This window comes from Triturus cristatus, chromosome 8 (genome assembly GCF_964204655.1).
Source record: "Triturus cristatus chromosome 8, aTriCri1.1, whole genome shotgun sequence".
In the NCBI taxonomy this organism is placed as follows: Eukaryota; Metazoa; Chordata; class Amphibia; order Caudata; family Salamandridae; genus Triturus; species Triturus cristatus.
The window spans coordinates 1,238,820,170-1,239,973,602 of NC_140591.1; the positions used below are offsets into that span (position 1 = coordinate 1,238,820,170).

The window sequence follows — 1,153,433 nt, forward strand, 5'->3', positions numbered from 1 at the left end:
AAGGAAAAGGAGAGTGTAAAATACAGAGGGAGGTGTGGGCTGAGTGGGAGAGAGGAACGCTTATAGAGATGTGCAGACAGTTGGCAGAGGGAAAGGGAGAAGGGGAGAGCATCGGGGAGAGGCCAATGGAACTAGAGAGAGGGAATGTCGAGCAAACGAGTAAGTGAAAGGTCTAGAGAAAATAGAGAGAGTAATAAAAGAAGAGGAAGAGAAAAGGTTAAACATGGAGAGACTAAAGGAGAGTGGAAGACTAAGAGGGAAGGGCACAGAAACTAATTGGAGGGGATAGGACGGGGTAGAGAGAGAAGAGGGGGTAAAGAAAGAGTCAGTGAGATGGAGTGAAACAGAGAGAGATGGACAAAGAGTAAGGGAGAATGTGTCAGCTAAAAGAAGGGAAAGGCGTAAAAAGGGTGAGAGAGAAGGTGGAGGAATGAGAAACCAAAGAGTGAGGGAATGGGGAGAAAGACATGTAGAGTGACACAAAAGAGAAAGCAAAAAAACAGAGACAATGTGTATAAGTAAAATGGGAGAGGTTTCATCATAATTTAAATAAACTGATAGCAGCATGCGACTGCAAGTGCAGAAGGGTTCCGTGTACAGAGAACTAACGTGAATAATTGTTTTACTCAGTTGCTGAAGTGAAATTAGTGAGCACATGCACAGGGCGAGCAGACAGACAAGGCGGCAGTCAGTATGAACTAGAAACAAAGTGCTCAGTAAATGATTAGGAGGGAAGGAGCGAGGGGTTAGCAGGGAAAGGTGGGACGCGGGAGTGGTGGGGTGAGAGAGCATGAGTCTGTGTGTGTAATAAATAATGATATGATATGAGAGGAGCACTTATTTCTTTCTGAGAGGGAGAGAGCCTGCTTTGCAGAAACTTCACTGCAAACTTTTCATCAAAACCCGCCTTTTGCCGGAGTGGAAGGAAAAACAGAAACCTGTGCTTGTTTGTGGGGCGAGGAGGTACACCAAAAAGCGAGGCACTTTTAAGCCAGAGGCTCACCACAGGCTGCTGCCAGGATTGCTGCTGTGGCTCTGCTGGATTGCGACGAGGGCTTCCCCCACCCCGGGGACTGAGGGGGGGCTCGGTCACCGACTGCCCGTCCTGCGCCCTGGGCAGGCTGGAGAAGGTGGCTCCCTCCCCGCAGGCGGACATGGTGGAGGCTGTCAAGAAGCACATCCTGAGCATGCTGCACATGCGGAGCCGGACCAATATCACCCAGTCCGTGCCCAAGGCGGCCCTGCTCAACACCATCAAGAAGCTGCACGTGGACAAGGTGGGCCAGGACGGCTATGTGGAGATAGGGGACGAAGTTGGGCGCAAGGCGGAGAGGAGCGAGCTGCTGGAGCAGACCTCGGAGATCATCACCTTCACAGAGGCAGGTAGGTGGCCGCTGCCCCCTGGTCCCGGACCAGGCGCGAGTGCATGCACTGTGCCCCCATTTAGGAGCAGGCTTGGGAACAGGCGTGAAGGGGGAGGCTGACATGACAGGCGTGGAGGGGAAGGGTGACAGGGGCTGACGTACGAACACTCTTTACCATTTTTTCTCTAAAGATGCAAAGACGGGCAGTTGATGAGCACCCATACGCTTTGTAATGTGGACAGCAAACTTGATAAAGTAGAGCACCAACCCCATAGGCATCTTACATTTTACAGTTATGTAGTTGTGCAAACACATAGGTCGTGCTAAGCAGCAGCTGCAGTGGCGCGGCTTTGAGGCTCAATGCAGCGTTTACCTTGTGGGAGGGAGCAGCGCATCTGTTTCCAAAGCGCGAGCACGATAATTGCAAACAGATGGCGCCGCTGCCCGCTCCCGCAAGGTAAACACCGTACATGCACGAGGGCTCATTGGAAACAGTGTAGAACATGTACGAGTTTCCAATAAAGCCTGGAGTGATTCCAAGATGTCACTCCAAGGTGGCGCTTGCGCGCTGCGTAGGCGAGACCTAACAAGCAGTTCCCAAAAAGTCAGCAGTGGTGGGATTGAAGCCAGCCAATCAGGGGTATAGTAAAGAGGATATGCTCCAGGGGAGGGAAAAACACAAGATTGACAAGTTGAGACAAGGAAAGCCATTGAATAAGAAGCAAGAAAATAGGAGTGACAATAAAGCCAAACTAGAAAAGCAATGAGAAGAATGTAAGCCCACAATGGGTCTTTTGCAACTAAAAGGCTGCACTGCCAATTAGATTCGATCTAAAAAGTATACAGAAGTCATAGAGAAAACAGACATGCAGGACAGTAGAAAGAGACAGCAGCCATGCAGGGAAACAGACAACAACCAGGCACCGGAAGGAGACCACATTAAGGCACAGGGAAGTGGAGAAAACAGAAGTCTGCCAGGGGTGAGAGACAGTCAAAAGAAGGATATATAACCAAATCAGAGGAAATTGACTACAGCCGTGCAAAAGAAATAGAGGGCTTCCAGGAAGAGATAAAGGACAGCAGCTGGGCTGAGGCAGGGGAAATGAAACAACCACCTAAAGAAAGAGTAGCCAGGCATGGCGAGTAAAAAAAAAATTCAGACAGGCAGAAAGAACGGATGACGGTCAGGGTACAAAGACTACTGTTAGAGGCAAAAAAAATAGAAGTACCAAAAGGAATATTATATCTATTATAAGGCCCAGTTATTAATAAAGAGCCTAGTGCAGGAGCTGGGAAAATAAGTATGCGACCGCCACTGGTTCTAGCCGATACCGAAATTTAGCACATATAGAAAGTAAATAACTTAGCCACAATCAAAACAACATATCCTGGCGGGGAGGGGGGAGCGGCTGGGAAAAAAGACAATAGCTATACTCATGGAGAGAGAAACAGAAGGCAGGAAAAGAAACTGCAGTCAGATAGGTAAAGAATCAGCAGCAAGGAAGCGTAACAAAAATGGCAGCCCTTCTTAGGCACAGGCAGAGTAATGAGCCAGCAAGCAGAAACAGTTAGGCCCATCCATCTGAAAATACAGCGATTTTTGTAGGAAACAAGAAAGCACAGGTAGATTAAAAGGGCAACGGGCAGAAGAGAGAAACCCAAAAAAAGCAGCAGCGCAGCAACAAACGCATCAGAAGAAACAGCAGCCAGGCAACGGCGAAGAAAAGAAGCAACAACCAAATGAAAGCGATAGAGCAGAGGAAAGAGACTCATGCCGTCCAATAGCCAAGAGCGTATATTAGCAAAAGAGACCGATTAGGGATACCAGACATTCAGTAACCATGAAAAGAAGCAAAAAACAGAAGAGAGGGATGGAGGTGGGAAAGTGACCGCAGATATGCAGAAGACAGAATTACAGCGGTTGCAGCCAAAGAAGAAAGAAAACAGACAGTGATCAGAGAAGACAACCAGACTCAGGCAGATTAACAAAACATCAATCAGTACTAGAATAAAAGACCCATAAGGAAGCAGATTCCATGAAACGACACTGCAGCCGAATACATGATGTTACAACGCATGCAATTACAACGCATGCTTTTACAACGCAGTCTTTACATCGAAACCACCATTATATTGCATGATTTTACAACGCATGCCTTTACAACGCCTTTTTAAAAACTACCATTACAACGCATTCTGTTACAACGCATACCATTACAACGCATAATACTTTTAGGGCAACAGTAGGGTAAGTGTTGGATAGTGTAGGGGTAAAAATTACTATTTCCACTACAGTGAGTGCAACAGTAGGGTAAGTGTTGGATAGTGTAGGGGTAAAAATGACTAAGTGTTGGATAGTGTAGAGGTAAAAATGTCTATTCCCACTCCAGAGAGTGCAACAGTAGGGCAAGTGTTGGATAGTGTAAGGGTAAAAACTACTATTCCCATGTACCCCAAAACCCATACCCATCCTAATACAAAAAAAATCTCCATTAGTTACCTTATAAAGCATTGTAATGGCATGCTTTGTAATGGCATGCATTGTAATGGCATGCGATGTAAAGGCATGCGATGTAAAGGCATGCGATGTAAAGGCAGTTGCGTTGTAACAGTTGCGTTGTAAAGGTAGGTTGTTGTAATGAGTGCGTTGTAATGGACGTTTCCCCTGCAGCCAGGCAATGGTTAAGAAAAGAAGCAACAAACAGACGAAAGAGACAGAGAAAAGAGACAGCAGATAGGCAGAGAAAGGAGATATCAACCAGGATGGAGAAAAAGGCAGAACTAATTTGGGGAGAGCCATGGGGAAAACTAACAGACATAAGGAAGAGAGAGCAGATAGGGGGAGCCAGCTAGGAAGAGGAATGACAGAGTCAGCTAGCAGATAAGCAAGGTTCACAGATACCAGCCAGCAGAAGCAGGTATAAACAACAAGCAGACACAGACCCATGAAAGAGATGGCCAGGGAGAGCAAAAACAGCAGTTCCAGAAATGGAAAAGCCACGAAAGCAAGGTGTAGAAAGAGGCTGCATCCAAGGGGAATTGGCTGGAGGCAAGCAGGAAAAATACTTCAACCAGAAGCAGGCTCATAAATGAAACAGTATCCAGACAGAAAATATACAGTAAGCAGGTGGGAGAAATTGGAAATGTGTGAAAGAGACTGCTATGTGATCCCGTGTGATATTTTCAGTTCGTTGTCACTTTTTGGTAAAACGTACGTTGCCAAATTGCAAATATGGGCTCAAAAATCAAAGAGCACCTGGATGAAAAATGAGGGCTGAGCAACTGGATGAAAAATGAGGGCTGAGCAAGGGTATCAGATGTGACATGGGCCACTTGGAAGTGGTGGAGGCAGCAGCAAGACAGAAGAAATGGCCCACATGCCGAAAACTAGACTAAGGGCCTGATTTATATGCTGGCGACAAGTATCCTTACCGTCAACATAAAGGTCTTCCCGCCAGTTTTAGAAAGCGGTGGACCTTCGTGACACCATGGCAGAGACTAAGTACTCTGTCTCCGCCATGGTCAGGCCACTACAACAGCCTGGCTTTCCTCGTCCCTACGCAGTTTATCTCCTTTTTCCTCTCCTTAGGATGAATCGCCGCTGATCTGCTGACTATTGATCCAGCCTTGGAGCGGCCAATGCTCGATCGGGAGCTCCGGATGGCGGTCGAGTTAGCGGGTGTGAGGTTTCCCCTCTCCTTGCCGTCCCCTTGCCTTCCGACTTGGATTACAGCTGCCTGCCTTGCCGCTTGACCTCTTGCTTCGCCTCCTGTGGTTCACTGCTAGTCTTCACATGATGTCAGACCCCCCAGGATATAGCGGCATGGATTAGAAAATTTAGCGTCACAAATATGGAAATTTAGCTGCACAAATATGGAAATTTAGCAGCATTTTTGTGGCACTTTATTTTACTCATAATCATTCATTCTCAGCCTTAAATCTATGGAAACTGTTTTAGCAGAGTATTCCGCTTTGAAATAGGCAACCTGAGATATGGAACAGAGGAAGCAGCCCAAAGGTGAAGGCTGTTATCCCTTGGAAATGCAATCCTCCATTTGCTTTAGTATAGGTTCTGAAAAGCCCATCAAAGATGGCCTGGTAGTATCCCATAGGAAATGGCATTCCAGAACATACCTTAGTGAAATTAAATATTTGCCTAAGATCACACAATTTCAGCATTGAAGCCACGATTTTATCCAGATCGAGCACCCCGTCTCCCCTCACATTTCGGGTGTCATGTTACAGCCAGCTCGGAAAGCGAAGGTCAGGCAGCCCAGGCCAGGGCCTTTGTTAAACCCTTTAACTCTGTTCCCATGATGCCCCTCTGCGGCCCTTCTCTTGTCTCGTGGGTTGTGTCTGCTCTTGGGAGCGAGTGAAGGAGCAGTTTTGAGGGCCTGTGACCAGCTGGGAGCAGCCAATACGGCCCTCGTAGAATTTACAAAACGCTGGGAGCAGTGAACTGCGCGTGCCCCAATTCCATATGAAAATGCATCCTTAAGGCGGGCCTCTCCTAAGAAATCACTGGCAGGGTCCTGGTGGCACAGAAGCGACGGGTTTAATGCGCTGGAGCAAAGTTCCTGCAAACTATGAAATCCATTTGTAAGCGCATTGAAGCGAACAAAGGCACCAGAGATGCCCATTAGGTAGCTCTGTCCGAGCCTAAAACCTCAACACTGACAGATGCACGACTCAAACCGACAAGAAATAAAGAATGTAGTGACTCCACAAAAGTATTTAAAAACAGTAAAACTGCACGAGCTAATTAAACACTTTCAAAGGGTTGAAGATGCAATAGGCGCAATGAGAAAAAATAGATAAATAAATTATTTACTCAAGAATGGATACACATCCCCAGCTAATTCGACTAAAATTTAACTATTTTGGATAATCTGGAATAAACTCCCCAAACCATTTGAGGGGAGAAGAAACTAATCGCTACGGTAAAGATAAAAGGATAAAAAACAGATTTTTATACTCAGAATGTCTCCCTGGGTGACATCAGACTGAACATGCGTTTTAGATAAAGTAGTTCCCAGCAGTTTTACTTTTACCCCAGAATCCGAGGCTAATATTCACAACAAACGAGATTAACCTGGACTCGTGACTGTCTATATGATGTATCTCGGGAACTGCTTGGCCTACATGAAGAGAAATGATGCACCAGTACTAAAGAGGTGTTTGGTTTTGTCTTTGATTTCGCAGGCACTTTTGTAAAAATTGCGGAATTTTTACAAAAGTGCCGGTTCGCGGCAAACCGCGAAATCCTGGAGGGTCTGGATGGAGTCGTAACAGCGGTGAGTGCCTCGGCGCTGCTGGTCCTGTGCCCCCGAATCTGGTTTTTGACTTCCTGAGCCAGGGGAGGATCGACCTCCTGGTCCCCGCTGTTGCCTCCCTTCTTCCTGGTCTGCTTCCTGGGCGTGCGAGTTGACGTCCCTGCTGTAGCCCGGAGTACCTTTTTTTTTTTGCATATTTATATAGCGTGAACTCGACCTGAAGGTATTGGAGCGCTTTACATGAGCACCGTATTTATATTACACATTCAGGCAGGGGAGATTAAGTGATTTGCCCAGAATCACAGGATGTGGACGCGACCTCGAGGCTTGAACCCTGGTTTCCTGCACCAAAGTCGGCAGTTAAAGCCGACGGACCACATCTGCACGATGATTTGAGTGAGATTGATGGCCTCCCGCATTTCCTTCCCTCATCTTTCCTCTTGGCTTGCCTCCCTCTTTCCTGCCGAATGCCGTGGACTTGTCCTCTTCGTGGCTTTTTTGGACTGAATTTCCTTGTTTTCTTTTTTCGTCCAACCTGCCATCTTGTGATTGAGCTGACTGGTGTCCCTATCCGGTGTCCTCCATCTTGATGACATTGACTGCTCCTTGGTTCCAGAGTGGACCGTTGGTTTTTCCCCGTCTTGCCCTGGCTGCCCTCTGCCTTCATGTCGGCCCCTCCATGGCTTGCCTACACCCCTCTCATCGTACTCCCCCCCCCCCCCTCGAGACTCTCCTCTGCACTCACCCTCGGACCTGCTCCTTTGCCTATGAGATCCGACATGTTGAGGGACCCTGGCTGTGGACGCTCATGTTCTTTTCTTGTCCCCTGTCTAGCTCGATGACTCTTCATCGCTCTTCTCTTTTTTACGTACCTTGGGGCATATCAACAACAACCGGCGATAATTATCGCTCAGCGCTGTTAGCGTGAGGATAATTATCGCCGGCTAGCGTGAATTTTTATCGCTGAGATAGCGTGCTATTAGCAACGCTTATCTCAATAGCGATAAAAATCTACACGCTAACAGGCTAACGTGAGATTATCGCTGGAAACCCAGCGATAATCACACGTTACCTTGTTGATAGGGACAGGCAAACTTAGCCATGATATCCTCCTTCCATAGGATATCATGGCTAAGTCTGAAAATTAGCAGACGTAAAAAAGCAGCGTTAACCGCGGTTAGCGCTGCTTTTTTTGTCTCTAACAGGGTTAGCGACATTCTTGATAATAGGAGAAATGTCACTTAGCGACATTTCTCCTATTATTTTACTCTGGAACGCCCCCTTTGCATCTCATTAGAGATGCAAGGGGAAGCGTAGAGTAAAAGGGTGCTAACATGCAAATTTGCGTGTTAGCACCCTGTTGTTGATAGGGTGCTAGTTTTATCTCTGCTTTTTTGGCTTTTAAAGCCAAAAAAGCAGAGATAAAGCCCTTGTTGATATGCCCCCTTGTTTCCCCTTGGATCTCTGTCTTCCATTGCTGGTCCACCCTGATCGGATCATTTTTCCACCCCTTTTATTCTCCCCCTCCTCCTTATTTTCCCCTTGGACTTGTTCTATGTACTTTCACGATGACCTATTTTATTGATGTAACTGTGCTACTGCATTTTATTGTTGTAACCTTGTAACTATATTATTGTGCCTCGTGTAAAGCGCTCCGATACCTCCAGGTCTAGCCAGCGCTATATAAAACTTTCCAAATAAATAAAATAAATGAACAATAAAAGCCATTGGAGGTTGACCTCTATGTCTGCCCACCTAATTTGGATGGGCGGATACACAGGTCAGTGTTCCCAAGAAAACCCTTGAGGCAGGGGCAGCGAAAACTACACAATGCTCCCCTCTCCATGGAAGTCAATTCCCATGGCAAGGGGAGCATTTTTTTATTCAAAAAGAAAATCTCATTTCGGGATTTTCTTTTTGAGAATAGAAAGAAAATAAGTTTGACGGACGGTCCGTCATGTTGCGGAACTGAGTATCAAACTTTAAAAAGCATTGACAGGAACCGCCATAACACTGGTTCCTGCAAATTCCTTGAAACGACCGCCAGCTTGACGGTCATTTCTAAATTTAGCAGGTGGAGTACCCATGGCCTGGCAGACGTTAAGTCCTCTGCCAGGCTGGCGGAGAATACTCCCTCTGCCAAATATTAAATCGGGCCTAAGCGCCTGTTTTAGAGTTTGGCAGATCTTGTAACTCCACCACAAACGTGTTACAAACGCTTTATATTCCAAGGCACTTGTGATAGGGCAGATGGGATGTCCATCACGGTTGTGACGAGTATCGCATCCGCCAAACTCTAAATCAGGCAAAAGTGATTGGGGGGGGGGCAGGTAGGTTAAAGAAACATCAGCCAAGTCTAGAAAACCATGACAACCCTGCATGAGTAAAATGAAGGGAGTCAGCTATGAGGAACGGTGAGGAGGAAACAGACACCATTCAGCAAGAAAAACGCAGCAACCACTCAGCAGGCGAAATCCACAGACTCCCAGACTACAGACCTCAGCAGTAGCGCTGCTGTGCGATGGCTGCGGTCTTGCATGCGCCGTGCCGCAGTGAGCGGTGCTGCACTCTACCAGTGACGTTCCGTACTCTAAGGAGGGCCTGCGCTCGAGACTGGCAGCGCCTATTAAAATGGCCCCTTGGGACTTCAAACCAACAATGTGGGCAGGAATCAGATTACAGAGAGGAGATTAACGTTAGCCGTGGGAGCGCGAAATGGAAACCTGAACCTCCGTGCTATTCACGAGGCCTCCGTGACACTAGCGGCCCCGTCGCCCGCGTGGCAGAGGACTGTATTGTGCACGTGCACACCGCCGAACGCACACACAAAGACACACACACACACCGAACGCACACACACTTACATGCATAAGAATCTCATCCATGCCGGATGTGTTTCCTTTGCATTCTGGGACGTGTTGTCCTCCCTTTGACAGAGTTATACAATTAGGACTACAAGTCTCGGAACTTGTAGTCCTTTTGACACAGCTGTACAATCAGGACTCCAAATCCCAGAATGCAAAGAAAAACTAGACTGGATTAACTATTCATTCATGGAACTAGGAAACGTAATAAAATTGCCAACGTTGCCTCAATCCCTTCGGGCCTAATAAGAGCACATACGACTCCGCGTCATTGTTTGTTTATCAGCATCATTTGCGTTCTGCAAGTAATCGGGCCGCGTCCCTTCAGTAGGTAGCCTTAATCATTTGTAACAGAAAAGCCCAGGACAAGAACATTGCGCTCCAGGTGACAAGGAGTTATGAGGTAGCCTTAAACCTCCCGTGTACAAGGTACCGCCCGAGGAACAACAGGCTGCCCACCAATGCGACGTCTACATATTCTGTGGGTCTGCCTGGAGATCGGCCACGCAGATGGTACGCGCTGCACTTTCTATTAAAAGGAGGGAAAATCCGTTATTACTTGTTCTGATTGGGACTAGCAGGGACCACATGCCATCTGCCTGGGCATCAACTGCACCTTCGGATTTAAAACTAAAAGCCACTGTCCACTCCTCCTATTGGGGACAATAGGGGGCGAAGGGAAGTGCCAACATTGTGAGGGGGTGCTGAGGTGGGGGGTCACCTGCTCCAGAAGGGTGGCTCATTGAATGGAGGGCATATAGGCGTCTCTGTCAGTGGTATAACATTATTTTACAGACGTGGGTCGAAGCTTTGAACAGGTGTTGTTATGTATAGGGGGCGTATATCAATGGTGCGGCAGTTGCCCGGGGCTAAGAGGCCCCAGGGGCCACAGTACACTAAATTAATTCGGAATTTAACTACACCACAAGTGCTAAGTTATTCTTGCTTGACAGAGATCCCTTTCTCCGTCTGATTTTTTTTTTTTTAGTATTATATAGCGCGAATTCAACCGAAAGTATTGGAGCGCTTTACATGCGCACCAGGTTACATTACACAAGGACACATTCATTTTTGGTAGGCACGGGGAGATTAAGGGACAGATTTACAAGCTCCTTGCGCCACTTTTGCGTCATTTTTAAAATGGGAAAAATGACGCAAAAGTGGCGCACGAGGCTTGTAAATCTGCCCCTAAGTATTTTGCCCAGAATCACAGGATGTCGAACCGACGCCGACCCTAGAACCTTGATCCCCAGCTCCAAAGTCGGCAGCTCTGGCCATTACGCCACATCCTCTATATGCCACCCGTGCACAGAAAACCTGGCGCCTTGTGCATGCTCATCGAGTCACAGTCAGCCTTGGCCGCTCAACCCCCCCCCTCCCTTCCCCCGGGGCGCTGCTTATTATTATTTAATGTGTGCACCACACCAGCGAGCCAGCTGCGCACACGGCTGCAGGCCTGACATTTGGGCCCGGCAGGTAAATCTCAGAAAATGTCGCCCTTCGGCCTGCCGTCATACGAGTCTGCTGTGTGCCTGCTGCTGCACTGCTCCCGTTCCGGAGCCCGACGAGCACCTGCTCTGAGCACAGCCTGCCAGTAGCGCGAGGCCCCCACCTCCAGCCACCCGCAGCCGGCTGACACACCCTGTGTGCGATGACTAAGTGCGAGCAGTCAACAACCACGGGCCGTGCCAAGCAGGCCCCGCCCGGGGCTCACGAGCTCTCGGGCTGAGCCGCGTCACACGGGAAGAGCGCACACGGGCCGCTCAGAATGAGAGCCGCTGAGTGGGATGAGCGAGGCAACACTGTTCAACCCAGCCTCGCTCTCTTCCTCGCCTCTCATCCCTCTCTCTCCATTTCTCTTTCTTCTCTTACTCTTGAAGCGCCAGCTGCCACTCCCCAGTGGGAACTGGGCAGCAGAGGCGCCAGAATCTGCCCTAGGCCTTAGAAACCGGCCTCCAAAGGCTCCAGCCAATGGGGAAATGCCCTATGGGCAGTACGGCCCTGGACCGGGGCTGATGGCAGACTATGTAGTGAGCTGCAGTGAGGGGATAACCAACAGGGGCGTTTCTACAATTAGTACATCAGGTGCAGTGGCACCAGGGCCCATTCAATCCTGACACTCTGTAAATTGCTACCCCAACAGCAGTCAAAGGGGCCATTTTCCTTGTTTGTACCAGGGCTTATTCTGTCCTTGCTACACTGCTGATAACAAAATTACACACCGAAATGGGTTTGGCAAAGGCTAACTCTGCAGGTATTCTATCACACAGACAGGGCAATGCGCATTAACAAGCTGGTAGCCGGTATGTGTGGCAGTGCCATGTCACACCTGTGATCAGCTCTACTCCCACAGCCACATGCCCTCTAACACCTTTCAGTGTTCATTTGCTGCCCTTCCCCCCCCCCCTCCTGCACAAGGCAGTGTGTAGGAGGGGGCAGTGGAAGGAACTAGGAAGCGTGTGATATCTCTGGGACCAAGACCCGATTTCTAAAACCTGTTATTTGTTGACAGGGATCAGGTGCGCAACGCCCATTGGGCTCAAAGGGCTTCCACCCCCACTCCCCCCCCCCTCGTGTGTGTCAGCCCGGGCTGAGACAGCTTCCCAGGCTTACACACAGAGGCACCGGTGTACTTCACAGGCCTTTAAAAACCATTTACTTGCTAGCGATGCTTTGTTGTGTTTTCACCCCTTCTTAGAGCCCCTGCATGTCCACTCTGCATATTGGTAGAAGAATCAGACCCCCCCAAAATTTGGCTCTAGTTGCGCCTCTGACAGGGATGAGGACTCACCTCAACAAATATTAACCCCTTCCCTGCTCGTGACGGAACCGTCATGAGCCACGGGTGCCGTGTGCTCATGACGGAGTGGTTCCGTCATGCTGCGGCCGTTGGCGGCCGCTCCGCCCACGCGGCGCTAATTCCCCGCCTGTGCGGGCGATTAGCGCCCTGGGCGGAGTCATGACGGAACCACTCCGTCATGAGCACAGCTCAACCGTGACTCATGACGGAGTGGTTCCGTCATGAGCACGGCGCCACCGCAGTGCCCCCAAACCCCCCCCCCCCAGCGCCGCGGCGGAATTCCCGCCGCGGCGAAGGGGTTAACAATCCTGGTCAGGGTGAACCACAAATGTAAATAAATAAACCTGTGCGTAAGCCTCTAGCAGCTTGGCACAAAGGCAGTCAGGCTTAACTTACATGGAATGTGTAAAGTATTTTTACGACACTCAAACAGTAACATAGTGACAACACAACAAAAGAAGAATATCAAACCAATGTAGAAAAATAGAAAATATTTTGATAAATAACACCAAAACGACAAAAATTCAATCAATCGAACTAGAGTTAGGATGTGGTAAAGTTTAAGTTAAAAATAGCACCAACTGTGGGCACCAGGTCACGCTGGAGCAGGGCAAATTCACAAAGTCAGACCAACCACGATGGAGTGGGGTCTGCATGGTGCTTGCTTTGCAGAGCTCTGTGTCACTCAGTGTCGGGTCCAGTGAGGCTTTCAGCTGTGCGGCACAACTCTGCTGGTTTCTGCATTGCTCGGTGTCGGATCCGCTAAAGTCTTTGAATATAATCGGTGCGGCTGTGCGAGGACCTGTGCCGGATCGCGGGGAGAAGTACACACTGACTCCAGCAAAGGGTCCAGGACCTTAAGGACAGCAATTGTATTGTATTGTATTGTAATTGCATTTATATAGCACTTACTACCCCTGACGAGGCGTCGAAGCGCTTTTTCGACGAGTAGCACGCTACTCCGGGACCAATAGAGGATTAGTGTTGAATTAGTATAGTGAAACATGCAAGTACATTTTAAGTGGTGTATAGGTTAATCAGTTATTTGGATTCAGAAGGATAGAAAAAAAAAAAAAAAGGTTTGTATTTATATAGCGTTTGTTACCCCTGATGGGTGTTGAAGCGCTTTTCTGGCGAGTAGGACGCTACTCCAGAACCCATAAAGGATTATTGTTGAAAATTAGTATAGTGAAGTATGAAGTAATTTGGTGGATATGTTATTCAGTTATTTGGATAGAGAAGGGTGTGTTGCGGGATAGAAGAGGGTCATGACTCACTCCACAGAGGCCAGCAGAGGGAACCAGGTCCTGCCCATTTGGGTCTGGTCAGATGGAACGCAGGTAAGGCCTCTCGAAGCATGTGTGTCCCTTGAAGTCACTTCTGTGTCCTGGGTTCAAGGGAAGTAGGCCCGACCTTCCTTCTTCAGACCTTAAGGTAGTGTTTCTAAATCTTCTCCGGGACCAGGAGTGTACTGATTTCAGGTTCTAAGGTTGCCACTTTTATGCCCAGTTCCAGCCTGTGGTGGGGGACACCCCTTTGTCTAATCCCAAATTAGTTCTAGCCATTTCTTCCCTCTTCCCTGGGTTTGACTACAGCTTGGCTAGTGGGACAAAGGGCAAAGGCAGCCTGTTGTCAGGTTCCTTTGTGTGCACTGGGGCAGGCTCCTTTGAAGTGTAATCAGTGCAACATACAGGTTCCTCCCCAGCCATTCTGTCAGGAAGACCCACCCCCTTTAAATCCAGGCCCTTTTTTCCACTGTCTTACTCCAATATACACTTCCCAGTGGGGGAGCCATCAACAGGCAGGACAGCTGGCCACTCACAATAAAGTCCCCAGAAACTTTAGGCTGAGAAATGCCAACTTTCCAAAAATGGCATTTTCAAAAAAATACTTTAAAATTCAACTTTATCATTAAAGAGGATTTTAGGTTATGATTAAAATTAAGGGTGGGCGTAGTTCGCGAAGTAGCACTTCGCGAAGCTACGCAAAGTGAAGTTCGCACTACGCGAGCTACGCGTAGCACTTCGCGAACTGCGTAGTAACATGTTCGCACTGTGCAAGATGTTGTTTTCAATGATTGCACAGTGCGGACAAGCAACCGGCACTGTGCAATCATTGAAAATGGCATCTCGCACAGTGCGAGCTGTAGTTTTCTGCTGCTCGAGTAGATTTTTACTCGAGCGGCAGCTTTCTCAACGCGAACTGGTAGTTTCTCATCGCGAGCGGTCGCGAGCATACGCGACCACTCGCAATGAGAAACCTGACCTCCTCGCGTTGGGAATCTCGCCGGGAGGTTTATTTTCCATGCTCGCGATCGCGAACAAGGAAAAAGTCTCGCCGGGATGTCATTTTGCTTGCTCGCGGTCGCCAACTTGTTGTTGAGGACCGCGAGCAAGCAAAAAATGACCGCAGCACTACGCAACACTACGCTACGCGTGTTCGCACTGTGCTACGTGCAGTTCGCGTAGTGCGAAGTAGCGCGAACTTCGCAAACTACGCGAGCGTAGCGTAGTGCTTCGCCCAGGCCTAATTAAAATGAGTGGAAGAAGTATTTCTCTAGCTCTTCCAAAACTGAATTTAGCACTTATTAAATGTAGTAAGGTAAACCTATGTTAGTCCATGGGAAGCCCGCCTTGCCACAGGGAAAAACAGCTTTTGAGGTTTTTTACTGCCAGGAATTGTAAAAGATTAACTATATATGTCATACTATTTAAATACACAGCATCCTGCCCTATGAGCCTTTTGGGGCCGACCCTAGGGGGTAATTTGTAAGTTTAAAAAAAGAGAGGTTTATGCTTGGCAAAAAGATTTTTTTGCCAAGTCGAAATGGCAGTGTAAAACTGCACTGCAGACTGCTGAAGCCCACTGGTAGCATTTAATGTACAGGCCCTTCGTACAGGTAGTATGATACACTAGGGACTTATATGTAAATAAATGTGCCAATCAGAAAGCGGCTGATTTTAACCTGTTTAAGGAAAGAGCACATAAACTTTACTGCTGGTTGGCAGGGGTAAAGTGCATAGAGTCCTAATGCTAACAAAAATGGGCACAGCTACAGAAGGCAAAACTCTTGAGTCGTACTGCTAAAAGGTCAAGATTCCAACAAGATTCGAATGTGTCCACTTTAAGGGTGAACCGGTCCGGGATAATGGCACCCCAAGGTCTGTGCTGAAAGAGAATCGACGTTACTTTCCTCTCAAGGTAGAAATCAGTGACATAGTCAGAAAGAGTCAGGGACAGCACAGCTGCACCCCTGGTGTGATATCCTGCACACTTCAGACCCAGTGGATGTTTAGATATCCTTCTGTTTAGTTACACCCACCTGGGCTTCAAGATACTCGCAGTTCTTGTATGGTTCACATCCTTAAGGCATTGCCCTTGTACATGTTCAGTCAGCCGCATTTGTGCTTTGTCTTCCTAGTGGAGTTTGCTACGATCACTGGCAGGTAAACCAACAGAGTGTCTTCCAGGTGGTCAGGGCACAATAGCAGGTGTGGATTCACTGATGCAGGGTGTTCAATCAATCAATCAATCAATCAATTAAGGTTCTTGGTAAGCATGACTACTCACCTGTTAGGGTCTCAAGGCGCTAGGGGGGAGGGGGGACTGCGGTTCAGTCGAAGAGCCAGGCCTCAAGGTGCTTCCTGTATTGCAGCAGCGATGGTGATTGCCTGAGGTGCAGAGGCAAGGAGTTCCAGGTCTTTACAGTGAGGTAGGAGAAGGATCTTCCTCTAGCCGTGATCTTGAAGATCTGTTAGATCAGAGGTCTTCAATCTCTGTTGCGCGACCCCCAGGGGGGCTCATGGAGTCCTGGGAAGGGGGTTGTGTATTTCCAGGCCTCACTTCTGCCTAGAATCTAAAACGTGCTCTTCCTATTGGAAACTGGGACTCTTACATCCGATCGTTAAAATGCTTCAGCTGAAGTTAATTGAGTCTCCTGTGCTGTGAAATGAAGAGGCTGCGCAGACAGGTAAAATAATCCTTCATGCTAAGGTGCCTGCTTGCTTGAATGAAATGTAAATGTGCATTATGAGTTAATCTGCAAATGTAAAGGGTGCTTGAAGCAGTTCCGGCTTTAATTGCTTTGTGATGACAAAGATCTGTTTTCTTTGGAGTGGTAGTATAAAGAGTTAACAACTGGGCTTTGAAGTGCATGCTTTTAATCGCTTAGTACCCCTGAGAAGGTGTTGAAGGGACATCTATGCAAAAAAAAATGCATTACTTATGTTCTGGTATTACTAAAATCTACATTTTGGGAGCTCAATTTTATCCTAAAACAATTTGCACAATTTGTAGCAATCTACCTATAATGTGAGTAATGTATAAAATAACGACTTACACTTTCATAGTGCTTTCTGTCACAGGCTGTGACCTCATAGCACTAAAAATACACACGTCACTATTCCCCACTGCACGAACCAAATTTAATTCTGTGGCTACTCACAGACCTCTGAAGTGCATTAACTAATTTAGGTTTTAAAATCTACTACAGCGCATTTCCCACTGAATAACAACTTTTTAAAATGTTGTTTTTATTTAAGCTACCCATTATTTTATATGTAGCTACCTGATGGTGAAAGAGCTAAAAAACTAACAAAATATTTTGAGGCTGATGTATGAGAGACTTGAGCCGTTGGCGCATCATTTTTTTTAAGCTCCGGAGGCACAAGCGTCGCAATCATATCTATGATGCGACGCAAATTCACCCCGTGTGGCTATGAGTGACCTCATACATACAGAGTAAGAAAAAGCAGCACAAGTCGCTGCCTTGCCTTAGTCGTCAAAGTAGGAGTTCCATGGGCATTGCGACGGGTGTTCATGGATTTTGATGATACCCCAGATTTACAAAACCATGTAAACCTGGGGAGGCACCAAAACCTTACGCCTCCACACAGCAAGCGTAACAAGGAGAAATGTTTTCATGTCTCCTCGTTTTTTCCTCTTTCAATGTGTGCTGCCTTCTGGAGCTCACATAGAAAGAGGAAAACCCATCTCAGGATTGTTTTTGTGCAGGAAGGTGCCCCTTTCTGCACAAAAACAATCCTGCCTCCATCGGCGCTAGGCAGCCATATGTGCACCAACGCAGGGGGAATGGACAGGAATACACCATATTTCATAAGTGGGGGGCATTCCTGCACTTTCACATTGTAGTAGGCCAGCGCAGCAAGAAGACTTGTGGCGCTGCCCTACGCCAATTCCTCATAAATGAGGCCCTTTGTTTTTAGCAACACCTTTGACCACGCTTCCACGCTCACTGACCTTTGGTTTGATAAACACTGTTTAATATTATTTCCCCAATATAAAAATGATTTGCTATGGGATTTGGAGGCGTTTATGGTTGTCGATAGTTGTCAATGAAGAGGAGTACCAAGTTCTAGAAATGTTTGTCAGTAGGGGGTCCTTACGCCTAAAATGTTTTGCCAGGGGGGTCTCGGCATCAACAAAGTTTGAAGACCCCTGTGTTAGATGGTGGCTAGGGCCAGTTGGGTGGAGCAGGGATGTCCGGTGGGAGTGTAGAAGGTGAGGCAGTGGTTGAGGTATGCAGGTCCGGCGATGTGGAGGGCTTTATAGGCATGCATGAGGAGCTTGAAGGTAATTCTTTTGTTGATAGGTAGCCAGTGAAGGTCTCCCAGGTGGACGATAATGTGGCTATGGCGTGGGATGTTCAGAATGAGTTTAGCGGAGGTGTTCTGGATGTTCTGCAGTTTCTTTAGGAGTCTCTGGGTGGTGCCAGCATAGAGTGTGATGCCATAGTCTAGTTTACTGCTGACGAGCACATGGGTGACCAATTTCCTGGACTCAGGGGGGATCCACTTCAAGATCTTATGAAGCAGTCGGAGCGTGAGGAAGCAGGAGGACAAGACGGCGTTGATTTGGCAGTTCATTGAGAGCGAGGATTCCAGGATGATGCCAAGGATTCGTGCCTTCTCTGTGGGTGGGTGGGGGGGCTCCGAGCGCTGCGGGCCCCCAGTAGTCATCCCACATGGTGGGGGTGGAGACCAAGATGAGGACTCCGGTCTTGTCTGAGTTGACCTTGAGGCAGCTGTCCTTCATCCAGGTGGCGACTGCCTTCATCCCTTTGGAGAAGTTGCTCTTAAAGGTTATTACTTTTTCTTGAGGTAACCTGGATTGCCCCTTCTCAGGGTCATTCTAAATCCCCAGGAATACCATGGAAGCAGCTGGGCCCAAAGTCTTATCTTCAGCCAGCAGTACTCCGAACTTACCCATGAGTCTAATGAAGGAGTACCACGAATCCAGGCACCTCCCAGAGCCCATAGGGACCAGGAAGAGGAAATCATTCATAAGCTAGTGAATGACCAGATTGGTTCCAGACATGTGAGTAAAGCCCCAATAGAGAAAGGAGCTGAATTGGTTAAAGTAAGTACAGGATACTGAACATCCCATGGGCTTGCAACTGTCATAAAGGAAGCTACCTTCAGATTGAAAACCTAGCAGATGGAAGTAATCATGGAGAAATGGAAGTAGACAGAATGCTGGTTCCATGTTCTCTTTCCCATGATGGTCACCTGCTCCAAATGTCTCCGCTTGGTCAGGGCCTTGTCCAGACAGGCATATCTTACTGAGCATAGTGCAGGGTCCATTGAATCATTGCTCCATCTCCATTCGGCTCTGGGTATGCTCATTTGTTGCACTACCTGTTTTCCTTACTCGTATGAGATTTATGGATCTTATAAAATACTTGACATCAATATTAAATTCAAGGAAGAAGAATAAGAATGCGGGTAATCGTCAGAAATGTTCAGACTGAATGAAAAAGATAGCCGCTGGTAAGGGAGCTCTCCGTCAAGCTTTCCAGGGCAAAGGATAACATTCTATATAAATCTCTACTTTGCCCATGCCATTTGTGCATAAAACCAAGTCCCAAAGCCGAGAAAGGCAGTGTCAGAGGGGGGGAACGAAATCAAAGGAAAGCTGCTCTTGTGGATGCAACGAGACAGAGGCCAGCCAATGTCGACCAAGCTCAGCGATGCTGCTACAACCTCTGCCCACCTGGATACCCCTGTCGCCGTGTTGCTGCAGGGTAGTGGCACGATCTGAATATGATAATTGTGGAGTGGTTGGTTCAAGGGTGTTGCGGTGCTTACCGGCCTACTTGCTGATCCCAGTCACTGCTCTCCTTCCTACTTTCCTTACCACCCAACATGGCCACTGTCCTCTGCGCCACTATTCTGCTGCTCTGGTGGCCCCTATCCAGTCTACGCTTTGGTCTCCGCTCACAACCAGGGATCTCCATTGCTGAACTGCTTTCCCTCAGGGGTGAGCTGCGACTTCCCAGGTATCGGGGGTAAAGGCGGCGATCCAGGGACTAGACTGTAACGCCCTACACCTGAGTCACAGAGACAGTGCTCTTCACCATCCCTCTTCCTGCAGCACCTGGTCATGACTGATAATAGAGTCCCTCACTCCTGGACAGGTATTAAAAATATTGGGCATATTTATTTCTGTGTCTGATCTTGCCTCATTTCCGCCCGCTGGTGTTGAGTCATGGAGACTGGAGATCACTTCACTAAGGGAGCCATTTTTGATTTGTTTATTGTGCCATAGTGAAATGTTGTGCATGTTTATTTCTGTGTCTACTGATCTTGCCTCGTCTTCGCCCACAAATCTTTTGGGTCATACAGGCTGCAGATTGCCTCACTAAGGGTGCCATTTTGATATGTTAGTTAAGCAGTGTCTGCTTATCACGGACTTTGAAAGAGGATTGCTACTCATGGGTTAAGCTGCTCATCACAAAAACTGAAAGTCGAATGGGGCTGTTGGGACGCGGAACATAGCCAAAAAAGGACAGTAGACCTGCTTGATGCCTTTACTGTACTATACTCCTCCAGTGACCACTAGTGGAAAGCAACCAGCATGACTTCAACTGCTTGAAATGAGATTAAGGCTGCTTACGCCTTCTCATCCTCAATCAATAACCTCAAAACTCTGGTGATTGGCTGAGTGACATAAAGAGGAAAGGAGCCATTCAGTTCACTACTTGAAGAAGGTGAGGATATAGCTGCTTGACTAGTAACCTCAGCTCTCAGGCATCATCTTCACATTGGCCTCACAGTCCCTACCCTGCTCACTGCACACTGTATTTAGAACCAGACCACTCAATCTTCCTTTGAGTTGTTTAAAAACCCCTCTCATACATCCAGATGGCCCTCAATTTTCAATTGAGACATTTATATAATTGCTTTCTGCAACATCCCTGGGGTCCTGATAGTCTAACCGCAGATTCGATTGACCCTCAGCGCTCAGCCAACATTAGCTTCACCCCGTCTCCATTCACCCATTCACAAACTCGACCCCAAAGTCAGAAAGTTTAGTACCTAAACTAACTCATATTACTTCCTTCTGTGGTGCAAAGAAATTAATAATTAAAAAATAATTGCACACACCCTGAAGATCCAAGCTACTTCTTAACTCAACTACTGGTTACTAAAGCGAACCCCGGGTTGTTGCAAACATGTATAATTTCTCTTCACTCCACAGCCATGAGACACTCCTCCCCTTGGTTACCCCCATCTTCCCAGAAATCACTCACAACGTCTGTATAGTTGAAAAAATCAGGAATCAACTCATCTAAGATTATATAGCCCCTGAAACTCTCAAAAATATCAGCAAAAAGATATAAACATAACACCCTGGAAGAATTTCCAGTCACCCTCTTTGCCAATCCATACCATAGTGGTCAACATGGGAAGCTCAAAACTGACCTGTAACACTACGTGCTGAAACAACATTTTCTACAACAAACTCAATGTTACATCATCTTCCAACATTCCACATGGGTGCAAGCTTTGAATTTCACCCTCATCTTTATTCAATGGATCAATCACTGTATCCATATATAATAATAATAAGATATTGATTCAGTCCACAGAGTTATGCCTTTTGTATTTTGATAATCTATTCCCAGTCATGCGAAATGCTCTATCGCGAGTTTCCTCTGTCTCTCCCTCCAACAGGGTACCTGACACCACATGCTGAACTCCACCCCGACTTCTACACCCCCATATTCCCACTAACCCGTCCTCAGGGGATTTGTTACCGACCCCCAACAGGGTGATCTTACTCTCGCAAGAATACCTCCTAACGTCTACTTCACCCTCCTAAGCATACCTTCTATCCCCTACTCTCCCTTTTACCCCCAAGAGTGCACAGTCAGCACTGATTTCCAGCACATGTGCATCATGCTGGGAATGCTCAATAACTGCCACCCCCCTAACTGGACCCCAACGGCACACCTCTACCCTGTCAGATCCCACCCTATACTACATCCTTCCATGTAGAGTCATTACCCCTTCTCACCTCGATCTCACACGCACATAAAGCTTCCCCTCTCACACTGACAACCCACTGTAACACCCTACTCCCCTTCCACATTACAAACTCCTTCACACATTACTGACTTTCCTCACCTACTGTGGGTTAGTTCCTTCGACCCCATCACCCCCTCATCCAGCCCCACTACAATCCCTCTTATCTCTCACATTACACACCACCTTATGTGATGACACCTGGCCACACCACCCTGCACCCTCCACCCTCTCGATCTTCTATTAAAAAACTTTCCTCCCACACTGATCCCCCACTGGTACAATCATACCCCCTGTAGGGGGACTGGGGTTTTGGTTGAGGACGGTTGGTAACCCTCCTCAAGCAACAACAATGATCCCTCTGAGGGTGAACTACAAAAAGTCACTAAATTAACTTGCACTCAACTCTCTGAAGGCTTGGCACAAAAGCAGTCAGGTTTAACTTAGAGACAATGTGTTAAGTATTTATGCAGCACACAAACAGTAATTAAGTGAAAACAAAACACAAGAAATATCCCACACCAATTTAAAAAATAGAGAAAACTTGAATAATTTGACATCAGAATGACAAAATGACAATCATTAGAACCTGATTTATGAATATTTTAGGTTTTCAGGGTAAAATAGCACCTAAAAGATCAAAGCGCCAACTGCGGACATCTGGTGAGACCGGGTCAAAGACAAATATGATGGCCGACCACAATGGAGTGCAGTTTGGATACACGAAGTGGAATGGACCCTGTCTTAGCTCACCTTCAAACTTAGAAGAAATTTCAAAGAAAAATGTCTGAGATGGTGAACTTGAGTGGCGAAAGGCACCCAGCGGTGTCCGAGGAGGTTTGGCTACCTTTAGCACCAGTTCCAGGGTTCAGGACGGGGTGGGCACCACTTGGAGGGTAAGACTCACTTCAGGCTCAGTCCAGGTGCATGGTGAAAATTGTTGAAGCTTTTTGTGCCCCTGTAGCCAGCTAACTAGCCATCGAAGTCACTTTGGTATTAAGCAACAAGGCAGAAGGACAGACCTCTGATGGTACATGGCAGGCTTCAATCAACAGGGTAGTCCTATGGTAGCAGCAGGGTAGTCCTCTGAAGTATGAAGCAGTCCTCAAGCAGCAGGGAAGTCCCTTGAAGAACAAGGCAGTCCCTCTGAGGGTCCTCCGCAGGTCCAGGAGTGAACTGAAGAGTTGGTATGAGGGTCTAATATTTACACCTGTTGCCGGCCTTTGGAGTAGGAGAAACTTATAGACCCCCTCCGCCACCACACATATCTGTTTCTTGAATTTCCTTCCTCCCTTGCTCAGGCTCCAAACGGCCTCAGGTGAAAATGAACTGGTGTCAAGTTCTTAGTGAGTGAGCTAAGGCAGCCCCTTTGAAATGAAAGTGGGGCAGGGAACAGCTCCGCAACTCCCATCGTGGCAGGATGACCCATCCTGCCAGCAACTAGTCCCCCTTTGTCTCACTGTTTGGGAGGAACACACAAAGGCCCACTACTCCCAGTTTTCTGACCCAGGACACAGGCTGCAGGCACCAAATGTTTAGGACAAGAGAATGCCAACTTTCTCAAAGTGGCATTTTCAGAATTGTGACTTGAAATCCGACTTGAGACCAATCATGACATTTCTACCTGTTCCCAAACAAAAGTTATCGCTTATTAAATGTAATAAGCTAACCCAAGGTGATATGGGATAGTTATGCCACGCAGTAGTGAAAAACAAAACTTGGATATTTTCACTCCATGACACGTATAGCTTAAAAGTACATGTCCAACCTTTTAAATACACTGCACCCTGCCCTATTGGCTGTTTAGGGCTTACTCTAAGGGTGACTGATATGTATTAAAAAAGGAAGGGTTACACTTGGCAAAAGGTTTATTATGTCAAGTCAAATTGGGAGTTTAAAACTGCACACAGGCTGCAATGGCAGGCCTGAAACACGTTTTAAGGGGCTACTTAAGTGGATGGCACAATAACTGTTACCGGTTTCCTAGAAGCATTTAATTTATAGTCCCTAGGTACATGTAGTACCACTTTACCGGTGACTTATATGTAAATGAAATGTGGTAGTTGGGTGTGAGCCAATATTATCAGGTTTCAATGCAAGAGCACTTTTGCACTGGTTAGCAGTGGTAAAGTGCACAGAGTCCTAAAAGCCAACAAAAGTGGGTTTAAGAAAACCGGAGGCGAGGAGGCAAAACATTTGGGGGTGACCCTGCAGATAGTACCAAATGCAAGACACCCTCCTCCAACCAACAGCCAGGGTAGACTAATCAATACCTTGATGGGATTCCCTACTTAGGCAATAGAACATGGACACTGGCCATCTCGTGCAGTGTCCCTTGTCAGTTCTATGCCCCTCTGAACTCAGTAGGCCTCCTCGGTCACTACTCTCCGGAGCCACTGAACTGACCCATGGGGAGCCTTTCTGCTCACCTGTGGACCCCATCTGTGGAGCACTGAACCTTAACAAGCTCAAAGATGTATCCCAGTAGGCAGACAGTACCACCATGGCCCAAAAAAGTGATGTGGCACATTCTGCTCCTTGGATCAGGCCTCTGTCCCCAATCCCAAATAAACTCTGTCCATAAGAACAGCAACCAACAGAGGCCACCGACAGCTGTCAGTGTCAAGAGGCATGCCCCGGACCATCCACTGCCAGGTAGAGGCTCCAAATAGGGGCCTCAGGCAGACCTTGTTGATGGTAAGCAGTTCCCTACCTGCTCTTTAGGGTTACCTGCTCGCTCTTGAGGGTTCTCTGACCTCTGAGGTTTCTCAAAGTGGGGAGGAACTGCCCTGGGTGATAGGCACTCTCCTTCAACTCTCCCTCCCACCTTTCCATGGGTGGTAGATTCAAACAGGCTCTCCAGCTCAGAGTCTGTATCCTGAGTCTGAACAGTAGAGAGGCGTGAGTTCTTTAAAACCCTGTCCCTCCATCTGGGCTTCAGTACCCTCCGTTTGGAAATGGAACCCCCATAAACCTGAGCTTTCAGTGCACCCTAGGTGGCTGCCCCTCCCAGCTCTTAACATCGGTGGTAACTCATTTACCAGAATGCAGTCAATGAGCATCTGGGGGCTAAATTTGACCCTTTCCAGGGACACTTCCATACCCCATTCTAGGGGTATCAGAACCATAGGGGGGACAACGTCCTGCCCCAGGGCCTGGCTTACCTACACACCTGTCTAGTGTACTGATCTGGGGAAACCAACCTTTCCACCTCCATGGCCTGGATGGCACTGGTATCCCTCAGAGCACTGACAGGGATCCCATTCAAGGATCTGGTGGAAGTGATGACTCCCACCCTCAGGGATCACAAGCCTATCTCCCAAATAGGGACGATCAGGGAATGTTCTACCATTGGCTCATGGGGACTACTTACCCCTACGGCTATATTGGCAACCCTGTAGAGTTTCCACCAGTGGGTGGTTTTTTTGGATATCCAGAGTACCCCTGCTTGTGTGCTAACTGGGAACACACAAAGCAACGGGGTTGGAAATGGGGTGCATGGGCCACCGCCCTCCAGAACCTCCCTCCTGTTTCTCAGGCATGGGAACTGTTTCCCTCCACCTTACTCTGGGACCTGTCTCTGTCTCCTTGGACCTCCCCTCACTATGCTGGGGGAACCTGATCTACCCTTTTTGGGGGTCACTCCCAGGTACCTTCTTGCAGACCCTGGTACTATGCCAGTGGTCAATATCCTTAGCAAGCTCCCTGGGGTCAATGAGCTTACTATCCACCAGGTGTTGGCGCAGCTCTGTAAAACAATTGCCGAATATATGCTCTCTGGCAATCAAACTGTACAGCCCCTTATAAAGACTTCCATCACTGTCCTTCACCCAACCACTAAGTGCCTTGCTGGAGTAGTGCAGATTCTGGCAGTTTCTGAGCCAGATATGATACTTCTCTGGGGTTCAGCCTAAATTGATGAGTAAAATAACTTTCATGGGAGTTCGCCTCATCTGATGAACCACCTCTAATGTAAGAAAGGTATCCTTCTCCACTGGGGGTATGTGTTTCCACAGGCTATCTCCCCAATCCTATCCTGGGCCCCTTTCCATCCTTAGAGCTATCTCACATGCAGAAAACTATTTGTTTTTATCATCCCCAAGCACCTAGCTAGGCGCCATGCCTTGGAGTATGTGGACCCTCACCTCTCCATTGGACACTGGATGGCTGCCATCATTGCTGCTGGATTCTGCTGCTTGCTTAGGTTTAAAGTCCAGGTCCTTCAGATATAGGACCATCAATGTCCCACAAGGACGTGTAAGCTGGTTATGAAGACCAAGAATTTGTGACCTGGGCACACTGGGAAACATGGTGGTGGTATAATTTACACCACCCTATGTGTTCCTCCTGGCACCCATTATTACTCCTCAGAGGCAATCCTCTGTATCAGCAATTACTTTAGTTCACTGGTCTTATTGCAAGATGTCAGAGAGTTTTTTAGGAGTTGTGTCCATGCCAGTATTAATGTCCATTGTTGGACTTGGCCCTTTTTGCAAGGTCATCCCTGAACTTTTTGCCTTCCGCCTAGTCTTTTTCCTGACATGGCATTGGTGGTTTTAGGACTCTGGGCACTTTATCACTGCTGTCCAGTGTAAAGTGCATATGCTCTCTTTGGTAAAGTTTGGTAAGGTTGGTCTACACCTGTTTGGCTAATTTAATTTACCTATCAGTCCCCAGTAATGTGGTATCTCATATACCCGGGGCCAGTAAATTAAATGCTACTGGTGGGCTTGCAGCGCTGTTTGTGCCACCCCCCAAAGTAGCCTTTCAAACCTGTCTCAGGCCTCTGCCATTGCAGGGCCTGTACGCGTAGTTTACTGCCACTATGAAGTAGCACACAAAGTGGGTGCCACTTCGGTGAATCTCCTTTTACTACATTTCAGTCACCCCTAAGGTAGGCCCTAGCTAGCTCTATGGGCAGGGTGCATTGTAGGTAAAAGCAGGACATGTGCATTAACTGTGTGGCATGTCCTGGTAGTGACAAACAGCCATTTTGGTTACTGTGAGGCTGCCCTCTCATAGAAATGCATTAGGGATTCCCTGATATGTGCTTCAGTGGTAATTCCTGATCTGAGAAGAGTAGAGTGGTCAAGTTTGGTATGTTTGGAATAGTGGTAATAAATGCTGCGCAATGGTGTTAGCAGATTTATTATCATTATTTAAGAAATGCCACTTTTAGAAGTGGCCATTTCTGTGTGCTATGTGTCTTTGTGCCTGCCTGATGTGTATTGCATGTCTGGCTCTAGAGTGACAGGGGCTGGGTGAGTCAGCACTAGGCTGAATAGGCTAATCTGCATTTGGAGGGGTGGGAGGAGTAGCACCTGGGACTGATTGGGACTGTGCCTGCCTTCCACAATGCTGCCTCTGCCCCCTGTGGTGTGTCTGGGGCCAGGACCTACGCTGACAAAGGGGGTGGTGGTGCACCTTTGGCGAAAGGTGTGAGTGCCCCCAGAACTGGTTTGGACAGGGCACAGAGCCCTGTGGCAGGGGGGGAACAAAGCCACTAAGGGGTATAAGTATTGGGGCTGTGACCCCATGAAAGGGTGCTGCTGGGTATTTACTTGGAGCCAGAGGAGACTGTGTGGGACCAAGGGGATCGATGGGCTGCCAAGAGACCGCCATCTGGACTTTGAAGATGTGCTGGACTGAGCTTGCTCCTCTGCTTGGGGCCCCCAGCGATCCCTAGGGCTGAGTGGCTGACTCTGGAAGCCGTTGGCCCAGTGTGTGGTGGGCGCTATGGACTCTGCACTTGCCCATCTGTTGCAGCATGTGGCAAGTTCTGTGTGGTCTAAACCCTCCACAATCACTGGGTGGGTGAGGCACGAGGCCATGTGTGTTTCGGCACCATCATATCGGAGGATTCCACCCGAGATGGGGGAGCAATAGAGAGGAGAGCGCCTGCTGAGCTCCGGTTCCCAAGGGCCAGGAACATTGCCAGGAACATTACCAGGAGATTCAAGGCGTGACAGAGACTTTGCTCCATGTCCTCAGGCCGTGAGGTGCACCGGAAGTCTGGCAGGGGATGCCTGATTGGGGGCGGGGCTCCCATAAGGAGGAGAGTCCCGCATCTTCCTTTAGCCTGGTTGTGGGCAGGGCCCCACTCAGGGGAAGAAGCCGGATACCCCGGGGCCGACGGAGACTTCACTCTGAGTCCCCGCAACTGAAGAGTTCCCTCGCATGGTCGCAGGCCTCCCTGTCCTGGGATCCAAGGCGGATGACCCAAGCCTACCAGGGATTTGCTGCCCAAAGAGGATCGGGTGGCCCAGCAGAAGAGACACCTAGCGGAGGAGGAGAAGCCCCGCGTGCCCACACCTAAAGACAGAGCCTCGTGAGGGCTCGCAGTAGGTGTGCACTGCCGGAGTGTGGCGGCGTGAGGAGAAGCCAAACTGGAGTCTTCCCATGCGGCAGGTACAGAGGAGTAATCCACGCCGCGAAGAGAAGTTGTAGTGCAGTAAGAGGCTGGAAGCCAGTCAGGATCAAAGCCTGACTGTGGGCGGGTCGGCCACCCTCCCGAGGAAAGGAGCAACTGAGGCTTCGCTCCGGGGATCAGCGAGGCAGGAAGCCAGGCACCAGACACCTGACTGTGGGCGGGGCTCCCATATGGAGAGGGAGAGCCCCGTGTGGTTCCTGCGGCAGTGGTGAGTCTCGGGGAGCCCATTTCCAGGAAGCGGGCAGCACTGTTGTTTTCCGACCCCGAGGGGCCATTGGATGTCGTCCCTCAAGTGCTGTCCTAGCACCAACGTAATTCCCTCATCTGTTTACACCGTCACAGCTGCGCCGCATGGTCGCGGGCAGCTGCGTGCTGATCGGATGTTGGAGGCATTTTGGGAGTGGCATCACGGGGCGAGCCCAGTAGGGGCCCCGGATTCAGAGTTGCCACACATGTCCTGGCTGCACCTCGGGAGCTAGGGTGGAGACTTGATTGCCTCATGACCAGGGGAATAGGCTTCTGTTATTTGTAGGCTACTTTGCGAAGGGGTAGTAATGCCAGAGCCGCCTGATGTAATGGTGTGTCACTGGGTGCAGTTTATGCCCCGAGGTGCTACAGGAAGCCTGCGGGCTAACGTGCAAGTGATGTGTACCTGGTGCACTGTAGGCCTGATATGATGATAACGTGTGCACCTAAGGAATGAGGTTAGGATGTTCACTGCTGATTAGGATGTATGCCTAATATGTCTATGCTCAGTTTACCTTAGATTAATGCCTGAGAGGGGCAAGGGACATTTGCAATGTGTGCAGCTAATGAGGGTGTACTCCAGTACCCATGTGGATGTGATGTTCTGCCTAATGCTTTTTCCTAATGCGTGCACCACTGCTGATGGTGCTGGTTACTGTTAGGGGACTCTATGTTCATGCCTCATGAGATGTGTACCATGACTAGTGTTCACTACGGTGCACTGTTGCTGAGTATGGTTTGCATCACAATGCGCTAAGTGCAATATTGCCAGTAGGTACTGGTTGTCTTTATTTTCCCTACTTGTGTGTTCTAAGGGTTCTGACAGTGGCCCGGTTGGCCCTGTCATGTATATAATCCCCTGTAAAGTAGTACTTAGTGCCAGGTGGCACAGTGTATATATATATATGTGATTGCATTCTAATGTGTTTTATGAGTAATACAAAGGATATTTTTTATATAACTTTGTGTGGAGTTTCTTTTGTGGGGTGCATAGTGTGTTGCTGCTGTGTGAGTGTGTTGCGCAAACGCTTTACACATTGCCTCTGGGATCAGCCTGACTGCTCGTGCCAAGCTACCAAGGGGGTGAGCAGGGGTTATCTTCAGTGTGTAACTACCTTACCCTGACTAGAGTGGTGGTTTCTGCCTGGCTTAGTCGCTTGCCCTAGCCAACCAGAAATCCCATTTCTAACATCCAACACACTCTTCATCAGCGAATCTGGGTTGACTGGTTCGCCTTTGGAGCATTTAAGGCTCTCTTCACGTTCTTTGTATGCCATTCTAATCCAGAAAAGAGTGATCTGGACAATTAGCATACTTGTGTAGCTAATAACACACTCACAGCAGCAGTTTACGTATTAGAGAGTTCTAGTTGCTAATTTAAACTAAGCGTACAGAGGGTATGGAGTTTATAAGCTCCTTTGCTCATTGTCATGTTAAAAAAACAGTATGGTGGTCGTCTTCTTGGTAAAGTATGTGATAAGGTATTGTGAGGTATTATGGAGCTCTGAACTGAGAAGAAGGCCGTGTGGAACATCGGAGAGAGCTGAGACACAGCCCTGCAGAGATCCACTCGAGGAAGCCACAGGTAGGGATGGTTGCGGATGTCTGGTGCCATGACCGTTGCATCGAAATTTTGTTTGAAAGACATAGATCCACTGATCCAGAGGGTCACTCTGCAAAACCAGGCAGGGGAGAGCAGGACTAAGGTCATTCTGTGTCTCCTCGAGCCGTTATCCTCTGTGCCGCTGCGATGCAGGCCCTCACCGACCGGGCTTCCACATGGTCGATAAATATACAGGTTTGTAAAGGTTGACGGCTCAAAACTTCATGAGGCAGTTACAAAGCTGTTCAGGACCCAACATACATCCACAACGTGCTTGTATATTGGTCTCCGATGGCGATAAATGTCAGTGAGGGAAAGGCGGGAGAAGAGTTCTTCACTTAAGCAGCCATTTTCCTTCGCGCTTGGCCATGCCCCCCTATTGGGCCGTTTTTCACCAAGAGGTTTTGAGTGACATCGAATAGACAACAAGATCAAAGCCCGTGGTGAAAAACATTCCTGTGATTGCCTTTCTCCCATCTTTAATGTTATGTTATGTATGGTGCCCAAATTATCTGTCCCTGCTGTCAACGTTTACTCAGGGTCCGAGGGGTACTGGGTTAACCAAATATAACAAGACCCTCCTCCATGTCCCAAATTAAACAAGCATTTGCAATGCAATAGGTCTCGCATTTACGCGAGTTTGAGCTATTGGTATTGATAATGACAACGTCTTTTATTTATATTTTGGTTTTCAAAACATAAATAAAAGGCATTGTAATTTACAATGCTAATAGCTTAAACTCTCGCAAATGCGAGACCTATTGCATTGCAAATGCTTGTTCAAATGTTGACGAGGGTGGGACGCTGTGCCGGGGACAGGAGACGTCTTCAACCTTGTGACTTGAGTTCTTGCCAGTCTGTGTGCTCCAGAGAGCGCTTTTAGGGGACATCATTCAGTAGGAGTTAAGGAAGTCTGCTCTTTTTGCGAAAGTAAGAGTCCAGCACCTATTCACAGTGAGAGAGCTCACGAGGTGTGGCGCTAGATCACCTAGGCATAAGTTTGGCCATCCGCTCAGTAATTCTTTCCAGGCAGCATCAAGTAGTGACTTGTTAACAGCTTGGGTGACAGCGCAAGCAGCTTTCAAACACTCATTGATCCTTTAACTGCAGAGCGATATTGCCGTTTGGCCAGTTTTTGGAGCAGCACTAGCATCTGTTAGACATCTCATTTGAAATTGTGATTAGCAAGCACAGCCAGAAAGAAGTGTGCCTCAGTGAAAACTCTTTTAGATACGCAACATGCATTTTAAATTTTGAAGCAGCAGTGGTGCGCTGAGGAGATTCAGGAGTTGCAATACTCTCAACCCACAGCGGAGGCAAACGTTGAGTATACCAACCGGCGCGTCCTTCTGAGGTGATGTTTGAGCTCGGGCTCAGAGACCAAGCGATGCTGAAGACGTTATTGAGGCACGGTTAGGCCCAAGTAAATTCAGTGGCATTTGGAAAGAAAATAAGTCCAAATAAACTTACCTAGTTTATGTGTTCAGCGAACGTCAGCAGCAGACCCAGAGGAAAAGGAGCGGCTCCCACCTCTAACTACAACAAGCATTGGCTGCGCAGCCGTGAAAGTGACACGGCCGCGCAGCCCGCGAAAGTGAAAGTGATCGCGATAAACGGAGGAAAGACATATGGCGGCTGCGCGCGTGCACGCTCACGTGCACGCAAGCTTTAGGCCACCAAAAGACTGTGGCAGCACTTTGAAACCGCCTACTAAATGTCTCGCAGAGCAGCGCATGAGCTAGCTCAGAAGAGACCTAAAAAAGTACCAGGCCTCTTGCTACCTACCCCCACCTCTCTCTGTACCTTCCCTTCCCTCCCGTCCAGAAGCCGTGTTCTCAGAGAACCCAACCTGAGCAGCCTGAAATGTCTAGCAAACAAGTACTGTTACCCACACATGCTGCCTCATAGCAGTGAATTACTGGCATTAGAATCAAGGCATTTATGCTAATGACTCTCTATGAGAACAATTCATAACATATAGAACTATAGATGGGTAACACTGAATTACACGCAGGGCTTTAAGTGGGATGACAAAACTGGGGGTCTCTCAAAGGGGCGTGGCCAATGTAATTAAGGGCGTGGCTGAAAACACATGGGCTAAAAATCTGTGCTTAGCGTAGTGTGCCGCCCGACTTGTCTTTTGCTGGTCCTGTCATTGCATCCAGATATATGATACAACAAGTAACATCATACCTACAACAAGTCACGACTATTGGCTTTGTAAATGGTTGTTAGTTGCATAAGATAAATAAGCAGCAACTATGGCTTATATATAATATTGAAAAAGCTTTGACTTAAAGCCCTGGTGACACCACAACAATGTTGCAGTTCCTGCGTTTCTAAAAGAGAAGGGAAATCCAGAGAGACAATGACTCTCTATGAAGGATTTCCCTTACCCTACAACGCTCACCTTCCATGACATCATGCCGTCACTTCTTCCCTAGTGAGAAGTGAGCATGCACACATCGAGGTGCCTGCTGTCACTGCAGTTCGTAAAAAAACAGACCGCCTTTGTCAGGGACAAAACAGAGCCCGATAGAGACCCGTTTCGAGGCTCCCTTAAAAAAACTGCTGTTGCTCAGCACCGGTGAGAACCGGCCCACTTAAAGCCCTGATTACAGGGATGTTTAATTAACTTTTTTATGTATGTTTCCCAAAATCATATGCCTGGGCTTCCAACAGCTATGCAGGGGCAGAGGGGTAATGAGGAAGCCATATGTTAAGCGGCCTCTCCTCCCTGTCCTAAATTTAAAAAAAAACATCTACAGGGCATCTTGCTACTTACCACCACTAATCTCTGTGGGTTCTCTTCCCTCTCCTCTAGACGCTGCTCTCCCTGCTCTCGGGTGCTGCTCTGACAGATTATCAGAGAGCCCAGCCAGAGCACCCTGGAATTCCTATCTTAAACAGTATTGGAAATTACTTTCTTTTCCATGCTATTACCCCACATTTTTACCCTCATTAACAAAACCCGTTTTTGTTGGCCATAGCACTATGCATACTTTACTCCTGCTAACCAGCGGTAAAGTGCTTGTGCTCTCACTTTTAAACATGGAAAAAAAATTGCATTCACCTAATTGGTACAAGTAATTCACTTATACGTTCTTGGTATATGGTACTACATGTGCCTAGGGCCTGTAAATTACATGCTACAAGTGGGCAGCAGCACTAATTGTGGCACCCACTAAAGTAGCACTGTAAAACATGTCTTTAGGTCTGCCCTAGCAGCCTGTGTATGCAGTTGTAAGCTGCCACTTCAACCTGGCAAAATAAACTGTCATGCCTAAACCTTCTTTTTTAGTAATTATAAGTCACTCCTAAGGTAGGCCCTGAAGTCCATAGGGCAGGGTGCATGGTATTAAAAGCGTAGGACATATATATTTAAAAACTAGGTTACACTTTGACAACTTATAGCGCTTAGCTACAGTTTGGGATCTGCTATTCTAATAGTAATTTAAAATCCAACAAATGATCTTATATTACTATTTTGAAAATGACACTTTTAGAAAATTGTAATTTTCCTGCTTAAGCCAAATGTACCTTTCTAACAGTGTTCAGCGTCAGCTGGCTGTTGAATGGCTCTCCCTTGGGTAGATGGGGATTGTTCCCAGACAATGGACAAAAGGCTTTGGCGTGGAGACGAGTTTTTCCTCCTTGAGCAGAATGGCCTGGGAGCCTGTGCTTAGCCCATTCCTCAGCTTCAAAGGATGCCCACCCTGTCACGGGCGGATGTAGTTCATACCTAGGCCTGCCTCCCTTTGTCTTCCTAGTCAGCTTTGCTCCAGTGGGAGGTGGGCGCTGCCCAAGATCTGGTCTTGGGTGACCACATGGGAGTATTTGCCTATTATCCTAGCCACACACAGGGCACAATGAGCTCTGTCCAGGGGAAGAAGGGTTCTGCCATGTTGGAGTTAGATAGAGAGGGGTACTGTGGGTTAGCGTACAGTAAAACACACAGGAATTGCTGTAGAAGTGGGTAGGGTCACACCTGAGAACGTGTTCCCATTGGTCAGAGGGCAGCTAGGCGTTTCCCCCACTCAAGGACTGGGGATTGTTATAAATGTGGCATCCCAGTACCCTCCTCAGATTACTTTGGGACCAGTGGAAGAACTGTTGTCTTTGACGAGAGAAAAGCCTGAAAGTTTGGACCTGCTCTTCCAATTGTACACAGGACAAAGAAGGGGACTCCACGGGTCATAATCCTGAGCTCCTGGCAGGGCTACAAGGACACATCAAGCTACTTGCAACAACGGCGAACCTTTCTTGCCGCACCTCACACCAGTGCCAATAATTGAAATGACCGTGCCAACAACCCCAACGTCAGCCGTTGAAAGGCGTCACTGTGTTCTAGATCAAAAGAGATTATGAATAGATGGGGTGCACAGTTCAGAGAGTCCAAAAGGCAAAGAGTTGTAGAAAAATAACGTCTTTATTTTAACTTTAAGGATTGCATCTGGTATAAAATTGTCCAGCCAATGCGTTTCATTCCCCCGTAGGGAACTTCATCAGGGCTGCAACATGACAAGACAACATATATATTACATTCAAATCATAAGACACAGGACTTACAGACCACATTGAGCAAAGGAAGAAGAGTAAGGGCCAGTAAGATTGATAACAGTATCAGATTTGTCACCCAATACACAGTGCACAGTAGTGCTATTTTCAAACTATTGAAAAAAAATTGGAATCTCCTGAGTGAAATACCTAGTCTTCGAAAGGTGATTCATAATAATCCCTCTGTTACATACAGACGAGGAAGAACTCTGAGAAATGATCTCTGCCCTAGCTATGTTAAGACCGATGTTGAAAAGAAAGCAACCTGGCTACCAACAAAACCGAATGGGTTTTTTCACATGTAGCACCTGTAACGTTTGTGATCTGGGGGTGAATACGATCAAGAGTTTTGCCTACAATGACTCAAAGAGCTATAACATCTTTAAGTTCATTAATTGTAACACCACCTTTGTGGTATATGTTATCGGATGTTCATGCGGACTTATCTATGTAGGCTGTACGAAACAGAGCCTGAAAATAAGAATTCAGGAACACAGGAGGGCCATAATTGTAAGGGATTCTAGATACCCCCTTACAGAACATTTTATAAAAGAACATGATGGTCAGGCTAACTTTTGGTTCCATGCTATTGAGCATGTAGAAATGATGGCAAGAGGTGGTGATCGGGAGTTGCAGCTCAGGCAATGTGAAGCAAAATGGATCTCTAAACTTCGCAGCATTGCTAAAGGTTTCAATACCGATCATGAGATGCACTATTTCCTCGAAAATGATTGATATACAGGCCTGGAGCAACTGCTATGCTTCAGAGATATTATGTCATTATACATTGGTATAATGGACGAACAGTACTGCATTTTTTACATACCTCTATACTCGATAATTCTGTCAGTCTGTTGATGGACTCATACCTGTGTATAATTGCGCTTTTTACTGTCTTCTAGATCACGTCCCCATTGGTCTACCATCAACTCATGTGCCAGAATATGTCAATTGCGTTAAAACCTTTCTGATTCAGGACCACCCCAGGTCTCTTAGAATGAAAATCATATGAGGTGACTTTCTTAGAGTCCCTATATATTTTGCTGTGTGGCTACATACACTAACTTCATGAGGTATTTCTTAGTAAAAAGCTATATGAGGGGTACTTTTTACGTTTTTGATATTCCGTGTTATCGTTGGTTTCAGTATACTCCCCTCATTGTCGATGATATTAGGTCTTTTTTTTTTACAGTACCCCTTAAAGAAAGTTTGGGTCCTGTGTTCGTTTTTTGCCACCTGCCATTGCCAGCAATGGCGTCCGCTATTACAGTCTGGAATTATTCCCACTTTCTTATATATTGGCGTTAATGACCTACTATGATAAATTGATCGTAACAACATTGGTACTAATACATTTTTACATAGTATTGCTTTAGATCCTCCGCTAGCCTACGGTCTTGCAAAAATCTAACCGTCTAAAGATGGCGTCCGTTTTTATTCTGATGGATGTATATGTAATACTTTGCCATTAGGAACTGTAAATAATGGTGTTTGTTATCAGAATTTGGAATTGCCCCCACTTTTTTATATATTGACCTCAATTACCCACTGTAATAATATTGATCGAATACATCACTGATATTAACATATAGCACTGCTTCAGATTTTCCCATAGCTCACGGTTCTGCCATAAATTCGACCGTCTCAAGATGGCTTCCTTTTTCATCTCGATAGATGTCAGTTTTTTAGATCTGTAGTCTATCTACCATGCGCTTTGTTCGTCCATTGTGATCTATGTTAATGATTATTTGGTTTTACGACATTTCCTTATATGTATGCCAGGTGTTGTGAATTTCGAACAGACAATATATATATATATATGAGTGTTTGGCCACAATGTGGTTAATTTCATAATTGTGGCAATTACTATATATATATTTTCCCTATCTTTTTGATTCATAAAATCTATGTGTTTCCAATTCTTTTTCGGCTTATGCAGGTATACGTTGATAGTCGGAGGTTGCGGACAACTTAGTAATGGCGGCCGGTCTGCGTTGGTTAAATATAGTATACAAATGACTGCTCTTGACACGGTCCATGTTGATTGGCTGTTCGTATAAACTGAGGGTGGAGCTTCGTATATTTATACCAATGGCGGTTTATGTTGCTGTACCAACGAGAAGGAAAGGAAAGGAAGTTTTGGAAGCCTGGTTTAGGTAAGGAGACGTGTACTGGGGATAAATGTAGTTTTCTATATTTTCAAAAAACAATTTCCTCACGTATATTATATGTGGGATGTATGGAGCTTGGCATGCTGCCCAGATCTTTAACTTTACAACGCTGTAGCAAGTAGCATGCTATGTTTTTATAACTGCACCCCTTGCTTTAGAAAACATCTTTTTCCAATTGCTCTTCCTCGATGATTTTGTCATTTGATTTGATGCCTTTTTTTAATAGATCCCATGTTGTGATATCGCCCTTTTCTTTATAAACACTGTGGCTCGATTCTCTTCGTGAGAATGTGAGTGTTTGTAATTAAGATATTTCCGAGCGGGGTGATTCACGCTTTCCACTGTTTGTCAAATATTATAGTTGCAGTACAATGAAGAAAAGTCACTGGTGCGTTTTTTGTTTGATACTTCATTAATAATCTTGGTAAAATGTAGGATGATGGGATTTGCAGTCCTTGGCAGGTGACATATTATAGAAGGTTTTTTAAATTGAAAAATTGCCCTCAAAAGTCTCACCGCATCACCATACACGGTGAAAGTGTGACCGTTTCTAATCTTGACATACTCAGCTCCCACTATGATTCTCTGTTGGGGCTCTTATATTGTTCTTTATTGTCCTAAAAATAAAAAAAGTGACAATACTCATGTGAATAAGATGTGAGCCTCTTTCTAAATATTCCTTTTTGATAATATATTACTGTCTGTGACATTGTCACTCTTCGTAATATGTACACAATTCCGCGCATAGTGAGCTTTTATTTTTTTACCTAAAAATTACGAATGTAATGTGATGTTTTTTGATTATTGGAATAATACCGATTTGAAGATATGTCAGATATTATTAACTACTAAGGTATAATATTAGATTTCACATTTCTCAACAGGACTTATGGGTTCAAGTGCAATACACTTCACCCTATGAATGTTTTGGAAACTACACAGTGACTCAAATTTGAAAATAAAAGGTATGCTTCCATTTATTTATAAGTCAATGTCCATTTGTTATGGTATGATTATTGACTATAGGTACATGATATTATAATTTGGAACTATTTACAAATTTTGAGGCAGTTTTATATCCTTTATTTTATACACTGAATCAGGATCGTTTTTTTTTGGATAACTATAAACTTAGATTATGATTGATTCACCTTTTGGCTGTTGATATTAGGTCGAAGTATGCTTTATAATTTCTAGATCACATCATTTGGGATTGTTGCAACTTTGGTATGTGGGGTGTGTTTTTTCAAATTAGAAATAACGGAAAGTGTACTTTCTTTTCTATAAATATGATGTATTAATAGACCTTCAGGTTGCTCTTTTTGGACATATTAATTGTTGATATTTAAATTAGGCGTTGATTTGTGATCTTATATGTAACTTTATATGTATTAGTTAAAATGTTGGATGTTTGTTTTCTTTTCTGTGTTGGTCTGTTGGAGATATTGTTTTGATACCATTTTTGATACATTTGTTTGTCGTGTAAGTCCTGTGTCTTATGATTTGAATGTAATATATATGTTGTCTTGTCATGTTGCAGCTCTGATGAAGTTCCCTACGGGGGAATGAAACGCGTTGGCTGGACAATTTTATACCAGATGGAATCCTTAAAGTTAAAATAAAGAAGTTATTTTTCTACAACTATTTGCCTTTTGGACTCTCTGAACTGTGAAGCCCATCTATTCATAGACACATCAAGCTACTATCTGCATTTGTCCTGCATCCTCAGCTGACCGGTTCAAACTGGACCTGCTCAGGGCCCTGCTACTGACCTCTGCTGGAGTGGGTCTTGATTTTTGCCAACTTTTTGCTCTGAGAACCGATGACTGATTAGTGTTGCAATAAAAATGTTTTAGCTGAGTTCTCCATGCATTGTATGTCTTAAGTTACCATTTAATGTTCAGCGGCCATTTTGAGAGATCAAAACTAACCTCTGTCTCACTCTCTCTCTGCCCTAGCTGAAAGCAGCTGCGATAGTTTTTGTTTCTCCAAGGTTGAGCTTCGCTGTGCTAATGAATACACTGTTCTTGTCAGTACATACCTTTCCCATTAGATAGGCCTGCTCCCACCCTTAGAGCGTTGGGCACAGGCCGAGTGACCTTGGCGCTGAGATAGCATGTACCCGGTCTCAGGATTGAAACCCATCCTTCTGTATCCCTTTTGTTCACTAGCTACCAACTGGAAATTTCCAGTGAGGGTGTGTCTTTATTGGTTCTGAATTGTACAGTATGCTAATTATGGTGTAATTGTACACCATGCTTGCTGAAGTCAGTCCCTTTGCAGCAATCCAAGGAGGCTGGTCAGACCGGACTCCACTTGAGTGTACCTGAATAAAATATATTTGGTTTGTATCCTCTACTGTCTGACGACTCTTCATTTGTGTGGAAGGCTGAGAGGTGGTCGCGAGTGACCCGGGTGACCCTAATCAGATCACTTCCTTCATTAGTATCAACCTGCCAAGACAATCCAACAATGATGCATCGCTGCTGGGCCAAAGATTCAGACTGCTCCCGCTATGTTCTTTGCCGCAGCCGCAAATCTGATCCAGCTGGACTTTGCAGCCTTGCACCACTAGAAAAATCAGATTTCCAAAAAAGTGACTACGTCAAATGTAGAATTTTTCATCGGGAAAAGGCCTGAAAAGTATCAAGCCAGCAAAAGACCTTCTCTGAGCATGAAATACAAATTTCTCCAACTCAGAGCTTTTTCGCTAAAAGTCAATGGCTTCAACAAGACCTCGTCCACCGGCTCTCCAGCAACACAGAGCCCTGTTTGGCCACTGCCTGCTGCCTTGCACTGCTGCGGATTTTTCACTTCAAATCTTAGAAACTAAGTACGAAGGTAAAACTTTTCAGAAGGACGAACTTGGTCCATGTATCCAATCTGCACTCCATTACCATCAGTCTTAAACCATACCCTTGTCCAGGCCAAGCGCAACAGTGGTTGGCGCTTAGCCCTTTGTGGTGCTTTTTTTAACATAATTTGTTTTTTAATGTATAACTCTGGTTCTACGTATTGGTTTTTGACGTTTTGGTGTCTTTTTATTTATTAAAATGTACTTTATTCATCTAAATTAGCTGGGGAGGTTTCTGTTGTTGTGATCTCACTTAATTACTGTTTGAGTACTGCATAAATACTTTGCACATTGCCTCTCAGTTAAGCCTGATTGCTCTTGCACCAAGCTGCCAGAGGGTTAAGAGCACGTTTCTTTAGGGACTTTTGTGGTTCACCATGACAAGAACTGTGGTTATTATTTGAGGGGGTCCTCACTCCCCTCAACTAATGCTCCAATATTTTAAATTGATGTTCAGAGGTGGGATTCAGTACTTGTGTTGTTCAGCGCCACTCAATGATTTGTGTAAAATCAAAAATCCCTTGTACAATCTGACAACAAAACTGATGTTTAAAATTCACCTTTATTTTTAATTGGGCATATTTTTCATCTTTTCAAAATGTCCCTCCTCTCCTCATAGTTTGCAGCTGTAATGTTTGTACGAATGGACTAAGATCTCAGCAACAATGAAACCTTTACAGTGGCAGAGCTGAAGCACTTTGCAAGGGAGTTAGAGGAGAGTCACCAAAAGTCTTAATGAAACTGGGTTACCAAATAGCCATCAGATCCTGGAAAGAGGTCTGTCAATACTAGTCTGCATCACAGGGACAGGAGATGAAGCGACAGAAGAGGTCGTTGAAGAACAGGAGGAGGAAGGGAACATTCTGATGAATGACTCCAGAGGAGAGAGAAGGGCCCACAGGAGTGAGGTGCCCTGCCAAGAGTGGTATGTCCTACAACAGTCTGACCCCTGAAGAGTTGGAGGATAGGAAAGCTGAAGGAGAGCTGAGGCTGCAACTGGCCACGTTGGCCATGGAGAAGAAGAAGGTGGCCATGGAGAAAGCAGCCACACCCAGAGCTCTGGAGGAAAAAAAGGCAGAAGCTGAGAGAGCCTTAGAAGTGAAAAAGTCAGAAGCTGAGAGACCCATGGCGCAGAAAAGGCTAACTTTGGAGGAGAATAAAATGTCACTGGCACACGAGATGAGCCAGAAAGTATTGGATCTGAAAGTTAGGAGTGTCATAGAGTCCAGTGAAGATGGTGGCAGCGGTACATAGGTGCCTAGAGGAGGTAAAGGTTCCTCATCTGCAAAGACCTGGTGACTAGCTTTGTTTTGGTGGATGATATTGACAAGTGGTGTTAGGCCAATGAGGTAGCCTTGGAAATGTGCCTGAGGAGGATTGGGGGAGACGAGTCTCTGTAAGAATATGTCAACTTCAGGGAGGGATACCTTACTGGCCCTAGTTAAGGGTGACAGATTGAAGTATAACCTCAAGAAGGAAGCCCTTGTTAAATAGGTTTGCCTTCCGAGAAGTACAGCTTAAAGTTTCGGGGCAGTCAGAAAGTGTCTCACCAGTCTTGGGTGGATTTCATGCATTCTCTAGGAAGGCACTAGAAGAATGGACCAAGGGCAGCAAAGGGAGTGACGATGATGGGTTGTATAATCTATTTTTGAGAGAGCACATTTTCATAAGTATATACTACTACATTACCTAGGGCCTGTAAATTACATGCTACAAGTGGGCTGCAGCACGTATCGTGCCACCCATTAAAGTGGCACTGAAAAACCTGTCTCCAGGCCTGCCCTTGCACCGTGTGTGTGCAATTTTAAAATGCCATTGCGACCTGGCACAAAAACCTTTTGTCATGCCTAAACCTTCATTTTTAGTACCTATATGTCACCCCTAAGGCAGGCCCTAAATGCCCATAGGGCAGGGTGTGTGGTATTAAAAAAAGTACGATATGTATATTTAAAGTTTTACATGTTCTGGAAGTGAAAAACTATAGCAAGGCTGGTCCTCCCATAGAAAAACACCGAGTTACACTATAACAACTTATAGTACTTCGTTTTAGTTTGGGGGCTGCTAGAAAGTTGACAAAATAACTCATTCTAATAGTGAATGTTAGAAATGGGATTTTTGGTAGGCTAGGACTTGTGCCAAAGCCAGGCAGAAACCACCACCCTAGTCAGGATAAGGGAGTTACACTCCTAAAATAACCCCTGCTCACCCCCTTGATAGCTTGGCACGAGCAGTCAGGCTGATCTTAGAGGCAGTGTGTAAGGCATTCAAACATAACCAACAGTAATACAGTGTAAGCACAACAAAAGGACACCACGCCAGTTTAGAAAAATATCCAATGTTTCTATATTCTTAAGACAAGACCAAAAACGATAAAAATCCACAATACAGTATTTAGAAATCTCCAGTTATCAAAATATGCTTGAAAAACTGATTCTTGATGTCGATAGCTCTGTCCGGGGCTATCACGGAGTCGTGAACAAACCAATCCAAACAGTTCTGGCTGACCACGGCGTCGCGGGCCAGCTACGGTGTGGGGAAGACGTGCAAATAGTACCTGTTAGAAATGCAGGGCGTCGGCGACCTCTCGTTGAGCCTCCGAAAGCACGGCGTGCGCAGGCGTCGGTTTCGGAGTCGTTGGGGCCCTCGAAGTCACACGCGTTGCAGATCGAACTCCTCTCTGTTGAAGTCAGGAGAGCTGGCGTCGGTAGGCGCCGGGTTCTGCGGTGCGAAGTGCACCGGTGCGAAGTGCAGCAGTGCGGTGTGCGGTGCCCTCAGGTCCCAGTGCAAGTAGCGGCTCAATGGCGGCATCAGATGGCGTTGTCTGTGAGACTAGGGGTCGCGGTGCAAAGTGAATGCGGTGCTCGTCGCCGTGCTGGCAGGTCACGGTGCAAGCAGCGGTGGCGTCGTTGCTGAAGCGCTGTCGTAGGCCGACGGACTGGAGTCGATGACGCCGGTGTCGGTAGGCCAAGGCTGCGGTGCGGGATGAGAGCGGTGCGTTGTGTAACTTTACGAGCGGTGCCCTCGAACCACGGTGCAAGCAGCGGTGTAGATTTCAGCATGGAGCGGCGGCATCTGGGATTCCAAGGCGTCGTCATGAAGCGAGGCGGTGCGGAGTACGGTGCCCACAGGTCACGGTGCGAGCAGCGGCTCGGTGGCAGCATCATCAGGCGTAGTCAGTGAGAACAGGTTCGCAGTGCGGCATTGCGGCGGTGCCCTCTGCGGTGCCTTCAGGACACGGAATCGGCAGCGGCGTCGTAGATGCAGTTGGGTTGCTTTTCTTCTGTTGCAGCACAAAACACACAGTTCCCAGTGCTGAGGGCAGAAGAGCTTGACGTCTTTGCTGTTCCTGAGACTTTGTGACCAGGGGGCAAGCTTTACCTCAAGCCCTTGGAGAAACTCACAAAAGTAGATTGCAGAAAATTCAGTCCAGTCCTTTCACTGCCCGAGACAGAAGCAGCCACTGCAGGCCAACACAGCAAAGCAGACAGCAAAGTGGTAGTTCCTCCTCACAGCTTCTTCAGCTCTTCTTCTTGGCAGTCTTCTTGGTCCAAAAGAGTTCTAAAAGTCAGGGGTCCGGGCCCCAATATTTATATCCCCAAATCCTTTGATCTCTTAGGCAGAGAGTGTCTGTGATCAGCCAGAACCAGATCTGCCTTCTCTGGTGTGACTTCCTGGCACGAGGTGGAGACGGCATGGTCAGAGGCAGACCACGCCCTTGAGGTGCAAGAAAATCTCTCCCCCCCCCTTCCCCAATTGCAGCCCAGGTCTATTCAGCCCTTTCCTGACCCACCTAGACTGGAGCCACTCCTGCTCCCCAGTCTTCTGTCATCCAAAACCCAGACAGGCAATCCACATTCCAGCCGAGGCACACGGGATGATTGAGCAAGAAAATACCTACTTTCTAAAAGTGGTATTTTCAAACACAGAATGTAAAAATCACCTTCACTAAAAAATGCATCTTTAGATTCTGATTTTAGGCATACTAAACTTTATTTTCCTACCTAATTCCCCGGGCCAGTTATGTTTATATGATGTTATAAACAAACTCCCCCATTCTGTCCTATGGGGAACAGGTAGCCTTGCAATAGCGAAAAACGAAATTGGCCATAGTTCACTATCAGGACATGCCACTCACACCAGGGCATGTCCTACCTTTCACATACACTGCATCTGGCCCACAGGGGTACCTTGGCCTACCTTAGGGGTGGCTGACATGTAAGAAAAGGGAAGGTGAGGGACTGGCAAGTGTGTGCACTGGCCAAGTCAACATGGCAGTTACAAACTGCACGCAAACTCAGCAATGGCGGGTCTGAGTTACCTTTTACTTTTATCTGGTACTTACTGGCCTTGATCGTGAGGCCTGCCCTTTGCAGAGCTCTCAACACTTCACAGAGGTGTTGCAAGTTCACTGCCCAGCTGGAACTGAACACTGCAATGTCATCCAGGTAGGCGGCACTGAAATCCTCCAGTCCAGCAACACCTGGTTGACCAACCTCTGAAAGGTGGCAGGGGCATTCTTCAACCATTCAACCATTCTTCAGAACTGGTAATGTCCTTCGTGGGTTGAGAATGCTGACCTCTCCTAAGCCCCCTCAGTTAGGGCAATCTGCCAGTACCCAGACGTTAAATCAAACGTGCTGAGGAACTTGGCAGCTCCCAACTGACCAATGAGCTCATCAGCTCTGGGGATGGGATGTGCGTCAGTCCTGGGGACAGCAATGAGCCCCGGTAGTCCACACAAAACCGCAGTTCTGGAGTGGCACCGGGTGCAGCGGCCTTTGGAACCAAGACCACAGGGCTGGCCCAAGGACTGCTGGAAGGCTCGATCATCCCTAACGCCAACCTCTTTGAGACATCCTCTTTGATGCTAGCCTTGACCCGGTCAGTCAACCTGTATATCTTGTGCTTCACAGGAAGGCTGTCACCGGTGTCCACGTCATGGGTACACCAGTGAGTAACACCTGGGGTCAGAGAGAACGGTGGGGCAAACTGACCCAACACTTGGCGACAATCGCTCTGCTGCTTGGGGGTCAGGGTAGGGGAGAGGAACACACCTTCCACAGACCCATCGTGCTCTTTGGCAGACAGGAGGTCAGGGAGAGGTTCACTCTCCTCTTCCACCCCATCATCTGTCCCCAAGAGCATGCTCACTTCAGACCTCTCAAAGTTGGGCTTGAGGCGGTTCACACGGAGGACCTTCAAAGGGTTCCTTGGAGCCTGCAAATCCACCAGGTAGGTGACATCACTTTTGTGCTTCACCACCTCAAACGGCCCAGTCCACTGGTCCTGCAAGGCACAAGGTTCCACTGGGGCCATAACCCACACTTTCTGCCGAGGTTGAAATTCGACCAGAGTGGTATTCTGGTCATACCATTTCTTCATTTCTTCCTGGCTGGCTTCTAGGTTCACCTGAGCAAGTTTCCTGAAGCAGGCAGTTTGGTTTCTGAAGGCCAGCATGTAACTAAACACATCCTGGGGAGTTTTCATGGGAGCTGCCTCCCAGCCTTCCTTCACCAAACTCATAGGTCCTCTCACAGGGTGACCATACAGAAGCTCAAAGGGACTGAACCCACAAGACTTCTGTGGCACCTTCCTGTATGCAAAGAGAAGGCATGGCAAGAGGACGTCCCACCTATGCCTCATGGGTTCAGTTAGACCCTTAATCATGCCCCTCAAGGTCTGGTTGAATCTCTCCACCAGACCGTTACCTTGTGGGTGGTAATGGGTGGTGAACTTGTAGGTTACACCACACTCCTTCCACAGGGATGTCATATACTTGGATATGAAATTAGACCCTCTGTCAGAAACCAACTCTCTGGGGAACCCCACGTGGGAAAATATCCCCATTAATGCCCGGTCCACCACTGGCTTTTCTTCTGTTGCAGCACAAAACACACAGTTCCCAGTGCTGAGGGCAGAAGAGCTTGACGTCTTTGCTGTTCCTGAGACTTCGTGACCAGGGGGCAAGCTTTACCTCAAGCCCTTGGAGAAACTCACAAAAGTAGATTGCAGAAAATTCAGTCCAGTCCTTTCACTGCCCGAGACAGAAGCAGCCACTGCAGGCCAACACAGCAAAGCAGACAGCAAAGTGGTAGTTCCTCCTCACAGCTTCTTCAGCTCTTCTTCTTGGCAGTCTTCTTGGTCCAAAAGAGTTCTAAAAGTCAGGGGTCCGGGCCCCAATATTTATATCCCCAAATCCTTTGATCTCTTAGGCAGAGAGTGTCTGTGATCAGCCAGAACCAGATCTGCCTTCTCTGGTGTGACTTCCTGGCACGAGGTGGAGACGGCATGGTCAGAGGCAGACCACGCCCTTGAGGTGCAAGAAAATCTCTCCCCCCCTTCCCCAATTGCAGCCCAGGTCTATTCAGCCCTTTCCTGACCCACCTAGACTGGAGCCACTCCTGCTCCCCAGCCTTCTGTCATCCAAAACCCAGACAGGCAATCCACATTCCAGCCGAGGCACACGGGATGATTGAGCAAGAAAATACCTACTTTCTAAAAGTGGTATTTTCAAACACAGAATGTAAAAATCACCTTCACTAAAAAATGCATCTTTAGATTCTGATTTCAGGCATACTAAACTTTATTTTCCTACCTAATTCCCCGGGCCAGTTATGTTTATATGATGTTATAAACAAACTCCCCCATTCTGTCCTATGGGGAACAGGTAGCCTTGCAATAGCGAAAAACGAAATTGGCTGTAGTTCACTATCAGGACATGCCACTCACACCAGGGCATGTCCTACCTTTCACATACACTGCATCTGGCCCACAGGGGTACCTTGGCCTACCTTAGGGGTGGCTGACATGTAAGAAAAGGGAAGGTGAGGGACTGGCAAGTGTGTGCACTGGCCAAGTCGACATGGCAGTTACAAACTGCATGCAAACTCAGCAATGGCGGGTCTGAGTTACCTTTTACTTTTATCTGGTACTTACTGGCCTTGATCGTGAGGCCTGCCCTTTGCAGAGCTCTCAACACTTCACAGAGGTGTTGCAAGTTCACTGCCCAGCTGGAACTGAACACTGCAATGTCATCCAGGTAGGCGGCACTGAAATCCTCCAGTCCAGCAACACCTGGTTGACCAACCTCTGAAAGGTGGCAGGGGCATTCTTCAACCATTCAACCATTCTTCAGAACTGGTAATGTCCTTCGTGGGTTGAGAATGCTGACCTCTCCTAAGCCCCCTCAGTTAGGGCAATCTGCCAGTACCCAGACGTTAAATCAAACGTGCTGAGGAACTTGGCAGCTCCCAACCGACCAATGAGCTCATCAGCTCTGGGGATGGGATGTGCGTCAGCCCTGGGGACAGCAATGAGCCCCGGTAGTCCACACAAAACCGCAGTTCTGGAGTGGCACCGGGTGCAGCGGCCTTTGGAACCAAGACCACAGGGCTGGCCCAAGGACTGCTGGAAGGCTCGATCATCCCTAACGCCAACCTCTTTGAGACATCCTCTTTGATGCTAGCCTTGACCCGGTCAGTCAACCTGTATATCTTGTGCTTCACAGGAAGGCTGTCACCGGTGTCCACGTCATGGGTACACCAGTGAGTAACACCTGGGGTCAGAGAGAACGGTGGGGCAAACTGACCCAACACTTGGCGACAATCGCTCTGCTGCTTGGGGGTCAGGGTAGGGGAGAGGAACACACCTTCCACAGACCCATCGTGCTCTTTGGCAGACAGGAGGTCAGGGAGAGGTTCACTCTCCTCTTCCACCCCATCATCTGTCCCCAAGAGCATGCTCACTTCAGACCTCTCAAAGTTGGGCTTGAGGCGGTTCACACGGAGGACCTTCAAAGGGTTCCTTGGAGCCTGCAAATCCACCAGGTAGGTGACATCACTTTTGTGCTTCACCACCTCAAACGGCCCAGTCCACTGGTCCTGCAAGGCACAAGGTTCCACTGGGGCCATAACCCACACTTTCTGCCGAGGTTGAAATTCGACCAGAGTGGTATTCTGGTCATACCATTTCTTCATTTCTTCCTGGCTGGCTTCTAGGTTCACCTGAGCAAGTTTCCTGAAGCAGGCAGTTTGGTTTCTGAAGGCCAGCATGTAACTAAACACATCCTGGGGAGTTTTCCTGGGAGCTGCCTCCCAGCCTTCCTTCACCAAACTCATAGGTCCTCTCACAGGGTGACCATACAGAAGCTCAAAGGGACTGAACCCACAAGACTTCTGTGGCACCTTCCTGTATGCAAAGAGAAGGCATGGCAAGAGGACGTCCCACCTATGCCTCATGGGTTCAGTTAGACCCTTAATCATGCCCCTCAAGGTCTGGTTGAATCTCTCCACCAGACCGTTACCTTGTGGGTGGTAATGGGTGGTGAACTTGTAGGTTACACCACACTCCTTCCACAGGGATGTCATATACTTGGATATGAAATTAGACCCTCTGTCAGAAACCAACTCTCTGGGGAACCCCACGTGGGAAAATATCCCCATTAATGCCCGGTCCACCACTGGCGCCGTCGTTGTTCTGAGAGGGATTGCCTCCGGGTCCCGGGTGGCATGGTCCACCAAGACCAGGATGTACCTGTTGCCCATGGCTGTCTTGGGATCCAATGGCCCCACAATGTCTATCCCTACCCTTTCAAAGGGTGTTCCAACGACTGGAAAAGGCTGGAGAGGAGCTTTGACCTTCCTCCCGCTCTTACCACTTGCCTGGCAAGTTTGACAAGACCTGCAATGTCCATCTGACTGCCTTCGCATTTGGGGCCAGAAGAAGTGACAAGTCTGTCAAAGGTTTTGTCCTGCCCCAAATGTCCTGCCAAAGGTACGTCATGAGCCAGACCCAGTAGGAAGGTCCTGAAACGCTGGGGTACCACCAGCACACGGGCTGACCCAGGCTCAGCAACCTTAGGCTCACTATACAGGATATCGTTTTCCCAGTAGATCCAATGTGATCCGGACTGATCACCAGCTGCCTGGACTGCAGCCTGCCGCCGCAGACCCTCCAGAGAAGGGCACTCTTTCTGCTCCTTGCAGAATTCCTCCCTGGTGGGACCCCCTTCTTGCTGCCAATGGGTCAGCTCCGAGATGTCCCCCATTCAGCTACCTGGTCCTCTGTAGGCACCGGGGCTTCCCCCTAGAGGTCCGCCTCCTCCCGGTCCGTGGGAACGTCAGGGGCTGGTTTCCCGCGCCCCTTGCCCTTCTCTTGGCCGAGACTTGGGCCACTGTTTCAGGCTCCTAGTCCTCTTGATCACCCTCTCTGGCCACCATTGACCGAGTGGACATGCATGCCCTCTCTGGCAACCCAAGCATCTTCAAGTGAGACCTGAGCTCAACATCCTTCCATAAGGACTGCTCCAGGTCGTTATCTAGCAGACAATCTACAGGCACACAACCACCCTCAAGGGACCTGAGACCCCCCCCCCCACTCGAAGGGAACCTGTGCCACCAGACACTGGCGCTCTGAATTGTCCACAGCAATTACTTGGTGGAATGCCCTGGAGACTACCTGCTTCTCAGAGACCAGGGGACACCGGACTGAGGTCACACTGGCTCCAGTATCTCTGAGAGCCTTTACCCTTTTCCCATTGATGGTCACCCAGGTGCTGTATTTCTTTGTGTTAGGGGGCACCTGGTTTCCTGGGATCATCTCACTGCCCCCTAGTGAGACGAGGGTCATTTCTGTGGGATCCCCACCCTCCTGTGGGTACTCTTCCTCTCCTAGCACTACACTAGCTAACACCTTGGACTGCCCACCGGTGGGTGACTGTGCCCCCTTAGGGCACTTGGGGTCCCCCTTCATGTGGCCCACCTGGTCACATGAAAAACACTTGCGGGGTTGGTCTCAGCAGGCCTTGCTTCTTATCTCCGGGGGGATGGGAACCTTTACCCTGGGTGTTAGTTTGGGTCCCTTTAGAGAACTCCTGTGTTTTACCCTTGTCCCCCTCCACTTTTCTGCTGGGGACCCTGCCCACCTTTGACTGAGTCTCCCCCAACCGCTTTCTTGTGGACCCGTGTACTCACCCAGCGGTCCACCTTCATAGCAAGCTTCCTTGGGTCAGTCAGCTTACTATCGACAAGGTGCTGGCGCAGATCTGCAAAACATAGACTAGACAAGTGCTCCCTTGCAATCAAATTGTAGAGCCCCTAAAAATCTGTCACATTGCTGCCCTTCACCCAGCCATCCAGTGACCTGCAAAACATATCTACACATTCCAACCAAGTGTTGGCATCAGACCTCTTACTGGAACTGAACTGATCCTTGTATATTTCAGGAGTGAGACCATATCTAGTGAGAAGGGCCTCCTTCATGTCAGCATAGGTGAGGTTATACCCCGTATCCAAAGCTACTAAAGTATCCCTTGCTTCTTCTGGAAAAAGAAGCCACAATCCCGCTCCCCAATTCTCCTCAGGGACCCCATTCATGTGTATCGCTGCCTCGTAACCCTGAAACCACCTTTGTATTTTCGTCCCCCTTCTTGAATTCCTTGCCTACATTTTTAGGGATGTGCACAATTCTGTCTGCCTGTCTTGACGAGTTGCTGTTACCATCTGAGCTGGCTCTATTCCTTAGCTCCAGCTCCTTAAGACTTCACTCATGATCTAAGATCATGTTCCTTTCCTCCATGGCTATTCTTTTTTCTTCCCTGTCACTTTCTATCCTGAGTTTCTCCAACTCGAACTTCCTTGCTTCCCGCCTGTCCTCCAGCTCCTCTGGGGACAGGCCACTGCTGCCTGGCCTGGAGGGTTCCCCCCTCCCAAAAGCCCATCTACCTTAGGAGTAGGCTCCTCCGCCTCTTCACTGAGACCACCAGACTGCTGGCTGGCATGCCTGGCTGCTACCCAGCCCCTCAGTGCTTCTTGTAGCTCCTCCTTCCTAGTGAGGCCTCTGACTTGGACTTTTAGGTTTTTGCAAATCAATTTCAATTACCTAACATTGTAGGATTCCAACCGATCCTCCTCAAAGGCAATTTCCAGGGATGCAACAGATGATGCTCTTGATTCAGGCATGATGAAGTAGCAAGTTCAAACTGGCAAGATCAAAAATAGGCCAAAAAGAAAAAGAACTAGTATGTGGTACGTATTGGTCTGCGATATGGTAGTAGTGCACACCAATCACTGTAAGTCAAGCGCAAATGCAAGTCCTATCCTCACCGCTGACAACCAATGTTAGAAATGGGATTTTTGGTAGGCTAGGGCTTGTGCCACAGCCAGGCAAAACCACCACTCTAGTCAGGATAAGGGAGTTACACTCCTAAAATAACCCCTGCTCACCCCCTAAGTAGCTTGGCACGAGCAGTCAGGCTGCTCTTAGAGGCAGTGTGTAAAGCATTTGCATATAACCAACAGTAATACAGTGTAAGCACTACAAAAAGGACACCACACCAATTTAGAAAAATATCCAATATTTTTATATACTTAAGACAAGACCAGAAACGATACAAATCCACAATACAATACTTTGAGATCTTCAGTTATCAAAATATGCTTGAAAAACATTTCCTTGATGTCGATAGCTCTGTCCGGGGCTATCACTGCGTCGTGAACAAACAAATCCAAACAGTTCTGGCTGACCGTGGCGTCGCGGGTCAGCTACGGTGTGGGGAAGACCCGCAAACAGTACCTGTTAGAAATGCAGGGCGTCGGCGACCTTTCTTCGAGCCTCCGAAAGCACCTCGTCTGCAGGCATCGTTCCGGAGTCGTGGAGGCCCTCGAAGTCACATGCGTTGCAGATCGAACTCCTTTCTGTTGGCGTCAGGTGCGCTGGTGTCGGCAGGCGTCGGTGCGAAGTGTAGCGGTGCTGAATGAGGTGCCAGCAGCGGCTCGGTGGCGGCATCAGATGGCGTCATCTGTGAGACCAGGGTCGCGGTGCGAAGTGAATGCAGTGCTCGTCGCTGTGCTGGCAGGTCACGGTGCCAGCAGCGGCATCGTCATTGCGGAAGTGCTGTCGTCGGCTGACGATCTGGAGTCGATGGCGCCGTTGTCGGTAGGCCAAGGCTGCGGTGCGGGATGAGACTCACTTCTTCTTGGCAGTCTTCTTAGTCCAAATGAGTTCTAAAAGTCAGGGGTCTGGGCCCCAATATTTATATCCCAAAATCCTTTGATCTCTTAGGCAGAGCGTGTCTGTGACCAGCTAGAACCAGTTCTGCCTTCTCTGGTGTGACTTCCTGGCAGAAGGTGGAGATGGCATGGTCCGAGGCAGACCAGGCCCTTGAGGTGCAAGGAAATCTCCCCCCCCCTTCCCCAATTGCAGCCCAGGTCTATTCAGCCCTTTCCTGACCCACCTAGACTGGAGCCACTCCTGCTCCCCAGCCTTCTGTCATCCAAAACCCAGACAGGCAATCTACATTCCAGCCGAGGCACACAGGATGGCTGAGCAAGAAAATACCTACTTTCTAAAAGTGGTATTTTCAAACACAGAATGTAAAAATCACCTTCACTAAAAAATGCATCTTTAGATTCTGAGTTCAGGCATACTAAACTTTATTTTCCTACCTAATTCCCCGGGCCAGTTATGTTTATAAGATGTTATAAACAAACTTCCCCATTCTGTCCAATAGCGAAAAACGAAATTGGCCATAGTTCACTATGAGGACATGCCACACACACCAGGGCATGTCCTACCTTTCACATACACTACACCTGGCCCACAGGAGTACATTGGGCCTACCTTAGGGGTGTCTGACATGTAAGAAAAGGGAAAGTGAGGGACTGGCAAGTGTGTGCACTGGCACTGGCAAAGTCGACATGGCAGTTACAAACTGCGCGCAGACTCCGCAATGGTGGGTCTGAGTTACATTTTACGGGCCGTTCGTGTGGGTGGCACAATCCCGTGCTGCAGACCACCAACGGCATTTGATTCACAGGCCCTGGCACACGCAGTGCACTTTACTAAGGACTGACACATAAATTGAACAGACCAATCATGGAAACACCAATTCATAACACATTTTACCACAGGAGCACTTGCACTTTACCACTGATTAGCAGTGAATAAAGTGCGCAGAAACACTAAGCCAGCACAAACAGAGTCAGAACCGGGAGGTCAGAAAGCAAAAAAACTCAGGGGAAATGCGCCAAAAGATGAAAAGTCTAACAAATAGCAATTTAAAATTCAGTTTAACAGTAAAGTCAGATTTTCCATTAGAATTTTGAAAATGACACTTTTAAAATGTTGTCAATTTTCCTGTGCAAGCCAAATGTGTCTTTCTGCCAGTGTTCAGTGACACCTGACTGTTGAATACCTCCCCTGTGGTCAGATGTAGATTGCTCCCAGGAAAGTGGGCAAGAGACTTTGATAAGACTGAGCTCCTGTTTGTACTACAGTGGCAGAACAAGCTCCATGAGGCCTTTGACCTGCATTACTAGCTGACCAGTTCTAACTGGACCTGCCAAGGACTAGGCTACTGGCCTCTGATGGAGCAAGTCTTGACCCCACAAGTGCTGTTCCAAAGGTCCTGGACCTTCGGCTGTTTTCAAAGTGTACTCTTCCTGAAACCTGGTACTTGGTTCTTGACAACATTTTGCTCTGAGAACTGACAGGGGACCAAGATCAACCTACCAATCCAACAATGGTGCATCGCTGCTGAGCCAAAGATTCAGGTTGCTTCCCCTACTTTCTTCTCCGCAGAAGCAAATCCGATTCAGCTGGACTTCACGGAGAAGGTGTCTGGCGTTGTGGAGCCATCTTTGGCTACAGTCTGCATCCATGCCCCACTGGAACAATCTGAGCTCCAAAAAAGTGACTACGTCCGATGGTTGAAATCTTCACCAGACAACGGTGCTAAAAGTATCTGGCCAATGAGAGACCTAACTGGGGCACCAAATTCAAATTTCTTCTGCTCTGAGTTTTTCTGCTAAAAGTCAATGGCTTCGCCAAGACCTCGTCCAGTGGCAATCTAACGACATGCTGTCTTGTTCCGCTGAGGATTTTTTACTTCCATTACAGAGACTATGTCCAAGGTAAACTTTTCAACAGGACGAAACTGGTCCTTACATCCATCCCGTGCTCCATCGCGGTCGGTCTTAAACCTTACCCATGTCCCAGTCAAGTGCAACCAGATGACCGTGATTGGCACTTAATGCTTTTTGGCACTATTTTGAACCTTAAAACTTTTAAAATTTGTAACTCCAGTTTTACTTAATGGATTGTTGTTGTTTTGGTGTCATTTTATTTATCCAAATGTAGGTTATTTTTCTATATTGGTTTGGGATTTTTCTGGTGTGTTTTCACTTGATTACTGTTTTAGTACTGCATAATTACTTGGCAGATTGCCTCCAATTAAGCCTGGCTTCTTTTTGCCAGGTTACCAGAGTGTTAGGAACAGGTTTATTTTGTGACTTTTGTGGTTCGCCCCGACAATGTTTGTGATTATTATTTGAGGGTGGTTCTTATGTCCCCGCAACTAATACTCCAATTTATTACAAGTAGCAATAGTGGTTAAAAAACATTGTGTGAACCACTATTGCTACATCATAGCAGTGAATTACTGCAATTGTTATGTCGTGTTTAACAATTTCAATTATGCATCACAGAATCTGGTGTTAACTGAAGTGCTTTAGAATAGTATCAATCTTAAGGAGGGTGTTTAACTCCTCAATTAACTACAATGAAATACTATGGGGCATATTATCAAGCCAGGTGATAAAATTATCGCCCCTTTAGCGGCAGAAAACTGCCGCTAAAACGGCGATAATGGGCTTGATAATATGCTCTATGGAATTCCAATTGAAGCCCATGTTAGATGTCCTTCACATCTCACATGGGCTTCTATTGGAATTCTCTGCAGCATATTATCAAGCCCATTATCGCCGTTTTAGCTGCAGTTTTCGGCCGCTAAAGCGACGATAATTTTATCGCCTGGCTTGATAATATGCCCCTAAGTTTTCTGGCAGGATGAAGGGTTGTCAATTGGATGGAATTGTAAGATTCAGAGGTGCAGATTTACAAGCCCCTTGGGCCACTTTTGCGTCATTTTTATCATGGAAAAATGACGCAAAAGTGGCGCAAGGGGCTTGTAAATCTGCCCCAGACTGTCTAGAACCCTCCACAGCAGTACTGCTAAGAGATGGTAGTGAGGATGACAGGTGTAGACGTTACTATCAATAGTGCCCCGGTCCCTTTCCGTATCTTCCGTGGAACACCTACTTCTTAATAGGATCCCACTTAAAGTTATCCTAAGCTAGGCCTGTGCAAAATGTTACGTTATCATTGGATAATTTGCATAATATGTGGAATATCAATTATGAAAATTAAGCAAAATGTTAGAAATTACACAAGCTTGACATTTTGTGCCTTTTTTTTGCTGCAAGGGACTGGTTTGAGCTGACAATGTTTTGTGGAAGATAGGTTGGAGCAACAGATGTGTCGCAAGAGATATTTTCTACACAAACCAGTCCCCTATCTCGTGTCTTTTGTATACAAGGTATACCCTCATGTTCAGTTTTCACTCAAGATAACCTTAAGTGCATTTTGCGTAATTTCGCATAATTTTACTAACATTTCTTGTAACTGCTGGAAAAAAATTATGGTTATTCCGCACACCCTCTAACTATCCTCTGCCCAGTTCTAAGTATTTCTCACATTATGGACACTAGCTTCAGACTGTTACTTGAGCCTCACACAAGAAGGACAGCTTTACACCTACATTTGGACATGTGGGTACCATTACCTGAGACAGAGGGTCGCATGATCTTTGGCCACCATACCTTCATCCAATGGGAATTACTTGTGTGTCATAGATGGTCACCAAAGGTATTGTTGCTGGTCTGGCTTGAAAGAAAAGAACCAAGGAAAAAGCCAATTCTTGACTGACCCAGACTGAGAACGAGTGAAACATGCACCCTTGCCTGCTGCTCTCTACCACACTTCATGGAGTCCTTGAACCCCAACCCCACGTCTGGGTAAATAGGAGATTGTACATCGTTGTGGGTTCCATGGTACAGCCACACCAGCTCACTCAGCCAATCCTGAGAAGTTTCCTGCACTGTGGCACTATGGGTTGCTTGGGCCTGAATTGTGCGACCACTGCTATCTTACCAGCCTAGGACCTCCTGCGTCCAGACCAATCCATTTCCACACTTTATCTTCTCACATAATGTGTCTAGTTATGGACCCACCTGCTTGCCAACTGAGCAGAAGTGCTAAGTGAGGCAGAAGCATCATCCACATCATGCCAGAGAAGCTTGCGACAAAGAAGCTGTCCTGCCCTCCATTCCTTACACTATGGCCTTTATTAATTGAGGGTGGTCCCTTGCACAGGGCAACACATGTTAGCACTGTGCTCGCAGGCCTTTAGAATGGTTAGGAGGCTGGCGCTTTATATGGTGTTGCATCACATGAATGCTTGCGCTAGCCTTTAGAAAATAGCTTGTTAATTGCAAGGAAGAATCCCTACATATAGAGGGCAGGAGTCCTTTTAAGATGCTACCGTCCAGTCAATACATCAAAATGTCAGGATGTAATTGGATAGTGAGGGAGAGTTTTAATAAAACGCTAAATAATGTCGTCTATATTGAATGTGCAGCTTTAACGTGCAAGATTTATTGAAAAATAAATGTGTTCAAATGCAAACAATTCGCATAAAGCAGTCATACTTACTCGACTAGGCCTGAAAAACTGAAAAGGCATTGCTTGACCTAAAACTGACTTGGCTAGAGACTGCTAATGTAATCTAAATTTGATTATTTCTTGTCCTTTTCCATCAACATGTTTTTCATAATAAATAAATAGTTGTATAAAATGTTGTCACATATTTCCGAAGAATGTTTCTACTCAAACAAAGGTCACTGTTAACAAACAATTAGTCTTGTCATTTAATAGGGAAATGAAGTATTCATATATGTAGAATCAGCATTTAAACTTGATCTTAACCTTTCATCTAACTTGTATTTTTCTTTGCACGAAATGTTTGCTGCTAAATGTTTTCTTTTGGTATATTGGTGTTTCAACTTCCACACAGACTATTGTTAATAACGTGATATTAGAAGGTTAGAGATGTAGTAAATGCGTGGGAAAGTAGTCCTGAATGAAAAAAATACCCACACGAGTTCTAGAATGCCTGCAATGTAGTTTTTTTTTGATTTTCAAGACCTTTATTGAAAAAATTGAGGCATGTTACAGTTGTCACTCCATCAATTAGTATAATAATTAGGGATGAGCGGAATTTGCATAGTCGCGCTACGCAAAGCTCTGCGAAACGGTAAAAAATCTCCGCGAGCACGCAGAGTTCCGCGAACACGTGAAATTGCTTGTTCCGCCCGTTCGCGATGCTTTTTTCCTGTTCGAGAACGCTGTTTGCATGCTCGGGGGAAATATCTCGCGAACACGCATTTTGAAAGCGCGAACAAGCAAAAAATTCTGCAAATTCCGCGAGCGGGATGGAATTTACCACCCAGGCCTAATAATAATGGTTGCACTTACAGATAAAAAAAAGACTACAGAGCAACTGATAGTTAAAGGTTAACGTGATGTAGTACATCGACATAGGAGCTGTGATTGTTGCACTGTGGAGGGGGTACGGGTAGTCAGGCAGGGGATAAGATTTGCTAGCAATCTAAGCGTCAGTGATAGAGGAGTCAGTTGCAGGTTCGTCTGGGGTGGCCAATCAGTGGAGGTAGGAAATAAGAGGGCCCCATATGTCTGGGGGTCTGCTAGCTGATGGCATCAAATCCGAGAATTCGCCAAGGAGTGTCTGACAGTGGGCTGCATTGTCCAACCAGCGTTTAACTTGGGGTGCCAGTTTATGACCCCAAGCACCAGGAGCATCTCAGTCAGTTTACGACTAGCGTCTGAAATGTGTTTAACATAACCCAAGAGGAACAGCAGGGGATCAGGGACGATGCGCTCAAGTGTAATTTTGCTGATGACGGTGCACACCTCCAGCCATGGCGAAGAAACCCCGGGACAGAACCAGGCCAGGTGCGTAAAATCTGCGCCGGATGCCGAGCAGCGCGAGCATCTGTCGCTGTCCATTAGGCCCATCTTTTGTAGCGATGTAGGGGTGCGGTAGAGTCTGTGTAGATTTTCAAAATGAATAAGCCGCAGGCGATAATTGGGGGAGAGGCGCTTAATTTGGTTGCAGCAATATTGCCATTATTCAGGGGAAAGGTCTCTTTCTAAGTCTGCATCCCATGCATTGCGGGTGCGTTCAGTGCAAATAGGGGAAGCAGTAGGAGGAGTGAACAAACTCAAGCACGGCGCTGGGCTGTGGAGCAAGTGGAAAAGTGGGGTTGTCACTTCTACATGTTGCTCTGATCTGTTAATAAAGTAGCTTATTAAGTGGAGCAGCGTTTTTATGAAGAGTGAATAAATTATCGTCGGGGTAGATGTCGGCAATGGTGTGAATACCCAGGTCAGCTGCGCAGCGAGACATACCCGCTGTCTGCAGTGGGGGGATTGACGGATTGCTGGCAAGTTGCATGGATGGCGCATAGAGCGTGCCGGCGCCAGTGTATTCACGCAGCCCATCCCAGACCCAGCGCATACATTCGACCATGTCAATCTTGCCACAGGGGCCTTTGTGCGGCAAAAATAGTGCAGTCTGCAGTGGCCATGGAGAGGCCAGGTCAGCCTCAACCTCCACATGCGGCTGGAAAGGTGTTGGATGAATCCAGAAATGGAGGAAACTGGCTTGGGCGCACAGAGCGTAGAGTTTGAAATCAGGGGACCCCATACCGCCCCGTACCAAGGGTAATGTTAGAATGTCATAGGCGATTCTGGGCTGGCGTCCGGCCCAAATCAATGTGATAATGCTAGATCATAGTTTTTGGAAGAATTGTGACGTGAGAGGAATGGGGATATTTAAAAAGAGGTATAGGAATTTAGGGAGTACAACCATTTTAGCAATGGCGATGTTTCTGTCCAGTGATAGGGGGAGTTTTTGCCACTCATGTGTCTTGGTTTCTAGCCAGTCCAAAATTGGACCTCCACAGTTCGTCCACATCCCTGCTCAAACAAATGCCCAGGTATCTGGGGTGGCCCAGTCGCCCAAATGAATGGGTAGTCAGCAGTGAATGGCTTAGTAGCATCCATGAGTGGAAAAAGAAAAGGACCGATTTGCTCCAGTTGACCTGGACTCCAGAGAGACAGCCAAAGCGGACTACCTCCCTGGTCATGGGCGTGAAATTCTCCCGAGGCTCACTGATATATATCGTGCCGCATCGCAGGAGGCGCAGGGAGGTCTTTGTTTGTGTGGAGTTCAGGAGAGCCGAGCGGACTACGAGACCCAGCAGCCACTCGCTCCTGCCCCTCCCGCCAGTCACTACTTCACGCCTCGCGCCACCCGTTTGAGCCCGTTCGAGATCAGGAAAGGTCGGGTCGGGCCCCCCCTCTGACACAACTATAACCATAAGGTCAGTGTTTGTGACTTGATTTTTTTCGTCATGCTATCCTCCGGCACTTTGACTCAAGGTGTAGTTGTAGTGCTGGTTTCGCCTATGGCCTCTAAAGGAGGTAAAGTGAGGATCTGTTACAGAGGGGTCAGTGGTGGGGTCATTGGACCGGTTCATTATTAGAGCAACTTCACTACTGGACCGCGAAATTGCCTTGACTGAGCGGCGTCTATCATTAGATCCCACGTCCTCAAAGCGATCATCTTTGGGTGAGATCATGCATGCTAGGTCACCAGAGCAACATACCGCTATGAGTAGTAACACTCCCCCCCTGTTTGAAGGAAGTCATCAGCCCTCACAGGCCCTAGAGAGTTTTACCATCATTCCGTCTCTATTGGAGCCTGTTCCTACTATCGAGTCTGTTGACACGGCACTTAAAGAGCTTGTTTCTCGCTCACCTCCCCGTTCATTAACGAGGTCAATCTGTAATACCACCACCCAAGTTGTGGTCCAACCTAAGGAACCTGCCACAAAGAGAAAGCGGGGTGGGCGTTTACAGAGGAATAAAAACCCTAAAAACCCAAATATCCAAATACCCCGTGGAACGGGCGTGACGGAGCTTATAGCATCACCACCAGTGATGGAGGCTCGACCATCTTCTCTCTTGACGGGTCCATTAAACTCTGACTCAAAGGATCCCCTTGTACATCTAGTCGGAGAGGATTTTTTGGTGAAAATGGGAACTTTACTTACCTCTTTACTTCAACCACTCCTTGAAAGACTATCTTTAATTGAGGACAAACTCTTATATTTAGAACTATCTCTTTCAAATAATCATCTGAACAATAATTTGTCACGGGGGGACATCCTGGGTCATCTGATGTAACCTCCAATTTAACTGCTAATCTCCCTACTCCGTCTAGTTCATGCCCCCCTTTGCCCCCTAATACAACATTAGCCCCTTCAAGGGGGTCTGTCGAGTTGGGCACCATTGGGAAATTTGGCAATGCAACACATGGTGAGGGAGCTTCTAATAAGGTTATAAATCTAGCGACTTCTACCCAGGGGGGTGGTCCTATGCTAGGCTCATCGAGTAATAATAAAGCTGATGAATCCGGTAGGTGCCCGCCAAGTTGTGATTTAAAGAGCTCTAGTCTGCCACGTCTAGACTTGCCCCCAGAATCAGTCCTGTATGTTGTTGTCTTGGCTGGTGTCCCGGGATTGGAGCAAGGTAAAGAGGAATCGTATTCTGATTTGAAAAATAAGTGCACCCACTGTTTAAATATCAATAGACCACTACCACCACAGGTGTACAGTGACATTTTATTTGCCCGTAGAGTAAATTGGGTAGGGCAAAAAAAGAAACACATTGAGGGCGATTGCATTCTGATTAACTTTAGAGACAGTCGGATAGTTGATTATATATGCGATTGGCATCAGATGTGGGTGACTAAAGGGATACGGTCCCTTTCTTTAACGAATTTCTATCTCCCCCACCCTCTCCATTTTCCATCAAATAGTTGGGGGCAACGAAGGGCAGGGAATGACTTCATGCCGCAAGTGGAGAGAGTAATCAACAGACGATGTAATTACGATAAACTCCCACCTTTTGTTCTCCCACTATCTAATAGATTCAGTTGTCTATATCATGTAGATTGACTGTCTTTGAACAGTCAAACTTTGCGAATTGATGAGGGAGATGGGGTTAATGTTCAGACATCTACTTTGAACAGGGAACCAGTGAACAAAGAAACTACTAGGGAAAATATTGGTGATTTTGAGGGGGCTGTATATCGTAGCCCACCGGGCAGGATGGGGAGCCAGCAGGGTATTAATATCACCATGGGCCAACCTACTTTTCCTCCCCAGGCTATAATACCCCAATTATCCCAGGGAGTTATGGCACTCGATAATCCTCCGCCGTTAAGCAACGATAGGGCATTTAGGGAGTATGTTAAAGGGGAATCAGTTAGTCACCAGGATGCTACTGTAGAAATCTCTGGTAGCTATGAGGAGTTGACACTGTCTGTGGCCCCTGAAAGAGGGACCTCTACCATGGGCCCGCAGAGTTCTAAGGCAGCCTCACCACCAGGGTTAAGCATGCTGTCTTGGAATATAGCTGGGTTAACCCCTAAAATGATTATTCCTGAGTGGGTTGAATTCATCGATACCCACGAGATCTGCCTATTTCAGGAGACCTGGGCTTTGAAGCCTTTGCACAGAGTAGGGTTTGCCACTTAATGTAAAGCGGCAGTTCAGGGGCCTAGGGGCAGACCATCGGGGGGTCTGGGTATCTGGATCAGTACACATCTCGGCTGCCTAGTTAAGCTGATAGAAACCCGCTCCCCTGATATCTTATGTATTATTCTATCTCTTAACGATTTCCCCAAAGTGGCTATTATTAACGTTTACTCTCGTCCCGTAAGGTATGGGCAGACTTCACAGTCGTTAGATTGTCTGTCAGCCTTTCTTGCGTCGTTGCCTGAGCAAGTTCTACCTATTATGGGTGGAGACTTCAACTCCCACTTTGAACCCTTAAACGGGTCCCACCCCATAACGGGTGATGAGGATTCAACGTGGGGAATTCCAACGTGTAATCATTATCCGTTGAGGGGCTTGACTCCCCTAGCCCTACAGTTGACCTCAGTCACTCTTAATTATTCACTGAGGGCATGTAATGGTCGAATATATGCAGACAACCCAGGGAAACACACCTTTGAGAGAAACGGTCAGGCATCCACAATTGATTATATCTTGGTGAAGGTGGATATCTGGCATAGGATAGTGAATTTCCTGGTACAGTCTCGTCCTGAAAGCGATCACAATCCGTTGGATTGGGGTCGATTGGGAGCAGGGCAACCTGAGTCTACCGCAACCCCTTCTCATTTATTTGTAGCAGAAGGAGGTAGAAGAATCCGATGGGGAACTTTTTTACAAACACCGGAGGCAAAGGCTGCACTGTATAAATCTATTATACCCTTTTTGGTAAAGGCCAGCTCTATTACAGATAGATGCGGTGGTACTGATTTTTCAGAGGAGTTGGGGGACAACCACCAGGATCTGGTTGAAACCCTGGCAGAGTTCTTCTATACTACCTCAACACACAAAAGAAAGGAACAAAGAGGCATTAGTCCCTGGTATAATAGGGCCTGCAGAGATGCTAGAAATGTTCTGTTGACTCAACTACGCGAGGGCGACATTCCACGCATTAGGGAGGCAAGGGCTTTCTTTAAGCAATTCATATTAGAAGCAAAATCTGAATGGGAAATCGAGAGGTGGCAGGCCATCAAGAAAGCCTTAGACGTTAGGGACCCCAGAGGGTTTTGGAATTTGGTGAAGACAGGCAATCCCGATGGTAAGAACGCAATTGAGCCAAACCTCGGGGAGGAAGTCTAGCGAGCTCATTTCCAAGTGTTATCCACTAAGTCCCAAATAGGAACAGCTGTAAAGGGGTTGCTAGTAATTGATTCTATTTACGTTCCACCCACAGACATTCCCCTTTGTTCCTTGGCTGAGGTGAGAATGGCCTTGGCCAAAGTCTTGCCAAACAAGGCACCTGGATTGGATAGGGACCCAGGAGATTTATTTAAAGCTGATCAGGTAGTCTGGGTTCCATACCTGCGGTCTCTTTTTAATGCAATTCGTTTTGGCCTGCCACCCCCCAAAACGTGGGTGGGTGCCGAGATTATTCCCATCTTTAAGAAAGGTTCTCCTATAGACCCGGCAAATTATAGGCCTATTAGCCTAATTGATATATCCCAAAAGATCTTCGCACGTGTTCTTTTGGGAAGACTCCAGACTTGGATGGAGGATCATAATATACTCACCCCTCTCCAAGCTGGTTTTAGATCCAAAACCTCAACTATAGATCAGTTGTTTAGATTACAATTAATCTATTGGAAAACCATCACATTGGAGGGTGGTTCCCTCTACCTCACTTTTGTGGATCTCAAATCAGCTTTTGATTTGGTAGATCGAGATCAGTTGGGGGACCTCCTGTTAGAGATGGGGGCTCCAGTTTATCTCTGTCAACAGATAAAACACCTCCATGAAGGCAATTTCGCTAAAATTAGATTTGGGAATAGAGAAGGGCGTGTAGAGAAGGGCGTGAGACAAGGTTGCCTTCTCACACCAACTCTCTTCTCCCTTTTTCTAAATGGGTTAATTGAGGATCTCCTATCAGTTAAGGTTATAGACTCCCCTACACTTGCCAATCGTAAAATTCCTGCATTAATGTTTGCAGATGACACGTTGCCCCTATCTAAAACACCTATGGGGATGCAACGTGTCTTAGAGAAGTTTGGCTTGTTCTGTAAGAAAAGGAATCTTGAGGTCAACATAAAGAAAACAAAGTATATGGTTTTCCATGCCGACTCCACAAATTGTCCACACCCCAAAATGGACGATAGGCCTCTAGAGAGGGTCCCCGTCTTTGATTACTTAGGCCTTACCATAAACGATAAAATGGACTGCGGGCGCAGATTACTAAGGCAAACTTAAAATTTATTCAAGTTAGTGGGGGGATTTTAAAAGTCCATAGGAGCTGCGCCGTAAGGGTTATTGGCCCCCCTGTAGAAATCTACTAAGCCCAAGCAAGGGGTGCCACCCTTTACGGAGCTGAACTATGGGGTCACTGCCAGACTAAAACCCTGGCAGTGACCGAAAACAATTTTTTAAGGCAACTCTTGGGTCTCCCCCAAAGTACCCCTTTAGTCCCTCTAAGGATGGATCTGGGTATTCACCCCATTACCGAAGTGATAGCCTCTCGCCCACTATTGTATTGGTGACGGCTATGGAGTACCCCTGAGCTGGTTATATACAGAGAGGAACTAGAATCAGTTATGCACATCCGGGGGGCGGAAAAAATCCCTTGGCTGTCCTATATTCGGGATGCCTTTCGTCAAATCGGGAGGAGTGACTTGTGGTCTTCTCCCGAGGAATCTTGTCTTGATATCTCCAAACAATCACTAACCTCTGCTCTAAAAGAATACCGACTGATGTGTATCAGTAGGATGATTGAGGCATTTAGTTTAACCTCCAGGTTTTTAGATGTTAAAATAGTTTATAAATTGGAGCCAGCTCTAGATCTCATTCAACCCTTTTTAGCCAAGAAACTCTTTCTCCAATTCCGACACGGGACGCTCCCTCTTTATGCATTTACTAATAACTGGGCGGGGGCCAACAAACTATTATGTCCTGGGTGTAATGAGACAGATGAGACTGAGACCTATGTGATTTTTTTTTTGTCCTGCATATAAGGCTCCTAGATCTAAATGGGTTTTTCAACTCTGCAGGAATTTGGGAATCAGAAATTTTAGAGAGGTTTTTAGGCTATTAAAGTATGATACACATCCGGTCCTTGTCGCTGCTATATCTAAATTTCTTTTTGCTTTGTGGGGCAAGCGCAGATGTTTAGTGAAAAGTTAGGGTTGATACTCGGATGGTGCTATTTTAATCGATTCGGCTACCCTGATTTTAAGATGTTATTTACTGACACTTTTATTTTAAATCATGTTTATCAACTTATTTATGTTTTTAAAGGTATTCTGCCAGAGGATGATATTCTTCTTTACATGGATGAAAATTATCCCATTTAACATATCGCTCCTTGTCCAAAGGATGTAACGTCTTAATATTTTGTGGGAGTGAGAATTATTTTTATTGTTATCTCCCTGTTAGTAGGGTTTAAATTGTAAAAAGCACCATTATCTGTTCCTACCTCATATCTTTTCTTTTTTTTTTAATTTTCAAGTTATATTATGATGTTGTATTTTTAATCCTATTTTATTGTGCTTTTATGGCAGTAACTGACGAAATAAAGTTTTTCTGACTGACTGACTGATATCGTGACATCGTCCGCATACATTGAAGTGACAAGGGCACGAGCCGAGTAACCGATACCCCAGTGGGTGTGATGTTGACGCAGATGCGCCGCCAGGGGCTCAATAGCGATGGCGAAGAGCATAGGGGAGAGGGGGTAGCCCTGCCTGGTGCCCCTTTGGATGATGATGGGGTCGGTGACCTGTCCGTTTACCCTGATGCGCACCGTAGGGAGTGTATATAATAATTGTATCTTGTGCACAAAATTCGGACTGAAGCCCAATCAAGGGAGAAGATAAAAAAGAAAGGGCCTCTCTAGAGTGTTAAAAGCCTTAGTGGCGTCCAATAGGGTGGCCACGGCCAGTAGGGTGGGATTAATCTGGTGAACGCCTGAGAAGATAGTCTGCAGATTGTGCGAGGTGGCGTGCCCCGGGATAAAACCTGACTGGTCAGGGCAAGCAATTAACGACATGAGTGGAAGGAGACGGTTGGCCAGCAATTTAGCGTAAATTTTGTGGTCAGTATTTATTAGCGATAGAGGGCGGTACGAATCGCAGCTCTCGGGGGGGGTTTGTCCGGTTTCAAGAGAAGGGTGAACAAGGCCTCGCGGAGGGAAACTACCCCGTTCGAGAGAGTCAGTGTACATTTCGACCAAATGTGAGACGAGAAGGGGCGCGTATTGTTTATAAAATGCAGGGGTTAGCCTGTCTGAACCGGGGGCCTTGTCACCCACAAGTCCTGCAATAAAGGTAGAGATTTCCTCATGGGTAAATGGTTTGTCCAGGTATTCCCGGTGACTGTTACTAAGCCACAACAGCTCAATTGAGTCAAAGTATTGGTCCATAATCTCTTGAGGGGTTACCGTTCCAGCAGTGTATAGTTGGGAATAGAAGGCATAAATCCTGGCAAGGATGTCTGTAGGAGAGGTAGTCCTACCCGCGGCCTCATCACTTAGTGCCGTAATATAAGAAGAGGCGTGCGGCTGCCAGAGGAGATTTGCATGCGTCTTGCGGGGCGGTCGCCCTGGCCACACCGTAGAGAGTGGGCTTCTCTACTGAGAAATGTGACCTCTCTATCAGCCTCCTCGTGGAACTCAGTAAGCTTGGCTCTGATGGATGCAAGTGTGGCTGGGCTGGGGTCTTGAGATTGTTTAAGGTCTACAGCTTTAATATCTTTCTCCAGACATTCGAGGGTACCCCATGTAGACTTCAGCACCTCAGATTGTCTGGCAATGCATTCCCCGCGGATCACGACCTTGAAGGCCTCCCAGAGGGTCGAGGGCAACTCGACAGAGCCCACGTTGTGCTCAAAATAGGCAGTGATGGCACCGCGGATGTCTTCGCGGAAGGCGGTGTCACTGAGGGCATTAGGAGGTAGGCACCATGCGAACATGCGGCAAAGTGTGAGCGGGAGTCGCAGACATAAGTGCACGGGGGCATGGTTGGACAAAGTGTGGACCATGGGGTCTACGGAGGTGGTCGAAGAGGCAATATCACGGGTAGTGACCCAGAGATCGAGACAGGACCAGGATCCACGCGAGCCCACAACGATGGTGCCCTTGCGCTTGCCAGAGTGCGCATGCCGCCAGGTGTCCAGCAGGGAGTTGTCAGCTATAATTGAGTGGAGGAGGGTAGTGGCCTACGGGTGTTGGATGCGGTGTCCAGAGCAGTCTAGCGCCTGCGAGGGTGCTATGTTAAAGTCGCTCCCTCAAATCAGGGAATGAGGCCCCAGGGAGGATATGAGTTGCCAGGCGTGTGTGAGGAAGTCAGGGTAGTCAGTGTTGGGGTCATAGCGTGCCGCTAGTATCAGCAGTTGATTGTAAAGTGTGCCAACAAGGATCACATAGCGGCCCTCAGTGTCAATGAAAGATTGCATGTTCTGCCAAGGAAGGCCCCTCCTGAAAAGGATGGAGACGCCGCATGAGTAGTTAGAATAGAAGGGAGTGTATGATTCACCCCAGTGTCGAGATAGAAGCCAAGATGAGGTAGCAGGAAGGAGGTGCATCTCCTAAAGGAAACTAACATCAACTTGGTGTCTGATAAGCTGCTTATGCATATGGCGTGCCTTTCGGTGATCATTCGGACCCCTAATGCTCCAGGTCCAAAATGTGGTGTCAGTCATGTAGCAACATGGAGAGGGTAAGTAGCGTAGTACCTGCGGTCCATGGAAGGAGTGTCAAAGGTAAGTGCAGTAGTGTACGGTACATTGCAGAATGCATACCACAGAAACATGCCAAGTCAAAACAGAACAAAGAACGATGCAAGCCTCTGGCAGGAGGCACCAGTATCGGAGCCCTACAAGAAGAAACTCAAACCCACCCTCCACCGACTCCAACCCTCCAATTGGTTGAGCATCTGAACCCACCCCACCCAGGGAATCCAAACTTGGAGAATTGGGTACAGAAATGGGAATCATCCCAGTGGGGTGTGTGGGCACAGCCATTACCCCCTTGCCATATAGGCAGGGTGGCCAAGCATGGTATTGCTCAGAGGAAGGAGACTCAGAGACGAAATATTGCCATAACAAGAGCGTTCTTGATTGCTAACAGGACGGGCATGAAATGCCAACTAATCCAGGGACCATGATCCCCAAGGGACAGCGTGTGATCGCCCACTACTGGTCGCCAAAGGATACAAAGATGACAGGTACTTATGCACAGTGTGAGAAAGTGTGATGTGTTGCAGCAAACATTGCTTATTTGAAAAACAACATATAACATGCATAGCTGTAATAGGGAACCGGGAGTGGCACCCTCAGTCATTGTCACTTGTGTGGTGATCTTCGGAATCAGTGCGACGCCTTCGTGGTGAGGATTTCTGCAGTTGCTTTGTGAAGGTGAGGGCAGCTTTCAGGTCAATGAAGTATTTGGACTTCTCCCCAAAGTCAACGCGGAGTTTGGAAGGGTAAAGAATCGCATACGTGATGTGGAGCTGTCGCAGATTTTGTGACAAGCTGCTTTAATACAATATTCTTCAGGCTTTCGAGGAGTGCTATGAAACAGGGGTCAGTCCTATTTTCTAAGTGGAAGTTGCCAAAGAGCATGAAGGCTTTGGAGTAGATAGTGAGAGGGCAGAAGAAGTAAGTGATGAGGCTGGTGAAAGTGGATTTCAGTCAGGGTGGTCTGTAGGTGAGGGTTCTGTTCAGGGTGAAGATTTGCAGCTTGAAGTACAGATGTTTCATGCATGGGGTAGCGCTTTCTATGGACGTTGAGCACTTGATGGATTAATCTTGAGCCAGCACTGGGATCCAGGCGAGCCTTAAATAATTGCCACCACTGTGTTCCAGTGGCTTGTTTCTAGACATCGGGACACATGAAGTCATGCAAACAGATTCAGAGTGTCTTGCAGAAGTAAGATGCAGAGCACTCTTGTCTTCCTTTCACCCAAAACAATGACACTTCCTGCAGGAGAATATAACGTATTTTGGACAGCATAGAAATATGTAGGTCTATGTATGATCAAGTGCATGCACATAATCTTAGGATATATATTAGGGCCTTATACAAAATTTGGGGGATAGAATACTGTCAGAAATGTCCTGCTCGCCCTATTACAAGTGCATTGTAGCCTATGGCACTTGTAATATGGCGGACAGAATATATGTCACATTTTGACAGAGTATTACATCCACCAAAATCTAATAAGACCTATAGGGGCATATGTACTAGGAAACTGTTGGAGTGTGCTGTTAAGCCAGAAAGGCTAACTCCGTGCTCGGTATGCAATGTAAATGTAGCTAACTAGCGCCAACACGGGCCCTCTTGTACCATTCTGCAAGGGTGCCTGCATTGCAGGAAAAGATTGGTTATATGCAGGTAGGTGTACCTTCCTGCACGTAAACAATCAGTAATGGTGATTTGTAACTTCTGTGTGTATTGCACAATGCAGCACACATAGAAGTTGCAACTCGTCATTTGTTAATGATTGTTTATGTGCAGCGTTTTGCTGTTTCTATGTGTGCTGACAATGCAGCACACATAGAAACAGGAAAAACAAAGAGAAATAAAGCATTTCTCCACATTTCACCATGTTAAGACCATGTTTTCCCTGGTATTAATTTGGGTGCTGCCACATATTTACACCACCATTGTAAATATGGGGCAGCATCAAAATCAATGGGTGTGCGGTGGAATGCCCACTGCAACACCCATTTCCCACCCCTTTCACACTAACTGTAGAGTGAAAGGGGGCCTTATTCACAGGGCGGCATTAACCCACATTAAGCTAACGCCCCCTGTGAATAAGGCGAAGCCTCTATCGCCACAGGAATGTAAAAAAAAGTGACTTTCCTGTGGCGATAAAGGGCTTGTAAATATGTCCTTTTCTCGGTCCTCCAAATGCAGCTTGGTCCAAGGTTGATATGTAGTAGAGGGAAAGATGATTTTTGCTGGGGTGATTTTTGGTGTCTTGTGTTGAAAAGCAACAGGGTAATGGTCTGACCATGTGACTGCAGTAATTATTTAGAATGTGACTAGATCTGTGAGGATGGTTCTGTGGCGCAGTATATTAGGTTTGTCAAACCATATGTTGAGGTCACAAAGAATGCATATGTTTGAGTATATTGTAAAAAGACTACAGATTGTAAATAGCAATGTGTCTGGGACTGTTGCACTGCTAGGTGTTGTGCTCTTGTTGGTGGTGTTAAGTGTTAGTGGACAGAGACAGCGTTGTATTTGTTTATCATTATCTTTCTTGTGGCGTAGAGTAGAGTGGAGCAGAGTAGAGTGTGGTGGAGTGAAGTACAGCGGTGTGAAGTGTAGTAGAATGGCCTAGAGTAGAGTGGTGTAGAGTAGAGTGGCATAGAGTGGATTGAGTGGTGTGGAGCGGCATAGAGTGTAGCTGCATAGAGGACAAAGAATGGTGGTGAGTGGCGTAGAATAGAGTGGCATAGATTTGAGTGGTATAGACTGGGCTGGAGTGGAGTAGACTGGCATGGAGTAGAGTGGCATAAATTGAAGTGACAGAGTGGAATGAGTGGCATAGGGTAGTGTGGTGTATTGTGGAGGGGGATGGAGTGCCAGAATGGGGTGGCACAGAGTTAATTGGCGCACAGCAGAGTGGCATAGAGTAGAGTCACGTGGAGTAGAGTGGCGTAGCATAGAGTGGCATAGTGTAGAGTGGCTTAGAGTGCCGCAGAGTGGAATTGAGTAGACTGGCATAGAAAAGAATGGAGTGGTGTGGTTTGGCATGGAGTAGATGTCATGTCTCGGCCCTGAGCCTTCCCTTGTGCCCACACACCCCTCACAAACATCAGGCAACGGTACTCTGCTAGGCACTCCACCATCACAAGAAGTATATCAGCCGGTGCACCTTTATACATGATTGGTACTTTTAAAGTGGACTATTTGGAACCCCGTGCCTCACTTATTCGTCACTCATCGCAGATTTGGGAAATACCTAGCTTGAGATTATTAATAGGTTCTCAGCCCTTTCTGGTTATAAGGTGAGTTGGGACAAAAGTGAAGCTCTTCCACTCTCTTCTGGCACCACAAAAGCATCAATTGATGGATATCACTTTTGCTGGAAATCATTGCACTTAAAATATTTGGGAATTTTGGTTAATTGTTGATTAGAAGGGATAGTCTCGGATAACCTCTCACCTCTTATAGTACAAATGGAAACTGATTTTGCCAAATGGTCTCTATTGGGTTTTTCCATGTGGGAAAGAGTACAGGCGGTACGAATGGTCACTTTACCTTGCTTTACTTTTGTTCTTGGAATGCTTCCAATTGTAGTTCCCTTGTCCACATTACTTCACGTGGATGCCTGTATACAGACTTTTGTCTGGGGATTTTTGCGCACTCGATTAGCTGCTGCCAAACGAATGGCTCGTCACTCCCATGGTGGCTTGGGTTTGCCATCGCTGGAGCATTACTCTTTAGCCTTACAACTATCGCAATTAGCTTACCTACTTCCAGGTACGGCAGACCCTCCACAATGGGTTACAATAGAACATTCACTACTTAACCGTAATGACGGCCTTGAATTTTTATATGGACCTTGAAGTCCACAAATATCTCCTCCGCACCCTGTGATGCAACATATCAAGCATGACATCGAGCACATTGTCTTCTTGGGGTTGCTCATCGTTTGCATTCTCAAGCTCCACTTTGGGGTAACGTGAGCATCCAAATAAACGGTCATGCGCTTCACAGGTCTAGTTGGAGTTCAAGAGGAATCCATACACTAGATCAGGTCATACTAAATGGAGAGTTGAAATCCTTTGATCTGCCTTGTGAGAAATTAGATCTTCCTTTGCACCAGATTTCGCGGTATTTGCAACTGCAACACTGTCTGCGGCAATGTTTAGGTCCTTCTCCTTGGATTTTAGAAGCATCGCCGATATTAGACTATCTTCTTATTTGGGGACGTCATAAAGGGTGTAATGTCGGGATTATATTGCGCTTTAACTAATCACTTATACTCGCAACCACTTCTTAAAGCTCTTCGCAACAAATGCCAGGAATGCGTACACATTATCATAGATGAAGATGTTTGGCCGGACATACTGTAAGCCTTAGACAAGCGTTCCCGGGAAGCCCTCTTGAAATTTTGTCTTTTCAAATTCTTGCATGACTGGTACTGGTCGCCTTCGAAATTACAACAAGCAGGATTATTACCACATTCTAAGTGCTGGAGGTGTTCTGGAATTAATTGTAACCTTCTTCATATACTCTGCGAATGTCCTTCTATACAGAGTTTCTGGGCTCAAATAGGGGATACTCTTAAAGAAACAATTCCCCTCCAACTTCTCCTTACACCCCCCATTATTTTATTGCATGATCTTGAGAGTTTACCTGACATTACTTGCCCACTGCGTCGTCTTTTACATACTGCACTCTCTACAGACAAAATGTGTGTTTTAAGACTGTGGCAATCGCCTAGTCCCCCCTCGAGAGAGGACTGGATGGTAGCAATGATTCAGACGGCATCCCGTGAACAAATAACATATAGGCTACAAGATCAGGAAGAAATGTTCCAACAAGTATGGACTTCTTGTCTCCGAGACTCCTGAATGCTTTTTTTTCCTAACTTGCCCTCTCCCCTCCCCTCCCCTATTTCATATTTCATATTTCCTCTTTCTCCTTTCCCTCCCCTCTTCTCTCATTCTTTCCCTATCTCTTTCTTTCTTCCACCTCTCTTCTCTCTTCTTACCTTCTCTTTCTCGTTCTTCTTTTTCAGGGTAAGGATATGTCATTCCTTCTCAAATCATCTATTTATTCATTCTTCTATTTATTCATCCACCTATTTGATCATATATTTATTTACTTATTTATTTATTTATCTATTAATCTATTTAATTATTTAACTATTTATTTATATATTTAGGATCCCTTAGGACCTCCCATCATCCTCAATGTACACCACATTTTACGTATTTAATACTTTTGTAAGTTCAATTCTATTTGTTTTATCCGCCCACCCATGATCCATTCTGTCTAACCCATCTTGTGCTAATGAATAAGCGAAGTTATGGATTTTTAGGCAACCATATGCAATATCCCTCTCTTCCACTATTGATTTCTTGTCTTTTACTTTATCCCTCCTTCTTCCTTTCCTTCCTCTCTCCTCTTATATGTAGTTTTAACTTCTTTATAGCACATTAGTATATGTATTGACAATAGACTCTTCTGAGTCCATTATGTTGTGCTACACTTTTATGTATTTATCTGTCTTTAATTTTTCAATAAAGAATTAAGACACAGAAAGTAAAATGGACTATTATAGTATTATGTCATGTCACCGAGCACTGTGTGCTCTTATGCAGTATTGTTGCATGAATGCTTATGCCCGAGCACTGTGTGCTCTTATACATTATTGCTACATGTAAAGTTATGTCCCTGAGCAAAGTTTACCTTATTTCGTACCCCCTAAACACTGGGTGCTCTTTATGCTCCTTTTGCTGCTTTGGTAACGGGATGGTCGAGATATCAGCAATCTTGGCGGCCATCATTGGTGTGGCTTGGTTGTAGTCTATTTACACAGCACCCAAGGAAAGAGGCTTGCTTTTCCTCAAGAAAACCAGCCCAACACGAGCTCCGTGTTGGAGCTCGCGAGGAGAAAGCCTCATAGTGACAGTAACTGCCATCCATCGTGATGGCCCTAATCCATAGACAACTGTAAACTGATCTGCAAATCGCGAAGTAAATCTGGACATTTGTAACGAAACGTAAATAGGAGAAAGACACAAGTAAGGTATTTCATGCATGCATGCATAAAGAAATGGGGCCAACGTAGTTGGAAAACTATCTTAAGCCATATATCTATATATAGTTCAGCTGAGCTTGGAAATCTTGTTGTGCCTAGGGTAAGTAGGGCCAGGTGGGCTGGCAGGGGTTTCACTACAACAACAATCAAACTGTGGAGCTCTCTGCCAACCTCACTTAAAAGAGAGACTATTTATTTATTATTTATAAGTTTTCTAGGGCGCGAACCGGACCCGTGAGGGTACCAGAGCACTTTACAGGAGTGACAAATGGTATACAAAAGACAGGGAGGCGTGAATACATTAGGGGTCAAAACAGACACAGATAGATACATATACAGGAAAAAGGCGATCACAAATTCCCGGGTGGGGAGTCCAGAGGTGCCAGGCAGGCATCAATGAAAGAAACCATTGAGAGGCCATAGGAAACCAATGTGGGATCACACTGCTTCACCTCCCAGCATTGAGAGGCCGTAGTATGAGGTAGATCAAGGTCACTGAAGTGAGTGCGGTGCAGGCGTTAGGAGAGGAATTTGCCCATTTGAAAGCTCGATTGTATGTTGTTGTTTTTTTACGCAAGTGTGCAGGTTGGGGCAAGAGGTCTCTGGCGGATCGGGAGTTTCTCGCTCCTCCGGATACCACAAGTTTCTGGGCGAGAAATGCAGGAGAGTTGGAGTATAAGGCCTTGTGAGTGATGCAGGCCAGCTTCAGGTGTATTCTGGCCTCAAGAGGAAGCCAGTTCAGAGCTTTAAGGTGTGGAGGGATGTGGTTGAATTTCTTTGAACCCGTTAGGAGTCTGGCTGCAGCGTTGAGGCAGGCTTTCAAAGGGGCCAAAGAGATCTTGGGTAGACCTGCGAGGGTAGAACAACCATATTCTAGTCTAGAGATGACTAGTGCCTGAATTGCCATTTTCTGGTCGGCAGTGTCGAGAAAAGGTTTTAGGTTTTTTAAGGTAGCTCAGGTGGAATCTGGCTGTTTGGCCATCGAGTTTATATGGCCACGCATGTTGAAGTTGCGGTTGAGGTTTATTCCGATGGATTTTGCAGAGTCCACTAAGGTTGGAGTGCAGTTTAAGGCTGTGATCTACTTAATCCATTCCTGAATATCCGGATTGGTGTTGGGTGGGGGGATTAGAAGAAATTCTGGTTTTTTTTGTGTTGAGTTTAAGCTGATTAGAGGAAAGCCAATGGACGGTCAACTTCAGGGCCTCATTCAGGGAGAAAATGTCCGCAAGGGAAGAGATTTTGATGTAGATCTGGGTGTCGTCGGCATACATATGGTAGGCAATGTTGGCGGTGTGTAGTACTTCAGCGAGCGGTTCATGGTAAAGGTTGAAGAGGGTAGGGGACAGGGTTGATCCTTGTGGGACTCAACTGTGATCGGAGTGGAGGTGGATAGGCTACCGTTAATTAGGACTCTCTGTGATCGATTCTGGAGATAGATCTAAACCATTCAACGGGGCCATCCAATCCCATCCTGACATTGAGGTGTTCGAGGAGTTTTTCGTGGTTGACCGTATCGAACGCCAAGGATAGGTCTAGGAACATTTCTATAATTTATAAATATCAACCCCGGGTTGGTCGGTGGACAATACAATGGTTGTTTTTTTTTATGAGAGGATCAGGTGAAAGGTGCGAGGATTAAAGCATACCTTAGAGAACAGTAAAATTTCCTTTTTCCCCTGCAGCAAAAATTGTGTATTTTTCTCATAACATCTGCAAGCTGCATTAATGTCTGAGAAATATAATAAGCACATTTAATGTTACGATGACATAAGAGCTTTCAAGGAGGGAGGGCGGGGAAAGTCAAATAAGCTACAGCGTGAAAAAAGGACAAAAAGCACAAAAGGACAAAAAGCAAACAAACAACAAGCAGTGGCCACGCGGCCGTGAAAGTGACGCGGCCGCGAAAGTATGAGAAAACAAGCACGCGGCGGGAAAAGTGAAAGCAGGCTGGCGAGTGCGTGCACCATGACGAGAGAGGAAAGCCAGATGGCACCTCGGCTCGTCATTGTGCGCGTAACCGCACACTCTAGGCCAGCAAAAGCGTCTGGTAGGGCTTTTAAAAGCCCAGTTACTAAATGTCTCGCCAGAGCAACGCATGCGCTGGCTCAGGCGAGACCTAAATACTCACCACAGCTGCAAGACCTCTGCAGCCACACCGTGGACATCGCGGTCAACTTGTGATACAGCGATCGGAAGACAGCAGGCACTGCGGTCTTCTAGAGGATGCAGCTGCTGTCTTCAGGCGGTCAGACCGCAAAACTCGTAATAAGGCCCTTTGTGTTTTTCCTAGCTACACAATCTTAGCATATAATCCCTACCAGTAAAGACAATGTGTGACTCCTAGGCTTTGAAACCCTCTTTGTCTTATATAACATCCTGTACATTAATTTACACTACACACTTGTATGAGTTCTTGCCAAATTTAATGTGTGCATGTAAAGCGCTCTGACTCCCTACAGGGCGATGAATTGTGCTATAAAAGTGTTAAATACAAAAAAATAGCAAGTGATGTTTAAATTGTTGGGCATGTAAATACTGACACATCTGACATTCGTACAATGCATACATATCTCTTCCATACAGTGGTTACACAAAATCAAAATCCTGGCTCCGGATCATAGTTTCTCTTAAGTACTTGTGATGTGATAACACGCTGTGTGACTTTTTCTTTAGCCATAGCATTGGCATTGCCGCATTAGGTGTTCAGGTGCAGATACCTTGCTGCCAGGATTATATTACAACAAAACGAGGGCAGGTAGCCCTTTAAATTCGCCCTTTGTTTCTGCCCAGTTGGGAGTGGAAATAAACCAGCCCCTTCACTGCCTGCAGGTTGCTGCTGTGAACAGAAAGCAGAGAGCGCGCGATGCTGCTGAATTGTGAGCAGGTGTTGGCAAATTACACCGGGAACAATACAGCATATTTCACAGGCCTGACGGATGAATAATAGCTGCAGGATCGGGGATCTGGCTGATTCCCCCTTCCTTGCAGCACTGGCCACACACACTCACCATCACCTTCTCCCTTACAAGAACTCACATGACCTTTACTGAGCGCTGTCTCATATTCTCACATATGCTCTCCCACACACACTCTCAATTTGTTGCTCAGTCATTCTCTTACTCCTTTTTACTCAGTTTCCTACTTTGCCTCGTTCACTCACGTACCCACAGTTCTTTGCTCCGGCTTCCTGCTAGCCTCGTCCTCAGTTTCCCGCTCATCACCCACACTCATTTCTGCATTCTAGATCTCTTCACGCGCTGCCTGCACCCTCTCACTCACCGTGCGTCACTGTCACTCTCTGAGTCACCCGAGTCACTTTCCGCATGTGTGGGTGACAGATCATTACCACAAAGTGCACAATACATGTCACAGCATCTTGGTACACGTTGGTAACAGCCGAACCTGGGGACGAGTTGCTCAAGCAGAAGTAGGCCCGCATTCCTACTAGAGATGTGAGAAATCTGCATGGAAAGCAAAATGCAGGAATTTTGGCTGACTTTTTCCCGGCTGTGGCGTGTGATTGAATCTGATCCGCTGCTCTGTGGGAAGAAACAAAGTAAAAAATCACGATTATTTTTTCCTCGCCAGAGTTTCATATAGCGCGAACTTGACCTGAAGGTATTGCAGCGCTTTACATGAGCACCAGTTGGGTTACAGGACACAGTCATTAGGTCTCGCCTGACCCAGCGCATGCGCTGGTCTGGCGAAACTTATTGAGAGGGCTACAAAAAGTGCTACCAGGCCAGCCTAGAGCTACAGTGCATGTGCGCGGGCGGGCGCGCCGCTCTTTACCGCGATTACTTTCACTTTCGCGGCCGCAAGGCCGCTTTGCATAGCCAATAGGTCTCGCTTTTGGGACCTTATAAGTATTTAGTTATGCAACTGTTGCATCGCTAAACACAATTATAAGGTCCAAAACGCGAGACCTATTGGCTATGCTAATGCTTGTTTTTGTTAGGCACGGGGAGATTAAGTGAATTGCCCAGAATCACAGGATGTTGAGCGTCATTGCCGAGACTCCTGCCCGGTTCCCCAGCTCTAGCCGTTACACCACAACCTCTCCCCGGCGATTGCTTTCTAATGGTCTGTGAGGGGCTAGGCAATGTATTTACCTTAATGCTAACTGGTCAATACATTGCTGAGCCCCTCACAATGCACTTCAAAGCAAATTCCCCAGCAGCGGAGTCTGCCTGCGGTACTTGGCTGCAAGGTCTTCCTGGAAGGCAGGGCCACACTCAAGCTCCCTGCTGGAGAAGTTTCTCTGAAGGACACTGTCGGGCGCCGGTTACTGTAATTAACTTAATGTACTTAACATTAAGTTAATTACAATGCCCAGCCCCTAACAGTGCGGGGCGGCACAAGGATTCCTCGGTCCTTGCATTCCTCAAATGCATTGGAATGAGGAATTCTTTTGCAGGGCATTTCTTCTGCATTCCTTCCATCTTCATAGAGGATGGAAGGCACACATTGCCCCTTACAGTTCATTAATTCATTAAGCATGAGACTCTCACATGAGCTTAGGGTGGACTCGCTATAGGAGCTTGCTTTCCGCTCAATATCTAAGCGTCTAAAAGGCCCATCGTTCACCCCACTTTTGGCTGCCATTAAAGCAAAACTGCTACCAACTATAGCCTATGGAAGTGGAATCCAGCACGGGACAGACACAGCGATCTTGGACAGCCTTCAAATAAAGGGATACAAAACTGTTTTCTCCTTACCCTGTAACTCAGGGCCGACTGGCCTTAGGGGGCACCGGGCAATCCCCCGGTGCGCCGCAAGGGTGGGGGCGGGTTTTGGGCCCCTGAGGGCCGCTTTGGTTACAGGGCCGTTTTTTGCAGCATAGCTGCAAAATCGGCCCTGTAACAAAGTCGGCCGAAAACCGGCCCTGGCAAAGAGCTCGGCCACACCCTCAACCCCTGGGGGGGCCGGCGGAGCACTTGGCCGGTTTTGGTTCCTAGTCCGGCCTTGCTGTAACTCCTCACCGGCACAGGTTCAGTTAGAATTTGGGCTGCAACAGCAGTATCTACATAGAAGATACATGACAATAAAAACCTGGTACAATGCACTTTGGATGGCACTACAAGGTGATCCCCAATCCGCCTACATAAACTACCTACAATCATCTCTAAAGCTTACAAACACTGTAGACCTTTGGCAGCAGAACCTACCATATACTTCTTTTCAACAAGCACTAGAGAAGGCTGGTAGGCAGCATTCATTTGTAGAGGACAAAGCAAAGCTATCGAAGCAAGCCCATGCATGGATGGTCTTACAATCGTATACAAAACTGCAATCAGCAACATATCTGCGGTCTGTCTTTCCCTTCTCATCTAAAGACCAAGGGGCATATTATCAAGCACAGCGTTAAAATTATCGCCGCTTTAGCGACAGAAAACTGCCGCTAAAGCGGAGGTAATGGGCTTGATAATATGCCTTAGAGAATTCCCATAGAAGCCCATGTTGACACCAGACATGGGCTTCTATGGGAATTCTCTGCGGCATATTATCAAGCCCATTATCGCCGCTTTAGCAGCAGTTTTCTGCTGCTAAAGCGGCGATCATTTAAGCGCCGTTTCTTGATAATATGCCCCCAAGTTGTTCGCAATACGATTTAGAATGCTGCCGTCTAATGAAGACCAGCCAAGCTGGAGGTATCAGGGTCCGAAGTCATGCAACCTTTGTGGAGCTCCAATACAGGACTTTATTCACTTAATTTGCATCTGTCTAGCTCTAAATCTACACCGTCGCCGACTTCAGAAGAATTTACTTAATGCAAGAGCCATTTGTACCTGTAGATCTACTATACTAAAATGCCTCGACCCAAATGACCCACAGCTAAGCTGTCATTTGGTAAAACTTTTAATGAAGTACAAGAAAACTCTAACACGCGGCTAGTGTTGGAGCACAATAGCACCTTAGAGACTATGTTCATGTGTCTTTTTTGTTATCCTACGCATTGCATAACTTAACTATTTTGTATATCCTAAACTGCGTACTGACTTAGTAAAATCCTTTCTTTTCAGATGTGAGAAAGTATTGTAAGACGGTTAAGGGTGAAGAACAACAGCACTTTAGAGACAATGTCTTGCGTCTTTTGTACTGTATAACACTTTAGTTTTTATACCTTAATTGTATGTTTGTGATACTGCAGCAATTTTAAATTTTTTAGCAGGTACATTTTAATGTATATTTTATGGTGTAATGTATTTAGCCCTATTGGTATATTGTTATGGTTTTAATTAACTAAAACAATAAAATGTATTCTGATTATGATTCCTCCATTGGGGGTTATCATTATTTGTGATTGTGACCTGTTCATTAATTGGTTGGCCCCCTAAAGAAAACATGTATGAGAGACTTTCCATTTGGCTAATTGCTGCCGGGGAAATCTTCAGCGTTTAGCCTATCCCCATCCATGACTGCAAAGGCAGTGCCATGACTCGCACGGGGCAAGACTGGGCTCACAGCTGCGATCTCTGGAGACCCCGATCTCTGGAGACCCCTAAATGAAGTCCATGGAAGCCGACCCACTTGCTCACCTGTGTCGGAAGGCAAAATGACACAAACAACCATGCCTGGTTTTAGAGGGGGAGCCAGGAGGCCAGCCCCTCCCGAATGAGTCCTCTGGCCCACCAAAGGCCCTCTTACAATTGAAAGGGCATCCATTTGTGCCTGTGCTTTCTGCTTCACCGACTCGCAAGAAACCTAGCAATGAACTGAGACACTTCATGACTGTGTGATGGGGCAGACACAATAGGGGCACAGCTGGATTTGGTATCACCCGGACTGTAATTCAAGTGGCTCCACCAGCAAGAGGTATGGATAAAACAGGCCTTATCTGTTGGCTGTGGTGACAGTGAACAGTATCTACTGTGACCCTTGCAGGCTACAGTCAGGGGAATTCCTCATACCTGGCAATGCACATTCATGACTGGACTCTATATTCATATCCTTAACTTTACAAGCTAAAACAATGATTGATTTGCCAACAATGACTGCAAAAAACCCCTTACAGGACTCCATATTAGTGAAGGAGATCTCTGTTTACATTTCACATGTTTGCCTTGCATAAGCTAATTTGCATTTTCCAGATGTTGCGTTTCTGTAGATTTTCATGCAAAATATGCGTCTTGTGTAGCGTATACTGTGAACTGAGTCACCTCTTGGTTTCTAGATGAGTACTGGGCATGTATATTTGTTCCTGACAGAGCATGATCAAAAACTCTGGAGTTGAGGCAGAAGGCATGGCAAGTTTCTTACAGTGCCTCTAAATGCATTATAAAGATTTCTGACTATATGCTCATCTAATTCTTGGTGTGTCTGAGTGATGGTCTCAATTGTATTTATCATATTATGTGAAAGTGTGTGAAGGAGGGACACAACTATTGTAATATTGACAGTGCCAAATGGAAAGAAAATGCTGTCTTTACAGGCGAGGAGAGCGAAAGAGAAAAGAGAGAGCATGGTGAATGGCTAGTGACACAAGGAACTCCATGCAGAAAGATAGAATGAGAAGGCGCTCCGTCCATCATCTCCTTGTGTTTGCTTTGTTCGCCCTAAGTTGGCAGGGTATGCCCAGACATGGGTCCCTTGCTCACTTTGCCACTGGATTCAAGCTAGCCTCGCTGATGAAGGGTGTTACCCAGAAACTGGTCCCAGGATGTTTGTTTCCGGTTCAGGGAAGATCTGGCTTGGCAGTTCGGGCTGGATTGTTCCCACGAGGCACAGGGTCAAGACTGATTTGCATATAGCTGGGTCTGAACTGAGGTGGCGAAGTGAGCTAAAGAATGATGATGGATTCAACCTAGATCTGTGACTGAGGGTGAGTGTCTGAAAAGTTTCAGCACTCCATCCATCATCTCCTTGTGTTTGCTTCGCTCCTTAGGTGCAGACGTTGTTAGAGTTTAAACCGTGAATCTCCAAAATTCTTTTCTTGATTTTTGCCCCCTTTCCTTATGTGTTGTCTTGATCCACCCAGGCTTCTTCAAAGCCTTCCTAGAACTGGAGCCAGTCCTGCAAACATTCTGTAAACATGATAAGGAATCTCTCAAATTGTATTTGGGCCTTCCCACACAGCTTAGCTGAGAAGACAGAGGGCACTCTCAAGTGAACACGAGATTGTGCTTATGAGTTGGCGTGAGTCTAGCAGAGCCTGCAGCTCTGCTAGAAGCCACATTTGAAAGACTTCAGGTTTACCTTAGAAGTGCGCCTCTATAGGTCAGTTCTGGCGTCCACCAGGAAAGGCTGCATACATGGGTAGCCCTCACCTCCTTCATGCCTTTCCGTGCTGCTGCCACTTTCTCTGCTAAACAACAGCTGCACAATGAGTCCAGCACACTGGGTTACAGCTGAGACTGTAGTGACGTAGCAACGTTACTATGGAACGTAAAGAAAGCAAGGAAATGGGCTGGATTCCTTTGTCTGGTGGTAAAATAAATAGTTATAATTGGGGTGCATCCTTAGGCCCCAGTGCCACTGCTCCTGCTGCACTATCGATAGCTACACCCTGACTGCTCAGAAGAGTGTGTGTAACATCTGTTGCAGTGTGTTCTGCCTGCCCAGACTGCCATCGGCTATGATGAGAGTTTGCAATGGATTTACTCACTCCATGCTCCACTGGTGGAAATTTGCACAGGTGCTCCTCATAACGACTGTGTTAGCATGACTTTTTCTGAACTGTGCTTCTGTCTGCTTGGCAAGGCCAGACTGGGAAACCAAAGCTGCTCTGGCTGATTGTGTCGGACCACTCGTAAGGTTTTTTTGGGGGGGGTTCTACCCCCCCGGCCCCTCCCCCAAAAAATCTGGGGTAAATGGTGCATTCTACAACACATTTGTCATTATATATTCAATTGTATTAGCTTTAAAGCATAGTAAATGATGACCTTACTGTGCACCGGGATAGGACAATCTTTATTGGGGCTCTCAATGATTCCCTTACTATCACCCTGCAACAGTGCCTCTCATCTCTCCATAGCGCCTCTCTCACACGCATTTTCTTTTATAGCACCTCTCATACTAGTGTTGAAGAACTTTACATCACACACACATACAGAGACAATGAATCATACATGTGTAAATCAGTGTATAGAAAATGTTAAATATGGCGAAGGAGACTACAAGGTGTAGAATTTGCATGTGATCCATACTGGTAGGCACTTTTAAAGAGGGCTTGGTTTGAAGAAGCACAAACTCAGGATTCAGAACATAATACAGTGGTTAGGGTTGACTTTAATAATAAGAATGTATTTCTACCCACACCTTTTTAGCAGCATCAGGATAATGAAAGACTGGGAAAAAGGCATAACTTTCTAACCTGTACCATGCAGCTTGCATACAGCTCTTTAATTTCAGTTCATAGCTCACTATGCTAGATTACTTATTAACTGCACAGTAACAAAAGAATCTCTTTGACAAAAGCAGTAACCCACCGAGCAAAGCACATAAAATACTGTTCTTTGATATATTCGTGGGGCACATTCTTTGCAGCAGGCATATTAACCCTCTGCGCTACCTTAGATGAGTCAAAACTGCCACTAGACAAAACTCCACTCTCTTTCCAGCAGGTATATTAATCATAAGAGTTAATGTGACATTTTTATTGTTGTCTGGAAACTGTTGAAAATACAAGGAACTATACAGTGCTTTTAAAACTGATGCAATGCTACAAAACTGGTCCCACTAACAAAACCGGCCCCCCACCCTTCCAGCCTCTAAGAGAAACACCCAATGCCCAGTACTGCCAGTCTGACCTTGACCCCAAACAAACCTTTTTTAGCAACATCAGGATAATGAAAGACTGGGAAAAAACATAACTTTCCAACCTGTACCATGCAACTTGCATGCAGCTCTTTGATGTAAGTTCATAGCTCACTGTGCTAGATCACGATTTTAACTTATGAATTGAACAGCAACAAAAGAATCTCTTTGACAAAAGCAGTAACCCACTGAGCTAAGCACATAAAATATTGTTCTTTGAAATGCGTTGTACACATTCTTTGCAGCAGGCATTGTAACCCTCTCCTCTACCTTAGATGAGTCAAAACTGCCACTAGACAAAACTCCCATCTCTTTCCAGCAGGTACATTAATCACCAGAGTTAACGTGACACTTTTATTGTTGTCTGGAAACTGCTGAAAATACATGGAATTTGCAATGCTTTTAAAACTGCAGCACTGCTATAAAAACTGGACCCCCACTAACAAAACCAGCGACCCTTCCAGCCTCCCAGGGAAACGCCTGATGCCTAGTAGGGCCAGCCCAGCCTTGACCTAAACAAACCTTTTTCAGCAACATCAGGATAATGAAAGACTGGGGAAAAAACATAACTTTCTAACCTGTACCATGCAGCTTGTATGCAGCTCTTTGATGGCAATTCATAGCTAACTGTGCTAGATCACAATTGTAACTTATAAACTGCACAGTAACAAAAGAATCTCTGAAACAAAAGCAGTCGCCCACTGAGCTATGCGCATAAAATATTGTTCTGTGATATGAGTGACACAGGTTCTTTGCAGCAGGCATATTAACCCTCTGCGCTAACTTAGATGAGTCAAAACTGCCACTAGACAAAACTGCCATCTCTCTCCAGCAGACACATTAAATCACCAGAGCTAACGTGACACGTTTATTGCTGGCCGAAAAATGCTGAATATACATGGAACTTTGCAGTGCTTTTAAAACTGCAGCACTGCTACAAAACAAGGCCACCTACCCTTCCAGCCTCCCGAGAAAACGCCTGATGCCTGGTACAGCCAGTCCAGCCTCGCTGCTTGGATGTTTTTTTAATGGTCTGGATTTACAGCACAGCTGGCGCCAGACAATTATGTGAGTGTCACAAGGAGAGGGGCTTCGCCCCGTCCACATGAGTGGACCAGGAGTACATGTTTCAATTGGGCAGAAGTTGTGTGCTTCCACTAAAAAGTGCTTGCTCTCCACACATCTGTGATCATTTTGTTTATTTATCCAGTTGCCTGAGCTTTACCTTTTAGGGGTACACTGGAGTGCTTCCTTGCCTCTATTGGTTTTATCTGTGCTCGTTCTACGGTTGAGCTGTTTTTATATTTTTCAATCACTCATGGTCAGGTGCGTTCAGTGTGTTTTCTTCACTCTTGGTGGGAAGGGGAGGGATATTGTGTGTGGAACTTGGATTTCCGAATCTTTTTCTAAATTGTATATTGTGTATTTCTATCACACCATGTATTTGCACTTTGCTTCCTGATTCCCTTTTGATCGGCTTTGAGCCCCCTATTTTGCGAGGCTGCACTGTAGTCGTTCCGTGATCCCTCACTATTTCAACCGACTGATGCACCTGATGCACGGAGCTAGCGTGCCTGAGGCAAGCCCGTCTGCGCCCGTCCACGTTCAGATCATGGTCAGTGTCAGCCATGTTGCTGGTGAGCCATCCTATTCTCCTCCTCTTACCAAATACAATAAGATGGAGTTGTGGGCATTAGGCCCTGCTCAATATGTCCATTTGGGAGCTCCTTACCCCACTAACCCTGGAATAGGTTTTTTGTGCCCGAGTTGCAGCTTTTCTGCTGAGCCTTTGGAATAGGCTAGTTTCTCACTTAATAATTCCTTTGCACCTTTGATTTCCAATGATTCAGCTGCAGCTTTTCTTTCTCGGACAGAAATATCTTTTGTGGCTGGTCTTTTAAACGGTCGCTTCCTACCTAGACATGCTTTGGATATCTTTAACTTTCTTTTTGATAAAAATTGGGATGTTTTGTTCCTCACACAAACGTGGTTTAAAGACAGCTCTGCTGCCGACAGTGCCTTAGCTATCCCCCAGGAGTTCGCTATTAAAGATTTTGATCAAGACAACAAAAATGGGGGTGGAATTGTGATTATACATTGCTCGTCATTCCTATGCTCTGTTTCTAAGCGTATTAATAATGAGAATATTGAGGGAATGTTGTTTACTGCCACGTTCTCAGTCGCTCTTATTTATCACTCCCCTGATGGAGCAACTACATCTCTACAATCTTTGTCTAATACTTTAGGCCAACTTTATCCACTACACGCTAACTTTGTGGTTTTAGGAGATTTTAATCTCCATGGGGATGACCCCAAAAATAAACTTGCACAACAATTTGTGAGTACCTTGGATGGCGTTAACCTTGGACAACTTGTTAAAGTACTCAGTCACATAGCCGGTCATACCCTTGATCTTATCTTGGCCAACTCACTCCTGGTCAAAATACAACCGGTGGTCAATCTCATATGGTCGGATCATGCCTTAATTCCATTTGAGATTCTAACACCCACCCCTTGTGTCCTGCCTTGCATGACAAAAAAAGATGTTCGCACCATGGCACAAAGTTAATGACTTGCTTCTGGTTTGATTATATTGAATAAACTTGACATGTTTACATTAATCAGTGTTAAGAACATGAATGGTGGATTTCCCTTTATTAATATAAGGTATATATTGATATATGATGTTGATAGTGAGAGTGTGTGACACAAAAAGGATCCCTTCTTCAATTGGTGTTTGACCCTGTCCCTTAAGGTTAGATGGGTGTCTCTCCCATATTTGTCGGGCAATAGTGTCAAAATCCTTTTAAACCAATCATTGAAAATAACAGCATCATGTTCTAAGACTCCGGTCTGATCAAAAGTGACAGACTGGAAAAGGAGGCCGTTCCTCCCGCTTTAATAAGTCTGGAAAAGGAGGCCGTTCCTCACGCTTTAATAAGTCTGGAAAGGGAGGTCGTTCCTTTGCCTACTTGACGGCCAGATTTTGGAATGCTCTGCCTCTGGCCTTGAGAAGTTGCCCTTTTAAAATGGTTTTCAGAAAAGGGCTCACAATGCGTCTCTTTGATTCTGCTCTAACCACTTTTTAACTCTGTTTCTCCTTTTTTTGCCACTGTGGTGATCCTTTCTACCAGCAAAGGAACACCTTGTGAGGCAGCGGTGCACTTTAGAAATGCATGGAATTCCTTCAGTGCAAGTGTAGTAGTCAATTACTGTGTTTTGCCCATTTACTCTTAGCCATTGTAGACCGCCTGCGCGAGTATTCTTAATTTCGTGCTAGTGTGCCCTCTTCTCTACCGAGCAGCTGCCTACGCAGACAACGCAGATATGTCTCTGGTGAGAGACTACGCTCTCATGCGAATTACCACTCTTAACCATGCTTCATGCTTCTCTTGCGTGCCCTCTGTCATTCTGCCAAAGCTCTCTTATCCCCGAGGCTCAGGCGAAATGCAAAATGATGCTCCCATGTAGAACGTGAAGAACTAACTGCCCGAGTTTCCCATATCTCACACACACTCATTGAGGTTGACCAGAATGATTAGGGATACCCTGAACAGTGCCGTGCCCCCTTGCGCTGCTGGGGCGTGCATAATTTCCCTGGTTATGCTAATGTGCCTCTGTCTCTTATCAGTCATGGCAGGAATTCTACCGAGGTGGTCCCTACGCCAATATGCCCTTTTCTTTTACTGTGCCCGGTTTATGCCAACCTGCACAGTCTCTCCTCGTTTCATGCTAGTGCGACCACTCCTGCTTCCACGCTCCTGACTGCTTCGGTCTGTCTCGCCTGACGCAGTCCGCACTGCTGCTGCCACTGCGGGAGCCCTGATTAATTCTAGACACAGCGGGCAAGGCGGAAAGCCTCGGCTCCGGAGGCCTTTCATTACTGCTCTGCGTAGACCCGGGAGAACGTGCCGCGGCATTGTTCGATCCTGTCATGGTAACTGCTGAAGCCTGCAAACCCGCCCTCTGCCTGGCGCAGCCTGGTGCCGCGCGGGCGCGTACTTTAGCGTCGAGGGGCCCGTCGCCCTTCAACCTCCCCTCGCCCGCGCCGTGTCAGCGCGCGGACAGACACAGAACCTCACTAAGTGGTGCCCGCGTGGCGTGCGCGTAATCTACGCATACGCATAACGTGACGCCCGCACGCTCTTTCCAGCTCAGATGTGGGGCATGTGTGCAAACCGGTTTTCTTGCAAAATCCATTTTTTCTATTCACTTCAGACACAACTGTTCTTGTTTCTTACCTCATATTAGACTCACACGAGGCATTAATTAAAATGGTCTCCGCTTCTCTTCAATGAAATTCATTCTTTAATGCAAATTTATCACAGTAACTCCTTCAGCTCATGCGCTGTGTCTAACAGAGAACGAGGGCCGGAGCCATGAATTCATTAGTTTAAGGAAATCCATTTAAAATAGTGTACCTACAATGACCCTCAATGGAACTCATTTACATTCTGTTTTAAAATACAGAAATCTGCGCATGGATCTTGTCCTCCTTGACCTAGTTGGACCCCAACAAGAAATGTGTACAGAAGACAAGTTTGCAAGGTCTAACTAGCTTCTGCCGCACAAGTTTTTCCATGTGTTCTGGGGCTTGTAGTTCTGGTTATATGATGAGATAAACAAGACTACAAATTCCAAAATGCAAAGAAAGAGCTGGACTGGAGCACAGTCGCTTGCGCCTGGACCACAAAAACTTGGCACAGCTGGATGTGCACTGTGTTTTTATTGGCCTTACTTTATTGAATTCTCTTCCTTTTGAGCTACAATCAAAGGCTCCTTTCCAGTTCTTGCCCAATAAGTTAAAACCTGGTTATTTATTCAGCCCTGAGTACTGTCAGTTATGGTTTGTCTCTGTGCACTATCTTCAAGCACCAATACACCCTCCATACAGCTGCTTGTCCATTCATTCATTCATTTATTCATAGTGATTTGACCGCCTGCTTGAACATTTCAAGAGAATTTATTGCGAAGTGGAGGCATGCAAGCATTAGCAGAATTCCAGGACAACTGGGTTGGGTGGGTTAGTGGGTCACAAGTTAGTCTTTAGAGATTTTTACCTTGTGTGTTCTGGGGCCGCCTTATTATTGGACCCAAAACTGAGCACAAAGACCCCCTTGAGCATTTGACCCTAAACATAGAAAGGCAGAGTGATCAAAGCTAATGGCTCAGAAATCAACAAAATAACAATGAATCAATGTCCAGCCAGTGCTTTTACTCTAAAAAAAAATAAAAAATGATTTTACACACAGATAAATACTACTCAGGAGAATGCAAATGCACATTAGGAAATAAGCAACATAGAAGAGGCGTTATTTCATATATAATTCTTGTTACTACATTTACCAAAGGTTTTTCGTAATTAGCAAACTCTTCTTGTGACCTTTGACACGGGGTCCTATTCACAAACTGCATTTCGCAGTGCTACTCATGTTTTCCAAAATGCTGTTCCCTATCTTCCATGCCGAGACCCCTGCCTCTGCTACTCCTACCCTTTCTGAGGGGAGGTCTCCGCCAACATGTGAGGAGATCTCTGCACACGTAGGTCTATGTTTAAGTAATAAATGTGGACAGGACAGAGGGGAGTGACTGGAAAAGTGGGAATACCAACACCTAAATTGGAGGGATTTCACCAGGGGTAAGCAAAGATTTAGGGAAAGACTTATAAATACAAACGCTCACCCAAAGAGAAAGCCCATTGCTATTCACAAACTACACTTCTAAACTGACTACAGCCAAAAAAGTCCCAAAACAAGAGTACATTTACGCTATCCCTGCCTTGGAATATGTCCAACACCACACATGTCTACTCATTGGTACTGCAACACACTCTCATAGAAAGCAATATTAACTAAATGCAATTATTTTGAAGTTGAAAATATTTATACGTTTAATGCAAAAAAATACAATTATCATATAAATATAACTTTATTAAAAAGTATTCTCAATTTAAAATTAAATTACACTGACACTTTCATTACAAAATTAACAACAATCTAAATCAATTCTACAAATAATGTAATAAATATTAATGCACAATAAATAAAAATGTTACTGCAGGGTGGATTTTGTAAACACTTTTTAATATATATATAAATGATGTGTATTTGCATTTATGATTTAACATACAATTAGGTTAATGTGCTGTAATATTTTGTTAGTTCTAGGTTTAAAATAAATATTTTAAATTATTTTACATGAAAATATATATATATTTTTTTGAAGTTTAATAAAAGTTTTACATTTTTCTGTGCGTTCCCACAGAGTGACCTACTTCACGATGGTGGAGGTTTCTGCCTAAACGTGAACATTTATGAATAGTAACTTTACAGTCGTAAATCCTGGTGTTGAAGACTCCACCAATAGCGGGAGACATGCATGTCTACATCTAGGAGTGACTTTACACCCATAAATGGTATAAAGTTTCTACTACGTGTCACAATAAATATTCATATGAGTAAATCTATGCAAGTATATTTACCTCTGTTAGTAGGGCCCTGGTTCTTCACAATAAAGAGGCCCTGCTTACTGTCTTCATCGCCTGCTTTTGGCAATAGCTGAATCTCTGCCTACAGGTTGCGTCAAGGGTGCGACGATGCCAAAAGATCTTTTCCAAAAGCTCTGCGGGAAATATATTCATCCAGGGGGCACCCAGACCTTCTTCCAGGCTGCTCATTGTGAGTACAATGATTTTGCTTTCAGATTCAGCTGACGCTTATGAGGTCTGACGGTTTCGTGGAATTCTCCATGGTCCCTTCTCATTCAATGCGCATGCTTGCACTCGATGAGCTGAGATCAAGGGAGCAGGTGGTGGCATGGGCCGGCCAATTATACAGGGGGTGGGTCACATGAAGGTAATGTGCTGTTTATGGAAGAATGCGGACCGCGCAAACAGCTCCTATCTGCTGCCAGGTGCCTGTGCCACCTGCTGACATCCCTCTTCAGGCCTACTCTGACAAGACAAGCCCCATCCAAACAAGTGCAGAGTACACACTGACACACAATGAAGATCACCAAGGAGGCGGGGTTCACATTGCTGAGCAGAAGTCCTCACTGGAAGATTTGAGTTGTTCCTGGTTAGCTGCAAAAGAGGGAAGATGTCTATCTAAAACAGTGATATTTTTGCAACAGCAGAACGTGGACAAGATTTTCCAAAGCCAGCAGACTAACATGCATTGGCAAAGCGAGTAAGTCTGGCATTGGCAAGCTAGTGCAATGGTTACATTTTTAACATTTTGGATCAATAGTGTATGCTATAAAAATACAAAGAAAACCAAGGAAATATGCAGCTGCCGATATGGGGTGGACAGATGCTTGCAATAAAACAATTAAATAAAAACATAACAATTGTATATGCTTTTAATAGTATAGTAAGGGCACTTTCTAGCAGACAGGTGCAATTAGAACAGCTATTGAAACACTTCTTTTTTTAATGTCCATCGTAGGAAAATATGAATTTTGTTGGTGCAGCGAAAAGATACTATTGACTTTGAAATATTGAACCACACAAGAAAGACTAAAGGACGATGAATGAAAGAAAAAGCAATGGTAACGTCTTATTGAATAGAATAAATTGTTTCTGTCCTGAAGAAGGTAGAAATGATACTTTCATCCCACTGAAACTTGCAGAAGAGTGATTGTGTTAAAATCATCCTACACTGGACATTTATGTACGAATGATGAATTTTACCAATACTCTGTATTATATATATATGGTGAAGGTACGTGGGACTAAAGACAGATTGATTTATCTTAGGATGAAGTTTGCCTTTCTTTAAACATTTATGTGAATTAATTTATATGATGTAATATGTGGCTTTAATGTGATTACATTATTTATCTTTGTATACATTTGGTATTTGTATTATTTTTGCCGTAACTCATATGAATGTGGCTGTTGTATTACTTTTGAACGTGTGAGGAGTGCTCGGTATAGTTTCTAAACATGCACCAAGGGAAATGTCTGTATTTATGAAACCACTGAACATGTCAGAGGTGCTTCAATGTTGCACACTTTCAGGGGCCTTATCTTAAAACCTGCCATATGTGGTTTACTTTTCCTGTACTGGGGCCACCCACATAACAGGTCAAAAACAGACTCTTACAAAGCCAAATATCTCTGCAAGCTCAGGGTGGGTTTTCAAGTGGTTTGCAGTGACTTAATCATCTTCGTCTTGTCTTGCACACTCCACTAATCACTTCTAGACCAGGAACGTGGACTATGCTTAAGGTCCTGTTGGGGGAAATGAGAGGCACGCTGGGGGACACGTACATACAGGAGCTCACCACAATGCGCACACACACACAATTTATTCTAGCTTTTGTGCTCTGATCTCCTCTTCTAGATAATGCCTTTCTGCTGGGGCATGCTACCAGCGCCCCTCTCTGCTTTGAGCTGCATTCTTCCTTCTAGTCACTATATCACTTTATGCACCACGTCCCGCAAGGTTCAAACCCAGGTGCCTTTCCCAGCACATAGCCACCAGACAGCTGGGCTGACTCCAAACGGCATGGTCTCCTGTTGGGGAACCACTCCATGCTTGTTTCTCAGCAGGCGGCGTTCTTTCTCAGGCATTCTGCAGCTCTCCTTGCGGCATACTGTCTCTGGAGTGTCTGAAACCTGAAAGAAATCCAGCATCCAAGCATCTTGTCTCTGCTACACTACTATATTCTCGGATACTGTGCTATACAACTTCTATCCCAGGACCTGAGGATCCCTGGCACCCTGAACAGAGTATCTGCCAACATTTATTCTTAGACTGCTCAGTGAACAATGTTAATTGTTCACATTTTGGGATTCTCCTGCAATCAGGTTCTACATTATCAGTGCATTCTGGGTATATCTTACACAACAGCTCCGCCAAAGTTGGTTTTACTCAATTCCTGCCTTTTTGTGTATTGGACCCAGTCAGATCACAGCCACAGCCTTTGTCAAGATGATGCAACAGAAGAGGGGGTGGAGCTGCGGGTGTCATGGTGGAATAGATGGCTATTGCCAGGGAGCAGAGGCAGGGACAGGGGGGCATATCTACAAGGCGGCGATATAAAATTAAAGCCGCTTTTGCGGCCGTTTTCGGCCGAAAAGTGGCGATAATTTTATCGCTATATTAGCAAGGTCACGCTATCGCGTGGAACCTTGCCTTAGCGCCTGAATTCCTAACGCCCATCTTTGCATCTCTAATGAGATGCAAAGTGGACGTTCCTCTCCAGGAAAATGGGAGAAATGTCGCTAAGCGACATTTCTCCTATTATCAAGCCTCACGCAAAGCAGCATAGCGACAAGAAAAGTAGCGATAACCTATGTTATCGCTACTTTCCTTACGCCTGCTTTGAAACTGACTTAGCCATGATATCCTATGTAAGGTGGATATCATGGCTAAGTATGTGAAGCCCGATCAGCAAGCTATCGCCAAACTTCGTGGGATTATCGCTGGGTTTCCAGCGATAATCTCACGTTAGGCAGTTAGCGCTAGGATTTTTATCGCTTTTGAGATAAGCGTTGCTAATAGCACGCTATCTCAGTGAAAAAAATCCACACTAGCCGGCGATAATTATCCTAGCGCTAAGTGCGCTTAGCGATAATTATCGCCGGTTGTTGCTGATATGCCCCAGGGTCTTCTAAAGGTAATACGTAGCATAGTGACAGGACAAGGCAAATACCAGGCTGCTCAAAATAATAATCTGTGATCACAGGACTGTAGAGGACAGGAGGTGGCTGTAATGATAGAAAATGAGGCAGACAGAAAACCTGCAACAGTAAGGGATAACAAGATTTGATCAAAGTACGGGTGAGCTGGTATGTGACCTGCGGTCTCTTAGGAGCTCAGGTAAAGCCCTTTGCATTGATACCAGCTGACAGTTCTTAACAATACTCATACACCAACTCATAGATCAGGCCTGCTGCTATAAATGCTGTTGTTCTCAGTGCAAGGTGGACCAAGACTAACAACAACACAGAGTCAACAATTCAAAATACCTGGGCACAATAACAGAAGTGCTTTCTTGACTTGATCAGACCCAAGACCAAGCCAGAGGTCACACTGTAAACAGACTCAGAGTACATCAGTCAGTGGGTCACATTGGGAATAGAACAGACAAGGATTGATAAACAGGGCTTTAGAAGTCAAGAACAAGAATACTGAGTTAAAGAGCCGGCTGTACAGAGCAGGCCCTGAAACATGTACTATCCTGTTGAAACAGGGAAACTGGAGCTAGGATTTGGGACAAGGGACTCAAGGACGTACCTAGCAGGCACTGGAAGAACTAAAGCTCTGATAGTACATGAATTCAGAACAAGGTTAACAAGGGAACAGACTCAAGTAAAGAAAAGGAACTGTTATCAACTCACTGAATGTGTGGCCAGAAGCGCCAAAGGGACAGCATAGAAATTCAGGATATCAAGGCAGGAAGGAAAGGCAGAAACAAAGCGAGACTGAGAACCAAGGAGGAAACACTCAAGCACAGCCACAGAAAAGCAGGACACTGCAAAAGTAGTACCAGGAAACAAACTGGATTCTTATCAGGCTTTCAAAGATTTGCCAAAGAATCCAGATCACACTCACACTGATGGAACTGATTGGAACATAGAACAGGTGTGTGCTAGCTGGAGCACGGCGCAAGGAAAAGCATCTCTCTGCCTGATTGGAACATAGAACATGTGTGTGCTAGCTGGAGCACGGCGCAAGGAAAAGCAGCTCTCTGCCTGATTGGAACATAGAACAGGTGTGTGCTAGCTGGAGCACGGCGCAAGGAAAAGCAGCTCTCTGCTTGATTGGAACATAGAACATGTGTGTGCTAGCTGGAGCACGGCGCAAGGAAAAGCATCTCTCTGCCTGATTGGAACATAGAACAGGTGTGTGGTAGCTGGAGCACGGCGCAAGGAAAAGCATCTCTCTGCCTGATTGGAACATAGAACAGGTGTGTGCTAGCTGGAGCACAGCGCAAGGAAAAGCAGCTCTCTGTCTGATTGGAACATAGAACAGGTGTGTGCTAGCTGGAGCACGGCGCAAGGAAAAGCATCTCTCTGCCTGATTGGAACATAGAACAGGTGTGTGCTAGCTGGAGCACGGCGCAAGGAAAAGCATCTCTCTGCCTGATTGGAACATAGAACAGGTGTGTGCTAGCTGGAGCACGGCGCAAGGAAAAGCAGCTCTCTGTCTGATTGGAACATAGAGCAGGTGTGTGCTAGCTGGAGCACGGCGCAAGGAAAAGCTGCTCTCTGTCTGATTGGAACATAGAACAGGTGTGTGCTAGCTGGAGCACGGCGCAAGGAAAAGCAGCTCTCTGCCTGATTGGAACATAGAACAGGTGTGTGCTAGCTGGAGCACGGCGCAAGGAAAAGCAGCTCTCTGTCTGATTGGAACATAGAACAGGTGTGTGCTAGCTGGAGCACGGCGCAAGGAAAAGCAGCTCTCTGCCTGATTGGAACATAGAACAGGTGTGTGCTAGCTGGAGCACGGCGCAAGGAAAAGCATCTCTCTGCCTGATTGGAACATAGAACAGGTGTGTGCTAGCTGGAGCACGGCGCAAGGAAAAGCATCTCTCTGCCTGATTGGAACATAGAACAGGTGTGTGCTAGCTGGAGCACGGCGCAAGGAAAAGCATCTCTCTGTCTGATTGGAACATAGAACAGGTGTGTGCTAGCTGGAGCACGGCGCAAGGAAAAGCAGCTCTCTGTCTGATTGGAACATAGAACAGGTGTGTGCTAGCTGGAGCACGGCGCAAGGAAAAGCAGCTCTCTGTCTGATTGGAACATAGAACAGGTGTGTGCTAGCTGGAGCACAGCGCAAGGAAAAGCAGCTCTCTGCTTGATTGGAACATAGAACATGTGTGTGCTAGCTGGAGCACGGCGCAAGGAAAAGCATCTCTCTGCCTGATTGGAACATAGAACAGGTGTGTGCTAGCTGGAGCACGGCGCAAGGAAAAGCATCTCTCTGCCTGATTGGAACATAGAACAGGTGTGTGCTAGCTGGAGCACAGCGCAAGGAAAAGCAGCTCTCTGTCTGATTGGAACATAGAACAGGTGTGTGCTAGCTGGAGCACGGCGCAAGGAAAAGCATCTCTCTGCCTGATTGGAACATAGAACAGGTGTGTGCTAGCTGGAGCACGGCGCAAGGAAAAGCAGCTCTCTGTCTGATTGGAACATAGAGCAGGTGTGTGCTAGCTGGAGCACAGCGCAAGGAAAAGCATCTCTCTGCCTGATTGGAACATAGAACAGGTGTGTGCTAGCTGGAGCACGGCGCAAGGAAAAGCATCTCTCTGCCTGATTGGAACATAGAACAGGTGTGTGCTAGCTGGAGCACGGCGCAAGGAAAAGCATCTCTCTGCCTGATTGGAACATAGAACAGGTGTGTGCTAGCTGGAGCACGGCGCAAGGAAAAGCAGCTCTCTGTCTGATTGGAACATAGAGCAGGTGTGTGCTAGCTGGAGCACAGCGCAAGGAAAAGCATCTCTCTGCCTGATTGGAACATAGAACAGGTGTGTGCTAGCTGGAGCACGGCGCAAGGAAAAGCATCTCTCTGCCTGATTGGAACATAGAACAGGTGTGTGCTAGCTGGAGCACGGCGCAAGGAAAAGCATCTCTCTGCCTGATTGGAACATAGAACAGGTGTGTGCTAGCTGGAGCACGGCGCAAGGAAAAGCAGCCCTCTGCCTGATTGGAACATAGAACAGGTGTGTGCTAGCTGGAGCACGGCGCAAGGAAAAGCAGCTCTCTGTCTGATTGGAACATAGAGCAGGTGTGTGCTAGCTGGAGCACGGCGCAAGGAAAAGCATCTCTCTGCCTGATTGGAACATAGAACAGGTGTGTGCTAGCTGGAGCACAGCGCAAGGAAAAGCAGCCCTCTGCCTGATTGAAGTGCATGGAGATTCCAGAAAGCAACAAGTGGACAGAACGACACTTCAGAATGGAATATGGATTGGAGCTTGTTTTGGAATATGGCAGGTCTTCATACAAAGAGGCACAGGGGCATATGGACGTGGCAGTGTGGCGCTCAAACTGTAATTAGATTCTCTAAAAAGCACCATGTCGAAAAGGCATAAAAGTACCATAATGCATCAGTAGTTGGTTAGTAAACTCTGGAACGTAATATGGTCTGGATGTATTTTTTAAGTAGATAAGGAAAGTTAGTGAATTAACACTGGAGTGCGGCACAGGGTCCAAACCAGTGGTTATGTGGAGGCAGAGTCACAGAAGGTCTTTGTTATATTGCCACCTATGTTTTTATCTCAGTCTGGCACACCGGCAATTGCTCGGTAGGATTGGGTGGAGATGCTGGATGTTGTATCCCTTTAAGTCTTAATTGTCATATAGATCTTTGTGTTACGTTCTGATTCTGTCTCCCTGGGGTTTGCTGTTGCTTAGTTGAGCATTCTCTTTGAGGGTCTATACTGGACAACAGCTTCACTGGCAGTTCTTACCTGCTCTTCGTGGGTTTTTCTATCTTCCTACTTAATCTTAGAAATAAACTATTCTTCAGGAATTCGACTTCAAGTGATTCTTTTTTTTTTGTTGTAAACTCTTTTTATTGACAAATTGGCATGTTAAACAGTAAAGACACAGTATTTCACATGCAGTTAATGGCACACAGTGCGATAGAGCATCAAAGATCCCTCCACCACAGTGCAACATGAATGTATTCGGGAACGACACATCATCCAATATCGTTGATCCCATCTCCCCCCGCCCCCGGCGGCTCACTTCTTTGGGCATCCCCTGGAGACATAGATAGGTATCTCAGTCACCATACACCAATCCATGTCTCTAGCCCAGTCAGCAATGCTTGGTGATGTCGGCGCCCTCCATAATCGTGCAATATTTCGCTTGGCCACCATAAAGCCCAACGTGACCCATATCCTTTCTTTGGCTGTTAGATCAGTGGGGTCCCATGTGTTTAACAAAATCAATTTGATGTTGCATCGTAACTGTTGCCCCAATACTTCCCCCGTCATTATAACCACCCCCTCCCAAAATTTCTGAATCGTCTCACATTCCCAAAGTGTATGAATGAAGGTCCCCTCATGCCCGCAAAGCCGTGTACAGCCACTATCCTGGGCGTATCCCATGTGGACCAGCGAGGGGCCAGACAGGTACGTCCTGTGGAGGATTTTTAACTGAACCAGTCGGAGTCTGGAGGAGATGGCACCCTCGCGGGGAGAAGCCACTGCGGCTAGCCATTCCCTGTCGTCCAGGCCTGCCACGTCATGGTCCCATTTATCCCTTAGCCGTGTCAGGGGATCGGTCATATTGTTGATACATTTCTTGTATATAAGTGAAATGGCCTTTTCTGGCAGATCGCCATCTAGAATCCTGTCCTCTAAGGGGGAGGAGGCTGGGAGGTCCGCACCTTTAGGGAGAGCTGAGAGTAGTGCGTGTCTAATTTGGAAATACCAGAACCGTTCAGAGCCAGCCATTTCAAATTCCTGACATAGTTGGGAGAATGATATGACAGTCCAGGATTTCCAAAGGTCTCCGATTTTAGAAATACCAATGGTATCCCATTTGTCCAACCCCAAGGAACGCGACAATCGACACAGCTGGTCACAGTGCCAGAGCGGCATGGCTTGAGTAAGTTTGCCCTCCCACCCCAGACTTTTAGTAGCGTCTCTCCATATTTGCACGTCGTGCTAAGTTGGACTGGACAAGACATTTTCCTGAGACTTTGTGTATAGTGCGCCCTCAAACCCACCCCCGGGGAGGAACCATTGATCGATCCGAAAGGCCGGGTCATCGTGTCGCCTATAGGTGCACTGATTAATGGCAGCAAGCTGCGAGGCCCACTAGTATCTCTTCATGTTGGGGAGTCCAATGCCCCCGTTGAACCATCCCAGTGTGAGCTTATGTGTGGCGATGCGAGGTGGTTTACCCTCCCATAGCAAGTCTCGTACAATGCCCTCCAGTTCTTTAAAATACGATGCCGCAACCGGAAGAGGAGTGTTCTGCAACACGTACAAAAGACGTGGGACGGACATAATTTTGAATAGGGCAGCACGTCCTAGGAGGGTCAAGGGGAGTGATTTCCAGTGCTGGACATCAGATTTAAGGCGTGTCAGTGGTGGCCGGAGGTTGGCGTTATAAAACCGCTTCAGGTCTTTAGATACCCAGATTTCCAAATATCTGAAACCTTCAGCGGCTTCCGTCAATTGAAAGTCCCGGGGAAGTCGAGGTCGTTGCCTGCTGAGAACGTAAATCACCGATTTGGACCACTTGATCCAGTAGCCGGTGAATCTACCAAAATGTGGAAAATGTCCATAACCACATTAAGAGACTTCGCCAGGGAGGCGAGATAAAGCAAAATATCATCTGCATACAGTGATATGCAATCCTCCCATCCATAAGTCCATTTAAGGACCCGAATTGAGGGGTCTTGCCGGATCCATGCTGCGAGAGGTTCCAGGGCCAAAGCAAAGAGGAGGGGTGACAGGGGGCAGCCTTGTCTGGTCCCCCTTCCCAGTGAGAAGACAGGAGACGTCTGATTGTTTACGACCACTTGCGTCAACGGTTTGCTATATAGAAGACGTACCCAGTTGATAAATTCCGGACCGAACCCCAACCTGTGGAGCACCGCGAACATGTAGGGCCATTCAATGGTGTCAAAGGCCGAGGCGGCGTCAAGTGACACCACCACGGCATCCTCACTGATAGTACCCGCCCTACAAAGCAATGCATGCAGACGGAGGTTGAGAGACGTATTTCCAGCTGGCATGAACCCAGACTGATCCGGGTGCACCAAATTTGGAAGCACTTGTAACAGACGAGTGGCAAGAACTTTTGCCATGATCTTGGCCTCGCAGTTAAGGAGTGAGATGGGCCTGTATGAGGAACACAGGTCGGCCGGTTTACCCGCTTTGTGGATTACAATGATGTTGGCCAGTCTGTGATCCTCCAGAAGAATCCCTACCTCTTTACTTTCTCTATACATGGCAGTGAGAAAAGGGGCAGTCGTGCCTGCTGTTAACTTAAATAATTCTATAGGGATCCTGTTTGGGCCCGACGCTTTCCCCCCTCGCAGATCATGAATGGCCTTCTCCACTTCAGTTATTGTAATGTCATGGTCTAGATCGAGACATTCCTCCTTTGTAACAACTGGCATCTGTATATCGCGTATGAGGGAAAAAGCCTCTTCCTCCGAATAGATCGTGCTGGAAGAGTACAGGGAGTGGTAGTAACTACCAAATACGTTTGCTATGTCTTGCGGAGCCGGGAGTGAGAGTCAGTGATAAGTTCAACCACAACGCGCCGTGCCCCATCTCTGCGATCCAGTCAGGCCAACAATTTGCCCACCTTATCGCCTGCATCGTAGATCCTACTAAGGGTAGCCCGATATTGCGCTTTAGCCGCGTCTGTGGCCAGGTCTAGGAGTTCCTTGGTTTTTACGCGGGGCCGTTGGCGCTCAAGTGATTCTTAGTAATGTCATCAAACACTGCAACACTGGAGAACGATATTACCGCTCTGGATGGTCAGAATGTTTCACCAACAAGGAAGAAATGTTGTTGCTTTGTGCTCTAGGTAGCGAAGGACAATACATTTTCAAATACTTACCTGTGGCTGTTGGTCCAATTGGTCAACCCATGGACAATGTTTATAAAGAAGCTATTAAAAGGTTGGAAACAAGGTGTGCGAAAGAGGTCAATTTTATCATGGCAAGGTATAAATTTTATACCCAGCCTCAAGCCGAGCAAGAATCTATAGACGAGTTTGTTGCTAGGCAGCGAGAATTAGCAGTCAAGTGTCGTTTTGGAGGAGCTAATTCGTGACCAATTAATAGTGCAATGTCAAGAAAAGAAAATTAGGGAGAGACTATGGGCCACAAAGGATCAATCTTTGAAGGAGGCTGTGGACATTGCGAAAGTCATTAAAGAGTCTGAAAAGTGTATGAAGGAGTTAGGAAGGAGAGAGAAAACTAACAGTGAAGTCGCTAGCTTAGAGTGTTTTCATAGGGAGGAGGAAGGTGAAGTTAGTGTAGTATAAAAAAAAAGTGAAGGGTGTGTTTGGTACATCTTCAAGGAGCAAAGGGAAAGAGTGTGTGCTCTGTGAAAGTTTGTATCATATGGCAGACTCAAAGCGTTGTTTTGCCATTGATCACATTTTCAGGAAATGTGGCCGCAAGGGTCACAATGCATGCATGTGTAAACAAGGGTGTATGTCTGACAAGAACAGATCTAAAGGTAATATGATGCAAGAGCACAGGGAAGAACAAGTGTGCAGGGACAGAATATTGGTGGTGGACGAGACTGTGAATGGAGTAGCAGCGGGAGGAGTGGAGGATGCAAATAAGTTGAAGAGACCTGCGGCCATGTTTGAAGTGTGTGGCTGCAATGTAGAACTCATGGTTGATTCAGGGTCCATATACACCATAATTCCGGAGTCATTATTTAAGAAACTGTGGAAAAATTTCTCCTTGAAATCTAAAGACATTAATCCTGTTGGGTACCAAGGTGAATCCATAGACATTGTGGGGTACATGGTTGGTTTTATACTGTTTGGAGCAAAATGCATTGAAGGTAAAGTCTATGGGGCATATTATCAAGGGCAATATCGCCGCTTTTGCGGCACTTTTTGCCGAAAAAGCGGCAATATTTTTATCGCCCCATTAGCAAGGCTGCGCTAACATGTGTTAGCGCCAGCTTTCCGGCGTTAGCTGGCGGTTTTCCTATCGCCTAGCATGCCAGCGATAATTATCGCTAATGACATGCAAGGTAGGCATTCCTTACCAATGGTTCAATTTAAAAGTAGCTAACGCAACATCGCGCTATTATTAAAGACGTCCCGGACCCTCAAAGCGAGAATAAAAGATGCGCTAAATCACGTTAGCACCGGAATTTAACACCAGAAAAAATCCTGACTAACAATGATGTTACATGGAGGTGTGTAAGGGAGAATATCAGTTATCGTGTTAAAAGGGGATTTGCAGACACTATTAGCAACCTAGCTGAAATTATATCGCCGATAACGCGGCGATGGCAAGGTATCGCCACAATATCTATCGCCATCGCTCTGCTGTTAGCGGGAGTTTTCACGTCCTTTCCCAGACACAATCGCATCTTACCGACGTGTTCATAATACATCAATCAGAATGTGATAAGTATCCGGGAAAGGAAGCGATAAAAAAATGTACGCTAACTTGTGTTGGCGATCATTATCGCCATTACTAGATAATATGCCCCTATATTTCTAGAGATGGTCCCCCCATTCTTGGTTGGATGCACCAGTATGACCTCAACATTGTAATAAATCTGAGGTCACCCTGCCAGATCATGGTGGTGAAAGATGTTCAATTGAGGGACATTTTGCACCAAGCGCATAACGTTTTTGAAGACAGACTGGGGTGTCTAAAGAGTTATGTACACAAAATTGTGCTTAAACATGATGCTAAGCCAGTAAAGCATAAACTCAGGAGGGTACCAATCTCGATGAGGGACGGTATCAAAGAACTGTTACAGAATATGTTGAACGGAGGAGTCATAGAGCCAGTGAAAGCCTCGCCTTGGATTTCTCTGGTGGTCATTACCCAACAATCCGATGGCCGCCTAAGAGTTTATATTGATATGAGATCACTTAATCATGACATTGTGTCTGACACTATTCTTCTTCCTACTATTAATGAACTATTGCAGTCAGTGGGTGATGATGGCAAGTACCTCTCCAAAATGATCTGAGAAGTTCTTACCATCAGATCAAATTGCACCCAGATTCAAAAGCTTTGACCGCTTTCCTAACCGGTGAAGGGACATGCCAGTTTACTCACATGCCGTTCGGCTTAGCGTCGGCTGTGAGCATATTTCAGAGGATGATGGCGAGCATATTTAGAGGCATGGAAAGTGTTGTCTATTTTCAAGACTGCATTTTAGTTTCAGGAAAGAAGGTTGAACAACATAATGGCATTCTAACACAGGTTTTGAGGAGGCTAGAGGAAATTGGCATGACTGTAAGCCGTGATAAATGTGAGTTTTTAACTGCGCAAGTAGAATATTTAGGTTACACGATATCTAGTGAGGGAGTAAGGCTTAAACGCTGCTTATTGGAGGCAATTAGATCTGCACCATTTCCTAAAGACAAAGACCAGTTGAGATCTTTTCTAGGTCTTGTTGAATATTATTCTAAATTTGTGAAGGAATTTGCTGATAAAACTGAGAATATGAGGAAACTTCTGTGTAAGGGCAACAAATATGAGTGGGGAGAGGAAAAACAGATTTGTTTTGAGAACATCAATGATGAAATATGTAAAGCGGGCATTTTGGATTCGTTTGATACCAAGTGTAAATAATTTCTAACTGTTGACGCAGTGCCACCAGGATTGGCGTAGTTCTGTCACAAAAGCAAAATGGAACTGAAAAGACAGTAGCTTTTTCTTCGCACACCCTCACGGTAGCTGAGAGGAACTATTCCATAATTGAACGGGAGGCCCTAGCTGCAGCATGGGGTGCGGAATATTTTCTAGTCTATTTGTGGGGTATGAGTTTGTCTTAAGAACAGATCATAAACCTCTGATCAAGATTTTATCTGCTGGTGGTGCTGGTAAGGGATCTGAAGAGTTGGTCAGGTTTGCCGCCAGATTACAAGAATATCTTTAAGATGGTGAATTTACACATGGCTCGAAGAATCTGCAGGCGGATTGTCTGTCGCAAATGTCTTTGGATTGGGAAACTGTGGATGGGTCGGCTGTTAGGAGTTCTGATTCTGAAGAGGCGGTAGCGATTGTTCACAATGTGGTGCAGAGCAGCCTGGGTGCTTTTACGAGGGTGGAATGGGAGGAGGAAATGCTTTCGGAAGTGGTGTTGAAAGAGGACATGGCGATGATCAGGAAAGGTGCTGTGAGGGAAAGCGCACTGTCTGTGCTAGTTAGACCATTCTGGAAAGGGTTAGAAGAATTATATGTGAGTGGTTTGGACGTAATCATGAGAGGTGATCGCTTTGTGCCACCAGTTGGGCTGAGGTTTGACATTTTCAAATTAGCACACGAGGGACACTTAGGACAGGGTATGACAAGCAGTAGGATTAAAGATGAATTTTGGTGGCCGGTGATAGATGATCAAGTCAAGAGGTGGGTGGAAAGTTGTAGTATTTGTAAGGTAAGCTAAAAAAGGTTGAGAGTGGGCAGTCAGGCATGAGTGGCAAAATTGATGATCCAGGAGTATCTTGCCACACCAGTTGCTTAGATTTTATAAGCCCCATTTCAGAGTTACTGCATTAAATGAGGTTTGCTGCAGTCATTGTAGATGTCCATTCAAGATGGTTGATTGTCAGATTTATGAAGTATGTCACAACTAAGTCCACCATTGCAATCTTGAAGAGGATTTTTGAGGAGGAAGGTGTTTCTCACACATTACTCACTGATAATGGCGTGCAGTTAACTTCCAATGAAATGTGTCAATTTCTGGAACGATGTGGGATCAAACATTCCCACACCTCTCTATACAATCCCATGGGTAATGGAATTGTAGAGAGGGCCAATAGGTTGGTGAAAGGTACGATTCAACTTGTGCTGTCCAATGGACAACCTATTTGAAAACAATTGACTGACAAGTTATTGGAGTATCGCACCACTATACATAGTGTCACACGCATGTCCTTTTCAACAAATGAGGGGACATTCCGCGGGGAGCAGGTTAGTTCTTGCATGGTTGAAGGAATGGTACTGTTGGGGGGTAACAATGTCCATGAACCAGGTAGTACCAAATTCAAGAAATGTGATTGGGTCAAAATAAGATCAGGAAAGGATGAAAGGTGGATTGAGCAAATTCAAGTGTCCTTTCCAAGTTGAAAATGTGGGAAAGTATTTAGCGGTCATTGAAGGTGGTGAAAGGTGGAACCTGGGTAATGTGGCTCTGTACCAGAGGGTAGGAGATTGTGCGAACAGTGGTGTGAGACAAGACTTTGTACCGGATGAAGAATTTGGGTCCAGGGAATGGTGTGAGGTCAGAGTTAGTAGGCCTACCTCTTATTTGCAGGATTATGTGGGTGGTGATATGGTTCATTGGTGTGTAATTTAAGCTCTTTGTTAGGAGAGTATTTTATGTTCAGGTTGTTAACTTTGAGAATGACTTCTTGTTTTGTTTTCCATTCATATACTTTTGTTTTTGCAGTTTTTTTCTGTACGCTTATGTATATTGTTGGGATTGCTTATTTTTGTGTAAAGGGAGAGATGTTTTATGATGGAATCTTATCTTGTTTAATTCCAAGGTTAGAATGTAAGGCTGATAACACTCGAGAAGAGTCAGTTGACCCTGGCTCCTCGAAGTGGACTGTCACCAGGTTGTGTTTCTACAGTAAATCTTCAATTACAACTCAACAAGTGTCCTGTGGTCCCTGCGAAGCGATTTGCAGCAGTCTTCAAGTAGCGCCACCCAATGGCAGGATGGAAGAAGCCTTCCAGCTACACTTCAAAGGGAAGGATAAGGCATCCTACCTGTTTGCTTCTGAAATCTGACATTGGCAAACCAGGAGAGAGGGGCAGGAAGTATCCAGAGCTCACTCCCAAGTGAGTAAAGGAAATTATATGTCGCTCACCAGCCACCCGAACCATGCTATTTTGGAGGTCCAACAAAGCTTCAAAAATCAACAATTATTATTAAAAACTCATCAACCACCCAGTGCAGGTCAAAAGCCCATATTTATTTAATTTTTACTAGTGTTCACACTCGCTGAGTGTGAACACTAGTAATACTTAAAAAAATATGTGTGATATATGTTCACAACTCTATTTTAACTGAGTTCAGTTTACTCTTTTTTGACATTATTGGGTAGATAGAGGTCACCTTCACTTATACACTCACTTCACTCTTTCATTTCTTAATTTCTTATATTACTTTAAGAGTTAGGTCCTTTTTGTCTGGGGTTCAGAAATCGACCCTGGAATCGCACACGCTTGTGCGTGTGTTTTCTGTTTTGGGGTCTGTAATTGGGCTTTGAGTGCGTGTTTTGTTTCAACAGAGCACGCAATAGGCCAAAGGCGGGCGCATTGCTCCGCCCACGGCCTATTGGTGTCTGTTACACGCACCAAAGCCCATATGTTTTCAATTATCATGCCCAGTCACGGGTGCGACAATTGAAAACATCTGCCTCGCAGTGGCGCGCGCGCACCACTCGCGGGTGTGTGTTTTTTTACAATAGCGATCGCGAAAGCAATCGTTCAGTGCCGCTTGTTGTTTAATGTTCTCGTTATGCCCTACAATTGCAGTTCTTTAGAGTTTACCTTCTGGATTAATATATTTGCTGGTTTTCACTGTATGCACTTTTTTGTGGTCCTCGTTTTCTGCCATTACCAGCAGGTTTAGTTATTTGTTCACTATCGCTGCTCAGTTTATTTGTATATTTTCTAATGGGCCATTTTGTGTCTTCCAGGTCGTGTAGTTTGCATAGGACTGTGATACCAGTAATAGCTTGTGCATATTCGAGCAACTTCCGTATCTGTTTTTGTAGTTTTGGCTTTTTTCCTGTATCGTACACTGTCTCCGGACCAAGACCGTTTCGAGAGCGGCACGTCAAGTCCCAGGAGGCGGGGCGGGGAGGGCCAGGCCCGGGAGGCGGCAGCTCTCCTCCTCGGCTCTCGAGCTTCCTGTCGCCAGAGCAGCGTGGAGTCTCGAGGACCGTGCCCGCCCCTATCGCGAAGATGCCGGACTTCATGGCGGTGCTCTCGGGCCTCTGCATCATCTTCACGGTTGGCATGTTCACCACGGGCCTGTGAGTGTCCCCCTCCCCCGGCTCTCCCTCACCCGAGAGGCCCCGGCGCGCGCTCGGTTCCCGCCTCTTGCGTTGACGTGTCCGGGCCCGCGCCGCCCCCTCATCACCGTGCTCGCGTGGCGCCTGCAGCCGGAGGATACGAGGGGGGTGCCCAGCCCGGTGAAAAGCCTCTCACCGGTGACGAGGCTTAAGTGCATACAGACCCCTGAGTGTGACCTAAATGTGCAATGAATTTAGTTTTCAGATTCCTTTCAAAGTTTTCACCACAAAAGTACAATTGGAAGGAAAAATTCTTGGCTTACCTATTACGTCGTCATTTTAAGTTGAAATGCACTTCATCCCCTAGTTCCTGCTCACACCTGCAATCGATGCCCTAATTAAGTGCGCTGGACTTTTTCTGGTGCACGTTATGTTTTTGTTTATTAAGCATGAAGGCAGTTATAAGTGCAGCAACTAATGGGTCAAGTGCAGGCAAATGGAACACTTGTGAGATGTGAGGAGGAAAAGTGAGGAAGATTTAAAGAAATCATTCTAAAAAAACAAGGCAGTATTTCAAAATAAACAAGACACATTACAGTGGAAAAAAACATACGATATTCATTCTGATATACTGCGAGTGAAATGACGACATAAGGAAGTAGGTTTTAGTTCAAAAGTTGTGACACAGCTAACAGACGAATGTTTAAAAATGTACTGTAAACTGTTACTGTAAAGTGCTTTTCTTTAAATTCTGGGACTTGTAGTCATGTGTTATAGTGGAATAAACAAGACCTCAAGTCCCAGCATTTAAAGAAAAACCCTGGACCGGAGCACCACATCACGCATAGAAACTCATGAAGGTGGCAGGTCTGCTGAAGGTCTTATGCTAGCCTCTAGAGGTGTCCGAATGAATCTCTCTCTAAGCTGATATGAGGTGCACGTTTGATCGAAGAGCCATTATGCACTTTATACATGTAATGACTTATTGTGAGGTGACTAAATATAAGGTGAAGAGGGGAGAGTTCACCACTAGCCTAGGCATTGTGTAGGAGGAGGTTTAGTTGGAGCAGTAGGTTAGTATAGAAGACTATATACTATTGTTTGTTACTTGAAGATAGAAGCCGGTGCTGGGATATCATGCCAGTTGACTGTCTCTGTTTTCCCATTTCTCAGTACCATGCTCTCATTCATGTTAACCTGTATAGTCTCTAAACCGTTCCATTTCTTTCGACCCCCTCATTCACAAATACCAGTTTGTCTGATAGTAGGGATTTTGAGACCGCCAGATGGCTAATGGTTAACAAGACCACAGCAGGATTGATTAGGAAGTGTGGTAGTGCTCTTGGGCTGTGTATCAAAGTATTTAATTTCAGGTTGTTGCATGTTAGGGGTGTTCTGCCCACAATTTAGCTATGACAGACATACAATTGATATTACTCAAGTACCTCTCTTTGCAGTTCCCAACATGTTGGCATTAAGTATGTAGTTGAGAGCCTTAAATACTAAGTCGGCATTTAACCACAACAACAGAACACTTGTTGAGTAGTTTAAAACAAGCATTTGCAATGCAATAGGTCTCGCATTTATGCGACTTTGAGCTATTGACATTGCAAATTACAATGCCTTTTATTTATGTTTTAAAAACAAAAACAAAAATAAAAGACACTGTCATTTGCAATGTCATTAGCTCAAACTCGCGTAAATGCGAGACCTATTGCATTGCAAATGCTTGTTTAAGCTTGTGAGTGGAGGGTGTCCTGGTTGTATTTACCATCTTATGCTCCTTATTTGAGAGATGAGGTCCAACAAAGCACCTGGGCAGCCTCGTTTTATGTAGCACTCCACACAAAGGAATTACTAGATGGATTCCTGTACCCAGCCAGTAAAACACTGCATGCTGCCTTATACATGCACTGTGTGCGTGCACAACCCAACCATGTTTCACATGGATAGAGCAAAAGATCCAACTCAGTGATACTAGCAGACTTTCTAAAAGGAGAGGCCGTGAGGCATTGCTTCTCTTAAGGCAACAGACAATAGAGAGCCTGTCTTCTCCATTATAAATTACTGTCAGTCTCTCTCAACCGGGTAATGGACAGAAGTTCCTCTTCAAAAAGAGAGGTACACTTTGAGTGCTCCCCCTGAACTCAGACATATACTCTGGGTTCCCAGTCCATGACATGGCAGAAACTCACTGAACATGTGATTTTGTTCAGTGACAATAATCAAAAACCTTGAGAGAAATGCCATGACTATACTAAGATGTGATCAGAAGGCAGTGGTGTTCACACGCCAAGACTATGTAGCTTATATTTGCAATACCAACATCTTGTGTTTTATTTCGGGCATTATTAATAAAAATGTGAATCTCCTTTGTTTTTTCCTTGTCTTGTTTTGAAAGACTGGGATTTTATTACTTCAATGACTCACATTTTACAGCATACCTAAAGCAGATCCAGATTTCTTTGTTGGCCAGCCCATCAACTATAATTCAGATTTCCCGACAATCACACTGGCATATCATGTGAACTAATATATAAGAAGCAGCGCAATAGGGGGATTAAGGGCTAATGGAAAGGGAAAGGAGGGCGGAATGGGAGGTGTACATAAAACACAGTATTTTGTAAACTACCTATATTTTAAGACCACCAAAACAGCCGTGTGTGTGTTTTTTTGTCCGAGTGAGTATTTAAAAATCCCAAGTGAAATCCGACAGCCACCTTACCATACCAGACTGAATGCTCCTGTCCCCAACTATTTACTAAATAGTACATTTATTAGTGGGGAAACACCCCAAACACCCCCTGATGCTACGCCCATGAAAGAATCACCTCCACTACTATTCCCTCACCAGAGGATCAGCACAGAACCATCTCCTACAACTAGGCAGTTTTGGGGTACACTATATCTGGCAGCTTCAAGGGCCCTGCAGGCCAATGGCCGTCAGCACCCTCAACCTTCACAAACACTAACTCCCAAATACTGAGATACCTTGCAGTTCTTACTGTGCATTAGCCCGAAAAATGGATTTACTGTCAATGGGAATTGTGAAATAGAAAACACACCTACTGGACTGGAGGGTGAGGGGCAGAATTTGGAAACAGGATTAATAAGGATGGTCTTGAGACCTCTACTAAATGCTTTGCTGTTTATGACTTCCATTCATTTTTTAAACTAGCAGGTTTTGGGAGCTGTAGCACACTAGCTTGATAACACTCCAGGGAACAACTAAATTGATTGCACCTCATGTTATGCCTGAGTGCCCGCAGGCTGGAGGGTGAGCACTGAGTGAGTGAGGCGGGGAAAGGTTATATTTTTCAAATGTGGCAGGGGATTAGATGTTGGTAGGTTACCAGGTACTTAGCGTATATTTCGCATTGGGTTCATTGAGGAAAGCGAGGCAGTTGGCCAGATATGTTTTGGGTGTGCAGTTGAATTAGAAGGACATGTGGTCGAGGATTGGTAGAATACCAAGAAATTATTTTATAATTGAAAGAGATGTTTTTGAGAGGGGCATGCTCAGCAAGAGGGGTAGTAGGATGGGTATGATCTTTGTGTGCAGGACATTTATTTAATTTTTACCTCAATGAACATGGAGGTCACACATGATCACTGAAGGCTTCTCTTTAAAAGGGTTGAGAACCTGATCTTGGTTCTGAGGTCGGGAGGGGCACCCAAAGTGCACTATTCATAGAGAAAGGGATTACGTTCCTCTCACTAGAATGGTAGTGACTAGCAGTGGTGGCAACAATGGTTTCTAGTGGTATGAACAGGTCTTTTTCTTGTCACCTTCTAAGAGAAATGCCTCTGGTCCTCTATTGTTACGAGGGCTGCTAGTTTTGCTTGACAGTGTCCTTTGCTTCATCCATGTGGGACATTGTTGGAGGGTGAATCTATTGTGTATGTGTGAGATAGAGTGTGTGTGGAGCCTGTGTCCGTTTGCTTTACTCACTGGGCAGAGAACTCCATCTTAGGATTTCTTTATGAAGACAGTAATTAAAAAAAAAATTAGGCTGAGATGAGACTGCTACATGGTGCAGATCAGAGCTTCCGAATCCCCTCTACTTCCACGGACGGAATGATTTCACAGTCACACACGCATACACACATCACACGCTGGTGGGGCCCATTACACCAACATTCACCCTAAATCACACTATCCGTGCCCTGTAGAGGAGAAACCACCTTACACATATGCTCTATCTGACCTGCCTATACTTTGAGGTCAATGCGACCAGCTAGTTGCAGAGGATCTAGAGGAATACATTTCAAAGAATACACAATAAATCAAATAAACATGACCAGAAATAATCACCCGAGACAGGAATTCAAACAGATTGTTCATTTATCTAATATTTCAAGAAAAGCCAATTAAATGCAAATTCATTTGTCTCATATTTACCTAATCTGTCTAAATGTCAGATCCTAAGTCAGAACCGGTCCTCTGTAGAAGAATTATAGTTTTCTGCCGTCATGTAGAGTCATCGTCCTCTCCATCAGCATAGGGACCTCGCATCATCAGCTCGGGAAGAAGTGGCGCTAGACCTCTCTAGTCTACGTACTTTTATACTGAAAATTACATTCTAAAAAGTATCATTTCTTTATTCAGAACGGATGAATGGCGGAAATAATGTCGTCTTGCAACATGAGCAAAAGTTCCCAAATATTGTCTGTCATAAACGATGAATAGAAAATGTAATGTCCATAATTTTATCCGATACTTCTACGGATGTTTTTCCCAGATTAAATGTATCATCTTATGAGACCACCGAAAGTTCATGTAGTCAGATTTATTCAGTTGCTACAATTTTCTCATCCAGGGGTTTTTAGCTGCCAGCCTGGATTTGTCGTCATGTTCATGGCTTTCCAGTTCGACAAGAGGGCAAGGTCACAGGCAACGCGAAGCCTTCTTGCAAAATTTTCCATTAAGTCATCTACTCGACTGCAGGCAGCAGGAGGTGGACATCTTTCAGTAGGCCACAATTGTCAACTTAAGAGTAAAGAAACACAAAACATAATTACTGCATAGAAATGATTAAACAGTGTTATTCCCCAGCTAATACCCTTATGTGTGTGTATTTATCTAGCCATTTGCGACATCAGAAGCTATTAATGCATTTTAATTATAAGCGCAAAACACCATAACATCACATAAGCAACATCGTTTTCTATCAGTTTGCTCACCAACTTAGTTCACTTGTTATTTAGCCATGCAATAGCATTCCCACGTGTAATTCTCTTGTTAATAAGGTTGATTAGTCAACATTCGACAAACTATTAGTCATTAATAATTATTCAGTAGTACTTTTAATTATAACATGCGAAAATGAAACAGGTATTCCGTTTTGGAGTAAAAACCCTGCTCCATCACTGTGTCTTTCGTTTAAAATGAAAGCAGGCTCTACACTATTCCTGAACGTTTCTATTACTGTAGCTGAACAACAGCAACTAGTAGGTGGAACGGCAGTGGGACATGGATCTTTCTGCACCTTCCCCAAGGAGTCCCACTGTAATCAGGTGTAAAAAATTGGATTATTATTTGGGGTAGGTAACTACACACCTCAAATAATAATAACAATCCATGTCAGGGTGAACCCTCAAAGTTGTCATTAAATGTTACCTGAGCTTAACCGCCTGGTAGCAATGGCAGTGAGCAGACAGGTGTAGCTTAGAAACAATGTGTAATGTATTTATACAGTACCAAAACAGCAATATGGTTTCAATGCAAAACAATAAAAAATCTCAAACCAAACTAGTAAAATAGAGTAAAATTTAATAAAGAAAGTGGCACCAAAATGACAGAAATCCAATAAAGCGAACCAGAGATATAAAATTTTAAAGTTTCAACTATTACTAGTACCAACAAGCCTAAAGTTTTAGTGATAGTCAATGTTTGCGGTAGACCGGGACCTAGGCGCCATTTGATGCTGACCTCAGTGGAGTGGCTCTGATACACTAATCAGGTTTGTCCTGGTCAAAGATTTTGTCTTATGACTTTAGGTCCAAATCCACCACATGAGTACACTTCTAAAGCTCTCTAGGACCTCAGGAGAGGCATGTAGAGACTTAACGAGTGTCAGGCAGAGGCCAGCAGCATGGCCCAGTCCAATTCACCACTTCTCAGCTGGACAGTTTCAAGGAAAGGCCTCTCGTAGCTTGTTGTGTCCCTGTAGCTTCAACAAGAAGTCAGCATTGAAATCCACTTCCTTGTCCTGGTACGAGAGAGAGCAGGTCCAGTCCTCCAGGGCTCCTCTCTAGTCATAGACAGCAAGTCCAGTCCTCTTCTGTTCTTCCTCAGGTCCAGGAGTCTTATGAAGTGGGTGTCTCGAGATGACGCATTAATGCCTGGCACCAGCTAGTGGGTGGGAATGACTTCTGGGCACACCCTACCTGTAAAAGCTCGCTGGGCCAACTCAACCCACTTTGGGCATTTTCAAGATGGTGAAAATCTTCGACCAAACTAAACTTGGTTTCTGAGGGCTGGGGGTGTATGTGAAGAGTGCACTGTAGTAACCCCAGTCTCCTCCCAAATCTAATGTTGTTCAGCCACTGTACCCACAATAAACCCGGAGGCTAAGTCTGGTTGAACAAAAGTAAGGTTCTGCAATAACAAAACAGTTGCTACATACAGATTGTTTTGGCATCCTCTTTCCCTTCCTTTCAAACACACCCTTTCAAGTGCACCCCCAGTGTTATATGCAAAATCCAGCAGATCCCGTCATGCAGGATTTTACATTCAAGCAGAAGTTAACACTGTAATGTCAAAATGGATGCTCATAGCCTCACCATGTATACTCTGTCAGTTTCAGAAGGGTCACCTCTGCCCATTCAGGTAAACCTATTGTTTGCTCTTGGGAGGCACTTCACACCTTTTTCAAACCAATTCATAATCGAATTACTGGCTGGCAGGATTTTTAATAGCTATTAAAATTTGTTGTTTAAATATTTTTCTAGTGAGTCCAATTCCTGAGATACATTATTAAGTTATTAATCTGTACTCTGGTTTTCTAAGTACGACAGCTGGACCGGTCATAGTGTAAAATATTTTTTGGGTGTTAGTCCCGATAAGGACATGTTAACATTAAACTTTGAGATGTCCTACTTTTAAATACCATGCACCCTGCCTTGTGGATGACAATGCCTACGTAAGGGTATTTTTAAAAGGGAGTTTTCGACTTGTCAAAAGGGTTTATTTTAACATGTGAATTGCAGAGTTTAAACTGCTACAGTAAGGCTGCAATAGTATCCGTGAAGCCATGTTTTACACTATCACTGTAGTGGATGGCACATTAGGTGCCAAAGTCCACCAGTATCCCTGGATCCATGTTTTACACTATCACTGTAGTTGATGGCACATTAGGTGCCAAAGTCAACTAGTGACATTTAACTTACAGGCGCTGGGTACATTTTGTACCATATACTAGTAACTTATATGTATGTTAAATATACTGTAGGAAAGTAGGATCTCCTTTTATGGTTACCCCCACTTTTTGCCTGGTGCTAAGCTGTTATTGACTAGTCTGGCTGGCATCCTTCTAATCAGGACCCCAGTCTCTCTGCTTTCTCCCCTAAATTGTTATGTTCAGTATTTAAGTACTTCCCAGATTGGACACTGGTGTACCCTTATCAGTTCCTAGTATATAGTACTAAGGTAACCAGGTCCTAGGTACCCCAGAGGTCCCCCATGGGCTGAAGCATGTATTAAGCCACCCATGAGAGGCCACTCAAACTGTAACTACAGGACTGTCATTGCAGCCTGTGTAAGCTGGTGTTTACACCACGTACTAAAGATATAGGTTTCCTATATCTGGGATCACTGCACTTAAAACCTATAAGTCACCCATATAGCAGGCCTTATCAATCCTGAGGGAGGGGGCTTGGTTATAGTTGTGAGGGTGGCCCTGCATGAGCAGGACACCCCTACAGCCTACAGAGTCCATTCTCCTGGGTTTTAAGTGAAGGAGCCATATACCATATAGAGGGGCACTGCATACTTACGCGATGGCCATCTCGAAATTGGCTGCAACGAATCCTATCATGTTTGGTTTCAAACATGTTGGAATCATACATCTACACCGTAAACGGTGAGGGAGGTATGATTCCAAGCACTGAACATGCCTCCGTTAGGCTCTCAGTGCTCCTGGTACCAATCTTCTAGACCCAGACAGCACAACATGGCTGCTGCGGACGAGAGACACAATTCTGCCCTGCTGCTGCTGAGCCAAGCTCGAGCAGGGGAAGGCAGAACAAAGGTATCATGTCACAGGGAAGTGTGACGACCTCCCAGACTGGATTTAGTGTATTGGGGCTGGGTGGGTGCGCTTGTCAGCACAACTCAGTCTGCATGAGGGGCACATTTGGTGCCTCCTTGCATAGTCCAGTTCAAACCAACTCTGGGAGCCGGTGGCTTCTGCTCTGATGCAAAACTGGACAAAGACATGGGAGTATCCTCCCCCTGTCCAAACCCTCCCCTGGGAGGGTCCCCTGAATCGTCCCAACCCTTTCCTTAGGGTACTTAAGGGCTTACCTGGGTGTAGGTCCCTAGATTTGTTTTGGGACACGATTCAATTCAGACACCACTTCAACTTCTACGGTCTGGGCACTCTGGACTTCGCTGGACTTCGTAGGGCTCGACTTTGTCTCCCTTCCAGTCTGCTGCATCGTCTGTACCTGTGCACCATACAGGAACCTTCCATGGCCTGTGGGCATCCAAGACACATGAAGGAATCTCCCTTGGAGTGAATGAGTCACTTCCCTGCATCTGCAGGCACCGCAACCAAGCTGACCGGTCTGCTGATCCTGAGCTCCCACAGACTCCGAAAGGCTCAGCAACAGCGGTTGTGGTTTTCCATATCTCTCGAGGCCTGCCCTGCCCTCTCGCCAAGTTTGAGGCCAGTATCCCTCGTAGGAGCCACAGGAACCGAACACCTGTGCACTGCATCGACTTGCTGTTGCAAAGGCTTGTTGGCTTCCTTCCACCAAGATCTTCGGGCTCCAACTAGCCCCAACCTCAAGCATCTCCAGTGAATAAAATTTTCGTCCACACTGCATGGTCTGCACTGTGACCTGCATCTTCTGGTGAGCTGCTCGAGGCCCTCTTGCAACTCCAGTGCCTCCGGCCTGTGAGTCCTGTCGAGGGTCACCTTTGTTTCTTTTGGGATTCCCTGATTGCTCTGGGCCTGCCCTGACTCCCCTGCTTGTGGTGAGTCCCCTGGAACTTGCTGGTCTCGACATTGCACCTTCTTCGACATCCACATTGTTTGTAGTTGCCAAGGTTTGTTGGTGCTCCCGACGGACACCGACCCTCAACTCTCGACATCCGACGTGGGACAGCTGGTACACGGCTCCTGGTTTTCCACAGTGTCGCCTGGTCCTCACAGATGCAGAGTCAAGGTCACCGTTAACTCTCCTTCAACTCCCGACATCGGTGGGCATTCGTCTTCCAGGTCTCCGTGTCACTCCTGAGTGACATAGACTCTGTCCCCTCTGCTTGCAGGTACTCTTCAACTTGAATCCACCTTCGGATTTCACCGGACACTTTCTGCTTCTTCAGCAGCTGCATTTTCCAGAAGCCCTCCATTGGGTTTGCCGGCGGTTTCCGACACCACTTCACACCTAGGCACCCGGCTTCCCTGGTGTAGGTAACATGGGTACTATGGTATCCACAGGTGGGGTGGCTCTCCAACCTTCTGTCTTCCACAGGGTTTCTTCAGGGTGCACTGGGAAGGGTCCTTAATATTTAAAATTGCAACCGCGACTTACACATTGAGTTGTACAGAGAACGCGGTCGTGTTCTCACACTGCACACGATCTCCGTGGGGTTCCTAGTTACTCACCTTGGGGGGGTTTCTTGGGTCCCCCACACTTCTACGTCCTCGGGACATTGTCCTGACACGAGTCGTGGTTTTTATACTACTTTCTTAGTGTATGGTTTGGTCCCCCCTGGGGTCCACCGTGTATTCTTTGCTATTTACGTGATTTTTATGCAAAGTATTGTGTGCATTGTGCTTATCTCCGGGTAGGAGATATCTGTATGCGTTAGTGAGTATTCTATAATAAATACATTTTTTATAACTACATTGGGTGGTTCTTTTTCACTTAATCTATACCTAAAAGATAGCATTATTGTAAAACAAGCTGCTTTACACTCCTTCTGGACTAAGCCTGAAGGCTGCTCGTCACAGCTACCACTTAGAGAGCTTTCTAAGGTTGTCTAAGACCTCCTAAATCACCATAAAGGTTGTCTGGACTGGTGCAGGGTGTTCTCTTGTATAAGTGTACATTATATACCAGGCCAGCCTCTCACATATACCAATTAGGAATATGCCAATCCAACCATAGTTAATGGGGAGCACAGGCACGTTGCTACTGGTTAGTTCCACAAAAGGTGACAAATTTGGGGTTACAAATGCAGGTTTCCTACATCAGGCTTCAGTAGATAGTGGGCGGGGATAACAAATCCTTTTCTTTGACTTTTAGCCTCCTGTATCCTGTCAGGGCATACCCAGATCCACCCCTCATCCTGCAACATACACTGTGGCTGGACTAGTGTTAGTCAAAACCAACAGTTGATGGACAGAATGCAGAACAATGTCATACATTCACCCCAGTACAGAGATCTGAGCCTAAATCCATCGTTTTTTTGCTCACCATGCCATTCCAGTTTGAACCCAGCCATATGTGTGGAGTGGAGTGGTGTGGCTCACTGGTTAGAGGCAGCAGACCCGGAAGCAGAGGACGGCTCGGGACCAGGGTTCAATTCCTGACGCGGCAGGGTCGTGGACCAGGGCCAGTGGACTCGATAATTCTCGCTTCGGTGCCTACTCTAACCAGGGATCACACTTGGCAACTCTGGGCATTAGCTTGCCTCATCTCCACAACGGCCCCCCACATTCGCTGGGGATGCCTGGTTTCACCTTGGAGATACCCTGGAGGGACCATCTCACAGGGATAACCAGGACGGGTTCCCCAGCGGTCTACTGCGCCAGGACGCCTCAGGGCAGCAGTGCGCTTTACAAGACACTTACATTTACATACATATGCTAATCAGTCTTGCCACTGGATTCAAGCTAGCCTGGCTGAAGAAAGGTGACATGCCCTGAAACCGGTCCCAGGATGCTTGTTTCTGGTCAAGGGAGGACCTGGCCTGGCAGTTTGGTCTGGACTGTTCCCATGGGGCACAGGGTCAAGACTGATTTGCATATGGCTGGGTCCAAACTGGGGTGGCGTAGTGGGCAAAAGAATGATGGATTTAACCCAGATCTTTTGACTGGGGGAGAATGTTTGCATTGTCAGCATTCCGTCCATCATTTGTTTTCTGGACTAGTCTTAGTGAAATATAAAAGCTCAGGGACTGACCCAAAAGTGGGTTGCTTACAAGAAAATCATGCATCTGCAAGCTCTGGTTGGGGGAGCCCCCAAATCTGAACAGAACCGAAACAGTGACTGGTCAGCAGTGGAATAAATATGGGGGAGATGCTTTGCTTGGTGTGCCAGAAAGCTTCAAGACAAAAGATAGGTGTGTAAAAAAAACACAACACTCAGGATAGCCTATAAAGTCTACCATGCGTTTACTGCAAAACAGCTGATATGCAAGCAATAAAATGCAAGGCAATTGCTGTTTCAATGAATAGAGCTTCAGCCCTTAATCGGCTGGAGCATGCAGTGTTAAAATCCATGCATTCGGTCATCATGTTTATACAATTGTTCTCAATACAAGCAAATTAATCCATGGCTGAAAATGATACTAACTGATATTCACTTATAAGCAGGGGCCAAGATCTTCCCATGAGAAAAGTCTGAGAAGACCTTGACGAACTGATACAGAAGGATAAGACAAAAGATGACCCCACTTTTTTCTAAATTCTCGCTTTGTTGTATCAATACTCACAACAATGCGATGCTTACTATCCAGCGCATCAAGTGTGCAGTAGCACAACATAAATTAAAATGGCTGTGATGCATTTGAAATGCGTGTAAATTGTCATGCATATTAGAATTCCACCCGTCCTTAAACAGCTGTACAAATGACAAAGCAATTCAATAATAAAATGCAACTGAACGTTTTTAAGGCACACATGAGCATTAGCATTTTCTTGCCACGTATAATGGTATTAAGGCAATGATATAAATTAATCTATTTTCTCAGGCCCCCATTTCTGCTGGGAGACAAAATCTCTACAACAATTCAATTTGAATGCATCTAATAATTTCAGTCTTAATTTCTTCATTGTCACTATCTTCATCATCTTCAAATGTATTAAGCAGATAAGTAGGAGCAGAGCCCTTATTAATGCAAGAGTGGATGATGATGTTCATCATTAGTTTGACTAATATGGATTAGGGAATCACAGTCAGGATTATTGCAATCACGATTTTAAAAATCTTCATGGCCAAATGAGACAAACAAGACCAGATGCCTCTCAGGATGAAATCAAACCCATTTTGAATTTCATGCAGTTTATTAACCCTATCCATAATGTGATCTATTTGTACATCTATGCTAAGGGAGGTGTTGGGGAGGTATGTACAGCACCTCCTATCACTGAGCCTCCTCCCCCCCCCTCTCTTTTTAGGTACCAAGAGGTAGTCTACAGCCGTTCTGTTCTGTAGGAACATTGTATTTTTAGGTCTCACCTGACCCAGCGCATGCGCTGGTCTGGCAAGACTTTTTGAGAGGGCTCCAAAAAGTGCTACCAGGCCTGCCTAGAGCTACAGTGCATGTGCGCGGGTGCGCGCGCCGCGCTTGACCGCAATTACTTTCACTTTCGCGGCCCCACGGCCGCTCTGATGTTTGATCGATCGCGATCACTTTCGCGGCCGCACAGGGGGGCACAGGGGGGCCGCAGAGGGGGCCGATATTGCAGCACTGCTGCAAAACCGGCCCCCAGTAACAAAACCAGCCCCCACAGGTCCAGAACCGGCCTCTACCTTTCTGGCCCACTGGGAAAACGCCCAGTGCCATCTACAGCCAGCCTGGCCCTGAGAGACAGGTAGACGTGCCTTGGTTCCAGAAGTTCGTGCTCAGATCACAAGCGGTATCACTCCGCTAAAAATGCACCAGACTTTTTGTCCTCTGTGCCTCTACTCAATGTTGTGTAGTGGCCTTCCTCTTTGGTTCCCAGACCCAATGATATTTCTTTTGCTTCGTCCTCCTCTCCTATGTCTGGAGAGTAGTGTCATTTAGCTATGTTGAAGCAAAAAAGCATTTTTGTCAGGGAAGCGTAGCCCTACATTTTTGCAATGCTATTTGCTTGTTGTTCAATTACTCAAACGCCCTTTGGAATATGGGGGAGATGGTGATTCCTCTCCTTCCAGACCATGCCAGCGTCCTCATTGTAGAGGTGGTGTTGATGGTTTCAGCATGGCCAGACAACTTGTCCTTTTTGGTATGGACTCTACAGCCAGACCTACGGGCTCATCTGTGTTCCCTCACTATTTTGCCCATTTGTGCGGTTTTGGTCTCCTCAGGCAACTCTAGGATGTCCTATGAATTAATCTTTTGATAGCTTTCTCCTTTTTTAAGTGCATGGGCTGCTGCGTCTCTCGAGGCGCTGGAGTTGGGCAGGGCCTCCAGCAATTCTAGGAGAGTGATTCCCTCTTGCTTGTTGATTCCGGGGATTTTTAGGTCTCGCCTGAGCCAACGCATGGGTTGCTCTGCGAGACATTTAGTAAGTGGGTTTTCAAAGTGCTACCACACGCTTTTGCTGCCCTCAAGCTTGCGGTTACGCACACGTGAACGTGCACAGCCGCCATCTGGGTTTCTGTAATGCCTCATTAAGCCTTACAGCACGTGAATCATGCTCCTACACCTTGCTCTCTGCTCTAACTACCCCCTCCCTCCTCATCAGCTTCATGGCAGCACTCTCCCCACCCCTCCCACTTGTTTACTTCTTCAAGGCTCACGCCCGTCCAGCTGCAAGAGTTGTCTCCTGTGTGTGCAGGCTGTCATCCCAAAATCGACTTCATTTGTTGAATGAACGATTCCGGAGCCCGGGCTCAACTCACAACGCAAGCGTTCACAAAAACATCACAAAAAAGGTGCGCTAGTGTACATGATATGCAGTGCAAAGCTCCACTCTTTGAAACTCTTTTTCGAAATTGCTAAAAATAGAAGGTGAATATTTTTAGTTAAAGAAACTTGAAAACCCAACCCTTTCCAGCAAAAACGTACACGTACCTGAAAACCCAAACTCTCTTTCCTCCCAAATAAAAGCATTTATTGGAATTCTACATCCTGTCCCAAATGCTCTGAAGCAACAGAAGACAGCGTGTGACGCGCTAAACATCAACCCGGTTTTATACCCGATACCATCGCTCGCGCTGTATCCAGTACTCTATTCTCTGCTCCAGTAGATGTATAATGAACACACAAAATAAATATACGAGAAATTGGTTTGCTCGTCATATTTGCGGAGTTTAATTTAGTTCTTTCAATAGATACACTCCATTCGCTGTGTAGTAATTTGTAAACCTTCATTTGTTTAACTGAAAAATCAAACATAGAATTACTGCCTGATCAGCAGCCGCCAGGGCCATTTCTTTGATCGGTTTTATTTTTTCTGTGCCAGCTTGCTTAGGCCTTGTGGCGCACTACCAAATCACCCAGGGTTTCTTCAGCGAGTCCGAAAACAACAATGGGTATAAGGCTGAAAAAACACCAACTTGCATTTGTACAGAGAGACAGGCCAGTTTCAAAGCAACATGGTGTCCCTGGAAAAAAAGCTAAAAGATTCACACTTCCCTCTTCCTGACCTCTCACCCTGTTTTTAGGTCTCGCCTACGCAGAGCTCTCCCCCCTCTCGCTCTCTCTCTCCCTCTACCTCTCCACCTCTACCTCTCTACCTCACTCTACCTCTCTCTCTCTCTACCTCTCTCTCTCTCTCTACCTCTCTCTACCTCTACCTCTCTACCTCTCTACCTCTCTTCCTCAACCTCTCTACCTCTCCCTCTTTACCGCTCTACCTCTCTCTACCTCTCTCGCTACCTCTCTCTACCTCTCTCTACCTCTTTCTCTCTACCTCTTTCTCTCTACCTCTACCTCTTTCTACCGCTCTCTCTCTCTACCTCTCTACACCCCTCTCTCTACACCTCTCTCTCTACATCTCTCTCTACACCTCTCTCTACCCCTCTCTCTACCCCTCTCTACACACCTCTCTACACACCTCTCTCTACACCTCTCTCTCTCAACCCCTCTCTACACACCTCTCTCTACACCTCTCTCTCTCAACCCCTCTCTACACACCTCTCTCTGCCCACCTCTCTACACACCTCTCTCTCTCTACCGCTAAGTGGCAGCCGGAGCCTGATAGCACTGCTTGTCCTTTAAATAAATAAAAAAGCATTGGCATAGCCAATAGGTCTCGCCTTTGGGCCTTATAAGTGTTTAACCATGCAACAGTTAATGTTGTTGCACCAAAGATGTTGTGCTGCATAACTAAATACTTATAAGGTCCCAAAAGCGAGACCTATTGGCTATGCCAATGCTTGTATAATTTGGACTTCAGCTTCACTTACAAATAAAATGCACGTGTCATGAAGCAAGATGGCAACCAACGTTAGTCATTTGATATACAGGCCTACATTAGATATGTTCAATCTAAATGTGAATAATACAGTCAACAGCATTTGACACAATTACCTTACTATATGAGGCCTCCTGCTTCTGAGCTTTTATCAGGCTCGGAGATCTATGATCCCAGAATCAAAGTTGTTCTTCCATTTCCAGTAAGTACTGGAGAAGAAGGTTCCTTCACCTCCTGCATTTTAAATGCTCCAAGATTAGATGTGCAACCCTGGTGGTAGGGATCTGGACTGTTCCGAGGAGGACTGTGAATTGTGTAATGAAGATTACGGGTAAGTAATTGTGTCATAACCCCCTCATCTTGTCCTCCTGATCTCAGTCCATAATATAGGAGGATTTAACTATCGTCAATAACTTGCACCAACAATCCACTGATGCAGCAAATATTCTACGTCTACACCACTGCCGACTTCAAGACAGTAGAAGCAAAATGAATGCCATCATTATTAAGTAAATTTAACCTAAAGTGCTTGACAAATGGCTCATGGGATGACCACATCACAGCTCGACATATTTCCTGTACTGTAGCAACTCCAATAACTTATACAGCTCTATGAGACCATCCTTTAAACATAGCTGAAGGGGAGTGTTTTCTATGACTGCGATATTGCTTGATGAACCCACCTACCAGTAATTTGCGAGGTTACTTTCTTTCCTTTGTTTGCTATATCATGGGAAAAGAACAAGGCATTTTACTACCTGAAACTCTTAGTTCACTGTAGGTAGATAGACATGGCTTGCATGACACCAAGAGAAGAGGGAATTAGAAAATTATCTTTAGAATGGAAAACTGGAAAAATAATTTCTTGAGAAAAATAAAAAAGAGAATTCACTCTTGGAATAAACTTAAGATCTAAGTTAAGTATCACACTATCAAGGAAAAATGCTAAATGTGGGTAAGAAGTTACTAACGCACCCAATTTGCCTAACCATACTGAAGTAGTGGTAATTAGGAATGCTGAGTTTGCCAATAACAATCCCAGATCGCAATCTTCTTGCTGTTCAAAGGGTCGTTGTTGTAACCACTTCAAAACTATTCTGAGATGCTGAGTTTGGGACTGATTGAGAATTGCTGGTCTCTTTAATCTGAAGCTTGTAAGGAGCCCAACCATCAATGGGGAAATATCCACCCAATCTTTCTTTGATCTCACGGCTTTAATCGCTAACCATTGCGAAGACAGAGTTGAGGGTACTAGGCCTTTAAAAACCCTTCTCTTGGGAAATTGAAAAACTGGGATGCCGGAAATTGGAACCTAGCTAAGGGAGAAAAAACAGACATCCGCTCAGGTAGAGTGGAAAAGTCTACTGGTAGAAAAGAAAACGTTCTTTCTATAGTCCCCTCACTCACCAGGGTTTCCCCTTGGTGACATGCCTTATCATAGAGGTCCTCTCAATCCGCTGCGGATGTTTCAAATGGGTGCTGCACGCCGAAATTGATTACATTGAAAAGGATTAATACAAACTTCAAAATAGGGTGTGCTCCAGGTTATTGTACTGTGATACAACTTCATAAATTCCCATCTACATCCTGCACAGAACAAGACCCTCCTTCAGTATTGGTCCCCAATTTCTCAAAAGTTCTAACACCCAGTCCTAGTGACCCCTTATATATGTCAGTCATTACGATGGTGCCTACAGGAATGCAACAATTTAAAGGTGTTCCACTTTATCTCCCTTCCCTGAAATTGTTGGCATAGGTGCCAACTGATGAGGTTGACGAGGAACATAAGAGGATCGTGAAAGGAATGGTTGCCGGTTGAGGGAAAAGAACTTACACTCCTCCAATTGGAGAGAGCTGGCAGCATTTTGGTTTGTGCTGGAAGCTTTCGCTCTTTAGTTGGAGGGTTCCCACGTAGTTGTTTGAACAGACAACCAGGTCATCAGATCCTACTTGAATCAGCTGTGTGGCTGAGTGCACGGCACTAAATCGATTTACATCACTGATTTTTACGTGGGCAGAGGAGCATCTCCTAGCCCGGAAAGCAGTCTACATCCAGTGGTGATTCAACTTTTGGGCAGCCTAAACATCAATTTCTCATCCTCTTTAAATTATCAGCTGTCCTCCCAAGAGTTCTGTTGCATCAGTGCACACATCGGGACACCTTGGTAGATCTGTTCACGCCTCCACAGAGCACGATGCTCCTGGCAGTCTGCCTTGACACATGGTGTCCCTAGGTTTTGGTGGTGGATACCCTATTAGTTTCCTGATCCAAGGGTATTTCCTATGCCTTTTCCCCCGATTCCCTTCTTCCCGAGGGTGCTTCAGAAAATTCAGGAGAGCACCGTGCTGCATCTTGTTGCACCATTTTGGCCTTGGCTCCCTTGGTTTTTACTCCTAATTTTGCTATTGAAGGGAAATTGTCTCCACTTACATATGCAGCCTTCTCCATCTACAGTTTCCCATCCTGTCGATAATTCAGTTTCAACATCTCAGGCTGACAGCTTGGAGCTCGAGGGGTAGGTTTGTAACAACTGTTCAGAACAAGTGGCCAAGGACATTCAGGCTTCTAGAAGACCTTCAACTTTCCTACAAGAAGCACTAGAAATCTTTTTAGTCTTGATGCAATTCTAAAGGCTGAGATCCATTTCAGATCAGAAAACAAGGGGAGGAAGAGGTTTCTACTAGGTTCACCCTCCTTCTACAGTAATGAACACAAAAAAACGGGATGTCGGATATTGGAACCTAGCTAAGGGAAAAAAAACAGACTCGCTCAGGTAGAGTGGAAAAGTCTACTGGTAGGAAAGAAAACTTTCTTTCTATAGTTCCCTCACTCACCAGGGTTTCCCCTTGGTGACATGCTTCATGCAACACCGTTCCAACCCTGGTTAGCACCCCGAGTGTGAAAGACAAGTAGGATGAATGGAGGACTCATTTCACGTCAATAGTCAGTTCACCAAAGGTTGATGTCACGGAGAAACAATTGAACAGACATTTTGTATGGGACAGCGAAAGATCACTGGGACTGTTGGTTTATTTATCGCGTGCATATTTTTTGCACATTTAAACTATTATCGTATGTTTAAACATTGTGTTTCACATATACTGTGATATTGGTTATGTCACTTTAAAAATGCATGGTTTCTTAGAGGAGGAAGCGTTCGCACGTGATGTTTGGTAACCACGGGGTGTCAGGTGGGAGGGTAACGGATATTTAAATTAAATTGGTCAGTAGAGTTGGGAAACACAACCTGTTTGAGCGCGCTTGGGAAGAGTACGACGCGCAGTGGAAATATTAGGTATGCGCGGGAGGTTTATAAATGGATGGGGTGCATTCACAAGGTTGAGAAGGGAAACCTTACTAGAGGGGTGATCGGGTACCTAGTTGAAGGAGGGGTGAGCTCATACAGTTTACACTATTTTCACATAGTCGAGATATTTGCACATATACTTCACACATTTTATTGATTTAACACTGCTTGTAAAGGGAGGGCACATGTTGGGTTTCAGTTGTGAAAAATAACAGGTATTTAAAGGATTGGATTATGTTTCACAATCGAATATTCTTTGCATTTATATGTTTTTGGGAGATGATAGAGTTATGGTAATCACGAACGATTTTGAGAGGTGGTCTTTAATATAAATTACTGTTGACAGAGGCATTTTTAAACACCATAGATACCCCTGACGAAGGTCAAACAGACCGAAATGCATTGGGTGATGTTTTGGAGGACACGAAATTTCAAGTGTTTTTGAATAGGCCTGGATGGGCAATTCTGAAATATGCAACACGCACAAGCAAATGAATTTCGTACTTTTGACGTGATTGATGAACTTGGATTAAAATGGAATAAAATGGATTACTTTTTGAATACTTTGGGACTACGAGAATGAAATTCCTAATGTGTATCTGGCTGTGCAACCCAGCTGACACACACACGGTGGGTCACTATGTTTGCAATTTATGAAGTTGAACATGAACTCCAGCTGTTACAGTACTTCCTTCACCTTTTTCACATCTTCCTGGGCCGTAAAAAGAGAAGCAGGCAACAACCAGTCACCATGATATGGAAAAACTATAACTCTATCCAGCTGAAGATATGCTACAACAGGAGTAGCCAATTCCTTTGTAACCCCTCTGGGTGAGGGTGCCAGCCTGAAAGGAAGTGTTTGAAACGGTAGGTGTTGGTCTCTCACCACAAACCATAGAAACATCTAACTCACTACATGGATATGCATGAGGGAGTAGGCATCCTGCAAATCTAACGGCACTTAGAAATTGCCTTCTTTCACTAAAGGAATTATTGTCTGCAGTGACACCATCCGGAATGTTTCCACAATAACATATTTGTTTAGGGCTTTAAGGTCTAGGACCGGGTGAAATCCGCCATTTGCTTTTGAAACCAGAAACAGAGTGCAGTAAAATTCTTAGCCTCTTTGGTCTTCTGGTACCAGGATCACTGCCTTGTCCAATAAGCCCTGAACTTCCAGAAGCATTAATTGTTCTTTAACTTGTCCTTAGGCAATGCATTCTGAAGAAATCAGGGGCATATCAGCAACGAGGCGATTCAAAATTATCGCCGCTTTTGCGTCCGTTTTCGGACGAAAAGCGGCGATAATTTTAACGCCTAATCAGCAAGGTCACGCTAGCGCGTAAAACCTTGCATTAGCGCCTGTTTTTTGAACGCCCAACTTTGCATCTCTAATGAGATGCAAAGTGGGCGTTCCTGCCCAGAATAATGGGAGAAATGTCGCTAAGCGACATTTCTCCTATTATCAAGCCTCACGCAAAGCAGCATAGCGACAAGAAAATTAGCGATAACCTCTGTTATCGCTACTTTCCTTACGCCTGCTTTGAAACTGACTTAGCCATGATATCCTATGTAAGGTGGATATCATGGCTAAGTATGTGAGGCCCTATCAGCAAGCTTTCGCCAAAAGTTGTGCGATTATCGCCGGATTTCCAGTGATAATCGCACAGGAGATAAGCGTTGCTGATAACACGCAATCCCCGCGATAAAATTCTGAGTTGGCCGGCGATAATTATCCTCACGCTAAGAGCGCTGAACGATAATTATCGCCGGCCCTTGCTGATATGCCCCTCAATTTGTTGGAGGAAAAGTATGAGAAATAGGAATGCAATAACCTTCTTTGACAATAATGAAGACCCAAGCGTCGGAGACAAAATTCCCCCATTGATGGAAAAACATTCTCAAACTCGCTCAAACTGTAGGATAGTCATTTTTGGGACTGTTCTCGATCTTGGGAGATATTTGTTCAGGTCTTATTGGCAAACGCAGCCTCCTGGCCACGAGCTCGCCAACGAGAGGGACGTTTGTTTTTGAGATCTCTGTGGGGCATATTATCAAGGACAGCGTTAAAATTATCGCCACTTTAGCGGCAGGAAACTGCCACTAAAGCGGCGATAATGGGCTTGATAATATGCCCTGGTGAAATCCAATAGAACATGGGCTTCTATGGGAATTCTCTGCGGCATATTATCAAGCCCATTATCGCCGCTTTAGCTGCAGTTTTCTGGCGATAATTTTTAACGCCGTCCTTGATAATATGGCCCTGTGTTTGCACTTTCGCCAAGAACGATTTCTTGCTCCCAAATAGTTTAAGTGTTACAGGATATTTTTCTCCTCCGCAGCCTTACAGACCATCTCGTCCAGCTCTGAACCAAAAGGTTTCGGACCTCAGAACAGAAGCTTTTGTATGAGGGTTCCCTGCACTGCATCAAATTTCCAGGACTTCATTCACAAGAGGAAACGCCCAGCAACCACTGCTGCCGCTGGCTATGCTGCTGCCAATAGTTCATCAAATGATAAACCCGAAAGAAACTGAGCAAGGAGTTCTATTTTAGCAAAGATTGATGTTGGTTCCTCATTTTCTTGTAAACAGTCATATAACGGTTGGAAATCCTTAAGCATGGCCTGCGTTGCATAAGTGGAATATGTATGTGCTCTAATGGAGAAACTGGATTCTGCGCACGACCCGTTAAGGGTAGCCTCCACTTTTTTAGTCAATAATATCTGGTAATGCTGAATCCTCTGAGGCAAGAGATGATGTTGAGGCCATCGATGCCAAGGTTCTTTTCACGTTAGGAATATGAGGAAATTCAGCCTCAACATTCTAGAGAGAGTATCTTTTATTCTGGAAGCAAGGAATGGATGTCCTATCTATGTCCTTCCATTCCTTTAATAAGCTATGTTTAATGGCATCATGTACTAACAAATCCTCTACTTGACCTCTACAATATTGGAAGTAAAGCCCCTCTTCTTCCTAAAGCTTCTATTTAAAACCCCAAACCCTCAAACAAATTTATGGTCATGCTTCTGAGGGTTGAACATATTTGCCCTTGGATCTCCTTCCTGGCCTTCCTCCTGTTCATCTCTTTGCGTCCGTGCGCGAGGGAAGCTGCCTCTTCAGCAAGGTTTTATAATCAACCCTTGAAATCTGCAATACTCCTTCCTCCTCTGGTATCTTCCTCTGGTATTTGCCCCATGTTAGTTTGCTTGGAGCTCACCTTTCTCTCCTCCGTCTGTCCTGCTTCGCACTCGATGCTACTGCAGTGTCCCTTTAAATATTGTATCGCTCTCGCCCCAACTCCCACATTGACGAGAGTTAAAGGCTTCACGGCCTTCCGCCTCCACGCGAAGACCTACACCGGCGCAGGGTCGAGATGCCCCTTGGCGACTCTAAAGCAGCCCGGCAGCCTACACTGAGAAGGCCCCTCAGCCCAGCACGAGCATGTCGGTGGTCATTGACCGGTTTTGGAGTTGTGCCCCAGCCATATACATTTTAAAACACACATTATCAGTTGTAGGGAGTGTTAAAGAAAGGAATAATGCTCTGTGGCTTACCTCTGTCAGAGACAGAGAAGCACGGGAGGCGAAGGGAGGAGGACAGGACCTTCTGCTGCATCACCGAGATGAAATAGACGTCCTTTGATTCTGGGGTCAGACAGATCTCAGAGGTGGTAGAGTTCGGTCTGGGGGGCGGGGGGAGAGGGGCGGCTCCTCCTATAGTAAGGACTGGGACGAGCTGGACAAGATGAGGGGGTGTGCCTCTGCACATGCTAATGTCAATATAACGCAAAAACATTTAATATGGAAAAACCCTTTAATCTCCATTGAAGTGCTAGTGACAATAAAATTAAATGTGAATTTCAGCACTGCTGCCTCTTTGTCAGACCCTATTTGACAGAGATGCTGAAGGGACAGCTTTCATCACACGAAGAGCCCGGAATTACGGGGACCCTGTTGCCTCGCAATCCTGAGCCTGGCGGGGTCATATATCTACACCTGACTGACTGCGTCACCAGGATGGGCTGAGGAGCGCCATACAGAGGACGCCGCCCGAAGCGCGCACGTGAGACTTGCAGCGATCACGAGCCGGGTGCGCTGCTCCGCGCCCTCCACTGGAGTCTAATGTGACATTATCAGCTGCAATGCTAAGCGAGGCCTGAGGACAATATCTGGAAAAGGGCTAAGCACGAGGCGGAATCTTATTATTTCCCGAGTCTTGATAGAGCAGAGGGCTGTTTCCGGCATTACTCTGGGGTTGACCTCGAGGTGGGCTCCCCACGCTTCGACGTCCCCGTGCCTCGGTCGCTCTCTCCGGAGCCGAGCTCCAGGCAGGGGCTCCTTCCGCCCGGTGAACAGGAGGAGAAGCGTTCGGCTCTCTTTACCACGTACACGACATGGAGCGACGGTCCTCTTAATGAGGAGCGCCTCGCGAGGCCCGCCGGCCTAATTAGAGGGAGGTGGGGGGGAAGGAGCCCTCCACAAACAGCCGGCCACGCCGCACTGCACGTCCCCCCACCCTCCTCCCTGGGGCTGTCACCGGAACAGATGAGCGGGGGCGCGCGGGGATGGGATTACAGCTGCCACCGGTGTAATCCCCACTGGCACACGGCAGCTTCGTGTGCCTGTCACATTCAGTCCGTCCAGCGCCGTCGCCGCTGTCTGCGCACCATCTTCCGTCTCTTAGCACCTCGATGCCGCAGGGATCGAGCGCTGCACGGGCGAAAGCATAAACGTGTTAATGCACAAGCAATCGAGCGCAAACATACGTGCAAAAGCAGTACCACACACTTGCAAAGACACTCCTGCAAAACACACATGGAAATAGACATATAAAACTCAGACGCATATTTACAGAAACAGATTAGCTACACGCAGACACAAATACAACATACACTGATTTAAATGCCTAAAACATACAAAACAACGTACGGACACAAATGCTCATGATGCACATGGGAACACAATTGACACGCAAGCTAATGGAAGGACAGACACGCACAAACAAAATGCACACGTGCACGCGCATCACACATACAAAACACAGACATGTACAAACATAGTTGTACTGCAGGCTCCCATTTGCACACAAAATGCCTACACACAAGTACACATGCATGCGGGGACCCATGCAAACCCTCGTGCTTTAAAAACTCGCATCGGCAATGCAATCAGACAAACGGAAGCAGACACACAAATACATAGGGACATAGAAAGAAACATGCACTCAAGTCGTTTGCTCAATACCAAGAACCCAAGGCACACGCACTCACATTTAAACACGTCAACATTCGGCTAGGCCCACACACACAAAGGAACTCGCTCTTTAAACACATGAACACACAACACCTATAAGTCCCCTCTGCGCGCTGTAAACGCGAGGAGTCTGTTAAAATAATTCTGTTCTGCCTGAGCGCTGACCTCAGTCACTCGGCTGTGTCCTAACGCGGTTAATCCTCAAACCCATCTCCTCATTAGCAGGGCTCCGGTGACAAGCGGGGGGAGGAGCCCCTCCCCTCAGCCTCCTCCCCCTGCTCCTATCTCCTTCCTGCCGGGCCTGTCAGCCAGCCCGCGAGGACAGTGGCGAGATCTCCGGCAGCGCAGCAGCAACAAATCACCAGGAAATCCGAGGCGCGCGAGGGCCGGACGTGACGGAGGAGCTGAGCTCCAAGGCGGGCGACTCGGCGGAATGTCAATGGCGTGTCAGAGAGGACGGGAACTGCTGTATGTGCTAGAGCGGGAGCTGGGTGCGTGTGGCGGAGTGGGGTTGTGTGATGGACAAGGAGTCAGTGGGAGGCTATGCAGGAAAATATGTGTGTATGCAGAGCCGGCCTTTGCTTTAACAGCGCCTTGGGCGTGGGCGGAAATAAATGTGGCGCCCTTGCTGATGGTAGTAAATTAACTGAGGCAGCACGGGTCCCTGTAGCATCGTGTGGTAGATCATCCATGCAAATTAGGAGTAAGACATAAGTAGAAGAGATAACTCCAAGTTTATTCCAGTACAGCTGAGTACATCCAGAGATCAGCAGCTCATCCAGTATAACTGACACTCAGTTAGAATCACACTCATACCCTAACATTCCTAATACAGATGTAGATTCTATTCCTACCCACGAGCCCACTTAAAGTGATACAACATCACTACACATCTCCCTTCTTAATAATACTTTGTATTCACAAAAATACATTTACAAAACTCACACACACTTAGTTACAAAAATCATAACAACACAATTTACAAAAAATACGCTACTTACAAATAACGAAACCATCAAGTTTCCGGGGAGTAGTGATACACCTGCCAAACCTGCTTACCCTACTCCCAGTTGCACAATCCTTGAAGGGCTCTTCACACTGTGCTGCTACTTTACCACTTTTACCCAGAACTTGACCATCCTTCAGCACACTCCCTTCCAAGGTTTCCCCACCAATAACATTCCCCTCATCAGAGACAACTTCAGCTGCTCCATTTTGCTCCATCTGAGAACCCAAAGGTTCCATGGACTGCGTACACTCACCCATATCTGTATCCCCACGTCTTTCATTACCATCTCCTACAGACGGGAAAACATCCATCCACCAATATGCTCTTCCTTCCTCTGAAATATTATTTTTTTCTTTACTTTGGTCCTGTGACAAAGCAATGCGGCTCATATGATGGACACTTCCATCATCAAGTTGCACTGTGTTCCTCATAACTTTTGTAACAGTCTTAGGTTCTGAAAATCTGGGTTGTAATTTGCCAGATTTTCTAGCAATTTTGACCCTTACCCATTGTCCAACCTGAACACACGGTTCTTTTGTACCGTGTTTGTTATCAAAATATGATTTATTCTTCCCTTGTGAAGCCTTCATAGCTTCTTTTACACGTTCAGCATCCCAATCATACTTTCTACTCCTGCCAATCCACCCCGGATTAATTTTACAATATGGAAATCTCCCCCGCATTATCCCAAAAGGACTCTCCCCAATAGTGTCATGTGGGGTGATTCTGTATGACCAGACTAACCTATCCAATTCATCATCCCAATTCTTATTACCTTTCTTCGCCAATTGCAAAACACCTTTCAAAACCCTGTTAACCCTTTCTACCACCGAATTACCTCTAGGGTGATATAAAGCTGTAAACCGTTGCTGAACACCAGTACACTCCATAAATTTTCTCATCAAATCAGACTTGAATTGAACACCATTGTCTGTAAGGATGCGTGCAGGAAAACCCTCTCTAAGAAAGCATCTTTGTAAGAAATTAATAACCGTTTCAGTGTTCACCTTCATCACCACTTCAACCTCAATCCACCTGGAAAACATGTCCACAAGCACAACTAAGTACTTGGTAACCCCATCTTGCCATTCCACAGGACCCATAATGTCTAAAGCGACTTCTTCCCAAGGCAAATCCGGGCATGACAACGAAGACATTGGGGGATTGAGTGTCTTCTGTGCTTTATCCGAAGATTCACAACTGATGCACTCCCTTACAAACCGTTCAATTTCCAAATCAATTCTTGGCCACCAATATAACGCCTTAATGTTCCTTTTGGTGCGAGAGACTCCAGGGTGACCTTCATGCCCAATGACGATAATTTTGCTCCTCATACCATACGGAGGTATAACTTTTCCTCCTCTACATACAAATTCCCCATCAAGGCTTAATTCGTCGCGCACCTCCCAAAAAGCTCTCAGTGCCACATCCTTTTTGCATTCATTAGACCACCCTTGGATGACTCTATTTCTGACAATTTCCAGCGTTTTGTCATTATTGCACTCCAAGTGCCAATCATCTCTACGCAACCCTGTTGTATCATCAAATACACCAGCGACAGAGAATTCACTCCAAGGATCAAGGTCAATTTCTTTCATAGGTAACGGGAGTCTACTTAAGAAATCTGCAATGATATTCTTTGCACCCGGTACATATTTCACCTCATATACGAAATCTTGGAGACGCATAGACATCCTTGCGATTCTCGCCGATGCCCTAGACAAACCCTCTGTCGTCAATAGCTTCATCAATGGTTTATGGTCGGAGCGCAACAAGAATTTCTTACCCCATATGAACTTTCTAAAGTGCTCCATAGCCCAGACACAGGCTAAGGCTTCGCGTTCTATCACAGAGTACTTCTCCTCTGTGGGAGAAAGCGAACGAGACGCAAATGCTTAACTATGGCAACGATGTCCTTAAGACAACTCTCTCCTTCTATCCACAATTTGTCTTGTAAAGACTTATTCTTGGTGTACATTACCACCTGGTCACGGATAAACTCATCATGCAGTTGAGCAAATCTGCACTTGCTCGCTAACTTCCTTAACGCGGACACATATTCCTCAATGGTCTCTAGTTTGTCTTGTTTCCTATGGAAAAAAGCATGCCTAGTTACAGCAATACACACAGAAGGGGAAAAATAATCATCCAAATCTAATATGGCCGATTTGAAAACATCTGTGTCCCCCTCTGATCTTTCCACCTTGACCATTTCATTAAAAATCCGTAAGCCTTCGGGACCTAATGAATACAATAGCATCCTTTTCTTCCTTTCCGGAGAGAATGTTCCGCTAATGTCCTCCAAATTCGCAATGTAGTTGATGAAATACTCTTTCCACACTAACCATGTTACTACTGGATCACCAGGCGTTGGTAAAAATTCTTTTGGTGAATTAATGTGTGGTTTCACAAACATTCCATCGCCAGAAGCGGCATTTCTTGTATCCGAGGATGATGAAGAAGTGTCAGACGGCATTTTTTAATTAAAACGGTAAACAAAAGAAACCAGAAAAAAAAACTGTAAATTAATGAAGATCCAAAAACACGAGTTCCGAACTGTTCGTTTGGAATACCACATCCAGTTGTTGCTACTGTACTAAATAGCTCACCACTTCAAGGAATCCCTGGTGTACTCAGCCAAAACGAAATAAATAAAAACAAATGAGCTGCTTGAATGTCAACACTATAATTTAACCTTCCTTGTGTTCACGAGGACTATTTCGTTACAATTTGCCTGAAACTCACGTGACTTTGGGCTCACCTGCTCATCACGAAATGCTTACGAACCCAATCTCCTGCGAAAATGAGTCCTTGTTCTGAGCGCACACTATGTCGTCGAGGCGTAACTATGGTAACCGAATCGACGGTGTCCTGCGAGTGTTTAGCACGTACGAGATGACGTGCGCTTAGTTGGTACCACGTGACAGTGCGAAGATGAACCAAGGTACGTGATGACGTGCACTATGCTGGGCCCACGTGACGGTGCGATGACGATCCAACGCGAGGAAATGGACTCGCGGAGCTCTCCAACGACAATGTTTACATCCAAACGTGAGTAGACTTCTTGATATTTCCAAATGTTCAAAATTTGTCGAAATAGTTCACCGCAGAATGTGATGTGGTGAGAGCCCTAAATCCAGGCAAAACGAAACTTCATCGTACACTTTCCCAAAACGATGCGAGAGACCCAAACAAATGATTGATCGGTCCGCCTCGTTTACCCGGAACATCCAGTAAATTAAAACCAGGACAAATCCGATATCAATGCTTCCTTGATTTCTCTTCGTAGAAGGATAAATCCGATATCAGTGCTTCCTCGATTTCTCTTCGTAAAATGCCAAAAGTGCGTTTCTTAATAAAAAAATTAAGCAGATCCCAGAACGTCGCCAAAATTGTGTAGCATCGTGTGGTAGATCATCCATGCAAATTAGGAGTAAGACATAAGTAGAAGAGATAACTCCAAGTTTATTCCAGTACAGCTGAGTACATCCAGAGATCAGCAGCTCATCCAGTATAACTGACACTCAGTTAGAATCACACTCATACCCTAACATTCCTAATACAGATGTAGATTCTATTCCTACCCACGAGCCCACTTAAAGTGATACAACATCACTACAGTCCCCTTTGAGGTCCCTTTTGGTCAGCACCTGGATGAGCAGGGACTAGCCCCTGAACACAAACATCCCAGGACCTCCCCAGCTCACCTAAATCACCAATAGCTTAGCTGCCTCCTACAGATGATCATTTTGTTGATGTGTCAAGTACAAAAAGAGGGACAGGGGGGCTTTTTCCACTCCGAGAAGAAGGGGGGGGGGGGGGGGGGGAGTGGGAGGTCCAGCAAAAACGATGGCCCCAGTTATATTTAAGAAATAGGGTTAATGCTGTTCCTCTAGAATGCAATATATAGGAGAGTTAAAGAGAAGGTTGGATCCAACTAATTGCACGTAATGTCTGTAATTGGGAATCCATTTGTTGGATTGTGGTGCCCTCACACACCCTAGCGGGTGTCATGCTTCACCATATGGGCTGCTCCTCGTCGGGTCGGCGTTGCAATACCCAACGGGCTCCCTTAAAAAGGGGCACTTTGCCGGAGATCTTTTTTCCAACTGCCGTATGGTGAAGTGCGGGTGCGGGGCCCGAATAGTGTAGATGTGTGATGGTGACTCAAAATAGGGTTAGGAGTGCCTGTTAGGAATTAATTTTATTCTGGGGGCCTGCTACCCTAATTAAAAATGTGTGAACATGGCATTAGTCCGAGTATAATGCCTCGTGTCGGAGTGTCCTCTGTTAAAAAATGTGTAAAGGTGAAATTAATGTGGCGCCCTTGCTGATGGTAGTAAATTAACTGAGGCAGCACGGGTCCCCTTTGAGGCCCCTTTTGGTCAGCACCTGGATGAGCAGGGACTGGCCCCTGAACACAAACATCCCTGGACCTCCCCAGCTCACCTAAATCACCAATAGCTTAGCTGCCTCACGCAGATGTTCGTTTTGTTGATGTGTGCCGTCAGGGGGTAAGGGAGGGCAAGGAAGGTGGCTAAAGTGGTGTAAAAAACATCGCCTCCCCATGACAGTTAAGAAGTAGGGCGCTGCTGTTGGCACAACTTTGATGCGCACAGCTCCATGCGCCCCCTTAGAACAAGCATTGGCATAGCCAATAGGTCTCACCTTTGGGGCCTTATAAGTGTTTAGCCATGCAACAGTTGCATAACTAAATACTTATAAGGTTCCAAAAGCGAGAACTATTGGCTATGCCGTGCGGCCGCGAAATATTAGCGATCAAACATCTAAGCGGCCGCGAAAGTGAAAGTAATCGCAGAAAAGCATGGTGCACGCGCTCGCGCACATGCACTGTAGCTCTAGGCTGGTATGGTAGCACTTTTTGGAGCCCTCTCAAAAAGCCTTGCCAGACCAGCGCATGCGCTGGGTCAGGCGAGACCTAAAAAGGGCGCCCTGGGCCCAGCTCTCACGTGCAAAAGTTTGGCCTTGTCACAGTGTAGGTCAGAGAGAGCAGATGCTGTATGCGAGACAATACCAGTCTGGGAGCATCAGCTTGATGCAGGACAATGTGTTGGGAGAGCACGAGCTCTGTTCCGGAAAGGTATCATCAACACCAGGAGGAGGACATGACTTTGCGCTAGCAGGAGCTGTATGCAGAAAACATGTCTGGGAGCACAGGCTGTACATAGCGCATGGTGTCTAAGAGCACGAGCTCTTTCCGAGAAAAGACGTGCTTGAAGTGTATGGGAGCAAGAGCTGCGTTTGTGCAGGACAAGTGACCAGAAGTTACGGCGCAGGATATGGTATTGGTGAGAGCTTGGAGCTGTTTACAGAATTCATTGCCGCCTCAGGAAGCGCTGTATCCAGATCCAGTGGTGTGCCAGGGTACGACCTATGTGAATGATGTGACCGTGAGGAGAGGGGCTGGTTATAGAATAGGGTGCCCGTGAAAAGTATGGAGTTCACCACGTGAAAAGTATGGAGTTCACCACGTGTCTCCGGGCAAGATTCAGAATGTATGCGGATGTTAGTGAGCAAGATGCAGTTCTGTAGAGGTGCCTGTGAGAACAAGATGCAGTTCTGTAGAGATGCCTGTGAGAACAAGATGCAGTTCTGTACAAGTGTCTCTGAGGGTAAGATGCAGCTTTGTACAAGTGTCTTTAGGAGCAAGATGGAGTCCTGATCAGGAGTCTGTGAAAGCAAGATGCAGTTCCATCCCGGTGTCTGTGAGAGACAGATGCAGTTTGTGATAAAAAGATACACTTCTGTACAGGTGTCTGTGAGCAAGATGCAGTTATGTGCAGGTGTATGAGGGCGCAGGATGGACTTCTGTACAAGTGTCTGCGAGAGCAGGATGTAGCTCCTGAGCACAAGATGCACCTCTTACAGGTGTTAGTGGGAGCAAGATGCACTCCTGTACAGGGTCTGTAGGATCAAGATGCACTCCTGTACAGGGTCTGTAGGATCAAGATGCACTTCTGGCAAGGGGTCTGTGGTATCAAGATGCACCTCTTACAGGTGTCAGAGGGAGCAAGATGCACTTCTGTACATGTGTCTGAGAGCAGGATGCACTTATGTACAGGTGTCAGAGGGAGCAAGATGCCCTTCTGACAAGGGGTCTGAAGGATCAAGATGCACCTCTTACAGGTGTCTGTAGGATCAAGATGCACGTCTTACAGGTGTCTGTAGGATCAAGATGCACTTCTGACAAGGGGTCTGTGGTATCAAGATGCACCTCTTACAGGTGTCAGAGGGAGCAAGATGCACTTCTGTACATGTGTCTGGGAGCACGATGCACTTATGTAAGGGGACAGGGAGCAAGATGCACTTCTGACAAGGGGTCTGTAGGATCAAGATGCACCTCTTACAGGTGTCTGTAGGATCAAGATGCACTTCTAACAAGGGGTCTGTAGGAGCAAGATGCACTTCTGACAAGTGGTCTGTGGGATCAAGATGGACTTCTGACAAGGGGTCTGTGGGATCAAGCTGCACCTCTGTACAGGTGTCAGATGGAGCAAGATGCACCTCTGTAGAGGTGTCTGAGGGAGCAAGATGCACTTCTGTAGAGAGACCACGTGAACATGGTGTTGTAATGTTACTTACTGTCATGGAGGATCTTACTATTTAACACATGGGTGTTTGCTGCGGTGACCACGGTCTTAAAAGAGGATTTGTTTGTTCTCTTTCCAAATGGCATCTATCAATTAATGCAGTTTGGCAAACAACTGCGAGCACAACAGTGTGCTCTGGGGAGCGTGTACATGGATGGTGTCCAGACTAAAAGCAGGCCGTAATGAGCAGGGGATAATAAAGGGGCATATTATCAAGAATGGCGTTAAAATTATCGCCGCTTTAGCGATAATTTTAACGCCGTTTCTTGATAATATGCCCCATAATCTCTGGGTCATGTTTCTCCTATCTTTCGATTGGAATCATATACTTCTGCGAGTGCTCGGTTTCAACAATCTCTTATAATTACACACAGGGTACTGTACGGGAAGGCCACCCCCAGAAGAAACTTAAAAGTACCTGTAAAACATTCCGAAAAACACCATTTCTGAAGTGCTTAAGTAAAGGGTGAACCGGAGACCGCCAGTAATCGCTGGTCCCCAGTGCAGCCGGAGAGGTAAGAGCGGTTGGACCGGGTTTGATTTCGAGAGACGACCACGAGGAGTAATTTTCCCTCGTGGTCGTCTCTTGAAATCACCCCCCCCCCCCCCCACCACCACCAACCGGCCCTACTACCGCTCTTACCTGCACCTGATTCACTATTGGCAGCTACGCCCCTGTGTAAAATACGGTGTGTGCGAGAGTCTGGTGCACTGTAAACACATCAGTGATAGCATAAGCTGGGCAGAACAGGGTGTCTGAAAGCAGTTGTACATAACACGTGTCTGCGGGCTCGGGGCTCTGCGCAGTGTGTGTGTGCGGGGCAGGAGCTGTGCGGAGTACGGTATGTGTCAGCCAGCGCCGGCGCCGGTCTGTGGAGAATTCCAAAGACGCGGACGTGTAGGACCAGCCAGACTCGGCACAGACCCGTCGGAAGGCAGCAGCCGCGCGCACGTCCTGGGCGCAGAATGTGATGTCTGTGAGGGCAGCTAGGGCCTGTCTCTGACTGAAGAGAGCGAAGCCAGGCGTAGCGTGAATGTGAGCGTTCAGGTCTGTTCCTATCCTCAGGGGCGTAGCTTACATTGGTGCCGCAGGTGCAGTGGCACCGGGACCTGGAGGGCCCACTTAACCCAGACTATTGCTGTTCAAGTAGCAGGGTGCATTTTCTTCCTTGCCCTAGGGCTAGGGTGACCAGATCCAGATCTTGAGAACAAAAAAACGCGACATTCTGCAAAAACAGAAGAAGGACTACAATTTTACATGAAAGGACCGGCGCAGAATGACAGCTCTCATTAAGATATGATCACAGAAAAAGCACGAAGAAAATAAGTAAAATTTAATTTTCAAAACCAGCATCATACCTATTAATTATATTGCTTAATTATAACACCTGCTAACCCGCACAGCTATGGAACTCCTAAAAATAGTACCTCTCGCTGTTTTCAGTCGGCCCCTCTAAAAACCAGGACATGAGCCAAACTTGCAGACATCTGCCGGGACATCTGGCGGAAAAGCAGGAATGTCCCGGCAAAACTGGGACGCCTGGTCACCCTACCTGGGGCCCATGACACACCGATCAATCACGCGCGTGCAGGATCGGTGATGAGCCATGCGTTGTACCTGAGCAAGAAAGATGTGTTTGCACCGTATGGGGTCTGTGAGGGCAGCCGGGGCCTCTCCCAGAACTAAAGGAAAGGGGCCACGCGTGTGCACAATATGGAGAGGAGGGCACGCGTCTCCGCACACTGGTGTCTGTGAGAACAACCAGGTGCTACCCCCTCAGATGTGTGCACGCAAGAGGGCACAAGTGTGCACAATGTGAGAAGGAAAAAACAGAACAGGCTTGACATAAAAAAAGGACTAAAGCCTTTATTATTACTTCCATATCTAGCCTGGCCCGTTTTTCGCGTAGCCTTGTAGAAATACATTATATATATTATTATGTACGTAAAAATATATATATATCATATATATCATGACATAAGGTATGGGAGGGCCTCCACCTTGCTCTCCTCCTCAATCTGTCTCTCTTTTGGGAGCATTCAGGGGACCCCCTTGCAGCACGTGCTATCTGACAGAAACCGATGCATCGCTTTAATTATTTGAGACTGCAGAGGCCCCTGTGAAAGGAGCGCATACATTTCTATTCTGCTTTGCAGAATGACCTGGCCTTTGTCCCAAAAACAGGGACATGTATTTAAAACTAAGGAATGTGTCGGGACACTGGGACAGTCCTCGGAAAACTGGGACTGTCCGGGGGAATCGGGGATGTCTGGTCACCCTAAAACGAAGGCACGCGAGTGCCGAATACGGTGCCTATGAGAGCAGATACAGTCCGAGGAGGGGGTCTGGGGGGCATGAGTAGTGGCATTGAGTTGTCGACGAGTGCAGCCAATGTGCCTATCTCCTTTAGGGGCATATTATCAAGACCGGCGATAAAATTATCGCCGCTTTAGCGGCAGAAAACTGCCGCTAAAGCGGCAATAATTGGCTTGATAATATGCTCTATGGAATTCCAATTGAAGCCCATGTTAGACGTGAAGGACGTCTAACATGGGCTTCAATTGGAATTCCATAGAGCATATTATCAATCCCATTATCGCCGTTTTAGCGGCAGTTTTCTGCCGCTAAAGCGGCGATAATTTTATCGCCTGTCTTGATAATATGCCCCTTGGTGACTGAGACGGGAAACGAGTGTGCACAACATGGCGTCTGAGAACAGAGGCGAGCTGCTCAGCATTGTCTACGTGGGAACCTGGGCCCTGTGCATCAGAACCAGGTGTCTGAGAGCGGGAGGGGTGCACACATGATGTGCGCGCACGTCTGTATGCACTATGCCGTGTCTCTGAGGAGGAGTGAGTCACAGTGTGCGGAGGGCGGTCTGATAGAGAAGGCGAGGCGCTGCCCACAATACGATGTCCTCGTAAGTGGTCGGGCCCCTGTGCAGTTTAGCAGGTAGACGATACGTGGATTATGAGGAAAAACTAAAAGCAGCGCTTGTGTGCACGTGTGTGCAAATGAAAACGGTGGGAGTGAGAGACTTAGGGCCTGGAACAGAGGAAGAGTGCATCCGGAATACTGTCTCTCGTGACAGCAGGAATTGTGCATTGTTGTCTGTGAGCAGAGTACGGTAGTTGTAAGGGCTCGAGGGAGGCCCCAATGTCTGGTTCGGGGGTCTGAGAGTGGGGTCATTGTGTACCTACTATGTGCAGAAAAGGGTTTTCGAATTTGAGCTCAGGCACTGCGCACTTCTTTGTGAGAGGAAAAGAGACGTAGCTATCAGTGGTGCAGCAGGTGCAGTGGCGCCGGGTCCGAATGGTTCAATCACTGGCGTAACGAAATTTAAGCCCCCCCCCCCCCCCCTAAGGTACGTGGAGGGCGTCCCTCCGGACCCACTAAGGACCTCTGTGGCCAGAGTAATGTGCTGAGGGGGCCCCCGGAACTTGCCCCCTCCCCCACACCGCGGGGGGACTGTGTTACAACACCCCTGGGCCCACTGTAACCAAATCGACATGAATAGCGCCATTAGTTGTTCGTGCCCAACATGACTCGATATATGGAGCATGTGACCGCATGTAAAAACAAATACGGTCAAGGAATTACTGAATTAGCCGTTCAAGCTGATGTGATGAATAAAAACGTTCTATTGCCCTGAAGAAGTTCCACAGTCAGAAGGCGCTACCCGGCTTGACTGTTCTTGTTGTATCTTTCATCAAGAATGAAGACAGAATATCAGAATTGTCTTTCTGGACTTTATTGTGTATTTATTACATTGAAAGTATGTTCTTCCTTAAGCGTGGATCAAAAACACATTTTAGATGTTTTTCACTTTAAAACGAGGGAGTGGTTGGACCGTTTCTGTCCTTGCATCAGGGCCCAGGGCACCCTTGCTCCTTGTTGAGAGCGGCCGTGCACAGGCGCGTGCACGCTACGGCATCCCCGAGGGGCCTCGGTACGGGCCTCTGTCACATATCCGCGTCAGGCAGGCCAGCACCCGGTGTGATCCATTCTTGAGGGCTGGTGTCTGCTCCCGGGGCGCGCTCTTCAGCGGCTGTCTGTGAAACGTCCGCCTGCCTCCGCTGGCTGGGCGAAATGTCGAAGTAAATGCTAATTTCCGATAAGCCTGCTCCAGGAGGTGTCAGCTTGACGGCGGAGCCGTGCTCTGGGAGAGGGAGAGGGTGTGTGGGCGAGGAGGGCGGCTCCTGTCTCTGCCATAATACCTGCCCTGGGGAGAGAGCACGAGAAAGGAAGGGTCTGTGCAGGGGATAGGGGAGGCCCAGAGGGAGGAGAATACAACGTGATAGGGGAAGGAGAGACGTGCTGCTCAGAGAGAGGGAGGGAAGGTGTACCGAGAGAGCAAATATCAAGAGAGGCAGAGAAGGGAAGGAGTCGGACATAGAAAGGGGAGAGGCCAGGGGGTATATAGATGGTGAGATATGCATAAGCAAATGAGGTGGGGTGATGTGAGAGTGGAGAGTGCAAATATGAAAAGAATGGAGGGAAGGGGGGGGGACGCGGAGAATGTGAGGATTATGGAAAACGGAAGCAGTAAAGATAACAGGGAAGAATGCTAGAAAGGAGATGGGGAAAGGGTGAAAGGGCAGAGATAAAGTAGGGGGCGAGAGAGAATTTAAGACGAGTTGGAGAAGGATGAGATTGTGTGTGTGAAGAGAGCGGGGAGAATGAAAAGGATATGTGAAATATGGAAAGAGAGTGGAGAGGGAAGACATAACGAAAAAGAGAGGAGACGTATAAAGATAACAGGGAAGGTGTAAAGAGAGCAGAGAAAAGAAAACATAAACCTAAGAGAAGCATGGAAGGTTAACGGGGACAAGAAGAAAATTAATGGAGCTAGAAAGAATGGATGGATGAAGAGATGGAATGCGGGTAGGACACATACTGTTGGGGGTAGAGGGAAGGCCGGATCCTGGGCTCGATGGAAGAGAACAAAATAAAGGAACAGATAGAGAAGGGGGTGCGTGACCGGGAGAGCACACGGATGGATGAGGGGGCTCAAGAGCAGATTGTGAAGGGAGGGAAGCCAAATATGCGAGACAGCGGGTCTGAAGGGGAATCGGCGGAGGTGAGAGATATGATTGGAAAGAGCATAGGTGGGTAAAAGCTCTGTGCAAGGAGGCATAAGAGACTTAGGGGCATATTATCAAGCCAGGCGATACAATTATCGCCGCTTTAGCGGCAGAAAACTGCCGCTAAAACGGCGATAATGGGCTTGATAATATGTTCTATGGCATTCCAATTGAAGCCCATGTTAGATGTCCTTCACGTCTAACATGGGCTTCAATTGGAATTCCATAGAGCATATTATCAAGCCCATTATCGCCGTTTTAGCGGCAGTTTTCTGCTGCTAAAGCGGCGATAATTTTATCGCCTGGCTTGATAATATGCCCCTTACTTCCTAAGTGCTCACAGTTCAGGCAGACAAAAGAGATCAGGGCTCATTCACGTGGGAAAGCGATTTGCCCAGGATCAGCCCAGCGGTCAAGTGATGAAGCCAAGATTTCCAGAGTCTACATTTTAGTCACTGGGAAAAGTGTGTTGTTCAGATGAGGTGATAGGAAGGGAGAAGTGAAAGGGAGCGGAACAGATATATTGAAACGGAAAGAAGCGGCGAGTGCTAGATGTGAGGGGGGAGAGGCGCCATAGAGTGGGGTTGCCCAGTGGGAAACGGAGGGGTGGCTGTGGACGTGGCACAGCGAGAAGGAAGCGGGAGTCAGACAGACCGATGGCGCATTATTGATAAACGAAGACAAAGGGGAGAGCGGAGGGCTGCGGAGGAAGGAGACGCGCGAGAGAGGGCGCGGGCGGGGGCAAAGAGTGTCAACAGGCGGAGGGCAGAGAGAGGCGAGTGTGGGGCGAAGAGGGGGGGAGGGAGCCGCGGGATGAATGGAGGGTAAACCAGAGGGGGGAGCAGAAGGAGATAGTCGCCCGGTTAAAGATGGAGGTGCGGGGGGAAGCCGGCATTGACTCGGGATCGATGGAGGGAAGTGGATGAGGTGCAGAGAGATAGGAAGCGGAGAGGGGAGTCGCCGGGGACACTGGGCGATGGAGAGGGGAGGGCGCGCGTATGTGGGAGAGGTGTGCTGGCAGTGAAAGGAAAGAGGCAGGTGGCAGATACAAGGAGGGTGGTGCGGAGAGAATGGATATCTGGGGCGGTGTATGGGGTATCGTGTATTGTTGGTGCCAGCCCCTCCTTCTCCATTACTTCTCACGTATGCTTCATTGCTTTTTGCAATGCTGGGGGCGGAAGTCGATATAGACCGCCCGGTGCGGACTCTCAGACGTGGCTTCAGTACAATGACTTGGGGGGGCGCAGGGGCATAACTTTCGTTGGCGCAGCAGGTGCAGTGGCACCGGGGCTCAGAGGTTCGAGGGGCTTTCTGAACCATGATTATTAGTGTGTTTCATAATTCAAGCGGGGGTGGGGGCCTATTTTCTTCCTCGCACCGGGATTGATGATGCACTGGTACACTAGTGTGGGCAGACAGGGGAGTAAGACAGGCCCCTGCGGTAATTGGGCCGGGGGGGCACACCCTGCAACGGACCCTCCCTCATTCAGCCCAAGTCTGATATATCTGCGAGATATTCGAGACTCTGGGCCCCTCGTGACATTCTGCAGGCGGCGGGGGCGTCATCGTACGTTACGTCCCGAGTGGGGGGAGGACATATACACAGAGCGGGCATTGATTCTGGAGGGCTGACGTGGTAGTGTACAGAAAAGCCATTAGAGCAAGGTGACTTCACAGGGCCGAACGCAGCATGTGGCGCTAAGCAGAGGGCCCGGCACCCCGGTGTGACCAAGATTAGGAAATTTCGATCGATCTGTGCGTTATAACAAATAATACTTACTTAGCCTCACTTTATACAGAGTTGCACAATGGTTCGATAATCTGTGTTTTGTGAGATCCTTTTTACAGCGCCCTGAACAGCCTCGGCGCACAGAGCGCTACATATATATGTGCCAGCTGCTTACACAGCGCGTGAATAGAACAAATAACCGAAGTCAGGCTACGGAGAAGTTCATTGATTTGTCCAGAGTTCCACAACTTGACGAGCTAGAGAATCTGACCCTAGGCCTGCTGCCCATTCTCTGTCACTCTCATCTCGTGTGTAGACCGAGGTTCCATTATCGGCCTGCTTGACTCTTAAAGGCCCTCATCGCGCATCAAGGCCGGGTTTTTGTTGTTGTTGGTAGTTCTCCTTTTCTACATAAGGGGGAGCTGAGAAGTAGCTGTTCCTCTCTGGTACCAATTAAAGGTGGGCGAGCATTTTGTGAGTCGTTCACACGTCGCAGGTATGAACTGTGGGGCGGGGGTGGGTGGGGAGTCATGGCGGCCCACATAGTACAGGCGAGGGAGACCTGGGAGAAGGGAGGGAACCCCTAATGGCCTATGCAGTTGTTTTTAAGTGGTTTACTTTGCACTGGGGTCGCGGCGGGTGTCCGCTAAGCATTCCAGCGCCGCAGTTGGCTGGCGGGTGCAGCAAGGTTGCTGGAGGGGGCTGCAGGGGCCCCAAACAACTGGCATGTAAGCTCGTGGGGGTTGGATTAGTTCATACCGTTTCCTGCTTGGTGATCCTGCAGCCGCCATGTGCTGCTGCCTCACAGGGTCTCCTGGGCTGCTGTTTTTCCCGCCCTCCCAGCCCTGATGTCAGGTGTTTTGGGGGTGAGGATTTTTGCTGGGTCTGTATTCAAGCTTGGAGTTTTCAATATCCTCGGCTATGTCGTATTTTGTGGGGTAGACTCATGGTCGGTCACAAAGCAGGTAGAACCATTGGCTTCAGGGCCACCAAAAGGTAGGCACATTTTTTGTTCATCTGGGGCCATATGTATCAACACATTTCCCCATAGACACAGAATGGGCAAACCCTTTGATACATCTGGCCCTTGGCTCTAAATTTTACCCAAAGCAAGGACAGTGGTACTGCGGTGTTCAGGGTGGAACAGGGGCACTAGCGAGACTGCCCCTACCTGCTCATGGGTACTCTATAGCGCTGCCCTTGGGATGTTGTGAGGTTGATGCTTACAGCAGGGGACCGAGCCATGGCTCTGCGGTCCAGGCCTATGTCCCAAATGGCGACGGAGGGGATGCCCTCACTTGGTTTGGCCCTGGCGTGGTTGATTAGGGGCTCAGCTTACATGTAGGCCCTGTCTCCCTCTGTATGAGGTAACGTATGAGTTAGTCCCATGGGTAGATGCATTTGGGGTGACCCTGGAGTTCACTAGGGGCCTCATCTCAGTTCAGTGATGCTGCAAGGGCCAGCTGGGTGGTCTATCCTAACTCTCAAGGGTCTGCTAGAATGACGATTCGACATCTACATTACTGTAAACATACATTATGATGAATTGTTTTGAATGTTATGTAAAGGTAATATTTTATAATGTTTTTTTCCGTGCATATTTTCTCTGTTTAATAAGTGAGGCCTGAGAAATGGTTATTCTCAAATGCAACATTTGGAGGGCCTCTAATGAGAACCAAAGGAATGTAAAGTATTGATTTTGGAATTGGTCAGCCCCCTGGGCCACCCTCCCCACGCTGCTTAGGTGATGTTCCCCACCTGTGAGAAGGGTCTGTCTTAGGGTCCTGCTGCCAGGGGTGTAACCCAGGTCCCTGTGACACAGGGGCCACCCAACCCTTCAGGGGGCACCATTCAGGCAATGGCCAATGAGTATCTGTGAGATATGGGAGACTCAGGGGCCCCTCATCACATTCTGCGGGGGGGGGGGCATTGTTTTACATTACACCACTGCCTGCTTCTTGGATGGGCGTTTAGTGGGTCGGTCATCTTGTTTATTGCAGTTGTGCGTACTTGTAGCCTTAAACCTAGGAACTTGGCCCCCTAAGGCTTTGCAGGTCTCAAGTTCTACTCCTCCCCACACCACTTATAAAGTAAACGTTGCATAAGTGGTTTCTTTTTTTAAGAAGGGTTGTAATCTGTTACACATACAATCATACAACCAATTTGCTTCAATAATGCTTCGATGTTGTTAATTAAGGGTTTATATATATTTTCCTGATTTTTAATTGTATTTTAATTGTTCACACATGAATATTGTTTTGCTGTAATGAGTTGTTTCCTGTCTAATGCTGATCCTTGTAAACAGCACGACTCACAGGCGCTAGGTATAGTTGCGCAATATAACATTTAAAAAATAAGCAAACAGCGACATCAGTTACATAGAGCAAACCAAATTCCGAATAAATGTTCAAACTCTAATAAAAAAAACTCAGCCGCAACATGCGCCTTCTCCAGCAATGTGAGGAAGATTTGCACCCCTTTTTGACCAAGGTACTCAAGGTCAGCTCCCTCACGTTATTTAAACCCAACTTAAACATTCATCTGCTGTCTGCCTTCTAGACTCCTCTAGTAAAGCTTACCTCCATTCAATATTTGCTGCTTACAAGACTGCTTCCTTGCAAGAGTGAACTCCATTCAACATTTGCTGCTTGCGAGACTGCTTCCTTGCAAGAGTGAACTCCATTCAACATTTGCTGCTTAGAAGACTGCTTCCTTGCAAGAGTGAACTCCATTCAACATTTGCTGCTTACAAGACTGCTTCCTTGCAAGAGTGAACTCCATTCAACATTTGCTGCTTGCGAGACTGCTTCCTTGCAAGAGTGAACTCCATTCAACATTTGCTGCTTAGAAGACTGCTTCCTTGCAAGAGTGAACTCCATTCAACATTTGCTGCTTAGAAGACTGCTTCCTTGCAAGAGTGAACTCCATTCAACATTTGCTGCTTAGAAGACTGCTTCCTTGCAAGAGTGAACTCCATTCAACATTTGCTGCTTACGAGACTGCTTCCTTGCAAGAGTGAACTCCATTCAACATTTGCTGCTCGCAAGACTGCTTCCTTGCAAGAGTAAACTCAATTCAACATTTGCTGCTTAGAAGACTGCTTCCTTGCAAGAGTGAACTCCATTCAACATTTGCTGCTTACGAGACTGCTTCCTTGCAAGAGTGAACTCCATTCAACATTTGCTGCTTAGAAGACTGCTTCCTTGCAAGAGTGAACTCCATTCAACATTTGCTGCTTGCAAGACTGCTTCCTTGCAAGAGTGAACTCCATTCAACATTTGCTGCTTACGAGACTGCTTCCTTGCAAGAGTGACCTCCATTCAACATTTGCTGCTTAGAAGACTGCTTCCTTGCAAGAGTGAACTCCATTCAACATTTGCTGCTTGCAAGACTGCTTCCTTGCAAGAGTGAACTCCATTCAACATTTGCTGCTTAGAAGTCTGCTTCCTTGCAAGAGTGAACTCCATTCAACATTTGCTGCTTACGAGACTGCTTCCTTGCAAGAGTGAACTCCATTCAACATTTGCTGCTTAGAAGTCTGCTTCCTTGCAAGAGTGAACTCCATTCAACATTTGCTGCTTACGAGACTGCTTCCTTGCAAGAGTGAACTCCATTCAACATTTGCTGCTTACAAGACTGCTTCCTTGCAAGAGTGAACTCCATTCAACATTTGCTGCTTGGAAGACTGCTTCCTTGCAAGAGTAAACTCAATTCAACATTTGCTGCTTAGAAGACTGCTTCCTTGCAAGAGTGAACTCCATTCAACATTTGCTGCTTACGAGACTGCTTCCTTGCAAGAGTGAACTCCATTCAACATTTGCTGCTCGCAAGACTGCTTCCTTGCAAGAGTGAACTCCATTCAACATTTGCTGCTTGCAAGACTGCTTCCTTGCAAGAGTGAACTCCATTCAACATTTGCTGCTTACAAGACTGCTTCCTTGCAAGAGTGAATTCCATTCAACATTTGCTGCTTGCAAGACTGCTTCCTTGCAAGAGTGAACTCCATTCAACATTTGCTGCTTACAAGACTGCTTCCTTGCAAGAGTGAATTCCATTCAACATTTGCTGCTTGCAAGACTGCTTCCTTGCAAGAGTGAACTCCATTCAACATTTGCTGCTTAGAAGACTGCTTCCTTGCAAGAGTGACCTCCATTCAACATTTGCTGCTTAGAAGACTGCTTCCTTGCAAGAGTGACCTCCATTCAACATTTGCTGCTTACAAGACTGCTTCCTTGCAAGAGTGAACTCCATTCAACATTTGCTGCTTACAAGATTGCTTCCTTGCAAGAGTGAATTCCATTCAACATTTGCTGCTTGCAAGACTGCTTCCTTGCAAGAGTGAACTCCATTCAACATTTGCTGCTTACAAGACTGCTTCCTTGCAAGAGTGAATTCCATTCAACATTTGCTGCTTGCAAGACTGCTTCCTTGCAAGAGTGAACTCCATTCAACATTTGCTGCTTAGAAGACTGCTTCCTTGCAAGAGTGAACTCCATTCAACATTTGCTGCTTACGAGACTGCTTCCTTGCAAGAGTGAACTCCATTCAACATTTGCTGCTTACAAGACTGCTTCCTTGCAAGAGTGAATTCCATTCAACATTTGCTGCTTGCAAGACTGCTTCCTTGCAAGAGTGAACTCCATTCAACATTTGCTGCTTAGAAGACTGCTTCCTTGCAAGAGTGACCTCCATTCAACATTTGCTGCTTAGAAGACTGCTTCCTTGCAAGAGTGACCTCCATTCAACATTTGCTGCTTACAAGACTGCTTCCTTGCAAGAGTGAACTCCATTCAACATTTGCTGCTTACAAGATTGCTTCCTTGCAAGAGTGAATTCCATTCAACATTTGCTGCTTGCAAGACTGCTTCCTTGCAAGAGTGAACTCCATTCAACATTTGCTGCTTACCAGACTGCTTCCTTGCAAGAGTGAATTCCATTCAACATTTGCTGCTTGCAAGACTGCTTCCTTGCAAGAGTGAACTCCATTCAACATTTGCTGCTTACGAGACTGCTTCCTTGCAAGAGTGAACTCCATTCAACATTTGCTGCTTAGAAGACTGCTTCCTTGCAAGAGTGAACTCCATTCAACATTTGCTGCTTACGAGACTGCTTCCTTGCAAGAGTGAACTCCATTCAACATTTGCTGCTTAGAAGACTGCTTCCTTGCAAGAGTGAACTCCATTCAACATTTGCTGCTTAGAAGACTGCTTCCTTGCAAGAGTGAACTCCATTCAACATTTGCTGCTTAGAAGACTGCTTCCTTGCAAGAGTGAACTCCATTCAACATTTGCTGCTTAGAAGACTGCTTCCTTGCAAGAGAGAAACATCTAAAAGCTCTTGCCCTGGGTGTGCACAATTTCCTAGTATGACTGAAGATTTCCTATCACCTGAGGTGTAAGATATCTCCACCTACGCAGCATTTGTTTCCAAACTCCATACATAAAATATGTGAAGCGCTCTGGCACCCTTGCATAAGGTCAAGGTTGGACTATACATAGCTAAATGAATTCAAATGAAAAAAACACATTTTGACGAAGAAAATCCCCTAATTGTGCCTGAGTACCCTCACAATTAGCCAGCCCTCTGATACCTCTTCTGGGTGTGATACTGGGCTTCTGCCAGTCTTACAACTAGGACAGAAGAATACTGCACCACTCCGCAGAGTGCAAGGACCAATGCCAGTCACTCAGTCCAGATAAAGCACTAGTGTATTTGACAGATGAATTAAATATGCCTTCCCAAAAGCAATCTTGTTTACTTAGGTCAAAAACTTGCAGATTACACCATCATTGCAGTAGCACTTTATTCATTAACTATGTGCATTCATTATTGGTTTGGACAGCCTGCGATTGGTCTAATCCAAACATTTCAGAAGCCCAATTTCTCCTTTGTAGGGCTGAATGCCACACGTTTATATGCAACCAAAGGAAAATCGTTTTAACACCAGTTTTAGACTATATTTTAATTAGTTTAATGCATACTTATAATCAAATCAGCACTAAGGTTTAATGATTTTTTAAAGTTTTCTATGAGTAATTGTATTGAGCTTTTATCATTTTAAATGAAATTGAATACAAGTATTTCCACACTGGTGTAGTTGAGTGGTTCTTACACCCAGCTACAGACTTTTGTCCTGGCATCTCTAAGGTCTAACTCCATGGCCACTGGAATTATGTGGCAATGGAGGAACACATTATGTGGCAGGGTTGGTCAAACCATGTAGCAAAAAAGCATAATTAGGCACATTCCAGGGCTATATTATTTAACTATTTTGATATTTTAACTACATTAAGACTGCCTGACAAACGTTTTACCACTTTAGTACTAGATTGATACCTGAAAACAGGAATCAGAATGTAAAAGCTGCCCAGTTACCCTTTGCTAAGGGTCTGCCTCTACGTGGCGCCATAGGCGGTGCTTTGTGTGGTGCTTTTCTTTAGTTACTTTGGATTCATTTGGGCTAGAAACATATTTTTGGGCTGAAATCTACCTACAAAGTATGCAGCAGTTGGTGGGTTATATGGCAAGTGAAGAAAATCCATAATTATTCAGAACACACTGAAGCAACTGTCTCATATAATTCCAGTGTCCCTAATTAACTTCCAGATGCCAGCTATAGAAACATATTGACAATTAATATTCTCCAGTTTACGACAATTGCAAGATAACATCCATAAAAATGTCGGATAACAATACAACTCTGCCACCACCGAGTAAAAGTGATTCACCCATTATAACAGCATCTAAAGGAAATACTTTCAACACATAACAAACTCTTGTAGACGCCATCCCACACTTAAACAAGCATTTACAATGCAATAGGTCTCGCACTGACATTATTTTGAGCTATTGTCATTGTAAATGTCATTTTTTGTTGTTGTTTTTCTTTTGTAAAACATAAATAAAAGGCATTGTAATTTAAAATGCCAATAGCTAAAAGTTTTGTAAATGCGAAACCTATTGTATTGCATTTACACAAGTGTGTGCTCATTTTCCAAGTGGAGGGTTGGGTTAAAATTGAGCATTTGGCCGATCTGTATCTAGTGTTTGCAGTGGGCAGCTCTACTGTTGCTGCTCAGTAGATGCTATGGGACGTGCTTTGTGTACTGAACACGAAGAACCCTTCCTGAAGCAAGGTGCATTCTGTCTGCATAGTGTGATAATTAGGGGCAGGGCCTTAAGTGTGCCGGGTCCTGCTGGTGCTCAGCACTGGCAGTTCCAAAAAGCAGGTGCTGAGACAGGGCTCTCTATTTTTGCCCTCACCCTCAGAGTTAAAAAAAGAATACTCTTAACTCAGCAGCAGTACCACCCTTCACTGCCTTTGATGTAACTTTAAAGAGACTCGTTGTAGGTCTTTTATAGTCTCATCTTTGCAGAACGGAAGCATTTTCAATAGTCTATACAACGAAGCCACAGTTGTTGCTTATTTATCTTATTCATCTAATAGCCATTGAGAAAGCCAATAGACCTGGCTTGTTGTAGGTGTAAAGTTACTTGTTGTGTTATATATCTGAAAGCAACGACAGAAGCAGCAAAATACCATTCCAGCGAGACACTATGATAAGCACAGATTTTTAGCTTGTGTGTTTATTTTGGAGCCAGGCCCTTAATTACATTGTCCACGCTCCTTTGAGAGCACCCCCCCCTAGTTTTTGATCTATAAATAAGTGCCTGGAGGGTTCGAGAGCTTTTTAGCACACGTTTAATGTTACTGGTGCATACTATAGTAGACAGTAACCAGGCAAAAATGTACGCTCTGTATTTAACAAAAAAACACAGCATTAATTATTGATACACAAACTCAGGTGTGAAGGTTGCTACTGCAGCTAGTTGGCAAAACTTACATATGGTGGGGGCTGCCTGATTTTTTTTTATTGGCAGCTTAAACACCGCTTATGTGAAGCGACACACCCAAATGAAAGAGCCTACAGACGCGGAGCAGGGGCAGCGTGGAGTCCGGGCGCACGCACACCTCAGACCCGAGGGTCAGTTGGGGGAGGGGGGTTAAAAGGCAAATAAAGATGGTAACGGGCGAGAGGGGAAACGTGCTGAAAGGGGTGGAATAGAGGGAGGAGGAGAAAGAAGGATAAGGGGGGTCTAATGTGAGAGGGGGAGCGGACAAGGAGGGGGTGTAAGAGGACTGCGAGCGAGATGTAAATATGTGATGGCAGAAATTTGTGCCTGGGGCATGTGTGAGGGGAGACCTGAGAGGTTGAAGAATACATATAGTAGATTGCAAAGTACCTCATATGCCATGAATCACGTAGTAGCAAGAGTCCCATCCCTCACCTTCCCCGGGGACGTTTTCACCGATGGGCGCTTGTCCCCGGAATAGGATCCCAGCCACAGGGTTCTGGCAGAACGAGTCTGCATTATAGCCGGTGAAAGGATCACATATTCTCGCCTCAAATGCAGATTCTGTAACTGGACAAGGCCACCGGTGTTTCGGTCCCTCTCACATCGGTCGTCGCAGCTTAAGGATGTGTGACTGTCCCTCCGCCGCCACGGGGCTCTCCGTGCAGCGCTCCCTCATTGGAGACTCGGAGCTGGGGTGCGTGTGGAATAAGGACGTCACCTCCGAGGGACACCTCGCAAGGAGCCTCTATGCGCTGCCAGGTGAGCTAGAATCCCCCGAGTCCGCCTTCTCAGTGTGTTTATCAAGATATGCCAGCGAGATTCTTAGGAAATGTGAAGCATATTCCTTCCCCCCCGCCCCCCCATTCTTACTGACCAAGCCACGGGTGTACGGTCGGTCGGAGCTAAGTGCTTCTTACAAGTGGGAGTGACTTTTGGTGAGAATGGAATACAACTCTAACGGATTTACGCTCTCAAATGTTACGTGTTCTCATTGTGCATACCCCCTCTTTGAAGCATATCACACATGGCAATAAACGAGCGAGTGCGGCGAGCGAGCCCAGCTGCCAGTCGTTGAGGGAATTGCTTCCCGGAGGGAATTCTGAAATCGGCTTCGTTCTCTTCACCCTTCCAGCCGGGCCGTGTACGGGGTACCATGGTGGATGGGGATGACGCCATGAACACCACCATCTTTCTCCGAGGTCAAGCAGAAATGCCACGGAGAAACGCAGCGTCGTTTTCGGATTCGGGGGCCTGTTTTTCTTTCTCTCCTCTTCCCATTGGCTGGAATGTTTACATTCCAGAGGAGAGAAAGAAACTAAAAAACACGCCCCCGAATCCGAAAAAGACGGGGCTTAAATGGACAGATGCCCCTCTCCTCCAATGGCTAGCCTCCGTTTAGGAAGCCAGCCAATGGAGAAGAGGGGCGGGTTCAAGCACCACTACTAGAAAACATTAAATCTCGCAAGCGAGACTGCACAAGCGCAGCCTTCGCTAGCCGAGACCTAAACAGGGCATCCAATCAGTGGTGTACGGTTGCAGGAGGAACAGAGAACAAAAAGTCTGCAGGGTCGCCAAGGCAAGCTTTTCAAAAGTAGCTAAGGTTTTTCTCCTAGTGACATGGTTTCTTAGAAAGTAGATTTTAACTGCTTGTTGTTTCCACTGTACCAGCATTCTGGATAAGGTTGTACATCACTAAATTTGACCTGCACTCTACCAACTACCACTATATATTCAGGGTTAGCATATGTAGATGAGTATAGATTTATTATTTTTTTATCTCCACATCTCCTTCCCTTGACGATACAGTAGCAGTCAATATAATAGATCCAATATTATTGTAGATCGATATTTCGACTGTGATACAGCGGTACCGGCCAAGACCTAACTCGTAGGCGGAGGTGTTGCAATCAATGTCCATACAGTGCAATCCAAGTTATCACAATTGATAAAGGCCATTGTTCACTACAGATTTTGCTTTTAAAAACAAATACTTATTGAAAATACACCCATTTTACTAGAACAACTAAAATGGTGAAAAACTGTGATTGCTAGATGTCTCGAGTGCTTACGATTCCGAGGTATACCTCCAAACAATTTCAAAATAGCATAACCTAAGAATCAAAATGGTAGCTAGTTGGTATTAAATGTAGAGGGCTAAGCTAAACCATGTTATGTTACTGAATATTTAATATAGCGCACAACTTGTCCCCAAAAGGGCATCTCGGTGCTGAGGTACCAGAAATGTTTAGAGCAAGTGTTTAGAACAGACAGGTTTTAGGTTGTTTTTTGAAGCCTACAAAATCACTACAAGCCCTGAAGACAAATGGGAGTTTATTCCAGTGGTGAGTGGACAGATGAGTAAAAGCTCGTCCTCCGAATTTGGATGTGCAGATACATAAAGAGGAGAGAAGGAGGTGGCTTCTAGACCTAAGATTTCTGTCTGCGACCTTTTTCCGTTGATCCTTGTTACCCAGACGCTGGCCGATCGTTTTTCGACGTAGTGTTTATCCTTTTAGCACCTGTTATTTCTTCTACTGCTTTGAAAATGATTCTTTGAATCTTTAGCCATCTAATATTATCTGAGTGAACTCGCTGGAATCTACCTGGATGCCAGGCACCAGGAGAGTGTCCGTTGAAACAGTTTCACGTTGATAAATAGAATAAGGAAAGGAGAGAGATAAAATGAAGCTTGTTTCCGTTAAGGTCCAGCTGTCGTAAATTAGTTCTGCAGATTTGATCTTCCACGATACCTAGTGGTTCCTCTGTTTCTGTGGAATTCCATCTAGAAAATATTTGCATTGAACAGTTTCTTCTTATCAACGCAGGTCCCGTCTCTTTGGTACTCTTTGTTACGCCCTGAAGAAGGTGGTACTCCCTCTTAGGAGTTGTCTCACCGAAACGCGCTTCGGCGTTGTTGAACAGGGCCCCTCTATTCCCTTGATTGGATTTGTGTATTTCAAAAAATTTCCATACTCTTGCCTTGACCAACTATTAGAATCTTCTTGGATTCTTTATTCCATTGTTTTGGGTGGGGCCTATGAGTGCTTTTGGTTTGTTCCTGAATGAATTATGTGTTTATGTGAGGTTGTATGAATGGAAGGTTTTTCTTGGGTTTGAATGAATGTATGTCTGATTAAATTTTCCTTTTCTGACTGGGAACCTGTTTTTCTTTATTCTGTTGTGTATTATATTTGTTTCGTTTTTTGTATAACTATTTGTAGTTGGTTGATGTATGAACTTTTGATATATATTTTGTGTGTTCAAAATACAAAAAAAAATTTGATCTATACATTGTGATCACTTTGGAAAAGAATTTAACAACTTTTTATATATAAAAAAAAGTACCAATAATAAAATAAAAAAAGAGAAAAATTCTGTAATACTAGTTCTTTTTGTCTTTTTATAAATTTTTGGGTGTCTATATGTATGTATATGTCATATGATCTTGATTCAGCCAGAGTGTCATTTTGCTTGCATTTAAATTTATGATACATTGTACATTCTTCAATAACAAGGGTAGAGTATATCTTTTTGTGTTCTTGCTCATACACCTTGGAATGTCTATGAAGCAGTCCCAGGCTTCGGATAAAGCGCTACCATTGCACAGATTGTGGTAGTACTTAGACAAAACAGCACAGAACGCTTCAGAGGTGTCTAACTTCAGTAAGGAGATGTGGCCGACTACAGCAGCCAACTTTGGACCTGAGCAAATCACTAAATCAACCTGTGCCTAATAACGGAATCTGTCCTTTGTAAAGCGCTCTAATGCCCTAGGGCCAAGTTTGCTCTGCGCTATAAAACCACAAAAATATATATATATATGGCTGCCTTCTGTATGGTCCATAGCATTGTAGTAGATATAGTCCTTCCATCATTTCTTCCTCAATCTTTATTTAGCAGTAAAGTACCCAACAATTTTCAGTGAATTCAGTGGTGCGGAATTGTCCCCGTCATGGCCCTGGAGAGTGTGCTCCCATGCCCTATGTTAGAATGTTGGTAAAAACCCTGAATATTGTGCAGGCCTTTTGCTTAAAATATTGCTATCAACCACTCCCTTCTCCCACAACACAAGCAAGTGATCTCAATGAAGAACTTTTGCGACTACTCAGGTGATGCTTAAAGTGCCCTTAATCAGTCAAAACAAACAAGGGGGACTATTCAGGGAAACCCCCCAAAAAAACATACATGGATGATGAGACAGTTAAGACGTTCAGCTCAGGGTTTTCTCTATAACTAGGCATCCCGGATTTCCCCAGACATTCCTGGTTTTTGGCATCCCGACACTTCTATCCATTTTAAATACATGTCCTTGTTTTTGGGACAAAGGTCAGGTAATTTAGCAAAGCAGAATTGAAATGTATGCTCTTCTTTCACAGGTGACTCTGAATACTGAAAAAAAGTAATGTATCAGTATCTGTTGGCAACACAGGATGGGGTCGGCTGCATGCTCCCAGCAGAGGGAAGACAGGGGGCTCAGGGTGGCTACACAAAAACCGGACAGATATAGAAGTAAGAGTAAAGGCTTTAGTCCTACTTTTATTTCTGTCCTGTCCCGGTTTTTGGTTCTCAAAATCTGGTCACCCTATCTATATGGCCTGGTACTTGCCTAAAGTCCCCCTCCTCTTCACCATCAACCCTTGGGGGTGGGTACCCTCCCGGCTCCCATGGGTCTCACCCCCCCCCTTTTACCCCCAAGGCAAACAATTCAAGCACCACACTGCTTTGGATAAGGGGTTGGAAACCCCGGCCGTATTTTATTACATAAAATAAGCAAACATTAACATTTATTATTATTTACATTTTGCACGCTATACGCAGAAAGTCCAATACATTGATAGGTACAAGCTGTCAATTGGCTAACCTTAACATGCTTGTAATACATATACATTCCTATCATAAGCTAAGCAATGAAGATATTCTCTTTCTGCGTATCCCTGTTAGAGCCTACGGCAAGGTCAATGACTGGCGGCCCTAGGTCAAGATCATGCTAGGTCCCAACCTCCAACCGGAGTGACCTTGCACAGGGGGTCCAGCTTACCGGATGGATACCTCCACCGGGCCCCCCCATCTCCATGAAAAGGGGCCGCTGCCGTTATACGTCCTTGCGCCCTTGAGCGCATGTGCGTGCGGGGATTGGCCAACCAGCCTAATGGAAGCGTGACCTCCCTACCCCCGCACCCTTCCAGCCTACCGGCTGTAGCTGCCCCTGGTGTTCCATGAGAGACCCTCTGTCTCCCCCTCGGGCGTCCCCATTTTGACCATGGTTATGCCCGCTAAGGACCGAAGACTATACTCACCAATCATGACCTTACCACCTGACCAAGGGAACACATACAAAATACGACAAAATATAACACCTGAAATTTGAAAACAGATTAGCTAAGAAAAAACACTTTTATTTTGATACTATGACCATTCTTTCGCATAGACAGTACTCCTGAAAATTGACAAAGATTATTTAAGAGAAACACTTTATTTCAACACTACGACAATTGTATCAAATAGACAGTACTACTCCTGAAATGAAAATACATACAATCACCCATAATGTCTGCCTTAGGGGATGGTGGGTGGGGAAAAATAATAGTTAGGGCCTCCTCCGGAGGCCCGGAACCATCGTGCGAGGTTCCCCAGGCTGGGGAGCGGCGAAAAAGAGAGGCTGTCCTCTCCACTCCCCAGCCTCTTATACCCTTAATGGAGAGGGCAAACCGGTCCCGACCGCCTTGGCAGATTTTGTCCGAGCGCGTGAACCAAAAGCACTAATAAGTACCTCTGGTTCACGTGGGCCACCAGGCAATCACCAGCGGACGCAGGGTAGGCCAGGGGCGCTGCATCACTACAGTGCGCGATGCGCCCCACCTCCCATTGATGCAGGGGACCAGCGCGACCACCATAATGGCGTGCCCGAGTCCGTGCCCTGCCTCTCAATAACACGAGTTCTGCGTGTGGGCAGAGGCGACCCGCTTGTGTATTCCGGAAACTCCGCAGCTGTCATTCGCGCCGGAAGTACTTCTGTCTGATTAGTGGCCGGGGCGTCACGGCGAGCTGAATGGAAGGAGTGCCTGACCTGGTTTATTTATTTATTTATTTATTTATTTAATGCGTTTTTTATATAGCGCGGACTTTACCCGAAGGTGTCAGAGCGCTTCACAATAGGAACAGTAATGATACATAAAGAGAAGCATTACAACTGAGCATGTTACAAAATCAAACGGTACGTTACATGAGGCAATAGGGACAATTGTGCAAGTATCAAGAGCAAACAAAATACAAGAGGTAGCAAACGATACGTTACAAAAGGAAAAAGTGACGTGTGCAGGTTACAAGAGCATACAAAGTACATGTAGAAGTAAAAAAATTGCAATGAATGGCAGACACTCAAAACATTAAAAACACAAGTTACATGAGGCGGTGGTGGCCGTTGTGCATGTATCAAAAGCAAACAAAATACAAGAGGTAGCAAACGATACGTTACAAAAGGAGAGGTGACGTGTGCAAGTTACAAAAGAGTAAAAAGTATAAGTAGAGGTATAATACTGCACTAAATGGCAGACACTCAAAACACAAAAACACACTGGGAAGGCACATCTATAGGCATGGAGAACAGAATTTCCTATAATGGAAGGACTTCCTTCAGAAAATCGAGGGCGTGAATTAAATTTGGAAGTGTCCTTGAAGGAGGAGAGCTTTGAGATGAATTTTGAAGGCCTGAAAAGAGCTGGTGGTCCGGAGCTGAGGCGGAAGTGAGTTCCAGATTCTCACCGCGTTGCCTGAAAAGGATTGGGCCATCGATCTTTCCTTCTTGAAAGTGGGAGGTTCAACTTCAAGCAATACATTTTCTGCTTTACATGATGGTCTGGAGCCTCCAGAGAGTTTCAGTTTATTCGCCAGGTAGCGAGGGGAGGAGGAGTGCAAGGCTTTGTGGGTAATACAGGCAGATCTTGCCTCTATGGGAAGCCAACAGAGGGTGGATAAAATGGGTGTGATGTGGTTGCTTCTTTTGGCCCCATATATGAAACGAGCTGCTGAATGGAGAACAGACTTCAGGGGGGACAGGTGGGATTTGGGGAGGCCAGTAAGAAGAGAATTGCAGTAGTCCAATCTGGAGAGAACCAGCGATTGGACCAGGGTTTTAAGGTCGTGCTCCGGGAAGAAGCGACGAATCCCCCAAAGAAGGCGCAGTTGGTATCGAGCAGACTTTGCAATGGAATCGATGTGGGAGAGTAGATTGAGTTTTTTGTCGAGTATGACACCAAGGGATTTTGCGCTCTCGACAATGATGGGTTTATTGTTCAGTAGATTAATCTGATCCATCCATGATTGCACTAGGGGAGGAGAAAGTGAGGAGGAGAGGAGGAGGAATTCGGTTTTGGAGGGATTCAGGACCAGTTGATGAGTTAACATCCAGTTTTGAATGGAGTCAAGAGTAGAGCTTAGGAAGGAGAGATCGTGAGTGGAGGCCACCTTAAGGTAGATTTGAGTGTCGTCCGCATATAGATGATAGTGGATCCCGGATTTATTCAGGAGATTTTCCAACGGTTCTAAATAGAGATTGAACAGTGGGGGTGCAAGTATAGAGCCTTGAGGAACACCTTGACCGACCCCTAAAGGAGATGAAAGACTGTTCGCTATTTTGATCATTTGGGATCTATCAAAGAGGAAGGAGGCAAAGCATTTGAGCACAGTGCCCTCCATGCCCATTCTCTGTTGAAGAGTGTTAAGGAGAGTGTTGTGATTGACAGTGTCAAAGGCTTCAGAAAGGTCAAGAAGAATTAGAGGACAAGACTCCCCTGAATCGAGTATCCGCAGCGCGTCATCAATCACTAGCAGCAGGGCTGTTTCAGTGCTAAAGTTTTGAATGAAGCCGGACTGGAAATTGTCCAGAAGATCATTGTCCTTGATATGGCGAGAGAGTTGTTTCGCTACACATTTTTCTGTGATTTTCGCAAGAAAGGGTAGGTTAGTGATGGGACGGTAGTTGTTGGGGTCGTTCGCATCAGCGGTGGGTTTTTTAAGCAGAGGGGTGACCTGCCCAGTTTTGAAGGAAACAGGAAGGGAGCCTTGACTGAGGGAGAGGTTGACCAGAGTGGTCCAATAGGAAAGAGAATGGGTATAGAAGTCAATGGCAGTGGCACTGTGGATGGGGTCAAGAGAATGGTTAGAGGGCTTTGTATAGAGGATGCATTTAAGGAGGGCATCATCAGAGATGAGGTCAAAGTGTTGCCAAATGGTTAAGGATTTGCGCTCCTCTGTAGGGGTATGATGAATGACCTGATCTACAAGTGATTTCACCTTTTCGTCAAAGAATATAGCGAATTCCGCTGCTTTCTTTGTGGAATCCTCCAATTTGGAGGTTGGGAGGGAGCTGTTTGGGTTCTTGATGAGGTCGAATAGTTTGTTGGGTCTATTTTTGGCTGAGTCAAGGAGGGATTTGAAGTGCGACGCTTTTCCAAGGAAGATGTGCTTGTGGTACTTGGATCTTGCTGAACGAAGCGTGGCCAAGTTTTCGGTGGAGGGCGCTTGTCTCCATTGTTTCTCAAGGACTCTTAGGTACTTCCTTTCTTCATAGAGGGATTTGTTGAACCAAGGTGCTGAGGGAGTGGGCCTTTTCTTTTTGCTTTGGAGAGGAGCGACATTATTGATTTCGACTGCAAGGACTGTGAGGCATTGGGAGGTGAGTTGGTTAACATCTAGGTCCGGGTCTAGCCTTGGAAGTGATAGCAAAGCAGAATCACAGAGGGTACTGAGGTCAATATTTTTAGTGTCACGGAACCAGGAAGTAGCCCTCTTAGTCTGGCCAAGAGTTATAGAGTGTGATAGGTGAAGTGAGAATGGGATGAGGAGGTGGTCAGACCAATCTACATGAATAGGGGTAGCGATGGTCAGCAAGCCTGCTTTAGAAATAACAAGGTCCAGGGTTGAGCCCTTAGAGTGTGTTGTTTCAGTGCAGTGCTGGATAAGATCGTTTGCAGAGAGGAAGGTGGCCAGCAAATTTGCATAGGTGTCTTGAGGCGAGCCCCAGTGGACATTGAAGTCACCCACGAAGATCTGATTGTCACTTTGCGAGTATTGGTCGCTGATGCAGTCCGTGAGTTCCTCCATAAACGAAGGGCTGCTACCAGGCGGGTGGTAGATAACATGGAATCTGAGAGGTGAGCGGTGGTGTAATTGAAGCTCAAGAGATAGGCATTCAAAAGTGTGGAAGGAGCTGTTAGGAAGAGCCTTAAGTTGAAGAGAGTTTCTAAAGATGATTGCAACACCTCCCCCAACTTTGTCAATTCTGTCATTACTAAGTATAGAATAGCCTGTGGGTACAAGGAGATCAAACATAGAGTGAGAGGTATCGTTGAACCAGGTCTCTGTGAGGAAGAGCATGTCGATATTGTGCAAATTGATGGTATCGGAGATTTCAAGTTTGTGTTTTATTGCAGATCTGCAGTTGTGGAGCATACACCGCAGCTCTGTCGCGACTGTTTTGGTAATGGGGGCACTTGGGCTATGAGGGGTGATGGGGATATTGTACTTATATGAGGGCGCTCGGGAGGGTTTAGGTGGATGAGTGGTTCTGACAGAGGAGATGGTCGGAATAGTGTAGATAACAGGGTTACTGGGAAGTGAGAGTGGAAGATGGGTGGCGTTCGAGTGCTTGTGTGAATTTGCAGACGACAGGCTATGCTTAGCTATTATGGGGTGTGGGGGCAAGGTGCATCTTGTGGGAAGGTGAGTGTTTTCCAAAGAAATTGAGGTGTATGGAAAAGTCGAGATCTTGGAGCTTAAGACTAAAATGGTAGCTTCAAGTTGGGAGATGGAGGTGATTAGAGAGCCTAGCTTATTTTCCAGAGAGAGTAAGGCAGAGCACGGCATGTTGAGTGGCTCTATGGAAACAGGAGGGGGTGCACTTGGCGGTGGAAGGCAGGGAGAGGTGGGGGAACGGGAGGGGAGTAGGGGTATAGGGTTCAGAGGTGGGGACAGGTTTTGGATGAGAGCAGAAGTTGGTGCACCAGGGGTGAGAGGAGAGTTGTCGTTGTTGGCGTTGCAAGAAGGATAGGAATTAAGGACAAAATTAGTGGGCGCAAGGAGAGGAGTGGGGTGGTGGGGTGGAAGGAGAGGGGAGGAGTGTGGGGAGTCATAGGGATGAAGGAGGTTTGGGAGGAAGAGAGGGGAGGGGGTTGGAGAGGTCCTGGCAGTTAGGTGAGGTGGCTGTGAGGGAGCGGGATCAGGCAGAGTGGGGGGGATTGGGAGATAGGGAAGTTGAAGAAAGGAAGTGGTTCTGCTCAGTTGGAGGGAGGGAAAGGGTTACCAGGGGGGGCAAGGGGGTAGCACAGCATTGCTGGAGGAGTGTGGGGAAGGAGAGAGATGGAATGTATTTGTGGGGAAATTGGGGTACATAGTGAGGGGAGGAGTGGGAAACGGGAAGGAAGGTAGTTGGGAGCTAAAAGCCGCCATAGAAAGTGTGTTCACACCAAACTCCTCGTGTACCCAGTTTGTATAGCCAATATGACCTTCTCCACGCGGATTTGGGGAGGGCGCACTATGTTTGCTGGCAAGAAAATTAAGTATGTTACTCAAGGCCATTTGGCAGGCTGGATAGCTGATGACTGCATCCATCCTGCCTGAAAAGCGGGCCGCCCGCCACCCCCAGCAGGGAGGCGGGGAAACAGGTTCCCAGCGTCAGTCATGGATGGGCCAGCTTTACATAGACAGCATGCTTTCATTCCACAGACAAACGGGTGGAATAAGGTTACAAAACAACAAACTGAGACGAAAAACATCCCCCCTAACCTACCCCCCTCCTCCCACTCCTTCTCTCCAGCTGATGCAGGGCCCCAGGGCAGGTACATCCATACTCCCAGAGCGGGAACAGTCTATTTTTTCTGCAGAATCCCCCTGTGTTGCGCAACCAACAGGCCTCATTGCTTCTCAGATTAGCCACGCGGGCTGCAGAGGCGTCCGGGGAACGTCCTTGTCTTCCTCACCCTTCCCACCCCCTCCCCTGCTGTAATCCGCCCGATCCACTGCGAAGGACCTGACTAACGTGCAGTGGGGCCGACAGGGGGCGCTGTTCCCGCACTCTGAGCAGTGCCGCCGACTGAACAGGCAGAGATTGATGCATCGAACTATTCAAATGCACACGAGCATAACCAGACGTGACGTGGGCACAAGCAGCCCAGACAGACGGCTAGAGCTATGGACAGGGCAGAAGCATCGGTAGCGACAGAAGATGATGGGGTGTTGAGGAATAGGAGAGGGGCTGCCAGAGGCACCGAGTTTGAGTTAGAAAAATGTCCCTTGGCACACACTGAAAAAGTCATGCGAGGGCAGAGCTGCCCCCTGGGGAATGTTACGGAACACTTAACCTTGGCTGGGCCAAGAACAACCACAGCAGACAGCTCACAGAGCAGCAAGTCTGAACAGCAAGGAAAGCACACTATTAGAATTAATAGCCTTTCTTCTTACCTGAGCAACCTACCTCACTAGCATTACAGTGCTACAAAACTACAGCACCAAGCACTGCGTATAATAGTTTCATTATTATACAGTATCAAAATTAGACCAGCAATATTTGCAGTAGTTCTAATAAAAAAATAACTGTAGAAGGAAATAGAGAATGGACCCCATTTCTTATTATTTCAGACTGGGCCTCGGACTTCTAAAATGGTGGTAAGCAGAATGATCCTTAGCGCCTAAAACAAAGGGCTTTGCGCTATGTGCTGTACAAACCATTGCCATACGGGAGCTGTAACCTTGCCTCGCTTCCCTTGAATGAATGGATTGATAAACCCCATAATAATCTGACCAAATTTTCTTTTGAAGGTTGGAAAGGTTTTATATTAATCATCCTGATGGAAAATATGCAGTAGTTTTTTTCCCACTACCAGTTTGCTTCCACTTTTCTTCTGTGCCGTCCATGTTAGTCTTGGTGCAATGGCTAGCATTACCATAGATCTCCTTATAACAAGGACACCTTTTTTCCGCTCACAGGCTTTCCTTTATCATAAGAGGGCATTGGGGCACTTGTAGTCTTGGGCAAAGTCAAACCCCTTGACCGCCTCACATGAAAAAACAAGGATCTGCCCTCAGATGGTACCCCTGGCAGTGAAGCATACTTGAGTTGGCACGGGTCTTAACACTGTGTGTTCTCCTTTAGAGCTGTTCTCTCATACAAGATTTCCAGACTGATACCCTGGCCTATGGATCGAAATCGAGAGAGAGCTGTGGAGATGTTTTAATTTTTTCCTTTGACCAGGTGGGTCTAGTTAGTGTTTTAGACTCTTTCTTATGGTGCCCTTAATCTCTAATACACGCACGCCATCTGTAGTGACAGCGGTACGCTGTAGGAGCCTGGCCCCACTTTTCGCTCGACGGATGCGAGCGTCACCACAAGTAAATCCTTGCAGATTGCTTTGGTTAAAGTGCCCCATTTCGTTTGGACACACATTAAGCTTTTGAATAGCTTTCTGTTCCGGTGTCTGTGACCAGGAAGTTTTTAACCATTCTTGAATTAGCCAGGATTAGAATTTCCACTTTGATTAGACATAAGGGTCATACAACATTCTAAACTTTTCGTCCTGAAGATGGTCTAAAGGATGTACACGCCAAAAAGACCGAAACGTCGACACTCCCATCTATTTCCCCAGTGATTTATCTTCTTAAGGAATTGTTTTCTGCACTCATCGGATTCATTTTCCGTTGATGTATTTTGGAATAGATGCTCACACTAATGACCCTGAGGCATCAATCTCTGTATATAATTTATTAACCTCTGTCATTGTGTTTTGTTACAGTCTTTTTTACCCCCTTTTGTTCACATTAAATTAGTTTGTACTTTGTAAAACTCACACCCGTTCTGAGAGTATCTGTGATTGATTCATCATGATTTAAATGAACAAATTGATTGTTCAACTATAAGTCACCGATGGGACTTACAAACATTAGTAGGGGCCATATGTAGGTAGCCCAATACCGGTCGGTAACGGCCGATTTTCGGTAAATATTCCGTTACCGACCGGTATTTAGGCTTTTGCTATGTAGGGGGATCATTTCTGTATTTGGTAATTTACCGAATCGGTAATTTTACCGATTCGGTAAATACCGAATACAGAAATGAGATGTAGGGGGAGTGTGTGGTGGGTGTGGGGATTCGTTATTTACCACCAACTAAAAGTTGGTGGTAAATGACGAATAGGTGTAAAAATGCATTTTTGTGCACTGTGAAGTGTGCAATGTGGCAGACATACATGCCCCTAGGGCATGTATGTTCGCCACATGTGCACACATGGACGAATCAGGGGTGTAAGAGGGTGTCAATGTGACACCCTGCCACCCATGATGATGCCTCCCCCCATTACCGAATCGGTATTTACCGATTTGGTAATGGTAACTGGCTTCCCATTGATTCCTATGGGCCTCCTGGCCCATAGGAATCAATGGGAAACAAGTTACCATTACCGAATCGGTAAATACCGATTCTAAAATACCGACACTTACCGAATCGGTATTTTTTTACCTACATTACATTTACCGATTCATAAATACCGAATCGGTAAAATTCGGTATTTAAGAATCGGTAAATGTAATTTACCTACATAAGGCCCTAGATGTTTTAAATTGTTTAAATTAGTTTATTGAATGAAATCCCTTGCAGGCACAGTTACCTATCAATAAAAACTTAATCTCTAATACAACATTTTGTGAAGCTCTAGTGGCTTCTTCAGTTCCACATAATAAAAATATCTGCCACATTCAGCAACAGCACTTTTGATGAAAATGCTTCCTGTGATGTCTCTTCTGAAATATCACTGAGGTCAAAGTTCCTGCTTACAGTTCCATTCCCCCCTAGACAATTTGGAAGCCGGCTCTCCCCTAGTCATGACAGACACTGGTAAGGGCTTGGGAAAGGGGAATGCACATGGAGAGGATTGGCCCCAGACATTGGTGAGGGACCCACTGACGAGGGTGGGGAGACGAGCCAAGAACAAGACCCATCACAGGAAAAAAAAAACTCAATGCCCAAACGTTAGAAACAAATAGCTTGAGACGCATCTTATTTGTTTTGAGGAAAACATGTTTCGGGGCATAAATATTACAAATAGGAGATAAAGATAAACATTGCATTGAAAATTATCAACACGCAAAATTATTTACATCAGTAATTAAAAAACCTGCACAAGTAACTAGACATCAATCTCCTGACCTTGCCTTCTGCCAGTCATGGTCGACCACCCAACACCAGAGAATTGAATGTGGCCCCTACTGCGAAGTCCTGGTACTCCTTACTGACTTTAACTCAGGACAAATTCACCTGCTCCTCAACAGCAGGACCTAGTAGAAAGCAGAGGCCAAAAATCACCGTGCCTTACTCTCAGCCATTTGTAAGGACGGTACTTAGACATGATTCTGCCAAGAAAGATCATGTAGCAGCTGTCATGAAACCCAAATCACCTCATGGTGTTGGGGCGAATCCAACCTCTCCAGTTAAAAAAGGGGGCCATCTGGGTGAGGGTTTAACTGACTAATAGCAACCGGGCGCTGAGATTTAAGCCAAGATGGGTTGCACAATGCTACAGGTAGAAGGCTCAACTCACCAGGCTCTGGGTACTTGCCGCATGCGGCAGGGCCCGTAACATAAGCCAAACTCACCACCACCATTCTAGGAAATAACACCCACCCCTGCCATCTTCTTGTGCTTTGCAGCAGGCCAGACCATGGCGGGATCTTCTATTTCTAACTAACTTCATGCTTGTGTCCACCACAGCTGCCAACTGAAGAGATGAAAAAGTACATTCCGTCATTATCCGCTGCCTCCCTTGGCCCCCCCTCTCCACGGAAGCCATTGTTGTGAGCAGAGAGTAAAAAGCAGGCAGCCTGCTGGCCAGAGAACCCCAAGCTAAGAAAGGCAGCTGCCCCGAAGAAAAATAAGTCTGGGGTCCAGGAGGCAGCGGCATGGTGTTCAGGTAGTGTAAAGGAGCCATCACTACGGCCACCCAGCCTTAAATTTGGGGCCTGGTCACCTTGTAGCCCGCCTCACCACCCCAGTAACTCCTCCCCAACCAATCAGGGCAGTAGTCAAATTTAGCATGCTTTAGTGGTACTCCTGCCAAAATTCAAAAGATACCAGCGGCCTTGCCCTTCACTCCCGTCGGGGGCCGCTCCAATACATCATGGGGCCCTCCAGGGCTCTCTCTCTGAGCCAAGCAAGAACTTTGGCATGACTCTCCTTGCTAATTTGTTGGGTAGCCCATCTCTACTGTTACTGCACATAACTCAGTTATGAGTTCTGTGGTAAATATCGGCCGGTTTTACGTGCTGTTATCCACTAGGGAAAAATGCTAGGTATTTGCCGAAACATACTGATTTTAGTGCAAAAAGCACCGAAAATCTGAGTGTTATGATCCAAAAACTTGTGATAGGAGATAGTTATTGCACTCGATAAACAATGAGAACCTCGATGTCATTATCGCATCCAATAATGGCGAACTTGCAATGCGGCCATTGTATTTTTGCTGTGTTACTTATGCATTAAGGCTGGGGCGGCTCCTCCGTAATGGCGGAGGAGCGCCGTCCCACTCGTCAGAGTCAGTTACAGAAAAATAAAAGGATAATAAAACAATATTTTATTTGTTCTCTGACTGGCTCTGGCATCATGCATGTATTGTGGGGCAGTGCCATGACAGGGAGAAGTGGTGGGCACTTAGAAGTGCGCATGTCAGTTTGGCCAGCCGTCTTAGACTTCTGTTTCTCTAACCCAGCTGTGTTGCAAAGCTGGGTTGGAGAAATGCCACAGGCTCCCAGGCAGAGCCGGACTGGCCGTAGCGGGCACCGGGCGTTTTAAGGGTGAGCCGGAAGGGTGCAACTGGTTGTGGAGCAGTGGGGGCCGGTTTTGCAGCAGTGCTGCTATATCGCCCCCTGTAACAAATGCAGCAGCAGTGTTTCCCACCAGTTGGAGATTAAGGGGACGGTAATAAGGACTCTGCTGCTTGGTGATAGAAATGGTGGTGTGGCGTGTGACTCAAATGTTGTGGGGCGAGAAGGTGGTCGCGGGGTTACTGTCATATGGGGCTATGGTGGGGAGAGTGGGTTGTGTGTGAGGAGACGTGGCGGTGTCAGTTGTGTGACAGTGAAGAAGGGAATGGCAGAGGTGTGGTGAAATGGGTGGTGGAGGATTGGGTGGAGAAGGTTGGGTTATGGGGTATTTGTTCAGGGGATGGTTGTGGTGTGGAGGGGTGTGACGGTTGTAGTGAGGGTAATTCAGCAGGAGAAATTGGCCACGGTGGGAAGCGGTTAATGGCGAGTGGTAGGAAGCTGGTGCTGGCGGATAACTGTGCTGTTCTTAATTTGAGCCAGTGGTTGCACATGGGTCCCACCGCCACTTATTGTTAGGCGCATCAGCACTTCTTTTTCCTCAGACTTGGATCCAGAGCAAGGGAGAGAAAAACACAAAAGGGGAAAGAATGAAGAGAAAGATGAAAAAAAGAGTCATAAAGGGAGAGATCAAGGACGAAAAAGGACTTCCAGGAATAAATGTGAGGGCCAGAGAGTGTCTTGGAGAGATGTGGCACTGGCGGCAGCTGGACAGATGTTTGAGCCCAGCCCCTATTTTTTTTTTTTTTACAAATTAAGCCCCGGCTGGGAGAGGCGAGTAATTGTGCCTGTGGGTGGAGGGCCCGGCAGTGTTGTGGTGTGAAGCTGCTGGTGGGCAGTAATTGTGCTGGAAAAGGCATGGTGGAGAGCTACAGTGATGGAGAGTGTGTAAAGTGGGGGTAGTTATGTGGTAATGAGGTGCAAGTGGTGGTGAGTAACGAAACCGGCAGCTGGGGAACCAGGTTCCAGTCTTGCATAGGATCAACATCCTGTGATTCTGGGCAACTTACTTAATCTCCCAGTGCCTGAAAAAAATAAAAATTAATGTGTCCTTGTGGAATTTAACTGGTGGTCAAGTAAAGCACTCCAATACCTTAGGGTCGATTTTTGCTCTATATAAACCTGCAAAAATTTAGAAATAATAGCAGGAGAGTCTTTGGAACACCATTGAGGGGTGAGAGAAGAGATAGTGCCCGTGGGGACGGGTTGTTCTTGGGCGGTGAACCTCATGGTGCCCGCTGCCGTTTCACCAGACATCCCCGAAGTACACCCGGTGCCCCGGGCTCATGGCTCTGCCGCCGCCCTCGCTTCCGGAGCTCCGAGCTGATTGTTCCGGTAATCGATTCCGCCCGGGTAGAGCAGAGCCGCGAGGGCCGGGGAGGGAGCAGCGACTGAGGGTGTGGGGCAGCGGTCTCTGTGGTGGGGCGAGGCACAGAACCCGGAAAGGCAGGTGCGTGTTTAGGAATGGGGGCACCGACAGCGGGGGAGGGACAGAGCTGATATGTGAGAGAAACGGATAAAACAGAAATGCTGGAAAGAGCAGAGACGGAAATATGTGGCAGGGAGGGGCTGCGAATGGAGGGGGGGGGGGGGCAAGGAGAGGTAGGCAGAAAGAGGGAGAGAAGGGCTGGGGCATGAGAAACGAGTGAGAGACGGATAGGAGGAGAGTGTAGTTTAGCTTGGAACGAGAACATGAAAAAAGCAAACGGAGAGGAGGGCTGGAAAAGAGATTAGGCGAGAGGAAAGTAGAAGAGAGAGGCTGAGAAGGGGAAGGAGTGCGGCAGAGTACGAGATGAGAGATAGCTGAGAGGCGAAGGGGATGGCGAGGAGGGCTGGGAATGAGCGTCACAGGAGCGGGGAGGGAAGTACTGGGAAAGAAAAGACAGGTGAGGGAAGAAGGAGGGCTGAATAGGAGGAAGGGGGAAAGGAGGGCAGGCATAGGAAAGAGGGACGGGCGAGAGAGAGAGGAGAGTTAGCGGAGGTTGGACTGAGAGACGGGAGAGGAGGGCGGGAATGAAAAAAGGGTGAGACAGAGGAGCTGGGCTGGGAACGAGTGATAGGCGGGAGAGAGAGGACGAGGAGGGCGAGAAAGGGAGAAGAGCGCAGGGAAGAAGCGATAGGCGTGTTTGGGAGGGGAGGAGGCGGTAGGAGGACACGCTGGTGAATAATTGATAGGTTACAGATAGATCAGGGCGCGGAAGGCTGGGGAGGAGGGAGACGCGCGCGAGGGGCGAGTTCAGTAACAGCAGCTGAGAAGAAGTGGGAAGGGAGAGGGCGGGGAGAGATTAGTGCATGAGAGCAAGCTGAGGAGAGAGCATGTGCGCGAGCGGGAAGACGCGCCCTTGAAGTACGGGCTGAGGGTGTAAAGGGGCAGCGGGGGCAAGGAGGGGGCAGAGGTGGTGAGGAGGGGGCAGAGAAGGTGAGGATGAGGCTGAGGATGAAGAGGAGGCTGAGGGTGAAGTGGAGGCTGAGGGTGAAGAGCAGAGGACTGCGACAGAAGGAAGAGGCGGTAGAAAAGGAGGGAGCGGCAGAATACTGAAACCAGAGAGAAGCAACCGACTTTGCAGCTGGGGAGCCGGTTCGACTCTCGGCGTCGGCTCAGTATCCTGTGATTCTGGGCAAATCACTTACTCTCCCTGCGCCTATCAAAAAAAATGAATGTGTCCTTGTGTAATGTAACTGGTGCTCATGTAAAGCGCTCCATACCTTTGGGTGGAGTTGGCGCTATATAAAACTGCAACAAAAAAAAAAGGGACCATGGAAGGCGGGTTGAACGTACAGAGGAGAGAAAGCGCAAAACGTGGGGTTGACAGGTACAGATATTGTAAGCTAGAGGGGAGGGAGCAAGTGGGCACGAGGGAGGGATGGCAGTTATAAACACAGTTAACTGGCGAGAGTGAGCAAAGGTAATGGGGGCACAGGGCAGAGGTGACCTACAAAAGATCTCTGCAGAGGGGGTGAGAGAAAGGGATGCTGGAGGGGGCAGAGGGAGGACACAGTAGATAAGAGGTGGAGGGAAGGGTGAAGAAAACAGTCGAAGAAGGAAGGGTCGGGTCAGGACTAATGAGGTAACCCAGAGCCGGAGAAGAGGGCTGTGGGGAGCCTAGTAGGGTCTGGCTGGAGGCAGAGAGGAGAGGAATTTGGAGAGAGTGGGACGGGATGTGAAGATTAAAGTTGTTTTACGGGTTCATTGAGTTTAGATTTGAAGTTCCAAAGGAAAGGGGCCCTAGGGTTGCCTCATAAGGATTGCATCTTTCTTCAGGCTTCAGTTGAGCCAGAAAATGTATTTATAACAAAAAAGGAATTTGCAATAGAGGATTCCCCAGTCATCAGCTAAGGAGTTGGGGGGGCATATTATCAAGACCGGCGATAAAATTATCGCCACTTTAGCGGCAGAAAACTGCCGCTACAACGGCGATAATGGGCTTGATAATATGCTCTATGGAATTCCAATTGAAGCCCATGTTAGATGTCCTTCACATCTAAACTGAGCTTCAATTGGAATTCCATAGAGCATATTATCAAGCCCATTATCGCCGTTTTAGCGGCAGTTTTCTGCCGCTAAAGCGGCGATAATTTTATCGCCTGTCTTGATAATATGCCCCCAAGCTCGCTAAGAAAAGCAAACATTTGTACCCCAATGCACAGAAGATGTGGCCACGTATTCATGGCTTTGAACGTTGCAGGTGCAGGGGTGCGCGTCTGAGAACAAGAGAAGACGCCCATCAAACATATCAACATCTGAACATGTTTTCCACAGAAGGAACGTAACCTGCAGAACACCCCCACCCCCCATGGTGCAGGGTGCGTCATGTTTTGGGTCGGAGACTGGAACTTCTGGTTACCATGGTTTATTTGGCATGAGTAAGCAGTCATAGTTGTTATGGGCTGCATTGGACAAGCGTTACACAGGGCACTTTTCCAGTCAATCCACAGTGTTTACATCTAACTTTCACTAATCCAGTAGTTATGTTTAAATTGTAAAGTATCCTAATCCCCAGGGTAGGACATACACTTTTTTTTATCTGGGTTTACTCACCCTGGGCTTTTGATTTGAATAAATATGCCATAACAGTACGGGAAACAGTCTTTACAATGCAACTGTTACATCGCATGCCATTGTAACGAAAAAGGTGTGCAGCAGTGTGTAGAAGGTGTTGGATTTAACTCCAACGCCTTCCCTACTGTTGCACACACTGGAGTTGGAATAGAAAATTAATCTATTCCAACTTCCAGCGCTCCCCTGACACAAAGTCGGGGTAAAGTAATGGCATGCGTCGTAACGTCATATATCCTATCAGTACTTTCATTATATTGATAGGTGTCTAAGATTTTACTAGTTTGTTCATATTACTGTATAATCATATTTTGATTCTTTGCTGTTAAGTGCTTTGATAACCTAGTGCGTGCCAGGAATCCATAGTTAAATATGCTAAACAAAATTTAAAAAAATGTTGGAGTAGGCGGTTGTAGGGGTTGAGTAGGGTGGTCTGCTTACATGATGTGTGGTGCTGTAGGAGTGATGTTCAGGGAAGGGAGTGGCTTAGAGAAGGTCGACTGAGATGAGGCTGAAATGGGCGAGAGGAGAATACTTTGCAGGGGTAGAATTAACCAGGGTTAGTTCAGGGGAGAGGTTTTTGGGGGTTGAGTAGATGCTGTGGATGATGTTCAAGGCTTGCGTGGGTGTTGGGGAGGCAAGAGTGGGGTTGGAGTGACTGGAATGGTAATTTGAAGCTGTACATTCGGCCATGATAGGTTCGGGGGGGGGTCTAGGAGGTGGGATGGATAGGGTGGTCTGTCAGTGGATGGTGTTGGTGAGTAAAGCAGGTGTTGAGAGTGGCTTAGTAGGTTGTGGTTGGAGTGGTGGTGGAGTAACCTATGGTCCAAGCTTAGGCAAGTGTATCTCCGCAGGTGGTTTGTCCACGTACCAGTGTAAACTAAGTATGGACATTATGCCGCCGGAGGTGGCGATAGGGAGTTCACCTTTTTTTGTTAGATTCTCCGTTATCAGCCTCCTGAAAATCTGGCAGTAGGTCCTGAACTCCCCCCCCCCCACCCCCCCCGCCCCAATAAAAAAAGGTTTTGAAAACGAGAAATAACTGTCTAAAAGTTGATTACGCTTTGTACTGTACTGTGTTGCTCAAGGTTGGGCTAAAACTTGGTTATAGAAAAAAAAAAGAGAAATAACAATAATTGAAGACATGAAGGGAAACATTTCCCTTGGACTGTATGTTTTTCACAGGGCCCGATGTGGGTGTCATTTCACGTTATCGAGATTTTTGTAGGGCTGTATTTCCATTAGTATGTCTCTGCTGCTCTGTCAGACTTTTGTACCTTCACATTTTGGTCCCGAGGGATCTGTCACAGACCTGAGTTTGTTTTCTGATGCTTTGAGTTGAATCCTCATGTGCTTCAGGAGCTAAGTTAGAATAAATGATTCTTCACCACTAGGGTGGCCACCTTACTCCATGTCGTTACGGACAGTGTTCACAGCGCTGTACTTTCTAGTTCAAGCCTAATTAATCCTGGGTATTGTAGTCTTGGGCCACTTCCATTAAGGTGATTAGACTCATATCTAAAAGCAGTGCTTTGTTGTTTAACAGACCATCATTGGAAAAGGTTGTATGTCGTTACAACGCATTCCGTTGCAACACATGCCTTTACCACATATGTGTTACAACGGAATGCTATTTCCACGCATAACCTTTACCACGAATATTCCTTTACCACGCATACCTTTACAACTATTTTCATTGTAAATTTATGCATGGTAAGGGCATACTCTTGGTAAAGGTTATACCCCTCCCCTGTACCCTTACGTGACCCCTCAGCCCCCAATCCTTCTTATAATTACCCCTGCCCTGAACCCTCAATCCTTATATATATATATTTTTTTTTAAACTAAACTTCCCCTTACCTCTTCACGTCGTCTCCTCTCCTTCATCTTCCTTGGTTACGTCGTAAAGAGGAAGCAGAAGTTTCTTTCCGTTTCCTCTCAAATGACGCCGATTGCCTCCACTTCGAGATGTGACATCAGGTGCGTTCTTTGGGGGGGGGAGGGGAGACCCCCCAAACCCCCTTTTTTTTCTCCCCACGCTCATTTTTATTTCTGGGGGGAGACCCCCTAAGCCCCCTTTTTCTAATTTTAGCCTTTACCACACATGCCTTTACTACGTATCTCGTAGTAAAGGTATGCGTGGTAAAGTCTTTCGTGGTAACCACGCATGCGTTGTAATGCATGCGTGGTTAAGGTTTGCGTGGAAATGGCCGCGTTGTAGTGGCCGTTTCCCCTGGAAACGGATTCTGTGATGACATGGAGTGAGATGGGCATCCTGTATCCTGCACACAGCTGCCTAATCCATCCACCAGGCTTAAGTACAGCCATGACGGGCCTGACTCTCGTGCTTGTCACTGATCTTTCGTCTTCATTGCAAATCAGTCCCTTTTTGGCTTCTATGTATTTTAATTGTTTTACAAGGGCGGATGATTTTTTAGGTTTATATCATTTTTTTCTGCAGGCTTAGATGTGCTCCTCCACAATCTTTCAGACAGGCGCTTCTCATGACGCACCACACCACAATACCAAGCATTATACTCCCGCACCATCATCCCATTTTCCCTATTGTTTGGATGTGTAGTTAACTTTTTTTGCTGGTGCTTTTTTCAGTGTTTCAGCCCGGATCCCCACTCAGCCTCGACCAACATGTGAAACCCTGTGTGAACGCGCCCTGCAGAACAACGTGTTAAAAATAAGCAAAGCCTCCAGATACCAGAATAGAAACACACTCAATGGAAAGGTTTGCAGCTCCCCTGGTCTCCTTTAGTACCAACATCCATAGTCCGGCCTTTGCTCCAGATTGCATTGCACTGCAGCACTGTCAACGTTGAAACCTCATCTGCTCCTTAGTGGCCAGGAGATGTGGCTACTTGGACTCAAGGCTGGACTTTGCCCAGATAGCACTCTGGACAAAATCAAATTTGCCTCCCTCCCCCACTTCATACAGAGATACTCCCCCGCCCTCTGGGTGTGATGAAGGTGAGACACTCTTACAACGCCGTCCCTGCCTCTCCTGAAACACCCATAGATGAACCCCTGCCAGTCATGATTTTGAAAGCCACTGGCATTTAATTAGCCACTGTTACCTCGGATGCTCAGTGGGAAGCACTCAATGCAGGGATTTACACCTGCTCATACCAGTGCTTAATTTGAGGCGGTGCTCGACACCTGCACCTTATTGTCAACGCCACACTTAGGGCAGTCTGCCACAAGGTGGCGCTGCTCATGTAATTTAGAGATAAGCAGTATAATAGTTGTTCAGGAAAACAATGTACATTAAAAAATTGCTCAGACCTGCCTCACCAGCCATTCCTTTAGCTTTGGGAACCTGGAATAATCTGAACTGTCGCATTTACAGGCGGGAGAGATGGTTAGTAGTTTTGTTGACATCGATGACTGGGACGATGGAGAGTGCAAGCTGCAGTGGCCTCCTGGCCAGAGCCCTGGCACTTCATATTTTACAAATTAAGCACTGCCTCATACGAGGCGTAATTGTAAATGCGATGCAGTGCATTTTGTTTGGTCCTCATCAACACTTGCAAAGTGTGTTGATAAATGGGAGTGGAGGAAGGATGAGATTTATAGAAACGAAACACACGGGCAGCGGTGGGGGCCCACAGGAACAACGATTATACACACTTTTCCCCGGAGCAGGCCAGCCAGGGTGGAGGGAGACTGCTGCATGGCCTGTGTGCAGACAGCACCCTACGCCCACCTGGATTTCAGGGCCCTGGGCGCATGCTCAGATTGCCCATGTCAAATGTCGGTCCTGCTTGGACTCCATTGGTTATTGTCAGTTTCCTCGACTTTCCATTGATATCTGGTGAGGCAGCCATGGTTTACTCACAAGAGATGGTTTGAAGAGTCATACCTAATATGGTGCCACATAATTAATAAAGGTCATTGTACAGTTTCTGAGTTGCCAGTTAATTGCAATTTTAATCCTCCAAAAGTGTTGTTACTTGCCCAAACCAATACGAAAATGAATACACATGATGTATGTGGTATTCCGGCAGCGCTTGGCACTTGCCAACATTTAACTGGTCACCTTTCAGTTGCTGATTGTGGTACTCTAGCTGTAAGATGGTGGCAAAGATAGCATCAATGGCCCTAAGAAATGGCGGAAAATATTTTTGTCTACAGCAGAAAGCAAAAACCCTGCACAGTTAAATAAGCTGTGAACCAAGCAGCTAAATGGTTAATTTTTAGTAATAGAAATGTTTCTTTTTGTGTTCACCCCACTGTTTTTTTTTCCAAAGCACTGACTACTTTGTGATGACACTCCGGCCCAAACATTTTGATCTTTTTCTTTAAAGTGCCTCCTGGAGAGGTACTGATGTAATAGGATGTATTTCATGACTGCAACTTGCTGGAATCAGAAAGCCACTTTATGTGACTAGATAATTAATCAATCATTAATATACAGATGATAGGTTATAAAACATAACAGGCATATGGAAACTAAAAGGGGGGCACCTTTTACTAAAACAATTGCACACATACAGGTTTGCATCCTGTGCGGTGCACGATTGTATATGTTTTTCATAAAATGTTGCTTACATGGAAGATTGAATCATTGTGAAGATGGGCATGGAAGGAAGTCTGTCCGTTCATTCCGTCCTGCACTTTTCTGTTTTCTTTTACTAGCCCTGTTGTTTTTATTTCCAATGAACTTGACAATCAGGGCCTGAATTGGAGTTTGGAGGATGGAGTTATGTTTGTGAGGGCGACGGGGTAAATCATTCTGTCGCTCTGATGGACATGTGGTTCCCTCAAATTTAGAGATGTCCGCCAGTCCCACAGACCTTGCTTGTATAGGCAGGAACTAGCGTCACGTGAACGTTTGATGGACTGCTCTGTTAAACAAGACCGCTGTCTGTGAAACGTTTTTATGGTTCTACTTTTTTGGAAAACAAACTCCCAAGGCGGGAGGTTTTTTTCTCCAAAAAAGAAAAACGAATGACCCCCACACCATGGGAGTTTTCTTCCAAGGGTGTCATTGGGACACCTTCCCCTTTGTGAATGCAAAAAAACTTTTGTGGTCAGCAGGGCAACTGCCACCCCTTAAACAAACAAACAAAAGTAAACCTTCCTTTTTAAATGCAGTTCTATTCTATTTAAGGAAAATGGGCTGCATTTACAAATAAAAAAGATTGCATTATTGCAAGGCAATCACAGACATGGTCTGCTGGCCGCAGCATTTCATTATCTCTGTTATGTCATGCAATCATTGAGTCGCAATGTGCGTCCTACCTCATTACTATTCATGAGGTAAGCTGAATTGCGACCCACTAAAATTCTGATTTTTAAGATGAGAGCTATAGCTTATAGCTTGGTTGTTTAAAATCTTTACATGTTGCAAAAAATACTGGTCGCAACCAATGCTCCCCTCTACTTTTTCTCCTCTGTATACGGCAGTGTGAGATCTCTGTGTGCTGCAGACAAGTCTATGTGCACCACGGAAATGATCATGCATATGAGCCTTGCGCTCAGTTATATAAATCGGTGGCAATCACCACTCTAAACTATTATTTGCAAAAACAGGTGCATTTCACGTATACAGCTACCTCTAATAGGGACTTGTGACAGCTGTGCAATGTAGATACACTCCGATATGATATGAATTGTTTACTCTAGTGGCACCTACACCCCAGGTTTGCAAAGGACAGGACTCAGAGGGTTGTACCAGCATAGGATTTTACTGAAGTTAAAGTAGTGTCCTGGTGACAATAACCTGGAAGGGTTAGAGCTGGTTAATATAGCCCTTGTGGCCTCGAAAACAGGGGTTTGGGTGGTGGTATTAGCTTCTACAGTATGCAATAAGAAAACATACCTCAAAGCGATCCCAATGGTGAACAAGTCATAAGGCAGAAACCATGAAGGGGGGGGTCATCTTACCCGGAAGAGTGTGAGCCTCTTTTCCATGGAGTTGTAGATCATCAGTGTGATCATGGCCAGGTACGGGTACGAGTCTTGGCATGACATCTGCTTTTTTTTCCTTCTACTTAACTTTCCCATGAGTCTCACCCCCCTTTTACACAAGTCCCCTCTTCACGGGCTCTCCCCCTTTCATGGAATCCAGGACCTCCATGGGTGCTAAGTCTGTAGATCTTGAACTCCACATGATCTACTTTCTTCTTAAACGTGTCCACCAACAGCATCAGTGTCCCCACACTCCTGCAAAGACCGGCTACACCACTCTCCTCGGTGGCATTGCTATCTGCTGACCCACCAGGAATCTGGGACCGCAGGTGACAGTATTTTTCTCTTCACAATGGTGAGTTCCAAATTGGGCAAAACATGTCTGAATGTTGAACAATTTTAAATTGCTTTTCTTGGGCTGTCAAGGTAGAGTTTAAACAGATACTGGTATCTGTGAGATTGAGTGCTTTTTCACGAAATCATTTAAGCTAACAATTGGGTGTTCTAATTCACAATGTGCATAAGACACATCCTCTACTTGTGACTTGATTGTAGTGTGGAGATCTGCAAGAAGACGGGTAGGGGTAAATAGGGAAGGCAGTGCGTAGGTAGTTATGAGAAGTGTGTCATTTTATACCGTCACATTACAATGAGTGAATTTGTTGTGCTCCAGTACTCACCCTCTTATTGAGGTTGGTTGGTAAATAGGAATAGAAGGAAATAGGGACGCTAGCACCCAACTAACAAAATACAGTGTTAATTATGTCACTCTTTACTGATTATGTTGTATCACATAAGCATGATGTATTGTTGTACTTGATACACACACATGTATTGCTCCCTAATGGAAAGTAGAGGATGTAAGAAAATGTCATTAATACGAACCGCCCGAGTCATTGTATGTCAGTTGTGATACAGTGGCCATCATTTTCTATGCTCTGATTTTGTTTTGTGCTCAGATTTCGGCGCCTAAACAAGCTCCGGTTTTAGGTGGTTCTTTATAATGGGCCACAATGGAGAGTTCAAAAGTTGAGGCTGATGGAGGGGGTGAGATTCACAAAATGCCTGTCAATGGGTCCAAAAGTTGTTCAGAATCCTGTGCATACAATTGTTGGTCCCTCTGCAGAGCACACAGAACAATCGTACCATTGCAACTGTGATTATGTGCAAACGTGTGTGATGGAGATACAAAACACCTTAAACAGAGAATAGGGTGAAAGTAAATGAAAATGCAGTTCTTACAGGTAAGGCGGTGATTGGCACACACCTTTACCAAACCCCAGTAACAGTTACGCTTCTGTTTGCCATGCCCTTTTCAGAGACTCTTTATTTCTTTCCATCCCACTTAAAGCCGCGATTTCAAGTATGGTTTCTCCTTTCGTTTGCAGCACAATTGTGACATCATAAAATACACTGATGAGCTGAGACTGTGGGCAATGGAAGAGGGGGGCGGGGACACAAATGAACTACTGTTTTGTTTTTATATTATGATGTATGTGATCTGCACTTTTATGGTATTTTTTTATACCGAATAAAGTATTATTATATATATAACTACTGTCTGCAGCCCACAGCAAAGTGGGAAGTGAGGAGTGGTGAAAGGCCATTAAATTAACAGGTAGAGCGAGTCAAGTGCTAGCTCTGACTAACATCCCGTTCACAAGCCGAGCTCTGAAAATATTTGACATCTCAATCTTACAACAAACATCACGTTAGTATATGAGAAGTTGTCTTCAAGAGAGTGTATAATTTTAACGCAAACAACTGTTTCACATTGGCACATCAGTTTATTTGAAAAGTTTTTATTAAAAGTGGGATTTTAATGTAATCTGAGAAACATTCCGGCCCTGTCCCTGATGACAATGCTTTAAATGAACAAAGAGGCATGCCAGTTGTCATGCATGCAGAATACATGACCTAGATTCTTATTATAGATGGAGCAACTTTATAAACTATTTAATCAAACACAACAGAAGTTTTTTGTGCAGCGTACATCCTGAACATAAGTATTTGAAGGTGGTCTCATGAGTTTTTTTTCATTGGTTTATTGTGAGTTTCTTTATATGTAATAACGAACAAAACGGATGCTCAGTCAAATAATGTATTTGCCTAAAATCACACAATTTGGCCGAGAATAGATTTTATAGTTTCACCCGATACTATTTAACCACTAGATTGGTATTTATTTATGCCATCAAAGGTTAATGCTTTGTGCTTACTTAAAGGATGTGAAAAGATTTTGGCGACAGCCAGAATGCCCATTTCAATTTGTGCAATTTTACACAGCACACACTTTGGGCAGTCTTATCCTGCGTCTTACAGCACATTCCGGGGCATATTTACAAGGCCATTGCGCCGCTTTTGCGTCACTTTTTCCATGTTAAAAGTGACGCAAAAGTGGCGCAAGGAGCTTATAAATCTGCCCCACCGTATATTCTGCAGCTGCTGAATCCTGGCAGGACCCCCACCCGATACCAATAGAGCAAGCAGCAGATTTCTGTCATCTGTGGCAAAACATGTGCAGACAAGAGGACGACTCTGTCTTTCACACGCATTCTGCTCCGCCACCCGGCCTTGTAAACTCGCTGCCAATGCACTTCAGCTCCAAGAAGATGACTGTTTTTTCACTCCGCTCACAAATGTGCACTTCGCCTCACGAGGAGCAGTGAAGTGCACGTTTTGAGAGAGTGTGCGCGCGCTGAGAGAAGGCAGTCTGCGCGCATGCTACCGGGAACAATGGTCGAAACCAGTATTTTGCAACCAGATATTCGAACATATGGCCCTGTGTTTCTTGTTCAAATGGAGCTAAGGTTACCAAAGAAAACATGGCACTGGAGGTGTGAGGCAGTGGCAGACACTTTGCAACAGTAAACAGTGGCGTAGCGAGGTAAGGTGCTACCCGGTGCGGAGCTTGACAAAATGGCAAAAATATGTCTAAAACACATATTTTTGCCATTTTGTTACCCCCCTCAGTGATGCCACTTGTCACCCCCGGCTTGCTTGACAAAATGGCAAAAATATGTCTAAACACATATTTTTGCCATTTCCCCCCCCCCCCCCCCCTCCCCCTCAGTGCTGAGACCCGGGGCGGCCCGCACCCACTGCACCCCCCTTCCTACGCCACTGATAATAAAAGGGTCACATTTTAGTTGTTAATCGCTGGAGCTATTTCAAAAGGGCTGTCAGAGTATGGAAACCTCCAAACTATTGCACTTCTCTTTTTAAGGTCTGGTGTCTTGAACCAAACAGTGACTCCTAGCGAGGTACTTATATGTAAGGTGCCATAATATTATGCATGGTTATTTCTTAATAGAAAGAAATGCCTCTAAAGGGCAAACTGGACTTATAGTAAACCCAAAACTGAAGGCCAGTTTACACATGAAAGAAGTATTATTCAGCACCCTAAATGTCCAACTAACAGTTGCAGCTGCTCCCGCGAGGCAGTAGTGGGGGGCGTGGGGTGTAGAATGGTGGGAGAAAAAATTAATTAAAAAAGTCACGTACCTGCCGGCTGGCCACCATCTCTCTTCCGTCCTCTTCCTGGCTTCTGTTTGAACAGGAAGCAGGATAGGCTCCTCTAAGCCAATCACAACGCTGCAATGCAGCGTTGTTATTGGTCTGAGTGCCGTGGTTCGGCACTCAGATGGGGAATAGGAGCCTGGGCATGTTCTCCACCCAGGCTGTAAATGCAGTCTGGGTGGAGAACATGCAAAGTGCGCATGAATGTATGGCCGGCCCCAGAGGGTCGGCCAAACATTCATGTACACTTAGGGGGGTGCCCCTAATCCTCCCCGTGGTGCAGCCTAGTTCCAACCCACAAAAGTGCCTCAGCACGGAAAAATAAAATAATATCGCGTTATCATTTTATTTTTCCTTTTCTGCCATGCTGAAAAACAGTGGGGGCAACGCTCCTCCGCCATAGCGGAGGAGCCGCCCCTGCCAACAAAATATATAACCAATCACGTAAACACATGGTGAGGATCAATATTCATGCAGTCTGGTTGATTTATAGTATCAAATTAAAGGCAAGTCCTTAAGGTGATTTGTGATCCAGACTTTATTATTTTATGCTTCACATAGGAATTCTATTTGATTGTAGCTAAATAAGAAAGTCAACAGGTTTTGTCCTTTTAGGACTTCTTCAGGGTCACAAAAATATACACAAAACAAATTGTCTGTGGGTTCAGCAACAATTCTGCACTCGCTCAACAGATAACAACTTCACATGTGCAAAGTTCTTGTAACATACATTATTTTATTCATTGAATTAAAAGGCCCTTGTGATAAATAGTGCCCCGAGCATCCACGAAAGACAAACTCATTATCCATTGGTGAATATGATTTTCAAAAGGCTCTAAAGAATGTGTATGCTTTGCTTTTTTAAAGCAACCTTTGTAATCAGTACCGTACTCAGAATCCTTTTTATATCAATGTGTTAAAACTACACAGTAGTGACACAATACTGCCACAGAACGTGCCACATGATATGTTTCTCTTGCCACATAATTTGGTCCTCCACTATGGCGTAATTCCAGTGGCCATGGTTATTGTGACTGCATTTCGTACTTACCACCACTTCCTGGAGTAAGGCTGATCTAGCATGCCTTGGAAAATTAGGTGAACAAATGGAGTTAATTGCTTATGCTAATGGAGGGTAATAGTACCGGTGGTAAATGAGAATACAACCACTAATACTGCCCACCAATCACCGACTGCCTCAGCATCCAGACTAGTAAATAACATTTTTAGCACCTACCCAAAGTTTATAGCTTTGGTTCTTGAGCAACCAGAGTATTTTTTTTCACACTGGCATGTGTAAATGTATAAATACCTGTGTGTCAAAATGTTATAATACATACCACAGAATGGTGTGCCTCATCTGCATTTAATTGTAAACTTCACATTGTAATTTGCTTTTTCTTGCTGCATAATTTGGTCCTGCTTTGCCGCATACCCCAGCGGGCCTGGATATAACATGATTTATCACGTGCAAATCTCAAGATGTAGCAGTCAGAGGCATTATCTGTGGGTGGGGGGGGAGTTAAAACGGGAAGCAACTGCAAAAAACAAACATCTCAAGCTCTCATGTGCAAGAGTTATGACCCCATAAAATTTGATCACAGCACACTGCCATATAACAAACATGACGGCCGCTACACAGCATATGAAGGGGTGGGGTGGGTCGGGCGAGTGGAGTTTGAGTGGCAGTAAGGAGGGTGTACGGTAAGCAAAGCATGTACATCTAGTGGCTGAATTGAACAATGTGAAACCAGAAAACATGCGGTTGATCCCAGCATCCCCATTTTGCCTAATTGTGTAATCCCAGGCATTTGTCTTATTTCATATCCCTCCATTTTCTTCATTATCACATATAAGAGGATCTCGAAATACATGAGTTCAGGCAGTGCGCTGCACAAAACCTCCTTAATAGTTTGTTTTAAAAACTATAATGTTGTTAATGTATAACAGGAACCCAGGCCACCAAAGAGCACACATAACTACTGACAAGCCTCTTTAGTTCACCATTGGAATTGTTGGGGGGTGGAGGATTTCTAAATTAATGTTTGAAAACTATCACCTATAAATGAATACTTCTCAATGCGCTGATATAATCTGATGTACTACGGTGAAAAGGTGATTCTGTATGTTAATTAAATACATTCTTAAACTTTTGCTACAAGATGTCTTTAAAAATTATTGTGTTCCTAAAGTCAAGTGGTAGAGGACACCCTTGTACTTCCTTTCTTTAATTTTAATTAACCTTTAAATAAAATCTTGCCTGTTTATTGAACATCATTTTGATATTAGTGCCGAGTTGAGTAAACAGCAGCCCAGTCTTGCTGGAAACCAGGGGGCTACTTATAGAGTTCAGGTGGGCCGCATGCGGCCCCCAGGCCATACTTTGACTATCACTGCAGTAGGATAAGAGGGCACCCCTGCACCATTGTACTGGAAGCAGCCTGCCCCTCTCAAAAAAAAATAAAGAAATAAAGAAAAGGGAAACTTTGTGCCCCGACACTGAAGTGCGCTATTTGTCTGTGTTCACCACATTGTGCACCAGCAAAAGGCCATCACTCAACAGTGGGAAGACTAAAGGCTGAAATCAGTTGACCCATCCCTCATGCTGTACTGTTAGGCAGAAGCAAAATGTGACAGACAATCTAACAGACTGTGGACCACAAGGCTCAATATGTATATATATAATTTTAAGAAACAAAGGGTTTGGAGAGTCAGCTAAATCTGCCTCAAATACCAGATCTAAAGAGACTTCTTGATATTGAACTCATTTATTTAGGACATGGTCAGGCTGTTGTCCACTGGTGCTCGTGTGCCTCCCATCACTTACAGTCAGAGTGCGGGGATGCTGGGAAGTTGCATTTGAGCTCTGTGCACATTCAATGCCCGGAGTTCCTTGTACAGTCAGAGCTTTTAAGTGCCAGAGCAGTCAACAGGTGCATATCTTGAAATTCTTTACTTTTTGTTGGGATTTTCTAGTGGTGAGTTCAGTGTCAGATGCCTTGTGGCTATGGACACCAATACATCGTTGAATACCTCTATGTCAAATTGTAGCATCCACAGTAGAGATTTTCTGATGTAGAACAGTCCTTTCTGTTTTTGTGGCCATTCTAGGCCGTGGTCTGAGGCCACGTCCCTTTTTACACAACTCTGCAAACGCGTCTCTTGGCACAATGCTGGTGGGGCAATGAGGTCCTCTTGTGTCCTGAGGACTAAAGTGGACTTCATCCCCCAAGCAGCAGATCGCCAAGAAGCATGTTTACAGAGTGGTGAAAAAAGGGGGTGTGGCCTCTGACCACTCTCAGCAATCCAGCTATGTGGGGATTACTGGAGGTAATAGGAGGGCTAATTGGCCCCCAGGGACCCGCAGGAGGCAAGGGGACTTCATCCCCCAACCAAGAGCGTGCCAGGAGGCGCGTTTTCAGAGCGGTGGAGAAAGGCGGCATGGTCTGTGTCCACCTATCAACAATCCCACTATCTGGGGCACACTGGAGGTATCGGGTAGGCTAGTTGGCTCCTAAAGACCCCCAGCAGTGAAGGGGACTTTAATCCCCATCCAAGAGAACGCCAAGGAGAGCATTCACAAAGTGGTGGGCAAAGGGGGCCTGGTCTGCTATGAGATCATACTAATCCTGCTGTGTGGGACTTACTGGAGGTAATAGAAAGGGTAGTTGCCCCCCAAGATTGTCTTGGGGGCCAACTACCCCTCCTGTTACTTCTAGTAAATCCAACACAGTGGGATTGCTAAGAGGTCTTCGGAGGTCACGCCCCCTTTTCCCACCACTCTGCAAACGTGCTCCCTGGCGTGCTCTTGGATGGGAATTGAAGTCCCCTTTACTGCTGAAGGACTTTGGGGGCCAAGAAGCCCACCTGGTCCCCCTGTAAGTGTTGTGCAGCGGAATTCCTGAGCACAGGTTGGAGGCCCAGCCCCTTTTCTCCACCACTCTTCAAATGCGACTACTAGTTAAAGAAGCATTTGCAATGTAACACGTCTCACATTTGCGAAAGTTAGGGCTATTGGCATTGTAAATGTAAACGTTTTTTACTAATGTTTTTTGGAGTGGATGTACATTGTGTGTACTAGAATTACGTGGTATGCTGTGCAGAGAAATGTGTGGATATAAAGTATGTGGTATTTAGTGCATAGGAATTATGTAGAGTGGGATTACGTGTTATGGAGAGTAATTATGTGGTATGGCAGTCTGTGTTGTAAAGTGGTAACCTCAGGTTTAGTCTTTCTCGTTTCCATAAAAGCTAAACTATAAACTCAATGAGAGGAAAAAAAGAAGGAACCACTGAGGAGCACTACTGGAACTAGTCGGAGGTATGAGCAAGGCCCCTGGAATTATGTGACTTTTCGGCTGCACCTATTTTCTTATAATCCGCATTTGCCACATAATCCATCATCTGCTGCATAATCTGCAGATTTGAACAAAAAAAACTTGTTTCTAGCTCAAACGTTACTAAAAAAGCAGCGACAAGTGTTACAGCGTGGTGGAAGGCCCTTTGCAGACTTGGAATGCTCACCTGTTACTTATTGCTAAATGTGGGTGTTAAATTGGTACTAATGGTGGGCAAACCGCTCTTGCTTGTTTCTGTGCCTCTCTTGCATCTTTCTGCATTATTCTTGCTTCTTTCTGCACATCTCTTCCACTTTCTGAACCTCCCTTCTTTCTGCACCACTCTTGCTTCTTTCTGCACCTCTCTTGCTTCTTTCTTCTGCACCTCTCTTGCTTATTTCTGTACTCTTCTTCCCTCTTTCTGCACCCCTCTTCCCTTTTTCTGCACCTCTCTTGCCTTTCTGCACCCTCTTTCCTCTTTCTGCAGTTCTCTTGCCTCTTTCAGCACCTCTTTTGCTTCTTTCTGCACTTCTGTTGCCTCTGCTTCTTTCTGCACCTCTCTTGCACATTTCTGCACACCACTTGCCTCTTTCTGTAACCCTCTTCCCTCTTTCTGCACCTCTCTTGCCTCTGTCTGCACCCCTGTTCTCTCTTTCTGCACTTCTTTTGTCTGTTTCTGTAACTCTCTTGCCTTTCTGCAGTTCTCTTGCCTCTTTCTGTACCTCTGTTGTTTCTTTCTGCACTTCTCTTGCCTCTTTCTACACCCCTCTTGTCTCTTTCTGCACCTCTTGCCTGTTTCTGCAACTTTCTTTCTGCAGTTCTCTTACCTCCTTCTGCACCAATGTTGCTTCCCTTTGCACTTCTCTTGCTTCTTTCTGCACTACTCTTGCCTATTTCTGCACCCCTGTACCTCCCTTGCCTCTGTCTGCACCCCTGTTCTCTCTTTCTGCACCTCTTTTACCTGTTTCTGCAACTCTCTTGCCGGTTTCTACAGTTCACTTGCCTCTTTCTGTACCCCTCTTGCCTTTCTGCACCTCTGTTGCTTCTTTCTGCACTTTTCTTGCCTTTCTCTGCACCTCTCTTCCCTCTTTCTGCGCATCTGTTGCTTCTTTCTGCACTTCTCTTGCTTCTTTTTGCACCCCCCCTCTTTCTGCACCTTTCTTGCCTCTTTCTGTACCCCTCTTGCCTATTTCTGCACCCCTGTACCTCCCTTGCCTCTGTCTGCACCCCGTTCTCTCTTTCTGCACCTCTTTTGCCTGTTTCTGCAACTCTCTTGCCTGTTTCTACAGTTCACTTGCCTCTTTCTGTACCCCTCTTGCCTTTCTGCACCTCAGTTGCTTCTTTCTGCACTTTTCTTGCCTTTCTCTGCACCTCTCTTCCCTCTTTCTGCGCAACTGTTGCTTCTTTCTGCACTTCTCTTGCTTCTTTTTGCACCCCTCCCCCTCTTTCTGCACCTTTCGTGCCTCTTTCTGCACCCATCTTTCCTCTTTCTGCAGTTCTCTTGCCTCTTTCAGCACCTCTTTAGCTTCTTTCTGCACTTCTGTTGCCTCTTTCTGCACTGCTCTTGCTTCTTTCTGCACATCTCTTACACATTTCTGCACACCTCTTGCCTCTTTCTGCACCTCTCTTGCCTCTGTCTGCACTCCTGTTCTCTCTTTCTGCACCTCTTTTGTCTGTTTCTGCAACTATCTTGCCTCTTTCTACAGTCCGCTTGCCTCTTTGTACCCCTGTTTCTTTCTGCACTTCTCTTGCTTCTTTCCTCACCACTCTGGCCTCTTTCTGCACCTCTCTTTCTTCTTTCTGTGCCTCTCTTGCCTGTTTCTGCAACTTTCTTGCCTCTTTCTACAGTTCTCTTGCCCCTCTGTTGCTTCTTTCTGTACTTCTCTTGCCTCATTTTGCACCCCTCTTGCCTGTTTCTGTTCCTCACTTGCCTCTTGCTGCACCTCTCTTGCCTCTTTATGTACCCCTCTTGCCTCTTTCTGCACCTCTGTTGTTTCTTTCTGCAGTTCTCTTGCCTCTTTCTGTACCCTTCTTGCCTCTTTCTGCCCTTCCGTTGGTTCTTTCTGCACTTCTCTTGCTTTTTTCCACGTCTCTCTTCTGTCTGCACCCCTCTTGCCTCTTTCTGTACCCCACTTCCCTTTCTGTACCTCTCTTGCCTCTTTCTGCACACCTGTTCCATCTTTCTGCACCTCTCCTGCCTGTTTCTGCACCACAGTTGCATCTTTCTGCACTTCTCTTGCCTCTTTCTGCACCTCTGTTGCTTCTTTCTTCACTTCTCAGGCCTCTTTCTGCACCCTCTTGCCTCTTTCTGCCCCTCTGTTGGTTCTTTCTGCACCCCTCTTGACTCTTTCTGCCCCCCTGTTGGTTCTTTCTGCACCCCTCTTCCTTCTTTCTGCGCCTCTCTTGCCACTGTCTACACCCCTGTTCTCTCTTTCTGCACCTCTTTTGCCTGTTTCTGCAACTCTCTTGTCTCTCTCTGCAAAACTCTTGCCTCTTTCTGTGGTTCTCTTGCCTCTTCCTGCACCCCTGTTCCCTCTTTCTGCACACCTCTTGCCGCTGTCTACACCCCTGTTCTCTCTTTGTGCACCTCTTTTGCCAGTTTCTGCAGATCCCTTGCCTCTTTCTACAGCTCCCTTGCCTCTTTCTGTAGTTCTCTTGCCTCCTTCTTTGCATCTGTTGCTTTTTTCTGCACCCCTCTTACCTCTTTCTGCACCTCACTTGGCTCTTTCTGCACCTCTGTTGTTTCTTTTTGCACTGCTCTTGCTTCTTTCTGTACCTCTCTTGCAAATTTCTGCACACCTCTTGCCTCTGTCTGCACCCCTCTTCCCTCTTTCTGCACCTCTGTTGCTTCCTTCTGCACTTCTCTTGCTTCTTTTAGCACCCCTCCCCCTCTTTCTGCACTTTTCTTGCCTCTTTCTGCACCTATCTTTCCTCTTTCTGCACTTCTGTTGCCTCTTTCTGCAACTTTCTTGCCTCTTTCTACAGTTCTCTTGCCTCCTTCTGCACCTCTGTTGCGTCTTTCTGCACTTCTCTTGCCTCTTTTTGCACCCCTCTTGCCTGTTTCTGCACCTCACTTGCCACTTGCTGCACCTCTCTTGCCTCTTTCTGCACCCCTCTTGCCTCTTTCTGCAGTTCTCTTGATATCTTTCTGCAGTTCTATTGCCTCCTTCTGCACCTCTGTTGCTTCATTCTGCAGTTCTCTTGCCTCTTTCTGCCCCTCTGTTGGTTCTTTCTGCACCCCTCTTGACTCTTTCTGCCCCCCTGTTGGTTCTTTCTGCTCCCCTCTTCCTTCTTTCTGCACCTCTCTTGCCACTGTCTACACCCCTGTTCTCTCTTTCTGCACCTCTTTTGCCTGTTTCTGCAACTCTCTTGTCTCTCTCTGCAACTCTCTTGCCTCTTTCTGCAGTTCTCTTGCCTCTTCCTGCACCCCTGTTCCCTCTTTCTGCACACCTCTTGCCGCTGTCTACACCCCTGTTCTCTCTTTGTGTACCTCTTTTGCCAGTTCCCTTGCCTCTTTCTGTAGTTCTCTTGCCTCCTTTTGTGGCTCTGTTGCTTCCTTCTGCACCCCTCTTACCTCTTTCTGCACCTCACTTGGCTCTTTCTGCACCTCTGTAGCTTCTTTCTGCACTGCTCTTGCTTCTTTCTGTACCTCCCTTGCAAATTTCTGCACACCTCTTGCCTCTGTCTGCACCCCTCTTCCCTATTTCTGCACCTCTGTTGCTTCTTTCTGCACTTCTCTTGCTTCTTTTAGCACCCCTCCCCCTCTTTCTGCACCTTTCTTGCCTCTTTCTGCACCTATCTTTCCTCTTTCTGCACTTCTGTTGCCTCTTTCTGCACTGCTCTTGCTTCTTTCTGCACCATTCTGGCCTCTTTCTGTACCCCTCCTTCTTCTTTCTGTGCCTCTCTTGCCTGTTTCTGCAACTTTCTTGCCTCTTTCTACAGTTCTCTTGCCTCCTTCTGCACATCTGTTGCTTCTTTCTGCACTTCTCTTGCCTCTTTTTGCACCCCTCTTGCCTGTTTCTGCACCTCTCTTGCCTGTTTCTGCACCTCACTTGCCTCTTGCTGCACCTCTCTTGCCTCTTTCTGCACCCCTCTTGCCTCTTTCTGCAGTTCTCTTGCCTTTTGCTGCACCTCTCTTGCCTCTTTCTGCACCATCTTGCCTCTTTCTGCACCCTCTTGCCTTTCTGCAGTTCTCTTGCCTCTTTCTGCACCTTTTTTGTTTCTTTCTGCAGTTCTCTTGCCTCTTTCTGTACCCCTCTTGCCTCTGTATGCACCCCCTTTCCCTCTTTCTGTACCTCTGTTGCTTCTTTCTGCACTTCTCTTGCTTCTTTTAGCACCCATCCCCCTCTTTCTGCACTTTTCTAGCCTCTTTCTGCACCCATCTTTCCTCTTTCTGCACTTCTGTTGCCTCTTTCTGCACTGCTCTTGCTTCTTTCTGCACCACTCTGGCCTCTTTATGTACCCCTCTTTCTTCTTTATGTGCCTCTCTTGATTGTTTCTGCAACTTTCTTGCCTCTTTCTACAGTTCTCTTGCTTCCTTCTGCACCTCTGTTGCTTCTTTCTGCACTTCTCTTGCCTCTTTTTGCACCCCTCTTGCCTGTTTCTGCACCTCACTTGCCTCTTGCTGTACCTCTCTTGCCTCTTTCTGCACCCCTCTTGCCTCTTTCTGCAGTTCTCTTGCCTCTTTCTGCAGTTCTCTTGCCTCCTTCTGCACCTCTGTTGCTTCATTCTGCAGTTCTCTTGCCTCTTTATGTACTCCTCTTGCCTCTTTCTGCACTTCCGTTTGTTCTTTCTGCACTTCTCTTGCTTTTTTCCACATCTCTCTTGCTTATGTCTGCACCCCTCTTGCCTCTTTCTGCACCTCTCTTGCCTTTTTCTGCACCCCTCTTGCCTCTTTCTGTACCCTCTTGCCTCTTTCTACAGTTCTCTTGCCTCTTTCTGCACCTCTTTTGTTTCTTTCTGCAGTTCTCTTGCCTCTTTCTGTACCCCTCTTGCCTCTTTCTACACTTCCGTTGGTTCTTTCTGCACTTCTCTTGCTTTTTTCAACATCTCTCTTGCTTCTGTCTGCACCCCTCTTGCCTCTTTCTGCACACCTGTTCCATCTTTCTGCACCTCTCCTGCCTGTTTCTGCACCTCTGTTGCATCTTTCTGCACTTCTCTTGCCTCTTTCTGCACCTCTGTTGCTTCTTCCTTCACTTCTCCGGCCTCTTGCTGTACCCCTCTGGCCTCTTTCTACCCCTCTGTTGGTTCTTTCTGCACTCTCTTGCAAATTTCTGCAGCACCTCTCTTGCCTCTTTCTGCACCCCTCATCCCTCTTTCTGCACCTCTCTTCCCTCTTTCTGCACCTCTCTTGCCACTGTCTACACCCCTGTTCTCTCTTTCTGCACCTCTCTTTCCTGTTTCTGCAACTCTCTTGTCTCTTTCTGCAACTCTCTTGCCTCTTTCTGCAGTTCTCTTGCCTTTCTTTACTCTGTTGCTTCTTCTGCACTTCTCTTGCCTCTTTCTCCACCTCTCTTGTCTCTTCTTGCACCCCTCTTCCCTCTTTCTGCACCTCTCTTGACACTGTCTACACCCCTGTTCTCTCTTTGTGCACCTCTTTTGCCGGTTTCTGCAGCTCTCTTGCCTCTTTCTGCAGCTCCCTTGCCTCTTTCTGCAGTTCTCTTGCCTCCTTCTGTGCCTTTGTTGCTTCTTTCTGCACCCCTCTTACCTGTTTCTGCACCTTACTTGGCTCTTTCTGCACCTCTGTTGTTTCTTTCTGCACTGCTCTTGCTTCTTTCTGTACCTCTCTTGTAAATTTCTGCACACCTCTTGCCTCTTTCTGCACCCCTCTTCCCTCTTTCTGCACCTCTCTTGCCTGTTTCTGCTACTCTCTTGCCTCTTTCTGCAACTCTATTGCCTCTTTCGGCACTTTCCTTGCTTTTTTCCACATCTCTCATGCTTCTTTCTGCACCCCTCTTGCCTCTTTCTGCACCTTTGTTGCTTCTTTGTACACTTCTCTTGCTTCTACATTCTTGTACACAAATTTACAGAGTATGCTGTTTGAAACACAGGTATTCAAGTATTTGTATGTTTATTTTTATATAACATGTCACTAGGTAAAAGCAGAGACACACACATGCATACCTTCACAAACTTGGTCAGACTTACAACAGTGATATGGTTAGGATTGCTGTTTTACATTTGGTGGGCCTAACATTCTGAGCATCGATGAATAGTGAACCTTCAAGAGAAAAGTGAGGTTTAATACATCTTGGGAGAAGGATTAGTGATTAGGCTACTTTGTATACGTCTGGTAAGGTACCGTTGAAGTAGGCCTCTTTCTGCACCTCTGTTGCTTCTTTCTGCACTTCTCTTGCTTCTTTTTTCACCTTTCTTCCTCTTTCTGTATTTCTATTGTTTTTTCTGCATTTTTCTTGCTTCTTTCTGCACCTTTCTTCCTCTTTCTCCACCTCTCTTGCATCTCTCTGCATTTCTCTTGCTTTTTTCTGCGCTTTTCTTCCTCTTTCTGTATTTGTTCTACCTATGTGGGCATAGTTCGAAATTAGCATTTAAAAAACCTTTGAAATTCACTGGCAAAACCAGAGGTTGTAGGGACGTTACAGTTAGGAATTAGCCTTTAAAAAAACCTTAGGTATTCACTGTAAAAACCACAGGTTTCATGGACGTTATAGTTAGGCTGACATTTAACTCGTACAAAACCAGAGAAATTCAGCCCTTATAGTTAGCTGAGCTAACTATAACTGGCACCCCCGCAATGCACTGCTGATGACGTCACATATTACATCACTCATGACATGGTCAGTGACATCACTGATTACATCATCCACTTAATATCTGATGCACCTCCTCACACCCTAATATAACCTTTCATACACCCACTCTAAAATACAGACTAACATTCTCGAAACCATAGACACACCAATACCAGTTAGTACATACCCACTCACTGATTCATAGGTCTTCACACATCTACTCACTCACCCACACAGTCACTCATGAATACAGCCACTGATATATGCACTCATACACCCATACAGACACTCAAATACCGCCACTCACCCATAGAGTTACTCACACACGTAGTCAGTCACCCAAAAGATCAATCACACTGCTATTTACTCACCTATACAGGTATACACACACCACCTTACTTATTCATACAGATACTAACACATACTTATTCTCTCAAACAATCACTGACACAAACACACACTCATTCATACAGCCACTCTCACAATAACTCACTCACATATAGTCACTTTATACTCCAACACTCACATATACTGCCTTTCACATATGTAGTTACTCACAAATATACCACTGAGACATCCATTCACTCACCAACACAGCCATATGCACACTCACTCACCCATGGAGCACTTCACAGATGCACTCATGAACCCATACACGCAGTGAATCACCCACTCACACATTTATGCAGTGTTAGACCTGGCATCTTTGGCGTGGTTACCCCTGACTTTTTGCCTCTACCTCCTGTATTTTTGATGCTATGCTGGATTTCGTTTTTGCTGGTTTAGATGCTTTGGGCACTTTGCCACTGCTGATCAGTGTCAAAGTGCAAGTGCTCCCTTGGTAAATTGTTATATTGATTGGTTATCCATGATTGGTATATTTGTTTCACCTGTTAGCCCCTAGTAAAGTGCACTGCGTGTGCCAGGGCTGGTGATTCAAATGCTACTAGTGGGCTGCAGCACTGATTGTGCCACCCACAGGAGTAGCGCTAAAATGATGTCTTAGGCCTGCTTGCAGTGCCTATGTGCAGTCCAGGACTGCCATGTCGACCTGGCCAGTGCACCCACTGACCAGGCCTTATCCTTCCCTTTCTGTACATGTCAGGTATCCCTATGGTGGCCCTAGGTACCCCCCTGGGCTGGGTGCAGTGTATCTGAAAGGTAGGGCATGTACTGAGGTGTGTAACATGCCCTGGTAGTGAATTACAGCCATTTTCGTTTTTCACTGCTGAGAGGCTATCTTGCCCATAGGATAGAATGGGGAAGGCTGTTTACATGCCTATCTTCCCATAAGGGCAAGATAGAAAATCCAAGTTTGGTATCTTTGTGTTCAGAATTTAATTATACATCTTTTTAGCAAGATGGTTTTTAAATTCACTGTGTGAGAATAGCACTTTTTAGAAAGTAGCTATTCTCCTGTTTAACCTTCCTGTGTGCCTGTGTGCTGGTTGGCTGACTGGTGTCATGTGATGGGCTAGGTGGCTCCAGGAGCCTGGATGAGTCAGCAGCAGGGTGAATAGGGAGATCTGCTTTAGATGGGTGGGAGGAGTAGTCCCTGGGTTTGAATAGGGCTGCACCTGCCAGCACAAAGCTGGCTCCACCCCCTGCTGGCCAGGCTGAGGACTCTGCCTCTGCTGGCACAAAGAAGGCTCCACCTCCTGCTGAGCGTCTAACGACCCTGCCCCTCGCTCTGAAAGGAACCAGGTGCTCCAGAGCAGAGCACACCCAGGAACCGGTTTGAGCAGGGGAATCCCCCCACTGGAACAAAGAGAGACAAAGACTTGGAGGGGTATAAGAAGAGGACCCCAGACACCTAAAACTTTAGATCACTTTGGAACTAAGAAGAAACCTCTGCCAAGGAGAAAGCCGAAAAGGACTGAAGAGGAGAAGACTGCCTGCTTGCTGTTTTGCTTTGCTGCCAAGGAGAGGGGAAGGACTTTGCTGTGTCCCCTTCTTTTGATTCTGATCTCCAAGGGCCTGAGAAGAACTGGCTCCCTGTTAAGAAGTCCCAGAAACAAAAGGACTTCACCACCAGCTCCCCTGGAACTCTGCTGAAGGAGTTCTGACCTGCCTTGGAGTGCTTGCCCAGTCTTGGGGCCTCAGGAGGTCGTTTTGCTGTGTTTGGGAGCTGGGAAGCAGAAGCATCATCCGATTGCGTGTCGCAAGAACGAGAGTGCGTGGAAAATTTCATCGCAGCACCATCACAACATGCAGGGTCCCCGCATCGCCGAGTGCGTCGAGCATCGTCCCGAAGCGTGAAGATTCCTGACATTGCGAGGGTCGTCGCAGAACCAGTTTGCGAGCCGCACCACTGCCGGTGCGTGAAAGTCTCCAGTCATCGGGTGCGTCGACGCAGAGTCCCGTTCCGTGGCGCATCGAGAGTTGCGGCGCCGGAAGACAACGCTGCGCCGCGCATCGTGCCACATCGAAGCGTGTCGCATCGAACCTGTGCGTGAAGCTTCCCCCTAAGAAACCTACGCAACGAAAGCCAAAGTCATCGCATCCTCCCCCTACAGATCGGAGCCGGCGCATCCACCTCTGCTGCGTGAAGCAGGGCTGCTGCAAAGCCTCCCCAGGATCTCAGGAGTATTGCATCGCCTTTGCCATCTTCCTTGTTGTAGCTTTTGGGAACCTTATCGCAACTACAGGTACTGTTGGGCACAAAAGTGTCGCATTTTGTGCATTGAGAGTCGCATTGTGCAAGACACTGACTTTTACATCCTGGAGTACTCTTGAACTATCTTTAACCCGTTCGACGCTTGTGACGGAGCGGTTCCGTCACGTGCGTCGGTTGCGCTGTGCGCATGACGGAACCGCTCCGTCATGGCCCCGCCCGCGCACGGAATCTTCAGCGCGGCGCGGAAATCCGCGCCGCGCTGAAGGGGTTAAAGTAACCTTTTGAATTATATGTTGGTTTGTCTGTAGTATTTGGTCTTGTGAAGTTTTTAGTAAAGATACATTATTTTTCTAAAACTGGTGTGGAGTAAATCTGTGGTGTTTTCACTGTGTTACTGTGAGTGTTGGTACAAATACTTTACACATTGCCTTTGATAGCCTAGACTGCTCAGGCCAAGCTACCTAGAGGGTGAGCAGGGGTTATCTTAACAGTGTATCCCCCTTTCCCTGACTAAAAGCAAGGGTCCCTACTTGGACAGTGGTACCTACCCTGTCAACTAGAGACCCCCAGATCTAACATGCAGGGAGTCTCACACCCCCGGCCACCCACACAGACACTCGGGCACCAAACAGGTACCCAGACAATCAATCATTAACCCATATAGATACTCATGTAGCTACTCATCAACCCATGCAGCCACTTACATACCAACTGACATTCACACAGATTAGTCATTCTCCCATGCATTCACTAAGACACATTTAATCACTCACTTATACAGTCAGTCACTCACCTACTAAATCATCCATCCAGACACTCATACACCCACTCATTCTTCAATACACCTTGGCGTATATATATATATATATATATATATATATATATATATATATTCACTGAAAAAACCATAGGTTTCACACATGTTATAGTTAGCGGAAATTTTACTGATAAAAAACCAGTGAAATTGCCCCGTTATAGTTAGTGCTGGCAACTATAACTCACGCGACCGCAATCCTCTGCTGATGCTAATACTGTATTTAGACACTTATTTGCCCATGTCTTCTTCCATACATTTTTAGCTATACATATATTACAAATATTTTTTTTTCATAAAGACACATATGTCATCAACAGAAGATTGCGGTCGCGTGAGTTATAGTTGCCAGCACTAACTATAACGGGGCAATTTCACTGGTTTTTTATCAGTAAAATTTCCGCTAACTATAACATGTGTGAAACCTATGGTTTTTTCAGTGAATTTGCAAGGTTTTTTAAATGCTAATTCCTAACTATAACGTGTGTGAAACCTATGGTTTTTTCAGTGAATTTGTACGGTTTTTTAAATGCTAAGTTACTTTACGCCATTCGAGGCGTGCGCGCCCACTTAACGCAGTTCGTTCCGTGCACGGTTTTTATCAACTTTAATAAGCCCTGTACATTTGGTGGCCTTCGGCCACCAAAAGCACAGGGGGTGGGGTCAATGTGGATAGTGTTTTTTTTATTTCGATTTTATAATTTCATGTTGCCAAAATTTAGGTTTTTTTACCTATTAATAAGCCCTGTACATTTGGTGGCCTACGGCCACCAAAAGCACAGGGGGTGGGGTAAGTGTGGATAGTGTTTTTTTTACCGTACGCTTACGGTAAGCGTACGGTAAGCGTACTCGGCGAAATTGCCGAAAAAAAAATAAAACCGTTTTTGCTCTTGGGGGATGTTTGGGGACTCCCTCAACATGACTATGTGGGAGGGAGTTGTCAAAACAGCCCCGTAACATGTTTTTGGCCATCATGTTTGATAAACAACACTCAGTGCGAGAGACAAAATGGCGGACGCCGCTTCCTGGTTTCGGCCGATTCGAATGTTTACTAAGATCTAAGAGCCAATCAGAATCGCGCTCGCGCACGCCACCGTACGCTTACGGTAAGCGTACGGTAAGCGTACCGTAAGCGGGCTCAGATATATATATTGATTTAAAGGCTATTTTCTCAGAATCTACTGAACAGATTTACACCAAACCTACAAAAGGCACTTCCTTGACCTAGGGACTACCTCTCTGCCAAATTTCTAGTAATTCTGTTCAGCCGTTCGGGCTGTAGCTCGTTCTAAAGGTCCTATGGAAAAATGCATGGGAAAAACGCGTTTTGGGACCCCCCTTTTATCTCAGCCCCCGCTTGACGAATCCCCCCGAGACTTTCAGGGTAGGAGCGGAGCGTAGCGCCCCACCTATTTTGAGAAATTCGCGAGGATTCATCGACCGGCGCCAAAGTTATTCAAAATAGAATGTTGAGGTTTTCCTATGGAAAAGGGGTCCTAACTATAACTACCTACTGGCGACCGCCAGTAGGTAATATATATATATATTCACTAAAAAAACCATGGGTTTCACACACGTTATAGTTAGGAATTAGCATTTAAAAAACCGTGCAAATTCACTGAAAAAAACATAGGTTTCAAACATGTTATAGTTAGCTGGACATTTCACTCGTAAAAAACCATTGAAATTCCCCCGTTATAGTTAGTTCAGCTAACTATAACTCGCGCGACCGCAATCCACTGCTGATGACGTCACATATTACATCACTGTATTCACTAAGATACTGTTAATAAGTCAGTTATACAATTAATTTTACAAAACAAAAACATCCATTTGGACACTTTTTTACCCATTTATTCTTCCATTAGCCTTTAGATATACATATATAAAAAATATTTATTTTTCAGAAAGACACATATTCAGTGGATGATGTCATCAGTGATGTCATCAGTGATGTCATTTGAGATGTCATCAGTGATGTCATGAGTGATGTCACTGACCATGTCATGAGTGATGTAATATGTGACGTCATCAGCAGTGGATTACGGTTGCGCGAGTTATAGTTAGCTGAACTAACGATAAGGGGGAATTTCAATGGTTTTTTACGAGTGAAATGTCCAGCTAACTATAAAATGTGTGAAACCTATGGTTTTTTCAGTGAAATTGCAAGGTTTTTTAAATGCTAATTCCTAACTATAACGTGTGTGAAACCTATGGTTTTTTTAGTGAATTTGTAAGGTTTTTTAAATGCTAATTTATGTATGTATTATTATATTTTTTATATATTTATTTTACAATAAACTACCTATGTATATAGTTATAGATTGACTGTATCCTTTAATATGGAATGGCTCAGCTCTTTTATTTTGAATTTGGATAAAGTTGAACAGCATAGTTAATATCTTCTATAAACTTATAAACAGTTTAAAATGTTTTTTTTTTTTAGGGTAGTTCACCGTGCGCGCATGGTGCACGCACCCCGCGTTTTTTGAAAAAAAATAAAATGTTTTTTTCACCCTTCGGGGTCCTTCAGGGACCCTCTGACAAAGGCTAGGGGGTCAGGAACTCTCTACCCTGCCCCCTTTTCACGTTCTCCACCTTTCTTTTTCACTGTCACACACAAAATGGCGTCCGACACTTCCTGATTTCAACCGATTCGAATGTTGACTGACATCTAACCACCAATCAGAATTACGCTCGCGGACATTTGGTGTGCGCACCGTGCTCGCACGGTGCGCGCATATAGGTATTTATGTACTTTTAACTGCAATTTTCTCAGGAACTACTGAACAGATTGACACCATATATGCAAAAGGCACATGCCTGACCTGAGGACTACCTCTTTGCCAAATTTCAAGTAATTTTGTTCAGCCGTTCGTACCTTCGACTAAAGGTCCTATGGGAAAATGCGTTTTGGGACCCCCCTTTTTTCTCAGCCCCCGCTTGACTAATCACCCCGAGACTTTCAGGGTAGGAGCTGAGCGGAGCGCCCCATTAGTTTTGAAAATTTTGCGAGGATTCGTCAACCGGCGCCTAAGTTATTCAAAATAGAATTTTCAGATTTCCTATGGGAACTCGGTCCTAACTATAACTATCTACTGGCGACCGCCAGTAGAGATAATATATATATATATATATATATATATATATATATATATATATATATATATATATATTAACATTCTTAAACTTTTTATAAACACACACTCACAAGATGATGTCATGAGTGATGTCATTTGAGATGTCATCAGTGATCTCACAGGCCATGTCATGAGTGATGTAACATGTGACGTCATCAGCAGTGCATTGCGGGGGCGCAAGTTATAATTAGCTCAGCTAACTATAACAGCTGAATTTCTCTGGTTTTGTACGAGTTAATGTTAGCCTAACTATAACGTCCCTGAAACCTGTGTTTTTTTCAGTGAATATATGTGTGTGTATATATATATATATATATATATATATATATATATATAAAACTCTAAGTTAATATACACATTTCTTAAGCAGACCTAAATATCTATATATTTTAAAACCATACTTATATATATTTGTACAAAGAAATACATCTATCTAAATACATATAATCAAATGACAAACGTTTGCCAACACAGGGATATGCTGTATATTAAGTTTGAGCATGGGGGTTATGTAGGAAAGAGTCAACTCTTGAGTAGCCTTCTAAGGGTAAGGAGACTACATGTATTTTACAGGGGTGGCAAGTAGAGCTCCTGCACTCAGGTACAACAAAAAAGTTATTACGCAAATCTGATAGACGTTTAACAATTATGCAGTTTGCCTACATCGAAGTAAGGGATGTTACTCCAGCATGCTAAGTGCCTCCAAACAGGTCAGAGCAAAGAAATCAGATGGCAAGTGTTCCAGATGCATACCAGTGGACTCTGAGAATAATTTCTAAGACCTGGAAATACAACTCTGATGCCTGCATCGTTTGCAAGACCCTGATTATTATGATGCACAAACTACCTGCAGCAAACGCTGGTGGTAGCAGAAAGCCTGCACTATCTGCAGGACAATCCCCTTGCCGCTAGACTAGATTCTGCACCTTTTCTAGATCGTTAACCAGGTTTTGCTCATGTGGGATAACGTACATGAAGAGGTCAGGCAAGACAATTTGTTCTTGTACTGTATATACAAATTTAGTATCACCTACTCCTGAAACATCCTAACAGGAGATAGTATCTGCACAGTCAGTATTTTGAGAAAATACTATCAATTGTAAGGACTCTACTTACGACTGAGCGATAAAACTTTCCTTCTTTCTTGACACTCGTGTCAGCAGCATCCATTTTTGTTTCATTCTCATACCTCCTTCACATAACTTTGTGCTTCATTTCCTCTTTCATCTCCCACTGCTTTCTCTCTGGTCCTTCCTTCCTCATATGGGACAACATGTTTTGCTGCCTGCCTACAAAAGGCCACATACCTTACACAGCCCTTCATAACATTGTCCTGTGGTTAACAATTCTCTTTGAACGATGGCCATTCTCTCAAGCTAGCGATGTAGAGTTCAATCCCTTCTCTCTGGAAGGCGAACCAAATAGATCCTCAGCTTATTAATGGGATGCAATACACATGCCTCTCAAATGCCCCCTTTTTAGGTCTCGCCTAGCAGCGTACATGCGCTGCTCTACGAGACTTATTGTAAGGGGCTTTCAAAAGCTCACCACACGTGGGTATCCGCAAGCAATAGGCCACACATGCACGAGCGTGGCCTATTGCTTGTGGTTACCCACATGTGCGCCATATGTGTTGAAGTATCATGCCTAGACACGGGCGCGATAATTCAAAATATATGGCCTCACGACGCGCCCCCCACGTGCACATTATGACGGCTGGGTACTTAATGACTTTTCCGCCCAGTGCTCCGGTTACAATGCAGTGAACGGATGCACTTTGAAGTCAAGGTAATTTATTGCTGTTTCTCTTCGAGCCTGGTTGCAACGCGACATCGCGGTAGTTAAAGGTCATATTCTTCAACATAGTTCTGTCACTTTTTTTTAGGAATCCATCAATCCAGCGGCTGTGTGTGCCTCAATGACTACGTCTTTTTCTTAAGAGGTACACAGTCATCCGTTTTCATTTTTGTTGGACCTTTCTAAACTGAGTACCTCATAGTTGGGAGTGGTGGTACATAATTGGTCCTTTTTTTTGTCTTTATGATTATACAGTCATTTGGAACCTTGGAAATAATTTTGGCCCATATAAAAGTGATTTAAAGATTCACACATCTAAATGGAGAATTTTTGTGTATAAATACATTGCCTCTACATTGTTCATGGCATCACAGCATCACTCAGCACCACCTCAGCATCACCACAGTATCACTCAGCGCCACCACTGCATCACTCAGTGCCACCACAGCATCACTCAGCGCCACCACTGCATCACTCAGCGCCACCACAGCATCACTCATCGCCACAACAGCATCACTCAGCGCCACCAGTGCATCACTCAGGTCCACCACAGCATCACTCAGGGCCACCACAGCATCACTCAGGGCCACAACAGCATCACTCAGCGCTACCACAGCATCACTCAGGGCCACCACAGCATCACTCAGGGCCACCACAGCATCACTCAGGGCCACCACAGCATCACTCAGGGCCACCACAGCATCACTCAGTGCCACAACAATATCACTCAGGGCTACCACAGCATCACTCAGTGCCACAACAATATCACTCAGCACCACCACAGCATCACTCAGCACCACCACAGCATCACTCAGCACCACCACAGCATCACTCAGCACCACCACAGCATCACTCAGCGCCACCACAGCATCACTCAGGGCCACCACAGCATCACTCAGTGCCACAACAATATCTGTCAGCACCACTACAGCATCACTCTGCACCACCACAGCATCACTCTGCACCACCACAGCATCACTCTGCACCACCACAGCCTCACTCTGCACCACCACAGCATCACTCTGCCCCACCACAGCATCACTCTGCCCCACCACAGCATCACTCTGCCCCACCACAGCATCCCTCTGCGCCACCACAGCATCACTCTGCGCCACCACAGCATCACTCTGCGCCACCACAGCATCACTCTGCGCCACCACAGCATCACTCTGCGCCACCACAGCATCACTCAGTGCCACCACAGCATCACTCAGGGCCACCACAGCATCACTCAGCGCCACCACAGGATCACTCAGCGCCACCACAGCATCACTCAGCGCCACCACAGCATCACTCAGGGCCAGCACAGCATCACTCAGGGCCAGCACAGCATCACTCAGGGCCACCACAGCATCACTCAGGGCCACCACAGCATCACGCAGTGCCATAACAATATCACTCGACACCACAGCATCACTCAGCACCACCACAGCATCACTCAGCACCACATCAGTATCACTCAGCATCGCCTTTGCACTAGTACACCACCACATCATCAACACTCAGCAAGACCTGAGTATCATTCAGCATCACCTCAGCATCATCTCCGCACCAGTCACCACCACCACCACCACTACCACCTCAGCATCACTCAGCACCACCTCAGCCTGCTCTCGGAATCTGGCATCTGTTGATTCTTCCCTAGCGTCTGGCCACTGCTAGTGTTCTAATACAGGTACTAGTTCCCAACCTTCACCCTCCGATTGTTTATGCCCCCTCATAAAAAAGCTTTAACAAACAACCATTGGAATAGGCAGAAACAAGTTGCCAGCATTGCAAGAACAAAAGAAAACTGAGGAACATTTTTATTGTAAATACTTTTTTAATATGGTCGTTCAGTTGTACATAATGCCTTCTTGGTCATATATAAGGTAACAAAAATGCTTCTGACACTTTTTTATTAAAACTTTTCAGCATGCTGCACAGCAGCCACATTTCTCTACAGCACAGCTTAAAGACATTGGCAAAGTCAATAGCTCTGGCTAAACGCTTATAAGGCCCCAAAGGCGAGACCTATTGGCTATGCCAATGCTTGTTACTATAGGTTTCTGAACATTGTTTAACCATGTATTCCGATCAAAAAATGTTCACGCATCATTGTGAAGAGCTATAGTGTGCCTCTCGACAATGTTAGCAGTATAATACGTTTTTAAAAAGTAAATAAATTGTACAAAACAAACACTGGTGGAAAAAGTAGTACTTCCGGTACTATTTAAGATCCATATAATTGAAAGACAACAGACATGTGTAGAATAAAATGGCATTGCTAACACACTTAAAACATTTTCGGTCAAAAGAAAGGCAGAGAAATATTTCTTTTCGGATAATTTTAAGAAAGTGACTTATTAATTGGGTGGGGGACTGTAGTCCATCACAAGAAATATAGTCACTAACCTGTTAGGTCCAGTCAAAGGTTTCAGTAATTTAAATGTGAACTCAAACTCTGGTAACTATGGCACACAGAGCAGACAGGCTTAATGTAAGGAAAAGGTGTAAAGCATTTAGAATTACTAAAACAGATAAAAAGTCAAAGACAAAACACAATAAAAAGCATCCCATTCCAATTTATATAAAACAGAGAAGGGTTTAATAAACAAAAAGGCACCAAAACAAAAAAAATCATTTATGGGGAACCAGAGAAATTATGTTTTAAAGATGTAAATGAAAAAGTGCCAAAAATAAGTAAACCTTCTATGATAGTCTGTGGTCATGGTTGACCGGGACCAAGGAACAATTTCAGGCCGACCGCGATGCAGCACAGGACGGATACAGAAAAGGGGTTTGTACCGATCAGAGAGTTTACCTTGGGACTTAGTATCTCAAAATGGAAGTCAAAATTTTCTTGCTGGGCAAGGTTGCAGACTGTGTCTAGGCAGGGTGCCATGAGGCCAGAGTGCACTTGAACACGATCCCACTAAAGCCATTGGTTTTTGGCAAGAAAAGCCCTGAGTAGGCAAAATCAAATTTCACTCCCAGAGAAGTCCTCTTTTTGCCCGGATGCTTTTAGTGCCTTCACCGGGTAAAGATGTCTATGTTCAGACTTAGGAGTCGATCTAATTTTCAACAGAAGGCCCATTTCTCTGCCAGAGTGAGGAAGTAAATTACTCAGTTGCCCTGACGGAGATGCTGCTCTCTGAAGCGAGAAATGACCGCCAAGTTGGCAGTCACTTCTAAAGCACTGTCAGGAGCAGCAGTCATAGCGGTTAGTCAATGATTTCTGCAGTTTGGTGCTGGGCTCTAGCAACATGACAAAGCCTTCCACCACACTGGTTTCCTTATTTTCAAAAAGAAAATTTCAAAGCGTGATTTTCTTTTAGAAAATAAAAAAGTGAATGCCCCCCTTGCCATGGGAGGTGGGATTTTATTTTTGAAAATAAAAAATATAATGCCCCCCTTGCCATGGAAGTCATCTCCCATGATAACAGGGGCATTTTTGTTCTTTCTGTCCCTTCCCGCTAGGGTTTGCCTGGCGGTGACGGACAGTAAAAAACAGGGCAATGGAGTTCCCACCCTGCTAACAATTAAATCGTCCCCCAAGTCTCTTTTTTTAGAGCTCAGAATAGACCAGTGGGACTAGGTTGCCGGCTGTATTCGATTATGAGTTACCCGAGGTCGAATATCTTCTTGGCAAGAGCCGGCTGAAACAGATTTGATCCTGTGGAGAAGCTCCAATTGGGAGAACCCCTGTTTCTTTAGCCCAGAAAACGTGTAGCCTGAACAGATTGGCTTAGGTGGTTGGTACCGGTACTCTGGAGGCCTAAAAGGCCAAAACGTTTCTAAGTTCCAGCATTTTCAGAGGTGTTAGGAGAAGTCCAGTTAGAAACGGCCAAGGTTCCCTGGACCTCAGGAACAGCACATAGGGAGCAAGCAAGATTTACACAAGCAGCGGCCACCAGCAGGGCCCAGTCCAGGTCCAGTTGCTACGGATGAGCTTAAAACTTCATGGAAAAGTACTCTTGTAGCTTTCTGTGTCCCTGTAGCCACACAGGAGATCAGCCAATTGACCCTTGGAGTCCAGTTCTTTGTCCTGTGCACAATAGGGAGCAGATCCAGCCCTTCTGATCTCCTCACAGGTCTCAAACAGCAGGTGCAGTCATTCTGTTCTTCCAGGGGTGCCGAAAGTAACTTATAACTGGTGGGAACCCAATTCCCTTACCCACCCTTAAACCCTAAAAATACCCTTACCAACCAATTCCCTTAGCCACCTCAAAACATAATAACACCCTCACTCACCTATAACCTTACCCAACCCTAAACCACCTTTACCACCCAATCCCCTTACCGACCCCTAAACAATAAAAATCCCTTACCACCCACTTCCCTTAGCCGCTCCAAACCCTAAAAACACCCTTACTCTCCTATAACCTTATCCACCCTTAAACCCTAAAACACCTTTAACACCCAATCCCCTCACCCACCCCTAAAAACACCCTTGCCACCCACTTCCCTTAGCCGCCCCTAAACCTAAACACACCCTTACCACCCTATATCCTCACCAGCCCCTAAACACACCCTTACCATCCACTTACCTTAGTCACTCCAAATCCCTAAAAACACCCTTTCTACCCAATTCCCTTACCCACCCCATAACCCTAAAACATCCTTACCACCCTATATCTTTACCCACCCTAAACCCTAACAACACACATACCACCCTATACTCTTATCCACCCCCTAAAGCCTAAAACACACACACAAGAACATACACTCTTACTTGATATATACTTACCATTTTGTTGTAAAGGCATGCGTGGCAAGGGCATATGCATGATAAAAACACATGTGGAAAAACGGACGGCATGGTAAAGGTAAGACATTGTAATGACTGGGTGGGAAAGGCTGTTTCCCACAGGATATAACCCTGTCTCCAGCCAACTTCTAGGCCATTTGTAACATGTCTAGGAAGCCCACTGTGGACCTGGTTGCCTCCCTCGAAAATATCCAGCTTACCTGAAATTGCTCTCGCGATCCTGCCCCTTTGGCTTAGTGGGTTTGACTTCTGTATGCCTTCCCTTCTTTCTCCCGCATTCACTCTTGAGAATCCAGGAGGTGACAGCAGAGGTCTCTGTAGTTTCTCCCTTTTGGCTTTGGCGGCCATGGGTTCTGCTCTCTTTATCCACTGCTCTATTTCCAGCTTGGTGACCTGCTCTGGTATCCAAAGTATCTTCATTTAGGCCGTCTTGGTCGCTTGAGCTGAAGTTCCAGAACATGGAATAAGCCATTCAGAAGTCTAGGGTGCCTCCATGTTGAAATGGAGGCTAAACAATGCAACTGTTTTCAGGATTGGTGTTCATCTCAATCTCTTTCTTTAACTATCGTGCTGTTTGTTATCCTTCAGTTTCTTTGAAAAGGTTTTGAGAAAATGTGGCCACTTCCACTATGCATGGTCAATGGGCAGCAAAAACAGCATTCTGAGCACCATGATGGAGTCCTGGTCAGGGTAAACGTCGTCCCACCTATCTCATAAAAGGTTTCTCATTATCACATCCTGCGATTGGTCCTCTTGCTTCGCTTTGGGGCTTACCTTTGGTGTTACCAGGGCTTCAGTAGGCTCTTTTTGAACCACTTAAATCAGTGGATCTGAACTTCCTAACTTTTCAGGTCACTTTTTGGGTTCCAATCACCTCTGCCTGTCATATTGGTGAAATAGGTGCTATTTCATACAAGCCTCCCTTTCTTAGGATTCTTGATGCTAGAGTAGTGTTTAATGTTGTGCTTCTACTGAAGGTTGCCTCCTTGGCCCATAGAAATCAGGAAATTTTTCTATTTTTGCTCTTCTTTTTGTGAAGAACTATTGTTACACTCTTGTTATCTGACGTGTCACTGTGATCTATTTGAATCAACCTCCATGCTCTAGAGGTTCTAGTCCCCTTTTAGTTACAGTTACTTAAGGACTTCTTCCCTTTCCATTCATCTTCTGAGCATTGGCTGAATAGAAGTGCATATACTGGTGAAGAAGCAGCAGGAGGGGCCAGTTCTGCGACACGCTATGTCACACAATATGGTCCTTTTCCTAACCTCTGCCCTGGAGGCCTCTGTCTTGAAGCTCCTCTGCTCCTTTAGGGTTTGTCACAGGACCTGTCTGGCCTCAGCCCTGGTGCAAATGCGGACAATAGCCCATCGCTGCAGGGGGTCACAGCTAGAATGTGGCATGGGGGCATTGTTAGGTCATGGCATCCCATCTTACTCTGATAGCAGCCCCATGGCCCGTAGCCTACCAGGAAAATACAAGACGGGAAGAACGGCCAGTCCGTCGCTAGGTTTCTGCTGGTACGAGACCAGCGCGGCGCGATCTGCAGGCAGCGTAGGGTTCAAAGCAGACATCCTTCTTCACAGCTCCAAGTTAATGAGGACGAGCAGAGCATGAACAGCGGGGGGAAAAAGTTGAATGTGGCATATTCAGCAGCATCTAGCAGCCTTTTTTCCAGCTACAGTGGAAAGCGCACACAATACCACCGGGCACAGTAAAACGCATTACCACAACACCAACAGACAACGGATAACACGAACACACTAGCTTAGCTACAGGAAATGCTAAAGAGAGTTAAAGCAAATAGACAACAGTGATATCAGCCTGAGGTAACTGGATTGAACATTAATGTAGAGACTAACAGTGTACATTGTAGGCATCTTGTTTATCAATCCAGATAAGACTGAGGTACTGGCCGTCACTATGGACTCCAATCCCTGGAAAGATCTCTTTTGGCCACAAGAACTTGGCCCCTATCCGGAATCGACCTTGGCCGTGAAAAGCTTGGGCATCAAAATTGATGCCAAGCTCTCCACGATACAACAGGTGTCGGCAGCAGTGGGTATATGTGTTGGCCTGCTGAGACAGCTGCGGAAACTTGCCCCTCTTCTCACCTTTTCCACACTCAGACTGGCAGTCTCAGCTATGATACTGTCGCGTCTGGATTACGGTAATTCCCAGTGTATTGGCCTCCCGCGACAACTGTTGGCCAGACTACAGGTTACTATGAATGATGCCGCCAGACTAATCTTCAGAATGCCGAGACGAGCTCACGCCACTTCTCAGCTACACCAGCTGCATTGGCTCCCGGTCAGAAAGAGAACTAAGTTTAAAGGTCTCTGCATTGCGCACAAAGCCATGTATGGCCAAGCCCCAAGATATATCAAAGACCGTCTAGCCAACTACATCCCTAGTAGGGTGCTCCGGTCAGCGGAGGCCAGTTTACTGGTCTGCTCCCGCTTCAGCCTGTCCTCTATGGGTGGAAGAGCTTTCTCAACAGCAATCCCCCAGATTTGGAATAATCTGCCGGAAAATCTACGCAAGGAAGAGAACCTCCTCCCTTTTAGGAAGAAGCGGAAGACAGTTCTTTTTTCAGAAGCCTGGGGCATCATTTAACAGCTGCCATTTCCCCACTGGCATGGATAGGTACTCCCTCTGGTAGCGCTTAGAGACCTGCAGGCAATAATGCGCTCTATAAATAAAAATTACATTACATTACTTTGGCACCACCTCCGTGTCAATAACCATTCACACTCTTCCAAACAACGAACAGCACTCACAGTGAAAGTAGAAAACCTAAGCACGCAGAAAGCATCACCAAAACATTTGAACAAGCATTGGCAAAGTCAATAGGTCTCATTTTTGGGGCCTTTTGGGTTTGCTAATGTTTTTAGCAATGCAGCACAACATCCCCGATGCTGTGCCACATGGCTAATGAACTAAAATTAATGTGGCACAGACACTTTTATAAAAGTAGGTGCGGGGGCTGAAGCAGCACAGGGAATGAGAGGCAGAAACAACAGGTGGTGCCAGTGGGAGGTGGAAGCAAGTCAGGGGACGAGGAGCGGATGCAACAACAGGGCATAGGTCAGAGGGAGCAACATGGGGGATCAAATTGGCAAAAGTGATGATGATGAAGAGAAAGCAGCATGGGAGTTTGGGAGAAGCACAGGGACAAGAAGAGGGTGGAAGAGGGGCATAAGCAAAGCCCACGAGGGAGACCGCGGCAAAACACATGCACTCTTGTAGAGACTTTAAACAAAAAGAGAAAAGTAGCACTTGAAAAAGCGAGCAGTGGACGAACACAGTAATGCATCCATGCTCTAGTGGCAGAACAAACACAAGAAAAGCCCACACAACTAATACATAAGAATAAGCACTGTCAAAGTCAATAGGTCTCGCCTATACAAGAGCTATTGGCTTTGGCAATGTGTTTTTGCCGCGTTGTACACCAGTCTGGATCTGTTCAGCATGGTTAAACGTTGGTGCCGTGGAGTGTCCTAGAGTGAAGAGGGGGGGAGTAGAGTGTCACAGATTTGATTTGTTGGAATAGAGTGTTGTAGAGTGGAGAAGGGTTCAGTGGTAGAGAGAGTGTCGTAGAGTGCAGTGTCATAGAGTGCAGTGTTGTAGAGTGGTGTGGCATGAAGTGGCATAGAGTGAAGTGGAGTGGGTTGGAGTGAATTGCAGGGCTCTAAAAGTTCCAAAGAACAAAATAGCACCTCAATCACGTCGAGAGCAGTGGACTGACATTGATTAAGTTGAGTCAATCAGTGCATGGTCCCTGCTCCACAGAGAGGAATTTAAATGATGTTAGGCCTGCCATGACAAATTACAAGGCTGTAAGAAGAGTATCATGCAAACCAACAAGTGGGTAAGCAGCGGATGGGCTCCAAGCCCTTTTTTATTAACAACAGTATCTTGCAAGCAAGACGCATGCATTAGCGCATGCTCTTGCGGGCTCGACCCAAAAAAGCAAATGACAGAGATAATGAAGCCAACATTTGGTAAGCACAGGGCTGGCTCTAAGCCCAGTGTAAGATCACAATATGTCTCGCAACAGACCGCACATGGCTGTCTTATGTGAGATCTAAAAACATGCGAAACCTCAGCTATTCGAAATTATCCCCAGACCAGCCAAGCCATGGAAAATGCATATCACTGCCATCTTCAGCTAAAAGAAAGCACACACGACAGACTGTCCATTGATAAAAACACATAGCCATCACCACTAATAGCTAGAAAAAATGTGCACATGGAAAACACCACCAGAGTCTTTTGAAAACACACAAAGCCCTTGAGCAATGCAAAACAAAAAATGAACCACAACAAGCAGTCTGAAACCATCATATTAATAGAACAATCAGTGGCAAAGCCATTTGGTCTTGCCCGGATAAGCATGCAATGAGGTTTATTTCTTTGTGTATCGCAGATTTATGGAATTTCCAAAGTAAATTCCGTAAACATGTGAAAATAAAGGAGTGGGCCAGTAGCCCAGGCACACCAGTCCTAGAACTAAAGTACACTCTTTTTTAGGCAGCGATATACAAGTGACAAGGAAAATACTGTCACTCACAAGTGACAAGACAGTCAATGCATGAAGTGGGCTGACCAATTACCTCATACTGTAAGATGTGTTGGAATGATGCAAAACGTAAACAATACTCAGAATGCCCAGTGGATGATAAAGGCCGACTGAAAACATTTGTATTTATGTATTTTTATTATGCTTTTTAACCCCTTCGATACGAGTGACGGAGCGGTTCCGTCATGCGTGTCGGTTGCGCTGTGCGCATGACGGAACCGCTCCGTCACGGCCCCGCCCGTGCACGGAACCTTCAGCACGGCGCGGTAATCTGCGCCGCGCTGAAGGGGTTAAGGAAAACATGAGGCTGGCAAGCAAGCCATAGCTGTCTCTAAGCCAGTCCTAAAAAGCAATACACAAATCCAGTTGTGTAAAATATACATCACCGCAGCCATAGGGAAACACTATGCATTTGTCATAATATATACAATCACCATGGGCTTTATTATGTCTGAAGTTGTAGGTGGTGGCCACAAGCATACATTTTTGGGGAACAAAACATTTTCATCACCCTCAGGAAAGCAGAGAAAGGCAGAAAAGACACAGGTACCTCCCCTAATCATTCAGTGGTAGACACATGCAACCACCAGCATTTAGAACTCACAGATTAACTTACATTCATTCACTCAGCGTAGCAATGCTCAAAAGAGAAAGCAATTGCGTAGCAAAATATTTTGCAAGATGATGTGATGCATGTTGAGTGATAATGTCATTAGATGTGCTAGTGCTGAAAAAAGCTGTGAAGGCTTGATGCTATGCATTATGCTATGGCAAAAAGGCAACGAAGATGTGCCTGTGCACAAGGAACCCCCACCACTACAAATGTAATTTTGAGGTCAGACATCCAAGGGGAAGCCACAAAAAAGTGTAATTTCACTGCAAATATACATTTGATACAGAAGAATATCATGTGTCATTCCTCTTTTTTGTATGCAAGGATTTCACACTATTTCAGTAGATCTGGTTTTGTGAGAAAACCTGTATTTATCTGCACTGTTGCTGTCCTGTTACACCTCTTTGGAATAGATTATATTAATACAGAGCTCCCAGTTTTATGGTACTTATGTTTTCAACATTTGTTCATAGCTGTCCATATTTCTTTTTTGCTACTTGTATCTGTGTTTATCCATATTCATTTTGAGTTTTGTTAAAAAAAAAAAAAGGTGAAACTACTATATTTCCATATTTAACAAATAAATTGGATGCCTGACACATTCCAATGATATGAGCACAAGTAGCAGATAAGTCCGTACACAGGTATGAAAACATGCATATTTCTGTATCAAACTTGTGCACTACATTAAGCCTCATATTAAAATGTATTTATTTTTTAACTCCCTTGCCTGTCAATATGCACAGCTATTAGCCTGGTAGTTGTGACTTGACAGCATTTAAAATCACTACCCCAAAAATTGTTTTGCTTTTAGCCACATTTAGAAATAAAATACAGACAGGAATAAATTGCTTTGTGTCCGTATTTATCTGTAAAAATCAGTAATAAGGGAAAACTGGGTGCCGTAATAATAGACGGGTTCAAACTCTATGACGCATTACAATTTTGGAGCTTTGCTTCCGTCTACGTTTGAAGTAAAACAGTTGTTTTGCACAAAAGCTTCTTGGCACTGCACTGAAATTTGCGCTTCAAAGTGCTGCCCATGCTTATACATATAGTGGAAGAGGTGTGGCGCAGCGGTCAGAGTCCCCAACTCTGGACCATGGGGTTCATGGTTCAATCCCTGGTGTCGGCGGCAGGTTAGCCCAGCACCATGGGGCATATGTATGAAGAGCTATGAATGGATGGGCCTGCACACCTAGTCTAAATTTGTAATATATTATAGATGCACTATCAGTGAATCATGTATATGTTGTGAAGCGTGCTGTCACATGATGGGGTTTTAGCCCTAATCCCTATGCAATCAAATGAAACGACTTGAGGATTGGCATAGCCCTCTAAAAATCGCTATTTGAGAATCGCAAATGTATCCTTTGATACATATGCCCCCATGTGACTCTGGGCAATAGCTTGCTAAATCTTCCCGACGGCCCCCAGCGCCGGGACACCTCTCAGAGGTAGCTGTGCGCTTTACAAATGCTGGTATTTCATTTCATATATAGTCAGTCTTAGTTCTTTTTCGTGCAGTTTTCCATAGTGTGTACATGGTCCACAGGCCTTAGAGAAGTATAGTCTTTTCTTGGTCACAATCAAGGTGTCTTTGAAGCAGGTGAATTGTAGGCTCCTTTGTATAGGTCACAAGGCTTAGAGTGATAACTACAGCTGGTGGAAGATATTTCAAATTCTTGTGGCACTGCCAGCGAAGAATTGTGTCACAGACTACTCGTTACGCAATATAGGAGGCTCGCAAGAAAATAATTATGCACTACGCAATCGTCATTGTTTGCCAGAGATTTTCAATTGTTTTGCCAAGTGCAGGGAAGTAGATGTTTGCAGGTCTTTGTGTGTGATGCAGGCTGTCTTATTTGTGCTCTTGCTTCAATGGGAAGCAACTGACAAGTTAGAAGGACAGAAGTTGTGTGATCAAGATTCTCGCTTTCAGAAACAAAGCAAGCAGCCCGTGTAGCATACATCTAAAGGGGGTGGCTTCAGGTCAACTTTAGGCAAGCCACCGTGGAGCCAGTGCCCATAATCCATTCTAAAGAAAGGAAGTGACTGAACTAAGGCATTCAATTCTGTTCAGGATACACTGCCTGATGCCCCAAAGCAGCTTAAGCTAGTAACAAGCGCTCCTGGCCATGGTAACGATTTGCAATTGTGAGCTCTGCTTCCAGAGACTCAATCATCAGTCTTTTTAAGCGCAAAACTTGGCAGCTTATGGAATAAAACAAAAGGCCTTGGTCCTGAAATCACACACAATCACCAAGCTAAAGAAAAGTTAGTTAATACTTTCGGTGGCTCTAGTTCTGCAAATTAATTTTTTGATGCTATGGGTTGCTGCTTTCTCGGATGTTCTCGTTTGCTCTTCAGAGAATGGTTGCATTTGGCCACCAGATGAAAGTATGTGGTAGGTGTCCTGGTGTAGTGTACCAACCCTGCTCTCTCTGACAAGTCCTGGCTTATGAAGCTGGGACGCGTGGGCAGGGAGAGAGGGAGGCTCAGTAATGTAGCAACGGTCTCATGTGCTCTAGTGCAAGCAAGGAAATTGGATCCCACCAACCCTTGTCTTAGTAGTAAAAAAAAAAAGTCACTAAATGAGGCAATGTGGGTCCCTCGCAGCCTAGGCCCCGGTGCCACGGTACCTGCTGCACTATTCACAGCTACGCCCCCCCCGCAGAGGCTAACCTAATCCTGAAAGTAAGGGGAGTGGGTGGGAAAAGCGTGCAATTGATCTGCAGAATGCCGGGGAAATTGGCGTGGTTAAAGGGGTGTGTGCTTATAGGCTGGCCTTGGGTGATTTTTGAAGAAGTGCTTTCCAAAGGCATGCTGGGTGGGGTGGGCCAGACCAAGTCATCTAATGATAATCATTACTGGGTGATGAGTTACTAAATAAGAATGGAGGTGTGTGGCCATACTGAGAGACTATGTAAACAAACCGGAGGAATGCAGTTTAGCTGGTTTCTGGTTGTTTTTGCCCACTTGGAAAATATTTGCCGCCAGGCCTCTGTGCTTAACTCCGTTTGTCTTCAATCCTCAACTTTGTAAAGTTTCCCATGTCCATACAAGTCCAAAAATAAGTCTGGACGGGATGAGCTATGCAGGGAAAGACTTTAAATCTTGAGAACTCTGAACACCCACCCACATCAGGTTTTTGAAGACCGTAAAACAGTCATCAGCCTTTTGAAGACACACGCAGGCAATCACCAGTCTTCGGAAGACACATGCATTCGACAGACTGTGGAGGATATCAGCAATCAGGCGCGCAACGCCCATTGGGCTGAAAGGGCTTCAACCCCGGCCCCCCTGCAAATCCACCCCCCTAACCCCCGTCGTGTGTGTCAGCCCGGGTTGAGACAGCTTCCCGGGGGAGACACAGCTGCACCCGAGTACTTCGCAGGTCTCTAAAAGACCATTTACTTGCTAACGAGGCTTTGTTGTTTTTCACCCCTTCTTAGAACCCTGCATCTCCACTCTGACTCTCGCTAAAAGAATTAGCCCCCCCCCCCGAAAATTTTAGTAGCCCCCCCCCCCCCCCCCCCCCGAAATGTGGCTCTAGTTGCGCCTCTGCCAGCAGTCACAAGCCATTGGAAGCAAGCAATAACCAGACTGTGAAAAACATATGGGCAACACTAGGTTTTGGAACAGACACACACACACACATACATACAATCATCAGCCTTTGGAAGACACCCACATAGGCAATCACCAGCCTCTGAAAGACGCAAGCATTTGACAAACTGTGGAAGAGACACGCAATCACCAGCCGACACTTTGGCAGTCGGCAGCCTTTCGAAGACACATACATTCACCAGACTGTGGAAGATAGTTACCCACAGACAATCACTAGCTCTTGAAAGACAGAGACAAACACAATCACCAGCCTTTTGAAGACACTCCCACACAACCACCAGACTTTGGAAGAAATAACAAACACACCTAATCATCAGCCTTTGGAGTACACACTGTCACTAGCATTTGGAAGTCACGCATACTCATCACACACAATTCCCGGCCTTTAGAAGACACACGGACACAAAAACCTGTTCATGACTCAAATGCGATCAGCAGCGTTGGGCCACACTCATTTAATCCGCAGCCCATGGACGAAATAATGACACACAATAACCAACCTATAAAAGACACTTTATCGCCAATCTGCGGCTTTTAAAAAGCAGGTACACGCACTAGACATCTGCTGGAAATAAGCAGCCACGCAGCGCCCGTCTTGATCCTGGGAAAGCACGCGCGCGCCGCGCCTCTCTGGCCTAGATTCACATGGGGAGATCAGGAAGCGCCTCTGGCCTTGAAAGCGCCTCCCCCTCCCTCCCTTCCTGTGAGGCGGCGAGAAGGTCTGCAGCTGACAAATATTATCCATTCCTCGCATCGATCTCAGCCCGCGAACGACTGATAGCTTGATGCGCTCCACAAACCGGCGGAGACGCGGCCCTCCGCGCGCGGCGAGGCCGGCCCGCCCCCTCTCTCTTTAAATAGATCTCAAGGCGCTGCCGGCGCGGGAGCAGCTGTGCTATTGCAGGCGAGGGAGCCTTCCCGGCAGGGGCTCCGCCCGTCAGTCCGCTGCCGCAGATAACACGAGGCCCGGTGCCAGCCGGGGCCGCGAGGACAGCGCCGAGGGAAGGGGTGAGCCCCTTTAACAAACTGCTCTCTCGCCGCACGTCAGAGCGGAGTTTATGCAGCGTGCTCTGGCCTTCTCCGGAACCATCTGCAGGGGCTGAAGCATGGCTGCGGAGGTCTCGAGCCGTACCCTGTCAGGCCTGAGGGCATAGATGAGGGCACCTTGATCTACCACTTGTGACTAGTTCCTACTTTAGCGGACAAATAACGCAGACCCCCCAAAGCTCTCTTTGATCTCAAATGCGTTTTATTAATAGACCGTTGAAAGCACCGGGATAGGATGTGGCTTAATGGTTAGAGCGGCCGACCTTGAAGCTGGGGAACCAGGTTCGAACCTGGCGGGAGGCCCAAGCATTCTGTGATTCTGGGCAAATCACTTAATCTCCGCGTGCCTAGAAATGAACGAGTCCGTCTGTAATGCAACTGGTGCTTATGTAAAGGCTCTGATACCTTCGGGTCGAGTTTGTATAAAACTGCAAAATCAAATCAAATTTCAAAGCTTTATTCGACAGCATGTCATAAAAGCATGTTCACATCCTAACAATAAATATAAATACTACATTTAAAAACAATGTACAATTTTTAAAATTTCATTAAACCATAATGCTGGCGAATAGTTCCGATGAATTAATACCATCAATTTAAAACAGACCTTTGTAATAAAAGTAGAACAATAACCTTAGTGTCAGATACTCATTATCCAGCTTCTAGCATTTTTAGGGTACGCGAGCGTATTACCCAGGCCTACCCCAAGAATTTTGCTATAGCAATAACCAAGCATGGAGTGCAATCAGATTCGAGTATCCTTAGGGCATCCTTGTATCTACGTATTCCCAAATTTAAGCATACTGGTTTTATCCATCTACGACGTGGAATAACATACAATGGACAGACAAACAGTAGATGGCCAGCATCTTCGATCAAATCTCGACAGTGAGGACAACAATTATCGTGATTGGGTAACCAATTTTGGGTGAATGCTTTAACAGGGAGAGACCCAATTCTAAACTGAAAATACAGTTTTCTATCAAAAGGCTTCTCTATGTAATCCCAAAATGCCTCACAAGATGGAATACATTTAATGTCGAGGTATCGTCCTGTTAGATTGGCATTCTGGCCAGTGTTAAAAGCAGATGTTAGAGTCATGTCCCAGTACATTTTTTTAAGTGCAGGCTTTGAGGGAAATTTTGACCCATTTGGATCATTCCATAGATGCCCCAGGTCTAGTTTTATTAACAAGTCTCTGATTTCTTTAAGCCATGCTATAGAGTGAAAATGGTCAGCCCTAATAATGTCTTTTAGGGCAGTAGCATAGTGCGCAAGTTCCGGTGTGACCAGGATGCATTGCCAATAAAGGAGTGGGCGCAATCGTGCCAAATCCTCAACTCTTTTCCTACCAAGATCATATGCTAATGGAATCATTGGGGTACTTCGGGGAACTCCCGTTAAGCAACGTAGGAACTTATTTTCAGCTAAACTTAATTGTTTCAGGTTGCCAAAGCCCCATAATTCCGATCCATATAATACAGCACTAATAGCCTTCATATTATAAATCTCTAAGGCTGGAGTGATAGGTTTAGTCAAGGATAATTTATATTTCGAAACAATTGCTCCCGCTAACTGGTGAAATTTTAGGGCAGCCATATCAATATGGTTTGTCCACTTCATATTCTTCTGGAGGGATATCCCTAGGTATGTAAATGCCTCTACTTGTTCCAGCGGGGTGCCGTTGAATTTAATAACACCTCTAAAATTTTTCCTCTTATTTAAGCACATAAACTTTGTTTTGGAGGTGTTTATTTCAAGACCACGTTCTCGACAAAAATCACCGAATGCATTTAGCGCCTTCTGCAGGCCACTAGGTGTCCGTGAGACTATCAGTGTGTCGTCCGCGAACATGAGGACAGGTACGCGAGTCCCAGCCAATACTGGAGCGTCTGTGGGGGAACGGCTCAGATATTCTACAATGCCATTAATAAACAGGGAGAACAACGTGGGTGCCAAGACACATCCCTGCCGAACGCCACGCTCTACAGGGAATGTGTCAGTAACCTCCCCCTGCGTTCCCCACCTAATTCGTGCATAATTGTTCTCATGCAAGCGGACGAGTAATGTTAGCAGTTCTGGAGCTATCCCTGCTTCGTCGAGAACCCTCCATAGTTTGGTGCGAGGCACTAAATCAAATGCGGATTTTAAGTCTATAAAAACCGCATAAAGGGTCCCATTAGTTAGCTTTACATTCCTCCAATAGAGTGCTAGAAAATAAAATACCTGGTCAACCGAACTAGTACATGGTCTAAACCCAGCCTGAAAAGGGGACAAAATGTTGTTTTCTTCAATCCAGGTATGTAGTTTATTTTGTACTAATCGACCTATCAGTTTCTGGGCAGAATCTATGAGACTGATAGGTCTATAGTTACTGGGTAACGATTTGTCCCCTTTTTTAAAAATTGGGATTATTTCAGCCCCTTTCCATGAGGGGGGTACGGGCGCCCCCATAGCTATAGAATTTGCTAGGTATTGGAAGTACTGACACCAGGATGATCTATCAGTTAAAAATACATCCGCAGGTATCCCGTCCATCCCGGGGGCACGGCCCCTGGTTATGCAGTCTAGTGCTAGATTTACATCTTTGATCGTGAACACCTGCGTATGAAAATAAATGGCCGGAGGGGGTGGGTGCTCACCTTCTCGCAAGACTGAAGCATATTGTGGTTTGAAAAAATCAACCCATTGGTTTATTGCCACATTATTTTGGGGAGATGGTGCAACCCCGCCTCTATCCCACTTCACTATCGCCCAAAACTTCTTTTGATCCTTGGACAGACAAGCAGTTTTCAAATCCTGCCAGTGATCCTCGTCCCATTCCTTTTTTGCCACTAGCTGTGTGTGTTTATATAGCTTTCTAGCAGATCTCACATTTTCCATATTTTTTGATCTAAGGGCCAAGCTTAAACTCTGGCGAGCTGTTCTACAAGATTTGTTGAACCATCCCGCCATAAGTTGTTTTCCCTTATTGGATTTCTCACCCACTAGGGGCTTTTTAAAATTTTTTTGGAGATTTAGAAAAAAGGTGGTGTGGACCTCGTCCATTGATGATAAAAATTTATTTCCAGTCGCTTGTGTGTTTAATTTAGCCACTTCATTAGTTACCACTTTTTTAAGATCTTCTAATTCCTCAGGCTTCTCTATGAATCTGTCCCATTTAACATGCCTCATGTTGTTTGATACAACGACATCCAGGCTGATTTTCCCACCATTAATTTCAGATTCTATGGGCTCGTTGAAAGTTTGTAGTTCCAAGCACAGGGCGTTATGATCACTATCTTCTCGTGCGATTATGGTCATATCGTTCAATCTAGCCCAAATCCTTATATCCACTAGAAAATAATCAATGCGACTAGTGGATCTGCCATTGTCAAACGTATTTGCGCCCTGGCGATCTGACCGAGTACGTCCATTAGCAGCCCTAAGCCCTCTCTCTAAACAGAGTGCTTTCAATTGAATGGCCGCGGCTGTCCACCTCTTAACCGGGGGTAGATCCAGCTGGGGAACCCCCCATCTACTATCCTCTTCTTCTGCTAGAAACTGATCCTCCGAGCCAAGAGGTTCGAACGTCGTGTTAAAATCGCCACCCACTACAATAGGCTTCTCCGATGGTAATACAGAAAGGTGATGATCTAAGGCAGATATTACATCTGATGAGGAGCCTCCAACCGTCCCTCTAGCATAAATGTTTGCTATAGCCAATCCCTGGTCATTAGGCCAAGTGATATTTAATGACAGGATGTCGCTAGTTTGAAGACTATATTGGTCAATCTTACAGCGTAGGGATTGGCGGATCCAAATTATTAAGCCTCCTGAGGGACGACCTTTGGTTTTTTTAGTAGCAGGTACGTGGAAGTTAAGGAAACCCAAACGATAAACCGGGTCCGTTGACCATGACTCTTGGAATAATATTATGTCGAACTGGTCGACAAAGGTGTACCACTCAGGACAGTGCATTTTATTGCCAATTCCTGCAAGATTCCAGGATAAGACGGACAGACGTGACTTGGGTTTAATAGGACTAGTAAACTCATTTAACGTTAGTGAGCTTTGGGTCTCATCTCCAATCCTATTCACATAATCAATCCTACTGCTTGGATTACCTAATGATTCATTTATTGGAGCCTGGGATTCAATATCTCCAAATCCTGAATGGATGGGTAATGTTGATCTATAAGGTTCCTTTGCAATGGACTGGGTAAAGCTGGGGTTATTTATTTCTATACTGCCTTTGCAACTGGCTGACCCTATAGGGATAGATAAAGTATCATGCGAAGTTGATGCAACATCCTCAAATCTAACATTCCCATCAAGTCAATCACAGTCGTTCAGATCTGACAGAACCCCAAATCTGTTTTCTATGTTGATATTCCACATCCTATTGAGGTCGCCCCCCCCCCTGTACTAAGCAATGGGGTCCGCCCTTTCCTCACCGTAGCTTGATTTACCTCCCATTTCTTTCTACAGTAGAAAAAGTTAAGTGTTAAGGGAATGATAGTGCCATATCTCTGTTGTGGGGGAAGTATGTTATGTAGGATATTGGGGAGGACAGCTGGGTTAGAAAAATTGATAACCACACAATCCCCCACATACTTTTTACGATCATGGCCTAGCCATGAGACCCTTCTTGCCATGATGATTTCGCCAGCTAGTTGTCTCTCTCCCCAGGGAGACATTCTCATATTTTTTGTTAACCAGTGTAAAGATTTACTGATGAGGGAAGATGTAGTTTCTATTTTATCAGGTGGTAAAATGGGTACATTGACAAGAACCAATGTGGTGGGAAGAGCCTCAACAATACATTGGAACTGATCATTCGCTGGGCGTTGAGCAAGTCGATCAATAGGAGGGCCTGGTTTGAATGCCTTATGGGAATTCTCGTCAGTTGTAGATTGCAAGAGTGGGGGATTCACTATCTCTTTTTGTGTAACCCTTCCCTCCCCTCTGTCAGGTAGTGCTGTCAGAGTACGGCAACATGATGCCGAAGGCTCAACTCTAGGTGCTTCTTCTACGGGTCTGTTTAGCAAGGAATTTAATCTGTCTACCTCTGTCGTTAATTTATCAATTCTGGCTACCAGAGGAGTAATACCACTCTCAATTTTAGTATCAATCATGTTTGCTATTTTCTTGGACAATTCATTCTCAGAATATTTAGCAAAATGGAACTCTGGTGCCTCAGCTTTCCTCGCAATTTTAGGTGCAGAGGTAGCCTTTTTTTTCCCTGGGCGGGAACCATTACTTTTAGCCTGAATTTTCCTACAGGCTCTAACTTGCCTGGTTCTGGGGGGAGGGATGGGAGAATCGGAGTCAACTAATTCGGTGGCCGTGTGCAAATCCACATCAAGAATAGGTTGTGAGGTGACTGTCGGATGGGCACTTAATTCAAAAATATCACTCTCTAACACATCAACTTCAATTGGGGTGCTAGTGTTAACCAATAATGGGGAAGCCAATAGCGAATCAGATAAGGGTGCTGGCAAAGGAGAATTTTCAGGAGGATTTTGAGAGCAATTTAACCCCAATGATGCCCTCCTGTCGTTATTAATTTTACTAACGATTTGCACCATGTAGTTGTCCATAATGTTCACACTTGCTGCCTTTTTCGACTTTGGCATTTCACCACACAGTTATGACAAAATACTAATAGTTCACAGCGGCTTGATATCAGCTGTAGTTAGATCAATTAGCAATGGAGCCCAACTAGGCAGGGATCAGTAAGACACTCACTCAGTCACTTTCAGGGAGAGAAAAGGTCCGTCCCGTCCTCTGTCGTCCTCGGACGGCCTCAGACGGCCCGCCCTTTGCCCGGGCTTAGCCCGGCGCCGACCCGCGCGCGGACCCGCGATGCGGTGGCGGTGATCAAATTTAAGCGCCTCCAGGCGCGCGAAAGGGTCCGGCGGCTTCCGGGTCCGCCGCAAGTGCTGCTGGGGATTGTAGTCCGTCTCAGGCAATGGTGGAACAAACTGCCGGGGACCACGCCACACACCAGGGGATAACAAGTGCCACAGGTAGCGGGAAGCCAACGATACAGATTCTGCTAAGATCGCCCGCTCTGTCAGCGGCGGTGATCAAATTTAAGCGCCTCCAGGCGCGCGAAAGGGTCCGGCGGCTTCCGGGTCCGCCGCAAGTGCTGCTGGGGATTGTAGTCCGTCTCAGGCAATGGTGGAACAAACTGCCGGGGACCACGCCACACACCAGGGGATAACAAGTGCCACAGGTAGCGGGAAGCCAACGATACAGATTCTGCTAAGATCGCCCGCTCTGTCAGCGGCGGTGATCAAATTTAAGCACCTCCAGGCGCGCGAAAGGGTCCGGCGGCTTCCGGGTCCGCCGCAAGTGCTGCTGGGGATTGTAGTCCGTCTCAGGCACTGGTGGAACAAACTGCCGGGGACCACGCCACACACCAGGGGATAACAAGTGCCACAGGTAGCGGGAAGCCAACGATACAGATTCTGCTAAGATCGCCCGCTCTGTCAGCGGCGGTGATCAAATTTAAGCGCCTCCAGGCGCGCGAAAGGGTCCGGCGGCTTCCGGGTCCGCCGCAAGTGCTGCTGGGGATTGTAGTCCGTCTCAGGCAATGGTGGAACAAACTGCCGGGGACCACGCCACACACCAGGGGATAACAAGTGCCACAGGTAGCGGGAAGCCAACGATACAGATTCTGCTTAGATCGCCCGCTCTGTCAGCGGCGGTGATCAAATTTAAGCGCCTCCAGGCGCGCGAAAGGGTCCGGCGGCTTCCGGGTCCGCGGCAAGTGCTGCTGGGGATTGTAGTCCGTCTCAGGCAATGGTGGAACAAACTGCCGGGGACCACGCCACACACCAGGGGATAACAAGTGCCACAGGTAGCGGGAAGCCAACAATACAGATTCTGCTAAGATCGCCCCAACTGCAAAATAAAAATAAAATATGATAACAAGCATAGGCAAAGCCAGGCAGGCTGGCCATAGCTGACTGCCTTTTGGTTCTGTCAGTGCTTGTTTTGCTGTGGTTTTAGTAAAACGTTATAGTTGGGGAGTGGAGGGTGGTGAGAGGTCGCCAACATAAAGGAAAACATTGCCTAAAAGCCAAAATATTATAAAAGTGCCATAGTAGTAGTCCTTTGTGAACGAGAAGAACGCGAAAGAGCAAAATGGTGTCACGCACAGTAAAGTTACCCAAAAGCTGAAGTGGACTGACCCACTGTTGCATGCTGTAGGTGTTGAAAGACCAAGGGTCTGGGCTAATGCCAGACCTAAACAGAAGTGAAGCACTCTTCACTAGTTCAAGACATAATTAACAAATTGCCACAGTTCTCAGAGGCAGTGCTCAGCAGACCCTGAAGGCGCCTCTTCCAGCGCCTTCGGACACAGCCATGGAGACTCTTCTCACAGAGATCACATCCTTAGGGGCTACCCTTACCATCATAGATGTGAAAATGACGAATTTGACCTCTCGAAAAAGATGGCATTTACTTCAGAGGTGACAGCTATCTGGTAGGATATGTCTACAATACACACCCTATTGGACAAGGCTGACCAACGCTTGGATGCTGTTGAATCCCAATGAGTCTGCATGCCGCATGGGGGGGGGGGCAGCATCAATTTCCTGCATAGGGAAGTCATGGTCCTGGAGGGCAGGGCCAGACAAGACCATTTCGGATCTATGAGGTCCTGGAGGGTGCTGAGACGTTCGACACGGTAGTCTAGCTGCAAACATATGCTTTCCGAACTGTTCCATCTTTCCTTTCCGGATAACTTGGACTTTCAGAGAGCGCACTGAGTCTGGTCCTTCCGAGCAGGGCCGACTCTAGGGCGGTGCGACCAGTGCCACCGCACCGGGTGCTGACTCTTTGAGAGGGCGCCTGTTTGGGAGTATTTTATGGTTTTAAAAGCACCTGCTGCTGCATTGCTGGCCTCTGGCAATTTTCATACAACAATAAAAATGTCAAGATAACTCCGGTGATTAATGTTCTTCCTGGAGAGAGAAGGAGATTTGTCTAGTGGAAGTTTTAACTCCTTTTATGGTAGCACAGAGGCTTAATATGCCAGCTGCAGAGAAGGTGATGCAGTTCACATAGTGCATATAGTTTAAATAGGTCGGTGCTTTTGTCATAGAGCTCCTTTTATTACTAGCAGTGAAGTTGTTAAACATGGAACAGTGAGCTAGTAACTGTCGTCAAAGAACTGCAAGGTATAGATTAGAGCATTATGATGTTTTACCCATCTTTCGTTATTCTTATGTTTCAAAAAGCATTCATTTCGGTAAAAAAAATCATTATTAAATGTAACCCCCAACCATGGGGTTATGTTTTAAATTCTGAGTCTGTGCTTCTCCAGACCAAGCACTCTTAAACTATACCGTCTACCAGTATGTGACTCCTACACCTTGTAGTCTTCTGGCTTATGTAACATTTCCTATACACTGATTTACACACGTATGATTGTCTCTGGGTAATGTGTGTGAGATGTAAAGTGCTCTTACGCCCTACACTGGTATAGGTGGTGCTATATTACTAATTAAATACATCTGAGAGAGAGTGGGTATGGAGACTTGAGAGGGGCACTGTTAAAGGGTAGTAGTGAGGGAGTCTGTAGGGGGCGCCAACAAACATTGTCCCACAGGGCACCACCAGCACTAAAGCCAGCCCTGCTTCCGACCTTTTTCCACCAACACCCTGCATCCCATAATTGCTTGAGCGGTCCGGCATCAGCACACTAGGGCAATTCTATCAGCGGGAAAGAGTGCGACGGAACGTCTCCTCATCCACAGGAGCTTAGAATTCTTTTCGGCAGACAATTCAGCAGCCACCAACGCCAGGCGCAGCAGGTTCCTGGCCCTCCGCGCCCAAATGAAAAGCATCCCATGACACTTTAGAGGTGCATCCGATGGACATGGCATTTACAGATACTGCCAATTCCATCGAGCAGGCTGGCTCGCTCCCTTCGTGGGTACCCCCTACTTGGTACCAGCCACAACACCAGAGAAAAGGGGGCTCCCCATGAAGAGAGTCAGACCATCCTAAGCTGCTTCAGGGAGGTGGAGAGACTTCGCAAATACAGGTACCGAGACAAGACACAGTCCCCACTGAAGTACCTGGACAAGAGCACTGGAGGCGCCACAGAGGGCTGACGATATCCTTTCACTTTGTTCTCTATTGTGTTGTATTGCAGTTGTATTTTAGGTGAAATTGTCTCTGTTTATCTTATTGTTGTGCTTAGCAGGTCTCTGGTCCCTCCCCTCCCTAAGGGACCCCATGGTTTTCTTAGTCTGCAGGCACAGTCACATGTCCATTCTTTCCCCCCCAATCACCTGTCCATGAGCAGCTCCTTTTCCACCCCTCTCCCTAGACAGCCATCAAGATGGGGCTCTGACCCAGGTGAAGGACACCGTGCCTTTTATCCCAGCTAGCGGCCCGCCTAGATGCTCAAGGGACCGACATGACAACCCTACGGCTAGGTAGGGGGAGATTGGCTTGACGGGTAACATCGGTTCCCTGGAACTGTTCCCCATCTGGGTGGCATTGACGGTATGGCCAGAACAACTGCGTAATCAATCAGTGGTGTTCTGGTCAGACAACATGACTGGCGTGGAATGCATCAATCAGCAAGCTGCACGGTGTAAGATGATTCTCCGCCTATTGAAGGAGATTGTTCTCATATGCATGAAGCTAAATATACAATTTAGAGGCAAACATGTGCCAGGTGTTCTAAACCATGCTGCTGACGCACTTCCTCGCTTTAAGATGCAGGTTTTCAGGGAGCACCTCCTGGCTGCGGCGGTCTACGCCACCCCCTTCCCAGAATTACTCTGGCAGATTGGTGCCCCCAACTACCGGACCTCGTGGCAGCTAGCCTAGCACCCAGGACCAGGAAAGCATATGAAGGGGCGTTTTGGGCATATTGTTCTTTCTTGGGAACGGAGTGGGCTGGGAGGTGGCACGACACGGGGGCGCTCCTTCAGTATCTGGGTTTTCTAAAAGGGGAAGGGCGTTCTGCGGCAGCAGCTAAGCGGCATGTTGCGGCAATCTCTTTCTTTGCCCAAATCAGCGACAAAGGGGATCCCACCAACAGCTTTATGGTTAGGAAGGCCTAAAAAGGTTGGCAACGCCTCCAAGTGTCTGCCCCAGATACGAGGCAGCCAATCTGGGTAGAGCTGCTGACAACTTTACTAGGGACCCTCCCCGCGATCTGCAACACCTCTGCGGAAGTGCGGTTGTTCACTGCCGCGTTTTCATTGGCCTTTTATGGGGCATTCAGGATTGGGGAATTGGTGGCCCAAAACAAACAGGATGTACACGGCGGCCTGCAGTTTGACCGCATTAAGGTAAAGGGGGACACACTACTGATATTGATTAGGAAGTCTAAGACGGATCAGGAAGCACGAGGGGATGGGGTAGTACTGCATCATGCACATGGTAACCCATGCTGCCCCCTCTCACATCTGGAGAATTAACTGCAGGATAGATCCCGTGACAAAGGGGGGCCTTTACTAGTTCACACAGATGGGGTCCCACTCACACGTTTTCAATTTAAAAGAGTACTGGACATGGCAATCCAGAAGGCTGGTCTGAACCCAGGCTGTTTTGGAACTCACTCATTTAGGATAGGGGCAGCCACTGAGGCAACGGCTAGGGGCCTACCTAATAACAACGTCCAAAGGATTGTGAGTGGGATATTTTGCCTGTCATGCAGGGGGGAAACTGAGAACACCACAACAACAGCGGTGGGCAAATCAAGAACCATCAGCACCAGAAAAAGGATCACAGATTGTGTGGATTGTTGGCCACTCGTATGTAAGGCGTCTGTCTAATTTTTTCATTACAGGAAATTATAAAGCCAGGGCACGGCAGGCCGGTTTTGAGATAGCTTTTCATGGGAATGGGGGCCTCTGCTTCAGTAAGTGCTGGACTTATTGAGAAAGGGGGGGGGGTCCTCCCAATATTATTATTCTGCACCTAGGGGGGGGAACGATCTGGCAAACCTGGGAAGAAGAGGGTTAGTAGAAACCATAATCTCAGAAGTAGGTTGGTTAGCCAAGACATGCCAGGGATGCACTATCGGGTGGTCTCAGATGATACCCCGATTCCTATGGAGGGGATGGGAATCTGTAAGGGCATTGAATCACTCCGCGAGGAGAATAAATAACAAAATAGAGAGACTTTTCAGGGCCCCTCATCTACAGACCATCGCCCACGGATGCATTAGGGGTGAGCCGTGCTTCCTAAAAGACTGTGTTCACTTGTCCAAGGTAGGCAATGAAGTATTCTTAGAGAATTTATTAGCTTGGTTGGGTTGCCTCAGAAACAGGGCATGACCTTCTAGTGAGGGCAGGGGGGGGGCCAGATAGTCAGTCAACTATGCTGGCCTGTGGCGGTAAGGTCATGATTGGTGAGCAGTAAATTTAAGGTCCTTAGAGGGTGGCGCCATTCTTGAATGGGGTCGCCCAAGTGGGAGGGACAAGTGGACAGTGGTCTCTCCTAGAACTCCAGGGGCAGTTCGGTGCAGGGGAGGAGGGAGTCACACTTTCTCTAGGCTGGTTGTCCACCCCGCACGTGCACAATGGCGCCAGTAAATGGTACACAACTGCAAGGGCCCCTAGTATGGAGATAATGTACAGAGCGTACGGGGGTAACCGGGGGGTAGTACCCTCACGGTGAACAGGCCCTCTGCGCATGCACACTCCGGCTGGAGGGCGTGGTTAAATTGATAAAGATCTGACACCAGTTAGTGACCTTGCCGTAGGCCCAATTAGGAACGCAGAAAATAAATACTGTAATGATTATTAAAGATATGTTAGATTTGGATAGGAAACCTTTGTATTACATTTATGTTAAGGTTAGCCATCTGACATCTGTACTTATCAATTGTAATCAATGTAATGTATATTTTCTGCAAAAAAATTATGTGAATATTGTACATTTTGATAAATGTTTATTAATCTTTGTTTAATAAATATGGCCGCGGGTTGTACGCTCCCCACATCCAAACTTCACTCCTGTCACTTTCTGGGCCTTGGTAGGGGAGGAGGGGGTGTAGGTAGTACCTGGCCATACTCCCTAGCACTCACACATTTTACTGCGCTTCATTGTCTTGGGGAAGCCAGACCCATCTTGTGCCGCTTTTTGTAATGTCTCTTCCACTTACAGTACTGTCATTGAACGTTAATAGCTTGGCACACTATATTAAGCGGAAAAAGATTCTACACCATCTTCACATGAAATATACGAATATTGCATTGCTCCAGGAGGCCCAAATATCATCAGCAGAGGCGTTGAAATTTAAACGCAACTTGGTGTCAGTGGTTATTAGTAGCAGCAGGACTGTGAATGACTGAGGGGAGTCCTCTACGGTGAACAGCTGCTCCAAGTAGTGTGGGGTTGCTATACTTATTGGGAAATGTCTGCTGTGTAACCTCCTCAGGAGGTGGACAGAAGCGGTGGGTTTATGCTAAACTACGAATCCAGGAGTAATTTGTGGATGTGTGGTCGGTATATGCTCCCACTGCAGATAAAACTTGTTTCTTAGCTCGATTGTCTAGTCTTCTCACGTCTTCTGGCTATAAAATCAACCAGTCAAAAAGTGCGGTCCTCTACATGACTAGACCTACCTTTCGCACATGCATCCATGGCCCCGACATAGCATTGGTATATGAGGGCCTGCAGTATCTGGGAATACGGTTTAACAGAGTGCTTTCTCAGATGATAGAGAATAACCTTATTCCCTTAGTTGAATGCTCCAGACAGGAATTCTTGAAAAGGTCACACCATAACCTTTCCATGTGGGGGAAGGTTCAAACAGTGAAGACAACTGTTCTGCCTTGCTTCAACTATCTCTTTGGCATGGTACCCCTCAAGGTTCCTAAACAGCTTCAGGTGTGCACAGACACTGATGTTAAGGCCCACAAATGGAGCAGACTCAAACCCAGAACATGCACGCCTCGCCTCTGAGCAGATACAGTAGCGGGTAGCCTGCTTGGCCACTTGGGGCCTGGCCTTCCACCTCTCACAGTTCGTATATCACCTGCACCTTGGCTGTGGGACCCCATTTTCAGTGCACCTGTTGCGTCACCTGCTTCACTCCCTAAGATCGGCGTTACCCCTCCTACCACTAGGTGAAAAGACGCTCATAAACTTATGAACATTTCAACCTTTCTGCATCACAAGGCCTTTATGGCATAACTTGGCTCTTCGTATAGACTGGCAGCCCTTCAACTGGGCGCTTTTCTATGACGGTGGCCTGCTGAGGCTTGACCAACTCTTTGACAGCGCAGGCTTAAATAATTTCCAACCCTCACAGCAGAATTTGGTGTCTGAGCTACTGATCTTTGCAGTTAGCGACAAGTGACTCACTGTCTCCGTTCTGCCTGCTGTGCACCCTCCCCCAATGGAACGGCCGTTGTCCCTGTTTCCGTCAATACTTACAGACTCTGGGCCAAAATAGGGGAGCGGTGGCCGACCTCTATGGGGTCCGTATTAAAATCATACACTTCTTCCCGACCCCAACAGCTACCAACCAGACTTCGATGGCAACTGATTCTAAGAAAGGCCTACACCCTGGATGGCTGGGCATCTATGCTTCTTAATCATGATAAGAGTTCTCCAGGAGTCCCTCTTGAAATGATTATATTTTAAGATCCTGAATGATTGGTATTGGTCCCTCTGGAAACTCAAACAGGCAAAACTCCTGCTCCATGACCTCTGGTGGAGGTGTAGTGCAGCCAGTGAGAAAGCTTATGTCTTACTTTTCTCTTGGAGACATTAAAACAACTATGACAGCTATGACTGGAGGGAGAATTGATTATGCCAGCAGCATCTACTTGGGACTACCAGACTGAAATGTAAAGAAACTTCACTACTGCAGAATGCAGTGGTCACGCTGGTGTTTGAAGTTCCTCGTAGAGCCCATACTCTTCCGCTGTTGAAACAGCATAACAGGCTGCCGATAGTACAGCATATTCAATTCAAGGTTTGGGGTCTTGTTTTCAAGGCTATCCATGGTTTAGTTCTGGTTTTTTTTAACTAAAGGCGTAGTGAGACATGCTCCAGCCAGGGTGTTGCATTCATTTAAGGCCAATTTACTGACTGGACCCTATATATCGGAAAGTAAGGTTGGGGGGGCACAGTTTCTCAGGCTTGGCACCTAGAATTTTGAACTCTCTTCCAGCAGCTATTCGATCAATAGCATCATTAGAGCCATTTAGATGGGCATTAAAAACATGGCTGTTTGAGAAAGCTTTTGCTTCAGCTATTACATCTCAGCTCCTCTCTTAATGCGGCAGCGCTATGATATTTTCGGGTGAACGTGCGCTTAATATGTTTTTTAATAGCCATTACCATTGTTGCGATCTGTTTCATATCCTGTGGTTCTGCCTGGCTCTCTCCACCTTCTTGGGCCATGTGTGGGAAAGACTCCGACAGTACGCTCATACGCTGATCTGACCCATACCCAGGCTCGCCCTTCTCCATGACGTCTCAGATCTCTCTAACCTGTCACATGAACATATTGGCGGTAACCCTCCCTACCCTCCTGCTTTGAATTGCAGCTTGAACTTCAAAGAGTAACTTGCCACAAACAAATCACGTACAAAGTCAACGACAAGCTGCACACGTTTGAGGCAGTGTGTGGGCCCTTTCTTGCCAGCAATACAGTGCCCCCACTGTCGTTTTCCTCCACTCGCACTCCTGAATTTCCAATATACCGCTGATTACCACCATGGTACGCTGTACTGTCTTGCTTGGCTCTCGCCGCATACCCATTTCCACTGTCTGACAACCCAGGAGCCTCCTGTGAGATGCTGTCCCTTTCCACACCTGCAAAAACACAAAAAATTGCTGCAGGTTGTTACTTCATCAACATGAAACTATTCGTCAATCATTCAGGCTTAATTCTCTAACCAGGAACCTGGAATGGCGCAGTCTCTCAGCAATGTAGGCCTTCTCATTCCGATCAGCCAGACATCAGCGCAAGTATCATATATAACTTTAAGTGTTGGTTTCTTTTCTTTTCCCCTCTGGCGCTGTCCTTTGACATCCCCAGGGTTCTCATGCTGAAGAACACCACTCATTCAATTCACTCTGAAGACTTGTGCATTCGTATCACTGGTCGCTTGCTTACTTGCTTTCAAACTGCAACACTTGGTAAAACAAAAAGTACGAATTTAGTTTAAGCAGCATTATCATGCACAGTGGTTGAAAATCAATTTTGCTGTTGAATATGCTGGCGGCTCCTGGTGGACCCTAAAAATGGCAGATTTTGATTGGCCTCTTTAAATAGAGAGCACCAATTACACTATCAAGGTTTCACCGTCCACATGCTTTTTTTAGGGCTTCCGCACATGCAGCCTCCTTTCTTCGGACCCTTTACTGCACATCTGCCACGGGTAAGGAAACAAAACAGAGCCTTACAGGCACTCGGTCAGGTTAACCCTGGGAACTTCGATTCCCTCTGTAAGAGCAATGCTTTTGTTACATTCAGTTCTGTAATAATTTCAAAACATTTTTGGGATTTGTAATCACATGTATAATGGTAAAAGACTTCAAGTACCAGAGTACCAAGATGTCATGGCCACAACTCTGCACCAAATCCATATAGTTGGCAAAGCACTGCCAAATAATGTCACTGTCATGCATGACACCAGGATACACCCTAGAAGCACACACATAAAACTAGCATAAGCATAACACACCCTGGGTTACACATCACAAGGTATTGACCTAGGTTCTGATGACTGAATGAAGAGCGCTGTCCTCAGGTCAACAAAGGTACATTTGCCCCGCCCAATCAAGAGAAATACAGAAAGTCCTTCAGCATAGACAACCTTCCACACAAACTTTACAAAGATTTTCTGGACTAATTCAACTTTCTACTAGCCCCACATGACCAACACGTTATCAAAAGATGGTTATTCTAGTTTTATTGACAGCCTGCCCGGAATCACGGATAAGGGCACCCTTATGGAGAATGTGCTGTGATACATATCATAGCAAAGGTAGCTAGTGCTGTACTATGACGAATAACAGACCAAAAACAAAATGAGAGGAACTCCTCAATCATAGCATGAAATAACGTGAAAATTCTGGGATCAGCCTGTATGGAAAGGTAAAGATTTGCTGCCGGGCCTGAAGCTCTGAGTGAGCAATTGAACTTAGATTGGAGTAGTTGTAGAAATGTTGGCAAAAACATATACATGAAATTATACAGTTAGCATGACTAGTCGGGGGTGCTGGTACTACCAGTGTAGAACTATAAAGGTGTACATGTGTTGAATGTTTATATACAAATGGGAGGGAACTGTACCACTTGGACAGGAATTGGGGGGAAATGGTCATTGGGAATGGTTTAAGAAAGTAGAATAACCTGGTTTTATAAGGTTCTTGTTATGAGAGAGTTCATGGTTTAGTATCACTGGCAAAAGCAGAAGTTATTTTACCCTAACTCAGTCTGCAGAGTTATTTTTGTAGGTGTTTTGTAAAGCAATGGTTATTTTATGACCACTTTGGAATGTTCTTTGAAAACCTGCGCAGTCACCAGACGAAGAAATTAAGTCTAAAATATGCTGGAAAAAAGAAAATACGACTAAAATATGGTTGGATGAATGAGGGGAAGAATAAAGTAAAATGCTATAATTGGTAGAATGAGGAAGAGGGAATGGCAGATACAGTTAGTTAGGTGAAGAAATTGGGGGGTGGCAGGAACTAAAAGGTGGTTTGAATATAGAATGAGGTAGGAATTCGTTTTCTACAGCAGCACAACCTGGACTTTAATGAGGTGCAGAGGTTCTTTGAGGTCAAAATGGGATAAAATAAAGAAGATGCATAAAGAGTTACAATAAAAAAGGTATATAAAGAGAGTGTGGAGACCAGTGAGATGGAAGTCATAATCCATGGCTCAGTGAAGAATGCATCACAGAAGGTAAAAGGGAGACAGTGGAAGATGAGGTAAGAGTAATTCAGAATGGTAAGAGAAAATAATTTAGAAATTAAACTTTTATGATAAACTAGTATGAGATTGAAAAAATGGTTAGAACAGGGAACAACATCAATTTATTCCCTGACAACATCATGTAGACAGCACCTGGTCATGAGGCGGGAACCTGTTTGTGAACGTGAATAGTTATTGCCTGTGGGCATGGAAAAGAGAATGGTGAGGCAAGAGTTCAAGGAGTGTTACAGAACTGTAACTTAGACATGGATTGTGGTGCAATGGGAGTGAGCAGACGGACATAAGGTTTGAGCTGGTAGATGAAGTTTGTGGTAGAAGTGTAACCCAGAAGGAGGTATTAAAACATAACAGGGGCCAATAAAAGAGGAAACTGTTAGCTGGGGAGCAGTGGAATGGTTAAAGGGAGCCAGATGGGGCTTATACCCAACCTCCATCTGCTTTGGCCTACCCCTTGTGCCTCACCACCACAGCTGCTGAATATAGTAGGCAATACAGAAAAAAAACGACAGACACTGCACCGCGACATAGGACCCGGACCCCCCAGAGCAACCCCGTTCCACCCAATGAGCACCCACAAACCATTCAATACTCCTAGGTGTGGGAAAAATTAGGCCATGTTTAATACAACACGATATTCATAAACATGACCATCAATAACATTGATAAACTTTTTCAGGTTACAAATTCATTTTTACCACATTTAATGTTTATAATTCATTCATTTCTCAAACCACATTTAATTTGTTTAAATTTGTATATATGATTGTGTGTGTATATCATAGATAGATAGCCAGCCAGCTTTGGGTCAGTGCGATCGGTGCCCCAGCTTTAGGGCGGTGCGTCCGGTGCCGTCACGCCGGGTGCCATCGTCAAGGGGGGGGGGGGGGTACCCTCTGCATGACGGGCTGCACTGAGAGCAGCCTGCAGAGATCTCTATTTTTGCAGCATTTTTTGGGCTAATGACATGGGCATGTTAACATTGATGGTTGATACACTTGAGGGAGAGGTCTGTGATGTGTCCAGTCACAGGTTTGACTCCTGATATAGTAGTATAGAGGGTTAATGTTCCTGCTGCAAAGCACAACAAGAAACATGCAGATCACGTATTAGTATTTTATGTTGATAACTTAGTTGGTTATTGCTTTTGTCACAGAGATCCTTTTGTTATTTGAAGTTCATAAGTAACAATTGTTCTAATATAGCTCATTGACCAATTAACTGGCATAAAGTGGTGTGTGAAATTCAAAGGCAGAAGTTTCTAACCTTATTGTTTTTTCCTTCAAGCTTTCATTTTTCTGAGGTTGCTAGAAAGGGTTCCTTTGCATAGCAATACAACTTTATTAGTATGACACCCTAATCGGTGTTACTTTCATGGGGTGGATTTACTAACGCTCTGTGCCTGGTATGCATCACAAAAGTAATGCAAACCTGGTGCAAAGTGTTGTGTTGGGGCTTACTTTCCAGTGCAAATCCTGAACCGTGCTGGGCAGTGGCCCTAAAGCAACACAAAGTATGGAATACTTTACGTCAAGGAGGTGTAACATGGATGGCACTCAACTATGGATTTTGACGCTAATCCCTATCTACTAACTTTGGTAGAAAGAGATTGACATCAAATTAATTTGCCTCCTCATGGCAGGCATAAAGTTGTAGAAAATATTTAATTCCTGCAAATCTTTCCAACTTTACATGTGCGCTGTATCGTACAGCACACATACAAAGTGGTAAAGTGTAAAATTTTGTGCTGGAAGGGTACCCTTCCAGTATAAAATCTAAGCCTTACGTCACGCAAACTCCTTTGCACTGTGGTGCAACGATGTGTGCATTGGCGTAAGGCAGCCTAAGGTGCGCCAGCACTAGAGGAGAGGACAACAGAACCATCTTAGTAGATAGTACTGTTGTGCTGTTTCCTTTTTACGCAGCGCAGCAGCTTTGGTTAATGCACTTCGTAAAATCCTAGTTAATCAGTAAACCTCCCTTTCAATGTTTCTGCCTAGCAAGCACCTTAACAAATAATGACTACAAGTATGGATGAAATGCGACTCCCAGACCTTCTAGTCCGGATGTCTAAAGTAACATTTCCTATATATTGATTAACTCATGTCACTCATTTTCTCTGTATAATATGTTTCTGATGCGAAGGGCTCTGACAGTCTACATTACATTGAGCAGCGCTATAAAATAGATAAATGTGAGAGAGGGGCTAAGGAGAGATGTGGGCCAGCATTAGAGGGTGAGAGTGAGGGAATCCGTGACCAAGATCAAAGGGGGGGGGGGGGGGGGGGGGGCAACCAACAAAGATCGTTGCACCGGGCGCCACCAATGCTAAAGCCGGCCCTGTATACACATACAGATCACATATTAACATTTTAAGCAAAATATATCAGAAACCTTGGTCAAAGTCGCTTTCTGACCGAAACACGCCAGGAGATGCTACCACACTAAGCCTGCTTTGCACTGCAGTTGTGCAATAAACGTACTCCACAACCATTCTTCCTCTGTACAAATGGTGCAACAGGATAATGCTCTGTGATTTTATAATATGTACATGGTTCCTGGGACCTGGCGCGTTTTGGCTAATCTCACAGCCATGTTCACAGTAAACAGGCACTTTGTTTTTACACCAAAATATACCATTACCCTGCATGAAACGTGCTCCTTATCATGAAGGACAGGCTGCAAAAAAGTTTTTCACACTAATGTTGACAAGTTGTAATCACAATATTTCATCCACAGAGAGTCTCAATATGGTGGGATCTGACGTGCTCATGTAGCACATTTCTCACCTTCAGTTGAGCCTTTAAGGCATTAGAGTTTCATGGATGCTGAGATGCCAAATTTACTATTCTAACTCCAGTGGAATATTTTTGGGGAAGTTGCAAATTCCCTAAGAAAAGCTGAATGCTTACATTGGGAAGTGCTGCCTTTAGAGCGCTGCTCTCTCCAGTCAAAACACCATGAATATTGCACTTGTAAGGGGTGATGGAGCTTATGGCCAGGTAGTCGCCGATGTCCCTTGGGTAAAACCCCCTCTCCAAAGCCCCCACCCACCTTCGCTCTCCTCAAGAGAGATCATGAATACAAAAATCAAGTTCTTTGAGTTCGGGGTCATAAAAACCCCGGCCGTATTTATTAGAACATATAAATAGGAAAAACACATTTTAATTTTTATGCACTGTAACCCATAATTTGACATTTTGCTTACAGAGTTAAGTTCTAGCCTCAACAGAGTTGCTAATACATGGGAGTTACCTAACCATAACTAAGATTGTTCCTGTGCATCCAACACAGTGTCTTGACTGGCTCTGGGTCTTTTTTTTTTTTTTGCAGTTTTTTGTAGCACGAACTTGACCCGACGGTATTGGAGCGCTTTACATGAGCACCAGTTACATTACACAAGGACACATTCATTTTTGTTAGGCAGGGGGAGGTTAAGTGATTTGCCCAGAATCACAGAATGTTGAACCCACGCCGAGAATCGCACCTGGTTCGCAGTTCCAAAGGAGGCCCTTATGCCACATCGCTACTCCGGGAGAATAATGGCTGCCATTAACCCTTGGCTTCCCTCTGGTACAGGCAGGAAGGAGTCTCTCAGCGCCAGGTTTGTGATACCCTGGGAGACGGGGAAATTGATTCCTCCCCCCACTGCTCCAGGGCCACCCTGAACGGCTGATGGGCCTCTCGGCCCCTCCAAAGGGAGAAGTGGGGAGTTCCGGCCGGGGCTAGGCGCACTGTTATCAGCTGCCCCTCAATAAACAAATACGCACAGGCCTCGCTCCTCGCGCCCTCACCACCGCCGGCGCGGCTCTCATGAGCACGTCTTTCCTCAGCACCGCGTGCGAGCAGCTCTTCTGGGAAAGAGAAAAAGCGTTCGAGAGCAAATTCATAATCGGCGGAGAGCAGTCTTCATAGGGAAGAGGTGGAAGCAAACCTCCCAACGCACAGAAGGTGACAAAAGAGACGGGTGGAGTCAGAAAAGGGGATATAGTTCCTGCGTCTTCATGCAGCGAGAAGACATTTTTAAAGAATGACTAAAAAGAAAAACACGAGAAAATGCGGAGCGTGACGAAGATGTACCCTCTATTTAGCAAATTCCCCAATGAGCCCATAACCTGGCCGCTGTCACTGGAGGGAAGGAATTTTGATGTGTGTGAGGGAAGGAGCAGGACAGGAACATTGAGGATAGGGGAGAGGCTGACAAAATGTGTGAAGTGAGAGGCTGACAAAATGTGTGAAGTGCAAAGATGTCGTAGGTCCTAATAGGAGGGAAATGGCTCGGGCGAGTGGTACTAGGCGTAGCGAAGATTATCAGTAAATAATCAAGTCATTAATCCCCTCGTGAATTACGGTCTCCTTCAATCCCACCCTTTATTTTTTTAATTACACATCTTTTCAAGACCCTCAGTCTTAATACTCCATGGCCAGAAGTGATAAACCCTTTACGCGGCCCACCCGTGTCCCCTCCCACTGATTAACCCCTCCCTGCCCTGACCTCGACCCATCAGCAGAGCCTGCCCCCCTCTGGCGTGCATCGGCGAAGATGAATCCCCTTAACCTCCCTCCTGGCGGATTAGCACCACCTCCCAGCCCACTCCGGCCCCCGGTGGCGGCGCTGATGGATACGGCCCGGCGGGGGTGATTTGCTGTTGATGGCACATTAGCGCTGGCAGGTTGGACTGGTTCCTGACGGACGGCTGCAGGCGGCAGCGGGAGCCGCGGAGCCCCTCCCCCGCCTCCTCCACAAGACGCACGAAGACGAGCCATTTCTGCTGCTCCCTGCCAGAGGCGGCGGCTGTCGGGGAGCGCGGTCTGCGATGCACACCCCCCGCCACCTGCAGCGAAAACTCGACGTCCTCTAGGGAATGCGGGTGTGGTGGGGGCGCGGGTATTGTAATGGAAGGTCAGACCCCGACCATGAAAATTGATTTTTTTTTATTGATTTATGCATCTGCCTAAAAATTCTCGTGTCCTAACCAAATAACCACTCGCCCCCTTTAAAAAAAAAAAAAATCAGCTTTGGGTGTACTTCCTACTTAAACAAAGGGAGAAGCATAACCGCTAATGCCGAGCACTTTTAATTTTAATTGAATTTTATGGAGCGTAAGTCCCAGTTATCAACAGTGCAGCAGGGGCACTGGGTCCTGTGTTTTGAGGGTACAAGGACAGGAAACTTTTTTTTTTTTACTCCAAACCAAATGATGTGCGGCATTACTGGTAAGTAATCCGGCCTTTTACCCCAGTGTCCGCCCCTATATGTAAGATTAAGTCAGGCAAAAACCTTAGAGCACCAAGTTCACATCCAGTGATTTATAGAAACCAATAAACAACAATTTATGACAAGATGGAGGTTAAATCACCAACCCGAAAGTCTCTCCAACCTTTTGCAACGCATGAAGTCTGTAAAGAAAAAAACAAACACATGGAGAGTAACTCACATAGCAGCTCTAGGAAATTCGGAGCGGGTAACCGGTCAGCAGGGCCGGACTGGCCGTAGCGGGCACTGGGCGGTTTCCCGGTGGGCTAGAGGCCGGTTTTGTATCCGTAGGGGTCAGTTGTGCAGCAGTGCTGCAATATCGCCCCCTGCAACAAAAGCGGGAGCAGTGTTACTCAGTAGCAACCGCGCCACCGCGGTCACCCAATGAGGGAAGTCAGCAGTCTCTAACTAGTCGCAGATTGGGATGGGTCAGTGAGACTGCTGACCCCACCCCACTCAGTGACGAAGTGTCACTGATTGACACTCGGCCCTGGGCACTTCAGGGCTTAAAACTGAAGTGCTCAGGTGCAAGACCATCGGTGATGCTCCCCCTTGTCACGAGGGGAGGGGCTCAAGGAAATTTTGCCAGATTGAGGCGGTTAAGCCCACCGGGCTGTGAAATCCTCAGCCCAGCAAACTTCAGCTCAGGCAGCCCGGTGCCAGTGCGTTTAGCGGATGTATAGCTCCTGGCTGCCTGAGCTGAACAAGAAGAGTGTCTGTCAGGCTGAGTTTTTTTCAGTTTGACACACACTTCTTATCAAGGAAAAATGTAGGGGTGGCCCCTACGGGCAGGCCGTAGCTGCCCACTAATAGAGTTCCCCAGCGTTTGTGATCCCTGCCTGGTGTCTGACCAGGTACCATGGACTGGGTAGGCACAGGTTCAGTCACCTCCTAGACGTATGTGCCTCACTGGTTCAGTTCGCCCTTCCTCCCAAAACCAATATTAACATGGGAAATTATTTACTTCATGCAGCAGGCTTCCATCAGTCATTCAGGCTCTTATTTGCACGTGCTCTGCAGCCCCCGTGGTTACCTGCTTTCAGCATTCGGAGGCCTGGCGGATGCGGGGCAGACACATGCAGCAGTCCCATTTCAATATTTTATTTATTTTTAAATATTTTTATTAGCATTTTGTCATTAACAAAACATGTTATCATTAATAAACTTTTCAGTAGTGCATATATGCTGTGTCTGTACAGTACTTATCAAGCGTATGACTGCTAGTTTACCAGAAAGGTTCCATTGTGCTCACCGTCGGGAGACAACAGATGTTGTTGGTGCTGTCCATATCATTCGGTGTTCGGTACATCAATCACTCACTTCTAACGATAAGTCCATTTGTGGGGGTTCACAGATGTGTCCAGGATAAGCATTCCACCTGCCCCATATCCAAGTCCATTTCTTGGGGCATCCTCTATGGATGTATACCGACCTTTCAACTACCATTATACTGTCCATGTCGCAACACCACTGGGAAAGGGCAGGGACCTGTCGGGATCCCCAGCGTGGAGCTATGTTGCGCTTTGCCACTGTTATACCAAGTGTCACCCATTCCTGATTCATGTTATTGAGATCTGTGGGCTCCCAGATGTTAAGAATGCATCTCTTTGGTTCTGGTAGAACCGTGACCTCCGTGACTTGTGAGATTGTGTGCATAACCGCCCTCCAATATTTAACTATCTTCGGGCATTGCCAGATCGTATGTAGGAAGGTGCCTGGCTCACCACATTGACGAAGGCAGAATGGTGTGTCCGACCTACCCATTTTATGCAGGAGCGTATACGTGTAGTATGTACGATGTAGAATTTTTAGTTGGGTTAATTTGAATTTGGAAGGTATCACCACCTCTTTAGGGGACGCAAGTGCCTCTTGCCAGTCTGTGTCATCTAAGTCGCCCAGCTCCGATTCTTACCTGGCCTTTAGGGCTGTTGCGGTGTCTGGTTGATTATTGATTATTTTCCTATATGTGTGGGAGACGGCCTTTTTTTGTGAGATGGTCCGTCAGGAGTCTATTCTCCAACGGTGACGCCTCCGCGAGTTGTGTGCCTGGTGAAATCATCTTAGTCCCATTTCAGTATTGACTTTGGAGCCTTCAGGGTCACAGTGGCATCTTCACTGGGAGCGTCGGGACTTTGGACACCTCTGTGCTGTGACTTTCTCTGGCAGCTATCCGTTCTTGTTAGTCATGGGCGCCCTAGGCTGGGGAGGAGAGGAACACTGGTTCAGGAGGTACAGCCTCGGGACAGGTCTCAACTTCACAGATGAACTTGGCAGTAAAAGTAAGGTTGTAGGTTTCACAAAGCAGCAGATCTTTTCCGTAGTGGGGTCAGTAGAGCCCAGTCACAGAGTGGCACCGGAAGAAGGTCTGGTCACAAATGGGATTCACAGTATGCCAACAGTACAGTTTAATGTGATACGCCCACGACATAGACAGTAGTTCACTGCCTACTATGAGCGCATGCTTGCGCTTCCCCTCTGGGCACAGGTCCTGGACCTTATACTGTGAGGGGAAGGCACAGGCCTCTGCCCAAGTAATAGATTAGCATAATACCAGTTTCACTTGCAGTTGGGCACACAGGGTACCAGTACACCCCCGTTTACCATGCAGGGGATATTCCGTTCCAACAGAACCTTTTCCATCTCAGCCCTTTGAAGCTGGCAAACTCCTGGTTTGTTCACCTTGAATACCATCTGGGATAGGTACATCTGCCCAATTGTAAGGCAGTGCAATAGTAGACCAAATCCAGCACAGTCAAGTGTCACTCATCAGGCGTAAGACTAATGCATTCTGGGAATTTCCTCACATTGCTGGGAGGCCCCAGAATGTTCACGCAAATCACTTGTTTCCGCTGCCCCTCTCTGGCTGTGGCCTCTTGCTGTTTTCCTTTGTTTACTGTCTCTCTGTGCCAGAGGCAGCCAATACAGTGGCTGTTCCGAGCCACGTATATGGCTGTTCCCGCCCCTGAGGGTGCCTAAGATCCTAGTTGGATGCCAGCTAGCCTCGCTCCAATTGAGAAGCACTTTGATTGGTGCCGCCTGACGTACTGCGCAGTTAACGCATCCTCACTTTCTGCATTATTTTTCCCTCGCGGTTCGTGGTGAGGTCCGTGTCGCTGTTGTCTCGTACCATGCGAGTTGCTCACGACAGGTGGTTCTACGCCCCTTGCAGTTTTTGACGGCTTACTTGAGCCCCCACATCAGCCCCATCAAAATTTGACAGCCCACAAGCCCGACTCCGGCGCTCAGATGGAGAGATGCTGAACTGGCATTGAGCTCTGTAGTTGTGAGGTTTCCTGCCCTATCGTCCTCCATAGAACATGTGGCCTTCTCTGCTGAGACCTCCGGTAAGCTGCTCGATACAGGAACAAACTCACTATGGACGGAAGGCAGAAGGGTGGTGCTGGTGTGTGTCTAGTGGTGTCCAAACACAGAACACTTAAAACAGAGCACCTTTTAACCTCTGTTAAACGTTTATTTGCCCGCACTTTCCATACTTTGATTTTGCTAACTTAAAAGTTTGGCTCACAAAAATGTTCTCTGGTCAGCGCTGCTTCAAATAATGCCAGGTCATCATATTACACACACTAACTGGAGTCACAAGCAGAGGGATAACAGAGAGAAAACAAAGGAGGGTGAAATGAAGACTGCGTGAATTTCAGCTTGCTGCTGGCACCATTTTTATTTTAATAGCAGGGAAATTAACAGTAAAACCAGGCTGAGCATACCATAAAACTCCACAAATATCCCCAAAACAGCCCAGACATCGAACTGTCCCACTAGCCGGTCGGGCATGGACTGGTTGCCCTGCAGGCCAGTCCGACCCGGGGAGGGGGGTTAAAGAGGGGGGTGGAGCGAGTGTGAAAGGTTGGAAGTGAGGAGGGAGAGAAAAGGACTGAGGGCTCAGGAGGGCGAATAGTTAGAAGTGGAAATAGAGGCAAATGAAGTAGGGTAAGAGGTGTAATGAGATGAGGGATACAAAAAGAAAGGGGTGAGATTGGTAGAAAGAGAGAGAAAAGACAGGAAAAGTGGAGGAAAGGAGAGCAGTACAGATGGCAAGATTAAGGAAAGGAGTGGGTAAAAGACATGATGGAGAAGTGGAATGAGGGTGATGGGGTTGGAGTTTACAGGTAGATTAGGATTGGGAAAGTGAGAGAGTAAAGGGTGGAGCGTGAGCAGTTTCAGCCCCGCCAAGTACCACACATCAGGCGTTAGACTAATGCATTTTAATGTGGTGGTCTGCATCTCTGCATTAGAATGCATTATCAAGCATTTCTAGCACCTTGACCACCTGCATGCGCTGAGCCGGGGTGAACTGAAGCAGGTTGTTTCCGCGGTCGCACTACAGCAGTGTGGTTTCCGAGGCTTTCACTGTGAGAGTCCATGTCAGGGCAGGCAGGGCTAGGGCAGAGCTGTGGCGGGGCTGCTCAGCCAGCCAGCTCCGAGTCCTGTGCGGCCCTGCGCTGCGGCAGGGCGGCTCTGACAGGACGGACGAGCATTCCATGAGAGTGTGCCTGCACACTGCAGTGATTTGAGTAGAGCCCTGGGAGTCTGCCCCACGCGCCGCAGCCTTTTCTGCTCCAGTCTCCCACCGGCAGTCCGGACATGATCATCTCGCTGTGCAGGAGAGAGCTTCAAGCATTAGTAGTTTCCGCGACACTGCAAATGGTCAACAAACATTTGGGAATATATTGTCATGTGACTTTTTAAGTTTCTCAATGATCCAGAGTCACCCCGTCCAGCTCAGAGTGAGCGAATTACATGCCCGCTTTGTTTCTCTCAAGCTCTTGATAAATATAAACATTTATCTGGACTCGAGGGAGGCACTGGCAGAGACAGTACCCTCTTGTGGATTCTGATAGCGGCACCTTGCTGTTGTTGTTATCCAGCAAAACACTTGCCGCACTGTGTCCTGCAGTATCTCGTGGACTGACAGAGCAGGCACCTTCCATTTCTGGTGCTTTGCAGCACTTTAAAGATCTTAGTTTGTTGTTGCTCTGATGGGTGTAATTTCTGATATTTACATGTTTCCTTCTTCTTAATTGGTTGATTTTGCTCGCGAGAAAGTGTCACTCATACTTATTGAATGTCACTCATAATTACACTGAAATTATGAAAATGTCACACATAAGCAATCTGAAACCTTGGCCGCTATGTAAATTCAGCTAATTACTATCAAAGAAGAAACTCTCCTGCCTTGGCCAGAGCAACCAAAAGTCACAGACAGATTATCAGATTGACAAAAACGTTGTGTTCTATCAAAACACACGAGCAAAGCTCTCTTTACATCTAAAGTGTGAAGGCTGTCTTTGCCAGGAGAGGGCAGGGTTTAGAAAAAAAATGTTGAGTACGGCATCCTAATTCCTAATAAAAAAGAGGCTATATTAGGTAAGAAAAAGAAGGGTTAGGGCTTACAATGGCGGCCTCATAAAAAAAAATTGTGAGAAAGAGAAAACAACTGTGCTTAATTTGAGTTGGTGGTTCTGGTGCTTGGCACTGGCACTTAAGTAACGGCACTGGCACTTAAGTAACAACACTGGCACTTATGACAGTCCGACACATGGTGGCGCTGTCTTTCTAACTTCGAAATGAACACAACATTCAATACACAATAAAATGACTAATACCTGCCGCCCACACCATTCTTATACCTTTGGGTGGCCTGAAATAGTCTGAATTGTCACGCCTGTAGGCGTGGGATGGTTAGTATCAGTGCTGGTATTGTTAGGGGCAGTGCTGGCAGGGGCAATGGGTGGTGCAAGCTGCAGTGGCTGCCTGAGAAGGGCCCTGGCACTTTATTTTTTTACAAATTAAGCACTGGAGAATATACTAAAAACAAATAGCTCAACATTTCTCCTAGCAGATGTAATTGCTACTGAAAGTTCTTTTTATATTGTTAGAAATTTAACATGCACAGAAGACGGTCGTTCAAAGGGATGAATCCGCAAAGATTTCGGTATCAACGGCAAGTCTCAGGCAGGAGCCATAGGTCTCACTGATGATCTTGACAGTGAAAAACCTTTAAATATCCTTATATCTAAATATTCCCTATCCTCCAAACAAAAGGGAGGGTGTTTGAAGGCTGTACAGGCTGCTCATTGAGCTTTCAGAGTAGAAATGTTAAGGTTACGGTTAAACCCATTCCAAAGAAAATGGACAATAAATATACTGGGATTTCACACAGCAGTGGAAGAATCTCGTGGGAATCCCACACCACACCTGAAAAGCCTTCCAATGCAGAAAAATATGAATGAAAGTTGGCAGGCCTTCTGGCATGCTTTATTCCTCCTGCTACCTGAGGGGCGAGGACAACCTTTCTGCTGCAAATCCCTCCTGTCAGCTTCCAAATAAAAAAATTCCCATGGGAAGATAACAAAATAATTCTCGAAAGCGTCCACAGGGACAAATCGGATTCAACCCAACGTAAATGATTCTTAACCTCCATGGACATATGGATCAGTGCCTCGAAATCTTGAGATGCTGGAGGCCCTGACTTTCGCATATGATTCAGTAGTGGTCAAGAATGAAGCAACACCTAAGGGCCTATGAAAATGCACAATTGTATATTCAGCCATATCCTTGCTGTGGCTTGAGGCATGATCAAAGCAGATGCGATGAATAGACAGATTGTTATCGCCCTAGTAGTTTCTGGTAGAAAACCCTTGTCCAAGTCTGTCCTGAAGCGTGTGCCAATAAACGTCAGATCTTGTGATGGATTTGTCTGGCACTCGAACATGTTGTGGAGAAACCCATGTTACTTTGGACAATTGCAGATTGCTCCTAGACCACCCTGTCTTGAATTTATTTCGGGCCAATAGTCCAAGTATGGAAAAATAGGCCAGTTTCGGAGATGAAACTGAGCCACCAGAGAAGCCACAACTTTCGTGAACATTCTACAGCCGCCTGAAGGACAAACAGTACTTGGAAGTGATAGTGATCACCTTGAAAATACTGTTGTTTTGTTACCAGTGGAATATAAAGTAGGCACCTATCAGATCTATGTTGATCCTAAAACCATCCACCAGTATAAGGATTATTTTTGGGAGAGTTTCCATCTTGAAATGATTCACTTTTACCCAATGGTTGACTTCTTTTAGGTCAGTCCCCATTCTGTAACCTCCTAAGAGTTTGGGTACCATGAAGATGATCGGTACACTCCTTTCTCTTTCTTTTCCTGGAGAATATACGCCACTGTTCTAGATTGAAGATCCATAAATGCCTGGCACAATGCTTTCCATTTTGCTGGGCATGGAGACCATGTAGTCTCCTAGACTGTGAGTCCGGAAGTAAATTCTATCTGGTAACCCTTCTTGAATATCTGAATGGTCCAAGAATTGGAAGTGAATTTCTACCATACCTCCTCGAAGGACCAGATCCAACCTCAGACCTTTAGCTCTAGGATATCCACATATAGTCAGGACTTCTGTTGCTTCTCAGAAGGACTCTGCTTCTGTTTTTGAGAGTACTTTTTTGGTAATCCCATGACTCGTAAGCTGATGGCTACTGTTGTCATCTGGACGGCCGTTAAAAGGTTCTCTCTCTTGGTGTGGTTGCAGAAGTTAATTCATTCTGCTGTAAAGCCCCAAATGTTGATTCCTTTTGTTGAAACTCATATGCATCCTTTCTTCCAACTCCTCACCCAACAAGTATGTACCCTCAACAGGCCTATGGCCTGGCACTGGTGAGGCCTCTCCTCTTGATCCTAGTCTCAACGCTCACTCCCACCCTCCGCCTTCGGTAGACAAAATAAGCCACTCATCTTTTTGGGTTAGGGGTTATAAACCCTAGGCCATATTTTATTAAAGCAAAAACCAAAGGAAATGATGGACGGAGTGTTGAACATTGCAAGCACTCACCACTTTGCCACTGGATTCAAGCAAGCCTGGCTGAAGATGGCTGAAATGCCAGAAACCGGTCCTAGGAAGCTTGTTTCCGGTCCAGGGAAGACATGGCTTGGCAGTTCGGGCTGGACTGTTCCCATGAGGCACAGGGTCAGACTGATTTGCATATGGCCATGTCTGAACTGGGGTGGCAGAGTGGGCCAAAGAACGGTGATGGATTAAACCCAGATCAGTTGACTGGGGGTGAGTGCTTGCAATGTTCAACACTCAGTCCATCATTTCCTTTGGTTTTTGCCGTATTTTATTAAAACCAGAAGATTTGCAATTTTACACATTTCAATCCACATGATTATGTGAAGTAACCCCTTAAATTTACACCTTTATTTACTAACCTTAACAGAGATGCTAATACATCAGAAGTTCCTGACCATATCTAAACATTGTTCCTGCGCATCAACAATTCAGGTCATGGTGTGAGATCATGACTGGTCCCAGTTATGCCCCATGCTTGAAAGTCCCCATTTCCCCTTCAAGTGTACCTGGGGGGATCCCGCCTTAGGGGAGGCCCCCACCCCCTTTCTGAGATGCTTGTGCAGGGGGGCTGTTTGCCCACCAGGATCCAGCCCTACCTGGGCCCCCCCTGCACCCATCATTACCCCTCCTCCTCCCCCAAGGACCAGTGCTGGCATTGTGCCTGCTGCGCATGCATGGATGGTTGGCCATAAGTGCCATACGTCAGCAATCCCTCCCATTCCCGACAACCCCGATTCCTCAATTGGACTCACCACCAGCACCCCAAGGAGGGCCCCATGACACCTCTGCTATATTTACCTAGGTAAAAGGTATGCCTTATATGGACCTATACCCTCCCACCAATCATGACCTCACAGGCCAGTATAGTTACCTGACTATCTGGCCTCCCCCCTCACACTATCAGGGGCCATGCATCAACCAGGCTAACAGGTACTCTAAGAACATTTCATTATCAATCTTCGACACATGCACCCCGTCCTGAAGGAAAAAATATTCACCTTTAATGCAGCCATGAGGAATGGATAACAGCCTGGGTGACCTGAACAAGTTACCAATATTATTGTTTATCCGCTTCACAGAACTATTGAGCGTCTGGACCCAGTCACCACCCCTTCACTGCAGCCTAGGAATGATATTAGACCATAAGAGCCCAGACTGAGGAAACCTCCGGGGCAGCCACCCAAATTCAGTGTCCAAGAGTTCAAGCAAAGACTTTTGCCCCACGTGTCCCAAATCATTGCCACTAAGATGCACTGTGACAACCCTAGGAGGCGTGTACCTCGTGGGCAGCATAGTGTCCAGTAACGCTCTCCACAGCTCCAGACGAAATCCCCCTTGGCTGTTCATGGACAGGCGATAACCTGCCGACTGCACCTTATCCTCAAAACCCCCTGCAAAATAAAATGCTTTTGCCCGACGTACATAAGAATGCACCTCTGTAATTTCCATCACCTCCGCGGGGACAGTGTGAATCCTGCGCTGGGTCTGGTTTCTGAACCTGCATCCACAAGAGAAAAAGAGGGGGCGGTGTTAGGTGTCATCACTACAGCAAATGCAATCTAACATAGCACTTGTAGCAATCAGAGGACCGCCTGACAATTATTTGGACCACAGAACCTGGAAGCCCTATTGCGACCGCCGTGGTGGCAATGCCTATCCTACAGGAGTGAGACCCAAACTCAGCTGGGTCATAACTTACTGCCGTCAGAGCCCTACGAAGTATTCTGGAGAACTGGAACTTGGCCAGCAGGTTCCAGTCTACATGGACTAGGAGGGGGCCACCATACCCTCAGGCCACCCGGCCAGGAATGCCTCTAGGTTATCTACTTGGCAACATGGGTTACCTGGGGCCCTATGCAGCAGAATGTGGCCCCTCTGCCACACTGGTTTGATTTGGAATGTGGGACTTTAATTGCCAGGGACCCACCTAAACACTGGACTTCCACTGGTCGCAGCCCCTCCCCCCTCTCAGTATCCCTTTGTTCTTAGCCACTAAAGTGATCACCTGGAAGGCCACATAAAAGGCAAGAGTACAAGTCGCCCTAAAAAGGCGAACCTCGTCCTGAGAGTTGCAGATGGCCCCCAGGGAAGCCAGAATTGTTGCCTACTTTCTGCGTCAAAGGGGCGCCTAGAGTCCGGCCCAACCCCTTCCATTCGCTGCCAACTGCACTAAAAAGGATTTGTTTCCACTTACCAACCCCAACATCTTTGCAAAAAGGGATATTGCCGCGATGTGGCACCCGTCGCAGGCCACCGACAGCCCTTCATGCCTCAGCGACCCCAGGAATGCCAAGACCGATTTGGATGCAAACCAGCCAGTCACACCCTCACAGCCCAGGAACCTCCAGTAAATATTAAAAACAGCTTTATAGGCACGCCTGGTCCTGGGCGCTAAGCTGGCTGCCACAAGGTCCAGTAGGCTTGGGCAGCATGCTGCCACAGATGGTCAGGGAAGGGCGTAGGGAACCCCGCTGCCCCTGGATGATGGAACCTGAAAGTCTGCATTTTGAAATAAGATAATGCATCAGCAGCGTTGTTTAACACTCCAGGGACATGCTTGGCTTTAAAAAATACATTCAACCTCAGGCATTGCAACGCAATCTCATTTAACAACTTCATTTTGCACTTTGCTGCCTGCTGATTGATGCATTCCCAGTTGTAAGACAAAAACACAACCAACTATTGCAGAACTGCTCCGGCCAAATGCACAGTACCACAAGAATAGGAAACAGCTCAAGGAAACCGATATTAGAAATCAACCGAGACCGCGCCCACTTGGCGGGCCAGCGTTGCGCACACCATGCCGTGCCTAGAATCTATCCTAAACCCTCACTGCCTGCCGGGTGAGTGAAGAGACCTAACTCATCGCTGGACCTGGACCACACCACTGTCCCATTAAAGTCCTGCAGGAATGTCTTCCAGATCCTCATGTCCTGGCTGACTTCACTAGATAACCTGGTAGGATGGTGTTTCGACTTAAGGCCAGACATAGTTTGGCTCTGGACCATGAGAAGGTGTGACCCATGGGTATTATTCGCAACGCAAAATTCAGCTGTCCAACCCAGGCCTGCAACTAGTGCAATGTGACCTTCTTTGACCCCAGACATGCACGCAAGGCCCGGGAAAAGGCACCTACCTTCTCCGAAGGGAGCCCCGAGACCCCTGCAACAGAATTCTATTCTATGCCAAGGAATTTGATTGTAAGATTGTAGTCACCAGCATGAATGTCTTGCCAGGTGACAGTGGAACACCAAACTCAACCATAAAGTCTCGGAAGGACCCTAGGGCCTCCAAGTAGTCACCTGCACCAGGTGGCCCTAGAAAAAGAAAATAGTCAACATAGTGTAACCCCCAGCACTGACCTGACTTCCGCCTGAGGACCCATTCCAGGAATGTGCTGAACTTCTCGAAGTAGGCCCAAGATACCGAGCAGCCCATCTGCATGCACTTATCAAAAAAAATTGCATCCTCAAATTGGAATCCCAGCAGATGAAAATCCTGCGGATGTACAGGAAGCAGGCAGTAGACAGAGTCAATGTCATATTTAGCCAAAGTCGTCTCGGGACCCGGCTCTTGCAGGATCTGAAATGCCTGATCAAGGGAAGCATATTTGACAGAGCATAAAGCACCATCAATTGCCTCGTTTACTGATTGACCCCGGAGAGCCAATACGTTGTATATGAGCCTAAACTCCCCTGGTTCCTTCTTGGTTACCACCCCCAGGGGCAAGCAGACAAAATCCGCCAACAATGTCATGACGAAAGGGCCAGCCACCATCCCCAGGCTTAACTCCTTCCAGATCTTAGCCCTTGCCACCCCCGGGTTGGCCCCGAGTGATGACCGATTCCTACTGTAGGGGACACCCTCACTTCCCTCAGCTGGGATTCTGAAAGCCTCCTTGAAACCCTCATACAACGCCTAAGCTGCCACCTGATTCTGGTGTACATTGAGTCAGGGGATCATTGCCCACAAATTCACTGGTGATTGAGCTTTCTCTAGAAAGGAGGAATCAGCCCGGTTTCATGTCCCTCTCTCGTTGGACTTCGTAAATCACTTGGATTCATGGTGAGATGGGAGGCCACAAAATGAGCAGCCGTGTTTGAATTTACAGGTCCCTGCCGGTCCGGTACAGGCCCGTCTATTGAAATCCCTACAAGCCTCGTTCCTACTCCCTCCTCCCCCCTCCCACCAGACGGACCCGCGCCCGCACAAAAGGGCTGGCTAGTTGTAGCATCTGCGCGGTGATGCTTCATACAGCGCAGCCACACAATGACATCAATCTGATCCCAGTCCAGGGTGGGCTTAGTGGCTCTAATCCTCCTGAACTCCTTGTCATATTCCTTCCAGGCAGAGCCGCCGTACTCATCAAGGGCGCACACTATCCTACTCTGATAGCACGCAAGCTGTTCGCCCAGATTAGCAAATCTCTCCACCAAGATTGCGTGTTAAATTGAGAAACCTCACACCCAATACCTGTATTCACGGGCCCTTGAGTAGAGAGGGTCGACGCCATCACCATCGAAGCAGAGCCTCCACATGCACCGCGAATCGAAGAAGCGCCTGGTACTAAAGGAACCTGGCCCGCATGCTGTGGGGCACCAATCACCCATGCCACAGAGGGGGTCCCAGATCCCACCTGAATCACCAACAGGGCTGCAACAGTAACTGGTGTCACCCCACTGGCTGCAGAGGCAGTCCTGGCTCCCACCTGACCCTCCACAGGGGCCACAACCGTAACCGGTATCACACTACTAGCGCCCTTAATGCCCCCAGTGGGAGAAGAACTCCCCTGCGCACCCTGCCCAGCAATTGAACCATGAAGGAGTGCCACTAAACGCCTGGGCATTCAATATAATCACCCTCACCAGCTAGGGCCCCTCCAACTAGACAATGCACCCACCTTGGACAGCCAAGGCAACACTCTCGCTAAATTGGTCATCAACTTAGGCTGGCCAGAGGCACCTACCAGCGAAACCCCAATCGCCGTAAACTTATTGCCGTTCTGTACCATACACCCACTAGTCGCAAGCTCAATTACTGCTGTGACCCTAATCTGAGACACCACTGGGCCTGAGTTACCTACCACCGGGGTCTGACCCCAAGGTGTAGTCGCCTCAAGGATGCAACCTTGGCTCGCAACGTAACTGGGTTAGCCCCTACCTGTAAATCTCTCTTCCGTGCTGATTGCCCTCGGGCCCTCTTAGGGACCGGGAAAAGTGTCACCCTAGAAGCCACCCCCCTGCCCTTCTAGGTCGCTCCTCCATCTCAGAGGACACGCGACTCTGACCCCCAGGTGACTGTGACCGCATCAAGGCCATAGCCTCTACCATGGCATCCACCTTACACATCAATGCTTCCAAAAGAACCTTGGTATGCCAGCGCTTAGCGCCTTTACACGCACCTTCACACATAGCTCCCCCACCTGCCAGGTGACTACCCACCAACACAAAACAATGTGGGACAGGCAGCGCAACATCGCAAGACTCGGCTCAAAATTGACTTTGCCTGCCCTTAACAGAGCACACAGATAATAATAAGCGCTGGGCTACTGCGCTTGCCCCTGCAGCCAACGTAGCACCCACCCAGATCAACCCCAGTGGCACCCAAACACACTAAATCACGCGCTCTTAGCCAACCGGAGTTGAAATACCCAGAATGAAAACCCACTGTCTTAGAAAAAGGAGGGGGGCTATACCTTAAACAGTAATCTGCTCAACCAAATCACAAGCGTTAGCTCCTGTCCGGACTCAAATACTCATTACCACAAAAAACTCTTAAGAACAACAAATCTTAGCCAGAAAATGACCCCCACAGATCGCCTTCCTCACCTGCAGCAAACAGCGTCCCCCCCCCACCAGAGCTGCCACAGAGTACTTAAGCACTTGGGTCAGACGAGCAAACACTTGACCTCATGTGGTTGTCAGCAAGAAGCCAGCTGTGCTGCCAATGTTAAAAAATGCAGAGTGTGCATCTCCAAAGGCCCAACCTGCACCTGCAAAAACAAGGACAAAGAAAAGACAAGCATTGAAAATGCAATAGGTCTCACCTTTGATTAAGTTTAAGCCATTTGCTTTGCTAATGGTATTGTATTCTAGCGTTGCATTATTTAGTGTATATTTGTTGTTGGAAAACGAGGCAGCATCTGTGAGGGCTGCACAAATAACATGACTACATTTGTCCTTCACTGGGAACCAAACACCCAATTGTAGCGCATGACTCTCAGAGGGTAGCGTTGCAGAGCAGTCTGAGGCTTACTCAAGGGAGGTGGTGCGGGCTAGTAATCGCCATTTGCAGGTGCACAAAAATAACACTCAATAATTGATTGTCCAGTCTGTACTTTGCTTTAATAAAGTAAGAGTACATTTATTAAACACACACACACTACTCAATACTATGCACCAATTTACAAATATACATGAGCTGTTGGAATTACTTTGTGACATTGCATAACATCTCCACTCCTCCCGCAAAGGGGGGGCAGGGTCTAGTACCACCACTCCCATGTATGAACATAAACTTGCTCCCAATGCAGATAGTTGAACATAACCTGGAGCGAGGGCCCTGTGCACTGGCACCATCCCAGTGGCGACCCACCCCATTACCTCAACAAGCATTAAAAAGGGGTAAACCTGTCTTGGTGATAAATGACCCTGACTGAGCATCTCCTACTGACCATAAAGTATGCACCTCTATATCTTAAGGGCTAGCAATCTGGGGACTTCACCTAAGCGCAGCAGCAAGAATCCATGTTTACGCACACTTTAGAATGACAGTACTCATCACCTTGGTTGATCATTTGAATGCATTGCAATTACAGCCCCTAAGGGCATCACAGATGAAATCACAGGATTGCGCATATACAGCCAGACACCCTAGCAGGACTGTCTGGCAACATAGTCCCACTTGGCTTATGACATCTCCTTACACATGTGACTTACAGTCCCTTCAAAAGAAGTACTCCTGGCAACTACACTTCTCCTGCAGTGCGCCTCTTCACTTTAAAAGGAATCACAGGTAAAAGCATGGGATTACGTAAATACAGCCAGACCCCCTAGCAGGAAGGCCCAGCAACATAACTCCATTTAGCTTAACATCACCTTACACAGGTACTTCACTTTACACATGTGACTTTCAGTCCACCTAAAAAGAAATAACCAATAGTAAATGCATTTCGGTGCAATTACACCACTTCACCTCCAGGGGATGCACTTCTCCAGACATCCCCAACTCAGCCCTTCACTCCATGATGCACTTCATAGTACACCCTCAGCTGTAGAACATAAGTTCCAGTCTAGAAGGTGTTAAAGGCTGGCTGAGCTCTTGAGGGGTTATTCTTTCAGAGGCCCTGTGAAACTTATGGGTGGACTGTTCTTCTTTATGCTGGGGGAGGCTGTGGTGCTCCTGCAGCCCCCCTGCACCCCTTTTCACACACGAGGGTGACCCCCTCCTCTGGTGGCCACAAAGCACCAAAACGGCAGATTTCCAAATGCCTGGCGAGGCATTATGGGGCGCTTCATGCTCCTCTTTACCAGCCCCAGTCACTGGGAACCCTCTCCTCCACCCTCGGGGTCTCTGATTCAGCAGGGTGCTGTCTTCACTGGCTCCCTGCGCCAGCCTTTCGCCTGGCTCTCCTCCGTGGCCTCTCTTCTCCCTGCGCAGAGGCCACTGCTCCTGCGCACCGATCCTGGGCTCTTCTTCTGGTGCTGTTAGGGTCCTGGGAGCAGAAAGGGGGTCTCTCCTTCCAACTGCCCATTGCGCCAGGCTCCAGCACCTTCAGCCTCAGCAGACCACACCCCAGAGAGAGCTTCTCTTCCTGTGCAAGCACTTTTTAAAAGTTGAGTAGAGGGCTGGCAGGAAGTCTCTGTTGATCCTATCAAACAGCGACACATCACGTCCCTGCTCCTGCTCCCTCCTTCTTGTCCAGCCTCTGGGCTTGTTCAAAATGGCGTCGTCCAGGGTTCCTGGACACCTGCCTCTGAAGCCTCTTCCCCCAGCGACAGCGGTTGATGGATTGGCCTGTAGCTCCACCCATCTTCTCTTCGTGGAGAGGAGGCCCTAGCTTGTGGAAGAAAGGTTATTAATCCATCCAGCTGAGGTCAGCCCTCAGCCTGGGTCTGGTCATGGCTGGCTCTGAGAAATTTGACAGTTCTGGATGACCCAAAAGCAGTACAAATATGACTTTGGACTCTGCAGAATACTTATTTTCACATTTGCTACATTGGACTTAAGTGCGTGTCTGGAATCTGTAGGCCTAATGGAAGTTATTCTAGCCATGGGCCCCACATCCCCATAGGGGAATAATGAAGTGAAAACACAGTAAAACACACTGACTTTCCCTGGCATGTTTCTTTTCAGTGTATAAAGCCTATTCCATGTCACCACCCAATACTGCATAAGTCCTGCCACACCATTCACTTTGTAGCTGCTCCTGGACTGCGCACGCTAGGAATCTCCCCTGTGCAGCCCATACACATGTGCACACGCATGTACACGTGTCTGCATGTAACCAGCCCGGTGTCCCTTACTCCAGCTGCTGCGCAGTGGCCTGGTCAAGCCAGGGGAACACCAGTAAAATCCCCACACAGTCTCTTACATCTTGAGTTCACTGTGGGTGAGTCCCAACTTATGAGGCTCCCCCACAGTAAAAGCTCAACAATTAGGTGCTCAAAAAGCGAAAAATCCGGGCGGCCCATAGTGTCAGAACCACCTTCTAACGTTTGTGATATTTCAATATATTTGTATATATTTGCTCTCCCCTCGCCCCTTTCGTCTGCCTCATGCTATTGTAATACTCACTATACGAAATTAACACACATATTATTCTTCTATTCATCTCCGAAATCTGAAACACTGCTCTTTTCCTACTAACGCTATGCTTTAAAATACTATACATCTAACCAAACAATTCTAGCTACATACAACTACAACATATCACAAATATACACTAAATAATGCAAAGCTAGAATACAATACCATTAGCAAAGCAAATGGCTTTAACTTAATCAAAGGCGAGACCTATTGCATTTTCAATGCTTGTTGGTCTATACTGCTAATGCCCTCAATTTGTATAGTGCTTAATGAAGTAAGATGTTCTTGTCAAGGCTGGATGAAAGAGCTACTTAGGGTCCGATTATGATCTAAGGAGTTATTTATCGCCCCTAATAAATAACAATACTATGGGGTACGTTATTTATCAGGTGTGATAAATAACATCTGTTACAAGTTCATGGGGAATAACATGCAGATTTTGGTATTCAACCCACCCAAAAACACACAATACGGTAGATATTTTATGTTTTCCTCTGTTAAATTTCAGATTTGACCTGCCGATATATAACGAAGGCGGATTTGTTAAATACCTTTAAACTCATAATTCTGATCCATTTGTAAATAGGAGTTTTGTTTACGTATGGGTCGGTATATCAAGAGGCTCTTGTAATCAGGCCCTTTGTGTCTACTATACAGATGATACTATAGTTTTAAATCTGACACCTATAGGTCTTCGGAAGTCATTAAGTGCATTCCAAAGTTACTGCCAAGAGAACCACCTAAAAGTTAACAGTGAAAAGACAAAAGTAATGGTATTCAGAAAAAGGGTGAGTGCAATAAATTATAGAAACAAGGTGGAATAAAACAGAAAGTTGTAAATAATTATAAAACTTGTTGGGTACATTTTACAAGCAATGTGTCCATGAATGAGCATGTCAATTGTACAGCTACCTGCGCTAAAGCAGTGGGCGGGGCATTTGAAAACTAGTCCTGTTACAAACGCCAGACCTGCTGCAGGATGTCTGTGCACTTGCCTGTATTTTCTATCTCCATTCTGCCCTGCCTGGCAACAGCTTGCGGGTTTCTGCAGTGCAGACCAGAGACCCCACTGCGCCACTAGTGCCTTCCTTGTTGTTTTCCGCTGGTTTGTCGAGCTAGAGTTGTCTGCAAAGAAGCCTAAAAGAATCAACTGAGGGATGCCAAAAGTTCAGCTTTTCGTCATCCACAGGACAAGCAAAAGAGGAGGGCTGGAGCTGCCAGGCGGGACACCTTAAGTGGTCTATGGGTTTACCAATTTGGTCTCTTTCATCCTATGTAAGCTGGTAGAGCGGTGCCTATTGGTGGCTAGAAGGGAGGAGTTCCAGCAGAGGACAGGACCTGCACAGTACAGCTTCAGAAACACATTTAGCTACAAAGATGCAAACGCAGCCTCTTAAAGAGTCCTGGTTGTGTGAATGAAGGCCATGCTGGAGGTTCTGTATTTGGAATATGTGTTTGGTGTTCATTTCTTCCATTAAACCCAGAAGCACAAGGAGAGTATAATTTGACCAAGATCAAACAGATTGTTAAAGCAGAGACCTGAGACTACAGCATACTGCTGCTTGTTCCAAAGGCTCTAAAGATTCTACCATACTGCATTCTGGCGAAAATGCCATGAAACTGTGCACTGTCCCCCAGGTAATATCCAGTCCAGTTTATTTTTTAAACACACCTTCTAGCAGCCTTTAGATAAACTCTAAATACTCTCCAACCATCAGAAAAGGAGCTACAGATCTAGTTCAAAAAGTAACTGACCGACCTATGAGTAGATCGCAAGACATTTTTGTTAGGTGCTATATGGCTGTAGTAGTTACCGGCCTGTACTCAGCAGACAAGTGCCACCTCCAGCTTTTAGAGATTTCATGATTTTCCTGCAAAATCCATAATGGTGCTATTGACTGTTAAACACACATAATTGATGGACGGAATGCAGAACAAATCAAAACATTCACCCCCAGTCAAGAGATCTGGATTAAATCCATCATTCTTTTGCTCACTATGCCACCTCAGTTTAGACCTGGCCATATGCAAATCAGTCTTGACCCTGTGCCTCATGGGAACAGTCCAGACCGAACTGCCAAGCCAGGTCCTCCCTAGACCGGAAACAAACATCCTAGGACCGGTTTCGGGGTTTCACCCCTCTTCAGCCAGGATAGCTTGATTCCAGTGGCACAGTGAGCCCGGGACCCACGTCTGGGCATGCCCGGCGCACTTAGGGCAAGAAAGCAATAGACACACAATTGATGGATGGAATGCTATTGACTGTTGGCATGAAGAGTATCATAGCATGCCCGAGGGTGCCTCAATGGAGCCTGCCATTGAGCAGTTTTGTTGGTAGAAGTCCCTGCAGCAACGGGTCAGCGTGTCACAGTTGCAGTGACTGCCTGTGTAGGACGGGCTTGGTTCTTCCTGCAAGTACGTATGCAGGCTTGATAAGTGAGACATGGTACCCCTCCCCCATCTACTCCTAGCAAAATTATCAGTGGCAACGTATGAGGACTCAGGACTTCTCTTCTTATCAATGCAGCATATCTCAGTAATTCACTGATATGTTACATACATCTAATCTTACACACATTTCTGTGGCGTTTCTTTTTCTCTAATCTTACTGTGGATAGCTAACATTCTCAGCAGCTAGAAGTATACCCTTCTCTCCGCTAATAATAGACCGTAATTTGCAGAAGTATGTGTATGTTGCCTTCTTAGGTGTACACACGTGTAGAAGCAGGGTATCCTTGCATAAATATGATGTTAGCAGGAAGCGCATATTACATCATAAGAGGAAGCGTTATTCTCACAACTTGCAATTGATCTGGCCATAATCAGAAACTATTTTGTTGGTCTTTTACCTACAAGTAACATGTAAGGCACACGTATAAAATGACAAATACATGTGAGTTACGCTAATATGTGGAAAATACATGGCTTTGCTAGGAAAGCTCCGTTGGTAATGCAATGACTTCAGGATTTGTGTGTGTATCCAAAGGGTCAGACTTGGATCCTGGCTGGCAGGCTGGGGAATAGCATTGTGTATTTATAGTGCTATGAGGGTCTAGACCGTAACAGAAAGCACTGTAAATATATGTCAGGATTTCAAATAGTATATCACACTAAGAAAATTAAATGTATTGCACACAGCAGAAGACAAGCCACATGCAGTATATGAAAAGCTGCAGAAAAATGTGCAAAATATTCAGTGTATAGGAGCTTACATGGCCTTCTAAAGTTATATAACAGAGTTCAAGGAGTGTGGCAACAGGGGAGTAAGAGGATGATGGCAAAGGAGAGGGAGGGAAGGGCCATGGAAGAGGAGGGGGTGGTGACAATACTGTTTACAAATAAAGCTAATAACAGGAGGATGGAAGCAGAGAAAGAATACCAGAGTAGGCAGTTGGCAGAGATGTGATCGCTGAGAATGGTGATGGCTGAAGATAGTGAGGGCAGGGTAAGTTAATGGCAGAAGCCAGTGAGGTTTTGGCGATCAAGGAATACTGGTAAAATAAAATACTAAAAAGTTGCCGCAAAATTGATCACCGTTGATCCTCAAAATCTAAATGTTGGTGCTGCAAAATCCTTGGGGGGGGGGGGGTTCTGTTTAGAGGAGAGAATTAAGAATTATAGAATGAAAACTCAGAAATGAACCAGGCCGCTTTATATTGCCTGTTCGCACGTGAAGAGTCTTGAGAAGTAATAATGCTAAATTTACCACCCTACTCTTCACTTATAAATTAAAAACAACTTTATGTGTTCGGTACAAAAGCAAGATTAATAATAAAAAGCTGAACGTAGCGAAGCACCAAAACACATCCATAGGAATTACAAAAGAAAAGGAAAGATAAACATTTGAATTTTAAAAATGGCTTATGAAAGTGAAGTGCTGTCTAGGAAACCTCCGGAGTTGGAGCTCATTGGATAGCTGTGGCTGCATACCAATCTGAAGCATTGCCACTGCCCTCCGTCTGAAACCATCTGCAGGAACATCCGCATCTAGGCTGGCGCATACTGGGCTGTGCGGAGAACACTAAAGCGATCACCTGATAAGAAGAGTGAGATGCAAGAGTTCAGAAAATAAGTATGGACATGTGGTAGAGATGTTAATACCACAGCTGTGCAGGTAAAGCATACTTGCCCTGGGGCTGTGCTTCAAATATGGAAGGAGTCTGTGCAGGCAGGGTTCCCTCGTACGCGAAATAACTTTGATGGTTTAAATGACTGTTTAACTGTGTGGTGACAGGGGTAGTAGCGCTTACCTCTCTGCAGCGCCGCAGCGCCGGTTGGAGCGGCCGCCTCCTCAATGCAGGAAGGGTCGGTGGGCTTCGGTCCCCGACTGCTTGTTTGGCTCCGCACTGCACCTGGAGCCGCTTGCTTCATGTCGGAGGTAGGCCAAGCCTATAGCTATATTTTGGTTACATCCTCTGCCGAGCTATACCGCAGCCGCCATGTTCAGCAGGTACGAGGTATCGTCACTTCCGGCGCAACCTTGATGGAATGGAAGGGTTTTCCGCTATGAGGTTCGATAACGGAGTGCAGCCGCTGGTGATTTTGGAGCCTAATACAATAATAGAAAACTTAAAATCAGGTTTGCTAACTTAAAAACACGAGATGCAAAAGCTGAGCTTTTATGAACCATGCAATGGTAAAAAGATGACCGCCTTATAAACAAGCGAGCAGCAGCGTTTCTTTCTCCTGAGGGGCGGGGGGAAGGGAGCCGCGGTGAAAGTGGGGGACCGCCATGAACAACAACTGTGGCGTGCAGCTGAACAAAGTTTAATTTGAATAAGGAAATGATTTTGCGAGCCGCGAATTAAGAATGATGCGCAGCCCCCATTGTTCCAGCTGAAAAGCGGCATGCTAGTGAGCATCAATAACAAAACAAAAAACAAGCGCGGTCCTCTTTTAATAATAAAAAGTGCTTACTGACTTAAACAAGCGTGACCCACGCTCACAATGAAAAAGAAAGAGTGTGTCCCAGCTAATGAAGGAGACCGTGTAACGCCGCAAGTGAGAGATCCAATCCTGGTGGACGGGGCCAAAAGTGGACAGGGCGTTAACAAGGAGGGACTAATAAGCCTCCTTTTCAATAGTGAGCCAGCGTTTAGCTTGGAGGATGATGCCAGCGAATGAAAAAGATGGGCGGGGCTTCAACTCCACCTCTGAAAGCTTCGGAATCTGTATTGATTTCAAGAAGTCCTTGCATGGCGAGAGCAGCACATGAGCACTGCTAACGCCAGGCGAGACCTAAATGAAAGAAGAATCCTGTTGGGGCGGTGGGAAGGGGCGAGCGATGTCTTTGCGAGGCGACCAGCAGGACAGAGGCCCGCTCACGCATCGCAGCCCCTTCTATGAGTGGGGCCCGGTACGTCTCTTGGTAACCATGACCCGGACGCACGCTAAGTGCTTCTGATGCCGCGACTCCACCATGATCGAATTGCCACTCACCCTACTGCGAGGACCGCCAAAGTCGCCATATGTGTGGCTCCCTTGAGTTGCGGGAGCCTTTTCCATTCATAGAACCGATGGTTTCTGAGAAGCATCTGTTTGCTAGTCTTTAAGATACACACTGCTAGTGCCTGCTATAGAGAACCTTCCTGCTAGTGCTGGTACTTTCACCATTTCAAATGAAATGTATGTTATGTCATTTCATATTAAGTTATATTGGTAGAGCGAACAACTCACCATGGTGGGTGAAAAGCTCCTCACTCCTGTGGGTGAAAAGCAGGAACTGCATGGCCCGAACCATGGAAGAGGCCAGGTCAAGAGCCGTGTTTTCTGTTTCTTGAGAAATTCAAGACCTGAGGACTCTGATGTGCAGGTCTTTCCAGGCTTTAAGAGCAAGGTAGAGAAGGCCCGGCCATGAAAAGCAACAAGGGCCCCCGGTCCGATAGATGTATAATTCCTAGGGCAGGGTACTATGCAAGTAAAGTACAAATCCCTAGGCAATATAATTTAAAAGTATTTAATCTGTCGATATATTTGCGCCCCTCTGGTGCACTTTTATTTCCAAAATTCAGAGTGTAACAAAACCTAAACAACACTTAATAAATTTAAAAACAATCATTTAATGATATGTTAAAAAACATTTCAAAATACATTTTAAAAAAAATGTGTAAATGTTAAAACAAATTATAACTCTTTCTCATCCATAAACACAATTACATAAGTAACAATTCTTGGTGGCAGACAACTTGCCATAGGGATTTATACTTTACTTGCAAAGAAGGCCCGGCCACCAGATCTGATTATGTGTCTGCAGGGGACGTGTGTGAGTAGGAGTTGTCTGAGCTGTGCTGTCAGTAGGTATGTGGAAGTTATTGAGATTGTTGAGGTATGGGATGTCGATGGGGCTTTGTATGTATGAGTGGAGAGTTTGTAGAGTGCCCGTTTGTGGAAGGGGAGCCAGTGGAGGTCTTTACAGTGCAGGTGACGTGTGTGCAGGGGGTACAACTAAGAGTGAGTCTGGCAGTTGAATTCTGTATCATCTGGACACTTCTGGTCAGTTGTGCGCTGATCCCTACATAGAGTGCATTGCCAGAGTCCAACTTTCTGGTGATGAGGGCCTGGGTGACAGTTCTGCAGGTGTTGAACGGAAGCGGTTTGAAAATCTCCTTCAGCATTTTGAGTGTGTGGAAACAGGAGGAGGAGACTGCGTACGCATGGTCTATCATAGCAAGATGGTTGTCAACTATCATTACATGGTTCTTTACATGGGTTTTTGGGTTGGGAGTGAGAACACGTTCTGCCTTCCACCAGGTGAAGTTCCATAGTGAGATATCTATACCAAAGATTACTAATTCCTTCTTGGTTTTCACCCATCTGAAGGGTTCAGACATGCTGGCAGAGAATTTGGTTTGTGCGTTTGGTTAGTGTGTTTGAAGTTTTGTTAGAGAGGATGAGCTGAGTGTAATCTGCATAGGATATAATGTTGATTATGTGGCTTTGAATGATGCTGGCGAGTAGGCCATGTAGGTTTTGAACAGCATGGGATGGAGCAAGGATTCTTGTGAAACTCCCCAGATGTATTTGGTAACGGCTGAGGTGAAAGGAGTCAGGCTGACTGACTATGTGCAGCCTATGAGATAAGAGCGGAGCTAGCTGGGCGTTGCCCCTGTATGCCAGCATCATGTAGGCAATGAAAATGGGGTAGGAGACAGTATCAAAGGCGGATGAGGGCAGAGGTGTCTCCCCTGGCCATGATCAGTCAAATGTCTTCTGTGGTGGCGATGTGGGCGGTTTCAGTGCTGTGGTTGGGTCTGAAGCTGAAGTGGATGGTGCAGAGGAGGTTGTTATGATTGAGGTGGGGGGCAAGATGATTGTTCATGATCTCCATGAACTTCGCTGGGAAGGCTAGCAGAGAGATGGTCTAGTAGTGGGATAGCATTTTAGGGTTCACTGAGGATTTCTTTAGGAGAGGGAGGACTGTGGCATATTCCCAGATGTACAGGACTGTGTTGATCGGGCCATTCAGGCCAGTGAGGGTCCAGCTGTTGGTTTCCAGTCCATATGTGAATACATGATGAAGGCAGGGGGTCCGATGGTGCTCCAAAGTATATGGTGCGCATGGTTTGTAGGGTTTCTTGAATGGTGACGGTGGCCAAATGGTCAGGATGGTCCCTCTGGGGCTCAACGTTGTCTTAGATGCTGGAGATCCTGCTGCTATAGAAGAGGGACAGCTGGGTGCAGAGGTCTTGTGAGAGAGTGACTTTGGTAGAGCTTGCTGCCAGACAGGTAAAACTTTTCACAATGGCAAAGGTTTCCTTGGCACTGTTGGTGCTGCTTTTAATGCACTCAGTTAAGGCAGATCATTTAATCGCTCTGATTTGTTGGTGGTATTGTCTGAAGGCCAATCCGTAGTTGCTCCTGTAGGTCTGATTCTTGCTTTATCTCCATCTGTGTTTGTAACTGCTTGCAGTGATGATTGGTGAATTTGAGCTCTTCTGTGTATTAGCTTGCTTGTAGCCTTGTTCTGGTGGCTTTGGTGATCTTGAGTGAGGTCATGTCTACTCAGGAGGTGAGCCAGGCAGATCTGGGAATGCTGCGGTTGGTGGTGCAGGAGCTCTGAGGTCCAGGATTCTTCACAGACCCCGTTTCAGTCCCGTTGTGAGGATATGGCTCAGCCATTTGTGCAGTGGCGGGGGATGGGTATGTTGAAATAGATGAGGGTGGTCGGACAGGTAATGGATGTGGGCTTGTCCTCTGTGATTAAGCTGAAGCTGGTGAAGGTGGGGTCCAGGAGAGTGGCTATGTACTTCTACTAAATGAGTCTGAGGTTAGTCAGGTCCTCCAAAAGGTTGGCTGTGTTGGGGTCAGCCGGCTCCTCCAGGAGTTAGTCGAGGTTGCAGAGGATGAAGTCGTTGAAGTTGAGTATCAGGGTGGCGACAGTCCGTGATGGTGCTTCTGAAGCTGGTTTAGGGCCCTGTTAGGGTCGGTAGATGAAGGTGCATTTCAGGGTGTCGCTGGCGGTGATGTGGAGTTTGAAGGTCAGTTCTTCCATGGTGCTATTGGTGCTAGCTGAGGTAGGGGAAAACTGGGTGTGTTCTTTGAAGATGATGCGGAGTCCTCCTCCAGGTCTGTTAGTCTGTCCAATGACCTTGTATCCCAGGGGACAGCTGTGGCAATGTCGGCAGCCGATGTGGGAGTCAGACAGGTTTCTGTCAAGAAGAGCAGGTCAGGTATGTGGTCGTGCAGAAGGGCCAGGATTTCTATGAGCTGTTTGGTCAGAGAGCAGGTATTGAGGAAGAGAGAGGAGTGGGGGTGGGGAGAGGCTGAGTTTGGGTGAGCATAGGCCAGTGTGAGGTGCATGCAGGGGTGCGTGAAGGAAAGTTAGAGTGCAGGAGAAGCGACAGATGGAGCAGGAGATGGTACCTTCGTCATCAGCCAGCTCGCAGCATCACCATTCACGGCGGGAAGGGAAGCAGAGGATCAGAGGCGGTTGGTGGGACGAGGACCAGGGTCCTGGCGCTGGGCATGTATAGGGTACAGACGGATGGGTTGACCTTGGTACACCAGAGGCATGTCCGCGCCAAAGCTGCCTTTAAGTAGGAGTGGGAGGGTGGAGGAACTTCGGGGCAGTGGGTGGGGCTATTCAAGGGGCAGGAAGGGAGCACAGCCTGGGACAGGAGGCAGGAAAGGCTGCTCTGGGGGAGAGGAGGGCACGGAGGAGAGCAAAAGAATATAAAAGAGGTAGGAAAAGAGTTAAGAGAGCACATGAGCATGCATACATTTTTTTTTTAACCCCTTGTGTGCCACGCCCTTTCCCCGTTCTGTGCCGGGCGTTGCATTAGCGGGCGGGGTTCATGACGAGCTGGACTCGTCATGGGCACAGCGCAACCGCGGCCCATGACGAGTCCAGCTCGTCATGGGCACAGAAGGGGTTAAAGGACATACTAAAAGAGGACAAAAGGCGGCATGGATTGAGCGACAAAGGCAGAGAGAAACTTTAAAGAATGAAAGGCAAAAGCTCGTAGGAATGGCAAAGATAGAATGAGGAAAAGAGATAGATGCTTACAAAAGCGGCAGGGAACGAGTGAGAAATGTTCAAAAAGCAGCATAGAATGAGTAAGAAAGAATGAGAAATACACTAAAAAGTGGCAGAGAGAGAGAATGGGATATGCACACAATGGTGGCAAGTAATGAATGAGAAAGAATGCGAGATGCACAGAAAAGGACAAGGAAAGGGAGAGATGGGCTCGAGAGAGACAACGAGTGAGAAATGCTTGAAAAGCACAAAGAATGGGTGAGAAAGAATAAGGAAAGCACTAAAAAGTGGCAAAGAGAGAATAAGAAATGCACAAAATAGTGGCGAGGAAAGAATAAAAAAGAATGAAAGATGCAAAGAAAATGACAAGAAAAGAGAAAAGAGAGAGAGAAACCCCAGAAAGCTGCCAAGGAGGTCAGGTCAAAGGACAAAGAAGCAGGGAAAGTGGTGAAATGGGAGTGAGGCAAAGAATGAATGAGAAAGAATGAGGAATGCACAGAGAAGTTGCAAAGGAAGGCTGAGAAATGCACAAAGTAGCAAGGAATGAGAGCAATCATGGATAATGCACAGAAAACAGAGAGGAAAGAGGGAGAAAAGTTCAAGAAAGCAGCAGAGAACAAAAAGAAAAAGCACAGAAAGAGGCACTGGAGATCAAGGAGGCAGAGAAAGTGGTGAAACAGGAAAGAGGCAGATAATTCATGAGAAATACACTGAAAAGCAGCAAAGAAAGACTGAGAAATGCACACAAAAACACCAATGAATGAATTTGAGAGAATGAGAGATGCACAGAAAATGGCAAGGAAAGGGTGAGAAGTGGTCGAGAAAGCGGAAGAGAATAGAAGAAAGGCAAGAGCAAAAAGTCCAGATTGCGTTAAAGGAGATCAAAGTGCCAAAAGGCAAAGAAAGTGGTGAAACGAGAGTAGGAAAATAAGAGAGAGAAGCTGAAGGTCGAGAAAAGAGAGAGAGAGGAGGTCGAAGAAGGGAGCCTCGCGACCGCACTAGAGGTGGGCCCGAAAAGGCTGGACCTGATCTAGCACCGGGCACAGGTAAGAGCACAAGCGCAAGGCAGGGGCCAGGCAAGGGCCGGCTTTAGGGCAGTGAGACTGGTGCAGCCGCACTGGGCGCTGACCTGTGGAGGGGGCGCCGACCTCATGGGCGGTGCCGCTTGTTTAGCAATAACTTATGATTGGAGAGATGAGGGGCACTTATGCCTGGTGGTAGTGAGAGAATCAAGGAGGTGGTCATGGGTTGTGGGGGCACCAAAAATGATTCTCGCACCGGGCGCCACCATCGTGCCAGGCAAGCCTGTCCTTTCAACAAAGACGAACCTTTGCATAAGGAATTGTAATTTCGCTTAGCACGTTTATAGTTATGCTTGGATTCTGATGCATAATCCTTTCTCCAGCATCTGCCCCTTCCTCATTTGCTTTAAAGGTGTGTATTTTTTAATCCGAGCTTATTGACTAGGCAGGGTGTGCTCCATAAAGTTCTGCCCTTATAGCTAAGTGGGATCCGGTGTACAATTTCTTTAGGGCAGGTTCAGTCTTTTTATGCTACAAATCTTTGGTCATTGCTTTCTGAGCCGCAGATGTTTCCCCCACTAGGCTGCCCATCACTGAATCCACTGCGACAGCATCTGGTAATCTAGCGTCCATGTAAGCGAGAGGATAGAGGCGTTGCATAAACCTAGGAACGTTAATTTTATCCCGGTCCTTCCATTCTTTGCACAATATCCAGGCCATGCAGATGAACCAGAAGGCTCACTGACGGATCACAGACTCTGATGATGTACTTGTTTCCTCTGATGCCGGGCACCCTATATTTTTTTCTAGTGAGACTTAAAATCCCAGGAGGCCACAATCTCCCAATAAATGTCCACCTTTGCCCCTCTGAAGATAATACCATTTGTCCACGATCTGCTTCAGATGCCTCACAATTGGGATTGTTACTGAGATCTTTACCATGCCCAGAACCATAATGTGTTTGCTTCTCCATAATAATCGTTCTCAAACTTTCATCACCAAAATCATTAGATACAGATCCTCTCTTCCTGGGAGGTGATGGCGAGCTGGACCGAGTGCTTGAAGAAAAGGAAGGAAAAACATAACGCCTTTTACTGTTATGCTTCCCCATGCTGTAAGAGGCTTTTTATTTTTATTTTGAAAACCCACACTTGCCTTAAAATACCCACAAAATCAAGCTATCGGAACACCTACAGACCTGCCAACTCACACAGTGCCACCGCGTCACACGATTTCGGCTCCCTTCATATGGTCACCCGGTGCGGATTCGAAATCAAATGGTTCACAGGAAAGACGAGCTGGAAACCACTGGACAAAGTGGCTTTCCAGCTTGTCTTTGGAGGCAGTAAGCAGCCGATGTCCAATAAAGGGGGGGGGGTAAAAGCAGCCCAGGACATTGGCAACAATCTTAGTGACCCTTTGATTTTTTTTTAGGCAAGGAGGTGGAGTACTAAGCTTGGTGAAGGGCAGCGCGCTTCTTAGATACCTCTCAGCACGAGGCCCCGTCTCCTCCTCACACAGTGAAATGTATTTACAAGTTTGGAGGTCTTCACTTACCTCCTTATTAATACTATTCGAGTATATTCATTTCAAAATAGCATGTATGACGAGACGATGTGTATACTATCATTGACTTGAATTGAACTTTATGTCATTTACCTTGTACTGTGTAACTAAGACACTTACCCTGTAAAGCGCTCTGATACCCCCAAGGGTCTGGTTCGCGCTATATAAAACTTTCAAATAAATCAAATATAATGCAAGCAGACATGTCAGCATCTTCCCAGGCCCAAAGCAGAAGCATGAGCATGCGTGGTACCCACCAAGCATGCACAGGCACCAAACAGAGTCATTCCTAATGGTTTTTCCTTGCTCCCTACCAGAGAACAAGCATTTGCAATGCAATAGGTCTCGCATTAACGAGACTTTAAGCTATTGACAATGTAATAGCCTAAACTCTCGCAAATGCGAGACCTATTGCACTGCAAATATTTGTTTGTTTTTTTACATAGCGCCCATGCGGCGATTTCACATTTATGAAGGGGGTGTCCTACATTAAAATGAAACCGCGGCATGGGGGCTTTCACACAAAAAAGCATCTGTATAGTTGACAAACAGATTTTTGGCGGGTAAAGTGCCCATGCCGCGCTTTCACTTTAATGCCGGCAACGTACCTTTCTTTATTATTATTATTAAATTAAATTTGTAGGGCGCACAGCTACCCGGAGGTTTCCCAGTGCCAAGGACCAGTCGCAACAGAAGGACAATATTTACTGATTAAATAGCCAGGTCTTAAGGCCTTTGCGGAAGATTTTATGATTGATTTCATGACGAAGTGATGATGGGAGTGAATTCCACAACACAGGGGCAAGATAGGAGAAGGATCTCCCTCCCATGCGTGAAAGTTTAAATCTGGGGACTAAGATTTGGCTTGAGAAGAGGATCAGAGCAGACGTGTTGGTAGATATGTCTGGGCCAAAGAACATAAATAATGGGGTGCTGTGCCTAGTTTAATCTTGTGCATATAGCATAAGGCCTTGAATTTAGTCCGGTTCTCAATTCTTAGCCAGTGGAGGTCTCGGAGAGTACCTGCGATGGACGATGTTTTGGGTACGTGACAGAGCAGCCTAGCCACGGAATTTTGAACCATCTGCAGTTTGCGTATAACCTCCTCAGTGGCTCCCAAATATAGGATGTTGCCGTAGTCTAGACTTGACATAATTAAGGCTTGAATCACAGTGCTTTGAATGGGCCCAGGCAGCATCCACAGTATTTTACAGAGCCATTTAAGAATGGTGAAGCAGATTGATGAAGTCTTAGTTACTTGCTGTTTCATGGAAAGCTGATCATCAATCACTATACCCAAGTTGCGAGCAGTTTAAACTGGTTGGGGAAGTATGCCGATTTCTGGAGGCCAATGACGAGGGCCCCAAAGATCTTTATCTTTTCCCAAGATCATAACCTCCGTCTTTCCTCCGTTTAGCTTTAACCAGTTAGTGTGCATCCAGCTGGCTTTTTTATGCAGTCCTACCTGTACAGATGAGACTGTGGTGGTTTCATTAGAGGAAAGAGAAAAGAGAATCTGGGTGTCATCAGCATAAGAGAAGCTAGGCAACCCAGCTTCTTCTGCAATGGAGGCTAAAGGGCTAACATAAAGATTGAACAACACAGGGCTAAGAATCGAGCCCTGTGGTACTCCATACGGAGATCCGTAGGTCTTAGAGCCAGCCAATGAGGAGAAGACTTGAAAAGTCCTTCCGGTGAGAAAGTTTTTAATCCAGTCCAGGGCTGAGCCAGCAATTCCCAGAGACTGGAGTACTTTCAAAAGGGTTAGATGAGACACTGTGTCAAAGGCGGCACTCAGATCTAATAAAATGAGTGTCACAGTTTACCCTTTATCCAAATGCTGATGAAGTGTTTCTGTAACTCCCAAGAGAGTGGTTTCTGTGGAGTACCCAGCTCTAAAGCCGGATTGGGACACATGCAAGATGTTATTAGTTTCCACAAACTGCGTGAGCTGTAGATTCACGTGTTTTTCCAAGATCTTTGAGAAAACATGGAGTATACTACAATGGTAGTATGCAAGGCTTACCTGAGAAAGTGGGTGGTTTCGAGTGGATAGAGCAATCTATCTCCTCCCCGTTGGTGTGTCTATTAATCTATGGTGCAAAGTTGGAGATAGGACAGGCACACACCACTGAATTGCTTCTGAGTTAGGCCAACTTAGCCCCACATCACCCCTTTAGTCCAAGTGGGGATGCCCGTTGTGTAGTGAGGTGTGCACCAACAGTACATTGCCCTTACTTCATGATGCCCCCATATGCCAACTCCACCCCTTCCTACTCTACAGAGACTTCTGTTCATCACACTTTACCCCCAAAACTGCCACCTGACCTCTCTTACTGCAGAAACACGAATGCTAACACCCCCCTGCTCGTTACCACCCGTTCTATCTCTAAGGACGACTGTTTAATAAACAGCATCCCACAAAAATACTATGTAGCCACAGCTCACAAGTTTCCCAAGTCCATGTGTGAGTAGCCCATACTTTTCTTTGCCTTCTGGGAGTGTAGTCCTTATTTTACAATGGGTTTTACAGAACTATATGCTCCAACATGAAAAACAAGTGGACTGAAAGCTGCTCACGCACACAAACGTAAGTCAATAAGTAAACAAAATGGTCGCACACTGCTCCACCCACTAGCGTGTTACCCCGAAGAACTGTGGTCCCTGTAGTCAGCGTCGGCGGGAACGCCTATGCTCAGTGGTGCGTGCAAGTCAGAGTAGCGTTAGCCATCCCTGGACACGTGTTTCGCGGTAGTTGCCGCTCATCAGCAGGGAGTAGGAAGAGTGTGGGGTTGCATGTGTAGGCTGCTAAAATCATATCAGGTCTGGTACCTCTCGTAGCAACGCAGGTGCGTAACCTACAGCCCGTCGGCTGTCGGGGCTCAGGGAGCCACTAAATAACTAAACAAAATGGTCGCACACTGCTCCACCCACTAGCGTGTTTCCCCGAAGAACTGTGGTCCCTGTAGTCAGCGTCGGCGGGTACGCCTATGCTCAGTGGTGCGTGCAAGTCAGAGTAGCGTTAGCCATCCCTGGACACGTGTTTCGCGGTAGTTGCCGCTCGTCAGCAGGGAGTAGGAAGAGTGTGGGGTTGCATGTGTAGGCTGCTAAAATCATATCAGGTCTGGTACCTCTCGTAGCAACGCAGGTGCGTAACCTACAGCCCGTCGGCTGTCGGGGCTCAGGGAGCCACTAAATAACTAAACAAAATGGTCGCACACTGCTCCACCCACTAGCGTGTTACCCCGAAGAACTGTGGTCCCTGTAGTCAGCGTCGGCGGGTACGCCTATGCTCAGTGGTGCGTGCAAGTCAGAGTAGCGTTAGCCATCCCTGGACACGTGTTTCGCGGTAGTTGCCGCTCGTCAGCAGGGAGTAGGAAGAGTGTGGGGTTGCCTGTGTAGGCTGCTAAAATCATATCAGGTCTGGTACCTCTCGTAGCAACGCAGGTGCGTAACCTACAGCCCGTCGGCTGTCGGGGCTCAGGGAGCCACTAAATAACTAAACAAAATGGTCGCACACTGCTCCACCCACTAGCGTGTTACCCCGAAGATCTGTGGTCCCTGTAGTCAGCGTCGGCGGGTACGCCTATGCTCAGTGGTGCGTGCAAGTCAGAGTAGCGTTAGCCATCCCTGGACACGTGTTTCGCGGTAGTTGCCGCTCGTCAGCAGGGAGTAGGAAGAGTGTGGGGTTGCATGTGTAGGCTGCTAAAATCATATCAGGTCTGGTACCTCTCGTAGCAACGCAGGTGCGTAACCTACAGCCCGTCGGCTGTCGGGGCTCAGGGAGCCACTAAATAACTAAACAAAATGGTCGCACACTGCTATCTGAGCCCCGGAGTCGACGGGCTCATGGTTACGCACCTGCGTTCGCTACGAGAGGTACAGACCTGATATGATTTTAGCAGCCTACACAAGCAACCCTGCACTCTTCCTACTCCCTGCTGACGAGCGGCAACTACCGCGAAACACGTGTCCAGGGATGGCTAACGCTACTCTGACTTGCACGCACCACAGAGCATAGGCGTACCCGCCGACGCTGACTACAGGGACCACAATTCTTCGGGGTAACACGCTAGTGGGTGGAGCAGTGTGCGACCAACTTGGTGATACATATTTAGTGGCTCTCTGAGCCCCGGAGTCGACGGGCTCATGGTTACGCACCTGCGTTCGCTACGAGAGGTACAGACCTGATATGATTTTAGCAGCCTACACAAGCAACCCTGCACTCTTCCTACTCCCTGCTGACGAGCGGCAACTACCGCGAAACACGTGTCCAGGGATGGCTAACGCTACTCTGACTTGCACGCACCACTGAGCATAGGCGTACCCGCCGACGCTGACTACAGGGACCACAATTCTTCGGGGTAACACGCTAGTGTGGAGCAGTGTGCGACCAACTTGGTGATACATATTTAGTGGCTCTCTGAGCCCCGGAGTCGACGGGCTCATGGTTACGCACCTGCGTTCGCTACGAGAGGTACAGACCTGATATGATTTTAGAAGCCTACACAAGCAACCCTGCACTCTTCCTACTCCCTGTTGACGAGCGGCAACTACCGCGAAACACGTGTCCAGGGATGGCTAACGCTACTCTGACTTGCACGCACCACTGAGCATAGGCGTACCCGCCGACGCTGACAACAGGGACCACAATTCTTCGGGGTAACACGCTAGTGGGTGGAGCAGTGTGCGACCAACTTGGTGATACATATTTAGTGGCTCTCTGAGCCCCGGAGTCGACGGGCTCATGGTTACGCACCTGCGTTCGCTACGAGAGGTACAGACCTGATATGATTTTAGCAGCCTACACAAGCAACCCTGCACTCTTCCTACTCCCTGCTGACGAGCGGCAACTACCGCGAAACACGTGTCCAGGGATGGCTAACGCTACTCTGACTTGCACGCACCACTGAGCATAGGCGTACCCGCCGACGCTGACTACAGGGACCACAATTCTTCGGGGTAACACGCTAGTGGGTGGAGCAGTGTGCGACCAACTTGGTGATACATATTTAGTGGCTCTCTGAGCCCCGGAGTCGACGGGCTCATGGTTACGCACCTGCGTTCGCTACGAGAGGTACAGACCTGATATGATTTTAGCAGCCTACACAAGCAACCCTGCACTCTTCCTACTCCCTGCTGACGAGCGGCAACTACCGCGAAACACGTGTCCAGGGATGGCTAACGCTACTCTGACTTGCACGCACCACTGAGCATAGGCGTACCCGCCGATGCGGACTACAGGGACCACAATTCTTCGGGGTAACACGCTAGTGGGTGGAGCAGTGTGCGACCAACTTGGTGATACATATTTAGTGGCTCTCTGAGCCCCGGAGTCGACGGGCTCATGGTTACGCACCTGCGTTCGCTACGAGAGGTACAGACCTGATATGATTTTAGCAGCCTACACAAGCAACCCTGCACTCTTCCTACTCCCTGCTGACGAGCGGCAACTACCGCGAAACACGTGTCCAGGGATGGCTAACGCTACTCTGACTTGCACGCACCACTGAGCATAGGCGTACCCGCCGACGCTGACTACAGGGACCACAATTCTTCGGGGTAACACGCTAGTGGGTGGAGCAGTGTGCGACCAACTTGGTGATACATATTTAGTGGCTCTCTGAGCCCCGGAGTCGACGGGCTCATGGTTACGCACCTGCGTTCGCTACGAGAGGTACAGACCTGATATGATTTTAGCAGCCTACACAAGCAACCCTGCACTCTTCCTACTCCCTGCTGACGAGCGGCAACTACCGCGAAACACGTGTCCAGGGATGGCTAACGCTACTCTGACTTGCACGCACCACTGAGCATAGGCGTACCCGCCGACGCTGACTACAGGGACCACAATTCTTCGGGGTAACACGCTAGTGGGTGGAGCAGTGTGCGACCAACTTGGTGATACATATTTAGTGGCTCTCTGAGCCCCGGAGTCGACGGGCTCATGGTTACGCACCTGCGTTCGCTACGAGAGGTACAGACCTGATATGATTTTAGCAGCCTACACAAGCAACCCTGCACTCTTCCTACTCCCTGCTGACGAGCGGCAACTACCGCGAAACACGTGTCCAGGGATGGCTAACGCTACTCTGACTTGCACGCACCACTGAGAATAGGCGTACCCGCCGACGCTGACTACAGGGACCACAATTCTTCGGGGTAACATGCTAGTGGGTGGAGCAGTGTGCGACCAACTTGGTGATACATATTTAGTGGCTCTCTGAGCCCCGGAGTGGACGGGCTCATAGTTGCGCACCTGCGTTCGCTACGAGAGGTACAGACCTGATATGATTTTAGCAGCCTACACAAGCAACCCTGCACTCTTCCTACTCCCTGCTGACGAGCGGCAACTACCGCGAAACACGTGTCCAGGGATGGCTAACGCTACTCTGACTTGCACGCACCACTGAGCATAGGCGTACCCGCCGACGCTGACTACAGGGACCACAATTCTTCGGGGTAACACGCTAGTGGGTGGAGCAGTGTGCGACCAACTTGGTGATACATATTTAGTGGCTCTCTGAGCCCCGGAGTCGACGGGCTCATGGTTACGCACCTGCGTTCGCTACGAGAGGTACAGACCTGATATGATTTTAGCAGCCTACACAAGCAACCCTGCACTCTTCCTACTCCCTGCTGACGAGCGGCAACTACCGCGAAACACGTGTCCAGGGATGGCTAACGCTACTCTGACTTGCACGCACCACTGAGCATAGGCGTACCCGCCGACGCTGACTACAGGGACCACAATTCTTCGGGGTAACACGCTAGTGGGTGGAGCAGTGTGCGACCAACTTGGTGATACATATTTAGTGGCTCTCTGAGCCCCGAAGTCGACGGGCTCATGGTTACGCACCTGCGTTCGCTACGAGAGGTACAGACCTGATATGATTTTAGCAGCCTACACAAGCAACCCTGCACTCTTCCTACTCCCTGCTGACGAGCGGCAACTACCGCGAAACACGTGTCCAGGGATGGCTAACGCTACTCTGACTTGCACGCACCACTGAGCATAGGCGTACCCGCCGACGCTGACTACAGGGACCACAATTCTTCGGGGTAACACGCTAGTGGGTGGAGCAGTGTGCGACCAACTTGGTGATACATATGTAAGTCAATAAGTGTTTAGCGTAATCCTTGTTCAGAAATACTGCAGTTAACCCCATATTCCAGAAATAATACTATGTATGCCCCCTACACACCCCGACTCACCCCTGTGAGCATCGTTTCTCCGCCTCTCCCCTCCACTAAACCTGCAGTTTTAGTTACACTTGCACTTCCTTGGGCACACATACAACAGGCCGAAAAAAAAAGATCGCTTTCTTGTTTGCTCTCACGCTTTTGTGTTTTCCAGGCCATAAATAGTCTGAGACACGTGCTAAAAACACCCGACATGAAAAGCAGGGATGCCTGTTACGTTTTGACACAAACATTACCAGATTGTCTGTTCTCCCCTTGGGCTTTAATGCATGTATCACCTTAGCTTTGTTGCGTACATTAAAGACTCTCCAGGCAGCTTCAGCGAGGAGAGAAAAGAAGCGCGCGGAACACAAGGAGGCAGGAAGAGGCTGAGGGAGCGGAACAGCGCGCGCGCGCCTGACGAGGGGGCTGACAGGAAGAGATAGAGGACAGCGGAGCGCGCGGGCTCTGCCCTGGGAGAGAGTAAATCACCCACCGCGACAGATGCCACGCCCACCACCGCAACAGAACTATTTTCGGTGGTATCTGGTGGTGATGTTTGACAGTGGTGGTGCAACATCAATCTTTGCCTCCAGTTGAACCGTGTGAGCAATGGAAGAGCGTAACTTTTTCGTGGGGGGTTTGCTGGAAGTTTGGGCGGTGGTGTTGCCTGTTTCTTTCCGGGGGGAAAATTTGAAAACATGGGGCGAAATTGTGTGTTTGACATCACAATTTCCACATCAATTTACAAACCAGCATTTACAATGCAACGGTCTAGGCATTGTTAAAGTTAGAGCTATTGGCATTGCTCATGACATTATTTTTGTTTATGTTTTTGTTTTTAAAACATTTAAAGAAACGGCATTGTTATTTACAATGTCAATAGCTTAATCACTCTCAAAAGCGAGATTTATTATGCGAGCATTATTTGGGAAGTTTGGCAAATCCATAATTATGAGGAAAACGCTGCAGCATCGCAAAATGCCAGTGGCCCAGACTAATATGCATGATTAGTATTTGGATTCCATGCCCATTTCTTCTTTGTCCTCTCTGCTGAAACTGCTGTCTGAAGTGTCAAATTTTATTAATACTAAACAAAAATCGCACTACCGTGCCAGGGCCAGACTTGGCGTTGATAATGATTGTTTGAAAAGGGAACTTTGAAAGGATACGAACTTGACCAATTCTGGTTTCAAAATATAAGAGAACACTGTAGAGGCATGCGTCTACCGACTGTTATATATAATTTGGGATATATTTCCTAATCTGTCGAGTTCAGCCACTGCATGATTATATTGTTGTCTCTTTTTGAAACTCAGGAGCAGTAACATTGTCGCGGTGTCACTAGGGCTTCAAGTGGATGCTTTTTCAATATTATATACAAGCCACAGTTACTGCTAATTTATCTTATGCAACTAACAACGATTGACAAAGCCAATAGTCCTAACTTGTTGTAGGTATCATGTTACTTGTTGTATCATTATGCCTGGATGCAATGACAAAAGAGACAGCAAAATACAAGTCGTATAGACCCCGCACAACACCGCCCCCCACCCCCACCCATTTTTTTTTATCCCACTTAAAGCCCTGGGTAGGATACTCAACAACAGGGCCGAACTGGAACCCCAAAGTAGGCCTGGCAATTATGTTGGACCAGCTGGAGGGTCATGGGGGAGGTTAACTGTGAAGCACTTTTGCTACAGGAAACGCTCGATGCCCTGGCAAGCCAGCCCGGCCCTGCTCAACAACCCCGTTCTCTCCCGCATTTACCTGTGATCAGGCGCGCAACACCTATTGAACTCAAAGGGCTTCAGCCCCCCCCCCGTCGTGTGTGGCAGCCCGGGATGAGACCGCTTCCCGGGCAGACACAAAGCAGCGCCCGAGCACTTCACAGGTCTTTAAAAAGACCATTTGCATGTTAATGAGGCCTCACTGTTGGTTCACCCCTTCTAAGAACCCCCGCAGCTCCACTCTGCCTAGATTCAGCCCCCCACCCCCTAAATCAGCGCCACTCTGCCTACTGTTTAAAGATTCAGCCCCCCCCCGAAATTTTTGCTTAGCCCCCCCCCCCCCGAACATTAACTAGCAAGTGATTTCGCTGCTCGCTTTTTCACAAGCTCTGAACTTTGGCAGTGATGTTTCCCCTTGATAGAGAAGTTTCAGTTTCTGTATTTGGATTCCATGCCCATTCCTTCTTTGTCCTCTCTGCTGAAACTGCTGTCTGAAGTGTCAAATTTTATTAATACTAAACAAAAATTGCACTACCGTGCCAGGGCCAGACTTGGCGTTGATAATGATTGTTTGAAAAGGGAACTTTGAAAGGATACGAACTTGACCAATTCTGGTTTCAAAATATAAGAGAACACTGTAGAGGCATGCGTCTACCGACTGTTATATATAATTTGGGATATATTTCCTAATCTGTCGAGTTCAGCCACTGCATGATTATATTGTTGTCTCTTTTTGAAACTCAGGAGCAGTAACATTGTCGTGGTGTCACTAGGGCTTCAAGTGGATGCTTTTTCAATATTATATACAAGCCACAGTTACTGCTAATTTATCTTATGCAACTAACAACGATTGACAAAGCCAATAGTCCTAACTTGTTGTAGGTATCATGTTACTTGTTGTATCATTATGCCTGGATGCAATGACAAAAGAGACAGCAAAATACAAGTCGTATAGACCCCGCGCAACACCGCCCCCCACCCCCACCCATTTTTTTTTATCCCACTTAAAGCCTGGGTAGGATACTCAACAACAGGGCCGAACTGGAACCCCAAAGTAGGCCTGGCAATTATGTCGGACCAGCTGGAGGGTCATGGGGGAGGTTAACTGTGAAGCACTTTTGCTACAGGAAACGCCCGATGCCTGGGCAAGCCAGCCCGGCCCTGCTCAACAACCCCGTTCTCTCCTGCATTTACCTGTGATCAGGCGCGCAACACCCATTGAACTCAAAGGGCTTCAGCCCCCCCCCCCATCGTGTGTGGCAGCCCGGGATGAGACCGCTTCCCGGGCAGACACAAAGCTGCGCCCGAGCACTTCACAGGTCTTTAAAAAGACCATTTGCATGTTAATGAGGCCTCGCTGTTGGTTCACCCCTTCTAAGAACCCCCGCAGCTCCACTCTGCCTAGATTCAGCCCCCCCACCCCCGAAATCAGCGCCACTCTGCCTACTGTTTAAAGATTCAGCCCCCCCCGAAATTTTTGCTTAGCCCCCCCCCCCCCGAACATTAACTAGCAAGTGATTTCGCTGGTCGCTTTTTCACAAGCTCTGAACTTTGGCAGTGATGTTTCCCCTTGATAGAGAAGTTTCAGCGCGGAGTGCGGCACGAGCCCTCGGCGGAGGCACAGGCGCGCGGCACGGCTCTGAGGAGGGGGCCGCCCGACCCATGGCTTCAGCCTTCATGTGCGGCGTGGAGGGCCTGCTCTTCAACGGCAGCCGCTTCGTGTTGAACCTGACCATGCCCACGCTGCGGAGGTGGTACGCCGACCGGCTGGGGGTGGGAACCTCCTGAGGACCTGGTGCGGGCTCAGAGAAGTTTACCAAGTAAGAACCAGGGGGCATTTAGAGGGTTATAGGCTGGCATGGCGAGAGGGAATATCGACAACTAATTAGATATATCCACAACACTGCACCATCAGCAAGTACACTTATTGCACCTCCGCTGCTGACGCAACAGCGCCCCCCACCCCCACCCATTTTTTTTTATCCCACTTAAAGCCTGGGTAGGATACTCAACAACAGGGCCGAACTGGAACCCCAAAGTAGGCCTGGCAATTATGTCGGACCAGCTGGAGGGTCAAGGGGGAGGTTAACTGTGAAGCACTTTTGCTACAGGAAACGCCCGATGCCTGGGCAAGCCAGCCCGGCCCTGCTCAACAACCCCGTTCTCTCCCGCATTTACCTGTGATCAGGCGCGCAACACCCATTGAACTCAAAGGGTTATAGGCTGGCATGGCGAGAGGGAATATCGACAACTAATTAGATATATCCACAACACTGCACCATCAGCAAGTACACTTATTGCACCTCCGCTGCTGACGCATGTATATTTACATCAAACTCCTTTTACCGCCACTCAGTGCCTTGCTGCAACAGAGAATCTTCGGTACCTCAGTACTTGCAGCGTTTTGTAAAAAGCATATTTCCAAGCAGTCATCGAACACCGCCGCCTTTCTCCGAGGCAGAGCAGAAATGCCTCGGAGAAAGGCAGCGGCATTTTCGGATTTGGGGGCGTGTTTGTCTTTTCTCTCCTCCAGCCATTGGCTGGAGGAGAGAATGAGACAATGAGACTTCTTGCAAAAAACACGCCCCCCGATCCGAAAAGGACGGGGCCTGATCGGAATGACTGACCTCTTCTCCAATGGCTGGCCAGCATTCAAGAGGCCAGCCAATGGAGAACAGGGGAGAAGAGGGGCGGGTTCAAGCCCCTCTTCTCCAAGTCATTAAATCTCGCGAGCGAGACTGCGCAAGCGCAGCCTTCGCTAGCCGAGACCTAAAAATACAGAGTATAAAAGAAGGCACTGATAGTCCTTCACTGCTCCACCCCACTTCCCGTCAGCGCTTCACCCTTCCAAGCAGTTTCCCAGCAGGTAATGACTGTGAATGTACTTGGAAGGGGTGGGCAGGAAAAGTAAAAGTTATACTAATCCCACAATTATAGGTTTTAGACAGCAGGATTGCACCAATTTTATAACTAACTATACATCAATGCTCATGGCAATTCACAGAGACATTAGAAGATCAGACCGGTTACGCCAATCTGACATGGCCTTGCATTAGCAGCTGTAGTAGTAATATCTTTAAGTGTTATAAATATATATGAAGAAAGGAAAGCGCACAAGTCATGAAATAACCGCCACCTTGTGGCTGGCAGGTATGGGTCCCAGGAGGTGCAGGGAGCGCAGCTGTGGTCATCTGCAGGCCATGGGGGCTCTCGGACGGGCATTGCTTCGAAAAGGATCTCCTCATCAGTCATTTTTAAAGCCCTGCCACCAGTGGCGGATGGCTTAAATGAAAAATAGTAGGGCACGAAGGCGCACGACCGGTGCAGCACTTCTGTTTGCTGTCCACGAGCAGGAAAAATAAGGACTTCCTTCCGGCTCGTGGATTGCAACTCCAACCAATCCTGGAGCTGCTCACATGCTGTGAAAGCAGCTCCAGAATTGGTGGGAGCAGGCTCACCCAGCGCCTATTTTGAGGCTGGTGGCCTGTGCCAACAAACCCCAGGCTTTTTCACAACAGTTGGATTGCTGGGTCTACAGAGTGCATGTCAGGCTGGCCGTCTTAAGACGGCGGTCCAATCCAACATGCGCACTGTAGACCAGTGCTGTCACCCTTGCTCTGTACACAGCGTGAGCCGGTGCAGTGGCAAATAAATAAAATGGCATTGACATGCCATTTTCTTTACTTGTGTTTGCCTGCCGCGCTGGCAGCAGGCGGGTGATGCTCCTCTGCTCCCGAGGAGGAGCTGCCCCTGCCTGCATTGTCTGTGCCTCTTACTGGGTATTTGGCCTGCACCCCTGATCCTTCAACTGGACCTATGGAGAACCTGTAACTGCTCACGCTGTGCACTGTGTCTCATGGCCCCTGGGGCTCTCCTCCAGTAGTCACAGGTGAAGAGAACAGCCGCTTCAAGGCACAGGAGGACCTGAAACAGCAGCAGCACACATAGGCTAGTCACTGACAACAGGTCTATGGCCTACAGGATACAGCCTAGTGACAGGAGCAGTCTGCTTGACCTCAGAGCATTCTCACTGCTCCTGTGTAGTCCAGGTCCTTTACCACTGACTCTGCTATGGTGAAAGCTTCCCTGCAGTATAGTGACAGGTGTAGCTATAGCACTGATTAACCCTGCAGCAGTAGTATAATCATGTTGCCCTGTAGCATGCCTCTGAGCACAGATCTCATAGCACGGACCTTAAAGGTCAGAGCTATGGAACCTTAAAGTGATGTTACTGATCCCATAACTCTGATCATACAGCACCGCCCATACAAAATAGACCCCTTCGTGCTTCTTGTACAAATAGCCAAGTAACACTGGCACTGACCCATGCCCCAGGACCTACATACTGGCACTAGTCATAGAGCATTGACACAGGCTCTGTACCGTGGCGGCATAATACGTATCCTATGGTCCTGTAGCACTGGTGTGCAATACATGGAATGTTTCCAATAGCACTGACCTCATACCTTGACTCTAATTGTATATATTGTCGCCTGTAGCACTTCAGTTACCAGTCCTGTAGCACCAGTAGCGGCCACCACCTGCCCTAATGTTACCACCGTATCCGCTTCTACTCTACCACCATTACCTCACCACCACACGCACTGACAGTATTATTTATAGTAACCATGCTCCAACCATAGTACCTGCCAGCAGGGCACAAGTCCTAAAAAAAGAAGTGGGGGGACGCTGACGTCACAACAGGAAGTGACATCACGAAAGGTGGCTTGCACCATCAGACTCATTGCCTCCCCTCACTCACCCCTTAGATGCGATTGCATCAGAGAAGCCAGGGCATGAGCAGCGTTCTGAATGAGCTCCGAACTCGCCCCAGAGAGGCCAAAGAGTGGATGTGTGGCTCCATTTGCTCCAGTTATCGAGCTCCCGGTAAAATAAGTGGGGGGATGCCGTCCACCCGCGTGGTACTCCGACTTGAGCCTTGCCTGCCAGTACTGCACAATGCCACCAACACAATCTACTACCACTGACGAAGGGTGCACTGCGCATGTTCAAAATGCAGTATTTCACCAGAGGACCTTTTTCACGCACACACTATCCCCACCTTCAACGCTAGCGCGTACCCAGTGCAGGGTGTAAGTAGGAGACCGGCCTTAAAGAGTCGGAGTTATTTAATGAGCAGCCTTGCGTGACAGCAGACACCTTGTACACAGCTTCCCGCCACCATATAAATTTAAAATGTAAACATCCTACTCACGGAATATAGAGCTAGAACATAATTACAGTGTAAAAAGGTTAAAAAATACAGACTGATACTATACACTTCCAAGCAAGTAAAACCGCACATAGATTAAACACAATGTATAGATATAGGCACACAGTTAAACACAGACCTGAAAAGGAATGTATGAAACACTACCACAATAGCAAAGTGGTAAATAAATTGCACGCAAAATCTTTAAAGTTCTTGGGTCTGAGAGTGGTAGGTTTTAACCTTCCCTCGTTAGGCCTTTGCTCTTGTAGTGTCTACCGTGCTTTCCCGCTGCCCACTTGCCCCAGATTCTTCAGCAAAGATGCACCCTGTGTGCCCTTACATACTACAGTCAACTTACTTCTCCAGATCTGAACTAGGCGAGCCAACAAGATGTTTTTCTTTCACATTATCCTCAGTTGTTTATCACTTTGCATTAACCATTTGGGCCTGAGCACGTGCCTGTACCTTGCTTCTTTTGCTTTGCACACTCTGTGCAAATCACGCCGTCCTTCCTGCACTGCAGCTCCATCCAACCCCCACAAGCTCCTTCCGTCTCTTGGTACCATTTAAAATTCTACCTGACAGGCATCGTTGCACCTGGCTAAATGGCTCACGTGCTAGACTCCCATCACTCAACTTGCCAGAACCTTAGCGACTCTTATGGGTTCAGAAATCACAATGTCGCCCTTGCCTACCTTTCTCCACTTCTTAATACGCACCCAATCCCCTTCTTTCAGAATATAAAGCCACCCCGCCCCCCACCGTTTATTCAGCCTATCTTGGCTGTTAAGGCAGTAGCAAGGTGCATGCTGGAACTTGTAGTTCTCACATATGAGTTTGGAGAGCTAGTTATGTAAAGTTTTGCCGACTGAAAGTCATTTAGAAGACTACAACAAATCTGGACAGGGGCGTAACACAGGCCCCACCCCCGCAGCGGGGGGGGCACGCTCCAGGGGGCCCCCTCAGCACTGCACTACGGCCGGGGAGCTCCTGATAAGAGTCCGTAGGGGGCCCCTTCACGTACCTTGCAGGGGGGGGCCCTCAATTATCGTTACGCCACTGCCAGACACAAAAGTAAGGCTAAAGGCTTTAGTTCTATTTTTGATGTCTGTCCTGTCCCGGTTTCCCCTTCTCAAAATCTGGTCACCCTATCCATGTAGTCGCCACCCGCTGAGCGACGATTCTCAGTCTCCGCTCCTCTCCCCCGCCAGCCCCGCCGCTGCCAGCTCCCGGCAGGGGCCCAGCACCGCCTCCCTCCCGTAATGCGCCAATTAGCCCAGCAGAGCAGAGGATTGCATTTTACACTAGCCTCGTAAAATGGAGCTTTTTATTGATACCACAAGCACAGACGCCAAACTTTTTTTGTTGCTCGTAACAGCTAGGCACATTATTTTTTTTTCTCTTTCCTCACAACAGGCAACTAAAAAAAGTATTCTTCCTTACTACCGTCTCTTGCTTCCTAACCATATTTTATGCCATCCACTCCCGCCTTCATGGCGCTCTTCTTCTCTATGTATGTCTCTCATCTCTCCCTCAAGCTCGTCCCCCTCTCATGCTGATCCTCCCTTTCCTCTAGTTTCCTATCTCTCCTTCTCCCCCACTCACCCTCTTTCTTCATCTTCCCCTCACTTGTTCCCTCCGCTCCTCTACCCACCCTCTCTTCCCCTCCTCTCGAGCCGAACGTTCTTAAACAAGTGAAAGCCATTTTTTATCATCATCTATTTACGAATCCTAAAAGAATCGTTCCTCGCCTACGTTTCCCTGGCAGGCATTTTGCTTTCAGGTTGTTTTACGTGATTAGGTTTTATATTGCGTTTCATTTTATTGCCGCTTTGATCCATCCTTACATTTTGCCCCCTCCTTATAACATCTGAAGCGCTTATATACGAACGCCTTGTAATACACAGAACTTTCAACAAGGGAAAAATACACAACATTTACATGTATGTTACTGGTTCGTGCAGTCATCTATTCAGCCCAAGGTCTTTCGTTCACTTCCTTCCCAACAGTTCGGCCCATGACGCGCAGCTCCGCCACGGCCCTGGTCACATTCAGCGCCCGGCTGTACCCCCTCAGCCCTCGTCACCTCATCCCGGGGCGAATATGAAACCAAGACCAGGCTGTAATTGCCTGCTAATAAAATGCGCAGCTCGCCCGTAAAAGCACTTTGCAATCCTCCCTGGGGAGCCCAGTGCCTCATAAATATGTAATCACTATTCATTTTGGTGTTAGCAGGCGGCCAAGGAGCAGAGGGAAGGCGGGGGTCTCGAGATCAGGTAAAGCGTGAAGGGGGAGGGGCATAGGAATTCCCGCCTTTTTCCATTCTGGAAGGTTCTGCCGCTGACACTGGACGGTCCTTGGTTTATCGCTCAGCGCACACTGGGTGTGGAGGGAACGCGGCCCTTGACGCAGGGGTTTCCTCCACGCCCGTCGTCTCCAGTGACACATTATAATGTGGTTTCCACCCTCAAATCTCGGGCACTTGGCAGTGAGTGGTGCGGGCGAGGCCCAGCTGCCAACTGGCCACATGCCATGTATGACACCGTCAGCCGGTCGGGGCCTTTTAGCCTGCAGAGAGCTTTACACGCCACAATTTTTTTTTAAAATTATTTGCAGTTTTATATAGCGCGAGCTCGACCCGAAGCGCTTTATCTGAGCACCAGTTACGTTAGTTACACAAGGACACATTAATTTTTGGTAGGCACGGAGGGATTGTGATTTGCGCGGAATCACAGGAGGTTGAACCGACGCAGAGACTCGAACTTGGTTCCCCAGCTGTAAAGTCGGCAGCTCTGGCCCTTAGGTCACATCCTCTTGAGCTCACGTTTACGCCGCTAAAAAAACGAAAGTATACGTCCTAGAATGTAACGTGTTGATGGCGGAAAGAATCAGGGCAGGGGGCTCGCATGACATGAAGCCACATGCTGGAGTCATGACCACTATTACATTCCGGGCAGAGCATTACAGGTGTGCGCAACACCGCACACTTTCCGACTCCCGCCTGCCGCGCTGTATGTTGTCAGCCGGCTCCTGGCTCCAATGTGATTTATCGGCAGAGCGGACACTCCGCCTTTCATCTCGACCTTTGCCCCGGCCTCCCCACCCTGCTTCGGTCCGGAGGCCCTGCACGTGTGCTTCCCAGCAGAGCAGTGAGTGTAACCTGTACGGACAGGTCTCCAAAGTCAAACGGTGACAGTGAAAGGTGCCCCTCGACCTGCCCTGGAAGAGAGGCCTTTCTGACAGAAACAAGCGCCCGCCCCCCTTACGAGCTCCCCACAATGCCAGACAGCCCTGCCGAACACATGTTTACGACGGAGTTTTTAGGAGCAGAGGGCAGGGGTGAACACACGGGGGAGTGGCACAGCTGCAGGCTCGGGGGTTGTTAAAATGAACATCTGGGAATCACAAAGCACCCTTTGACCGGCCCGCGCTGCCCTGAACGAAATGTACTCCTACAACGCCCCGGGTAATATATATATATATATATTTGGTGTTGTAGAATGCTGTATACAGGAGCTGCTCTCCACCTCTCGGTGAATAAACCGTGTCTTTTCACCTCTAACAAGAGTGCGGTCCCTTCATTTCTTTGAAGTACTGACTGAGCTAGATATATATATATATATATACAGTGGGTGGCAGCCTCTCCATAATTTCTGGCACTGAAGAAGGTCGTTTGTACCGAAATGCATTTGCCGTAGATTCATTAAAAAAGCTTCTAAGATTCCCCTGCGTGGCCTTTGCTCTTTTCGTTTGAAGGAGGATTTGGTGATATGGTACGCGTTTGCCAGTGACGCGTTTCAGAGGCTCCCGCTGCGCAAGTTGGCTGAGACACCATTGGTATCTGCTTCGGCGGTGTCGTGTTGTGTTCCAAGGTATTGGATTGATCTCAGCCCGCCTCTCGGTTTGGGACAAGAGGTGGCGGTGTACTGGGGTCATTGACTCCGTGCTGGGCGGAATGGATTGCTACTTCGGCCCCTGCCTAAACGAATCCTGAACTCGGAGGCTGCAACGGTATAGGGGACTCGAGGAGGCGTTTTTAATTTGAACCATAAAAGGATATTGGCACTCATCTATACTGCGATCCTGCTTGCCGCTAACCACTTGGCAATACAGACCCCTTGCACCACCTACCTCGGCAGAAGTGTATCCTGGGACTTGCAGTTCACTAGCATCTTGTGAACTGCGAAAAGGTGATCAGCTACGTGATGGGGGAGGAGCGGGTTTCCACCAATGGAAACATGGCAGGACTAATATTAAGCAGTGGGTGGCAGCCTCTCCACAATTTCTGGCACTGGAGAAGGTCGTTTGTACCGAAATGCATTTGCCATAGATTCATTAAAAGAGCTTCCAAGATTCCCCTGCGTGGCCTTTGCTCTTTTCGTTTGAAGGAGGATTTGGTGATATATATAATTTTGCTATCACAGCACACTGACCCTGAAGCATAAAGCAGATGTGAGTAAACACAGCATACTAACAGGGAAAGCCAAGGCAGGGGTGCTTAGTGGCATAAGGCCCAAATAGGCTGAAGCTGTCTGGGGTTGATGGTGTTCCCTTCTTGAGGGGAGGCAACATCAGCCAGGCATCTTGGTGCTAGGACTGTACACCACACAAACAGACTGCTATTTTGCCCCCAGCCTCCCTCCCCCCCCAAAAAAAAATAATGGTTATTGAGGATGGTACCAATGACTTGGGGTGTTTGTACACCCCTTAATGGACGTCAGTGTTTTTTTTCCCTGCCACCCTGTGTTATCAGCTCCTGCTGGGTGACCTTGTGGACCAGCAACAAGCATCCTGGGCATACCTTGACAACTTAGGGCGAACAAAGCAAATACAAGGAGATAATGGACGGAGCCCTCAAACTCATCAGACACTCACCCCCAGTCCTAGTATGCTTGTCTTCGGACCAGGGAGGACCTGGCTTGGCAGTTCGGGCTGGACTGTTCCCATGAGGCACAGGGTCAAGACTGATTTGCATATGGCTGGGTCTGAACTGAGGTGGTGAAGAGAACAAAAGAACGATGATGGATGTAACCCAGCTCTAATAGTGACCGGTGGTGAGTGTCTGAAAAGTTTCAGCGCCCCATCCATCGTCTTACTGTTTGCTGTTTCTCATTGCTCAGCTGAGCTGAGCCTCTCTGTGTCCCTGCCTGTGCCACCAATGAAAGAAAGCATTGATAAGGCGGGCACTTGGGTAATGGGCGATGGGCCAGTATCTGAGTTCCAGCTGTGAGGAGCTTTTGTGGGCGGTGTCTGTGTTGTTCAGATGTCACCTGTGTCTCAGTGGGAGCCTGAGTGGCTTTTCTGGAGGCAGATGCGCCTCGGTTACCTCCCTTTTACCAAAGGGGTGGGTGTGGAGGGGTCATTCCCAGTCTCTCTCTGGGCCGGCCCATTAATGTATGCAGACGGAGCAGGGGCAGGTGTGGTTCACCTTTGCGCACTAATCAGTGAACAAAGAGTTCTGGCGCCATTTGCATTGTTTTTAATCCCCATGAAGTTAAGGCGTGCTTTTCTTAGAGAACCACCCGACCTTCTTTTCATAATACTTAAAACAGTCTAGAAGTGTTTTGCGAAAAGGCGCAGTCTGCAAATGTGGCCCACCTTTTTAGGGTGCCCAGTTCTGTTTTTGATCCCAATCTAACCCCGCACAGATGCCTACTGTTACCCTGCAAGCAGGTGCCAGCGCAGCCCCGATAGCCCAGCCAGGGTGACAGGCAGCCATTTTCTCAGTGCTACACTATAATAACTGCACGTCCACCTCGAGACAAGACCCAAGGGCTTCCCAAGCACAAAGGACACATTGGCCACAACGTGCCCGTGCCTACTGGTCTCATAGGTTATGCATGTAGAGAACCGCCGTCTTGTCGCTGTAACCTCCACTTCTTAAAGTGCTGAGTCAGTGCAGGCAAACAGGCCTGAACTACTTAAAAGGAGAAAGAACAGATGTGTGGGCTCGTTGTCTGAAGGTTTGGCCAGACGAGCGCCCACACATCTGTTCTCTTATTTTAAGCACTTACATGTGGGTCACTGAGAGGTGCCCCCTGAGGCCCATGATAGATAGAAACACGCACACGCTCTTCCTTTCTCACCCCCCCCCCCTTGTGACCCCTCACAGCTCTCAGCCTGGATCCATAGAAACACAGGGGTGTATCCATCCGCACAAGCAGGCACGTGCGCGCGCTTCCGCCTGGTTCGACTGGAATGCGGAGAATGCGTTAGTTTGTACATGTTTGTGTGGGAGCAGCGCTGTCATAAATGCAAAGTAATGCCCCGGTGCCCCGGCCCCTCTATGATTTGTTAAGGACCCATAAAATGTCTCTTAGACTGTCCCAGTCACCTCACAGATGTAAAGGCCATGGGCCATTCGGATCAGGGTCACTCCAAGACCGAAGTGACTGCAGAACCCTGTTTTACACCCTATATATCTGGTGCAAACGAGGGTGTGTGGTGTTGTGCGAACACACATTACCACGTCCCTGAGAAATTCAAGATGTGTGTGTGGTGTTGTGCGCATACACACACTGCTTCGGCCCTGAGAGATGCAAGGTGTGTGGCGTGCGCGCACACACACTGCTTCGTCCCTGAGCGATGGAAGATGTGTGGTGTGCGCGCACACACACTGCTTCGTCCCTGAGCGATGGAAGATGTGTGGTGTGGTGTTGTTGCGCACGCACACACACTGCTTCGGCCCTGAGAGATGCAAGGTGTGTGGTGTTGTGTGCATACACTCACTGCTTCGGCCCTGAGAGATGCAAGGTGTGTGGTGTGGTGTTGTGCGCACACACACTGCTTCGGCCCGGAGAGTTGCAAGGTGTGTGGTGTGGTGTTGTGCGCACACACCGCTTCGTCCCTGAGAGATGCAAGGTGTGTGTGTGGTGTTGTGCGAACACACATTACTACGTCCCTGAGAGATTCAAGATGTGTGTGTGGTGTTGTGCGCATACACACACTGCTTCGGCCCTGAGATGCAAGGTGGGTGGTGTGGTGTGCGCACACACACTGCTTCGGCCCTGAGAGATGCAAGGTGTGTGGTGTGGTGTGCGCGCACCCACACTGCTTCGTCCCTGAGAGATGCAAGGTGCGTGGTGTTGTGTGCACACACTCACTGCTTCGGCCCTGAGAGATGCAAGGTGTGTGGTGTTGTGCACACGCACACACTGCTCTTCGGCCCTGAGAGATGCAAGGTGTGTGGTGTTGTGTGCACACACTCACTGCTTCGGCCCTGAGAGATGCAAGGTGTGTGGTGGTGTGCGCACGCACACACTGCTCTTCGGCCCTGAGAGATGCAAGGTGTGTGGTGTTGTGTGCACACACTCACTGCTTCGGCCCTGAGAGATGCAAGGTGTGTGGTGTTGTGTGCAAACACTCACTGCTTCGTCCCTGAGAGATGCAAGGTGCGTGGTGTTGTGTGCACACACTCACTGCTTCGGCCCTGAGAGATGCAAGGTGTGTGGTGTTGTGTGCACACACTCACTGCTTTGTCCCTGAGAGATGCAAGGTGTGTGGTGTTGTATGCACGCACACACTGCTTCGGCCCTGAGAGATGCAAGGTGTGTGGTGTAATGTTGTGCGCACACTCACTGTTTCGGCCCGGAGAGATGCAAGGTGTGTGGTGTGGTGTTGTGCGCACACACCGCTTCGTCCCTGAGAGATGCAAGGTGTGGGGTGTGGTGTTGTGCACACACACACTGCAAGGTGTGTGGTGTGGTGTTGTGCGCACACACCGCTTCGTCCCTGAGAGATGCAAGGTGTGTGGTGTGGTGTTGTGCGCACACACCGCTTCGTCCCTGAGAGATGCAAGGTGTGTGGTGTGGTGTTGTGCGCACACTCACTGCTTCGTCCCTGAGAGATGCAAGGTGTGTGGTGTGGTGTTGTGCGCACACTCACTGCTTCGTCCCTGAGAGATGCAAGGTGTGTGGTGTGGTGTTGTGCGCACACTCACTGCTTCGTCCCTGAGAGATGCAAGGTGTATGGTGTGGTGTTGTGCGCCCACACTTACACTGGTTCTGCCCTGAGGGATGCAAGGTGTGTGGTGTGGTGTTGTGCACACACACACTGCAAGGTGTGTGGTGTGGTGTTGTGCGCACACACCGGTTCGTCCCTGAGGGATGCAAGGTGTGTGGTGTGGTGTTGTGCGCACACTCACTGCTTCGTCCCTGAGAGATGCAAGGTGTGTGGTGTGGTGTTGTGCGCACACTCACTGCTTCGTCCCTGAGAGATGCAAGGTGTGTGGTGTGGTGTTGTGCGCACACTCACGGCTTCGTCCCTGAGAGATGCAAGGTGTATGGTGTGGTGTTGTGCGCCCACACTTACACTGGTTCGGCCCTGAGGGATGCAGGTTGTGGTATTGTGTGCGCGCACATTTGCCTTTATCCAGACCTGTAAGTCGGAGGGTGTAGAGTTGCGCCCTCGTGCCTGCTGATTCCAACGCGTTGCAGGGAGCGAAGGGTTGTGTGCACGGCTTCCTCTTAGCTTGTCAGGGGAATGCAGGCAGTGTGTGTGGAGCTATGCACACGCCTTCCTCTCCACCCGGACCAGCAGGGAGCGGGCCCTGCTTCTCTATGCGCACACATTTACTTTCGGAGACAGCTGAACGCAAGGTGTGGCTCAAAGCCACGTCCTTTCACAAACAGTTTGAGAGCCTGGAGTGCGAGGCCAGATGCACTGGGAAGGTTAATGGGTAACAGGCGAGGGCCTGCCCCCTACCAGCTTCCTCACCCCCTCCAACTCACGGTAGGGGAAAACGGGGCTCTGAATTGTCTGCCCCGTTCCGGAGGGTAAGTTGCAACACGCATTCACCCGCCTATCTCGCCCCATTTGTAAGACAATTGGCTAGGAACGTGCTTGGCACAGCGTGCTGCTTGGCAGCGACAGGCGTGCATTGTTTATGTGTCCTGGCATCGGTAAGTAAAGCTGTCATCGATGCTGGCAGCGCGAGGTGTGCAGGTAGCGCGCGCGGGCTGTGCGCAGACCTCCTGGCTGTGTGCAGAGGGAGGGGGCGTCTCTGGTCTGCGACCTGGCACCGGGCAGTGCCAGGCGGGCTCTCCAGCAGCTGTTCCCCAGCTGGCTCTGCTCGTTAACCCAGCAGCGCGCCTCGCCGCAGGGGGGATCTGGGAGAGAGGGGGGCGTCTGGAGCCAGAGAGCGCGCGGCCAGCAGTGACATGTGCGAGAGACGCCGCATTTCAACAGACATACCATTAGCAGGGAAAGGCCAGGTCTCAACTCAGGAGTGCTGGGCGCAAGAGTCCTTTTACATTCTAGTAGTTCCCTGTCCGATCTGTGAATTTTCTTCCACCTCATGGTTTCAAATCTCCCTTTCATCTCATCTCATCTCATGGACCAATGGGATGAGGCGCGAGGGATGAGTGCATTCATCTCATGGTTCATAGGGGTGAGGCGCGAGGGTTGAGCGCATTCTTCCGTTCTTTTAACCCTGTGGGTAGTTGGCGTGATGTTTTTATTTTCTTTTTTTAAAAAATACACTTATTATTGATTTTATAAAGAAGATACAGGAACACATTAGTAGAGCTCTAACAGGGCTTACAGCGTCACATCAAATTACTAGTATCACACCTTTCTGTGTGTAACCTTCTTATGTTAGTGTTCCTGAGGGAAAAGAGAGATAGAAAAGGGCAAGGGAGCTAAGAGATGAATGAAGAGATAGAGGACAGGCACGCGAGAGTTTTAGTACATATACATTTCGTCTGACATTGGATGTAACCATTAGATCCCGGGTACAATCCAGTTGGGGCGTTGCTACTTTTTGGGGTGCCAGGATGTGTCCACCCGGACCACACTTTTTCATGGGGGCTCAAAAGGGTCTAGAAACGTGTCCAGGGACCCCCGCCTCCTTCTTGCTGCTCTTTGCCCTCTCTTCTTTTGTCAATGTGGTGCCTTTTTCTATAGCACTTTACATGGTTTAGGGAGGGGGGGGGAGTGAGTGAACCAGGTGTTATTCAGCGCCAAGATGCCCTGGGTGAACGTGCACTTTACAAATATGTTATGTTATGTTATGTTAGACCTAAACTTACGGGGGTGGGACTGAGGCTGGGGCACTAATGGCTCAACGAATGAAGGCGGGGCGACCACTTCAAATACTGGGGCAATAGTGTTGCGGGCTGAGTACATGTAGAAAAACTCAATTATACCGTGGTGGAGTTCTTTTAGGGAAGAAGAGGGTTGCGTCACCCGTGAGAAGTAGGGACAAAAGCAGGGGGAAAGTAGAAGAACCCGAGAAGTATAATGTGGATGAGGAGTTATTATCAAGATTAGCTGATTTAATTGACACCAAACTTAAAATCTTAATTAAACCAGTAGTGACCAAATTGGACAAGCTAACTGCTGATATAAAGAAACTAGGTGCAGATCAAAAAAAGTTAGTAGAAGCTGTGTCTAATATATCAGACACAGTTACCAGCCTAGCTCTACCCGTAAAAGAGGCTCTTTTTCCTTCATCTGAGGGAGGCACTACCTCAAACACTATACACGCAAATCTACAGGAACAGTCCTCAACTACAGCGACACATCATTTACTGCCAGGAGATACATTACCCCCAATTCCGCCTGTAATACCTGCACCTACTACAGAAGAAGTTATGGTACAGTTTCTGGAAGATGCGGCTCCATTAGTACTGGTATTGGCTAACGTCCCCCCACTAGCCCCAGACCAATCAGAATCCCCCCCGGCAGTAACAAGTAAGGCCCTGCACTGGTTATCAGGCAATATGCAGCTGGCCCCGTGGGGGAAACAACAGCTAGCTGGTGACATTAAGTCAGCCAGAAGGGTCCCATGGATAGGTCAAAACCCTAAAAAATTCAAGGGTGACTGCATTATTATAAATTTTGCCAATTCTGCAGTTTTACCAAACATCCTGCCAAATATTTTGCCGCCGCTGCGCAGAAGAGGTACCATCATTCCTCTCACCCTAGAATTTTTCGGCAAAAAACAGCGGAGCATGTCCTATCCTAAGCCTACCCATAATTTCACCAGGCCTATATGGCCAGCGACATCTAATGGCTGGGGTTTTGAGGTACCTACTAATAACTGGGGGTATAGTCAGGATAGAAGGGAACGTCCAATACGACCACCCCCTCCAGATCAATATTACTCTACTCATTTTAATAATCACTTTAACATCCCCATCTCCAATAGGTATGGCATCTTCTCAGATGAGGGGGGACTGGATGGGGTGGAATGACTACCTGACACATCTTCTAACCTCCTCCCCACCGACCGATTGCCAGAAGTTACAGACTTTGGAGATATTCTACAAGGGTTAGAACCGCAAGGCAGTAAGGATGGGGGTTTGGTTGGCTGGAATCAAATAGATATACCAGGTTTACCCACTGATATAAACCCAGCCTGTCCTCAAGCTTGTTCTTCGGCTAATCCCGGGACAGATGGGGTACGCTGCTGTACAGGCTTAACACCTATCACTCAAATTGTATGTGGAAATGTGGCTATAATAAAACATGAACCAATTAAATATAAGGAGGGGCTATTATCCTGGAATATAGCTGGACTGCAGGATAAATTGTTTAATATAGATTGGTTATCCTTTGTTAAAAATTACCCCGTTATATGCCTCCAAGAAACCTGGGCAGTGGGGAAAAATATACACATTGACGGTTATGAGAGTTTTATAACTTCGGCAGTTCCTTCACCTAGTGGTAGAGCTAAAGGGGGTTTGGCAATCTTTGTTAACTTATCACTAATATGCCTTAAAACTGTACATCACTCTGGCAATAATAATATTCAGGTTGTCGAATTTAAGAGGGGCAGTACAAGTTTTGCTCTGATCAACTTTTATAACGCAGTGAGTCAGTCTGGCGATTGCAATATGGAGTCATTGCGTGAATTCCTAAGGGCCAAAGATGATTCCCTTCCCCGCCTTAAGATAATAGCGGGTGATTTCAACACTCATTTATGTGGGAATCCTAGCCTGAGTCCTGTTGGTCATTTGGGTTGTAACAATCTGGAAGGAATACACTTTGATCACTCGCGAAGGGGTTCATGTTTAAATGACTTAATGAATGAATATAACCTTTTCACTGCTATGTCAATAGTTGAGGAACAAACTGTATTTTCAACCCCTACTTTTAAAGGTCACGCAACAGGGTCATATATAGACCATATTCTATTATCGGCAGAATTTGTTAATTTTGTTGGGGATTTTTCGATTATTTCAAGCATTTTTAGCGATCACAATCCTTTATGTATTACTATGGGTGTGAACTTACTCGAAAAACATAACCCTCGAGAGGACTGTGGTACCACTAAATGTATTAATGGTAAGCGACGCTTAAAGTGGTCAATGGTGGACTGTAAGCAATTTTATTTTTCTATCAACAATGTATGCCATCATGATCTGATAACATGTACATCTACTGCTTCAGCACCATTACAAATTCTGACGTCTTTTAATGAGATTGCTAAAAAGGTGGAGTCACTTTTAACGTTACCTGCTAAGAGGATAGCTAACTCATCCAATAATCCAAAATGGTTTGATAGCAACTGTTCGAAGGCCAGTCGCGAGCTCAAGAAAGCATTAAAAACAAACCAGAGAGATCCTTCAACCATCAGGGTGTTGCGGGCTGAGTACAAAAAGTCTCTTGCCATTCGCAAACGTGCTATTAAGAAAAGCGTTTGGGAGTCCTTGTTAGATCCAGAGATACTAAAAAATAGCCCTAAGTTCTGGGAGATCATTAACAAGCCCTTATTTGATCATCCCAGTATTTCAAGTACAGGCACCAAAATCCCAGAAGAAGTTTGGATTAACCACTTCAGTTCCATTTTTAAAGGTAATGGTTCCCAGGTACAATGCAGTCTAAAAGAAATTAGTGAAAAATCCCTGTTCTTCACAACTGATGAGGTAATAAAGGGCATAGAAGGCCTATCAAACAACAAGGCCCCAGGACCTGACGGTCTCCCTCCTGATCTTTTTAAATCTTGTATAACACTCTGGGCACCGGTCCTTACAGCTGTACTTAATGCTGCTGTGCTTTGTGGATGCCCAAAATCATGGGGGGTATCCACTATTGTGCCTATTTTTAAAAAAGGAGACCGCAGTAGCCCTGCCTGCTATCGACCAATATCTTTAATAAACTCCGTGGTTAAAGTTGTGGGAGGAGTAATTTTGAACAGATTGGTCAGATGGTCAGAAGAAAATAATATAATATCTTCAATCCAGTATGGATTCAGGCCTGGTCATTCTACGATTTCACAATGTTTAAACTTATACCTCATCATCGCGAAGTATACTAAGGCTCGAAGAGGAACGATCCATATGGCGTTCATGGATCTTTCCTCGGCTTTCGATTGTGTGAGCCGGGGGAAGCTCTGGGACGCCATGCTAAAAATGGGTGTGGATCCAAACTTAGTTGATTTGTTAGATGATATGCACTCGGACACCAATGCAAATGTCAGATTCACCCAAGACCTGAATGTGACCAAAGACTTTGGGGTGCATCGTGGTGTCCGACAAGGCTGCATCCTGGCCCCATTCCTTTTTAACTTATACATAAATGATCTGGAAGAGCATCTTTTAAGCACCAATACGGATTATCCGTACATAGGCCGTAGGGGGCTGCCAGTCCTTTTATATGCGGATGACGCAGTTCTCCTATCAAGAACAGCAAACGGACTACAAATCTTACTAGACTCCTTCCATTCTTTCATGACCTCAAGAGAGTTAAGCATTAATAACTCTAAATCATACATAATGAAGGTCGGACAGGGAAATAAAAAAGTAAACTGCCTAAATGTAAATGGTGTACGTATTCCTACTACACATACATTTTCCTATCTCGGGGTCCTCTTTGACAGTCAATTAAATTGGGGACCCGTGATTGAAAAAAAGAAGGGAGAAGTCACTAGGGTAAACGCGGCAATAATGGACTTTTCTAAGAAAGTGGGCAATAGTCCAGTTGCCGCCTTGCTCCAACTTTACCAAGCAAAAAGTGTCTCCACAGCGTGCTATGGAAGTGAAATTTGGGGTTATGTCCCTCCGGATCCCTTACAGACTGTTGAAAATAACTTCTTGAAATTAGTATTAAGGGTTCCCAGGGGCACGGCCAACTTCTCCGTGCACGAGGAACTGGGGGTTTCCTTCGTAAGTGACAAGATTGCTGTTAATCCCATGTTATGCTGGATGAATTGTTGGTTAAATGATAACATTCCACTAACCCAGCTTATTTTAAGAGAGTCACTCACATGGGACAACAGGATGAAGGTTCCCTGGTTAAAGTATCTTTTTAAGTGCTTTGCTGATCTAGGTCGCCCTGAACTCTTTTTATCCCCTGAATCGATCACTAAACAGGATGTTATAACGGTCAAGAAAGCTTTTATTGATCTTAGAATCCAAGATAGGGAATCACGTGAGCTAAAAAAAGAAAGTGTTCGTAATCATGTATTAGTAAAAAGCACCTTGCTCATGGAACCCTATTTATCCTGGCAATTGTCCAGTTATGACCGTTTCTTACTGATCAGGTTCAGGTTTAATCTGTTTCATTTTCTGCTGGCTGTACCTAGGGGATCTCATCGTGGACAAGTGTTGCCGGCTTGCGGCTGCGACGATATGTCTCCGCAAGACCTGGCACACTTTCTTTTCTTTTGTCCCTTTTATACTGTACCGAGGAATCTATATTTAAAACCCTGTCTGAAAAAACTAAATTTTATACAATATCGTCCTGCACTGCACTTTCTACAGCTATTAAGTTGTGAATATACCTTGTATCTATGTAGTTTTTTAAAATTGGCAGTAAAATTTAGAAATAGTATGGAAGGATAAAAATAATATATGAATTGCTATTACCTCTTTTTTATAATGGACTCCACAAAATACTCTGAATGCTTGTTGTATATTTGTCTTCACCTGCTTATCTTACAACTGTATTTTATCTTTATGTATTAATGTGTTCTTTTTAAATGTAGTGTAAATGCTTTTATGGTTGTCAATTCGCACAACCGAATAAAGTTTATTGACTTGACTACTGGGGCACTGCGATCCTTAGAGTCAATACTTGAAAATAGATGGATAAATTGTGTATTTTAAACATATTGGTCAAGACTGAAATGATTACACAACATGTTTTAGTGGATTTGATTATGTTTATAGGCTACTGACAAAGAACTTTATAAAGGGGAATGAGTGATTTGCGAACAAAAGAGCAGCTTTTACAAAGTTAAGAACAAAGCACCTTATAACCAGTTGTCACAAAGTTACTTCAAGACGCTTTTTTTTTTTTACAATTCTCTAATATGTACCAAAGGCACCCTACACATAAAGTGTCAAATCCACTACAATATCACTGTTGTTTTTAAATTCTAAAGGGGAAAAGTGCATTATAAAATGCAACATATGTTACAAATTACTCCAAGGTTCCCTTAAGAATATATACCCTGGCCTGGGTAGAGAAAGGACCACCTTGAATGAAGTGCAAGAGAGAGGCCAAGCAGACAAGATGGATACCAGTTTGTCATTTAACACTGGAACAAGTAGTGGACAAAGCAGTGTTTTCATTATACGTTTGTAACATGTTTTACACTATATCAGTTATCTTGCTTTTACCAGACCCAGCCTTAGTTTGGCAGCAGAATAAGGTCTAACAATTTTTTTTCTGATAAACTATACTAGTTTCAAGAGGCAAGACACAGCAGTGCAAGGCCTACACAAGGAGAATGCAGGTATACTGCCTTTGCATAAACATCATCCCAGAAAAAACACACAAAGCATATGTTAAAGCTCATTCTATGCTGGCAGGGCGGACCCAGGGGCCCTCCAAATAGTGCTGAGGAAGGGCAGGGGGATCTCCCATATGTAGTGCGACAAACGGCGAGCATTTGGCAGATGTTTGCAGAAAAGGTGCTACGTCGGGCGCCATTCCATAGAGAGCTGCCTATGTGGATCCTGGCCCCCATCGGAGAGATGGGAACACACGTCTTTTCAGGCCTGGAGGGACGGCGGTTGCGAGGTCCTCACAGACCTTTTCCCGAATGAGACCTTCGTAACATATGAACAGGCAAGCGAGAGTTATGCGCTTAGGCAGGGTCATTATCTGCAATACAGGGGAATTCAGGAAGTAGTCGAGGTCACCTAGCCGCAATATCCGGACATCGGCCAACCGACACATACCTTAGATATTCTGCTTACATGCGGATCCGGCCGCAGGATGCTATCTCTCCTATACAAAGTCATGAAGCGGGACTCTACTGCCCTGTCGCCACCCTCAAGGGCTGCTTGGGAGAGGGACCTCAATACACAACTAGGCAGGAGGGCTTGGGCCACTATTAATGATGTAAATGTAAATGTTGTATACTTGTAAAGCGCACAGCTGCCCCAGCAACGGGGCGTCCCGGCACTGTATACTGCTGGGGAACCCATCCTGGCTTTCCCTGTGAGATGGTCCCTACTGGGCATCTCCAAGGTAAAGACAAGCATCCCCGGCGCTGATGGGGCCGTAAGTGGAGATTAAGCAAGCTATTGCCCAGAGTTGCTGAGTGGGATCCATGGTTAGAGTAGGCACCGAGGCGAGAATTATCGAGTCCGCTGACCTTGGCCCAAGACCCTGCCGCGTCGGGAATCGAACCCTGGTCCCGGGCCGACCTCTGCTTCCGGGTCTGCCGTCTCTAACCAGTGAGCCACACCACTCCACGATCTCACACATAGTCTCCTGTAATGCTAGGTTCAAACTGATTCACTACAACTTCTTACACCACACTTACCTCACACCAGTGAAGTTGAGATGCATCTCTCACAACGAGGATGGTAAACGTCCCAGGTGCGCTGCTGAAAATGCAGACTTTATCCACCCTGCGTAGGAGTGCCCTGAGGTGAGGCAGTTCTGGATACGAGTGGCGGAAAAGATATGCACAGTCCCCGGTCTCCCGCTAAGGATGGAACCATTGCAGTGCCTTTTGGCCCATATACGTAGACTCAAAAAACGTAAACTGCCCTTTAAATTACTTCAGTTAATGCTTGTCTTGGCCAGACATAGGGTGGCCATAACCTGGATGGGGCAGAAAGCCCAAATATAGCAATATGGCTCAGAGATACCAGGGAGTGGGCGTTAGCCGAGGAAACGCACATGAAACTCACACGCAAGGTTGATGGGCTACAGGCAGACCCCATGGAATGGAGAGAACTGTGCAGTACAGGGCTATCAGCAGGAGAGGGAGGGATGGAACAAAGTGCATCTGAGAGCAGCGGGAGTGACACAGGGGGAGAGGAAAGACAAGGGAGGGGGGGAGAACAGGTATTATAAGTGCTTGCCCTGTGGCAAAATGTCCTAACCTGATGTGCTGCATGTTATTGTAATGTAATCCAGCAATTCTGTGGAATCCAAAAGACTACATCTTGAAACCAGCTTCAGAAACCCGCAATCGAGGGACTTACATAACACTTTATGCTGTAATGTTGGTGTTTTAATGTCATGAAAAAATGGAAAATAGATTTTTAAAAAAAAAGCTTATTCTACATCTGTCTTAAAACGCAGTATGAGAAACTGATCATAGCGGCGATTGTTTTAGGCAGCAGAGTTAGGCTTTGGGTTAGACGTAAATGATGTTCATGTGTCAAATAGCTGAGGAACCTCACAGGATTCCCATAGGTCATGCATCAGGCACCAGAACTGTCCCTCGGTGGCAATGCTTCGTCACCAAAAGACAGGAGCCACAATCCATCATTTCTACTTGATTTCTTTAAAACTTGCCACCACCTGCGTTTAGTGCCGGAGGGCACCCACTAAATATATTGAAAACCTATACATGCCGGATAGGAGTCTAGCTGATATGTTAATTATAAGATGCAAAAAGCACCCCAAGGCATCTTGATGCTGAATTGATTAACATCAAGAAATGAAGATAATCAAGAAATAGAATAAATTCAAGAGCCTTCCTGAACATCGAAGGGTCCTCTATTTTGCACACGCTAGGCCAAGCTGGAGTGCATTCAAAATAGAGAAAGCAATAAAATAGAAGTAACACCCCCCTCAGTCTCAATGAGCCTTCCCAAATCAAGAAATCGATAACCGGCAGCAAGAGCCAAAGTGAAGGGATCGCATAGATTTGGAAGTTCACACAAAAGCAGCATGGAGCCTGTTTCATAAAAGGCTAGACGAGCAAAGCAGAACATCATATAAGGAATCCTCCTAGAAACTACCAAACAATGTAGCTTTTGTCGAGCCCGCCTTGAGGCTTGTAAATAGCGGACTCCGGAAGATCAACGTAGCAAGTATTGGCATAGTTCGATTCAGAATTTATAGTAGCATTAACAACACTTTCAGGTGACACAGATGATTAAAAAGAAGGTTTTTCTTTAAGATCCTTATTTGGAGTTGACAGGATGACACAACTGCAGCCGTATGATGAAGAAGGTGGAAATGTCATCGTAATCTTGTCTGACGTTATTCAGTACAGACACAGGGGCAGTCTCAGTGCCTGAACCGGGCAGTTTACTCATCTGGCTAGACTCTAGTAACAGGCGCTCTTCAAGATATTTGGAAAACCGGTGAGCCAGAACTTCTCACCAGTTTTAGTGACGGCTGGCAAAAGAAAAAGAAGCATTGGCATAGCCAATAGGTCTCGCCTTTGGGACCTTATAAGTGTTTAGCCATGCAACAGTTGCATAACTATATACTTATAAGGTCCCAAAAGCGAGACCTATTGGCTATGCAAAGCGGCCGTGCTGCCACGAAAGTGAAAGTGATCGCGATGAAACATCAAAGCGGCCGCGCGGCTGCGAAAGTGAAAGTAATCTCGGCAAGCGCGGCGCTCGCGCTCGCGCACATGCACTGTAGCTCTAGGCTGGCCTGGTAGCACTTTTTGGAGCCCTCTCAATAAGTCTCGCCAGACCAGCGCATGCGCTGGGTCAGGCGAGACCTAATGAGCCTATAGTTAGGCCCTGCCCTGTGATTCAAGTATGACTTTGATAGAGGCTTGACAAGCATTGTCTTCTATTCACTGGGGACAGTGGCAGATGAAAACAAGTGTTAAGGATGAAGGTAAAAGCAGGTGGAACAACCACAGATAACGATTGTAGAGTCCTGCCTGAACATACACCATCTGCAGAGCCTGTTAAGTAGAGGAATTAAGGAGGAAGCCTTCTGCTCTTTCTTTTTCATTAGGAGAGCTGTGAGAGGAGTGATAAAAAGCACAACCATGCTGCATGAGACAGGATGAAATCGGAAGCCGGGCGATACAATGATGAAAGGCATGGATCTTCTTAAAAAGAAAAAAAGAGGCCAAATTGTAGCCAACAACTTGGGAGGAAGAATAGACATTTTTAAACAGAGCAGATTGGAGACGGCCTGGAGAAGAGCCCTTGAGTTGGAGGCCTGAGGAATAGAATCAGGAAATGAAAGGGGTCCTAGTAGCAGTAAGAGGCAATTTGTACCGCACTAGTTTTTTATATTTATATGGTGCTTTCAAAGTCTGATGTGTATATATAGTATAAGGCTCAAGGTCGAAACGCGTTGTTTGTCTGCACCTCTGCACTTTGCTGGTTATGGCCCCATGACGAATGGTGGCTTACTCAATTGAAAAAGAAAATAAAATACCTTGTCGCAAAGGATTTGTTGTGCCGTTTTTCTGTTCGCCCTTGGAAACGTGTGGTGAATCACAGGGCGTTTATGCACGAAAGTTGAAAAGGAAAAAGAAAAAAAAATATATATATATATATACACAAGTTTGTGTTTTGTTAAATGCAAACTTTTATATTTTTGCATACAGAGGTGGAAGTGTTGCAGCCCTGTTCCTCTTCCCTTGACATTAATTCATATGCCTAAACTCCCTCCAGCCTGTCCTACTCTGTGAAGAACAATGCGTTGCTGTTTATCAGATCAATGTTGGTGTTTTCTTTAGTATTAGATACTTTGTGCTGCCAGTTCAAAGCACCAGGGGCAAAGACATAGGTGAACCATAAGGCACTCCTTTAGAGTTTAGCAGAGTGGGAGCACCACCATACCTATGTTGAGGATTCGCCCTGCCAAACTAGTCACCCCCACTCTATTTAGACTTGGCAGGTTGGCAGTATTTACACTGATGGGGCCTCCGCTGGCTCTTCTCATGTAAACCTCTGACCTGGTGACTCATCTACCAATGGTCCGCCAAGTCATAATGATGGTCATCCCTTTCCCAATGAGTGAGGGATACCCTCACACATTTTTCCTGCCTGAAGCATGGTGAATACAGCAGGGAAAATGTAGGGTGCCCCCCCCCCCCCCCAATACTGGGAGAACACTCAGTCCACGTTAGGTCATCTTTGTTGTACTGAAAAAACAAACTCCTGCTTTGACGGTTTATTTTTTAATCCAAATAAGTTTGCAGAGTGAGAACTTTAAAATTGGTGCCCGCTCAGAAAGCCTCCAGTGCGCTGAGGATGTTGCCGCCACCACCGCTGGCCCTCACTCCACACAAATCGAAGCCGTGCAGGTGGCGATTTCTAAATAGGGTAGACAGTCCTCTGCCTGAGTGGCAGAGGTTATGGGCTTATCCCCTATGGCAGATCTGCTGACTGTCCACCATGTTCTAAATGCCATCCTTAAGCAAGGCCTACAAGTTTATAGTGGGGCATTTGAAATTTCAGGCTAGTCTGAAAGTCTTTGTGTATCATAAATATCTATGCATGATTTTGTCAATCTATTTAGCTATCCTATATGATATTGTCAAAGTGCAAGATCAAAAACAGAACTGGCGAATGCAGGAAAATGGATGGACTAGGTGGGTTCATTCTCCCTCCTCCTCCCACTGTCCCCCACACACCCACAACCCACATCCCAAAGCCCCCTTCTCTGTTTATAATATGAAATTGTATTGTCAGGGCAAAGACAGACATAGAGATTTATTAGAGGCCATGAGGCTACAGCAGGTATACAAATGGTAAAATAGATGGACTTGGTGACCCCACAATGAGACTTATTAATAGATTGTAAGCTATGTACATGTATGATCATGCTAGAAGCACGAAGACATCTTTGAAGACTAATGTCTTGGTTAAAAGTCATGTATAATTCAGGTGGTAATTAGTGCACACAGTAATTGGTGCTATCCTGGTGTGTGATTTTGAATAGGTAACATAATTAACTTCTCCAGAGTTCTCCACCTCAGCTTGAAACCTAACATGTGGAATAAGTATTAACCATAATGATTACTGCATGATTTGCATTTATGTCATAGCATTTTATCCTGATAGATTACCTCCGTTTTTTTCTGGTGAAATCCTTCAAGAAAAATTGCAAAAAGCGGTCATTGATGCACAAGCCCGAATTCCAAACTGTGTGCAAACATCCATTTGCACATGGACTGGAATTTAAAACACAACTTTGAATCGGGGTCTAAGTACAGTCTGTACATCTATAGAAGGCAGGGATAGGTTATGTTGACAGAGATTTGCCTAACTCTGCATCGGGCGGCTGGTGAACTTTGAAAGTGGTGGGGCGTAAGGGCAACCATGAGTTTGCCTGCACATTCAAGCGCAAAGTTGAAGCATGTCTGTTGCAAAGTGGGTTTAGAGGTTCCTCCACCTTTGAATAAAAAAAAAAAGTGGTAAAATTGTGAATTTTCCAAATCTGTTGCCGTTCTAAACATAAGTGATGTTATAAGGGTGAGGAAATGTCCTAAACAATTCATTTTTAGTAGTGATGCAATAACAATCTGCACATGAAAAAAAGTTTTGCATGCGAAGAAAATATTTTGCAGTCTTTTTCAATCTAAACGTGCAAATGCAGATGTTCTGCTCAGCGCACATCCAGACTTATAAAGTTGAACCGGAAGAAAGGCATATCCCAAGAAACACTGCCTTTCACATCTGTGAATCATAAAAAAAGTAGTAAAGCTAGACACATTAATTCATTTTGTGTGAATTACCCACCCAGGAATTCATTAGTTCCAATCGGTGTGCAGCCCTTTGGTCAAAAACTCAATGAATATAGTGAGGCAAAAAATAAACACCGGAAATCGAAGTTGCTTGCGGTGGAAGCTTGGTACACAACTAGAACAACAAGGGCACAGCATCAAAATCAATATTCTATGGCATAGTTACACAGTCTACATAACATAGCACATTTACGAGCAAAACATATGTGCAATCAGGATACTGTAGTGTAAGAGCTCATCAGCTGGGGAGACACATCTGAAAACAATGATTTGTAAATAACAGGCGCAGGACTAGAAAACATGCGGACCCCGAGGGCACCAGACATACGCTGCTGTGCACTTCACTGCAGACTTTCACACATTGAGCTATCAAGGGACCATACACAGTCTCTCCTTCTTGTAACTTGATTTTCTCTGTAAGGACTGGTGTTTTAGACCAATGTCTCTTGAAAGCCTTGTCTTGCGGTCAGTTTTGGACAGCGGATACCACCACAACCCCTGTAACGTGCTTGCCTTATAAAAACCCAGATAGCCAGTACACATCTGGCATGCTAGCCCTGCACTTCCAGACACCCTGTGGGGACATTGGGAACAGGAGGAAGTGATGTGCTAATAATTGGCAATGTTATTAATTAATCCATCACCTGCGATGCTGAATATTATCAATAGCAACAGGGAGTTTTCTCCCACACCATAAGGACCCAATCTTTTGGGGGCAGGCTGGCAATGGTGACAAGTACTGGGGCCATTATGTAATATTCTGCCAGATTATGCTTCAATTGCAAAAACTTATGCAGAGCCCAGCCGCCAGGGACGTGCCCTACCTCATTTGATGGAACGATTGTATTCTCAAATGGATGTTAATGGGCCTAGAATGGGAAACTGGAGAGCTGATTTTCAGATTAATAAAGTCTGTGCACCTCAAATGGAAACTTTATATTTAGTGCTAGCCCCCAATTTCACACTTGGCCACTTTTGCAAATGTAAAACACACATTCCAGGTGTTTTGCAAGATGTGGGAGACTGAATTCCTTTGTGTCTGCTGCAGGCATTTTGCAGTCATATCCAGGATTGTAAAAATAGTTTAAGAAAATGAGTGAGTTGACTGGTGTCGGTCTTCCATTTCTTACTTTGATTGGATGTATAAGCACGTGCCAATGACCACTAGTGCTAATCAGCTTGCCGGCCTCTGGGTAACCGTCTGTTTGAAAATCAGCTGGTATATATTTTTGAACACTGGTGGACCAGGCTAACCTGCACCAAACAAAAGGTTAACCAGAGGCCCGTGAGCTAAATAGCACGACTGGTCTTTGGTGCGTGATAAAGGCCAGAGAATGTGAGCTCTGTGGTCATTTCTGCATAAGACAGCTACATATTACTTCACCTAATTCTACCAGTTCTTGGGCCAGAAAGCAAGACAGTGGAGACACAGACCGGGTAGGATGTGCCCTATTGACAGCATTAGCAAGAGTTTCACTTTCACTTCAATGGTTTACATATTTATGTCCTTTACTGGATCCTGGGCAGACACATGGGAGTAAGCTTGCAACATACACAATAAAATAAATAAATCCACTGGACTAACCTGGCGGAGAGAAGTGGCTGCAGTCAGAAATCAAATAACAAGCAGTGAGAGGCTTGCAAAGTGCGCCAAGGATCAGTGTAAGCCCCACCCCTTTCCCAGCTCATCAGAGGGTGAAGCGTGTTCAGTAACAGCTGCTGAGACCATAGCACCCAGTAACAAGTTGGGAGAGGTGCACCCTTGCTGATTGACACACAACCTCAGGAAGCACAGCGCTTATGCCTCAAGCGCCCGTGCTGTGTTCAATCAGCAAAGGCGCTGTATGTCACAGGTGGGTGTGGCTCTAAGCATCACAGGACGCAAAGGCTCTGGGCTGAAATTATACAAGCACAGAAAAAGCTGCGGCAGGGTCATGCGCACTAGTGCATGTGTCTGTGAGCAGCACCAGGCCTCTGCCTGACCTTCACGCAGAGCAGGGTCGAAGTGACTTCCTGATGGGCATCCTGCCTGCAATCAAACTTTAATAAAAAAAAATAGGAGGCAGGAAATGGGGCAGAGGCGGAGCCCTGAGGCTTTTATCAATGTGCGGCTGCTGCTCTGCATTGTCATCATTCTGGCCTTGTACGGTTTGACTATGTTGTATTTTATATCAGTTGTATTTATATAGAACTTCACACTGCTAATGAGGCGCCAAAGCGCATTTGCAGAGCGGTACTCCGCCAAGCGCCATAGATGGCACAATGCTATTTGCCATACAGCTTGTATGGAGAGTTTTTCAATGTCATGCGTCAGAACCAGAGTTATGCACTTAATGCATTTCGTTGCTATGCCTCTACATGTATTTAAAAAGAAAATGAGAGAGATAGTTTCTCAGACCATTCGATTTTAATTGATAGAAGTGCGTGAAGGCAACCTGGCCTATGTTTGAAGCATTTTTGTGCATGGTAGCCGTGGCATTGCCAAGGCCCCCGCATCCCCCCAAGCTCTATTGATATTACATTCCGTCTAGGCTTGTGCAATGGGACCCTAACGGAGAGGACCGCTGCAGGCATCACTGCGGCCATGCAGGCTCATTGACCCGCCTTATTTGGCGGTGTGTCAAGCTCAAACGAAACTGGGAGTAGGTAATTAGGTCATCATTAATGTTAACGAGATCTACCACACAGATGTACCTAACCTACCCAGCTACATCCTGCTGGGTCTTCCCAATGCCTTAACCAAGCCCCCTTCGCTCCCACAGAGAGGGAGCTATCACAGTAGCATTAGGTGCGACCAAGCAAGTTATCCTATCCAAACGGGGCACGGACCCTACACCAACACGCACCCGCTGGATACTAAATCTGTGGCGCCTCCTTGGCATGGAACAACTGACTGCTCCCCTAGACGACAACTTGCTGCAATTTGACAAAATCTGGGGCCCATGCATTACTGTCAAGAGACTTTTAGGGGCTCTCTTGTCTGGTTACCTCAGAGCACTGCGCCTACCACAACTCGACACAAACTCGGAAAGGGCTCCTGGAGCTAGACCCCAGATGGACTAGCCCCACTTTTGTCCACCTGTTCATACCCTAACCCTCTAGTCCCTGGACATGTTACCCCCCCCAACCCCCATCCCATCCCCTCCTGCCACCTCCCACTTCCTCCCCAGGTTAATCCTCCCCAGCCGTTGTGTGTAGGTGAGAATTGATGTTTCTGTTGTACGACTTATAAAAATTCAATAAAAAAAATTTGAAAGATAAATTGTTTACTTGCATATTCATAGGACTTTCAATTGCAGGCTTGCACCTGATAGCACTATAAGTACACGTTACTATTCCGCGGAACACTAACCAGGATTCTCTTATGAGACCGGCTACAAACAGATATCTCTGCAGTGATGACATTAACCATTTGAGCCCTTTCATAACTTAAAATAATGCATATTATGCAAATGTGTGTTATTTTATAAGTATTTATCTGAAGGTGAAACCCCCACAAAATAGTTATTGAATATATAGCCACGTCTCTGGCCCTGCCCCCATTACACTCATGACCCACCCCAATGCACTTGGATCACAGCTCCATGATGTTTTTAATGCACTGCAGCTTCTGGGTGACCTGTGAAGTCCTTTGCAGGAGGCTGTCATTGAGACACCACCTCCAACGCATCCAACAATATCTAAAGAACTGTGTGGACGCTGCAGTAGCCTGGGCTAAGACACGCGATGTGGGGGACATAGGGGGAAGACAGGTGGGGGGGAGGGCAGTGTATTTGACTCTTTGTGACTGCTGTGTTCTTTATTTTCTCCTTTCCTTTATGTCTCTCTCTTTCTTTCGAACTGACTTTGGCACCTGTGGTTATTTCCTGTTGGTCAAACATCCTAACAGCAGGATATCCGGTGCCCTCCCTGTCCTGTCGTGAAATGTGATTCCATACACACGTGGTAAAGTAGTTACTGTCTTTATGGTAGTGGTTCTTGCACTCTATGCACGATTCTACGCATGTTTTGAGTAGTGTGCACATAAAATACTCCCTCTTTGTTGTAAATTGAAACAACGATGTGATTAAGCATTTACTAAAGACATTAATTCCCCTCTTATAGAGCATGTTTTCTCCGTTATGTTGACCGAAGTTCGGACTCCATTTTGTATTGTTATGCTTCCACGTGTTCCCCACGAGGAGAGTCCAACCTCTGTGTTAGTTGCTCTTGTAATCTGCCTAGTAACAGTCTATAAATAGCTCCTTTTGTCCATCTGGCACATGCCCAGACTTGACCACATCTGTTATCAGTTAGCCTTGCTTGACCATGTTTTCGCGGGCTCAAGGAGTGTGTCAGCTCCGCCCACATATTGATCTTGTATCGAAAATGTCCATAAAAGGTAACATTCCTTGCCTCATGTTGTATCCACCCACTTATGAGCCCCTCTGTTGTGTATAAAAGGGGACCGTGTACGCAAGTTCTTTGTGCTACTCTATGCAATACTGAAGAGTGTTGTGTGGATTGTAGGACCACCCTTAAGGGTTAATAAATGCTGTCTTGTACTTTGCAGTTTCCGTGCCAACTTCCTTATAGATTCCATTACAGGAGAGCGAACCCTTATGTCCTGCGGGCCTAGCTGGGGCCTGTATTCATCAATTGGCGCCCGTCACGTGGGGCTCATCGGCGACTCGGATGCTCGAAGGACTGGTCGCGACGAAGGTGAGGAACTTGGCCGGGGACGTGATCACTGCCAGCGGCGTCTTAGCCCTGGCATCCCGAGGTTTTTTTCTTCCTTCCCTTCCGAGCTGACCGTCTGGGTGGCGCCGGTCCTCGACTGAGACCTCTTCTGTCGGTCCTGCCGTGAAAGCCGTTTGGGCGATTGTGGAGCTTGGCAGTTGGAATCTGGACTCTTGATTGGTAAGAACCGGTGTACGGTGCTTGCTCCGAGTTTTTGAAGCCTGGTCCGGCTATTTGAGTTTGATTTGTGATGACTAGTCATATTTTGTATTTGTCTTTGTGAAAATATATGCGTTGCAACACATATAGGCAGGTAATGTGGAGAGATTTCTCCGGAGTTGTGTAACTTTGAACGGCGCAACGATTAAGTGCCATTTTTCTATAATATTGCATATTTTGCATTATTCCTGAGCATGCCTGCTTTCAGCGCACTCCGTAAGTGGTGTTGCTGTTTTGGAAATCGGTTGAACCTCGAGGAATCTGCTCCAGCTCCCCCAGAGGGGACTCCTAATAGGGATATGTACGTGAAGCATGGTCTTTCTTCCATAATGTACAGCGCAGTATGGAGGAAATATACTAAGAAAGATCCTGAGTTACGATGGCCTTTGTATGGATCGTTTGATATACGTAAGATTGAGTATGTGGAACAGTGTATGTGTAAGCGGCGTGCTCGTCAGGATATGTTTGAGTGTGTACGGTTGTGGGTGAAGGAGGTGCGTGAGCGAGAGAAGCGCGAGAAAGCGCTGTTTGATAAGGAACAACGGAAGAATGATCATGTGCGAGCCCAGGAAGCGAAGCGTTGGGAAGACAGAGAACAGACAGAGAGACAAGAGAAAGAGCGTAGGCTGCAAGTTTCGGGCCAATATGCTGTTCGGCAGCCACTCTATCCTGTCCTTAATAATCTTGATGATGATTTTTATTTACTAGATCGCTCTCCGCCCCCTTATGTTGGTGCATCTGCTCCGAGGCCACAAGATTCCGTCCCGGGTCCGGGTAAGGTAGATACGCGGTCCATGTTATCGGCCGAGCATATGGCTGAGCTTCGGCAAATTTCCTTCCGTGCACTTAAGGGTAAGGTGTCCGTGGATGAATTGTTCCATACTTGGGGGTCGTGGCAGGATAGAGAGAGATTGTATTTTTTGAGTCATTTCGCTGAGGAAGTGATTGCTGCTTTTCGGAAATATTCTAGTGTCCTTGAGCCTGAAGAAGTGACATCGGATGCTAAAGCATTGCATGATGGTGTTTTTTCTCCCTCTAAGGCTCCTGATACGGCTCGGCGGCTATTCGCCTTGCGGGACGCGGTGCTGGCCCATAAAGGAAAAGCGCGCCCACGAGCAGGGGAGGAAACGAAGGAGGATTCGTGTACCGCAGAAGGCCACTCATCCACCTCTCAATCAGATAAGAGCGATCTAGTGCATGCTAAACCAATGCGCGAGGCGGCGCCTTTGTATGTTCCTCCTAAAGGAGCGGGGACTAGCTCGGACATTACCTCCGCCGATGCTAAGGGATATTTTGTGTATAATTGGGTTTATACTCCGTGGCATAGAGCTGATGTGATGGCATTAAAGAATGCGCTGCCTGACCCCCGCAAGAATCCAGCGGCCTTCTACGAAGAAGTCGAGGGGGCCTTGAATTCTTGCGTTATGACTTTAGCAGATATAGACCTGTTCTTTGGCCTTATTCTACCACCGGATATGTGGCGATCTGTCCGAAAAGTAGATGATACAGTTGCCTTTAAGGCCCGGTGGTCTGACCTTGAGGATGAGGATAGGGAGCGGAAGCCCGCGCAGAAACCGCCCCAGAGTATTTTAGATCTCCCTGCTGCTATTGTGGCTAAGTTGAAGACAATTATCCCCCCTAAAAAGATTGACTGGAATATGTTAGCTGCATGTAAACAGAAAGCTGACGAGTCAGTTGCGGACTTCTTTACGCGCTTTGAGGAGACGTTTCATGATTTTAGTGGCCAGTCGCTTACTGACGATACGGGCCGCCACCTTTTTGCGGATAAATATGTGGCTAATCTGCTGCCGGCAGTTGCGGCCCGTTTAGCGAGTGAAAGCTCTTGGTCTTCCGCTACACCGACGGCCCTCCTGACTATCGCCCAGTATTATGAGCGTCAGGAGCAAGAAGCAAAGGGCCAGGAGGAAAAGAAATCGAAAGATTTGAAAACAAAGGTGATGTTGGCACAAGTCTATGGCCCGCCCCGGCGGGGTAGTAATAGAGGTAGGGGAGGATCTTATGGTCCTCCCTCGGGCCGATCTGATTTAAATAGGAACCAATGTGCGTATTGTAAGCAATCGGGTCATTGGGCTAGGGACTGCCCGGTGTTGCATGCATCGCGTCAGGGGCATACCTATGGTGGCCCGCGAGGTAGAGGGGGTTTCTCGAACTTTCGAGGGAATTTTAACGAACAGGCTCGTTTTGACTCTGCTGGGCAGCACCGAGACAGATCAAATGTTTTCGATCGACAGCATCAGTATCAAGTGTCGGGGATTGACCGATCGGGGTACCATGACTCTCAGCATGCATAGGAATGCGTTGGATGGGGGTTAGAATCAGTTGAGGTGCCGGTCGATCAGAAGGGCCCTTATGTATCGGCTGAGGTTTTGGGCTCTACTGATCAGTTCCTAGTGGATACAGGAGCGACACGTAGTGCACTGTCTAAGCAATTGGTTCCGGGGGCTCCCCCATCCGGCTTAATGGTTACATCGGTAGGGTTTGACGGAACACTCTCCCGAAGCCCTCTTTCGCAGCCCCTCATGTTTAAAGTTGACTCTTTTTCTGCACCCTGTCCGTTTCTGCTTGCCCCGTACACACCGGACAACATTATGGGCCTTGATATGTTAAAGCATTTTAGGGCTACGATCCGCTGCTCCCCTGCTGGTGTACGGGTAATATTGAATGACAATTACCCCCGATCAGAACGGATGTGTACGATGTCAGAGGATGCGCTGTTAGCTACCCTCCCTCGTGCTTTGTGGGCAACTTCGGATACTGATGTGGGACAAATGGTGATTCCACCGGTCCACATTAGCGTCCAGGAGGGGGCGGTGTTACCACGCCTTCCTCAATACCGTATTTCCCAGGAAGGTGAGGAGGCTCTCATACAGATAGTGCAGGATTTGATGGCGGTAGGGGTAGTGGAGGAAGTCCCCTACAACATTTGTAACAGTCCGATTCTTCCCATACTGAAAAAGGATACGGATGCCAGAGTTTATCGGTTTATAATTGATTTGAGAGAAGTGAACAAGATCGTGATACCTCAGTACCCAGTGGTTTCCGATATCACGACGTTGCTTACTTTGGTACCACCTACGGCGACTATGTTCTCCGTGATCGATTTGAAGAATGCCTTCTTTTCCATTCCCATTCACCCTGATAGCCGATATCTTTTTGGGTTTACATTAAATAACAGATCTTATCGTTTTTGTAGGATCCCCCAGGGCTACACAGAAAGCCCTAGCATTTACAGTCAGGCTTTGAAACGACAATTGGATTCCTTTGCTCTGCTCGAGGGTGTCGCCCTCATTCAATATGTCGATGACATCTTGCTGGCGGCTGACACCCTGGAGTTGTGTGAAAAAAGTACGTTATCCTTACTTTCCTTTTTAGCATCCCACAATCATAAGGTATCTAGGAAGAAATTGCAATTCTGTAGACCAAAGGTGACTTATTTGGGTCACCTTTTGTCTAAGGAGGGACGTGCACTCACACCGGATCGTATCCAAGTAATTCTGGATACACCGAGACCGTCCACACAGAAGGATGTGCGTGCATTTCTGGGTCTTGTTTCTTTTTGTAGACAGTGGATATTGGGGTTTTCGCACATAGCTAAGCCATTATTAGCCCTCTTGACAAAGGACACGCCTATCCCAATCCCTTGGTCAGACGAGTGTGATACTGCTTTTCAGCAACTACGACAGGCCCTTTGTTCAGCACCAGTGTTAGGGACCCCTGATTATGCAAAACCCTTTTCGTTGTATGTGCATGAGAAAGATGGATGTGCATTGTCAGTTTTAGTGCAGATGCACGGCGATAAGCAGCGCCCTTGTGCATATTTTTCGGCTGTACTTGATCCTGTCGCCCGAGCATTACCGGGGTGTTTTCGCTCGGTTGCGGCGACAGCTGTGTCAATACGCCAAAGCGAGGGAATTGTGTTATCCCATAAGCTGTTGGTATTAGTCCCCCATGCTGTCGATGCCCTGCTCAATCAAACGAAGACGCAGCATTTGACCAGCGCCCGTTTAACGGGATATGAGTTGACGCTCTTGGCTCCTCATATTACGTTAAAAAGGTGCGTAACGTTAAACCCGGCAACATTGTTGCCATACCCCGAAACCCAGCCTGAGGCGCGAAAAGCGCATGATTGTATTCTCGTGACTGAGGAACAAACAAAGGGTCGTATTGATCTCCAGGATACGCCCTTTCCAGATGTAGATGGAGAACTGTGGGTGGACGGATCATGTCTGAAGCTACCAGATGGTACGACTTCAGCAGCGTATGCGATTACCACATTGCAAACGATAGTGGAGACAGCACGCATACCACAGAAATCAGCTCAAGCAGCGGAACTGATAGCATTAACACGAGCATGTGAGCTCAGTACAGGACTATGTGTGAATGTTTATACAGATAGCCGCTATGCCTTCGGAGTAGCGCATGACTTCGGCCTACTCTGGAAGGAGAGAGGGTTTTTGACGTCACATGGAGTACAGATAATGCATGGGGAGTTAGTTCATAATCTTTTAACCGCATTGACATACCCAAAGAAAATTGCCATCGTTAAGTGTAGCGCCCATAGGAAAGTAGTTGATAAAGTTGGAGAAGGGAATGCGTTGGCAGATCGAGTAGCACGGGAGACTGCGATGCAGCCCGGTGCTACTGCCGTGTATGTAGTAAAGTCGCAGGTGGAAAGATGGCATGATGCGAAGGAGGAAGTGCGAGAAATGCAGAGGACCGCTTCTGACAAAGAGCGGGAACAATGGGCTAGTGAGGGAGAACTGGATGACGAGGGCTGCTGGAGAAATAAGCAGATGGATAGATGGAAATTACCCACGGCTTTTGTACAACCTATGGTTCAGATGGCACATGGGCTAGCGCATGTTGGAGCTTCCGCAATTGTGAAATTGCTTACCCAAGTCTGGGAGCATCCAGAGATTGCTAGCACAGCGAAGAGGGTGGTGCAGACTTGTATGATCTGCCTGAGGTACAACCCAGGAAAGGGTACTCGAACTCCAGCAGGAGGATTTGTGACACCCACTGCCCCCTTCGAGGTTTTGCAGATGGATTACATCCAGCTTGAGCGCTGTAACAACCTGAAGTATGTTCTAGTAGTGGTCTGCGCTTTCAGCAAATGGGTTGAAGCGTACCCTACGAAAGACAATACTGCAATGACTACTGCGAAGTTGCTGCTGAAAGAGTTCTTCCCTCGATATGGCGTTTGTAGACTTCTGTGGAGTGATAATGGGCCTCACTTTGTAGCGGATGTTATAAAGTACGTCTTGAAGGGCCTGGGCATCACCCAGAAGTTCCACGCCGTGTTTCACCCTCAGTCTGCAGGCCTAGTTGAGAAGTATAATGGTACACTGAAGCTTAAGATCGCTAAGATTCAAGCTTCGACGTCTTTGACTTGGCCAGACGCTCTGCCACTGGCGTTATTGTCAATTAGATCGGTACCACACTCTCGAACTGGCCTTACACCTTATGAAATTGTTTTCGGACGCCCAATGAATATTTGGGGTCCACCAAGACCTAAGGCTGTGTATGATGTACCTTGTGTAATGATGAGCGATTATCTGGCACAGTTAACGGATAACTTGGTTTCTATCCATCAACAGGTCCGAGAGGCGCTCCCTGATCGGTCTACCGGTGAAGGACATGGTCTCCGGCCTGGGGACCACGTGATGGTGAAAGTTTTCGACAGGACGAACAGCTTGGAACCGAGATGGGTGGGTCCTGAGCAGGTCCTCCTCGCAACGAGGACGGCTGTGCGAGTCTCCAACAGAAAGAATTGGATCCATTCCCTGCACTGTAGGAAGGTGCCGCCCGGATTGGTGGAACCTGCCGTGCTGACCGATCAACGAGAAATCTTAGCTGCAGAGACAGGCCGTGCTGCGGAGCCAAACGCCACCGAGGAGCTCTTTCCGGACCACGCGACTCCTGGAAGAAGGCGATATCATCTTCGACCAAGGAAGTGAGGTTTTTTTTTTTTTCAGTACCGGGACATACTGTCAGAACGGCCCTTGGGTTAGTGAAACGGAGAGCCGATGAGGCAAGGGGGGGGGATCAGCCCTGCATTAGTGTAGCGACACCCGTCTTGGCCCGCTGGTGAAGAAATCAACCGCTGCCCAAGGGGAAGAGTTCTGACAGGTTTTTAGTTTCAGGAAGATATTGGGTTTTATTTTTACTTTGACATGGAGAAAAAGAAAATCCTTTGTGCATTAGGGTTCATGTTGACAGTAGCCATTGTTGGGATAACCACATGGTTCGTGGAGGATGTAACACCCGCTCGGAAGATTCTTGTGTTGACAACTCCGGTGCCTGAGGAGCACTACTTTTATACATTACCGTATCAAGAGTTGAAGCATCGACAGTCTTACTTGAACAACACTTTCATCCAGATGCTGCATCATACCCACGTTGCTACGAATGCTACGAACTGTTGGATATGTGGGATGATGCCAGCTCATCAGAAGAAAGGAGGAACGGCATTCATACCACTTCCTTTCTCTCATAATGGCTCTTGTAGAGCATGGTATACTTTGCTTTTTGCTACTCGGAAACCGACAGTGGGACGATTGCTCTTCAGACTCAATAAAGAATGTCACCAGGATAAAAATGGGTATCCACAAGCGAATGGGACAATTTGGGAGTGGGAAGAGTACCGACCAGACAATGAATCCATTCCCTACATCTTCACGAACACAAGAGACACTGTGGGAAAGGACAAATTTGTGATTCAAGTAGCACAAGCTCAAGCGGACCTGTGTGTCCAGAGTGTGGGTTTTATCCCTGTTGGTGTTAGTGATTGTATTACTGTTCTGAATATCGATGGGTTGAACAATAGTACCTTTTTAGCCTCCCATAATACGTATTTTGTGTGTGGAAATAAAGGTTATTACCGTCTGCCGGCTGGGTGGTCTGGGGTATGCTATGTATCATTTCTATTACCTCCTGTATTCCTAGCTCCCGCATCTTATCATAAGGATCTGAAATTATTGAATAATGTGACTGTAAATAGGTATAAACGTACTTTATCACTTGACGATGTAGATCAGACTGATACCAGTCTGCAGCAGTATATTGATTTTAACTTAGGATTGTTTTTCTTTGTTGGAGCTGCCCTGAACAGTAGAAAGATCCGAAGATTAACAAGAGTGGTAGAAGCGGTGACAAATCAGACCGCTGCTGCACTTGGGAATCTTACGGAGGAATTGCAAATTACTAGAATTGTTGCATTGCAGAATCGTATGGTATTAGATGTCATGTTAGCCGACCGAGGTGGAGCTTGTAAAATTATTGGAAGTAGCTGTTGTGTGTTTATCCCTGATCACACGCCATCAGTTTATAATGCCATCAATAAACTGCATAAAATTGCAGCTGAGATCCATACAGAAAACGGCACTTGGTCCTTTTCTGGATGGTTTTGGGCGTTAATTACTGCCTGGGGATGGAAGGTTCTAACTGGTCTCTGCATTATTGTAGCGGTTCTGTTTTCATGCTGTATCTGCGTTCAATGTGGTCCCTCACTCTGCTCATTATGTGTATCATTTTGTATTCCCGATAAGAAAACTATTGCCAATGTCACTTATCAGAAACGTTTAGCTAAGGAAGTAGAAGAGATGATGATAATTGATATATATAATGATTATCCTAACAAACCGGATGTCTTCAGTAAATGCTGAAAGGGTCGTCTGTTGTCAATTGAAACAACGATGTGATTAAGCATTTACTAAAGACATTAATTCCCCTCTTATAGAGCATGTTTTCTCCGTTATGTTGACCGAAGTTCGGACTCCATTTTGTATTGTTATGCTTCCACGTGTTCCCCACGAGGAGAGTCCAACCTCTGTGTTAGTTGCTCTTGTAATCTGCCTAGTAACAGTCTATAAATAGCTCCTTTTATCCATCTGGCACATGCCCAGACTTGACCACATCTGTTATCAGTTAGCCTTGCTTGACCATGTTTTCGCGGGCTCAAGGAGTGTGTCAGCTCCGCCCACATATTGATCTTGTATCGAAAATGTCCATAAAAGGTAACATTCCTTGCCTCATGTTGTATCCACCCACTTATGAGCCCCTCTGTTGTGTATAAAAGGGGACCGTGTACGCAAGTTCTTTGTGCTACTCTATGCAATACTGAAGAGTGTTGTGTGGATTGTAGGACCACCCTTAAGGGTTAATAAATGCTGTCTTGTACTTTGCAGTTTCCGTGCCAACTTCCTTATAGATTCCATTACAGGAGAGCGAACCCTTATGTCCTGCGGGCCTAGCTGGGGCCTGTATTCATCATCTTGGTCTGTACTCAGTTTTGGGTAAGTCTGTGATATTTGAACCCCATGCTGTTTGGAAATTAGCAAAATGGTGACTGGTGAATGGTGGCCCTTGGTCGGTTATGACAAGTGTCGGGCAAAGCAATGAATGGGAAGTTTGTGTCCATTGCTGACATAATAACTCCTGCTGATGATGTAATGAATTCTACAAACAGATATCTTGCAAACTGCATATCAGTATAGCATAGAAATATCGTCTGACATAAATATTGTGTCCCTAATATCATTTACAAAAGTCTCATCCTATCGGGGTCTATTATTAACTCCAATGGTGCAATATTTTTTATAAACAATATTTGGAGCACAATATCTGTCAGAAAATATTCTGACTCCTTCGTTCTGGTCATTCATTTTGACATGAATGTATCATGCTTTCTAGGAGGCCACAAACCCCCCACTAACATGTTTTGCTGGTGTTCCAAGTTTTTACATGACCATTATTGGGGCTTCAGCAGTTTCTTGTCCCCTACATGGCTCTAGAAAGTGTGCACCCTTGGTCTCTGTCAGACCGCTTTTACAGTTGCAGTATGTCTATGCAGGGTCTTGGTTTATGCCTCAATAAACATGACAATCGTACGCTGACTGAGAGCTTCCCATCAAAAAGACATGAGAAACAGCAGAACATGTCTCTGAGGTCAGAAGGGGCCCTAAAGTGCACCCCTTCTTTTTAGGGTGACTACTGTTTTCTCATCTGGCTGGGAGGGACTGAATTAATTCTACTAGATGCAGAAACAACAGTTGATGGACAGAATGCAGAACAATGCCATACAAGCACCCCAATACAGAGATATGGGCCTAAATCCATAGTTATTTTGCTCACCGTGCCATTCCAGTTTGAACCCAGCCATATGCAAATCAGTCTTGACCCTGTGCCTCATGGGAACAGTCCAGCCCGAACTGCCAAGCCAGGTCCTCCCTGGACTGGAAACAAGCATCCTAGGACCGGTTTCGGGGTTTCACCCCTCTTCAGCCAGGATAGCTTGATTCCAGTGGCATGGAGAGCACTGGACATACGTCTGGGCACACCCGTCCCACTCGGGGTGACAAATTCAAAAGCAACAGTTGATGGACAGAATGCATAACAATGTCATACATTCATCCCAGTACAGAGATCTGGGCCTAAATCCATCGTTTTTTTTGCTCGCCATTCCAGTTTGAACCCAGCCATATGCAAATCAGTCTTGACCCTATGCCTCATAGGAACAGTCCAGACCAAACTGCCAAGCCAGGTCCTCCCTGGACTGGAAACAAGCATCCTAGGACCGGTTTCGGGGTTTCACCCCTCTTCAGCCAGGATAGCTTGATTCCAATGGCATGGAGAGCACGGGACCCACGTCTGGGCATACCCGTCCCACTCAGGGTGACAAATGCAAAAGCAACAGTTGATGGACAGAAACCCCGAAACTGGTCCTAGGATGCTTGTTTCCGGTCCAGGGAGGACCTGGCTTAGCAGTTCGGGCTGGACTGTTCCCATGAGGCACAGGGTCAAGACTGATTTGCATTTGGTCAGGTCTAAACTGGGGTGGCATGGTGAGCAAAAGAATGATGGACTTAACCCAGATCTCTTGACTGCGGGTGAATGTTTTGATTTGTTCTGCATCCCGTCCATCAATTGTGTGTCTTTTGCTTCCTCACCCTAAGTGCGCTTGGTATGCCCAGACGTGGGTCCCGGACTCACTGTGCCACTGGATTCAAGCTATCTTGGCTGAAGAGGGGTGAAACCCTGAAACCGGTCCTAGGATGCTTGTTTCCGGCCCAGGGAGGACCTGGCTTAGCAGTTCGGGCTAAACTGTTCTCATGAGGCACAGGGTCAAGACTGATTTACATATGTCCAGGTCTAAACTGGAGTGGCATGGTGAGCAAAAGAATGATGGATTTAACCCAGATCTCTTGACTGGGGGTGAATGTTTTGATTTGTTCTGCATTCCGTCCATCAATTGTGTGTCTTTTAATTCTACTAGAAGCTCCTATTTTATAATCTGATTTGACAGCCCAGCTGTTGCATAGCAATTGTGAACATCACTGGAGAGAGGCTTTGGCTCAGCCCACATGTTAGGAGCCAGGAGTACATGTTTCAATTGGGCAGAAGTTGTACTTCCACATAAAATGCATGTCCTCCACACAGCTGTGATCTTTTAGTTTATTTATCCAGCTGCCTGAAGTAGAACTTTCTAGGGAACACACATGACATTGTACTGCTATTACAGTGTCTTCGATAACTAGATAATTCGTGTTTTTTTTTTCTGGAAGCAGCACAAATGGGAGGAGGGCAAACACAGTCATAAGCCATACCTATTGGCATTGCCAATGCTCAGTGGCGTAGCTGGAGGGGAGTGGATTCTGCCCCGGGCGGCACTGTTTTTAAGGGTGGTATGTGGCGACACTTCATTCTTTCACTTCACCCCTTCACTTCACTTGCAACCCCCCAGCTCCTACCTGCAGTCACTGGGCGGCAAACTGCGGGCCTGCCCCGGGTAGGAAAAGCGCTAGATATGCCACTGCCAATAGTTGTTGTCTATTGCCTTCTGGAAAACATGCCAGCTGGCCTCTCGTGTTAAAAGCTCTGCATAGCCTCCTTCAGCCAGGTCCTTTGCTCCATCCATGTGGGATATGGGTGGAGAGTGCGTGTTCACTGTGCATGTATGAGGTAGGGGGAGCGTGTGTGTTGTGTTTTACCAATGGAAACAGGAATCCATTGTGGGATTCCTGTGTGTGAATAGCTATACAATATGGCAGGCCAGCAGACAGGCCTGGAAGTTTCTGGGACCTGCTATAGAAAATGTACTGTGGCTGGGCTCAGGTGGGCAGAGAGGCTTATCCTTTCTCTTGTCTCACTTGGGAGTAAGCAATGGAACCATCCAGTCCTTTCTCCCAGGAATGTTGCTTCAGTTGGGTTACGACAACCAGGGACAAGGGATGCCTTTTCATCACTTTTGTAGTTTAAACTTCTGTTCCTTGTCTGAGTCTTCCTAGTTACATCCCTTTTCCCCAGTGCATTTGGGTGACAAAGGTCAGATTGGAGGAGTCTCGCAGAACTTGAAGATAGTGGAGACCTAATTGGTCAAGAAGAGAATAAATAATTTTGTGTTAGTCTTCTCTGGTTGGCAAGGATCCTCATTGATCAGTGCCTGAACCCACACAGCACAGTGGGGAAAATGATTCCCGCGTGCCAGGATTGGGATCATTGGTTGCCAGCCTTCTTTTCAGGTGGGTACAAACTTGAAACAAGCCTTGTATGGAGGTCTGAAGACTACCTGCAAGAAGTAGAAATTGCCTGCTGGAATAATTAGATGGCTGCACTGCATCTCCAAGGCGAGCACCTTCCTCTTGGAATCATCAGCTCACCTGCCTAGTAACTAGGAGCTGTGCGCGAGGCATGGTTCTACCCAACAGGAGGTGCTGCATCTGTCTTGAGAGAAGAGGCTAAAAGGGGTGCTGTAGGAGAACGCCCACAGGAGGATACCATCTAGAAGAGAACACATCTGTGCAGGCAGGATAAAAACACCACAATACGTTTAGGCCTAGTGGGAGAACCGCCTCTACAGGATCCTTGTGGCGAGACCCTCTGCTTACCTCTGGAAGTCCCCAAAAGGACCTTGAACATCATTACTCTTGGCCTGGAGATGATCAGTGGTAATGCTAGAAGAGGCCAAAAGGAACAGAATAACACAAAACGTGGAGAAATCTACTCAGCAAATATGCTTGTGTTTATACCCTGCTTCATTCGAACCTTTGTGAGCCTACAATTTACTCCATGGTGAACTGAGTGAGTGTTTTGCAGGTTTCTTGGTATGGCCCCCAGATATGTGCTGCACCAGGAAACTTAACTCGATTATGCATTTAAGAGAAATGGCCAGTTTAGGTTAGCAGCTTTGAAATCACTCTACCATGTTCAGTGGGTTTGGAAATGTTGCCCTTTACTTACTAGGCCCTCAGCTACCACCAGGCCGAGAGCTCCTGGAGCATGAACACGAGGGGGGAACTGTAGTCTCCCACCGAGAACTCCTGCTCTCGTCTGTGATTCACCAAGCGCTCCACCAACATGGAAGCGAATCCCTGAACCCTTACTCAGATACATTCACACAGGTAAACATTAAGAGGCATTGAGAAACACAATGAGACAATGAGAATTGGAAATACAATGAATAAGAGCCTGGGGAAATATAGGGAGACACCAACATGGAAAGAGGTAGGCAGTACAAAGGGAAGTGTAGGGAGATATGCGAAGACATGTACACTGGGAGGCATCTGAAACATTAGAGGATTCAGACATAGGGCAACATGGGCAAACATGGACTCAAATACGTGAGGAAACATGTGGCTCCCAGTAGAAATACAGACTGATGCTATCAAGGAAAAACAAAGTTTGATGGACAACATGAGACCCAGACTCTGATCACATAAGGAACGTAAGAAAATATACAGTGGAAGATCTGGGAGTCATTGACGCTGTGACAAACTGCGAGACACCGAAACAAAGCGATAAAGAAAAACACAAGCACCAAGAGTAACTGTTGCTGGTAGTCATCACAAGATGTAATGTGGTGTACTTCTTGAGTACCTTCAGACAGGTACTTTTAAGAGAATGGTTAACATATCAGTGACCATCTTAGTTCCACTGAAAAGAAAAACACAAGAATTTTCAGTCTTATCATTTTCAGTGGTCTCCCAGTGCCAGGGTTGCTTGGTCAGAACCAAAATAAGATGCTATTCCTGGGACCACCCTATGAATAAATCGAAAATTCTTTTAACTGCAAAGGAAGGTTGTAGAATATTATACAGGCTCGATGTCCAGGTCTTAATTACGGAATATAATCATGAGGCAAATAGCTCAGTACACAGAGATTGGGCAAACATCTAAAAAAAATCACATATTATAAATTAATGAAATGTCAGTGTAACAATTGAATAAATCCGATTTTGAATACACTTTTTTTTCTTTGAATAAAAACAACATATGGGTTTCTGGCACCTATAAATCTGAAGGTACAATTAACTCAATATCTGAACATTTAGTTGGCATCAATGTTGCTTTGTTTGATAGATAAAAACATAGCTTAATTGATATAAAATAACAAAGCATTTTACCTTCGTAAGACGGTGTAAAATAGATAATAATAATAGCAGGTCATGCCAGCAGCGGCGATAATGGGCTTGATAATATGCCGCAGAGAATTCCAATAGAAGCCCATGTTGACACAAGAACATGGGCTTCTATGGGAATTCTCTGCGGCATATTATCAAGCCCATTATCGCCGCTATAGCAGCAGTTTTCTGCCGCTAAAGCGGCGATAATGTTAACGCCGTTTCTTGATAATATGCCCCTTAGTGTTGGCCCAATCCGAGTAACTTCACCAGAAGTTAATTAGGATTAGGTGAATGTTAAAGACGCTGATAGAGGATTAACATGGCTATTCCTCATCCTTTTTCACCATTCAGCGTTCTTCATTCTACATTCATAAATTCTTCAAATTGAACGGGGCGATGCCCTTGGATCTTCACAATTATAGCTGCAGCCTTGAACTACTATAACAAGTCCAGCGATCCAGGGGTGCCCAGCCAGAGTGGACAGAGGCCTAAGAATGAGAAGCCCCATGCCCTATTGGATTATTTGCCAAATTTCGATTACTGGAGGAGGTGGGAGATATTACCCCGGTCACCAACCAGCATTGTACCCGATCGACCATTATTATACCCCAGTGTACCCTGTGGTGTTTAGAAGAAACATCTTGCTATAAAATGAAATTTGCTAAGCTTCACAGAGGACACAACCTAATTTACTGGCACTCAATCTGCTTTAACTATTTTCTGTGACTGTGAATCTTTAATAAGACAGCCCACGGGCTAGAAATGCTCTGTCTAATCTGTTTCGCGAATGCTGGAAGACTGTAGTTTCCTTTGGATATGAATATCGTATATAACTTGCCAGGCATTCAACACATATTACTCATGAAGACATGGAGCTCTTTCTCTACATTGATATGTATAAGTTCTAAAATGTATTGAAGTAAATCTCGAACACTAATACTTTGAGTCTGTATATAAAAGCTGTAGGAGAGTAGGGTCTGTTATCCTATGGTCACCCCAAATTTTTGCTTTTTGCTTCACTGGTTTTTGACATATTGAGGCTGTGGGCCTGCTAATCAGACCCCCAGCCTGCTGTTCTCTCTACTAAATTGACACTATGCACTTTAGGTGCATAACCAATTGGAATTGGATCACCCTGTGAGCCCCTGTACCAGTGTACACTAGGTACCCAGGGCATTGGTGTATCTAAGGCCTACCAGGGGCTGAAGCATGTATTGTGCCACCCCTGGCCTGGCCTAACAATTTGACACAACTGGCTGATCACTCAGCTGGGGTAAGTTGGTGTATCCACCTCTTACTTAGGTGTAGTATACCTATACCTAACCTTAAATGGGACACATGTTAACATATAAGTCACTCCTATGGCAGGCCTTAACAATCCTGAAGGCAGAGTGCTTGGTTCCATGTGAGATGGTGCTCTGGCATGAGCTGAGCCTGTCTGCAGTGGTCGGAACAACTTCCTTCTACCGTTTCCAGATATCGCCATACCATATACTCTTAAGTGCATTATGAACCTCGCGGTTAAATGCCAACTTTGGTTTGGCTTTATCAAAACATGTCGAGTAAGGTGTCATACGAATTGGAATACTAACCCCTCGCCAATTCTGGCGACGGGGTTAGCATTCCACCCTTCTAGAGGGACACAACATGTACAGTACCTGAAACCCGGGTAAAATCAGACATAGCCTCAGCTCCACAAAATGGACGCTGCCACCACAGACACAAGTCTGCCCTCCTGCTGCTGGGAGTCCTTCCAGCTTGGGAGACGTGGACAAAGGGTTTCCTGCCAGGGGAGGTGCGTGCACCACCCCAGACAGGATTTTGTGTATTGGTCAGGTAGGGCTTGAATGGAATCAGACATGCCTGAGGCTCACAAGGAGCCTCGGTGCATATGCCAGTTCAAACCGGTCCTGGGGCACACCAGCCCCGGACCTGGGGCGAGCTGGACAAAGGATTGGGGGTGTAACCACCCCCCTTCCTTGTCCCACCCTTAGGGAGGGACCTAGCAGGTAGTCCGGCCCCTAGAATCCGTTTAAAGGTAGGAGCTGTGTCCTAAGACTGCAGACATCCTGGAATCAACTTACTACAAAGAAGAAGACGGGAACTTCGACGCTCTGCTGCACAGAGGACAGAAGGAAATCTCCCCTATGGTCAGGGAGTGACCATCTTGCTAACGCAAGCACCATCCAGCAACTCGACGTCTGCTTTGCCGCCGCCTCCTGCCGGAGTCCGAGCCCAGAGACCGACAAGACCTGGACCTCCAGACCTCTCCTAGCCCGATCCACAGTCCCTGCAAAGAAGGAACCCGTGGAGGCACCGAGACACGTGGAGCCAGCCATCTTGAAAAGACACTCGACCAGCTGCAAGCACGACAACAGAGGCTCCTTCCAAGTTGTGCTTTTGGTCCTGAGAAGCCCAACATCCGAGCAGCATCTGCACCAAAGGTGAGCCCTCCAGCATCTCCACGATCTGCGTGGGGCCCCTCTGCACTTTGCATCTCGACGCGCCTGCCCGGTCCCTGGCCCGTTGGCTAGTGGCCATTTTGGCGACTTAACTTGAAAACTACGACGCTGGTCTGGTTGCCCCAGACTGGCCCCTGCTGCCCTCCAAAGGAGCAGCCCCTCTGACCTTGCTGGTCAGAACCATCAGCTTACTTCATTTTCCATGACTGCTTTTGCCAAGGCTTGTTTGCTTCCTTCGAGTCGCCGACACCGCCAACAGCGAGAGCCTGCGTGGGACAGCTCGTGAACCGACTCCTGGACGTCGTCGACCTTCAGGGACCACGTGGCTGCAGAGACAAGCTACACCTCTTCACCTGTTTGCACCCGACATCGCCTGGTACCTACCTGGTGCCACGCCGGTCACTGGCTAGTGACTGTGAACACTGTCCCCTCTGCTTTCAGGTCTTCTACAACTCCGATCCACTCTTGGATCCACCGCATCTCTTCTGGACCGGCCGCCTGCAGCATCTTTGTCATCAGGCTCCATTGAACAAATAGACGAAACCCGACGCACTTCGAGACCTATGCACCCGCTTCCTGTGGGTGAGGTAAAGCTGGCACTCCGGTGCCCAAGTGTAGAGAAACATCTCTAGTGTCTGTGTTTTAAGTCTTAAGTTCGTAGTCCATCCAGAAGACCCTTCTAGCAGTAACATTTGAACTTTTACGCACCCATTGAAAACCTATGGGAGCCCGCGTGTAACTTTCCTCACTGCACACGCGACCCGTGGACCTCCTGGTCACTAACTGAAGTTAGCTCCTTGTAGGCCCAGCAATTCTAGAGGCCCTAGGCCTTTTCCCTTTCCTGTTCGTGGTACTTATACCACTATTTTAGTATATGGTTTGAGTGGCCACCAGGGCCCATCCATATAAAGTGCAACTTCTGTATATTGTAATACTTTCTTGTTTAACGATTTGTGCTCCTGTGCTCAAAGAGTCTAGGGGATACTTTGAGTAATAAATACATATATATTTTGAATATATATCTGTGTGGTGTCCTTTCATTGGTATAAAGGGGGGTTACATATGGTAAAACAGCTGGCTTAACACGCTTTAACGAGTTTAGCCTCAAAGACTGCTTAGCCTACGTTACCACTAGGGCAGCTAGTCCGAAAAGGTTGACTTACAACCACACCATAAGGGTTGCTTGGCATGGTACAAGGTGGTCACTTTAACTAGTGAACATCATATACCAGGCCAACTTCTCACATTGGTGAGCAGCGGTTGGATTTGAGCTTGCTGTGTTTTACCTCTGTAATGTCTTTGTTACCAATTGAAAGATCATACAGGTACCTTTAGGTACATATAAAACAAGATTAGTTATATACGTAAGTTCTACTGAACTTAGTTGTTGTAGAGCAAAGGGAGTAGCACACCCTGACTACAACTACTAGATAGGTTTAGTAGGAAAACCCAAGTGTAGGTAGTTGCAACACATCCACCCACACTTATGAGCAATGGCTGGGGCAGAGGGGTCCAATGTACCCATCTCTGTCGAGAGTGACCCCCAGAGGGCACCAACCATCTTTGCTACCCTAAACCAAAATGAGCTCAGGCAGTTGGCAAATATCAGGGGCCTTAAACAGCCCAGGAACCCTACCTCTGCTGAACTCAGAGAACTCTTACAAGCTGATGAAGATCAGAGAGCTCTCAAGAAAGCCTCCCAGTTAGACCCCTTAGGGACAGGAACAGGAGGCCCTCCTTCTGAAGATGCTACTGAAGTACCCCTTTCTACCAGTCGCCCCTTAGTTGAGAATCTGACTACAGATGATGAGAATCAGCATAGGGACAGGGATGACAAAGGGGGTGAGTCTGACAGTAACAGTAGTTCTGATGGGAGAGATAGCCCAGTGCCATATACCTGGCTCAGCTAACTTAAGACTACTTGGGACTGACAATGGGTTCCCCCTATTGAATCTCTCTAATGGACTTAACCAGGGGTTTGGGAGACAGAGGAATCACTCAGGTGACTCTAATGCTTCTCATGCCTCTAGAGGCTCTCAAGGTCACTCCAGAAGAAGGATGACCAGCCCTCAGAGGAGGGAGCATGAGGCCAGAATGAAGGAAGCTCAGCTGAGGATCAGGAGACAGGAGCTAGAAGTAGCCCTGATGGAAGAAAAACTGAACAAGGCTAGGCAACCTAGAGAGAGTGGGTCTATACCCACTGGTGGCAGCATTGTCCCTAAGGACAAAGATAGGGTCTTTGACAATAGGAACCTGTCCAATGTTGTGCCCCCCTACAAAAGTGGGGATGATATCCACAAGTGGATGACTGCTCTTGAGAGAGCCTGCAAAGTGCAGCAGGTTCATGAAGACCAGTGGGCAGCAATCTTATGGCTCTCCTTTGAAGGTAGAGGCAGAGATAGACTCCTCACTGTTAGAGAGGAGGATGTCAGAAACTAGAGAGCCCTGAAGAGTGTCCTGGTTGATGGGTTAGGCTTAACCACTGAACAGTACAGGTTAATGTTCAGAGATACCCAGAAGACACAGACTCAGGACTGGTCTGAATACATTGAATGTGCCACTAAGGCTTTGGAGGGTTGGTTGCTGGGAAGTAAGGTATCTGATTATACAGGATTGTACAATTTGATGATGAGAGAACAGATTTTAAATAACTGTCAAAACCAGCAACTGCATCAACACTTGGTTGACTCAGATCTGACCTCTCCCCAAGAATTGGGAAAGAAGGCATACAAATGGGTCAGAACCAGGGTTAAGCAAAAGAACCAGGGCCAAGGGGGTGATCTGACGAAAACAGACCAAAAGGGTGGAGATCAGAAATCCAAAGACCAGAAGTCTTCAACAGGGCCCCAAACTAGTACTAACGAGGGTGGGTCCCAACAACCTAAAGGGAAGAAGAAAGAAGGTCCAAAGAAACCCTGGTGCAAATCTTGCAAGAATACAACTCACTGGACTAGTGATTGTAAGAAGGGTGGAGCCCCCAACACTGTTGCCCCTAAGGCACCTGCTCCGAGTACTACTGTTAGCAGTGTTGGTCCCCAGACAAAGGGTGTAGTGGGAATCACTGTGGGAACTGAAGGAGATTCTGACTTAGACAGAACCCTTACACAGGCAGTCTTGATCTGTGATGGGGACATGGATTTGTCCCTGACTGTGAGCCCCAGTAACCTGGGCAAGTACAGACAGACTCTTTTAATAAATGCAAAAGTGGCTCAAGCCTTCAGGGACACATGTGCCAGTGTCACTATGGTGACACCAGGCTTTGTGGACCCTGGACAGTACATACCAGGTGAGAATTACCTGGTGACCAATGCCAGCAATGCCACTACTTCTCATAGTGTGGCTATTGTTAACTTCTCATGGGGAGGGGTAACTGGCCTCAAAAGGGTTGTGGTTAGTGCAGACCTCCCAGTAGAATGTTTGTTGGGCAATGACCTAGAGAGTTCTCTATGGTCAGAAGTGGAGTACAGGACACATGCAGAGATGTTAGGTATATCACCACATGTCCTTGCTGTGACCAGGTCACAGGCCAAAAAGTGCCTTACTGAACCACAGGTCTTGGATCCTGGAACAATGGACCAAGCACCTACCAAGAAGAAGAACAGGAGGGTTAAGGCTGTGCCTTCCCCCCTGCCTCCAAGTGATGATCAGTCTTCCCAGGAGGATGATCTAGAGGACCCTGAAGGAACTGTCCCTGAAGAGCTTGAACCTGACCAGGTTGAGTTTCTGGGGACAGGGGGACCTTCCAGGGCTGACTTGGGGCAGGCTCAGTTATCCTGTCCATCTCTTGAACCCCTCAGACAGCTGGCTGCTGCTGAGGCTGCTGGGAATGCTCAAGGTACCCATAAAGTGTATTGGGATGATGGGCTCCTTTATTCAGAGGCTAGAGACCCAAAACCTGGTGCAACCAGGAGGTTGGTTATGCCTCTGCAATTTAGGGGCTTCCTTCTTACCTTGGCCCATGATATTCCTCTAGCAGGACACTTAGGCCAGAACAAGACTTGGGACAGGCTTGTCCCTCACTTTCACTGGCCTCACATGAATGAAGATACCAAGGAGTTTTGTCGCTCCTGTGTGACCTGCCAAGCCAGTGGCAAATCAGGTGGCACAACAAAAGCCCCCCTAATACCACTACCTGTGGTGGGGGTCCCCTTTGAAAGAGTGGGAATAGATATAGTGGGTCCCATGGATCCTCCCACTGCATCTGGGCACAGATTTATACTGGTGGTAGTGGATCATGCCACCAGGTATCCAGAGGCAATTCCCCTTAGGACCACTACAGCTCCTGTTGTGGCCAGGGCCCTGCTGGGAGTATTCTCCAGAGTGGGGTTTCCTAAGGAGGTGGTTTCTGACAGAGGTACCAACTTCATGTCAGGATACTTGACAGCTATGTGGAAGGAATGTGGTGTCAACTACAAGTTCACCACCCCTTATCACCCACAATGCAATGGGCTTGTTGAGAGATTCAACAAGACCCTAAAGGGTATGATCAAAGGATTACCTGAAAAGCTCAGGCGAAGATGGGACATCCTTCTACCTGCCTTCTGTTTGCTTACAGAGAGGTCCCACAAAAAGGAGTTGGCTACAGCCCCTTTGAATTGTTGTTTGGGCACCCTGTAAGAGGCCCCCTATGTCTGGTGAAGGAAGGATGGGAGTTACCTCTCAAAAAGCCTAAGTAAGACATAGTGGACTATGTACTTGGTCTCCGCTCCAGGATGGCTGAGTATATGGAGAAGGCATCCAAAAACCTTGAGGCAAGCCAGGCCTTACAGAAAGCTTGGCATGACCAAAGGCTGTCTTGGTTGAGTTTCAGCCAGGACAGAAGGTATGGGTGTTGGAGCCAGTGGCCCTAGCAGCACTCCAAGACAAATGGTCTGGACCCCATACAATCCTGGAAAAGAAGGGAGAGGTTACCTACTTGGTGGACCTAGGAACTCCCAGGAGTCCCCACAGGGTACTCCATGTTAACAGGTTAAAAGCATATGTTGACAGGGCAGACATGGGCTTGCTCATGGCTACAGATGAGGGACAGGAGGAAGAGAGTGACCCTCTCCCAGACCTGTTGTCTCAGAACTCTGAAGATGGTTCAGTTGAAGGAGTGACCCTTGGAGGCAACCTCACTGAGCATCAACAGATTGAATGTAGACAGGTTCTACAATCATTTCAGCATATGTTCTCACTGTTACCTAGTCAAACTGACTGGTGTATCCATGTGGTGGACACTGGTGACAGTCTCCCTGTAAAGAACAAACTTTACAGGCAACCTGACCATGTCAGGGACTGTATAAAGGCTGAGGTACACAAAATGCTGGAACTGGGTGTCATTGAACCCTCAGAGAGCCCCTGGGCTAGCCCAGTGGTTCTGGTCCCCAAACCTCACACCAAAGATGGCAAGAGAGAGATGAGGTTCTGTGTGGATTACAGAGGACTCAATGCTGTCACTAGGACAGATGCACATCCTATTCCAAGGGCAGATGAGCTCATAGATAAACTGGCTTCTGCTAAGTTTTTGAGCACATTTGATTTGACAGCTGGCTATTGGCAAATCAGGTTAGCTGAGGAGTCTAAGGCCAAAACAGCATTTTCAACCCCAGGAGGACACTTCCAATTTTTGGTGATGCCCTTTGGTCTGAAGAATGCACCTGCCACCTTCCAAAGGTTGGTGAATCAAGTCCTTACTGGGTTGGATGACTTTTGTGCAGCATATCTTGATGACATTGCTGTCTTTAGCTCCACCCGGGAGGATCACCTGATCCACCTGAAGAAGGTACTTGAGGCTCTGCAAAAGGCAGGCCTCACTATCAAGGCTACTAAGTGCCAGATAGGGCAGAGTAAGGTTGTGTATTTGGGCCACCTTGTAGGTGGAGGCCAAGTTTAACCACTGGAGAGTAAGATACAATCCATCAAGGACTGGTCCCCTCCAACCACCCAGACTCAAGTTCGAGCTTTCTTGGGCTTGACTGGGTACTACAGGAAGTTTGTTAAGAACTATGGGTCCATTGTGACTCCTCTTAATGATCTGACATCCAAGAAGATGCCCAAAAAGGTTCAGTGGACAGTAAGCTGTCAAAAGGCATTTGAAGACCTGAAGAAGGCCATGTGCTCTGCACCTATCCTGAAAAGTCCTGACTACTCCAAAGAGTTTATTGTCCAAACAGATGCTTCTGAGTTGGGTGTGGGAGCTGTGCTGTCACAACTTAATGTAGATGGTCAAGACCAACCCATTGCTTTTATTAGCAGAAGGTTGACCCCAGAGAGAAGAATTGGTCAGCTATTGAGAGGGAGGCCTTTGCTGTGGTGTGGGCCCTGAAGAAGCTGAGGCCATACTTGTTTGGCACTCACTTCAAGATTCAGACCGACCATAAGCCCCTCTTGTGGCTAAATTAGATGAAGGGTGAAAACCCCAAACTGCTTAGGTGGTCCATTTCCCTACAGGGGATGGACTTTACAGTGGAGCACCGGCCAGGTACAGACCATGGGAATGCAGATGGTCTCTCCAGGTACTTCCACTTAGGACATGAAGACGAGACTGGTCAAGGCTAGTTTAATATCCCTGCGTTTGGGGGGGTTGTGTAGGAGAGTAGGGTCTGCTATTCTATGGTCACCCCAAATGTTTGCTTTTTGCTTCACTGGTTTTTGACATATTGAGGCTGTGGGCCTGCTAATCAGACCCCCAGCCTGCTGTTCTCTCTACTAAATTGATACTATGCACTTTAGGTGCATAACCAATTGGAATTGGATCACCCTGTGAGCCCCTGTACCAGTGTACACTAGGTACCCAGGGCATTGGTGTATATAAGGCCTACCAGGGGCTGAAGCATGTATTGTGCCACCCCTGGCCTGGCCTAACAATTTGACACAAATGGCTGATCACTCAGCTGGGGTAAGTTGGTGTATCCACCTCTTACTTAGGTGTAGTATACCTATACCTAACCTTAAATGGGACACATGTTAACCTATAAGTCACTCCTATGGCAGGCCTTAACAATCCTGAAGGTAGAGTGCTTGGTTCCATGTGAGATGGTGCTCTGGCATGAGCTGAGCCTGTCTGCAGTGGTCGGAACAACTTCCTTCTACCATTTCCAGATATCGCCATACCATATACTCTTATGTGCATTATGAACCTCGCGATTAAATGCTAACTTTGGTTTGGCTTTATCAAAACATGTCGAGTAAGGTGTCATACGAATTGGAATACTAACCCCTCGCCAATTCTGGCGACGGGGTTAGCATTCCACCCTTCTAGAGGGACACGGCATGTACAGTACCTGAAACCCGGGTAAAATCAGACATAGCCTCAGCTCCACAAAATGGACGCTGCCACCACAGACACAAGTCTGCCCTCCTGCTGCTGGGAGTCCTTCCAGCTTGGGAGACGTGGACAAAGGGTTTCCTGCCAGGGGAGGTGCGTGCACCACCCCAGACAGGATTTTGTGTATTGGGCAGGTAGGGCTTGAATGGAATCAGACATGCCTGAGGCTCACAAGGAGCCTCGGTGCATATGCCAGTTCAAACCGGTCCTGGGGCACACCAGCCCCGGACCTGGGGCGAGCTGGACAAAGGATTGGGGGTGTAACCACCCCCCTTCCTGGTCCCACCCTTAGGGAGGGACCTAGCAGGTAGTCCGGCCCCTAGAATCCGTTTAAAGGTAGGAGCTGTGTCCTAAGACTTCAGACATCCTGGAATCAACTTACTACAAAGAAGAAGACGGGAACTTCGACGCTCTGCTGCACAGAGGACAGAAGGAAATCTCCCCTATGGTCAGGGAGTGACCATCTTGCTAACGCAAGCACCATCCAGCAACTCAACGTCTGCTTTGCCGCCGCCTCCTGCCAGAGTCCGAGCCCAGAGACCGACAAGACCTGGACCTCCAGACCTCCCACAGCCCGATCTACAGTCCCTGCAAAGAAGGAACCCGTGGAGGCACCGAGACATGTGGAGCCAGCCATCTTGAAAACACACTTGATCAGCTGCAAGCGCAACAACAGAGGCTCCCTCCAAGTTGTGCTTTGGGTCCTGAGAAGCCCAACATCCCAGCAGCATTTGCACCAAAGGTGAGCCCTCCAGCATCTCCACGATCTGCGTGGGGCCCCTCTGCACTTTGCATCTCGACGCGCCTGCCCGGTCCCTGGCCCGTTGGCTAGTGGCCATTTTGGCGACTTAACTTGAAAACTACGATGCTGGTCTGGTTGCCCCAGACTGGCCCCTGCTGCCCTCCAAAGGAGCAGCCCCTCTGACCTTGCTGGTCAGAACCATCAGCTTACTTCATTTTCCACAACTCCTGCTTTTGCCAAGGCTTGTTTGCTTCCTTCGAGTTGCCGACACCGCCGACAGCAAGAGCCTGCGTGGGACAGCTCGTGAACCGACTCCTGGACGTCGTCGACCTTCAGGGACCACGTGGCTGCAGAGACAAGCTACACCTCTTCACCTGTTTGCACCCGACATCGCCTGGTACCTACCTGGTGCCACGCCGGTCACTGGCTAGTGACTGTGAACACTGTCCCCTCTGCTTTCAGGTCTTCTACAACTCCGATCCACTCTTGGATCCACCGCATCTCTTCTGGACCGGCCGCCTGCAGCATCTTTGTCATCAGGCTCCATTGATCAGATAGACGAAACCCGACGCACTTCGAGACCTATGCACCCGCTTCCTGTGGGTGAGGTAAAGCTAGCACTCCGGTGCCCAAGTGTAGAGAAACATCTCTAGTGTCTGTGTTTTAAGTCTTAAGTTCGTAGTCCATCCAGAAGACCCTTCTAGCAGTAACATTTGAACTTTTACGCACCCATTGAAAACCTATGGGAGCCCGCGTGTAACTTTCCTCACTGCACACGCGGCCCGTGGACCTCCTGGTCACTAACTGAAGTTAGCTCCTTGTAGGCCCAGCAATTCTAGAGGCCCTAGGCCTTTTCCCTTTCCTGTTCGTGGTACTTATACCACTATTTTAGTATATGGTTTGAGTGGCCACCAGGGCCCATCCATATAAAGTGCAACTTCTGTATATTGTAATACTTTCTTGTTTAACGATTTGTGCTCCTGTGCTCATAAAGAGTCTAGGGGATACTTTGAGTAATAAATACATATATATTTTGAATATATATCTGTGTGGTGTCCTTTCATTGGTATAAAGGGGGGTTACATATGGTAAAACAGCTGGCTTAACACGCTTTAACGAGTTTAGCCTCAAAGACTGCTTAGCCTACGCTACCACTAGGGCAGCTAGTCCGAAAAGGTTGACTTACAACCACACCATAAGGGTTGCTTGGCATGGTACAAGGTGGTCACTTTAACTAGTGAACATCATATACCAGGCCAACTTCTCACAAAAGCGCTCATCATTTTGGCTACCAACTTTTAAAGGGTTTAAAAGAGTATGCTTTACTCCGCTGCCTGATATAATACATGACCCTAAAATTTGGGTTTTTTTTTTAAGATCTGCAACGTCCCTAAAATAAATGCACCTCCTTTCTGCTATTTCCTGACATTTTTATTTTTCTTGAAAACTATGCCACTGCCATAGGTCTCAAGCTATGCCTAACTGATGAGACCTAAGTAGGTCAAAACTGGTCTAGGGTTGTCTGTGGTCCCTATTGAAAGGGGTCCTTGCCTGGCTGTTCAGGGCGTACTGTTACCATGACGAGCAGGGTCGGTATTGAGTTGCATTAGGCGTGTCTTTGTCTACAATGGCATGGTGGACGAAAAGCGATGGCCTAGAATGCGACCCGAGTGATTGCTGGTGGCTGAAATTAATACAAGCTTTCCATCCATCAACTTGTTGTTGTTGTTGCAGTTTACACCCTAAATACGACAGGTATGTCCAGATGGGGCTTAATGTACCATCAGACTCAAGCTATACTTCACTGATGAGACCTAAGTAGGTTGATTCAGGGCTGGGTTTTCTTGTAGTCCCTTTTGGAGGGGGCCTTGCCTTGCAGTTTGGGAGTGAAAAGCAAGGTTGGTGCTGATTTGCATAAGACAGGCCTTTGTCGTTTGTCATGGTGGACGAAAAAACAACGGACTGGAATGCGGCCAATAGCTGAACTTAATTCGAGAATTCCATCCATCAGTTCGTCGTTGTGACTGTTCTAAAACCGCCATATTTTTGAAACTTCAATTCATCTATGTGTGCTTTAATGTTTTTCCACACAATATTGCCATTTCTATGTTAATTTTTCACTCTGTGTAAAATAAACACACTTTTCATATTTCTATTCTGTGCCTGGTCAGTATTTCAGGATATTTTTTATTAGCATTCCCATTGTAGCCTAACACTACTTTTATGCCCCCTACAAAAATGTTTTTCCTTATTTATTCAAAATCCTCATCATATAGTGTGATTCAAGAATTCGTTTTTGAAAAAGAGAAGAAAGGGTCTACACACTGCTGGGAGGCCTGCTTCAAAATACTGCACTCAGCATGGTTGAATATCCGTACAGCCTGGACCATTTCAGCATCACCGTGTTCACGGTTAACACAAGGGGTGCTCAACAAGCTGCCTAAGTACCAGTTATAGATGGTAGCAGCAACAGGGGACTCTAGAATTCATTATGAAATGAAGGATGTCAAGCTTGGGCTTTACCAAACTGTTACAAATGGGGTTTCTGGTTGTCAGAGTATGCACCCTGTACAAGCAGGAACCACCACTCTAGTCAGGGTAAGTGTAGTACACACTCATTCTACCTGTGCTCCCCTCTGTAGCTTGGCTCAGAGCAGTCATGCTAAACTAAATAGGCAATGTGTAAAAAGTATTTGTGCACACACACACACACACACACACAGTAACACAAGGAAACCACAAAAGCAGTCCACACCAGCTTAGAAAAATAGACAATATTTATCTGAGTGAACCATGACCAAAACGACAAAAATCCAACATACGTCAAGATATGAATTTTTCAATATTAAATGCAGTTATAGCATTTAGAAAACAATATCTCCGGCTGGGGCTATTCTATGTGCTGGACGAAGTCAAATCCACAAGTGAGTATGATGTACAGCGGACTGGCTACTGAGGCTAACTGACCCCAGTACAGTACCTTGGAAACAATAAGAACCTAAGACGGTGCGAGGTGCCGGGGAAGTGAGGCGTCACATAGGCAGGTGCAGCGTTGTTTACTAACTGCTATGCAGGTCGTTGGCGCATCAGCACTCGGAGATCATGCGTTGCACAATAGAGGTGAGGCGTCATTGAAGCAAGTGATGCATAGGTTCCTGGAGGGGGTGCAGTCATTGAGCCGCAGATGCCCTGGGATGTGGCAGTGGAGGTGATGCTGCATTTGTGGTGATGCATTGGTTCCAATAGTGGTGCAGGGTGGATGGAGCTTTGAGGGTCAAGCCGCAAGGCGTCAACTTTGTGGTGTTGATGTCACACCACGGGGCCACAGGTGCTGTGGCCAGGGCCGGACTGGCCGTAGCGGGCACCGGGCAATCCCCCGGTGCGCCGCATGGGTGGGGGCCGGTTTTGGGCCCCTGGGGGCCGTTTTTGTTACAGGGCCATTTTTGCAGCGTAGCTGCAAACTCGGCCCTGTAACAAAATCGGCCGAAAACCGGCCCTGGCAAAGAGCTCGGCGTTGCCGGCCGAGCACTTTGCCAGGGCCGGTTGTGGTTCCCAGTCCGGCCCTGGCTGTGGCGGAGTATGGCGTCATGGACGTCGGTGATGCGGTACTTGAGACTCCCGCTGTGGTGGTTCTTCTGAGGCACTGCAGCGGCGTCAGGGCCTACGTTGTAAGTTGCAGTTGTTGCGTTGAGTGGGGACCACGGCTCTGGTGCAGGCAGCTGCACGATGTTGAAGGGCGGAACCGGTTCAGAAGTGACGCGTGAAGTCGATGGGTTGGTTTCCTCGTTTTAGCCCAGAAAAACCACTTCCAAGGGCCCAGGAAGTGGATTTCACACCACTTGGCAGATTAGAGCTCTCAGCAGAGGAGCCCATGTGCTCCAGGTGAAGTCTTTGGTGGCCCTAAGACTTCCAACAGGAGGCAAGCTCAACTCAAGTCCTTGGAAAAACGTTAGAAAGCAGGATGCAGAGAGCAAATCCCAATCCTCTCACTCCCAGGCAAGAAGCAGCAGACAGCAGGCCAACACAGCAAAGGGGCAGTCCCTCCTGGCAGTACAACAGCTCTTCTACCTGGTAGAATGTCCGTAGTCCAGAGGTTTTCTGAGTATATGGTGTTGGAGGTCCAGTACTTAAGTACCATTTTAGAAAGGTCTGTGTAGTGCACAAGACTTTTCCCTTCCTGCCCCGGGCTCCAGACACACTACAGGGGGTGTGCAGCTTTTTGTATGGGGACAGGCACAGCCCTATTCAGGTGCAAGTGTCAGCTCCTCCCACCACTCTAGCTCAGAAAGGCCCATCAGCTTGATGATTGGCCATTAGGATATGCAGATCATACCTCAGCTGCCTTGCGGGTGACTGTCTGGAGTGAATTCACAAAGCCCAACCCTGATGTGTATTCTAGGGGCAGCCCGAGGCACAGAATGGTTAAAGTAGGAAAATGCCAACTTTCTATAAGTGCTGTTTTCAGACCTGCAATTAAAAGAACAACTTCACTAAAAGATGTGTTTTTAAATTGTGAGTACAGAGATACCAAACTCCAATTTTCTATCAGCTCAAAATTGGAAGATGCACTTGTAAAGAGTTACAAGGCAGCTCCAATGCTACCCTATGGGATGGATAGGCCTTGCTGTAGTGAAAAACAAATTTAGAAGTTTTCACTGCCAGGACATGTAAAAATTAAAAACACATGTCCTACCATTTAAATGCACCGCACCCTGCCCATGGGGCTACTTAGGGCATACCCCATGGGTGCCTTACATGTGATAAAAATGATGGTTTGGGCCTTGCAAGAAGTGTAACTTGCCAGGTTAACATGGCAGTTTAAAAGTGCATCACGGGAATCAGAGCCGGGGTAGGAGAATGGCTCGTTGCCACGCCGCCTGTCTGTCGGGACTAATGCTCCCGTCAGCTCAGACCTCCATTACATGGGGTCACATAATACAAGTTAAATCTCAGCTCAGACCTCCATTACATGGGGTCACATAATACAAGGTAAATCGGACCTGGTATTTATTCACAAAGCTGGTAACTATTGCATCCCTTTCACTCTAAGCACTAGAATTGCAGTTGTGGAAGATTTTAGATACATTCTTGAAACCACTGGTCCTGATGAATTGCCACAAGACCTGTTAGGGGCTAATAGAGGCAACAAACATTACGACCTTATACACCACACACACCCTCTAGGACCAATGCATACGGTTAGGGCTTCATTGTTTTTAGTTAGGTTAGTGAGTCCTAGGAATACAATTTAGGCAGTAGGGCCTCCCTAAACCTATTTTAAACACCACTCTGCACTCACTACACTACTTATTCCACACACCTCCGCACACAAAACGGCTTCACCAAAACGATCTCCGCCAAAGTGTCCCTTCGCGGGTGCCCGTCAGGCATTGCAGCGCCGGCCCGACGAAGAGCAGGCCCATATGATGAAGCATGACATCCTTCGGGTGTGTGAGGGCACTTTTTCTCAGACCTGAACACTCACACTTGCACCAAGGAACTGCACACCAATCTGCTGTACCTAGTTTAAAAGTGCACACACTCTGCAGTGGCTGGCCTGAGACAGGTTTGAAGGGCTACTCATATGGGTGGCACAATCAGTGCCGCAAGTCCACTAGTTGCATTTGATTTACAGGCCCTGGGCACACGTAGTGCACTGTACTAGGGACTTACTAATAAATCAGATATGCCAATCATGATTAAACCAAATGCCAATACATTTTAAACACAAGAGCATATGCACTTTAGCACTGGGCGGCAGTAGGAAAGTGCCCAAAGTCCCAACACCAGCAAAATCAAAGTTCAGCACAAAAGTAAACAAGTATTGGCAATGCCAATCGGTCTCGCCGTATTGATGAGTTTAGTGGTCTAGTTCTTAAAATAAATTATTAATACTATGTGATTTTTATGAGATGCAAAAGTAGTGTGTGATAGAATACAGCAGATGTTTTAGATTTTTGAAACAAAACATTTATTAACACAGCAAACGTTATTATTGTATTTTTACATTCACAAAATCTATATTTTTTGTTTTTACTGTAATAAAATGTTGACAGTATTGAAGCTTACGCACCTAAGCAGGTAAAAACAATTAGTCTTATACTAAATAAAGCTGCAGATAAAGTTACAACGCCGGTGTTAATGTATGGAGAGCTCCATAAACAATAGCATCCGGAGCAATACCATCTCCCTCCCTCTGGCCCACTCATTGTAGTGCCTTCATCTCCACTACCATTAGATTCTGGACATTTTTTTAATTGGTTTTAGCAATGTTTTGGGGCCACTGTTAATCCAGCTATATATTGTAAAGTGAGGTTGAAGACTACACGATGAAGACAACAGAAGGAAATGAAAAAGGTTGAAGACTACACGATGAAGGCAACAGTAAGAAATGAAACAAGCATTGACATAGCCAATAGGTCTCACCTTTGGGACCTTATAAGTGTTTAGCCATGCAACACTTGATGTTGTTGCACCAAGGATATTGTGCTGGATAACTAAACACTTATAAGGTCCCAAAGGCGAGACCTATTGGCTATGCCAATGCTTGTTTTAGGTTGGTCGTTAGTCTAGATCAATGCATGTGACCTGGGCGCTGAACAGTATCCTGCCGATTTGAACAGTGTCAGCTGGCGGCTGCCTCAAAGCGCTTCGCACAGATTCCACTGTAAGCGCTTTATTCCAACAGGTCCATTTCTTGATTCCCGCTAACATTGGTTGCAAATGTAGAAAACGTTTGCAATCACTTGATGATTTCAGAGTCAACATTTTCTGTAAATAAATTCCTTCTGTTGTTTCAGGCACAACAGGTATATTATTCATTACTCTTCTTAATGAATGCAAGTAATTGTGTTGTATTTATGTGTAGCAAGATTGATGCATATTCTAGTACATATATTTATTAATATAGTCCGTTATCTCACCCAGTGCTTTGTGGCTTTGAAACTATTGGCAATTAATCATGCTATATTGACTAATTATTTGGGAATCACTTGTGACTTTGTAGGTACATGTCAAAATATGTAATTCAGGTTGGGGGCTCGTGATTATTTTTAATCCAAGCATTTGCACTGCAATAGGTCTCGCATTGCTGAAAGTTTGAGCTATTGGCGTGGCTAATAATGATGCAACACAAATAGCTCAAACTTTCAGCAATGCAAATCTTTTATTTTAATCTATTATTTTATTCTAAATGCGCAAGCTGTCGTCGAACCACAAGGCCAAACGCAAGTAAGAAAAAAGCAAATGCAAGAAGCAAGGAAAGGGTGCAGTAGAACAGGCTGTTACTAGGTGTCCCTTTGGGTGCAGTGCCTTTTGTTGCTACAAGGGGCCTGTTTATAACTTCACAGGGACACCTAGAAACAGTCTGCTGTACTACACACTTTCCTTGCTTTGTGGATGGGGGAGATGCAGCGCCAAGCTGCAAGCAAAAGAAAGTGCAGCGCTTGTTAAACCGGTGCCACGCTAAAAGAATGCATGACGATGTAAGGGAAACAAAATGAGGAATGCTAAAGCAGGGAGGATGGGAGGTGGTAGTGTGGGGACGGCACTGGGGAGATTAAGTGCAGCAATGGCAGAAGGGAGGGGTGGGTAGAGAGTGCGAGCGAGAGGCAACAGATTTTTTTTAACTTCGGCCCAAAGAAATTGTCAACAAGGATGTTGTGATAGCAAGTCTTTTCTGGCTTACTTAATTGGTCACAAAAGACTGCATTTTAAAATATCTTCCAGGTTAAAGCACTTAACCTTCTAGAGATCTTTGTGTACCCAGCAGGGTTGTATTAAATATAAGGTAACACTGGGGGTTATTGCATTTGCTGGAGAAATCCGTTTGCAATCTAGTCACTGGTTTACCTCCTCTTAAAATAGCTTAGAGGGTCAATGTGTCTGCTACAAAACTGCAAATAAACGACCGCCCCACCTCCTCCAGTTGCTACTCTGAAAAGCAAAGATTACAAAGTATGGGCGCCACTTAATTTACCTGGTTGTGGACAAATTGCACCGGAACAAACATGTTTCACTGAGGCCAGTCTCAATCGTGGGAGTTGCTGAATATTTGCCAGATCTAGATGGATCCACCTCGCTTCCTGCAGTGGCTGTTATGCAGTTTTAGCATAAGGATGAATGAAAGAATTTGATACCGAACCAGAAAGTCGCATATTCCTTTTTATGACAGACCTTTTTTATCATAATTGCAGGGCTTAGAGAGGGCTCGATGGCAGTGAGAGAGTAGGAGCAGAAGTTCCATTAAAATGTAGAAATGCTAAGAATACAATTCATGTATGTGCCATATAGAAACAAGCATTGGCATAGCCAATAGGTCTCGCTTTGGGATCTTATAAGTATTTAGTTATGCAGCACAATATCCATGGTGCAACAACATTAAGTGTTGCATGGCTAAATACATATAAGGTCCCAAAGGCGAGACCTATTGGCTATGCCAATGCTTGTTACCCATGTCCCTGCAGTTTGCGCACAACAAACATTTTAAAAACGCGAACCAAAAGCGCCAATAAAAATATTGCTGACATCTTCAAAGGATGCGAGTTGACAGACCTCCTAAGCAAAGAAAGGCTGGGCCCTCCATGACATGCGTATCGCAGGCTGCATACGCAGCCGTTTCTGGTCTTTAATCATCTAGCACTTACCTTTGCGTCAGCTACTGGAGGTGCCTGTGCTGCTGTCTAAAACTCTTTTCGGCTCTCCAGATCGTGGGTCGAGAGCTGCCAATTCCAGTTTTCATCAAAAAAAGGGGAAGTAAAAAAAACACACATACCCAAGCCTCAAATATTATACAAGGGTGAAGGGCGTGTTTTCAAATAAAAGGTGCGTGGCAGCCATTGGCTGCTTGCTCACACGACACCAAAGGCGTGCTGCCATTGTGAAAGTATAAGCGGGCGCCCTGCTGAAACATTAACCTCAGCGCCCGGGGGCTGGAAGGGGGTGACAGGCTGAGAGCCACAGGCACCCTTGTTAAAAGTGTGTGCTGGTGTTATAGATAAAACGCTGTATGCGTCCTGGGTAGAATAACGTTTTTTTTAAAAAGCAGGTGCTATTTTAAAGATAAAGCCCGATGTGCATTTTGTAAAAACAAATAAAATGTTTAAGCTACACGATGGCCCCTTGCGTCTTGTTGCTTCTTTGTATGTTGGAAGCTGTAAAACATAAAGCGTGCCCGCTGGTATTAAAAAACTAGCAATGGCCGCGCGGCTATGTAAGTGACACGGCCGCACGGCGCGAAAGTTAAAACAATGAAGCTGACAAGGAGGGAGTGGGAGAAAGGAGGGGGGAGGGGATTCACGAGTGGCGCGAAAGTGAAAGCAATGAAGCTGACGAGTAGGGAGTGGGAGAAGGGAGGGGGAGGGGGAGGGGATTCACGCACACACTCTAAGGCTTAATGAGCCATTACAGAAAGCCAGATGGCAGCTGTGCACGTCACACGTGCTTGTGCGCGTAACAGCAAGCTGGTGGCCGGAAAAAGCCTCTGGGTAGCACTTTTAAAACCCAGTTACTAAATGTCTCGCCAGGGCAGCGCATGTGCTGGCTCAGGCGAGACCTAAAAATGGACTAAATATAGGGAACAAAAGCGAAAAAAGTATTTGTAATGTGGTTCCTTTTTTATTTATTTATTCGTGCCTATGTCTCTTGTATTTAAGTATTTAAAGTATACAGGCATCTTTAAAGTGTGAAAATTAATACCAAGCCACGATACTCCTTGCCATTACTATATTCTGGCTCCCCTCCGGCATCATGGGCCCCTAAAGTCACCTTTTAGGAGGCCGGTGCTCATAAACGGCCGTGAACAGAAATGAGATTTGTTTACACCTGTGACGGCCCTCGCAGAACAGAATCATCACGTGCCTATCCATGACCAGTGGCCATCGCTGCTTCGCACATCCTCGCTGCCCGCTGTTCTGAGCATGGCGGGAGCCTTGTCCTGCCTCTTAGTGACAGTGGAGGAGTGTGAGGCACGCGCAGGCACGCTGCTTATGACTGGCCAACAAGCCTCGGGCGGTGGAGAGCAGGTCTGCTTACGGTTAAATGCCACCTCTATGACCCACCGGCCCTATAGAGGCAAACCCGCGAACCCTTTTAAAAGAAGGATGAATGCACGTGCACGCTTACCAAAGACATCGCAGCAAGGCGGCAATGAATCTTCCCAAATATCCGTATTACTCAGACTAATGCTATATATAGATAATTATCAGCTGTACATTTAACATTTTTGTTTTTAACTAAGCATTTTTCTTTGATAGTAAATTCCTGACGGGACTCGGTTTGTTTTTTTACACATATTAAACCCAAGGGAGGCTGGAGCCAAGAAGGTTGTGTTTTTTAAAAGGGCCCTGTTGATCCTAAACAAAGGGCTGAAGGAGCCGGGGGCTGAGGGGATTTACCCAGTCCCAATAAAATATGCAGACTTTGTCGTGGTGCCAAAACGAGCGCACTTTCATCGGTGCGACAGTCCTTGTGCTTTGCGTTCAGCGCATCAACCTGCTGGTAGGTGATGAGCACAGCTTCTTAATTTTAGTTCCGGCTGAGCCCCAACATAAATGCCTCAATCAAGCATCATCAGTACTCCTTTTGTTTGAGTCTGTCCTGCCGGGGTGTTAGCTGGAGATTTAACACCTTAATGCCAGGTAACAAAGTCAACCATTTTGTCACTTCACAGGTACTCAAGAGCTAACCTATGATTTAAGAAGAGGTCTTGATTTGTCTAAACTTTGTATGAAAGAGATATGTATGCACTGTAAGAACGTCAGGTAACCATTTATATAGCACACACTGATATGCCTTTATAAGTGCCCAAAGGAAGTTGTTTTTTAGGAACCTTTGAATTAGAAAACATTGAGGAAACCAAACACAAGCGTGGCCACGCTAATGAGAAGGAGACAGTTCCTGCACGCTGCTGCTCGCTCACTTAGTTACCCTCTAAGTGCTAACTGCTAGTGGGAGCGGGAGCAGTGGCGCGCGACCATGCTAATTAAAAAATATTTAAGAAGATAATTGGCGCGCCGCTGCTGTTTTAAAGCACTCGTGCTTGTGCTAGCTTGCCCCTTGCTGGAGCGGGAGCAGCGGCGCACGGCCATACTAATAGATGGTCGGCGCCTCACTGCTCGCTCCCGCAAGGTGGATGCCACCACAAGCACAAGTGTGCTTGAAAAGGAGATGACCGATTTCTAAAGGTCATCTCCTAGAGCAACACATGCGCACTGCCTAGGCGAGACCTAAAAAACAGGAGGTGAGAGGCAAAAAGACAGGGAAAACCACACCAAAAGATGCCAAGCCTACACAAACGAATGCCATACTTTTCTGGAAAGTGTTGTGGAAAAGCCCTATAGCTAGCCCTTACACAGAAGCGGTTAGCTGATAGTATGTTATATGTGGCTCCCACGCTAAGATGAAGCAGAGCCTTTTAAATGTGATGCCAGGTCCTATTAGAGTCATGGATAGGAGAGGCTATCACAAGAGAAAGATGTGTCGCAATGCATTTGTACTCATATTTTTCATCACATTTTTAGTTCCCTGGCTATTATTTTTGTTCCAGATATGTTGTTTCGGCCACTTGGATTCTCTTCTGAAATTCTACAGTTGTAACTTGTTTGGCGCTTTTCTGCTTCCATATATCAGGGTAAGTTTGGTGCCCTGCTGACGTCTTCAAACAAGAGATTTGTGGGGGTTTTCGTCCTAAATGGGAACATCTTATGGAGACAGTTGACACCTTTCATGAATTCTATTCTATGCGGGTTGTGCCATGACAAATAGTCACCATTTCCTTAGGCAGCCAAAAGGGGGGCTCAACTAATCTCCTCAGTGTCCAATTCTTGGCAGTAGCATTTTAAAAACACGTTTTTTCAATGTAGTGGCACAATTGCTCAGAGCAATAATTGCAAACATTTTTAATACGTAGTTTGATGTGTGTTCATAACCGCAGGCACGGACACCCTACTTACTGCAGCGGAAGAATATAACCGCAGGCACGGACAGCCTACTTACTGCAGCTGAAGAATATAACCACAGGCATGGATGCCCTACTTACTGCAACTGAAGAATATACCCACAGGTGTGGACACCCTGCTTACTGCAGCTGAAGAATATAACCGCAGGCGCGGACACCCTGCTTACTTCAGCTGAAGAATATAACCGCAAGCACAGACACCCTACTTACTGCAGCTGTAGAATATACCCACAGGCGCGGACACCCTACTTACTGCTGCTGAAAAATATAACCACAGGCATGGATGCCCTACTTATTGCAGCTGAGGAATATACCCACAGGCGTGGACACCCTGCTTACTGCAGCTGAAGAATATACCCACAGGCGCGGACACCCTACTTACTGCAGCTGAAGAATATAACCACAGACAAGGACACCCTACTTACTGCAGCTGAAGAATATACCCACAGGCGCGGACACCCTACTTACTGCAGCTGAAGAATATAACCACAGACAAGGACACCCTACTTACTGCAGCTGAAGAATATACCCACAGGCGTGGACACCCTACCTACTGCTGCTGAAGAATATAACCACAGGCATGGATGCCCTACTTACTGCAGCTGAAGAATATAAACGCAGGAGCGGACACCCTGCTTACTGCAGCTGAAGAATATAACCGCAGGCGTGGACACCCTACTTACTGCAGCTGAAGAATATAACCACAGCCAAGGACACCCTACTTACTGCAGCTGTAGCATATACCCACAGGCGTGGACACCCTACCTACTGCTGCTGAAGAATATAACCACAGGCATGGATGCCATACTTACTGCAGCTGAAGAATATAACCGCAGGCGCGGACACCCTGCTTACTGCAGCTGAAGAACATAACAACAGGCGCGGACACCCTACTTACTGCAGCTGAAGAATATAACCGCATGCGTGGACACCCTACTTACTGCAGCTGAAGAATATAACCACAGACAAGGACACCCTACTTACCGCAGCTGAAGAATATAACCGCAGTCGTGGATACCCTACTTACTGCAGCTGAAGAATATAACCGCAGGCGTGGACACCCTACTTACTGCAGCTGAAGAATGTAACCACAGGCGTGGACACCCTACTTACCGCAGCTGAAGAATATAACAACAGGCGGGGACACCCTACTTACTGCAGCTGAAGAATATAACCGCAGGCACGGACACCCTACTTACTGCAGCTGAAGAATATAACCAGAGACTTGGACACCCTACTTACTGCTGCTGAAGAATATACCCACAGGCGTGGACACCCTACTTACTGCAGCTGAAGAATATAACCGCAGGCACGGACACCCTACTTACTGCAGCTGAAGAATATAACCACAGGCGTTGAAGGACTGGGGAAAAACGCTAACATGGCTATCGTACCGCCATTTAGAAAGGTTTGCACGAACGTTGCCCTTGAATGCCCAAACCCTGCCAGTCCCGTGCCCTCCCCACCACAGGCACAGCTGTGCACACAAGAACCCCCCTACACGTCATCTGCCGCCAAGCCAACTTGGGAAGATGGCCCTGGACTGTTTCCCACACCCTGCTCCTGAGTACACACACCTGCCTTCGACAACAGGTAAAGCTGTGAACAGGACCATCAAACACTCTTCCTGTGCGGACTTAACACCCCCTCCCTGTGAACAGCGGAATCAGGCCCTTTATGACCTGGGAAATACAACCAACATCAAAACCCTCTGTTTCCCTTCATCCTGCTTTAAGACTCTTGTGTCCGGATATCAAAGGCGGGAGGGGTGGAGCTATGGGTATAAGAGATTGTACGCCACAGAATGAAGTGGCAGTCTTTGCAGACAAGTTTCGTGTTTTATTTCAGGAGACTGCCCTAACCCGGGTTAGCGAAATAAAGCTGGTGTTCCCGTTTCGAGCCTGGAGTCCTGTGTCTACTTTGTCTTTTCCTGGAAAGGTGAAACGTAGATTTAGGAGTGCCCTGCGCCGCTGGCCTGTACCTCACTGTAACTAGTGGGAAGTCTTCGGGGGACAGTTCTACAGAATGGCGCCCGAATAGGGACACCTCCAGAGGTCGTAGGTCAAGCCCGGTGGTTGTGGAAGGGTCCGGTGATCAACATCCAAGGGAGGCGCCCTAAACCGATTCTGTCCAAGTTGTCAGCTTGTAGACCTGCGGATCTCGAGAAACCGATCCCCGCCACCCGGTCTGGGCTAATTGACTACGACCCTGGCTGGGGTTTCTGTCGGACGGTCGGATTCCAGGAAAAGGACCGGGACCCACGGCTGAAACGACAACACCTTTAAATCGGTCAGGTAAGGGTGGGTCTTACAAACCCACCTATTTTAATTCAGAATTGCAATCAAGTCAGTGTATGTCGGGTAATTCGGTAGTCTTCGGCCTTTGCAAAGTCCAAAGCCAGTAGTGATTGGGTTTTTGTTACACTGCTGATTATTTTTTGGTAAATCGGATTTCGGATAAGAAAGAAAGAGAAAATGCCAAAGCTCAGTAGGTTTAAAAAACTGTGTTGTTGTTGTTGTTTAAGTTTAGAAGAGAGGTTAGAAGAGAACCAACCGGTACCCCCTCCTGGTACACCTCTTTATGAGATATATGTCAAGACGGGAATAGCTCACATAATATGGACGTCTATTTGGCGGAAGTGGACCAAAAAGGACCGCGAACGTCAATGGCCAGAACATGGGTCCTTCGATCAAAGCATATTAGAATACCTCGAGCAGACACTGTTTTTAAATAGAGCTCGCCAGACTATGTTTGAATCTTTTCGAGCCTGGCAGAAAGAAGCTAATCAACAACAAAAGAAAGCCGGGAAACATGCTCGCCGGCACCAAAAGACATTAGAAGAGGGCAAGAACAGGCAGGCCGAGAAAGATACGAAAGAGGAAGAAATGATACGACAGGACAAGAAGTTTAGAGCAGAAATGGAAGGATGCTATGTATCCAAAGAAAAAGATGTAGAAACAGAAAATCAACATCTCCTTATGAGACAGCTATTGGAGGATAGGAAACCACCCCCTTATAATCCCTCACCTATCTACCCTATTCTAGTACAACGGAATGATCAACATGACTGTTCGCAACAGCCAAACGCTCCCGCACCCGAAACCCCGCGTCAGCCAGTAATTGAAAGTCGGCCCACTGCCTCCAGCTTAAGCCCAGCGCTCCGAACTGTCCCGCACCCACCCCAATTCCCCATTCAACATCAGCCCATTACAGCAAGCGCGGTACAGCACACCGCTACACACGCATTGACCTTGGAATCACCAATAACGGACACACAGCTAGTCGAGGATCCCAGTACACATACTCCTAGACACAACATGTCCAAGGCAACAGGCGCAGCAGATGGGTGGAAAGATCAAGCATTAAGTGTGGCAAGAACCCTATTTACCCCCAATGCATATTATCGCCGGTCCCATCGGAATCAGACAGAAGAAAATGGGGTTATATTACAACAGGGACATAAATGAATGTCTGACTCAAACTACACATTCAATGACATTTGGCAAACAATGAGTCAATACACTCCCGAACAACAGTTTATGGTATTTCTCAGCATGTGCACAGAGATACAGGAAGACTGGACGACATTCCTATCCCCCCTGACACCCATTCCCTTACAGAAGATGAAGGACGAGGTAAAAGTGGGTCATGTAGCGTCACACAAATTAGAACACTTCCTGTTGACACTCACGCAGTATAGGAATGAGCTCATAACACGCATGACTGGAAGCGAGCTATCACGGATGAACCCTATGCGAGAGGTACCCCCCTTCTTTCACCCAGGTACTCCGGCCATTACTCCAGACCCAACTGCCAATCCCCCAATCCTTGGCCGACCAGAGAAAGGTCCCCACATGGTCCGACAATGGGTACACATGCCTTGGCAACGGTCTGACATATTGCAGTTCAAGGCAGCGTTACCGGACCCACGTAAAAACCCCACAGCCTATTACAAGGAACTAGAACAACAGCTTAACGCCTCCATCATGACGTACACGGACATAGTGATGTTCTTTGGTAGCGTAGTCCCAACAGACATTTGGACACAAATACACGGAACCGATCGTGCAACACAATTAGGAGATACATGGAAGGCTTTAGAACAGGCAGACCTAGATCAAAAGGTAGCAGATAAACCGCCACAAATAATACTTGACTTACCAAAGAAAATAGTCACCCTGATGAAAGAAATACTGAAACCTAAAAATATAATATGGGACAAACTGACGGCGTGCAAGCAGGGCAGAGACGAAAGCGTCTCGGACTTCTTTACCCGCTTTGAACAGACTTTCACTGATTATAGCGGTCAAGATCCATCCACTGAAGGCGGCCTCCGCCTCTTTGTGGACAAATTTGTTGAAAATTCATCACCCGACATATCCGTCCTCTTAAAAAAAGCCGAAAGCTCTTGGCAGGCGGCTACTAAGAGCCGGTTGCTCTTTATGGCAAACTACTACGAGCAGAGGGTACATGAGAAACAAGAAAAGGAAGGTAAAAAGTTGAAGGACTTGAAGACAAAAGCATTGCTCCAACAAGCCTATCCTACACCCCAAGTAGCCTCAGCTCAGACCAATAGGCCACACCCAATGAATAGACAAAGACCACCCTTAGGAGAGAACCAGTGTTCATATTGTAAACAGGACGGTCACTGGTCTAAAAACTGCCCTGTTCTCGCCGCCAACATAGCCGCCGGCATAACAAGACCACGTGCACCCCGGCCATTAGACACTCAACCAATGCAGGGGCAGGGTAGAGGTAGAGGACAGGTTACACCACATCGGCAACCCAAACATGTATTAAATTACTTTGACAAATCAACTGAAAGGTCCCGGAACTATTATACGGAAGATTATGACTCTGAGGAAGGCGAGGGTTACCAGACAGCATAGGACAGCCAAGAGGGGGGAAATGGGCCAGTACAGATTCCAACTGACCAGAAGGGACCTTACATTCGTGTAGGCCTTCCAAATGGAAAGCAGGACAATTTCCTAGTAGATACTGGGGCAACAAGAACTTCTGTATCACACGCTCTGGTCCCTGGGGCACCCCTTTCAGGCATAACAAATGTTTCAGTAGGTTTTGCAGGTATCCCTGTAGCCAGCCCCGTTTCACTACCCATCCCCTTGCAGATAGGCCCATACACCGCCCATGCTCCAGTGGTTCTCACGTCTGGCTGTGCGGAGAACCTACTAGGCCTAGACTTGTTGAAGGCCTTACACGCTACCATACAATGTTCCCCAGACGGTGTACAGGTGACTATGAATGCCCCTGAGGTTACAAAAGCCTGTTTTACCTCCGCGTGTCAATTACCGCCTGAGTTGTCCACGCTCCCAGACGCCCTATGGGCCCAGTCCGACACTGATGTTGGATGCCTGGACATACCACTCTACCATGTACATCTAAAGGAGAATGCCCACATGCCTCGCATTCCCCAGTATAAAATACCTGCAGACGGTCAGCAAGCACTCATCCAAATAGTACATGGTCTAATCGAGAAAGGGGGAGTAGAGAAGACGAGAGGCAATGTATGCAACAGCCCCCTTATACCGGTCATGAAGAAAGGTCCAGCAGGTACCCCACATGTCTACCGACTGATAATTGACCTACGCGCTATCAACAAGATAGTCGTTCCCCAATACCCTGTAGTGCCCGATATTACCACGTTACTAACTATGATCCCTCCTACTGCCACACATTTCACTGTCATAGACCTCAAAAATGCATTTTTCTCCATCCCCATACACCCGGCCAGCCGTGATATATTTGGATTCACATTAGCCGGCAGAAGCTTCCGGTTCTGCCGAGCTCCGCAGGGGTACACAGAGAGCCCTAGCATCTACAGCCAAGCCTTGAAAAGTCAGTTGGACACCATGACCTTACCCTCCACTTCAGCACTCATACAGTACGTCGATGACCTACTCGTCGCTTCCCCTTCCGAAAAGGAATGTCGCGAATGCACCACCATACTGCTACTATATCTACACAAACACAAACATAAAGTTTCCCTTCCCAAATTGCAGTACTGCCAGGAAGAAGTTACGTATCTCGGACACCTCCTATCAAAGGAAGGGAGACGTCTCACACCAGATAGGATACAGTTAATTTTTAACATGAGCAGACCTCGTACTCAAGCAGCAGTCCGAGGCTTCATAGGTATCACTTCATACTGCCGTCAGTGGATCCCAAATTACTCTCTCACAGTCAAACCTTTACTCGCACTGACCACAAAGGAAGTCCCCAATATAATACCATGGTCTTCTGAAAGCGAGCAAGCCTTCCAGACACTCAAACAAGACTTATGCTCTGCACCCGTATTAGGTTCCCCCAGCTACACCAAGCCCTTTTTCCTTTTCACACATGAACAAGGCGGATGTGCATTATCCGTGCTGACTCAGCCCTACGCCGACAAACAACGCCCATGCGCGTATTTCTCAGCAACCCTAGATCCAGTTGCCCAAGGGCTCCCGAGTTGTTTAAGAGCCACTGCTGCTACAGCTGTGTCGATACGACAGAGTGCTGGGCTAGTAATGGGTCATACCCTCACCGTGATGGTACCACACTCTGTTGAGGCCCTCTTGAACAAGACAAAGACCCAACATCTGACTAGTGCACGCTTGACCAGTTACGAACTAACACTCATGGCCACTCATATTACCATACAGAGATGCATCACACTTAACCCAGCCACCTTATTGCCCGCTACTGGCGAGCACCAGAATACTACTGATCCGCATGACTGCCTTCTCCGGACGGAGGAAGAAACAAAAGGGCGAATTGACCTGACAGACCTTCCCCTAAGTACACCGGATGGCATACTCTATGTAGACGGGTCTTGCTTCAAGCTACCTGATGGGAGAACCACAGCAGCCTATGCAGTAACCACATTACAGACGAAAGTAGAGACAGCTAGGATACCCCAACAATCAGCACAGGCAGCCGAACTCGTAGCGCTCACCAGAGCTTGCGAACTTAGCGCTGATCTGCGGGTGACTATTTATACAGACAGTCAGTACGCGTTCGGGGTAGCACATAACTTTGGCCGACTATGGGCAAACAGAGGGTTCCTCACATCCCATGGAACACTTATCCAACATGGTGTCTTAATAGGCAATTTGCTCGATGCCCTGACACGCCCCAAGCAACTGGCTATAGTGAAATGCAGTGCTCACAAACGGATCACAGACGACATAGGACGAGGGAATGCCTTCGCTGACCAGACAGCCAGGGAGACAGCAAAACAAAGGTCAGACAGAATGTATGTGGCAGGTCCGGCCGGATGGGTACCCGAGGGAGGGATGATTGAAGATTCAATAGACAGTGTGAAGGAAATACAGGCAGAAGCAACTGAGACAGAGAGAGAGGTATGGGCTGACAAGACCACCCAATTAGACAACAAGGGATGTTGGACAGACCTCTCTGAACATCAGAGATGGATGCTCCCAGACGCCTATGTCCTCCCGGTAGTAACAATGGCCCACGGACCGGCACATATCAGTGCAAAGGTAATATGCAGACTCCTGGCACCGACCTGGGCCAACGAGAACATCTCCAAGACAGCCACACACCTAGTTAAGAACTGTATGATATGCCTCATGCATAATCCCGGCAAAGGCACCCCAACACCTCCTGGCAACTTCGCTCCTCCTTCCTTCCCCTTCGAAGCCCTACAGATGGACTTCATTGAGATGGAACGGGTGAACCATCTAAAATATGTATTGGTAGTGGTCTGCTCTTTCAGCAAGTGGGTAGAAGCGTACCCCGCTAAAAATTGTACAGCCACCACGACAGCCAAACTCCTCCTGAAGGAATTCTTTCCGCGTTTTGGGTTACCCCGCCTAATATGGAGTGACAACGGAAGTCACTTCACAGGCCTAGTCATACAGAGCGTCTGCACTGGCCTAGGCATCAGGCAGAAATTTCATGCCGCAAATCATCCACAATCCGCCGGATTGGTGGAAAAATACAATGGCACCCTTAAGCTTAAAATATCAAAGATCTGTGCCAGCACCGGATTGCCATGGCCAGATGCACTACCGCTGGCCTTGCTGTCCACAAGAACCACCCCACACACACGGTCCGGACTCTCACCACATGAGGTGGTCTTCGGTAGACCCGCCAATGTATGGGGAGTACCCAGACCGAGGAGGTTCTCCGAAATAGAATACCCAATGTTGATAGATTACCTGAAACAGCTTACTGACAGTTTACGTTCTATACATGCACAGGTGAAGGATGTCCTCCCCCGATTCCTGAAGGACCTGGCCACACCATACGGCCGGGCGATTGGGTGCTGACCCGGAACTTCCAGAGGAAGAAGAGCCTCGAACCCCGCTGGAAAGAACCGCAGCAAGAGCTCCTGGCCACGAGAACTGCCGTCAAGGTCGAGGGGCGGAAGAACTGGATACATGCCACTCACTGCAGGCGTGTGCCTCTGCCATTGCCCAATGACCGATGGGTAGATGACGACTTGCCAGACCAAGAAAGGGAGGCGGTTCCAAGGTCCATAACCTTCAGTGATGAACAACTAAGAGACACAAAATGAAACGGACGACACACCGCTGGAGGCCATACCTCCTCACCTAAGAAACGAACAATTATTTGATGATCACACCACTCCAGGCAAAGGAAGATACGACTTAAGGCCGAGAAAACCAAAAAGTGGGACATGATGCGTGTCATCCTCTGACAAATTTCTGACACCACTGACCTGACCGCTGGAACGGTCGTGATAGATGTCCTGGGACACGACTCGAGAAAGTGCCAATAGGGCTGCGGGTATCGCTACCGGGTGAAGCAACCAACCATCACGGCCAGCAACTAGGGGTCAAGTGGCTCGGTCAAGACTCAGATACAGGATGACCGGAAACATCGAAGCACAAGCAACAGAACAACTGAAGAAGAAGAAGGAGAAGTATTATAAGATGATACACAGAAGGTTCACTATATGTCTGGGCTTACTACTGACCGTCTGTATGGCACTGACTATCATCGGATGGGTACTACATGACATTCTCCCAAAAACAGTACCCCAAAATCTGACAGAACATGAATATGCCACAATGCCCCCACCTGAGGGCCACAGACGACGAGAATATGTGAACAACACATTCCTCCAAATGTTACATCAACACCAGCTTGTCATGAACGTTACAAACTGCTGGGTGTGCGGCCTGATACCGCATTCCACTCAACGAGGAACGCCCTTCCTTCCCCTGCCATTCTCAGAGAATGGGTCTGCATGGGCCATTTACAACATATTCGCAGGTGCATATCTAAGCACTCCAAACCAGGCCCCTGGCACTTCATTTGGACCTCAGAGAAGAGCAATAGTAAACGGAGTAATGGCAATGATGAACTATCTTAAAAACAATAATACCGGGACTCCAGAGGAAAAAGAAAAATATGAACGGTGGAACTTAACATACTATGTGGCCAGCTTCAAAGAAAGGGAACGCAACAGGAAGGCAGCGCCTGATGTCTGGGTGGTGCCACACAAAGGAAATCTGTGCCTCCAAGGGAAAGGCGAGAACAGCAAGGCCCAACTAGGCACCAGCATATGCGACGACACATACGCCTTCTCCGAAACAGCATTCCCGCCACTGGTGTCAGCACAGGGCACCTACTTTGTCTGCGGTGACAAAGCAAATACATGGCTCCCAGCCAACTTCACAGGGACTTGTTACATTGCCTTCCTCCTTCCACCAACATATACTGCCACCGCTACCCATCATCAGGTGGGATACAAAAGACAAAAGAAAAGAGACACTCTGAATTCCGAAAGCACTGCTGGCCAAATCGCAGCCAACTTCTTCAAGGGACTCATTCCTTTCTGGGGTCCGATGGTCAACAGCCAAGAGGTCAAGCATCTGTCCAGAGTGGTCGAAGCCACTATCAACGAAACAGCAGGAGCACTGAGCAACATCACGGCAGAGGTCCAAGCGGACCGTCTCATGACACTTCAACACCGCATGGTCTTAGACATCATCCTGGCAGATCGTGGTGGTGTATGCAAACTGATCGGATCCAGCTGCTGTGTGTACATTCCAGACAACGCACCAACAGTGTATCAGGCCATCCAGAGACTGCATAAAATCGCTGAAATCACACACACAGAGGACGGGAGCTGGTCCTTAACGAACTGGGTATGGGGGCTAATCGCAAGCTGGGGCTGGAGACTAATGACTGTCGTCGGAGCCATCCTCGTTGGTTTGTTCTCATGCTGCCTCTGTATCCAGTGTGGAACGGCACTCTGTGGATTTTGTGCCACGTGTCTGACACCCACACCTGTCAACATTCGCAAACGGAACGAACAGAAACAACAACAACAAGAAATCCATGAACTCATGCAGATACGCCTATAGGGTTTGCCATTCAATGGCAAAAGGAAGGACTGAAGGACTGGGGAAAAACACTAACATGGCTATCGTACCGCCATTTAGAAAGGTTTGCACGAACGTTGCCCTTGAATGCCCAAACCCTGCCAGTCCCGTGCCCTCCCCACCACAGGCACAGCTGTGCACACAAGAACCCCCCTACACGCCATCTGCCGCCAAGCCAACTCGGGAAGATGGCCCTGGACTGTTTCCCACACCCTGCTCCTGAGTACACACACCTGCCTTCAACAACAGCTAAAGCTGTGAACAGGACCATCAAACACTCTTCCTGTGTGGACTTAACACCCCCTCCCTGTGAACAGCAAATCAGGCCCTTTACGACCTGGGAAATACAACCAACATCAAAACCCTCTGTTTCCCTCCATCCTGCTTTAAGACTCTTGTGTCCGGACATCAAAGGCGGGAGGGGTGGAGCTATGGGTATAAGAGATTGTACGCCACAGAATGAAGTGGCAGTCTTTGCAGACAAGTTTCGTGTTTTATTTCAGGAGACTGCCCTAACCCGGGTTAGCGAAATAAAGCTGGTGTTCCCGTTTCGAGCCTGGAGTCCCGTGTCTACTTTGTCTTTTCCTGGAAAGGTGAAACGTAGATTTAGGTGTGCCCTGCGCTGCTGGCCTGTACCTCACTGTAACTAGTGGGAAGTCTTCGGGGGACAGTTCTACAGCGTGGACACCCTACTTACTGCAGCTGTAGAATATAACCACAGACAAGGACATCCTACTTACTGCAGCTGTAGAATATACCCACAGGTGTGGACACCCTACCTACTACTGCTGAAGAATATAACCACAGGCATGGATGCCCTACTTACTGCAGCTGAAGAATATAACCGCAGGCGCGGACACCCTGCTTACTGCAGCTGAAGAACATAACAACAGGCGCGGACACCCTACTTACTGCAGCTGAAGAATATAACCACAGACAAGGACACCCTACTTACTGCAGCTGAAGAATATAACCGCAGGCGTGGACACCCTACTTACTGTGGCTGAAGAATGTAACCACAGGCACGGACACCCTACTTACTGCAGCTGAAGAATATAACCAGAGGCGTGGACACCCTACTTACTGCTGCTGAAGAATATACCCACAGGCGTGGACACCCTACTTACTGCAGCTGAAGAATATAACCGCAGGCACGGACACCCTACTTACTGCAGCTGAAGAAGATAACCACAGGCGTGGACACCCTACCTACTGCTGCTGAAGAATATAACCACAGGCATGGATGCCCTACTTACTGCTGCTGAAGAATATAACAACAGGCATGGATGCCCTACTTACTGCTGCTGAAGAATATAACCACAGGCATGGATGCCCTACTTACTGCTGCTGAAGAATATAACCACAGGCATGGATGCCCTACTTACTGCAGCTGAAGAATATAACCGCAGGCGTGGATGCCCTACTTACTGCAGCTGAAGAATGTAACCACAAGCTCGGAGACCCTACTTACTGCAACTGAAGAATATAACCACAGGTGGGGACACCCTACTTACTGCAGCTGAAAAATATAACCGCAGGCACGACACCCTACTTACTGCAGCTGAAGAATATAACCACAGGTATGGATGCCCTACTTACTGCTGCTGAAGAATATAACCGCAGGCATGGATGCTCTACTTACTGCTGCTGAAGAATATAACCGCAGGCATGGATGCCCTACTTACTGCTGCTAAAGAATATAACCACAGGCATGGATGCCCTACTTACTGCAGCTGAAGAATATAACCGCAGGCGTGGACACCCTACTTACTGCTGCTGAAGAATAGAACCACAGGCGTGGACACCCTACCTACTGCTGCTGAAGAATATAACCACAGGCATGGATGCCCTACTTACTGCTGCTGAAGAATATAACAACAGGCATGGATGCCCTACTTACTGCTGCTGAAGAATATAACCGCCGGGGCGAGGACACCCTACTTACTGCTGCTGAGGAATATAACCACAGGCGTGGATGCCCTACTTACTGCAGCTGAAGAATATAACCGTAGGCGTGGACACCCTACTTACTGCAGTTGAAGAATATAACCGCAGGCGTGGACACCCTACTTACTGCAGCTGAAGAATATAACCGGAGGCACAGACACCCTACTTACTGCTGCTGAGGAATATAACCACAGGCGTGGATGCCCTACTTACTGCAGCTGAAGAATATAACCGCAGGCGTGGACACCCTACTTACTGCAGCTGAAGAATATAACTGCAGGCGTGGACACCCTACTTACTGCAGCTGAAGAATATAACCGGAGGCATGCACACCCTACTTACTGCAGAGGAAGAATATAACCGCAGGCGTGGACACCCTACTTACTGCAGCTGAAGAATATAACTGCAGGCGTGGACACCCTACTTACGGCAGCTGAAGAATATAACCACAGACAAGGACACCCTACTTACTGCAGCTGTAGCATATACCCACAGGCGTGGACACCCTACCTACTGCTGCTGAAGAATATAACCACAGGCATGGATGCCATACTTACTGCAGAGGAAGAATATAACCGCAGGCGTGGACACCCTACTTACTGCAGTTGAAGAATATAACTGCAGGCGTGGACACCCTACTTACTGCAGCTGAAGAATATAACCAGAGGCGTGGGCACCCTACTTACTGCAGCTGAAGAATATAACTGCAGGCGTGGACACCCTACTTACTGCAGCTGAAGAATATAACTGCAGGCGTGGACACCCTACTTACGGCAGCTGAAGAATATAACCACAGGCGGGGACGCCCTGCTTACTGCAGCTGAAGAACATAACAACAGGCGCGGACACCCTACTTACTGCAGCTGAAGAATATAACCACAGACAAGGACACCCTACTTACTGCAGCTGAAGAATATAACCGCAGGCGTGGACACCCTACTTATGGCAGCTGAAGCATATCACTACAGGCGGGGACGCCCTGCTTACTGCTGCTGAAGAATATAACCGCAGGGGGGGGGAAACCCCACTTACTGCTGCGAAAGACAGAGTTCACTGTTGCTCAAGAACATACTTTCAGACACACACCTCCCAGTGTAACTCAAGGACATGTCTGCAGGCATGCACACCGCCCTCTGCAGCTCCCCCCGCCGACTCCACGCCCCCCCCCCTCCCAGGGAGCTCCGGCAGACAGCGACCTGTGATATTTACCTGCCAGCGCCAGATTAGCGCCATTTAAATCTCAGCGCACAATGACACAGCAAGGTGTGATCGACCCGCAGACACGGGGAGCTTTTGTTAACCATAAAAACAAACACAACCTTTGGTCAGATTTAGCAGATTGGATTTAGGAGTGTACACAAGAAAAAAATGTAGCTACGCAGTATAACAATGGAAGGAAGCAGCGTTTAGATACATTTGAAACTGAATATGTTCTACCACATTGGGCGCTCAGTAATAGGCCTCCGTGTTACTCACTAGATTAATTCCGTCAAGAAAGTATCGGCTCTGGTGCTGCCCGCAGCGCGTCATAAAAATGCATCTGCTCCAGATATGTTTGTGCAGCTTGCACGGCACAGCTTCAGAACCCTAAGCACAGAACCACTGGAGTTATGCGATACAGCAGCAGCGGCGTTTTACTCACATGTATCGATGCACGTGCCACATAATCCATCATCTGCTGCATGATTTGCAGATTTAAATAAAAACACGTTTACTTTAAACCTCAAACCGATCAACAGTTACCAACAAAAAAAAGTTCCACGTGCAGCGCCACTCGGAGGTGGCAGGACATTTACAAATGGTTAGTCGATCACCTTTCAGTTGCCGATGACGTAGTCACGCGTTAAACTGGTACTAATGAGGTGAAACGTTTGCCCATGCAGTATTAATATGTGTTAAAATTACAGAATTAGTTAATAATACTGCCATAGAATGTGTCACCCTATGCTGCACTACTCGTCTGTTCTTGCCACAAAATTCAGTCAACCCAGCCACATAATTTGCTTCTCCATTGCTACTTAATTCCATTGCCCTACCTACGGACACGTCCACCTTGCGGCCGACCACGATCCATAAAGCAGGGCCATCCATGAAATGACAATACTAGCCAGCAAGTACCGTACAACAACGCTGAGACTGGTTTTTTTCTCAGATGTTGTCCACCTGCACGTGGGTGCCTTCGGTACAGTAATGTGGAGACTCAATCTGTGTGCCGCATGTTCAGAATGTGTTGCAGCAGCTATTTCTACACTCGGGGGCTGGATACACAAAGCACGATTTATTAAAGTCAAAAGTCTATTCCTATAGGGAAATCCTTTCATTTTGAGCAGAAGAATGGCTTGCGTTGGATTCACGATGTGGTTTTCCACATTACTCTGTAATATTTCATCCATAAATTGCTGCTGCTTTTAGGAGACAAAATCTCTACCATCAGCAGGTCCTGCAATTTTGTAATCCAATGAGCAAAACAATTTTTTTTCAAATCTGCAAATTATGCAGCAGATGCTGGATTATGTGGAAAATGCAGCAAATCCATGATTATGTGGAAAAAAAACATATCAGCAGAATTGCATAATTCAAGGGGTCCTGACTATAATGGGTGCTATTCTCCCATGTTAAACTCTCTAGACCATTTATATGGGTTGTTTCTGATCACCCTTGAGTGACATTGCTTTCAAAGCATGTCGACTGCTCAATGCACTGCAACAAATGTCTGTGGTTGTTGAAAGTTTATGAGAGTGGAGTGCCTTTTGGTTTTGACAAAGTCATATTTAAAGTGGACTGCCTTTGAATTATGGCATGGTAACTCGGGAAACGGTGACATGGGCAGACACGGAGTCATCAAGTAGGATTAATGAGGTTTTTTGTCTCGGCATTTTGTCCCAATAAAATTTCTACTTTGTGTGGTGTATTCACCTTCGTCAATGCCGTTGTGACCTCCTGTGGAGTTCGGATGGTGTCGCTGCCGTCCCCTTGATGTCGCCACCCTCCCTTTCGTTTCTGTGTTTTGAACTTGCTGCCTTTTGCCCCTGCCCTGCTGCTGGAGGAGGGAGACATGGACCACAAGTCCCGGCCTCACTCGCGGCCGTCGCCGCATGCTACCAACATGAATTATACTCTTCCGATGATTCTGATGCTCCTGCATCTAATCTTCCAATTGATGTTCAAGATGGCGAGCTAACTGCAGTCAAGATTAAGGCAGATACGGATTTGAGTACTTTGCATAGAAATGTAGGAGGACCTCAGCTGAGGACTGGTGACCAGGATTGGCTATGTTTGATAACGGAACAGGACGCAGCCATGTCCCACGAAAATTCTAGATGTACCATTAGTGCCCTTGTTTGCCGAGTGTGTGGACATAGCTGAGGTGAACCAGCCATTACATAATAATGAAATGGGTTCCTTTGATCCCGTTAATAATAGTCATGAAGCTTCGGGAACAAGGAATCCGATGGGAATTGCACTCAATCAGCAAATTAGGGAGGAAGGGCAATTAGAAATACGATTAACATCTTGGAATACAGCGGGCTGAACAGGAATTTAAGGGATGCTGAATGGCAGGAATATATTGGACAAAGTGAAATATGTCTTTTACAAGAAACCTGGGCTTTGGAAATTCCCCATAAAGTTGGATTTAAAACATATAGTGTCAATGCTATCCCCTCGGTTAGAGGTAGGCCTTCAGGAGGTCTTGTTATTTGGGTAAAAATTACCCTATGTATCGGTATAATTCAGTTGGATTTTCCTTCACAGGACCTAGTGGGAGTGAAGATTCGAACACAGAATAAAACAGAACTATACGTAATAAATATTTATAATAGCCCGAGTCCAGCTAGTAAGGAATCTTTGGCAATAGAACAGTTAGACCAATTTTTAAGTTCAATGGACCCAAGGGCAACAGTAATCGTGGGGTGTGACTTTAATCGTAAATTTGAACCAGTCGTGGGATTTTAAAATATCTTTGAAGAGGAATATATGGCATATATATATCCCCCCCCCACCCCCCCCCCGGAAAGTAGCCCGGTAGTACCCTGTACAGTGGCTGTTGCACAACTGATAAGATTGGTGACAGGATATGGACTCAGAGCTTGTAATGGCCGCTTACCTTCTGATAGTCCAAATGCTGCCACTTTTAATAGGAGCAATTGTAATAGCAGTGTTGACTACATATTGGTATCTATCGGCATTTGGCCAATTTTACATGACTTGGTTGTCGAGGTTATAACTGAGAGTGATCATTATCTCTTACATTTGACACTAGCGCCTCATTTTTTTCAATTACCTCCTTTGAACAATGCAGATACTAATTGTAGTGTCATTGAACCATTATTAAGTAATAATCGTAGAGCCTTAAAATGGCCATCTATAGTGGGAAATGACAAGGCTATGAAGCAGATTTATGATATTTTTATAGACACTATTTCTCCATATGCTGATCTTCCTGCTACAGAGTTCCCAATTATAAATATACATCGTGCATTGGTAGATGCACTGAAACCTATTTTGAGTAGGATTCCGAAAGAATGTAAAAGGGGGAAGATTTAAACAAGTGATTTAGATAATCCCTGGTATAATAAAGAGTGCAGTGAGGCAAAAAAAGAATGTATTTTTGCTACAAAAACTAAAAATGTGGTGGCCTTAAGGGAGAAAAAGAATAAGTACAAGAGATTATTAGTACAAACTATGAAAAATTGGAATGACAATAACTGGACTGAATTGATCAGTGCGGCCAAAGCTAAAGACCATGCTGGTTTCTGGCGATTGATATCTAAAGGTAATAAAGCGGATGCAAAAGCTTGGGTCAACCATTTTTCCCACATTTAGTCAACATCGATGAGTGAGACAACATTTAATTTGCAAGATTATGTAGTAATCCCAAGTATAGCCCCTCTACGCTTTACTTTGGAAGATACGTTGGCAGCAATTGACGCAGTAAAACCGGGGAAAGCACCAGGCCCAGAAAAGATACCTGGAGATTTATTGAGGCATGATAAAAATGTTTGGGGCTCTTATATTAATCTTCTTTGTAATTCAGTCGCCGCAGGTGCATTAATAACGGAATCTTGGAAAGGGGCTGAAATTACAACAATTTTTATAAAAGGTAACCGCCAAGACCCTTCGCACTACCGACCGATTAGTTTAATAGATGTTTTACAAAAAATGTATGCTTGACAAATTTTAACAAAATTAAATGATTGGATTGAGGAAAATTGTATTTTATCGAAATATCAGGCTGGTTTTAGAGCCAAGACTAGCACAATTGACCAGGTCTTTAGATTTCTTTGTATGAGTTGGTAATACACAGTTTTTAAGAAGGGTCATCTGTACATTGCCTTTGTTGACCTAAAGGCCGCTTTCGACCTAATCCCTAGAAACCTGCTTTGGAAATCCCTAAAAGACCAAGGGGTTCCAGGGGAAATACTCATGCAAATAATAAGACTGCATGAGGATAATTATGCAAAGGTTAGATGGGTTTCGAGGGGTGAGCTCACTGAGGGGCGTAAGGCAGGGCTGTGTGCTGACGCCCACCCTATTTTCATTGTATATAAATGATATTCCGGAGTATTTATTGGGCTGCGAACATGATTCTCCCAAGTTAGGGGGGTGCCAGTACCCGCCCTTTTATTTGCAGATGATACCATTTTAATATCTCAGACTCCAAAAGGTTTACAATGTTTAATAGATACTATTGGTGCATACTGTGAGACTAAGGGCCTGGAAATAAATTCTAGCAAGACAAAATATATAGCAAATAATCCACATAAGTCTTTTAAAAACTTAACTGTTAAAAATCAGAAGCTAGAATATGTGCACAATTTTAACAATTTTAGGTATAACCTTGGACACTAAAATGACCTGGAAACCGCAATTGGAGAAAAGTAAGACTATTTTACTCCAAAGCTCTCTACCAATAGAAAAGGAACATGAGAGTAGCACTTCTAAGGAGGTATCCCCTGCACTCGAGGTATATAAGTACAGGGCACAATCGGCATCTCTTTATGGGGCAGAATTATGGGGGCCCTCGTGTAAGAACACTTTTGTGGTAGGAAAAACATTTTTTTAAGGAAACTATCACGCTTTCCAATGCGTACACCTCTAATCCCTATTGTTATGGACCTAAATGTAAAATGTATAGATCACCAAACGATCTTAAGACCATTATTGTTTTGGGGGCGACTGTGGTCTACAGTAGAACTTGCCCATTATAAAGAAGGGCTAGATGAAACCTTAAGGTTCAATCACGGTATAGGTCTACAGTGGCTTAAGCATGTTCATTGCTGGTTCCATAAATTAGGGCTGGAGCACTTTTGGGAGGAAGCTGCCCAATTGACCACAGTTTCTAAGAAAATATTAAAATCTACCTTTTGGGTATATATCCAAGATAGTGTGTCTCATAGCTCAGCTGTTGGTACGTTAACAACACAGTTTCTTCTTATGAAACCAACTGCGAGCTTTGAACCATTTCTAGATGAGGTGCAGCCGCAGTTAGCAAAATCATTATACATGAAATTTCAATATGGTGTCTTGTAAACTAACTTGAACACATCAAAATGGGTCCGCAAACAAGTGGATGACAATATCGAGTGTTGTGTATTATGCCAACACGGTACAAGAGAAAACGTCCTACACATACTATTCTTCTGTCCTGCTTATGCTAAATCCAGGAAGAAATGGATGAAACCTATTTGTTGGAATTTGGGCATTTGGTCTTGCTGCGAGGCAGAAAGAATATTGAGAACTGATACTTCTCAAAAGGTTGTTTTTAGTGTCAGTAGCTACTTGTTCAATGTAGGTATAATAAGAGCAAAGGAAGGTTTGAAATTTTAGTGTGTGTGTTACTTGGAATACGGTGATTGTATTAGCTATTGCACTTGCACTTTAAAAATTAATAAGACTATAAGTGGAATGTTATACCAAGTATATACGTGGCACTTAAGGCATTTGCACTTTTAACTAGACCCCTACCAGTTAGTTGTATTTAAAAGGATGTCAGATAGTCACTTATAGTCTTTGTTTATTCACTATGTTATTTGATCATGAACTCCTCACAATGTTTTTCTTATTTAATAAGCTTAATTTTTTTAAACTATATTTATTTTGTCTTTTAAAAAAAAAGAGAAAAAGGTTCTGTATTTAAAATATGAATTTTAATACTTATGCAAATGGTCTAGCGGTACCTCAGGAAAGGATATGTTTTTATTATTATGATGTGTGACTTGATAGTGTATATCTTTTATGGTTTTTCAGACCGAAATAAAGATTAATTGAATTGAATTATGGCATTACTATGAGGTTGGAAACTGTGAGTGGAAACACAATGTCTGCTTGTTCTTTCACGTGGGTGTGAAGATGTTACACAAAGGTTATTGGGGAGGAGCAGAAACACTGCAGGTGAATCTCTTGTGTCTTTCACCTGTAAACAAACATGTTGGGTAAAAGTGTGAGCTAAAGTCGAAGTCAAAGCCCTACAAATTTGAAGAAATGCCTAAACCTCTACTTAAGAGATGGTTGCTCAGGACTGGACTAGGAACCAAAAACAGCATGGTAGCATTTTCTAAACCAATCTTACTGTGCAAAGAATTTGCAGGTGCACCACTCACTTAAGAGGCGGGGTAGGGGCTTCTTACCCAAGGAATGTTAACAAAAATTGGAGTTGAAACTGCATTACACAGCACTCTTTCAAATATTTTGACTAAGAAAACAGGTCTTTCAGAGAGTTCTTTAAGGGAGCTGATATAATATTGAAATACCTTCCGACTTGGCCCATTACTTCAAAATATCTGCCCCGCACAGTGCGTCCCCAACATGGTTCTCAGGGTTCAGGGCTGACCTTTTATCTCACTGGGCATTTCCCCAGTAGACAGTGGTTAATTTGTAAGAGAATAAGTGCTGGGGCTCTCATCAGGACGCAGCTTGCACCAGCCCATTTGTCCTGTTAGAGCAGCCTGAAACACAACCAATTGCTAACCATGAAAGTGGGTAGAGGGTGTGGTGTAATGGCCAGGGCTGCTGAGTAACCAGGTTCGAGTCTCCGTGTGGGCCCAACATCCTGTGATTCTGAGCAAATCACTTAATCTCCCTGTAAATTAATGTGTCCTTAACGGGTGGTCATGAGAAGTGCTGGTATTGGTGATTAAGTGCCAGTTGCTGAACACTGGAAACCACAGGCTTAAATTAAGCACTGCCAGTGGGGCTTGAAAGTCCGGGCCGCTGCTGGTGCCTCTGTCACTTTCACGAGGTTAACTGCAGCAGGCATGGGGGAGGGAGGGAAGGAGGGGGGCTTCAAGAGAGAGGAAACAAAGGAGGTGAAATGAAAAAGATATTAGAAGGAGGGACAGAGAGAGGGTGGTGTGAGGGAGGGAGGAAGGGAGCGGGGCTAGTTTCAGGATAGTGCCATGGCTGCGCTGGGTTCCCCAGGCCTGACAGGGCGCACCCGCGACATACCAGGCCTTCCCTAGCAGAGAGCGCTACACTGAATCCAATCTTCTGGAGGACAACCAGAACTGTGTGCTTTTGGAAATATCAATGTTATCTCATTCTGTTGCTCTGCTCGTAGTAGGCAGGCAGCCTTCAGCATAGTTATCAAGAGCGCAGGAAGGTGCATTGTCACCCAGGCCCCAGTGAGTCCCTTCGTAGCCCCATTTTATTCGTCTTTTACAGCCTCACAAGGGATTTGGGGTTGCTTTTTCCCTTCCTTCCACTCGGGCCCCGGTCACCCTTGCTGTGTCATTGTCAGGGGGGGCTGAACTGCATAAACGTCTTTGTGATTCGGAGCCCACCGAGTTCCCCGTTCTTAACCTCCTTTCAGCGAGACGAGCTTTATTTTTATCTTTCAGGTATTCCCGGCAGTGGCTTGAGACGGCCTTGTGTTGGAGTGTCAATATTTTTCAAAGAGGCCTGCTGGCGCGCGGCCAGCCTGCCGAGCTGCGCGAGGCACTTGCGACACGTGGCAGCCTGCCAAGGCCCCGGACGTCAGCCCTTCTAATCTTTCATTCGACCTCCCTTGCTCTCGGCGCGCGGGGCTCGGCAGCCGCGCGCCAGGTACGAGACACGTTCCGCAGCTGCACAATAAGGAAGTCAGAGGCGCGAGGACCTCTCTAGCTTCTGCCCCCATGTCTGCTCTCTGTCCTCTCCGTGACAGGGCCTGGGCAGGGAACCGGAAGCAGCCCGGGCAAATGTTGTAAGACCAGCCTTGATTCTATGTCAGGACAGGAGGCTCCGATTATGCTTTCTCATTTCTTTATTAGAAATGCCCAGCAGCCAATCAGAACAGTTTATAAAACGAAAAAACTACAGTACCCATGAGTACCCGGGTACCACGTGACAACCATAGAGTCTCTCCTATATAAGGCACAACAGTAGATAGTACGTCCTCTTTCTTTGCTGCTCCGCAGCCAGTTAAGTGCCTTTTTTCATTTTATAACTGTTACATTGTTGCATTGGTATTTGTGCACTTCTGTTGGGACGCGCTCGCTGCCAAATTGTATTAGCTGTCGCTACATTGTTGCGCGCTGTCCCGGTTCGCTTATTTTGTTTACTCCGCTTCGCGCGGCGCGCATGCAGGGAGCGTGGGCTCACCTCCCTTGGCCGTGACGCTCGCTCGAGCGTCGGTGTCCAGATTTAAGTGGAGTGGGAGAATAGGGGCTGAGAAGCTCGCGCTGACGCGCGTGCTTCTCTATTTGCTTACGAACTGAGGCGGCCGTTCCGCGCATGCGCGGCGGCCATTTTCTTTGTTTACAAACCGTGTTTTCACACGGAGCACAGGAATCGGTTGTTCTCCACACCGCTGCCCACTGCCTCAGCTTCTCTTCAGCCCCATCGACGCCCTTTGCTGGTTAAAGGCCTGGGGCTGTATAATTACGCATAGGCTCTGCCTAGAGTGACTCAGCAAGCCCTCCCTCCACAATTAATTTAATTATTTATTTTTGGTCAGCCTTTTTTTTTTTTTTTTTCTGTCCATTAATTGGCTTGCTGTGGGGTTTTTCACTCCCCCTGAATTGTGCCTTTGGCATTGTAATATTACTTGACATTAAATTGTCATTTGGTGGGCATTACTTTCACTTTTTCCAGTGAAATTAAGAATAATGGAAGAATACTTTGATGAAGATGATTACTCTTACGAAGAGGAGAGCTCAGGTTTCCTTGAGCAAGATTTAGTTGAAGCATTGGACCAAGGAGTTCAGCACTCCGTTACCAAAGCCCTGGTCCACGCTATTAACCCTTTGAAGCGTCATTTGACGCAATATGCAAAGCAGCAAGGTTGGTTACCTTCTTCTCGCTCTTCCAAATCCCCCATAAATCCACACAGGGCGGATTTCAAACGTCTGGCTAAAACTCTAGCCTCAGAAAAGGCTTCCTCAAGTCCTTTGGTAGGCGCTTCTACCTCGGCAGCCTGTCACACTGATTCTGACGGTCCTCCTTCTTCCTCATCTGACCAGGATGTCCCTCCACCACGCAAGAAAGCTCGCAAGGAGCATTATGTGGACGCTCCTACTCACCCGCAAGTCTTAACCTTTGAGCCTTCGGAGATCTACCACCCCCATTCATCTTCATGGCTTCCTTCTCCTGCAGTAGCTGAGTATGTCCAGGCGCACATCCGACAACCTTTTGAAAAAGAGGTTAGAGCTCGCCTCCGCTCCGAGTGCCCTCGCCCGGATCTTGCAGATCACCTGGCAGACACTCCAGAAATTGACCCCACGATGCTTTCTTATCTCAAGAAATTTGCTAAGGACCCTAAAAAGGGTCTGGACAGATCTTGGCGGTCCTGCCAAGATAAAATGTTGGATTTGATGGGACCCCTCACCAAGATCCTTGATCTCGGATTCCAGGCCAAGGAAGCAGAGTCTCTTGTGGATCCAGATGAACTCATAGAATGGGCTCAGAGGGCTATTTGCCAGTTGGGCAACGCAAATTGTGCCATTTCTAGTGAGCGTCGCCGCTCTATTCTTCTGAAGATTGACCCGAAATTGGCGGAACTCTCAACTTCCGAGTCTGGCCCGGTGGCACAGGGTCTTTTATTTGGCCAACCGTTCCTTAAGGAACTTACTAAATTTGTAGCAACCTTCAGTGGTTTGGACAAGGCGCAAGCTTCTATCAAGCGTGCACTTCGTCCGGTTTTTGCCAGGGCCGGACGACATAGGGGACGCTCGTTCGGCCGTGGCTCCAATAACTCCTCCCAGAGAGGTTATCAGTCCCAGAGAGGCGGGGGTCAGGACTCCGGGTACAACACCCGCTCAAACTTCTATCCTTCCCGAAAAGGAAGAGGACAATTCCGGAAAGGCCGTTCCGGTGGCAACCAAGGTGCTTACCAGGACTCTAATACCTCAGGTGAGTTTGATTTGTTTTTCCGAGGTGGTTCTGGGGGGCAGAATACGTTCTTTTCTCCAGAACTGGCGTCAAATCTCCAACGATGCTTGGGTTCTGCAAACTGTTCAGGGTTTCAAAATAGAATTCTATCAGGCCCAACATCAATCCCTCCCCCCTCCTCCTCTCCATTTTTCTCTTCAGGATCAAAAGTTTATTTCGGCAGAGATAGACTCCCTTCTCGCCAAAGGGGCAATCAGGTCAACTGTCCCCCACCCTCACGGGTTTATCAGCAATGTTTTTCTGGTTCAGAAAAAAGGGGGTGGCAATCGTCTGGTCCTCAACTTGAAGGATTTCAACGGAGGTGTAGTTTACAGACACTTCAAGATGGAAGGGATCCATCTTTTGCGCGATCTTCTGCGCGAAGGGGACTGGATGGTTCGGCTCGACCTCAAGGATGCCTATCTTTCCATTCCCATTTACGAGCCTCATCGTCGTTTTCTTCAATTCAGTTGGCAAGGAATATGGTACGAATACACAGTTCTCCCATTCGGCCTCTCGTCAGCACCCTGGTGCTTCACGAAACTTCTGAGGCCGGTAGTGGAATGTCTGCGTGCTCGGGGTGTCCGCCTGATAATCTATCTCGACGACATTCTTCTCATGGCGGACAAACCCCTCACAGTATTAACCCATCTGGAATGGTCTATCGACCTTCTACAATCCCTGGGTTTCCTAGTCAATCCGCAAAAGTCTATCTTGAAGCCTACTCAAGTAATCGAATTTCTGGGTTTTCAAGTGAACTCCCTATCCTGTCAGCTCTTATTACCACACCAAAAGATTCGGTACATCAAGAGAGAATTGAGGTCTGTTCTTTCCAGACAGATTGTGTCCTTGAGGTCGTTAGCTCGGGTAGTAGGTCTCCTGGCGTCCTCCATTCAGGCGATATTCCCAGGCCCACTGCATTACAGAGCACTTCAGAGATTGAAGATTCGTCACCTCCAAAAAGGTTTACGCTACTCAGATCTGATTCCTCTTTCCGAGGATGCGAAGAGCGAGATGCAATGGTGGTTGGACCACATGGAGGCCTGGAATGGACGAGCCCTGTTCGGCTCCGCTCCGGATCTGGTGATAGAATCGGATGCCAGCCTTTGGGGTTGGGGAGCCAGGTGCGGACCAATCTCCACCGGGGGTCGCTGGTCTCCCCAGGAACTGTCTCTTCACATCAATTGCCTAGAACTTCTAGCGGGGTCTTTTGCGATTCGGTGTTTCTCCCCTCATCAGACCAATTGTTGTATTCTTCTCCGCATGGACAACGTTTCAGCGGTCCGATATGTCAACAAGTTGGGGGGAACACGATCCAAGATTTTGGCGGAGATCGCCAAGGATTTTTGGCACTTCTGTCTTCAACAAAAGATCACAGTTATTGCCGAATATCTTCCCGGTTGCCGCAATCAGATTGCGGACTGGAACTCTCGCCATCTTCGCGACTTCAGCGATTGGCGCCTTCACCCGCGCATTTTTCGCATTCTCCGTCGGACTTGGGGTCATTGTCACCTAGATCTGTTTGCATCTCGCCTGAATACTCAACTCCCTCTATTCTTCAGCTGGAGGCCGGACCCGAAAGCCCTGGCCACAGATGCATTTCTTCAGATTTGGCCGTCCACTCTGTGCTACGCCTTTCCCCCGTTCATGTTGATTCCCAGGGTTCTGGCCTACTCGAAACGTTTTCAAACGGAGCTGATTCTCATTGTTCCGCTGTGGAGAGCTCAACCATGGTTCCCGGACCTTCTGGAGATGTGTTGTGCGGTTCCGTTCCTTCTTCCCCAGAAGTGGAATCTGTTGCTGGATCCCCTAGGCGATCCGCATCCCCTGGTTCTATCCGGCAATCTCCTTCTGTTGGCGTGCCGAATTTCGGGGATCGCTGGTCGCTCCCAGGCCTTTCATGCGACGCTTCCAAATTCATCAGTGACGCCTGGTCTCCCAGTACTCACAAAAGATATAGAGCCTCATGGAAGCGTTGGTGTGACTGGTGTGTTCAGCGGGAAGTTGATCCCGCTTCAGCGGATGTGGCTCTGATTATTAATTTTCTAGCTTCTCTCGCTTCCTCTGGTCTGGCCTATCGTACGGTCAACAACTTCCGTTCCGCCATCTCTGCCGCCCATGTTCCCATTAATGGCAAACCGGCGGGTGAACATCCTTTAATTTCCAAGTTGCTTAAGGGCATTCGTCTTGCGAACCCTCCGTGTCCTAAATATGTCTCGCTTTGGGATGTCTCCATTGTTTTGAGATTTTTGGAGGCTTGGCCTCCTAATTCATTACTTTCTCGTAAACAGCTCTCTGCTAAATTGACTATGCTGTTATGTCTCGTTTCTTGTAAACGAGTGTCTGACGTGCGGGCGTTAGACTTGGCAGGTCGAAGATTTACACCTGAGGGTGTCACTTTTCTAATCTCTAAACGCACCAAGACTGCTACCTCTTCGGTTATTTATCCATCCTTTCCTCATCATCCCAACCTTTGCGTTGTTCAATGTGTCAAGGATTACGAGGTATGTACTGCACCTTTACGTTCTGATACACAGGGTCAACTACTTATTGCCTTGCAAAAACCTTTTCGACCTGTTACTCCTGCTACATTAGCTCGCTGGGTTAGATGGCTCTTATCTGAGGCTGGAATTGATGTTTCCATTTTTGGTGCTCACTCGGCTCGCGGGGCCATGGCCTCTAAAGCGTTCTCGATGGGTGTTTCATTACTGGACATCATGAAAACCGCAGATTGGTCTTCTGATTCTATGTTCAAAACGTTTTATTACAAGCCTATTGAACATATTGCTTCTGTTGTGGTGGATCAGCTTTGAACAAGCATAATCGGAGCCTCCTGTCCTGACATAGAATTAAAAATTTGCAAACATTCGTGACAAGAATTTTCAATTCTATTAAGGACAAGGAGGCGAGGATTATCCCACCCAAATTCATGTCTGAGTATCATGTTTATCATTGTCACAGTGGCATTTGATTTATGACAATGCATTGTATTTCTCCATGTTTACCCTTCCCTTTTATTGCCTTCACTCTCTTTATTGGATGAGTATTACGGCTATACTTTTCTTTTCAGGTTCTGACCCGAAATAGTGATTTCTACTGTTTATCCTGTTTACTCCGCTTGGATCATCTGCTGCCTGCCTCTGTTCGGCGTTTGCGGTGTTTCTAACGTCAGGATGATCACCGTCTGTGGCTGATTGACTTGGTTCCTGGCTTGCTTCTTTTTCCATTGGATTTCATGTTTTCATTTGAACTGCTCCTCACCAAAGAAAGAGGACGTACTATCTACTGTTGTGCCTTATATAGGAGAGACTCTATGGTTGTCACGTGGTACCCGGGTACTCATGGGTACTGTAGTTTTTTCGTTTTATAAACTGTTCTGATTGGCTGCTGGGCATTTCTAATAAAGAAATGAGAAAGCATAATCCTCGCCTCCTTGTCCTTAATAGAATTGAAAATTCTTGTCACGAATGTTTGCAAATTTTTAATTCATATTTAACATGACAAACAGCGAGTGTGACCACTGCAGGGATGTTTAGGGGTGTCCTGCACTCAAACAAGCATTGGCAAAGCCAAAAGGTCATGGCTAAGTAAGAGCTATTTGGCTTTGACATCGTATTTATGCCATCTTGTACACCAGTGTGGCGGCTGTTCAGCATGGCTAAAAGTTAGTGCTGTGGAGTGTCCTAGAGTGGAGTGGGGGACTAAATTTGTTGGAACAGTGTCATAGAGTGGAGAAGGGGGAGTAGAGTGTCATAGAGTTGAGTAGAGGGAAGTAGAGTTCTGCGGTACAGTGTCGTAGATTGCAGTGTCATAGAGTGCAGTGTCGTACAGTGGAGTGGGTTGGAGGGATTTGAGGTAGTGGGATGGATTGGAGTAGACTGGAATGCATTGGATTGGGGGAGCATGGGTTGGATTGAGTGGGGTGGATTGGAGTGGGGTGGATTGAAATGGGGTCAGGAGGATTGGGATGGATTGGAATGGGGTGGGGTGGGTGGATTAGATTGGTTTGGGGTGGGGAAGATTGGATTGGGGTCAGGTGGATTGGAGTAGGTTACGGTGGTTTGGAGTGGGATGGGTTGGACTGGATTCGTGGAATGGATTGGATTGGAGTAGACTGGAGTGCATTGGATTGGGGTAGCCTGGGTTGCATTGAGTGGGGTGGATTGGAGTGGGTGCATTGGATTGAGTGGGGTGGACAGGACTGGGGTAGCTTGGAATGGAGTGAGATGGATTGGATTGGAGTGGGGTGGGGTGGATTGGAGTGAGATGGACTAGATGGGGTGGATTAGATTGAAGTGGGGTGGTTTGAATTGGGGCAGATTGTTTTGGACTGGAGGGGGGCGGATTGTTTTGGATTGGTGTGGGGCAGACTGGATTGGAATGGGAGTGATTGTGGTGCATTGTATTGGAGTTGGGTGGATTGGATTGGTGTGTGGTGGATTGGGGAGGTAGTGGGGTGGATTGTATTGGTGTGGGGTGGATAGGATTGGAGTGGAGTAGAGTGGGGTGAATTGGGTGGATTGAATTGGAGTGGCTAGATTGGACGGGAGCAGATTGGAGTGAGACAGATTCGAGTGGGGGAGTTGGAGTGGGGCGGATTTGAGTGGGGCAGATTGCTTTGGATTGGACTGGGACAGATCGAAGTGGGGCAGATTTTTGGGGATTGGAGTTGGAATGATTGTTTTGGATTAGAGTGGGGTTGATTGGAGTGGGCAGATTGTTTTGGATTGGAGTGGAGCAGATAGTTTTGGATTGGAATGGGGTAGATTGGAGTGGAGTGGGCTGTTTTGGATTGGAGTGGGGCGCATTGCAGGGGGCAGACAGCAGTGGGGCAAACTGGAGTGGGGCATATTGTTTTGGATTGGAGTGGAGCAGATTGGATATGGGCAGATTGGAGTGGGCATATTGTTTTGGATTGGAAGGAGGCAGATTGGATGGGGCTGATTGCAGTGGGGCAGATTGGAATGGGGCAGATTGGAGTGGGGCAGATTGTTTTGGATTGGAGTTGGGCAGATAGTTTTGGATTGGAGCGAGACAGATTGTTTTGGGTTGGAATGGGGCAGATTATAGTGGGGCAGATGGGAGTGGTGCAAATTGTTTTGGATTGGAGTGGGCAGATTGTTTAGGATTGGAGTGGGGCAGATTGCTTTGGTTTCGATGAGGTGGTTGAGAGGATTGGAGTGTGGTGGACTGGAGTGGATTGGGGTGAGTAGTTTAGATCGGATTGGTCTGGAGTGAATTGGATTGAGTGCGGTGGATTGAGGTGTACTGCATGATTATGTGTTAAAGCATCATTTCAGAGATAACACATAAGAAAGAAACAATGTCGCTTTGCAATAAAATAATCCTCATCTTTTTAAAACAGCACCCATGATCAAAAGCAATCGAGAACATGAGTGCAAAGTGAAAAAAGAAGACTTGGCAAAATAAAACAAAGTTGACTATAGAAAATAGAACTTTGCAATTTTGTTTGTCCTGCTGGGCACGTTTTCAGCAGTCACACACATTCTGTTTGCAGGGCACTATAAGTTTAAAAGAACAAAATAGTACCTGAATCACGTCAAAAGAAGCGGACAGGCCCTGATTAAGTTGAATCAATCAGTGCTTGGTCCCTGCTCCATAGAGAGGAACAGAAATGATGTTAGGCCTGAAGTAACAAATTACGAGGCTGTAAAGCAGACTTCCACGCAAGGCAACACATGGGTAAACAACGGGTGGGCTCCATGCCCTTGTTGGAAACAAGAGTGTCTTGCTAGCGAGGCGCATAAGCCAGCGCATGCTTTCATAGACTCGACCCTAAAAAAGAACATTTTGAAAAAATAAAATGCAAATATGATGTGCTTTGCAGCACATATTTCATTATAGAGCCTTGTCTAATGGATGAATAGAGATTGGAGGCACGGCTGAATTGATAAAAGAATACATTTGTTGGGTGGATGAGGAGTGGTGGATGTATTAATTTAGTAATGGATGACAATCAATAAAGACTTTTAACTGCGTGGAGAAATCAGTCCTGATGCACTCTTGCATAAAAAGAAAAGACTACACTGTTACTCCCATCTATAGTAACTCCCGAGGCCAAATATAGGGGGCAAAAGACAACTTACATTTGTCTTGGTCATTAATAGCATCGTCATCAGGGCAGTGGCGGTGGGGATATGTATGGTTCAGCAAACCCTCTTCATCCAGTGGTCTATCAGTGTGCCAGTCATATTTTTCTTATGACCATTATAGCATACAGTATGAGGCAGTGGGTCAGCCCACTTCAGCCACTGGCTAACGTCACTATGAGTACATCCACGCACAAAGTAATTCAATCGAGTGCCAGGGACTGCTTTTGAGAACAAGAACAGAAATTAGCTTTCATTTTTTTTTTTTTAGATTGAAGAGAGGCAAGCAGTTTCCCCAATAAAAAACAATGACAAAATAAGCATTGACAAAGCAGACTATGCCAGACCTAGTGGCTTTGCCAATCCTTGGTTCCTTCTTTGTATTCGGTATTTATTATGGATAGAGGAGAACAACAGATACAAATGCAAAGGTGTATGCAAGGCTGGATAAGGCATTCAACCACCTGTGTCATATACCAGGGCCAAGAGCTCATAAAACCGTCTATCTTGACATTCCACACATGCTTGTCTCTAGTACTACGGCAGCCAACCAGCGGCGTAGCTATCAATAGTGCAACAGGTGCAGTGGCACCAGTTCCTGGCAGTTCGAGGGCCCCACTGCTTCCCACTTTTGTTTGCTTTTACTACCAAACCTGGGGATGGGAGCCCTTGTCCCTGCTTGCATGAGGGCCTGTGACTCCTTTGAAGCACTAGTAGACCCAAAGCTGACAAGGCTTCTCTGAGCGGGCCCCCAGTATGCATCATTCCTGAGACTTCTGCAGATCCCTTACAGTGCACGAGTCACCTGATTTTCAGTGCACCCTGCTTCATGGTGCAGACATCCACAGCACTCTTACTATGCATCTTTACCAGACTTGAATCACACCCTGCAGTTTATCAATACTGACAGCGATGAATCCAGCCCCCAGTTCATAGTCTTAACACCCTTGCTTCAAGGATTCCCTTACCACACAGGTCACCTTTTCCGATCCCAAAGGTGCCACCTGAACAAGTCATCCTTCCTAGTTTCATTACTTTAGAACCTTCACCTATAGTAATAATAACATCTGTGATTGACTGTCTTACGGTCATGTAGATACCGCTCTGTGCAAGTGCCGTTTCTTTCACCTTCGTTCCCCGAACACTTACATAAACCACAGTTCAGAGTGCGATCAAAAAGTGGAAAAACCCTTATTTCATATTCAAGCATCCCACCTATTGGGTGATTGAAAAGAACCGTCAGATAACTAGCCTTGAGGGTACAGGGTCCACCACAATTAAATAGCTCAAGGGCAGAGCTCCTGTTGCAAGGATCTGAGCATTTCCTGCAGGTCATAACTTCCTGTGGGGCTTAGACTGCTTGGTGGGTGAATGCACCTGCTATACAAAGATGTGTAACTTTTTTTGTCAGAATAAATATTATTGGATTTTGTGCAATGCATAAAACCATCACCCTGTGATAGATCATGTTATTAATGTGCCCTCTACCAGTTTACCCAGCAAGTCGTAAATTATAAACTCTAGAGGATAATGTGAGTTTAACGTGGCTCCCAACAAATCTATTTGTTACCTGCAAATTTAAAGTTCCAGTCCCAATGAGATAGTTATGATGCTTACCGTTGAGATGTGTGTGCAAACTGCGCTTCATTGCGTCGAATCCTGCAAGTCGCACTCTGTCTTTCAAGCTTCACAAAATTAGAACATTTAAATATATGAGAACACTAAGAGCGACTTCTCGATGCAGGAATTTAGGATTCAAAGGTCTGTGGTTATTTTTATTATTATTATTAAAGAGTTTTATAACGCGCCTGGTTACCCTTGGGCATCCCCGCGCTCATCCAGAGAAAGACACCATGACACGAAACACCGGAGTTAAGCAGGAAACAGGTGAGTTTTTAACAGCTTGCGAAAGCGTAAAAGACTTGTTTCCGAGCGCAAGTACAAAGGAAGGGAGTTCCACAAGATGGCCGTATTGATGGAAAATCTTCTGCCCCCAGTTCTTACCTTCCTTACCCTCATGACCTGCAGCAGATGTTGATGGTCTGAACGGAGGGGGGGGAGGCCTTATAAGGTTGAACCATATCCCGTAGGATAGGTGGGCCTTTCCCCTGCAGAATTTTATGGGCCATACAAAGCGCCTTAAATTTCACCCTCTCCCTAACTGGGAGCCAGTGCAACGCCTTGAGCGCAGGTCGGGCGGACTGACGCCTGGGTAGGTCCATCAGGAGCCTAGCGGCCGCATTCTGCACTTGCTGCAGTTTATTTAGGGTGGACTCTGGGGCCCCCAGAAACAACGCGTTACTAAAGTCCAACCGAGAGTTGATAAGCCCCTGGATGAGTAACCTCCTGGAGGCCACTGGGAGGAGAGGTAGTATCTTCCGGGCTGATCGGAGCAGACCGAAGCACACGCCTGCAGTTTTTTTAGCGTGTGTCTTAAAAGAAAGGTCCTGCTCCAACCACACCCCCAAGCTCTTGATCTCCTGTTTGGGGGTGGGAGCCACTCCCAGGCAGCAAGGCCAGCTGCTCGGAGATAAGGAGGGAGGGGAATTCCCCAGCATCATCAGTTCCGTTTTGGAGCCGTTAAGCTTGAGTGCTGAACTACACATCCACGTGAAGATCTTATCCAAACACGTGTGCAGCCGGTCGGGATGGCAAGCCGACTGGGGAAGACCTACCACCAACTGAGTATCGTCAGCATAGCTGATAATCTTGATACCCAGGGGCAGTATCACACTCTCCAGGGGGGCCATATAAATGTTAAATAAAGTAGGGCTCAGCGATGAGCCCTGTGGCACACCACACTGGAGAGGGACCGATGATGATTTCTTGTGGCCTTCCCACACCTCAAACGTCCGGCCATCCAAGAAGGACGCAAACCACTTCAGGGCCATCCCAGAGACCCCCACCCCCGACAGTCGCTGGAGAAGCACCTGATGTCTACGGTGTCAAATGCCGCACTGAGGTCCAGGAGGATCACTGCCACCGATCCCCCTGAATCCAAAATGCTCCTGGCATTCTCCACGACTGCCAGCAGGGCAGTATCAGTCCCCTGACCGGGGCGAAAGCCCGTTTGGGAGTCACCCAGAAGGGAGTTGGACTCCAGGAAGCCTGAGAGGCGACGATTCACCAACTTCTCTGCCACCTTGCTGAGGCCGGGGAGCAGGGAAATAGGCCTGAAGTTGGCAAGGTCAGCGGGGTCCAAGTTAGGCTTCTTCAAGAGAGCCTTGACAACCGCTCCCTTCCACCTAGGGGGCACCACTCCTTGGGAAAAAGATAAGTTTATCAAATCCGTCACTGGGCCACCGATGGTGGGGGCTACCTGCTTGAGATATTTCATTGGTGCAGGGTCTTTAGGGGAACCACTTTTCATGGTCATCAAGACTGTAAGAACTTCTTCCACAGTAACAGGTCCGAAAGAGACCAGCTCCGCTGTCCGCACCCTGGGCTGAGACTCTGGGTTGCCACCAGAAGGAGTCTCCTCGGCTAGCCGAGGGAGAGATGCCAAGATGTTGTCTATTTCAGTTTTAAAGAAGGAGGCAAGTTCGAAGCATTTCTTACAGGGGTCGTCATGAATGACCTGAGGTTCGGGAGTTTTAAGGAGTTCTTTAATAACCCTAAACGATTCTTTTGAGGAGTTGGCCGCAAAGCCTATTCTCTCCTCAAAGAACACGGATTTAGCTACCCGAATAGCAGATTTATAAGTACTAAGAGCCACCCGATATTCTCTCCGGCTCGTTTCGTTCCAATCTTTCCTCCAGGTCAGTTCCAACCTCTTGCAACCCTTCCTCAAAGTTCTCAGCTCCAATGTGTACCAGGGCGCAGATCCCACTCTCTTACCCCTGGTGAGTTGTTTCTTCTTGGGGAGAAGAGCATCAAGCGAGTTGGTGAGCCAGATGTTTAAATTCTCATCCGCAACTAACGGATTAGACCCAGGGGGAGGCCGAGACGCCTCCAGGTGTACCGCCCAGGTGTCCACTGGGAGCCTGGACCAGGCTCTTTCCACGGTGTATACCCTAGGGGCCGATGTAACTGGGACATCAAACTGCCACTGGGCAGGCACCAGAAAATGATCTGTCCAAGGTAGGGCCAGCGCTGGAAGAGCTTTAAGGCAACCAGAGTTTGAAAATATAGGATCCAACAAGTGGCCCTTCCCATGTGTGGCACCCGAATTAGCCAAGTTGATCCCAAAGGCTTTGAGGTCGCCTTGCAGATCTACTCCCAGGGAGTTAGAGGGGTCATCAAAATGGATGTTAAAATCACCCAAAGCTATAAAGTTACCAGTAGACGAGGCAAGGAGCGCAGCTGATTCTAGGAAGGAGTTAAGAAAATTTCCCAAGGTCCCGGGAGGACGGTAAATCAGAAAACCCGTCAACGACGCAGTGGGTGCCAGGCGAAGGGAGAACTGACAACTCTCGCAGTCGCTCATCCCTCCGTCCCGCACCTTACATACTAGCGAATCCCTATAAAGGATGGCAATTCCTCCTCCCCTCCCCATAGGCCTATCCAAATGTGTAATAAGGAAACCAGGAGGAAGAGCTCTAACCATGTCGGGGCCCGAGCAGGAGGAAATCCAGGTCTCTGTTAAAAATAACACATCCAGCTTGTGGTCCAAAATAAGAGAATTAATTTCTATGGCGTGACTGGGTAGAGACCGACAATTCAACAAAGCTATAGAAAGCACCGATTTATCCGGGGTCATACCCCGACCCTCAATACATATCCCGCAAGGCAGGAACGGAGGTCCACCCTCGTGGGCATATCTACATGTGGAGGGTTTCGGAGACAGCCAAGACATAAGTTCCTCCCTCCTGTACCCAATACGAGTGTAACGCGGTTCCAGAGGGGCGGGCATAGAGACCAGCCCAGAGCCCGTCTGGGCCCGGACGGGCACAGACGGGCTGAACTCTGGCGTAACTCCGGCGTCAGTCCGGCGTCAGTCCGGCGTCCCCGCTGCGCGTGGCCGCTGCGCGTAAGCATAGCTACCTAAGTAGTCTCCAAACGAAATGGAGAGAGGACTTGCTGGCGCGCTGGGACCCACTCACCCAAGATGGCCGCCGCGAGTCAGGGGCGAAGGACCCGCAAAACGCGGTGATATACCCAAATTACAGTGCAGGTGTGATGGCAGAGGTGGGGGTATGCGAGGCCAGACAGGTAAGACCAGGGGAATAACTCTAAAAACAATTTTGCAAATCAGATACAAAACGGGTAATTAAAAACAGAAACTGCCACAAAACAAGCGCTGCATGGATAGCGCTCGCGCTGGAATAGAGTGCGCTGCTCAATCTAACCTACCTAAGTAGTCTCCAAACGAAATGGAGAGAGGACTTGCTGGCGCGCTGGGACCCACTCACCCAAGATGGCCGCCGCGAGTCAGGGGCGAAGGACCCGCAAAACGCGGTGATATACCCAAATTACAGTGCAGGTGTGATGGCAGAGGTGGGGGTATGCGAGGCCAGACAGGTAAGACCAGGGGAATAACTCTAAAAACAATTTTGCAAATCAGATACAAAACGGGTAATTAAAAACAGAAACTGCCACAAAACAAGCGCTGCATGGATAGCACTCGCGCTGGAATAACTGTTCTTTACCCCCCCCCCCATACTGCACAGTGCAACAATAAACAAAAATGCAGATGCTAATGCTTGGCAGAAAGGGTGTTTTAAAGAAGTAAAACATATGCACATTTTCCAAATTTTGGTCTAAAATTCTGGGTTCTTTTATTAAAGCACGATACAGCTGGGAGTTTGAACACCTCTGTTGAGAACTTTATGCACTGTCCCTATCTCCACTAACAATAAAAATAAAATATCTATCAGTGTTGCGCTATATTTTTGTTCCATTCTCTTCCCTCCCCATTCTCCTCCAAAACGCAGAATAACTGGAAGGCACAGAGACTACTGGCAGTACTTACATTTCTCTCTCTGTACCAAAGATAAAATAAGAAAGATAAAAGTAATAAAGAGTGAAAAGCGAAAAAACGTAAAAAATTATGAACAACAGAAAGAAAGAAATAATGAGAGAAGCAGATTGAGAAAACAGTCAACCAGTTCATCTGCAAAGGAAAAAACTGACTTTTTCTGAGGACCGAAAGCAAAAGAGCTGTTTTAAAAATTGGATGAGACCAATGACCTACAAGTGAAGCTACACACGACTGAACGTCTCCTACAATCATCCAACCAAAAATGCATCATATCCGAAAAATGGACTAGCCATATGGCTGCTAATGGCTACACCAACAATTGTCACCTCAAATACTTCTCTCGGCTTCACACTCGCTTCCAGGAAAAATCTATAGCTCACGTTGAAACCCTGGCCAGAAATGTGAACCATCATTTGAATGCTGTGTTAAATATAGCATTCATCCAGAGAGCGGATTCAAAGGGACCATAGCAGTATTGAGAATGGAGTGCATTAAAATACTACTGTTTTCCCAGTATTTTCTTTGTTCCTCTCAAATGTGTTTACATTCAGTTGCTGGGCTCATCTCTATAACAAGAAAAATCAAAGAGATCACACCAGTTGTAGCATCTCTCAACTTGCTTTCACTACAGCTCACACTTACCAGGCAGAAGGCATTACATATAATGAGCTTCACATGAATACTGCATCTAATGTAGCGCAAACGCTTACATTCTCTGGTGGTCATGGATCACGCGATGTAACAGATTTCTTTGGCTTGAAACCCCTCGGTTTAAGAAAATATCCTCAGGCAAGTCCTTCTTCTCTTGCAACGCTCCAAGGACTTGGAATTACCTGACAAACCTCATCAGACAGGCATCCTCATTAGAGTCATTAAAAAAGTCTTAAATACTTTCTCACAATGCACTGAACAACATGAGGAGACCGATATCCTTTAATTATTCCGGACCCGCTCTGATCTATCTGTCAATTACTTCTGCATCTACGCCTGAAGATTCTGAGATCTCTGATGCCTCCATCTAAAGATATCCGCATCTCCCACGTCTCCACCAAATACACAATAACATAACTTTATCGCTCCAATAGTCTGCGTATTAAAATATTTCTATATCTTCCGGCTCCCGGATCACTCACCTCAGTGTACACTCACCTCATATGTATATCGCATCACTAGCACCGTGCCATGATGTACATCCAAACAGGAGGTCACACTTCTCATTTCAATATCCATCAGTATTTGTTTTGTATTTCAAAGATTAATTAAAAATCGTATTATGTCTTCCCCTTTAGTTATGTTCTATCTCTCCTCATCAGTCTTTCATTCCAAGGTACAGCAGTGAATGCTGCTTTTCTATTTCCCTGTTATCTCTGTGATCTTTCTAATGTGTGTTGTATTCCTCTTTCTATTGCAATGAAACATGATTTTTATCATCTAAAGGTTTATTGAGGCTGATCGAATATTATTCAAAGTTTATGGAAAATTTTGCTGGGAAGACACAGAGACCATGCGGGAAGGGTGGGGGGGGGGGGGGATTGAGGATGAAAATATAAGGCAGGTGCTAGGATAATGTGCCCTTTTGATATTAATAAAAGAATGTGTTGACCGTCAAGGCCAGGGCTCTTGGGTTGGGGGCAGTACTTTCACAGGTGCCCTGTTTGCCCTTGACGGCCTGGTGTCCACCATGCGAGAACTGGGGCTGTATAGATAAATACTAACTAAAAAATGTCTTCCAAGTGGTAAAAGCGCTTAAGTCTATGTACTGATGTGACAGTCGTAGGCATAGAACAAGTGATGAGGGTTTGCATAATGTGCACCGTGTTAAGTTTAAACGAGGTCCATCCACGGAGTTTATATCAATAGAGGAACGTATCAGAGGTGTCTTGAAGCCTCTTCTGTACTAAAAGAGTTCTTATTTTCATTTTTAAGGTCTGGGGAGGGGAGCACCAGTAGTAGGTGCTATAAGGAATCTACCACCTTTCTCTGTTGAAAGACCACAAGGTTCACAGGGGCTAAACATAGCCACCTCAATGGGGTTTGTATGACACAACCATGGATGCCTAAACCACGCATGCCCTAGCCATGCGGTCTTTACACCAACCACGTCTTTACCACTATGCCTTTGCCACGCATGCCTTTGCAATGAATTTAGTTGTAAAAGCATGATTGGTAATGGTATGTGTGTGTCAACGATTCCACCCCAGCCCCCACCACCCGCCCTGAGCCCTAAAATGTGTCCCTCCTGCTTTGTAATGTACCCACCCTAGCCCTATTAATGACCCCGTACCCTGAGCCCTAAAATCCGGCCACTTAGCCCAAAAAATCATCCCAACCCCAGCACCCCTGCCCTGAGCCCTAAAAACTGGTCTCCAGCCTTGAAAACGGCGCCTTCCTGCCCCCTGAGCCCTAAAACTCAGCCCCTGCACTAAAAAAACTACCCCGAACCCAGCCCCTCCTCCTGAGCCCTAAAACCAGCCCGCCCCTAAAACCTAACCCCCACTTCCCCCCCGGCACCAGCCCAACTTACAGTGGTGCACCTCGGTCCTTCCTGCAGTGATCCTTCCGGTTCCTCTTCACACCCATCCGCTCAGACAGCTAGAACGCCAACTGCCTTAACCATGCAGATGCATGGTTAAGATATATGCATTGTTAAGGCAAGTGGTGTTCAGCTTGCGAGGAAACCGCACACATGCTTAAGGCAGCGTTGTAAAGGCCGTTTCCCCGCCAAGGGTGGTAAGCGTTAAGAGGATCGAAGAAATAATGTACAGCACAGCCATGACCAGCCCTTGTGTATGATGCAAAGTGTTTCAAAGATACCTCTCGCTGTGATGTGGAGCAGTCTTAGCCAGTTGAAGTGATGGGCGCAGTGTACCGTCCTCAACCCACCGATATGTCTTTTCAGCTTGTCCAGTGGGTTCTTAGGGAAGCCAGTAAGATTCTGAGACAACAGTCCTGGGCAAACACCACACCACAGCGAGAACTACTGTGACCTTTTGGGGAAAATGGAGAAAGGCAGGATACCCTGAGGCACTCATACATTGTAGAAGGTTCCTTTAGTGTCTGAGTTCACATGGTCTAAAGTGATATTGTTATTTACATAACTCCCAGATTGCACACATGCTGGACTGGCGATGGCGAACAACAGCCCATAGAGGTTAAACAAGTGAAAGGGAGAGGCGAGGGTCTTGTAGGCCCAGATGCAACATTGTCAGATGTCTGACTTTCAGGTGCATCCAATCATGGACTTTCTTCAGGCATTTTGCTACCTGTTAATCTGCCAAGGTTCCTACACTGAGAGTAAAGCAGATCTGGGCATCAGGTCTGACCATGATGTCCAATGCTGTGGCAATCAAGGATATATGCTAGTGGTGCTGTGTAAAGAGGATTTGACGGAGTGCAGACCATTGGGGGACCCTGCAGGAGATGGGGTAACCGCAGAGAGAAAAGGTCCAAATTTAACTTGAGGAGTATGATTAAACATGAATGAAATGACTAATGTGAGGACTGTGCAACCCACTCTCATACATAACACCAAGCAGTAAAGGACAATTTTGTGATCGATGGTGTTGAATGCCGCAGAATGTTCTAGGAGTATCAGTGTGCTCGCTTGGCCTTTGTCTCTTGCAGTGAGTAATTTTCGATTGTTTAAGATGTTGGTTTCTGTGCCATGGATGGAAACCAGACTGGAAGTCACTTAATAGCTAGTTGGTTTCTAGTTGAGTGGAAAGATCAGACATGGACACTTATTTGAGAACTACTGTAATACAGGAGGGAAGCCCATAGATAGGTGTCTCATAGCAACATTAGATGTTTTGAGGATCAGAGCGATGTAAGCTTGCAAGTTTTTGAGGCATGTTGCCTCTGGAGACCAAAGTATTGATAAGCTTAGTTGTGAGAGGGCCTAAATTAGAAAGTCCCACATTTACAACTTTGGCACTGCTGTTGTCAGTGAGCAGAGAAAATATTTTGAATGACGTTCAGTTCTTTGTAATGTCCAGCTGGCAATCTGATGAAAGGTGTTTTAAGGGTTGGAGGAGCAAATCGAGTGAATGCAGTAGGGATGGAAGATGATTCAATGTTATTTCTACAAGTGACAAATATGGCGGTGAAGAATATCATTACATTATCATAGAGACCTTTAACAGGCAAGGAGGCTGATAGTCTGGGATCAGGCATTGACAATTTAAAGGAGAGCAGCTAGAAATAACCACAAAGTATAGTTGAGTTGACCACCAGGAGTAGTGATACTGCCAAGATCATCGGGTGATCCTTTGTTATTTGTCTGATCCTTTGTTATTTGTCTGATCCTCCCCCCTTAACATCATCAGCCATCAGGTTCCCTTCCCTCCCCTACTTAATGCAGACCGCTGTGCGGTCGCGCCTCTGGCGCGCCAAAGGTGCGCCTAAGGCAAGCCCATCTGCACCCGTCCCCGACCGCGACCAGTGCCAGGACCCCTGGCTCTCCAAGTCCTCACCGGTACGACTCATCCTTCTCCTTGCACTCAACCCAGGAAGACACACCGGCTGCGTAAGATCCTCTCCTATCACCACCCAAGGTCAGTTCTCGTGCAGAGCCTGCCGCAGCTCCTTCACCTCCAACATCACCCCCACCACCGCCGAAGGCCCGCCTGACGCACGCATCACTGACACCCTGACATGCATCCTCATCAACGTGCGCTCCCTCCACCGACACGCCGTAGAGATCTGGGACCTGATGGACACTATCTCGCCCGACGTCGCCTTCTTCACCGAAACCTAAACCAACTCCACCTCCGGCCCCGATATCGTGACTGCCATCCCTGACGGCTACAAGATCCAGAGAAAGGACCGCTCCCACCGCCCAGGAGGAGGACTCGCCATCGCTCACGAGACCCCCCTCCGCCTCTCCACGTCAAGCACGAGCGACCCCCACTCCAACACAGAACACCTCAACTTCCAGATCCAGACTAGCCCCAGGAACACGCTACGGGGCACCCTCATCTACAGGCCGCCGGGACCTCGCGCCCCGTCCGCAACCTCAATAGCCGAGCTCGCCGCACCCCACTCAATCACCTCCATGGACTACATTCTACACGGAGACCTGAATTTTCACCTTGACAACCGCAACGACCCCGACACCACCGCTCTCCTCGACAACCTCGCCAACCTCGGACTGAAGCAGCTGGTCAACACACCCACGCACAGAGCTGGACATACTCTCGACCCTATCTTCACGGGAAGAACAAACATCTGGTTCAGCCACACCACCCAACCCCCCTGGACTGTGCACCACGGCATCCATTTCACCTTCAACACCACCACCGCACCCAAGCCCACGCCGCGACCGCCACGAAGAAACTGGAGCAAAGCCACAGAAGATCTCCTCCTCACCACCCTCCTCCAAGACCCCCCCAGCACCACTACCGACACCAACTCTGCAGCCACAGAATTGCACTGCTGGATCTCCTGCTGCGCCGACAAACTTGCACCGCTCCGACACACTGTTAAACAATGTCCGCAGAAGGCCACCTGGTTCACCACTGAGCTTCAGGAATCCAGACGCGCCTGCAGACGCCTAGAGAAATCCTAGCGAAACCAGAAAATGACTGAAGCATGGAACAACCACAGGAGCGCCTTGAAGGAATACCACCAGCGCATAAGGGACACCAAACGAACCTTCATTAGAGACAAAGTCCAGACCAACGCTACCAACGCCAAGGGACTGTTCAACGTCATACAGCATTTCATGAAACCCCCCAGCGCACCCACTGACGTCACACCTTCCCAGAAACTCTGCAACAAACTCAGCTCATATTTCCACCTAAAGATCAAGGTCCTCTACGACAACTTCAGCGAACCTACGCCTGACCACACATCCCCCTGCAAAGCGGCCGATAGGCCAACCATCATGACCTGGAATTCCGCTACCGCCGAACAGACCGCAACAACCATGCAAAAAACCCACTCTGGAGCCCCCACGGACCCCTGCCCACCGCACATATTCCACAGAGCCGCTTCCGCCATCGCACCCGAACTGGGACGGACCATCAACGTCTCCCTCATGTCCGGCATCTTCCCGGATGACTGGAAACAAGCGGATGTTAAACACCTCCTTAAGAAACCCACAGCCAACCCAACGGATCTGAAAAACTACCGGCCCATCTCTCTCCTCCCCTTCGTGGCGAAAGTCACAGAGCGACTCGTGAACGCCCAGCTGACCACCTTCATCGAAGATAACTCCATTCTAGACACCTCCCTGTCTGGATTACACAGCAACCACAGCACCAACACCGCTCTCCTCACCGCCACTGACGACATCCGCTTGCTACTTGACCAGGGACACACCGTGGCCCTCATCCTCCTAGTCCTCTCCGCAGCCTTCAACACCGTTTCTCATCGGACCCTTGTAGCCAGACTTCACGACGCAGGGATACAAGGAACCGCCCTTGACTGGATGCAATCCTTTCTCCCCGGCAGAACCCAGAGGGTCAGACTCCCCCCCTTCCTCTCTGAACCCACCGATATCAACTGCGGAGTACCCCAAGGCTCTTCTCTCAGCCCCACGCTCTTCAACGTCTACATGGCCCCCCTCGCCGCCATCGTCAGACAGCATGGGCTCAGCATCGTATCCTACGCCGACGACACCCAGCTCATTCTCTCTCTCACAAAGAACCCCAAAGACACCAGACTCTGCTTCCAGGAAGGAATGAAGAACGTGGCAGCCTGGATGAAGGACAGCTGCCTGAAGCTCAACTCAGAGAAGACGGAGGTCCTCATCCTTGGATCCTGCAACTCCGCATGGGACAACACCTGGTGGCCCTCCACCCTCGGGAATCCACCCACTCCCACAGACCACGCATGAAACCTTGGCATCATCCTCGACTCCTCCCTCTCCATGAACCGCCAGGTCAACGCCGTCGCCTCCACTAGCTTCAGCTTCAACTGCCTGCGCATCCTCTGCAAAACTTTCAAGTGGATCTCCCCCGACTGCAGAAAGACCGTCACCCACGCACTCATAACCAGTAGACTGGACTACGGCAACGCCCTGTACGCCGGAATCAACAAGACCATACTACACAGACTCCAGACCACCCAGAACGCCGCTGCCAGACTCGTCCTCGGAACACCATGCCACGAACACATGACCCAACACCTGCGAGACCTCCACTGGCTCCCCGTCGAGAAAAGGATCACCTTCAAACTCCTCGTCCACGCCTACAAATCCCTCTACAACATCAGACCCAAATACCTCAACGAGAGAGTATCCTTCCACGTACCCAAAAGCAACCTCCGCTCTGCAGACCTCGCACTGGCCGAGATCCCCCGCATCAGCAGAAACAGAACGGGCGGGAGAGCTTTCTCCTACATAGCAGCCAAGACCTGGAATGAGCTCCCCGTGAACATCAGACGCTCACCAACCCTGCACACCTTCAGGAAGGACCTCAAGACCTGGCTCTTTGACTGATCCGGAGCTGCCCACCCCCCCAGCGCCTTAAGACCCTCATGGGTGAGTAGTGCGCTTTATAATCCCCATATAAGGTTAGTGATTAATCCAGTGCTTATTGCTTAGTCATGTGCTCTGAAGGACACCTTTCCATGCATTTATCCCCATGCCTTTATGGTGGAATAAACTCAGTGGTGGCTCCTCCGCTAAGGTGGAGGAGCATCGCCCCACTGCTTCGCAGCATTGAAGTAAAGGAAACATAAAATAATAATAACTCGTGTTATTATCATTTTATGTTTCATTCTGCTGCAGCTTTGCGACAGACGACAGACAACAAAGGAGCTGGGGTGGAGTGGTTTGCCCACTCCTAAGTGCACATGACTGTTTGGCCGGCTCTCTCGGACCGGCATAACATTCATGCGCACTTCACATCTTCTCCATGCCGGCTGCATTACAGTCTGCGTGGAGAACATGCCATGGCCCCCATTCCCTGGCTGAGCGCTGATCCACGGCGTTCAGACCAATCACGGCTATCGGGAGTCTGGGTGCTTTCTGCTGCTTCCTGCATCCTGCTGCGGGGCCGGAGTCAGGAAGAAGAAGACTGAGGAGGGGCAGCGGCCTTCCGTCACAGGTAAGCGTTTTTTTTATTTTTCGCTTTTTTCGTCCCCCCCATGCCCTACCCCGCCCCCGCCCTACCACCCGGGTCCGGTAGCAGTCGCTACTGATTAAACTAGAGTTAGGTGCGATCCTTAGTGGGGAGATATGCAAGCTCATACAGACCATTGCTGAGATTAGTAGATAAGGTAGAAGAGATTAGGTTTTGCGAGGTGCAGGCTATGTATGACCTCTGAAACGAGGCAAGGGCAATTTGCAGAAACATAATACTAGAGAATAATGCAAACATGAAAATGACCTAGAGGAGGCTGTACTCCGAGACAGAGGAGGCATGCAGAAGATGGAAGGCAACTTGTTTTCCAAAGTGCCAGATGAGTGTGCAGACAAAGGAGCTGGCTTTGCTTGTGAAGCACAGCGGACCGTGAGATCTTGCCCCTAACTTTTGAGATGAACATGAAGCAGGGAGAGACACCAGCATTCTCTGTCACCTCATATCCGCTATACCGCATCTTTGTCTGGTTCTCTGATGATCATATGGTACTGATATATTTAATACATGTGTTTCAGAACACTTGATAAATCCATACAATAGTTATTTGGATCATGTGCTCTCTATCACTCTTTATTGATGAAACCATGGCACGCAGGCAAAATCGGCAACACAACCAATTAAAGAGGAGGCAAGACACAACAACACTTTCAATCCACACATAACGCAGAACACCTTATGCAGGCAGTACCCTACTGCCATGTTGCTGCTCAGGAGCCTCCGGCTGAGAGGGATGTCCAGCCAAGCTGTTCTGAGGACATTCCTGTGTGGTGGGATGAGCCTGAGAAACTACCATGGGGCTAGGAGGATACACCTGGACGTCCTACTCTTTCTTGTGCTAGAGTGAGAAACATTAGGGTCCCCTGGAGCTTTTCGCACTACCATGGCACGAAAGGAGTGTACTTCTACAGCACTGCGGATTCCTGGTGACCTGCCCAGATGGTCATTTGTGCTTCATTGCTCAACTGGGTGTCCGGTCCCCCATACACGTCAGGATATCTTTGAAGGTCCCCTCCTGAATCACATTCCACTGGGGAGAAGCTGCAGGCCTCCCAGTCTATCCTTAGACTTATTATGAAGTTTTGGAATTACAGTAACAGCAAGACAGAGGAGGGTCCTGCTCTCGTCCAAGGATGGGCTAGGAACAGACTTACTTCCTCTTCTCGCATGTGGCTTGCTGTTCGTGGCAGCGGGTGAGAAAACCCGACCTCCGCTACGTAGTTTTCTGTCTACAGAACAGAGTAAGAGTGAGAGATTGAAGGAGGCAACATGGGCGGTGTTTAGATTGGCACCCTAGTAGTAACACACACCACTTTCCATTGCAGCGCTAGGAACTTTCCAGTGCTTAGCGCTGGGAACCTCTACTGTGGGGCAGCCATGCGCTCTATAAATCCTGTAACATAACATAACAACTACACATTTGGGAAATATAAGGTTAAAATATGTAATGTAAATGAGGTGTGCTGGTGAGCGAAGTGGAGTCATGACTACTGATTCTCTTATCTCCTTGAGTTGGCAGGTGTGTTTAACAAGAATGCAGCCTTCAGGGTAGGTGTTTTCTCTACTACTGGCAGTGCCTGGCAGTGGACATGATTGGTGGGTGACTTACTTAAAGGCTTGGCTGGAGCAGATTTAGATCATTTTGGGACATATTACTTCTGGAGTAAAGGTGCATGGAACTTTTGTGAATAGCAATTGAGTCGCACTTTTGTCAGTGTGTTTTGTATCAGCACATCCCTCCCTGAGCCCTTACTTAATTTTCTCATAGCTCCTCCTCATACCTGCCAAATCATATGGTGCCACCGTGTGAAACACAATATCAGCTCGCATCACACGGTCTCCTGGTGAGCCACTGTAAATAGTTTCCAGCTCGTTTTCCGAGGCTTTGAACTACAGAAGTCTATTAAAAGGTGTGAAAACATCCCAGGACATCGGCACCAGCCTCAGCAAGTGTTTTTTTGGGGTGGGATGAAGGGGCTTGGGGGCGGGGTTCAAAAGTACCTCCTAGGTACTTCTCAGCACAATGCCCCGCCCCTTCAAGGCCGGCCCCCTGTTCACACGGTGAGATTGTTCTTCAAGTTGGCAGGTACGCCTCCCTCTTTGTAATAGAGGTTAACCATTCTCCAGCCACTACCTGTGCCCCTCCCACATTCAGGCAAAAAATGTAGACCTACGCATGACGAAACACATAAGAGTAAGCAAAGGCAGAGGCAAAGGTCTCCGCCCCTGCCTTATGAATAGCATTTGTGAGTACACAAAGTAGCACTACAAGAGTACTGATTTATATACTCAAAAATGCATTCATCAATAGGCCCCATTATTTTAAGATATAGAAATGTGCTTAAATAGTTCAGTGCATGATGTCAAATTCAGTGAAAAAGTAGCTAGATGAAAACTAAACTACGCATTTTCTATGCTTTGATACTAACTAAAGTATCGAAGCATAGAAAATGCACAAACGGTGAGTAATATGTTCGATCAGCGGGGACAAATATCTGAGGTAACAGCAGCAGCTATTACACCTGTGAAAAGACTGCTTGTCTGGGTGTTTCCAATTATAACAAATGATGAAAATGTAACCAGGGTCCGTTGTTAATGAAGTTTTTAGGAATAAAAGAAGCACTCCAGAACAATGACATCAAAGTAATCAAGTTTTTTTTCATAACTATCAAGTGGCCACACGAAACAACATGGGCTTATTGTCACCAATGAAGAGGGTGTCCTGGTAGGCATTTCCAAAATATCCACAGCATTTTAATTAGTCTCTTGCAAAGAGGAAGGCGGGGCCAGCATCGAACCCGCCGCCATTATGGTGGTCGGCCGTGCCCCCCAGTCCTGGTCACTCGCTGGCGATCATGCCCCAGAAGTGATTGAATCACTTCCGGGTCACGTGAGGCTCCCCCGCGCCCCGGAAGTGATCCAATCACTTCCGGGGGCGTGGGCGACCCTCAGGTCTTTAAAACCGGGGGGAGCTCTTGAATCGTTCTCTTTTCCTCCCCCCGGCAGTACATCGGGTGCATGTGCGTTACCTCCCTCGGGAGGCTCTTTAACTGCTTTTTCATTTGTGTTTCAGGTTCTCGTTGCGGTGTTGCGTTCTGTTTTTACAGGTTCCTGTTGCGGTGTGGATTTCGTGGAGCGACGGGACCCAGTTGGCAGCGGCTTGTGGGGGATTGCGGGACGCCCGAAGCAGTCTTTGGCCGTTTTCAACACCACGGCGAGGAACACGCTGCGGCCAGCCACGTGTGGAGGACACAGGCGGGAATTACTTTTCAGTACTCTCCTGTCTGTTGACTTGTCTCCTGCTTTGGCTAATGTAATGTGCAGAGCTGCCACCTGGGCTACTGTATATGCTTTCTGTAAACACTTCTCCCCTGATTTCTGTTCCATGGCTAGGAAGCAACTTGGTCAGTGAGTGTTACAAACCATGCTTGCCATTATGCCGGCTACCATCTTTGCCGTCCTCCCGTTGCACATTCTGGAGGGCATTTCGATAAAGAATAGAAGAGCGGCATATTCCTAACTGCTTTGTTAGTCATTTTACCTACAATATGAAAATGGGGCAGGTCTTCATTTTATCATAGGCCTTTGGACTTGCCGGTGACAGGCGGTCAAGGGTTGAGACTACATACCTGCCAACTTGAAGAACAATCTCACCATGTGAGCAGGGGGTGGGGCCTTATGTTCAGAAGTACCTAGGAGGCTCTTTTGAACCCCACCCGCCCCTAAGCCCTCTCCTCCTCCTAAAAAAAAAGCTTGCCTTGGATTTTGCTGATGTCCTGGGGTGTTTTCACACCCCTTGATGGACGTCGGCAGTTCAAAGCCTCAGAAAACGAGCTGGAAAACCACTATTTTCAGTGGTTTTCAGCTCGTTTTTCCGGCCTCCCTGTGATATTGGCTTCTCACCAGGAGACCATGTGATGGGAGCTAATATCATGTGTCACACGGAGGCACCGAGTGAGTTGGCAGGTATGAGACTAGTTTTTTCTAACTGAGGTATTGTAGTTTCAGACGAGTGTCTACTGAGACTGCGTAGTGTAATTTGGATTTCGGACTCCGAAGCGAGCATTGGATTGTGCGCTTTTCCCATAAGGGTCTGACGCCGGCTGCTGCAGGTATCTCCCGGGCTGGGATTAGAGCAGAGGTCTTCAAACTGTGGGGCGCGACCCCCAGGGGGGCCGTGGAGTGATGCAAAGGGGGTCGCGCCTTCCCAGTCAGCCCGGGCTGCTGCAGTGAAACTTGAGCTGCTGGGGGCTCAGCTGGGCAGTGTCTGGATTCCTATCTCCGGCACCCCCATGTTTTTTCACAGGTCTTTAAAGACCATTTAACATGCCTTTGTAAACTGCTTACAGAGGCTTAGGTTTTTTTGCTGGTTCCAGTACCCCCTGGGTCCCCACTGTGCCTATTCCTTACATTTGTATTTTACATTCACTGCCGTAGTGTGAGAATGCATTTCATGGAAAGGAATACAAAGTTGGCTTCCTGGGGGCGCCGTGTGTGAAAGTTTATTGTGCTTTTGAAGCACCTGCTGCAGCGTTTCTTTCCCTGGCAATTACCAGGCCTCACATAAATGTCAAGATAACTCCTGTGATTAATTATCTTCCTGGAGAGAGATCAGAATTTTGTATAGTTGAGGTTTTGACTTAGGTGAAGTTAGTGCAGAGGGTTAATATGCCTGCTGCAAAGAACGTGTACCAAGTAGATTACAGAGTGCGTATGATGTGAAGAGATCAGCAGGTTACTGCTTTCAAAAGAGACATCCTTTTGTTACTTGCAATTTATAACTTAAAGTCCTAATATAGAATAGTGAGCTATTAACTTTCATCCTAGAACAGCATGCACACTACAAAGAGTACATTATTAGACCATTGATTAATGTTGCAAAAAGGGTTAATTTGGCTAGAAATCAATTCTTATTATTAAAGGAAACTCCCAACTATGCTGTTTCTTTTTCGACTCTGAGTTTGTGCTTCTCCACACCAAGCACTCTTGAACTATACTGCCTACCAGTATGGATGACATGTGACTCCTATACTTTTAGTCCTTTGGCTTATGTAACATTTCCTACACACTGATTTACACACTTATGATTGATTGTCTCTGTGTAATGTGTGTGTGATGCAAAGTGCTTGGACACCCTACACTGGTATGAGTGGCACTATATAACTAATTCAATGCATCTGAGAGTGTGGGGTTATGGAGACTTGGTCACTGTTAAAGGGTGCTAGTGAGAGAATCCGTGGTGGGGTGGTCATTGGGGGGGCACCAACAAACATTGTCGCACAGGGCACCACCAGCACTAAAGCCGGCCCTGGGAAGTATGCACAGATAAGCGCTGAAAATACCGCTTTAGGTGACTGCTTTTTTTTGTACCGACTGGGCCATCAAAATAATCTGCTGGTAACCCTAACCATAGGACTGGAAGTTTGTTGCAGGATCAGCACATTATTTATTTCCTTCACCCTCGATCCCCGATTAATGCCGCAATAGTTTAACTTCGATCTTAAAGTCTACGCCCCGTCAATAACATGCTGAGTTACTTCATGGGTCTGGGAACGCACCCTGCATTCAGACAACTCATTCCTCATTCTCGCCCTTTATTGTCACGCTCACCTGGCACTCACAGTGATCACAATGCACTCACACTGATCACCATGCACTTGCACCATTCACCCGCTCACCTTGCACTCACAGTGATCACTCTGCACTCAAAATGCACTTGTCCTGCTCACACTATACCTCAACCTGCAGTCACACGAGTACACTACTCATCCTGCACTCATGTGACACTTCACTCACCTGTCCCCCTCACTACTCAATATGCAACTCACTCAAACAAGCCCATCAGTAATCATACATTCATTCATCCCATTCTGAACTTGCATCCGCACCCAAAATGAGAGAGGACAGCAAGGGAGTGAGAGAATTTGATTGAAGAGGTCAGGGATGAGGAGAAATGTGAATTGCCGAAGAGAAGTGTGGACACGCAAGAAGTGAGTGTGATCCAAAGGTGAGGGCTTCTGTTAGAACAAAGGGGAGATGTGAAAGAGGAATGGGGGGGATACAAATAGACAAAAATTTGAATGAAGAGACGAGGTGAATGAGAAGTGCTGAGGGGCACGGGAGGTGACAGGGCCAGAGAGGCCATGAGATAAATGTGAGAGACTGTTAGAGATGAGGGCAGTGAAAGGACAGAATGGCAAGAGGTGATTAAAGGTGAAGTGAGAGGTTGAATGGGGAGAGTTCAGAAGTTGTAAAAAGGGGTGAAAGAAAATGACCTGCAAAGTGAGAGAGGGATCCGGGGTTAGGAGAGGAGAGAGGGGTGGAAGGGAGGGGGTGAGAGGAAAGCTGCATGGGTAAAAGGCTTAACTCTACACAAAACCGCCAGGGTTTTAAGGGACCCCTGCTTCTTCCGGTCAGGGCCAGGTGAGCTTCTAATGTGGCAGCACGTATTGCTGCAGAGTGGAAGGCCCTTCACAAAGGGTGACTTGAAATCTTTCTGATGATAATTGCTGTATTTTGGTTATAAATGGGTACTGATTGGGTGAAATCTTTCCTCAGCGTTACTGTGTGTAACAAATATCAAAATAATGAAGCAATGCTATCCCAAAATACGCGGCATCACACAACCTCATTTACATTTTCATCCCACGCAATTTAGTCAACAGGTTTAGACATTTTTGTCAGGAGGGGGTCCTTACGCCTCAAAATGTTGACAGGGGGGTCTCGGCATTTAAAAGTTTGAAGACCTCTGGATTAGAGCATAGGGACGCCTTGGCTTTGTCTGGGAAACGTTAGTTCGTCGAGGAGCTCCAGCTGGTACAGAAATACAATAAAATTTACCTCTTTTGGTTTTTCCAGTGTTTATTCTGTTGCTAGGATACAAAGAGCAGCTCTATAAACTGGCCCATTCATAGAGCTAGGATTATTTTTTGGCGGGTCTGTGTGTTGCGTCCGGGCACATCTTTTGCCCCTGTGCGGGAGCCGCATGCAGACTCAGTGCGGGCCTATCCTTTGCCCTGTGCCAGGTTAATGATCAGGCTCTGAGTAAAGATAGGCTGTCTCGTTAGTAGTAATGAGTAGAGATGGGCGAGCCTACAAATTAACAGGGCAAGCCGAGGTAGAGCATAACAGAGCCAAGGGTTTGGCTTGGATCTTTGAGCCTGTGCATGAGCCTAGCCCTTAAAATGTTGGTATGTAAATCATACAACAAACATCATGTAAAATATGAAAAAGCCTCTTCAAAATTGAAAGAAGTGTATTTCCTCATTAACATGTCACATTATCGCACTGCACTGAGAAGTACTTATTAAAAGGGATAGTTTTTAAACATGAACTTAGAACCATTTCTGCCCCACCCCCTCCTTGGCAACAGTGCCATTAGTAAGTGAGAGGCAAGACATTTCTCATGTGAACCCTGTATGTTGACCAGATGTTTACCGACACGGCAACATTGTAGTGTATTAAATCAAACACAATAGGTTTTAGTACTGCTTGTATTATGAACTGACTAATTTTTAGGGGCTTTTATATGTGATAGTGAAGAAAATGGAGGATCAGTAAAATTAAATATTTGCCTAAGATCACACAATTTGGTTTAGCGAGGAAGCCACAATTAATCCAGGCTTTACGGTTTTACTTGGTACAAATCAGCCGTTGAATAGGTATTATTTGTCTCCTGTTTTTACCACAAACGTTAATGCTTTCTTTTTACCTCCTTGTGCATGAGGGTAGAATGAGGGTGGCAACAAGAAGCCACAAGTAAGTTTGGCTTGTTATGGGCTCGAGGGTCCACCAGGACCTCGAGCTGAGCCAGAGCCAGGCTTCAGGCTTGAGCCTGGTTCCAACTTTCAGTCGCTCACCCACTTCTAGAAATGAGGTGACGTGACGTCTGCATGTGTGAGGGTGAGAAGAAAGTGTGCGAGGACAGCAGACCTCCGTCCCTGCTTCTGCTTTCATGTTGCACTTGGACTACAACGATTGTCCCGTAGAACGGCAAATATCATGGTGCAAAGCATTGAGGCAAATGGTGAAACTGCCATTTGCAGGACTGACTCAGTCCCAGCTGGCTTCTGCCTGCTTTACAGATTTCAGTCGCTTCTCTTTACAAAGCTGAGGCACCGAGACACGGATCCCTTTCACATTGCGAATGGTTACCAGCTGCTCGGAGCATGTGCGGCCAATCCATGCTCCGCGGTCTGAAAGCAGTGGTGGGTGTGCTTTTGAGCTGCAAGAATAGGCGAATGCTCATAGAGGCATAGCTATCATTACTGCACCAGCTGGAATGGCACAGAGGCCAAGATTGTGTGAAGCCTTCTCCTCTCCAATATGCTCTCTTTTACTACACAATCAAGGGAAAAGGTCCATTTCAGGTCAACCCTACTAGACCGCGCATGCGCTGTCTGTTGCAAGGCATATTGAGTCTTACCAAGGACATAGAGGGCATGACAGCCCGACCATTGCTTACCACTGGTTGGCTTTCATTGACACTGGTATTTGCCGACTTCTTATTTGTGTCAAAGCTTGTCAATTTTGTGTGTATCCCTCCCAAGGAGCACTGCCTGTTTACAGTCTCTTTGATTCGCGGGCATCGCTACTTCCAAGGCTTGCTTTTCAAGCAATAATTTTTTGGTGTGTGAAGCGCTTCATTAAAGTGTGTATGTTTTAGAAGAGTCTCCCTTCTGTACGTATCTCCCCCTGCACTGTGTTGCTCTCTGTTGCCCGTCTCCTCCTCGTCCTCCTCTCTCTAGTGCTTGCCATGTGCTTCTAACCTTTGCTTTCCCACACCTGCGCCCTCCATGTTGCTTTCACCCAACCCTGTGTTGCTTTCGCTCTCGCCCTTCCACCATTGTTTTTAGGTCCCCTCCAAGCCTGCACTCATTTCTTTTGTGTCCCCTTCAATGTTGCTTTGGCATCCCCCCCCCCCCCCCCCACCGCCTCCCCATGAATGCTTCACTGTTCACCCCAGCCTCCCCTGTATTGCTTTTGTTTCCCCATCCGCTGCTTTAAACAATAAAACACTTTTGCGTGTTTAATTTTTTTAGCTACGAGTCCAACTCAGATCAGTAACTAAAAAAGGAAAAAAAGCGCTTGAATCATTTTGTAGGTGTGCGCATGTGCGGTACAAAATGATGCATGTGGCCGCGTCCAGGGCTTTTCTTTTTACTTTAGCCACGCTACACAGCATTGCGGATGCTGTGCAGCGTGGCTAAAAACCATTGGTAAAGCCAATCGGTCACAACGGCTTGATCAATTTGCTTTTTTTCAAATGCTTGTGTTTGCTTCCATTAGGACCCATGACATCCTGGCTACGCAACTGCCACTGCTCATTGCAACTCACGCTGCTAGTAGGTTTTGGAGGCAGTCACGCTCCGGATTATTGCTGTTAATTTGCTGTTTAATTTTAAAACTTTATGCACTATATCATGCTGTGAATTTTAATGCACTGTTCACTGATTTTTTTTAACTTGCCGCAATAAGACAGTACAAAGTTATTTTTGCTGAACTGTTAGGGTTGGGCATATTGCTAGAACACATTTTTACCTGTGTGGGTCTTGCTGCCTGGGTCTTCTTTCTCCTTCGCGTTTGTTCCTCGGTCCACCACAGCTTTTGCTGGTTGTGTGGAGGGAACATTGATGCCAGATTTGCACTCACTTCCGGTGGGACATTGAATAGACGCCATCTTGTGTAGGAGACTGTCTAGTCTCTACACAAGCATACCGACATTTACAACCATAAAAACAACTGATGGTGCCGACGCGCAGCGGGCGCCCCGAAGGCACGCCTAAGGCAAGCCCATCTGCGACCGTCCGCGCCCGGAACGCATCCAGCGCCAGCCATGCTGCCGGGTTACAATCAGACAAGGTATTTTCTTCCATCGCCTTAAAGCAATTAAATATCAAAAATCAGTGTCAACATCAGTTGGATGTGGACAAAATTAGAGGTCCCATTACTTGTAGAGAATGTAGAGTGCAGCTACCACCTATGAAATTTAATCAAGTAAGGCCTAAAAACAAAAAGGCCAGTCATGAATTGGTAATGAGGGGGGGCTTAATTAATGCACGCTCCCTAGTTAAACACGCATTTGACATCAGGGAACTAATCGCTGATAATGACTTAGATTTCCTATGCATTACTGAAACATGGCTTAAGGAAGATTGCAACCCGGACGTTGCAGTTGCCCTACTCCCTAATTATACCATCTGTAGGAAAGACAGAGAGGATGGTAGGGGGGGGAGGGGTTGCTATTATTCACAGAGATACTTTAGTGTGGGAGAACTTTATCCTACATGAACTTAAGGGAGCCGAAAGTCTTGGTTTCTGCTGTGCCGTAAATGGTTCAACCTCATTCGCGGGAGCCTTAATTTATTGTCCCCCTGGCAACAGTGGTGCTTTTTTAGACTCATTAGGGGAATCTCTTGGCCAAGCTCTGTTTAGATATGCCAATTTTACACTGCTCGGGGGATGAATGTGGTGATAACCCTGCGGTCACTACATTCCTGGAAATTATTACTCCCCTTGGCCTGAAACAACTAGTTCAAGGACCGACACATAGGGCAGGACACACATTAAATGGGGTTTGCTCTAATTCTCCCTCAATCCAGGTAGATGCATCTATTCCTCAGGCCTGGTCAGACCATCATTTTATCTCCTTGGTTATTTCAATACCCAAAGCGCCACAAGCAACCAAGAATAGCCATATAGGGGTACCAAAACGGAAATGGCATCTTTTAGCCACCAATCCTGGCTTGCCCAAAATTGCCCAAGAAAAAAGCCCGATACTGACCGGAGAGCCAGCAGAAGACTCTCATCGCTTCAATACCTGGATGAAGGCCAAAAGTGATGACTTAATGCCTCTAAAATATTCCCCTAGAAGGGGCAAAATAAAATCACGTAATGATCCATGGTTCACTGAAGATCTAGCAAAGCTCCACCTACATAGTAAACAACTAGAACGTAGATGGAGAAGGGGCTATGAGATTGCTAATCTACAGCTCTTTAAATCATTCAGGAAGCAATACCATACAGCCATCAAACTTGCAAAAAAAGATTACTTTGGGAATAGAATAGCTATGGCAAAGCAAAACCAAAAAGAGATATTTGCTATTGTGAATTCTTTTATGGATCCGAAAGCAGTGGCGTAGCTAGGGGGGGGCGGTGGGGGCGGTCCGCCCCAGGCGGCATTGTTTTGGGGGCGGCGGCCACGCGTCACTGGTGGTCCGTGGCTGCGGCCTTTATAATTTATTTGGGGACACTCACTGACACTACTGTCAGTCACTACAGTGTTCCCAAATAAATTATAAAGGCCGCCACCACGGGCCACCAGTGACGCATGGCCGCCGTATTAAGTGCAACCACACATGCTTGTAAGCTGCCTGCAGTGCACGCACCGCGGTGCACGACATACCGCGTTTGTGGGTCCCGTTCCAGGGCCGTCAATCTTGTAGCGCGCAAAAGCGCGCTACCAATGACGGCCCTGTAAATGGTGCCGTCCTGCCCCCAAGAGTGTTTCTCTGCCTGTGGCCGGGTGTCCCAGCACCTGCTGCGTGGGGGACGTGCGAGGCTGCGTGGTGGACGTGCGAGTCTGCGCGGCCTAAATAACGTGGTCTCGGCCGCCGCCGCCGCTTCCGCATTGGGGTACTGGTAGGTTCGAGGCTAAGTTACGATGCAGCAGGCGCACGGTGAAACCATCCTTCTCGGTTTCTAGTTAAGTATCACACATCTTCAGAGGCACATTGGCCTGCCTCCTTCTAATTGATGTGACCCTCTGCACTTGGAAGCTGTGACAGGGAGACCTGGAAACTGAGCAGGCCTTGCGCAAATAGTTGGACCTGGACACCTGGAAAGAAGCACAATCCTACGAGCAGAAATCCAGGTACTGTACTTTGATGCCGCCGTGAGAGCACATTGAGAAAGTGTGGTGTTTTGATTGTATAAGGATGCACTTAGATCAGAGGCGCAACTAGAGCCAAATTTCGGGGGGGGGGGGGGGGGGGGGGGGCTAAGAAAAAATTTCGTGGGGGGGGTGCTGAATCTGTTAAGCCATAGGCAGAGTGGAGCTGCAGGGGCTCTTAGAAGGGGTGAAACACCAGCGAGGCCTCATTAACATGCAAATTGTCTTTTAAAGACCTGTGAAGTGCTCGGGTGCGGCTGTGTGTGCGCCGGGAGCTGTCTCAGCCCGGGCTGCCACACACGAGAGGGGGGGGGGGGGGGTGGGGCTGAATCCCTTTGAGTCCAATGGGTGTTGCGTGCCTGACTTAGATGCTATCGTGATATTATGTGGTTACACCGAAATAGTGTGCCTCGAGGTTACTCCGATGTATTGCTCAATTATGATGATAGAAAAGCGTACTGACTATTTGACATAAATAACAGTCATGATTTGGCTATGATGTGCATTGAGGTTTTGTGCTAATATAGTACGTTGAGATATGTGCCATTATGATGCCATGAGAGGACGCGGATATATTATGCTATTGTTAGGCAAAGAGGATGCACTGATATTCTGTGCTGTTATGATACTGTGACTGATACATTGTGCAGTCATGATGCTACAGATAGTGTAATGTTACGGCGATGCCGTGTAGGTTAACTGTGGGGCAGTTTTACTAAAATCTTGCGCAACACAGCACAGCAGGCAAGAAAGCAAAAGAAGAAGAGAACAGGAGAGCGCCATATTTAAAGAAATATGGCTCTCTCCTCCCCAGTGACAGTGCCCTTGGTCTGCGGGCTACGGCGTGCGCTGGCTTGGCTGTAGGAGGAGTGGGTAATGCCATGTATCGTGGAAAGGTGATGAGAGCGGACAGTTCTGCTGTCAGGTGACAGGAGGTAAGGCCTGTGTGATGGAGGATTTTCTTTCTTGCTTTGCCTCAGGGCGCACATGTTTTGCCTGTGGCACGCATGCCAGCAGCCATCAGCCTGTTCTAAGGGTTAGTAAGAGGTGGCCCCAGAGTTCAAGATGCCCTGTGTTGGATGTTAGGTCACCTGCCCTAGTATTTTATTTTATTGGATTCAGTTCCTGCAATGGGAATCCAGTGTAACTTAGTAGTTAATGTAACTTAAGATTTGACACAGTGCTTCTCGAACCTGTACAGTTCTTTTAAGGGAAGAAGGGGTTAAAAAAAAAAGCTCACTCCTGATACTTTTACAGTGTGCATGCATACTCCTGAGTCCTCTTACTGGCTGTTCACGATCAAGCTCTTATTTGTATTTCTAATAGAACATTTCTTTGTACAAATTTTATTATAGCATGCGCACAAAATAATGTGTTGAGAACTGACTGAATATGCAAGGATGGTAGCACTTATTTCATATGTTTTGTCAGGGGCTACTCACATAATGCTAAAGGGAGGGGGTGTTTATAGAGACTTTGCTACTGATCAGAACACGTGTGAGCAGTTTAATAATTATTATACATAAGGATGTGTTAGTAAAGACTCCTAAAAAATAAAGAGTACACCTGGAGTTTGTTGTGAATTTAATGGGTAAACGGTACGCCCAGGGCTCTAAGTGGGTTGAGAAAACTTGGGGAGGTGGGGGAGTGGGGGTCTCTCAAAGAGGCTTTACCTATGTAATAAAGGGTGTGCTTAAACAGTTAAAAATCTGTTCCGCCTGAATGGCATTTTGGTGCTTCTTTATGTAATTGCATCCAAATATGTAATAGAACTGGCATGCACTTAAAACAAGCCCAGACTATTGGCTTTATCAATGGTTGTTACCTACAGTAGATGAATATGTGACAACAATGACTTTGTGGTAAATAATAGTGAAAATACCGCAGTTCTATAATTAGGACACTGTGAAATTACTATACCATGCCATTAGAAATGTTAAATAAAACTTTTTGTAAAATACTTACTTTTATTTGTTATGTGCTTGAACAAATGTCTAGAAGCTGGTAATGCTTGGCAGCAGCTGCCCATGCAGCAGCATTAATCACTGCAGACATTTTAAATGTAGAGCCTAACCTCTGTCCTTTACACCTCTTGCCCTGCTGTGGATCCCCATGGCGTGCACTTTCAGATCACTAGCAGGTGATCGTATCTTCTGATTAGCTCCTTCGTGGCACCTGCATAACAAAAAAGTCTCTCTAGGCAGCCCTGCCAAGTTCCACACACATCAGGGGTGAGGCTAACGCATTTTAGTGTGGTGTTCTGCATTACCGCACTAAAACACAAATTCACGCCTCTAAAGCTCCTCTCAAACCACCGCGCTGACATGCAGACACAAGCGGGATGGAGCACCGCCCAAGCGCTTCATGATGAGCAACTGTGCGCTGGTCTGGCACAGTGTGCGTCTCCAGCACTGGTACTGCACACTGTGCAGAAAAGTTTTCATGTACTGTCCTGGGGGCTCAGACAGGCTGCCTGGCTGCAACATTATTGCAGCTGCTGCAAGACTCAGTCCCGACCGGCTGCTGCGGCCTCCATGTGATTTCACATCACATACTGCAGCAAAGTGTATGTCCATATGGCAGACTGATTCTCTCTCTTTTGAGTGCAGGTCGTGGCAGTTGTTTCTTTTTAGTTTGATGCTTCCCTCTGTGCCCCAGTAATTGGTGCCTCAGCATGCGGAGCGCAACGCCAGCATTCACAATCATTGCCCGGTGAGAGGTGGTCACACATTCTTATCTCAGAGGCAGGATCGTCATGTAAAGTAAGTATACAACTGGATCTGACTGCCTCTAGTAGTGCGTCCTCCGGAATCTCATGGCAGCCCGACTCACTTAGGTCTGTGTGAATCATTGTGCATTTCTGATTTTAATACCAATATGTTGATTATGAGGTGCTAAGCAGCCCACACGAGGTGCTTATCTGTGCATTGCCGCTCTACAGATTGCACAGAGAAACATATTCACGTCTGTTTCAATTCAATGGCAGCAAAGTTACATCCACTGCACCATGTCAAATCTCAATTTCCTATTACAGTGTACCGAAATGTAAATACACATCTGTCAGTAGAGATTTTAATGGAAATAATAATTTTACTTCTTTTTACTGTTTTTGTGCCATAAAACAATGGCTAGTACATGGGACAGAGGGGACACCAGACTTAGAGCCACTGTGGTGCATTGCAATTGTTACTGAAGTGTGAACTCTCAGGCAGCGGGCACCGCTCACTCAGCTATTGATGATTATTTTTATGGAATAGTGACTGAGTTCAGTCTTTTTGAGATATTGGTGCTTCGCAGCACTTTTAAGATAGTTTCTCATTGCTCAAATGGGTGTAATTTCTGATATTTATAAGTTTCCCTCTTCATTGCTTGATTTTGCTCACAAGAAAATGTCCCTCATAATTTCACTGAAATTATGAAAATGTCACACATAGCAATCTGAAACTTTAGCAGCTATGTCTAGTTTTACATCAAAGGCTGATGATTGCTAGTAGTGCCACCAAGTGAAGATTTCTTTTCACTCCCAGAGTGATGGCAAAAATGAAGAGTCCAATAGGGACCCGTCTCAGCATCTGTTTTTCAGAACTGCTGGTGCTTGGCACTGGCAGGACCTGGCTCTCTTAAAGCCCTGGGTATGCAGATGAGGAGACTATCTTAATCTACAAGTACTTTTAGCGGGCCCAGCAAATCCTGAAAAACTTGAGACCCACCCCCTGTCCAGCCTAGTTTTCTATTTCTGACCTCGAGCTTCTGGATTGTAATTAAAAGAAAACTGCAATCCTCACCATGAACAGAAATAGGCTGGTGGAGGGCTGCAATGGCAGGGATTACTTTGGGCTCTTTTAAGCTCCTGCTTTTTTGCACTGATTTACCATCAGTTACATTATGTATTTGTGGTGACAGAGGGTCACAGTGGGAACTGGTCATCAAAATGAGTGTTATTAATAGAATTTAGGCATGATTGCTGAAGCCCATTGTTGCCCAGTGTACCTCCTCCTACTAAATGTATATTGAATGGACTTTAGAATTAATTTAAAAATGTTTTCTGAAGGCTAGTTTTGTAAAATCAGAGTTTCATCTTTGGGCTGGTTTTTGGGCTGATGCTGCTCTGGTTGGGCTGAATTTGGGCTTGTACTCGGGTAGCTTTGGGCTTGGGACGGATCTCAAAATCTGGCAACACTGCTGGCCTCTCCTGAGGAGTCAAGTCTGGGGCAGTGGCATTGCTGAGCGATTTCTGCAGGCTGCAGTAGAACCAACCTCTACGGGAGAGACCCTGCCACCACTGTGAATACTGGAGCCTGAGGACGGTAAGAGATAAACGGTTGTCACGAGGGGAGGAAAGGATCTTTGGTGAGTGGCAGGGCAGTGGGCACAAGTCCTATAAAAAGAAGAGGGGGGACTAACCAAGTTAGGCAGTCAGCAAATGACATCATGACACGTGCCATCCATAGCTGCTAAGGTTTCAGATTGCTATGTGTGACATGTTCATAATTTCAGTGTGGTTATGAGTGACATTTGACACTTTCTTGCAAGTAAAAATAAAGCAATGAAGATGAGGAAACATAAATATCAGAAATTAGACCCATTTGAGCAACGAGAAACATTTAGAAGATCTAAAACTGCTGCAAACGCCTGCTTCAGCTGACTATAATTAAAATGACAGCTATGGACCTCTAGAAAGCAAGTCACATGGCTCCTCTAAGAATTAACACCAAAAAGAGCAAGGACCTACGGTTAGGCTGTAGAACCACTGGAGCGAAGCTGTGCAATAAGAGCCACTGACAATACAAGACAACAGTTTAGTAGAGAACACAGATCTTTACTGGACCCCACCAATGTAGAAGGGGCATTGCTGGGTGCACATGAGGCATTCAGAGTTGTAGTGGCATGAGCATCACCAGAGCCTGCCCTGATGTCCTGGCAAAAATATCTCTAGTGACACACAGCGAGTGACAAGTTACACACCAAGTGTAAATACACCAGACGACACTTCAGGCAAAGATTGCATTTTTTTTTCTGCCCATGGCAGAGAAGCAGCTTGGTCTTCAGTCGGGTATTTAGTCCACCCTGCATTGCTGTTTAAAGCCTGCAGCACTGCAGGTGTCGAAAGACCCCTAAATCTAACACCCCAGCTTCAGATCCAGATAAAGCAGGTAAGTGCGAAAGTAGTCTGTCTCGAGTCACAGTCACGACGCACGCTGATGAGAGTACCTGTCTGTGAACATGTGGCATTGCGGCTGTTTAGAGAGAGCTCAAATAATAAACCAGGCGAGAAGAATCGCTAAACTCCATGCTGCTCTCTCTGTCCCACAGGAGACCTGGGCCCAGACTATAACAGGGTGTGAGAGACCCTAACACAAATCTCAATTGCCTCAGGCCTATACCATAAATTCATTAGTCAGCTCACTCACGGACTCCGTCCACCACAGTGAGCATGTGTGTGATAGCATGATTGCTGGGCAAGCCTCGGTAGAACCTGTGAGACACCCATAGTAGTCACAGTCAGGCAGGATGACAAATATGTTTAAAAGTATTTTAAAAAATCACACCAGTATAATTAAGCGAGTGGCCCCAGGGTGCTGTGCGCAGCCCTCTACAACTGCAAGTTCAGATAGTTAACACTTACTTGCACTAGTTAATAGAGCAGTGTAAAACTAGCATTCCAATGATACATGTGAGAAGCAGTTGTGCCCGAAATTTGACAGTGAGGTGAGATTCAAAATTCGATTCCGAGACTTAAGCTCACACAATCACAGGGCTACAGATGCCAGGGGCGGCAATCTGAGGGATAGCCCCGGGCGCCACAAGCTCTAGCTACGCCCCTGTCCGAAAGCCCTACATTCAGAGGTCCCCCCCCTCTCAATCTCTCTGCAATGACATCGCAACATTCTTCGAGGAAAAAATCACCAATATCCAAAAAGATTTTGGAACAATAAGAACAGAAGAAGTGGTGAATGAGTTGGGATCAAATAATAGGCAGGATAGACATTTTCTACGTACCTTTCAAACAGTTACCCTATCCCAGACACATGAAGCTATCTTAGCATGTAACTCGGGCTCCCCATTGGATGCATGTCCCCCAATAATATTGCATCACATTATGGATTTAGTGAATCCCGTGATTAATAGGAATGTGAATTCCTCGCTGTCCTCTGGCATAGTGCCTGATGCGTGGAAATTCACGATAGTGAAGCCCTTAAAGAAAAAACAAAATATCGATTCTTCCAATCTTCCCAACTATAGGCCCATATCCTTACTACCTATCTTGGGTAAGGTCACTGAAAAAATGGTCTATAAGGAACTCTCTAATTTTGTCGAGTCAGCCCAGATCCTCCATCCTCGACAATCTGGCTTCCACCCGAAATATTCCACGGAATCAGCCCTATTGGAGATATCTGACATGCTGAAATTCATCACCGACAATGGCAGGAAAGCAGTGCTGATCCTTCTGGATCTGTCGGTTGCTTTCGATACCATATCCCATGATATCCTTCTGGCCAGATTAATATCCTGTGGCATATCCAACTCAGCTCTAGCTTGGATTACATCCTTCCTGTCCAATAGGAAGCAAGCAGTCTCCTTGGGCACCTTTCTTTCTTCAAAACGTACTATCAACACAGGAGTCCCCCAGGGGGCCTCACTTAGCCCACTCTTGTTTAATATATACATGGTACCACTTATTTCCCTCATTTCCGCCTACGGGATTGAAACCACATCCTATGCTGACGATACTCAGCTGATTTTGTCCCTTGAGAAAAACTCCACAGAGGCTGAAGAACATTTTTAATCCTGTTTCTCAGCGGTCATCACATGGATTAAAAATAACCATCTCCGTTGTAATACGGACAAGACAGAAATCCTGTTGATCGGGAAAATTAATCCCTTTCAACCGAAGGATTGGTGGCCGGAAGAGGCAGCAGCTCCCCCGGCCACAGTGGAGGTAGCCAAAAAATTGGGAGTGTGGTTTGACTCCTCTCTTTCCTTCAAACACCATACCCTTAAGGTGGTGGGCACCTGCTTTGGAATGATTAAAACCATGAAAAAATTATTTGAGTTGATCCCACTGGCTGCAAGGAAAACAGTGGCTGTGGCGTTAATACTGTCACGACTAGACTACTGTAACAGCCTGCTAGTAGGGGTTAATAAATCCACCTTGAAGAGACTACAAGTAGTACAACACGCAGCGGCTAGACTTGTTTTGAAACTTCCACGTAGGTCATCTGCATCAGACGCTCTGAAAACTCTTCATTGGCTTCCGCTGCACAAGAGAATCCTATTCAAACTCTTGGTCATCACCGTCAGAGCTACTCGTCAAATCGGACCAGAATATCTCTCTAGGAGATTTATACTATACATTCCAGGGAGGACCCTTAGATCTACATCTGCTAACCTCCTCAAACTACCTGGTTTTAAACTTAAAATCAGGGGAGGGGAAACTGCTACAGTATTAGGTGTAAAAGCCTGGAATTTTATGCCTAACAAACTGAAAACGATTGCATCAGAAAACCTGTTTAGGAAAGCTCTAAAGACCTGGATCTATGGAATAAGTGATGTATCCAGTCTAGCCCTTATCTAGGCTCTAGCTCCTTACTAGTTTGCCAGTTATCTGTATAGCACCAGGAGGCTCCCTTGGGAGCGACAGTTTGCGCTCTATAAATGCCCCATTTCATTTCATTTCATTTCAAATGTCATAACTCGAATATTTAAAGGGCAGTAGTGAATCAGTGTTCCTATGAAAGTGTTTGCGACCCATATAACAAATCGCGAATAAGGATGGGCGGTTATCTCCGCTCCCCCAGAGGAGTTTGTGGAGTTTTAGAACTCCGCTCTCCGTTTGGAGTGCGAAGTTTGTAAAAACTCTGCACTGGCAGCGGAGCAGAGTTTATCGGTGCCACAGACTAGGAGAATCTAGGACTAACCTCCCAAATAGTTGCTATCCACGGCGGTGCAGCCCGGCCGCCAGTCTCGTCTAGCCGCCACTGCCTTCTTGCTGGCTGCACACACTCCGCTGAATAGGTAGAGGCCTGAGCCTCCGCTGCTCCAGCTCGGATTCAATGTGGGAGCCCGCTTAGTGTAGCAGCTAACACCAACTCAAAGAACAGCAAGAACTGCAGTGCACATGTTGCATTGCGTGAAGGCGAGCCTGTCCCGATGAAATCCCATGATAGGGTCATTCATGCTATACGACATTCACACTGCAGATCTTGCTGTCCTTTGAGATGGGGTTAGCTGCTGCACTAAGCTGGCTGAGTCTCCTGCATTGAATCCGAGCCGGAGCAGCGGAGGCTCAGGCTTCTCTCTATTCAGTGGAGTGTGTGCATCCAGCAGGAACAGGAAGGCAGTGCCGGCAAGGAGAGACTGAAACCTGGGCTGCACTGCCGTGGATAGCCGGCAATACCCACCAAGTGAAGGAGGTTACTACCCAGGGTTTGCACCCACGGATGCACCAAGAGACCAAGCAAGGAAGGTCTCAATTGGTGCAAGTTACTCCACCAGGGAGCAGAACTCCACAAAATTTCGTGGAGTTTTCCAGTAACTCCGTGCAATTCCACGGAGTACAACTCCGCGAGCTCCTCCCAGGATTAATTACAAAGGGGTGGAGGGGTGGGAGGCAGGGGGGATTGGGACATGTGATGGGTATCACCACTCTCCTTAACAATTAACCGTGCAATGTTTCAATGCTGTGCGACAGCAACTGTGGTCACAAACCATTGGTCTCTTACTGACTACTGAAAGGGGAGGCTAAGGCATTCACAAATTGGAGGCTGTCTCCGAAGGGCATCTTGTCACCTTGTAGAATGGCTTTTTCCCATTGTGGAAGAAACAGGCAGTAGTCCAGAGGATTACTGTCTAACCCCCCACCCCCATGTCATTCACTGAATGCCAACTTATTTTTTGTAAGCTGTCCCTGCTTTACGTGGACTCTTGCCTCATAAATACTGATTGTAATTGTAATAGCATTTATATAGGGCTTACTACCCCATATGAGGTGTTGAAGCGCTTATCAGCAAGAAGCACTCAACTCCAGAACCCACAAAAGGATTAGTGGTGAATTTGTAAAGTGAAATATGAAATTAATTTGAGCGGTGGACATTTTAGTCTGTTTTTTGGATTGAAAAGGATAGTGGAGGGATGGACGAGGGAAGGGTTTGCATTTATATAGCACTTGCTATGATGAAGGAGAGTTTCAGATTGCCTTTAATTTTTTTTATTTTTGCCAAGTGCAATATGAGGGAAGGGTCTTTAAGTTGGTGTGCAAGAAAAGCCTGTCTGCTGTGTCCCACCACCTAAGTACATTAGGGCCTTAGTTATAAAGCACAAATGATTTCAGAGTCTAAAGTTGCCGAAAAGGATAGTGAAGCGTGCAAGCCAGATTGCCTTATGTCTTCTTAACAGCATGCATGCATAGCTGATCTTTTAGCAATGTTTTAAAAGTTGCATACCATGTTTTTAAATCAAGAACTCATTTCACGTTTCCAACCCTGCAGTTGTGAGTAGACCCGTTAACCTGTAGATGTGCAGATACCAGAAGATAGTGGTGTAACACAACTTGTGCAGGACCTCCTGCAAAGTACATGGAGGTGCCCCCCATTCTCCGGACCCCGCCAGGAACTTTCAGGTTAGGTGGCCCGTGCACAGTTCTGGTGGGGCCCCTGGAGCTCGGGTGCCCCCCCCCCCCCGCTCCACAGGGGCTGCAGGGGCTATTGTTACACCACTGCCAGTAGACCCTTTCGCTTTGAGTTACAAAGGCCCATTGTTAAAGAGCCTGTAGATTTTTTTAAAACCTCCAGCAACTATACAAGAATTGCAATTAGGGTTTAATGTGTAATTGACAGGATATCAAACTCCTCTGTCAGAGCAGCAATGGGTGTACTGATACAAACCTTTTAAACTTTGCACAGGAGTTTTCCTTCTAAAATCTCCACACGAGGGAAATTATAACTTTGTCACACTGGGGCCTCACATAAAAGTAGCAGGACTACTTTTTACTACGCAAGCCTTGAATAGAGGTTTACTCGATCTGCCACCAACCGAGTCTTTTACATACATGTCTAGGGCGTCAAGTAGATGCTGTACATCCACCAGAGCAAGCACATTTAATTGCTGAATCTGCCTACAGCACAATTGATGGTTTATAATAAGTGGGAAATAATTTGCCTTTGCTAATTAATGCCCTAGCAAGTTGCCGGGAGGTAAGTATTAGGTGCAATAGCTCCCACTGTATTGCTCTTTGGTATTGCTGGTGGCGGCCTTGGGGTCAGGAAGGTAGCGATATGAACAGAAAGCAATAACGAGCAGTAACCCAATAGGATTGGGTTTAATGTGCTAAGTATACAGTGTACTCTTATTAAAGCCAGACAAGAAATCAAGGCAGATTGTACTGAAGGTTCCATTGCTTTCAATACAGTCCCTTTTTGTTTCTATTTTGAATAAAGATTGTATAGCAAATAAGCCTTCATTATAGTCCTTCTTTATTTTATGTGCCATAAAAAGAAAGGAAGGGCTATAATAAAGGCTCACTTCCTACCCGACCTTCTTTTGGCATAGAAACTAAACGAGGAAAGAATTGAAGGCAAGTGAGCTTTTGGTGTAGCCCACCTTTCATTTCTGTGAAAAGAAGCCACTAGGAGGCAATGCCGGGTGGCCTGAACAAGGAGCAGAGCACACAAGCGGGGCAGGAGCAGCAGGGGATATGAGACCATGGTGGGCAGGGGAATATTGTTTGTAGAGGGAGAGGGGAAATAGAGAGGGGCCAGAGAACAATACGAGAGTGTGGTGGGCGGAGGATCCAGTGGGCACAGCGGAACGAGGGAGTCACAAGAGAGAACAGAGTGAGGAACCGAGCAAGAAACATGGCAGGTGTGGACAAAAGAGCTATGGTTGTGAAGCATTCCCACATGCACATCAGTTTAAGTACTGGAGTAGAGGTGGAAGGATACACCCAAACAGCCAATACCATTAGCGGAGAGATTTGGGGGAAGGATACACCCAAACAGCTAATAGCATTAGGTGAGAGATAAATACTCTGCTAGGTTGAGCCTAGAGGTGACTGAAAACGACTCATTTAGTAGATGAATGTGGCTGGATGATGAAAGACAATGGTTGCCATTTTGGTGAATTGGCATTCAAGGCACAACATACATGGCAACTCACTTGATTCAGTTGGCAAACTTTTTATTTTAACTTAGTTTCTCCAACCTAATATTGCTTCCCTTTCAATGCAAGTCAATAGGGAAAGCAAAACAACCCACCGCCACCCCCGAATAATATTTTACAAATCTCCCCCTTTCCTGTTTCCAAATGTTGGCACATAACACAATGGCAAATTTGGGTCAAATGAGGGCCTGAACAGAGCCGGCGGCGCGTTCCACCTCAGATGTATCCTGTTTATTTGAGTTAAGGGCCCTGAGGGGAGGGTTACCCCTCCCTCTTCTCCCGGGGGGCGCTGGGGATGGGTCAGTCGGCCTGACGCGCGACGCTCAGTGTCAGCCTTGGTCTCGTCTCCGGCTGTGAGGAGACGAGGCTCTCTGGCAGCGCAGGCCTGCTCTTCCCGGGGGCTGGAAATAGCCGTCCTTGTTCTGAACAGCAAGATGGATAATGCTGCCACGGAACGGGCTTGTAAATATTTAAAAAGTATTACACAAGGCCGCAATAACGGCTTCTGCAGCCTGAGTGCTCCGAGCTGAGAAAGCGCAGACCACCGCCGCTCGCCTTCCGCGGGCTGGAAGAGTCCCAGCTGCTTGAAGCGCTGCGCGTGCAGCCACGGCATACGTCACCAGATGCACACCATGTGTGCACGAGTCTGGCCTGGAAACGGTTCGCGGGTTTTAACCCAGTGTTTACTTGAGACCTTGTTTTTTAATTGCAGAACCAATTAATACTTGTACGGCAAAACCGCTCATGTTTTAATGCAAACGAATGGGGGAGGGCCAGGGGGGGAGGAGGTATGGGGGGGGGGGGGGGGCGGTGTCCTTGGCAATGTAAGAAAAAAAAAGACAACTTTTGTTCCCTATGCCTGCTATAACCAGCAACAGTGCTGCAGGTGCAGTGGCGCCAGGGGCCTGTGGTGTGAGATTTCCACTGCAGTGAATTAATGGGTGTTTTCTATTACGAAACCAGGAGATGTTCGGGGGTGTTCTTTGCGTACAGTTGGGCCCATGGTACCTTTGCTGCGCCACTGCACTGGTACAAACTAACAGCCCACACGCGAAAAGTGGAATTTAAATGAAACCATTTAATGCAATTTCTTGGAAACCAAAGGGTTCATTATTTAAAAGAGTGACATGCAGGGGCGAAGACAGCTCACGCTTCTTAAGTGCCTCGCATTTTGAGGGTACGGCCCTCACCTTACACACAATGGGGCTTATTTACAAGCCCATTGTGCCACCGGTGCGTCACTTTTTTGACGCACCGGTGGCGCAATGTGCCTGTCCATATTTACAAGGCCACGTAAAGCCACCCTGCGTGGCTTGTCATGACCTTGTAAATATGGCCCCCCCGTTCATGCATTACTCTGCAGTTCAGGGGCGTTCCATGGGTGTTGCTGTGGGTGTTCCCACGCAATATCCATGGAACCGGACGCATTCCCAGATTTACAATGTTTTGTAAACCTGGGAATGCTTCTGATTCCCACGCCTCAGTATAAGTGAGGCGCAATGAGGAGAAATACCTTTATTTTTCCTTGTTTCTCCTGTATCTACGTGTGCTGAATTCTGCAGCACACAGAGAAAGAGGAAAACACCTCTCGTGATGGTGTCCCTTCCTGCACAAAAACAATCAGCCCTACTACGCAGACACCCTTCCACCATGGCACAAGGGGGCCTGCGTCGGTGCATGTCAGCCCATTGTGCGCCAGCTCAGGGGAAAAGGACAGGAATCAGCGCATTCCTGCCCCTTTCTTTTGATGCACGGCAGCGTCAAAATATTGCAAATGAAGTCCTTTGTTTTTATCATAACTGAGCACCTTCCAGCTGTGGCTATCCAAAATATAAATCCAGTCTAATTAATTTCACTTTATGGACAAGCAATTCAGTGTTTGAGGATGCTTATTGTAATGCTGACAGGATGAAAGCTATGCGAAGGAAACAAGGCGAATGTCACAGAGGCTAACAGTGGAAGTGGAGGACAAAAAAATAACAAATATTCTTTTTACCTTTATTTGTGTTTCAGAAACAAACTTCCAGAGTGGGAGTTTGTTTCTGAAAAACGAATCACCTCACACCCTGGGAGAAAGCCAGACTCGTTTCTAGCAATGACAGACAAAAACCCATAATCATCCCCATCTGCTCTAAAGTGAGGGGCCGGTCCAGTGTCTTTACTTCGACGGTCCCACTTCTACCGGATCACCTGAGTACGCTTTCTGTTGACGGTGCCAACAGGAGTATCGCTGATTGGAAGCTTATGGTATACCCGTCTCTAAATGAGGCGGACAGACATGGAACTCCTTTGCATTTGCGTCAGAGTACCCTGTCCCCCAAACTCTAAGGGGCATATTATCAAGAAACAACGTTAAAATTATCGCCGCTTTAGCGGCAGAAAACTGCTGCTAAAGCGGCGATAATGGGTTTGATAATATGCCCTTGAGAATTCCAATAGAAGCCCATGTTCTGGTGTCAACATGGGCTTCTATTGAAATTCTCACCGGCATATTATCAAGCCCATTATCGCCGCTTTAGCAGCAGTTTTCTGCCGCTAAAGCGGCGATAATTTTAACGCGGTGCTTGATAATATGCCCCCAAATCAGCCTCTCAGTTGCCCTCACTGCATATCGCGCTTCTCCCGTAGGTAGCTCAGATCCTTTACAGCTATATAATTAACCCCCCACCTCCACACACACACACACACATACCACTATAATACACTGTGATATTGTTTGAGCTTATTGTAAGAATAAAATGTTCCGAGTGAGTAAATATTGCAGAAGTTGCATAAAAAAAAGCCATTTGTACAAAAAGTTGATGTTACGTAGAGCACAAATATACTTGTGTACTCTGGTGCCATCCACTTTGCTGTGTTCCGCTGCAGTCAGGACCAAGTGTTTAGCCATCGACTGCCCCTAGGCCCGCCAGGTCAGAAACCACCATTCTATTCTTCAGTGTCTTTTAGAAACAACCTCCATTTTCACTGATTGAAAATCAAAGTAAAACAGACAGTCCAGGACACCCAGCACTGATACACTGTTGGTCTGTTCGCGAGCAGAGGGGTCACTGTTATCCTGATGTCTACAGGTCACAAAGGTATGGGTTCAGGAACAACAAGTGTGGAGCTCCCATTGTGCTGATGCCACTAAGCACATACAGCAGCACCATAGTGGGGGTGGGCATGGCCGCCTGTGGGGTGCTGGCTACTCAGGCTTTCATTTAGCTTTACACAGTGGCGGTTCCTCCGCTGTGGAGGAGAAGCGTCGCCCCACTGCTTTTAAGCAGTCGAAAGCAGAAACCTAAAATGATAATAACTTTGCGTTATTATCATTTTAGGCTGCTTCCTGCTGCTTTGCAGACAAGCCGGCGGGTGGGCGGGGCTGCTCTGCGAGCAGGTCAGGGGAGGAGTGGTTTGCCCTCTCCTAAGTGCACAATGACTGTTTGGTCAGCACTCTCGGGCCACCCAAACCAGTCATGTGCGCTTTCCCCGTTTTCCATGCAGGCTGCATTACAGCCTTCATGGAGAACATGCCCAGGCCCCCATTCCCTGGTTGAGCCTCGTACCAGGATGCTCAAAACCAATCACAACACTGCAGTGCAGCGTTGTGATTGGTCAGGGGAGCCTGGGTGCTTACCAATCACAACGCTACATTGCAGCATTGTGATTGGGGCCTATTCCCTGTTCCTCCATGTGCAGGAGCAGAGACACGGGACCGGGCCGGCAGCAAGGTAAGTTTATTTTTATAACTAATCCATACACAACCCAGCGTGCGCGACCCCCCCGCTCCCACCTTGCCACCCGCGAGCCATGCCGGCTGCCCCTGGCTGTTACAATCATCTACCTCTAAATGGCCAGGCGTCCATTGGGCAGGTGTCAGAAGGAGAGAGAATGTAGGTGTGCTAGCCAAACTAACAGGGTGATTTCAGGTACTGGTGGCAGCCCCCGGAGATGGTGGGTGGTTTCACCTGGAAGCCCACAGCAGAGAACCACTCGCCACATCTAGAGATCCCTGCCTGCCTGGCGGGGGTCTCTGTATACACAGTGTTGACCCCGTGAGGGAGATGCACGGTATGCACAACTTAATTCCGAGTGGGTGCTATGATTTTGTCCTGCTCTGAAATCTTTTTTCGTTTTAGTTTTTCACAAACTCTCATAGCAGGAATTTATTTGTGAAAAAAAAAGACAGCCTGTTTTTTTGTTCTATTCTGTTTGTTTTCCCCTCCCTGGGGTCACTGTACGTTGCACGGCCGACCACGGCAAGCAAAAACAGAGTTTTGTGTTGGGGTGTACTGCCATGCCAGTATGGTGAATGTGTCAATTTTGTGGAGTTATAGGTATTTTGGTGAGTAAGAAGGTGGAGCACAACAAATTCATCGAATAACTCCTTAGTTGGTATGAATGCCAATTGCCAGCAAATGTATATGTGTGCTAAGCAGTTGATAGTAGCATATGATCTGAATACATTAATATCAGTTAATTGCATGTTAGGTGTGTCTTCAGAGTATGTTTGTTGTTCTTTCTTAATGTGTGCTGTTATTAAGTGGTGTGTGTAGTGGATCGGTGGGCGGTGCCGTTATAAGCATGTTCACTCCCAAGTATATATGCATGCCTGTGTTGAGTTGTCTTATACAAATACCAGAAAGGGCAACACGCTTCAAGGGGACACCAAAATATGACATCTACCTCTGCTTTTGTAAATTGACCAGATCTCTTCGTTTTACAGAGTATATGTGTTACAAATGTAGTGCCTAATTTATAAAAGTGCTGGGGCCCAAAGATTTCCTCAGAAGCCCCCTGTCACTGCTGATGAGTGTCAGTGCACAGCATACCAAGGCTGCGTAGTCTTGAATTCACATCAAGCCTTTTCCCACTTTCCCTGCCTTTTTATCTCACTCTTGCATTTTTCATCACTGCTTTCTCCCTGTGTCACTGTTTTCTGTCTTTCACTTTTTCCTTTTTTCTCACTTTGCTGCCCGCTCTCACATGTTCAGGGTAAAATACTGATGATTGAAAATAAATCCCCCATAAACAAGTGCCGGTGGACCTTCACCCCCACCTGCAAATACAGGCTCAAATAACTGATGTACCAAAGATAGTATCATGATCCTCACTAAGAAGCAGTTCACTGCACCATACATGCTATTAATACTCAAAATCATGTATACTGTGGTACACACGGTCCAGCTGCCCCTATGTGGACTGACTCAACAACTACAAGAACGCGGTGCTCTATTAAACGAACGCTCAGGGCTAGAAACACGGTGTTTCTGGGGAAATGGGGTCATCTAGTCTCTCTTACTGTGGGGAACTAGGCCATCTGAGGTTGACTGTGCTTTTTTTTTGCAGTTCTTTTACATAGCGTAAACTCGACCCGAAGGTATTGGAGCGCCTTGCATAAGCACTAGTTACATTACACAAGGACTCATTCATTTTTGGTAGGCACGGGGAGATGAAGTGATTTGCCAAGAATCACAGGCTGTTAGGCCTACACCTGAGACTCGAACAGTTCCAAAGTCGGCAGCTCTGGTTGTTACGCCACATCCTGTTGTAGGTTGTGGTTGGCAGTTTGGGACAGTGATCAGATAGGTGCGGATTCGGGAATCTAAGGGCTGTCTGTGGTGAGTGAGGGCACCAGAGAACCAGTTCATGAGGTCTTTGGTCAGGAGGAGTCCTACAAAAATAGAAACGATAATGCCTGGAAGTTCATCCACGTGCTTGTCTCCATCCAGCTCAAGAGTCTCTCTGCATCCTCCTCTGTCTTTTGTCCACCTTCTCCACCACATTTCTTCTCATATATCGTTTACCCAATCGGTTCATCGCTGAATTCTGATTTAATCTCTTCCACCTTAGCCTCTCATTCTAACAATGCATACTGTGCTGATTATAGCTTCCAAGGGGACCACACCACTGAAGGCAAAAGAGATTCCTTTCTCATCAGTATGCACAAATAAAACTGGCAATTAACATCACAGGTCTGACACTTCAAAAAGCATCAATCTTGGTTTGGTAATCTCTGCCCTGTATAATTGGCAAAGATACAGTTTCTGTACAATAGAGCACCCTATAGCAAGTACTATTTGTAGTGCTTGGTAAGCATCTAAACAATGAACTATGAAAGCCATCTCTAACAGCCACACTAACATTTAAGATTTTCGCAACAGACACTCTCATTTAAACACTGATCTCACTTTCTGGTATAAACCCTTCTACCGCTGACAGACTTCTCTTCACTCTGGACAGTTCCCCGCAGGTCGTGGTAGGCACCTGGGCCCATGTGTTCTTTGAAATAGGTCAAATCTATAGGCTGGGATACGTCCATTTAGGTTCCCAAACCACCCACTCAATGAAGTCTATGACGACATCCAACTTCCATTTTTGGGTTAACACGGGTCGTATTTTTAAACAATTCTTCCAAAACACACAGTTACAAAATTCACAGGACGTCATTTGAAGTTAAAAAAAATATATCTTCCTAGAACATACTTTTAAAATATTTATAGTTGCAGTAGGCCAGAGGGTGTCTGTATGCACAACAATAATGTCTAATATAGCATTTTAATGCCATCCATTTACTCACAGTCGAAACTACCTCCCTTCAGAAGTAAAGGCAGGCAGATGTGTCAGTGAAGAAGAGGGAAACTACAGCTGCCTCCCGACTAATTTTGCAGCCCCTCTAATCGGGGCACAATCATCCAAACTCTTTGCGCCTTGATTTATGCACAGATAGAATACTAATAAAAGAAATGTCTGCAAACTTGAAAAGTGGTGGCTTCACTTTAAATCCCCAGCTTGCCTCGCCACTCTCAAAATAGCACACAGCACTTCCCAAAAAATTGCCACTGCCAAGGCTAATTACTACTTAGAAACCATCCTCTAGGCTAATAATGAAAGTAAGGCATTACTCAAATCTGTCAAACACTGCTCGAGCCCACTCTCACCACCTCCTATTCTTCATTCCATACAGAAATCAATTGGCACGAATGAGTATTTTATTTAAAAGCAAAATCTGCAATCAGACTCAAGATTGACAACTGTACCACCCATGCTGCAAAGACTCGTATCCTTCTCCGACAAGTCCTTCCCTTGCACTATTTCTAGTCTTTGACTACACAATCCTTGACTACTACCCAACACTCTCTAATAGCAAATGCATCTAAGGATTCTACATTCCATCCACCATTGTCAAAGCCATTCCCCCCTGCTGTCCTTCCACCCATCTTGCACACTACCAACACCTCTTATCTTACAGGCATCACCCCTCTCATCCTTTAAGACTCGGGAGATCTGCCCCTCCTCAAAAATTCCATTCTCAGCCTAGAGGAGTTCAATCACTCCCGCTCCATCCCACAACTTGCCTTCCTAGGGAAAAGTCTTGAAAGGGCATTATCTCACCAGATTCACCTAGATCGTCATAAGTTCCTCGGACACAAAACTGGGAGTGCCCAGCTGCAGGACAGAGACCGCCAGATAGTAGATGAGACCATATCAGTAATTGATCAGGATGACCAATGGACTGCAATGCTGTGTAACCTGCCAATGGTCTTTGATACCACAGTCCAAACGGTCTTACCTGAAACTCTCTGTTCCGACATAGGCATCGACGACACTGTTTTAAATTGGTTCACCTCCTACCTCCCTTACAGAAAATGATTTGTATAGAGGGAGTTCCGCAGATCTCCACCAATTCCTGTCTCCTGCAGATTTCCACATGAATCTCTTCTTGCTCCTATGGCATTTTTTTTTAGCTTTATATAGCACAAACTCGACCTGAAGGTATCGGAGCACTTTACATGAGCACCAGTTGCGTTACAGACGGACACATTAATTTTGTTAGGCACGGGGAGATTTAGTGATTTGCCCAGAATCACAGGATGTTGAGTGTCCCTGCCGAGACTCAAACCCAGTTCCGCAGCTTTGAGGTCGAGCCTCTAGCCATTAGAACACATCCTCTCACATAAACATCTCACCTCCTTAACATGCACATGGAGCCTCTGGGAGTTCTATGCAGCCAACAAGATACTTCTATCCACCAGTAAGCTGACAATGCCCTCCTATACTTTCAAGCTTCATTGACTAACCTAACGACATCCCTAAACTCGGTTCATGCCTGCGCGTCATTTAGTTCTGGTTGTCTGAACTGTTATCAGACACTCAACCAATAAAAAAAACCAATAGGATTGACTATAAAATATGAAGAAATCACTGAGCCCCTCATGCAGGAGCAACACAGCAATATGAACAAAGATGTCTTCTACCGCTGCATTTCCTATTGCACTGTTTCTCCTTTCTATCCATCAACCATGTCAAGAAAAAAGGGCAAACATCTTGGATCCCATTGGCATTGCTGCTCAATATCAAGGCCTTCCTCCCTTTTATGGTCTTCTGGTCCACATTCAAGACCCAGGGTCTGTCACACATCCACAGCGGCAACGCACTACTCACACGTCTCCCAGAGTCCCCAGCAACATTAACGGAAGCAATCATTCATGCAGCACTTTACTAATAACCGGGGTCACTAGAATTATGCAGCAGGGAAGGGCCAAATTATGCGGCAGGGTTGACTTAATTATGCAGGAAGAAAAAGCAAATTACACGGTGTAATACTGATCCTTTTGTGATAGTATTACTTTATTGTTTTGTCATTTTTACACATGCTAACACTGTCTGTGCAAAGGACTCACCTCACTAGTAGGAGATTACCACACAAACACAGCAATAAGGAATAGAAAGGTGACCAGCCAATTTTTATGAAGGATCTTCCACTTTGCATCAATACAAGTAGCCACATTTTTAGTAACATCCGATCGGTTTGTGCTGTTATGTTATGTTATGTTACAGGAATTTATAGAGCGCACGTATACCCGGGGGTGTCTTGGCGCTGGACATAACAATGATACAAGAATACTATTGCCCTAATGCTGGAAGAGCCAGGTTTTCAGTTGCTTCCTGAAAATCGTCAGGGAGCTGGCATTTCTGAGGGAGAACGGAAGAGTGTTCCACAATTTAGACGCTCCGTGAAAGAAACTGCGTCCACCCCAGTGAGTTTTAAAAATTCTTGGAACAGCGAGTAATCGAGCTCCCGTGGACCGCAGCTGTCTGGTGGGACAATACCAAGAAAGATGATCCTGCAGGAAACTCGGACCAATACCATGCAAAGCCTTAAAGACGATGCACAGGGCTTTGAAATCAATACGCTGGGGTATAGGAAGCCAGTGGAGATAGCGGATTCCATTGGAAACGGAGTGATATTTGGGTATATCCAGTATGAGACGAGCCGCTGCGTTCTGGATCATCTGTAGTTTATACAGATATTGCTTCTGTGCGTTCAAGAAAAGGCCATTACAGTAGTCAAGCCTAGATGAGATAAGGCAGGAGACCACTGTTCTCCTGGTGTGATTAGGGATATAAGGAAAGATTTTCCTTATTTTCTTGATAAGAAAATGCGAGGCCGACACTACCGCGTTTGTGTGGTGATGGAAAGTGAGCTTGGCATCCATAAGCACGCCCAGGTTCTTTGCCTTAATCACCGGAGTGGGCGGGGAACCCAGCTCAACGGGCCACCACAGGTCATTCCACGGGGGCTGAATGCTCCCGAAAATTAGGACTTCTGTTTTGCTGGAGTTGAGCCTCAGGCAGTGTGCTGTCATCCACTTATTAAGTGCGCTCATGCAATTCCTGAACTGCGGAGCCGGAGACTGTTGGGATTTGGAGGCCGCCACCACAATCTGAGTGTCATCGGCATAGGTGGTCAGACTGAAACCGAAATCCTGGATAAGGGGTGCTAGTTCAGAGACATATATGTTAAATAAAGTGGGGCTTAGAGAGCTCCCTTGTGGGACACCGCAGGGAAGTGTGTAGGAGTCTGAGTTAAAACCATCCATGGATACGGTGGATGATCGATCGGCAAGGAAGGAGGCTATCAGTGCGCATGCTAAGTCTCCCACTCCTAGCTTCTCCAGACGTCTCTGCAGAAGGCCATGATCCACCGTATCAAATGCCGCAGAGAGGTCGAGGAGCACCAGAGCTGCTGCTCCTCCGCCATCCATAACTGCCCTGATCTCCTCTGAGGCTTTGATCAATGCCAACTCTGTACTATGGTCCTTGCGGAAGCCAAATTGGGTGTGATCCAATAGGCCATTGGCATTGATAAATAGGGACAGTTGGTTATTCATTATTTTATCCACTATCTTTGCTGGCAGCGGCAGTCTGGCAATGGGCCGATAGTTGGTAGGGTTAGTTGCATCGAGAGTGTTTTTTTTTAATAAAGGTAAAATGGAAGTCTGCTTCCAGCTAGTCGGAAAAACACCAGACGAGAACATCAGATTATAAATATCGGTGAGTGGGGAACTCACCGACTGTACCAGTTCTTGATAGACCCTTGGGGGGCAGGGGTCTAGAGGTGAGCCCGACTTAGCTTGAAGGACAAAGTCTCTCACTATGTCTATCGAGATTGCAGAGAATACAAATGGTGGATGCTTGTTAGAGCTTGGGCTGTTAGGGCACAAAACTGGGCTGGGGTCAGAAACCACCCTAAAAGCATTAAAAATATCTAAAACCTTAGATTTAAAAACCTCGGCTACCTCGTTGCAGAATTCTTGGTTGACCCTCCTGCCTGAGTTAGTGGGTGTCGAGAGTTTATTGATCACTGTAAACAGTTCTTTAGATGAGTTGGCGGCGGACTCGATCTGAGAGGTAAAGTATCTTTTTTTTTCAGATATGAGGAGATTTTTATAATTGGATAGTGCAGTCTTATACGCTAATTTCTGAGGCTCATCATAGTTTGTCCGCCACCGTCTTTCTAAGCGACGACAGTGCTGTTTTTCCAGACGAAGACAGTCGGAGAACCAGGGGGCGGAAGGTGTAGACCTATTGGTTGAGAGCGTTCTTTGAGGAATTGAAGCATTCGCTGCATCCTGTATCCAATTAGTGTAGCTGTCAACAGCCAGATCTACCTGGTCATGTATGGGGAGATAAGCGGATTCTAGCAGAGCAATAAACAATGGTAAGTCTGCTTTGTTCCATGCAAGCCCAGCAGAGGCAGAATGTTTACTGACAACCTCCTTGGGTTCACTAGGCATGGGAAGCGTGAATTTAATTAGGGAGTGGTCTGACCAAGTTAAAGGAAGCGTCTTCTTGATCATAAGACCCTGAGCCGAGGAGAACACACCATCTAGTGTGTGCCCAGCAGTATGTGTAGGGGATTGCACCAATTGTGAGAGTCCAAAAGAACCAAAGCTATCCAATAGCTCTGCTGTATCTTTGTTCCCTACATCCTCTAAATAAAAGTTAAAATCCCCAAGAATGATAAAATCAGAGTTTAAAATAACTGATTCCAATAGACTGCCCAAATTAGTTAAAAACGTGGTGCGGGGGCCAGGTGGGCGGTAAAGAAGAATTCCCTTGAGCGTTAATTTGGGATGAAGTGTGAGCGAGAAGTGGAGGCCTTCATAGAGGGGGGAAGAGATGGAATAATGAGCTGACGGAAACTGGTCCCTAAGGATAATGGCAAGTCCACCCCCACGCTTAGCAGACCTGTCTTCCCTGATCACTTTATATCCCGTGGGTGTGGCCGTAATAAAATCGGGGTCAGATGCCGCATCGGCCCAGGTCTCTGTTATGAATAATATGTCTAAAGCCAGGTCCTCTATCATCTGAGCAATTTCGTACTTGTGCTTGCCCAAGGATCTAGCATTGATGAGTCCACTTTGGAAGACAGACTGGACCTGTGGCAAAGTAATGCTAATAATTTGTTTTTCTTCTTAAGATCTGCAAATTATGCAGCAGATAATGGGTTAAGTGCAAATGCGGCAAATCCATAAACATGCAGAAAAACCCTTGCCCACAAAATTTCATAATTCCAGTGGCACTGCTACTAACTGAAGAATGCCTGTTGTGCAATATTCAAGGCACTCTGCTCGAGTAATCCTGACTACCTTACTTTTAAACTCAACATGTCTGGAGGTGTGCATAAAGCAAGAGCATAAGAGCTTGCTGCTTCAGGGGTACAATTACAAGACTGCTGTAGCACGACACGAGCACCCATGCAGTAGTCACGCAGGACAGCAAAATACCTGCCACAGAATCCAGCGGGAAAACCCACATACTGCCATTAAAGCACAGCACTATGTACAAGTGGAAGCAAATGAATCTTTCACTCCATGCTAAAGCGCAGCTACGTGTGTGCTACACCACGGCACCGCTCTGGTCTTTGCGCATGGGACCTAAACCCTTCCCAAACAAGTCCCTAATTCCGCGCACAGGAAGGGAGTAGCGTGCTGCCCTCCCACTGAGCAGCACTTCTAGACCTCGTCAGTACTATGAGGCGCTATATACATGGAAACTACACTATCATGCAATGCATTCAAAGGTATCAGATTGACGCATCTGAATACGGAATGATTATTAATTAGCTTGCTCTTTCCAGGCCACTCACACATTTATAAATGTCACCTTGTACAACATCCTATATATATGTCCAGCAAACATGTCAACCCTCTCGATTCAGGCGGGAGACTACCGTTTTCAAGCAGGTCTCCTGCCCTCCGAATCCTGCATGCAAAAACCTGATTCCTAAGTTGTGCTCGCTCCGACAAAAGCACTGGGGGCCAGGGCCGGACTGGCCATAGCGGGCACCGGGCGTTTCCCCGGTGGGCCGCAAGGGTGGGGGCTGGTTTTGGCCCTCTGGGCGGCCGGTTTTGTTACAGGGTGCTTGCAATATCGGCCCCCTGTAACAAAATCGGCAAAACCGGCTCAAGCAAGCAGCTTGGCCGCACCCCTCCTCCACGGCCAGGGCCCCGGCCGAGCAGTTTGCCAGGGCCGGTTTCGGTGCCCAGTCCGGCCCTGCTGGGGGCTTTTGCTTTCTCTAACCCAGCTGTCTTAAAATAGCTGGGTTAGAGAGGTTTAAAGTCGGCATGTGTGGCTGGTTGTCGCAAGACGGCCGGCCAAAGAGACATGCACACTTTAAACAAGTGCAAAAGGCAGCTCGCCCCCCTCCCTGCTGCCATTCAGCAGCGGCCCGCCGCTGTCCTGACATTCCATTCGGGACAGGGTGACAAAAAAATAAAATGGTAATGAATTAACTTCATTGCCAATTTATTTTTCCATCTCTGGGGGCATTTCAGTGGGGCAACGCTCCTCCGCTATAACGGAGGAGCCCCTGATAGGCACTGCCAATAACTTACCTACCCCTGCAGGCCTGTGCACAGAATTTTGGTCACGCTCTCTCTGCCGGCCATAGCGCTTTCTCCACGCTCCTGACAGGTAAGTGAAAAACATATCATTGCATTTCTGATATCCAACCCTGCAGCAGCACAGCTGCAAGTCCCATACATGCCAACAGGCCTGACTCAGGCCTCACCAGAAGTCAAGGGCAGAAATATATATTCACGATTATTTATTTTTAAATCTCACACTTATTCTAAGATGCTGGTACTTATGGTCCAGAGACTGGCCAAACGCTCCTGTTAGGCTTCTTAACGCCCGTTCATACATTCTTCCGCCTCCACTGCACTGCCTTTAACCTTTCAGAAACGGGGCTGCCTTCAGCGCTTACCAGGAGCCGCAGGCCTCGGAGACCACCCACTCCGCAGACGCTACTCAAGCCCCGAGCGAGGGGGAGGGCGGCAAAGAGAGCCGCGCGAAGAGGCTGTTCCGCGTTCTGCCTATTTAGGCTGTGTAACTCGAAATGCATCGCGTTAACCTTGAACCTGTCCCTTGTGAATCATTGACACGGAATAATCCAACTGCAGGCTCGCCTGAAAGCGGCCTGGCGGAGACGCTGCTCGGCCTCCTGCGAGGTGACGGGAGAGTTCAACCCAGTGCCGCGCTCGGGTAAAAGGTCTTGGGCTGCCTCCGTTCCTTCCTTTCTGAGCGTGGCCAGGCAGCCGCCTCCTCCCCCTCTTTTCGGACGGACAATGCTCCGGGCCAGACCAATGCCCACTGTTTGCAGCCTGTTGTTTCGTCTAATCTGGTAGAGGCCCTGCGAGAGGGAAGCTGCTGCTGTGTGTTCATTAACCCTGCCCGGGAAGACTCCCAGTACTGGGAAGGGGTAGGGAGCCGGGGGCAAGGGGTCTGTCCTGGCCGGGGAAAAGGAGAAGCGGTGCGAGACGACAGGGAGGTAAGTAAGTGAAGACAATAGGCCTCTCAAGGCTTGTGACTAACAGGCTATATTGATGGGACTCAAAGGCCATGTTATATTCAGGGCCACTGGATTTATGCGGCAGGAGAGGGACAAATTATACGGCAGGGTTAAGTAAATTATGCGGCAAGAAAAGGCAAATTATGCAGAATAATGGGGCACATTTTGTAAAAGTATTATTTCATCAGTTTTAAACTTGGTAACACTTTCTGGCCCTTGGTTGCTTTACAATAGTACCAATTTAACACTCCAGTATGCCAATAAGCAACAGAAAGGTGACCAGTCCAACTTTGAAAAGGTCCTTCTACTGCGAGGCAACATGTATCGTCGCTCTTTTTTAAATTTTTGAACAGTTTCGGCTAGAATTTTTTTTTGTGTGTGTTAAATTCTGCAGATTATGCGGAAATTGATGGATTATGTGGCAAAAAGGGCACATCTAAAATTATGCGAAAATCGCTGCGGCCGCACAATCGCATAATTCCAGTTGCCTTATAATTAAGTAAACAGAGATCTATTTCCTGGGAGTCAAGTGCATTAATAATTGGTGGGCCCTTGTAACAAGACCCAATTTGAATAGAGATTGGAAATAATTGAAGGTAGGATGGGAATTTGCTAAAACTCTATAGGCTCTGAAAGGGCAGTCATGAGTACCACCATGGTGTGCCCAGAAAGCCTGACTCTCCCCAGGAGCAGACCCCATTTCTCCCCCCCCCCCCCCCCCCCCCATATTTGACGAGTCAGCAATTGCCTCCAGTATGCTAAGGCCAGAATTTTGCCATGGACTGAAAAGTCCATGCCGTGCTGGACCGTCTGTGCATGCACACAGGGGGGCACATATTGTGCCCCCTTGTGTGCATCCACACGGCGTGAGGCACAAGAGGGCCCTGCAGGGCCCCCTTTCTTTCCTCACCACCCTGTTTTCATGGAGGAAATACCACCATGAAATCAGTGCCGGTGATGAAAGTCGTAATATGCTTGGTGGGACTGCGACGATCCCGCCGAGCATATAGCTGCCTCTGGACTACCGTTTCATCGCCAGGGAACTGCGGTTCCCTGGCGGAGTTGGTGGTCCCAATGCGGCACGAGCACTAGAGATGTAATGTGGTGGTCACATGACTGCCACCGTCGCGCCACCAAAGACTCGTAATCAGGCCCAGAGTATATACCAGAATGTTGCCATGGATATTCTACCATAGGTGGCACAATTCTCAAAAATGACCTCTGGTATGTAAGGGCCAGCATTTTGTCATGTAGGCTCCCTCACCATGGGTGCCTCCCTAACTTCATGAATTACTTCCAAACAGGGTCGGATTGGGAGTGCAAAAAGGCACAGGCAGTCAAAAAAAGTGTCTCAGATTTGCAGAAAGCAGTTCTTCGCAGATCATTTAGTTAGGATCATAGCGCTAATGTTGGGGACGTTTGGTGATAGTTAAAGAGTTTTAAAGCTTGTAGGGCCAGTAACTTCAGTCAGGAGTGGAAAAACAATGATTCCAATGCACATAACCCACAGACCTCCTGACACTCATATTCGGGGCCATGCATTTTTATCACCCTTAGGTCCCAGAACCTGCGGCACACCCTTAAATTCCTTGCTAGTACTCGCTCTTAGATCCCCGAATGCCCTGTCTGCCATCTGCCCCTAAAGTTCCCTTCAGCAGAATTCTGTGCACCCCCGGGGGCCAATGGGCTCTGCTCACCCTATATCAGCAGCAGGATGCCCTTTGAGGTGGAGGGCCCAATACAGATGCTGTCGCTCACTTATGACTCGAGGTTCTTGCTCATCATCAGTTTGTCTCTAAAACACCCCGTTACCCCCAGGACCCTTAAGCTCACTCCTACTCTTGGGTCCCCTGAGACTCTTGCTCAGTCTCAGATCCCTAGCACTACTGCTCCATCTCTGGTGTCCGTGCAGTCCTTCTCACCCTCCGGTCCCCTGACAGCCCCATTCACCCTTAGGCCTTGTAGGTCTTGCTTATTCTGCCTGCCTACCTATTCAGACCTACCCCCCCTCAGTCATTGGGATCATGTTTACCATGTGTTTCCCTAAGGTTTCTGCTAACCCTACGCTCCATTAATGTCCCACGTTGGCCTCCTTCTGGGTACGGGTGATGGAGCTGGTGTGTGCACTTACCGGCCTACTGATCCCATGCACTCCGCAGACTACATTACTAGGGATCTTACACATGGTCAAGCCTAAACACCGCAAATTGCCGGCCATGCTAATTCTTCTGGCCAAACGGCAGGTTGCGATGCACTGGGGAGCTGTCACATCACCTACAATTAGGGAATGGGTTAGAAGCGTGGTATACTGCCAGACACAACTCGCCTTGTATGGGGAGCTCATACCAGTGCGTTCACGGCCGAGGGACATATGGGAGCCTTTCACACGCTGGTTGACTCAAACTACGATTCAAGCAATATGAAACAGGCTATGCACTGATGGTGGCCGGAAGGAGCCGGGAACCGGTTACATCTTGGGGTGCTGAGGTCATCGAATATGAAGTGGGAGATGTGCGGGTTGGGTGTGGGCGGGGGTGGGGGGGCCGTACGAGACCTATTGAGCAATGACGGGTTGGCACCTAGTTGTCATGTTGCTACTGTTGTTTTGGTGGGGAGCTGTGCTGTCAATTTCATTTTATACTTACACTGCAGAGATTTGTCTGTGTTTTGTTGTTGAAAATGCAAATAAAAAGAATATTAAAAAAAAAACCTACGCTCCACTGGCGTTCTGCTCCCCCTAAGGCCCTGAGGCTCCCACTCACCACCAGCACGTCAAAGCTCTTTCTCATCCCAAGTTCCATGCGCTTCCGAGCAGAAAACTGCATTTTAACATTGTTCAAATCAAAAGATCAGCTTAATGGAAGATTTGGAATTTTCCCAACTCACTCCCTATAATTGAAGGAGAGAGAAATAGTGCCAAAACGGTCGTTTTTAAAGAGCATTTTCTCAAATTCATCAACTAAAACTGATTATGTTTGACAGACCTCTACAGAGGGTGTGATCTTAATACTAAATAGTGTTTAATTGGTACACATCACTTAACACCTACTGGGATAACCATGAGTAGTCATGCTAGAAGCTGGCATGACTGGAGAAGGCGGAATTCTTTTTTTGTAGGAACAGTTGCAAATACATTGATCTTAAACTGCACCTGCTCAAATGTTATGGATGGAGGAGCCAGTGATACACATCACTGACATGTGACACTCCTGCCACCCCCAAAGCCTTTTTCAGATGTTTCTTCCTCAGTAAATCTTTGCACTTCACTTTGAACTCTACACATCATTTGTTTAATTTCCCAAAATTAGGAAGTAAATAATAACCTTCATACAGAAAAAAAATATCATATTTACAAAGTAGTAATTTGGTTATATATCTGGATTGTTGAAGAAACACTGGACATGAACACGCCAATGGAAAAAATATGCTGAAAGCTCAAAGTTAGCAAAAGTAAGCATGAGCTCACTTTTAATTGCTGCCTTCCTTATATGTTTGCTGCAAATTGTTTGGTTAATTTCTACTGGAAATCAGAACACTGCACATACTTAGACTGCCTTTTGCACTTACACTGGCCTTTTTAGATGCTCATAGTATTTTTCTTACAGTACTTTGAGAGAGACCCTTTACTGCTCAGAGACTGGGGAAGGGTGCTGTTGTATTTTGTTTGCTTACTGTTGGTACAATTTGTAGATTCGAACAAAGTTAAAGATGCTAGTTTGTAAATGAAAAATAAATAAAATGGTGTTAATTTCCTCACCTGTCACTTATGTTCCTCTTGGCTAAAATACATGATATGTGGCATGCAAATAATAGCAGAGATTAATAGAGATAATTTATTTCAGACCATTACCTGTGCCTTGAATTTTGGCCTCTTTGAAGCAAGCGTTAGCCACCCTGAAAATCTTTGCCAAAGGATGATATTTGTAATTTATTCCAAGGGATTACAAACCTGTGCACCGATGCTGAGCCTGGGAGTAGTAAAACATGACTCCACTCACTGTCCCCCGCCACAGCCCCTCTCTCTCTCTCGAATATCTCAACCTTCCCCTCCACAAAACCTCTCCTGGAAGTAAAACATACCCAGGGTCACTGAAATTATGCGATTGTGTGGCGATTTTCACGTAATTGTAAATTTGCCGCATTTGCCACATAATCCATCATCTGCAGCATAATCTGCAGATTTTACCCAAACAAAGTTTGTTTCTAGCTCAAACAGTTTAAAAGTTAGTTAAAACGCAATGACACGTGTTGCTGCACAGTGGAAAGACTTTTGCAAAGGTTGACTGGTCACCTTTCTGTGACTTATTGCTATATTTGGGTGTTAAACTGGTACTAATAAGATACAACTAATGTCCAGACAGTGTTAACAAGTAAAAAAAAAGAACTAAATAATGAAGTAATACTATCACAAAATGTGCTGCATAATGCCACATAATTTGGCTTTTCTTGCAGCATAAATTACTCAACCCTGCAGCATAATTTGACCCTCACATGCCCCATAATTCCAGTGGCTCTGCACATCCCTGACCGGCAATGCTGCACTCTTAACAGCAGCTCCCCAGCAGTAGCCTGTACCGTGGAGGGGGCAGACACAAATAAACAGAATCCCCTCAATTGCTTCATCAGTCATCACTTCTCCCCTTTCACCATCGCCACCCACAAAGTGCTATCCAGGGGCGGCTCCTCCGCTATGGCAGAGGAGCGACGCCCCACTGCTTTGTCGCAGTGCAAGAAGCAGAAACATAAAATGGTAATAACTTTCAGTTATAACCATTTTATATTTGCGTTGCAGGCAGGCGGGTGGGCAGGGTTGCTCTGCTCTTTGAGCAGGGCAGGGGAGGAGTGGTGTGCCTACTCCTGAGTGCGCAATGACTGTTTGGCCGGCTCTCTTGGGCCGCCCAAACCAGTCATGCGCACTCTGCCCTTCTCCATGCAGCCTGCATGGAGAACATGCCCACCCCATAAGCCCCTGGCTGGGCGCCGTCCCGACCAATTGGCTATGGGGAGGGAGCCTGGCTGCCTGCTTCCTGTTCCTGTCGGAGACAGGAGCCGACCTCATGGTAAGTAAAAAAAAAATTTATTATTAAACCCCCCGCGTGACCTCCTGCACCCGCCCCCCCACCCGACCACCCGCCCCCCCACCCGACCACCCGCCCCCCCCACCCGACTACCCGCCCCCTCATCCGACCACCCGCCCCCACACCCGCGACAGTACAGAAGAAAAATGGTCCCAGTGGGACAACTTCAAATAACACAGTTATTTATGCAACAACATACATTAATTTACTTACACTGTGGACTTCTGCTCAATATTATTTATTCATATTGAACATCACTTTGAATGTTCAAAATCCAGCAGACATCTGGAAAATATGTACAGCAAAAGTGCCCCGAATGTGAAGAAGGGAAAAAGGGGAATTTTGTGTGTGAAGTGAGGGTTGAATGGAAGAGGAAAGGTAGTGACAATGCATACATCAACAATATTATTTACAAAGTAAAGGCTTGTCCAGCCTGACAGTTGGATAGGAACAAATGATCTGCTATTGTGTGTACTAAATAGGCACAGTGAAAAAGCACTGTTGGCCACACCGGCATAGAAACAATGCAATGTTGATGTTTCGATCCCAGCCATATGTAGGTGACCTTGATCATTACAAGGGGGTCTTCCTCAGGACTGTGTAGGGGGCACCATGAACCACCAATGACTGGGTGGTTAAAATGATAATAGTGGGCCTGTGGGCTCCTAGGGCAGAGAACGGGCAAATGACAACTTCTTAAACGATTGGTCTCAAATCTATTTCTTTTTTCTATTTCTTTTGAGTGAAAGTGCCAAAGTAAATCCGAGGGTTCCGACTTACTTGTAAGATTGTCACGCAGTAGTAGAAGTTCAATTGGACTCGAAAGTGACGAGGTTCTTCCAAATCCTACTCATCATCTTTCTACACACGGGGAGATTAAGAGATCTGCCCACAATCACAGGCTGTTGAGCCGAGGGCGAGGCTTGAACCCACTACTCCCGCTCCAAAGTTGACAGATCTGGCCGTTGCGCCACGTCTTTCCCCTCTCAGGTCTAAGCCAAGCGTTGCAAGCTGTGCGCGTCTTGTCTAGAAGAGAGTCATGCCTGCCGCGACTGGTGCTATTGGCCTCAAAGCAGCAACACTCGAGGCCTCTGTCACACCTGGAGGGAGTCGGAAGCAGAGGCACCTCGCGCTGTGACAGTGGGTGTGGCCACTGTCATTCTGCCTGTGACAATTATCCTGCCTAAATGTATGTGCATTTAGTGCCACTAACGCTCAGCACATGTATTCCAAGACTGCAACAGCCTTGCAGATTGTGCGCCTGCCTGCAACGAAGACGGCATAGGAAGTTTGGGTCGGTTATTCCACCAAATAAACAGCCCACCAGCTGGCCTTGGGCACAGGCCCATCAGCAGAGGACTGATTGCCCTCCTCGCCTATCTGACCCTGCTTAAAGTTCTGGAGCATTTTTCCCTGGGTACCCCCATGTCCGAACTCCGAAGAGTTACCTCCAGTATGCCAGAGCCTGCATTTTGCCATGGTTAAGACCTCCTAGGCATAAGCCGTAGTTGCCCTTGTTCATGAGTCAAGACTTACCATCAGTCACTGCTTACATTGTAAAGAAAGAGGGCCCACATTTTCTCAGAAGAGAGCTGGCGCCACTGCCGAATATCGGGGTCGCTGAAGACCTAGGCTGTCTAGTCTTTATTTTACCACATGCTTCTTGCTTCTACCAACTTATTCTACCTACCCCTTTCTCCCACTCTTGCAGGTCCTCTTTCATCTGTGCTTTGTCCCTGTTTTTTCATTTTTCTCTACCGCATCCTTTTCCCCTTTGTTACCTTCCTCTGTCTTGTTCTATGTCAAAGTCTGACAGTTAAAAATAAGCCCTGGACCCCAAGAAAGACTGCCGGGGGGGGGACACCTGCAGCCCCTTGCTCAAATTAAGCACTGCCTCCAGTATGCTAGTGCCAGCAGCACATGTGCAGCATCACCCACACACATTCATCTCACATACACTCTTTTACATTCTCCCACATACTCATACACTGTTGCACACACTCCTATTTTCCCAATCCTCTTGTGTTTAGTTAGAAAGGTTGTACTTGCTTCTGTCCCTGCTGTTCCTGGCTTATCTTTTATTAAAGCATGGTAAAAACATGTCCTCTATGTACTATTCAAAATAAAAAACAAAATGGGTATTGTCAATACCTATTTTCAGGCATGATGTGAATGAAATAGTGCACTTCCACTATAAGTGAACCCGGTTTATGTCTGATTTTAGATGTGCATCAAGCAGTAACATTGTTGGAAATGGGTACACCAATTTGCGAAAATTTAAAACATAGCTTTTGAGTGCACCTGTGTTATCTGTGATTCCTTTACAAAGTCCTGGCATTTTAGTCAGCAACACTTTGCATGTTGAGTTTTTTAGGCCTGAAGCACAATGTTCAAATAATCTACAAGTCTCAGAATGCAGCAGTGTGATGCCTTAAAAGTCATGACTGGCTGAATCTGTCACACAAGATAAGAGCTTATTTTGGGCTCAGGGATGGGTAGAGTTTAGGGGCAGTAAGTATTACTAGGGTTTAGGTATACATGTGCATAGGGGTACTAAGGGATTTTTAAGGAGCAGGCACGGATGAAGTTTAGGGGAAATACGGGTTTTTTAGGGCTTGGGGCTGGATGGTGCATAGTGGTAATAAGGATTTTATGGGTTCATGGATGGGCACAGTTTAAGGGTAGTAATGTGATTTTAGAGTTAAGGAATGGGTGGGATATAGGAGTAGTAAGGTTTTAAAGGTTTAGGATAGGTGGCGTATGGGGTTTTAGGGTTCAGGGATAGGTGGAGTTTAGAGGTAGTGTGGGTTTACGGAGTGTTTGCGTTTAGGGTTAGTAAGGGAAGTTTAGGGTTCGGTTTTGGGATTTTTTTAGGGTGTGTATTTATTTTTTAGGGTGCAGGTATTTATTTTTATTTACAGTTCATGTTTTAGGTCTGTGTATTTGGTTTTCTGAACAGATTGTAGGAGGTGATAGCTGATAGATGTGTGGCGTAGCACTTTAGTGTTCTTATGTACATAGGGAAGAATATTATTTCAGTGTCTGAATTTTTATTTTTAGGTTTCAGGGTGGATATTTATTTTGCGGTGTAGACATTTTTTTTTAAAACTAATCATCCATTATGTTTTCGGCACAGGTTGTAAGAGTGATAAGCACCTTCATTGGGTAGTGTATTACTTCTATGTATTTATGTTTGTGGGGATGGATATTATATATGTTTTAGATTTTTTAATTTTATTTAGGGCTCAGGTGGGTATCTTTTGGGGATAGTGCAGGCATTTCTTTTGTTTTTGTTTTAAAGTTAAAGTTAGTATGTGGGGATTGTAGGGATTGTAAGGGATATGAATGGGTAGTGTTGTATTTTTTAGGTGAATTTATTTAGGGAAAGGGGTCCAAGTAATTATTGTGAATTATCAGTGTTACAATTTTGACTACATTTTAAAAAACAAGTAATTTAAACTTTAACAGTATTTTCAGGAATGAACTATTTGTTATTAGTTAATCCCATCTAGATTTCCATAAAACATGTTAATTTGTACATTCAAATTTAAATCAAAAACATTTAAACAATCTATATTTTTCTTTAGCTATAGGGGAAATGAATGCGTTTTTTAAACATTTTAATGTAATGTAATACAATAAATAAGCATGAGTATTAATAAAGGTTTAAACCTGTAATGTTCAAAATAATATTTTTTCTTGTAAAAATATAAAGTAGTGTAATACTTACAAATTCAAAGTAGATTATAGTTGCTTTGACTTTTAAAGACTTGGAGAAAAATATATTATTAGTACATTATTATTAATTTGAATTTTCTTACTTTGAACCTGTATAAGGAAAGATAAAAAAGCAGGGATGTTAAAATTTAAAAATTCAATGCCTTAATTATGAACCTGTTAGTAAAAAAAGTAATATTAGTGCACATTTTAAACATGTTTTTATTGTATTAGAAAAAAACTATATTTCAACTGTAATTATTGTTCCCTTTTATTTCTGCAATTTTATAGAATATTAAATGCATGTTTATTATTTTTTAAACACATTTTCCATATATCACTCAAATGTGTTTCAATATGTTGACAGTCTTTTTAAAATTAAATTATTAATTAATGTATTCAACCTTTTATTCCATTCTCGTAATTCGGTCTCAGTATGTTTTACTTCATTTGTAGGTAAGGATGGAACTGTGACCTTCAGGTAAGCAACTGTTTCAAATATTTAGTTTAATAACTATGGCCCCCATTACGATGTCGGTAGGTTCCTGCTGCGATGGTAGTCGGACGCTCATCCGACCGCCGTTGTAATAAGGCACATCGTTTTTCTTAAGTGGTTCGCTTTTTAAAATAATGAATAGAAAATGTGTAATTTAACAAAGATACGTGAATGTACTAGCCTCTTTTTTCGTTTACAGGTTAAACCCATGGTTTACAATACAGTGGTTGGTCTAATTGCTTTTGACACTTTAGAAGTTTTTCTTTTTAAACTTTCTATGAAGCATATTTTGTTATTTTAAATATTTTTCAAGATGTTTTAGGATAAACTGTATGGGTTCTTTAGTGAGCTGGAGTCGTTTTTTCACAAACATTTTTTAATATATTTTTTTTCATTTCTATACTTTTCGGGTTTTTTATTGGCTTTCTGTGGAGTGCTTTATTTTTTCAAAGAAATTTGGTTTTTCAGGCAAATTTGGATGATGTTATGCTGCTGAAAAAAGGACTTCAACTCTGGATACATTTAATTCTTCAATGAAAAAGACATCAAGTAAGTAAAACACAAGTAATGTTATTTGTGTTTTTTACACCATGTTATTTTTTAAATGTAAACATTTTGGGTAATGTTTATGTTAGTATTTTGCAAGAATAGTGAATGTTAATATCTTGGTATGCTTGAGTAAAGACAATAGGTTCTAGGTAATCTATCCCTGACATTGTACCAGATTGTTTGCACTTTGTTATTAGGTATGCTCGAGTTACTTTTTTTCTATTTTTCAGGCTTGAGTTCCTGCAAATTATTATGTTTGTCTCATTTCTTCGAGATTGGTCATGATTGTGCATTTACCTTAAAGCCCACTATATGCACTTTAACCTGAATGGTCTCAATGAATCATAGATGTAAGCGCTTTTTTTCTTTAAAAAAAATATATATATATATCTGTGCTGCTGCGACCTCCCACACCGTGATTCCATATTTAGCTTAAAGCTTACTGGATGCACTTTAACTCGAATGGCTTTAATGAATCACCCATAAAACGTTAGGTCAAAAATTAAATTGCTAGATGGCATTCACTATGATTGTTTGCACAATGTAAATAATTTTTTTCACGAATGTTTCTGACCATTTTGTGTTAAGAAACATATGAAATCCGATGTGAACCATATTGTGAAGATTATAATTAATCATACAATAAACTATATTTATTTCTTAGAGACTGTTGTTTTACAGAAAATTGTAAAGGGTAGGATGGTTTTGAGCTATTGTTTATTAAATGAGTTGTTCCTCAGTGGCATTCTTTGTTTTTGCTTCTCCAGTCAAGAAGCTTGAGTAACAGTTCCACCAAATAATTAGAACTTTGGTGGCCTTCTGTTAACCGATTTAGTAAGATCTCCTATCCATGTTCCATGGAAGTAATTTAAAAATGCAGTCAATTTCTCTTCTTATTGAGAATAGTAATGACTTTGGCATAAAGCATTATAATGTTCCTCTACTTGATCAGAAGGAACAAAATCCAACAGTATGCCTTTTTTTAGTTTGTGTTGAGGTTTGCTGTCGGTAATGTACTCCATATTAGGTTTGTTTTCTTATTTTTTTCCAACAATGCCTGCCCAAAGTATAAAAATAAATTATGTGTGTGTTTTTGGGTAAATTTTTCATATTGCATTTATCATTGAAAGTTAGAAATCTAGTAGAATTTTTGAAGGTTGTATTGTATTTATCTTGTTGTAATCCAATGTAATAATTCTGTACATATATGAGAACTCTTATCAGGTAGCACAGTGCATATTCGGGACGTTGTGTTACATGTTAACAATATGTTGCATCTTCTTGATTCAATGAGCCTTATTTATGAAGGCCTGCATCACATTTTCGCCACCGTTGCATCACTTTTTGTGACGCTGCGCCGGCGTAAATAATGCACCATGTTGTGCCATATTTATGAAGTGACGTATCTAGGCAGATACATAATTTCTTAAACCTGTGCGCTACATTATACCCGCGTCAGGGATAATGTATGCAGTGTGGGCGTTCCCCAGCCAAAAAGGGTCGTAGGAGTGGCGTAGTGAAATCTATAAGATTTCATGGTGCCACTTCTAGGGCGCCAATGCGTCAATATCTTACGCCTGTCTCATGGCAGACATAAGGGTGATGCAGGCCTTAGCACATGGGGCTAGCCCCATGTGAAAAGAACATTGCTGGAGTTGCGTTACGCTTCCAACACAACTCCAGCAATGCGCCACTTTTGCGCTGACAGATACGTCAGTAATACTGACGTATCTGTCATTCGTTGCGACATGATGCGTCATACAGTAAATATGATGCATCCATCATGTCGCAAGGAGGGCGCACTGAGAAGTGTTGCATCGCTGCTTTCATGCAGCGATGCAACACTTTCCATGAATGAGGCCCAATGTATTTTGCCCCCTTAATGTTTTCCATGGTTTACTGTTTAAAGAAGAAAATAGTTATATTTTGCAGTATTAAATGTATCTTTTATTCATATGTACCCACTCTTAGACAAAAATGGGGTCCGAGAAATAGGTATAAAGGGTTATTGGCTAAGATCACACTATTTGGCCAAATGAGGAAGCCAGGGTTGAAATGAAATGATTCCTGGTCTCACCTTTTTCTGTGAACACACCAGACCAATACTGGGGTGGGAGTGAATCTGATGGAAAGGCCAAGGGACTACACTTCCCAGGGAAATGCCTCTGTTTTGTGGGCTCGGCCTAGATTATGAATTAATTTGTTATTTTCAGCATATTTAAGAAAAGCAATACATAATTGATTTGATATAAAGTGTAGTGGTGGGGTCTGCCCATCCTAGTGATTGGCCCACCTTGTTAAAGATCCTGACAGGGTGGTTTTAATAGCACTTGCTTCCTGCATTATGCCTATTTCTAAGACCTCTCACAATATTTAGAATTAATCTAAAAGCTGTTTGGAAGTTTGTGGTAAAAAAAAAACAGAATGGCTAATTACCTCACCGATACTGGGTAGACAGCTCCCTCTCTTGTTGTCTATTCACCAAAATATAATGTGGTGGTAAAGTAATAACCTATGAAACAAGCAGTACACTTGGGTCTCCAACTTACCAAACTGGTTGATCTTGGGCAAATCATACTCTGACTGCGCTTGTGTCCCCTTATCTGACAGTATGTATGCACCATGAGGAAGTCTTCATGGAAGCAATAAACACCAAGGGTATATCCCCAGCAGATGCCTGGTGTAGTTTTCATTTGCACATTCAGGGTTGTTTAACTGCAGACATCCACCTTCCTCATTAGCATCTTTAAAGGTGAGCATGTCCTTGAAGCTGGATTGTTCAGGATCCCTTGCGTGCTGCCACTTTCCGCAGCTACAGACATCACAGGTGATACAGGCCTGAAAGGTGGTCAACGTGCCAGGCAGTTGAGGTGTCCCATCAAGTATCGAGCTGTGAGAAGCAAATGCAGGGCATTGAGTGCGGGTAACAGGAAAGACTCACCCTAATGTGGGATACACCTGGAAAAAACAGGAAGGTTGGCCACCCTGTCTACTGCATATGTGAAACGTACACCAGGAGGCCAGTACTGGAAAATAATTCTATTTACTCCATGAACACACAGATGTGGTGCGGAAAGGTGGTTGAGCCAAGAAGGTTTGAGTTATGAGAGGCAGATTCATGAGGAGCAGTCAGTAGCAGTCTGCCAGGAAACCACTATTAATTTGTTATGCTCTATTTTTACTAAGACTGCTCCTGAAGAAATTAACAGCTACGAAAATTGTGATTAACCCCTTCCCCGCTCATGTCGGAACCACTCCGTCATGAGCCACGGGTGCGCTGTGCTCATGACAGAGTGGTTCCGTCATGCTGCGGCCGTTGGCGGGCGCTCCTCCCACGCGGCGCTAATTCCCCGCCTGTGCGGGCGATTAGCGCAGTGGGTGGAGTCATGACGAAACCACGCCGTCATGAGCACAGCTCACCCGTGACTCATGACGGCGTGGTTCCGTCATGAGCACAGCGGCGCCGTCAACCCCCCAAACCCCCCCAGCGATGCGGCGGAATTCGCGCCGCAGCGAAGGGGTTAATGAGCTGCTTTTGCTTACTATACTGTTGCAAGAAACTACATTTTAGTATAGATTCAGGGCCTAGGGCATCTGCTGCAGACATTTATGTGCATTTACCCAGCTCCTCTGCATTTTATTGGTAAGAAAGCATCTCTGAGGAAAATGTTTGAAGATGTCCTAGGACACTCAGAGGTCACTGAGCTAAGATTGTGTCAATCAGATCCTTTTACCACTAGTGTCCGCAGCTCACTGATTCTACCTGATCCTTTGTTTGGAGTTAAAGTTGTACAGCATATCCTGACATTGAGAACAGGACTCAATATATTTATCAGTCGGTGGTGGATCATGATTAGGGCTCCCGGTTTTATGGTATTTATTTTTTGTCATTTCCGTCTGTATTTATCCATATTTATTTTTTGCAAATTTTATCTGTATTTATCCATATTTATTTTGGGTTTTGTGGAAAAATGAAGCTGAAATAAGTATATTTCCACATTTATTTAACCGGTAGATATGCACTCATGCTTCAATACCTACTAGGTTTCAGTGCTGTAAACACAAGCAGAAGATAAATCAATGCACTTATAAGCAAATATGCAAATTTCAGTGTTAACCTTGTGCTTATCTACTTCTGTTAATGCCTCCACACAGCTAATGGCCTGGCAGTCATGACAGACAGTATTTAGAATTACTCAAAAAGCAACCCAATTTCCGTTTTTATCCACATTTTAAAATAAATACAGACAAGAAAATAAATGTTTTCTGTCTGTATTTATCTGTAAAAATCAGTAAAAACGGAAAACAGGGAGCCTTAATCATGATATCTTCTTTGCCAGCACAGCCGATCTGTATTTATCGAGGACTGGATAACAAATGTATAAATATGAATTAAAACCCCTCTCTTTCTAATGGAGTAAAGTCTGTCAGTTTATGCATAGACCTTTCACTTTCAGTGTCAGAAGAGATCAACCACAGCATAGAAGCTGAAGGCGCCACCTTACTGTCTTTAAAAAAGGGTTATCTTATTGCTCGGTGGTTCAATGTGTAGCAAATTCATACATCAAATACCTTACTGGTTGTCCCAAAATCAAGGCTTCTCCATAAAATACGATCTCTCCTTTGGTGGCGCGATCAGGGTCAGAAGGAACGGGAACAGAGCACTTATGGAGCAAATAACTGTTAAAACTGGAATACTAAAACGCGACACACGTTTAGCCACCACTCAATCCCTATCAGGAGTAGTCCAATCATTTGTAACCCTCTTCCAAAAGAGATGAGATGTCAAGAAGACCTTTGCAAAAAACTAAAAAACTTCATCTTAAATTGTGATACCGGGACTAGAAGCACTCTTGCTCATTGGACAGAGAACTACAGGGTTTCCTTCTCGTGTCTCACCCATCCTCCTTTACCTGCTTCCATCTGTAGTCATGTCCTCTCGCCTACATCATCTGTTGACTCCCTTTAATCAACTTGAAAACTCCTTAACTTTATTTACAGTAATGCACTTTGAATCCTTAGTTTGTTTCCTAAGCGGGTTTTCTTATCATAATTTCAGAGCCAAATCTTTGGAACTGTATAAACTCAGTTGAAAGCCGTTTTTGTAAACATATTTATTGATTTCCTATACACATAGCCAGTTATATGTCAAATGTAACAGAAGTGTAATTATGTTAATTCCATCCTTTTGGCAAAGACAATTCAGTCGCCTGTGACACTATGCATTAATTTGCATCATGAGATATCCATTATGCTAACGAAGAACATTCAAAACATAAAATCCAATGCCCTTTCTCCCTCCTTGGCTGCTGCTGGTTGGCCAACCACTGTCACGTGTCATTTTGTGAGTTAGGTCCATCAGGCACTTTATTTCTGTGTTAACCATGTATTATCTGTAGAATCATTTGCTCCCTGTACTGGGGCATCCAAGTAACTCACGATGCAGACAACGGACACAAATCCCCTTCCTGCCACAAAGCCTATCTGTGCTTCAGGGGTCCATTTCTCCAGTTTTATGAAACAGCTTAAAAGAATTATTAGACCAGCTGACGGCCTCCCTAGATTGGGCAAGCAAGCCAAACAGAGTCAACCTAGAAGTACTACAACTGGAATGGGAGGGAGGGTTTGGAAGTCCCTGACATAGAGGTGTACTATATTGCAACACAACTGCAGTATGCGGTCCAGTGAATGGATGAGGACATCAACTGGGAGAAGTCCTTACTGTAGGAGCACAGGATAATATACCACTGCCGAAACTGCTGATGCTGGGGCAAAATGTACCACATCACTAAAATGTACCACATGTGATATAACAGGTCTGCAAGACGTGACGCAGCACTTCTGGTTATTAAGAGATGCCAACGTTGCAGCAGACAGGGAGTTGCAGTTGCAAGATGTACGTCGAAAAGTAGGGTGCCCACGAGTTGAAGGATGGGTAGATCCGAGGTACTGGGTAGTTTATATCCAAGAGGCAGAGTCATAACGTTTGCAGATGCCAAGGAGCGATTCAACAAAGGGCAAGACCAGTTCTTACAAAATGCTAGTTTTGCATGAGCTGCAAGGGAATTATGACCTACAATTCCAGAAGCACTTGAAAGCAGTGGCGGCTGGTGGATTTTGAAAGTGGTGAGGGCGCGAAAAATGTTGTACCCTAATTGAATAAACGAAACAAAAGGCTGCGCATGGTTTGAGTTGGGCAGGGTTTGATAGTCTTTTGGACATTACACTGCTTTGTTTGGCAAACATAGCAAACTGTTATTGGGAGACAACATTGTGCATCACAACACACAAACAGCACTCCACACAACAAACCAATGAGCATTGCACCGGCGAAAATATAATGTGTGGCACACAGCACAGGCCACTCTCAAGCCTTTCTTATTGCCTGCATCCTGAGGTCTCAGCCTCGACACTCAGGTAATGCTTCCCACTGTCAGACCCTAGGCATCTTACTAACAGAACATCTCACTGTAGTCGGAATACATTAAAAACCTTAAACACAAACAATAACACAAACCCTTCTAAAACTGCGTCTACAGATATAGTCTTTACCTGACAATATGCGCACATATAATGCTACAGGGAAAAGCAGCCCTTCTTAATTTTGCATGATTTACATGGTGTGATAAGTTTGGTCAATGAGGCTCAGAGATGTTCAATGGCCTGTTAAGGGAAAATCCACGTCATTTGTGACCGCTCATTACATAAAACAAAACTCAGACATGGCTTGCATGGCTTACGTCTCCTCTGGTTAACACTGCCATTTACCATAACATGAAACAGAGAGAGAGAACAAGTTTCATTGTCCAAAGCAAGTCTCAACTGTTTTTGTTAGAACTTTGACTAAAGACCTATAGCTCAGACAGGTTAGTAGTGGATCTCTGTGCAAGACTTCAATAAGCTAATTCAATGCGCTACATATCAAGGTAAGGACAATGCACAGTGCCAAACTCTCAGAGCTGGTACTATTCATTATGCAGAGCAAAAATACAGCACACAGCAGAAGTCTGCTAATTTAATTACAAAGGACATAACCCTTCAGCATTGCATATAGATGGGTAAACCTGATTGTATTTAAATTAAAGCTACAAAAAAGTGCCATATTACTACTCCAAGAAGCTATGTTTAATTTCTGAAATGGTTACAGTGAGACCGAGATGGGCTTCATTTTTTAAAGCGAAGTAACTGCACTAAGAAACATGGCGAAAGCCGAACTTTGCATTATGTTAGATCAAGGGGACAACAACCATCCCTTACACATGAGCACTGGCATGTACTAAGTGTCTGCTTACATTATTTCCCATATTCACCATTTTCAATCTCATCTTTAGTTGAGTCAAGATGCAGCTTTCACGCAATGTGTATAAAATACAATAAATCAGTGAGTTTCCAGAATAATCAAGTCAGGGGCTGCATGTGACCACTGTCTGAACTACCTCAACCCAACTGTGTGCATGCAGTTTCTGATATATGCATGTAAGACACAAATTCGGCAACATGAGGTTTTTCATAGTCACGGGCAGCTTGAAAAGTGCAACTCCTGAAACTGGTGTGGCTCTGACATACCGAGATCTGCAGATGTTGCTTGCAGTCCGAATAGACAGCCCCTTCACCTTTTCACGTCGCACCTGCGACTCCACTAACCATTTCTAAACAGATTGGAAATTTACCTCTGAGGATAGTAACAGTATTTCTCAACAGGACTGTGTGCTTTGAGTGGGACCCCCATCCTTACAGACCGGGCACGCAGGCATCTTAGCATGCCATGCAATCATGTGCTAGTGCTCGTGGTACTTTAAGCCTGCATACTGTAATGTACTAGCATGCAATGCAATTATGTTCTAGAGCGCGTGGTACTTTACACTTGCATACTGAAACATACTAGCCTGCCATGCTTTTTTGTGCTAGAGCCCATGATGGTACTTTACACTTGTGTATATATAGTAACGTACTAGCATGCAGTTATGTGCGAGTTTCCTTGCTACTTTACACCTGTATACTGTAACATACTAGCAAGACATATTATATGTTAGAGCCCATGGTACGTACTTTACACCATGCTGTTATTTGCTAGAGCTTGTAGTACCTTACGCCTGCATACTATAACGTGCTAGCATGCGATCGATGCAGTTATGTGCGAGTTCCCTTGCTACTTTTCACCTGCCTACTGTAACATACTAGCATGCCATGTTATGTGGTAGAGCCCGTCGTACTTACACCTTCGTACTCTGTTAACGTACTAGCATGCCATGTTATGTGTTAAGAGCCCGTCGTACTTTACACCTTCCTACTGTTAACGTACTAGCATACCATTATGTGTTAGAGCCCGTCGTACTTTACACCTCTTCGTACTGTTAACGTACTAGCATAGTAATGAAGGCCCTTACAAATGCCATTCATTCTTGGGCCGTCAAGCAGACAGTGGTAATCACGCCGCATTGTAGCGGGTGTTGGGATGACGCAGGCACCCCCTCTCCCCCATAACTCTGAAACACAATTTAAACACATGCAAACGAGCTAAAAAAAAAAGCACTGCCACGCAGAACAAGACGTGTACAGCAAATCACAACAGATAATCTAGCTCCAGTCGCGGCTCGCGCGGGGGGGGGGGGGGGGGGGGGTTGGGAGTCGCGCACGGGGGGGATATGAAATATTAAACGAAAAACCTACCTCACAGCCGGTCCCGGGTCCACGGCACGCCACCTCTCAGACCTCTGCTCCCCTGGGCTGCGCGCCTTTCACGAACGGCACTGGAGGGGCCTGCCAACCCCTCTCAACCAATCCTGGCGCTGCCAGCAGCGCCAGGATTGGCTGACGGCACAGCTTACGCTACGCCCGCTGCCTGCCCATTAGGAGACCGAGGGGCTCCTAATGGGCATGCGCAAGCCAGTGCAAACACAAGTGCGCATGACTGGGCACGGGTGAAAATTCGCTCACCATCCCCACTCATGCGCACTTGTGCTGCTGCGCTGCCTGTTGCCCCCCTGGTCTGACAATCATGTCAGTCAACATGACGCCGGACCGCCCACCCCCTTCAGACTCTGAAGGGGGTGGGTGGTCCAACGTCATGCTGACTGACATGATTGTCAGTTGGTTCTCCCTCTGCGTCTTTGAACTTAAGTGTTTACTTAAGTTTAGAAACGCCGCGGGAGCTACGGGCGGGAGCTACGGGGGGGGGGGACGATGCCCCAACGCCCCCAATGGACGCACCGCCACTGCTTGAAAGTGCCCAAACAGTGGTGACATTGCTGGCGGCACTAGTACAATGTAGAAGGAACGTAACAGACAATAACACTGCTCTCTGACATGGTAAAGCGGAGGCTGCAGTTGCAGCTCAGAGTAAGTGGCAAACAGGAACAGAAAAACCGATCCCTGAAAAGGAATGCGGTAAAGCCTATAAAAGGGTAAAAGAAACGTTCAGCAATGCTCGTTTTGAACTGATTTAGTTTAAGCTTTAAATGGGCCGGTACTGTCCGGTACTAAGTACCGGCACTTTTTTATATTGAGAGGGAGAGTACTAGCAGTTCCCAAGAGTGACATAATATATTTAATTGGAGAGTATCTTGAGAGGCAGGGCACGGACTCGGGCAAGCCGCCATTATGGTGATCGCGCCGGTTCCCCGCATCAATGGGGTGGGGCGCACCATGCACAGTTGTGACGCGGTGCCCCGACCCCCGGGTCCACTGGTAATCTGCCGGTGGCCCGTGGGAACCGGTAGCACTTATTAGTGCTTCCGGTTCATGCGCTTGGGAAAACTTGGGCAAGCCGGTCGGGACCGATTTGCCCTCCCTATTAGGTATAAGAGTTTGGGGGAGCAGAGGACCGCCTCTCTGTCGCCGCCCCCCCCCCCCCCCCAGCCTGTGAGAACTGCGGACGATGGGTCTGGGCCTCCAGCGGTATATGTATTAGAAGCATGTTAAGGTTAGCTAATTGACATCTTGTACCTATCAATGTATTGGACATTCTGCGTATAGCGTGCATAATGTAAATAATAATACATTTTAATGTTTGCTTATTTTATGTAATAAAATACGGCTGGGGTTTACTACCCCTAATCAAAGCAATGTGGTGCTTGAATTGTTCGTCTTGGGGGTAAAAGGGGGGGGGGGGTGGTGAGCCCCATGGGAGCCCGGAGGGTTTGAGGGTGAAGAGGAGGGGTACTTTAGGCAAGTACCAGGCCATATGCACTTCTCAGAAACAAGCAGGTACCCTCGTGCAGGGTCCTGCACTTCTATTTTTCCATTTCAAGCACTGGTTTAACTACTTATAGATGACATCCTAACACCACTTAAACTAAGCAAAATTCCCACAGAGAGCCCTATAACTGTCCGAGGTACAGCAAACTAGTAGCAGGCTAATTAGACACCACCTGGCATTGTCCTGAGGTGCAGTCGTTTTGGATGGCAGTAATAATCCGGGGTATATTTACAAGACCCTATCGCCACTTTTAGTGACGTTCTTGAACGTCACTTTTAGTGAAGTTCCTGTGGCGATAGGGGTTTCGACTTATTTACGAGGTGGCCTCAAGCCACTTACTGTGGCTTAATGCCGCCTTGTAAATAAGGATCCCTTTCACACTATTCTTAGTGTGAAAGAGTTGGGCAATGGGAGTTGTTGTGGATGTTCCACTGCAACACCCATTGATGTTGACGCTGTCCCCTATTTACAAGGGTGGCGTAAATAGGAGGCAGCGCCAAAATTAAGACAAAAAATACCTGGTCTTAACATGGCGAAACGAGGAGAAATGCTTTATTTCTCCTTGTTTTTGCTTTTTCTATGTGTGCTGCATTGTGCAGCTCACATAGAAACAGCAAAACGCCAAGAATGATTGTTTAATCATTAAAAAAATGACGATTTGCAACTTCTATGTGTGCTGTACAATGCAGCACACATAGAAGTTACAAATCGCCATTCTGTATTGTTAAGTGCAAGAAGGGAACCCTTACAGCACAAAGACAATCATTCCCTCAACGCAGGAAAAAAGGACATGTTGGAATGCGCAGCAGCAGAAAAGGGGTAAATGAAAAGAAAAGGCTTGAAGATTTAGTAAAAGGGCTATCAATGCTTTTCAAGGGCTTATTTATTCACCGAAAACTAAATCACCATGAGTTACGAATACATACATTTATATGTAGTCAATGCATGCACACAAACAATGGTTGCATGGAAAAATATGTTAATTGGTTAATGTATGAAATAAAATCCCATGGTTCAATTCAAATATCAAAATACTACTACAGTAATAGGTGCACTAATGTAAGAACTGTACATGTATATAAAAGTAACACAATATGTATATGGTAAATACGACACGAGGCCGATGTACAAATTAAGACTGTAAGATTGCTAATTGAGGGGAGAGGAGTGAAAATCAACTACAGGTTTTTGCCTTTTGTTTATTGTGGCGTTGAGCAAGCAGGCCTGCCGGCAGCCCTTCTAACCCGTGTCCACCACAAACTTTCACGACAATTATTTTAACAACCTCTGCTGCTACTCCAGTAAGAAGAAACATCAACGATTCCTTAACTACCGGAATATTTCCAGAACAACTCAAAAAGTCACACATACGCCCTTTACTGAACAAAACAAACTTGGACCAGCTGAACCCTGACAACTACAGACCCATTACAAATAGACCTTTCCTGGGCAAACTGATAGAAAGAGCAGCGTTTGCCCAGATGTCACAATTCATTGAAGAGAATGACATACTTTCAGACTTCCTAACAGGATTCCGTCTGGGAAGAGGCACTGAATCTGCCGTCCGTACCATCTGGGAGGACCTGAAGAATACAGTAGACCGCAACGGGGTTGTTGCGCTACTTCTCTTGGACCTCTCGGCTGCCTTTGACACTGTTGACCATGACACTCTAAAACAAAAACTATTTGAAGCCGGCACAGAGGGAACTGCTCTAGACTGGATCGCGTCCTACCTTTGAAACAGAACTAATGTCATCCATATCCCACCTTTGTCGTCCAAATCATACTCCACAAAAGCAGGGGTCCCTCAAGGCTCTATCATCTCATCCATGCTTGAGTACCGTGCCATTCGCCAAAAAAGCCGTAGCGTGCTACTCGCCAAAAAAGCGCTTCAAAACCTCATCAGGGGTAGCAAGCGCTATATAAATACATACCTCCTTCCCTCTTCTATCCCACCACCTACCGTTCTCTATCCAAATAACTAATTAACATATCCACCACTCAAATTACTTCATATTTCACTATACTAATTTTCAACACTAATCCTTTATGTTTTCCGGAGTAGCGTGCTACTCGCCAGAAAAGTGCTTCAACACCCATCAGGGGTAACAGGTGCTATATGAATGCAAACCTTTCTTCCCCTTCTATCCCTCCGCTACCCTTCTCACTCCAAATAACTGACTAATATCCACCACTCAAATTATTTTCAAATTTCACCATACTAATTCACCACTAATCCTTAATGTGTTTCCCAAGTAGCGTGCTACTTGCCAAAAAAAAAGCGCTTCAACACCCCATCAGGGGTAACCAGCGCTATATAAATACAAACCTTTTTTCCTCTTCTATCCTTCTGCTATCCTTCCAAATCCAAATAACTGACCAAGATATCCACCACTTAAAATTACTTTCATGTTTCACTATACGAATTCAACACTAATCCTCTATGGGTCCCGGAGTAGCGTGCTACTCGCCGAAAAAGCTCTTCGACGCCTCATCAGGGGTAGTAAGCACTAGATAAATGCAATTACAATACAATACAATGTAATAAGTGGTACATTATCAAAATGTACCATGATGTAAAAACAAATAAAAAGTTGGTTTACAGAATAAAGGGCACATTAGCGAATACAAATTGCACGCAATAAGGAAATATCAGTGTACAATGAGGTCATACGTGTGCATTGTATCTCCTCCCCCCCCCCCACACTGAACTGTGCGCATCATAGCAGGATTGGTGTGCTCTGGGAAGGCCTGGCTGGCACCGCAAAGGCTTTACCTCACGCATGAACACTGCGCACTGAGAAGCGCCTCGAAGCTCAGAAAGGACCCGCTGCCCCAGGCGCACTTCTTGCGGGGCATGGCCGGCCGTAATGATATATATGTTTTCCTACAACGGCCGGCGCCGTGGCGAGAAGATGATTGATCAGGTACCGCCGCCGAGCCTGTAACCAGGCGAGGTCGCCCCCACACACCACTGCTTTTGACTCGTTCTGCTTGCCTGCATTGTGTTCTGACCTTCGTGGATATTTACTTTTTGCCTCTGTATTTCCCGTTTTGATTGCCTGCATTGCGTGTTAGCCTCGTGTATATTTTCTCTTTGCCTCTGTTTTTCCCGTTTTGCTTGCCTGCATTGTGCTTTGCCCTCCGTTGTATTTTCCTTTTTCCTCCGTTTTTCTAGCTCCCCGGACGACCCAGCCGCCGCTGAGCCGCCCTCTGCCCTCCTTTTTCCCGCCGCTCACTCCCTGCGGCCCCGCCCCCCTCCTGCCCATTCGCCGCCCTGCTCCCGCCACCCAGCTGCTCCTCCCTCCCGGCTCCTCTCTTATGACGCCCACGCGAACGCGCAGCGGGCGCGCCGATTGTGCGCCGAAGGCACGCCAAAGGCAAGCCCGTCTGCGCCCGTCCGCGCCTGGACCGCGCCCAGCGCCAGGACCCCTGGCCCCCGAGGCTGCCAACCCATCCGCCGGTCCTATGACGCCGCTACACTCAACGCACTCAACCCCGGCCGATCCTCCGGATGCTACCGAGCAACCCCGAGACGCTCCCACGGACCCTTCTGCTGCCGAGCCTGCAACTTCTCCTGCATCCGGACCTGCACCGCACCCGCCAAGACGAGCACCAGCAGTAACCACCTGAAGTGCATCCTACTCAACACCCGCTCCGTCCACAGACACGCCGTGGAACTCTGGAACCTCCTCGACACCACATCTCCAGACATCGCCTTCCTCACAGAAACCTGGATGAACGCCTCCTCAGCGCCAGACATCGCCATCGCCATTCCGGTCGGATACAAGATCACCCGGAAGGACCGCGTCAACCATACTGGAGGAGGCATCGTCCACAAGAACACCATCCGCATCACGACCAACTCCAACGACACCCTCTCGCCGGCCGAACACTTTCACTTCCAGATCCACACCGACCCCAAGACCACCCTCAGAGGCACCCTCATCTACAGACCCCCAGGACCCCGCACACAATTCAGCGAAGACATCGCCGACTTCATCAGCCCACACGCCCTCCCCTCCGCCGACTACATCCTCCTCGGGGACCTCAACTTCCACCTGGAGAACAACAACGACCGCAACACCACCACCCTGCTGGACATCCTCGCCAACCTCGGTCTCAAGCAACTGGTCAACACCCCCACCCACTACGCCGGCCACACGCTTGATCCAGTCTTCTCATCCAGCAAGCACATCACCTTCAGCCACTCCACAGGACTTCACTGGACCGACCACAGCTGCGTCCACTTCAGCTTCAGAAGAACCACGACCCACCACCACCCGCAACAGGTTCCCCACAGGAGCTGGAGCAAGATCACCGCCGAACAGCTCACCACCTCCCTCAGTCAGAACCCACCCGCCAGCACAACGGACCCCACCGAAGCTGCACGCAACCTCACGAAGTGGCTGTCCGACTGCGCTGACGACCTCGCGCCACTTAAGAACCCTACCAGCAGACCCAAAAGCAAGAAAGCCTCCTGGTTCACCGACGAACTCAAGGACTCCAAGAAGAACTGCCGCACCCTCGAGAAAGCCTGGCTCCTAGACCAGACCACAGACAACATGAACGCCCTCAAACATTCCACCCGCAAGCACCACCAGCTTATCCGCACTACCAAGAAGAAATCACTGAAGGAACGACTGGACAACAACACCCACGACAGCAAGGAACTCTTCAACATCGTCAAGGAGTTCTCCAACCCCAGCACCGGCAACAACGACATCACTCCTTCATAAGACCTCTGCGACTCTCTCGCCTCGTTCTTCCACCGCAAGATCGCCGACATCCACAACAGCTTCGGCGCACCATCAACACACCCAACCGACGAACCAACGCCCTCCACCACCACCCTCCGCACCTTGACCACGGTGACCACCGAAGACACAGCCCGCACGATGAACACCATCCACTCCGGATCCCCGACCGACCCCGGCCCCCACCACGTCTTCAACAAGGCCGACTCCATCATCGCACCCCACTACGGGACATCATCAACGCCTCCTTCAACACCGCCACCTTCCCGGAGAGCTGGAAGCACGCCGAGCTCAGTGCCCTACTGAAGAAACCAACAGCGGACCCCACCGACCTCAAGAACTTTCGCCCCATCTCGCACCTCCCCTTCCCTGCCAAAGTCATCGAGAAGACCGTCAACAGACAGCTTGCAGCCTTCCTCGAGATGAACGGATCCCTCGACCCCTTGCAGTCTGGTTTTTGAGCCAACCACAGCACCGAGACCGCCCTCATCGCAGCCACCGACGACATCAGAACCCTGCTGGACAACGGGGAAACAGCGGCCCTCATCCTCCTGGACCTCTCTGCAGCGTTCGACACCGTCTGCCACCGCACCCTAGTTCAACGCCTCAGCAACATCGGTATCCAAGAGAAGGCACTGGAGTGGATCATCTCCTTCCTCACCGGCAGAACTCAGAGAGTGCGCCTCCCCCCGTTCCGATCCGAGGCCACCGAAGTCATCTGCGGCGTACCGCAAGGATCATCACTCAGCCCCACCCTCTTCAACATCTACATGAGACCTCTCGCAGCCATCGCACGCCAGCACAACCTCAACATCATCTCCTACGCCGACGACACCCAGCTGATCCTCTCCCTCACCAACGACCCTGCCACCGCCAGAACCAACCTACACGAAGGGATGAAAGAAGTAGCCGAGTGGATGAAGAACAGCCGCCTGAAACTGAACTCAGACAAGACAGAAGTCCTCATCCTTGGATCATCACCCTCTGCCTGGGACGACTCCTGGTGGCCCTGGGCAGCGCACCCAAACCAACGGACCACGCACGCAACCTGGGCTTCATCCTGGACTCCTTCCTCTCAATGACCAGACAAGTCAACGCCGTCTCCTCATCGTGCTTCAACACCCTACGCATGCTCCGCAAGATCTTCCGATGGATCCCGACCGAGACCAGGAAGACGGTCACCCAGGCACTCGTCACCAGCCGACTGGACTACGGAAACGCCCTCTACGCCGGAACTACAGCCAAGATACAGAAAAGACTCCAACGCATCCAGAACGCCTCCGCCCATCTCATCCTGAACATCCCCCGACGCAGCCACATCTCCGGCCACCTGAAGGACCTGCACTGGCTCCCCGTCAGCAAGAGGATCACGTTCAGGCTCCTCACACACACACACACGCATCTCTCCACAACCTGGGACCCAAGTACCTCAACGACCGCCTGACCTTCTACATGCCCACCCGCCAGCTACATTCGACAAGCCTCGCCTTCGCCGCCATACCACGCATCCGAAGAGCCACCGCTTGTGGCAGATCCTTCTCCTACCTGGCGGCCAAGACATGGAACTCCCTCCCCATCCATCTTCGGCTGACCCAGGACCATCTCGCCTTCAGGAGACAACTCAAGACCTGGCTGTTCGAGCAATAGCAGACCCCTTCGCCCAAGCGCCTTGAGACCCTGCCGGGTGAGTAGCGCGCTATACAAGTGTTATGATTGATTGATTGATTGTATTGCTAAGCAGCGCTATAAATGAGCCCGATTCTCCAGCGGAAAAGGTGATTTCTCGAAGCCAAACGTTAGAGAACGGCTTCCGCTCCCTCAGTGTCGCGCGCTGCCAACGGAACCCAGCTGGTGGATACTTTGCGCGGACGTGGTGCCAAAGTTCACACACTCGATGCAAACATCAATGAATCAATAATCTATTGCGTGATTAATTAAAATCGTTACAATACTACAAATTTTTTATAATTAACCAAGTAAAGTATAAGTATGTCAACAAACATTTTAGGAATATGTTGTATGCTAGTTAAAATCATTGCGACAATAGTCTATGCTTCTGAATGCTAACTTTCTTTGTTTTTAGTAGTCTACTGTGCCAAATAAAAATTTATTTCCAACTTCATTCATCTGTTTCTACGTTGTCAGAGGGGGAGGCTCTAATCTTGTGCAATGCTGTCTGTATATATTTCAAATAAAAACACAGCCTGTTAGTCGAGAGTCTACACCCGCTAAGCAAGCGCGCACCGCCTCTTGGCGCCATTGAATTTCTGCAGTAACAAATCTTGTCCTTAGCAGGGCCTTTCTTCCTGTCAATCGCTTTGTCTGTGCTGTTGGTCACGCTCTCTCCCGGATCGCAGAAAACTGCAGTTTTTTAACTGCAGCGGTGTAATAAAGTGTTCTCCCTCTCACCAGCTCTTCCCACAGGAGTGCCTGTGTGGATTGAGCCGAGGTTGCTCTCAGCTTTGAACAATATAGTAGAAAGGTTGCATGAAGGTTGATAGGGGCGGCTCCTCCGTTAAGGCAGATGAGCGCCGCCCCACTAAAAAATTCCCCTAGGAATAGAAAAATAGAATGGTAATAAATTACCATTTTATTTTTCACAACCCCCTCCGGAGTCGAGCGTCAGGACAGGAGGCGGGGATTTCTGTTGCTGCCACTCAGGCAGCAGCAGAAAGCAGGGATAGGCAGGCAAGACACTTAGGTTTAAAGTGCGCATGTCTTTTTGGCTGGTCGTCTTGCGAAGGCCAGCCAAACATGCGCAGTTTAAACCTCTCTAACTCAACTGCCTTAGGCAACTAGGTTAGAGATATCATAGGGCTCCAGTGCCATCGGTAGCGCCGAGAAGGGCCGCTTCCTCCAATCCCAACGCTGCTTTCATGCTGCATGAAAGCAGCGCCAGGATGGGTTACTGCAGCTTCCTGATCCTGTGTTAGAGCCTGCCTGGACAACAGAAGACCCGAGCGAGGAGGACGTCACACCAGGATTAAAGGTAAGTGTAATTTTTATTTATTTATTTATATATAACTTTTATTGTTTTCCCTTCTGCCCACCACCCTCATTATATTCCACAGATTGTATTCTAAACTTATTTGTGCTTGTAGTGAGGGGGCAGGGAGCTGAAACAGCATTCTGTTCTTTCAACACTACTCTGTATACAATCCACTAGCTAACTTTCCAAGGTAACTTGTAATCCATATGTTAATGTTGGCAAAACGTTGCTGGTCACGACTCACCTTTGGCATTGAGCGCCATTTTCCCCATGATTGGTTATATAGAGTGTGTAGGAGAGTACGAGCTCCTTCTTATAGTTACCCCCACTTGCTGATGTTTCACTGTTTTTCGACTTTAGTCTGGCTGGGACTCTGCTATCCAGGACCCCAGTCTAGCTGCTTCCTCTCTAAATTTACTACCTCTACTTTAGTTACACTCCAGATTGGATTCTTGGGTAGCCTTATAAGTCCCTAGTACATGGTATACTACGTACCCAGGGCATAGGTACCCCAGAGGCCTACCAGGGGGCTGCAGCATGTATTGTGCCACCCCTGGGAAGCCTTCCAAAATAACACCACGGGTCTGCTACTGCAGCCTGGGTAAGGTGGTGCATGCACCCCTTACTGAGATATAGGTTCACTATATCTCTCCCCATCACTGCACATGTAAACCTATCAGTCACCCCTATGGCAGGCCTTACCAATCCTGAAGGCAGGGTGCTGGGTTTCATGTGAGAGGGTGCCCATGCATGAGCAGAGCCCCTCTGCAGCTTTCGGAACCTTTATTCTGGGGTTGTTTGTGATGCAGCCAAACCATATACTCTTAAGTGCATTATGACCAAATGGTAAAGGCTAACTTTGGAATGGCTGCATGAAAACATGTCGTGTTTGGTGTCAAACACCTTGGAATCATACCCCCACACCAGTAACTGGTGTGGGAGTATGATCCCACCCTTCTAGAGGAAGAGACATGACAGCACTGGTATACCCGGTACCAGCTAACAGAGCCCTGGCATCACAAAATGGATGCTGCCGGCCACACACACGAGTCTGCCCTCCTGCTGCTGGACGAAACACCGTCAGGGGAGGCCTGGACAATAGGTTTCCTGTCACAGGGAGGTGTCACCACCTCCCAGACAGGTTTAAGTGTATTGGGGCTGGGTGGGTGCACTCCAAGAGTGCTTTGAAGTCTGCACTGGGGGCACGTTTGGTGTCCCTGTGCATAGTCCAGCTCAAACCGGTTGCAGCGGCTACCAGTCCCTGCTCTGGCGTGAAACTGGACAAAGGAAATGGGTGTAGCCATCCCTGTTTTTCCCACCCCTTCCTTGGGTATAAGATAGGAACCCCTGGCTACAGGACTTTATATAACACCTGGACGAAACTCTGATACGGAATCCTGGAACTTCGACGATCTACATTGAACTAGATGACTGAAGAATCTCCCTTGGAGTAAAGGAGTTACTCCCCTGCAAGGCAGGCACCAAAGACGCATCTGACCGGTTTGCATCTCCAAAGCTCCTGAGCACTCAGAAGAACTTTGCAACACAGGAGGTGGGTTTCCGTGGTCTTAGAGGTTGATCAGTGCCCACAGCAAGTCTGAGACCCGTATCCCTCGTGGCGACCGTGCAACCCGAACCCCTGTCACTTTGCAGAAGCATCAGCTTTCCAACAACTCCTACAGCTGAGCTTTGGGTGACTTGTAGCCCTGACCCCGAGCAGCAATTCCACCAAAGATTGCCCGCCTACACTCCACAAGTGTTCCGTGAGCTGGCCCTTTGTGTTTTCTCTCGAGGTCCCTTCGCAATCCCTGGTCTGTTGACTGGTGGGTCCCTGTGAAGGCAACTTTAATTCTGATTGGGCTTCCCTGATTGCTCCAGAAATGCCCTGATTCTCCATCACTTGGGGAGTCCCCAGGATCTTGCTGGTCCGCACCAAAGCATCTTTCTCTTCCTGCGTGGGTTGCTGTTGCCAAGGCTTGTTGTGTTCAATCCGAGCACCGACACCGCAGCACTCAACATCCTTCGTGGGACAGCTCGAATCAGCTCCTGGTCATTGTCGGCGCCTCCTGGTCCTCGTGGCTGCAGAGTTAAGCTTCACCTCTTCGCACCTGAATCACCTGACATCGGTGGGCATTCGTCTATCGTGCCCATGGTCACTGGCAAGTGACCCAGACTCTGTCCCCTCTGCTGTCTAGTTGTTCTGATCTTCGATCCAGGCTTGGATCACACCTGACACTTTTCTTCTTCCCAGCAGCAGCACTTTGCAGCAGATCGCTATTGAAACCAACGACGATTCCCGACACCATTTGACACCTATGCACCCAGCTTCCCTGGGTGAGGTAACTAGAGTACTCCGGTGCTTCCGTGGGTGCTGGCCCTAGAACCCCCTAAGACTAAAGGGGTTTGCTCAAAATCCTCTTCTAAGTGTCCTTAACCTTTAAAATTCCAACCGCGACTTTCCCATAGAATAGTACAGGGATCGCGCCTGTGTTCTCACACTGCACTTGTCCCCCGTGGGTCTCCTATGTCACTACCTTGGGTGGTTCCTTGGGGTCTCAGCGATTCTACGTTCTCTAGGCACTGTGTCTAGTCAAGTCGTGGTTCTTAAACCACTTTCTTAATATATGGTTTAGTCCGCCCCTAGGGCCTATTGAATATTGTGCTATTTACTGTCGTTTTAGAACTGTATTATTGTGTATCTTGGACTCTAATCTCATAAAGAGATTAGTAGTGAGTGTTTAGAACTAAATACATATATTTATATATACCTTGTGTGGTTCTCCTTTCATTTAGTAATTCAAGAGGTTATAATCTGGTAAACCAAGCTGCTTTACACTACTTCAAGACTTAGCCTGAAGGCTGCTCTCCATAGCTACCACTAGGATAGCTTTCAATAAAGGTTGTCTTTAAACCTATCATCAATAAGGGTTGTTTGGACTGGTACAAGGTGCCCACTATAACTAGTGGACAGCATATGCCAGGCCAACTTCTCACAGAGAGAGGATGGCTGTCAGCAAGCACAATGGAATTGCCCAGGCTACTAGCTTTTCCCATAGTCGACCACTGTTTCTTCTGTCGAAGGCAGAAGCCAGAGCAATAAAAGCAACATAGAGCACATTGTTTTTGGTGGAGCACTTTTTTTGAATGGTCATAGAAATAGCCAATAGATTTTCTTCTATGGTGCACCCTTTCTGAAAGCCTGTTTGTTAATTCGCTATACGGCCCTTGCTATTTGCCCAGTGTTCAAATTCATTAAGGAGTAGTTTAGCAAAACGCTTCCTTCCCTTCTATATCCAACAGGGCAATCTTTTGGTAGTTTGAGTTTGAGAGCCTTTTTAGGGTTGGGTATTAAAAATGAACTACACCAAATGTCAGGTTCCAGATTATTTTGTGGTTGTTGTATAATGAGGTAGGAATTTCTGCCCATAGAGTTGGATTTGAGTTGGAGATTGATGGTGGCAAGCCGTTCACTCCTGGAGCTCTTTCACTTCTGAGATCCACCAGTGTTTTTTCTACTTCTATATTTTCCACTCAAGCGTATTAATAAGTGGTTGTTAGTGCATACGTCGTGGTGAAAGAACTTCTTATTTCTTTGGTGCCATGTATTGGTTGTACACACAATTTCCATTTTTCTGGTGAAACTGTTCATTCCTGCCTTCTTTCCTGACACCAATTATTTATTGGTGAGTCTCCAAAACACATTTCAGTGATTTGCAAGTTTCGTATAGCTTTATCCAGCTACAATTGTTCCATTCCTGTTTTTCTTGCCACAGACTATTCTATATCCTGAGTGGATATATTGAATTTCTTTTTTCATACTTTGGGTCAGGTTAACTTTTCTGGTCTTCCATAACCATTTTTCCCAACTTTTTTTGTCACTCTCGAGTAAGATCTCTTATATTTTCAGTCAAGTAACCTTTTTTGTATGCATGCAAGCTTTAAGTTGATTCCATAGAGCTTTAATGAGTAGAAACCATGCTGTGGCAATAGTTGTATCGTTGTTTGCCTCCTTACATTGCTTTCTTGTCTTCTCAATCATTCCTTTTAGTATGGAGTCGAATCGTAGAATTTTGTTTGTGTCCCATGTTATCCATTGGATGGATTCAGTGTTCATTGGGGCCCCCAACATTAATGTGGATTCATTTCTCTTCGAACGAATTTCGATGTTGATGTGCTGTGAGAGATAATCGCTGTCTCGCAGCAGAATTATTTTAAAGTCTTTGACTAAATTAAAACATTCCACTGTTGTCCAGGTGTAATCTAACACTACTTGTCTCTGCAGAGAAAGAAGGGTATTATTTGTAGGTTGGTTGTTGGGAAGGCGTCCATTTAAGGTTTGAAAGCTCAAATTGTTCATGGCTGTCATTATATAGCCATTTTTTTCATCTATTTTCTGCGTTGGGCAGTAGCTTTTAGGAATGTTCCAAAAGCATTTTTTTCCCTTTATTCTTCCATTGTTTGGCACTTTACTGCACAAATTTTCACTAAAGTCACCTGTTATGATCCACATACTGTGTGTGTGTGTGCAGATCGCAGTACGCAAAGCATGCTAAATAAAATGCTAAAAGTCTTTTCTTTTTGTTAACATTTGGATTTTCAAATATGCTTCAGATAACCAAATGTTTTGGACTTTGACGGATCTATAAGCTTCTTTGTCTTACACATACAGCTGTAGTGGGTAGTTGGTCCACCTTATCTTCGCTCCAGAATTATTTTCTACCACCCTGCTAGACTTCTCAGATCATCTGGCACTTGCTATCCCGCGCTGTATTCGGACTACTCGAAACAGTGGTGTTTCTTATTTTATCCTGCCCCATACTATTGGATCAAGTTAGCTGTCCAAATGCGCTCATGCCATGTCTTTATGACTTTAAAAAGCTGCATAAAACCTGGCTTTTAACGGTGTCCGCCCTCACTCTACTTACTACGCTTCAATGCGGGGATACTCCGTTATGAGTCCGCTGTTTGCGCTATATCAAGTGTCCATTGCATGACATAACATATTTTGAGAAAGCTCTAGTTCATGAATCAAACCTGACGCAATGCCTTCGCACAATCTCCGTGCGTTTTTTCAAGATGTTATTATGGATCCAAGTTGATAGTCCCTTGCTGGGTGTCCTCTTGGGTTTGCTTGGACTGCTAGCTTAAAGAATTTGCAGTACCCTAATATTGAAGAGTCCGTCATGGCCCAGGCCTCCTGTAGGCAAATAATATTGTAATGCAGTGTATGAGTCAGAGTTTCTAGATATGAGGTAATTGTATTTACCTCTAGATCACAGTTCCTATACTCTTATTTTTGGGACCTTGCCCACTGGTTGGACCCTATCCCATATATTATTTTTAGGCCATAATCACAGCACTCTGAGCCCTCATCTAACCATTCCTCTCTTAAGCCTGGACCCTCTTCTACTGTCACCTTTGATTTCTCTTTCTTCCTTTTTTTTGTTCTCTATATATATATGGCGCAAACTCGACCCGAAGGAATCGAAGCGCTTTACATGAGCACCAGTTGCATTACAGAGGGACACATTCATTTCCTAGGCACGCGGAGATTAGCCAGACTCGAACCTGGTTCCCCACCTTCAAAGTCGCCCGCTCTAGCCGTTCAGACACATCCTCTCCAAAATCCTTCATCTCTCAGCCCTCGTGAGATTTGTGCACCTTGTTCTGCAAAATCATAAAGAAGCAGGCACACAGTTGTTTATTTTTAAAAGCTCATCAATCCCAACCCAGTCACCTTCTACCAAAACCAGCCTGCTCTGTCCCGGAGCCAGCGCTGGGGGGATTCTATTCTGTGCAAAATGTGCAGCGGCACCCCCGCCAGTGAAACAGAATACAGTGCGGCCTGTATTATCCCTGGACCTCAACTCCTGCGTTCCTCTGCAGACACAAGATTTATCACTGTGGGCGGCATACGCGGGCACCTGCAGCCCCGGCAGTGGGGGGGGGGCATCCCCTCAGGGGCCCCCTTCAGCCCAAGGCCAATGAATATCCGTGAGCTTGAGAGACCCAGGCCCCCATTACATTCTGCAGCGGGGGAGAGGCATCGTTTTACATTGCGCCGCTGCTTATCACTCGGGTGTGTGAAGGCCAAGCCATGCACGCGCCGCGCACACGGGCCTCCTGGCGGCTCCAGCCTGACACCGAGATGACCTACGATCGATTGATCCCCTTCCAGCGAATAGAAGACCCGCCAGGCCTCGTTTCTGCGGCAGAGTCGAGCTCTGACGATAGCGTTCAGTTGTTTCGACTTTCGAAAATCTGAAATACTCTGGCCCGGAGCTCACGCTGTGACGCAGGAGGCGCCGGCTAATGGCGGGAGATAGCGCGACTGGAAGCCCGTGATGCCTCCCTGGGCCCGATGCCTCATTAGGGCCTGTATGCAGTAAACTAAAACCAAAGTGTTCAAACTACCCTCCTGCAGGAATTCGCAACTAGAACGGGGCCACTGCTCCTAAAACGAGCCTCCTTCCCGCAAGACCGCCCAGAAAATGCCATGGTGTCAGAAAGGCTACTCCGGCCCCTGTACCCCAGAATGAGTGGCTTAGTGGCGACGGGCACACCCCTAATGATGCGTTCATAGAACAACGGCATTTTCACGTCATCTGAACTTTTCCCCTCATGCGCTGTTGTCAGACTTGGGCTCAAGGCCCGGAGCAGAGCAGCGCACAGCCGAGTGATAAGCACAGCCGACGAGGCCAGCACACCCGAGACGACCCGATCTAATTATGGAGCTTCTGGCCGGGCGCGGCGGGGGCCCCAGGGCCGCCTCGTGCAATCCTGGGACATGTAAAGAATGCCACTGACACTCCATGAACCCTGCGCAGCCTCTGCTGTACCGATCACTCGGAAACGAAGACACGTATATGTCCTAGTGGCACTCACACCCCTGCTCACAAACAAAACATTATTTGAGCAGAATACACGTGCCGGACGCGCCAGTTTTATGACTCGATCACTGGTCTAGCCTGTTTCTAAGAGCTCCCAATGTAGGTTAGGCCGATAGATGTGGTTAAGTATACCCAAGCGCCACCCTGCCAGTTTCACATCCTTATTTCTGCCTTACTCCATCTTTAATGCAACACGCGTATGCTACGACGCAATTGGAACAATCATCTCAACCTCACGCATGACCTCTGCAGCAACGTGACGGGCGAGATGTGATCTCATGCAGAGCAGCACTGAATGTAGGTAGGAGATTTTCCATTTTTTTAACCCGAAAAAGTTGTACTAATTTACCGCTACCTGCTCATATTTAAAGCACTCCGTTTACGCATCGCCTCTAGCTCTGTGTGATATGTTTTTCTAGTTAGCACTGTTTTAATGCAGTATCTGACTAATGCTGCGCTCATCATTTGTCAACAGGCCTTCTAACCCATACATACATCCAGAGCTTTAAGTGGGCCGGGTCCTGCCGGTGCTCAACATCGACAATTTTAAAAAGTAGGTCCCGAGAAGAGTCTTTATTGGGCTCTCCATTTATGCCCTCACCATAGGAGGAAAAAAATCTTAACTCTGCACCAGTACCACCCTACACTGCCTGCGATGTAACTTCAAAGAGACTCGCTATGGTTCTTGCACAGTCTCATCATTTCAGAACTGAAGCATTTTCATTATCCTATACAAGGAAGCCATAGTTGTTGCTTATATGTCTTATACAACTAACAACCATTGACATAGCCAATAGTCCTGGCTTAAGTACAGCCTTATTGTGCACACTACAGTAAATAAGAAGTCCATTCTTCAAATGTTGTACACAATCTTCAACGTTTGTGAGTTGCTTTATTCAGGGATCAGCTTTAATCCAACTTTTGCGAATCCAACACGTGTTTCGTCGCATTCACGATTTCATCAGGGCTATAAGTACCAAAAATAATAGTACATTTACTTATCTCATTCTCATATGCATATACAGTACATGTTATCACCCAGTGACTTCCAAAGTGACATCCTAACTATGCATGTATGCAGTGAACGTTGTGAAAAAAATGATATTCTCCAACTAAACATTTTGGATCCGCTTAACATTCAAATGTGCATGCTTATCTTAAAAGACACTGTTGACAAAGTTTCCATCATTGAATGAGTGCGCCTCCTGATCTTTTAAACCGACATCACAAGGTCATTAGAATAATTAGTGACCTAAGCCCATTTGTTTTGTAGAACAGCGGTTGCTAGCTAGTTAAAATCTGAATATATTAAATTAACAATAACTGGCTTAAACCGTGGTGGTACACCAAACCATGTGAAACGAAAACCAAGAGAAAAAACAGAGAAAAAGTGAAATAAGGGGGGGAAAAGGATAAAATGCCACACGAAAGAACCACCATGTCACCACATGTGCATAGTGGGTAATCCAACATACGATTACCTGCATTTCTGTATAGACAATGTCTTTTAAGATTATCAATTTAATTAGTATAGCCACTGTCAATCTAAAAGATAATATGATTTAACTCAAACTATGCAGCTTTAAAAATGCTTAGAAAGGTAAATAATGTAAAACAAGTGAGTGTAAGCAGGGATAAAAACACATCCAGAAAATTCACTCCACAAATTGCTACAAAAGAATGAGACTTATTATATGACAACTAGGTCCTACAAAGTCACCATTGTTTTCATAGGATCACACAACAGGATTGAGTGGTATACATGCCGGGGCCAATGCCCAGGTCTTCAGATTTCAATCAAATGTTAACTACTGCTGAATATCTTCTTTCATCTGCGACTCCGCAACTATCGTGTTGCTTAACACTGTTTGCCACATGGAGGTTTTTCGAGCCATGTATTTTAGACAAGTAGGCCCCTCTCTCCGTCTGCAGTCTGTGAGACCCGGTGTTCATATTCAGTTCAAGGGGGCCATGTTTGTGTATTTTGCAGTGTTGCAGAGGCATGATCTGTCTCACATGGATAGTTCTTGCGAGACATGGTTTTGCTTCATCTTTCCAAATGGCGTGCTTCATAACTCCTCTGGCAGTCGCACTGTTTCTCCCTGTTTCCCACTATGATGAAATAACACCCTTGGAAGTCTTCATGTCACCCAAAAGCTTGACATAAACTCAGGTGCCACATTTACCATAGCTCCTGTGTAGCAAGTGACATCATAAGTCAGTCTTGGCTTCTTTGGCCAGCAGAGGTTGCATGCTGGAATTTTTACGCTTACACTTAAGACAGGAAAATCAGACGTACTAGTCCCAATATGGAAAGTTCAGTTGCTAAAAAATTAGTTCTACTTGAAGCTATCAAACTTGGTACAAGTTCAGGATGGACTGTTCCCGTGAAGAGCAGGGTTAGCTTTGATTTACTTAAGGCGGACACTTTCTAAAGTGACACAGTGCGTGAAAAACGATGGGTTGGAATGCTACACAGAGTAATTGCCCATGATCTACACCACTGTTTTTTAAACTTTTGACCACCTGAAGCCGGTCCATAGGGGTTGAGGGGCCACGTCTCTCATCTTTTGCTGCTCACGAACAGTGTCTGTCAGGCTGAGCAAAGGTCGGCCTGACAGACTGTTCATTTTCAGGTCCGGCAGCCAGGAGCTAGACATGCGCTAAATGCGCAGGCTCCTGGCTGCCTGAATTGAACTTTGCTGGGCTGAGAATGTCACAGCTCCTGTGGGCGTGACCTCCTCAGCTCAGTAAAGGTCCTTGAGGCCCTCCTCCTCAGTGGCGAGGGGTAGCGTCACTCATTGCCTCGCACCTGAGCGCTTCAGTTTTAAGCGCTGACGCGCCCAGGGTTAAGTGTCAATCAGTGACACTTCGTCACAGAGTGGGGTGGGGTCAGCAGTCTCACTGACCCCATCCCACTCTGTGACATAGGGACTGCTGATTGGCTGACCTTAGGTCAGCCAATGAGGGAAGGCAGCAGTCCCAAGCCTCCTGGGACCTCCGAGGCAGAGCTGCAGGTCAGTGTGATTTTAAAAAAAATTAATGTTTGGTGCCTGCATGCATGTATGTTTGAATATTTAGTAATTAGTGTTGTGAATGGATGTGTGTGTGTGTGCAGGTGTGTGAATGCATGGTTGTGAGAGTGTATGTGTGCGTATGTGTCCCATCTGCCCCCTCCCTCCTACAATTACCGGCCACCACTGCTTTTGACTTCTATGGACCCCCACTTAATCATGTTTAGAATGCTGGGACCACCCTACGGAACACATGATGAAATATTTTATTTAATTCATAAACAAATATTGAAGAGAAAAAATGTAATTGTAATGGTAAGGTTGGAGCTTTGTAAATTCAACTGAGATCGCACAACGTCCATACTGTATTCTGTTTGACTGCTCCCACAAATCAATCTGAGGATACAAACTTAGTTCTTATCCTCCAATATCAAGGGACATATTATCAAGGATAGCCTTAAAATTATCGCTGGTTTAGCGGCAGAAAACTGCCGCTAAAGCGGCGATAATGGGCTTGATAATATGCCCTGGAAAATTCCAATAGAAGCCCATGTTGACACCAAAACATGGACTTCTATTGGAATTCTCAAGGGCATATTATTAAGCCCATTATCGCCGCTTTAGCGGCAGTTTTCTGCCGCTAAAGCGGCGATAATTTGTAACGCAGTCCTTGATAATATGCCCCCAAATTCTTTCATATTCACAGAACAATTTTTCATTTTCAATTTTGCTTCTTTATTTATTTATACCTTATTAATTCCTCAAATATATTTTAATTTTCTAAGCAGTCACGGACCCCCTGAGTAGGCATCACGGACCACCATTGGTCCCCGGACCACTGGAAAAGAGCCAATGGTCTAAACTATTTGCAAGCATTTCTCCTATCACCTTTTATGCATTTGACACTCGTGATGATGTCACTTGGCCGTCATGCTTTCCCTACCTGTCCACATCCCGGCTTCCAGATGTGGGGTGGAGGGAGACTTCCCTTTTGATCTGTGTTTAGTGAAAGAAACTGTGAAAGCGATATGCAATCCTCAAACTGATAGAGATGTAATACTCAAATGCACGTAAGATAACAAGATAGCATTCCACTGCAGATAGGACGACACCGGATCAAATATGATTGTCCAATTTAAAAAAGATGCCCTTAATAAAAGCTCTTTATATAATTCAGTTGTGCCGCATTGATCTACTAAAAGGAATTTTAGGTGCATGAACATATAAAGTAAGTAGTTCACCTGCAGACCCCTACGTACTTCAGGGACCCATTGGTATTCAATGCTTATTAGCGGTACCCCCTTCCTCCTTGGCTCCGCTGTGCGTGTAATGGCCTTCATTGAATACCAATGGGTCTACGAAGTACGTACAGCTTCACGGATGAACTACTTACTTGGTTTGATGATGTAGTAGGAATTTCAATGAAGAAGCCATGCGTCTGACACAGCAGGAGTTTTCAGGATGGTTGCAAATTTGCTGTTGATTAGCTATAGCAAGCATTTATTTCAGCCAGGCAAATTGTATCAAGTTTAAAATATACAAGTACCGCCCTGCATTGGGTGGAAGGTTACTATGCTTTCCTTATATCATATTATGAATATATCACCTTGGACAGTCACGTAGTGAACGATGTTGTATCAGTGATAACATGGATTAAGTAGGTTTTTGGGAATCTATGATTATAAGGATGTGATGTGCCCAGCCCAACTCGGTAGGAAGTCCGCTGGTTATTAAACTGTGATCTAAATTGTAACTACACAGGCGATAAAATTGCTAAGTGCAAAATTTGCAACATTTTGCATTAGCCAAATTTACTTCATTTTCAGTCCTAGAAGACTAAGGGGAATATTATCAAGAACGGTGTTAAAATTATCGCCGCTTTAGAGGCAGGAAAGCGGCGATAATGGGCTTGATAATATGCCCTTGAGAATTCCAATAAAAGCCCATGTTCTGGTATCAACATGGGCTTCTATGGGAATTCTCTGCGGCATATTATCAAGCCCATTATCGCCGCTTTAGCGGCAGTTTCCTGCCGCTAAAGCGGCGATAACTTTAATGCTGTTCTTGATAATATGCCCCTAGGTCGCATACAAAGCATCGCACTTCAGAGGCAATTTTTGCTTGAATTCATGTCCTGCCGATACACTGTATGATTTTTTTACGTGAGGTATTCCTTCCCTTGAAATATTCGCTTGCAACATCAATAAGCCACATTTCGCACATATTCCCCAAATTTTGTGGAAAAGATATCACATCTTCGCACATCCTCTTTTAATTGTATTAAATTGAGGATTTTTGATTCATGAGATACATGCGAACATGAGATGGCTGCTTGAATTTTTTCCTTCACCAATCACAGACATTGATGTCCTGTTGGTGCGTTGAACACAGTGACATATGTACAAGGAAAGTGGCGGAGTGACGCATTAGCCTTCCTGGCTTAATACCTCACTCCGCCACTTCAGAAACGCAGGCTGCACCATATTTACAAGAATGTGGTGCAGCCCTGCGTTTCTCCCTGCGCTGGCGCTACACTTTGCAGCCTAGCGCCAACGCAGGCACCCTTGCACCATAGTGCAAGGGTGTCTGCATGCAAAGGAAGATTGTTTATGCCGCTTTGTAATTTCTATTTGAGCTGCTTAATGCAGCACTCACAGAAGTTGAAAAACGGCATTTAAGAAAAATGATTGTTTATGTGCAGGAAGGGAGACCTTCCTGTACACAAACAATCATTGGCCTTTTGCTGTTTTCATGTGTGCTGCACAACGCAGCACACATGAAAACAGCGAAAACGAGAAATGAAACATTTCTCCTCATTGCGCCAGGGTTAGACCAGGTTTTCCCTGGTCTTAATTCTGGCGCTGGCTCCTATGTAGGCCTCTCTTGTAAATAGGGGGCAGCGTCAAATCAATGGGTGTTGCAGTGGAACGCCCACAGTAACACCTACTGCCCGCCCCTTTCACACTAAGCATAGCGTGAAAGGGGGCCTTATTTACAAGGCAGTGTTAAGCCTTAATGCTGCCTTGTAAATAAGGCAAGGTCCCTGTCGCCATCACGTCACTGAAAGTGACGTTGTGATGGCGGTAGGGGCTTGTAAATATGCCCCACAGTGTCATGCGGCTACGAAGTTTCATCGTCTCCTGAAACTTTTTTTCCCAATTGAAATAAAGCCAACACCAGAAGAATTTGTGCTGCAGAATTTGGCAACGCGCTGGATTCTGGCAGCGAGAGCTCAGCCTGCCCCCACAGTTCTCATGGGAAAGCAGCTTTTAATAGCTGTGCTGTGGGCCCCGCATGAGTGTTTAAACTGACTTATTGCAGATGAACAAAAATCCGAGCCCAAAGAGTCATGAAACAAATCCACAAAGGGCAGAAACCATTCATCTGATCTGGACACAGAGGGGGTGGACAGGCAGAGGAGGGCATTTCGGGCCTATGGTAAGTACTTTGGAAGACACAAACCACAATCTAGAACACCATCTGCACAAAATATGCCTGTTGAGGAAGAAGAGGAACCGCATGTTTGAAAATGACCTGGGATTTTCAAAGGTTGCAGAAATGAAAGCAATTTCCATGATTTACAGAGAGTGGAATATACAGTGTGCTTAAGAAGGCAGCATGGATTGGGATGTCGAGGTGGGCATCCATCTGTCTAATAGATTTGAACCCACAGAAGCGCAGTAAAGAAAACAGCGCTATCCTAGACGAATACAATGGAAGCAGCCTTCTGGCTGTAAGCATTTGAAGTCAATCAAAAACACACAAAAAAAGATGAGAGGAATGTTTGCAGTAAGTCTGGCCACTGGCAATCGCTCAAGGTCACATTCCATTCCATCCTTCTTTTGCCCTCTGTGAACCTCAGTTTGGACCCTTCCAAATGCAAGTCGCGCTTGACTCTGCTCCAATGGGAACAATCCAGCTCGAACTTCCAAGCCGGGTCAACTATGAACCGGAAAGCAACCACTCAGCATGACTGGGCCTCTTCAGTACGGTGTTAATTGGGTCCAGTGGCACAGTGTACAAGGGACCGACATCTGGGCATTCTCTTGACTACTTAGTGCATTACATCAAACACACAAAAGGTGAGAGAAGAAATGCTTGCAGGTTGTTTATCCACTGGAAATCGCTCTGGTAGCACTTCAGCCCATTTTTATGACTCTCCTGCGTGAGCATGTGCCAGCGATTGCACTCTCGCTTGAAGAGGTAATGTGTTGAATAAAGGGCTTGGAGGCCGCCCATTGTTCACCATTTATGGGCTTTATTGTCACTCTCATTTGCTGCCTTCTAATTGGGCAGTGCAAGTCGCCTGCACAACCTCTTCTTTCGGCTGGAGCAGGGACCAAGTATTGATGGCTTCATCTAGGGTCCTTCCTGTAGGAGGCTGGCTCAGTATATCGGGTACACTATGGGGAGGCACCTTGCATTGAGTCCAGGCAACCCTTACTGATACTGTTTAGGTCCCTGATAACCAAAGCTCTCAAGAGGTAGCTGCGAACAGCAGCTAAGGCTTATCCAGGAGGGTGTAAAGCAGTTGTATTCACCACAATAGTCAGTCAGCAAGCTTACACACGAGAAAGAACCACACTAGTGTTAGAAAAATACTTCAGGATTTACACTAGGAACTACTTGGTATATCTCCTACCTGAAGATCTCAATACACACAAAGAAATACTTCAAAACAGGTAAGTAAGCATAGGAAAACACATGGGCTACTATGGGGGAGCCAAACCATATACTAAGAAAGTGGATTGTGAGGTGAGTACCAGAACGTGGCAACCACCCTAGGATCAGCAAGGCAGGGGAAGCACGGAACCAACCAAGATGAGTAGCTAGAGTCCCGAAGGCACCCGGGTGCAGAGATGTTACACCGGGTCAAACGCCTATAGGATAGCACGGGGGAAGTCGCAGTCAGTATGTTACTGTTACAGGACCCTTTCCAAAGGACCCCAAAGAAAACTGTTGGCTCAAGGGAGGTTGGAGAGTCACTCCACCGGTGGATACCCAGGAAACCAGGATACCTATACCAGGGAGCCCAGGGACATAGGTTCGAAGTGGTATTGGACTCACCCGTAGGAGTCAACGGAGGATCTTGGCAGGCCCGTGGCTACATCGTTTCATTGACCAGATCGGTGGAACCCAAATATGGATTCTGGATGAGGGTTACCTGAAAGAAGAGGGAACAGAGTCCAAACTACCCAGAGGTGTCCAGGAGGAGCAGGAGCATGATGCCACCCCTTGTCAGAGGTATTTGCTGAAGCACAAATGTCTTGATGAAGCAGCTGTGGAGCCAAGGCGATGATGCAGGAGCACAGGAGCCGTCCACAGGCTGTCTCCAAATGCAGGAAGTCCAGTGTCTGGCAGGACTACCAACAAGCCTTGGCAAATGCAACAACGGTGTTGCTGAAAACAGTGCTTGGTTGCAGACCAGCAAGGTCTGTGGGACTAACCCAGCATGGGTAAGTCAGGGCCAGCCCTCGGCATGCAAGAGAGCCAGCAGGAATCATTGGAGCCCCCACGAGGAGCCTCTGGCAGCAGGCACAGGGAGCCTCAGCAGCACACAGAAGATGGACGCCCACGTCGCAGAGGATGCAGACAAGACTTCGCTCTTCAGGTTGTGCGATGTTTGATCCTGGGGATTCTTGGAGCTCAAAGATCTTTAGTCAGGAGAGTTGACAAGCCTTGGCAATGGCAAACAGGCACAGGGATGCAGTTCAGGTCAGCTGGAGAGGGATTACAGTTTTCAGTGCTGCTGGAAAGACTGGCCAGGCCTCTGCAGAGCCAACTAAACACCACCTGTGTTGCAGAGCCGGGAAGTGTCTGTGGGACAGCAAGATCAGCAGACCAGTCACTGTTGTTGAGGTGCCTGCGAATGCAGGGAAGTGTCTCCTTCACTCCAAGGGAGATTCGTTCTTGCTTGGATGCATGCAAAGCCCTTGCTGACTCGGTGGTGCACAGCCACGGAGTTGCAAAAACTTGGAAGAGCACGGAGACGAAGTTGCAGTACTAGTCTTCATACAAGGAACAGTCTTGCCTTGGTTCCTGGCTCTATCCAGCAGCAGAGGTCCAGTGTCCAACAGCAGAAGTTTCTGTAGACGATCTTTAGATGACAGACCGTCAGGTCTTCAAGATGTAGTCCAGACAAATCTAAGGACACACCCTTAGGGGAGCCCTTAAATAACCCTAAAAGGGGAAGGACGTCTTCTCCGGTGACCCTCCTATCGGGGGGTCAGGGATGTTACTCAGCTGGACTAACCAGTAAGATGCTCCCAGGGACTAAGATTCAAGATGGCAGAATCAAGGGGCCCCCTGGAGAGCTCTGGGCACCTCACAAGGAAGGAGCTGGACAGGGGGTGATCAATCCCCTGTCCTTTGTGTAGTTTCATGCCAGAGCAGGAGCCAAGGGCTCCTGTGCCGGTGGAAACCAGTTTATGCAAGTAGGGCACTAAATGTGCCCTTCAGTGCAGTCTGGACACGCTCGCAAGCACCCCCACCCTACCTCCTACCTAATTCTAAAGGAAAGGTGGTCACAAATCTCCTCGACAAGAAATCCTGTGTTCAGCTTTCCCTGCCCGAGTTAGGTTCATCAGCAGGGGGGCAGAAAAGTGTCTGGGGTCGGCAGCAGCACGAGCTGGCTGGCAGATCCTGCAAGGCTACACAGGTTGGTATGGGGGTCCTCTAAGGAGCCCCCTGTATATGACATAATGCACTAAACACTGGAATTGATGTAGTTGCAAGATTCCAACATGTTTGTTATAAAACATGACCAGGTTCATAGAAGCCGTTATGTAGTTGGACATCTCGAGTTGCCCTTGTCCACGACATACCTTAAAATGGCTTCCCCGCTCTTAAATGCCCAGAGAATGGAGTCCGGGATTGGTAGGGGTACCTCTGCTCATGCAGGAGTACCCACACACTTAGACCCATGCACCATGCCTTTGGGCTGTAAGGCCTACATTAGGTCTTATAGGTCTTAAGTGCAGTGACCGAGAAAACCTTATATCTAAAGTGAAAGGTGCATGCACCATTTCACGCAGCCTGCAATGGCAGCTCAGCAGACACAGTTGCACGGGCTCCCATGGTTGGCATAATACATGCTGCAGCCCATGGGAGACCCCCGGTGTACCAATGCCCAGGGACCCTCAGTACCATATAATGGGGTCATACAGGGGTACACCAGTCTACCAATTGTGGGATGTACAAAGTACTTACAAGGCAATTTGGAGGAAAGAGCACTGCCACTGAGGTCCTGGTTAGCAGGATCCCAGTGAACTACAGTCAAAACACACTGAACCAGGCAAAACGTGGGGGTAACCATGCCAGAAAGGTCCTACTTTCCGACGCTTCTGCTGTTGGTGCTGTGATTGAGGTACTATTTTTTTTTTCTTCTTCCCAGCACCAGCAGTAGAAGGCCCATCAGTACTGCTTTCCTTGTTGAATTTTTTGGGGAAACATGCCTGTATGTCTTTGACAGTTAATATAAGCCCATTCGAGACTGAGGGAATCTATCAAGAGAAAGGGACAATATTTGCTTTGAGGGAGGGTGTTTAGACTCGTTAGCTTGTAGCCCCTGATTCATTGTATCTCAGCCAGTTGGACAACAGAAACTGCGCATTGCTCTGCCCGTTTATGTGTATGAATGCTGAACACACTGCTTACTTTAGCTAAAGGCGTTACCTGCAGGACTAATCCAGCGCCGGCACTTCATTTTCAGCAAATCAGACAGCGTGCAATCTTCCCAGAAGATGTGCAGAGGTGGACAACAGCGTCCTGCCAATCCGCCCCAAAAGATTCGAGATTTTTTAACTTTGACATTCTGCACAACTCCTTTTTTTTCTTATGCATTAGGAGAGTCGTGTTGTTTAATACTGCCCACTATAGAGAGGTAAAGACTGCACTTTCTCAACAGGAGTGCCACTAGAAAGCTTATACTGCATAAAAATGCTTTCATTAAAAAAAGCGCCTATGTTGGATTAACTCGCATCATTTTCATTTACCTGGCTTGTTTGCCTCAAAATACAAGCTGATGGTATAATTCAATTATACATCTTGATATATCTATAATGCTTTTACAATGTATCTGATATTTATAATGAGATCATATAAAAATGTTATTTATAATTGCCGTTCAGCAGTAACTACTTTGGAATACAAATGGATGCATTGGATTAGTGTTGTATTCTCACTTTTTAAATACTTTCTCAACTCGCTATTTCTAGAACATTATGTTGTTACAGAATTACAAAACAGATCTTAGTTCTATTATTATTTTGTAGATTGACAGCACCCTTACCCTATGGTTAGGTGAGTGTAAGTAAACAAGTCTTTTTACAGATGTCCTCCCCCTTTTTGCCCCTTTTTGGACTACTAGATGCTGGTTTTCGACTCTGACAATGCACTGTAGACTGCTAACATGGCTCCAGGACCAGTGCTCTCTCTCTAAAACTGATGTGTGTAAACTGATAACCCCACTTGACAAGGACTTTATCCCACCTCCCCCTCCCCACCCCTCCTATTATATGGTACCCGTGGTATCCAGGGCATGTGGTAATGGGGTCCCCAGGTCTTGCTGCCCTGTTTGTGCCACCTTGAGTGACCCAGGTAAATTGCGGACACCAGGCCTGCTGTTGCAGACTACAGTGCCCGTGTAAACTGCTCCATTTCGACTTCGCCCTCACCATGTGTGGCAAAGTCAATGCTCTGCTTTTAATATATGTCAGTCGCCCGTAAGGAAGGCCTTCTGAGCCCAGGAAACAGGGGCCAGTATATTAAGGATGTAGGCATGTAAGTGCAAACGTACATGTCTCTATAGTGGCCTTTACCATTAAAATACACTATAAGTGGTAGGTGGTCCATAAGATGACATGAACAGACCCAGGGTCACTGGTTCCATTATCATACCACCTCAATATGTCAGGTTTGGTATCAAACAAAGTGTCTTCTGACCCCTGATACGAATCTCGTGTCGAGGAGGAAGTGGCATGCACCCAGGTGACTACCTTAGAGGTTACCCACCTGGTTGCCCCAGCTTCTCTATGCTCTGGCTGGCAGCCCATGCTAGCTGCCACCAAGTCAGGATTTTGACCTCCTGCCAGGCAGTGTGGTTACTCCCGGGAGTCAGGAACAAAGGCCTAGGCAGGAAGGAGGTTGTTTCGCCTTCCCCTAGGAAGGCTAGTGAAGTGGTACATCAAGGCAGTGGGCGTCAAAGGCTGCACTGCCTCTAATATACATCAAGGCTGTCTCCCAGATGAGTAAATAGCCTAACCCCTGCCCCAGGCACATGTGTACCCAGGCAGGCGGAAAAATTAGGTAGTCAGGAGGAGTACACCCCACAAAGCTAGTCACAGTGACCTGCCTTGTCTTTTTACAAGTGGTAGAAATAGTGAGTTCTGAGTAGAAAAGGTGACCTACACCCATGGATGTGGTCACTTCAGGGGCGTATTAGATGCAGGGACTTGCAACCAATTGGCTACTTGCTCGCACACTCCTAGCACCCCTAAATCTAGGATTTAAGTGACACCCCTGAAACCAGAACCTCAGTTCTGATCCTAATTGCATCAAAGAAGAGACCGCGTCTACACCAGGGCTTGCACAAAGCGAAAGAGGGATACTCTACACCTGGGTTAAAACTCTGGGAACTGCATGAACGAGGCTCATCCTAAGCTAAAGGTTGGTTCGCCAGGACAGAGGAACCCCTGTCAGAGCCAAAAGCAACCTAAGACTCCCTTGGAGTAGTGGGACTAATCCCCTGTAAACTACAGGTAAATCAACGCTCTGAATCCAAAGAATCGCTGGCCATCGGGCCCTTCAATGCATCACCCTAAAGCAGATGGTCCAGTGCATTGTGGGAATTGTACTCCTGCCTTCCACAAAGTTGAAGGCCGCTACGTGTTCCTCTGGACGTCGAAGAAGCTCCCTGCTGAGCTTACCGCTGCCAAGGCTTGTTGGTTGCCAGTCCGGCAACTGACCCCTTCACTTGACGCTGTGCCTCGAGGACAATCCACAAAACCTTCATCTGGTATCTTTCTCTACACTTTACACCCTGTTCTCCCGCAGCACTATGTAAGCGTTAAAAGTAGCTTCCTTTCGGCTCCCATTCAGCAACAGGGACAGTCAGGACAACTCTGTACCCAGGGTCCACGTCCCAGGTAAAATTCACCTGACTGTTGTGGCCTGGTCCAGGGACCCACATCACCTTTACCCTGCAAGGGTTTCACGCAACTCAACCTGCAGGCGACCGATTGTCACTAGAGGTTTTTCCCATTGACTGCAATGATAAAGTCTCACAGTATTCTTTTGCACTGATTTTATATTGCTTCTACAATCCATAACTCTGGTTATATGCATGCTATTGGGTATGTTTTGCTGTCTGAATTAAGATAAAAGTACACTCTATTTCTATAATAGTCATGTCAACTACATATCGGCCATATGGGTACTCTGTAATGCTTAAAACATGTTCCTCCAGTAAAGCCTGACTAGTAAAGAGCATTTGCCATTCTACCAGGACTGAGCTAAGGATTTATTAGCGTGAATACCAGGACCATCTTTGGGGGTCTGTGAGAGTATTACATGGTGAAACCTAACCAGCATCAGCACATAATACTCCACTTTCCTACATTGAGATAATTTTGTGGATAACCATCCTTCACTGGCACCATGAAACTCCAAGCTTTCCTCTCTAATATACAGCTGGTGCTTGCAAAACGTGATGGAAGGTGTATTTTTGACCTGCCATTTGGGGTGAACGTGGGCTGTGATGCGTACTAAAATGTATCCCTTTGTTGTTACTTGGTATGGTCCTTCTAGGTGACTCTTTAGCAGAAGGCCATTTAGGAGATTCAGGATACATGTGCATTTAAGTTCTCAAGAAATGTTCTGCAAATAGGTCCTTAGTGGTCAAATTATGTCATCTGGTTTAATTTTGCTGTGAACTTTATTGTATAACCCTTTTCCCGATGCAATCTCAAGGCAACCAGTCTGGTACTGATTGGAACCTAGGATCTGTGCAACAGTTTGCACTCTCTAATCTACAGACAGGCTCACTGGTCAGGCTGTATTGATTTGACAAAATGGTATCTCAGTTCTTCTTTCATTTTAGACTTGCCTGCCTTCCAATTCCCCTATGAAGTGTTACAACACTTTCATGTGCAAAGCTCCCACAATGTAAGAGGTTTAGATTGTCTTAGTGGGTAGTTAAACATATTTGAACTGCTTCAGAAAGGATACTATACCTCAGAAGAATTGATGAATCCATTTTTAGGTCTCCCCTATGTGGGCAACAAGAGCTATTATATCCAATATAGCCTGAAACTGAACTCTGGGTCTACCCTTTGCTCATGATTCAATGCCTTTCTTGTTTAACTCAGTTCCTTGCTCATGATTTAATGGCTTTCCCCCCATATTCATGTGTTTATGCTGAAAAGAGCATTTTGGTTTCACTGTTTTGAATGAATAAGTTGTATCCTGCACTGTCAAAAAAACGCTTCTGTATCGGTAGGCCACACGTTGTCAGGAGCTCCATACCGGCACACCTCAGTGAGCTTGAAAGTATCACTTTTATTAAATTCAGATTTTTTATTCCCTATATACACAACATGTGTGAATTGGAACTAGATTGTTCTGGTCAGGATGCTACCTTTTTGTTCTGATGAAGACCCTGTGTGATTTACTTTGAGGGAGTTGAAACGTCAACTAAATCTGGTTCACCCATATCATTATTTGTTTCTGTATGGCTCACTTAATTGCACTTGCACTGTGTCGTCACTGGGAGCACCTGCTTTGATCTTGACTACTTTGATTACCGTTTGACTTCTTTGTAATGATTCTTTAAGTATAGAGCATCAATAATCATTTGTATTAATTTCTCTTTCATATGTGATCATTTCTGCCACGTATTAAGTAATGATTTACTGATTCCTTGGGGAATGTAGTTTTATATGTGGTTTATTACCCTTGTTCTTTGGAATAATGGGTGCCCAATATTTTTGATGCTGTAGTGGTAGAGCCACCTTTGAATAGTTCTTAGACCATTCAAAGATGGCTGCCTGTACATGCCCCTGTGTCTGCAAGTACGCAGGCATGATGCTGTCTTGAAAAAAAATATTTTGCTTTTTGAAAAACGATTCCAGGATCTTAGAATGTTTTTTCTTAAGCCAAAAGAAAAAGCTGTTCAAGATGGCTGCCATGTGTGCACACATGGCAGCCATCTTAAAATAGTTTTTCATAAATCAAAAAATAAAAAGAAGTATTACAAGATGGTCAACGTGCATGTGTGTGTATATACTATGCATGCACAAGTACCAGCTTGGAATGCTTAGTCTTTTACTGCAAAGAAAAAACATTCCACAATGGCTGTCATTTGCATGCACCTGTGGCCCTCTTGCAGTGGATTTTGCTACAAATTAATGAAAGCTCAAAAGATCATTGCGAAAGCCAATAGGTTTGTGCTACGATGTACGTGGCTAGACATATTGGCTTTGCCAGTGCTTGTTCTTTTTCCCACCCTGCCACCTGATTTGAAGAACACAACCATGCAGAGCAGAGAGTCACACAGTGTTCTACCACATTATCATCTTCTTTTTATTTCAACCTTCAAAAATAATGAATCCAGGCTACTGACTACTACTGTACCGTCAAGGTGAGGTCAATGTGTGTATATATATTAAATTGAGTTTTTGATTGAAGGGGCTAAAATCCCTTCTCCAGTAACAACCACATTCCTGGTCAGAGTGAACCACAAAATTACAAAATTAACCGATGCTTAACCCACTGGTAGCTTGGCAAAGAAGCAGTCAGGCTTAACTGAGAGTCACTGTGTTAAATATTCATTCAGCACACAAACAGTAGTAACGTAAACCTGCTACACAAGAAAAATCCCGAGCCAATTTAGAAAAATAGAGTAAAAGTTAATAAATAAAATGAGACCAAAATGACAAAATCCAATCAGTAGAACCGGGGATATGCAACTTTTAAAGGTTTAAGTAAAAATAGCACCAAGAAGCAGAAAGCACTAACTGGGGGTATTTGGGTGTCCTAGACCAGACAAAATCACAATTTCAGGCTGACTGCAATGGAGTGTGGGCTGGATACAGGGACCGGGTTAGCCCTGCTGAAAACGTTACCTTCTAAAAGTCTGGCACGCAGAGTTCAAAATATCAGGATTTCACAGGAGGGTTCAACTGATGCCAGCCAAGGGTCCAGAACCTAGGGAGGCAAACTCTTTAGAATTCACTCTAGCTGAGGCCAGCAAGGCTCGGGTAAGTCTGGTTGCAGGTCCAGCCAACTCCAGTTGCAGGTCCAGGGAGGGCCAGTTGCAGCAGGTCAACTGGGCAGCTGCAGGGAGGCCTATGGAGCTTGTTGTGTCTTTGTAACTCAGAAAAGACCCTTGGAGTCACTCTGGTAGTCCTGGGAGCAAGCGGCAAGGCAGGCCTCAAGCAGCAGGGCAGTCCTCTGAGGGTACAAGGCAGTCTTCATGCAGCAGGGCAGTCCTGTGGTAGCAGCAAGGCAATGCTATGAGGTACAAAGCAGGCCTCAAGTACCAGGGCAGTCCTCTGAGGTGCAACACAGTCCTTCTGGGAGTCCTCTGCAGGTCCAGGAGTGAACTGAGAAGTGGCGTAGGATGTCAAATATTTATACCTGGTGCCACCACTTGAAGTAGGGGAAACTTCTAGTCCACCCCATATATGGTTCTGGGAAGTTCCTTCCTTCTCCTTTCTTCCGCTTCCCAGCTCCATGAGGTCTATGATGACAAAACAATAGGTCCTTTAGTGAGTGTGCTAGAGGCAGCCCTTTGCAGAGTCCGACCGGCCTATAGGGCAATCAGGCAGTGCCTAATGGTCTGGTCTGACGGGGCAGTGTGTGGTGTGGTTTTTGTGGCAGTCTGGGGTCCTTTTTTATGGTCAGCTGGGCAGGTTTTTACTGTTAATTTCCCTGATATTAAAACAAACATTGTCCACAGGAAGTTTGAATCCATGCAGTCTTCCATATTTTTGCACTCGGGTCCTATTGTTCACTGTCTGAACCAAATATGCATTCCTGATGAAGTAGCAATTAACAGGCCCAGGCAATTGCAAGCTCATAAAAGACCTTTGGGGCAGGAAAATGCCAACTTTCAAAAATGGCATTTTCAAAATTGTAGTCTAAAATCTGTCCTTAACGCATGGGCCCTGAAGGATGAACAGGTTGCCAAAGAACTTAAAATGGACACGGAACTCTACTTCTGAGAAAACGATGGCTCGGTGCAATCGTCCGTCAATCTTTGGGAAGCTTTCAAAGCAGTGATACACGACAGAGCCCAAAATATAATTGCCCATCAAAAGCGGCGGGAACTTCAAGAGCTTCTGACGTTAGAACACAGGCTGGTAGATCTCGAAAATAGGGGTGCCCCCACACTGAATTCACACATCCTTCGCCAGATTGACATTACTAGAAGGGAGTACCAAGCGCTGGTTACCAAGGAGATACAGGCACACCAGCTCACAGTTCAACATCGATTATATGAGACTGGAGATAGAGCGGGTAAACTGTTGGCATGGTTGGGCAGGAAGGAACAAGAATCCAGATGGGTTACGTCTATAAGGGAGTTAGGCAAGATTTAACCATTGCCCCAAGACATTGCCGGGGCCTTTGCCCGATACTAAACAGCACTTTATGCAGCTCAGACACAAGTTAGCGAGGCACAAATAACCCACTACCTTGAAAGTATTGAACTCCCTTGCCTCGCCCCAGAGGAGAGGGAGGGGCTTGACGGAGATATTACACTTGAAGAGGTAACGGAGGATATTGGTCGACTGAAAATGGGGAAAACCCCTGGCCCTAATGGCCTCCCGGGAGAATTCTTTAAACAACATAGTGCCCTTCTGGCCTCACATCTACTTAAGATGTTTAAAGATTCCAAAGATAATGGGATACTCCCTGCGGACCTCAGAATGGCAACAGTAGTGGAGATACCCAAGGCGGGGAAACCTCTGGACGAATGTGGGTCGTATCGTCCCATTTTGTTGTTAAATATAGAAACCAGAATCCTGGCTACTATCCTTGCGATACGTCTCTTAAACGTCATTACTTCTTTGATTCACAATGATCAATCCGGTTTTATGCCAAAACGAGCCACACGTTATAACCTACGAAGCGTGGCCAATTGGATGGATGCGGTTTGAAAACGGGAGGAGGCACACTTGCTCTTGTTCCTTGACGCTGAAAAGGCGTTTGACACCATCCACTGGCTTTTTATGAGGCACTCTCTGGAAAAGTTTGGATTTGGTCCGGGTTTCAGGGACTGGGTGGCACTGCTATATACTGAACCCGAGGCTAGGAATCGGGTTAACGGAGCTTTAACAGAAACCTGGCCAATTCACAGAGGAACTAGACCGGGATGCCCCCTTTCCCTCTACTTTTTGCTCTTATCCTGGAGCCCCTGTGTCATTAGAGCCTCCCCGGTGCTGGGCGGGTTTGTAGATGACGCCAGATTGCTAGACGAAGAACGCATATCTTTATATGCGGACAACATTTTACTATATGTAACGGACCCGAGAGAGACACTTCCTCAAATCCTACAGATTTTTTAGACCTACAGGTGTCATGCGGGATATAAAATCAATTGGTGTAAGTCTACTCTATACTCAATTGGGGGGGGGGGGTGGTGGATCCCCAGACGTACCCTGGTTGTTTGCGCTGGTCGATAGAGGGGTTTACATATCTTGGCCCCTATATCACTACCGATGTAGCAGCGAGCCTAACGCGTAACGTCTGGAGGATTTGTCTACATTTTCAAGAAGACATTAAACAATGGAGAAGACTTCCCTTAACCATTATGGGAAGGGCCGCTATGTACAGCATGATTACACTCCCCCAGCTGCTCTATGTACTACAAAACACTTACTGCAAAATTCCAGACACAATGTTCAAACACATAGATAGCGAATTGCGCTTGCTCTTATGGGACGGTGCTTACCCACGCGTGGCACTTCAAACTCTACAGAGAAATCCATCTAATCGGGGTACTGGGGGGCGCAACACATACCTACACTTAATGAATGGAGGGCAAGTCTTGATCTCTACATGGTGGCGGAACAAGTGACGTATAAGGCCAGATGCTGCCTTTGGAAATTTAGGAAGATATGGGCACCATGGATAATATACTATGATCTGGAGGTGGTGGGGGAAGTGGAGGGGGGACTGTAGTCTGGAAGGTCGAGGGAGGAACCTTGAACGATGCAATGTATGTCCCTGATGTTGGTACGCAAGAGTATTATAGTTATGGTTTGTTCTTCATATACACCTGGTTCATTCAAGCCCGTCGATAGATCCACCTACAACGGACATTATATTTGAACAATTGCCAGATGAGACAACTGTGGAAGGACATTTATTGGGCGTGGTGTATTCATGCTTTGTTTAACATGTTATCTTCTTTTCAAAACAAAATAAAAATATTTAAAAAAAAAAAAATCTCTTTAACATTAAAGAGGGATTTCAATAACAATTCATTTTAGTCGAAACATGACATTTAAACCTGCTTATTAAATGTAATAAGATAACTCAATATTATCCAATGGGAGAAGTAGGTCTTATAGTAGTGAAAAATGAATTTAGGAGTTTTTGACTACCAGCACATGTAAAACGTAAAAAACACATGTCTGCTTCTTAAATACAAAGCGCCCTGCCCTATTGGCGGTTTAGGGCCTACTTTAGGGATGGCTTATATGTATTAAAAAAAGAAGGTTTAGGCTTGGCAAAAGCTTAATTTTGCCAGATTGAATTGACAGTTTAAAACTGCTCTACAGACTGTAATGGCAGGACTGAGACATGTTTTGAACGGCTACTTTTAGTAGGTGGCACAATGAGTGTTGCTGCCAACTAGTAGCATTTAATTTACAGACCATGTTGTAGGGGGAGAGCACAAGCACTTTAACACTGGTTAGCAGTGGTAAAGTGCACAGAGTCCTAAATGGCAAAAAAGGGGTTCAGAAACAGGAGAGGTGCAGACAAAAAGTTTTGGGGGGTGACCCTCCAGGGCGGACTGGCCGTAGCGGGCACCGGGCAATCCCCCGGTGCGCCGCTCGGGTGGGGGCCGGTTTTGGGCCCCTGGGGGCCGTTTTTGTTACAGGGCCGTTTTTGCAGCATAGCTGCAAAATCGGCACTGTAACAAAATCGGCCGAAAACCGGCTCTGGCTAAGAGCTCGGTGGCACCACCAACCCCCCGCGGGAGGGGGGAGTGGAGCCGCCGAGCACTTTGCCAGGGCCGGTTTTGGTTCCCAGTCCGGCCCTGGTGACCCTGCACAAAGGGCCAAGTCCAGCAGTATAGGCAAGAATAGATTTACGATTCTTAACATCACAGCTACGTACTTTGATTATATATATTGTCAATGTATGTATACGGGCTCTCGTGCCAGAACCCTCTACAATGCTCCTTGTCTAAAGGAGAAGCACCTATTGAGTAAGAATAACAAAAGAGGGAAAAGGAAACTCCCTGCTGTTCTCAACGCTGCTAGCATACTGGTTCGTTTTGAAAAAATCTAAATTTTGATACACAAAGGGCTGAATAAGAGATACAACCTAAAATCGTACTCTATCTATTGAAAAAACAGAGAATGTTGACTGCTACCCTTTAAGAATTGCAATATATTTTGTTTAATCTTTTTAAAAAGGACGTTTGGGACTGGAATGAACTCTGGTGAGTGTGCATCCATGCTCCATGTACTAAGTCTCTGCATATGTTTTTTATTTGGGGTCTCAGTGCACACAAGAATCATGCATGGACACTAGTTGCCTGCATGGAATGAGCTGAGACAAAGAGCGTGGTTCTATGGTATCGATGGCATAACCATACGCACCCCTTCTAATGTCCGCTCGATGGGCTGTAGAGGGTTGTCAGTGGTGGCTTGTGCCCACTTTTTCCACAATTTTTTGAAAGTTGTGTCAGAAAAACAGCCCTTTTTATCTGTTACCTGACCAGATAGAGTTGCTCACTGGCTTCTCCTGTTTGAAATGTTCCCCTTGCATCCAGGTCCTCCACTCCATACATCTGAGACATGGATGTCGAATGTATGTTTGCACCATGTATGTGTAGCTGGATGGGCATGGGGCATATATATGGTATGTTTGATTGTAACAGCCCAGAAATCCATTTGAGATCTCCTCTGTGGATGGTACTCCAGGTGAAGGTTGCAGGGAGTCTGCCAGAAAGGAATGTGACTTGCAGGCCTCCTACAAAGTTTTAGCGGTGGCCTTTCAAGTGGACTAAACTCTAAGGTGTGGAGTATAGGAGACAGAGGGTCCCTTTCAACTAAGGGATAGTCCTTGCTTCTTTCCTTCTCTATTCTTACCCGGAGGTCTTGTCCCCAAAAGGAACTATGGCAGCTGAGTGAGGAAACCTTTCCTTCCTGTGTGCCACCCATCCTATTTCCTGATGCTAGAAGACAAAGGCTGTGGCTTGGCCAGTCATGGAGGAATAAGTAAAAGGACAGGAACCACCTGAAACCAGATCCAGCTGGGACTGTTAAATCAGCAATCTCTGTCACTAAAATGTGTATACGTATGATACAGAAAACCCCATCAGTGTGCAAAGATTTTTTATCAAACGGGACCAGAGGCTCCACCACTGTGGAGACCGAGAAAGACATCTCAGCTCCCAGGCATGGGGTCATTGTGTACCAACTCTCCTTTCCATGTTTGACAACCTGCTAGTAAGAGCCACCCTGGAACTGTCAGGATCCATGGTCTGAGCTCACTAGTGTATGTTGGGTTGTGGAAATTTGGCAGAGATCGCTGTTAGCATTTGGCTGAAGCCATCTTGTTTCCGGCAGCCATTTTGTCAATGATGTGCTTTTTTCTTCTTCAGTGTTGCTTGCCCTTGTGCTTTGCTCAAAGAACTGGCTATATTTAGCCTCTGCTACTCTGCACATGTGCAGAAGAGTCTGTAGCTGCCCATGCACCTGCTCTAGTCTGTAACTGTCAGGTTGTTTTTACCAAAGTCAGCAACTGTTGGCTCCTCCTTTACTGTTGACTGTGCATTCTTTGTATGCCCATTTATGTATATAACTCTCCTATGTGTGCTTGTACCGCCTTCTTTTGAGCTCCTGGGTGGTTATAAAAGACCCATGGCTCTTCTACTCCTTGTGCTACTTCATACACTACCGAAGGGTGGTGTGTGAATGTAGTTCCATCTCATGAGGTTAATAAAATATCTTTTTACTATTTCAGCTTCTGTGCCAACTTCTATTTTCTGGTCTGAGGACTTTTGTGCAGAGAAGGGCGAACCAATAGCACTGGTAGGCCTTGCTGAGGTCCACCTCTACAGGGTGAGTCCAGAGACATAATCCTCTGAACTTCAAGGGCACTAGAGTTCTGCGAAGGAGATTAGGTGTATGCAAAATGTGGGCGCACCTTGGAGTGAGGATTAGCAGTTGCAATGCCGGTTCTATGCAAAGCATGCAATGGGAACTAAGGCAAACTAAAGTCCCCAGTATGCCACATGATTCTCTTTAGCTTTGCAGTAGTCTCTTAATCTACTGGGTATAGTTTCCTTATTTTTCATGGAATGCATTGCTAGTCAATCAATTCAATAGTTGTTGTATCTGGAACCCTTATTACCAGGAGTCGGATTTCATCACACCTTCAGACCAGAGTGATTCAGGACTTGGTACACAGAGAAGTATACTGTATAAATATTGATTAAGAATGAAAATATGAGATGAAGTCTATGCTGGAATCTTTGTGTCTGGGATTATGAACTCTATACTAGAGGGATCTTGTTTGCAATTACAAACTCAGTACTAAGTCCTCTTGTTGACCACACACACTATAGATGAGAAGGAGTCATCTTTGGAATTTTGAACCCAGTATTGGAGTCATCCTATTAGGGTGAAAAATACTATAGAACAAACATTGTTTACTTCACTAGATTTGCTTACGGTATTGAGGTATTGTTGTTCGAATATGATTTCACCGTAAATAAATGGAAAGGCAAGAGGTGTTTCGCAAAACAGGAACAAGTTGGTTTATTTAAATGAAGCAGCCAGGGGAGTATCGATAGAGGTGCATCTGAAGCCAGACTCAGAGTACAGACGTTTTGGCTGCACATATATAAATTTTGTAGGTACAATAAAACACTGACATTCTTTGAAAAGCATCATAGTCATAGATAACAAGAAAAAACATCAGATAAGGGGGGACAAAGATGACACTAGACCTCATGGAGAGCTAGTGTGGGCCAGAGTGTGCATGTCCAGAAGTCCGATGAGGTGAAAGCGTGATGACCTCGTGCGGTGTGCATGTTGTATCCTGATTTGCCAAGTGTTACCAACTACAAGTGGCATCTAACTTTGTGGTATTTTGGGAACGTATGCCTTTGGCCAAACGTGTTGTTTTGGGGCCAATCTCCTTGGGCCTGTTTGTGGTGTGACTACCTATATGTGGGATCAAACCAGGTTTTCCCTGGGAACGCGTTTGTCTTTCGGCTAAGTGTAACCCCACCTGTGACCTGTCAAATGGTAGGCTAGGGTTTGGGTCGCAGGACCTGTTTGACCGCGTATCTTTGCCTTGGGGTTGACGTAGAAGTCATCCCAGATAAATCCGACAGCAATGATACAAGCTTGTGAGGGTGAACACGTGTAACATGCATTCATAGATATCATACTTACTGATTTTCTCTTTATTACACGTACAGTTGTTACATTGTACAACAACTTTGCATGCACTGATATTGATGTCATTATGTGGGCATAGGTTACGGTGTACACTGACATTGGATTTACTGGTGTTGACATCACTGTGCAAGCATAGGTTACAGCGTACATTGGCACTACATTTACTGGTATTGACATCATTGGGCATGCATAGATTACAGAGTATATCGATATTGCATTTATTGGTACTGCAGCTGCTACACGTGTATACATCAGGGTGTACATTGCTATCGTATTTATCAATCTCAACAGTATTACCAGTGGTGGGGAAGTGAATGTATGTTGCCAGAAGTGAAAAGCATCATTTAATCCCAAGAAGAAGGAGCACCTGTGACGGCTAGGTGTTAGAAGATATCACAGCCGCATTTGATGGTTTAATCTTTAACCCATGACCACAATAACCACTATAACCAGGTGGGGACTTTTCATTTCTTTTGATGGTGGGGATAAGCTCAGCACTGATGTAGATCCACCAAAGGTTTCCCTCCCCATGACAGACGCAATCAAGTGTGGCTACTGTCTACCTGCGCGCACACCATCCTTTCTTTTGAGAACTTGAGGCATGGGCCTTGTGCGCAGCCACACCATTGGAGTATATCACTGGAATCAGCAGGCCTAGGGCAGCATAAGCATGGCTGCATCCTAGAGACTGTGTGTGAGTGCACACATTAGCGTGAGTCGTGCAACCACCACAGCCGCCAGCCTACAGTGGGAGAAGTACGCACCTCTCAATTTAAAGGGACGGTGTGCATCTAAGATTAGAGGGACCACAGTAATAGGCAGCTACAGAGATAATTTAGAGACAGCCATATCCAGTTGTATCTACAGCCTTGGGAGAGTGAACGGATACTGCACCCTCAGAGACTTTCGGGGCACATTAATGTGTTCCCCTCTGATCTTGTCACACCACTTGTAAGAACGGGATAGAAGCCTGTGGTTAGGACTGGCAGGCACCCCCTCACATTCCTCCAGTGATAATTCTGTGGATTCTTTTTCCCTTTGTATTTCTTGTGCAGTACGTAACTGTGCAAGATTATTAAAGTAGTCTGTCTTTTCAAGTAAAAGCTCTGGCTGGACAATGATTATTACCTGTCATATGCTTGACTGAGTTGTGAGTCTGTACCCCACATCTCCTCCCTAAATGAGCATCCTCCCTCACTACCCTGAGGGCTAAGTGCTAGAAGGGTGTCCTTGGGGTTCACCCCTGGGTCAAGCCGTAAAGTAAGTCTGAGGACACCAGAAGTAAAAGCCTCCCATTGTTCCCATTTGAGCCAACTCACATCTGGTTGTCCTGGGGCTGCTGGAAAAGTTTCCAAAGGACACAATAGCTCTGGCTACCTAATGACGGACATCCGTATAGATGCAAATTACACTAATTCCAGGTTTTGGTAAACCTGGAGATGATGACTGTAGGAGAGTAGGGTCTGCAATCCTATAATCACCCAGATTTTTTGCTTTTGCTTCATTGGTTTACGACTTTCCCCGGCTGTGGGCCTGCCAATCAGACCCACAGCCTAGCTGTTCTCTCTCGAAATTAACACACATGTACATTAGGTGCATCCACTAATTGGAACTGGGCCGCCTTATCAGTGCCTGTATCAGCATACCACAGGTATCCAGGGCATCGGTGTACCCAGGGCCTACCAGGGGCTGCAGCATGTATTATGCCACCCCTGGATGGCCGCCCAAATCTGACACAACTGGCTGCACGACAGCTGGGGCAAGGTGGTGTAATCACCCGTTGCTGTAGGTGTAGTATTCCTATACCTAACCCTAAAATGGACGCATGGATTCCTGTCAGTCACTCCTATGGCAGGCCTTATCAATCCTGAAGGCAGAGTGCTGGGAATCATGTGAGATGGTGCTCTGGCGCGAGCCGGGCCCGTCGAGGGCTTGCGGAACCAAATCCTAATAGCCGTTCCATGGTGACGCGGGCCAACTACCTTAAAGGGCATTATAATCCTCAAGGTTATTTGCTAGCTTTGGCATCGCATCACCCAAACATGTCGAGTAAGGTGTCATACGAATTGGATTACGAACCCCTCGCCAGTTCTGGCGACGGGGTTAGCATTCCACCCTTCTAGAGGGACACGACATGGAAGTAACCTTGAACCCCAGTTAAAGTTGACTCAAGCCTCAGCATCACAAAATGGATGCTGCCACCAGACACAAGTCTGACCTCCTGCTGCTGGGAGACCTTCCAGCGAGGGGAGCTTGGACAAAGGGTTTCCTGTCGAGGGCGGTGTTAGCACCATCCCAGACAGGGTTTGTGTATCCCAGGTAGGCAGGGCTGAAAGGAAGGTGATTGCAAGTGGCACCCCGGTGCTCACTGTGCATAGCCCGGTTCAAACCAGTTTCGGGGGCACACCAGCCCCTGAGCTGGGGCGAAGCCGGACAAAGGATAGGGGTGTAACCACCCCCCTCCTGGTCCCACCCATAGGTAGGACCTAGTCACGGGCCAGCCCCTTTTTCCTAGAATAAAGGTGGGAGCGGGTCCCCTTCCCAAATTGGATAATTCTGAAACTTGAACTACTTTCCACGAAAGGAACTCTTGACTATTTCTGAAGACTCTCCCTTGTGGCTAAGGAGTAGCCACCCTGCACCAGCAGGCACCACCTAAGCGCTTGCGGTTTGCTGTACGTCTCTCCCACGGATCAAGACTGCCCAGCTCGATGAGACCCGGACTCCCTGCCATCTCTGACCTCTACCTACATCGTCAGCCCAGCTGAGATTCGTAGGTGTGACGAGACCTGCGGGACCGGCCATCTTCAGAACCTGCACGCCGCTTATCTAGCACGCCCACCGAGGGACCCTCGAGTGAGTGCACCTAGGGTTTGAGAAGCCCTAACCCTGAGCGGCTCCAGCACCGAAGTCTGCCTCCCCAGCATCCACGAGATCTGCGTGGAGGCCCTTCTGCTCCTTGTTGCTCACCGCGTTGTCCGACCACTCGCCGACCGGCTTGTGGCCCTCTTCACGACGCACCACGACAGACTTTCATCACTGGTCTGGTTGCTCCAGACTGGCTCTTGCTCCCCTTCAACAGAGGAGTACCTCGGACCCTCCTGGTCCACTCCCGACGCCATCTTGACTCCACCGCGTGGGTTTGCCACTGCCAAGACCTGCTGCCCCATTCCTGGGCCCAGCATCATCGACAGCAGACACCTTCGTGGGACAGCTCGCCCTCCATCCTGGTCGCCGCCGCGCCTCCTGGACCGAGGAACAGCCGAGTCCGACGTCATCCACTCACCTGGTCGAGGTGACATCAGCCGGTACCTTCCTGGTACCCACACGATCGCTGGCTAGCGGTTGAGAACTGAGTCCCCTCTGCTTTCAGGTTTTCTTCATCACCGATCCAGGCTTGGATCTCGCTGAACATCAACACTGGTCGCCTGCCAGCAACTTCTTCTTTCAGGCTCCTGAGACTACAACGAGGACTCCCAACATCTTGCTGAACCCCACGCAGCCGCAGCCTCTGGGCTAGGTAACTCGAGCATCTCGGTGCTCCACCGTAGGTTCACTCTACAAGTGTCCAGTTCCTGTTTCGTTTATTCCCACTGATCGGATTCCTCCGGAATCAGTAACTTTAAACTTTCTAACCTCTCCCATTCCACTTGAAGTGTAAATGGTTTCGTGCCCTTCGGGCATTTGTGTAAATTGTGCAACCAGAAGTATTTTCATAAGAGTTTTGTAGTGTGCTTAGCTCCCTGACTCATAAAGAGCCAGGGTAGTCGTGTTATAAATAAATATCCTTTATTTTCATAACAACTTGTGTGGTGTCCTTTCACTTGGTGTTCAAGGGGTATATGTGATGGTAAACAGCTGGCTTAACACGCCCTCTAGAGTTTAGCCTGAAGACTGCTCTTGTCCACGCTACTAGGATAGCTGGTCTATAAGGTTGACTTACAACCAATCATCAATAAGGGTCGTTTGGAATGATACACAGTGATCACTAGAATAGTGAGCACTACATATCAGGCCAACTTCTCACATTGGTGAGCAGCGGTTGGGATTTGAGCTTGCTGTTGTTTTACCACACACGTATCCTAAGAATATTGAGTTGAAAGATCACATAAGTACCCAGGTACATATAACTTAACTTAGAATACTCTGAGTTCTACTGAACCAGCTGTTATAGTGAAACAGGGACTAGCACACCCTGACTATAACTCTTAGCAAGGGATCAGTAGAGAAACACATAGTGTAGGTAGGTGCATCACTTACACCTCACTAGAAAGCATGTCGGTCCACGGAGAGTCTGCAGAGACTCCCTTAGTGGTCATCGACCCTCCACAGGTCGTGTCACGATATGCAGCTCTTAGCTTCACGGAGATGAGACAGCTGTGTGCCTCCAGGAAGCTAAACCAGGGTTCTAACCCTACCATCGCATTTCTGATAGGTCTCTTAGAGACTTACGATGCTAGGAGGTCCTCTAACACAGGCCCCCCTAATGCTGATGGGAACATGCCTCCCTTAGAGGGAACCCTTGGTGACCCTGACCTCGACCTCCATGGTGAGGAGGAAGAGGAAGAAGAGTTAGCAGGAGACGAGGCAGACGGAGGTCCCGTAGTAGTCAGTAGGCTCACAAGGACCAACTTAAGCAGGCATGAGAATGGAACTGGGGGAGCCCCGGGCCCACGCTTAAGCAGGCTTAACCTTGGGAACGGACGAGTTAGGTCTCTCTCGAGAGGCTCTAACAGATCTGTTCGAACACATGTTTCTCAGGCATCTTCTCAGAGAGGGATGACGTCCCCTCAGAGAAAGGAGCACGAAGCGAAGATGAGGGAAGTCAATCTGAGGATCGAGCGGGAAGAACTTGCCCTCGCCAAAGAAAGACTTGCCTTGGCCCGAGAGCAGAAATTGAGTGGGTTAGATCCCACTGGTGGCAGCATTCTCATTAGAGAGAAAGACGGGGGTATAGACACTAGACACCTGAGTAAAATAGTGCCCCCCTTTAAGCAAGGGGACGACCTCCACAAGTGGATAACTGCCTTGGAGAGGGCTTGCACTGTCCAGTGCGTCCCCCCAAGTCAGTGGGCAGCTATACTGTGGCTCTCCTTTGAAGGTAAAGGACGAGACAAGCTCCTCACTACGAGAGCTGAGGATGCCAACAACTACCAAGTCCTGAAGAATACACTGATTGATGGGTTCAGCTTAACCACCGAGCAGTACCGGGTGCTGTTCAGGGACACCCAGAAAATTCAGTCTCAGGATTGGGCTGACTTTGTCGATTGTGCCACTAAGGCTTTAGAAGGTTGGTTGCTGGGTAGCAAGGTTACTGATTACACAGGAGTGTACAATCTTATCATGAGAGAACAGATTTTAAACAACTGTCAGAACCAATTGTTGCATCAGCACCTTGTCGACTCGGAGCTGACCTCTCCCCAAGAATTGGGAAAGAAGGCAGACAGATGGGTCAGAACAAGGGTCAAGCAGAACCAGACTCAGAACCAGGGTGGTCAGAAGAAAGCAGACCAAAAGGGTAGTAACAAGAACGAACAAAATGACCAGAAGTCTTCGACAGGCCCCCAACAAACCAAAGAGGGTGGGGGTCAGGCTTCACAGCAGAAAAAGAAGACTCCAGAAGGCCAGTGACGCCTAACTTTGTGGACCCTGGACAGATCATGCTAGGTACCGATTACCTAGTGACCAATGCCAGCAATGTCACTACCAATCACAGTATGGCAGTTGTTGATTTCTCCTGGGGAGGGGTAAGTGGCCCAAAGAAAGTTGTGGTTAGTTCAGACCTCCCCATAGAATGTCTGTTGGGCAATGATTTGGAAACGTCACAATGGTCAGAAGTGGAGCAGAGGACGCACATGGAAATGTTAGGCTTGCCAGCACATGTCCTTGCTGTGACCAGGTCACAGGCCAAAAGATGCCCCACTGAACAGGTGCTGGATCCTGGAAGAACGGACCAGACACCATCCAAGAAAAGGAGCAGTAAGGGTAAGGCCTCGCCTTCCCCCTTGCCCCAGGTCGTGGATCAAGTCTCTGAGGAGGCTGACCTTAAGGAACTGAGGGAAACTGAGCCACAAGAGCTTGAACCTGGTCAGGTTGAGTTTCTGGGCTCAGGGGGACCCTCTAGGGAAGACCTGGGGAAGGCACAGTTAGACTGCCCCTCACTTGAACCCCTCAGACAGCAGGCTGCTGCTGAGGCTGCAGGGAACGCCACAGGTACCCACAAAGTGTACTGGGACGATGGACTCCTGTACTCCGAGGCAAGAGACCCCAAGCCTGGCGCGACCAGGAGGCTGGTCGTCCCCTTGTCTCTGAGAGGTTTCCTCCTTACCTTGGCCCACGAGATTCCCCTTGCAGGTCACTTAGGCCAGAATAAGACTTGGGACAGAATTGTTCCACACTTTCACTGGCCCCACATGTCCGAAGATACGAAGGAGTTTTGCCGCTCCTGTGTCACTTGCCAAGCCAGTGGTAAGTCAGGTGGCACGACAAAGGCCCCCCTCATACCACTGCCGGTGGTGGAGGTACCCTTTGAACGGGTGGGGATCGACATTGTCGGACCAATGGAACCCCAGACAGCATCAGGGCACAAGTTTATACTGGTGGTGGTGGACCACGCCACCAGGTATCCTGAAGCTATTCCCCTTAGGACCACTACAGCACCTGTTGTGGCACGAGCCCTAGTTGGAGTGTTCTCCAGAGTGGGCTTCCCTAAGGAGGTCGTCTCCGACAGAGGTGCAAACTTCATGTCGGGATATCTGACTGCTATGTGGAAGGAGTGTGGTGTCAACTACAAATTCACCACACCCTATCACCCACAATGCAATGGGCTTGTTGAGAGATTCAACAGGACCCTAAAAGGGATGATTCATGGACTACCTGAAAAGCTTCGGCGGAGATGGGATGTCCTGATACCCTGCCTCTTGTTCGCCTACAGAGAGGTCCCGCAGAAGGGGGTTGGCTACAGCCCTTTTGAACTTCTGTTCGGACATCCTGTAAGGGGACCCCTTTGTTTAGTAAAGGAAGGATGGGAGAGACCTCTCAAAAAGCCGGCATCAAACATTGTGGACTATGTGCTCGGTCTCCGCTCGCGGATGGCTGAGTACATGGAAAAGGCATCTAAAAACCTTGAGGCGAGCCAAGAATTACAAAAAGCTTGGCACGACCAAAAGGCTGTCCTGACTGTGTATCAGCCTGGACAGAAGGTGTGGGTGCTGGAGCCAGTGGCCCCAGCAGCACTCAAAGACAAATGGTCTGGGCCCCACACGATCATTGAGCAAAAGGGAGAGGTCACCTACTTGGTAGACCTGGGAACTCCCCGGAGCCCCCACCGGGTGCTCCATGTAAACAGGCTCAAGGCATATGTCGACAGGGAGGGCATGGGTTTGCTCATGGCCACAGATGAGGGACAGGAGGAGGAGAGTGACCCTCTCCCAGACCTGCTCTCCCAGAACCCTGACGATGGATCAGTAGATGGTGTTGTCTTTTGTGGCAGCCTCTCTGGACATCAACAACAGGATTGTAAACAGGTTCTTCAATCCTTCCGACATATGTTCTTTCTGACACCCAGTCAGACCAATTGGTGTACCCATGAGGTCGACACTGGGGACAGTCTGCCCGTAAAGAGTAAAATCTATCGACAGCCTGATCATGTCAGAGACTGCATCAAGACAGAGGTGCAGAAAATGTTGGAGCTGGGAGTCATTGAGCCCTCGGACAGCCCCTGGGCTAGTCCAGTAGTTCTCGTGCCAAAACCTCACACCCAGGGCGGTAAGAAAGAGCTGAGGTTTTGCGTGGACTACAGAGGCCTCAATGCAGTCACTAAGACTGACGCCCACCGGATACCAAGAGCAGATGAACTTATAGACCGGTTGGCTTCGGCCAACTACTTAAGTACATTTGACCTGACAGCTGGGTATTGGCAAATCAGGTTAGCTGAGGAGGCCAAGCCCAAAACAGCATTTTCTACCCCGGGTGGGCATTATCAGTTCGTGGTAATGCCCTTTGGTTTGAAAAATGCACCTGCCACCTTCCAAAGGCTGGTGAATCGAGTTCTCACCGGGTTGGACGACTTCTGTGCGGCGTATCTGGACGATATCGCTGTCTTTAGCTCCACCTGGGAGGATCACCTGGTCCACCTGAGGAAAGTGTTAGAGGCTCTGCAGAAGGCAGGCCTCACTATCAAGGCCACTAGGTGCCAGATAGGGCAGACACAGGTTGTATACCTGGGCCACCTTGTAGGTGGAGGCCAGGTTCAGCCATTGGAGAGCAAAATACAGGCCATCCAGGACTGGGCTCCTCCAACCACCCAGACTCAGGTTCGAGCTTTCTTGGGCCTGACTGGTTATTACCGGAAATTTGTCAGAAATTATGGATCCATTGTGACCCCGCTAAACGATCTGACAAGTAAAAAGATGCCAAAAAAAGTTCAGTGGACAGCGAGCTGTCAAAAGGCATTCGATGACCTAAAGCAGGCCATGTGCACAGCACCTGTCCTAAAGAGTCCAGACTACTCCAAAACATTCATTGTCCAAACAGACGCTTCGGAGTTGGGTGTGGGAGCTGTTCTATCTCAGCTGAATTTTGATGGTCATGACCAGCCCATAGCTTTTATTAGCAGGAGGCTGACCCCCAGAGAGAAGAATTGGTCAGCTATTGAGAGGGAGGCCTTTGCTGTGGTTTGGGCCCTGAAGAAGTTGAGGCCATACTTGTTTGGCACTCACTTCAAGATTCAGACCGACCATAAGCCCCTCTTGTGGCTAAATCAAATGAAGGGTGAAAACCCCAAACTACTTAGGTGGTCCATTTCCCTACAGGGGATGGACGTCACAGTGGAGCATAGACCTGGCACTGATCATGGCAATGCAGATGGGCTCTCCAGGTATTTCCACTTAGAGCAAGAAGACTCACCTGGTCAAGGTTAGCTTATTGTCCCAAAGTTTGGGGGGGGGTCATGTAGGAGAGTAGGGTCTGCAATCCTATGATCACCCAGATTTTTTGCTTTTGCTTCATTGGTTTACGACTTTCCCCGGCTGTGGGCCTGCCAATCAGACCCACAGCCTAGCTGTTCTCTCTCGAAATTAACACACATGTACATTAGGTGCATCCACTAATTGGAACTGGGCCGCCTTATCAGTCCCTGTATCAGCATACCACAGGTATCCAGGGCATCGGTGTACTCAGGGCCTACCAGGGGCTGCAGCATGTATTATGCCACCCCTGGATGGCCGCCCAAATCTGACACAACTGGCTGCACGACAGCTGGGGCAAGGTGGTGTAATCACCCGTTGCTGTAGGTGTAGTATTCCTATACCTAACCCTAAAATGGACGCATGGATTCCTGTCAGTCACTCCTATGGCAGGCCTTATCAATCCTGAAGGCAGAGTGCTGGGAATCATGTGAGATGGTGCTCTGGCGCGAGCCGGGCCCGTCGACGGCTTGCGGAACCAAATCCTAATAGCCGTTCCATAGTGACGCGGGCCAACTACCTTAAAGGGCATTATAATCCTCGCGGTTATTTGCTAGCTTTGGCATCGCATCACCCAAACATGTCGAGTAAGGTGTCATACGAATTGGAATATGAACCCCTCGCCAGTTCTGGCGACGGGGTTAGCATTCCACCCTTCTAGGGGGACACGACATGGAAGTAACCTTGAACCCCGGTTAAAGTTGACTCAAGCCTCAGCATCACAAAATGGATGCTGCCACCAGACACAAGTCTGACCTCCTGCTGCTGGGAGACCTTCCAGCGAGGGGAGCTTGGACAAAGGGTTTCCTGTCGAGGGCGGTGTTAGCACCATCCCAGACAGGGTTTGTGTATCCCAGGTAGGCAGGGCTGAAAGGAAGGTGATTGCAAGTGGCACCCCGGTGCTCACTGTGCATAGCCCGGTTCAAACCAGTTTCGGGGGCACACCAGCCCCTGAGCTGGGGCGAAGCCGGACAAAGGATAGGGGTGTAACCACCCCCCTCCTGGTCCCACCCATAGGTAGGACCTAGTCACGGGCCAGCCCCTTTTTCCTAGAATAAAGGTGGGAGCGGGTCCCCTTCCCAAATTGGATAATTCTGAAACTTGAACTACTTTCCACGAAAGGAACTCTTGACTATTTCTGAAGACTCTCCCTTGTGGCTAAGGAGTAGCCACCCTGCACCAGCAGGCACCACCTAAGCGCTTGCGGTTTGCTGTACGTCTCTCCCACGGATCAAGACTGCCCAGCTCGACGAGACCCGGACTCCCTGCCATCTCTGACCTCTACCTACATCGTCAGCCCAGCTGAGATTCGTAGGTGTGACGAGACCTGCGGGACCGGCCATCTTCAGAACCTGCACGACGCTTATCTAGCACGCCCACCGAGGGACCCTCGAGTGAGTGCACCTAGGGTTTGAGAAGCCCTAACCCTGAGCGGCTCCAGCACTGAAGTCTGCCTCCCCAGCATCCACGAGATCTGCGTGGGGGCCCTTCTGCTCCTTGTTGCTCACCGCGTTGTCCGACCACTCGCCGACCGGCTTGTGGCCCTCTTCACGACGCACCACGACAGACTTTCATCACTGGTCTGGTTGCTCCAGACTGGCTCTTGCTCCCCTTCAACAGAGGAGTACCTCGGACCCTCCTGGTCCACTCCCGACGCCATCTTGACTCCACCGCGTGGGTTTGCCACTGCCAAGACCTGCTGCCCCATTCCTGGGCCCAGCATCATCGACAGCAGACACCTTCGTGGGACAGCTCGCCCTCCATCCTGGTCGCCGCCGCGCCTCCTGGACCGAGGAACAGCCGAGTCCGACGTCATCCACTCACCTGGTCGAGGTGACATCAGCCGGTACCTTCCTGGTACCCACACGATCGCTGGCTAGCGGTTGAGAACTGAGTCCCCTCTGCTTTCAGGTTTTCTTCATCACCGATCCAGGCTTGGATCTCGCTGAACATCAACACTGGTCGCCTGCCAGCAACTTCTTCTTTCAGGCTCCTGAGACTACAACGAGGACTCCCGACATCTTGCTGAACCCCATGCAGCCGCAGCCTCTGGGCTAGGTAACTCGAGCATCTCGGTGCTCCACCGTAGGTTCACTCTACAAGTGTCCAGTTCCTTTTTCGTTTAGTCCCACTGATCGGATTCCTCCGGAATCAGTAACTTTAAACTTTCTAACCTCTCCCATTCCACTTGAAGTGTAAATGGTTTCGTGCCCTTCGGGCATTTGTGTAAATTGTGCAACCAGAAGTATTTTCATAAGAGTTTTGTAGTGTGCTTAGCTCCCTGACTCATAAAGAGCCAGGGTAGTCGTGTTATAAATATCCTTTATTTTCATAACAACTTGTGTGGTGTCCTTTCACTTGGTGTTCAAGGGGTATATGTGATGGTAAACAGCTGGCTTAACACGCCCTCTAGAGTTTAGCCTGAAGACTGCTCTTGTCCACGCTACTAGGATAGCTGGTCTATAAGGTTGACTTACAACCAATCATCAATAAGGGTCGTTTGGAATGATACACAGTGATCACTAGAATAGTGAGCACTACATATCAGGCCAACTTCTCACAATGACGATGTGGATGATGATTATTATCCTAGTCACCGCCGACGACTCCCTTCCTACTTCTCAAGCCCCGTAACCTCAAAGCTACTCATCCTTTGGTACCAGCGGAGGTGATAGCGGATTCTAGACACATACTCATAAATACCCTTTCAGCACACCGCTGTATTTACTCCCCCCCCCCGTCCTCCGCTAAGCCGATATCCTGCCTCCCACACATCTCCCCTGCCCCCCGGGAACCTCCCATTGGATGGAGCACCCTGGTAACCCCCATGCCAACATCTCCCCATTACGCCTCTGCCCGTGCCACGCGCTCCTGCGCTCACTGCAGGGCCACTCTCTGAGAATCTGTCCAACGCTATAGGCCGTCGAACTTCCCATTCCCCTTATATCTCCCTTTCCTCAAACCTGTTCCCAGTTCTACGTTCCCCCCTGCGTACTACAAGAGGTTTCATCTTTCCCCTTCCTATTGCTCCATCAGGCCCTGTTGGGACCCTTGAGCTATCCATATTTCACTGGGAAACTGGTTCAAGGTATATGGTGTCGCGATTATATATACAAGCCGTGGCTACCATTGATGATGTATGTATGTTGACATTGTATCTTGGTTTATCCTCTTTGTTTTTAGACTCAATTCCACCAGCCTTTAGGAACGTTTGACTTTAACAGGCATGGGACCAGCGACTACAAAGAGACTAACAATGAATGTTTTCTTTTCTGTTTTATATGCTCCCCTTTATACCCGCAAGGGATGTAAATCATAAAACCTCAATAAAAATAAAATTTATTTGAAAAAATATATATTATTATTTTAGAAATTACAAAAGTGTAGTAAGAAGGGCTACATAACAACAAATTATTATTGGTAGTAGTAGGAGAAATAATTACAACGACTACTGCTTACTACTACTATTGGTACCAATAACAATAACAGCAAAACAACAACATATATATATATATGTATATATATATATGTGTGTATGTATGTATGTGTGTGTGTGTATATATATATATGTGTATGTATGTATGTATGTATGTGTATATATATATATATTAACAGAAAATCAGTGATGTCATGAGTGATGTCACTGACCATGTCATGAGTGATGTAATATGTGACGTCATCAGCAGTGCATTGCGGGCGCGCGAGTTATAGTTAGCTGAACTAACTATAACGGAGGAATTTCAATGGTTTTGTACAAGTGAAAAGTCCAGCTAACTATAACACCCCTGAAACCTATGGTTTTTTCAGTGAATTTCTGAGGTTTTTTAAATGCTAATTCCTAACTATAACGTGCCTGAAACCTATGGTTTTTTCTGTTAATTTCAAAGGTTTTTTAAATGCTAATTTCTAACTATGCCTACAGAGATAGGACATGTGAAGAAAGAAGAAAAAATGCACAGAAAGAAACAAAACAAGTGCAGAAAGAAGCAACAGAAGTCCTCAAATACGAAGATAAGTGCAGGAAGAAGGATAACGTGCAGAAAGAACAAAAAGAAGAGCAGAAAGAAGCCTTGTTGCAAAATCATCCTGTACCCTCAACTTTTTCAGACGGATACTGGTGGTAACTGAGTCTGACTAACCAGTCCTAGAGCCAGTGCTATGTTAAAAGACACTTAGAATACAGTGAAAACACCTACATACACTAGGGAACATTATGCGTTGGGGTCCCCCTGTGATTAGCCTTACCTCCTCTATAAGCCCCTAGTATATAATAGGGCATGGGGATTAAAACTACCTCTTAAAACAGGCCACAGGGTGTTTTTGCACACGTTAACTCAGGCCCCGTCCCCTCCTTTCACCATTGTGTAAACACGCCCTGTGTCCGTTTTTAGTTGGGAGATTAAGTTCATTTGAGTCCTGAGGGTCCCTAGGGTCCAACTAGCCCACTAGGTACCTCCAGTAAGTGCCACAGAGCTGCGTTGCAGAGAGGTGTAAAAAGTGGCACGGCCTGGACCACCTCTCTGCAATGCAGCTCAGTGGCGCTTACTGGAAGCACTTGGTGGGCTAGTTAGCCCCCAGGGGCCCTCAGTATTGAAGGGAAATTATATCCCCAATTTAAAACGTGCCATGGTGCGTGTTTGCACACGTCACCTCAGGCCCCGTCCCCTCCCTTCACCACTGTGTAAACGCGCCCTGTGGCTGTTCTAAGTTGAGAGATTAAGTCCCCTTGAATCCTAAGGGTCCCTAGGGTCACACTAGACCACTAGGTACCTCCAGTAAGCGCCACAGAGCTGCGTTGCAGAGAGGTGTAAAAAGGGGCTTGGCCTCAGAACACCTGTCTGCAGCGCAGCTCCCTGGCGCATACTGGAGATGCCTGTTGGGGGCGCGTTTGCAGAGTGCTGCATGGAGGGGGCATGGCCTCCGGCACGATGCCAGTCTTTTATTTTTTTTATTTTTTTAAGAAGGGGGGCTGTGTGGTTCCCCTTCTTATTCTAATTTATTGGCCCTGATGACCCCATCCCCCAGGGCCTGTCTCCTAATTATATTTTTTTGACCCCAATCCCCAGGGCCGGCCACTGTTTTTTATTATTTTTAAAAAATATATATTTATAGACACACCTAGGACATGCTGGACAAACCGTACGTACCTATCACCATGACGATTTGCGTGATATTCATTAAAAGGCGACTATGCATGCAATTAATCCACGTGGAATGTATTTACACCACTAGTGAAGCTCTGACATGTCTGATGCTCTACCGTGCCTAATCCCGGTAGACACCCTTGTCGTTTATTTATACAAACATGGGTAGCTATTGACGGGCACATTTAATACACATGCACACCAAGCCATTCAAAGGGGATTCGACAAAAATTCGACCAAAACTATGCAAGAAACCCCCCTCACAGTTAATAAAACACACATCCACTGCCGGATGTGTAATACTTTTTATTTTACTCTCTGGAAAGGGGACGAACATCACTTGCGAGTCACAGCGCGCTCCTGACAGAGCCCAATGCTGTGTTACACCCACCATTGCCTGCCGAGTGCCACACACCTCTGTATTGTATTCCACTAGCTAGTGCATATGCTATGACACTCTCTAGCCCATGTGCACTGTAACACCACCCCGTGAAAATGTCATGCCACACTTGTCTTCGCACGGGTTATATTGCCCCATCTAACGTGCCTTCCTCGATGCCTATGTTATAACGCACAGTGCTATGCCATACATATTACAATTTGGGATCCATATCTTTGTCACAGTGCATATGCAACGTTACACTCCCCAGCACATATTTTATATTACAACTTTAGAGACTAGTTAGGTTACACAACACTGCCCTGTGCATATTACACTCCAAGGCGCATATCGCATAGCACGCGCTAGTGCCTGTGCTATCTCGCGCTCTCCAATGAATCTGTCATTGCGCACAATGTATTGCATATTATATTTCACGCCTGGTTCATCTTATATCACACTTTTTGGTGCATAGTTTATACCATACACTATATCTAGTTTTCATTTTCAATCGTGCTCTCAGGACTATGTTCTATATAACACTGTGTTCACCTACCCTTTTCACGGGCATTACATTTTGCGATAGGGGGTGGAGGGTCAGGGGGTGTTTTTGCCAAGTGAGCCCGGAGTCACAGTCACTAACGTCTTCTTCTTCCTGAATAAAAGTGAGATTATGCTGCATACTTGTTCATATTTTAAGTAGTTTGCACAGACAAAATGTTTTAAAAACAATAAAGTTTCTAATACCTGCCTTCTCTGAACAGTTAGCTTGCTGCCCCATCCCCCTCCTCCCTATCCTCTGTTGTGTGAATCCATGGACTAGCCTCCTCCCTCCTGCCATGCATGGTCTGATGTGCTGCCACTGCCCTCAATTTAGTATGATGTACCAGTCCACTCCTCCTGCCCTCCATTGCCCAATTCTATGCCCCATCATTGACCTCCTGCTTAAACTCTGTGCTTAGCTTGCTGCCCCTATTCTCCTTCCCCCTGCCCTCCGATGTCTTTGTGCATGCCCCTGCTCCATCCTTTTTGCCCACCATGTCCCATGGACCTGCCACTCCTATCTACTCTGAATGTTCTGTTGAGCTGCCACTCCCCTCCCACCTGCCTAGCATTGTCAGATGACTGTAACCTGTCCCTGCCACCTCCACCCTGCCTGTCCACATGCCATGCCTCTATCCTCTTCCTCCTGTCCTACATGGTCCATTGTACTGCCACACCCTTCTGCCCTCCCTGGTCTGTTGTGCTGCAACTGCTCCTCCTGCCTGCCCCGTGTGGTCTGTTGTGAGGCCCCTTCCCCTGAACTTTCTTGTCTGTGCACAGGTCCTGACCCTCCCTTCTATCCTCCATCGTCCTTTGTGCATGCCCCTGCACCCTCCTTCTTGCCCATCATAGCCATTGTGCTGCCACTAACCCTCCCACTTGCCATGCATGGTCTTCTGTGCTGCCATGGCCCCTCCCACCTTCCCTGTGTGGTCAGTTAGCTGCCCCTGACCCCCTCCCACCTTCCCTCCATGGTCTGTGTGTATGCCATCACAGTCTCACTGTTGCTCTTCATGTTGTGTCTTGCTTCTAGTGCCCATCCTGCCTGACCTCCATGGCTATCTTGCTGCTCCTGCCCTGCCCCCTTGCCCCCAGCTCTCTGTTTACATGTGCAGACCCCTACTCCCTCCCTCCTGGCTTGTCTGTTCCATTGTAATGCCCCTGATCCGTCCCTCCTGCCCTTTATGGTCTGTTATGCTGCAGCCTTCTCTCCTGTCTGTCCATTATGGTCAGCTAGCTACCATTGCCTCTTGCCCCTCTCTTCTCTGTTGTCCATGTGCATGGTCCTGTCCCCTCCCTCTTGCTTTCTATGGATTGTTGTGCTGCACTCCCGTCCTGCATGCCCTGTGTGGTGTATTGTGCTGCTGCAAACCCTGATGCCTGCCCTGCAGGGTCAGTTTGGTGCACCTCTCCATGTCTCTCCTGTCCTCTGTTATCCAAGTCCATGTCCCTATCCCATTTCCTTCCATGATCCAATGTACCAAACTTGCGAACATTTTGAGCTTGGTAAGAGGGAGATTTTGAAAAAAAACTGGGGTATTGATTTTCCCCTTTGAGTTACATTGAAAAAGAGGATATTGTAGACAGGAGACAGATCAAATAAAGCCCATTTGAGCTTAAAAACATTGGACGTTTCCTGGCTGAATCGGGTCTGTTGGCATGTATGGTTGTACTACCATTGCCTCTTCCTTCTGCCCACAATGGTCTATTACATTGCCACAGCCTTGAAGGAGGGTAGATTTTGTATCACAGGGGGCCCCTGGCCCGTTGTGTCCACACCTGAAGTATGAGACCCTTGTCCTTGCCCTGCCAGCCGCATTTGTAGGCCGTATTAAATTGACCAGCGGGTCCTGTGTTGCTATATAATTATCCTGAGACATCCTTACCACTCAGCCAGCATAAAACCCCTGTGTAGGCCCTTCTGTTCAATATGTAGGCCTCTTTGTTAAATTGACCATAGCTCTGCAATTTTAGTGTATAGCAGTCTGAAGGCAGGTCTGCGAGGCCTTCTGCTCCAAACTAGTAGCCCCCACCCTACCCGAGTGCTCCGTGCTCGGTATCAAAGTTCAACATCCCCCTGAAGCTGTCGACATACAGTAGGCTGCATCCTGGACTGGTACTTGCTTCCTGGGCAGGTTTCCCGCTTTTAAGGAAGTGGCAACCGCAGAGCGTCAAGTTAGGAGAACTGAGGAGATTTTATACATGAATATATTGAATTCCTGTACAATACCCATTATTTTCTGCTTGCTCTATGGAACTTACGATAAGCGATTGGCCTGAGAGACTGACCTTTTCACCCAGTCCATTGTCAGCATTAAGTGGGTAAATGACGAAATGTCTGGTAAAATCTGCAGACGAAGCTTTTGGGTAGCATACGTAGGTAGATGTAGCGTGCAAAGGAGCCCACAAAATGATATAAAAAGGGAGCACCCACAGATATCGACGGACAACCTCGCCGTCTGTATGTAGGTTAACAGGCTGTGCAGGTTTTCCCCAAGAACTGGGAGCTCTTGTCTTCCTTTGCTTAAAATGTCTTGCTCTGCTTTGCTTGAAGTATCTTATTCTATTTTACCTATATGAAATGTCATGTTATGTTTAACCATTGTTCTCTTTACTTTTGCATTTAAAAGATGTTGTATTGTAATTGCAAGAATGCTTGCTCTAAGAGTAAATGTGAGTGTCCCTAGGTAACATTTTCCTTGGTGTAACTTGTTTCTCATGATGCATTTATAGATGTGTTTTCTCTCTCTGTCAGTCAGTCCATTAATTGAGATACAGAGAATATCATGACAGCTGTATGATTATCTGGATTCTGTATTTTGTACTTTATGTCTCTATTCTGCGGTTTCTTTGAAGTTGCATCTTCTCATTAAACTGCCATTGTATTCTGCCTCCAATTCCATGTCTCATATGTCTGTTTTCTTCATTTTTGGAGCAAGCGTTCCTAGGCACCCCGGCTCAAATTAAGGTGCCCCTTTTGTCCCTGACTCACTCTCCTGCTCAGTTCTGTGGTGGCTCCCGGGGCTCTGGGGACCGCCCCTAGCTTCCTTGACCCGTAATAGATCTTCCCTCCAACAGCCTCTCTTGCAAGTCCTGTATTGTTGGTTTGTTGCCCCTGCCCCCCTTTCCACTGCCCTCCATAGTCTGTTGTGCTTCCACGGCCCTTCCTGCCTGCTCAGTGTGGTTAAATTGTTGCCTTTGCACCCTCCTACCTGCCTTCAATTTTCAGAGTCCGTGCCCCTGGCCTCTGTCTCTCAACAGTATCCTAATGAACAACTAGATCGCTAACATTCTATATTTATTACAAAAGTGTGGAACGCCTGACATCATCTTGATGTAATCAAAACTGTAATACCTAGAGCATTCCTTTAGAAATTACATATATGAGAGGGTCTTATTGGCATCAAAATTATGGTTAGTGCTCTAAAAGACTAAAATAAGGACATATTTTCTGAGTTTTCAAATAGCGACAAAGCACTTTTAAATTATTTGTTATCTTTATGTTTTTTTATCTAGTTGACAACTTGATTAAATGTTGCACTTAGGGGAGAGGATGTGGTGTTACTTCCAGAACTGCAGACTTTGCAACTGGGGAACCAGTTTGAAGTTTCTGCTTCAGCTCGACATTCTGTGATTCTGGTCAAATCACTTAGTCTCCCCATGTCTACAACCAAAATGAATTTGTTCTTGTGTGATGTAACCAATGCTCATGTAAAGCACTCCAATACCTGACAAGTCTGCACTATATAACACTGCAAAAACACAAAATAATAAGTGTTTTGCACACTTCTGTCATTGGGCTATATTTGGGCTATATCTGGGTGATTTTGGGCTACATTTGGGCTCTTTTGTCTCCGGTGGCCATCTTGGGAGATTCATTTGTTATGAAGTTTCCTAATTTCCTCATGTACTGCAGTCTCCTCAGTCGGAAATGCTTTCAGTTTTTTACTTTGATTCCATCATGAAGGTATTCAGATATGTCACACATTTGCCATAAATTCTGAATGTTAGCACTCTAGTTGCTCATTAGATCACTGTAGTAAAACTACTGTTCACCATGGAAGTCTGCTCCTGGTATTAAAAGTGCATGTTTCAGTCTGCATGTCAGAATTTTTTAATGAAATAGAAGAGGATTTGAGAAGTCACTCAAAATGTGCCCTCATTTTCTTTCTTCAGCATTAATCATAATTTCTATGGCAAAATGAACCCCCTCATTGTGTTCCTTTTTAAATTAAATGTTTTAAGTGTTACCAGTTTATTCCAATCATGATGGCTTCAGGTGTGCCATACTTTTGTCATAATGAAGACAGTAAGTGCTCTAGTTGTTTTTAAGAACATTCTTGGACATTCTGTCATTGGGCTATACTTGGGCTACATCTGGGTGATATTTGGGCTACATTTGGGCTCTTTTGTCTCTGGTGGCCATCTTGGGAGACTTATTTGTTATGAAGTTTCCTAATTTCCTCATTTACTGCAGTCTCCTCAGTAGGAAATACTTTCAGTTTTTTACTTTGATTCCATCAAGAAGGCATTCAAATGTGTCACACATTTGCCATAAAATCAGAATGTTAGCACTCTTTTTACTCATTAGATCACTGTAGTAAAGCTACTGCTCACCAGGGAAAACTGCTGCTGGTATTGAAAGGGCATGTTTCAGTCTGCATGTCAGAATTTTTTAATGAAATAGAAGAGGATTTGAGAAGTCACTCAAAATGTGCCCTAATTTTTCTTTCTGCAGCACTAATCATACTTTTTATGGAAAAATGAACCCCCTCATTTTGTTCCTTTTTAAATTAAATGTTTTAAGAGTTACCACTTTAATCCAAGCAAGATGGCTTCAGGTGTGCCATACATTTATCATAAGTAGGACGGTTAGCGCTCTAGTAGTTCTTTGGAACACTCTGGAAAGCTGCAGTAGAACACAAAGGAATCAACTGACAGTCTCTGCCCTTGTTGGATGTACATGTTTTACTGAGAATGTCAGACTTCATTCTCACATGACTGAGAAAGATAATGTGAATTTACAGAAAATAAGCTCTCAGTTTAGCTTATAGATCACCTTCCAAACCTCTGTGGTAAAAGCATGAGAAAATATTTTTCTCTCAATCATGATATCCCAGCAGAAGGCTTTTTCACATGGTGAAATCACCTTAGAACATACCACAATTCCTAAAATGAGTATGGTACCATCAACAAATGATTTATAATGTAACTAAAGTCTTAAAACCTTCTATTAACTGCAATGCTTTTTAATGAGGTGCTATCATGTATATTGGTCCCAAGATGGCTGCCAACACTTCTTGGATGAAGTGCTGACAGCCAATCAGATCTCAGGATGAGATGTGTGGTTAGGCTCCGCCCACATATATATATTGATTTAAATGCTATTTTCTCAGGAACTACTGAACAGATTTACACCAGACCTACAAAAGGCACTTCCTTGACCTGAGGACTACCTCTCTGCCAAATTTCAAGTAACTCTGTTCAGCCGTTCGGGCTGTAGCTGTGTCTAAAGGTCCTATGGAAAAATGCATGGGAAAAACGCGTTTTGGGACCCCCCTTTTTTCTCAGCCCCCGCTTGACGAATCCCCCCGAGACTTTCAGGGTAGGAGCGGAGCGTAGCGCCCCACCTATTTTGAAAATTTCGCGAGGATTCATCGACCGGCGCCAAAGTTATTCCAAATAGAATGTTGCGGATTTCCTATGGAAACAGGGTCCTAACTATAACTATCTACTGGCGACCGCCAGTAGATAATATATATATATATTGGGTTTGCCTTAATTACTTAATAGGCAACCCTACAGGAGTCCAACTACCAGTATGCTGTGTGCCTGGCAGGATAAACGCAAGATGTTTGTCACACCCTTGAGATGGAGGAGGGGCAAGTAATCACCTGACTGGGAGTGGTCATTATAACATCCTTGTTTGACCCCCAAGGACAATGAGGAGCCCATGGAACCGGCACTGAAGAAAGCCAATCAAGGCTGAAACGCGTCTGCCAAAAGCGTTTCATGGACCTGTGTCACCGCGTGCAAGAAAATCAATAAAGCCGCTTTCTGCATTCCGGAGCTGTGTCGTGCTTTCTATCTTTGTGGGAGATATATAGATATATATATATATCCATACCAAATGCTCTCTCCCACAAAGATAGAAAGCACGACACAGCTATATATCAGACATGCACCACTATGGCTATTCTGGGGCTGTATGGGCCCTCAAGCATGAAGATGATTTTTACATCTTAGAACACCCTTTTCTAAGGACCATGCAAGCGAGATTAAGGTCTGTCAAGTACTTTGACTTGGTCACTTTAAAAACTTCAAGATGGGTTCCAGGCTAAAGGCTTCGAAATGCAAAATGTTGCTGCTTACCAACATGATATTTCATGTGAATAGTTTATTTAAAAGTTTGTGTTTTCTTACATTCTTTCACATTCCCGTCTCAGGCTGACCTTATAATGATTTCCGATATCAATGTGTTGTCAGAAATCAAAACATCCACTGTTTCTAGAGCCCTACTTCCCAAAGGTTTAGACATTTGGGTCTGTGTTTTCTTTCCCAGAGAGTAGGAGCCCTGTCAACAGCTAAAGAACCTCATCGATAAAACATGCTTTAGATGTTAGCAAAAAGACTGTGTTTGGTGTGATATCAGGAGAGCAAACTCGAGGGGGAGACATGGAGGACTGATCCTGTTCTTCTCTTGAATGGGGGAAGGATGTGTGTTCTCCAATTCGAGAAGGATATATATGTTTGTGTGTGTGTGTGTGTGTGTGTGTGCACTCACAGGTTAGCGTGTGAGTGAGCGTGAGAGCATATCAGTAGGCCTAGCTTCTAGGAGCCGAGGTGGTGGAGGGGAGGTGGACAGACGACGGGATAGGGAAAGTAAAATAACTAAAACCACTTACCTTGCACTCGCCGCATTGCCAACTGAGCGATGCAGCGAGCGCAAGGTAAGTGTTTTATTTTTTATTTTACTTTCCTTATCCCATCGTCTGTCCACTTACTCCCCACCCACCGCGCACACTGCTGTTACCTGTGCCGGCCGCTTCTGGCATGGACAGAAAGAGGCCGACACCTACTCAGTAATTAACAGGAGTCTCTTATTAATGTATACCATGCCACAAAATAAATAACCCCAAGTCCATATCCAGCCAGCACCAGCCAACTAGGCGCTGCCCACTTGCCACTACTCCTGTCCTCCACAGCAACGTGACTGTTGTGCTGAAAATGCAGTGTTTGTTTGCTCCCCCCCCCCCCCCCCATTGACGTGTCTTCACATTTTTATGTGCACCTTGCCACCTTACCCCACTGCTCACAAGGGCCCTGACATCATGCTGAGGAGACATTTGTTGATGTCATCCACTGCTCACCAGCAGCCCCAATGGCAGGTTGCAGGAACAGCAGCTCCCTCCACCAACCTTCTGCCCAGACCCTCAATAACCTGACTCCACCTTCATCCAGGTGGTTGTCACCCGGACACGCCTTCCTAACTACTCCCTGCACCAGGCGGCCACAGAGACGCTCCTCCCTGCCACAAGTGGTTGTCACCCACGCGCTCCTCTTCCTGGACTCCTCTCTACTCCATCTTGCTGCCTATTTCCAGTACTATCTTAACACAGTGGCACAAGCAACACAATGTAATGTATAGTTATAATACTACACCGCATTCGGATGCATCTTTAAGTGCAAGATTATTTCCATTCAGCATCTGGCCTCAGACCAGAGCCTTGAGCCAGCTACTGCTTCCTCTGCTAGTTCTGGCTCCAAGCCTGTGTCACTCTTGGCCGTGCTAAACGTTTTTGGATGAGAAGATGGCTTACTCTGGAGCTTTATATGCCAGGGTAATAAATGGTAAGATGGTAAAGTTTATGCACTGCAAGCTTCTCAATTTCCATCTGTAAGCTTCTTGAACGCCAACAAACTCCTTGAGCTTCCCTTCTTCATTAGTTTTTGTCAAGTTGAACCAGGAAGCAGTAAATATTGATATTTTCCTCATTCTCACTTAAATCAGTTTTACTTTGTTCAGAGTCCTTAGGGTGTCCTTTCCTAGAAATCGACCCCACGTTATTTAGACCTCCTTCTACCCAAGTGGCAAAGCAAGAGCAATTCTGTCCCCGTGAGAAACCCTTACTGTGGAGGATAGTGTCAATACAGATGAACATGCTACGTTAAATAGTCCTGTTGAGCGCATGGCTACCCAACACCGGGCTTCGCGGCGCTGATCGAAGGAGTTAACTTACCACAGGGTTATTTGAAATAATGTAATCTGAAAGTTATCTGAAAAGATGGGTTTTTTGTTGCTTCCTAAAAGAATATACAATGTTTCTGGATAGCTCCTTCTCAGTGTTTCCAAGTAATGTTAACACATGTGAGAGCAGTCGCAGCCCATGCAGGTAAGAGCGGTGGAGAGAGGGTGGGAAGTCAACAGACAACAACGAGGGGGGAAAAAATTTACAAAAAGAAAACCACTTACCTTGCGCACGCCGCATCGGCGAGTCGGGGATGCGACAAGCGAAAGGTAAGTGCTTTTTTTATTTTTTTATTTTATTTTCCCTCGTCGTCGACGGTCTGTTGTCTTACCGCCACCCCGCCCCACCGCTCTTACCTGCACGGGCCATGACTGTGAGAGACTAAACCTCTGCAGTCTTCTCCAAAACTGCTGACACTCACTAGAGGAGGGTACCATGGCATCGAGAGATCTCGTTTACTATTTCTTTTTCCTAGTTCCACCCTTAATTTCTACAATCCCCAAAACATCCGAACAAAGACTATTCTCAGCTGTATGCTGTATGGTGTAACATCCAATTCTGTCCTAGTCATTACTGTTGCATGGCAGAGGCCAGCAGCGCGCTGTTAAAAATTAAACACAAGACGGGAAACCCTCCAGTCTAACATGTTTAATGCAAAGATAGTAAGCAGCACAAAAAATAATAATACAAAAAAAAACCTGCCATTTCAACTCACCGGAGCTCTCACTAGGAAAGGGTAATTTGGAATCTAATGTTAAAATACATGAAAATTAGTACAATATAAACATATTCTCCTAATTCAAGTCTTTGGAACATAACCAGGCGACAGAAATGTGTTACTTTCAACAAGAACTTATCAAATGAGCAGGTGTCAGGATCTTCTCCTGGACAAAGCGCAAGACATTCTAGTGAAGAAGATATTATTCATGTATACAATAATGAGTTCATCATTCTTCTAAAAACCTACTTCCCATTGCCAACAATGAAAATGAGGTTATGCTTTGCAGAAAAGTCAAATGTACTACCCTGCATGAAATGGCTTCTCGGTCTGCTAAAGTCATGATACTTAGCAAGCGTAATTGAGGCTAAAGGACACCTCAGGTCAATAAGAAACAACATCCATTATTGATTATGAACTATAATGCACACACAGTGATATGCAGATTTATATTTGTGAAAAAACAATAATATTGAAGACATAAGAATATACAACTATGGGCCTCATTACCATGTTGGTTGGAAAGGCTTCGAATGGCATTCAGACTTTCCTAACCAAACATTTCCGACCCACCGATTACGATAGAAAGTAACTGGTCGGTCTTTCGAATTGGTTCCAGTCGGTTATTCGGAGAGTCCGAGTCAGTCAGAGCTAAATTGTACAGCTCAATGGGCCGAGCTTCTGACCGACCGATTACGATGTCGGACTCCGACAGCCTTTCCAAATCGGTCTGTCTGACACGAATCGGCTGTCGGAAACCGACTTTGGGGGCCCATAGCAGGCCCCCTTCACGAGGAGGCCTCAATTTGGGGCCCATGGGGGTACCCTTGGGTCACCTCTTTCCAACCATGCACAGTATGGCAGGCACCATGGGGTGCCCGCCACAGAGTGCAAGGTTTTCCACAACCACCCCTTTCTTCAATGGGAGCCTGTGTTGTCGGTCAGAACACAGGCTCCCATTAAAGTCAATGGGAGTCCGACCAAATGGTGTTTGGAACCATAGTAATCGGTCGGTCGGAATCCTTGAACCTGAGTCTGTCAGAAACTATTGCGACAAGGAGTGGGCCAAAAGGATTTTCGACCGACATCGTAACGAGGCCATACATGTTCAAAACCTCCCTTTTTTCTGGTACGAAAAATTCCCTACAGCCATTTAATAGAGAAAATCCTCATCACTTCCTCCTTTATATCATCATTGTCACTTTCCTTATCATCCACAGAAACAGCAAGAGTAAAAGTACTGGCAGTGCCTTTATTTTGGCATAAGAGTAGGATAATGTTCATTATTCATTTTAATGAAATGTATAAACCAACCACAATTAAAATGAATGCAAAAATTGATTCAAATATTTTCATTCCCTAGGGTCCAAAGGTTTCACCAGGTATGCTCAGATTCTGTTGGGACTTATTTCTGCCCACGCTTATCCTTTGTAGTTTCCAGACACTCTCCTAAATGTTATCTATCCTCTCATGTATGCGAATGACAGGTTTGGGAAGATTGTCCTACTGTACTTGCGTCAGTTGGAATATCAAAGATATTGACGGAAACGCCTCACTCACATAATAGTGACATGCTTCATCATCGGCGTTACCTCCACACCCAGATAAGGTGATACTATCTGGGCGGACTCAACCATAGATATACCGGGAGTTCTGATAAGTAGGTCACTGGTTTAAGAGGCGAACCAGATTTTTTGGTGCATACGTTAAAAATACCTACAAGTGTACCTCCTCTTAATCCTTTATTCTGAGGCACTTGTGATATCGATAAAAGCCTAATGTTGGGGTTTTTTTGAACATTAGTGTGTTCAATTTTACCCTCTGTTCAATGCCAACATGTTTCGGCCCTCCCTAAATAGCCCAGTCGGGTCTGGGGCCTTCGTCAGGGCGTGGTGTTTATAAAGCCTACTTATGAGTCCTAAATCGGGCTTCTTACATGTGTTCCATGCACACCAAATGTGAGGCCTAGTGCACTCACCTGTATGTCTTTTGTTCGAACTCCAGTAGTATTTCTATAAGGAGTAAAAAAGATCTCTTTAATATACACTCTCATCTCTAATTCATGTATTCCATGACTTCTGTGCAGCTATAGTGCTCATAAGTTTTTCAATGATATTGAGTGATTTAGTGCCAACTGACTACGTGCTCACTATTCATTTGTATGTGAGACTATTTGTTCGTGTTACATATATTTATGCCATCTCCATTATATTTGCAACCTCAAAAAATGACTTCCACCGCCTATAGTGATGGTCTAATCCATATTTGTGATGTTTATAGAAAAACACAAAGTTCTTCTTAGTTTGTTGGGGACATAGCGATTGTTTAACCTTGGGATCCGAACCATCGGTGTGTAATAGACCCCCTCGGGTTTCAGTTGTGACCACACATGCCCTACTTCTGGGTGGTCTTTATGTGCTCTTATCCTTAGGTTCTAGCAGCGTGTTGAGTGCTCATATCACTATTATTGTGTGTGAATTCAACTAACAATTCTTTAAAATATAGCACCCTGCTTGGTGCATTGCTCACCTACTGGTGGATGCTATTAAGCATCATGCAGGCTGGAGTGTGTCAAAGGTGGCGTCCTGTAGTCACACACTGCATTAAATAACAAGGGTTTTAGTTATTCAAAACATCCTGTCTTTTCCCTTCCGTTTGTATGTGTGTCTCCGACCTTTGAAATCCCACTAAGCCTATTAATTATTCACATGCCCTTGTATAGTAGACACATGGTGAAAGATGGGTAATTCGTGTAGGCATTATTACAAAAGTCCGCTCACTTCTATTCTCCCCTATATGGTGATTCTACCTCCATTATTATGGCTGATTATATGCTTTCTCTGTAATTTCCGCCCTCGATTTGCTACATCTTGCGGACTATTCTCCCCTGACCATGTCCCTCTAGGTCATGGGAGTAGTAAAGTCCCGCTGTCATTGTATGTTCTTGATTTTGGTTGTCAACATGTTACAAAACCTTGTGGGTCTTCTATGCGTTCTGAGCACTCGTTCACATCCCCATTCCGGTTGTCTAGGTGAACCGTTTTCCCGTATTACTCGTGATTCGCTAGGGTTAACGTTTACATGCAAACAAACAAACAGTGGGCGTGTGACACTTATTTCCTCTTAAATACAAGCACCCGTTCACGTCCCCTTTTCCCGTTTTACTATGCGAATCCGGTTTTAGCATACTACTCAGTAACCCGCTTTGGTCTATGTTATATCATAAGCTATTATAGCAGGATGTTCCAAACTTACTTCGTCAAGGATCCGCCACCGCCGATCTGCCTAGTACACCACTCGCCTGCCGTCGAATGATGATGGCACTTCCTCGGCTTGTTTTAAACCTTGCTCCTGATTGGTTTGTCTGGCGCTCTATCCCGTCGCGTGTTTCCTCTATCGTCAATCGGAGGACTACTCGGCTCGCGGGAAGTGCTGCGTTTGTATTCTGGGTGATCATGGGTATTGTAGTTTATAGCGGTTTTTTACGCGTTTTATGTGGGACCCCTTTATTCCGATCACCTGTCTCATATGTTAGCGTGCTCCTGTTAGTGTTCAGGGACTAAAGCGCTTCGTTGGGATTATGTGCATCAATGTAATTCTGGTGTTAAACCACGTGTTTTTTTTGTGTATACACCAGCACAACAAATTCACCCTCGCTTTTGGAAATGTACTCAGAAAAAGCCGGAATCAATGTATAGCCAGTTTGATATCTTTCCGATCCTGTGGACCTGGGCCATTTGTTGTTTTCAATGTTTAGTTGGTGGTAGGTCTAAATTGTCTTTCATGTTCAGTTTCTCACTCTCCGCTCCTCGTTGTTGTTCCTAATCCGGTATACGGGAGCCAGCCTACTTTGTGTCCTGCATTAAGGTCTACGTACTTTGATGTTGTTTTTAAACAAGTTTTTTGCCCATTGGCCTCAAGCGTCTGCCATCAGATAATGGTTATTTAGAGCTAACTCAAGGTTGTCCACGGTATTTCTTCATTCAATCCTTGTGTTGTGCTAGACATGCGGTAGATCCATCGCTGTTCCAATTTAAATAGTTGTTTCTCAGTACTGTTGTTCGGTAACTTTTCGATTACTGTCCATGTGAAGTCATTTTCATTATGTTCAGTAGTCAGGAAGTGACGCATCATTTTTGTTATCGTTTTCCCACATCTGAATGTGCTCCGGTGTTCATTAATACGGACCTTGACTTTTCTAGTCGTCATTCCTACATACTTCTGGTTACAAATGCAGGTCATTACATACACCACATTCTTGCTGTTACAGTTGCTAAAGGAGCGTTGCTCCCAAGGGGTTTGTAAACCCACGTCGATCGTCTTACTGGCTTGTGTCAGCCGACACACATTACATGATCCACATGGGAAATGTCCGACCACCTCTGGTAGGTTCCACAATGTATTTTGTTGTCCTTGTCTTGTTGGTAACTTCGGGCGGGTATGTACAACAGAATCTTTTATCGATTTCCCTCTTTTGAAAGCAAACAACGGTTTTTCCAGTTTCAGGCCCCCTGAGTTCAAGGTTTTCCAATGTCGTAAGACAATTTTCTTTATTCTATTTGAGTCTGTTCCGAAGGTGGTAACACACACAATTCTTTTTTGTTCTGGTCTTACTACCGGTTCCAGAAGTCCTTCTCGAGTGTTATTTTTGGCCCTTCTATATGCTTGTTTTACTAGTCTCTCTGGGTATGTTTTGGTCTTTAATTTATTAGATAGTTGTTTTGCATGGGTTTCATACTTGGTTTTGTCTGAACAGTTTCTCCTCAGTCTTAAGAACTGCCCTACCGGCAAATTGTCTTTTAATGCCTTTGGATGGAAACTGTCATATCTTAATAAGTTATTTACATCAGTTGGTTTGTAAAACACTTCAGTTTCCAATGTTCCTTCCTTTGCCCAGATTTTCAGGTCCAGGAATGTTATTGAGTCTCCTTTCAAAGTCATGGTAAATTTCAGATATTCATCCCTAGTATTCAACCATGTAAGGAAGTTTTGTGCTTCATTTTCCTCTCCTCTCCAAATTATAAAAATATCATCTATGAATCTCTTCCAGACATTCAGATTCATCTGATATGGATTCGTCTCATTGAAGATGTATGTAGTCTCGAAATCATGGACGTAAAGGCAGGCAATGCTTGGGGCACAGGTCATGCCCATGGAAGTTCCGTGGGTTTGGAGAAAGTATTCGCCCTCAAATTCAAAATAGTTCTTTGTTAGGGAGGGCCGAAACATGTTGGCATTGAACAGAGGGTAAAATTGAACACACTAATGTTCAAAAAAACCCCAACATTAGGCTTTTATCGATATCACAAGTGCCTCAGAATAAAGGATTAAGAGGAGGTACACTTGTAGGTATTTTTAACGTATGCACCAAAAAATCTGGTTCGCCTCTTAAACCAGTGACCTACTTATCAGAACTCCCGGTATATCTATGGTTGAGTCCGCCCAGATAGTATCACCTTATCTGGGTGTGGAGGTAACGCCGATGATGAAGCATGTCACTATTATGTGAGTGAGGCGTTTCCGTCAATATCTTTGATATTCCAACTGACGCAAGTACAGTAGGACCATCTCGAAAAAACTGTACCCCCGGATGGGGAATACAGTCTCAGGCTACAGTTGTTCTTAGTGAAAAAAAAGTTGCATTGGGAGAACGCAACTGTTAGATTCATTCTCTCACTCTCCACACGTGAAAAAGAGGTTTGGGAAGATGACTGCAACATTCAGTACCTACAATTGGCAAAACCACCTCTTGGCCACTACAAAGTAATCTAATGTCATTCAATTTTGGATTAGCATCTTGGGACGGGTGTCTAGTTGCTCTGTCAATAATCCTAAAATGATTCTAGTAGAATTAGCAATTTCTTCTTATTTCATCTAATGGAACAGTCATCTTGTAAATGGGAATTAAGGCAAAAAAACATCTAGTAGGAGCTGAAATATCCTGCCTTCCCCTCCTTTATTCTTAAGGATGATCATCAAAGTGTCTCATAGTGGGAAAAATGTATCTTGGATAACAAGTCCCAGTCCAGTGTAAGGGCAGCCAAGGGTAGGCTTGTGACCCAGGAATGAAATAGGCAGGACCTCCTGGTGGCCCTTATGAATCAATAGTCCATGAGGAAGACGGCACTCAAAAAGAGGTAGTTTGCATTTACTATGTCTAATAGAAACAATGGAAAGATTTTCTTCTTGGTGCTCACAAATACATTTGTGCCCGTCATTGCAAGAGGAGTCCCATCTAGCATGTCCCGGTTCATAGGATTGCTACACTTTTCAAGGCTCGGATAGGAAGTAGGGAAGATGCTGGCACACTCTGACAGTCGGTGGCCATAGTAGAAAAGATGATGGCAAGTGTCATTGTAATGGATGGGTACTCCGATCAAAGGAATACATTCCCCCAAATCAACAGGCATATGTGTGCAAATCCAGCAAGAGGAAGAATTATATATATGGCACAGTCTAGCCCCCGTATACATACTCAATCTTGTCAAGCCTTACCGACCCTCTCGCAACCTAAGATCGGCCAATTTCTCTCTTTTCTCCGTTCCCAGAGTTCGGCTGACTCGTATGGGCGGCCATTCGTTTTCCTTCCTGGGACCTAAACTATGGAATTCCTTTCCGCTAGAACTCAGGAATTGTCAATCTCGCCTTGTTTTCCGAAAAAAGCTAAAGACCTTCCTTTTTAGTCAGGCCTAATGCCATCTGAGCCCCTTCCTTGCTAGCCCCACTTCAGCGCCGGGAAACCCTGTTGGGTAGCCGCGTGCTTTATTAATCTTTTAAATAAATAAATAAATTAAAATATGTGGTTTTCCAACATCATCATATATGAGTTACCCTTGTAGGCAGAGCAGCGGCTTCATGCAAGAGACGGCTCAGTACAATTCCATCTCGCAATAACTTCCCATTCTGCTGCAATCAGATGCTTAGTGCAGCAGAGATAGCAGGTCAGACCCACAGAGGGATCCGGTATCCAGGAGGGGGCGGTGTACCGTGCACCCAGGTGGTAACAACGAGACGCTGCAGGGGCAGCATTGTTTGGTGGTCGGGCAGCCAGACAAGGTGGGTACAGAGGACTGGTCTGCTCCAGGAGGCAGCAAGATAGCAGCAGAGGCAGCTCCGGCATGTGACCTGGATCGGGGGCAAAGCACAGGTGCAGAAGCAGGAACACTGTCTTCTCTAGCAGGAATAGCTCGTTTGCAGTGAGATGAGTGGATCCACATCGCAAGAATATGGCACTTGACAGCTGTGTTGATGATGAGCAGGACCTGATAGGGTTCATGCCAGCAAGACTGCACTAGGGTCTTCCTCTGTTATATGCATACGTACACCTAGTCAGTCACTTGGCTGGAGAAAGCGGCAAGCTTCTGTCAGACACTCAGGTAAGGTTGCTTGAACCTGAGAACGGGAACTGTAAAGACAGTGTATAAGCTTTCTGCAGGACTGCAAAACCGCATCACCATTCAACTATAAATTCACCTTAGTAGCGGAGACAGGGGGAATCAAGGGCGGCATCATGCGTCAGCCCATGACTGTTTCATATGGGCTCAATTTGGTCTTCTGAGAAGGAATCGCTCTAAGGAACCATACTGATAATGGCAGGGCATCTGGCTTTTTTGACTGAGTCTCTGAGCATATCTTAGCTGTCTTGTTCTTAAGGGTACCATTTCTCCTCTCCTCTCCACCTTGCCCACTGACTCTGGGTGATACGCATAATAGAAATGCTGGTCTGTTCCTAAAGCTTTGCAAACTTCTTGTACTACCAGTAACACAAAGTGTGTTGGCCACTGCAATCCATTATGGCTCCTGAAATCAAGGGGTCAAGTCTCTGAGTAACCACTTAGCTACTGTATTGACATCTGCACAGGAACAGGGGTACGCTTCCACCCATCCCAGAACAGACACAGAATAACTAGGATATATGTGTGGTTTGCCCATTTTGGCATAAGGATATAATGCCCACCTGAATGTGCACAAATGGGCCCCAAGGGGAAGTGTGAGGAGCGAGGGTGGCCTTAATACCTTTTCCGACATTGTGTGACAGGCAGATGGCACACGACTGGCAATAGCTCTGGGCTATGGAAGAAAACAAGGGCACATACAAATGGGTTGCCACAGCACGAATCATGCCATCCCTATCAACACAGGGTTCTCCGCGATACAACCTGTCATGGTTAGGGAATAGACATTTTGATGCACCCTCATGCCCAGTGCTGTCTCTCAACACCCCCTGAGGGTCATTTTTACATTTATGCTTGACCCAGTTTTGTTTTTCACTTTTTGAGGCTAACTCCTGTAACTGAGACAAATCCTTTAACGTTGGTACTGGAAATATATCGGTTCTCATGTCATGCAACGCAACATTAGCAGTTTTAGACAAAGCTGAATTTTCAGCAGCTGAATCAGCTATGGTGTTACCCCTTGAAGCATTATTATGGGGATGTTGGTATGGGATACACTTTATGACTGCCACCTCCTTAGGCACATATAAGGCATTTAATAGATTTTGAACATACTTTTCATTTTTAATAGTGGTTCCGGTTTATGTTAAGAAACCCCGCTGCATGCATAGGAGCCCAGATCTGGGCATCACTCCAAAATGTGTACTTTGAGTCCGTGTATACAGTACAATCTTTTCCTTGGCCAGATGTGAGAGCAGTAAGCTCTACAACTTGAGCGATTTCACGGTTGGTAGATGGCAACTCTCCACAATCTTAAACACAATAAATGCAGTGTAGCCAGCAACCAAGACACCATCATCATTTCCGAGACAGGATCCATCAACAAAATATGTTGACTCACAGTCAAGAATAGGCACATCAGTATCAGTTAAATCCACACGGGGTTTGGTTACATGCACAGCAAAAAGGATACAATCATGGGGTTGCCCATCGCCCTGGTGGGCAGGGTTCAAGGCGGGACTCCTGCCCAGGGTAATGTGAGAAGCGGGCTGTTTCTGATCCCCATGACTCTGGGCCGACACTCCAAGTGCAAGTCCATTACGTTCATCACAATAAAGAATAAAAGGTTTGGCATAATGCTTAATTTTCACAAATGCATTTTTGACTTTATCAGAACACTGCAAGGGTCAGGAGTGTCTTTTCTGACATAATCCTACAAAGGTTTCAATATTTTGGCATAGCCCAGGGTCTACTTTTTGCAATACCCAGCCATTTCCAGTAAGATATGTACCTGGGAAACAATTACAGAACAGGGCAACTTACAAATGACTTCCACTCATTCAAAGGACATGTGGTGCTTGCCAACAGAGATTTCATGACCAAGCGATCACACAAAGAGAAGGCAGAACTATAATTTCTCCTTTGAAGCTGTATGCAGTTTATTAGCCAGTTCAGTGAGGGGATGGATCGAGTCCTCCTTGCAGTGATCTAGGGTAAGAGTTGCCAAGAGCAGATTGTCAACATGTTGGACTTAAGTAGAACATCGGGTGGAAAACCAACATAGATCCTTCTTCATGGCCTGGGGAAAGATTAAAGAATACTCTGTAAATCCTTGTGGAAGTCAGCTCCACGCATGTTGGTAATCTCGGAATGTGAATGAGAAGTGATACTGACTCTCCTCATGTAGGGAAATGATGAAGAAAGCGGAACAAAGATCAACCGCAGTTAATCTTTGCGCATTTGTGGGTATGCAAGAAAGGATGGTGGCAAGGTAAGGGACTACAGGGAAGTTTTTGATAATGAATCAATGAAGCCGTACTTGTAGAGCACGGGTTACCACCCAGGAGGGTATCCAGGCCCTGTGCTGCAGTTCTCACTCAAAAGGCCAGGTCTTGAGTCCGTTCCTGAAGTGGGGCAGTGAGGCTGCGGTGCAGAGGTGGAGTGGGAGGTAGTTCCAGGCTTTGGCAGGGAGGTGGGAGAAGGAGTGTCCTCCAGAGTGGCAGCTGCGGATCTATGGTATCTGTGTTGGGCGTGGTGTGTGGAACAGAGATTCCTGGAAGGTCGGTGGAAATGCAGGTGGTGATTCAAGTAGGAAGGCCCTTGATAGTGGAGGGCTTTGTAGGGGTGGGTCTGCAGCTTGAATTAGCATCTCTTCTGGATGGGGAGCTAGTGGAGGTACTTCAGGTGCTGGGTAATGTGTGTCTTCTTGAGCAGGTTGAGAATCAGTCTGGCAGCTGCGTTCTGGATCGTCTGGAGTCTTTGCATGAATTCGGTAGTGGTGCCTTGATAGAGTGCGTTGCCTTAGTCCAGTTGGCTGGTGATGATAGCATGCGTCACCGTTTTCCTGGTGCTGATGGAGAGCCACTTGAAAACCTTGCGGAGCGTGTGGAAACAGGCTAAGGAGACAGTGTTGACCTGATGTTTCATGAAGAGTTCACTGTCCAGGATGATGGCGAGGATGGGGGCATGATCTTTCAGTGTGGGGATGGGACCGAGGTCTGCCGGCCTCCAGAGGGTAGTGTGTCTGCCGAAGATCAGAACTTCAATTTTGTCAGTGTTTAGGTTCAGTCAGTTGTCCTTCATGAGACGTTCTTCATACAGTGGTGGGCACACTGAATGTGCCCCGTGAGAAAGGATGCCATCCAACTGAGTGCATCATCTGTTATTCCAATCTGGCATAGTTGGTCAATGAGTGTGTGGCGGGGGACGGTGTCAAAGACTGCGGAGAGGTCAAGCAGGATCAGGGCGGCTGATTCTCCTCTGTCGAGTGGGGTGCGGCGATCAGGGCTGTCTCGGATTAGCAATTTATTAATGGCCCTAAGCTTCGGTACAAACCTGTACACATTGGCTTTCACAGACTTGAGTATCGGGAGTATCTAGGTATTACATCTACTAACAATGTGTACTAAAACCCCTTCCTTAATTAAATCTTCTATTACAAGGCAAATCGGTTCCCCACCTCAAGTTTCAAAGGATACTGGGGTTTCTGGGTAGCTTCTTCTGAGGGTCAAATATCACTGGTTCCATTGATAATAAGATCTCACATCATGGTTCCAGTGGACCACAGGGTAAATGGCCCCTGTGAAAGAAACTCAAATAAATCAGGAGACATGGCAGTTTCATTTGCATTATGTAGGTGATTTGTGCTCTCACATAATAGTGTGAGTACTTTTGTTGTCTTGTTGATGGGGTATACTTAAGAACACACCCTCCGAAGTGCAAAATACAGTATATTTCAGCTTACAAAGAATGTTCGTGCCTAGCAGATTAGTTGGGAAGTTGGTCTGAGTAAAAATGAATGTTTATCGCAAATGGGATCTACAGAAATGGATATGGGACCATTAATCTAATGGGGAACTTGTTAACTAGAAATACTGGCCGTGTCTATGGACATGCCAGAGAGAGGTAAAGTAGGCAAATTTGGAGGGTTTTTTTTTACAGTGAGTGCCCAAGTCAATGAGACTGGAAATACACTTAACATTAATGACACAACCTACATAAATCTTCTGATCCACCAGAATTCAGGTACTCATGGTGTAGTCAGAACATCTTGGGCTGTCCTAAAATTTAGAACAAGCGTTTTGCGTAATCTGATGAAACCCAGACTGATGGGGGATGGCAGGTGCCTTAGACAAAATGTTGGGGTAGTTCCATTTTCAAGGACCCATGTGTTGGCAAGCAAAACATGAACTTCCCACTACCAGGCCTCTTCCAGGCCTCTTCCATTGCCTCTCCCAACTCTCCTTCCTTCCTTTCACTCCCCATTTGTTCCTCCCTTTGTGGGGCTCACTGCCCCACACCCTTAATGGTTCTCTGAAAGTTCTGCAACTTCAGTGACATCAGTTTCGATTCTACAGTCTCTTTCTTTCTCTCTTGTGACGCTACCCAGTGGTTAGCGATCATCACTCTTTTGGCCAACTTCCTAGTCCGCCATTCAATGCAGATAGTCATCAGCAGACTCCTAACATTCAGTAACAATCCCTGCACAAAGCAGTGTTTACAGCTTCCTGAACCATCTCTGTAGGGACTGGCTACACCTGAGTATCTCTCAAACACACCCTTAAATCTGTCCAAATAATCAGCTGGTGCTTCACCCTTATTTTGCTTACAATTCAAGATCTTAGTCTATTTGGTTTTCACTGGGAGCACATCAACAATTGCATTCAATAACTCATCCTTCAGTGAGTTAAACTCTCCATCATTTGTACGGTCCATTCTTAGCCATGGCGCTATCTCCATCAGTCTTTCTTGCACGAGACATGGCACCACCAGTCACAATAACTGATTCACGTCCACACAATTGGGTCTATACATTTCAAATACACTCTGTAGTTCCTCTTGGAGCTCAGTAAAATACCCCTGTGACTTAGGAAATCTTAAACTATTGTAAGATAAGCTAAAGTTGTTGCTGATGTCTTGAGGTGTTTTCATACAATATTTTAACTTTCATGTTCTCAGGTTGTATTGCACCGACTAACCAGTTAACTATTCTCCGTTAATTAATCTGTGAGCAGGAAACATTGTTTATTGATACAATTTCCTCATAATCTTTATTATTGTAGTCTGTGTGCCTGAAACAGCCATCACCACCGTTTGCGGTCTGTCTTGCCCATCTCGATCTATGGCCGTAATCGTTCGAAGTTGCTTTTTCTATGGATTTCTCTTTAAGTCCCAAGAGTTTGGCTGGTAGGCATCACTCTTTCTCCCTTGCATGTAAACATAGGCCTACATTGAATGCAATAGTTTAATCATCCTGTCTCTTCTTGTGGCTACTTTGAACTTCAAGTAGAGAGCTTTGGTAGTGGCATCTTTTTCTAGGTCTTTTTGTCTTCTGGTAGGGTGTAAAGTGGATCTCTCAAAATTGATTTCGAAAGTACAGTGCTAAATTATTATTCTGCACCATTGGCACTGGTCCTCAGATTCAAATGCAATACAATTAGCTCGATTTTATGGACATAATATGTGTTTGGAAGACTTATAAAACTTTTGATGAAAACATGGTTCCGCCCAAGGATCTCAATACTTTTGTTCACAAGATACACATAACTTGCTCCCAATCATTCCACCTTCATCTTACCCCTGAAGGATTTTATTATTCATCTCAGAAATCTTTGTTAATTCAGATTCAGAGACATTTCATGCTTCCTTTAGAATCCCAGCTTGGTCTGCTTCATGTGATAGGGGTATGCTGTCAGTCTCAACAGTGATGGACAGCATAGCGCAACTCCAAGGCTGTCCTATGTTGTTCTTCAGACTCTAGTCATTTATATTTGTGTTATGGGTTCCTTCGCGTCCCTTCCTATCCAATCTCTAAATATACCATGAATGAGCCCCCCTTGTTTATTACGATTTGCACTAACCCCTTTGTACAGCTTCTCGCAGAGATAGTGTGTATATATGTAAAGAGTATGGATGTGTTCAGCAAATAGCACTCTATACTTCTCTTGATTCAAGCTTTAATAATGTTGTAGCACCGCTAATGTAAAGAAGAGAAGGGAGGCTCAATCTCTTGGTTTTAACAAGGACAGGTCAACCGGAGTTCCTTAATACCTGACCCACAGATTAGAGAAAGTAGCTACACTGTCGACAAATGCGTGTAAACAATAACTAAACTTCTTAAGTTCTATATGTCTTGTGCCTCTACTCTATTGATGCGTCTAAAAGCTATATGCATGCGTAATAAGAAGAGAAATTCCCAAATACAAAATTAAATCAAGCATATGCATGTATAAATATCTCTGCTGACAATAGTTTAAGTAAATCTGCAATGCTTGAATATTATATGGATTAATATTGAATTCATTAATAACGTGCATAAACAAACAACAAACATTTAATTAGAACATGTCCTGTCGCTATGATGAATTAATACGCATTCATATTTACGCAAAAACATAGACAAATATTTGTTGTTCTAGAACTTTGAAATCAAATGCTTGTAGATAAATGCACAATTATGAAATGAATTGTGCATAAAAGCAATATTCTTTTTGCCCACAAACATGAGTTTATTTATTAAATATAAACATGAACTAACTAATGTCTTGAACAGACTTTGTACTGAAGCTTGGGATAAAAGTTGAGTTTTATAGCTCATTGAAAATAATGGAAACAAATACTGTGTTTATAATGTCCCTTATGAGGCTTCTGATTTAAAAAAAATAAAAATAAAAAGATTGTATGTAAATGTCATTGATGTTCTATTGAGGACATTAAATAATATACATGCGGTTAAACGCACATGGTCGAAAACAGACTGTACCCTGATATAAGCAGACGGAAGAGGGAACTAATTAAGTGGGCGGAGTGTGATGGACTAGTTAGGCTACAGCTAGCAAAAAGAGCGGGCACTGATTGGGCCCTGGAGGCAGCAAGGGCGTGGGAGGCGTTGGTGGCGCTCCTAAAGTCCCCAGAAGATGCCGCTGACGACACTGCCCTGGCTGCAGCACCTGAGGCAGTGGATTGGTTAGTTTACCGCATGGGCAGATATGTTGTGGAGGCTCAAGATATTAGGTTTAGTGCGCCCCGTTGACATCGTGAATTAGACCATATAATATGCTTTTAGCTAGAGTTGCACGCCCAATTTGATGATAGATCCCAACTGCAACCCAACACGTCGACAGTACGTGACATGCCTGGTGGGAGGGATGGGGGGGTAATTGAGGGGGGATTGTATTGGTTTATGATAAATATCAACTTGAATTGATCACTGCTTGACCTTAATTAATGTAGCGTTCTAGTTGGGTGGGAGGAGGAGGGTAATTCCTATAGAGGTAATTTATTTTAATTGTAATACTCCAGAGGTACGAGCACGTATATTAGCTGTATAACCTACTCTGATTATATTGTACATTTATATAGTTAGGGTGAAAATGCAATAAAATTGGTTTACAAAAAAAATGGTCGAAAACAGACTGTATTGCTGTTTGTCTCAGGAGGAAAATATATGGGCACTTGCTGATCAATTTACGAATAAACTTTGTACTCAATATCGTCTTTTAAGTGCATGCTGAGGTAAACAGTGATTTGAGGAAACCAAAAATGCAGAAACATATCTCCTCTGTTAATTGATGATAAGGACCTCCATAACTCTGCAGTGTGCGAGCTCACCCTCTGTCTCCCTCAAGCAGGCTCCATAAAGCTGCTGCCTCCCAGGGTCTCCTGCACAGTCCGCTCTTAGAGAGTGCGGCTCACGTCACCTTGAATACTGACAGTAACCCTGCGGCAACCGAGGCTATCTAAAGTAACATTCATTCAGTCTCAAGGAAAAGCATTATGAATCCACTGACCTACTCAAAGCCAGGAACAAATATATAATTTCAGCACACACGTCTCAGTTTTAGCTAAAGAGCAGAAGGTGTTTTAAAATACAGCTTAGAAAGTTTGGATGAATAGCTTCTAAAATCATATTTTTAAATGTAAAGGCTAGGTAAGTGATCATGCAGCAACATCTACAAATTCAGGATAGTAAACACAGGTGTAAATAATAAATGTAACACTTCTTCCAGGGGTGAAAATTCAATACACTGTTGATATTTCGCTGGCAATGAAGGGCCTATGGCCTTGTACTGCTATAATTCATTTCAAGTAACGTGGCCGGGTCCCCTCATAGTCACATGGAAAAGCCAGTCCCTGCTCCAGTGTCTCTTTATACACCAGGCACTAATATCAAAGTGTAGAATATAGGTTAGAAAGGCCAATAGGGTAAAGTTACTCGTGCTTGAGCATTATTCTGGGTTCAAAGGATTAGTCTACATAGTAAAATAACTCAGAAGTCACATTAGTAGGTCCCATGGCTCCTTTCTGGGTGCATTTTCTGCAGGATTGTAGTACTGTATGTCGTCCTTCTCCTATTCCCCATTGGGCATACCTTTTACTTCTGGGTTGTGCTGCATGATCCACGACTATGGCACTTCTCCGTTTGGAGATCTGGAATGGTGCGTCTGCTGCTGTTTCTTCCCACACTTTTCACCCAGAGCTCTCAGGGTGCGTCTGCTGTTGCTTCTTCCCATGCTTTGCACCCATAGCTCTTAGGGTGTGTCTGCTGTCATTTTCCCCACGCTTTGCCCCCAGAGCTCTCTGGGTGCGTCTGCTGCTGTTTCTTCCCACCCTTTGCACCTGGGTGCGTCTGCTGCTAGTTTCTTCCCACGCTTTGCACCCAGCGCTCTCAGGGTGCATCTGCTGATGTTTCTTTCCACTCTTTGCACCTGGGTGCGTCTGCTGTTGTTTTTTCCCACGCTTTGCACCTGGGTGCGTCTTGCTGTTGTTTCTTCCCACGCTTTTCACCCAGAGCTCTCAGGGTGCGTCTGCTGTGGTTTCTTCCCACGCTTTGCACCCAGAGCTCTCAGGGTGTGTCTGCTGTTGTTTCGTCCCACGCTTTGCACCCAGAGCTCTCAGGGTGTGTCTGCTGCTGTTTCTTCCCATGCTTTGATTCCAGAGCTCTCAGGGTGTGTCTGCTGTTCCTTATTCTCACACTTTGCACCCAGAGATCTCATGGTGTGTCTGCTGCTGTTTCTCCCAACCCTTTGCACCCAGAGCTCTCACGGTGTGTCTGAGCTGTTTCTTCCCATGCTTTGCACCCAGAGTTCTCAGGGAGTGTTTGCTGTTGTTTCTTACCTTGCTTTGCACCCATAGCTCTTTGGGTGTGTCTGCTGTAGTTTCTTCCCACCCTTTGCACCTGAGTGCGTCTGCTGTAGTTTCTTCCCACGCTTTGCACCCAGAGCTCTCAGGGTGCGTCTGCTGCTGTACTTCCCACTCTTTGCACCTGGGTGCGTCTGCTGTTGTTTCCTTCCATGCTTTGCACCCAGAGCTCTCAGGGTGCGTCTGCTATAGTTTCTTCCCACGCTTTGCACCCAGAGCTCTCAGGGTGCGTCTTCTGCTGTACTTCCCACTCTTTGCACCTGGGTGCGTCTGCTGTTGTTTCTTTCAATGCTTTGCACCCAGAGCTCTCAGGGTGCGTCTGCTATTGTTTCTTCCCACGCTTTGCACCCAGAGCTCTCAGGGTGTGTCTGCTGCTGTTTCTTCCCATGCTTTGAATCCAGAGCTCTCAGGGTGTGTCTGCTGTTCCTTCTTCTCACACTTTGCACCCAGAGATCTCATGCTGTGTCTGCTGCTGTTTCTTCCCATGGTTTGCACCCATAGCTCTCAGGGTATGCCTGCTGCTGTTTCTTCCCGCGCTTTACACCCAGAGCTCTCAGGGTGTCTGCTGCTGTTTCTTCCCACGTTTTGCACCCAGAACTCTCCTGGTGTGTCCCCTGCTGTTTCTTACCGCGCGTTGCACCCAGAGCTCTCAGCTTAGTCTGCAGCTGTTTGTTCCCATGCTTTGCACCCAGAGCTCTCAGGTTGTGTCCGCTGCTGTTTCTTCCCACGCTTTGCACCCAGAGCTCTCAGGGTGTGTCCGCTGCTGTTTCTTCCCACGCTTTGCACCCAGAGCTCTCAGGGTGTGTCCGCTGCTGTTTCTTCCCACGCTTTGCACCCAGAGCACTCAGGGTGTGTCCGCTGCTGTTTCTTCCCACGCTTTGCACCCAGAGCTCCCAGGGTGTGTCTGCTGCTGTTTCTTCCATCACTTTGCACCCAGAGCTCTCGGTTCTTACTCGTTAGCCTCACCACAGAGCCCACTGAAACTATCAGCATCAGGAAATGAAGCAGATTGGTTTATATTTCTTACTGGGCTTTAACTTTCACTTCCACTGTGGGTTTCTGAAAATGCTGTTAGCCACCTCTAGGTCATTTCTCTGACATAGGTAGCTCCATTTAAAGAAGCGATTCAGTCCGCCACCATCTATTGCAACAAACCGGAAAATAATTGTTTCCTGAACTAAAGGTAAAGTAGCTGAACGTCCAAGTGAAAGCCAACATTACAGCTGTGTTTTTTCATGTAAAGTTCTGTGCGACAGGAAGTAGCCTTGTAAGGCGTCTACTTGGTACTTGCATGGTCAAGGGCTCACCTCTTACGTATGTCTCAAGCCAAGAACAACCTCCTGGTTCCACAGGAGATCATGGGAATGACAGCTAGTGGAGCTCTCAGACAATCCATGGTCCTTTACAATGTGGTGAAGCTGCCTTGCCTAAAAAACGAATGGCTGACAAAAACACTCCTAGACTATAGATTAGTCTTATGGTGATCTGGAGTTAATGGAACAAATACCTACACAACAGACTAGAAACAGATGAGGAATTTCTGGGATACATTTGAAATGTTGAAGACATCCTAGTGGAACAGTGGTGTCTACTGCAGCAGATTTAGAGCCTGTTCACATTTTGCTTAATCAAGAAGATGGGCCATAGTGTGCAAATATGTCACAAGCTCAAGCCATGTTAAAAACACACTCTATAGCATAATCATAGCATACTATTTCTACTGCACACTATCCAGACTGAGCATCCAGTGAAATGGCGTGGAATGGCTTTTATTTGTGCTCAGAGTTGCATTACTGGCAGCAGGTTTGTAATACCCAGGGCGGTTTCTTAGTGTTAGAAGGTGTTGTAGTTAGTCGTCTATCTGGGGACCTGGTTGCAGGGGACAGACTTATTCACTTCTGTTCTAGGGCCTGGACATAGGATTCCATATATGTTGGTTGCAGAGTCCTGAGGCCAGAAGTTAAAACCCCCCGGAGCTAGCATTGTTCTCTAGTGAGTGATCCTGAAACAAGAGATGTGTTTTTCTTGCCAATAGACCTGAAGCAACAGAAGGCGTTGATACATCAACTGCTCCAGAGACCCCCAGTCACACGTTACACCACAACCTGCAGAATGTATTACCAGCAACTCCACCACCTTCACCCTACAGTCACACCATGTAATCTACACACTACACATACTCTACTAACTATCCTACTACCTACACCCTGGGTAACAATGTACACTACGTATCTGGACCTACGTCACCTCCTCCCTACATCTCTACTATATATTTATATGACACTACCCCTACATATGTTGAATCTAGACCTTAAACCCCGCACCATGCCCTACACTCGACCCTACAACCTACACACCAGCACTAACACAGCAAACACCTCACCTCCTAAAGCCTATAACCACATACCACACCTCCAATATTGTACATCTTACAGCTACGTTATCTGAGCCCATTAGTGTCCACCTACAGGAGACACCGCCACATAAAACACATCAGCACATACATCTACACCGCTCACTCAAACACCCTACATCACTACGTGCACCCAGTACACTACCTACAATCTGCAACACCGCTCACATTAAACCATTAGCTGTGCCTTCTACAAGTTACCCCACCAACTACAGACCACACTTCCTATAACCTACACAGTCACATACATACTAAACAATACACAACACCCTATCCCACCACCTAATCAACCATAACATACAGCATACACCAACACCCTGTCCTCTACACGACTATGTCCTAGACCATCCCTTACACCCTACAGCATCAGATATATCCTCCAACACCACCCCTTACTCTACACTGTCTCCATTCTGCCCAGAAACTACATCATACAGCCCAGTATATTCCACATCTTATACAAGCCGCTACACCCCAGTTCATGTTGCTTCCTCCATCCCAACCCTTAGCCAAGCTGTTCACATTCCTCTTGTTAGAAGAAAGAACACTTCCTTGCCCTCTACCTTGGTTACTCCTCCACAGTGTATTCAACTACTCTCCCTCACTACCACAAGCCATGTATGTACTATGTACTAGTAGTATGCAGTAACACTCCCCCTTCTGTGCATGTTGGTTTCATATCTCCAGATAACAGAGAGCTGGGCAGAACACACACGTACTTGAACAAATGTATTTCGCTACAGTTTAACCAGTAGGCAGCAAAAACTCTTCACTGGCCCAGTGTCCAACTCCCCACAACATCACAATAACTTGCCCCTTCCAGCCAACACTGAATCAGCCCAATGACCTGGGAGGAGTTCAAGCGTTCCAGGAGATATTTACTGCATGTTGCCTCTTTCCCTTTCCAGATTGAGACCAAGCCTCAGACTGAGACCTTCCTATCTTGATTCTGACATGCCTGCCTATCTGCCTGCCCACATGAAGGGTCCAACATCCAGAGACGCATCCGAGCATTAAGAGAAATGAGCTTTAGCCCGGCTCTCCGAAAACTGTTGTCCTGCCCACTGAGATGGACCAGTCGAACCAAGACTGAGCCGACCACAGTATCTAATTTAGGTAGAGTCGGGCTGGTGACCCTCCCCGTAGTGTTCTGTAAGTGGGCATGCTGTACCCATCCCTGAGATCTGCCGTGTGTTTGAGGTCAAGTTCTTCTTCCACATTACTAATGGAAGTCTGTCAACTAACAGTAACTGACCAAACATATTTGATGGCTTGAGGTCCTCTACTGTCTTTAGTTCCTGGCTTTACCCATGAGGGCATCAGGCAGGAGAAATCCCCTAGTGGACGATACTCCCACATATACACAGTGAAGAAAAAATTAAAATGTATACACTGTTCTTAGCCCCAACCTCAAACCGGCTATGGTCTGGGAAGCCCTTGAGGAAACAAAAATCACTACTGTGACCGATGAAAAGTGTGTTAAGGGCTCATTGTTTTGCTCAGTAGCCCATAACCACAAAAGACCCAAGGAGCACCAGACCATCCTGACAGTGACATCAGAAACCAACTCCTAAACTGCATCCAACCGGAACCCCCGGGGCACCCAAGCTCCTGTTTAAGCACCAGTAACCAGGACTGTTTTGTTTTCCCAGGGCTTTAAGTGGGTCGGGTCCTGCCGGGGCTGAGCATTGGCAGTTTAAAGAAGGGGGGATCGAAATGGGTCCATATCAGGCTCCCTTTTTGTAATCACAGGCCTTTTTATGCCCCGACCCCGCAATGCGAACTGGTGGACAGGCCTTGCAGACTTGGTTCGTGTTACCCGAATCTCACGTAGAACCCGTCAGTTCTGCTTCCACCTCCTTCACAAAATGGGCAAATGAAATGTAACTGGGAAAAGGAAGGCCCAGGTTGTCTTTTTAAAGGCCTACTGAACTCCACATACCTCATTTCTCTGCTGGATTTGAGCAACATGCCTAGACAAACTTTGGAGCCTCCTGCAGCTGCACAGGTTGGCTGCTGGTGTGGTGTTTGCAAAACGCAATCATCCCTGGACAGAATGCTGAACAATATCATATATTCACCCCAGTACGGAAATCTGGGCCCAAATCCATCATTTTTTTGCTGGTGTGGAGTTTGCAGAATGCAATCATCCCTGGACAACACCTATCAGAATAAGGTGAGTGACGATTGGCACTCGAGGGAACTGGCCTTTTTTAGGTCTCGCCTGGCGTAGGCTGCGCACATGCACAGTCTCGCTGGCGAGATTTAATGAATTAGGATATTTCTGTAAAGGGCATTAAGCCCCGCCCCTCTTTTCCAGTGGCTGGCGTCACCGTTTATGCTAAATGGTGGCCAGCCACTGGAAAAGAGCTGTTGGTGATGTTTTTGCCCGGCTTTTTTGAGCCGTCCCATTTGGACGGGCTCGTCTGCCTTCCGTGCGTCGTGAAAGCTTTCTTATCTTTATGGGGCCATGTGTTTCCAACACATGGCCCCATAAAGACAAGAAAGCTTTCACAACGGACGAAAGTGAAAGCGGAGCGTGCTTGTTTCTCTTGTGATAAAGGCAGATCCCAAGGCAGGGTTTGTATTTTTCTTTGAGAGCTGGAATTTAAATTATCTTCAAAGACGTAGACCGAGGAGTGGTAGCACCAGATGGGCATACTTACGGAGGGCGTGTTGTGGCCCCGATGACTCGTGTTCTCAATACTATCGATTTGAATAACCACAGAGGCGGGTCTCCGAGACACGAGCGCTCTGCCAATCGCCATTAGGACCCCACTGAGACGTTAAGAATTTGGACTGGCAACGGAGATGCGCGCTTCCCTGAGCGCCCTCCAGCTACCTGCTGAGACGTATAACAGCTGGAACAAGTGCATATACATGATTCCCACGGGATATTTTCACATCAAGCAGTGGCTTTACATAGAAAAAAAATCGCATGCGCATATTAAAGAGTTGGGAGCTGGACGCAGTCCTCATTTAACCCTGTGCTAAACAGAACAAAATGATCAGAATTTCTCGTCAAACCAACTAAAAGGATTTGCCATGAATTTTTTAAACGTTATGATTAGAACGAGGCATGGGCAGATTGGAGAAGTGTTGGAGCCGCGAATGAAACACCTCTCTCTAATTGGTAAACACGTTCAGTCAGAAGTATGTTCATCGGAGAAAACGTTGCGTACTAACCTTAAGGTAAGTAGGGAAAGTGAGTGTCATTTTCCGCACAGTAGGAGATTTGCATACAAACCACCCGGGCACTTGGCAGCTCTGAAAGTGCCCCAATGTAGGGCACTTTTTGGTTCTAGACAAATCAATCTGTTTGCAACGGTGATGAGAAAAAAATGCTCATGCATGAGGTGGATATGTGATAAACTACTATCTATCCCATTCCCATTGCTTGTAAATACAGTTAAAGTGTCTCTCAAGCTTGGCTAATCTTTGCTTCGGGCCTCCTATCCCCAAGTTGGGTTTAAAGACTTGCCCTTTCTGTTTTTTAGAGTGTTTAATAGCGCAAACTCGAAGCGAAAGTACTGGAGTGCTTCACATGAGCGCTGGTTACATTTCACAAGCACACATTCATTCATTTTTGCCTTTTTTCCAGGCAAGGTGAGATCAAGTGATTTGCCCAGAAACACAGGACGTTGAGCCGACGCCCAGGCTAGACCCTGGTTCCTCAGTTCCAAAGTAGGCAGCTCTGGCCATTATGCCACACCCTCTCCCCTCACTTTGCATGCAGCTGTCCCATCCTGCCCCTTCTTTAGAATCTCTGTGTGACCCCGGGGTTTCCTACAGTGGGCATAGCATCTGGGCGCCAGCTCGAGTAGCTCCGTGTGTGCGGGGTGGACGAGAGAGCTCAGAACTGATTGTCCTGAGGTGTAATGGGCCTATTATACATTTATATTCGAGGCCCAGTATGCTGCCCCAAATCTGGGGTTCAGCAAACCCCAGATGAAACAATCTTAGGGAGTGATCAGTCAGACTGTTTTTCGAAATGACATTGTGACTTTGATATAACTAGAAGCCATAATTCTGACGCCATAGTGAGTGAATTCTTCTTAGGCATTCACACCAAATGAGGCTTTTACTTTAATAGGAGATAGACATCCATGCCCTCGTGGGGTCCCAACTCATTAATTTAAATAATCTGTTGTCACCCATCATCACAGATAGTGGGGGGAACTATGGGACATATTGATATAAACTGGAGTAGAACAAGCCTTGTAGGTTTTATTTCGACATACACAGTGTAAATGTATACATTTGCGATAGTTCTGGTTTAGGAAGGTTTTTGTTAGGGGAATGTTCAGACTTTTCCCTTCCATGAGAGGTGTGAATGTATGGCTCTCTCCCTCCTCGAATGGTTATAGAGGTGGATTATATCAAGGAGTATTGTAATATGAGGCCAATTGGAATATTATTTGGCACAATTTCCTAAATATATTGACTATAATGCCATTGATTTTACTGCCAGTTCTAACGAAACGTGTGAAATATTCAACACTTCACCATCTGATGGTACCCAAACCATTGTTTCTCCTCCTGGAATGGATGGAATGAGCTTGCCAGGTCAATCTAGCCCTGAATGTAATCTACTCTTCTCCAGATAACTAGGTTTTCCTTGTTGTCATCATGACAGTGAGACTACGGCAAACAGAAGAGGAGTTCTGTCACCACACCCGAGAAACAACAAAGCAAACCTCAACTCCACAACAAGGCCACCCTCCCTCCTCCCCTTTGGGTCTATTCTTGACAGTAATGGGTGTTAGATTATTCTGTCACCTGGGTAGGCATGCTTATCAGCTGGAGGTGTGGACTGATATGAAGGAGCCAGCAGAAATAACACAGAAGCGCAACTCAACAAAAATCCATTAAACCAGATACCAGCCCCCACAAACACACAAGCTGCCAAAACACACCCCATATCGTTCTGCTTGTAATGCAGGCGCTTGGCCTTTCACTGCTTTCTTTGTGCAAAAGAACAAGGCTAAATAAACAACAGGGCTCACAAAAATAACACGGACCGTCATTTACTACTAGTCCATAACAGGTTCGAACATCCGTGTCTTCACATGAAGGATCTGCCCGCTAGCGCACACCCCATACAGCTCGGATTTCTCATGGTAACATGAGCGAGATTACCTAAACAATTAGAGAACAGGAAGTGTGAGAGAAGGCTCCTTAGGGAACAGTTGTTATAAACCACGAGGACTCTTTTTATTAACCGAAGAAACAGAGAACTCAGGTTAAAGTTAGGAAAGATTAATCAAAGCCTGCTCTGTTCGGGACAGTACATTTACTTATAACTTTAACGCCACACATTTTAAGATACGGGTTTTAAACCGGAGATCAGTGTTGTGCTGAAAAGGGTGCAAGGTATGGTCCAGACAGCAGTGGTAGGTCACAGCTGCCCCAAAGTTTCAGTCAGACCTCGCTGTTCAGCCAGTAGCGTTACACGTACTAAGACTTACAGATTCATAGTCTGACTCTAACCAAGGGCCTACAAGTCCCAGAATGCTGAGTGCTGGTGGCATGCCCAGAATGGCTGCAAGTCCCCCTTGGGACATGGGGCCACTTGTCATTTCTGGAACACACCTGCATGTGTTGATATATATTCTTCTACCACTTCCGGTCTCCAATACTTCCTCGGCCAGAAAAATGACACAGCTATCCAAAGGTAAGTTTCCAACGTTTATTTACACATTCCAGGCTGTAACGCGTTTCGGCAGGATCCCCTGCATTGTTCACACACCGAGCCTTAATGCATCACTTATTTTAAACGCTCTTGATGCCATCACGTGATCATACACATAGACAACATACTTCATATGTATCTTACTCTTATTTTCTTTTCTCTTTCTCTGTTTTTTTCTTTTCTCCGTAATATACCAGTTGCAGAGCCATTGTATTTTATATAGTTTTCCATACAGGGTTATACTTTTTTAAACTCAGTTTTTGCATTTTTTATATAATTTTCTTTTCATCAATCAAAATGGCTATGTCAACCTTTATACATTCTTCAACAAAAACTTTATTGTACCACAGTAGTTCATTTTGGTATATAGGATGTTTGGGATTCTTTTTGCTCATTCTGTGTATATTTTGGGCGCCTGGTTTGGATATTAAAAATTAATAATAAAAACAAAGTTTCAAAACAAAAATTAGTAACTAAGCTGCCACAAAACCGTCACACTTTAGAACACTGTGTGTGTGTGATACTGTGTGTGTGAGACTGTGATACTGTGTGTGTGTGAGACTGTGAGACACTGTGTGTGTGTGTGAGACTGTGTGTGTGTGAGACACTGTGTGTGTGTGAGACTGTGTGGGTGAGACTGTGTGGGTGAGACACTGTGTGTGTGTGAGAGACTGTGATACTGTGTGTGTGTGTGACTGATACTGTATGTGTGTGTGACTGTGATACTGTGTGTGTGACACTGTGTGTGTGCAACACTGTGTGTGTGAGACTGTGATACTGTGTGTGACTGTGATACTGTATGTGTGTGACTGTGATACTGTGTGTGTGAGACTCTGTGTGTGTGACACTGCGTGTGTGTGACTGTGCGTGACACTGTGTGTGTGTGACACTGTGTGTGAGACTGTGTGTGTGAGACTGTGTGTGTGTGTGAGACACTATGTGTGAGAGAGACTGTGTGTGTGAGAGACTGTGTGTGACACTGTGTGTGAGACACTGAGTGTCTGTGTGTGAGACACTGTGTGTGTGAATGACACTGTTGTGTGACATTGTGTGTGTGTGTGCCAATGTGTGTGAGACACTGTCACTCTCTACTACTCTCTATTTCTCTACTCACGCTCCACTACTCTCTACTACTTACACTCTACTACTCACTCTCTACTCTCTACTCACTCTACTACTCTCTACTACTCACTCTCTACTACTCACTCTCTGCTACTCTCTACTACACACTCTACTACTCTCTACTCACTCTGCTACTCTCTACTACTCACTCTCTGCTACTCAATCTCTACTACTCACTCTCTACTACTCTCTACTACTCTCTACTACTCTAGTACTCTCTACTAATCACTCTCTGCTACTCTCTACTACTCACTCTACTACTCAATCTCTACTACTCACTCTCTACTACTCTACTACTCACTCTCTACTACTCTCTACTACTCACTCTCTATTACTCTCTACTACTCTCTACTACTCACTCTCTACCACTTACTCTCTATTACTTACTCTACTACTCACTCTCTACTCTCTACTACTCACTCTCTACTTCTCTACCTCTTACCTCTCTCTACCTCTCGTGCTGCCTCTCGCTCTGCCTCTCTCTCTGCCTCTCTCTCTACTACTCTCTACCTTTCTACACGCACACATATATATATATATATATATATATATATATATATATATATGCATATGCATTTATGTATATGTATGTGTATATATATACATACATACATATATATAAACATATATATACATCTGCATATCTATATAAATGCATGCATACATATACATATATGCATACGTATGCATGTTATGTACATGAAAGTTTCAAAGACACTAATAAAAGCAAAGCTAAAAAGCCACCTAATTACAAACAGAATTGCTTTAACTTAAACGAAGGCGAGACCTATTGCATTTTCAATGCTTGTTTAAAGTAATGATTTCAAGACCATGCATTTCCGCTTATTGTCAAACCTTGTCCTCCTCTTCACCGCCTGATATTGCAGAGGCAGGATTCTGGGATGGATGCACACATGTATTTTGATTCTGGAGATAACATCTGGTTAGTGCCAGCCCTAAACCGGATTGACCATGACAGCTCCCTGGGCGGAAGGAAAATGTGTTGTTTGTTGGGGTGGGAAGACGTTGCGGTGTGACGACAGGAGGTGTGATGAAGAGGATGTGGCCTAAAGATTTGGAAGCTGGGGAAAATGATTGATCTCGCGACATATGATCTCTTCATCTTTGCGAATCGTCGCCAAGATTACATAGTTGCCCTGAAGAAGTCCTACCAGAATAGGACGAAACGCGTTGGCTGAAGGATTGTTTGAATAATAAAAGTCATCAATTGGATTAAGTGGCCTCTCCTATATGTATTGGATCTAATGAGAATTTATGGACATTTAAAATCTGTGTGTGGAAGAGTAGTGCGATTCTGATCTAGTAAAAACATCTGTGGGCATTCACTGTCAAGGAGTCTAGTTCATTCATTTATTGACTGGCACTGCTGTTGCTCAAAGGCGGGTAAGAAAACCTGAAGTGTGTCATGTGCCCCACTGTACACTCAACAATGAGATGGACGTGTGCTATTTAACCATATTTAACCAGTTGCAATGTATATGAGCACCATGGACATCTACGGAGCAGAAGTCACTATTGATGTACGCTGCATTGGAACTTTCAAACCCACTGGGGCATAAATCTGAAAGGTTCACTAAAGTTATCTTAGAAGTTTCAGGAAAAAAACTCTTAACAACTGACCTGACCATTTACTGAATATTTTCAAAGGCAAACCGCACACACCCCACGCATACACAAAAGCAGAGCAGGGACACGCACTTTCTCTTACGTGGCCCCTAAAGCCTGATACGACCTCCCACTACAGAGAGCCTCCTTATCTCTTTTTGTCTTTTGCAAGAAACTGAAGACCTGGCTCTTCCACTAAACCCCTCTGATGGCTTCACACACCTGCTACAGAGCACTTAGAACGGCGGGGCCGGCATCAGCCACGCCACAAGGTATGGCGGTCGAGCCGGCCCCCTCCGCGACGGTGGTGGTGGGGGGGGCGTGCCTGTCGCGCGCGTTTGTGACGCGGCGGCCGCCCCCCTCTCCCTCATTGGTCTCGGACATTGGGCGTGACCCGGAGGCGATGCAAATCGCTTCTGGGTCGAGATTAGGGCGAACAGCATCACAGGGGTATAAAGGGCTGGAGAGCCCAGGAAGCCTCCTTTTGGTTCCTGGCTCCCCAGCTTGCCCCCCCACGCCTCGCTAGGAGGCGGTAATATTTGTCATGATTGGTGAGCAGTAAATTTAAGGTCCTTAGAGGGCGGCGCCATTCCCGAATGGTGTCGCCCAAGTGGGAGGGACAAGTGGTCTCTCCTAGAACTCCAGGGGCAGTTGGGTGCGGGGGAGGAGGGAGTCACGCTTTCTCTAGGCTGATGGGCCATCCCGCACGTGCACAGCGGCTGCAAGGGCCCCTGTATGGAGATCAGGTATAGAGCGTACGGGGTTAACCGGGGGGGGGGGGCAGTACCCTCACGGTGAATGGGCCCTCTGCGCATGCGCACTCCGGCTGGAGGGCGTGGTTACAATTTGATAAGGATCTGACACCAGTTAGTGACCTTGCCGTAGGCCCATTTTTTAGTAACGCAGAAAATAAAGTTTGTAAAGATTGGTCATGATACGTTTAGATATGGATAGGAAACCTTTGTATTAGAGTTATGTTAAGGTTAGCCACTTGATATCTGTAAACTTATCATTTGTAATCTGTGTAAAGTATATTTTCTGCTATGTGTTTTTAAAATGTAATTTTAATGTTTATTAATTTTGTATAATAAATACAGCTGGGGGTGTCACGCCCCCTGCCTCCAAAGACTCCCCTGTCACAGGTTTTCATTGTGGGGAGGAGGTGTAGGGAGTACCTGGTATAAACATTATGTAGTGAGATGCACACCGGCGTACTCAGGAATTTAGAATCATGTACTCCTTCAAACTGTCTATGGCGTGCAAGCATGATTCGCGCTCCGTCCAGTTGCGCGTAACAACATTAACAAAACACATTGACACCTCGTTCGGTGCCACTTCAAGATGCACAGCCGTTAAAGAATTAATCCAATCAATCAAAAATTGCTACTTCTTAACTTGTTAATTTGTCCATAATTTACTCCTTATCTTTTTTTCTTCTTAATTGATCAATCCATTTTACTCATTCCAATTAAAACGTAGGAAGCGTTCTGGTTTCCACATGCCACATCTTTATTAAAAGTGACCCAATGCATTTCGGGATAAAATCCCTTCATCAGGGGTATCTATAATACAAAATTAATATTGAAAAGCGTTGACATCATTATGCCCTCTTTTTTTTTTTTTTTTTGAAACCGTTTATTACAAAATTAAAAAAATATACAGAGATGGGCCTACAACCTTCAGGCCGGCCGCTAGCAAGCAAGAGGAGCATGTGATACAAACAATAGCGTGCATGCCGCGGCAAAGGGAAATGCACAGGAGTTAGAAGCGGTGGTAGCCACACCATCCGGGCACACATAGCGGTTTCATTTTAATATATATAACAACAAAAGAACAAATCCATAAGGCAACCCACAATCGAAAACAGCAGCCTGTGCTCCCCTAGCGGGGGGGACCCTACCAATCCATAGGAGTAGCAAGGGGGGGAAAAAGGTCAAGACTGGGATTAGGTGGACTCAGTGTCCGGGACCGGGGAGATAAACTGGCTAAGGGGATGGGGCCGGTGACGAATCGGGCAATAACGGCGGGGTACAGATTCCCCCGCGGTAGGCGTTCCAGGGGCCCCATACGTTCACCCATGTCCCAGGCTTACCTCTCGCAACATACACCACCTTTTCCCGAAACATGCACCAATCCATGTTATCCTTCCATGCCGAGACAGTCGGCGACCTCTGGGAACCCCACAGTTGAGCAATGTCGCGTTTGGCCACCATATATCCCAGAGTCACCCACCGCGTCTGCGGCACCGAGTAGTCGGTTGGCTCCCACACATTCAACAGGCATCTCCTCGCTTCGGGCAGCAGCGACACACGCGTAACCACCCGCAGGACTTCATGCACACCACGCCAGAATCGCTCCACCTCCGGGCATTCCCACAAAATATGGAAAAAGGTCCCCAAAGAACCACACCCACGCTTACACAACCCGTCTACAGCATATCCCATACGCAGTAGCCTTGGCCCCGTGACATAGACCCTATGGAGTACCTTGAGCTGGACGAAGCGAATGCGGGCCGGTATGGCCACCTCTTTCGGGGAGGCCACCGCCGATACCCAGTCCTCGTCATCCAGCTCCAATCCATCGGCCACCCATGCCTCACGAAGGTTAGTCAGCAGTCCCGAGCGGTCATTGATAAGTTTTTTATAGATCAATGAAATCGTGCTGTCCGGTACATGTCCATCTAGCACTCTATCCTCCAGAGGGGAATACTCCGGGATGGAGGCAACGTCCGGGAATACGGAGCATAGCGCATGATGGATCTGCATATACCGAAAGTACTCCCTGTCCTGTAACTGGAATTCTGTCCGTAGCATCTCGAACGTTTTGAATCCCCCCCTAGTCCAGAGATCACCCACCCTGCTGATGCCTATCATGTCCCACTTTTCAAAGCCCTTCGAGGTCCACAGGGAGCCCAACTGCTCAGATGCGTATAGCGGCGACGCCCGGGTCAAACGATCTTTCCACCCCATCGCCGCATTAGCCGCGTGCCACACTCGTACCATGACACGCGTGGGGCCCGTCAGACGTGCGTCAAGCGAGCCGGAGTACAGCGCTCGGTTATAATCACCACCCGGCAGTAAAATCTTATCCATTTCAATGGCCGGGTTTAGAGCGGGCCCGTACAGGCCGTGATTAATCGCAGCCAGCTGGGAGGCCCAATAATACCGTTTGAAATCCGGGAGGGCGATCCCCCCGTCATACCACGGGAGCGTCAGCTTCGCCAGGGCGATATGCGGTCTACCCTCCCAGAACAGTCGGCGCTGCAAACTCTCCACCTCGCGAAAGTAGCGCGCTGGGACGACGTCCATTGTGTTCTGCAGTGCGTACAGGAAACGCGGCAGCGACATCATCTTAAACAATGCCGCCCGGCCGAGCGGCGAGAGCAGCAAGCGCCTCCAACGCGCAACATCCTCCTTCAGGCGCTGGAGGGGGGGAAGCAAGTTCTGACTATATCGGGCCTCCGCGTCCAGGGTAATGAAGACACCCAGGTACCGGAATCCCCGCGGGGCGATCTGGATAGGACAGCCCCGCGGAAGGACAGGGTCCTCCCCAGAGAGAACATAGACGCACGATTTAGCCCAGTTGATGACAAGGCCGGAGTTAAGACCAAATGAATGCAATACATCAACCAGCACTATCAGTGATTTACGTGGGGAAGCCAGGTACAGGAGAATATCGTCAGCGTATAGAGATACGCGGTCCTCATACTCGGGGGTCCAGCGGAGACCACGAATAGAAGGTTCCCACCGTAGCCACTCCGCCAGGGGCTCCAAAGCGAGCGCGAAAAGGAGCGGCGATAATGGGCAGCCCTGCCGCGTACCCCTGCCCAGCGGGGCAGAGTACAGCAATTTTACCCAACTGATGAATCCTGGGCCAAACCCAAACTTCGCGAGCATCGCCCAAATATAAGGCCATTCAAGCGTGTCGAACGCCATAGTGGCGTCCAAGGACGCCAAAATGGCCGGCTCTCGTATAAACGGAACACGTGCGAGCACCCCATGCAAACGCCGCAGGTTAAGCGCTGTATTGCGATGAGGGATGAAGCCGGACTGATCCTGGTGAATCAAGTCACACACTACGCCGACCAGCCGATTGGCCAGCACCTTGGCGAGGATTTTGGGCTCTGCATTCAATAACGAAATAGGCCGATAGGATGTGACCCGGTCCCGTGGCCTCCCCTCCTTATGGATAACCACGATAGTAGCTAGACGCTGGTCTAGCGGGAGGGAACCCGCCGAGTGGGCCGCGAGGAACATAGCACGGAGATGTGGTGCCAGCGTATCCGGTCGCAATTTATACAACTCGATGGGAAGACCATTAGGGCCCATGGCCTTGCCGGAAGCGACCGATCGTATGGCGAGGGCAATTTCTTCGGAAGTTGGAGCAGCGTCCAACGACACTCTGTCCTCCTCCGAAAGGGAAGGCAGCGCGATATCCCTGAGCAGGGCGTGGGAATCTTCTTCAGAGCGGGAGGACACCGGGGAATACACCCCACGGAAATAGTCTGCAAAGCAGGAGACAATTTCTTCTGGTTCAGTGACACACACACCATTCTGTTTCTCAATCAACGGGACAACTCGACTCGCTCTCTCCTTTTTGTCCAACCATGCAATCAATTTACCAGCCTTATCACCCACATCATACAGTCTCCCCTGTTGCTCTCTACTGAGGCCCCTGGCCGCCTCCGTGACGAGGGCCTTATAAGCCGATTGCTTGAGCCGGAGAACATGTAATTTGTCATCCGTCACCCCACATTCTAGATCACCCTCCAACTCGGTTATCTCCGCTTCAACACGAGTCACCTCCTCCCGCTCGCGCCTCTGGGAATGGGAAATAAGGGACAAGGCCTCTCCCCTGAGTACCGTCTTGAACGCCTCCCACAATGAGATCGCCGATGACACAGACCCCACATTCTCGTCAAAGTAGCGCTTAAGGGATTTAACCAGCTCTGCGCGAATGGTGGGGTCACGCAGGTACCAGGGATTAATCGGGACCACCCTACCCTCTCCCCTCGGAAGAATATCAAAGTGCAACAAGAGTGGAGAGTGGTCCGAAATACCCCGTGCCAAATGGCGCACCTCCCCTATCCTCCCAACGTGCGCCGCCGGAACCAGGACATAATCTAGCCGTGAGAGACTACCATGAGCCCCTGAATGGAAGGTGTACTGCAGCTGCGTGGGATGTTTCAAACGCCAACAATCCACCAGCCCCAAGGTATCCAAGAGGCCAGACAACCATGCCTGGGCACGGGGGAGATCCCTAGGGGGGTGACGATCCACAGTTCCGGAAACCACAGCATTAAAATCCCCCCCACCACTAGAATCCCCTCCGGAAGGCCAAGGAGGAGGCGCCCCAGATCCGCAAAGGTGGTCGTCTGCAGCCCGGCGGGACATAGACAGACACAAAAACGACCAGTCTGCCCTCCATTCTACCCACCAAAACCGTGTAACGTCCCCTGTCGTCATGGTGCACCTCATCAATCTCCAACGGGAGCGAGTTCTTAACCATAATGCCCACACCCCTTGAACCAGACGTGAAGCCCGAATGGGCCACAAGGCGGTAGCCCCGTCTATTCATGGCACAAAAGGAGTTGCCAATGAGGTGTGTCTCCTGCAGAAAAACTATATCGGGCGAAATTCGCTTCAAGAACTGCAGGACCACACCTCGTTTTATCCTGTCCCCCAATCCATTAACATTCCAGGACAACAAACTCAGTCCCCTACCCCCCATCATAAACAGAAGCCATCACTCGTCCCCCTGAGAGCACTTTAGAAATGATACAACGATGCTTTTGCCTTGTGGTAGAAACGAACAACACCCCACCCCAACCCACCCACCCCAACAAAACTCCCCCCTCCCTGCACCCCTGCATGAGCCCAGACAGCCCCCCCAACTTGCAGTGTGCCTGTCGCCCCTATATAGTGAAACTAGCTAGACCCCCTAGAGGAGGAAAGAGTACCCCTTCTAGACCCCACACAACCTCCAAGGGAGGGGAAAGAACAAAGACAGAAGCTTTAGTCGAAAGTGGCATCATAGTCGTCCAGAGTGAGGTCCAATATCAACCCCTCAGTCCCGATCCAGTGGGCCGTCTCCTCCCACCGCCCCCCCCCCTCCATTTCGAGCACTACCCCCAGACAGAGTGTCCAGCCAGTCCCCGGCCGCTTCGGGACGATCAAAAAAGTGCGTGCGACCATCCACCTCTACCCGCAACTTGGCCGGGAAGAGCATGGCGTATTTTAAGTTCATGTCCCGGAGCCGGCGCTTAACACCCAGGAAACTCAGTCTCTGTTTTTGGACCGCTTGAGTGAAATCGGGATAAAAGTTCACCTCCATATTTTCCAGCTTAATCGGCCCTTGCAGTCTGGAGGCTTGCAAGATCGCGTCCCTGTCCCGAAAGTTAAAAATCCGGGCAATGAGAGGCCGCGGAGGGGCTCCGACCTTCGGCCTTCCCCCGGGAACTCTGTGGGCCCTCTCCACGGCAAAGAATTTACTCAGTCCCCGAGGCTGGAGATGGGTAACGATCAGGTCCTCTACAAAAAGATCCGCCGCCGCTTCCTCCCGTCCCTCGGGTACTCCGATGATGCGGATGTTATTCCTCCGGGCCCGACTCTCGGAATCTTCCAGGCGCCGATCCATAAGCACACTCGCCTGACGAAGTCGGTGCACCTCCGTTTGGAGGGCCGCCACCTCAGTCGTGAGGCCCGACGCGGTGTGGGCCAAAGAATCGACCCGGTCGTTGGTCTTGGAGAGATCAGCCCTCACCAGGTTGACATCCACTAGGACCGCGTCGATTTTATGGGCTAAGGTGTCAAACCGCTGGCCCACCGAGGCCTTCATCTCAGCAATGGCACCCATGACGTCTTGCAAAGTCAACTCTGTGGGCAAATCCGGGGCATCCGGAGGGCACTCAGAGGACTTGTGCGGTCCACCGGGAGATCCTTTCGGGAGGGTGTAGCGGTCCATGATGTTGGCCTGATGTGCGGCGCCACGCCGGGCCGACTTGGCCTTCAACCGATCGCCATCTTGTTTCGTGGCCATCGTCGCGGGTCTCACCCCCTCACCAGCCACGCAGTAAAAGGCAAGCAATCAAGGCCACGGGCTCCGGGGGGTCACCCCAGGACGGCGGAGCGGGCCACAGCAGTCAGGCAGGCTGGGTCACCCAGCGAGGCCACCCCAACACAAGGAGCGCCGCGATCCCACTTGCAAAGACGGCAAGGGGGCGCGAAAGTGAAAGTGAAAGTGCGGGGTACGCGACTCGCCAGGCCCAGTCCGCCGTTGTTGTTCACTTTGCCACCGGGTCTCCCCCAAACGCGAGTCCGGGGTCAGGAGCGAAGGAGGCCGCAAACTTCAATCGGTGCTCACTCCGGCACCCGAGGTCCGATTCGAGAACGGGAAACGGGTACCACCTTGGCTCAGGCTCACCGACACAGTCCCCTCGACCGATGCAGGATGAAGACAGGATAAACGTAGGAGGTCGCGGAGGTCCTCGGGAGCCTCGCACCTACGCGGCCATCTTGGTTGCGCGCTAGGCTCCTCCCCCATCATTATGCCCTCTTAATAGAATAACGCAGAGTTATCAATGTGTCTGCCTGTGTTTTCATTACAGCAACTCATGCATAAGTATCCATCTAACTCCGTCATAGCAATGTATAATCTTTCTGCTTCACATAACGACCATCACCCCAAGCTTACTAACGACTATGCCAGTTTAAATTTGGGCTGGAAGAGTGAGATAAGACCCAAGTCGTGAGGTTCTGGGAATTGTAGTTTCTCATAACACTGGATCAAAGGGTTTAATGCGAAGTTGGTTTTCAGTGTGGGGTGGGCTTGTCGATTAGCGTGCACGTGGTCATTCACCTGGGGAGAATCAGGGACGTGGGACATACAAAGCACCAGTCTCTAGTAGCTGATTCAGTTTAACCTATAAGTAAACCGGGGCTGTGGCGCGGTGTTGAGATGCGCTCAGGAACAGGGTTTAAGAGCGTACTTGGCTTATTTTAAAAGCGTGATGATGCATGTGCCACGGTAAGCGTTTTTGTTGCGTAAAGCTTTATTAAGTACGGGTTGAAAGTAGACGAGAGAATCAAGAATCACGCTAAGTAGCTTTAAGGTTCAAGGACTAAGTTTGGGGTGATGGTCGTTATGTGAAGCAGAAAGATTATACATTTCTATGACGGAGTTAGATGGATACTTATGCATGAGTTGCTGTAATGAAAACACAGGCAGACACATTGATAACTCTGCGTTATTGTATTAAGAGGGCATAATGATGTCAACGCTTTTCAATATTAATTTTGTATTATAGATACCCCTGACGAAGGGATTTTATCCCGAAATGCATTGGGTCACTTTTAATAAAGATGTAGCATGTGGAAACCAGAACGCTTCCTACGTTTTAATTGGAATGAGTAAAATGGATTGAATAATTAAGAAGAAAAAAAAAAAAAAAAAAGATAAGGAGTAAATTATGGACAAATTAACAAGTTAAGAAGTAGCAATTTTTGATTGATTGGATTCATTCTTTAACGGCTGTGCATCTTGAAGTGGCACCGAACGAGGTGTCAATGTGTTTTGTAGGGAGTACCTGGCCATATGGATATCCTCATGTGTGATTAGTGCGCTATAAAAACACAGATAACAACATAACATAGTAGTTAGGGGCAAAACAACGTTAGGAAATGGCCCCTTAGCTCCTCAAACTCTAAACCTAGTATAAAGATTTTTCCCCCAATAATGTATTTACTGCTTGCGCTAGACACAATGCATTAGGCAGAGTCACTGGCACCTTGTTATGGGGGCAGGGAGGGAGGGGGGCCAAATTATGCAACAGAGTTGACTAAATTATGCAACAAGAAAAGGCAAATTGTGCGGCTTAATGCAGCACATTATGTGATAGTAATAATTCATTGTTTTGTCAGTTTTACACAGTTTAATGTCTGGGCAAATGTTTCACCTCATTAGCACCCACATAACAGCAATAAGCAACAGAAAGGGAACGAGTCAACCTTTGCAAATGGCCTTCCTCTGTGCGGCAACATGTAGCTTTTGATCCGTTTGAGCTACAACATGTTTCTTATTTAAAAACTGCAGATTATGCAGCAGATGATGGATTATGTTGGAAATGTGGCAAATCCATAATTATCCGGTAAATGCCACAGCCGCCAAATCGAATAATTCCAGTGGTGGTCTCTCGGGGCCCCGTGACGAATCAGTCGTGGTTAGTTTCGGAGACACAGAGTGGCTGGAATTAATGATTCCAAATCACCGCACCAAGCTATGCAGATGACAATGTGCAGACCCATTTATCCAGAGGGAGTCCCAGTTTTATGGGGATTAACATTCACTTTCAACACCTTCTTTGAGAAGGCGATAAACGTAAGTGTGGGCAGTATGGGGAAGGAGGAGCAGGAAGGGTTGCACAGGGAATGGGGGGATGTAGCCTTGTAGGAGGCAGCATCAAATGCCCCTGTGCATTAGAAGCGAGTCGGGCATGGGCCAGGATTGGGGCTGGGATGCACTTCCAGTCCAATCTCACAGCATTTTATCAGACAGATTTTCTGGTCGGTAAGATCAGGTTTGGTGTTCCCACACCTGTACAATCCAAGTGTGGAACACCAGGCTGCTTACAATTGAGCAGAGTGGCACCCCACCCAGGGAAACCTCTTGATCCACTCCTTATCGGCCCATAAGTGTGTATTAAACATTTTCTTTTTCAAGGTGATACTTGGCTAGCGCCTCGCGACCCTCATGGGTGAGTAGTCGCTCTGTACAAAAAACCTGATTGATTCACTCAATATTGGCCTTAATGATTTGTGATAAATCTCTGTTATATTATACTGGTACCAACCTTCCCCTGCAGCTAACACTTGATAGTGTCCTGTAATAATTGTAGGGTTCGGTCCTCATTACAAGAGGCCTATTATTTTCCGATACCTATGTAAACTCCTGTTTGTGCAGGGATTAGAATTACACATAGAATTACACATATCCCACATTTTTCCCTAAATTAAGTATATTAGGTAAGTCAAACTTGCCAAAATTTACCTGGCGAAAAATGCCAAGTAAATACCAATGCACGCGATTTGTGACATGGAAAGCAAAAAAAAAAAAAACATCCACGCGTAACTCCCAATGTTACAGGGGTAAATTTGCAGTAGATGCTGTTTTCTGTCCCCGATAAATTCCGAGCCCCAGTGAGTCACGTTTTAGCGGGTGCAGGAAGTACTGATCCTCAGTTCTGTGTAGTCAGCCCTCCAGTATCAAGCGTCATGGGTTAAAAGGGAAGACAGGTTCTATCCCCATTGGGACAGTTACTTGTAACTCTACCTACCAGGTCATGTGCCGGATCACAGAAAGTCTTCTAAGAGGAGGCTGGCACTGCTGGTGAGCCACACGCGCCACACCCCACATCTGCCTCTACTGGATGCAAGATGACACACAATGACCCACAATGTCAATTTCAAACAGGAAAACAAGCGGATCTGAGAATGTTTTGTAGCTTCCTGTTCGGCTAGATCCAATCTTTAAAAACACTGGAATGTAGGATTCGTGGCAGAACACCATGAGGGGAAGTCTTTCTGATAAAGTCTTACAACACACCAGTTCTGGTCTGAAACTGCTCGTTTTACATTATCAGTCATTTTGGTTGCTTAGGACACACACGGACCACCAAGTAAGACGAACCCTGGGACATGGAGTCATGGTTGTTCCATTATAAAACAGGTCTACAAGTCGCACAGTCAAAGAAAAAACCTGGAATGGAGTTGCACTTCACGCATGGACCTGGGAAACTTGCCAGCTATGCCTGTGCTGTGCGTCTCACTAGAGCAGGACCCATACATGTTTTCAGGTTCTCGTCAGGGCTACCACCAGACCAGTATTTCACTAACCTGGCTCTAGTATTTGAACACCAAGTTGAAAAAACAAATAATTCTTCCCTCTGAAGTTAACGTAGAGCACCAAATACAAGATGGAAACATGTCAAAAGAATTTAAGTGCATGCCTGGTTATTTCTAAATGTTTTAAAGCAAATGAAGGCAGAATTGTTGTGTTAAACAAGCATTGGTAAAAACCAATAGGTCTGGCTTTAGAGTGCTCTGGCAGGCAAACAGAGGGATATACAAAGTTACACAGTCTCCTTGTGTCGTGCCTTTGTGTAACCCGTTTCTCTCTATGAATCATCAGTCTGTTGTTTCTCCTTCCTGACGCATGTGTTACTGTTGTTTTTTCCCCTCAGGGTGTAGTACTGGTGTCCAGTGGGGTGATGCTCCTTCACTATTGCAGAGGAGCCACTGCTGGGTTTCCGGCACGTATTATTTTACAAATTAAGCCCTGGACTGACCCGAGGCCTACTCTATGTATATTACAGAAAATAGGTTTTTTCACCTCAGTTGTCAAACCCCGGACCTAAAAAGATTAGCGGATTTTACACAAACTGCTCTTGACCCTTCCAGAATCCAAAAAACACGCCAAATGGCCGGTACGTTTCTCTGACAGGTGGCAAACAGGGGATGTAGCTTGGGCCTACCAGCAGTTATTTTGCAGGACCGGCACTTATTTTTCCTTCACATACTTGGATCAAGAGATACAAACACACAGGGGAGAAAGGAGAAGGATAAGAAATACAGAAAAACAGTGACAAAGGGCAAAAGCAGGGGTGAAAATGAACCTGAAAGAGTAAAATAAAGAGGCAGAGAGTGCCTGGAGTTTTATTAAAGAGGCTTGAGGTGCAATGAAGACCATGCAGCCTCTGTATTCGCCACCCCCAATATTCGTAGCACCGCCTGTTGTTTCTTGGGCACTGAGGCTTTTTTTTTTTTTTTTTACAAATTAAGCACTCGTAGCAACCCTAGTTCTAGTGCCTTCAGGGTTCCACAAGTCTGGGCCTCTGCAGTGCACGTGCACATCTGTGAGCTCTAAACAACATGGTTGTCTGCAGAGCCCATCCCCACAGCCTGTCTTCTGCCCAATTCCATCTGCTGCTCGTGGCATTGTGTACCCAACCGACTGGCATAATGTGCATCACTAGACTAAATCACCTCAAACTGGTTTCCAGTTGTCCCTGTCATCTTTTTAATTACTGTGATCTTCACGTAAGTAAGGGTGCAGCTATCTTTATTTCAATGTATTTATTCATATATAGCATTTCAAACAAAAACGTTGGGCCAAAGAATTATACACCCGCACATAGAACAATGGGCTGGCATGGGTGACATTTAACCAAGATGAACCGTTCAGGTGAGGATTATATGCATTAATTGGATGATTATCATTGACAAAGACAAGCCAAACGCATATTTAATTACGCATCAACATCAAATGAGACAGTCGTGTGGTATTGCTTGTTTACAGAGATTTTGAATCAGTGGGAACTGTTCGCTCCAGCTGCTCTAGTAGCAAGAGAAGGCGTTTCAATGCTTCTTTCAGCTCCTGGAGACAGAGGACTGCACATTGGCTTGCTGGGTCAGCGATCCAGTGTAGAGAGTCCAGCAAGTAAAGTGACCAAAATCTAGAGTGCGAAGGGCAGCATCGGTGTGGGTGGGACATTAAGGCTAGCGGATCTTAGGGTTAGGGCTGGAGGGTATTGGAGAGGATGCCAGAGAGGTAGAGGAGGGAGGAACCATTAATTGCCCTGTAAACAGGTGTCCGCGGCTTGTACGTGGCCAGCTAGCTTGATTGGACCATGATGAGACAGAAGTATGTCTAGGCAGATTCTATAAGGTTCTAGGTCCGAAGTTTAAGACCTTGCAGAGAAAGGCAAAGGTATACTGGGCTAGGCCCACCAATAGACTATTTCATTAGTCTAGTCTCCTGAGCATGATGAGTTGTTGAATATTTTAGCTGTGTTGAACGTGATCTGTGGGTGAATCTTGTATTTGTTTAATACTTCAAACAGAAGGTCGGTGGGAGCACACTGCCTCATACCCCAGCACTCATTTGCCCCAATGCATCATGGTAAATGTAGTGCATGATAACACTTACTACAGTAGTAGTCTTCCATTTTTCACCCTTATTGGAGCTGCCTGTGCTGTGTAACTCCAGACTTGTTTCTGGATTCATTCCTTCATCAGTAGAGAAACACAAGTTGTTTTGGGTGGGGGGGGGGGGGGCTGGAAGCTCCAAGCACCTGGCTTCCATTGAGAAACTCGGCCTACAGAACAAATATGACCTCCGTAATTTGCTCTCTGCCTTTCCCATGGGAGTCAAGATACACAGGAGCATATTCACGAGCCCCAATCACCACCAGGTCACTTTTCGTGATGTGGTGGCGGAGATAGGGGCTTTGCCTTATTCACAAGGCGGCGTTAAGCCACTTAAGGTGGCTTAACGCCGCCCTGTAAATAATGCCACTTTAACGCAGCACTCAGCGTGAAAGGGTCAGGCAATGGGTGTTGCAGTGGGTGTTGCACCACAACACCACCCATTGCTTTTTGACACTGCCCCCAATTTACAAGAGTGGCGTAAATATGGAGCAGCGTCAAAAATAAGATATGCGTAAACCTGGTCTTAACCTGGCGCAACAAGGAGAAATTATTCCTTTCTCCTCATTTTGCTCTTTCTATGTGTGATGGGACACCTTCCTGCACATGAACAATAATTCCCTGCAACATAGCCACCCTTGCACTATGGTGCAAGGGGGCCTGCATTGGCGCTAGGCAGCTAAATTTAGTATCCCTGCATCTTGAAACTGTCGGAGCGTGGCGTTAGCAATTTTGGCTTAACACCGCGCTCTGACAGTTTCCTTATAAATATGCCACTGCATATGTCTAGCCAGTAGGGATGTATGTCGTTACAACGCACACTTTTACAACGCATGCACTTACAATGCATTTTTTACAACGCAACATCCACTACAACGCATTCCATTACATAGCATGACACTACAACGCATGTTTAAAAACTACCTTTACAACGCATTCCATTACATCGCATACTACCTTTACAACGCATACCATTACAACGCATAATATTAAATTGCATTTAAGGTAAGTATCGGATAGTATAGGGGTAAAAATTACTATTCTAATTCCAGGGGGTGCAACAGTAGGGTAAGTGTTGGATTGCGTTGTAATGGTATGCGTTGTAAAGGTAGTATGCGATGTAATGGAATGCGTTGTAAAGGTAGTTTTTAAACATGCGTTGTAGTATCATGCGATGTAATGGAATGCGTTGTAGTGGATGTTGCGCTGTAAAAATTTTGTTGTAAGTGTAGTGCGTTGTAACAGTTGCGTTGTAAAGGTTGTTCACCGCCAGTAGACCAGCAAGGAACAACCATATTCTGTGGAGCTTAGTTGTCAGAGTTGGCTATTTTACTCCAGAGAGCAATTTATCTCAGAATACCTCACAAAATGTCACAGAAAGCAAATGTATGGCTCTGTTTGTATGTATTTCATGTTGGTGGCTGTTTCAGAGTATCTGATTCGCTGATGTTTCAGCCCATCACACTTGACAAACAAACCCAGCTTGCCCATAGCGGGTCTCCCTTGGGGTTAGGGTCAGAATGAGAAACTGGAACACTAACCGCAATCTGTTCCGAGAGGAGTGGATATAGGTCTGGAATGGCAAGTAGAACATGGATCTCATTGTGATCTTGTGAGGGAAGGGCATGTGCCTGGAATGAGGAGTGGGACATGGGTGATATTCTACTCTGGGGAGAGGAGTGCATAGGCGTGGTTTGAGAAGTGGCATAGAAGGACCACATTATTTTTACAACTCCCACAAATCTAGCTAAAGTGTTCCTTCTTCATTGGTCAAGCTTGTTTTCCATAGAAATCGCTACATTGCAAGGCTCCCTTATGCACCACAGCGCGTATTAATACCATTGAATCCGCAGATATTGAGCACAACGCTAGACAGTAGAAAAGGTGCCACTTAATGTCAGGTCGTTTCCCAGGCAATCGACTCCATTTCTGAGCCTGCAAAGAAGCGTATTTCTCATTCGGCATGGGTGAGGTATATCTGGGATTTGATAGTGGCTACTGCAGTTAGCATTAAGCGCAAGAGAATTGCTTTCAATCCAAAGGCTTTCTCTTATCGCGTTCAAGCTCCAGCATGAGTCCCTCTGGCGCCTGGGAGGCTTCCTTCAGGATCAGAGGAGGATGAGAATCTACCACAGCATGGATTCTCCGCCAGAAGTCAGGAGGTGCTTCGAGCTGTCACAAATCTACCCTTGATGGTGACTCTGATTGGGGAATTAGACTGCGCAGTTAGTCTAGACTGGTAGCGGGGAACCTGGTAGAAAATAATCCCCAGGTACTGCAATTTGTGTTTATGAAGGCATTGCAATGGTTGTAAAGAAGGTTTGTGCCAAGAGCTAACTGTGTGCCACCACACCAGTCCACCACCACACAGTCGCCCCTGCCTGCGTTACTCTGACAGCGAGGGGCTTCGCGAAAATGAATCGGCACCCAGCGGCTGTGTAGTGGCGAGGAATTCCTTTCTCATTGGCTACAGTGGTAGAGCTTTATGGAGGACACTACACTGTTTTCAGTCACTGGCTTTCCACCTATAAACCATAGCTATCAAATGTATAGGTCTAATTAGTTCTGATTGGAGTCTCGCGGGCTCCCACTGTTGAGTATGCAATAATGGTATTGTATGTGACTCCAATGTATTTTTTTGCTTTGCCCGATGTTTGCGCCTGCTGTGAAACTCAATAAAATCTGTTTAAAAAACATAAGTTTGTAGGTCTAATTTATTCACCTGACTACAACACCCATAAAGCCTTAGGTTGTCACTTGAAATCCTAGAACCGGCAGCAGTGGCTGTTTTGGAATGGAGTGAGGCGGTGACCCTAAGCAAGCCCAGACTCCAGAATCACGAATAAGCCACTTGTGTGGTAACTTTAGATATCACACACACAAAGCCATGCCCATGATGATGCCTTGCTTTAAATTTGGAACGTCCCAAAAACGTAACTGGACTACTAATTAGCATGGTCAATGTTCAATTCTGTCACTTTAACATAGAAAGGGCTTTCAAATCCTTCTGATACCCTCCTTTGCAGTCGTAGTTGAAGTACAATGTTTGCAATGTATTTTACATGTGCCTGTATATATGTGATTTATAATGTACAAGTATATATAGATATATATATATAATTTTATGAAGATGAACATATGATGATATATATTATTTATGATATATATATATATTTATATGCAAAGTCGATCACGGCAGTCCAAAGCCGGACTCGTCTACGCTGGTGGGGCCGGTATGAGAGAACGGGTGCAGGACCCGTCATTAATGTATTGGCGAAGCTGGGGTAGACAAATAATACTCCAGGAAACTCGCAATCCACAAATTCTAATTTTCAGGTAGCTTTATTTGGCAATGCAGTTCACCCTCACTCGGGCTTCGTCACGGCCTGTTACACAAATATATATATATTACCTACTGGCGGTCGCCAGTAGGTAGATATAGTTAGGGCCTATTTTCCATAGGAAATCCGCAACATTCTATTTGGAATAACTTTGGCGCCGATTGACTAATTTTCGCAAACTTTTCAAAACTTTTGGCCAGCTCCGGTCTGCTCCTATCCTGCAAGTTTCACGGTGATTCGTCAAGCGGGGGCCGAGAAAAAAGGGGGGTCCCAAAACGCGTTTTCCCCATGCAATTTCCCATAGGACCTTTAGCCGCAGGTATATATATATATATATATATATATATATAGCAACAAGAGACCCCTGAGCCCAGAGGTTGTAGGAACACGCACTCACTCGGAATTCAGTTGCAGTTTTGTTTTAATTCAAAGCCAAATTCATCAGCAAACAAGCCAAACAACGCTGGCCCAACGCGTTTCGGTTCTCACTCGAACCTTGATCACGGGTTACCAACAAAATGACCAGACATTATTTATTTCTATTTTTCCTTTCACTTCCTGTTTCACAGTTTGCCAAGCATTCTGGTCATTGTAGTGTTTTTAAATTACACATTGTGCTGGTGAAGTTGCAAAAAATACCAATTAGATAAAATAAAATGGTGATATAACATATGGAGAAAAGAGATAAGTTTTGAATGGGTTTGTCATTAATAAAATTCTTAACAACACCCTTTTTTTTAGGTAATGATATTCGACAATTATTGTAATTTGGGAACTCCGCTATTGTAACTACAGGTAAACGTTACTTTACAATTCTGGATTATAGATACCCTCTGGTGGGTATTGTCAATAGCATGGCATACACAATTTATTTGTTGGCTCTAAAAACCTGTGATTACGAATTCACACACAGAGTACTGTACTTGACTAATGGATTGCATCCCTCTAGTGGGTGTTTGGACATTATACTTTCTTATATATGCCGAAATTGGCTAATTGAACCCATTAATCACAGAACTGAAAGTAATAACAATTAAACTATTAAAGCCTTATACTGTTATACTGTTGTGTCATGCTAAGATTACAAGTTTAACCGGTAGAAAGTTCACAAATGTACAAAAAGTTCCTCGTCCTGATTTAAGCCATAAGGAGTCAGGGTTCTGAATGAAACAATGTGCTTAGACTCCTTTTGACGGAGAAGTTTTTCTCGGTTACCTCCGCGTTCCAGAAATGGTACTTGTTCAATGGCGTAGTACCTAAGCAGTTCCCATTTGCTTTCATGCATACTTTCCATGTGTTTAGCAATTACATTAGAGCGATCTAAGTTCACAGTGGCTCTAATGTGTTCCAGGATTCTTTTCTTGATTTCACAGATTGTACTGCCTATATACTTTAGCTTGCATGGACATTCGACCACGTACACCACATATTTACTTTTGCAGGTAATATGTTGTTGAATTTTCCATTTTACGCCTTTTCTGCCTGCAACCTCTTTTTTCGGAATGCCAATTTTGCACGCTTTGCAATTCTTGCACGGCCAAAAACCTTCGATGTTAGTCCATGGTTTCTGTGGTTTGGATTTAAAATGGCTGCGAGTCAACTTATCACCTGAGTTAGGCGCTCTTCTGTATGTGACGTTAGGGTGATCCCCTATGAGGTCTGCAATAGTGGTGTCTAGTTTGAGGATGCCCCAATGTTTTTTCAGGATATGCACCAGATCGCTGGTTTCAGTAGAATAACTTGTTATGAGGCGTATTTTTGTGAAATCTTCCTGGTTTGTCTGTTGTTTGTTTTTGAGTAGCTCTGTGCGATTTCTTTGTTTTGCCTTTTTTAGACTAGTTTGGATTATCCTGCCAGGGTATTTTCTTTTTTCAAATCTTGCTTGCATCGCTCTGCTGTGATTTACAAATTCGTTATCTGCGGAGCAGTTCCTGCGTAGTCTTAAAAATTCCCCATAAGGAATATTCCATTTTTGATTGGTTGGATGGAAGCTGTCCGCATGTAGGACTGAGTTTGTGGCTGTTCGTTTTCTAAATAGGGTGGTTTGTATGGTGTTGTTCTGCACGTAAATTTCAATGTCAAGGAATGAGATTTTGTTTGAACTTATCTCATAAGTGAATTGCAGGTGAGTTTCATTGTTATTCAAAATTTCGAAGTATGTTGCAAATTCTTCATTGGTGCCATCCCATATTATGAACAAGTCGTCGATGAAACGCCACCATGCGATGATTTTTTGCACATGTTGGTCGTTTTCACTGTTCCATGCGATTTTCTGTTCAAACCATCCCATTACCAGATTTGCAAAATTTGGAGAAAAGGAAAAGCCCATGGCTGTACCCTTCATTTGTTGGAAATGTTTTTTATTGAAGATGAAAATATTGTTTTGCAAACACAGAGTAATCATTTGTAACAACATGGTGTTATGCTGTTTATATTGGATATTTCTTTTTCCTAAAAAGAAACTGCATGCTTTTAGGCCTATCTCGTGTTCAATATTCGTGTATAGGGAGACTACGTCCATTGACACAAGTTTGTATTGCTGGTTCCAAGGTATTCCTTCTAGTTTCTGTAGGAGGTCAGTTGTGTCTTTGAGGTAGCTGGTAAGGTCTTTAACAATGGGAGCTAAGAAGTAATCAATGTAATTAGAGATGGGCTCCATGATTGAACCATTGGCAGAGACAATAGGTCTGCCTGGTGGTCTGATTAAGCGTTTGTGCACTTTCGGCAAGAAGTACATTGTAGCTTCAATAGGATGTGACACAGTAAGATATTTTCTTTCTTCTTCGTCTATCAGACCCTCATTGAACCAATCATTAAGATGTTTACTAATATTATTTTCTATTTCTTTTATTGGATTGGTGTTGAGTTCTTTGTAACATGATTCATCTTGCAGCTGTCGGTTGGCTTCCCATATGTAGTCTACTTTATTTTGGATTACAACAGTGCCGCCTTTATCCGCGGGTTTGATTTCAATTGTTGAATCCTGTTGCAGGTTTTTGAGCGCTTGTCTTTCTGATGGCAAAAGATTGTCCTTGGTTTTACGATGATTAAGATGATATAGATCATGTATGATTGTTTCATGAAACAAATCAATCTTGTTCCCAGGTGGCAAAGTGGGGTAAAAGTAGGATTTCGGTTTCTTGCCGCTTATACCGGCTCCTAACGGTGGAAGTATTTCACTTAAGTTTTCACTCGGGTCTGATGGTTCTTCCTCACCCATGGTTATAAGAGTGATTAGGGCTTGTTCGTCTTCAACTAATAGCTCACTGCTGAAGGACGTGGCATTTTTATCCTTAGTTGGTCTTGTTTTTTCCGCAAATATTTTGACCAATTTAATTTTGCGGATATATTTGTAGAGATCAATGCGTGTTTGGGCGATGTCAATGTGAATTTTCGGGCAAAAGTTAAGACCTTTCTTGAGAAGTTCTTCCTCTGAATTCGTTAAATGGCGGTTCGAGAGATTGATGACATTCAACTCCTGAGAGTCACCGCTTTGATTAATTACTTCTTGTTGTGTAGTTTTTTCTAGGTCCGTTTTGTCCTGCCCCGAGTTTCCATTGAAGCATCGTTGCCTCCCTTGCCCTCTTTTTCCACGCCTTGTTTTCCTCTTCCTCCTCTGCCCTGTCCTCTGCCCCTTCCTCTTCCTCTCCCACGGCCTGGTGGTCTTGTCTTTTCCCAACTTTGTTGTTGCAGGGCCAGGCGCATTTCGGTTAAAAAAGGAATTTTGGTGCTAGTTGAAGATGTAGGTTGGGGGGCATTAGTGCCTTCATTTTCACTTAAATCTGTGCTTGCCAGGGATTCAAAGCTGGAAGATTGTATACTGGCTGCTTCTAGTTGTTCCTTGCTTCTTTGTTGTTCATATTTCCTAGAGAAGGTGAATATACGTCCTTCTTCAAAGTCAAGTTTGTCCCTCTGGAATTTGAATTGCTTGCGTTGTTTTACGCGGTCTTCATGTTTTTGCAGATTTTTGGTGATTTCATCTTTTAATTTTTGATGTTCTTCGGATAGGGTGAGTTTGTCTAAGGAGTCTTCAATTTCACTTAATTCTTTTTGTATGTCGTTGAGTGCTTTTTCTGTGTGTTTTATGAGGATCGTTATGAGGCCCATGGAGGAGCCCAGAAGATGTTCTCCCCATTCTTGCAGTAGTTCACTACTAGTGTCTTGATGACTGGGCATTAATGTGAGACGTAGTCCTTGAGGTATTCTCTTGACTTCCACATATTTTTTCAGGGTGATCACTTCCCACCATTTATTGATTTCTTTTCTCGACAATCTTTCCCAATATCTAAGAATCGCTTTATTGTCATTTGTGGCATTTATGTTGAATTTGCCTTTGGGTTGATATGTAGTTGACATGCTTTCAAACACTTGTGCTACCTCAGCATTGCGTTTAGCTTCTCTTTCCTCCATAGTAGTTGTTTAGGCTTGTGTTTTGTTGCTGTTATTTTGAGGAAATGTTAATGGCTTTGGAAATCCGAGTTCTCTTGCTTATATGGATGCGAATAGTGATATTAGGTTAATGTCATTAAATCACTTTTAATCAATGAACCAGTCCGTATTGATTGAATTAAGTAGATTCGATGATATAGTCTATTCGCAAGTTCATATGAGACGTGTATGTTACGCTGTGGCCTCAACTCAGTTTTGCCTTGAAAATGTAATTGACGTCGTAACTTATACACGATTTAGCTTTATGAGAGCTCCGTACCGCTGCGAGTGCCGTGTGACTAGAGAAACAATAAACGCTTGTACTGCTGCCGCGTCTTACCTCGTGAATGGACAGGCTTCACTGTCTCCTGCGTCCCTCCGGCTGCAAGTTCAAGTTTTACCGTCCGTTCGTCAGAGGCGCGCGTACATGAATCATTTTCCTGTCTCTCTCAGCACTCGAATCCGCGGTGGCTGCCGGCTCTCTGTTTAACGTAGAACCTGTGGTGCCCTTGGTTGAGGGTCGGCGCTCTTCACTTGGGGCGGTGCGTAGTTCGCCCGGCAGGGCAGCCGGTGTAAATAGCAACAAGAGACCCCTGAGCCCAGAGGTTGTAGGAACACGCACTCACTCGGAATTCAGTTGCAGTTTTGTTTTAATTCAAAGCCAAATTCATCAGCAAACAAGCCAAACAACGCTGGCCCAACGCGTTTCGGTTCTCACTCGAACCTTGATCACGGGTTACCAACAAAATGACCAGACATTATTTATTTCTATTTTTCCTTTCACTTCCTGTTTCACAGTTTGCCAAGCATTCTGGTCATTGTAGTGTTTTTAAATTACACATTGTGCTGGTGAAGTTGCAAAAAATACCAATTAGATAAAATAAAATGGTGATATAACATATGGAGAAAAGAGATAAGTTTTGAATGGGTTTGTCATTAATAAAATTCTTAACAACACCCTTTTTTTTTAGGTAATGATATTCGACAATTATTGTAATTTGGGAACTCCGCTATTGTAACTACAGGTAAACGTTACTTTACAATTCTGGATTATAGATACCCTCTGGTGGGTATTGTCAATAGCATGGCATACACAATTTATTTGTTGGCTCTAAAAACCTGTGATTACGAATTCACACACAGAGTACTGTACTTGACTAATGGATTATATATATATATATATATATATATATATATATATATATATATATATATATATATATATATATATGATGCACTCCCAGGTGGAGATTATGCCAAAGCAAGGGCACATGCCATGAACAAAGTCCTTTTTTGGTTTCCTGCCAGACGCGTTTCGGGCCCATGCTTTGGCGTAATATATATAAATATTGCAAAAAGAGAAGCAGAGAACTCTGGGTAGTTCTTGAGTTTAGGTGGAAAGCAGCTCCTGTATAGAGCACTCTCAACACCAGTGACACTCTAAATTTGCTCACCTCAAATGTCTGCTTAATTTATGAGGTAATCTATGCTTGAAAGGGAATAGGTAAAAGACTCTGTCCCTTTCTATCTCAGCGTGGATGGCACTGTCCTAATCCTACGCTTAAAGACTTTGATAGAAAAGCAGACATTTGAGGTGAGCAAACCAGAGTGTCGCTGGTGTTAAGAGTGCTCTGTCTGGAGCTGCTTTCCACCTTCTGATTCTTGTATAATTTAAGCAGCACTCCATGCCTGAAAGGGAACTGTTCTGGAGCCGCTTTGTGACTAGTAAAACTATAGGAAACAACAATACATCTGATGTTAGCATACATGGAAACAAGAAAAGAACATTTAGAAGTTATTGCATTTGTTTTATTTATTATTATATCGCCTGCATATTTTTCACATAGTGAGGGCGACAATATGACTGTCTCGAAATGGCATTTTTACAGGGAGGTAAGTTTGGGTGGCATACTTAACAAGCATTTGCAATGCAATAGGTCTCGCATTTGCTAGAGTTTGAGCTATTGGCATTATAAATGACAATGCCTTTTATTAATGTGTTTTGAAAACCTGCAAGCGTTGCGTAAGCACACACTTTGTACTTCTAGTCATTGTTTATGAGAAGCAAGGCTGGCAGTAACTGCGCCTCTTTTAATACCAGCCTTGCTTCTCGTAAGCAAGGACTATAAGCCCAAAGTGTGCGTTAACGCACCGCTTGCAGGTTTTCAAAACAAATAAAAGGCATTGTCATTTACAATGCTAATAGCTCAAACTCTTGTAAATGCGAGACCTATTGCATTGCAAATGCTTGTTTAACTTTGTAGCCCAGCAATGCTCACCCCTCGTGGCCTGGCTTACGATGACATTGCGGCTGTGCAACCAGCAGCATAGAGCTATCCAAAACAAATTGCACTGTTCAAAAGAATGCTGCAGTGCCCAAGGGCACGTGTTGGTCCCAGGAGCTTTGATATGCGTCACTAATGCATTTTAGTGTGGTGATGCGGCCACCAACACTAAAATCCATTTGTCTAACCCGTGATGCGTGGTACTTGGCAGGGCTGGCTAATGTTACTCTTCCCTCCTCGCCTCGCCCGACGTTCCACGCTGATACAAGCCCAGAGTATTAACTGTCTATCTCGATATGAAGCCTCCCTCCTAACACTGCAGACCTGATTAACAATACAAGTTTGCAAACAATGTCAATTGTTAGTAAATACATAAACTGCTATTGACAAAAGTAACGACTTATGCTACAAATTGCAAAGTCTCCAAAATGTCAAAAAATACTCATATATTGTCCTGGAATCTAATAGAAAATGTCTCTGCAGATTTAATTGGTTGCGTTTGCACAGAGATGGAATATTTATTTTAGTCAACGTACATACGACTGGCAAATGTATGTGATATGAAGATCAGTATATATCCTATATACATCTCAGACATGATCTGAGCAATATTGACAATAACTTGCGTGTCTCTAGGACTTTGCAGCTGATGACAAACGTAGAAGATTGTAACAGTTTGTGTTAGAAATGACCCCTTTGAGATCCTTTACCAGGTATTTGCACTGAGATAATTTCCACATCACGGCACGATTTTGAAAAATGTTTATTCATATGTATGTGCTACACACAGACACGTGAATATAGCCTAAACGGTCACTCTGTGAGTCGTCCTCGCTTTAGTGTGATGTGTGTAACACATGTAGTGATATGGGCTGAGGAGACGTGACAACAGGGCCCTTGTGCTGAACACCACTGTAACAATCACTGTGCGTGCACTACACGTCCTTGTAGTCGGACGTGGCCTGGACATTCTTGTCGTTTTTGTGCGAGCTCTTCCCTATTTGTTGTGGAAAACGATGGTTTCACAGTTCGCTGCTTATAAAAGCATTCGGTTAATTTAAACCTCGGTTTTGTGACATTGCGGCGCGCAAAATAAATGCAGCATGCACCCTGCTGTGTTTGACTAATATGTCTGTCAGGCGTGTCCTTTGAACGCAGTGACTGTGCACTAGCAATCTGGGGGTTTGTTTCCTGCAGACCAGACGCAAAGCAATTCCAAAGCCATCCAAGACGTGAACTCTTAGTTGAACAAGAAAAACAAGCCCGGCGGAGCGTGGCGCGAGCGCGCTTGGGGGCGGGGGAGCGCATTCGAGATTGAAATCTGTTTTGTGACATTGCGGCGCGCAAAATAAATGCAGCATGCACCCTGCTGTGTTTGACTAATATGTCTGTCAGGCGTGTCCTTTGAACGCAGTGACTGTGCACTAGCAATCTGGGTTTGTTTCCTGCAGACCAAACGCAAAGCAATTCCAAAGCCATCCAAGACGTGAACTCTTAGTTGAACAAGAAAAACAAGCCCGGCGGGGGAGCGCATTCCAGGCGGGGGAGCGGACCCTTTGAAGTGCTCCCAAAAAGCAGATTGCATGGCGGCACGATGCGCGTGATTGTGCGCGTGCTAGCCATGCAATCCGCTTTTTGGGATCACTTTGAAAAGCCCTTTTACAATAGTCTCGCTTTGCGATCGCTTACGCGATAGCAAGGTGAGACCTAAAAAGTGCTCTTTTCAACAAATATAACACATGTTCTGCGTTTAATGTTATAATGCTTGCGTTCTAAAGGTCTTTTCAGTGAGGAATCGTTTGCAAAAGTGACCATATGTGTATCAGAGACTCTGACCCTCCTAGCTCCCTTGGGATCTGCTGATCACTTCTAGGACTTGCCTTTCTGAAAGCAAGTCTGAGGGTAAAGCAGGCCCCTGCAGCAGCCCCTCCGGTGTAGAGGGCACCCCCACCCTTCAGGGGCCCCAAAACATTTAGAAACCCCCCATTTAAACCCTATGCCAAAACATTTTTAGGAGGTGTGAGGCCCCCCCGTCACATTCTGCAGGGGGCTCGTTCTTTTGTGTTTTGCCACTGAAGGGGTGCCTGGGCATTGATCAAGTCTTGTCTGGGAGTTCTGGCCTCTAAACATTGTGAAAGGTCCAGACCAGACCCTGTGGTACGTAACATAATTTATGTGTGTGGTCTAGGCCCCAGGAGTCTTGCTAACTTGGCATGTGGCCCAGTACCTTGACTGTAAACCTACAGGATATGGAAACCAGTGGAATGCAAGCAGGGCGGAGATGACGTCTTTTTCTGGTGTGAGAAGCAGAGAGTCTGGTTGTGGTGTTTTGTGTACACTGCAGTCTGTGCAGTAGAAGGCCTACATAGAGTCCATATAAGTAATCCAGGAAGGATCGCACTGAGGCAATCAATGTGATGTTTTATGGGGTGGTAGGAACAATGTGAAAGCAAAACTTTGTTAGCGTGTTTATGAGAAGACAAAACGCTTATTTGCAGAGCTAGGCTCTGGTAAGAGTCCAAGAGAACACGAAGGATCCTTATTGTCATCGAAGAAGTAGGGCACTGGCCAAGTTTTGGCCGCCACCACAGGCACATGGAGATAAAGTATGGGGCATATTAACAAGGGCATTACGCCACCGGAGCGTCACTTTTTGCAACACTCCAGTTGCGCTGTGCCCGTCTCCATATTTACAAGGTGGCGCTAAGCTACTTTGTGTGGCTTAACGCCGCCTTGTAAATATAGTCCTCCTAGATGGAGTTTTCAGCGGCAAAGGTGCGTGCAATGGGTGTTGCTGTGGGGATTCCCATGCACCACCTCTTGCTTTTTGACAATGCTCAAGACTTACAAGGATCTGTAAGACTGAGGCAGCGCCAAAAACTTACAACTCTCCACGGGTGGCATAAGAGTGGCACAACAAGGAGAAATACCTTTAATTCTCCTAGTATTTTGATCTTTCTATGCATTCTGGAGCACACAAAGAAGGAGCAAAACACCATTGAAGATTGTTTTTGTGCAAGAATGTGTCCCTTCCTGCCCATAAACAATCATCCCCGCAGTGCAGGCACCCTTGTAACATGGTGCAAGGGTGCCTGCGCTGTCTCTAGGCTGCGTTTTTTGCGCCGACATGAGTACAGGAATGTACCGAATTGTAAATACGGCGCATTCCTGTTCTTACAAAATGACGAACTCAGCAAAGCAAAATTGCTTGCGGCACTGCGCCAATTTTTTGTAAATATGTCCCTGTGTGTTCTCCGCTCATTAGTACTTCTAGTTTGTCTGGTTTTAGTGTGACGTGATTTTAAGTTATCCATTAGGTAACTTCTAGTAGGTAGTCACTCTAGCGGTTTGTGTTTTCCCTTGGTGCTTTTCTGATGTTTTGCATGTAGTATGAACTGAGTGTAATCGGCCTAATTGTGACAGATGAGGCCATAATATCACAATATAACAGGAAGTGGCCTGGCACATGTATATCCGTTTCAATCACTGGGGCGTATTAACGCACCAATCCGGACGCACAGCATTGAATTGTGCATAACAATAATGCCAAAGTAAGTCCATTTCATCAAATTTTATTCCAAATTAATCCACTTTTTACGCATTTAATTCTTGTTGATCCGTCACATGTAAGACATTTATGAATAAATTATTTCCTTTAAACGGTATAGGTATGCACGTAGCCTTGTCCTAAAACACGGAATGGAGCATAAATATTCCTCATATGATAATCTTTATCACCCAATGCATTTCGAGCCCCTCTGGGCTCTTGGTCAGGGGTTTATCTACAAATTTAAAACATATCTGTTGAACTATGCGTTCACAAATTGTTGCCAGTTAATTATTATCTAAAGATGAAACAACTGCGATTAATGTATACATACAACTTTCGTTCTTCCCGCCTTCAACGGTTTGCCCACTGAATTCAATTGAACACTGAATAAATGCTGGTTCTAATTTTTTCCAACTACTTTAGATTTATTTTAACTTTCTCGACTTAAACGCCCACTACTCTGTTTCAATGAATGTGGATAAACCACCTCTACTAACCCCAAACGCAAGCTCGTACCTTAAATAAAACGTTCTACTTCCTGGTCTGCATACTGTCGAAAACCATACTCTGTTCATCACTGCCTCACTCCATCTTAAACACCTGTGTGGTAGTCCCACCCTTTTTTAAAAAAAACTTCCAATTGCTTCCCACCAATCCACTAATCTACAGGTTCCAGAATGCTTTGCAAAAGCCATTTAACTAATCTCATGCGAATATTTTCCCATCTGTTGTTCAAACTATGTGTTTCACATTCCTCCAAGTCATGACCCCCCTCTCAATCATTTAAACAATTAAACATTGAATCCCCGCCCACCCGTAAATGTCATATGAAACGTTGGTAGCACAGTATATCAATTAGTCTTTGATGGAAATCGCTTTCTCTACTGATGTGTATTGCACATCCTGACACAACATGTAATAAAAATATGTAAAAAAAAAATTCTCAGCATACTTTGGTAAGCTTACAGAGAGAGTCTTTGAGGCTCTACCTTGATTGTATTTTTAGAATGAGATCACATATATAATGTTTGCTTGCTTAATTGGGAGAGGCAAGATTGTGAGGGTGCATTAACGTTTGCTTTATTGGAGAGCTTTCCTGATTCCAGAGGGCTTATTCGGCAGACTCCATGTCAGTCTTGGCGTAAGAGGGACAATAGATTTATGCACTGTATGATTATGTATATAGTTGCGAGGATGAGGTAAACAAATATGTTTTGTGGTAGAAATGTTTGTGTCAGTCTTTAGGGGGTGCTGACTGTTGTTTTGGTCGAACATATTTGGGTTGATAATGATGCATGTGTCCTCAAGGTCATATTGGTCCTATAACACCAGATGTGAGCTCTCCAGTTTGAAGCTCATACAGTATAATCATTTAGTGACGTATATGTTGTAATTGTGGTGTGATTAATATCCATCAAAGATTTTTCTTTTGATTTATTTAACCATGTGCATGGATTGAAGGCACTGTATTGTTTTTGTGTGTGTTAGAGCTGTACTGGGGGTCACAGAATGCTGTATCTGCAAATTGTGATCTAAAAAGACATATCCATGGATTTAGCTGCAGCAGCGAGTTCCGTAAGACTGTGAGATCAGAAGAAGTTTAAATTACATGCAACTTCACTGCAATGATAAAAAGTTAAACAAGGTAATACGCCATAAGAAGCAAAAAACTAAAATGAAAATTAATGTACACAATATCAGTGTCTAGGGCATGTAGCATGACCAAGTATTAATTTAAAGATAAAAGCATTTAGAAAACATGTTTTGGTTAGCCATTTAAGCGTGTTGTACATAGAAGAAATATAGTCAGACCCTAAAAATCATTTGAAAAATTCAAATGTTTTAACCCATTGGATTTAACAAAAGAAAATGTAACCAAATGTGAAGACCATTTTGTAAACTGTATTTAGGATAAGATGATATTTTTGAATGTGGTACCCTGGCCTACAGGCATTAGCAGTGCATTTTAAAGAGGTGTATCATGTTTCCAGTGTTTCCACCAAAGCAACAAATGTGTTAATTTGCTTCTATTCACCAATAAAAGGGTCTACTGTAATTGGCATGTGGCAGTCTTTTTAATGCTAGTATTGCACATGAGTAATGGTGGGCGTAGTGCTCCGCTCCGCCCCCGGAGTGTACGTAGTGCTGCCTGCTTCGCGGTTCACGAAGTAGGCGTAGCAGGCAGCGCTACGCACACGCCACGGCGGAGCAAAGCTGCCCGCCACCCGCGGGAGTCGGGAGTCGGGCGGCGCGTAGTGGGGCTACGCGGAGCGCGCGAGTGTGCGTAGATTTGGCCACACTACGCGATGCTCCATGTAGCCCCACTACGCCCAGGGTTACACATGACCTTTCCTGATTTACAATGTTTGGCGACAGAATGAGAGTTGTCTCGCCATCTTTTAGAGTTGATTGGAAGACTGAGTTATACAATTGTGTTTGTGGGTAACATCTTTCATGTGGCTGATGTGAAGGTTTACAGCTAGTGACGCTGAATCTTCAAATCAACTATTTAGGTAAAGAAATGATAAGTTAAGAATTTTTTGTTTGTGGTCATGAATGTATTCCCAAAATGTATTCCCAAAATATTTTTTTTCTGGGGTTATTGTGGAAAAGCAATTTCTCAGTACAAAAGAACCTGTCCCTGACCCTGATGCCTATAATTAAACTAGTCAGCTGGATTACACAGGATGACAAGAGATGTGTCAGTCTCACAGCACCACTTCATAGGTTTTTTGCTTCTGCATTGACTGCCAATTCCATGTGAGACCACAACATCTTTCTATCAGTAAATAATGGACATGCTCAAGCCTTAGTCGATATTTTACCCTATAAATATGAAGGTGATGAACGGGGTTAGGACAATGTAATGTAATGTAAAAGGCATTTCTAAAGCACACTGCTACTCCGAGGAGTGTCCTGGCGCTCTGCACTACCAGTGGGAAGACACTGAGAGAAGCCACATCAATCATGCAGAAAAAGCCATGTTTTCAACTTCTTCCGTAACCGGGGGGGTGGATGAGATACATCTTAATTCCAATGGGAATTTATTCCAGAGAGAGGTTCCCAGAAACGAGAAGGACCTGCCTCCTATTCTGGACCTATGAATGCACGGGATTTTGGCCAGAAAAAGGTTGGCTGAGCGCAGACACCCGGACACAGTGGGATGGGGAGGGGTATTGAGGAAGGACTTGCAGACTTAAAAGTGCAAACCCTGTAGGGAAAAACAAGCAAAAAATAATTCTAACCATGTCATGCATGGCCTTCAGGCCAGAGTATATTTATGGAAGCTTTCTCTGCCTGTTTCTAATGTAAATGATCACCGACACTCATAGACCCTTTAACAGTTCCTCGAAATCTCGGTGTCGACATGCCATGTTAGGATTTATCGTTCCCCACTGGTTGACCGACTTGTGATTTATCTCGAAGGATATTTTTAGGAAAACTACCATTCTGTTTTCTTAATCTGTTTGGCCCTTCAATTCATGGCTCCCCAAAGAGGCGGTCCGTTTACAGTTCGACACGGCAAGCTCAACCCAACAATACCATTCTTCAGTCAGGAAGAAGACAGGCGGTTTAGCAAAACATTCTTTAATGCAAAGCATGTGGAGTGGTTCCCTTAGCCAAGTCTTTCAAGTAGGCCAATGAACTGCAGGAGTTTCACATGGAGAACATCCTTATATACAGACAAGTGGAACAGATGCTGGGTTCTTCCATTCCTTCTATGGATATATTCACAATAGATTTTGTCCACACACCGCTTCCAAGCATGACTTCACTTCTTGAGAAGAGCCTCCGCAGTAGTTTTTGAACACTCCGTAAAACCAGCGATGATCGCCTAGGAGGACTGGGGCCGAAGCCTTCTTAACTGGAGTACTCTGGGGCCAGCTGTTTGTATATATTTATAAAATGATGTTGGATAGAAGGGCTTCACTGCTCATTGAAGTCCCCTTACTACATGATTCTTTACACATGTATGAGTGTGAAGAGCATAATTCCCTACAATAATGACAACACAAACTGCATTTTTCTTACCTTCACTTCACCTTGTTTCGTTTGTCATTTTTCTAAATGACAAAGTAAAAAAGTTCCGGAAGTGAAATAAAGAAGATACAAGAGCTTCAGACAATCTTATTGTACTTTTCATTTTGGGTGCACCACTATTTCTGTAATGTTATGCTTGTCTGCTATGCACAAGTATCCATAAGCGGCTGATACTATTTAGGGTGTGCGCCAAACCCATGACTAGGGGACAGTGTGGGCTATGCGAGTTGGTTAACCTAGCCGCTGTTTGAAACATTTGCTATATTTTGGCAATTTTCTCGGATTACTCCAGGCAAATCCAGAAACTTTGGGTACCTTTAGAATCCCCACCAGGTAGAAAAAATAGGTGCTAATTTGTCTAGGATCCTAGTGGCGTAACAAGAGAGCGTCGGGGTGGCGGTCCGCCCTAGGCGGCACGAGTTTTGGGTGCGATGGCCCACACCTCCACTCTTACCTGCGGCCGTCGCTGGGCAGCAAAACGCAAGGACCACCATGGGCAGCAAAAGGTCTGGCAACCCCACTGCAGGACCCTTTTTGTGGAAAAAAAGAATTATAACGGCTTTAGCACGGAGTGCCCCAAACATCAAAAAAATAGTTAAGCACTGGGGTAGGGGTGGAAACCCACAGCAGTTATGGATTTAATGTTACAGTTAGTATCAAAGTTATTATCCAGTTAATAGTGTCACTTTTTGTGGGTGTCATTAAAGTCAAAGGTCATTCGAAATCGCCTATGGTAATGCCATAGTGGTCAGGGGGCATGAATTGTGACTTTCAATAAGTCTACAATTGCTTTAAACTTGTGCCTAGAAGTCATTCTGACTAGAATATTTAGCTGCAATCTATAATGTTACTGGGAGTGACCAGGGGAATAAACGAAGAGCCCTCTTCCTGTAATGTCTGCAATAGACAGATTCATTGAATGCAGGACGTAGGGCTGTCCTTAGCAGGGGACTGGACTATAGACTCTAAACCTTCAAGGCTCCTGATGCAGAGGACTAGGTGGTCTTAAAAAGCAACAAAAGACATATGTTAATCTAATTAATGGCCTCTGTAAGTAAGAGTCATGCTAAAATATTTCCCGTAAGCTTTTTATTTTTAAATTATCCACCTAGAGGGGCATATTTACAAGCCCCTATCACCACAGGGGGCTTTACCTTATTTGCAAGGCAGTTATAAGCCACTTAACGTGGCTTAACGCTGCCTTGTGAATTAAGGCACTCTTTCACGCTATACTTAGGGCCCTATTTCAATGTCAGAGGGACCTGAGTCCGTCCAACATCGATTCAGTACTGGGACTGACCGACCTCTTGTCTGCAGTCCCAACCCAGCAATTAGGATGTGACCGAACACTGTTCGGTCGCACTCCTATCCTCTACAATGGGAGCATGCATTCCGATGGGAATGCATGCTCTCATTGAAAAGGCACCTCAAGGTGCCTGCCACAGGATGCAGGGATCAACAGGGGGAACCATAGGTGCCCACTCTGCCTCCAACTGGAGACCATGCACCCTGCTAAGGGCCCCCAAAGTCAACTTCCAACAGACTTTCTTTGTCGGAAAGGCCGGCACAGAAAGGTTGTCAGAATTCGACATTGCAATTGTAAAGAGCCGCCTTTGGGATTACTGGATGCTTTCGAAATGGCAGAAGGGCTCTCTGAGTTCGTCAAAAGCCATTCAAAAATCCAGTTTGAATTCCTTTCCGACCAACTCCATCCAAATGGGTCGGTCAGAAATGAATCCGAACAGCTGATTATGATGCCGTAGTAACGGCTCCGACCGAGGGTCAAAGCTGTTTACTACGGCATCATAATCGGCCCCTTAGTGTGAAAGGGGAGGGCAATGGGTGTTGTGGTGGGCGTTCCACCACAACACCCATTGATTTTGACGCTGCCCCATAAATTAAGACAAAAAAAAAACTGGTCTTAACGTGGTGAAACGAGGAGAAATGCTTTGTTTCTCCTCGTTTTTGCTGTTTGTATGGGTGCTGCACGGTGCAACACACATAGAAACAGCAAAACGCTATGCATGATTCCATTCCTGAACATAAACAATCATTTTAAAAATGACAAGTAGCAACTTCTATGTGTGCTGCAAAAAGCAGCGCACGTAGAAGTTACAAATCGCCATTTAAGATTGTTTATGTGCAGGAAGGGACACCTTCCTACATATGAGCAGTCATTTCTCACAATGCAGCAAGGGCGCCTGCATTGGCGCTAGGCAGTTGTAATTAGCCACAGCGCAGAGGGGAAACGCGGGGCTGCACCATATAGTTGTAAATACGGTGCAGCCCTGCGTTTCCAAATGCCACACTCCGCCACTTTCCTTGTAATATATACCCCAGAATTCATAATCCAGTGTATGTATCCCATAATGTGGGTTTGCATTTACACGTTGTATAAATATTTTCAGAAACAAATCATATAAAGTACAGGTTGATTGAAAAGCAAATATCCATAATGTCTATATTTAAAAAGTGAAGAAGGGCTGCGCTCTCCCTTCCTTGTTATTCTGACAGCCAGCTGGTGGCCTGCCACTGAGCCGAGCTGCATTGTGATAATGATTGCCTTTTTAGGAAAAGTAATTTGTCATTTTTCACAGGTCAGGTTGGAATTCTTTCTGAAAGAGACTGCTGCAAGCAGATAGCATCTGCTGTGTTGTTCATTCAGAAGGTATTCGATCATAGGAGATGTCTGTGCGATGCACTTCTTAAGAGCAACTTGTCTGACTTTTAAGCCCTCCGCTTAGGTAGCCAGGCAAGAATCTTGGAATCGGGCCATTACGCCTTGAATTAGGGAGGTCAAGGGGACCCACTGCAAGAATGTGAATAAATCAATATTCAGAAAGAGTATGAGCCATATAGTAGGGGTGGGCAGAGTTCGCGGGATTTCACTCCACGGAACTCTGCGAACTACCAGAAAAACTCTGCCGCGCTCCGCAAAGTTCTGCCAGTGGCAATGTCTGTAAAGTCGCACTACTCGCACAGATGTTTAGCGCTAGGAGCTTGTCCTGCACTGTAAAATCAGTGTGAACGGCACTACGTGTCACGCCAGAGGGCGCTGCTGCTTTCTTACGGTCAAGTAGACATTCTGCTCAAGTGAAAGCTTACTCAACGCGAGCAGTCGCAACCTCCTGCGACCACCCACATGAGGTCCAGCGCGTGATTTTTCTAACGAGTGCTCGCCAACTTAACGTTGGTGAGCCGCTCGCAAGAAAAAAATCTGCTCTGCCTCACTTTGTGAAGTTTTGCGGAACTCCGCACGGAGTGGGCAAAACTCTGCAAACTCTGCCAGCGGAGCAGAATTCTTCGCCCACCCGTACAATAAAGGAGGCTTTAAACTTTAAAGTTTGTTTAAATGGTATTGCATGAGCAATACGTTCAGTAATGCTACTGTCTTATAGTGATGTTCATGGCTATGTCTTTGCATTGCTGCTTGCTATCCATGTACCACATTTCTGTGTTAAAGTAACCTGTAAACGGTGGAGGACAACCTAGCAGCTGAGCAGAGAAAATATAAGCTTTCTCTTATTTTCTTTTTAATCAGGGCATTTTAATGTTTAACGTGAATCACGTGGTATAAAATAGATCACAATGTTCAAGATGTCGGCAGGTTCTAAAGGTAAAGCACCTTGTTATATCAGGGGCTCACTTACTGTCACTCCTGCCCCACGACTAAGGTTGTAATTCTAAATAGGTTGGTAAATACAACTCGGGCACAAGCTGGGTTTCTGCTCCTGAATCAGGATTACAAGTTGTGCATACATTTCACACATATATGTTTTCCCTCACAAATGTCGCCAGATAGCAGCTGGCAAAATGTGTGGGAGGAAAACCACAAGATTCCAAGTATTGCATTCCATAATGGAGAAAACAGGTGGGATAGTATGTTATTCCCCATTCTAACCGACGGCACTCATGGTTGGGAGGTGGTAACATGGTAAGGCATACTGGACCCCATGGTATCATTCACTCACTGGCTGGCATTACTTCCCAGGATTATCCCGCACCTTCTAGTAAGGTCCTATCAGAAAGCTGACGTGATGGTTCCTTACTTGGCTGTTGAAGGTAGTGGCGGCTCCTCCGCTAAGGCGGAGAAGCGTCGCCCCACTGCTCTTAGAGCAGTGAAAGAGGTCAAAATAAAATGATAATAACTTGTGTTATCATTTTATTTTGGATTGCAGCTGGGCTGGATTAGGGCAGAGTGGATCTGGTGGCTCAGGGAGGAGTATTGGTTTGTGCACACTCAGTGCACATGACTGCTTGGCCGGCCATTTTGGTCATGCGCACTTTGCATATTCCCAAACACGGCTGTAATGGACAGCCTGGTGGGGGATATGCACAGGCTCCCTGTCCCAATCTGAGCGCCAATCCCCTGGGCTCAACCCAATCACAACGCTGCATTGCAACCTTGTGATTGGCTCAGAGTAGCTTGTGTGCCTAGAAGCTTCCTGCTTCTTCTTCCAGACCGGACTGGAGAAGATAAGCAGAAATGGAGAGGTGACGGAAAAGGTAAGATTTCTCTTGTAATATTTTCAAACCCGCCCACGCTCTGCCTCCCCTGTTGTCTACCAGCCACCACTGGTGGAAGGTATGAACAATCCAAGATCTAGTTTTGAAAATAGAGCCTGTGTGACCTTGTAGTTCTTCACACGGTCTTTTGAAAATGCATGCTTTTCGAGCATATGTAGCCCTGACCCCCAGAGAGGCAATAGCCTCACTCATTGAGTAAGGTCTAGTTCCCAATCCAAGTCAGGCTTCTTAGACTTACATATACACCGGTGGTCAACCATCCCGCCACAGCTCCTGCCCTACCAGCCTCTGATCTATTGATGGGGACAAAGAGGCCCTTACCTATGTCAAGAAATTTGGTCTTAGATGAATCTCTCCCACAGCTTAGATCTTATCCACTGAAGAGAGGCAGCCCATGGCCTTGCTAAACTTAGCACTGTGGTTGGTAAACAATTTTCCAAAGCTACTAATTGAAGGAAGGCGCAGTAACGTGTTTGGTTTCTCCACCTAACATGCTGCTATGGTTTAATGACGAAGGTGTCCCTATGCTGTCCGCTGGCAGGTTGCCATGCTTTGGTCCAGCACCAACATCAGACTAAAGCAGTGACCCATCTAAATGTCGTAAACCTTTCAGAGGGTTGGTGGCCCGAATGTTTTATCCACTTATTGTGTCGCCTTCGGTATCTAAGGAAACCTCCGTTAAAGAAGACGTAGGGAACCTACAAACCCATCCACCAGGAGCTCCAACTCGCTTTTATATGTCATGCTCTTGGACTATCCTCCCTGAACAAGGTCCCTGTGTTCGAGAGCCCCCAAAAGCCATGGGGCTCAGGTGCCAAACACTCCCTGGACTGTGAGCATATGGCCACATGCCACTCCAGCTTCTCCCATGCCATTTTGCACACAGGCCTCGCTGGCTTCTTTGTGCGGGTACTGTGTGCTCTCCATTGCTTAATTTGTAAGAAAATGTGTGCCTGGGGCAAAGATAATTCTCAGAATGTATCTTGCACCCTCCGCTGTCCGTGCATGTGCTGCCAAGTGCCATTACTGACTCTGCCTATCAACAATGGCACTCCAACAAATGTGACAGTATGGCCTATTCCCAGGCACCCAAAGCTGTAAGATGGCCTGGATATGCTGGTAGTGGTACCTTTCTAATCCTTTCTAATGTATATAAAATTGTTAAACTTGCTGCTAAGTACTCTTGTTTTAAAAAAGATGGAAAGCACCACCATATAGTGTTCTGTTATTTATATGTGCCGGTGTTAAGAAATAAGTGCCGGTGTCAAGCACCAGCACAAATTAAGCACTGCTGCTCCCCCTCATCTTCCTACCCAATGGCACTCAAGCATCCAATTAACCCGGCACCCAGGCATTTTGAGGCAGACAACTTCAATTTCCTAATGTCAATCATGACTCTTAACACTTTTACATTATCTCTCTTCTGCATCTAGTTAGCCTGGTACCTGAGTCCCTTACACATTGCATTTGCCCCAAGCTTTTCCCAAACAATCCTCCGCTCATTTTCGGGCGCCTTCCAAACCCCCGAAAGCCCTAATGACCTGCTGACTGCACAACCGCTCAAAACTGACACCTAAGATTGGAGGTACATTTAGTGGATGTCAATTTAAAAACTCGAGCAGTGTTTCCATCCTATTTGCGTTTTGAACAAACTCTGCATGACTTTCTCACTACTAACCCATATTGAGTCCATTTTTGGGCCACATCTAAATAATTTCTATTGTTGAGAGATGCAGAACTACCAATTCGTACACTGCCACCGTGTGTGTTGTAAACAGGGCCGGACTGGCAATAGCGGGCACCGGGCGTTTCCCCGATGGGCCAGGGGCCGGTTTTGTTTCAGGGGACCGGTTTTGCATCAGTACTGCAATATTGCCCCCCTGTAACAAAAGCCGGAGCGGTGCTCCTCATTAGTCCCCCCTCCAACCCACTCTCCTGGGGACGGTCGAGCAGCAATCTGCCCGGGCTGGTTGCTGTTCCCAGTACGGCCCTAGTTGTAAATGAGAACTCCAGAGACAGGGAGTACGTGTGAAGATTTATTCCATGATGGTCGCCCAGTACAGGCAGTGTCCGGCGGCTCGGATCCCAGGGAGAACTGGCTCCTTAACTGGAATCTTCACCCCTCCCCCCCCCGCTCCGTTGGCCTGCACGGGCCTAAGTCAAACAATAACATGACATTTGAAATACCACAAGCAGGGGAGGTGCAGCTCGAGAATAGAACAGGGCGCACAAGCTGCACCACGCGCTGCCTAGTACATCACGCAATAACTACACTCCAAGCTGTTACTTGAAGCGTAAAAGGCCATTTTATTAGGACAAGGTTGCAATCACTTAGACTTTATTAACAGTACATAAATGCAATCAATATACTTTTTCCCATCCCATCCCATCCCAACTCATTCTCCCTTCAGCCTTCTCAAAACCATCTCACCTGTTTGCCTCTTCCCCATTCACTCGGTGGCCTCCTTCCTCTCCCCATTCTCACCTTCACTTGCCCTCCAAGCATCCTCTGTTGAATTTTCTTTGTTGCTCATTGCCTCCCACGCCCTGCTATCAGTCACCTGTGTACCTTTCTCCCCCCGAGGGGTGGATCCGCCTGTATGTGACTCATCACCCCTCCAAAGTACCGCCAACCAGGTAACCCCATAGGGCGGTTACCTGCCCCACCCCTAGATCCTGTGCCCCTTTCGCCTCCCATCAGCCGACCCTGCGGCACCGTGTGGATTTCCTTCCACCATACCATAACTGCGTCCACAGTCCAATCATATTTCTGTGACCTTCCCGGCCGCGAAAGGTGAATACCGTCGCTGAAACAAGACCACTTGTTCCGCCCTAAAGCTATCCTGCTTCCTGCGGGCCTATTCCCTTGATGCATGCTCGACCGTCTCCCGTTCCCCCTTCTGTAAGGCACAATTCATTCAAATTTAACCAATTATCCGACAGTTCCCTTTTTATCGAACCACAAATCCCATTGCATGTAACTTTGAGTAGTGTCAGACATGACATACTCTCGAATACAATTGTCCCCAGCACGTAACTCCATATCTGGGCCACTCCTTGTTGACCCCTGTTCTACCCATACTGGCCACAATGCCCCCGTTAAAGTCCACATTTTCCCCAGCATGTTACATCCTGTAGGCTGTCTCCCCAGCCCAGGTACGGCCATATACCTGCAAATCCGCATCCGTTGCTGGCCCAGTGCACGAGAGAATGGCCACCTATCCCGGTAACCGTCCTGGTTCCGGTCGACCCCCGCATCCTGTAGTAGAAAAAGAATAATTAGCCCTGTATGAAATCCTTCCCCATTTCAATAGCCCATTGCCCATTTGTTCCCAACCCTGGAAACCCCTTTCATCACTTAGGGGTTCACATCCTAATTGACGCACTCGCGTCTCCCCCATCGTCAACTCCCCCCCCCCCCCCATGTTCCATCATGACCACCTCGCGGCTACAGCCCCATAGCGCAAGGATTGTATCTCTCCCTAGGCTGCCCCCACCTATGCTCCATGGCCTTTGCATAAGCCCCATAACGGCCAGAAAGCCGTCACACCACCTTTTCCTTCTGGGAAAACAAATCCCACCCATTCGTAGGCCTGCCCTGTCCTGACACCATGCCATTCGTGTCAGACCCTCTTCTGTCTTCCCCTTCTCTTAAAAAACACACCCCACTTCCCCAGTCAGTGCCTCCCAATTAAACTCCTCCATCCCCAATTGTTCTCGCACCCAGGCACCTCCCCCATACATACCCAGCCTCCAAAAGGAGCCAACACCGCTCTGTCAAAACACCCCCGTTTCTTGCCACCACACACTCACTAGGCTCACTCAAAAATCCCTTTCGTATCAGCCAGTCCCACTTCGCCAGCTCTACATAGCGAACCAAAACGTCCCGTTCCAATTTTTGCAACCAGTTCCACCAACCCTGCAAAATTCGCCATATGTCCCTTGATTCGACCAATACAGGATGGCTTACTCTTCACACGTCCGCAATCTTTCCCACACATTCTTACACAACATCTTATGACACCCCTGCAGTCCCTCTCACTATTCCCCACGCATCAACTCCGTTCCCTTTCTCAAGATCCTTACCCCTATTTCCCTCTCACAACCGCCTCCCCCTTGGAAAGTGTGCCTGTCACCTATTCACACAACTGCACTGAGCCCAACCATATCGATCGGCACCAATGCCTCTCAACTTGTTAAAACCTCCGAAACGGTGACCTGTCCCTTCTCCTACCCCACAAGCTCCCTGTCTTTTCGCACCCCGTACGCCCCTTTACTGCTACGGCCACAGCACCCCCACTGCTCCTCATGTCACTAAACCCCTACTGAGTCTTCTACCATGTTTCATACCAGGCGCCCCAAACCTGCCAGTCTTCACCTATATATATGCCCCTATGTTGCACACTGTTTGAGCAGAATTAATGGGACAAACCCCGGAGACCCACTGCACTTGTGACACCAAAAACGCCCCACTCAGTGAGCTAACTTGTTAGCCAAGGCACTCTGATAGTTGCCCCACACCCATGCACGTCCAATCCCGTCACTATATGCCCACACCAATTGCGTACCAAGCAAGACCCTGTGCGTGTCTCAGTATTGTCGAAAGAACCCCACTTGACAGTATACAACACCATTATATCCCCCGATCCACAGCTCTTTTACCCCTTCGACAGAGTCCTCATCCACCGAGGCACACCGTACCCTGAGGAGTTCCACCTGTCAATGTCATCCCCCTCAGTGTACTTGGGTACTATGCCCTTGGGAAGTTTAGGTTCGAATCTACCACTCCTTGACATCTCAACATCGTCTTCACTTACGCTGCCACCATTCCTCTTCTCCTCCTCTCTCTCCCATCTTCTCTTAGCCAATTTGAATTTCTCCTTCTCCAAGGCAATCATCAACTCTAATTGAGCCTGAAGCTGTCTCTCTGCAAGGGACAGTAGTGGTACCCTTCCCCATTCCCAATACCACCTTGATTAACCTGGCTAACACTAGTCACAATGGGAGAGGTCTCATCCTCACCCCTCTCTCGGGTGAGGTTGGGGGGAACATCCTCCCACCCCACTGGGTTCTCCTCAGCTGCCCTGGCCCAGGCTTTTAGGGACTCAAGCAACCCTGCCTTCCTCATCTTCTTGGCAGCATGCAGCCCCCTAAGCCTACACTGTTCCCTAAGATCAGCCATTTTAAACTGGGACAGTTTAGCCAGGTCCAGCTCCATGGTTCCCTAGTTTTGGGTCACAAACAACTAGGCACAACGGACTTAGAACAATTTGGAACAATCAAAACAATGGATTAAAAACAGTTTAGTCCAAATTCCAAAAATTAAACTCAAAAGTTTTGTTCTAAGGCAATTTAGGGGATTTTCATAATCTTAAATCATTCACTGAAAGGTGTACTTTGTAAACACAAGTCCTCATCCCCCCGCTGCCACCAAATGTTGGAAAGTGGGTTATTGGTAGGGGCAAATGTAGGTCTGCCACGGGCAATAAGGCCACTAATACATGGTAGGACCCAGCATAGGTCTTAGAAAATTATTCCTATACTCAACCCTTGGTAACGTGGCTGCGAACAGACAGGCTTTACTTCAAAGACAGGTATATAAAGCATTTAAAAAAACTATTTTAGTAAATAATTAAGACACAATACAAAATAAAAATTCAACACTAATTTATAAAAATAGGTAATATTTTGTATCTTTTAAATGACACCAAAACGAAAAAGATCCACTGTAGGGAACCCGAGATATTAATTTTTAAAGGTTAGTCACTTTCCAGTGCTTAGAAACCAACAGTGCCCCTTTTAGTCATTTCGTTTTCTCTGACAGGGACACACCTTTAGAAATTGTTCTGAAGAATTTTCTCACCACTGTGTTGTGCCGCTTTCTTCAGCAGGCGGGGTACAGTTAGAACTCCTTCCTGAAGTTCTGCTTGCGGGTCCCAAAGTATCCAACACACAATCCAAGGTTCTGGAATCTCCAAGAGGGTCCTTGAAAGTGTGAAACTTCAATTCCGCAATCCACTTGAACAAAACCCTTACAAATCCACTGGTACTCCAGGCTGGGAATTCTTTGTGGGGATGTCCAGGTGAGCTCTGTTAACCTGTAGCTGCAGGGAGTACACTCTTTAGTCCTTTTACAGCAAGGTAATCCACAGGGCTGCAGTTTCAGTTGGTACAGTCTTCAGAGGTCAGGCCTTAGAAATCTTTGCACAGCAAAACTTCTAAGCAGGGCACGTCTTGCTTCAGTAAGTTTCAAGCAGTAGATCTGGAGGGCTCAGCCCCTCTCAGATACTTATTAAAAATTCTCTGCGTCAAGCAGCCAGTCACTCTTGACCAATGGGAGCAGGGTAACTCCTCAAGGCGATGACCACATCCTGTAGAGTGTGGCATTATTTTGTCCCAGAGTGCATCAAATCTTCCAAATCCATAGTGGCTGATTTTCCAGCAGAGAGTCAAGACCTGGCTAAACACACCCCCAGGGATGGCTTATTTCCCTAGACTCTCCACTCACCATCTGCACATACCTTCCTTAAGCCTAGCCCTGACTCTGGGTCAAAAGTGTGAAAGTGTATCTGACACCCAGGCCTCCCCTCTGCCTTTGAAGAGCATGGTTTACGACTCCACCCCATGGCCTGGCATTCCTATGGAACAACACATTGCCCTCCCAGCAGAGCTGGTAACCCCAGGGGCTCTTTATCACCTTTTCAAGCAGCCTGGCTAATCCACTTAACTCTGACCAATCAGGGCAGACCACTGGAAGGCTGAATTTGGACTTACAAACAAGAAAGTTTTATAACTTCTTTTATGTACACTTCAGGAGAAATTCAACCATATGATATTGTTGGATTTAGCACTACTATTTTGAGACGTCTTTGAACGGTAGCTCTATCTCCTTCCTATCAGTAGTTATTATTTAATAACTTCCTGCAATGTTAACCTATAAGGCCTGGGATCTGCAATGGGGAAAATGACTTGGGCCAATTTTCTAGCACCAGGGCATATAAAAACATATTTTATAAGTATTTCCCTAATTTCTACAGGACCCCCACCCCCTGTGCAACCAGGGGAGACTATAGGGGTTCTGAATCTGCAGAAATGTTGCAGATCCTCCTTCCACAGGGCTCCTAACAACAAAGTCAAATTTGAGCAGCATTTTACCACAATGTGGGGAGTGAAATCGGAAATTTCACTTTACCCAGGCATATAAAAACTAATTGTATAAGGGTGTACCTTATATATATCTGACCCCCACCCCTGGGATACCTAGGGGAGGCCCTGGGGGTCCCTAATATGCCAAAACATTATAGGTTATCCATTGTAAAGTGCCCCTACCACCAAAGTCGAGTTTGGGCACAATTTACTTTTTAGAAGCAGTCCTGGCACCCAGGGCTATTTTTAAACTGACCTCAGGCTTCAGCAGTGCACACATGCAAGTGCAGAAAAAGCTGCTTTCCTTTAAACAGCCATGCCCCAGGGTACTAGGGACTTCTAGGTAGTTTCAATCCCCCTCCCCTATTATATATTAGGGGCTTATAGGGTAGGTCATGCCAATCACAGGGGTACCCCACCATACCATTGCGTACCCTAGTGTATGTAGGTGTTTTAACTGTATTCTAATGTGTTCCTTTCAGCTTGGCACTGGCCCTGGGCCTGGTTAGGCAGAGCCCAGGGTCAGTCAGAGTCAGTTACCACCAGTACCGGTCAGCAAAAAGTTGGGGGGTGCCCAGGGCACAGGATGACTTTGCAACATCGCCGTATTATTTATTTTGGTCAACCCTGCCTGTTTAAGATATTCCTTCATCTTTCAGTATTTCAAAGCAATGGCAGCCTTTCTTTGCACTATTAAGAACAATATTTTTCTGTGATGTGCATTAAATAGAAAAAAAGGGTTTCTGTACTGGTTGCAAGTATACCTACCTACTACGAAACCCTCATACTGTTCTCTTACAATTAAATGTGCTTATTACATTTCTTTCAGATTTAAAATTCCTATTACGAGCATAGGGTTGCCACGTTAAGACAACATCACGTTAAAAAAAAAACATTTGTGGGAAATGGTTGCAATAAATAAATGTACGAGGGCACAACCTTGCCGGCGCTATACCTACTAGCTTTGCCAATGGTTGCTCGAACATCTAGTCCTCTATATGGTTGTGTACCCCTGTCTTTCATGTGAATGTGATTCATGAAAGATTGTGTGCGTGGGGCAGTGCACGCAAGGCGTGATGTTGCAGCTGACTGCAGGTGAGTGAGAGATGACGGAGTGCCCAGAGTATTAGCCTGCCAGTGTGTGCTCATATGTGTTTGAGTGCGTGACGTACAGCAATACTGACTGACAGCAATGGGGTGGTTACAAGGTAAGTTACGTCATATCCTTCTGTGTCTATTTGTAGACACCACAACACATCTGAGATATCCCCATGGCGCCTTCATGGTGTAGCCGTGTACACAACAGTGAGCTTCAATACCCTGGCAGGGGCTAAAATAACATTCAAGGTGCAGTGGGAAGGAACTTTACAAAGAGTCAACACACGTGGCCTACCATTCAGAATAAAAATAGCTGTTGTTTTGTACCTACGTTTATTTCCTCCCAAAGGTGTCAGTAAATTGGTATGTATAATTATTTTGCCTGTGTAATTACTGTGTTTATGTTCAATTTGTTTTCTCCTCAAACCCAAGAGGTTTAGGTTCTAAAAGTTGTGTGTAATGTATTCCTGCAGGATTGAGGTGACAAACACATCTGGTTCCTGTGGTGCCTGTTCTCTCTTTGAGCAAACACCATCAAAGGAAACCACACAATAACCACACCACCACTGTTTGGGAGAGACAAAGACATGGGGAAGAAAGAGAGGCATGTGGCACCAAGAGACGTAGGAAGAGGAAGGAGAAGGACAAAGAAAGGAAAGTGGATGGAGCACTGATGGAGCCTCTGAACCTATCTGAACCATCATTTGTACAGATGATCCTGTCATCTTCACGCTCACGATCCACCAAACCCACAGCCTGATACACATCCATCCACGCCATCTGGCATGGGTTTGTGTGCCCTTCCTGTGTATCATTTCCTATAGAAATGTTGGCTTGCTCAAATGAATACAAAATAAGGAAAAACATTACCCTTAAAAAATCACCGCGCACAGGAAAAGACATGGGACACAGAAAGAGAGGAGGACCACACACCCGAGAAAAGTGTACAGGCAAACATTCCAGCCTCCTCACACAGTACCATAATTATAACTAAGGCTCCCTGATTTCCGTTTTTAGTGATTTTTACAGACAAATACAGACAGAAAAACATTTATTTTCTCGTCTGTATTTATTTTTGAATATGGATAAAGACGGAAATTGGGTGTTTTTTGAGTGATTTTAAATATACTTTGCCATGACTGACAGGCCAATAACTGTCTGGATTGATAGGTAAAGGGATTTAAAAAAAAGGAGTTTTAATAAAGAGGCTTAAACAGCAGTATCTATGCACAAGATTGAAACTGAAATGTGCATATTTTCATATTAGTGCATTGATTTACCTTCTGCGGGTGTTCATATCACAGAAACCTGGCAGGCATTCAAGCATGACTGCATATTTATTGGTTAAATAAATGTGGAAATATACCAGTTCCCGCTTTCTTTTTTTCACAAAACCCATGATAAATATGTATAAATACAGATCAATTCGACAAAAAATAAATACGGATAAATTCAGAGAGAAACGGCCAAAAAATAAATACCATAAAACCGGGAACCCTAATTATAACCAGCTCATCTACCGGTGTGATCGGGAAAGTGGGGGCAACCAGTGAATGCCAAAAATCAGATCCCAACAGCATTACCATGGTTGCTACTTTTGCAAGCACCATGCACTAAACTGGACATGCGAGCCAGGCTCACAAAATTCTAAGTGGGGCCCGGATAGCATGGCCCAATTCTGAATATGAATTAGGAAGAACAGCATGTAGGGCAGGAGGTCAAGGGGTTTTCCTACTTGAGCTATTTAAGCATCTTCATCAGTTTAGACAATACTGTTGGTGTCCTGCCCTCACTGATTCCTGCCACCTCTGTTCACCAGTGGCAGCTGGTGATCTTTGAACCAGGGGACATAATGTTTCCAGTGAGTGAGCCAGAGTTCTTGTAGGAGGTCTTTACGTAGGTGTTTCTCACCCCCATCGCATTCCCGCTCCCCTAACCGTATCTTGCAAGATGTTCGGGAAAAAAAGGTCAAATAGTGCATTACACAGCAGAAATGTTACACACATTAGTTAAAAGGCCATGGCACTGAAAGGTGCACTCATGGTATATTCCACTACTTTCAAGGTGAACCTGGAAACCCTGGCCTTTCCCAGGAGCTAACCCCAATCTTGCAAAATTTGCCATGGTTTTCCCATATGTGAGGAATTACCTCCAGTATTTTAGGTCACAAACTTTGTCAAAGGGTGCCCCTTAAGTCAAGAATTACTTCTAGAATACCAGGGCCAGCATTTTGTCATGTGTGCCCCCCAGTACACCTGGTGTGCTCCCCTTATGTCAAGAATTACCTCTAGAATGCCAGGGCCAGCATTTTACCATGGATGCCCCAGTAGACACCATGTATATTCTCACAAGGACAACCCCTTATCTGCCCACGAGGGTTACTAATACTTGTACGCAACCAGCGTCCACCGTGGAACTCTTTTCAAAAATGATGAGCAACCCTCTACCTTCTGTTTAGGGAAGCTCTCATTCAATGCATTTACTCATAAATTCCAAGTGGTACCTACACACTTCGGAGTTCTTTAATCCTAAAGCACGTGAAATAAATTGGCCAAAAAATGCTGACAATGGTGTCTGTGGTTATTCTTACGTATTATTTATCAAAACATATTTCATTTCATATGCAGGTGATAAAATAGTTAATAACATAAGCGCAGGCGACGCAGTGCTCTAATGTGAAGAACATATACAAATATACACATAAGACACAAAAAAACAATAAGTTCACTGGTTCTATGTGTAGCTGACGAAACACATGCACATATCACATCACAGCATGTCAACTAATTAATAATTGAAGCAACCAAGTGAAACAAATGTCGAAGTTTCGACCCCTGTTGAGTCTCTGGGTCTCCTTAGGACAATTGTTGTCTGACGTATTCCCAACACTGAGTGGCCACCATCCCCAGTCTAATATGTGTGGTTCAAACTCATCCGAGCCAACCACCAATCTCAAGGTGTGATTACAATCTCACCACCGAAAACGGCATGAAGCAATCAGCTAGTCCCTCTTCCAGTGCCCTCATCGCAGTAACTTTATGAATACAACTCTGGGATTTAGTTTTTATATTACCTTTGAGGCCTCCATGTCTTCCATAACTTATCAATGCTATTTTCACTTCTAGCAACCACATCCTTCAGAAGGCCTGACAGTTCCTGGCAAACAGGAAATCTTCTCATCTTGAAGCTTCTCAGAATTTGCCAATACTTTACCCACTTTCAGATCCTCAGACTACCGAAGCATATCCTTAATTTTGCCATTTTACACTTGCCCTGGGTGATGTAACCAATATCTTGCATTGACGAATACATCTACTTGGGGCCCACATAACAGTTACTTGGCCTCAGTTACAGCCGTGGTCCGTGCAGGTAACAGCGGTGGGGCCGGGTTGGGGGGGGGGGGGCAGAATTCAAGGGACGATGCAGCGGGAAAATCAAATCAATAATTAATTTTCCCTAGTCATCATCTGTCGGAATCTCCCTCAACCCGGCCCCAACGCTATTACTTTAACGGGCCGCGGCTGCTCAGTTGTCCATTTGCCTTATCCTTCAACTTTCTCCCATGCTTAGAATCCTTCATCGTTCCTTGCTGTCTTGAAACCATGCAGGACACAACTCCAGCACAGCATCTCATTTCAGATGGAAACCTCCAGGTACATTGGCCGTTCATTGTGCATTCAAAGTACTTGGTACCACTGTTTTCCACAGTAATTCCATCTGTACAATTTCTGACTGAATCCCTTAACTACTTGATTCATAAACTCTGCATGAGCATCACCATCTGTCTGATATTACGCAATCCTCTTGTGTTGAATTCCATTTCTCTATAAAATCCTATATTCTCATTTGATACAAAATTGAAGATTGTTTTCCAATGCAAATTCACATAGACGTTTCTCTCTTGACAAGCAAGCCCTCTATCAAATTTAGAACAGTCATTGGTCACTAGACTTACAAAGCCCACCTTCAAACACCTAGAGGAAAAAGTAAACCACTAACATTATGACACACATGTATCCTTCAAGTACCACAATAAAGGGAAAATGTTATCACTCACTTTTTTCCTCTACAATTCAGACGTATGTTCAACTATTAGCATACGAGGAATACACAGCTTAGCAATCTTATCACTTGTCCTGCACAATGTACACCCCATTCTTCTTGAATCCTGCTTATGATACACTGATGTCAACAAAAAGGTTTCCTTAATTTCCTCTCAGTAAACAACTTTCCTAAATGCCCTTCAAGAGTGGTGCAGTTGCGGTTGCCTTGGAACGGGGTTGGTGGGGCGGGAGTGTGGGGGTTTGGATTAAACAAAATTAGAAAAAATAAACGTACCTTCTCCGCCACGCCGCCGCACGCCTTTCAGTCCTCGGTCTGGTGGAAGCACCCACACTTCCAGACTCTCAGAGCCAATAACGACACTGCAGGAGCAGCGTCGTGATTGGTCTGAGCGTCCTGTTTGGACGCTCAGGCAGTGCCTTTGAGCCTGGTCGTGTTCTTCACGGGGCTGTGCAACACAGCCCAATGGAGAACATGCCAAGTGCACATGAGTGTTTTGACACACTTGCCCAACACAAGTAGATCAACAACTCCAGCCCTCTCCTGACCCAGATAGGGAAACAACCATACCGCTTACTCACACAAGGTAACAACACAGCTCACAGTAACCGGTAAAAACAAAACCAATAAACACACCGATCCAGGGTAATGTCGAACATGCATCATTAAACACCGTATTCAGCACACACTTGTAACTCCATAGTAAACTCCCTAACTTCCATCCAAGGTATATATGTGCACCCATGAACATTATGTTCTTGCACATCCCCAAAAAATGCTCAAATGTACATTTTAACCTTAAAGTACTTAACATTACAATGAAATACGGTCTGCTCTTTTAAAATGTCAAATATTATTCTTAATCATATTCGTCTGTCTAAAATGTCCTCACATAAACTAGTTATACAGGTAGTTCCTTTCAAGGAAACAAAATAGCACTCAAATGTCTCAGTGCAAAAAACTGAGTTTCTTGAAAATCTTACGTAACAAATGAGCAACGCGAGTTGTGGAGAAACTGTCAGCTAAGAGGTAGATCTCACACCTGTGACACTTCTGTTAATGCAAACCATTACCTTAGTGTAACTGCTTACTGCTGCTGCCATGTTTTCTTCCTCATACTAATCGTGTTTCAGAGATGTGTGTGTGTTTGTGTATAGATGGACAGGGCATGCAGCCTTGTTATTTTCTTAATCTCCAGTGTGATGGTGGCCTGGATGGGATGTGCAAAGAGCCACCAGGGATGGTAAGTTTGCCATATAATCAGGGGTGCTGGTCATGATGGCTTTGTAAATGATGCAGATGATGTGGGTCGGCAGGTGGAGTAAATGGAATGGTATCAGGATGGTGGTGATCATATTTCTTCAGGCCCCGGATGAGACATGCTGTGGCATGTGGAATGCCTTTGGGGTAGGCAGTCTGGGAGTCCATGTAGCAGGGCTTTAGCACCATTCACAATGCAAGAGTATAAATGTTTGAACAGCTGTTCTGAATTCAATTTCTAAAAGAAAAAAATGATTTTGCCTTCTTTAGAACAGAGAGCTAGTGCCAGGCTGTCTGTTTTTGACTGGGTGTTCCTTGAGGGTCAAGTTGGTGTCCAGGGTGAATCTATGTGAATTGACTTTTACTGAAAGTTGGGGTTTGAAGCTGTCGAGGTTCATGTCATTGATCCAGGTTTCTACTAGTTCTTGCTTGCTATTACTGCAAATAGCATGAATTATATTCTTGGTGGGTTTGAGCTTCAGGCAGGTGCTGGGCATCCAGATCTGGTTGATTGCGGGCAGTGTTTGAGGCACCGGATTGTCTGGAACAGAGACTCTCAAGAACGTTCTGTACCATCAGCATATTTGTGAATTTAGATGCTCTTATTGGTGAATAAAGCCTCAAAGGGCTCCTTGTAGAGGTTGAAGATGACAGGGGACGGACGGTACGGTGGACTCCTCAGGTGGTAGGGATATGTTTGGTTCTGAAGGTGCCCATGTGAATAAATTACTTCCGGCTGGGAAGATAGGAGAAGAATCAGTGAAGGACACCCAGTGAATCCCATTTGAAACGCCAAGGTGTGGAAGATGGTGGGATGTTAGACTGTGTCGAAGGCAACTTAGAGGTTCAGCAATATCAGGGGGCAGGGGTAACCTTCATCTGTGAGCTTGAGGGCATCCTCTCTGATGTATAAGGTAGCTGTCTTTGTGCTGCAGCATGATCCGAAGCCATATTGGTAGTTGTGCAGGAGATGGTTAGTACTAATGTGATGATCTTAGTGTACAGCATTGACTGCTTTTTAAAAGATCTTGCGGTTGAAGTGTAGGTGAGTGATGGGTCAGTAGGTGGCAAAGCAATCAGTGTTAAGTGAAGGTTTCTTTATTAATTGGAGGATCAGATCTGTCTCGAAACCTACTAGGAAGATGCCTTGATTGAGGCAGGCACTGAAAATTGTGAGTAGGGGGTGAGAGAACATTGATGAAAGACAATGGTAAGACATCATCTTCTTTGGTGGTTGCCTTTAGGGAATTGAGTTTGTCAGCGAAAAAGGCTTTGAGAATGTACATTGGCGGATCCTACGAGAAGGGTTGGGCATAAGAGAAGAAGCAGGCTTGGTGTTATAAATGCTGTCTCATCTTCTGTATTTTTTCACTGAACAAAGGGCTGCCCCCCACAGGGTTTTTATCTTGAGGGCACAGGCACACATTTACAATTACCAATGTGCACACACACAATCCAAATCCCCCCCCCCCCACAAGGGTCGAAGGAAAGGAAAGTAGGGCATAAACGTTACATAGAGGTTCCACCACTGAGACATCAGATAGGTCTCTGATGACTTAATGAAGGGATATTTTACATGCACACCATCTGCCATCATGTGGGTCTCCTCACCTCTGCTCTTAACTGGAGCATATCAGTAAAGAAACTCCCAGGACATAGGTAAGCATCTATTGTGCTTCCCATTGGTGGTGCCGTGAGGTGTTGCCTCAGTTTGCCACTGCAGTCCATTATGGATGGCAGGGGTAAGGAGCCACATCTCCACATGCGTGAAGTGTGCCAAATTGCAATAAGTTAATGAAAATAAACAACATGGATAATTTATCACAGGGAGAGATCAGTTCCTTAACCCCCAATACACCCAGGTCTCTTGTGTTTGTACATTTGTGTGAGGGTGGCCATGCGTGAACCACTTGTACTCCTCCTTTAATGGTACTACTAGGAGTGGCATCCGACTATTCCCATGGGCTCCTCTTCAAATTGTGCAGAGTTCTACATGGTGGAGATATTCACACAGGGAGGCTAGAGCTTCTTTAGCAAACGCAAAGGTTTTTTCTCTGAAAGAAAAAATGGCGTCATGGATAAAGCTCCTTCCCCATATCGCCTGCAAAGTTGGGGGTGACCCATTCCCATTCACTTGTGGCGGAGAAATCAGCAGTAGTAAATGCATTTATGCCTGCCAGGAATCCCTTTGTGTAAATATGGTATTTTCTGATGTAAACCCCATTTTAAGCTGAAAATACCTTTTGGAATAGACACCAAAGCTGTTCCAAATGAACCTCAGTCATAAAAAACGAATCTGCTTAGAAGGACTGCAAACAATAACAAATGGAAATGCTTGAATCAGCCTTACCCGTGAGAAACAACTGTAGGAGGCATACACACCTCACTTTGCTCAGATGCAGAAATGGATCAACTATATGCAAATCAGCTCCCCCCAGAATAGTCAGAGAAGTCTAAACTGCCTGGCTACATCCCTGAACAGGAACACAAGCAGATGTATTTTAGCCCCAAGGAGTTACTACAGCAGAGTAACCTTGGGTTCACATCTGGATTTATCCAGGGCCACTGGAATAGTGCAATTGTGTTGTTGCTGCATAATCTGTGTAATTTTAAACTTGACATGCTTGCAACACATACTGGGGCGTAGCTTCGGGGGTGGTGTTTGGGGTGTTACACCCCCTAATAAATGCATTCTTTAGTAAATAGTTGGGTATAGGAGCCTTCAGTTGGGCAGGGTAAGGTGTCTGTCGGATTTCCCCTGGGATTTTTAAATACTCACTCAGACAAAAACACACGTGCTCTTCTGTTTTGAAGGTCGTACAACATGGACATTTTGCAAAATACTGTGTTTTAAGTAACCCTCACAATCCGCACTCCATTCGATTTCCATTTGCTATTAAGCCCCCCTCAAGCGCTGCTTCTCATATAATAATTAACATGATATCCCAGCGTGATTGTTGGAAAATCTGAAGCTCACACCTCCCTAGTCTTACTGACCAAGCTACGCCCCTGGCAACCATGTACTGTGGGATGTGCAGAGTTTAACCAAAATGTATTGCAATCTAGCTCAAAAAGATCAAAGTAGCAAAAAAGAAAATGCTGTTCATATGATGCAACCTACTAGCAGATACCTAGTAAAAGTCAATTGGTCACTGTGAGGGATTATACTCCTTGGGGGCCCCCATTTACCTGTACTATACCGTATCGGCTCTTCCTCTCCATTGTGGGACTTGGAAGACAAAAGAAAGAAAGGTCACCCAAACGCACAACACTGTTACACCCACAGGAAAAAAGGGCTATCTCTTTATACAGGCCCCGGGAACCGTCCAGATCAGGCTGCAGGGAGAAAGTGGAACCACAGATTATGGAAAGGGAGAGGAGAAGGAGGGAAGATGCTGAAGCAAGGAAAAGCCAGATGGAGGACTTCGGTTTTGGAACTTCTCTTGAGTGGAGGAAGAGCCCGACTTGACAGACAGCTGCCGAAGAAACCGCAGAGCAGGAGGAAACAGAAAGATCTGGGAGACAAAAAGAGGATGACGGATCCAGTCCTGACGACTGGTGGATGGCCCTGAAGGCCGCTGGTCTTCCACCACAACTCCGGAGAGTTGCGGCCTAGCGAGTGAGTACCTGGGGTCAAAACAGGTGTTTATTATCTTTTCTTTACAAACAGGAGGCGGGAGGAGGGTGTGCGGAGGTATAACTGGACACGGGGAAGGTGCTGGTGATGGATTATTTTTCTGAATCTAACCCGCCCGCCTCTTGTAGGAAACCCCCCCACCCTTTTTCCCCACGTGGGTACAAGCCCTACATATCCCAGAAAGAACTGGGAGGAGATTGTGGCAGCTAACAGGGAGAAACAAATCCCTATAAAATATTAAGGGCTAATAGAGCATTTTAAAATAAAGCTCTGAAAGTCCTGAAAGAAAAGGAAAAGAGAAGAAACTATACTTTTCTTAATGTTATAGATTTTGTTTTTTTTGTTTTGACAATACTGATTGCTTACCTCTTATACAATAAATGTTACCTCCTGTAGGACACATTTTATTTATTTATTTAATTGAAAGGTTTTATATAGCGCTGGCTAGACCCGGAGGTATCAGAGCGCTTTACATGAGTATCAGACCATAGTTGCAGATTACATCGTTACAAAGGTTACACAGTTTTAGAGCATAGCTACATAGTTACATTTTAGGTGGAGACAAACAATAGGGACATATACGTGAGGGGAAAATCATGCAAGGGGAGAGGGGGTAGGAGTGGGGGAAGTAGACAGAGAATGAAGGAGGGAAAGAGGAGGGGGAGGGGGAGAGACACAGCATGAAAGAGGAAGGGGAGGGTGATGGGGGCACAAACCGGTAGACGAGTAATAGCTGCGTCCAGAGTCCAGAAAGCTGTGATCTCAGGGGAAGTGGTCTCATTCCCCCATCTCCGTTGGGAGTGGCTCCCTTTACGCAGTGGACTCTCTCAGAGGGGTCTCTGAGACTCCAAGACCTACCTACTGGATCCTTCCCCAAAAAGGGGAGAGGGAGTGTTTTGGCAAGGGGCGTCATACCATACCTCAACTGTGAGGGGCTTTTCGCTTCCATACATGGTGCTGGTGAAGGAACTAATCTCAGACCGGTGATATTATACTTACCGCTACTTTCTTTTGACTGCGATCCCAGGGTCCTTGTCCATTCCTGATGACGAGAAAGCCTGGAGGGAGAAAGAAGATGACAGGGAAGCGATTAATTCTATTGTTTCAACACAAAGACTCTTCTATATATACCTGTAATTAACGCACTACAATCTTAATAAAGAGGCCATTGCAAACTGTATTAACCCTCTTCGCCTATACATCCGTCCCAGTCTTCCACAGTCACCTTTCAGTAGTTTATTGTTTTATTTGGGTGTTGTTCAAACAAGGTGAAACATTTGCTCAGACTCTATTATGGTCCATGACTGGTGGACTAGCAAAGGAGTTCCACTCCTATAAAAACAATCCTTGAATATTTAGATATATTTTTAAAATGCTGACAAAATGGCTCATTTCTTGTTGTGAAAATGTTTTGTTTTGTGTGCAAAGGCATGTTACACTGCATTCATTGTTCTCTATGCAGCCGTCAATTCAAGAAGGCTCCAAAAGTACAGACAAATCGCAGACACTCTACTTACTTTTACTATTCTCACTCCAATCTAAACAACAGTTGGTAAAGTGTTGGACTTCAGGGGGGATTAGATTTATTATTCCCACTCCAGGCTTATCACAAATAGGTAAAGTGTTGGATTTCAGAGGGTTTAGATTTACTATTCCCACTCCAGACTAGGCAACAATAGGGAACTCGATGGACTTTGTTCGATTAACTATTCCCAATACAATCTAAACAACAGTAGGGAAAGTGTTGGGTTTTGGAGCGTATAGATTTACTATTCCCACTTAAGCATAAGCAACAGTAGGGAAAGCGCTGGGGTCTTCTGAGGAGTTACAATTACTATTTCCACTACAGTCTAAACAAAAGTAGGGAAAGTGTTGGACTTCGGACGGGTTAAATTTACTTTTCTCACTCTAGTCTAAGCAACAGTAGGGAAAGGTTAGACTTCGGAGGGTTACATTTACTATTTCTACTCCAGTCTAAGCAACAGTAAAGAAAGTGTTAGACTTTGAAGGGGTTAAGTTTGCTATTGCCACTCCAGTCTAAGAAACTGTAGGGAAAGTGTTGGACTTCGATCAGGTTAAATTTACTATTCTCACTCCAATCCATGCAACAGTAGGGAAAATGTTGGACTTTGAAGGGATTAGATTTACTATTCCCACTCCAGTTCACGCAACAGTAGGGAAAGTGCAGGACTTTGGAGGTGTTAGATTTCCTATTCCCACTCCAGTCTAAGCAACAGTAAGGAAAGTGTTTGACTTGAAAAATATTTCAAATATGAATACAAGTCCTATTAATTCACTAAAAATCTTTGCACACTCAATATAAAACATTATTACATTTCAGCATACAGAAATATATATAGTCAAGAGTGTAAGAGCCAAACACATCTTGCATGATGTAAGCAAGGGTAGGCAAGGAAAATACAGGGTGGGGTGAGTCAAGCACAGGTGAGCACATGGTAGTCTAGATGATGACCGGTTCGGTAAACAAGTAATCTGAGTCTGTGGGGGCGGCAACCACAACTTCCAAAAGGCAAACAGAAGGTGTGCCTGGCATGTACAGGCTGGATAAATCCAGCACATTGAAAGTACAGTGGGCACCTGAAGGTCAGGAGACTATAGGAATTTTAAGAGGTTTTTGTAGGGTGGACCAGGCCTCCTGGGCATTTGAGAGAGGCAGAATAGATGCTAGTACAATTTTCTAGCATTTGGGTGTCCCCTAAAACACCCCTCAAGATAGTACATGCATAGACATTGGGAGAAAACAATTTGGTTCAGAAAAAAGCCTTATATGGAAGGTGTGTGCAAAAAAAAACCATAAGATTCCACCCCTGGTTCTCTTCTTTCCAAAACAATGGACCGCCAACAAACGACTTTATGCGTGATCTGAACTTTATTCTCTGTCTCAACTTTATGCGTGGTCTGTCTTCCTCAGACAACAACAGAGACGCTGACTGTAATACTGTACCAGAATACAAAGACTGTGTTAATTTTCACTAAATGTAATTAAAGCTTTGCTTCACTGCAATATGAAACACAGGCAAACTCACCTCTGTGTCTTGATACCTTTCATTGAAAACACACACAAACAAATTAAAGGGGCCATCTAGTGAATACTGTCACACTAGGCCTCAAAACCTCTCCTGACATTATCAAACATTCCATAATTATTATTTTTTTTTAAGAGATGCTGGCCTGGGCTTAGAGAATCGTGTTTTTTCTTAGACTGGAGAGTCCCTTTAAGGGGTATGAGGTCATCAGATTATCAGAAATCGGACTACACCACGCTTAATGCATAACCACAACTGTTTAAGATCACCTATGGTGAGAGAAGCTCAGCTACGACCAAATGTTTTTTTTAAACAGGGTTTGAGGAAGTGCCTGAACAAGAAGACAGAACGTAAGGAGGTTACACCTGGACACGATCACACAAGACATACATCTCAAAGTCAGTATTATTTTGAAAAGCACTCTTTATCAAGCCACTCATTTGCCTTTGTTTTCTTGGCCATCTCCTACTGAGTCTTAAAATCCATGAGATTTTATTCAACACCTCTTCTTCAGTGCCCAGGAAACCTGTTTATTATACACAGTCTGTTGAACCCTAGCATCCAGGTGTGACCCCCCCCCCCCCCGAAACTCTTGCTTTCTCACCTGTAGTATTCATTGACTGCCTGCACTCCTATGCCTGGAAGATCTTTATCTTGTGTTCTGCAGGGCATCTATTTGGCAAACCCAGTAGTATGGACTTGTGCTGCCTCTGGTTCACACATTGGGCTGGACTCCCTTAGGAGGCTGTGAGCTCGTCTTCCCAGACTAAACGCGTTTATGCACAAATACTCACCGTTCACGTTAAAAACTCACACACATTCACAACCACTAATACACAATTCGATTTAGATAATTAGCGGCATAATTAGCTTCCACATTTACCTCATGTTACTACCCAGAAAACATGGACTCGAACTGGCCCTTCTGGACTTATGGTGGACACCCCTTGTCCACAAAAATCTTTCAAAAGTCAGAAAAAGTAATATTCACGCACAAAGTGAAAGGCACACAAACAAACATGAGGCGATGTTGCAGATTACAAAACTGATGATGGAGTCCATTTTTTTATGAACAACTAAACTACAGACATTCAAACCTGATTTTACCGGTAGGGGAATTTAATTAATTGTGGTAGGTGGATATCAGAACATAAAATGATTGCTTGTAAAGTACTCACCGCCCCAAGAGGGCCTTTTGGTATTTTCAAATCCTTTGTTATTGAAAAGGATTAACCCCTACAACTGTAGAATCAGTTTTTCCTCTGTCTGAATTGCTCCATCCCAAAGTTCTGTTCGAGAACTATGCAGTGGATTCCGAGGTTGCTAGCTTTAGCACACTCTGCCCCATTGAAAAGTAGATGGAATAAGTGGAGTGTGCATGTCATTTAACTAGATTAATGCTGCAATTCGGATGTCTGCGTGAAACTTGCCAAATGTACACAGGTGGGCTGGGACTGGTAGAGACAGTAGTGTACAACACAAGTAAAGAGACTTGAAGGTCTATGAGGCGAGTTGGGTCCAATTAGGTTTATCTGGCCTTTCCTGGTTATGGGTCATCAAAAGATTTTTGAGAAGTCGTCTCACCCTCAACTTATCGAGGCATGGTTCATCATTTGACGACCTCTCACACCGGGTTAGGAGCAATGTCAACCCGGCTGATTCAACCGAGGGAAGTTAATCTAGCCCTGGGAGTTCTTATAAATTACTATGAAAACATAGAGAGGCTTCAAAGTAGCCGCTCAGCTTCTCACAGGAATGTGCTGCCCCCCAGGGCAGCGTGAGTTTGCGGCTGCCCTGGGGGAAGCGCATTCACCCTAATACGACGCATTTTCCTTGACTACGCAGGGCGAACATTTTAAAAGGTGTGCCCTGCTCAATTAAGGATAATGTGCCATATGTGTTATAGGGCCCCAGGTGTAGGCTAATGTTACCATGTCCTAGAGAGAGTACAAGTACTCTAGTACTGGTTAACACTGGTAAACTACACAGAGTCTTAAGGCCAACAAAAACAAATTCAGAAAACAGGAGGGGTGAAGGCAAAATGTTTGGGGGGATAATACACCAAGGATGTCAGATCATACAAATATGAGTGTTTCTTATTAATCTGGAATGGCCTTTATCCTCCAAGTACTTGCTTAGTTTCATGACGCAAGTAGGCCTAAAAGCCTTTTTATTTGTGCTAGTTCATTTCCTGCATCTTGTAGTAAGGTGTAACTTTGCTTTCAATAGTGGCAACCACACGCACAATTTCAAGAAATGAATGAATCAGCAGTGTATTTATGTATTGTATCTTTTGCCTCAAGGATGTCTCGCATTTATTGAATGTTTGTTCAGTTTACACATACAAATGGAATATTTTAAGTGTGTAAAGGCCTCTTTGATCTTTACATATGTTTGGACTTGTAAAAAAGTCGTCATATTTGTGTGTGATTACATCTACTCCCAGGGATAGGAGCGGGAAGTTCAGGCAGGGCATGCCCAGAATGTTTGTGAACACCCACAAACATTCTTTTTATTGCTACCCACAAACTTTTTTCTGACTTCATCCTACTTTGGAAGCAGTCAAACATGTAGGACTCCTTTCCATCTTGTTAACAGTCGACAATATACCCCTGTAACGTGCAAGGTTAAATCTATTTTCAGGGTATGTATAAGAGAGGCAGCCCAAAAACTGGTGGGAGGGGGTATACGACAAGGAGATTCTCTATACGAACAAATATGTGCTATATGGAGAAAAAGGAGGAAAATGTGTTTTTTCACATGGGCATATGCTTTTGCAAATATGGAATTCACAATAGGATTTCAGGAGCACTCTAAACGAAACTACAACAGTCACAGCTTATTAGGAGCTATTGTGATAACCTGTGTGAATTCTAAACAAATGTAAATCTGCGTCAAACCCGCGCCAGTACCGCCTGCTGTATAATGAGTTGAAAGAGTCCATGCCGTGCTGGAACTTTGTGCAGATACAGACTGTGGGGCACATGTTGTGCCCCCTGAATGTATCCCCAAGGTGGTGGGGCACATGGGGGCCCTGTAGGGCCCCCTATGTTCCTGCACCACCAGCCTTTTCATAGTGGGGCTCCGCCATGAAATGGCTGGCGGTGCAGGAACTCATAATAAACTGAGCGGGATTGCGCCAGTCCCCGCTTAATATATGCATTGTGGCGCAGCTGCTCCACCGCCAGGGAACTACTGTTCCCTGGTGCAGCCGGTGGTCCACCGCCGATGCGATGGTGAACGTCGTAATCGGTAAAACGGTGGACCGCCACCACGAGTCTGGCAGTCGGAAGATCACAAGACTCCTAATGAGCCCCTTAGTGAGTAGGTCCTAAGAAGTCTTTCACATTGAAATTGTCTCTTGTTTAAGGTGACTCCATGTCCCCAAGGACTGAGGCTCTACTCATGGGGTATAGCTTACCAACCTAATAATTTGTGGGAGTTGTAGGTCAGGTTCCCCTCAGTTGATCTAGTTGAGCTTGGACATCTCAAAACAGTCCTCTGAAAGACAAGCCCAGGCCTGGAGCATTGCGTAACTTGGTGTCCCGTGGTCCTCTGGTAACGTCACTCCTACCGGAAGTAGGCCCTGACTCAATAGGTAAAAGTTCAGTCTCCAAAGACTAGAGGAGCAGGCACCACAACCTGTCACATGCAGAGCTTCAAAGTGCTTTGGAGAATCTGGTGCCTTTTTGTCCCCTTGGCTTTTTTCTTCCATCTGCTTTATGCTTTGCAAAGCTTCCCCTTGAAGCCTTTTCAAATGTAAATGATCCTGGACACGTTTAAATATTGCAGGAAATATGTCTGTGTTGATTTAGTCATGCCCCTTAAATGTCTGATGGAGCAGACGCCCCTGGGGCTGGACTTCCGCTTCTTAGACGTCTAGGGAAATCAAGTCCCCCTCCATAGTCCTGGCGTCGCTGCAGCATACCGGCCCCGGATCCGCGGCTGCTGATTGGCACTGCAGGCGGTTGCGGCGCGTTCCACTAGAACATCGCCATTTTGCTACTGTGCTGCTTGAAGCGGTCATTATTTTTGCATGCTTATGTTGCATTTCTCTTTCCCCTCAAAACAGCAGTCTGTAGAACCACATCAATAGTGAGTTATCTTTTGGAGCACAAGCCACTGGCTACAACAGAAATGAATAAGAGGGGCGAAGCCGGGCCAGGAAGTTGGTGGAGAGAATCAATCCTCAATATTCAAAAGAATGTGCGGAGGAAAGGGGAGAAGACAAAAAGCCCTAAAGTGTGCGGTTCTGAAGTTTACTGACATTTTTAGGTCTGATTGACAGTGTAGCTAAGCTGCCTGCAAGACCCGTTTTACAAGTGCTTTAAAGTATACATGAAGTAGGGTTTTGGTTCCACCCATATCATTTGTTTTCCCTTTCTCTCCTAAAGCTACTGGCTGTTCGATACACCATTCCACCCAGCAGCGGCCAGCAAAGATAGGAGGTGGGGGGGGGCAGGGGCGGGGAGAGCATTTCCCCCATAGTCCTCCCTCGCTGACCTGAACACCAGTAAGCACACCCAGGCTTCCAGTCAGCCAATCACAACACTGCCTTAGCAGTGTTGTGATTGGCCTGAGCGATGTGTTTCAGCGCTCAGACGCTGACTGGGAGCCTGGGTATGTTCTCCGTGGAGGCTGTAATGCACCCTGCATGGAGAACATGCAAAGTGAGCAAGACTGTTTTGGGCGGCCCGAGAGGGCCATTCAAGAAGTCATTGCGCACTTAGGAGGGTGCTACCACTCCTCCCCTGCCCCCACCATGCAACGCTGCAGAGATAGGAGACAATAAAACAATAATAATGCAAGTTATTATCATTTTATTTCATCTTTATTTCACTGCTAAAAAGGAGTGGGCGACGCTCCTTCGCCTTAGCGGAGGAGCCGCCACTGATCCTACCTCCAACGGAGTGCTTATTTGCAGTGCATCAAGGGCTATTTTACATCCCAAAGGTGCGTGAATCATCATATGTTAAATTCTTTATTTCATAGAAACATTGTACACAAAAAAACGTTAGTTTGTATTTTTTCCTCTGCAGAAGACTTTTCAACGCTTTAGTTAGGACTCAAACTATAAGCCAGACATGCAGACCTACCAATAATGCCTGTTGCCTTTTTCTGACACTGATTTACCTGAGGACTTATTTTTCGTTTGGACTTTCACGCCAACAGATGCAAAAAAAAATGGTTATTGAGCATATGCTATGTATTCCTACCACCTAGTAAGTAACCATGTGACCAGCTAGACTATCTCTCCCTGGTGAGCAGTAGATTGTTAGTATATACTTTTGGGATTACATAATGGTTATTGTAAGTACCAGTCTGTGCCCGTCTGAAAACAGAGGCAGCAATTGTAGACAGAGCTTTTTGGAAGGTGCTTGGGGTGTTTGGAAATCTACAACTTTTCCAGAATATGATTTTCGTACACACGCAAAATGTGTATGTGTGCATAATTTATAACAAATGCGCACGGTGCCTGTTCGTCTGTCCGTGGCCCAGTTGGAACTATTTAGAAATGGCCCTCTAGTAGTGGGGCCAAACTTCAAATATTACCGCCTCAGGCACATGGAGGGTGAATCCAGGAATTAGACCAAAGCACACCATTGAGACTGCATGCTGAGCATAACCAGCATAGCATGCTGTTCCAATGAGAACATTCTTTGCCTATGTGTTGCAGACAGAGTCCAAGAATAAACGACTGTTTAATTAGATCCTTGCCCAGAGGCACGTTTGGCTTTCATAGCTGCATCCCCATTCAGAGTAATCTAAACTGCTTGGAGTAGGATAAAGGAATGTGTGAATTCTCTAAAGAAGGACCCAGCAGTGCCTCCTTCGCAACTGAGCCAGTGTGTCCAGCCTAGAACAAAAGGTGGGTGAGGTTGGCCTTCTCCAACTCCAAGAAAGTTTTTGAAAAAACGTTTGCAACTTTAGGAGTTTTACAAAGTTGGCACACTTCAAAGCAAAATAAAATACAGGTGAAAAAATAAAAAATATATCTGTTTCCTGGCACCTCTTCCATGCTTTTCCAAGGGTCCCAAATTTTATAAATGTCTTGGGACATCCTTGTGCCTTGTATATCAGTTGTTCTGCCCTCTTGAACCAGTCCATATTGTACTTCAAAATGTCCAAAGTTGGAACAGACGTGTCTCCCAAATGTCCACTGATATCATGTCTTGCCACCATCAATGCCACTTGCAGAAGAGGAGTGTATATCAGTTCATGGTCTGCTTCCCCATATTCCCAGTACCAACAGTAGGGGGGTGAATTCTATGTCTTCACCAATTACTGAAGATAATCTTTGTTTTACTTTACTCCAGGACCTCTGTGCGCGTGGGCAGTCTCAGATAGTTAGTAGCAAAGTTCCCTTCTTGTTACAGCCCCTCAGACACAGATCATTGTCTATCCTCCCCGTCTGGAAAAATCTAGGCCTGATATAATAGACCCTGTGCAAGATTTTTAGTTGGACCAGTTGAAACCTTTCTGTTATGGCCACCTCACTTGAATACCTACAAGCTTCACCCAAGGTGTTATCTTCTAGTCTCCCTAAGTCTTGCTCCCATTTGGCTCTCAACTCGGACAATGGAGGCAAGCTATGGTAAAGTAGTGTGGTACAATTCACTGAAAATGCATGTTCATTCAAAGAGGCTCCTAAGACTCTGTATTGTTATTCATAGTACTTGGAGTCAGTGCGCACCTCCCTGCACCCCAGGAGCTGCAGGGGCCTGTGTTGCACCCCTGTGTGGGAGAACCCCTCCACCACCCACACACACACATCCTGTTTATGAAACAATGGCAATATAAACAAAGAAAAGAGAGAGAAGAAGAGGAGAGTCCGTTCTTCTTCCCCTTATCACTATGTCACCCAAATTAGAATGAGCTTGCTACCATCCCAATGTGCTGTCACAAATGTGTTTCACTCATGTCTCAGACAAACCATTCGTTTTTTTCTAAAAGAACCCGCATCCACCAACCTAGTTGGTGGCATGCCTCATCACTGGGTTCCCACTTAAGATGCTGCATGCATTTTAGGTGTACTAGGAGGCCTGATTACAGCAGAGCTGGTTTCTTTGTGTGACATGGTGAATTTGTGAGTGTATTTAAAACTACCTCAGGGATATCCGCCCTTGGGAAATATATTTTAATTGTGGATTCCTTGGGTAGAGTTAAAAACAGTGATGGTGGAAGTGTAGTGATAAATTAGTGATCTCTCACATCCTATTGTTAGGTCAACATGTTTCAGCCAAATAGGAGTGCTTTTTTAGTCACATTGGCTTTCTTCAGGACCGAAATGCTAGGGAAACCCTTGTCAGCGAGCGCACATACACTAAGGCATGCGTATGTAGGGTGGGACTATTCATAACTCACGATTTTCACCCAACCTCTTTTTGAATTTTAGTTGCTACCGATAGGGCAACATGGATCCGGAGGGCGGAGGAGCCTTAAGTCACACTTTCATCAAGGCAGACCATCCGTCTGCCATCTATGGCACGTTGATGTGTATCTTGACTCCCATGGGAAAGGCCGAGAGCAAATTATGGAGGCCATATTTGTTTTGTAGGCCGAGTTTCTCAACAGAAGCCACTTGCTTGGAGCTAAAGGTAGTGTGATTACTCTTTGGGCAGCTGCCCAAATTGTTAACATTTGGCATTCTCAACATGCTGTATCTGACAGATGTAAATTTAGAAGATATAAGCAGGGACACAGCCCATCGTTGCCAATTTCCTCGTTTTTTTAAAAAAAAGCAATGAATATATTGGGCAATGCAGAATATGTGGTTCTCAACATAAAATGGTGTTGTCGGTAAAATGCTGTTTTTTTTCCAAGGGCTAACCTTGGTCATGAGATTTCATAACTGGTAAGGTACAGATCACAGACAACGCTTAGAGAACTATTAACAATACTGTTAAATGCAGATAATGTGAATTATGTGAGTGTCATATACAGGATTAAACGGATGTCTTCTTCAAGAAGATGTTTAATATGTTCCTAATCAGGTGTGTTGTGACAATTTCCAATGCCTGTGCTTTACTGAATAGAACAACACTGGGAAAGTCAGCTACAGGGTTGTTCAAGATTTTTTCCATATTGTTTTTAAAAGACGGTACTGGCTCATATATAGATTGATATGTTTAACTGTGGCAAATGTATTGCTCTGTGAAACTATACATTAATATCTAAATAAGCAAGCTTCCCTTTATCCTGGTGAGTGAGAGAATGATAACATGTATAGCATGTCCACACAATGTAACCATCACTTGGTCATGTCAAGAGTTGGCTTTCAGAGCTGACCTAGCACTTCGGACAAGGCCTCACTAATGATGGGCACGCACATGTAGCACCTTCCATCTTTGCTCATATGAGTGGCTGCAGCTGAAGAAGGAGAAGCAGGGGCAGTCCCATCACACCCCATAACAATGGCAGAAGACCATTGTTCATACCTGCTAGGGTTAGGATGAGCACAAGATTCAAGGCAAAGTGTGTTTTTTCCCATCAGGGAGAGCTCATGTCATGGCGACACTTTATAAGTATGCCAAGGCAACCTGTCCAAGGGAAATATGATGGATGGAGTCTACTTGGATTTCTGCAAGCCTTTGTCACAATTTCCCAAAGAAGACGAGTAAGCAAGTTAACTTACCCAGGGATGAGGACCTTTAATCAAGCTACATAATCTAGCTGTGACTACCCATAAACGAGATAAGTAACCTTGCAATGGATATCCATAACAAGCTAAGTAACCTAGGTGTAGCTAGTTATAACCAGCTTATTATCAGGATGTTGAGACCAGTACCAAGTTAAGTAACTTAGGTGTGACAACCTGTAACCAAGCTAAGTAATTTAGAAGTGGAGACTGTAATCAAGCTAAATAATCCCGTTTTGGAGACATTTAACAATGCTAAGTAACCTAGGTGCAGATGCCTGTAGCTAAGCATCCTAGGTGTGGCTACCCATAGCCTAGCTAATTAATCTAGGTGTGCCTCGGTTACCTAGGTGTGGAGACCTTCAGCCAAGCTAAGTAAACTAAATATAGAGATCTGCAGCTAGACTAAGTAACCTAAATGTGGAGAACATTATCCAAGATAAGTAACCTAGGTCTGGAGACCTGTAACCTAGTTAAGTAACATAGGTGTAGATTAATGTACCCAGACTAAGTATTCTTGGTTTAGAGACCTGTGAGCAAGTTAAGTAATCTATTTCTGAATATTTTATAACCTAGCTAAGTAACCTCAGTGTGCTGACCTTTAGCCAAGTTATGTGACCTAGGTGTCGGAATCTTCAGCCAAGTTAAATAACCTAGATGTAGAGACCTGTACATAGACTAACTCACCTGGATGTGGGAACCTTTAGCCACAATAAGGCATCTAGCGGTGAAGATCTGTAACCTAGTTAAGTAACTTGGATGAGGATACATATACCCTGACTCAGTAACTAGGTTTAGAGACCTGTAACCAAGTGAAGTAACCAAGTAAAGTGGACATTAAAGTGGTAAAGGCAATTAGCATATGAATACAAAGGCTGTCGACGGCAGGGCCTTATTCAGGAGAGAGGTGGATGTTAAGCGGTTGCCACAAGGGTCAGTTATAGAATGGCTGAAATGCTGTCAATGGGGTTTTGGGTTTAGGTAAAGGCGCCACAGGGAAAATTCACATGTTATTAAGTCCTGAATTAATAGATTGACGGTGCTATAAGGTGGGAAGTACCGCCTGACTTCCCAGAATTATGAGACTCCGCTCAATACAGTTATGCAAGCAATCCTTAGCACACGTACTAGTTGTATACAGTAAAATTGTAACGTGTTTTCACAATTCAATTCAATCCAGTTTACAGAAGAAATGATTTAGTCTTTTTCTTCCAGATGGTTCTTTTATTCATTGGTAGTCTTCTCCCTGGTTCATAACAGCCAGCCAACACGTGTTTCGTCGCAACATGGGAATGTAGTCCCGCGACTTTTTCAAGGCTATTCTTGGCTTGATAAATATATTTAGTAGGTGGTGATAATTCCAAACCACCTATGGTTTCTGCGGTAATGGCGTCACTTGTTACTTGATAATATAATCCTTGGCGAGATTCAGTTACTTCTCATTACTTATTCGACTGAGAGTAGACCCGTCGTGACGCCCGTCCCTGGTTTCCCGGTCTTGAGTGTGTGCACCATCTGGAAGAAAAAGACTAAATCATTTCTTCTGTAAACTGGATTGAATTGAATTGTGAAAACACGTTACAATTTTACTGTATACAACTAGTACGTGTGCTAAGGATTGCTTGCATAACAGTTATAGAATGCATTTGTAGCCAAATCTTGAGAATGGAAATTGTATTGTGGCAAGAATGTACAGCCATAGACTGAGTCTGTCAAAGAATCTTTATTCGGTGATTAAAAAACACCATAAAAGCACACTCATATTTACATGTTAAAAAGTCATTAAACATTTCAGGGTTCTTTGTACAGTGAATTAACAAAACATAAATACAACAATATAGCCATATTTAACACTTAAAAGTTAAAGTAAAAACATTTCAGTCTTCTCCTCTAGTAAGCCTTAAACGAAGTGCTACCTTGATAAAGTTCATAATACTACACAGTGTTTGGGGTTCCTCAGCTTTCTGTAAGAATACAAGTGCCTCCCTAGCGTGGACCAAATTAGCATTTTTTAAAATATTTACAAGGTATCTGCGTCTGGGCATTGAGTAAAAGGGGCAGAGTAGAACAAAATAAAGGGAGTCTTGCGGAGACCTGTTGTCGCAGCCGCAGGGCCCCTTCTGTTCTATTGATATAGCAAACCCCGCTGGTGATGCCAACATAAATGGGAGAAGGTTCAATCTGAAACGGCACATCAGGAACCTATCCTGTGCATTGTACATGAGGAACAAGTATGGCTCCATACCTTCCACGCTCTTCACTAGGTGATGGGCCCTCACTGTCTTTTTACACCCTTCAGCCTCATCTCTGCGTAGGTTTTTCCGCTCTAGAAAAATTCTCCCTACATGCAGTTTATTCTGGGCTACAATAGTTACAGGATGAGTAAAGAGGTTCCCAAAACATAGCTCCTCCAGGGTATTCTTCACATAAAGGAGCCAGGGGATGCGCATACACTTGTCCCTTTTTAGGCAGTCCAATAAGATTTCTCTACTAAGTGTCGCATCAGGATTGTACCAGATTTTTAACCAAGCGATAATAGGCCTCAATTTTATCAAATCTTCTATATATGGTCTCCCTAGCTCCCTATGGGCAATCAAACCAGCAGTACTTTGTGGTACCCTCAAGAGTGATTTCAGATATTTATTTTCTTCACGTTGGATGCTAGTGGTATTGACAAAGCCCCATACTTCTGCCCCGTAAATTACCTTGGAGCATGATACTGAGCTGTACAGATTTATCACCTGTTCCGGGGACCATCTTCCTAGCCTCCTGCCATAGCTAGCAATTGCCCCGTTAGATGCAATCATTTTACCACAACGTTCCTCCACCAGGGTATCAAACCGCAGGGCACCATCGAATGTTACACCAAGGTATGGAAACGTTTTGACCTCTTCCACAATGTGGCTCCCTATTTTGTATGTAAATTTAGAGGTGGTTTTTTTCCCCGCCAGGAGCACATAGGATTTACTCAGATTTACAGAAAGGTCCAAGGCACTCATGAACCTAACAAAACCATCAATCAGGATTTGTAGGCTCCTTGGTGTCCGTGCGATCAGTACCGCGTCATCTGCATAAAGCAGAACAGGAATATGACGCGACCCAACCCTTGGGCAATCTGCCTTCAGACCCAACAGAAACTGCTCCAAATTATTAATATAAAGGGAAAACAAAAAGGAAGCAAGAATGCAGCCTTGTCGGACTCCACTCTTACAGGGAAAAGAACTAGTCAGCCCCCCCTCCCTATTAAAGCGGACTTTGGCGGTGGTGTCACTGTGCAGTTCCCTCAATATATTAATTAGACCACTCTCTATCCCCATACTAAGCATCATGCCCCACAATTTTTCCCTATTGACGTGATCAAATGCTGCTGCCAGATCCATGAAACCCATGTAAATGGATTCATCACTAGCCATGGTATACTTGGCAGTCAGCAAATAAAGGTTCAGGCACTGGTCACTAGTGGACCTCCCTGCCCTAAATCCGTATTGAGTGTCCGAGAAGATGTTTTTTTCCTCGGTCCACTCGGACAGTCTATTAAGAATTGCCCTCCCCAAAAGTTTTGCTGACACATCAATCAGGGAGATCGGGCGGTAGCACTTTGGGTCATCCCTGTTGCCCTTTTTGAAAATCGGCACAATTACTGCCGTGGACCAAGACGGGGGCAGGCCACAGATGATAGCAGTATTAATAACCCTTGTCATTAGGGGAGCCCAAAGTTCGATGTTACTCAAAAACAGATCAGGGGGGATTCCATCAGGCCCCGGAGCTTTATTTTTGGTCAGGCCCTCAATCCCTGCAATGATCTCCTTAATGGAGAATTCTACCAGTGGAGCCTCAGTTGAAATGGCCGGTAGATCTACAGTAGAACCAGGCTCATGATTGTACAGGCCCCTATAGTGGTTGACCCACTGCTCTGGGAGAATATTGGCCCCTATATCCGGGGTATCTTTTTCCTGGAAAGTTGGGTTATTAATTATTTTCCAAAAGCCTGCTAGGTCCTTTCTTTCCCCCGCTTCTCGTAAATCTGCCCATGCTTCCGCCTGCAAGGCAAGTTTCCTCCTCTTAATTTCCTTTTTATAAATTTCTCTGCACACCTTAACTTTGTGGGGGACCCTTGGTTTAGTTTTAAGGCAGCTTTTCAGCTCCCTCAAAGCTTTAGAGCAGTCTTTGTCGAACCATCGGGGATTCCCGTGGTTCTTAAATGGGACACTAGTCTTTAGCAAACCATCGACCAGATTAGCGATCTGGTCGAAAGCTTCCATTATCCTCGGTCCGCGGACTTCTGTGTCCAAACAATCATTAATAGCAAGTATGCCTGCGTCCACCAGGCCCTTGTAGAACTTTTCCCCGTCTATTTTAGCCCATTTTAGTCTCCTGCCTTGGTCTGTTGCTCTCTCAGTGAAGGTGCGTTGAACTCTAATACTTAGACCCACCATATACTGCAGCTCCAAAACAAGAGGGTTATGGTCACTAAAGCCACTCCATTCGATCCCTACACTAGTTGTCTTATTAATTAAGGACCTTGAGACCAGAATGTAATCTATGAAGGAAGAGCATCCTCTACCCTTAAATGTGGGGGGGAGTGTGCCATCCTCCTGCATCCCTACCATATTAATGGTGTGTTCAAGGTCATATTTAAACCGTAACATTCTGAAAGCTGAGCCCAACGGCGTATGAGAGAAATGCGGTCCCTTCTCCATAGGGCATCGGGACCAATCTGTGCTTATTTGGACCAGTGCCGGGCACAAGTGGCAATTATAATCTCCCATAACCACCAACCCATGTGGCTGCCCATTTTTTTGGCCTGTTATGACCTGGCCCAACCTATTATCTAATTCAGTAACAAGAGAGATGTTAGATCCCGCTATCTCGTTGTTATAAAGGTTTACTGCAACAAATCTAAGACCTTTCCCAGTGAACCTGACTGCCTGAATCCTGTGGGAATTCCAATCAAGGCAAGTGTAACTTCCCGGAAGGCTCAGATCTATATAAATAGCTAAACCTCCCATGGCTCTCCCTGATCTTGATTTTTGAGCAGGAACAAAAAAACACTTATACCCTTGCAGGTGGAAATTATTCTCCTGGGCCCAGGTCTCCTGCAGACAAATTACATGGAATTTTCTGATATAGTCAAGCCACTCTTTGTTATTAAATTTCCCAGCCAGGCCAGCTATATTCCATGAGATGATTTTTAGTGCCTCACCCCCCTGGACCCCTCCTCCCAGTGACCCACCAGGTGATTCTCGCACTTGTTTTCCCAATTCCGGTCCCTGTGCGTCACCTATACATGCAATATCTACAACCCTAGGTTCATCCAGCACATAACTCCGGGCGCAACTTGATGACTTTTGTTTTGCCTCGGGGCTGTGCTTCTCCCACTCAGCATTTGGAACCCCTCTACCCCCTATACCCCATATACCATTATCTCTTTGTCAATCTACCCCCTCAAGACCATCCAGGCAGTGGAACCGATTGAATGTATGGAAGGGTAGCTCTGGGCGGCTAAATAATGGCCTGGGATTGAACTCGTGATGAACACCCCTTCGACCCACCCTTTCCCAGTTGTCATATGAACGGGTCACGTGTACAGGGGCTGGGGTGGGGGGAAAGAAGAAAGACACATGAAGTGTTTTAATTGTTGTTACCTGTGATCTATTCTTTCCCTGGCATATGTGAGCAACTGTTCCAGCATCCCTGAAGCTCGCCAATATGCAATCCCCTATGATGGATTTGCGTGTTCTCCCTATCCAAGGCACCCTTCTGACCATTATGATCTCATTGCTTAAGTGTACGTGTAAGGGTCTATTCAAATTTAGCCACTTAATCACCCTACTTTTCAGAGCACAGAAATCCTCGGCTTCACCTGCCTCTAGTGGTGGGACGCCCGCCATGACTACTGTAAAGTCATTCGCCTCTGGTGGTAAATTGGGTCTACGTGGCCTGGGGGGAAGCTTCATTAGTGGAGTCGGTGCAACACTATCTGGGGGCTGTACCGGGGGAACAGCATTTGCAGGGGGTATAGGTCCTATGGGGTTAGGTGGCTTATTTGGGGCAGGGTTATTCCTCTGGGTTTGTGGTGGGGCGGCCGCAGTTGCAACCTGTGAGGGAGCAAGATGCATAACACTTTTTGGAGCTGTTGGGGTCGCAATAGGTTTAGGAGCCCTCTCATGAGAATTGGCCGGATTTTTCATACTGCTTAGTGTAGCCTCAAGAATGGTTAGTCTGATTTCCACTTTTTTTATGCTTTCACTAATTGGTAACAAAAGTGACCTAAGCAGGAATTCCAAATTACCCAGCGGAGCAACAGAGAGGGGGGCATTAACAATGTTGCTAGCCGTCTCTTTAGTCAGGACGGGAGCCACACCATCCTGTGCAGCGGGTTTAGAATGTAAGTCAGCCACCGTTGTCACAGTTGATATGGAGGGTTTGGATGACTTCCCAAAATCAGAATGAGGGATCTTTGGTTTGTTTTTAGCCTGGGCACCCCTCGACTTCCTCCTACGTTTGTTTGGTGGGGGCCCAAAAACCCCTTGTGCTACAGCTATTTTAGGTTTGGCTTTCCTAGACTTTGATGCTGGGGGCGGTTGAGAAATTAAGTCAATCGTCCCCCTACTTGGGCTTGTGCTACTCACTGGGGTTGAGCTCATAAGTACCACTGGGGGCGTTTTTGTAACATCCCTAAGCAGGATCGGAACATCTTCATTTAGTGTCAAGTCTTCGCTAGGTGTGGGAGGATAGTCTCCTAGAGGTCTACCTTTCAAATTATCTATAGAGCGTCTCCGCTCAGCTCTGAGCCGGCTTAATGTGTTCTCCTTGTCCCCATCTCCCCCTGCCCGAGGAAAGTAATTCTCTAAGGTCATATTTTTTGTTCCTGCCTGCCTTATGGGGGTACTTTCCTTTACCGGGGACGGCATGGTATCTTAGAGTGTGATGGTAGCTATGGGGCAATTTGTCAGCTTGTTGTGCTAGGGACTTGATGGCAAACGGCAGAACCAAGAGGGTAGGCCCAGCCCGGCCTACGACGGCCACAGACGGCCCCGCCCTTGTCCCGGGCTTCTCCCGGCGCCCTCCCGCGCGCTCCCGCGCAGCGGGATCCCAGTGCAAAAATAAAAGAAAAGGAGGTGGGGCGGGGGGCGTGGCAGTCAGGGAGAGCGACCCAGGTGTTGTGGGTTGACCTCACGCAGGGGCTCCTGGGAGTTGGAGTCCCTGCGGGTCCGCTCGCAGCCCTGTACTTGCCTGCCAAAGCCCAGAGTCCGGTGTCCAAGATCAGAGCCCCTCTATGCTCAAGGCGCCTCTCTCCACACCGCGAAGCGGGACCCGCGGAGCGGGTCCGGCGAGGAGCTGCGGCAGAAGAAAAACACCACAGGTGCAGGGAACAGCCCACGGCGAAGTCCTGAGTCAAATCTTCAAGCACAGCACAGAATTTACAAGCTCCTTTATTGACTCTTGTACAAACTCCATTTGGTCTGACCAGTGGCTCGTAAGGTTCCAGTTCACCACTACAAATCACAATTCACCCCTACTCCTTGCATTTTTTGCACTTGGATACAGGCACCGTTTTGTGGGACTACCACTGTGCAAAACTACTTTGGGTTTTGTATTGCAGATTGTGCACCTATCACCACTGGGTCACTGTCATTTTCGGTGATGGAATAAATGCAAATGGTTGAGGGGCAGAGGGAGAGAGTGTCTATTGCCTGCGGCTACAGCAGGTGCAAACAAGCAAAGTCCTGTGGATAAAAAGTGTGGACCACACAAAGTATTACTTTTGCACCCCGCCACTGCTGGCACAAAGGTGTGCCTCATTTACTTAGCCCCTACTCTAAGCAAGACCCATACGCTACCTAACAGTAGATGTGACAAACCTTAATGACTAAGAAAAATGAAGGTAGCAAGACCAGCTCACGACCTTCCAATATCAGTCAAAGAAGGCAAGATGCTTTTCTGGAGCCAGAAAAATCCATCCTGTGTTTTTAGATCTGGCCTAAAATTGTCTTGCCAGCAGTGCTTGAAATGGAAAAATAGAAGAAAAATAGAAGTTTCTGAGAAGTGCCGGTACTCTCCAATTAAAAGTATCACGTCTCTCTTGTGAAGTGCAGGTACTCTCCTTCTCTAAATAAAAAAGTGCTGGTACTCGGTACTGGACAGTACCGGCCCATTGAAAGCACTGCTTGCCAGCCTCATGTATTTATAAAATACTACTAAAAAAATATGTACACAGATACAGACCTTTTCGTCAATTGGTCTGTTCAACGGGTATCCACATTTTGGTTCTGCCTACCAGGGTTTACAGCATGGAGCAATCGTTCAACACACTTCATCCATTTTCTGTTTTGCACTGCGAGTGATGTTGTTTTCCTGAGATGCACACAGCAGCCTGGAAAGAAGTTCACTTCAGTGCCAAGACAGGTGTGTGTGTGGGGGCTGGTGTCACTCTCCTTTATTTTTATATGGCCATTTTGTTCATATTTCAGGTATTTGCAAAATCAATATTTACACTTGCCATGGCCTGACTTTTATCAATGCTTGTTTACTAATTGCATTCAAGACAAATTATGCATTGGTGAAAACCGAAAACCACTGGGTTTTTTTTCAATTTAAACCCGAGTACACTTTTGGCTAGGGGAACTCAGTCGTCCATCCTTCTTACCTAAATAATGTTTCGAACTCAACAAACCCACCTGCAGTGGTGACTGAACATGCTGCGCGGTGGTGTATGGGCCGGGAGTGTGTCAGGTGGAACAAGTTTCCAGGGCAGATGGAAGTCAGCAGGGTACCAAGCACCATGGGGTACTACCCGGAGAAAAGAGAGAGAGGAAGGGTACCCACACCAAGGCTGGTGAAGAATGAGTAGGAGCCTTTCTTAGGTTTTTTCTAGTTTTTTACAGTGCGAACTTGACCCGAAGGTATTGGAGCGATTTACATGAGCCACAATTACATTACACAAGGACCAGTTACATAACACAAGGACACATTCATTTCTTAGTAGGCACGCAGATTCAGCGATTTGCCCAGAATCACAGGATGTTTGGGACGCCGAGACTCGAACCTGGTTCTACCGCTCCACAGTCTTTGCACGGGGTCTCACCTAACCATGACAGGCCTGTGTCTGGCTCGCGCACGCCACAGAACGCTTATCTGACTCCACTGTGTTACCGCTCACGTTGCAGCCAAGGTCTAATGGTCGCTCTCAGCCACCGTCCTCCAGGCAGCGCTCCCTTCTGCCGGGCCGTGCCGCCGAGGCGGATCGCTTTCAGCCCAGGTGGCAGCAGACTCATGACAGCCCTCTGCGGCTGCCCGCCGAGCCGTGACCCGGAGCATGTGGCTGCAGCTCCCCTGCCACTCCCCGCAGTCTGCTCGCCCGCGCCCTTCCCTCCTGCTCGGTAATGAAGCCCTCGACGTCAAGCCGAGGAGTGGAGGGGGGGGGGGGGGGCTGTCCCTCTGCTAAGACTGCACAACTGTCAGCCTTTGACTGCATGCTTATGCGTGTTTATCATCACACGTCAATCACTCGCCTCCCCCACGGAGAAGCGGAGCCCAGAGCGACCCAACGAGCCCCTGCTGTGTATCCGTGGGCCCGCTCCACTGGCAGAGCAGGGAGTGAGTGCGCGAGCGGCGAGGAGGGGGAATAACTGGAACTTTACAGAACACGTAGGCCGACTGGATAGCTAAAGGCGGCTTAGGGGAGTATACACACCGGCTGGTGACTGGCAGGGGCCACGAGAAGAGGTTACAGGGAGGGGGTACATACCTTATGGAGGGAAGAGGGAAAGTGTGTGGCGGTAACTGGGAGCACAAGGGGCAGAGTCGAAGAGCGAGGAGGGGGGGAAAGGGCGAAAAAGATGTTAAACAAAAACATAGTGAGAAAAAAGCACTTAGAAGCCCGAAACAGCAGCAGGAAAGCAGACATCACATGCGAGGAAGAGAAGATCCATGAAGGAAAGAGAGGCTGTATTATGTAGTTGGCGCACTAGCCTGGGATGTGCCAAGGCGCACCTTTAATTAGGTGGGAAGGGGGAGAGGGGGCTGGCCATTCCGCCCTGTTACAGCCAACTTTGGTGCACCCAATGCAACCATTACTCAAACCTACCAACCCCCACGGTGCCACCGTGTGACACGCGATATCGGCTCCCATCACCCGGGCCGGACTGGGAACCAAAACCGGCCATGGCAAAGTGCTGCCCCCCCCCCCCTCCACGGGGGGTTGGGAGTGCCGCTGAGTTCTTTGCCAGGGCCGATTTTGTTACTGCGCCGATTTTGCAGCTATGCTGCAAAAACGGCCTCCAGGGGCCCAAAACCGGCCCCCACCTGTGCGGCTCACCATGGGAATGCCCGGTGCCCGCTATGGCCAGTCCGGTCCTGCCCATCACATGGTCTCCCAGTGATATCACACGGTGGTAGGGAAAACAAGCTGAAAACCACTGTAAACTTTGGATTTCCAGCTCGTTTTCAGAGGCTTTGAACTGCCGAAAACTATTAAAGAGGTGTGAAAACACCCCAGGACATCAGCACCAGCAAGCTATTTTTTGGAGGAGGGGGCTTGGGGGCAAAAGTACCTCTAAGGTACTTCTCAGCAGGAAGCCCCGCCGCTCCTCACATGCTGGGATTTTTGTTCAGGTTGGCAGGTATACTAACCAGTGCCTGGCCTTTGGGCAGCACATTAGTAATAAATGGAGCCTGTTGGAAGAGGCCAGTCTCTCTTTCACTTCGCAAACGGAACACAGCCTGCATTTTACAGGGAGACGGAGATCCCACTGCAGGCAGGTGGAGTGAGTGACCACACCTGCCTGCAGAGGGATCTCTGGGGAGCCCATTGAAACATATTCCCGCCTTTCACTTGGCGTGCTTCGGTGGGCGCGCTGACAGGAGACCACCCCTTTGTGTCGCACAGTCACTGCGCCTCCTGACTGCTCTTTTGCTGTTCCGCCCACTCCTATAACATCATGCAGAGGCAAAGCGCTCCCTTATTTACAGAAAGGCAAACACGAGATTTGTGGCTCTTTCTATAATATCAAAGTACCGAGGGGTGGGCGGGCGAAAAATGGATGTACACACCTGGGGGACTTTGTGTAATACAGCCCTGGGGCTCAGAGCGCACATGGCCCCCACTACACATTCCCCTTTAATTCCTCAGGGAGCTACATAGGTTGGAATTATTGATTCTGGCCTCTACCTCTCCATGAGTTAATGGGGATTATGAACCAGTTCCTCCTGATTGAGTAATACAACGCAATAACACGCAGACATGGGAATACTGGTTACCTTTCCGCATTTTCCCTTTTTGGAGGAAAGGGTGGGCCTAAATCTGCTCACATCTACCACCTGCGTGGAGCAGCTGCTAAATGTTGCAAGGGCTTTATTTCATGACCTTCTGGGTGTCGAGGGAGGTGCAAGGGGTGGTGGGAGGGCAACGTTTCTGTTACTTTAGCTTGGTGGAGGGGCTTTTCCTGCTCCACCCATGCTGAACCATGAGGGCAGGTGACGCTGCTTGCATCCCACCCTGCTGCACACGAGTCTCCCGGCCCGGGGTCTACTTGCTGGCCAGTACAGTGTTCCACCTAAGGCATGGGTACTCACAAACTTTCTCTCGGGGGGGGCCAAATGTACAGTGTGGTTTGTAGCCGAGGGCTGCACTAGTGGGGGCGGGGTCAGTGGGGGAGGGAGAGGGGCTATAGCAAAAAAACCTGTGACCATGAGGTTGAACACAGGCCCCTGCAGCGGACGCCTTTGTCCACTGAGCCACCAGACCCGGCATACACACATATCTCTCTCTCTCCCTCCCTCCCTCCCTCCCTCCCTCCCTCTATCTCTCCCTCCCTCTCGGTCTCCATCTCTCTCGCTCTCCCTCTGTCTCCCTCCCTCTCTCCCTCTGTCTTACTCACTCTGTCTGTCTCCCTCTCTCTCTCTGACTCCCTCCCTCTCTCTCCCTCTGTCTCCCTCCCTCTGTCTGTCTCCCTCCCTCTGTCTGTCGCTTTCCCTCTGTCTGTCTGCCTCTCTCTGTCTCCCTCCCTCTGTCTCCCTCAGTCTCCCTCGCTCTCTCTCTCTGTCTGTCTCTCTCCCTCTGTCTCTTGTCTCCCTCCCTTTGTCTGTCTCCCGCTACCTCCCTCTGTCTCCCCTTGACTGCCTCCCTCTGTCCCCCTCTGTCTCCCTCCATCTGTCTCCCTCCCTCTCCCTCCATCTCCCCCTCTGTCTCCCTCTCCATCTCTCTGCCTCTCTGTCTGTCTCTGTCTTTTTTTTTTGTTGCATATTTATATAGCGCGAACTCAACCCAAAGGTATTGGAGCGCTTTACATGAGCACTGTATTTACATTACACATTCAGGCACAGGGAGAATAAGTGATTTGCCCAGAATCACAGGATGTGTACGCGACCCTGAGGCTCGAACCCCGGTTTCCAGCACCAAAGTCGTCAGTCTAGCCGACGGACTACATCCTCTCTTTGCCTCTATCTGTCCCTGTCTCTGCCTCTATCTGTCTCTGTCTGTCCCTGTCTCTGTCTCCCTCTCCGTCTCTCTGTCGCTGTCTGTCTCTGCCTCTGTCTGCGCCTGTCCCTGTCTCTGCCTCTATTTGTCTCGGTCTGTCCCTGTCTCTGTCTGTCTCTATCTCTGTCTGTCTCTATCTCTGTTTGTCTCTGTCTCTATCTGTCCCTGCCTCTATCTCTGTCTCTCTCTCTGTCTCTATCGCTGTCTGTCTCTACCTTTATCTGTCTCTGCCTCTATCTGTCTGTCCCTGTCTCTGCCTCTATCTAGCTCTGGCCTGAGCTCCCTGGCCTTGGCTCAACCCTCTGACTACAGGCTGGCGGGAAACATCACATCACAGACTCTTAACACACACCTCACCCGGCTCTCACTCCCTACTGCCCTCTGTCACCTCACCCGGCTCTCACTCCCTGCAACCCTCTATCCTTCACTCGGCTCTCAGTCTCTGCTGCCCTCTGTCACCTCACCCGGCTCTCACTCCCTGCTGCCCTCTGCCACCTCACCCGGCTCTCACTCCCTGCTGCCCTCTGCCACCTCACCCGGCTCTCACTCCCTGCTGCCCTCCGTCACCTCACCCGGCTCTCACTCCCTGCTGCCCTCCGTCACCTCACTCGGCTCTCACTCCCTGCTGCCCTCTGTCACCTCACCCGGCTCTCACACCCTGCTGTCCTCTGTCACCCACTGTTACCTCACCCCGCGTGTGTGCTGAGACAGCTTCCCGGGCACACACAGAGCCGCACCCGAGTACTTCACAGGTCTTTAAAAGACCATTTACTTGTTAATGAGGCTTTGTTGTATTTCACCTCTTCTTAGCGCCCCTGCATCCCCACTCTGACTATCACTGGAATCGCCCGGCCCTCACAGAGCAGAGTCTCTCGGAGTCCGCACTGCTGCAACCGGCGGGGTTTGCTGACACTCTTTAAAAAAAAAAAATAACACAGGTACGATGTCTGCAAGGTCCGCGGGCCGCCAAGGAAGGCCCGCGGGCCGTACTATGAGTCCCCGTGACCTAAGGGATACCACTCCAAGCAACTCATAATGAGGCCACAAAGGACAGAGAGTACATAAGTGGAACATAGAACACCTGGATGGATGTGAACGTAGGAGGAGAGGTGACCACTCATTATGAGCTCCCCGTTCACTTGGACGGGAGATACTGGGGCCAGATTAATAGTTGCAGCTGGTATCTCCAGGGGTTTATCTTAGTCATTGAAATTCAAGGGGTGTGGTTCTGAGATTCACCCCAACATGTTGTAGATCCAGAATATTGAGTATAGAAAATCAAGCGCCTACAATATTCTGACCAAAATATCAAGAATCAAAATATCGACTGGGAAATATGTATAGATTTTCTATACTTAACTCCACGTATGTGTACCACGACAAAATATACATCTTCAAGGCAAGCAGATGTGGAGTCAAGAATACTAAATCTATCGTTACCTATATATACTTATGTCCTCCATAGTTTGGTTTTCAATATTTTGGTCACAATATTATGGCCACTTGATATTCCAGACTACAACCCCTGAAAATCACTTCTGTGTACCCAACAAAAAAAGATGGTACATAATCCAGGTGTTGGATGGAGTGCAGGAATTTACAGGGGTATGAGGAGGGTTATAAGGGTCAGGGGTGCCAGAGAGAGGGAGGAATATATTCAAAACATTCTTCATATCCTTAGAATCTCTTAAGAATTGAGGGCTGTTTAAAAAGAGCTGGAGAATATATGGCAATATAAAGATACGTGAATTGAGGACCCAACAGGCAAACTGGTACACTTTCTGCGTACAGGCTCCAGTCCCAATAGGATAGCTATGAAGGTGGCGAGTCTGCTTCAGTGCTTTGTGTGTAATCTACACATCGTAGATGAATTACACTGCTAGTGGGATAATTTGGTGGGATGTTGCATCTGTAGCTCTTACAGGTGTAAACTGGCACCTCCAAGTCACAGGCTCCGATTTCAATGACTTAGGTCAATAGGCTGAGTGTCTGCTCCTGTGAGCTGTTTGTAAAGTGCTAGTCAGAAGCTGCAAAGCTAGTTTGATGGGTTGAAATATCTAATGGCCAAAAGGGGTGGGGAGGAGAGAGAGGAGAGAGAGAGAAGTCCCATTGTTATTTTTATTGCATGTTCAGTACTTGCCCTAAATCCTTGAAACAATATAAGGTACTACAGAGATTTTTTTTTTATATCAGCAGGAATATGAGGTGGAGTTGAAATAAACCATATTGTGTGCTAGTAGTGTTTTTCTAATCATATTTAAAAAAATCAAACTGTGATGAGGTTGTGGGGAATATCAACATTTAAGACACTACTAGACAGTGCCCTTAAGTAGACTTAGTTTTGGCATTACACATTTTTATAAGATATACATTTACATTTGAGATACAGGGAGGAACAACATTTTACCCAAAATGACACATTCACTCTCTCACCATAGTTTCTGCTACTGCCTCCTTGAGAAAGTCAGCGCCTAATGTCTTCAGCTTGCAAGATCACAATGAGGAATCTTAAATATGATAATCCGATAATCCAGGCTATTTCACAAAGTGGTAGGTAGGTTGTAAGAGCTTTTGTACATTCAACGAAAGACGCATGAAATATATACACATTTGTCAAGTGGAAGTCAGATTTGGGCACAGCAGTGCTTAATTTGAGCCAGTGGTTGTCGGTGGGGGAAATGGCACTTATTTTTCCACATCAGTTATTTACGGAGCGGAAGAACGAGAAAACAAACAGGGGCATATTATCAAGAGCAAAATCGCCGCTTTACCGGCGCTGTGTGCCGGAAAAGCAGCGATTTTTACAACTCACAATTTACAAGGACTCGCAATCACGCTTTAGCGCGAGTTTTCTTGAGCCAAGTGCCTTTTTAACCCTACTTTGCATGTCAGCGATATACATTGCTAATGACATGCAAAGTAGGCGTTCCCAACCTAATCCGCATGGATTCCGTCAAAAACACAACATCGCCCTATTATTGAGGCGGGTCAGGCGATCACAAAAGCCGTGCTAACTGCGTTTTGTGCCGGATTTCAACGCCTGAAGAAAACCTGACTTAACCATCCTTCCAATGGAAGGTGGATTGTCAGGCTGAGTCCACCAGGGCGTATCAACAAGGATTTCGCCATTGGCGAGTTTACATCGCTGGATTTCCAGCGATATTCAAGCATTTTGCCGCTATCGCTGGATTTTAAATCACCAATGCGCAAAGTGTTGTTAATACAGCGCTATCATGGCGATAAAATCCAGCGATAGCAAAAAACGCGCTGATAATATGCCCCACATTTGGGAAAGACAGAGGAAGAGAAAGATGCCAAACCCGTCACAGAGGAAGAAAGCAGGAGCCTGCAAGAGTCCGAAACAGGACCAGGGAGAGTCTGGTAGTTAATTAAAGAAGGACAATATTGTCTTAAGCACGTTCTAAAGTGGCGTTGTGTCATACTTTGGCTTGTTTTCATGACCCTTTTCCCCTTATCCACGTACCTTTAGCGAATAAATAACAACAAAAAACTGGCAAGTTGAGGAACAGAGACATACTGTTCTTCCCTGACGACCAGGGCAAATATATGTTGAGGTTGTGCCCATGAGCAGGGGACAAAATAAATAGGTGAAAATAATTTAGAAGACAGAAGAAATGTAGCAAACGTGGTTTTACAGTGTAAAATGTTTCTCTGGAAGTTACTGCAGAGCCAGCCTGTAAGACGCACAGATGTTAGTCACTGCTCTGCCTGTGGGAGTGGCCAGAAGGGGTTGTTTTAAAGTAAACCAACCCTTCAAGGAATGAAAGGCACATGCCTGCGTTTGTAATGCTGCTTCGAAGTTGTAACCAGTGAAATTCAACACAAAAATAAGAAGACCCGACTGCCAGCCCCCAGACCAGTCTACTAACCTTAAAATATGCATCTTTGGGGGGGGGTGGTGAATACATACACCCTAGGTCTCTCCCCATGAGTAAATAATGGTTACACGTTATATCCCCCCCAATGGGGAATAACAGATGGACCCAGGAAAACTGGGACCAGTTCTGCATGTTTTCCCTCTTGTGTGAATCCTGCTTGTGTGGAGAAGGTGGTAAATGTTTCGGGGGCTATCTTTCCTGGCCCTGTGGAGGACGACAGAGTGGAGGAAGGATAGAGTTTCTTTTACTAGAGCTGGGGGGGGGGGGGGGGGGGGTTGTGCTCCCTCGTGCAGCAGAGAGCGGCCCACACGAAGCAGCATTGGAAGCACTTTTACCTTTAGAGAGGCTAGCAGAGAGATTGTGGACCCCTGCCGCAAATTACCCACAAACAAGAAGGCGACCAGGCCACAGCCTTGAATGAAGCCCACCAATCTGGCGCTAATGGCCAGCCCGCCCCTGCCCGGAACCAAAACACACGAAGAGAAGCGAGCACATCACTGAAAGAGGGACCTACCAGTAAAAGAGCACATGGATGGAATTCCTATAACTGGACCCAGAATTCATGCCACACAGACACAACCAAAACAAGGCAAAGATGCTAGTATAGTCGATAATACAGCACCTGAAAAGTAAATCGATACCGTTTTAAAGAAATTCTGTAAAGGATAACAGATGTGAGCGGCTGATAATGAGGCCATGTCACTCCCGACATAAGCAATAATTACTTACACGTGGGAACTGGAAGTTAACAAAAGTTAGAACTTGGTCAAGGCTGATTCGGACCTTCATCCTTCGTAGGTGGGTAAAGAGATTCTTCTCAAATTGGATATCAAAACCCTGATATTCCCACGGCTGTGAAACTGCAAATCCACAAAAGCAGGTGCTATGTGAAACAAATTATGAATATTATTTCCTAAATTGTGCATTCAAGCCTTTGACATGGAGGTGTCATGATGATAGTTTATACAGTGTTTGTATAGCCATGTGGCCTCTAGGCGCTATTAAAAAAGAGGGAGTCCCGGACATTCCGATCATGAGTCTAATTTTATACCTGCATTAACTCTTTTCGTGTCACTGTTGCCAACATTTGAGATGTCCTATTTTCTCACACCAGAAGCAATCTCTCCCCTAATCTGATCTAATCTGAAACATTTCACTCTTCCTGCAGACCTCAACACAAATGTTGCCTTAGTTTTGTCATTTTACCTTTCCCAAACGTGTCTGCTCTAACTACATACATCAGTGGGAAGTTGTTTACCATCAGAAAAAACTGTCACAGAACTTATGGACCTTTCCAAAGTTTTTATCTTCTATAGTTTAAAGATGTATTAATGTAAAGCAAAATCCGTTGTTGAATCTTATTTGCAAAGCACACAACAATTTGTTCACTAATGGTCTGGCCTACATATAGTTCCATCAAAGATAACACTATGCGAACACACTCCTCACTGATACAGCATACAATTCTGTAGTTTCTTTTCGAATATGAGGCCTAGTATAAAACATTTGTGAGAAGGTGGCTCTGTATATACTGTTCCAAAATAGGTACAGTGTGTACAGAGTCCACAGTCTCCAGAGGTTTGGCAGAGGCTAAAGTTAGATATAACCTTACTCTCTAAAGTGGTAGCTTGGTCGAGCATTAAGGCAGTATCAGAGGACAGTGTAAAGCATTTGTTGTACACACTGAGTCAGCAAATGGTCTCACACACTCAAGAACTGAACTCTAGGCCAATGGTTTATATACAAAATATATGGTTGTTTTATTTTAGAACCAACAATTGGTATCAAAATATACTTTCTCAGAATGAGATACTTTAGTTAAATACTTTGCAATAGGCAATTGACTTTTGCAGATAATAGTTACAGTTTTGTTGCAATAGGGATCACAATTTCAAACACAATAATACATTGAGCTCAATGGGAATTTTAAGTTATGTGCACTTGATTACTTTCAGGATTACTTTTCTATCTCCAGGACTGGATTCTAGATTCAGTCCTGGGACAGTTCTTCGAAACAAGCGAGTAAATTCGTTTTGGTTACTGTGGTGATTTTTAAGCAATATTTTGCTCTTTTAAAAGTTGACACTTCAAGACTTTTGTTAATCAAATTACCAATGTTATACTATGGAAGGAAATTCACTTAGCAGGTAAGTGGGGTTATGGTTACTTTTTCTGGGTCAGTGTTGGATCCTAGATCCAGCACTAGTGGACCACCTGTAAGCAGTTGAGAAACTGTGTTTAAGTTACACAGGCGATTGTTAAGGAATATTTATAAGTTTGCAAAATCGACACTTAGAAGAAATTTAATAGAAAAACAGTCAATGGTTTCCATATGGGAGAAAATTAAAGTTACGGGTAAAGTATGGGCGGACAGGCAGACCCTGTCACTTCCGGGTTAGGGGTGGTTAGCGCTCTAGCTTCGCCCTCGCAAGACTACAAAGGGAGCGAGGAACGACTGGCTCTGGCGGCTCAGTGTGGACGGTGGCAGCGTCTACACAGGCTGTTGGAAACGTTACAGGAGGCGTAAGCTAATTTGGGCAACACACGTTTTTCTCTGCTGAATAATTTTAATGTGAATTTTAAATCGTACTAATTCATTTTGAATGGGCCATAGGGCAGCGTAATACCGTCAACCCCCCCCCCACTCACTCGTTGTGCCGATAGGAAGTCTGGGTCAGCTGACAGCCTGCACGCCTCGGTCCGACTCGGTGGCTATCACCGTTGAGCGGAGGGCGGACAGGCAGACCCTGTCACTTCTGGGTTAGGGGTGGTTAGACAACAAAGGGTGGCAAGACTACAAAGGGTGCTCGTCACTCCAAGCGCGCAGCGGTTGCGCGCAGGGGTGTGCCTAAGAACGCGCCTAAGACAAGCCAAAGAGAAGCCCGTCTGCGCCCGTCCGTGACTGGACGAGGCTAGGGGCCAGAGGTTATGGCCATGAATGCTACCAAGCTGACGACTGGTATGAAACCCCTGGTAAAATATTCTTCAGAAGAGCTGTTGTGTATTCGTAAGCCGGCACTTCAGGGCTGCATGAGGGAGGAAGGGTGTGTTTTGGAGGGTCCCTTCTCATGTCGGAACTGTAAATATCAAACTTCTGCTGATTATTTGCAAATCGCACCACTTGAAGTACCACCTATTATCACCTTCCTAGATGATTCACATAAGAGTCGTCAACTCCTCTGTAACATTAGATCATTATCTAAACATTACAGTGAAGTGTGGGATATGATTGCTTCACCGCAGCCTGAACTCTGTTATTTGACAGAGACATGGTTAAAACCACACTCTGTTCCTGCTATCACATTAGGGATTCCAGAGGGCTATAAAATAGCCAGGCTCGATCGGCCTACCAAAATTGGAGGAGGAATTGCTATTGTGTACAAAAATAATTTATCAGTAACCATCCTAGAGGAAATAAGTAACCCAGATTTAGAAATTCTGGTTTTCAAAATCAATTTCTCAAAGAATATTGGTTATAAAGGGGCACTGGTTTATCGTTCCCCCGGACCCTATACCAACTTCAATATCTTGTTGCTGGAGGTACTGGCTAGGCATATTGACCCTGATAATGAGTTCTTACTGTTAGGAGATTTTAATATGCATTGTGACCTCAAGGATAATGTTGAGGTACAATCATTTCTAACCGATATGTCCGTGTTGGGTCTAATTTTAATAAATACTGGTCCTACCCACTTGGCAGGGCATACTTTAGATCTTATTTTCTCAAATAAACCTAATACCCTGCTATTTGATTCCTCCACCCAGGTCAATTGGACAGACCATTTTGTCTTGAAATTTTCTTCCTCATACGTGGGTAAAGCCTCCACCCAGGCACTAGCCCTTCCTATTAGGCGTAGACCATGGCACAAGATTACTCCAGAAACATTTGAAGAATCCTTTGCTGGATACCCCATCCCTCTTGGAGAGAACGTTGATATAGCATTAGATCTCTATAATCAGACAATACTCCAGGTGGTAAACAAGATTGCTCCTATAAAAACCTATAAACCCTGCCGAGCCCGGAAACAAGAGGTATGGTTTACAGAACATCTGAGAGCTCTCAAACAGCAAGTAAGAAAATTAAAAAAGGTGTGGAGATCAACCCATGATAATATGGATACAAATCATTTTTGGGTAGCCCTTTCTAAATATCATAAGGAAATTCGCAGTGCCCGGAAATCCCACTTACAGGCCCTTCTCCTAGCTGCAGGAAATTCTTCTAGAATATTATATCAAACTTTAAAATCATTTGTGAAACCAGCAGCTTGTGAATCTTTGGAATTGGCTTCACAACAACTCTGTAATGAAGTAGCACAGTTCTTCACCGACAAAATAAACAAGATTCACGATAATATCCTAAATTCTCAGCCACCCATTATAGATGATACTCTATCACCTATGGAATTGGATAAAGAGCTAGAAGATACATACCTGCAATCCTTTTCCTCTATCTCCTTGAGTGAGACAGAATGTTATCTGGGGCAGACTAAAAGCGGAAGCCCTTCTGATATTATTCCAGCAAGAATTTTTCCGATTGTAGGAAAAAGCTTGAGTCCTCAGATTCAAAGCCTCATCAACCTTTCCCTGACCGAGGGGCAAGTTCCTAAGGAATGGAAAAAAGCATTGGTAAGGCCTATTAGAAAAAACTCCTCCATTCCTTGGACTGATTTATCCAATCTGAGGCCTATCTCGCTACTCCCTTTTTTAGGGAAGGTCATAGAGAAACATGTCAATAAGCAGGTTTCTCAGTACCTAGAACTACATGGCAAGCTTGACAGTTCTCAGTTTGGTTTTAGACCCCGACACAGTACTGAATCTGCTCTGTTGTCGGTGACAGACGACCTTCACATGTACCAGGATCGAGGGTATTCTGCGATCCTGGTACTGTTGGACTTATCGGCGGCGTTCGATACTATATCACATAATATCTTAATCAAACGTCTGACCGCAATTGGAATAGAAAGCACAGCGTTAACCTGGCTAAAGAGTTTTCTGTCTGACCGTACCCAAACTGTCAGCATGGGCACATTTAGGTCGACAGAAACTCATATCACCAAGGGGGTGCCACAGGGCTCTTGTCTAAGCCCTACTTTGTTTAACATCTACGTGGCACCCCTGGCCAACATATTGAGAGAATTCGGGTTTGTACCTGTCTCATACGCTGATGACACGCAGCTTATATATTCCCTTTTAAACATCTGACCGACGAAGTGAGGGAGACCTTCTCAAATGGCATGAAAGCTGTTGCGAATTGGATGAAAGCGAACTATCTCCAATGCAACGTAAGCAAGACTGAAATAATGCTCTTTAGGGAGGTTCAGAGTGGTGGCCAAGTGAACTGGGACAAGTACCTGAACCCAAAATGGTCGTAAAAAATCTAGGGGTCCGTCTTGACCGTGAGCTCACCTATAAGCAACATGGCAACTGGGTTTTTGGCCAATGCTTTCATGCTATTGGGCTCTTACGTAAAGTGTTTCCACTACTGCCTGATTCCATTAGAAAAACTTTGGTTCAGGCTCTAGTGTTGAGTCGCTTGGACTATTGCAATGGACTCCTGCTATCGGCTAATCAGGGAGTCCTAGCAAAACTCCAAGTAATACAAAACACTGCGGCAAGACTGGTGATGAATGCCCCCCCAAGAACTCCTTCTAAACCTCTTCTTGACAAATTACATTGGCTCCCAGTCTATAAAAGGATCAGGTTTAAGACATGCTGTCTTATCCATAGAACCATATATGGCTCTGGTCCTCCTTGTTGGAAAGATAAATTCATTCCTTACAATCCTATTCGACTCCTCAGATCCAGCAGTAAACTTCACCTTAAAGTACCGACCATTAAGAAGAGCAGACAAGGGGGGAAAGCTCTATCTGTGGCAGGCCCGACCCTATGGAACAATCTTCCTTATGAGTTAAGGCAATGTTCCGAATTCTTGGGTTTTCGGAAAAAACTCAAAACGTTTTTATTTTAGTAATTTTTCAATGCGTTAGCTGGAAACACGCTGTATTTGTGGTGTGCCTTCTTTTCTCCCGTCGCCTGTAGCTGCCAACCTCTCTTCTTCTGTCTTTCTGTGCACAGAGATACTCTTATGCAAGAGTCGATTCTAGCGCGGTATAAATTTATAAATAAATAAATAAATATGTTCTCGTTACTTTTGTAATCCAGTGCTGGGCTCCTAGGCTCAGTACTGGGGCATCTATCTAAAACAGGTAAGTAATTACGTTTTCACAGTTGGTACGATTTTTAAAGCATATTTGTAGTTTGCAAAAATTGACACTTAAAAGAAATTTCACAGAAAAACAGTCAATGGTTTCCTATGGGAGAAAATTGAGTTAGTGGTAAGTACGGTTGTAAGTACTTTTCAGGGTCAGTGCTGGGCACCAAGATCTAGCATTGGGATCTCTCCTAATAGCAGGTGAGTATTTCCATTTTCGTTACTCGATTGATTTTAGGTGAATATTTTAAAGTTTAGAAACCCCACACTTAGAAGACATTTCAGAAGAAGCCAGTCAATGTTACCCTATGGAAGTAAAGTGAGTTATCGGCTTTTGGGTAAGTACTCGACTGGCAGAGTTAAGGTTCTGGGCATAGACTCAGGGGTCTCCCAGGGTCAGGTAAGTACAGTTGTTACACACTCAGCGGCACAGGGGCAGCCGGGTGCAGAGTGAGTTTGGCCCAATGTTATCCTATGGGAGGCAGGGGGGCCTTGGTTGGTGGTTGCTGACTAGCAGGCCACGTGGCTGTGGGAGCTGAGCTCCTGGTCACTTGCTCAGGGCAAAAGTGGGAAGTATGTAGGAGTAGAAGTTGCACTGCCAGGGCCACTCGGGCGGCTGGGTGCAGGGTGCTTTTGAGCCTTCGGGCGCTCAATGGATTTCAATGGGAAAGCTCAGGGACGAACAAAGGCTGCAAGCTCGGGGACGAAGATTCTTCAGGTGCCACCACCACTTCGAGAGGTAAGTTGGGTAGTTGGAGGATAGGTAGGTACCCAGGAGTCGGGCACAGGGGGCCGCAGGGCGCCGGGTGCAGGGGTGCCTTTTGATGTCAGGAAATCTTACCCTCTGTTGATCGCGGTTGGGGGGGTCCCTGGTTCTGAGGCTGCAGGCGTCGTCAGGAGTGTCGAGGTGGGTCCTTGGGTGCCGGATTCGGGGTCACAGTCGCCGGGGGGAGGTCCTCGGGGTCTTTGTCCACTCCGGCACAGGCCAGGCTTTGCGGGTGCAGAGTGTGCAGGGTTCGCGGTTCCGGGCTGATGCCAGGGGTTAGAAACTTGCTTTAAGCAGAGCCACTGCTCATGGGAGTCCCAGGTGCTCAGAGTCACAAGGTAGCCAGGTCCTCCGGGGTTTGTGAGGTTGCTGGCCGCAGGAGGTGCCGGGATTTAGCAGGAACAGGTTCGAGGGTCGACAGGCCGGTAGGGCTGGGGCCAAAGCAGTTGGTGTCTTCCTCTTCTTAGCAGCTGCATGGCAGGTCTTCTTTCTTCTTGTTCTTCTTTCCTAGTTTAGAATCTGGAATCTGAGGAAGGAAGGTTCAGGGTGCCCCTAAATACTAGATTTAGGGGCGTTACAGGTAGGTAAAGGGGCAGGGACCAATGGGTCCCTGCCCTGGGGTGGGCACACCCCCTATCCTGCCACTCTCCTGTGGGAGGGGGGCAGTAGCCTAGTCCTGATTGGGCAGGGCTTCCCATCTTCAAGATGGCGAGAGCCCGGAGATGTGCTTCACCTCGCCTCTCCCACCTGAGGGGGTGGGGTTGGCAGAGGCTGGCACATCCCCTGTCCTTACTTGGGGTTTCCGGACAGTCTTCCCGCCAGAGTGGGGGTCAGAACCGGTGGGGGTCAGTTGCAGAGTACAGCAAGTGGCCTGGAGAAGCTCACAAAGGCGGCATGCCTTTGAAGCTTCCCCCTGCCCATCCTTGGGGAGGAGACCTAGCTCCTCGCCCAGGATTTGCATTGTTCCAGGCCCAGGAGAGCAGGGCTCTCCACCCAGGGGTCCAACAACATGTCTACTGTGTGGCAGCCTAGGCAGCCTCTCGGACAAGACGTGTATTGTAGGTTAGGTTTCAGGGGGCATCACCAAGATGCCCTCTGTAGTGCTTTGTTCATTAAATCCCACACTGGCATCAGTGCGGGTTTAATATGCTGAGAAGTTTAATACCAAACTTCTCAGTCTTCAGTGTTACCATTATGGTGCTGTGGAGTTTGTGTTTGACGAGCTCCCAGCATCATATACTCTTAAATGGCAGCACTGCACTTAAAGTGCCCAGGAATGGACCTGGGTACTGTAGGGGCACAGGACTCATGCTCATGTGCCCACACCACTGGCATAGGGCACCCAGCTAGAGGGGTGGCTGATGTATGCCAGGGCAGTGTAAGTTGTGGGCATGGCACACAGGGATGTGTGCCATGTCGACTCTTTGTTTTGTCTTGTACCCAGACACTCAGCCTGCAAGGGCAGTGTTTTTGTGTTAGAGGCCTTCCCTGGTCACAAGGTCCTGGTTACCTAGGGTACCATTTACCAGCGGCTGACATGTGGCCAGGGTTTGCCAATTTGGGTTTTAGGTTTTAGGGAAGGAACATAGGCCCTGGGCACCTGATTGGCAGGAGCCCAGGGTACACTCAGTCAAAGTACAGTCAGCAGTTCATCAAAAAGTGGGGGCATACCATGCAAGAAAGATGGCACTTTCTCACAACATTGCGCTGATGTAAGGGTTTTTGTTGGACAGGAAGAATGGCGCTCAAGCTGAGTTGTGCGTCTGTATTATGAGCTGTGTGTGTACGGTGCCAACCGGTCGAGGGGAAACACCGTGAAACCCCCGTGTAGAGGTGAGTCCAGAAACCCACAATTTCAAAACAAAAACAAAGTCCAGGGCACACGTAATGAGTATCAAGACACGTTCCGTATGGTATTAGTGTTCAAGACACGATATTTGATCCACACCCGATGAATATTTTCACGTGTGTTTAATGAGGATATGCGAAAGCAACCAGCCGACACGTGTTTCGTCACATGTGGGAGTAATCCCGTGACTTCTTCAGGGCTGAAACATAGCGTGGTAGGTGGCGTAAATTCAGAAGGCCGGTGATAATTCCAAACCGGCTGGGTCAATGGATTGAGGAGGTGTGTGGGCTTCTGAGCTTGTAGGGCGGTGGTAAGATATTCACGTGCAGTCCAGTGTTCTTGGCTAGGCAGGTGGGTACACCAAGTGCTGTGGAGAGTCTTGTTGAGGACGCGATGCGCGCAGGAACACTGGGTTAGCGCTACACCCGCCTATCCATCCTCCCAACTCCTCATTAGGAAAATTAACCCTGCCGGTTTGGAATTATCACCGGCCTCCTGAACATACCCCACCTACCACGCTACGTTTCAGCCCTGAAGAAGTTACGGGCTTACTCCCACATGTGACGAAACACGTGTCGGCTGGTTGCTTTCGCATATCCTCATTAAACACACGTGAAAATATTCATCTGGTGTGGATCAAATATCGTGTCTTGAACACTAATATCATACGGAACGTGTCTTGATACTCATTACGTGTGCCCTGGACTTTGTTTTTACTAGTATAAAACATGTCTGTCCAAAGGATATGCAATGCAAGACTCATTCGTAAAATGTCAATTGAGGAAGTCTTGATTCCACTCTCCGTGCTTGATAAATTCAACAAATAAGCCTTTTTACTTTCAGCGTGAGAGGTTTTTCCATAACTGACCAGTATATATTTGGTATCATGACTTCAATTTCATAATGGGTTTCCCAGGGTTCTTTCGACATTAAGGCAACTGATTGCAGCTTTGCATCATCGTGTGAGATGTTACGGCCAATAATAGGAACAAATACGAACATTATGAATATAGCAAAAAAGAGACAAGTGTGTCTCACTTGTGTGTATGAAGCATAAGTATAAAGTCTCAATACGCCTGGAGCATACAGGAGTTGGACTGTTAGTAGAACAAGTTTAAATAAATAAAAACACACCATGTGCTGAAAGGCAGAGGAAAATGTGGAGAAAATGATCAAATGGGAACAAGCCTGCAGGAAATTACAGATGAAACAGCAACAGGACTGTTAGCCATAAGGTGACAGCACAGGACATCAGCTGAGGAGAGCGTGGCGTGGGGACGGTGTGGCATTGCTGAAACTAAAGAAAAGGTTGGAAAAAGAAGCAAACGACAGGTGGGCAAGCGGTCGCCCAGCAACCAGTGTTAAATGGCGCGCTATCAAAAGTGGTGGTGATGCTGCGTCAGGTCGTGCACGCAAGCGGTGTCCAGTGTGCAGTGCTCCTGGCCTTTGCTGGGTGGCAGACACAAGATCTCACTTACACCATCATAAGGCAGCCCCTGTAGAGCAAGGAGGCCCCCACCCTTCAGATACCCAAGGCCTATGAATATCTGTGATATAATTAAGTCTCAGGGGACCGAATCAATTTGTCTTTGCCGCTGTCAGGAGCCGCCTCTAGGCCGCAGCAAGCAGCGGTGCACCAGCATTCGACTGAGGCGTGCTCATTACTCAGGTTGGTGTGGGGCAGAGCGGAGAAAGTTGTCACAAGGAAGATGAAACAGACCAAGAGCGATTCCCTCTCGTTCTGAGAAGGTGGTTCTGCAGTGGTCAGCCAGACCGTGGCGAGCACCCGCAATCCAAGAAGCCGCTTAAGGAGGATGCAGAGGTACTGGCTCCATGAAAAATCTGTTGCTGCCACAATGAGAAGGCCAAGGAGATGGAATTAAGGAGAAACTATGAAGGGCAAGGTTGAAAAAGAACCGAACAACGATCAATCCAACACTAGACTCTATATGCCACGAAACTGCAGAAAGAGTGCCAAAGGTAAGCGACAAAAGCAACTGGCCACTTCGGAGGAAGGGATTCTTGATTGCCAAAGAAGAATGGTAACAAACATACACATTTATCTGTCACTCGTGTGACTCTACTCCAAGGATGATTGCTGGTACACAACTGCAACTTCACGCGAAGGGCAGTCAACTACTCAACACGCAGACCACATCCAGGACACACAGCCCAGCAACCAAACACAACAGTAAAATCATTCGTTATATCCATCAACTAGAGATATGAGCCTTACATGTGCGCTACTACAATACCAGCAAATCCCTTTAACCCACCAGCAGAGTAAACGTGCATAAGATATATGCCCCTTAGACTTTTACTAAGCCGTAGTCACGTGACTCCCTTCCAAGTCTAACCCCATCCTCCAGGCACTCTTAGAAAGTAGCCTTCTGTTGAGAGAGAAATAGATTCCAGAAGGCTAAAGAATAAAACGCACATCTTTTTTCAGGCTGTTTTAATTCCTATCATATTTCCACCTAAAAAACGGCAGGTGATTTCTTAATGTTGTATAATAAACAAGCAATATGGTGTCATGACCTCAAGGGCACTGCCCTTTGGGATAAGTTGCCATCTCCTGAATTACGCAGCACAAATATATGCCTTTAAAACACAAATAGTGACTCGTGAAATTCGTGTTCCCCTGGGGAGCGGAAATTGTGTAACCGCGCACGTGCTGGAATCCCCACTCTTGAGTGGGTGCGCCCGCCTCCCGGAAGCACTGGAGAAACATGATGGGATTACTGTGACCCGGGGGTCGCGAGACACATGCCTGCGAAGCTCTTTTACGGCGGTGTTTTCTTTACACAGATACTACGCAATCAAAGCTCGAGGAGCTGCGAGGGGCAGCTGTGAAAATACGACGAAAGGAGGAGGAGCACTTGCTCAAATACCCTGACACAGTACTTAGGGCTGGCCAACAAATTAACCGGGAGAGCCTAGCGAAGAGTCTGGCTCGGCCCTTTGAGCCTATGCACGAGCCGAGCCCTGAAAATGTTTGCTATGGAAATCATACAGCAAACATCACGTAAAATATTAAATAGTCTATTACATTAAAATATATATATATATACAATAATAAAGAAAAAGGGATTTGGTGAAGTAAAATATTTGCTGAAGATCACACAGTTTAAACTGGGGAAACCACTATTTATCCAGGTTTTTCTGGTTTCATTTTGTAGAAATCAGCCACTAAATGAGTATCTATTTGTCTTTGCTTATGTTAATACTTGGGGGTCATTAGGATGGCGGGCGGATCGCCACCGCCGGCTCGGCTGTGGCGATCCGCCCGCCCGCCAGCCCAACTTGATTTACCCCAAGCCATATTATTATGGCGGGGAGTATCGCGGCGGACACAAAGTGCCTCCGCCGCTTTTTACGCCAGTCGGCAATCGTTACGATTGCTGCCCGGGCGGACTTGGCCTCTAATATGGTGGCGGTGCCATTTGGATGGGTGTGGTAACTGGACTTTCCCATAGCAAGGCTAGCGGGGATGTGCTTTGGGGGCCCGTTGCGGGGAGTGGTACCCATGGTACCCCCCTGCATTCCCATGCACAAGATGGCAGGCACCACACGGTGCCTGCCACGTTGTGCATGGGAATGCACAACATGTCAATTTGGCATTGCGGCAGGTGGGTGCTGCTGTAAGCAATGTCAAATATGCAGAATGCGTCCAATCCTAATCAGCGGTGCGGGACCGCTGCACGTCTGGCGGCCGGTCCCTGCACCGCGAGGATGGCGGGCGGACTGGGCCCCTTTGTTTTTACCTGTTAGTGCATTTTTATATAGCTCAACCCAAAGCACCTATTACATTACTAATGCTATCCCCATTGTTTATAGCCAGGAGAGATTAACACCTTGACCGCGGCGCGCATTCCGCCGCGGTGCTGAACAAAATGATGAGTGGGCGGGGTTCGGACGGCCCCCTGCATGGAACGGGTTCAGTGATATACCCAGCATCACAGGACTCGAACATGGTTCCCCAGTACCAAAGTCAACAGCTATGGCTATAACGCTGATTCCATGGCACAGGGAGGAAGGCAGGCAGAAGCCACATAAAAGCTCCGCTCCAATTTCCAACAGGACCTCGAGCTGAGCCAGAGCCAAGCTTCAGATTAGAGCCTGGCCCAAGCTTTCTGTGGCTTGCCCACTTCTAACAGTAATGCCCAGAGAGATATGTTATACGGTAAAGCTAAGACCGGAATTGCACAACTACCACCACTTATTGAGGTTTTGTTTGCAATAGCGCCATTGCACACAATGCACCACAGAGATGAGCAGCATGTCAAACTCTCTTCTAGTTCCCTCTCTCTAATCTCTCCACCCTGCTCTTTCTTTCCTTCAGCTATCTTTCCCTCACAGTATTCCAACATTTTCAAACCGAGAAGTGGGAGATTTTGAAAAAAAATAAATAGGGGAAAGAATTTTCCCTGTGGCTTATATTGAGGCAATTTTAGGTGGGAGACACGTAAAATAAAGCCATTGTGGCTTCAACATCGGAAGTCTCCTGCCTGAATCAAGTCTGTTGGCATGTATGCTGTATTTCACTTTTCCTCCCCTCTCTTTGCTTATGCCCCAGACATGTCTGCCTTAATCAACCACTGGGAGCCGGAGAGAGGGACAAAGGTGCCAGAGGCAGCCCTTAGACCTCCAAAAGCAAGCCTACAATGGTTCCAGAACCACCCTTTCCCTGCCCCCCCAAAATACTTGATGAGATAGTCTGGTCCTCAACAAAACAAGGACACGTATCAAGCACAACTAACAATATAATAGCCACAAAGCTCGGCATGCTGGTTTTGGCATTTAACTGGGCTACGGTCAGTATTTTTGGGGCGTTTGGTCTGCTGACTGGAGATGCATTGCCACGTACATCACGTGGGTTGGTGGTTGAAGTCTTATGTGGTCTCCCATGTACATCAAGGGTTTTGGGTGTCATACACTTGTGAGTGCAGTGTATCCTCATACAAAGTCAGATGTACATCTTGAGGGGAAGATGTTGTAGCCTCAGGAGAAGTCTGAACCAAGTCATGAAGGCTGGGCGAAGCTTGTACACGATGAGGACTGCTTGGTGTAGCCATAGCGGAGTTTAATATGCATTAATGGGTTCGATGTTGTAGCGTCAAATGGAGTCTTACCAATAGAGTTTGATGCAAAGTCATATCTACTAACATTTGTGGGTAGGGCTTTGCGCCAAAGATTTACATCTCCGAGACAGTCATAAAGCTGAAGAAAAGTTTTTTTCTCCAAACTTTTCAAACTTTTTTGAGTACTGTACTGCACAGAAAATAAAGAGTTGGAATCATTTTAAACCATGTCTAAGCATAATTCTTGTACTGGAAGGATATCCTTCCAGTACAAAACCTATGCTAGACATCACACAGGATATCCTGGATCACTGACAGAATATCGACAACAGAAATGTCGACCTACAAAAATATTGTGACAAAAATATTGTCGTAAAAAATATCGAACTCCTATCTTCATAAAGGTAAGTACAAAGATATCGGAAAAAAATATTGTTGTTAAAAATATCGATTTTTTGAAATGTTTAAAACAATGTAAAATAAATTAAATAATACATATAATTAAAAAACCTGTTAGAATTATTAGAAAATGTTTACAATTATAAGTAATAAATATAATGTAAAAATAAATGAAACATACATATATATAAAATATAATATATATACTTAATATTAATACATAATTATTTTAATAAATTATACAAAGTTAGAAACATATAAAAAATTATAAATATATATATACATATATATATATATATATATATACATACAGCTGTAAAATAAAAATACAAATAAAATGTATATATATAATGAACTAAAATATTAAAATATTTTTATTTTATTAAAACTACATTAGACACTACATTAACTGCAACAGTAGGGAAAATGTTGGATAGCGGAGGGGATAGAATTACTATTCCCACTCCAGGGAGTGCAACAGTAGGGAAAGTGTTGGATAGCGGAGGGGAGTAATTTACTATTCCTACTCCAACAAGTGCAACAGTAGGGAAAGGGTTGGATAGCAGAGGGGAATTATTTACTATTCCCACTCCAGCAAGTACAACAGTAGGGAAAGTGTTGGATAGCGGAAGCGAATAATTTACTATTCCCACTCCAGGGAGTGCAACAGTAGGGAAAGTGTTGGATATCGTAGGGGTAAAAATTACTATTCCAACTCCAGAGAGTGCAACAGTAGGGAAAGTGTTGGATTGCGAAGGGGAATAATTTACTATTACCACTCCAGCGAGTGCAACAGTAAGGATAGTGTTGGATAGCGGAGGGGTAACAATTACTATTGCCACTCCAGCAAGTGCAACAGTAGGGAAAGTTTTGGATAGCAGAGGGGAATAATTTACTATTCCCACTCCAGGGAGAGCAACAGAAGGGAAAGTGTTGGATAGCGTACAGGTAAAAATTACTATTCCCACTCCAGGGAGTGCAACAGTAGGGAAAGTGCTGGATAAGGGAGGGGAATAATTTACTATTCCCACTGAAGCAATTGCAACAGTAGGAAAAATGTTAGATAGCAGAGGGGATAACATTCACTATTCCCACTACAGAGAGTGCAACAGTAGGGAAAGTGTTGGATAGTGGTGGGGATAAAATAACTATTCCCACTCCAGTGAGTGCAATAGTAGGGAATGTGGTGGATAGCATAGGGGTAAAGATTACTATTCCCTCTCCAGCGACTGCAACAGTAGGGAAAGTATTGGATAGCGGAGGGTAATAATTTACTATTCCCACTCAAGCAAGTGCAACAGTAGGGAAAGTGTTGGATAGCGAAGAGGAATAATTTACTATTCCCCACTCCAGCAAAATAATTAACATTAATTAACAAACAATTAATTAATTAAAATAATTTGCCTTCCACCATATTCCCCTATAAATGGCACCACCTATGTTGTAAAACATTACACAATTAACATAATTATTCAACAATCAATTGATTAATTAATAACAATTAACAAGCAATTTAAAAACAATTAGTACTAAATTCATTCACACAATTAACACTATAAAACAACTTAAAATACATTTTATATAATTAAAAAAATATTTATATTAAATTTAAATTACTTCCCAGCCTACTCCCCTATCAACCCACAACCCACTCTTAAAAAATATGACACTAATACCATAATTAATACATTTGAATAAATAATTAATAATAAATTATTGACCACAATTGATATTAACTGTAAAATACATAAATATTAAATAATAAAACATATTAATTCATTCATTATTATTAAATTACTTCCCACCCTACTCCCCTATAAACCCACAACCCGCTCCTAAAAAATAAATGACACAATTAACATATTTACCAATTAATTATTAATAACTAAAAACCAATTAATAACTAATTAATACATTAATTACCACAATTAACCATAATAAATACATAAATATGAATTACTAGAAAATATTAATTAATTATAAATAAATTAATTCCCACCCTATTCCCCTATAAACCCACAACCAGCACCTAAAAAAATAACATAATTAACATATTTACCAATTAATCATTAATTAACAATCAATTAATAGCTAATTAATAATAAATTAATCACCACAATTACAATATGAAATATTAAATACATAAATAATAATTAATACAAAATATTAATTAATTATAATTAAATTAATTCCCACCCTATACCCTATAAACCCACAACCTGCTACGGAACAAAAACGCATATTTTAATAGAAAAAAAATAACTTACAAATTATTAATAAATTTATTATCATTAAATTACTTCCCACCCTACTCCCTTATAAACCCACAACCCGCTATGGAACTAAAACGCAAAATTTAATTTAAAAAAAAATTAATAACTTCTAAAAATGTAACACATATATTTTTAAAAAATGCAATACTTACACAAAAAATAGAACACATACATTTAAAATACACACTAAAATACATAACACTAACTAAAACAACAATATTTTTAACAACAATATTTTTGCAAATGATATTAATTACTTCAATATTTTTAAAAATGGTATTACTTACCTTACACTCGATATTATTGTATTACGATATTTTGCACTCAATATTAGTGCAAGTCGACATTTTCAACTCATTATTATGTCTATTTACCAGATATCCTTGCACAATAGTGCAAGGGTGGGTGCGTAATGCAAGGCAGCCTGATGTGTGCCAGACGTCAACGGTGCCATATCTGTCCTGCTCTCCCTTTCATGCAACGCAGCACAGCAACCATGGTTGCTTCCAAGTAAATTTGCCCCTTGGTCTACCCCATCCACATCTCCTTCTTTCTCCTTGCTGTATGGTGGAATTCACACATCTTCACACACAGAATCCTTCCATGAGAAAGAGCCAGAGAAATCTACCAGGCATCAAGCACAGAAGGCAGCATGGTTGGAGCAAAGTACACCCTGTTCCGACCCGCAACAGAATACCCTCTTCAGGATATGTAGTTCTGCTTATGACTCTGGTTTACCTATGCGGCCCTCCCAGGGTGGCAAAAACCCAGCAAAGGTGAAACCGGCCACATTGGTGGCAGTCCGGCATACTGAACAGTTCAACCAATCTTCTTCACACTGGAATTTTGTTGCTCATCTTTAGCAAATCAGCAATGTAAACTGGAGAATCTCTTCAGCAATTAGAAGAACTACATCTGAACAGGCCTGCTAGCTTCTGCTTGTACTTTCAGAACTGGAGTTGCGTGGTTCCTAGTGAAAGAAGGCTCGAACCAAACCCAAAGTCCTGCCCATGAACCAACTACTGTCTACCTGCTTTCTGTCTAGGTGCTCTGCCCAAGATCACTTTCAGCACTCCTAAGGAGACCACAGGAGCTCCCCAGGTATACTTGTCTACAGGAGCCTTACAGATAACCCGACGGAAAGAAAAGCACAATCAAGCAGAAGAGTGTATGTCAGCCTAGAGGTTTACTTAGTTCAGGCTGATGTGAGGTATTCAGGCTCTTTACATTTTCCTAGGATGCTCCATTGAATACATCTAGACTCCCCTATTTGGTTACAAAGAAAAGTAGCATCAGTCATCTCGGACGTGTAGCTACAGATGAGCTGTTTGATCTTGGGATTTTTTTTTCATGTTTAGCTGGAATTGCTGCAGCAATGGACCAGGCAGAGTTAGGATATTATAGCTCCAACTTCTCCCCCATTGAACTCCAGCTGAACTAGTGGAAAGGCAGTGAAATGCCAGAAGCAATACATCCGCGCCCAGTTCTCTCTCAAAAAGTTCAAGGGCACCCTTGCCAAGAGTGAATGGGAGTAGATGGCATCTTCACTCCCCACACACAGTTCTTGCAGGAAGTGTGGAGGCCTTAATCTTTCTCAGAGTTCTCAAGGATGCTATTCTCATGCGTGGAGAGCTCATCCAGTGCAGAGATTTCTTTGCTTTATGGCACTAATGGTCCTGAATTTACAAGAGGATACTATAGGATTACAAGTACCAGGATGGAAAGTAAACAAACATTTACAAAGGCAATAGTTCTCGCCTATGCGAAAGCTATTGGCAAATTCCCCCCTGAAAGGGGGGAATTTGAAAAACAGAAAAGCGGGGAATGGGGGGGATTTGCAACAAGGACAATAGAGGTATGGGTGGGAGGAGAAGAAGCAACATGGGCAAAGGGGAGTTAAAGCAACAGACAATAGGGTTGGGAGGGGGTAAAATCAACACAGATAATGTGGTGGGAAGGGTAAAGTCAACACAGACGAGGGGGTGGAAGGGGTAAAATACACACAGACAACAGTGGAATCAGGGTAGAGTCAACACGGACAACGGAGGGGTGAGGGTAAAAAGAACACGGTCAATAAGTGCAATTAACAACAGGCCAGAAACGACAGGGGAATGAGAAAAAAAGTACCCCAAACCCAGCGCGAGCAGCAGTGGAAGGGCACTTATCATAGACGGTCTATCTATACTTGGTCCATGCTTCTGAGGAAAGAGGAAGTGAAGCTGGTAGGTGCTACCCAAGTAGGAGGAATAGAATACGAATGACAACAAAGCCAATGAGTGGTAAGTAATGGGCTGCCTTGTTGTATACAATATCTCTCACAAGCGAGAACACATGCAGCGCATGCAAAACCTAAAAACGTGAAAAGCTACTCGCACATGGATCAGGAAATTTGCAAGCTTTGCTTTATGCTTGCCCCAGCGTCTGCTCTGCAGCAGCATACGCGCATCTCCATATGCATGTGCATGCTGCTCGTGCCGGACTCCATGGCGTCTTATGTACTATTGCTCCTGCTGACAGAGTGGCAGCACTCACCATTCATTCATTGGCAAGAGTCATAGAACATTCTAGAAGGTTCTATAAAGCTCGGACTACTTCAAACTCATGTGTCACGCCAAGTTTAATCTTTTCCAGCTTGGAAGTCCTGTCTGCCAACATTGGCATTAATCCATTCAGTCCAAACCATAAATAACTTCCGTGGAGAAACTGAAAGCTGGTACAAATTTGAATTTCCTGTCCTGGGAACCAGATTACCAATTACTATTATAGACAAGTAGACATCTGGATTCTTCCTGAAGGACAATAAATACACACTCAACTTTGGTAACAAATTTGGTATAACGCAATCAATCCCTCTCGGCACATGATGAAGGAAATAACTGACCCTGACCAGTACCTGGGGACCGTTGCTGTATAACACAAGGGTCAGATATAGATTGCAGATGAGAAGAGGAGGCTTAAACAGACCCCCGTTAGTGCACTAGCACAGCTAGTCAGCGTCATATTTTCTAAAATAACAGTTGGGTGCTTAAACCAGTGGCTACATATAACGGCATCATAAAATGGGTCATTTTAAGAAAGATTGCAAAGTTATTCCAAATTTCAGACTTACATGTTCCCATAACCTGAAATCAGAGGGTGGAGCCCAATGTATGAGTGTAAAGCTACTTCTAGTAACTTTTCCCATGGAGGCAGAGCTCTCTGCCTCCGGGGCAGAGAACCCCTATGGTAAAGTTTAGTGGAAGGCAAAAAAGTTATTTAAACAAAAAAAAAAGTAAAAATATTGTAATATTAAATATTAATGTACAATAATTGTATACTTTTTAAAACTTAGAATAAAAATGTTAGCACACTGCTAGAGTAAAAATGTATTAAAAATGAATGTCAATATTTTGAATGTATAACAATTTATTTAAAGCTGCATTAAAAATATCCCACCTTTAGTAAAATGTTTGTTTTTATTTGCTATATATTTTTTAAAAACTAAAAGGTATGTATAGAATCACATTTTATTACTTTAATTGTTTTAAAAATTAAAGGTTAATAACATTTTTTAAAAGCTCCATAAAAAAGAAAAGATTACAAAAAAATTGTATATACCATTTTGTAACATTACAAAAAGTATCAATCTTTTTTAAAAGTCTAAATAAGTTAAATTGTTTTACAATTATTTCACTTGAGATTTTATTTTACTTAACTGCCTCCACTATTTTCCACGGAAGGGTTATGCAGTTCCAGTGGTTAGCCATGTGTGGCGTTGCACTTACTCGAGGTCTGAACTGGAGTACATTTACGACTGTTTTGAGACCTTGCTGGCTGCAGTAACTTTGGAAGTGCAGTTTGTGAATGGCAAAGACATTCAAATATTTGCTAGCACTAAAGTGAAAGACAAGTGTATTTTTGCAAGTTAGCAGCAGCCGCTCCTGTGCAGGTAAGAGCAGTGGGGCAGGGTGGAGCAAGATAAGCGTTTTTCTTTTTCTTAAATTGTATTTTCCCTCATCGTCACCTGTCGACTCCCTCCCCCCACCCCCGCCGTTCATACCTGGACGGGCCGCTCCTGCAAGTCAGACTTAACCTTCTATAGGGTTGCTGGCCCTATAAAGTCTGCAGTTTGCATCGACATTTTTGAAGAATATGGTTAAAACGTCTTGCTTCCATTAGCAGCAAACGAGAGTGATTTGCACAACACTGGTAGCTGTCAATTAGTAGGGTGAGAGCTGCCTTGAACTCCTTCCTGAAGGAAAATATATCCGAGTCCAAGCGCAGGCCTTGGCTCTAGTATGAAATATTGAGCATCTCTGCACTCACCGTGCAGGAAACAGCAATTAGGCTGCGCTGAGCAGACTGCAGTGCAAGGTTATCAGTCTCTGTGAGTGAGTCAGGCTGCCGGCTGAGATGAGAAAACAAGGACGCCCTAGGAGATGCCGCCTGGAAGGATGTGCTCGTTGGCTGAAGCGCATTGCCAGCTTCTGTGTTACTGGCGGCTCCATGAGAGGACCACTCGACTCTGGTGGTGTCCGCGCTTGCATCTCTGGAGGGGAAACAGCCTTTACCACGAAGCATTTTCTACGCATTACCTTTACAACGGTACACTTACCTCGTAAACGTCTACACAACGCGTAATGCTTCAACGACCATCTTTACCACGCAAGCAACGTCATCACGGAACAAAGTCTTCCTAATCCGAAAAAATGCGTCAGTCCGTTTTCAGTGTCGGCGGAGACCTGCGAAAAAGGCAAAAAAAAGAAGAAATCGGCTTGGGGGGGTCGCCCCCCCCAAAAAGAAAACGCGGGGTAAAGGTAAAATAGAGGTAAAGGCAAAGCGTAGAAAAAACATTCCGTTGTAACGCATGCGTGGTAAAGGTATGCGTTCCAACGGAATGCGTAGTAACGACATATATTCCTCTGGAGAGTGCCCGGAAGAAGGACCGGCTGTCTCTGACCTCATCTCCACCTCAGACGCCTATCGGAGGAAGGACAGAGGCCTCGGATCAGATCTCTAGTTTTTAAAATTCTGAATTGATGCCCTGGTAATGAAACTCTACTGGACTACCACTGAGGAAGGGACGCTTCATGTGGTCCTTTCTACCAGTAGGCAGGCGTCTAAAGGGGGTAGAACTGACCAAAGCAGGCACTTAGGCCTCTGTGGACTCCAGGCCTGACAGCCACACGTATACAGGCTTCCTGCAGATGGGTGCCCATGAGGACTGTGGGTCCTATGGCAGTCACATGTAGGTGTCTAACTAGAAATCACCCTGGAAAGGCAGTAGCCGCGGCATCGCTGCCAATGGTGCAGCAGGTGCAGTGACACCGGGCCCAGAGCCTGAAGGGGCCCATTGAACTCCGATAATTGGTATTTTATACTACCCCAGCAGCAGTTAAAGCAGTCATTATCCTTGCTTGCTTACAAATCAAAGTAACTTGACATTATCCCATCCGCATCTACCTTTGTGGTGACTGAGGTGTTCTAGTCAGCATGTCTGGTGCATTCCTGCCTGTTTAGCGCACCGAGTTTTTTTTTTGTTGTAACAAATGTTACTGATTTTCTGGCTGATACAAGTTCTCTGGGATTGCCATTGCATATATCTTCCATTGGCAGTATGACATAGACAATACATTGGTTAAAGTGCATAGACGTCACATCATGAGACTGTAACCCCGTTTACACATTAGTGTACGTTTACATACGCAAACCAAGACTGTCCAATCCCTTCCAGGCCGTTAGCCCACTAAGTATTGATGTTATATTGTAATCCTCCAAACCCTACTTTGTTCACCTTCCCATTTTTACCTTTATTTTCCTCCACTTTGTGACATTTTTCTAATTACATTTGTAGATTTTTAATTACATTTGGTTTTTCCCTTTATTAGCCACATGTAGCAAAATTCGGAATCACGATTACCAAATAGCGATTTTCAGCGAGTGGCAATTAGGTAATCGCTAATTCAAATGTATGAAACTCCAAGAGTCACAAATCGACCTACCTCATAATATTAAAGAGTTAGGTGGCAATTTGCGGCCTCTTAGGTATTGCTAAAATCGCAAGAACGGTGACCTGATGGGGTCAGCAGGCCACCATGTCCGTGACTGCTTTTAAATGAAGAATTCCCCCCTTTTTTTGTTTTTTTGCAGCCTATTTTCCTTTAAGGAAAACGGGTGGCGTTAAAAAAAAAAAAAAAATCTTTACATTTTTTAAGAGCAGGCACTGGTCAATGGGACCACTGCCAGCCCTTAAAAAAATGTTTTTGCCACCATTCCCAAAGGGGAAGCGGTCTCTTGGGAACCCCTTCCAATTTGCGAATGGGTTGCCAACTATTTGAAGCTGGTGGTAGATCGCGAATGTTTTGCAACCGCATTCACGGGGAGAAAACATTCATGCATACCGCTGTGATTCGCTATTTGGAAGGGACGCCCTAAACACGCCCCTTCAATATAACAAATAGCTAACCCATTTTGCGCTTCGGTAACAGGTCACTGAATCACTTAATCTCCCCGTGCCTAACAAAAAATGAATGTGTGTCCTCATGTAACGTAACTGGTGCTACGTAAAGCGCTCTGCTACCTGATTGGATTCGGGTCTAGTTCGCGCTATATAAAACTCTGCAAAAAATAAAAACTAGGGTTTGATACATGTAAAAAACCTTTTTTGCGTTCGCAAACGGGCTTATTCTGCAAATCGCCCAGTTTGCAAATGCAAAATTGGTTGATACATGTGGACCTTAATTACTTATTTCTTTAATTGAATTGTTGTTTAGTTGGTTTGTTACAGACAATTTCCCATTCACCCTTCTCTGGGAACTGTTTTGTTGTTCGAGCCAGTTTATCCAAAATAAGCTGTGACCAAGATCCCACACTTCCCAACACAGATCTCTCCAGAGGCGTAACCTTGACTCATCTTTGGCAGCTCATCCTGCGTGAACAAGGCGTTCCTCGGAGAAATGTGTGTTAGTGTTATATGGAACCACGAACCAAACAACAAGTACAGTCAGGAAATAAAGAAAAATGTAAGACAAGCTGGAGAAAACATGAACATTTGAACATGAATAATGGATTGAAAATGGAGAAACCTGATTCTGGAGATCAGGGGTTTTGATGAAAAATACAAAAAAACATCCCCATAGGAAATAATGAGACTGAAACTATGAGGAGCAGGATCAGTACTGATCTGCAAAGGTGGGCCACTGTCTAGGGTGGCACAGTGGGGGCAAAACGATGGGTTGGAATGTGATGCCACTTCTAGAACCTATGACTTGTAAGGCATAAAACATGGACAATCATGAATTAACTCCCTCGAATAAACTGAACTGTTCTCAGAATCATCACAGAATTCTGAACTATCAGGTAGTTTCCATAACACACACTAGTTTCATTAAAATAATCTGAGGAGAAATCTTTTCTTTCAAAATAATCAGTCCATGTTGTCCAACGGATAAATTCTTTATTCAATAGTAAAGATCTTTTGGAATTCATTCTCCATATGGACACAATACCAGTTGGGTACTGGTGATCTGAGATTTCAAGCGCCGGGCTATTAATCCTGTTACCCACACTGATTAATACACACTAGTTTAATGCTTATGTCTACACAGCCCATCATACTCGGTCAGACGTTGTTCTGAAACATGGGCACTCATAAACAAGTGCCCTGAGGCCGCGAAGTATGGTCTGTGGTGTGACCGAGGGCCGCACTGTGGAGATTGTGTAAGGAGGCCTAAAACATTTTTTACATAAACGAGCAAGCATGTATTTGCAGGTAAACTAAAGTTAAGTAGTGCAGGACACCACAGTAGTTACTTCATTTAACCTGCAAATAAATGCTTGCCTGTTTATTTAAAAACAATTCTGAATATTAGTGCTCAGCAAGTAAACAGCCGTTTGAGTTACTGTTCACCGGGGGAGGGGGGGCCTGTAAAGGTCAAGAGGGCCGCAAGCAGCACCCGGGCCATACTTTGAGCCATACTTTGAGTATTACTGTTCACACACAACCTTAGGCCATATGCCTGGCTACCAGGTTGTGACTCCGCAGACAGTTAAACATCCATTGCAAGTCATCATCTGATGTGCATGTATGCGAGAAATTCTGTTGTTGGTTGAGGGGCGAGAAACCCTATGCAAGCAACAGCCACAATCCTAATCAGGGTGAACCACAAAAAGTAATTAAATAAACCTGTGCTTAACCTTAACCTCTGGTAGCTTGGCACAAAAACAGTCCGCCTTAATTTAGAGGCAATGTGTAAAGTATTTATGCAACACATAAACAGCAATAAAGTGAAAACACAGCAAAAGAAAACTCCCACTGCTTTAGAAAAATAGACTAAAATGTAAAAAATAAAATGAGACCCAAATGACAAAAATCCAATCAGTAGAACCGGAGATTTGCAGTTTATCACGTAAAAGCACAAAGCGCTACTCACAGTCATCTGGTCGTGCTAGATCGGGGGAAAGTCACAAGTTCAGGCCGACCACAATGGTGTGTGGACCAGATACAGGGACCAGATTAGTCCAGCTGAAAAACTTACCATCCCAAACTCCAACAAGAAGAGTCCACTGTGGAGTAGAGGAGGCCGGGAGGAGCAGGGAGGGAGTCACGGATAGACATCGCAGTCGCACGAAGAGCAGGCCGGGCATCGTGGAAGGTCGCCCTGTAGTGCAAAGATCGTGTCAGGCGATGAGGACAGTCTTTGCTGGAGCTTCGCATTGAAGGACACTGCGGGCTGTCCATGCTGTAGCGCGATGTGCAGATCTCGTGTTGCTGGTGGTCACTGTAGAGTGAAGAGTCAGGTGCAATGGAGCTTCACATTCGTAGTCGGTGTGGGAGTTGAGATCTTAGTGCGAACGGGCCCGTTCGCTGTCGGCAAAAGCCTAAAACTTCAGGATATCTAATTTTCTTCACAGGAGGAGCTCAACTGATATCAGCCTAGGGTCTAGGACCTTGGGACGCACCTCTTGGAAATCAGGAATTCACTCCAGCAGAAGTCAGCAGGGTTTAAGGAGGTCCAGTTGCAGGTCCAGGTTCATTCTTCCTTCTCAGAGAGCAGAACAGGCCTCAAGCAGCATTGTAATCCTGTGACCACAGGGTAGTCCTTCTGTATTATACACAGGTCCAGGAGAGTACTGAAGAGTGGGTATTAATTCCAATATTTATACCTGGTGCCAGTTTTGAAGTGGGAGAAACTTCTTGACTTCCCCTCTCACATCTGGTTTTCCAAGATGTCTGGGTGACAAAAGGCTAATGTGAAGTTCTCTTTGAGTGCAGGAGGCAGCCCCTATTGAAGTGCAAGTGTGGTAGGCGACAGCTCCGTCCCCACCCCTCCTGCCACTATAGCCCATCCTGCCAACACCCATTCTCCCTTTGTGACACTGTCTGAGAGAAATACACAAAGGCTAACTGGACACAGGCTTCAGGCACCAAATGGTTAGGGCAAGATAATACCAACTTTCTAAAAGTGACATTTTCAGAATTGTGACTTGAAATCCGACTTTACAATTAAAGAGGTTTATACATTTCAATTCTTTGAGACCAAACATGACCTTTCTACCTGTTCCCAATCAAAGGTTAGCACTTATTAAATGTAATAAGGTAACTCAATATTATCCTATGGAAGAAGCAGGCCTTACAGTTTGAGTTTTTTCAAGTTCGAGTCCGGACAGTTCCATTTTTTTAACCAGTTAGAGGGAGTGTTGTAGTGAAGATCCTTGTGTATCATGCAGGCTATCTTTAGCCAGATCCTTTCTTCAAACGGGAGCCATTTTAGATGTTGTGGTCCGGTGTAATGTAGCCGGATCTTCTTAATCCTGTGATGAGCCTAGCTGCTGAGTTCAATGTGACACTTAGCGGCGCCAGCCTTGTTTTGGATAATCCTGCGAGAGTAGAACTCCCGTAATCTAATCGGGAGATGACTAGGGATTGAACTGCTAACTGAAAGCGATTATGGGGCAGGAAAGGTTTGAATTTCCTTAATGTGCTCAAATGGTAATTAGCCCCCCTGGTGGTTGCAATGATATGATCTTGCATATTCAAGTATCTATCTAACATCATACCTAGTGATCTAGTAAAATCAATACCTTGGGTGGGGGGCATAATTGAGAGCTGAAGGTTGCTTAAGCCATTTTCTGTGGGGGCAGAGTGATTGTGTGGGGTGTTCAGGAGGAATTCTGTTTTGAGTGTGTTGAGCATGAGGTGATTAGGAGTTAACCATTTTGGGGTTTTCAGTAAGGTATAGTTCAGTGTTTTGATATCTTTGGGGGAGTACATTTTCAAGTGGAATTGTATATCGTCAGCGCACACATGATATTGAATGTTAGAAAGCTTCAGAATTTCAGTGAGGGGTTCCATGAACAAGTTGAATAATGTGGGCAAGAGTGTGGATCCTTGAGGCACGCCAATCAAGACCGAAGTAATGTCAGAAAGGGTTTGATTGACTTTGACTCTTTGAGCTCTGTTATGTAGAAATAAGACAAACCAGTTTAGAACGGGAACAGATAGACCCACCCTTTTCTCCAGAAGGTTAATCATATTGTCATGTTTGACCGTATCGAACTAAGAGGAGTGATCCAGCAGTATAAGCAGGAAAGGTTAGTTCTGATCATGCAATCTCAGGGCATCATCTACAATGTGTGTTAGAGCTGTTTCAGTGCTGTGACCCGTTCTGAAGCCGGATTGGCAATGGTCATGGACCTTAAACTCCTCAATGTGTTTGCAGAGCTGAAGGTGCACACATTTCTTTAGTAACTTTGCTAGTGTTAGGATGTTGGTAATTGGACGGAAATTGTTACGGTCAGACAGTTAACTAGGATGTTACAAAGGAATCTGTAGAAAGGAGGCTGGGGTCAGTGCAGCTTCCTGTGGCTACTTGTGTGATATGGGAGGACAAAACGTGTAGTTATGGCCTGTTTTCCTAAAGGGCCTATGGAGAATGAAAGCCTGGTGTTCCCCATTCACCCTGGGACAGATGTTTGTGCTTTCTGCGCAAAGGCTGGACTCCCCTTCCAGTCATTCTGCAAAGTCACTTCTGAATGCCTCAGACAGCACTGGGCTGAGACACAACCCTTGTGGTTACACTTATTGTCTGCTTTCCTCAGGGTCCATAGATGTGTGATGCACTGTTACCTGCATGCAGTCAGTTGTGTCCCACAAGATTCACTGTTACCGGCCTGTGGAGATGCACTGTTACCTGCCTGCAGTCAGCCATTTCCCAGGAGTTGCACTGTTACCTACCTGCAGTCAGTCATTTCCCAGGAGATGCTCTGTTACATACCCGCAGTCAGCCATTTCCCAGGAGTTGCACTGTAAGCTGCCTGCAGTCAGCCATTTCCCAGGAGATGCACTTTTACCTGCCTTCAATCAGCCATTTCCCAGAAGATACACTGTTTCCTGCCTGCAGTCAGCAATTTCCCAGGAGCTGCACTGTTACTGGCCTGTAGAGGTCCACTGCTTCCTGCCTGCAGTCAGCCATTTCCCAGGAGAATAACTGTTAAAACTACCTGCATGCAGCCAGTTCCCAGTCCTTCTGCTGGACTACCACCCAAAGGCATCTGCTAAACTTGTTTTCTGTAGATGAAACAGTGCTGCAGGCTTTACATAAAGCCAAGATGATCCCTTTTATCTTCTCCTAAGCATTAAGCTGACATAAAATTGAATCAGATTTGCCTTGTATATATTCTCTCGCGAGGACCCACTCTGCCCTGTGTCCTGTATCCTGTAGGGCTTGCAAACCATCAGTACATTCATGAAACTTGTCCCTCTCTCTGAAAGTCAGGGGCCTTTGTGGCACAAAATTGTGTAGTTGAACATCTGCCCTCCTCCTACACAAGGAGTATCTCCTGGGTGTGTGGTTTTGAGTGTATCGCAACGAGACAGGTTACACAATTGTTGCACCATCACAAGATTGGAAAAGGTTGACTACTGCAAAAACAGCATTTGAGTTGTTTTCTAACTTCCCCTTTAAAGCATAATTTTTGGGCGCTGGTGCAGACTTGTGCAATTATGTCTCTGCCTTCACTGTACCCATGTGTCTCCTCATACCTGCCAACTTACAAATGAATGTCACTGTGTGAGGAGGGGGCGGGGCCTCCTGCTGAGAGCTACAGAAGAGGCACTCTGTCCATCACTAAGCCCCCCATCCCCTCCCACAAAAACAAATGGTCCTCGAGGCTGTTGCCGATGTCTTCAGGTTTTTTCACACCTCTTAATGGACATCGGCTGCTTACTGTCTCTAAAAACGAGCTGGAAATCCACTGTTTACAGAGGTGTTCAGCTTGTTTTCCCTACCACCGTGGGATTTCGGCTACTCACCCGCAGACCCTGTGATCAGAGCCGAAATTGTGTCACAAGGGTGGCATCGTGTGAGTTGGCAGGTCTGTGTTCTACCTGAGCCTATTGTCTTGTCCACTGAAGGTTTTAGGCGGTTCCTCTGGGCTCTCTCAGTTTGAGTTTGTATGCAGCCATCCACTCCAGCACATATTCACCTCCTCCTCTCACGCATAAATTCTGTTATGGCATCTTTTTCTTTTGTTAATGTGTATATGTGCTACTCATATTCAATTGGAATAGTTTCCCGCCAATTTATGTCTTTCTTTGTCCTTTCTGTCCGTCTTCCAGGTCTGTTGTCTTCACCTTGTGTGTTTAAGAAGGGTGGGATGGCTGCACTAAAAATGTAATCACACTCACTAGTATACATTCAGTAGTTTGTACTGACAATTGCCTGCATTAACCCTGCCAAGAGAGCCACTCTTGGTTGCAAAAAGCTACCGTCCCTGCCTATTCTTACTGGGGGCCCACACTGTAAAAATAACAAGCAAACTGATTTTATTCTTCAGCGCAGTATACCAGGTAGCGAGAGGAGGCCTCGGGGCCTGCTGTCCTGCGCTGTCTTCTCCTTCATGTTCCCTTGTCCGAGGGCCATCCCAAATTATTCCTACCCTGGCCTCTTAGCCACTGGGTGAATAGTCATATAGGGCAACATTTTAGCTAGGCAAAGACCCCAGGGAGAGTTCTGCATGAAACTTGATTTAAAGGAGGAACCACATGTTTTCATAGGTTAAGTTAGTCAAGGAGAGAGCCATGTTGAGAAGGGTGAAGATGTACAACAGTCTTCAATTGGCTGGAATGAAGCGCCTCTTTTTCTCCTATTGTTTGTGGCATTTCTGCAGCAACAAATGTCTATGTAGTCAGTTGCAGGGTTCAAAGTCTTGCAATAACCGCATCGTGGCTGCATCTTTAAAGGCCTGTTCTTAAATAAAGAGCCACAGGTCGAATATCTCAAGTGAGGGTATATATTGTCACAAAACAGAAAAGGGCCTGCTCTGCTCCTTTTATTCCTCTGGGCCTGACTCAAGTGCTGTTGCTAGGCAGATTCCAAGGATCAAGTGGTAATATTAAATTATATATCACTTCCTGCACGCAGGCTCCCCCATCTTATATGGATATTGAAACTCCTCCAAGGGTTTACGACACTGGTCGACCAAGCCCTACTACCATTCTACCAGCGCATGCCAACAGAATCGTTCCCAAACCATTGACCTCCTGCCCACAAGCTCTTCCCTCTCATATGGATATTGAAACTCTGCACCACAGATCAGCCAAACTAACTCACAGCATCCATAACTCCATTCTGGAACTAAACAACCTCCTTCACCTCACCAAACTCTCTTTCTTGAATTCAAGCTCCAGCAGAACTCTACTCCTCCCCCCTTTCACTGAGCCCCTCCATCACCCGTTACCGCTATCCCTGAGACACCTTCGCCCTCCCTGAGACACCTTCGCCCTCGCAAGCAGCCTTGCCACCTCACGGAGGAGGAAATTCTGGCCCTCCTCCTTACTTACAAATCTGCCCCTGTAACCCCAAGTCCACTAGACCTCACGGAGGAGGAAGTTCTAGCCCTCCACCTTACTTACAAATCTGCCCCGGTAACCCCAAGTCCACTAGACTTGAGTGACGAACACGCTATCCGCACGGTTGCAATCAACCCCAACAGATCAGCTACCCTCTGCAACAGAGGAGTTGTTGATAGCAACCAAGCGCTAGTACCTTTTTCCGCCCCAACTCACGACACTCACCCTGACCTCCCGCTGTCCGGTCTCCTAATTAACTGCCTCTCAGCAGTAAAGCATGCCGCTGATGTCGCCGATCTCATCCTGAGCCAAAAATCTGATTTAGCAATCCTGACTGAATCTTGGCTCAATGAATCCTCATCTCCCTCCCTAGACCTCTTATTCCCTCCCAACTATAACATCGCAAGGCTGGACAGGCAATCTAAGAAAAAAGGGGAAGGCATTGCCTGCATCTACCGCTCTAACCTCCTCGTAACTGAACTTCTGGCAGATCCCACAGACTCCTGCGAATACCTTGCACTTTCCATATGCAGCAACGCCACCCAACTGTGTAGAATGCACATTTTTTACCACAGCCAAGGTTTCCCCCAACTCTTAAGACATTTTCCTTGGTGACTTCAATCTGCACTGGAACGACCTCATGGACCCTCAGGTCAACGCCATCAAAGACCTCCTGGCCGACCAAGCTCGTACCCAAGCCTGCACACTCCCAACACACTCAAAAGGCGCTATTCTAGACTGGATCATCGCTAAGGAATCAGTGGTCAAGCTTATCTCTATAGACCAATGTGACTGGTCTGACTACCACGCTATCACCTTACTTTTACCTGGCACCCACAAGACAAGGGCAGCGCAACCTGTGATCCCAAAACGTTGGGTTCGAGACACCAAGAACTTTGATCACGGGAAACTGGCTGCTCGCTGCGAGACTGACCTCCCCTCCCCCTCATATCACAACGGTCAACAACCTCACTGAACATTATTCCACGACTATATCTAACATTCTTGATAATCTTGTTCCGCTAAAACTGAAAAGAACCCAAATCAAAGACAGAAACCAATGGTTCAACGGATCACTCACCAATGAGAGGAGATCCCTCCGGCAGGCAGAACGAAACTGGAGACAGCACCCTTCAGCCGCCCACTTAAAACTTCTCAGGCAGACCAGAAATGCCTATAATAGGAACATCCTCAACTTAAAAAAAGAATTCTTCAGAACAGAACTGGGAAACACCAAGAACAGACCTCGCAAGCTCTTCGAAATGGTCAAACACCAATCTAACAAACTGCCTAAAACCTCTAAAGAAACCCCCAAATCTCTAATATCATGCGAGAAAAGTGACAAAATCACTGCCCTAGGAAACAAGCTCAGATCCGCCACCTACTCCCACCCCCTCCGGATCTGCCTCATCTCTCCGCGCTGCCCCGCCCCCCCCCAGACATCATCCAAAAACAAGCGCACTGGTCCAACTTCAATGTTTATGACGAACATTCCGTCTCAAAAATTCTATTCTCCTTAAACCCGAACAACCACTTTAATGACCCACTCCCCTCTAACTGTTTAGCCGCCGCCTCTCAATCTATCATTCCTAGTTGGACTGCAATAATCAACGCCTCACTTCCACAGGGATCGATACCTGATTCTCTTAAAGACGGCCAAGTCATCCCCATCTTAAAAAAACCTACGCGGAATCCTGCTTCCCCCGACTACTTTAGACCTATATCTAATATACCACTCCTAGCTAAAGTTCTGGAGAAATGTGTGCAACAGCAGTTGAGCCAACACATCTAACTTACCACCTACTAGACGAATTCCAATCCAGGTTCAGGCCTGGGCACAGCACTGAAACTACCCTTCTCCACATCGTGGATGATGACCTCCAAGCCCTTGACCGAGGCAAAACCTGTCTCCTAATCCTCCTAGATCTATCCTCGGCTTTCGATACGGTCAACCACGAAAAACTCCTTGAACGCCTCAAACCCAGGATGGGACTGGATGGCCCCGTTCTTGAATGGTTTTGGTCCATCCTCCAGAACCGCTCACAGAGATTCCTAATCAATGGTAACTTGTCCCCTCCCTCTCGGATCTCGGTTGGTGTCCCCCAAGGTTCAACCCTGTCCCCTACCCTCTTCAATCTTTACCTCGAACCGCTAGCAGAAGTACTACTCACCGCCAATATCTCCTACCACATGTATGCCGACGACACCCAGTTCTACATCAAAATCTCTTCTCCTGAGGAGATTCTTTCCCTGAACGAGGCCTTGAAGTTGACTGTCCAATGGCTCACCTCTAACCAGCTCAAACTTAACGCAAAAAAACCCAGAATTTGTTCTAATCTCCCCAACCCAAACCAACCCTGACATTCAGGAATGGATTAAGGAGATCACAGCTTTAAACTGCCCACTGACCATAGTGGACTCTGCCAAATCCCTTGGTATAACCCTAGACTGCAGCTTGAATATGCATGGCCACATCAACTCGATCGGCAAAACAGCCAGATTTCACCTGAGCTACCTAAGAAATCTGAAACCTTTACTTGACACTCCCGACCTAAAAATGGCAATCCAGGCACTAGTCATCTCTAGACTGGAATATTGATGCTGTACCCTCTCGGTTCTACCCAAGATCTCCCTGGCCCCATTAAAAGCCTGCCTCAACGCTGCCGCCGGACTCCTAACAGGTTCAAAGAAATTCGACCACATCTCACCACACCTGAAAGCTCTGAACTGGCTTCCTCTCGAGGCCAGAATCCAACTTAAACTGGCTTGTATTGTGGAAATCGAAAATAACTGCTGTTAGCATGAGCTGAAGCCATCTTGTTTGCAGCATCCATTTTGTTAGCCTTTTGATTCTGCCGTCTTCATTGTTGCCTGCTTTTCTATTCTGCTTGAGTCATCAACCTTAGTTAACTCCTTCTGTACTGAGCCAGAGTAATTTATGAGCTCAGAAAGGCCAGTAGCTGCTAGAATGCACCTGTTTGAGAATGTAACTGTCTATCATGTCCTACTGATGTAAGCAGTTCTGTTTCCCCTCCCACTTTGATGACTAAGTGATATCCATCTGCCCATGTTAGTTGATAGCTATTCCTGTGTAGGCCTGTACCTTCTATTTGTAATGACATGCTTACTCTGCAACAAACTGTGTATAAAAGGCCCATAGTTTCTGTATTCCATGTACTACCTCCTACAGCGCCTCAGGGTGTTGTATTGATGTAGTCCCACTCATGAGTGATTAATAAACTTGTTATTTTGAATTCCAGCTTCAGTGCCAATCTCTTCTTTTTTAGTCTAAGGACCCGTGGACAAACTTAAGGGTGAACCCTGCACCGGTGTGCCCCTGAAAAGGCACATTTCCACAGTTTGGTGCCCGACTCATAGGGCTCATCGGAGACGCGGCCGTCCGAAGGAGTGGTCTTGACGGAGGAATGGAATCTTACTGAGGAGACGTCCTGCACGAAGAGACCTTTTGTCTTTGCAGACCGAAGTGCTTTTCCGGTTTTCCCGATTTGATCCTCCAGGTGGTGGCCGGTCCCGACTGAGATCTCCTTTGGCGCAAGTTTTGCAATGACCATTAGGTCGACCAAGAGATTGGCAGTTAGAGGTTGGAGACTGTTTTTTTGGTAAGGTCGCTGAAGCATTTTGGATTTGCTTGGCCAAGATCCTCGTTTTGTTTGTTTGTTTATTGCAATAAATAAAGGCAGGTAATGTGGAGATTTTTCTCTACTTTTATATATCTGGGATAAGTAATATTTTACTACAAATTGGTAGCATGCCTGCTCCTAGCACACTTCGTAGGTTGTGTTGCTGTCTTGGTGGTACCAAAATGGATTTAGAAAGTAGTCAGTCGGCTCCACTAGAGGGGACACCTAATAGGTACATGTATATTAAATACAGTATTTCTTCCATAATGTATAGTAGTACACTGTGGAACAAATATACGAAAAAGGATCCTGATCTACGATGGCCAGTAAATGAGTCATTTGATTTTAAAAAGATTCAGTATGTTGAGCAGTGTCTGTTTAAACAAAAGAGTTGACAAGATATGTTTGATTGTGTACGAATGTGGGAGAAAGAAGTGCATGAGAGAGTGAGGAAAGAAGAAGTTATAGCAGAAAAAGAACAGCGAAAAACAATATAGCCAAAATACAGGCTTCCACATCTTTGAAATGGCCTGATGCACTGCCATTAGCGTTGCTATCTATTAGATCGATACCACATACACGATCTGACCTCACACCGTATGAGGTGGTTTTTGGAAGGCCAATGAATATGTGGGGCATTCCCAAGCCACGCCCTATATATGATGTACCCTATTCATTGATGAACGACTATTTGTCTCAGTTGACTGACAGTTTGTCTTCTATTTATCAACAGGTTCGGGAGACTCTTCCAGACAGGTCACAGGGTGAGGGCCATAATCTACAGCCTGGGGACTTTGTCCTAACGAAGTCCTTTCAGCGGACCAGCTCCTTGTCGTGGCCCTGAACAGGTGCTCTACCAGGACTGCGGTTCCAGTGACCAACCAGAAGAACTGGGTCCACGCAACCCATTGTCGGAAGGTGTTGCAGGACCTAGTGAGCCAAGCTGTGTTGGCAGATCATCGCGACATCCTGGACACAGAGAAAGGACAAGCCATGTCACCTGAAGGACCTGAAGAAGTCTTCCCGGACCACCATCCCTGGTGCATCTCGATATCAGCTGTGACCCCGGAAGAGAAACACTTTGTTGCTGAAAAAAACTGTTTGAGACACTGTCCTGGGTAGTGAAAGACTGAGTTACAAAGGGGGGTACTCTTTTAGTGGCTACTCGTCTCAACCTCAGCGAAGAAACCAACGTCTGCCCAGGACCTTAGGGCACCATCTGTTCCGTTGTTCAATGGCAAGATGAACATGCCTACGGAGAAGAAATCAACTGCTGCAAAAGTTTGTGATCGAAAGAGTATGTTCATTATTGGACTCACTTTGATTTTTGTCATCATTGCTACAATAATATGGGTTGTATAGGGAGTAGCTCCTGCTTGAAAACTACTGACTGCTACTACTCCTGTCCCCATTCAGCACTGATATTTTACTCTCCCTTATCATGAGCAGAAGCACAGAATGTCCTATCTCAACAATGCGTTCATTCAAATGTTGCATCACACCCATAATGCTACGAACATTACCAACTGTTGGGTGTGTGGAATGATTCCAACTCATCAAAAAAAGGGAGGAACGCCTTTTATTCCTTTGCTGTTTTCACACAATGGCTCCTGCAGAGCCTGGTTTGCAATATTGTGGGCTTCTCATATTGGTAATATTACCAACTTTGATGTAGGAAGACTTAACGCTCAGTTAAATAGAGTCTGTTACCTTGATGAGGAAGGAGATCCACAAGCTAAAGGAACTGTATGGGAAATGGAGGAGTATCGCCGAGGAAATTCCTACAGGCACTATGTTTTCCCTAACACTCAAACTGTCAAGGGTAATGGGCCTCCTGTTATAGCTGTTACTAGAGCTCGAGCAGACCTTTGAATGAGCAGTATTGGCAGTATCCCTGTGGGAAAAAGTGACTGTACTACAGTGCTGAACATTACTGGAATGAACAATAGCAGTTTTTTGTCCTCACATAACACCTATTTCATTTGTGGAAGTAAAGGCTATTACCACCTACCTATTGGGTGGTCAGGTAGCTGTTTTGTGTCCTTTTTGCTACCACCTGTGTTTTTGGCACCTGCATCCTACCACAAAGACTATAAACTGTATAATGACATTTCTAAGGGCCGATTTAAGAGGACAATAAATCGCGATGCGGTGGATCAAACTGATACTGCATTGCAGCAGTATATTGACTTTAATTTGGGACTATTCTTCTTTGTTGGTGCGGCCTTAAATATAGCAGAAAAATAAGGCGCTTAACACGTGTTGTAGAGGCTGTAACCAATCAGACAGCCATGGCACTTGGCAACATCACGGAAGAACTGCAAATTGCGAGAATTATGGCGCTCCAAAAAAGGATGGTTTTGGATGTGATCCTGGCAGACCGTGGTGGAGCATGCCGCATTATTGGGAGCAGCTGCTGTGTCTACATCCCTGACCTTGCACCTTCAGTTTTTGAAGCAATTTCTAAGCTGCACAAGATAGCCACTGAAATACATCAGGATTCAGGAACATGGACTTTGACTGAATGATTATGGACTATGTTTACTGTATGGGGCTGGAAGATATTGTCAGCCCTATGTATATTTGTTGCGATACTTTTTATCTGTTGCCTATGTATCCAATGTGGCCCGATGCTCTGTTCCCTTTGTGCTTCTACCTGTACCTCATGTATACCAGCTAAACAAAATGCCAGGAATATAAATGCCCGACTAGTAACAGACCAAGAAATTAGTGAGTTAATGATGATTGAAGTCAATGATATCTTCCATGCTCCTTCTAAATCATAGAGATGTCTTCAGCTAATGCTAAAAGGGCCGTCTGTGGAAATCAAAAATAATTGCTGTTAGCATGAGCTGAAGCCATCTTGTTTGCAGCATCCATTTTGTTAGCCTTGTCATTCTGCCGTCTTCACTGTTGTCTGCTTTTCTATTCTGCTTGAGTCATCAACCTTAGTTAACTCCTTCTTTACTGAGCCAGAGCAGTGTATGAGCTCAGAAAGGCCTGTAGCTGCTAGAATTCACCTGTTTGAGAATATAACTGTCTATCATATCCTACTGATGTAAGCAGTTCTGTTTCCCCTCTCACTTTGCTGACTAAGTGATATCCATCTGCCCATGTTAGTCGATAGCTATTCCTGTGTAGGCCTGTATCTTCTATTTGTAACAACATGCTTACTCTGCAACAAACTGTGTATAAAAGCCCCATGGTTTCTGTATTCCATGTACTACCTCCTACAGCGGCTCAGGGTGTTGTATTGATGTAGTCCCACTCATGAGTGATTAATAAACTTGTTATTTTGAATTAGTGGTATCCGGAGGAGCCAGAAACTCCCGGTCCGCCTGAGACCTCTTGCTCCAACCAGCACTCTTGCGAAAAAAAAACGTACAATCGGGCCTTCTCTAGGGCCGCACCAATAATATGGAACTCACTCCCGCCCTCCATCAGAAGAATTCCGTCTCTGGCACGCTTTAAAAAGGAGGCCAAAACCTTCCTAATGGGCAAACTCCTCTCCTAACTCTTGCATTGCAATCACCTCAGCGACTTTGCTCTACTTCCTATTACTGCCACACGTTGGATTATCCGGATGCTATCCACCAGACCAGTGCTTAATTTGTAAAATATGAAGTGCAGGTGCTCAAATGTTTGTCGGAGACCACACCTTCTTTTCTCTGGCCCCACCCCCTCCCTTCACTGGCCCCACCCACTTACTGTATTAGCTCCACCCACATCTTCAACTGGCACTGCTAAAAGTCAGACGTAATATCTGATCTGAATTTCAGAAAGGGAGCCTTCCTCATAGTAAGGTTTTGATAGGAGGTTCCCCCAGTGAAAAGTTTGAAAAAGATTCAATCAAAAGTGCATTTAAAGCACCATTTTGGAATAAATTAGTTAAAACCACTAATGCATTGAAAAGGGACAATTTCCCTGTTCTATGTGCAGATTTGGGGAAAGGAGAATACTGGGATAGGGCATGCCATTTTTAACAGAGTCTATGAGTTCAAAGATACAACTTTGACATAGTTTAAGTTATGTGACAAATTAAACTAAAATGTTGTGAAAACACTAGTCTAAACAGATAAACTGAATAAAATCATGCAATACACTTGAATGAGTCAGCCACTGTCACTTTCAGTGAGCGAAGGGTTATGGGGTTAATCATGGGGGAGAATTCTCCCTACAAGAACATTTTGTAAAAAGAAAAAACAATGGTGCACAACACATTTTCCATTACATATTTAGCTGTATTAACTTTTCAAAGCAAAGTAAATCGTAAATGATGACCTGACATAGGCACCCAGGCCAGAAAGCATAGAAATCTCACACATAAGTACTCAGACAAGGAAGCATGGAAACTTAACACATAAGCACCCAGGCCATAAACCGTGGAAATGTCACACATAAGCACCCATGCCAGAAATCATGGAACCATCACACAAAGGCACCCAGGCCAGAAAACATGAAAATGTCAAAGAAAGGCACCCAAGCCTGTGGCGCTGGAACACTTTTCAGAGTTTTGGTGCTGCCCTCAATGTTACATCACTGAAGAAGTCATAAGATTGTGAAAAATCCAAACATCACACTAAAGACAAACATAGCAAATGAGCCTTACCCATTCCGGCGGAAGTGGTGAGAGTGTGGTATGTTGCAGTGGAGCATTTTGAAGCCCACTGCTTGTTGTGGTTTTGGTGAACTGTATGAACCAAATATTTCCACAATCCTAAACTCACCAACCACAAGTGCCTCAACTTCCTGCTCTATCCAGTGCGGTGGTAGAATTCCGGCATATCGGCTGATGCTTTGGACAGTTGAGTAGCTACCAGACATCGCTAGTTGTTATTTGTTAATGATATGCATGAAGGAATAGGCTAGCTCTATGAAACAGCGGTAACGATTCAAGATGGCTCGACATAGGTCTCTGAAGCAAAGTGAGTCCTGTGAGGAAGACTGATTGTATAGCGACCCTACTCCTGCCGTCACATTCGGTATGTTTACTTTGGTACCTCTAGGGCTTGGCACTTTAACTTCAGGCAATATCAGGAATGGGCTGGCGAGGTGAGCTCAGCTGGCCTCCCTCGAAATGGGGAAAACTCACTTACCCAGATCGGAAAAGCAGACCTGTGCCTTGGGTTAAGCAAGGCATCATAGGCACTTTGCAGGCAGCATGTAGGCTGTGATTAATGGTAAGAAGAGTGAAACTGCAAGCTATCCCGATTCCTGAGCCTATCCCAGAGATGCTGTGCTGGCAGAGATTCTTTGTTGAGCTTCCTGCAACAGCTGTGTTGTAGCTACTATTAGGTGTGTATCAGTGAGGGAAAACTTTACATCTATGTTCGGGCGTGAGCACCTGTGCAGGCTTATTTAACACATCAAACTTACACATTTGAAAAATAAACTGCAATGTAATGACATTTGGGAGTAGGAATCCAAGGCCTAAAGTATTATAGATAATTTGGACTAGATTTATGGTGCAGGCCACTCTAGAGAAATATTTTTTCTATGCAGCAAAATAGAGTACATTTTCACCACAACCTTGTCCTAAAAATTACAAACATCGCTCAAAGTTGTTGAACAATCACAGACGTGGAACGCCCTGTTTGGGAGCATAATGTATTCTTTCTCTCTCTTACTCGCTTCTATTTTTTTCTCTAACCTGTCTACCTCTAACTCTGATTGTCTTTACTTTCTCTCTACCTATCGCACCCTCAACACCCTGTCTTTCTATATATCTTTCCTTCCCTCCTCACCCATCTCTTGCTCCGTCATCTCTCTCTCTTGGTATCTGACCTCATGGCTCACCCCTCTTTACCTCTGTCTCTCTCTGCTGCCTACCCTTTCCTCCTTACCCTCTTAGAAGTTATTCTTTACCTCACCTCCCTTTTGCTACCATGCTTCTGCAGCTGGTAGTAATAATGAAGTGAAGAAATTAGAGGCATAAATGAACTTCATTAGGCCCCAGGTATTTCCTTAGTAGACACATACTGCAGCTCTGCCAGCCTCCGCCATAAATAAAAGCAAACAATTCTTAGGAAAAATAAATCTGCACGAGCTACTCAAGAAAGCCAGTGGCACGAAGAGTCTACTGGGCGGGCCGCCTGTTTTAATCAAATGCTTAGGTGATGCACGAAGCGCGATATAGATTGCCTCGAAGTTCGAATTAAATTAATGGAGGACACTGCGAGGGCAGCTGATGCTGACCTACTCCTGTCAGTTGTTTTTGCACATAATCTTTAATACATACTAAGGCACGGCACAATTACATTACAAATTTACAAGCACAAACCATGGCACGCCGCACACTTAAAGAGTATGTAAGACTATGGGCACATTCATTAGGTGTGCAACTACTTACTTACTGGTTGGAAAAAAGGCAACCAGTTTATTTAACATCCTGCTTCTCATGATACTCAAGGAAGCTAGAGATAAAAGTCTTCCAAGGCAGTGCAAGCAGGAACCTCAATCCGTCGGTCTATAGGCCGCTCACTGATCTTTTAATACAAGAACCTAAATATGTGGATTTATACTGAAGCTCTCAACTGCTCAAATGTCAGGCAATGGAGCCATGGCCGTCAGGCATCACCCACAGTTAGAGGTTTTAATTTCTTGTCTGTGCCATCCCCAATAGTGGGCATTCCAGCCAGGACTGCCAGAGCAGCGAGACAGGATGATGGCACCAGTACTGGATGGCATGGCACTGGTCCAGGATGCCGGCGTCTGTGAACTTATGATGTGGGGGAAAACACCATTCTGGAAAGGAAACCTGATCAGTGTGATACAGATAATAATACATTCCTTCCCATCCCAATGCTTTCCATTCAGTTCTTCAATCGTTCATAGGCACAGGCTAGAGGTAGATTGCATTAATGTGCAAGAGTGATAGGCCATTTAGGATTTGCGTTTCTACAGATCGGCCAGAGGGATATTTATTTTTGTAGCAGTCGGTTGGTGAAAATGTCTTTTAGTGCACTTTTTAATTGTTGCAAATTGTGCTGCAAAATTGCCATTACTGCCTCAAATTGATGTAATTTGGCCCCACTATTGCAAGTTGGCCTCTGCCTACTTAGGTCTCTTGACAGAGTGGAACTGCGGTCTGTGGGCGAGAAGTGAGCATGGACTGGAGTATGGCCTGCAGGAAGCTTGTCAATAGAAGCTATTTCTATTCCCAACTAATGGACAAGAAAATTCTCAAAAGAGTGCATTTGCGGGGGGCGTGTCTATCGGCCGACGGACATGGTCGCTTGCTAAGGCGGCACTCCGCAGCCCTCGCCCGAAAATCCGTACATTTCTCCGCTTGCTGCTTTGGAGACTCAACACATCGGGGAACTCTCCCTACGCCAATCCCACCTGCTGTAGCTGCTCGAGGAGAACGATAGCCCAAATTTGAGCAAGTGCAGGTGCCCGAATTGGAGCCTCCAAGATGACCTAAAATGGCGGCCGGGGACTGGCAGTAGGAGCAGCCCGACCGTGATCCGGAGAGCAAGACCGCATTGCTGTGGGCGCCAACGCGGCTGCCGCAGGTGCCCGTGTCACCCCCTAGGGTCCTCCGCTGATCGGCCCGATCGCCTTCTGCGGGGGAGAGGAGGCGGAGAGTGACTGGGAGTGACCGCGACTGGACCCCGCCAGAGGCCGCTCCCACACTGCGCAGCCGATCAACTCGAGGCCCCAGATTCTGAGGCCTCCTGGTGGGTCCCCGGGGAGCACCGTACTCTGCCGCGTCCTTCGAAAGCCCAAGATGAGGAGGGGCTTGTTGGGAGCTGCCGGGGGAGGAGATACGTGCGACCCCACCTCTATCGCACTGACGGTGCGGAGAGCGAAGGGATCGGTTATTGCCAGCTCGAGCCCCAGGCTGTGCGGCCTACCCCGGGGGACGGCAGGGCAGCCGCTCCCCCGGCGCTGACCCCTGGAGAGACTGCCGGACTCCCGCCCCCATGAGACGGACTTCAGGACTGCTTCACGCTGGGCGCCCTTAATCCCACTGTTCCAGCAGCTGGGTCAGATACGAGCCTTTGCGACAAACTCGCTAACCAGCACGCTCACGGATGCGGGGCGCTTCACCTGGCTGCATCACCTCTAGGGAGGGCCGGGGTCGCTGAATCATTGGGAGGCACCGCTCGGAGGGCAACTCTGGGTGTCCTGTGGCCCTCTGCCCACCCCTCGGTGAGCTGATACTCCGACGACGGTACAACAGATCGGGGGCCCGGCTGGCCCCCTAGGGGCCCTGACGCTTGTGAAGAGCGCGATCAACCGCGCAGGGAAAGTGTGAAGGACATTGACAACCCCGGCCCGCCAGACTATTAACATCGCTTTCTTCCGGCCATTAGGAGCCACCTGGAAAACCGACAGGCCGGCGGGGGACAGCCCTCTCCTCCGCGCAGGCGGCGGCCATTACAGGTGTGCTCCCCCAGGGCAGCGGCGCCCTCTGCCTCAGATATACCGCTCATGGCTAACTACAGAGGCTTGAAGACTCAAGCCCAGAAACAACTGGCGAAGTTTGCCTGGACTAAGCAGTGGGTGGACAACGATATGGCCCCTCGGCTAAAACTCTTACCATGGAGGACGTTATGGAGGCCATCGTGGGAGTGCGGACGTCCTTGGAAACACGTATTGACTCAGTAAGCATCGAAGAGACCCTCATAAGAGCTGAGTTGAAGAAAATGGACTCAGCTAAAGAAGTCGAGACTACAACGGCGGCCCTCATATCCGACACCTCTACCCTTCAGGACCAAGTCACCCAACTACAGAGCCAGCAGAACCGAATGGACGAGCTCCTGGGTGACTACGAAGGAAGGGCTCGAAGAAATAATGTTCGTATTCTCTGGTTCCCGGAATGACTGGAAGGACCAGTGGTAGATCTTTTTGTGGAAGATCTAATCCTCAACAAACTCCAACCTAAACGGCTATCAAGCTATTTCTCCATTGAGCGGGCTCACAGGGTCCCCGGGGGACACCCTAAACCTGGAGCTCCTCCACCCCCCATACTTGCAAGAGTATTTAACTTTCGGGACAGGGATGTCATATTACAGACAGCTAGGGCCGGGCCCCGTTAAAAATTTACAATGCAATCGTCACATTTTTGCCGGACTTCACAGTTAAAGTTCAAGCACAACGACGAAGCTGTACAGCACTTAAAAAAGCGTTCCAGGACAAAAACGTCAAGTACTCCATGCTGTTCCCAGCCAAACTGCAGGTGGAGTCCGACGGCAAGACTTGGTTTTTCCTGTCCCCAGAGGAGGCCTGGGACTGGATGGAGGGGTGGCGCCGATTTGGGAAGCAATCAGATGGAAGATACAGAGGTGGCCCTAGCGGCGGCCAACGGGCCCCCTCCCCCGTGACTGGTGAGAGACTTCCAGAGGGGGACCCGGATGACGTGCGTTGACTCAGATCATGGGACCCTGTTGCGTTCACCAACGCTTAGTAGCTAGGCCTGCTCCCATCGGATTGATAACTAACATCATCCAGGTAACGACTCCTCGAAATTTGTACAGACTATGTAATTAAGGTGGATGGCCATAATTGAGCACACGCCTGAACGTTTTGAAGCCAGTGTGTCGTATGCAGAAGGATTGGACTGTATTGAACAATGTTTAATTAAATTATAGATCATCATGTTGCAGGGCGAGCGCGAGAGGTGGCTAGCCAGACACCTCGCGAATGGGAGGGAGGGTGACAGGCACTTTGCATTGTTGGGGAGTGGATAGTTCAGATTCCACTGGCAGGGGGGCGGGGAGGGGGGTTCAGGAGGGGAGGGGGGAGTTTGGAGTTGATTTGTTATGTTTACTTTGCACAGAACACACAAATAGGTGGGTCACCACTAGTCCACACGGCTACACTACAAAGTCTATCGACAGGAGGGAGGGTTGGTACAGAGAGGTTCCTGCCATTACTCTGGTCACATACCACTTCTCTCCACTCAATTCACTGTTCATGCCATCAGTACTGGCACAGGGCTTCAAGGTTGTTTCAGCTAACCGCTAGCCATGGCGAACTCTAAAGATGTTAAATTGTCAATTTGAAACTGGAATGTCAATGGATTGGGCAGTAAAATTAAGAGGGGAATTGTATCGCAATATCTCAAACGACACTCACCAGATTTGATCCTACTGCAAGAAACTCACCTGGTGGGCAACAGCTGTAAAGCTCTTCACAGATGGCGATACAAATTGGTGGCCCATGCCGGATTCACTTCGGGATCTAGAGGCGCAGGTATCCTTATCCGCAAAAATTTGGCTATGATGCCTACCCGGGTCTGGGCTGACCCTCAGGGTAGATTTGTTCTAGAGGCGACCTGGGAGGGCAAGTAACTGAACATAGTTTCGACCTACCTCCCGCCAGAGCTAGGGAAAATTGCATTACAAGACCTAGGCAGAATAATCATTGATCTCCCCCGGGCACTCTCATTCTAGGTGTAGACTTTTTAACATGACTATGGACGACACACTCGACAGACACCCCCCGAAACCATCTTCCAGACGTAACACCTCCATGGCGGACTTTGCCCAAGCCTTGGGACTCACAAATATCTGGAGATCGCTGAATCTCGGTAAATCCCACTTCACACACTATTCCAACGCTCACAATAGCATGTCCCGCATCAACTATTTCTTCACTTTCTCCACGGACACTGGGCATTTCCGACATCCTCAGGGTCTCCCGAGAGGCATCTCCGACCACTCTCCCCTAAGGGTTGAACTCACTTTTCACCGGCGCCTTGCCCGAGGCCCTATAATTTTTAACCCCTGGCTCCTCACGATTCCCTATGTCAAGGATGACCTCCTTGAACAAACAGAGTATTTCTTTACGGAGAATATTGGCTCTGTAGCCTCGGCAAACACTATCTGGGAGGCCTATAAAGCAGAAATTAAGGGTCACGCCCTAGCTTTAAAATTGGGATATCTTCAAAAACACAGCGAACAGCTGACCCAGATGGAGTGCGACTTTCTCCTTCTTGAGATGGAATATAACACCTCTCCCACAGAAGCCACAGCCCGCAACCTCCGAAATAAACAGTTGGAATATAAAGCTCTCGCGGGAGAAAAAGCTCAAGCCCGACTACTACAGACATGCCATAGAGTCTATGAACTCGGTGAACGGGCCGGCAAAATGCTGGCATGGTTAGAAAGACGGGATCAAGAGGTGAGATGGGTTCCCGAAATCCTACTGGACGATGGGGGGCGAGTGACAGATCCCCAGTATGTAGCGGAGGCATTTGCATATCACCTGGAGGCTGTGTATACCTCTAGGACTACTTACTCCTCTAAAGATTCTCGTCAGCTTTTGGAGGAAATAACTCTACCTACGCTCTCCGACACAGACAGGGATGCCCTAGATGCAGATATAACTGCAGACGAAATCTGTAAGACTATCTTTGCTGTCAACTTCGGGAATGCAATGGGGCCCAACGGGATCCCCATTGAATTCCTCAAAGAGATGGCCCTTAAAGTAGCTCCCCATCTAAAAAACATGTATGATAAAAGCAGAGAGCAGGGCATTCTTTCCTTAGACCAACGATTGGCCTCCATAGTCGTTATGCGCAAACCGGGTAAACCAGCAACGAATCGTGGTTCGTACAGACCTATCTCTTTGATTAGTTCAGAGGCCAAGGTGTTGGCCAAACTTCTTGCATCCTGGCTCATAACGATACTCCCATCTCCCATCTGCACTTGGCCAACCTTTCACAATGGGTTAGGTACCCTACCCATCAAGGAGGCCATACCTTGGATACCATCTGTTCAAATTTCCCCATATTGGTGGTGAGGCCGAGGCCGGTCGCTTGGTCGGATCATTTTCCCATTTTTTTCTCATGGGATACTAAGCACTCTTCGCGACCAGTTAATTGCCACCGCCCCCCTTCCACTAGGAAATTGGACCCTGGGAAGCTTATTAGCTCCCTGGCAGCCTCCCGGGCCTCCCTTCTTGGGTACCTGGAGGAAAATCTGTCACAATTCGCTGACTGGATTTAAAGCTCGGTTGCTACCCTGTCGGCACCATGTCAGCCTAGGCTGAGGAGAGAGTCCCCCTCTAAGCCTTGGTTCACTCCTGAGCTGAGGACTCTGAAACATGCGTGCAAAATATTTGAGAGAGTATGGCGCTCCAATGGCTACAGCTCTACTGATAAACAAGCCCTTAGAGCCAAACAAAAACTCTACTATGCGGCTATTGGAGTGGCCAAAGGCCAGTATTACTCTGCTCGCATTGATCGGGCCAACAACAATTCAAAATAAATCTTTGCTATTGTGCAGAGCTTCTTAGCCCCTAGCGCCCAGGTGGCGGGGGCTCCTATCTCGGAGACTTGGTGCAATACTTTGGCAAAACTTTTCAAGGACAAAATAACTAGCATCCAAGAGACATTTTTGACTTCTCCCAGGAAGCCAATAGGTGGTTTGTTGGCGTGGCAGATGGTAGCATCTGCCTCCACCTTTTCCGCGTTTAGATCGGTCGATCTGCCCAGCTCTCTCAGAATCCTTAAGACACTAAAGTCGGGTTCACCTAATGACCCGTGTTCTGCCAGGCTTCTGTCTGATGTGGTGGATACTATTAATTCAGAAGTTGTTGGAAAATGAGGCAGCATCTGTGAGGCCTGCACAAATAACATGACTACATTTGTCCTTCACTGGGAACCAAACACCCAATTGTAGCGCCTGACTCTCAGAGGGTAGCGTTACAGAGCAGTATGAGGCTTACTCAAGGGAGGTGGTGTGGGCTAGTAATCGCCGTTTGCAGGTGCCCAAAAATAACACTCAATAATTGATTGTCCAGTCTGTACTTTGCTTTATAAAAGTAAGAGTACATTTATTAAAGACACACACTACTCAATACCATGCACCAATTTACAAATATACATAAGCTGTTGGAATTACTTTGTGACATTGCATAACATCTCCACCCCTCCCACAGGGGGGGTGGGATCTAGTACCACCACTCCCATGTATGCACATCAACTTGCCCCCAATGCAGTTAGTTAAACATAACCTGGAGCGAGGGCCCTGCGCACTGGCACCATCCCAGTGGCGACCCACCCCATTACCTCAACAAGCATTACAAAGGGGTAAACCTGCCTTGGTGACACATGACCCTGACTGAGCATCTCCTACTGACCATAAAGTATGCACCTCTATATCTTAAGGGCTCGCAGTCTGGGGTCTTCACCTAAGCGCAGCAGCAAGAATCCATGTTTATGCACACTTTAGAATGACAGTACTCATTACCTTAGTGGATTATTTGAATGCATTGCAATTACAGCCCCTAAAGGCATCACAGATGAAATCACAGGATTACGCATATACAGCCAGACACCCTAGCAGGACTGTCTGACAACATAACCCCACTTGGCTTATGACATCACCTTACACCAGCACATCAAATTAAACACATGAACTTCAGTCCCTCTGAAAGAAATAACTATTAGTAAATGCATTTCGGTGCAGTTACACCACTTCACCTCCAGGGGATGCCCTTCTCCAGACATCCCCAACTCAGCCCTTCACTCCGTGATGCACATCGTCGTACACCCTCAGCTGTAGAACATATATTCCAGCACCGAAGGTGATAAATGCTGGCTAAGCCATTGAGGGGTTATTATTTCAGATGCCCCAGGAAACTTATGGGGGGACTGTTCTCCTTTCTGCTGGGGGAGGCTGCCGTGCTCCTGCAGCCCCCATGCACTCCCTTTCACCCATGAGGGTGACCCCCTCCTCTGGGGGCCACCAGGCGCCAAAAACGAGGTTCTCCCCATGCCTTGCAAGGCATTATGAGGCGCTTTGAGCTCCTTCCTTCGCATAACAGATGAGCAGCTCTCCCGCTGTGCCGGGGAGAGCCGCGCTGGTGGTGCCGGCGGCTTCGCCCCTTCTTCTCCCTCCGTTGGGGGCCCGGTCCCACCTGGACTCCCAGGTGCTGCTAGGCGACTCGGGGAGCCCACCCCCGGCCGCTCCTTCTGGTTTTTGGGGCCCGGTCCCACCCGGGCCCCTCGCGCCTCCTCACTTCGTGTTCGGGGACCCGGTCTCACCCGGGACCCCTGCATGCCTCCGTGATGGAGGGCAGCCTGGGGAGCCCACCCCCGGCTGCCCCCGCCGGCTCCCCGCCCGGCCAGCACCCTCGCGTGCTGCCGCGGGAGCCGGCACGACTCTTCTCGTCTGCCCGCTCCAGCGGGCAGACATGCCGCATCTTCCATGGAACGGTTCTTCGGGGGGAGTGCGACGGCACTTCCCCCCACCTTCTCCTCCCTCGGGGCCAGGGGATAGGGTCCCGGGCCCCCGAACATCTTCGGGGGGGGGCGCGACGGCGCTCCCCCTCACTCAGCATCGGTGGGGGCCAGGGTGGGCTCCTGGCCCCCTGCCAAGGGCCACCTTCCCGGGGAGAGCGACGGCGCTCCCCCTCATCCTTTTTCGGCGGGGGCCAGGGTGGGCTCCTGGCCTCCCGCGGGGGAACCTTCATGGGGTGCGCGACGGCGCACCCCGACTTTCCTTCCTTGGGGGGCAGCCCCTGGGACCTGACCCACCCTGGGGGCAGTTTCAAGACCGGCGGCGGAGCCCCACGTGCTTCGTTGTCTGTCCCAGTAAAGGTCAAAGGTTGTGTATCTTCTTGGGGGCATATCTCAGCCCCCAGGGGTCCGATCTCCTCCCTTTTCGCGTCTTCTCGCTTCTGGTGGCACCCCCCAGCCACTGGGAGCACTCTCCTTCGCCCTCCGGGTCTCCAAGAGGCTGCCTTCTGCAGGGAACGGTCTTCACTGGCTCCCTGCGCCAGCCTTTCGCCTGGCTCTTGTTCTGTGCCTCTATTCTCCTTGCGCGAGCCCACGCCACCACGCTCCCCCCCAAAAAAACAGCGTCGGTTTTGGCACAGCATATTATTGGAATGGCATCCCTAGTTAGTTAGCTTAGCTACTAGTACTAAGTAAGTTAGTTTACTGCTTAACAACTTACCGTTACTGGTGGTAGGCCGGCCGGCACTGCCTTTAATAACTGATTACGATTAAGCGGCCTGGTGTTGCTTGCTACCAGACAGTACTGTACTGCTGGCTGATCGATGCCTGCACAGCACAGCTGCCCTGCCCTCAATGTCGTCATCAGTCGGGTCGGGACTCAGACTGACTTGAACGACGACGATGACTCGTGGTGATCTGCAGTGGTTATGCTGGGGTGTGGCAATGTGAACAAAATCTGCGCACGCTGCCACGCGCACAGCCCCTACCCCATCAGAACTAAATCCAGCCCAAATAAATCAGTGTGTGTGTCTTGCCTGCCCACCGGCAAGTAGCAACACTGACTGAACTAAGGGCTGCGGCCCTCGGCTGCTATGTTCAACATATTATTTATTATTAATTTATCTGAATCTTCTCTTGGGCTCAGCCTCAGGGCAGGCTAAGTGACTAAGAAGTCTCACAGCCACCCGCAACACTATTAACCGCCGTGACTCACTCGAGAGACGTGAAAAACACGCTGCGAGTACAGTAAGGTACATTTAAAAAAAAAAAATGATAGGACGTGCGCAGATGCGTAGACCCGGCCCTGATAATTAAGTGCCGGTGCTAAGCACCGGAAAGCACCGGCACAAATTAAGCACTGCACCAGACACCTCCAGGCATCCCACCCTGGGATCTGGGACCTCTTGTTTCTTGTAAAATGTATTTACCTGTTTTTATCCCAAATGTTTCCACCCCCCCCCCTCCTAAGTTTTTTGTATACAACTTGTTAATCCTGTAAAGCGCTCTGATATCCTAACGGATCAAGTTTGCGCTTTATAACACACAAACTAAATAAATAAACTTATATTTTTAACTATTGCACAAAAACATTTATTTAACCATATTTCCTATGGGGTTTTATTTTAGTTTCCTAACTCAATTATTTTTATGAAGTTTAAATTAAATGATACATTTCCCATAAAAAAATATTTGATTAATATGTCTTAATAACTTTAAAAAGCAATGTATGGAATTCCTTATAAAAAAGATTAAAAAGCAATGTATGGAATTAATTATGAAAATAGAAATGTGATGATATTTTTTAAAATGTGAAATTAATTTGTACATTCAGAAATGGTTGTTAAAATATTTTTAAATTAAATAAGGCATATGTATTATGTGCATACCTTTTAACATTATATTAAATGTATTTATATTTTCAACTATTTAAAATAATATAATTTAATGTACTTTTTTTCCTATGCGGCTTTATTTAAAGCACCTACCACCATTATTTTCTGTGGGATGGAGTTGCAGTACCAGCAATTGGCCATGTGTGATGCTGGACTTACTGGACTTACTACTACTTTGGCAGTAGTAACCAGGGCTACAGGAATTATGCGATTGTGTGGCCAACGAGTTTTTAGCTTAATTATAGATTTGCCGCATTTGTCACATAATCCATCATCTGTTGCATAATCTTCAAATTTTAACAGAACAAAATGTGTGTTCTAGCTCAAACAGTTCAAAAGTTACTTAAAGCTCAGCAACAAGTGTTTCCGTGCAGTGGACGCTGGACTAGTCACCTTTCTGTTGCTTATTGCTGTATATGGGTGTTAAACTGGAACAAATCAGGTGCAACTAATGCCCAAACAGTTTAGCAAGTGTAAAAATGAAAATAATTACATACTACTATCATAAAATATGTGGCATTTTGTGTCATAATTTGCATTTTCTTGCCACATATTTTACTCAACCCTGCCACATAATTTGTCCTTCCCCTGCAGCACAGTTCCAGTGGCCCTACTAGTAACTTACACTTGTAAATTTGCATCCACCCTCTTTTCAGGGGATGGAAACATGTCAATTAAACTTTTTGAGAAAATGTATACTCGGATTTTGTGCATTGCTGAAAAGTAGTATACTTCCTCAAAAGTGTAAATCACTCAAAAATATTAGTTACCGTTGGGAATCAGCCCCGTGTATGTTTTCTCACTCGAGGGCACTTTAAGATTAAAGGTATCACAGTTTTAAAAGACATGCAACATGTTTCCAACTCTCTAAAATTAAGTGTGCTGTGATATTATTCAAATAGGAATTTCCGTGAACAGTGAAACAAAATATTTTCAAGAATCATTCTTTTCACCAAGTATGAAATGCAAATAAATGTGCCGAGTTTTGTTTCCTGCATCAAACAACTACTCCCTCCTCCATCATCTCTGAATGTTAAAACCACCTGTGCAAAAGTCTCGAGCTGTGCTACCTGGGTACACTTACGTTTCTGGAGAGCATTTCCTGTAAGTGCAGCATTCCTAATAACGTTTCATCCATTGGACTTTAAAACAACTTTTTTTTGTACAAATCTGCAAATCATTGAGCTGCTGTAGAATCAGTTTTGACACTGCTAGGTGGGGCCAGGTACCTCTCGGAGCTTAACCTCACGGATGGTTAGTTTTCTGTATGTCAAATTTTACATTCTTTTACATTTTTTTTTTTTCCTTTTTCTTCTCTTTCTTCCTTTCTCTTTTTCATTTTCCTTCTTAAAAAGAAAATCAGCAAAAGCTTTTTGTAATTGGTATAGCTTTTATATCCCTTTTTGGGACTTATTATCTGTATTGATGTTCTACTTTGTCTATTATATTCAATAAAGCTTTCTAAACTCAAAAATTTTACATTCTTCCTTGAGAATTATCGTGAAATCTGTTTGTGTTTACTAGAATCAAGAATAAAAGTTTTAAGTACCTATCAAGACACTTTGTAGCCCATACAGACTTCCCCCTTGCTTGAACCAGCCTGCAACTTCTCTACTTTATACACTTTTCTCCAGAAGTAATTTAGCTCGAAACTGGTGATATCTGATACTGACATTTTTGGGGCAAATTGGCTCCATAAAATAGCAGGGTTTTAGCTATCCTCACACCAAGGCGGATATAATGTGTGTATACATGTGTATTATATTCAGGCCCTGGGTGAAACTGCCAAAACGGCAGACACGTGGCTGGAGCACCCAAGATGCCTTATGGCTATATGACCAGAGTCTCAGATCGAAAAAAAGGGACGGGCACGGACATAGAAATAGGACTACATGTTATATTGGGTTTCAGGGCACAATATTTATTTATTTTCACATTCCGCCCCCTTTCTGTGAAGAGCTCCAAAGCACTGAGTCACACCCCATTAACTCCTACTGTGCTGCTTGAATGAGGCCAGGCTGCACAGCAGGAGAGTCTCAACCAATGAACTCCTGCCTCTGGGTTTTGAGAGAGGGCCGGTTGAAATGTGAACCTGCACAACACTGTGATTAATGTGCAGGTTCACCCGACCCCCACCCCCTTAAAAACCGGGAAAACATTTTGTTTTAGGAGAAAGTGTTGGGACAGTCCTTCAGAAAACTGTCCGGGCAAATCCGGGACGTCTGGTCGCCCTACTTATGGCCCATAAGCCTGACAACCTGACAGTGGTGGACCTCTCCAGATCCCGTAACAGAATTAAACCCAACCCCTGGCCGCAGGGACTGCCTAGAATAAAATAAGCCTTATGGATGGTTGGGTGACAGGCGGCGAATACCCGTGATGAATGACAACTTGCACTGAAGGAGCCAGTGCCAAGAAAGCAGGACAGGTGGCCCACTTTTCCCTGCCTGGTCACCACATTGGTTTCCTCCTCAGTATCTGCGCGGCCTGAGCCGGCACCAGAGGAAGTGATTTCTGGCCTGAGACCGCAGCCGGCTGGTTCAGCTGAGGCCCGGAGGCTACAACACATTGGAGGTCTCTTGCTACACAGGGTGGGGCCTTCTGAGAACTGAGCCAAGCCAGGATGCTGCAAGACAGGTATCACCGCAATAAAAGGACACTGGATCCCATGCCAGAGCTGCTGAGGAGGGCCAGATGGGGAAAAGGCCATCACCTGATGTGGACAGCGGGGGCAGCTACTCATTCTCTTCACTTATCAGGCCTATGTGGAGGCAGGGATTGAGCTTCCCTGCATCCTTCTCTTTATGGCACTGAGATGAGAAGGTCTGAGCAAAGTACTAGAGGCACAGTAGGGGGTAATGCGTGGCCATGTATGTACCCCATCTGTGGTCCTCTAGTGAGATCGCAAAGGTGGGTAGTGACCTGGTGCTGCATTGCTGGGGACATCTACTGTGGGGGGCCTCACACTACACACCGCAGAGCAAGTAACGCTATGTGTGGGAATACACGAGAGGCAGTTGATGTTTAGACCTGGCCCCGAGTACAAGAACATTCAGTAGGGGGTGCAAGGAACCTAACCACAGGTGCAAGCAGAATCAGGACCCTGCCCCCTTCTCACCATCATGCAGGTGAACACACGCAGCTGGTTGATCTTCCAATGCCCCTTCCTCTTCTCTTTACTAACTGTAGGTAAATATGGACAATAAGCTACCCTGGGGTCAGTGTCCCAGATAATGGTTGACTCCAGAGGAACACAGGTGTGGACTCCTTTTGGGGCAATGGAAGCAGACAGCGGTTAGTCTAAAATTTACGCTCCCAGTACACTGCCTTGTGGATCACAATTTTCAAAGCTGGCTGTGGCAGGGTGGTGCCCAGTATAAACTTTGCCACTTGGGATAACCCATATTCAAGGGCCCCAGCTGCACTTATGGGCACTGATATTCATTGGTTCCTTGACACACATGAGACAGGAGTCCAAGTCTGGGACCATAGCTGAAACTGGTGAACGGGATGATCAGATTCTTCCAAACGTCTAGGTGACGTGCCACCCGACATATCTGTGATTTTCCATGCTGAAGGACAAGACAGAACACATCCAAAATCAGTGGAAACTAAACAAGAACACTCAAAACACAACCTCATTGTCAATCTCTCAGGGCACAAGACCAGCAGTGACTGGCCAACTACCCCTGCAGGAGGGGCCGCCGGCTATACACAACTTATACAACAGGCAATTCAATCATCAAAAACAGCCCTAGAAATGAGGATCTGTGAAGTGGGTCTTGATGGATACCTGCTGTGACAAAATCTTAGACATGCAATCAATAGAGCGATAGAAGCAGAGGGTCCCATATCCAAACTAGAGGAAACCCTAAGAAAAGTACAAGCCACAATCAGTCACCCAGCTGAAGTCTTTCTTCAAAATAATAGAGAACTGCAGGGAGAATGAGGATGGCAGAACAAGAAGAAATAAGGTGAGAATGTTGGGGTTCCTGGATGGATCTTATCCTTATCTCTTCTTGGAACTGAATAAAGGTGCTAGAGTTAGTAGAACGTATTTCTCAGTGCCTTGTGGTGGACTAGGCATATCGCGCCCTCTTTCAGAGGCTACCTAACATTAAGCCTGGGCGGGTAACTAAGCTCCACCAGCGGAGTTTACGTAGTTTTGCCAACTGCGCGTCCCTTTGCGAACGTAGAGTTCAGGCAAAACTACGACTCTGTGGCGGAGCATAGTTAGCCCGCCCTCCCAAAGTAATTAAAAAGGCACTTACCTGCCCAGTGGCTGCCTCCTCCTCGACATGGCCTCTCTCCTGCCTCCTCCACACCGTCCTTCTTCACTGATAACCCCTACGTTGTACGTCTTGTGAGTGCGCATGACGGGAAAGTGATAACTGCCTCACTACCCACCGGCACCCGTGGATAGAGCCTTTCACAGGCCGCTATTCATATTAAACAGGACTTTAAAATCATGAGCAAAATACTTTCACAACTAATCTAACCTTATTGCCCACCCTGATACTCCCAGGTCAGTAGAGTTTACTCCAAAGAAGAGCTAAAATCTATAACAGACCTCATGAAAGGGGATGGACTCCCTTCATGTGTTTGAGTTTTTGTGCATTTTATATTTTTGTGCATTATTAACAACGTGCAGAATGTGGATTTACTTTTGAATTTATATGTGCACACTGACATGATGTAATTGCACTTGAAACTGATTTCCTATGAAATATAGAAGTGTGATTTCCTGGATCTTTTACTAACTAATCCTCAAATTTAGTCCCAGAAAACATTCTTGTTTGAAATGGATGTCTCCTCCTGCACGTTCATGTTTATTTATTTCCACAGACATTGTTCTTGCAACAATAATATCCCTTTAGTCGCCAAAAGCAGCAGAAGGCGTGTGCTCATAAATTTAACATTTATGTTTCTGATTCATTTGTGTGAAGAGGATAAGTCTGGGGCCTATGGAAGATTAAGCACACAAAGATTCTCCACGCTAGGGGATGGCTGCGCCTCCTTATATTGTTATACAGATGTTTCGTGAGAGGGAAAAAGGGTTATGTAGCACAATGGGTGTCACTGAGATGCAAGGCTTTCTTAACCTGGGGATGGTCTGAAGCTGTATCCTGGTCTTTTTGGGTGGTAGGTACAGAGTTTGAATTGTAGGAAGATTGCTCCAGTGTCAGAGGTGGCCAGATGGACGATACAGAGTGTTTTGAAAGAGATACTTCTTGAAGCATGCCTTTCTTTCAAATAGAACTCAAACAGTGGACATGGGTACTGACTGCTCAAAGCCTTTCTCTCTGCCCTGTGGGGTCCCGCAGGGCTCAGCCCCACGCTATTCAATATGTATGTCTCTCCCTTGGCAGCCCTTATTCGATCTTTTGGCTTCCAACTGACCTCTTATGCCGATGACACTCAAATAGTGCTATCCATTCAAAAAGGCAAAGAGGCTGAGACCGGTCGGGACTGCTACAAGTGCATGCAGTCCATTGCCAGCTGGATGTCAGCCAATTGTCTCAAGCTGAACGCAGGGAAGACTGAGGTGATTATTTTTGGTAATCCCTCAAATCTCTGGTCAACCAATTGGTGGCCAGAATCTTTGAGCTCACCCCCAGTTCCTACTGGGAAGGCAAAACATCTGGGATTAATGATGGACTCTAGACTGTCCTTTGCTGATCAGATAGGTAAGGTGGTTTCATCCTGTTTTCATATACTCAGGATCATGAGAAAAATTAAGCGCTTCCTCTCGGATGACAGCCTTAGGACAGTAGTAACAGCACTTATTATGTCCCGTCTAGATTATTGTAATGGCTTATACCTCAACATTCACAAAAGGCAGCTTAATCGACTGCAAATAGTACAAAATGCTGCCACTAGAGTCCTTTTGGGTATCCCCAAGTTTGTCTCCCTAAGGAAGGGACTTCGGGACCTTCATTGGTTACCAATGAAACAGCGGATAGATTTTAAGGCTCTTTGCCTGGTCTTCAAAACCCTGGAGGGACGTGGGCCGGCCTTCATGAGTAAATACCTTCAATGGTATACCCCCCCCCCCAGGGTCCTTCGTTCAACCAAGGCAATGCTGGTAAAAGTCCCACGTGTTAAAACAGCCAGTTGGGGGGGTAGGAGCTTTTTCTGCTGTGCCGCAAAGGCCTGGAATGGCCTCCCTTTGCAGCTTAGAGCAGCAGCTGGGCTCCTAGAATTTAGGAGGGGCCTACAAACCTGGCTTTTTTCTTAACTGAATTTAATTTAACTTACGTAATTTAAACTTTATCTGACTAGTAGGCAATGCATTCAGCGCCAGAACACCTAACGCTTACAGTGCGCTTTACAAGTTCTATTAACATACCATAACATAACAGCAGTTACGAGCTTGAACAGCAGCAGCTACATGATCACAAATGGAGAGGTGTAGAAGCTGTCTGGCCACTTCATTGATGCACAGAACAAAGACATGAGCCCCTCAGTGCAGTACACTGGTGTAGATAAGGTAAGACGAAAACGGGAAACAGCCTTTACGAGGTTTTTACCACGTTGTGCCTTTACCACACATTGAACCACATACATGCCTTTATAACGCATGCCTTTACCACACATTTAAGGTGAGCTGGTGGTGTGGAGGGGTTTCCCCCCACAAATACATGTACATATATATTCCATTACCACGCATTTTATATATTACCTACTGGCGGTCGCCAGTAGGTAGTTATAGTTAGGACCACGTTTCCATAGGAAAACCTCAACATTCTATTTTGAATAACTTTGGCGCCGGTCGACGAATCCTCGCGAATTTCTCAAAATAGGTGGGGCGCTACGCTCCGCTCCTACCCTGAAAGTCTCGGGGGGATCCGTCAAGCGGGGGCTGAGATAAAAGGGGGGTCCCAAAACGTGTTTTTCCCATGCATTTTTCCATAGGACCTTTAGAACGAGCTACAGCCCGAACGGCTGAACAGAATTACTCAAAATTTGGCAGAGAGGTAGTCCCTAGGTCAAGGAAGTGCCTTTTGTAGGTTTGGTGTAAATCTGTTCAGTAGATTCTGAGAAAATAGCCTTTAAATCAATATATATATCTGAGCCCGCTTACGGTACGCTTACCGTACGCTTACGGTAAGCTTACGGTACGCGTACGGTGGCGTGCGCGAGCGCGATTCTGATTGGCTCTTAGATCTTAGTAAACATTCGAATCGGCCGAAACCAGGAAGCGGCGGCCGCCATTTTCTGTGTTTCACTCTGAAAAAAAAAGAGTGAAAACAAGAAAAGGGGGCAACGAGGAGAGTTACAGACCCCCTTACATTTGTGAGGGGGTCAAAGAAGGACTGTAAAGTACAAAACAAACATTTATTGATTTTTAAAAAAAATCACGGGGTACGCGTACGGTAAGCTTACGGTAAGCGTACGGAAGAAACATGGCGTGCGCGAAGGAGATTCTGATTGGCCCATAGATCTTAGTAAACATTCGAATCGGCAGAAACCAGGAAGCGGCGGCCGCCATTTTGTGTGTTTCACTCAGAAAAAAAACAGAGAAAACAAGGAAAGGGGGCAATGAGGAGAGTTACAGACCCCCTAACATTTGTAAGGGGGTCAAAGAAGGACAGAAAAGTACAAAAAAAACATTTATTGATTTTAAAAAAAATCACGGGGTACGCGTACCGTAAGCTTACGGTAAGCGTACGGTAAAAAAAATAAAAAAAAATAAATGAAAAGCAGATTTAAGAGTTTAGAAATTAGGGAGCTCTAAAAAGAGCTGTTGTGTTTATGAAGTCATTTTTTTAGTGGTACCTACAAGTAAGTACCGATGCAGAGTCTAAGGTTCAAGAGGAAGACTCTGTTCCCTTCATCATTGAAGTGCACACCATCTCCTCTATAAATGTCTTGCATGTCATAACGCAAGTTGTTGTGGTAAATGGCACCCATACCATAGTCACGGAGGAAAGCAGAAACAGATTTGTTGACGTGCTTTCTTGCTTTGTCAATCTGCGGACAGAAATGATTGGACCAGTTCCATTTTTGCCTTTGGCATATGTTGGAAAACACAAAGGCAGTTTTAGGGAAAAGTGTAAACAGTTGTGCAAAGGTGTCCTTCATAAGCATTTCCAGACCTACCCCAGTCAAAGTGCCTAGGTCATTGCCACCACAGTGCACTATTATGAGGTCAGGGTGTTGGATTTGAATGAAGGATTTCACCAATGGCATCAATTGGTGCCACTTTAACCCTCTCTGACCAATCCATTTAATGTCTACATTTGGCAAAGCAAGGTCTCTCACCATACCTGTTTTCTCTGCAAACTTTTCACTCCAGAAGACATAGCTGTGCCCTACAATCCACACTGTGAACATCTTCAAAGGAGAACTGGATGCACTCAGGAGGTGTCTTTCAGTAGAATGGCAATATGAAAAGAAAGACAGTTTGGAAATGGAGGCATACATATTTTTTTCAAAACAAAAAGAACTGATTGGCTGTTTCATACCATTCTAGAATAAAAACTAGGCTGTATGTGTAAATTAATAGAAGCATGTTTTGTATTGGTACAAAAAAATGTGTAACCAAAGAACAGTACTATGGATTTGCTGTAAGGTTTGAAAAGTCAAGCACTCTTGCTCTGTGGAATTGAAACATTGTGTGTCGAACTTCTGACCTAACTCTACACAGCAGTGTTCCATGAGCTGTTGCTATGGTAGCAGGCAGAAGTCAAGTTGGGGGAAGGGTACTAGGCAGAAGTCAAGTTGGGGGAAGGGTACTTTTGGAAAAGGGTTGGTTTTCAACCAATAGAAATGTGTGATTACATTTGAAAAAAAGGGGGAAGCACTGAGATTTGAAACTTACATGTATATGTGTGGAAAAATAGAGGGAAAGTTTGCCATTATCTGGTTCTGCTGAGAGGAGAGAGGTGAACACAACAGAGATCCTGGCTCTGATAATCTGCTGTTTGAGTGTCACATTTCTTTCACAACTAACTAATTTTAAAGGTGAGTTTACAGTTTGAGAGGGGATGTATGTGGTAACTTAAGAAATGAATAATAGAAATGGGAATTGTTTTTGTTGTAGTTACACATGGTGGTTTCATAATGTGTCAGTCTGTAAAAGTGATTTACACTTGCCCCGAAAAAAAAAAAAAACAGTAAGTGTGCTTTCAAATTGGCAAAGAAATTTCGTTTTGGGACTAATGTGAAAACATGACTCTGTGTGCATAGAAGAATTATAGGCAGAGATTTATTGCGTCTTGCTCTGGTGATTTCATAGTTGCATTAGATGGAAAGGGGGAGCGAATTTTTAGGGGAAGAAGCAGAGTCTTAGCACACACCCATGTGCTTGCCATGTATAGTCATGCACAGTATTTAGAAGCGAGTGGGGTTTTCAGGTTTAAGTCTGTAATGCAAATACATTCAGCATCACTAAGGCTGGTTGCCCTTGCTGGAGTGTAGGCAGTCACAGAGAATACACATGGTGGTGGTCTGAAAAAACAGCTTGGACATGTGCATTTAAATAAATCAAAAAAAGTGGTTTTATAATGTGTCAGTCTGTAAAAGTGATTTCCAATTGTAAAAAGTGATTTTCACTTGGCCCGAAAAAAAAAGAGCAGTAAGTGTGCTTTCAAAATGGCAAAGAAATTTCGTTTTGGGACTAATGTGAAAAAATGACTCTGTGTGCATAGAGGAATTATAGGCAGAGATTTATTGCGTCTTGCTCTGGTGATTTCACAGTTGCATTAGATGGAAAGGGGGAGCGAATTTTTGGGGGAAGAAGCAGAGTCTTAGCACACACCCATGTGCTTGCCATGTATAGTCATGCACAGTATTTAGAAGCGAGTGGGGTTTTCAGGTTTAAGTCTGTAATGCAAATACATTCAGCATCACTAAGGCTGGTTGCCCTTGCTGGAGTGTAGGCAGTCACCGCGAATACACATGGTGGTGGTCTGAAAAAAACAGCTTGGACAAGTGCAATTAAATAAATTTAAAAAAAAGGTTTCATAATGTGTCAGTCTGTAAAAGTGATTTTCACTTGCCCCGAAAACAAAAAGAGCAGTAAGTGTGCTTTAAAAATGGCAAAGAAATTTCGTTTTGGGACTAATGTGAAAACATGACTCTGTGTGCATAGAGGAATTATAGGCAGAGATTTATTGCGTCTTGCTCTGGTGATTTCACAGTTGCATTAGATGGAAAGGGGGAGCGAATTTTTGGGGGAAGAAGCAGAGTCTTAGCACACACTCATGTGCTTGCCATGTATAGTCATGCACAGTATTTAGAAGCGAGTGGGGTTTTCAGGTTTAAGTCTGTAATGCAAATACATTCAGCATCACTAAGGCTGGTTGCCCTTGCTGGAGTGTAGGCAGTCACAGAGAATACACATGGTGGTGGTCTGAAAAAACAGCTTGGACATGTGCATTTAAATAAATCAAAAAAAGTGGTTTCATAATGTGTCAGTCTGTAAAAGTGATTTCCAATTGTAAAAAGTGATTTTCACTTGGCCCGAAAAAAAAAGAGCAGTAAGTGTGCTTTCAAAATGGCAAAGAAATTTCGTTTTGGGACTAATGTGAAAACATGAATCTGTGTGCATAGAGGAATTATAGGCAGAGATTTATTGCGTCTTGCTCTGGTGATTTCACAGTTGCATTAGATGGAAAGGGGGGCGAATTTTTGGGGGAAGAAGCAGAGTCTTAGCACACACCCATGTGCTTGCCATGTATAGTCATGCACAGTATTTAGAAGCGAGTGGGGTTTTCAGGTTTAAGTCTGTAATGCAAATACATTCAGCATCACTAAGGCTGGTTGCCCTTGCTGGAGTGTAGGCAGTCACAGAGAATACACATGGTGGTGGTCTGAAAAAACAGCTTGGACATGTGCAATTAAATAAATTAAAAAAAAAGGTTTCATAATGTGTCAGTCTGTAAAAGTGATTTTCACTTGCCCCGAAAAAAAAAAGAGCAGTAAGTGTGCTTTAAAAATGGCAAAGAAATTTCGTTTTGGGACTAATGTGAAAACATGACTCTGTGTGCATAGAGGAATTATAGGCAGAGATTTATTGCGTCTTGCTCTGGTGATTTCACAGTTGCATTAGATGGAAAGGGGGAGCGAATTTTTGGGGGAAGAAGCAGAGTCTTAGCACACACCCATGTGCTTGCCATGTATAGTCATGCACAGTATTTAGAAGCGAGTGGGGTTTTCAGGTTTAAGTCTGTAATGCAAATACATTCAGCATCACTAAGGCTGGTTGCCCTTGCTGGAGTGTAGGCAGTCACAGAGAATACACATGGTGGTGGTCTGAAAAAACAGCTTGGACATGTGCATTTAAATAAATCAAAAAAAGTGGTTTCATAATGTGTCAGTCTGTAAAAGTGATTTCCAATTGTAAAAAGTGATTTTCACTTGGCCCGAAAAAAAAAGAGCAGTAAGTGTGCTTTAAAAATGGCAAAGAAATTTCGTTTTGGGACTAATGTGAAAACATGACTCTGTGTGCATAGAGGAATTATAGGCAGAGATTTATTGCGTCTTGCTCTGGTGATTTCACAGTTGCATTAGATGGAAAGGGGGAGCGAATTTTTGGGGGAAGAAGCAGAGTCTTAGCACACACCTATGTGCTTGCCATGTATAGTCATGCACAGTATTTAGAAGCAAGTGGGGTTTTCAGGTTTAAGTCTGTAATGCAAATACATTCAGCATCACTAAGGCTGGTTGCCCTTGCTGGAGTGTAGGCAGTCACAGAGAATACACATGGTGGTGGTCTGAAAAAACAGCTTGGACATGTGCATTTAAATAAATCAAAAAAAGTGGTTTTATAATGTGTCAGTCTGTAAAAGTGATTTCCAATTGTAAAAAGTGATTTTCACTTGGCCCGAAAAAAAAAGAGCAGTAAGTGTGCTTTCAAAATGGCAAAGAAATTTCGTTTTGGGACTAATGTGAAAAAATGACTCTGTGTGCATAGAGGAATTATAGGCAGAGATTTATTGCGTCTTGCTCTGGTGATTTCACAGTTGCATTAGATGGAAAGGGGGAGCGAATTTTTGGGGGAAGAAGCAGAGTCTTAGCACACACCCATGTGCTTGCCATGTATAGTCATGCACAGTATTTACAAGCGAGTGGGGTTTTCAGGTTTAAGTCTGTAATGCAAATACATTCAGCATCACTAAGGCTGGTTGCCCTTGCTGGAGTGTAGGCAGTCACCGCGAATACACATGGTGGTGGTCTGAAAAAAACAGCTTGGACAACTGCAATTAAATAAATTAAAAAAAAAGGTTTCATAATGTGTCAGTCTGTAAAAGTGATTTTCACTTGCCCCGAAAAAAAAAAGAGCAGTAAGTGTGCTTTAAAAATGGCAAAGAAATTTCGTTTTGGGACTAATGTGAAAACATGACTCTGTGTGCATAGAGGAATTATAGGCAGAGATTTATTGCGTCTTGCTCTGGTGATTTCACAGTTGCATTAGATGGAAAGGGGGAGTGAATTTTTGGGGGAAGAAGCAGAGTCTTAGCACACACCCATGTGCTTGCCGTGTATAGTCATGCACAGTATTTAGAAGCGAGTGGGGTTTTCAGGTTTCAGTCTGTAATGCAAATACATTGAGCTTCACTAAGGCTGGTTGCCCTTGCTGGAGTGTAGCACTCTGGACATGGGCTTTTTAAAAAATCTGAAAAGTGGTTTCATAATGTGACAGTTTGTAAAAGAGATTTTCACTTGCCCAAAAAAAAGAGCAGTTTGTGTGCATTCAAATTGGCAAAGAAATTTTGTTTTGTGACTATTGTGAAAAGAAATGTAGTAATATATTTAAATACAATAAAGGATTTTTTTTTAGTTTTTTTCAGGTATTGCTGAAGAACAGTGAACAAAATTTAAGATGCCTACAAAATCTCGAGTTCAAAAAACGCTAAAAAAAAAACTATATTTGAAGACAACTGGAGGACCAAAGTTAGTAGAAGATGCTCATGTTGGGAAAAAGAAAAAATCTTCTGGTAAGCAGAAAAAACAATTTCTTAAAAAAATATTCAAAACAAAGAAAAATGTACAAAATGTCTGTCCTGGGAAGAATGTAACAAAACGAAGAGAACAGCAAAAAATTGAGAATTTAGTTAATGCAAATATACCTTCTGCAACTGAAAAGTTTTACATAAACAGAAAAACAGCGTTTAAAGAGATACGTAGAAAAATGTTTCAGAGAAGAGTTATGTCCAATTTGATAAAGGATGTGAAGAAATATAAGCAAAAGGCAAAATATTACAAGAGAAAAAAAGAAATTGAAGCCATTGCAGCAAAAGCATTAGAATTAAAAAGGAAACTATTCATATTAATTTTGAATAGGATGCGTACATTAGATAAAATGGTTAATGTACTGAAATCACAAAGCAAAAGCAAAAGAGTAGTGAACAGAACAAACTTTTGTAAAGTGTTTTTAGGAAAGTGGATGCATAGTTCAAGTAGTGAACCTTTTTTTAATGAAGAGAGCTATTTTCAAAGTAATAGTTTGCTGCATGCAGTTGACACCAGAGGTCGTTCATACGAAGTAAAAAATGGTTGCATAATGGAGAAGGAGATAATGGTTCCAAGAGATGAGGTACAAGTGATGGCAGATGAGGCAATGGGGAGACGTCCTAAAGCCCCAGTGTACACTTGGAATTGTAGTAGTATTTGCACTGTGCGTCAGGAATCTATTGACAGATTTCGAGAGTTTCTAAGAGAATATAGTAAAAAAAGTGTAAAACAGAAGATTAAGGTGCTTCAAAGTCTGGATCCATGCAGAGTGAGAGAGAATACTGGTTTGCAGGGTCATTCTCTGGCTTGTCTATCTAGAAAAGTGTGCAATAGTGTTTTCCATCATTTTAGGATGCTGGCTGTTCATCATACTGAAATGAGAAAGTTTGTGAGACGGTTGTATTTTGTCAAAAGTCCAGCAATAAAGTTAAATGAATTGAATAGGGCTCTGTTCCGAGGAACGGTATCAGATGTAGAGAAGGTTGTTGATGAAATTCAGTTTTGTTACTTTGGTCCTGAACAAAACAGTGCAGAGAAGGACACAGTAAATGAGGAAGAAGTGGAAGAGAATGTAGAACCTTCTGTAAGTAAGACATTTAATGATCACATAACAAAATTTGCAATAGTCTCTAATGAAAGACCAAATGTTACTTGTATTTGTTGCCGCAGAACTCATTATAGAAAACAAACTAGGAATGTTGATCTCTACAGAAAGAGTGAAAATGAAGATAATTATAAGTGGATGGATTTTGCCACATATATATTTCTTGAAAATTGTTTTGAATTGGGTGAAGATCAGCGTATTTGTAAATACTGTTACAACAAGTTAGAGTAAAATAGAATGCCGACCAGAGCTGTACATAATAATTTAGAATTGGATGCTATTCCTGCTGAACTTTCTGAATTAAATACATATGAGTCTATACTCATTCAATGTGTTCATCCGTTCCAGACCATAGTACGTATGGAGCCCAAAACTGGTAAATTACCTCCTTCAGATTTACTGAGAGGTTTAAAAGGTAGAGTGGTGTATTTGCCCTTGGATTTGAAAAAAAATATGGAAACTATTGATGCGGATACTTTGGAAACTGAACCATTAATTATTCTGGTTAATGGTGTACCTACAAAGAATAAGAAGATTTGGCAGGAGCTGGTAGATGTGCGGAAAGTACAAAGAGCAAATTTGTATTTGAAAAAAAATAACAAATGGTATGAATCAATTTATATAGAAGAAGAAGAAGAAGACGAAGATTTTCAAGAAGACACAGAAACACCAACTGGACAAATTGAAAAAGTGGACAAGACAAAGGAAGAAGAAATTTATGAACATTTTAGCATACATCCTCTTCATTCGAAAGAAGTTATGGGAGACAATATTGATCTCTTTCAGATGAAGAAAGCAAAAGGAACTCCCGCGAGTGTATGGGAGGAGAGCTTGGAAGCTCGATGTTTTCCCCAGCTGTTTCCTACGGGAAAAGGAGGACGATACGATGAACGTCCAGAACAGATTCCAGCTTCAGAGTATCGGACTACAAGACTATATGCTGAAGATCCCAGATTTCGACAAAGTATTCCTTATTTGTTCCATCTTTTATTTGAAAGCGACTTGTCTGCACTGTCTTATGCAGTAAATCACATTTTAAAAAGTGGAGTACATTTACAAAATGTGTCTGCTAAGGATTTTATGGAGAAAGTGCAGCACCGAGATGATCATTTGGAAACACAACTGATCAATCTGATGGCTTGTCAGCGTGGGACAAATGAATATTGGTACCGACGCCATGGTGAACTAAAATGCATGTTACGCAATTTAGGAACACCAACATGGTTCCTTACCCTAAGCTGTGCCGAGTACGCTTGGGATGATTTACTGGATTTTCTACGAGAGGCCAATTCAAACATTAAAAACATCGAATACAAGACAGCAGGAGAACTGTGCTCATTGGATCCGGTTAATGTTTGCAGATATTTCAATCATAGATTTGAGGCTATGATGTCCTTCATCTGCAATAAAAAAAATCCACCCCTTGGAGAAGTAGTGGATTTCTTTTGGAGAAAAGTGTACCAGGCAAGAGGTGCTCCTCATATTCATATGCTGTTGTGGATCAAGGATGCCCCAAAGTTTGGAACAGATTCTGATGAAGCAGTGTTATCTTACATTGAAGAATATGCAACATGTGGTATACCAAAAAGCACAGAAGAGAACAAGTTAAAGGAGCAAGTTTTACGTTTCCAAAGTCATCGGTGTGGAAAATACTGTCGACGGAAATACAAGAGCAAAGAAAAATACTACACTAAATGTCGATTTGGATTTCCTAGACCTGTTCTTTCAAATGGAAGAGTCAACAGTTTTATGTCAGCTGTGAGACATACTATCACAAGAAAATCACCTAAGAATACCTACAACCTTAAAAGAAAAGAAGAATCAAAAAATATAAATGACTATAACCCAGTCATTTTATCCATGTGGAACGCTAACATGGATATACAGTATGTAGCTGACAATTCCATTGCTGTTGCACGATATGTAACGTCTTACATTACGAAATCAGAAAAAACAGAATTGAAGGAAATGTGGGAAGAGATTTCTCACGAGAAGACTGTTAGTAAGAAGCTGTACAGTTTCAGTTTGAAGATGTTATCGCATCGAGAAATTGGATCCTACGAATGTTCAGATAGGTTATCTTCTGCAAGTCTCTACTCAAAGTCAAGAAGAATAATTTGGGCAAGTTTAGGCCTTGCAGCAATGAGAAATCGGGTACTGAAATCTGTTGGAGAAATTGAATATTTGGCCGAGAATGACCCAGAAAGTACAGATATATTGAAAACAAACATGTTGGACACATATTATCCCAAGAGAAGTCATCATCTGGAGAACATGTGTCTCTATGAAGTGTTGCAGAACTACATTTATTCACGGAAAGCTGCAGAAGACATTAATAATGGAAAATATAAAGTTGTTGGTGAAGAAGGATGTTTGGTGAAGCAAACCAAAGGAAGTTTGATAAATCACCGGAAGCTGAGTTGCGACACTACCGACAAGAAAGAATTTTACTACTTGGCTCTTTTACAGTTGTTTAAACCATGGCGTACAGAGGATGAACTACTGGGAGAATTTCAAAGCTATGAGGATTCATTTAATGCTTGCAAAGACAGCATACAATGCAATACATTCACAACTTATCTGCAAATGTTAAATGAAGAAATTGAACAGGAAACTACAATTGCAGCAGAAATAGCTAGAGACAGTTCTCAGGACAGCCAAAGTTCAGGAACACACAGTCAAGATCCCCTAGGACAACCAATCGTTGAAAATGAAGCATCAATAGCCATGAATGAAGTGGAAACAGCTATGAATCAAGCTCAAGAAGAATTTATGGACTTAGAAAATTTGGAAAGACAACTGAATCAAGAGCAGCAACAAATTTATGAAGAGATCAAAAACAAAATTGATCACGGATTTCTACATGTAAAAAAAGAGTGCTCATGCACATCATTTCATCCAATCAGGATGTATGTAAGCGGACAAGCTGGCACTGGAAAAAGTTTCCTAATTAAAGTCATCAGAAGCTACCTAAAGCAAAAAACGGATTCTACGTTGTCTTGTGTGGTTACTGCTCCAACTGGGTTAGCAGCATATAACATAAAAGGAATCACCTTACATCGTTTGCTAATGTTACCAGTGGAGCATGAGAACAAAATACAATTCAACAAGCTAACTGGAGAAGCATCCTTGGAAGTTTCACGAGTATTGAAGAAGATGCAAGTTCTCATTATTGATGAGGTGAGCATGGTATCAAACTTAATGCTTGCCTTTGTGCATTTAAGAATGCAGCAAATTTTGAAGACAGACTATGACGTGTTATTTGGTGGAAAACACGTCATAGTTTTTGGAGATCTTTTGCAACTTACTCCAGTTAAAGGACAACCAGTGTTTAATACTGTGACACATGAAGACACGAAGAAGTCATTGGGAAGCATCGGTAATACAAATATTTGGTCCTTCTTTGAGTACAAGGAACTTACAACTAATATGAGGCAAGCAAACGATGAAGAATATGGAAGTATTCTGAAAGATATCAGGATTGGACTACTCACAGAAGCTGGCAAAAAAGCATTACAGACTCGGCTGCTACATAATTTATTTCCAAAGGAAGAAATAGTTGCAGAGAAGATATACAAGAACATTGCAGAAAACAAAAGTGTCATCTGCTTAATGCCTACTCTACGTGAATGCTCAATATTCAATGAGGAGCTTTTGAAATTGGAAAAGGAAGAGATCAGGAAATTGGAAGCAGTGGACAAAATTGAGGATGGAAGAATTACTGTCACAGTAACAGGCAAACTGAAAAATAAATTGGACTCACTAGAGAAGAACATCTCCAAAACAGCTGGATTAGAAAAAAATCTATATGTTTGCATGAACTGTAGAGTGTTTTTAAGGAGAAATTTGGATGTTGAGAAAGGTTTGGTTAATGGAGCGATGGGAAGAGTTGTGGGTTTTATTAATTATCAGAAAAAAGAAGGAATTGAATGTTTAAAAATAAAATTTGATCAGATAGATGAAGTTAAAGATATTTGTCGTTGTACAGTTCGTTTTATGCTTGTGAAAGACTTATATGTACGTAGGAAGCAGTTTCCGTTTTCTCTAGCATATGCTGTAACTATTCACAAGTCTCAAGGATTGACTGTAGATTGTGCATTTGTGAACATTGGTTCAACTGTGTTCAAAGAAGGTATGGCATATGTTGCTTTGTCACGAGTCAAAACATTATCAGGTTTATTCATGATAGACTTTGAAGAATCAAAAGTTAGTGCTGATACAAATTGTGTAAAGGAGTATAATAGATTAAGAAGAAGCTATGCTCCTCATTTAGGTCAGTATCCTGTGTTGGAGAAACGTGTAGTTTCTCGTAAAAGAAAAAATGAGAATATCTGTAGTGAAGATGTAGAGAAGAGGAAAAAAAAGAGGAGTGATGTAATTGCAAGCAAAAAGAAAAAGGAAAATGAAGAACAGGTTGTAGGATGTCATTTTGAAAATAGCTCTGGTGTCAACTGCTACGCAAATGTAGTGCTGAATGTTGCATTTTATCTGGAAAGTTTGCAAGAGCAGATAATAGTAAATCAGGGAAAAAGATTCTGTTCAGAGCTGAGTCTCCTTTTTCAAAAGTTGAGTAAAGATAAAACTCAAATAGAAAGTGCTACTGACATTAGAAAACTTTTAGATGTATGTTCAGGACGAACACAGTTTTCTCAAAATGAACAGCAAGATGCACATGAATTTTTGATGTATTTTCTTCAGGTAGTGGAAGAAGAAGGAGTTCCCATTGACATTTGTTTTGGTCTCTCTTATAAATGGGAACATAGTTGTGATAATTGTTATAATATATGTGGCTCTATTGTTGATAATGAAAGGTTTATTTATTTGACATTGCCAGAGAGTAAAACAGTCACTTTTGCAAAATTAGTTAAAGATGCTAATCATAGCATGAAATATGGTGAGTGTAATTCTGACATCTTTTCAACATTAATTTTAAAGGAATACGGACAGTATGTAATTTTAATGATGCAACGATGTAGAGCTGATGGTTCAAAATTGGATACTTTAATAAAGAAGTTTACAGGACAGCAATTATCAATTTCAGGAAAAGCTTTTGTAACTGTTGCAATAATTTTCCATGATGGACCTACTGTTACTTCTGGACATTACACAGTTTATCTAAAATGTGAAAAAGGCTGGACACTGTGTAATGATTCCCAATTGATTTTCAAACAACGTTTGCCTTTTGATTTAGCAAATTCCTATCTAATCTTCCTGAAACCTAAATTTTAGAGAGACTTGGCAAGATCTGGACAAAATAATTTTACCATTTTACTGGATTACCATTGCAATTTTGTAAAAAAAAGATTTTTAAAATTATCATTTGGCCTAATGGAAAGATAACCAATTGTAATGTGGACTTTTTTAATTTTTAATGCAATTTTGAAAAACCAATAATTTAGAGATTATCGGTAACTTCTGCACATTTTAAATTTTGGAATGTTATTGGACTGCCATTGGAAATTTTTTCAAAAATGATTTAAAAAATTACTATTTGGCCATGTGGAAAAGTAACCAATTCTATTGTGGACTAAATAAATTATTCAAAAAATTTTCGTGAACCAAAATGTTACAGAGAATCGGTGAGATCTGGACAAATTAAACTTTAGAATTTTATTGGATTTCCGTTGGAAATTTATTCCCAAAAAAAAATTAAAATTACTATTTGGCCTAAAGGAAATGAAATCAGATGTATTTTGGAGTTATTTGAGATATAATATTGTGATTATAGTTCTGAAACAAACATATCAGACAGTATTTTAAAGAAATAAGTATTGGTATTAGATGATATTTTTTTACAATATTATGCATTTCTATAATGTTAAGTTTAATTAAAAAAAGAATCAGGGCTTTTTTAATACAATCTTTGTGATTGGTATTTTTTTTTGCCCGCTGTAAAATGATGAATGCAATTGCTTTCACAATTTATAGTGAAATGCAATATATTCTGAAAACAGCAAAAATAAGGCAAAAAGATTTTTTGGTAAAAAATGTAAATATGTGTACTGTATTATAAAATGTTTAAAAAATATTAATACTTTTTTCTTTTTTTCCAGATAGATATAGAAAATTTTCGAAAACTACAAACATTTTTAAAACTATTTTTAAAAAAAAGAAATGAATAAATATTTTTTCAGTGAGTATGGTAAGTCAATAATAATAATTGTAGTCTCTCAAGGACAATGTAATGTGATAAATGATTTTTAGTGTTTTTTTTAAAAAATAAAAAAAAAGTACGCGCACCGTACGCGTACGGTAAAAAAAAAATAAAAAAAGTTTTTAAAAACATATGTAAAAAAAAGATGAAAGATAAGGTTGGCTCTTAAAAGAACCGTTGTGTTCATGCAGGGACAGAGGAAAGGAAGCATGGGAAAATTATTCAAAGCGACAAATGTGCTGATCTATTTTGTTGTTCACTAGGGAAACACTGGTCTCCCTATGGCAAATTAGATCTTTACAAAATGTGCAATGAATATCAACCTTCCGAAATCGAGGGTTCATTTCCAGAGGGCCAGCAAAAGGAGATTCTCCCCCCACAGATGAAGGGCTCACCTGACCTGCAGAAGAAGGAGTAAGCCCTGCAGGTGATGGTCCAGGCTGAGCTGCTGTGGATGTACTGGCTCGTCTTTCTGAAGAGTTACCTCCAAAAAGATGACCATGTGTCCTTCTGTGTACATCCTGGAGGTGTCTCTTCATGGTGTGATTCCCAAAGGAATACTTCCTGTTAGGATTACCTCTAGAAAGTACACGCTGACACAGCTTGCAAGTAACTAAGGGTGCATTCACCTTTTGCTGGCCTTCTGGAAAAGTAAAATAATCCCAAACATAAGAAGGCTTTTGTTTCCTCGATCTCTGCCTCAAGACAGTGCTGCTAGTGCTAGCCTCACTCTCAGAAGAGCTCTGCTGTTCTGCCATCGTATCCCAAAGACAAACCAGCTCCTTCTCCCAAGGGATCACAAGCAGAAATGAGGGGAATGGGTGTGGTGTAGGAGAGTTCTAGAACTGAAAGTAGTTTCAACCAATCAAAAGTTGTGTTTCAAGATCACATGACCTACCGTACGCTTACGGTACGCTTACGGTACGCTTACGGCAAAAAGTACGCGTGCGCGTAAAAAAGACACGCGCTTGCGCGCATGCGCATAACAGTCACTCCCCGGCACTTCCGCGTAACGTGCGCGTGTAGCGTAAGCGCGCACGCGTCCCACGCGCAGTACGCGCGGCTACGCAAAGTGCGTAACTATACGCAAGCAGCGTAGATAGATTACGGACGTTGCGTAAACCGTACGCTTACTGTGAGCTTACGGTACGCGTACTAAAAAAAAATAAAAAAAAAAAAAAGAACTGGAAATAAATTTTACATGTTTATTTTAAAAAATATATTAAAAAAAATATTTAAGGATTTTAAAAATTAAAGCATAGTCTTTATAAAAGGTAAGAAAATTAAATTCAAAATATGTTTGAAAAAATTGAAGAATAAAAAAAAAATTAGCATTTAAAAAACCTTGCAAATTCACTGAAAAAACCATGGGTTTCACACACGTTATAGTTAGGAATTAGCATTTAAAAAACCTTTGAAATTCAGTGAAAAAACCATAGGTTTCACACACGTTATAGTTAGGAATTAGCATTTAAAAAACCTTAGAAATTCAGTGAAAAAACCATAGGTTTCACACATGTTATAGTTAGCTGGACATTTTACTCGTAAAAAACCAATGAAATTGCCCCGTTATAGTTAGTTCAGCTAACTATAACTCGCGCGCCCGCAATGCACTGCTGATGACGTCACATATTACATCACTCATGACATGGTCAGTGACATCACTCATGACATCACTGATGACATCTCAAATGACATCACTGATGACATCACTGATGACATCATCCTTGTGATAGAGTGGCAGACCTCCTCTTCCCCTAATATAACCTTTGACACACACATTCAAAAATAGAAACTACAATGTTCAAAACAATGGACATACCAATACCAGTTAAAACAACCTTTTCAGTAATTCTAAGATCCACATACACATCCACTCATTCACCAACAGTCCAATTCAGTCACTCATACATGTACTCACTCATCATATGTACTCATACACCTATACATCCTGTTACACAATGCCACTCATCCATAGAGTTACTCACACACATAGTCACTCATGCTAACAAAGAATCAAACATACATTTACTTGCATATACAGTTATACACACACCACCACACTTACTTCTACGGAAACTTACACATACTTAGTCTTTTAAACAATCACTTATAGAAACACATACTTATTCATACAGGAACTCTTTCAATCTCTCACTCTCACATATACTCACATATATACACCAATAGTCACATATACTAGTTTAAAACATATGTAGTTACTCATAAAGACAATATTGAGACAGTCATTCACTCACTAACACACCCATACACACACTCATCCACCCATACAGTCCTGCACACATGCTGTGTTCAACCCATACAAACAGTGAGTCACTCATTCATGCACCTATGCACTACGTAATACCCCCCACCGAACCATGCAGACACTCAGACTGATACTCAAAAAACCAACTAATAACCTATATAGACACCCATGTAGCTACTCACCAACCCATGCAGCCACTTATACACAAAGTGAGAGACTGATACAGATATTTACATATTTAAACATTACTCACTAAGCCATGTATTCACTATGATACACTTAATCAGTCAGTTACACAATCAATTTTTCAAAAACAAATCATCCATTTAGACACTTATATACCCATTTATTCTTCCATCGACCTTGAGATATACATATATAAAACATATTTAATTTTCAGAAAAACACACATTCACTGGATGATGTCATCAGTGATGTCATTTGAGATGTCATCAGTGATGTCATGAGTGATGTCACTGACCATGTCATGAGTGATGTAATATGTGACGTCATCAGCAGTGCATTGCGGGCGCGCGAGTTATAGTTAGCTGAACTAACTATAACGGGGCAATTTCATTGGTTTTTTACGAGTAAAATGTCCAGCTAACTATAACATGTGTGAAACCTATGGTTTTTTCACTGAATTTCTAAGGTTTTTTAAATGCTAATTCCTAACTATAACGTGTGTGAAACCTATGGTTTTTTCACTGAATATATATATATATATATATTACCTACTGGCGGTCGCCAGTAGGTAGTTATAGTTAGGACCACGTTTCCATAGGAAATCCGCAACATTCTATTTTGAATAACTTTGGCGCCGGTCGACGAATCCTTGCGAATTTTTCAAAATAGGTGGGGCGCTACGCTCCGCTCCTACCCTGAAAGTCTCGGGGGGATTCGTCAAGCGGGGGCTGAGATAAAAGGGGGGTCCCAAAACGCGTTTTTCCCATGCATTTTTCCATAGGACCTTTAGACACAGCTACAGCCCGAACGGCTGAACAGAATTACTTGAAATTTGGCAGAGAGGTAGTCCTCAGGTCAAGGAAGTGCCTTTTGTAGGTTTGGTGTAAATCTGTTCAGTAGATTCTGAGAAAATAGCCTTTAAATCAATATATATATCTGAGCCAGCTTACGGTGCGCTTACGGTGCGCTTACCGTACGCGTACGGTGGCGTGCGCGAGCGCGATTCTGATTGGCCCTTAGATCTTAGTAAACATTCGAATCGGTCGAAACCAGGAAGCGGCGGCCGCCATTTTCTCTCTCGCACTCTGAGGGGGGAGCTGATAAACAAATGCCAAAAACATATAAAGGGGCTGTTTAGACAGCGCCCATGCACATAACCATGTTAGTTGAGTCTTCAAAGATCCCCCAAGGCAAAAAACGGTAATTTTTTATTTTTCGAAAATTTCGCAGATTACGCTTACCGTACGCTTACCGTACGCGTACGGTAAAAAATTATTTAAAAAAAAAAAAACCCACTCTCTCCACCCCGTGTGCAAAAGGTGGCCGAAGGCCACCATTTGTGCATGGCATATAAGAGCACAGCATTTCCCCAAAAAATTTCAACAGATTACCTATCACAAGGAAGCGCATAATATGTCCTCCATGTGCGCACGGTGCGCGAAGCGCATCGTGCGTACATGGCCCATCTAGCGTAACGTGGGCACGCGGTGCGCGTAGCACACCGCGTGCCCACCGTGCGTGCACGGCACTAACTGCGTAAAGTGGGCGCGCGGTGCGCGAAGCGCACCGCGTGCTCACTGTGCGCGCACGGTGCGCGAAGCGCACCGTGCGCGCACGGAACGAACTGTGTTAAGTGGGCACGCACGCCACGAATGGCGTAAAGTAACTTAGCATTTAAAAAACCGTACAAATTCACTGAAAAAACCATAGGTTTCACACACGTTATAGTTAGGAATTAGCATTTAAAAAACCTTGCAAATTCACTGAAAAAACCATAGGTTTCACACATGTTATAGTTAGCGGAAATTTTACTGATAAAAAACCAATGAAATTCCCCCGTTATAGTTAGTGCAGGAAACTATAACTCACGCGACCGCAATCTTCTGCTGATGACATATGTGTCTTTATGAAAAAAAAATATTTGTAATATATGTATAGCTAAAAATTTATGGAAGAAGACATGGGCAAATAAGTGTCTAAATACAGTATTGGCATCAGCAGAGGATTGCGGTCGCGTGAGTTATAGTTTCCTGCACTAACTATAACGGGGGAATTTCATTGGTTTTTTATCAGTAAAATTTCCGCTAACTATAACATGTGTGAAACCTATGGTTTTTTCAGTGAATATATATATAAATAAAATGCGTGGTAATAGAATGCATTGTAAAAGCATATGCATTCTAAAAAAATTTGGGGTAAAACATACGTTCTAAAGGCATGCAAAGTTTTGCCCTGCGTTGTTCCGTCATGCAACCGACAGAAACAAGGTTATGGTCGCTTGTAGAGGAAACAGAAGGTGTGTGCAAATGTAGTGCAGGGTTCACGTGTTCAGGCAGGATAACTTGGTCACAGGATTCATCTGTGAAAGAAGCGAGAGTCTGGAGTCTGTGATCACCTCCAGGCTACTCACCTCTGTCACTAGGTGAGTGATGAACCAAGTTCAAGGGACCAAAGGTCTGTGGGATGGCGTGAGGTCCAGTTTCCAACTGTGAATATCTCCGTTTTTAAAGATTTAGGTGTTTGAGCACTATTCATTGCTAGCTAGTTGGATTTTAGGGTACATTAGTCCAGGTCAAAGACATTGTTAGGATGACCATAGCGTCATTTGAGTAGTTGTATTAGGCGAGACTGCAAATGTTGACGTCTGGTGGATGGGGGTTAGTGGGGGTCTCTGGTAAGCATTGAATAGAAGTTGCACAATGGTGATGCATTAAGTAATGTCTGTGTTAAATGAGGACGATATGCATAGTGTAAGCAGGATTATGCGAGATGTCCAAGTCAAGGCAGGGTTCTGAATCCAGGGATTGCTAAGTCTTTGTAGTAAAATAATTTGCTGTACTGTATTGAAGGAAGAAGAGAGCTCAAACAGGAGAACGGAAGCATCCCTTTTGCTGTGAATGGTTGGTTTGAGGTCATTACATACGGCTCCAAATGACGATTCTGTGCCCTAACCAGAGCTGAATCCTATGTGTATGTATGTAATTTAGTATGATGTATATGTGTAGCACAAGCCTAGCCAAAAGGCAACAAAGTGCAGTGCAGGGTCCACTGTATGCATACAGTCAGCGAGCGGGGTGTTGTTCCATATCCCCAGTAAACAGATGGAAAAGGCCTACTGCCTGGTTTCTTAATGTTTTACACTGCTTAGTCACCGGTCCGGCTGTGAATGTGCAGTAAGCCACCAGAGATGGTGAGTATAACCGCGAGATAAACGGGGGTGCTGATCATGATGGGTGTGTAAATGAGGCAGCTGGTTTTGAAATTGGTGAGGGCTACCCAGGGGAGCAAACGGGTGATGTGATCATATTTCTTTCAGTGCTAGATGAGATGTGCTGCAGTGTGTAAAAGGCCCTTCAGGGGTGCCAGTGTGGAGTCTGAAGAAGGGTGTTACCACCATCCAGATGTGAGAGTCAGAGGTCCTGAACAGCAGTTCTGAAGTTACTTTTTTGTAAGAAACTGTTTCACGTTCTTTAAGAGAGCTGGCACCAGGCCATCTTTTTTGGCCAATTCATCAATTCACCTCGCTGTCCAAGGGGAATCCAAGTGACCTGGCATTTGCTGAACTTGGTGCTCAAAGCCATCAGGGTTTGTCACTGAGCCAGGTTTGTACTATTTCTTGCTTGTTGTTCTTGGCAAATCCCAGGTATATTATCTTGGCTGTACGGAGCTTCAGGTAGGCATTGACATCCAGATCTGGATGAGATGCAGGCAGTGTTTGAGGTGTTGGATAGCTGAAGCAGAGGACACTTTCAAGTAGAGTAGTGCATCACTGGCATAGAGGCAAATCTTGCTATCTGTGAGAAGAGCCTCAAGCAGGTCTATCTTTGGCCATTTTTGAATAAGGGGATTATTCAGTCCTTGGTGAGCAATACTCCATTGAAGGGACATACTCTGTTGCCCTGGTGGACTACAACCAGCCACATTTAGAGATCTATGCCTCCCTGGCAGAGATCGCTGTGCCTTCCGAGGAGCTGCAAACATAAAGCCTCCTATGAAGGTACTAAACTTTGATGTGCACCATGGCCATTGTGCCCGCAAAGCAAAGTTTTTTGTTTTTCAAAAACAAACTTGTAAAGTGGGAGAGGATGGAATCCCTGACAAGCTTTCCAAGGAGGTCCCAAACAGGAAAAAACTATTTTGGAACGTCCTGCGTAAATAAAGTAGTACAGTCTTATACACTCTGACCTTCTGCTGGAGTTCACTTTGGTGGCTAGTCAAAGGTTTTATTCGGCTGAGCCTCAGTTGGTGGAGCCAGCAGAAGCTCAGCAGTTGGAAGCATGACGATTTGGCTGACTGAATACAGAAGGCAGAGTTTTGCAGACAACGAGTAAGTACCCAGTCCACCAAATGCTAAATAATACTGTGTTCTCCAAGAAAGGTGAAGAGCTGTGCGATGTCTGATCTTCAGATGAGTACGTAAGAAAGGCCTACAAGGTATTGTCTATGGTTGGATGGGTCTATCTTGTCGAAGCCTTGTACCTTAAGGATGTTTAGCTCGAAGCCAGCTTGAAAAGTGCCAGAAGAGAGGCACTGGCTGACAGTGGCCCTGAGAGGGTTTGCTATCACAGTGTAGCGGTCTCTGCCAAACCCCCTTCAGTTCGAATTGTGCAGCTCCCTCAGCACTGAGTATGGTGCCCTTCTCTTATGAGCAGTAGCGTAGCAAGGATATCGTGCGCCCTGGTGAACGCAAAGGACATGGTCTCTCTAACTGTTGGAGTTCGTGAAATACGGCATTGTTATGGTTTAATGGGCCCAGGTGCCACTGAACCTGCTGCACCAAATGGTAGCCATGTCCCTGCTTATGAGACATCATGCAACGTCTCATTCAGACAGTATTGCCCAACATCCCCAGCAGGGGGTAGTGCGCAGCTCCAAACCAGCCAGAAGTGTGCAGACACGACTGTGCCGGCCCATCCACCAGAGCTGTGCATCACTACAGCGAGTGTGGGGCACTTCCCCATCGACCGGTTTTGTACAGCAGCTTCGTCGCCAGGTCGCACGGCACCGCTTCTGCCGTGCCAGACTAGTTTCGCGCCCTCTTCCGGCCTGTCCGCACCGGCGAGCACTGTGCACCCGTATGAGTTTACTGTCCCATACCCATCCAGCAGGCCCATTTTCATAATTGCACCACGAGCTCTGTCACGCCCAAACTAAGCTTATCGCGCTTGCTTTTGAGCCATCCGTGCTCACTAATCCATTATCGCGCGCCCCTTAATCCCTGGCGCCCGTGTGCGTTTTCCAAATGTCCTGGATTCTTCTCAAAATTGCCACTTCCTCCCCTACTCCCGCGCAGGTTGCTTCTCTTCCCTCCGTTAAGCCTCACGTCGTTTTCCGGGCTCATAAACAGCGTGTGCGACTACATAAGCGCTGGCGGGGTGGGAGCAACGCTGACAGGCGGCGGGAAGGCGGGACCGTGACCCTGTGAGGGCAGGGCCAGTGCGCAGCAGGTCTGCAGGGTTGGGAGCCGCCCCGCCCTTGCACGCACACACAGTGCAAGAGGGCGCGGGGGGAGGGGCTGCTGGCAGCGCGTCAGGATTCCCAGGCTCCGCTCTGCGCTATCGCGCGCCCCCGGGGAAGCACGCGGGCGGTTTTAAGAAAAGCCTCTCTCTGTTTTTATTTAACTTGCTTCACGGTGATTGCTCGCCTCCCCCTCCTGCCCCCTCTCTCCTTCCTCCAGGTTTTCCTCCGTCTGGTAAACTGCTCATGCATTTTGCATTAGGCCGGGCGCTCCCGCTCCGTCTGGAGCGGATTGCTGGGGGAGAGCGCCGCGCTCCGAGCCATCCATCAGCTGATTATTGATTTATGGACGAGCCTCCGGCGGGAGGCGGAAGCGGGGGATGAACTCCGTGTTCTGACGGACGGGGCGCGCGGCGATAAATCCCGTCCTGGGTGCGTGTCTGTGCAGGGCCCGAAAACACCGGGGAGGGGCGCTAGCAGTAGGTGCCCTCGTGTCACCCGCCCCGTGACACCATACAATTTGAACGACGATGGGGTCCTAGGATAGAATAATGCTGTGTCATGTAAAGCGATACCTTGGGGCCGAGAAAAAGAAATTAAAATGGCGTGTTATCCTATGAGGCTGACAAAACGGTTCGCCTCTAACATTAAGGGTGGCCTACAGATCGGAGTTACAGTGCCAGCAAATGTAGCATTCTCCCGAGTCTCGCAAATTTCGTCTATTAATATTACATGCAGTCTGTGGCGCGTGGCCCTCTTTAGAGCAAGGGCACCGCTGGACTGCCTTTCCGCTTTATAACTCAGCATCGTATATCTCGATGAATGAATGATGTTTGTATAGTGCGAAAAAAATGCCCCAAAAGGAAAGCCCCCGCGCTAGTTGAGGGTAAGGCAGGTTGAAGAAATGTAAATAGAGGTGGGGTGCAGCCAACATTAGGTCTCTAAAGAGATGGGTTTTTAAGAGGCTCTTGAATGAGTCATCTGATGTGGCACCTCTGATCCAGTAAACGTTTCGAGAGGTTCGAGGACGAAAAGGAGCGCCCACCTCCTCTGGTTTACTTAAGCTTGCAGCAAAGTTTAAGATTGTGCGATGTTACATGTCAACATGCTTAAATAATTAACTTTAAAAAAAAACCCTGCAGATAGCAGTTGTCGGTATCTCACTGGAACGTACCAGTTATCAGTCAGGAAAGGCCGAGTCAGCCTCTTGCAGAAGTAACCAGGCGCGAGTACAGCGTGCAGGCAGGTCACTAGTTCAAAACACGACGAGGCGGAGCATATCGCGTTCCTTCGACCCGATTAGAAGCACGGCTGACCCGGCGAGTGCCACGAAGCACCGATTATGAAAGATGTTAAGGGCCCAATAACGGGGGCCTACAAGTAGTTCCTGATGTTCAAACCTTTGGTATGTAAATAGTATTTTCATATTAGCAGCAGCATTGCATGTTCCGCAGATAGAGGAGGGGTCTATTTTGCTGGAGGGGGGACCGTTTCTGGCAATTTGCCAGATTGCGAAGTGTGGATGGTGCCAGATTTCCTGGCTCCTCGGAAGCGTCCTTGCAGTGTTTATGGGGGAAGTGTTGAAAGTCTCTTCCCTTCGGGGCGGGGGCAGGTCTCCCTTTGAGGACCAAAATAAACAATCCGGCTACAAGACCTACCAGCGGCCCCGACGTGCTAAAACCGGTTTAACAATGGCTGCAAGACATGCTGGGGGGGGGGTGATGGGCCTGAAGTTGGTTATCGTCCTCCATGGCGGGTTAAGGCTGGCGAGTTGCTGCGAAAAGGTTAACTGTCTCAACCCAGCCATTTCCAGTGCCTCTTGTTTTTCACAATGCTTAGCATATTATATAGCTCCGCGGTCAAGCCCTCGTGGCGCAGCGCTTTGTGATTAAAAAAAAAAAAAATCCGATGGGACGCAGAGTCGGGGCCAGTAAAACACGCGGTTCCAGCATAAATTACGACAAAGTGAACAAGGCTGTTCGCACACACAGAAGAGATTTCCTTCATGTTCAATGCTTGCCTTTGTCTCTCTGAGACACTTGGCATATTATCAAGGACCGCGTTAAAAAATATCGCCAGTTTAGCGGCAGAAAACTGCCGCTAAAACGGGGATAATGGGCTGGATAATATGCCCTTGAGAATTCCAATAGAAGCCCATGTTCTGGTGTGAACATGGGCTTCTATTGGAATTCTCCAGGGCATATTATCCAGCCCATTATCGCCGCTTTAGCGGCAGTTTTCTGCCGCTAAACCGGCGATAATTTTATCGTCGAGCCCCTTTATTCGGCAAAAGCCAGATAGTCTTCAATGGGTTGCGAGGTGTATATAGACGCCTTACTGTGGAGCCCCATCAAGGCCGAAAGGCTGCCAGAGCTGCGCGTGCACGGATGAGGGGGCGCGGCCTAACTGTGCGAACCAGGCGCCCTTCTAGCAGGACCAGACCCTTGATAAGGTTGTCCGCGTCTGCAATGGGACAGACGATCGAAAAGAGGCGGAATGGAACGTCACCCAGATTACTCAGTGGCAAGAAGGATTGGTGACATTTTCCATCCAGGATATTTGTGGTTGTCACAGCTGAAATTCCCCTTCCTAGTTAGGCCTTCAACAATACTGAGAATCACATTTGCAACATTGGGGGGCATAGTTTATGCGTAATCTCCTGTTTTCGACCTCTATATATTAATGTCTATGCCAGTGAACTTGAGTCTTATACATACCTACACGCACTGTCCCAGAGTGTACGAACCCCTCGTGAAACGGCTTTCAGCACCCACATACGTACATATGGGTCCTTTTATCAATTTTCCTCGGATTAATGTGTTTCCACCCTGGGTACACCCATAACGAAGGCCTGGCATTCCAGAGCCGCTCTAGTTGGCTGTTGGCTGCTTAAGGACCCAAGATCGCGGTAGAGTGACTGTCCCTAAAGCCAGGGGGTGGGTGGCACGGAGCCGATCACGGGAAGATTCACAGGTGGCCCTGTCTTCACTCCCATCTACTGTACTGTCTCCCGGCCCTCGACCCCTACACCTCTTCGTTTTCTCAGCCCCCCCCCCCCCTTCTTTCAAGAGACCACTCTTTGTGACGCATGAAAGCAGTATAGCGCCATGTGAGTGTAGTAGGGTATCCTCTCTCCCACCCCTTCAAAATTTGGGGCGGGGCCTCTGAAATACGAGTCCCCCTCTGGCCTGACTGCCCGTTTGCGTCCTCTATGAGCCTTTAGTCATTCAGGTCGTGACAGAGCTTACAAGGAACTCCCTCTCTAGCCCCAACCACTCAACCCACCCCACAGGGGGCGCAGGATTATAAACGGGGGCCCTCAGAAGGAGTCTTTTTTTTATTAGTTTATTACACAATGAGGAGAAAAGGGCAGTTACACAAAAATACGGAGGGTTAAAGGAACACAAATAAGTCCACCCAAGGCTACTGAGAATATTCATCACACGTGATGGAAACATCCGCATTGGAACATGCAAATTATTTTTTTACCGAGATGTTTTTACCCTATAATATGACAATTATAGAACCAAGAGCAGAAAATGTTGGCGTCAAGGTTCTGTTTTTCTTCTTAAAGGCTCCAAACATATATTGCTTCTTTCCTGTGCACCCCATCCACAAATTCACCTTTTCTTTTATTTTTAAGCAGTTACATAGAAAGGAAAAAAAATCTCCACATTTCGACAAGCTTGTATTTCTGCACGCGCAGTAATATACACGAAGCCACAGCTGTAGGTCTAAAACGTCGCGCGGTGGCTGTGCGGGCTCTAAGCCGTGCCAGGGGTGATGCCAACGGCAGGCTGGTTCTCCACAATGCCCCCTCCCTGGGCACGGCGGCTCCCGCCAGGCTGGGAATCTTTCACGAGACGCGTGTTGTTTCCGAGAGCGAGAACCCTCGATGGCTTTCTCCTGCCAGGCGGCCGGCGTCTCTCTTTTCAGGCCTGGCAGGCGATAACCACCCTCCTCCTCCTCCCCGTGCAGGAAAGGCAGGCGCCGCTGCCGCCAGCGAAATAAGCCCCGGCCGGGGCTCCATTCTTCGGCTATTTGGCCATTGAACCGCTCAGTACCAGCCTCCATATTCTCTTCCCTCAAATTTTCCAGGTGCCATGTTATTGCTGTATTTGGAATCACCCCGGTAGGTCAGACCAAGAGGGTAATACACGCTTAATTACCCCGCAGAGGCAGGTACTACGGAGCGGGGCTGCAGCTTTCTGAGCTGTGCTTCACTTCACTGAGTTTTATGTTTCCGGCGCACTTTTGCCGCCTGATTTTTCTTTTACGGTGCTTGCCAAAGTTTTTTTTTTTAAAGCTTGGAGCGAACCTGCCGCATTTGTGGATTTGTTACCCAAGGCTATGCTGCTGTTTCTTTTGCAGTTTTTTTTTTTTAAAGCGCCGTTTTCTTTGTCGCGTTTCGTGATTTGGCGACCCTGTAGGGTTGCACGACTTCCGTTCACACTTGCTGCCAAATTGGTGGTTTTAAGACCGTCCCAGCCAAGAGTTGGAAGCAAAGTTCCACTTCAAGCATCCGGTGCGATAGATAGCTCTGCTGAGTTTGTTTGGCTGCGGAAATCTGTTTGGAGGCTGCGGACAACCCGTTCTCCCCTGAACGAAACGGGAACAATAGAGCAAGTTATTTATAGCTCACTGAAGGTGCAAGAGCGTGGCAACAGACGCTAAATGATACAGGCTCTTAGCACCTCTGCGAGGCCATGCTGATAGCAGGAACGGAACACGCATACGCTCAAGCCACCTCTATCATTAATGTTATGTTACTGTGTTGGAGGGTGCATCGGCCGCCACCAGTCGTTAGTCCTGTGAATGTTGAGTGTCCTGGGGTCTCTACCTTGTACTGGTTCGCAGTAAGGGGTTGTGTTTCAAAGCCCTCCGTCTTGGCAGCTATCATTCGCTGGATGCAGATGGGGTTCATGTGGACGGCCTGTGGGAGCGGGGTGTGGGCAGGGCCCTTTTATTGTCCTTATGTGTCAAGAGCAATCAACTATATTGTGGGGGGCTACTAGCCTTTCTAGTATGGTAAGCTATTATTTGAGGTGCTCGGTGGTTACCCACACTGCCCAAACCAGGTATTGTCCCAATTGCAGTGTTTACCCTACTCTGGTCCGGTGCATTCCTTGCCTCCTCCAGTGTGTACCCTACTTTAGCCAGATGGCGTCCCATGCCCTAGTTTCAGTATTTTACCCTACTCTGACCAGGTGCTGGCCCTTGCCCCCTCCAGTGTTTACCCTACTCTAGCCAGGTTCAGTCCCTTGTCCCAGGTCCAGTGGTTACCCTACTCTGGCCAGGTGCTGTCCCTTGCCTTGGCTCCAGTGTTTACCTCACTCTGGCTGGTGCTGTCCCATACCCTGGCTCCAGTGTTTATCCTACTCTGGGTAGGTGCTGTCCCTTGCCCTTCCATGCATTTGCCTGTTCACCATGTAGTGTTTTCTTTTGCAGAGCGCCCCGTCCATACAGTGAACCCCTATATCACTGGTTGGGTGTTTTTATTTGAGGTCGCAAAGTCAATCAGTGTCAGTAAGTATCGACATAGCTGAGAAGCACAGCACAGGCGTGGTGGGTTAACCAAGTTCCTAGATAACAGTCTGTGAGGATGCCGTACTCCTGTTGAGCAAGCACAGAGCCCCTTTGGTCCTCACAGGCCTTGAGGGATTTTACTACACCCAGTGTGTAGATCGTCTTTCACTCCCTGGTACGACGAGCAAAGGCTACGTTTATCCATTATTATATTATTCCGCAGGCGAGCAGCAGAACTGGGTCTTCATTTCCACTGGAGTGCTAGAGGCGGTCGGCGATCAGGTGGTTTACGCCAGTTAGTCGAGGAGGTTACACGCAGGCGGCAACAGCCACTGGTGCTCATCTGCCATGTGGGCAGCAATAATTTGGGAGCTCTGGGTAGACCAATCCTTTTTGAGCACTTGATGGCTGAAATATCTTGGTTGGCTAAAGATGTCCAGTCTCAGTCACTGCATGGTCGCATCATCCAGAGGGGGGGTGTGGAAACTAGGCCGGACCTCTGAAGGCCTCAATGAATCGGCCCGGCATTTGAATAGCAGGATGAAGCGGCTCAACACGGCCTGCTGAAGACGATTTCCCATGGTTGCCTCTGGGGGAATCTTTATTTCACAAGGACGGGGTTCATCTGTCAGCCCAGGGCAATGAACTGTTTGTTGAGAATTTAGTGCCTCACAATACTGCATTTCTCTTGAGACTAGATCACATGGGGAGGCCTGGTCAATTGGGAAACTGCCCAGGCTTGTCTCGGGTGAGGAGTTGTGTTTGGCTACAAAACAGGTGGACAACCTTGGCATCAGGAATAGAAGTGCAGGCAGATACAAGATGGAATTGTTTTTTAAGCCTTTGGCTCAATCCGGGGCAGGGGTACCTCTCTGTCTAACGAAGGGCTGGTGACGTCCGCCACATCAATTGGTCATAGCTTCGCAGGGTACGTCAATTATTCAGACCTGAAGATGCTGGGGGATGAGGGCTGCTGCACCAGGGGGATCAAGGTTTGGCTCTGTTGCCCAGGACCATGCCCAATGGATGCCAGGGGGATAACTTTTAAAGGATCAGCTCTGGCATGGTTATTTCGGGGACCAGCTGCTATTGCTGGCCCACGCCACCTCTATCCTAAGGAAGCATGTCAGTTCACCTAGTAAAGGACATCTAATGGAGGGATGTTTTCTTGTCCCAAGTAAATTGACTGTGGTAGGAGAGTTTGATGTAATAGTTTAGACAAAACGATTCTCCACAAGATTTAAAAATATTGTACATTTTATAAAAATTGTTTATTTTTGTCATGTTAATACGGCCTGAGGATGGTTATATTTTCGAATACAAGAATGGGAGTGAGGGGTCGGTAGTTTTGAAAGGTCCGCATTATTGTTTATCAATGGTAATGACAGTCGAGTTGTAATCTTACTGGTCTTGATGCGGTCCCGCACCTGGGCATACAGAATGAATGTTATGTTACTGGATATTTGCATAGTGCATCGATGGCCATTTGACTGTTTAGAGTTGTTTGTATGGGGAGCCATCCTTCCAGAGGGGTGCCTCTGCGAGAAGGCCTGCAGTGGTTGGGGGTGGAGGGTATTGCACCCTTCCGGTCTAACCTGTTTGAGGGTTTGTGTTTTGAGGCCTTCCACCTATTTCTTGGCATCCGTCATTTGCCAAATGCAAATTCAGATCAGCTGCACCACCTGTGGGGCTGGGAGTAGTGCCCCACTAACATCCTTATGTGGCGAGAACAAGCAACTATATTGTGGTGGGCTGCTAACCCTTCTAGTATGCCAGGCTATTACTTGAGATCCTGGGTGCCCAGAGGTTAGCCCCTAATCAGGCAAAGTATTGTCCCTTGCCCCGGCTCCAGTGTTTACCCTACTCTGACCAGGTGCTACCCTTGCCCCGGCTCCGTGTCGTCCATTGTCCTGGCTCTAGCGTTTACCCTACTCTGGCCAGGTGCTGCCCCTTGCCCCACTCAAGTGTGTATCCTGCTCTGACCAGGCGCTGTCCCTTTTCCCGGCTCCAGTGTTTACCCTACTCTGACCAGGTGCTACCCTTGCCCCAGTGTTTACCCTACTCTGAGCAGGTGCTGCCCCATGCCCCGGCTCCAGTATGTACCATACCATGGCCAGGTGCTGTCCCATGCCCCGGCTCCAGTGTGTACCCTACTCTGACCCTGTGCTGTCCCCTGCCCCGCCTCCAGACACTGTTTACCCTGCTCTGGCTGCGTTTCCCTTTCCACCGTCCAGTGTTTCCTTTCGCTGAGCGGCCCCTCCCGGTCATACAGTGAACCCATATGTCATTGATAGGGTGATGTTTCTTTGGAGCCCCGAGGTCCAGCTGAGTCAGCAGGTTTCGGGATAGCGACAAGCACTGCGCAGAGACGATGGGGTAACCAAGCACTTAAATGAAAGCCTGTGGGGACGTCGCACCCCTGTCGAGCACAGGCCGTTCCTCAGGCCTTGAGAGTTTTTACGCTGGGCATTTAATGTAATTAAAAAGGAAAAATATAGGGAATACTAGGCGCAACACTAACTTTTTCGGAGAAAGGGATGTGCTTGTAGGAAACCAAATCATCACACACAAAAATACCAATTAAAAATAAAATAAACCAAAGGGTGTTTGCTGGCACTCTCGAAAACGGCCGCAGGCCGCACATTCGCTTGCTGTGCGCACACACGCCGCCTTTGTCCCTCTGCAGCCGGCGCTGCTTTTCTCGGAGCTGCCGCCGCTACAGGCCGCGTTTCTGTTTTTGCATTCTTACTCCAGAGCCCTCGGTCCCAAGAGCAGCTTGAAAAGAGGTTAAAAAAAACCTCCTACCAATGAGGCAACCGCACAAGACAATAAACGAAAGCAAGAGGCCGCGTGTACTTGACGAGCGACCCCTTTCCTAGCGGGGTGGGTCCATCTGTCTTCTCGCTGGCAGTTTTGAATTTAAGCAGCAGCGGGCCTGGGCGAAAGAGAAGCCGGGGAGGGCCCGGGGGCAGGCAGCGTGCGCGGGGAGAGAGTCCCGGGGCCTGGCGGCAGCAGCAGCCGGCCTAGCGGGAAAAGGAGCCGGGGAGGGCATGGGGGCAGGCAGAGTGTGCGGGGAGAGTCCCGGGGCCTGGTGGAAAGAGGAGCGGGAGAGGGCCCGGGGGCAGGCACCGTGTGCGGGAGTGAGTCCCGTGGCCTGGCGGTAGCAGCAGCGGGCCTGATGGAAAGAGAAGCCGGGGAGGGCCCGGGGCAGGCAGCGTGTGCGGGAGAGAGTCCCGGGGCCTGGCGGCAGCAGCGAGCCTGATGGAGAGAGAAGCCGGGGAGGGCCCGGGGCAGGCAGCGTGTGCGGGAGAGAGTCCCGGGGCCTGGCGGCAGCAGCGGGCCTGATGGAGAGAGAAGCCGGGGGAGGGCCCGGGGCAGGCAGAGTGTGCGGGGAGAGTCCCGGGGCCTGGCGGCAGCAGCGGGCTGTCAGCGAGAGACTTCCGCTCGCAGGCCCCCGCTTGCACCGCGCCCGTCATGCCCTTGAACTGACAAGTAAATATTCGGCTTCACAACCAGGAAGCAAAGCAAAGAGCACGCGGCTGCAGGGGGAGGCGGGAGGAGCCACCGTGCATTGTGCGGGGGGCAGCGCCTCATAGCCGGGGACTGACTGGAGCCAGGCCGAGCCGAGGCCGCCTGCGCCCATCGGTACCGCGAGGCTTGGAACGGAGCATTAACACGTTTCACCAAAACAAAGGGGTGTTTGCACGCGCACACACGGTACACACGCGTGTAGCCTGCTTCCATTTTAAGACTACAAGCTTTCCTTCCGCGCATTTGCGTAGATGGGTAATTTACTTTTCCTCATATGAAATGTCTGTTCATTGCCCAATTTGCTTGCGTTTGTGACAACAAACAGGATTTCCAAAGTAGCGCTTGCTGCCACCCTCGTTCTTTTTCGTGTCACCGTAGTATTTTACTGATCCGCTTTCAATCAAGGATTATGCGTCGTTTCTATGGGTTTCCTGTCCGCTGGCTGGTGAAGCTGTTGTACTCGCGGTGCCCCCTGGGAAAACGCGGGGAGTCTTCTGGTTGAATAAATATACAAACCGAAACCAACTGGGCTGTAGAGGGCCGCGCTGGCCTCCGACCTGGCTAAATTAAAATTGACATTGAAACGGGTTCCTATCGGCCCTGTAATGGCGTTCTTAACTTTATAGGCAAAAACACACCAATTGAGTAAATAAATAATGATAAAAAACATTAAGGTAAGCCATGCAAGCCTCGTAGTTCCAGTTTACATTTTGACATGTTTTCCTTAATCTTGCCTTCCCTAAAAACGTTTGCCGTTTCAATTTAGCATATTCATGTTTTACAGAGCTTAATGTGACCTGAGTAATCTCCAGGAGTCTGTGATTTTAGGTTGGGGGTGGGTGTTTATAATGGGCCACAATTGAGAGCTCTGGAGTGAGTTTTTCAGTTCCTGTCAGTCGGCCATAAAAGGGTTCAGAATAATTGTTCATCCAGTCTTTGGCCTCTCTGCGGATCGCACACAGCAATGGCCGTGGGTACTGCGAGTCTATGCAAAACCACGTGAAGGAGGGACACATAGTTAAGGGTGCGAAAAAAAAGCAGTGCTTTCAGGTGAGCGCGTGCATTGTGTGTCGGGGGAGTGAAGCGTAATCAAGTATGGGTAAAGCTAATGGGTTTGGGCTTGTTTATAGGTGAATGCCCATTACTGCTTGATATGCTTTTCTCTCACAGAGGCACCAAAATATTTGTTGGATGGTACTGTGGGAAAAACTGGATTTTATGCACGTTTCAATCCATGCCCTTAATTATATAGGACACACCCTTGGAGAAGGAGTTACAGTAATATATCTTAGGCCATGCCCCACAGTTACGCAGTTTTTGAATAGCTTTAGCAACAGAAGCTTGGAAATTTTCCATCACGTTGAAGTCTGCTGCCTTTTTCTTTTAATCAGCTGTTTTATGGAGCACATTTTTAGCTAGCCGGTCATGAGTGAAGTTTCAATAGAGGAGTTTATTATTTTTAACCAGCGGCAAGAAATAAATATTCTAATTTTCTTATCCAAGTAGGGAGGGTTTGAGTCAACCTAGTAAGTCGGTTTTGTGTTTGTGATAAGTTCTTCTACTATTGAGGCAGGGTTCAGGTGAAATTCTGGTTTGCCAAGCGCGCCCTTAGGACCCGGCTCCCCCCGCCCCTGAGACACACCCCCTAGGGGGGCGTCGGCTTGGCCGGCAACCTGATTGGTTGCCGGTCAGCAGTTGTCCTTCCGGGTCACGCAACGTTGGGGGAACGTGCACTTCCGGCAGGGATGAGTGGAGGTGGGGCATAGGGGCTATTTAGGCCCGCTTCTCTCCTCCACTCATCCTCTCTTCCTGCTCGGACGACGACGACTTTGAAATCTCCCACCCACCCGTCCCTTGAGTTTAGGGTTTCGGCCTGTTAGTTGGGGCTAGGGGGTTTGCGGAATAGAGGTCACAGGGTTGTGATTTTAAGACAACGGGAGGCCTGCTGGCATACTCCTGAGGCCAGCACTGAGGGGAGAGATGGTAAGCTCTCCGCAGGGAGAATGGGGAGACCGGCTGCTGGGGAGGCAAGGGCGTCAGGTCACACGAGCCTCCTTGAACAGCCTGGTGGCGAGGGGTGGGCCCCCCGGAAATACAAGGACCAAGGGCTTGGGGGCTCACCACTCATGGACGCAGGTGGGTTGCACCTTGCGTGGTTCTCAACCGGCGGGGACGCGAGCCTGGAGACCCCTTGGTGCTGGAGGGTATTAGGGTCAAGAAGAATAATTAGGCTGTGAATTGTGAACACTAGGATTTAAATGTGTGATGCTTTAAATTCATGGCCTAAATTGTCAAATGATATTTGATTGTCATGTTTGTGAAGATTTTGTTGTATTAAACATGGCCTGTTTTTCCCCACACCTTGAGTGAGGTTGCTTTGTGGGTACCTGGGGTGGAGCAGGGGCGAGATCGGGGGGGTCCGGGTTCTAAAGATTGTGGTACTTTTCTTGGCAATATAGGGCGCAGAGGTGGTAGGTTTATGGAGAGGAGTTCCACTTCAATTATTTTTTTTTTTTTAAAGGTTCACAATGTTCTGGTATTGAGTAGTTATTTGTGGGATGGAAGTACTTTTTTGCAGTTTAAATTACATTTTTTATTTGTTTTTGTTTAAACTGATATGGGTGTTGAAATCAAAATTAGTCTTGAGGAAAGTTTTTCTTTTTATATTTCTATCTTTTTGATTTCAGCAGCAGTTTGAGAGCACATGGAGGAAAATTCTCTCTTGCACAGTTCTTCAGTCCAGTCAGCTGGCCTGTCGGTCTCCTCTTCAAGGCAGTCTTTCTTCTGCAGCTTCACACTCCAGTATCCTCTTACACAGAAAGGGATGTTCCTTCCCTCGTGGCGAGCCAGGCCACAGCTCTAAGATGGAGGAATTCAGGTTTAGTCCCCAACCTGGTACAGAAGCTATCCACCAAAGACATCAGACTAGAGCGTATCATTCTTCTCAGCCACCACTGGTGACGGGGCACTCCCTTGGTCAATGATAATAGTGTGTGGTGCCCTGAGGAGGCCAGTTGCCCGGTAGGTATTCAGAGGCTAGCATGCTCATTGCATGATCACCCCATTTTTTTTTTTAAACAGACTTTTATTGAACTTTACAGAGTAATACAAGCATATCTCTCGTCCCACTCATTGCATGATCACCCCATGTCAGGGCATTGTTCAATAGGAGCTCTCCAAAGGCTGGGTTCAGCCAAGTCACATGCTTTTTATACTTAACCAGGACATGTCATCCAGTTCCTTCATCAAATAGACGACTCTAGTGTTACGCCATGTCCCCCTTTCATGTTTACTTCACATGTCAGTTATAACTTCTTAGGTGTGTTGTCGCGCTCTGCTGCTTCTATTTGTAATTGTTTACTTTCATGCTGGCTCCCTCTCTGCATTCCTTCTCCATGGTATCCACCTGCAGTTAAACTACTCACAGCTTAGATTCTTTGGAGGCAGGACATGCGGGGCGTGGGCTCCTGCATTTATAACAATAAACTCATGTTTGGTACTTATTGGGAGACTCCTGGTTTCATCTTTTACCTCTCAACGACTACTGCAGAAAGGGGGTGGGGAGATAGGATTGCCCAGGCAGAGAGAAAAGAGGCAGAAATACAAAGGAGAGATTGTGCTAAGCCAACCCACAAAATATTGGACCGAGCTACAGGGAAACTCTAGAGAAGGAGAAAGAAATGTCCAGGGTTTGCTCCAAGGTCAAAGTAAGCACCTGGGAAGGCTCACCCAAAAGCCCTCCATCTTGTAGTGTCAGTCACATAAAGGAACCACAAAATGGATTCATTGCTGCCGACAGGCTAAACACCAACAGACTCTTTTCACCACACACATCCAGAGCGTACATGCACCCTCCATCTACGCCCCCACATAGATTGAGTAAAGAACATGGCTGAGTGAGAGTGGCAGGGATTTAACAGAGAAGCAGCCATTAGGCACTCGCCACCTGAAGGAGACGGGTAAAAAGGACTGTCCCTTAACTGTAAATTCACCCCGCTACCACTGCTCATCCTTCAAATCCCAATGGGAAGACACCATCCACTTTCTCTATAGGAGTATGTCCCCCTTATGACATTAGAGCCACACGCTGTGGTCTCAGTCCATCTTATAAGAAAGGCCTCAGTAAAGACGTGTGATTACCTTGTTTAGTGGAGTTGGAGTAAGAATAAAAAAGACAGCAGCACCAAATCAGTAACTTTCATAAGAGCAACATGGCAGATCAGTATATTTTTTGTCTCAACAGCTATTTTAATTTTGACACTTACCTGCACACTACTGACCATACAGAAATGTATTGTCAGGGTTGGCATAAAATGGTGCACACCTCTGACCTGTAGGTTACACACAGAGTTCTGAAGCAGGTGCATTAAACTTTGAGTTAACAGATTATCCTAACCTGTGACCTCCAGGTCACACGCAGATGTCTCAAGCTGGTACATCAACCCACTTAGCTATCTTCTAGTAAACAAACCTGCGATATGCAAGTTACGTGGAAATCATTGCAGTTGATAATGAACAAACGTACCATAGTGAAAGCAGTGTGCAGGGAGAGATGGCACTGGAGGGAACACGCTCAGTTTGTGGGGAGTGTAAGACGGCCACTTAATGCTCACACCACTAGTGAAATTGCCTGTTGCAAACTCAGTGAATGCTGCTGTTTTCTAACCAGAATGCCACTCACCCACACAGACTTGGAAGGATGAAAGGCTGTGGGAACGCAGCCTGTGACCTCCAGGTAGCATTTACACTGGTCTCGTCCACTACATTTCTTCTCCTACTGCCTGAGTTTTCTGTATAATGGAGGCTGTAGTTCCCAGCCATTTCTTTAATTTTGCCCAGGAAGCAGCAAAAACATACACTGTTTTTTCCAGCATTGGACTTTCTTTTCCCGGCTCTGAAGTCTGTAAATGACTGTGTCCCTTATACTGGGCACACTTGACTAGAACAGACTGAAGGCCCTAGGACATGGCACAGACTTGGCACTGCTGGCGCCTGACAGGACACTTCTGGTTAAGACAAACAAGCTGCCGATAGGCTATGTCTGGTATGACAAACATTACCACACACAGGGTCTCTCGAGGAGCGCTTTGCCCTACCACCAACGTACTGCACCCAAAAGGGACAATATTACACACTATTTGTATGTTTGGTAATGTGTAAGAAGAGCACTTTGCTGTTAGGATGAGAACAATCCCTCAACCGAAGGTGACATGCTTTATCATAGGGTTCCCTCCTCACTCAAGGACCACAAGGTACCTTGTGTGGGCTACAACTCCTGAGTGTCAACGGGAGGAGTGGAGGTGTTTTGATGAGCAAAATGGTAATGATGAAGCGTGAGGAGCAGAGTGCAAAAGGAAACTTAGTGTCAATAAAACTATTTCTAGGTGGGCGAAAATCTTTTTTATTCTGGTGCCCCCATCGGATAGGGTTAAAAAGGTCTGAGGACAGGGGTTATGACTACCCTATCTCAGTGGGTCAACATGTTTCAGCCCCTTTACGACTATCTAAAGTTCACGGGCATTCATCAGGACCAGAGATAAACTGTCACTCTGCTTTCAAAAATTAAAATACAAAAATGAGCAATTGCTGTCCTTTTTTTCAGCACCATAGGTGGAAACTGAGGACAGGAGTAATCCACCCAGTAATCCACAGGGTCAAACGTAGCCATACGTTTGACTCTGTGGGCTACTGGGTGGATTACTCGTATCCTCCGTTTCCACCTATGGTGCTGAAAAAGAAGAGGACAGCAATTGCTCATTATTTGATTAATTTTGCCCCCATTTACCAAACTTAGGGGTAAATTCGTGTAAGGTAGTCTGTCCATCACCATCACCCGCACTTGTGTAAGGATAGTGAAAAACGGAAGAGGGGAGAAAGATACAAGTATACACTTACCCGAAGTGCAAAGACATATTTCACTCTCAAACCATCAGTCCCCATCAATGTTCACAGAACTAGAGTTTAATCCAATATTGACATTTGGAAGGGAAAAAATATGATGATTACGAACTGCCTTGGGTTATTAATCATCCTGTTTGCGCATCGCTCTGTCATGCGGGCGCAAAACAACCACCATAGAGAGCGCGCGCCTGGCCAAGACAGACTGACATTAGACAGAGCACACCCGGGCAGGACAGAGGAGGGTGGCAAGGCACTCTCGACGAGGAATGACGGGCCTCACTTAGGGGACGCACGGTTATCACTCAGAATGTAGCCAACACGTCAATTCAGGGACTTACGAAGCTGGACACACGCTGGGTGTGATCTCTTCCAATCATAAGACGCTTACAGAAGGCGGTTGTCCGCTGTTAAGTCGGGCTGACCACAGTTTGGTTATGTTCATAGTAATCATGGGGTGGAAAGCATGTTCGGCCTCGCGAACAGAGTCTGAAATTATAGAAAAATCGCAGTTGGCAATTTCTCAGATGGCCTTTTAAATTTTAAAGAGAAGGACCTTAAGGGGGCCGGCCTTTCAGCTGAGAATTTAAATAAATGGGTTAGGCGGCCATCGAGGAGGGTGCCCCGGTGGTCAGCGCTCGCCGCAAGGGTAGGACCAAACCCTCCGCCCCGTGGTTCTCTGAGGAGCTTCAAGGGCAGTGTAGGAGGCAGGAACGGAGTTGGAAGGTGGTTTGATCTCTGCAGAACTGCAAAGACACACGCTGGCTTGTAACAGGATCAGCACCGACTCGGAAACTCCCCCCCCCCCCCTCCTCCCCCCCCCCCATGCATGGACAGTCCATCACTCATGAGCACCCTTCTTCACATCGTGAATAATTGATTTTGTAAAGGAGGTGTGTCGCAGTACAAATTCCTCGAGTGAATTCCCCAGCAGAAAGATAACGCTGTGTCGTCCTATCGAGCGTAGTCCATGGCCGCCGGTCAGAGTTTTTATAAGTGTGATCCTTTTACACTTCGTACATCGACCTCCAAAGGCCTTCTGTGCATTCCTGGAGTCAAACCTTTCACTGACAGGCTGCGTGCAATTGTGTCAGAGGGCACACTGCCTCCTCCCTGGCCCGCCAGTAACAATAATCCAGCTAACTCGTGAAATCTATTTTTAAAGCGGATGACATGTAGCTAGGAAGAAAATTCGGCCGGTTATTATAATTAAAGTTTGCCAGTGTGCTTCTCCGTTGTGTGTGACATGGCTTTTAATACTAATATATATTGAGACGAGTAGGGGGGAAAACAAGCGAGAAAGGCTGTACAATAGCTTATTGCGTTCTCATTTCCGTCGCATTTTATGTACTCTGTTTATACAAGAAATACCGTAACAATTCCATAATTGCCTCTAATTGTATTGTGGTCGCATTTGTACAGTGTTTAATATCCCCCACGAAGCGTCGTCCGCACATGGTAACTTTGCATATACCGGAAGCTGACAGTGCTGGTAAAAGGTTTCAGCACCGGATGTCTCCTCCAAGCCACTCACATAAAACTAAGCCGCGGCTCCTTCGGCGAGTCCGGAAGCCGGGGCTGCGCTCGTCCTCTCCAGGGCGGGTGAATGAAATGTCCGCCTTCTTCTTGTCGTTTCCTGCCAGAGGGAGTGTGCAGGGTGGGGGCGGGGAAGGGTCATTCATGGTGACTGACAACGGGTTCTGCATTGTGTGCTGTGTCGGACATTTCCTCCTCTGGTGGTCAGAGGGCCTCTCTGCTGCGTCTGGGCACCAGGGGTAGAGCCAGAGGTACGACAAGGTCAGCGACGGGTATATGAGCGGAATCAGAAACCCGTCAGACTCTGGGCACGAAAGAGCGCAAGGCACGGCCATCGGGCTTGAGAGAGCACAGTCACCCAATGTCATACACGGACACAAGAGAAGGTCATGGAAAGCAACTTCCAGACTTCGATCACGACAGCGTGCTGAGCTCAGCTACTGCCAGTCACCGGAAACGACCTCTGTCAGACTCCGAGCACGAGAGGGGCAGGGCTCACCTCCTGCGGATCCCTGACTCGCCCCATGTCAGACTCCGGGCAGGCGAGAGCCCGGGACTCGGCCACTGTTAGACAACAGGAATTGAAAGGCGGGGGGTGGGGTTACAACCTCGAGAGACTCTAGGCCCGAGAGCGCACGAACCACAGCAAGTAGGCATGAGAGGGTGCGGGACATGCATTGTCATACACGAGCACAAGAGAGCGCGAGGGCCAGCCAGTGACAGATAGCGAATAGAAGAGAGCGCTGCTCTGCCACTGCTATACACTGGGGATGAAAGCACATGGGGCAGAGACACTGTCAGACACCGCGCACCAGACAGAGCACGGGACTCGGCCTCAGTTATGCACGGACACAAGTACACGCAAGCTTTGGAGACTGTCAGACACCAGCAGAAGAGTACAAGAGGCAGACACTGTCAGACACCGGGACGTCTCATGAGCTAGGTCGGTGCACGCCCACCATCAGGCACCGTGCACGGTAAAGAATGACACTCAACCAGGGACAAACACAGGCACACTAACCCTGTCCATCGCCAAGCGTCTGAAAGAACTAGGGACAGCTCTATGAGACACCGCGCACGAGGAAACAGGGCCGCATGCTCTATCGGACATGAATGTGCAATTCCAAAACGAGGCCACACCCATTGCGTATGATCCAAGTGCAGGGTATCTGGAATTATAATATTGGGGCAAGAGTGCCCTGTGCGTGTTTGATTGGCGCTGTGAGGCGCAGGTGTCGTGTTTCCTGTGCCCGGGTTGTCCGAGCCCATCTGAGTGCGCACAGGAACGAGTCAGACTGTGGCCCTCGGTCACTGCCGAAACAACGTAAGAAAACAAGCAGCCGAGCGCTATTTACTGTTCTGCCCTGCCGTTTGCAGACTCGAGTCAGGTTGCTCTGGTGTATACTCCGGTGTGCTTGGGGCGGGAATGGTGGAGTTCGCGTTCACAGAGCCAGTGTTCCAAATGTTACCTTAACGCGGTGTCGTCATAAGCCTATGTGCCGAATTTTCTGTTTTTCATATCTTTCTTGGCAAATTCAGAAAGTGTTCCGGTTTTCAGAGAGGGCCGGCAGGAGTAGTGACAGTCCTCATCTATAAATCAACCTTGTTAAAACAAATGGTGCTATGTGTAAACCAAGCGCTTATTTCCTCGTGGTGTCTTATTGTGTTTGTTTACTTTGTTGATGAAATGTTTGCCGTGAGTTAACCCATTCTCTGCCTTTTGCTAAATGTCACATTGTAGTCCTACGTCTATGTTTAGGGGATGCCCCAATTTTTGGTTTTTAAAATCTGTCCACTGGAGGAGCACAACATTTCTGAGGGTTTCAGCCCAGCTGATAAACACAATCGAAAGCTTCCCTGACGAACCCTGGAGATGCCTGCAGCGTTCTGCGCATGCTCGAGTGACTTCAACTTGCCGGCAGGTCTGCTCAAGTGCTCTCTGAAGAAGCTCAGCGCCTCTCCTGAAAGGCCTCGGGCATCTCGGCGTTTGTTCGGATGTGAAAGGTCGCCGGGGTCATAGAGGGCTGTTGTCCAATTCAAAAGCCTCGGGGCTAGCGTGAAATGGCTCAGAGTAAATCTAAATGAAACTGGTCGTTCGGGTCTGAATGGTACCCGTCTCTGTCAGGGTGGCTCAGTGAGCTGAAAGCTCACCCGGAAAAAAACTGCATGGGTGATTTGATGATAAAGTGTGAATCCTAGAACGGCCAATTGGGTGCCAATAAATTGTGTGATAGTAGCACCTCTCGTTTACAGCGTTTAACTAAAAAAGGACAAAGGCGCTATATACAGACGTTATTATTACGCTGAACAATAACGTGATCTGATAACTGAGTGTTGAACTCCCAAAAAGATCTCTCGTAATTAGGAAATAGCTGTGGGTTCCGCGATCTTATGTCACTTGACCTCTAGTGTGTTCAGCGGGGGTGGGGGGCGTGGGTGTGTGTATATAGCCTATACTTTTTGGTTAGAGGTTTTGTGTAGCGTTTATATGTCACCGTGAGGCATATAGTCAAGGACTGGCTGTAGCCACGACCTGGGCTCCTCCTTTGATTGGCGGAGGTGGTGATGCCACATGTGGTTCTGGCAGAAGGAGATACAGGGCTTTAAACAGCCAGGTATGACCTTGGAGAAGGTGAGATTGAAATGTTTGTGGTGCAGACCTGCCAACTCACTCAGTGGCACCCTGCGGCACGCGATTTCAGCTTCCTTCACAGGGTCACCGGGTAAGGTGAAGAAATCACCAGGTGGCAGGGAAAACAAGCTGAAAACCACTGTAAACAGTGGATTTCCAGACCCTTGTCAAAGGAAGTCATCAGCTGATGTCCATTAGGAGGTGTGAGAACACCCCAGGAAGGGGGGGGGGCAGCCTCAACAACCCTTAGTTTTTTCAGGGAGGGGGCTTGGGGAGTGGCAGTGTCTTGGCATGAAGGCCTGTCCCCTCCTCACACCATGAAACTAGTTCGTTATTTGGCAAGTATGGGGGTGTACCAGGTTAAATCTCAGTAGGGGTTGCTTTTTTTAGCTCCTGTAGGTAGGCGGTGCCTAGCCCTGAACGCCGGCCTCACTTTTCCAGAGCATGGTTCCTGCACCATCATGGACTTTACCGAGGTTTTTGAACTGGCCGACAACCAGGTAGGGCTGTCTGAGGTCCAAGATCTGATGTGTATTCAGGGCATTAAGTGAGCCGGGTCTCAGATCCAAAGTGTTTTAGAACGGACATTGAAACGGGTCCCTGTCGGGCCCTATATTCATGTACTTAACTTTACTGGGAAAAACACACGATTTCTGAACAATTTTCAAGTAATGCATGTCAGCGTTTTACTTTCCGTTTAAATGACATGTATTTTACTGGATCTTGCACCCCTCGGTTGGCGTGTTAGCTGTTGCTAGGCTGTTGTGATTATAGCATATTACTCTTGTATAGCGCCTGCGTTGGAAAGAGTCGCCTCCAGGTGTTTATAACGGCCACGATGAAGAGTTCTAGAGATGAGGCTGAAGGCAGTGCTGGTTAGTGAGTCAGAATACGTTTTCATCCAATGCGTTGCTTTTCTGCACAGCGCACGCAGACAACCATTGACCAAGCCAATAGTCCTTGCCGGGTTTGGCTCTATCTGCATGCAATAACAGGAAACTCAGAGAGACCTAAAGTCTGGTGAGTAGCACACTATTGGAATCACAAATTTAGTTTAGGTGGTTAAGCCACGCCCATAACAGCACGGGCCACGCCCCTTTTGGAGACTCGCCCACTTTTTTCAGCCCACCTAAAGCCCTGCATGTAGTGCCTCTGTCCACTGGAGGTGCCAGTGGCGCAAAGGTTCTCATGTTTAATTCTCTGGTATCCAGTGCTTTAAAAGTATATTTCATTTTGAGAGGCAGAGAGTACCGGCACTTCTCAAGACAAATGTACTACTTCTAACTGGTGATTACCGGCATGTCTCAGAAACAAGCAGGTACTCTGGCACAGAGTACCTGCACTTCCATTTTTCCATTTCAAGCACTGCTGGTAACCAGTGAAGTGCCACTACTGCAAGTGTGACTTGGTTTGAAGAAATGAAAGTGCAGAAATGCTGGTACTCGCGGTTTGAGAGCACCTGTGTACCCGAGTCCCGCACATTTTCTTAAAGCACTGCATGACAGCCACTGGTTAGTCGCTTAGACGTGTGGAGCGCTTTAGATCTCAAAGCGCTTTGGTTGGTGCAGCAGTTGGCACGCACAGAATATGGGATCGACCTCCGAAGGATAGGGGAGTTGAGTGCACGACGGTCACGATCGAACTCTAAGGGTGAGTGGCGAGACGTTCCCCCTTCCGCGACCCTCACAAGAGAAATCTCTCATTCTCTTACACACAGACCTTACCTTCGTCTAAAATCACCATGACAACAAGGCCACTTTTTGCTTTCAAAATTCAGAGATATTTTGTTGGAAACAAAGTGCCGGGAACAAATTCGGTGAGGGGGAAAGCGACAGGAGCTATTGTGTTAACAGCAAACTCTTACCCTTCCCACCAGGCACTTCGACCCGCCATGATGTCCCCGGCTCCTCAGCGGTGTGGGGTGATGACGAACAGCGCAGTGGTGGTTCGGGAGTGCCGCGGGGCGTGTTGGTTGTGCAGGCCCGGTCTCCCAAGTTTGTTTGCAGAGAGTCTCACCGTGTGTGCAGCGCCGCCTCGGAGATGTGCACAGTCAGCATTTACTCTCCGGCGCTCTCGGCTGACCCCGGCGGAGTCTGACCCGCCGACCCCAGCGCGGTGCAGCGCTTCGCGCCCTTCCTGGTGCACAAAGCTGGCGCCAGCGCCTCCACTGGGCCATAAAAACAGAGCCGTCAGGGCTTTGGAACCGCCTTTTAGAGCAGACGAAAGGCCGGCGTAATAATATGGTGGGATATGTCGGCCTCAGCCTGCGTGCTGGGGAAGAGATCCCCTCCCCCACCCACGCACTCCCCCGGGGGAGCTCTCTGCGGGGTGATCTCTGCAGATAACACCGGGGAGGGGTCATTAGCGGGGAGTGCCCACAGAAGACAGAACCCGACCCTGTTTTCATCTGCACGCTGTCAGTTATTGCCACACAGCAGGGCCGCTACTCGTGACGGTGCCGCGGGCACCCCGTCCCGCTCTCCTCTTTGGAACGATAACAATAGTGTTACAGAGATCTGAAAAGCGCCCTGCTGGCGCTAGAGTGGCCTCGCAGCGCTGTTCGAGTTCGGGCACCTTAACTCCCTGATCTCCAGGATAGCACAACCGCCAGACTGTTTTCTGTTTTATTGGGCGGGCTCAACAGCAGCGTTGTGGGTGTAATTAATTAGGCGGACTTGGAGCGCTAGTTTCGTTGTGTAACTGTTGGAGGTGTTTGCAGGGCCTGAACAGGAAACAATAGCACCCCCCCCTCCCCCCTCACCCCTTCCCTCCTTGCCAGACAGAGTTGCCAGCAGCGGACCCGGGCTTTCAAAAACTGGCTTTGCATACTATACCTCCGCCCCCTTCCCGAAATGTCTGGCGAAAGAAATCTGGGGAGCGTAATATGTGCGCTGTTATGATTGAAGTATGTATCTTTGGTAATGCGGCGTAATGCCTCTAAATACTGACGAGACATGCATATGAAGGCACTACAGCCCTGCACACAGCTGGCGACTGCCGTATAAACTGCAATGCAGCGGGCAAACGAAGGCGCTATTGTGTCACCGATGCAGGCCTGTAAAGGTTTTTAAGCAAGTCCTCTAGATTTGAACGCTCTTCCTAGGCCGTTATGTCGGTTAGGGTTCAGGGTGTGATTACTCAGCCTGACATCCCTGGGGTCTGGCTCAGAGGCGCAAGTCGGCGTTGGCCTGTGTGTCTCATGTTGCACAGCAGCACGCTACATAGGGGCATATTATCAAGCCAGGCGATACAATTTTCGCCGCTTTAGCGGCAGAAAACTGCCGCTAAAACGGCAATAATTTTATCGCCTGGCTTGATAAAATGCCCCTTACTTCTTTCACGAACTTAACCCCCGTAGTATATATCTTTGTGATACTATTATGCAGAATCTGGTGTGCAGAGGCTTAACTGCGATTTCTTACCTGGGCGTTTTATGCTGAACGCGGTGCCATTTTAATGCCTATATAAGAAATACATGCAGAGATTATGGCCGGACAGGGTAGTCTGGTTAATTTTGGAGGGAGGGGTGGGGGGGGAAGCAGGCCACCGACAAAGTCTTTGTGTGAAAAAGGCCGCTTTATTGGAACAGGTGCACATTACAATTTTAAAACCTTGGCCAAACGCCTTCCAAAACTAGACCTCACTAAATATAACATACCTAACCCCGCACCCCGCCCCCTCCCCTAAATTCCTTCGAACCCGCCCCCACCCGTACATTACAACAATATCAAACATTACATTCCTGTATAACCCCACCAACAATCTCTAAATACAAACCTTCCGTTAACCAAACTCCCCTGCCTGCCCCTTTACAGCTATCGACCACCCAAACTGTGGAACCGAGCTAAACTTACCCAACCTATCCTTTCCCTGCCGATAACCCAACTCAACAAATAACTCAACCAACCTCCGGCCAAAATGTCCAAATTCACATAACCCCCGCACTGCACCTGCTCCAAGCGACAAATACATAGTCCAAACAACCCCTGCGCACCTGTCCCAGAAAAATTCCTCAGAAAAAACGAAAAGAAAATAGGAAAAACCACAAAAAAGAGGGGGAAACCGGAAGGAAAAAAGGTTTTTTGTTTTTTGTGGGGGGTGGGGGGACAAAAAACACCACAAGACTATCTCCCAGCCACCAGGTCACCAAACCTAAAATGGTGGCTGGGAGAAGGAGCCCAGGCCCTTTATAATTGGGCTATATTTGTGCTACCAAATTTGTAGCCCAAAACGCAAAATGGCCGTCGCAAAGCCAGCCACGCCCCCCCACACACCCCCTCCCAAACCGCCCGGGGGGGAACTCCCCGGGGTCGTCTGCCCCCCCCAAGCCCCCCTTATCCGGCACGTTTTACGATCATCAAGGCAAGCCTACGTGGTTGGTGGGTTCCTCGAGCACGTAAACAAACAGGTGGGAACTGGTGGCCATGTTGGATGGGCCTTGAAATCATTTTGTGATTAACGTTTGGTTATGAAATATGGGAAGTTTGTGGACGTCTAAGGAGATGGGAGGGGCTCAGAACCACGGCTGGGTAAATCGCGGCCATCTTAGTTCGGGCATTGAGTAGTGTCAAACAATGCGACATGGCCTGCGGTAGTGTCATGGGGTGGCGCATAACTGCAACGCTGCACTGATTGTTAAACTAATAGATGTCTTGGTGGTCAACATGGAGACGTGGAAAACAACAGTGAATGGAATATCAAAAGTACTAACTGTCAATGCCAAATAATACTTGCCAATTAGACTACATGGGATAAATGAAGTCTGGTACAAAAACTAGACATTTAAACGAAGTCGTTAAAAGCATTTGGTTACATTCTAGATATGTTTTTAATACAATAAATGTCTCTCCTCAAAAGAATCAGGTTTTTCTTTTCTTTTTTTATTATTATTTTTTAATCCATTGGAATCGCAGATGTCTATGTTGTGGCTTAGTTCTTTGATCTGGTTGGCCACTGATAACCTTTCTATGTCACTGCCAATGCTGCTTTTATGTTTATGCAGGCCTATGTTTATTTTTCGCTTTTGCCATATTGCAAAATAATCTTATGATTGGTTATCTATAGGTTTACAAGCAGAGACGAGTTGAATACCGTCCATGAAAGTGATTTACAACTGTATATAAGTTCGCCTTACCGATTTGAGGTTAGTTCACATGATTTTCTGAGATGTATTTTGAATATTGTTTGATTATTTACATTTTGCTGAAACCAGCAATGCAAGCAATCGCCCCTGATGAATGGTTCATCCCGAAATGCATTGGGGCACATGGGTGCATATGTGATATTGTTTGCAGCTTATCTATGCAAATAAATACAATGATGAAAAAGTACTAAATGGATTGAATTTTGTTGACCAAATCTTCGCGATTAAGTTAGTGAAATAAGGAACATAGCATGTTGCACACTTAGGTGTGCAGCAGGAGACACAGGCTAATGCTTACTCGTACTTATAGATGTAGATTTGGCATGTGTGTGCTATATAGCTCAACATATATTTAAGAGCGAGGGATGGGGGCCATGGTATGCTTTACAGAGACTCCTCTGTGGCTAATCGTGATACAATGCCCATTTTATCTGTCGTGGATAAATGCCCTCTGCGATCTCCTATGCTTTATAGGTCTCGCCTGACCCAGCGCATGCGCTGGTCTGGTGAGATATTTTGTGAGGGCTCCAAAAAGTGCTACCAGGCCAGCCTAGACCGACAGTGCATGTGCGCGGGCGCGCGCATCACGCTTTACCACGATTACTTTCACTTTCGCGGCCGGTCGCGATCACTTTCGCTGCCGCACGGCCGCTTTGATGTTCTCCGTGAGGCTTCAATAGATTGCAGCAGTTAAAACAAGCATTGGCATAGCCAATAGGTCTCGCTTTTGGAACCTTATAAGTGTTTAGTTATGCAACATTTGCATGGTTAAACACTTATAAGGTCCCAAAGGCGAGACCTATTGGCTATGCCAATGCTTGTTATCTGTGTGGTTGTTTTGTGACCATTAGGTTGGTGTCACTGCCATGATAGTGGTTGTGGAGGCAATATATGGTATAACAAAGACCCTAGTATCGGAGGTGTCTGGATACACACTCGCTGGTGGGGTGTACACACTGTTGCTGTTTCAGCCTCTTGGTTCTGTACGTCAGTCTCGTGCACAGTCAAGTGTTGTAAAACCCACATACCAGCACAATTGCAGAGTTTCCACTGTTGGGAAATTCGCACTCACAAGCACCACTGAGTTGTCGTGGTTGAGCAGTAAATATACCATAGATGTGTTGTTGGAAAGAACACAAACAGGTATTGTGTAGTGTGGTGTCTAATCAAAGATATTTTATACGTGTAGTTAGTGGAAATCGCACGCAGAAGAGTCGCAGGTTCTGTACAATTGTGGACTGTCCTGCTTATTGGGCCTTTCACGGGGTTCATTACAGTGCTCAGCCCCTCTCTACTGTGTTTGTCACAGGGTGATTTATACTGTTAGAGCTCTTTCCTATTGGGCTTCAATAATGGGAGGCAAGAGTTCATGTTTCCTTTGTCTCAGCTTTGGGTTTAACCACTCTCTCCATCCCACCCCGCTGCTGCTGTCTGTGCACATGCGCACACTCACCAAGTAGTGCGAGCCTTATGGAGGACCAGAGCAGGGACAGTCAGAGGCAAGAAGGATCTCTTGTGGTCTCATAATGTGAAATGGGGATCTCACCCTCCCCTACCTGCCGGGCCCCAGACCCACACCTCAGTGGCGTGATCTCTTGCTTCTATTTTTAGGCCCAATCAAGTTCCTCAACCCAACACGATGTGTATAGCCCACCCGGAACCACAATCGCAGATCCAAGGGAGGAGGGGAGTTCAAGGTGGACGCACTAAGAGATCTGAGTGGGGGACTGAAGTTGTCTCCCGGTGCCCTTGCACTGTAAACCCTCGGCTGCGCAGGGATTTTAGAAGGAAATCTTGATGGCTAGTTAGGGACGCTGGGTGGACATTGTGGGTCATAGAAAGAGGAGTCTCAACAGAAGAAATCCTCAAGCAGCTGAGCCTCCTCTGGCCACAAGCCACGTTGATGGCTTTTTGGCATTCCTACACAGCTCTCAGTCACCAGTTAGCTGACCTGGGGGGTTCTCCTCCCTCAGCAGCTTCATTCTTCTAGAGCACCTTCAGTAGCCCTTTTCTCAGCAAGCGACACTCCTTCCTTCGAGTCATCCCCAGACAGCACTTACAAGAAGATTCAGGAGTCAAGTATGGTGCCGAGGTTGGCATAAGAGGCTAGCAGTCAAGGGTTCCTCTCCTGCAGCCTTTGCAATCGCAACGGAGTGTGACTTCTCTCCCCGGTCAAGAGAATTCCTGGTACAATGGGTAGGGCTACTGTCCAGACCAATAGGTTTCTGTGACATGTTTAAACTTTGTTAGTCTCCTCCAATCATAACCTTACCCAAAGTGAGGGTATTATTCCAGGAGCCCACTCTGGGGCTGGTTTGGGACAGTTCCCATGTATTTGCATATTCAAGTGAGCCTGGTCAAGCCATAGACTGTCTAACACAGGTGCAGCAGCAAGAGGGGGCGAAGCCTGGAATGGCCTGCAAGTCACAGCAGGCTAAACTTCAAAGGAAAGGATGTGGTGTTCCCTGCCCTCTTCTGGTGGAAGGGGAAGGAAGATTCCAGAACCTGCCCTCAAACAACAAAGGCAAGGTGATGCCATCTCCACCGATCAGATGCTGAAGTCCAGCTACTCTGACACGTAGAATGTCCTTGGGCCTGGTCAGGTGATACAAATGGGCCAGGCTGTCTCATTTCAGCCCTCAATTTTGGTTGGCCATCCACACAAAGGATTTCCTGTACACGGTCTGCCAAGCACATACTGGCTTTACACACAACCCACCTCACACATATAACATATACATACACTCTCCACTCATACGGATGGGGGTGAAGGACCTGGATGTGTGAGCATGGTAGAACCTTTTAACAGGAGAGTCTGGTAGGTATCTTTCCCCTGAAGGAGAGAGGTAAAGATGCTGCCCCTTTCACTGACATCCATTGAAGTGGTGTCTGACAGTCTCTCTCAGCCCATTGAGAGGACAGCAGTCACTCTTCCTTTGAGTGGTGCATCGAAAACACTGAGGGGACAGTCAGTGGTTTTTCCATCAAATAAACTAAAATCAAGGAAGCACGTCCCCCAGAGGCATGCAGGGAACATTTCCATCCCAACAGATACTGTATAGTTGTCAGTGATGTACAGTGCAGGCAGTGGTATAGTTGAGTTTTTGCTAATGGACAGTATCCACACTACTCACTATCGAGTTGTCACTACTGAGGCATGAATGCATTAACATTCTCACTTTTCTGGGGCACTTGCACAGATATTGTATAGCTGTCACTGTTGAGGAGTATATGTACTATGATGTTACTACTCTTGAGGAATACATGCTACCTACCTTAGAACGGATGCTGTTGAGGTGCTCTCTGTGCCGGGTCTGATGGCTTAGTGGACTAATGCGTCCACTGTAGGGGCCTAGGTTCAACCTCATGCTCACTGACGCTGCTGAGATGCACTCGTACAATTACTACTCTTGAGGAATACATGCCAGCTACCTTAGAACCGGTGCTGCTGAGGTGCACTCGTACAGTTACTACTCTTGAGGAATACATCCCAGCTACCTTAGAAAGGAGCTGTTGAGGTGCACTCGTACATTAACTACTCTTGAGGAAGACATGTCCGGTACCTTAGAACTGACGCTGCTGCGGTGCACTCGTAGTTACTGCTCTTGAGGAATACATGCCACCTACCCTGGAACTGATACTGCTGAGGTGCACTCGTTCAGTTAATACTCTTGAGGAATACATGCCAGCTACTTTAGAACTGAGCTGCTGAGGTGCACTTGTATAGTTACTACTCTTGAGTAAAACATGCCAGCTACCTTAGAACGGACGCTCCTGAGGAGCACTCGTACAGTTACTACTCTTGAGGAATACATGCCAGCTACCTTAGAACTGAGCTGCTGAGGTGCACTCGTACAGTTACTTCTCTTGAGGAATACATGTCAGGTACCTTAGAACTGACGCTGATAAAGTGCACTCGTAGTTACTGCTCTTGAGGAATAAATGCCTGCTACCTTAGAACCGATGCTGCTGAGGTGCACTCGTACAGTTACTACTCTTGATGAATACATGCCATCTACCTTAGAACTTACAATGCTGAGGTGCACTCGTAGTTACTACTCGAGGTGTACATGCCAGCTAACTTAGAAAGGAGCCGCTGAGGTGCACTCGTACAGTTACTACTCTTGAAGAAAACATGTCAGGTACTTTAGAATTGACACTGCAGCGGTGCACTCGTAGTTACTGCTCTTGAGGAATGCATGCCAGCTACCTTAGAACTGAGCTGCTGAGGTGCACTCGTACAGTTACTACTCTTGAGGAAAACATGTCAGGTATCTTCGAACTGACGCTGCTGAGGTGCACTCATACAGTTACTACTCTTGAGGAATACCAGCTACCTTAGAACTGACGCTGTTGAGGAGTACTCATAGTTACTACTCTTGAGGAATAAATGCCATCTACCTTAGAACTGAGCTTCTGAGGTGCACTCGTACAGTTACTACTCTTGAGGAATACATGGCAGGTACCTTAGAACTGAGCTGCTGAGGTGCACTCGTAGTTACTACTCTTGAGGAATACATGTCAGGTACCGTAGAACCTACGCTGCTGTGGTGCACTCGTAGTTACTACTCTTGAGGAATACATGCCATCTACCTTAGAACTGAGCTTCTGAGGTGCACTCGTACAGTTACTACTCTTGAGGAATACATGCAAGCTATCTTAGAACTGACGCTGCTGAGGAATACTTACTCATACAGTTACTACCCTTGAGGAATACATGTCAAGTACCTTTGAACTGCCGCTGAGGTACACTCGTACAGTTACTACTCTTGAGGAATACATGTCACGTACCTTAGAACTGACGCTGCTAAGGTACACTCGTACAGTTACTACTCTTGAGGAATACCAGCTACCTTAGAACTGACACTGTTGAGGAGTACTCATAGTTACAACTCTTCAGGAATACCTGCCAGCTACCTTAGAACTGATGCTGCTGAGGTACACTTGTACAGTTAATACTCTTGAGGAATACATGTCATGTATCTTAGAACTGCCGCTGCTGAGGTACACTCGTACAGTTACTACTCTTGAGGAATACATGTCAGCTACCTTAGAACTGACGCTGCTGAGGTGCACTTTTAGAGTTAGTAATCTTGAGTAATACATGCTGGGTACCTTAGAACTTATGTTGTTGACATGTACTCGTACAGTTAATACTCTTGAGGAATACATGCTAGGTACCTTAGAACTGATGTTGTTGACGTGTGCTCATACAGATAACTTAGAGTTGTTGATTTTGAGAATTTCATGCACAGGCAAAATAGAGTTGTTGCTGCTCGGTATACACAAGTGCTGTGTATCTTCTAAGGGAGAACCATAGGTAACAGTGTGATGGGGCGAACACTGGTGCCAGAGCTGTAGCCATTGGGTGGCATTTGGGGGCTGGGCCATCCCATACTAATATTTTTTCCTTCCAGACAGCTGACAGAGGGTATTGGGAAAACGTTGCATATATAAACTAACTTCATTCACCATTCAATACATACAATGTGCTCCAAAAGAAGCACAACACATGCTCTTCTCTGTGCTTCTGCATTAATCATATTTTCCTCCAAAGAGGAGGAATCATTTTAAGAGCTTTACTAATGTCTGGTTCACTTTGCAAAAAGGAAAAAGGAACCGACTGCCTACACAGAGATAATATGTATAAGCCCAAGTTAGGGTCTAGGTTACCAGAAAACGACAAGCTAAAAACTGACCCGGGAGACAAAGAAACAACTGGGGGAAAGTAATCAATACTAGAATTATTTAAATAAACAAAGGTCAGGATAATAATCTTTGTATACACAGTAAGCCAGAAACAATAGGCTCCACAATTCAAATATAAGAAGGTCCCACACAACAACAGACATACATACAGTCATTCAAACAACATACTGGTGGGTTCAATATGAGGCATATTTACAAAAGCACACATTTATACAGTAGATTTTAAAATAATTGGTATCAACAGAATATACAGTTTGACACAATAGTCCATGGTGACAAGGAGATCCCTGTCACTGTAATAGTCTAGATTCTCGACCTTGGAGATAAAATGGCCAGTGTCCTTGACAAAAGATTCAAGGTTGGCAACCAAAGGTTTTAAGAAATGGTCAACATACTTGGATAGGGGTTCCGTAGCTGCACCAATAGTAGATACAATTGGTCTCAGAGGGGGGTCTGATACGTTTTTGTGGGTCTTAGGCACCCCATAGATGATTGGTATTCTAGTGTGCAGGGGTGTAAGGAACTCAGCTTCCTTGGGGCAAAGGTGTCCTTCATCCACAGCGGTACGTACAATGGTCCGAATTCGTTGTTTCAATGCTGGCTCAGGGTTGGTGGTAATACGTTTATAGTGTTTGGCAACAGATAACAGGTTGTTCATTTTGTCAATATAGATAGGGGTGTCAAAAATAACAATCCCACCTCCCTTGTCACAGGGTTTGATAGTGAGTTGTTTGTTATCCTTAAGACTGTGGAGGGCCTCATTCTCTTCTTTCAAAAGATTAGGAGCCGGTTTGGGGACATATTTTAAAGTTTTTTGAATTCTAGACAACACTGCTTTCTCAAAAATCGAGACTTCAGGTCCAATGGATTCCAGAGATGGAATGAATTCAGAGGGGGGTTTTAGTCCCGATCGGTTGTTAGTATTTTCGGCAGGTGATTTAGTCAGAAAAAAATTTTTTAGTCTAATTTTAAGAAAAAAGGAATGAAGATCCTTGACCAGTTCAAATTTATTGAAGTTCGCGGAAGGAACAAAGGACAATCCCCTGGATAACAATTTGGAGGTTTCGGGGTCGATGGTTCTAGTGGACAAATTGAACAAAGGGATGTTGTTTATGTTTTCCAGTATTGTTGTTGTCTCGTTTGTATGTACATCTGAGGTGTTATTAGATCCTGACGGAAACCCCTCTGTCTGGGGTTCCGATTCCTGAGGCGAAAGTTCCCTCTGCGGTTCCCTAAAAAACGATTCGACGGAAATACATATCAGGCCTAAAGGTATCGCTTGTTGTTTATTGTTTTATCGTATTATTATCTTTATTATCCTTTTCTATGTTTGGTGTACAAACCCTTTTGGCCTTAAACTCTCTTCACTATCCGCCTTTCCTTATGAACTTCTGGCAACTTTTTTTACTTGCACCACTCGATAGTCCTTATCCTCTGACACTGGTGTTTGGTAGCCTATTTATGAGCACTTATCAGTTGTAGGACCCCACATTTTCTTGTCCCTTAGCACTCACTATTTAGGAGATGTTATTCTGTAGGGTGCACCTCGCTGTCTTTCAACTAAATTATTGTACTATATAGTTCCATTTTTGTTTACTCTCTGACCCCTATTGTAGATTTTTTCTCATCCAGTCTCTATGACCGTTTTCGTCCTACTCTCATGGTTAAGAGCTAGAGTGGAAACAAATTGTTGTCAATTCTGCACTAAATGCCTGTTTAAGTTCTCACATCTTTTGTACTGTTTTACTAATTCAATGATCATTCCATAGGTCTCGTTGTGTCCCACACGTTTAACATCATCGTTGCCCTGATGAAGGTGTAGCCCCGTGTTGGGCAAACACCGAAACGTGCGTTGGCGTTTATTTGCACGTGCCTACCTGAAGACTTCACCTATTTGTAAAAACCTGGGAGTGCATGAGTTCTCTTTAATCCCTATTGTGTCAAACTGCATATTCTGTTGATACCAATTATTTTTAAATCTATTGTATAAATTTGTGCTTTTGTAAATATGCCTCATATTGAACCCACCAGTATGTTGTTTGAATGACTGTATGTATGTCTGTTGTTGTGTGGGACCTTCTTATATTTGAATTGTGGAACCTATTGTTTCTGGCTTACTGTGTATACAAGGATTATTATCCTGACCTTTGTTTATTTAAATAAATCTAGTATTGATTACTTTCCCCCAGTTGTTTCTTTGTCTCCCGGGGTCAGTTTTTAGCTTGTCGTTTTCTGGTAACCTAGACCCTAACTTGGGCTTATACATATTATCTCTGTGTAGGCAGTCGGTTCCTTTTTCCTTTTTGATTCTAGTTGTCCCCTATTCCTTCTGCCTACCCATCCTACATATAGGGGCCACCCTTCTATTGGATGGTTCACTTTGCAACTCTGATCAGGGGAAGGGAAGAGTAAAGGGTGATATTGATATTGGTTAAAATATAAATATAGTAACCCAAAATTGGTCTTCCTTTTTTTGTAATGGACAACTTGTATTTGCAGTTGATATTCACAAACTTGTGATTTCAGAGCATCCCTGCCCACAAGCACTGGTGTAGTGAAACTTGAGGGGGCCCCCTTCAAAGGTACGTGGAGGGGCTACCTCTGGACTCAGTCAGGAGCTCTCCGGCCCGAGTACTGGGCTGAGGTGGCTCCATGGAGCTTAAGGAGCCCCCCGCACTGCGGGGGCTGCTGCGAGCTGTGTTACGCCACTGCCCTCAAGCACCCATCCCCTGCCCCTGTCTTAGGATTTACTCTAGCACAATATTATGCCATCGTTGAGTGATATTACTCATGAGTGAATGGATTTACTAGTGCAAGGTCCAATCTGTGCCTGCATGTATAAATCAAACCATTTGGACATTTAACTTGTCCTTATAAGTACAACCAGCGTTAGAATCAGGCCCACAGAATGCTTAGAACCAAGAAAGTAGGATGTGCTACAGTGTTAACTGTAATTTAGAATATTTCTAAGCAATGTCAGAGAGGCCAAGGAATAATTGATTTTGGCATCATGCTCTGCCCTCACGATGTATGTTCCTCTATAGGTATGATCACAGTAATGGCCGAAGGTGAGATCTGACAGCACTTCAAAGGAGGGCTGCTCTCAAGTTTAAGGGAAATTACCAGTACTTCAAAGTTGGGCTGGTTTAATTACGGGTGTGTTACTTGTAAGCCTCACAGCTGCATTTTAATGGGGACATAATAAGTATACTCCTCGGAGGGACAGTAACACCATTATTCCGCAGGCTTCTTTCTCAGAGGGCTGCAGTACCTTTAGAAGCAATTCTCAAATGGGCTACTGTACTTGTATTGACACATTGCCACTGCTGGTTAGCAGTCGCAGCTTGGACGCCAATAACCGACTAGCCATATTCTGAACTCTTTGCTCACCTTTCAAATGTGGTAGGGCAAACAAAAGTTGCACAACTATGCAGGATATCGAGTCACATTGTTCTTTAGCCAGCAACTTTCATGACCTTTCCCGTTTGTGATAGATAAGATGCATTCACTAGCCAAGCCCACATAAACTTTCACAATTGTGTGCATTTAGGAAATCTGTAGATTTCCGTATGGCATAGCGCTTTGCTTAGCTTATTGTGATGGGGCAGGATCTGTCAGAAGTAAGGTACAACTTGTATTTCTGTCACTCTTCCAGCCTACAGCCTTTCCAGGGCCACTAACCTGTTGTGAAATATAGCCCGGTGGGCTAAAAACCTTGGTTAAAAGTGCCCTTTGCAGAGATCTGCACATACCTGAAAGTCCAGGATTATGGATATCAAATGAAACGACACAGCCTTCCTTTTCACCGAAGGGCCGCTATTTGGGGCTATTCAGCTTTGAAGAATTATTTAATATCTAGCTATCTCTTCAAGGATCAATGCACTCACACTTCATCTCCGTGGACTGGACATTTTGAGAGCCATCACCAGGGCTTCTGAGGCCATAACAATAGTAGTATAATTGATCACTCAGGGCTAATCTGCTTTTTTTAAAATGTATATACTGCAAGTGCTATGAAGTACGAAAGCTCTTTCCAAAGCCGGCAGGTGTAACTAAGGTTATTTGCCCCACGTTTCTTTTTGATGAACAATGACACTCCACCCTCTCCTTTGTAATTATAAATGTTTGGTGAGAAGTACTGATACTTGCTGTTTGTCAGATATTTCTCGAATTTCAACTAAAAAGTTCATCCTACTGTTGAGAAGAGGCGATTTGGGTACATTTAAACTATGAAGCTTTGACTTTCGGAGTATACTTGAGTAATCCTGAATAACAGCCCCGCTAGTAAATATTTTACATTTCTAGTTCGGAACAGGCTCCCATGCCTTCTACATGCATGCTTGTCCAAGCAATGTTAGCCACCTAGAGTGGGCCACCACGAGACATCTATGCAAGATCCAGCTGCATGTGGAAGACAGGGAGAGGATGTGGCCTAACTGCTAGGGCGGTCGTACTCGAAGCTGGGAAACCGGGTTTGAGTCTTGGCAGGGACACGCAACATCCTGTGATAAGGGGCATATCACTTAATCTCCCTGTGCCTAACAAAAAAATAATAATGAATGTGTCCCTCTGTAATGGAACTGGTGCTCATGTAAAGTGCTCTGATACCTTTGGGTCTAGTTCGCTCTACATAAAACTCCCCAAAAAAGAGAATGTCCGTAATCCCGGACATCTGAGTTCTCTCTAGAAGCCAAATGGGAGGCACCTTGCAAGCAGCAGGAAACTGAAAAGTTGTCGCAGAGCAAGACCCTAGATGCAAATTGTGAAACTACTACCCACTGGCAGAGGCTTGGGGGCAAGGCTGCTGCCTGTCCAGCTACAGAGTCTGTTGCTAGGGATGAACCAGAGTCCTCCGGCAGGCCATTGGTCTCCAAAGGACCCCTCCCAGGCTCTGACATCACTTTACCCCCTACCTGTCACACTGATGGCCGTCTGAGGAAGAAATCCGTTTGTACTGCACCTTTTGCACAACCGACCTATGCCCAAGAGTGGTGCATTCCAATATTTGTGGCATTTTAAAGTACATGCAGTTTTGACCAGTTCTTCTGATAAAACATACTTTAACAGTTGTCACACGTTTACAGTGAAACTGATTGTGGGGCTGTCACATCTTCTCCCCTGTAAAACTGCATTTAAACTGGTGGTGAGTAAAGTTAAAACTTTGCCCATGAAGTTAGGTGAAGTTGTGAAACGTCTTCTTTCAAGAATACAAACGAAGTTTCATAACTTTGCCTGAGGTGAGATTTACCCCATCAGGAAGTCCAGGGCCATAATTTTCAGGGGCATAATTTCCTGATGTACAATATCTTGGTAGATCATCCTCCTGCAGAAAATGGCTGTCACCACCAAAGGTAAGTAAGGCAGGGAGCAGGTTCCCAGCTTTCTTTAAAAAAAAGAAAGAACTTTTCATGCGCTGCATTTCACAAAGCTTGAAAAGTTTAATGAACAAACAAAGCTGTGAGTCAGCTGATGTTGCATTTTTCCACACCAGGGATGCCACTTGTTTGCATGCTTATTACCAGCTTGACCAGTATTTTATTATCCCACCTGGTACAAACATGAAGAGAATCCTAAAGCTGGTATTTTCTTCCCTTATCAGTACATCCTTTAAACAGTAAATAAAAGCTGAAATAACTTTTGACTTAGTTCTAGAGCTGATTCAATGGTCCGGGACTGCTAATTTAAGTAAACAAAAACAGAAAGTCCACATTAAAAATGATTACAGACTATATCAAGTTCAATATTGCCTGTATTTCTATAGGCAAGGTGCCAACCATATTCTACACCTCTCCTTTAAACCCAATCTGCTTGATGGGATTTAAATGAGTATGATTTGCGTATGCTTTATGACACTGACCCTCAAAGTAGGGCCCAGGGCGGCACATGCGGCCAGGCCCTCCTGAACTTCAGATGCGGCCAGCTCGTCAACAGCAGCACTGGGCTGCTGCTTACTCAAATCAGCCCTAACATTAACATTGGCACTTTATGTTTATATGAAGGCATTTGATTGATGATCATTATTTGTTTAACTTTGAAAAAGTTGATAAAGAATTGAGAGACAAAAAAATAATTGTTAAACGGGCAAGCATTTGTTTTCAGGTTAATTGAAGTTAAAGAAAGGAAGTAACTAAGCTTTCCTGCACCACTTAACTTATGGAACACTCATTTGTTAAGACCTCTTGCAATGTATGAAAATATGACAAAGTCTCTTCAAAATTCCAAAAGTGTATTTCAATAACATGCAGAACCATTTCACAGTAGTACAACGGATTATATCAGTGCATTGAGAAGTGGTGTTTTTTACATTGATATTTTTCAAACAGGAATTTAAGAAACATTCATGCTTCCTCCGACTCACACTGATAACAATCGAAATAGTGAACTAAGAGGCAAGTCATTTGTTATGTGAGCTCTTTGGGTGGCCTGGGATGCTATTATGCATGGACAAAATTATAGTTTATCAAATCATACACAGGAGAAGGTTTCGAACAGCGCAAAGTCTGAAGTTATGTAATTGAAGGTCCTCTTAAATGTGATAATGAAGAAAAACGAGGGAACGTGAAATAAAACAATTGCTTAAAATCAGACAATTTGGTCAAGTGCGGAAGCAGGGATTGATCCCAGGTTTTCTGGTTTCACATTGTGCAATTCAGCTACTGGATGTACATGCTTCACTTCCTCTAAACCTACCTACAGTCTCCATCCGTGCCCCCCCCCCCCCTCCCCGCCAGCATCAGTGCAGCCCTCGGTCACACCACTGACCAAACTTTTTGGCCTTTGGGAAATTTTTGCGAGTACCCATGCTTTTATCACATAGCATTTTTTTTAAAAATCCACCCAATCCTTTAAAGCGAATATTAACAATAATGGAGAAAACACAACAAGCATTGTGCTTTAAAAACTTGCATGCTGCAACTACAAATATCAGATATGGCCAGGTATTGCCGAGTTCACTCCATAAGGCCGACACCTCACCTCCCGGCAAGGTACCGCCGGGTATCTTACCCGTCCCCCCCCTTTTTCCCCCCCGAGGCATGTATAATAAACCAACACACATGTCTTGGAATAGGGGTCGGTTAACCCCGGCCATATTTTATTAACAAATTAAAATCATAATTTTAATACTCAATCATTTTCAATACACAGAAAACCCACACATGTTCATACATTTGAACAATTTTCATATACAACGTATTTACACTTCTTTATGGCTAATCTTAACATGCATCTTCTAATACATAGCCATACCTATCCTAAAACTGAAATATGTACAAACTAGTTTTCTGCGTATCGCGGATGAGCCTACGTGCAAGGTCATGACTGGTCCCAACTACTTGCTAGGTCCCCCTTCTTAACGGAGTGACCTTGCGCAGGAGGCCCGTTTGCCCATCAGATTACTTCCCTCTGGCACCCCCTTATGCCCTCCAATACTACTTCCAAGGGACTGGCTGTTGTGGCAATTTGTTGCCCAGGCGCCTGTGTGGGGATTGCCCCAAAAGGCCTGCCGGAAGCAGAACTTCCTACCCTCCACACCCTTCAGCCTACCAGCTGTAACCGCCCCCTGGAGTGTGATTAGAGACCACTGTCCCCCCAAGCGTACCCATTAATAAAGGGATGCCTACTAAAAGAATTAAAAAAATGACCGACCAATCATGACCTCACCGCAGACCAGGGATAGAAAAACATAAAACACGACAAAGTGACGCCGCCCTGAAATAAAACATCTGTTATAAAACCTTTATAACTTATTTGTCAACACATAGCAATAACTGGAAGGGAAAACCGTCCGATACAATCTGAAAGAGAAAATCGTCAAGCAAACCTAAAATTGAACACTCATCGAATCTGCTGCCTTAGGGGATGGTGGGTGGAGAGAAGAGATAGTGAAATTGACTCCGTCGCGAGAACGGAGTTGCGTGAGGTATGCAGAGCGGCGAGAAAGAGACAGTGTCGCCGCTCCTCGCTCCTTTTAAAGGGCGATGTTCTCCCTAAAACCTGTTTAAGCAGGTCCCGCAATTTAGCTACTAGATGTACATGCTTCCCTTCCTCTACACCCACCTACAGTCCCCATCCCGTGCCCCCCTCCCCACTAGCATCAGTGCAGCACTCGGTCACACCAAGGACCAAACTTTTTGGCCCTTGGCAAAGTTTTTGCGAGTACCCATGCTTTTATGACATAGCATTTCACAAAAAAATCCTCCTAATCCTTTAAAGCGAATATTAACAATAATAGAGAAAACACAAGCATTGTGCTTTACAACCATGCATGTTGCACCCTACAAATATCAGAGAATGCACCCTCAACACCATTCTTTTATGTTGGGTCATTACTGTGGGGTCATGCCCTCCCTAAATATGATTCTGGCTAGGGGCTTGACTGATGCACGGTATGTCAGAATCGGGAGAGATAGGTTGGTCTCTATGGGTTGTTTTACTTGTCATGTTGTACAGGGTATAATCTGCATGTCTTTTGTGTCTGGCATGGTGTTTGTTTGGGTATTGAGACTGTAGAGCGCCTATGCTACCTGATGGTTCTGCAACCACTGTTATATGAAAAGGCGCCTCCTGTGCCATGTTCAGAGACTGAAGTGCACTCGCCACTCATCAACAATAGGGTCTGCATGCGGTGCTTAAACGGCCGGAAAACAAAAGAAACATGGATGCACAAGTATGCTCACATATGTGATGTTGAAATGCATCATCTCTTCTAGAATATAGGGAAAAAACAATTCCACTTCCTGGGAGACCTATTCTCTTTGCACGCAAGCTCCCTCTGGTGTGTGCTAAAGCCTGCCTCAAACTCTGCAGCCTGGTCAACAAACCTCAGCTAACGGCAACAAAAGCGCAGACCATAAGGGGTGGACATTGTCACATTGTCTTTCACGCAGTCCTCCGTTGTCAATGGAATTCCCAGCATATGCAGGAGGGGACGGGGGTCTCAATGCACAGCTTTTCCAATCTTGGGTTTGTTTTGACTTCTAAGACCAGGATCTAAACCAGGGCCGGACATGCCTTTTATTCCACCAGGCACTTTTTGATCCATTTGAGCTAGAAACGCTTTTGTTTTTGTTCAAATCTGCACATTATGCAGCAGATGGTTATGTGGCAAATGCGGCAAATCCACAATTGTAAAAAAAAAAGGGTGCATCTACAGAATTACAGTGGCCCTGACCTTAGTACATCAAGATTAGATCACTGCATTAAGACGCATTTATTAAAACTTACATTATTTAAACTTGAATTTAGAAACATGTATACATACCTCACATCCTGATGACAATGCTATTAGTGAACTAAGAGGTATGTTAGTTGTCATGCGCACCCAATATGTGGGCAAGGTTCTTATACAAGCAGCAACATTATAGCCTGTTAAATCGAAACAAAGATGTTTGGCGCCTCACACATTCTAAGCTAACATATTTCAAAAATTCTCTTATATGCAATAATGAAGAAAAGGGAAGCATAGTGAAATAAAATATTTGCCTAAGAACACACAATTTGGTCAAGTGGGGAAGCCAGGATTGATGCTGTGTTTTCTGGTTTCACCTTGCGCAATTCATTCACTGGAAGGCTCTCTCTTTATCACACCTGTTTTATATCAAATGTTTAATGTTGTCTTTGATTCTTGGTGCATGAGGTTAGAGTGTGGGTGGCAGGCAGGAGTCAGAGGAAAGCTCAGCTTGTTTTGAGGTCCAGGGTCCAAGATGACCTCGAGCTGAGCCGGAGCCGCTTCGGCCCACAGTTTCTCGCCCACCTGTACTTGTGCTACATGGACTGTTACAAATTACTGATACAAAGTTACTTTACAGTACAGCATGAGGCAGAAGCACATATCTTTTAAAAAGGACACTGAATGAAACAAAGTACCGAATGTAGCACAGGTGAGGCTGCAAACGAACAGGAATGGTGTGCCAGCACACGAGTCCTTTGGCAGGAACACTTTTTCCCTTCACGGGTTCGCATAAATTCGAGGGCGTCTTTTGGGGCAGTGATTTATGCCTGATAACAGTTGTGAAAAAGAAGATTCTGACATGTCAAGGCATGAAAAAATAAGGCAAAGGTTTAGACTGGAGGACATGTTAGCAGTTGTCTGATGCCAACTTTGCTGTTGGACTTGTTACCTCTCCCCGGATGATGAGTTGCCTGAGTAAATGATTTACATTTCCAGCTCTGAGCACTGGAGTGGTAAATAGACTGGTTCACTCTAAAAGACCATCCAGCTGCAGCCTGTGGCCCTACTGAGTACCTCGGAAAGTTAACAGGCAGGTGGTTCTACGGGTCAGAGATTATAGTGTGGGAAGCCAAACAAGAGGGACCTGCAGGGAAAAAGAGGCACAGCTATGTCCTACGGCTCCATCCTTACAAAGCTAAACATTTGTGCTGCACTACCAAAGGAAGTTACGTCGTTAGCACCATGTTGAGCGTTCTTAATAAAAAATGATCAATGTATGGTCTAAAGGACTAAAAAGATAGCTTTCACTTCTGAACTAAAAAATGCTGGATTGCTATATTTTTCTGCTTAGTACACATACGCAATAGCCAACTTATAATTCACTAGCTATGGCGAGATGGCTGAGTCTCACAATTTTTAGGATATCGACCTGCAGGCATATCGGCTGCCAACATATGGCGAGTGTAGACTTACTTATTATTATTAACTCCACATCTTCTTCCATAAGTGGCGATCGATGTTAAAGTTTTGATATTGTAATAGAAGAATGAAGAGACGCTGGCCCAGATTTACTGAACTTTGTGCATGGCTGCATTAAAACCTGCAGTTAAAAACAAGCATCGGCTAAGTCAATAGCTCTCACCTATATAAGAGCTAATGGCTTTGCCAATGTCTTTCCACCATGTTGTACAGCAGCGTAGCAAAACGTTAGTGGCGTAAAGGGAGTGGCACAGAGGAGAGTGGCGTAAAGTGGAGTGACGTAGAGTGGCATGGTGGGAATGGCGTGGCACAGAGTGGAGTGGAATAGCGTAAAGTGGAGTGGTGTAAAGTTGGTAATGTGTGTAGTGGCACCGAGAAGGGCAGAGTAGAGTGGTGTAGAGTAGTACAATTGTGGGAGTAAGTAACTAAGGTGTAAATAGAGATGGCAGATAGGGTGAAAGCAACAATAATAATAAGTTCTATGCCTGCCTGTGTTAAAAGTATGAACTCACATTGCACGTCCAGGACAAATACCGAAACTCTTATAAAACATAAACATAGTGCACTACAAAAAGATGAGGAGGAACACATGTAGTTGCTCCAGGGAGGAGAGAAGACAAGAAATGTAGGTAAACCTACAGGAGCTAAGCAATCAAACAAAAACAACCAATGGTATGCTGTGGGCGGGTAGTAAACCCACTGAATTCTAAACAATAGTCTCATGCACAGTGTAGACGAGACCTAAAAAAGAAGGCAGCACTTTATTTATAACGAATTGTGTGCCGATGACGCCTCAGCCGTAATTAAAGCCATTAAAGTGTGATGCTAAACCTTACATGACAGCACAAAGGTGACCAGCAGTGCCTCCTGAAAGATGTGTGCTCCAGGGACAGCATTTGTTAGGTACAAAATCCAACTGGTGATAACCGTTGAAGAGTCAACTGCATTGAATGTGCAATTTCAGTGAAATTACACGTTTCATTGTCTGGTACTCTGCTTTTCCCTTGTTTGCAATTGGTTTCATTTAGCGCTAGGATTTCACAAGGCCAGGCCATGCTATTTTAACAGATCTGGCATTCATGTGAGTCCAGGTGTCTTTGCTCTGTCCACTTTGCATAGAATATAGAAACATTGACGCTGTATGACACAAAACGATTCTGGAGCTCAGCTCGCGTCAACTGTCAAAGCAAAATAGCCTTTTGAGAATGAAAGTTGGTTGATGCTGTGCAGTATGAGCATTGTGGCTGGGCATCTCGTGCTGCGTCACGTGACGCACAGTAGTTAGTATTGCGGCTGAGCATTTCGTGCTGCGTCACGTGACGCACAGTAGTTAGTATTGTGGCTGAGCATCTCGTGCTGCGTCACGTGACGCACAGTAGTTGTTAGTATTGCGGCTGGGCAGCTCGTGCTGCGTCACGTGACGCACAGTAGTTAGTATTGCGGCTGGGCAGCTCGTGCTGCTGCCACGAGACTCGCAGTAGTTGTTAGTATTAGTATTGCGGCTGGGCATCTCGTGCTGCGTCACGAGACGCACAGCCCTAGTTCTATGACATGGTTCTGGCGGTTGGAGTGAGTCCGACCGTTGCTGTAGACCTGGTTGTGGGCTCCTTTGAATAATGAGACAATAAACGTGTCTACAACGTTTTCCTGCGTTGTCTCCTTATTTGATACCCTGCAGCACGCTGCCCTGTGGGCGCCTGCTTCTCGCAAGCAATGGAAACTTAAGAAAACCTGGGCCGCAATGTAAGGGCCGATCCCTCACAGTTACTGTTCCATGATGGACTATAAGCGCGTCTGTTTAGAGTTTGGTTTCCTTGTTAAGGTTTCCAGTCGGTTCCTTCCGCAGCTCATAAGGGGAATTCAGGCTATGAAACGAGTTTAAAATTAAATTAAAAATAATTACATCTCTAAGCCTGAAGAACAGCAACCACAGACGTTGCTATTCAGAGGAGGAGAACAGCCTGGCGAACTGCAGTCGGGTGATGGACGGGCCGTGGCAAAGGCCAGGCAGGGAACACCGGAAGGCCTCGGCTCCGAGGGAGGCAGTAACCCGTGGAGGAGGCGCGGGCAGCCGCTGTGTAGCCTTCAGAGCAGGCCCGGGCCCGGCAGCGAGGTCCTGGGTGACAGGGGAGCTTAGCCACCGCCCCTCCCTCGCTCCGAGGAAGGGTGTCTTCTCCCAGGCCCAATCGCGCACGTGGGGAGGGGCCCCTCCTGCCGCCCCGGCCTTCCGGAGGCCCGGCGGGAGCTGGCAGGGAGCGACGCGTTCACAATAGAGCGCGCGGAGATGGAAAAGGTGATTACAGGCCTCGGAAAACAGGATACAGGCCATCTGCTAGGCCCAGATGCGCCAGTCCGCGGAGGCCTGCTCCTGTGTCCGTGAGCACGCGGGCCTGGCTCTCGCGCTGCCCATCGGACGGCGGCACGTGCCTGGTGAAGGAGGTGAGCATTGTGTACATCAGTGCGCGTGCACGGCTGCCGAGCTTCTAATGTAAAACCGACACCAGAGCTGCACGTGAGCCGAGCCTTTCACATGCATATCTCTGGGCCAGCATGTTCTTTGATAATCCTTTCACAAGCATGGCTCTGGAGCTGCATGTGAGAGCCTTTCACGTGCATATCACGGAGGCAGCATGTCTTTTAATAATCCTTTCACGTGCATAGCTCTGGGGCTGCGCTTGTGCAAAGCCTTTCACATGCATGTCGCTGGGCCAGCACGTTTCTTAATAACGCTTTCAAATGCATGGCTCTGCCGGAGCTGTTTCCTTATTGTTTCCCGTTGCTCGGGAACTATACTTGAACGAATTACTTTACATGCATTGCCCTGGAGTGGCATGTATGAGAATCCGTGCACCTGCATAAATCTGAAGCTACATTTGTATAATCGGTTCACGTGTATTGCTGTGAATTGCATGTGTGTGATTCAGACCACAGACGCATGGTTTTCGACTCGCATGTACACAATTCATTCTTACGCGCATGAATTTGAATGTGTACGTGTGCAAATGCTTTTAGGGTCACAGATTTCAAGCTACTCGGACGAATCTATGCAAAACATGGCTCGAGCGCTGCACCCGATTCCCGACACACATGAGCACTGGTGTTGCACTTGTACGAATCGTGCGCACGCATGAATCCGGTATAATCCGCATGTATGAATTGAACGTGTGTTCTTGATCCCGTGCACATTGAGCCTGGGGAGGCACATTTATGATGAAATGATTTCACAAGTGTGCCTTAACCATTCCATTATGAATATGTTGATGCACACGTACGGCTCTGGCCCACAGCAAGCATTAATGCACCAGTGGACATGCAATAATATCCCGGAGCTGTACGTGCACCGATGCATTATTGCACGAGGGACAGCAGAGTTGCATTTTCTGAATAAAAACATATACCTCATTCCCCCGCAGAGGTGTAGCGATAAAGCTATCTGCAAATACCAACTTCCGGGGCACTATCTGTGCGTCCACAAGTATGTTTGCACACGCATGCATATGTAAACAGGAATGCACGTACAGCGTTTTTGAGTGTAAGTGTGAGACAGCTGCTCACATGCATGCATGAGTATTTTTGCGTTAAAGGGCATGCGTTTGTAGGTGTAGCTTCATTTCCCTCCGTCCGCCTCTGTTTCTTTCCCGAGTTACTGTCTGAACTTTAACCCTGAAGTTGAAAACATCTACGTATCAGCTCCCAGGCGGGTTAGGGGTGAATTTCGTGGTGTTATTCAAAGCTCGGTTCTGGTATGCGGCGCACATGATTAACGCTCTTTGGGAATGATAAACCGCACAGCTGACCCTCAGACGCTACCTCCTCACTGAGGGAACTGAAGCCTGCAGCTCCTTTACCCCGGCCCCTCAGCGCGTTAATCATCATAAACTCCCAACACCCAACCACCGTCCCATAATGCACCGCATGGTGCTCACCGCAGCCTTTCACCTGCCCCTGTCCAGCTAGACGTGGGCTCGGGTGTCGAGTGACACGTGGGCCTGCCTGAGTCACCGTGTCAGGAGTAGCACTGAGTTATGCCCCCCGCCCCCCGAGTTACTGATACAGGGGGCATTTGTAACTACTAGGGGTAGCATATGGCGCAGGTCGGATTGGTAAGGCGAGCACTCGGGCAATGGGCCAGGATCTGAGTTGCAGATGTGGTCTGCTTTTTTGGGGCAGGGTGTTGGCCGCTTTGGGCTGTGTCAAAGGCCCAGTGGGGGCCTGAGCGGCCTTTCTGGAAGGGCAGAGGTGGCATTCCCAGTCTCGCGCCTGGCCTGCCCATTAATGTATGCAGATTGAGCAGGGGCAGGGGCGATACCAGAAGTGGCCTTGCTTATATTCCAGTGTGGTTCACCATTGTACACAAATCCATTCACAAAGTCCTGGCAACATTTGCATTTTTTTTATCTCAGTGAAGTTAAGAAAACACGCCTCTGTTAGAGAACCCCCTCCCTCTTTTTATAATACTTTAAAAACACTGAAGGAGTGTCTTGCGCAATCCACAAATGTGGGCCACTCTTTTTTTTTTTTAGGTGCCCCGGTCTATTTTTGGTCCCAATCCAACCCTGAGAAGCCCTAAGGGTCCCCTTAGGAATACGAAGTTACTAGGACCGTGTAATAGCTCTAACAAGTTGGCCACAAGAGCATTTAGGTCCCCAGACTAATATTACGATACATTTGTGGTCATTTTTCTCCAACCACAATGTCCATGCACTGGGATTGTGCCATTTCCCTTTATTTTAACCATTCATTCTTTTTGGTGTTGTTTCGTCTGAGTCCAAAGAACCAGACACCTCCACTGACTGCGCACAGCGCTGGACAGTCAAGGAATCTGGAGGCCTCGTGGCTAACCTTCACAGGCAACAGACTGCGGTGCTCTGGCACAGCGAGAAGACACCAGCTCCCACCCGCCACAGGCCCCAGGGAAGAGAGCCATAAGCCGAGAGCGCGGAATGGCTGTGGGTCCCCGTCGACGGCAAGAGAACATGACTCAAACAGACGAGCCCCTTGCTGATCCCGCAGGGCACGGCTGCTTTGTTTGCCTGGCAAGCCGTGCTTCCTTCCTTGGCACACTTCCATCCTTCATGGCTGGCACTCGTCTCCTTGGCGTTCCCGCAGCAGCAGCTTCTTGCTGGCTCGCCTGCTTCTCTTCCAGGGGCGCTGCCGCACCAGGCCCGGCTTCATGCCTGTCCGCTGTGCTCGGGTTCTTCGGGTTCATGCAGCTGTGCTCGGTGGCATGTCTGATTTCCGTGGGTGCTCCAAGGCCCCGATTGGCACACCGTGGCATAGATGTTTGCCGCACTTGTAGCATGGCTGGTTTCAGGCTTTCTGCGATTCGGGCATTTGGTTTTTCTATGCCATCTATTCCTGTATATACCTGTGTCTTTTATTTAGCTCCCACAACCTCATTTCACCCAGCCCCTCTAGCTACCATCCTGACACACCTGAGGCCCGTCTGCTATGTTCTGTATACATCCTGTGGTTCGGGAAGCGGACACCAGCCCTCCTGAGGGCCCAGCCAGTGCTGAATGGTCCAGAAAAGGCTTTTCTTAGGTCTGGTTTGCACAATGAACATGTTGAGCTCTTCATCTCAAAGCATTATGGTAGACGCAGTGCAATTATTTCCTTTTACTCACATTTCAGTAGTTTTATCAGCCAAGAGGTGGCTGAGCCAGTGATGGAAGCTTCCTCTCACATGTTTCACGATTCGTGGCACTCAGAGAAACGTATTTATTTCATTTGGTGGAGCTTCCATGCTGCTTCAAGGAGTTGCAGTGAAATCTGAAACAAATCACGAGTGGGAGAGGTGTGGCACAGCGGCCAGGGCAGCTGACTCCGGAGCCTGGGGCTCATGGTTCGAGCCCCTGCGCCGGAGGCATATCAGCTCAGCACCATGTGACTCTGGGCAATAGCTCACTTAATACCCCCGACGGCCCTCAGCGCCTTGAGACCCTTACAGTTCGTGCTTTACACATATATGTGGTGTACTGACTCAGGCAACCAACTAAACTAACTCCGGCTCCAATCAACAGACCTCCCTCCTGCTCCAGACAACTAACTGACCTACCTCCTGCCCCAGACAATCGGCAGTCATCTCTGCAGTACCAGACAACCAAGGGACATACCTCCTGCTCCAATCAATTAACATGTTGCCTACCCTCATGCTCCAGAAACCAACAAACTCCCCTTACTTTGCCAGACAAAGTGATCTACCTCCCTCCAGACAATCAACATGCTACTCTCTTGCTCCAAACAACCAACCCAGTTCCCTCCTGGGCCAGAAAATCAACAGACCTCCCTGTTGCTCTGGACAACCAACTGACTTCCCTGTTGCTCTGGACAACCAACTGACTTCCCTGTTGCTCCAGACAACCAACTGACTTCCCTGTTGCTCCAGACAACTGACCTACATCTTCTCCAGAAAATCAACAAACTTCCCTGCTGCTCCAGACAACCAACTGACCTACCTCCTGATCCAGACAGTCAACATGCTACTCTCTTGCTCCAGACAATCAACAGACCTCCCTCCTGCTCCACACAACCACCTGACATTCCTGCTGCTCCACACAACCAACAGACTGTCCTCCTGTTCCATACAACTAACTGACCTACCTCCTTCTCTAGACAATCAACATACCCCCCTGCTACTCCAGACAACCAACTGAACTACTTCCTGCTCCAGACAATCAACCTGCTACCCTCTTACTCCAGACAACCAACTCACTTCCCGCCTGTGCCTAACAATCAACAGACCTCCCTCCTGCTCCACACAACCACCTGACATTCCTGCTGCTCCACACAACCAACAGACTGTCCTCCTGTTCCATACAACTAACTGACCTACCTCCTTCTCTAGACAATCAACATACCTCCCTGCTACTCCAGACAACCAACTGAACTACTTCCTGCTCCAGACAATCAACCTGCTACTCTCTTGCTCCAGACAATCAACTGACCTCCCTCCTGCTCCACACAACCACCTGACATTCCTGCTGCTCCACACAACCAACAGACTGTCCTCCTGTTCCATACAACTAACTGACCTACCTCCTTCTCTAGACAATCAACATACCTCCCTGCTACTCCAGACAACCAACTGAACTACTTCCTGCTCCAGACAATCAACATGCTACTCTCTTGCTCCAGACAATCAACAGACCTCCCTCCTGCTCCACACAACCACCTGACATTCCTGCTGCTCCACACAACCAACAGACTGTCCTCCTGTTCCATACAACTAACTGACCTACCTCCTTCTCTAGACAATCAACATACCTCCCTGCTACTCCAGACAACCAACTGAACTACTTCCTGCTCCAGACAATCAACCTGCTACCCTCTTACTCCAGACAACCAACTCACTTCCCACCTGTGCCTGACAATCAACGGACCTCCCTCCTGCTCCACACAACCACCTGACATTCCTGCTGCTCCACACAACCAACAGACTGTCCTCCTGTTCCATACAACCAACTGACCTACCTCCTTCTCTAGACAATCAACATACCTCCCTGCTACTCCAGACAACCAACTGAACTACTTCCTGCTCCAGACAATCAACCTGCTACCCTCTTACTCCAGACAACCAACTCACTTCCCGCCTGTGCCTGACAATCAACAGACCTCCCTCCTGCTCCAGACAACCAAACTGACCTCCCTGCTACTCCAAACAACTGACCTAACTCCTGCTCTAGACAATTCAACTGACTTCCCTCCTCCCCCAGACAACCAACTGACCACCCTCCTGTGCCACTTAACAGACTTCCACCTGCTGCAGACAATCAACAGACGTCCGTGCTGCTCCAGACAACCAACGAACCTCCTGTTCCAGACAATCAATAGACGTCCCTGCTGCCCCAGTTCCAAAAAGGCAAAGCCAGGACTCACTTTCCCAGAAACAGTAAGGTTTCCAATGACCTTTCTAGAAGTTTTCCTAAATGTTTTAGGGATCGTTTTCGGCTGCACCTCTGGACAATAGATGGCACGTTTCTGAATGATTCTCAAACCTCATGAAGTTTTCTTTTCTTAATCTGGGGGGTCAGGGGTTGGCCTGGAACCACCTCTTGTGGAACCTTTAAAATCGCAGCAAGAAAACTTAAATTGCAACGTTCGGCACAAGACAGGCGCTTAGGAGCGCGCTACATGGAGTAGGCGCTCAGTAACAAGCGGGCCCCGCTTTCAAATGGGAAACGCATTAGACGACGTGTCCCCAGTGCCATCTGCAGAAGGCTCGGCCATTCTCGGTCGGACCTAAATCTCCCTGAAATTAGACAGATTCAACCAGGGCTGATCACATGGTCACTGGGTGAATTAATTACCATTTAAATTATACAGCTCAGCTTTACAAAAAAATGGTCTCCTGGGCCGTGCATGTTGTAATCAGAAAAAAACAAAAACGCATATATTGAATCGATGGGAGATGACATTGCCTTGGAGGAAGTGTATTGTACAAAACTGGGAGGGCCCAATCAGTCGCCCCACACGGGCCCCTTCATAAATGACGCTGATTTGTATTCGGTCATTTCCTTTTGATACGCATGTGTTATATTAAGGATTTGTCTTGAATGCATATATTACTTTGTTTCTTTATTCTTTTGTCTGAATACACATTTTTTTCTTTTGTTGTACTATTCGTTTTTTTGCCGATGTTTGAAGCTGGGATTATCACATTGGATCTTAATTTTGTGCTTTGTGGCCTTTTTTTCCCTCTCTTCTTTCTTTCCTCTATCTTTTATTTCATTCTCTTCCTTTTCTTCTAATTCCCGTTTCATTTTTTTCCTGTCTGACAACACGCCTGTCTGTTTTGGGGCTGATATATGGTTGTTATTCACTGTTTTTTACACTTTGGAGAACATAATTTTAAGAAAAAAATGTGAACAAAAACAAAAAAGTTGCTGGCTTGCTGTTCCTTTTAACACACATTTGACCTGTGCATCTGTTAGGTTTGGGTCGTATGCTTCACGTGCGAGGCCTGCAGCTCGCCGTACCGGCACTCTGCGGCCCTCTGAAGCCCTCCCTTCAAGAGTGTTCACTGACTAACACCGCGGCAACATGCACTGGTGCGGTTTCACCTTAACCTTGGCAATGACCGCGTCCTTTGGGCTCCAGGAAAAGCACTAAACAAACCGCCGCTGCCTCAGAATGCACCCCAAGGTCTCCTAATAGGGTGAGAAAGGCTGTTGACATATCAGGGCCCCAGATCTTTAAAGCATTAACAATAATGCAAGGATATTACTCCGTACTGCACTCCGCTTCCTCGTTGCAAAAGTTGGGATATACCCCCCACTCTGGCTTTACATTCTGCTCATATGATCTTGCTGGTCGTACCCCGATTTAGACTTGTAGTGTCAATTGAAATCCCAAATTCCGTCCTTAACAGGATTACAAAGTGGACGCACATCAGCACATCAGAAGGAGAGAATGCCATGCACTATTGGCACGTATGCCACGTTCCAACACCGAATTTGGAATGGGGCACAGTGCGCAAACCTCCCATTAACTCAAATTTGTGGGAGCGCTATTTGCAGCCTCGTCGTTATCAGGCACCTAATACGGAAAACAGTGCCACGAATCCCCGTGGTTCGCAGGCAGCTGAAATAATATGACGTAACTGCACTTCTGTATTTCTGCCTACCCGACGAGCAGTGCCTCTAGCAACGCGATCAGAGACTGCAGGAGGCATAGAAGCCGTGGCTGGGCCCGTCCGTATCCAAAGAGGGCTCGTGCAGACGGCGCCATGGGCCCGAATGTAAGCATGTGAAACGGGCCAACCCCCTCTGGTTTGCTAGAACAAAATGACCATAATGGGGTCCCTGACACCCCAAGTCCCGCTGCCCTGGTGCGCTGAAGAGCCGTGGACGCCTCGCTGGAGCCGTGCGCTCGGCCTGGCAGCCCCGGCCGCGCTGTAAACACAGCGAGGCGAGTCTGGCACTAGGCGAGGCGGTGGCATGCGGCCCGGGGCCGGGGGGCGAAGGCTCCAGACTTGGCAGCGTGTGGGATTCTGTGCCGGTGGGAGGCAGGGGTCCCTCGTGTGCTAGTCTGGGGGGAGAGCAGGGCTCGGGCGGCGAACAAAAAGAAGCGCAGATCGTTTAGAGGAAGCGAGAACATCAAAGTGGGAGAGCAGCGAGGAGGGAGGGAGGAGGGGCGCCGGCAGCAGAGGCTGGGGGAGGGGCGGCATCGCCATCTTTTATGTCAGAGGCAGACAGAGGCCGCCTTGGCTCCGTTTCTGGGAGCGGAAACGCGCGATTAGCAGGAGCCGGGGCTCCTCGGTAGCAGAGCGGCCCACGGGCCCTCACACAGACGTACGAAGTGGCACACCGCAGCAAGCTGGCAGTGCCCCCTAACCCACTGCTTCACAACCAGACAGGCTGCCAGGAGGAGGCCACGGTATCCACCACCCCTGCTGCACAAAACACTGCGCTGCCTCAAAGGCGCCGTGAGCAGGCACAGCAGCGCTCCGTCACCCTTCCTGTACGCCGGGACAGGGCCATGAAATGTCGCGATAAGACTCGCAATGTCCAAAGCCTAACACCCTAGTGCACACACCGTTACTGGCAAAAGCGGCTTACAGTCGCACACCCTGCTGCGGAGAAGCACGACCGAGCTGCCACCAATGCCCGCGGCCGCTGGAGGTTGGACAGCCGCCAGGCCACGGCGGGGAGGCAGCGACCACGCACGCCTTGTTGAAGATTGGTAACAGGCTGACCCCAGGCCAGTACTGTGGGCACAGTGCCCACCCACCAACCCTATCCGCACACCATGCTGTGAAAAGCGGCCGGGCCGCCAGGAAGCCATAGTGGGCAGGCAATGGCACCCTTACTCCTTGCTACACACAGCGGCCATACTGCGGGTTAGGCAATATAGCGCCTCGACCGCACATCCCGCTGCACCGAACTGCCGCCAGGTCACAGCGTGCTGTGGGCAGTGGCGTAGTGTCCGTTGGTGCAGCAGGTGTTGTGGGACCGAACCCAGAGACCCACTGAACCCGGATTATTGCTGTATGTTATTCAAACAGCAACCAGGGGGCGCTCAGGCCAGGGCCCAAGGCGTCCTGGCTACGCTACCGACTGTGGCTCGGCAAAGGCCCCAAACGGCACATCTGACATCAGTGTGGCAGACCTTACTGCACGCTGGCGACAGGCCACGGGACGCAGGGCAGGCCATGCCGCCCCCCGCCCCCCACACACACTGCTGCACAGGTATGCGTAACTGCAGAGAGACAATCCCGTCCTGTTTAACTACACACCCTGCTGCTAGTAGCTTAGCCGGCGTGTCGCAGGCCCCAGTGCAAAGTACAAACCGGCCTTCTGGCTGCTGTTTGAACTTTAAAATACAGCAATAGTCGTGGTTCAGCGGGCCGCCGGCTCTCGGTAACACTGCACCTGCTGCACCAATTGCAGCTACCCCTTGCCTGCCTTCATGCCACGGCTAGCACACCGCTGCCAGGCTGTTATATACGGTGGGCAGGCAATGCCCCCAAACACGCACCCTGCTTCACACCGACATTTCACACAACCTCCAGTCACACACAAGCTGCCGCCTGCAGGCCACGGCGAGCAGGCAATGCCCTGGCGATACACCGCCGCCAGGCCGCCATACACAGCGGCAGCAAACACCCCCAACCACTCCCGCTACAAATCCGTGCTGGGCTATTATATGTCGTTTGGATTAAATTTGCCTATTCCACGCTACGGCTGTCAAGACTCTACGGCGCACCGGGGCAGCCTGCCTCACCCACACACCTGTTGAGCACAGCAGAAGGCGGTCACAGAGCAGCCGTGTGAGTCCCTGATTAAGGCGGTCACAGAGCAGCCGTGTGAGTCCCTGAGGAAGGCGGTCCCAGAGCGGCCGTGTGAGTCCCTGCTCCGCGGGAGCCGCAGACTGAGCCTTCAGTCTGTCAGGGCCTCACTCGATGTCACACGTATCAGACGTTTCAGCAGGAGGCGCGCACATCTCTCACAGCCACTTTCTTGTCAGGGCCTTATGTAGGTGCTTACACCACCTGCCTGCCCTAGGGCCCTCCACCCGTCTGTCCACCTCCTCACTGTAGGTCTTCCTAATCACTCGCCTGGTCCGTCTGTCTGTTGTACGTTCCCCGTAGGAGGCATCCATGGCCTAGCCGCCCCTATGCCGGGGTGGGAGTGTGGCCACTTGGTGCCTGCTGTTCATCAGCCTGTTCCCTGCCGTAGTGGAGGGGGGTCACTAGTGACATTCACGGAGGGGGGGGGGTGTTCTAACCACGGCGGGAGGGTTGGACAGATAACGACTGATTGATGGTCCCTGCGGGGTTGGGGTGGTTCCAGGCTCCTTTTTTGAGGGTCCGCCCCCCGCTGGGTGCCAGGCTCCCAGTTAGCACACTGTTGGGGCGTTGAAAGGCTAAAGGTTATCACGCGGAAGAAATGAATACAGAGAACTCTCTCGATGCCTCATATCTCCGACCTCATCCTGGTGGTCGTCGGCGAAGGTGTTTTTTTTTTTAATACACTATAATGCATGAAAAAGTTTTGGTGAAATACAATATTTGGTTAGGATCACACGATTTAAGCAGGGAAGCCGCTATTGCTCCAAGTTTTCCGGTTTCACACTATACAAATCAGCCAGTAAATGGGCGTGTATTTGGCTTTTCTCATGTTACGGATTTGTTTTTACTTATTAGCGCATCTGCTGCAGTTTTTAAAATATAGCGTGAACTTCACCCACAGGTATCGGAGGCGCTCTACGAGAGCACTGGTTACAAGGTCACGTCACGTGCACGGGAGATTGTGATTCACGAGTTTCATAGTGGTCAGTTCTGGCCGTAACACCAAAAAGAAAGGGGGGGGGGGCAGAAGCGACACGAAGGCTCGGCTCGTTATGGGCGCGAGGTTCCCCCTCGAGCTGAACCAGAGCCAGGCCTCAGGCTGGAGCCTGGCTCGAGCTTTCTGTGGGTCGCCCACCACCTCGCACATACCGTGTGCGTGCGTAAAGGACCCTCCACGGTCTTTAGTACACGGGAAAGGGCCACGGACATCCGCTGGGGGGGCTGGCTACAAGGACCCCTCTGCAGGTCGTGACCCTCCCCGCTGTCTCCCCCACCTTCACCCCGGCTGCGCCGCGGCCAGCCCTCGCTGAAGGCTTCTCGTAGCCCCGCGCCCTCGGAGGGGATTTCTGAGCGTGACTAATCGCGCCTGTGTGTTTTTAGCTTTCACTGCAGGCGTCAGCTGCCTCCACTCACGGCGAGAGCCGGGGGAAGAGGGTGGAGGGGAGGAGGAGAGCCGACGTAAGAGGGAGAGCACACAGAGGTGGAGGAAAGCTGAACCAGCGAAGGGAAAGAGCACAGCGAGAAGAAGGGGAGGGTGTTGATGTTTAGGGAGGGCAGACAAGTGACGGAGGAGAAGGAACAGACAGGCTGGAGGAGGGTGATTCGAGAGGGAAAGACCTGAGGCGTGAGAGATGAGAAGACATGCGGTGGAGAAGGAAGGCAGAGAAGAGACGAAGACGAGCAGAGGTGACCAGACCAGTCGGAGAAGGAATAGAGAAAGATGGCTTACCTGTAAAATTGTAATTCATGTTGGAAGCATCGTTAATTATTATGCAAAATTGTAAAATATGTTGCATTTTCTGATAAACTGAGACTATATGCTTTTTATGCTTATTGGGTTTCATGAATCGAGAATAAACAATTATTTTAATAAACAGTATATCAGAGGCAGCAACCACGAGTCGAGAACTGCTGGGGTAGATAGCCGGAAGTGGGTTGTAGGAGAAGGAATGGAGAGATAGCTCAGGGGTGGATAGCAAAAAGATGGAGAGAGAGAAAGTGCAGAAGAAAGAGTAGGAGAAAGAGGGAGCAGGGAAACTGCAAGAGCGGGGGGGGGGGGTCTGGGGGAGTAAGGAGAGGGCAGGTCAGCCCGAAAAAGTCAGGGCAGACAGAGACAGAAGAGAGGGGGAGCAGAGGGCAGCAGCGAAGAGTGAAGGGGGAGGGGAAGGCTAGAGGGATGGGTACAGGGCAGAGGGATGGACATGAGAAAGCGAGGGGGAGAAAAGAGGCAGCGGGGAGATATATATGGGGCGAGGGTACAGACAGAGCGGAATATATAGAGGGGGTGGAGGCGAGTTTAGGAGAAAGAACAGAGAAAGGACTGAAGAGAGGGAAAGAACAGAGGGGCCGCGAGGGAGAAGAAGGGTGGTGGAGAGGGAATAGAGGGGAACAACCGCGACAGCAGGAGAAAGGAATGGGCCGGGGGGGCAGGGACACCGGGAGAGGGTGAAAGAGTGCGGAGAAGCGAGACCAGAGGGAAGAAATACGGGGGGGAGGACTGCGAAAGGTAGAGAGCAGGGGAACGCCAGAAACCGGGGGCGAGGAGGGATGCGCGCACCCTGAGGAGAGAGGGCAGAGGGAGTGCGTGGAGGAGTAAGGAGAAATCTGAAAGAGGATGAGAGAGCGGGCGCTGTGGTGAGACGTGAGGGGCGGGGGCGAGGGTGGGGGTAAAGAGAAGCGGATGAGGAGATAAAAGTGCCGGTCTGAGTAAATGAATGAGGAGAGCTGGGGCGGTGGGGGAACGGAGGTACGCCTTGCGGAAAAGACGTAAAAGGGCCGGGGCTGCGAGGAACGGAGACACGCCTTGCGGAAAATAAGCATTTGCAGACAGAGAGAGTGAAACTAAACGAGCAAAAAAGTTTGGTGGATTCAGATCGGGGTGGGGGCGATCTGAACAGACCCTTGGGATAAGAAAAGGGAGAGGGGGGAGCAGACTTAAATGGAAGAGAAAAAACATGTAGCGGGAGGGGGAAGAGAAGAGGGTGTGAGAAGCAGTAAGTGCCCTTTCAAGAAGAAAAAAAGTATTTGTAATGCACACCCAGGGGGATACTAAATATACAGATACACACACCAAACCTGATGTATCTAGCCTCTTCCTAGCCAGATATATATATCTCAATATATCTCAACACTTCTAGCTTTTACCTAATGTTTGCTCAATGTTATGATATCTGATGCTTAGAAGCACCACTACTTTCATGACCAGAACTGCGGTCCTTGCCTTGACCAAAGCAATCCGGTTTGTAGGGGAGCACTCGGTTCTCTGTTAGAGCTGTGGCGTGGTCAGCTCGAAGAAGGGGGGCTGTATCTGTGAGCCACCCCGGGCAGGGGACTGTACGCCATTTCTGAGCCTCAGGGGCACTCGCAAGGTCCTAGCATGGCCTCACTGGGATCTTTCTGGCCAACCCAAAACCAGACCGAAGACTGAACGCCACTGGAGCTCGGATCTTGAGCACGCGAAGGGCGTCGGAGGGCAGGCAACAGGACCAACAAAGTTAGAGGGGCCTGCTCTTCTTTGGGTGCTAAAGGTGGTCCTGATGCCTGACCACTGCTATCCCCATGATTAAAAGTACTTTAAGTTTAAAATGCGACAACTCTGCAACCTATCCTTGTGGTTAAGTAGTTCCCTTGCTGTTGGGTTATTCTAGACATTTTAAAGTTGCTTATTACCACAACTACCTGCTGTGATCGAATGCATCTGCCTCCGGTGTGTGCCCACAGCTCCTGGGCTGAGCGGGGCACAGAGGCCTTCATGTATTTTTATGGATTGATAAATCCGCAGTTTTCCATGGATTTGGACACGGTTTGCGGTGAGCAGTTCGGCACAGCCCCACCTCGTTGCTTCTCTGGTACACTCCAGACCGGGAGAGATGACCGAGGTAATCCTCAAGGCCATGTGGAGGTAACTATGGGCAGAGAGGAGGGCTAACCACAGTCACTGTCGGCACTCATCCTTTCGCTGGGCCGTGAGCACTGCGGATGGTGAGGGTGCTTGATCATGCACGGCTTCCATCCTCCAAGCAGCTTGTTGGACTCGTCTTTCAGCTTTTAGGCAGGGATCCCTCTACAAGGTACACTCCAGACCGGGAGAGATGACCGAGGTAGTCCTCAAGGCCCTGTGGAGGTAACTATGGGCAGAGAGGAGGGCTAACCACAGTCACTGTCGGCACTCATCCTTTCGCTGGGCCGTGAGCACTGCGGATGGTGAGGGTGCTTGATCCTGCACGGCTTCCATCCTCCAAGCAGCTTGTTGGACTCGTCTTTCAGCTTTTAGGCAGGGATCCCTCTACAAGGTACACTCCAGACCGGGAGAGATGACCGAGGTAATCCTCAAGGCCTTGTGGAGGTAACTATGGGCAGAGGGGAGGGCTAACCACAGTCACTGTCGGCACTCATCCTTTCGCTGGGCCGTGAGCACTGCAGATGGTGAGGGTGCTTGATCCTGCACGGCTTCCACCCTCCAAGCAGCTTGTTGGACTCATCTTTCAGCTTTTAGGCAGGGATCCCTCTACAAGGTACGCTCCAGCACCCTCTCTACCCCCGGCAGGGCCCTCCTGCTCTCAAGCCAGCCCAACAGCACTTCCAGCATGAACCAGGACGCAGTCTCAGCACCCAGCCAGGTGAGAAGCCAGCAAGCAGCAGCTCCCACCCCTGAACACAGCCAACTTCTCAATGACATTGATGTGTGGTTCATCTTCAGTCACTGAGAAATCCTCAAACACTGATCTGGCCAAACTGCCCACTATTAATCCACTGAACTGGCCAGTCAGCTTTGAGACCGAGTACAAACTTTGGGGAGGGAAGGGGGGGTCCTCCAGTAAAATCCTGCTCGCCCTCTAAATGATCGAGGCAGGTCCGAGTGGTGGCCAACAGATGCCCTTCCGGAGCCAGTTCAGATGCTGGTGCCAGTTTGACTCAGACAGCCGAGCCTCCTCTTTTGTGGCACAGATCTGACGGGAGGGGAGGGCAGTGTTAGGAACACTCTGGCAGGGGCAACTGGACAGGAGCCACATACCAAGAACCTGGCGCCCCTTCCATAAAACACGGCAGCGTGTACAGTGAAATTTGAGGGAAAGGAATGTTACAATGTGAACTCTTCGGTTAACACAAGACATGAAAACATCACCCATAGTCTGCCACCATTTTGTACTGCCAGACAAAATGGATTCCCTGATGTGCCCAGCTAAACATGCACACAGGCTCCCTCCCCTCTCACCCAGCGTCATAATGCAGTACACATATATCTTTAGAAAAGGGGTGGGGCAGGCATTTTTCTGGGCAAGAAATACCAAGTTCTGTCTCTTCACTACAATCAATGCCGCCCATCAGGGACGGCAGGACCACGGGGTCACACTGCGGGTGGTAATCCGTGTACACGGGTGATGCGAGAGTGACCAGGCCTGGCTGGCCTATCCACTGAGGTAACGTGACTTGCCGGGAGGTCCACGGACCGCTAGGGTGCGCACTCTCAAGAGACATGAAAGAGGCAGGGCGAAGAGTAATTGAAGCCATGAACAGCTGGAAGAAGAGATAAAGAAAACAAGCAAGTTGAGCGAGAGAAGGCAATGGGGGTGGGGGCTCAAACTGGGCAGCGGGGCACGGAGATGTTCAAGAAAGGAAAACGCACGAGAAAGAGACGCTAATGAACGCCTAGAAGTGGGGACCACCGGTCCTGTCCTTGGCAGTGAGGTGCGGGGGTTCAGGCGGTAAGAATGACGGAGTGGGGGCCGTACCCGAAGGCACAGCTCCAATCCTAACTTCGTGGGAGGGGGCGTTATTTCTACCCAGGGACGCTCTTCCCCTGCGGTGGCACCTTGGACCCCTAGGTCGCAGGACCGTAGTGGGCAGAGGTGCATTGCCAGGGCTCATATAATCAGTTTTAATATTGTTCTAGGCAGATCAGTGGCACGGGGGTGGGTGTAAGCCCTTTCACAATGGACCCCCGCCCCATGTGACCGACAGGTGCTGTGTGTGCTGTCTACACCCTGAATGTGAGACTAGTCCCACCACACACAGCCTCCTCTGCTAGCAACCGCCCTTCCCCATCCTAGGCAGGGACCCTCCCCCAGTGCCCCCCAGATAGAATGAAGATCTGAGGGGTTTATTTGAGTGCTGATGTTATTGTCATTCGCATCTTAATACAGAATTAAAAAGTGCGCTGGATAGTTTTCAAAGTTTCATATAGTTGACTTTCTAAAACCCTACAACCCCCGATCCCTTTCCCGAAAAGTTCGTTTATTTGGGTTGTCACATTAACATGGCCGCCGGAGCCACAACACTCAGTTGCCCGCGTGCGTTTCCCCTCTCTCGTTTTTCTCTTCCCTTTCTTTCGCTCCGTCATCTCCCTTTCAGTGCGCTCTCTCAGACTGCTCTAGCCTCTTGTCCCGGAACCAGTTCGCTCCCCAGTTATGCACCGATGCCTCGCGGTGGCATCTGTCGCAGGCGCGGTGTCGGCTGCGAGCCAAGGGAGCGTCCCTGTCATCTCGAGCCAAGTCATGCGGGTGATATCAGGAATGTGTCTGTGCATGTGCTGTGTCTGTTTGTGTGGGTGTTTCTGCAGTAGTTTGTGTGTCTGCCTCCGTGGTGGCTGTGTCTTCCTGTTTGGTTACCGTGTGCGCGGTTGCTGGGTTTGAGACTGAGTAGTATGTGTTTTTATTTTTTATTTAGAGAAGCTTATGTGCTCGTGTATGCCCCTTGCCCCGCCCCCCTCCCCGGAATCTCGCTGATATCCTCGCGGCTCCACAGTGTTGACCCCCGGGTTCGGCTCTCAGCCCTGCGGGGAAGGGCGCAGGCCCTCCCGGCCACGCTCTTATAAAGCGGGCCCGGCCGCCTTTGTGTGGATTCCAGTGTGGTGGAGTCACCCATGTGTGCACAGCTCCTGAGAGAAACGGCACAGTGATCCACGGAGTGTCAGGGTCGAAACGCAGCCACCCCCAATCTCCAAGGGCCCCTTTCAGCCCCAGACATCTGAATATTTGTGACTTGGGAGTCTCAGCCTCCCCATCACATCTTGCGGTGGGGGTATTGTGAGTTACGCCAGCGCTGCTAAGTACGGTGTGGAAGAAGGTTGCTTTAATACAACAGCTGCCAGCTCTTAATTCGCAACCATTTGCATACTAGAATCAGCCTTGAGTACAACTACCCCAACAAGCATACCAACACATGGGGGGCTTTGTGTAAATAGCGCCAAGGGCAAAACCGAATTTGGCACTACCAACAGCGCCTTCCGTAAAAAAAAAATTATAGCACCGCCTGTTTCTGCTCTGTTTGTTTTGAGTCCGAGAGTGTCATACATCCTACATACCCCCCCCCCCCACGAGTCTTTAAAGCAAAGATTACCCCCCCCCCCTCCCCCAGCGCCTTAAAACCCTAATGGGTGAGTAGTAGCGCTCTACAGGCCCCCTGACTGATTGATTAGTTGGTTAAACGCTGGGGTTGAATACGACACCGGCAGTTCATGCAGAACAGTGTTTAGAGGCTGCTGTGTGGCCAGTGTGCAGAGAGCTGCATGCGCCCTTTGCTGTGTGTCTCAGGTGCTCCCTCGTGTCACCAGGAGCGACCATATCCGCCGACATTGATCCTTTCGTAAAACAAAACACCCCGAGCCTGGTTAGTTCCGCAGTCTCTCGTTCACTTCCGAGACCTGCGTCGCACATGTGCACGAGTCTGTCTTCCTTTTATGTTTTAACGACCATCTGAACTTCTGCCTCTTGGGAGCCTCACAACTTTGGGCTCGGTGGCTAACAGGCCACACACACACAGACCGCCCTTCCCCACCTCCCACCTCTTCCTTCTTGCAGAGGGCCTGTCTCTCCTGGTCTTGCACGGGCCAGGCTACAGAAGTATTCATGGGCAGTGGTGTCAACAAACTTGAAGCCACCCCCCCCCCCCCACTCACTCTACTGTGCTGAGGGGGCCGCCCGCACTGCGGGGGCCTTAGTTATACCACTCTTCCTGGGTAAAATCCAATACTTCAATCTGAAACAGCATCAGATATAGCGCCTAGAAGAGGGGGGTGAACATGCCACTTCTCGGATCCCCCACTCCTAGTTTTACACCAGTGAATGGCTTAAGGAGAAAACTTTTGTGCGTGAGTGGTAGGTTCTAAGCATTCAAGATGCCACAACAGTAACACTATAGAAATGACTTGGCCATGTGCAGGCCTTTTACATTGATTCCCTCCCAGTGAATACCGTGGGTGGCCTCGCCCAATCTGGTGTCCCCTGATCTAAGGATTCCATGAAGGAACAGACCTGTAAGGAACAAAGCCATAATCTTTTCGTACAATGTCCCAAACACCCCATCCAGAAACAGACCTATCAATACAAGGCCTCGTACACAATCAATATTCAGAAACAGTAACCCATAAATTAAAATTCACAGGCACTCTATCAATAGTCAGGAACAATAATCTATTAACAAAAGCTGCCATGCACTCTAGTACTATGACAAAAACAGAAAATACATCAATACCGCATGCCCTCATCTATTTCCAGAAATCGCCTACTGATAAAAAGTCTCAGAAACCCTATGAATATTCAGAACATACAAACTATATAAGAAAATCTTATACCAATGATCAATATCCACAATAACCCAGATATTCTGCTAATATCCAAATACAATATCAATACAAAGTATTGTATACATAATCAATACCTCGAACAGTAAAACTTAATGAAAGGTCCTACACAACCTATCAATACCCAGAAAAATAAAAAATGAATAAACTGATCCAGGGACCCAATCACTTGAAGATATAACAACACATGAATAACAGGTGCCCCATCGATTCCCAGAAGCAATAACATATTAATGAAAGACCCCAAGCACCCTATTAATACCCAGAAACAAACTATCTCTATCAGATATTCAAGGGTCACACAATCAATATCTAGAAACATAATCTATCAATACTAAGTCACAGACAACCTATTCATATCCAGAAATAACAGCAGATCAATAAAAGGTCCCACACACCTTATCAATATCCAGAAGCAATAATATAACTCATTAATGAAACGTCCTAGGCACCCTATCAATATCTAGAAAAATTAAATATCGATACAAGGTATTCAAAATTCACATGATCAATACCTAAAAACAATGTTCTATTATTAAATGGTCCTGGGCATCCTGTTAATAGCCAGAAATAATCACCCATCGATAAAAAGCCCCAGGCTCACCATCAATTTCCAGAAGCAGTAACCTCTATGTAAAAGATTCCAGGCTTCTTATCGATATCCAGAAGCAATAAACTATCAATACAGAGTATTGCACACATGGTCAATACCTAGAACTACTAATCTATCAATAAAAGGTCCCAGGCATCCTTTCAATATCTAGAAACAATAAACCATTAGTATGGTCTCCCAGACACTTAATCAATATCAAGAAGCAATAACCTCTTAGCAGAAGGGCCGAGACATCACAACACCACCTGGAACCAGACATACTAAGATAAAGGTCTTGCTCAAAGGCTCTATCTAGGTCGAAAAGCAGGAATTCAGAAATGAAAACTGTCAACCACTTGACTTGCCACAGAAGCAAAACCCTAACAATGTATTATTAGTTTATTTTACTATGCTGGAGCCTTTAATTGCACACTGCTGGTGAGATCGTAAACCACAACTATTTTGATAATTTAGGGTAAGGCACACAACCAAAAATATAATGTCTTCCAGATCTACCCTTACTCGAGGGAAGTAAAAATAATGCGTTTAGTCACACAGTGCTTTTCTTGCAGAAAAAAAAATATTTGTAGGAACAGTGGGAGCTTCCTTGCACGCACAAAAAGGATTTGTTAGTTATGAGCTATGGTGCAATAAAAAAGGCGATTTTAAATGCTTAGTAAAACCAATCTATAGGGAGCAGCTACGTTTAAATTTATGTCTTCTGTATAAAAACAAAGAGGTTTTTACACAATCAATATTGGGGGGTGTCTTAGTTGCAATTCTTTTCACATAATTTTGTGATATTGCGCATAATAATTTAGTAAATATCTCGAGTAAAATTTCTCCACAAGACCTTACACAAAAGTCACACAACATATCAACTGAAGACTGGGATGAGAAGAAGAAAATGTTTTGATGAGACACTTTCTTCTCGAACTTGTGTCCCGTGGGCAAAAATCACACAAAAGTTTAAGTGAAACACTAAACATTTTGCACAAAGGCAACATTTTGTATGTAAGATTTTGCCAGCGTTAGAAAAAATGTGCACAGGCCCCGTTTTGTCTGTTTTATACTACTTATAAGCACAAAAACAGTACGCACAACGATGAACCCACTGATTTGTCTTAAAGCCTGATACAGAGTTTGGAGGTAAAATATTTGTCACCCACTGTGGAGGATTTTCCTCTGGCACCATGTAGTGGAGTAAAATATGTCTTTATTGGAAATGGGTTGTAGCCTGTAAAGACTCCCAGTTTTTTTCTTTTTGGCCTTGTATTTGTTAACTCTTTCTACATTATATTATACACTGAAATCTGTAGCTTAATATGTAGTAAACTGCTGCAGACAGTGTGAGGGTTTCTGGGTAGGTTGCATGGGACATGTATGAAGAATGTGTGCACACTCACATTTTGCATGTGTGTATTATTGTTAGCATGGAGTGTATCTCTAGTGTTTTACTGTATAGGGATTGAATTCCATCTTAGATCCCCCGTGTGTATGGGGCACAAGATGGAGGATGGAGAGATCCTGCCAGACAGGGATCTGGACTGCAGGAACATTCCTGAGGTTCTTTAAAGTAGACTTGGCTTCTGTGAAAGGAAGGAGGGAGACTTGTGCATTATTAAAGTGTGAGGACAGTCCCCACCCCTTCTTGCTTTATTCTTCCTCAGAGGTTTTATTGCAGACAATTTTGTGTAGGAGCTGAATTGGAAAGCCTCTCTCTCTGGGTTGTACCTTTGTCTCAGATTCCCCTATCAGGGCACACACAGCTCCAACCTCTCTTTCTGCCAAATATGAGTAACAAACACTTTCACTTGATGACTCTGGGGTTAATAAACCTAATGGCAGGAACTGTCTGAATTCGACTCTAGGGGCGGATCACTAGAATCTGCATCTGAAAAACTAGAATAAATATTGGGTTGAAATCCAGGTCAGCGTGCCAAGATTTCCACTGATCTGTGCTGGGACCCACAAACCAGTGTGGGTGGGAAGTATTTTAGCTCCAGATCAAGGATCTGAGATTGCTCTTTTCGCTTCCAGGTGAGGACAACCTAAGAAGATCCCTGCAGGGAGCAGTTTCAACAGTTTCGAGAAGAAGGAACTGCCTGCAGGAGAAAGGGGATTGCTGGACTGCATCCCACAGACGAGAACCTGCCTTGTGAAGTTTTCAGCGCTGCTGCTAGTCAGCTAAAGAGCTGAGCTAGGCACTTGGGTTGCAACCCTAATAGAGGTGCTGCATTTGTTTTAAAGGAAGAAGCCCGCTTACTGATAGCATCCTCACTTTTGACATCCAGGTGCAGAACAACTGTTCTTCATGCTTTTTTCTCCTATGCACTCTAAGAAACATCATTCCCTTTATTCATATCAAGAAATTGTCTTTTGTCATGTGACAGGTGACTCTGTTCCACAAGGATTATGAAAATGAGGTTTTCCCAGGACTTTAAGTGGGCCGGGTCCCTCCGGATCACAGACCTGGTAGTAGTTAAAAACAGACATTGCAATGTGTCCCTATTTGGCCCTATATACATGTCCTTAACCTCTGATAGATTTTTGAACAATGAATGTAAAAAATATAAAGGTAATCCATGCCAGGGATGTAGTCTCTATTTACATTTCACATATTTAATCTTGCCTTCCCTAAGAGTGTTCGCTATTTCCAGGATGTTTTGTTTGTGCACTTTTTTGTGTACCATCGTTTCTCACAGTGCCTGTCAGTAGGTCAAAAAGGTGTTCAGAATACATGAGCTTCCAATCCGTGGCTGCTCTGCAGAGGGCAAAGAGCAATGGTCACATATTCCAGTTGCAATCGTGATCCAGTGGAAATACGTGTGAAGGAGGCATACAGTTGCCAAAATATTTACAAGGCAAAAATCACCCATTAGCCAAGAAAATGACATTACGCCACCCTACACCCCCACCCTCCCCCCGGGACTAACTTAATGGCAGCTGCAACACGGATGCGCAGTGGGTGCGCCACAGGCAAGCCTGTCTGTGCCAGTCCACCTCTGGACCGCACCCAGCGCTATGCTCCATGTTCTAACCACCGCCCAGTGATACTCCAAAGATTGCTAGACCCCGTACGACACTTCCCCAACTGCTGCTGCACTTCACCTCACACCACCGTAGGAGCTTTCACCTGCACCTGCTGCTGGTTCCACAGCAGCCACCCACCCACATCCCCCATGCAGATAATAACAATGCCCTCAATTCCCCCTACCACCACACACAGACACCACACAAGCACCAAGAAAGTCTACGCCCTCACCCTATACCACACGCCACAGTAAACGTGCACGTCAACACCCACTTGCATGCATGCTTCCCAACACACGATCACTCAGCAAATATACAACCAAAATATGGGACCTGCTTAGTAGTGACGCACCCGACATCCTCTTCATCACAGAGAACTGGCTCAACCCCTCATCAGCTCCCAACATTGCCATGCCAATCTCAGCAGGCTACAAGATCACTTGACAGGACAGGTTTCACAAACTAGGAGGAGGACTCACTATCATCTACAAGGAATCCATCAAATGCAAAACCTCCACAGAGAACGGCACCCTATTTATGAAACACCTGCCCTTCAAGCTGCAAATCTCTAAAAACTTCACCCTATATGGAACCCACTTACTGATCACCCAGACCATGAACCTTTATCAACCTCATCACCAACATTGTTGCTCCATTCATATCGACTCCAGAGCCTAAATTCTCCTCAGTGACCTCAAATTTCACATGGAAGACTGAAATGACCCATGCTCCACAGCACTCCTCAAAAGCAAGAGCAACATAGGACTCACCCCGCTTGTCTCAGAACCAACACACACCACAGGACACACCTTGGACCCCATCAGGACCACAAGCAACAACATTAACTACAACTACCCAACACCGCTAACATGGACCAACCACTCCATCATCCACTACCAAATCAACACACTTCAAGTCAACATGCCTACCAGGTTCAGCATTCCAAGCTGCAGCTTGGGCAAAATCACAGAAGCAGACTGCCTCAGCACAGATACAACCTAGTCCCATAGACTACCTTGACAAGGATGTAGGAGAGTAAGATCTGCTTCTTATAGTTACCCACACTTTTTGCTGATGTTTCAGTTTTCGACTAGGGTCTGGTGGACCAGGTGTAAGATGGCAGCGGGGACAGAGGTCTGAGATCGAGCTCTTGGGGCAAGGGATCACATCTACGTGTAAATCCCAGGCGACCCCCCGCGACCCCTTCTTAGATCAAGAGACTCACCGATATAACTGCGCCAAGAAGGTATCCCAAAATTGTGGTGTGATACCTCCACTGGGATCGCTGATCCGCTCCTCTCTGCCTCCGCCTACGGAGAGGGAGAACGGCCAACCGACCCCTTAGCTGATGGTCCGGGATATCCACGCATGGACCCGTAAGAGTCCCAACAAGTCCCCAGCAACACCCGGTGCTAGAAAGTCACGGGACGCATCCTTGCCTGAAGAATTACTGATTAAAGACTCCATAAACAACCCGACAGAGTGAGAAGCTCCCCCATCAGAGGCATCCACACTCCCACCGAGAACTGGAAGCAGCACCGGTGTACACCCGCAAAATGAAAGGAAGGGGTCCACTCACCGGTACAACGAAACCGCGATAAAGCCCAGAGAAGAAATCCAGAGGAATCTGGAACAAGACTCAACAGAGGCGCTGTTCCAGTCACGATACCTGATGCCTGACATCAAAATGGCGACTTGACCTGTATTATTCTCCCGAGCGAGCTCCCGTGCAACTAAGCTGAATAGATCCACTCACCGGAGCACCGGATCTTGAATCACAAACCCCTGCAAACGGATAGCTAAGCGGAACCGAGATGTAAGTTCAACTAAAGCACTATACCATGAACCAGAGCCCCAGCCATGCTACCTGACGCCTGACACTAAAATGGCGGCCGGTACCGCACAAACATTCTCCCTCCGGGCGAGTACCTAGGAAAATTATACAAAGTGACCTACTCCACAGAGCATTAGATCGGGAATCAAGACCCCCTAATATTTTAAGCCAAGCGGAGCCAGGATCAAAGCGCAACAGTCCGCTTCTCTGTAACGGGATCAACATTCTCGCTACCGGACACATGACACCAAAATGTCGGCCGGACCCACACACATTCTCCCACTGGATGAGTACCCGGGAAACCTATCCAAATTGATTCACTCACCGGAGCACAGGATCTGGAATAAAAGCCCCTGAAAATTAAAAGCCAAGCGGAGCCGGTAGTAAAGCTCAACAGGCACGCTGTCTCTACAATGGGAGCACCCAGTCACGCTACCGATGCCTGACATGTTATGTTATGTTAGTTGCATTTGTAGAGCGCACGGTTACCCTGGGGTCTCCTGGCGCTAGCACTGGTTGCTGGGGGCAGAGAATGTATGCCACTGCGCAAAGAGCCAGGTCTTTAACCCTTTCCTAAAGGAGAGGAGATCCAGGGTGCTCCTGAGATGGAGGGGAAGCTCGTTCCAAGCTCTGGAGGCACAGTTAATAAAACTCCTACCTCCCCAGTTGACTCTTTTAAATGGGGGGACTGGAGCGTATTTGGCTCCTGAGGAGCGTAGCGTTCTCCCCGGAACATACCAGAGGAATTTACGCCTAAGGAAGTCGGGTCCTGTTCCATTGATGGCCTTAAACAGGGTGCAGAGTGCCTTGAAAAGAACTCTTGGTTTCACCGGGAGCCAGTGAAGTTGCCTTAGCTCATTTGGGCCTAACCTGGTGGGCAGCACATACCACAACCCATTTCTTGGTGTGAAAAAGGCCGCTTTATTGGAAACAGGTGCACCTTACATCCAAAATTCCCTTGGCCTGTGCCGTACAAAACTAGACCTAACTAAATAAAGTCTTCCTACCTTACCCCCACCCCCTCCCCTAACATGTTCCACCCCCTGCAACTATTATAAACAACTGGCCATTCCTAACTTCTCCACACCTACCTGACTAAATAACTTCTTCTGTCATACTCATAACTGTAACCAGCCAACCTTATACCGAATCGACTAGGAACTAGGAAAAAACGCCCCCCGCAGCATATATCAACACACCCGCACCTGTTCCAGCGACAACCCCATACACGTGTTCCCCCCCGGATGCACTTGTTCCCCCAAAAGCCAACCGAACCTACACAAACCCCCCAAAGACCCCCGCCAGCACACCCCACACCAGGGTAAACAAACAGGAGGGGGGGAGGGTGGGACAAGATTCTCCCCAACAAAAGCCTCCCTCCACCGGCTGTCGTGTCACGACCACCAAAATGGTGGCTCGTGACACGAAATGGCCGATTTTAAACCCTCCCGCCCAACCCCAGCCCAACAAGCCCAAAAGGAGCCCAAGGCTTGTCCCCCGTGTTACGGCTGCCCCCTCGGCCCAAAACTCCCCGGGGGTGGCAGGCCTCCCGCTGGTCGGCCGCCCCCCCCCCCCCAAAACCCCATTGGGCCTAACCTGGGTGGCAGCACATACCGCAACACATTTCTTGGTGTGAAATAGGCCGCTTTATAGGAAACAGGTGCACCTTACATCCAAAGTTCCCTTGGCCTGTGCCGTACAAAACTAGACCTCACTAAATAAAGTCTTCCTACCTTACCCCCACCCCCTCCCCTAACATGTTTCCCCCCGTGCAACTATTATAAACAACTGGCCATTCCTAACCTCTCTACACCTACCTAACTAAATAACTTCTTCTGTCATACTCATAACTGTAACCATCCAACCTTATACCGAATCGACTTGGAAAAAACGCCACTCGCAGGGTGGCCTATACAACCTTCGACCCCCCCCCCCCCCTAGGAATCAGAACGCTTCGGGTATCTGCGTACCCCTATTGCCTTGTCCAATGCCTCCTTTAGCTGTACAATGTACAGTTCCATGCCATAGCGGGACAAATGAACCCCATCCTCTCTAAAGAAGTAGACTGCCGCATAGCGCAATTCCGGGTGCTCCATTCTTCCGAAACCCTCTTTATCGCAAAAGACCCGCATATCCCTATTGATCTTCCTATGCGCTCTGTCTATGGCCGCAGGACGCTCTGCCCCCCTCCACCTTCTCCTGGGCACGAACTCAGACCATATCACATGGCACCCGGACCACTGCCTCCGAATCTCCCTCAAGTCCCGCTGCATCTGCTTCAACAAAGCCAAGCCCTTACATTGTACCAAGTCATTCTCCCCTAGATGGATGACCAATACATCTGGACAAATCCCCCCCCCCCGACCACCTGATTTAACATGGAAATTAACTCATGCCACCTCATGCCCCCCTTTCCCTGCCAACGACAACTGAAAAGCCCAAGATCCAGTCCTAAATTAAGATCCCTGTGCCTATCCCATTCAGAGCGTTCGCCCCGTTTCACAAAAGAATGTCCTACGATGAGGATCGACAGTCCTTCCACGTCCGGCCCCGCCACTGCACCTGAAAAGAGACACATGTCAACAAACGAAAACCACCTCATGCCTCCTCCGCCATCCCGTGCCCCCGCAACCTAATGTATGTCTTGAAACAATCCGACTTCCACCTCCCCAAGCGCATAAGTTCCTCCCTCCCCCACCCATTCCGCGCTGCATCCGTCGCCGCCCCTATGTGAAAAGAGTGTGTCCCAAAACATCTGGGATCCTCCCCCAAGGCCTGCAGCGCGTGTCATAGCACCCAGAGCAGCTGTGCCGCCGTCACCCTTCCTCCGTCTGCCCGGCGGAAAACCTCCCCGTCCTGCCCCCCACAAGCCAGCCTCCTCCCCCACAGCGCGGGGCACACTTCTCGCGCAACTACGGGGCCCAGAACGACCCACTGCCCCTCTCCCCTCTGGTCGGTCTTCACGCACCGCAACTGGACCGCCACCTCCCGCAACCGCAATTCCACTTCCTCCCACCGCAGTCCCGGCTTACCCAGTGGCCCAACTAGCTCGGACACTCGAAAGGCCCTGAAATACATCCACATCAGTGTGGAAAACAACAGGACCTCCTCCAGATTACGGCAGATATGCAGCATGAACCGTATCAAGCCGCCAAGCATACCACCCGTGATGGGAAGTCGCTGAGGTGCCCTGTCGCCCTTCTCGCGCACCCAGCCTTCCAACAACCGCGCACCCAATTCACCTGCCGACGGCGCATAGCCCCACAACATCTTTCCCATAAATGCTATGGCTGACAATTTGCCGGCAATCGTCACCTTCGACCGTCCCCTGTCCATCAGTGCCAACATAAACTGCACAACCTGCTCACTCCGCACCCAGGGATTGTCATGCTGGACCGACCCGCCCTCCAAGAACTCCCGCCACGCCTGCACGTACGCCCTCCATGTGGACGGAGCCACCGACTGCCTCACCAATTGCGCGACCCTCTCTCTCCTACGGACCACAGCCCCGCTGGTACCGGCGTCTTGCACTCGTCCGCGTCTGTGGCTAGCCCATGAAATCTCTGCCACTGTGAACGAGACAAAGCATCCGCAATGTCATTGTCCACCCCCGGTACATGATATGCTTGAAACAGAATGTCATGTTCCAAACATTGCATTACAAACACCCTCAACAGTTTAAGCACCTGCGGATCCCGAGCAGACTATCGATTCACGACGTGCACCACAGCCATGTTATCCACTTTGAAAAGCACCTTTTTATGCGCGAGCTCCCGCGCCCACACCGACACCGCCACCACCAGAGGAAACCGCTCCAAAAATGCAATGCTCCTCCCCCCATTCTGCCAAGCTGGCGGCCAGGTCTCCGCACACCACCTCCCCTGCCAGTACAGTCCGAAACCCCCCACCCCTGCCGCATCCGATGAGATGGTCACGTCCCATTCCTCCGGGGGAGCCATGGGGATCCCATTGAAACGCTCCAAAAATGCTCGCCACATACGCAGATCCTCCTTATTACCTGCAGACAATCGCAAGTGGTGATGTGGTAATGTCAACCCGGACAAGGACAGCCCCAAACGCCGGCAAAACGTACGTCCCGCCCGCACCACTCGGCCCGCAAAGGTAAAATGCCCCAACAAAACCTGCACCTCTCTCACCGTTACTTTCTGTTTCCCCAACAGCGTATCCACCAACACCAGCATGTGCATCTGTTTGTCCCTCGGCAATCGTGCCTCCATAGCCTCCGAGTCCAGTTCTATCCCCAGAAATGACAGCACCATGCTGGGACCTTGTGTCTTCTCTGGCGCCAGGGGCACACCCAGGTAGCCCATGAGCTCTGTAAAACTGTCCAGCTGCTGCTGGCAGTCCGCCGATCCAGCCTTCCCACCAGGAAGAAGCCATCCAGGTAGTGTGTCACCGTCGCGTGCCCCGTGCGCCATGAAAAAGCCCACTGCAGAAACGTGCTGAAACGCTCGAACAACGCGCAGAGGATGGAACACCCCATGGGCAATGCCTTATCCACAAAAATAGAGCCGTCAAACTGTATTCCCAGCAGTTGATAGTTCACCGGATGACCCGGCAACAGCCGGAAAGCAGACTTGATGTCACACTTAGCCATGAAAGCACCGGACCCCACCGACGCCAACAGACGCCGCGCCACATCGACCGAAGAGTAAGATACCGACGGCAAATTGGCCGCTATGTAATCGTTGACCGACGCCCCCTCGGGCCATGACAGATGTTGGATCAGCCGATACTGTCCCGGCTCCTTCTTCGGCACCACCCCTATGGGGGAGATGATCAAGTCCTGCATAGGGGCCTCGCGAAAGGGGCCTGCCATCCGCCCCTCCCGGACCTCTTTGCCCAGTTTCTCCCGAACCACCGCCTTATGCGTCTGATCAGATTTCAAATTCTGCGCCCACCGCGCGATCCACGGACCCTCGTACCCCAGCCGGAAACCCTCCCGAAACCCCTGCCGCAACAGGCCTGCGTCCTCGGTCCGTGGATAAGACGCCAGGAAGGGTTCCAGCCGGTCCAGTTTAACTGGCGTATGAGCCTTTTCCCAAAGCCCCCTGTCCCCCCTACCACCCCTGCCCCCGGACTATTGCCCTGCCAGAGCGGACTGCTGCCCCTAGCTGCCCCGTCCCCCAGCAATGCACCACTGGGTGGCGCTTTCCGCATTTTGAATATTCGTGGCGGAACTTGCAGTATTGCCGCGCGCAAGCTCCCTTGTTGTAACATGCCCCCACATTGGCCCCCCCAGTACTCTCTCCTTTGCCCTTTGCCCCCCCCCGGGGGGGGGGGCAAAGGGCAAAGGAGAGGACGGGCCGAAAAGGGGCGAGGCGCCAACGGAAGGCCGCTGGCTGTGTAAATCGTTTTCCCAAACCTAGCCCCGCCCATCGTCTGCTGGTACAGGTCAGAGTCGATCTCTCCCCATTTTGCCTCCGGGTCCCAGGCCAAGCGCGCTCGAAACTCCTAGTCATAGTGCGACCAGGCATACCCCCCGTACGTCACCTGCGCCCGACGGATCACGTCCATGTATTTAAACAACGCAACAGACCTTTCCGGGTACTTGTCGCAGTACACACTCGCAAAGATCAAAAACCCCGCCGACCAGTTCTCTATATTCAAGGGCACCCTGGGCCGCCAAGCCAGCTCCAGCTCTTCCTCCTTAGACCCCTCCTTTGCCGTTAGCTCCCTATGCAAGAGCTTCAACATGTCCACATACTCTCCCTTCCAGATTTTTTCTTTGGTGGTCAAAGACAGATGCGCCCCCAGGGGCTTCGCAATGCTCATATACGGGAGTTTGCGCACTGGCACCTCATGACTCTCTTTCCCCCCGTACCTTTAGTGGGTGTCCCCCCAGCCCCCTTGTCACACGCGGCCCCTGTCCCCTCGGTCCCTGAGCCATCTGTCCCCACCCCGGTGTCCCGCACGTATGTACCCTTGCTCAAACACCCCCCCATCGCCTCCCCGTGCGTCCGTGCCCACCGATACCCCCACTTTTGCCGCACCGCCCAACCCCGTCCACACACCTTGCCTTGCCTTACCTGGCATCAAGGTCGGCGTCTGCACCAGATCCCGCCGCCTAACCAGTTGCGCAGGAGGGGCCGTCACTCTCTCCGCCTGGAAACGCTGGGGCTGCAACAAACTAGCACAAGCATTATTCTGCTCCCAACCCTCCTGGATTTCCCCCTCCTCCACACTCTCCCCATCCTCATCCCAATTGTAAGGGCCGCCCTCCTCGCGCTCCAGCCCTGTCGGCACATGTTTTGGCCACTGACCGCCCTCTACGGGCTCCAGCCGGCTCAACCCCGCCCACTCCCTACATGTGTGCAGCAATTCCCCCAGATCTACACTCCCGCTCCATCGCCCTGTGGGCCGCTCCTCGCGGGCCCTCTCTGGACTGTGGAAACTCCGTCCCCCTCCCCCGAAGGCTGCATCAACCCTGCGGGGTGAGGCTGGCGGGGACCTACCGCCCGCCTCCTGAATGGCGCACTCGCAGGGTCCCTCGTGGGAGCGCAACCGCCCGCATGAGGCAGAGCCGGCCCATCCCCTCGGTGGATTGGAGCCGCATGAAGCTCTCCCGAGCACCTCTCCACGCTTACCTGTCGAAAGAAAGAAGTGGCGTCCGACATGCCGGTGGTAAACCTATCCCCCGACCCGCTGCACCCCCCAGCGTCCCCCCGCGGAATGGCCCCCTCACCACGACGGCGTAGCCCTCCCCGCCCCCAGGGTCCCACCCCTACTCCAGCCGCTCCACATCCCCCCAGCCCCCCCACTCTCCCCACCGTTGCTCCATGCCAGGGACTCCAGCTCCCACCGAACCGCGCTGACCCCTAACGAACTCCCGCTGCCCCGGCACCACCCCCCCAACCCACCCCCGCCCCCTCCCTCCGCACCCCCGCGTCCGACCCACTTCCACCCCCACCCCCATACCACCCGCCACCTCCAATGCAGGCCGAGTCTCCCCGTGCCAGAAACCCCCGCCCCCCGCCCTGCTCCAAGTGCTCCACTCCCCTGGCCCCCGAGAATACTCCTTCCCACCCTTTTCTACTGGGCCCTTCCCCCCCCTGTGGCCCGCCTGCGAACCCCCGCTCCTTCCCTCCTCCCCCAATCCCCCACACCCTCGAGCCTGCGACCTTCCAACTGTTAAGTTCTCCACCGGGCCTCCCCCCTCCCCTCACTCTCACTCTCTATCAAGAGAGGCGAAGCTGGGCCCCGGTGTAGGGGCATCCCCAGCACCGACCTCCTTGTGCCCCGTAGCAGCTCCCCCACCCCTCGACCCCGCACCACGCCTACCCCCTTTGAAATTTTGCCCCCAGAGGGTACAGTACGAGCTTTGGCTATATTTGAAGACCCATCCTGGGAGCCCTGCTGTATTGCCCCCCCTCCCGCCCCCTCCCTGAAGTCCAATGCCGGCCTCCTCCCTTGCCGCCTCCGCGCCCTCGGGCGCTTCACCGGGGCGGCCGCATGCACCACGCGGCCGTGACCCCCGCGTCTGCCGAGGGGGCGCTTCTGCGCCCGCGGCGGGTCGCATGCGAGCACCGCTGCCGCCACTCCACTCGCGGCGCGCCTGGGGGGCCTTACCTGCACCTCGGGCCGCACGAGATCCATGCAGCCCGCGTCTGCCAACAACCTCAGCGCCTCCACGACATGCGGACCTTCCCGCTGAGACATCACCGCAACGATCACCGGTCCTGCCCTGCTGCGAAACCACGTCCCTGGGACTCAGGCCACCACCACTTATCCCACCATCAATCACCACAACAAAATTCTCCCCAACACAAGCCTCCCTCCACCGGCTGTCGTGTCACGACCACCAAAATGGTGGCTCGCGACACGAAATGGCTGGTTTTAAACCCAACCGCCCAACCCCAGCCCAACGAGCCCAAAAGGAGCCCAAGGCTTGTCCCCAGTGTTACGGCTGCCCCCCCGGCCCAAAACTCCCCGGGGGTGGCAGGCCTCTCGCTGGTCGCCCCACCCCCCAAATCCCCATTCTCATGGAAACAAATTTAGGAGTTCCTGACAGCACTCTGGCCTCTCCATTTTGGGCTAGTTGAAGCCGATTCATGTGCTGCTTTTGAGCGTTGAGATAAAGGCCATTGCAGTAATCCAGACGCGACATTATAAGAGCCGTAATCACTGTCTTGAGGCAGGCATGACATCAAAATGTCCTGCCTGCACTACAATTCTCCCACCAGCTGAGTGCACAAATATATAATGTGAATAATCCCTCTTACCGTAACACTGGGCCACAAACAAAAGCCCCGGATGGTGATTAAAGCTTCAGGCGCGCGGCTCCAACATAGGGAGTTGTTCTGCTTGGGTTTTCGTATCAGATAGAACCCGCTCATCAGAGCCTCACTAACCCAGTCAGAACGTTACCCCCTCCCTCTCCCTAGGGCCTATCTTCAATAGGTAACTACATATATCTTACCACCTAAGGACAGGGACTTCCTACTATACATACCAAGACCTCTTATAATCGGCGGCCTCGCGATCCCATACGGATCCAGACCTCTCTGCCCATACGACAGTATCACAAGTGGCGGCCTCGCGATCCCATACGAATCCAGACCTCTCTGCCCATACGACAGTATCACAAGTGGCGGCCTCGCGATCCCGTACGAATCCAGACCTCTCTACCCAGACGGCAGTCTCAGCACAATCGGCGGCCTCGCGATCCCATACGAATCCAGACCTCTCTGCCCATACGACAGTATCACAAGTGGCGGCCTCGCGATCCCATACGAATCCAGACCTCTCTACCCAGACGGCAGTCTCAGCACAATCGGCGGCCTCGCGATCCCCTACGAATCCAGACCTCTCTGCCCATACGACAGTATCACAAGTGGCGGCCTCGCGATCCCATACGAATCCAGACCTCTCTACCCAGACGGCAGTCTCAGCACAATCGGCGGCCTCGCGATCCCCTACGAATCCAGACCTCTCTGCCCATACGACAGTATCACAAGTGGCGGCCTCGCGATCCCATACGAATCCAGACCTCTCTACCCAGACGGCAGTCTCAGCACAATCGGCGGCCTCGCGATCCCCTACGAATCCAGACCTCTCTGCCCATACGACAGTATCACAAGTGGCGGCCTCGCGATCCTATACGAATCCAGACCTCTCTACCTAGACGGCAGTCTCATACGACAGTTCATCCTATGATCACGATAACATACAAAAAGGGAATCAGTCTCACTATTCATCAGATCACACAAGGATTGCCAGTTCGAGCATAGCCTGTTCTCAGGTTCGAGGGGCTCCTCTTTCCTTTATTCAGTTACCACTTACCTGATCAGGGTTAACATCTGTTCATGTAGCCGCAGCTGACTAGAAGAATAGGCTACCCTCTCATACAAGAACACGCAGCACATGTTGGTTCACTACAAACTGGGTACTTTATTACTCATTACATACACAATCACATAACATTACGATATAACACATAACCTGCAAAGAAAAGTGAAAGATTAAGTTGTACACTCTAATAAGAAAGGGTCGACATCACCTTAGTAGTATGTAGCCTGCACTCAGTGGTCATCTAGGTTCCCTTCTCGTCTGTGCCTCGGCTCGCCTGGAATCACCCTTCTCCGAGTCACTGGGACCTCTTCCTTATCGGCTACTCTCTCCTCTCTGGCTATTCTGCTAGGAGAGCATCTGTCTCTCGGTTCTTCTCCGCCTTCAAGATGGCGTCTGTCTTCCCTGGAATAAGTAGTAGCTTTACTGCTAACGGCTAGATGCCGCCTACGGACTGAACATGTAACTGCCTCAGACTTTCACTAATATAGAGGTGCGTTTCCTCATGGAAAATTCCGGCCCGTAACCTGCCGCCCACCAAATTCTTGTACCTCCCCGTACCAAGGACACGTTCCCAGCCGGCCGGCCTGATGTAGTGTCTTCGGCATGAAGAAAAATACAATCCTTCGATAAGGGCCGGCCTGAACCGGTTCTCTCCAAGCGAATAACACCTCATAACTAAAACATTACATTTGACCTAGAAGCATCCCAAGCTGCCGGAGCAGAAAGAAAGATGGAGTCTCTCCCGTTTGAGGCCTACCAGGCCTGAATTCAGCACAGCTCCATGAAATACCCTCACTACAGGACAGGTTATCCCTAATACTAACAAATCTATCCCCTAGGCTATGTGTGCAAGCCCTGATCTATGGGGAAGAGCACAGAATCATGTCGAAGTGCCTAGTAAATAGGCTCCATTCACTACTCTAACCCTTAGACTTGAATGATAAGAGACTGAAGTCACATTCCATCATTGTTCCTCACAAGAAGGCCGGGAAAATCGAGCAGAACAGGAGTCAAGGGGCACAATACCTCAATGCCTGACCCCAAAATGGGGGCATGAACCCCGGCTTTTCAATAAAAGCGCCCTGGTGCGCCACCCCAGCAAAGGGAGTCGCAGGACACGGCGCCTCAATGCCTGACCTCAAAACTGCAACATAACCCGTTGCCCGACCTCATAACTGCAGCATGACCCGCTCCAACCTGTCGCTCAACAATTTATACCCTCACTGATCTGCTTCCCTCACCCAACGATTCTAGTCAACTCACAACTGGAGCCTGAACGCTGAGAACGTAGTGGAACCAAGAGACATAGCTCTCCCCTCGGTATGGGTCACTAACGGCAAACACCTCACAGTCCCAGCCATCTCAAACCAATAGACTAAGTGAAGCTCCGGGTACCTACCCTCCATCTCAATTGAGACCTAATGGCATCAGCCACCGCAACCTCCCCCGACCCCTCCCTTCCACACTGTTTGAAACCACATGGCCCTAACTCCTTCTCCATCATCTTCCCCCCAACCTATCACTAAAAGCGAAAAGAAACTTCAAACATAAACTCATTAGACAACACACTATTCACCGACATATACCACTGCACCTCTAAAGGCCAGCTGAAAATGGATCTCATTTTCCATACCAAAAACCCTACAAACTGGAATACCATTCTAAGAACACATCTCCACATATCCAAAACAACTAACACTCCATACAGCTTCAAACTAACGATCTAATTCCATAACCAACCCGCGCGTAGTGGCAACACCTCGGCGACCATATACACCAATGGTACAGTCATGATCCAAGCCAACAACGATAACCTAGATGCATTTGACCACCTCTTCCCCTCGTTACGTAACGTCCTCAATCACCCACAACATTCTCACCCGAGCAACTATCCCATTAACGCCAACCGCTCCCCCCGAACAACAACCATGCCCATCTTCACCCCCCTGAAATGCGCAAAGCACACCTACCTACCAACACTAATCAGAGGTACGCCTCAGACAAGACCCTGCAACCCCCTGAACTCGTGCTCTCCTACCTACTCCCCCCTAAATTACTCCTCCCCACTATCAACTACTAAAACAAATCCTCAGTCATTGAATCCTAACTCGCTTACTCTACCGGAGAGTCAGAGGCGACCGCACGAATCACGACGTGACCCTCCTCACACCAGGTCCAAGGACACCCACAGGAATAACTCAGGCAACATTATCACCCAAAGCCAATATCTGAATTCCAAGCTCTCCCCTTCCCTGGACAACACCCACCATGACAGCCAGTACCCTGAAGCCCTCACCCCCTCCTCCTGGGAGACGAATCAGAGACTCTCTCTACTGGAAAGCCAGCTAGAAACGGTAATAGTGGGTTTCAACGAAATCATACTTAGCCTCACCTCACACCGGAACACCCAAAAATAACAATACAAAACACCCAAGTGCTCTAAAGGCTCAGTGGCACAGCTGGAAAACAACGCCCCTCACGAACCAAGCACAGAGACCTAATAGAACAAAAACCGCAATGCCCATGAGAGAGGCAATGGAACTTGCCACCTCATATGACATATCCCCTACTATCACTCCTAACTCCAAGATCCAGGTTATCACCGGATTCGGTAGAGACCGCTCCCCACCCAGAACACCAAGACCACTAGCTTTCCTCTCTTCTATTCCCAGGGCCCCCCTAACAAAGAATCTCAACAACGAGGAGATCAACATCAAATGCCTACTCACTAACTATAGATCGGCCATGAAGCATGCTACCGAACTGGCAGAAAGCATCCTTGAACACGACATAGACATCATGTTCATTACTGAAACATGGCTCAATGAGTTCTCTGCCCCATCCATGGACATGCTTGTACCCCCAGGCTTCTCAATCATTAACAAAAACAGAAAAATCAAACGAGGTCGGGTACTGCAATCATACACAAGGACAGCATCCCTGTAACGGAAAATGACTCCTTCAACTATAACTCATTTGAATGCCTAACTGCCAACATTAAGATGAGGGAAAACAAAACTCTACTCTGCCATCTCCTCTACCATCCACCTGGCAACACCACCACATTCGGTGAACACCTCTCTGACCTGATAACTCACTGTGCACTCCGGGACTCCAACATCATAATTCTTGGTGACCTCAACCTACAATGGAATGAGGAAAGCAACTCGATGATCCAAACCTTAAATGGACTGCTGCACAACACCAATCTTACCCAACACTGTACAGAACAAACACATAACAGAGGATCAATCTTGGATGCCATCATAGCCCAAGCAGACACAGTCACTATTGACCACATCCTTCCGGTGGACTGGTCAGACCACCATTTAATTCTATTCCACATCAACCTAACTACCTAATGCCTGCCACGCAAGAACCTCCCCACTGGGCGAGAAACCTAAAACAAATTCCTCTTAGGGACTTAGAGGAAAAGGTAAGCGCGCTCCTCCCCATCACCACAGACAACCTCTCCACAACAGAACTCACCTCACAATACAACACAAATATGACCTCCGTCATAGACCAATTAGCCCCCTTGAAAAAGAAAAGAGTCAGGAACACCCCTTCTAGATCCTGGTTCAACTCCGACATTAACTCGGAAAGAAGACAGCTTAGAACTGCAGAAAGACTCTGGCGGAACAACCCGTCCACAATCCTCCTTAATCGACTCAAATCAGTTTGCAGGGCATACAATAAGCACATCAAGAACAGAAAAAAGTCCTTCTTTTGTAGGGCCCTTGACAATGCAAAAAGCAGGCCGAAAGAACTCTTCAATGTCATCTGACAACAAACTTCAAAGCCCCCCGCACCCACTGTGCAGGCCTCCAAAGTCCTATGTGAGAACTTTGCCAATTTCTTCGATAATAAAATCACAAAGATTGAGCTCTCCCTGGACGTCCACCTCTGCTACCCTGACAGTAGCTCACTCACTGAGATGGAAGCTACCACACCCAAGTACCACCCAAACAAATGGAAATCTTTCAACCCCATCACTGAAGCTGAGATAGCAGTAATGATTGCTAGTTCGACTCCCTCAACTCACGTCTCGGACCCCATTCCGTCCCAACTGGCCAAAAAGATCAATCTCACCCTAGCACCGATCTGGACCAAGATTATAAATAGCTCCCTGAGAACTGGAGTCATGCCTGACTGTCTCCAAATCAGACAAGTCACACCTCTACTAAAGAAACCGGGCTCGGACGCAAATGATCTGAACAACTTCAGACCAGTCTCCAACCTTCCTTTCCCAGCTAAAATCCTGGAAAGGTGTGCTCTCCTCCAACTCACCCAACACATGGACTGCAATAACCTCATAGACCTTCACCAATCGGGTTTCAGAAAAGGATGCAGCACAGAGACAGCGATCCTGAACGTCATAGATGACATCTACAACTCTCTAGACAATGACCAATGCTGTCTACTCATACTCTTTGACCTATTGGCAGCCTGCGACACGGTTGACCACAAATTATTCATTAAGGTACTACAAGAGAGGGTGGAAGCGGACGAGGTGGTCTTACAGTGGTTCACCTCCTTTCTACAGAAGCGCACCCAAAAGAGTAAAATCAACAACTTCCTGTCTGACCTACGCCCCGTCAACAGGGGTGTACCCCAAGGACCGGTTCTCTGCCCACAACTCTTCAACCTATCATGGAACCCCTCACCGCCATACTCAAAAAACCCAACCTCGCCTTCCACCTCTATGTGGACGACACCCAGATCCATCTCAAAACCTCTTCCTTGGACAACATCCAAAGACTAAATAACACTTTGAGTGATAGCCAGTGTTGGACTTCTCTTAATCACTTGAAACTCAACCAAGACAAAACAGAAATCCTTCCTATTTCCAACAAGGAGCAGAACCCCCAAATCACAGAATGGCTGAAAGCCATGGATGCTCTCAACTGCAATCTCACCCTGGCCGACTCAGTGAAATCACTGTGAATCACACTGGACCCAAAATTAGACACATCAAACACATCACAAAACTCAGCCAAGAACACCTTCCTCAACCTTAAACTGCTCAACAAAATAAAGCCCTTCATCCCTCCGAATGACCTTAAACAAGCTACTCAAGCCCAAGTGCTGTCCAGACTGGACTATGGGAATGCAACCCTCACAGGAGCAGCAAAATCCCACCTGGCTCCCCTCAGAGAAACTCTGAATGCAGCAGCCAGAATGGTCACCGGAGTGAAGAAATTTGAACACATCTCGCTTGTACTCCGAGAACGTAAATGGCTCCTAATAGAAGTGCATGCGAACTTCAGAACTGCCGGTCTCACGCACAAAGCTCTACACACCGGAAAGCCCACCTACCTGGCCGCGAAACTCAAAAAAGCAGGCCAGACAAGGAGCCTCAGGAGTAGCAACACTCTACTCCTCATCCCCCTGAGAACTTGCAAACAAAAAACTGCATCTCGATTTTTTTCGGGAAATGCGCCCAAAATCTGGAACTCCATCCCAGTCCATATCAGGACCACCCCCTCCTTGGTAAACTTCAAAAGACAACTCAAAGACCTCTGCCTCAACCGATCCCTTCCCAATGGATAGCCGCTGCCCAAATGCAAACTCCTGCACACTGCATCACTCAGCCACCTGAGCATTAAGACTTCTACCTCACCCACCACCTGAACGGTACATGGGCCTCCACTCATGAGAAAGGTCCTCACACAAATCAATTTGTATACGACTCCTAAATAATGCGTTTTCATGCCAATAATGTGATACTATATTCTCAGACTTTTAATTCGCCATGACTCAATATGTATAATATTGTTTTTCTTTGACTGATTTCACCATTACTTATGTTGTAAAGCGCTCCAATACCCTCGGGTCTGGCTAGAGCTATATAAAACTCCTAAATAAATAAAATACATAAAGTCTGGCTGGGATCCTGCTATCCAGGACCCCAGCCTAGCTGCTTTCTCCTCTAAATTGATTGCATGTACTTTAGGTGCACTCCAGATTGGATTCTGGGATACCCTTATAAGTCCCTAGTATATGGTATACTATGTACCTAGGGCATAGGCTGCAGCATGTATTATGCCACCCCTGGGAGACCATTCAAAATGACACAACAGGTCTGCTACAGCAGCCTGTGTAGGGTGGTGCATGCACCCCATACTTAGATATAGGTTCACTATATCTACTCCATATCACTGCACATATAAACCTATCAGTCCCTCCTATGGCAGGCCTTATCAATCCTGAAGGCAGGGTGCTGGGTTTTATGTGAGAGGGTGCACCTGCATGAACAGAGCCCCTCTGCAGCCTTGGGAACCTCTATTCCGGGGTTGTTTGTGATGCAGCCACCCATATACTCTTAAGTGCATTATAACCTCGCGGTAAATGCTAACTTTAAAACAGTTGCATGGAAACATGTCGTGTTTGGTGTCAAACACCTTGGAATCATACCGCTACACCAGTAACTGGTGTGGGAGGTATGATTCGACCCTCCTAGAGGGAGAAATATGACAACACCAGTACACCCGGTACCAGCTTTCTCGACCCTGGCATCACAAGATGGATGCTGCCAGCCACAGACACGAGTCTGCCCTCCTGCTGCTGGACGAAACTCCAGCAGGGGAAGGCTGGACAATAGGTTTCCTGTCACAGGGAGGTGTAACCACCTCCCAGACAGGCTTTAGTGTATTGGGCCTGGGTGGGTGCACTCCAAGAGTGCTTTTATGTCTGCACTGGGGGCACATTTGGTGTCCCTGTGCATAGTCCAGCTCAAACCGGATGCAGGAGCCATTTGCTCCTGCTCTGGTGCGAAAATGGACAAAGGATATGGGTGTAGCCACCCCTCTGTCCTGACCCTCCCGTAGGTGGGTCCCCAGAGTTTATTAGATCCCTTCCTTGGGTATAAAGTAGGGAACCCCTGACTACAGGACTTTAGATTTACCTGGACGAAACTCTGCTACAGAAATTAAGTACTTCGACTATCTACACTACGCTGGATGACTGAACAATCTCCCTTGGAGTAAAGGAGTTACTCCCCTGAAGGCAGGCACCCTAAACGCATCTGAACAGTGTGCATCTCCCGAGCTCCGGAGGACTCTGAAGATTTCTGCAACACATGAGGTGGGCTCCCAAGTGTCCCAGAGGTCGACTAGTGATCTCAGCAATCCTAAGACCCACAGCCCTCATAGGGACCGTGCAACCCATACCCCTGTGCACCGTGTCCATTTGCAGCAGCATATGCTTTTCTGCGATCCCTGAGGCTGTGCTTTGGGCTACTTGTAGTCCTGACCCCGAGCAGTGTTTCCACCGAAAACATCCGGCCTACACTCCACGAGTGTTCCGTGGGCTGGTATTTTGTGATTCCTTTTGAGGTCCCTTCGCAAACCCTGGTCCGTCGACCTGTAGGTTCCTGTGAAGGTATCCTTAACTTTCAGTGGGCTTTCCTGGTTGCTACGGACGTGCTCCGACTCTCCAAAGCTTGGAGAGTCCCCAGGACCTTGCTGGTCCTCACCGAAGCATCTTTCCTCTGACCGCGTGGGTTGCAGTTGCCAAGGCTTGTTGGTGTTCAATCCGGACACTGACCCCCCCAGCACTCGACATCCTTCGTGGGACAGCTTACCTCCGGACTTTGGTCATCGTTGACGTCTCCTGGTCCCCGTGTCTGCATAGTCAAGCTTCACCCCTTCTCACCTGAAACACCCGACATCGGTGGGCATTCGTCTATCGTGCCCCTGGTCACTGTGAAGTGACCCAGACTCTGTCCCCTCTGCTTTCAGGTTCTTCTCAGCTCCGATCTAGGCTTCGGATCACACCGGACACTTTTCATCTTACCCGCAGCAGCACTTCTTCGCATCACGCCATTGAAATCAATGAGCGTTTTCGACACCACTTGACCCCTATGTACCTGGCTCTCCAGGGATAGGTAACACGGGTACCTCAGTACTCTCAAGGGTGCTGGCCTTAGAACCTTCTATGTTCCAAAGGGTTTGCTTGAAGTCCTCTCCTAAGTGTCCTTAATCTTTAAAATTTCAACCGCGACTTTCCCATAGAGTTGTACGGCGCTCGCAGCTGTGTTCTCACACTGCACCCGGCCGCCGTGGGTCCCCTGTGTCACTACTTTGGGTGGTCCCTTGGGGTCCCAGCGATTATACGTGCTCTAGGCACTGTGTCTAGTCCAGTCGTGGTTGTTATACCACTTTCTTAGTTTATGATTCGGTCTCCCCCTGGAGCCTGCTGTGTATTGTGCTATTTACTGTCGTTCTAGTGCTTTAATGTTGTGTACCTTGTTCTCTAATCTCATAAAGAGGTTAGTAGAGAGTATTTAGTAATAAATACATATTTTTTATATATACCTTGTGTGGTTCTCCTTTCATTTGGTCATTCAGGAGGATATAATCTGGTAAACCAAGATGCTTTACATTCCTTCGAGACTCAGCCTGAAGGCTGCTCTCCATAGCTACCACTAGGATAGCTTTCCATAAAGGTTGTCTTTACCCTAATCATCAATAAGGGTCGTTTGGACTGGTGAAAGGCGTCCACTTTAACTAGTGGACAGCGTATACCAGGCCATCTTCTCACAAAGGACATCAAGAACTGTATCAAGAACTGTATAGACTCCCTTGCACCCATAAAACTCAACAGACATATTAGATCAAACAAGCAGACCAGATGGTACACAGAAGACCTCCAAGACACTAAAAGACAATGTAAACAGCTAGAAAGGATACAGAGAGACAGCCACAACACCACTGATGTAAAAGACTGCACCCAAGAGCTATCACCAGCAAATAGTTGACACCATAAAGAAGCATTGGCATAGCCAAATAGGTCTCGCTTTTGGGACCTTATAAGTGTTTAGCCATGCAACTCTTGAAGTTGTTTAATCAAGGAAATTGTGCTGGATAACTAAACACTTATAATGTCCTAAAGGCGAGACCTATCGGTTATGCATTGGGGGGGCCTTATAAGTGTTTAGGTAGAGCTATTGACTTTGCCAATGTTTCTATACTGTGCAGTAGAGAAGTGTGGCTGCTGTGCAGCATGCTGAGAAGTTGTAATTAAAAAGTGTAAGAAGCACTGAGTGATGCTGTGGTGTCGTTGAGTGATGCTGTGCTGGCCCCGATTTATGCTGTGGTGGCGTTAAGTGATGCTGTGCTGGCCTTGAGTGATGCTGTGGTGTTCCTGTGTGATGCTGTGGTGGGGCTGACGGATGCTGTGGTGGTGCTGACTGATGCTGTGGTGCTGCTGACTGATGCTGTAGTGATGCTGACTGATGCTGTGGCGCTGCAGAGTGATGCTGTGGTAGCATATAGTGATGCTGTGGTGGTACTGAGTGATGCTGTGGTGTTCCTGAGTGATGCTGTGGTGGTGCTGAGTGATGTTCACAACCATTGACGCTAAGAGGGAGGTCCATTTGAGAGGTCTGGCATAGACAAAATGTTCTCCATCAGTCACCATCACTTAATTTTATCTACAGCGGATCACAACATATGGTATCCGGAAGGAGAATGTGGGGGAATGCAGCACATGAATGCAGAAGTCTCTTTGCCCTAGTCAGAGGTTATGTCAGAGCGGACCCGCGGGAAGGTTAGAGTTTTAGTTGATGCTTTTTCACCCAGACCACACTTCCTACTTAAACCGGATGCAGCGACCACGCAGCGGGTGCGCCGGCGACGCGCCAAAGGCAAGCCGTCTGTGCCTGTCCGCGCCCCGGGAGCGTCCAGCGCCAGCCACGCTACTCGTTTCACGTTAGAGGAGCAGGGAGGTCGGAGGTCCTTTGGTAGGGAGGAACTTGTAGCGCTGGACAACGCTAGGTGTAATGGTGGTGATCAGTGGGCAGTCCTTCATAGTCTTTCCAGGACATGTCCCACCTGCCAGTTCTGCTTTCACACCAAACAACCCGTCCCTCTGAGAAAGAGAGCATTATTCGGGCTGCACTTATTAACTCACGCTCTATGGTTAAACATGTCCTCGATATTCATGAACTTCTTTCGGATGAACACTTAGATGTGTTATTTATAACTGAAACCTGGCTCAATGAATCTTGTGCCCCGGTGGTGGAGCTTGCTATCCCTTTGGGATATAAAATTGCAAGAGTGGACCGCAAAACCGGGAGAGGGGGCGGGATTGCAGTGGTGTTCAGGGACACTTGGGTCTTCTCCAGTGAGGTTTCAATGGGGTTAGTGGAGGGGGAGGCGCTTGACTTCTCCATGGTCATGTCGCCCCACTACACACTGGGCGGCACATTGGTCCACCCACCCCCTGGCCCTCCCGGAGCATTCCTGAAAGCCCTGGATGATATCATTGTTCCCCGTGCCCTACGCTTTCCAAATTTCCGCCTTCTGGGCGACTTTAACATCCATTTAGACTGCCCGGAGGCTACTGATTCCAGGGAATTAATGGACCTGTTTGATCTGGCACAATTAACCCAGTGGATCAAATCTCCCTCACATAAGGGGGGGGGGGACATATAATCGACCTGGTATGCTCCAACTTTGCCTTGTCTGCTTCTGACCCCCTTCAGGTCACCTGGTCAGATCATTACTTGGTCCAGTTCTCCTGGACCATAGCGAAACTCCCGTCTTCTATAATCCCGGCCCACAATAAGCCGGTTCGGAAGATTGACACTCTGGCCCTCTCTAAGGTTCTCTCACTGTTAGGCCCGTTGGCCTCTGGTGATCTTGAAGGAGCGGTTGATAGTTTCTCCACCTGGATTAGTCATGGGTCGGCACTCCGAGTCCGAGACATACCCCAGCCAAACCATGGTACTCAAGCGCACTTAGAGGCCTTAAATTGGGTTGTAAAACACTGGAACGGTGTTGGCATCGGGAGTATTGTCCCTTGGCCAAAAATGCTCTTCGCAAAGCCCAGAGAGACTACTATGCAGCCATTGGGGAGGCGAAAAGCAGCTTCTATGCGGAGCGGATTGCTAAAGCTAATACAATAGCAAGGAGATTTTCTCCATTGTAAGAAGCTTTTTGGCACCCGGCGCTGAACAAACGGACCTCCCAGTATCATCACAATGGTGTGAGGAACTGTCTTCTTTCCTTGTCGAAAAAAGACAGAATATCCAAGACAGTCTTGGGTCGGGTTCCCTGGCACCGAGGGATCCCTCTCCTCTGCCCCCTCTAGCTCCCACTCCATCAGTTCCTCCATTTATGAACTTTTTGCCCATAGATACTTTGGCCATCCTCAAATCCCTTAAGTCAGGGTCCCCGACTGACCCTTGTCCAGCCAGAGTGCTGGCTGGGGTCGCGGAGGTGGTTCACCCAGAGGTCAATAAGATTATTAATCTATCCCTACAGACCGCTGTTGTTCCTCCGAGTTGGAAACAGGCTAAGCTCCTTCCACTTTTGAAAAAACTTTCTTTAGATCCGGCCAAACTTGCTAGCTATCGTCCCATATCTCTCCTACCGGCATTGACCAAGGTTTGTGAGAAGGTGGTCTTTCGACAGCTTGAGGCCTATGCGGAAGCATCCGGTGTTCTCCATCCGGCACAGTCTGGCTTTAGGGCAACATACAGTACCGAGACCGCACTGGTGGAAATGGCGGAGGCGATCAGGGAGTGCCTAGACGCAGGTGGCAGAGCGGCCTTGATTCTACTTGACCTCTCTGCCGCCTTCGATACGGTGCCCCATCAATTACTTCTCACCGCCTTTGAAACATTAGCCTCGCTGTCCCTGCCTGGGACTGGATGAAATCCTTTTTGGAAGACCGCACCCAGCAGGTCTGGATGCCCCCTTTTTCATCGACTGCCAAGAAAATGTCTACCGGAGTCCCTCAGGGCTCTACTCTGAGCCCTTTGTTTTTTAATATCTATCTGACTCCTTTGATTTTTCTGGCAGAGGAACTGGGAGCAAAAATAATCGCCTGTGCTGATGACACCCAACTCCTATTTACCTGGAAGGACTTCGACCTGTCGACAGAAATTGCTCAGAACTGTCTCTCGTCTGTGTTTAAGTGGTTGGCTCATGCCCAACTGAAATGCAAGGAGGACAAGTCGGAGGTCCTTCTGTAGGGTCAGTTTCCGCCTGCTTTCAGAGAAACTCTGTGGCCCCCAGACTTCCCTCGACCTAACTCAGAGGGTGCTCCAGCAAGGAATCTGGGGGTCTGGTTTGGAGAAGACCTGCGGCTTTCGGAGCAAATTAAGAAACTCACCGGAGTTTGCTTTGGCACTCTTAAATCCTTAGGAAGGTTCTTCTCCCTGCTTCCAAAGCCGGCCAAGGAAACGGTTGCACGTGCTCTCATTCTTTCCCGCATAGATTATGCCAATGCTCTGTATATTGGTATTCCAGGATATCTGCAAAAAAAACTACAGACCATACAGAATGCCGCAGCTAGACTTCTGTTTAACATCTCTGGAAGATCTAGCGTAAGGCAGCATCTACGAGATCTGCACTGGCTTCCTGTGGCCCAGAGAGTGCAATTTAAAGCCCTCACCCTGGCCCATAGCACCCTGCACGGCCTTGGACCATCATACATCAGGGAGCGCTGTGCTTTCTATGTCCCCAATAGATCGTTGCGCTCTGCCACCCAACGACGGTTGGCGATCCCACGATTCCGTAGAACGCGGAAGGGGGGGCCAGTCCTTTTCCGTGAAAGCAGCTATGGCATGGAATGCCCTGCCCCTGGAACTACGGAACACTCAGGATCTCAGACTTTTTAAAAAGCAACTAAAAACCTTCCTCTTCAAGCAGCTGTTTTAAATTCTTCGTTTCATCTGGTCACGGTTATTTTGCGTGCCAGGACACTCTTGAGTATTTGTGCGCGGTATAAATTCTCCATAAAATAACATAACATAACAAAATCTATTGGCACTGTGCGGTGCATTCAGCTTGAGTCAACTTTGGAATAGTTTAATCGAAGGCCAAACAATTATGAAACCTGCAATATAAGACAGATAGGACAAACAGCCTTGCCACTGTACAAATGTAAAATATGCACACTGTAAAACATCTGCGAAAATGACACTTTGCAGCTGTACTGATCAGGTGTTACCAACAGCCTTTTCACCAATGCCCAAGTGTCTATAACTGGTGAAATTAGGTTATCCTACAGGTGAGTGAGTGCTGCAGTAGGGAAGGCTGTAGATTGTGGGTGGGAGGAGATCCAATTCAACTTATTACTGACTGTGCTAATATAAAAGGTCCTGTAGAAGTCTGTAACCTGAGGTGGAATTCAAAAGCAACAGGTTTATCTGATATCAAATACGTTATCACCAAACGTCATCACTTGAAATAATCAAAATCCTTTTACTACGCGCCCCACCCCAACGTACACACAAAATGGGATTATGTTACTTATTTTGGCATCATAGCACTTTTGCTCAACGAGGGTAAACGAAATGACTGGTATTACACGAGTGAAACACTGAGACATAAACAGACACTGAGCTATGCCTAACCTGACGCAAGGAATGAGTGCACGTGTTATTGTGCATCATTTTATATGGGTGTTAGAATGGCGCACTGACACTATTTTACGCTCGTTTCCAGCACACGGACAACATACATCTCATTCAAATGGACCCAGGGCGAGGGGCACAGACCTGAGTTTATGTTTAAAACGTTTTATTGAAACAAAAACAAACCATGGGGGAGGGGGATAGGAGGTCAGGATACATGGAATACAGTCAAAGAAAAAGAGTGCAACTCCAGAGGGTTGGCAATAGGTAGCGCAGTGAGTCAGGGGGAAAAACACAGTAAATGAAGGCTAGAAATGCAAGCTATGGAATCCCTACCCGCGTATCCGACACCCCAAATCTAAGCAATGAAAGCCATCAGCAACTCAACAGAACACAATCCCCCCCCCTCATCCCCCATCCTCCCAGTAACGAAAAAACCACCCCCCCCCCTCCCGCACCAGAGTAATCCTCACCAGGAAGCCCCGCACCCCCCCCCCCTCCCCGGGAGGTCCCCGTCTCACATGTAAACTAGTCCGCCGGGGTCCCCGGCGGCGTCAGCCTGAGAAGCCTAAGATACCTCGGGCAGGTGAGCTCCCGGAATTCGGTGGACAGCAGCGCTAGAAAGGGTTGCCACAGCTCTTCAAATTGGTCTATCTCCCCCGCAACCGTAAGCGACAGCTTCTCCATCCCCAGCACATGCCAAAGCCTATGCAACCAACCGGTGATGGAGGGGACGGTGGCTGTGCGCCAGTGGATTAGAATGTTCTGAACCGCAGACCCCAGCGCAATTGCGATCTGCCTACCCCTACGGGACTTCAGTGGGTACATCAGGTCATTGGGGAGGCCCAACAGGACATACGCCGGGAGTCGCGGCAGCTCTATCCCAAAGTGCTTATCCACCTCGTCCAAAACTTCCTTCCAGTAGGCGGTCAGCACTGGGCAATCCCAAAGAATGTGTGAAAGGGTACCTTCCTGCCCGCAGCTCCGCCAGCACCCCCTGTCAGTGTGTTTGTGCATTTCATACAGTCTCTCCGGGGTGTAGTACCAGTATGTGGACACCTTAGTGAAGGTCTCCGTAAGGCCCGTGTGATATGCAGAGTGCCGCGCCCGATACGCAATTTTGTCCCATTCCTTGTGGCTGAGTGTCCTACCCAATTCCCTGTGCCAGCGCTCCCTCCCGGGGTTGTAATAGTGAAACGGCGGGGGTTGTAGGTATTTGTACAGATCGGTGATTAGCTTAGCGTCGGAGGTCCGAGTAGCCAACCACCTCTCATACGGTGTAATTGGACGGGCGGCGGTGGCACGCACCTGGGGCTGGAGGGCCCAATGCCGAACCTGCATGTAGCGCAATCTGTCCAGCTCCGTCAGGCCGAACTCCTGGCGGAGTTGCTGAAAAGGAACCACTCCTTCCGGGCCATAGATCTGGAAGAGTGCCCTGCAGCCCGCCTGCACCCAGTGGGAGAAAACCCCCGACTCCATCCCTGGGGAGAAGTCTGGGTTGCCCACAAGGGGCGTGAGCGGCGAAGGGAAGGTGGTAAGGCCCCGGGCCTCACAGACCGCGTCCCACACACGCAGGGGGACCCGCGTAACAAAGGAAGCGTAAAGATTAGGGGGGCGATGCGCGCGGCGCAGGAATGGAACCTCTTGTAAGGTGCGGCCCGCCACTGCCTGGTCTTGGAAGAGCCAATGCTTGTCGGACTCCCACCTGCTCCACTCCACCAGATAGCGTAGCTGTGCCGCCTGAAAGTACTTACGGAGGTCTGGAATGCCGAGACCCCCCGCCTCCGGAGCAAGCGTGGAGAGGACCCTCTTCATGCGTGGCCTGCGGCCCTGCCAGACAAAGCGGGAGATGTCAGCCTGCATTTGTCGTATCCAGCCCACCGGGGGTTGGAGCGGAAGGGCCCGGAAAAGATATAGTATCTGGGGCAACACCGTCATCTTGACCGCCGCGATTCGCCCCAGCCAGGACAGCAGGCCTTTGTTCCAGCGGCCAAGCTCATCCTTGATCTTCCTGCTGAGGGAGGCATAATTGGCCGTAGCCATCTCCGGTAATGTAGGCGCCAGTAGGATCCCCAGGTACGGCACCGTGGACGAGGACCACTGCATGGGGAAGAGCCGCTGAAGATCCCTCCTGGTACCCGCAGCCAGGGACACGTCTAACGCCATCGACTTGCTCATATTCATTTTGAAGCCGGCCACCCCCGCAAAGGCGTCCAGTTCCCGGAGGCAAGCAGGCAGCGACCTCCTAGGGTCGTCCAAGGTCAACAGGACATCATCCGCGTAGAGACTGACGGTGTGGACGTACTGGCCCATCCGGACCCCAACAGCATCCGGATTATTACGAATCCTCTGAGCAAACGGCTCCATGTAGAGGGCAAACAAGAGCGGCGAAAGAGGGCAGCCCTGCCGCGTGCCGCGCTCGATGGCAAAGCCACCGGAGCTACACCCGTTGACCCGCACCGACGCTGAAGGATGCTTGTAGCAGTTAAATACCATGGTGCGGAACTTATCACCGATTCCCAATTTCTTGAGGACCAGCTCAAGATACGGCCAGTGGACTCTGTCGAAGGCCTTCTCCGCATCTACGGACAGCAACATCCGCTCCCCCGAGATCCTTGAGGCCTTCTCCAGAACATGCGTCACCCGCTTGGTGTTGTCAACCGTCTGTCTGCCGGGCACAAAGCCAGCCTGGTCCGCCTCCACCAGACCGGGGAGGTGTGGGCTCAGCCTGGACGCGAGAATCCCCGTGTACAACTTGAGGTCGACATTTAAAAGCGAGATGGGTCGGTACGAGCCGCAGAGGGCCCGGTCCTTCCCAGGTTTCGGGATTACCGCGACCGTCGCCCTCAGGAGATCCGGAGGGATGGCTCCCGGTTCGGAGAAAGAGTTAAATAGCCGAGTAAGGACAGGGGCCACGACCGTGCAAAACGTCTTGTAAAATAGCGACGTGTACCCGTCCGGGCCCGGGGCCTTGCCATGTTTCAGCCGCGCGATAGCTGAAATCACTTCCTCAACATGGATGTCCCGCTCCAGGTGGTCCGCCTGAGCCGGATCCAGTACCGGGAGGGTCACCGACTCCAAATAGCCGTCGGCATCCCGTGGCGAGGAGGGCTCCTCAGCATACAGCGCCTCGTAGAAGCCGCGGAAAGATTCCGCTACCTCCGCGTCCCCGGAGACAACCCCCCCGTCCGTGCCCACCAATTCTTTCACAACGCTACGCTGTTGCGCGACCCGGAGCCGGTGTGCTAGGAGCTTGCCACATCTGTCCCCCCCAGTATAGTAGGCATGTTTCAAGCGTAGGGCGGCATACTCCGCCCTGTCAAGATCCAGAGCCGACAGGAGCTTCCTCGCTGCCTTCAACTGCCTCCACACCCTCGGCGCCCCTGTGCGGCGGTGGACCTGCTCAAGCTCCCGGAACTGAGCTGTCAGCTCATCCCTCTTCAGTTGCCGCTCCTTATTTTCAGCTGCAGAGATAGAGATAAATTCCCCCCGGAGGACTGCCTTCAATGCCGCCCACTGTGTCGCCTGCGAGGTGTCAGTGTTGCTATTGTGGGTGAGATAGTCCTGTATGACCTCCCCGATGCGTTGCACCACCGACTTCTTGTGTAGAAGGGTATCCCGGAGGCGCCACACCCCCCGAGAGGGGGAGGCCGCCGGCCACTGGAAAACGCCGGTGACTGGGGAGTGGTCAGACAGGGTCAGGACCCCGATGTCCGCCGCCGTGGCAGCGGCACACATCGGTCCACTCACCAGGAGGTAGTCCAGCCGTGAGTAGGTTCGGTGTGCGTGCGAGAAATAAGAGTAGTCCCTATCCGTGGGGTGCATGGAGCGCCAGAGGTCGTGCAAGTCCATTTCCGCAATCCGGGCCCTCCCAGCCTGGGACAGTTCCCCCGTCTGCGGGAAGCGCTGCGCCGATCTGTCCATCACAGAATCGAAGACAATGTTAAGGTCCCCCCCAAGATAATGTGGCGGTCGGGGGAAGCAGTGACATCCACCAGCGCGGAGTCTAGGAAGCGCTCTTGGTGATCGTTTGGGCTATAAACGGAGCTGACCGTAAATGCTATGCCTCCCAGGCGCATGCGATACGCAAGGAGCCTCCCCTTCTGTTCAGCACACTTATGCAAAACCTCCCCCCGAAAGGAGCTCGCTAGGAGAATGGCTACCCCCGCCGTCTTGTTCGCTGCCGAGGAAAAGAACTGGGTAGGGAACTTAGCAGAACGCATCCTATGGCAATCTCGGGGCAATAAGTGTGTCTCCTGCAAAAGGCAAATGTCCGCCTGCGTCCCCTCCAGCAACGATAGGATCGCTCTGCGCTTCACCGGGTTATTCAGACCCTGAACATTAAGGGTCACTACCTTTAGGCCCGGCATTCCTCGCGGGGATCGGGAGCGCCATGCAATGGGCAGGGAATCAGCGGGTGGGGCGCGCGGGGCCGCCGCGCAGGACAAGCCAAAACAAAGCGGGCATAGACAACATCGGACGGGACCTTCCCAACCCCAAAACAACCCCCTCCCCCACCCCAAACACAACCCTGGCAACTAGCCACCCACAAACACAAACACCCCATTGTCTCAGTCAAGCCCCAAGACGGGCAAGTCCGTAGAAAGGAACGAAGTGGACGTCCAGCCACTCACCTCCATCCACCCCCCCCCAACCCCCCCGCCCCGCACCAAGCATGTAAAGAAGCTAAAGACATCTCCCCCCGGAGTGTGTGTTAGGCCGTCAAGGCCACGCCAGAGGAGCCGGTCGAGTCCCCGGCCGCCGCCCTCAGAGCGTCGGCCATGTCCGCCCTGATGGTAGGGGAGTCCGGACGCCCCACGCTGGCCGCTGAGCGCCGCCTCGTTGACCTCCGCCGGTTCCGTCTCTCCGAGGACCTCCACGACGGCGTAGCTCCTTCTTCCTCCGCCGCCGTGAGCCCCAGGACACCACAAATGTCTTGCAAGGAGCGTAGCTGGTGTAACACCCCATTCCACCGAAAAATCAGGCGGAAGGGGTGACCCCAAGAGTACGGCGTCTCGTGTTCGCGCAAAAAGTCAGTGGCAATCCTAAAGGACCTGCGTTTCTGCAGCGTGATGGAGGAGAGGTCCTGGTAAAGCGCCACCGGCCGATCCCGGAAAGTCAGGGGCTGTTTCCTGCGGGCCTCAGCCATGATGCGTTCCTTCAGTGGAAAGTCGGGCAGGAAGGCCAGAATGTCCGGTGGAGGTGCCGATGACTGGCGCTGCCGGCCGACCCTATGCGCCCTATCAATGCTGATAGGAAAGTCCGCAGCTTCCCCCAGGATCTCTCGGAACAGGGCCTGCAAGTAGCCCCTCAGATCGGACCCCTCATCCGCAGTCGGCACACCACGCACTCGGATGTTGTTCCTCCGAGATCTGTTCTCAAGGTCCTCAGAGTGGGCCTGGAGCTCCACACACTGCTCCCGGAGGCGGAGAACGTCCTGCTGTAGGTGGACTATCTCCTCCGCTCGATGTTGGCCCTCCGTCTCCACCGCTTCAACACGTTCGCCAAGGCCCTCCACCTCCCTGCGCACTTCTCGGACCTCGCTGGCCACCTCCCGCTTCAGTGTCTGGAAGTCCTCCCTGAGGGAGCTAAACAGTTCCTCCATAAAGGCCCTCGTGACGGGTGGCTCCCCCCCAGTCACATCCGCCGGAGCCCGGGAGGACCCCGGCGAGGGCTGCGCCCTGTCCCGCAATTGCTGGGCCCTGCCAAGCATGTCCGGCAGGGTACGGTCCCCTTTCTTCGGGCCGCCTCTTCCAGACATCGCTAACTCCGCAGTCGAGCACAGATCCAGGCGCCCCAGGGGTGCTCAGCCGCCGGCAAGCACTCGATATGGGTATCCCCCACGAGCGAAGTCGCTGCGTCACAGGTGACAAAATGGCGGCCCAGCCCGGTCACCGTCAGCCGCGGGGGCCCGTGCGAGACAACCAAGGGGGCCACAGTGGGGGGGTCTCATCAGCACATCCCTCCGAGAGTCAGCCCAGCAGCAGCGGGGGTCCCTTGCATCCAGCAGCCAGGACTCCGGCGAAGGCTGCCACCACTGCTCCTTCGGGGACAAAATGGCGGCAGGGCGGAGCAGGCCAAAATGACCAGGCCCGACGACACCACCGGGCCCCCTGAAGCACCCCACAGTCAAATAAGTTCCACCACCGGCCCCAGTCCGTCAAGCACAGGGGCCCAGATGGTCCAACCCCGTCAGGGAGTCCGCTGTACCTCGGCTAGGGGTTAGGGGCCCCCGCAGTGCGAGGTGTCGCCGTCACAAGTCTGAGTGCCGGGGCGCCCATCCCAAGCCTTCCGCACCGTCGGGTCCTCTCCCGCAAGGCTCCTTCAATCTCCGTCGAGCGGCGGGCCAGATCCCCTCCAATTCGCAACTTTCAGCACCAGGCCCAGCCGAGGTGCCCGGACAGCACTCCACTGCGCTCCGCCCCTCGGGCTCGCCGTCGTCCCTTGAACTCGATCGAACTTTTGGGGGGGTTCCCCCGAGGCGATCCGAACCAAAACAGCACCAATATGTACCCCTGATGCTCCGCCACTCTCCTCTCCCGCGCTGAGCCTCAGCAGGGGGAGAAAAGCGTAAGAAAAGGGCTCTAGCTTGGCCGGGCCGGAGGAGCTACGGGAGGAAGCGTCCGCTCACCCCGCCATCTTGGCCACGCCCCCCAGACCTGAGTTTAAACAAACACATGCAACGAGACTGGTTTCCAATTCAGCGTGCCAGTGGGGAGAAGGGGAGCGCCGTCTACGCCATAAACGAGGGAGGTAGAGAGATGTCAGAGAGTGATGGGGGGTAAACACTTGGAAACAGCAAAACTGCAAGCATACCCTCCCGCCCACAAAGAAGGGGGCACGTGAAGCGGGAACATGTGCCTTCCCCACACAACCATCAACTGCATTTCTCAAAAGGAGTGAACTCTTGGGATCTCATCCAACATCAGAAATGTTTCTAACTGGGGATAGTCCCTGGTGGGGATGGGAAAGGCTTGGTTGGCTGGTCGACAGTGCGTAGGTCACACCAGCTGCCCCATCCGGCCACCAGGTGTTTAATGAATGAATGAATGAAAAAGAATTTGTAATCGCGCTACTCAGCCCGAAGGCATCAAGGCGCCTAACCAAAAAGTTCCTAAAAAGACTGATCAGAGCTAAGGGTAGGCCCTGGCAAATAGCCACGTCTTAAGGGCCTTCCTAAAGGCTTGAATGGAAGGGAGAGATTTAATTTCCACTGGCATCATATTCCACAGCCTGGGGGCTAAAGATGAAAAAGCTCTGCCGCCCCATTTGGCTTTGCGAACTCGGGGAACTGATAGCAGAAATGTATTAGCCGAACGGAGATTTCTGGAGGGTGTATAAGGGGCCAACAGATCCTTTAGGCCTCCAGACCTTTTTGTGGCCAGAGCGCCGTATGTCATACTCAAGGACTTAAAAGAGATCCTGGCCTCAATAGGAAGCCAATGCAGGGACCTTCTGGCGGCCTGAGCAGAAGCCCGTTTGGGCAAGTCCAATACAAACTTGGCCGCAGCATTCTGCACCATTTGTAGTTGTGTTAGCAAGCCCTTGTTAATGCCTAAATAAAGGGCATTACAATAATCCAATCTGGAGCCTATCATTGCCAAGACGATCTGTTTTCTGGCTTGAGGAGATAGATAATGTCTAATCCTCCGTAGAATGTTTATTAGGCCCCAGCAGGTGGAGATAGTTCTCCTGACTTGTTGGTCCATCCCCAAGGTCGGGTCAATCAAGACTCCTAAATTTCTGGCCAGGGTCGTAGGGGTCGGGCACGTCCCCAACGAGATGGGCCACCACTCTGCCGCCCAAAAATCCTCCTTACCTCCAAACACCAAAATCTCTATCTTTTCGCCATTGAGCTTCAAGGAATTACAAGTCATCCATTGAGCAATGGCTTCCATGCAGTTTCTAAGATTGGAAGCCACAAGAGTGTCAGGTTGTGCGAAAGACAGAAGAATCTCTGTGTCGTCGGCATAGGAGATTACCTCCATCCCATACGATCTAATAAGCCTGGCAAGTGGGGTCATATAGATGTTAAATAGGGTTGGACTTAATGCCGACCCCTGAGTGTGGTAAATAATTTAATTACCGGGACTTAATTTGATACAGAAACATAATAAAATAGCTCAGTAAATAAGAGGCAGAATCCGTGGTATTAGAGGTTCGGAATGGGCTTTATTCCAATGGTCGATTATAATCGGTTGCTCCAGGTTCCATCACCACGAAGGTTCAGGAAGTGAAGTACATACGTTATTGACAATCAATTACTTTTATACAATAGGCATTACAGTGAGGCCAATACAAGAGGCGTAACAATTGATAGTGGTGATAATATATTCATACGTAGCAAAAATAGGCGTAACTGGGAGTGATTAAAAAACGTCATCAGATGTGATGTCATAAGAGGGTGGTTACATGAAAGAATTTCGCAATGTCAGCAGAAATACTTGGCAGATATGCGCGCGCAGCAGCATGACGTGTAATTGACGTGCAACTAGGGGGTGAAGGGGACTTGACATTTAGCTCTACATGTGGCGACAGAAGTCTGGAGGGTCAAGTCAACCTAATCCCAAATCATATCTAACATCCTATGTTTAAAGAACTAAGTTATCCAAAAGAGAGGTCTCTTAGAGTAGAATCTTATTCTATACTGACTATACTGACTGTTAGTGCGTGTACAAGCGTCTAAGTGTCTACACTAGATGCGAGGGCGGAATCTTCCATAGTAACAGGGCTATGAATTACTTGCATGAAGACAGAGAAGTCGGGCCTTTGCTTGGTAGCTGGAAGAATGTTTACTTAAGCTACTAGACAGGAATGCATTGGGCAGGGGGCGGAGCAGATAATTTTCGAAGGTGAAATACAGTTCTTGGCAGGCAGCAAGCTGATGTCAGGCTTCGTGAGCCGCGCAGAGAATGAGACAAAGTTCATGGTCACAGATGCAGGCTCGGACTGGAGCTTCAAAGACAGAAAGCAAGAAGAGTTCGATGACAGAATCAGGGCCTACTTGCCTGGACTGTAAAAATGGCATAAGTGAACCATATAAAGGCAGTGGCCTTTCGTACTTAGGAATGGAATATCCGGCCCATTCATGGCGGATCAACAGAGGACATGTTAACGGTGGACGCACATGTATTTGCGTCTTCATAACTGGAACTGGAGGGAACATACATGTACTTGTAACATGCACATAGAACCGTTGGGGTCCAAGATAGGGGACATAACTGACCAGAAAAATCCATATTTCCACATTCCCTCCTTGTCCCCTACTTGCCCGTCAAGAGATATCAATCTTCATTAATCCATTGATCTGTTCATATAGCATCATTTGTTCTTCTTTCTTCTTCCGGGATCTTGAATGAAAATCTTGATGTGGAATGCACGATGTGGCACACAGACCACAAATCGCTGGTCCACATTGCAGGCATAAGCAGCAACTGAATAATATGAGAAGGCCAATACCTAGGAAGGATAGAACTCTCCATCCCCAGGCTGATAACACGCTCCAAAACCAACCGGACCAAGTCCAGGTGCCTGGATTCTGGTGTATCTGGCTTACAATCTTATGAAGGCGGGTTATGGCCTTATATACAGATGGCGAATTTTCTGGTATGAATATGCAACAGCTTGATCCGATGACCCTACAAGCTCCGCCCCTATCGGCCAGGATGACGTCAAGGACAAGACGATTTTGAAGCACAACAATCCGCATAGCAGACTGCTCTTCTGTTAAATTGCCTAAGGCGGAAATAGTTTCGTTCACTACTGCTTCAAGGGTTCTAGTCAATCTACGTATCAGCTTACTATTAGTAACGGTACCTATATAGGGAAAGAGACCTTTATTGAAATCTGTGTATTTTTCCCATGCTGTTTCAGTGTAATCGACTATTGGGAGATCTCTCCTTTCTCTATTGTGTACTAAATGAGTATTTCTGTGATAATCAGGAGGAGCTAGAAAAACAGGTGGCAAAAGGAATCCAATGTAGCAGGTACCATCCCAATATAGAGGCAAACGTACATATGCCGTCTGACCACATATAAAATAGGAATGGCGGGAAGCTCTAAATGTAGACTTGCCTTGATCACTAAATTCTACTACAGTGGTGCATCTACTATGGCCCATATGTATGGAACCATTCTTTCTTACACATAATTCACCTTTTACTGGAAATATTGACATAGCGGGCAAAATTGGAGTAGCTTTGGATTCGACATTTAGGATCATAAGATTAAGCGTAAAATTACCTAATCCATATACTTCATTTTCTAGATCAGTTCCTGTTCTTTTGGGAAGTCCCTCCTTGTTAGGATAGCAGACCTTAAGTAAAACTAAATTCAAATGTCCCCATACCCAGTTATCTTGATAAACTGCAGAATTCGAATCCAGAGAATTAATTAAGCTAAACCATGCTCCACAGGAGCCGTTGTGTGTGAACGGGTATGGAAAAAGAGGTAGAATTCCTTTATAGTTCTGATGGGGAGGGAGTCGGCCACATATCCAACAATTTGTAGCATTGCTAACCTGATGGGAATGATGTAACATACTAATAAAAGTGTTATTGCGCAGCGCAAATCTGTATGACAATTCAAGCGGAGGTAATTCACTAAAAGAATGTTCAGCAGTAACATTGTAAACATGTCTAGAAATAGGATAATATATGTGCAACAATATACTTGCAGTAATTATTAAAAGACTTGAGAAAAACAAAATTAATAACGTCACTATGCAATGACTACGCAGTGATTTACAGTACGCCTGTCGTTTCAACATTTTTCGGGTGCTTTCTCTATTCAGGTCCAAGGGATACATGTCAGAGACAATTCAACCGCTTCACCTTGGAGAGGACTTAAACAATCAAATTGCTCGACTGATTGGGCCTGAGCTTTAATTTATAAAGTTCGGAGTCACTTTTTTCCACAAAAGGAAGTTTTGAGTCAATGGGTGAAGACACACAAGGTGTGCTATTCACATCTGATTTCAGTCCATGAAATTTCTTGATATGACTTGAATGAATCCATCCTTTTCTGCCTTCGATCTTCACGGCTGTTCTTGTTGTGAGCAACACCAGCTGAGGTGACCTCCACCTAGGTTCCAGCTGCGTCTTTCGATCAAAGTTCCTCACGAGGACTAAGTCTCCCGGAACCACGTCATGGGGTTTCACCTCAGTGTTGTCAGGAAAAGCTGCAGCTACCTGTGAACGACAAGATTGTAGTGCAGACATCAAGGAAGCCAAGTAATCTGTCAGCATGTTACAGTCAATATCAGTTATTTTGCGTGGTATAGGCGTCCCCCACATATTTGGTGGTCTGCCGAAGATCACTTCATACGGGGATAGCCCTGTTCGAGAGTGTGCTACCATTCTTGTGTAAAAGAGTGCAACTGGTAATGCTACTACCCAGTCGACACCTTTCTCTCTGCATATTTTGGATAATCTTATTTTCAGAGTCTGATTATGTCTTTCTACGAGACCTGCTGCTTCGGGGTGTCGGACACAGTGGAATTTCCACTGATAGCCTAACAAAAGTGAAACGTGTTTCATTAATTCGGATGAGAACGGCTGGCCGTTATCTGAGTGAACAACACGTGGTAAACCGTATCGTGGGAAGAATTCTCGAACCAACTGTTTGGCAGTAGTCGGGGCAGTGTAATCTGAAACCGGGTATGCCTCCGTCCAACGGGAAAGAGCACACACAACTACGAGAACATATTTGAATCCTCTACATCGTTCCATCTGGATATAATCCATCTGGAGGACTTCAAAAGGATGATCAGGAGGATGAAATCCACCTTGTTCTACGGGAACGCTTTTTCCTGGGTTGAACTGGCAACAGATCAGACAGGTACGAACCTTTTGTTTGGCTGCAGCTCGTAAATGCTTGTTGAACCAAATATGTTGAATGCTGTCTAGCATAGCTTTCTCTCCTAGATGCGCTGGACTATGGATAGTGTTAATAATGACTTGGACCATTGAATCAGGAAGGAACCACACAGACTTTTCCTTCATCAACCATCCTTGATCCGTTTGGATCCCTCCTAATTCCGTCCATTTCTTTATTTCTTCTGGTGTAGCATGTGTCTGTATATCAATTACGTCAAGAGTAGGATCTTTAACCGTCATACAATGTGTTGGCGTCGGGACTATTGTCTTTGTCATGTCGGATGTTTGAGTTTGGGCAGTCTGTTTAGCTGTTCTGTCAGCTAAATCATTGCCTTGAGAAATGATATCAGTAACTTTCGTATGTGCTTTGCATTTCATAATCGATATTGCAATGGGTAAATGTATTGCATCTAATAAGGCGTGAATGAGGGGTCCGTGCTGAATGTGGGCACCGTGAGAAGTTAAATAACCTCTCTCTCGCCACAGCACGCCGAAGTCATGTACGACTCCGAATGCATAACGTGAATCAGTGTATATGTTGACTTTTTTATTTGTGGCTTGAATACAGGCTTGTGTCAGAGCGACGAGCTCTGCTGCTTGAGCGGACAAGGTTTTTATGCAATTTGTTTCAATAATTTCAGTGTCTGTTGTGACTGCGTAAGCGGCCACTAGTTCTCCTGTACCTTTTCTCATACATGAACCATCTACATACAACGTCAGGTCTGGGTCTGACAACGGGACATCGGTTAAATCTTGTCTGGGTTTCGTCGTTATTGTAATAACTTCAATACAATCATGTGCTAGTGGGTCTGTTCCATTTATAGGTAAAAGTGTGGCAGGATTCAATGTGTTACAACGTCTGATTTCTATATGTGGCTGAAACAATGTTAGTTCATACCCTGTAAGTCTTGCTATAGTCAAATGTTGTGTTTGCGTTCGATTCACAAGAACCTCCACTGCATGTGGTACTTGTACTGTCAATGGATGTCCTAACACTATGGCATCGCTTTGTCTGATTGCTAAAGCTGTCGCTGCCACTGATTTTAGGCACGCAGGCAGAGCCTGAGCTACGGGATCTAATGTACTAGAAAAATAAGCACATGGTTTGTGTGCTCCTGCTTGTTCTTGTGTGAGTACTGACAAGGCAGTACCTTCGCGTTCTGTAATAAAGAGTGTAAACTGTTTACTGTAACATAGTGTTGCTAAAACAGGTGCTTGACATAAAGCTTTCTTTAAGCTTTCAAAAGCTTGTGTATGTTCCTGAGTCCAAGGGAGAACAGTCGATGTGGCTGCCTCCTGTGTTGTCAACTGAATGAGTGGTTTTGCTAGAAATGCATACTGAGGGATCCACTGTCTACAATATGAAGTGAGGCCTATAAAAGCCCGCACCTCCTTTTGTGTCTTGGGTATTGGCATGTTAGCTATTAACTGAATGCGGTCTGGTGTAAGCTGCCTTCCCTCCTTGGACAGCGAGTGACCAAGGTAAATAACTCGCTGGACACAGAATTGCAGCTTAGAAGGGGACACCTTGTGCCCCTTTTCGGCTAGAAATTGTAAAACTGTCAGTGATGCTTTTTCACATTCAGGTTCGCTTCGGGCGGTGATCAGCAGATCATCGACATATTGAAGCAAGGCAGTGTTAACTGGCATGTGGATGCTGTCGAGTTCTCGTTTCAGTGCTTGGCTATAGATGCTGGGGCTTTCTGTAAATCCTTGAGGTGCGCGTGAGAATTTGAAGCTACGTCCATTTAAACTAAATCCGAACAAATATTGGCTTTCCGGATCTATTGGGACGCTGAAAAAGGCATTTTTGAGATCAATTACAGTAAAGAATGTTGCTTCGGAATCAATAGCTGTCAGTAATGATGAGATATCGGGGACCACAGGGAATTGTGGCACAATACACTTATTTAATTCGTGCAGATCAACAACCAATCGATATACTGGCGGGGCCTTCGGATCTGTTCGTTTGAGAATCGGAATTATCGGTGAATTACATATATTGGAGTCGGTTTCTACAACCACTCCTTGGGCAATGAGTTCGTCAATGATTTGCAGTAAAGCCACTACAGCATCTGGTGGTAACTTGTATTGTCGCATTCGTGGTAGTACCACTCCTGCCTTTAGTGTGACTCGATATGGTGTAATATTCATACAACCAACATCAGTAGGGCCTTGTGCCCATAAATGTGTAGGTAAAGTCTGCAATCGGGGATCCATGTCTCTAGACACATAATGACCTTTAAAATCACGTAAAAACAATCTTACTCCTTCCGGAGAACAACATATTATAGCTCCTAGAGCCTTCAGTGTTTTTATTCCTAACAGGTTTTCTGGACATGATTTAGTAAGCAATAAATCTGTAGTTCGGGTCAAAGGTCCTATCGTAAGTGGAAGAGGTTGTGACACTTCATTAACAATAGGTTTTCCTGAAAAACCAAGGGAAATATTCTGTGAGCCTGAGAGGGGTGCCCCTGGAACTTCACTACGTTTTATGGTTGTTCGACTTGCCCCTGTATCGAGTAAAAATTTCCTGTCTTGGCCTAATAATTCACTATGTACATAAGGTCCTTCTTGATCTACAGGGATCTCGATAAGGGGTAAGTCAACTTCCCTCTCTAGGCTGGTTCATGCATATCGTTGATAATCAGGATAGTCATACTGTGCGGTCTGGTACAGTTGTCGTGTCGTGGTTTGCGTGGCAGCAACAGGCAGCGCTGGTGCAGCTGGCACAAACTGTATAGTCTGTTGTGGAGCTGGCATGGACTGTGCATGCTGCAAGGCTCCTTGTTCATTCTGCTCCTGTCTAAGTGGCCGTGGTCTTTCTTTTGTGATACCTGTGGCGATATTACGCTTCAGGACTGGACAATCGTGTACATGATGACCTAGTTGTTTACAATAGTTGCATGTCCCCTTTACAGGTCCTGCTAAATCGCCAGAATGTGTCGTACCCTTTTTATGTCCTTCAGCTGGAACTGTTTGGGAGACTAGCATTTTCATTTTCGTGTCTTTCATGCGTCTTTGTTCATGATCTTGTTCCTCTCTAATTCTATTGTGATGATACTGTAACATTTGTAACATTTGTGATGGAGTGTTACCTTGCCAGGTACTCTCGAATTTTAATACTCTATTCTTCACTTGGGGCAAGGAATTTTCAACTAATTTTGTCACAAACAGATGTGGGTATGATTCGCTACTTGCTTTTATACCACTATTTATACCAAAACATTTTTCAAATCGTGCATAGAAATCACTAGTGTCTTCATCTTGCTTTTGTTTACAGGCTGAAATTGCACCCCAGTCTTCCTTTTTCGTGGTTAATAAACGTGGCAGTACCTGTACTAGTAGACCTGGTAGTGCTTTAGTTTTGTCCCCAAGCCCCGAACCTGGACCTCGGGCCTTTTCTTCTGCTTCTAATGCTGTCCAATCTATCTTTTGGTCTCCTACCTCCCACTCTTTTTCCTTGAGTTTTTCATAAATGCCAGCAGGCATCAATACCTTTAATATTGTCATAATGTCGGGATAGGTATACTCTCCCATGAGTAACATGTCTTTAATTTCTCGGTGGAAACCCGCTGGGTCTTTGTCATGACTGGGTACCACTTTCTTCATTTCCAACAATTCTATTTTCGATATGGGCGTATATACATATACACGTTTAAACTCATTGTCCTCGCCCTTTATTGGGTGCACTTCTCGTAAGGGATTCTGTCTGTCCATGTAATACGTGGTTCTTTCCTTGATGGGCAGTGAGACATGTTCTGGGCATATAAAAAGAATGTACTGCTTTCTTGATTCTAGTATTTCTTTAATTAGCTTAGTACCTGAACCTCTCCATCTATTCGTGAGTAATTCGGTCAATATATCAGGTAAGGGACCAGGATCTGAATGTTGGCTTTTATATAGTATAAGAAGTTGTTGAATCATATAAATCCCAGCTAAACGCTGTTCATCTGGGGTGAGATTCAAAAATGTGTGTGCTACTGTGTCATCACTATACTTCCCGGGACTGTCAACCCAATGGACAGCTGACCTGGCTAATTCTTGTTCATCCATAGAATCGAGAAAATGATAACCCCTTTGTTCTCGGAGTAATTTATCAGCTGCTTGGAATGAATGCTCGTTAGACCTTATATTTATTATTGGTGTTTGAAAATTCCTGTTATTTTCTAGACCTATCGGATGTATCGGATCAGTAAGACATCTAGTACTATTACGAGATCTTCCTCTACCTACATAGGCTATAGTTTCTGACTGTCCTGTGGGCAGTCCTGATGCTTCTTCCTCGCTTCGTTCAAACTGGTCTACCGCTAATCTTTCTTCGTGTAGGCGTTCTATTTCTTTACGGATCTTTCGGCACATGGCTATTATACAGTTTTGCTTATCATGTCTCCCTTCTGATATATTCTGGCTCCATCTGGTAAGAATCTGCATTGCTTCCGGGTCTACCCCCGGTCGGTCTTGATTTCTGATCACACAATTTATGAGGAAACGTAACAGTTCCCCCTGTATTTCCACTTTCTGGTATTCCATAGCTCTGTTAATACATTCAGAATCTCGCCCGGTTTGGACAAAATGATATATATTATCTAGATGTGCAGTCATTCCTGGTAATTTCCCTAAATACACTGCGGCTCGTCTGATACGTAATGATGCTAGGGTCATTTCGTCCTCTTTTCCGGGCACAGGATCATATCTACAATCTATAAGAAGTTCCTTAAGCGTACGGGCATTTATGAGTTTGGGGGTACGTGAATGTGCTGACTCTTGAAAAGTAAGTTTATTTATTCTAGGTGGCGTAGAAAAGATATTGGTAGCACCTCCGGTAGCCCCATCTGGGGTATCGGGTGTGAAAGGATTCGTTGAACGTGATACAGCAACTATAGGCGTGGATACAGCTATAGAAGTAGCTGTAGGAACAGATGCAGAAACAGATGTGCTTGCCGGAACTTGTGTCAGAACCTGTTGCTGTAGGGATACAGGTACTGGATCTTGGCGTTGAACCTCCCTGGCAAGCGGTCTATGTGGGGCGGGATTAGCATACTCGGGAGCTGCGTCATCTAAATATGAGGAAAGAAAAACATCTTCTGCTGTTCTAGGATGCCCCTTAGGATGTACCTTTATTGGAAATAATGGGGGTGGCAAGTCTTTTGGTATCCCCGCAGTAGCCTTAGGTAATCCCTCGGCCAGAAGGGGATACATACCCTTCATAAGGGCATGCCTTTGTCTGTCTACTTGTTCTGATTTTACTCGTGTACCTTCTTCAATGAATAGATTTTCTTGAACTTTATTTGAATTCTCTTTACTCTTCTCTTCCTGTCTACGTGCTTTTTCTGTGCGTCTATACGATTCTTTACGCCATAATTCAATGGCGTCCTTCTGTGATTGTCTAGCTTTCTTTTTCCATAACTCTTCCTCTACTTTCACGATGCACTCTGCATCCCAGGTCCCAGCTGCGGGCCACCTCTGACTTTCTGGTAATTCCTTAGTGTAGTCTACCCATAAATCAAGAAATAATATAGCGTCTAAGCCATGTTTATGATACATGAAGTACCCTGGAGTGTCCCTAGGAGGAATAGGAACAGCTTCTTCGAGTACCCCTTTTCTAGTTGTGATCTGTCTTAATTTCGAAAAGAGTGGCATATTGAGAACTGATCTGATACTTGATCTTGAACAAACTTAATACAGTAATCACAATAATGAACAGTCATTCATACCACAATATGCAGAACGTACTAAAAAACATTTAACATTTAACATTTAACTGAGCAACGATGATCTAAGAAAAACTTAATCACTAAACATAATACTCGACTTGAACTGAATTATTCTGAATTTATATACTTGATATACTAGATATACTGCTAAACAGTACAGATACACTGCTGAAACAGTGCAGACCGGGTTTGTGTACCCAAACCCGTCTGGACCGGCACAACTTATGTGCACGCCAGAACGCCTCCCCAGTAATGGTACTCACCGGGTAGCTCGGAACGGAAGGCCTCGGAGACTGAACTGAACTTGAACCGGACTGGACTCGACTCGAACACTTCGGACACTGGACTCGACTTCGGACTTCGGAAAACTGGTGGGCCTCTGTATACCTCGGATCTTGCTCTCTCAGCTAGGCTCTGGTCGGGATACTTCGCACTTCTCACCGCCTCGTCTGGGTGTTGATCGCAGCCTCAGTCGCCCCCGCTTGACCGGAGGGAGATGCAGGAAATCCTGCTGGTACGCGTTGTTGTCCGTCCAGCTGTGGCAGGAGACCAGGCCTGCAACGCACCACCGGCGCGTGAGATGAGAAAGTGTCCCTGTTCGGGCGCCATTCATGTGGTAAATAATTTAATTACCGGGACTTAATTTGATACAGAAACATAATAAAATAGCTCAGTAAATAAGAGGCAGAATCCGTGGTATTAGAGGTTCGGAATGGGCTTTATTCCAATGGTCGATTATAATCGGTTGCTCCAGGTTCCATCACCACGAAGGTTCAGGAAGTGAAGTACATACGTTATTGACAATCAATTACTTTTATACAATAGGCATTACAGTGAGGCCAATACAAGAGGCGTAACAATTGATAGTGGTGATAATATATTCATACGTAGCAAAAATAGGCGTAACTGGGAGTGATTAAAAAACGTCATCAGATGTGATGTCATAAGAGGGTGGTTACATGAAAGAATTTCGCAATGTCAGCAGAAATACTTGGCAGATATGCGCGCGCAGCAGCATGACGTGTAATTGACGTGCAACTAGGGGGTGAAGGGGACTTGACATTTAGCTCTACATGTGGCGACAGAAGTCTGGAGGGTCAAGTCAACCTAATCCCAAATCATATCTAACATCCTATGTTTAAAGAACTAAGTTATCCAAAAGAGAGGTCTCTTAGAGTAGAATCTTATTCTATACTGACTATACTGACTGTTAGTGCGTGTACAAGCGTCTAAGTGTCTACACTAGATGCGAGGGCGGAATCTTCCATAGTAACAGGGCTATGAATTACTTGCATGAAGACAGAGAAGTCGGGCCTTTGCTTGGTAGCTGGAAGAATGTTTACTTAAGCTACTAGACAGGAATGCATTGGGCAGGGGGCGGAGCAGATAATTTTCGAAGGTGAAATACAGTTCTTGGCAGGCAGCAAGCTGATGTCAGGCTTCGTGAGCCGCGCAGAGAATGAGACAAAGTTCATGGTCACAGATGCAGGCTCGGACTGGAGCTTCAAAGACAGAAAGCAAGAAGAGTTCGATGACAGAATCAGGGCCTACTTGCCTGGACTGTAAAAATGGCATAAGTGAACCATATAAAGGCAGTGGCCTTTCGTACTTAGGAATGGAATATCCGGCCCATTCATGGCGGATCAACAGAGGACATGTTAACAGTGGACGCACATGTATTTGCGTCTTCATAACTGGAACTGGAGGGAACATACATGTACTTGTAACATGCACATAGAACCGTTGGGGTCCAAGATAGGGGACATAACTGACCAGAAAAATCCATATTTCCACATGAGGAACCCCACAAATCACAGGATGGGATGGAGACAAAAACTCCCCCAGCTTTACTCTCTGCTCCCTCTGGTTAAGGAAAGAGGCCAGCAAACTAAGTGCGGGCCCCTCAACCCCTATCTCTCTCAGCCTGGATGTTAAGACTGAGGGAGACAGGGTATCAAACGCAGCCGAGAGATCCAACAGGATAAGGAGAGTAGTCTGACCCTTATCTACTCTGGTGCGGATGTTATCAAGCACAATAGTCAGGGCAGACTATGTTCTCTCCTAAATCCGTGCTGCGAGTGATCTAGCCGACCAGAGGTTTCCAGAAAAGCTGCAAGGTGATGGTTAAGATGAATTTCCAACATCTTTGCAGGGGCTGGGAGAAGCGAAATTGGGCGGAAGTTTTTAAGAACCCCTGGGTCTAACGTGGCCTTCTTTAACAAAGGTTTTACTACTGCCTTCTTCCATTGAGGGGGGAAAATCCCATCCCTCATTGCCCTATTCATAATATCTAGCGGGGGGGGAGAAAACACTCCTTGCATTGTTTGAGAAGTTTCAAAGGGCAGGGGTCTAATGGAGACCCCGACCTGATCTTAATCAAAAGAACTTCCAGTTCCTGTAGAGAAAGGGGAGGAAAATTGGACAAGCCCCCTAGGGATACTTCCTCCGGTACTGTTACCGAGGTGACAGAGGCGCACAAGGGGGTGGATAGAGTTGACCTTTGACGTTCTAATGCAGAATGTATGTCCACAATCTTCGAATTAAAGAATTGTGCGACATCATTGCATAGCTGTTTTGAATTAACCACAGGGTCAGGCGTCTTCAGTGAAATAGGTGTGTCCACAATCTTAAAGAGATCTTTCGGAGAGGAGAGAGAGGTGGTGAGAGAAGTAAAATACTCTTGTTTAGTTTTTATAACCTCCCTCTTGTAATTCTTTAGGAGGATTTTATGCTTGTCCCTTTCATGCAAGTTCCAACTAGTCCTCCAGAGACGTTCCTGTCTCCGTAGTCCCTGCCTGAGAAGTCTAAGTGATTCAGAGAACCACGGAGCAGAGGGACTTTTTCTGGCGGAGTAACGCAGGGTAGCTGGTGCCAGTTCATCAAGAGCTGTTTTGATGACATTCTCCATCCTATCAACTGCAGATCTTACATCCTCCTCCGGAGACATCGTTAGACTCAACAACTTAGGGGCGAGCACATTGTTGGTTACGTTTTTAAAATTACGTCTCCATACCATCCTACTGGGCGCATTTCCCTTTCTACTGCTCAAGGCAGTTGTTAAGACCAAAGGGATCGCATAATGGTCAGACCAGGAGAGAGGGAAAGGGGTCTCAGTTTCCAGCCGAATTTCATTGGAGAATACCCCATCAAGCGTATGTCCCGCCTGATGGGTGGGACCCTTGACTAACTGTCTTAGCCCGCAGCTAGAGAACATATCCAATAAAGATGAAATTTCGGTTGACTCTGAGTTCTCCAGATGAAAGTTTACATCCCCAAGAACAGTCATGTGCTCACAGCCAAACTGTGACTCTAGAATGTTAAGCACTTGAGGACCGAAATCGGTTTTGGTCCCAGGGGGTCTGTAAATGAGAAAACCCTTAAATGGTACGACATAGGGTCCATAAATAGAGAACTGAAGGGCCTCAAACGAGTCTTGAAAATCCTCCAGAGAGATAATATTACAGGACAAATAGTCCCTATAGAGGATACCAAGTCCCCCTCCCTTTCGACCCACTCTATCCTTTCTCACTAGAGAGTAGCCATCTGGTACTGCCTCAATTAAGTCAGGGCCCGAGGAATACTTTGCCCAGGTTTCTGTTATGAAAACCCAAGCGGGTTTTCTGGCCAGTACAAAGTCCTTGAAGGCGAGATTATTTTTGATCAATGACCTCGCATTGACGAGGAAGCCCTTGTCAGTCCTTAGGCTAGTACCTGGCTTATTACTCGGCGAAAGAGATGGACTTACGGTAAAAGAGATCTGCTCCGGAGTAGAAGACTGGAAACAGTCACAGCTAAAAGAGGTAAGGAACCCTTCCGGCGCATACGTATGGTGACAAGGGAGAGCAGGCGGCCTCAGAGTCATAAAGTCCTGCCTCGTATAGCTAGACCCGCTGGCCCCCCGGTGAATCCGAGATGACTCCCCACTGTCCAAAATCAAAAGCATGCAAGGTCATTTAGAGCGGTCTGAAACAGTGTACACCCAAACCAATGAAACAAAGAAACAACGGGATTCAGGGAAAACCATTGTGTACAAACTAAAGGGCCCCAGAATAACACACGTGGGAATATCGGAGAGATGAGAATACAAGTTGTCCACCTTATATTTGAGGAAAGTGCACATGCATAGGAAGTATAGACGATTGTGGCATAACTTTTGCAGGAAAGGCGCACCAGCCTAAAATCAAAATGGTACACCTCCGCACAGCACTGTATGATGCATATACACTTGTACCAGAAGTTGTAACATAAACAAGGGCACGGTGGCAGCCGCCTTACCATTCTCCTTGGCGCTGCTGGTGTGCAGCTTGCTGCTGAGGTTGGATTCCGCCCGGGATCCATGCTGCTGGAGGCGCAGGGCAGAGGCTAGGAGGAGGAGCAAGGCAGGCGCCAGAGGGGTCATTTGGAAGAGCTGGGTGCATACAGGTCAGAAAGGCACTCGAGGACTGCACGCTCAGAGTCACCCTGGGAGTCGGGCCGGGCCGGTCCTGGCAGCATGGGCAGCGGAGACGGGCAGGACGCTGCCAGTAGCGTCCGACCGTAGGAGCTGGAAAATTTACAGAAGGGATCTAGAGAGAGAGAGGGGCATCAACAACAGAGAAAACAAGTGGGAGGGGTGGGGGAGTGCACACACGCGCTGGAGAGAGATGTGGACTTAAATGAAACGGATCGGGCGGAGAGGATGAGGGGAAAAAGGTGGAGGTAATGAGCGAGCTGATGGGTGAGAGGAATAGAGGCGAAGAGACGAAAGAGTCTAAAGAGGCGGTGGAGAAAGGGAGTGCAGGGGAGGGAGAGGTGAAGGGCCTGTCGGAAAGAGATAAACAAGACAAGCCCGGCTTCGAAAGTGGTGCGTGAGCGAGTGACCGCCGCGGCGAAAGTGAAAGCAGTGCGTTTGCACATATGTTTTCAATTAACGCGAGACGCGGCGGGGAGGGGCAGAGGAGCGTTCAGAGAGCAAGCGAGAGGAAAGCCAGATGGAGCTGAAAGCTGCCAGCTGCGCGCTTGCGCGCCTGCTTAACCGCAAGCGCTAGGCAAGCAAAAGCGTGTGGTAGCACTTTGAAAACGTCACTCCTAAATGTCTCGCCAGAGCAGAGCATGCGCTGGCTCAGACGAGACCTAAAAAGTACTAGTGGACTGCAGCGAAGGAGATCTCAATAATCAATGACTTCACCTCGCCATCAGACCCTGTCAGCAACATTGCTGCCTCCCAACAACTCTGCTACAACCTATCCAATTTCTTCCACAGCAAAATTTGCTAACATCTACAGCAACTTCTCACAACAAACCAACCCCAGAGAACTTATCGCTAACTTACCCACTACCAACCAAAGCAGCCAAGTGACAGAAAAGACAACCTTCACCAGAAACGACACCGCGGCAATCATGCCCCCACCACATTTACAACCTGGGAACATCACCAATCAGCACTACCCTAGCCCACATCATCAACACCTCCATCATGTCCGTCACTTACCAGGATGAATGGAAACTTGCAGAAATCAACACTCTCCTCAAGAAGCTAACCCCAATCAACTGAGCAACTTACGACCAATCTCCTAACTCCCCTATACAGCCAAAGTGATTGAGAAGACCACGACAAGCAACTCATAACCCACCTCGAACATCACCATCTTCTAGACAACACACAAGTAGGTTTCAGAAAGAACTACAGCACTGAAACAGCACTCATCATTTTCAGCAACAACATTTGAATCATCCCGGACCAAGGAGAAACATGGGCCCTCATCCTGCTCGACCTCTTCGCGGTCTTTGACACTCTCTCTCACAACACCCTCATCAGAAGGCTCCACGAGATTGGCATACTAGGATCTGCTCTCAAATGGATTTGTTCCTTCTTCACAGGAAGAACCTAAAGGGTCAGGCTGCCACCCTTCACATAAAAGACGAAGAAACCGATATGCAGAGTCCCACAAGGATTATACCTCAGCCCTACCCTATTCCACATATACATGACACAGCTCACCAACATCATCCGATCACAAGATATCAGCATCATCTTCTACACTGATGACATCAAACTCATCCTCTCTCTGGGAGACAAGACAACCACCACCACCAGAACCAACTTCACTAACTGAATGACCATGGTAGAGGACTGGATGCAAACCGACTGCCTGAAGCTCAACTCCAACAGGACTGAAGTACTGGTCCTCGGCCACAACACCTCCCCGTGGGACTTCACCTGGTGGTCATCAGAGCCACAGATCACTCAAGAAATCTAGGGATCAAGTTCAATGTGACTGCTCAAGTCAATGCAGTGTGCTCCTCCTGCCTCCACGTTCTACGCATGCTGCAAAAGATCTTCAAATGGTGCCTTCGGAACACCAAACAGACCGTCATGCAAGCACTTATCACCAGCAGGCTGGATTACGGCAATGCTCTCTAAGCCGGAATCTCCAAACAACTCCTACACAGACTCCAGTCCATCCAGAACACCACTGTAAGAATCCTACTCGACCTCCCACACCGAACCCAATTCACACGGCACTTTAGGAAGCTTCAATGGCTCCCCATTCACAAGCGTAGCCAATTCAAACTTTTCACGCCCACATCGAAAGCTGTACATAACACAGGACCAGAATACCTGAACAGCTGAATACGCTTTCACCAACGCACCAGACACCTATGCTCTGCCTCACTCTCATTCGCACACACTCCCTGCAGGTGCAAGAGCAAAACTGGAGGTGGCTCATTCTCCTACATCGTACCCGAGACAGAGAACGACCTCCCTGAACACATCAGAGCCTCCTCCTCACTTATTACATCCCGCAACAAGCCGAAGACCTAGCTCCTGGAATAAGCACCTAGGGGGCATCACACCTACACACCTTCCCAAGCATGTGGATACACTCTCAGGTGATAAGTGTGATATTTAAATCAACATAACATTACAAGAGAAAAAACTGTGCTTACAGGCAAGTTGTCTGTTTGACGGGTGAAAAGTGAAGGAGATGTAAGGAAGTACATTCAGAATGTGGCTTTCCGAAGGAGGGAGTGAAAAGAGGGTGATGAAAAATATTGAGACAAGGTGTAAGATTTGCAGATTGAGGTGACGTGGAGAGATGAGAGGCATACATGTCTAACAAAAGAGGAGTGATTGAGACACTGAAGGCCACTACCCCTTCCACAGGCCTCAATAATTAATTCACAGTCTCACAATTTCAGAATTGAATCATTTTCAATATTAATTATTACCATCAAAATCATTGTTACTCATTTATTTTAACCAACTAACAACCATTGGCAAAGCAAATACTCCTGCCTGGTTTAAAGTGTGTCAGTTGTTGTGTTTTATATCTGTGTGCAATAACAGAAAGCTCAGAGAGACACCAAAATAGGGGTTGGGGGGCATACCATGGGACTCATAGGAATTTAATTTACATGCTTAATCCATGCCCTTAACTATAGAGGCCATGCCCTTTTTAGAGGATCCCCCACACAAAGATACTTTTTTCATCCCACTTAAAGCTTTGGGTTTGCTTCAGGCTCCCTGAAAAATAACTCTGGAAATTACCTCAAATTCAAAATTCTGGAGTCAGACTTGTGACTTTCCTATAAAATGATGCTTACATCTCGGAGGACTGTAGATCACTTTACTAGCTTCCAATGAAGTGAAGACTCAAACACAATTTGGGGTGTGCAAGTCCCCCTCCAAGGTAGGCCATAGTCTTACAGAACAGATTGTAGGATCTATATTTTGCAGCAAAATGATCAGTTTTGCTACTGGTCAACTTTAGAAAGATATGTGACGTCCAAATATGTACCAAAGCAAGACATTTACTCAGTCTTTCCTTTCGATCTTGAGAAGGAGGCTCAAAATTTAGCAACCAAAATGGAGAGGCCTTCAGCACTCCGGACAGTTCCAGAGCTATCCATGGTGACACCACCAGTGCATTGTTTCCTCCGAGGTGTGTTCTGCCAAAACAAAAATGCGGAGCAGCAATGTAGCCAGGTCACACAACAAGGTTATAACCTAACAGTTTATTTGATAAAATCCTTTCAATTGCTAGGGCCAGAGACGTCAAGCTTTCCACCACTCTCTATGTTTTACTTTTATTTCAAGATGTCTACTAAAGATGCATTTAATTTTACGTAGTAAGCCTACTAGCTGGCAGGAGGATTGTGTCTTTGTGAATGTCCTTGACTTCTCGACTAAGTTATTCAGGTGAACCAAGCAGCGGTGTGCAAAGTTTCAACTGTCAGCAAAGTTAGGCATCTTTGTAACTGTATTGTATTTGCATTTAGATGGCTCTTCAGGACTGACGGTTCACCAAAATGTGATAACAAAAGAGTAGTATGCTACTCCTTGGGCAGTGCTTTAAATGGGCAGGTACTGTCCGGTACTGAGTACATGCTCTTCTTTAATTTGATAGGGAGAGTACCTGCACTTTTTAGCACTGCTGCAATACATTTAGTGGGAGAGTACTGACACTTCTCAGGCGCAAATAGGTACTCTAAAGACAGAGTACCTGCAGTTCTGTGTTTCCTTTTAAAACACTGTCCAAGGATGAATGTTTGCTTTAACGAGTGTACAATTGCAGTGTGGCCTGTGTGGAAGCGTGTTGGTGTAAACGTGGACGACCAGAATGGTGCTCTTCTCCTGCCCTCGGTCCCTGCACCTGGGAGCATAATGGAGGAGTGTTCATGCATTTTACATTAATTTATTATTTTGCCTAATTGAACGGACCTCTGCAGAGTCCACTGTGGAGTACAGATGAGCAGCCCACGACATTCATCAGATGCACAAAGCCATGAGGGATGATCTCCCATCAGGCTTCTCCAACAAGCAGCTCGCGAGCTTCTGGTAGCTCTCCCTCTACCTGTAAGTAGCTCTCCTGTGCGCAGTCCAGCCTAATAAAGGAGAAGTTTATGCATGGCTGAATTAATGTATGCATACCAAAACTGATGTATGTTTTTGAGATGCAAATGTGTGTATTTTCAGAACTCATAAGCTAATGTTTGGGGGAAAATATATTTAAAGCTGATATTTGAGTGATAAGCCATACGGCGTTGGAGAGACGTATTTCGAACATTGTTACCTTTGTGCCAAGAACATTGCAGCAATGGCTGTTATGTACTACCCATATAAAGATATTCCTTATTGGCAAAGCCTTTTTTACATTACTGCTTGCAACCCTGCCTCATGCATTGACGTTATTACTGCTGGTAAACGTACGTAGGTGGCCACTAATACACTCGTCTGACTTGCTCACTATTACAACACTAATAATATTAGTAGCCGAGATGGTTGTAGTGAACGGAGGTAGCTCTTATTACAGGAAAGGTTGGAGACCCCTGCTATATATAATCCCCCCGGAGTGACAAGTGTGCAACTCATAGATATGCACTGGATACAGGTAGACATTTTAATGTATGCCCGCACTCTGTACTGTGTCAACTTAACTCTGGTAACTTTTTTACAGACAATTGGTGCTGTATTGCACTTCTTAGCAAACTGGGACTTGCTCACCACTTACAGCGGCCTGCCCGACACTTAGGGCTTTACGTAAGTCTCACTTTTTAATGTAACGCTCACTTCTTTTCAAACCACTCATAGGTCCTCCTATAAATATTATGCCATATGGATTGGGTGTTGGTGAATTAAGCTGCTATGGGCCTAATAATTCGTTTTTACATATCAGCGACCCTCTATCCCTTCCATTACTAACATGACAGGCCATCTAAATCAAATAGAATTCATTTAATTAAACAGGGTGCAAGGCATGCATCATTTTCAGGGTGCCTTTTTTTTCTGCCCCACTGTTGGCAGTTACGTTCATTTCTCCACTTCCAACCGCAATAGACCCTGCATTAAAACCAGGCTTAAATTAACTTGGCTCCAATAAGTTTGTAAGTGGATTATCGTCACTTTTGTACTATAATATTAGAGGTTTGTCATATTTATTGCTAATGATTTTTCTCTGCTGTGTTTTGTCTTCAGCTCTATTCTCTGCCAGGAACCTCTCTGGCAGAAAGTCGAGCTTTGTTGCCTTCTTCCTGAGAGTGTCTCTCATTGAATTCAGTGTTTTTTCTGTAGTTGTTTCCTCTCAGCATCAGAGTTATGGAAAGCATTCAGTTTGAGGTTATTTTTTAGACCGGCCATTTTTGTCATGTTGTCAGAGTGGATCTTGTGAGGAGGAGACCTTAGCAAAATTATGCCAGGGTGTAGGTCACGGGAAATTTACACAGGAGTTGGTGGTGGAAGCATAAGCGGGAAGGGAAAGTAGAACACCTGACACAAAGTTGGAGAAAACACCTGCTGTGCATGGACATTGATTCACCAAACGCCAGGGGTAGCGGAAGTGACATCGCACACCCTTTGACACCCCCGAAGATGTCACAGGAAATGACATCAGAAGACCATTGACCTGGTGACATCACAGGAACTGTCATTGCATGGCCTTTGGCATGGTACCATCACACGAAGTGATGTATATGACCTTCGATTAGTTACATCAGATAGAGAGGCTGGAAAATCTGTAGCTGCAAATGAAATACTCTATAAACAAATATTTTAACCAAATCCTAATAAATATGCTGCTACATATACTGTCTGAATCATATAGCATCTTTAGATACAGGGTTGAGATAATGCAGCATCAGTTTGAAACATGTTAAATAGCGTACAACATTGGAAAATATGCTGCCGAGGATTAAATCAGCCAATATCAAATAACTTATGAAGTGGGATGGTTGATGGGACAGTAAAATATTTCTTTTAGAAATTAAGAGTACGGTCTACTTAAAACTCAGTCTTAGAATGTAGGTCACAGTGCTATTTAATGCAGATCAAGTTCTCCAGGCAACCTTCCGTTCCACGATCTAGTATACATACTAAGGAGCCTATGCAGCTTCCCAGGCACACTATCATTAATTACTTCTAGAGAAAAAAGTACAAATCACGAGTAGAGTTCTTTTGTTGATGGATAGTATGCTTATCACCCTCAGCGTGTTTGGTGCGTTAGGAAAAGGCGGGAAGAAGTTACTTACATGGAAGAAGATACGGGCAGCCATGCTGATGTTGAATAGCTGACGAGAAGAGTACTATGATGGCTGGAAAGCAAGAGGTTGACATGCATGGCTATTATTCTGAAGCTTGGCATCATTAAAAAGAAAACGGTGCTGACTGGGCGGGAAACAGTTGCCTGGCTAGCAGGATATAAAGAGACCAACAGTTCACATATTCTCAGCTGAAATACTATCTGCTGCCATGAAATGCTGCGGTTTACATGATGATTGTGCATCTTGCTATAAACAGATTGACTCAAGGGTAGATGCTCGTCCAGTATGAAATCAAGATTTGGCTTAAAGTGCAGCAGACATGGTCTCTGAATGGGTTACTAGTGGCTACAAAGATTAGTTGCTGAACCGATGCTTGGCAAGCTTGCTGAGAAAAAAACTATGTAGACATCAAGATTTGCTAAGCTATCAGGAAATGAAGGACGTTAATGGTGCTTTGCATTTTACCGTGTTCATAGCTCTAGCTGATGTGCTGAGGCTGCATACCCATTGTGGCAGGAAGAAACTAACCAGGCAACAAGTTAGTGCTTTGCTGATAGGGCTTGGCAGCGTGATAGATGCCGACTTCATGAACCTGCATAGGGTACTGCCTTCTGCGATCGCGGACAGATGTCTTTGCGGAATAAACAACTATTAGAATTAAAAAGGTGCCTGCATTTATATACACAATTGGAAATGGATAAGATAGATCGGGGACTAATGCATTCAATGTAGAGATTTGAATACTAGAGACTCCACTTACACTTTCATTCTTCTCAGGTGGTTACAATAAGACTCAATTGAGTAATAATAACATTTGTTCAAATATATTTGTTCTCAACGTGAGAGACCAGAATAGTGGTAGACTTTGTCATACAACTGTATAAATAAATACTATTTATTGCATACAGCACGTTATCTCAGAGAAAGAATCCCTAGAAAGGCACATGGACTTGTGCCTCTGCCCACAGTGTCTCATGATATTCCTACAGGACTTCAAATATCCAGTTATGTCTACTGTAGGGCACTTTATTCCAACCATATTGGAGTAGCAGTTTGCTAATAAACATCTCTCTTAGAAAAATATAGGGTAAGAGGGAGACATACATGATAACATTTAAGAATGCTACCAGCCTCCAAGCTTCAGAGAAGCACAGACTCGGATTGCTCAGTTGGTGGCATTCAGCTTACACCCTCAGCTTGCCAGTCAGCATACAGGCCTGCATATTCCCTCTCCTGGACTATTCTAAGAGCTGAGCCTACAGATGACAAGGCTGCATGAGTCGGCCAGTTCATTTCTAGAAGAGCCCGGAAACCAGTTGTGCGGTGTAAGCGGGCTGCTGCCCAGGTTTTGTTGCGCTTCCAGCATGCAAGTAATAGCTGACTTAAAAGTGTACATTTCTGTATGGCACAGGTGTGAATTTAATACAGGATCTAATGCAGGGCACCTCCTTTCCATGACCACTCCTCTGTAACATGCTCATCCTAGCTTGTGATCTCAATATCTTAGTACTGATACTGACTTATTTCAGGCAGTCTGCTCTCATTCATGCATGCACACACCTCAGTGCATACTGGGACCTGTAGTCCTGACATTGTTTGATTCATCTAATTGAACCATCACAACTGAACCAGAATTGTGTATATGCAATGTCTAGCACTATCAAAGTTATGGCCTCATGATGTGCAGTAATAAACCTGCTGGGGGGAGAAGGGGAATGTAGTAGTCTCCAGAGATGACTATGGGAAGGAGGTAACGCCTGAATATAAGTAATCTACAGCACAGTACTTGTTTGTGTGCATTTCAGATTTGTTTTTTCTGTAGCACAACCATAGCGGGCTGGCTAGCAAAGGAGCGTGATACACAACATAAGGAGTATGTGTACGGCAGGGCCTTGAGTCCAAGGCCTGGAGGACATACGATGTTCTGGTGCTTTATTAACATACATAAAACACTTACAAAAAGCATACTACAAAAAATGGTGTGAACTAAAATCCATTTAATGTCATATTGGAGAGTGTTTGATGGAAAGACTGGTAATCCTGTGTCTCTTTTACACCTTTGTGGAATAGACAATGTAAAGTATGCTTACCCAATTTTGTACGGAGCTTTGTGGGGCACAGGTGAACCCTGTCCCAGTGTATCAAGCCAAGTGTGTACCCCTAAAATCTCACTGAATCACTGGCTGCAATAAAGAATAACCCCAAGCATAGTTTTTCTAGTTGTTTCACTCCATTAATAAAGAACACCAGAGTCATGTTTTTCACTGTACCGCAGGGTGCAAAACAAGAACATTCCTGGCATTTGTATGAAATTAACAGCATCCCCAGGCATGCCTATCACACTGCATCACTGCGATAAAAGAAGAGAATCCCCAGGCATGGCTGTCACTGCAATTAATATGGGGCACCCCAATAAATATCTATCACACCGCCTCGCTTTAAGCAGTCTATGAGTGTGTTGAAGGCATGTGCTTGCATCTTGTGATTCCGAATGGTTGATAAAGCTCTGTGTGAAGCCGTCACCTCTACACATGGTGTAAAATCTTATCTGCCTTGCGTCTGAACTCAACAACAACAAATGCATTCACCTCCCCAGACAGTGGAAGAGAATGACCTGCATTCCTATGGCTTGAGGGGGCGGATCAGACAGTGAAGTAAATGTAAATTGATACTTGTATAGCGCACTACTCACCCGCAAGGGTCTCAAGGCGCTTGTACGAATACCGCTGTGGAACCCATCCTGGCTTTCCCTGTGAGGCGTCCACTCCTGGGCACCCCCAAGGTGGAGGCCAGGCATCCTTAGCGTTGTGGGGGCCGTTGTGGAGATTAAGCAAGCTATTGCCCAGAGTTGCAGAGTGGGACTCCATGATTGGAATGGCACCGAGGCGAGAATTATCAGGTCCATGGAATTTTTGAGCCCAAGACCCGCCGAGGCGGGGAATTGAACCCTGGTCCCGGGCTAGACCTCGGCATCAGGGTCTGCTGCTCTAATCATTGAGCCACACTTCTCCACTAGTGAAGTGAAGGAGTGTGAACAGAGTTCACCTTTACAAATTCAATCAGGGCCTTGTTGAGAAGGGGATGCTGCTTACTTGTTTTCATGAGTACCGCAGGTTTATAGTTGGTACGTATAAGGGGGATTGGGGAGACTGCAGTTTCTATTGTTCAAATGAGGAAGCTTCTAGGCTGGGCCTTTCATTTTGTGTGTCTAATTACTGCTATAGGAAGGCTGAACAACAGACAGATGCAAGATCTCACACTTCGTTGTGCCTATGTTGTGGGTGCTTCAGATTGGAGACAACCCCACTGCTACCTGTCCCGTCAAGGATAACTTTACGCAATTTCACTAAAACAGACTCCGTCATCCTTAATCCAACTCTGCTCTCCAGAAGAAAATGGGAAGAGCATCTCAAGCACAAACATTTAAAGTACAACATTCCTGTTATGTGTTTTCCTTCCATCCGATTTATCAGAAAATGAATCCAAATTTATTTTAAATCTAATTACCCAAAGGTGATGGTGGTGTTATCACAGCCTTTAATGATATAGCAATACCTGCAAACAATGTTGTTTCTTTCTACAGTTTAGCATGCAATCTCCAGATGCCTTCACAATATTCCTGAAAACCCTGCATGAAGTCAGCAGTGGTTCCTCCGCTAAAGCGAAGGAGCATCGTCCCACTGCTCTCGGAGCAGTGCAACAAGGAAAAATAAAATGATGATAACAAGTTGGTATTATCATTTTATTTTTCTGCATGGAGCCAGGTTGGGGCGGATGGGGCTGTTTCACAGAGGAGTGGTATGGGCACTACTAAGTGCGCATGACAGTTTGGCGCACCATCATGCACACTTAGCATTTCTTCAACCGCGGTGGAGAACTGTCTCAAGGCTCCGAGGCTCTGCTTGCGCAGCCAAGCAGGCCACTTAGACCAATGATGATGCTGCTGTCATGCTTGTGACAGCAGCGTTGGGATTGGCTATGGGGAGGCTGGGAGCTTCCTGCTATGGGGAGTCAGGAGGAAGAGAAAAGGGCGGAGAGGTGGCGGCTGTAACCAGGCAAGTGATTTTTTTTTCAACCCCGCCACCTCTGTTCCTTAGCAGCTGTCACTGATGAAGACTTCAATTGTTGAGTCTTAGATTCTTGTCAGGGAGATATGGGGTGAGTATGTCCTGGAGATATTTTGGGCCTAGTTCTGACCTAGATTTATAAGTGAGGCAAAGGAGTTTAAACAATGTTCTCTTTTTAATTGGGAGCCAGTGGGGTACTCTAAGTGTGGGTGCTGACAGAGTACGTGGAGGCAGGTTGTTAACCATTCTGGCACACTGTGTTTGAACAACCTACATTTTGGCTACAAGAGATTCAGTTATGGCAAGGAACAAAGCACTGCCGGTCATAGCAGAGGGTGGAATATGCTGGGTTCTGGTAGGCGCGGTGCTAAGCAGAGTGCCCTATCCAAGAACAGGGCCAGCCCCAGAGCACCCTGCATTAGCTGGGCCCACTGCACCCCACCCCTCCACCCCCAGCTGGCACGCCCATTCTATGTTAGGCGGTGGTGGCATGTTCACCTTGTTTACCTTTTTCCGTTTTAAATGTATGACTGCAGTTCCCGGGATGCAAACAAATGAAACAATGGACGGATTGAAGGACTCAGGGGTGACCGGATGACTTGTGATATCTGCACCTAGCAGGCGCAGCTTTTTACCACTAATGTGAATACACGCCGCCTGCTTATCTGCATTATTTATACACGCGGCGGCATCCCTTAAGGCCTCCACAACTCCTGTTCCTGCGGGCAGGGCCCATCGCCCTATCAGGGGAGCCCACCCCACAGGTCCTGCCTGGAGTTTCAATCTATCTGCTGCCTGCACTTCCTGCCCGCAGCCGCCCGCTCCCACGAGGCCCAGTCATACAGTGCAGATGGCTCCTAGCAGCAGCCCTGCGCCCCGCCCACCCCCTCTCGCACATCCTCTTCCCAGGCTGCCTCGGTGCCTCTGCGGAGCGCGTCCGCCTGGGCTCTGTGCTTTCGACCTGCAGTCTCTCGCGGCAGAATCAGCCCGGCTCCTCGAGGCACTTAAATGCTTATCTCGCCCGACCCCTCCCTTCTGATCGCTGCCGTTCTTCCCCGAAAGCCTCCCACAATTTAACCCCCGTGCACCGAGGGCTTCCACTGTAATTATTCCGGCATGTGGCTGATTCGTAATTATATCCACTAGAGCGCAGGCCTCCCGGGACCGGCGGGGCTTTTATCCGCCGCAGGGGCCGCTGCGGTCCTTATTCGAGTTGCGTGACCCTCGACAACTCCGTGGGACGACGAATCCCCCCACCCGGGGTGCGTTTAAACTGGTTATGGCACCAGGGGCGCTCAAGCAGGCCCGGATATCGCGACGAGAACACACGCCCACATGGTAGAAATGTTGATGCCACAGCAGGTACCCAAGTACGTCCCGCTGTCGCGACTGGAACACAGGCACACATGGTAGAACTGTCGATGCCAAAGCAGGTACTCGAGAACTACCTGCTATCACGACGATAATTTCACACAATGGTAGAACTGCTGATCTTACTGCAGGTAACTAACTATACCCACTCTGTTATGCCGACGGTAACACAAACCCACACCAAAGGCAAAACTGCTAATCACACCGCAGGTAACTAATGCAAATCACACCCTACTATCGCGACAGAAACACAAAACCACACAAAGTGATAAAACTGCTGATCACACAACAGACATATAAGCGCGTCTTCACATCGTGGTGCTAACACAAAACCACACTGACCCCACTGCAGGCAATTAAGCAAGTCCTGCTAACCCGACGGAACACAACCACACAATGCTAAAACTGCTGATATCACTGCATGCACCCTGGCAAGTCCTGATAACACGACGGGAGCATAAATCCACACACAACAATAAAACTTCGGATCTCCAGGCAGGAATATGGGACAGAAACCACACACAATTGTAGAGCTGCTGATCTCACTGGCAACACCTACGTACGCCCTGCTATCGCGACGGGAACACAAAACCACACGGAATGCCAAACCCGCTGATCTCACTGCAGGCACCTGAGCGCGGTTTGCTAACGTGAAGAGTAAACAAAAACAAATACAGCGGCGGGGTCTGTCCAGGATCGCCCCGCCATTCAAATATAAACCGTATCTACTTTTTTTTTTTATTCCATCAGCCCCCCACGTCGTTGCCTGTCTTTCGAAGGCATGCATATTGAAACTAATGCTGTAAAAAAATGCAACGTCCTGCCGGCCAGTAACAGCGGGTGCTCTTGGAGGGACTGCCGCTGTAAGGCCGAGTCCAGTGCCGGGGTTGACGCCACGTCCATCCTGCCAGCTTTTTGCCTTATTCGCGCTTCTCATTACATTTCCTATTAACTCTCCCCTCCTTGTTATCTAAACCCCTAAAACGGGTGTCCTGGTACCACTCCTTTCATTTTACCCTACTCAGCGCTTTGTTATTGTGCCAATGAAGCGCTATACTATATACTATAGCCAAGTATCTGTGGAAGGGGCATGTTAAGGAGAAAGGTAAGTAGAGATGTCGCCCCTCCCACCGCAGCCAGAGTCTTTCCTTTTTACGTTAACGTAAAAGAATATTCTCTTATTTTTTACTATGTGTTTTCTACAATACCTTCAATTTTATTTTACGCTTGCTACAATGTTTCCTGATGAGATTTAATGCTTCGGGCATAAACGGTTCCCCTTCGGTCTGCTTCTAAATGGCGGGTCCTAAAACTGTGCTGTGTGTGTACTGTGCACATAAGACTGGATTGAATATAGCGCTTCCCAGTAAACGGGTCTCCTCACGGTGGTGACGCGGAGTTCACGGCATCACTCAGGCCACTGTCTCACTGCAGGTCTCTCGCCGCTAGACTGGTAACGGGTAGCGGTGGTGAAGATTGGGGGGGAGATACACCGTCGCAGAGCTCGTGCGGCAGAGGCAGCGGTTCAAAGAGAGAGGTGGAAGAGAACACGCGGGCAATGGCGGTGCCGTAAAATGAAAGGAGAGACTGGGTAGAAAGATGGAGAGGAGAGCAAGGCATACCCTTCTGTGAGGGGCGGAGAAACGGGGGAGGGAGAAGGGGGGAGATTAAGAATGAAAGACTGTAAGGGAGAGACGTCTGATTGAGGAGTGATGGGAGAAAAAGAGGCATTAAAATATAGAGACAGGGCAGAGTCTTCCCCCGAAAGGATTCACACGGCGCACGGAAGCGTCATGGCAGGGGGACGCGTTTCGTGCGCGTGGGCAGCAGGTCTCCTCTCGTGCGTGATAACCCAAGCACGGGGGCCTTAAGAAAATGAAGCGCACGGGTTCCAGATAGATTAACAAATGACCCGTGCCCAGCACCAGAGTGTGAAGCCGCTCTTAATATTCGTGTTGCCCTGGTAAATCCTGGCGTGCCCACTATCGCCGCGACTGTGACGGATTCGCGCCATAGAAAAGTGAGAGACACTTAATAGAGCGCCCCCATGCCCTGATTGATACTGAGAGTGCTATTTTTGTGCAGTTTTATATTGCACGAACGACCCGAAGGTATTGGAGCGCTTTACATGAGCACCAGCTACGTTACACAGGGACACGTTCATTTGTTTTGCGTGGGCACAGGGAGATTGAGTGATATGCCCAGAATCACAGGAAACTGAGCGGACGCCAAGGTTCGATCCTGGTTAGCCCAGCTCCAAAGTCGGCAGCTCGGCCGAAGGCCAAGTGCGTTAGAGGTGCACGCCCAGCGGTGCCAGGAGGGAGTGGTGCCCGTCCCTGCAGCTGGCAGCCTGGCCCGACCATGCTTTCAGCCTCACGAGGGGAAACGCCCGCATCCCACTCGCAGCTCACATGATGGGCCAGATGTCTGGCTACGTGCTACCGGAAGCTTATATCTGGGGGCTTGGGATTGAAACGTATTGAACGTTCACAAATTACATTACCAGCCTTTGTAAAGCGCCTTGTACTACTAGTATGGAACTGAAGCACTTCCGTAAAGCGGGCTCTGGTGGTATTTCCTTCCGTTATGTGTGCTTCTTTTTGTTTAGGAGAGACTAGCTAGATGTTTAGTAACTATTGTTTAATATTATAGTTAAATTAGTTTAATGGCATACGGATATTGGTAATGTATTTCCAGTGTGAAAGGGTGTGCAGAAGGACTTTGAGCATCTTCGCCATAGGTGGTCCAATGCCGGTCTCTGCAGATTATCATGCGGTCACCATTGCCAGCTGCCTGTGTTGCCAGTTGGAATTGGTCATTGACCTGTAATGGTGTTTATTTCTCTCAGCTGGTTTTTTTAACCAGAAAGAAATGTTAATTCAATTTTCAGGCGTAATCCAGTTTTCAAACCCCATGCACGCAGCTGGGTCCAGCATAAACCGTGCCACGGGTCAGCCGGACTCTGTACCCCGTGTGCCCCGCCCCCAGGCCCCTGAGGGCGCAGGCTCGTTGCCCTCGCTATCGCGGAGCTCGGCTCTGCCGATTAGGCCAGGAGGTTTCAGCTTCCCACGCACATGAGGCAGCCAGCGCTGCAAGGCGCAGCCCCGCAGTTTCAGCTTTCAAACCGTCGGCGTCTCTCCCTTCGGCTTTTAAAGGAATAACAAAAAAAACTCGCAGTGAGAACAGCGAGACGGAAGCAGTGGCCTCACTTCAGCCCAGCCAAGAGAATTCCTCTTCGCTGCCTGCGGGGCAGCGAGCCGTGTCTGCGTTGTGGTTTCGGGCCAGAGGAGAAATGGGGTATGCGGTGCATGGATGGTAGTGGTTTGTTGGCCTTTATATGGCCAGAGATGCCACTGCTTTTTAGAGCCGTGGGCTGGCTAGTGCCACATGGAATAAATAGGGTGTAGGTGGAAGTGTCGGTGTGTAAATGCGGGGTTCATTGCTCTTGAGGGTTCCAGCTGTGTGCTATTGTGGCACTGTGCTCGTGTGGTATAAAATGCTTGGGGGACGGTACGGGCGGCTGGTGGCACGCTGCCAGTCGGCAGTGGTGGCTGCAGCTCGTGGGCTGGCTGGGACTGGTTGATGTGGCAGGGTGTACGGCGAGCCCCGATCAAGGAGGGCACTGAGGAGCGAGTGCTGGCAAAGGATGTGGGTCAGATTTCACCCATTGATCACTGCTGAGTGTCACCTCAAAAGATGCTAAAACCCGGTGCAGCGAGGCGCGCAGGGGATTTTGGGAGGGGGCGTTGAAGAGGCACTAGAGATGCGCTGGAAGAAAGGTCGATAATATGCAAATCTATCCTCGCCTGAGACCTCTGTGTGTTGTTACAAAAGAGCTGAGAGATGCTGGCAACACCCCAGAGTTCAGCACTGATCACACACCATGGAAACTGCAAAGAACATGCTCCACTCACAGTGAGACAGCCCCGGAAGCTGTAAATGCTGCAGTGATCCGAATGGAACCTGCAGATCACGCTTTCCAGTGCTTGTGAGATAGCTTGCTGTGCTAACGCACCTCCTCTACGAGACAGTCGCGTGCACGTGTATAAGCAAGTATGCCCACGGTTGTTTATTAAATGTTAGGTATTTATATACCTAGACCGTCCCTCCACAGACCAGCAGAACACTTCATAGAACAATGTTTTAAGTCAAAATAGGAATCCAACACTTAAGTAGCTGTATATAGAGCAGTGCTGCGAATATGTGGTCACGTTCAAACTAGGCTATGAAAACAAAGTCACAAGATGTGTTGGATGGAAACATTGCTTGGAAATTGCAAGACACCATACGCCAAGCTTAGTTTTGACACTAAATGCATTCATCTACATTACACGTGTTCACAACTAGAAGCAGTGTGATACAAAGCAATGTGCCCCCAGTGATGCCAGAGCCTTGATGTGCAGGTTCCAACCTCCAAATGAGGACATCTGAGTATGTGGTAAGAGTAAAAGCAGTTTGTGAATTTGGAGGCAGTGCCTAGAAGCCTATGCAAAATAACATGCTGCGTCTTCCACCGCCTGGGTCTCCAAATATAGAGAAATCGCCTTCCAGCATTCAGCTGAACGGATTTTAAAGAAGAAAAATGTAGTACAATGCGCACAGTTTTGGCAAATGTAGCTAAAGTCAGTCTTGTCTTGATAAAGAGGAACAGCTTGGGAGTATGAACGTACACACTAAGGGTTATACGCACAATTTCACTCCCATTCTAAAAATATAAAACTATTGAGGGAATCATGTACTTTTGTTCAATACTCCCACTCCCTCTCATGTTCCCAAAAAAACAACAGAACGGCTGCTACTCAAGGGATCGTTGGTATGGCTCCTGGTCTCCCCTCCAGCACAAATATATAGTGATTGTGTGCGAGTGTGCAGTTATCCAATCAACAAATTAGAAAATGTGGTATTCTCTCAGGACAGAAAGGGCTAGAAACCTAGATTTAAAATGTTAGTTGACTTCACCTGCTCACCACAGAAGCATCACCTTTTTTTGTTAATCCTGCCCTGTATTTTCTAGTCCCCTCTGTGATAAATGATGGAGGTTATTCCCCAATGCGCCTTGTGTGCTGCTAACCCAGGTGAAACCCACCTGACATGTGCATGCTCGACCATGAGGCACCATAGAGTATTACCAATCTGAGAATGAGCTCTTCTAGGGCTATCTTAGGCACATGTTAAGGGCAAGAGCAGAGTGGTGCGCTCGTGTTAAGCTTCAACAATCAGTGTGTTTGCACTGTATATCTTAATCTATTATGAATGTAAGTTGTATTATTTTGTTCAAGTCTGGTACTGTGTTGTGATAGGTTGCTTGATTGGTATTCTATCATCTTTTATGTGCAGTTTTGTTCTGATCTGGAACATTTAAGTTAAGCATGTAATATATAGATTATTTTTCATTGGACAGATTCAACATTTTGACCAGCCATATGTTATGCTGTTTTGTTAGGGGGTTTTGTTATACATTCTCTTATGATTTAGCCTTACACAACAGTGACTTCACTGGGAACTATCAAGTGTGAGTAGTTTATTTCACGTTTTGGGTGCCTAGTTTTGTAATCGCAGGACAAGAAGTACCAGAAAACAGCTATAGTCTGTGCGAGCTCCTGGCTCCTTCGCCGCTTGAGTTCCATAAGCCCCTGAAGCCACACTGCAGCAGCCGATGCATCGGTGCTTGAGCACTCCCAGCCTAGGACAGGCCATCACTGCCTCTGGAGCGTGGAGGGCTAGTCCCATAGCGCCGTGCCGATGACCCACATAAACACTGCCATCAATGTCTGCCCACTAGCCATACCGGTCTCCCTTACTCAGTTCTGCATTTATCTGACCCTTGACCTCGATCTGTTATGCTCTGTATCCTCACCTCGCCCCCCTTCTCCAAATGTCACCCCACCCCTCGTTTCTTCTTGCCCACTCTAGGCCACTCGGGGACCCCCTCCACACCATTACTCTCTCTCCCCCATCTTGTGCCCCGTCGGTGCCCTCCCCAGGGTCTGAAAGCACTCTGACATGCACTACGGTCCAACACGGCAGCATTATTACGAATTTGAAAAAATAAAAACGTATAACTTGAGTTGCAATAGCCACATTATCAGTACATATCATAATGTCGTGGTTGCCCTTTTCTGATTCCGTTAGTATTTTTAATCCAAGACTAGCCTGAATCGATGCCGGTGTGGAGAGGTCAGTCAGCCTCGAGCGCTTCTTGGGCGCCTGCTTGTTTCTTTTCTCCATCGCCTTGAATGGCCCTCTTTCGCCTTCAAGTGATGCGCAGCTCGTCACGCGGGAGCGTTGCCCGCGGTGCGTCGCCGGTCTCGTGAATGGCGCTCAGAGCTACGCAGGTGCTGCTTCCGTCGCGCGCGAGCCGCCCGATCCGCGCCCTTGGGGCAGGAAGCAGCCTCTAGCTTTCCGCCTTCTCTTTCTGTGAAGACGAGACCCCTCCGTAGCCGCTGCCTGGCACTTCCGGCTGGTGCCGGTCCACGCGGCCGCAGGGGAGGAGGAGATGGGCCCCAGCAGCAGGGACTGGCTCCCGGCCAGGCCCGGACTGGTGCTTTCGGGCACCGGGCAATCCCCCGGTAGGCTGGATGGGGTGGGGGCTGGTTTTCCAATAGGGGCCGGTTTTGTGGCTGGGGGGCCGATTTTCAGTCCGACCGTCGTGGGACCGTGAGACTGTCTGACTCTCAGTCCGACAGACTGAAGTCAGTCAGACTTCCAAGTTCCCAGCAAAAGCAAGACTACTACTCCGACCGAGTCCGCTCTTGAGTGCAGCTGCAGGGAAAACAGCAGCAAGCCTGATTGACCCGTGCAGTGTGCAAGTGGAACCGAACTTTCAGGAGGAGGAGGTGCCTCTGCGCAGCGCGCAGAACGATGCACTGACTCCTCCTCCGCCGCGTCTGTGCGCCTCTCTAGGGTGCGGCTGATGTCATCCCCGCATGCGCATTGGGCCTCGCGCTATTTAAACTGCGCGCCTGCCTGCAGCATCGGGAGTGACGACGAGCAGAGGTGCGCACTTCTTGATCTTGGGCGGCCATAATTTAATTATTTTATCCTAGGCTAGCCCGCCGACGTAGCCCCCCTGTGTCTACAGACTGCCACCAACAGCAGGTGAGTACGTAACGTTTTTCTGGCACCAAATTAATTAATATGACATTGATTCATCATGGTGGGTGGCACAAACAGTTGGCGGGCGTCGCGCCTCGTGCAGTGGTGGTGACGGGTGGTGGTCTCGAGATTCCATTACCGTGTATGCACAGCTCTGTCCTCTGTGTACATGCTGAGGCCTCTCGCCTGCTAGCGCCTTGTTTAACCTTCACTGAGCTACCCATTCCTGAGCTGAGCGCACAACTCAGGCTCAGCCTGAGTTGTGCGCTCAGCTTCTCACGGGACCTTCGCGGGTGCAGGCAATAAATCAAAATGTGTAATTATGATGATGAATCAATCATCATCATGATTACAATTTTTGATTTGGTGGCGCGCATGGTGCGGGCGGGCAGGCCGCGATTAAAGTAGGAGAATTTAACTAAGCTAATGCAACAGGCTGGCTGGCTGCTTTTTTCGTTCTCCTACTTTAATCACGGCCTAGGTATGGGTTTGATTAATATTAGTGATCAGCAGTTGCTGTAACTTTAAGGGATTGGGCATGAAATCTGTAGGCTGCACCGAGCTATTTTTGCTCTTAGTTTGAGAAACTATTCAGTGAGATGCAGACACACTTTAATGTGGTAAATCACTGGCAGAGCTACGCATGAAACCTTTTTCATGGGCATTTAATCTCACTGCTTTCCTTCGATCCATACCCCATGTCTAACCTTCCCATGTCAACTCCTCCTTTCTGTCCCTCAAAACTTACACCTGTTTGTATCTCTTCATATTTTCGTCTCCCTTTCTCTCCTTTGCCAAGTCTGTCTTACTCTCCCCTATTCAGTCTCTTCCTTTTTCTCTCTCTACCTACGCTCAGTTGCGTTTCTTAATTCTCTTCCTCTTGAATTTACCGGGGGTTCTTTCGTCTCTTTTCCCCATCTTTACCTCTCACTGCCTCCTGCTTCTGCATCACTCTACCTTCCTTCCATCTCATTGGCGACTGGTGGCTCGGAATTTCGTAGCTATTTGTTTCTGTTTTTACACGAATTCAATGAATAAAATCGTGTTTCTGTGCCATCACAATACTTTTGCAATGTCTTCTCTCCCTCTTTTGAGCGGTATGTCAAGTCATACATTTCCCTATCTCGTTTACAATTGAACAGGGAACTCGCTGGCCGCACACAATAAATTAACTGATTGGTAAGGTTGGCAGCGTGTGATCGCGCACCAGAGCTTGCTCTCTGTTTGCCAAACAGGTGACCTACTGTATAATCAAGGCCCAGGAGGAGCGCGTGCACTGCTGCTGGAACCCTGTGAGCACCGGTATTCTCCCTGTCTAAGGAGAAGCTCCAGTCCTCCAGGAGAGAAAACTGATAAATGCTGGAATTCCATAACGACGAGTACCGGCCCATTTAAAACACAGGTCATGATGACCAGTCGGCATGGTTTCTTGACCCTAGGCCATCATTGTAGTACAACTGTACCCAGCGGTGCATCCTGTAAACCTGACCCCATGGTGTCCATTGAAATTGCCATATCAATCATGGGCCTTAGTGATAACTCCTAACAGTGAAATCTACTTATTTTTGACTAAAAACCGGAGGTAATCGTATGATCACACATTTGTTTTGCACTTTGAGGAGCAAAGGAAAGTGAGGCTGACAAATGTGATGTAAAAAAAGTTGTCTGTTACTTTGGATCTGCTGCAGTTTACAACAAGTTTTGAAATGCTGACTCGGAGGGGTCCAAGTTTGGTCCAGGAAGGCTGGATCCTTGGCTGGTGTTGGGATAAGCACAGACTGTGTAATGCGTTTCATTTCAGACTCGGTGGATGTGCATTTATCTCATGTCCATAACCTTAAAACGTCTCTATGACTATGGACCTTTTCGGTTAAGTGTTGCCTGCTGTCAATATTGGGACGTGCTCTGTCTAGCATGCATGTTGCCCCATAGGTGGCTGAAGTGGAGCCAGTCGGGGTGGAGAGCCTACTTGAGTGTGGGTAGCAGTGACTTCGTTTGGAGAGCCGATCATGCAGAGAATGAGAAGGCTACTGTGATTGCTGCCTCAGCCTCTCGGGACTGCAGGGGGATGGGGGGGGGGGGCACCGAAAGTAAATCACAGGCCCAATTAAAAAATGTTTAGATGTTTAGATTACTCCTCTCAAATCGGAATGGTTGTATTAAAAATGCAGAAATGGCTGCTGTGTTGTGGTCGCAAATTAAACTCAGAAGCCACATAAACATGATTTGCCTCAGTAGTTCAGCTAGTGGGGAAGAAAGATGCTTGTGCGACCAGATACCGTACGGTGGCTGTAATAATGGCAGGCCAGGCTTAGACATACAGGTGTTTCACTGCGTAGAAGGGGTGGGGAATGAGAGATTGGGAGGTAATGTGTTTTTGTTAGTGTGTGAGAGCGAGACAGAGGTGCTAATCTGTGTTTGTGTGTGACAGCGAGACAAAGTATGTATGTATTTACATGTGTGTAAAAGCCATATTGTTTCTGTTCGTATGTTTGAGTGGGAAGCAGAAACACGCATACACAATGGGGGTGTGTGCGTGCAAGCGAGAGTGTGGGTGTGAGAGAGAAGATTAAGGGGAGACTGTGTGTGAGAGGGAGAAACAGAGAGAAATACGAATTGATTTTTTTTCGTTCTTTGGCTAGGGGGTTAGTTTACCTCTGTAAATACCCTTATATGTCACCTTCCACATTCTGCCTAAAGTGGTATTGAAAAGTGTGGCCATACCCTTAAAATAGTGCAGCACATGAACCTACAAGCAGTGTTTTTATAGTTACACACGGTTACATGAAACGCTTCGACAGCCACAGTCCCCAAATGTGAAGTGTATGTGTGTGGGTCTTCCTGGGAGGTCGTGCCACTAGACAATGCACACACTGCAGGAGTGAAAGCGACCAGAGAATGTTTACTAACATGATGCACTCCATGAGACTGCATACAGTGTTCACTATTTTGATATGAAAACGTTTAGCAGACAGACATGCCCCCAAACATGCAGTCATGAGTTGTCACTTCAAAGCAGCTGAACATATGTACTTATCCTTCCTTCTAGAACAACTATGCCATAACAGAGTGGCCATGCATGTGATTGCCCATGTATAGTCTTTGTGACATGTCTTGTTTGCTGTGGGTACCCGTTTCTATCAGAGAAACCACAAAATGTTACTGACTGGCAGGCATATGGGAGAGAGAACTGCCTTCCCAGCAATTCTAGCGCCTACACATTCTAACTTCTACCTGCTGCAAGTGCTTTTTTTGCTGAGAACGCCGCCCAACCAAACTCCTGGTGAAAGAGCACACTGGGGGAGTGGGTGGAGGGGGAGCTCATTCGCACTGCCTTCTACATCTATAGAAACGCAGGGGCCATGCCCTGCTGCAGGCTGGAAGGTCTGCTGTCACGCGCATCGGTTGGGCACACGGTACTGCGGACGCATTCAAAGGTGTAAACTGTACACAAGCACTCTCGCGCCTGCCAGTACAAATCCCCGTGCCAGGGACTCTGCTCACTACAGAAGATGGCTTGAAATACCGCACCTCCAGCCTGCGCAAGATCTGACTGACCCATCCACCTTTCGATGTCTGTAATTGTGGCATGGGAGGAGGGGGGGGGGGCACTCTCTCCCCGCCGCATATCTGATGGAACCTCGTGCATATAACGAACACCCCAGCGTGCCCTGTCCTTACTGCAGGGGTGAGCCCGTTTTTGCCAATTCACTCTGATCCCACGAGGCACACAAGTCAAACTGTGATCGCTTTGGCAATTCCGACAAACTAAAATAAATGGCTTGTATTTTTTTTTCTTGCATTGTGAGCAGCCCTCCTTTTAAATGTACCTTTTTAGAGAGTGGCCGCCTGACTGTAAACCCAGCAGGTATAAGCAAATCTCCTTAAAAAGGAGGGGGGTTCCAGTTATTACCACATTGCCACTAATTAATCTCCAAAACGCCTCTCGCAAGAGTAGTAACGCAAGATCTGGGCTTGGTGCGTGTGCTCGCCGTTGTGTTCAACCAGGACTTCTCTGTGACGCAGACGTGACCTCAATTTCCTATTATCACAGGTGCATTACATATCTTATAAAAGGTGGCTCCAAGCTTATGGGAGGCCCCACCGGATACACCCATCGCACAATAACGCACTAGCTGGAGTTTGTGAGCCCACGGATGTGCCGATTCCAGTGTATAAAACATCTGTATGGTCTAGAGCGCCTTATTCGTTTTTATAGTAGCTTTATATTTCCTTTTCATATGAATGCATTTTTAATGCCGGCGTTCCTGAAATATTGAAAACCTAACACACAAAAAAGAACTATGTTTTGGAAGGCCCACCTCTTATATTTCGTAGCACTGTCCCTGGACAGCATGAAAAGATCTCATCATCGGTTTATTTTGATTGCAAGTTTCATCTACATTCAGGGGAAGAAACCACAAAAAGGCAAGTACAAAAGGGTCAGAGACAAAGAGAAGGGACCGAGAGTGAAACAAAAAGCGAAAATCAAGGTGGAAGAGAGATGAAAGTAAGAAGAAAAGACAAATGCGGACAGATAAGGGAACAGTGTGATCGCTCTCGCGCCCTCTCTCTCTCGCGCTCTCTCTGGCTCCATCACGCGCTCTCTATTTATCCCTCTCAATCTCTCTCTCTATACCTGTCCCCCTATCGCTCTGTCACTCTCGCCCCCTCTCTCTCCCTCCCTTGTCCTGATGTTCTTTAAGGTCATCATCTACTATTTACAGTGCTTTGAAAGTTGATACAATTTGAATATGTAATGAAAAATGTGCTGTAAAATTCACCATTTTGGTCTGTCGTTTTCCCAAATTTTTTTGGAGACCATGCCCCCCCCCCCCCCCCCTAGTGGCGGTCGGGCGCGCTCGCGACGCGCCGGATGGGGGCTGGTCTGGCAAAATTTGCCAGGGCTGCTTTCAGTTCCCAGTCCGGCCCTGCTCCCGGCCCGCACTCTGCTGGCGGAATGGAAAAGTAATTACGTGATTAACCAGGGTGACGGCGCTCTCCAGATCACCGGCTCTGTGCTTTGCTTGGGGGAGGAGCGACACCCCCTCGTACACTGAAGGGGAAGGAACTTCTGGGAGCAATGGAACTTGAAAGATGGGGACCAGTGCGTTAGTTTCAAACGGAGGCTCTAGTAACAGCTTTAGGAATGGCATGGTGATCCCACACGCGGTTATCGTAATATTACAAGTTATGCTGAGGGAGAAGCATAGGTAAGACGTTGTGCCGAGTAGCTGCATTGTAGAATATCTTCCATTATTGTTTTCCCCTCTCACAGGGCCTGTGATTCACCATCTCGCATGCTTACTCCAGCCACACACAGTCCCGAGGCCTGTGTGTATTTATGGTCGCCAGTTCTCAATGCGATGCCATGGACAATCAGTGTTTAAGGAGCTGAAAGGAAGGGTGACCTAGTTTTAGCATGGACCAGGCCAGGTTTCCCAGTTGCCAAACGCGGAAATAAGTCGTCCCAGAAAGATCCCCTACTATGCCATTTCTTACTAAGAAAGGTTGCCATTTCTTACTGAGAAAGGTACCCCTTTTCAAAAATGGATTTCATGATTACATGCACCAGGTGGAATACTGGACACCAGGAGCTAGACCATAGTAGCTGAAGGGGAAATAGGATCTTGAACAAGATGTACAGAAAGACTAATCCCTCTAGCACAGGCTAATCCCAACAAGAAGGAAAGGCCAGACCACCCAGTTCTAGTTTCAGCTGAAGAGCACATACACAAGGGTAGCCAGCCACTAGCTTCAAGTGTAACTGGCTAAGAAAAGGGCTACTATGATCACATTTCTTTAAACTAACACAGGAGCGAGCAGCTTCAATGTCTCATCAGTAGTAGTAAGTGGTATATAAATACAGTTAAAATAAAATGTAATACATATTGGAGTTTTATGAGACGCTTTTGTGCAGACCAAACTGAAGAAAGTTGACAAAATCAAGGAGTAATTGTACAATTGTTTTGCATGACATGGCTCTATAAAGCAAGCATTTACAATGCAATAGGTCTCACAATGACATTATTTTGAGCTATTGACATTGTTAATGGCAATGTCTTTAAAAAAATCAAAAGGCATTGTTATTTACAATACCAAAAGCAACACCTATTGCATTGCATAGCCGCACACCTGCCATCAATGAACGGCTGGACGGGGCATGGTGGCAAGGCGATTTACAGATGATTTCACACACGCCCCCTGAACATATATTATGAGACTGACAACAGGGAACGGTTTTGCTCTGTGGCCGCCTTGCGCCTCTAGCGTTACAACAAACAATTGATGGACGGAATGCTGACAATGCAGACATTCTCCCCCAGTCAAGAGATCTGGGTTAAATCCATCGTTCTTTTGCCCACTACACCACCCCAGTTTAGACATGGCCATATGCAAATCAGTCTTGACCCTGTGCCTCATGGGAACAGTCCAGCCCGAACTGCCAAGCCATGTCTTCCCTGGACCGGAATCAAGCATCCTAGGACCGGTTTCTGGCTATCAGCCGTCATCAGCCAGGATAGCTTGACTCCAGTGGCGTAGTGAGCACGGGTCCCACGTCTGGGAATACCCATCCCACTTAGGGCGAAAAGCGTTACAACAAACAATTGATGGACGGAATGCTGACAATGCAGACATTCTCCCCCAGTCAAGAGATCTGGGTTGAATCCCTGCTCTCCATGCCACTGGAATCAAGCTATCCTGGCTGATGAGGGCTGAAAGCCCGAAACCGGTCCTAGGATGCTTGTTTCCAGTCCAGGGAGGACCTGGCTTGGCAGTTCGGGCTGGACTGTTCCCATGGGGCACAGGGTCAAGACTGATTTGCATATGGCTGGGTTCAAACTGGAATGGCATGGTGAGCAAAAAAACGATGGATTTAGGCCCAGATCTCTGCACTGGGGTGAATGTATGACATTGTTCTGCATTCTGTCCATCAATTGTTGTTTTTGCATTTGTCACCCCGAGTGGGAAGGGTATGCTCAGACGTGAGTCCCTTGCTCTCCATGCCACTGGAATCAAGCTATCCTGGCTGATGAGGGCTGAAAGCCCGAAACCGGTCCTAGGATGCTTGTTTCCAGTCCAGGGAGGACCTGGCTTGGCAGTTCGGGCTGGACTGTTCCCATGGGGCACAGGGTCAAGACTGATTTGCATATGGCTGGGTTCAAACTGGAATGGCATGGTGAGCAAAAAAACGATGGATTTAGGCCCAGATCTCTGCACTGGGGTGAATGTATGACATTGTTCTGCATTCTGTCCATCAATTGTTGTTTTTTGCATTTGTCACCCCGAGTGGGAAGGGTATGCTCAGACGTGAGTCCCTTGCTCTCCATGCCACTGGAATCAAGCTATCCTGGCTGATGAGGGCTGAAAGCCCGAAACCGGTCCTAGGATGCTTGTTTCCAGTCCAGGGAGGACCTGGCTTGGCAGTTCGGGCTGGACTGTTCCCATGGGGCACAGGGTCAAGACTGATTTGCATATGGCTGGGTTCAAACTGGAATGGCATGGTGAGCAAAAAAACGATGGATTTAGGCCCAGATCTCTGCACTGGGGTGAATGTATGACATTGTTCTGCATTCTGTCCATCAATTGTTGTTTTTGCATTTGCGCCTCTAGAACACATTGCGACCCGTACTGAAATGCAGCCCTAAACACCGAGCTGGAGCGCCTTTCCATCTAAAATAGCCGAAATAAAGACAACAGACAATTATTGGTCTCCACTACAGCCAGCACATAAATAAATGGTCACTCATAACTTCGAATTTAATATGTTTTCCTAAAGGTATAAGAATGAAGTACGTTTCTTCAAACAAATAATTTTAAAGAGTGTTACAGATTTGATGATAACTACTCCAATGCGGGTAAAATATAGTGTTTCATTTACATGCACCTGGAAAGGCGCTGTCTTCCTCCTGTCCAACCATGAGCTGTTCTCTGGTTCAGCACGAGCGGGGCCTCTCCTATGGGGGGCGCAGTTCCATTAGCATGAAACAGGAGTGCATTCCTCCTGCCAACAGTGTAGCTCTGCCCCCACAGTGTGCTCTGTCCGCTGGTTAGTTGTCTCGCCAGCTTCCTCCTGTTTTTCCTCCATCCCCTGCTCTCTTGTATGAATTTTCTTTGCCATACACCAGCCCCCTTTCCTTACCTGGGAAGGTTTTGGTAGAGCCAGACGCTGCTAATCTTGCTTTCTCTACGAGCTGCCATTACATACTAGTAGAGAATCCTTTTAAGGTTAAATTGGCGGAGATCATCCTTGCTACCTAATAATGCCACGCGTGGGGTCAAATTCAAAGGAGAACTCCATATTTAAAGCATCACTCCACGCACAGCCTTTAGGTCTGCCCTACACAGAAGAAGTGCAGGTAACCTCAAATTCGCATATAGTAGGTGGTAATGTACTTATTTTTCTCAGATATCTCGACCTAGTTAAATTATTGATTAATCCCACTGAATATTAATGTGACCAGTGATTGTATATCCTGTGTAGCACTTTCAGCTTCATCAGTCTAAGGAGGACTGCATAGCATAGCGCAGTGTCCATGAAGATGGCGCCGCGCTTATTAAAATAAAAAAAAACAGTGGCGCGCGCGCACTACAGAGGAGTGGGGGCGGGAATCTAAACCAGTGGTGCGCGCGTACCACAGAGGAGCAGGGGTGAGGGAGCGCGGCAGCGAGGCGAAAGCGCGCTGCTGCGCGTAATAGACACCGATGGGAATGGACGGGGCAAAGGCGGAACATGCGCCCGCCTTTGCCCAATTGCGTGCCTTATATATTTTTTTAAAACACACTAAAGCCAATTGCAGCCGGCGAAAGCAAAACCACACGCACAGGCGTGTGGTTAGCTTTCAGAACCCTCTACATGAGGTCTCGCGCTGCACGAGCAGTGCTGCGCACTGCAACGCGAAGCGTGAGACCTAAAAATGGCAAGATAGAAAAAACACTTCAGAACTCCTAGGTGGTAGAAACAAGATTTACTTTTGGCAGTTACCTAATGTGTCATAAAAAGATTAAAATCAATGGTAATGTCAACATTTCTAACCCGATCAACTGAAGGGGGACAAGCTCCCAATGTTGAAGCCCATAGTCTAGGATTCCAAAAGTCTGGTGGATTTGGAATTGTTACACATTTGGTGCTAAAATCAGTTTAAAAAAAATTGCAACACATATAAAACTAAACAGCCTTAAGAACCGAAGGAAAATGTTCTTACTCAGCAGAGTCTAGATCCTTTTCGTGTATCTTAAAGAAGAGCTTCGTAATGCTAGCATACATATAGTACATTAACGGAAAGCTCTGTAGCAAATTTGTCAGGGGCCTAAGATAGGTATGGAATAGTAGAGACAATGCTGAGCCCTGGGGTACATCCAATAACTTAGGTTTGGGTTGAGAGGTGAAAGGCATGGGTTGAACTCATAGCAAACTTTTAGATAAAAATGACTCAAACGGTCGACCTTTTTCAGTGGACAATCCTGCATCCTCAAAACTCCTGTTGGTAAGGTTTCGAGGAAAGGTGTAGAGAGCATATTCATCCTCTGTTGGGCAGCCATCTCGCCCCATCAAGAGATGGGCCTAACCTGCTAGAATCCGAACACTCATCCAAAAGCTCATCCAGACTTGCCTCATTTGTAAATGCCCGCGGCTGGTGGATTTGAGCAGGTGCTCTAGTGGTGCTGGGCATGGCGCAGAGAGAGAGAGCCTCCGTGCAAACCAAGGACTTCTGTGGGTTCTAGAGTGAGGCCACAAGACACATCCTTTGAAGAGTGCTGCTGAGTCCAGGCAGCTCGGCGACCTAGAGTTGAGAGGCCTTGTTAGGGTGTTGTACGATAACATTTGCCTCTTCCTGGGTATTGACCGTGGGAGCATACTGCTGCTGGCCCATTGAGGCCCACTTTAGACCATTAAGGTGACCGCTGCTTAGGCAGCACTCTGTGGAATGTGGCAGATCGTCTCACCGTGATCTGCTTGAAGCCCCTCCCATGTAGTGCTGATGAACTCCCCTTAAAAGCAGCCCTTTATGAGGAACAACTCACTTGGGTCAGAGGTGCACGATGAGCAAAGGGCCAGTCTGAAGTGCTTTCGCTTGACTCTCAGTGTCATCTTTTGACTGAGGCTGCTTCATCTGTGTGGTCTCTTCATATTAGGGGTTGCTTGACCCTCTACACTCTCCACAAGATCTGTCCCCAGGGATGGAGACCCACCTTAGACGGAACCCACGCTCTGATGGCAAACTGCCAGGCATTTGACCAATCTGCCCACCTGATCCTTCAGATGACCCACTAAAGGGTAATCAACCACTTAATGGCGCCTAAGAAACACGCCTCGAAGAGTGTCTTCACCCATCTCATGCATCCAGACCCCTCCCCAACTGCACTGGATGTTTAAATATACCATCAGATAAGAGCCACGTATCATGCACAACATGCCACTTTCCCTGAGCCCCTGCCCATACTACATACACTGGAGCACATGCTGACAAAGGCCTCGCACCGTAAGCTGGCCACACAACTCTAAACTGTTATGCAAGATAAGGCGCCATTGCACCCCTAAAGCTCACACTAAATGGGCGCTGGACACAGATGCACCACTGAACAGTTGATATGTTGTTGTGTACAAACTGCAGCTGTCTCGCCCAATTACAGACTGCATCTCATACACTTCAAGTTCCTCCATCAGTTATATCGCACACCGACACAACTGCAACACATGGGCCTGAAAGAGGAGGCGAGCTGTGAGAGGTGCTCGACCCCCAGGGCTTCGTTTTTACATTGGGCTTGGGAATGCCCTAGAATAGCAGACTATTGGCATACAGTACATTCTACTCTCCAATAGAGAACACTTGGCCACTTACTGAGAACAGATGCCCCAGACAGTCCACCCTAAAGACATCTGGGAGCCATTCTTAACATACTTGAGACTGAGGGACACTCCCCCCATCTCAAGCGCCTGCAGCTTAATACCTACAACTGACTGTCTACTTCACCGATAGCACTGGTGTTGAAAACTAAAACAGCGATATGATTAAGCATTCACTAAAGACATGAATTCTCTCCAGTTAAAGCATGTTTCTCGTCTTATGCTGACTAAAGTCTGGACTCCATTTTGTATTGTCATGTCTCTACGTGCTTTGCACGAGAAGAGTCCTACCTTTTCGCTAGTTGCTCTTGTAATCTGCCTAGTAATAGTCTATAAATAGCTCCTTTGTCCGTCTGGCGCATGTACAGACTTGACCACATCTGTTATCAGTTAGTCCTTGTTTGACCATGTTTTCGCGGGCTTAGGAAATTGTTAACTCCGCCCATATATTGATCCTGTATCGAAAATGTCCATAAATGGTAATGAATTTTGCTCTATGTTGTATCCACCCACTTATGAGCCCCTCTGTTGTGTATAAAAGGGGACCACGTACGCAAGTTCTTTGTGCTACTCTATGCAATACTGAAGAGTGTTGTGTAGGTTGTAGGACCACCCTTAAGCGTTAATAAACTCTGTCTTTGTATTTGCAGTTTCCGTGCCAACTTCCTTCTAGCTTTTGTTACAGGAGAGCGAACCCTTGTATTCTGCGGGCCTAGCTGGGGCCTGTACTCATCACTGGGGGAGGCCTTGTATGAGGGATAAGAAACAGGGCTTCACTGCGTAGTTCCTGCTCACGTTGGACTATCCTGCACGGAATCCCTATTTCTATTATACCCTGATGTTGCACCCTGCATAGATCATGTTTGAACTCTGGAGTGTTACTGTTAATGCGAAGTCCATAATATGTAATCCGCTATGATTGCTATTGTGATGTCATTATATGCTGGATGCGCCTGCCCTTCTCCCTCCCCCACCCCCTCCCCTTTTCCTCCCCCTCTTCCCCCCCTTTTCCTCCCCCTCTTCCCCCCCCCCCTTTTCCTCTTCCTCTCCTTTACCTGCCTGTTGTTAATTGCTCGAGGCTGTCATCTTGTATTGTTTTAATACATAAAATGCCAATAAACAGAAATAAAAAATGATTGCCACCTTCCTATCACAGAGAAACTACTTAAAGGCCAAATCCAGTAACAAGGAATATAGTCATTTGGCATCTCTTTTGAACAATAAAATAAGGTTCTTAATGCTACAGAATGAGCCAGAGCGGCACAGTTCATATGCATTCAAATAGAGGAGGAAAACTGAAAGGCAGGCAGCTTTTCTGGGGTGTAGGTGTGAGAGGTGGCTGAAGAGGCTCTGCGAAGGTAGTGAGCTACTTCTAAAGCGCACCGAAGACACAACACTAGAGATGGACCAGGGCAAATTGAGACCTCATCTAGACCTATCCAACACACTGCACCTATAGGACAGCCATGATTGTGTTGGCAGACCCATGACCTCTTTGAAATGTGACTTATTTATGTGTGCGCCAGGGAGAGAGTCTTAGCTGGGGAGCCTTCATTTGAGCACTCAAACCTGCACCACAAAACGTGTGGAGATGAAGTGGCATTTATTTCACCCACACTGTACTTCGCTTGGTGCTGTTCTTGCTTCCATACTTGATGCACAAGGTGAAACTGGGGAACCTCAGAGAAATTACACGCCCCAACTCAAAGGTGGCCTGATGTGTTCAGTTCCAGCCTGGTTCCCCTTTGAGAAGGTGAAAAGTTTCCCTCGCAAAGGAAGCATTGGACAAACGGAGTATGAAAGGACGTTTATTCCATATCAAAAAGAGAAGTCGTCGCAATGTTCTGACAGCTCAGAGCCTTCCAACCGCCCATATTTTATGACCACATCGACTGACATCTCTATTCTGCGGATTCAGGATGCAACACATCTCCATCTTTAACAAACAATAAACTGAGACATACCATCATCATATCGTATTAAATGCATAACAAAATTAAACATCATAAATTTCGAATGAATTGTAATTACCATGCACAGATTCAGTACATCACATAGGGCCAGATGTAGGAAGCGAAATACCGATCGCAAGTGCAGGAATTTGTAGAATTTCTACGTTTGCGATCGCAAAAGACCCATGTGGAATGTAAAGGCCAACGTAAAATAAGGAATCACAAAAAAAGCGAAATCAGTTAGCGATTCCTTATTTTGCGGAGGAGACCCACCGACTCCCAAATAGCGCATCGCAAAATGCGAAAACGCAAAAAAAATCGCAGACCAATGTAAGAAAAACCGCAAACAGCGATTTCTCGGAAAATCGCTATTTGCAAGTCGCATATTACCACCAACTCAAAGCAGGTGGTAACCAGGTGCACTGCATAAAGACAGCCCCAGAATGCAGTAGTTCAAACACAATGGCGGCCCTCTATGTCATTGCAAGGCGGATGCGGATCCAAGCAGCAGCACAGAGGATGAGGAGGCGACAGGATCGCATATACAGAGTGCGCATCACCCTTTTCCAACTCACAGAAGAGGAAATACATGACAGGTACAAGCTTCATTCCACAACCTTCCTAGACCTCATACGTGACTTGCACCCCATCCTGGAGCAGCGGACACACAGGGCGCATGTAATTCCACCACATGTGCAGGTCCTTTGTACCCTGCACCGACTTGCATCCGGTAGTTACCAGGGGGTGAAAGCTGTGGCTGGAGGGGTCTCACAAAGTTGCCTGTCACACTTTCCTGATGCCATGCTTCAAATAATGCACCATTATATCTGGTTTCCCTCAACGCAAATGGAACTGCATAAGACCAAGATGGATTTTTATCAGATGGCCCAGTTCCCTCATGTCATAGGGTGCATCATTGGGACACATATCCCAGTCTGCCCCCCCTAAGCCACTGAGTACATATATCGGAACAGGAAGTCATATCATTCGATCAACGTTCATGTCACTTGTGATGCGTCACACATCATAACTGATATAGTTGCGAAATTCCCTGGGAGCACGCATGACTCCTACATCTTCAGGCACAGCGGAATCTACACACGTTTGGCTGGGGGTGAATTTGGCAAAGGATACCTGCTAGGTAAATGCATGTGACACACCCTGATGTATACCTTTGTTGTATCTGTTAGTGCCTGTGATTGATGTCTGATCCTTTCCCACTTAGGTGACAGCGCATATGCGGTGCGTGCATTCATACTCACCCCATTCCTCAACCTGTCTGCCCCAAGTGAGAGGAGATACAATGTTGCCCATAAGTCCACGCGGAATGTGGTTGAGCGGACTTTTGGACTCCTGAAGAGCAGGTTCCGCTGCCTCCAAAAGAGTGGGGTTGCACAGCAGTACTGCCCCGAGATATGCTGCAAAATCATTGCCACCTGTGCCATGCTACAAAACCTGGCCACGAAGAAGGGGACACCAATTGAAATCACAAACTCAGACCCAGAGGATGAGGAATGCCCACAGCCACTGCACAGCGCAGCATGTTAAGAGCAGCAGATGAGAGACACAGACGTGCTGAGATCACACGCAACTATTTCTAAGTAAGTAAAGAGACAAAGCCATTGATGACAATTGTGTAACGGTGTTATATTGTCCTTACTTCAGGCAATAGTAATGCACACCGCCTCACCATATTGGCCTCTGAGTGCCCTGAGTAGCCCAGTGTGGCGTTAACACACTGCATGCACCTTGCATTCCACTATCAGTGTGTCCCATAGGTTACCTCACCCATCTGCAAATGTCTGCGGCAGCATGGACTCATCTCCTGCAGCCACGCACAGCAGTGCCCCGCTCAGTTTGCACACTGCCCTCCCTAGAGGACTGTTCTGCTGCTGGCCCCTGCCTTGCACTACGCCGTCTGGGCTCAGCAATGGGTGGAGTAATGCTGCTGCAGCTGGTGACCTCCTCACTGTCTCCACCATCCCCAGACCCTGTGGCAGCAATGTTGTCTAGAGCAGTTCGACCGCAGTGGTGACCTGCACCAACCGCCTAGTAACATCCTGGCTGCAGTGGGCCATTTACAATTGCATGGCCACTGTGCGCCTGCTGAGGACAGAAGTGGCATTGGCTAGGCGGTTCACTGCCTTGGTGAAACCCTCCTGGCGCTGTTTTTAACTGCGCCTTGCGCCATGTTGACTGTCCAATTTTATACACAACAGCCTCACTGCCTCAGCCATGTCCCACATGCCCTCTGCAACAGTTTGGTTCAAGCCATTGATGCCCTCCTTGATGTCCTTAAGGTTCCTGTTCATGGACACCATCTGTTGCTTCATTGACCACATTGTCTTCCCTTGCAGCCGCTACACCTTCACCATTGTGCCCTCCAGACCTCCGAAGACACTGGATCCTCCACCCTGCGCTTCTGGACTGTGTGCCCTTGCTCTGCGTCGAGGACCACTGGTGTGGCTATGCTGCATGGGTGACTGTGTCTCCGGGGACTGTGCTTGCTCGTTGTGCAGGGTCTGTTAGGCTCCTGTGCTGTCCTCCTCTGACCCCTCCATCTCCTGCAGGCTACCCACTATGTACCTCCTGGGTCTGGGGGTTGGTGGTGTGACATCTGTGGATGACAGGGTCTCTTCCTCCTGAGCATGGTGTTCCCCAGGTGCCTCTTGGGTCTCCCTCTCAGCAGTCTGTGGCGCAGGTTCGCCTTGGGGATACAGACTATCCATTTACTGACTTGCCTAACAGCATTTGTGTTACATTAAATTACATGCGTTACTTTTAACAATAACAGTCCTCCGCTTGCTTATTGACTGATATTTGGGCCCTGCACTTCTGTTTATTTAACTCACTGATATGCTATATGAGTTTCAGGACTACATCTCCCATGATGCATTGCTGGTTGTTTACAAAATATGGACTGGAGTGGAATTCTGACTTACTCATTGGGGATTGGGAATTGGGGGGGTGGGTCAGGCCATGCTGTGCATGCATCTTACCTTGTCTGTTGTTGTCTCTGGCTGAGCTGTCCACATCTCCTATGCCACTGATGGTCTCAGGCTGGAGGGTGGACTCCACCAATTCATCCAGGGGTGTGCGTGCAGGCGCTGTGGATAGTCCGCCACCTGTCTTCTTGGCTTGTTTAAGCCTGTCAGCCACCCGCTCCTTCGCACTTGAGCGCAGATCATACCAGCGCTTCTTCAGCTCGTCGATGGAGCGCTGGGTGGCACCAATGGCATTAATTTTGCCTTGGATTTCAAGCCAGAGCTTCCTTTTCTGGGATTCTGGAACATGCAGAGATTTCGTCCCAAAAGGTTGGTTGTGAGTCTTCACAACCTCTTCAATTAACACCTCCAACTCCTTTTCGCTAAATTTCTGCTTCCTCTTCCTCTATGGAGACTCCTTTTCCCTTCTCCTGTGTCTCCATCCTGGTATTTGGTGCCTGCCTGATGACTTCTGTGCAGCTCCTGGGTGTGTTCTCCTGCTCTCTGCCTCTCTCACAGCCTCAGGCATTGACAAACAGCATGGGTGTAGCCACTTCCTGTGTGTGATCTCATCAGGGTGCACCTGAATGGCAGATTCGCTATTTTTGCGATTTGTTTAAATTAGCGATTTCGCAAATTCCATATCGGTAATACCGATTCGGACAGGGGTTTGTGATTTTTACCGAATCGCAGACATTTTGCGATTTTTTTTTTCTTCTACATTGCGGTTTGCGAATTCTTAATAGCGATTTGGTAAAAATCGCTATTAAGAACTCGCAAATTTGTTTTTACCTACATCTGCCCTATAGTCTTTAACCCATCTGGATGCCCCTCAAGATCTTCCTTGACTTGGTTTACAAGGAGCAGACAGAAAGCTCTGTCACACTTTCCGCATTCTGGGCTGGTTCATTGGTGAGACATCTTGCTAACTTAACAACCTTCTTTAGATTCCACACATTGCCATCACTCAGGTACACAGTGCATTTGTTTATTTTTCACACTTGCAAGGGATCTGAGAACTTGGACAACCCCTTACTTCCCTTATGTCCACTTTGCACACACCCAATCACCTACTGCTGTACACCTGGCACCTGCACTACTCGCACCACAACTGCTTCCATCATTCAGTTTGCCTCTGTACTCCTTTGGATAACAAAGTCCTTGATTTTCTGCCCCTCACCAACTCAAACGGCATCTTATCTGTGGCACTATTGGGAGAAGTGCAATACACCTGTATCAATTTGTTTACAGCCTCCTTCCATGAACGACTTTGACACAAAGCCATAAAGATCCACACACATTCATAATTATCCATTGGCCTTCCTTGCAAGAACGATAGGAGCCAGCCAGCAAGTCTGCCATGAAATTATCAACTTACTCAACCGGAAGCTGACTCCGCTTAAGAAATTTATACCTTTTCACCACTGCATTTCTTTTTTTCCCGTAATTGATGTCTAATTTCTGCATTGCCGTTTCAAATTCATCCAAATTCCTTATCGTCCGTATGCAACGGTGGTGGATGTTTAAAAATGCTTCAACATCAAGTTCCCAAACAGTGTTTAATTATTGTTAATTTGCGCACCACAGTACATGTATCCCCTCCAATAGCTTGCACATAAGCCTTCAAACCCTCCTTCCAATCTTTCCACAATATTGTAGGTTTAAAAAAAACTTTGGGGCAAATATTCCTTCCGTGGTAATGTTCACAAGCAAGTGTTTTTACCAAGAACGGTAAAGACATTGTACTTGTACTGGTAGCTATCTCTTAGGCTGGAGTCTATTGAGCTTTTCCAGTGCTTGTTTGACAGCCTGTAGTTTGTGCCCTGGCTCTTTAAACGCTGTGAATTGAAGGCTTCTTTACGTTTTGTTGCTTAAGTAACATTGACGCGCGTTCTTGCGTACTGCCTCTTTAAGAGCTGCTTTATCAATCTTACAGTCTTCTGTGTCTCATTGCCAGCATGCACATGCATGTTCAGCTGCTCCCCTGCTAGAGCTGGTCTCAACAGAAGCCATTGTGCGTGACCTTAGCTGAGAGCACAGCAATCACAAATCTTAAATTAAATTAGGAATTGGGGCTCCTCTACCAGCAATGTCTATCCCATACTTTATGCCACTGAAATGTTTCCATCGCAAAAATAGCACTGGACAAATGAAGTATGAAGATGGGCTCTGATTTAAACCCTTATTATTATTGTTGTCATTATTCTAACTCTTTACGTCTGTGGCTTGGATTGTTGGGGGTGGGGGCAAACAAGCGTTGATGACAACATTAATATGGCCCCATTATCACAATACACTGCATTATGGAGCGTAAGCTAGGACTCACAGTCCATTAGTGGGTTCTTCCCCCATTGATACAGACATCTCAGAGCTTGCAGTGGTTAAAATACTGGCACTGAATGCTAAGGGTCTGAACTCCCCTATTAAAAGAGTTATGCTCTAACAGTCCCCGAGGGAGGTTTGTGGGGCAGAGGGCTGGTGAAGAGGAATGAATGACATGACAGCTTTGCATTTGATCTCCATGGTCAAGATGAGCTTTACTTAAGCATAAGTACTACCCCATACCTTACCAATCATTAACTCATACGAAGCTCCACAGTATTACCCTATTCTTTCACATATCCCTAAACTTCATACCATCAAGGAGTAGAAGTAAGAAATTTAAAAGAGGAATTATACTATTGTTTCCGGTCCAATCAATGGTACACTACTAAATATGCTCCCAACACAAGCCAAGACAACTTTCTGGCTTCTTTCCTTGAGAACTTAGCTAGCTTTTGCGAAAGATCAGTGTTTGCGAGAGACTTTAACCTGGTGTGGACACACAGATGGATAGTTCAGGCCTGTGAGTTCACCCATGGACGCCTTCTCCAAACCCATTAAGCACACACTCCACAACATGGGGTTTTCGTGATCCATGGCGCAAAAACCACGTAGACCAGAAAGAATGCTTTCTTCTCCCATGTCAACCGGGCATCTTCAGAAATTGACTACATCTTAACAAACAATGCTCGAACAACTCTGGTCCTGTAGATTAAGATGTTTCCACAAGTAATCTTGGACCATGCACAAATTACACGTACCCTGACTTGAGACCTACAAATGTGACCCGTAGTATTAAGGGGGCAGTTGCAAACACATGTAGAGTAATGTTTCCAGCAGAATTGTTGAGGGAAGCTAGCCTTGCATGTACATAGGATTTAAAGTGTCTCCTCCGGACACCAGTTTAAGGTTTATGTCTAATCTTAAAAACCTGAGGAGGAAGGAAAGAGACCTTCTTGAGAGGGGCAATAGCAATGTGAAAATTGGGCTGGGACTTCGATGTCTAAGGAGGTCCTGGAGGAGCGTCCCTGAGAAAGGCCAGACCATGAGCGGTGAGCTCTCTCACATTGATACCTTGAGAGCAGCAACCCCTTTCATGGCGAATAGATAGAGAGACATCGGAGGCCTCCTGGAAACCAATGACTGCCTGAATGCAGAAGGCTGGGTCCGGCTGCAGATGCTGACAGAGGGACTCCATTTTCCTTCCCTCCCCACTCCCCCCTTTCTGGCACCTCAAGGGTGGGGATTCTCACCAAGGCACTGCTGCTCTATAAATCTATCCCAGTGCAATAAAACTCTAGGACACAGCCAACGATGAGGAAGGATAAAGGGCCTAACACTCATGCCCAAACCAAGATGGACAGATTCACCGTTCAACCTTCTAATTGTGTGGGTTTACCAGAAGAAGGCGCACAGTTGCAACAGCAATCCCCATCCACTGACCTGGAGACCATCCAGTCTTTAAGAGAGGCTGTTGAAACCAAGACTGGGGAAGTGCAGATTTGTGTTTCACTTCTTCATCAAGATTTACGTTATGTGGTCAACAGGGTGTCTGAAGCTGAAGGTAAGGTCTTAACTCTGGAGGACGAGGTGGCCACACTTAAATGCACAGTATCCAAACTTCTCTCCACCAATGTCATCTTGGAGAACCATGCAGAGGACGCAGAAAATAGGTCTAGGAGAAATAATCCTTATTTGTCCGCTTTTCCTGAGAACGCTAAAGTTCCCTACCCAGAACAATTCCTAGAGAAGTGGCTGGAATCTTGGGTACCAAGGTTGGCAGCTGTCACCATGGTTCGCAATCGAGAGGGCACACAGCTCCATGGCTCAGCACCTCCCTCACCCCATGATAGCACAGGGTTTTAACTACAAGGACAGAGACACAATCCTTTGTACAGGCTGGGGATCTGACTTTTGAGTCCGCCCAGAGTATGATTTTCCCTGACTATACCAAAGCAGCCCAACAGCAGAGGAAATCCTAGGAAGAGGTTAAACAGAAACTTTGGGCAATGAACACACAGTATATGCTTATAATCCCAGCTAAACTCAAAGTATGACACAATTCCAAAGCACTTTTCTTTGATATCTCAGAAGTTTTCGAGTGGGCAGCTGAAAAACCGGATCTTCGCAATAGTCTTGGAGGAGAACACAATCACGGAGAGAAAGGAAACACATCTGGAGCCCATCAGAATCCCTGGACCCAGAAAGACCACGATTTCAGAGCAACAAGCTTCCCTCTGGGAGTCAGGGGGCACCCAGTCTAGAACTTGATCAGCAACCCTAGAATTACTCCACAATGGACATAAAGATCAGGTCCAGAAAGAGAGCCAGATGAGGAGACCTCCCTTTGGCAGATATCAGTGTTGTACCGGTACTAGGACACTAGCCTGACTTTAAATGGTTACCCCCTCATTGTAGTTTTGCCCAACGTGGTTGTAATGGTTTGTGTTTTAGGGTGTTACACGGTGACAGATGCTTCAGCTAGAGAAATGTGGGTGGGGAAATTTGGGGGTGAGGGTTGTCATGTTTAGTTTTGGTTCTCTTTGTGTTAGAGTTTTAGTCAGCTCTTCATCAGCACATACATTATCACACACCTTCGATGGTGGTCAACACGCGTTTGCCATAAGCTCGCCCCTGGCCAGCCAAACCAAGTGCCCCAGTTTCACATTTATCCACTGGGAGATCACTGGTAACCATAATGTAGTTAATGGTCTTCTTGAGCGGGTTGCCATTCTGCGCTGTCAAAAGGTCTATGACTGCAGTACTGAAGTTACAAGAAACGCACCTGCTGGGTGCACACTGCCTTTTTCTGGAGCGATTTGGATATGACTGTGTATATCACTCTGGGTATGTGTGGGCATCGTGGGGAATGGCGCTTCTCCTCCACACGTCTTTTCCACTTGTGGTGACTTCCATTGTTGGGGACACCCAGGGCCACTTCATAGGGTGGAAGGGCTCCTTGAAAGTCGCGACTATAACTTCCGAAGAGCATATATACCACACCGGCTTTAAGAGCAATAGAGAGTGCCGCCCTCATGTTTCTGAATGGGAACACAATACTAGCAGGAGACATTACGATCTTCCCCAACCCCACACAGGATTCCTCTGGTGTACGCTCAATGAGCCAATTGTCTCGTGCTACACAACTCCTGACTTGGATGTCTGGAGAGTTCGGCACCCTTGAACCCAGGAGTTCATAGACACTTTGGTGGCATGTGGAACACCATACAGCTTTGATTTACTCCTTTTTCCCACCACAGACTTCTTAGAGCTGACTGGGGCTACAGTCCTCCCATAGGGCATTTCTGATCACTCGCCTGTTGTTGGCCAGTTCAGGATGACAGACATGCCCCCTCCTGCGTCTTAGCGTCTGGAACCTAGTCTATACCAAATGCTCCGAGTTTTTGGTGACGGAGATTCAAGCGTCACAATTAGAGGGCTGGCACTGGGTTTTCTTAGACGTCAAGAGACCCGCAAACTAAGCCTAACTGCACTACAGCACCAAATACTAGAGCTAGGAAGGCAAATTGCGCTTAACCCTAAAGAAGCCCTTAAACGCTAATTCCAAATTTCTAGGATGTCACTGAAGCAAATCTTGCTTGAAGAGGCCAGACAATGTTGGGGGCCTCCGTGCAGTGAGTGTACAAGTGGGAGGACAAGAGTAGGAAACTGTTATACTGATTATCCATCGGAGAGATGACCGCCAGGATTGTCCCCGAGATTGCAGATGCATCTCGAGCCTGCAAGCAGACAGCTGTGGCATCACAATGGCATTTGCAGAGTACTACCGAACACTTTACGCCTGCCAACCATGGCCCCAGAAGGAATGGGATCACCCCATCCTTAATGATATTCCCCTATTGAGGCTTTCTGCAGCCCTCCATTCTGGCTTGGAGGAGCCCTTGACCTTGACAAAAATGTCAATGATATGAAAATAGGGCAAACGCCAGAACCCAACGGGTTCCCCACAGAATTCTACCAGAAATTCCACAACTTGCTCTGTCCTCCTCTTGTTGAACGCTACTGAGATGCAGTAGACAGCAAGCAGCTCCTTGCTGCTGTCCTTCTAAATGCTGGGCAACTACCCATCCAATGTTCATTCTATCACCCGATCTCTTTGTTCAAAGCGGCAAACAAAATGAACACTAAAATACTGGCTAACTAGCTTTAACAAACTCTCCCCAGCCTTGTTCAGCCGGACCATTGTGGCTTCATGCCCTCCAGAAGCACTAGTCTCTTTATACGTTGTGGACAGGCAGCCTTAGCTTATGCCTCAACTCTACAGGGCCCTTGTGCCCTCTTGATAGATCTAAGTACATACAACACACCCACCGCCCACGTGCATGTAAATGTGGTGATGTCGGACACCTTCCCAATCGGTACCAGTCAGGTCTGTCCCCTAGTCCCACTTTTATCTGCCCTTGACATTGAACCCCTGGCTCGACCCTTCTACTGCGATGCACGGGTCCACGATTGGTGGTGAAGGGGACAAATCCAAGATAGAATTGCCTTGTATTCAGACAATATTATCCTCTTCCTTACCAGTCCTAAATCCTTGGTCATTAATGAATGGTTAACTGGAGAGTGAGAAGACTCTTCATACCGGTTAGACCTTTCTCACCTGGGTCTAGACGCCTTTATGGGGCTGGTCTATGGCACCCCAATCTCCAACTGTCTCCCAGAGCTGACAGCAACAGGTATTCAGGTCTGGCATGCACCTTTGCGCTTCATATGTTGGGACTAGAAGCACAGATTACCTCACTATGGGAGGGAGAGTGGCAAAAGTTCTCACTATCCCACACGCAGTTCCAAAAATTCCTGCAACTCCATCACGCTCTGTCATACCACATCAGAGCTCTTTATGAATTACTCGATTATAACCCTCTCAAAGCCAAACTTTTCATGGGCTGTCTTGGTATGGGTGCAGTATCAACCATACATCACACACTGGTAAACAACGCACCAGAGGCATTCTTACCACTTTGGCAGAAATGGGAGGGATGGATTGGTCCACTGGAGGATGAGGACTGGCGAGACGTCCGGATGGTTCCCCATGACATAGCTATTTTCTCCAGGATGTGCCTGATCCAATTACACCCCGGTGCATGTGGAGAGCCGGGACATTATGCCAGCTGACTTTTTTTGGTGTGCTCAAACAGATGTTGACTTCTACCATGTAGTTTGGGCTTGCCCCCAAATACTGGGTTTCTCCGGGGCATTGGGAGGATGTTAACCCACAATTTGGCCATGGAGGTGATTTTAACCCTGAAAGTAGGACGACTCGGTATATTGGAAGATCTCGGTGATCCTCATTACGAGCGGCTAATGGGGTAGGTGGCCACAATGGTGGCTATACTAGACATTGCTCGCATGTTGAAATCCTCCCAACCTCAGCAGCGGATGTGGATAGACTGGTGTGCCAAGATGGAACAGCAAAACACACAAAACCAATATACCATGCCAGTGGCTGTCTGAAGAAACGTGCTAAGATTTGGGGCCAATTGTGGTCATATTATGGGTTGCAGAATGACAGGTGACCTTTTTTTTGATTGGGGAGCTGCTGGAATGGTGTGTTGATGCAATCTGACCTGCCATCTTGTGTCACACCATTTCAGCTCCCTTCACAGGGTCACCCAGTGAGGGGCCGAAATAACACGGTGGCAGGCAAGGTGAGATGGAAACCACTGTATATAGTGGATTTCCAGATCGTCTTTTGTGGCTGTGAGCAGTTGATGTCCATTAAGATGCATGAAACCACTCGAGGACATTTACGGCAGGTTGGCAGGTCTGTACTATTGATGTGTTTTATCTTCATGGGACTGTAATAACTGTTATCAAGAAAACAATAAAAATTGGTTTATCGAAAAAAAGAAGGTAGTTGATGTGACCTACTTTAAGCCAGGATGCTGCCAATCAGTTAGCCATGGAGACATGTCCTCAGTAAGGTCTGAGAGCAGGGATATGTTGACGATATCAGGAGAAAGAGTATTCCTAGCAGCAAGAATGCTCATTCTGTCTTCTCATCCTCTTATAGCAGATAAAGATCTTTCTCCTGAATTTTGGTCTAGCCAGCTGGGCCTTTGATGCTTATGACTCCTGTGCACATTCTCTACACAAGTCATCCTCTAAATACATCTCAGTCAGTTGCCCTTATGTTTGTTCTCTAGATAATAGTGACCCCTTCCTTATCTGGACATTGCCACTACAACAAGGCTTCTCTTCGGAACCATGGCTTCTTCTCAGGTTGTGGGCAAACAACAGAATACAGCCCTTGTCCTGCTACTTTGTCCTCCTCATTATCTTCAAATAAAATTGAGGGATATAAAAAGTAGTGGCTCTACAGAGTCAGAATTTGTCTTAATTTGAGGGCATTTGTGGTCCGCGAGGGCCAGTTAGTAGTTGCACCAACAACATAAATCATACATCCAGTCATCAAAAACACAAATCAACTTTATGTGCGTTCTCCCAGGATTTTTAAACTAGAGGGAACAATCTGAGCAGTTATTCTGTCTGTCAGTTTTATAGACCATAAAAGCATATAAAAACACTATACACAAAACAATTAACTACATTATCCATGTGATATTAGTTTGATGAAATAGTTAAAAAACCATAAAACAGTTTTTACCAGTAAGAAATCTATTAAAATAGATACAAGAATTGTCCACCCCTGCACAGTCCATCCCTACATTGGGCAAATAAAACATTTTCTCAAAGGATAAGTACAAAAGGTATCACCTTTCCATTTAAAGGGTTCAGTAATACAATTTTCAAACTACGTCGACCCTGGGGCCATCATGGGTCGCATGTGATTAAACTGATCAAAACGTGCATATCCAGTTAAACTGGCCCTCCTGCTGTAGAAATATCGTCTGACTCCAAAAACCACTAAGTGGCAAGTATCCCATCTCAGGATACCATAAGCCACCCAATATGACGTCACACCCCAGAGAGTACACAGCGGTTTCAGCCATCTCCGCCTGGGTCTGGCGTATGCAGGTCAGAAAAAAAGAATGTGTTCAACATCCTCAGTGGCATGTTTACAAAAATCACAGGCTGGGGGAATAGTCTGACGACACTTCTATCTATGTGTAAAGTTGTTGACTTCAAGTGTACCCATTCTGAATATGATATACAATGTGCGTGCCATGAGTGGTTGGATCTGGCCAATGTATGCTTCCTTGGCAGGAGGACTTTACAGGCCAAGAACGCTTTTACCAACCCCCGGGAGCTCGCTTTTAGGTGGTGTTCATTTATTCTCTTATCCTAAAAAGTGGCTTTAACTCTACTCTTTGAGTCTGCCCCCACTGATGAAGGGTTACTCCAGAGGTCGCACCGGTCCAGGTCAGTAAGATTGAATTTGACATGCTTTAGCCAGGGGAGAAGATGAGCGTTTCTATGGCACATGATGTCCTCTGTGGCTAGCCTATAATGATGGAGCTCGGAGATCGACCATAGTCGCACCCAGTAGAGGAGCCACCCTTTTGAATCCTGTATCGTTAAAAAGCAGGAGGATGGGTGTGCTCTGCGGGAGGCTAAATAGTGATCTCAGGAAGTTATTTCCCTTGGTGATCAGGCTTTTGATGTTGGAAATTCCACAGACTTTGGCGCCACATAGAGCAGCAGCATGTGCCGTTGCCCTATATGTCTATGTTATGTTAATTTAAATGAGCATTTATAGAGTTCACAGCTCACTCTTGGGGTTTCAGAGCGCTAGACAGACAGAGCTGAGGCCAAGCAGTTACTTAATCAGCACAATATGTGAACAGACAGGTTTTAAGGGCCTTTCTAAGGGGGAGCAATTGAGGGAAAGCTCAAAACCGACACAGCAAGAAATTACAGCGTGTGTGTGCAAATGATAGCCCACCCATTTCTCTTTTCCTAAACTGAGGACAGATTAACAGAGACTGAGCATAAGGCCCTCATACCCGCTGCTGAAGAACGAAGGGGGCCTTGCCTTGAAGGGCTTTTGCTGTAAGCAAGGAACTTTTAATTGGATCCAATTCTTGATCAGGAGCCAGAATAGCTTGCGGAACAGGGGGTTGACCTTGCTGATTCCAGGAGTGGCATATGCTGAGCAGGCAAGTTGTTTTGGAACATATGGAGCTTCTTCAATAGACAGGAAGCCAAGGATACAGGAAATTGCAGTAATGTAATTTCTAACTTACAAAAGTCAGATTTCGCCCTAACGGGGAAAGGAAGAGAAGAATCATAGGAAGCTTTCTGATTTGGAAGGTACAGGGCAAAATGACTGCATTTACTTGGAGGTCAGCTTCACCTGGGCCTTCATCTTAACAAACACGTTTTTGCTGGCCCAATTCACTCAGCCTCAATGCATCAGTCCCAAAGTGACATCACCTTCAGCAATTAGAATGGTTAAAGGGTTATGTACTGGACTTCACATTCAGGCGTCCAAAGAAGGTTGAATGTTTGATGACAGATTTGGGGTTCAGTGCCACCCAGTCAAATTGATTTCATTCACTGTACTGTTGTGGCTCGAATATAGATTTCAGGCAAAGGTGAAGCTACTGTGGGGTCACTTTGTTGCAAACCCCAGGGGCAGGCAAGGAGAGGGACCAGGAATGGCCTAAACTGTGTTGCATCCATATTGTGGACTTTGTGCTCTCACTGGACCTTTATACCACACACAACAAACAAATGGCAAGCTTTCAATGTTCATCATTCATCAGTGCCAAGTAAAACCTGGTACCTGATGGTAAGGGTCAGTAAAAGCTTCAAAATGACCCCCAAGTAAAGGGAGAAAAGCTCGATTGACGAGGGGGCCCTTGCTTTTTTTTTATTTTCAAAAACAAAAACTTACTTTGGGATTTTGAAAAGAAAAAACACAGTTTGCCGTATGTTGATAGAGCCGTCCATCAATCTTTCAATGCACTGACAGTAACTGACGCGACAGCGGTTTGTGCTAAAGCAAGAGATGTCCCCAGGGCCAGTGGACATCTCTAAATTTGGCAGGCAGATACACCCTCAGGCCGACAGAGTACTTTACTCCCCCACCCTGTCAGAGTAAATCCCATCTGCCGAATTCTTAATCAGGCCCTAAGTTTCTTAATGTTTGTCACGGACAGTGCTTCAAATGGAAATATAGAAGTGCAGGTACCTGTTTGCACCTGAGAAGTGCCAGTACTCGTCCATTAACTGTATTTCAACAGTGCTGAGAAGTGCAGGTACTCTCCCTATCAATTGAAATAAGTGCACATACTGAGTACCGGCAGTACCCGCCCATTTAAAGAGCTGGTTATGGATGACTGGCTACTCATTGGGTTTTTCTTCCCTGGTAAAGTTTAAGTTCAATGTCCAGTAAAGGTTAAGAAACTAACAAAACCGGTTTGCTTATTTATTTATTATTTGTTTGGTGTTTTCTGAAATGTGCCACATGCTGCATTCCTTTGCAGCCACTTCAAAGTACTGTGGAGTACAAAAGAAAGCAATTAGAGCAGATTGAAAGGCTGTTACAATCGTACTGGATTTGTGACAGATCCCTTATCAGACGTGTTGATTGATGGTTTGTGTTAAGTTTTTAAATCTGATGTCAACCTGAGCAGTTCTGTTTTTTGAAGTTACCTAAATCATGCGTAGTTTGATTCTGCTCAAGTATCAAGTTTAGTGCGTTCAAAAGTTTGAGACCTTGTATCCTAGAGTCAAAATCTTGGTGTATGGATCTGTTTTTCATCTCTTTCTTAGAAACTCTGAGGCAAGAACAGCCACTCCTGGAAGCCACACCCTTTATTCTGGGTGTAAAATGGATTGCCTAGAGTATGCCCTCCGGAAACCAGTGCCCGACAGAACCAGGAGAAGGAAGTCAAATGTTACGAAAAACCTCCAAAGGGATGGATCTCAATTGTTGGACAGTTCTTGCATGGCTGAATGTTCAGATTTGAGCAGGACCAGGCCTGGAGCAGAACAGGAGGTAGAAGAACAGGAGGAGGAGTGAGGAATCCAATCACAGGAGGAGTTATGACTCATTAATATACTGATAAGAAGTGCTTTATATATTGATAAAACAAGAACCACCTGGCAGAACGAGGGTTGTGTGAGTATATATACCACTTGAACTGAAGGGACTGGTCTCAGAACAAGAACTACATGACAGGAACATGGATCGCTTGACGAAAAGAGGCCCATCGCACTAAAATGGTGTTCACGTTTGTTGACCATTTTGGAGCAGAGCCGGTATTTGGCAGCCATCGTGGAAAGAGGTTTCACTTACATGGATTTGAACTGAAGCTTCTCTCTTACAGATGGGCCTATGACTTGCCCAGTACTAGAACACCCATTGATTTTTTTTATTTTTTATAAACCTTTTTATTGGATTTTGGATTTACCATACAGGGTATACATCAATCAATAGCTTTAATCATTGCATAACATTCATTGTCCACATTATCATGGCAGAAAATTCGAGTCCAACGAGGAATTACCTGTCTTAGCGCATGGGGTATGCTTAGATGTGTGCCTGTTCGGGATATTGGTTGACATATTGGAGTGTCTAGTTCTTGGGTGTAACTGTTGTAACCTTGCTGTCTGTATGTGATGTTGGAAAGGAACAATCCGTGTATGCAACCGAACTGGGGAGACATAACGCAGGGAAATGGGGCAAGGAATAAGGGTATTGATCTTCGCAGGTCCGATAACATCGAGAGGTCATCCCTCATCGGGACAAGTATAGCGTTCCACTTGGGGCAGTAGGGGGATGGCCTCGCTCAGGGGGTTCTTGTGGGTTTTGAGGCGTGCCTGGGCCTGGCGCAGTCTGCGTGGCAATTGGGGTTTCTGTGGGGTTGTCTTGTGCTTGTGTGAAGCTGTGGAGGAGCATCGACCACTCCAAGGATATGAGATTTCGTTGCGTGCTGCGCGCTTCCTCCTGTCTGATGGCATCTTCCTCTGCAGCGCCCCATTTCTTGACCGCCCCCCACCATGCTGCTATAGGGGGACCGTCCGATGATCGCCAGTGCAGTGTAATGCTTCACTTTGCTAGGAGTATGGCTAGTATCGCAAATCGGGTCTCCACCTTTCTCTGTTTGTGTCGTTTAAATATCTCTAGGGCACTCACCTCCCATCTGGTAAGTCCTGTCAGGCCCGTGACCGTCAGCAGTGTGGCGTGTACTCTCGCCCTAAAGGCTTGCAGTGTGGGGCATGTCCATAACATATGGATGGATGTGGCGTCAGGTAACTATAACACTCATTGGTTTGTCTTAGGTTTTGACCTTTGAGAGATTGTTGGAGAATCTGGTGAGATGTGGCAAACTATAGAACTCTGTTGGTAATGTAGTAAAGTACAAGCTTTTGTAAGTACTCAAATCATTTGTTTTAGTATACCTGGTGATCTTGGATGCCACAAGGGGCCACTGAAGGGCTGTCAATGCTGAGTTCATTTAGTTATTTTTATGCAAGTTAAACTACACCTGAGCAGCCTATTTTGAAGCATTGGAAAGCAGTCGATGAGTTCTGGTACATCAGGTTGCAATAGTCTAGGTATACTATAAACCAAAAGATTGGGGCGTTTAACAGCCAGACTCTGTGAGCCCCACTATTCACATCATACACAAAGAAAAATAAACTGAGCTGCTAATAAGAAGGTAGACCCTATGCGTGGCCTCAGATCCCTCTGTAGTGTACTACTCCATCTTGCCCAAGAAGTAATAAAAGTCCCAGCAGAGCATAATCAGGAATCTTGTCAAATCTATCCAGTAAGTAATTTTCTTGAGAGTTGCTTATTAGTGCAATTGACTGCATTATTGCTTTGAGGTGCAAATTTGTAGTGTGGGTCTACAATTAGTCCAAGGTTCTTCTTGACGTGACTGACATAGAAGGTCCAGGCTTAGGCTAGAGGGCCAGATGAGTGGATCAGTAGCCGGGCCTGTCCCCCTACTTCCAGAATATCAGAGTTGCTTCTATTCCGGCCCAGAACGCTTTTAATTATCTGGTGATGAACTACATCTAGGCATCTGGTTGGTTTTCCAAACAAAATGGATTTGGATGACATCAGCAAACATAAAATGCACTTACTATTCTGTAAGTGCCTAGCCGGAAAGCACACATAGCAGTTGAATAGTCGACAGGCTATCTTCCACCTGGTGCAGTTTTTGGAACCAATACGGATTTGCCCATTTGTTGGATGAGGACTCTTGTCTCTCTACGGACGCAGCTAGGTCAGCAACTAAGTATGCAGATCAGGATCTGTGATCACAGAGAAGGCTTTGTCTAGCTTGTCATTCTTATGAACACTTAATGCTGAGACACTGCAGTCACTCATCAATGTGATTTAAAGTACTAGCTGCAGAGGTTTGCTATTATAATTGTTTGTGGACCTATGGTGGGGCAGCAGCTCCCAAACAGTAAGGGCATTATTCAAATGCGAGCTGGTTTGACCCGTGGTGATCTAGCACACTTTGTAGATATTTCGACATGCAACCGTGAGTGGGCCAGCGTGGCTAGAAATATGTGTATTCTGCTCACACAACTTCAGAGAGAGAGAGAATACCTTCATATTTGGTCGATAATTCAGGCGTATCTCTGAGAAGGGGGTCGCTTGCAGGGGCTCAATCGTGGCCATGGATGCCAAATCCAATTTTTACAATGGAGACCAGGCTGAACTATAATTAAGGGTTATTACTGTTGTAGCAACCATACACACTCAAGAATAACAAACCGAAAGGGCTCCTTCTCTTATTTAACACTGTTATCAAGTTAAAATGATTTCTTTCAGCACGTTTGCTCATATATATCAATTGAATTTAATTCTTGTATTCTAAAAGTCAACATATATTATTACTTTAACATAGCTTTAATTGGGACTTCCAACTCCAAAATCAGTTATATAACTCCAATGAATAAATATCACATTGTCAAATTATTATCATGCCCTTTACGCCAGTGTGTTCAACTTATGAGACGAATCAAGAAGTCGTATACTAGTACTAAGGCAAATACGAGTCTGCTAAACAGTGGAATTATATCTTGTGAAATCTAAAACAGCGGTTCTAAGCACAAAGTTCTCCAAAGCTGGCTGAAATAGATTTACATAGTAATCTCAACAAGATTTTATAGATTTGTTATGCTGTGCATGCGCTAGGGAAAGGGTAACAGTGCGAAAGAGAACAATGTGGGTGTACATGGACTAAACCTGGTGGTGTTCGGTATTACTCCCTAGAGTAGAGCCACCTGGGTGCTCAGCAAATCTGCTACTAGTCTGCAATAAAACAGGCAATCCTGTCAAAAGCTCAAATGGGATTGATTGTTTGGAAGAGTCTAACAGTGATATTGGGGCGGTTCACCCGAGAGAAAATGGGATTGTTTGGCCATCTATCTGTCAATCAACAGCGGCCTACAGCTCTGAAGGGTCCATCTTCATAAATAATACCTTGGTGGAACTCGGTCAATCAGAGACCAGAGGATGAGACTGAAGAGAAATAAGGGGAAGATAAAAAAAAACTGCAAGGTCTAACTGCAAGCTCCTCATTACATACACATTCCGTCCCTTCTTCCCACTCTGCCCAACCTTTGTTTTACAGATCACATTCAAATAAAGTTCTCATTCCTTTCTCCAGAATACGATCGGCAGATAAACATTCTTATTTACACCCTGAGAGGAAAGGCTAAGTTAAAAGATAATTAAGCAAGTTTAAAAAACATAGTACTTTTGAGTATATCATGTCCATGCTTGTTTCAGACTTTCTGGTCCTGGTTGCAGTATTACAAGATAGCTGCATTCCCCACCACTATTGATACTTAGGCCTTGATTAAGAGTATAGCTGCTATTTATCACACCTGATAAAGATAACACAGGGTACATTATTTATTGGGTGTGATAAATAGAACCTATTATGAGTTTCTGGGGAATAACATACAGATTTTTATGTTTAATGCACCATAATCCATATTATACAGTAAATACTGTATGCATTTCCCCAGTTACATTCCAGCAGGTTTCAGCTGTAAACATTTAGCAAAGGTTGAGGTATTTAATGCTTCTGATAATTATGAGATATTTAAGATACTACCAAGAGTACTCTGACATGTAAACCCACAAGCACACATCTCTCTCATGCCTTGGAGGGCACTACACTGGTTACCAGTTGCCAGAAGATCCTCCTTCAAGCTGCTTTGCATCACACACAAATCAATACATGGCAAATGACCACTGTTTATCAAGAAGAAAATCAACAAATACATACAACAAATGGATCTACGCTCAAGAATGACTCCCTGTATCATAATTCCAACACACAAGAAAAAACCATGGGCGGAACAGCTTTCTCTGATCAAGCAGCCAAACTATGGAATTCCCTTCCCACAAACATAAGAGAGGCAGACAACCATTTCCACTTCAGAAGATTACTCAAACCTGGCTATTCCCCACATGATGACTATACTCGCAACTAGAGATGGGTGAGCCAATAAATTAACAAGGAGCGCCGAGCCAGAGCCCAGGCAAGGGTCTGGCTTGGATCTTAGAGCCTGTGCATGAGCCGAGCCCTGAGCTATTTATTTCATACAACAAACATTACATGTGGGAGCTTTAACATTAATAAGGCACTTTATAGTACTGCGCTGAGAAGTACTAATTAAAAGTGATGTTTGGTACAACTGGCAGTCTGAACTCACATATTTAAAAGTGCTTTCATATAGGATAAAAAAAGAGTTCAGGTGAAATAAAGTATTTGCTTAAGATCACACAATTAAACTGGGAAGTCGCAATTTATCCAGGTTTTCTGGTTATCCTATGTACAAATCAGCCAGAAATGGGTCTTTATTTGTCTTTCCTTATGTTAAGGCTTTGTTTTTACCTCTTAGTTAATTTTCTGCAGTTTTTAAATACAGCACAAACTTGACCCTAATCACTTTACATGAGCACCAGTTACATTAGGCAAGGTCACATGCATTGTTTATAGGCAAGGAAAATTAAGTGATGTGCCCAGAATCACAGGGTGTTGAACCGAGGCAGAGACTCGAACGTTCCAGAGTCTGCAACTTTGACTGTCACATCCCAGAGGCATAGGAGGGAGTGACGGAGGAAGAAAGGACGGAGGCACATGAAAGCTCAGCTCCTTATGGGTTCTAGCTTCTAACAGAACCTCGAGCTGAGCTACAGCCAACCTTCATGCTCGAGCCTGGTTCGAGCTTTCAGTGGCTTGGCCACCTCGTCTCACAACTCGAGAAGGTACCACAACAGTATACCCAGACATAACAAACTATACTTCTCATGGTATCTGGTGTGATACAAATACACATCATTATACTTTGAACTATGCCTCTTGTTGTGAGTAGATACATTTATGTAAGGGAAAATTGTATATTACACCACAGTAAACATGTTGATATCAGACCATGTCAAAATTGCTGCTTCTATGTACATATAGGTGCAATAGGTGCATGCATTGAGGGATACGCCTGTTACTAATAAGTGCCATGTGTATATTTATGTACATACAAGTTAATTACAGTTATTTGAAAGCAAGCATTTACCACATATGGGTATTTATATAGAGGGGTTTAATCAAGCAAATAAAATGTTACCAAGCATCATGTGTATATATATATATATTACCTACTGGCGGTTGCCAGTAGGTAGTTATAGTTAGGACCTAGTTACTATAGGAAAATGGCAACATTCTATTCGCAATAACTTTGGCGCCGATTGATGAATCTTCGTGAAATTTTCAAAACTAATTCTTTGTTGAGATCAGTTCCTATGTTAAATATTTGGGGGTGATTCATAAGGGGGGGGCGAGAAAAAAGGGTCTTGGTTTAGAAAGCACGCTTTTGTTTATTTGGTGTAAATCCGTTCAGTAGTTTTTGAGAAATATTGAAATTTACAGATATCGATATTTGGGAATTCTGCCATCTGATTGGCTGAGGCGTTACGAGCACGAGCTTGCTGCTGAGTGGCTGCGAGCAGTGCGAGTGTTTGCAACTAGGAAGTGTTGGCCACCATTTTGTGATTCCGTTGAAGCAAGTAAGGGGGAAAAAGGGAGAAAAATGTGGGAAAGAGGAGGGTAGGAGCACTGTAACCATTGTGGGGTGTTTAGGGTGTGCTATAGAGGGGGTGCGAAGTGAACTAATCATACCTACCGGTGTGAAAGTTCTAGGCTACGAAAATTAAGTGAGGTATTGGCTAGTGTGTGATGTTTCTAAGGTGAGCTTGGGAGCAACTCGAGGATTAGAGCGTGAGCCCACACTGTGTGTCTTATGCTGTGAAGTCATGTGCCCTGGCCGCTGCAGTACAGTTGTGGAAGTAGTGCATGTGTTTATACCTACTAAGATGAACTACTGACCCATAGTGGTGTGAAAGTCCTGGGTACGGAAATGGTGTGAAAGTCCTGGGTACGGAAAATATGTGAGGTATTGTCTAGAGCAGGGGTACTCATAGTACGGCCCGCGGGCCGCCAGCGGCCCGGCAATCCTTTCTTGGCGGCCCGTGGACCTTGCAGACATCGTACCGGTGTTTTTTTTTTGTTTTTTTTTAACAGTGTCAGCAAACACAGACTCTGCTCTGTGGGGGCCCGGGGATTCAAGCGATAGTCCGAGTGGAGCTGCTGGGGCGCTAAGAGGTGAAATACAACAAAGCCTCGTTATCATGCAAATGGTCTCTTAAAGACCTGTGAAGTACTCGGGTGGGGCTGTGTGTGTGCCCTGGAAGGGAAGCTGCCACAGCTGCCACACAAGCGAAGAGGGGGGGGCGGGGAGGGGGGGGAGAGGTGACAAAGAGTGACAAGAGAACAGCAGGGTGTGAGAGTCAGGTAAGGGGACAGAGGGTGACAGAGGGCAGTAGGGAGAGACAAACAGACAGAGACAGATAGAGATAGAGACTAACAGAGACAGGGACAGACAGAGTCAGATAGGCAGAGACAGGGACAGACAGATAGAGGCAGAGACAGACAGAGAGGCAAAGAGACAGACGGAGAGGGAGACGGAGAGGGAGACGGAGAGGGTGGGCGACGGAGAGAGAGAGGGAGAGGGGGAGAGAGAGGGAGAAGGGGGGAGAGAGGGAGAAGGGGGAGGGAGGGAGACGGGGAGGGAGGGAGACGGGGAGAGGGAGGGAGACGGAGAGGGAGGGAGACGGGGAGAGGGAGGGAGACTGAGAGGGAGGGAGACGGGGAGAGAGAGGGAGAAGGGGGGAGGGAGGGAGACGGGGAGGGAGGGAGACGGGGAGAGGGAGGGAGACGGGGAGAGGGAGGGAGACGGGGAGAGGGAGGGAGACGGGGAGAGGGAGGGAGATGGAGAGGGAGGGAGACTGAGAGGGAGGGAGACTGAGAGGGAGGGAGACTGAGAGGGAGGGAGAGGGAGGGAGACGGAGAGGGAGGGAGACTGAGAGGGAGGGAGACTGAGAGGGAGGGAGACTGAGAGGGAGGGAGACGGGGAGAGGGAGGGAGACGGGGAGAGGGAGGGAGACGTAGAGGGAGGGAGAGAGGGGAAGAGGGGGAGAGGGGGAGGGAGGGAGACGGAGAGGGAGGGAGACGGAGGAGGGAGGGAGGGAGATAGAGAGAGGGAGAGAGAGAGATATGTGTATGCCGTGTCCGGTGGCTCAGTGGACGAAGGCGTTCGCGGACGTGGAGTGGTGTGGCTCACTGGTTAGAGGCAGCAGACCCGGATGCAGAGGACGGCCCGGGACCAGGGTTCAATTCCCGACGCGGCAGGGTCGTGGACCAGGGCCAGCGGACTCGATAATTCTCGCTTCGGTGCCTACTCTAACCAGGGATCACACTCGGCAACTCTGGGCATTAGCTTGCCTCATCTCCACAACGGCCCCCCACATTCACCGGGGATGCCTGGTTTTACTTTGGAGATACCCTGGAGGGACCATCTCACAGGGATAACCAGGACGGGTTCCCCAGCGGTCTACAGTGCCACGACTCTTCAGGGCAGCAGTGCGCTTTACAAGACACATACATTTACATTTCGCTGCAGGAACCTGTGTTCCACCTCATGGTCACAGTTTTTTTTGTTGCTCTAGCCCCGCCCCCTCCCCCAATGACCCCGCCCCCAAGGTGCGGCCCTCGGCCACAAACCACACTGTAAATTTGGCCCCCAAGAGAAAGTTTGTGAGTACCCCTGGTCTAGTGTCTCATGGAAGGAGGAAGTGTTGGCCGCCATTTTGTGATTCAGTTGAAGTGAGTAAGGGGAAAAAAGGGCGAAAAAACATGGGAAATAGGAGGGTAGGAGCACTGTAACCTCTGTGGGGTGTTTAGGGTGTGATATAAGTGAGGTATTGCCTAGAGTGTAATGCTGCTAAGGTGAGGTGGTGCGGGACTCGGGGATTAGAGAGTGAGTCTAAATTGTGTGTCTTATGCTGTGAAGTCATGTGCCATGGCCGCTGCAGTACAGCTGTGGAAGTAGTGTCAGCATGTGTTTATAACTACTAGGACGAACTACTGACCCGTATTGGTCTGAAAGTTCTGGGGTACGGAAAATATGTGAGGTAGTGTGTAGAGTCTCATGCTGCTAAACTGAGCTGCTGCCGGACTCTGGGATGAATGCGTGAGCTCAAACTGTGTGTCATATGATGTGAAGTCATGTGCTCTGGCCGCTGTGCCACATCTGTGCAAGTAGTGTCAGCATGTAGTTATAGTTACTTGGAGGAACTTTTGTTTTGAACATTGTAACTTGTGTATGGTGCTTAGGGGGGTGTTATATAGGGAGTGCGAAGGTAAATTTGTGTGTATGAAATGAATTTGGTATTTGGAAAGTGGAAAGCACTGACTGCTACGGGTCTGATGCCGCTGGGGGCGTAAGGTGAGGTTCTGCTGGAGTTGGGAATAAAGCTGATGAAGTACTGACCCCTATTGTGAACATTTAACGTGCACGTGCCGTTGAATGTTCGATAAAATGTTGCAAAAGTATATCGTTAGGTTAAAAAAAAAATGATGAACTTTTAACCTGCAGGTGTCGTAGAAGGTTCCAGAAAGTGTAGTGATAAAATAGATTGAACTTGTGACCTGTATGTGGCACGGAATAATAAGTAGCTTTTCGGAAGGAAAATTCAAAATTAACCAATGGAGGTAAGTTTTGGAATGTCGTTGAAGGAACTAAGTATTCTGATTTGTTCTTTACATGTATTTATGTGTGGAGCGACAGAGAAATTGTGCCATTCCTGGTTTCATTCTTGATGAAGTCAGAGCTTTATATGTACTATGTGAGAAAGACAGAATTGTATGCGTGTGTCATTTGAAATCTGGATAACAACTACAAAGGTGAGTTAGTAATGAACAAGGTGTGTTATGTGTTTTATTGTATTGATTAAGTATTTGAGGTGATGTTTTGAAAGTATTTTTTATTTCAAAGTAATATAGTGTTAGTAAAATGTGGTGTTTGATATTGGTTATGAAATATGCATAAAAGTTGAGCTGTTATATAAGTATTTTATATATGTTTAAGAATTTTTCACAGAGAAGAAGTGTAGTTTGTCATCTTTATAGGACTGTATTGTTTTGAAAATGAGGTACAGCGTTAATTTGAGTTTGTAATGTATTTGGGGAGATAAAGAAAATGTCGCATGTTTGCAACTGATACTTTTTGTGGAAATAGTGGGGTGGGGGGTGGTGGTAGGAGACGTATGTATTATTAAGTTAAAAGCGATAAAGCGAAATGCAGAAATGTTATGTGGGCAGGTTGTGATCTTATTTTTGACACTGAAAGGGAGGTGTGAATGTAAGTCAGGGTAGGTTGTTGTACAGTGGGGCCGTGTACAGTGTTTGGAGATTACATGGAGAGGAGATGGAGATAGAAAAAGTGATACGTTCCTTTTATATGTATGCATAGCTTGAATCATGTGATCCTAAGTTGAGATATAATAAGAATATGGTTTCTGGTTTGCATTTGAGCATAGTTTTTTTTTTTTAATTCTTTTTATTAACAGACATAAACATGTTGGTCACTTCACAGATTTTAGTTCTTTGGAGTTACAATAGTTCAGCCTTGGACTCTTATACATTCTTATCAGTTAACATGGCACAGAAGAGCGGGTGCATACATTCTCATCGTGCTATTGGGTTGGCCTGTCCTCGAGGAGGGGAAGAGCTGGGGGCTCACAGATGTTACCACGGTCAGTATTCCAGGGAGACCAGGCCGCCGCCCACCTCCCGGGGCACCCCCTTGAAACATACACGGTCTTCTCCTGCAGCATACACCAGTCCATGTCTTTCTTCCATGCACCAAGCAGTGGGGGCGCCTCTGCCCCCCACAAACGTGCTATGTTACGCTTTGCAATCACGAGCCCCAGTGTTACCCATATTCTACCCTTTACCGGTAGGTCCGTGGGCTCCTAAATGTTTAGGAGGCATCTTTTGGCTTCAGGCCGCATCTTCACTCCCCACACCGTGCTCATACAGTCATGTACCTTTGCCCAGTATGCGCAGACTTGTGGGCATTCCTATACTATATGAAGAAACGTCCCCCTCTCCCCACAACGCCTTCGACCAAGCCCGTCCGCACTCCTCCCCATCAACGTTAGCCTGGTGACCGATACGTATACCCGGTGTAGAATTTTGAGCTGTATCAGCCGTAACCTTGCCGATATCGCCACTTCTTTGGGAGACAAGAGCGCCTCTCTCCACTCTTCTTCATCGATTTCCAGGCCGTCCGCCTCCCACCTCCTTTTGAGGGAGCTCAGTGGATCTGGGGAGTGGTGTATGAGCTTCTTATACGTGAGGGAAATTGCCCTTTCTGGTAAGTGCCCATCAAGCAACCTATCCTCACGGGGGGAAGAGTCCGGGAGCGTCGTCCCTGGTGGGATGTTAGATTGAAAGAATGCCGGACCTGCATGTAGCGGAAGAATTCCGTGTGCGCCAGTTCATGTGACTTCTGTAGGGAGGCGAAAGGCACCATTCCCTCTGCCCCTCAGAGGTCTCCAATACGGGAGATACCGATCAGATCCCACTTGTGGAATCCCTTAGTGCGTCCCAAAGACCCAAGCCTCTCTGACACCCAGAGCGGGGTTGCCTTCGTAAGTTTACCAGCCCACCCTAGCTTCCGGTTCGCAATATGCCACAGTTGGACCGAGTGTTTTGTGGGGCCCGTGAGATGGAACTTATTGGGTCGCGGATAGAGTGCAGCCTCAAAATTACCCCCAGGAAGGAGCCACCTATCCATCCCATACCCGGGGTCGTCCACACTACCATACGTGCCCTCATTAATGGCAGCGAGATGCGCTGCCCAGTCCAGCATTTGAGTATAGTTAATAGTTTTTGTAGTGTCTGACTAGTGAATAATAAAAAGGTAGATATACTAAAATATATGGTAGTAAACGTATTAATTATTGTCTGTTCTTATGGAATAGAAGTAGTTGTGGAGTGCTTCTTTAAAAGAGATGTTTTATAAATGTGTGAGAGATAATAAATGTAAATGTGCGGTATATTTTCTGTATGACTTTGTTGACATTAGAGAACTACATGTGATTATAAGTGATACTATTTGTCAGGCTGTGTCGCTGTGGCGGATATCTGTAGGTGTTGAAGTGGTTCGTGTTTTACTGATGGTGATCTTCACTATCCCTTTTGAGACACTCGTCAATTTATTCATTCCATTTAATATCTTTAATATAGATACAGTAAAGGGACTGTATATCAAAAGTTTGGGAATTAGAACTTTGTTTACTCTCCCCATGCCCTGCTATACACTCTACAGAGTGTTTAAAATACTTTCGTAACATATAGATGTCTAGCTAGTAAAGGTGGTGTAGTTCCACTGGGCCCATTTATAAACCGTGCTATGGGATGGTTTATGTTTTAGCCTCCAATTTGTATGTTTGAATAGTTTTTGCTGATAAGAGTTCCCGTAGACACATGTTAAAATTAAGCCTGTGTATGGGTATAGTGGCGCTACTAGGAATGGGGGATTTCTATTTGATTTCGTACTGTTAACCAAGGGCATGGGTGGGTGTGGGGGAGGTAGTTATATTGCTGTTTGAAATACAGAATATAGTAACGTGGAGATGTGGAGCTACTAAAGGTGATGTAGTACCACTGGGAGCACTTATAAAGCGCCCTATGGCATGGTATATGTTTTACCCGCAAATGTGCATGTTTTAATACGGTTTGCTGATGAGCTTTCCAGGAGACATCTGTTGAAGTTAAGGCTGTGTATGGCTATAGTGGCGCTTCTACGTTTACTTGGGCTCTTTCTTTTATTGCGTAAAGTTAAGCAAGGACGGGTGTTGAGGTGATGTAGTGGTACTGTGACTATTTATAAACCGTCTTGTGGTATGGTGTATGTTTGAGTTACAAAATTGTAAGTTTTAATAGCTTTTGCTGATGAGCGTTCCGGCAGACACCTGTTGACATTAAGTCTATCTATGGCTAAAGTGGCGGTAATGGGAGTGCAGGGGCTCGTTGTTTGATTTCGTAAAGTTAAGCATGGTATGGGTATGGGTGGGGGTGGAGGATGTGTGTATGTTGCTGAATATAAGACGGACATTTGTAACGTGGGCATGTGTTGTAAGTAAAGGCCCATTTATTAACCGTGCTATGGTGTTGTTTGTTTTTCCCACGAATTTGCATGTTTGAATACTTTTTGTTGATAAGTGTTCCGGCACACACCTGTTAAAATTAAGCCTGTGTATGGGTATAGTGGTGCTACTAGGAATGGTGGGGGGTTCTTTTTTATCTTGTATGGTTAAGGAAGGGCGTGGGTGGTTGTGGGTGTGGGGGAGGTGGGTATATGTCTGATTAAAACTCAGAATATAGTAACATGCAGATGTCGAGCTAATAAAGGTGATGTATTAGCACTGGCAGCACTTATAAAGTGCCCTATGGCATGGTAAATGTTTTACTCGCAAATTTGCATGTTTTAATATGCTTTGCTTATGAGTGCATAGGACATATTTGAATGCATAGGACATATTGTGTAATGTTCATAAATATCTTCAGTCCTTGACTTGTCCACTTTCTCTATTTGACCACTTGAAATTTCAGATTATATTCTGAAGAGCCTAGATTTCAACAGTGCATTTTATACATATTTCACCTTTTTGTTTGAAAGTGATCTGTCTTCTTTGTCGTATGCAGTGAATCACATACTTAAAACTAAAGTTCATCAATACGTTCTTTCTGCGAAAGAATTTGTGGAGAAACTTAAAGAAAGAGATGAAAATTTAGAAGGACACAATCAATTTGATGGCATGTCAACGTGGAACAAATTAGTATTGGTATTGTCGTCATGAAGAACTCAAGTGTATGTTATGGAACGTGGGTACAAGAACATGGTTTGTCTCACTTAGCTGTGCAGAGTATGCATGGGAAGATTTCCTTGACTTTTTAAGATTAGCAAATTCCAATATAAAAAATGTTGAAATAAAGACTCGTGGTGAACTGTGTTCATTGGATCCTGTATATGTGTGCAGATATTGTAATGATAGGTTTCAACCTATAATATATTTCATCTGCAATAAAAAGAATACAGCTCTTGGAGAGGTTACCGATTTCTTTTGGAGAAAGAAGTATCAAGCAAGAGGTGCACCTCATATACATATGCTACTATGGATCAAGGATGAACCTACATTTGGAAATGATTCTGATGAAACAGTATTGTCCTTCATTGAATAGTATGTGACATGTGAGATACCAAGAGAAGAAGGAGATAGAAGCTTGAGATAGCAAGTTTTACGTTTCCGAAGTCACAGTTGTTGAAAGTATTGCAGAAGAAACTACAACTTTAAAGGAAAAGTTTACACCAGATGTCGGTTTGGTTTCTCCTGTCCAGTCATTTGTAAAGGAAGAGTAAATTATTTTTTTTCTTCTGTAAGGCACACAATAACTCGGAAATCTCAAAAGAATAACTACAAGTTAAAAAGAAGAGAAGTGTCAAAGTATATCAATGATTACAATCCAGTCATTTTAAAAATGTGGAATGCGAGCATGGACATTCAGTATGTTGCAGATAACTCAATTGCTGTTGCATGTTACGTTACATCGTACATAACAAAATCAGAAAAAATAGAGATGAAAGAACTGTGGGAAGCAATTACACAAGAGAAAAGCCGTAGTAAAAAATTGTACAGCTTTACTTTGAAAATGGTTTCCCACCGTGAAATTGGATTGTATGGATGTTCAGACTGATTGTGCTCTTCAAATTTAAATTTAAAGTCACGAGGAATCATTTGGGTAAGTTTAGGTCTTGCCTGAAAACTAAATGGAGTCTTGAAATGATTTGAAGAAATTGAAGAATTAGCAGTAAATGAATCAGACAGTACAGACAATCTTAAAACTAATATGTTGGACACGTACTAACCGAAAAGGAGTCAACATCTGGAACAGCTATGTCTGTATGAAGTACTTCAAATTTACAACTTGAAATGTTAAAGAGAATGTAAAAGAAGGAAAATATGCAGTAGTTGGATGTCATGGTTGTTTAGTAAAACATGCAAAGAGTAATCTCATAAACCACAAGAAAGTTAGTTGTGAAAGTTTAGATAAGGGAGAATGTTACTATTTAGCACTTCTGCAACTGTTTAATTCATGGTGTAGTGAAAGTTAATTATTTGGAGACTTTGTTACGAAGATTCTTGTAATACAAATGTACAATTTTTGCTATATATTTAAAAATGTTGAATGATGAAGTTGAACAGAAAAAGACTATTACAGCTGAAATTAGTAATGAAAGTTCTCAAGATAGTGAAACTAGTGGTCCATGTAGTCACGATCTTCTTGGACGAGCAATACTGGAAAATGAAGCAGCCATTGCTATGCATGAAGTTGAAATTGCAATGCGGTACAGCAGGTCCGAACAGTGAAACGGGTTCTTGATTCTATGATTGAGGATGTCAGAAGTTAAAGTCTGTGATAATTTCTGTGTACCCCCTCTGACCCAACAGTGGACTGGCGTCTTGATCCCACACTGGACGATGTTACAACTGCATCTGAAAGTGGAGATGAAGGTACTCCCTTCGACCAGGTGCAACTAACTCTAGGTCCCAACAGTGGAACGGTGTCTTAATTCCACCATGGATGATGTCCGATATTACCTGCTGCTTGTTTTTCGCAGAACTCACTCTGTTGAGGTGCATCAGACTCTGTGCTTCCGTAGCTAACTGCTGTACAGGATTATTGGGGTTGGTTGAGTGTAGTCACTGGCGTACACCACGGTACAGCAGCTCCGAATACTGAAACGGGGCCTTTATTCTATTATTGAGGATGTCAGAAGTTAAAGTCTGTGTTTATTTCTGTATACCACCTTTGACCAGGTGTAACCAGCTCTAGGTCCTGATAGTGGAACGGTGTCTTGATCCCAGAATGGAAGATGTCCAATATTACTTATTGCTTGGTTTTCAGAGAACTTCCTCTGTTGAGGTGCATCAGACACTGTGCTTCCGTAGTTAACTGTTGCACATGATTATTGTGCTTCGTTGACACCAGTCAGAGGAGTACACCGTGGTACAGCAGGTCCGAACAGTGAAACGGGGTCTTGATTCTGTGATTAAGGATGTGAGAAGTTAAAGTGTGTGATGATTTGTAGTACCCCCTCCGATGAGGTGCATCAAACTCTAGGTCCCAACAGTGGAACGGTGTCTTGATCTGACAATGGAGGATGTTAAAACTTCATCTGAGAGTGGAGATGAAGGTACACCCTTCAACCAGGTGCAAGCAACTGTAAGTCCCAACAGTGGAACGGTGTCTTGATTCCACAATGGAAGATATCCGATGTTACTTGTTGCTTGGTTTTCATAGAACTCCCTCCGTTGAGGTGCATCAGACTCGGTGTTTCCGTAGCTAACTGTTGCACATTATTATTGTGCTTGGTTGACACTAGTCGGTGGAGTACACTGTGGTACAGCAGGTCCGAACAATGAAATGGGGTCTTGATTGTATGATTGAGGATGTCAGAAGTTGAAGTTTGATATTATTTCTGTGTAACCCTTCTGATCTGCTGCAAGCAAGTCCATGCTTTCGAATTGAACGGTACATGGCTGTCAGGTGTTAATGAATAGTGAGTCTGGCCTACAATGCAGACAGAAGTGTTCACAATTCAGATCGAGTGCTGATTGTTTAATTATAGAATCCAGTAGTCAAGTAACTACAACGTCTATTGGAATATACATATTATGTTTTTAGTATACTTCTTTGAAGACATATTTTTAAATGCCTTATAGGTTTAGTACAATGACCAAATTTAATTTGAAAGTGCCAAGGAACACTGAATAGTCTACACTGTAGACAGCCAGCAGAAATGGTACTTGAATTGTTTTGAGGAACTGAGAGAAAGTATTCATGAATGTCTGTGTGAGTACTGTTTACAATTAACACTGCAGATCACAATTCGGATCGAGTTGGTCTTGTAGATGACGCAGTTCTGTAGGAAAAGACATTGCTCCAGTGCGCTCTGTCTACACCATGAATACGTATTATTACAGGCTCCAGACACGCTTTTGTTGCTTCGCGTACGACAAACTGTGTAGCTGAATTCCACCTTACGTAGCTGTGTGCCCTTGCTGACCGCTCTCTCTGGCCTACACTGTAGACAGCAGTGTTCACAATTTGGATTGAGTTGCTATTGCTGATGATGTTCTGTTGATGGCAACAGCTATTATTCCAAGTACGGCCTGCCCGTCTACAGCACACATCATTGCTGGTTGTTGACATGCTGAATGATTTTGATGTGGCTTTCTGAGTGCACTAAAACTGATGGACCCTTTATGATAAAATCTTTTTGTGTATTATTTCTGATCTATTAATTGTGTCTCAGTATACCATAAGTTGTGTTTCTTTTACAATAGAATATTTTTCTGTATTACTTCACATCTACTGTCCCTACCTTACTGCAGTACAAACTATTGATTCTTTTATTATTGAATGTCTGTGTGTGATCCAATGATTACTGTTGTAGTAGAAGATAGCAGCAACTATTCCTTGAGGAATGGTTTACACTGACTCCACACGCATCCACCACAGACGTTACTGGATATGTGACCCTGGTAATAAAAAGGTGTCGAGCGCATGTGATCATACCCACTTCCACTATCTATCTGTGTCTGTGTGTTCATTATCTATGCATGATAGTGCCTCTGGGCCGTATGATATTACATTGTACTGTGGGCAGTGTATGTAACTATGTTACCTCTGGTAGTGGGGAAAACTTTGGTTATGTAACTTGTAGGTGTATGGCTATCACAGGTGGAGGGCTAATTTACAGACCATGAATTTTGATGAAGATGGTGGTTGCATGTTGTGTGTAGTGTAAGATATGTGTACATTGCAAAACGTTTAGAAAAAAATCTCTCTAGGCAGAAGAGGTGTGTCTCATCAAATGCAGTACAGAGGTTGACTAAAATGAGTGGCGTTTTCCAACTGTTACAATGAGAAATGTTATGAACTAATGAAGTGCTTTTTTTTATGGTCACATGGCAATCGCGCACCTAGTGCGCAAGGAGACCGCACCCGACGTGATTTTGAGAAAATATAATTGCTAAAATATACGTTTATTACAGTTAGAAATATATAAATGTTTAAAATATGTTAGATTATCGCTTGCTCTCATATACACTTTAAAGTTATTTAGATATAGTTTTGAGACAAAAAAATGAGGGAATGGCATACGCGGCGTAACACCGTACGTTTATGATGTAACACATGGTGTGGCAGCGTGCACTCGTCGCATTCGCAGCGCGCAGCAGGCACGACCACATACGTACATGACGTAACGCACGGCTTGGTAGTGCGTACCCATCGAATACTAAAGTAGCAGCTGGCGCAACCTCATACGTACATGTTGTTACGTGGGACATGGTGTCACAAACCTGTCGGATACGAAATGCGCATCATTTAAATGTGGTGGATAGGATTCGCGTGCTGATCGAGGTTGGTAGAGTACCGTTACGGGACTGTAGTTTTCTCCCCCAAAAAAGTTTGATATGCATATTTTTGGGGGAATATATAAAACATTACATAATTTTTTTAAGTTAAAAAAAGGATAATGGAGTTGCAAAATATTAAAAAACAATTAGAAAAATATAGGTTTTATTAATATTAAAATATGAAATTAACATTTAAAAAACCTTTGAAATTCACTGAAAAAAACGTAGGTTTTACAGACGTTATAGTTAGGAATTAGCATTTAAAAAAACCTTAGAAATTCACTGAAAAAAACATAGGTTTCAAGGACGTTATAGTTAGTTGGACATTTGACTCATATAAAACCAGAGAAATTCGCCAGTTATAGTTAGTTGAGCTAACTATAACTTGCGCGCCCGCAATGCACTGCTGATGACGTCACATATTACATCACTCATGACACGGTCAGTGACATCACTGATGACATCTCAAATGATACAACACAGATGACAAAATCTTGTTAAAAGTAAATGAGCATATTCTGAACTTAAAGTAACCATATTTTGGAGTCTAATTCAGGTGCTTCCTACATTTCTTTAAATTATTAGAATGAAAGGGTGCTCTTCTTAAGATGAAGGACTGGAGTCGGAGAAGCCATTAGGGTTATATAGTAATATGATTTTTTAGATTCTAGCTCATTGTCTATAGCGAACGCAGAGGAGTTTCACTTCTCAAGCGGACGTTAAGTGCATGGGCCCTATTCTGAACAAAGACAAGAAGAAGTCTAGGGTGACCAAGGCAGTGGTCGCTGCAGTGCCCGCCTACCCAGGTTTCATGCCCACTTGAGAGCATTACTAGAGATACCCGCACGACAGCACCTGCTCACTGAGGACATCAAACTCTAGCTGCTCCTCATCTGGGCGTGCAAAGGGAAAAGTGACAGAAATGCCTATTCTGGTCTGAATCTTACAAATTATCCTCCAACTCCTTATTTGCTTCTACCTAATCTGAGATCCCAAATTGGCAAATCATTACATATACATCAGACCGATATCTCTGTGAAGGGAAGGAGCCATTTTATCAATCATGATAATCTCCTAGAGGGTAGCATGCTGGGATTGCCCTCTAGCTAAGGCAGTTCTTTGGCGGCTGAAGAGATGTGGAGTTTCCAAATTGTGCTTGATGGTATCTTTAATGTATGCATTCGATTTTCCGCCTGTCTTATCATGAGAGAGATTCCTAGCAATAGGGTGGTCTCAAGATTATGTTAGGGCCTGCACTAGGTAGGTACTGATAGAATTATTGGACTCTAGGATGCCAGTTTCTGTAATATGCTTTCAGCACGATCCCGAACACAAGAGGAGTATGTAGACCTACCTTGATAGCGTATTGAATCGGTGAGCTTTTTTCCAATTTAGCTCATATCAGGTCAAGTCGGTGCCCATTTGTACAATTCAGTAACCAAGGTTATTTGTCCCTTTGGTTGCCTGTAATTCTGTAGTGCACTGTTACATATGTTCATTTGGTTTGTGGAATTTACTTTAATTCATTGCAAACAAAAATCTATATGATCATATGAAAGATCTGCAACATTCGCTTAATATCAAGGGCCAGATGTATTAAACAGTTTTGCCCATTCAGTGTCTATGGGAAAATGTGTTCGTACATCTGGCCCGAAGTGAGCTTTTGAGTCACTACACATACCATGCTCTCTGTAGATGAGGTCGCTAGACGCCGTAACATTACACCTAATAGACTACTTCAATTAGAGTGAACACCGCAAACGATTTGAGAGTTTGTGAAGTTTTTGCATTTCCAGAGCTGCTCTGCTTTTTCACCTGTTAGAGTAAAAATTGATCAATTGATATTCCCAGGAAGGTTACCCTCAGAAGACTAGTTAAAATGGCACCTGGTATAGTGCAGGCACACTCAAAGAATTAGTTTGATTGTACGTAAATAATGTAGGGTCGAAAGTGATTGGCACAGTATGATGCATTGTTCTCTTCATCATTTCATGTTTCTGACAGACCCAGTATGTTCTCCTGCCCAGGTGCCATTTGAAAAAAGGTCTACTGGCAGGTTTTATGCACGCTTTTTATATTGTTCCTCATCAGAATTAATATTCTAATATACTGCAGGGGTCAACTCCATGGGGACCTCTTTTTAATCAAAAGGTGACTGCTATACCCTCACCAGATCATGCCATGACTAATGGCTGATAGAAGTTTAATTATATAGTACAGGCCTAGTGTTGTGAGTAAGTTGCATTCCTCTCAGTAGGACAGTAAGAGTACTTTGTATCCACGGATCTAGTGAGCTCCGAGAGAAAGAACATGTCAACTAAGGACAGCGTCTCAGTTTAAAACCAATCCCTAAAAACTGAGTTGCCGTTTCGACCCTCAATGGCTATTTGTGGGGTCTTCATAAGGACAAAATTCAACAAGCTAATGCACCTATATGAAAGTCCCACAGTACTGCATTTAATGATCACACAGGCGTTGAAAAAAATACTACTCTTGTGGGTACGTTATAAACCAAGGTGCTGCTCCCCATCAATTGTTATAGCACCAACTCTCTGTTTTTCCTGCATTCAACTGGAGGTAGTTCTGCCTCATCCAAGCGGCAATAGCTTGCATTTCAGCCGAGAAGCGCTCTTTGGCAAGATCTTTATCAAAGGAGATTACTAGCTGTGTATCATCAGCATAGGACAACACTTCGAATACATGAACTTTGACAATTTTGGGAAAGGGGCAACATAGATGTTAAAAAGTGTGGGGCTTCTATTTTATCCGGAATCCCTTTGTTTTTTTTAGTCTAGTGTAAGGTCCAACCTAAATGTGTTTCTGTGTGGATCAGTACAGGAGAGTGACACTAGGTCCTTCAGTTTTCACAGTCCTACTGTTGGCAGATTCTGGGCTCTCTGGCTTCTTGGGGTATAGCATATGTTATATTACCTGCATTTGTATAGCACCAATGAGCACTTATATGGCATCATAGCGCATTCTTTAAGTGGGCGCCTTCTTTCAAGAATGTGTGTTTTCACAGTCTGTATCTCTAACCTGATGTCAGTCACTCGGTCTGTATTTGGGTAGCAGGTTTGATAATGGTTTGCATTTTAGAGGAAAGTGAGGTTGTCTGCAAGTAGGAAGTTTCTGCAAATAATTTATAACATTCTAGCTTGAGGTCTTGCCAGACTTGTTGTTTCCCAGGCCCATGCCTGAGTAACTCATCCAGTCCAATTTTTTTTTTTATTTGCATTCTGTGGCTTGTATTCCTCATTTTATAATTGAAGCAACAAGACTAAAAATCTGAAAATGCAATGAAAATAACTTCAGTGGATGTTACTCTTGCATGGATCTGCTTTGTAGACCCCAGCTGTATACCTTCAATTCGCAGTGTGATGACCTCCAGCTGGCTTTGTTTACATTTCCGAGAGACTCTTACCCCTGCTATTGTTAGGTTGGGCCTGTGCAGTGCATGCGCTGCTCTGTGATGCATGCTGTATTCAGGTATGGACTTGAAGCTCCTCTCACTCTCCGCCCATATTTTCTATTCGCTTGTGTCATTGTCCTTTGGAAACTGTGGCTTTTCATTTGTCAATAGGCTTAGTGGTCTCTCTTTTGTAAAGCCTTGTCTCATTAGGTTGAGCCTGGGCAGCGCATGCGCTGCTCTGCGAGCCATGCTGTATTAGAGTATGGACTTGAACCCCGCCCACTCTCCGCCCATATTTGTTATTGGCTTGTATCATTGACCTTCGTAAATGCTGGCTTCTGATTCGTTAATAGACTTGTTAGTCCCTCCATAGTACTGCCTTGTCTTCATTTGTAAACTCCCATGAGGACTGGCCCTTTTACTTCAGTTGTTCACGGTACGTCTTATTTAATCTGTAAGCAATATTTTCTTTAATGAGTTTCTCCTACTGAAGGCACCACATGCTTTCCTGAAACATTCAGCGTGCCATGCACGAGTTCCCTTTCCAAGCAGCCCGGGACAATGGCTGCCGCTTCTTTGAAATGCAATAGGTCTCGCATTTACAAGAGTTTGAACTATTGGCATTGTAAATGACAATGTCTTTTATTTATGTGTTAATTATCAAAACCGATAAATAAAGGGCATTGGCATTTACAATGCAAATAGATTAAACTCTCGCAAATGCACGACCTATTGCATTGCAAATGCTTGTTTTGTAACCTCCAATGGTGACACCCCCTGTTACATATGTTGTTACTTGGTAGGATTTTATTACAGCCTCCGAGCACTATTTAGTAAAATGGCAGGACACGCTCTTTCACAAAGCTTTTACTATTTTTTTCCCATACCATTCGGCGTCCACGCCTTTAGTTTATTTGAGGCACCGAACGCAGCTGCATTTTTTTTTTACCATTTATTCCTCAAACAAAAAAAAATTGTCAACTTGACCATCAACTGCTTTTTTGTAAAAGCGCCCCATCCCGCACTTTCACTTTAATGGCGGCCGCGCCCCTTTCGTTAGACGCATATGCCTAGGGAAAGAGGCACGGCCGACATCAAAGTGAAAGTGCGGCATGGGACGCTTTTATAAACAAGCATTTGTAATGCAATAGGTATCGCATTTACAGGAGTTTTGTGAATGCGAGACCTATTGCATTGCAAATGCTTTTTTCCTATTCTGATTACGGTTGTCACCCAGACGGTTTTTCTGGGATGGCCAGTATTTGTAATGTCCTGGTCAGTACAAAAATTAGAAAATCACCTAAAGCTGGTGTTTTTCCCCTTATCTGTACATAGTTTAAAAACTAACTATAAAAACAGTTTAAATGTGTTCTGTGACTGCCTTAATGATCCTTGACTAATTAAGTAAGCAAAGGCAGAAAGCCATAGTAAAAATGAATGGATACAATTATGGTGGGAGGCTCAAACATCCTGTGATTCTGGGCAAATCACTAAATCTCCTCGTGCCTAGAAAATGAATGGGTCCATCTGTAATGCAACTGGTGCTCATGTAAAGCGCTCCGATACCTTCGGGTCAAGATCGTGCTATATAAAACTGCAAAAAAATAAAATTAAAATAAACGTACTGTGTTTGGGCCTTTGTGGAATCTTAAGACATGAAGAAATGGCCTGCATTTTTCTCTGGGAAAGGTGGCAGCCCTATTTCTGATCCTGACACCAAGTGCAGCCAGGTGCTGTACCCTTTTGATGAGCCAGGCTCCTCAGTTCAAGGGTCGCTCTGAGGTCACGGCCTTTGCCGCAGAATTAAAGGGCCATGGTGTGTTCCCCTTGTGTGCTGCTGGATGACCACGCCCCCTGTGTGTCTAGCGACGGAATGTGCTTGAACTGGGGGGTGAGGATCTCTCTGCACCCCAGTGATAGGCCTTTTTTACTCCCATACCGGAAGTGTGGGGGAGGGGGGGGGCATTTTGCTTGCTTCCATTAGGGCCCTTGGTACCCTTGCTACTCTCTGCCTTAATATCCCGGATTTACTGGAGACCTGAAACAATGCCGTCAGATAGTTGTGAAATGAGGTTTACTGCAGTGGGAAGGTTTACATCTTGTCTCAAGGCGGCGTGACGTAAAATTATGCCCCCCAAACCCCCAGAATGTGAATCTCCCATATCGCTCAATATTCTTACGCCCTGGGTGCAAAGGGGCCCCTCTGAAGAATCTGGGCCCCTTGAAGGTTTGAGAGACCCGCCTGAACCGCAGGGGCTGGGAGGGGGGCTGGTAAAGTGCACAGGACAGGTTCCCCCAGTGGACAGGCTCCCCCAGTGACTCTGTTTCGCGTGTGAAACTTTCATCTAGTAGTGCCGTTTACGCACCAGTATGTATTCTGCATGTTGTGACGTGCTTGTGTTACAAAACATGTTTTGAAGGCGAAACCTCATACCACGGCTGTCAAAATGGAGAATCTTTCTGGGTAAAGTACCACACGGGCTGGACACGTGTCATCCCCAAACCCTCATGGAAGCGCGTGGTTTCCAGTATGCAGAAGATCCAGGTGTACTTATCGGGCCTCCGTTCTGTGGACCCCCACAGGCTCAGTGGCAGCCTAGCTAAAGCAAAGAGAACGGGGCCCCTAGACCAAGGGGCTGGGCACCTGTATGGCTATCTAGTCAGAAAACTTCCCCTCGGGGGCTCAATGTTAAAGAATCTCTAAGGCATAATAACATCATACAGTCAACCGTCCCTGTTACATCCAACACTCTATTGCACCCCCTGTCTGAACATAATCGTATACCATGAAATTGTCCAGTTGTGAAGAGTTTTAATATCACATATGTCAAAAACACATCTAATCTTTAATATAAATCAAAAGTTACAAAGCATAGTTCATGTGACTGTCCTTTAGTAAAACTGACAATTATTTGGGACTTTAATTTAAAACATGGGAAGAATCATCAAGAAATATATTTAAAAAGACAAGCAGGTAATCTTTTTGTTAAAAAAAACAATTTTAAAACATGCAAAGGGAGAGACATATTAGACAACCACGTACGTCATTATCTGCTACTTATCTGTTTGAATCATGATTTGAGGTACATGATTTCTCAAATAAGTATCATCTACTGTATCTCAAATCTCATCAGATTTAGTCCAAACTTTACAGCGACGCATTTCGACGGGTAACAACACTATTGGCTACCTGTTTCAGGACAAATTGATAACTCCCACACGCATATACATAAAACCATTTATAACCTCTCATTCAACGGCTCCTACTTATGGTCCATTCTCCTCAATAGGGATCTGGCCTAACTTGGATTTGTTCCTGTTTTTAAGGTTTAAGAATGTGATGGTGCACTAGGGACGCTGCTTCAACTGATAGCATGTTGTGCCAGTTCTCGTGTGGGCATACGGGGCTCTTATTTTAAACAGTATGGAGACAGCCGCAGAATGGTAACCCCCCTCTTCTTTAAAGACAAGAAAAGCCTGTTTGATCAAATTGCAGGCTTGCAGGTTCCCAGCACCCTCCGAACCTAGTACTGACGCCCACACAGTTAGGGAATCAATAAAAAAGTGACCATGTGTGTGGGTGGAGATTTAAAAAACTCACTCATACTCATTGCAAGCATACGGCCACATGAACAGTATCCCTGCTCTCTCACATACACAGGCACCTGTGCCTCAGCCAGACCTCCTCCCACACACAGCCATTACCAGCATACAGGCGTTACACACTGCCTGGCCTTAGCAGGCACCGGGCGTTTCCCCAGTGGGCTGGAGGGGTGGGGGCCGGTTTTGCAATATTGCCCCCCTGTTACAAAAGCAGAAGCAATGCTTTTTACTAGTCCTCCCCCAACCCCTCCCCCGCTCCCAGGGCGGTCTAGCGGCAATCTGCCAGGGCTGGTTGCTGTTCCCATCCGGCCCTGCTGCCATCTCACACAGACCGCTGGTGCACGGCTCATACAAGCAGATAATGCTGTCACACAACCATCCCCCTCACATACAGCCATTACATGCCAACCTTACCATAGCCACCTCTCTCCCACATACAGGCAAAGCCATCACGCATAGGGGCAGGCACACAGATAGTGCAAGCCGCCCCTGACTTTGGAGCTTGGGAACCAGGGTTGAGTCCCGGCGCCGGGTCAACATCTTGTGATTCTAGGCAAAGCACAATCTCCCAGTATCTAAAGCAGTTAAAAGTCGGACCTTGTGTAGTGTAACCTGGTGTTCAAGTAAAGCGGTCCATGCCTCTAAGCCAAGTTCGCGCGATATAAAACTGCAACAACAACAAAAGCTTCGCATCGCATGCAGACATGGGTTGCAAACGCAACCATCACTCCACCTATGCACAAAGCCTTCACACACAATATGTATTGCAATCACACAGCTGCATGCAGGCAACCATTGGAAACAATCATTACACACAAAGCCACTATTCAGCCATCACGCACACGGCCACACACACATTGGAGGCGAGGCACTCAACCAATACTGCAGATATGTACAAACACGAAACCATCGGCCCCTCGGAACCGCTTAACTCGCCTCAGGTCTGTTCAGCGTGTGCGCCACTAGCAAACCGTCTGACCGCGGTCCTGTAGGGGGCCATAAGAGATGTGTGTGTTTCCACCTCACACAACAGTGCTTGTGTTTTCCGGTATACAGTGAGCTCTGTCGGAACCGCCGCCGTGTGGAACCGCACATGTGCGGCGCTGTCGAGAGGGAGGGGGGAGGGGGGGGGGGGGGGGGGGAACAGCCGTGCCCGGGGTGTATGCGGATCGTCAACCTCCGACAACGCGGCGCTGCTAAGCGAGAAAGCACACACAGGCCGCGCAGCGGAGGAGGGTGGGGGAGGGTCAGCGTGCGCCTGCTCAAGCGCCGGGAGTGGGACGTGTGGGCGGGCATGGCAGGCAAGCGGGTCAGTGAGGGATGCGGGATTAGCCGGCCCGTCCTTGCCGGGGGTTAGGTAGCTCTTAGGCGTAGGGTTGGTGCTGGTCGAAATCGTACAGTCACTACAAAAGTGTGGTAATAGCAGCAACCGCCTTTCGCAGCAGCAGTGTTTGTGAAAAGAGAGATATGTGCTCCACCACGAAGTGTGTGTGAAAACAGAGAAGGGACAGCCTGGCACTGCCAAGGCAGAGTGCGCGAGAGGAGCGCGGGAGCCGTCTGCCACAACTCACAGAGGCGAGAGGGGGGACTGGCACCGCCGCAGGAGTGTGAGGGGGGAGCAGTGTGTCTCCACCACAAGGGAGCGCGCCGCTGCCAGCCACCACGAAGGATCAATGGCCGATCACAGCCCCGGAGTGTGTGAGGCTGGATCTGTGTGCCACTAACACAGGGGTTTGCGAAGCGGGAGAGGGGGCCAGTGTGTGAGGGGGGCAGTCTTCAAATATCACAAGGGTGTGTGAGGAGAGAAGACACAGTCTACGTGAGGGGGGCAGTCTTCAAATATCACAAGGGTGTGTGAGGAGAGAGGACGCAGTCTACCATTACCGTAAACCTGCATAGGAGGAGCGGAGAGAGTAGTGTCACTCCTACATAAGTCTGTGGGTCTGACAGCCCGCAGCCTCCAGAGGAGTTATCAGTCGTTTCTACTTGTCACAAACTCTTTCCTGGTATATTTTCAAGGCGCTCTGTTCTAGTGTGTTCCCTTCTGGGCGAGAGCAAGTGGCCGCTTCTGTAGTCTGCTGCACCACCAATGACCAATGCTGGCTTGGTACCTCCTTTGGCGCGAGATCCCTTCCCCCTAACTGCTCCTGTTGTTGGTCTGTGCGACACCCTGACAAACATAGTTGTTTACTGCTACAGCTGTTCAAAAAAATAGACAACGTTACGACGATGTTAAGACCTCTAGGCAGAGAACCCACAATGCACTTCGTTTTATAAACTTTGCATATTACCAGTCTGTCGACCAAGTTCAGCTGGTCAATGTGACCTTCAGGTGAAACTTGCCTAGTTGTAGTGGTTGGAGGTTCTCTAAGTAGGAGGGGGAGTCAAACCTTAGGCAATTACTAGACCTGACCTACTTCTGGAGGCGCAGCCGTTCTCAGATAACTAATCCATTGCATGGGGCCAGCGCACAAGTCTGCCACTAATGCCCCGTGTGTGCTGAAGGGGGCACTTGTCTTTGCTTTAATGTATTAATCCATGGCGTGCTTGAATAGAAGAGCGGTTCTGTAGTTTCTTGACGTCATACACGAACCTTTCTATTGGCCCAGAGTTGTGTCATGTTTGTTTGAGGTATAGCTCTGGATGTCTACAAAAATGTTGCAGGAATGGTAGCTTGGGTCTTCCTGGTTCAGCTATGATGCTATTCTTTATGCTTTTTTCCCCTCACATTTTCTCCCAAAAAGTAGCTTCCATTGCATGTTTTTCACCTGGCGGTCTTATAATCTTAGACACCAACCACATGCCAGCTCTCCTATTGTAACATGCAACATACAGAGGATCCTGGTTACGTGTTTCTTTGTGTGTATTTGCAGAGCACACTGTGATCCGCAAGGGCATCTTGGTGCAGAGCAGGTGTGGCTGCCTAGTCTTGTCAAGGGTGGGGGGGGGGGGGGGGGGAATCGAAAAGCCAGGTCTTCAGCTTCTTGAGGAATTCGGGACAGGAGGAGGCTCTGATGTGAAATAGGCCATTCCGCGCTGTAGGAGCAAGGTAGGGCATGCAATCCTATGATCTTATCCTCAAGAGTAATTCTCCTGGCGTTTTATCAGTATGCTACAACCTTTCTTTCTGTGGCTCTGGGAGTGAGGTCTCCGTAAGTCTTTCTCTCATCGCTGTGGTCACCATGGTGCAAGCCTTGTCCATGAACCATGCATGTCTGTGATTGCAGCTAGCAGAGATGTGTAACTGTGACCTTGTTTCCCACAGCAGGCCTTCCAACCTTGTTAATCTCCAGCTGGAGGGTTAGTAGAAGGGAGGGATACATTTACACATCACGCAAAAGTGACAGTAGTCCCGCCCCCAGAAGTAACATCATTGACCGGGTCTTCCAGTCCCACTGGGGTCACTCCCCGGAACTGACATCAGTGTAGGAGTGGTGTCGTGACCATGTGGGGTTGTGTGTTGTGACATCACCCTGGTCATGTGTTAGTCACGTGGCTGGGCCATGGCCCCTGTGTCTAGGGGTTTGGGGTATGCAAAAACTAGAGGTGTGTGCAGTATTTCTGCGTGTAACAAGGCAAGCCCAGGACATCTTCAGACAGGTTACAAGGACCAATGTCTGCCTCCTCACAGGGATGAACAGGGGAAATACACAGCCAGCTCCCCAGCCCCTATGACTGCCTAACCCAAAGGGGCTGGTCAAATGTGGCTTTTTTAACAAGGCACAAGAGGCAGAGTTGGTGCCTGGCAGCCCCGTATTGGGAGGCTCCGGTTTCAGTGTGGCTACCAAGGACGCCATCAATCCTCTACCTCTCAAACCCCTAGACACAGGGGTCATGGCCCAGGCACGTGACCAGGGTGGTGTCACAACACACTTGACCCCACACAGTCATGCGACACCACACGAACATTGACGTCAGTTCCGGGGAGCGACCCCCAGGGGACTTGAAGTCCCGGTCAATGATGACGGACTTCCGGGGGCGGGACAACTGTCATTTTTGCTTGTTATGTAAAGGTATCCCTCCCCCCTACTGCAGTCTGTTGACCCAGAAGTATGAGGAGCGAGCAGAGAGACTTACACTATGGCAAGAGTGAGTGAGGGTGTGCTTTTAACTAGCCCAGCGTAGCATCACTCCTGCAGACACTGGAGTGTGCGGTAACAGGGTGTTTCTAGGGAGAGGGGTGTGAGCCTAGAGTGTGAGTAAACATAGAGCAGCCGTATACCTGTAGATTACCGCAGCAGCCTTCACCCTTCACCACCGGCCTTCTTCCGCTACAGCCATCACCAGCTCGGAGATCCCTCCAGGCCCAAGAACACTGCAACAACACCCTGCAGACCGGCTGAAAAGCAAGAACCCCAGCAATGGCAACAAGATCATGCTGTGTAAATATGTAATATATTTTTGTCCAACCATAATCGCTCCAACTTTCCCTAAAATGTAATCTTGAGTGAATTTGCAACTTGTATATATGCAACTCTAACCACTAGTAACTGTAGTAGACATATGTACTTACTACTATTCTTATGTGTTTAAAGTTGATCTGTTTCGTATCTTTATGTAATTCATGCACTCGGAATTCCTTATTTACTGTAACTGGTTCTATTGTAAAGCGCTCTGACACCCTTGGGTAAAGTTTGCGCTATACAAAAACGCATAAATAAATATTGAAGTGGGTGCCTTAGCAAGTGTGAATGAAAAGAATGCTTGAGCGGGGTATAAATGAGATTGGTGCGGCAGGTGCAGTTGCACCAGGCCCCAGAGATCTCAGAGGCACAATGAACTCATAATTTCTGAATTTTGCTATCCCAAAAGCAAGACAAATTGATCTTTTTCCGTTGCTTGCACCAGAGCCCGTTGCATCCTCGCTCCACTACCATGCTCGAGTGTGTGCCAATGGCGGCTTCAGGCCCTTCGTTGTGACAAGAGCCCTCGAGTGTAGGCGCTGGGTGGCCTGAGGCCACCAGCCCCCCCCCCCCTGAGAGGAACAAGCGCCGCAGCCGCGCGATCCTCAGCACAGGGCCCGGCGGCCTCCCATTCACACCGCCCTCCCCCAGCCCCCGCCCTCGCTCTCAAACCTGCGAGTCGGAGGCGCCGCTTCTTCCCACAGACACCGAGGGGCGGAGCCGGGCGAGGGAGGCGGGGAGCTGGGGAGGCAGGAGCGCAGAGCCGGGCAGAGATCGGCACAGAGAAGACGAGTCTGCAGCGCAGCCCGAGGACCTGAGCGCAGCAACCCCAGCCCCCGACGAGCACCAGAGCAGCCCAGGACCATAGCACCCCAGTTGGAGCCCGAGGACCAGAGCCCCCCCCAGAACACCAGAGTAGCTCGAGACCAGACCACGGGAGACCCCAAGAAGGAGCTCTAGGGAACGCCCCCTTGAGTGCCGGGGCAGACCCCCCCAGCAACAGGCCAGGAGCACCCCCACACACCGAAGCAGAACCGGGACACGCCGCCCCCTCCAGAACACCACAGCGCCTCTCCCGGATCTATATACTGGACTCCCCGTCTCTGGAACGTCCATTGCCCTCGGGATCCTTAAACCCCACTCCACAGGGCTCCGCGGAGCCACTCAGGCGGCCGGACATGGCGCAGCCTACGCAGCTGCCCTCCCCCCTGTGAGCGGCCGGGCGTGGACACCTGCCGGGGAGTGAGGAGGGAGGAGCCGGCCCGCCGAGGAGGAGGGAGCCGAGAACAGAGGCCGGAGCGGGGACACCGCAGGTCAGTGCCGCTGCGTGCGATGTACGCCCCTGCCCGGGCTTGTGCGTGTACTGGGACACTCTCCTCGGCTTCTCATGGTTATAATTAGATTTTTTTATAACACGCATGCTGCCGGCGCGGAGCACGCCCTGCCTGTCTGCCTCGTGTGGGAGCGGGGTTGTCTGTCTCCGAGGCGCCTTCTGCTGTGTGCATTTGTGTGTGGGGTGACCTATCCCCGTGTTTGTGAGGCGCTTTATCTGCTGTGTGCGCTGTATGTTTACATCGGGGGTGGGTGTATACATAGCTTTGCGGGTATATTTAGTCTGTGTGCCGGTGTACATTTACATTTGTGGCTGTTGGTCCTGTCTTAGGGGAAAGGTCTCTGAGGGGAAAGGTTCACTGTTTATTTACATTTGTGTTGGATTCTTCGTGTGCTGATGTCAGCCCCCCCCCCCCCCAAACAACTTTTAGGTGTATATCTGGGTGTGTGAGATCATTCGGTTATTTATTGCGGGGTGTGTGTGTTATCTTTGAGCGAAGGGTACTTCGATGTTTGCTTAAGTCTGTTCATCTGTGCTACGAGATATATTAATATCTGAGTAAAGCAACACATATCTCTGTCGGTCATAGTCACAGCTGAGGTGTATTCGCCCGTATTTACCTCTGTTTGCTGGTGCACCGTCTGTATGTATCTCTGAGAGCCATGCGCGTCGTTGATGGTAGGGTCACTCCCCGTACATTTCAGGGTGCGTGTCCATCTGCCTGCGGTCTCTGGGTGGTATTAACCTTGTTGTGTAGCATGCGCCCTATGCCTTGTACCACTGTCCCTGGAAGGGTGGGTAGGGAGTGTGTTTTGCCTCTCGGACCTCTGGCGTAGAAATGTTTTTTGATGCCGACCCTGGGTCCCTTCGGCCACGGTTAGCCGACTTGGCGTAGCTTTATTCATTTGCAGACTAGAAAGGGAAGTAAGTGCTCGGACCTACCAAGAATTCTATGGGCCCTGGTGCCGCCAAAGAAAATGCCCCCTTTATCCGATATTTAGGTAGTAAAAATACAGCAATAATCTGGGTGCAGTGGGCCCCGGTGCCACTGCACCCGCTGCACCAATGGTAGAGCACATCTGTCCTTAGTGACGATGGCGTCGCTTGTCTTGAAGGGTGCGAGGCTGGTAGGAATGCACGGGAGAGGGTGCGAACACCGATAACTTAAAAGCGTGTTAGTGTGGGGGTAGGGGTCGGCTTCAGGCATAGCCTAGCGCCTAGGCCGGCGGGTGTGTACATTCGGGGCTTTTGTTTGAGCAAGGAGGTCGGATAGAGAGGGGGGCTCTCTATTCCAGTTGCCGTTGGTGGCGTCATTCGGGTGTCCGGAAGTCAATTAAACTCGGGGTTGTTGGGGTCGATGTATAATTGAGACTTAGGGAAATGAAGGGGGGGGGGGGCTTGCAGTAATGAGACGGCGTGCAATGATGTGGGGGTCGCTCTGGTAAACAGACGACGAGCGGAAGTAACTGTAGTGATGAGTGTGAAAGTCGTACCGGAGGGATGCGCTGTGCCCGGGTGTTCGTGTGGCACCGTGTGACGTCTGCCTTTGAAACCGCGACCTTGGACTGGGGGCGGAGGGGCAGGAACCCCCAACAGCCTCTGTCAGGGTGATTCGCCGGTTCCGCTTGGGTGCCGGCCGGATCCGGCTGTGCTTCGGTAAGCGGCGCACCGCTCTGGGGCATTAATCTGACTTTGTACAGGTTGGTGAATTTGATGGCGCGGGGGGGGGTTGGTAAAGCAGTCTTAACTCAATACATATCGATGTATGTTATGATTAAAGTGCCTTTAAACGGTGGCGCGTGAATTTGTTAATACTCTTCTGCAGTGTCACGACCTCCTGCTGGTCTGTCCTCCAAATGTTTATAAGCATTCCGATCACGAAGAGTTCCGCCCCCGGACACCTCTCTGCGGTGCTTGTGCCGGAGCCGCCTCTGCTCTGAAGCCCTAAGCCCGGTAATACACGCCAGACAGCTTCAGCTATGGGCCTCGCGAGCCTGGGGGGCGGGGGGAGTCGCAGGCTCCGCTTTGGTCTGGGGTGGGTGAACGCTGGTCATGTCTGGGCCTCCGAGGGGCACCCACCCCTTGTTCGTGCCTGCGTCGCTGTGCCTCAGAGGGAGATCAAAGACGCATCTGGTGATGGGTGGGAGGGACTCTGGAGGGGCCCTTTGAAGTTAGCTAGAGAGTGAAACTTTCCCTAAGGCACAGCCCCGCCACATTAAATAGTTGGGTTATTAGATTTTTTTTTCTTGGGGGGGGGGGGGGGTGTTCTGTACGACAATTAAGTCCGTGTCACCCACAGGGTAGATGCTGTTGGGGGAGGACCGTGTCCCGGACGTCTGACAGTAGCAGCCCCGCTCCCAGCCAGTTCCAAAGCAAAAGGCTGAAGGTCACGGGGGTGTCTGTACTCTGAGGTCATGACACTTGAAGGGGGGGGGGGGTTAGGGGTGTCCGGGTCCCTCTACATTGACTCTAAAACCCGCCTCCTAGCCTCCTGCAATTCCGCCGTAACGTGCTGGTTTCATATAGATACACACGGGGGACACACAGTGCACGCTGACGGGGGGCTTTTCTGTTGTCACGCAGCGCTATGTGCTGTTTTTCCCAAGGTGCGCTTGGTTCATTCTGATCAATCAGTATTACTGTGTGTAGGGGAGAGGTGTACCTCTGTACATACAGAAGAGTTACTATCTGTCGCAGTAAAACTGTGGTAGTGCTGTAAAATGGTGACGATTTATTGAGCGTAAGTGGCTGGAGGAAGGTTTCGCGAGTGTCATCGGCGCGAGCAGCCTGCGCACCGTTTACCTCCCCACTCACTCTTCCTTCCACCGGGGACCTTAGACACCAGCGCGCTGCCCGTGCTTCCCTCGCTGGCCTGCGCCGCCTCCACGGCTGCCTGTTTCCTGTATACAGCAGCGCAGCGCCGTGCCTCGGGGCAGGAGGCCGGCCACCTCTTGTTTGCCAATTCTTTTTTGTTTACAGAATAGCTCCCTGCGTGATTAGCCACAAACTTTGGGGGGGGGGGGGGTGTTTTGTGCCTTAACCGCCACCAGCCAAAGCTCGAACTACCTTCATCTCGAAGAAACATTGGCCCTTTTTTACCCACTGCTAGGGTTGCCCTTATGAGAGAAAATCCCCTAAAACCTGTGTTTGCCCTTTAACATGTAAGAATAGAATGCTTTAAAATGTTTAATACAGATGCACTGTACCCATTGGCGGATAATTAAAATGAAAAGAACAGATGGGAACAAATCAAATATTCACCCACAGTCACAGATCTGGGTTTAAGCCATCATTTTTTTTTTTGTTGCTCACCAAGCAAGCCACCCTAGTTTGGGCCCAGTCATATGCAAATCGGTCTTGACCCTGCTCCCCACATTACAATAAACAAACCCAGAAAGGCCGTGTTTTTAAAAAACAAAACTATTTGAGAGTACATTTAAAATTATATTTGAGAATCATCCTGGACCTTTGCAGAATGTGAAAACGTGAACAAGTGACCAGTATTGTTCCTCTGGGAAGGGTGTTAACAGTTGACGCTGCGCGGTGAGGTTTCTATGCGCTTTGATTGTGTTATCTAACCCACCAGGTCTTTGCCAAGCGCCGCCCCAGACCGTGAGCAGCTCGGGTCGGAAAGATCATGGGGCATATTATCAAGCACTGCGTTAAAATTAAAAAGCGGCGATAATGGGCTTGATAATATGCCCTGGAGAATTCCCATAGAAGCCCATGTTGACACCAGTGCATGGGCTTCTATGGGAATTCTCTGTTTGTTGATAATATGCCCCCGTGTTTGTTGCGGGGTATATGTGAAAGTGCCTTGGTTCGACTCTGTTTGGACGGCTACAGTGTAAGAAAAATAACCCCTTTATATATCTGTGGCACTTTAAAGCGAACTTGAGAAATTCAGAGGTCCTTTGACCCTGCCTGGTGTGAACTTCAACCTTGTAGCCCGAATGGGTGCCGGCAGGAAGATCTTGGCCTAGAGCCTGGTTTGGAATAAAAACGCAAGCGGGGTTATGGGATCTGTCCGGTGGACTGTGCGCGAGAGAGTAATGGAGCTGCATCGTTGCTCTTTGTCTGAGCCGGCTCGCTCTCTCTCGCCCTCTCTCTCTCCTCTCCAGCACGCCCCTGCTCCTGGCTGCGCTCCAGCCTCGTCGCCACTGCTCTCGGGCGGAAGCCGTGCTCGTGTAGTGCCGGCCGTGCCCATTGTGTGCTCCGCGGTGCCGGAGCGACCCTTTTTGTGAGCTGTATCGCTGTGCCTGGGTAGTTTGCGAGGCTTGTTTATGTCTCTGTGGTGTGGTGGGGACTTGTCTGTTTTGACAGCCCCGGGCGGTGCAGTTGGTTTTGCCTCTTGTGCAGCTCCCTGAGAGGGGTGGGTGGGAACGACTGTTTCCATATCTCTGAAGCCTTGTTTGTCGGGATGGGAAGGTCCTCTAACCCAACCCCCTCCATCCCGTGTTTACACTTGGAAACCGCAGGGTGTTTGAACTGTGAGCTCAGCCCCACCTGCGATTGGCAAGTCGGCAGCGAAGCTGCATGAGAAGTGAATACCGTATGCTCCCTCCAGGTGCTACGAGGGGGAGGGGGCAGTGCGCGGACTTCCCTCCTGGGACTGATCCTGGACTCGGCCTCACTTGGCCAGAAGTGCTCCTCAGAAATCACGGGACCCAGCCCTGGCTCGAGCCGCCGGTAAATACCGTCCGTGCAAGGCCCTATCACGACTAATGGTGAGGTGTACAGGCAACGGAAAGCGTGAATTCCCAGCTCGACAATTAACCCACTCCCCGCGGCCGCTGCTATGGGCCTTGACACTTTATTTAGTGCAATTCTGCATGATGCCCTTAAACCGCCCTATATCCCAGCCACCCCGAGGTGCCTTCAGGCTGGCCGTGAGTTCCAGAGGTGGAAGCCTCAGAGCGAGCAGGGCGGGTGTCTGGCTAGTGCAGCCGCAGCGTAGATCTCATGCTCCCTTAAGTATAGTCAGACGACCTGTTTACAATACTTCTCCTTGAGAAATGTCCCGTTCTTGTTTGAAGGCCACATGCACGCGCATCTATTGCACTTCCTAGAGAAAGCAGACCACCCCCATGGTGAAAACCCCCTTCGTGCTAACGGACTAAAATGTTGACGAAGCTACCCCGACCAAGGGGAGACCATGTTTTAACGTGCCGTCATCGGATGTGACAGCCAGTGGCCCCTGTTGCATGCTGTCACTCTGGGGTCCCTTTTGCAGACCGTCGCGTCTCGAGGTTTTACTACTGCTGTGTGCAACGAGAGCGTGGTATATTTCGCGAACCTCCGAGGGGCGTGCGCGCGCGCGTCCGCGGGCCTTGAGAGGAAGGCATCTTTCAGCAGGCTGACATGTACATCGATAGAATCAACAGTACGGCTACCGAACTCTCTGCGCCCACACACACACACGAGCCCAGGTGGCTTACACACGCACACACTCACTCTGGACTGGTTCCGGGGCTAGCAGTCTTTGTCCTCAGGCCTGTTATGGTCTTGCCAGTGGTCTAATCCCAGATATTGGGAGCAGAGGCCCCGTGTGAACCAGGCCTCCTCTCGGGAGTGAGGGTTGAGTCCATGGTGACTGCTGTCTGTTTTTACAGGTACGTGGCCACAATGACTTCTCCCCGGCCGGATCTATTTGTGAACTCTGCAAAGATATTTACATATCACTTTTTGAGTATTTGTTTAGTGCCGGCTCCATTATTCCTGCGGCTTTGTGGCACATTAACTGCCCGCTGCAAAAACAACAGTTGATGGACAGAATGCAGAACAATGTCATACATTCACCCCAGTAGAGAGATCTGGGCCTAAATCCATCGTTTTTTTGCTCACCATGCCATTCCAGTTTGAACCCAGCAAATCAGTCTTGACCCTGTGCCTCCTGGGAACAGTCCAGCCCGAACTGCTAAGCCAGGTTCTTTCTCCCTGTTTGTGGTGTTTGGTGCTGGTGTTATCCATCTGGACTCCGTGGGTCCCTCCTCCCCTGCTTGTGGTGTTTGTTGTTGGTGTTATCCATCTGGGCTCCGTAGGTCTCTCCTTCCCCTGCTCCCCCGTACTCTTTGTTGATGGTGTATGTCTCCCCCGTACTCTTTGTTGATGGTGTATGTCTTCCCCCCCCCCCCCCCTCCCTCCACTCTTTGTTGATGGTGGTGCTCCTAGTCTTCCTCTCCTGCTTCTGGTGTCTGCAGCTTGTGCGCGGCCCGGTTCTGTCTTTCTCCTCTGCTCAGCCTGTGGAGCTTGTCTACAGCTAAGGAACAGGCGGCGCAGGGATGAATTAATGACCGCCACTGGAGCCTGGCGGTGTTACAGTCCTGCAGGCGGTGGCTGCCCCCCCCCCCCCCTCTGCCTCTCTTTCTTAAGTGCATCACGGAGCCCTGGATGCTGCAGACAACGCTCAGCCCCTCCTCACCACCCAGCGGGGTTATAATTCCAGCTCCGTTGGCGGCCTCCTCGCGCCTTAATCCCATTAAGGCCCGTGGGCCTCGGCGCTCTCCTGCGCCCACAGACAATGCCCCATTCACGCTGACCCGGGCCTGGCGCGGCCTTCACATGCTAATAGGGGGCTTGCTTTGAATGGATTGGGCGGCACTGGGAGGGGATGCTGGCAGGAAGCACGGTCGGGGGGGGGGGGGGGGCTTTAGGAGATCATGGCACAGGTGCAGGGAAGGGTACCCACCGAGACTCGACGCCCTTTCCACAGTACACGGTACCTGTCTCAGAGTACAGCCCGCCCGGTGCCGCTGGCTCAGGTTAAGCTTTGCCCCAGGGGACACTTTGTTTTTTCGGTCTCTGACCCTGTGAGAGGCCCGTGCCTCCGGTATATTCACTGGGACAGAGTTCAGTTGCAGGTATATGTACAGACGACGAGGCAAATCTCGGCCCTCACGTTGTACCACTTTGTTTTTTCACTTGTATATTTTTGTGGAGCCATTTTTCTCCCGGCAGCAGGCTGAGACGCTTCGGCTGTACTCGGTCAAGCTAGAGACTAATTGTATATAGTACTTAATTCCCCCCTGTCCAGTGCTACATTTGTAAGTATTATTTTTTTTTTTACATAGGCGCGACGTTTATTTTTGGTGAGCCCGAATGTCGAGGTTTCTTAATACCACGGCTGCTGTCTTCATCACCCCCCTTCACCTTTTCACACTTGCTGCTGTCTCAATATCGAAGTGTTTGTTGCATGTCCCTCGCCCCTCTGTTTTCTCCGTGCCATGGCATGCAGCCTTATGCTTCTCTGCGTCCCTGTTTGTCATTTTCTCTTGTCCTGTCAAATCCTGCCGTGCCCACCGCTTGTGTACTTCAGCTGTGTCTGTGGTACCCCTGCACGCTGCCTACGGCTTGTAGAGCCTTATGCCAGGTGAGGGCACCCTATCAGTGGCTGTATTTCTGGACATCTCCTGTCTGTAATTTGCAGATGGCCACACACGCTTTCACTGTGAGCATATAGGTATAATCGGTACACGCCAGTGGTGGAGAAAGGATAACCGCGCCTTTCCATCCTGTTGAATTTCCAGAGTAAGGTACCAGGTAAACCCAAATTTGGTGAATATTACATACACACACACACACACACACCAGGAACGTTTAAGTGCACTCTCCGGGCACGTATGCGGCGTGGGCAGAAGTAGGCAGCCGCCCAGTGCACTCAAAGGTTGTCTGCGCAGCACCAATGACGCTCTTGTGGGTTTTGTTCCCCCCTCTGGGTGTTTCTCACGCTGGGCCTGTTTGGGTGACATCTGATATCGCCCAGGCGCCCGGAAATGTCAGCTCTTAAACCGTCTCCCAACAGCGTGGAAGTTGGTAGGGGCTGTTTTGGCAGGGTCTAATCACACCGCATCGCATTGATTCGAGTGCAGGGGGTGTTACTGTTAACCCTCCCGGACCCCATGCACCCCCACCTTAACTCCGAGTGCAGCTTCGGCGTTCTCCCCTGGCCCAGAAACGGCCCCCTCGTCCTGAATCCGGTAAATGCGCCATTCATGAAGCTGCGTGCTTCCGGGGTTGCAATTCACACGTTTGTGTGTCTGTGAATGTTGTGAAATAAAGATAGCAGATCTGGCTGAGACGTCACGCGCCTCAGTGATTCCCTATAGTTCACAGGCGCGTATCGCTATCCATGGATGTTTTTGCAATTAAATGCACCTAGGCAGTAGTGACGTGAAATGCGCAGTGGCTTCTCTATTCCTTTCACATGTCGGGGCAGAGGCTTGGTTGCGCGGGCGGCGGCCTGCGCATATTTGGATCGGCCGTGCGGTTAATAGACTTGCCTTCCGGCCCTACCCCCCCCCCCCCCCGTGCGCCCCCTCCTTTTTGTTGGCGAGGAGCGGTGCCGTATATCCGAGTACCCAAACTAAGTTCCCGTGCCCCGGATTGCACACCTGCCTCTATGCGCATCCAGGGTTGGCCCGGGTCGGAGTGCCTTCTGTAGGTGTCGGGGGAGGTGTCAGGCCGGCGTCCCTATGTAACGCAGAGGTAGCCTGCTCCCGCAGTGAGCCCCAGGGGCTGGTATGCGTCGACACTGGCAGGCTGCCAGGCTCGATGAATGGACGGATTGGGCCCGTGGGCAGCCCCAGGGAGACATTCCGCTCCCAGTGGGCCTTGCGTGTCCTTGGCAGTAGCTGGGTTTCCTGACGCCGGCCCTGGGCATTGATAATGATTAGTTTCCGAGCCCTGGCACGACCGAGAGAGCAGGTGTGAGGTCGGACGGGGTGTGCGAACCCCACCCTGGTACGATGTCCCGGAGATTGAGGATACACCAGTGGGCTTTGCGATACAGCACGCGCAGGTTAGGTGCACCTAGCAGCAGTTCCATTCTGGGAAGCACCGCGCTCTTCGAGGCATTCTACCTTCCTTTCCCAGCACCGATCCGGTCGGGCTGGCCCTTGACCCCTTCCGTGTTGTGAGATGGTGCCCTGCTCCCTGCAGACCCGTCCAACAGTGAGCTCGTGCTCTGTGCAGTGGGTGCATTACACGGGCCGGGGCATACCACCGTGCCACCAAGAAGGGCGTTTCACCTCTGATCGCAGTCAGTTGCCGCTGCTGCATCAACTGAAGCGCAGCTCCCTGGGTTCGGAGGAGACCATACAAAAGAGGGTGGCCCATGTAGAGGAGCTGTAACAGCCTGGGCGAAAAGCGTGCCTTGCAGGCGTGGAGGGGTGCAGCAGTCCCTAGGTGTGGTGCAGGGGGTGCACAGCAGGCCCCAGGGTTGGTGGAGGGGGTGCACAGCAGGCCGCAGGGGTGGCGGAGGGGGTGCACAGCAGGCCCCAGGGGTGGCGGAGGGGGTGCACAGCAGGCCCCAGGGGTGGCGGAGGGGGTGCAGCAGCCACTTGGTGGGGTGCAGGTGGTGCAACAGCCCCTGGGTGCCGAACAGGAGGTGCAGCCGCCCGCCCCTGTGCAGCAGCCCCAGGCTCCGCGCGGTGAGATCAGGTTTCCTGCTGCCTCCCGCAGGAGCCGCCAGCGCTTGATTGAAGCTGCACTCGGCTCTCTGCTCCCGAGGGACGCCGGCCCTGAAACACGAGAGCTCTCCGGCTCTCCTCCGCCTCCTCCGCCTCCTCCCCTCGCCCTCCCCCGGAAGCCTTTGTGCTGCTCGGAGAGCGCCTAGGCAGGCACGGATCGCTGCGCTCTCACAAGAATGCAAACAGCCTTTGCTGACATGGTTTTGTTAGCACTGAGTCTACCCCGCCCCACTCAAGGCCGGCAGCTTTACAGCCGGGCCCTGCCGGTACCCCTCCTCGGTCTCTGCGCGGGTGGCGGGCAAGGACTTGCTTCTGCTGAGCCTTGCAGCTTTACCGTGCTGGCCGTTGCCAGCCCGGATACCCATCACTGACGGCAACAGCTTCGTAGGGCAACTCGTCTGCAGTGACAGCTCTAAATAGATGCCCCCCCCCCTTCCCGCCTCCGCCCAGCGTGCACACATTTCCCCGGCCGTCCGGGCATGTTCTGCAGAATACACCAGCTGGGGAGGGAGGCCTCTGTGAACGGCGGGCCCCGGCTGGTTGTTTGGTATCCGCAGTGTGCCGGGGCTCCAAAGGGGCCTCGTGCCCGCGGAGCCTCGAAAGCCTGGCAATAATATAAGTGGGCAGGTTCGCGCTCATCCAGGTCTGAGAAGCCACCTGGGGACGCCGGAACCCCAGACAGCCCTACGGGCAGGGATTCTGCCTGGGTACCTGCCAGTAGCTCAGACTGTTACCAGCCTTCCCACTGAGGGCTTGTGCAGTTCTGAGTGAGTTGCCTGTAGGCCACCTGTATCCACAGACGCAGCCGTCAAGATGGCTTAGGCGGGAATGCCTTCTGGGACACCAAGACTGTCTAGTGTACCTGTGTAATGGCACACAAGCAAGAAACGATGAAACGGAATGTTTCCACCTGTGAGGGAGACGGTGAGTTATTGACATCCATAGGTGTTGGGCTGCTTCTGCGGCTCCTAGAGATTATAGCAAGTCTAGGTGAGTTTGGTCTCTTCTCTGACCCTGTCTCAGCAGCTTCGGTGACGGGGGGGGGGGGGGGGTTAGAGGTGTTACATAGTCTAAAAGCTATGAATATCTGGATACAGGACCCTCGGGATGCGCTCAAAATAACCTATAGGCCATAATTATGCATTGGCCACTACTGATAGTACCAGGTCGATATGGGCCAGAAAAAGTACGTGGTGCAATATTCGGGGGGGCGGGGGGAGGAGGCACTCGAGGCCTCCCGTGTACAGACTAGATATCGAGAAAGGCACTTAGGAAACTGCCCTCCTCCCCCTCCACACACACTTCACGGTTGCGTGCTCCACGTTGGCATGTTCCACAGAATCACCCCTGCGCCAGCTGTGTTTAATTGAACGAACTATCGTCAGCGAAGCCCCACGAGACTTCAAACTCCTACGGCCTTTGGATGTTTTGGGGAGAGGTTGAAATGTAAACCTCTTGCCCTGCCTTGTAGGACGTGTGGCCAATGACCACGTAATGGGATGCGCGCTGTCGATCCTACAGTCACCGTGGCCCCTGCGTGAGCGTCGTAACCCGATGCACTCTCCAGGCGGGCGTCGTGTAACCTTGCACTTAATACCTCCTAGATCTCCACACAGAATTGCCTTGGCACCTCCTTCAGGTGGTGGGCAGTACTCCCCCTGCCGTTCGCGCATCCAATGACTGGCGCACTCCTGGCTGCCCTCTTTGTGCCCACCTCTGTGAGCACCAAGTGCCTGGCAGGCCCATCATATGCACATTCAGTGCCCGGCATTATCTAGGCCGACGGCCCCGTGTCCAGCTCGACACACTGCCTGGCACTCCCAATGCCCACCTTCCTGTGCGCTCACAGTCCATGGCACCGCCCACCTCCCGTGTCTTCCTGGGCGCATACAGTGCCTGGCGTATGACTGTTCTCCGCCCCATGGCCTTCTGTGGGTACCCACTCGGTAGGTGGTACCTCTCCAGGCTTCCCTTGCTAGTGCCCGCAGCTCGTACACGCTGTGCCTATTGCCCATTCCCTGTTCTCGCTAGGCCAACCTTCCCCGTGCCCCTCTGCTCGTACACACCGTGCCTGTGCACCCCAACTGCCCCTGTCTGCGCATGCCCACTGTGCCCAGCACCTCTCGCTTCCCGTCCTTCATGTACCGCTCAAGCACCCGCCTCCCAAGCCGCCACCAACCAGTCAGTGTATCTCTGGAACGCATACTGAGCCTGGCACCCGTCTCGCTCCCCTCCGGTACCCCTCCTTATGCACACACTGTGCGTGGCATCTTCTGCCCTTGCCCATCCCTATCCCTCTGCTTGCACACAGGGCCCGGCGCCCCTCTAGGTAACCCTCTGCGTGCATAGTACCTGGTATCGTGTTGCTTCTCTCCTTATGCACGCAATGCCTGACATCGCTCCGCCCCTCTGCAAGCACACCGTGCCTGGCACCCTTATTGCACTCCTCTGGCTGTTCACGCACGTCGTGCCTGGCACCTCTCTGGGCCCCTCCCTCATGCCCAGGGCGCTCCCCGGCTCCCTTCTATCTACGGGCACACACTGTGCCTGACACCTCTCGTGCCCCTCCGGTACGCCTCGCCTCTGCGTGCATAGTACCTTTAAGTTACCGTGTTGCCCCTCTCCTTATGCACGCAATGCCTGGCATCTCCCCGCCTCTCTGCGTGTATAGCTGTAACTCCCTCTGCAAGCTCACAGTGCCTGGCACCCTTATTGCCCCTCTCTCGCTGTTCACGCACGTCGTGCCTGGCACCTCTCTCGGGCCCCTCCCGCGTGCGCCCCCTCCCCGCCGGGCGCAGGGTGCGAGGCCTGTTTACAACGAGTGCAAACAGTGTGACAGCTGCTGGCCCCGCCGGCCGCTCGGCTCACAAAGCGCTCATTATGGGGGAGGCGGCGGCGGAGCTCCGGCACTTTACGGCTGCCTGCCTGCGTGGGTTCATTTGAAAGGCAAGCCGGCTTGCCTGCTCCTTCGGGGCCTCCTCTGCCGCGGCTGCAGCCCCGTCTCGCAACTTTACCCCCTATCGTGGGCCGCCGCCTCCTGTAGCACGTCTCAAGGCTTCTCCGTAAAAAAACAAAACCCACCGCCTCCCCCCCAACCCACCTCATGGGGACAATACCACTTAATTCTATGCGGTTGGGCCCCATAAAAGCAGGGTCGACAAACATTACACTTTCGCATGCATATGTGGCGATAAAGAGCGGAGCTTGTCAGTTGCTGAATGTTTAATTTTTTAGATAAATATGGTTATCTCTGTGCCGGTGTGTGTTTGTTGGGAATCCGAGGGTTGGTTGTTGTACACGCTTTCTGTTTGGAGTGTTAAATTAATGGGCAGTTTGAGACCTTTACAATAGAAAAAAAAGGGGGGGGGGGTCACGTGTTAAGCGTCACCTTTCGGGTGAAAAGATGTGAATATATTGGTTTCTCATGTATCTGGGTGTCTAGTTGTGGTGGGGTCTTTCGTTATTTTTCATACAGGGTGCGCACGGTGCATAGGTGTATTATGGCTCGCTAGTGTGTAAACCGCAGTTTCCATCTGTCAGGGTAGTTTTAAGTCCCCAGAGCCGGTGGTGGGTTTGCTGGCCCGTATTACCTGTCAAGAATGTTTACATGGTACGCTGGCCCAACAACTATGCCTCTAGTCTTTTGCAAACATGCACGTAATGGTGCACTTTCCAAGCTGGTTGACTGCATGTCGAGGGTGGCGTTTGGCTTCGTCACGCAGGGTGGTGCCCCAGCTTCAGTTCTGTGCTGGTTGCTGACCAGTAGGTTAATTTGAACGTCCTAAGTTGTAAACTCTGTTATTTACAATGATCGAAACGCAGAGGTGCGGCATGAAGCGCCTTAAAGACGAGTGAGTAACTGTACCAAGAAGTGAAGGTCTCTGCAGCTATTGAAGCTGACAATAGATAGACTTTTATGGATGCTAATTAAGGTGGTTATTGGCGAAGATTAATCCCGAGCTGTGGTGTTTGCCTGGAAATTTATATATTATTAATGATAGTAAAATGGCTTATTACACTCGGCTGATCTGCATATGTGAGGAATGCTTTGTATAGTACTTATTCCAGTGTAACAGTTGTAAGCAATGTTATTTCAACATAACCAGTGCATAGTGGTTAATTAAGTCTTATGTTGGTGTTGAAATTGCATTGAATGGGCCTTGCGAGTAACCCTTCCACTGTAAAGTACAACATGTGAGTTAATAAGCAGTGTTTCTCACATAGTTTAGGCTGTATTATGGAAATAAAATGGGATTTGACTTAAAGTTCAGTTTAAAAAAATCTGTGTTATTGTATATCTTGTCTTTTATCGACATTCGCACCCTACATTTAACCCCACACTGTACAGTTTGAGACGTGGCTGGGTACAAACACATATGTGAACACTCCGATTTCCACTCGTGCTGGTCTGACAAGAACTCCTGCCCTTGGCACGACCAGTACGCCTTCGCTCGAGCCGCCCATGGTGTCTTGGGCGACGCGTGCATTTTGTCCTGCCAGGGGTGGCTCACACTGCAGCGTTCGCCCGCACTTTTTGGCGAGGGGTTGTAAAGCGCTGCTGCAGAGATAGTCTTGGCGCTGCAGGCAGGGAAAATAGGACCGCATGTCCTGGGTTAGCAATAAAAACATTATGAAAGGGACGCAGCTGGCCTTTCTTTCACACCACTGGGCCCACGCACGATTGATACAGAATCGTGGCTGTATGATCTATAATGTAACACCATCGGCTGTTCGTTTTGCCACTGTCACGTAATCGGAGGCCAGCCTGTAGCCTACCCAAGGCAGCATGAATCGCGCGAGGGTGTCCCCAAAAGGCAGCCCCTGACGGACTGGCGCATTCTCTGCAGTAATCGGCTTGTTATGGGGGTGACCCTCTGACCCTGCGGGGGCGCAGTGAGCCGTACGGCATTATCGCCACCGGGTCGATTGTAATAACTGCAGGAGCCGTCCGTGTGACTGTGCAGTGTGTGTGCCTGGCTGCCTTCTACCTCTTCCTGCTGTCGTTGTTTCCCTGCTCCTCTGTGCAGCTATGACTCCTTATGGCCCCTGCGTATTTTTTGGGAGGGGCAGGTTGTCTGTAGTTTCTGTATGCCCATTTCCTTCTCTGTTTCCATGAGTGCTTCACTTTGTTTGCATTGTATCCGATGCGTGGTCTTGGTCTGCGCCATTTCTGCCTGTCTGCGACAGTGCCCGTTTTTCCGCCCGTACCTCCCGTGTTTGTCTGTGGGCTGTGTATGTGTACACGCCTGTGCCCCCTCCATACACTCTGTCTTTGCCCTGTACCTGCTGTGTGCTGTTTTGGTGTGCATGGTGTTTTTTGTTTCTCTGCGCCTGGGTCGTTTCTCTGACTTTGCCCAGTATCTGCGGTTCTTGGGGCCACGTTTGTGTGCGCGACTGCCAGCCTGTGTGCGCTCTTTGTATTTGTTCTGCGTGTTTGCCTGCGGCCTTAGACCACTGGTTAATAAGCCACCCCACACACACAGCAGGAGCTGCATGGCCCCTCCCCCACGATTGAGGTCTTTCCGTGTCACTGAGTTTCATTTTCATATCCTTCCTTCGCAGCCTGGGTTTTGTGTGGGGAGGGGGAGGGAACGCAGGACTCTGTCCCTTGAAGATACTGAGTTCAGCTATGGCGGCTTGGCTTAAACAATGGGTAGTGAGAACGAAGGACTTGTTTTTATAGTGCTTCGTGTCGCACTTGCTTCGGTTCTAAACGCTGTAAATATCCGGTATTCTTGCATTTCAAGTTATTGGTACTCCAGTGTATTCCTTGCTGTCTCCGCGTTCTCTCATGCAGCCCCCAGGAGCTAATAGAGTGTATGTTGATGTATTTTTTTTTTATATATATATATATATAATATATATATTATGCTGCAGTCTTTCATGGCCCCTTTCCTGTTGTGTTCAGGAGTGTACACGCCTCTCCCTCAATGTTTAAAGTAGGCCGGGTCTGCCAGGGTGTTCAGGTGGCTGTAACTTGTTTATAAAAACGTATTTTTATGCAATATGTTGACCTTGGGCGGTCGAAGCCACGCGCGCGGTGGCTGGGCTCGGGGTGGATCCCTAGGGGTCGAGTCTGGAGCTCAGTGGAAGGGTGGGGTCTTAGGTAGGCTCCTGCCCGAGCGCTGCCGTCTAAGGAGAGCCATCCGTTGCACCTCCGAGCCAGAGGAAAGCGCTCTGCCCTGATGGGGCGGGATGGGGGCGCTACATGGACTGCGGGGAATCCTGGGTCTTAAGTGTGCAACAGCGTACTACTGGTTTCATTTGGAGGGGGGGGGGTAGAATCTACCCGTCTCTGCCGTGTTTTTTCGGCGGGGGAGTGGGAGTGTAACAGGCCGACCCTTCCCGCAGTGTGCCCGCGTCACCCCCACACATCTGCCAGGCTCCCGATGCCGTCTGGGCCGTTGAGCTGGTAATTAAAGTGGCGAGGTTGTGGGGTGCCCCGTCCTCTCGCCACTATACGTCTTTGCTTTGCACGCCTCGCTGGCACCCACACGGCAGGAAAAGTAGTGCCAGGGGGACTTTGGGGTATTGGGAACTGGGGCTGGCCAGCGTCTCGATCCGACAACATGCTTGTTGATTTCTGCCAAAACCAGATTTGTGGGATATTCTGGGCCGCGGAAGATTCGGAACAAGGACATTTCAATGGGACAAAAATGGCTACCCTGCCACAGACTTCAAGGCACTATAGCTCAGGGGAAAGCGCACTTCACGCTCACTCTGACATTATTCAACAATACCAGCCACCCCGGGGGTGCTAGCATGCGGCCGTTTTACATTTGGAGTTTTTTTTTTTTATAGCCACTTAACGTGGCGTTAACATAGCAATAGACGTTTTGCCTCCGCGCCCACCACCAAACCTCTTCCTCGGGGGCTTGGAGTGCGAGCCCGTAATCTTTTGAGGTGGGCGGTGCTGCGGGCAATGCGCGAGCTGCGTACGGCGGAGAGTGTCTGGGGGAGTGGGCGGGGGGCGCATCCATCAGGCCTTCCGATCTGCTGCTCCGTAAACGAGGCAACCACAGGCCCTGTCAGCCGCAATTATGCAAAAAGCATGTCCGGGGCCGCGGTCGATGAATGCACCCAGGCGACGAGCCTGGGCTGTTACCGCCCTACAAGGCAGCCAGGGCTGACACTACGGTACACCACAGACTGACCTGACGCCGCCCCACACAAGGCCTGCGCGGGGGCTGACGCCACGATACGCACTGCCTGGATTGAAACCACCCTCATAATACAGGGGAGGTGGGGGCTGACATCACCCTACATACATCACTGCCAGAGCGGATTTACCTCTTACACCACAGCCGGGCTAACGCCACCCCTGCACAGAGCTGAGGGGAGTGCACCACACTTCTCCATAGCCAGCCCTAACATCGTGTATGGAGTTTTCACGTCACAGAGAGAGTAGTGGTTCTAAACCGCAGTGAGAGGAAGGGGCGCAAGTATAGCTCCCTTACCCGCCAACAACATGTGCGTGGCGTTCCGTTAATACCGGCACCCCACCCCGTTCTGGAAGTTGTTGCCTTACTTGGCTTCTACTGTGCCAGGGGGACTCACAGGCCACAACAAATGTTCTTTGGCGCAAAAAGCCTTGTGTAAGTCACGGGGCTAGGTGTCAACCAGTATATTGGGCCTGAGCCTGCCTCTGCCCACGCACCACAACCAGCTGTCTTTTTCCACAGAGTGCCAGCCCTGGTGACGGCCTTCCAACGTGGTGGAGTTTAAGACTACTTAGATGGCCCCACTGACAGTGGAGCAGCCCCGCTGTTCCGAGCGCGGGGCACACGAAGGCCAGTGTGTCTGACTCCCGGCGCTGGTGCTTCTCCGCCTCTGACCCTGGCCCTGTGGGCCCCGGAGTCGGGGCTGCAGGCGGCGCCGGCAGCCCGCGCACACATGCTGGTGGATTTTCCGCCGCCGGGCAGCGTGTGTGGGGTTTTCTTTTCAACTTCTCGTTTCCTGTCAGTGAAACGAGAGAGGGGCGGGGAAGGAGGCTGGCGCGGAAAAGGCTGCGCCGGGTGCCTGTGGGGTTTCTGTTGCTTTGTTTTCGGAAAGCGCACGAGTGTTTTCCCGTAGTCTTGGAGAGCTGCCTTCGCATTCAGTTTTAATTCTGTTCGCGAGACGTCCTCCTAACTGGTGATGGCACAGGGAAGCTGACCCAAATTTGAAGGCATCTATAATCTTGATAACCGTGCTTTTTACTCCTCAATATTCTAGAAATGCCCGGAAGTGTCCTTTTTTCTTCAGACGTGTCTACCCCCGAACGCACTCCCTGCCATTAAATGTGCTTATTGTATTGTCGACTGTTTTTCCTCGCTGTATACAAGCTTTATCAGAAACATTTTTTTTCTGCTCTGTAAGTTACCTGGTGTCCAATTTGTAAAATGTCACCCGGTGCCCGCGGGTCGGTTTAGAAGGCCGCGTGGCGCTGAATCTGCGGCATGCCTCTAACCCGGGGCTGCTGCTTTTCTCTAAATTTGCAGCCTATTGATTGCCAGTGGGACGTGATTGGAACGCGCAGTTTTACCCATGGTTCAGGTGTAGTTCGCTGATAAACACTGAAGATGCGGGGACCGCCGTGCACTGCCCCCCCTCCCCCCCTCCCCCCCCCGAATTAAAATGGTCTCCTTACAAGAGGAGGGGGTCCTTGTCCAACTAAGAGCAAGGCGTGGACCCACCACTAAAACTTCAGGGGGACATCTTGCGCAGCTACACCAACGCCATCACCCCAAATCGCCTTCCTTTTCCCGGGGGATTTCCACACGATCAATCCTCCCCAAAAGTTCATGTCGAGCTCTCCAAGCACGCTGGAGGGGGGGGGGGGGGGCTGTTGTACACCGTCACCTCCTCAACCGGATCTCGGTTTCCCCACTAAGCTGTAATGAGGGGTGGGGGAGGCACCCATGACCAAATGCAGCTCTGCCACTAGAGGCTTATTATTATTACTATTAAGCATTCATATATCACGTAGTACCCTTGGGCATCCCAGCACTAATGGGTTCCCTTGATGGGCCCTGCAGAAGGGAAACCTGGTTGACAGTATGTTTTGTGTCTGTGTTGGGGAACGGCATATAAAGCACGCAATGACCTTGCCCCGAGAAGTTTGCCGTGAATCGTCTCCCCCCTGCTCTCGTGCTGTACCCCCTCTCCATCTGCCTCTAAGATGGCGCGGCCGGGATCGGAAGCCGAGGCTCTGTGCGCGATGAAGGAGTTGATTTGCCCGCGGCGGCGGGGAGGAGGAGGAGGAGGGCGAGGCGCCTGGAAAATATTAAGAGCAGCAGCGTGTGACCTCCCGTGTGGCTGGCTGCCATGGCCGGCTCATCCCCGGCAGCAGCTCCTACGAGGGTGGAGGAGGCGGGGCGCCCACCCCCTTTCACCGTATTATGATTAAAGCAGGATGCGCGCGTGTGTGGCGTACACACCAACTACTCATTTTAAAAGTTCGATCAGTTTTGCGCATCGGATTTTTTGTCCAGTGCTGCTGCGTGTGCACAGTTGATTCGTGTGTATTCGCGCGGTGTGTATAATCTCCGATCCCCTGCTCCGGTCAGCTCTGGCACGTATCTAGCCTGTGCAAATGCAGCACATTCTTTGGATTATTCGTGTCGCTCCTTAATCGGCTCAAAGCAGCTTGCCGCGCCCCTCGTCGCCAATGTAGTTTATGTAGGGCAGCAGCGTGCCCACCTGGGCCACCGTAAAGTAACGACCACCAATCACTCTCATGTTACACTAGTTTTTGGTAATATGTGGATCTATGTCCGAAAGGGGGTCGAATAAACTAAAGCGGTATGTGCACAATTGAGTGACCATGGAGTTCTAGGCAGGGCATGATCTAGACTTCCCAGGGGTGGTGTGGGTGTACCTGGAATGATTATACCATAAGTGTAGTGACTTGCACTTCGGGGGAAGGCATCCCATAGGGCTTTGCGGCCCCTCTTCCTGCTATGCCAGAGAGGTTTAATTCTAGGCGTTCTCCCTCTCCCCGTTCTGCGGATGAGGATGGGTGGCTGTGGCTGCTCTTATGACTGGCAGACGTTCCGAGGCTCAGGGCTTCGAGGCGGGCTCAAACTTGAGCTCTGTGGAGAACACGGATGCGAGCTGACGTCCGCGGAGCTGCGACCAGGGAAGGAAACGCGAGTTTCTTACCAGTCACCTTTTGTGGTCCGTTGTCTCCTTACTAAAAATACACTATTGCTTTCTGCCTACCCGGATTCGCGTACACACTAGCCTGTCTGTGCACGCATGGACTATGTAGCTCCAGAGGTCATCTGTCTCGATGATATGAAAACTCCTTTGCCCGAGGTGCCCTCTGCCTAGACGCATACGAACTTACCGTGGCCCGGGCTGCCGCTTGTCCCCACAGACCTGCACTCCTTTGCCCGAGGTGTCTCCTGCCTAGACTCCTATGAACGCCGTGTACCGAGGTGTCTCTTGCCTAGACGCTCGTGAACTCTCCCTTGGCCGGGCTGCTGCTTGTCTCCACAGGCCTGCACTCTGGCCCAAGGTGTCTCCAGCCTCAACACGCAGGCAGTCTCTGTGGATCTGGCTGTCTTCTGTGTAAATCCACATGCATCGCTGGCAAGATGCTCGTGAACCCGAGCTGTATTTTGTCGTGACAGACATGCACTCGATGGCCTCGGTTTGTGTGCCCTGCCTGGACTCACGTGAACTGTGTCCCAGGTCACCCTTGGCTCCGGCACTCGTGCGCTTTGTGCCCGTTATCTCCTGTATAAACTCATGTACTCTGCAGTCTCGTCTAGACACAGACTGTCTCCCACCTCGCGCACACGCACTCTCTCCAGCCCAGGATATCTTCTGATCAGATACCGTATAAGAGGGGTGTGTTTCAGCCAGCCACCAGAAGTGCCGAGTTTTAGCACTTCCTCGGCTTGGCGGCCTAGAGTTTCTCAGAGTTTACTGATTCAATCCGAATATCGTCCCTTCCACGGAGAGAGGGATGTCTCCTTTGCAATATTTCCATTATATTTTTTGTTCATGATGTCTTGCATTCTGCGCTCGTGCGGCGCTTCTGGGGTTTCGGAGCGCGCCTCTGCACTATACCACACCCTCCTCTTTTGAAGTATCTGTTCTTTCTCTTCTCCGGTGTGCGTTCGTCATCCTTCTCTAATGGGGTGCCAGTTTGCCTTCCTTTTCTCTCGGGTCCCTCCTCTGTCTGGGCGGCTTTGGGTTCTCTAGGGTGTCTTGTGCCCTCCTCCCCTCAGGGCTGCCTGTGCCACAACCAGGCCACTGCCTTCGTCTTCCGTTGGGTCTCTGGGATGCTGTTTACCTCCTCCTTTCTCTCTCGGGTGTCGGCAGCCTCCTCTGGGCTTCCTGCGCACTCCTCCTCTCGGGGCTGTGCGGGCGCCCCTGCCAGTATCTGCTGCTGTGCGTGAGCGGGCACCATAGTCTGATGATGCGGGATCGCCCCTCTCGCCCCCCCGTAGGCCGGATAAGTGTCCGCAGGCGCGTTCCATCCAGGCCAGGCTCTGCGTCCTGCCCGCGCTCTTCTGTGGGCTGCCGGCCTTGTCCGTCGCTTCAGCCTGGCCTCCGGGGCACACTTCTTCTCATACCTACGCTCTCACACTTAAGGACACCTCTCGCGTCCTCACACTCGACGGCTACTGGTCTCGGGAGCTGTCAAAATATGTACCCTGGTGTGCTTGTTTCAGGTCAGAATTATATAGCCCCAAATAGAAATGTTTTAAAGCGAATAAGGACAGCACGTTTTATTAGCATTTTATTTTCGTCAACCACTTTTAGACTCCTCATGCCGCACTGGTCTTTAACTGCGTCTGCTTAATTCTGCCACATTTTCAGCAGTTTACATCTGATTTTAGGTGTCTCTCAAATGTGGTAGATTAAATCTCTGGGCTGGTAAGAAACCGTGACCCATCCGTCTCTCGAGTTCTAAAGTGATGTTACAGCAACAATTCTTGAGTTGTACATCATTTTAGGACTCATCCGACCTAATTTAAAGCCAGAAAACATAGCAAAAACAAGTTAAACTTTACTCGTATGGTTCTCTTGAAGGGCTCTGCTAACAGAGAAACCTTCTGAAGAAGCCTGCTACTTTTATTATCTTTCTGTAAGGTGCTTGTAGCTTTGCAGGGTATATATGTTTTGCATCTGTGTAAAGCACTCTGAGGTCAAAAACGACATAAAAACTCGATGCCGCTCATTCTGTGTCTGAAAGGTCTCACCAGAGAAATGCCATGTAATGAGGACTAAAGAAGTTAGCAACGTGTGTGACATCGGTGTCCAGACAAATAGAGATTTGAAGTTCGAGGTTTTAAGTTTAAGAACTAAGAAGAATAATGTATATTTTTAAACGAGCCAGGCATTTCATTCAGGGTAAAATGCTGAATCTGCCTTTTTAGGCCAGGACTTTTATAATACACGCAGTTCGTATGGGAATACCATTAAATCGGTAATCTGAGCAGGTAAATACAGCGCCGAGAAACTGTAGGATGGAGTATGAGGCGCTATTTAAAACGCCACGTTTATTAAGCGCGCTCAGCACGAGGGTTATGTTTGTGTGTGTGTGTGAAAATAATGTCCTGACATGGCAGTACTCCCTTTTAGGCATGCCAGACATTTGGGATAAAAATAAATCGTGGGGTCCTGTTAAGCTGGAGCCCAAGAGCGCCTCGAGACGCGCTTTGTGAGTCGAGGCACCGTTGGTGCCAGCAGGCGCGGTGCAGTAGAGCTGGGGCCAGTAGCCTGGCAACAGACCTGGGGGGGGAGGCGGTTGTGGCACGGTTTGCATTCCGGAAGGTGGGGGTTAACCCCAGGGGCTGGCTGGCTCCTGCAGCCCCCCCCCCCCCCCCCCGCCCGTAAGAGGCGCGGCAGCACCCCTCCCCCACCGTCCCGAGGCTGCCCGCAAGGCTGCAGCAGCAGGAGGTGACACGGTGGAAAGCTGGCGAGCAGCCAGCAGCTCGAGGTGGAGGGGCGGGTGGAAGAGGGAGGAGGAGAGAGGGAGGAGGAAAGGCGCCAAATGGGAAGCGGTGCGCTGCCGCGACGGTGTCTGCCGTTCGGAGGCTTCCTGGCCGCACAGCGCGCCGCACTAACCGAGCCGGAGGAGCAGGTCCACCGCCGCAGCGCCGCGACCACCGCCCGGAGAGCTCCCTGCGGGATATGAGGCCGGGGGCAGCAGGTACGGAGAGGACCGGGGGTGGAGGGGAGAGTGTGGGGGTCTCGGCACCAGAGTGCCACGGGGCCGGTGGTGAGGGCTTTGTCCGGTAGCCGCCCCTCGGAGCGCAGCGTGGGGACTTGGAGCCGATGGATGGGGCGGACAGGGAGGGGATTCGAGGTGAGCAGCCCTCTCCGCCTGGCAGGGTGTGCGGCAGGTGCTCCTTTGTGCTCGGGTTTCGTCGCAGTGCTCCAGGGCGCCGCTCCTCCTGACGGTGACCTTTGGAGAGTCCTCTGGCGGTGGAGCGCCCCTGGCCTCGTCTGACCCCAGAGTCCCGGGTCTCCTGCGCCCTCGGAGCGTCGCGCGTGTCCACCGCTGCCTGGGGAATCCGGTGCGCGAGCTGAGGCTAGCGCCATTCTGTCAGCGGGATGGCCCCTCTGCGCGCCCCGTTCATTTTTCTTGTAGGGTTTTCACGTTTCTCAGCCTGTAAAAGGCTGCTTTTATATCTTTAACACAAGGAGATAGTCCAGCGGTTGTGTGTGTGACTGTGTGTATTTTGAACACCCATTGAAGTGATCTAGAAACGTTTGAAGCGCGTAATATCGGCTTTATGTGAATAACTTGTTTTTATTTCTAGCAGTTGTATTGCCCACATTTCGGGCAGCTTGTTTGTTGATGCTTTGACGGTGGGGTTGTGTGTGCACGTACCGGACATCCGCAACGATCGCATTTCAGCCCCTTTAGTGTGGGGCTTCTGCGGGACTCGCACTGAACTCCGTTACCCACAATCCAGCCTGAATTCACCTCTCGACAAATACCCGCTTGTGCCTGCACCATGGGGCGATAAAGGCTGAACTCGACTTGGTTTCTGGGGCTCGCACAGACTAGCGCCTCCCTCGAGTGCTGCGTGACGGGCACCTCCCCCACCGCATCTCAGCCGAGTGAACTTCTAGTGAACTGTTAAAGGCTGGAGGTCTGTTGAGCAAACACCGGCGCCATGGCGGGCCTAATTTCATTGCAGCCAGCGGCAGAGACGCTTAACCCCTTAGGTCCCGGCCGGTACTCGCTGCAGCTTTCCCGTCACGCACGGCATACTTGGCCCTCCCGGGTATGGAGGATGCAAGGGGTGGAGGACAGCGCTGCGAAGAGCCTGGCATCATATGGTAGTCTCGGCTCCCCTGCGACCAGTTGCAGGGTATCTGCCCGACAGGTTGGTGCGGGAACTGCTGTTAATAACATCTTTTTATAGTGCTTAGATGTGCCTGTTCTTGTCGCTGCTGATTATTTACTAAATTATAGGTAGCGGTATACCTCACACGGGCCGCTCCAGAAACTGGCGCGTGAAAGGACACACGAGGGCAAGCAGTGGATGCACGAGATCCCAGCCGGGTGCAGTCACTTCCAGTGACGGAGATAACCATGTATATGATCTGAAAGTGACTGTTATGGAAGGTGTCCGTGCGGCCTAAACCATTGTGGACACGGTCTGCCTTGAAATACCATGACCCAGATGGCCTCAGACTATGTGTATCCATCCCCTTACACACTGTGTTGAGGGATCCGTTCAGTGTCAGACCGAAAAAAACACAGGTGCGTGTGCCAAGCAGTATCGGGGTTCCAGGCCCAGAAAGCATTTCAGGGGCTCCGTGTCCGGGCTGATATGTAATGTTTTCCAAGCCGGGTTGGACCATTAGTAAGCAGCTGTGGGGGGCCAGCAGGCCACTGGAAACCCCAAGTCAGCGCCGTTCCGCTAAGTGACGCCGCTGCGCACCGCGACGGGTTCCTGGCAACTCGTGCCTGCATTACCCGAACCGGTCACCTCCGCAGCTGGCCATGGGCCTGGCAGGGAGAATCCAGCGCCCCCCCCCCCCCCCCCCCACAACCAGAGGATCGGTGCCCAATTTGCATTGACCGGGTACCGCAGTGCAATCTTTCAGTCCGCGTTGGTCCGCATAGGGTACTTTCGGGGAAAGTTGTCGCGGTTTTTAAGGTCCGGTTACATAATTCTGAGATGAAGCTGCAGTTAAGGTTTGGGCCCTCCTAGTTGTGGAGTTTTCTGGCAGCCTCTCGGGAATGCTTTAAATGACATAATTGCCCCAATGCAAAACAGACCTACATAGAGAGACTTTGTTTTATTTTATTAAGCGACGCGAGGCGGTTTTGTTAAAGATAGTAAACCCTACGTCACAAAATAGGAACATCTTCAAATTTTAAACGAGTTAGTAAAACATAATTTTCAGTTTGCTGAATTTACTTGCTATATAATTTACAGACTTTGTAATGCGGTTGTTGCATGTTCCATAAACGTGTGATGACTGGCCAGCTGCGTTTCTTACTATTAACAGATCCCCGCGCTACCTCCACACTCGCACAACTCAGTTGCCAATGTACAGTGACCAGAGTCGGTGCTCCGATTAGGTGGAATATGGTGAAACAGCCCCCAGCACTGTGAGCGCATTTTGCGTGCAACTTGTGCGACCTACGCCGCGGTTGGAATTCTTATCCAGATGCAGGAGGTGCGCCTGTCAGTTCCGTCGCTGCTTTGCTACCAAAACTGGGGCGGCGCGATCGCACGCGCAGAGCACGGGGACGCGCGCTTCTTTGTTCTGCTCGTGTGTCGGGGCTGAGATCTCGGCGTGGTGGTATGGGATATACACTGCTGGACCCCACTTGTGCCAGGGGCCGCGGGCATCCCGAGTACTTGCGGGCGTACATGTTGACTAACCCATGTTTGTGGCATTGTGAGCTCCAGGGGTGCTGGTTTGGGTACTCGGGGACGCACCATGTGCCCATTCTCTTGCAAGCGAGCTCCTGTCAGTGCCATCCCTTCACTGCGCATTCCAGTGGCGGTAGAGGCTTAGGCACCCCATGTCGTCTCTGGTGCCACGCTTTTGGGGGGTGGAGGGGGCTATCCCTTGAACATACGCTTGGTGGGGAGCGAGGGAGTAGGGGTTGCTTCCACCGTGTGATATGCTGCGAGCTCCTTGCAGCCTTGTACCTCAACTCTGCGCCTCTAGTGTGATGGTGTTTATGGCTTTCCTGCACGCTTCTGACGGGGTGTTATTCGCGGTCTGTAGGAGTGGTGTGCTGGTTTACGCACCGAATGAACAGTACTAAGAAGGTGCGCACAACTACCTAAGTCCCGTCCCTTTAACTGGGGCTCCCGAGCTGTTAGGGGGTGTTCAGGTGCGAGGTCCCTACAGAACCGTACCTCTCCGCCTCCCTCCCCCTTGCGTGATGGAGTGGTATTTGCCCCGCTGTGTCTTGCGCACTTCTGACCGCCCGTCCTTTTATCAGGTGCTGTGGGGTAGAGGGGGAGGGTCCCTTTTGGTGCTTTTTCCTAACAGCAGCATAACCCCACTGTGCACTGGTAGATAGACAAAGGGAAATCGGGCGGGTGGTACAGATGTGCGCTCCCGTCCCATTCCCCGGGCTCCCTAGCTGTTGAGAGTACTCGGGTTTGCGCACCGTATGTCTGTAGCTGCGCGCTCCTGACGGCCCATCCTTCCAGCAGCAGCGATGTGCAGCCTCCGGGCTCCTTGGCATGCAGTCTGAGTGCGGCCCCCGCCCCTTCCCCACCCTTCCCCCGTGAGCGCTGAGCCGGCTGCTCTCCCTGGAGCGCCGCCGCAGATTGTAAATCGCCTGAAATCCCCTGAGCCCGCCCCTCCCTGGAACTCGGAGACACCAATTATCCCGAATTACACGTGCGTATCGCGCGGCTGCAGAGCCTGCCGGGAGCGGCTGACGGTGACACCTCGGGCCGAGGAGCAGCGAGGGGCGGCCGACCCTGGAGCTCCGGAGGTCTATAGGCGGACGCGGAGGAGAGCAGCCGGGGAACGCATCCCAGCCCTGCGTGGACATACGTGAGTGCACCCGCCGCGAGCCTGTGCTCTCTAGTGTTAGACATGGATCAGTGACGTGCAGATCCGATAGTTCTGGGTTCATTCATTTAGGCTATGTTCGGCAGTGAGTTCAGTGGGGTCTGCTTATCCCAGGTGGTGAGCGGAGGGCGCGCTCTGGTTCGGAGTGGATGTGAACCTCTCGCGCGGTTCAGATGAGACCAGCGATTGGAGGTGGCATTGCCCCTCCTTGTGGTTTCGTGGTGGTAGTACTCCCCTCTGGTTTCACTGCGTGTTCGGGGTACAGTTGCAGCCCTTTTGTGGTTCTGCTGAGCCTTGGGCCCAGTCCTGGGGTGCAGTGCGCCCCTCCTGCGAGTCCATCTTGCAGATCCATGCGTTCGCGGTGACATTAACCCCATTTTGCAGTTTCTCTTGTGGCCTGGGTGCATTCCTGTCAGGTATTGCCCCTGTCTCCCTGCAGCCGGCGCTGGCAGCGCCCCGATGTCGGGGGCACTAGGGCATCGCGCCGGCGGGGTGCCGTGCCCAGGCTCGCACGGCTCTGTGGATCCAGGGCGTGCCGTGCCCTTCTAATCTGGGTGCAGTTTAGCCTCGTGCGGCGCAGGCGGATTACTGGGGCTGGCCGGTCCCGCACAGCCTGTTATCAGCACACACAGCGACTGGCACGGAGCACACGGGGCAAACAGACGCGTCTGTGTGTTACTGCCCGTGAGAGCCTGTCACACGGCCGTCATGCATTCCGCACCGCCCTTTTCGCGCTTCCTGGACCACAGGAACTGTGCTTTTTGTTTTTGTTTTTTTTTAAATGTATTTGTTTATAATGGAAAGTGATACATTTGTAGGCCTGATCATTTTGCCTATTACGCTGGTATTTGTTTTTTTTTTTTTTTTTTTTTACTACTGTGCTCCCTTTTTTCGTCTTATTTACTCTTTGGATGTTTGAGGACACGAGTAGAACGAACGTCTGTCTAGCTAGATGTTTTATAAACTGGGCAGTTAGTGTTCTATTTTTACATATCGACTTTAACGTTACCTTTTATATATTGTTTTGTGTGTGTGTATATATATATCTATCGAACTCAGCCAGAAGGTACCAGAGCGCTTTACATGGGCAGCAGACCTGGCTCTTCGACCAATAGCAGCAGCACGGTTACGGTGGGGGTTGCTCCTGGTACTCGAAATGACATTTTAACGCACGGATGTCTTGGGAGGTCTTCCGGGGCGTCGAGCAGCCCGGGGAGTGCGATGGAATGACCCGTGTTAGGAAAACGGAACTCGACACAGCGCAGAGAAGTTGTGGCCTTGAGCCCTGACCTGGAAACGGATTGGCTCCCCGTGTAGCGCTGGTATCCGCACCTCCCTAGTGTAACAATTCAACGTCCAGTAGCGGACTTGGCTCAGTATTCATCAGCCGAGAGCCCTCGCGTCTCATGCCCGGTTTCTAGGCACTCGCATTTACCTGCGGTTGGTTTAATGGGCCCTCCGGTGCCCGTTGCAGTGGGACTGCTGGAGGGCGCTGGCAGCTTCTTTCTAGTGCGGAATGTGGGCGGGTTGCTGCCCGCAGCCCGGGGTGACCAGACCGCCGCGGTGACGGGGTTTGGCTTGTATTCTGGCCTCGGAGTAGGCGCTGTTTGCCTGTTTGTCCTGCTAGTGAGCCGGGTCGAGTCTAAATGTGTCCCGCCAGACCGCGATAGCGCTGGTGACTGACAGACACCGTTAGCGTGAAAGCTCGTGTGTGGTGTGTGCGTCTCCACCCCCGTGTAACCTCTCCCTTATGACTATCGCGCAATCTTCAGTCCAGTCGGCTCCGTGAAGATGTATGTACCTTTCTTTACAAGAGAAACTGCCCAGATCTGTCTACCCGCAGATCTAATTCGCAGCCCGGCCAGTGTTAACTAGGTGATCACGTGTAAGCATCTCTGCACCTCCGGGCTCTCTCTGCTGTCCGTGTCCTCTTTATAGCCTCCTCTTTTTATTACAGCGCATAGAAACCCCCGGGTGATGCGCGCTTTACAGACGCGTGAAGTGCCTCTGCTTCTCACCAGTCACCACGCCGGTCTACCTCCGTGGTTAGCCCCTCTTTTAGAAATTCATACCAGGTCTGTATGGAGCGCGAGGCATGTTCAGGCCCAAGATGGCCAGTCCCGATTCATCATTTTTTAATTACTGAAGTTCCTGGTGAATTTCGGACAGGCCTGTAATGAAGCAAGAGTCCTTGTTAGCCCCCCTCCTCCATCACTGCCTCGGGATATTTCCTTCAAGGCCATCATGTGTGCCTCCTGGGTACCATTCCTTGATCTGGGTAAACATGTGGCAGGTCCAATAGAGGTTTTCCTTTTGCCAGTTTCAGTACCAAAGCGCCACTGATAAGGGCCTTGAGAACCGAAATGCACTGGGGACGGAATGCATTGTGCCATTCTAAGTTTAAGCAACTGTTGAATGCTTAAACATTTTCATTCTGGTTACTGCACACATTTGGATTTTTAAACCTGAAAACGCACACGAAGAGACTGCAGCTGAAAGGAGGGGCTCTACTGTGTGTAGCTCTTTACATAAATATAAATCGGCCCCTTTGAGGAGGCGCGTGATGGCAGGGGCAGGTGCCGCAGGCCTGGGAATGAATAGATGGACACCCACCATATGAGAGACCGGTTTGAATTTTCTAGAATAGTCTAGCTTGTCCAGCCAGGGTTTTATCCTCGCCCCGGGTGGCCGCAGAGGAGCAGCGCGCCGCCCGGGACTGGGAGTGGGGTGTACTACGGCCAGTGGCTGCCGCGCCTTTAGGGCGCATCTGCGAGAGGTTATAGGGCGCTCCTCGGGCCAGCAGAGCAGCAGGGCCAGCTCTTGGCTCCGCTAGGCCGCGGCTGCGCTAGGGCCGGAAGCTCCCGCATCCTTGGGGCTGGGAAGTAGGGCGGGAGACTACAGTGGGGCCGGAGGTAAATGTGCGCTGGGAGGTTCCGAGAGGTTGAGTCAGTGCCAGCGAGGGCGCTGCGCTAGGCCCGGACCCTCTCTGCGGGTCCTGCGGCTCCAGTGCTTATTAACCCGGCGTTTAGCAGCAGGATGGCGGCCGGGCCCGCCGGCTCCGCCCTCGCAGAGCAATTAAAAGGCTGCACTGGAATAAATCACGCGCGGCGGTAATCCTGTTAATAAAAGGCAGCCTGTCCTGACACTTCCCCCAGAGGGAGGTGGAGGGGAGGGGAGGGAGCACAGGGAGGAGGGAGGGAGGGAGGCAGTGTCTGGACTCTGACACTCCCGGGAGGGGGCCTCCCGCAGCCGTGGCTAATGATTGATCGGCCCCTCCTGCACGCACAGGCAGCGCTCCCTCCCGCACGCAGAGCCTCTGTACACAAACACGCACACCACCAGTCCTCTCCGCGCGCGCACACGGCGCCCCATCACACTGACACATATACACACAACACCCCCTTGAATACAAAGAACCTCCCCGCTTGGAATACAGGCCACGTTTAATCCCGGCTCAGCGCACTTTTATTCCACTCCCACGCACAATATCCACCCATCCTCAACTCTTGCACAAGCAGCCGCCTGCGATGTGACCACTATGCACGGGGAACACTGATCTCGTCCCGTGAGCGCGCTATCACGTGTTTACCGCAGTGTCTATGCCCATCTCTGAGTGCATACAGGTAGTGTTTGCCCTCTCTGCTGCCCCATACTTGGATCTCCCCTCTCCCTTGGCATTGAAGGCCAGGATCCTGCGCCCGGTGGCAGCTCTGCTTCTCGCAATCCATAGGACACGCTCTTGCAGTTTTTTTAGTTTGTTTTTAATGCACCGTTCCTCACCTTCTTGCCTTCTCCCCACAGCCTGACCCCGAGGAGCCGAAGGCAGCCCGACCCCAGAGGCCGCCATGCTTTCTGCCACCCCCCTGTATGGGAACGTTCACAGCTGGATGAGCACCGAGAGGGTCCGCATGTGTGGCCTCCCCGAGGACAGGTAACTGGCGCTGAGCACATAGGAGGGGCAAGGATTAGAGAGGGACCCTCCCTAGGAGGGGAGGGGAGGCTTCGTGTAGGATTCCTAGCAGGCCGGAGAAGGCAGATGAGGGAGCTTTGGGAAGGCTGGCAGCCATGCCGAATTTGTTGAGCCTAGGGAGGAATAGAGGATATGGGTCAACACCCCCCTCTCCCCGCATTCTTCATTTTCACTACCCTTCTGAAATCTGCAACTCGCCCACGATGGGTTTGTGTAATGTCTGCAGAAGTGGTTGTGGTAAATTGATCTCTTCCATGTATAAGTGGCCGCCTATGTGTTAGAGGAAGGAGGGAGGGGGGGGGGGCTGTGGCGGGGCCTGACACTGACCTGAGTCTGCAGCTGCCACCAGAGATGCATTCTGTGGCGCACAGTGGTCGTCAGGTTGGGCACTGGCACGGTGAACGTGTCGGGTGCCAGCCTACATCTTCTGGGGGTGTCCTCCAGCGTGTGGATCAATGGTGACAGTAATGGACTTTAGAAAAATAAAGCATGGTTTCAGCACTGAGTTATGACTGCTCATCTCGGGGTCCCTTGACACTCATCCCATGAAGTGGGGCTGCCGATGCCGGAATATACCAAAGGCGTCCAAGAGATGTAGACCTCTTAAAGGAAAAGTTTCAATGTGTTTATTTCGGTATGCTGCTGAATTAATCGGGAGAATCTCCATTAGATGTTCTTTTAGTTTTTATATTTTCCTCTCGGGAACCCTCTCTACATTAGGTAAAGGCCTCATAATTACTGTTTATCACCCAGAAGGCCTCCTCTGGTCTGCTGGCTAGTTGCAACCTGCTCCTGTGTAACTGAAGGATATTTTCCTCTTCCAATGTTTGGGTTAGATGTGTGCGTTGCTATTTGTTGAGCACCCGTCTCTTTTGCAATAGCCCCATTTAAGTTAAATACTTTTGCTTCTCCCTGATGAAGTGTATGGTTATTCTTTGTTACGAATGTGAACAAAACGGGGCAGTGTTGTGGAGTATTTTGTTTTGTAGCCAAATACTGAAGTTGAAAGTGAAGTGTTTTTTTCAGTGTATATTTTAAAGTAATGTTTTTTTTTTATTACATCATTAGAAAAATTCCTGTAAATGATGGCGAAGCTCAGAAAAATCGTTTGGAATTGAGGGAAGACGGTCTCCTTACCCACAGTCTGGTAAGGCCCCTTTGATCTTCAGTCACTGTGTGCCATGTTCAAAGTTTCCCAAATTTGCAGCAAGGGGTCATGCTACCTCTGTAGACATGGGGAGTCTAGGCCACCCTTAAGGCTTAAGGTTATCATTGCTTGCACACTTTGTCCCCACTGACCCTATACCGATTTTGTCCAAAAACACAATCCCTAGGGGTTAAACTGAGAATAAAATGTTTAATGTGATGGTCACAGAATTGACTCCTTGGCAAGGCACAATACTCATTTATTTTTTAAACATCTGATACTGATGAAAAGCAGTGGTGCAGATGGACATTGAGCTGGTTTTTGGACTGCTTTTAAGTGACGCTAATGTGAATACCTTGGGATGGTCACACAAAGTGTAGCTCAGAGGGGCATATTCAAGTAAAAAAAATGTCCAAGAAAGGTTTGGATTTGTTTCAGTGATGACCAATATCGACACATGATTGACCCGCTTCTTCTGTTCTTCCTAAGGTTGACGCAGCGGCAGCCCACCGTATGGACAGCCTCGCAGCACTGGGCATGGACCGAAGCGGCTTCATGAGGGAAGGCCTTCGAATGCCTGGGGGCATGGTCTACCCCAGCCTGTGTGGAATGAGTGCGGATAAGAGCCGGGATGCTGCCAGTGCCATGGCGAGTCTTGGATACACCCCTGAAAGGAACCCAGCCGACCCCATGGATGGTTCTCCTGTCTCTGTGAGCAGTTCTAATGGCTTCAGTGCGATCTACAAAACCCCTCCTGGATTACAAAAAACAGTGTCCCCAGGTGAAACTTTGGGATTGGATGGCATGGCGGCTGACAAACAGAGCCCACTCACTGTCAATGGTGCCAGTTACCTGCGACTCCCCTGGGTACACCCTTACATGGACAGTACAGCGGCTGCTATGTACCCCTTCATTGACTCTCCTAACAAGTATTCTTTGAGCATGTACAAGGCGTTATTACCTCAGCAGTCCACCTACAGCTTACCACATCTGGCGTACTCTCCTGTATGCACCAGCAGCGAGCGTTTCTTGTACCTCCCCCATCACTACGTTTCCCCCCACATGCCATCCACTTTAGCTTCACCCATGCGGATTACAACTGCTTCTACATCTCCAGCTATGCCACCTCTCGTGCACTGTCAGGATAAGAACCTGTCTTGGAAGATGGGCGTGAGTCCTGCTGAATCGCATGCCTACCAGCATCTCCAGCCCAAACCTCCCAGAGTCCAGTGCCCCAAGCCTACTCCCACTAGCATGTCTGCAGAGCCTGCCCACCTGTTGCCCCACTCACCAAGGCCTTCTCAAAGACACCACATGTCTTCGCAGCCAATGGGGGACACCTACGCAGAGTTCCAAAAGCATCTCGCCCAGATGGCAACCTCTCCTTCAGTTCCTCTGCCTAACCCATACATGAATGTGAACAATGACTTTTCACCTTCACGGCTGCCCAATGGAACATTTGCCAAAGCCCAGGATAACCCTGATCATGCTCTGCAAGCCCAAGGACACCCCAGGAAACCGACCCGGGACAGGAAAGACAGCAGGTCCCCTCCTGTACTCGAGAAACAAGTACCTACCAAAGATGGAGGCGACAAGCCCCTAGATTTGTCATCGAAAATTGTTGATGCTGAGACACCAAAGTCGGAAAGCGTAAAGAAAATCGCACCAACTGTGCTAGTCCCTAGCAAGCCCGGGTGTGGCCTGCTCTCATCTGTGAGGGATGTGCAGAAAGACGGTCTCTCTCCTTTAGGAAGTGGCTGTGCAACCTACAGACCGGAAATCATCAGCACAGCACCATCGTCCTGGGTAGTCCCCAACTCCAGTGTTACTGATGAAAATGGAGGCAAGATTATGCAGCTAAAAAACAAAGCATTGGAGCGAGTGATGCCACAGCCCAGAAGCTCTTCGTGCCCGCGAATTGGAAGCATTGATGGAACTGTGCCTAGCAATACAGGGGCAGTGCCAAGCACTGGTCGCCCAGCCTCTGCATCACCAGCTCCCAATGCAAACGTAGATTGCCCCAAAACCAACAGAACCGAAAGTGCCACATCGGTCATACAACAAATAGGGCAACCCCTCCCAACATGCACAAAGTCTAACAAAAATCAAAAAGCTGCTAATCAAGAATCTAGTTTAAAAGCTACATGCCAAGAGTCGAGCTTCAAGGCAGCCAATCAAGAGTCAAGTTTCAAGGTGGCCAATGAAGAGCAGTGTTTTGATGCAATGACTCAAGAATCCAGTTTTAAACCAAATGAGAGTGACCTTTTATCGAACTCCATGTTTTTAGCTCAGAACGAGCCTTATCGGTCTCCTATCCACTATCCCAGAAGCTTTCTCCCCTACCCACTTTCGGAAAGCCTTGCTCTGAGCCATTTATCTCTGCACAGCAAAGCACCCATGTACCCTCACCCAGTGTTACTGCCAAGTGGCAGCATTTTCCCAGGACCACTGGCTCCTAAACCTGGCCTTCCTTACAGTCTGCCAACAAATCGCATGGATTACGTCACATACCAGGATGCTCTGGGCATGGTGCATCCCATCCTGCTGCCACCGTCCTCTCTGGAAATCAACAAGGATGACCGATGTGAGAGGCGATCACGGTCGCATGAACGGCCGAGATACGAAGATGCGGCTCCACGAAACAGAGTCCATGAGACCACTGCGCCGAGCCCGAAACCTTACGATGCCCATAAAGAAAAGCATGTGGCGGCACTCCAGAGCTCTTCAAATCTCAGTAAACCCCTGGCGAAACTGGAAAGAACTGGCAGCAGTGATCTCCTGCATGACACTAGAAGTGAGCTGCGCACCACTAAAAGCCCCCTTGCACCGGACTGCAGTGGTCGTAGCACTGACCCGCCCAAGCCCAAGGTGGAGCCACACAGAGAAGTCATTGTCATGAGGGAGGACTTTGTAAAGAAGCATGATTTCCATGACCTTGCTAAACCTGCACAGAATGGCCCAGTAGTGAGCTTGACTGACCCTATGTCCACGAGCCCCCACCAAGTGAGTCCCTGCCCCCAGCCTCCCACTGGACTCTTCGAGGCCACTTGTAACCCATCCCTGTTTTTTGGGACCACGCCCCAGGACACCCCACAGTTCTGCATGGGAACTTCTCATCCTGGCACTAGCGTTTACGAAACCCTCACCAAAGAAGAAATGGACAATTTGGATCTGAAGAATCGCTCCTCCAAGGTGGCGAAAAGAATTGAAAATTCTGCTGGCTATGTAGGTGATCGTCTGAAGTGCATGACCACCGAGCTGTTTGGAGACTCAAGCCAGCTGAGCCGGGAGCAGCGCGCACTGCAGGTGAGCTTCTCTTCATTGCTAAAGCATGTGGAGGTGGGCAGATAAACCTGTACTCATGTTTCAGTAGATGTTAATTCTGCACTAGGCAGCCTTGGTAGTGACTAAATTGAGCTTTGCATAGAACTCAAATATGCATCAAAAGTGACTCGACAAAATCAGAGATGTGTGACCAGACCCTAAACCCTTTATGGCCCTGATGAAATTATGGTCTTCTCTCTGAAGGGTAATCTGATTCTGTTGGTAAGGGTGGCACGTTCTTTCCAAAATCCATGACTGCTCCATTCTATTGAACTATCGTAATGCCCTGCTGACCAGGCTAAGCCTTGGCTCTACCCATGTTCCCCAAACCCAGGCTTTGCTTATGACAAACTAGTTGAGGGAGGCCTTAGATCCAAGGGCAGGCTGAAGCAACAGTGATAACGCTCATGGCTTCCCTGTCCAGGGCCACATTCACACCCTTGGACAGTAATATGGGCAGCTCATCCATGCCAAGCCTTGCAAGCCCAGCTTCTGTGACTTATAACTATTTCGGAGCCCCACTTATGAATCTAATCCAAGTGTGAATGTGCCTGTTTAGGACCACGAGGCATCATATTTTACTGTACTGCGGACCTTCTGTAAAATAGTTCCCCTAGCAAGAGAGTAGGGGCCAAGCTTACATGATGCAAAACGGGTTTAAGAACAACTTATGTCGGACTAGTGGTAACATAGTTTTTGGACCATTTATACTGGTTAGTCGGTGCTAATAATTGTGCAATGCTGCAGTGCACCAATATTGTGCTCTACAATGTGGCCCCAGTTAAGACTTCCTTTGATGCACTTGAAATTTTGATGTATACTGCTAGTAATTTACGTAAATGACCCACTAAGTGCCTCTTTTAATTACTTAGATGGAAGGATTGCAAGAGGACACTAATTTATGCCCACCTGCCGCTTACTGTGAGGTCAGTGCTTTAAATTTACTACCCTTTTGGGTTCAGCTTTATTTCTAAATTAACCAAGGGTGTGTACTGGGCCACGGGCATTTCATCTTTTGTTCTTTACCTATCCTTTTGTTCTTATTTTATTTGATTATGGTAACACCTCTTTTAATTTGCGACTTGATTTTCTAAACGGGACTGTCTGGATCGCTGCACGGTGCATTTTCATCCAGCATGCTGCTTATTTACAGTCTTGTGAATTGTTGCATCCTCCACATCTGTTGTCTTAACCATTCTATGGGCATAGTATTAAAAGAATAGGTGGGAGTTGATATCTCTGTTGTGCGTGCATTAATCTCTGCTGATCTGAGTATGTGCCATGCTGGGTTTCTGTGTCTGGAAGTTATTACACAGGGGGTATACCAAGATACAAGGTTTAAATGGGTCTATATAGAGAGCATCACACTGAATTGGCCTTCTGGTTGTTGGAGGGGTATTTTGCTGTCAGTTCTAAGATACCAGGCATTCTGTGACACGTAAGCAATGTTTTTTCATGTCACATACACTGTACTGTGGTATTAGTATGGAGGGTGCCCTCTACACTGGAGCAGTGTGCGAATTAGTTTTTGGGACACTTCGCTTAAATAACATTATTGGGCCACATTGACTTTCCCGGATATGATTTAAATATGTTTTTGATTGGCTATTGAAGCATCCTGTAGTAGTTGTGTAGGGCGTTAATTAGTGTTCACATGAGCCAGCCACGGAGAAGCCATACAGCTTCACATTAAATATAACCATATGTCATGTGCGGCATGTATTGTTGCCCATTGACGCCATCTTGAGGTTTTTCTACCCTTTAGCCATTTAACCTCGGGGGATTTGTAGGGTTACAATTCCTGCTCAGAATGCCATTGAAAGCACTGCCGTTTGTGATGAAACATGTCCTTGCATGTTACATAATGGTTAACCGTGTTATAAGGTCATGTCCGAGGGATTCTGGGTATTTGACACATTACACAGTACTATGGCATGTAAGCTGCTTTTGATGTGATGCCAGGCCCCAAGATTACATCTGTAAGCCTGATACCTGCCCCATGTGCCTTGGTTGTATAGCCCAGTGTTTCTTTTCTGTGTTTTAAAGCATGGGCATGACTTCTCTCATCTCTGTAACTTCTTTCATAACCGTGATGAAATCGCACACACTAAGGGGTGTTTTTAGATTTAATTTAGCGGCACACAGTGTGATGACATTTGTTTACTGCTGAGGTGCGTTGATGGAATAACCACTGGTTGCCTTTGTGTTGCCTAGCTATGCGAACACTGGTTCTGTTTCTGAATCTCGGATTGCTTTTTGAAATAGTGGAAAGTGTATTTGATCACTGGAACAGACCGTTGTGTAATTTGGGGGTGGCAGTACACATTTCGCATGCACACAGGGGCTGGGCCAGTGCTGCATCACAGCGTAGTTAGTAAGCGGATGGATTCCCTGGCTGTTGGGGTCACCTGTGTCTTGTCTCTTTCCAGCATGCCATGATGCGCTTCTCTGCACTGGAGACCAAGGTGCGAGAGGGCCACGCGGCCACAAAGGACTGCGAGGGGACCCGCCTGGGGCAGGCCGGCTGGGACAGCCAGAAAGGGACCCAGGACAAGCCCTCATCTGTCATTCTGGAGAGTGCCATGGCTGAGCAGCAGGACAGCAGCCAGTGCCTGAACGGTACGTGCTGCATGGACCGCTAAAAGAGATGCAATCTTGTCATAGAACCTGGACACCCCCCCCCCCCCCCCCCAATCGCCCCCGTTCCACCCAAAGAGTACCCACGAACCAATCCTTACTCCAAGGTGTGGGAAAATTAGGCCATGTTTAATACAAAACAAGTTATTCACAAACATGACAATCAATAACATTGATAAATTGCTAGGCTATAAATTCTTGCATAACACTTTTTAATTTCCTAGTGTTCAGACTTCATAACCTAATTTTCTTTTCTTGTCCCTAATACCCTCCAGCACTAAGGGGCCTCCAGGCTCGCATCCCCGCCGCTTGAGAACCACGCAAGGCGCAACCCACCTGCGTCCTTGAGTGATGAGCCCCCCAGCCCTTGGTCCTTATCAGTCTATTTCCGGGGGGCCCACCCCTCGCCGCCAGGCTGCCCAAGGAGGCTCGTGTGACCTGTCGCCTTTGCCTCCCCAGCAGCCGGTGTCCCCATTCTCCCTGCGGAGAGCTTACCATCTCTCCCCTCAGTGCTGGCCTCAGGAGTATGCCAGCAGGCCTCCCGTTGTCTTAAAAATCACAACCCTGTGACCCCTATTCCGCAAAACCCTTCCCCCAACTTAACCATCCTAACCCCTAAACTCAAGGGACGGGTGGGTGGGAGATCAGAAAGTAGCCGTCGTCCGGGCAGGAAGAAAGAGAATGAGTGGAAGTGAGATCCGGGCCTAAATAGCCCCTAAGCCCCACCTCCACTCATCCCAACAGGAAGTATGCGTTGAGCCTATGACGCGGTGCCCCGGAAGGACTACCGCCGGCTGGCAACCAATCAGGTCGCCGACCATGCTAGCGCTACCAAGGGGGTGTGTCACAGGGGCGGGGGGAGCCGGGTCCTAAGGGCGCGCTCTCCGATGGTCGCGCTTGGCATTTTACCTGGGAAGACCAGTCACTTCACACAGTCCAGTGAATGGACCAGAACACAGTATACACAACACTATATGGTGTTTTCAAGCTCTGACATACGATCGAAACGTTTGGGTATCTGATGTAAGGCTGTGCACAAGGGCATCTCGCATGAAAATGATGCACAAATGCCAATAACATGGCAATTTGAAATTTGAGCTTTTTGCTGAAGTATTGGAGATTAAACAAAATGCCCAAAACATTGGATAGATATTTTTAGTTTACAAAGTCTGCACATCTATGATAAAAAAAATAAAATAAAAAAAAAGCTTAGCTAGGCCTTAGCATACCGCGGTAAAAGTGATTTGCCCTGTATGTAATGGTGTTAAGTGGTGAAGCCAGGATTAGATTTCTGGTTTCTCAGTGGAAATATTTCAATCTCTTGACTATGCGGCGATTCTAAACTAAGTTCTATTTGGGCTGCTTGCTCAGGCCTCTTCCACAGCGTGAAGTTCATTTATGATTTAGGTTTTACATACCATCATATGTGAAACCACCGGTAAGGACGCAGCCCTGCCTGAAAATAAGTGAATGCCTGCCATCTTCACCGTCCTCCATGAAGAGGTGGGTGTCTGTAGTTAATCAATGGAGGCTCTACACAAATGGCGGACCACATTGTTGTGCTCTTGAGTCCTTCACTGCGCTGGCATGTCAGCCAAGGGGCTGAAGCAACAGAATGCCTCAAGGGGAGGGCCATGTCTTCACCCCTCACCTTCTCAAGAGCCTCTGAGTATAGTACCCTCATGTAGGGGGTCACTGTGGTATGACGAGTCTTTGTAATCTTAAGTGTGCCGCTTTCAGGGACGCCATCTACGTGCTTGCCAAGTAGCTTGTTTTAAAACCGCCAGAGAGCCCCAGTAACATATAGTTTGCCATACATGGTGCATTTCCTTCACGTTTGGAAACCTTTGCTTGAGAAGCCATACAAAGCAATCCATAAATGGCTGCTCTTTGACAGCCCATATGTTTGGTCCTTACATACTCAGAAGTTGTCTACTTTTAAAACTAGCATTGACCCCTATACCGTATCACTTTTTACTGCTGGATGAAGTTTAACATACCTTAAACCTAATTACTTCAAAGCGAATTATGACATCAGAACATTTATATAAAGCTGGTTATCTATAGACCAAAGCTTTCTCTTTGGAATTAATAGATCTATACTGTTTATTTTTCAGCTTTAGGGCTGATGCAATAGAATATTCTCTATGCTTCCCTCTTGGGCATCAGCATAAGCTTCATTTGAGAATATGCCTCTGTAACAATCCGTCTAAACAAACCATGATACACTTTCTCTTTCTTGCAGTTATAATGTGTGTATATGCCTAAAAAAATCTCGTGCCTTTCATGAGACTCGGATACCATCCTGCACTTAGGCTTATCTTTTTTTTATCCTCTTTGACAGATGAATTATGCTGTTTTGGAGCCATGTTTATCCAAGCTGCAGTATCCTCTAGGAGGACCATATTAGTGGATTGATTTTACGGATAATTCTTTATCTATGTTTTAAATTACATTCTAATTGTAGCATGCAGATTTAGTTTGATTAGGTCTACTGACCATTTTATCAGGGCTTTCTCTTAATATTTATTATTGGATCATGTCTTATGGTGTCTGCTTTTTTTGCACATTATTAGTATATATCTGCATGCTTTTACGGCTGTTTTACGGCCGAATATATGTTTCTGATTCTGAATAGATCTATTTTTTTTTTTTTTTTTACTGTGCAGGTGAAATTAAGACTGCGTTCAACAGCCATGCGGTTCTTCGCCAGGCAGGAGAAGTGGAGACCTCCCTCCTCGAAAGAATGACCTTGTATCAAGCCACAAAGGAGAAAGCCAGGGAACTTTTTGCAGAAAGCTTGAGTGACAGCCCATTGGCTGGACTACACCGGAAGCGTAAACTTTCTGAAAGCGATGCCTACCACAGCGAGAGTTGTGGAGAGACCTCCCAAGGTGACGAGGAGTCGCAGGCAAAGAAGATGCGAACTGAGAATGGTAAGCTCCTTTCACGTGGCACTTCCAGGGCTTGATGTACCTATAGGGCTGAATTCTTGTTGTAATGGCTATCCTGCAAAGCAGTGTTGGGGACGGCCATTTTGTGCGTTTTTGAAAGGTGTATTCAAGTTAGCTGAATTGTTTCGGGAGTCGCTGCACAATACTAGGGGAACCTGGGCTTGAGAAGGGGGTTTATTTCAATGATATAAACGCATATTGCATAAATAAGCGCAGCATATTTGTAAAAGGAAGTTGGTGTTCTCTTTCTCTGAGGCTGGCCACACTGCATAAACACAGTCCTTTGTGTCATTATAGCTGAGCTTTATCCGGGCAAATGGAGGCATGGATTGAAGTTAACAGGACTCTATCCCCTTTAACTTTAGCTACTTTGTACGGCATGTTTCTGGTTATTACAAGCCCATCCAATAAATGCTGCTATTTTATTTTTTGTTTTTAAATTATATTTCCATGTCATGGTGGGGTACGTGCTCATTTGAGACCTCGGCAGAGGCATTAATCTCATGGTGAGGTGAAAAGTGGCACTAGGTACAATGTCAGTGACACTGACTCAGAGAGGGAGTTAGTTGCCATTTTGGTACATTAGCATCTATTTTTCCATGGCTTACACATGGGGCGATTGCTAATGGGCGGTTTAGAGGGGTGCTGCGCTGGTGCAGAGGGCTATTTGAAACTGGTGTGCGTTTGCGTAGCTGAGACAACAGTGCAGCGTAGGTATTCTTTGTGCGTAGCCAAGGGGGCATCATGATTAATTGTAGTTATCTTTCGTTTAGATGACTGGCCTGAGAGGGAAATGACAAACAGTTCCTCTAACCACTTAGAAGAGCCCAATTGTAATGAGGTGACCAACCTGAAGGTGTGCATTGAATTAACAGGGCTCCATCCCAAAAAGCAGCGTCACCTGCAGCATCTCAGGGAGTTGTGGGAGCAGCAGGCCACACCGGAACAAGCCACCTGTGGCAATGTGGGCAGTCAGGACCTCCCTGAGGCTGAGCGGCCAGAGGCCAGCGAGAAAGAGGCTATAGTCAAAGACTGGGAGGAGGACAGGCTCAGCAGGACCACCCCAGAAGTCCAAAGCACTAGGAGCTGGCTGGAGGAGTCCTTGAGGAGAAGTGAAGTGGATGAAGGTATGCTAAGGGTGCCAGGGGATACCCTCTGTCCTAATGTAACAACGCTTCCATGCGCGCATCACATCATAAGTTTGCCTCCTATGATTGGAATGCCTAGAGCACTTTGCCCCAGCCTAGCAATTGAAACTGCACACACAATCCAGAGAAAAAATAGTAAAGTATTTAGGTGCGTACACTCGTACACAAGGCATTAGAAAGATAGCCCATAGTCGTACGCAACTGATTTTCATCGTAATGTACACAATCCAGTCTTAAACTAATCATTGAACAAACTCGCTGCTGATGATGCACAACCATAACTCCAGCAAACAAGACACTATTGATTGGTGGCTTTCATAGATGTACACAAAAGGCGCCCAGAAACAGAAAGCTCTAGGATGCTTTCTTTAATGATGGTAGCTGTGTTATACAAACGCTAATAACGCTTTTGTAGGACATATTTTCAAGTGTGTGGGAAATAAAGTATGCGTTGCCTTCGCAAAAATTGTGCGCCCAAATGTTGAGCACCTTAAACCCACTCTTCACTTTGTAATGCATACTCTACCCTTTGCTCTACTTAGGTTTGTCTGTGTATGCAGTTTCCCTGCAGATGAAAAGCCTCTCCACTGGCTCTCCAACTTGCAAGCGTCCTGCCAGCCCAAGCCCCACTCCCAGGCTCCCAGCCAAGCAGCTGAGGACTGAAGCAAGCCACCCGGACGAGGTGCTGAGCACAGACGACGAGGAGAGCTGCCAGACTGCCTCATTGCTGCAGAAGCTTTGCGAGGGCGACAAGCCAGTCGGGAAGCGGCAGTGCAAAACAAAACACTTGTCTGCGCTGGAGACTAGCAAAACAAGGGACTCCCTGGCCGAGGACACCACTGATGGAGAGACCAACGAAGACAAGGTAATTGAAACACGCACTTCTAGGTCCTGCTTATGTATTTTGAAACCGAAATGCACCTCTGTAAAAAAAAAAAATATATATATATATATATATATATATATATATATATATATATATATATAACCTACTGACGGTCGCCAGTAGGTAGTTATAGTTAGGACCACGTTTCCATAGGAAATCCGCAACATTCTATTTTGAATAACTTTGGCGCCGGTCGACGAATCCTCGCGAATTTTTCAAAATAGGTGGGGCGCTCCGCTCCGCTCCTACCCTGAAAGTCTCGGGGGGATTCGTCAAGCGGGGGCTGAGATAAAAGGGGGGTCCCAAAACACGTTTTTCCCATGCATTTTTCCATAGGACCTTTAGACAGGGCTACAGCCCGAACGGCTGAACAGAATTACTAGAAATTTGGCAGAGAGGTAGTCCTCAGGTCAAGGAAGTGCCTTTTGTAGGTTTGGTGTAAATCTGTTCAGTAGATTCTGAGAAAATAGCCTTTAAATCAATATATATATCTGAGCCAGCTTACGGTGCGCTTACCGTACGCTTACCGTACGCGTACGGTGGCGTGCGCGAGCGCGATTCTGATTGGCTCTTAGATCTAAGTAAACATTCGAATCGGCCGAAACCAGGAAGCGGCGGCCGCCATTTTCTCTCTCGCACTGAGAGTGATTTTTAAAATATAAAGCCCAAAAACATGTAAAGGGGCTGTTTAGACAGCTCCCACACACATAGCCATGTTGAGGGAGTCCCCAAAGATCCCCCAAGGCCAAAAACGGAATTTTTATTTTTTCGGTAATTTCGCCGATTACGCTTACCGTACGCGTACGGTAAAAAATTAAAAAAATTATCCACACTCTCTCCACCCCGTGTGCAATTGGTGCCCGAAGGGCACCAATTGTTAATGGCTTCTTACACCTGAGATAAACTAAAATATTTAAAAAAAAAATAATAAAAAAAAAATTATCCACACTCTCTCCACCCCGTGTGCAAATGGTGCCCGAAGGGCACCATTTGTGCATGGCGTATAAAATATACGAAAAATTATAATATTACCTTTCAAAACGAAGTGCATCATATGTCCTCCATGTGCGCACGGTGCGCGAAGCGCATCGTGCGTACAAGGCCCATCTAGCGTAACGTCGGTGCGCGTAGCGCACCGCGTGCCCACCGTGCGTGCACGGCACTAACTGCGTAAAGTGGGCGCGCGGTGTGCGAAGCGCACCGCGTGCTCACTGTGCGCGCAGGGAACGAACTGCGTTAAGTGGGCGCGCACGCCACGAATGGCGTAAAGTAACTTAGCATTTAAAAAAACCGTACAAATTCACTGAAAAAACCATAGGTTTCACACACGTTATAGTTAGGAATTAGCATTTAAAAAACCTTGCAAATTCACTGAAAAAACCATAGGTTTCACACATGTTATAGTTAGCGGAAATTTTACTGATAAAAAACCAATGAAATTCCCCCGTTATAGTTAGTGCAGGCAACTATAACTCACGCGACCGCAATCTTCTGCTGATGACATGTGTCTTTATGAAAAAAAAATATTTGTAATATATGTATAGCTAAAAATGTATGGAAGAAGACATGGGCAAATAAGTGTCTAAATACAGTATTAGCATCAGCAGAGGATTGCGGTCGCGTGAGTTATAGTTGCCTGCACTAACTATAACGGGGGAATTTCATTGGTTTTTTTATCAGTAAAATTTCCGCTAACTATAACATGTGTGAAACCTATGGTTTTTTCAGTGAATATATATATATATATATATATATATAATTTGCCAGAAACCTGTATGTTACAAATTGATGTGGGACTCCATTTGACCAGCCCAGTTAAAGCATGCCTGGTTGACTGCAGTTCTGTGGTCCCACGCGTCCGCATTTGAAAAACCTTCTGAAACTGACGTAGAATGGCCTGGGTCATAGTACTTACCAGATATGGAAAATACCTCACTCTTTTCTGACCTACTCAGCAGTGCAACTTCAGTGTCTTTTTCTCCAGAGACCTTTGTGCTCTAACTAACAATTCTATCCTGCAGGGTGCCATCACCAGGCTGTGCAAGAAGCAACAAGGAACTGCTTCAGACAGGGAGTCCTCCCCAGCCAAAGCGAGTGAGCCAGAGGACAGCCTGCCGCATACACCTTCCTCAATGTTCTTGTCCATACCTGCCACCCAGCCTCCACAGCCTCAGATTGCGGATGGCCCTCCAGAGGTGACCCCGAGCCGCCCCATGCCACCTGAAGCGCGCAGGCTCATTGTCAATAAGAACGCCGGGGAGACGCTCCTCCAAAGAGCAGCTCGTCTGGGATATGAGGCAAGTATTTTATTTTTGCTAAATTAACTCTGAATTGCATGATAGCTGCATATATTGCGAGTTCCCCAGAAAGTGTAATTTCTGCGACTGTCCAAATCGATCCGCACCACCATATAATACATGGGGGATTCATGGCGCTGTTGTGAAAAAAGTTTATTAACACAATGAATATCAAATCGCTTGTTTAATAAAGTCACTGATCTGCCCTCCACCACCTATGGCTTTCATAGCTGTGTAGCATGCATTCTCGGTTTTCTATATACATTTTATTTTACCCACTTGCAGTATGAAGGTTTGTGGTAGAAGCGTACTTTGGCTGTAACTGTAAAATCTAGTGTGAGCATTTTCCTATTTCAAACCTGTCTGGGGATATTTGGAACGCCTTATCAATGTGTTTTATTTATTTTAGTGAAGGAATGAGACTGCTTCTTTTTCCCACTTTTACTGTAACTGATTTTTCCAGAACTGTGTTAGGCTAAGATCACAGCTAGTAAGGTGTCTGTTAAGCAACAGCAACCTCCGCCACCTATCTCTAGGTTTGTTCTTAATACTGAAAATGTATTAGTATAAAATGTCACTTACCTGCTATCCTTTCCCTATGAGCAGCACGTCATGGGTGGGCGATCTCCTTTGATTCCATTCGTTGACATGGTTTACTGATTGTTCCGTGTTAGGCATCGGTGGTAGTGAGGTGTCCTGTTTCCAGCGATTGAAAATTGGATGGTTGTTGTGCTGTGGTGCCCCCTTGTTTTTTTTCACTGTGCCCCTGCAAGCAACTCTTGTTGGGTGCCTGCTTCATTGATAGATGCTTCGGTGCTCTATAAAAATGAACTGCTGTCTTCCGCCTTGTTCGGCATGACCGTTTTTATTTGTTCCTTTATTGCAGAAGGTATCCCGTGTCTGCAAAAGGTAGATTTTCTGAAAGTTAAAAGCCACTTATGAGAGCTTGATGATCGACCCAGGAATGGTCGATTTGGTGACTGTGAATGGAACTATTTTGTTAATATCAGACTAGTTCTATTGAAGTCTGTTACAGAAGAGGAGTCTCCTGTTCCTGGAGAAATAATGTGTGATGGTGACGTTTTGAAGCCTTGCCTCGGTAGAACAGGTGTTGGCAGCAAAAAAAAATATATTTGCTATCTGTCCCCAGGAGGTTGGGAGAAGAAAGTATTGCAATGGTTGTGTCTGCTTTGCCATGGTGATGCAAAATGTACAGACTGTAATAGCCTGTCCAAATATCTTGCTATGCGCAAGACCAAGGCTACCAGACTCAAAGGTTTATATTGTAATGCCGAAGTCCCTTAATTCAGTGTCCGACTAATGTCACACTGTCCACCTAGGTGGGTTTGCCCCAGACGGTGACCCCAGTGATGCTGTATGTTCATTTCCTGGGCAACCATATTGGCACACAGTCAAGGTGACTAGGTTTCTTGTACCACTGCATAGCTGGAACGGATTGCTAGGAAGTTAAATAGATGCCAGGGAGTGTTGGCTTGATGCCTGGTGCCAACAGCTAACATGTGCATCTCCTAATTATACATGCCCACTGTCTTCGGACTTCGTACAAATGTTGTGTTTAGGCAAGTTTAAAATAGTTTGTCTACGTTTCCCCAGCGGCCACTTTCAGGCTCCTCTTTTAGTCCCAGTGCAATAAATCCTCTCCGTGTCTCTTCCGCAGTGTGTGTTGGGGTGCTCGAGGGCTGTTGTTGGAAAGGGCTGCATTCTTAGTGGCTGGAGTCCGGTGCCACTTAGCACTGTTAAGGCTGGAGGTCATCTGTGATGGTCCGCGGGCCGACTATGCCGTGGCCATGCCGGGTCTAGTTCAAAGTTAACGTGTTTCGTCTTGCAGCTCGGTTGAAAGGGGTTCCTTTGCCATGTCTGCTCGACAGGCCTGGCATAGCTTTTATTTCACGTGGAAGCGGAGACTGAGGGAGCTTCACCGACTCCGAGTGGGGCATCATGAGCTCAGTCCCTGGTAGAGGTGCACGGCCACCGGTGGCCTGAGTCTTCTGTGCATCCTGCACTTCCTTCCGCTGCCACTGTGCCAAGCCGCGGCAGCTGGAGGACACCCCCTGCTCGGTGCGCGCAGAGAGATTTCTCGGCATCGCCGTTGAGGGGGGTCGAGGCCTGGAGCAGCCTGCGCGCGACCGCACCGCTTTGAAGACGGGGTCCGCGCTCGGTGACGCCTGGCGGCGCAGGCGTGGTTCGGCGGCGCGCGGGGACGGAGGTCTCTTGATCTCTACGTCGACCCGTCGGCGGCTGACGCGCTCCGCCGTCACGTGACCGAGCGGGCTGCCCGGGGTGGGGATGCTCTTCTCCTTTGGTCGGTGCTGCCCCCGTTTCCTGTGCTCGGCTCCGTACGGCCTCTCGGATACCGAGGCTGCATTCAGGTGCGTAGGGCTACAGCACTGGAGCGGCTTTGCAAACCGTGAGCTTTTCCTCCTGACGTTTCTCGGCTACCACATCCCCATGTTCCTCCTCCTTCCTTCAAAACCACCGCCCCGTAGCTGGCAGCAGCTTCCTACATGAAGGCAGCGCGTGTGTGCCAGCGTGCCCGCGGCTCTCGGGAGGGCAGGCTGCTGGACGCCTGCCACCGGCTTTGTCTGCGGCGCGGGTGTGCTGTTTCAAGGCATTTTCACACTGGTCGTCTGCCTTTTGCATTGGCTCCGCTCGCAGGGCCATTTTTGCTGGTGAAGTGAATCAAGCCTTTACCAAGTCGAAGTGCCTGAGCATGCGGGGAAGATATCAATGGCACATGGCTTCGTTGGTTAAACTGGTGCAGTGAAGGTCTTTGTGGACTTTGCAACACCCTTGACCTCGTACTTGGCATAGATGACTCTGTTTTCCAGCATTCTAAGTCAGTAAAATAGAGATTGATCGATTTAGGGGTAGTGGAACTGCAGCTCATCACAGCCCTTAATGCGAGTGCCTGTAAGCACAAAGGAAAGTGCCACATGTAGTTATTGCGGCGATTGTTCCCTCCTTTCCTTAATTGGCTCTCCAGCAACATGAGTGTTAGGCAACACATTCTTGAGATTGACAACTTTGATTAAATGACCAAGTTGCTGTCCTGCAAATTTCTGCAATGGAAGCAGCCCACACCTCAGCTGTAGAGGTACACATACCCTTATAGAGATCAGCCTTGAGCCACAGAGGGAGCCTGATGGCCCGTTGCCTGCAAGCCAGACCTACTAAGGATCTAATCCGTCTACTAAGGCTACTGATGGATTTTCATCCCTCTTAGCTGGCAAAAAATTGATTGAGTCGGCTGTTTAAGGGGCATTTTCAAGATATGAGAAGAGCCCTTCTCGTATTCAATTTATGATGCCTGATCTTTCCTCCTAGTCAGGATGGGGGCAGAACTGAGGCAAAATCACTTCCTGATCATTGTAAAGAGTTTAGTTTCGACCTGGGCAAGGACAATCCTATGCTCAAAACTTTATAAAAGGAGCCCCACACTTCAAGCTTTCTCACTAAAGTGACTGCTACAAGGAAGAAAGTTTTAAGTGTTACGGTCCTCTTGACTTACTCTGGAGGCCTAAGGGAGTGGGATCTTTAAAGGATTCAAAAACTAAGACAAATCTCAAAAAGGAATGATAAGTGCACAAACAGGTTGAAAAGTATTAAATCCCATAAATAGACGAGTACCAAACCTTCCTCACCTGAGAGGTTTCCTCTGGTCTCCCTGTAAGTCTGGTCTTCCTGAAAGCTCTGATGGCCACCCACTGAATCTTTAGTGTTAAACTTTCAGGCCCATTTAAAATCCATCCTGGAAAAATTAAGTTAGCCAGTTCTATATGCTGGTGATTTAATTGCTCCGATGTACACCATACACCAACTTGAGTCTCAAAGGTAGAAACTTGAATTGAAAGTGAAGGTAGCCTACTGCAAAAACTTGGATGCTTGGGATGAATTAGAATGTGTAGATCAGCATCCTGAAGGTCAATCAGTCGTGAAATCCTGGCTGTGGACTAAAGGGATGATGCTCTGCAACATCTCCGTTTTGAAATGAATAGTCTCTACCCACATGTTCAGTATCTTCAGATCCAGGACGTGCCTGGCCCTGTAAGACCCTAAAGATTTTAGGACCATAAACATGATAGAATAATCTCCTTGTCAATCTATTCCTTTGGAACAGAAATGATTGCTTACTTTTTCCTTCCCACAGAACCATGTGTTGGTTGGGATCTTTGAAAAACCAGAGTAAGCATGAACCCAGAGTCTGGAGGCAGTTCTGCCCTATCACCTTTGGGCTGGCCAGATGCCCTTCTCACCCGCCTCAGTAAGCCTTGTGAGGCTCGCAACTACCACGGCTTTAGCCTCACTTCCGCGTTTTTTTTTTTTTACACTTTATTTACGAGACTGATAATTGGATCTATGGAGGTAAGCCTGCCTCATTTCGTAATTATGGAAACAAAGGGGTTCGTCTCAGAGGGTTACGTTGGTGTAGTGCCTGACAGACAGACATACTGACATAAGATTGGTTGCGCTGTAAATGGCTGAGAAGGCTATGCTGGCCACTGCCCCACTCTGGCCATTTCCATGATGGGCTGCAGGAGGCGGCTGCATTCAGAGGAAGAACAGCTGCCATGATCTAACCACGACCCCCGGGGCCCTCCTCTGGTCACGCCCTCCTGCAGTATGGGGCTGGTTTGAACATGTTTGCCAGGGTTGTTAGTTGTCCAGCTGTGGGCATATGCTGTAAAAGGCTGAGGACTGCGTGTAGCTCAGGGCTCTAACTATGGTGATTTTTTTTATTTCTTTGTTTGAGTTTCAGACTTCCTAATTTACACAGACGTTATTTAATAATCTGCAGACACCTAATGTAGCTTAGCAGTGACTAAGTGCCCTTTGTTTTTGCAGGAAGTGGTCCTCTATTGCTTGGAGAACAAACTCTGTGATGTCAATCATCGTGACAACGCTGGTTATTGCGCCCTGCATGAGGCGTGTGCCAGGGGCTGGCTGAGCATCGTACGGCACCTGCTTGACCATGGGGCGGACGTGAACTGCAGTGCGCAGGATGGAACCAGGTGAGTGGCTTTATTTTACCTGGTGAAGGGCAGAGTCCATGTGAGAATGATGGTAGACCTTTTGTTCGAAGGGTTCATTTGATTATGCACATTAATTAACGGGGGGGAGAGAGAGAAGGCTGCTCGCCCTGTGTTCAGCATGCAGAAGTATGCCATGCAGAGGTGGGTAGCCGTTAATGTAATGCTCTCTTTGCTTCTGCGACATGCTTTTGGTATTTCTTCGCATCGAGCATTGGGTTTGACATGGTTCTTTCTCCTGTGTCTCCCTGTCACCGTGATTATGTGAAGTAAGGCTTTATTCCTAATCAAAGGGACATTTACAAATGTTACTCCTGGTTGCCGGGTCTGGAGGTGGGAGAGAGCTGCGCTGACCTTCATCCAGTGATGAACAGCCGCCAGTAGCCTCTGCGGATTATGTGCACGGTGCCCATGTGTGACACAGGCAGGCCCGCGGGATGGTCTACGGCTGAGGACTTATCTCTGCCAACCACGTGCCCCACCTGTCTTTCCAGTTAGTGCAGACTAGCTGCGGGGTACAGTGCGGAAGGTGCATGCAAGTCCTGCCCCCGCCCTCTTCTCTTGGAAGGACCATGTAGTGCCAGCCTACAAAGACGTGTATGTGGGACTCTGTGTACAATTTAAACCCCATATAGAATATTAAGGTCCGCTTCTTTTTCTGTATAACTTATGCCATAGCTGCTTTTTTTTTTTTTTTTTTTTTTTTTTTTTTTTTTACACGCCCCTCTTGTTTTTAAGGAGTTAAATTTGTGGCACAAGTTAAAATCGCATTGAAGTCTTCTAACTATTAGAGCTTTCACCTTGTGTAAGGTGTTTAAGGCAATGTGCTGGTTTGCTGAACTGATGGGAGGACTTGGTGTGAATCTGTACCTCATTTTTTTTCACCTATACCATAGCTGCTTCAGACCAATGATGAATTTTCAATGGGCTTGGATGTCTCCTTCCATTTGTGACCCGGTCCCATCAGCCTTCACAAACATCTGCATTGAGCTGTATCTAAACATATGGGCTATGGTAGCTTTCTGACTGCCCCAAAGAGCCTTGTTTGCTGCTTGTTCCGCCACGGCACTTTTTTTTCCATTTTAAAAGATCCACTGCTTGCAAAGTGCTCTGTACAAGTTATTGATTAAAAAAAAATCATCAGCGTGTTAACAACAATGGCGTAACGCCTCTATAAATCTGTTTAATGGGCTCATTACAGTTACTTTGCATGATGACGTTGGCAACACATGCGACCGGGAGCTTGACCAGCCATTGCATTTTAATCAAGCAGTCGGCACCCACCGGATGGCTCGGCTCGACATATATTTGTGGCTAATGGGGCATAAATCAGAAATTGTGTTATCCACAAGGGCCGGGCCTGGGAAGCAGCAGAAAGAGCCTGTCATGAGACCGACTCTCTAATTTAAGGAGCTTGGCGCCATTACAGACGTTTGTGTGAATCTGTCAAATTGAGTCCTTGCTCCACTCAGCCCCTCCATTTTTAAGCCATTTACTGCGCCTTCCTATTACCCTTCAGTGAGGAGAAAAATAATTGCTAAACCAATACCACACATTCGGGGTAGAGACCCTTATCTTTGTGGCTGTGTTGTCAGAATAGACAGTGCTGGGGGTTGTGGTGGCGTTACATTCGTGTGTATTTGTACAATAAATATTCCACGGATAATTCACCACTGAACCCTTTATGTACCATGTTCGGTTTTTTGGTTTTTTTTTGTCTTTTTTTTTTTTTTTTCTGAGTGATGTATTTGGTTTAGGTTATGATTTAAATGAAGCCAATGAAACTTGCCTGGTGGGGTGTGAACACTGCCTGGGCGCATCTCTAAATGTACGTGTTTCTCTCCACAGACCGATCCACGACTCGGTAGAAAACGATCACCTGGAATGTGTGCGTCTCCTGCTCTCCTACGGGGCGGATCCCACCCTGGCGACCTACTCGGGCCGGACCATTGCAAAGATGACGCACAGCGAGCTGATGGAGGCCTTCCTGACAGGTGTGTGTGTGACCACCCCAGGTGGCCCCTATAGAGTGCGCGCGCGCGTAATTTAAAGCCCTGCATGGAGCTGGTGCGCGGCTGGCCACATGTAGGACGCAGGGTTTGGTGTATAGGAACAATACCATACAAGGGGGTGCTTTGACTGAGTCATACCGACATCAGTTTAAAAATCTGCATATGATGCAGGCCCGAAAGAAGTGGAAACAGTCTGCCGACAGTGGTAACCAGTAATACCATTCCTTCAATTCAGCGGGCTGATAAAGGGGAAAAACGGAACTGGAAAATGGCGCCTCTGATGTCCCGGAGTCACCTGGCGGCTTTAGCCCTGTCGACCGCGCGAAGCCTAGCAGCTGTGTACCTTTCAGTAACGCCGGGATCCGGAATCGTGGGCACATTTCAGGGGGCGTGGTTTGCTGCTTTCCCCTCAGGTTGCACGTGTTCGTGCTCTGCAAGGTCAAGAGAAGAGCGTTGCGCTTCTTGGGTCACATGAGGTCTCCCCGTGGTCCGCTGCGGTGTGGACCGTTTAGGGCAGCTCCGAAGTGTAGGACTTTTCTGAAGCACTTCCACAGAGGGAAGGCATGCCTTCGGAAAGGACTTTTCAAACTGGGCTGCGGGCCAGCAAAAGATTTTCCCTTCTGAGTTGTGCTAAAAATATTTTCTGACGGTGATGTGAAACAGGTGCCGGGATATGAGTGGTTGCACATGGCCGTGCCCCAGTTAATTCATTTGTTTGCCCATCTGGTATCGTGCACATACAGTGCCGAGCTGCGCCTTTCACTACTTATGGCTGGGAGACCACAATGCAGCCACAGGGTCCTACGGTTAGTAGCCGACTGTTACCCCTGTGCATGCTAGTGTCCGGGGTATGGATAAACAAACACGGATGCAGATAACGCTATCCTATCAAGAGACACATACCACCCACACAGCTCTCCTTGCTGGAACATCCCCGGCTTCTGACCAACGCGCCCGGAGTGCGGGGACAGGTTTTACTCCCTTTTAATTGTAGTGTGTTGTAATTGCATGTATATAGCGTTTACTACCCTTGACGAGGCGTCGAAGCACTTTTTCGGCGAGTAGCCCGCTACTCCACGACCCATAGAGGATTAGTGTTGTAATGCTTCAGCACCAGCTTGGACAAATGACCTTTCCATGTGGCTCTCGCCTCAACAGCCCTTCGCATCGCATGCTGCTGTCTGGAATGTTGTGCCAGGAACTCACGGGTCCATGGCGCCTACTGCACCAGCAACCCTACCCTCCACCCTATATTAGCGTCTGCAGCAATACCACTGCCGTCTCTAAGTGCAGCCGTAGCGCACATTTGTACCTTGCTAGTGAACACAGTGGTGCCACATTGACACGCGTGTCATTTGCTAATCTCGCATGCTCAGACTAGCACACTCCCATCTCTCATCAATTCCGCACTCACACCTCCTTCCCTTATTCTGAGAGGCCATAGAGGTTCCACACCAGCAGACCTCGTCCACGTTTGTTATTGTTGACACACACCATGGATTCCAAGAGTCTAAAATGCTGCCACGCTTACACACGACCATGCCATTAGCTGTAACGATGCCACACTTGCACCCCACTAGACCACGGCCTGTAATAATGCCACCTTAAAGCCAGCCCACCATGCTACTCCCCTCTACCCATGCGAGCGTCGGGCATGCCCCTAGGCCAGTACTACGGCTGTCCACAATGCTGTGCACGGCACAGGTCACGCTAATTACCCCGGGAGGGCGGGGCCTGCAATTATTCTCCTCTGTCCTTGTCAGAATTAATTCCCCACGTTTCGTCGCTCTTCTGAGCCCCTCGACGTGGCTCCCAGGCCGATCAAGCGCCTTATTGTTACCAGTGTCAAAAGGCCACAAACGTCCATTTGAATGATCGAAATCACGCCCCTCACCCGTCGCTTAAAAAAAAATCAGGGTTGTTGTTGCCACTTACATTGAAAGGGGTAAAGATTTAAGAGCACAAAGTCCGTGAGTATCACAGACAGGGGAGGTAAAATACTTAATCGCTAAGTATTTAACAAGTGGAACAGTTTGCGGTTGGAGTACCGGGCAACCAGAAAACCAGGCCCAACCGGGGTAACTCAAACGGTCAGCTCTTCTCACTGATTAGTGCAAAGAGGGTCCCTTAGGCAGGAAGGGGGCCAGTGGCTGGGTTATTTATCACTTGTGACACTGGGACGGCGAGATTTAATACAGGCTTCCTTCCACGTGGGCGAATTGTGTGATCTTGGGCTGCCCTTTCATTGCTAGAGTGCTTAGAGGCAGGCTAAACGCAACCATTACCGAACAATGAGCATTTAAGATTCTCAGCCGAGTTGAGACCTGCATGGTTTGCCGCTGGTCTACTCTGCACTTGCATGTTGGTGGGGGCTGCGAGGTCCACGTGATGGCGAGTGGCGCCGCGGTGATGACGCAGCTGGCTCAGTGTGTTGACGTCTTGTTCTGACCTGTCTGCCTCTCCCTGTCTCTTTAGAGTACTTGACTGACCTGCAAGGTCGCGGTGGCGACGAGGCTGGCGGCTCCTGGGAGTTCTACGGCAGCTCTGTGTGTGGTAAGTAAATGCATGCCTTTTTGTCTGTGTGTGTGCGAGTACTTTGCACTAGCAGGTTACAGGCAGGGCTTACTGTCTGTAGAGCTGTTGCTAGTGGAGTAGGTGAACTGCTGACTCTTGAGTGTGCCGTGGCAGCTTCGCCTCTGTGCTGACGTGTTTCCCTCGGTTTCTCTAGAACCGAAAGATGAAACCGGGTTTGACGTCCTGGCCAACGCCCCCGGCCCCAGCGACGACGAGGATGGCTGCAGCGACGTCTTCGAGTTCGAATTCTCCGACACCCCCCTCTTGCCTTGCTACAACATCCAGGTGTCTCTCTCCCAGGGGTGAGTGGCTCGGTGAAGTGCCATGGGACGTGGAATTGTGTGTGTGTGTGTGTGTGTGTGGGGGGGGGGGGGGGTAATATCCTTTTCAGTCAAAGGCCCTAACCTTTTCGGGGGAGGTGGGTCCTGGGCCTGGCGCCTGCTTTGTTTCCCCCTAATGGCCTCTTATGGCCGTTGCCTGCAGCTTATCAAATGGCCGCCATTGTATCTGGGAGGGCACCGGGAGGTGTTTGTGTTTGCTCTGGCTTCTAAAAAGAGATGTGCAAATGGGGCTTATCTTAAGTGTTGGGACAGGAGTGGCCTTTGTTTCCCCTGGGAGTAAAATGTACATTGTGCTGTGCACGGCTTTATTGGTGCAAATGCGCACGATCCGGCCCTTTGTGTGGGTTCCGACCTGCGGACAATAGCTGGGCCGCGGCTTGCTCCAGCGCCCACCCCAGAGAAGGTGCGGCTTGCTCCAAGGTCACACTAATCCCGCTCCAAGCTGCACAAACCGTTTGTTTGCAAGCAATCTCGGCAAATCATTACAGTTCGAAAGTAATACTACATTTAGACAAACAATGTCGAACATCCAAGAGCAGCCTTAACTACCTCTTTCCTGCCTTTAATTACTGTACAAATAGAACGGCTCCATTTAAAATAAAAACTAATGCACCGACTTGATCAAACATGACTATTACAAATGCTGCACCCATCGTGTGTGTTTAAAAACATTGCCAGGTATTTATAGCAGCCCCAAAACATTCTGCTCATGGTAAAAGTTTTTCTTAACCCCCTGCCCCTCAAAATAACTATGGTGTCAACCCGCGTTCGGTGCCCTTTTCATGCTCTCCTTTGCAGATGAGCTCCGTGTACCTTCGGCCACGAGTCCCAACAGGAAGTGTTGTGGGCTCACTGGACCTGGGGCTCTCTTAGTGGTGCTGCTGGGCGCTGCCTGTGGGCGGCGCTGCGACACTGACTGTAGGCTTCACTGGAGGGAGTCTCCAAACAAAGGCCAGTTTAAGGGGGAAACATCAAGTGTTTCGTTTAGAATAAGGGTGTTCTCTTGCGCGCGCACCTATGCGGCCTCGAAAGATGCACTGCTTCGTGTAGTTTAATGTTAATTAAGTGGTACAGTGTTTGACTGATAACCAGAAATTCGTGTGGGGTATGTTAACAGACGGAAGAGGTGCGCAACCGAATGGGTTTCATGGCCTTGTGAACAGCTTTAGCAGTGTTGTTAGTTTTTGTCAGGGCTTTAAGTGGGCCGGGTCCTGCTGGTGCTCAGCATCGGCAGTTCTAAAAAGCATGTGCTAATACGGGTCAATTTTTGCCCTCACCCTCGGGGTGAAAAAAATATAAATCTTAAACTCTGCAGCAGTACCACCCTTTACTGCATTTTGATGTAACTTCAAAGAGACTCGTTGTTGTTTTTTCATAGTCTTATAATTTCAGAACTGAAGCATTTCAATATTCTATACAACGAAGGCATAGTTGTTGTTTATTTATCTTCTGCAACTAACAATCATTGACAAAACCAATAATCCTGGCTTGTTGTAGGTGTATTGTTACTTGTATTATATATCTGGATGCAATGACAAACCGCATAATACCGGTCGAGCGGCACCCTATGCTAAGCACAGGTTTTTAGCTTGTGTTTTTAAGCCACACCCCTAACGACACAGGCCACACCCTTTGAAGGAACCCCCCCAGTTCTTTCATCCCGCTTAAAGCCCTGGCTTTTGTACCGCACCATCTACCACTAACATGGCACCAAAGTGCTTTGAGGTGTGCACTTCAGTGGTCTATCTACCGGTCAAGGTTAAATAAGAGGGCGACTTAACTGCTTAATATGTAAAAAAAAAAAAAAAGTACTTCAACATTCATGTTGTGTACCTTTTATCTTGCGTGGGCATTCTGAAGTTAATAACAATGATTTTTTTTTCCCTCCCTCCAGACCTCGGAACTGGTTTTTATTCACCCACGTACTGAAAAGGCTGAAAATGTCACCTCAGGTGTTCCGTGGCAAGTTCCCCGGCGTGGAAATCGTCACCATCTCGGAGGCCGAGTTTTACAAACAGACGTCGCTGAGTCACCTGTTCTCGTGCTCGAAGGACCTGGAAGGCTTCGACCCCGAGGGCAAGGAGCAGCTGGAAGTGGTGGAGTTTACAAGTGAACTGCAGGCCCTGCTGGGCTCCTCTCTGGAGTGGTTACATTCCGAGGCGCGCACCACCTGGTGACGCACCAGGGCCTGACCTGTACATAGCCCAAGGAACACTTGTACATATGTGCTATAAGGACACCTATCCTGTACAGAGAGGACACTATGGAATATGGAAACATGGCTCCTTTGTCTGAAGGAATTTCATGGCCCGAAGGAAGGACTTCTAAGACATTTTTAAAACTAAAGAGACTACGTTTTTAACAAAATATTATAAATATTTCCTTCGTTTTCAATGCACACACACTTTTGGGATACATTTTTGTTTTCACTTGGAACACGTCAACTTTTACACCACATTGACTTTGCTTCATACAAAGCACTGAATACACAGGACGTTTTTTGTTTTTAATAGGGTATATGATCAAGGTCTTGTGGTCTGTATGGAAGACTCAAAATGTACGGTTTTACCTGCATTTAAAAAGGCACTTCATGATATTTTTATGTTTACAAAATTACCTGCTTTGGACAGGTAAGTGGTATTGGATGTAATCCAATCATTTTTGTACTTTAAAAGAAAACATCATATACCAGTTAGTTGTTTGAAGTTTTGTATTCTAATTTAAATAGCTGTGTAATTTAGATTTCATACATAAGAACGGATTCTTTATATATAAATATATATATATATATAGCGTGTAAAGAATATATGTTTCAATATTTTATGCCCTTATTTAAAAGAAAAGTACCTTTATCTATTTTTTCTGTACTTTGTAAAATATTGAAAAATGTAACATATAATGTTGAGTTTATTTGAGACGGTGTGTGTATATATTAAACATTTTTTGAAATGTGTCTGCGATTTAAGAGTTGAGTTTGTAAACCTCCAGCACAGAAGGAATTCTTGGGAACCCTTCCCCATTCTAAATCAGTTCTCGAGGCCTTTGTTTAAATTTTGCAAAAAAGACAGAATACACTAGCTACTACAATGAATCCATATTTAACTTCTCTTACAATGCTTGGTACCAGTTAAACTACTCACAATACAGCACTTTGGAGTTGGCAAATGAGGTTGCTTGTTCAAACGAGTTGCCAGTAGGTGATATGTGCTACTTGCAAGATGGCGGTAAAACAAAGGACTTGAAACCAGAATAGCTAGATTTTGAAAGTGAACTAGGGAGAAGGCATGCAGACCATGTACTTTGCTTCAAATGGGCAGAACCTCCCAGAATGGAGATGTTAGAAATGGGAGCCACGATTCATGAGGCTGCCATTAACAGTTCTTTTGCGGTGTCACTTGGTACCCTGTGTTTTTTAGCCAGTTACCTTTGTGCTGGTAACTGGAACTACTTCATTGGTAACCTGCTGCATGCAGAGGTGATGGGTTCCTTGGGCTGAGTGCCACAGAGCAGTGGATACTGGGCTTTCGCCACATGCTGAGCAATACTTAACTTGAGTGTTTCAGACGTGTCCCATCTGTCTGACTGGTGTATTTTTTTTTTTTTTTTAATTGGGCAAAGGCCGGGGTGCTGCTGTTGCATGGTGTGCCTCCATGTGGAAGCGTTTCTAGTGAACCCTTTTAGCATGAGTGATTTTCCTTACCAAGTCAGTCTTGCTTTTAAGTTTCGACCGTGAATGAGAGGTAGAGTGGCAAATTAAATTTCTCCAGTATTGGATCTTTCATAGATTCACATGCTTGTATCATCCCGTCGTCGTAGTGGGAGTCCCGTGTGTGTGTATGTATATGTATATATATATATGTATGTATATGTATATATATATATATATATATATATATATATATATATATATATATATATATATACAGTACCAAATTACCATAGGCTAAATTACTATCAATATTTATTGGTAAAGCGAATGATTCGAGGTCTTTGGGCCGAAACGATCTCAAACTATTCTCAAACTTTAAATGGGTAAGAAGCCGGGATCACTGGCGTGGAGCCGGGCATTGAATGCGAGTGCCTAGTGGGCTACTTTTGGTAAGCAGAACTGGAGCTGCGGGATGAACCGAACGCCTGGTTAAGTGGCCCGATGCCAATGCTCATCAGACCCCAGAAAAGGTGCTATTATTTATATATTATTTCGTTACTATTGCTCTGCTGTATCCCCAAAACTTTTTTTGTGCATCCATTGTTTTGCTTTCTTGTACTTGCATGCAGTCATAGCATTATTACTGACATTTATACAACACGCATTTTGCCACTTAATGGCCGTATTCCACTTTTGGTAAGTGTTGACTTTCCAGTTGATTCTGAGATTACCATTATAACTGGACTGATTTAGCTTGAGAATACTGTGATCTGGTCGTGTTCTTAGAAAGGCTACTGTCCTATCTGAAGAGCAGTCAATGTATAATTTTGGTGTCTGTTTCATGATTGCTGTTTCTCTATTTGCTAGGGCATCTTCCAAATCAGACCACAGCCAATTATATGGCAGAATGGGGATGTGTGTGGGTATGTTTGCACAGGTAGCTGTATATATTTGGTGGGGTGATTGTAAGTTCTTTGCCTTATCTTGGTTTTGTTGGCTTTATGCTCCATTTGCATAATGGATCTTTTCTGGCTTTACGTGGTGTGCATTATTCCACCATCTCATGGTTGGGTCCTTAATTGTTTTTTAAAAAACTTTATCATATAAATCAGACAATTCAATAAACTGACAGAACATTTTTTCTGGAAAAGGAGAAGAGAACCATTAAAGGAAAGGGTAGTATTGTGACCATTCACAATTCAAATGCCATAAATCATCATGTAAAATGTAATTCATTAATATTTGTGGCTGGACATCTATACCTCCAGAACAAATATAAATACAATAATAAGATTTAAAAAAATGTGCAGAGTAGATTGTAGGTTCTTGTGGCTACTGTAAACTATAACGCAAAAACCAAAGGAAATGATGGACGGAGTGTTGAACATTGCAAGCACTCACCCCCAGTCAACTGATCTGGGTTTAATCCATCACCGTTCTTTAGCCCACTCTGCCACCCCAGTTCAGACATGGCCATATGCAAATCAGTCTGACCCTGTGCCTCATGGGAACAGTCCAGCCCGAACTGCCAAGCCATGTCTTACCTGGACCAGAAACAAGCTTCCACGCACTGGGTTTAGGGCCAAATAGTCAGTGCCCTTCCTGACTACGGACAACGTTTCTTTCTCTCCAGATAATTCGATATAAAAGCCGAGATAAGAACAGGTCGTATCTCCGTGAATTTTTGGGGCACCTCTGAATCATATTCATGGAGGAATAATAATCTAAAGCCCAAGGAAGCGTGTATCGCCACATATTCGGTCTACCATTTGACCCTTATCCGTGGATGAGAAATAAAATTTTGTAAAAAAAAGTCCAAGTTTGGACGTAAACCTCTATTTTGCTCATTCTTTGCATACTGGATCCGACAAGAACTACTGTATGCTTAAAACTGTCCCCATATTTACAGTCCTGATGAGACCCGGTATTTAGAAGTGGGTCGAAACGCCGTCGACAAACGAAATAAGAGACAGCTTTGACTGAATTATTATATATTGTTTACAAACTGTCCTTGTTAATTTTTCCAATAACCTTTTACACCTTCATTATTTTTTGTTTATTTATTTTTGTGAGGTTATGGTTTTCTTCACTGGGGTTCACTTTGCACTGCGAATGTAAGAGAGAGGAGTTGTGTATATACAATATGTTTTTATATGTGATTTAATGAAAAATTTGTGTTAAATAAAAGACCTCGGCTGAGGCTTGGTAAATTATGAAAGGTCGTGTGTAGGCTTACTGTGTTTATTATTGACTTCATGTTTGTTCTGTGAGAGATTAATTCAAACACAACTATTGATGTTGTATGTGATAGATGATTATTTTCAAATCAGTTCCTTGTGAACATTGTTTTGTAGTACACTAGGCAAGATAACACCAGCTAAACCCGCAGGGCTGGACAAGATCCCTGGTGACCTTTTTCGTTCTGAGCCCACCGTTTGGGCTCCCTATCTGTCTTCCTTGTTTAATGCCATTTTACAAGGCATGGCAATTCCCACCATTTGGGTGGGGGCCGAAATAATACCAGTTTATAAAAATGGCTCTCCACTTCTGCCTGTCAACTACTGTCCTATTAGCCTCATAGATGTAAGCCAGAAAATATTTGCTCGTGTTTTGGGGCGACTCCAGAATTGGATGGAGGAATATAACATCCTTACTCCACTTCAAGCCTGGTTTAGAGCAAGGACATCAACAACTGACCACATTTTTAGGCTACAATTGATACACCTGAAAACTGTGTTTGTAGAGGGTGGCAGCCTCTATCTTATATTTGTAGACCTTAAATCTGCTTTCGATCTGGTACCGAGGGACACATTTTGGGCAATTCTACTAGACATGGGAGTCCCAGAGTACCTATGCTACCAGTTAAAATGCTTACACGAGGGTAATTTTGCCCAAATCAGATTTGGCAAAAACTGCAAACTTTCAACCCCGATGCCCGTAGAGAGGTGGTCGTCAAGGCTGTGTCTTGGCCCGACTCTCTTCTGCCTTTTTATTAATGCCTTAATAGTCATTTAGTGCCGGGATGAACCTTGATGCCCCTAGGCTGACGAATCGCAAAATATCAGCCTTGATGTTTGCAGACACCCTCTTGCTTGCAAAATCTCCCATGGGAATTCAGAGGACCCTTGATAACTTTAGTGTCTTCTGCAAACAGTACACGGCGTTGATGTGGGCAACACCACTCGCCCAAATCCCCGCCTGGATGGAAGACCGTTGGAGAGGGTATCCATCTTTGAATATCTGGGAATTATGCTGATAGAGAAGATGGACTGGGGTGCCCAAATTAACGTAGCAAGCTTGAAATTAATATAGACAACGTGGGGGGGGAGGCGCGCATCTTAAAATTACATAGGAGTTGACAGAAAAATTGGTTAGCCCAGTGATGGAAATTTGTAAAGTACAGGAGCCCTGCCCTATAAGGAGCGGAATTATGGGGTCACTGTGTACTCAGCTCACTTGTACGCACCGAGAACTTATTTCATAGATAACTTGTAAGACTCCCTCCTAGCACACCATTAACACCTCTGAATGAATCTTGGGATAAGGCCCATTGCGGATGAAGTTGCACTTAAACCTTTATACTGGCGTCTTCTATGGAGCACCCCTGAACTAGCCCCTTACAGGGAAGAGCTGATTGAAGTCATGGGGATGCGAGGTGCAGGGAAGCTACCATGGCTGGCGTACATAGTTAGGGTCTAGGTAGGGGTAATTTGTGGAGCAAATTAAAAGAAACCTCCCAAATGACCCCCAGAAAGGCCTTGGTAGAGAGCTACAGAGACCACAAACTCGACCTGCTTGAAAGGAGGCCTACATTGAGCTGTCTGACTGCTGAGTTTCTGGAAGTAAATAACAGATATAGCCTAGAACTGGTGTTGGATGACATCGAGCCGCTCCTCGCCAAGAAGCTTTATGTTCGAGGCATATGAGCTGCAGATCACACACTTAGCATTAGATCGCCATCTGGTTTTGGGCTTGGATGCTTGCACCTTGTTGTTGTCTTGGAAGAAGTCTTTGTAGTCACGAGATAGGTGACTCCTCCCTTTGACGATAGTGCGCATGGGCATCGACTCCATCCTCGGATTGTTTTTTTCCGCCATTGGGTTTGGATGCAACTTTTGCGCTCCTGTTCGAAACTTAATTTTCAAACTTATTCGACGCGCAAAACTTCTTCAAACTCTTCGGATTGACTTCGAACATTGAAATCTTTGACGTGCCTTTCGCCGCTTCGATTCCAGTCGTCGATGCGGGAGCCTATCGACGCCGAAAGGCCTACGGCTCATGGGAAGGACTCCGTTCAGAAAAATGGCCCCAGTGTGGAGCGAAGTTTCCACACAGTGACCATCATAAGGCCTGCAACCTGTGCCTCTCGCCAGAACACGACGAGTCCAGCTGCCCAGCCTGCGCCTCTTTTCGATCAAAAAAGACACTCTGAGATCGTCTGGCTCGATGACCCATCATAGCGCAGAGATCAGCTCTGGAACCAGAGGGCATCTCCGAGGGTCCAGATGTCCCAGAAGAAAATTCCGAAGATCTGGAAATCTGGTCCGAGGCAGAAGACTCGGACGACCCCATCACTCCTGGTCAATGAGTTAGTACTACTGCCCCTGCCACAACCCCACCACCAAATCAGAAGGCACTGGAACAGCCCGCTCGGAACCGAAAAAATTGGCGCAGAAAGCGGTTGTGGAGGAAGAGGAACTTTTTCATCCGGATCCTGTCGATCCCAGACAGAAAAAAATCTACATTAACCCTAAAACAGGACATGTCACAGCTATGCCCTGCAAGAAGAGGATGTTAGACACAGCACACGCCCCTCCAGTGCCTGTCAAGAAGGACTCTGCTACATCACCTATGCCTCCTTCTTCTCCTGTACTTCCTTCTAACCCCCTTCCTCTCCATAAACCTTTAACGCCACCTCTGCCTGTAACTTCTCCACCACCAGATGATGATGATGATGACGACGACCTAGGGGTGGGGGGAGACCCCAATGATTAGTTCACGGATCCAGTCGACCCACCACATGATGATTGGAATTAGCCTCACCCAATAGATCTACCAGACCTCCCAAGCCCTCAACCATACCCAACAAAACCATCTCCCCCAGACGACCATATTGGTTTAGGACAATTGATCAATAGGGCTTCCGTTTTTCACGGTGTGACAATGCACTCGGACACAGCAGAGGAGGATTTCCTTTTAGATACATTTGAACAGTAAAAAAAAACTACAAATATTACCAATGATTAAAGGGGTCATTAAACATGCCCCTGACATATTCAAAGATCCCATACGAGCCAGGATTCTTAATCCTAGGATCGATTTTAAATAAATATATTTGCGTTACTCTCAGTTTAATTTGCTCCTGTCTGGAAAAAACGGGCACGGACCACAACGTTGTGCAACTGGATTTGTGGTTTATTACTCCAGGACCTTTACAGCCATTGTGTGTGTGTGTGTGTGTATATATATATATATAATCTACTGGCGGTTATAGTTACAACCTAGTTTCCATAGGAAATCTCAATTCTGTTTTGAATATCTTTGGTGCCGGTTGACGAATCCTCGCGAAATTTTCAAAACTAATGGGGCGCTCCGTTCAGCTCCTACCCTGAAAGTCTCGGGGTGATTCGTCAAGCAGGGGCCGAGAAAAAAGGGGGTCCCAAAACGCGTTTTCCCCATGCATTTTTCCATAGGACCTTTAGACATAGCTACAGCCCGAACGGCTGAACAGAATTACTTGAAATTTGGCAGAGAGGTAGCCATAAGGTCAAGGAAGTGCCTTTTGCAGGTCTGGTGTAAATCTGTTCAGTATTTCCTGAGAAAATAGCATTTAAAAGCATATATATATATATGTGGGCGGAGCCTAACCACACATCTCATCCTGAGATCTGATTGGCTGTCAGCACTTCATCCAAGAAGTGTTGGCAGCCATCTTGGGACCAATATACATGATAGCACCTCATTAAAAAGCATTGCAGTTAATAGAAGGTTTTAAGACTTTAGTTACATTATAAATCATTTGTTGATGGTACCATACTCATTTTAGGAATTGTGGTATGTTCTAAGGTGATTTCACCATGTGAAAAAACCTTCTGCTGGGATATCATGATTGAGAGAACTATTTTCTCATGCTTTTACCACAGAGGTTTGGAAGGTGATCTATAAGCTAAACTGAGAGCGTATTTTCTGTAAATTCACATTATCTTTCTCAGTCATGTGAGAATGAAGTCTGACATTCTCAGTAAAACAAGTACATCCAACAAGGGCAGAGACTGTCAGTTGATTCCTTTGTGTTCTACTGCAGCTTCCCAGAGTGTTCCAAAGAACTACTAGAGCGCTAACAGTCCTACTTATGATAAACGTATGGCACACCTGAAGCCATCTTGCTTGGATTAAAGTGGTAACTCTTAAAACATTTAATTTAAAAAGGAACAAAATGAGGGGGTTCATTTTTCCATAAAAAGTATGATTAGTGCTGCAGAAAGAAAAATTAGGGCACATTTTGAGTGACTTCTCAAATCCTCTTCTATTTCATTAAAACATTCTGACATGCAGACTGAAACATGCACTTTCAATACCAGCAGCAGTTTTCCCTGGTGAGCAGTAGCTTTACTACAGTGATCTAATGAGCAAAAAGAGTGCTAACATTCTTAATTTATGGCAAATGTGTGACACATCTGAATGCCTTCTTGATGGAATCAAAGTAAAAAACTGAAAGTATTTCCTACTGAGGAGACTGCAGTAAATGAGGAAATTAGGAAACTTCACAACAAATAAGTCTCCCAAGATGGCCACCAGAGACAAGAGCCCAAATGTAGCCCAAATATCACCCAGATGTAGCCCAAGTATAGCCCAATGACAGAATGTCCCAGAATGTTCTTAAAAACAACTAGAGCGCTTACTGTCTTCATTATGACAAAAGTATGGCACACCTGAAGCCATCTTGATTGGAATAAACTGGTAACACTTAAAACATTTAATTTAAAAAGGAACACAATGAGGGGGTTCATTTTGCAATAGAAATTATGATTAATGCTGAAGAAAGAAAATGAGGGCACATTTTGAGTGACTTCTCAAATCCTCTTCTATTTCATTAAAAAATTCTGACCTGCGGACTGAAACATGCACTTTTAATACCAGGAGCATACTTCCATGATGAACAGTAGTTTTACTACAGTGATCTAATGAGCAACTAGAGTGCTAACATTCAGAATTTATGGCAAATGTGTGACATATCTGAATACCTTCATGATGGAATCAAAGTAAAAAACTGAAAGCATTTCATACTGAGGAGACTGCAGTACATGAGGAAATTAGGAAACTTCATAACAAATCTCCCAAGGTGGCCACCGGAGACAAAAGAGCCCAAATGTAGCCCAAAATCACCCAGATGTAGCCCAAATATAGCCCAATGACAGAAGTGTGCAAAACACTTATTATTTTGTGTTTTTGCAGTGGTATATAGTGCAGACATGTCAGGTATTGGAGTGCTTTACATGAGCATTGGTTACATCACACAAGAACAAATTCATTTTGGTTGTAGACATGGGGAGACTAAGTGATTTGACCAGAATCACAGAATGTCGAGCTGAAGCAGAAACTTCAACCTGGTTCCCCAGTTGCAAAGTCTGCAGTTCTGGAAGTAACACCACATCCTCTCCCCTAAGTGCAACATTTAATCAAGTGGTCAACTGGATAAAAAAACATAAAGATAACAAATAATTTAAAAGTGCTTTGTCGCTATTTGAAAACTCAGAAAATATGTCCTTATTTTAGTGTTTTAGAGCACTAACCATAATTTTGATGCCAATAAGACCCTCTCATATATGTAATTTCTAAAGGAAATGCTCTAGGTATTACAGTTTTGATTACATCAAGATGATGTCAGGCGTTCCACACTTTTGTAATAAATATAGAATGTTAGCAATCTAGTTGTTCATTAGGATACTGTTGAGAGGCAGAGGCCAGGGGCACGGACTCTGAAAATTGAAGGCAGGTAGGAGGGTGCAAAGGCAACAATTTAACCACACTGAGCAGGCAGGAAGGGCCGTGGAAGCACAACAGACTATGGAGGGCAGTGGAAAGGGGGGCAGTGGCAACAAACCAACAATACAGGACTTGCAAGAGAGGCTGTTGGAGGGAAGATCTATTACGGGTCAAGGAAGCTAGGGGCGGTCCCCAGAGCCCCGGGAGCCACCACAGAACTGAGCAGGAGAGTGAGTCGGGGACAAAGGGGCACCTTAATTTGAGCCGGGGTGCCTAGGAACGCTTGCTCCAAAAATGAAGAAAACAGACATATGAGACATGGAATTGGAGGCAGAATACAATGGCAGTTTAATGAGAAGATGCAACTTCAAAGAAACTGCAGAATAGAGACATAAAGTACAAAATACAGAATCCAGATAATCATACAGCTGTCATGATATTCTCTGTATCTCAATTAATGTACTGACCGAGAGAGAGAGAAAACACATCTATAAATGCATCATGAGAAACAAGTTACACCAAGGAAAATGTTACCTAGGAACACTCACGTTTACTCTTAGAGCAAGCATTCCTGCAATTACAATACAAAATCTTTTAAATGCAAAAGTAAAGAGAACAATGGTTAAACATAACATGACATTTCATATAGGTAAAATAGAATAAGATACTTCAAGCAAAGCAGAGCAAGACATTTTAAGCAAAGGAAGACAAGAGCTCCCAGCTCTTGGGGAAAACCTGCACAGCCAGTTAACCTACATACAGACGGCGAGGTAGTCCGTCGATATCTGTGGGTGCTGCCTTTTTATATCATTTTGTGGGCTCCTTTGCACGCTACATCTACCTACGTATGCTACCCAAAAGCTTCGTCTGCAGATTTTACCAGACATTTCGTCATTTACCCACTTAATGCTGACAATGGACTGGGTGAAAATGTCAGTCTCAGGCCAATCGCTTATCGTAAGTTCCATAGAGCAAGCAGAAAATAATGGGTATTGTACGGGAATTCAATATATTCATGTATAAAATCTCCTCAGTTCTCCTAACTTGACGCTCTGCGGTTGCCACTTCCTTAAAAGCGGGAAACCTGCCCAGGAAGCAAGTACCAGTCCAGGATGCAGCCTACTGTATGTCGACAGCTTCAGGGGGATGTTGAACTTTGATACCGAGCACGGAGCACTCGGGTAGGGTGGGGGCTACTAGTTTGGAGCAGAAGGCCTCGCAGACCTGCCTTCAGACTGCTATACACTAAAATTGCAGAGCTATGGTCAATTTAACAAAGAGGCCTACATATTGAACAGAAGGGCCTACACAGGGGTTTTATGCTGGCTGAGTGGTAAGGATGTCTCAGGATAATTATATAGCAACACAGGACCCGCTGGTCAATTTAATACGGCCTACAAATGCGGCTGGCAGGGCAAGGACAAGGGTCTCATACTTCAGGTGTGGACAGAACGGGCCAGGGGCCCCCTGTGATACAAAATCTACCCTCCTTCAAGGCTGTGGCAATGTAATAGACCATTGTGGGCAGAAGGAAGAGGCAATGGTAGTACAACCATACATGCCAACAGACCCGATTCAGCCAGGAAACGTCCAATGTTTTTAAGCTCAAATGGGCTTTATTTGATCTGTCTCCTGTCTACAATATCCTCTTTTTCAATGTAACTCAAAGGGGAAAATCAATACCCCAGTTTTTTTTCAAAATCTCCCTCTTACCAAGTTCAAAAAGTTCGCAAGTATGGTACATTGGATCATGGAAGGAAATGGGATAGGGACATGGACTTGGACTTGGATAACAGAGGACAGGAGGGACATGGAGAGGTGCACCAAACTGACCCTGCAGGGCAGGCATCAGGGTTTGCAGCAGCACAATACACCACACAGGGCATGCAGGACAGGAGTGTAGCACAACAATCCATAGAAAGCAAGAGGGAGGGGACAGGACCATGCACATGGACAACAGAGAACAGGGGCAAGAGGCAGTGGTAGCTAGCTGACCATAATGGACAGACAGGAGAGAAAGCTGCAGCATAACAGACCATAAAGGGCAGGAGGGACGGATCAGGGGCATTACAATGGAACAGACAAGCCAGGAGGGAGGGAGTAGGGGACTGCACATGTGAACAGAGGGCTGTGGGCAAGGGGGCAGGGCAGGAGCAACAAGATAGCCATGGAGGTCAGGCAGGATGGGCACTAGAAGCAAGACATACCATGAAGAGCAACAGTGAGACTGTGATGGTATACACACAGACCATGGAGGGAAGGTGGGAGGGGGTCAGGGGCAGCTAACTGACCACACAGGGAAGGTGGGAGGGGCTATGGCAGCACAGAAGACCATGCATGGCAAGTGGGAGGGTTAGTGGCAGCACAATGGCTATGATGGGCAAGAAGGAGGGTGCAGGGGCATGCACAAAGGACGATGGAGGATAGAAGGGAGGGTCAGGACCTGTGCACAGACAAGAAAGTTCAGGGGAAGGGACCTCACAACAGACCACACGGGGCAGGCAGGAGGAGCAGTTGCAGCACAACAGACCAGGGAGGGCAGAAGGGTGTGGCAGTACAATGGACCATGTAGGACAGGAGGAAGAGGATAGGGGCATGGCATGTGGACAGGTAGGGTGGAGGTGGCAGGGACAGGTTACAGTCATCTGACAATGCTAGGCAGGTGGGAGGGGAGTGGCAGCTCAACAGAACACTCAGAAGATAGGAGTGGCAGGTCCATGGGACATGGTGGGCAAAAAGGATGGAGCAGGGGCATGCACAAAGACATCGGAGGGCAGGGGGGAAGGAGAATAGGGGCAGCAAGCTAAGCACAGAGTTTAAGCAGGAGGTCAATGATGGGGCATAGAATTGGGCAATGGAGGGCAGGAGGAGTGGACTGGTACATCATACTAAATTGAGGGCAGTGGCAGCACATCAGACCATGCATGGCAGGAGGGAGGAGGCTAGTCCATGGATTCACACAACAGAGGATAGGGAGGAGGGGGATAGGGCAGCAAGCTAACTGTTCAGAGAAGGCGGGTATTAGGAACTTTATTGTTTTTAAAACATTGTGTCTGTGCGAACTACTTAAAATATGAACAAGTATGCAGCATAATCTCACTTTTATTCAGGAAGAAGAGGACGTTTGAGACTGTGACTCCGGGCTCACTTGGCAGAAACACCCCCTGACCCTCCACCCCCTATCGCAAAATGTAATGCCCGTGAAAAGGGTAGGTGAACACAGTGTTATATAGAACATAGTCCTGAGAGCACGATTGAAAATGAAAACTAGATATAGTGTATGGTATAAACTATGCACCAAAAAGTGTGATATAAGATGAACCGGGCGTGAAATATAATATGCAATACATTGTGCGCAATGACAGATTCATTGAAGAGCGCGAGATAGCACAGGCACTAGCGCGTGCTATGCGATATGCGCCTTGGAGTGTAATATGCACAGGGCAGTGTTGTGTAACCTAACTAGTCTCTAAAGTTGTAATATAAAATATGTGCTGGGGAGTGTAACGTTGCATATGCACTGTGACAAAGATATGGATCCCAGATTGTAATATGTATGGCATAGCACTGTGCGTTATAACATAGGCATCGAGGAAGGCACGTTAGATGGGGCAATATAACCCGTGCGAAGACAAGTGTGGCATGACATATTCACGGGGTGGTGTTACAGTGCACATGGGCGAGAGTGTCATAGCATATGCACTAGCTAGTGGAATACAACACAGAGGTGTGTGGCACTCGGCAGGCAATGGTGGGTGTAACACAGCATTGGGCTCTGTCAGGAGCGTGCTGTGACTCTCAAGTGATGTTCGTCCCCTTTCCAGACAGTAAAATAAAAAGTATTACACATCCGGCAGTGGATGTGTGTTTTATTAACCGTGAGGGGGGTTTCTTGCATAGTTTTGGTCGAATTTTTGTCAAATCCCCTTTGAATGGCTTGGTGTGCATGTGTATTAAATGTGCCCGTCAATAGCTACCCATGTTTGTATAAATAAACTACAAGGGTGTCTACCGGGATTAGGCACGGTAGGGCATCAGACATGTCAGAGCTTCACTAGTGGTGTAAATACATTCCACGTGGATTCATTGCATGCATAGTCGCCTTTTAATGAATATCACGCAAATCGTCATGGTGATAGGTACGTACGGTTTGTCCAGCATGTCCTAGGTGTGCCTATAAATATATATTTTTTAAAAATAATAAAAAACAGTGGCCGGCCCTGGGGATTGGGGTCAAAAAAATATAATTAGGAGACAAGCCCTGGGGGATGGGGTCATCAGGGCCAATAAATTAGAATAAGAAGGGGAACCACACAGCCCCCCTTCTTAAAAAATTAAAATAAATAAAAGACTGGCATCGTGCCGGAGGCCATGCCCCCTCCGTGCAGCACTCTGCAAACGCTCCAACAGGCATCTCCAGTATGCGCCAGGGAGCTGAGCTGCAGACAGGTGTTCTGAGGCCAAGCCCCTTTTTACACCTCTCTGCAACGCAGCTCTGTGGCGCTTACTGGAGGTACCTAGTGGTCTAGTTTGACCCTAGGGACCCTTAGGATTCAAGGGGACTTAATCTCTCAACTTAGAACAGCCACAGGGCGCGTTTACACAGTGGTGAAGGGAGGGGACGGGGCCTGAGGTGACGTGTGCAAACACGCACTATGGCACGTTTTAAATTGGGGATATAATTTCCCTTCAATACTGAGGGCCACTGGGGGCTAACTAGCCCATCAAGTGCTTCCAGTAAGTACCACTGAGCTGCATTGCAGAGAGGTGGTCCAGGCCGTGCCACTTTTTACACCTCTCTGCAACGCAGCTCTGTGGCACTTACTGGAGGTACCTAGTGGGCTAGTTGGACCCTAGGGACCCTCAGGATTCAAATGAACTTAATCTCCCAACTAAAAATGGACACAGGGCGTGTTTACACAGTGGTGAAGGGAGGGGACGGGGCCTGAGTTAACGTGTGCAAAAACGCCCTGTGGCCTGTTTTAAGAGGTAGTTTTAATCCCCATGCCCTATTATATACTAGGGGCTTACGGAGGAGGTCATGCTAATCACAGGGGGACCCCAACGCATAATGTTCCCTAGTGTATGTAGGTGTTTTCACTGTATTCTAAGTGTCTTTTAACATAGCACTGGCTCTAGGACTGGTTAGTCGGACTCAGTTATCACCAGTATCCGTCTGAAAAAGTTGAGGGTACAGGATGATTTTGCAACAAGGCTTCTTTCTGCTCTTCTTTTTGTTCTTTCTGCACGTTATCCTTCTTCCTGCACTTATCTTCGTATTTGAGGACTTCTGTTGCTTCTTTCTTTACTTCTTTTGTTTCTTTCTGTGCATTTTTTCTTCTTTGTTCACATGTCCTATCTCTGTAGGCATAGTTAGAAATCAGCATTTAAAAAACCTTTGAAATTCACAGAAAAAACCATAGGTTTCAGGCACGTTATAGTTAGGAATTAGCATTTAAAAAACCTCAGAAATTCACTGAAAAAACCATAGGTTTCAGGGGTGTTCTAGTTAGCTGGACTTTTCACTTGTACAAAACCATTGAAATTCTCCCGTTATAGTTAGTTCAGCTAACTATAACTCGCGCGCCCGCAATGCACTGCTGATGACGTCACATATTACATCACTCATGACATGGTCAGTGACATCACTCATGACATCACTGATGACATCTCAAATGACATCACTGATGACATCATCCTTGTGATAGAGTGGCAGACCTCCTCTCACCCTAATATAACCTTTGATACACACATTCAAAAATAGAGACTAAAATTTTCAAAACAATGGACATACCAATACCAGTTACAACAACCTCTTCAGTAATTCTAAGATCCACATACACATCCACTCATTCACCAACAGTCCTATACAGTCACTCATACATGTACTCACTCATCATATGTACTCATACACCTATACATCCTGTTACACAATGCCACTCATCCATAGAGTTACTCACACACATAGTCACTCATGCTAATAAAGAATCAAACATACATTTACTTGCATATACAGTTATACACACACCACCACACTTACTTCTACGGAAACTTACACATACTTAGTCTTTTAAACAATCACTTATAGAAACACATACTTATTCATACAGGAACTCTTTCAATCTCTCACTCTCACATATACTCACATATATACACCAATAGTCACATATACTAGTTTAAAACATATGTAATTACTCATAAAGACACTATTGAGACAGTCATTCACTCCCTTACACACCCACACACACACTCATCCACCCATACAGTCCTGCACACATGCTGTGTTCAACACATACAAACAGTGAGTCACTCATTCATGCACCTATGCACTACGTAATACCCCCCACCGAACCATGCAGACACTCAGACTGATACTCAAATTACCAACTAATAACCTATATAGATACCCATGTAGCTACTCACCAACCCATGCAGCCACTTATACACAAAGTGAGAGACTGATACAGATATTTACATATTTAAACATTACTCACTAAGCCATGTATTCACTATGATACACTTAATCAGTCAGTTACACAATCAATTTTTCAAAAACAAATCATCCATTTAGACACTTATATACCCATTTATTCTTCCATCGACCTTGAGATATACATATACAAAACATATTTAATTTTCAGAAAAACACACATTCACTGGATGATGTCATCAGTGATGTCATCAGTGATGTCATTTGAGATGTCATCAGTGATGTCATGAGTGATGTCACTGACCATGTCATGAGTGATGTAATATGTGACGTCATCAGCAGTGCATTGCGGGCGCGCGAGTTATAGTTAGCTGAACTAACTATAACAGGGGAATTTCAATGGTTTTGTACAAGTGAAAAGTCCAGCTAACTATAACACCCCTGAAACCTATGGTTTTTTCAGTGAATATATATATATATATATATATATGTGATCAAGGGCAACTCGTCGTGAGGAGTGATACTATGAGAAAATAAAAACCTACCTGTGACTGTGAACTTTCGCGTAGGACGTTGTCTTTCGTGTTCGCCGCAAGGAGGTACAGGAAGTGTTGTGATATATATATATATATACCTGCCCCTGACGACCCTGCGTACATCAAAGGACAGCTGCCTTTGGATTCACTAGTAGTTTCCAACGCTAAGAAGCGCGCCAATTCACAAACCTCCGGGGATGCACCACCCCCGGATAAAGAATCCAAATTACTAGACGCATCTGGCAAAAGAGTAGCTGCGCAGGCGGACAATCACTGGCGCATAGCCAACGCTCAAGCACTGCTGGCTAGATATGATAGGGCCCACTATGACCAGCTGGAAACCCTATTACAGCATTTGCCTGACGAATATTAAACTCAGGCAAACGATCTAATCCAAGTGGGCAAACTAATAACAAACGCCTCAATTAAATGTGCCCTTGATGCAGCATACACTGCCCCTAGGGCCATTAATACCAGTGTACTGCTCAGACAACATGCCTGGCTATGCATTTCAGGCTTTAAGCAAGAGGTCCAGACAACCATTCTAAACCACCCGTTCAATCAAGAACAACTTTTTGGACAGGCTGTAGACACTGCTCTTGAAAAGATGAAAAAAGACACAGAGACTGCTAAGTCCATGGGAGCGTTAGTCTCCGCAAACACGTGGCTCCTTCCGTCGTTCCTTTTGTAGAGGAGCCTCCAAGCACATGGGCGCAGATACCTCATCTTCTGTTAAAAACCCCACCCAAACATCCCCCAATAGAGGATATTTTAGAGGAGGATACAGAGGGAATAACAGTAAAGGGAGAGGCCGAGGTAACAACAACACTCGCACCCCCCCCCCCTGCTGCTAAACAGTGACTTCCCTCCACTCCCCCCAGACCATTCCACTCCAGTCGGGGGAAGGTTATCACAGTTCTTGCCTGTCTGGGAATCCATCACAACAGACAAGTGGTAAGACAAATTATCCAATATGGTTACTGCCTGGAACTTACAGCTACCCCCCCAAACATACCACCTAAGCAACGTCCAATGTCCACAGAACATCTTACACTTTTAAAATAAGAAGTTCTCTCGCTGCTTCAAAAGCAGGGCATAGAGCCAGTCCCCATACTACATCAGGGAACAGGGGTTTACTTCACATGATCACTCTCCAACAAGTGCTTCCACAACTCCTACAGCAAGACGTCCATGCCACACTAGATCTCAAGGACGCCTACTTCCACATTCCTATACATCCTGCTCACAGGAAGTATCTAAGGTTCGTAGTGGACGGACAACACTCAGTTCAAAGTCCTTCCATTCGGAGTCACCACCGCTCCCAGAGTATTTACCAAATGTCTGGCAGAGGTAGCAGCACACCTAAGACGACAACTAATACATGTCTTCCCATATCTGGACGACTGGCTAATAAAAGCCAAATCATTCAACCAGTGTGTTTAACACACTCATCAAACCGTCCAAACACTGCACAACTTGAGGTTCACAATCAACTATACCAAGTCGCAACTCCAACTCTCTCATGTACATCAATACCTAGGGGCCACAATAAATACTTCCACAGCTCTAGCATATCCCAGTCCAGCCAGTATACAAGCTCTCATCAACACATTTCAAACCCAACACCCTCTCCCAGCCAGTGTGTTCATGCAACTCAGGCATGATAGCATCTTGCATATTTATTGTACCGTATGCAAGACTTCAGATGCATCCGTTACGGTAATGTATGGCACATCCGTGGAATCTGGCTCAGGGACAACTTACAGATCTGGTGTTGGTAGACAGCCGCGCACATCGCTGTCTGCAATGGTGGAACACTACGAACGTATCCAAAGGGCGGCCATTCCTCGAACCTGTTCCACAGATAGTACTAACAGACGCATCATTCACAGGATGGTGAACACACCTCCTCAATCACACAACTCAAGGCAAATGAACCACTCAACAAAAAGTGCTCCATATCAATCATCTGGAGCTGCCAACAATATTCCTAGTTTTAAAATCATTCCAAGTTTATGTACAGAACAAGGCTGTCCTGATCCGGACGGACAACATGACAGCCATGTATTACATACAGAAACAAGGTGGCACACATTCTCTACAGCTGTCTCAGCTAGCACAGAACATTTGGAGGTGGGCCATCCCACAAAACATATACCTGCTTGCAGAACACCTTCCAGGAGTTCACAATCAGATTGCGGATCTGTTAAGTCGACAGACACAGCAGATTCACAAATGGGAACTACAGCCGCAAGTTCTTCTATCATTTTTCCAGATGTGGGGCCAACCGGACATAGATCGGTTTGCCACACACGAAAACGCAAAATGCCCAACCTTCGCCGCCAGGTTTCCACACCCGCTGTCCAAGGGCAATGCAATATGGATGAACTGGTCAGGCAGATTTGCGTACGCTTTTTTGCCACTCCCACTGATTCCACTAGTGTTACGCAAGCTCCGACAACAGTCTCTAAAAATTATCCTAGTGGCTCCCAGATGGGCACGCCAACCGTGGTTCACAACACTGTTGGAACGCTCACTAGTCCCACACCAAAAACTACGCCTCTCCCCATCACTACTAACGCAGAACCATGGAGAGATAAGGCCACCCCGATCCAATTCAAATGAATCTGGCGATCTGGCTCCTGAAGTCCTAGAATTTGGTTATCTTAACCTTCCACCGGACTGTATGAACATCATTAAAGAAGCCAGGCGCCCTACCACCAGAGCTTGCTATGCAGCAAAATGGAAGAGATTTGCCATTTACTGCACTAACAATCATATCAATCCACTAGATGCGTCCATCCAGAACATCATTTGCTACTTGCTACATTAGCAAAGATGGTAATTTAGCATACTCATCCATACGGCTATATCTATCAGCACTTGCCGCTTACTTACAAAACAGACATCACTTGTCACTTTTTAGGGTTCCCAGCAGTTAAAGCCTTTATGGAGGGCCTTAAAAGGATCATTCCTCCCAGATTACCACCCTCTCCGGTATGGAATTTCAACATTGTACTCACTAGGCTCATGGGACCCCCATTTGAACCTCTACACAAATGTGAACTTCAGTTCCTCACATGGAAAGTAGCTTTCCTTATTGCAGTCACCTCTCTCAGAAGGGTGAGTGAGATCCAGGCTTTAACCATACAAGAACCCTTCTTACAAATGCATCGTAACAAAGTGGTTCTCAGAACAAATCTAAAATTCCTTCCTAAAGCCATCTCTGCATTTCACCTTAACCAATCAGTGGAGCTACCGGTGTTTTTTCAAAACCCAGACTCAGTAGCAGAGGGAGCTCTGCACACGCTAGACGTCAAAAGAGCCCTGCTTTATTACATTGACAGAACTAAATCCTTTCGCAAGACAAAACAATTTTTTGTAGCTTTCTCCCCACCTCATAAAGGTAACCCCATCTCCAAAGCTGGGATTGCACGGTGGATTGTTAAATGTATCCAAATATGCTACCAAAAGGCTAAACGCACATTGACAATTCCCCCTAGAGCGCATTCCACACGCAAACTAGGGGCTTCCATGGCTTTCTTAGGGAACATTCCCCTAGAAGAAATTTGTAAGGCAGCGACATGGTCTACCACTCACACCTTCACTAAACACTATTGTGTTGACGTGCAAGCCAAGCTGTTCTTAAAACTCTCTTTCAAACTACTGCAACCGATACAGGTGACCACCGCTAGGGGAGACACTGCTGTACAGTCTATGCTAAGTGTGTGATCTGCAGCTCATATTCCGCAAACGGAAAATGCTACTTACCAGTATGCATCTGTTCTTGGCATGTAGAGCTGCAGATCCACACACGCCCACCCACCTCCCCGGGACCTGTATCTGTTCCAGTTCTATCTTACTTAGATATACACACATGAACATCTTTTTCTTTTCTACTAACTCCATTTCCCATAATGGCGAAAAACAATCTGAGGATGGAGTCGATGCCCATGCGCATTATTGACCAAGGGAGGAGTCGCCTATCTTGTGAGTACAAAGACTTCTTCCAAGACATCAACAAGGTGCAAGCATCCGAGCCCAACACCAGATGGCGATCTAATGCTAAGTGTGTGGATCTGCAGCTCTACATGCCAAGAACAGATGCATACTGGTAAGTAGCATTTTCCTTACAATTTAGACATGGAGTCCTTCCGCTGCGCTCCTTCACAAAACAAGCATTTGCAATGCAATAGGTCTCGCATTTATAAGAGTTTGAGCTATTGGCATTGTAAAATTACAATGCCTTTTATTTATGTTTTGGTTTTAAAACAAATAAAATGCATTGTCATTTACAATGTCAGTAGCATAAACTCGCATAAAAGCAGTGTGTGGAGTGCAGCAGTGTGTGGAGTGCAGCAGTGTGTGGAGTGCAGCAGTGTGTGGAGTGCAGCAGTGTGTGGAGTGCAGCAGTGTGCGGCGTGCAGCAGTGTGTGGCGTGCAGCAGTGTGTGGCGTGCAGCAGTGTCTGGCGTGCAGCAGTGTGCGGCGTGCAGCAGTGTGCGGCGTGCAGCAGTGTTTCGTGTAGCAGTGTGAGGCATGCAGCACTGTGTGGCATGCAGCAGTGTGCGGCGTGCAGCAGTGTCGTGCAGCATGCAGCAGTGAGTAATGCAGCAGTGTGCAGCAGTGTGTGGCGTGCAGCAGTGTGCGGCGTGCAGCAGTGCGGCATGCAGCAGTGTGTGCCGTGCAGCAGTGTGGCGTGCAGCAGTGTTTCGTGTAGCATTGTGCGGCATGCAGCAGTGTGTGGCGTGCAGCAGTGTGTGGCGTGCAGCAGTGTTTCGTGTAGCAGTGTGCGGCGTGCAGCAGTGTGCTGCGTACAGCAGTGTGTGGCATGCAGCGGCAGTGTGTGGCGTGCAGCGGCAGTGTGTGGCGTGCAGTGGCAGTGTGTGGCGTGCAGCAGTGTGTGGCGTGCAGCAGTGTGTGGCGTGCAGCACTGTGTGGCGTGCAGCAGTGTGTGGCGTGTAGCATTGTGCGGCATACAGCAGTGAGGCGTGCAGCAGTGTGTGGCGTGCAGCAGTGTGTGGCGTGCAGCAGTGTGTGGCGTGCAGCAGTGTGTGGCGTGCAGCAGTGTGAGGCGTGCAGCAGTGTGAGGCGTGCAGCAGTGTTTCGTGTAGCAGTGTGAGGCGTGCAGCAGTGTGCAGCGTGCAGCAGTGTAATGCAGCAGTGTGCGCAGCAGTGTGTGGCGTGCGGCATGCAGCAGTGTGCGGCGTGCAGCAGTGTGTGGCGTGCAGCAGTGTGTGGCGTGCAGCAGTGTGTGGCGTGGTTTGTAAACAAGAAAAGCGGACATCAAACGAAGGGTGAGAGGGAACGAGCATATGGGGTGGGAGTTATAACGAAAGTTAATTGTTGTAAGAGGGGATGCAGGAAGTGAGGCCGAGCACGTGCTGGCGAAAGCAGTCTGCTGCTTTCAAGTCCGATGCCAGCTTCGCGCTTGAATGCCTCACATGCACTGGCCATAAACCGCATTCCTAAGGTCTTGTGCCCCTTACTAAATCTCTCTGAATGCGTGAGGCGGCGCACGAGCAGGAAGTAGCTGGTGGCAAATGGAATGTGCATGGTTGTGCGCGTAACCGCCACCCGATCCACCTGGGAAGCCTTTGGGAGCATTTTCTGAAGCCCCTACAGAAGTCTCGCTGAGCGATCGCTTACGCGATAGCCAGACGAGACCTAAAAATGGGAGGGCTCTTCCAATGGGGAGTATCCAGCATGTAATAATGCAGATGAGACGGAACTCCATGTATTATTCTTTTTCCAGGGCTATAGGAGGCCAAGGTCTCGTTGGCTACTTCAACTTTGCAGAAACCTGGGGTCTAGACATTGCAGCGGTGTCCAGGCTACTAAAATTTGATACCCACTTGCCCATTGTGTTCTCCATTTCACATTTTTTTTTTTTACTATGTGGTGTGCCCGTAGAGCCATTCTAAAGAAGACTGCCCATGGGAATGGCAATAACTGATGGATACCTCCTGTCTAAATCCTTTTACTGTTAACCCCTTGCGTGCTGCGGACAGCCCCCGGCTGTCTGACGTCACAGTGTGCGTGTGCGGAGGACGGCCGGGGGCCGTCCGAACCTCGCCCACTCATTAATTTGCCTGCAGAGCGAGTAAATTTGTGCAGCGCACAAGGGGTTAAATTTGTTCTTATTTATGTCTGTCAAAATTCATGAGCAATATTTATTTATCAACTTTCGTCCAAAATAAGTTATATATATATATATATATATATATATATATATATATTATCTACTGGCGGTCGCCAGTAGATAGTTATAGTTAGGACCGAGTTTCCATAGGAAATCTTAAAATTCTATTTTGAATAACTTTGGCGCCGATTGACGAATCCTCGTGAAATTTTCAAAACTAATGGGGCGCTCCGCTCCGCTCCTACCCTGAAAGTCTCGGGGTGATTCGTCAAGCGGGGGCCCAGAAAAAGGGGGGGTCCCAAAACGCGTTTTCCCCATGGATTTTTCCATAGGGACTTTAGTCGCAGCTACAGCCCGAACGGCTGAACAGAATTACGTGAAATTTGGCAGAGAGGTAGCCATAAGGTCCATGAAGTGCCTTTTGCAGGTTTGGTGTAAATCTGCTCAGTATTTCCAGAGAAAATAGCATTTAAATCAATATATATATCTGTACGTGCGCAGCGTGCGCGCTGGGTGCGCGCACCTTGCCGTGCGCGAGCGCAATTCTGATTGGTTGTTAGATCTTAGTAAACGAGAAAAAGTTTTGTTTAAAAAAATACATTAATAAATACATAACTTAGCATTTAAAAAACCGTACAAATTCACTGAAAAAACCATAGGTTTCACACACGTTATAGTTAGGAATTAGCATTTAAAAAACCTTGCAAATTCACTTAAAAAACCATAGGTTTCACACATGTTATAGTTAGCTGGGCATTTCCCTCGTAAAAAACCAATGAAATTCCCTGTTATAGTTAGTGCAGGCAACTATAACTCACGCGACCGCAATCCGCTGCTGATGACGTCAGATATTACATCACTGATGACATATGTGTCTTTCTGGAAAAAAAAAAAAATGAAATATATGTATAGCTAAAGATGAATGGAAGAAGACATGGGTAAATAAGTGTCTAAATACAGTGATGTAATATCTGACGTCATCAGCAGCGGATTGCGGTCGCGTGAGTTATAGTTGCCTGCACTAACTATAACGGGGAATTTCATTGGTTTTTTACGAGGGAAATGCCCAGCTAACTATAACATGTGTGAAACCTATGGTTTTTTAAGTGAATTTTATATATATATATATATATATATATATATATATATATATATTTTTTTTTTTTTTTTTTTAATTTATTTTTTGGGCCCTTCACTGTTTTTGCACTAGATAACTTTTGAGCTGCCTAGTGGGTCTTAACATGATGGCGGAATAAATGTTGGTCTTTTAAAAAAAAAATGTTTCAACTTTTGGCTTGAGTCTTGCACCCATACTTTGGGGGGGGCTTAATATTCTCTTTCAAAGCATTTTTGTCCTTTTTTTAAAAACAGACTAGTAGTTCAGAAGAACTAAATCGGAGGATCATTACGACTAATGTCTTGCTCAGCCATTGCTCATGTGTTCAACGGATACTACTTTATGTGCACCGTAATTTTAAATGTATTACATAATGGTGCAAAGATGACTCTTTGAATTAACCACTCTTTGTATACTGCACATGCACATCTGAAAGAAACACGTTAGTTAGATTCCTCACCTTAGAATATCCCCAGGCGTCAGACTGGATCCGGAAGATTTTTCGTCAGCAATACCCCTTGCGCGTCGCTAGGCGTCGTCTGCGGCTCCGTGTCAGTTGTCGGCGTCGTGCGCCGGAATGATGTCGTCGGAGTACTTAGACGCCGCCCTCGCGCGCTGACGTCAGTTCTTCTTTTTTCCGCGCCAGTAAGAGCAGATCCGGGAGAGCTACCCCTTTAGTCAATTTTTGACTAACTTTTTTGACTCTTTTTGGTCAATTCTCGACTCTGGTGCCGGTAGGATGCCTGGTTTCAAGGCCTGCGATGACTGTCACCGACTGATGTCAGTGACCGATCATCACCGCCGGTGCCTGTACTGCTTGGGCCTCGACCACGACGCAGCGTCGTGCTCCGATTGTATGGCCCTGACCTCGAAAGCTAGGCGGGAGCGGTCCCACAAGCTTCTCGAGCTTCGCCACTCAGCTCCGCGTCGCTCTCGATCCTGGTCCAGGAGGAGGTCCAAGGATCGGTCGCGGAGCCGCACTCGACATTGTCACTCGTCTGGCTCGAAGTCTTCGGGTAAGTCGAGGCACTCCAAGAAGTCCAAGAAGCGACACCGCTCTTCGGACTCCCCTCGCCGGTCGCGCGACTCGGCCGAGGGTCCGGGTGGTTCCACCCCCGCAGCTCCGCAGGAGCCGCAGGCGCCGCGCAAGTCCCCATACCCGACGGTCCCTGGGACTGACGCGACGCCGGCGGAGGTCAGTGCCTTCCTCTCGGCCATGAGGAGCCTGGCCCCGCCGTCGACGCCCGCTGGCGTGCCTTCGGGCCCCGCGGACTCGACTGGGCGACCTCGCATGCCGGCGGCTCCGGCCCCGGCGCCGTTGGAGGCTCCGGCCCCGATGCCGCAGGTCCCCGCGGGGCCCGAGTCTGGGCCACCGTCGACGCCGGTCGACCTCGTAACGCCTCCTCCGCCGGCGCCGACACCGATACCACCCCCGACACCGACTCCGGTCGACGTCGTTTCCCGGTTCAGCCCCTGTCCGGTCCCGACGCCGATGCGGCGCCGCCCGACGCCGCATCCGACGCCGCTAGAGACACATATTGTCTATCGACCGGCTCCGATCATTCCTCCTGTTTACCAGGAATCGGATGACGGGGGCGACTGGGAGGGGTCTGAGGACCCTATGGCCCTTCAGAGCCAACTTGCACAGGACTGGGCAGATGAACTGGGGGAGGCCAGTGGGTTGGATACCTCTCCAGACACTGGATTCATCTCTCCTCCGACTGTGGCTTCGGAGGAGGGTGCAGCTTTTTCTGTGGTGCTGCGCAAGGCGGCCGAAGCCCTTGGGCTTGAGCTGCCTGCCGTGGCTGTGAGGACTAACATCCTCACTGAGGTGCTTCAGTCTGCCGCATGCTCCACTGAGCCTCTGCTGCCATTCAATGAGGCCCTCACTGACGTTCTGCAGGGCACCTGGTCCAAGCCCTCCACAGTCCCTCCTGTAGATAGGAACGTTGCCAGGCGCCACCGCCCTGCTCCGGGCGACCCCAGTTTTCTGTCCCAACACCCCACCCCTGAGAGTCTGGTTATCCAGGCCTCTACCTCCCAATCCGCCTTCCCGTCCGCTCCTCCGGACCGGGATTCCAAGAGACTGGAACAGTTTGGTAAGAAGCTGTTCTCTTCGCTTAGTTTGGGCCTGCGGTCTTTGAACACCTCCTGTCTCTTGGACCGTTATTCCCACTCTCTGTGGGATGCGGTGGAGGACGTGCTGCCACTGTGCCCGGAGGAGGCCCGGGCGCGGCTTTCCTCGGCCCTGGCCGATGGGAGAGATGCAGCGCGCCATGCAATCCGATGTGGACTCGACACTACGGACTCGCTGGGTAGGGCGATTTCTACCACGGTGGCGCTTCGACGTCACGCCTGGCTGCGGTCCACGTCTTTTTCAGGGGATGTCCAGAGCACCCTCATGGACATGCCTTTTGATGGCGCTCGCCTTTTTGGTGACAAAGCGGACAGTGCGTTGGCTCGCTTCAAGGACTCCCGGGCTACGGCCACGTCCTTGGGCCTCTCGGCCCCGCGGCCACAAACTTCCACTTTTCGCTCCTTTCGTGGCCAAGGAAGGGGCACCTCCTCACGTCCGCCTAGCCACCGGCCGCAGAACCAGCCTGCACGCGGTCGCGGAGGTGGTTTCCACCGAGGCGGTACCAGAGGACGACGCGGTCAGTCCACATCCACCCCGGCAGCATCCGCCTCAAAGCCTTCCTAGTCCGAGCTTTCAGGCCCATTCCACGCCAGTGGGCGGCAGAGTTCGCCATCACCTGCGCCACTGGCGTTCTATCACGTCGGACAGGTGGGTGCTGCAAATCGTCCGAAGGGGCTACTTCCTCCCCTTCGAGACGACCCCTCCAGCCATGCCACTGCAGCACCACCGTATCTCGGGGGATCATTTGAATCTTCTCCACAAGGAAGTTTCAGCCCTCTTGGCCAAGGGGGCCGTCGAGCGCGTTCCGAGCCCAGACGTAGGTCGTGGTTGTTATTCCCGCTACTTTCTGGTTCCCAAGAAGGGCAATGGGGGCCTACGCCCTATCTTGGACCTCCGGAACGTCAGTGCCTTCTTCCGGAAGGAACGGTTCAAAATGTTGACTTTGGCTCAGGTTCTAGCTGCCCTAGACCCTGGAGACTGGATGGTAGCGTTGGACTTGCAGGACGCATATTTCCACATCCCCGGCCCACCGGCGTTACCTGCGGTTCACGGTGGGTCAGGAGCACTTTCAGTTCACCGTGATCCCCTTCGGCCTTACCAGTGCCCCTCGGGTGTTCACGAAAGTGATGGCGGTGGTCGCAGCTCATCTGCGCAGATCAGGGGTTCCAGTCTTCCCCTATCTCGACGACTGGTTGTTGAAGGCGGGCTCGCCCCAGGCAGTCGTCTCCCACCTCCAGACTACGGCGGATCTCCTGCATTTGCTGGGGTTTTCCATCAACGTGCCGAAGTCACACCTGAGCCCCTCTCAGAAGCTCCTCTTCATCGGAGCGGTTCTCGATTCGGCGCAGTTCCGGGTCCATCCACCGGAGCAGCGGGTCCGGGATATACAGGCCCTGATTCCCATCTTTCGGCCTCTATCCTGGGTTTCGGTCAGGCTAGTGTTGCAGCTTCTGGGGCTGATGGCCTCCTGCATCCTACTAGTGCATCACGCCAGGCGGCGCATGCGGGCTCTGCAGTGGGACCTGAACTTTCAGTGGGCCCAGCATCACGGCAACCTGTCCGACCATGTCTTGATCTCGGAGGGCACTGCACAGCAGTTGCAGTGGTGGCTCACGGACCGCGATTGGGTCACGGGCAAGAGCCTCTCCCTACCCCTACCGGAGCATGTCGTAGTGACGGATGCGTCCCTCCTGGGATGGGGTGGCCATATGGGAGAGGCGGAGATCAGAGGCCTCTGGTCTCCGGCAGAGTCTCGCCTCCACATCAACTTGCTGGAGCTGCGAGCGATCCGGCTTGCACTGAAAGCCTTCCTTCCCTCTGTCCGGGGAAGTGTCGTGCAGGTGTTCACGGACAACACCACCGCCATGTGGTATTGCAACAAACAGGGCGGGGTGGGGTCGTGGACCCCTGCGCCTCTGGACATGGCTGGAACACCAGGGCGTCACCCTGGTGGTTCAACATCTGGCGGGCTCTCTGAACGCCAGAGCAGACGAACTCAGCCGCCGGTGCATGATGGATCCCAAATGGCGTCTGAACTCCGAGGTGGCGCAAGGTCTCTTTCAGCAGTGGGGAGAGCCTTGGTTAGATCTATTCGCCACCGACGAGAACGCGCAATGTCAGCAGTTCTGCGCGTTGGAATTTCCAAGGCGGCACTCGCTCGGCGACGCTTTTCGTCGCGAGTGGAGTTGCTGTCTGTTGTACGCCTTTCTGCCTATACCACTTCTGCCCAGAGTGCTGAAGAAGATCAAGCGCGACCGGGCCCAAGTCATCTTGGTGGCTCCGGATTGGGCACGAAGGTACTGGTATCCCGAGCTACTCAGTATGCTGACCGATCCTCTGATACGTCTGCCCCTTCGGGAGGATCTTCTGTCGCAGCAGCAGGGGACGGTCCTCCACTCGAACCTGTCCAGTCTCCACCTCCATGCGTGGAGATTGAGCGGCGACAGTTGATGCCATTTGACTTGCCTCCTGAAGTCTGTGATATCATTCTGGCAGCCAGGCGTCCCTCCACAAAGACGGTATACGCCTGCCGGTGGAACAAATTTGTGGCATGGTGCACAGCAAAGGCTGTGGATCCCCTCTCCGCCCCTCTTTCTGAGGTTCTCCTCTTTCTTCTTTCTTTGGCCCAGCAGGGCTCTGCCCTGGGCACCTTGAAAGGTTATCTTGCTGCTCTCTCTGCCTTCTTACGGCTTCCAGATCAGCCTTCTCTTTTCAAGTCCCCTGTAGTGTCACGCTTTCTTAAAGGTATTACTCACACGTTCCCTCCTGTCCCTTTCGTAATGCCTCAGTGGGACTTGAATCTTGTCTTGACATTCCTGATGTGCGCTCCCTTTGAGCCTCTTCACAATTGTCCTCTTCGTCTTCTCACTCTTAAGACTGCTTTCCTGGTAGCCATCACCTCGGCTAGATGGGTGAGTGAGCTCCAGGCTCTATCGTCCAAGCCTCCTTTTCTATCTGTTCATCCGGACAAGGTTGTCCTTCGGCCTCGTCCTTCCTTTCTACCGAAAGTGGTGACCCCCTTTCATCTTGGGCAATCTGTCACCTTGCCCACCTTCTTTCCGCCTCCGCATCCTTCCAAAGAGGAAGAGCGGCTCCACCGTCTGGACCCAAAACGTGCGCTCTCCTTTTATTTGGACCGCACTAAACAGTTCCGAGTGGACGACCAGCTTTTCGTTGGCTACGTGGGTGCAAAGAAGGGAAAAGCTGTACACAAACGGACCATCTCCCGGTGGGTCGTTTTGTGTATAAAAATCTGTTATTCCTTGGCAAAAAAGGAACCGCCTGTTGGGCTGCATGCCCATTCTACTCGGGCCACAGCGGCTACTACTGCTTTGGGACGAGGAGTCCCTTTGCAGGACATCTGTAAGGCGGCAACGTGGGCTTCGCTGCACACGTTTGCCAGGCATTATTGCCTGGACAGCCAAGTCCGGAGGGATGGCTTCTTTGGCCGTTCTGTCCTCCAGGACTTTCTGGTGTGGTCTTGGTTCGCAGACCCACCACCGGGGTTGGTATTGCTTGGGTATCTATTCTAAGGTGAGGAATCTAACTAACGTGTTTCTTTCAGATGAACAAGTTACTTACCTTCGGTAACGATGTATCTGTAAGAAACATTAGTTAGTTAGATTCCTCACCGACCCACCCATCCTCCCCGTTCTGCAAACTGACATCTAGGGTTAAGGCTATCCCTTTCAGGGCCCTAGAATTTTTTGGCACCAGTGTCGGTCTCTTGCATGGCTCTGCGTTCCTGGCGCGGAAGGCTATGTACAAGAACTGACGTCAGCGTGCGAGGGCGGCGTCTAAGTACTCCGACGACGTCATTCCAGCGCACGACGCCGACGACGGACGCGGAGCCGCAGACGACGCCTAGCGACGCGCAAGGGGTATTGCTGACGAAAAATCTTCCGGATCCAGTCTGACGCCTGGGGATATTCTAAGGTGAGGAATCTAACTAACTAATGTTTCTTACAGATACATCGTTACCGAAGGTAAGTAACTTGTTCTTTAAGTCTTGCTTATCATGGTGGATGTCTGGAATAGCTGCTCTAGAATAGGAACATTAACCTTTTTGAATTGTACATAATCGGTTGTATTTTAACTATCATTTTAACTGTGCTTTTATGGCCATGTGTGCCGAAATAAAGTTTTATTGGATTGAATTGGTATTCCATCGATGCCACAGGCTTTACCGCTAGGTGTATTTTTTACGGTCGCGCAAATCTTGATTTTTGAAATTGGTGCTACCAGTTGGGCTTTCTGAGAGGGAGTTAAATATGGTAGCTTGATTCTTTTTTTAAAAAAATATCAATTTCTTCTAGTGGTCTTGGTGTCGGAGCTGTATATAGTCTTTCATAATATGATAAAAAGACCTTATTGATCTCGTCAGCCTGGTGGACATTTTGACCTTTCACATCATCAAAGATGGATTTCACCGTGGCATTGTGTTTTTTTGTTCTTTTTTCACGGACCATGCTAGAAATTTGCATTCATGCTCACTTTCCTCATATCAGTTTTGGAGGCAAGTTTTTTGATTTACTATTTCCAGATGTTAATAAGTTTCTGATATTGACTCTGGCCTGTTTTAAATTGAGTACCGTTATTTCGGAATGGAATTAGAGATTGGTTCGACTTGCCTCATCGAGATTATTTTGAAGATGTCTAGCTAATTCTTTTTTTCTCTTTGATTCTGGCTTTACGTGAGTTTGCCTCACTTCTGATATAAGCCTTGCAGGTGGGGCAGATCCCACATTTCTGATGGCAAACTCAGCAAGTAAAGACAGCATTATTTTAATCCAGCCCTCATCTGTTAGCAGAGTTGTGTCTAATATCTGGATCGCTCCCTTGGACCGAATTTTACCTTGATCTCCACTATCGGGATCGAGTGGTCAGAGAGGGAATTAGGAATAATCCAAGACTCCCTTTTTTTTAACTGGTGGGAAATTAAATAGAAATCAATTGTGGATGCTGTGTTGTATTTATTTGAAAAACTTGTGAATTCCTTACTTACGTGGTGTGAGACCGCCATGGATCGACTAGCGCGAAGTCCTGCATCATTTTATTCAAGTATCTGTCAGTTAACGGTTTATTTTGGTATTTGTTCTTTCGGGAGGAGTCCAAACCTAAATTCTGAATAACATTGAAATCTCCTCCGATGATTATGGCTCCTTGTAAAGGGATTAAAAGTTCAGCCATTTTTTCTAATGCTAGAGTTTCATCATGTAAGGGGCAATAATAGCTGAATAAGTGGATAGTTTGCTCCCCCAGTCTCAATTTCCCCATCATCCATCTGGCTAGGGGATCACTCCTAGTCTCAAGGGCTTCCCCTTGATAATGACAATTGCAACCCTCCTAACGGCGACATCTGCTGAGGACAGAAAGGCCTGTTTTATACATTTTGGCCATTCGGATAGAGGCATGCATTTTTAAAAATGCGTCTCTTGGAGAAGAATCACATGAGGTCGATTTACCATTAACCATTGAAGTATGCCTCTTAATTTTGTTGAATTGTTACCCCTATTCAAATTACATGAAACAATACGTAGCACCTCTTGTTCAGCCATTCATGTCGGTTATTATTATCCGACTTCTATCTGGGTCCTTAATTGTCCTATATTTTTGTGGGCATTATCTGCCACCATTAGGTGGTATCTCTGTCCCCTCATGAATCATACATATGCACCAGAAGCACCTGTGTATGGTCACAATTTTTTGCAGATTGTTTTTATCTTCTGTTTAGTTAGGAAGCAAAAGTTGGTGCACCAGGACCATTGAAAAACATTGAGAAGCTAGACTGAGCAGCAAGCAGAACAGCTGTAAAACCAGAGAGTACTGAGAAAAGACATTTAAATGATGACGGATAATCACCAGATATCGCCTGGAGTAATTGTGCCACGTTTGGAACCATACCGCGTAATCTGAGAATATGCAAGGGGGGGAGGGGGTTGAACCCATCAAGGAGAATAGAAAATACCCTACTTTTAACATCTGCCTTTAGTGCCTTAGCGGAAGCCTTCAGGTTCTGGGAACCTGAAGAACCCATCGATGCTGAAACCCTCCCCGAGCAAAGGCAGGTCAAAATAGGTCCTGACACAAGGACACACTGGTGGAAGACCCTTAGACACCGATTCAATGCGGGGAGCTATCGGAGAGGAAAAGGAGCCAAAGTTAGAAACACCTACTCCAAAAAGCCTAACAGCACCCACCCTCTCAACAAAGGACGTTCTAATAAGTGCTGTGTGGAAGTTGACATGGCTGTGATCCTGCAATAAAAGGAATTTCAACAAATCCCTGCAAGATTTGTTGAAGATCAGGGGGAGGAAGAGGTGCAAGTAGAGTTACAACCACTGATTACACCCAAGCCGCAAAAAGACAAGAAGCCTTCTATGAGCAAGAGGAGATGTACAAAAGGGCCCTTTGGGGACTTGAAAGTGCCAAAGGGGATTAGCAAAATCTTGACATGGATTCACCCGAGGAGGCCATCGACTTCTATCCCTCCAACCCACCCGACGACATCACAATGTACAATGAACTCAATAGAGCTGGTGACACCCATTGGTGTGGAAGTTGAGGACAGTCAGTAATTCTATGTCCTACCGGTGCCAGTAACTCCCAATGCTTCCAAGTATTTTGGAAACCGGGGAAGCAGGACTTTGGAGAACCAGCTTCCTGTAAAATGGTAACTCCAAGGGTCAAGAAAAATACAAACATCTCCCAAGACCCCATGTATGAAAAGAGTACTGCAGGTGTGGACACAATAGTGACCACAGTCAGGAAATACCCCCCCATTGGAGGAAAGCAAGAGGGAGCAACCGCAACCCAGTGAAGAACAAGGAACTCCAATACACTACTAAATCACTATGTGCCTCTGCAGTGGGAGCAGATCGAGGGGGTGACGCAGCATCTCCCCGACTGGTATGAAAAGTGAGCACAAGCAATTAACCAAGAGGACATGGTGGAGGAAAGCCAGAGGGAGCAACTGCAACCCAGTGAAGAACAAGGAACTCCAATACACTACTAAATCACTATGTGCCTCTGCAGTGGGAGCAGATCGAGGGGGTGACGCAGCATCTCCCCGACTGGTATGAAAAATGAACACAAACCATTAACCAAGAGAACATGGCTATTGCCAGCATCTGTGTAAAGTCAGGCTGCCGACACGTCTTGAATTTCAAAACACTCCCTTCAAGGAATACGATCTGTTTGGTGAAGTAGTTGCTGACTCTCTCCAGCAGCTCAAGAAAGAAAACAGGACAGCAAAGACAATGGGAGCTGTGGAGTTCTGCAGCCCTTTTAAAAGGGTTCCGCACCAATAAGGAGGCTTTCGAGAAGAGGCTTTCAACATAGTACTCCACAGGCATCTTTCTCTATGGTGATGGAGGTGCAACACAAAAAATACCACAGCGGCAATTCTTTCAACCCTTTTGGGGCAGGGCCAAGGAAAGAGGACAGTAACCCACCCTCCTCCCCCCAAGTGGTCGGGCTTCTTAGGCAAGTGACTCTAAGGAGAAAAGCCACCAACATGTAACACCAGTGGGGGCAGAATAGAGAGGGTTCCTTCGAGAATTGCAGACAATCACCTTTGACAAGTGGATAACGAACAATATACAACATGGATATTGTATTGAACTCTTAAGGGACCCACCAACAGTAAAGCCCAAAAACAACTCCTACCCAGTGCCTCAGGAATGTGGCAATTTTGTGGCTGCTTCATTTTCTGCATGGTTATATTTGCTGCAGTTGCCACATAATCATTTGCTATATAATCTACAGATTTTAACTAAAATAATTGTTTCTAGCTCAAACGGATCAAAAGTTACTTAAAATATGGCAACTCATGTTGGTGCACAATTAGAAGGCCATTCGCAATGGCCGATTCGTAACCTTTATGTTGCTTATTGCTGTATTTTGCTGCCTGACTGGCATAATTGAGGTGAAACCTTTGTTCAGATAATAACTTGTAAAAATGAGAGAATAAGGTAGTAATATTACAAAATGTATGCATTGTCACAATTTTTCTTTTCTTAACGAATAATTTTGTAAACCCTGTGGTATAATTTGGTCACCTGCCGCATAATTCCACAGGCAGTGCTAATCCTAAATAAAGACTACATCTCGTGCAGGAAGAGGTGGAAGAACTCCTGCAAAAACAAGCAATAGAGAGGGTACCAAATAAACAACCAACCAGGGAATCTGGGTACCAAAACCAGCCATCCCATGATCGATTCTGGACTTTGTTTTTTGTACAGATTCATAAAGACTCAGAAGGTCAAGATGACAATACTTCAGGAGCTCATTACATGCCTGTAAATGAAAGATTACGTGGCAGTCCTTTTCCCCAAGGATTCATATCTGCATGTGCCCATGAACTACAAGCAAAAGAATTTCCTCAGATCTGTTGTGAACCAGGTACACTATTAGTTCACAGTATTCACCTCCAGAAAGAAGACATTTTTGGAAGCAAGACGATTCCAGAGAAGCCAAAGCATTACAACCAAAAGTATCCTGGCATTGATGGCAAACTCCTCTATACCAGAAGGAGCAATCTCTTGAAAGTGGGGTTGGATGTGAAATTGATGGGCAGGGTGGCTCCTGCTGGTCCCTTATGCCTCACTCCCACACAAGACCAGTACAGAAGTGGCTACAAAACCAATGGTCACAGGCAACTGGAAGGTGGGAGGATCTAGTGGGTGTTACAGAAGAAATGGAGACGGGTGGAACTTAGGCCTTTCAGACAACCAATTCTCCCATTGACCATCACCACATATCCATCCCACATAGAGTGGGAAGCACCCATGGAGAAACCTAACATCAAGAGTATGTGGAATCCAGCGGAAAGCAATTAATTCCATAGATGTGTTGGAACTGAAGACATGGGTAAAAGCTTCTTACACCAATGGTCAAAAAATTCCTAGGAGTAAAACGTATAGTGCAACCCTGATCAGCACTCGCACCCATGTGGAATCTAAACATGATGCTCGTGCTGCTGATGAAACAACATTTCAAGACCAATCAAAAGGCAAATTCTTAATGCTAAAAATAAAATACATTCTTCATATCCATTGTGTTACTGTGCAGGATCAGTGAGTGCAAATGCTCACGACACAGGAACCCTACTTACCGATCCACAAAGACAGAGTGGTCATGGAACCTACAGGACTTCCCAAAGTCATCCCACACTGCCACGTTAACTAAACCATCCTGTTGCTGGAATTTTTTCAGCAGCCAATGATTCAGATAGAGCTCTTCACATGTCAGATGTCTGGAGGACAGTCATATACTACCTACGAGAGGCTAAACCAATCGGAAAACAGAGCCAATTCTGTTTTTCCTTTGCCCAAGCAGGCAGAGGTTTACCGGCGACCATCACATGAAGAATAGTAGACATACTGTCTGAAAGCAGGAGTAGCACTAGAACAGAAGCCAAGAGCCCACTTGTAAAGTTGTCACTTCACCGCAAGAAAGCTTCTTCAAACACGTAGTCTGTATCAAGTTAGGATTTAATCACCTCAGCCATCAACAAGTAGATACCAACTGCCCCCAACAGAATTCTCACTTGTTTCACAAAACATTCTACTTAGAATTAACACAGACTAATAATTCCTAAACCTTAAAGTGACAATGTCACACATCTTCCCCCCTTTATAATAATAAACAATAAACATCTCTACATACACGGGATAACACTATAGTATACAAAGTAAGGAAATAAATCACACATAGTCTTTCATGTATACCGGAAGTCTCCGCAACCTCTGACTCCTTTCTCTAACACCTGTAACTGTCCTAGGAGACCTAACTGAGGTGGAAACAGACGAACTCGCCAAAGAACATGACGAGTCGTTAGAAACCCCCTGCTCATTGAAGGAAGACAAATTGTGATTAACAGTCACAACACGATTTTTGTTCCATATCCGCCCATCATCAGTTTTAACAGCATTTTTGAACAATTTGACTATTGACATGCACTTAGAAAACTTAGAACCAGGTTGAGATCCAACCGGAGCTCTTATTTTCACTAAGTCGCCCACTTTTACCTCATTAGGTTGTACAGATTTCCTCCTATCAAAATAAACTTTCCTCTCTACCTGTTTATCTAGTTCCCTCTCTCTCCAGGAACCAATTTGGTTATCAACCAAACCTTTGTTAAGCTTCATCCAACCTGGACACAACTTAGAATTTGGCACCCTACCTCTGAAAAGTTCAAAAGGTGATCTCCCAGTAGTCATGTGAGGAGACATGCGGTAAGCTGTTATTCTTTCTTGCAAAACCTCCTTCCAGTTTAGATTGTTTACCCTCGCAAGCTGTATACTCTCCTTTAGAGTTTTGTTTACTCGTTCCACAGCCCCATTAGTTTCTGGATGATAAATTGCACTTCTTTTTTGGACAATCCCACACTCACCCAAGAAACTTAAAAACTCTCTAGAACAGAATTGTGGTCCGTTATCAGAAAGAATACTATTGGGAAAACTCTCCCTTTTAAAAATCCCTTCCAAAAATTTGATGACACACCCCGATGAGATTTCTCTCACAGCACCCACTTCGATCCATCTAGAATACAGATCTAACACAACTATCAGATAGGGAGTGTCACTCACATCTTGTAGGGGGCCCACAATGTCAATGGCTATCTCATCCCAAGGGTATTTCGGTAGTTTTCTACATACCATAGGAATATGCCTAGTCTTCAACACTTTATCACTCGCACAGCACTCCAGACAATCTCTAACCATCCTTTCAATTTCTAGATCCATGCCTGGCCACCAAAATTGTAACCTTATAAACTCTTTCGTTTTAACAATCCCAAGATGTCCAGAGTGAGCTAACCCAAGGAGTTTGCCCCTTACGCCTGCAGGAGGAACAAGCCTAGTACCACGAGTAAGTAGACCCTCATTAACTGAGAGTTCATCTCCAACCAGAGCCCATGGTTTCTCCAACCGACCATTGCATCTCAAAGTTTCCATCACCTTCTTTATCTCTCCATCTTTCTCCAATTCCTCTTTCCAATCAGATTCACTTACAGCCCCTGATGTCACTTCTCAAACATTAACAGAGTCCTCTTCTTTACTGACATTATCACAGACAACAGACTCATTAGAATCAACTAGCCTAGACAGACAGTCTGCAGACTTATTGACCACTCCAGGAATATAGTCAACTTCAAAATTAAATTCTTGGAGAGCAATGATCCATCTCCTAATCCTCGAAGAGATAGAATCCAAACCTTTCTTTGAAAATACCTCTTTAAGTGGTTTGTGATCCGACAAGACCTTCACCCTGGTTCCCCAGATCAAATTCTTAAATTTTCTCAGAGATCAAAAAATGGCCAATGACTCTTTTTCAATCACCGAATAATTTAACTCAGGACCTCTCAAACACCTCGAAGCACACGCAATTAACCTCTCTGCACCATCATGCTTTTGGACCACCACAGCTCCTAGTCCCTTCATACTAGCATCAGTAAAAATATACGTATCTTGTCCTGGAACAAATGCCTGTAGCGAAGGTGCTTTCATCAACTCCTTTTTTAACAAACAGAACTCATTCCCACATTCTGCAGACCACTGAAAAATAACACTCTTGCCCGTAAGACTCCTTAAACTCTGAGTCTTGTCAGCGTAACCAGGAATAAATTTACTATAGAATTCTACCATACCAAGGAAAGATAACAGTTCCTCCTTGTTGGTAGGCTCCTTCATATTCACAATAGTATCCACCAACTCCTTCTTTGGGAACACACCATGACCAGTAATGCAATGTCCCAGATAATTCACCTCCTCGACACCAAACCTGCATTTCTCTCTCTTTAATGTCAAACCTGATTCCTTCAAACGTTTCAACACGGCACACACCCTCGAGTAATGCTCCACCTTTGATCTTCCATAAATCAGCAAATCATCCTGATAGCACCTGACCCCTCCAATGCCTTTCAAAATCCTATTCATGATTCGTTGAAAAACTGCAGCCGCAGAAACCAAACCAAAAGGCATCCTACAAAATTTATATGTGCCCATTGGTGTCACAAACGCCGTTAACTCCTGTGAAGACTCTTCCAGTTCAACCTGGTGATAGGCCGATGCTAAATCCAGCGTGGTAAAGAACTTTGCACCCTCCAAAGTCCCAATCATCTCATCTATATTAGGTAACGGGAAATGATCTACTATCACCTCCTTATTTAGAGAGCACAAATCAATGCAAAGCCTAAGCTCTCCACTAGCCTTCTTGGCCACAACAATGGGAGCCAACCACTCTGTTGCTTCCACTGGCACAATGACACCCGAATCGACCAACCGTTCAATCTCTTTTTGCACACCAGCTTGTTCATTAATGGGTATCCTTCTGCACCTTGCCACAACCGGAATTGCTCCTTTTTTCAATCGGATGCAATGTCTGTATCCCTTGAGACAACCTAGTTTGTCTTCAAACACCTCAGGAAATTGTTCAGCAAACATCGAGCCAACATCACCCACCTGTTGTACTTGAACTTGAGGAACCATGTTAGGATTCAGAGTAACACCCAAAAGGCGTTGATGAGGCCAACCCAAAAGCGCATCACCAGATTTGGCCACATACACCTTCCCAGCAATCATTCGTCCACACAACTCAATAGTTGCTAAAAAATATCCTAACATTTTAATGGTCGCCCCACCGTATCCTTGTGGAGACACATCACTCTTGAAAAGCTTCACAGAGCTACTAAAATGCTTAATGAAAACATCTTCATTCATCATCGTCAAATGAGAACAAGAATCAAATTTGAATTCTAATTCCACACCTTCAATACTTACTGGGTGTGAAGGATGAACAGCTTCCCGAACATCAACTTGAAAGGTTACTACTTTGACCTGAGGCTGCACTTTTACTTGATCCCCTTTCCTTACCTTACTTCTGCAACACTTTGCAACATGTCCTTTCCTACCACACGTAGAACACGTTATCTTTAAAGCAGGACAAAAGGGTGCATTAGCTAGATGACCTAGCCTCCCACACCTATAGCACGTTGCCTTATTAAAACTCCCTTGTGCGCTCTCATTACCCTGCGTAAAGCTAACTTTCTCTTTTACATCTAAATCTTTTTTTACCACTTGACATACAACCTCTTCGACACTAGTATTATTTGCATTAGGTTTGTTTTTCTCCCCACTCAACTCATCAACACATTTCATCATATGTTCCACCTGTTTTGCAATAGTAATTACTTCATCTAAAGGTGGCTCATCTTTCAGCCAAAGTTCTTTCCTTATGTTATCATGAGCACATTTCAAAACAACTGGTCTCTTATCCTTTCTTCCGTAGCACCCCCAAACTTGCATGAAGATTCTAACTTTCTTAAAGCAGAAAGAAATTCCTCCACAGACTCATCTTTTTTTTGTTCACGCAGTCCAAAATGATACCTCTCCATGATAGTACTTAGACGTGGAAGATAATGCCGATCTAACTGTTCCATACAAATCTCATATTCATTCAAGTTTCTCTGTTCTGCAACAGTAAGGTCAGGTAAATGTTCCAGAACCTCCTGACCTTCTCCACCTAAACAATGCAGTAAGAGAGAATGCTTACGTTCCGCACTTAGATTAGTTCCACAAACTCTGGCGTAGTTCACGAATATTTTCTTCCACTTTTGCCATTTAATACTTGGTTCACCCGGACTTGACAAAAAAAATGGAGGTTGTGTAACGTTCTGCATGTTAAATTACCTTGTTGCCAGTGCCTAAAAACTTAAACCACTTCCAACAGATACCAGCGTTGAAAAAAAAAATAATTAATTAAGTATGCTGACTTCTGCAAATGGCCAATAACATATAAATAAAGTAATGTTTTTAAAATGGTATATGTAGCCCACCTTTCAAAAATATAATTGTATGTAACACTCCTCCAAAAGAAAGTGCCACACTGAAGAATCTCGCCCACTCGATCTGCGCAAACAGAGACTGTAAAACGTCTTTTGTTTTCTCTCCTCAATTACCAGCCTGCCCAAACCTCTGCGCAACCAGAGATTGTAAAGCGTCTTTTGTATTCTCACTGCGCACGCGTGAGAGACAGCCAACACCTTTCTTACGATCTTTTGTATTCTCACTGCGCACGCGTGAGAGACAGCCAACACCTTTCTTACGATACTGCAGTGTACACGCTCCTCTCACTTCGCGCATGCGTGAGAGACAGCCTTCCTTATGTAATACAGAGTACTTGTTCCTTGGGCATGCGCAAACAATGCGGAGAGCATCACTGGAACGCAGATGAAGTTCTTTACAAGCCTCCTTGAAAAAACGACGTCACTGGTTGCCGCGCCCCCTTGAAGAACAATGGCACATCGTCACTGGAACGCAAACCAGGCCGTTACTACTCCGTCACTGAAACGCTTGTAACAGACGAACTCCGCCAGCACTTCACACCCCTAATCCTTTTTAGATTAGCCCTCGGGGTATCGTCAAAAGACGTCGGACGAGAAGTCTCCTCCTCACGATCGTCAAAGCAGAAGCAAAGCAAAAGTTCACTGCGATGAAACGGATGTGCTGCACACAAAAATCTGCAGGTATGAATCGAATGCTCTGGATGTTGAGGTGATGTTCCTTTATGATCCCACGATCGTCGCCAATGTAAAGTTGTCACTTCACCGCAAGAAAGCTTCTTCAAACACGTAGTCTGTATCAAGTTAGGATTTAATCACCTCAGCCATCAACAAGTAGATACCAACTGCCCCCAACAGAATTCTCACTTGTTTCACAAAACATTCTACTTAGAATTAACACAGACTAATAATTCCTAAACCTTAAAGTGACAATGTCACACCACTCCACAAGCAAAAAGATGGGAACCCTTCCTTTTTTGTTGAACGTTTCCATTAACAATATCTGTATGGTAGCTAGTGGTAAACATATACATCTTCAATAAACACTATTATATGGACAAGTAGGACATAAGGCAATAAAGCACTTGTTTGCAAGTGCAAGCTCATTTCAACCCAACCTCCCAAGGAAGGATACCACCACAAATTAATTGCACAGCAAGGGACTCCAGAAGAGATTTACACTGCAAAACAAAATGGTTACTTGCCTGTAAGAGCAATTTTTGCAGCTTGAAGTAGCTTCTGGATTAATATGCAACCCTCTGATCTCCCTGGAAATACAGTATTTCTTACCTATAGAAGTAGGTTGAAGCCTAAAGAATTTTGGAGATTCATATGATGTGCATTATTCAGTCATGTAGTGGTTCAACCTGAGTAGTAGTATCGGTTTGTTGGAATTGTCTGCCACCATATGGTGGTATGTCCATCCCCACGGGACGCGAGACATACACCCTATAAGCCCCTGTGCTTCGCCCCGTTTTCCAATTCTGTTTTTTTTTATTTTAAACTTATGGCGATTTTAATCAATCTTTGAGCTCCCTCGATGTGCAAAAAAACTCCCAACAAAACACACCTTCATTGTTTGCATTTAAGACCATTTCGTTCTGTTGAATGTGCACTTTTAACAGTGTGTGCCATATTGTGGGAAAAGTTCCATTGTTGACATGTCCTGTGGAAGCATTTTAGATGATTAAAAAAAAAAATTACGTTAACTTCCAGTTCTGGTGATTCTAAAAAATAAACTGTTAAATCGGATAGCAGCATTTTCTCGAGAAGGTGGGGGGGAGCTAAATTCATATGGTGAGCAATTCTTTTAGTTGCCACATAGAAAGAGGAGAAAACGAGGAGAACTAGAGATATTTCTCCTCGTTACGCCTCACATTCCATTGTCTAACAGTAATGGTAAATCTGTAAATGTGCCAAAATCCCCACTTTCCACCCATGGAACGCCCCCCCAGGTCAGAGTAGTGGAAGGCAGCGATTTATGCTGCGTTACTCTAGATATATTACGCCTCCCAGAGCCGTACATGGCTTGATAAATCTGACCTGTTGCAACTGCCTTATGCCCCTTTGCATGGTGCACGGGCGATGCAACACCAATGATAAATATGCGCCTAGATGTAATTTGACAGTCCTTGTCGGGGCAGAATTTACTACAATTGTGTGTGAGACTACTCTAGTGTGTACTACAGAAGGCAGAGAGTGCATCAGTTACCAAAAAGATTCCAGGGTTCACCCAAATGGGCAGTGCAGGGTTACTGTGGCCTGTGACCTGTATGGTCCAGTCCTATGATTAATATAGGAATGCAACGAGTTGCTAAGTTTCCAGGAAGATGTTTGTGAGATCCACCCAACTGTGGAATAAAGGAATGCAGAACATCTTTTTGTTTTCAAGGAGATATTGAATGTCTCCTCCAGATGAGGGATGCATTGAAAAGTCACCCAGGCCCCAGGAGGGTTTTATAGCTTCTAAACAACCGTTTTATGCTAAATAGATTACTGGGGGAAGTTGGTGGGGCATAACATGCAGCTTTTGTTCTTTAATGCACGAAAATCTGTATTATACGGTAAATACCGTATGCTTTCCCCCGTCAAATTTCGGCTAGTTTGACCTGCCAATATTTAACGAAGATTGAGGTATTTAACTCATTCAATAACTATAGGATGTGCTGAATATTTACCAACTGCATAAATAGGAGTTTAAACAGGGGTTAGAATCTCCTAACCAACTCGTAATCAGGGTCTTAGAGATTGCTCATTGAAAAATGGCCATTCTGTTAAAGGAACATAGGATTTGCTGGAAAAGGTGTGTGACTGTTATTGGACTGGTATTTCGGAAAGGATGTGCCGTCCAGTATCCCACCAGAGTGAATATTTCAAAGAACAAATAAGCCACAACAACCATATTTGGCAAATCTAGAAAAAAGAAGATAATTTGTGCTGGTGAGAGCAAATCTCACAGAATAAAAGATTGTGCCAGCAGGAATCCGAGGGCTTATATTGCATCATCCTCTTGACAACGTGCACCTTGTACAAAAGAAATTCTTGTAGAGATCCTAGGTAGCATTGATTCCCTGGAAAATCAACATGTGGCCCAGATTTATCCAACATTTTGCGCTGTTTGTGTCACAAAAGTGTTGCAAACCTGCAAGATGCCTTAAAGTGGAGAAGTGTGGCTTAATGGTTAGAGCAGCAGACCGTGATGCAGAGGTCTGGCCCGGGACCAGGGTTCAATTCCACGCCTCGGTGGGTCTTGGGCTCAAAATTCCACGGACCTGATATTTCTCGCCTCGGTGCCTATTCCAATCATGGAGTCCCACTCTGCAACTCTGGGCAATAGCTTGCTTAATCTCCACAACGGCCCCCACAACGCTAAGGATGCCTGGCCTCCACCTTGGGGGTGCCCAGGAGTGGACACCTCACAGGGAAAGCCAGGATGGGTTCCACAGCGGTATTCGTACAAGCGCCTTGAGACCCTTGCGGGTGAGTAGTGCGCTATACAAGTATCAATTTACATTAAAGTAAAGCAAAACGCTGCTCTGCATCAAAGGGCGTTCCATGGATGGTACACGGGCATTCCCATGCAGCCACCTATGATTTTTGATGCAAACCCCTATCTACTAACCATAGTAGACAGGTTTGTGCGCCACTTTGAAATAGGCATGTCTTCTAAGTTTTCCCACTTCAGATTTGTGCTGTACAGTGCAGTACTACTACTCACATCTAGGGAACTACTTTTTTCTTTGTCTTTCAGTACTCTATGACATTGCACACGTTTCTTAGCTCTCTTCCTAGTGTGCTACTGTCCACCCCCCAATCCATACCACCCCGGTTCCATGCTACTTCCCCTGTTACTCATGTGCTGCCTTTTCATTTGAGGCCCACTCCCTCACGATCGGCCACGTGTTGCTCCCACCTGCCCTACCTCAGCCTTTCTTTTATTTGTAGTAAATACCCTACATTGTCTAAAGCTCTCCCATGCTCCCCTGCCCCCTCCCTGTGGTTTCCCACCACCTGTTCCTTTGTTGCATATCCCACCTCTCACAGTCCTTAAAATATATTTTTTGTTTTGGAGTGCCCAGTGGTTCCCATGTGCTACTGAGCCACTCCACTTTCAGAAGCATTCTTTTGCATAAGTGAAAATGAATCCTTTTATTTACTGCTCCAAAAAGGATCTGCCATCTTGGTTCATTTAAAAAAAATGGCCACTGCATCTTTCAGTAGGTACATCATTGCATGTTTATTTTGCAGCTACTGTACATAATCAGCAACAAAGCATAAGGTCACCTATTGGCATTGTCAATCCTTGTTTTTACATGTTTGTTATTCTTGTAAACTAGGTTTTTCATATTTACTGGAATATTTTGTAATGATACACTGAAGTGGCCCTGCAGTCTAGTGCATGACAAACTGCATGGAATGTCTAATGAAAAGGGCAAGTACTATCACCTCATCTGGTAACAAAACAGGAGGAGGCTTAAGTTTGAGGGTTGAGATCGCCAAACAAATCGGCAAAGATCCAATAAGGGATGCTTTTCAACAGAAATGTTCCAAATTGAGATCTGATCCTTCATGCTCCTGTTGCAAGAGCTCGATGAAGGTGGAGCAATTTTAGATGTATTTGTAAAGCACACACTCATCCACAAGGGTATCCAGGTACTGAACAGGTGTGCGTGCCTAGCCCTGCCTAGGGAAGGTTGGTTAATTGAAAAGCCAGGTCTTCAGCTTCTTTCAAGAGAGGAGGAGGCGGCTGTTATGTGGAGTAGGAGTTTGGTCCATGCTTTAGGAGCAATGTATGAGAACGCTCGTCCTCCTCATTTGGTTCTGTGTAGATGTGGGATGTGTGCAAGTAGGAGCAAAGGTGTCGGTGGAAGTAGATGCAAATTTTCAGGTAGGTGTGGCCTATATTGTATAGTGTCTTGAATGTATGTGTAAGGAGTTTGAAATGAGTGCATTTGTGAATTTGGAGCCAATGACCTCACTGGGGTGTGGTGAGTTCTGTTTGAGAGGTTGATGAGTCTGGCTGCTGAGTTCTGGATGGTTTGTAGTCTTCTGGTGAGTTGGATTGTGATCCCTGTGTAGAGGGTATTCCCATGGTCCACCTTGCTGGTGACTAGGGCATGCGTGTCAGTTTTTCTAGTGTTTCTTGGGAGCTCTTTAAAGATCTTCCTCAGCATCTTCAGGGTGGGGAAGCAGCATAGCGCCATTGACTTGTATGGAGTTTGCTGTTGATGATTCCGAGATTCCTGGCATGAGTTGTGCTCTGAGATTGGCCAGCCACCAGTTGGAGTCCCATAGCAGGGAGTGCTTGCCAAAGATCATTTCTGTCTTGTCGGTGTTGAGCTTATCCAGTATTAGGGTATCTTTCATAGATTCACATGCCTGAATCATTCCCCGTCGTCGGAATGGGAGTCACCAGTAAATAACAAAGCAATGTCTTAGAAGACATATACAGCAATAGGCCCCAGAGGCCTTAGCTTAGTAAGCTATTCACGTCCTTATGTAAAAAAGGACCACATTTTGGCCAGAGCCAATCAGCTAACACCAACCTCTAGAACCTTCCTGGTAGGAGCTCTAGTCCCTCAGATTTTCTACCGCACGTCGTGCTAAGGGAGTCTCCACTGAGCTCTGCTCATTACTTTTGGATTTACAGTATTTCTACTCAACTTTCTGGGGTTTCAACATGGCTGATACACCAAAGAAAGGATTGTTCAGACCCTGTGCTTCTTGTGGCAAGAAGAGGCTTCATATCGACGACCAGCATAAAGACTGTTTGTATTGCCTCTATCCCAGCCACAGTTCAAAAGACTGCAAGGTATGTCGGACTTTCTCTTCTAAGACTCTGAAAGACCGAGAAGGTCGCCTTTTAATATGGCTGCAAAGGCTAAAGGACAAGGAGGCTGTTGTGTCCTCTGAGGAAAGTGAGAGTTCCTCTATCTCGTCTCACTCCTCACGTAAAAGACCAAGGGTGTCATCTCCGGGCCCTTCGTCGCAGCCACCTCAAAAGAAGACGCAGAAAAAGTCTTCAGAGGTCCTGGATTTGTCTCCTCCAGGGATTACGTCTCCTAAGACGGTGCCACATACCTTCAAAAAGCCAGTTTCCACCTCGTCGACGATGACCTTGTCGACGGTAGCTTCGACGAGAAAATCTCCGTCGACAGCAATTTCTGTTACCTCGTCGACGACGACTCTATTGACGGTGGCATCCCATTCTATGTCTTCGACGACGACCACTCCATCGTCGACGGCAGGTAAAACCATCTCGTCGACGTTGGTCATTGAAAAGTCTTCGTCGTCGAGTAAACTGCCGACGGGAGCGTCGACGACGACACCGTCGACGAAAGCTTCCTCATTGACGTCGACATCATCGTCGACGAGGACACCGTCGACGAAGCATTCAGTGACGAGAACTCCGTCGACGACGAGGGCACGGTCGACGAGACCATCGCCGTCGCCGCCATCGTCGACGAAGAAACCATCTTCATTGTCCTCGTCGCTGGCGACGACACCGACGACGACAACCTCGTCGACGACGTTTATACCTGTAACGCCAGCTATAGCTCTACCGTCGACGGGCCCGTCGACGGATATGAACCCTGATGACCAAAGTACATATGTGCATATAAAAATAACAAAACGTGCACTGACTCCGGCCCTCACTTCACCCAGTAAAGTCCCAACATTGCCTCCGACTCACCTTTTTGAAGAGGAGGATTCGGATGATGCCAGTCTCTTTCCTGCGGCGACTAGTCCATCGCAGCTGCACGTGAAATACCAGGATGTCTCTGATTACGAGGACATTACCCAGGAATATCAGGAGGTTTCACCTCAAGAATACATGCCGCCTCCGCCTTCCATGGTGTGTCTACCGGCGTCTTTGGTCACGGACCTTCAATTCTTAATATCGGATTATAAACAATGGTTTCCGACACAGGCACCTTCACCGATGCCTGCTGGACCTTCCACACCACGGCCACGACCGCCTCCGTTACTTTTGCAACCAGAGAAGGTTGCATCTCCGCCTCGTCCCACCACGGACGACGGGGATGAGGAGGACCCTGAAGAGGGAGAACTTCAGGACATCCAATCTCACCAGGATGAATGGGATGATTACATCCTTCCCTGCCTGGTGTCACCTGCCCCTACCACAGCCGACTCACCGCCAGAGGACATCGGCGGATTCCATAACATCATAGAAAGAGCGGCCCAGCGCTTCCAGATTCCAATGCCCTCGCACCAACAAGACTGTTTCCTATATGACTTTAAGGAACCTTTCAAAAAGTCTGTTCGGGCAATTCCTATTATTGATTATATTTGGGAACAAGGCATAAAGATTATGCAGAACCCTTCATCAGTCCCGCCAGTACTACCACGCCTGGACAAAAAATATAAAGCACCAGACACCTCTCCAGTTTGTCTCACAGGCCATCCAAAGCCGTACTCTGAGTGATGACAAACAACCCAGCCGCTCTGTTGACAGCTCCACCTGATAAAGAGGGAAGACGTCTGGAAAACATAGGAAAACGGTTTTCCTCTATGTCGGCCTTAACAGTGCGTGCCTCCAACGCCCTTGCATTGTTGGGACGTTACAACCGTCAAATGTGGGCGGACATTGCACCATACTTAGCGGACTTGCCTGACGAATCAAAAGATGAGACAAAAAAGATTCTGTTAGAGGGTGAAAGATCTGCCTCTGAACTTATAGACTGCGCAATGGATATTGCTTCAACCGGTTTTAGACAGCTGGCCGGCGCAGCCGTTCTCCGACGCCAGGGTTGGCTCAAGGCAACTTCTTTCAGGCCAGAGGTCTAAACCAAGGTGCTGGACATGCCATATGATGGCCAACTTCTCTTCGGTCCTCATATTGATGAGGCATTGCAGGGTATCAAAAAAGATACGGATACCGCCAGGGAGTTGGGTTCTTTACAGTCTCGGAACCCGTCCTTTCGTGGATCAAGAGGGAGAGGTAAGACTTCCACCAGAGGAGAATTCCAACAACGTTCCTCTTTCTCCTCCTCCCAACAGTACCGTCCGCAATATCAGCAGCGACAGCAATCTTCTTACCACAAATCTTCCTTTCGTGGCAAAGGAGGAAGACAAAAGGGAGCCGCGCGGCGGCAATGACTTTCAGCTGCAGCCGGTCTCAAGCTTCTCTCCACCCTCCAAGATTGGCGGAAAAATCTCCCACTTTATACAAAATTGGCAAAAGATAACTACAGACCGATGGGTCCTCCAATTAGTACAATTCGGCCTTTCTCTGGAATTCATACAGATCCCTCCTCAAACTCCTCCCCGCCAAAAAACTCACAAAAACCTACGTCCTTTACTTCTAGAAGTGAAGATTATGCTTCAGAAGGGAGCTATAGAGAGAGTTCCCCCAAGCCAACGAGGAAAAGGGCTCTACTCCCGCTACTTTCTCATACGGAAAAAAGAGAAAAAATGGAGGCCTATATTGGACCTGAGGAATCTGAACAAATTTCTGAAAAAACAGTTGTTTCGTATGATCACCATTCAGGAGGTTTTACATCTTCTCAACGCGAACGACTATATGGTATCGTTAGACCTTCAAGACGCCTATTTTCATATTCCAATACACCGCAACCACAAAAAATTCCTGCGATTCATGGTGGCGGGCAGGCATTATCAGTTTCGGGTTCTGCCATTTGGACTCAAATCGGCGCCACGCATTTTCACCAAATGTCTAGCACCAGTGGCTGCGCACCTACGCCATTACCATCACCAAGTCTTCCCATATCTAGACGACTGGCTTATCAAGTCTCCATCTCTAGAAGGCGTGACAAGATCTTCCAACGCTTGTCTGACGCTTTTCGAGTCGCTGGGACTAACTCTCAACCATGGCAAGTCTGTACTGCAGCCATCCCAGCGCATGCAATTTCTGGGAGCTACACTAGACACCATACAGAAGAAAGCATTCCCGTCACAGGAACGCAAGGACAAACTTCGATCTCTGGCGCTCCGGATAATGTCCAGAAAGACGCTGTCAGTGCGTCTCTTCAAATCCCTGCTCGGGATGATGTCTTCTTGCATCCTATTAATCCCGCATTGCCGTCTTCGGATGCGACCCCTACAGGAAGCACTGTCGGATCAGTGGATCCAGTGTACAGGGTCCTTCGACGACATCATCCAGGTAACCCCGGTGATCAAACAAGCTCTACGATGGTGGGTTTGCTCCCAGAACCTTTTGTATGGCTTGCCTTTCTTGCTTCCTGCTGCTCCTCATATAATCACCACGGATGCCTCCTTAGAGGGCTGGGGGGCTTTCCTCCAAGAACTGCAGATAAGCGGAAAGTGGTCCCCTTCAGAGAGGATGCTTCATATCAACCTTTTAGAACTTCGAGCAGTCTATCTAGCTCTGGTGGCTTTCCTCCCACGAATCAAGAACTCAGTAGTGCTTGTCCGGACAGACAACACCACGACAATGCATTATCTGACCAAGCAAGGAGGGACTCGCTCGCTGACACTTTCGCGCGAGTCGCAAAGAATTTGGAACTGGCTGCTCCGCCACAACATCTCCCTTCGAGCAGATTATGTTCCAGGAGTCCAGAACGTGTTGGCAGATTCTCTCAGCAGGAGACAGGCAGTGTGCCACGAGTGGGAACTGGATCAACTAGTTCTCAACAACATTTTCGCTCAATGGGGCACCCCTCTGCTGGACCTCTTCGCCACCCAGCACAACGCCAGATGCCAACACTTTGCAAGCTGGCATCCCCAACCAGGGTCCCTGGGGAAGGCCTTTTCGATAGCATGGTGCAACGTCTTTGCGTACGCCTTTCCGCCGTTTCCCCTGATCCCTAGGGTACTAAGGAAGATAAAAGCGGAACCCTGCACTCTGATATTAATAGCTCCAGCTTGGCCACGCCAACACTGGTTCACGGAGCTTCACCTCCTTTCCCTGGAACCTGCAATCAGATTGAAGCCGTTTCCATCTCTTCTAACGCTCAACAATCAGCAGATTCAACATCCGGATCTGGCATCTCTCAGGTTATCAGCATGGCTCCTGAGTTCAGAGAGCTTCAGGGCTTAGACATTCCTCCAGACTGCAGACAAATTCTAGCTCGGGCTCGAGCAGATAGTACCAACAAGACATACTCGCTCAAATGGAAGAGATTCTGTATCTGGTGTAAAACAAACAGGTTACACCCTCTTTCTTCCACCACAGAGCAAGTCTTGCCGTACCTCTTACATCTGGCAAAATCTGGTCTTGCTCATGCCTCTATAAAGGTCCACCTAGCTGCAATTTCACGCTTCAGGAGATCCTCTTCAGGCCCATCATTATGGTCGCACAGACTCATTAAGCAATTCCTTAAAGGACTGTTTCGAACATTCCCTCCAGTAAAGCCTGTTCCACCGGCTTGGCATCTCAACACGGTGCTAGCTCAACTGATGAAACACCCGTTTGAGCCAATCCACAGAGCTGACCTTAAGTTTGTCTCCTGGAAGGTGGCGCTCTTGCTGGCCCTTACCTCGGCGAGGCGAGTGGGGGAGCTCCAAGCGTTCTCTATCCAAGACCCATTCCTGCAATTCAAACAAGATAGGGTCCTTCTCCGCACAAATCCAGCGTTCATTCCCAAAGTTCCATCTCAATTCCACCTCAATGAACCTGTTGTTCTACGCTCATTCTTCCCGAATCCACAAACAGTGGCGGAAAGAACTCTACATTCCCTAGACATTCAGCGCTGTTTAAAGTTTTACATTGATAGAACGAAATCATTTCGTAAATCTAATCAGCTCTTCGTAGCCTACAGCAGACCTCGAAAAGGGCTACCTCTCACAAAACAGAGCATTTCCCGCTGGATTTCTTCAGCCATTTCCTTCTGTCACCAACAGGCAGGACGTCCGCTGAGAACAACGGTTCGTGCCCACTCCACAAGGGCCATGTCTACTTCCATGGCACTGTTTGCTGTGGTGCCCATTGTAGACATTTGTAGAGCGGCCACATGGAAGACGCCGCATACATTCACCAAGCATTACCGCCTGGATACGGAGATCATGAAGGATGCGTCAGTGGGTCAAGCGGTACTACGTCATCTTTTTCAATAGAGGTGAGCCCTTTCTTTCATCCCATCATCGTGAGTTTATGCACATTTCGCACTATAATGTATACCTTGACTGACTCATTGTTTTTTCTGTAGTGCTGTTTTTTCTCACAGATATATGTGGTTATCTAGTGACTGTATATTTTCCATATCTTTCGAAATGTGCTTTTCACTGCTTACTACTCTGATTCAGGCATGTGAATCTATGAAAGATACCCTACTACTGGATAAGGAACGCGTTACTTACCTGTAACTGCGGTTATCCAGTATTGGTATCTTTCATAGATTCACATGCAACCCACCCACCTCCCCTGGAGGGGCTCTCTTGGATCTCTCAGTGATACAACTGCTTAGCACTGTGCTTACGAAAATCTGAGGGACTAGAGCTCCTACCAGGAAGGTTCTAGAGGGTGGTGTTAGCTGATTGGCTCTGGCCAAAATTTGGTCCTTTTTTACATAAGGACGTGGATAGCTTACTAAGCTAAGGCCTCTGGGGCCTATTGCTGTATATGTCTTCTAAGACATTGCTTTGTTATTTACCGGTGACTCCCATTCCGACGACGGGGAATGATTCAGGCATGTGAATCTATGAAAGATACCAATACTGGATAACCGCAGTTACAGGTAAGTAATGCGTTCCTTCAGACAGTTGGCCTTCATCCAGTTAGCAACTTCGGTCATGTAGGTGGTGAACTTGCTTCTTGTGTTGGGGTTCTAGTTAAGAGGGACAGTATGTGGTGTTTGTAGTTGGCGTAGAAAAATATGTTGATGTTATGTGTGCAAATCACAATACTAAAGGGATCATGTATATGTTGAAGAGGGTGGGGCTGAGAGATGGACCTTGAGGCACTCTCAGATGTGTTTGCGAGCTTCCAAGGTGCATGGTTGACAGCTTGAGTTTTATCCGTTAAGAAGTACTAGATCCAGCATAGAGAGGGTCCCTGGATGCCAATCTCATGCATGTACCTGATGATGATAGGGTGAGACGCTGTGACAAATGCTGCAGAGAAGTATAGAAGAATGAGGGCTGCTGTGTCTCCTCTGTCAGGGAGCATGGGGATGTCATCTGTGGCAGAAATGAGTGATGTTTCTGTACAGTAATTGTGCCTGAATACCGGCTGTGAGGTGTCAAGGAGCTGGTGGTTCCTTAGGTGCTCGTAGAGGCTTTGGTTGGTGAATTTCACATAAGACCTTGGTATGGTAGGAGGTTGATGTGTCTGTAGTTGGACAGTGTGGCTGGGTCAGCTGATGGTTTTTTGAGCAGGAGCGTGACAGTAAAATGTTTCCAGCTGTCCTGGAAAGTGGCCGAGTCGATGGAGGCGTTGAGGAAGGGTGTTAGTGCTTTGTTGATTCGCTGATCGGTAGGAATCTTTTGGTAAAGGTGTGGTCGGGGCACGGGTCACATGGGGCCCCCACAAGAATGGTGTTCATTGTGCTAGTGGTTTCAATGTTGGTGACAGCTGGCCACTTGGTTAGGGTTCTTCGGCATGAAGGGAAGTTGAGTTGCAACTTTGATGGGGTTCAGTTAAGGGTCGAAATTACCATAGGTGGAGGTGATTTTGTTACATGAGAACTCAGAAAGCTTGTTGCAAAGATCTTACGCGGGTATGATGCTGCTGGAGGCAGCAGTAGGCGCAGTGAAATCTCCCAGGATGGCAAAGATTTCCTTGGGGCTGTTTGTGCGGGCCTCAATGCGATCTGCAACCACTGTGTGCTTGGGTTCCATAGGTGCTGTTGATAGCGTCTTAGGGCAGATTTGAAGATGTCTTTATTCATGGTGTCTTGAATTGTTCTCCCTATACGCTCCAGTTAATTGCAACGGCATTTCATCTGCTTGAGTTCCTCTGTGCACCAGCTGACCTGTGGTCGGTCTTTTGCCGTTGGGTTGCACTTGGGAGGACACAGGAAGTCAGCGCATGCAGTGATCCAGCAGTTGAGGTTTTTGATGGTGCTTGGCAAGCAATGGAAATTAAGATCTTGTAAACTGCCTCTGGGTTCCAGAGGATAGATGTCAAAAGTGGTGGGATGCATTTTGAACTCCCTTTTTTTTCCAGAGTTTCATAAAGCATGAACTTGACCTGAAGGTATCGGAGCGCTTTACATGAGCACCAGTTGCGCTACATAAGGACACATTAATTTTTAATTTGTTAGGCACAAGGAAATTAATGATTTGCCCAGAATCTCAGGATGTTGTGGGCCGTTGCCGAGACTCAAACCCCGTTCCTCAGATTTAAAGTCGACCGCCCTCACAGTTAGACCACATGTGGAAGAGCCCTGCTGCCTTTGTGTCTACGCACCAATGCTCAGTCTTTGGAATTTGGTTTCAGTGATCGGCCATTGCTGAGTATCGCTTGGCTGGGCAGATGGCTGTGGAGTTTTGCTTGTGTGTGAGCTGGGATGGATCATCAACGATTTTGGTGATCTTGTCACTGGTGTCAGCAGACGGCTCAAGCAGGTTTACTTCTGATGGTGCTATCATGAACAATAGTGTGAACCAGACGAGGACAGGTAAAGCTACATCGTAAGACGTATGTCGCGCTGTGTACAGAGTATGCACAGCAGCCATCTTTGATATTATTTCCTCATAGAAATTGGTGCCCAGGAGGTGGAAAAAGTGTTGATTGGTGATTTTATGAAGAAAGGTTTGGAATTTGGAAACATACTCAGAGTTTTAAGGGATCTGCTTGTTGAGTGACTATATATATATATATATATATATATATATATATATATATATATATATATATATATATATCTGCCTCTCCAGCTCTACCTTGAAATATATTTTTCTTCTTTTGGGAGGATTTTAAATTGCCACTAAAAACAGTTTGGGATCTTTCGCAAATCACATAGATTCAGCGTCATCTGTGATTCTTTTACGATTACACAAGCTTTCCGCAGTATATTTCTTTGACTTTGGCCATTTTAAAGTTTTTTAATCTGGCAAGCCAACAGTTTGTGTCACAGCCATGTTCATTTTTACACAGGCCAGGCAAACTACCTGTTAAATGGAAAACTTGGTAGAGAAATGTTGAAAATGATTTGATAGCTACTGAGTCCAAAAAGTGTGATCCAGAGAGCAGGAAAGCCCTAATATTTAGTTGTTTGGGAGCAGCTTGTCAGGAAGTATTCGATCACCTTTCTGCAACAGAACAAGACCATTTTGGTGTATGGAATGAATACACTGAAGCTGAGAAAATACTTGAGTTACAATTTGGAGAGCAACCAAAGGTAGATTTTGAAAGATTTAGGGGCATATTATCAAGAAAAGGCGTTAAAATTATTGCCGCTTTAGCGGCAGAAAACTGCCACTAAAGCGGCAATAATGGGCTTGACAATATGCCGCAGAGAATGCCAATAGAAGCCCATGTTCTGGTGTGAACATGGGCTTCTATTGGAATTCTCTGCGGCATATTATGAAGCCCATTATCGCCGCTTCAGCGGCAGTTTTCTGCTACTAAAGCGGCGATCATTTTAACGCCCTGCTTGATAATATGCCCCTTATTTTTTTGTAGGAAGCAAAGCAGCATAGAGAACTTTAACCAATGTATTACGAAACCTGGGGTTTTGGTTTCTTAGTGGGACTTTTATACTTATGTGATCACAATAATAGGGTTCTCTGTAGGGAAACATTAGACCTGAAGGTCTTTGTGTCTGCAATAATAGTAATCTTATTATTGAAAATGAAACTAACAAAGTTAACACAAGGTATTTAATTACAGTTTTTTCTAAACACTCTCTAATATACTGCCTGTAGAACGTTTTTGCTGGAATATAGGACAAAATTGCAAATCTTATAATCACAATCAGGAAACATTTAGATTAATTGTGCATTAAAATATATAAAGATACTTCTTTACGTTCATTGAAGGAAATATAGAGTTCTTGCATAGATTTTAAGGTGGTTGTCAACACTTTAAAATTCTCCATTCTACACTTCGAAGTAGGTCATATAATAATGCAAGGAGACTACACAACCCTACTTGCAGCCTTTTATTTCTTTGGAATATATTTGCCACTGTATGAAATAATTCCAGTGGTGAACGTCTCTGGAAGAGGGTGGACCCACTTTGCTCTAAGATTGTAGGCCTCCTCATTACATTACAAGGCAGTGTACGTTCATTCATTTAAGTGAAAATGATTGGCAGACCCCCCAGGATATAGCGGCATGGATTCGCAAATTTAGCGGCACAAATATGGAAATTTAGCGGCACAAATATGGAAATTTAGCGGCATTTTTGCGGCACTTTATTTTACTCATAATGATTCATTTTCAGCCTTAAATCATTGGAAACTCTTTTAGCAGAGTATTCCACTTTGAATAGGGAACCTGGAATATGGAACAGAGGAAGCAGCCCACAGGTGAAGGCTGTTATCCTTTGGAAATGCAATTCTCCATTTGCTTAGTATAGCAGTTATCACACCTTTTGACACATTGCGGGACCGGTGTTTTTCAATCTGCAGATTATGCAGATGGTGGATTTTGTGGCAAATTCATAACTATGCGAAATTCGCAGCGGCCGCAAAGTCGCATAATTCCAGTGGCACTGACTATAAGTCCCAGAATTCAATTGTAAAAAAACCTGGAACTGGAGCATCACACATGGACCTGGGAAACCTGACAGGATTGATGGTGGCAAACTAGCTAATTTACTGTGCAAGCTATGTTTTTGTCAATAACTCTTGCTCTTTCTCATTGCCTTTGTTTCCTTCACCCTTTAATCTTTCTCACGTTTTGATGTTGTTTTCCCTTGTAGCTTACTATTGTAACCCTGCCATTGTTTCCATTCGCTTTGTCTTCCACACGTGTTTATTTCATGATATGATTCAATATCCTACATCAAATAATTACGTTGCTTTCAACGTGTATATGCAATCAATTGTCTTTTATTGTACGTTTTAATATTTGCATTAAAAGCGCTTTTCTGCCCGTTTCTACTCGTGCAACAGTGATCCGCTGCAGTATTTAAGAAGTGTGTGGTAATTTATAGCCTGCTTTGAGTTTGGCATCCCCTTGAATCATGTATCCCGTAACTCAGCCCGAGAAGAGATCTGCTGCTTCTGTCTGCCGCTGCTCGTGCGAAGTTTCGTTTCGTTTCCGGAAAGACCAGAAGATACACGATTCCGAGGGGATACCCGATATGACATAACACCGGCAGACGTCAATGACCCCTTTGAAAGCAGGACAGAGAAAACGTCTCCCAGTTTCACCTCGAGCTCACGACTGAAAAGTATACTTAGGCTCCGCCCTGTAAGCATCTTCCGAAGCGCGCGACTTTGCCGAGAATCACTCGGCCTTTGTTTGCATCACGAGTATGTCACCTCCTGCGACTCACCCCCTCCTGCACCCCCCCTTGCTGCTCCCTAGCACTAACCAAGGTTTCCAACAGGGGAGTAGGCCCTTTCTAAGAGCTAACATTAAAAATAGAAATACTTTTCGCAGGCCCTTTTGTAAAAATTGCGGCATTTTTACAAAAGTGCCGATTTCGCGGGCACTTTCGTAGAAATCGCGGCATTTTTACAAAAGTGCCGATTTCGCGGCAAGCCGCGAAATCGCGAAATCCTGGAGGGTCTGATTGCCTATATAATATATTGTTGACTATGTATTCAGCATGTTATATCATATAACAAATCCAGTTGGCCGCACACTGCTCGTCACACCAGCATGTTGCCCCAAGGAACTCTGGTAGATGTAGTGGCGACGGCGAGTACGCCTATGCCACAGTGTTGAAAAAAAGTATGTGTCGCATTAGCCATCCCTGGACACGTGTTTCGAGGTAGTTGCCTCTTGTCAGCAGGGAGTAGGTAAGTGTAAAGGAGTGCCGCGTGGACTGCCAATAACGTAAAAACAGGTAGAGTACCTCTCATGGCGCGCAGGTGCTGGTCCAGAGCTCGTCAGCCCAAAATTACCTACTCCCTGCTGACGAGAGGCAACTACCTCGAAACACGTGTCCAGGGATGGCTAATGCGACACATACTTTATTCATACACTTCGTAGCATAGGCGTACTCGCCGTCGCTACTACATCGCCCACAGTTCCATGGGGCAACTTGCTGGTGTGACGAGCAGTGTGCGGCCATTTATACCTAATACATTACGGCTCTCCTGAGCTAGCGGACTGACGAGTCTTTGACCAGCACCTGCGCGCCTTGAAAGGTACTTTACCTGTTTTTAATTGCTGGCAGTCCACGCGGCACCCCACTACACTTACCTACTCCCTGCTGACGAGAGGCAACTACCTCGAAACACGTGTCCAGGGATGGCTAATGCGACACATACTTTATTCATACACTTCGTAGCATAGGCGTACTCGCCGTCGCTACTACATCGCCCACAGTTCCATGGGGCAACTTGCTGGTGTGACGAGCAGTGTGCGGCCATTTATACCTAATACATTACGGCTCTCCTGAGCTAGCGGACTGACGAGTCTTTGACCAGCACCTGCGCGCCTTGAAAGGTACTTTACCTGTTTTTAATTGCTGGCAGTCCACGCGGCACCCCACTACACTTACCTACTCCCTGCTGACGAGAGGCAACTACCTCGAAACACGTGTCCAGGGATGGCTAATGCGACACATACTTTATTCATACACTTCGTAGCATAGGCGTACTCGCCGTCGCTACTACATCGCCCACAGTTCCATGGGGCAACTTGCTGGTGTGACGAGCAGTGTGCGGTCATTTATACCTAATATGTTATATCATATACCGGTCATTCCAAAATAAGCATGTAATACATATGATCAAACCCAGACAACACATATGGCCTACAGTGCACTATAATTAAGCAGTATTGCCATACACAAAACCAGGATGGAGTGATTTATGTCCAAAGTCCAATTCAGGGACTACTGATCAAATATTGGTGCCACGTAATAGGGTATTTTATGAACTGACCTAGTCCTACTCGGGCTTGATAATGTCTGATTTAATTCATGGCAAATTCATAATGGGTGAAACCCACCGGTCGCAAAGTACTTTAGGGGTAAGGAAAGAAATGCAGAACACAATTAAACATGTAATATTCAATAAATAAATGTCCTTTTAGTGTTTTTACTTGTAAGAAAAAGTATTCATTTTTAGCACACAAAGACATATTGTGCATGTAAAATTCATCAGATGGAATTTAGTGCATGGGTACTTGGATATGAATCCATTTTGAGGGGTGGGGGGGTAAAAAAAAAATAGCCATATCGTACTTGGCTACCTCTTTTGTTAAGGTATTGTATCCCAGTGGGACGGTGTACTGCCCCAGGAGACAGGGGGCTTCACATATATGTATAATGGATAATGGATGCCACACATCTACCCATGGATTTTGGCGCATTCCCAGATTTACAATTAGTGGAAAACCTGGAAATGCTTCAAAATGCTGCGCCTCCCGAAGAGAGGCATAACTGGAGAAATATCTTTGTTTCTCATTTTTTCCTCTTTCTATGTGTGCTGCATTCTGCAGCACGGATAGAAAGAGGAAAATGCCTCAAGATTGTTTTTGTGCAGAAAAGGTGTCCCTTTCTGCACAAAAACAATCCTGCTGACAACGCAGGAATCCTTCACCATGGTGCAAAAGTGCCTGCATTGGCACTAGGCAGCCAAAAATGCGCCAGTGCAAGGAAAGGACAAGGATATGCCCTATGATGTTAAATACGGTGCATTCCTGTGCTTTCACTTTCACACAACGCAGCAAGTTGGCTTGCTGCATTGCACTGCTTGAAAGTATGATACATATGCCCCTAAGTTTGCAGACAGTTTGTATAGTCCAATGATCTAGTTCTGGGGCCAGTTTTGTGCATTGTCGTGCTTGAACAAGCCCTTGTAAAGTTAATTGATCTAGCGTCACCTGCCAGCCTTTTGCCTTTGTTCATGCTTGTTTTGTCATTGTTTTTATAACATTTTATTTTTGGAGGAGCAGCTGCTCCATCACCAATGTAAAATCATTGGTTCAATGCATAAATATTTTAAAGTCTCAAACAGCATAGTAATCCTTGGCACTGAATGGAACTACTTTGTGTGGGAACGTGCTCCTTGTGAAAGCACAAAATTCCATCACTTACAATTAAGCTATCTAATGGTTGACGTGGGTTGGTTCATTGCCCCATGCTGTATGGTTTAGAAAGTGGAAACAATAGGCTAATTACACAACAACAGACAGAAAAATAAACATGACTGACAGAAAGCCCTTACTGTTTTTTTGTGTGTGTGTGTGTGTATATATATATATATATCTATATATATATATGCAAAAATCCAAAGTAGGTACGCTCTCAGTCAATGAAACAAATTCTCACGAATAAATGCGACTAGGCTTTATTCCACACAACGCGTTTCAACTGCATCCGCAGCCTTGCTCACGTGAATATGGTGCGCTGGCACAAAACATACATTAAGTAATCACGGACATCGCGTCATAGTCATGAGACGATAAAACATAAAGAAAGTGAACATCTTGGCAGCCATATTGGAAGTGCCTAAACTGTTCGTTACTATTGTACAAAACGTCAAATAAATGTCAGTACGTAAATCATATACAGCGTAACTTATATTGTGGCCTCGCATGATAATGATAATGCCAAAAATCACAAAATGAGTGATTATATTCTCATGACAAAATAAGGTAACTGAATGTTAACTACACACAGAGAAGCCTTCGGGGTCCTTCAGGGACCCTCTGACAAAGGCTAGGGGGTCAGGAACTCTCTACCCTGCCCCATTTTCACGTTCGCCACCTTCCTTTTTCACTCTCGCACTGAAAACAAACAAAATGGCGGCCAACACTTCCTGATTTCGACCGATTCGAACGTTGACTAACATGTAACCACCAATCAGAATTACGCTCGCGCACGTTAGGGTGCTCGCACCGTGCGCGCACGGTGCACGCACGGTGCGCACTTATAGATATTTATATGCTTTTAAATGCTATTTTCTCAGGAACTACTGAACAGATTGACATCAGACCTGCAAAAGGCACTTCCCTGACCTGAGGACTACCTCTCTGCCAAATTTCAAGTAATTCTGTTCAGCCGGTCGGGCTGTACCTTCGACTAAAGGTCCTATGGAAAAATGCATGGGGAAAACGCGTTTTGGGACCCCCCCTTTTTTCTCGGCCCCCGCTTGACGAATCACCCCGAGACTTTCAGGGTAGTATTTTGAAAATTTCGCAAGGATTCGTCAACCGGCGCCAAAGTTATTCCAAATAGAATGTTGCGGATTTCCTATGGAAACACGGTCCTAACTATAACTATCTACTGGCGACCGCCAGTAGAATGAATATATATATATATATATTCACTGAAAAAACCATGGGTTTCACACACGTTATAGTTAGGAATTAGCATTTAAAAAACCTTAGAAATTCAGTGAAAAAACCATAGGTTTCACACACGTTATAGTTAGGAATTAGCATATAAAAAACCTTAGAAATTCAGTGAAAAAACCATAGGTTTCACACATGTTATAGTTAGCTGGACATTTTACTCGTAAAAAACCAATGAAATTCCCCCGTTATAGTTAGTTCAGCTAACTATAACTCGCGCGCCCGCAATGAACTGCTGATGACGTCACATATTACATCACTCATGACATGGTCAGTGACATCACTCATGACATCACTGATGACATCTCAAATGACATCACTGATGACCTCACTGATGACATCATCCAGTGAATGTGTGTTTTTCTGAAAATTAAATATGTTTTATATATGTATATCTCAAGGTTGATGGAAGAATAAATGGGTATATTACTGTCTAAATGGATGATTTCTTTTTGAAAAATTGATTATGTAACTGACTGATTAAGTGTATCATAGTGAATACATGGCTTAGTGAGTAATGTTTAAATATATAAATATCTGTATCATTTTTTCACTTTGTGTATAAGTGGCTGCATGGGTTGGTGAGTAGCTACATGGGTGTCTATATAGGTTATTAGTTGGTTTTTTGAGTATCAGTCTGAGTGTCTGCATGGTTCGGTGGGGGGTATGACGTACTGCATAGGTGCATGAATGAGTGACTCACTGTTTGTATGTGTTGAACAGAGCATGTGTGCAGGACTGCATGGGTGGATGAGTGTATGTATGGGTGTGTTAGTGAGTGAATGACTGTCTCAATAGTGTCTTTATGAGTAACTACATATGTTTAAAACTAGTATATGTGACTATTGGTTTATATATGTGAGTATATGTGAGAGTGAGAGATTGAAAGAGTTCCTGTATGAATAAGTATGTATTTCCATAAGTGATTGTTTAAAAGACTAAGTATGTGTAAGTTTCCGTAGAAGTAAGTGTGGTGGTGTGTGTATAACTGTATATGCAAGTAAATGTATGTTTGATTCTTTATTAGCATGAGTGACTATGTGTGTGAGTAGCTCTATGGATGAGTGGCATTGTGTTACAGGATGTATAGGTGTATGAGTACATATGAAAAGTGAGTACATGTATGAGTGACTGTATTGGACTGTTGGTGAATGAGTGGATGTGTATGTGGATCTTAGAATTACTGAAGAGGTTGTTGTAACTGTTATTGGTATGTCCATTGTTTTGTAAATTTTAGTCTCTATTTTTGAATGTGTGTATCAAAGGTTTTATTAGGGGAAGAGGAGGTCTGCCACTCTATCACAAGGATGATGTCATCAGTGAGGTCATCAGTGATGTCATTTGAGATGTCATCAGTGATGTCATGAGTGATGTCACTGACCATGTCATGAGTGATGTAATATGTGACGTCATCAGCAGTTCATTGCGGGCGCGCGAGTTATAGTTAGCTGAACTAACTATAACGGGGGAATTTCATTGGTTTTTTACGAGTAAAATGTCCAGCTAACTATAACATGTGTGAAACCTATGGTTTTTTCACTGAATTTCTAAGGTTTTTTATATGCTAATTCCTAACTATAACGTGTGTGAAACCTATGGTTTTTTCACTGAATTTCTAAGGTTTTTTAAATGCTAATTCCTAACTATAACGTGTGTGAAACCCATGGTTTTTTCAGTGAATTTGCAAGGTTTTTTAAATGCTAATTCCTAACTATAACGTGTGTGAAACCCATGGTTTTTTCAGTGAATTTGCAAGCTTTTTTAAATGCTAATTTTTTTTTTTCTTCTATTTTTTCTAACATATTTTTATTTTAATTTTCTTACCTTTTATAAAGACTATGATTAAATTTTTAAAATTCTTAAATATGTTTTTTTTTAATATATTTTTTAAAATAAACATGTAAAATTTATTTGCAGTACTTTTTTTCTATTTTTTTTAATTTTTTTAGTACGCGTACCGTAAGCTCACGGTAAGCGTACGGTTTACGCAACGTCCGTAATTTTCCTACGCTGCTTGCGTATAGTTACGCAATTTGCGTAGCCGCGCGTACTCCGCGTGGGACGCGTACGCGTGTACGCTACACGCGCACGTTACGCGGAAGTGCCGGGAGTCACTGTTATGCGCATGCGCGCAAGCGCGTGTCTTTTTTACGCGCATGCGCACTTTTGCCGTAAGCGTACCGTAAGCGTACCGTAAGCGTACGGTAGGTCATGTGATCATGAAACACAACTTTTGATTGGTTGAAACTACTTTCAGTTCTAGAACTCTCCTACACCACACCCATTCCCCTCATTTCTGCTTGTGATCCCTTGGGAGAAGGAGCTGGTTTGTCTTTGGGATACGATGGCAGAACAGCAGAGCTCTTCTGAGAGTGAGGCTAGCACTAGCAGCACTGTCTTGAGGCAGAGATCGAGGAAACAAAAGCCCTCTTATGTATGGGATTATTTTACTTTTCCTGAAGGCCAGCAAAAGGTAAATGCACCCTTAGTGACTTGTAAGCTGTGTAAGCGTGTACTTTCTAGAGGTAATCCTAACAGGAAGTATTCCTTTGGGAATCACACCATGAAGAGACACCTCCAGGATGTACACAGAAGGACACATGGTCATCTTTTTGGAGGTAACTCTTCAGAAAGACAAGCCAGTACATCCACAGCAGCTCAGCCTGAACCATCATCTGCAGGGCTGACTCCTTCTTCTGCAGGTCAGGTGAGCCCTTCATCTGTGGGGGGAGAATCTCCTTTTGCTGGCCCTCTGGAAATCAACCCTCGATTTCGGAAGGTTGATATTCGATGCACATTTTGTCAAGATCTAATTTGCTATAGGGAGACCAGTGTTTCCCTAGTGAACAACAAAATAGATCAACACATTTGTCGCTTTGAATAATTTTCCCATGCTTCCTTTCCTCTGTCCCTGCATGAACACAACGGTTCTTTTAAGAGCCAACCTTATCTTTCATCTTTTTTTTACATATGTTTTTAAAAACTTTTTTTTATTTTTTTTTTACCGTACGCGTACGGTGCGCGTACTTTTTTTTTTTTTTTTTTTAAAACACTAAAAATCAATAAACACATTACAAGGTCCTTGAGAGACTACAATTATTATTATTGACTTACCATACTCACTGAAAAAATATTTATTCATTTGTTTTTTTTTAAAATATTTTTAAAAATGTTTGTAGTTTTCGAAAATTTTCTATATCTATCTGGAAAAAAAGAAAAAAGTATTAATATTTTTAAAACATTTTATAATACAGTACACATATTTACATGGGTGTGTGCTAAGAGTCTGCTTCTTCCCCCAAAAATTCGCTCCCCCTTTCCATCTAATGCAACTGTGAAATCACCAGAGCAATACGCAATAAATCTCTGCCTATAATTCCTCTCTGCACACAGAGTCATGTTTTCACATTAGTCCCAAAACGAAATTTCTTTGCCAATTTGAAAGCACACTTACTGCTCTTTTTTTTTTCGGGGCAAGTGAAAATCACTTTTACAGACTGACACATTATGAAACCACTTTTTTTGATTTATTTAAATGCACATGTCCAAACTGTTTTTTCAGACCACCACCATGTGTATTCTCGGTGACTGCCTACACTCCAGCAAGGGCAACCAGCCTTAGTGATGCTGAATGTATTTGCATTACAGACTGAAACCTGAAAACCCCACTCGCTTGTAAATACTGTGCATGACTATACATGGCAAGCACATGGGTGTGTGCTAAGACTCTGCTTCTTCCCCCAAAAATTCGCTCCCCCTTTCCATCTAATGCAACTGTGAAATCACCAGAGCAAGACGCAATAAATCTCTGCCTATAATTCCTCTCTGCACACAGTCATGTTTTCACATTAGTCCCAAAACGAAATTTCTTTGCCAATTTGAAAGCACACTTACTGCTCTTGTTTTTTTTCGGGGCAAGTGAAAATCACTTTTACAGACTGACACATTATGAAACCACCATGTGTAACTACAACAAAAACAATTTCCATTTCTATTATTCATTTCTTAAGTTACCACATACATCCCCTCTCAAACTGTAAACTCACCTTTAAAATTAGTTAGTTGTGAAAGAAATGTGACACTCAAACAGCAGATTATCAGAGCCAGGATCTCTGTTGTGTTCACCTCTCTCCTCTCAGCAGAACCAGATAATGGCAAACTTTCCCTCTATTTTTCCACACATATACTTGTAAGTTTCAAATCTCAGTGCTTCCCCCTTTTTTTCAAATGTAATCACACATTTCTATTGGTTGAAAACCAACCCTTTTCCAAAAGTACCCTTCCCCCAACTTGACTTCTGCCTAGTACCCTTCCCCCAACTTGACTTCTGCCTGCTACCATAGCAACAGCTCATGGAACACTGCTGTGTTGAGTTAGGTCAGAAGTTCGCCAAACAATGTTTCAATTCCACAGAGCAAGAGTGCTTGACTTTTCAAACCTAACAGCAAATCCATAGTACTGTTCTTTGGTTACACATTTTTTTTACCAATACAAAACATGCTTCTATTAATTTACACATACAGCCTAGTTTTTATTCTAGAATGGTATGAAACAGCCAATCAGTTATTTTTGTTTTGTAAAAAATATGTATGCCTCCATTTCCAAACTGTCTTTCTTTTCATATTGCCATTCTACTGAAAGACACCTCCTGAGTGCATCCAGTTCTCCTTTGAAGATGTTCACAGTGTGGATTGTAGGGCACAGCTATGTCTTCTGGAGTGAAAAGTTTGCAGAGAAAACAGGTATGGTGAGAGACCTTGCTTTGCCAAATGTAGACATTAAATGGATTGGTCAGAGAGGGTTAAAGTGGCACCAATTGATGCCATTGGTGAAATCCTTCATTCAAATCCAACACCCTGACCTCATAATAGTGCACTGTGGTGGCAATGACCTAGGCACTTTGACTGGGGTAGGTCTGGAAATGCTTATGAAGGACACCTTTGCACAACTGTTTACACTTTTCCCTAAAACTGCCTTTGTGTTTTCCAACATATGCCAAAGGCAAAAATGGAACTGGTCCAATCATTTCTGTCCACAGATTGACAAAGCAAGAAAGCACGTCGACAAATCTGTTTCTGCTTTCCTCCGTGACTATGGTATGGGTGCCATTTACCACAACAACTTGCGTTATGACATGCAAGACATTTATAGAGGAGATGGTGTGCACTTCAATGATGAAGGGAACAGAGTCTTCCTCTTGAACCTTAGACTCTGCATCGGTACTTACTTGTAGGTACCACTTAAAAAATGACTTCATAAACACAACAGCTCTTTTTAGAGCTCCCTAATATCTAAACTCTTAAATCTGCTTTTCATTTTTTTTTTTTATTTTTTTTTTTACCGTACGCTTACCGTAAGCTTACCGTACGCGTACCCCGTGATTTTTTTTAAAATCAATAAATGTTTTTTTGTACTTTTCTGTCCTTCTTTGACCCCCTTACAAATGTTAGGGGGTCTGTAACTCTCCTCATTGCCCCCTTTCCTTGTTTTCACTCTTTTTTTTCAGAGTGAAATACACAAAATGGCGGCCGCCGCTTCCTGGTTTCGACCGATTCGAATGTTTACTAAGATCTAAGAGCCAATCAGAATCGCGCTCGCGCACGCCACCGTACGCTTACCGTAAGCGTACGGTAAGCGTACGGTAAGCGGGCGCAGATATATATATTGATTTAAAGGCTATTTTCTCAGAATCTACTGAACAGATTTACACCAAACCTACAAAAGGCACTTCCTTGACCTAGGGACTACCTCTCTGCCAAATTTTGAGTAATTCTGTTCAGCCGTTCGGGCTGTAGCTCGTTCTAAAGGTCCTATGGAAAAATGCATGGGAAAAACGCGTTTTGGGACCCCCCTTTTATCTCAGCCCCCGCTTGACGGATCCCCCCGAGACTTTCAGGGTAGGAGCGGAGCGTAGCGCCCCACCTATTTTGAGAAATTCGCGAGGATTCGTCGACCGGCGCCAAAGTTATTCAAAATAGAATGTTGAGGTTTTCCTATGGAAACGTGGTCCTAACTATAACTACCTACTGGCGACCGCCAGTAGGTAATATATATATATATATATATATATATATATATATATATATATATTCAATTTCAGAAAGTAAATGATCACGCGCTCTCAGTCAGCGGACCACAGGACACAAGAAGGGCTCCAAGGGTGTTTATTTACGACGCGTTTCGACTTACACAGAAGTCTTGCTCACGTAAACTCACAGTGTTCAGTGACAGACGTAATTAATAAAGTTGCATGGCGCTAAACATCAACAAGGGACAATGCAAGTCGAATAAACTGTTAAAACACGGCAGACATCTTGTAATGGTCACAGATCAGCATTTTCTGCACATTCAAAGCGTGACAAGCTAAAATCTGCCCCACAAAAAATAAACAATGGTCTGGAAATGAAATGAGATCTAATGTCATGAGAAAAGTGGGCATATAACAGTAAAAGAAGCCTGAGCCATGTAAACAGAGTTCCGTGTTCAACAGGTGCGCATGCGTCTGCAGGGGAGGGTTGCTAGGTTACCAAAATTGTGACAGAGAGGACTTGTCTGACAGGCAATGTAAACACAAGTGTGCACAGACGTGCGTAGTACCAGTCTACCCCCATTCTAGGCTGTGGTGGATAGAATGGGCCGGCGTGTGAAAGTCTAACCGGGTGAAAACAGTGGAAGAGACAGTGGCACCATCCCAGACTGTTGAGGACAAAATCAGAGTGTTGGAGAAACTGAAGAAAACGGAAATCTCCAAGTGGTGGGAGGCAACTTCATTGCAGAACTATATAGACCAGGAGATGGTCCCCAGAGGCCTGAGGATCTTTACAACACCTACTTATGAGACGCCAAATCCGGCGATGCTGCAAGAATGGGCGGAAAATTCCGCACTCAGCTCCAGGAGAATGTTGGAGATCCTAGTCAAGTTTGCTTGGATTGATAGAGACCTTGTACTCAAACGGATCCAGGAAGTGCAGGAGGAACTGAGCAAACTTACTGATGGAAAGACTCTTGAAGAATTGACTAGTGCCATGAAAGATCGTTTGAAAAACTACGAAGACGACATCAAAGCACGGAAGGAACGCAAATTAAACAGAGACTATAACGACTACGAAAGCGGCAGAATTTTGACCTTCAGCCGAAAATATGACCATCTGTACAAAAAGGAAGAACCTACAATCATTGTTTCCTCCACTGAAGATGAGAGACAAGACAACACCATCTCTATACCTAGTGAGACGGAATCTGATGTTTCGGCCGAAACGTCCTCCAATAATGACTTTGCTATACGTCCTGTCAATTTTTTAGAGGAGTATCGTCATCTACGCCGGAGCAGACGGACGAAGCAGGAAGCTCCGGTGATGAGAACACGGGGTCAGAGGAGCCGAGGCCGAGGAAGAGGCCGGGGAAACGCAGAAACCGCCGAAAGAGACTACAGCAGCGATGGCAGAAGAGGCAGGGCAAGGGGCAGAGTGGGAACTGGCAACACACGCTCCAGAAGAGCCCGCTAATGGACAGTGAAATGGTAAACAAAACCATCATCAATCTATCAAAAAGAGTGATGAGTGAAACGGAGAAAAGGACTCTTTGTCTAGGACTATCTTTCTGTCCTTCCAAAACATTTAATTACACTGATACTAGAATTGACTTGTTTAAATTCATTAGAAAACTCAAGCTCAAAAAATGGCATAAATTAAAAAGACTAGGTGAGACCAGAAGAACTAGCAGACCCACGCCTGGTGGGTTCGACAATATCAATGTGGGTGACATTGACACCCTCATAGACATGATCCAACTCAATCAGGATGAGGGGACTGAACCCACCATGCGGCCTACACAGATTTGCGAATCCTTAGGCCTTACCACTGACCAGAGTGCCTTATCTGGTTTTAAGCCTAAATCTACATTTTTCCCTACCCTACCCTTTGACACGATTGATACGTTTCAAGAGAGTGTGGGCAAGGCATTATGTAAGTTCAGACACAAGAGCGGGAGTCACACTCCAGCCATAAATAACTTGACATTTCCCCAGAAACAAGCTCTCAAGTCACTGGCGGAAGACACGGACATTGTCATCCGCCCGGCGGACAAGGGAGGCAATATTGTCATCATGGACAGGGAGATGTATCTGGCTGAAGCACACAGACAATTGAGGGACAGCAGATACTATGAGACCATCAACAGGGATGAATACAGCAACAGCATCATCAGGTTGTGGGACAAACTCACCATCTGGAAAGACCAGGGCATCCTGGAATGGGAAGAATTCTGCTACCTGAAAAATGAATTTCCCGTCCTGCCTACTCTCTATCTTCTCCCCAAACTCCACAAAGACCCCACCCATCCCCCAGGACGTCCCATTGTGTCGTCCAGGGGAAGTGTATCTGAGCACGTATCTAAATATGTAGATCACTTCCTCAGAGAGTATGTGACTCAGCTTCCCAGCTACATCAGGGACACTAAAGATTTCCTCAACAAGATCGAAGGGGTTAGTTGGGAGAAAGACTTTCTGATGATCACATTGGATGTACAATCCTTGTACACCATCATTGACCACCAGCAAGGTCTAGAAGCCTGTGAACATTTTCTCAAATCCAGACCGGTCCATCTCAGGGAACACAACAAAATGATACTGGAGATGATTAGTTTTTGCCTGTCTCACAACATCTTTCTCTTTAATGGAGCACTATACCGACAGACGGTCGGTACAGCTATGGGTTCGTGCTTTGCGCCTAGCTTTGCCAACCTCTTCATGGGGCGCTGGGAGGAAGAGGTTTTCTCGAACCCTGATTTAAATGAATACCTTGGCCACATCCGTATATGGATGCGCTACATCGACGACCTGTTCGTCGTATGGAAAGGCGAGCATCAGGTTGCCAAGGAGTTCATAGACAAACTCAATGTCAATGACAGGAACATTGTTCTTACCAGTAACATCAGCAGCACCCATGCAGAATACCTAGATGTCTGTTTGGACATCAAGGATGGTAAGTTCAGCACTACCCTTTTCAGAAAGAACACTGCTGGCAACAGTGTCCTGCATGCCCTCAGTAGCCACCCGGAGACTCTCAAATGGAGTATTCCTTACGGTGAGCTACTCAGGGCCAAGAGGAATTGCAACACGGACGCTACTTACCAACTAGAGAGCCAAGAGATGTTGTCCAGATTCAGGATAAGGGGTTACCCGAACTGGGTTCTGAAAAGGGCCAAAACTAGAGCAGATGCCGTATCCAGAGCCCATACCATCGCAGAAAGAGAGAGTGAACCCACTGATAATGTAGAAGACACCACACGCCTGATCCTGACCTACAACTCAGATTCTAGTAGCATCAAGAGAATACTGACCAAAAATTGGGATATTCTGAAATGTGACCACACAATTGGTGAATCGCTACCTGACAGGCCCACGATTACATATAGAAAGGGCAAGAGTATCAGAGATATGCTAGTCCACAGCGATGTTACCATCTACTCTAACATACACGAACACGGCCTACAGGGATTTTTTCCCTGCGGGCACTGCAAGGCATGCAAGAACAGTACACTTGTGAAGAACATCAGTTACAACGGCATTACCAAGAAAATTGCACAGTTCCTCACCTGTAGTACTACTTTTGTTGTGTATGTCATAGAGTGTCCTTGTAAACTGTGGTACATAGGGAGCACCACCTTGTTAGCCAAAAAGCGTGTCCTTGAACACTACCGGGCCATCATTCACAAAGATGATAAATACCCTGTGGCCCGACACTTTGGTGATGTACATTTTTCCAATCCTGCCCTCCTGAGATTTTTTATTTTGGAACAAATATATACCAATCCCAGGGGTGGCAACAGAGTACTCAAACTCAGGCAAAGAGAATCTAAATACATCATAGATTTTCAGACCAAGGCACCGGGTGGGTTAAACCAGGATGAGGAACTTGCTATACATCTTAGGGAATAATCTGCTCTTGCCTATGCCTCTAGTCTGTGACTGTTATAGATTACCATGGATGTCTTTCTTCCCCTATTTCGTTTGCATACCGTGTGTTAGATCTCCTCCTTCCAAATGTTAGAACTGTGTGCACATGAGATCCTATACATGACATGTATTTTTAACCTTTCTTATCTTTGTTATTTCTCTCCACAGGAGGAAAGGAAGGGGCCCACACACTGGCACGTTCACTTCACGGGCAACCTACCCTTTTCCCCTCCGGCACACTGAGCACCTTGATTGAAGACGTACTGGAATCTGCATTAAGTACCTTCTGGCACTTGCCAATTATTTCCTTCTGTATTTGTTACCTTAAGCATTGAGTGGATGGTATTCTTTTGGGGGGATGTACTTGAAGACTGTCGTATGTACGTAGGGCTTGAGACACATTTACAGCGTAGCTGGGACACTTGCCCTTGTCACTTTTGATCGCGGCTGCTACATTTTTTGTGTCACACACAATCTACGCCTTCATTTTAGGCAGAGTAGCAGTTTGTTGCTCTTTTCGCTCTTTTTGCTCTTTATTTATGAGCCGGAGTCCTCGGCACTTTGTCGATTACACATTGGCACTTGCTGTTTATCAGTCACCCGGTTAGACTTTCACACGCCGGCCCATTCTATCCACCACAGCCTAGAATGGGGGTAGACTGGTACTACGCACGTCTGTGCACACTTGTGTTTACATTGCCTGTCAGACAAGTCCTCTCTGTCACAATTTTGGTAACCTAGCAACCCTCCCCTGCAGACGCATGCGCACCTGTTGAACACGGAACTCTGTTTACATGGCTCAGGCTTCTTTTACTGTTATATGCCCACTTTTCTCATGACATTAGATCTCATTTCATTTCCAGACCATTGTTTATTTTTTGTGGGGCAGATTTTAGCTTGTCACGCTTTGAATGTGCAGAAAATGCTGATCTGTGACCATTACAAGATGTCTGCCGTGTTTTAACAGTTTATTCGACTTGCATTGTCCCTTGTTGATGTTTAGCGCCATGCAACTTTATTAATTACGTCTGTCACTGAGCACTGTGAGTTTACGTGAGCAAGACTTCTGTGTAAGTCGAAACGCGTCGTAAATAAACACCCTTGGAGCCCTTCTTGTGTCCTGTGGTCCGCTGACTGAGAGCGCGTGATCATTTACTTTCTGAAATTGAACTTACTTTCCGGCGCGCTCCGCCGGCGTACGTGCCACCTTCCATGGGTCCCCTGGCTGTCAGCAGGAGCAACTTGGTGAATTCATATATATATATATATATATATATATATATATATATATATATATATATATATATATTACCTACTGGCGGTCGCCAGTAGGTAGTTATAGTTAGGACCCTGTTTCCATAGGAAATCCGCAACATTCTATTTTGAATAACTTTGGCGCCGGTCGACGAATCCTCGCGAATTTCTCAAAATAGGTGGGGCGCTACGCTCCGCTCCTACCCTGAAAGTCTCGGGGGGATTCGTCAAGCGGGGGCTGAGATAAAAGGGGGGTCCCAAAACGCGTTTTTCCCATGCATTTTTCCATAGGACCTTTAGACAGGGCTACAGCCCGAACGGCTGAACAGAATTACTAGAAATTTGGCAGAGAGGTAGTCCTCAGGTCAAGGAATTTGGCCTTGGGGGATCTTTGAGGACTCAACTAACATAGCTATGTGCATGGGCGCTGTCTAAACAGCCCCTTTATATGTTTTTTGCCTTTGTTTACAGCCCCCCCCTCAGAGTCAGAGAGAGAAAATGGCGGCCGCCGCTTCCTGGTTTCGACCGATTCGAATGTTTACTAAGATCTAACAGCCAATCAGAATCGCGCTCGCGCACGTCACCGTACGCGTACGGTAAGCGCACCGTAAGCGCACCGTAAGCTGGCTCAGATATATATATTGATTTAAAGGCTATTTTCTCAGAATCTACTGAACAGATTTACACCAAACCTACAAAAGGCACTTCCTTGACCTGTAGACTACCTCTCTGCCGACCAAACAGGAGCCAGCAAATCGGAGTGATGATGACGTCAACGAATGGTAAGCAATGGGCGGGCTAACAAAATGTCTTGCAACAACAGTGTATTCGCTGTCTCAGGCATGACCTAAAAAGGAGATTGCCTGTTATATTCCCCTCCAGCTCTAGGAGTCCTGACCTGGGCCAAATTTCACATCACATGAACCAACAACGCACACTCATGGTTGCTGTGTGTGCTGAGACAAACAGTAAAAAAAGACTAAACAACTTGCTACGCAGTTTAAGGCTGGAGATCACACTCTCCAGAGGCATGCAGAAGGCCTATTCCATCCCAACAGCCACCAATCTAAGATGATTGGTCTGTCAGTGTTAACTCACGATCCAACAACTAAGGACGTTTCTTTCTCTACCCAAACCTAATTGTATTGCCACTTATATACTAAGGGGAATATTTACAATGCCCCAGCAACACTTTTATGCCACCGGAGCGTCACTTTTGTGATGCTCCACAGGCTCAGTGTGCCGGCCCATGTTTACAAGGCCCCGCAAAGCCACCCTGTGTGGCTTTCAATGGCCTTGTAAATATGGAGTAAGGCAATGCCTTACTTTGGGTGGAAGAGGCGTTCCATGGGGATTGCAGTGGGTGTTCCCACATAACACCCGTGGTTTTTGACACTTTCCCAGATTAACAACATAGGGGCATATTAGCCAGAACCTCGTTAAAATTATCACCGTTTTAGCGGCAGGAAACTGTGCAGGACATCTAACCTGGGCTTCAATTGGAATTCTATAATGCATATTAGCAAGCCCATTATCGCCGTTTTAGCGGCAGTTTCCTGCCGCTAAAACAGCGATAATTTTAACGAGGTTCTTGCTAATATGCCCCATAGTGTTATTCTGAGGCATTGCCAAAACTAACGACTTCCCAAAGCAGGAGTAACAATGAACAAGCATTTGCAATGCAATAGGTCTCGCATTTGTGAAAGTTAGAGCTAATTGCGCTGTAAATGGTATTGTTTTTTTATTATGTTTTTTGTTTGTAGCGGAGAGAATGTATGTTGTTTGTAGCGGAATTATGTGGTTTGAATTTGAATTGTTAGTTGTGGAATTGTGTGGTGTGTAGTGTATTTGTGTATTTTTGAAATATATGGAATGGTGAATAGATAGGGGTGAGAGTTGTATAAAATAGATAGAAAGTAAGATTGAGAGTGATAGGTAGTTTGTGTATGAAGTGGTGAATGAACTGTAGATAGAGTAGTAGAAAGAGTATGTGAGAAAGAGAGAATGAATGGGAGAGAAGGTTAAAGGGGCATAAGGACTCTGCACTTATATACGCAGAAGATACCGAAAGAGGAGGAGGGGAGTTGCGGTTTGGATTTTTTGAAAACTTATAGTAAAGAAACTGTGCTGAAAGGCCTGAAGTGAACCAATATGAGAAATGCTGGATCACTGTGTGCATGTTCAGTGGAATTATGTGGATAGTGAATATGTGGACTTATGTGTAGTGGCATTGTGTGTCGTGTAGTGGCATGTAATGAGTGGAATTATGTGGCGTGGTGTTGAATTACATGATATGATGCAGAGTTCTGTGGTGTGGACTGGATGCATGTGGTGTGTAGTGGAATTTTGGGCTGTAGAATGGAATTGTGTGAAGTTGAATTGTGTTACGTGGAATTGTGTGACATTGAGTGAAATTATGTTGAGCAGAATTATGTGGCATGGTATGGAGTGTATTTATGTGGAGTGTTGCTATGTGTCATGGAGTAGATTTATGTGAAATGTAATTATGTGGTATGGAGTGGAGTGTAATTATGTTGTGTGGTATGGAATTGTGTGGCATTGAATTGTGTGGTGTGGCACTGGGTGGATTTGTGAGGCATGGGGTGAAATTATGTTGAATGTGAACATGGGGCACATTGCAGAGCTGAATTTTGTTGAGAGTAATTATGTGTTTTGGAGCCGAGTTGATATATTTGGAGTGTAATTATGTGGTATGAAGTGTAATTATGTATTTTGGAGTGTAATTATGTGCTGTGGAATTATTTGCAGTTGAACTGTGTTGTGTGGAGTGTAATACAATTATGTTGCATGGAGTGGTATTATGTGAAGTGGAAATATGTGGCGTGGAGTGGAAATTTGTGGAGTTCAATTTGATAGATTGTCATTATGGGGCATGTAGTGGAGTGATGTGGAGTTGAATCGAGTGGTGTGAAATTATGAGCTATTAGTAACTATGTGGTATTACCAAGTAACAGGCATAGTTTGTACCCACTATTTGAGACCTGCCTCTACCTTCATCAGTCCCCTAATCCTTGTTTCTCAGAGAAAGAAAATGGTCATTTTATACACATTACTTTCCCTCAGTTGTCAGTCTTGTAAGTGCTTGGACAGAGGCAGTATTAAGTGCATTCCAGCATCAGCCAGTGTGGTTTCAGGTGCCTGGTAGGTAAACCTGACTCAGTAACTGAAACTCTGATGGCATTTATGTTTTTTGAAGTTGTATAAAGTTCTGCAAACCACCCTGAGGCAGCCTCGGAGCACTCTAGGATAAGATGCAAGGCATGGTATGGTTGCAGACTATTGCAAGAAAAGTAGACGCCTGGAGTAGCACCATAGGGGTTAACAGTTCAGCACCTCTGGGCAAATATCTATTAAGCCGGGAGGGGTGGGGGGCAAAACTTTGCTCAGACCTTTGCTTTCTGCGCTATGGTTTCTGAAGATTTACTTTCCACCTCACATTCCAAATTATGGGAAAAGTAAACAGGAATATGTATTGAACTGAAACAGCACATGGTGCTGGCGTCCAATCAGATGCCATGGCTACTGTTATGCAACAATTAACCCACACACCACACTGAGTCATAGTACAAGCAGTTTTAGGGCTGCCGGACAGGCAACAAAAGGTCATTGTCGCTCACCGTCAAAGTACCTGAAACAAAAAACACAAACTATAGAAAACAAATGAACGATTAAAAAATCTAGGCAAAGAGTGAAAGGCGTATACTTTTACCTAAAATGTGCTCTGGACAGCGACGGGTTCAATCCCAATAACTTCTCTAATGCATTTCGTTATTCAGAGATTATACATTGAGCGTTAACATTAACTCCTAATTCTCACACTCAACTATTTACTATCGCTCACCCCTAGAGAGTGTTTTCCATGAAGAATATTCACATTATACACAATCATGCCAAAGACATAGTAGCTATTGTTTTTACCTCTAGAAGATTCATTCCTCTCAAGCTGAAAAGCACTTATTTCAACAGCGAAAGGATCGTGAACTTGTCCAACCCGAGCGGGGTTTTGTTTTTCCCAGTCCTATCCAAATTAGGGTGGGGCTTTTCGAATTACTTTTAGGGGGAGGCTGCGCTGCTCCTGCAGCTCCCCCCGAACTCCTAGATCCTTTTGCTGGTGACTCCATTCTCCTGAGGCCACCAGAAAGCCAAAACGAGTATTGTTTATGAAATAAATGCCAGAAAGCCCCGCATGGCATTTTGGGTGCTCCTTGCACTCTGGCGTGAATTTTAGAGTGGCGGCTCTCCAGCTGCACTGGGGAGAGTCTCGTCCCATTCTTATTTGTTGCAACTGCGGACTCCACAGCCTACGAGTCAGAAATGGTTCCTATTGCTGTTTAATACAAAGCTTTTGCGTGCCATTATCGCACGTGAAAACATACATCGTATGCGGCAAAGCTCAATCTCTGGATTTAATGATTGCTCTTGCCAAATCCCTTTGGTTTAAAAAAACATAAGAGCCAATCGGAGTATCTTTCTGTCCTATAGCACTGGGGAAACCTTATGGGTAAACCTTAACAGTGACAATAACAACAAGGAAAAGGTGCAGTAACACAGGCTGTTACTAGGTGTCCCTGTGGGTGCAGTGCCTTGTGTTCATTACAGAGGTTTGTTTATAACCCCACAGGGACACCGAGTAACAGCCTGTGGTAATGCACCCTTTGCTTGCTTTGTGGATGGGGGAGACAGCGCCGAAGCCGAAGGAGTTGTATGCGTAGGAACATACATTTAGTAATTGCGAAAGATAATTGCGTTTGAGAAAATGAGAGACAAGGCTGATGGCAGCAGTGGGATGTCAGGAGGGCTGCGGTATGCTTTTGCCTGACAGATCCGGTATTCTGGTAATGTCTTTCTATGTAATAAAAGTGCGCCGCAGTCATCTTCGTGAGTTCCTGCAGCCGTGTTACCGAGAACTCTGCAATCACGAAGTCTGTCTGCCCAGGTGTTTTGTGCGTTAGTGCGCTAACTTCTTTTGGGTCAGGGTGCTTTGACTTAGAGCAAGGGGGAATCTGCAGGTAGTTGGACGGACACACACGAACATCTTGTGCTGCAGTCATTATGTTCTCGTATAGGACACCGTTCATTCCGTAGCTGGACTCCGGAGCATGTATCACACAACACCAGCCCACTTTATCAACCCACAACAGGCATGCGGGAAGCGTGAGTGAAGGGTCCCTTTTATTAATTTAAAAAAACACCGCTTTAATTGCGGAGGAGTGGAAAAGCAAAGAAACAATTAATAGCGCGGCGCTATTAAGGAGCGCCGTACTCATTATGTATGCAAATAAGTATGTTATGCTGCAACTCAGCATGCTGGGCTGCAAAAAACGTAAAAGAAAGTTCAACTTAAACACACATAAAGCACAAAAGCGGACGAAAACAGTAGTTAGGCACTGCTGCTTCCGGACTACACGGAAGAAAACGGAAGTGACGTATCGGACCACCAGCCAACAATAAGCGAGATAAGGAGAGCAATGCCAGATTTAACCAATGGCAAGTGAAAAAACAAAAAGAAGCCAATGGGTGGAGTTTCACCACTAATACTAATTACTTAATGCCTCGTAGAGCCAGCGCATGCGCTGCTCTATGCGAGACCTAAAAATGTTTACATTTCTCCTTGTTTTTTCCTCTTTCCATTCTGCAGCACACATGGAATGGAGAAAACACCTCCTTTGATTGTTTTTGTGCAGGAAGGTGTCCCTTCCAGCACAAACACAATCATGCTAACAGCACAGACACCCTTGCACCGCCTGTGTTGGAGCTTAGCTGCAGTTTGTGCGCCTGTGCTGACAGAAAAGGCAGGAATGCTCCGTATCTTGTAGATAAGTCACACTCCTGCCCTTTTCTTTTGACGTAGGGCAGCACAGCTAGAAGGCTTGCGGCACTGCCCTATGCCAAAATATTGTAAATATGCCCCTTCATGTGCAAAAGTTTCCCCTACGTACATATTCCCTATATGTCTATATTTCCCCCTAGTTCCTATTAGATCATCCATATTTGAACGCTTAAATTCTCCTTGGGCATTTTTTCTTCTATTTTAATTGCATTAATGCGCTCTTAAGTGAGTCTGGTTCTCGCTATATATAACCACTAAATAAATAAGTTAAAAATAATTCCAGGAAAGAACACCATTAAATTGGTAGTGGACTATCAAGGAAAGGTGTGTGGTGGGAAAAGTCCACTGTTTGTTTTTTGGTTTTACAGTTTTACATAGCGCAAACTGGACTCGAACATATGGGGGCACTTTATATGAGCACCAGTTACATTACACAAGGACACATTATTTATTTTTAATTTTTTAGGCAGGGGAGATTAAGTGCTTTACCGGGAATCACAGGATGTTGAGCTGACGCCGAGAAGGAACCTGGTTTCCTAGTTCCAAAGTGGAAGCTCTGGCCGTAAGAACACATCCTCCCTCCACAGCCTGCTATGAAGACCTATGTTTTTTTTTTTTTTGCAGTTTTATATAGCGGAACTCGACTTGAAGGCATTGGAACGCTATTATAGCTAGTTATATTACACAAGGACACATTCATTTTTCGTATCCACAGGGAGATTAATTGCTTTGCCCAGACAGTGGCGTAGCTAGACGTTGTGCCGCCCGTGGTGGTCGCTGCGTTTGCCGCCCGGCGGCCACAGGTAAGGGGGTGCCGGAAAGCCACCGCCCCCAAAAGTCGTGCCGCACCGCCCCTTTGCTACGCCACTGAGCCCAGAATCACAGGATGTTGAGCACATGAGGAGACTCAAAATCTGTTCTACAGTTCCAAGGTCAGCAGTTCTGGCCTTTAGGCCATATCCCAATCTCATGTTATTGACATTTTTTTTAACGGTTTTAGATAGCACGAACTCCACCCGAAGGTCCTGGAGCACTTTATATGAGCACCAGTTACATTACACAAAGACACATTATTTTTTGGTAGGCACGGGGAGATTAAGGGGCTTATTTACAAGCCCCTTGCGCCGCCGGTGCCTCTCTTTTAAGGGACTTGAAAATACGACCCTAGGGGGCATATCAACAAGAGCTTTATCTCTGCTTTTTTGGCTTTAAAAGCCAAAAAAGCAGAGATAAAAGTAGCACCCTATTAACAACAGGGTGCTAACACGCAAATTTGCATGTTAGCACCCTTTTACTCTACGCTTCCCCTTGCATCTCTAATGAGATGCAAAGGGGGCGTTCCAGAGCAAAATAATAGGAGAAATGACGCTAAGCGACATTTCTCCTATTATCAAGAATGTCGCTAACCCTGTTAGAGACAAAAAAAGCAGCGCTAACCGCGGTTAACGCTGCTTTTTTACGTCTGGTATTTTTCTGACTTAGCCATGATATCCTATGGGAGGAGGATATCATGGCTAAGTTTGCCTGTCCCTATCAACAAGGTAACGTGTGATTATCGCTGGGTTTCCAGCGATAATCTCACGTTAGCCTGTTAGCGTGTAGATTTTTATCGCTATTGAGATAAGCGTTGCTAATAGCACGCTATCTCAGCGATAAAAATTCACGCTAGCCGGCGATAATTATCCTCACGCTAAGAGCGCTGAGCGATAATTATCGCCGGTTGTTGTTGATATGCCACTAAGTGATTTGCCCAGAATCACATGATGTTGAGCGGACGCTGAGACTCGAACCTGGTTCCCCAGCTCCAAAGTCGGCAGCTCTGACCGATATCTGGCCCAATCTGGCTATCATATGTCAACAGTTCTTCCAAAGAGGCTTCTCCCAGGGCAGACACACAAAACATCCGGAGGATTTCAAGTTTGCCGCAGCCACGTCGTCCTCGGTCATTGCCCCGCACTAGCAGACGGAGAGTCCGCCAGGAAACCCAGCATCAGGCTCTCGGTATCTTCTGCGTATGGTGCCATGAGGGAGCGCTTCTGACGTAGCACTCCTCCAGCTGGCAAAGCCCAGATGCTCGGCGTTTTATAGCAAAGCCAGAAGCCGGTGCCGCAGTAAAGCCGAACACCCGCGGTGTGCCAGACCACTGAGCTCACACAAAACAGCTGCGTGTACAGGCCCTGCGCGCCAACGCATCCCGGGGCTGGGAGCCAGGCACCGAGCGCTTCGGCTTCACTGTCACGGACCGCGTCGAGAGAAGCGGCCTGCGCAGTCCAGCAGCCACCGGGGCCCCGCTGTCTGAATGCAAACACGCTCGACGGAGATTAGTGAGAACGCTCGTCCGTCCCTAATGTGACCAACCCGTGAAATACCAACAGACAACTGCGAAAAGTGAAAAGAAAATTACAATACAAGGACGTTATTTTCAATTGAGAGCCCATCAAATAAGTTCTTCGTCATTTCATCGTGTGTCGTTGTTATTTACAATAGTAGCCGGATCCTAAATTTTAGAGGAATATTTATGTAAGACAGTAGTGTCATTAAAAATGGAAACGGTGTCAGCGTGAACGCCACCGACGCACGCTTCACGCCACCAACGCTCTCTTCACTCTTCACGCCACCGACGAACACTTCAGACCACAGCAGCCTTCCTGTCGTGAATCCTCCGTCTGGCGAGGTTGTTCGTCCACTCCTTTCCCAACCCCATACATACCCGTTTTTGTCGTGACAGTCTTCCCTAACGTTCTTTTCAGTGTTCTGGGAAGGTCGCTCCCGAAAAGGGTGTGTGTGTGTGGAGGGGGGGGGGAGGGGGGGGGGGGGGAACGTTGCAACCTGAAAGTTAAAATGTCTTTTTGTGTTCTTTTGCAGTTTTATAGAGCGCGAACTTGGCATAAGAGCGCTTTACTTGAGAACCAGACATTACTTTTTTTCCAGGCATAGGGATGTTAAGTGATTTACCCAGAATCACAGGATGTTGAGCTGATGCCAGGATTTCAACCTTGTTCAGAAGTCGTAAGCCCTAGCCGCTAGGCATCTAGCCTGCGTTGATATTGTTATGTTGTGCGCCGGGCGTAGTGCGCAGCAGGGACATCTTAAGGATCTTGGGGGCCCTGGGCCAAACGAATTTTGGGGGCCCCTGTTCAGAACAACTTTTAATTTAAGATCCAATTTCAGATTTTTCATGACCTCTTTGGCCAGGTCACTGACAGCGCAGAAGCACACTCGTCCAAATTTTAAATGTGTTTACATCTAATATTTGGGATTAGTGACTTGTGTTTTCAATCTTTAACACAGCAGCAGCTCACTAATATAACTGCAAATAATCTCTGTGACGCCAAATATAACTGCAAATAATCTCTGTGACGCCCTCTCATTTGGAAGATGTGAGCTCCTGTTTTGAGCTAAAATAACTTTATTATGGATGTTGCACAAAAGGTAAACACAGCCTTTCTCTTCAAAATGTCCCTTATACACTCTCTCACATCACCCACATTAAAAATAAGTTAAAGTAAAACAGTATTTGAAAGAATTTGTTTAAAAATTACCCAGTTCACCAGGGCAATGCTCTCTGCAGAACATAGCTGGCTCCATAAGGGGGCCCCCCTGAAAGGCTGGGGCCTGGGGCCAGAGCCCACTTTGCCCATGCCTTAAAACGTCTCTGGTGCGCAGCCGGCGATAATACATGTGGGGGTGATCAAGTGGTACTAGGCCTCACGCTGTGGCAAATGATACATGGGAGCCAAGTGACTACTTTCTTTGGCCTCGCCGTCGTAGCCGGTCACATGACCGTACGTGTTGCGCCTGTTGCGTCACAGGCCGACATAACATTCCTTCCCAACAACAGCAAAAACCCACAAACAGCAGGTACCCCTCCCCCTTGACTTATGCTTTATGAACTAGGTAGTGCAAACTTTTAGTAAACATATATGTATGAACAGTCTTACGTGAAGTAGTCCTTTAATCGGCATGAGGGCACTGGGTTGGCCCTCAGTTGATGTTGGGACAGGCCCCGGCACTGGGTGCCCCGGGTTTCAGCTTCCGGTGTTAGGTCACAGCCCTGGGCCGCTGGATGATCACCTCTATCATCCCGCGCTTCACTAGTGGGGACACCTGGCTGGGACACGGGACCTGGCAATGCTCCACCATCTTCGGGGGCCGATGCGTCCGCCACCTCTCTTAGACTGTCATCTCTCAAGGGTGTGCAGTCCAGACGGCTCTCGGGCCAGTTGGGCAAGGGTTCTCCTTCTTCTGACTGGTACTTTTTGAAATGAGAGACATTTCGGGTAACCGTTTCTTGGCCTCGAGTAGCTGTAATCCGAGTCCCCCTGACTCTGACTATAGTCCAGGGTCCCTTTTCATATGGTAACCTGAACTTCCCACTGGTAACACGGTATTTGAGCAATACCATGTCCCCCCGGACCAGCTGCGGGCTCCGGGCTCTGCGCCTGTGACTGACTTGGGCATAGATTTTGCGGCATTGGGCATCAATGTGATCGTCATCAGGCGTTTCAGGCCACCATTGAGAGTGGTGAAGGATCGAGTCGGTGACTACCCGTCCCATGAAAAGATGTACGGGGGCTACGCCCGTCGTGGTGTGGGGCGTTTGCCGGTAGCTCCGTAGGAATGTGAAAATGGCCAACTCTGTAGATTGTCCCTTGTCGTGAGCAATTCGGATTACTTTATTTAAAGTCCGCATGAATCTCTCCACTTCTCCGTTCGCTTGCGGCCAACGGGGAGTGATTCTTCGATGACGGATACCGAGGGAGCTCAGGTAGTAGGCAAAATCCTGCTCTTATAAGGGAGGCCCATTGTCAGTCCTCAGCTCTTGTATCAGACCATGAGTGGCCATGATTTTCTCCAGGTTTGGAATCACTTCCGTGGCATTGGGAGCTGATATGATTTCCACTTCCGGGTACTTGGAGTGGTCATCAATGGCCACAAACGTGTGTCGGCCATCCGGGAGACTCCCGAAGTCCAAGCTGACACAAGACCACAGGGTTTTCGGCCTTGGCTCCACCTGGATTGGTGCAGGCCGGGGCGTTTCCCCAGTCACCTGGCAGGCGCGACACGACCTGACAGTGGCTTCCACAAGTTCGTCCATTATGGGGAACCACACTTTGGTGCGGAGGCGTGACTTAGTCTTAACCATACCTTGATGACCAAGGTGTGCAAGTTGGATGACTTGTGCGGTCACCGATGTCGGAATCACCAGGCGGTGACCCCGCAGCAGACATCCCGTGGCATCCTCAGTGAGTTTGTCTCTCACGTGATATAGACTGTGCATGATGCGCTAGGCATCCGCCGTCAAGATCTTCCATTCCTCCTTGCCTTGTGCGAATTGCCGCGCCGTTGAGCCGCCATGGCCCGTTGAAGGCAGTCGTCCCTGCTTGTGACTTCTCTAAGCTTCTCCATGGAGAGGGGAAGGGGGCAAGGGCCGAGTCGTGACACACCGGACATACTCTTCAGTGTCCGCGGCATCTTCCATCTCCTGGATCGTGGCTGCCCGGGGGTGTCGAGACAAGTAGTCTGCAGGATTCCGGGATCCAGGCTGGTACTCCACCTTGCAGTTGTAATTTTGGAGCTACAGCATCCACTTCTCGATGCGAGGCGGTGGCTTCGTGGACGTACCTGAGAATAAGGCCACCAAAGGTTTGTGATCGGATGCCACGACAAAGGGCTTGCCATAGACGTACAGGTGAAAGTGGCGGCACCCCCAGTAAATGGCGATAGCTTCTTTTTCGTTTTGGGAGTACCGTTGCTCCCTGTCCGTAAGAGATCGGCTGGCGAACGCCACCGGAGCCCAGTCTTCTTCCTGGTGCCTTTGCAATAGCACTGCCCCCAGGCCCACGGGTCCGGCATCGACCGCTACTAGTGTTAGTTTCTGGGGGTCGAAGAAAGCAAGCGTAGTGGCTTCTGAAAGTGCTTCCTTGATTTCTTTGAACGCCTTGGCTTGCTCGGGGCCCCATTTTCATGGGGTGGAGTCCTTGGTGAGCTCCCTCAGGGGTAATGTCAGGTTGGCTAGATCTCTTATGAACCTTCCTCAATAGTTTACCATGCCGAGAAAGCTGCGGACCTCGATAACATTTGCAGGAGTGACGGCGTCTTTTATGTCTTTGACCTTCTCCGGGTCAGGGTTTACTCCTTCTGTAGAGAAAGTGTAGCCGAAAAACTGTAATTTCCTTTTTAGGAATTCACATTTCTCCCTGTGGAGGGTGAGCCCTGTATCCCGCAGACGGCGGAGTACTTGAGTAAGGCGAGTGTTGTGTTCTGGGATTGTCTTTGCATGTATCATGATGTCGTCACTGACATTGATGACACCAGGGATGTCTGTGATCAACTCCTGTATTACGTTTTGGAATACTTCAGCCGCACTGGACACCCGGAAGCTCAGGCGGGTATACCTCCGGAGGCCGACGTGTGTTGAAAAGGTCATGATGTTACGTGACTCCTCATCCAACACCAGCTGATGGTAGCCGGACCTCAGATCTAGCTTGGAAAACAAGCAGGCCCCAGCCATCTCCCCTATGAGGTCATCTATGGTGGGTGTGATATGGCGCTCCCTCTTGATGCGGCGTTGGGTAGCCTCATGTCTACACAGATCCTCACCACGCCTGGCTGTTTAGGCTTCTGGGTGACCACGATGGGGGAGACCCAGGGGGTAGGAACGGTCACTTTCTCAATTACGCCTGCAGATTCTAGCTTCTTGAGCTCTTCTTCTACCAGGGGCCGCAGGTGGAACGCTAATCGTCGATGTCGCAGGGCCACCAGTTGGACGGTTGGATCAATGTGTAGGTGGACCTCTTTTCCTTTGAACCTTCCGATACCTTTGAAGACCTCTGCGAACTCGGTTAGGAGATGTTGGACTGACTCCTGGTGTACCCCGTAGGCGAACGTCACCACGCCTAAGTCTTCGGCCGCTCGGCACCCCAGCAACATGCCTTGCCTGTCCTCCGTGACATAGACATTGGTAGTTATGGACTGGGTCCCATGTGAGATGGATGTTCGAAATCGGCCTTGTATTTTCAGAGGGGTGTCTTGGCCATAGGCGAACACGGTGATTGCCGAAGAGTGGAGAACCGGCTTCGGATTCATGGTCCGGTGCAGGCCTGAGGCCATGATGTTGATAGTGGCTCCGGTGTCTACCACTGCCGTGACCTCTTGGGAGCCTACGCGAATGCTGCATTGTGGGAGCCGTCGTGTTTTCCGGGTCATGGTGCAGATCATGTGTACTTTGTGCACTACCCGCTCTTCTTCCTCATCGTCATCCACGTCACTCGGTCCTCTCTCTCCATCCGGGAGGGCATTCACTACTTGTCGGGGTTTCCAGTATCTCTTGGACCTGCAGACTTTTTCGAAGTGGTTGAACCGTCCACAGCCTGAGTACCGCTTGCCTCTGGCGGGGCACTCCATCGCTTGATGTGGTGGTCCCCCGCAGTATCCGCAGGTCTTGTTGGGTCCGGAGGCCGAAGTCCCTGGTCCTTTCTTGGCCCATCTCGCTGTGTGTTTGGTCACCACCGCGTTCAGTGGTTCTGACTTCACCGGTATTTGGAGGGCCGCTTCCATGTGCGCTGCCCGCACCTTCGACAGCTCCTTCGTGCGCCCCAGGGTCAGAATGTCAGCCAGCGACTTCCCTGGCTCCTCCAGTATCCGTTCCCAGAGCTTGGTGGACGCGCAACCCTGGTCTCTATGAGCGTTTTGGCGATATTGTGTATGTCCTTGCCTCCCAGGTGCAATAGCATGGCCCTTTTCTGGTCCTTGTGGACCTTGGTAGCTTCGAAGAATATGAGTAGGCGGTCCACCCAGTCTTTCCACTTGGGTGCCAGTGACAAGGGCGATCCCTCCACCACAAAAGGCTCTATGGGAGGTACGGTGGACATGGCCGGGGCTTTAGCTGGTGCGGGTGTGTGTTCTGCAGTTGGGTCCCCACGTGCTCGCCGTCCCCCTTTTGGTTGTAGCTATGCTTTGGGTGACCGTGTCTCTTTGGCAGTGCTTGGTGTTTTCACTTACTGCTGAGGAGCTTGGCTTGCAGATGTGCCGCTAACTACAGCTGTCCTGTGGGTGAATGCTTATTTGTTGTTACCAGTGCTTATTGTCTCCACCCACTATTGCAAAGTGCAGCTCACTGTTTGCTTGTTGACCGGCCCTTTTCCCCGTTTATGTGGGACACAGCAGTCCTCCTCCCTCCTTGCAGGGGCACCACGTGGTGGTTATCTCCCCCCCCAGGCCTGTGATGTATAGCCTCTATCAGGCCCTCGATGTGGGCTCATTCACCGCACTCACCCTCAAGGCCTCTTCCGGCCTTCCAGGGTGCGCTGTGCATCCGTGACTGACTCGATGAGGGTGACTCACAGTGGATATGCCGCACCGAGGCCCCGTCGGCAGCCGAGAGAGCAGAGCGCCTTCGCGGGCTCACCGCAGGGCGGGGCACTGCACGGCCGACAGGCCGAGATATCACGCGCGCTCCTTAGCACGTGGGGGCGCCGCGTTGCACAGCCTCACCAGGTGGGCCCGCGTCGACTTCAGGCCGCCACCACAGCAGACGCGCCGGGCTCCAGGCGAACTACGTAGGCTGCCGAGCGCAGGGGCACGATCCTCTGCACACCGGGGCACTCGCGCCGTGAACTGATGGCAGCGCTCGTGCCCACCTCACCGATGCGCTGAAGGCAGCGAGGGCAAGACCACCCTCGTCGCCAAATGTTATGTTCTGCGCCGGGCGCAGTGCGCAGCCGGCGATAATACATGTGGGGGTGATCAAGTGGTACTAGGCCTCACGCTGTGGCAAATGATACTCGTGAGCCAAGTGACTACTTTCTTTGGCCGTGCTGTCGTAGCCCTTTCTGGCTGATGTACGTGCGCGACCTCTTTATTAGGGTTCGGTCACATGACCGTACGTGTTGCGCCTGTTGCGTCACAGGCGCCACATAACAGATATATATATTTTTTGCTTATAACTGGGGGGGGGGCTGGCTGTGTCACCCATCACCCTATGACTCTGCTTTATAAAAAAAAAAGGTTCCACCTTACCTCTGTAGTGCCTTAAGATTATGAGTGCTAGGACCCTTGTAGTTCTGGGCAGATTCTAAACAGGAATTATGTAATCTGCTGAGAGGTGTTAAGGTGTGGTTATAAAAGTTATGATGCAATGCGTACAGTGTGTGGTTGTATGTTGAAGAATAAAGACATGTATTGCAAAGCTCTGTGTGCTGGGTATTTTATTTGCATTCTCCTGGGCTGGAGAGGATGCTACAACTGGCGATGAGTAGGAGATCCGTGCCCCGAAGAATCAAGACTGCTCTACTTGAGAGTTTGCAACAGTTCAGCAAACTGCTTGTGCGTGTCACATGCGCCCCAAATCGATGCAAAGCCAGCTGCGGTTGGCGTATGTAGAATCAAAGCTCTACTTCAACGCATACACAGCCATTTAATAATTTGGAAGCCCTGTAGATGAGCACATTCGAAAAGCCTGCCAGAACTCCTTGGCAGGGCCAATAGTAGAGATACTGTGCCGCACCATAACACAGAACCGTCATCCATACAAAGCAAATGCTAAACACAAAGACAACTAGGTACAAAATCAGAAATTTGTTTACAAGTATAAGTGATTAAAGTGCCATATGACCTCAAAGTCGAGTGGGACGACTAGGCGGAAACAACAGGGTATTGTGTGGAGAGGTTGCCAATCCTGCTGTGCGTGAAGAACACTGTCTGATCAGCACCTACTCAAAATGGCAGTGGAAGGAAGTGCAAAGTATGATGCGGATACATTCCTGAAGCCACCACCTCTTTTTGACACCATGAATAAACAGATTATCGGTACTAGATGGGCTGCATGGATCGAAACATTCAATGACTTCCTAGACGTACTAGAAGAAAAAGAAGACAAGAAAATCATTACATATCTTAAAATCCTTGCTGGTGATGGAGTGAAAGAAGTGAAGAAAGTCTCACAAACTGATACAATATTGTACTAAAAGATAAAAGAAGCCTGGGAAGCCAAGTTCAAGCTGACGCTAAATGTCGATTAGGAAAGGCACATCTTCAACCAAGCTGGTGAAATCATGGATAAATTTGTTGAGAGAGTTGACACACTTATTAAACACTGGGAGAAAGATTCACAAGCCCCTTGCTCTGCTAGTACATTACTTTTTGTGACGCACTGGCAGCGCATTTCTCTGCCCCATATTTACAGGGACAGGAAAAGACACCCTGCATTGAAAGAGGAAAATGGCTGTAGTGATTGTTTTCATGCAGGAAGGTGCCCCTTCCTGCACAAAAACAACCTCCACATGACGCAGGCATCCTTGCACAATGGTGCAAGGGTGCCTGCGCCGGCGCATGGCAGCTGTTTGTGCGCCAGCGCAGGGGAGAGCACAGGAATGCAACATATCATTGTAAATATGTCGCATTCCTGTGCTCTGAAAGTGCCCCAGCGTGGCGCAGCCAAATGGCTTGCAGTGCGGTGCTGCGCTGCGGCACTTTCTTGTAAATCTGCCCCTGTAAGTTCTGTGATTGCAAGGATGAAGTCATGTATCTCAGAGTCATCGATGGCTGTCTTTCAGACTCTTTCAGAAGACGCATGCTGAGAGAGACACTCATTTTAGAGAATATACTGAGGTCTGCGAGGGCAGGAGAACAAGCATGTTGACAAGCAGCTGATATGCAAGCAGGAACAGCGAGAAATGAATCAATACTTATCATGAAGAGTAAGCATAAACACAGAACAAACGCTCACAAGGCGACAGGAAGAAAAGATATGTTTCTGATGTGGGTTTTCATTTCCCCATGAAGGTAAATGTCCAGCCATGGGACAGACAGGCAAGGGCTGCGGGAAAGAAACCACTTCGTAAAGGTTTGTTGGAGGGAGGGTAAATAACGGGACAAGGAAGCTAGGGGCGGTACTCAGGGCCCCGGGAGCCACCACAGAACTGAGCAGGAGAGGGAGTCCGGGACAAAAGGGGCACCTTAATTTGAGCTGGGGTTCCCGGGAACGCTTGCTCTAAAACTGAAGAAAACAGACATGTGAGACATGGAATTGAAGGCAGAGTAAAATAGCAGTTTAATGAAAAGATGCAACTTCAAAGAAACTGCAAGACAACGGCATAAAATACAAAATACAGGATTCAGATAATCACATGGAGCTCATCATGATACCCTCTGCATCTGCACTATTGTACTGTCAAAGAGAAAAGAGAACGCATCTAAAAGTGCAATTGAAGAAACAAATTACACCAAGGAGACATATTTCAGAGTATACTCTAGAGCAAGCATTCCTGCAATTACAATGAATACATTATTCAAAGAACAATAATGAAACATAACAGAACATTTCATATAGGTAAAATACAACAAAATGCTAAGCAGACACAAGAGCTTCAGAGCTGCTCTTGGGGAAAACCCTACGGAGTCTGCTACCTACAGACAGACAGCAAGGTAGTCCAACGAGGTTTTCAGGGGGCACCCCTTTTATACCTTTCTTCGGGCTCCTTCGCACGCAACCTCTACCTACGTATGCTACCCAAAAAAGCCTCGTCTGCAGATTGCACCAGACATGTCGTCATTTACCCACTTAATGCTGACAATAGACTAGGTGAAAAGGTCAGTTTCTCAGGCCAAACGCTTGTCATAAGTTTCACAGAGCAAGCAGAAAATATAAACAGATATTGTACGCGAAATACATATATATACATATAAATCTCCTCACTTCTCCTAACTTGACGCTCTGCGGTTGCCACATCCTTGCAAGCGGGAAACCAACCCAGGAAATAAGTGCCAGGCCAGGATGCAGCTTACTGTATGTCGATGTCTCAAGGGGATGCTGAGGGGATGCTGAACTTTGATACCGAGCACAGAGCACTCGGGTAGAGGGTGGGGGCCACCAGTCTGGAGCAGAAAGCCTCGCAGAAAGAGGAACTGAATATGTGTTGGGTCAGACCTGCCAGACCTGCCATCAGCCTGTAATACACTAAAATGGCAGAGCTATGGTCAACTTAACAAAGGCCTATATAACATAGAAAAGGGCCTACACAGCACGGTCAAGTGGGAGGGATGTCTCAGGACAACTATATGGGACAATCAGTCCCTTTCTCATTTCCCTCCTCTTGTTCATCTTTAATGAACACCATTCTTACAGCATACTTAGCTGGCGGTGGGGGCAGTGGCCATGTGGCGTCACGAGGAGAAAGCCCTCCATCACTCCTATTCGGCCCTGCTTCTATTTCTCCCTGTGATTCCCCTTTCTCCCCAGCCATTATCTCATACGGGTGCACTAAATCTTTCCTTGAGGGAAGTGGGGAGCTACCAGGCACCTGGGGCTGGTAACACCTACCAAGGGAAGCTTGTGACGCGTTGGACCCAGGGATGGTGAGCTCTACTATGTTCAGCATAGTTACTTCTTCCCCGTCCCCCTGTTCAGTGCGTATTCCAGTGTACACTCCTGAGCTCGCGTAGTTCATACCAATTACCTTAGAACTGAATCTTTTCACACAATGTATTAGAATCTGTGCACCACAACACAACAGCAACAAAACACAAATTATAGGCATCATAAATTTTAGTACAGCAGACAGCCATGAAGGCATCAAGTCAAAACTGAACAAATTATCAAAAACATCTGCTTCAGCACCTCCTTCCTCATGCATCTGTCTCCCCAAAGTGTCCAAGTCCTCGATGGCCTTTGTAAGTGTTCCGTTGTCCGCATCATTAGCCAAAATGAAAGTACAGCAGGACTTCCCCACCCTTGCGCATACACCACCACTCATCGCAGTCAGTTGATCTAGAACATATCTGTGCTCTAGAACCATAAGTCTCAGAGGTCTGAGTTCTTCTTTCACGGCGTTGAACCCATCACGGGTGTTGTTGACGAGCTGCATCAGTTCGTATCGCGTCACTTGGAGCCAGCGAGCATTGGCTTTTGTCTGGAACATGGGGACAGCGCCCCCGAAGAATAGTTCAGCTTCGTTGAAAAGGAGGAATTCTTGTGGAACCTCGTGAAATGGACCATTTGAGAAGTATTTCTGAAGGCTCCTTTTTCGGTGGTGGAGCAGGGTGACATCACCTGTCATTGGGTGGGTATGGATGCGGGAAATGTTCGATGCTGGTACAACCAGGTGTAGTTCATGCATCATAACGATGGAACAGAGTCCTTTCCAGTGGGGTGGCAGCTGCAGATAAATGTGTTCACCGCAGGCCCAATAGATGTCCATGAGGCTGGAGGTGCCGTACTGAAGGTCCGAATTAAAAATTGTGCTGCTGCAGTTTGTGTTGCGGCCCACAGAGATCGTTCCATTACCTAGGAAACAAAGGAGAGGAGACTTTAGCTTGTATGCTTTCTTTGGTTTGTATCTTGTACCCTCATTGAAAGTGTATCTTCTAGTCTCTTGTGCCCATATCTCAGCGCACTCCTCCCCTATCTTCTTATCAATACGATGTGTGTCATCTTCCTCCACAATGGCATCCCCTAAGGAGGTTGCCTTACATACCAAGTCATGTGGGCCATTCCACTTGCCGCTAAAATAAATGTTGGCCTGCAGGCGCAATATTGGCCTCCACTGACAAGGGCACTGGGAATCATTATGGTTGCCTTGGCGATGCACTGGTGAGTGGCATTTTGACGGGGGTGTTGGGAAGGCGAAGTACCCTAGTCTCTTAAACTGGTATCTCCAGACCTCCAACAGCCCGATGGGCATTTCCATACTACGGTAAACCCCTATCCTCCTTTCATACTCTGATGGATTTGTTACAACTGTAAATGTAACGTATTTGTCATCCCACTCTGTAGCATTCACAAACGCACCATCTATTGTGGCTGAGTGGAGCTGTATCTGACCGTGTATGCGACAAAGAAACAGATGTAGGAGACATTTGGCAGTGGGTGGTGGCACTTCTCTGGGAAATATCAATTTGTCTGCGCCCACAGCATGAGGGATGTGAGAGCACACAAAGCAGGATTCATTCGTGACCTTCCTCCCAACCTCCCTCATGTCTCTATACCACATGTTGTCAAATAGTGCATTGTGAACCCCATTATCCTCTGACATCTTATCAGTGCGCTGGGAGTGGAAACCAGGCATGGAATGTTGGTCATAGGTGTACACAACTGTGTCCTGAAGTTTACTAACCCAGTCTGCTACTGGCGAGGCCCCCGCTTGCTTGCGAGTGTTACGTGGCGAATACCTGGCAGGTGCCTTTATGCCTCTGACAATCAACTCGCTCCCAACACTTCGCTTATTCTGGCGGAATTTTTTATGAGTATCTGGCATATGGGCATTCAGGGTGATATCCAGTACCATATCCCATTCTGTTGGGTTAGCAGGGGGTGTGGAAGGTGCCAGAGTGGGCGGTGCATAGGTGCCAGGAAGTGTCTCAAACTGGGGTTGTCCTAGGGTAGATCTAACATTGCTAGCTGTACCTCCCCCTCTCTCTGGATACACCACAACCCAATCAAATGCAATTACTGCAATAAAAAATGCAACAAAGAGAATACCGATTACTGTACATATCTTTTTCAGTGAAAGTTCGGTATGCGAGGAACGTCTGTTACTGTGTCTCAGTCCATAGATGGCCATGCGATCTTCATACTCCTTCTCTTGGATAGACCATGGAAACATGATGCCCTCCTCTTGTCCATAGTTCAGGCCTGGGATGGTGCCGGGTGGATTCTCACGTGGCTCCGATGTATCCATGCCTTCCTTTCAGCTATTCGGACTGCAGTGGGCGAAGAGTCTATAACCTGATAGGGTCCTTCAAATTTAGGATCTTTCCACTTCCGGACTTGTTTCTTTACGAAGATTTTTGTCCCAGGGCAAATAGGTGGAAGTTCATCAGAAATAGAGCCCTTGTTCTGTGTCCTTGATATCTGAATGGAAAGGAACTTTGCAGCACGAGTTAGAGCACACAAGTAATCAAACAATTCAGCTTTCACAATCTCAGAAGACGTTTCAGTGTCTACTTTAGGTCTGGTAGAGGGAACAACCACATTCATTGATCTGCCCGTGACAAGCTGGTGAGGTGTGAGGTGATGGTCAGAACTGGGAGCGTTTCTGAGTGCGAACAGAGCAATGGGAAGGTAATAGAGCCATTTCTTTCCAATTGTGGCACTTATCTTACTGATTTTGGCTTTGAGTAGGCCGTTAAGGCGCTCACAAATACCATTGCTTTGTGGATGATAGGCTGATGTCAATTTATGTTTTATTCCTAACATCGTGGTAATTATGGCAAAGATATCATTTGAAAAATGGCGGCCATTGTCACTTCGAATAGAATCCGGTAATCCCCAGCGACATATGACCTCACGAAGCAAAAAAGTAGCTGCGGCCTTTGCGTCACAATGGACACATGGTCCAGCTTCAATCCACCGTGAGAAAGGGCATACCACTACAATGAGGTACCTGTAATTATTGCATCTGTCAATCATGTCTATGTAATCGATGTGGAGTTCTCTAAAAGGACCTTTGGGCCTAGGTATTGTTGAGGCAACTGTCTTCATAGTTGGGTTAGGTGAATATTGTTGACAAATGAGGCACTGATGAACAAAGAGTTGTATCTGCTCATATGCATTGGGGATGAACCACTCTGTCTGTAAAGTTGTGGACATGATATCACGAGGGACATGTGTTGGAAGGTGTAACTGAGTTAGTGCTACTTGCAATAGTGCCTGTGGCATAACTGGCTTCCCTACATGTGAGTATCAAGGACCCCCTGTGGAATAGTCTGATTCCTGGGACAGGGTATAGACACAATGGAAAATATAGTTCCCAGGCAAACATACACAATAATGGTACAAATTGATAAGCACAGAAGTAGTAAAACAAACAAATAGTGTAGTTTACAATTTTAATTAAAAAAGAAGATAAAAAATCACATAGTGTGAATTGACAATATACAATAAAATTGAAAATTACAATGGTACAATTCAATAATATCAATTATAAGTAGTGGCAGAACATAAAATATCTTCACGACGCGCGTTTCGGCACAGAGTGCCTTCGTCAGGAGTAGCCACAACAGATCTAAATAATTAATGAGAACAAAAATTATTTAACATACATGTCTGTGCTACAGCTTTAATATTACAATGCTGAGTTTGTCTGAAAAAAGGTTCTTTTCATCGATCAATTACATACAACTGATAATTACGTTAGCATGATGTTGCAAATGAAAAAAAGAAGAAGAGAAAAGAGAAAAAAGAGGAAAAGAAAAACCTATTCATTATTATAACTTATTCTTCATCCCTTTTCCCCCCTTTTACCACGGGTGTTTTATATATTCACAATCATGAAAACGTTCATAATTATATATTTCTTGGGAATCAATCTATCATACTCACCATTATTCTTTTTTCCTCCCCCCTACTCTCTTTTGTTACCCCCTTTCCCCTCATTTTTTCTGCTTTTTCCGCTCATATTTCTTCTTTTTTCTTTCTTACTATGTTTTTCCTCACTTACTCTTTACTTTTTCTTTTCCTCTTTTTTCTCTTTTCTCTTCTTCTTTTTTTCATTTGCAACATCATGCTAACGTAATTATCAGTTGTATGTAATTGATCGATGAAAAGAACCTTTTTGTTTGTTTTACTACTTCTGTGCTTATCAATTTGTACCATTATTGTGTATGTTTGCCTGGGAACTATATTTTCCATTATAACTGGCTTCCCTGTCATTGTCTGTCTGTAAATAAAATCTGAGACATCTTGTTGCACTCCCCTCTTCATCCACAGCTCTTTCTCTTCAGGAGGGGCACTCTCCTGTATCTCTCGTAGGTGTAGTTGTGCAATGATATCATATTGCTGTGTGTCATCTATAGTGTATGGGAGTGTTGGATCAGTGGTGTCTGAGAGCAGCGGCTCACTTGTGTCATCGACTGTACTTTGTGTATCTACCTGTACTACGACGGATGCATCTTGAGCAAACAGGATGGGGGCACAGGTATTTTGCTCTGTCACTTGAGATGGTACAGGTCAGGACCCTCTGGCAGCTGCTTTTGCAGCCCAATCTGCCATGGCATTCCCTCTGGAAACGAAATCTTGGCCATTTGTGTGTGCAGTACACTTTACCACAGCCACTTCTGCTGGCAATGTTAATGAATCTATCAGTTCCTCAAGTAACTGTTTGTGCATCACAGGTGTGCCGTCAGTTTTAAGGAAGCCACGCCTTTTCCATCTCAGGATGCTGGAATGTGTTGTTGTGGTGACATACGCAGAATCTGAGTATACAGTAATCCTTTTATCAGCTCCATGTTTGAGGGCTGCAATCAGAGCTACTAACTCTGCTGCCTGTGCTGAATAATGTGATGGCAATGCTATCTGCTGTACAATGTCTAGAGAGTCAGAGTAGTCCCTCTGTTGTGCTCTGACCACTGCAGCGCCTGTGTATCTTATTCCTGTCTCTTGATCAATGGTAGAGGAACCGTCAACAAAGTAAATTACGCTATCTGGCAATGGGTCTTCTTTCGCTGTTCCTGACTCATCGGGACAGCATGTGGCACAGTCATGACTGTCATCATCAGTGGTGGCAATGGGATGAACAAAGAACGTGGCAGGATTCACAGTATGACATTTAACAACCTTCAAAGATGGTAACGACAGTATGACTTCATATCCCGACACTCTTTGTGTAGTAAGAGTTGTTTTAGCTTTTTGTATTACTGCGAATACTGCATGCTCAGTGTACAGTGTCAGAGGGGAGCCCATGACTATGGGGGTGCTTTTCTCAACAGCAAATTCTGCGGTTGATAAGGCCTGCTCACAAGGATAATGGCCCTTCATTACTGAGTCTAACATGCCACTAAAGTATGCAATGGGTTTGTGGCCCATGGGGTACTTCTGGGTGAGAACTGCTGTCATGACCTGTCCATTACAGTGAGTAAATAGATAGAATTCTTTTGTGTAGTCAGGAGAGCCTAACACAGGTGCGTTTGTAATCTCATCTTTCAACTTGGCAAAGGCCGATGTCATTTCAGGTGTCCAGTCAATCTTATTATGCCTGTCTTTGGCTGTTTTGACAGCTGTTAGGAGTGGTGCAGTAATGGTAGAATAGTCAAAAACCCATTGTCTAACGTAGTTCACTAATCCTAGGAACTTTTGCATGTCTTTAACTGACTGAGGTTCTGGAGTGTTTCTTATTGCCTCTACTCTTCCTGGGGTAACTCTTCTCCCTGATGCTGAGATCAGCTGTCCTAGGTACTGTACTTCTTCCTGACAGTATTGGAGTTTCTGTTTGTCTACTTTGTATCCTCTCTGTGCCAGTGTTGTAAGTAGAGCAACTGTATCCCGTCGGCACTGCTGCTCAGTGGCGCTACAGAGGAGTATGTCATCGACATATTGTAGCAAGGTGCTGTCACATTGGAAATTTGACAAGTCATCTTTGACAACTCTGTTGAACACACTGGGGGACTCACAGTACCCCTAGGGTAATCTTTTATATGTGAATTGCCTACCTTGGAATGAAAAAGCAAATAAGAACTGGCTGTCAACATGTAGAGGGACACTAAAAAATGCATTTTTCAGGTCAATGACAGAAAAATATTTAGCATCAGGTGGAATGTTGGTAAGTATCACTGAAGGGTCTGGGACGATGGGAAACTCTGGGATCACTATGCTGTTAATTGAGCGAAGGTCGTGCACTAATCTCCATTGATTTGTCTTCTGTTTCCGCACCGGAAAAAGGCACGTGTTACACGGCGAAATACAAGGGTATATCACACCTTGATCTAGCAGCGCTTGCATGGTAGGGGCAATTCCCTCCTCTGCTTCCCTAGACAAAGGGTACTGGCGCACTCTGGGTAGAAGGGCATCTGGTTTCAGTGTCACTCTGAATGGTGCAGCTGATTTAATGAGCCCCACATCATTGGGACCTGTTGTCCAAAGGATGCTTGGTATCTGAGCTAAGTCTGAGTCACGGATAGCATTGAATACTTCGGGCGGAGCTGGAGTTCTAATCTCAACTGTCACTGACAAAGGTACTGGATTTTGGTAAATAATCTCCGCTTTGGAATATTCCTCAGGCTCTCCAAATAGTTGGTGATCTGAAATATTCCTTACCTGATGTCCAGGTTCAATGAAAATGACACAGGCCCATGTGTGGGCATTGTCGTCTAGTGCTAAGAAGGCTCCATACGTGGGTGTTATTTCAAGACAGTGTATTCCTAGGATCATATTTTTGTCAGGCGCAGGGATGCCCTGTGATTGGGGACGAAAAAGAAATTCTTTGGGAAGCTGGACAATACGCCCATTCATCTCTGGTGTGTTGGCAATAACAATATGTACCGCTGTGGAGAAAGCTTGCTCATCCATTGGGCGGGCTCTTATCTCATCTCTCAGGGAAGAATCCACAGTGACAGCCATCATCCTGCACATTGATGTACCAGGAATGGAGCAAGTCATTGTGCTGTTCTCTTTAAAACTAATTGTCATATTTAATTTGGCCATGAGGTCTCGTCCCAAGAGATTTACTGGGGACTGTGTTGAGTAGAGCAGGCGCTGCTGAATACATTTACCTCCTATTTCCATTGGTACTGGCTTGGTGAAAGGGACCCTTATTATTGCCCCAGAGAAACCCTGTGTGTCTGCGCTCTGGTTGGAGAAGGGCAGTGCTCCTTCCCTGATGCAGGAAAATGTAGCACCTGTGTCAACCATAGAACTGTAAGTTTTGTTGTTTATCGTGACATACACAACTGGGTCCTCTCTGATATTTGTGAGGCACGATAACACGGGACACACTAGAGTTGTCTGTGGGCTGTCCTAACTTGAATACCCTCCAGCCTGGTACTGCTGGATGGTGCCCTGTGAAAAGGGATTGGTGGGGGGCAGTATCGTGGCTCCCTGAGGCACAGGAGCTTGTGTCTGTGGCACCATTTGGTACACAGGCATTTGTGGCTGAAGTAACTGTGGCTGTGCTTGTCGGATCTGGGGCTGCATTTGGGCCATCACAGGTGTCTGTATCTGTACCTGCTGCAGCATTGGCTGCTGTGCTTGGGAAGGATAGGAGTATACTGCTTGGGGCGGCAGCGGCTGCTGCTGCTGGTAGTATTGTACTGGCACTTGAGCTTGTTGTGGGTGTCCTCTACCCACCGACCTCCCTTCATCCCGCATTTTGTTATAGCATTCCCTCATAAGGTGTCCTGGTCGCTGACAGTAGTAGCACAGTCGTGCTCCTGGCTGTGGCGCAGGTCTTTGGAAGCCAAATCCTCTACCTCTCCCCCGCATCCCAGTATTTGCATACCTCATCTGCTCATTACCATAATACTGCTGTTGTTGCTCATTGGTGTATGCCTGTTGTTGCACATTGTTATGGATGGGCTGTGCCTGTAGGTTTGGTGCAGCTACCTGTGTGTTACCTCCTAGTGCATTCTGGGCATCTTGTGGGAAATTAGTAACAGCAGTCATTTGACTCACTGGTGAAGCTACCATCATTGTGTCAGGGGTCTCTCTTTTCTTCTCCTGTTCCTGCTCCTTTTTGCAAAAATGAATGATGTGGTGTTGTATCTCTGGCCATGGTTTGCATTCCATGGCTACTATTCCATCAAATTTGTCCTGTACTGCAGTGGGCAGGCCCTTTTTCACTGTGTAGTTAAAGAACCTACAATTATCCCCTGTTACGTCCCATTTTTCTCCCAACTCCTGATGCCATTTCTCCTTCATTCTTGAAATGTACTGTGCTGGGTCTTCATTGCTTTGCATTGTCTGTGACATCAAAGAGCCAATGTCAGGAACGTCAGGAAACTTCCTACGCAATTCATTCCAAAGGGGTGATCTAATCTTATTGAAGGGGTTACCATCACACCTTGTGTTAGTAGTAGACAGTCTTGTGTCAATGCGTGTGAACATATCCTCTGCATCCTCTCCAATCAAGGAGGTGAGCAGACTTTTTACATCTCCAATAGCCAATGGGACACCTGCAGTGTGTTTTTCAAAGGCCTGTATCCATTTTCCAGCACCCTCTGTGAGGGGTGGGAGTTGTTTCTTCAAATTGTCCTTGTCCATAAGTGACCAAGGGACATATAGGGGGGGATCTTTAACATTTTTTAATAGCAGGGGTAGCTGGCGTGTCACCCCTGTAGGCCTTGCGTTGTCATATCTACGTGAGTATTTCTGCCACACTCTTAGGCCTTTGCTCATGTAATCGTAATCCCAATCGTCATCCCCTGCCCCCTGCAGAATACATTCCTCAGCTGTGGCCATTTCTTCTGGTTCAAATGACCCATCTCGAGGCCAGACATTCATTTGAGGTGCATTAGCTTCTGTCCAACCTGCTAAATTATCTGAGAATGGATTGACATAATAGTCAGTCCCTTCTCCAAGTATCACTATCTCATTTGGCGTCAGACCATTGGTCATTGACGGTACTGGCCTGTTAGGGGCCATGTGATGCAGAGTTCTAGATCTTGTTGTTCGCAGTGTTGCAGTACCTGACACATCATAATCTTGTGGGATGTCATCAGGTCTCCCATGGCTACCTAGCACTGCAAGTCTCTCTCTCTCTCTCTGTCCTCCTCTGCCTTCTCCATCTTGTTTCTGCCCGTTCGAGCACTCTTGGCAGATCAAAATTATCAAGATCCATCTGTTGTGCCTCTGGCCTACGTGGTGTGACTACGGGTGGCACTGCCTGAGGTATGTGCATGGATGGGGGTGTAACAACTGTTGGCAGAACTTGCGGTATGCTTGGGTTGGTCGTCAGGGGAGCTGCTGGGTTACTCTGAGGTGGGGCTGGGGCCATGCTTTGGATTTCCTGAGTAAAGTCTATCCATGGCTCCTGTTGTGGTGGGATCACTGGGACCCCACCATTATGTGAACCCACCGGGCCTGCAGCTCCAGCCAATTCACTTAGTGTTGGTGGCTGCCGTCTTCTAACTTGGCCCAAGCCACCCATCAGTTCAGTGAGTTGATCCTCTACCCTATCCACTTGTAATGATAACCGCTGTATTGGTGCCGGATGGCCAGTGGGGCTCCCTGAATGCTGTTCATATGACATGTCCCCTGATTCTCTACCTGTTCCTTGGTGTAAGTTGTGCTCTGTTCTCCATCTACTAATGTCCGCCTCAGTGATTATTTCACGGCGATATTGTTCACTATCCCTGTTTCCTCCATTGAATTGTAACAAGTACTCTTCCTCTCGCTTGGGACCTGTGTTAAGGGGCCGCCACCCGCTATGGTGTGTCTGTATATTGCTGTGCTGCTGGCCAGGGGAGAGGAATGGTCCATAGTGTCTAGTCCTTGTCTCTAAGGGCTCGCTATTGTCAGTGACAAATGTAGGTGCTGTAGGGTTAGGCCTAGGAAGCGGCAGGTGGGAGCTGTGCTGTGAACCACCAGAGGCTCCATCACTCTCTGAGCCCTCTTCTTGCTGGTGAGCTGCAGAGTTGGGTGCTGGTGTCAATTTTATTGTGAATAGTGTGTCAATCTGACCTGGCATTCCTGATGTTGCCCACTGCACCCCTGGGCTTTGGGAGCTTAGGGTTATTTGGCCTTGCACGTTTTCTGACATGCTGTCTGGTGATTCTTCTGAGGGCACTGAGGCAGAAATATCCTCATGTCCTACAGCTGCCTGATCATTTAAATTAGGCTCTAGGTCAGCCTTAACAACTCGCTCTGTATACATGCCATCTGCGTCATAGGCTGGTGGCGGTGCGGTAGGTACTGGGGCTTTTTCATCATTATCTTTAAAGACTCTCCGCAGAGCCAGGGTGTCTTTACGTTTATCTAGTTTGTTACCAGAGTACTTCCCTTCCAGGAATGTTTGAGCATGATCTAGTACTGCCTTATCGAAGGTACCCTCTTTTGGCCAAGGGTGTAGCATAGTCTGTGTGAGCTTGTGCAGCTCTCCACAATGTTTTCTTATACGTTTCCCCTGAGTAGTAAAGTTCTTTATCACGTGTTCTAGTGGTGTTGCCATTATTCCCTTGCGCTGTGTGTGTTCAGGAATAACAGTGTACCTCCACTGGGTGTTACTTATCAGCCTCACCCAGGCTTATTTATAGCAGCAAATTAACAATGTTATTCTTTTGGCAACAGGCGGTTTTGTAAGTATCCCCACAACAACGGGTAATGTGTTATAGAAAGGTGTCCTTGTAACTGCTCTACGATACTTAATGAGGGCTGCTGCTGCAGCTGCTCATGTAGCTGCTGGGCGTGATGCCCACAAACCAGGGGTAAGTTGGGGTCGTTGAGTCCCTGCAGCAGTAGCGTGTGCTGTTCACAGCCTAATGCGTCGCTAGTGATTTGTGAACCCTCCTGGTGTTCCAGGCGGCTGGTACCTGGAGGAGACGGTGTGAATAGAGGGGATGGTGTAAGGAGTAGTTGGTGAGCGAGATCAGGGCTCCCCAACTGGGTTAATTCCGTGGAGGGGTCTCTAGCAGCACATGGCGTCGATGGGGACACCAGTGGCGACTGCAGTGGTGTACCTGGAGTGTCTTCCACAGAGAGGGTGCTTCGTGGCCCCTCAAGTGTAGGGTCTGGGCTCAGAGTAGTGGGTCTACAGGATGACACTGGGAGGCGCAGCTGCACTAGGTACAGTGAAGATACTTTTACCTCAGTGCCCTGTGCTAGTGTGACTCCCAGCAACTCCCACGCTCTGGCTATCAAAGCACTTTGTCGCCTCTTAAAGGTTGCTATAGTCTGTGCGTCAGGATTGTGCACTGCTATTATTCTGTCATCTAGTATGTGCAGAATTATCCTAACCGATTTATGTTCACTATGGCTCATCTGTATCCCTTAGTATTCTATTTAAATATACTGCTCTCCTTATGTGTCAGTAGTTAGGGAGGAGGCAGGGTGGTCAAGTATAAGCTCGTCCCCTAATGCCTCTTTGATGGTTAAATAAAATGCCTCTTTAATCTCCCGTTTATCTGGACCGTTATAAACTCCTTCTGGTGAGAAGTCAGGAAACTGGAGGGCACCAGGATGTTTACCAAGGCAGGAAAGAAGGACCTTGCTTCGCAGGGGGTGACGGGGCCAGGAGCTGGTGACCTCAGTCTGTATTTCTAATCCTGGCAGTACCATAGACACCTGCACATATATGGTGTCTGCGGTTTTATAAGTTCTGTAACCAAATATTCTATTCATCTGTGTACCTATGCTGTACCTCAAACCTTAGTGACACCTAATTAGCAGCACTGGAAATGGTCAATGGTTTGTAAAGAAGGCAACACTAAACAATATACTTGTAACAATTGTGACGCAAAAATATTTAAAAAAGAAAACACAATACTTTAAATCAAAAATCACTTCAGTTATCAGTGGCAGATCAATACATGTGGGAGTACAAAAAGCATTTACATTCCTCCCTAGTTATTGAATCTCACTAATAAACCAATCTTCTGCATTTGGCAGTGATCTTCTGTTACAATGTAAACCCTACCTAGCAGGCCTCACCCTATTAGACTTGGTGAAGGCCAGTCAACAACAACTTAACAAAACAGTTATGTTCTTATACATTTAATACACATCTGCAGATCATAAAACATGTTATCAAAAAACAAATAGCAAATAACTGTGCACGTAAATAAAATGGCCTCACTAAAATCAGTTTCTGTGTCAGCCAGTGACCCTTACTGCAGTGCCCATATAAGCACTAACCACAAAAAAATGCAACTGTTGCACTTAATAAACCTCTGTATGCATCGACATACTGCATACTTTGCCCACTGAAGGACAGAAATACATGTGCTTCCTATTTACAATGGCGCACGCACAAAAGGGAAACTGACACACAATCCAAAAATACCCAAAAACACTTAATCATAATATCCAATAAACCGTCCCGGGAAACCTCTTATAATCCACATCAATCAGGCGATATCCATTAACCTGCTAGCTAGGCAGAAATGAGATAATCCAGCCTCTTCCCTACTTTGTACTGACGTAGGGGTTCTCCTCCTCTGCCTACAATCAGAGGAGCACCATACTATTGCTGAAAGATTACGATAGTAAATCGAACCTCTCCTCCCCTCTACCAGGCCGATGCCTTGACCCCCTGGTAAAGAGGCCCTCTCTATTCCACTATATGCAGAGAGGCACTTTAGCAAGCAAATTCCAAATTTCAAAATACCTCTGAAAAGACTGCAGACATAAACAGTCTCTCCCTTATCCCTTATTTCTTTATTTTTTATTGTCTTTCTCCATATGTCTGTTTTCCACAAAAAAAGATAATATACGAAAAAAAAACTGAAGCTAAGTGAGCCCGTGAAAGACGCAAGACGCAGTCGTTTCCTTCGGGCACTCAAAGCACAACAATAGCACACATCTATATATAGCACAGAATAAACACATAAATCAGCTAGCTTCCTTGTCCCGTTATATACCCTCCCTCCAACATTTGGTGAAAGTGAAAGAGAAACTAAATGCATTTCAGTGAGAAGAGATAAATGGGCGTTAAATGGGCCCAAAAGCATTCTCCCTATACCCACAATGCAAAACAAAGTTGATAGTCATTAAATACATCAAACAAAGGGGGATATTCTCAAGAACGTGTGATAACCATCGCAAAAGTTACTTAACACAACCTCCAACATCGCAATCTATCGCTGGAAACTTACGCCGTGTAAACCAAGCGGTACCATGCTATAGTCACCAGATAACGCGTCAAATGGCTGCGTTAAAATCAACGCCATGCCGCAAAAATGCAAAACACGAAGGCAAAAAAAGCTGCGATGAGGCCAAGCGCAATACAAAAAGCTGCAAAAACCAGTGGCAGGCCTGCAAATCCCATGCATCTGGCAGGAAAATGCACTATAAAAGCAGAACAAGAAAAACACACCAGAAACAATCCAAAGTGCGCAGCATCATGGATGCACCCTGATCGAGCGCAGAGGCCAACGCGAACCCCACAAGCCCCACAGACCACCAGGAAGGTACAACGGGGTCCGGGAAGGGCAGGGCGAAGAGGGAGAGGAAGACGGGGTGCAGTCAGCAGGAAAACAAGACCAGCGTCACGGAGATGACAGAACACAACTATCAACTGACCCACAATCAGACTACCTTGAATGCAGCCAGAGTGTCGAGGAGGCCAATGGAGGAGGCCAAGAGGTGCTGGCATGACGTGAAAACCTAAACCAGGCACCAAGACGCCGCCAACAGGAAGGCAGCAATGGCGACAGGAGATGGGAGTCCTGTACCACAGGAGGAGCTGGAGGAAATGGAGGCCAGTCATCAGTGTGGAGACGGTGCAAGGAGGTGGGAGTACGGACACAGCTCTAGAGGACCTGACACAACAACAACAGGGTGAGTAACGACCAGGGACTGGGGGACGGGGGGAGATGGGTACAGTGGCACACATGCACAAGTAAGTATAGCACACTGTACACCCACAATGACCCAGGATCATGTCCCTCATCCCCGTGGCACACTGCAGCACACACCCATAGCAATCACAGCACATCCCATTACAATGTGGCACCAAGTGCAACACCGACACTGCAGAACAGGGGACACAACTGGGTCCGCTCATGCACAGAAACAGGCCAATCACATTCGACAGAGCAGGGAACTGTGAGATGCATATGTACGGGTACAACCTCACATCCGTCATGTAGTCCAAATGTCCACTCCCCCCCTCAAAATGCCAGCACTGCCCAAACAGTCACTATGTACATTGTCACACAGTCTGCATGTCAACAAGAACAATGCGCCAACATACATGTCAACATAATGTCAACATGCATCTCCCCTTCACATTGCAGAGGGACAAAAAACACATCCAGCAGGTCAGACCAGACAACCCATCAGTGATGCCGGAGATGACCACCACACCTTCGACACCGACGCCCTACAACAGCTCATGGACATCTCAGGCAACCCACCCCCAGAAGCAGGGCAGCCAAGCTACATAGAGGAGACTACAGCCCCTACACAGACCACACACCAGGAAGCACCCGCCACCACGGCTGGCTCCCAACACTTCACCGAGGCACACATCGCATTCCAATGCCAGGTGTCAGTATGCCAAAAGGAGGTGGCCCAAAAGGTGCAGGTGGGCTCAGAGCTCATGGAAGCCGAACTGGACCACATACGTGGGTGTCTAAGTCCCATCAGGGACCACCTACATCCCACAAAGGAGACCCACACTGCGACAGAGACACATGCAGATGGACATTCCCAGTACGGAACCACGCCCAGGGGCATGAAAATATCAGTCACACACCCATGTCGGCCCAGTCCACTCCCCTTACGAATTGAGTGGGTGACGACAAAGCTACATGTCCAAGCTCTGACCCGCTGCCTGCGGTGACATGTCTGCCTCCGCTGTACACAGCACAATGTAATGTCGTAAGGCCCCGGGCCCTCATGCATACAACAAGACCACAGGGACACATGCATATATCATGTTGAACTGGCTACGGGCACGTGCGCCCGGCCCCTTCATTGGCAGGGCCACATGTACAGTGACGGATGTGTGTGGGGTGAGGATAAGCTAGCCCGCATGGAGTGCTTGGTGCTGGCAACAACTTGAACAGTTGACACCAGTGCAATGGAAACAGAAAACACCTGCATAACAGAGTCAACTGCTGAGCAACATGGAGGGAGCCGGAGCAAGGACAGAAGTCACCCAACATACAAACAGAAGTGTCCGTGAGTTGCAGTGCACTGAGGTTGGGGCACTAGAGATGAACGCGCTCATGTGAAGAAAATGTCTAGGATTGTGTCCCTTTGGGTTATTCCTGATGCAGCTGCAGTGGGGGGGTGTCACTCCTGCATCATCTTCTTCATCGTCGTCTCTGGTCTCCCACACTGCCTGAGGTGACATTGCTGTGTGAGCTCTTCACAGCACATAACCAAAACAGTAATGGACGATGATTCGTGGTACACTGAGTTAGTGGCACCTGGAGTGCTAAGCAGGGTATCAGGCAGAAGATGGCATCAACGACAGGTGCGAGCAACTCCGTCAGTCTGCTAGTACGACCGTTTCGGCACTGACAGTTGGCGGTTGGAGTTGGTCCTGGTGATGGTGGCGTGTGCCTCCTGCGGTGATGCGACGTCTGGGCCGGTCATGACTCTATTTGATGTGTGAGCCCTGGTGTGTCACAGTTGAGCCCAGAGGCAGCGGACAGCGCAGGATTACAGACACATGGCGTTGATGACCCCACGGCCATCACCTCAGAGGCCATCCAATATCTCAGAAGAAGGGGTCCCAGACCTGACCAGCACAGAGTTAGTGGCCCCGGATGCACAGCGGCAGGCACAGGCACCCCGCCATGGGACGGTGACTTGTGGTGCACTGAGGTAGGGCCATGCGGACTGGGCGGATCCTCATCGGTGTCCGAGGTGAATGTGGTGGAGGGTTGCGGGGGAGATTGGAAGGTGTCCTCCAGGGCATGATGCAGAGGTCTGATGTTATCCAGAAGCAGCAAATGGAGGAGTGGAAAGCAATAGCCAGCCTCGTTGCCACCACCAATTCGGTATCAGCCACATGAGGATGAAAACTACCCTCTAGTCCATAGACTCAGACGCCACCAATGCACGACCAGAGAGTGTCCATGAATGTCGGGGAACAGACTTAGTGGCACCGGGGCTGGGAGGGGATGCAGTCTGCGATGATGCCGGTACACTGATATGAACTCCGCCATTGCTAAATCAAGACTCTGTGACCTACTGGACTGCAGTGTAGGCCGGAGGCAGTGGTCAGCAGTGGCCCACAGCCACGTGTCGTTGGCTCGCGATGCACAGAGTTAGCGGCACCAGGGCAGTTGTTGGTAGTGTTCGATCACCTCCGTAATGATGATCTTTTTTTCCGCCCAAATGCAACGCGTTATCCTCTTACGCCTCTCCTTGCGTGCAATGATATGTACTCTGCCTTTGAATTATCGATGTTCAGTTCCAATTCTGTAACCTACAGAAGCGCAGTGTAGGCCGAGAGCAGTAGTCCGTGTGGGTCCACAAAATCTTGCGGCTGTGATGTAACACTAAGACCTGTTGGCACCACATCGAAGGGTGTATAGTGACATACACTCAGCCATGATTCATGTGCTCTGCCATGGTGTAATCAAGACTCAGTTCCAAAAGTGCGACCTAGTTGGCCGTAGTGTCGGCTGGAGGCAGCAGCCAGCGCAGGCCAACCGCTGTTCAGCCAGCTCCTCCTGGATCTCTCACACACGACGTTGGAATGGCATTTGTATTAGATATGTGGCTGACAGGTAGTGGCACCAGAGCTGAGCGGGTGTGCAGCCGGCAAGGAGGCCGTGTCCTGCCTGTGATGGACTGCATTGGATTGGTGTGAGGCCTGCAGGACCACAGTGCAGTCCGAAGGCTGGAGTCAGCAAGGGCCCACAGACACGTTTGGTGGGAGTCCTATGCACAGACTTGGCACCACATCGAAGGGTGTATAGTGACATGAACTCAGCCTTAAATAATGTACTCTGCCATGGTGTAATCAAGACTCAGTTCCAAATGTGTGTCCTACTTGTCCACTGTGTAAGCTTGTGGAGTACGTCAACGGGAAAGGAGTTCCACAGGCCTGTGTTGCAGAGGCCGTGATGGTCCGAGGAGTCTGCCAAGGTCGGGGGCCTCGGGCTTGGAGCTTGCACCGGCATGTGGTGGGCCCTCTTTGACACACGCCGGTGTTGGCAGGTGGGCTTTGAGGCCTGTGTGCGCAGGGGCAGGCAGGACTGGTTTGGGGACCAGCATCCCGGGGTGCAGCAGGCGCACAGGATCGCTGACAACTCCGCTCACGGCGACAGCCTCGTGGTGGGGTGAGAGGCGCCGCCCTGGCAGAGATGTTGGGCATTCCAGAAGAGGACCACGCCCAAAGTTACTTGCCTTTTATTCACACCACTATGCTGGCCTGGCGTACGCCGGGCCAGCGCTTTTCGCTCACGCTTAAGGGGGGGTCGTAACAAGCTACATTTCAGCGATCTTCACCACTGGCTGGGGTGACATGGTTGCGTCCACTGTCCACTACACTCCAAACACCAGCGGTGTGTGTCGACATGGATATGTGTGTGGTCCGCATACTGCAGTCTGGCCATCACTTCCATGCCACACTTGGCATTGTGTACAGTCTCATTCATCGGTCACTTGCCTCCTTCGCACATGCCTGGTCCCCACCTCTTCCGACATTCTGCTATTGTGTGGCCGAGGTGCCATGCCGTTGATGGCTAATGTACATGGCTGGCCCAGGTTCCCATAGTGAGTTGTGCTGTCGTGTCTGGTGGGTGTGCATGTTGTATGTGAGCTTGTGACGTGTGCAATTCCTGTGTTCTATGATTGTGGAGTTGAGGTGTGTGGTGTGTGCATTCGGTATTGGCCAACGAGCAGTGCATTTCTGTGGGTGCCATCCTGATTGCACAGCTTGATGATGGACTGTCGGAAGGTGTAGGAATCATACACACTGCCTGGGTGGTTTGCGGCGGCGTTGGCGGAGATTCCCAGATGGTCCACTATTGCCTGGACATTGGTGGCATACGTGCGCTTTCTGTTCCCCTTATTGTGTGCAGTGTTGCCAGGGGCCACTAGTGGGACATGTGTGCAGTCAATTGCCCCCTGTGACGTGCGGGAAGCCAGCTGTGGCGTACACGCCTTGCGTGGTTTCCGGCTGTTCCTGCGCAGTGTGTGGGAAGTATAGAGAGTGGGATAACAAGCTGATGGTGTCATTCATGACCGTTGTGAGGGACTTGTATTGCCCTGGCTGTGTGACTCCTCCATCTCAGGCGGATGTTGGTTGGAGGGTTCCAGAGGCCAGCACCTGCAGCACGGCCAGCAGCTTTGTCTGAGGAGGGATGTTGGTAGTCCGCTGTGTTGGTACCGTCAGCCTGTGGCCAATGGTGGTCAGGATGGGGAAGAGGATTGTCACTTTGGGCATGTAGTGGGCAATGACATTCTCTGGTGTTGGGTCTGTGAGTTTGGTGCATTTTCGGAGGGTCGCCGTCTTTGTGTCCGCTGCCTCAGTGTTGGTCCGGGAGGTGGCGGTGGGTGTCAGGGGGGGGGTGTTCCTGGGGGTGGTGGGTGTTGTGGCCCTCTTGCGTGTCCGGCCCGCATGTTCAGTGGCTCCATGGCATCTGTTGTTCTTCAGGTGTGGCTCTGAACTGGGCTCCCTTTTGTGGTGCAGGCTGCTGTCCGACTTTACACCAGGTCAGAGCAGGTGTTAGTTTCCTTCTGCTAACGTGCCTTATTGCTTGTTTTGGGATGCTATCACCGATCTGGCTGGTCGTTGAGAATGTTGTGGAGTGGTGTTGTCGTGGCTTTTTGCTCGGGAACACCTACTCTGCATCTCTTTAGCAATAGTTGCTGGGGTCATGTGCGGTGATGTTTTTTGCAGCTGCTATCGCGGGTAAACTGGTGCTATGGGCTGTTAGCACCGGCTTGTGAATGGGGTGATAAATGTATCGCTGCGATAAAGTGCCATTAACTTGGCGATAGCTCCTTAAGAATATGCCCCAAAGATTATTCACTGTCATTATCCAGAGCCAGTGAAGAAGATGGATGTGCGTTGATGATGACCACCAAAGAAGGACGTGCATATGTAGGATTAGCGACTGGCAAAAAAGAGCAAAAGTCAAATGTGAAGCACCAATTTGAGTGAAAGTGTCATTTGAACACTGTCCTAAAATTACATTAAAGGTGAACGGTTGCCCCATAACTTTCATTGAACAGTGGTGCGTCGATTAATATCATGCCAGTACAGAAATTTAACAGCTTATCCTACGCCACCGATTTCACCCATAGTTGTTGTGGCGAAAATGGACAGTGGAGGTGCAGTGCACATTTGCATTGACATGCGCTAAGCCAGCAAAGCAATTGACAGGGAAAGACATCCTGGTCCTCACATCGTGGACATGATTATGCAGTCAAACTGATCCAAAGTCTCCTCCCGCCTTGACCTGAACAAAGGAAGCCATCAACTCAAGCTGGAAGAGAACTGTAGGTACATTTCTACTTTTTTGACTTATGTTGATTTGTTCAGATACAAAAGGCTGAGTTTTGGAATATCTTTGGCTGCGGAGATATTGCAGGATGTTATCCCTGAGTTATTCAACCAATCACACATCCTTTCAAGTACAGCTATAACATATTGGTATTCGGGACAACACAAAAGAAGCATGACAAGGCCCTTACACAAGTGTGCCAATACATGCTGATGCAGGTCTCACTTTGAACGCAGCAAAGTGCACGTTTCACAAAACCAAACTCAAATTCTTTGGGCACATATTCTCTGATGGGGGAATGACTCCTGACACTGATAAAGTATAAGCATTGTCAACTGCTTTCCCCCCTTAAGACGTGACCATGATGCAATCCTCCGTAGGTATGGCTAGTTATTTCTCAAGGTACATTCATAACTTTGTTACAGTGAGAGCCCTGTTGAGAGACTTAACAAAGCAAAATGTCCCATTACAGTGGTCTCCTGAAGACGACCAAAGTTTCAAAAGCATAAAACATGTGATTGAGAAGGCAACTGAAGTGGCTTACTTTGACCCACGTTATATACTGAGATCACATTAGATAGGAGCCCGCTGAGGCTGGGGGCAATCCTTGCTCAACACAATGGCCATCTGAATGCCCAGAGACACATTGTAGCCTATGCCAATAGAAGCCTGTCTGAAACAGAATATGCCTATTCTCAGAAGGAGTGTCGGGCTGTTGTGTGGGCCTGCAAACATGTTCATGTGTTTTTATATGGGAAATGTTTCACTATCCTCACTGACCAATAGGCGTTGCTCACTATCTTTGGAAATCCGAAATCCAAGATGCCCCCTCGTATCGAGAGGTGGGGGTTGCAACTGCAAAAGTACGACTTTGTGATTGTACACAAGCCAGGGAAGGATCAAAACCCAGCCGACTACTTTTCATGAGTGCCACTACATTGCCACAGTTCAACGTCCAAAGCGGGTGAAGATTACCTAAACTTCATTGTGCGGTCCAGCACACCAGCAGCTCTATCCATTGAACAAATTATTGCTGCTACATCTTACATCATACAACACAATCTTAGAAGAAAAGAGTTTGAGCCTTTGCTGATGAAGTTGATTTTCAAAACTTCAAATATGTACAATATGAGCTATTTGTCATTTGAGAAGGTATCATGCTGAGAGGCTTGAGAATCATCATATCTGTACGCCTGAGACAGCAGATCATTGAACTAGCCCATGAAGGACAACCTGGCATTGCAGCTACCAAAAGAGCCCAAAGAGACAGTGGGGCATATTTACAAAGGTTTGCCGCAAGTCATTTTTCTGCGCTGCCCTACATCAACTCGAAAGGACAGAAATGCACCATATTTGCAAGATTCCTGTCCTTTCAGCCAGTGCAAAAATTGCAGCCGTGCGCCGAGCACAGGCACCCTTGCATCATGGTATAAGGATGTCTGTGCTGTTAGCATGATTGTTTTTGTGCAGGAAGGGGCACCTACCTGTACAAAAACAATCACAAAAGGTGGTGTCCTTGTTCTATGTGGACTGCAGAATGCAGCACACATGGAAAGAGGAAAAAACGAGGAGAAATGTAAGCATTTCTCCTTGTAACGACTGCTCTGGGGAGGTGTAACTTTATGGCACTGCCCCAGATTCACGCTATGTTTTAAATCTGGGGCAGTGTCAAAATTCATGTGTGTTGTGTGGAAACACCCACAGCAACACCCATGGCACGCCTACCTGCCGCAATGTAAGGCAACGCAGCAACTTGTGCCACGTGGCTTTACACCTTATCTACAAGGCCATGCATGAAAAGCCACGCAGGGTGGCTTTGTGTGGCTTTGTAGATATGGACTTGCACTGTGTGCCACCGGAGTGTCAAAAAAAGTGATGCTCCGGTGGCGCAAGGGGCTTGTAAACATGCTCCACAGTGTGGTTCCCTCGCTTACATGAATGAGTTGAGAAAAAGCTGAAAACGTGCCACCTTTTGTAACTGTTTATACCCCAGGGTGACACAACATCCATTGATAATGTCTGATCTTCCTGTGCATGCCTTTGAGAGGGTTGAAGTTGATTTATTTGGGTCTCTAGGAAATGGACATCATCTCATGGTAGTCATTGATGAATATTTGTGATCTCCTTTGGTGGATGAGTTGTCGTTGACAACCCATGACAAAGTTATGTAACGGCTTGAAAACATCTTTGCAGCGTGGGGCATCCTCGCTATTCTTAAATCTGACAATGACCCACCCTTCAATGTCAAAGAATAGAAGGAGTTTCTTGTTCGACCCAATTGTAAGCATCAAAAGAGTATACCTCTCTGGCACCAAGCAATGGTGTTGTTGAACAATTCATGGGCACCTTTAAGAAGGTAATTCAGCGAGCATCAATAGAGGGAATCGATCTTAACCATGCTATATGCCAAGCCCTTTGTGCCTATCGGTCAACTCCACAAATAGTGACGGTCCTGCCACCTTGCTGTATGCGAGAGCTATCAGAACCAAACTACCACAATGGACATTGGATCAATCAATGAATGCAGATGAGGTTCGTGTCACAGACACTTCTCGAAAGTGCAAAATGAAAACATATGATGATCAGAGCCAATGCACCCAGGAAACAGTCTTCGGAACAGGGGACTGGGTACTGGTCAAACAAAAAAGGAAGCGAAAAATGGACACTTCATTTGATGTCGACCCTTTGAGGACTGTGACGTGCAAGGGACACATGGTGACAGTGCATCTTCCCGGAAAGTCCATCACATGGGATTCATCACACTTAAAACACCTACCTCGATGTTCGTCAGCTCTTGATATCATGAGCGAGGCGACCCTGCCTACCTGTCCAGATTAAGCATCTGAGTTGATGCCATCGGTGTCTGATCGAGGTGCCCCTCAATGATCTCATACCACCTGATCTGGCTCACCAGTGCAAGCACCTTGACAACTCATTGGGGAACTATGATGCCAATGCTGTCTGTACTTTATTCAACAAAGGGGGAGATGTAGTGCCTTGAATTTATGAGCACTAGGACCCTTGCGGTTCTGGGCTGAGGGGTTGCCTCTAAACAGGAATTAATATATCTGCTGGAAGGGGTTAAGGTGTCGTTATAAAAGTTATGATGCAATGTGTGCGTGTGTGGTTCTATGTTGAAGAATAAAGACGTATATTACAGAACTCCGTGTGCGATGTATTTAATTTGGATGCTCCCGGGCTGGGGAGGACGCTACAACCCCCATGTTCTTTCGCCTACCTATCTTGTTCTCCATGCTCTTCCACGCGTAGGGGAACCTTTGTACTTCACTATCCTCCAGCATTTCTTCCACAGCTGATCTTGTGGCGTCGAGTATTCCCACCCCGTGTGAGGAGCAGGCCGGAAAAAGTTTGGCATTGAGGAAGCAGCCGGTTTTGTTTTGACAGAATTTGAATGTCAGCGGTATTTGCCTTATCACTTAAACAGGTTTGTGTCAGCTTTCTATGAAGCTGTACTGCTATGTATTGCACTAGCGCTAACAGCAATGAAAAATAAATTATTGGGTGTGATGTTTGGTAATATCAAGCATTGCATAATTTTCTGCTGACATGCTAAAATAAACTATCTGTAATTACCATCAGGAAAATCAAATACAATGAACACCAGCCTGCTTCGCGCAATGTGATCAATAATCCTGGCAAATTCAAATACTACAGATAAAAAAATAATTATATACTGTTTGCCCTCGTAAATAAACTCTGCTTTATCCCCTTCTGCCCATCGCATTTGCTGGCCGAGTCCCCATCATTGTCCGTCTATAATGTGAATATTCTGTCACAGAGCCGTTCCGTACTAAAATCACAATGTGCATGTAAATTCTTGTGCAGATTTAGAAGGTTGCTCCAATTTTGTAGACCGCTTTAGGTCGCTATCTTTAAAATGGTGGACAGCTGTTCCTATCTTGTAATCACAATTTGTGTTGCATTGTAACCAAAAATAACACACAGCTGTATGGGACATGCGCTGCCTTGCGTTACTTTGCGTCAAGGGGGTGGGTCATGGGTGGATGAATGATGGATGGATGGATGGGTGTGTGAGTGAAAGAGTGGGTGGATGACTGAAAAAAGAGGGTGAATGGATAGATAGATGGATGTATAAAAGGAGGGATGGATGAATAAGTGAAAGAATGGATGAATGACTGAAAGGGAGGATAGATGAGTGAAAAAGTGGATAGATGATGAGACAAAGAATGGATGCAAAAGTGAGTGAAAGTATCGATAGCTGAGGGAAAGAATAAATGTATGGATGAAGTGAAAGGATGGATGCCCCCAATTTTAATAGCTACAGCGAGCTCGAAGTTCTCCATGGGCCTCTCTTTCGTCTGCAATGTGACAGACAAAGATGAGTGAATGAAAGGCTGGATGCATGTGTGAGTGAAAGGGTGAATAGATGGGCGAGTGAAAGTATGGATGGGTAGATGGATGAATGAATGAAAGGATGGATGAGTAAAAGACTGGCTGAATGAGTGAAAGTGAGGGTGGCTGGATGGATGAAAGGGTAGATGGATGGAGTAGTGAAAGGGTGGATGGATGGATGACAAGAGAGGATGATGGATGGAGTGAAAGGATGGATGAAAGAAAGAATGATTGAATGAGTGAAAGGGACGGTGGGAGAATAGATGCATGGATTAAAGAGTGGATGAATAGATGAGTGAAAGAATGGATAGATGAGTGAAAGGAAGGGTAGACGGATGGATGGATGGATGAGTGAAAGGATGGATGGTTGAGTAAAAGGATGGATGGATGAGCGAGAGTATGGATAGATGAATGACTGGATGGATAGATGAGTCAAAGGACAGATTGGATTATGGATGAACGGATGGGTTTGATGGATAGATTTGGAGATGGATGGATAGGTTGGGTATGGGTGAGCAAACTCTGTCAAAGGTGAAACCTGCTATCTTTGCATCATCATTCCAGGCTCCATCAGTAAATCCCTAGCCAAACTGCTTCTCCCCATTTGGACAACCTTGGTTAACTCATCATTGGATCAGGGCTTGTCCTCAGACTGTTTGAAAGAGGGTTCCGATTTCTCCTCTCCTGAAAAAACAATAGTTGGACACCGACGACTTCAACAACTTCCACCTTATTTCCACCCTACCACTCCATGGCAATGTGATTGAAAGTTGTGTAGCCTCCCACATTGAGGACAACTACCTCCTCAGCTCCCTTCAATCCTGATTCCGTCAGGGCCACAACAGTAAGACTGCAACTCTCCAGATTGTGGATGATACCCTCCACATCCTAGACCTCTCATCGGCATTTGACACAATCAACAATCAGGCGCTGCTAAACACCCAGAAGTATTGAATGGGCATGCATGGTGTCCTCCTTAAATGTTTCACTACTCTCAAATTGTAAAAATTGGAAATTGCATCTCAGATCCAGTCAGCCTGCAAGAAGGAGTCCCAGAAATGTCAGTTCCCTCCCCAGACATTGTCGACATCTATTTTGAACCCCTATGCACAAACCACAGGAACTCAGGAGTCCTCTTCCACCTATACACCAATGGCGCTCAAATCTACTTCTAGGCCTCATGCCCGGAAGACTACACCAACTTATCTAACTCCATGAATAGAATTTAAACTTTGATGGACAGCAACCACCTCAAACTAAACCAAGCAAAAACAGAATTTCTTCTCATCTTTCCAGAGAAAGCTAACTTGCTGATCCAAGACTGGATGGATCTCCTCCTGGACATGGACGGCCAACCTTCCATCATTCAGAATGCTAAATCACTGGCATTCGTCCTCGACAGATGTCTTAACTTCCAGAACCATATCTCTAGTTTGCTAGTTTCCAGCGGTAGCCCCTCTATTAAGGCAGAGGAGTGTCGTTCACCATTTTGCTAGCTCCTCAAAAGGTGAAAAATCAAATGGTAAGAAAATTATTTTTTACCATTTTATTATTCCATTTCCCCAGGCCTGAGTCCCGTCAGCGGGCGGGGCCACTGCTGACTGCCAGCAGGGGAGTGGTGCTCACTCCACCCGTTTACGCTGCGCAGGTCACTTTGGCTAGCCATCTTGTAACAGGCAGCTTTACATGCACTTTGAAAACATCTCCACCCGGCTGTTAAGACAGCCGTGTGGAGATGAAGCAGAGGCCCCCAGTGCCTCACTGAGCATGGAGCCAGTCCACTTCAGCCTATCCTGGTGCTTCTGTCATGCTGCCTGTGCAGATTGAGCAGCTCCTTGATTGGAAGAGGGGAGTTGGAGCCACTGACGAGGAGATGGAGGAGCTGCGAGCACCGGGGCAGAGGTAAGTGAATCTTTTATTTATTTTAAGCGAGCCTCAGATGTTCGCCCTGCCAAGGCTAGTTTCCAGTTAATGCTTCTTTGGGGAATCAGGAAACTCATCCCAGCACACAACCTTAAATCTGTTGTCCAGGCACTTGTGCTCTCCAGAGTCGACTACGGAATTGCACTCCTTTCTTGCATTACCAAAGTCCACCTAGTTCCTCACAGAGCAGTCATACATATGGCAGCCCTCTTCCTGACACAACACAAGAAATTCAACAAAACCTATGCTCCCTCAAGTGGGGGAAACAGCGTTTACATCGCAATGCGCTACAACACATGCGGTCATTACAATGTCCGCGTTGTTACAACGCAAACCGTTACTATATCTTGCTGTAGGGGGTGCGCTAAACTAAAGAATAGTATAATTTACTATTCCAACACCTTCCTTACTGTTGCACACACTGGAGTTGGAATAGTAAATCATACTATTCCTAAGTCCAGCGCGCCCCCTACAGCAAGTAGTAGAAACAACTTGCGATGCAATGGCTTGCGTTGTAACAACGCGGTCAATGTAACAACCGCATGCGTTGTAGCGCATGCGATGTAACATTGCATATTCCCTAAGCGGCTTACGATAGAAGCGAGAGCTCAATTTAAAACAGCCTGCATCACTCATAAAGCTCTGCACTCCTCTTTACCCTTGTATCTGTCAGAGAAAATGAAAATCCCAGGCACCGGCAGAGACTTTTGAAACACTAAATTGCTCTGCCTCGAACCCCCTACCTTCATTCACGCGTCATACATGAGCCAGTTCTTCTCCGGAAGCACCCCAATTTTATAGTACTCTCTCTCGGCAAGCTTCCCCCTGAACCCATGTCAGATCACCTTAAAAAATGACCTCAAAGCTCTTCTCTTTGAAAGACACCTGACTGAGCCCGCTCCTATCGCCTCACGCTCCCGCCAAGTGCAATGCATACCAACCTCAACCAGCATGAACAATTGTTGTCCAGCTCATGGTACCGTAGCACCTGCTTGTCACTGCTACGTTTTACACTAAATGTGTGTGAAGCACTTTACCTCATAGAGAGATTAATCTGGTGATCTCTCCACCTTTAATGCCTCATGTATATTCTGTCAGCGTGTGACGGTGTGTACCCGAATGACACTGGTGCTTGTTAAAGCGTGTTCACCTATTCGCTAATAAAATAGACCCAATCCTTCCGTGGTATGAGAGGGTTGGCACTCCAGACATGATTAGTTTTAACACCATGGGCCTTATTTACAAGAAAGTGACGCAGCACGGCACCGCAAGCCATTTCACTCCGCTGCACCACTTTCAAAGCACAGGGATGCATCATATTTACAATAATATGGTGCATCTCTGTGATTTCCACTGCACTGGTGCACAATTGTCTGCCATGCGCCATCGCAGGCACTCTTGCTCCATTGTGCAAGGGTGACTGTGTTTTAGGGGACATTGTTTTTGTGCACAAAAACAATCATGTGAGATGTTTTCCTCTTTCTATGTGTTTTGCAGAATGCAGCACGCATAGAAAGAGGAATACAAGTATTTCTCCTCGTTACGCCTCCACTGGGGACGCATTACCAGGTTTATGAAATGTTGTAAATCTGGGAATACAGCAGAATCCATGGGTGTTGCATGGGAACACCCACAGCAACACCCATAGCACGCCTCTTTCCCGCAAACTCCTGTGTGGAAAAGGGCCGTATTTACAAGGCCACAAAAAGCCATGCAGGGTGGCTCTACATGGTCTTGTAAATATGGAGCACCACACTGCGCTGGAGATGCATTAAAAAAAGTGCTGCATCGGTGGCACAAGGGGCTTGTAAATATGCCCCTGTATGCTTTATTTCGGCTGATACATCAACACGTTTCAGCCTCCATCATCCTTGGTCACAATGTTGGATGGCACATTTGTTTTTCAATTGGTACATTTTGAATTGACAAAAACAAAATACAATAAACAAAGGACGTATGCAACATATCAGTCCATGAAGTATACATAGCAGCCATTTTTAAACGTGCTAAAATATACTGACATGTATAATGACTGCAAAGAGAGTACAAGTTGTGAATTGTTCCTGTACATAATAATTAATGTTTTTCACAATTCAACATGTCCTTTACCTTGTTTCATACACTACATATTTGAAACACCTTATGCAACATTGTGAATTAAGCCCAAGTGAACAAACAATTTACACATTTTAATTCATGCATGGAAAATAAGCAAAAAATAAGCAAATAATTAAATAACACATCAATCCAGGAAGTGTGCATAGCGGCCATCTTTACATGATCTATGCAAAAACAGCACAAGTTATACATTGTTATTCCATATAATAACTATTACTAAGTGTATATCAAACTTCTCAGTCTTGCTTGATTTGCTACCAAATTGAAACAACTTCTATAAAATCCTCTGCCATATATGAAAGTAATAATACTAAATTGTTTAAATACTCTACACACATTAAACCCAAGTGAACAAGTACTCTTACTGTCCTCAACTGCCTGTGGTTATCAATCACAGATAAGCCGTAAAAAGATAATGACAAAATAACAAATAAAATGAGAATAAGAATAACAGTGTTGCAATTTGTAACAACTTCTCATTTATGTAAAACACCCTTCAGTACCTACCCCTAGGAAGACATTTTCAAAAAACATGGAATCCCTCATCCATAGTCACACCTTTTGAGCCCAATTTTAATATATATCTCGCTTCTAATCTCTGTAAATCTCTCTCCACCTCTCTTGCTTTTAGGGACACTGTCTATGACAACATACTTTAATTGCTCAACGTCACCTTTGCGAATTTTCCAGAAGTGCCTTGGTACTGGGTAGCTCTCATCCCTGTGCTTTATGGCTTTAAGGTGTTGTAGTAATCTTTTATACACTTGCAGTATTGTGCTATCCACATGCACCTTATTGCATTGACATTTCAACATATAAACTGTAAATTCACTTCTGCATGTTAAATTCCCCATGATTTTGATCTCCTTGCCAATTTGGGTTTTTACAGAGGTGGCATTCTTTCCATGTTTACATGCCTTGCATTTATTACATATTGTAAAAACATTTCTCAGGGTCAGCTAGGAGTCAGAGACACCTCTAATATACCTCTTCACTAATCTTTCTCTAAATGATTTTGCTCTCCTGTATGTGTTTAGACGTTTATTAGAGATTTTCTTGCTCATCAAGGGGTCATTCGTAAGTAAATGCCAGTGTTTGTTCATAATTGCCCTGACCATATGATGGTCGATATGCGGTAATAAATTCACCCTATGCTGTTTTTACGTTATTTGTTGTTTGCCTGTTTACCAAATAATATCTCTTCATGAGTGAATTTCTGGACTGTATTCCAAGTTGTTGTCAGTATCTTTCATTGCACCCCCTTTGTCAAAATCTTTTTGATAAATCCTCAGTTGTTTCTTCATATGCAATTTTAGTACTGCATATTCTCCTAGCTCTACGGTATTCACCATACGGTATACTTCTTTATACATTTTCAAGATGACAGCTCCACGCATGCAGTATACTATTGCCCTGGGTTCTGTTGCAGCCAGCCAATCAGAGTGCTCACTCTGAATAATCCCCATCAGTCAAGCAGAATGCATAAATTATTGAATTTCACATGTTTGTAAATATTGAACTTTAATTCCTCAAAAACTATTGAACAGCTTTACACCAAATCACAAAAAGCACACTTTCTTCGTACACATATAACTTGTTGCCAAATTTGATGTAGTTCCTTTCAGCTGTTTCGGTTATATCACTGTTCATAAATCTCGAAATTGTGTGGGGAAATTGTGTTTTGGAAACCGTCTTTTTCTCTGCCCCAACCTGACTGACAAGTCCGAAAGCTTCCTGAAGGAGCGGAGGTGCCTGAACCCTTTAGGGAAAAAGGTTTGTTAAGATTCGTCAAATGGTGCCAAGTTTATTAGCAAAACAAAAAATGCATTTCCTATGGTAACCAGGTCGCAACTACTATATATATATATATATATATATATATATATATATATATATATATATATATATATATATATATATATATATATATATGGGATTCGGTTTTTCCCGAAGGGAAAGTTTGTTCCTCGTGCACTCCCGTGTACTGAGTTCAAATGAAAATGCCACCAGGTATTCATTCAATTTTCATGCGTTTATTGCAGCATCCAGCAAAACCTTACGCGTTTCGGTCTCTACGGAGACCTTGCTCACAGGTAAAGTATACGATTGTAAATGTGTTTTTAAATTAAAAAAACCCAGCGGAAAAACCAAATCGGGTTACATCACTTCCTGTGAATTATACAGGCATTATGGGACATGTAGTTTTTAATTAAAAAAAGAAAAGAAACTTTACGCAAACATGGATTATGTCTTATTGACATACAAAATCACGAAATACTCTCAATTTGCGAGGTGAACGCATTTAACTTAAACAGTGATTCTCGACCTCGTTAACATTGAAGAAAAGCATTTCAAATCCATCACATACTATCAAGGCCCTCCAGTGGGCGTATTCAGTTCACCTTATTCATTTTTCATGTTAATTAAATTGTCGAGGTGAGCGTTTGCCTAATATATTATCATGCAAAGAATAAAAATTTGATGTGTGTCATTCAAAATTAAGCCCTCTAGTGGGCGAAACTGTTCCACTTCGTGATCTGTGGAATGTCCCAAATTAAACAATGAATTCAAACATGTCCCAATTGAAAAAGGGTTTTTTAAAGTTTATGAAAAATTCAAGAAAGAGAGAGTCGGCACCATTAACTCTCTGATAGATATCTTTACAGGTGGCAGTGTAATTCTTCATCTTGATTAAGGCCATATGGGCTCAAAGTCCGAAAGTTCATGATGTGTTTGGACTCTTTTTGTCTCATTACCAGTTCGCGATCTCCACCTCTTTTGTTTGGTACAACACTCTCAATGCCATAGAACTTTAGGGATTTCCAATCCCCTTTGTGTTCCTTCTCCATATGTCTTGCCATCGCGTTGCTGTGATCAGAATTGATTGTAGCACGGACATGCTCCAAGATTCGTAATTTCAATTCTTTTTTTGTGCTTCCAATGTATTTCTTATAGCAAGGGCATTCAAGGGCATACACAACGAACTGCGTTTTGCAGTTAATTAATTGTTCAATTTTCCATGTTTTGTTATTAGCCATTTGTAGTTCCTTTGTTGTTTTGGCGATGCAACAAACTTTGCATCCTGAGCATTTATAAAATCCTTTCGGTCTACACCATGCCTCTGGTTTTTTTGATTCCTGAAAATGACTGTGGATCAATTTGTCCTTAAGGTTTTTTGCCCTTCGATACGTCACATTGGGGTGGTCTCCCACAATTTGAGATATTATGGGGTCCATGTGGAGAATGTGCCAGTTCTTTTTGAGAATCCTTGTAATTGCATGGTTGGCCGTTGAGTGGGTGGTGATGAAACGTATTTTGTCTGATTCCTCTTTTGGTGATTGTTGTTTATCCATCAGTAAATCCGTTCTGTTAATCATTGTAGAGCGATTGGAGGCAATTTGTATCCATGCTGGGTTGTATTTTCTTTTTAAGAATCTGTTTGTGGACAGTTTCTTTTGTTCTTGCCAATCGTTCTCGTTTGAACAGATTCTTTTAATCCGGAGAAATTCTCCATACGGGATGTTTTGTAGGAGGCTGAGTCGATGAAAGCTCTGAGCATGTAAAACCGCATTTGTCGCGGTACTTTTGCGGTGTAGGGTGGTATGCAGTACATTATCTTTAACAAAGATCTCAGTGTCCAAAAATACAACCCTCGAATCACTGATTGTGTACGTGAAGTGTAAACCAAAATTTGAATTATTCAAGATTTCAAAGTACCTTTCAAATTCTTCATTTGTTCCTTCCCAAATTAGCAATAAGTCGTCTATATACCTTAGCCATGCTATGGTTTTTTGGACTGCTTGATCATTTTCCGATCTCCACGCCCATGTTTTTTCCCATTGTCCCATTGTTAAACAGGCGTACGACGGGCTAAAGGAAAAGCCCATGGCGGTACCTTTTGCTTGCCGGTAAATTTCATTGCCAAATAGGAAGATATTTTGCTCCAGGCACATCGAGATCATCTCCAACAGCATGTTGTTATGGTCAGTTAGCTGTATGCTTCTGTCTTTTAGAAAAGATTTAACTGCTTCAATGCCAATTTTGTTATCAATGTTGGAGTATAAGGATATTACATCCATTGTAATCAGTTTATACGTTGGTTGCCATGGAGTATCCTGTAATCTTCTTAGCATATCACCTGTGTCTTTTATGTAAGATGTTAAACCCTTTACATATGGTAGCAGAAATACATCAATATAATTGGCAATGGGTTCTAGCAATGCCCCTTTGGCAGAAATTATTGGTCTTCCTGGCGGTCTAGTGGCATGTTTATGAATTTTGGGCAAGAAGTAGATTGTAGCCATTTTGGGGAATTTGGTTCGAAGATATTTAAGTTCATCAATGTCTAAAAGTTTTTGTGAGAACCAAAAATCCAACTTTGTATCCAAATCTTGTTTTAATTTTTGTAGAGGGTTGGTTTTCAATTTTTCATAATATTCCTTGTTGTCTAGTTGAGAATGAGCTTCCCGCATGTATGCCTCCTTATCTAGAACAACCACATTGCCACCCTTGTCAGCAATTTTAATTTCAATGGTATCATCTTTTTGCAATGAGTTAAGAGCCAGGCGTTCTTGTCTAGATAGATTGTCCTTGGTGAATGGTATCTTTAGCTGGTAAAGATCTTTTACAACGTATTCCTGGAAGAAATCAATTTTATTCCCAGGGGGGAGTTGTGGATAAAATCTAGATTTTGGTTTGATATTAGAGATTCCAGCCCCTAGCTGTACACAATATGTTTGTACTTGTCCACCTCCTTCTTGTGGCGTTTGACTTAATTCCATAAGGTTTACAAAGTGTTCTGCATCCTCTATGGGAGTTTGAAGGGTTGGTAAAACGATATTTCTTCTATATACAGCCATGTCCGGTTTGTCAATGAAAAGTTTTGCAAGTTTAATCTTCCTTATAAACTTGTAAAGGTCAATTCTGGTTTCCGCTAGATTCATGCCACTGGTGGGGCAGAAATTCATGCCTCGTTTTAGAACCTGTAATTCCACTTCACTGAGTTGTTTCATAGATAAATTGATAACTTGTAATTCTTGATCAGTGGATGTGTCAAGTTGGTTTGTTTCAAGGCTTGTCATGTTACTTACTTGATCCGAATTTAAGCGTTCCATTTTTTTCTCATATTGCGTGTCATGGTTCCTACGCGGTCTGCGCCAGAAGCTTGTGCCGTATTTTCGCTTGCCTCTCCTTGTTTGTTTTGGGGAATGTTTCCCCGTCCTCTTCCCCTCCCTCTTCCTCTTGGATTCGTGTATCTGGGGGGACCCATTGTTTTTTCCCAAGTCTTTTGGTTGAAAGCCAGTTTCAGATCGCCTAAAAAAGAATTCTTTGCTCATGAATTTCTGCCCCACCAGTGGCATGAATCTAGCGGAAACCAGAATTGACCTTTACAAGTTTATAAGGAAGATTAAACTTGCAAAACTTTTCATTGACAAACCGGACATGGCTGTATATAGAAGAAATATCGTTTTACCAACCCTTCAAACTCCCATAGAGGATGCAGAACACTTTGTAAACCTTATGGAATTAAGTCAAACGCCACAAGAAGGAGGTGGACAAGTACAAACATATTGTGTACAGCTAGGGGCTGGAATCTCTAATATCAAACCAAAATCTAGATTTTATCCACAACTCCCCCCTGGGAATAAAATTGATTTCTTCCAGGAATGCGTTGTAAAAGATCTTTACCAGCTAAAGATACCATTCACCAAGGACAATCTATCTAGACAAGAACGCCTGGCTCTTAACTCATTGCAAAAAGATGATACCATTGAAATTAAAATTGCTGACAAGGGTGGCAATGTGGTTGTTCTAGATAAGGAGGCATACATGCGGGAAGCTCATTCTCAACTAGACAACAAGGAATATTATGAAAAATTGAAAACCAACCCTCTACAAAAATTAAAACAAGATTTGGATACAAAGTTGGATTTTTGGTTCTCACAAAAACTTTTAGACATTGATGAACCTAAATATCTTCGAACCAAATTCCCCAAAATGGCTACAATCTACTTCTTGCCCAAAATTCATAAACATGCCACTAGACCGCCAGGAAGACCAATAATTTCTGCCAAAGGGGCATTGCTAGAACCCATTGCCAATTATATTGATGTATTTCTGCTACCATATGTAAAGGGTTTAACATCTTACATAAAAGACACAGGTGATATGCTAAGAAGATTACAGGATACTCCATGGCAACCAACGTATAAACTGATTACAATGGATGTAATATCCTTATACTCCAACATTGATAACAAAATTGGCATTGAAGCAGTTAAATCTTTTCTAAAAGACAGAAGCATACAGCTAACTGACCATAACAACATGCTGTTGGAGATGATCTCGATGTGCCTGGAGCAAAATATCTTCCTATTTGGCAATGAAATTTACCGGCAAGCAAAAGGTACCGCCATGGGCTTTTCCTTTAGCCCGTCGTACGCCTGTTTAACAATGGGACAATGGGAAAAAACATGGGCGTGGAGATCGGAAAATGATCAAGCAGTCCAAAAAACCATAGCATGGCTAAGGTATATAGACGACTTATTGCTAATTTGGGAAGGAACAAATGAAGAATTTGAAAGGTACTTTGAAATCTTGAATAATTCAAATTTTGGTTTACACTTCACGTACACAATCAGTGATTCGAGGGTTGTATTTTTGGACACTGAGATCTTTGTTAAAGATAATGTACTGCATACCACCCTACACCGCAAAAGTACCGCGACAAATGCGGTTTTACATGCTCAGAGCTTTCATCGACTCAGCCTCCTACAAAACATCCCGTATGGAGAATTTCTCCGGATTAAAAGAATCTGTTCAAACGAGAACGATTGGCAAGAACAAAAGAAACTGTCCACAAACAGATTCTTAAAAAGAAAATACAACCCAGCATGGATACAAATTGCCTCCAATCGCTCTACAATGATTAACAGAACGGATTTACTGATGGATAAACAACAATCACCAAAAGAGGAATCAGACAAAATACGTTTCATCACCACCCACTCAACGGCCAACCATGCAATTACAAGGATTCTCAAAAAGAACTGGCACATTCTCCACATGGACCCCATAATATCTCAAATTGTGGGAGACCACCCCAATGTGACGTATCGAAGGGCAAAAAACCTTAAGGACAAATTGATCCACAGTCATTTTCAGGAATCAAAAAAACCAGAGGCATGGTGTAGACCGAAAGGATTTTATAAATGCTCAGGATGCAAAGTTTGTTGCATCGCCAAAACAACAAAGGAACTACAAATGGCTAATAACAAAACATGGAAAATTGAACAATTAATTAACTGCAAAACGCAGTTCATTGTGTATGCCCTTGAATGCCCTTGCTATAAGAAATACATTGGAAGCACAAAAAAAGAATTGAAATTACGAATCTTGGAGCATGTCCGTGCTACAATCAATTCTGATCACAGCAACGCGATGGCAAGACATATGGAGAAGGAACACAAAGGGGATTGGAAATCCCTAAAGTTCTATGGCATTGAGAGTGTTGGACCAAACAAAAGAGGTGGAGATCGCGAACTGGTAATGAGACAAAAAGAGTCCAAACACATCATGAACTTTCGGACTTTGAGCCCATATGGCCTTAATCAAGATGAAGAATTACACTGCCACCTGTAAAGATATCTATCAGAGAGTTAATGGTGCCGACTCTCTCTTTCTTGAATTTTTCATAAACTTTATAAAACCCTTTTTCAATTGGGACATGTTTGAATTCATTGTTTAATTTGGGACATTCCACAGATCACGGAGTGGAACAGTTTCGCCCACTAGAGGGCTTAATTTTGAATGACACACATCAAATTTTTATTCTTTGCATGATAATATATTAGGCAAACGCTCACCTCGACAATTTAATTAACATGAAAAATGAATAAGGTGAACTGAATACGCCCACTGGAGGGCCTTGATAGTATGTGATGGATTTGAAATGCTTTTCTTCAATGTTAACGAGGTCGAGAATCACTGTTTAAGTTAAATGCGTTCACCTCGCAAATTGAGAGTATTTCGTGATTTTGTATGTCAATAAGACATAATCCATGTTTGCGTAAAGTTTCTTTTCTTTTTTTAATTAAAAACTACATGTCCCATAATGCCTGTATAATTCACAGGAAGTGATGTAACCCGATTTGGTTTTTCCGCTGGGTTTTTTTAATTTAAAAACACATTTACAATCGTATACTTTACCTGTGAGCAAGGTCTCCGTAGAGACCGAAACGCGTAAGGTTTTGCTGGATGCTGCAATAAACGCATGAAAATTGAATGAATACCTGGTGGCATTTTCATTTGAACTCAGTACACGGGAGTGCAAGAGGAACAAACTTTCCCTTCGGGAAAAACCGAATCCTTTATTCCGCAGCGGGTCCTGCTGCGCCTCGCGTGCACCGCCATAGAGAACCCGGAAGCCTTCGACCTTGGGCCAGACTGAATGAATATATATATATATATATAAAACATCACCACTTGGCTCCCTTCGTCAACGAGCAATGGCCCTGCACACCAGTGCGGTATCCTGACGGTCGAGCCAGACCGTTACAATATGTCCACAACTCCCACAAAGGGAGAATCAGGGTCGCACTCCGTAGATCCAATATAATGCTTTTATTTCAAATTCGCCCTCAGCAGAGAAATCCACAATAGAATCAACGCATTTCGGTCTTGCCACAAGACCTTGATCACGACACTGTCTCTTACAATGGAACTCGCATAAGTACCGGCATTCAAGAAACACATCCCACTTCCTGTCATGTGGGGATACAAGCATTATGGGAGATGTAGTTCGTAAAGAAAACAAGTCATTTCACAATTGCATGTTAATCCACAACAATCCCATGTATGTGTTCACAAACATCATTACATTAATTTTTGTGTTTTCAAAATCCCCCTTATCATGCTGAACAAAAAATGCATTTCCTATGGTAACCAGGTCGCAACTACTATATATGTATATATATATATATTCACTGAAAAAACCATAGGTTTCAGGGGTGTTATAGTTAGCTGGACTTTTCACTTGTACAAAACCATTGAAATTCCCCCGTTATAGTTAGTTCAGCTAACTATAACTCGCGCGCCCGCAATGCACTGCTGATGACGTCACATATTACATCACTCATGACATGGTCAGTGACATCACTCATGACATCACTGATGACATCTCAAATGACATCACTGATGACATCACTGATGACATCATCCAGTGAATGTGTGTTTTTCTGAAAATTAAATATGTTTTATATATGTATATCTCAAGGTCGATGGAAGAATAAATGGGTATATAAGTGTCTAAATGGATGATTTGTTTTTGAAAAATTGATTGTGTAACTGACTGATTAAGTGTATCATAGTGAATACATGGCTTAGTGAGTAATGTTTAAATATGTAAATATCTGTATCAGTCTCTCACTTTGTGTATAAGTGGCTGCATGGGTTGGTGAGTAGCTACATGGGTGTCTATATAGGTTATTAGTTGGTTTTTTGAGTATCAGTCTGAGTGTCTGCATGGTTCGGTGGGGGGTATTACGTAGTGCATAGGTGCATGAATGAGTGACTCACTGTTTGTATGTGTTGAACACAGCATGTGTGCAGGACTGTATGGGTGGATGAGTGTGTGTATGGGTGTGTTAGTGAGTGAATGACTGTCTCAATAGTGTCTTTATGAGTAACTACATATGTTTTAAACTAGTATATGTGACTATTGGTGTATATAAGTGAGTATATGTGAGAGTGAGAGACTGAAAGAGTTCCTGTATGAATAAGTATGTGTTTCTATAAGTGATTGTTTAAAAGACTAAGTATGTGTAAGTTTCCGTAGAAGTAAGTGTGGTGGTGTGTGTATAACTGTATATGCAAGTAAATGTATGTTTGATTCTTTATTAGCATGAGTGACTATGTGTGTGAGTAACTCTATGGATGAGTGGCATTGTGTAACAGGATGTATAGGTGCATGAGTACATATGATGAGTGAGTACATGTATGAGTGACTGTATAGGACTGTTGGTGAATGAGTGGATGTGTATGTGGATCTTAGAATTACTGAAGAGGTTGTTGTAACTGGTACTGGTATGTCCATTGTTTTGAAAATTTTAGTCTCTATTTTTCAATGTGTGTATCAAAGGTTATATTAGGGTGAGAGGAGGTCTGCCACTCTATCACAAGGATGATGTCATCAGTGATGTCATCAGTGATGTCATTTGAGATGTCATCAGTGATGTCATGAGTGATGTCACTGACCATGTCATGAGTGATGTAATATGTGACGTCATCAGCAGTGCATTGCGGGCGCGCGAGTTATAGTTAGCTGAACTAACTATAACGGGGGAATTTCAATGGTTTTGTACAAGTGAAAAGTCCAGCTAACTATAACACCCCTGAAACCTATGGTTTTTTCAGTGAATTTCTGAGGTTTTTTAAATGCTAATTCCTAACTATAACGTGCCTGAAACCTATGGTTTTTTCTGTGAATTTCAAAGGTTTTTTAAATGCTAATTTCTAACTATGCCTACAGAGATAGGACATGTGAAGAAAGAAGAAAAAATGCACAGAAAGAAACAAAAGAAGTGCAGAAAGGACCAACAGAAGTCCTCAAATACGAAGATAAGTGCAGGAAGAAGGAAAACGTGCAGAAAGAACAAAAAGAAGAGCAGAAAGAAGCCTTGTTGCAAAATCATCCTGTACCCTCAACTTTTTCAGACGGATACTGGTGGTAACTGAGTCTGACTAGCCAGTCCTAGAGCCAGTGCTATGTTAAAAGACACTTAGAATACAGTGAAAACACCTACATACACTAGGGAACATTATGCGTTGGGGTCCCCCTGTGATTAGCATGACCTCCTCTGTAAGCCCCTAGTACATAATAGGGCATGGGGATTAAAACTACCTCTTAAAACAGGCCACAGGGCGTTTTTGCACACGTTAACTCAGGCCCCGTCCCCTCCCTTCACCACTGTGTAAACACGCCCTGTGTCCATTTTTAGTTGGGAGATTAAGTTCATTTGAATCCTGAGGGTCCCTAGGGTCCAACTAGCCCACTAGGTACCTCCAGTAAATGCCACAGAGCTGTGTTGCAGAGAGGTGTAAAAAGTGGCACGGCCTGGACCACCTCCTTGCAATGCAGCTCAGTGGCGCTTACTGGAAGCACTTGGTGGGCTAGTTAGCCCCCAGGGGCCCTTAGTATTGAAGGGAAATTATACCCCCAATTTAAAACGTGCCATAGTGCGTGTTTGCACACGTCACCTCAGGCCCCGTCCCCTCCCTTCACCACTGTGTAAACGCGCCCTGTGGCTGTTCTAAGTTGAGAGATTAAGTCCACTTGAATCCTAAGGGTCCCTAGGGTCAAACTAGACCACTAGGTACCTCCAGTAAGCGCCACAGAGCTGCGTTGCAGAGAGGTGTAAAAAGGGGCTTGGCCTCAGAACACCTGTCTGCAGCGCAGCTCCCTGGCGCATACTGGAGATGCCTGTTGGGGGCGCGTTTGCAGAGTGCTGCACGGAGGGGGCATGGCCTCCGGCACGATGCCAGTCTTTTATTTATTTTAATTTTTTAAGAAGGGGGGCTGTGTGGTTCCCCTTCTTATTCTAATTTATTGGCCCTGATGACCCCATCCCCCAGGGCCTGTCTCCTAATTATATTTTTTTGACCCCAATCCCTAGGGCCGGCCACTGTTTTTTATTATTTTAAAAAAATATTTATTTATAGACACACCTAGGACATGCTGGACAAACCGTACGTACCTATCACCATGACGATTTGCGGGATATTCATTAAAAGGCGACTATGCATGCAATGAATCCACGTGGAATGTATTTACACTACTAGTGAAGCTCTGACATGTCTGATGCCCTACCGTGCCTAATCCCGGTAGACACCCTTGTCGTTTATTTATACAAACATGGGTAGCTATTGACGGGCACATTTAATACACATGCACACCAAGCCATTCAAAGGGGATTCGACAAAAATTCGACCAAAACTATGCAAGAAACCCCCCTCACGGTTAATAAAACACACATCCACTGCCGGATGTGTAATACTTTTTATTTTACTCTCTGGAAAGGGGACGAACATCACTTGAGAGTCACAGCGCGCTCCTGACAGAGCCCAATGCTGTGTTACACCCACCATTGCCTGCCGAGTGCCACACACCTCTGTGTTGTATTCCACTAGCTAGTGCATATGCTATGACACTCTCTAGCCCATGTGCACTGTAACACCACCCCGTGAATATGTCATGCCACACTTGTCTTCGCACGGGTTATATTGCCCCATCTAACGTGCCTTCCTCGATGCCTATGTTATAACGCACAGTGCTATGCCATACATATTACAATCTGCGATCCATATCTGTGTCACAGTGCATATGCAACGTTACACTCCCCAGCACATATTTTATATTACAACTTTAGAGACTAGTTAGGTTACACAACACTGCCCTGTGCATATTACACTCCAAGGCGCATATCGCATAGCACGCGCTAGTGCCTGTGCTATCTCGCGCTCTCCAATGAATCTGTCATTGCGCACAATGTATTGCATATTATATTTCACGCCCGGTTCATCTTATATCACACTTTTTGGTGCATAGTTTATACCATACACTATATCTAGTTTTCATTTTCAATCGTGCTCTCAGGACTATGTTCTATATAACACTGTGTTCACCTACCCTTTTCACGGGCATTACATTTTGCGATAGGGGGTGGAGGGTCAGGGGGTGTTTCTGCCAAGTGAGCCCGGAGTCACAGTCACAAACGTCCTCTTCTTCCTGAATAAAAGTGAGATTATGCTGCATACTTGTTCATATTTTAAGTAGTTCGCACAGACTCAATGTTTTAAAAACAATAAAGTTCCTAATACCCGCCTTCTCTGAACAGTTAGCTTGCTGCCCCATCCCCCTCCTCCCTATCCTCTGTTGTGTGAATCCATGGAATAGCCTCCTCCCTCCTGCCATGCATGGTCTGATGTGCTGCCACTGCCCTCAATTTAGTATGATGTACCAGTCCACTCCTCCTGCCCTCCATTGCCCAATTCTATGCCCCATCATTGACCTCCTGCTTAAACTCTGTGCTTAGCTTGCTGCCCCTATTCTCCTTCCCCCTGCCCTCCGATGTCTTTGTGCATGCCCCTGCTCCATCCTTTTTGCCCACCATGTCCCATGGACCTGCCACTCCTATCTACTCTGAGTGTTCTGTTGAGCTGCCACTCCCCTCCCACCTGCCTAGCTTTGTCAGATGACTGTAACCTGTCCCTGCCACCTCCACCCTGCCTGTCCACATGCCATGCCCCTATCCTCTTCCTCCTGTCCTACATGGTCCATTGTACTGCCACACCCTTCTGCCCTCCCTGGTCTGTTGTGCTGCAACTGCTCCTCCTGCCTGCCCCGTGTGGTCTGTTGTGAGGTCCCTTCCCCTGAACTTTCTTGTCTGTGCACAGGTCCTGACCCTCCCTTCTATCCTCCATCGTCCTTTGTGCATGCCCCTGCACCCTCCTTCTTGCCCATCATAGCCATTGGTCTTCTGTGCTGCCATGGCCCCTCCCACCTTCCCTGTGTGGTCAGTTAGCTGCCCCTGACCCCCTCCCACCTTCCCTCCATGGTCTGTGTGTATGCCATCACAGTCTCACTGTTGCTCTTCATAGTGTGTCTTGCTTCTAGTGCCCATCCTGCCTGACCTCCATGGCTATCTTGCTGCTCCTGCCCTGCCCCCTTGCCCCCAGCCCTCTGTTTACATGTGAAGACCCCTACTCCCTCCCTCCTGGCTTGTCTGTTCCATTGTAATGCCCCTGATCCGTCCCTACTGCCCTTTATGGTCTGTAATGCTGCAGCTTTCTCTCCTGTCTGTCCATTATGGTCAGCTAGCTACCATTGCCTCTTGCCCCTCTGTTCTCTGTTGTCCATGTGCATGGTCCTGTCCCCTCCCTCTTGCTTTCTATGGATTGTTGTGCTGCACTCCCGTCCTGCATGCCCTGTGTGGTGTATTGTGCTGCTGCAAACCCTGATGCCTGCCCTGCAGGGTCAGTTTGGTGCACCTCTCCATGTCCCTCTTGTCCTCTGTTATCCAAGTCCATGTCCCTATCCCATTTCCTTCCATGATCCAATGTACCATACTTGCGAACATTTTGAACTTGGTAAGAGGGAGATTTTGAAAAAAAACTGGGGTATTGATTTTCCCCTTTGAGTTACATTGAAAAAGAGGATATTGTAGACAGGAGACAGATCAAATAAAGCCCATTTGAGCTTAAAAACATTGGACGTTTCCTGGCTGAATCGGGTCTGTTGGCATGTATGGTTGTACTACCATTGCCTCTTCCTTCTGCCCACAATGGTCTATGACATTGCCACAGCCTTGAAGGAGGGTAGATTTTGTATCACAGGGGGCCCCTGGCCCGTTCTGTCCACACCTGAAGTATGAGACCCTTGTCCTTGCCCTGCCAGCCGCATTTGTAGGCCGTATTAAATTGACCAGCGGGTCCTGTGTTGCTATATAATTATCCTGAGACATCCTTACCACTCAGCCAGCATAAAACCCCTGTGTAGGCCCTTCTGTTCAATATGTAGGCCTCTTTGTTAAATTGACCATAGCTCTGCAATTTTAGTGTATAGCAGTCTGAAGGCAGGTCTGCGAGGCCTTCTGCTCCAAACTAGTAGCCCCCACCCTACCCGAGTGCTCCGTGCTCGGTATCAAAGTTCAACATCCCACTGAAGCTGTCGACATACAGTAGGCTGCATCCTGGACTGGTATTTGCTTCCTGGGCAGGTTTCCCGCTTTTAAGGAAGTGGCAACCGCAGAGCGTCAAGTTAGGAGAACTGAGGAGATTTTGTACATGAATATATTGAATTCCCGTACAATACCCATTATTTTCTGCTTGCTCTATGGAACTTACGATAAGCGATTGGCCTGAGAGACTGACCTTTTCACCCAGTCCATTGTCAGCATTAGGTGGGTAAATGACGAAATGTCTGGTAAAATCTGCAGACGAAGCTTTTGGGTAGCATACGTAGGTAGATGTAGCGTGCAAAGGAGCCCACAAAATGATATAAAAAGGGAGCACCCACAGATATCGACGGACTACCTCGCCGTCTGTATGTAGGTTAACAGGCTGTGCAGGTTTTCCCCAAGAGCTGGGAGCTCTTGTCTTCCTTTGCTTAAAATGTCTTGCTCTGCTTTGCTTGAAGTATCTTATTCTATTTTACCTATATGAAATGTCATGTTATGTTTAACCATTGTTCTCTTTACTTTTGCATTTAAAAGATTTTGTATTGTAATTGCAGGAATGCTTGCTCTAAGAGTAAACGTGAGTGTTCCTAGGTAACATTTTCCTTGGTGTAACTTGTTTCTCATGATGCATTTATAGATGTGTTTTCTCTCTCTCTCTGTCAGTACATTAATTGAGATACAGAGAATATCATGACAGCTGTATGATTATCTGGATTCTGTATTTTGTACTTTATGTCTCTATTCTGCGGTTTCTTTGAAGTTGTATCTTCTCATTAAACTGCCATTGTATTCTGCCACCAATTCCATGTCTCATATGTCTGTTTTCTTCATTTTTGGAGCAAGCGTTCCTAGGCACCCCGGCTCAAATTAAGGTGCCCCTTTTGTCCCTGACTCACTCTCCTGCTCAGTTCTGTGGTGGCTCCCGGGGCTCTGGGGACCGCCTCTAGCTTCCTTGACCCGTAATAGATCTTCCCTCCAACAGCCTCTCTTGCAAGTCCTGTATTGTTGGTTTGTTGCCCCTGCCCCCCTTTCCACTGCCCTCCATAGTCTGTTGTGCTTCCACGGCCCTTCCTGCCTGCTCAGTGTGGTTAAATTGTTGCCTTTGCACTCTCCTACCTGCCTTCAATTTTCAGAGTCCGTGCCCCTGGCCTTTGCCTCTCAATAGTATCCCAATGAACAACTAGATTGCTAACATTCTATATTTATTACAAAAGTGTGGAACGCCTGACATCATCTTGATGTAATCAAAACTGTAATACCTAGAGCATTTCCTTTAGAAATTACATATATGAGAGGGTCTTATTGGCATCAAAATTATGGTTAGTGCTCTAAAAGACTAAAATAGGGACATTTTGTCTGAGTTTTCAAATAGCGACAAAGCACTTTTAAATTATTTGTTATCTTTATGTTTTTTTATCCAGTTGACCACTTGATTAAATGTTGCACTTAGGGGAGAGGATGTGGTGTTACTTCCAGAACTGCAGACTTTGCAACTGGGGAACCAGGTTGAAGTTTCTGCTTCAGCTCGACATTCTGTGATTCTGGTCAAATCACTTAGTCTCCCCATGTCTACAACCAAAATGAATATGTGCTTGTGTGATGTAACCAATGCTCATGTAAAGCACTCCAATACCTGACAAGTCTGCACTATATAACACTGCAAAAACACTAAATAATAAGTGTTTTGCACACTTCTGTCATTGGGCTATATTTGGGCTACATCTGGGTGATTTTGGGCTACATTTGGGCTCTTTTAGCTCCGGTGGCCATCTTGGGAGATTTATTTGTTATGAAGTTTCCTAATTTCCTCATGTACTGCAGTCTCCTCAGTAGGAAATGCTTTCAGTTTTTTACGTTGATTCCATCATGAAGGTATTCAGATATGTCACACATTTGCCATAAATTCTGAATGTTAGCACTCTATTTGCTCATTAGATCACTGTAGTAAAACTACTGTTCACCATGGAAGTCTGCTCCTGGTATTAAAAGTGCATGTTTCAGTCTGCATGTCAGAATTTTTTAATGAAATAGAAGAGGATTTGAGAAGTCACTCAAAATGTGCCCTCATTTTCTTTCTTCAGCATTAATGATAATTTCTATGGCAAAATGAACCCCCTCATTGTGTTCCTTTTTAAATTAAATGTTTTAAGTGTTACCAGTTTATTCCAATCAAGATGGCTTCAGGTGTGCCATACTTTTGTCATAATGAAGACAGTAAGCGCTCTAGTTGTTTTTAAGAACATTCTGGGACATTCTGTCATTGGGCTATACTTGGGCTACATCTGGGTGATATTTGGGCTACATTTGGGCTCTTTTGTCTCTGGTGGCCATCTTGGGAGACTTATTTGTTATGAAGTTTCCTAATTTCCTCATTTACTGCAGTCTCCTCAGTAGGAAATACTTTCAGTTTTTTACTTTGATTCCATCAAGAAGGCATTCAGATGTGTCACACATTTGCCATAAATTCAGAATGTTAGCACTCTTTTTGCTCATTAGATCACTGTAGTAAAGCTACTGCTCACCAGGGAAAACTGCTGCTGGTATTGAAAGTTCATGTTTCAGTCTGCATGTCAGAATTTTTTAATGAAATAGAAGAGGATTTGAGAAGTCACTCAAAATGTGCCCTAATTTTTCTTTCTGCAGCACTAATCATACTTTTTATGGAAAAATGAACCCCCTCATTTTGTTCCTTTTGAAATTAAATGTTTTAAGAGTTACCACTTTATTCCAAGCAAGATGGCTTCAGGTGTGCCATACGTTTATCATAGGTAGGACTGTTAGCGCTCTAGTAGTTCTTTGGAACACTCTGGGAAGCTGCAGTAGAACACAAAGGAATCAACTGACAGTCTCTGCCCTTGTTGGATGTACATGTTTTACTGAGAATGTCAGACTTCATTCTCACATGACTGAGAAAGATAATGTGAATTTACAGAAAATAAGCTCTCAGTTTAGCTTATAGATCACCTTCCAAACCTCTGTGGTAAAAGCATGAGAAAATATTTTTCTCTCAATCATGATATCCCAGCAGAAGGCTTTTTCACATGGTGAAATCACCTTAGAACATACCACAATTCCTAAAATGAGTATGGTACCATCAACAAATGATTTATAATGTAACTAAAGTCTTAAAACCTTCTATTAACTGCAATGCTTTTTAATGAGGTGCTATCATGTATATTGGTCCCAAGATGGCTGCCAACACTTCTTGGATGAAGTGCTGACAGCCAATCAGATCTCAGGATGAGATGTGTGGTTAGGCTCCGCCCACATATATATATGCTTTTAAATGCTATTTTCTCAGGAAATACTGAACAGATTTACACCAAACCTACAAAAGGCACTTCCTTGACCTGAGGACTACCTCTCTGCCAAATTTCAAGTAAATCTGTTCAGCCGTTCGGGCTGTAGCCCTGTCTAAAGGTCCTATGGAAAAATGCATGGGAAAAACGCGTTTTGGGACCCCCCTTTTATCTCAGCCCCCGCTTGACGAATCCCCCCGAGACTTTCAGGGTAGGAGCGGAGCGTAGCGCCCCACCTATTTTGAAAAATTCGCGAGGATTCGTCGACCGGCGCCAAAGTTATTCAAAATAGAATGTTGCGGATTTCCTATGGAAAAGGGGTCCTAACTATAACTACCTACTGGCGACCGCCAGTAGGTAATATATATATATTTGCATAAGCGACTCCTGGACATGAAATACAGAGTCACGGACCCAAAGTTTCGTGGCTGGAACTTATTTTATTGATAAGCCATATGACGCGTTTCGGGTATACAGCGTACCCTTGATCACATGCGGAAACGCAGTCCGCTTTCTCTTTTTATATTTTAGTTGCCAAATCACCTGTGCTGAACATAAAAGAAACACTATCTGACAATCGTGTATCCAAAATTACGTGCGTTAATTGTGCATCAATGTTATTGACAGACCGTAATCATGTTGTCATTATATTTTAGTGGTAACCAACAGTAAATACATATTAACATATTTTGTTATCTCAAACACTCAGCTGCTTGGGTGAATCTCATCTGTATAAATACATCAATCTTTGATTTGGCTAGTAACAAAGACTGTTTGCTAAAATTTTGGTTGATTAAAACCCCAAAATTGCATGTTATAAATACATATAATATAAATATAAATAAATATGTGTAAACAACAGATTTATTAAAATATATTTATGTGCCTAAAATTGTTTAAGCGCATAAAGTGCAACATGTGCCTATAACTGCATAAATGCTTAAAACCCATTATGGGTTTTCAGTGAGTATCGCGCAATTCTGTAACTGATGTGTTGATCAATTGGTAGTTGTAATATTTGACTAAACATATACTATGCTCATATATCGCTTGTAATCACTTTGTACACTGTCCTAGTTGGTCAGAAAAATAATTATACACTGTAAAGTGCTGAGTGCTCCCTTGATACTTATGAAAGTGCTAGTGCTTGAAAACATGATTTTTAAGTGCATTAAAAATTGAAAAAAAGAAAAACAAGAGAAAAAATATATATACAGGGAAGTTATGGCTTTGATGAACTGTTCATAAATATTCTAACTTCATCGTTAATCATAACAGACTATTATGATTAACACATTGCCAGTTAACGGTGGAAAAAACAACAAGATTATATTGCATAATAATCCATATAAGGGTAGTTAAAATGTCATAAAATTACCCTTATTGCAAATCACTTCAGACTAATAGACAGACCTATTTTACGTAAAACTGCAACTACCTGATAATACTGAAACAAAGATGGGAAAAATGGGTAAAAAAATCATTTGTTTGTATGATAGTTCACCCTTATGTCTGACATCTGCAGCAAACCCTGAGTTGTGTCTATAAGAAGTTGTGAAGGTCTTCTGTGTTGTTTAGACCTTTTGGATGTTTGCTATCCAACTCAATAATAAACCGCGATTCTAATTGGCGTAACTGTCGTTCTCTATTACCGCCTCTGCGGGATTTTAATACTGAGCTGATTACAAAGTAACTTAAACAACTCAAGTTATTGTTGTGACATGCTTTGAAGTGTCTGGCGACTGGGTAGGCCTCGTCGTTATTTACGATTGCTCGGATATGTTGCAGTATTCTGACGTGCACCTGTAGCTTTGTGCTGCCCACATATCTTAAACCACAGGTGCACGCCAAAACATATACGGCAAACTCGGTTTTGCAATTGAAGTGGCCCTCAATTAGTTTGGGTTTGGTATTAAAAGGAGTTACATAGCTGGTAGTGTTGATCCCAAACTTACAAGCTCTGCGACTTGGACATTTATAGAATCCCTGTTTTGGTTGTAACCACATTTTATTGTCTAAGCTGATCTCTGGGCTGTTTTTGACCAACTGGGATTTCATGGAAAAGCCTTTCCTAAATGTGATTGTGGGGTTTTCTGACAGTTGTGGTGCCAATACCGCATCTGTTAAAATTATGGGCCAGTTACGTTTGAGAATTGCTTTGATTTTTTTCTCCTGTTGATTGAAAGTAATAATCAATCTTGGTTCAGAATCATCGCTATCTGCTGCTAGAGCTGTAGCCTTTTGTGATTCCAATAGGTCCTCTCTAGTCTTAAGTTTCACTTTCGCCTGTGCTGCATTAAGGATAGTTTCATCATACCCTCTGTCTCTAAATCTAGTGATGGCTTCATTTGTGCATCTTTCAAGCTCTTGTGTTTGGCTACAGATTCTTTTGATGCGAAGTAACTCCCCGTAGGGAATGCTTCTTATCAAATGCGTGGGATGTTTACTTGACGCATGTAGGGTGGAGTTCCCTGCCGTAGCTTTTCTATGAAGTGTTGTGGTTAGCTGTTGCTCCTTAATGACAATTTCAACATCTAGAAATTCTATTTTTTCTGCATGAATATTAGATGTAAATTTTAGGTTAACCTTGTTGTTGTTAATAATGTCAACAAAAGTATGTGCTTCATTTGTATTGCCTTGCCACACCACAAACACATCATCGATATATCTGTACCAAAATTTCACATGTCGGTTACACAGTGCTGCGTGGGTCCCCCTTAGGACCTGCTCCTCCCACCAGCCTACCATTAAACAGGCATAGCTGGGAGAGAAGCAGGATCCCATAGCCACACCTCGCAGCTGCTTAAATATGTCCGTGCCAAACAGAAAAAAATTATTATTAAGACACCAGTCAATACATTCAAGTAACATTTTGTTGTGTTGGTAAAATTCAATAGGACGTAAGTCCAAAAAATGCTGAATAGCTTGAAGTCCTACTTCGTGTTGTATGCACGTGTAAAGGGATTCAATATCCAGTGTCATCAGAATCATTGTCTTGTCCCATTTGATGTTTTTGATTTTATTTAAGAAGTCTCCGGTGTCTCCCACATACGTTGGTAAGTTTTTAACTGAATCTTGCAAGTAAAAATCTATATACTGAGAGACATGTTCGCTCATACTGTTAATTGCTGAAATTATTGGGCGTCCTGGGATTGGAACAGTTTGCTTGTGGATTTTGGGAATGAAATAAATTGTTGGAATTACTGGGTGTTGTGCTTGTAAAAAGTTAAATTCTTCCTGTGAAATCATCCCTTCCCTTTTAAACTGGTGTAACTTTCTGTTGAGAGAGTCTTTTGCTGTGTTATATTCTTTCCAGTTGGTTTTTGCATAACACGATTCATCTTGTAATTGACGTTGTGCTTCTTCAATGTATTGATTCTTTGGCCAAATGATGATGTTGCCACCTTTATCACTTTTGGTGATAACTACTTCGTGATTATTCTGTAGTTTCTTGATCAAATCATGATATTGCCGTTCTTTGTGCTTATATATGCGTTTGTTCTTGTTAGTTTGAAGATTGAGTTTTTTCAATTCTTCTGTCACTGTCTCATGAAATATATCTATCGCATCTTTAGGCATGTTCGGTATAAATGTAGATTTCGGTTTGAAGGGGCTGCTCCCAGCCCCTTGTTGACCTACATGCATGCTCGCAAGTTGCTGTTGTGTGGATAGATCTGTAGTGATGTTGGTTGATTGGGATGAGCTTCCATCTTTAAGAGCGTGCACTGTGCGCAGTAATGGGATGTCTCTGGCTAGTAACCCCAGCCTTTGTTGGGGGTCATTAGGTTGTTGTTGTTGCTTCAGACCATTTTTTATTGTGAAGAACTTCTTTAGCTTAAGTTTTCGAATGTAGCTAAAAACATCTATTCTGGTTTGAACGTAATTAAACTCATTTGGAGGACAATACGACAGTCCCAGATTAAGCACTTGTGTCTCCGCCGCAGTTAGAGTTATTGTAGACAGATTTATAATGGTCTTATTCTCCGATGTAGTTACTTGCGCCAAAAGTTTCTTTTTGATTTTGTTTTTTGTTTTTTTGCGCCGCTCTCTTCTGTTGATGTTGCGTTTTTTTCTTTGGCTGATGTTGGCTTCCGTGGTCTTAGTGTATTGCGTCTGTCTACCGCTAAAAAATCCACTTCTTCCCCCAAGCTCAATCTCCTTGTTTCGATGTTCGTTGTTGTGTCATAGCTGTCTTCTGAGCCTATGTCACTGCTGATAGAGCTGCCTTCAGATGGTACATATACTTCTTTTGATGTACCTGCAATTTGTGGTTGGGCAATGGTTTTATCTTTGTTAGGGGCTGCATTGGTGTTGACTTTTTTAGCCATCGCGAATTTTCTGGCAAAAGTGTAAATTCTACCATGTTCGTAATCTGCTAGGTCACGAGCAAATTTATACGCTTTGCGTGTTTTAATTTTATCTTCTTGTTTTTTCAAGCGTATACAGATCTCTTGTTTAGTTTTGGTAATGAATTCGTTAGGCTCCAAGGAGCTTAGTTCATGATTGATTTTGTCGATCTCCTTTAACAGCTCTAAACGATCTATTTCAGCATATTTGATTAGTATACGAACGAGGTTCATGGATGCATCCAAATTACTTTGTCCCCATTCTTTTAACATTGCTGGGTTTGGTTTTTCAAAACTTGGTGCCAGAAAAATTCTTAGTCCTCGTGGGACCCTTCCCGCCTCCTCGTATTTAATCAGGGATTTGTTTTCCCACCACTTGGTTACTTCCGACCTTTTGCATTTTTCTAGTTGTTTAAGGAGCTCTTTTGCATTTGAATTGTTGCCGGCATTGTCAGAATTTGACTGTTTGTGTTCACCCGTTGTTGGAATACTCGGCAAGTTATTGAACAGTTCATCTGCTGCCGCTTCCCGCTCCCGGACCTCGTCCGCTGACATATTAAGGCTTGTAAAAATGGACCGGGTCTTATATGTCTAGACCTCCGGCTGTTAGCTCACTGTGCCACACCTCCCCTCCTATGCAGTTCCCGGGCTGAGACTCACCAGTACCGGAGCTCGAATTCGGTGAATCCTCCGACACAACCTTCTTCGTCTCCGTATCCGATGTCTCTCCTCGGCTGCTGTAGGGGGAAGCCGCTGAAAATCCCTTCCGGGTTAGTAGCGTTTAGTTTGGTTGTAAGCCGCTTCCTGCTTCTGGCGAGGGGGTCCGTCGACGGAATCAACCATCAATTCCGCAATTGAAATTTGCATAAGCGACTCCTGGACATGAAATACAGAGTCACGGACCCAAAGTTTCGTGGCTGGAACTTATTTTATTGATAAGCCATATGACGCGTTTCGGGTATACAGCGTACCCTTGATCACATGCGGAAACGCAGTCCGCTTTCTCTTTTTATATTTTAGTTGCCAAATCACCTGTGCTGAACATAAAAGAAACACTATCTGACAATCGTGTATCCAAAATTACGTGCGTTAATTGTGCATCAATGTTATTGACAGACCGTAATCATGTTGTCATTATATTTTAGTGGTAACCAACAGTAAATACATATTAACATATTTTGTTATCTCAAACACTCAGCTGCTTGGGTGAATCTCATCTGTATAAATACATCAATCTTTGATTTGACTAGTAACAAAGACTGTTTGCTAAAATTTTGGTTGATTAAAACCCCAAAATTGCATGTTATAAATACATATAATATAAATATAAATAAATATGTGTAAACAACAGATTTATTAAAATATATTTATGTGCCTAAAATTGTTTAAGCGCATAAAGTGCAACGTGTGCCTATAACTGCATAAATATATATAATCCAAGTCTTATGCTCCAAGAGAATCCAGGAATAAGAAGACAGCACACCAGGAAACCGCACAAATACTTTATTGTGCGCTAGCTTTAGAAGGACGACGCGTTTCGGCGTTTGCCTTTGTCAAGTTACTTCCTGTGTGCCCATCGGCCATAGAAATACGAATGCATCATTCATAGACATAGAGAACATACTTCGAGAATACATTATTTCGCAACCACTGTTACCGTAATGAATTCGTTAGGTCATGTTAATAATTCAGGCACACCGGTAAATACAAATATATGGATTAGAAGGCAATTGTCTAAAGAAACATGCTGTTTTACGTGCGTCAAAATATTGAAAATACGATTTGTCCGAAATGTTCGGAAACAATAAAGTTATAATGAATAAATAAAGTACGCGTGAGAATTCACTGCTCGTTATGAACATAGTAATTCAAATTCATTCTAATACATATACCTCTCCGTGTGCTAGCATGCTGGAAGCGCCTACAAATAAATCTATGTGGGCTGCATCAGTAATACAAATGGAATTAATCGCTCCACCCAATCTGAATAGACATGCTAATCACACTGCGAGCTAACGAATTCACGATTACAGCATATGATTCAAAATAGTAATAATGAAGAACGGCATACTGCCTAATCAATGTCAATGCACCTTAATGAAAAGAAAAGGTTGCGCATATTGAGAATGAGATTGACACATCATCTCAAACAATAATAGTTCCTTTGTAGCACCTTGGATAAAGAGTGAATGCTGCGCGCAATTGCGCTTATCACATGGCAGACAGAAGAATTAGTAATGGACACAATTAGCCATATATGTAATTAATGGTACTGTTGCCTTAATATGTATCCAGAACCAAGGGTCAAATGTTATTTGGCTAAGTAGAGAGCCTTTAGTGAGTGATGCTGGATGTGTCAATAATTCCCAGTGGTTAGGTAATGTACTCTCTTGATATCCAACCGGTTATGTGATGGGCAAAATTCGGAAGTATCCTACTATTGAGAGCTGGAGATGGGGGAGTGAAAGGATGGTGGTGTATATGAAAATAAGTGATAGAGGAAGGGTATAAAGGGGCACAAGGGAAGGCTCGTGGCTGTATCCAAGAGCAACCGCAAATACGGTAAATGTTTGTATACTGTCCCAATTGGGGAGATAATATATTAACCTAAGTGCACCTGGATCCCTATCTTAATAAAAGTGAGATAAAAGGTGAAAGAAATGAGAATAAAACAATTTAAACTTAAAATCCCAACGATATATCGGGAGTACTCATATTTTTCTTGGGACCATATAGTAATGATCAGTTTGTCTGAGAGGCCATATAATGGGTAACTACAAGCCTATGTGAGTAGCAAGTTCCTCCCCACTGTTGAGCCCTTTCGGTATTTTACAGTCCAGATCAATGATGAATCTGGATTCTAATACTCTTAGGTCTTTTTCACGATCCCCTCCTCGAATATGTTTCGGGATTCTCTCCACTCCAAAGAATCGTAGGCTACTGTTGTCACTATTATGGAGTTCAGTATAGTGACGGGCTACCGGATAGTTGTGATCGCGGTTGGAGATGGCACGCAGATGCTGCAAAATTCTGAGTTTAAGTGGCAATTTTGTACTGCCCACATACCTGAGGCCACAAGGGCACTCAAGTACGTAGACAGTAAAATCGCTGTTACAGTTAATTTGGTGTTTTATAGGTCGTTTGTGGTTAGTACCTATACTGTATTCTTTGCAGTTAATGCCATTGCGATCTGCCTTGCACATTCCACAAGTAGTGAAACCGTTAGGCCTTGTGAGCCAATGTGATTGTGTAGTCTCATCACGGTAGCTATGGACTAATCTGTCCTTAAGTGACCTGGCTTTTCTGTAAGTGATATGTGGTCTGGTGCCTATAGATTCACCAATAATGGGGTCTGCTCTTAATAGGCTCCAATGTTTCTTCATAATTTTGTTGAGAGTCCATGCTCCCCTACTGAACCACTGGGAATTATTGACACATCCAGCATCACTCACTAAAGGCTCTCTACTTAGCCAAATAACATTTGACCCTTGGTTCTGGATACATATTAAGGCAACAGTACCATTAATTACATATATGGCTAATTGTGTCCATTACTAATTCTTCTGTCTGCCATGTGATAAGCGCAATTGCGCGCAGCATTCACTCTTTATCCAAGGTGCTACAAAGGAACTATTATTGTTTGAGATGATGTGTCAATCTCATTCTCAATATGCGCAACCTTTTCTTTTCATTAAGGTGCATTGACATTGATTAGGCAGTATGCCGTTCTTCATTATTACTATTTTGAATCATATGCTGTAATCGTGAATTCGTTAGCTCGCAGTGTGATTAGCATGTCTATTCAGATTGGGTGGAGCGATTAATTCCATTTGTATTACCGATGCAGCCCACATAGATTTATTTGTAGGCGCTTCCAGCATGCTAGCACACGGAGAGGTATATGTATTAGAATGAATTTGAATTACTATGTTCATAACGAGCAGTGAATTCCCACGCGTACTTTATTTATTCATTATAACTTTATTGTTTCCGAACATTTCGGACAAATCGTATTTTCAATATTTTGACGCACGTAAAACAGCATGTTTCTTTAGACAATTGCCTTCTAATCCATATATTTGTATTTACCGGTGTGCTTGAATTATTAACATGACCTAACGAATTCATTACGGTAACAGTGGTTGCGAAATAATGTATTCTCGAAGTATGTTCTCTATGTCTATGAATGATGCATTCGTATTTCTATGGCCGATGGGCACACAGGAAGTAACTTGACAAAGGCAAACGCCGAAACGCGTCGTCCTTCTAAAGCTAGCGCACAATAAAGTATTTGTGCGCTTTCCTGGTGTGCTGTCTTCTTATTCCTGGATTCTCTTGGAGCATAAGACTTGGATTATATCACAGTGGCTGCTGCCGCCACTGACAGCACCAACGTTGCAGGCCTGGGGGCTGCTCTCGCAGCAAGCTACGGACATATATATATATATATATATATATATATTATCTACAGTAGATAGTTATAGTTAGGACCGAGTTCCCATAGGAAATCTGAAAATTCTATTTTGAATAACTTGGGCGCCGGTTGACTTATCTTCGTGAAATTTTCAAAACTAATGGGGCGCTCCGCTCAGCTCCTACCCTGAAAGTCTCGGGGTGATTCGTCAAGCGGGGGCTGAGAAAAAAGGGGGGTCCCAAAACGCGTTTTCCCCATGCATTTTCCCATAGGACCTTTAGTCGAAGATACAGCCCGAACGGCTGAACAGAATTACTTGAAATTTGGCAAAGAGGTAATCCTCAGGTGAGGCATGTGCCTTTTGCATATATGGTGTCAATCTGTTAAGTAGTTCCTGAGAAAATTGCAGTTAAAAGTACATAAATATATGCGCGCACCGTGCGCGCACCGTGCGCGCACCAAATGTGCGCGAGCGTAATTCTGATTGGTGGTTAGATGTCAGTCAACATTCGAATCGGTCGAAATCAGGAAGTGTCGGACGCCATTTTGTGTGTGGCAGTGAAAAAGAAAGGTGGAGAATGTGAAAAGGGGGCAGGGTAGAGAGTTCCTGACCCCCTAGCCTTTTTCAGGGGGTCCCTGAAGGACCCCGAAGGGTGAAAAAAACATATTTTTTTTTTTCAAAAAATCGCGGGGTAAGTGCACGGTGCGCGCGCCCCCCAGTTGCCATTTTGAGTTTTGGAGGCAGAAGAGAGCTAAAAACACAAGTGGAGAACGTGAAAAGTGGGCAGGGTAGAGAGTCCCTGACCCCCTAGGCCTTCTCAGGGGGACCATGAAAGACCCTTAAGGTCCCAAAAAAAAAAAAAAAAATTATAAATATTGCGCGGTGCGCGCATGGTGCGCGCACTGCGGCAAAAAAATCATTAAAAAAATAGATTCAAAAATCAAGTTTAAGTGTTTAGATGTTGGTTGGCTCTAAAAAGAGCCGTTATGTTCATTGAGTGTTTTTTTGTACCTACAAGTAAGTACCGATGCAGAGTATAGGTTCAAGAGGAAGACTCTGTTCCCTTCATCTGTGAAATGAACACCGTCTCCTCTATAAATGCCTTGCATGTTGTAACGCAAGTTGTTGTGGTATATAGAACCCATACCATAGTCTCTGAGGAAAGCAGAAACAGACTTATTGACGTGCTTTTTTGCTTTCTCAAACTGCTGACAATATTGGTTGGACCAGTTCCACTTTTGCCTTTGGCATATATTAGAATATACAAAGGTAGTTTGTGGAAAAAGTGACATCAATTGCACAAAGGTGTCCTTAACAAGCATTTCCAGACCTTCCCCAGTTAAAGTGCCTAGGTCATTTAAACCACAGTGCACAATTATAAGGTCAGGCTGTGGGAGATGTAGAAAGGATTTCACCAAAGGCATTAATTGGTGCCACTTTAACCCTCTCTGACCAATCCATTTAATGTCTACATTTGGCAAAGCAAGGTCTTTCACAATACCTCTTTTTTCTGCATACTTTTCACTCCAGTAGACATAGCTATGACCTACAATCCACACTGTGAACATCTTTAAAGGAGATCTGGATGCACGCAGAAGGTGTCTTTCAGTAGAATGGCAATATGAAAAGAAAGATAGTTGTAAAATGGAGGCTTACATACTTGTTTTTTAATAAAAAGAACTCATTGGCTGTTTCAGACCATTCAATACTAAAAACTAGGCTGTATGTTTACATTTTTAAAAGCATGTTTTGTATTGGTTCAGAAAAATGTGTTCCCACAGAAGATTACTTTGGATATGCTGTTAGGTTTGAAAAGTCAAGCACACTTGCTCTTTGGATTAGAAACATTGTGTGCTGAACTTCTGACCTCTCTGCTCACACCAGTGTTCCATGATCTGTTGCTATGGGAGCAGGCAGAAGTCATGTTGGGGGTAGAAATCATTTGGAAAAGGTTGAAATTTGCAACCAATAGAAATGTGTGTTTCCATTTAAAAAAATGTGGGAAGCAATGTGATTTGAAGTTAACATGTATATGTGTGAAAAAAGAGAGGGACATTTTGCCATTTAGTGGTTTTGGTGAGAGGAGTACAGCTCAGAGATTCTGGCTCTGATAATCTGCTGTGTGAGTGTCACATTTCTTTCTCAACTAACTACTTTTAAAGGTGAGTTATGAATTTGAGAGGGGATGTATGTGGTGTATTTTGATATAAATATTAGAAATTTGTTTCTTCTTTTAAAGTTGTGTGTTACATTTTATGTTTTGGAAGATATTTAAATGCCTTGAACTTGTAAGATATTATGGAGTATGTCTTCACCATAAGTTAAGGTGTACTGGTATCACCCAGGAATACTGTTTTGTGCCTACAATCACATCATGAGTCTCTGTGCACACAGGAATTGTTGTCAGAGATTTAATTTGTGTTGCTCTTGTTCTGTAAGACTTGCACTCGTAGGAAAGGGGCAGCTTGTTTTCTTGAACTGTGATTGTTAGCATTCAGAAGAAATCACTATCTCACAGATGAGAGGCAAATGCTAACACATTTAAAAACAACAGGGTAGATTTTCCTTCCACTCCTGCAATGGGTGAGGTAGTTCCTACATGTTCAAAACTCCAATTAACCCTTACCACAGGTGATCTTACATACATCTCTGCAGTCTTCATGCAGTTGTGTAAGCGTCCATGCAGATCTCTCTTGCACCTGACAATACACAGTCTCCAGAAACACACTCTTAGCACACAGGCAGCTGTTTCTCCTGCACTCCCATGCTTACTATTCAGCACTGTGTGGTATTTCAGATAGCAGTGTGTAACGCTAACACATTCAACATCACCAAGGCTCATTTCCTTTGCTCTAGTCTAATCACTCACCCAGGTTCCACATGCTCATGGTCTCAAGTAGCTGTTAGGACATGTGCTCTTTTCTGCCTCTCTAAACTATAAGGAAAATGTGTCAGGCTGTTATAGTAATTATCACTTGCTCTACCACAGTAGTAAATGTGCTTTGAAATTGCCAATCAAATATCGTTTTCTGCCTAGAATCACACCATGAGTCTGTGTGCACACAGGAATTGTTGTCAGAGATTGAATTAGTGTTGCTCTTGTTCTGTAAGACTTGCACTCGTAGGGAAGGGGCAGCTTGTTTTCCTGAACTGTGATGGTTAGCATTCAGCACAAATCACTATCTCACAGATGTGAGGCAAATGCTAACACATTTGAAAACAACAGGGTAGATTTTCCTTCCACTCCTGCAATGGGTGAGGCAGTTCCTACATGTTCAAAACTCCAATTAACCCTTACCACAGGTGATCTTACATACATCTCTGCAGTCTTCATGCAGTTGTGCAAGCGTCCATGCAGATCTCTCTTGTTCCTGACAATACACAGTCTCCAGAAACACACTCTTAGCACACAGGCAGCTGTTTCTCCTGCACTCCCATGCTTACTATTCAGCACTGTGTGGTATTTCAGATAGCAGTGTGTAACGCTAACACATTCAACATCACCAAGGCTCATTTCCTTTGCTCTAGTCTAATCACTCACCCAGGTTCCACATGCTCATGGCCTCAAGTAGCTGTTAGGACATGTGCTCTTTTCTGCCTCTCTAAACTATAAGGAAAATGTGTCAGGCTGTTATAGTAATTATCACTTGCTCTACCACAGTAGTAAATGTGCTTTGAAATTGCCAATCAAATATCGTTTTCTGCCTAGAATCACACATTGAGTCTGTGTGCACACAGGAATTGTTGTCAGAGATTTAATTAGTGTTGCTCTTGTTCTGTAAGACTTGCACTCGTAGGAAAGGGGCAGCTTGTTTTCCTGAGCTGTGATGGTTAGCATTCAGCACAAATCACTATCTCACAGATGAGAGGCAAATGCTAACACATTTGAAAACAACAGGGTAGATTTTCCTTCCACTCCTGCAATGGGTGAGGTAGTTCCTACATGTTCAAAACTCCAATTAACCCTTACCACAGGTCATCTTACATACATCTCTGCTGTCTTCATGCAGTTGTGCAAGCGTCCATGCAGATCTCTCTTGTTCCTGACAATACACAGTCTCTAGAAACACACTCTTAGCACACAGGCAGCTGCTTCTCATGCACTCCCATGCTTACTATTCAGCACTGTGTGGTATTTCAGATAGCAGTGTGTAACGCTAACACATTCAACATCACCAAGGCTCATTTCCTTTGCTTTAGTCTAATCACTCACCCAGGTTCCACATGCTCATGGTCTTAAGCAGCTGTTAGGACATGTGCTCTTTTCTGCCTCTCTAAACTATAAGGAAAATGTGTCAGGCTGTTACAGTAATTATCACTTGCTCTACCACAGTAGTAAATGTGCTTTGAAATTGCCAATCAAATATCGTTTTCTGCCTAGAATCACACCATGAGTCTGTGTGCACACAGGAATTGTTGTCAGAGATTTAATTTGTGTTGCTCTTGTTCTGTAAGACTTGCACTCGTAGGAAAGGGGCAGCTTGTTTTCTTGAACTGTGATGGTTAGCATTCAGCACAAATCACTATCTCACAGATGAGAGGCAAATGGTAACACATTTGAAAACAACAGGGTAGATTTTCCTTCCACTACTGCAATGGGTGAGGTAGTTCCTACATGTTCAAAACTCCAATTAACCCTTACCACAGGTGATCTTAGATACATCTGTGCAGTCTTCATGCAGTTGTGCAAGCGTCCATGCAGATCTCTCTTGCACCTGACAATACACAGTCTCCAGAAACACACTCTTAGCACACAGGCAGCTGCTTCTCCTGCACTCTCATGCTTACTATTTAGCACTGTGTGGTATTTCAGATAGCAGTGTGTAACGCTAACACATTCAACATCACCAAGGCTCATTTCCTTTGTTCTAGTCTAATCACTCACCCAGGTTCCACATGCTCATGGTCTCAAGTAGCTGTTAAGACATGTGCTCTTTTCTGCCTCTCTAAAGTATAAGGAAAATGTGTCAGGCTGTTACTGTAATTATCACTTGCTCTACCAAAGTAGTAAATGTGCTTTGAAATTGCCAATCAAATATCGTTTTCTGCCTAGAATCACACCATGAGTCTGTGTGCACACAGGAATTGTTGTCAGAGATTTAATTTGTGTTGCTCTTGTTCTGTAAGACTTGCACTCGTAGGAAAGGGGCAGCTTGTTTTCCTGAACTGTGATCGTTAGCATACAGCACACATCACCATCTCACAGATGAGAGGCAAATGCTAACACATTTGAAAACAACAGGGTAGATTTTCCTTCCACTCCTGCAATGGGTGAGGTAGTTCCTACATGTTCATAAGCCCAATTAACCCTTACCACAGGTGATCTTACATACATCTCTGCAGTCTTCATGCAGTTGTGCAAGCGTCCATGCAGATCTCTCTTGCACCTGACAATATACAGTCTCCAGAAACACACTCTTAGCACACAGCCAGCTGCTTCTCCTGCACTCCCATGCTTACTATTCAGCACTGTGTGGTATTTCAGATAGCAGTGTTTAACGCTAACACATTCAACATCACCAAGGCTCATTTCCTTTGCTCTAGTCTAATCACTCACCCAGGTTCCACATGCTCATGGTCTCAAGTAGCTGTTAGGACATGTGCTCTTTTCTGCCTCTCTAAACTATAAGGAAAATGTGTCAGGCTGTTACAGTAATTATCACTTGCTCTACCACAGTAGTAAATGTGCTTTGAAATTGCCAATCAAATATCGTTTTCTGCCTAGAATCACACCATGAGTCTGTGTGCACACAGGAATTGTTGTCAGAGATTTAATTTGTGTTGCTCTTGTTCTGTAAGACTTGCACTCATAGGAAAGGGGCAGCTTGGTTTCTTGAACTGTGATGGTTAGCATTCAGCACAAATCACTATCTCACAGATGAGAGGCAAATGGTAACACATTTGAAAACAATAGGGTAGATTTTCCTTCCACTCCTGCAATGGGTGAGGTAGTTTCTACATGTTCAAAACTCCAATTAACCCTTACCACAGGTGATCTTACATACATCTGTGCAGTCTTCATGCAGTTGTGCAAGCGTCCATGCAGATCTCTATTGTTCCTGACAATACACAGTCTCTAGAAACACACTCTTAGCACACAGGCAGCTGCTTCTCCTGCACTCCCATGCTTACTATTCAGCATTGTGTGGTATTTCAGATAGCAGTGTGTAACGCTAACACATTCAACATCACCAAGGCTCATTTCCTTTGCTTTAGTCTAATCACTCACCCAGGTTCCACATGCTCATGGCCTCAAGTAGCTGTTAGGACATGTGCTCTTTTCTGCCTCTCTAAACTATAAGGAAAATGTGTCAGGCTGTTATAGTAATTATCACTTGCTCTACCACAGTAGTAAATGTGCTTTGAAATTGCCAATCAAATATCGTTTTCTGCCTAGAATCACACCATGAGTCTGTGTGCACACAGGAATTGTTGTCAGAGATTTAATTTGTGTTGCTCTTGTTCTGTAAGACTTGCACTCGTAGGAAAGGGGCAGCTTGTTTTCTTGAACTGTGATGGTTAGCATTCAGCACAAATCACTATCTCACAGATGAGAGGCAAATGGTAACACATTTGAAAACAACAGGGTAGATTTTCCTTCCACTACTGCAATGGGTGAGGTAGTTCCTACATGTTCAAAACTCCAATTAACCCTTACCACAGGTGATCTTAGATACATCTGTGCAGTCTTCATGCAGTTGTGCAAGCGTCCATGCAGATCTCTCTTGCACCTGACAATACACAGTCTCCAGAAACACACTCTTAGCACACAGGCAGCTGCTTCTCCTGCACTCTCATGCTTACTATTTAGCACTGTGTGGTATTTCAGATAGCAGTGTGTAACGCTAACACATTCAACATCACCAAGGCTCATTTCCTTTGTTCTAGTCTAATCACTCACCCAGGTTCCACATGCTCATGGTCTCAAGTAGCTGTTAAGACATGTGCTCTTTTCTGCCTCTCTAAAGTATAAGGAAAATGTGTCAGGCTGTTACTGTAATTATCACTTGCTCTACCAAAGTAGTAAATGTGCTTTGAAATTGCCAATCAAATATCGTTTTCTGCCTAGAATCACACCATGAGTCTGTGTGCACACAGGAATTGTTGTCAGAGATTTAATTTGTGTTGCTCTTGTTCTGTAAGACTTGCACTCGTAGGAAAGGGGCAGCTTGTTTTCCTGAACTGTGATCGTTAGCATACAGCACACATCACCATCTCACAGATGAGAGGCAAATGCTAACACATTTGAAAACAACAGGGTAGATTTTCCTTCCACTCCTGCAATGGGTGAGGTAGTTCCTACATGTTCATAAGCCCAATTAACCCTTACCACAGGTGATCTTACATACATCTCTGCAGTCTTCATGCAGTTGTGCAAGCGTCCATGCAGATCTCTCTTGCACCTGACAATATACAGTCTCCAGAAACACACTCTTAGCACACAGCCAGCTGCTTCTCCTGCACTCCCATGCTTACTATTCAGCACTGTGTGGTATTTCAGATAGCAGTGTGTAACGCTAACACATTCAACATCACCAAGGCTCATTTCCTTTGCTCTAGTCTAATCACTCACCCAGGTTCCACATGCTCATGGTCTCAAGTAGCTGTTAGGACATGTGCTCTTTTCTGCCTCTCTAAACTATAAGGAAAATGTGTCAGGCTGTTACAGTAATTATCACTTGCTCTACCACAGTAGTAAATGTGCTTTGAAATTGCCAATCAAATATCGTTTTCTGCCTAGAATCACACCATGAGTCTGTGTGCACACAGGAATTGTTGTCAGAGATTTAATTTGTGTTGCTCTTGTTCTGTAAGACTTGCACTCATAGGAAAGGGGCAGCTTGTTTTCTTGAACTGTGATGGTTAGCATTCAGCACAAATCACTATCTCACAGATGAGAGGCAAATGGTAACACATTTGAAAACAATAGGGTAGATTTTCCTTCCACTCCTGCAATGGGTGAGGTAGTTTCTACATGTTCAAAACTCCAATTAACCCTTACCACAGGTGATCTTACATACATCTGTGCAGTCTTCATGCAGTTGTGCAAGCGTCCATGCAGATCTCTATTGTTCCTGACAATACACAGTCTCTAGAAACACACTCTTAGCACACAGGCAGCTGCTTCTCCTGCACTCCCATGCTTACTATTCAGCACTGTGTGGTATTTCAGATAGCAGTGTGTAACGCTAACACATTCAACATCACCAAGGCTCATTTCCTTTGCTTTAGTCTAATCACTCACCCAGGTTCCACATGCTCATGGCCTCAAGTAGCTGTTAGGACATGTGCTCTTTTCTGCCTCTCTAAACTATAAGGAAAATGTGTCAGGCTGTTATAGTAATTATCACTTGCTCTACCACAGTAGTAAATGTGCTTTGAAATTGCCAATCAAATATCGTTTTCTGCCTAGAATCACACGTTGAGTCTGTGTGCACACAGGAATTGTTGTCAGAGATTTAATTAGTGTTGCTCTTGTTCTGTAAGACTTGCACTCGTAGGAAAGGGGCAGCTTGTTTTCCTGAACTGTGATGGTTAGCATTCAGCACAAATCACTATCTCACAGATGAGAGGCAAATGCTAACACATTTGAAAACAACAGGGTAGATTTTCCTTCCACTCCTGCAATGGGTGAGGTAGTTCCTACATGTTCAAAACTCCAATTAACCCTTACCACAGGTCATCTTACATACATCTCTGCTGTCTTCATGCAGTTGTGCAAGCGTCCATGCAGATCTCTCTTGTTCCTGACAATACAGTCTCCAGAAACACACTCTTAGCACACAGGCAGCTGCTTCTCCTGCATTCCCATGCTTACTATTCAACACTGTGTGGTATTTCAGATAGCAGTGTGTAACGCTAACACATTCAACATCACCAAGGCTCATTTCCTTTGCTCTAGTCTAATCACTCACCCAGGTTCCACATGCTCATGGTCTCAAGTAGCTGTTAGGACATGTGCTCTTTTCTGCCTCTCTAAACTATAAGGAAAATGTGTCAGGCTGTTACAGTAATTATCACTTGCTCTACCACAGTAGTAAATGTGCTTTGAAATTGCCAATCAAATATCGTTTTCTGCCTAGAATCACACCATGAGTCTGTGTGCACACAGGAATTGTTGTCAGAGATTTAATTTGTGTTGCTCTTGTTCTGTAAGACTTGCACTCGTAGGAAAGGGGCAGCTTGTTTTCTTGAACTGTGATGGTTAGCATTCAGCACAAATCACTATCTCACAGATGAGAGGCAAATGGTAACACATTTGAAAACAACAGGGTAGATTTTCCTTCCACTACTGCAATGGGTGAGGTAGTTCCTACATGTTCAAAACTCCAATTAACCCTTACCACAGGTGATCTTAGATACATCTGTGCAGTCTTCATGCAGTTGTGCAAGCGTCCATGCAGATCTCTCTTGCACCTGACAATACACAGTCTCCAGAAACACACTCTTAGCACACAGGCAGCTGCTTCTCCTGCACTCTCATGCTTACTATTTAGCACTGTGTGGTATTTCAGATAGCAGTGTGTAACGCTAACACATTCAACATCACCAAGGCTCATTTCCTTTGTTCTAGTCTAATCACTCACCCAGGTTCCACATGCTCATGGTCTCAAGTAGCTGTTAAGACATGTGCTCTTTTCTGCCTCTCTAAAGTATAAGGAAAATGTGTCAGGCTGTTACTGTAATTATCACTTGCTCTACCAAAGTAGTAAATGTGCTTTGAAATTGCCAATCAAATATCGTTTTCTGCCTAGAATCACACCATGAGTCTGTGTGCACACAGGAATTGTTGTCAGAGATTTAATTTGTGTTGCTCTTGTTCTGTAAGACTTGCACTCGTAGGAAAGGGGCAGCTTGTTTTCCTGAACTGTGATCGTTAGCATACAGCACACATCACCATCTCACAGATGAGAGGCAAATGCTAACACATTTGAAAACAACAGGGTAGATTTTCCTTCCACTCCTGCAATGGGTGAGGTAGTTCCTACATGTTCATAAGCCCAATTAACCCTTACCACAGGTGATCTTACATACATCTCTGCAGTCTTCATGCAGTTGTGCAAGCGTCCATGCAGATCTCTCTTGCACCTGACAATATACAGTCTCCAGAAACACACTCTTAGCACACAGCCAGCTGCTTCTCCTGCACTCCCATGCTTACTATTCAGCACTGTGTGGTATTTCAGATAGCAGTGTGTAACGCTAACACATTCAACATCACCAAGGCTCATTTCCTTTGCTCTAGTCTAATCACTCACCCAGGTTCCACATGCTCATGGTCTCAAGTAGCTGTTAGGACATGTGCTCTTTTCTGCCTCTCTAAACTATAAGGAAAATGTGTCAGGCTGTTACAGTAATTATCACTTGCTCTACCACAGTAGTAAATGTGCTTTGAAATTGCCAATCAAATATCGTTTTCTGCCTAGAATCACACCATGAGTCTGTGTGCACACAGGAATTGTTGTCAGAGATTTAATTTGTGTTGCTCTTGTTCTGTAAGACTTGCACTCATAGGAAAGGGGCAGCTTGTTTTCTTGAACTGTGATGGTTAGCATTCAGCACAAATCACTATCTCACAGATGAGAGGCAAATGGTAACACATTTGAAAACAATAGGGTAGATTTTCCTTCCACTCCTGCAATGGGTGAGGTAGTTTCTACATGTTCAAAACTCCAATTAACCCTTACCACAGGTGATCTTACATACATCTGTGCAGTCTTCATGCAGTTGTGCAAGCGTCCATGCAGATGTCTATTGTTCCTGACAATACACAGTCTCTAGAAACACACTCTTAGCACACAGGCAGCTGCTTCTCCTGCACTCCCATGCTTACTATTCAGCACTGTGTGGTATTTCAGATAGCAGTGTGTAACGCTAACACATTCAACATCACCAAGGCTCATTTCCTTTGCTTTAGTCTAATCACTCACCCAGGTTCCACATGCTCATGGCCTCAAGTAGCTGTTAGGACATGTGCTCTTTTCTGCCTCTCTAAACTATAAGGAAAATGTGTCAGGCTGTTATAGTAATTATCACTTGCTCTACCACAGTAGTAAATGTGCTTTGAAATTGCCAATCAAATATCGTTTTCTGCCTAGAATCACACGTTGAGTCTGTGTGCACACAGGAATTGTTGTCAGAGATTTAATTAGTGTTGCTCTTGTTCTGTAAGACTTGCACTCGTAGGAAAGGGGCAGCTTGTTTTCCTGAACTGTGATGGTTAGCATTCAGCACAAATCACTATCTCACAGATGAGAGGCAAATGCTAACACATTTGAAAACAACAGGGTAGATTTTCCTTCCACTCCTGCAATGGGTGAGGTAGTTCCTTCATGTTCAAAACTCCAATTAACCCTTACCACAGGTCATCTTACATACATCTCTGCTGTCTTCATGCAGTTGTGCAAGCGTCCATGCAGATCTCTCTTGTTCCTGACAATACAGTCTCCAGAAACACACTCTTAGCACACAGGCAGCTGCTTCTCCTGCATTCCCATGCTTACTATTCAACACTGTGTGGTATTTCAGATAGCAGTGTGTAACGCTAACACATTCAACATCACCAAGGCTCATTTCCTTTGCTCTAGTCTAATCACTCACCCAGGTTCCACATGCTCATGGTCTCAAGTAGCTGTTAGGACATGTGCTCTTTTCTGCCTCTCTAAACTATAAGGAAAATGTGTCAGGCTGTTACAGTAATTATCACTTGCTCTACCACAGTAGTAAATGTGCTTTGAAATTGCCAATCAAATATCGTTTTCTGCCTAGAATCACACCATGAGTCTGTGTGCACACAGGAATTGTTGTCAGAGATTTAATTTGTGTTGCTCTTGTTCTGTAAGACTTGCACTCGTAGGAAAGGGGCAGCTTGTTTTCTTGAACTGTGATGGTTAGCATTCAGCACAAATCACTATCTCACAGATGAGAGGCAAATGGTAACACATTGGAAAACACCAGGGTAGATTTTCCTTCCACTACTGCAATGGGTGAGGTAGTTCCTACATGTTCAAAACTCCAATTAACCCTTACCACAGGTGATCTTAGATACATCTGTGCAGTCTTCATGCAGTTGTGCAAGCGTCCATGCAGATCTCTCTTGCACCTGACAATAAACAGTCTCCAGAAACACACTCTTAGCACACAGGCAGCTGCTTCTTCTGCACTCTCATGCTTACTATTTAGCACTGTGTGGTATTTCAGATAGCAGTGTGTAACGCTAACACATTCAACATCACCAAGGCTCATTTCCTTTGCTCTAGTCTAATCACTCACCCAGGTTCCACATGCTCATGGTCTCAAGTAGCTGTTAAGACATGTGCTCTTTTCTGCCTCTCTAAAGTATAAGGAAAATGTGTCAGGCTGTTACTGTAATTATCACTTGCTCTACCAAAGTAGTAAATGTGCTTTGAAATTGCCAATCAAATATCGTTTTCTGCCTAGAATATACACCATGAGTCTGTGTGCACACAGGAATTGTTGTCAGAGATTTAATTTGTGTTGCTCTTGTTCTGTAAGACTTGCACTCGTAGGAAAGGGGCAGCTTGTTTTCTTGAACTGTGATCGTTAGCATACAGCACACATCACCATCTCACAGATGAGAGGCAAATGCTAACACATTTGAAAACAACAGGGTAGATTTTCCTTCCACTCCTGCAATGGGTGAGGTAGTTCCTACATGTTCATAAGCCCAATTAACCCTTCCCACAGGTGATCTTACACACATCTCTGCAGTCTTCATGCAGTTGTGTAAGCGTCCATGCAGATCTCTCTTGCACCTGACAATACACAGTCTCCAGAAACACACTCTTAGCACACAGGCAGCTGCTTCTCCTGCATTCCCATGCTTACTATTCAGCACTGTGTGATATTTCAGATAGCAGTGTGTAACGCTAACACATTCAACATCACCAAGGTTCATTTCCTTTGCTCTAGTCTAATCACTCTCCCAGGTTCCACATGCTCATGGTCTCAAGTAGCTTTTATCACTTGCTCTACCACAGTAGTAAATGTGCTTTGAAATTGCCAATCAAATATCGTTTTCTACCTAGAATCACACCATGAGTCTGTCTGCACACAGGAATTGTTGTCAGAAATTTAATTCGTGTTGCTCTTGTTCTGTAAGACTTGCACTCGTAGGAAAGGGGCAGCTCATATGATAGGATTTGAAAAGCTAAAAAATGTATTTAAATTACATAAAGCTATTTGTTTTTTTAGTTTCCTTTAGGTATTGCTGAACAACACTGAAATAAATTAAACATGCCTATAAAATCAAGAAAGAGAAAAGAACAGCAAAAACATCTATATTTGAAGACAACTGGACAACAGAAATTAGTGGAAGAACCTCATGTTGGAAAAAAGAAAAAGTCTTCTGGTAAGGAGACTAAGGATTTTTTTTAAAAATGTCCACAAACATAGAAAAAATGTACAAACTATATCCACTGCAAATAGTGTTTCAAGAAGAAAACAACAAGACAATAGAAAGAAAATACTAAATGCTAATGTACAATCAGAAGCAAGAAAGAATGACTTAAAAAGAAAAACAGAATTTCAAAACATTCGTAAAAAAATGTTTCAGAGAAGAGTGGTGTTCAATTTGCTAAAGGATGTGAAAAAATATAGGAAGAAAGCAATATTTTATAGGAAAAGAAACATATTGAATCAATTGTTGCAAAGGCTTTGGAATTAAAAAGAAAACTATTCATTTTAATTTTGAACAGGATCCGTACATTAGATAAAATAGTCAATGTAATGAAGTCAAAAAGCAAAAGGAAAAGAGTAGTGAAAAAAATAACTTTTGTAATGTGTTCTTAGGAGAATGGAAGCATAGTTTAAGTACTGAACCATTTTTTAATGAAGAGAGTTATCTTCAAAGTAATAGTTTGCTGCATGCAGTTGACACCAGTGGTCGAAGTTATGAAGTTAAAGATGGTTGTGTAATGGAAAAGGAGAAAATGGTTCCAAGAAATGAGGAAGAAGTGTTAGCTGATGAGGTTATGGGGAAACGTCCTAAAGCCCCAGTGTACACTTGGAATTGTAGTAGTATTTGTACTGTACGACAAGAATCTATTGATAAATTACGTGACTTTCTAAGAGAATATAGTAAAAAAAAGTGTTAAACAGAAGATTAAGGTGCTTCAAAGACTACATCCATGCAGAGTGAGAAAGAATACTGGTTTGCAAGGACATTCTCTGGCTTGTCTTTCTAGGAAAGTTTGTCAAAGTGTTTTTCACCAATTTAGGATGCTGGCAGTACATCATACTGAAATGAGAAAGTTTGTGAGAAGATTGTATTTTGCTAAAAGTCCAGCACTAAAGTTAAATGAGTTTAATAGTGCTCTGTTGCGTGGATCTGTATCAGATGTAGAGAAGGTTACTGATGATATTCAGTTTTGTTACTTTGGTCCAGAACAAGAAAGTGCAGGAAATGACACAGTTATTGAAGAAAATGTGGAAGAGAATGTAGAACCCACTGTTTTGAAGATCAAATGACAAAATTTACTATCATCTCTAATGAAAGACCAAATATTACTTGTATTTGTTGCCGGAGAAGCCATTATAAAACTCAAACAAGGAATGTCTATAAAAAAAAGTGAAAAAGAAAATAATTATGAGTGGAAGGAGTTTGCTACATATTTGTTTCTGGAAAATTGTTTTGATTTGGGTGAAGATCAGCGTATTTGTAAATACTGTTATAACAAGTTAGAAGAAAATAAAATGCCAGCTAGAGCTGTACATAATAATTTAGAATTGGTTGATATTCCTGCAGAACTTAGTGATTTAAATACGTATGAGTCTATACTCATTCAATGTGTCCATCCGTTTCAGACTATAGTTCGTATGGAGCCCCAAACAGGTAAATTACCTCCTTCAGATTTACAAAGAGGTTTAAAAGGAAGAGTTGTCTATTTGCCATTAGATTTGAAAAAAAATATTGAAACAATTGATGCAGATAGTTTGGAAACTGAACCATTAGTTATTCTGGTTAATGGTGTACCTACAAAGAATAAGAAAATTTGGCAGGAGCTAGTAGATGTACGAAAAGTACAAAGAGCAAATTTATATTTGAAAAGAAATAGTAAGTACTATGAATCAATTTATATGGATGAAGATGAAGAAGTTTTACTAGCAGACACAGGAATACCAACTGGGCAAATTGAAAAAGTGGATAAGTCAAAAGAAGAAGAAATTTATGAACATTTCAGCATACATCCTCTTCATTCTAAAGAAGTTATGGGAAACACTATTTATCTGTTTCAGATGAAAAAAGCAAAAGGAACTCCAGTGAGTGTATGGGAGGAGAGCTTGGAAGCTCGTTGTTTTCCCCAGCTGTTTCCTACAGGAAAAGGTGGACGATATGATGAACGTCCAGTATAGATTCCTGCTTCTGAGTATCGGACTACAAGATTATATGCAGAAGATCCAAGATTTCATCAAAGTATTCATTATTTGTTCCATCTTTTATTTGAAAGTGACTTGTCTGCACTATCTTATGCAGTAAATCACATTTTAAAAACTGGAGTACATCTACATAATGTGTCTGCAAAGGATTTTATGAACAAAGTGCAACAGCGAGATGATCATTTGGAATCTCAATTGATTAATCTGATGGCTTGTCAGTGTGGAACTAATGAGTATTGGTACCGACGCCATGGAGAATTGAAATGTATGTTACGGAATTTAGGAACTCCTACATGGTTCCTTACCCTAAGCTGTGCTGAGTACGCTTGGGATGATTTACTGGATTTTCTTCGAGAGGCAAATTCAAATATTGAAAACATCCAATACAAGACAGCAGGAGAATTGTGCTCATTGGATCCGGTTAATGTTTGCAGATATTTCAATCATAGATTTGAGGCTATGATGTCCTTCATCTGCAATAAAAAAAATCCACCTCTTGGAGAAGTTGTGGATTTCTTTTGGAGAAAAGAGTACCAAGCAAGAGGTGCTCCTCATATTCATATGCTGTTGTGGATCAAGGATGCCCCAAAATTTGGAACAGATTCTGATTATGCAGTTTTATCTTTCATTGAAGAATATGCAACATGTGCTATACCTAAAAGCACAGAAGAAAAAAACTTAAAAGAGCAAGTTTTACGTTTCCAAAGTCATCGGTGTGGAAAATACTGTCGACGAAAGTACAAGAGTAAAGATAAATTTGACACAAAATGTCGATTTGGATTTCCACGACCTGTTCTTTCAAAAGGAAGAGTAAACAGTTTTATGTCAGCTGTGCGACATACCATTACAAGAAAATCTCCGAAAAATACCTACAACCTAAGAAGAAAAGAAGAGTCAAAATATATAAATGACTACAACCCAGTCATTTTATCCATGTGGAATGCTAACATGGATATTCAGTATGTAGCTGACAATTCTATTGCTGTTGCTCGGTATGTCACATCTTACATCACTAAATCTGAGAAAACGGAATTGAAAGAAATGTGGGAAGAGATTTCTCACGAGAAGACTGTCAGTAAAAAGCTATACAGTTTCAGTTTAAAGATGTTATCGCATCGAGAAATTGGGTCATACGAATGCTCAGATAGGTTATCATCTGCAAGTCTGTACTCCAAATCCAAAAGAATAAGGTGTCGATTACGATCCGGTAAAAAAATTCCCCGTACGACTCGTATCCGGTCTTTTTACCGTACGAATCGTACAAGTGCCGTACAAACTGCCAATTACGATTCGCATGGGAAAAAGTCCATACGAATCGCATTGGAAATTATTCCCCACACGTCCTCGGGTCGGAAAATGTGTCCGACACGTCCACGGACGATTTACCGTACAAATGTGAAAAGTGAAGTCCGACCGCGGAATTACGATCCATCCCGTGCGTCCGATGTTACAACCGTATGGAGAAAACACCGTCCGCACCGAACTCCCATAGCAACCATGGAGACATGTGCCCGCATACGCGCCCAACACTCCCCCCAGCCCTCCTATGTACGCGCCGACCCCCCCAGCCCCCGTATGTACGCGCCGACCCCCCCAGCCCCTGTACGTATGCGACGACCGCCCCCCAGCCCCCGTACGTTCGAGTCGTACCCCCCCGTTTATGTACACCCGTGTACGTGTCGTACCCCCCGTGTATGTACACCCGTGTACGTGTCGAACCCCCCGTGTATGTACACCCGTGTACGTTCGAGTCATACCCCCACCCGTGTATGTACACCCGTGTATGTGTCGTACCCCCCGTGTATGTACACCCGTGTACGTTGTACGTGTACGCTGGGGGTTCGCACCGTACATACACGGGTGGGGGTACGACTCGAACGTACACGGGTGTACATACACGGGGGGTTCGACACGTAAACGGGTGTACATACACGGGGGTACGACACGTACACGGGTGTACATACACGGGTGGGGGTACAACTCGAACGTACACGGGTGTACATACACGGGGGGTACGACACGTACACGGGTGTACATACACGGGGGGTTCGACAAGTACACGGGTGTACATACACGGGGGTACGACACGTACACGGGTGTACATACACGGGGGGTTCGACACATACACGGGTGTACATACACGGGGGTACGACACGTACACGGGTGTACATACACGGGGGGTACGACTCGAACATACGGGGGCTGGGGGGGGTCGGCACGTACGTACGGGGCTAGGGGGGGTCGGCGCATACGTACGAGGGCTGGGGGGGTCAGAGCATACATACGGGGGCTGGGGGGGGTACGGCGCGTACCGGGTCACCTACTCTGGTCGTTTCGCGCCGTACTTCGCTTTTCCGGCACTTTTTGGGTGCCGTGAAAATATTGCCGTCCGGACTGCTGTCGAATCGTACTTCCTGGGTCGTGAAACGCTGGCTGAAAGCGTCCCGACGTCACGTCGCACCATTCCCGGATCACATTCGTATGTATATTTTTGTCGGTCGGTGTTTTTTACGATTCGTACGGAAATGGTGTTTCCGTGCGAATCGTAATTCCATGTTTGTAAAGTTTTACAACCGGGTACGAGTCGGACGGAGAAAACGCTCCGACCGACGGTTCGTACCAGGTTTTTACCGGATCGTAATCGGCACCTAATTTGGGTAAGTTTAGGCCTTGCAGGAATGCGAAATTGGGTACTGAAATCTATTCGAGAAATTGAATATTTAGCAGAGAACGAACCAGAAAGTACAGACATTTTGAAAACAAATATGTTGGACACATATTACCCAAACAGAAGTCATCATCTTGAGGACATGTGTCTCTATGAAGTGCTGCAGAACTACATTTTTACACGGAATGCCACAGAAGACATCAACAATGGAAAATATAAAGTCATTGGTGAGGAAGGATGTTTGGTGAAACAAACAAAAGGAAGTTTGATTAATCAGAGGAAGCTGAGTTGCGACACTACTGACAAAAAGGAATTTTACTACTTAGCACTTTTACAGCTGTTTAAACCATGGCGTTCAGAGGATGAATTACTTGGAGATTTTCAGAGCTATGAAGATTCCTTTAATGCATGTAAAGATGGCATCGAATGCAGTACTTTCACAAATCATGTACAAATGTTAAATGAAGAAATTGAACAAGAAGCTACAATTGCAGCTGAAGTAGCTAGAGACAGTTCTCAAGACAGTCAAAGCTCTGGGACGCTCAGTCAAGGTCCTCTAGGACAACCAATCGTAGAAAATGAAGCTGCAATAGCCATGACTGAAGTGGAAACAGCTATGAACCAAGCTCAGGAAAATTTAATAGACTTACCAAATTTGGAACAACAACTGAATGATGAACAACAACAAATTTATGAAGAAGTCACAAAACAAATTGATCATGGATTACTACATGAAAATAAAGAGTGCTCATGCACATTATTTGAACCAATCAGAATGTATGTGAGTGGACAAGCTGGAACTGGAAAAAGTTTCTTAATTAAAGTAATTAGAAGCTACCTACAGAAAAGAACTGATTCAACTTTGTCTTGCGTTGTTACTGCTCCAACTGGGCTAGCAGCATATAACATAAAAGGAATTGCCTTACATCGTTTGCTAATGTTACCAGTAGAGCATGAGAACAAACTAGAATACCACAAGCTAACAGAAGAAGCATGTTTTGAAGTTTCAAGAGTGTTGAAGAAAATGAAAGTACTCATTATTGATGAGGTAAGCATGGTATCAAACTTAATGCTTGCCTTTGTGCATTTAAGAATGCAGCAAATTCTAAAGACAGACTATGACGTGTTATTTGGAGGAAAACATGTTATAGTTTTTGGGGATCTACTGCAGCTCACTCCAGTTAAAGGACAACCAGTATTTAATTCTCTTGCACATGAAGACACGAAAAAGTCATTAGGAAGTATAGGTAATGTGAATATTTGGTCATACTTTGAGTACAAAGAACTCATTACCAATATGCGGCAAGCAAATGATGATGATTATGCAAGTATTCTCAAAGATTTCAGAATTGGACTACTCACAGAACATGGCAGAAAAGCTTTACAGAGTCGATTGCTATGTAATTTGTTTCCAACAGAACAAATAGTTCCAGAGAAATATACAAGAAAATTGCAGAAAAAAATACTGTAATCTGCTTAATGCCAACACTACATGAATGCTCTATATTCAATGAAGAACTTTTGAAATTGGAAAATGAAGAGATTATGAAAATGGAAGCCGTGGATAAAATACAGCATGAAGGAATAACTATAATATTGACAGGCAAATTGAAAACTAAATTGGATTCTCTAGAGAAAAACATATCGAAAACAGCTGGTTTAGAAAAGAATCTTTATGTATGTGTGTATGAACTGTCGAGTAATTTTAAGACGTAATTTGAATGTAGATAAAGGTTTAGTGAATGGAGCTATGGGTAAAGTTGTGGGTTTTGTTAATTATCAGAAAAAAGATGGAATTGAATTTTTAAAAATAAAATTTGATCAGATTGAAGAGGTTAAAGACATTAGTCGTTGTTCAGTTCGTTTTTTGCTTGTGAAATACTTATATGTACGTAGGAAGCAGTTTCCATTTTCTCTAGCATATGCTGTAACTATTCACAAATCTCAAGGATTAACTGTAGATAGTGCTTTTGTAAACATTGGATCTAGTGTGTTTAAAGAAGGTATGGCATATGTTGCTTTGTCACGAGTGAAAAAATTATCTGGTTTATTCATGATAGACTTTGATGACTCAAAAGTTAGTGCTGATGCAAATTGTGTAAAGGAGTATAATAGATTAAGAAGAAGCTATGCTCCTCATTTAGGTCAGTATCCTGTGTTTGAAAAACGTGTTGTTTGTCGGAAAAGGAGAATTGAGAATATCTGTAATGAGGATGTACAGAAGAGAAAACAAAAGGAGAGTGATGTGATTGCAAGCAAAAAGAAAAAGGACAATGTTGAAGAGGTTGTTGGTTGTCATTTTGAAAATAGCTCCGGTGTCAACTGCTACTCTAATGTAGTGCTGAATGTTGTATTTTATCTTGAAAGTTTGCAAGAGCAGATAATACTAAATCATGAAAAAAGATTTTGTTCTCTGCTGAGTTTCCTTTATGAGAAGTTGAGTAATGATAAAACTAAAATAGAAAGTGCTTCTGATGTTAGAAATCTTTTAGATGTATGTTCTGGATGTACACAGTTTACACAAAATGTCCAGCAAGATGCACAGGAATTCTTAATGTATATGCTTATGGTACTGGAAGATGAAGGGGTAGAAATAGAAAATATGTTTGGTCTCTCTTATAAATGGGAACATTGTTGTGAAAACTGTATGAACAAATGCAGCACTAATGTTGATTCTGAAAGGTTCATACATTTAACATCACCAGAGAGTAAATCAGTGACTTTTAGTAAATTAGTTAAAGATGCAAATCACAACATGGAATGTTCTCAATGTAAATCAGAAATGTTATCAACGTTATTTTTAAAGAAATATGGACAGTATATAATTTTAATAATGCAACGTTGTAGAGCTGATGGAACAAAATTGGACACTTTAATAAAGAAGTTTGTAGGAAATCAATTATCAATATCAGGAAAGACTTTTGTTGCAGTTGCAATAATTTTCCATGATGGACCTTCTATAACTTCTGGTCATTACACAGTTTATCTAAAATGTGAAAAAAGCTGGACAATGTGTAATGATTCTCAATTGATTTTCAAGCAACGTTTGCCTGCAGAATTACCAAATTCCTACTTAATTTTTCTAAAACCAAAATTTTAGATACAAATTGCAGCATCTGAAGAAACCACTATTTCGATTTTATAGGATTACTATTGGATATTTCACCTAAAAAGGATTTAAAAATTTCCATTTGGCCTCATGGAAAGGTAAATGTTTCTATTGTGGACTTCTTTGACAGATATTATTTTGGTGTATGTGCTTAAGAAACAAGATTTACAGACGTTATTTATTGCAAATAGTTATTGTTCTTAGAAGATATTTTTAATATATATGTTACATTTCTATCAAGGTATGTTTTACTGAGGATAGATTCAGGGCTTTTTTAAACAATCTTTTAGATTGTTTATTTTTTTGCCCGCTGTTAAGTGATGAATACAATTGATATCACTATTTTCAGTGAAATTCAATATATTCTGAAAACAGCAAAAAAAGGGCAAAAAATTACTTTGTTAAATATGAAAATATGTGTACTGTATTCTAAAATGTATTGTTAAATATTACTACTTTTTTTCTTTTTTTCAGATCTAGAAAGAAAATTTAGGAAATTGAATCCATTTTTCTTCTAATTAAAAAAAACCCATTTATTTCTAATTAAGTTATTTTGTTGGTCAGGTAAGTTTAAAATATCTGTATTTCTCACCCCTTCACTTTCATGCTCCCTTTTCTTCACTTCTCCTCACTCTGCTTTTCTCATTCCCCTTCCCTCTCTCTTCTTCCTTTACTGCTCTTTCGTAACTCCCTCACTCCTTCTCTACTACTCCCCTAGGTTTACTGCCTCCATCACTATTTTTTCAACCATGTTTCTCTCCCTGCCTCCATATGTCTCAGTCATTCTAACTGCCTTACTCCTTCTCATGTAGCTACTCACCAACCCATTCAGCCACTTATACACAAAGTGAGACACTGATACAGATATTTAAATATTTAAACATTACTCACTAATACTTGTATTCACTAAGATACTGTTAATAAGTCAGTTATACAATTAATTTTACAAAAAAAACCATCCATTTAGACACTTATTTACCCATTTATTCTTCCATTAACCTTTAGATATACATATATAAAAAATATTTATTTTTCAGAAAGACACATATTCACTGGATGATGTCATCAGTGATGTCAGCAGTGATGTCATTTGAGATGTCATCAGTGATGTCATGAGGGATGTCACTGACCATGTCATGAGTGATGTAATATTGGACGTCATCAGCAGTGGATTGCGGTCGCGCGAGTGATAGTTAGCTGAACTAACTATAACGGGGGAATTTCAATGGTTTTGTACGAGTGAAATGTCCAGCTAACTATAACGTGTGTGAAACCTATGTTTTTTTCAGTGAATTTGCAAGGTTTTTTAAATGCTAATTCCTAACTATAACGTGTGTGAAACCTATGGTTTTTTAAGTGAATATATATATATATATATATATATTCACTGAAAAAAACATAGGTTTCAGACACGTTATAGTTAGAAATTAGCATTTAAAAAACCTTAGAAATTCACTGAAGAAAACATAGTTTTCAGCGGTGTTATAGTTAGCTGGCCATTTCACTCGTACAAAACCATAGAAATTCCTCCGTTATAGTTAGTTCTGCTAACTATAACTCGCACGCCCTCAATGCACTGCTGATGATGTCACATATTGCATCATTCATGAAATGGTCAGTGACATCACTGATGACATAACTGATGACATCTCAAATAACATCACTGATGACATCACTGATTACATCATCCAGTGAACGTGGTTTAGTTTGAAATTTAAATATGTATTATATATATACCAATCTGTATTGAAGATTGAGTGCATATATAACTGTCTGGATGGAGGATTTAGTAGCTGTCTGACAGCCTGTTTAAGTGAGTAATTAAAAGTGTCTCACTTAATACATGGATTAGTAACTAAACTATGTGAATGTGTGCATCACTGTCTCTGTTGTATAACATGCTGCATCAGTTGGTTACTAACTACATGAGTGTGTATATTAGTTATTGATTAGTTGTGTGTCAATGGTTTCAAATATGGTACTCTGTATTTTACAGTGAGTGATGAAAGGTTATACTAGTGTAAGTTGAGGTGTATTAGATTGTCACGTGGATGATGTCATCAGTGATGTCATCAGTGATGTCATTTGAGATGTCATCGGTGACATCATCAGTGATGTCACTGACCATGTCATGAATGATGCAATATGTGACATCATCAGCAGTGCATTGCGGGCGCGCCATTTATAGTTAGCATAACGGAGGAATTTCTATGGTTTTGTATGAGTGAAATGGCCAGCTAACTATAACACCCCTGAAACCTATGGTTTTTTCAATGAATTTCAAAGCTTTTTTAAATGCTAATTTCTAACTATAATGTCTCTGAAACCTATGGTTTTTTTCAGTGAATTTCAAAGGTTTTGTAAATGCTAATTCTTAAGTGTGATAGTAGTTATACCTATTTTTTGTACTGATTTTCTACAGTTTTGTTAACTGTTTATTTATAAATATTTTATTCATTAAATAACATTATATCTGAAAATTGCCACAAAAAAACATTCAAACTGAAATATTGATTAATTTCTTTTCCATTTTTTATTTTAATATATTTATATAATTTTCTTTAAACAAAATGTTTTCCAAATTTTTTTCGGAGCCGCGCACTCAAAGCGTACACATCACGGTGGGTGCGCGGATTCTAGCCGCCATTTTAGAAAAGTCGGGAAGGATCCGCGTACGGTGTGCAACGGCTGCGTGTTTTTCAGTTACATCATATACATTTAATATTGCGTGATGTGCGCGATTGGTATGCGACCAGTCCGCGACTCCTGCTCCTGTGCATTCGCGACACATGCGCATTTCGGTACCAGATGCTTGCGCGGTGACGGGTCCCGCGTGACGTCATATACATGCTGGGGTGCGCTGGGTGCGCAACTCCCGCAAAAAAGTTTTTTACAAAATGATATGTATGTGTCTAATATACATATTAGGGCAAGAGATTATCTAAGATATTCATAAAAATAATATATTTGTACTTATAATAGACGTACATTATTTTAAAATATATTTGCACGAAGTCGGGTGCGTGCATCGTGTGCGCAGAGAACCAGGTCAGCAGAGCTGCTGTAGAGCCAGAGAAACCAGGTCAGCAGCGCCGTTGTAGAGCCAGACAACCAGGTCAGCAGAGCTGCTCTAGAGCCTAAGAAGCAGGTCAGCAGAGCTGCTCTAGAACCAGAGACCCAGGTCAGCAGAGCTGCTCTAGAGCCAGAGACCCAGGTCAGCAGAGCTGCTCTAGAGGCCGAGAACCAGGTCAGCAGAGCTGCTTTAGAGGGAGAGAACCATGTCAGCAGAACGGCTTTAGAGCCAGAGAACCAGGTCAGCAGAGCTGCTCTAGAGCCAGAGAACCAGGTCAGCAGAGCTGCTTTAGAGCCATAGAGCCAGGTCAGCAGAGCTGCTCTAGAGGCAGAGAACCAGGTCAGCAGAACTGCTTTAGAGCCAGAGAACCAGGTCAGCAGAGCTCTTCAGAGGGAGAGAACCAGGTCAACAGAGCTGCTTTAGAGCCAGAGAACCAGGTCAGCAGAGCTGCTCTAGAGCCAGAGAACCAGGTCAGCAGAGCTGCTTTGGAGCCAGAGAACCAGGTCAGCAGAGCTGCTCTAGAGGCAGAGAATCAGGTCAGCAGAGCTGCTCTAGAGCCAGAGAACCAAGTCAGCAGAGCTGCTTTAGAGCCATAGAACCAGGTCAGCAGAGCTGCTCTAGAGGCAGAGAATCAGGTCAGCAGAGCTGCTCTAGAGCCAGAGAACCAAGTCAGCAGAGCTGCTTTAGAGCCATAGAACCAGGTCAGCAGAGCTGCTCTAGAGCCTAAGAACCAGGTCAGCAGAGCTGCTCTAGAGCCAGGGAACCAGGTCAGCAGAGCTGCTTTGGAGCCAGAGAACCAGGTCAGCAGAGCTGCTCTAGAGGCAGAGAATCAGGTCAGCAGAGCTGCTGTATAGCCAGAGAAACCAGGTCAGTTGAGCTGCTTTGGAGGGAGAGAACCAGGTCAGCAGAGCTGTTCTAGAGGGAGAGAACCAGGTCAGCATAGCTGCTCTAGAGCCAGAGAACCATGTCAGCAGAACTGCTTTAGAGCCATAGAACCGGGTCAGCAGAGCTGCTTTAGAGCCAGAGAACCAGGTCAGCAGAGCTGTTGTAGAGCCAGAGAACCAGGTCGGCAGAGCTGCTCTAGATCCTAAGAACTAGGTCAGCAGAGCTGCTCTACAGCCAGAGAACCAGGTCAGCAGAGCTGCTGTAGAGCCAGAGAAACAAGGTCAGCAGAGCTGCTTTAGAGGGAGAGAACCAGGTCAGCAGAGCTGCTTTAGAGCTAGAGAACCAGGCCAGCAGAGCTGATTTAGAGCCAGGGAACCCGGTCAGCAGAACTGCTTTAGAGCCAGACAACCAGGTCAGCAGAGCTGCTCTAGAGCCAGAGAACCAAGTCAGCAGAGCTGCTTTAGAGCCTAGAACCAGGTCAGCAGAGCTGCTCTTGAGCCAGAGAACCAGGTCAGCAGACCTGCTGTAGAGCCAGAGAAACCAGGTCAGCAGAGCTGCTTTAGAGAGAGAGAACCAGGTCAGCAGAGCTACTTTAGAGCCAGAGAACCAGGTCAGCAGAGCTGCTTCAGAGCCAGAGAACCAGGTCAGCAGAGCTGCTCTAGCTGACACCGACTGACTGACACTGACTGACTGACACTGACTGATTGACACTGACTGGCACTGATTGACTGACCCTGACTGACACTGACACTGATTGACTGACACTGACTGACTGACACTGACTGACACTAAACTGACACTGATTGACTGACACTGACTGTCTGACACTGACTGACTGACACTGACTGACTGACACTGACTGACACAGACTGACTGACTACTCTCTACTACTCTCTACTACTCTCTCTCTACTGCTCACTCTCTACTACTCACTCTGTATTACTCACTCTCTACTATCCTCTACTACTCACTCTCTACTACTCTACTACTGTCTACTACTCTACTACTCTCTACTACTCTCTTCTACTCACTCTCTGCTACTCTCTACTACTCACTCTCTACTACTCTCTACTACTCACTCTCTACTACTCACTCTCTACTACTCACTCTCTACTACGCTCTACTACTCTCTACTACTACTCTCTACTACTCACTCTCTACTACTCACTCTACAACTCTCTACCACTCACTCTCTACTACTCTACTACTCACTCTCTACCACTCGCTACGACTGTCTCTCTACTACTCATTCTCTACTACTCACTCTACTACTCTCTACTACTCACTCTCTACTACTCTCTCTCTACTACTCACTCTCTACTATTCACTCTCTACTACTCACTCTCTACTACTCGCTCTCTACTACTCACTCTCTACTACTCTCTACTACTCACTCTCCACTACTCACTCTCTACTACTCACTCTCTACTACTCCACTACTCTCTACTACTCACTCTCTACTACTCACTCTCTACTACTCTTCTACTCTCTACTACTCTAGAGCCAGAGACCCAGGTCAGCAGAGCTGCTCTAGAGCCAGAGAGCCAAGGCAGCACAGCTGCTCTAGAGCCAGAGAACCAGGTCAGCAGAGCTGCTCTATCTGACACCGACTGACTGACACTGACTGACTGACACTGACTGATTGACACTGACTGGCACTGATTGACTGACACTGACACTGACTGACACTGATTGACTGACACTGACTGACTGACACTGACTGACACTGATTGACTGACACTGACTGACAGTGATTGACTGACACTGACTGACTGACTGACACTGACTGACTGACACTGACTGACACTGACTGATTGACTGACACTGATTGACACAGACTGACACTGACTGACTACTCTCTACTACTCTCTACTAATCTCTTTCTACTGATCACTCTCTACTACTCACTTTCTACTACTCACTCTCTACTACTCTACTACTCTCTACTACTCACTCTCTACTACTCACTCTCTGCTACTCTCTACTACTCACTCTCTACTACTCTCTACTACTCACTCTCTACTACTCACTCTCTACTATTCACTCTCTACTACTCACTCTCTACTACTCTCTCTCTACTACTCACTCTCTACTACTCGCTCGCAACCACTCTCTACTACTCACTCTCTACTACTCACTCTCTACTACTCTCTACTACTCACTCTCTACTACTCACTCTTTATTACTCTCTCTCTACTACTCACTCTCTACAACTCACTCTCTACAACTCTGTACTACTCACTCTCTACTTCTCTCTACTACTCACTCTCTACTACTCTCTCTCTACTACTCTCTTCTACTCTCTACTACTCACTCTCTACTACTCACTCTACTACTCGCTCTCTACTACTCACTCTCTACTACTCTCTACTACTCACTCTCTACTACTCTCTACTACTCACCCTCCACTACTCTCTACTATTCACTCTCTACTACTCACTCTCTACTACTTTCTACTACTCACTCTCTACTACTCACTCTCTACTACTCACTCTACTACTCTCTACTACTCACTCTCTGCTACTCTCTCTACTACTCTCTACTACTCTCTACTACTCACTCTCTAATCTCTACCTCTCTTCCTCTCTCTACCTCTCTCTCCACTACTCTCTACCTCTCTACACCTCCACCTCTACCTTTCTACCTCTAACTCTACACCTCTACCTCTACACCTCTACCTCTCTACCTCTCTCTACCTCTCTCTGCACGCACACATATGCACATATATATATGCATATATATACATATCCATTTATATATATGTATGTGTATATACATACATATATACACATATATATAATCTGCATATCTATATAAATACAAATATAAATGCATGCATACATATACAATTACATATATGCATACATATGCATGTTATGTACATGAAAGTTTGAAAAACACTAATTCAAGCAAAGCTAAAAAGCCACCTTATTGCAAACAGAATTGCTTTAACTTAAACGAGGGCGAGACCTATTGCATTTTCAATGCTTGTTTACTTTGGTTCCATCAAGAAGGCATTCAGATGTATCACACATTTGCCATCAATTCTGAATGTTAGCACTCTAGTTGCTCATTAGATCACTGTAGTAAAGCTACTGCTCACCAGGGAAGTCTGCTGCTGGTATTCAAAGTGCATGTTTCAGTCTGCATGTCAGAATTTTTTAATGAAATAGAAGAGGATTTGAGAAGTCAAAATGTGCCCTAATTTTTCTTTTTTCAGCACTAATCATAATTTCTATGGCAAAATGAACCCCCTCATTGTGTTCTTTTTAAATTAAACTACTCACTCTCTACTACTCACTCGCTACTGCTCTCTACTACACACTCTTGACTACTCTCTACTACTACTCACTCTCTACTCACTCTCTACTACTCACTCTACTACTCTCTACTACTCTCTACCCCTCTCTACTACTCTACTACTCACTCTCTACCATTCGATCTCTACTACTCTCTCTACTACTCCCTCTCTACTGCTCTCTACTACTCACTCTCTACTATTCACTCTCTACTACTCACTCTCTACGACTCACTCTCTACTACTCGCTCGCTCCTGCTCTCTACTACTCACTCTCCACTACTCCCTCTCTACTACTTGCTCTCTACTACTCGCTCTCTACTACTAACTCTGTACTACTCTACTACTCTCTACTACTCTCTCTACTAACTCTCTACTACTCTACTACTTTCTCTACTACTCACTCTACTACTCTCTACTACTCTCTACCACTCACTCTCTACTACTCACTCTCTACTACTCTCTACTACTTTCTCTCTACAACTCACTCTCTACTACTCACTCTACTACTCTCTCTCTCTACTACTCACTCTCTACTACTCTCTACTACTCACTCTCTACTACTCACTCTCTACTACTCACTCTTTACTACACACTCTCTACTACTCTCTACTACTCTCTACTACTACTCTCTACTACTCTCTCTACTACTCACTCTCTACTACTCACTCTCTACTACTCACTCTCTACTACTCTCTACTACTCTCTCTCTACTACTCACTCTCTACTACTCACTCTACTACTCTCTACTACTCACTCACTACTACTCTCTCTCTACTACTCACTCTCTACTACTCTCTACTACTCACTCTCTACTACTCACTCGCTGCTACTCACTCTTTACTGCTCGCTCTCTACTACTCTCTACTACTCTCTACTACAACTCTACTACTCACTCTCTACTACTCACTCTACTACTCTCTACTACTCTCTATCACTCACTCTCTACTACTCTACTACTCACTCTCTACTACTCTCTCTCTACTACTCTCTCTACTACTCCCTCTCTACTACTCTCTACTGCTCTCTACTACTCATTCTCCACTACTCTCTACTACTCGCTCTCTAATACTCTCTACTACTCACTCTCTACTACTCACTCTGTACTACTCTACTACTCTCTCTACTACTCACTCTCTACTACTCACTCTCTACTACTCACTCTCTATTACTCTACTACTCTCTACTACTTTCTCTACTACTCACTCTCTACTACTCTCTACTACTCACTCTACTACTCTCTACTACTCTCTACCACTCACTCTCTACTACTCTACTACTCTCTACTACTCTCTCTCTACTCCTCACTCTCTACTGCTCACTCTACTACTCTCTACTACTCACTCTCTACTACTCTCTCTCTACTACTCACTCTCTACTACTCACTCTCTACTACTCACTAGTTACTACTCATTCTCTACTACTCACTCTCCACTACTCACTCTCTCGTACTCGCTCTCTACTCGCTCTACTACTCACTCTCTACTACTCACTCTCTACTACTCTCTACTACTCTCTCTACTACTCACTCTACTACTCACTCTACTACTCTCTACTACTCACTCACTACTACTCTCTCTCTACTACTCACTCTCTACTACTCTCTACCACTCACTCTCTACTACTCACTCTCTGCTACTCACTCTTTACTACTTGCTCTCTACTACTCTCTACTACTCCCTACTACAACTCTCTACTACTCACTCTCTACTACTCACTCTCTACTACTCTCTACTACTCACTCTACTACTCTCTACTACTCTCTACCACTCACACTCTACTACTCTACTACTCACTCTCTACTACTCTCTCTCTACTACCCTCTCTACTACTCCCTCTCTACTACTCTCTACTGCTTCTACTACTTACTCTCCACTACTCTCTACTACTCACTCTCTAATACTCTCTACTACTCACTCTCTACTACTCACTCTGTACTACTCTCTACTACTCTCTCTACTACTCACTCTCTACTACTCACGCTCTATTACTCTACTACTCTCTTCTACTTTCTCTACTACTCACTCTCTACTACTCTCTACTACTCACTCTACTACTCTCTACTACTTTCTACCACTCACTCTCTACTACTCTACTACTCCCTCTCTACTACTCTCTACTACTCTCTCTCTAATACTCACTCTCTACTACTCACTCTACTACTCTCTACTACTCACTCTACTTCTCTCTCTACTACTCGCTCTCTACTACTCACTAGTTACTACTCGCTCTCTACTACCCTCTACTACTCACTCTCCACTACTCACGCTCTACTACTCACTCTCTACTACTCTCTACTACTCACTCTACTACTCATTCTCTACTAGTCTACTACTCTCTACTACTCTCTCTACTACTCACTCTCTACTACTCACTCTCTACTACTCTCTCTACTACACACTCTCTACTACTCTCTACTACTCACTCTACTACTCTCTACTACTCTCTACCACTCACTCTCTACTACTCTACTACTCACTCTCTACTACTCTCTCTCTACTACTCTCCCTACTACTCCCTCTCTACTACTCTCTACTGCTCTCTACTACTCACTCTCCACTACTCTCTACTACTCGCTCTCTAATACTCTCTACTACTCACTCTCTACTACTCACTCTCTACTACTTTCTACTACTCACTCTACTACTCTCTACTACTCTCTACCACTCACTCTCTACCACTCTACTACTCACTCTCTACTACTCTCTCTCTACTACCCTCTCTACTACTCCCTCTCTACTACTCTCTACTGCTCTCTACTACTCACTCTCCACTACTCTCTACTACTCGCTCTCTAATACTCTCTACTACTCACTCTCTACTACTCACTCTCCACTACTCTCTACTACTCGCTCTCTAATACTCTCTACTACTCACTCTGTACTACTCTACTACTCTCTACTACTCTCTCTACTACTCTCTACTACTCTCTACCACTGACTCTCTACTACTCTACTACTCACTCTCTACTACTCTCTACTACTCTCTCTCTACTACTCTCTCTCTACTACTCACTCTCTACTACTCACTCTCTACTACTCTCTACTACTCACTCTACTACTCTCTACTACTCTCTACCACTCACTCTCTACTACTCTAATACACACTCTCTACTACTCTCTCTACTCTCTCTCTACTACTCTCTCTCTACTACTCTCTCTCTACTACTCACTCTCTACTACTCACTCTCTACTACTCACTAGTTACTACTCGCTCTCTACTACTCACTCTCCACTACTCACTCTCTAGTACTCGCTCTCTACTCGCTCTACTACTCACTCTCTACTACTCACTCTCTACTACTCTCTACTACTCTCTGTACTACTCACTCTACTACTCACTCTACTACTCTCTACTACTCACTCACTACTACTCTCTCTCTACTACTCACTCTCTACTACTCTCTACCACTCACTCTCTACTACTCACTCTCTGCTACTCACTCTTTACTACTTGCTCTCTACTACTCTCTACTACTCTCTACTACAACTCTCTACTACTCACTCTCTACTACTCACTCTACTACTCTCTACTACTCTCTATCACTCACTCTCTACTACTCACTCTCTACTACTCACTCTCTATTACTCTACTACTCTCTACTACTGTTGGAGGGAGGACCACTGGGGAGTCGGGGGGACTGCTCTGGCCACCTTCCTTCTGCAAAGTTATAGACGAGCGCCGCTGAGAAGCCTCCGAGGAGAGGTCCTTCTCCTGAGATCGTACTAGGCCCAGTAACACCACCACACAGGACTCTGTATCAGTTGCTTATCTTGGTTCTTTATCAAAGGTAGCACATTCAATATTTACAGTGGGATCGAGTGATCCAAAAAGAGTCTCAATGTCTTTGTGGGGGTAGGGTAGCGGGACAGTCTTAGTACCAGCCTGGTACGGGGAGGCTCTGCGCCAGACCTTGTGTGCTGGTCTCAAGCAGCTCGGACGTGGGGAGCCGCGACGGTGTCTGCAGGGCTCGGGTGGTAGTTCCGCTTGGGTCGAGCCGCGACACAGTCAGCAGGGCTCCGGTGGTAGGTCCGCTTCGGTCGAGCCGCGACGAGGTCAGCTGGGCTCTGATGGTAAGTTCAACAAGGTCGGGCCGCGACAGCGTCAGCAGGGCCCCAAAGGTTTGTGAAGGTCTTTTAAGCACGATGGAGCCGCGACGTCGTCAGCAGGGCTCAGAGTAGTTTCAGGATGAGTCTTTCTCCGTAGGGTCAGCCGCGATCCGATCAGCAGGGCTCTCGACTCCGGGATACAACTGTTGTCTTGTTGCCGGGTCGCCCCAGATATAGGACTGGAGCCCTTTGATGTCCGGACCCTTGCGCCCGGGGGGGGCGGAGAGGCCGTGTAGGGAGCGGCCAGACGCCCAGCAGGAGAGGCGCCAGGCCCCAGAGAGCTGTGGGGCGATCGCACCTAGGTGTGGAAGGACGGTTGGGGGTCCCATCGATACTGCCCTCCGCCGGGAGTGGGAAGGGTTCACGTGGTATCCCCCGGGCCAGGGGTTGGCGCCTCGATGTCGGGCCTCGCTGGGACCGAGGCCGGGTGGAGCGGGGTTACGTAGGTGGTCACGTGGAGTGACGTATAATCCAAAATGGAGGAGCCCCGAGGTGCATGGGACCTCGTGCGGCTTAGCGAGGGGGAACAGGACCACGCCACGAGGCCGGCTCCAACACGCGTCCCCGCCAGCTGAAGGCAGGGAGAGTCACCCATCTCCTTGGGGGTTCTCCTCGCCGAGGCGGAAGAATCTGGACAGGCCGTCAGCATTGGCGTGGTCATTGCCGGGGCCGGTGCTCCACGGTGAAGTCCATCCCTTGCAGCGAGATGGACCATCGCAACAGCTTGGGGTTCTCGCCCCGCATTTGCATTAACCACCGTAAGGGCCGGTGGTCAGTTTGGACTCTGAAGTGGGTGCCGAAAAGGTAGGGCCGGAGCTTCTTGAGAGCCCATACCACAGCGAAGGCTTCCCGCTCGATGGTGCTCCACCTCTGTTCTCGTGGCAGCAGTCGGCGGCTGATAAAGGCCACAGGTTGGTCGAGGCCCTCGGCGTCCATCTGGGAGAGGACCGCCCCGACCCCGTACTCTGATGCATCGGTCTGCACCACAAATTCCTTGCTGTAGTCAGGGGCCTGTAGCACAGGGGCAGCACACATGGCCGCCTTGAGGTCTTCAAAAGCGGTCTGACAGCGGGGCGTCCAGTGCACCGCCTTGGGCTGTTTCTTGGAAGTGAGCTCCGTAAGGGGCCCCACAATGCTGCCATAATCTTTAATAAATCGCCGGTAGTAGCCTGTGAGGCCTAAGAAGGCCTGGACAGCGGTTTGGGTTGCGGGGGGCTCCCACGCCTGGATGGCATCGACCTTTAACTGGAGGGGCGCCACCTGGCCACTCCCCACCTGGTGGCCCAGATAGGTCACAGATCCTTGACCGATCTGGCATTTGCTGGCCTTAATTGTGAGCCCGGCCCTTTGGAGAGCGGCCAGGACTTCTCCGAGGTGTCCTAGGTGCGCGGCCCAGTGGTTGCTGAAGACGGCAATGTCGTCGAGGTAGGCCGCGCTGAAGGCTTCTAGCCCGGCCAGGACCTTGTTCACCAGCCTCTGGAAGGTCGCTGGGGCGTTCTTCATACCGAAGGGCATCACCCGAAAGTGGTAGTGCCCATCGGGGGTGGAAAAGGAGGATCGTTCCTGGGCGCCGGGAGTGAGCTTGATCTGCCAGTACCCAGCGGTGAGATCAAAGGTTCTTATGTAGCGAGCGGCCCCTAAGCGATCGATCAGCTCGTCTGCCCATGGCAGGGGGTGGGCATCGGTCTTGGTGACTGCGTTCAGGCCCCGGTAGTCTACACAAAATCTGAGTTCCGGGGAGGTGCCGGGGGCAGCGGCCTTCGGCACCAAGACCACTGGGCTGGCCCACGGGCTGTCTGATGGCTCGATGACTCCGAGGGCGAGCATCTTGGAGACCTCGGTCTGTATGCAGGCTCGGACTCGGTCGGGTACTCTGTAGGCGTGGTGCCGCACCAGGGGGCTGTCCCCGGTGTCCACGTCGTGGACGCACCAGGGGGCCACCCCGGGCGTGAGAGAGAAGAGGGCAGCGAAGGGTTGCAGCAGCTTCCGGCAGTCATGGCGCTGTTCTGGGGTCAGGGTGGCGGAGAGGTGGACGCCCTCCAAGGAGCTGTCTTGGCCCGAGGACCCCAGGAGGTCTGGTAGGGGCTCAGAGTCGCTTTCGCCCCCGTCGTCGGTAGCCAGCAGCAGGCTTAGTTCAGTTCGGGCAAAGTGGGGCTTGAGCTGGTTGGCGTGTAGGACCCGGAGGGGGTTCCTCGGGGACTCCATGTCGACCAGGTAGGTGACGGGGCTCTTCCTCTCAACCACCTTGAAGGGCCCGGTCCACTTGTCCTGCAGGGCGCAGGGGTCCACGGGCGACATGACCCAGACTTGCTGGCCCGGCTCGAACTCGATGGTCGAGGCATTTTCGTCATACCAGTGTTTCATGTCTTCTTGGCTGGCTTCGAGGTTGGCTTCTGCCAGGGCCCGGAACTTCCGAGTCTGGTTCCGCAGGGTCAGGAGGTACCGGTAGACGTCGGGGGGGGCATCTTGGACGTTCGCCTCCCAGCCCTCCTTGACCAGGCTGAGGGGCCCTCAGACGGGGTGCCCATACAATAGTTCGAAGGGGCTGAAGCCCAGGGATTTCTGTGGTACCTCTCGATAGGCGAACAGGAGGCAGGGCAGCAGGACGTCCCACCTCCTCCTCAGGGGCTCTTCCAGACCCTTGATCATTCCTTTCAGGGTTCTGTTGAACCGCTCGACCAGTCCGTTCCCCTGGGGGTGGTAAGGGGTAGTGAATTTGTAGGTGACCCCACATTGTTGCCAGAGGGATTTCATGTATTTTGAAATAAAGTTTGTACCCCTGTCGCTCACCACTTCTCGGGGGAACCCCACTCTGGAGAAGATGCCCATCAGGGCCCGGCCCACCACTGGAGCTGTGACAGTGCGGAGTGGGATGGCCTCGGGGTATCGGGTGGCGTGGTCGACCAGTACCAGGATGAAGCGGTGTCCCAGGGCGGTCCGGGGGTCGAGGGGCCCCACGATGTCGATCCCTACTCATTCGAACGGGGTGTGGACGGCTGGAAATGGTTGGAGGGGGGCCTTAACTCGACCCCCAGTCTTTCCGCTAGCCTGGCAGGTCTGGCAGGACCGGCAGTGATGGTCCACGTCTCTCCGCATTCGGGGCCAATAGAAATGGGTCACTAGGCGGCTGTAAGTTTTGTCTCGCCCGAGGTGTCCGGCGAGGGGCACGTCATGCGCCAAGTTCAGGAGGAACTCTCGGAATCGGAGGGGAACCACCAACACCCGGCCGGCTCCCAGTTCGGCGACTTTCTGCTCGCTATACAATAAGTCATTGTCCCAATAGACCCAGTGGGTTCCCGTGGGGTCCCCCGAGGCCTGGGCGGCCGCTTGCTGTCGGACCCCCTCGAGGGACGGGCAGGCCTTTTGCTCTTGCTGGAATTGTTCGCGGGTGGGGCCCCCGTCGTGGCGCCACTGGGCCAGCTCGGGGATCTCGCTGAGGGAGGCGGCCTCGTCGGAAGGAAGTTCGGATGGCCCGGCCTCATCGTCAGGTTCCTCCGTGCCGGAGGAGGGTGGTAGTTCTGGGCCCGTAGGCTTGTCGGGGGCCGCGGCAGCGGCAGGTTGGGCGGTCATGGATCGGGTGGTGGCGCAGGCCCACTCGGGCAGCCCTAGCATCCCCAGATGCTCTTGGCGCTCCACCTGGGCCCAGGGAGAGCTCTCTAGGTCGTTCCCCAGGAGGCAGTCCACCGGGGCGTCATCGCGGACAGTTACTTTGAGGGTGCCTGACACTCCTCCCCACTCGAAGGGGATCCTGGCCATCCGGCACATGCTTTCGGTGTTGTCCGCGGTCTGGACAGGGCATAGGACATGTGGCAGGATTTGTTCGGGGGTCACCAGGTGGCATCGGACAGCGGTCACACTGGCCCCAGTGTCCCGGAGAGCTTCGGCCCGTTGTCCATTGATGGTGACCCACTGCTGGTATTTCTGGGTGTTGCTTGGGATGGCAGCCCGGGGCACCATTTCTCGGGGGCCCAGGCATACGAGTGACATGGAAGCTGGTTCCCACTCGGGGGACCCGTCCTCGCGGTTTTCGTCCTCTTCCTCTCCGTCCCCCAGGGCTGCGGCGGCTATTTGTCGGGGAGGGGGCCCAGCGGTCCCGCTCCGCCGGTTCGCAGGGCAGGCCGGGTCGCTCGCATAGTGGCCGGTCTGTTGGCAGCCGAAGCAGGTCACTGTTGGTCGGGGTCCAGGCCTGGCGATGGGGGTCCCCCTTCGGACCAGGGTCGGGGACGGGTGGTTGGCGGCTTGGCCTCGTGGCGGGCTTCTGGGCGGCCCGGTCGGGAAGTCTCGACTGCGGTGGGACCCCCCTCCTCCGCCCCGCTGGCGAGGAGGTCCCGTGGTACTCCGTTGGTAGTCCCCCACGGGGTTCCGGGGGACCCGGGTGTTGACCCATCGGTCGGCTTCGGCGGCGAGCTTCCGGGGCTCGGTCAGCTTACTGTCCAGGAGGTGTTGCCTTAGTTCCACAAAGCAGTTGTTGGTGAGGTGCTCCCAGACAATGAGGTCGAACAGTTCGTTGTACAAGGTGACCTTGCTCCCTTTTATCCACCCTTCAGAGGCCCGGCTGAAGAAGTCCACGTATTCGACCCATGTGGTACCGGGGAGCTTCTTACAGTCCCGGAAGCGCTGCCGGTACATCTCGGCGGATAGTCCGTAGCGTGTGAGTAGGGCTTCTTTCATGTGGTCGTATGAGGTCATCACTGCGTCGGGGAGTTGCAGCAGGGTATCCCGGCCCTCGCTGAGGAACCTCCCCCATAGGCCGGCACCCCAATCCTTCCGGGGTACCCGATGGGAGGTCATGGCTACCTCGTAGGCTCGGAACCACTGCTGGATGTCGTCGTTTTTGTAGTATTCTTTGACGACATCCTTGGGGATATGAACCTTCAGCTCGGTTAGTGGCAGAGCGTCCCGGGCCCCGGGGGTGCCGGTCTCCCCCGTTTTGGATTTCAGTTCGAGTGCCTTGAGGCCCCTCTTGTGCTCGAGGGTTAGCCGTTTCTCTTCTAGTTCTCGCTGCCGTTTCTTTTCTTCGATTTCCTCCTGCAGCCGGAGTTGCTCCAAGGCTAGTTTCTTCTCTGCCAGCAGGAGTTCACCGTCCAGCCGGAGTCGGGCGAGGTCCATTTCGTGTGTCCGGGCCCTCTCCCGTTCTTGCATCTCCTCGTGGGACAGGCCGGCTTCCAGGATGCTTCGTCCCCCATCTGTCGGGGTTATGGTCGGTGGCAGGTTTCCGCCCCGGGCCGCGGTTCCTTCGGCTCGGGGTGGAGTGGTCTCGGATTCTGCCCAGGTTTTCAGGGCTTTCTGCATTTCTTCCTTGGTGCCCAATCCTGTGGTTGGGATCCCTTTGTCCTTGCAGAATTGTTTCAGTTCTTTGTGGGTGTATTCTTCCAGCTTTTCCAGTTGGAAGGTTGCGGCGATGGTTGCTTCTTGGTCGTTTATGGTTCCCTTCTTTCCGTCTGGTTAGGTAGTGGTTGCGTTACTTGCTTGTACGATTGCGTCTGGCTCGGATTCCGTCGCTGGCCACCAAATGTTGGAGGGAGGACCACCGGGGAGTCGGGGGGACTGCTCCGGCCACCTAACTTCCGCAAAGTTATAGCCGAGCACCGCTGAGAAGCCTCCAAAGAGAGGTCCTTCTCCTGAGATCGTACTAGGCCCAGTAACACCACCACACAGGACTCTGTATCAGTTGCTTATCTTGGTTCTTTATCAAAGGTAGCACATTCAATATTTACAGTGGGATCGAGTGATCCAAAAAGAGTCTCAATGTCTTTGTGGGGGTAGGGTAGCGGGACAGTCTTAGTACCAGCCTGGTACGGGGAGGCTCTGCGCCAGACCTTGCGTGCTGGTCTCAAGCAGCTCGGACGTGGGGAGCCGCGACGGTGTCTGCAGGGCTCGGGTGGTAGTTCCGCTTGGGTCGAGCCGCGACACAGTCAGCAGGGCTCCGGTGGTAGGTCCGCTTCGGTCGAGCCGCGACGAGGTCAGCTGGGCTCTGATGGTAAGTTCAACAAGGTTGGGCCGCGACAGCGTCAGCAGGGCCCCAAAGGTTCGTGAAGGTCTTTTAAGCACGATGGAGCCGCGACGTCGTCAGCAGGGCTCAGAGTAGTTTCAGGATGAGTCTTTCTCCGTAGGGTCAGCCGCGATCCGATCAGCAGGGTTCTCGACTCCGGGATACAACTGTTGTCTTGTTGCTGGGTCGCCCCAGATATAGGACTGGAGCCCTTTGATGTCCGGACCCTTGCACCCGGGGGGGGTGGAGAGGCCAGGTAGGGAGCGGCCAGACACCCAGCAGGAGAGGCGCCAGGCCCCAGAGAGCTGTGGGGCGATCGCACCTAGGTGTGGAAGGACGGTTGGGGGTCCCATCGATACTGCCCTCCGCCGGGAGTGGGAAGGGTTCACGTGGTATCCCCTGGGCCAGGGGTTGGTGCCTCGATGTCGGGCCTCGCTGGGACCGAGGCCGGGTGGAGCGGGGTCACGTAGGTGGTCACGTGGAGTGACGTATAATCCAAAATGGAGGAGCCCCGAGGTGCATGGGACCTCGTGCGGCTTAGCGAGGGGGAACAGGACCACGCCACGAGGCTGGCTCCAACAACTACTTTCTCTACTACTCACTCTCTACTACTCTCTACTACTCACTCTACTACTCTCTACTACTCTCTACCACTCACTCTCTACTACTCTACTACTCCTCTCTACTACTCTCTCTCTACTCCTCACTCTCTACTGCTCACTCTACTACTCTCTACTACTCACTCTCTACTACTCTCTCTCTACTACTCACTCCCTACTACTCACTCTTTACTACTCACTAGTTACTACTCATTCTCTACTACTCACTCTCCACTACTTACTCTCTAGTACTCACTCTCTACTCGCTCTACTACTCACTCTCTACTACTCACTCTCTACTACTCTCTACTACTCTCTCTACTACTCACTCTACTACTCACTCTACTACTCTCTACTACTCACTCACTACTACTCTCTCTCTACTACTCACTCTCTACTATTCTCTACCACTCACTCTCTACTACTCACTCTCTGCTACTCACTCTTTACTACTTGCTCTCTACTACTCTCTACTACTCCCTACTACAACTCTCTACTACTCACTCTCTACTACTCACTCTCTACTACTCTCTACTACTCACTCTACTACTCTCTACTACTCTCTACCACTCACTCTCTACTACTCTACTACTCACTCTCCACTACTCTCTCTCTACTACCCTCTCTACTACTCCCTCTCTACTACTCTCTACTGCTCTCTACTACTCACTCTCCACTACTCGCTACTACTCGCTCTCTAATACTCTCTACTACTCACTCTCTACTACTCACTCTGTACTACTCTCTACTACTCTCTCTACTACTCACTCTCTACTACTCACGCTCTATTACTCTACTACTCTCTTCTACTTTCTCTACTACTCACTCTCTACTACTCTCTACTACTCACTCTACTACTCTCTACTACTTTGTACCACTCACTCTCTACTACTCTACTACTCACTCTCTACTACTCTCTACTACTCTCTCTCTAGTACTCACTCTCTACTACTCACTCTACTACTCTCTACTACTCACTCTCTACTTCTCTCTCTACTACTCACTCTCTACTACTCACTCTCTACTACTCACTAGTTACTACTCGCTCTCTACTACCCTCTACTACTCACTCTCCACTACTCACGCTCTACTACTCTCTCTACTACACACTCTCTACTACTCTCTACCACTCACTCTCTACTACTCTACTACTCACTCTCTACTACTCTCTCTCTACTACTCTCTCTACTACTCCCTCTCTACTACTCTCTACTGCTCTCTACTACTCCCTCTCCACTACTCTCTCTCTACTGCTCTCTCTCTACTACTCACTCTCTACTACTCACTCTCTACTACTCTCTACTACTCACTCTACTACTCTCTACTACTCTCTACTACTCACTCTACTACTCATTCTCTACTACTCTACTACTCTCTCTACTACTCACTCTTTACTACTCTCTCTACTACTCACTCTCTACTACTCTCTCTACTACACACTCTACTACTCTCTACTACTCTCTACCACTGACTCTCTACTACTCTACTACTCACTCTCTACTACTCTCTACTACTCTCTCTCTACTACTCTCTCTCTACTACTCACTCTCTACTACACACTCTCTACTACTCTCTACTACTCACTCTACTACTCTCTACTACTCTCTACCACTCACTCTCTACTACTCTAATGCTCACTCTCTACTCTCTCTCTACTACTCTCTCTCTACTACTCTCTCTCTACTACTCTCTCTCTACTACTCACTCTCTACTACTCACTCTCTACTACTCACTAGTTACTACTCGCTCTCTACTACTCACTCTCCACTACTCACTCTCTAGTACTCGCTCTCTACTCGCTCTACTACTCACTCTCTACTACTCACTCTCTACTACTCTCTACTACTCTCTGTACTACTCACTCTACTACTCTCTACTACTCACTCACTACTACTCTCTCTCTACTACTCACTCTCTACTACTCTCTACCACTCACTCTCTACTACTCACTCTCTGCTACTCACTCTTTACTACTTGCTCTCTACTACTCTCTACTACTCTCTACTACAACTCTCTACTACTCACTCTCTACTACTCACTCTCTACTACTCACTCTCTACTACTCTCTACTACTCACTCTACTACTCTCTACTACTCTCTATCACTCACACTCTACTACTCTACTACTCACTCTCTACTACTCTCTCTCTACTACCCTCTCTACTACTCCCTCTCTACTACTCTCTACTGCTTCTACTACTTACTCTCCACTACTCTCTACTACTCACTCTCTAATACTCTCTACTACTCACTCTCTACTACTCACTCTGTACTACTCTCTACTACTCTCTCTACTACTCACTCTCTACTACTCACGCTCTATTACTCTACTACTCTCTTCTACTTTCTCTACTACTCACTCTCTACTACTCTCTACTACTCACTCTACTACTCTCTACTACTTTCTACCACTCACTCTCTACTACTCTACTACTCCCTCTCTACTACTCTCTACTACTCTCTCTCTAATACTCACTCTCTACTACTCACTCTACTACTCTCTACTACTCACTCTACTTCTCTCTCTACTACTCACTCTCTACTACTCACTAGTTACTACTCGCTCTCTACTACCCTCTACTACTCACTCTCCACTACTCACGCTCTACTACTCACTCTCTACTACTCTCTACTACTCACTCTACTACTCATTCTCTACTAGTCTACTACTCTCTACTACTCTCTCTACTACTCACTCTCTACTACTCACTCTCTACTACTCTCTCTACTACACACTCTCTACTACTCTCTACTACTCACTCTACTACTCTCTACTACTCTCTACCACTCACTCTCTACTACTCTACTACTCTCTCTCTACTACTCTCTCTACTACTCCCTCTCTACTACTCTCTACTGCTCTCTACTACTCACTCTCCACTACTCTCTACTACTCGCTCTCTAATACGCTCTACTACTCACTCTCTACTACTCACTCTGTACTACTCTACTACTCTCTACTACTCTCTCTACTACTCACTCTCTACTACACACTCTCTATTACTCTACTGCTCTCTACTACTTTCTCTACTACTCACTCTCTACTACTCTCTACTACTCACTCTACTACTCTCTACTACTCTCTACCACTCACTCTCTACTACCTACTCTACTACTCACTCTCTACTGCTCTCTACTACTCTCTCTCTACTACTCACTCTCTACTACTCACTCTACTACTCTCTACTACTCACTCTCTACTACTCTCCCTCTACTACTCACTCTCTACAACTCACTCTCTACTACTCACTAGTTACTACTCGCTCTCTTCTACCCTCTACTACTCACTCTCCACTACTCACTCTCTACTACTCGCTCTCTACTATTCTCTGCTACTCACTCTACTACTCATTCTCTACTACTCTACTACTCTCTACTACTCTCTCTACTACTCACTCTCTACTACTCTCTCTACTACACACTCTCTACTACTTGTTCTCTACTACTCACTCTCTACTACTCTACTACTTCCTACCACTCTCTCTCTACGACTCACTCTCTACTATTCTCTACTACTCACTCTCTACTGCTCTCTACTACTCACTCTCTACTACTCTCTACTACTCACTCTCTACTACTCTCTACTACTCACTCTCTACTACTCACTCTACTACGCACTCTCTACTACTCTCTCTCTGCTACTCACTCTCTACTACTCACTCTCTACTACTCTCTACTACTCACTCACTACTCACTCTCTACTACTCTCTACTACTCTTTACTACTCACTCTCTACTACCCACTCTCTACTACTCTCTACTACTCACTCTCTACTACACACTCTCTACCACTCACTCTACTCACTCTACTACTCTCTACTACTCACTCTCTGCTACTCTCTCTACTACTCTCTACTACTTTCTACTACTCACTACTCTTGACTACTCACTCCCTACTCTCTATTGCTCATCCTCTACTCTATACCTCTCTCTACCTCTCTACGTCTCTACTTCTACACCTCTACCTCTCTCTACCTCTCTCTACACACACACATATGCACATATATATGCACATGCATTTATATATATGTATGTGTATATATATACATACATATGTAAACATATATATAATCTGCATATCTATATAAATACAAATATAAATGCATGCATACATATACATATACATATATGCATACATATGCATGTTATGTACATGAAAGTTTGAAAAACACTAATAAAAGCAAAGCTAAAAAGCCACCTAATTACAAACAGAATGGCTTTAACTTAAACGTGGGCGAGACCTATTGCATTTTCAATGCTTGTTTACTTTGGTTCCATCAAGAAGACATTCAGATGTGTCACACATTTGCCATACATTCTGAATGTTAGCACTCTAGTTGCTCATTAGATCACTGTAGTAAAACTGTAGTAAAGCTACTGCTCACCAAGGAAGTCTGCTGCTGGTAATGAAAGTGCATGTTTCAGTCTGCATGTCAAAAATGTTTAATGAAATAGAAGAGGATTTGAGAAGTCACTCAAAATGTGCCCTAATTTTTCTTTTTGCAGCACTAATTATACTTTCTATGACAAAATAAACCCCCTCATTTTGTTCCTTTTTAAATTAAATGTTTTAAGAGTTCCCACTTTATTCCAATCAAGATGGCTTCAGGTGTGCCATACTTTTGTCATAAGTAGGACTGTTAGCGCTCTAGTTGTTCTTTAGAACACTCTGGGAAGCTGCAGTAGAACACAAAGGAATCAACTGACAGTCTCTGCCCTTGTTGGATGTACATGTTTTACTGAGAATGTCAGACTTAATTCTCACATGACTGAGAAAGATAATGTGAATTTACAGAAAATATGCTCTCAGTTTAGATGATAGATCACCTTCCAAACCTTTGTGAGAAAAGCATGAGAAAATAGTTTTCTCTCAAACATGATATCCCAGCAGAAGGCTTTTTCACATGTAAAATCACCTTACAAGACACCACAATTTCTAAAATGAGTATGGTACCATCAACAAATAATGTATAATTTAACTACAGTCTTAAAACCTTCTATTAACTGCAATGCTTTTTAATGAGGTGCAATCATGTATATTGGTCTGAAGATGGCTGCCAACACTTCTTGGATGAAGTGCTGACAGCCAATCAGATCTCACGATGAGATGTGTGGTTAGGCTCCGCCCAGGTATATATCTATGATTTTACTTTTGATTTTCTCAGCAACTACTGAACGGATTTACACCATTTAACCAAAAGGCACGAGTGTGAATCAAGGGCTACCTCTTTGCCAAATTTCGTGTAATTCCGTTCAGCAGTTCGGGCTGCGCCTGCGATTAACAGTTCCTGTGGAAAATTGCATGGGGAAAACACGTTCTGGCACCACCTTTTTTCTCGGCCCCCACTTGACGAATCATCCCAAGACTTTCAGGATAGGAGCGGACCGGAGCGCCCCACCAGTTTTGAAAATTTCGCGACGATTCGTCAACCGGCGCCAAAGTTATTCCAAATAGAATGTTGCGGATTTCGTATGGATAATAGGTCCTAACTATAACTACCTACTGGCGACCGCTAGTAGGTAATTAATATATATATATATATATATATTTCCAACAAAAATGCCCATGCATCCGGACACGCACTCCTCCAGCTGGTGATTTTCAACAAAATCATTTTATTCGAAAGGAACAGGCATCCTTATTCTGATAACTTTGTCCTGCTGCCTGACGCGTTTCAGAGCTTACAAGCTCTTTCTTCAGAGGCAGTTCGAGTGTGCACGTTTTGCTCTCCCACAGTTCCCTGCATTTTATCTAGTTTAATGAGCCTCCGGTGTGCTCTTCTTAGTGAAATATTTTACAATGCATGCCGGAACTTGTGGTTTGTATTCAGAGTTATTTACCTCCTCCAGTGGATCTGTGCAATTTTCGAACCTTTGCCAGGACCCCAAAAAAGCCCTCCAGTGGGCCTCAGAGTCAGAATTCTGTTCCTGCAGTATAAACGACCAGCTGCGCCGTATTTCTCCCCAAAGGATTCAGTAAGACGGGCCCCTCGTGACATTTCTGAAGGGTGGTGCGACCTTCCCACGGCTTGGACCTGCCGTGATTTCATATTTCCAACAAAAATGCCCATGCATCCGGACACGCACAAAATGAAAGAATTCCATATTTTTTCTCGCTCTATCTCTCTATATATGCATTAAAATGTTCCCTAAGTGGGTTTTCCTGTTCAAGTTGTCTTTTGTAAAAAGAGCTGTAATAACAAGATAGCTTGGAAAGTTAATTAATGTGGCTTGCTGCGCTGTTTCCAACAAGGAAGGTTCCATGTCTCAGCCTCTCATATCGTCTTGCTCGACAAAGGGACGATATATCCCAGCATGCAACATGGATATGCACTAAGCGGGACCCACTCAGGGTAATTACTTAATTGAATATGCATGCGTGAAATAGAAATAAAAAGAGCACTTTCCATAATGTTGTGAGCAAGCCTATGATTAAGATGAAAGAATCATCGAAACGCGTCAGGCGAGAAAAGAGAATAACAAGATGCCTGGGGAGTCTCAAGTTTAGGCCGGATGGTCGGTGAGCTGCTGAGTGCCTTGCTAAAGCTCTTGGGCATTTGTTTATCAAAAAAAATAATATATATATATATATATCCACAAATAAATGTTCGTAAGCGCGGTCTCAGAAAATCGCAAAACTCAGTGAAAGTAGTTAATCCACCATTTATTCCACAACGCGTTTCGGTTCAGAGAACCTTGATCACGTGAAATTGTCACCCAATCACGAGACGACTTACTGAGTTCTACAGAAAGTAAAGAAGGACCAAACACCATTTCATGTCGGACATCTTGCAATGGCAAAAACAAGCAATAGATATGGCAGATATAATATAATGCTGCAAATAAAGAACTAATTTCTTTTGTAAGCACTGTCATAATGAATCGGCCCTTACATAAGCATAATAGCTGTATTGCACATTAGTATGTACCCATAACGAGTAATCGGTGTTTGTTTCAACTCGAACTTTATCGATCCCCAACTCAAATGTCGTTGCATCAATGTGTGTGAAATACACAAAATTAGAGTGTGTTGCACAAATACACTTTAAAATACACATTCAACAGAAGAATTTTTGGCAAAATAATTTTTTTCTCTTCTAATTTACTAAATTAGTTGCACCTGTATATCCATACTCGCGCAAAAGTATTGGCCTTAATGAAATTCCTTCAGAGAGTGCACATCGTATATAGTATCACAATCCCAATGGATGCAATCAACATGATGCGGAATATAGTGTACTCTGTACAGTCACAATCGATAACCAACAAGTTACATCAGGGCTCAAAACAGAGAGAGAACAAGGGCCAGTGCCCAAAGTCATATATACACCAGTGTGTAGTCATTGCATTATAATCCGAAATAAAAATAAAAAAAGGTCCTACTAAGATAAATGCTGGAGACAAAGCCCCGTCTTGCATGTGCTCGAAACAGGTCTCATGTGGGTGTTGAAGTGCCACACAGGAAAAGGAGGGAAGTAGAAAGGGTAGGCAGCCCGTGCAGGTGAACCCCGTCAATGGGCCCCTTCCTTCCTCCTGTGCTTAGATAAAGAGAACAAAAACAGAAAAGGCAAAGAAAGCAGGTTAAAAAGAGTGTGGATATCACGTTCCACATCACTGTATCACGACTACCATTCAATGAATGTCAAGTAAAGATGATCAAAAAATGTATATGTATCTGTTTAACTGCTGTAGAGGAAGAACGATAGCATACAGGGTACAATTCACATACTAATATACTACATACTATAATATTAAAATCATCAGAATTACTTCATAACCCATCTAGAATTCAATAACACAGGAGAAAAGGCAGGTATTGTAACAGGACATACAGTGGTGTTAGAGACACACTACTCTTTAAGATGTACAGCTAATTCCTCATCCTGGTTGAGGTCCCCAGGAGCTCTTGTTTGGAAATTGATAATGTGCCTCAACTCCTTTTGTCTGAGTACAAGAACCCTATTTCCCCCACGGGGTCCTTTATTCACTTGTTCTAAAATCAGAAAACTGAGACCCATCGCATTGGAAAAATGCCTGTCCTGAAAATGGCGAGCAACAGGGTATTTTTGGTCACAATGCAAGATAGCCCTGTAGTGGTCTAAAATGCGTTTCTTGGCCATTAGAGTAGTAGATCCAATGTACCAAAGATTGCATTCACAGACAATCGCATAAATAACAAAAATGGAGCTGCAAGTTAGGAACGGTGTCATTTCCCTGCGTACACCATTATACTCAACATAATTGCAGAATTTGTTGTTCCTGCAGGGTTTACAATGCCCACAAGGAAAAAGCTGTGTAGGCCATGCAAATTTCTGTCAGGATAGATGGTAACATCACTATGCATTAACTGATCCCTAATGCTTCTACCCCTTCTGTAGGTTATATTGGGTCTGTCAGCCATAGTGTTCCCAATAATGTTATCTGATTTGAGTATATTCCAATTTTGAGTAAGAACGCGTTTGATGTTTTTAGAATCTGTACAGTAAGTCATGATAATTCTCGTGTTATCTCCATCATCTTTGCTGTCCTTGTTAACAGTTTCTGCGATTGTCAAGGATCTCTCAATGCCATCCTCTCTATCCCTGGCTTTCTTAAGCACCCAATTGGGATATCCTCTCTCTCTGAAGCGCTCACACATCTGATCCCTTTCTTTCTGATACCCATCCTCAGTATTACAGTTCCTTTTAGCCCTGAGCAGCTCCCCATAAGGAATACTCCACTTGAGAGCCTCAGGGTGGCTGCTGAGGGCATGAAGTACACTGTTCCCCGCTGTAGATTTTCTGAAGAGGGACGCATGAATCTGTTGATTTATGATGTCAAGTTGACATCGAGGTACTCAACAGTTTGATTACTAATGTTGCCACTTAGTTTTATATTCTGATCATTGATGTCAAGCTTGTCAATAAATTGTTGGGCCTCGTGTTGATCGCCTACCCAGATGATAAAGAGGTCATCGATGTAGCGTAGCCACATTGAGACATGTGCGATGTTGCGGAACCCGGGATCAGAGAAAATATTCTCCTCCCAGCTTCCCATGAAAAGATTGGCAAAGCTGGGAGCAAAGCAAGATCCCATTGCAGTCCCGGTAGTATGGCGATAGAGCATGCCGTCAAACATGAAGATGTTATTCTGCAGGCAATACTCCATCATCTGCATTAGCATCTTGCTGTGCTTCCGAAATCTCACAGGTCTATTCTCAAGATAATGTGAGCACGCTGTCAGTCCCTGTTTATGGTCAATGATCGTGTACAAACTATGCACATCAAGGGTGATGAACCAATGATCATCTCCCCATTTCATGTTATTGATCTTCTTAAGGAAATCTTTGGTATCCCTGATATAGCTTGGCAGTGCGCAGACATGCTCTCTAAGAAAGTGATCCACATATTTGGAGATGTGTTCCGCCACACTGCCGCGGGAGGAAACAATGGGTCGCCCTGGTGGATTATGGGGATCCTTATGCACCTTGGGTAGGAGGTACAGAACCGGAAGTATAGGATGGTCTTTTTTAAGATAACAAAATTCCTCCCACTCAAGAATGCCCTTGTCCCTCCAAGTACCCAAAAGATCCCAGATGGTAACAATGCTTGTAGTGTATTCCTCCTGATCAACAGAGGTGTAGTACTTGGTATCATCTAGTTGCTTATGCACTTCAGTTAGATATTTCTCCCTGTCCAAAATGACAACATTGCTGCCTTTATCAGCGGGGCGGATAACAATGCTGACATCTTCCACCAGCGACTTAAGTATCTGTCTTTGAGCATGGCTGAGATTGTTGTCATTGCTGTTTTTGATTCTCTTACATTTGTGTCTATAGCTGTTAAATTCTTTCCCAACAGTATCCTGGAATGTGTCAATGTTGTCATATGGTAGACAGGGTAAAAATGTGGACTTAGGTTTAAAGCCAGAAAGAGTCGAAGCATCTGTCGTGATATCACTTTCTGCCAGATATTGTGTGGTCCCAATAGATTAATTCTGCCCTCCTCCCTCCTGATCTAGTTCGATCATAGTGATCAATGTGTCAATATCTCCTATATGTAGATCTTTCTGGAATGCAGTAGTACTCGAATTTGCTGCCTTTTTAATTTCAGTTCTGTTGAGCGTATGAAACTTCTTAAGCTTCAATTGGCGTGCAAATTTAAACAGATCTATTCTAGCATTTGCATAATCAAAGTGGTAAGAGGGTAAAATGAAAGACCCAAACATAACACCTGTTTTTCAACAAAACTCATTGGTCTTTTAGAAAGATTAATAATAGTTCTATTAACCATATTAGGCTCCATTAGAAAGCTTTTCTGGCGCGTGTCTGTCTTGTTCCCATGCCGCCACGTCCCCTGCATCTTCTGCCACCGTTGTCGTATCCTTGTTTGTCTGTGTCTACGTCTCCGCGGCTCCTGCCCCGCCCGCGGCCTCTCTGACGCCGCGTCTTCGGGATTAGGATATCCCGTGTAGTCTGACGACCCCGACGTAGGGTCCGATACTCGTCTAAAAATGTTTTTTTGCGTGTGCTGACATCTTCAGTGGGGGTATTATTGACTGATACATCAGATTCGCTCTCACTAGTCGTGACCACGGTAATTGTTGTAGAATCAGTATTGATTGTTGTACTTTCTTCACCTGTAGTTTGTTGACTGTATAGGTGATCATATTTTCTACTAAATGTCAGGATTCCTGCCACTTTCATAATCACCGTAGTCACGATTGAGCTTCCTTTGTTTCCGATTTTTAATGTTCTCCTCATATTTTTTTAGACATTCTTTCATATTCCCAAGAGATTTACTTAATGTCTCTTTATCTGCTATTTTATTCAGATCCTCCATAAGTTCTTTAATGGATTCAAGGATACCTTCACGGTCAAGCCACGCATATTTTATTCGAATTTCCAACATTCTCTTCGAACTATGTGAAGAATTTTCAGACCATTCATCTAGCATAAGGGGATTAGGTGTCTCATATGTCGGCTTTGTGAAAATCCTTAATCCTCGCGGTACCATGGCTTGGTCAACATAATTTTGCAATGAGGTCGCTTCCCACCATTTCGAAATTTCCACCCTTTTGTGTTTCCATACTGTCCGCAATTTCTCCTCAATGGGCTGTGTAGATTTGGATATAGTATCACTTTTAGTTATGGGTATTGTTTTTCTTGTGAATATGGCCCTGGCCGCTACCCTACGTTCTTCCTCTTCTTCCATGTTGCACCCTAATTGGTGGATAAATTACAACTCCACAGAGTAACGCGTCCTTCCCCTGTTGACTAACAGGTTCCCTCTGCTTCCACTTTGCACGCCCAAAACACCCCCTCACCCCTACCCCCCACAAACAAATGTGACAGTCACGTTAGGTTGGACAAATACAAATCTTAGTCATGTATGGATTTACATATAAAAAAAATTATTTAAAAAACCCAACAACAAATAAAACTATGTACAGCCATGTCGTGTCATCGCTGGACCATTTGTGAATCACAGCCTGCAAGACAAAAAGAAAGATAAGATGGTGCGTCATGCATCCAGCAAAGGAGAAAGAGAAAGAGTGAGGGAGAGAGAGAAACAAAGAAAGAGTTAGAGAGAGAGGAAGACAAAGAAAGAGAGAATGAGTGGGAGATAGAAAGAGAAAGAGTGAGATACAAGGAAGAGAGAAACAGTGTGAGAGAGAGGAAGAGAGAGAAAGAGTGAGAGAGAGGAAGAGAGAGAGAGAAACAGTGAGAGAGAAGAAGAGAGACAGAAAGAGTGGGAGAGAGGAGAGAAAGAATGAGAGAGAGGAAGACAGAGAAAGAGTGAGAGAGAGAGGAAGACAGAGAAAGAGTGAGAGAGAGAAAGAGTAAGATATAAGGAAAAGAGAGAGAGAGAAACAGTGTGAGAGAGAGGAAGAGAGAGAGAAAGAGTGAGAGAGAGGGAGAGAGAGAGAAAGAATGAGAGAGATAAAGAGACAGAAAAAGAGAGAAAGTGTGAGAGAGAAATGAAGAGATAGAGAGGGAGAGGGAGAGTTGACACTGAAGAAAATCTTTGCAGCTCACCTTTGTGCCACCGGTGTGTCTCCAACCACGTGCCAGGACATAGTGCAGCTCTCAAGTTTAGTCATCTGAAAGATAGTATAGAATTAGTAATTGCAGAGTACATACAACTGCTTACGCCTAATTCTCTATTTGGCAATGCGCACTCAGGCTGCTGCAGCCCATCCACTCCCACTGCTCAGAGGTATCTGTGCGCTCAGGCTGCTGCACACTATCCACTCCCACCGCCCAGAGGTGACTGCCCGCTGTTGTGGAAAGAAGCCTCTCTGCTCACCTTCTGCCACTGGCGTGTGTGTAAGAGGGTGCACACGTGTCGAAGCAACTTTCTGAGGTGCTGTCAGGATGGCCACCATCAACGCAGGTTCTACACGCGTTCAGCATTGGTGGTGTTGGGGGGGGACGTCCATTCGTGAATCACAGCCTGTTAGATAAAAGCAAGATATGATTGTGCGTCATGCGTCCATCAAAGGAGAGAGAAAGAGATAGAGAGAGAGAAAGAAATAGTGAGAGGAAGACAGAGAGAAAAAGAAAGAAAGAGTGAGAGGAAGACAGAGAGAAACAGTGAGAGAGAGGAAGAGAGAGAGAGAAACAGTGAGAGAGATGAAGAGAGAGAGAGAAAGAGTGAGAGAGAGGAAGAGAGAGAGAGAAAGAGTGAGAGTGAGAGAGAGGAAGCGAGAGAGAGAAAGAGCAAGAGAAAGGAAGAGGGAGAGGGAGAGAGAAAGAGTGAGAGTGAGAGTGAGAGTGAGGAAGAGAGAGAGAGAAAGAGTGAGAGAGGAAGACAGAAAGAGAGAAAGAGTGAGATATAAGGAAGAGAGAAAGAGAGAAACAGTGTAATAGAGGAAGAGATAGAGAAACAGTGTGAGAGAGAGGAAGAGAGAGAAATACAGAATGAGAGAGAGAGGAAGAGACAGAGAGAGAGAGAAAGAGTGTAAGTGACAGAAAGGAGGAGATGGAGAGGGAGAGTGAGTGTTGACACTGTGGAGAAAATCCTCACAGTCACCTTTCTGCCACCGGTGTGTCTCCAACCACATGCCGGGATATAGGGCAGCCCTCAAACTTAGTCATCTGAAACATAGTATGGAATCAGTAATGGATGAGTACATACAACTGCACATGCCTAAATCGCTGTCCCGCCTTTGTGTATCCAGGCTAGTGTACCCCATCCACTTCCACTGCCCAGAGGTGTCTACTCGCTGTTGAACACCCAGGCTGCTGCACCCCATCCACTCCCACTGCCCAGAGGTGTATGGCAGCCCGGGACCAGGGTTCAATTCCCCGCCTCAGCGGGTCTTGGGCTCAAAAAAATTCCACGGACCTGATAATTCTCGCCTCGGTGCCTATTCCAATCATGGAGTCCCACTCTGCAACTCTGGGCAATAGCTTGCTTAATCTCCACAACGGCCCCCACAACGCTAAGGATGCCTGGCCTCCACCTTGGGGGTGCCCAGGAGTGAACGCCTCATAGGGAAAGCCAGGATGGGTTCCACAGCGGTATCGTACAAGCGCCTTGAGACCCTTGCGGGTGAGTAGTGCGCTATACAAGTATCAAATTTACATCAAATTTACATTTTATCATCATCGTATATTGCACACCCGCTCAGTCCTTGCGGTGCCACTAACTCAGGGACCAGTGAGGCCACGCACGTGCCAGTAGGCCTTCCTGTTTGGTGGCTCAGGCCTACATGAGGTGTCCGGACAACCGGGACGGCCCATGACAGTGCATGCGGTGGGCGCAACTCTAAAATGGTGTAGAGCACGTGTACCCGGTCTTTTGTGTTGGTAGGGTCACGTGTCCTGTGACGCCTGTGCTGGATGAGTGTGGTGTGGGTGTATACCAGCCGTGAGGGAGTGGCTGTGGCATAATGACAAATAGACCTGTGACTAGCAGATCACTACAATGAAAATCTGGGCCATGTAGCGTTGTTGTTCTTCCCTGTAAGCGTAAGCAGAGTGGGCTGGCCTGGCGTATGCCAGTCCTGCGTGAGGCTGTGAAGAATGACTCCGGAGCTATGGGCGTGGCTCCATCGTGACCTGTATGAGGAATCAACTGATGCGGTACTGTTGCCAGATTGGGCTAGATCACGCACAATTGGGCTATATTATTCCCAGTTGGGCAGTAAAACTTTGGTTTGTGCTAATTGCCAGATTATAAATATTTATACAGCGCTCCAGCAAACTAGTATGTTAAAGCGCTTTATTAGACAAATATTTACTTGGCAGCCTGCTGCAACATCAATTCCAATGCATTCACCGCCTGCTTGACGATGTCCCTGCCCCTCCTTCCTTAAAGTAGCAATATTGGGCTACTTTGGGCTACTTTTTGGTTGTCTTTGGGGTAGAGAATGTTTTAAAAATATGGCAACACTGGCATGCGGGTGTTCTTGTTGTAGTGCTGCCGTCACCCGGGTCGCAAGCGTCAATGTGTCACTCTGTGAGCCAAGTCCCACAACATGGCCAACATGGAAGGTATGGGGAATCACTGACCCTACATTCATCCATAGTTCCACACAAGAAAGATGGTGGACATGACACATCTGTGTGGATGTGAATGTTTATTGCACATTCAGTGGAGTATTGCAGCTGTAGCAATACTGGGCCATGCAAAGTCCAAAATTCAGTTTTTGGGACATGGAGGGCAGCCAATTTAGAGACAAGCTTGTTGTCGGAGTTAGGCTGCGCCAACATATGTACTCATACAATCACTCCGCCAATCCCCACGCACTTATAAATTCACTATACACTCTCCTTGCAGTACTCTAATAATCCAGTCTCTACGTACGTACTTGTACAATGACCGAGACAAAGTTCCATAACCCAAGTTTTCTCCCACTGTCAAAGGTAATTTGGTTGCATACGTTGTCCAGAGCAGAATGTAATGTGGTAGGGCCAAGGGGCAGCATGTTGCATACATAATGAACACACGGACACAGATAGATAGTGGAACTGGGTACGGGCACGTGCGTTCGACTCCTTTTTATTACCAGGGTCACATGTCCAGTGACGTCTGTGCTGGATGCGTGTGGTGTGAGTGTAAGCCAGCCCTCCGGGAATGTTTGGTGCTGGCAACAAGTAGAACAGTAATCATTGGATCAGACACAGAGATTCAATCATAAAGGGTCAATGATTTGTGCTGCACTAAGGTAGGGGCACCAGATGTGACATAATACACAAAAGATTCTATTGTAAAGGGTCCATGACTTGTGGTACACTGAGGTAGGGGCACCAGATGTGAAATTATACACAAAATATTGTATCATAAAGGGTCCATGAGTTGTGCTGCACTGAGTTAGGGGCATTGGAAGCATTCAGCGTGTACACAGCCAGCGATGATGTGTGGTCCTGGTGGGCCGCACTGGGAGCAATGTCTCTTGCCTACTGGACTGCGTCATCTGCGACTCAATGTGAATTGTGAGCCCTGCTATCTGCAATGTAGATGGAAGGCAGTAGTCAGCACAGACATCGAGGAATGCTTTTTGTCACTTCCTCTTGACGAAATCCGAGGACATAGAGTACAATTCTGTCCGCAATTAATAAATCATGTGTCAATGTAAATTGTGAGCTCTGCTGACCGCAGTGCAGGTAACAAAAGATGAAATATGTATGGAATACATTGTCGAAATGTGTAGGTTTCGGGGAAGTTATAGTTAGCTGTCTACTGGACTCTGAAATTCATGAATCAAGACTGAATTCGAACTGTGAGCTCTGCTGCCCGCAGTGTAGACTGCCATTCAGTGTTCCTTTGGACTTGCAAGATGAATTTTGTGATTGTACTAAAGTTATAATTGATATCAAAAAAGTTCTTGAAGCAAGGATACTAAACGGATATTATTTAGGTTTCGAAGACGTTGTAGTTAGTGGTCTACTGGACTCTGTAATCAATGAATAAACACTCAATTTTAATTGTGAGCCATGCTGACCGCAGTGTAGGTCAGAGGCAGTGGCCAGCAAGGGCCCACAGCCACGTGGCGTTCAGTAGAGCTGCACAGTTATTGGAAATTTGTGTGTGCAGCCAGCGATGATAAGTGGTGCAGTGAGTTAGTGGCACCTGAAGCAACCAGCGTGTGCGCACCCTACGATGATGCGTGGTCTGGGCAGGACGCACTGGTAGCAATGTCTTTTGTCTAATGAATTCTGCCTCAGTAAGGTTACGTGGCGGTGACTTGTGGTGCACTGAGTTAGTGGCACCTGAAGCACTCAGCGTGTGCGCACCCCACCATGATGCGTGGTCCGGGCGGGGCGCACTGGTAGCACTGTCTTTTGTCTGATGAATTCTGCCTCAGTAAGACCACGTGGCGATGACTTGTGGTGCACTGAGTTAGTGGCACCTGAAGTACTCAGCGTGCGCGCACCCTGCGATGATGCATGGTCCGGGCGGGCCGCACTGGTAGCAATGTCTTTTGTCTAATGAATTCTGCCTCATTAAGGCCACGTGGGGATGACTTGTGGTGCAGTGAGTTAGTGGCACCTGAAGCACTCAGCGTGTGTGCACCCTGCAATGATGCGTGGTCCGGGCGGGCCGCACTGGTAGTAATGTCTTTTGTCTAATGGATTCTGGCTTTATAAGGCTAGGTGGCGATGACTTGTGGTGCAGTGAGTTAGTGGCACTTGAAGCACTTAGCGTGTGTGCACCCTGCGATGATACATGGTCCGGGTGGGCTGCACTGGTAGCAATGTCTTTTTTCTAATGAATTCTGCCTCAGTAAGGCCACGTGGCGGTGACTTGTGGTGCACTGAGTTAGTGGCACCTGAATCACTCAGCGTGTGTGCACCCTGCGATGATGCGTGGTCCGGGCGGGCTGCACTGGTATCAATGTCTTTTGTCTAATGAATTCTGCCTTAGTAAGGCTAGGTGGCGATGACTTGTGGTGCAGTGAGTTAATGGCACCTTAAGCACTCAGCGTGTGCGCACCCTGCGATGATGCGTGGTCCGGGCTGGCCGCACTGGTAGCAATGTCTTTTGTCTAATGAATTCTGCCTTAGTAAGGCTACGTGGCGATGACTTGTGGTGCAGTGAGTTAGTGGCACCTGAAGCAACCAGTGTGTGCGCACCCTACGATGATGCGTGGTCTGGGCAGGACGCACTGGTAGCAATGTCTTTTGTCTAATGAGTTCTGCCTCAGTAAGGCCACGTGGCGGTGACTTGTGGTGCACCGAGTTAGTGGCACCTGAAGCAACCAGCGTGTGCGCACCCTACGATGATGCGTGGTCTGGGCAGGACGCACTGGTAGCAATGTCTTTTGTCTGATGAATTCTGCCTTAGTAAGGCTAGATGGCGATGACTTGTGGTGTAGTGAGTTAGTGGCACCTGAAGCACTCAGCGTGTGCGCACCCTGCGATGATGTGTGGTCCGGGCGGGCCGCACTGGTAGCAATGTCTTTTGTATTATGAATTCTGCCTTAGTAAGGCTACGTGGCGATGACTTGTGGTGCAGTGAATTAGTGGCACCTGAAGCACTCAGCGTGTGCACACCCTGCGATGATGCGTGGTCCGGGCGGGCCGCACTGGTAGCAATGTCTTTTGTCTAATGAATTCTGCCTTAGTAAGGCTAGATGGCGATGACTTGTGGGGTAGAGAGTTAGTGGCACATGAAGCACTCAGCGTGTGTGCATCCTGCGATGATGCGTGGTCCGGGCGTGCCGCACTGGTGCCATGTCTTTTGTCTAATGAATTCTGCCTTAATAAGGCCACGTGGCGTTGAGTTAGTGGTACCTCTGGCGTTCAGCGTGTACACAGCCAGCGATGATGCGTGGTGTGAGCGGGCCGCACTGGGAGGAATGTCTCTTGCCTACTGGACTGCATCATATACAATTGCCACTCCATCTGAATTATGAACCCTGCTGTCCGCAGTGTAGTTCGAAGTCAGTAGTCTGTACAGACATAAGTCTGCAGTGCTGTGCCGCTATGTTCGCAGGGCAGCGGTGTCGAGGCCAGCGGATATGGCAGCAGCTACGTGGCAGGGTGAGAGCCGCTGCTCTGGCAGACGCATTGGCTTTCACATAAGGGAACCACGCCCAGAGTCTCGGCCTATTTATTCACACTTCTACGCTGGAGTGGCGTATGTTGGGCCAGCCCACTGCGCTTCCACTTACAGGGGACGACGATACAGGTACATGACCAAGATCTTCCCCACTGCCTGAGGTAACATGGTTGTGTCCACTGTCCACACTACAAACACCAGCAGTATATGTACACATGGAGAGGTTTGTGCTCTGCATAGTGAGGTCTGTCCAGCACATCACCGCTACACTTGGTATTGTGGGCATTATTATTGGTGGGTGACTTGCATCCTTCACACATGTTTGGTTGCCACATCTCGCAACATTCAGCTATTGTGTGCCTGAGGGGCCATGCCGTTTTTGGAAGGTCCACTGTCCTGTTGTGCGCTGCCTCGGTGGTAGTTGGGGGGGGAGGACAAGGGGGGGGGGTCCTGAGGGTGGTGGCAGTGGATTTTGTGGCCTTCTTGGGTGTCAGAGGTGCATGATCAGTAGCTCTATGACATGTGTTGGTCTTTAGATGTGATTCTGGGCTGGGCTCCCTTTCACACTGTAGGTAGTCGTCCTACTTTACACCAGTAAAAGCAGATGGTACATTCCTACTGCTAACGCAGATTATCGCCTGTTTTTGGATCGCACAGCAGATTTGGCTGCTCGTTGAAAATATCAGGAAGTGGTGTTTTCGTGTTATTTTTGTACAGGAACGCATACTCTGCATATTATTTGCATTAGCTGTTGCTGTCATTTGTGGGGAAAAAAAAATCTGCAAGCTATTGCTGGAAAACTGGTGATATCGCCTGTTTTCACCAGGTTGAAAATGGAATGATAATTTAAAATCACTGAAAAAAATATAGGTTTAATGAACATTAGAATTAGAAATTAGCATTTAAAAAACCTTTGAAATTCACTAAAAAAACATAGGTTTCAGGGACGTTATAATTACAAATTAGCATTTAAAAAACCTTTGAAATTCACTGAAAAAACCATAGGATTCAGGGACGTTATAGTTAGTTGCACATTTCACTCGTACAAAACCATAGAAATTTGGCCGTTATAGTTAGTAGAGCTAACTATAACTCGCGCCCCGCAATGCACTGCTGAAGACGTCACATATTACATCACTCATGACATGGTCAGTGACATCACTGATAACATCTCAAATGACATCACTCATGACATCACTGATGACATCATGCACGTGATAATTGATGCACTTCTTCACACCCTAATACAACCTCTGATACGCCCACTCTATAATACTGACTACCATTTTCTAAACCATTGACAAATCAATAGCAGTTACTATATAACCACTGACTACTTCCTAGTTATACACACACATGCATTCATTCACCCATACAGTAACTCATACATGCAGTCACTCATCAATATAACACTGTTATATGTACTCATACACCTATACAAACACTCGTACACCGTCACTCATCCATAGAGTTATTGACACACATAGCTAGTCATGTAAAGAATCTATAACACTGCTGTTTACTCACCTATAAAGTTATACATTTGGTATCTAACCTATTCATACAAATAGTAACATATACTGACTCTCTTATACAATCACTGACACAAGCACACACTCATTTATACAGCCACTCTCACAATTACTCACTATCATATAGAGTCATTTATAAACTCCAACACTCACATATACTGCCTTTCACATATGTAGTTACTCACACATATACCAGTGAGATATACATTCACTCTCCAACACAGTGATACACACAGACTCACCGAAGCAGCTATTTCCACATGTACTATTGAACCCATACACCTAGTAAATTAGCCACTCACACATGTTGGCAGAATGTTACACACTGCCCACCCACCTACACACACAAACACCCATACTAATACTTATGCTACCAATAAGTAAGCCATATAGACAGTCATGTACCTAATCATCAACCCATGCAGCAGCTTATATAACAACTGAGAGACTGATACAGACATTCACACAGTTTAGTCACTAACCCATGCATTCAGTAAGAGACATTTAACCACTAACTTCTACAGTCAGTCACACACCTATTAAATCATCCACCCAGACACTTACACACCAACTCATTCTTCAACACACCTTGGCATTAACATATATAAAATATATTTAAAGTTTACAAAAACAAATTCACCGGTTGATGTCATCAGTGATGTCATTTGAGATGTCATCAGGGATGTCATCAGTGATGTCACTGACTATGTCATGAGTGATGTAATATGTAATATGTGACATCATCAGCAGTGCATTGCGGGGGCGCGAGTTATAGTTAGCTCTACTAACTATAACGGCCGAATTTCTATGGTTTTCTACGAGTGAAATGGGCCACTAACCATAACGTCCCTGAAACCTATGGTTTTTTCAGTGAATAAAAATATATATATATATATATTCACTGAAAAAACCATAGGTTTCACACACGTTATAGTTAGGAATTATCATTTACAAAACCTTGCAAATTCACTTAAAAAACCATAGGTTTCACACATGTTATAGTTAGCTGTACATTTCACTCGTAAAAAACCAATGAAATTCCACATTATAGTTAGATCAGGTAACTATAACTTGCGCGCCCACAATAAACTGCTGATGACGTCACATATTACATCACTCATGACATGGTCAGTGACATCACTCATGACATCAATGATGACATCTGAAATTACACATTGTGGATTGCGGTCGCGCAAGTTATAGTTACCTGATCTAACTATAACGTGGAATTTCATTGGTTTTTTACGAGTGAAATGTACAGCTAACTATAACATGTGTGAAACCTATGGTTTTTTAAGTGAATTTGCAAGGTTTTGTAAATGATAATTCCTAACTATAACATGTGTGAAACCTATGGTTTTTTCAGTGAATTTATACGGTTTTTTAAATGCTAAGTTATGTATTTATTTTGTATTTTTTTTTCTGGTTTTTCGCTGTGCGCACACCCTGCGCGCACGGTGCGCTTCGCGCACGGTGCGCGCGCTGTGGGCGCTCGGTGCGCTTCGCCCACCGAGCGCCCACGTTGCGCAGTCCATGCCGTGCGCGCCTCGCCTTTTTTTACACAGTAACATTTATTTTTTTCTCCCTTGTGGGTCCTTTAATTTATTTAATAAATGTGATTGTTACTTCTTTATTTTTTTTTTTTATTTTTTTTCCCGTGCGCGTACGGTAAGCTTACCGTACGCGCACTCCGCGATTTTTTTAAAAAATTTTTAAATGTATTTTTCGTACTTTTGGGTCCTTCTTGGACCCCCTGACAAACACTAGGGGGTCTGCAACTCTCTTCGTTGCCCCCTTTTCACGTTCCCCACCTTTGTTTCTCAGTGCGAGAGACAGAAAATGGTGGCCGACACTTCCTGATTTCGACCGATTTGAATGTTTACAGTCATGTAACCACCAATCAGAATTGAGCTCGCGCACGGCACCGTACGCGTACGGTAAGCTTACGGTAAGCGCACGGAGCGCGCTTACAGATATATATATTGATTTAAATGCTATTTTCTCAGGACCTACTGAACAGATTTACACCAGACCTACAAAAGGCACATCCTTGACCTGAGGACTACCTTTCTGCCAAATTTCAAGTAATTCTGTTCAGCCGTTCGGGCTGTAGCTCGGACTAAAGGTCCTATGGGAAAATGCATGGGGAAAACGCGTTTTGGGACCCCCCTTTTTTCTCAGCCCCCGCTTGACGAATCCCCCCGAGACTTTCAGGGTAGGAGCGGAGCGTAGCGCCACATTAGTTTTGAAAATTTCGCGAGAATTCGTCGACCGGCGCCAAAGTTATTCCAAATAGAATGTTGCGGATTTCCTATGGAAACACGGTCCTAACTATAACTATCTACTGGCGACCGCCAGTAGATAATATATATATATATATATATGTATATATATATATATATATATATATATATATATATATATATATATGCATGAAATATGATTACAACATTGGTGCATCCTGCACTTGCATTAGCTGTTGCTGTCATTTGTGGGAAAAAAAAAATCTGCAAGCTATTGCTGGAAAACTGGTGATATCGCCTGTTTTCACCAGGTTGAAAATGGAATGATAATTTAAAATCACTGAAAAAAACATAGGTTTAATGAACATTAGAAATTAGCATTTAAAAAACCTTTGAAATTCACTAAAAAAACATAGGTTTCAGGGACGTTATAGTTACAAATTAGCATTTAAAAAACCTTTGAAATTCACTGAAAAAACCATAGGATTCAGGGACGTTATAGTTAGTTGCACATTTCACTCGTACAAAACCATAGAAATTTGGCCGTTATAGTTAGTAGAGCTAACTATAACTCGCGCCCCGCAATGCACTGCTGAAGACGTCACATATTACATCACTCATGACATGGTCAGTGACATCACTGATAACATCTCAAATGACATCACTCATGACATTACTGATGACATCATGCACGTGATAATTGATGCACTTCTTCACACCCTAATACAACCTCTGATACGCCCACTCTATAATACTGACTACCATTTTCTAAACCATTGACAAATCAATAGCAGTTACTATATAACCACTGACTACTTCCTAGCTATACACACACATGCATTCATTCACCCATACAGTAACTCATACATGCAGTTACTCATCAATATAACACTGTTATATGTACTCATACACCTATACAAACACTCGTACACCGTCACTCATCCATAGAGTTATTGACACACATAGCTAGTCATGTAAAGAATCTATAACACTGCTGTTTACTCACCTATAAAGTTATACATTTGGTATCTAACCTATTCATACAAATAGTAACATATACTGACTCTCTTATACAATCACTGACACAAGCACACACTCATTTATACAGCCACTCTCACAATTACTCACTATCATATAGAGTCATTTATAAACTCCAACACTCACATATACTGCCTTTCACATATGTAGTTACTCACACATATACCAGTGAGATATACATTCACTCTCCAACACAGTGATACACACAGACTCACCGAAGCAGCTATTTCCACATGTACTATTGAACCCATACACCTAGTAAATTAGCCACTCACACATGTTGGCAGAATGTTACACACTGCCCACCCACCTACACACACAAACACCCATACTAATACTTATGCTACCAATAAGTAAGCCATATAGACAGTCATGTACCTAATCATCAACCCATGCAGCAGCTTATATAACAACTGAGAGACTGATACAGACATTCACACAGTTTAGTCACTAACCCATGCATTCAGTAAGAGACATTTAACCACTAACTTCTACAGTCAGTCACACACCTATTAAATCATCCACCCAGACACTTACACACCAACTCATTCTTCAACACACCTTGGCATTAACATATATAAAATATATTTAAAGTTTACAAAAACAAATTCACCGGTTGATGTCATCAGTGATGTCATTTGAGATGTCATCAGGGATGTCATCAGTGATGTCACTGACTATGTCATGAGTGATGTAATATGTAATATGTGACATCATCAGCAGTGCATTGCGGGGGCGCGAGTTATAGTTAGCTCTACTAACTATAACGGCCGAATTTCTATGGTTTTCTACGAGTGAAATGGGCCACTAACCATAACCTCCCTGAAACCTATGGTTTTTTCAGTGAATAAAAATATATATATATATATATTCACTGAAAAAACCATAGGTTTCACACACGTTATAGTTAGGAATTATCATTTACAAAACCTTGCAAATTCACTTAAAAAACCATAGGTTTCACACATGTTATAGTTAGCTGTACATTTCACTCGTAAAAAACCAATGAAATTCCACATTATAGTTAGATCAGGTAACTATAACTTGCGCGCCCACAATAAACTGCTGATGACGTCACATATTACATCACTCATGACATGGTCAGTGACATCACTCATGACATCAATGATGACATCTGAAATTACACATTGTGGATTGCGGTCGCGCAAGTTATAGTTACCTGATCTAACTATAACGTGGAATTTCATTGGTTTTTTACGAGTGAAATGTACAGCTAACTATAACATGTGTGAAACCTATGGTTTTTTAAGTGAATTTGCAAGGTTTTGTAAATGATAATTCCTAACTATAACATGTGTGAAACCTATGGTTTTTTCAGTGAATTTGTACGGTTTTTTAAATGCTAAGTTATGTATTTATTTTGTATTTTTTTTTCTGGTTTTTCACTGTGCGCACACCCTGCGCGCACGGTGCGCGCGCTGTGGGCGCTCGGTGCGCTTCGCCCACCGAGCGCCCACGTTGCGCAGTCCATGCCGTGCGCGCCTCGCCTTTTTTTACACAGTAACATTTGTTTTTTTCTCCCTTGTGGGTCCTTTAATTTATTTAATAAATGTGATTGTTACTTCTTTATTTTTTTTATTTTTTTTTTTCCCGTGCGCGTACGGTAAGCTTACCGTACGCGCACTCTGCGATTTTTTTTAAAAAAATTTAAATGTATTTTTCGTACTTTTGGGTCCTTCTTGGACCCCCTGACAAACACTAGGGGGTCTGCAGCTCTCTTCGTTGCCCCCTTTTCACGTTCCCCACCTTTGTTTCTCAGTGCGAGAGACAGAAAATGGCGGCCGACACTTCCTGATTTCGACCGATTCGAATGTTTACAGTCATGTAACCACCAATCAGAATTGAGCTCGCGCACGGCACCGTACGCGTACGGTAAGCTTACGGTAAGCGCACGGAGCGCGCTTACAGATATATATATTGATTTAAATGCTATTTTCTCAGGACCTACTGAACAGATTTACACCAGACCTACAAAAGGCACATCCTTGACCTGAGGACTACCTTTCTGCCAAATTTCAAGTAATTCTGTTCAGCCGTTCGGGCTGTAGCTCGGACTAAAGGTCCTATGGGAAAATGCATGGGGAAAACGCGTTTTGGGACCCCCCCTTTTTTCTCAGCCCCCGCTTGACGAATCCCCCCGAGACTTTCAGGGTAGGAGCGGAGCGTAGCGCCACATTAGTTTTGAAAATTTCGCGAGGATTCGCCGACCGGCGCCAAAGTTATTCCAAATAGAATGTTGCGGATTTCCTATGGAAACACGGTCCTAACTATAACTATCTACTGGCGACCGCCAGTAGATAATATATATATATATATATATATATGTATATTACTGCAGTTCCTTCTAAATCCTCAGGAGGAAAAACGAAGCCGTGTGTGATCCTTCAAAATTCTTTATTCAGCCACTCTGCCAAACGCGTTTCGAGTGCGAAGCACTCTTGTTCACTGTCAGTGAACAAGAGTGCTTCGCACTCGAAACGCGTTTGGCAGAGTGGCTGAATAAAGAATTTTGAAGGATCACACACGGCTTCGTTTTTCCTCCTGAGGATTTAGAAGGAACTGCAGTAATTTAACTGGACCCGCTTCTGTGGGGTCCTCCCGTAACGAAGCGACTTCCGCTGTGGTGGAGGCAGTTTATACGCAGAAGACGTCTTCCCATATATATGTATATATATATATATATATATATATATATATATATATATATATATGCATGAAATATGATTACAACATTGGTGCATCCTGGGACTAGTAGTAATATGGCACCATACCACGTGAGTAACGGATGTGAGCACCTCCTTGTGGCAAACTCCACTCACCTGTGATCAAGGCTATATTAGCTGAAACGCGTAAGGAAAGGTGTTTGCTGCATTTCCACTGTGAAAATAAACGCATGGGTTTCGTTTCCGAAATCAGGCTCTACATTTCTTTTGTTGGATTAATTAACAAGATCTCCATGCCTGCTCGCAGTAGCCGCCCTGCAAGGTTGGTGGCCCCCTTTACTTGGAGTTTTACTGTCGTTGAGAAACACTGATGGGGGCATGACCTGCTCGTAGCATTCCAGACGAAAAAGGATTTCCATGGTATTTCTGGTGACGCAACGAGAAAGGGAGAAAAGAGAGGTACTGCTTCTCTTGGACAATTTTGGACGTCTTTACCTTGACAGTGTGCTTTAATATTTTCACCAACACCCAAGTGAGCACTTTATTGTGAATTGGACAGAATGCACTCAAAACAATAGCAACTTGAATATGGTGCTAATGGACGCTTTGCAGCAGAACATAATAAGTTCGCACCATATGCATGAAATATGATTACAACATTGGTGCATCCTGGGACTAGTAGTAATATGGCACCATACCACGTGAGTAACGGATGTGAGCACCTCCCTGTGGCAAACTCCACTCACCTGTGATCAAGGCTATATTAGCTGAAACGCGTAAGGAAAGGTGTTTGCTGCATTTCCACTGTGAAAATAAACGCATGGGTTTCGTTTCCGAAATCAGGCTCTACATTTCTTTTGTTGGATTAATTAACAGGATCTCCATGCCTGCTCGCAGTAGCCGCCCTGCAAGGTTGGTGGCCCCCTTTACTTGGAGTTTTACTGTCGTTGAGAAACACTGATGGGGGCATGACCTGCTCGTAGCGTTCCAGACGAAAAAGGATTTCCATGGTATTTCTGGTGACGCAACGAGAAAGGGAGATAAGAGAGGTACTGCTTCTCTTGGACAATTTTGGACGTCTTTACCTTGACAGTGTGCTTTAATATTTTCACCAACACCCAAGTGAGCACTTTATTGTGAATTGGACAGAATGCACTCAAAACAATAGCAACTTGAATATGGTGCTAATGGACGCTTTGCAGCAGAACATAATAAGTTCGCACCATATGCATGAAATATGATTACAACATTGGTGCATCCTGGGACTAGTAGTAATATGGCACCATACCACGTGAGTAACGGATGTGAGCACCTCCCTGTGGCAAACTCCACTCACCTGTGATCAAGGCTATATTAGCTGAAACGCGTAAGGAAAGGTGTTTGCTGCATTTCCACTGTGAAAATAAACGCATGGGTTTCGTTTCCGAAATCAGGCTCTACATTTCTTTTGTTGGATTAATTAACAGGATCTCCATGCCTGCTTGCAGTAGCCGCCCTGCAAGGTTGGTGGCCCCCTTTACTTGGAGTTTTACTGTCGTTGAGAAACACTGATGGGGGCATGACCTGCTCGTAGCGTTCCAGACGAAAAAGGATTTCCGTGGTATTCCTGGTGACGCAACGAGAAAGGGAGATAAGAGAGGTACTGCCTCTCTTGGACAATTTTGGACGTTTTTACCTTGACAGTGTGCTTTAATATTTTCACCAACACCCACTTGAGCACTTTATTGTGAATTGGACAGAATGCACTCAAAACAATAGCAACTTGAATATGGTGCTAATGGACGCTTTGCAGCAGAACATAATAAGTTCGCACCATATGCATGAAATATGATTACAACATTGGTGCATCCTGGGACTAGTAGTAATATGGCACCATACCACGTGAGTAACGGATGTGAGCACCTCCCTGTGGCAAACTCCACTCACCTGTGATCAAGGCTATATTAGCTGAAACGCGTAAGGAAAGGTGTTTGCTGCATTTCCACTGTGAAAATAAACGCATGGGTTTCGTTTCCGAAATCAGGCTCTACATTTCTTTTGTTGGATATATACATATATATATATATATATATATATATAAATTCACTTAAAAAAACATAGGTTTCACACACGTTATAGTTAGCTGGACATTTCACTCGTAAAAAACCATTGAAATTCCCCCGTTATAGTTAGTTCAGATAACTATAACTCGCGCGCCCGCAATCCACTGCTGATGACGTCACATATTACATCACTCATGACATGGTCAGTGGCATCACTCATGACATCTCTGATGACATCATCCTTGTGATAGAGTGGCGGTCGCGCGAGTTGTGTACCTCAAGAATTGTGCTGCCCACGTATTGCAGAACAAAAGGGCACTGCAGCACGTAGACAGCAAACTCTGTTTTGCAGTTGAATTTGCCTTTTATCTTTTTTGTTACACTGGACAGACCTGATTTATAGGTCTCTGTATTCTTGCTATACATGCAAGCTTTACATTTAGAGCATTTCATAAATCCCTGCTTCCTGCTTAACCATGTTGTTTTGACGTTTTTGACATCCTTAATAGTGTTGCTCACTAGTGCTTGTTTTAATGATCTCGCTCGCCTGAATGTTATCTGCGGGTTTTGAGGTACCACTTTCCCTAATATCAGGTAATTTTTTATAAGGTACCAGTATGTATTTGTTTAAGATGCCTCTTACATTTGTTTGCTGTTTACTGAATGTAGTTATTAATCTACAATATTATTTATTATTATTCTCTTGTTTTTTCTTTGTTCTAACTTTATTGAACAAAATCTCTTCTCTTGGTTGTTTGTTGGCTCTTAAAACCTCTGACTCAATATATTCATCTGAGTACCCTCAAACTTTAAATCTAGGTCTTAAACAACTGATCTCATTGTTAGTTTCAATCACTGTGCTGCAGTTCTGCCTAACTCTCAGACAGTCTCCATACGGATTACTTCTGATCAAGTTTTTGGGATGAAAGCTAGTTGAATATAGCAACGTATTCCCTGCTGTTGGCTTTCTATATAGTTTGGTTTCAAGCTTTTTATCCTTGATGTATACTGTGAGATTTAAAAAGTTTACACTTGTAGCACTAATGTTGCCCGTTAAACTTAAATTCAAATAGTTTGACTGAATTTGGTTCGGGAAATGTTTGGCTTCGGATTCTGACCCTTTCAAGACCAAAACAGGTCATCAATAAATCGACTCCAGTGTACAATGTGATTGTACCATACTGCGTGGTATTTAGTATGGACAACCTGCTCAACCCACCAGCCCAAATGCAAATTTGCATAGCTGGGGGCGAAACAGGTGCCCTTCGCTGTACCGCACACTTGATGAAAGAGTTCCCCATTAAACAGAAATAAATTACTCGTAAGGCATCTCTCTTTCATTTGTAGAAGCATTTGAGGATACTGCCATAATTTCAATGGTCTAGCACCTATAAAGTGCCTTGTGGCCCTCAGGCAATCTTCATGCTCGTATAGAGCATAGAGACATCAATCGTGATCAGTAGGAAATCATCTTCCCAGGGAAGATCCTAGATCCTTCGAAGGAAGTCTCCAGTATCTTCTATATAAGATGGGAGAGTCTTAGAAATATTGCTGAGAAATGAATCAACATATTTGGAGGTGTTTTCTAAAGCACTTCGATTGCTGAAATTATTGGGCACTTACGCAGATTTACCGCATATTTATGAACTTTTGGAATTAGATATACAGGTGTGATCGTATTGGTTATTTTTAAAGACATATACTCATCTTGACTCATGCCAGTGTTGCATCTCCGAATTATAGCTGTGATAAGTTGCTCGCAATAATTTTTCAAAGATTCTGGCATAGTATATTATTAAGTTGCTTGTAAGCCTCAGCTAAATATTTACATTTAGCCCACAGGACAATATAGCCCCCCTTATCAGCATTCTACACAATTTATTCATCATACATAGATAACTCGTTAATTAGAGCAAAATATTCTTTATGTCTTTGTGAGTTAACTTATTTTTTATTGCTGGTACAAGTATATAAGTTCTTAAGTTCATTAGTCACCAATTCACTGTAAATGGCAATTGCATCTCTTGCTGAGCCTGGAATAAATCATGAGCTGGGTCTAAATCTTGTTGGTACATCCCCCAATATGTTAACTCCTTGGTCTTGTGCTAATGTTTCAGCATCATGGGTCGTCCCTCCTCCCGTGCTTTCATTTTCCAATTCTCTCAATTCAAGCATTAAGGTCATATCATCAACTGATAGACCTCCTCGTTGTATTTCAGTTGTACTTTCTGGTTGTCTCGGTTTCTAGTACATCATACACTTTTTTTCAGTTTTAACATTCTAGTAAACTTGAAGATGTCAATTCTTGTTTTTACATAGTTCATATCTGTCTCTAAACAGAAGGATAATCCTAGTTTCAATATCTTCTTAGCTTGATCCGTAATTACAGTGTTTGTTAATTTCATAATGGAGGCTCCATTTTCACGGTTGATTTCTTCTATTTCTTGCTCCATTTCTTTTTCTCTTTTCTTTTTTTTTTTTAGAAACCTTTATTACACAATAAAATACATACAAGGGCCTACAACCACCAAGGCCGGCCGCTACAGAGCCCGAGGGCCCGCAATGCAACGCCACACATTCAAATGAACCAGAAGCGAAGCTCCCGGCAGTTCATGAGCAAATGCAACCGGCCGTGGCCATAGGCCAAGAGCAATCGGAAAAAACAGTTTCATTTTCTATTAGATGCAAAACACACTCAAGGCAATGAGAGTCCGAAATAGCAGCGTGCACTTCCCAGGGCGGGGGACAACGTATAGTATCCAAAGCAGTTCTTGACAGGAAGTGGCAGCGGGGGGCAACGGGAAGACAAAACATAGAACACACTTCACACAATCCCGCAGAATGCGTGGCTAGGGGGACAAAGCAATATCGACCTCTAACGGCAGAGGCGGGGTGCAGATATGTCCACAATAGGAATTCCATGGACCCCATACCTTCGTCCACTTCCCAGGCTTGCCTCTCGCCACATACACCGTCTTTTCTCTAAACATACACCAGTCCATATTCTCCTTCCATACCGCGATCGTGGGCGGCCTCGGGGAACCCCACAGCTGTGCTATGTTACGCTTAGCCACCATGTACCCCAGAGTCACCCACTGCGTCTGTGCCACATGATAGTCATTCGGTTCCCAGACATTCAACAAACACCTCCTAGCCTCTGGCGACAGAGCGACATGCGTGACCTCCTCCATTACGGCGTGGATACCGTTCCAAAATCGCACAACCTCCGAACATTCCCATAGGATATGAAGAAAGGTGCCCGACAGGCCTCATCCACGCTTACACATTTCATCCCTCGAGTAACCCATACGTAGCAAACCGGGCCCCGTGACATACACTCTATGGAGGATCTTCAGCTGTACAAATCGTAAGCGGGCCGGGATCGCCACCTTTTTCGGGGAGGCCACCGCCGATACCCAGTCCTCATCGTCCAGTTCCAAGCCGTCGCCCGTCCATGCCTCCCGGAGACGGATCAGCAAGTCCGCGCGATCATTAATAAGTTTTTTGTAGATCAGAGAGATAGTGCTGTCAGGCACATAGCCATCCAACACTCTATCCTCCAGCGGGGAATATTCGGGGATAGCAGCAGCGTCCGGGAAGACGGAACACAGCGCATGGTAGACTTGTGCATACCGGAAGTACTCTCTATCATTTAATTTGTATTCGGTTTTAAGCATTTCAAACGTTTTGAAAGACCCCTTTGCCCAAAGATCACCCACCTTACATATACCAATCATATCCCATTTCTCAAAGCCTTTCGTTTTCCACAAACAACCCAGCCGCCCGGAGGCATACAACGGCGTCGCCCGAGTCAAGCGATCCCTCCACCCCATTGCAGCACTCGCCGCATGCCACACACGTACCGCGACCCGCGTGGGTCCCGTAAACCGCGCATCCGGGGTCACCGAATACAGCGCCCTGTTATAATCCCCGCCCGGAAGCAGTAATTTATCCATCTCGAAGGCGGGGTTTAAGGCAGGACCATATATCCCGTGGTTCACCGCCGCCAATTGAGACGCCCAATAGTATCTTTTAATATCGGGGAGGGCGACCCCCCCATAGTACCAAGGGAGCGTCAACTTGGCGAGAGCGATCCGCGGCCGCCCGTCCCAAAACAGTTGGCGCTGAAGACCCTCCACCTCACGAAAATAACGGGCTGGCACGACATCTAGAGTGTTTTGCAAAGCGTACAAGAAGCGAGGTAGCGACATCATTTTAAACAATGCCGCCCGTCCGAGCGGCGAGAGCGGAAGTCGTCGCCACCTCGTGACGTCGGCCTTCAATTGCTGGAGGGGAGGGAGAAGGTTTCGCTCATAGCGGACCGCGGGATCCAGAGAGATAAAGATTCCCAAATATTTGAACCCCAGTGTAGCAATCTGGATAGGACAATCCCGCGGTAGGAGGGGGGCCTCGCCCGAGAGGACGTAAACACATGACTTGGCCCAGTTAATAACCAGGCCAGAGTTGCGACCAAAGGAATTCAATACATTCACCAACACATTTAGCGACTGTCGGGGAGAGGTAAGGTACAGAAGGATGTCATCCGCGTAAAGGGAGACACGGTCCTCAAACTCC

The 1,153,433-nt window shown here is 46.5% G+C and overlaps 1 protein-coding gene and 2 long non-coding RNA genes across 13 annotated transcripts; 2 read left to right on the forward strand and 1 right to left on the reverse strand.

The window, feature by feature from the left end:
- The first annotated feature begins 36,544 nt into the window (after positions 1-36,544).
- Positions 36,545-38,990, forward strand: LOC146805652 (uncharacterized). The gene is made up of 3 exons (XR_014967487.1): positions 36,545-36,619; positions 37,519-37,599; positions 38,175-38,990. It is a non-coding gene; the product is annotated as an uncharacterized LOC146805652 (long non-coding RNA).
- Positions 38,991-109,611: 70,621 nt separating this feature from the next.
- LOC146805653 (uncharacterized) lies at positions 109,612-713,458 on the reverse strand. Of its 2 annotated transcripts, XR_014967869.1 has the most exons (5): positions 713,122-713,458; positions 586,801-586,859; positions 571,769-571,857; positions 258,136-258,434; positions 246,491-246,575 (listed from the first exon to the last, which is right to left on the reverse strand). It is a non-coding gene; the product is annotated as an uncharacterized LOC146805653 (long non-coding RNA). The 2 variants fall into 2 exon arrangements; XR_014967868.1 differs by lacking the exons at positions 246,491-246,575; positions 258,136-258,434 and adding an exon at positions 109,612-110,204.
- A 167,019-nt stretch (positions 713,459-880,477) lies between these two features.
- Positions 880,478-938,836, forward strand: BCOR (BCL6 corepressor). Of its 10 annotated transcripts, none has more exons than XM_085622922.1 (15): positions 880,478-881,051; positions 911,347-911,476; positions 912,584-912,662; positions 913,152-915,968; positions 916,859-916,912; positions 918,416-918,605; positions 921,293-921,559; positions 922,351-922,704; positions 923,268-923,590; positions 925,633-925,908; positions 930,772-930,938; positions 932,805-932,950; positions 935,444-935,521; positions 935,697-935,844; positions 937,778-938,836. In XM_085622922.1, the coding sequence occupies exons 2-15, from the start codon at positions 911,391-911,393 to the stop codon at positions 938,058-938,060; spliced, it is 5,268 nt and encodes a 1,755-aa protein (XP_085479048.1). In that variant the 5' UTR covers positions 880,478-881,051; positions 911,347-911,390; the 3' UTR covers positions 938,061-938,836. The 10 variants fall into 10 exon arrangements, with proteins under 10 accessions (XP_085479048.1, XP_085479049.1, XP_085479051.1 ...); XM_085622923.1 differs by having other exon boundaries at positions 880,479-881,051; positions 923,286-923,590; positions 925,633-925,912; positions 930,776-930,938; XM_085622919.1 differs by having other exon boundaries at positions 880,480-881,051; positions 925,633-925,912; positions 930,776-930,938.
- The last annotated feature ends 214,597 nt before the right edge of the window (positions 938,837-1,153,433 follow it).

Excerpts from the sequence above, each read along its gene's own strand:
- BCOR (XM_085622922.1), top strand. The coding sequence starts at position 911,391 with ATGCTTTCTGCCACCCCCCTGTATGGGAACGTTCACAGCTGGATGAGC. Across the intron at positions 915,969-916,858 it reads GGGAGCAGCGCGCACTGCAG|ATGGAAGGATTGCAAGAGGA; the intron begins GTGAGCTTCTCT and ends TTAATTACTTAG. Across the intron at positions 922,705-923,267 it reads GAGAAGTGAAGTGGATGAAG|GTTTGTCTGTGTATGCAGTT; the intron begins GTATGCTAAGGG and ends TGCTCTACTTAG.